This window comes from Halichoerus grypus, chromosome 13 (genome assembly GCF_964656455.1).
Source record: "Halichoerus grypus chromosome 13, mHalGry1.hap1.1, whole genome shotgun sequence".
Classification (NCBI taxonomy): domain Eukaryota; kingdom Metazoa; phylum Chordata; class Mammalia; order Carnivora; family Phocidae; genus Halichoerus; species Halichoerus grypus.
Window position 1 is genome coordinate 92424757 of NC_135724.1, and position 1066213 is coordinate 93490969.

The following is a 1066213-nucleotide window of genomic DNA, read 5'->3' on the forward strand; positions in this document are numbered from 1 at the left end:
TACCCGTTTGTAAAATGCAGTTGCTATGAGGATTGAGATGAAGCACTCAGAGCAGAGCAGCTCACAGCAAGCTCTTTTAGATGTTTGTGAGCTTTGTTTCTGTGGCTCAGAATAATGGTGTGTGGGAGCCAGTACACTGCCTCGTCGGGGCCCAGGGTGAACCGTTCCAGAATCGTCTGAGTGGGTTGTGTAACACAGCCATTGCTGAGAAGTAAATTCGATAAAAGTGTCATTAAATAAGTTGTATTAAAACTCATCACTTCCCAGCGATTATGCTATATGCAATTGTGCTCTTGAGATTATTCACATCTGTTGGAAATAGTGCATAATATGCACCCCATGTCCCTTCCCGGCCCTGGGTCAGAGCCCTCATGGCAGTAGCCTAACCTCGGCGATGCTGGGAATATTTACACCACAGACATCAGCAAGCACCGTGAAACAGGTGCTTGGTTTCCTGCCTCTCAGAGAGCTGGCTGTCCATCTCTTCCCAGCACACCCCTGGATGATGTCACCGCTTGGTCTCCCACGGTCCCCTTTAAGATGCGGAGACCCTGAGGGAATGACATTTTAAGCTGATTTCACCATTAACTTCTCAGTGTGAAAGGTTTTATCAGCTCATAGATCTGGCCCAGCTTTTGAACTTGAGAGGGGAAGAGCGAAATACGAGGAGGAAACCCCCCCACCCCACCCCCCGCAGAAACCATAGCTGTGGGCAGTGGCAGGGCAGGTGGGGGGCAAATGGGCCGCTGCAGATTTTCCAGGAGCTCGCGGGGCCCCACAGGCAGTGCAGCGCTCTGAACTTTCCATTAGTTCTGCGTGCTGGCCGTGTCTCCCTCCCACACCCCTGCCTGCCGGGAGAAGCAAGGGCTTCTCGCTGTAGGAGCTCTTCTTCCTCCTAAAATCAACTTCTGCCAAGACTTAGGGAAGAGCCCCTTGGCCACCCGAAGAGGACACTGGGGAAGGGATCCAGGCTTTGATTTGGAGGTTGTGGCTCTCAGCGGGAGCTGGGGGATGGATTCTGCCCCCCACACACACCCAGGGGAATTTTGGAAGGCCGGAGACGTTTTGGGTTGTGGCAATGTTCCTAGCATCTAAGGATGGTATCACCAAAGTCCTATAGTGCACCGGACAGCTGTGTCTCATATTTATGGCACATAACGCTTCAAGGTTAGACTCTGAGATGTCACATTGAAGAAAAAAATGTCCTCTCCCGGGATGCCCAGGGAACCATCTTCATCGTTAGGGGACAGAGATTGACACACTGTGGGCTGATTTCATTTTGGAAATGGGGCAATGGCCTAATTCATGGAGAAGGATTAAAAAGTTGCTGTCCACCCCGCTATCCTTCTAGACCGAGGATATTGTCAGATTGGCTGGGTGGTGAGTCATTTGTAAACACGTCCTCTTGTTTTTACTTCCCACAACCTTATATCAAAGTATCACTGCTTTGAAGAGGCTTGTCACCTTCATCTGGGGCCCTAGGTGATATAGTCTGACTTCGAGAAGTGACAGCATTATTTGGGTATTCCTATCCGCACATTTCTAAACCTGACATGGTGGTGAGTTAGGCAAGATCTGGAGAAATCTAATACTTCTCAAGTTTAAGAAAAGTAATTAAGAGAACACACAAAATTGAACACTAGGATGAAAATAAATTGGGTGGAAATTGACCCAACATGTATCTACAGGCTAAGAGGCAAAGAGTCCTCCCTCCCGACAAACAAGGCGCCTTCCCTAGCACACATTTAGACTAATGGATTCTCCAAATCCCTGCCTTGTGGAAATTGTGGGTCAGTAAGACTTCGAAAAGATTTCATTCTTCTTGAAGAGTTCTGTCTCCTTGACAACGTGTCTTCCCTCTTAATTTCTCCCTTGCCTCTTTATAGCCTTCCCACTTGTGAAGAAACGGTGACAAGTGAATTACCCTGTGGGAGGGGAGATTTTGGCAGGAAGGGACCCTCAGTTCTTGGGCAGTCCAGGGAAAGTTCTGGCTAGCACGACACCTCATTGTCAACGCAGGATTTACAATGTAGAATTTACAACACCTGCCGAAATAATTGCAGATCCTCAAGAATGTATTTTTAGACACTTTACATACACGTGTGCACATGTGTGCGTGCACGCGCGCACACACACACACACACACACACACACACACACAATTCAGCTCTTTTACTGCTGGTACTAGCGTGAATCCAAGAAAGGAAGGATGTCAAGGAGGAATCATGCTCCTGGGGTTATGAGCTCCTGCTCTGCTCTGGAAGCTCACTACCTAAAGCCGGTTGACAAAACTGTGGAGGAGCAGGTGCAGAACGTTGTAGAAATGCAGGAGGTCCAGACCCAGGGAGGCGACTTCTGGGATGGCTGCTTGTGCCCAGAGTCCTGCTCATGGGTTCTCCATCCAGGGAGCCAGTATCTGGGGCCACGACGCTCCGTGAGTGAGAGCCAAGAGAGGTGTGGCCCCCTACCATGGACCGTGTGCAGCGGTCCTTAACTGCTGGGGCACAGACACTGTGAGGTCTATGTCCCACTCCCATGACGTCTGTACGAGTGGGCTGAGCACCATGGGAAGGAGTAGGGCACAGGCTCGCAAGATTTAAACACAAGCTGGTGCCAAACAAATATTAAAGGTATACCAGCACATGTGAAATCTGCTTTTTGCGAACATCCAAGGCATGGCAGGTGGGGCACTCAAAGATTAAGCCTCTGGGAAAGGGCCACCGAGTGAATAGTGTGTTCCCTGGAATTTTTATGGCATCCTGAGCCGTGCTTTTTGAGCAAACAATCAAAAGAACCTAGAAGTCCCCATTTATAGGCCACCAAAACTGTAGTGTTTGAATGTGTGCCATGAACCTCAAGAGGCTGATTGCCTTGCCTGCCGGTTTGGATTGAGCATTCACATGGTGTTCATTCCTTCAAAATACCACTGATACTGAATTCCAATTCAGGGGACTACTTGTGGAGCAGGAGGACTCAGCGCAAGGCTAACAGAGGAGGTCATTTGAGAAAGGAAGTCCTTCTGTCACCCTATGTTGGTGAGCATTCAGTTCCCCTCATTGAATGCCCATGGAAGCAATTGGCTTTTGAGCCAAGAGCTTAGTATTGACTCAAGAAATAGCTCAGGCTCTAGAATGGTTCTAGAATGGTCCTAGATCCCAGCTTGTGTCTGGCTTGTGCTTTAAGAACCAGCCAGGCTCTGCAGTGATCTGAAGCATCAGATGAGCTTTCTTCCCCTCACGTTGCCCCAGAGAAAACTGCTGGGTCCCCTTGGTGGCATCCCAGGTGGTGTGAAACCGAATATCTCCCCTTCCCTTCATAGTGAGAGAGAATGGCTTTGTGGGGTAGCCTCGAGTCTCAGTGGACCCAGGTGGGGGCCACGTAAGCTCCAAGAGATCCACAGTGGCAGGACAATGGAGCAAATTGTGGCTGTCACATTGAGTAATGGCAGGCCACCACCAATTCTCTTTATAAAGAGTCTCTGCAGTGGTTTTAGTGTGGACATACCTACTGATCAGTTCTAAATAGGGAGCCAGCCACAGAGCAAAAAGCCTAAGGAGTGGAGTGGGAAGAATATTGGTGATAAATCAGGACAGTGGAGGTCTCAGAACTAACTCTGGTCCTGTATGATGTGATTCTAGAAAAGCCCCAGAGCCCCAGTTGCTAAATCGGAATCTGTGTAGTAGAGATACTAGTATCTGTCCTCTGTGTCCCATGGGATAACATGATGCTGATAATTATCCTTTCTTTAGTGATTATGGTATGCCAGCTACTCTCATCATCTTACTTCATTGAATTCACAGCCATATGAGCTCTTCCAGTTAAAATACCCATTTTTCAGATGAGAAAAGCAAGGCTCACTTTTGACTGATTCCAGACCACAGTCAGTGAGGGGTGGAGCTGGTGTCCAGCCTAGCACTGACTGACTCTGAAGACCACACTTCTAACCACAGTGCTGTTCCCTTGAAAGTGCTCCATGGGTAAACCAAAACCAGCTACACTTGTTAACACTGATAAGGACCAGGGTCTTCAGCCACCTGGAGCCTCCATTTTTTTTCTTGGAAAGCAACAACTTTGAAGTTGATGGTTTTGGCTACCGTTGAACAATTTGGGCATCTTCATAAGTTTGGAATGGCCAGGTGATTCTGTCCATGAATTTAGCTTCGAGCTACCCCACCTTGTCCTGTGCAGAGAAGCACATCCTGCCCAGGAGTGTCAGCTGGCGGATTGTCACCAGCAGAGGGAGGGTCAGCTGGAGATCAGCCCCTGAACACTTCAGTGGCTTCTCTTTGGCTCAGATTTAAATTGTGAGCATCCTGATATCCTCCCTGGGTTGCAGGTGCTCCAGAAGCTTTCCTCAAGCCATTCAGGGCCCTTTCACCTGGTAATCAACTTGCTCCTGTTCCAACTCAGGCCCTGGTGTGCTTGACCCTGGCCTCCATGCCTCATCCATGAGCTCATTCTTGTCTTCTAGACTTAGTACTTATTGACATCATGTCTCCTGCACTACTTTTTCTTGGCTCCTTCTCAAGGACTTTGGGTTGTTCTGGTATCACAGGTTCTCAACTTCAGGTTTCCCCTTGCAGTCAGCCCCACCCCAGCTGTCCTCCTCTTGGCTACCTGCCAATGAGTTTTTGGCTCTACTAATCCTCTCCAAGGGATATTTCAGATGGATTCTTCTGGACCAGTGGTTCTCAGTCCTTCTCTATCATCCCTGTGGCCTTTGGGTTAACTCTCAAGGATATATAAGCTCTATAAGGATCTGAAGTCTTTGTTGTGTTTTTATTTTTTTTAATTTAACTTCAATTAGCCAAATTGTAGTACATCATTACTTTCAGATGTAGTATTCAGTAATTCATCAGTTGCATATAAAACCCAGTGCCCTCCTTAATGCCCATTGTATTTTTTGACTGAACAGTCCCCTTACATAACAATGATCTCTATAAAAGCAGAAACCTCTTTGTACTTTGCTTACTACGATCTGTAACACAGAATCTGGGTGATCAGGAACAAGACAAGTGTATCTATTCCCACAGTTGCCATTCAGCATCATAGTGGAGGTGCCAGCCAAGGCAATTAGGCAGGAAAAAGAAGTAAAGCACATTCAGATTGGAAAAGGAAGGAGCAAAACTGTCTGTATGTTCAGATAGATGACATGATGGTGTATGTAGAGAACCCTAAGAAATCAACAAAAAACTATGAGAACCAATAAAACAGTTAAGAAAGACCAATCTAAAAAATTGTATTTCTATACACTAGCAATGAATATCTGAAAATGAAATTAAGGAAAACAGTTCCTTTTACAATAGCATCAAAAAGAATAAAATACCTAAGAATAATTTTTTTAAAAGAAGGGCAAGGCGTGCACTCTGAAAACCACAAAAGATTATTGAGAGAGATAAAAGAAGGGCTGCATGGAAAACGTCCCATGTGCTGGGACTGGAAGACTTAGTATTGATAAGATATCAATACTCCCCAGATTGATGTATAGACTTAATGCAATCCCTGTCAACATCCCTGCTGCCACCTTTGCAGAAATTTTCAAGCTGATGCTAAAATTTATAGAAATGTCTTGAAAAGAAGAACAAAACTGAGGGGCTCACACCTCCTGATTTCAAAAACTTACTACAAAGGGCATTACGTTTTGTAACACAAAGACTACATGACTCTGGCACAGAGATGGACATATATAGAGATCAATGGAATAGAATTGAGCCCAGAAATAAACCCATAGATTTATGGTCAGTTGGTTTTCAGCAAGGATGTCAAGAATACTCAGTGGGGCAATAGCCAAACTGTGGAAAGAGCCAAGATGTCCATCGACAGATGAATGGATAAAGAAGATGTGGTATATATATACAATGGAATATTATGCAGCCATCAAAAGGAATGAGATCTTGCCATTTGCAATGACGTGGATGGAACTGGAGGGTATTATGCTGAGCGAAATAAGTCAAACAGAGAAAGACATGTATTATATGACCTCACTGATATAAGGAATTCTTAATCTCAGGAAACAAACTGAGGGTTGCTGGAGTAGGGGGAGGGGTGGGAGGGATGGGGTGACTGGGTGATAGACACTGGGGAGGGTATGTCCTCTGGTAAGCGCTATGAATTGTGCAAGACTGTTGAATCTCAGATCTGTACCTCTGAAACAAATAATGCAATATATGTTAAGAAAAAAAAAGAAGAAGATAGCAGGAGGGGAAGAATGAAGGGGGGGAAATCGGAGGGGGAGATGAACCATGAGAGATGATGGACTCTGAAAAACAAACTGAGGGGTTCTAGAGGGGAGGGGGGTGGGAGGATGGGTTAGTCTGGTGATGGGTATTAAAGAGGGCACGTTCTGCATGGAGCACTGGGTGTTATGCACAAACAATGAATCGTGGAACACTACATCTAAAACGAATGATGTAATGTATGGTGATTAACATAACAATAAAAAAATTTTAAAAAAAAGAATACTCAGTGGGGAAACCAGAGTCATGCTGGGGCAACTGGTTACCCTCAGGCAAAAGAACAGTGTCTCATCACATCCTCTGATGGCACCAATTGTGATGGTTAATTTTACATGTCGACTTGAGCTAAGGGATGCCCAGATAACTGGTAAAACACTATTTCTGGGTGTGTCTGGGAGGGAGTTTCTGGAGGAGATTAGAGTTTGAATATGTAGCCTGAGTAAAGAAGATGCACCCTCACCACATGGGTGGGCATTATCTAATCCAATGAGGGCTCAACTAAAACAAAAAGATGGAGGAAGTACAAATTCTCTTTCTCTCTTCTTGAGCTGGCCCATCCATCTTCTTCTGCCCTTGGACATCAGAGCTCTTGGTTCTTGGCCTTTGGACTCCAGGAATTAAAGATTGATGGATTGATTGATTGATTTGACAGACAGAGCGAGAGAGCACAAGTAGGGGGAGCAGCAGAGGGAGAGGGAGAAGCAGACTCCCCGCTGAGCAAGGAGCCCAATGTGGGGCTCGATCCCAGGACCCTGAGATCATGCCCTGAGCCGAAGGCAGATGCTTAACTGATTGAGCCACCCAGGCGTCCCCAGACTCCAGGAATTAAACCAGCACCACCCCCAGGCCTTTGGACTGAATTCCTGGGTCTCCCACTTGCAAAAGCAGATTCTAGGATTTCTCAGCCTCCGTAGCCACGTGAGCCAATTCCCATAATGAATCTCTTCTCATACATCTATATTTATCCTTTGGTTCTGTTTCTCTGACTAATACAGCAATGGATGGCTCCCATCCAGATATCCCGCACTTGTGGTTGGAGGGTTTGGTGGCTCTGCACTACTCTGGGATGTTGCCTTCTTTTGAATAGGAAACACACGTCCATAGAACTTTCCCTCTGCTTTGTTCTCTCTCCTTTGTTCCCACTTAACCAGTCACAGAGCACTTTAGAAGGCTGTGTCAGTCGGAGGCTGGAATAATAACACTGCCATTATTACCTCAAGCATTGTTGAGACATGAAGGGTAAAATGTGTCTCATTTTTCAGGTTCTCAGAAGAGATGGCATCAAGCCAGATGGTCCCATTAACTCTCAAGGACTTACTTTTGATGCTTTCCACCTTTAAATAATAATGTCTTTTAAAGGAAGTGAAGAAAAGTTGAAGGCTATCATTGACCTCAATACAGCAGAATTTCTCACATCTGAAGATGCATTATCTATGCATGAGGCTTTGGGAGTTTATCTGACGAGAGTTTGATGTGCAGTTTTTAGAGTCAAGAAAATTCTCTTACTCCTGATTCAAAACAATGAGGAATTCAAAATGCAGGCAAGGAGCAGAAGATTCTGGTCTTGATGGGAGTAGTGTGGTGACACTCTTCTGTTCCTGATTCCTGCTAAGTTCAGCCACAGCTTTTTCTTCCAATGGACCATTTATTTATACCTTTGGGCGTTGGTGTATCTATCCATAAAGTGGGGAATGGGCCAGACTTTTAGCTTCTGATTCTCGCCTTCAGTGTTGCTGATCTTTTTACAGTGGCATGATCTTAGCTCGGTGCACCAAATGACCACAATAATAGCAATAGCTACCATTTCCTGGGTGAGGACAGGACAGCATGCTTTCTAAACCTTTCCCTTTGGTCCCTTCACCGTTGCTGTGAACTAGGTTCTGTCATTCTCTTCATTGCACAGAGGAGCACATAGAGACCCAGACAGGTTGAGTATCTTGCCCAAGATCACACAGCAAGGAAGGGTCAGAGCTGGCCTCCAAACCTAGCTCTAACCATCAAGTCTTGACCATGATCTGGCTCTGGATGGCTATTGGAAATAGCAGGGAAGCTGCAGCAGGGGGTTTTGGGAGGATGCGGAAGTAATGTGTGAGTGACTGAGATCACCCCAGGGCACTGTCAGGCTGTGGGCATCTGCTGCTTTCACCCACCTGGCTTCCCCCCCGTGCCTTCTGCTGGGACCCCACCCTCCTCCACTCTATGACTCACAGATTCTGTCCCCACCACCGGGTGATGTAGAATCAGCCCTTCCACACATTGCATTCCCAATAGCCACCATGTTTGCTTCTGAAAGGGGTACATGTCCCAAGCCAGAGCAAGAGAAGAGAGTCCTGGTACTGATGGCCCTAGGGACCCCAGGATTAACCCAAAGCAACTTTGCTTTCCTGCTTCTACCGTTTTTTTTTTTTCTTAAATCAGTCTGCATTGAGCTTCTGATGCTTTCAAGTAAAAAAATTCCCAAGCAGCGCAAGGTGCCGCACGCTGTTTTATTTTGTGTTCTATTACTCCCTACTTCACCTGGTGACCTAATTGCACACGAGAAATGCCGGACCACACTGGAGGGGAATGTGATAATGAGGTTTTCGGATGGAGAGAGGGGAGAAGCTTGTGTGCGAATGTTTGCACAGGCTGTTTCTCTTCCTGAGACCAAACCATCCCTGCAGCTTCGTCTTTCAGATGAGGATCCAAAGGACAGGATTTCTCCCGAGGCATCGTCTGTGTGCTTCATTTCCTTGGATTGTCTTTTCAAAAAAGTTCCAGAAACATTGGTGAGAAATCGGAAAAATCTCCATCTCTCACAGATGTTGACTCAGAGCCACCGTGTGTTTCTTTCTGGGGCTGTGAGCTCAGCCAGTCACCCTAAGTAATCACCTTGTTAAAACGTTTTATACATTTTACACGTTTCGAAAGGTATGAAAATCTCTCCTCCCAACAAGTCCAGGATGAAGTAAGCAAACTCTCCTCAAAGCATTCTTTTTGAAGGAGAAAGAGGCTCCCGAGACTCTGAGTTTTTCTGTGGGTGATCCTACATATTGATGATAGGAAATTGCTCACAGGCAGGGAAACTGAGGCTTGTTCTGTAATGTGGGATGAACAACCTGTCCGTGAAGATGGTGAAAAGCCCCAGCCAGCTCTCACCCATTCAGTACGCCCAGGTGTTAGCGTATTGTCTGTTCTCTGGATCCTTGTTGAAGGTGAATGGAGGGGCAGCGCTGTTAACTCAGCCTGGGATCCCCCGGACTTCCCCGCTTTGTCTTAGAGTGACTGCCGTCATGACCCTCGAGATGCGGGGTTCGTGACTGTCGGTCCTCAGCCACAGAGGTGGCGAAGGACAGGGTGGGCGCTCCAGAGCCTCTTCCCTTGAATCAGGAACGTTCTGCCTCACTCCCTCCCCCCACCCCAGCCTCTGAAGAGCAAGGCGGGGCTCTGAACCCCCTGAGGACCTCCTGGTGCGGAGTTCCTTTAGAACTAGTCCCCCTTCGGGGCACCTGGGTGGCTCAGTTGTTAAGCGTCTGCCTTCAGCTCAGGTCATGATCCCAGAGTCCTGGGGTCGAGCCCCGCATCGGGCTCCCTGCTCAGCGGGAAGCCTGCTTCTCCCTCTCTCACTCCCCCTGCTTGTGTTCCCTCTCTCGCTGTGTCTCTATCAAATAAATAAAATCTTTAAAAAAAAAAAAAAAGAACTAGTCCCCCTTCTACTGCTCAAGCTCTCCCTTGCTCCCGAATCTCCTCCTCAAGAACCACTGCCCTTAATTTTCCCCCTTTGTCCACTCCATGTGCCACCCCAACTACCAGTTCCTGGGCTTGAGCATGGAGGGTACATCCCGTCCTCCTCCCAGGCCACCTGGGAGCAATGTTGGCCTTCCTTCCCGTCCGGCCGGACGGCCAGCTCACTCCTTCTCGGGTGGTTTTGCGTGAGCGCACTCCAGACTCCTTGGACGGAACCTGATGGGAGATGCAGGGCATTTCTCTTCTTTGGCAGCTGGTGTTCGTCCCAAGACCTTTCTGTGTAAATTATTCCCACTGGACATAAGCCTCTCAATTCCCGATGTGGGCCATGCTTTCTTTCTAAAATTCTCTCCATGTGCTTATTTCATACAATTTGTGCACATACAGAAGTGTGCACGAATCTCAAGTGTTCAACTTTCGATTTTTTGGAAATTGAATTCCTGTGTAACCAGAACCCGGCGCAGGAGTCAGACGATTACCCCCATGATCAGAGAACAGTGCAGGAAGGCCGCGAAGGGAGGCTGCAGAGGGAGGGAGCGAGGGCCGAGCCCCAGCCGGCTGCCCAGCCTGGAACCTGGGCTCAGACACCGAGTCTGGGCTGCTCTCCAGGCTTACGGTGGATCGGGTGCCTGGGTCAGTGTTTCTCCTTGTTTTCGGTATTTATCTACTTCCTTTTATGCTGTAACTTACTCTTTCTTTGAAATCTGTGATCCCTCTTGGTTGATGTGCCCAAAAGCAGCCACCCTATAAAAGCAGAGAGATTGGTGCTGGGAAAGACTTAGAAACGGCCGTGCACCCAGATGGTAGATGTGCGTGGCTGCGTCCCGATCGCTTTCAAATAAATAAATGACAAGGTTTGCCGGTCATCGGCCCCATATCTTTCCCCGGGCTAGTGTCTTTCAGGCTGTCTCCTGGACGGGATGTGCTCCCCCTGAAGCCCCCCACCCCCGCCCCCTGGCCCCTGTGTCGGCAAGTTCTGGTAGCCTGTCATCCAGAAGGCTCGCTGTGCATTTTCTGCACCACCAGAGTCCGTTGGCAACTGACACAAGGCTCTCTGACTTCAGTTGGACTTCCATCAGAAAACCACGGTTCCCACTGAGTTGCCAGGTGGGGGAGTGAGCCAAAATGATCCTGCATTTGCCGGAGGTCTGCCCCAGGCGGGACTGGGGACCCTGGCCTGCCCTCTGATGCCAAGGGGGAGAGCACGCGGAGGGCGTCCCCGCCCGGCGGCTGGCACACGTGCCAGTCATTGAGCTGCGCTTGCTGCTCCTTCCCTTCCCCCCCTCCAGACCGGGGAAGGCCTGGGACTCAGGCTCTGTGCCCGCCGACCCATCTGTGGCCGCTCGGCATTCCAACACTTCCAGGTTGTGTGTCTGCTGGCCCACGGCTGCAGCCTTCCGGGTCCTGCTGGACCGCCCCTCCCTCAACCGGTCGACAGCCGTGGAGGTGGTCTTGTGCATCCTGAACACTGCGTACCTGCAGGCCTGGCTGTGGCGTTTGGGCCCCGGGCTTTCTGCAGTTCCCCGGGGTGCTGAGGGGGGCGCCTGGGTCTGAGCACCTGCCCATCATGCCTCTGCAGCAGGTGCTCATCCCCACCTGCAGACCGCCTTGCATGCACCCAGCGGGTATTTATAAAGCAGCTCTGGGCAGCTGGTGCTCCGGTGGGGAGTGGTTTATCACCAGATATAAGATGAGCGGGGGGTGAGAGGTGCTGGGAGGGAACGAGGGGTCTCAGAGGCAAGTGGAGGTGAGCAGTGCTGGGGTGCTGTTGTCAGGCTGGGCTCCCTGCGTGCAGTCAGCCACGTGCTCACAGGGAGAGACTGTTCTGGGCAGAGGGAACAGCAGGTGGAAGCGTCCTGGGGTGGGGAGGGGTGTGGCGGGAGGAGTGAGGCTAGATTACCCTCCCCACCCCCACCCTGAGCTCCCAAACAGGGGAGAAAGGGTCAGAAACAGGCCACACCAGGAAGTCAAACCGATATAATCTCACTACAGATTTTACTTGCTTTTCTTCTGCATTTGTCAGGGAGGGAAAATCGGGGTATAGTAGGGGCTTTCTGCAGAGCCACCTCGGAACCTTCTAGAAGAGACTCTCAGCTCTGGGACTCTGACATCTTGGGCAATATTTTACGTCGTTAGCATGCAGGGAGTCCCCGGTGAACTGAAAGGGAGGTGTCCTGACTTTCTCAGGTGCAACCATGACATGTCCAATTATAATGGAAATTTGGCTCCTTGGAGAGGAAGGGCAGGGCTGATTAGCAGAGATGGGAGGTATAAACATGAGCTGTGGGCCCTGCAGACGTTTCTTTTCTCTGAAGAATCATCTAGGTGCTGTGAGGATTTTTCCTTTAATTGAACAAATACCTTCAGACCCTGTCCTGCTTCCCTTTGGCAAAGCCGACACATGCACGATGACCAGCAGGGCCAGGACACAGAATCGCTCGGCTGGCTTTCTTGCCCGTAACCAAAAGTGAATGGAGATAAAGCTGGTGCACAAGGGGAGACAGATCCTGGTTCTTTCAAAGACGGGGTGGGAGGCCCTTAATGCAAGAGAGAGCAGCCCAGTCCTAGTGTGGGACAGCCCTGGAACCAGGCACCGGAAATGTTTATGAAAGAATTTTATAATTGGGTATTTCAGAAGAAATCAAAGCAGGAATCACGGGGAAATTTTATTTCTATTTATGTTGAATGAGCACTCAAGGAGCTTGTGCTGTGTTCTCGGCACCTTACTGATGCATTCTCAATAGAGGACTCTTACTCTCTCTGCTCCAAGACAAGGAAACCGAGTCACAGAGAGTCTTTCATCCTCCCTACACTTACTTTATGGTCTTGTCTTATTTTAATGATCATACATCTGGAAGACCTTGGCGGGTGGGTTAGACAACAGAGATCGTTCTCAGGATTTCCAAAGGTGCAAAGTCTTCACCCAAAAGAAGAGGTCAGTGCATTCGATATTCATAGGAGGGAGAACGTTGTGAACAGCAAGAAGTAACAATAATGAGATCCAAGAATTGGGACTCTTTCCAGGCCTTCATTGGGAAGACAAGGCATTCGTGGCCGTGCGGGTCCTTGTGCGTTTATCACAGACGGCACATGTTCATTTGACAAATACTTATGGATCTGTGTCGGGCACTCGGGATGCAATAGGGAACACAGCAGATGAAATCCTCTGCTTCACATGCTAGGGAGGGAACTCAAACAATAAACAAATGAAGTAAATAAAATATATCCATAGAGTGGACAGAATGTCAGCTGATCCTGAGTCCTGGCAGAATAAAACACAAGATAATAACTAAGTACTTGAGTAGGATGACTTTGCCGAGTGTCTACACTTCGAAGACAGAGTTTGGGCACTTCTAATGTAAAGCTGTATAAGCCTTACCATGCATATAACTTGATCCCTAGCACGTTGCGCAAGTTCTTTGTTAAAATCGAGTTAAATGTTCGTGGCAGACTTCATTAGTCAGCTAACCAACAGCCATTACCAACCATGTTCTCCCTTGCATGGGAGTGGAAGCCACATAACCCATTTCTGGTCATTTGAATGTATGGGTGCCATCTGGGAAATGCATAAGGAGAAAGATATAACCAGATAGCTCTCCGGCATTGCTAGTTCGGTACCCCTGGTGCCCATGACAAAAGGAGGATATATCAGGAGCTGTGGCAGCCTTTTTGTGAGCATGAGTATTCAAGCCAGAGGCACAAGGCGTTGAGGATGGCCAAACACAAGGAGTGAATGCACCTCATTCCTGAAACACTAAGTAACGGAGTTAACAGTGGGACTACCTGTCCACCTTTGATTCAGTTTTATTTGTAGTTGAAAGCATATTTAATTGATATATTTTAAAAACAAAGACATCCCCATTTCTTTGTGGATATCAAGATAGCCAGAAAAAGATGTGTTTAAAATGTTCATCACAGCTGTAGTCCAAACCCAGAAATAGCAAAGGTATCCATCAACAGAATGAATAAACAAACAGTGGTATTTTCATACGCTTGAACCCTACTGAGCCATGAAAAGGGGTGGACACCGTACATGTTCATGCAGCTGCATGGAGGAATCTCAAAGGCATTATGCCGAGTGAAAGATGTCACACACAAAGACGATGTCCCCTGTGATTCCATGTAGAAAACATTCTGTAACCAGCAACCTAATGTATGGTGGGAAAAAAATCAGAACTCTGGATGCATCTAGAGGGGTGTGGTGGGTAACTGGGAAGGTGGCTTGAAGGGACTATCTGGTGATGGCCATGTTCTGGACCCTGATGGGGTTAAAGTTGCGTAGGTGGGTAAAAATGTTATTGCTATGATTCGTGCATTTCATTGTATATACATTTTGCCTCAAAAGAAAAAAAAAAAAAAGAAACTTAAAGAAGATTGAACTCATGCGAATCCATGTTTAGGATGTTGTGCTATAAATGTTGTGCATTACTTTGAAATGCATCCCCGAATAAGATTGATCTGTGAATGGCGAGGAATGGATAGATGGGTAGGTGGGTTGATATATGAAGAAATAGGATGAACTGCTGATGGTAGAATCAAGACAGTGGGTAGATGAGTGCTGACTGTACAATTCTTCTAAATTCTCTGCATGTTGGAACTTTACATAATAAAATTTGGAGGGAAGACATTCTTGGAGGCACGGCAGAAGTTGCTACCAGTAAAATGTTTCGTGTTTGGAAGGCAACAGCATCCTTCCTTTGGGGAATGCAGTTTTGTGGAAATGAGAATCAGACCTAGGAGTCTAGATGAGCCAGGAGTGGTTTTACTTCTTGGGACTGAGCTATTTATGCAAAGCTTCGTGTAATGCCAAGGAGGAATGTCTTGACAGATACAAAAGGGAGCACGTCAGTGACCAAATGGGCTTAGCCTCCAAGACCAGAATAAACCTGTAAGCCAGCGACCTCGGGATTACACTGCATTGAAAGTTTCAGCAAGAAACATTGAAATTCAGGTACCAGAAGTCCTCACCCTTGAGGGAAAGCATGGCTGAGCTCCAGCCTTCTCTCTTTTATTAGAATCGACATCTTATGTGGAACAAACAAATGTGCACTGAAAGCTCTCAGGCTTAGCCCTGCCCTTTCTGGGCCCTTGGTGGATAATGCTTCTATTTTCTGGGCCACTGATTTATTTGTGCAGAAAATGAAATAATGTGATGACTATTAATAAGATTGAAATGGAAAGCACCTGGGCGTAGATTGTGAGAGCCTTTTACTTTGGTCCGGAGTTGTTTTGCAATTAACCCATGAGTTTTGCCAACTGTGGCTTAGACAGGGAGGAAGACACAGGAAGGTGTAGACGGTGTCTGTGTCGAGGGGGCTCCAGGACCACCCTGTAGGCAGAATCCCACCCTACAGTTTCAGGGCTCGGGGTCTCTGCACTCAAGGAAGAGATGGATATCGGAAGGACACAGCCCCTGGTGAGCAGAACTGGACAAACCATTGCTGAAGCCCAACTCCTGTTCCAACAGACTTAAAATAGATATATTGTTACATTTTAATGATGCAAAAGTGGTGAGGATAGCTGTTGTAAATTTTTCAAAACATTACATATAATTATCTTTCCTTTTTTAAAAAAAAAAACATCCCCCGTCACTGCCTTGAAGTCACCATTGGGGTGTCTGTGTGCACGTGCTCACACATGTATCCACATACACACACTTTCCTGTGATTCCAGAAACCAGAAGCAGAAGACTGTCTGGTGTGAATCCCAGCTTCAATACACACGTGTTGTGTGATCCTCTGAGCCCCCATCTCTCCATCTATCATACCGGAGCTTTGCATAAGGATTACATGTGTTCCTATATTTACAGAATTTGGAAAAGTCTTGCATGCGGAGAGCAGAAGAGGTATATATGTTGTTACATACAACGTATAGATTGTACATCAAATGTTTCAGTGTTAGTTTTGTTCCGTATGACAGAGTCTTTTGCATCTCTTGGCCTTACTTGACTTCCCTCCCCGTCACCATGTCCTGGAGAATCTTCCACATTAGCACCGTACTGACCTATCAGGGTCTCTAACTGTGGCAGGGAACCCATCACACGGATATACTAGAGTTCATTTCACTGTTCTCTTGAGAGAGTGGTACTTTCTTGTTCAAACTGGGCATTTCTCCGAGTGAAAGAATGTTGTAGTAATGATTATTGCACAACAGCAGGTGTAAATTAGGCTGTCCTGGGAAAACCAGATGTGACCCCAGGCTGATTCTCACCATCCATGCAGCAGTGAGCACACCCACGCATGCGTCCCCGAAGTTTCTCTCCGCACGAAATCCTGGGAAGTAAACTCACTGCGTCATAGGATGGAGTGTTTCTATTTTCCACAAACGCTGCTTTGCGGCTTTCCTACATAGCCGAACCACCTTTACATCGCCCTCAATTCTCACGTGCACCAGGGGAACGGCACTCCTGTTATCTTATACCTTCAACAACCCTTGAGTTCAGTTTTTCCTTGTTTGAAGGTGAAAAACGGTAACTCGTGTTTGTTCTCATGTTCATTTCCCTGATACCGGGGAGGTGGACATTTTTCTTTTTCTTCCTTCTCCTCCCCCTCTCCTCCTCCTTTGCATAGCTGTGCATTATGACGCCTGATACCCGAAGCTTGCTAAGCACTCGTGTGATAAGGCTCGTCACCTTTACTCATGTGCTCGCTGTGACTAGGTAGGGCGTTGGGCTTGGTGTGACAAACCTTATCTCTGCCCATTTTTCCTCTCTGTGGCTAGTGGAACATCATTTTGTTCATCTGTCATTGTGGGACCCTAATCCCAGCCTCGCCTAACCCACAGTATCATTAGCAAGAACAAACAAACTATGGAGGAATGGAAGCGTGAACAGGGAGTCCGTTGTCCTTAGTCTAGGTGCTCACGCACTGTTTGGACTCTTCACAACCAGATGATGCCGTGTGTTGCCAGTGGAATTAAAATTAATTAAATCTTAAAACAGTGTGTATTACTATAGATTTCCACGCATCCTCTAGGCCAGGAAAGCACATAGGTTTTCTCTTCTGCGCAGATCAACTAGGCATTGGCTTTCTAGAACACCACGTTAGGGGGGTTCGGGAAGCCTTAGCCAGGATTAGCAGGATTCGTTAGTGGCATCCGCCCCAGCCAAGGGAAGGAAAAAGGGAACATGAGTGCTTTGACAACAGGTGGGTTTATCATCTTGTGGAGTCAATGATGTGAAGGTGTGGTCCCGTCTGGCTGCTCAGCTCGGGGCTCACTGGTGCTCTCAAGGATGCGGTTCTTGGGGTCCCTGGGCGGCTCTGTCAGGGGAGCATCCGGCTCTTGATCTCAGCTCAGGTCTGGATCTCGGGGTTGTGAGTTCAAGCCCCGGGTGAGGGCTCCGCTTCTTCTACCCTGACCACGCTAGCTTCTGTGTTCAAGCCTGGCCCCTCAGACGCCCACGGTGGTGGCTACAGCTCGGTGCATCAGTTCTCCACGGGACACGTGCCTGGGCTCAGGGGAAAACATGTCCCGACCTCTTTCAAGGGTGAAGAAGTTGTTTCCAGAAGTCGCATGCCTCTGCAGACTAAGCCTCCCGTGTCGCTGGCCAAAACTGCACCCCGGTTTCTAAACCAGTCCCTGGAAAGAGAAGGGGACTTGCAGGTGCGGTGTCAGCTGGGCACCATCCCTTCCCTAGGGCTGGAGGAAGGGGGCCGACCTCCCTGGGAGGAATTGGTCACTGCAGCTTGGACAAAATCAGGGGCCCCTGGTAAAGGACAATGAGGGGTTGGCGGTCGGGTAGGCATGTGGGGCGTCTGCTGTGGCCTCTGGAAGCCCTTGGGCAGGCCTGGCTCTGCCTGGGTGGTCTCCTTCCCCAGGAGTTCCGGCCAGTGCCTGCCCCCATCCCCTCCCGCTCTTTGCTCATTGGTGCAGCGAGATGACTGACATCCGGTACACCCAATGACAGTATCCATTTGGTTTCCCACCGCAGAGGCACGCCTCTGCTTGATTGGAGCCCACTGTTCTGTTTCCCCAGAAGAGGGTCCACAGCCCATCACCTGGTGGTGACAGTTGGGGGAGAGTTGGCATGTCACTGTCACCCACAGTAATGCCTGACCATGTCCTCGCAGATCCCTCCCACTGGGCAGGGTGTCTTGGAATAGCTTTGAGTGGACCCACTGAGCGAAGCTGGGTGCTTGGCTCTTGTCCTGTCCCCCACCCCAGCACCCTGTGCCATCAGCCCTGCTCCAGCCCCTGTCTGCAGAGAGGTCTCACGGAGTAGAGCCAGGGTTTGAGCCCAAGCGAGCTGGTCCACACCCGCCCCCTCACCGCAGGGGAGGTCATTTCCCTCCTTTTAAAGGAAATACACTCTTCAGGTGTAGTTCCATTTAAATATGGCCTGGGTCTTCATCATAAGTGGAACTCGGTTCTCCATCAGCAGGGTTGGACCCTGAACCAGTCCACCAAGGAGGCAGGAATTGGGGTGGCCTCCAAAATGAGTGTTTATGTAGCGCCCCCCCCCCCCCGCCCGCTATCATGATCCTTGTACAGACAACAAGGGCAGGGGCTCCCGGTTACTTGGCGCCCATTCAGCCCTCCGTCCGAGCCAGGCGCTTCACCTGGTGCTTCCATCGGTGCATGTGTTACTTCTGTGACGCAGCCCCTCTTACAGAGTCGGACACACACGGAGAGGCTGAGCCACTTGCCCGAGGTTGCACAGCTAAGTGGCAGAGCATTCAATCCCAATCCGTCACAGGCTAGAGCCCGGGAATGTAACTGCCCCGAGGCTCCCCAGTAAGGTAAGAGCAGCGAAATCACTAATTCACGTAGGACTGAGTCATTATTCTGACTTGTAGCTAAGTGCACGAGGACTTTGCTCAGTGGTTTCCCGATCATATATGAGCTGCGTGCTGTGTGCACTGTGGAGACTGTTTTCCAGACCCAAACTGGGGACACACTGATCTGACACATGGTCAGACAACGGGGGAGGGGCTCGGAGCCCCACGCTCTCTCAAGAACCCCAGGGTGCATGCTCCCGGGAGCGATTTACTGCACGCTCTTGTAACAGCTTGTCACAGCAATTAGCGATGCGCACGGCGAGTAGGGAGCCGGCCCCACAGGCTCAGGTTCTGCCCCCGGGTCTCTGCAGGGACTATAGGAGCCCCACAGCTCTGCTTTGAGAAGGGCAGTTGGTTTCTAGATCTGACCGGCACAAGATCAGCCCCAAACGTGGCCTTCCTCCACGAGAACTTTCCAGATTGCTCACCGTCCCCGGGCAGAGCCGTCCTTTTGCTCCTGCACAGTGCTCTTTCAGTCAGAGCCCCTGGTTAATACTGCTTGTTTGTGTCATTTCCTCATTTATATATATCTTTTTCCTCACTTTCTGTTGGACCTCAGATGGAGAAAATTGCAGTGATTATGCTTTATCTGCAGACCATCTTCATCTGTGGTCTATAAATGCTCCTCTCTTGCTTTATCCATTCATTCATCTGCTGTCTTGCTTTTCCATGCAGTACTAAGATTGAAGGACATCTCTGTTGTTACTGCATGCCTAGATGCGTGTTCTCGACCTCCTTGGTGTCAGGACCCCTTTATACTCTTTTTTTTTTTAAAGACTTTATTCATTTGAGAGCAAGCAAGCACGAGCAGGGGGAGGGGCAGAGGCAGAGGAAGAAGCAGACTCCCCGCTGAGCAGGGAGCCCGATGCAGGACTCAATCCCAGGACCCTGAGATCGTGACCTGAGCCAAAGGCAGACGCTTCACAGGCTGAGCCACCCAGGCACCCCCCCTTTATACTCTTAAAAATCCTCGAGAACCCCCCAAAAAGCAGTTTCTTATGTGGGTCACATACATCAGTACTTACAGTATTGAAAATAAAACCTGAAAATTTTTAAAAATTGATTTTACAATAACTAGTAAAATATTTTATTTTACATATCTATATATGCCCATTGGGTGTTAGCGTAAATAACGTTATCTCGTGAGAAGTAACTGTTTCCCAGTATTAAAGCAAATTCAGTGAGAAGTTTCACTGTCTTACATGTTTGTAAAGCTGCTGTGTTCAAAGGCACCTAGATTCTCCCACCCGCTTCTGCATTCAAGTTGATAGGATGTTTTGTGGCTGAACTACCTAAAGAACCTCTGACCTCACAGAGGTGTGTAGTTGGGAGAGGAATGACCTCATGGACATTCCAAACAGGATTTGGGGAGCCTTAGAGCACCTCAGGCCAGTCTTTGAGGACCACTGACCACTGTGTGGTCCCCTACACACTTCACCCTTCTGTCCCCAAACACTTAATGTCTGCACAGCCATTTCTGTCCCCTTACCCGGGCCGGGAGCTCTGATGTATCGCAGTCATGGGGAGCTCAGCAGTTCATGTGTAACACTTAGCAGCACTTAGCGCAGTGTCTACAACCTGCGCTGAATGTTCCTTCACACCTTCTACGAGTATTTATGGAATGCCCATTTTAACTGGGAAAATACAGTCATGAAGGAGACAAACAAGGTCCCTGTTCTCGTGGTGCTTATATTCTACTAGGAAATATAGAAACTAAACAAAAACATAAATGTCTCTGGTTAGTGACCAGTGCTGGGAGGAAGCTAACATGGGTCTCATTAGGGCAGGGCAGTCAAGGGTGGCCGCTCGGAGACTCAGATGACCAGAATAAGCCAATCCCAGAAAGATCTGAGTGAGAAGTATTCTAGGAAGAAGGACCAGCACATGCAGAAGCTGTGAGGTTTGAATCATTTGTGTGTCCAATGTTTGGAAAATGAACGTTTATCTACTGTCTTGTGTATTCCCACGTCTACATGGTGATGCCTTGTTCCTCAGTTCATTGGCAAACAGAAATGTCAGAATAGTTCCTGCAGTTTTAGAAACACACTTCTGTTTAGGAAATATTGGCTGGGGTTTGACTTGTTTCATGTCAATCTAAAGTGATTCCTGAGCTGTTGTTAAAGGCAAGCTGGGCTGCATCTCTACTGGGGATGATGCTGTTATCCTCACTGTTACCGATGTTGGGGTGCCTTAGTATTATTAACTAGGATGTTCTTGGTTGCAGTCAGCAGCATCCCAACTCAAGCCATTCAGGGAAAAACAAAAGGAAATCCCACTTCTGGGATATATACAAAATAATTGAAAGCAGGGATTCAAAGAAATATCTGTGCACCAATATTCTTAGAAGCATCATTCACAGTACTGAGAAGGTGGACACAACGCAGGTCTGCCCATCTGTGGGTGAATAAACAGAATGTAGTATAACCAAACACTAGAATATTATTCAGTCTTGAAAAGGAAGGGGATCCTGACACCTGCTACAACACAGATGAACCTTGAGGACATTATACGAAGTGAGAGAAGCCAGGCACAAAAGGACAAATACTGTGTGATTCCATTTATGTGGAGCACCCAGAAGAGTCACGTTCATTGAGGTAGAAAGTGGATTGGCGGGTGCCAGGGGCTGGGGGAGGGGAAATAGGGAGTTGTTGTTGAATGGGGACAGAGTCTCAGTTCTGGAAGATGAGAAGGTTCTGGAGATGATGGTGGTGGTGGCTACACAACCGTGTGAATGTGCTCAATGCCACTGAAATGTACACTTAAAATGGGTATGCTGGCAAATTTTATGTTATGTACAATTTACCATAATTTTTTAAAAAAGGAAACCGATTCACTCTCCTAGCCAAAAAGTCTGGAGGTAATGCTAGATTCACGTGGAGCTGGATGCAGGGGTTCAAATGGTGTTGTCAAAGTTCTGCCTCCCTCACTGTTTCTCAGGAGAGTTCCACCAGGTAGACCAGATGCCCCTAACAGCGTCAGACCCACAACCGCCCAGCTTAATGAGCCTTGAAAAGGGACATTCTTTCCTGTTACCCTTTCAGAAAAATCTATAAAGAACTCTGATTGGCCAAGGTTGAATTATGACTCATCGCCGTGGCCAGGGCATGTGGTAATTACAGTGGGTACAAGTTTAATGGCGCTAGGGCAACATAGAATGGATTCCTTGGAGGACGGTGGCATTCTGTAGTTAGGATGGAAGAAGGGTGTTAGTCAAGGTCAGCTATATCCTTGATGTGAGGGACCTTTTGGAAACAATGGGGGAATGTGTGGGACACTGTTCTAGCCCTGGTACACCGTTATAATGTTCAAGGTCTCTGGGGTGGCACAGCATTCTCTCCAGGACTTCAGTGCTGCCACGTGATGCCTGTGGGCCACAGGAGCTGTCCCTCCTCAAATGTGGCTTTTCTGCAGAGAGTCCTTCCACTGCTGCAGTAACTTACATAGCTCATGGACACAATGTCATTTATGGCCCTGGATATCCTTCCTTTCTTTTCTTGTTCACCTTCTTTTCTTTTTATTTATTTGTTTTTTTATTATGTTATATCAATCACCATACATTACATCATTAGTTTTTGATGTAGTGTTCCATGATTCATTGTTTGCATATAACACCCAGTGCTCCATGCAGAACGTGCCCTCTTTAATACCCATCACCAGGCTCACCCATCCTCCCACCCCCCCTCCCCTCTAGAACCCTCAGTTTGTTTTTCAGAGTCCATCATCTCTCATGGTCGTCTCCCCCTCCGATTTCCCCCCCTTCATTCTTCCCCTCCTGCTATCTTCTTCTTCTTTTTCTTCTTTTTTTAACAAATAATGTATTATTTGTTTCAGAGGTACAGATCTGTGATTCAACAGTCTTGCACAATTCACAGTGTTCACCATAGCACATACCCTCCCCAATGTCTATCACCCAGCCTCCCCATCCCTCCCACCCCCCACCACTACAGCAACCCTCAGTTTGTTTCCTGAGATTAAGAATTCCTCATATCAGTGAGGTTATATGATACATGTCTTTCTCTGACTTATTTCGCTCAGCATAATACCCTCCAGTTCCATCCACGTCGTTGCAGATGGCAAGATTTCATTCCTTGTGATGGCTGCATAATATTCCATTGTGTATATATACCACATCTTCTTTATCCATTCATCTGTCGATGGACACCTTCTTTTCCACCAAGAGCATCATTCCAATGTTAGAAGACAAAATGCAGGGCAGAATTCATCAAAAAGGAAGCTACAAACAGTAATTTGTGAATTGGGAGGAAACAAGCCTACTCATTAAAATTCTGCAGTAGGAAAGGCATGGTGGGGTTTCAGGCTAACACTTCCTTCTGAAGCAGGCTTTGGGGCAGACAGGTTTCCTTGCTCTCATTTTCTTTTGTTTCTTACAGAAAGGGCCCATGTGGCATCAAGAGAATTCCCTGTAGGTGATATGCAGGTTCTCTACACATATCTGGGCTTAGGTTGTAAATGCAACTGCCCACTCACCCAGACGGCAAATGTTGTTTGTCATCAATGCTTGTGAGACCCTTGCCCGAAGCACCCCGCGAACACGAGAATGCCCTTTCTTGAGGAGTAGGGTGTAAGATGGTCCTTCCCTTCTGTTTATCCACAGGGGCAATTGTTGTAGCTTGACTTGGAGGAGCCCATCTGGATATTGGCGAGGCGGGCTCCCCAGGGGACTGATTCACCAGGAGCGGTCTCCCCTCCTTCACCACTACCAGGAGTCTGCTCATGCTTAGCTCGTAGGAGGAGGCACCCTAATCTCAGGGAAGTAGGCTGAATCTCAGGAGGAATCATGATCGTCTGAGCCCAGTCTCTTTTTCCAGCTAGTCCTTTTCCCAGTTCCCGTTCCAGCTGGGATGGTCTTCTGGCCCATGGATGTAAAGAGAAGTCTTCTATTGTATCTCCAAGACAAGGTCTTCTGAAGACAAAGCCTTTTGCCATCCTTCACATGCCTTGGTCGTTCTGTGTCCTGCTTATGATGATAGTTAAGGACTATGATGCTAACACCTGGGGCACTTATCTTGGAACAATGAGACAAAGCCCACAAGCATGATGGAGACATCAACCCCATAGGAGCCGACATCCATACACCTTGTGCTTTGAGACAGATAAAGATCTTTCTTTCTTAAGCATCCCTTACACTAATTGCTTGCAGCACAAAGCCTTCCTCATCACTAACACCAAAACTCTGCTTTCTGTCAATGACAGTCGATGCATGCTTTGACTTTTGTCCACGTCCTCCCGAGAGACATACAATTCCTTGCAGTGCAAGAATTAAGAAAGTAGATTCTGGAGCCCAACTCTTTTGCCCCTTGTCAGCTGCAAGTGATTTAACCACCCAGTGCCTTGGGTACACGAGACAGAGCTTAGGTTGGCTGAGCTGCGCAGTTAGCCCCCGGGACCCAGGAAAGCCTCCTGGGGTAGCAAGTGGGGTTGCTGGGATGTCCACAGTGCAGCGGGGTCCCTGGCTGCCCATGGCACGTAGGGCTCCGTTGGCACCAGCAAGGCCTGTATTTGACTTCGTACCAGGGGAACCACAGGAATATGGCCCTCCCTTTTAAGAGCTCACGATCCAAGATGGCATGCTTCCTCACACCAACTTCCCCGCTCACCGAAATGTGGAATATCACAGACGGAGCTGTCTGCCAGTGAGGCTTAGGGTCTTATCTGTGTATTTCAGAAACCGGGTGCAATGTCAACCTCGGGCAATAACTCGAGAAGTAAATATTTATTAAAATTGCTCAATAAATATTTTTGAGTACCTGTCATGTTCCAGGCACTATTCTAGACCCTGGAAATACTGCAGTAAACAAAGGATCGAAAGTCCTTGCTCTGATGGGGTTTACGTTGTGGTAGGGGAGAGGCATTCGCACAAAGTAAACAACTACATATGTCAGGCAGGGATAGAGACTATGGGGAAAAATACAGGGGGATACAGAGATAGAAAAGATAGGGCAGGTCCCATGCTGTAGAGATGTGACATGTGAGCAAAGAGAGACAAGGAGAGCAGCCATGTGGGTATCTGAAGGAAGGGCGTGCAGGAGGATCGAACAGTAAGAACAAGGCTCAGAGGCAGGAGCACCCGGAGCCTGGCAGGGCTGGATTGAGGAGAGTGAGGCTGCCAAATGAGGTCAAGAAGCAGGTGAGTGGGAGATCGTGGGTGAACAAACCGTGCAGGGCTTTGAATAAATGAACAAGAGCAGAGAGCATCTAGCAAGTGTCAGAGACAGGATTCGAACCCAGGCAGCAGACCCCAAAACACATGCTTTCAATGCCCCCCCACACACGCCCAACATCCTGGAAAGCTAGAGAGAGATCGCAGCCCATACCCCCTTCTGAAGGTCCTCCTGCTCACCCCCTGGAGAGCCTCTGCTGGGGCTGAGAAGGGGACGTGGACAAGCTTGTGCAGGATTTGGGAAGCACTGTGTCCCACATGGCACCCCACATAAGAACAAAAAAAAAAGATGAATCGCCAGGGTGCCGGAGAGGGGGCAGTCAAGAGAGTGGCCACCGTGTGATGCCGCCCCAGCGTGGGAGGCTTGGCGTTCTGTGTCGTCCGGAGCCGGCTATTAGGAAGGAGCCTTCACTGCGCTGCCGGGGAAGGCGATGCTGTGGAGAGACGCAGGGGCGAGTTAGTAGGTCAGCCTCATCAAATATTGAGGGACCAGCTGCACCGGAGCCTTGCCTCCTGCCCAAGTGCCTCCGTGCCTGGCCAGCGAGTCTCAAGGAGACTTCAGATGCCTGTAAGAAGTTACTTAAGGAGCCATTACACACTTGATGGATGGGCTCTTTTGCCCTTTCAGGGTTTTATTATTAATGCATTCTTTCTCCCTGGTTCTTGACGGAAGTGTAGTCTAGTTGCCTGTCAAGTTAAAAGCAGTGTGTGTGTGTGATCCCTGGATGATTTTGCCTACCACAGTGGGAAAGCGATGGCATCAGGGACCGTGTTTTCAAGCCAGTAATTTCTGAACGGATCACCAGCCCCTTCACCGAGGGCCAGGATAATCCGCTTGTTCTCACTCTGGAGCCCGCCCGCTCGGTTCAGACACTCCCTCTGTGGCTTTAACTCCCTGCATGATCCTGAGCAAGTTTCTCTGCTATTCGGTATCTCTCTTTTCTCACCTGTTTAAAAAGGAACATAGTCATGGAACCTACTCAGCAGAATGGTTAAGAAGTCTTTATTGTGTTTTGAGACTTCAATGTTTTAGAGCAGCTTTAGGTTTACAAAAATACTGAGAGGAAGGCACGTAAATTTCCCATATCCCCCCCCCCCCCCGGCCCCACACATGCACAGCCTCCCCCAGGTCCAGCGTCCCCACCAGCTGGGACACTTGTTCAACTGAGGAACCAGCTCTGGCACATCATCGTCCCCCACGGTCCACAGTTTCCCAGGGGGGTGACTCCTGGTGGCGCACATTCTGTGGGTCTGGACAAATGTATCATGACACGTATCCGTCATTGTAGCATCATACAAACTATTGTCACTGTCCTAAAACTCCTCCGTGCTCTGTGTACTCGTCTCTCCCTCTTCCTAACTCCTGGCAACCACTGATCTTCCTACTGTCTCCATGGTCGTGCCTTTTCCAGAACGTCAGAGTTGGAATCAGACTGGCTTCTTCCACTTAGTGATGTGCATTTAAGGTTCCTCCGTGTCTTTCTGTGGCTGGATTGCTCATTTCTTCTTAGCGATGAATAATATTCTGCTGTCTGGATACTTCCCAGTTTATCCATCCACCTACTGAAGGACGTCTTGGTCGCTTCCAAGTTTTGGCAATTGTGAATCAAGCTGCTATGAACATCTGTGTGCAGGTTTTTATGCAGACATAAGTTTCAGCTCCTTTGGGGAAATACTAAGGAGGGTGATTGCTGGATCGTGCGGTAAGAGAAATGTTTAGTCTCGTGAGAACCCCCCCAAGCCGTCTTGCAGAGCGGCCGTGCTGTTTTGCATTCCGACCAGCGGTGAACGAGCGCGTCCGTTACTCCACGGCCTCGCCAGCCTCTGGCTGGGTCCGCGTTTTGGACTTCGGCCATTCTGATAGGTGGAGGGTGACATCGCATTGTTGTTCCGATTTGCATTTTCCTGGTGACCTATGAAGGGGTTTTTGTTTGTTTGTTTGCCTGTTTGTTGGAAAACACGCTTGCAGACAGCCTGGCTGATACGGGGAATTTTCGTAGCAAGTGTCAGCCGTCTGTTGGTGGGCATTCTCGCAAACACAGCAGAGCACTGAGCGCGTGGCTGGATGCTGCCCCCACGGCCTCCGGGTGTTAAGGCAGCAGAAAGAACGTGGGTTGGCCTTGTGTGGGCGGGCATTCACCCGGAGCCGGTGAGGCCCGCCTCCGTGCTCCTGCGTCCTCCTCCCCGCGGCCCCACAGCGCAGCTCCCCTGGCCTGCAGCACGAACTCCCCCCAATGGTTGATTCCCCCGTAGTTAAATCAGCCCCGGGCTAGCATACTCTCTTAAACTGATAAGGTGAGATCGTAACAGTCCTTTACGGCCCGCACACGGGTCACAGCGCAGTACGCAATCTCAGAGCAATAGATCCCCAAAGAGCGTCTTGTGGGGGTGCGCACACGAGTTACTCTGGCCAGTTAGACCACGACGTCTTCCGCGTGCCGGGCCCGCTCAGCTGGCTGGGGGCTTGGCCTCGGGGCGGGGTTTCTCCGTCTGTCACCACAGAGAGCTGGGGGCCAGGTCATCCTTTGTTGTGGGGGACTGTCCTGTGCGTGGTAGGATGCTTAGCACCTTCCCGGCCTCCACCCCCTAGACGTCAGCCGCATCAGCTCCTCCTGGTGACGGCCAGAAACATCCGCAGACTTGGCCACCTCTCCCCTGGTTGAGACCCTCTGCCCAGGAGCCTCGCTCCGAGTGATGCTGGGGGCGCACACAGTTTCTAGCAGGGTGCGGCTGGGACCCCTTCATGCTACACAGCATGAGAGACCTTTGCCTGTAGGGCTGTAAGGATGGATTCCCCGTCTCAGGGAGACTTGCCCTACACTGCTGGGACGCTGCAGGGCTTCTCATTTCGAACTTGATGCGTCCGCCCTTTCCAGAATTACACCTCAAAGTCATGACAAACTGGTGGCCCTCCGACATTTTAACAGGACTGTCTCGTTTTGCCCCACTCTGGGGAGCACTGATTTATGACCGCGCTACTCCTCCCAGAAATCCTTACGTAGGATAGTTTAGTGTATGCTGATCCCATCTGGGCTTGGCACATGATACGATCGGAAACACAAGATCCATCTGCAACCACCTTTCCATTTCCAACAACCAACTGAAAGGAGATACGGGACTGGAGGGACCGATCGGCTGGCCATGTGAAGACGCAACCAGATAAGCCCGCACGTGGACCTAATAGGACAAATGACTTAGTATTTAAAAAAAAAAAAAAATCAACCGCCTTAGTGATCAGGGAAAGTGATACTGTTAGCAGAATAAAAGAGACTTAAGACTATAACAGCCGAATGCCATGTGTTGGCCTTGTGTGGATTCTGATGGGAACAAACCAATTACATTGAGTAATATCTTTGAGATAATTAGGGAAATTTTTACATTAGGGACTTAATTAATTTTGTTAGACGTGATAATAGGGATGTGATCATGCTTTAAAAAATCTTGAGGTATTCACAAGTGAAACAGCGTGGTATCTGGGTTTTGGTTGGAAATATTTCAGCATGAAATTGTTGGGGGGATAGACAGAGCAAGTTTAGCTACATGTGGACAGTGGCCGAAAGTGACCAATGGGTCCGTGTTATATTGTCGGTATTCTCTTGAAATTGTCACTGCTAAACAGTTGAGTCAATGCCAATTTTTCTAACGGTAGAGCGAGGGCTATATGGCCACCTACCAAAGAAAGTTCGTGCACCAAATTCTACTTTCTTTAGCCTGAGAGACATGTGTCATGATATTTCCTTCTGTTTGGGTTCTGGTGAATTATTTTAATCCGTAACGTTTCACTAAACTTACTTAAGAGATAGCCCTACGTGTGTTACTAAAATGCCAAGAAAGAGCATATGATCTGTGGCAATGCAGATTCTATGGTGACTCAAAGCAGGCCAGCTCCAAGAAAGAGGGGAGACCTGATGAGATCTGCCATCATTGAGGGATGGGTAGAAGTTCTTTGTCATCGTGGGCAATGGAGTGAACATCACCACCACGTAGGAGGGAGTAACAGAGAACCGATGGGCCACAGACAGAAGACATCCTAGCATCCCCATCGGGTGCCAGCAATAGACAAAAGGCACCCTGCAAGGTTAATGGAAAATCATTTGCAATTGAAGGGACTGTTCATAGAGGTGCAGGCAGGTTGAGGCATGTGGGGACCAGCTTTGCACCCCCAGGCCTGAAGGGGTGGGGAAAGCACCGTTGCTGGAACCCTATGGGAGCTGGAGCCTTGGAGGTGGGGCTGTCCCGACGCAGGGATGCACCTGCTGCCCACATCACGATGCCGAACGGAGACCTGTAGATGCCCCACCCATCCCTCCCCTGCCCCGCAATCTGGTATCGTGTTCCCGTTGGCCAGATTCCCCTGGAGCAAGCGTAGAAGGTCCCCTGAGTCAGCCACCTGGGGCACAGAGTAGAGTGCAGGGCAGGAATGGACCTGGGGGTGTGCACATGGAGAATCCATAGCACACGTGTCAGAGGCTTGCCCTGCCCGGAGTGGTTCGATGAGCATAAGGCCCTTGTTGGTATGCAAGACTCTGGGAACATTTACCATGTAAATCATCCCGTGTAGCTCCGGTCTTCGTCACTTAGGGGCAGGGAGTCCTACACACGGACAGGGAGCTGGATTCAGCAGTTACACACACATGCATGCCCATGCACACACATAGGCACACATGCATGCACACGTAGGTGCACACACGTGCACACACGTGCATGGACACGCACACAGGCACCTACATGCACATGCACACAGACACGCGTGCACGCACAGGCAGGTGCACACACGTGCACACACGTGCATGGACACACAGGCACCTACATGCACATGCACACAGACACGCGTGCACGCACAGGCAGGTGCACACACGTGCACGGACACGCACACAGGCACCTACATGCACATGCACACAGACACGCGTGCACGCACAGGCAGGTGCACACACGTGCACGGACACGCACACAGGCACCTACATGCACATGCACACAGACACGCGTGCACGCACAGGCAGGTGCACACACATGCACACACGTGCATGGACACACAGGCACCTACATGCACATGCACACAGACACGCGTGCACGCACAGGCAGGTGCACACACGTGCACGGACACGCACACAGGCACCTACATGCACATGCACACAGACACGCGTGCACGCACAGGCAGGTGCACACACGTGCACGGACACGCACACAGGCACCTACATGCACATGCACACAGACACGCGTGCACGCACAGGCAGGTGCACACACGTGCACGGACACGCACACAGGCACCTACATGCACATGCACACAGACACGCATGCACACACAGGCACAAACCCACAAGTTCTCTTAGGAAGTTGCAGCGGTGACACTGGAACCTTTTCCGCCTCCTTGGAAACAGTCTGTGCCTCATTTCCCGGGGATCTCCACTCCCGTAGGCAGGCAGAGGCCTGCCCTGATGGGGAATCTAGGAATGACTCAAGAGGACACGCCGGTGGACAGGAAGCGGGCTGGAAAAGGCCGCTGTCCCCCAGAGCTCTGCTGCCCCAGGTCAGGGAGTCCCTGGGGGAGTGGGGTGATGGTGTTCACTGGGGTCCCGGTGGGAGATGGGCAGACAGAAATCAGCTCACACTAATCGCAGCAAAATGCAGAAAAAGCATTTTCAATACTTTCATGACACAGGACCCTTTGGATTCCCCTTCTGTCCATGTCCTGAAAGACTGTGTGTTAAAGCTGCGTGTATGAAGGAAGACCCTGCACTTCTATGTTATATGGATGTTGGTGCTTCCCTGAGTGTGAGGCGCGCACTAGCAGCTCAGGATGTTGCTTTAGGAGATTTATGATCAGGCTGTTTAAAAATGTTACTGTCATGTATTTATTTCAAGGTGCATTTGAAAAAAAGTTCTTTTTTTTCATTTGTGGTCGTTACATATAGTTCTTTTTGAAATAACTTCACTAAAGCAAAAAAAAGAGAGAAGTAGCTCGTTTATAGAAAAATATTAATGATATCGCAGGGAGCGTACAAATATGTCAACAATTTGAGGGTAGGACTTGGGGGAACGCAGGGGGAGATGTCGCTCACACCTAACAGGCAGGCAGCGAGCAGCAGCCCACGAGACCCGGGGTAGCCGTGCGGACCTGACGACGTTGTAAGAACAGTGCGGATGTCACTTTAGTTATATAGAGACCCAGATCCCAGACTCGTGTTTGCTTTCCCCGAAGTGTTTTCAATACTGAGAACCCCAGCGCCTTTTCTCCACGCTGCTAGCTTCACGGGCCGTGCCGTGTTCCCGGGGGGAGTGGATGCGGACGTAACCGTAAGAGCGTTAGTCCAGCCGAGGGGCAGACGGCCGGTGTGTTACACCTTCATACGCAGCAACCACCACGTGCCCAGTGCCGTCGCCTGTGTTGTCCGCTGCCGAAGCCGTCACGAGTGTGTGTCAAGGGCCGTGCCACGGCGGTGTCCAGCCCGGTGGGTAGAGAGGACAGAAAGCACAGCTACGTGCAGGGGGACGGGCGGGGATGTCATCGTGGCATCTCCTTGGAGGGGCCAGGCCCAGGCAGGGCTGTGTCAGGGACTGCTTGCTTCTTAGCTTAGTCCCAGCCAGCCCCCCGGAAAGATGCATCGGAGACCATGAGGTCAGGTAGGACGTTCGGAGACGGTCATTTATCACAACGAGATTTCTCTGACCTCCTCTCTATCCGTTTGGTCTTTGGTGAGCCCCTTTTATCTGCATTACCCGGAGGCGCTCTGGGTTGGGCCCCTGGTCCTTACGCCCCCCTCGCTGCATTATTCATGTTGCCAGCTCTTGGGTGAGCATGCCGCTGATGACCGCTCCCGGGGCCGGCTGTAAAAAGACGTCAGCAGCGTCCACTCTGTGGCAGAGAGTGGCGAGCCCCCCAAGTCTGCCTCTTTGTTGAAGGTCTCTGCAGAGAGAATGAAGGAAATAATCCATCAGTGGAGCATCTAGAAGATACACTGGCTCCTGGGTAGGAGTTGGGTCACTTGGTCCATGCCTCGGGATGCACACGGTCCGCCCTGTGCCAAGAAGGGTCAGATAAATCACTGGGGCTCAGCCAAGGACTGTTTGACACCACGCCCCCCCCCAAGGACATTTGGCAACGTCTGGAGACATGTCTGGTCGTCACAACTCGGGAAGGGCGCTGCTGCAATCCCCGGAGTAGAAGCAGCTAGACCTCCCACAATGCACAGCACAGCTCCCCTGCAGCCAAGCAGTGTCTGTCCCCAGATATCAGTAGAGCCTGAGTCGAGAAACCCTGATGTCAGCGAGTAAAGGAAACCAGGAGGACACGCTAATGAACAGCATGGCGAGCATGCTGAATCTACACGGAGCGGTCACGCTCACCCACACTTCCTGTTTCCATGGGGGACGCTGCCCCGCCTCCTACCCCCTGGTTTCTGTTCTCATGTTTTCTGCCCCAGCCTTCCTGGGTTCATCGTTGTTCCTGCAACACTGGGCTGTTTTCCTGGATGTGCAGCGGATCACTACAAATCTGGCAACTTAAAAGAGCCACCATTTATTAGCTCAAGGTGCTGTGGGTCGAGATTCTCTATGAACCGGATTCTGGGCTGGGGTCTCCCAAGGCTGAAATCAGGTGTCAGCAGGGCTGGGTTCTTGTCTGGAGGCTCTGGGGGTGACTCTTCCTCCAAGATCCCTTAGGCTGTTGGCTGAATTCACTTCCGGTGGTGGCAGGACTTGGGGGGGACCCCTGTGTCCCCGCTGATTGTCGGGGGGCTCACGTTCAGGTCCTAATGGCCGCCCCTCATTTCCGGGTTCATGGCCACTCCATTCTCAAAGACAACGACAGCAGGCGACCCCTTGTCACACGCAGACCGTCCAGTAGCCCCTCGCACCACCAGCCAGAGAACAGTCCGCTGACACGGGGCTGCAGCGAGGAGGTCAGGCCCACCCGCATGCTCCCTAGCGTGAGGCCAGCTGATCTGGGTCTTTAATTCCCCTCCGCGAGGCTCTGGGAGCAGTCCCTGGCTTCGTTTTCGTGGGATCAGGGATGGGGATTGTGGGTGGCATCTTCTGAACCCAGCCTTGGGCATGTGGGACCATGTGCCACACTCACTAAGTGTTTGCTAAGTGACTCAACATTACAGTGGCGTAAAAAGCAGAAATCCAGAATTTTATATGGGAGCTTTTAAATTCATTTTATTTCTAAGTCATCTCTACACCCAACATGGGGCTCGAACCTACAACCCCGAGATCGAGAGTCACCTGTTCTATCGACCGAGCCAGCCAGGTGCCCCTCCTTGGATTTTATTTTCACGTTGTCAACTGTATCCGTTTGCTAGGGCTTCCATAACCAAGTACCAGGTGGTGGCTTAAAGGACAGGTGGGTCATCTCATGGTTTTTGAGGTCAGAAATCCAGAATCAAGGTCCTGTCTGAGGGCTCTGAGGGAGAGCCTGGCCCGGACCTCTCCCCAGGGTGTGCGGACGGCTGGCTTCATCCTTCCATGGTGTTCTCCCTGTATGGAATCCGTCTACAAACCGCCCCTTCTCGGGGCACGTGAGGGCACCAGTCCTTGCTAGGGGCCACCCCGTAGCCGCCCGTGAGCTGGACTGCGTCTGTGTGCATGTGAGGTCACATTCTGAAGTCCTGGGGGTGGGGGTTCAGCATATGGATTTGGACGGAAGTACACGTCCAGCCCGTAATAGCAACTAATTATACGTTTTCCTTTATTACATACTCTGCGGATCAGATTCAGCCGACTCAGCCTTACAGGGCCAGAGACCAGGTGGTACCCAGCCCCCCCCGCCCCCCAAGCCCCCTCCTCAAGCCGCACAGATGCTCATTCCTGCAGCAGCCATACCAGTGGATTCTAGAAGCTCAGTGGCCGTGAGGAGCCTCTAGAGAGAGCATTTTACATGGAGACTCTAGCCCACCCTGAGAAAGTGGCATCGGGGGACAGAAATTGGGCTTTCTGTGTTCCAAGTTTGTACTCAACATTGGTTTTCTTTAAGAGACCCTTCATCATCCCTGTATTACACCCGAGTCAGGCATCTTTTGAAAAGAGGGAGGGGCACATTTGGGTTTTGAACCCTGAGAAGCTGCACAGGATCATCAAGTGTAAAGGTGGCTCGGGGACAGCACGGGGAGCACCCCCGGGACAGGCCCACGCCCGAGTCCCGCGCCGACACCGCTCGGCACCCTGCACCGTTCCTGCCGGGGGCGCTGGTACCAGCACTAGCCTGGTGATGCGGTGCTGTCTCTGAGCATCCAAAGTCACCTCCCGACCCCAGCAACAGTGGACCCACAAGTTGGGGAGCACTGAACTAAACCATCCCCTAGACGGAGGATGAAAAAAAGCAGAGGTCCGGGAGTGACTCCGCAAGGTCACAGAGCTCGTCACCAGCAGAGCTGGACCCGAAGCTGGCTTTCCTGCACCCACCCCCCTGCCTTCCCCTCGCCCCTGGGATGCTGAGCAGAGGTGGCCTCTCCCACCCCAGCGGGTGCCCAGCTCCTTCCCGGGAAGCCACGCATCCTCACGGAGCATCCCTCATCCCACCACCTTTCCCCACGGGCTCTTGTAGCAACACTGCAACTCCGGGGACCCAAATTCCTGCACCGGCCACTTCCTTGAAGGACTCATGCAGAAGACGCCTCATTACCAAAATCAGCCTTCTAGACCCTGTGTCTTCCTCCCATCTCGGGCTCACGCCGATGAAGCCAGCAGCCGCGCCGGTCAGCAAAAATCCTCCGATTTCTGGGGAGGGTATGTGTTCTGGTAAGTGCTGTGAATTGTGCAAGACTGTTGAATCTCAGATCTGTACCTCTGAAACAAATAATGCAATATATGTTAAGAAAGAAAAGAAGAAGAAGAATGTAGCAGGAGGGGAAGAATGAAGGGGGGGAAATCGGAGGGGGAGAAGAACCAGGAGAGACGATGGACTCTGAAAAACAAACTGAGGGTTCTAGAGGGGAGGGGGGTGGGAGGATGGGTTAGCCTGGTGATGGGTATTGAGGAGGGCACATTCTGCATGGAGCACTGGATGTTATGCACAAACAATGAATCATGGAACACTACATCTAAAACTAATGATGTAATGTATGGGGATTAACATAACAATAAAAAAAAAGAAAAAAACATCCTCCGATTTGTGCAAACTGTTAATTGGAAAGAACAATTTGTAGCTTTGGCGAAACCTGGAGTCTTGAGCAAAATCCAAATGCAGCAAAACGGGGTTTCAAGCAAAGTCACATTTCATGAGGCATTTCTTACGGGCCGTAATGGTAGCCGGTGTCCCCGGTAAGCGACCAAAGGGGCGACGATTTCCCGCTCTCAGGACAAGTGGGGGCTGGGCGCGCTAATGCGTCCATGATGTCTGTCCCTCAGGCGTGCCCTGGTCTCCTTGCAGCCAAGGTGACAAGTGCATTCCGCACGTCATTTGAATGCAAGACTTGGGAGAAGGTTCTAAAGGAGAGGTGCCTGTTGCTGTTGATGTGCTCTTGCAGCTCTGGGGGGTTGACGCGGACTGGGATGCCCTGACGTTGAAAGTGCGGGTGTGGCTTGTCGACCCTTGCCTCCTCGCGTTCCCTCGCAGTGACCGATGGTGGGCAGGCTGGTGGGGCTGTGTTCTTCTAGCTTTCCAGCCATTCACGAGGATTTATGTCCTCCGCTCCGGGAGGTGAGCGGGGCAGCGGTGTGTGTGCCCGTGTGTCCATGTCATTTTCTAAGCTATAGCTCTGCATATAACCAAATAGCTCCGCAGAGTTTGTTGGCAAACACGGGACAAGACGGGGTGCCGGGGCGTGATGGTAGCTACTCAGATCGACATGGGAGATAGCACTTCTAGAACTACACACCACAAAAGGCAGGTGCCTGGGACCCTGGGTGAGATCTCAGTAAGGTCTGTGCCTGAGTTCAGTCGGACGTGATCCCTGGGGGAGCTGGGGGAGCTGGGCTCACGAGAACTCTGCGGTGGGTGGGTTGGCTTTGCAAATTCCTCTTAATCTCAAACGATCTATTTCAGAAATGAAATTTTATGAGCAGATCCATTACAGAGGGGGACTTGGGGCCTGAAGCCACACAGCGACAAAGCGCCAAAACCAGAGTGTAAGCCTGGGCGGGGGCTCCCCCCCGGGCGCTATCGACCCCCCGACTGGTGAGTCTGTGTTGCGGGGGCCGTGCTGGGCACGGCAGGATGTGTAGCTGCATCCTTGGCTCCTGCCCACCAGACAGCACTCCCCCACCCGGTTGTGACAACCAGATGTGTGGACACTACGCCCCCCCCCCCGAATGGGAACGACTGGCCGAGGCAGGCTGATGCTCCCCCTGAACGCTTCCCGGGGCTGCTTCTCGGTTTCGGGGTGTCCAGGGACCTTTCCCCTCCGGTGCCCTTCACCCATCTCTGCACGGGCCACGAAAACGTGGACAATTGCACAAGGAGTGGCGGGCTGCGGCGTGGTGGAGCGTGGGCCTCTGCAAAGGCCAGGTCTTTAATCCTGTGGCTCTCTCTCGCCTGTCTTCATGCCTGCAGAGCCAAGGTGAAGAAGGGGGTGAACATCCTGGGCGCCCAGACCCGCGAGCCCCGGCAGTGGGACGTGAAGCAGGAGATGGGAAACGGCGGCAAGCACGCCAGCGCCACCGTGCTCTGTCAGCGCCTGGGGTCCGGCGCGCGCAACAGGTAAGCCCCGGCGGCGCGGGCTCCGGGGGCCGGGTCACCGCCCGGAAGGCTTGCCTTCCGCTCGCATTTAACCGCTGCTTAGCAGAGCGGTTAACCCCTCAGCCTGGGGATCTGGAGGCACTTTCATCACGGGCAGGACCCTCTGGCAGCTCCAGGCGGGGCAGGTGTGGCTCTGGTTCTGAGTCTGTTTTGGGGCTTTGAAGCCGAGTCTGGTTAGCATGGTCGGCTGTGCCTCTGGGCCTCGGGCATGCTCTCCGCCAGGGCTCAGGTCCCTGGTCACCTCCCCTTGCCCTCCCTGGATTATCGGAAGCTGCTCTCTTCCAAGTGCTCATTCTTCGCACAAAGGGTGTGATGTTGTGCTTTATGATAAGAAATATGTATTTGGGCTTCATCCCTGATCCTGGCACAGAGCTCCTGAAACCCTGAGAATTTCCTAAGTGAAGAGAGCAACAAAGGTGACTTTTCTTATATTAATGAGGTGACTTTTGGGAAGCACCTGGGTCACCCGAACCCCACCCCCAGCATCTCCCTGGAGGGCAGAGGGGCTGGAGGTTGACTTCAGTTACCATTGGCCAAGGATGTAATCAGTCTTAACTCTATCATGAGACCTCCAGGAAAACCTCAAAGATTGGGTCTCTGAGAGCTTGCAGGTGGGTGAGCCCGTGGAGATTTGGGGTGAGCGGCGCCCAGAGAGGACATGAAGCCCCACGCCCTTCCCCACACCACGCCCTGTGCGTCTCCTCCATCTGGATGCTCTTGAGTTACATCCTTTAACCTAGTAAGTGAAGCTTTCTCAGAGTCCTGCGAGCTGCTCTCACAGATTAATCAAACCCAAGGAAGGGGGGCTTTGGAACCTCGGGTTTATAGCCGGTGTGTCAGAAGCCCAGGTGACAGCCTGCCTGATACCTGCGGGGGGATGGGCAGTCCTGTGGGACTGAGCCCCTCACCTGGGAGATCCAATGCCATCTCCGGGTGGATGGGGTCAGGATCACGTTGAACTGGACGACACCGGCTGGTGTGGGAGCGCTGCTTGGTGGTGCGGGGAAAATGCACACGTCGGAGTTGGTGTCCAAACGTGAAGGATTAGACCCCAACTTGAGTGAGGAGGGATTTAAACATGGGGTGACCATCAGTGGAAATAGTATGTAAGGACATGCTATGTGAGATTCTATACAGACACCTGGGTTATTATTTAAAATAATTGTTTTCTGCGTATTAAAACAACACATACTTACTTTAGAGTATTTGTAAAGCACAGTTATACTAGGGGAAAAATGTCAAATAATGCATCAATATTCTGCCAGCCAAGGATAACCCACTGTTAACATGTTGGTTCATTCCCTTCCAGTGTTTTATATACACAGTAAATGTGTAGTCGGTATATTTATGTTACAAACCTGGTATCGTAATCTATACACAGATTTTAAGATGCTTTCACTTCTATTGAACACATTTTCTCCTGACATTAAATTGTCCTCAGAAACAGTTTAATGGTTTCACGGTATTCCATCATATAGATTTAACGCTGCGTAAAAAACCCTACCCATGTCCTCGGACGTTGCAGTTGTTCTTAACTTTTATTACTATAAACGTTGCAGCAGTAAACCACCTTTCATGTAAAGCTTTATCCACTTCTCTTTTCGCTTAAGGTGGTTTCTTTAGAATCAAAAAGTTTGATCATTTTTAGGTCTCTTGATACATTCTGTTTTGTGTATTTTCTTGAAGGGAGTAACACTAAAGGAAAACGTATCCCATCATCGGACACATTTTCTTAAGTGAATACTGCAAGGCTGCCAAGAAAAATTTCTGCAAATTCTCCACTTTGTTTAGAAACACCCGGTTCTTTGATCGTAAACCCTCTCTCCGCCGTGCTTCCTTTAATGGGTAGCCAGCGAAAACATCTGGTGTCCCGAGCAGCTTCCTGGTTCAAACACCAGCCTTTCCCCAGATCAACCCCAAGAAGGACTGTTAGTATATCACATGGGGTGAGGGTTGTGTGTCCAGATGTTTCGATTTGTGAAAAAGGGACTAGAAAAAAACGCATGACAGGGTCCCCTTGTATTAGCAGGAAATCAGAGGCAAAATTAAATCTCTTGAATCAAATACACATAATGTCTAACTAACCCATAAGATTGGTGTTGATTAGGCAAATAAAAGCAAAGGTGTTCATTAAGTGAAGTTACACATGTAAGTCATTCTTCATGACCCAGTTGGGAGCAATCTCGATGTGAGGGAGGGGAGCCCTGCGGGAGCACGTTCTCAAGAGTCCCAGAGGCGACCCTGTTTGCGCTGAGTCTCTGGGAAGTCTGCTGTGGGCCAAGGTGTGTTTGCTGAGAGGGTGAGCTTCTGTTTTTTTTATTGGGAAGTCTGTTTACCAGCACAGCACTGATGGGGGTCCCATGCTTACTGCCTTCCTCACTGCGCTCCGTGGGAAGCCTTGGTTGGTTCCCCTGTGGGCGGTGCTGTGCACGGATGTCCACCCAACAGAGTCAGATCCAGACCACCCCCCGTCAAGGAACCTAAAAGCTGTGGAGACCTGGGACCAGAAGGACCCCAACTCCAAAAGGGTGCTCGTTGACATGGAAGGTGCAAGTCCCATGGGAGGGGAGGAGGGCTTCCTTCCCTCTGCCTATAAAGCGAAGGCCAAGCGCACTTGTTATCTACTGCCCTGTGACAAATTACCCTCAAGCTTACAAGTTCAGAACACCACACGTTCATTATCTCATGGTTTCCATGGGTCAGGGGTTCGGGTACATCCTAACTGGGGCCCCCTCCCCAGGGTCTGTCGCTAAGGGGCAGTTGGCGTCTCCTCCACCAGGAACTGTGGTCTCACCTGAAGGCTCAGCAGAGCCGATCCACTCCCAGGCTCACGTGGTCGTGGGAAGGATTCGGGTCCTCGAGGGCTGTAGGACCAGGGGCCTTGGTTTCTGGTTCCTTGCTGGGGGTCGTCCTCCATCGGGTCCAGCCTGTGAGAAGGTCCTGGGAGAAAGGGAATGCCAGCAAATGGGAGTCGGAGTATTTTATAACCTAATCTCGCAAGTGGCGTCCGCACACTCTTCCTGTATTCTGTTCATTAGCAGCAAGTCTGGGCCGCGCTCAGGGGAGGGGAGTACACAGAGGGGTGGGTGCCAGGAGGTGGGGCTCCCCGGGAGTGTCAGGCTGACAGCTCTTCTGGGCCATGGAGGGCTTTCTGCAGTAGAATCTGCAGGAACAGAGAATGACAGGCTTGCAGGCACGGACAGAGGCACCGCACTCTCTGGAATCAGGAGACCTCCCAGAGAGAAGAGTGGCAGGTGTGGCCCGGCTGCAGGCGACATAGAAAGGACTTGCAGAGATTCTGCCTGGAACGCAGCCGGGCCCCGAAACGGAGGGACGTAGATCCCAGGCCAGTGGCTTAAGCCGGCCCTTCCTTAGCTGTGTATCACCCATCCTCCTCTTCAGACCGACTTGCCTTCTTCATTTAACTCAAGCCAGTTGATTCAGAGGGAAGTTTAGGTTCCTGCCCAGATTAGCGCGACTAGTTAGCTGCACTAAAAAGTGATGATCCTGGCTCATTCGGTCAGAAGAGCCATTTATCCAAGGGATGTTGTGGGGGATGCTGCGGAATCAGCTTGGAAAATGGAAGACCCCACGTGAATCTCAGCGTCAGCCGGCGCCCGCCCAAAGTCACGCCTCCTCATGGACGTTCAGACCACTGCTCCCTTCTACTTTAAATTGCTCTGGGTTTTTTAAATTCATCTTTATTTTTAGTGAGAATATCCTTGAAAGTCTACGGTTAAGGTACTTCTGCTGGTTCCTAACGTGCATTACAATAAGTATAAAACTAAGATTTATTTTAAATGATAATCCTTGTGAATAGAATAGGGGCATAATTGGTGCATATTCCTGTCATAATGGGAATACAGGCAGTGAATCGCCAGTGTGCTGCGTGCTGCCCATCCGAGTTCCCCCTTCCAGCCCCGTCAGCTTCTGCGCACCTGCATGGGCTTGTGGTCAGCTGGGGCGTCTCTAACGAAATACCACAGATGGGGGCTTAAAGAACGGACATTTATTCTCTCCTAGTTCTGGGGGCTGGAAATCCCAGATCGAGGTGCTTTCAGTGCTGGCTTTGGGGGAGACCTCTCTTTCTGGCTTTCCTGCTGTGTCCACACATAGCCTTTCCTCTGTGTGCCCTTGGGGGGTGGTGGGTGAGGGAGAGAGAGAGAGAGAGAACGGGAGATAGAGAGCGCTCTGGTGTCTCTTCTTATAAGGACCCCGGTCCTATCAGATTCGGACCCCACCCTTCTGACCTCAGTTAACCTTAATTATCTCCCTAACGGCCCCATCTCCGAGGACAGTCACTGCGGGGTTTGGGCTTCCGGAGATGAATTCCAGAGCGGGGGGGGGGGGGGGGCGGGACACAGCCAGTCCCCAGCAGCAGGCTTTGCTCTGACACCCTGCACCTGCGTCCTTCAGAGCACCGCCCTGGGCCCCTGGGCACTTTGCCCACTCTTGAGACTGTTGGGAAAGCCAGAGTTTTCCTCTTCGGCGGTCAGTCCTTGCACATGACGGATGGATGTGCAGGAGAAAAACCCACCTCCCTCTACTCGGGCGCAGACAACCACCAGTGGTGATGGACGCTGCAGAGCCCCCCAGGGACGCGGGAGGCTGGCACTTTTTCTGACCACACACCTTCCCTTGCATGAACGGCTTCCCTCTTCCCCACCCCTTACCTGTAGTACTCACTTACACGTGGATCCATGTCTCAGGGTCTGCTTCCAAAAAACCCAATGTGGGATTCTCAGAAACATGAGGGTCCCTGCTTCTTTCCGTAGTGGAATGGCCTCTTACGTGTACAACTGGGGGGAAGAATTTGTTAGGAAGGCTGCCCACCAAGGCCTTCCTGTCAATGGAACCCTTTCTCCCCAGAGCCCGGAACCTCTGGGCTCGGGGTCCTCCCGCCATCCGTCCGTAAACCCTCGGATCTGGGAGGAGAGTTGGCAATTGTCCACACCCACACCTAATTGTGTTGCATTTCGTTTCTAGCCCCGAGATTAATATTTTAGCAGTCTGAGCATCTCCGCAATCATGCAAACTCAGTTAACAACCTCCTAGATCATAGCTCATACTCACAGGGTGTGAGGCCAACGGAGCACTTACCGTTCTGTCCAGATCCCCCCACACCGGGGCCGTGAGTCTGAGTGAACCGAGCAGGAAGCAAATGTCTCTGTGTCCGCAGGAAGAGGATGAAGGATGTGGCCGGCCGGCTGCCACACAGGGGTGCACTCTGCCATGCTCTTGGTGAATGTTCCAGAGGGAGCATCTCCTGCTTGGCCTTTCATCTCCTTCCCCATTCTGAATTTTTCTTCAAACCTGGGTAGCAGGGCTGGTGTGAGCAGCTGGGGCTCGACCAAGCAAGACCCTCATAAAGCCTGGGGGGTGACCCCGACCTGGAGGGAGGTGCGGCTGACCGTGACTGCCCTCGACCCCAGCGCCGCACTTTTATCTGACACACAATTCTACCTGGCGCTTTCCGCGAGCCTTCCTCTCTGCAGCTCAGGCTGATGCCAGAGATTCCGTGTGTCTGAACTGCAGGGAGCTCCACGGTGGAGCTCTGTGGCCGCGATGGAGGCTGGCTCCCCGGGGCGGGGGGGGGGGTCCCCCGGTTCCACCTAAACGACTCTCCACTGAGCCTCACACCCCGTGCTTGTGTTTACTGCACACATTCACTCAAATCGGTTCACTTGGGCATTTAAAAATTTTCCTGTTGGGCTTTGTTATTAAAATATTGCTGTTATAATCTCTTCCAGGAAACATAGTATCTTAAAAATAAAAATGTAAATAGCAGTAATACTCTATCCTTCATCATGCTTGAGAGTATGAAAACTATACTCAGTATACTTCATAGTGCCCGGCATTTTACAGAATGCTTTGTATACACCATTTCAGTAAATCTTTTTCATGGTTTCTCGAACAGAGTCAGCACACCACTGGGCAGGGGAAAAAAAGAAATGAAGGCAGAGGGAGGAAGCATCCCACTGAATATTTGTGCAAATGAGAAAAAGAAGTTTTCTTTTAAAATAACTTTCATGTCTATAAATAAGTGGAAAACGCTCAGGTCTACTGCGTGAGTTAAAGGTGATCGTGAACAGCTCCTATTCTAACATACGAACCCTGTTGCTCGTATCAGCGACATCCCTGCACCTGCTCCGGGGCTGGAAAGGGAGAGTAAACGTTCTGCAGGCCTTCAAGATGCATTAGCTCCAAACTGAGACTTTATGTTGCTTCCTTGTCTTTTTATTAGCCTTATTTTCTTCCATGCCCATATGTCACTTTTAGCCTCAGAAAAACATATTCAAAAACACATTTTGTAAACCCATATTCCACACCTTATGTTCGCTGTAACTGTTATTGTGCATGTAAGTATTTTTATTCAGTTGGGACCAGACTGTGACATGTCTCCGTTTGTGAAGTGACATGGCCAAAGCCTGCCCCAAACTTGGTTATTTACATGGCTGGCTAACAAGTTACTAAGTAAAGTAATTACTAAGTTTCCTGCTGCAGGGCATCGTGGTTGCTAGCTTTTCATAGAAATAAATCGGCAGTGCACATCTCAATACCTCTATGGCCCCTCCCTGGGCCCCCCACTTCCTGGGAGACGGCAGGGTCCCCTAGAGACTTGTAAACTCAGGCCACAGATTTGGGCGCTCAGCCCAGCAGCTGGAGGCTGAGAGGCTGGCCATGTGGCGTCAGGGACGTGTGCAGGGGCTGCCGGCCAGGTGAAGGGAGGGGGTGGGCCCTGCGTGCACGGAGAGCAGGTCAGAGTGCACCTGCCTACAAGGAGCGCCCCCTCCTCCCTCTGGAGCCTCCCTGGGGGGAATGCAGGCCCCGCGTTGCCCAATCTCCAGACTTCTCTAGAAAAGCTGAAAATCCAGACTGTCGTGTGAAATCTCCCAGTTTGTAAACATTTGCTCAGATTTGTAAAAATCACTGTGCAGATCCCAGAAAAGGAGTATCGTTGAGGAACGTGGCTCACCAGCGAGTGAGTCCTGCACAGTAGCGGCCCGTCCGAGCCCATCACGCACTCCACTTTGGAGGAAATCACACCTGCGTGCGCTAGGGGGTTGGTTGTCTGTATCCTCAAGGGGTAAAGTCTAGCAAAAGAGCCGTCCCGACCTAGACGGTCTGCCTCTTTTAGAGGGACTTTGAAGTGAGGCCAGCCCTTTGTGAGATTGCACTTCCCCCATTTTCCGCACGGGATCCCTCCTGAAGATAAAGGTGCACAGACTCCCCTGTGTTTCCAGCAGATGTTGTTAACACACATCCGTCCTCTGGTTCCTTATTCTTGTTCGCCCCCGGCTGTCTTTAGGGGCAGCCCTCCAGGGCACCTGCCTGGGGCCTGGTGTCCCTCATCCCTCTTCTTATCGCCCACCTTCTGTTTGGCGGGGCAGCAGGTCAGCCGGCGTTCTCCAGCTGGTCTACACTGGAGACATTCCGGGTCCGTGCATTTCCCTGGACCACCAGCTGACGCCCCCCCCCTCCTCCCCTCCCCCAAGCCCATCAGGCTTCAGCTCGGCTGCAGGGGAGACAAGTCAATCAGGCAGGTAATAAAAGGGCGGAAGCTTTTAAAAAAGCAAAAATCCCAGAGAACGGTGACTAAAATGCCCATTAGTATTCATTTACACAGTCTCAATTGCAGATCTTATATTTGTAACTATGCTCGGCTGTTTGTTTTTGGAGGATTCTGGAATATGAATGTTCTCATAGCTGCTTCGTGTAAACAGAATCAGCAGAGCTTAGGGGAATGGTACACCAAGATAATCTGCTTTTCCCCGAAGGAAACTGCCCAGACCCAGTCTTCCCCTGAAGAAAGATTTGAAGATACCACAGAAAGTGCACCAGGCAGATTTCCGCAAATGAAAATCTCCCAGTCGGTGGCATGGGTGTGCACTCCAGGTCCCCAGAGGAAGAAATCAGAAGTGTCCCCCCACAGCCCACTCTACATCCTCAGCAGGCTGACATCAGCCCCCGTGGCAGGAGAATTTCTTGATGTGCACATTGTGTGTGTTCTCGGTAAAATATTCCCTTCTCTCCCACGCTCAGCCTGCGCCGAAGGCTAAAGCCCAACATGGTTGAGGTTATTGGCGTGTTCTGGCATTTATAGTAACTAAACTCTCCCGAGAATGTGCTGGAAGCTCCTGGGAGTGGGAGAACAGGTAGAGAAGAAGCTTTGAGAAGCTCAGTAGAAGAGGAGATGTTCCTGGAGACCAAAGGGCTGGCTCTGGCCTCAGATGTTGATCTGACGTCTGCAGTGGCCGTTGGGTTCCTCCATCCCATGGAGAAAAGCTGTGGCGTCCAGCATCCGTGGGTTTTCATCCCACCAAGCCTGCCTACAGTGGAGGGAGCCAGCCTCCCCAAAGGAAATCAGCTTCTATAGAGAAAGACAAGACACTGGGAGTTAAAACCATGGCACCTGGAAGAGGCTTCGCAACGTTGGACATTTTGTGCATGTCACCCTCTGCTTCCCCAGACCCCACATGGTGAATGGCGGTCCACTCAGTTCTCAAATGATGACCCCGTGTATGAGAGGCTGTGTTTTCCAAAAATGTAGGCAGCGGACACATTCGCAACGTCCCCACCTGCACCGTCTTCCGAATGTCACTACTCACGCATTACAAGGTGGAGCCTTTGTCCTGCCCCTTGAAAATGGGGAGGCTTTTGTGACTGGCTTCGTGTGAGCACAAGGATGCTGTGTGGCTGGGGGAGTCGGCAGTTAGCCCGCATGCAGAGACCCGGGGGAGAACCCTGCTTGGGAGACAGTGGTGTCCGGCCGGCCACCCCGCCCAGCCCTTCCAGAATTCTTGAATCACAGAGACAGTAAAATGATCATTTCGTGCCGCTAAGTTTAGAGGGCAGTTTATGACACAGCGACATACAACCCCAACCCCGGGTGCCCAGAGGGTTGAAGTGCTCCCCCGTCCCCCGGCTCCTCGGGGCCAGGCCTGCATTTGAACCCCACTCTGTCTGATCCTGCGTCTCCCAGCACCACGGAAAGCTGCCCGAGTGCAGACGCATGGCCGGGCTTGTCCTCGCACCCCAAAGGGCCCCGCCCGGAGCCCAGCCCCTCATCACCTCCAGAGGCTGACTTCTCGGCTCTCTGCACCTGAGCCTCAGTGAAGGCTTTTTCTGGCCGGAAGGGAGGGTTTCTCTCTTCTTCCTTCTGCCCCAGGTTGACATGTGGTCCCCAGTCCAAACGGAACATGTATAAAGTAGATCTATCTCAGCATCTGTCCTGGGATGACTTACTGGGGCAGGTTAAGGTGTCTCGAGCTCTCGCCAGACCAGTCATTGACCGTAGGGGGAGGCTGAGGTGCCCGCGCTGGGCCCCGGACCTGAGCAGGTGGCTCTCAGACCCATGATCTCGCCATGGAGACACCCTGCGCAGTGTCCCCGATGCAGCCATCCCATTGCTGGTCCTCAGAGAGCAGCCCGGCAACCCCGCGGTGCCCCGCTGTGTGCAACGCCCGAGGTGCTCAGAGTCCTCCGGGCCCCGCTGAGCTGCCGCAAGATGCTGGCTCCATCCACCGGAGCCCCTTCAAATTCAGGGAATTTTAGGGGCCCCTGGTGGCTCAGTCGGTGAAGCGTCTGCCTTCGGCTCAGGTCATGATCTCAGGGTCCTGGGATCGAGTCCCGTGTCGGGATCCCTGCTCAGCGGGAAGCCTGCTTCTCCCTCTGCCCCCGCCCCTCCCCCCTGCTTGTGCTCTCTCTCTCACTTTCTCTGACAAATAAATAAATAAAATCCTTAAAAAAATAAAAATAAATAAATTCAGGGACTTTTGTTTAGATTGAGGGCCCTTCTCATACCTGACGGGTCTTTGCGAGACAATGGCAAAGGGCGGGGGGAGTGAACCACAGCTGACCCTTGAACAATGCCGGCTTGAAGTGCATGGGTCCACGTACATGCAGAGAATTTCATAAATACAGCACGGGGTTGTACACGGGTTCTCTCCTTATGATTTTCTGAGTAACATCTTTTCTCTGGCTTCCACTGTTGTGAGCACACGGTGTAGATTACAGTGTTCATCGACTGTTTACATCATCAGCAAGCCTTCCAGCCCACAGCGGGCTCTTAGTAGTTAAATCTGGGGGAGTCAAAAGTTATATGTGGATTTGGATCTCACGGGGGTCAGCGCCCCTAGCCCTCTCATTGGCTCAAGATCAATCGTATTTTCCTTTTTTAAAACTTTAATGTTCTTTTCTGCCTGAATGGGAAAAGCTTTGCTCATGCAGCGCCTCATCCCCAAGCATCCCAGGAAGCAAAATGGTGCCGTAAATAATAGCATGGCCTCTGGAGCCCGCCAGGCAGTGTGGACCCTAGGCTCAGCTCTTCTCCTTGGGACCTGTGTGGTTTTGTGCAAACGACTCAGTGTCTTTGGGTCTTATCTGAAAATGGGATGATAAATAACAGTAGTACCTTTGTCGTGGGGAGCTCGTGGGTATTAATGATGTCGGTCTACAATCAGTGCCCACAGAGGCCCTTGGCTCTTGTATTCTCCACGGGGTGAAGCTTCCTGAAGTTCTTCCTGACATTTTCACACGGTGGCTCCGACTTCCTGGCATTGTAACTGTGACAAGACACGGCACTCCTTCCCGTGGAGGCACGTGCCAGTCACGGAGCTGCACTTTCCCCCTGGCCTGGACTTCATCCCCAGCATTCCACCGGAGCTCAATCCTGCTCACCATCCTCCTCGTCCCCCTGCTCTTCCTCTTGGCTCACACTCTACCTGGAGTCTCAGCAGCTGGCTGGCTCTGGGCATTGCTCCCACCCTCAGGGCCGCCCGAGGGCGTAAGGGACAGCAGAGACAGATGCCAGAGAGGCAGAGGTAGCCTCCGGGCACCATGGGGCCAATGTGCCTGGCTTTGACTATTTATAAGCCAACCCAAAGGTCGAAGGCTTGTTGTAATTTGTCATTTCACTAAGGCACATTTCCTGCTTCTGCTTTTATTATTTTTTGCTCTTAATTTATTATAATTTTTTTTTTTGGAGAAGTGGGAAAAGAAAGATGATGTAGTCACACAGTTCCAAATTCAAAATGTAGACAAGCCCACGGGCAGAAATCTACTGCTGCCCTCCACTTACCCAGCTCCCTTCCCGGGGGCCACCAACATCGGCACTTTATCATCTACCTTTCCAAAGACACTGTCTGCATGTGAAAGCACGCACACACTCATACATGCACACACACACTCATTCACACGCACACACTATTCACACGTGCACATACACATGCACACAGTCATGCATGCATGTGCACACTCATTCACATGTGCACATACATGCACACACACTCATACATATGTCCTCCCCTACTTCAACTTTAAACAAGGTTGCTTCATTTTTCCACCCACTCACATATCTTGTAATTTTTCCCTATCAGCCCATGAAGTTCTTTACTATCCTTTTAAAAGCATTGGCTTATTATGGCATACAGCATCGCTTATCTAAACCAACCCCTACTAACTGGCCTTTAGGTGATTCTGTCCTCTGCCTGGAGATCCTACTTTGATCAACCTTGTCCAAACACCATCTTGCACTTTTGTGACTCCTATCTATGGGATAAATTCTGGAAATGTGCCGAGCAGAGTGGTGTGGGCATAGGTGAATGAGGACACTGACGTGTTGGCCTGACGAGTCACGCCACCATCACCCTCGCCCGCACGTTGCTAACAAGCCCTTGGGCCTCTCGATGCTCCTATTTTGTTTCCTCGTGGGTGACCTGGCTAGTGAGTTGCCTGAGAGCAACCTTAACGTGGGAATCATGGTGTGGACCTCTAGGGTGTTGGTCCCAGTCCACCCCAGTCCCTCCTGGGAAGCTCTGGAGTGGCATTTGTGGCCCCAGGACCTGCCATGTTTCTGGACTGTCTCCCTTGGGTGTGTAGTTCCTCTGCCATGTGAACGGTGGCTGTTTGTAAACACGTGTTGTGCACAGACTCTAGTTAGGTCCCTTGTAAATTCTCACCTAAGCTGAGCTCACCTAAGCTGAACTTGTTTTTCTCAAAACAGCCCAAGTACTATATTCTCTTTAAAGTATAATCAGATCACGAAACGCCCTATTGGTCTGAACTTTCAGGGCTTCCCACCACACCCAGAATAAAACCCCAGCCCTTGACCATGACCTCCAAGGCCCTTGGTGATCTGGCCCTGCCCACCCCCCTGATCTGACCCCTATGCTTCTTTCATCAATCACCCATCTTCCTTTACCCTGGCCTCTGGGAAGCCTGTCCTTTATGAGTCTAACTTGTTCCTGCCACAGGGCCTTTGCACCTGCCATTTCTTCTGACCGGACTCTTTGTATGAGTTGATCATTCTAATCTTTAGGTCTTAGCTGAGATGTCATATTCTCAGAGAGGCAGTCTGTGACCATGCACACCGATCACCTGATTGACTTTCTTTCTGGAACTCACCAATGTGAAATGACCTTGTTCATTTACCATCTGTCCCTCCCCACAAGAATGTAGACTCCATGAGGGGCCTGCCCATAGTTTTCACCTCTGTATTCTTATCTAGATCAGTTCCTGGCACAGAGAAGAGACAGAATACTCACTGAGTGAACGAACACATGAATGGCCTTTGCAGTGATATGTTTACTTGGGTTTTCTTGTCTGTGGTTTAGACGAGGAGCCAGGATCACCGAGCTCTGTGTTAAGAATGTGAAGGTTATTTGCTGAACGACTGGGTAAATGAACAATGCTTGTTATGCTGTGTGGAGTTAGATTGTGCAGATGAAGGCATATGTTCAGGGAGTTTGCGTATGCTAGAAGGATGGCGTCTTGGGAGCAGTGAGGGGGTGCCCCCAGGCGTTGGTAGGGGCTTCCAGTAGAAACCAAGCCCACCGTCATGCTCCAATACTGCTTAACCCCGCACCTGCCGTCCCCTCGGGTTCTCATCCTCTCCAGGGCTGGAATAAAGGACAGGGGATGTAGCGTTCACCCAGTGAGGGATGCCTGAAGCCATTTGTTTGCCAGTGTTGAGCTAAGCACTGCCAGACAAACAGACATCTTCTTGAGATGGCATTCCAGTTGGCAGGAACCTCATAGCTTTGCCCAAGCCTGAGGCTTGCTAGGCAGTCGGAAATACAGCTCGGCTTCATCTTGATACTTCATGCCAGGCTGGCACCTGGAGCTCAGACCTGCAGGGAGCAGGAAGGCTCCGGCTGTTCCCCCAAAGGCTTGGGAAGTAGGGAGGCTTCCGGTGTTGCCTTCTGAATACCTGTGAATCCCTCACGGAAAGGAAGCTTCCGACTACCTAAGCCTGATTGGAGGGTCTCAGAGTGTTAACCTGAAGTTTTGTATTTGCACTCGTTAATCAAATAATTATTGAGGGTCCGCCAGGCACTGAGAATATTAGGGTTCACCGGACAGCTATGGACCCTGACCTCACGGGATTCATCGTCCACTTGAAAAGTTGAAAAAATAAGTCAACCATAACTATGCCAGGAAATATCTAGTTGCAACCCTGGCAAACACTATGGAGAGGCGTGTGGTAGTAAAGAACTCATAATCAGAGCAGGTATCGCTTAGGCTATGGGTCAGTTGCTTCTGTAAGAGACCTTGTTTAGGGCTGCGTACATTAAAGTGTATTTTTCTGTCCTGGAGGAGTCTGGGAAGATTTGGTGCCTCTGCTCTGCATTGCCCTCCAAAGCCCAGGCCCCTTGTCTCCGGCGCGGGTACCCCTAGGGGCTGCCCTGGCTCACGGGATCCAAGATGGCATACCAGCACACAGAAGCCCAGCCCACGGGATGGCGGAGAGGGTGGAGGGCAGGGGAGGCCAGCCCACGGAGACGTGGCTCCTTCTTTATCTGAAGAACAATGGGAAGGCTTTAAACTATTTTAAGAGGATGGTGGCACCAGCACATCTATGTAAACAATACGGTCAGTGAATATATAGAAAACAGACGGGGGTGGTCCGAGAAGACACGAGCAACTAGCACAGAAGGCCAAGGTGAGGAGAGAGGTCTGCGCTAGCCACCACGGGCTTCCAGCACGCACCTCCGCACATCCGGACAACTCATCTCCCCTCTCCCCTGCCACCTTCTTGTCGACGAGCACCACGCTTTCTGGAATGGCAGCCCAGCTCCCCGACTTGGCCAGACACTTGAGGTCTTTGTTCAGGACAAAATGCAGCAATACTTCCCAGAGGAGGAAAAAAAAAAAAAGAAAAAAAACAGAGTGTGGAAGAGAGGCAGTCTCTTAGCCCCAAGAGATTATTCTAATAGCTTTAAATGAGTCCTTCAGACCCCTGACTTGGTTCTCTTCTCAAAGACCCGGTGACAGGCTGTTCTGTGGGCTGTTCTGCCTACCTTTCTTGGGCAACCTAATACCTTTTTCCTTTCCGTTTCCCACATCACATTAATTCTTCATAAGTGGTCCTTATTATTCCTTACTTGTTCCATCTTGGGTGCACTATTTCCTTGCCAGTGGTGTATAAACTAGGCCAGCTAAATGGCACAGACATCTCATCCATCAAGCCTTTAATTTTCCACCTTGGGAAGAAGTGCAGAGGCTCAAGTTAAAGATAAAACCCAAGTCACCTGAATACTCCGCCGGCTCCTCACGTTTCTGCACGGGGGAGCAGACGGTGGTCACCACGCAGGTGCGGATTGGCTCATGCCAGAGGGTCCGCGGCTGGGACGGAGACCCTCCCCAAATCCCTGATGAGCAAGATGGAAGTCGCTTTCTCCTCTGTCTCATGTTTGAGTTCGTGAGGTAGCTGCTGTCTGCAGAAGCATGTGTAAACCACAAAGTTTGGGAGTTACTTTGTTGCCTGGTAGTAGGTAACTCACACAGTGTTCTTTCAGACACTCCAGGATTGTTTATATGAAGGGCTAAGATTAAAAATGATACTGGATAAGGGTATGTAAATTGTAAGACCTAGAAGTTTCTCATGACGTTATGGAGCTTTATCATTTGCAACAGCATCTCCATGGATAAATTGAATTTGATCATCACAGCAAACCCTTGAGGGTTGGATAGGGTCCTGGCTATTGTCTTCTTGTTACAGGTGAAGAAATGGAGATCCAAAGGCATTCGAAGTAATTAATCCAAAAGCACCTGGCAGGTTAAGAGGAGCAAATTATATTCTGCCTTTGAATCCTTTGTTCTTTCCAAGAAACTCACCACCTCTTTGGGGATTCCTCTTTGCAAAACTGAGAGCAAAACTTTGGCCCCTAAGAGCCACGTGAAGGTCAGTGATGTAGCATAACCTGAATAGATAAAAGTTTTAAAGAAATCAATAGCCACCTCTGATCTTTTGGATTCCCTGCATTGTAGGTGTTCAGACTAAAGGAGGCTGCGAGACAAGGTTGCGTAAGAACAGAGTAGTCTAGTATGGAGAACGATGACTGACAGTTTGTATGCATATCTCTGACAACTCTATTGTTTGGGGGAGTTTTTCCTAAGGAACTTGTTGACTTTTTGGACCTGAACACATTGTTTCTTTCCTCACTTTATTTAAATGTGTTGGGTTGGGTCATTTTATTTAAATGTCTTGGGTCGGTTCGAGCGGAACCATTACCTGAAATTCTGAAACGTTGTTAGCCCTTGTTAGCCCTGCGTCGAGTGCCGCAACCCTACCACGTGGGAACCCATCTGGAATGCTGGTTTTCACTTTTGCTTTCCCCCGTCTAGAGCATGTCCAGCTCCCATAAAAAAACCTATGATACGATTTCTGAGGATGAACGGAAGTAGGATGCTGTTCTTGCATGACAGGACCTTCCATCAGGGGAGTAGGGGGGAAATAGCCACACCACCGGCTGGGCCGCAGTGTCATGTCAGTGATATCGCGGGATGCTTCCAAGCGCGGACCCAGGAATAAGACATCCAGTGGATTCCAACCCCTCGACTTACTGACGGGACATTGGCAGGTTACCGAACTTCTCTGTCTCAGTTTTCTCTTCTGCAAAACAGGGATGACAATGATAGCATCTCCAGCCCTACAGTTGTTTTTAAGATTTTATTTATTTATTTTTGCGAGAGAGAGAGAGAGCGCGTTAGCGGGGGGGAGGGGCAGAGGGAGAAGCAGGCTCCCTGCTGAGCCAGGAACTGAACTTGGGACTCGATCCCAGGACCTAGGGATCATGATCTGAGATGAAGGCAGATGCTTAACTGACTGAGCCACCCGGGTGCCCCCTCCTACAGTTGTTTTGGGAATTAAATGAAAGAGTTTGTACAAGTGCCTGGCATGCATTAAGTATAAGTGGTATTATTGGGGTTCCTGCTATTTTGGGGGTTGCAAGGACAGGAACTGGAAACTGTGAGGGGGCCCAGAGCAGATAGATGTGTCATTTGAAGAGCAAATTCAGTTCATTGACCCTGCAGAAGACATCCAGTCCTGGTTCCAGATCTTCCCGGGGAGACTCAAGCATGGCTCATCTTCTAAGACCCTTCCCCACGTCAGAACAGTAGAACGCCTCCTTTGGGGAACGGTCCACCCAGAGCTGGCTTTATCAAAAATGTTCTTTTAATTCAAGAGAGAGAAGAGCCAACCCAAACTGAATTGAGAAAAAGAAAAAAGAAGAGAAGTAGAACGCTAGGAGTCAACTTGTGTCCGTACGATGGGGGTTGGCTTCAAATGATGTCAACCGAAAATGGCGTTCTCCATTTGAAGGTGTTGGGTTTATCTCTGCTTCCCTCCCCTGGAGTCTCACATTCCATGCTGTCACATGATGACCACATGAGCTTCGGCCTTATGACTTCTCAGGGTCCAGTCCAGCAGCAGAGAGAAGCCGTGTTCCTGTGGCCAGGCCAGAAGCTCCAAGGTCCTTTCTGCCTTTTTGGTCCCAGACTGAGCACCTGTGTGTGAAGCAAGCTTGGCGCCTTGAGGATGTGCTGCGCTTGGATTGGTGTCATGTGCTGCACCTCTGGGCCACGTCTGCGCCGTGTGCACTGGGAGGCAGGGGTGGGAAGAATCCCGAGGTAAAAGAAGCAGAAACCAACATCCATCACACAGCCCTTCCCAGGCTGAGACACAGGCGAAGACATTTCAGGAGGGGCCGGATTTAGGGGAAAGTGCTGGGGATGTCTTTGCTAAACTGGGGGGGTGCTTCATTTCCTTCAGGAAACATCCCTCACTAATGCCATCTTGCATAGTCCTGGAGAACAGTGAGTCCCTTGCAATGTCAGACCAAATGCCTTTCGTGGAGTGGAACCAGTCCACGGTGAAGACCTTTCGTGTAACTTCGTGGAAGGCAGCAGTTCCCGTGAGCAGGGCGCATCCAAGTGTATGAAATGGAAGAAAAACAAACCATCGATGGCTTCTGGCTTCTCCCCAACAGCCCTATTATTCATGCTCACGCCCTCTTCCACCAAGGAGTTTTTGGTGGTTTAGAATATTCTAGGAAGCCAAGACAAATCTCCAACAAATCATACTAGCACATACTTTGACGGTGCTTTCCACACACTGGGCATTTCTCAAAGTCCTTTATACACTCTCCCTGCGTGTCCACACCCCTACCAGGTAGCTGCTGTGTGGTCTACAGACGGGACCCCGAAGCACACAGAGATGAAGAAACTCCCCGGTGTGCGCAGCTGCTAAGCACTGAGCGGGGACTTCAGCCCCGGTGGCCCAGCCTGCAGTCTGGTGGTTCCCGGCTCGCAACACTCACAAGGACATGATGAAGGCAGGGAAGTGAGTTCAAGGCCAGAGTCAGCTTGCTCTGACAGATGCTTTGCAACTCAGGACCCTTGCTGGGAGTGGCCCCGATGCACCGCTCAGGCTTCCCGCAGCCTCAGACGGCCAGCACTCCTCCCAGCTGCGAGATGCGAAAGTGCCGTCTCTCCGGGAAACGGAAACAGTCTGCCCCGAGAAAACGCAGTCAAGGTGAGACCCGAAAGGAATCGCTACGGGGGGTGACTCTGTGCAACATGCTGCAGCGTGTGCTTTTATGCACCCCTTTATCACCTATGCGTCCAGATGCTTCTCTGTACCAGGCACTCGCTCCCCCAGGCCAGAGTGCACTGGGGAGACCAAGACCTTTCTGTCCCGTGGCTTACTGTCCAGGGAGGACAGAGGAGGGGGACTAGAAGGGCAGAAAGGACCGTAAGTGTGTGCTGTGCCAGGGGGAGGTAGGCACGATGAGGGAGACTGAGGCAGGGCACGGTTGGGCCGGTAAGCCAGGTCCCCTTGGAGCGGTTCACATCCGACACCTGAGAGAATCCGGAGTGAGCCTCCTGGCTCCGTGGGGGAAGGGCATTCCCAGCAGAGGGACAGACGAGAGAAGGGTGTCAAGGTCAGAGAGGAGAGTAGGGACCATTCATGATGTCATCATCAGTCAGGACAAGCATGTCATGGGCTTAGGGGTCTGGTTTCTTGCAAAACTCAGTTCAAGTATGGAGTTTATTCCCCTCTCTTACAAAGACGGGTGTTAAAAGCACTAATGACCTCCTGAATGGGGGAAAAAGAGAAGGTGCTCGCACCTACCTTAACAAAGGGACACGAGTGCGTGTATGTATGTTTCTCAAGAATGCATCTGAAAAGAGCAGGACGGAGGATTTCCTACCCGAGGAGTAAAGAGAAGAGCAGGGGGCGGATGGAAGCGAAAAGAAGCACAATTTACATTTTCCATTTATGCCATCAGCTTTTTATTCTCCAGGTGACACCAAGACAGAGCCCACTCCCGATGCGGCTTGTGCAGACAGTAGTAAAACCTGACAGGTAATTTGGTGAATCAAGAGAGTCAGCAACCATCTGTTGAGGATGATAATATTCAAGGGGTTTCATTGTTTCCATGAAAACTTACTTATGCTGGGCTCGGATTAATTTTTCATTGTCTCCAGTTAGACGAGGATTGCTTACACAGCTGCCTCAAATAGAACCTTGATTGCATGCCGTCTTTTGCCAAAATCATGAAAGACCGGGGGAAAAAGAGGAAGTTAAGTAAAATCAAAGACTAACTTCAGACGTAGTGAAGTCACTGGCGCCCCGCAGAGCCCCTGGACTCTTTTCTCGTCCACCACGTTCCCTTTTGATCAGCGCTCATGCTCTTTGATTATCATGCTGTTCCCATGAGCAGGGAAGGTGGAGATGGAGAGAACCTGGCCATATTAGGAAAACTAGGAAAAAGCATCCCAGCCAGAGTGAATCCAGCTGCAGTTATTTTCTTGTTGCAAAGCCCCTTAGCACCAACGAGGACTGGACGGGTACAAGACGGAAGATGCCAGGACTGGGGGGCACGCACACGCGTGAGCACGCACGCCACGGTCACGCTGGAGCTCAGCCATTCGCGATGTGCTTCTGTTGTCAGTCCCCTTTGCAAACGATTAACACCCCGTGAGCTCATTCAGGGGCTGCCACACGTCTTGTTCTGACATGCGTGTCCAGGAAGAGCTGCCCGGATGAATGAGGCTCGGGTGAGACCTCCTTCCAGAGTCTGGTCTGTGTTGCCTTCTTTTCTGGGCATGTGCCGCCCCCGTGGATGCCTCAGCGGATGTCGTGAACAGGAACCAGCCCACGGTGGCCGAACCAGCAGCGTGTGTACCTCTGACACTGGGTCTGGCCAGCTCTGGCAGAGGACGCGTTCCCCGGCGGGTCTTACCAGTGTTTATTATTTTAAGCCCGGCCATTTGCAGCATCGGACTCGTCCCTGCAGACGTGTGTGCCGGCAGCCCCTTTCCTAAGGGGTCAGCGGGTCATCGACAGTGGGCAGGGGCAGCGGTGACATGTGGTGACCTAGACGACGGACACCCACCACCACGGTATTCTTAACCGCACCCACCACCCTGTAGGTCACACCCTCAGGATGGATTCGTCTTCGAACCGGAAGCTTGTACCCTTGGACCAATGTCTGCCCATCCCTGCCCAGCCCCTGGCAACCACCACGCTACCCTGTTTCTGTGTTTTCAATTGTTTTTTCACATTTCACATCTAAGTGATATTCTGCAGTATTTGTCTTTCTCTGTCTGACTTACGTCCCTTGGCGTAAGGCCCTCGGGTCCTTGTGTTGTCCCAAATGGCAGGATTTCCTCCTTCCTCACGGCCGAGCAATATTCCGTTGTGGAGACAGACCACATCTTCTTTACCCATCAGCCACACAGACCTGGGCTCTTAAGCCCATTCTTTACTGCTTCTTCTCACTTTGGGGAGAAGAAACTGGCAAATGAGGAGGGGGTACACCACCATGTGTACCCAGAGGTTGTGGTCCTGGCCCCATGTGGAATGGGGGCCCCGGGGGACATGCCCCCCCAGCAGGGTTCTTCATTCCCAGGCATCCTGGGACCAAAGCTATGTTTCTATGAAATAATGCACTGAGCTCTTGGATGAGCATCTGCTCCCAAACCTTGGAAACATGCCTCTTGTAAACTAATTGGTCCATAAAGGGATTGAACTGCGCCTCTGGGCACCATGCACTCTGCTCTTAATAACTCAGCTCTCCTCTCTGGCCTTTCCCTCCTGAAGTGGCTATTGATCTTTTAAAAGTTTTATGATCTCATCTTGGGGTTACAAAGAGAGCTGTTGCCTTGACTGCCCCTGGGGTATGGGATGAGTCCTCCTTCCTCCAGCTAAGCAGCTCTTTGCACCCGGGGCCCGTCCTCACTGCCTTGTTGGAAGACTTGGAGTCCCGCCTCCCTCATGGCTGACCTCACATGACTCCACGGGGCCTCCAGGTACCTGTGGCAGAGTTCCCTAAATGCCATTCATGATTCTTGCCGTATCTGCAGATCAGAAGTACTGTTACTATTTAGCGTTTCATATTAAAGTCAGCTCATCCTTTTTGCTACTTAAAAAAATTTGTTTCAAAGGGAAACTTTGTCATTACTGAATATGAAAAACCCAATATCGTTTGCCATAAATAGAAGGGAAACATACAAGTAAATGCAATTAAATGCTTGGTCTGGAGCCCACTTCTCTCCACTCCAGTGGAGCCTTGTGAGCCTAAAAGCTTCCCCTCCTCCTCGCTGATGCCCCAAGAGAGCTTTCGTCTTAATCCTTCTCTTTTGTATGAACAGAAGGATGCATTTGAAATTAGAATGTAGGTCATGCCTTGAAGCCAGGCTGCGTGCCTCCCACCTCCCAACCCTAGACAGTCCCACGTGCAATCATCTTGAGTGCTGCCCGCTGTAGGCACACCCCACCGTGGGAAGCGTTGGGTGACCAGAGGGCAGGGTCTTGCCCTCACATCCTGGGCCCCCATCAGAAGGCCACAGCCAACAAGGGAACATGAATGCTTATCCTCTCCTTAGCATGTCCCCCCGCCCTCTGACCGGCCTCCTTGAGTGCCCACTCATGACTTTACTCATCCCGCTCCCCCCACCAAGAACACCCTTTCTCTTCCCCACTATCCAAAGTCGTTCCTCCCTTCCAAGCCTACCTCTTATCTGATTATTTTATCAGAAGCAAATAATTTCCAGAGTGGATCCTTTCCTCCTATTAAGCTTACCTGTGGATGGAAAATTGTAAGGTGTTTTTGTTTTTGTTTTTGTTTTAAGTAATGAATACAGGGGCACCTGGCTGGCTCGGTCGGTGGAGCGTGTGACTCTTGATCTCAGGGTCATGAGTTTAAGCCCCATGGGCATAGAGCCTACTAAAACAAACAAAAAACAAAACGAAAAAGCCTAATAAAGGCAGTTATAATTAGGAAAGCAAAAGGCAAAAACAAAACATAAAAAGCATTACTCCAAATGGAAGTGACTGGGGATTTTTATTTTTAGGGGATTATCCATATCACCCCACCTTCCAAAAATTAAATCAATTTCCCGAAGTCTCATCAGTAGAATGCCGGTGCTCCAAACAAACAAACAAGCAAGTAGACAAACACACACTACCAAAGAAAAGTGCATTCCCTGCGTGGAGGTGGTGAGTGGCGCCATCTTGTAAGATCAGGGGTGGGTGCAGTGGAGGGGCTCCCTCAGCCCCTGGAGTGGGTCTGCCTGCTGGCTGGCTGGAGAGCAGGGGCCCAGGAAGGAGCCCCTCCCTGCACGTTTGGGCTCACACTGTAGACAGACTGATACAACGTTTCTGCTCAGACGTCTTCCCTTCAGTATGTATCGATCATCATAACATATTGCTCTAAAATTTTTTGGAAAACTGCCACTTTGTGCAAAAATCCTGGGGCAAGGAGGACATGAACAACCCTCTTGTATGACCCACTCCTCCAAACAAACACCTTGACTCCTGGTTCGCTAGTCACAGAAGTTTGGAAGATCATGCAGTTTATACCCCCTTTCTTGGAGCGTCCGGGACACATTACGCAGCAAGGCTCTGATAAGTCCTGTAGCAAGGAAGCTTCTTGCTTCCCAGATGTGTTGGGTGGCAGAATCGCTGGCCCAAAAGGTACACCCAGAGAGCCCACTCAGAGAAATGATGCACTCACTGTTTGTGCCGCCCTCCATGCAGGGCAGGTGAGAGAGAAGGATGAGAAGCCAAGCGCCTGCCTTAAAGGGCTTAGTCAGCAGGGAGCTGAGGCAGCATGGTACTGACCAAAATCAACCAGGATGACAGTCCCGTCCACTGGGCTGCACGAACCCCAGGGGAGATGAGGATGGCCTGGGTGCAGTCAGGGAAGGCTTCCTGGAGGAACTGTAATCCAGGCCTGGATGTGCAGCTTAGATTTAAGTGAAGAGGAAGGGGAAGGCCAGAGGAAGGCCACAGCTCAGGCAGAGACCACGGAGCACTGCCTTCCAAGCAGTGAGGACAGATGCCGGCAGACAAGAGTTCAAAACCCACCACGTGCGGAGGACTAACCTCCACAAGCCTTGGAACGGAGTAACACTGGGGAGAGTTGGTGGAAGCATGAAAAAATCACCCATGTAAATGTCCTGGCCCAGATTCGTCTGAGTTCCCCGGAGCCCGGTGAGAAGGAGCCCAAGCTCTCAGTCCAAATTGGGGAATTGGACATTTTATTAATCCCACGCAAAGGATTTTAAATCAACACATTCTGCCTAAAAAAATACGTAGATTTCTGAAGTCTGTTGGAAAGGACAGAGGAGCGTCCTCCATGGCACCAATGCCCTGGGCTTGGAGGCAGCAGCGAGGGGGTTCTCGAGGTGAGAGTGCCCGCCCCTCTCTATCAGGACGGACGCCCTCACTCACCCGCCTTGCTGCACTTGGTTACGGGACTTACCCCACAATGGCAGCATTTCTCAACCCCGGCTCTCCGGACACCCTGGGCAGGACAATGCTTGGCTGTGAGGAGCTATCGCGTGCCTTGTAGGGTGTTCCGCGGCATCGCTGGCCTCTCCCCACTGAGTGCTGTTAGCGCTTCCCCACCCCAGTTGCGACAAGCAAAAATGTCTCCAGAGATCGCCAAGTGGTTTCCTGGGTGTGAGGGCAAACTAACTGCTGGTTGAGAACCAGTGGTTTGCAGCCAACACGTTCCACTCTCCAGAAGCTGAGGGTACTCTTGAAAAGTAAAGGGAAGTCAAGTTAGTGGGAGAAGCCATCACGGCTCTGGAGCATCAGGGATCAGGGGGCAGATACAAAAGCATTGCAAGTGAGCAGTGTGGACGCGGGCCAGCGCCGATGGGGTCCCCGTTCCTGAAGTTTGTTTTCTTTCTTTTTAAACTGCTCTCGAACAAAAGAAATGTTTAAATTGCAAATCACAGCGAGCTCCAAAACACAGCCAGTCCTTGAGCAAATGTGCAGCATATGTGGGCGATGGGGCCCCTTGCAGCCCTTCTGCTTCCATCAGTGAGAGAGGAATCCCTCTTTAGTGCCTTTACAAAGGGCACTTTGCATCCGTGGCTTGCGGGATGGTGCGGAGCTCACTTTGACTTCCCTTTGAAGGGGGGTGACTCTCACCATGGCAGTTAGGAAAAAATCCCAGGCTCCTTGAATCTGAACCTCTTCCCCCATCTTCAAAAATGCAAAGTTTGCCGTCATAATGACCAGCCAGGATATTAGACACATTTGAGACCCAGCTGGAGTGTATTTCAGGGCCAGGCAGCTGATGTCAATTTTCCCGACTTCTCATCTTCTCTTTTTACTGTGTTAGCCGGAGGGGGCTCTGCTTCAGGCCGATCCGAGTGGTGCCAAGTCATAAAGGACACAGTTATGAGGAAGCGGAAAAAACAGATGTTTTATTCACATTCCCCGAAGAAATGAATTGGGGGTGATGTATAGTGGATGGTTCTGTGCCATTGAGGAAAGGTGGCAAGACGTGGCGTTGTGAGCCGAGCAGACCCAAGCACGAGCCTCCGCCCTGCACTTACTCAGTAGCCAGACTTCCAAGGGGCAAGGATTAGAGTGGCCCGACCCCAGGCCGCAGGGACCACGGGGCTTTGCTGGGGACCCAGGGGTGGAAAGAAAAGGTCGAAGGTATTTGCAGCCCAGATAACAGACGTGGAGTAGTATCAAGAATAAGAAAAAGAGAAACAACCCAATTGAAAACAGGGAAAGAGTATGAACAGGGTATTTGCCGAAAAGGAAATCAAAGTGACCGATAAACTTTAGGGAAAGTGCTCAGCTTCCATGGGAACTAGGGAAATGTACATGAAAACAACAAGATCCTGTTTCTCACCCATCGGATCAGTTCAGTTCAAGCCTTTAATGATCTCTCATGTTGGGGGTGTAGGAAAAACAGACTCACACACCCCGTTGTGGGACTGGAAGTTGGTACAGACTCTTTGGAAAACAACTTGGAATTTTCTGTTCAGTGTGTAAGTGTCCAGCTCTGAGGAGGCAACAGTCCTACTCGCTAGTGGCTACGCTGGAGAATCCACAGGAGACATCAAGACTTGACTCAGCGAGGTTTTGTTTGTAAAACACTGCAAACAACCCAAATGTTCATCAACAGGGAAATGGCTAATTAAATCAGTACATACTACTGACTTCCAAACATGTTTGATTTTGTGCTTATGATTATAAATCACTTTGAGCAATAGTGGTACCATCGGTTAGGCGAGGAGAGATCCTGAAAACAAGTGCCTGACGCCGGAATGAGCTAAGGGCGAAAAGCGTAGAGAGAGTGTCCCACTTCAGTGGTGCCAGGGGGAGTCGGAGTTGTTTTTCTACCTTTTATACATATTCCGCTGTGTTCTGAATGATTCGCAGAGTTAATTATTGCTGCAGAACAGGCAACCCCAGTTGTCATTTCCAGTTCCCCTGTTTGTAATTTGGGGAAGCCTCGGGGGGGCTGCCGGGGCTGTCCCTATGGCATCAGCGGGGTCTGCTCCCCGGCACCTGCAGCGTCCGAGATGGGCCCGTGCCCGCGGTTGGCTAATCCGTGCTGGCTGCTGTCGGCGAGGAGCTTGCCGGGGCGAGAGCCGGGGCCTTGGGTCCCCGTGAGGCTCCCCCGCGGCTCGGTGGGCGGGTCCGCACGGCGGTCTCAGGGAGCCAGGGGCTGGCTTTCCCCAGAGCACAGAGCAGGGGCTGCTGGGTGTCCCTTCGTTTCTAAACCACTTGATTGAGGTTTGACTGGCACGGGAAAAGCTGTACATACGTGATGTACACAACCCGTGAAACCATGACCACTGCCGAGGCCACAGACAGACCCCTCACCTCCCTCACTGTTGTCATCACTGTGACTGTGTGTGTGTGTGTGTGCGCGCACACGCCACATCCTCTTAAGGCTCAGGTCTGGGTCCTAGTCCCGCAGCATCACTTACTCCTGCCACATCCTCTTTGGCAAAACCCGTCCCAGGACCAGCCTAGATTTGGGGGGGGACCTGCCTAACCAGGCTTTGCCTCCAGAAGGCAGGGCTCATGACTGCATGAGCAATGAGTCACCTGTTTTCTTGCTTGTCACCGTGAGACAGGCTGGTCATTTGTTTGAAGCCTGAGTTCTTGAAACCAAGGAACCACAGATGTGGGAAATGCATGGTCTAGGACGTCACTATTGAGATCGTAACTTGGCGCAATCCCTTTGGACAGCAGTCCCAAACATGGGCAAGATGAAATGTTATATGCCCCACACCCATACCCCAGCAGGTCCCCCTGTAGGAATGCATAGGTTTGAACAGATGCACAGACATTCCTCATGGCGTGGTCTGATGGGCTGGAAACAACCAGTCAAATAAATTCTAGCACCTCCATTAACTGGAATATTACGCAGCCATGGAAAATGAGTTGTGTGTGTATCCACTGACCTGGAAAGTTCTCTAGGAAATATTGCTAAGTGAAAAAAGCAAGGCACCGAACAGGAGGTGTGGCATGTGAACCCTGCAGGTTAACAAGATGAAGGATGCTTCAGCACGTTTGGTGGATGAACCTGGAGGACATGATGCTGAGTGAAGGAAACTAGTCACAATAAAGACAGATGCTGTGTGGTTCCACATCTGTGAGGTCCCTGCACTCGTCGGCGTCACAGAGACAGAAAGCACCATGGGGGGTGCCGGGGACTGGGGTGCACGTGGGGAGTTCGTGTTCAACGGGGACAGAGTCTCACTTTGCCAAGATGAAATGGGTCCTGGGGACAAAGGTGGTGGCGGCTGCAGAATGTTGTTCGCTCAAAGCAGGGGCAAGATGGTAAGTTGTATGTTAATGTGTATTTTACCACAATTAAAAAATAAAAAGGTGAAAATAAGATAAGATAAAAGTATATCCTTGCAAATGGACAGCAGATCTCTGGGAAGCTATACAAGGTGAAGGGAGTTGAGAAATGAAGAGTCAGGGATGGGAGTGAAGCTCCATTTCAACATCTTCTGTTTTCCGGTGTTTGGTTTTTTGTTACTGTGTGCACCTGCTGCATTTAAAAGTATCTTTCTGAGGTGTCAAAAAATGGCAAATAATTACAGTAGCCAAATATACCCTAACAACATGTGTTATAAATATATAAGGCATGCTGATACTTTATATTATGTATTTATATGAATATATTGTGTTTATATAAATATAGCATGTACATTATAAAGATATACTTAGCAGTATATATTTAGCAATCTCTGACCTAGTTTGCAAGACCAGAATTCTGCTCTGTTGTGGGTAAAAGGATTGTCAGCTCCAGGGTGAACTGGGATCCGACTCGCATTTTCCCATCATTACCTAAGCAGATAAACCCGCCAAAGTGTCCTCCTGACTTAAATATTCCTTAATGATGTGGGAGATGTTTTCCCCGCATCTTCCTCTTTTTTTTTTCCTTTCTTTTTAAGAGAAACAATCATGCCTTTTGTGGAAAGAAACTTGGGGCCAGTGTTACACGGGAAGCAAAGTGAAGCAGAAAGGAGGATGTTTCTCAGGTAGAGCGGGTTTGAAGGCACTTGATATACTACATTGTAGGGAAAGCTCCGCGGCAAGCAGGCTGGGCTGGTGGGCTTCTTTGCTTTGCCCCCACTTCTCTTTCTCCTGAACGCATCTCTCCAGCCTCGTTGGGCTTCCGTCCCGGTGACCTGTCTGCGGCACCAGCTGCCCAGGGTTCCAAGACAGAGAGAGGAGGGAGAGAATGAGTCCTCCTGGCAGGTGCTCATGGCCTCTGGGTGCAGAGATAATGGCGTGGGGGGGCAGGGGGGGACAGGATGCCGTGCTAGGGACGCGGGGAACATCCCCAGAGTATCACGCAAGATGACTTGATTTGGATCATGCACGTGGTAACATCAAATCAGTCACATCCCAGAGAGAGAGCAAGTGATCTTGTGCCCCTGGTGTCCGCTGAGTTCTTCTGACCGGGCAGGTCGCGGTGCAGCCGAGGGCTCGGGGCTTGTCTCCTGCATCAGGTCTGATGAGCCATTCACCTGGCTCATTCCTTCCTGGCAAGTGGACCTCACATCCAACTGGATGTGTTGATATAAAATTCTCTGTTCGATACATGAATGTAAGTTTAAGAAAAAGGCGAGACCATTTATAGGAGAAACACAAAGTAAATAATAGAACACAGGGTACCTAGATTTGGCCAAAGGGCATGCCCGTGGTGTGTTCTGAGTTTGAAGTTTGGAGACCGGCACCGAAGGACCGCACTGCGGGGACAGATGCACCTCACACCGGACGAGCACTCACTCTGGGTCAGAGTCTGTTCGAGGCACAGGACGTACATCAACTCACTTCAGCCGGGTTCAGACCCTGTGGGGTGGACACCGTAACGTGTCCCATCTTCCAGATGAAGAAATGATTCAGGGTCTAGGGTATCAAGAAATAAAGCTCCAGCAATGGATGGCTGTAAGATCCCCTTCCAAATAGACGTGTATGTGTGCACTTCTCCATCTAGTTACCAAGTTATGGATGAATAATGGGGGATTGTCAGTTGTAAATCCTCTTGGGCTGCAGCTGGAGCTGGACGGCTGACAGGACACCAGCCTGTATTGTGCTCCTCGAGGGGTCCTGGGTGTTCCTGCTGGTTCCTGACATTGAGAGGGGTCAGCAGACTCCCCAGCTGGACAGAAAACACAGGCAACTCTCCTGATGCAAGGCACAAAGGCAAGAGACCCAAGAAAGAAAGCAGGACTTAGCACAGAGTGTGAGGGCCCCACCTATCAGCCATCTCCTGGCAACTCCCCTGCTCCCAACCCAGAGACGGCCTCCCTTGGCCCTCGGGATCAAGCCCGGATGTTTCTATAGCACGCATCCCTCTGCCTAGACCTCATCCACACGTGCCCTCACTCTCCTCTGTCCCGTCCATTTCAGGGCCTTTGCACATGCTGTCCCTTCTACTAGCTATGCTTTAGCAAACCTCTGCTCATTCCCCAGATTGCACTTTAGATTTTCTTGATCTTCACTTCCTCTCCCCACATCACCCACCCCATTACGAGCTCCCTATGTACCTCCTCATAGCACTTTGTACCAGCTTATAGTCATAGATTTACAGTATTATTTATTGCCCGTTTTTATCATTAATTCAGGAGGCTGAATGTGAAATGGGCAAGGAATTCCTAAGGTTTGCTTGCCACACTGCCATAAATTCAGCTGGTAAAGAAACAATGGACCCAAATAGAGTTAGACAATTTACTGCTCACAGTGCGGCTGGCTCTTCCCACTCTCAACAGTGTCACCGTCCCACCACCGGGTCCCAAGCTGGGGTGGCTGGGTGCTGTGGACTGAATGTTGTGTCCCCCAAATTCAGATGTTGGAACCTAACCCCTAATGGTATGAGAAGGCGGGAACTTGGGGAGGGGATCCGGTCATGAGGGTGGAGCCCCACGATGGAAGTGGAGACCCCAGGGCCCCCTCACCCTGTCTGCCTCGTGGACCGGGAGGAGGGTCCTCACCGCTGAATCTGCAGGTGCCTTGATCTTGGACTTCCAGCCTCCGGGACTGTGAGAAATGCATTCCTGTTGCTAATAAGCCACCGGTCTATGGCGGTGGTGACGCGGGGCGGTCCTGGGTGGAATAGGGCACATGGGGGAGTCTCTGAGAAATACTGAATTTATAAGGACACCCCCAAACTCGCAAGGGCTGCAGCCACACCTGTCCAGACTTTGTCCCTCAGCATGACACTGCCTTCATTTTCCTGGCCAGGAAACAGTCTGCCCATTGGCTCCAGCTTCCCGGGCAGTTTGCACGGCATGGAAGGCTGGCTCGCGGGGCGTGCCGGAATGCGGGATCGGCTCCTGACACGGAGGCGCAGGGTGTTACTCCACACCCACTCTTGGGGGCTCGGGGTAGATACTGGCACGGGAGCACCTGATAGCCGGGGTCCAAGTCCCACCCCCCGGTACCAGTGCAGCCTCGGGCAGTGGGCCTAAACTTCCCACACCTGTTTCTCCATCTGGAAAGTAGGGATAACAGCAGTACTTACCTGGAAGGGCTTTGAGGAATACCCAGTGGTCCTATAAAATGCTCGGGACGGTGCCTGACACATGGCAAGCTCTGTGTGGGTGCTGACTGTTCATTATCACTGTTAGGGCTGCCGAGCCCGCATGCCCGGCTCCCACCCCAGGCTGAGCGGAAGGCGCTTGGGCTCACGGTGCTTCTCTTTAGTGCTGACCTACCTGGGTGGCTTTGGGCCCGTGGACTCCCTCCTGTCCGGCCCCGGAGGCAGGCACTCCCGTTGTTGGTCCGTGTGATGTCGGCCTCCCCACCACCCCGGCGGCCCCCAGTGCACCTGCACTAGAAGGACAGCTCCAGCAGGAACAGGGGCTTTGCTCTGTTGCTACCCCAGTTCCTCAAAAATGGCCTTGCGGTAGCTCTCTGGTGAAGGGGTGCACGTGGCTCTCTGCAGGGGCAGGTGGGCAGGGAGCTGTTGACCTCCCGCCCCGCGCCCCGAGGGCTCAGAGCCGCCCGCCCTCCCGAGCCAGGCGCAGAATTGCAGAGGGTGAGCAAGAACGGCTGTGGAGGTGGCTTCCTAAAGCGTGAGCACACGAAGGCCCAGGGATTGAAACTCTTTTTCAATGAGGGTGATGTTTCCATTGCCGGTGTGAACACAGTATTATTCAATTCCCTGCAGCCCTCTGTCCGGGGAGTCCACCTCCGCGGAGCTTATTCTAAGATGAAATTGCAGCCTTTAAACTGATTTCAGCATCTTTACTCTCTTCGGGCAGCTTGCAGACACCTAAGAATGGCTTTTTCTAAATTGCTGGTCCCCTTGGGTTGCCTCAGCTAAATGGTCCCGGCTTCAGCGCCTTTGATTTGAAAACCGCCCCCAACACCCCCTCCCCGGCTCCCGGTGGGGGCTGCTCGGGGGAGAGCAGATTCCCAGATTCTTTTTTTTTTTTTTTAATTTTATTATGTTATGTTAGTCACCATACAATACATCATTAGTTTTTGATGTAGTGATCCACGATCCATTGTTTTCGTATAACACCCAGTGCTCCATGCAGTACGTGCCCTCCTTAATACCCATCACCGGGCTAACCAATCCCCCCTCCCCACTCCCCTCTAAAACCCTGTTTGTTTCTCAGAGTCCATAGTCTCTCATGGTTCATCTCTCCCTCCAATTCCCCCCGCCCATTTTTCCCTTCCTTCTCCTAGTGTCCTCCATGCTATTCCTTATGTTCCACAAATAAGTGAAACCATATGATAATTGACTTTCTCTGCTTGACTTATTTCACTTAGCATAATCTCCTCCAGTCCCCTCCATGTTGATGTAAAAGTTGGGTATTCATCTTTTCTGATGGCTGAGTAATATTCCATTGTATATACGGACCACATCTTCTTTATCCATTCGTCTGTTGAAGGGCATCTCGGCTCTTTCCACAGTTTGGCTATTGCGGACATTGCTGCTATGAACATTGGGGTGCATATGGCCCTTCTTTTCACTGCATCTGTGTCTTTGGGGTAAATACCCAGTAGTGCAATTGCTGGGTCATAGGGTAGCTCTATTTTTAAATTTTTGAGGCACCTCCACACTTTTCCAAAGTGGCTGTACCAACTTGCATTCCCACCAACAGTGTAAGAGGGTTCCCCTTTCTCCACAACCTCTCCAACATTTGTTGTTTCTTTCCCTGTCCATTTTTGCCATTCTAACTGGTGTAAGGTGGTATCTCAGTGTGGTTTTGATTTGGATTTCCCTGATGGCTAATGATGATGCAATGGAAAAAAGACAGTCTCTTCAATAAATGGTGCTGGGAAAATTGGACAGCCACATGCAGAAGAATGAAACTCGACCATTCTCTAACACCATTCACAAAGATAAACTCAAAGTGGATGAAAGACCTCAATGTGAGACAGGAAGCCATCAAAATCCTAGAGAACATAGGCAGTAACCTCTCTGACATCGCCCACAGCAACTTCTTTCAAGATACATCTCCAAAAGCTAGTGAAACAAAAGCAAAAATGAACTTTCGGGACTTCATCCCAGATACTCCAGGGCTGCTTCCCTCACATCAGAGGAGGGAGGGAGCCGCTCGCCAGCGCACATTCCTTCTTTAAGATGGGTCAGCGTGGTCGGCCAAGCCCAGAGACAAACAACACTCCCCGAGAACACAGTGGGGAAATACGGTTTTGATCCTCTGTTTCTTTTTCCATCCACTGCGTTTTCCCCCCGATCTCTGGTTCTCCTGCCCTGTCTGGTGATGGCTCACAGGGGAGACATTTGTTCACGGCATCTGCCTGCCTTTCAAGCCCGCCGCCCCGGTGCTGGGACACAAGGAGCCGTTCAGAGATGAAAGAGTGACACTCAGCTTGCAGGCAGCTCGAGGGAGGCAGGGGCGTCTCGTGAAGCGCCTGGTCTTGGGGCCCAGGCTCCCCGAAGCGCCGGCGTCTACCGTGGGGTGAGAGTACAAGCACAGTATAGGGACAGTTGGGCATTTGACCACGTCCTCCTTTTACTAAAGGGGAGACTGAGGCCAGAGTGACAGTAACGGGAGCTGGGGCTTCGAGGCAGAAAGATCAGCCAGCATCGGTTGGACTCATGAGCTCACTCAGCCGTTCCTTCTCGACTCCCTTCTTGGTCACACCTGTTGGCAAGGTCCCAGTGGCACGCGTCCGCCTGGTGAGGCCGGCGGCCATACAGAACAGGACAAATGGAGGATTCAGCCACTTCATCTTTCAAGTGGGGGCTAACCACCAGAAATTAACCTCCCATCACAGCCCAGTAATGAGGGGGGGGATTTCTCCCAAAGGAAACCACCGTGCTATTAAATCGTATAAACTGGATTGACACCAGGAAGCCCGGAAACGAGAAATATCCACCACCTCAGGGTCACAGCCACGTCCCGATTCCTGACCCAGTGGGCTGCTTTTTATGTGGGTCCTGGGGTGACGGGAGGCACAGCCCCGAGGGACCCGCGTCCCCCCGCCCTGAGCAGGATGACGCTGCTAGACTCACCCCTCCCCTCTCACCAGCTCTTTCCCGCGGAAATCCATCTGTTAGCACTGGTTTAGTGAAATGCTTTGTCGTCTCCCGCGGACCCGCCACTGGCGTTACTGAAGACCCCTCTCTCTCTGTGATGGACGTACTTCTTCTCAGCTCATCTAGTTTCTATTAGGGACGCTCAATAAAAGCTCTTCCGAAGCCGGACGTGCCGAGTGGTGCAAACACATGTGCTTAGTTGAGTTGGGAGGCTTGTCCCTGAGCCTGTCTCTGGGACGCAGAAGGGCCTCTGGAAAGCACAGGAAAGTCTGCAAAGGAAGCTGAGCTGCCCCTTGGGTCCTAAGCAGCATTTGATCTCCGCGGGGAGCAATGGGAGAGCGCAGGTTCTTGAGGAATTACCAGCTCTGCATCCCCACAGTCCACATCCAGAAGTGAGTTTTCTTCCCCCCACCATCGCTTCCACTTACTCTTGCTTCCCTGGATCAGCTCAGGCCGTTGGATGTGCCCTTCTGGAATGTTCCCAGGAGGTGTTGCTAGGAAAGAACAGGTGAGTTTACAAGAGGGATGGCGGACGCAAAGGGCGACGTGAGCCAGGAACGACGGAGCTGGAGGTCCGGCGGGGCGGCACCTTCATTCGTTCACCTACTAAAGACGTATTTGTCTCCTCCTGCATCACCGGGCAACCGTGTGGGCCAGGGGTACGGCACAGACCGAGACGGACAGAGTTCCTCATCTTGAAAAGCTCACATCTTGATGGGGAAGACGGAAAATGAACAAAGGAATCTGGCAGTGGCCAGCGCAGAGATGGAAACCTAGCCACATGATTGGTCCTGGGGTGTGGGCACTGGACAGGGTCTCCTTGAGCGGGGCGTGCAAGTGTGGGAAGGCGCTGGCTCTACGCCGAGTGACAGACGGAACCAGCCGCAAAGAGCAGCCGCGGGGAACAGCAGACCGAAGAGGGAATGAGCTCACCATGCTGATGGGGCCGCAAGAGTCCCGGCGCGGCTGGAGCCCAGAGACCGAGGGAGAGAAGGCAGGAGACGAGATGGGCGGGAGAGGACGCGTCCAGGAAGGGGCTCTGGGTTGTATTCTCACCGGGGTAGGAAGCCCGAGAGACTTTTAGGGATGCACGTGGTCTAGTGAGTTTATTACAGAAAGACACCTCCAACTCCTGAGCAGAGCAGACACTGTAGAGACAAGAGTGGACTCGAGGCTGCACCGTCCCCCTGGGTCTTGTCCTGCCTGTCCTCCCGTCTCAAACCCCACACACTCCCTCGGCCCCTGCTGGACACCCAGCTGGGGGCTGACTGAGGAGAACAGCCGTTCCCTGAGCTCACTCACCCAATGTGATGCCTTCTCAACGTTTTTTTTCTCTTTTTTTAACATAAAACGTGGACCTGGCACTTACTAACACTGTGGATTTTAAAATGTTCGAGGAATGGGTGCGAGCGACCCCCCCCACCTGCACCCCTAGCAGCAGCAGGGTGCTGGCCTCGCCTCGAGCTTGCTTCTGCAGGTGTTGGAATTGTGTCCACACCTGTGCTCGTTGGCTCCAGCCCACTGGTCTTCCCTTGTTCCAGAAAGAATCTCCACCCACGATGCCCCCTCGTCCTCAGATACCCCTTGCTAGCTCCCCTGGCTTCCCCCAGCTCGTCCAGCCTCAGCTCACACATCACTGTTTCGGGGACGCCTTCTCCAAGCCCTCGGGCGGCCCTGCGACGGCCCACCTCTCCGATCCCACAGTAAACCCAGTGTCAGGGAAGAGCCTTCCTGGCTCAGCCTCAGCCAGCCCAGCGCCAGGCTTAGCAGCAGTGCAGGTGAAATGTCTGCTGGAAGATGACCCCCGCTGTTCTGAGCGGTGGAGCTGACCGGTCTGCCGCGTTCCCAGGGAATGTGGTGGGACATTCCGCCCAGCGGGTGGTGTTTGTGCCAGGGCTTTGGAGGGAATGTGAGCCAGCTGTCTGCCTGTCTGGTCTCCAGTCCATTCCCCGCCCTTCCCTCGTCCTGTGACCCCGCCACACTGGACGGTTTCCAGGATCCCATGCCAACCGGGGTCTGGCTGTGGTTAGCCCGTGGGAGGCCCTGGTGAGAGACTGGACGAAGAAAGGAGTCAGGGTAGCTGGTGCTTCCTTGGGGGTCTCAGGCCCTGGGTTCCTCCCTGGGACTCCAGTTCCTGTGGGGACGCTGTCGGCATGGCTACAGCTCTCCTCGGTGACCTGGCTCCTGGGGGCACCGCTCCCTCCCCTTGCCCCTTGTAGGAAGATCTTCTTCCCATTGATAATCTCCCCGTGCTTCGGCATCCCCTTTGTCCTTTCCGCTCACCCAAAGCCTTTATCACTACGGTTAACCCCCTCACATAACTCCCTGGCATGGGCTCAGTTTTCGGACTGGTGACCGCAGCACAGGGTTCGGTGGGGCTTCCCCCGGTCCTGGGCAACCCGGGGCAGCGATGGTGCACCAGGACGCCTGGGCCCGCTCCTACATCTCTGCTCCGGATGGGACTGTTGTCTTGCTGCGGCTGAGTTTCCTACGAGAATCAGGTCTCTGTATTTGAAGCTAGTCCCTGAAAACAACAGCAACAACGAAAAAAACCAATAAGCATTTCTCCTTAATCCTGGCTGCAAGTAGGGATACCCTAGGAAGACTTGTCAGGAGAAAAAACTTCTCTCCCCTCTGGTGCTTTCAGTCCGAGCTGTTCTCGCTGCTACAGATCAGTTGCATCTGAAGGGGAGAGAGGAAGAAGTATTTTTACAAAGCATTGGTGTTTTTTTAAAAGCTCACCAATAATTCCATCATGCAGCTGGGGCTGAGGGTATGAAATAGGGGGGCAGAGATGCTTAGTGTAGCTTTTTCCTGAGTGAGGATAATAGGGACCCCCCAATACAAAGAGACGTGGTAGAACAACAACAGTTAGACTCCTTTCTCCACCCCACTGGGACCCTGCCTGCTCGGAAAAAGCCAAAGCAGCTGGTGCTGCGGGAGGGGACCGGGGACCTGAGCAGAGCAGCCGGGCATCTGCACTCACTCTGGTCAGTCTCCTTGCTGAGCCTTTAGCCAAATGAATGGGAACCCATAGCAGGTTTGGGGAAGCTCCTCGTGGAGGTTTGTGACCCACTGGGGACCGCTGTGCCTTCACCCCATGTCTCCAGCCCCGGAGGACCGTGCCCGGCACAAGGTGGGTGTTCGGTAAATGTTTGACGGATGAACAGCTTGGTGATGAGCAGAGCACGCCTTCCATTTTAAAAGTGAAACTTCCCCAGCTCTCTGGTTCTTCCAGTTCGACCGGTTCTTCCTGCCACTGAGACCCTCAATTCATCAATTACAAACATTAACTGTAAATTATACTTTTGCATAGTTAATTCAGCCTCTCATTATGTATTTAGTGGAGCTCAGCAGGCATAAAATTCAATAGCAAGCTTTGGAGCAGATCCAATTTCTGTCTTCTGTGATATTTGGAAAACGCAAAGTTTTAGTAGTGGACCTTGGAGCGTGTCTTTCCTGGAAGGTCTCCAACGGGCTCTGCTTTTGGCTTCTCTCTTGGAAGGAGTTCAACCCTTCTGGGAAGCCTGATAGCTTCAAAGGATGCTTCTGCCCCCATCTCTCTCCACTATGCAGAGACTCCTCCTCCTTCCTTGAGTGGAAATTAATATTAACCTGACCAGTGGAAGGAAAGAAAAGTGTGAATATCAGTGAACTTGGCTCCTGGAGCAATCGCTCATTCATTATTCATTCAACAAATATTTACAGAGCCCCTCTTTGGTCAGCGCTGTGATGTATCAGGAGGCTCTAACAGTGAACAGCACGGTGTCCTTGCTCTCACAGAGCTTGCTCTGGAGAAAGGGGAGGCAGATGGTGAATGACCAAATGCATATAAATGTCTAATGTGTCATGTGGTGATACAGATAAAGTGGCTGAGTGAGCCATGGATAATAGGGCGAGTGCAGTGATGGGTGAGCCATCATGGTGTCTGGGGCAAGCAAGTGCAAAGGCACCGAGGTAAAGAAGCTTGGAGTCTCTGAGTCATCCTACAGAGGCCAAAGTAGAAAAAACTGGGACGAAAAGGGTAGACAAGGAGCAGTGCTGGGGGAGAGGGACATTGCATTATCAAGATGTGGAGGATGGAAGCAACTTCCCAGCTGCTAATCCCAAGACGAAGCTCAGGATGGTCACTCATTTTTATGCCATATTCAATGTCTGCTAACAACAGTACTGGGTGGATTTGTAGTCTGCAAGCTCCAGGGTACAAAACAGTATCTACACCTCTGTTCCTTCATCTGCCATTGCACTTGACGTCTGCCTTAAGCCCCCCACCCCTTCTGCTCAGTAGCAGAAAGGTTAATCTGGTTGAGTCCAAGGTTGCTAAGCCATTTCATGCTTAAACACAGCCCATCAGGCTATTGAGCTCTGCCTGGTTTCCCTCAAGATTGGCCTGGGTGGGAAGAGTCGGGTGACTTTGGACTGTGGGATTAGGTCTTCAGATCGATACTCCGTCTTCTGGCTTCATCCGCAGGGATGCCATCCTGTGCTGGGTGTGGTCATTGTTTGGCGCTGACATTCATGACATTTCCGTGTTTCCCCCTGATCTCTGAGTGCACCCCAGATGCTGCTCTGCAGGAGACCAAGGCCAGGTCTGGGTCGGCTTCCGTTCTGTCAGCAGACTTCAGTAACCTTCCCTGGAACTAGGTGAAAGTTCTACAGCTCCCCTGCACCACTTGGGGCCTTGGGAGACCGGGCAGTGGGGTGCGCTTCTAGGTCCTCCCTGCCCCTAAGACCCCAAGCTGATTCTGTTCGAACTCTGCCGTATCCTGCTGGGAAAGTGCAGAGGATGCTCGAACTACATCAGTCAGAGCCCGCATCCCTTCTCTGTTTCTGTGTAACAAACTATCCCAGGTTCACTCTCTTCAAACAACTATGTTTTCTCACAATAAATAGGACTTCTATGGGCAATCCCTTTGTTGGCTTTCCCTAGGCTCTCTTATGGAACTTGGAGCTAGGATGGCTGGGCCTCTCTCTCTCCGTATGATCTCACATCTGGGAATCCTCATGGCCCAACAGGATCTGAAGGGATGGAGTCAATGCTCTTCCCTGGGGGTAGGGACCACCATGGCAGTGCCAAGAAAACCCCCACGGTCACTACAGAACCCCAAGAACCTTGGGATGTTGTATGGATCCATGCCTCTTCTACCCGGACCCCTGATGTCCTCTTGGCAGCTGTACTTCTTGACGTGTGACCTAATTTAGCTAAAATATTAGCTGCTTGAGAATGAATATATCACACATTCCTGGTAGGTTAGGTTCAGGAAACTGCAGGCTGTGCGAAAAATAAAAGCTAGCCGGAATGCATGGCCACAACTGAGCCACTCTTGGCTCAGGGATCCCTGGAGCCCGTGGGGGCCAGGCGGGGAGCTTTCCCACAGGAAGGGTCTAGCAGAACTGGATGGCTCCATGCTCTTTCTCCTCACCTGTGAAGAGCTCTGCTTGCTCCATGGTTTTGTTCATCTTACCTGTGTCCCTCTCACGTACCCCAGTTTCTTTTACTAATTAGATTAGTTGTCAGCATTTACACAGCTGTGTGCCAAGCTCCTAGGGTATATATATCCCCATTTCAGAGATGAAGAGACTGAGGTTTGGGGACACGAATAATAGGAGCAATGACCCCAGACAAGGTGTGCAATTCATATGCAGGGCTTTGCCTCCAAAGCCTGGGCTCACATTCATCCGCCATGCTGCAGCAAGGAAAATAAGTGACAGGATCTGGTCCAGCCACATTTAGGGGCAGAGCTAGATGTAAACTTGACACCCAGGAGGGACAGTTAGGTCAGGACTTGAGGGGCTTGGGTAAGGTCCTATTTTTCCCCCACCTTCTGTGTTCAGCAAATCCCAGGACTTGTGGTCTCAGAAGGACAAGAGTTTGCAGGTCCTGCCAGGTTATTGAACAGCAGAAATAGTATCACGGTAATAACTCCCACTTGGTGGATAGTTGCTTTGTATGTTCTAAGCTCTACACGTGTGGTATGCCATTTATCCTTGCAATAGTCTCAGGAGGTTGGCTTAGCAGAGATCAAGAAACTGATGCTTATAAGGTGAAGTTAGTGTTGCATATTAGAATCACCTGGGGAGTCCTTAAGAATGCCAGGTTTCACTCCAGAGCAATGAAAGTAAAATCCCAGAGGTGAGACCCAGACACGAGTTCTTTAAAGCTCCTCCACCAAATAATTCAAGATTGCTACCAAGGCTGAGAACTAACGGGTTAAGTAACTTACCCAGGATCCCTCCCAACCCCATGAAAGAATGAGGTCAGAATTCAAACCTGTGTGTCTGATTTCAGAGCCCATGGTTGTAACACCTTCCCAACACAATTGCTGCATATACACTAGGAAGCAAAACAGTAATAATAATTTAGAAGTGAAGTGCTTGGTAATCACAGAGAGAGAAACTTTTTGTGGATAGCAGTAATTGTTGACCGTGGCCACACATTAAAATCACCTGAGGTCTAAAAATACTAATGTCTGAGTGCCACCTCTTAAAATTCTGATTCTGTTGGCCCAGGGTAGACCGAGGTATCAGTAATGTTTCTCTTACTCTCCCCAGGTGATTATAACATTCAGCCAAGTCTGAGAGCTCTGCTTTATAGGACGAGAAGCCTCAGATTATTTCCATGAGGGCTGTGATTCTCCTTTGAAGCAATGTCATTGGTTTCAATGTGATTTGCAGTAGAGCACTCTTTCCTCATTCCTTCATACATTTACCAGCTCCTGTAATATTTTACGCTTTGGGGACAGATAGAGAGAAGGTAAATTTTTTTTAAGTCCAAGCTCATAATCTAGTCCAAGGGTGCCTGGAAACAGGCTTTTCTCTCCTGTCTGCCCTTCACCGTTAACCTGAACCCTGAATTCTGTCCTCCAAGCTAATTGCAAAGAGCAGGGATGAAAGAGGTGACTCCCTCAAGAGCAGGCCAGATCTTTCCCCACTGTCCTGGCATATTTTAGGGTGTGTGATCTCAGCCAGTCAGATATCTCCATGCAGCCCTTTGAAGGTAGGATGCATCATGCAAAGAATCAAGGACAGTAGACAATTAGTTTTGGCACCATCAGTTTTGATGACAAAACCGGTTTTGTCCCAGGTTCTTGTAACTTTCCTTTGCTCCCATCTCCTGTCCTTGTCTTTTTCTCCACACTTTTTAGTCATTTTGAGGCATTTGTTGAGTTCCCTTTTCTTTGTCAGTCAGCCCAAAGTGCTTTCTGTTGCTTGCAACGCGCATCCTGAACTGATACCCTTCAGCACCACGGAGAGCTCCCAGATAGCAGCGGGGCGTGGGTGTTGACCTTGGGGTCAATGGGACTATCTAATAAAGTCTTCCTGGAGGGGAAGTGTGTGTCCTTTGCCTTCATGAAATTCACATGAAGTAGAATGAATAAAATAAAAGCCTGGGCTGAATTACTGTTCTCCCGGACTGGCTTCCCTATTATAAGGTTGATTTCTTCATTTTGTTCGCCTCATTTCTTTCTGTAGGCATTATGCTGTCTACAGTGGCTGATAGAATCCCATACACCCCGTAGTGGAGAGGTAAAGCCCTACTGGCTCCTTCACACCCCGCCCCCCAGACTCCATTTTCTTACAAGATAGAATTCAATAGCTAAAAGGTTTGGTAAATTGGGTTTCCAGTGGTCCAAACTTTATTATGACTATTGGGGGAATTTATTTGTTTTTGAGTAAGAGCTTTTTTTAAGCCAATTTCGAAAATTTCTTTCAAGAGTTACTGCAATAAATCTACACTATTGATTTACCAAGTGGTGGTTCTTGGGCGCTCTCTCGAGTCACTTAAGTGTTTAAATTCTTCTCTTTATTACTCCAACAGTATCACAAGCCCCAGATGGGCGGGCATGGAGGGCTCTTAGTCCCTTCAAGACAAAGCTTAGCAAAGATTTCTGTCAGCTCAGAGACAGCAGGAGGACACTGACCACAGACAGAACTGCAGGCAAATTTCTTCCTTTCTTGGTCTCCATATTCCAGAGAAATGTGGTGTAATATGGTGCCATGTCTGACAGGGACAGCTACTGAGTAAATGCAAGTCTGAATGGATCCCAGTTTGCAAGGAACGGTGGACAGGAGCTTCTCTACTGTGGCTTGTTCTCAGGGAGCTCCTGGACCAGCCCTAGGGGGCATGATGTAAAGGTGACTTCAGGCAATCAGACATCGAGTCACTGAGAACAAGCATAGTTTCAAGTCCTGCTGAAAACAAGAACAGCTAACATTTACTGATATTTGCTATTTTGAAACTGTTCTAAGTGCATGACACTTACTCACTCATTTGCTTATCCCCCTATCAACTCTATGAAATGGGAAGGAGCAGCATCCCAAGTTTGCAAATAGGGAAAAGGAGGCTGAGTTGTGCATCTTGTGCATTGGTACCCAGCAAGTGAAGCCAGGATTTGAACTCAGGAGGTCTGTTTGGAAGCCCACAGCATGATCATACCACATGCTGTGTTTCCTTGGCAGAGTCCCACATTATAGCCTTGGTTCTTACCCCCTAGTTCCCTCCTTCCTCCCTCTGTCTCTCACTTCATTCCTTCCCACCTTTTCCCTCCTCCTATTTCTTCCTTCATCTTTTAAATCAATACTTCCTGGAGGCCCAGCATTACAACATGTCAGGTGGGAGCTGCTTTTCCTGCTGCAGAAGTAAAGGGCACAAGGGGATGACACTAAGGGCCACCTCCAGTCCCACGGCCACCCCCGTCACCGCCTCGGTATGCTAAGGGTCCTGGCATCGCAGTTTGAAAATCATCCCATTGCATCATCTTCGGGGCCAGCATCTGCACCTCCACGTGTGGCTCTTGTATGAAATGCTGCCTCCAGAATACAAGAGCACCCCTTTCTGCAGCCAGAGAGAGCAAACTGACAGCCAGCGGCTTGAGCCACATCATGGCTACAAGATTAAGCTTCTTAAATTTTAAAATCCAGAGATTTTATAGAGAAACTCCAGAAAAAAACAATCTGTCATGATCCACACGGTAGCCGTTGGTGGGAGTGATGTGGCGACATGCCCATTCCGAACAGAGCCGGCGACCACAGCCACCCTGTGGCCTTCTCCCCTTAGTGCCCCTGAAGTCTCCCCTTTCAAAATATGGCTCAATTCATTTTAATTTGGATATATCCCATTATGCGGTGTTTGGAGATGAGACGGCTGAAAGCCGTGTGGGGTGAGGGAGAGTAGGAAGAGGCAGGACTGCACAGAAGTGAACCAGCGAGGGAGCTGATTCTCTTTCTTCCCAAAGGAATTCCTTGTCTTGAGTCAGAATGTTTCATCCAGAGCCTCCCCGGGGTTCATCTTGCTGTTGGGCTGGTCTTGCCTGGCCTCCCTCTCGCACACGTTCCCGAGGTCACTGCGGACACAGAACAGCTTCTTCTCCTCCTGGTCTGAGGTCTGAAGCCTCCTGCAAGTGGGGGTCAGATGTCTGCCCCCAGTGCCACCCTGGTGTCCCTATGACCCAGGACTCTGCCCAGCTCCATCGAAAGCTGGAGTTTCCCCCCAAAAAAATTGTGACTTTTGAAATGTTTTCTATCTTGAAACCATGAGTCAGTTTAGTTGACTCACACATGGTAGGAAGGGAAGGAGGGGGCTGTCGCAGCTTTCCAATGGACGCCTGCCGGTCATTGCCTTCCGTCCATGGTTGAGGACCAAGTAGTGCAAACACCGACACTGGGTGCAGGAACACAAGAATGTCTCTGCTCTGGTACTTGTGCAAAATAAGAACCATAATTACCTCCGAAAGGGTTTTTATTGGGATTTGAAATAACGGATGCATGGGACCTGGTCCAGTGCCTGGTGCACAGGGAACATTTCATACACAAAGGCTTGTTGTCCTTATTCTTACATTACCTTGAGCAGAATACCCTAGGAAGGTGACCCATTGTTCACAGAAATCATATAACATAATAGCTTTCGAAGTCAGAACAGCAAACACCACTTCTCTTTCCTCCTGTCCAACACTGCACCCTCTGTTCCCATAAGTGCAATGGAGGAGGACGTGGCCAGGGTAAGTCATGCCAGCCCCTTCTGCATGCCCGTCTCCTCCCTGGACAATGGGAATCCCATCATTTCGATTGTCCAGATGACAAAATTTAGTCTCAGAAGCTGGTGTCAGCTGGTACGATGCTCAAAAAAGAGTTTTACAACAAAACGAAGATGGGTGTGGGCTGAGGCGTGTTGCCAACTCAGGTGTATCCCAGTGGGGCCATGATGGGTCTTGGGATAGCTGGACTTGTGCCTCATCCATCACTAAGGAAGTCTGAGAGTCCATTGAACAGCCTTGATGTCTCAACCTGTGCCCAGCTCTGCTGTGGTTAAGGAGATGCCAAGGCAAGTGTTCCTGCTAAGAGAGCAAGATTAACAGCCCCCCCCCCCCCAAATAAAGGCATGCCTGTCACCCAGGGAAGAGAGAGACTGGGCCAGAGCCGGTAGGAAGGATTTCTGGAGGCTCAGATCCCTGCAGGCCTCAGCTGCCAGACCAAGTATGAGGCTCTTAGTTTGGAAACGCTCCAGACTCCAGACACTTCTCCCTCATTTTCCAAGGCAAGTCATTCATTCTTGAGATTGCACAGCTCATGGATTGATGCACAAATGCTGGATTGATGTTCCCTCCCAGAGGGATATCCAGCATCTCATAAATCGTGATTTTCTGGGCCCCGCTGCTGGCCTAGAGACCATGAGGCAGATTTCACAAGTCCCAGGGCTTTGGGAAGTGTGGCGACCTCCCTGTCTCCCCCTGCCCCAGCCACGGAGCAGGGCTGAGGGTGATGAGGTGAAGAAGTAGCATTCTGGCTGCTGAACAAGCGCCCCCAAAGACTGGGTCGGTGTGTCCTTATGGCCCCAGCAAAGGGAAGGGCTTCTCCAGCACCCTTCAGAGTGGGACCCGCACACGGTGGAGATGCCGTTTTGAAGCATACTTGTTTCCTTCTTGACATGCTATAGAAAATTCCCCTCGGTTCACCTGGAGCCATGTGGCCTTCCCAGCGGATGCAGCTAGACATGCTGCGACCTGCCACCACCCCCTTGCAGTGCCCAGCTCCTCAGAATCCTGCCCACCCTACAGACCCCATTGCGTGCCCGGAAAGCCCTTCCTTCTCATTTCCACCAGTAACAACGTTATTGGTTCAACAGCTCCAGGAACCTCTCCAAGTTCCCCTTTCCTGACCTCCTAAAACGAGGGCCAGCAAACTTCTCCATGAAGGTATAGATAACAAAGACTTGGGGCGCCGCCGGCCATCCACTACCTAATGCCCTTGCCCAACCACGCTCTTGCGGCACGAAAGCCCCAGAGACAAATGTAAACGCACACATGGGGCCATGTTCCAATGAAATGATTTATGAGAATGGGCGGCAGGCTGCATTCGGCCCCCGGGCCTCTGTTTGCCGCCCCCTGCATGGGAGCCACTCGCTCGGTGTCCTGTGATTCCTCACTTGACCTCCAGCTGCCGTGGAGGAGGACACGGGATGGGGGGTCCAGAGACGGCCACCTTCCATCTGGCTCTGTGTGGTGGTGAGCAAGCCTTTCCCCTTTCTGGGCCTTAAATTCATTGTCTGAAAAATGAGAAGCTTAGACCTTCGCTAGTTCCAAAAGCATCATGATCGCTGGGGCAAGCTTGCTCAAAATACAGCTATGTGGGGTCCCCTCAGATTTAGGGTATTGATTGGAAGGCTTCGTTGGGCACCGGAGAGTCCCATTAGCCAACGAGCTCCTCCCTTGAAGCAGAAGGGGGTGTGTGAGAGGATGCGAGGCAGTTCACACCATCTTCAGGACAGCCACTGACATGAGCTGGGGACAAGGCATCTGGGGAGGAAAGAGGCAGGACACCTGCCGGCTCTGCGGGACCCCCGCACAGAAACACTCATCCCGTCCCCCTGGCACCAGGACCCGAGGGCCCGTGAGCACGAACCGCCCCCACTGCTGCCCCAGAAGAGCCCGGAGCCCACACCTGCCCGGACCCCCCTGCAGCGGCCGCGTCCTCACTGGCTTCCCGGTCTGTGTCCCCGAGGAGGGGTCTGACCCACTTCGGGGCTGCATCCAGCTGCAGGGGAGCGCCCAGGGCCCTTCTGTGCTTCTCTGCCTCTCTAGAACCAGAGGAAATGCTAGGCCTGCAGTGCGGGGCACACCCGTGGAACTGAGCTGAAAAGGAGTCCGTTTAGGTCCCAGGTCCTCCAGGCTCATCCTGCAGGGGTGGGGCCGACGGGTTCCCGTGGTCGGAGGAGTCGTAAGACACCGGCCAACACCCCATGCTCAGACTCGCTCAGCTCCTCCCACTGTGGGTGCTGCTCCGTCCCAGCCATCCGCAGCCCTAATGGGGTGGCGCCCCGTCCAGGGGCTGCCCCGGAAAGGTGGTGGCTTTTTCCTTAGACTCTAGGTACAGCTATGACGGGGGCAGGGGCAGAGGGAGAGAAGGACCCTTCCACGGGACAAAGTCGGCTCAAAGCCATTCTCCTTTGCTCCTTTTGCAGAAGCAGCAGCTTGTTCAGCGAGGTCATGCAGATGAACTTCGAAATAGCCAGCTTCAGCAGCCTCTCGGGGACGCAGCCCATCGCCTGGCAGGTGGAATATCCACGGAGAGCGACCACAGACAGCGCCGTGTCCGAGATCTTCATCAGCCAGAAGGACCTGGCTGGTATCGTTCCCCTGGCCACGGTAAGAGCCGTGTGGGCCGACGGCGCCCCTGTGGGCTTCCTGCTGGCCCAGGACGCCGGTGCTGGTGCCTCGGGGAGTCACGGTATCATTTCTGAACCTCGGTTACCTTCCTGCTTCCCTCACAACCCTCGCTCTAACTGCGTCCCAGTTTGTTACGGACTTCCTTTGCCTCTAGTTGCCCCAGTCCTGTCTGGCCTTCTGTTCCCTGTTAGAAGGAGACGGGAGGCCACTTGGCATATTCGTCAGAGAAGCCAGCAGGCCGGTCACAGCAAACGACCACAGAGGTTCAGGCGCTGCACACGACCCCAGCGATTCTAGCTAACGTTGCACGGCCGAAGTGGTAGGGGACTCTGCTCCATGCGGGGTCTCGGGGGCCTCGATGGATGGGCCCTTCACCGTCTTACAGCTATAACATCAGGAATACGTGGCCTTTGTGGTCTCCTTGACAGAGGAAGGGGCGGTTGGAGAGTCACATGCTTTTCTAAGCAATGGCCTGGAAATGACATGTGACTCTCTCCCCCCCACACACATGCTGTTAGTCCTAAGGAGTCCCGTGGCCCCGTCAGAACTCCAGAGGGTGCAGGGGAAGGGCTGGGTGAGCACCACGGTCTGCGCCTCACCGCGTGGTGCGTCAACATGACCTTGACCCACACGGACCACAGCATGGACAGAGTACGCACAGACCCAGCCGTGACTTCTGGCTCGACCCTCTGGCCACTGGGAACGCAAGGGAGAGAGAATGGTGATAAGCCCCACGGCAGTTTTGCTCTGTGGTCCCTCACCTGCACCTGCCATGCTCGGCACCGCCCCACGGAGACGCCCTGCCAGGAGGTCCAAAAGGATGGCGTTTCAGAGGTGCGTGGAGAGTCCTTTGACGTTCAGCTACAAGTGTCTTTGCCAGAATTCGCCCTCCCTCACATGGAGCCTGGCACGGAAATTGTGAAACTAATTTCTGTTCAGCTTTGGCATAAGCAGGCTTCACTGATACCAAGCTGGGAAATGTATCAATTAGGATTCTTTGGGTTCCATGTGACGAAACACCACCCAGTTGGCATAAGCACAGCGAGAGTCTTCTGGCTTGTGCGACTCCGAGTCCAGGATCCGTCCTGGCCTCCCTTCTGCCTGATCAGGACTCAGCTCCATCTCCAGGACTGTTTTATTCTGCCTCTTGGCTTCCCTCTGCATCTACTCATGATGGCAGCATGGCAGCTGATACTCCTGCCAAACGGTTCAAGCCTCGAGCCCAGGAAGGGCACCTGGCTCATTTCCAGAAACCCCGACAAAGGTTTCACTGCCACGACGACTCCTCTGGGGTCATGCTGTCTCCCCGAAGCAGCCCCCGTGACAGGCTTACACCCCCAGAGTCTGCACGGGTTGGAACAGACGCTGTGGGTCGCCCGCCCTGCCCTCGCCTCCCCTTCCACCTCAAGCACCAGCTCATTTTCGCCCAAGAGTTCTGCCTGGCGCCCAAAGCCGTCCTTCCCACCTGTGCAGCAGGGCACAAGCACCGAGGGATCAGCATACCCCCACCCAGGAAGCTCTCCGCACTGCGGCTCCCGGGAGCAGGCAGACACTGAGTCCAGCTCCCTGGGCCCGCCTGGGGGTTGACGGTGAGGCAGGAGCTCCACAGTGCTGCCTCCCCTAGGCCCAGTGCAACTAGGCTGCAATCACAGCCCGTGGTCCCTTGCTGGGTAATGCCTGCCATGGTCCCGTGTGCCTTGTCCCACTTCCCCACTCCCTAACAGATGTTGCCCGCACCTCACAATAAACCACTTGCAGTGGAATCCTTCCAGGAAAGCCCAAACCAAGACATGGGTCAGCCGCACAAACCACGTGAGTTTGAGAGCGGAGAGCTTTCAGGATTGTTTCGCTAGAAAACTTGAGAATGGATACCAGGAAGCAAACGGACACATGGCCCCTCCTGATATCTGGCATGCAAGGAGTTGAAATGCCTTTCATCCAAATAATGAAGTCACTCTGTGGACAGGAAGCAGCAAAGTACGACCCCAGGACCACACCCAGCCTCTGCTTATTTCTCTAAGTCAAGTTTTAGGGGCACGCAGCCACGCCCATCCAGCTCTGCATGGTCTATGGCCACTTTGGCTGGCCACAGGAAGAACGGGCAGCTGTGGCAGGTGAGGAGTGGTCCACCACGGCTGAAGTATGCACTGACGGCCCTTTCTGGAAAACGCGTACCAATCCCTACCACAGCAGAACTCAGAGTGGTGTCTCAACTCTGGCTGCACCTGTGGATCACCTCGGAGGCCTTAGAAATGATTGTTGGGGCCCCAACCTGACAAATTCAGTGAGGACCCCCGGGGGTGGGAGGCAGGCGCCCGTGGTGGTTCCACGGTGCGGCCAGACCTGGGGACTGAGCGGCACCAAAGCCATCACTCCCCTACTGCTGCTATCAGCCTGCCTTGCTAAGAGCTCGTGGGCAGGAGCCCCACCTGCAGAACTGTACGATGGGTTCCCGGAAACACATCAGCCGGAGCCCTTCGCTTACACAGACCACCCGCAGCCCGACGCCCACGGGGTTCGTGGAACCGAACCGTCTAGAAAAGTGGTCTGGGGCTGCTGCGCGTTGAGACCCCCGGAGACTGTGCTCACGCGCAGTCTCGTTCCGGAGGCCCGACCGGGGTGACTTGAAAGGGCTGCACACCGCGCGGAGCAACGATGTCATCGTGGAAGCTGGCTTCCCCTTCCGCTTCCCTCTGCGTGTGGCGCCCGGTTAGAGTCCCCACACACGAGGCTTGTCCCCAGGGTGGCCCGGGCCGTGCTGGGCGGACCCCGTCAGAGCCTCGCGTCCGGCAGGAGAAGAGCGAAAGCCTGGCGGCCGACACTCGGGCCGATCTCCTGGGACCCGCTCTGAGGAGCACTGATTGGCTCGGCTCGGGGCACGTGGCCAACCCGAAGCCAATCGCTGAAGCCGAATGCTCTGATTGGCGGAGCCTGGGGAGCTTGTGCCCGTGGAGCAGGTGCAGAGCCGGAGAGCTGGGGCGCGAAGTGCATGATGGGAAACTCTGGCCGCCGCCGAGGGACAGGGGCGGACAGACACGCCCAGCACAGCCTCACCGCAGAAGGCGTCATCTACGGCCCGGAGCTGCTGATACGTGGAGGTTGGAGAATGATTCCTCTTGACTTTACACGTCCAGGAGGAGGCGTCAACAAATCTGTGTAGCCCATGGGGCAGGCTCAGTCCGCTGTCTGTTTTTGTCCACCTTGCAAGCTGGGAATGGTTTTTGTATTTCCAAGTAGCTGCATTGGAAGCGGTTATATAAGGGGCTTCTTAATAGGCTCAGTGTTGCCTCTTGGCTGGCAAACCCTAAAATACTTTCTATCTGGCCCTTTAGGGAGAAAAGTAGCAGATCTGTGACCTGGAACATCAGCATCACTTCTAGGGTGTAAGTGCTTAGCTCCTGTCCTACTTAGTTTAAAAAGATAAGGCTTTCAGAAACTGTTAAAAGCGAAATCACGGTAAGGATAGGAGATACTATTTTGCCATACTTTTCAAGGGGCCACAAGAAAGCCCTCTTTCAAGCAAGATGTGATTATTGCGGTTACTGTGTTTTTGTAATGCTTTTATGGTAAAATGGAGTGACTACTTATGTCATACCCAGAATCCCTTTGTTTGCAAGTAACTGTAAGTGAGTTTGAACTGGCTTCATCCGAACGATCTTTGATGGACTCACGTGGCTGCCCTGGGGCAGAGACAGCAGGTCTGTATTTAGGTGCTCGGTGAGGTCCTCAGTTTGCATCCCCTGCAAGGTACGGTTTGACCTCAGCTGTGCAGAGCAGCGTGAGAAGTTTGCAACTATGATGACAGGCAGCCAGCAAGTAAGGCAGTTGGGAGCAACTTCTAGTCTCAGTTTTATTATTTTCAATTTTTTTTTTCCTAGAATGAACTTTAGTACAGTTTTAAGTAGCCAAAATGTCAAGTTTTATTGGAATCAACTAACAAATAGAACTGAAGCTTGACTAGGAGATGAGAAGCTTTAAAAAAAAAAAAGGAAACAAGAAGCAAATCTCTATATTACCTGTTAGCGGCTGGTGAGTCGAGTGGTCAGGTCTTGGAAAAAATTAAGTAAACTCCCCCCAGTGGTCGCTCATTCTAAAGAAGTACAAACATCAGAAAGGTCAAATAGAGGATTGCCAGATGGGAAAGATGCCTTGTTGGGGAAGTTCTCACCTTCAAATCAGGCCTTCTCAAACGCCTTTCTCATCCAGGTGAGAAAGGTGGGAATCCAGTGACTCCTCAGTGGACTTGGATCCCCCTCAGCTGCAGGCTCCAGCTCCCGGGGAGTAGATGAGATGGGAAGGGGGAAGGGCTTCAGCTCTCCTGCAAAGTGAGCCATCGAGGCAGGAGTCTCTGAGCCACACGGTCCCTTGGCACTACTTTGTGTGGAGAGCACTGACCTGCAAAGCCGACATTCCCTCACCCCTTTCCCGCTTTCTTGGCAAAGGGTCCTTTCTTTGCTTGGAGGCAGGAAAGCCCCAGGTCTCAGCTCTGTGGCCTCAAGCGCCCCTCCCTCCAGTCCCCACCCAGCCCCTGCCCACACTGCATGCGCACTCTGGGGGCGCCAACAGCTTGGGAGTGCTGACAGTCTGGGGGTACCTACACTCTGGGGATGCTGAAGCTGAGGGGGGCTCACACTCTAGGAGGGGCTGATGTTCTGGGGAGGCCGACACTCCGAGGGTACCTACACTCTGGGGGTGCCAAAGGACAGCAGACAGGTAGATAGCTCACAGGACAGGACCAGGTATCAGTAAGGTGCTGTTACCTGAAGACAGGTAACGCAGGGCAAAGGAGTGGAGCATGTTTCTTGTTCTGTTAGTGCCTCCGTGTTTCTCCCTAGTGTTTATTTAAAAATAAAAAACTAAATTTAATGCATAGTCTAGAGTAAGCAGGAACACCTCATTTGGGCAGGTGTAGGAAGAGACCTTTTGCTCCAGGACTGACTACTGAGTCCCAGATTGAGTTTCCTGGGAGGTGGCAAGATTGACCCCAAATTTTGAAGAGTTTCAAACAATCGCCATTTTTTGCCTTTGCAAACTTAAGATGAAATCATTTTCCTTGACCCCTGAAACATGGTGGGAATTTGGGTTTTTTTTTCCCTTATATAAAGCTTTCAAAATTCCTAGAACGTGTCCACATCTCTCCGCATAAAATCAAATTTCAAATAAAGTGGCTGTCGCCAGGGCTGTTTAAAGAAGAGATTGCTACTTGTTCTCACATCTGCAGAATGATGATCTTAATCCTCACCTCTCTGGGGCGTCACGGAGATTCATTAAGGTTTGAGAAATGCCGGGAGCCCCAGGCCAAGTGTGCAGCAAGGGAGGTTGGCTGGCGGGGGGGACGGGGGGAGGGAGGCAGCAGTTTGCCCTCCTGCTTTGCCCAGCTCTGGGCCCTGGGCGGCTGGCCTCTGTGGACTGCAGCCTCCAGCCTCTCTGGCCCTCTGGCTTCTGGTGGGGTCCAGCCAGCGGGAGGCACCGGAGGTGATTGGACAGAGCAGAGAGAGACGGAGGCTCCTGTTGTGGGTTGAATTGTGACCCCAAAAAGCTCTGTTGATGTCCTCGTCCCTCCTTATCTTGCTGCAAGTCTGCCAGAGGCATGGTCTTCTCAGCCTACAGCTCCTGTCCTGTGGGGGACCCTGTTTTCCGTGGTTCTCCTTCCTCTGGGCTCCAGGAACTGGCTGCCTCCCCCTGCCCCCGGATCTGGGGCTCCTAAGAGCTCCCAGCAGCACATCCCCGGCTACTCCCTCTGCTCCTGCCCACGGCTCTGTCGGGAGCCCGTCATTACCCATCCTCTGACCCAGCCTTTGAGGCAGCCCCCTGTTTCCAGCCAGGACCCTGAGGGAAGCAGGCTCCATGTTCCCTTCTAGTTCACGATCGTCCTCAGAAGCAGACATGGTCAGGAACGGGTCCTGACCACGTTCATCCTCTCTTCATAGAGAATTAACACTGAACGTACAGGTCATGGGATCTTTTGGGGTCTCTGTACCCGGTGGTTGGATTGTTCTACCCGACAGCATCCTGCGGCAGCTCTTTGGCATCCTTTCCCTGCTAAGTTCGCAGAACCCGGTGTGGGGGCAGAACGGGCATTAGCAGGCGGGGGGCATTGTCCAGATGCTCTTGGACCCGCTTATCAACCTGCAAGTGACGAATGGCTTCGCTCTGCTTGGGGGTCCGTGGGGAAGCGCGTCGGCAATATCGTCCGGGTTCGAGAAGGCATCAGCAGACATTTCAAAGAACTGAGAGATGTCTCCTTTGACGGGGACTGGAGAATATTATTTTTAAAGAGACAATAGAAAAATAATGTTTTATTGTTTCCCAGAAACCTCCTACTCTGATATTCATGCTCCTTTCCCTACTTGGAAATTATATATTGTGACTCCCCCGAGAGTGTTTTAAGGATGGCTTCAATGCTCTCGGGCAATTGAAAAATGTTTGCTGGGTTGAAAAATAACTATATGGGCAGAATAAGTATTTTCTTGTCACAGCTAGAGATTTACTGTGGAATTCAATTTAGAAATACCCCTCCCTCCAGCTGACTAGCACGGGTCTCTGTCTAAAAACAAGTCGGTGACTCGTCTGAAGCTGTTTTTGACTTGGAAGGAATGTTTTCAGGGTTACCAACGAATTATCTGAGGAATGACCCCTTACCCACCACCTGCCAGAAAGGAGGAAATGCCCAGACGGTGGGAGCGGTCGGCGCTGGCGTTCGCGCTGCCGCCCCCAGTAGCTTGGGCGGGTTTCCCCAGCAGCAAAGCATGGCTGGGGTAGAGGGATGCTCAGACCTCATCCAAGTTTAGACCTCCCGTTATTCTACTTCCTTTTAAAGATTTTATTTCTTTATTTGACAAAGAGAGAGTGAGAGCATGAGCAGGGAGAGGGGCAGAGGGAGAGAGAGAAACAGGCTTCCAGCTGAGCAGGGAGCCCGATGCTGGGCTCGATCCCAGGACCCCGGGATCATGACCTGAGCCAAAGTCAGACGCTTAAGGACTGAGCCACCCAGGCGCCCCTCCCATTATTTTACTTACTTTACTTAGAAAGTAAAACATGTGTTCTAATGTTGAAGATTATATAACTTCAGGGGCGCCTGGGAGGCTCAGTCCCTTAAGCATCCGACTCAGGTCATGATCTCAGGTCGTAGATCGAGCCCTAGTCAGTGTCCACGCTCAGTGCGGTGTCTGCTCGAGATTCTCTCTCTCCCTCTGCTCCTCCCCCGCTCGCGCTCGTCCTCCCTCTCTAAAATGAATAAATAAATCCTTAAAAAAAATTTTGATAACTTCACTGGGGAGAAGACATAGAGGTGGGGAACATAGAAGCAAGAAAGAAATGAGGGGAAAAAAGACAAAGAGAAATCATCCCACATCCCCCCATGAACATCAGCAGAAGGCCCGGCAGGACAGTGGCCCGGGAGAGGAGCCCGGGACAGAGCTCAGGCCCCAGCGCCGGCTGACTACACGCCCTCTGCACACCGGCCTCGCCCTTCCACCGTGCCCAGCGCCACGGACTCTGCCATTCCGTCAGTATTTTCTCTGCGTTCAGGATAGACTAGGAATCCGGAGCCAAGTATGTTGACGTGAACCCTAGCGCCTCCTCTGAGCGGCTGTGTGACCCTGGACGAGTGACTTGACCCGTCTGTGCCTCCGTTCACCTTACAGTAAACCCATGGCGGTTAGTACAGAAATGTTCACCCCCCGGCCAGTTAGAATCATCTTGGCTGGCGGCGAGGGCGGGGGGAGCACACCTGGAGAAGCAGGTCTACTTCCCCCCTCCCCCCGCGAACCGGACCCCGCCCACCTGGGAGAGTCCGGCCACTGGCCCAGGGGCCGCTCTTCCCTGAGGGCTGAGCCCCAGCCGTCAGGCTGGAGTGTGAGAAAATCGGGCCTGGGGGGGAGGGACCTACAGAGAAGACCCAGGGTCCCAGAGAGCTTCAGGCAGGTGCAGCAACCTGCCTGGGGAGAGCTGCACCTTCTATCCCAAACCTGTGCCGGAAACCCAGGGTTCCCTCCCAGGGAACGCAGACCACGGGCCCCACGCTGCGGCAGCCACCCCCGAGCGAGCTGTATGGGTTTTCATCAAAGGACAGCTGATACGGATATCTTGAAGTCCCATTCATACTCTTCACTAATTTGAAATTATGCTCGTTTTTACACTCGACACTAGATCTTATTACTTCGTGCAGTAATGGGGAAGGACATGGATTACTAGATCTGAAATTAGTTCCTTCTGTAAGCCTTTCTGTTATTGTATCCATTTAAAATCTTTATTCTGAAAAGGGCTTCTTCGACCTTACCAGCCAGTGGTGCCCGTGACCCAAAATGGGCTAAAAATTGGGGCCATGGAGAAGTAAATCTTCACCTCAGTGCCTCCATCACTCAACTTGCTGGGAAAAGGGGACCCTCAGCTCCTTTCACCCAGCCGGGGGGGGGGGGCAGAAGGGAAGCCCCAGCCCCCACATCACCCAGCCCAGGGGAGCAGAAGGGACGCCCCTGCCCCCACATCACCCAGCCCGGGACAGAAGGGAAGCCCCTGCCCCCACATCACCCAGCCCGGGACAGAAGGGAAGCCCCGGCCCCCACATCACCCAGCCCGGGACAGAAGGGACGCCCCTGCCCCCACATCACCCAGCCCGGGGCAGAAGGGACGCCCCTGCCCCCACATCACCCAGCCCGGGGCAGAAGGGACGCCCCTGCCCCCACATCACCCAGCCCGGGACAGAAGGGAAGCCCCGGCCCCCACATCACCCAGCCCGGGACAGAAGGGACGCCCCTGCCCCCACATCACCCAGCCCAGGGCAGAAGGGACGCCCCTGCCCCCACATCACCCAGCCCGGGGCAGAAGGGACGCCCCTGCCCCCACATCACCCAGCCAGGGGCAGAAGGGAAGCCCCTGCCCCCACATCACCCAGCCCGGGGCAGAAGGGACGCCCCTGCCCCCACATCACCCAGCCCGGGACAGAAGGGACGCCCCTGCCCCCACATCACCCAGCCCAGGGGAGCAGAAGGGACGCCCCTGCCCCCACATCACCCAGCCAGGGGCAGGAGAGAGGCCCCAGCACAAACCGCTCCTTCCTAAGCACCCACCGCTGTAGGCAGTGTTTTAGGGGCTGCTGTGCCCGCCCCACTGGGCATCTTTGTCCTTGCTGGGTCCCCTCCTGAAAGGCTCCTTCTCACCACTCCAGAGTCAGCTCAAAGCTCACTCACTGCATGAGGGTCTCCTCGGACCCTCCTGCCCCTGACAGCATCCGCAGCTGCCTGCCGGGACCCCATGCTACGGAGGCTCCGAGTCCCCGGTCCATCACATCTGACAGAATCACTGTTTCATCCTTACCCGTCTCACGTTCTTACTTACTGCCTGCCTCCACCACCCTCCTGCCTCCCCGAGTGTGGGCTGTGTGGCCGCTGGGGTTCACACCCACTTCACCGGGGCCCGAGCCCCTTACCTTCGACCACCTTCCGCCCTCTATTCACCGCAGGCCAGCTGAGTGCCCAGCTGGGGAAACAGCAAAGAACACCACAGGTGTAAAAGGCCGTCCCTGTGTGCTGGCATCCTGGACATTATCCCGAACATTCACTGTGGATGTCCCCTACGTGCCCGGTTCTCCCGTTCCCGTGCCTCTAACCTCAGAGGGTTCGGACACGTTCCCACTGCAGGGCTGGGCTCCCGTCCACGTCCCGGCACCCAGCAGCCGGGGAGTCAGGCCTCCACATCAGGGAGTGAGGGATCCTGGTCTGTGCCATGAGCCTCACCAGGACCTCGATGGCCCTCCATGTCCCGCCCATGGCTACTCTCTGAGCTAATGACCTCTGCCTCCCCTTCCTGTGTGCTGCAGCCCCAGGGCCTTTGAACTGGCTGTTTCCTGTGCCTGGAGCCTCTCCCCAGATTCCATACTGCGTTTCTCCTCACACTGGGCAGGTCCCCACTTAAATCTCCTCTGGCTGACTTCAGTCACCTTACCTAAACTCACAGCTCAGTCACTCTCTGCCCTGACCACCTTGATTTTCCTTCACAACATGATGGAAATCGCATACTTATTCATATGTTCTTTGCCTGAGTTTCCCCACTGGGCTGTCAGCGCCACGAGAGCAGGGGTCACTCCATCAGTACCATCTATGCCTGTGCCTGGTACACAGTAGGTGCTTAATAAGGGGCTGCCAGTGAGTGAATGTATGCCCGGGTCTGTCTTCCCCATCTCGAGTATAAGCCCCTTGAGGTGAAGGACTGTTGTCTTCTCCATCACTTGGTCACGGAAGCCGCCCATAAACACCTGTTGCTGAGGTGTATCCAGCCGGAAGGCAGGTGCATTATTCTAGCTGTCTGGTGCGTGATTCGTGACGCCGAGGCCAACGTGAAGGAAGCACCAACCTGTGCTCTGCGGCCCCATAATTACGGCCGCGTGGGAAACATATTAGAGCGTTGATCCGGGGGTGAGTTTGTAACTCACTGTGAGTAACTGTCACACAGGAGGGAAAAGGAAATATTCTGGGGGAAAGAACAGAGACCCTGTGTCTGTGTGGACGTAATGGATTCTGAGGAGCCATCCCGACCTCCCTGACAGATACTATGTGCGTCTGGCCCCATTTGAGAGCATTATCCCTTCATTTCTCGGACAACAATGGAGTTTGTACGCCACACAGGGTCCTTTGGACAGCTTTTATGAGTCATCCTGCGAACTCAAAAGCCAGTTGTGGACTAAGAAAGGAGAGCGGATGGGCTCTTTGGGTGGCTCTGAACCCTGAGCGCGGGCAGCACGCCCTGGAGGGCTGGTGCAAACACGGGGTCTCCGGCTCAGCGGCTTGGGGGGTGGGGCCCAAGAATCTGCACCAACCGCTAACCAGCCCCAGGTGACGTGGGTCCTATTGGCGCACCTGGAGACCCCTTCCCTGGATCAGGGTGTGGTGCCTGGACCACCCGTTAGAATCCCCTGGGCTGGGGGTGCGGTGGGGGAGGGGGAGCCTTCTGGCCACACCCACCCCCAAGTGAATGATATCAGCATCATGAGTCAGGCACCTGTGCTTGAACACTCCGTAGGTGATTCAGGTGCACATCCAGGACCAAGAACGGCTGCCCTTGGATTTCTCCTGGCTTGTTCCCTTCCTCCATCCAGATCTCTGCTCAAAGCTGCCTCCTCCGTGAGGACCTCCTGCAGACCATCCCCTTTTCCCTGCGTGGCTTTCCCCTTGCAGCCCCCATCGCTACCAGACGTGATGTTACGTGTGTTTCTGTTGACTTGTCCACCATCCGTCACCCCTCTGGCTCATCTTGTGTGTCCCCAGCTTCTTTAATGGGGCTCAGCACCTTGTGGGTGGTCAACCAATATCCACATTGAACCAATGAGTTAAAATGATGTGTATAGCTTCCATGTGTTCCTAAGTGTTATAGAGTTTCAGTTATGATCTGGGAAGGAAACATTCCTGTTTGAAGCTTTTAAAGCAGTTAAGGCTTTGTGTATACCTTCTGTAACAATGTTCCTCGTCCACACTGTTCAGTACGTCACTAGCTACATGAGATCATCAAGCACTTAAAATTGGCTAGAGCGACAGAGGAATTTAATTTTTAACTTCACCTAACTTTAATTAGCTGATGGAAATAGCCACACATGGCTAAGTGCCACATTCGTGGACAGGATAGTGACATAGTGACAGTAATAAGGTGGCTAAGTGGGAAATGTCAATGTCAGTCCAGGTTCTGCCCCAGCTCTGCTGTGAGTCAGTCTCTTCTCGTCATTATTCATCTGTCCACTCTTCAGTGTCATTCCTGTGGGACCTGCCAATGGCATGACTACATTTTTTTTTTCATATTGTCTTTGATCTGGTATGTTGAGGTTAAAAAAAAAGCATAATGAAGGATCTCTTAATTCCTTGTATTTTATCAGCACAATTTTGGAGCAGGTGGCAAGAACCAAACTCAACTGGCTTAACTCCAAAGGGAGAGGTAATTAGATTGTCCACATGGCTTCAGGCGTGGTTGGATCCAGGTGCTCAGTCCACGCCTCCAGCCATTTGTCTCTCTTGTCCAGCTATGCTTTTCTGTCTGCAGACCTCTTTCTCAGGCAGGGTTTCCCAAAGGTAGACCCTGGCTCACACCCAAGCAATTTAGCATTCTTAGGAGAAAGTCTACCTTTTCTTCGGGAATTCCAGCAAAAGTCTCAGGCTTTATCCTGGTTCTAGCTTGTGTTGACATCCTATTCCTGAGACAACCACACTGATTATGATTGGCCAGACATGGCATGTGTACCTCAGAAGGAGGCCGGGTCCAAAAAGAACCACAAAGAATTGGAGAGGGCACAGGGAAAGTCCTGGGCATGGAGCCTACTGAAAAAAATCAGCAAATATATCCAAAGCCCTTAGGGAGAGTGCCTGGTGCATAGTAAATGCTACATCAATATTGGTCATTATTATTTATGATAATAATAGTAACAGTAGCGTTAATTAATTAACTTCTGTTCCACCTTCCTAGTAAAATGCCTTGTTTACTACGCAGGAGCAAATTCCCGTTGTTTGTTGATTCATACAGACTTTATTAATGTTCTTTTTAAGTACCTACTCCAAGTTCCTGAATATTATGTGAAATTCTGTCCCAACACATCTGCCGGAACTGCGTCCTTAATTACTGGGTGAGCACAAGACCCGAGACTATGAAAATGAGCAGACGACAGAGTAGGAAGAACACTCCGGGAGAGCCCGAGGGAAGCGGCCAGCACGTTTTGCTCCTCAGGTCCACCTGCACAACGGAGCAGCTGGGGGAACAGGGCAGCCTCCTTGGCGTCCAGCCACATCTTCAGTCCAGTGCTCCCCCTGCGCTCGGACTTATGTGGAATACATCTCCTTAAATTCCGCACGCCCTTGGGCAGTAGTTCTCAGAGGGGATATGGAAACCCCTGGGCGTCCCCGAGACCCTTTCGTAACCATAGCATAGGAGCTAGCTAGTGATGTTTGACAATTTACCCCAGGATGTGGTGGCTTCAAATAGCAATAAAGGGCAGGAATTCAGGACCAGCTCTGAGACCAACGTGTTTGAGAACTCCCGGGCTGGGGAAGAAGGCTGAACAGGTGTCTGGGGGAGGGGGAAGGTGGTACTGTGTCTCAGATTCTCACCCAGAAACCTAGTCCCCCAACAAGACAGTTCTTTATAAATGTATGAGTTAACTGTGAGCAGGGATTTGATTCATTCACTTGCTCACTTTCCACCTAGAATCCTCTTCATGGTGGACTCATTATTCCCTCCTTCATGTTACCTTCCCTGCCCACAAAATCCGTGATTAATGACTTATATTCCCAAGGTGATGGGAAAACAGTGAAGGGCAGATGTCGAGCTGACTGTAGAAGTGGCTTCAGGTACAGGATGACCTATCAGTTCATTTGTTCACTGAACAAACATTTAGTGGACGTCCACTATGTGCCAGGTGAGCATTTTGGACTTTGAGTTTAAGGCGTGAACAAAATAATCAAGGTTCCTACTTACATGCTACATGAATCAACATGCCCTTCAGTAATGAAATTGAAAAGTAAAGAGGCGAGGCTGGATTTAGAAACTGGTCTTCTCTGTCTTAGGAGACAGCTCCGAAAATATCTGTGTGTTTCTTCTTCGTGATTCATGATGTCTTGGGGGAAGGTCCAGACCACTGGCCCAAGCAGTGTCTTTATGCATCTTAGAAAGAGGTGCCCTTCCATAAGGCACTTGACTTCCCTCTGCCAGAAAATTCACTATATCTGCAGTCTGAATGAGGAGCCCTTGTGCAGTGCAAAGCCTGTCCAACTGTACTTGACAGCCCTGACTGAACTTAGCAGCAGACCAAGTAAAACCCACTTTCCTTAGTTGTAGAGGAAGAGATGCCATCTACCTAATATTCATTTCTTTGTTAGTTTTCTTGTCCTCCCATTTTAGATTTCAGCTCCAAATCAAGGACTTTGATTTCTGGGTTTTGGAGGTTTTTTTGTTTTTGTTTTTGTTTTTGTTTTGCCAGAGTCCAAAGACACTGTCATTAGTGGCTTGAGATTCACGGTGTCCCTTTTACTTCTTTGCTTCTGAAGGGGCCTCAAGAAGGCAGGATTTATTAGAAAACAAGTATATGAGGAGTATATAATTCCTCTTCCAAGTAATACTGTTGAGCAGTAGTAGTCACAAGCCGTCTCCAGCTTGCTGACAAATGCTGGTGTGGGTGTGCGTGTCACCCACAAACATGGTCAGCGATCCAGGTACTCAGGGCGAGTACTTTAAATCACTCACTGAATCAGACTTAAAACTCACTTACAAATGTGAATATTATCTCAGACACACGCTTGCATAATGTTAAGAGATTCTAAAAAACAAACTTTGTAAGATACTGCATTGTGTCCTATAATGGGAGGAGAAAAAAAAAAAGTCTGCAGAATGCTTACAGACTCCCCGCTGAGCGCCAGTGCAGAAATTACCAGAGCCGAAGTCCCTGCATACTGAGAATTCCTGAAAGTAAAAACGAAAGAGAATTGTTAATGGAATTTCATTTTCAAGAACCTTAGGTGGGTACAGATTTGAATGAGAATTAATCTTGGTATTTTGCTTTATAAATTAATATAAGAACAGCTAGATGAAATGAGATTTTTTTTTTTTTTTTTTTTTTGGCCTCCATCTGGATTTTGCCATGGAGTCTAAAAAGGTCAAAATCAGCACATTCATTCATTTTATTGAAAAGTGTTTCTTTTACCTTCCGAACACACATATGGGAGAGTTCCTATTTTCCCTTTGAGGGACCACCTGCTACCAGGTTCCATGGACCCCTGAAATGGATTACCATTAACTAAAAGCAACCTGTAATGGAGTGAGCACTGCTCCTGGTTGCAGCAGAAAATTATAAGAGCTCTTGGCATCTCGTAGCTCCATTTCGAGAAAGAACTTCTGAGCAGCCATGGCTGACCAAGCAGGTGCATTGACATAGCACATAATCCCGCCCCACCACCTTCTGGCCCCAAATCCTGCCCCAAGTGGGAGTTTCTTTTCCTTTTGCACACACATTGCAGCAAGGCCCAAAGCCGAAGACAAGAGTACTAGGTTCTGCATATTGTGCATCCACGGAGCCCCAGCAGGTGGGTCTAGCCGCCACCCGACGCCCGTGCACAACCCGCCCCCCCCCCCCGACTTCCCTGTCTCAGCTCTGTCCTCCCACTCATCCAGGCGAGTCAAGTCCTTGGGATGCTCAGGATCCCTTTCATCTGCCTTTAAAAAAAATAACAGCTTTATTGAGGTATAATTGATGTACAAAGAAAAAAAAACAGTACCTGTTTAATGTATAAAATTTCATGAGTTGGAACACATACATACACTCGGGAAACCACCACCACGGTCAAGGTAAGGAACATCTCCATCACCTCCCGAAGTTTCCTTGTGTCTGAGTTTTGGGTTTGGGTTTTCATGGTCCTAAGAATACTTATCGTGAGATGAGCCCTCCTAACAAAGTGTAAAGCATGTGACTGACCTCAGGCACTGTGCCGTCCAGCACATCTCTGGAAGGGATCCGTCCCGCGTGGCGGAAACTCCCTGCCCTCTGAACAGCACCTGCCCCCTCCTCCTCCCCCAGCCCCTGGCAACCCCCATCCTACTCTCGGCTCCCGTGAGGGCGACGGTTTCAGACTTTGCATATAAGTGGAATCACGCAGCACTTGTCCTTCTCTGACGGGCTCACTTCACTGAGCACCATGTCCTCCAGGTTCCTCCGTGTTGTTGCAAATGGCAGGATTTCCTTCCTTTTTAAGGCAGAATACTGTTCCACTGTACACGCACACATGTTCTTACCCATTTAACTGTTGACGGACACTGGGGGGGGTTGCATGACTCAGCCATTGTGAATAATGCTGCTGTGAATGGGGGGGTGCAGATATATCTTTGAAATCTGGACTTCAATTATTTCGTATGTATACCTAGACCTGGGATCACTGGATCCTACAGCACTTTTGTTTTTTTTGTATATATTTTTTGAGGTCCTGTCACCCTCCTTTGGTTGATATTCCCTAAGAGTTATTAGAAAGCCTTCACACCTGTGCATTCCCCCCAGCAGGTGGAAGTGATATTGTGGGGTGTTTCCCACACGCTCTGTTGGCTCCATTCGGGATCTCCTTAAAGCCGTTCAGAAGCTCCATAAGGCAGGAGTTATTATTCCCACTTCACAGATGACAAAGCTGAGGCTGAGCGGGGTGAGGTCACTCGCCCAAGATCGCGCAGCCTTGGGATGTGAAGCTTGGTCTGTCTGACACGCGGCTTCTTCCCTGTGACCCTCGGGAGGCTGTGAGACCAGCTGGAGTGGAGTCACAGATGTATTTATTGTACTGCAACCTTTCCTCAATCATTCTTGCTGCCTCGTTTTCAAGACGCCCCCCCCCACGCCTCCCCCCACCTGCTTCTGGGAAACACGGCAAACAGAACAGGGCCGCCCCTAATGCAGACATCCCAGGTGGATCCCGCTGCTGGCAGAGTGGAAATTCTGGAAACAGAGCTCAGTCGAGGGGACTGTGACTACTTGCCTCTCTGTAAACTGACTCCTCTTCTGGTTTCTGTGTCTAGGTAGGGACTCTGAGACCTTCCAGATCAGCAAGCGAAAATGTCACCTGCAACTTTGAGACTGCTTTTAATTGAGATTATTTATAAAATGTGTTTCCTGTGGAGGGACACTGTAGGAAACATGATCGTGACTTCATTTTCTGCCGAACCTCCAGAAGCTTCCAGTTCTGCATGGGAGGCCCGACTTTGGGTGTTTTGTGCTCAGTTCTTCATAGAGGTTGGGGCAAAGCATTTGCTTGGGTGCCTTTCTTGGTTCTGGGAGTGGCGGAAGCCTAAACAGTGAGTCTCAGTCCCCTTCCCTGACATCTGGATGCTCAGCACTCTACAGTTTATAAAATGCTTCCGCATATTTGGTCTTGTTTTATGTTTTCAGTGTCAGCCTTCCTTAGAGGCAGTCATCACCAGGACCCGCCTGAAAATGCAGTTGTGTCACCCTGGGGAGCATAACCGGGGAGAGTCAGAGGCAAAAACTAGCAAGAACCCCCAGAAATCAGAGCTGCCCTGGTTTGGCAAAGGTGTGAGATCAAACTCTGCTGAATCACATTGAGGTTCATTTTCATGATGATAATAATTAGCATTTACTGGACACAGGCTCTGGGCTGAGTGCTTCGTATTCACCATTTCACTTAATCCTCACACCAGCTGCTCCAGCAGGCCTGAGCTGACATCATCTACATTTTACAGGTGAGGGACCGAGGCCTGCGGACACAGCTGTCATGCCCCGGCTACGCAGCTTGAAAGTGATGCAAATAGGCTCTCACCCAAATCCAACTCCAGTGTTCTCATCTTTACCAGCACACCTTAGAGTGGAAAATATTTATGTGGAAATGTGCAGAGGAGGAGGTGAACGAAGATGAAGATACTGATGATGGTGATGGTGATGATGATGATGATGATAATGAAGATGATGGTGATGGTGGTGATGTGATGATGGTGATGGTGACGGTGACGGTGATGGTGATGATGACGAGGGTGATGTGATGGTGATGATGATGATGACGATGGTGATGTGATGGTGATGATGGTGATGGTGGTGATGTGATGGTGATGATGACGAGGGTGATGTGATGGTGATGATGAAGATGATGGTGATGGTGGTGATGTGATGGTGATGATGGTGATGATGACGGTGATGGTGATGATGGTGATGTGATGGTGGTGATGATGATGGTGATAATGGTGATGGTGATGATGGTGATGTGATGGTGGTGATGTGATGGTGATGATGAGGAGGGTGATGACGATGAGGGTGATGTGATGGTGATGATGATGATGGTGATGATGATGATGCCGATGGTGATGATGGTGGTGGTGGTGGTGATGATGGTGATGGTGGTGATGTGATGGTAATGATGATGATGGTGGTGATGAAGATGATGGTGATGGTGGTGATGTGATGGTGATGATGATGATGGTGATGGTGATGATGGTGATGATGGCGGTGATGATGATGGTGATGATGGTGATGGTGACGATGACGAGGATGATGTGATGGTGATGATGATGATGAAGATGGTGATGGTGGTGATGTGATGGTGATGATGGTGATGGTGATGATGATGAGGGTGATGTGATGGTGATGATGATGGTGATGGTGATGATGATGGTGGTGGTGATGATGATGATGATGGTGATGGTGGTGATGTGATGGTGATGATGAGGATGGTCATAGTGATGATGGTGATGGTGGTGATGACGATGATGGTGATGGTGGTGATGTGATGGTGATGATGAGGATGGTCGTGGTGATGATGGTGATGGTGGTGATGGTGATGATGGTGATGATGACGGTGGTGATGTCATGGTGATAATGATGGTGATGGTGGTGGTGATGATGGTGGTGATGATGGTGATGATGATGGTGGTGTTGGTGATGATGCTGATGGTGATGTAATGGTGATGGTGGTGATGATGGTGATGATGATGAGGGTGATGATGATGAGGGTGCTGATGATGAGGGTGTTGTGATGGTGATGATGGTGATGATGGTGGTGATGATGGTGATGATGATGGTGGTGTTGGTGATGATGCTGATGGTGATGTAATGGTGATGGTGGTGATGATGGTGATGTAATGGTGATGGTGGTGATGATGGTGATGATGATGAGGGTGATGATGATGAGGGTGTTGTGATGGTGATGGTGGTGATGAGGGTGATGATGATGGCAATGGTGGTGATGATGATGATGGCAATGGTGGTGATGGTGATGATGGTGATGTGAATGTGGTGATGATGATGGTGATGATGATGGTGATGGTGGTGGTGGTGGTGATGATGGTGGTGGTGGTGGTGGTGATGATGGTGATGATGGTGGTGGTGGTGATGATGATGATGGTGATGATGATGGTGGTGGTGATGGTGATGATGGTGATGATGAGGATGGTCATGGTGATGATGATGATGATGATGGTGATGGTGGTGATGTGATGGTGATGATGGTGATGATGATGATGATGGTGGTGATGGTGATGATGGTGATGATGGCGATGGTGATGTGATGTGATGTGATGGTGGTGATGATGGTGGTAATGATGGTGATGATGGTGATGATGATGTTGGTGAATATGGTGATGATGGCAATGGTGATGGTGGTGATGATGGTGGTAATGATGGTGATGATGATGGTGATGATGATGGTGAATATGGTGGTGATGGTGATGTGATGGTGATGATGATGATGATGAGGGTGATGTGATGGTGATGATGATGATGGTGATGGTGGTGATGTGATGGTAATGGTGGTGATGATGGTGATGATGATAAGGGTGATGATGATGAGGGTGTGTGATGGTGATGATGGTGATGGTGATGATGATGATGGTGGTGTTGATGATGGTGATGATGATGGCCATTGTGGTAGTGCTCGTGATTATAGTGGTGGTGATGGTCATGGTAATAGTGATGAGATCATCTTTGAAAATAGCTGAAAGTCAGATCTGCTGAATGAGGTAGTTGGAGAAAGAGAATGGTTCTTTATCCAAATGGGTGTGTGAATAAATTGAAGAGATTGATTTCTTTCCTTCCTTGTGCCCACAAATCCACTCAGAATAGTTCCCAAGGGTGAGCAGCCATGGTATCTCAGACATAGGCACCTCATTAGCACAGACCTTGGCTGTCCAATATGGTGACCAGCTGTTCCAGTTTGCCTGGGATAGAGGCAGTTGGTGAAATTTCTGCTTTAAAACTGGGATAGTCTAGGCAAACCAGGATGACTTGGTTACTCTTCCTCCCAAATTGACTTTGGGGTTACAAACAGGGTGTGTATGATTCACTGCGGTTATTTTAAGACCGTTTTGTTAGTTTATGAGCAGAGATTGTTAACTGGAAGAGGTCGTTTGTCTGAATCTGTCCTGAAGATGAATTTCGTTTGTTGTCCATATATAGTAATTGGGAGATTTCACACAAATAAATCTGCACTTCTGACTTCTCGCGGAAGAAACAGATTTGGAATCCCCGGCCCCCGTTCTTGGAAGGCAGTCATCAGTGTAGCCTTTGGATCAGCATGAACCAGGGTTTGCAATATTTTCTACCGCATCTGTTTTACCCATTCATGATGCCTTCCAATCTCTGTAAGCATTTTAGTTGAAATAATGCATGCAAGCTGCACAGTGCTTGGCATGTAGGAAATACTTAGCCATTTTAGTCCCTGACTCCTGCTTGGTGATTGTACCTGTCCGCTCAAGAGCACTGCAGTCGTTCAGCAACACAAAGGAATGAAGGGCTGACACCTGTTACACCACGGATGGCCCCCAAAAGCACTATGCTCATTGAAAGAAGCCAGTCACAAAGGACCACATATTCTCTAATTCCACCGACATGAAATGCCAGAGACAGAAAGTGACTCCGTGGCTGCCCAGGGCTGTGAGCAATGAGGGAGTGACAGCTCGGGGATACCACTCCTGGGTCTCTACAGACAGGTTCCTTTTGGGGGTGGCAGCAATGGTCTAAAATCGATTGTGGGCATGGATGCACTACCCTGTGGATCTACTAGACACCATTGGACTATGCATTTTAAGTGGATGAGTGCTATGGCATGTGAACCGTAACTCAAAAAGCTGGGTTTTTTAAAGAGTGCTAGAGCCTCGTTCAAATACTGCAAATACTGCACCTCTCTGAGATAAGGCTGAAGGGGCAACAAGAAACACACAGAAGGCTCTCTGGGGGAGGCTTGAAACAGCCCCTGGTGGGAATGCAGGCTCTAGAGACAAACCGCATCCTGACCCCGGTACCCGCAGACCTCACTGGCACCCGCGTCCTCGCTCCCACATTCTGGCAGCAGCCCGGCTGACGTGCTGGGTCCCCCCACACACGGCCAGCCCCAGCCTCCAGGCCTTTGCTTGAGCCATTGTCCCCATGTGAACATGCTGCCCGTCATCTGCTTGCTGATCCACACCAGCATCTCCTTCGTAACAGTCAACCCAACAATGGCAGACGTATTCTCTGAGCGTCCCTGTGATGCTAGGGTCTTTGCCCACGTGATTAAGAGAACAGGGGCAAGATGAGCTCATGGTGGATGCGGAGGGCCCTAAATCCGTGAGGACATCCTCATCAGAGACCAGGAAGGAGAAGGCACAGAGGCACAGAGAGAGAAGAAACCTGTGTGAAGACGGAGGAAGAGATTCGGTGAGGCCGCCACAAGCCAAGAAGTGCCAGGCACGCAGCCACCACTGGGTGCTGGAGGAGGAAGAGGCAGGAAGGGTCCTCCCCGAGGGCCTTTGGAGGGGGCACGGCCCCGCGGACACCTAGGTGTCAGACTTCCAGCCCCCGGAGCTGTGGAAGAGGACTTTCCTGTTGTTGGAAGCCCCCAGTATGTGAAGAGCTGTTACAGTCGCCCCAGGAAACCCAGACAAGATAACCGAGGGAAGCCAGTCTTTCCCCCTTTGTAAAGAGAAGGAAGCTGAGGCACAGAAAGGTTTCGTGATTTGCCAGGGACACACAGCAGGTACATGGCAGGGGTGGGTTTGAATCAGGGGGCTTGTGCTGTGATCCTCCCCACGGCCCCACCTGCAACAGCTGGGCAGAGACCCGGGCAGCGTTCTGGAGAGCACTTTACAAACAGGGAGCCACACGAACCCCACCTTCGAAGGCTACTCCTGTCCTTCATATCGGGATCGTCTCTCAGAGACCCCCGGAGAAGGCTCCTTGTTTGAATTTGCCAGAAAAGCCATGCAGGAGACAACCTAGTTCTCTTTTCCTTAATCCCTGGAAAGAGAGAGGCAAGATCCTCTTTTCTCCCCAGGCTCCTATCTGTCCGCTATGTCAGGAACACCGCGTGGGACAAGGGATTTTACCACCAGATTACTGCGTGTGCTGCTCGCAATTAAATCTGCAAAGCTGGGCCAAGGCAGAGGAGACTGGAAAATTTCTCCACTCATTTGCAAAAGGTTTGCGTTTGTCTGAGAGATCTGCCCGGGGCAGCGAGGGAGCCTCTCGGCGGCGGCTGTCTGGGTGTGTGCCCTTTTGATGTGAACCTCACGTTCCCGGGGACTCTCCCAGACTCCCAAGCAGACACCCTCGTTAACAATTGAGGAGGTAATGAAACCTCAGTGAGGAGCCCGCTCACCCGGGGCGGACAGCCCACCCAACCAGCCGCTGCCGTGCGTGCAGCCCGCCGCCAGCCGCCCAGCCCGCATGTGGCGCCCTAAAAATCTCATTATTCACACACTAACTCCGCTGGTGTAGACGAGGGGCACATATCTTTGTGAAATCCCAGTTTTACAAGGAAACTTGAGATTGTGCTTTGTGAGATACTTCTAATTATATGTATGTCGGTAATGAACTGAAATGGTTGGCCACATAAAATGTGATTTTTAGGTGTGCACCATCGAGCTCCCGATTACTATTTTCATTTTCTTCAGATCTTTCTGTCTGTCTGTCTGTCTTTTTTTGTGTGTGATGGGCCAACATGCCTCCTGGCTGTCCTGTTACCTGTTTTTTTTCCCACATCCTGAAGATTAAATATGATAATGTTGGAGCAATGGTTTCATGAATTTGAGCCAAGACTTAACCGTAGTCATTCATTTTAATCTGAAGTCTTAGGAGAATTCTAATACTCAGTGTTACCAGTCACGGGGAAATGTGATCTAAAGCACGATGAAATTGTGCCTCACGCTCAGGAGAACGGCCAAAACAGAGACTAGGGGGATGCCCCGTGCTGGCGTGGGTGCGGGGAAGCTGAGGCGGGTGCGTGCTTGAGCTGTGGCTGTGAAATGACAAGCAGCTGTTGGAGGACGGCTGGGTAGCTCTCTCATACGTTCACAAGCCCGCGATTCTACTCGTGGGTATCGGCAGACAGGAAAGCACCTGCCCACAAGGAGACAGGTATGGAGATGTCACGACACAAAGGTACTCGTGATTGCCAGGAACTGGAATCGGTGCAAATACGCCTCAGCCGGGCCAAGCGTGACTCAGCGGAAGGGTAGCCGGGCACCAGGACTCCGTGTGGCGGCAAAAAGGGGAAGCGTAGCCGTGCGCCCAAAAACTGGGGGAAAAGAAGCCGAGCATCAAAATACGACATATTGTAGGAGTCTGTGTGTGTGAAGTTTCTAGAAAAGGCAAAAGTGTAGAGACAGAAAGCCCATCACTGTTTCCCTGGGGCCTGACGTGGGAGCAGAGGTTAATTGCAAATGGCACGCGGAAGCTTCGGGGGAGGGAAATGGGCTAACACTGGTTGTGGCCATGGTTCTTCACTATGTAAAGTCTCTAAAAGTCATCAAACTGTACAGGTAAAAACGGTTAAATTTTATAGTAGGCATATTTCACCTCAAAAGGGCCCTGGAGCAAGCAACAGTTTTGGGGGAGAAAACGCCATTCTGCTCGGAGCCTGGTGCGCGCCGTGGCCGGTGTGGTCTCGGGAACCGCCAGCGCTGGCCGGGCCGCTGTGTGTCGCTGGTGCCTGCCTAGGGGTGGTTTCATCCACGACTTACGTGCAGACGCTCCATGGTCGATCCCTAATGATGGCCACGTAGGACTTGGGGGGTTTGTCACAGGTACGGGCAGGCAGCGTTGAAGGAGAAAGCGGACCCCTGTGCCAACAGCCACGGTGGAATGAACGGGGTGCAGAGATGCGGGGACTTTCTGGGCTTGGCTGACCCGCATCCGCGGCAGCCCACAGGGGGAGTGGACTCCGGGTCCCGCCGGCGCCTCTGACCCTTGGAGAAAGGCAGGGAAATGCCGTGTGGCCATGCGTACCCGAGTCACCGTCCATCCCCGCAGGGGCCAGCAGCCTGACGACCCTCCGGTGGGGCACCGCCCGTGAGGACGGACCACCCGATTGGGCCGGCTGGATTCTTCGGCTCCTCCACCCGCTTCACACAAGGACACCAAACGACCACCCCCGTTCATCAGCATCTCCCTGACAAAGTGTGGAGCCGCCCCTGCTGCCGGGATTCGCTCACGGCGCCCGCCCTCTTCCCAAGCCCGACCGCCAACAGGGAGGAGCAAGATGCTTTGGACAGATTCCCTTTTAGCTTGAGTTATCCAGAGTCTGCCCCTGGGCTCACAACCCCAAGTCCCCAGCTGACAAACACTCTATATGATTTTGATGAGCTCACCTCCAGGATTCTCTCCCCACAGCGCACAGCTGTGGTTCAGGGGTGCAGCGTTAGGGACTCGTGCCTCTGCGTTAAGCATTGTCCTCTCCGGTGGTCCCTTCTGAACCAGAGCCGCTGGTGGGCGGCGGCCCCTTTAGCTCTGTCCATCATGCTTGAACGTGGGTGGGTTTGCTGGCGAGCTGTCTCGTGCCCAGGTGCACGCCGCCCCTGCCTTCTCGGGATGACCAGTCATACCTCCCACGGCGGACAAGCACTGGAATCAGCGAGTCAACACGGCTGAGTTTGCCGGTTACGCCCCACTAAAGCCGGGTGGGGTCGGCCTGGGCTCTTCTCTATCTGGTGACTCAGGCATTGACCCACACCCCCCACCCCCCTGCCTCGCCCCACGGGGGAGAGAGAAAGCAGAGTTGGCACGCTGGCTCTTACCCGCCTCAACCCAGAAGGGACACACATCACTTGCACGCACGTTGCATTGGCCGGAAGGGGCCTGGGGCACGTGTTCTTCCCAGGAGCTCAGGAAAGGGAGAAGCTACAGGTATGGACGCACACGGGGTGTGTGTGCTTCTGGCAGGAGAGAGGATCCCAGGAGCAGAAGGAGCACAGGGACCACCGGCCACGTCCACCTCCTCCATCATGTTGCTGGGGCAGGACACCCTCGCCCACGGCAGTAACGTTTCTACATACTGACATGACGCAAACCTTTCGAGGACAGACACTCCAACTTTGGAGAAATAACCTACATGTCTCTCAACTGCCTCCTTCCTCGGCTCCATCATAAAAATGTGACCTTTCTCGGGGAAGTTGATGTCCCATACTCCACGTGCCATCCCAAAGGACAGTCCCACTTAATAACTCGGTTACAGCGCTGGACCGCCCGGAGACGCGAGCCTTCTTAAATTGAATTGTTTTCTTGTTTTGAATGAGTGTTCTGGAATGGAATCTCCATCTCGTATTGGAAGTAAATTGATGGATAACTGAAGTTGGACGCCTGCATCCCCGTGTGCCCCGTGAATGAATTGAAAGTAAATGAGGTGGGAGGTGGGCTTCCCTGTAGAGACAGAACGCGGAATTACTGGTCTGTTACCGCCAGCCCGCGGAGCTGTTAGCATGCGTCCTTGGGGAAGGAGGGAAATTTGCTCTGCTGCTGTTGAAGACAAGTTGCTACTCCCCAGGATTGATCTGTTAAACGGTTTGCTGTTGTGAGTCTTTCTCCCGGGGTAAGCGCTGGTGAGGACGTGGGCCTGCAGTAGCTCGGGAACGAGTCTTGTTAGCTTCGGTGACTAATGCACTTAGCACAGCTGTCCACGTTGAAAACCCACACGCCTGGGCCCTTGGAGGCCAATTCAGGGAGGCAGACTCCCTTTTGATCAGAGCCCTGGGGAGCCCAGCAGGGAACGGGGATGGGTGGGGAGGTTGCATCTGAATAAAGACTCCGGGAGAGGAGGATGGAGCCATGCGGACATCTGGGGGAAAAGCATTCCAGGCAGAAGGAACAGCGCATGCGAGGACTTGGTCACGTTCAAGGCACTGCAGAGGCCGTGGGGGCTGCGAGGCATGTGGGTGGGAGAGAGGACGAAGAGGGAGGCAAGGAGGTGCCAGGGGTCCACATCTGTCCCGGAGACTTTGGCTTTCGCTCTGAAGAAGATGGGAGGCAGGGGGAGGCTTGAGCAGAGCAGGGACATGATCTCATTCAGGTTTAAGGGGCTCCCCCTGCGTGCTGTGCGGAGACTAGGCTGTCTTGAAATATGGCCCAGACACATAGGTTAGCTAATGCTTGAGGCCGGCACCATCCTCCCTGCACATCAAAGGGGGCCCTTGTTGGCTGTGGGGTGGGGTCTGTGCCAGGAGCAGACTGCGCACATCACACACAAGGACCCTTTCCTGTTCCCCCGAGATGGGAAGTGAGACAAGTTGGCTTCACAACACCCCATTGATCCGTGCTGCAAAACTCGGAAGGGACACAGGCTCCGACAAAGAACTCCTGTCCTGACAAAGGGTCAGTGAGGAGGGGCCGCTCACTGAGATGCAGCTGGGCGGGCACGACAGGCAGAGGCTGTAATTAATGACACACCGTCTAGGAACGTTCGGGCTCGGGACACGGCGTTCTGAGTCACAAGAAGCTGCATTCACGGAAGAAGGAGGGAGCTGTCGTCCGTGTGCCTGTCGGTGCGGGGACGGGGTGCCCTGGGATGAGCGCCCACCTGCTGCTCAGCATCTGCCCTCCCAGCCGTGGCCCCGGGACGGGGCCCATCTTACTGCCTCAGCTGCCTGACGAAGTGACCCCCCAAAATAACCTTCCTCTGCCCAGATGCCTGAGATGTGGGTCGCACACTGTTCAGGAAAGGGGACGCACAAGTCCTCGGGGTCCTGCTGACCCCTGGGGCGGAGGAGTTAAAGATTCTTCATCCCCGGGAAGAGGGCAGCCAGTCACCTGGTCCCAGGAAGGAGCTTTGCACCCCCCCACCCCAGGTGCAGATGCAAACCTCTGACCCACGTAAAGCTCGTGCTTCAGTCTTGCCCAGCAGTGGCCAGACAACCACTCCGATGGCCGTCGGCTGGTGAATGGATGCACAAACCGTGTTCTGTCCACGCACTGGGATGTTATCGGCGTGAAAGGGAGTGTAGTGCTGACGCGCATTACCCCACGGACGACCCTCAAAAACGCGACGGTCAGTGAGAAAAGCCGGTCACGGAAGACCACGTCCTGTGTATGATCCCACTTGTGGGGAGTGTCCAGCAGAGGCGAATCCGTGGACACGGGGCTGGGGGGAGGGGAGGTCGGAGGGACGGCTGAGGGACCCGGGCTTTCTTCTGGGGTGAGGGAAATGTCCGGGCACCGGATGCAGCTGGTGGTCTGTCTTCGCCTGGAGGTCCGCGGTGTCTGAATTACACCTCCATGAAGCGGGGGCTTCCTAAGGCACGTTCCTGAGAGGTTTAATATATGCATTTGCTTTTCCAAAGTCACTTCACAGTATTTGCAGGGAGACTGGTGTCGGTGGGGTAGTGGCCTCCCCTCCCCAGCTGCACACCGAGCCCCCTTCCCGCGGCCCCGTTTCCCATCCCGTGAGGTGGGGAGCATCGGAGTACCGGCCTCCCCGCGTTGGCAGGAGGAGTGACGGGATCGGGACACGCAGAGATGCCGGGAGCAGCCTGCAGGGCTTGGAGAGACTCAAAACCGTGACGTGGCCTTGGGGTTGGTGTTCTCAGCACTGATGACAGTGCTGACAGCCCAGCTCAGTGTCAGTTCACGGGGGCTGTTGGCATCGAGGAAGGAGCTCAGGGGAGGGGGCTTGGCTGTCAGGAGGCGGGAGGATTTGAGTGTACGTCCCCTGGGCCTCAGTTTCCCCCACCGTGGCAACAGTAATGCGTCCTACTCTGCCGCGTTGAAGACCAAATGTGGCAAGGATGCACGCGGACGTTCTCGGCAGAGGATGGAGAGACCTCCTGTGGATTTAGGTCCCCAAAAGGAGATGATGGAAGTCCTCACCCTCAATGCCCGGGAATGGGGTCTGTGCCCGTGATATCAATTCAAGACGAAGTCACTGGGGTTTAATGTCCCACGAGCTCACGTCCCCTCCCGGCCCTTCCACCTCCTGGCCCTGGCTGCTCCTGGACGACCCAGAGCAGCTGCAAGGAGGAAATGACAGCAGTGTTACCTTCCATGTCCCCATCAGCTCTGCATTCCCCACCGGCGTCTCCCAGAGCATTTTTAAAATCAATTTTACCAGAACATCACGCAGAACTCTGGGGGATCTGTTCAGTAGGAAATGGGCAGGGAGGAGGCAGTGGGTCCAGTCTGGCCCTGCTCCATCCGGCCTGCCGCCTGCAAGCCGGCCAGTAATAAGGTCCCCCTTCCCTCCCTGATGAGAAAGATCATCACACTGAGCCAGGCAGCTGAGCTGGTGTCTGCGCTCGCCGGGCGAGAGGGAAAAGCACGTCAGTGGGTGCAATTTTGAGGCCGCCCCTGCAACACCCATATGTGTACATAAGATATTCTTAATCACAGGATTATGTAAATCGCCGGTCGCACCTAACAAAGTCAGTTTGTTAATCTGATGGCCCTTCTCCAGACTCCTCTGCCCTGAATCCAGAACCTTCATTTCAAGCACCTTCACTGATCAGCATACCAATTGGTTACTGGGTGGGCAGTGCATCATTTTAACTAGGATGCCTTGATTTGGGAAAATGAGTGCCCTTTTGGAGTCTTTTTTTTTTTTTTTGCTATTGCGAATTACAGTGAATTGTCAGTCTCTGCTGGAGGCCTGCTCTCAGACACAACAATGGCATTACCACCATCCCCTGCCTTTCCCACCATGCAGGCCACCAGCTAGCACCCTGGCCTTCTCATGGTTACAACACTAGAAATGTCGCCTGTCTTTGTGCATTGGCTCAAGTGTGCGAAGGAACATCTACACGAGTCAGCCTTAGGTTTGCCTGAGTTTAACAGAAGACTCTCAAAACCAATAGCTACAACATAAAGGAAGTTTATCTCACACACCTAAGTAAGTCCAGGGCCACTCCTTAGTTACTGGAGATTTAGGTTTCTCCTATCTCTCTGTCCCACCGTGCTCAGTGAGTGGTTGTCATTTCCAGGTTTGTCTCATGGTCCAAGATGGCTGCTCATGTTCCAGCCATTGTATTTGTATTCCAGGTAGCTGGAAAAGGGACAAAAAGAACGGAGATTTCCTGAAGTGTCACATAATATTTCCACTTACAGTTGGACTGGAACTCTTCTCAAGCTTTGAGCAGCATCAGGACCACCTGGAGAGAAGGTTAAAACACAGGCTACTGGGCTCCGCCCCTAGAGTTTCTGACTTACGTATGTGCAGGGTGAGGCCCAGGAATGTGCATTTCTAAAGTTCCAGGTGATGCTGCAGCTGCTGGTCTCGGCAGCTCACTTTGAGAAGCCCTGTGCTAAGTCCCCGTCACAGGATCACCCCTAGCTGCAAGGAGACTGAGCAGTTTAGTCTGTTAGCAGGGTCCTTTTCCCCCACCCCGCTCCCCAAAACACTGTAGCTCTGTTACTAAAGAAAAAGAGGAGAATGGATACCGAGTGGCAAACAGCCCCTTTTTGCTACAATGTCATTCATGTTTATTTCCTCCAAACCAATCAATTTATTTCTCTAGCTGTTGCCTTTTTCGTGTCACTTCTGGGGTTCAGAGGGTTTTTGTATGTTGCTGCCTAGACACACCAGACAGCCACTTTTCTTGCCTCTCCCCAGAAGAAGGGCCATCCAGAAACCAGGTGCTTCCTCCCTCTCCCACAATCCAAACACCAGGAGAGGGAACTTTCTGCTCCAGAGGGATGGGGCGAGGGGGAACCCCCTTTTCCCTCCTGAGTTTTGGCCAAGACGCTTTTTTTAAGATTTTTATTTATTTATTTAACAGAGAGAGCACAAGCAGGGGGAGTGGCAGACAGCGGGAGACGGAGAAGCAGCCTTTCCGCTGAGCAGGGAGCCCGATGCGGGGCTCAATCCCAGGACCCTGGGATCATGACCTGAGCCGAAAGCAGCAGCTTAACCGACTAAGCTGCCCAGGTGCCCGTGGCCAAGACGGCTTTTGTCACTACTTGTGCACCCTCTGCTGTCTTGGGAATTTGGCGAAGCTGTTTTGTCTGCCCAAATGTCTCAGCTATTCAAATCTCTCAACATATTATCCTGATGGACAGACCTCACCATTGTTTGGCAGGCAAGAATTGGGGGGAAGCTCTTTTTCTTTACTTGAGGAAGGGGGAGCTTTATCACTCCCTGCAAGGTCAGTCCTAGACCCCCAATTCACTGAGTGATCAGCAACAGCAGACTCCCCCTTGCTCACACCCTGGGGATCAGCTTCAAGCGTCTGCAGCCTGCAAGCAAAGCCCATTCCCACCACTCCTGGGGGTCCTGCTGATGATCCGTACTGATCGAACTGAAAGCTTAATTAAATGGGTCCTCCATCAACTTGCAAGCAATGCTAAATTAGTTCCAATTCAGTTACAGTTGAATGCACACCGTCTTACAGCTGAGAGCTCAGGGGTGATCTGGTGACATAGGACATTGAAATCCAGAGTCACGGCTCTTGGACTTTGTTTCCCGGATGGGGCTAGTGTTCATGGAGTGGCCACCTTTGTGCCAAGCACTGAGCCAGGGGGGTTGTGTACCTTCTCCTCGGGTTCCCAGAAGATCCCTGGAGGAAAATGGGATTACCCCATTTCACAGATGAGGAAGACAAAGCACAGAGAAGCAGGACCTGGAATGCCACAAAACAAGTGAGCAAACGGCAAGATGGGTGCTCTGATTTTGTGTTCACGGAAGCAATGAGGGTCTCGGCCCCCCAAACGCTGGCAACTGGACTCTCTTCTTGATTTCCAAACCTGGACCTTTGATCTCCCCAGAGCCTGCTGCCTGAGCCAGGGTACCATCCGGCTGCCACGAAGGTCCCTCTGCTAGCCCCGTGGCGTGCTTTGCCGACAGACTGTGCTTCATCTGACTTGGAGGAAGAGCTTGATGACTTTCTTGTCCCTCCATCTTTCCTCTGGGAGGGGTCATTTGTAATGTTGTCTTCCATGCTGAAGTCTGGAAGGGCCAGTTGTAGGAGCTTCCTATTATTCAGGTATCCATATCCTCCCACCTAGAGCTAAAACTGTGTGCAGGGAAGCAAATACCACAAAAATAATCTCTACCGTGAATTATGACCCACCTGTAAAATTAGCCGCAATTCAAATGCCCCTTCCTGTTCAGTATGAGTCCTTGCACTTTGGTGGGTCCAATGCTTTTTGTGGGTCCAGAGCATCCAGGACTCCTGCAGCAATGCAGATTATCTCAGGGCACACCTGCCAAGTCCGGCAAAAGGTGCAGGTGCACTGTGGGCTGTGGGACAGGTATCGATGTCCAGCTGGGGACCCAGTTCAGCAGAGTGGGTTACAACTGAGGCAGAGAAAATCCATCTGGATGACGGGAGTTCACATCCACAAGGGTGCCGACCCCATTGGTCCAGCAAAGCAGGACTTGACCCCCAGAGGAACAGGATGGGAACAGGAGAGGCCCCCAGGGGAATGCACTGAAAGCCCCGTCATTTTAGGAAAATGATCTTCTTGTCCAGGGATAGGCATCGATTTCCCAGAAAGGGCTAGATAGCGAGTATTCTAAGCTGTGTAGGGACACATCCAGTGTCTATTACATATTCTTAAAGCTTTGGCAAATTCAAAAACTATTCTTGGCTCTTGAGTCGATATAAAAGCAGACCGTGGGCAGGATTTGGCCCCTGAATCTTGTTAATCAGTCTGCCAAAGTCTAACGTCCTGTGAGAGGTATTTGCAAGGTTGTCACAGACACCTTCCCTTCCTGCAAATATTTAAATTAATTAATTCAATTTAAAAAAATTAATTCTAAGAAGCAGCGCTATGGTTGCCATCTCTACCCCAGGATTGACAATAAATCAGTAAACTGTAGACTTACTGTTAATCCAGGTCACTCTGAGCCGCCTTCCTCGGGGAAGAGGTGAAACTCTCAGTCCGCAATCGGAGGAGGTCCCAGCAGGACATGCTGGGCTCTGTCTGCCTCCGTGATGGTGAAGGATGCACCTGACGGCTTCTCCCTCAAAGCCAGGTGGGGGACGTGTGGATTTCAGAGTAGCTGGCTCATCTTACACCCTTCACAGGAGTGGACCACTTCTCTGGCCACAGGCGGGAAGAAGGAAGCCTGGATTTGAGTTCCTGGAAGCTAGCAAAGGGTTTGGAGAGAAACGGGAAGTATTCTCGGGCCCCTATCCAGTGGCTCCTCTGGAGTCCAAGGCAAGATGGGCCACCTGTCCATCATACCTATGCTCACCCAGCACTGGCTCATTTTCTAGACTGTCAGTGCAGTGTGGAGGGCAAGGACCATACACATGGTATGTACGACACGTAGATCTTTCTATCTGGATAGAGAGAGATCCATTGATCCACAGGCTGTCCCTCCGTGGCACAGGCTGAAGCCGCAGTCCTCAGACAGAATTTCTTCCTCAGAAGCCTCAACTTCGCAGCCAAAGCCTTCGACTGATTAAACCAGGCCCACCCTGATTGTCTAAGATAATCTGCTTTCCTGACAGTCAACTGATTAGGATCTCCCACCTACCTGCTCCCCGAGACAGAGTTAGATCAGCGTGTAGATGTGGATCTCAGCCTAGAGCTATGGTTCAGCCAGGTGGACATGGACAGAGCGGGAAAACGTAACAGTGAGCAGAATGAAGACGTAAGTGGAGGGAAGTCCAATATGATATATTGGTGTAAACCGCATAGAACATATGTTTGTACAAAACGTAAATGGAGGGAACAATGCCGTAGTTTCTTTACAGATGTGGGAACGTGATAAAAGTCCGAAATCACAGACACCAAAATGGACGTCAAGTTCCCAATGGCGGGTGCCTCTGGGAGCATAATCGGGAAACTGGATTTGAGGAAATGAGGGATTTCAAAGTTACGAGCCCTGTTTTCTCTCTTTTACAAAAGAAAAACAAATCTGAAATGCACACAAAACACAGTAACATTCTGTCATTCCAGATTTTGCATGTTCAGTGCTTGCGACACACACGTCCTATTTGTATCTTCTATCTGTACACACACACACACACACACGGAGGGTGGGCTCGCCTCCGTGTGCTGATTGTCCTGCCCTGCACACCTCCCAGTCACGCGGACCAGCCGCCCTCCCCATCAACACGGACTCTGTCCTGGGCCCTGACAGGCAGCGTGTAAACATTGTCAGAGGTAATCTTCACGACGACACTAATTATTCCCAGGTTCACAGCCCAGAAGCAGATGCTTGGAGAATTTAAATAATAGCAAGAAAGGAGCAGAGCCCAGACTCACGGCTGTTCTGTCCCAGGTTTTTACGCCCCCAGAACAGATGGTTCAGCCCCGAGGTGCACGTTCAAACCTGGTGAGGTCGCCTTCATGCTGCGTACCCTGAACAAGCCACCTTATCAGCTCTGGGGCCTCAGTTTCTCCATCTGCGGACTGGGGAGAGTGAGACTACCTGCTTCATGGATTGGGGGTAAAGATGGCAGTGTTGAGAGACACCTGGCTCATAGCAAGAGCTCCCCAGATGCGACCTGGGGTTTTTATTAATGAGCTCTCTCCATGGCTCGCAGCACATCCGCCTCGAGAGAGGTGGTTTCTGCCCTGTCTGGAAGGTTCGCCATTCAGCGGGTTCTGTCCTTGGTCCTGAGCCCCCACCGTTGGTGTAAAAGCCAGGCGTCCAGCCTTGGAGCTGCCCGTCCCACCTCTGGGTATGTGACCCGAGGGTGAGCGGGACCGGGTGCTCCTCGGAGGCCAAGCCAGGCGTGACCCCGGCCGTGGCCTTCCCACGGCTCTCTCCCTCCTTCTATGCTGAGAGACGACTCACATGCCCTAAGAGGCACGGTCTCCAAGTCTGTGCTTGAGCGGTTCTTAGCACAGTCACAAAGCTAGGACATTACCCAGTCCCAGAAGGTTTCCATCACCTACAGATTCGGCTCCTGCCCTTTGAACCGTCGCCGCACCTTCCCCTCTCCCGCCGCTGGCAACCCTCCATCCGCACGGATTTGCTGTTCTGGACACTTCCTGTGGACAGGACCCAGCACCGTGTGGCCTTCCGTGGGCTCCTTGCACTCAGCACCACAGTTTCGAGGTCCACTCACATGGGGGCACGGGCCTGCGGGTCATTGCCGTCCGCGGCTGGGTGTGTCCTGTGCGTGGACGGACCACGTTTGCACGCCCCTCTTGTCCTTCCCCCGGAGAGCGTCGTCGGGGTCAGCACACACCCTTCTGTCTGTTCCACGCTCCAGAAGTAATTCTGTGTTCTTTCTTTATTTAGAAATTAAAAATATGATTTGTAAAAATACAGAAGACGGCCAAAGCAATTTACATTTATGAGGGCACCTCACACAGCAAAGCGTGTTTTCTCCGAAGCCTCGGGCTCTCTTCAAATTTGAAATGACAGTGATTTAAAGTCCCTGACTTTATTGATCCTTTTGAGCAGAGCAGGACTGAGGTGGAAGGAGGTGGAGGGTGGGAAAACACCGGAGGAGGAGAGAGGAAACGCTTCCCAGTCAGACTCGTGCCTCTGTCGTGCAGGGGCGGCCGGGAAACGGGGTACGGGTCTGCTCTCCTGGCGCTGGAGCCCGCGGGCAGGGGACACCGTGCCCGCAGGGGACGAGTGCCTTCTGTGAGCCGAGCGGCACACAGCTCCCGGGGGCCGCAGGTGGGGCGGCACCTGCTCTGGCCAGCCCTGCACGGAGGCGCGTCCCTGGGGCCCGGGTTGGGGGGCTTGAGCGGGTTTCCGAAAGCAGGACAGTCGTGTGCATTTCAATGGTGTCCTCGGCATCTCATCTAAACACTGAATTCGCCTTGACTAAAAAGGGATTTGGGAGGACAACCAGCCACGTCTACCTCTGTGTCTGCTGTGTCAGTTCATACGTGTGTGTGCACACGCATACCACACACACACAGACACACACCACACATGCATGCACATGCGTATCCCACAGGCATGCACATTGCACACCACACACACTCGCACATGCTTACACATGCATATCACACGTGTGTACACTCGTACTGCACACATGCACACACAGACACACCACATGCATGCACATGCGTATCCCACAGACATGCACACTGCACACCACACATACACGCACATGCTCACATGTGCATATCACACGTGTGCACACTCGTACTGCACACATGCGCACACACACACGTGCGCACACACGTGCATGTTTGGCTCTAGGAAAGCTGCTCTCCATCCCCACAAGCCCCTCTCCCGGGTCCTTGGGGCCAGATGCACGCCCTCCCCTGCCAGACCTGGCCGACATGCCCGATCCAAGCCTGCGTTTCTCTCTGTTCTCCCTGCTTGCACAGTGTTTGCTGCTGCTTTCCATAATCCCATGATTTCGGGGAAGCGGGAAACTACAGTCCAATCTGAAAGTGGCTCCTTCGCGGGGATCAGAGGGCCATGCAGGAGTTGCTACCTCCTGGCCTCTCGAATGGTCCAGGCCCCCCTTGGGGAGACGGCCAGGGCTCTGCCCCAAGGACTCAGTCCCACAGCCCTGGACACACCCTGCGACTTGTCTTCCCCCAGGGTCCAAGCCTCACCACCCCAGCTGCCTCTGCTAACATCACATGTTTTTATGCCGACGGGTCTGTCCCCTTTCTTCATGACAGCACAGACTATTTTTCAAGGTCCCGATAAAGGACACATCTTGGCCCCGATTTGCAACGTGGTGTCCAGGGCTGTGTTACAGCACAGGACCGTCTTCTAGGGCTACCATAACCCATGACCCCAGGCTGGGGCTTCATCAACAGAACGTTCATGGTTCCGGAGGCTGGAAGTCCAAGATCTAGGTGTCCACAGGTTTGGTTTCGCCCAAGGTCTCTCCTTGGTTGCATCCCTGATGTCACTTCCTATTCTTATAAGGACACCAGTCCAATTGGGTTGGGGTCACCCTACGGCCCCACGGAACCTTAATTACCTCTTTAAAGATACCTCCTACCTTTAAATACAGTCACACTGAGGATTGAGGCTCTGGCATATGGATTTGGGGTTGGAGACACAATTCAGTCCACAGCGCACACAGATCCCTACCTCAGAACATCCCAAGTCTAACCTGGAGAGCTAAAACAAGCATCCAGCTCATCAAGGGAGGGCGTGGGTGGCAGAAACCAGCATCAGAGCATGCCCTTAAATGTTTGCTAAGTGATTATAGGAGCACTAACCAGGTGTCTGAAATAAAAATGTCAAAACTAAACTTACCACTGTAGGCTCTATTTCTACAGATGGTCTCCCCTTTGTATCAGTCAGGATGAAGTAGGACGTGTGACAGTAATAAGCAGCGCCGAGTTCTCCAGCATTAATCTTACTTCTTTAAAAAAAAAAAAAAAGATTTATTTATTTGAGAGAGAGAGCACATGGGGGGGGAGCAGAGGATGAGAATGTCCAGTAGACTCCCTGCTGAGCGCAGAGCCCCATGACCCTGAGATCAGGGCTTGAGCCGAAACGAAGAGTCAGACTCTCAACCGACTGAGCCACCCAGGTGCCCTATTCTTATTTCTTGCTCAGACTGTATACCTGGGGCTGGTCCACAGAGGGGCCTCTGCTCACAGTGACTCAGAGCCTCAGGCTGATGGAGCAGCTACCATCTGGAATACTCCTGGTCCCTCTGCCTCAGGAAAAGTCCCTACAGGAACGCGGGTAACTGCTCTCGCCCAGGAGTGACCCACACGTGTCAGCTCACAACACTGACCAGAATTAGTCACACAGCTCCCACCAACCACACAAGCTCTGTGCGGGAAACACAGTTTTATGGCACATCCCAAGGTGGCCAGAAGCTGGAAGGCAGGGGTCTGTAGCTTTGTCCACACGGGTCAGCCTCGTGGGCACAGTGCAGGGCAGAGTGGATCCAGAGGACCCACAGAAGACACTCAGCAGGTGACCTACACCGTGGCACCTCTCCAGCCGAGCCCGCTGGCCTGTGCCATCTCCCTGGCCACAGTTCAAATAGGGACGCTCAACTCGGTCCGAGCCACTGACCCCCAATGCTTCCTCCACCCATTTGGAATCTCTGTGACCGTTAATCCTCTGCTCCTGCAGTTTCTGGTGGCCGCTGAGATACATACTGTGTCCACCCAGTCTGAATCTTGACACGATTCAGTTTAGGGAGAGTGTTAGGTGGAGGAGTGTGTGTGTGTGTGTGTGTGCGTATGAGTGTGTGTACCTGCAATGACCGTTAGGAAGCTAATCACAATTAACCCACGAGGGAGTTTGCTGACTTAATGAAGCCATTAGCCGAAGACCATTCTGGGAGAGAAAATGTGAAGACTGAGCTCTGAGCACATTACCTGTAATGAACCTGAAAATGGACTTGGGGAATTTCTGTGGTATTCTTAGCATCCGTAATGGCCAGCGTGGGGGCCGCCGGATTGCAGCCCCAGCGTGGGAACCCTGTGGACCCAGGAGCAGACCCGGCCGAGGGTTATTTAACTGCTGGCTGGTGGGCACCAGCTTCAGAGAGAGGCTGGGACTCTACTCATGACTGGTGACTCTTTCAACTGTGCTCTTGTTTAATGCAAAAGGTCATTTCTGTGTCAGTTGCTTCCCTGGAGAAAGAAGTGAGAAAATCTCTTTCCTTACAACTCCTGCTTCAAAGGGGAGTGGTGTTTCTGGAGAAACAGACTTTGGGAGGAATTGGCCCAAAGGTAAAAGGTGCTGATAGATGTCCCAGAGCCACAGACCTTTTTTTTTTTTTCATTTTCATTTGTCCCTAAAAGGAAGGATGACAAAAGTGCCTCCAGACTCAAAAGAGACAGTACGTACTTTATCACTTTGAACATCACTACATGTGTGGGAGATGTGATGCTAATCGTTTTGCATGAAGTCAGAGTGAACGGGATGAGCCGAAGGCCCCAGAGCTGCGATGGAATGGCTCCCATGGGCAGCGGAGGAAGAGCCTTCGGTTGGCATAAAAGTCTGCACGGAAGACGTCGCCCCAGCTGCCTGGCGTCCACCACCAAGGTCCAGTGATCCTGGGCATCGGGATAAAAGTGACTGACTCACTGATCTTGTTAGCCGCATGGGAATCTCCTCACTCCCTCTTCCCATAGTGACCTTTCTCCTGGGTAAAGTGTGTGAGTCACAGGGCACCATCCTCCCCTGCACAAGGGATGAGCATTTAGCCCCCATGAGACCAAACAGACTGCCCCCCCCCCGCCCGAAGAACGTGGATCCTCAGCAGGGGGCCTCGGGGAGAGAAACGGCTGAAGCTGTTCGCTCCACTCCACTCTGGAAATGCTGCCCCTTCCTCCCGGTTTTCAATATCCTGGAAGCGGATCAGGGGCCTGCCTTTTCAAGGCCTGCTGCAGCTTTTCCTTTGACCCTAGGAGTGGCCCAGAACCCAGCTGATAAGAACCTGTGTTAGTTTCCAGTCGCTATACCAGATTAATACCAACTTAACAGATTACAGTTCTGGGCATTGGAAGTTGGAAATGAGTCTTACGGAACTAAAATCAAAGTGTTAGCAGGGCTGGGTTCCCTCTGGAGGCCATAGGGGAGGGTCTGTCCTCTTCCTGCTCCTAAGCACCCCCCCCATGTCTCCTAGGTCATGATCATATCCCTCTGACCTCTGCCTCGGTTCCCTCCCTCGCGCCCTCTTCCTCCGACCCTCATGATCACCTCCTATAAAGGACTCTCACGATTCCGTTGGGTCTGCCCCAGATAATCCGGGATAATCTGCCCATCTCAAGATCGGTCACTTAATCACAACCGCAAAGGCCCAAGTTGAAAATAGAGCTACCATATGATCCAGCAATTGCACTACTGGGTATTTACCCCAAAGATACAAAAGTAGGGACCCGAAAGGCTACGTGCACCCCGATGTTTATAGCAGCAATGTCCACAATAGCCAAACTGTGGAAAGAGCCAAGATGTCCATCAACAGATGAATGGATAAAGAAGATGTGGTATATATATACAATGGAATATTATGCAGCCATCAAAAGGAATGAGATCTTGCCATTTGCAATGACGTGGATGGAACTGGAGGGTATTATGCTGAGCGAAATAAGTCAATCAGAGAAAGACATGTATCATATGACCTCACTGATATGAGGAATTCTTAATCTCAGGAAACAAACTGAGGGTTGCTGGAGTGGGGGGTGGGGTGGGAGGGATGGGGTGACTGGGTGATGGACACTGGGGAGGGTATGTGTTCTGGTAAGCGCTGTGAATTGTGCAAGACTGTTGAATCTCAGATCTGTACCTCTGAAACAAATAATGCAATATATGTTAAGAAAGAAAAAAAGAAGAAGAAGAATGTAGCAGGAGGGGAAGGATGAAGGGGGGGAAATCGGAGGGGGAGAAGAACCATGAGTGACGATGGACTCTGAAAAACAAACTGAGGGTTCTAGAGGGGAGGGGGTTGGGAGGATGGGTTAGCCTGGTGATGGGTATTGAGGAGGGCACGTTCTGCATGGAGCACTGGGTGTTATGCACAAACAATGAATCATGGAACACTATATCTAAAACTAATGATGTAATGTATGGGGATTAACATAACAATAAAAAAAATTTAAAAAAAAAAAAAAAAAAAAAAGCCCTTAGACCATGTAACAGAACAGACTCACCAGTTGTGGAGATTAGAGCTCGGGTATCGGGGTGGGGAGGTGGGTTACTCCACCAACCACAGCACTTTCTTGCTCAGACTAGCCGGAGTTCATTTCTGTTGCCTACAACCCAAACCCAACCAATGCATCACTTCCACTTGGTCTGCAAAAGAAAAAAAAAATATATCTCAACCGTTGCAGTTGGTAACTAAGAAGATGATCCTAAATAAACTAAATTGTTAAATGTTCTTGGAAAATTATCCCAAAGAATGGCCTTTTTGGCCCAAGTTCCCAAGGGGAGGGCTATGGCGTCTTGTTCTCAATGAGGACCACCTGGCAAACACTTTGGAAGGTTCCCCTTACTGTTCAAGAACACTGACTAGCCCCCTTGACCCAGGTATGTCTGCTTCTTCTGACAGGACACTGAAATTCTGAACACCGCCATTCTCACAGGAAAGACGGTAGCCCTGCCCATCAAGGTGGTCTCTGTGGAGGAGAACAGCGCCGTGATGGATATCTCGGAGTCGGTGGAGTGCAAGTCCACAGACGAGGATGTCATCAAGGTAAGCGCCCTCATGAATCATTGCACTAGACTGACGGGAACTTCCCTTGGGCATCCCATTCACTAAGAAGGTTCGGCCCCCAGAAATTAGAAATTCAACTGGTTGGTTTATGTACACCACACTTCCAGTCACTCCACTAAATTTTCCCATTTTGATTTTTCCATGTTGGCATCACTCCCAACCCGGTGTTCATCAAGTATGCCTTGGACTGTGGTTCAAACCCCGAATATGCACAGTAAGCAAGCGGGTGATGGCGAGGGGGGGCAGTGGTAAGCCAGACGCGCCTTGGGCTAGAAGGACGGCCCGTCCTTGGCTACTGCTACTCGTGGTTGTGAGTAAATGGGAGCTCTGCCCTGCTCTCTCTCCAGGAGAAACCACACATTTGGATCTTATGTAAAGATCGCTTCCGTTGCCGCATGGGCAACCAATTAATTTTTTTCATGGGCAAAAAATACATCTGCAGTGTGAGTCCAGCCCGTGGGGCAGCTGTTGGAACCACTGATAGGGCAGACCGTGAACCCTGGGTCCAATCCAGCCCCCTCTCTGTTGTGTAAATAAAGTTTTATTGGAACGTGGCCACTCAAACCTATTTCTGTATTGTCTGTGGCGGCTTTTCCATGACCACAGGAGGGTCCCGCTATGGTGACAGATGCCATCTAGCCCGCAGATCTAACACATTTATTATTTCGCCTTTCCAGGGGCAAGTTTCCCTAGAAAACCCCTGCTCTACAGTCCTAAGTTTCTTGAGGGAATGACCCTAATTCTTGGTCTTTCCCACCAACATTTGCAGCGATAATGTACCCACAGTGCTTGCCCAAGGAGTAAGACAGCACGAGGGCTGGTCCAAGCCAGAAATGAACTGTTTGGTCTTTCTCCAGATGTTTTGTAATCCTGGAAACACACCCAGAAGAAAACATAAAGAACCAAGGCAAGCAAGCAGATAATGCTTTTTTTCCCCTTAAATAAGGTCTGACACATAGCGTCAGCATCTTTTCTCTGGTGTTACAAGCAGCACGTGTAAGTCGGAGAGAACCGTACAAACCGCTGAGTGCAGGGGTTAGGGCGGAAAGATCCTTCCCCGCAGATGGCAGCCCCCGCTCGGCCACCACTGTCCACTGCTCTCGGAGCCTCGGGCAGAGGGCGGCGCGCAAGCGCTCTAGGTTATGACAACCTCCCGGTGGCGACAAGGGGTCCCGGCAACACCAGGAGAGTCTCACGGCTTTCTGACCTGTGTCTCGAGGAAGAGATGCTTTTTCCTAATTCCCCCAAGAGTGATTTCTGTGCTGATGGTGGCCCCCAAACCCACGGCACCTTACAGAAGACCTGAGAGGACTGTGGGAGGAGCGGGGAGGGGATGAAATTCGGAGCCACACTGTCCAAGAGAAGCAATGTGGGCCACGCATGTGGTTTAAATGTCTCCAACCGTCACATTCGGAAAAGGAAGAACGGGTGAAGTTAATTGCTTTAAATGCATGTATTTAACCCATTATATGAAAAACATGATCATTTCAACATGTGATGAGTATAAAAATGATGAATTTATTGGCACGCAGTCGTCTGAATCCAGTGTGTACGTACGTGTAGGGCCCGTGTCCAATGCGACCCCACTTCAGGGCTCCCCGGCCCCCAGGGCGAGCATCTCCTCCATTGGACGCAAAGATCTCACCTCAGGGGCAGGATTTCGCGATGTCGGCACTACGGATATTTTGTGCCGGTTAATTCCTGGTTAGGGGGCTGTCCTGTGGGCTAAAGAACCACTGCTCCGAGGAAAACATGCTCTGCTTCTGGCTGGACAGTCACCCCGCTTACCCCACTTTCTTGGCGAGGCCGAGGTGGGGAGCAGACCCTTGGTTGGATCTGGAGCCCGCCCTGCCCCAGCCACGGTCACACACCCCGTCCTCGGCGACCATCGGTCTTTATGACCGGTTTGCAATTCCCCTAAGAGCCAGGACCCCTGGTAAAGAAGTGTGACCCTTTGAAAGGACACGTTCACGCTGATGACTTTTCTAGGTGGGTTAAAAAGTCCACCTGTGAGCCTACAGAACCCCCAGAAAGAAGTTTCACTGCTGTTGTTGACGTAACTACCTTTAGCTGGTCTTAAATGAGTTGGTCGTGGAGCCTTTTCTTACTACTATTTTAGAGAGTAGGAAAAGGGAAAGCTAGTATTACTGGTAGTTCCAGGAATATACTAGAATCTCCCAGAATAGAATCAGTATCTTTAGGGAAACAAATGTACCCGAACTAAAAATTGCCTCCTGAAACGACTTTGGAGTTGGTGCCCCAGGCTGTTGACGAAGCAACGGGTCATCCCGGGTCAGCAGAAGCTGAGTGGGGATGTCGGCCAGGCTTGGCAGACTCGGACTCCGTCCCCAGGACTCAGACTCAGCCCGTGGCTCGGGGTCTGGTGAGGGGGCACCGCTCGGGGTGCCGTGGGGGGGGCGGGGAGGGAACGTGTAGTAAGCACCTGCCCTGCAGCAGGTGCGTGAGGGTCTGGCTTTGGACAGACCTGAGCTCTGTACAGGATGCCAAAGGCTCTAACATGCATCCTGCGTGCAAGCTGACAAACCAACCTGCCCCCTTTTGCTGGTGGAAGACGAGACCCCTGGTCGGAGACGGAGGGTGGCCAGTGTTTCTGCGTCTCCTGCCCCGGATGCCTGAGCTCTTCTCCCCACGGGGTCATGCCAGGGGCCACACCAGGGACCCCTGCACACGCAGGCTCGGTTATGAGAGAAGAGCCCTGGGCTTCGGGGGCCTGAGTCCTTAATAATGGGCTGCAGACCGGACCAGGCGGGCACCTTGATCTGGGACGTCTGGCTCCCAGAGCTGTGGGAGCTGTGCGCGTCCAAGGCGCCCGGTCAGAGCGGCCGATGGACTGAGGCAGAAAGCCCGCCTGTCCTTCTCCACGGAGAGAGATGGCACCTCTGTCATGCTTGGCCACGCATGTGCGTGGCCTGGCGCTTTTCAGGGGGACCCTATCTCTGCCTTCCAAGGCTGCTCGCTAGATGGGCGTCCTTGAAAAGACCGTTCAGACAAAGGCAGTCGAGACTGTTTGTAGGATGTGCAGGGGAACCACGGGGAGTTTCTTCCAAAGCTTCCCCGGCTTCACTGTTCCGAGCTCTGCATCTTGGGCAATTCGTACATCCCCTGCCCTGCCCAGTCTCCTTCGGAAAGGGGGACGGTCACGGTCCCTGGTTCAGAAGGTCATTGTGAGGATTATCACATGTCAACAATCAAGTAAAGGACTTGACCTACTGGCCAACACATGGAAAGGACTTAACTCTGACCCTGGTTAGCTCAGGGAACCCCTCGACAGCCCTGTGCCGTAAGGCGGGACTGCGGGCCGAGCATCTACGGGCATAATCTGTGTGCTATGCACGCCGTTGCTAAAATAGTTAGAATTGCAACTTACTTTGTGTGTACCGTTCAGTGATATTTTAGTAAACTTCCTGGGCTGGGTAACCATCGCCGTGACCCAATTTTAGAATATTTTTGTCACCCCATTTGCCGTTAATCCCCATCCACACCCCTCGCCCTGGGCCCCCACTAATCTACTTTTTGTCTCTATAGATTTGCCTTTTTGGACATTTCATAGAAATGGAATCATACAATATGTGGTCTCTTATGAAAACAGCTCGGCGATCATTTCTAACACATCTCTCTTGACACATCGATGTATATCCGTATATAGAACGATAATTTTTTTAAAATGGGATCACGAAACACAAACGTCTTTTACCACGATTTTTTTTAACTGGCAAATCTACACACACACACACACACACACACACACACACCTGTGGCGCACCTGTCAGCCCCCAGGGATCGGTGTTGACCTGCCCGCCCTCCTTCTGGCTTTCTCCACGCGGACAGGATCACGCACACAGATCAAACACACAGAGAAGCGTGGTTTGACCCGCGTGTCTTGCAGAGATGGGCCACAGCATTGACACAACTCTGCCTGTCCCCTCCTCTCGCCTGCGACGCCCCCGACGTGTCCCTGACCAGGTGCCGAGGGGTCTGCAGTGCGCTCGGCGCTCCGCATTTGGGTTTGCAGGCGTCGAGTGTGAGTGGGGGCCTGGGAGCTCCTTGAGCGTCTGTGGGGATGTCCCTTCAGCAGGAGGAAGAGCGGCATCCCAGGGACAAAGGCCTCGGGAACAATAATAGGGAGGGGATTCGTGATGTGGACGAGCAGCCCCAGGACCCCCGCGACCCCCACGGAGTATTTCCTGTCCCCATCTGTCCCCACGCCAGCCAGCGTCTTCGGAAGAAAGGGGCGTCCAGCAGCCGACGACGGGGCGTGGGGTCGGGGTCCTCTGCAGAGCTCTCTGGCTTGCGGTTTGCGAGGTCACGGGATCTTCACAGCATATGTTGAATCACATGCTGGTTCATTCTGGGAGGTGTACCTGGGCGGTTCTCTAGGCACCATTCTGGTATCGGGGCCTCAGTGATAAGTAAAACATGGAATCGGGCATCACAGTGACGGAGAGGGGCAGACGGAGCTGAGCCGAGTGCATGAGGATGACAGGTGGTGGTGAAGGTCGGGGCGGCGTGGGGGGCAGTGCTGAGACGGGCCTGGGGCGGGGGGCCCTCTGGATGGGCCGGTCTCCGAAGAGGATGCAGTGGGCCCGTTTGCAGGGAAATGACAGCTGTCGATGCCCACCGTAACTGCACCCCCGTTTGCACCATGCTCCCCATGCACCCCCTCATGCTAAGGGGCAGATGCTGGGGCGCCCCCGCCACCCTCCTGAGGCCCCAGGTGCCGGGGCGCCGCCCGCAGCGGGCTGGGGGTGACGTGACTTCGAGCATCGTGTCGGGATTTCCGGCGCAGCCCGCCTGACCTCCAGGGCACGGCCCTGCCTAAGGCCCCCGGTGCCGAGCTAACAGGAGGGCGTAAGGCGACCAGGTGCCCAGCTCTCCCGGGGCCCGCGGTGCCTGTGTTCATTCCAGGACGGGCAGTGCCACCTCGCTCGGGTAGAGGCCTCAGTTTCCCCCCGGGCCCTGCTCCTGTGGGCCCGAAACTTCTTCTCTACTGAAGGAGCTGTTGATCCACAAGCTCCGAGTCGTTGGGAAGCTGGGTCTGTGAGGCCCGGGGCAGAGTGGGCAGACTCTCCCTGGGAGGGAAGTGCGCCCCCCACCCTCACGCCCGAGGGCGCTGGGAGAAGCAGCTGTATCTCCAAGAGCCAGGGGGTAAAAGCAAACCGAGGCCCTCAAAGCAGTTCCTGGAACGCAGGGGGCCGGGCGGCAGGCCCAGCCGAGCCCCTCTCCGGCTGTGTCTCCGCTGCCAAGTGAGGGTGCTCCGGCGTGAGCGGCATCCCTGGCACCAGAACCCGCTGCGGAGACTCCAAGTGCAGGTCAGGTGCACGCCCGCGCCCTGCCCCGCCTTCCTCCCGCTCCCTTGCCGTCCCCTGCGAAACCGCGAGACACCCGCCCTCACCTGGGAAGTCTGTCGTGTTCGCGTGGTGCACGCAGAGCAGGCGGACGGTGCTGCCCATCCGGGCAGACCCAGCACGGGGGTGCTCGCCCTGGGCCGGTCGTGCCCCCCCGGGGGACACGGGGCGACGCTCGGAGACATTGGCGTTGTAGTGACTCAGACAGCGGGGGCTACTGGTGTCTGCCGGCCGGAGTCCTCGGAGTCACTAAACGTCCTGCCGTGCCCCGGACAGTCTGATCCCAGAGAAGCATCCCGGCCCAAATGTCGAGAGCCCCAGGCCTCGGGGTTTACCATCAGCATTGCGATTTCCTCTAAGAACAGGATCCTGCCGGATATTCTGGTTTGGATTTTAAGTAGATCACCCCGGCAACCCTGAGGTCAACGCTATTCTAAGCTCATTTGGCAGATAAGGAGACTGAGGTCCAGGGAGGTGGAGTGACTTGCCCAAGGCCACACGGCCAGTAAATGGCAGAACCGAGATGCAAACCCAGGTCTGCCTGGTCACCGGGCCGTATGGCCTGCGGCGTCTCGTGCGCTCAGGCGAGGTTGAGAGCCCGCTGCTCTCACAGCCAGGTGTCGGGATTTGCCTAAGGCTGCGCTGGGCAGTATGGCAGGTAGCTACCTACCACGTGTGGCTATTTAAATTAATTAAAATTAACTAAAGTGGAAGCCTCAGCGCCGCAGCTGTCCTCGTGAGGCGTGGGGCCTGGCTGCCGTATCGGATGGCGCACTCACAGGACGCTTCCAACGTCACGGGAAGCTCTACGGGGAACGCACACCCAGAGCCTTCCACCGGTAGGAGCCATGCGACACCCGCATTCCGACGGGAGCTGGGGGGCAGAAATGGATGCCCGGACTGGCCAGCAAGGAGCAGGTTGCTCTGACCCTCTGTCTTGGGCTACAAAGAATAACTGTCCTCATAAAAGACCTTTGCAAAAGATTAGGCCATTTATTTGGGAGTCAGATTTTACTGGAGCCAAGAAAGGCTCCATTTGGGTTTGCCTAACGAGTAACAGAGGTTTTGAAGCCCCAGGAATTCTGCAGCTGGGAGCGCGGGGTAGAGGGGTGCAGACTTGGCTCCCAAACCCCCTGCCCCTCTGCGGCCTCTCTGCTGAAATCAGCTCGACAACAGGGATTCGGTGCCAGGCAGCGCCTTCCCAGTGCTCCATCCCACAGCTCTATCAAGGATTCCGTGCTTGCTGAGGGAGGAAGACTCTCCAGTTGGCTTAACGAGTAAGGGGAGAAGCTGTCTTGTGCGTGGCAGGGCTAGGCCAGTGTTGGAATCGGCCACGGGTGGGTTCAGAAATCAGTTTCTCTGCATCTCTCCTCAGCTCTGCCTTCACCAGTGCAGGTATCATATTTTATTTTTGGCGTTCTGTCTCTTGGCTCAGCATCCTTTGTGCTGCTTGAATTCTCAGACAAGTTGTCCTGTCTCAGGATGGCTGCAAGTGGCTACAGAACCCTATTTTTGCATGTAGAATTCCAGCAGAAATGAGCAAGTGCCTTTAGTCCAGCCTGAAAAGCTCCTGAGATTCCCTCTGATTGCGCCAGCTTAGTTCATGTATTCACCCCTGAGCCAGGCGCTGTGGCCAGAGGAACGTGAAGCTCTGTTTGGATTAGGTCGTGGTCACATGACCCTATTCTTGAGGCCGGAAGTGGGGCTTCATCCAAACCTCTGGACTGATGGGCGGGAAGTGAGGATCCTCCAATGAAACAGGGGCTGGGGATACAGGGAAGAGGACAGGTGCCTGGAATGGGGCTCCTCCCCTCCCATCCCCTTACTCCTTGTCACCCGGCCTTTCCCTGTCCCAGGACCTTCCTCCCATTTCTTAATTTGGCCTGGGGGTAGGAGGAAGGGCTGCTCCAGCCCCGCCCGTGAGCCGCTTTCCCTCCTTGGTTTTTCTTGGTGACATTAGTCAGAGCAGGGACCTGCCCTGATGGAGCCACTGGCCAGGAGGAGGGGGTGCAGTCTGACTTCTCTGGGAGTCTCCCGGCAAGTCTGTGTCCCTGGTTCTCCAAGGAGGACGTGGCCCTGCTGGTGGCTGTTGAAGCCAGCGGGTAATTGGCAAGGAAGTGGACATCTGGCGTGTGGACAGCATGAATGGAGTGTTCCCGAATCAGAAGAGGAAAACCCCCATCAGATAAATACAGCTGACTTGCTTGAGACTCAGACCAGCTGACCTACCAGCTCCCTCTGGCCCCCAGCTCCCAGAGGGGAGACAGGTGTGGTCGCGGCCAAGGCGCCCGGTCCTGGGGCCCTAGGACCGCCCTCCTGAGACGCCCCCGTCTGTCGTGCGGCTGGACGGTCTCCATGCTCACTGCCTGGGGACCCCTGCGATCCCACCCTCTGCTCCTCGCTCCCAGTGACAGAGTGACAGCCCCAGGTTCGGGCGGCTGTCCCCCCACAACCCCCCAGGTAGCTCTGCGAGGCCTGGGGGCTCAGAGAGAAGCCGTGGGGCACCCAGTCCCATCACCATGGGACTGCTCCGTGCCTTGTGTCCTGGATCCCAGCCCTTTAGGATCTCAGGTGACATCACTGGAGGAAAGAGAGGCAGACGGCTTCCTGGGGATGGGGGTGTTGGGGACTCAGCACAGCTACTGGAGAGAGAAGTCTTCTAAGACTGTGACTCTGGAAGCTTCTTTCCACGCCCCTCCTCAAGGCAGGAACAACCAAAGCCCCTGTAAACACACTTCTGGGGCTAAGGCGGTCCGTCTGCCCGACCCTCCGCAGACGCCCCATCCGCCGGCCTGGCCTGCCCGCCCGCGGTGTGCCAGGCACCGGGCTAATTCCTGCATTTGCGGGATTCTGGTTTAATTCTCCTGGCAGACCTGAGCTGCTGATGTCTCCCTGCACCACATGCCCCTGCCCGCCTCCCGCACGCGTCTCCTCGCACCTGCCCCGTGCTTCTGCCGTGGGCGTTTGCTCAGAGGGTAGATACTGAATGCGCGTCCACACACGCGATGGGAACTGTGTCCTCGGCGGGTGCACGCCATGGAGCTGGACCACGGCGATCTCCTCGCGCTTGGGCGTGTATCATATCAAAGCATCAAGGCGGACGTCTTAAATACATACAACTTGGACACGTCAAAGAAATCTCCGTTAACTTTCAGAGAACACCAAAGAAGGCTTTTTTTTTTTCCTTCAAAAAACCACGTTGCTCCTACCCGTCCACGGCGGGGCACGTGCTCGGGGGCCGGGGCTGCGACTCTGCTCTCCCAGGCACACGGGTTCCGGTGCGTGCTGGCGTGAGACCGACTTCCGGAAGGAGAAGGAAAGAAAGCAGGTCTAATAGGTCTCTTGTCGGTCAGCGCCTTGGCACGGAGACGTCACGGGAGGAAGGCCGCGTTATCACAGACCTCAGGCAATGTCTGCATATCCATTGTCCTTTCTGATTCCGAAAGTGGAAGGACAGAGATGACTTTTCACCAGTTGCATTGTCAAGGATCATTTAAAAAAAAGAAGAAGAAGAAGAGGAGCCTTTCTGGAGCTAAACCACGGCTGTCACATCCGAGTCCGAGTATTCCTAGCTGTGTGACCTCGGGCAAGTTGTTCAACCTCTCTGCGCCCCAGTGTCCTCGCCTGGAAAGTGTTTGCGTGCGCTCAGCACAGAATCAGGCATACGGCAGACACTGCGTAAATGGAAGCTCTTCTGGCCGATTCCCTCTTCCTGGGAACTTCCGCCCCCGTTCTCCCGAAATGTAACCTCCTGAGAGGAGGCTCCAGGCTCTCACTTCCCGTCTCCAGCACCTGGACACGAGCCTGGAGCGCAGCAGGGGCGCGGGAAGTGTTTGCTGAAAGAAGGAGTCCTCGGGCGGCGGATGGAGGAGACACCGCGTAGGGCCGGGCGGTGTCTGCCACACGCCACAGGTCTGCTGCCCGCCACACGCAGAGGCCACGCGGCGCTCCCCTTCCCTTCCCTTCCCTGCGCCCGAGGGCCCTGGCCAGCGTCCCCACCCGGCCTCCCCTCCCGGCCTCTCTCCCTCTGGCCTCCTGGCCTCCCCTCCCCTCGGCGCCCGGCCCCACCCGGCCAGGCCTGGCCCAGCATAGCCACCTCCGCGAGGACAGGATTCCTGAGCCGAGACCACGTGGCGTGTCCAAGTCTCGGCCGCATTCCTCATGGTCAGCTGGACAAAGTGCGAGTTATCGCTGAACGGATTTCCGCGGCCGTGGGAATCCCGTTCAGCCTCCACGGTGAGGGGCAGGAAAGGAAAAGAAGGGTGGCCCAGAGCTCGTCTCAGAGATGTTGGCCGGCCCCAGGCCCCGCCGGGCCCCTCTCCTTGTTTGCCTGCAATGTGGCAGCCACCACTGTGACGCCTTCAGCCACGAGGGAACCTGGCCTCCGGGAAATGGGAAGCTTCCCTGCGGCCGCTGTGGGGGAAGGCCTCCGGCACGCGGCAGCCACATGGGCCGGCAGGTCCGTGGGAGACGGGGCGCGGAGAAAGGAAAGGGTCCTAATCCCAAAGCTGGGTCCAGGGAGCGCCACGGCTCCGGGACGAGGAGCGCTCCACGGAGGCTTCCCGAGTCCACTGTGTCCTTCCTAACCCTGGGAGCAGGGCTCCCCGTCTTCCCTTCCTCCCCACCCTCCAGCAGTCTCTCTGCCTCCTGAGGAGGAGACACAAAAGGATAAGATGGGGGGACTGGAGCGAGGAAAAGGCAGGAGGGAGCATGGAAGCCCCTGAGAGTGACGGGCAGGTGCACCCGCACCCACACGCTCAGCTGAGTAACGCAGGGAGCTGTGCTGCGTAACAGACGGCCCGACGGCCGCTTGTTTAAGCAGCGATTGCTTATTCTTGCTCCTGCATTTGCAGGCCGTCCAGTCGTCTGCGGGCTCAGCTGCGGAGGACGCCTCACTGCAGGGGGGCTAGGATGGGCTCTGTGGGTCTCGTTCCAGGGTGGTGGAGAGGTAGCCGCGACCTCGGGGAAGAGCCCCTCGTGGCAGAGCGCACAAAGCCTGCCGGAACACTCGCGGGGCCTCTAAAGCCTGAGCTGGAACTGGCCTGCTGTCCCTTCTGTTCACATTCTGGCCAAAGCTCATCACAGGGCCAGGTCCACATCAGCAGGAAGGGGAAATAGAGTCCGTCCGCAGTAGGAAAGAGGGAAGGATCGAACTAAACAGCTGCATCATCACAGAGCTGGTGGACATCAGGGTTGAGAGCAGAGGTGTGGGGTCGACTCCCTGTGTGGCTCACTGACTACCTGCTGTGTGATGTTGGGAGAGTTACATCACCTCTCTGTGCCTTCAATTCCTCACTTGAAATATGGACAGGATTCAAAAGATAAAGTAGCCCTCCCTCATGTGTTCACGGCGAGAGTTCAGTGAGATCATCCATGTGAACCTCTCAAAGTGGCTCCTGGCTTAGTGTAAACGCTCAGCAAATGTTCGCTGTTGCTGTTACAGAGCGTGCAATCACCAGTGAAAGCCCGCCTCCTCATGTGCATCTGTGCGTGCATTCACCTGTGTGTGCACCTGTATGTGTGTGCACCTGTGCGTGTGTGCACCTGTGCGTGTGTGCTCCTGTGTGTGTGCACCTGTCCATGCATGCCTCTGTGTGTGCACCTGTGCGTGTGTGCACCTGTGTGTATGGGCACCTGTGTATGCCCTGTCCATGCATGCACCTGTGTGTGCACCTGTGTGTATATGCACCCGTGTGTGCACCTGTTTTGCATGTACCTGTGTGTGCACCTGTGCATGTGTGCACCTGTGCATGCACCTGTGTGTATATGCACCTGCGTGTGCACCCGTATGTGTGTGCACCTGTGTGTATGGGCACCTGTGCGTATGTGCACCTGTCATGCCCCTGTGTGTATGTGCACCTGCTGTGTGCACCTGTCCATGCATGCACCTGTGTGCACCTGTGTGTATGTGCACCTGTCATGCACGTGTGTATATGCACCTGTGTGTGCACCTGTCCATGCATGCACCTGTGTGTGCATCTGTGCGTATGTGCCCCTGTGTGTATGTGCACCTGCTGTGTGCACCTGTCCATGCATGCACCTGTGTGCACCTGTGTGTATGTGCACCTGTCATGCACGTGTGTATATGCACCTGTGTGTGCACCTGTCCATGCATGCACCTGTGTGTGCATCTGTGCGTATGTGCACCTGTGTGTATGTGCACCTGCTGTGTGCACCTGTCCATGCATGCACCTGTGTGTGCATCTGTGCGTATGTGCACCTGTGTGTATGTGCACCTGTGCATGTGTGCACCTGTGCACAGTGGGGGCAGTGTGGGACCCGGTAGCCCTGAGTGGCCCCTCCAGTAGGAAGTGTGTGGTGAGCCCCATACCTGAGCACCAGGTACTCTTTTAGGCACTGAAAAAACACTGAACAGTGAACAAAGCAGTCAAAAGCTTAGTCATCCTAGAGTTGATGTTCTAGAGAGGACAAATAATAACCATAATAAATAGGTGAAGTGCATAGCGTATGAGAGGGTAATACATGATAAACGAGAAGAATAAAACCAGGGAGGGGTCTGGAGTTGCGATCTGAATACAAATGTGAGCGAAAGGGCTCTGGGGAGCGTACGTGTGGGTGAGGCAGCGTTTCTCAGCCTTGGCACCACTGGCATTTGGGATCTGCTGATCTTTGTTGGGGGCTGTCCTGTGCGGTGCAGGAAGTCGAGCTGCAGCCCCGGCCTCAACCATTAGAAAGCATTCGCACGTCTTCAGCTGTGACAGCCCGTTCCCTAGTGGTGACAACCGAGAAGATCTCCAAGTCAAATGTCCCCTGGGGGACACAGTGGCCCCTGCTTGGGAGCCACTCTGTTGAAGACCTAGAGGAGATGAGGAACAAATCGCATAGGCGAGTGGGGGAGGAGCCTTCAGGCAGAAGGAACAGCACATGCAAAGGCCCTGCAGCAGGAGGACCAGCGGGGGCTCAGGGAACAAGGCGGGGATGCATGGAAGATGCCTGGGAGAGATGCCAGGCGCACATCAGGGAAGAGCTTGGACTCCTTTAAGGATTTTGCCAGGGTTGAAAAGCATTCTGTGATTCACACAAAGTGCTCCACGTTAGCCCCCGATTAAGAAGATGGGAAAATGTTGAGAAGAGGTCTCTGGGTTGGAAATTCCTACTCGTCCTTTCAGATCCCTCTACCTCCTCCTTCCGCTCTTTGCGGTCGCTTTACCAGGCGCGGCCATCCCCAGTTTCCCCGCTTTACCAGGCGCGGCCATCCCCAGTCTCCCCCCGGCTGCGGCCGTGGGCGGCTCCCCTGGACGGGGAGCGGGGGGAGAGACATCAGTACGTTCATCCCTCTGGGCCCCTTCTGCAAGCTTGTGGGTTGACAGCGGCTGCACCCTCCGCCGAGGTCACGGCTCCTGGAGGCAGGTGTCTCAGACAGGCGGCGCCTGCTCTGGGCTCTGGTAGCTGCCCCTCACCTGGCCTTTCCCCGGTGACCTGGGGCTGCCGTAACAGATGGCCGCAGACCGGGCGGCTTTAAGCAATGCTCTTCTCCCCCCGTGCCGGAGGCCAGCAGTCTGAAATCAGGCTCAGGGCCCTGCTCCCTCTGAAGGCTCCGGGGGGCTGGGGAGGTCCCTGCCTTGCATCTGCAGCTCCCTGTGGCCGCAGTCCTTGCTGTTCCCTGGTGCGTGGCCGCACCTCTCCGTCTCTGCTGGCGTCCCCACATCACCCTCCGGGTGCTTGCCTCCACATCCTCCTCTCCTCCTCTGCGGACACCAGCCCTCTGTGGCCCACTCCAAGCTGGTATGACCTCGTTTCAGCTGATGACATCTGCAAAGACCCTATCTCCAAACCAGTTCCCGGTCTGAGGTTCCGGGTGGATGTGGATTTTGGAGGACACTCTTGAACCCTCTCCCCCCGTCTGTCTGGCGTGCTGTGCCGTCTCTTGCTAGTTTCCATAGCCCTGTCCACACCTTTGTACAGAGTCCCTTTGTCACACTCTCCTCCAGGTGGCATGTCACGTCTGTTTCCCGCCCAGATTTGGACTGATCCAGCCCGTCCAGCGGGCTCGTTTGGGATGGGCCATGAGACAGACGGCCAGGGCAGCCAGTGGACAGGATGCAGATGTGATCCCTCCTGGACTCGCCGGCCAGTGGCCTCTCTCCGCCCCTTCCTTTCCCTGCTCACCTGCCCACAGGAATGGAGAGGACCCCCAAGACCCCCGTGCCACGAAGGATGACTTCCAAGCCCCAACCTCAGGATGCTGCCTGTGAGGACAACACCATCAAAGCCGTCTGTCAAATCCACCGTCAGCAGGTGCCAGCCCCACCCGCCTCCCACCGCGGGAAAGCCACCTACTCCACGAGCCCCAGCTCCCCAGCTTCCTCTTCTACTGGGGCCATGATTGCTGCCCGGAGCTCCGGAAAGGACCGAAATGAGGAAAGCACATGGCAGATGCTCTTCTACAAGAACGCATCACTGCTGCACAAGACCGTGCAGTATTTTGTGTGAACAGAGCAAGGCCACAAACTCAAGAGCACAAGAAATGTAAATCTGATTTTTTTTATCTAAATTTAATTTCTATTTCCAGCCCCCGGGCTCCTCAGTGGCAAAAAACAAAAACAAAAAAAACCTAGGAGTTTGATTTCCAAACATATTAAGTTTGGAAGATAATTAGAGATCCAAGTGGAGATGTTGAATAAGCCACTGGGTTCTGGAGGTAGGATTCTGGGAGCCATTCATAACTGAATGATTATAGTCGTGGAAGGAATGTGTTATGGACTGGATGTCTTTGTGTGCCCCCATCCCAATTCCCGGGTTGAGACCCTAACTTGCAATGTGATGGTATAAGGGGGCGGGGCTTTGGGGAGGTGACTGGGTCATGAGGGTGGAGCCCTCATAGAAGGGATTAGTGACCTTAGAGCAGAGTCCCCAGAGAGCTCCCTGACCCCTTCTGCCCCGGGAGGGCGCAGCAAGAAGGTGGCATCTGTGAGACAGGATGGCTCCTCACCACACACCGGGTCTGCCGGCGTCCTCCTCTGGGGCTTGCAGCCTCTGGAGCTGTGAGAAACAACTGTCTGTTCTTGAAGCCCATTCAAGAATGGATATGGATGGATATACCCATCCATCCACCCACCCCCCCATCCACCCAGGCTGCGATATTCAATATTCCGTTACAGCATCCCAAATGGATGAAGACAGGAAATAGAAGATTCCATGGAAACAGAGGAAGGGCGATTGCATTATTTCAAGGAGCGAGTCTCCACGTGTGCTCTCCAGACCTGGAGCATCAGCATCACCTGGGACCTTGTTAGAAATGCAGATGTGGGGTCCCCCCCAGACCTGCTCAGTCGGAGACTCTGGGAGTGGGTCCAAAGGTCTGTGTATTGACCTGCCCTCTGGGATTTTCTGTTGTTTGGAACCTGCTTAGCTGCTTTTCCAGACAGAAGTCACATTGGATGTCAATGGTTGACCAGCAGGTGGCTTTGCCCTCCCCACAAAAGTGGTCCCCAAGCGGTTCCCCGTGGGAAGGAGGCAAGCGATGTCATCAAGAAGCTGCCAAGGGTCCAAATGACAACAGAAGATGTCAACTGACCACATGTTGCTGAAGCAGACCCACCCTGGCCCCTCCAGGTCCTAAGAGCAGACATCAGTGGCTGGGTCAGTGGCCACCATGCATTTGGACTGGATAATTTAAATGTCCAAGTGGGCAGAGGCCAGCGGACAGCTTTCTCAGCAGGTGGCCCACCCATCATGAAATATGAAAAAGAGTCCCAGAAACGAAGCCAAGGGACTAAACAGACTCCTGTGGGGTTTTTGGTTCCTATTTTGCAGATAAGCCAGCTCATTTTGTGATATTGTGGTTCTCACTTGTAGCCACTTAGGAGATGATTAATGCATCCCAAGGCTTCCCCAGACATTTATGACACCTTCAGGAATAGCAGTGACAACGGCTCTATCATGCACCACAGCTTCATACCCTTGGCGTTCCTCAATTATTTATATATTCTGGAGCAGCCAGGTTCCCTCCCACCAGAGCTCAGGAAGGTAATAAATGAGCAAAGTCAATGGTCTGTAAATTACAACATTGATTAAAGAAGTGATTACTGATATAACTCTTGCTCGGCTATTATGCTAATGCCTACCCAGATTCAAGACAGTGTTTACATGCTAATGGCAAGTCTGGGACAGCGACTAAAATTGGTTTCCACCCTTAATCAGTAGGTAAACATTTTTAAACCACTCTTGACCATGAGTGAGAAGATCCATCCATGTGTTCCCCTCCCAGCTGCTCCTGCCACTGTCCCCAGCAGATGGAGGAAATTCTCTCAGCCCAGCCCTCACCAGCTGCCCTTCCAAGCAGAAGCAAGAGTTGGAGGTGAAAATTAGACCCAGAGTAGCCATCCATAGTTCCCAGAAACTGGGGAAGGAGAGGGTGGTCATACGAGTTCATTGCTCAACATCGATGTGATTTAACTGGGTCCACAGACTCCCAGAAGGAGACACTGCTCCTTCTAGAGTACATAGTCCTGGCAAGAGACAGATAAGCAAATTGGCAATTATAGCTTAGTATGGTAAGTGCTATTTGAGGAGTCCACGTTTGGCCTCATTAACTCCAAAATGTTATGTAAAACTGTATGTATATGCATTTCCATATCAAGAATTAGCTTGACATGTGTTCTCAAAGGAGTCAGTGGCCCCAAAAAGTTAGTAAATACTGCTTGAGAACTTTCTGGAAGCTTTCAAGTAAATGTCTTGCATTTCCACTGCTCTTGGCTCCATCATATCTCAGTTTCTAACCACATCTCCCCTCACCCAAGATCCTTGTTTGGTTGTCCTGAAGCAGGCATCCCCATGAAGAATGGGTTCTGTTCATTCATCTATCCACCTGTCCACTCCTCCATCAACCCACCCATCCACTCATACGTACATTCACCTATCCATCCACCCATCCATCTATCCACCCACCCACCCACCCATCCACACACACAAACATCCATCCATCTATCCATCCATCCATACATACATACATACATACATACATTCATCCACCCATCCATATACCCATCCATCCACCCACCCACCCTTCCATCCACTCACCCACCCATCCATTTATCCATCCATCCATCCATATACCCATCCATCCACCCACTCACACATCCACCATCCATTCATCCATCCATCCATATACCCATCCATCCACCCACCCCCCCATCCACCCACCCACCCACCCATCCATCCATACACCCTTTCATCCATCCACCCATGTACCCATCTATCCACCCATCCATCCACCCACGCATCCATCCACCCACCCATCCACTCATCCACCCATCCACTCATTCACTCATCCGTCCATACATTCATCCATTCATCTATCCACCCATGTACCCATCTATCTACCACCCACCCATCCACACACCCAAACATACATACATTCATCCATTCATCCATCCACCCACCCACCCATCCAGTCATCCATCCACCCATCCATCTATGCATACATACATTCATTCTTCTGTCCATTCAGTATCCACTCTGCTAAGCTCCTGCTTCATGAGCATCTCCTGTATGGAACCAAGAGATCAAAGATTTAAAAAGATGTACTTCTTTCTTCAAGGATTTCATAGTTTGATGGTTGATCTGGACACATGGGGCCAGTATAAATCACATTTTACCAACTTGAATATGCAAGACAGTCATGTCATTTCTTGAAAACACGAGTTGATTTCTATTCTCAATTTTCAATTCATTAAGGCTACATATCCCAGTCTGATTTTCAAAAGATGTAACTATTGCCAAGGCCTGGGGAGAGAGGGGCTTCCAGTCTCCAAATGTTCTGCTTACAGTCCCTAGAGGCATCCGTTACCAGTCGTAGTTACCTTGGATATGGTCCCACTGCTGTCTGTGGTGCCCCTTCCAGCCCACTCCCAGGGGACACAGGCATCTTCCTGCTGTTTGTTTGCCACGTGAGAATGTCCACGGGACTGTGTACAAATTCATCTCCCTAAGGGTTTAGTCTTTGGAACACAAAATCTTAATGCTTGCAGACTTTTATTTTATTTTCTGTGTTTATCTTGCTTTGTGCTCTGTCTCAGCCCTTTCTGAGGTAATGATGTGGTAGGAACGGGAAAAGCAAAGGGAGGAATACAGGGGGAGGGGACATAGGTTGGTAGTCACTAATGCGATGCATCTATTCACAGGCTAAGCAGTTCTAATACAAATATATAAATGATCCCGGGGGTTGGGGAGGTGCCTGGCCAGGCCAGTAAGGAAGAAAGGATGTTCTTAGGCAAAGGGAGCCTCATGTGCAGAGGCCTGGGTGTCTCAGACTGTCAGGATGTGTGTAATCAGAGATCAGTGAGTCAGGCTGCAGAGGAAGAAGGTAGCACAAGCCCTTCAGATCCTGGAAATTTGCCTTGGGTGTGTTTCATTTTGTGAGAAGACATCAGCCTGGGGAGCAGACACCTCTGGTGGCCACTGAGAGTTCAGGCTCGGCTGCAGCTCACTTTGTGATTGGACCACATTCCACCTCAGACTACTACTGTTTTCTATCCCAGGGTCTTCTCAGATGCCATGGGCTAGTGTGTCAGCCTGGAAGTGCCAGGGGGTTAACACACAGCGGCGGTGAAAGATGGAAGCTGGTAGATAATATTCCTGTCTCTTATCCTTCAGGGGGACAATTTTGTAGGCTTTCATGAGGTTCCAGAGAAACTGATCCACAGCAAAAAAAAAAAAAAAAGTAAAGATGTAGCTTTTTATTGACTTATCCTCTTTCTCTGTCTCTCTCACTCTGTTCCACAGCCCCTGCTCCCTGGGGCCATCTCCCAAGTAGACCAGGTGCACAGAATACTTGTCTCAGGCTCTGCATCTGGAGGACCCAAAATTAAGCATGTGTGCTTGGCTAGAGAAAAAGACAAATGGAAGAAGAGTGGTTTGCAGGGCCCAGTGACCTCTCCATCCCCTTTTCTGTCCTTGCAGGTGTCTGACCGCTGTGACTATGTCTTTGTCAATGGCAAAGAGATGAAGGGCAAGGTGAATGCGGTGGTGAACTTCACCTACCAGCACCTGAGTGCCTCCCTGCACATCACCGTGTGGGTGCCCCGACTGCCCCTGCAGATTGAGGTCTCTGATACAGAACTGAGCCAGATCAAAGGCTGGAGGGTCCCCATTGTGGCCAGTAAGAGGTGAGCCGGGGATGGGAAGACACACCAGAGCCATGATGACAATGGTTTTGTTTACTGACCACACTGCTGGAGCCAGGACAGGGCCCAGCACATGGTAGATGCTGGTACAATCGTGTGATTACATTCTCTCCAGCCTAACCAAGGCCCGGGATAACCAGCCAGGCAGGAGGCTAAACAGCGGCAGTATCCTCATCAACCCCAGACCGCGTGTGCTCTGCACTTGGGCTTCTCGTAGACAGTCCTGAAAGGGCTTCCCCAGAGTGAAGCGACAGAAGTGATACATTTTTCTAGCCCCTCAGCCCCCAGGGGAATTTGAGTTTGGGGTTCTTTTCTCGAAGTGAAACAGTGATTTCTTTTTCTGTGTTTTATGAATATCCGTAAGCTTGATCAGCTCTGTGCGTTTCAAATCACTGCATAAAATTAACTTGCATTTATACTGGATCATGGTGTTGCTGTTTGCTCTTAAACAAAAAAAGAAGGCTCTAAGTTGTTCTGTGTGACTCTGGATTGTCACATGTAGGAGCTGAGGTCTTGTTTCCTCAGCTCTGTGGCCCCCTGGTCAGCAAAATGAGTTGTCACGTTCCTGGTCTCCTGCCTGGGATCTTCTGTCCTGAACCCTCGGGGCTGTTTGCCGGAGTCTCCCAGACACGAGCTCTTCATTTTAAGGGTCAAGCCAGCGTGCACTCAGGAAGAGCCCCTGCACCCCTGGAAGACGCTGCATCCCTCTCTCCAAGGAGACCTTGAAAGAAACTGCCCAGACTGCCGGGGGCCAGGGGGCAGCTGTGAATCCGGGCAATCCTTCAGACCGTGAGGCGGTCATGAGGGACCGAGAGAACGAGTCTGCTCTGTGTCCCTGGGGACGGCAGACCTGAGACTTGCAGCCACTTCCTAGCTCTGTGAGCTGCCCATGGTTCCTAACCTCCGCCCCCAACCCCCAGAACATAAGAACAGCAAGTTTTGCCTCATAGTGTTATGAGATGAAGAGTCCATACATGTGGAGCCTAGAAGGGCACATCTCAAGAGCGTAGTACAGCTCTGCTCAGTAGACCTTGCCGCAGTGGTGGAATGTTCTAGAACCACATCCACTATGGCAGCCACTAGCATGTGTGGTTGTGGAGTGCTTGCAATATAGCTTGGGTGACTAGGAAATTTAAACTTTTCATTGATTTAGTTCTTACGCATTTAAATGAAATTATAAATAGGCACACGTGGCTATTAGCCACTTACTTATTGGACAGTGTAGACTTCGTCAATGTTGGCTCTTAAGTCTTTTGTCAACGAATGTCTCCAAGAAAGAGATGTCTGACCCTCTGTGCTGCCCGTGATGAACCCGGGGCTCCTGTGGGGTCCCAAGTTTCCCGCCCAGGATGCTGTCCCTTGGAGGCAGGCACCTGCCTGGCTGGCTTGTGACCCCGGCGCGTCTTTGAATCCATTGCTGGGACCTGAGAGCTTCTTCTCGTACCCCCAAGGCCCACACGAGAGAGCGAGGATGAAGACGAGGAGGAGCGGCGGGGCCGCGGCTGCTCCCTGCAGTACCAGCATGCCACCGTGCGCGTCCTCACCCAGTTCGTGGCCGAGGGCGCCGGCCCGTGGGGCCAGCTGAGCCACCTGCTCGGTCCTGACTGGCAGGTCGACATCACCCACCTGGTTGCAGACTTCATGAAGCTGGAGGAACCTCACGTGGCCACCCTCCAGGACAGCAGGGTCCTGGTCGGGCGGGAGGTCGGGATGACCACCATCCAGGTAGGGAGCCAGAGCCCAGGATCTCTGCATGCTCGGCACCGGACATCATGCCGGGCACAGGGGGAGGCTCATGGGAAGGGTGGAGCATTGTGCCCAATTCCTGGCCCCCAGGGTGGCATCCTCGGGACACCGGAAGGTGAGCCTGGACCAGCTCTGTGAGTCCCAATCTTCTTACAAACAGAATTGAGAAGGTGGTGGCCACACGGCCTTTGCACCCGCATGTCCCCTCTCTCGACTCCTGCATCCTCCGCCCCCGACACCTTCCAGCCCTCCCTGTCCTGCCTCTGACTCCCCACACTTCGTCCCACTGCCCACACATACACCTCCTACACGTCTCAGAAGCCGCCTCCTCCTTGCCTCCCTGCTGCCCCTGCCCGGGACCCGGGGAAGGTGCCTCCCTTCTTCCCTTAAAGCATCTAGTCCTTCTGCTGTGGATTCATTCAACAAACGCTCTTCAAAGTCCTATTACCCTATTAACCCTGTTCAAGGAAATGCATAGTATGGTGGGATCTCAGATCAGAAGGGAGGGAGTGGTGGGCCTTTTCCAAAACCCCTCAAGTTCTGCCCCATTGAGTGCACCTACTGGGGCTATCATTCTGGATCCTGAGACCACAACCGTATGTGGGAACGATGGGGACGTTTCCATCATTTCACCTGGAGATCTCAAAGGCGACATTTGTTTTATGAGAGGCAGCCAAAAGTAATGTTTCAGCAGAGGATACATTGTGCTGGGGGTCTGGCGGGGGGAGTAGACTGTTTATAATTCAGTTCTCACCAGTTAGTTCCATAGTTCATTTAGAATGTGATTCAGGTTGCACAAAGTCAACTCGTGTGTGACTTTTCATGAGCCCAGTCAGGATGGCCATGTGCAGTGAATCAGGTTGTGCAGTGTACAAGAATGCCTCATCAACATGGGAGGGGTCGTTTCCTTCTAAAAATAGAATGGATTTTGACATTTATTGCAATTTTGCAACAGACAGAACTAAAGTGTCTTGGGGAAGGGTGGCTTTATCTGATTCTTGCAAAGAGGCATCGTGGGGGCTGGTGCATCTATCCTGAAGAAGGTGTGTGACTCCTTCGCCCTGTGTTCTGGACCCAGGCCCAGGGCAAGGCGGAAGTATTGCTGGGGGAGATTCCCACATCTGGGAATATTCTGTCCTGCCAACCCCACAGGTGCTGTCCCCGCTGTCCGACTCCATCCTGGCAGAGAAGACGGTAACCGTGTTAGATGAGAAAGTATCAGTGACGGACTTGGCCATCCAGCTCGTGGCTGGGCTGTCGGTCACCCTCCACCCCAGCACAGAGAACAGCAAGGCCATCACCGCTGTGGCCACAGCTGAGGAGCTGCTGCGGACCCCCAAACAGGTAGGGGCCTAGAGGCCAGAGGTGGAGAGGGGCAGGGCAGTCGCTGTGCTGGACTCAGCAAGAGGGGCGGGGGGAGGGAGGACCGGGTCAGAGAAGCTGAACCACGTTTCAGAGCACAGTGACCGGGGCTGTGAAAATCCACAAGACAGCGTCTTCCCAGTCCTGGGCTCTGATGACCGGGGGTGACAAACTTAGTGGCTTAAACAACACCCACTTATAAGCTCAGCTCTGTGGCTCAGCTGGGTTCCAGGCTCAGGGTTGGCTGAGAGCAAAGCCAGCATTCTGGGGACCAATCGGCCTCCCTGCTTGCCCATGTCTCTGCAGTTCTGTGACAGGTGTCTGTTTCTTTGCTGACGGTCCCCCGGGGGCCTCGCTGAGCTCCCTAAGGCCACCCGTATTCCTTCTCACTTCCCGCACCCACATTATCTTCAAAACCAGCAACGTGCATGGAGGCCTTTCATGCTTTACATCTCTAACCTCGCCTCTGGCTCACCCAGACCATCCGGGCAGATGACCCTAACTGCAGGTCAACTGTGCCGCATAACAGAGCATAATCATGGGAGTGGCATCTCCTTATAGCCCAGGTTCCAAAGATGAGGGTCATTCTAGAAATCGTGCAGCTGCACGCAGACTTTGCTCCGGAGGGTCAGCAGGAGGGATCTGGAACACGTTCCCATCCACGTCGGGCCCCCATTGCTGGTTTCCCTATCATCTCTCCTGGGGGCGTGGTGTATTCTGCTTCCTAAAGAGCAAAGGGGAGCGGAGAAGAGTGGGGGGACAAAGCAGGGAGCAGGCAGCTCTTTGCTGAGAAGGGGTAATTCATTAGGTGGTGATTGGCATGGCAGCCTCGCGGGCGTGGGGCAGGGCCCCCCAGGCCCCGGCAGTGTCTCCCATCTGTCTTCATCGGCTCATGGTAATTGGAGGTCCCAGCATGGCCTCGGGGGGGATTTATGGATGTAGTTCATTCAATTTGCAGACATGACTCTTGTGAGGACGGCGCTCTAAATCATTCCTGGGCGTGTGTTACTTTAAGTCATTCAGAATTTCTCATCTTTGGGGAAATGCGTTGGCTTCTCCCGAGAAAGCCCTGAATTCCAGCCTCGCTGTAACGAGCTAATGGAGGGACTGACTCTCAATCACACGGCAGGGTTGATGGAGATGGATTTCCACAAGCCCGCGGTGTTCGGAGGGCTTAATTTGGATCGTCTGCCATTCAGGGGGCTTGTTCTATGTGAAGTTCTTTCTCCGTTTAGAGTTTGTGAAGAAAAATTAACTCGGGATGGAAAGTCAGCCAAGATGAACTCGCAGACCGTGTGAACTGTTTTCATGCCAGCCCTCGGCGTGCGCAAGGCTAGCCCCTTGTTCTCGGTATTTCAACTCTGAGATACAAGAGCTGGAAGATTTCTACACCCATAAACTCGAGGGCAGTAGCATATCCCTCCCCTGTGCCTCATCGGTTTCAGGAAAGCCAGGACAGAGAGATGAAGTGAGGAATCCCTGGGCATTCATATATCCAATCTGGGCATTAGAAGGGGGTCTTGTCGATGGACGTGGACAGAGGGGACACGGGTGAGAAGCAAAATTACTGAGCCATATTGCCTGTCTCACCTTGATTCCCCCAGAAGCTGAGCCTGGCACTAGGATTCAAGTTCAAATACTTAATTCAAGTGGTGAAGGGAGCCCCCAGAGGGGAGTCGGGAAGTACTCCCAGGGATGGAGGTGTCCCCCGCTCGGCCACCACTGTGGCTCCCGGAGACTGCGTCTGCTGGGGAAACCGCCAGCCAGTGTTGACCAGGGGCAAGGGGGCTGGTTGAGGGCTGCCTTTTCAGGGTGTCAGTTCTTGGCACTTCTGGCTACAGGTATGACCGCATGGGTTCCAGAGGCCAGAGAATGCCGTTGGGCAACACCATCTTGCAGAGCTGCCCCTTGAAAGCTGAGCGGGCAGGGGCCACGGGGGAGTGGGCAGGTGCCACCAGTGAGCGCCATGCCCTCCCAGATTCCATGCACAGTCTCACTTGCCCCTCTCAGGCCACCGGCACCGGCATTGGTCTGGGCTTTCAGTTACGAGTGACAGAGACCCAACCCAGGCTGGCCGGAGCGGACATCGGCATTGATCAGTTCATGCCCAGGATTGGTACCTTCAGGTCAAGCTAGACCCAGCTGCTCAGTGGCCCCAGAGAGCTTCACGTTTCTTATCCACAATTCTTCTCAGTTCTGGAAAATGTCCAGCCACTATTTCTTTGAATACTGACTTCCCCCTTTGGCTCCCTTCTGGAACTTGTCACCGAAAACTCTTGGTCCTTCTCATCCTGTCCCTCGTTTCTTTCAAGTTGTCTTTCATATGTTTCATCCTGTGATGGTGTTTTGGGTCCCTGACTCTGTCTGCCTGGACACTGACTCTCTCCCCAGATGTGTCTACTCTGCTTTGCAAGCCAGCCCTTGGGTAATTAATTTCCACTGGAGCACTTTTTTGTTTCTAGAAATTCTAGGTGGTTCTTTCCACACCGTCCTGTTCTTTTCCCTCTCAGCCCTCCTCTCTGTCCATGTCCCATGAACTGTTTTATTTCATGGGTTATTTTGTTGTTGCTGCTGGTTTATCTTATTTTATCATCTTTTCCAGTTGTTCTATTATCCAAAATCCTTGGTCTGCTGATCGACGTGATTGTTTCTGATTTCCTCTCATGGTAAAGCCCTCCCTCTCAGGGAGTGTAATTGTTTTATCATAGTACCTCTTGAGCTGTAGCTGCTTCATTTTGCTCCTGATAGGGATTCTTTGCAGCCCTGCACTTGCACGGGCCCCTCTCTGCTGGAGGCCATGCACCCATACAGGTCACGGAACTGCAGACCCCACACCCAGGTGTGGGGAAGCGGTGGGGTTTGGATTTCCAGGGGACACATTTTCCCGGCTGTGCTCAGAGCACAAATGAGCATCGTTGCTGCTTCTGGCCCAGTGGGTAGGATTTTCTCATCCCCCTCCCGGCAGTCCTGGCTTTATGCGTCCCCATCTGACAGTCCCTGGGTGCATCAGCACCCCCACCACTGGCTGGCAAGCCTTCTGAGCAGCTCCGACACCGCGCCCAAGCCCCCTCAGTAAGAGCTATCTGTAGGCACCCCTCTGGTAACGCATTCCCTCGTCGTTTCTGAGTCCCAGGAATTTGCATCGCCTTTTTGTGGTGTATTTTTACCTGGTTTTTAAGTGGTTGACCCTCAGCCAGTCTTCTTTGTTGTTGGAACATGTTCTTAAGACAGTCTCCCTCTCTCTCCATTTCTTAACTCTTCCTTCCCCTTTGCTGACCCTCTGTTCCAGCAGACCCCCTCTAAGTTGCAGGCTTGCACCCCAACTCAGCAGCCCCCGGGAATGCAAGCTTCTCCTCTGTGGCTCCAGCCAAAGCCCAGGGATCCCCTCCCATTGGCTGGTTTCCATCCCGAGCCCCTTCCCAGGCCAATCACTGTGGACGGGGTGGGGGAATGTTGCGATGGGCCAGACCTCGGTCACATGCCCAGCTCCAGACCTGGAGGGTCCGGTCCAGCCCCACCGCATCGCATGCACACACCCTGAGTGGGGAAGACCGGGTTCTCCAAAGCTGGTGTTCTAGTCCCTGCCAGAAAGGAGGGATAGACAGTAGTCACGTCACAAAGGTGTCCATCCCAGACCCTGTGGTTGAGGTCTTCACACTCCCACTTTCAGTCAGGGAAACGGAGGCCCAGGATTGTTTTTTAAAAATGGACCAGGAGAAATAGCAGGTCCATGTATTTATTTCAAAACTTGGGTCAAATTCTCCGCCCTTCATTGTCATGCCCAGAAGCCAGGACCAGAGGAGACCCTGGATCCTGAACAGACCCCTGGGGCTCCATTAGCTCTTCCTGGTCTTGCAAACGTTGCCCGTTCCCTTCCCCACTCTGCTCCGTGCTTCTCGCCCATCACCCCCAGCAGACTGTCCCACAGAGGTTAGCCTGGGCCCCTGACATGCCAGCACCCCCCACCCCCCGGGCCTCCCATCACCTTCCCTCCTCCCCGGCCAGAGCTCCCCGACTGCGCCCCACACACACAGCGAGCACACTCAGACCTGCGCAGACTGAGCGGCCGGCCCGCCGTGGCCAACACCCGCAGGTGCCCCCTCTCCCTCCCTGGCTCCAGCAGCCCTGTCCAAGGCCCCTCGGTGTCTGGCACGGGCCTCTAATACACCTCACTAAATCCTGGTCTTAGACAACAGGGGAGAATTCCAGACACTCCAAAATTGTCTCCTTTAGCCCCGGGCCCGCGTAGTGACCTCAGGGCCACTGGCAGCCAGGAGACAGGGCAGCCGCAGTGGTCTGGACTCGGGCTGGAGCGCTGGGCTCAAACCCCAGCTCCGCCACCTGCCTGGGCGAGCTCGGGCGGGGTCCCCCTTCTCCCCGCGATCCTGTCTCCTCGCCTGCAGAGTGGTCACAGCATCTGCCTCGGGGGTTGCTGTGGGGGTCGAGTGAGTCTGTGCGCGGACGGCACTGAGGACTGGCGGGTTCCCAGGAGGCTCGGCTGGCCTGGCCCCAAGCGTGCCCGCGTGCCAGCTCCCAGACCCACACGCCGTGTCCTCCTAACGGCCTCTCTCCCTGCAGGAAGCCGTGCTCAGCACTTGGCTCCTGCTCAGCGACGGCTCCGTGACGCCGCTGGACATCTACGACACCGGGGACTTCACCCTGACCGCCACCTCCCTGGACGAGACCGTCGTGTCCATCCCCCAGGCCCGCTCTCCCAGGTGGCCGGTGGTGACGGCCGAAGGCGAGGGCCAGGGGCCCCTGCTCCGGGTGGACATGACCATCGCGGAGGCCTGCCAGAAGTCCAAACGCAAGAGCGTCCTGGCCGTGGGCGTGGGCAGCGTCAGGGTCAAGTTTGGCCAGAATGACGCTGACTCCAGCCCCGGCGGCGGCGGGGACAGCGACGAGGGCGAGATCAAGAACCACGCCAGCGAGCGCCGGCAGAAGGGCCAGGAGCCCGAGGGGCCCGTCCACGGAGGCTCCCCCGTGGAGCTCGAGGAAGGGGCCCTCCGGAGAGGTGGCACCACGGCCAGGCCGCTGCTGGACAGCAGGGTGGTGAAGAGCAGCCGGCCGGACGCGGGCAGGCCGTCCGGGGAGGGCCAGCTGCAGAACATCCCCCTGGACTTCGCCAACTTCCCAGCCCAGGTGGACCTGCCCCGGGCGGGCGGCGGGCTGGGGGCCAGCGACCTGGTGCACACGCCCCGCGGCCTGAGCGACCTGGAGATCGGCATGTACGCCCTGCTGGGCGTCTTCTGCCTGGCCATCCTCGTCTTCCTCATCAACTGCGCCACCTTTGCCCTCAAATACCGGCACAAGCAGGTGTCGCTGGCAGGCCAGGCCTCCGTGACCCACTCGCACGACTGGGTGTGGCTGGGCAACGAAGCCGAGCTCCCGGAGCCCGCGGCAGAGGGGTCGCCGCCGCAGGGCGAGCACACGACCGTCCTGGACCACGCGCCGGGCGGCAGCGAGGAGAGCAGTCGTCTGCTGGTCAACGGTGGCGCCCGGCAGCACGTGCAAGGCCAGGTGCACCGGCCGGACTCGGCGGCCGGGCCGGCCAGGGACCCGAAGCTCGAGCCCCTGCACTCGCCCACCTCCAAAAGGAAGAAGGTGAAGTTCACCACCTTCACCACCATCCCGCCGGACGACAGCTGCCCCACCGTGAACTCCATCCTGGGCGGCGGCGGCGAGGACATCAAGTGGGTGTGCCAGGACGTGGCCGCGGGCGCCCCCGAGGAGCTCAGAAACTACCTGGAGAAATTCAAGGGCCAGGCGTAGGCCCCTGTGGTGCGGGGCGCCGCGCTCGTTTCCAGAGTGGGTCTGGCCCGGGCGTCGGGGGGCGCCTGGCACTGGGGGCCGCAGACCACCGCGGTCCTGCAGCCGGGAGGGGCCACATGCGTGTGTGTGTGTGCGTGTGTGTCTGTGTGTCTTGCAGGGAGGGGTTTTAGCAGCTGGTGGCGGCAGAGTTCCGAAAGCGGAGCAAATTCTGGGCGGTGGCTGACGGGGACGCCAGCCTGCACACGAGGCCACCTTAGGAAGGTGATTTTATTAGTCAAAATAGAACACAGACAAGCTACCAAAAATTATTTGTTAAAAAATGCAAAAAGACAAAAAGACAGAAGTGATCATCTCTTTATATTTCTAATAAAGAGCAAAATGTACAGCGAGGGCCTGCAGGGGGACAGTTTCTGGGTTGGTTCAGTGTCCCCTCGGGAGGACGGCCTCGATCTGTCAGCCCTGGGGGTGCGCAGGGAGGACGGGGGTCAGAGCCCCCAGGCCTCTTGGGGTGAACCTGAGGGTTTTCAGTCTTTACTTGAGAATCTTCTGTGCTCCCACATGGTCTCCCCCACCCCCATCCCCACGTTTTCTTCCTGTGTCCTACAAGTCCACTTGATTTGTATTTAATGTTTATTTCCGAGGATCAAATGGTATATTTTTCCTAAATTAAACGTACATTATATTCCTATACGTTAGATGAATTCTTAGCAACAGTCTCAATTAATCCATCCTTGAAGTAGTAAGTTTGATGCTTTTCTGTATCCCTCCAGCCTTGATGTTTGCTGGGGTCTTACAACCGGAGGGGGCGGGGGCGCTGCCTTGACCGGCCACCCTGGCCACCCAGCCACCCGGCCACCCCAGCCCGGAGGCCACAGCCAGTGGGCGGGACGCTGTCCGGGCCATTCCAAGGGGACGCAGCCGGCCGCCCAGAGCCCAGCCGGCCCAGCACCCAGCGCCTCCATCGCTGGGGATGCGGGGACACCCCCACGTCGGGGGAGGTCCGGTCACCTCCGCGGGGGAGAGGCCGTACCCAGGAATAATCTACGCAGCCTCCCGCGGTAGATCTGTCACGAGACCTACTAACAGCTGAGCGATGAACCAAGATAAAAACTGTTGGAGGGTTTTTGGGTTGTTTCTCTGACTCGGGTGGAGCATACCAGCATGAACTGAAGAGATTAAAATCTACGTTAGATTGTCAATCAACTGTGGTTTTTAGCAGCCTAATTGTGTAGCAACACATGGGAAAACGCATTCATCCAAAGTCAACTGCACGTGGCAGAGGGGAGCACGGTGTCGTGAATCAGCCCCTGGGGGACTGCCAGGCTCCAGGGCCGTGGGCGGCCACGCTCCGGACACCAGGACGCTCATGGTTTTTATTTTTTTAATTACTAAAATCAGTAGCTAAGAAAGGGTCCTTGAAGCCTCGTAACCTTAGCTGGACCTTTTAAAAAGATATTTCTAGCACATATCATAGATGAAAAGGGAGAGATATTTATTTATACCTGTGATGCCAACTGTCATTAAAATGCTTTCCATGGCTTGACAAGTCCGTATCTCGTGGGGTGTTTCTTTTTTCACTTGATGCCCATCTCCTCTTTCCCTGCCAAACGTACAACCTGCTGAAGAAACCTCCCGTCCGCTGGGCTCTTCTCTCGGTTCCGTGACTGATCCGCAGTAATTCCTGGGATTTCTTGTCCACCATCCTGGGCACCCGCAGCTCCCAAACCTCCGCGTGCCCAGAACCGCCAGGAGGGCCGATAAAACAGAGATTGCTGACGCGGGGCTGAAAATGTGCATTCCTGCCAAGCTCCAGAGCGACACAGAGGCCGTCGGTCTGAGATCCCGCCAGGGCTGGAGGATGGAAAGCGGGGAAAAGGTCTTCTTCTTTTTCGTCCGTCTTTGTGTTTGTTGTTTGAGGTTCCATGGGACTGTTTTTGCTGTTGCTTAGCTGGGGGTAGAGCATTTTTGGGAAGAAGGTAAGGTGGGATTTTCTTTTTTAATAACAGCTTTATTCAAGACACAATTCACAGGCTGTAACATTCACCCATTTCAAGGGCACAATACAGTCGTTTCTAGTTTATTCACAGAGTTGTGCATCCATCACCACACACTGGTTGTAGGAAAATTTCATGGTTCCAAGAAGAAAGTCTGTACCCATTAGAATCACTCCCCAGTCTTCGGAAACCCCCAGCTCCCGGCAACAACCGGTCTCATCCCCGTCTCGGTGGATTTGCCCAGACGCGCGGGGTCTTACCCTCCTGGGAGACTCCTAACCACTCCCCACATGGGATCGTCATCCCCACAACGTCATCAAGTGACAGCTATTCTTCCTGCAGGGGCCGGTGGGCCTCCTGCGCGCCGGCGTTGTCCTGATCAAGGCACCAGGAGACCCCTGTGTCCCCGCGGCACAGCTGGACCGGCACGGTGGGAGAGACAGCGTGGTCTTCAAGACCTTCTGTGTCCACTCCTGAACCCAGCTAGCTGCCTCGCTCGCTCCTACATTTCTTTAAAAGACGAAGGCTCCAGATAAGGGGAAGGAGGGTTGTGGTTGGCTCCAATGCTGGGTGCTTAGTCTCTGCCCCCCCGTGTGCACCTGCAACCAGCCAGCCGCCGGCCTGGGCAGGTAGCCCCGGGGTCCACTCGGGTCCCCTGAGCTTCGCCGGCTCCGGATTCCTGAGACGGTGAGGACAGTGGAAGGCTTCCTTCCCAGGCAGGAGGCTCAAGGAACACCTGCCCTTGTTGGTGGAGAGCTAAGAGTCCAGGCTGGGGTGACCTGGGACGTGTCCCCTGGGACGGACCTGGTTCTAAGAGTGGAACGCCCTCTTTTATTTTCCAAGTTAACATATTATGCATCTTAAGTTTACACAATGTTATATGTCAAATACATTTAAATTTAAAAAAATAAATTAATTAAAAAATAAATAAACTGGAAGACCCACGTCCCATGAAGCCTCTCCCGGGAAGCTGGGATGGCCGGCCGCCCTGGTCTATGTTAGCAATACCGACTCCCATGTAAACTCTGTTGTCAGCAGGGACCACCGCCTGCCCCCACGCCCGTCCCGCCCTCCCCCAACGGAGACCTGTGACACAGGATCGCACCATCCCAACCCCTCCCTCGGGGCCGGAGCCCCTTCCCTCCACATAGACCTCAGCTTTGTGCTGGGCGGGGTCAGAGGACGATTTCTCCTTTATGTGTACCTGTGCTAAATAAATGTAATTTAAAACCATTGGTCAGACCCTAAAACACACTGGATCAGTCATTAGGATTCCCCACTCTCCCTTCTTCTGAGCGCCGGTTGCTTTCCACCCACCCTGCAAGCCTGCCCGCCCGCCCCTGACAGGTAAGCCTGTGTCCCCCCGACCGAGTCGGTAGACACCCGACCTCTGACGTATGCCCAAGGCTGTGCGTCAGGTCCCCCTGCAAATAAGGTCACAGGTGAGATGCGCGAGGACCGTCTCCTAGAAGGAGGACCGTCCTCTTACGGAACCTGCGTCTGAGACTGGAGAGGTGCTCACAGCCGCAGGGAGACCGTCCAGCTACACAAGCCGTCATTCTTCCTGCTCAAATGATCAGCGAGAACAAGAGTAGCTCGTCTCGGGGTTGCTGGGCCCATTATTCACTTAGCACACACCTGTTGAATACCTGCTCTGTGCCCGGCCCGGGGCAGCGAGCAAAGGATGGAATGGTTAACGAGACCTCCAGGCGCTCGCCGTCAGAGGGCGGGGGCGGGGAAGCGAGCCGACAGGGCGCAGAAGGATGGGTGCGGCGGTGGGGCTGGTGCGTGCAGGGCCGCGTGCTCCCCCTGCTCTCCCGTTCCTGCTGTGTGCCCCAGGCGGACCCGTGCAGCCCCCAGAACACGAAACCATCCCATCTCACGTGTGAACACATCTTTAATATCAGTGCGTATTAGCATGAATCTTTATTAATATCGGCAATCATGCGTTAATACTATTTTTACTGACATCAATGCTTTTTAAATATTAACCGTGACTACGATAATAAAGGTAAGCCGCTCCACTGAACGAGTCTGTTTCAGGCCTGGCCTGTTCCCTCGAAGCCGCCCTCTGAGGCGGGTGCCTTGCCTCCAGGCCACAGATGAGGAAACAGGCTCAGAGCGTCCTTGCCAAGGTCACAGCTGGGGCGTAGCCCAGCCGGGCCTCAAACCCACGCTCGTATCCCCAAAGACCGTGGTCCTAATTATTATACTCCTACAAGCTCTGTGTATATTTTCCAGCATTAGAAATGTAACAAAACTGACCAAGAAGCAATTTAGGCTCATTACACAAAATCTGGAAAACAAAGAAAAGCAGAAGAAATAAAGGGGGAAAAAAGCCCTCTAGCCCCGCCTCCCAGAAATAAAAATTAACAACTTGCCTTATACACCCTTCCTTGTGTGTGTGTGTTTTTTTACCAGCGCACACAATTTTGCATGGTTGCCTCATGATTTGAAAGTATACCATTGCAGATGTGACTTTTAAGTTGTTTTTTTTCCAATTTTAGTAGCCCATGAGCATAGTAAAATATTTATAAAAACGATTGAAGTCGCCTGTGTTGGTGCTTTAGGTTTTTGCTCTTGGATTTCTCTTTCCTTCCATAGTGGAGATCAAAGTGCAAATATTGATTTTTTTTTAAGCATAATGAACAGGGAGAGTTCCGCAGCCTTCCACAGAAAATGGACGGTCACGTAAGTCATGGGTGGTGGCACAGGCCGGGAGGTGCACGGGGGGCCCCGCCAGGGAGAGGGAGAGCCTGGGGACGGAGGTCCAGCCCCCTCCTTGCTGGCCAGGAGGCGTCTTCCTGGAGGAGAGGCTGACGGCACTAATTTGAGCAAGAGCACCATCTGCTTGCCAAGACTAGCAAGAGGGTTGCTCCTTCCGGGAGGAGGCTACAGGCCACAGACCGCGCCCCGAGGCAGAACGGGCGCTGGGGGGCAATGTGAAAGGGGTCGCGGTGACAGCCAGACTCACCTTCCGTGGCCCGGGAAGGGTTCGCTCCATCGGACTGACTCCTCCGTAGAGAATAATGGCGTGAGCAGCACGAAGTATGAAAAGCAGCTCTTTCAAGGTGATGGATGGAGAGCCACCCAAGCGTCGGCCCTGAAGGGCAAAGACCCCAGGCAGGTGGGGAGTGCACTGAGTGAGCCCCCGTCTGCCCCCACGCTTCCCCCTGGGGCCTTAGGGGTTACCCTTGCAGAGCTTGGAGACTGAACCCAAAGGCAGAGCTAAGCAGGTCCCCCGGGCTGCACAGACAAAAATGACGTCCGGGGCTAGGAAGGCAGCAAGAACGTGCAGCCCCAGTGCCCGAGAAAAGGGGCCTGCAGGGAAGTGAGCCCCAGATGCAGCACGCAACGGCCTCATGAGGTATTTGCAGGTCCCTGCACTGGACGTGAAAGGGACAATGACTAAGAAACTAAGCAAAACTGCAGATACAGAAGAGTGGAAGGCTCAGCTGACAAGTCGTGTTTCTGGTGACGGGCTGCCCTGGGAGGGTGGACATCCCCAGACACTGCTTGGCCTCTGCACAGGTAGGCAGCAGGGGGTCCCCTAAGACAGAGCCGGCAGAGGGGGAGCGCAGAGTCGTCGGGCGGACTGGGGAGGAGGGATGCACCTGGGCCAGGACCCAGAGCTCTGGAGCTGGGCGGGCGTGCCCACCATCCATCACCAACACTGATTGCCTTCACCGAGCGCCGTGACCATTCCCCAGGACACATGTCCACAGAGGCGGACGCCAGGACGGCCTCTGACGGGGGCACTGTGGTGGCCACGGAGCTCAGTGAAGGCACTCTGGGGACACGGGGCGTGTCCGAGGCGCTGGTGGATACGGACAAACTCGCGGGCGCTGCAGGGGAGGTGGAGGGGGGGCACGGCCGGCCGGCACAGGGGCCCGGCTCGCACCTGTGAAAGCCACTCTCCTCCCACCCAGCGCTGCTGGGACCACGGGCCAAGTGCACGAGACATGGCAGCTTCCCAAATGAGCGTTTGAGCCATGTTCTTCAGAGTGGCCCAAGACAGTCGAACATTTGACCAAATACTGAGGTTTTGCAATGCTTTCTGCATCTGGGCATTTCCGGCTGGAAAAGGCGGCCCTGGGTGGGTTTCCTACGTGGCTGCCTGTTGGGACAGGCTCACGAACTCCTTCTGCGTGGCAAACAAACTAAAGGAAAACCCAGGGGGCTCCTACGTCAGTAGGAGTTCTTTGAGATGCATTTGAAAATTTGGATTGAGCAGGTTTATAAAGTAGAACTGAGAAGAAGGAGAAAGTCAGGTTATCTTATTACCGTTTCTCTTTCAGGGAGAACATTAGATAATGTTTCAAAGAATGAAGCAAATCAGGACATTTTTTATCAGTTTATATTCCACTGACCAAAATGTCCAAAAGCCTTTTTTTTTCCTGTCAGAAAGGGCATTTGGGTGGAAAGAAATTACCAGACTGTAAAATTTCATTGATCTAAAAAATGCAGGTTAAGCTCAGGGTCAAGATTTACATTTTCTCTGATTTTCTCTGTCTTCTGGGTGAGGGTATGGTGGGAAGGCCTGGCCGTTCTGATCTGGGAGGACTGTCTGAGCGCTGGGCCTTCAGAGCAGCGTCTGCCCCAGAGAGAGTTGTCACATGCAATGGGGTTAGACGGGATGGGACAGAGAACGGGGCCCCAGACACAGAAGGAAGTGCATTCACCTGTCCCATCAACAAACATGTACAGAAACCCGTCCATGGAGGAGACGGTAGCCTCCATCCTTGGACTATGACCGCAGGTGGGAGCACTGGGGTCTCTGTGCTCCCATATGCAACTCCGTAAGTTGCACCCGGAACTTATATTCTCATGGGGTGAAAACATAACACAAGCATTAACAAAACCAATGACTTTATCCGATTGTGAAAAAAAAAAATCGCGCCGTAGAGGACATAAGCAGATGCGATGAAGGATAATGGGGCACCATTCATGGAAGGGACTGCTTGACATGCAGTAGTCACAGAACAAGGCTACAGTGGGTAATAGGTTCCAGACAGAGAAGGGTAGGTGCAAAGGCCCTGCAGCAGGAACAAGCTGATGTTGCCTTGGAGAAATCGCCGGTGTGGCTGGAAGACCGTGAGCCCTGCAGGAGACCGTAAGAGTGCAAGGCACAGCGTATAGTAAGGGGGGCATGAATGGGAGGCCCCCAGAGGCTCCAAGCAGGAGGCGATAGTCCCTGAATTGTCCAAAAAAACCGGGGGTGCCCCCGTGAGAGAGCATCAGGAAGGGCACTGCATCCAGAGGCTTTTTGCACGTGTCCCGGGGAAAGATTACAGGATCTTAGCCTGAGGCAGTGGTGGGGCAAGTGGAGGGAACAGCCCGCATTTTGCAGAGCAGACGTGGCAGACCCTGTCGGTGCCACCTGCACTCCTCGACCCTGAGCCAGAGCCACCTGGCTCTGCTGCTCACGGATCTTTCACCCATAGGACCTGTGAGACCATGAATGTCTGCGTGTAAGCCGCTGGGTGCCGGGGGGATCTGTCACGCAGCAAGAGATAACCGATACACCTGTGTGCTCGGGGAGGGATGACTGAGGTGTGTTGAGCACCATCCGGGGATGTCCTGCAGCCAGCTTGCACTGGCTCATGAAATCTGGTGGTGGGATTCTCTTCCCAAATCCTTGTTGGAGGATATCTTGTTGGTACCTGGAAATCAGCCATCACAGGAATGTTTACATCTTGGAGATGGGGAAACATGGCATGTGTCAGACTCCTGGCACTGCTGTAACGAACTGGGTGGCTTAAAACAACAGAAACTTATTCTCTCACAAAGAGAACTTAGGAAATGGGAGAAGATGTTGGCAAATGACAAATCCATATCCAGTAAGGATTAGTATCCAAGATATATAAAGAACTGACAACTCAACACACACAAAAATGAAATAATCCAGTTAAGAAATGGACAGAAGATATGAACAGACATTTCTCCAAAGAAGACATCCAGATGGCCAACAGACACATGAAAAGATGCTCAACATCACTTGGGAAATACAAATCAAAACCACAATGCGATACCACCTCACACCAGTCAAAATCGCTAAAATTAACAAGTCAGGAAACCACAGATGTTGGTGAGGATGCAGAGAAAGGGGAACCCTCCTACACTGTTGGTGGGAATTCAAGCTGGTGCAGCCAGTGTGGAAAACAGTATGGAAGTTCCTCAAAAAGTTAAAAATAGAGCTACCCTATGATCTAGTAATCGTACTACTGGTATTTACCCCCAAAATACAAAAACAGTAATTTAAAGGGAGACATGCACCCCAATGTTTACAGCAGCAATGTCCACAATAGCCAAACTATGAAAAGAGCCCAGATGTCCATCCACAGAGGAATGGATAAGGAGGTGGTATATATATATACAATGGAATATTACTCAGCCATAAAAAAAGAATGAAATCTTACCATTTGCAATGATGTGGATGGAACTAGAGTATAACAATAAGTGAAATAAGTCAGCCAGAGAAAGACAAACACCATATGATCTCACTCATCTGTGGAATTTAAGAAACAAAAGAAATGAGCAAAGGAAAAGAGACAAGCCAAAAGCAGACCCTTAACTCTAGAGAACACACTGATGGTTACCAGAGGATGGGGGTGGGGGAGGGGTGAGGTAGGTGACAGGGATTAAGGAGTGCACTTGTCATGAGTTATGTATTGAATTTGTTGAATCACTATATTGTACACCTGAAACTAAGATAACACAGTATGTTAACTATACTAGGGGGAAAAAAATAGAAAACTACTTTCTCATGGGTCAGAGGGCTAGAAATGTGATATCAAGGTGTCCGTAGGACCACGCTCGCTCCAGAGGCTCTGGGTAAAGTCCTCCCTTGCCTCTTCTAGCTTCTGGAAGGCTCCAGGCTTTCACTGACTTGTGGCTACATCATCCAAATCTTTGTCTCTGTCTTCACGTTGTTTGCTCTCTGCGTGTCCCTGTCTGTGTCTCAGCTCTTCTTATAATAAAGGACCCCAGTCATTGGACCCAGGATTCATCCTAATCCAGTTTGGTCTCATCTTAATCAGTTACATCTGCAAAGACCCACTTTCCAAGTAAGGTCACTATCTGGAGTTCTGGGAGGACATGAATTGGATTGGACACAATCCAACCCAGAACATACAAATTTAGTCACCTGAGCCCAGATCCTTGTCCCATGTTCTGCTCCGGTGGGAACCCCACCTAAGACAGAAGGCCGTCGGGATTTGCTGACAGATCACACCTAGGGTTAAGAGAAAGGAAAGAACCCTGGGATTTTCACTTGTGCCACTGGCAGGTGGTCCATCCCTTTACTAAGATCATGATTGAATGATCAAGACAAATACAACTTCAACAAATGACATCTGCAGAAGTGTCTCTGTGAAGGGCCCTAGCCCAGACCTTAGCAGCATGCAGGTCCCATGTACAGGGGAGCAGGGTACAGCCGCCATCCGGCAACACATCCGTGTTTGCGTTGGGTGCTTCGTCTGGTTTTGAGAAAGTGCTACTCGTCTCCCTGCGCGCTCCCTTTGATGTTGTTGCCTGGGGTAAATGAAGTCCTTATTCCAGGGGAGCCCGCTAGCAGGTTCCCACCCAGGAGAAGAGATGCAAATTGCAGCAGACCCCACATTTGCATAAACATTTGGGGACCGGCATGACTGAGATACACAGCAGTGTCTAAACACGTATCCGGCACTTTCCAATGAAGGTGAGCAATTCCGTGAAAAAGAAAAGTTGTAATTACCCAGAGTCAAAGTTCAGAAATAGCAAATAAGAGGATGTTTGTTCCTCGTTCCTGCTCTAAATGACTATTTGCTGTTTTTATGGAGGACTCTCATGGCCTCAGGCAGACATGGAATGTTCCAGGATCCTCTGATTCTTTTTTTTTTTTTTTTTTTAAAGATTTTATTTATTTATTTGAGACAGAGAGAATGAGAGAGAGAGCACGTGAGAGGGGGGAGGGTCAGAGGGAGAAGCAGGCTCCTCGCTGAGCAGGGAGCCCGATGCGGGACTCGATCCAGGGACTCCAGGATCATGACCTGAGCCGAAGGCAGTCGCTTAACCAACTGAGCCACCCAGGCGCCCGGGGATCCTCTGATTCTTAACAAATGGCCAAAATAATATATAAATGACTTAATAGAGCAAAAGCAAATGGGCCTCCCAATTTCAACAACCTCAAGGTAGGAAAACGTATTTCCAGTGGAATGGCTTTTAGGCCACAAATTCAGGTATGTAAAAAAATATAATTTTCTTTTTTTTTTCCTATAACTGAAATTAATTTTTCTTATGAAGTCTTATACCTTTAGGAACAAGAATTTAATTTCAAGCAATTCGTATTTTCCTCCTTGCTCCCCAGGGATGCACCTAAGCTCCAACAGGCTGAGACCTTGTCTGGGTGGCCCCCGTCTATCCACATAGGCACCTGCTGGGCCATCCCTAAACCCAGCACAACGCCCTCCAGGACTTGCTCCCAGGCTGTTCTAGAATTCACAGGAGCATTCTAGGATTCCCACCCCTTGTGGGGCCTGAAGAAGACCTCAGGAGGTTGCCTGAAACCCCTCCCCATCCCCATGCTACTTCTGCATGCCTCACACCCATTACAACAAACCACTTCGAGTGTAAGGGGACTCGTTGCTGTAGGCTGTTAGGGATGCCTGCCCTAGCAGAAATCAAATTTATTCAATACAAACTAAGATACGTGCCTCACAGACTCCAGTTTAAGTATTAAAATTTGTATTTGCTCTGTTTAATTTTTTAACACGGCATGGGGCTGGTCACCCTCCCCAAAGCTTTGCCTTACAAAAGGACCCACGAGAAGAGTCTGCACAAAGTAACAGCACAGGCTGTGTTTGAAATGTGATTTACTCTGCACGCAACATGCAGGAGCACATTTGTTTATAGAGCCAAGTACTGGGGGTTATAGGGGACAGGTAGAAGGACAAGACAGACTGGGGGTCATAGGGGACAGGTAGAAGGACAAGACAGACTGGGGGTCATAGGGGACAGGTAGAAGGACAAGACAGACTGGGGGTCATAGGGGACAGGTAGAAGGACAAGACAGACTGGGGGTCATAGGGGACAGGTAGAAGGACAAGATAGTTTCTGCCAATGCATGTTGGCATTTATACCCTCAGCACGACACTCGGTCCATAAAACACCTCCAGGAAAAAAAAAAATTTTTTAATAAAGTAAAATAAAATACCTCTGAAGACCTCAGCTGAATGAATGAGCAAGAGGGAAAACGAGAATGAGTCCAGGTGAGCCATCGGCCCTCACTTAATTTTTTGTTCAGCATTCACGTGACCCTAAAAGCCCTTTCTTCTCCAGCACGGTGGTCAAGACAAGGATTCGGGAACCCAGACCCAATTCAGCCACTCGAATGGGGGAGGATATACGCCTCAGTCCTGAAAGGAAGGACCGCTCTGGACCAACTTGAAACTTCTCGGCTAAGTTTGAGCGCGGGCAGGACGGTCGGTGGGCTGTGGCCCCCAAGAGCCTTCCCGGGGACCATTAGGAAGACAAGGACGGCCCCGCAGGAATCGGAGTGAGACTCTCTACCTCGGCTCGTCTGCACAGGAACTCCGCAGGGGTGTCTGCATCCTCATCCCCGGACACCGCGAATGTCTCGCCCTGCCCAGCATCACGAGGGTCCCGACAAGGGAACGAGGGACACGGGAGAAGATGTGACCATGGGAGTAGAGGCCAGAGGGCTGCCAACACAATGTGCCGCGTCAAGGAACGCACGGCCCTAAGAGTCTGGGGGAGGCGGGCTCGGCTCGGAGCACACCCCCGCCCGTGCCAGGGCCTCAGGCTTCTGGCCCCCAGACTGGAAGAGAGTGGGCTGGTGCTGGTTTCAGCCGCAGGACAGTCCCACACGGCCTCGCGGCGTGGGCACGGAGCCGCGATGACCAGAGAGAGAGGACGCTGCGCTCTCGACGCGCTGGGTCTGCGTCCTCAGCTGCGGACATGAACTCACTCACAGCCCCGCCGCAAACCCATGACAGTCCCGGTGTTTTTACAGACACTGTTCTGCAAGTGAGAAAAAGGAGTCAAGAGGAGGCCACGCCATTTAGTGGGGGTCACCCCGCTGTGCCCAGAGCTGGCATCCATCCTGACCACAGCACCCCCTGCCCCTCACGCAGAAACATCCCCAAGTAACCTCCTGAGCATGGGGCGCCTGACGGATGTTCAGGAAGCATGGGCTCTGGTGAGTTTGCTGATCTCCTGAACCAGGGAGAGACGGGGAGGCAGCCGGTCATGGACTTTTCCCCCCCTGGAGCACAAGTACAGCTTTCCGGGCCAGGCGGTGTCCACCCCCACGGGCCGTGCCTTCCAGTGCTCTGGCCGGTCCGCAGGGCAGGCCTCCCCCGTCCAGTGCTGCTGGGAACAGCCCTGCTTCCACAGAGCCAAGAGTGGGCCACACAGGGGGCTGACCCCGACGATGGTGCCCATCTCCGCCACACCGCACGCCCGTGGCCGGCCTCCCTCCCGCGTCCCGGCCCGCCGTGCCCCTGGCTGGGCCCCTGTTTTCTCTGCCTGGTTACCTAAAGGCAGACTTTCAGGAGACCATCCTCCCTCCAGCTACCAGACGACCCGCTCCTGCCTGCAGCGCCGCGCGGGGCCCCAGGCTGCTCTGGCTGGTGCTGGGAGAGGGTTGGGGAGGCTGAAGGCTCTGGGTTCTAGACTGCTCCCTCTGCACGTTTGGGTTTGGACGGAACACACATGTGCACGCTGCCACCCGAGACTGCCCACGAAAACACAGATCCGCCTGGGCCGGCTTCCTGCTCCAGAATCCTCCCCAGACCGTCCTCGGCAAGCAAGACAGTCATTCTCTCTGTATTTATTCCCCCTTGGGTCTCCTGTGCTTTGCACATAGTAGCTTCTCAATAAATGTGTTGGATGTATGAACAGATAAGACATTTCACATGGATCTTACACCAGCACTGTCCAATAAAAATAAAATGCAGGTCATATGTGCAATTTTAAATTTTCTAGGAGCCACAGTTCATTAAAAAAAACTGAACTTAGTTTTGATATGTTTTATTTAATCTAATTTACCTAAAATGGTATCCTTTTGGAATGCATTCAGTAAAAACATTTGTTAACGGAGATTTTGTATTTTTATACTAAGTCTTCAAAATCCAGTAAATACTGTAGAAATACAGTAAATCCACAAGAAAGTACTGAGAGCACATCTCAGTTTGGACTCACCATATTCCCGGGGCTCAGTAGTATTCGAAGGGGTTCAGAGTATGCCACCCCAATTATCTTGAGCTGAAGGCATTTGAAAAGAAGCAATCGCGAGAACAACCCTCTGCCCTCCCCTTCTCTAACAGGAAGGACTGGCGATTCTTCATCACTGGACACAACTTTGGACTCTCACCAGCCGAGAGATGGCACCAAGGGGAACCTGCATAAGCCTCCCCAAACACTCTGATCTCCCGTCACTTTCCTCCATATAGTCACCTTCCCAGAGGGGCCCCCTAGAAGCTCACAGTCCCCCCACCTTGTCTTGTCACTTCTACACAAAACTATTGTCCTTTTGTTAAGATGCTTTATGGCAACTTCTAACCACCCCTTTGAGTTACTTGTCACTGAGTTCTCCCATGTGTAGGTGTGATGCCCGTGTTAATAAACTTTTCTTGGTTTTTCCCTCGTTAATCTGCCTTTCCCCTGGGGAGTTGGCAGGGCCCCAGACGACAAGCCCAGGCGTCTGCAGACACATCGCATTTGCTGCTGACCACAATCCATGCACACGGGTCTGAACGTTTTAAGCATGCCCAAATAATGAGGGTTTTTTTGTCTAACTCAACCTGTGCCTGTGTGCTTTATAACTTCCAAAAGGTGCCTCTGTAGCTTGGTGAATTGTCTTCATTTGGAGAGGTTTAATGAAAAAGGTAGAAATTCCTAACGCACCGGCCAGGAGGGAGCAGAGAAGAGAAATGAGAAGAGCTACCAAAAGGTCTCTTTTCTCATTAGCTTAGCCAGTTCTGCAGCTTCACAGAAGTCATAGTTGGGCTAGACTAATGTGTCTCCCTTCCCAGGCAAGTAGAGTGACTCCTCCCGTGGATTGTTACCTATCACTGAGGGAAAGGAGGAAGGGGGACCACAGACAATTCAGGCTCGGGGGCGCAGAGAGAGCATGGTATTTAATGAAGACTCAGAGGTGCCAGAGAATGTCTTCTCTTCTCAGCAACCTCTTCCCTACGTGGATGTCATTTTCATGTATTGACCAGTTCCTAACTGGCAAAAGAGGAAACATAAAGAATCAATAAGCGTCTAAAAAATGGCCAAATGACTGCAAATGAAAATAGTCCATCATCTGTCATCCTCTAAAGTGGCAACGATTTTTGCTGAATTGTCTCACTGAAGTTGCTCCAAGTCGGGGCTGGAGGGGCGTGGGGTGAGACCAACGCAACCACACAGGCTGACCGGTGTTTAAATGTTATAACCCATCTGCAGAGCAATTGGCGAATTTTGCAAATGCAGATAACATGTTTCAAAATAGGAACGGATTGCCAAAGAGAAGCGAGAAATACAGGCAAGCAGATCAACTGGCCGTGTAGGAAACAGAAATATTTCGGAGAACAGAAGATTGAATCAAGGCTCCCTCATTAACATTTTCAGACCAGCCAAACCCAGAACACAAGAATACGGTGAAGAAACCATCAGAAACCAATAATGACCAAAAAAAAAGTGCTCTTGGAAATTTAAAAGCAGCATTGCTGAAAGTACAAATTAAGTTGAATGTCTGGAAGATATAATGCAGGGATTTTTGTAGCTACAGAGCGAGTCAGCAACTATGGGGAGCTCAAGAGACACTCAAGAGACACTCCAGACAATGGAGGGAAGAAAAATATCAGAGAAATAATGAAAGAAAAGTTGCCAGCCCAATAGAGAGATATGAATCTTTAGAATAAGAGATTCACCTCAAGTAGATACAGCACATTTTTATTTATTTATTTTTAAAGATTTTATTTATTTATTTGAGAGAGAATGAGAGAGAGCACATGAGAGGGGTTAGGGTCAGAGGGAGAAGCAGACTCCCTGCCGAGCAGGGAGCCCTATGCGGGACTCGATCCAGGGACTCCAGGATCATGACCTGAGCCGAAGGCAGTTGCTTAACGAACTGAGCCACCCAGGCGCCCCAGATACAGCACATTTTTAAAACACCCCCATCTAGAAGGTGCTTGGAAATTTAAAGAACTTGACAGGCAAAAAGGAAATCCTAAAAGCTCCAAAAGAGAAAACAAAACAAAACAAAACATCTGTAAATGAATTACGAATCAGGTTTGCAGCAAACGTCTCATCAGCAATGCTCAATGCCACCAAAATGTGGAATAATTATTTCAAAGGTCTACGTGGAAATTATTTTGGACTTCGACATTCATGCCTAGGCAAACTGCCATGCACGGACGAGTGAAAAATGACGCCATTTCCAAAAATGGAAAGCCCCCCAAGCCCCACCCATTTCTGAAGAAGTGACCCGTGCGGGCAGTGATGGGAACCCTAAAGAGGCCTTGGGTCCTAGGAAGCTGCCGAGCTGACCCGGGCATGCACTGGAAGGAACACAGCACCGCCTCTGCTATCGGCTTTAGGAGGTATCAAGTCAAACTAGGCCTTGAATCAAGGTCTCGCTGGAGAAGGTCTTCAAGAAGAAGCATGGAGGGTTCCATTTCCAGAGATGGAAATGAGAGAAAAAACAGAAGACCTTAGCAACATTATGAAGACATATATTTCTTCTCTTCAATAAAAAGGGAAGGCAGTTAGAGAAATCTAGAAACCAATAGACTGTACAAGAAAAATAAGGCTCTGGGTTCAGCAATAAGGATTTTCTGGTTCCTGATGGAAGAGGAATGGAGAGAATCTGGGGGTTTGTGCGTGTGTGTGTTGTGATGAAACAACTGTCATTTTGTTGAGGACCTATGAGCCATTTTATTGAAGGGGAAGAATGGAAAATTATATCCTAGGACTCCCTATGATGGCAAAATGAAAATCTTAATTTGCACAATTGTGCACTCCTTTTCAACATTTCAAATCAACTTACAGCTAAAGCAGATATTATGTAATGAGGATTGCCGAAAAGTAAATGTTTCTGAACTTTGTGTTATCAAACCAAAAGTGGGCTGACGGAAGAAGGCAAAGAGAGATGGAAAACACCTCCATTCCCGTCTGGTCATAGGGACACAACAATATAAAATCTGATGTGGTTCTATCAAGAAGTAGAGACGGCTGTATATTATTTAACGTTACAAATAGAACCAACTAAAGATTGAAAAATAATTACATGGCCGTCAACTGCCTAAGGGAGAAGGTGGGAAAGATGGCATGCAATGAAGCAAAGGGACATCTCAAGTAGCCGGGAGCTTCTAGGGAGTGTCTGAAGTTGGTAAAACAAGAAATCACAGGGGCACAATGGAGGATTATGGGGATCATCACCAATGGCTCACATTAGAAATGGTTAGAAGTCACCACTCAGGGAGGAAGACCAGACAAAGGTTGGGGTGGGTGCAAAAGAACAGTGCTTTTTGTTAATAGCTCTTCTGCATGTTTGGACCCGTGCATGGATCATGGATTAATTTTCAGTTGCTGATGTATCAGCAGCTTCCCTGGGAAGATGTTCTCATTTTTTTTAAGATTTTATTTATTTATTTGCAGAGAGAGAAAGACACTGAGAGAGGGAACACAAGCGGGGGAGTGGGAGAAGGAGAAGCAGGCTTCCCGCGGAGCAGGGAGCCTGATGCGGGGCTCAATCCTGGGACTCTGGGATCATGACCTGAGCCGAAGGCAGACGCTCAACGACTGAGCCCCCCAGGTGCCCCAGATGTTCTCATTTTTAAAGTGGGCAAGAGAGCTCGGTGCTTGCTCCAAAGTACTCAACAAAGGGTGATAATATCAGCAGGTCTCCAAATTGCTACAACGAGGAAACACTCACTTGTTCTTTATTACTGTGTTGAGAGTGGATCGGAGCCTCCAAGGTCGGCCTCGGACATGCAGGCTGGGGATTGTCTCTGAGGATCCATGTTCAGCAGATTCTATCCTTTTGTCTTTATTCCTGGGAGGAAAGATTGGAGGGGATGGGATGCCGAGGGATGTGTTACACAAGGGTACCTGGCTGGCCGGACTGACAGGTCAAGCCCGTGTCTGCATCCCAGTGTCCACTTTGCTGGGAGCCGACACAAGGAAATTTGACTGTTTGCTAATGTTTCCATTTTAGCCAATGATCAAACTTGGCTATCCCCCAAGAGGAGAGAAATCAACCTCGGTTCAGCACACGCTTGGCCCAAAACTGTGAATTCTGAATCTTTTGATTAATCAAGAAGAGCTCTTCCATCAGAAATGATGGTGTTCTGCATCTCCCTTGTGAAGAAGAAGAAACACTCTTTGGGAAACCACTGGAAATCTGCTTTTCCCATCAATATCACCGGCTCACGTTTGTTTCCCTTTAGTTCTGAGAACGGTTACTCGAACAATAGATTCAGTGATTTTTCTATGAGCTGACCACGTCCCGTCAGACGGACGTTACTATTGGCAAAATGCCGTTGAATTGTAGCCATGCTCCCACCTGGGGTCTTTGGAAGAAAGCTCTGTGGTTTCTACAGACCAAAGCTCGTCCCTGAACTAGTGTGACGGGCAGATACTGTCAGGTTCCACGGGAAGTAGGATCTAGAATACCATTTCGAAGATCCATCTGTGAAAAGTGGTCACAAAGGCGGGGAGAGCGGACCAGCAGCATGAATGGTGGGCATGTGGCAAGGGCAGTGGGGCCCTTACACCCGGGCATGGTGGGCCTCCCCTTCCGACGGCCTTGGTCCTCATACAGCTATAGACCTGTGTCCCTCCTGGGGAAGGAGGCTGTCAGGGGCTGACCTGTGTCCCCCAAAACTCATGCTGAAGCTCTCACTCCATCACTCAGAATGTGCCTGTATTTAGATGCAGGGCCTTTACAAAGGTGATTAAATTACAACGAGGCTCTTAAGGTGGACCCTAATCCAATCTCCCTGGTGGCCTTAGAAGAAGAGGAACTGTGGACACGCAGGGACACTAAGGGTACACACCCACAGAGGGATGGCCAGGTGAAGACACAGGGAGAAGGCGGCCCCCTGCAAGCCAAGGAGAGGGGCCTCAGGAGAAACACCTGCTGACACTTTGATCTTGGGCTGGAAATTAATAGAGAGGCCCACGGGTTATGCCCACTGGGAGTTTGGGGCCTCCTTCCTGACCATGCTCCTGGTACCTGGATCCCAGAACCACCTGCACACTACCGTGAGGCCAACCTCCTAAGGGAGGACCTGAAGCCAGTGTGCCCAGCCCTGGCCCAGAGATGCCCGGGGGCCGCAGTTTTCAGGGCTTGCTTCTGCAGGACCGGTGTCCCCATGCGTGCAAGCATGGGAGAAAGACACGGGAAGGGAGAAGAATTTGGAGGACGATGGGCCGGGTGTCAGAGGCTGTTTTCCCTGTTCTAGCATCTTCTGCATGCAACTCCAAAGAGCCAAAGGACTTGCAAGTCAAGCCTGGCCATCTGGGTTGTCATGAGGGCAGAGTGTCAGGGCGAGGGATGGAAGACATTTCATTGCATAGTTAGCCTGATTAGTAACTTTTACGCCTTTGCACACAACACGTGGGCTTCCATTACTGCTCCTATGTTGGGACACCACACACTTTGGGGATGAGGCCAACAGCAACCAACCGACACGGGCCTTTGGGCGGCCACGTTTCATCTCTCTGATCCTGATGGTGAGCGGGGCCAGAAGACGGTTTGTGGACCCTCTCAAGCTGCCTTTTCCAGCCACTTTAATAGAAAAGTGAGCCAAACACACCCAGTTCTGGGAGTTATGGATGGTGCTTGCTGAAGGCGTGCTTGAAAAAAAAACTCTGAGTCGGGCCCAGCAGATTCAGGAGCACGGCACAAAAGCAGGATGTCGGTCAGGGTGGTGGGTCTAATTCTCAAGAGCTAGTCTCCAATTCGTGGTTGTCGGCAGTTAGCGGTAGCAAAGTGGGGTTACCATGGAAACCCCTTTCAGGCTTGGTGGCCCGTACTCAGGTTCTTGTCATCCACGATGTCCAGATTTTTATTTTATAAAAATTTTAATGTATTCTAATGATTCTGAAGCGGCTCCCTCCATAATTGATGTCCACATAAAGAGCACATTCCCCCCCGCAGCTCTTCTAGTTCAAAGTGAAATTGTACCTTGCTTAGGAACAAGTTCATTGCCATGTTCATAGACACGGCCCCAAAACAGAGGGTCAAAATTCCTCTCTTTGCTCTTCTTCTGGGAATAAGAAGAGGAGCTGGGTATTGTCCAGCAGGTGCCTGGAACATGGCCAGTTTCTGTGGGCTTTGTTAGGGGTTTTCTTCTGTGGAAAGGAGGAGAGATGACCAACTGAGCATTTTCGTTGCCGCAGGACATTTATTGTACAGATGCCAAGAATAATGATAGAATCTGTTCACTCCTAAGTACAGGCTTTGAGATAATATACTGATTATTCAGTTTTGTAAGAATCCTAGAAATGGAGAGAGTGCAAACCATGCCCGGTCCCTTGGAAGTGCAAACTCAAGGACAAAGGTTAAACTTGGGGAATTTGCAAAGTTAAAAATTCCCCAAACTTTACAGAGCCCCATCAGTCCGTACCCCCGTATGTGGAAAATCAGCTTTTGAAAGAGATGTCTGAGCTTGGAAAGTGAAGCCTAACTTTGGACCAGGAATGGCTGTGTGCGGGGTCAGCTCCAAGAACGCCTTCGTGTTGACACTGTGATATGGCACCAATTCGTTCACGATGACCCTGAAGGCCACATTGGGATGCTCCTCACAGATGGCTGGAAAAGCAGCTGTCAGGGGAGACAGATAAGAACAACAGAATGTGAAGACGTGAGGGCAAAACAAACCAGAAAGGGAGACAAAGGAGGGGAAAGAAAGAATGAGAAATGTTACATGATTTAAGGAGGAGACAGGACTCTGGGTTCCAAGCAGTAAGAAATCCAACTCAAAATTGTTTAAGGAAAAAAGGGATGGGGGTGGCTGGCTGACATTAAAAGTCCAGGAAGCTTCAGGCAGAGCTGGATCCAGGTGCTCCTATGAGGTCCTCCTAGGATTGTTGTCACTCTCTTGGATTAACCCCATGGCCAGGCAGGCAGAAAGATGGCCATCAGGAGCATCAGACTTGCTTTGTAATCTCTCAGTGCCTCCAGTGAAAAGAACTGTTCTTTTTGCTAACCATTCACACAAAATACTCAGAATCGGGTACCTTGAGACCATTGCACGACATGTCTACTTATCAAGCCACCTCTGTGTCTCCGGGCATTACATGCTCTGGTTGCCAGGGTCACACGCCTCCCTCCAGAGCCAATGAAAGTGCAGAGACCGAAAGCAGGCTCACTGTCCCCCCCGTTATATGGTTTTGTCACTGGAAGGAGGGAGCATGGAGCAGAGAAGAGATGAAAAGGGCATGGCTTGACAACAACTCAGCACTCGGAGAATCAGTGCCTTTCTGAGGTGGGGACAGTGCTCCCCTGCGACCCCGGGGGGCTCATGAATGACCCCGCTGCGTTCCCTTCCTCTGCCCACCCAGCAATGGAGAGGGCAGAAACGATTTCAGACGTGTGCGTCTCCCCCGTCCAGTGCCGGCTCGCCGCTCACAGGCTCTAGCAAAGGGCCGTGCAGCCGGAGAAAGGGTCCGGCGGTTGCTGAACACAACGGAGCATAGGCTTTGTCACTTCTTCCGGCCCTAGTTCCTATTTTTGTGGGTTTGACATCTTGTCTTTAAGAAAACAGCAAATCTCTCTTTCCACTTCCCCCCTCTCGCCCCCAGCCCTAAGCCAGCCCAGGTGCTTGGGAAAGATACGAGATTCTGGATATTATATAAATATCTGGGGTTTTGACGTGGACAGCTCTGGGGTGTTGCCAGGTCGGTCAAGGGGAAGTTCTGCGTGCACTCACCTGGGCAACGCGGACGTCGCTTGCAGTTAGGTTCAGCCGTCAACAGAGCAAATAACAGCTTCTCCAAACAGAAAGTAAATCGATAGCAGTCGAAGGCTGGATTTTCCTGGTTCAGAGGCAGAAATTGTTAATAAGGTTCTCCTCTCTGACTCCCGTTTGCGTCTCGCACTCATCGGTTTAGGAGAGTTAGCAGAGGAAATGGCCCATTTTGGAGAAGAGTCCACCTGCCGCAGGGAGACGAGTATATTCGGGAAGATATTTTCATTTACCGAATCAGGAGGACGTTGAGACACATTTTATACCATGTTTGCGGGGATCAAAATGGGATACAATTTGGCTAACTTCTCAGGGTATTCCGTTCCAAATTTACACCACATACACATGCACACACACGCATGCATGCACACACATGTGTACATCCCAGGGTCCCAGATAGCTCAGCCTCCAGAGTGCCACACGATAACAGACAAGAGAAGTGTCGTACTTTAAGAATACCTTTCGTGGAGATCAAGTTTCTTAGTCATCATTACCAGAAGCTGACTCTAACTACTGAGCTCAGAAAAGTTTCTTTCAAGGCCGTGGGGAATTCACAGAATCCTTGCAGGGCTGGAGAACCAGCATGGAAGCCAAGTTTCTGGGAACCGCGCCCAGCATCACGCAGCAGAGCCAGCCAGCTGGACAAACTGTCCGCCGAGCCCCAGAGAAGGCCCCCGGTGCAGATGCAAACATCTGCTCCCCTCGGTGATTCCACATCTGCCCCAGGAACTTGCCCTATGTCACCGAGAGGGGCCTCTCCCACCGCCAACAGCTCACCCCCACTCCAGCCACCGGGGCCGACAAACACAGCAGCGGAGAGGCTGACTTTCTTCCCATTGCTCGCCTTGGGGCTCAAGTCATATCCAAGTGGATCTCCCTGGATCAGGTGGAGCCCAGGCCTGTGTTGGGAGAGGCATGCCCTGGTCCCGGAGCATCTCTGTGTGTCTTTGCTGCAAGGATCATCATCCCAACCCTGGGCAGTCTCAGTAGCTAATCATATCAGCGATGGAGACGGTCAAGGTGCCCATGGAGGGACCTTGCATGCTCCCTCCCCATGCGTGCTACCTCTGCTCATTCCCTGCTTGCTCCCCTTGGCCCTGTGTTTCCTGGCTGTGGTGCGGCCCACTGTGTGTGTGTGTGGCCGCCGGCCTCGTGAGACCTGGGCAGGGGAATGGGCACTCTGTTTCCTGTGTCGTGAGTGGCAAATGCCCGGCTCTGGTCCCTCAGGTCTGCTGCCTACTTTCACAATCCTACAACTGTAGCAATGCGAGTAGCTCGCCTCCTCCATCATCTGCTTGAGTCTCAGTTCTCCCTGCCCTTCTGTGAGGCTGCCGTTCCTCCCTGAGAAGCAGTTTCCTTGCAACGAGACAGGCGGTGGGGAGCCTGGGGACTTGGGCTCTGCCTCCTAAAATGGGAAAATGAGGCCCACGTTGGGAGAATTCTCCCGAGATGAGCAGATCAACAACATCCTTGTCCCAGACTCGGGAACTTGCAAATATATTACGTCCGTGACAAAAGGGAACTTTGCAGATGTGATCCAGGACCCGCAGATGATCCTGTGGGCCAAGGACTGCGAGCATCCTGGGGCGGCTGGAAAAGACAAGAAGAGGACCCTACCCAGGGCCTCCCGAAAGAACACGGCCAGGCTGACCCCTTGATTTTCAGCCCCGGGAGTCTCATTGCAGACTTCAGGCCTGCAGAACTGTAAAACAGAATGCGTGTTGTTTTAAGCCACTTAGATTTGTGGTGATCTGTTACAGCAGTGATAAGGAATGACTACCTTCCCTAAATGGGACCCAGGCTTTTAGGGTCCCATTGATTTAAATCTGTGGAACGAAGTCCACTGTGACCCAGGTGCTATGTACGGACTCACTCAGGTGCCACTTCTCACCAGTAAGCAGAGGTAGCCCCCAGCATGGTCAGAGGGAGGAGCCCCGCTCTTGGCCTGCCTGCACTCCGCGTCCTCAGCAGGGCCACACGCCCCCGAGGCCCCTTGCCGAGCTGTGAGCTTCAAAAGAAGTCACACACCTGGGGTGCCGGCCCATCTCCTAGTCCCCCTCCCCGCCTCCCCGGGGGGGGGGGTCGGTCCTAATTGCGACTCTCTTCACCCAAATACCGCACCCCTGTCCTTCTCCTTTGCCCTGGCTCCTAACAGGCTTTTTTATAGGCCTGAGTTAGGTGCACGCGTTGGGCGAGTCGCAGCACTAGGATGCCGGATGGTTCTCCAGAGCTCTGAAAATTATCCCTCTCCCCACATGTCTGCCCTTCAACGGACGCACACTCTCAGCAGACCGGCTCTGACCTTCACAGATCTACTTAGAGCTGGGAAGAGTCCAGAACGTTCCGCCAGCCGACACCAAGCCCGGGGCCCTGATGTAGGTTCAGATGTGATTACATCTTGCAACAAGGGTTTTATCCAGGTGATTGCAGCTGGATCTCTCTGTCTTCCCCAGCTTGATAAAACAACGCCAATAAAGACTTGTCCAATCACACGGGGGGAGAACAGACGAGGTAACAGCAGAAACCGTTCGCAGGCTTGGCCCCACCACTGCCGATGGTGAGTTTCCAAAATGAAGGACATTTTTTTTCTTTAAACGAAAGACTTTGTCAAGGTTTATGGCGAAGCAGGTCTAAATAACCTTGTAACTCATTCCCACCCGGGGCCCTGGCATTACGGTAAACGCGCAGGTAGGACCAGGAGGAGCCCGGCGCCCATCGCTCGGTGAGCGCCCTCCTGCGTGGACCGGAGGCGAGGGCAGCTGGGGAACATTCTGCACCCGAGGCAACACTAGTCTCCTACCAGGGAAGGAGATTTCCCTCGTCCTCCACTGCCAATCTGTGGATGTTGCCGGAAGCAAAGGAAGAAAGGTTTTGTGGTTGTTACTCAACCATGGAAAGAGTGTGGCTTTGCAAAGGACTGGAACCGAAATGTCTGCGACTCGAGGAGGAAGCAGCTAACACCTTGGTTTGGTGGGACGCGTGGCAGGGGCCGCCGTGTGACCGTGGCCTCCCGAGACATGCCCTGGCTCAGACAAGCTTGTAACTCAGAGCCTGTTCAGGTTCGTTAAATATCCACTCGCCGTGTCTCTGAATCTCCCCGTTAGTCCCCTCATCGTTCAAGAAGTGCCTGCGTGCAAAGCTCAGTCCTGTAGGCAGTGGAGGGGGTGTGGTTAATGAGAGAAGCAAACTCCCCAAGGTCACAGGTCTTACATTTTACTGGAGAAACAGAGATCGTTCATATGGAGGCAAATGAGGAGTACTTCTAATAAAGAGCCATGATGCCATGCTCACAAGGTGGAAGGACGTTGAAAACATTATGCCAACTCAAAGTGGCAAAAGGCCACGAACTGAATGATTCCATTGATGTGAAATGTCCAGGAGGGGCAGACCGGTGGGCGCCAGAGGGTGGGGAGGGGGAGACGCGGTGAGGGGTCGGGTCACTGCTAGTGGGTGCCAAGTCTCTTTCTTCGATGACGAGATGTCCTAGCATCAGTCGTGCTGATGGACGCACAACTCCGTGCGCGTACCAAACGCCGCTGAGCTCCACACTTTAAGAAAGGGGACTTGTGGTACAGGCGCCTTCTAGCTCAGTAAAGCTCGTTACAGGGAGATTATAACGCCGGCGGTATGTGGAAGCTGAGCAATGTGCTGCCCCAGGAAGATGCGACTGAGCGATTGCTCGTTATGGATTCTGAGTTTGTGCATCGGCTGGGGGTTTGGCTGATCCTGGCTGGTGGGTCTGTGGTCAGCTGGGGAGGGGGCTGAGGGCTGCGGACCTGGGACGGCCTCACCCACATGTCTGCTGTCGGCTGGGCAAGGGGGTCGCCGGACTGTGCCCGTCTCCCACCACACGGGGCGCGGCTTGAGCGGGAAGCGCCGCCTTGTGTGAAGCTCCTGGAGGCCTTGGACCTGACAGGGCCTCACCTCTGCTCCATCCTCTGGGCCACAGCAAATTACAAAATTAGCCCTGAATCGAACGCATAGACTCTCTTTTAACAGCCCTACTAAGGTATCGTTCAGATGCCGTCCAATTCGCGCATTAAAGTGTACATTTCCGTGGCTTCTAGTATATCCACTGTTACACTGACGTCACGACAATCCGCCGTGGCACGTCCTCATGGCTCCCCAGAGAAACACGTCCCCCTCAGCCTCACCCCTTCACCTTGCAACCCCCCGTGCACCCGCTAATGTCCTTTGTGTCCCTGGATTTACTCACTCTGGACGCGTCACCCAAGCGGAATCCTACCGCAGGCTGCCGCGGGTGGGCGCTCCTCTCGCTCAGCACCCTCCGTGTTGGAGCAGGCGCCCGCGCCTCTTCCCTCGTCGTACGTATGTCCCACGCGTGAGGGCTGTGGACTCCCCCTTTGTACAGGGGCGGCAAACTCACATTGCCAGAGGCAAAGACACAGGATGGCAGAGAATGCAGGCCACTTTGCAAGCCATGTCCCCGGCAGCACAGATCCGCTCGTGGAGTCTGGAGAGCAGTCCGGCAGCATCTGGTGAAGCGCGTGTCCCCTCTGTGGCGGCGTCTGGTCCCCTCTCAGTGGTCATCCCTGCTTTTCTATGCTGAATGTACAAAGCCATGTGGTGGCTCCGTCTCCGGGGATGAACCACGACTGATCCAGGCCAAGCACAGAATGCCAGGCCTTTTGCCAAAAATTTGTCGGGGGTGGGGGGGAGCGGGCGTGTGACGCAGCTCTGGGCCCTGACCATTAAGGGGAGTCCACTGGGGGTCTCAGAAATAGAGTTCTTCCCCCGTAAACAGAGAGCCGCACATGACTTTTCTGCCTACTTCCCAAGGGGCTTTTAAGGGTCGTTGTGACCGCGCATGATTTTGGCCTCATGTGCCATCTGCAGAATTCTCACTGTGTGTCCTGGGTCGAGCATCGTGCCCCCTGAATGCATGTGCCCCTGGACCCTCAGATCATGACCTTGTTTGCAAACAGGATCTCGATAGCTGTCATCTCATGAGGATGAGGTCACACTGGATTGGGGGGGGGGGAGTCTCTCATCCAACGACTGATGTTCTGGTAAGAGAGATTCAGACACAGGAAGATGCCACGTGGCTTGGGAGGGGTGTGATGTGTCTACAGCCCGAGATGGACGCCAACCATTTTGGACATTCGCCCCCAGAACTGCCATTCCGAGGTGGCCCTGTGTTAGGATAGCCCTGGGAACAAACACCCTATGTCATTCCATTGTTTTAAAAAGTAGTCAAGGGCGCCTGGGTGGCTCAGATGGTTAAGCGTCTGCCTTCGGCTCAGGTCATGATCCCAGGGTCCTGGGATCGAGTCCCACATCGGGCTCCCTGCTCCTTGGGAGCCTGCTTCTCCCTCTGCCTCTCTCTCTCTCTCTCTGTCTCTCATGAATAAATAAATAAAATCTTTAAAAAAATAAAAATAAAAATAAATAAAAAATAAAAAGTAGTCAAACTTCTCACAACAAACCAGGGAGAAGGGAGATGGCCCCCCAGGGCCGGTCCAGGTAGCAGGGGTGTGAGAGACCAAGGCTGCGGAGGACGTCTTTCTGCACCTGCCACCTGCCGTGGGTGCTCCCGCCTCCAGGCTTAGCTCCCTTTCCCGGGACAGCATGTTTCTTCACCCGCAGCGAGTGACCTTCAGCACGACAGACATAGAAAGCTGCCCACACGCTCCACTGTCCTCACAGAGCCGAGCCTTTTTATCGTAGGAGAGAAAATATACGATTTCTCATTTTAAAGGATTATGGGCCATTGATGTCCACTTTCCATATGTTAGGAGCATATAAAAATTTTTGAGCAATGAAAGTGAATAACAGGAGGTCTGCATACAATAAAGTAATTTTATTTTTTTATTATAAAGCCATTTGGTTTGAGGTAACAAAAGACATTGTTAATATTTTGGAGGGATGGGTTTTTTTCCCCCCTTTGGTCAAGGACAATGAAGGACTCATCGAGTCTCTGGGAGGTCATTTAACTACCTACAATGGAGAGAGGAACTTGGATGATTTTAGATATCCCAGCAAATGATAATTTCCTGAGGTTTTGTTCCCACAGGGGCAACTCAGTTGATCAGTGCACACATATGCACATATAACAACACAAACCTCACAGTCACGGCCCCTACACACACACACACACACACACACACATGAACTCACATGCACACGAACAAATACACATACACACAGATAAGCACACAAAGACAGACACGCAGAACAACTCACATTCATGGCCTCTACACGGAACAAGCATGCATATTTGGACAGAGACATGCACACACATGCACATATCAACACACAGGGGGCCGTGTGGACTCAGAGATGCCCATCCAGGTGTAGACACATGCACACACACCCCTCCCTAGCTGACCGTATGTTCCCGATGTCGCAGCCAACAGACGCATTTCTTCTGCTGTCAGGTGACCTTTCACTGGAGGTCAGTCCCGGAGGACCTCACTTAAAATCTGGACGTCCCGAGATCGAGCACTGGGTCCCCACCCATCATGTGGACTGTGTAGACATCCTTTTAAGGAAAAGATCCCAGGAGATGAAAGACCTAGATCCTGACAAATAACATGAATTCTGTTGCCGCCCTGCCTTCCTAGGGGCCTGCTGCCAGCCAGGGACCCCGAGCACGCGGTTGTCATCTGCGAGGACAGAGGGATCAGGAGGCCGCGGCTCTCGTTGGCCGGTACTCCAGGGGCCCATGGAGAAGGCACCTCTTCTGCTTCCCCAAACCACAGAGCTGTGGGTCTGGGAGACGGATCCGTCCAGCTTCATGGTGTAGTTAGTGGGAGCCCGTGACTGTCCCCCCATCCATCGTTGCTGCTGCCTACCACGAGAGGGTCCACGAGAGAAACCATCCCCTCCATCTAGTTCCAGATCAATCTCATCCTCCAAGAAAGAAGCCCTGAGCCCATTGCAGTCCCTCCCATTGCCCCCTCCCCCAGCCCCCAGCCCCCAGCAGTCTGCTTCCTGTCCCTGTGGATCTGTCTGCTCTGGACAGGTCATATCCGTGGAAGCAAACAGCGTGGCCATTTGCGGCATCTGGTTTCCTTCCCTCAGCATCATGCTTTCAAGTTCATCCACGCTGCCATACGTCTCAGTATTCCATCCCTTGTTATGGCTGAATACTATTCCCGTACGTGGATGTACCACATTTTATTTATCCATTCATCCGCTGATGGACATTTGGGCTGTTGCCTCCTTCTGGCTGTCCTGAATAGAGCTGTCATGAATATCTGTGTACAAGTTTTCGTTTGAACGCCTGTTTCCCATCTCTTGGGTGTATTCCTAGGAGTGGAATTGCTGGGTCATAGGGTAATTCTGTTCAACTGTTCAAAGGTCTGCCAAAGTGTTTTGGCCTTTTTTTAGTTTAAACATTTTTTAAAAATATTTTATTTATTTATTTGAGAGAGCACAAGTGGGGGGGAGGGCCAGAGGGGGAGGGAGAAGCAGGCTTCCCTCAGAGCAGGGAGCCCAATGCAGGGCTCGATCCCAGGACCTGGGATCATGACCTGAGCCGAAGGCAGACGCTTAACGACTGAGCCTCCCAGGTGCTCCAGTTTTTATAATTAAATATAACACAAATGCAGAAAGTTGAAAAAAACAATTAATGTATTATTTATCATTAGACTAGAACATATAAAAGTACTATATTTATCATCAATAAGTTATTACAAGAGGAAGGCCCTTGTAAGCACCACCCGCACCATACAACCCAGGAGCCTTCCATGTGGTCCCCGCACAATTATAATTCCATCTTCTCCTTAAGTCTAGCCACTACCTTTTTATACATCATTTTTTTTAGTCATTTAATCTACAGATTGGTGATCCTTCATTCTCGAACACAAAGTTCATTCCGTTTAGCAGCTGCCTGACAGGACACCGTACGGGAGAGCTAGCCTGTGTTTACCCAGCTCTGTCGCTGAGCACTTGGACTGTCTCCGGGGAGGGAAACATTTGACAAACTGTAAGGCCCCCTGAAAAGACCGGATCAGGGCCTGTGCTAGACCCCGACAAGGCCCTGGGTGCACAGGGATGGATGCGGAGCTGAATGCGTTCACCAGGGGGTGCCGGGCTAAGTCCGTGCAGCAAAGCCGTACCTTCCTGAACAACCACCCAGCCTCCGTGTCCCACCTGTTCTTGCAAGGGGGCAGATGCTCCTTTCTCTGAGAGGTGGACCAAGTTCCCTCCTCCTGGATCTCGATGGGACCCAATGATTGTTCCACCAATAACGAGTAGTGGAAGAGATGTTATGTGAATGCAAACGTGGGTCTTGAAATGAACACAGTTCCTGCCCGGCTCGGTCTGTGGGTGATGCTAACTCGGGAGGAAGACAGCTGTTTCACCCTGCTGCAGGGAGCTCAGACTGGTCCCACGGGGATGGCCCCACAGGGATGGACCCGCACGGAGAGACCACACGGAGGGAGATACTTCACGGAGAGACCACGTGAGTGGTCGGACGCTCACAGCCAACAGCCTCCATTAGCCCTCGGGCCCCTAAGTGAATGATCCTTCAGGGGACTGCAGCCCCTGGCTTTGAATCTTCCAGCTGAGGCTCTGGACATCACGGAGCAGAGATGATCTGTCCGAATTCCTGACCCACAAAACCCGGGAACATAACCAATGGCTGTTAATGCCACTAAGTTTTGTGGCCCTGAAGGGTGCAGTCATCGTACTCAAGTGGTCAGATCTTCCTTAAAATGAAGTACGCCCTGTGCTATCTACACCCAGAGTTGTTCCTTGGGATTGGAGAAGTGCAGAAGTGGATCCTACGTCACCTGCTTCCCAGGGGTATTCAGCTGAGCAAAACAAACCAGGCACGTAAAGGTCACCTTCCAGCGTGTCCAAACTGGGTCACAGCACACCAAGAAAGTTCAGAGGAGGGCGTCACATCCAGCCCAGGGACCCATATTTGGGGTTCCTGCAGGACTACCCACCTCCAAGTGGCTTCAACAAGAGAAAAATGGATTCCTGCATCTATTCGTACATCAGACGCCCGGAGCTTGGGAAGTTTATAGAATTCTCGACTCATGATCAGCAGTGCCCATGAGGAACCAGGTTCTTTCCACCTTCCCGTTCAGGGTGTGGATGTTGCCTCAGAAAGCTCGCTCCAGGGTTTCAAGACGGCAGCCAGGTTTCCAGGCATTGCCGATGGACACAGCAGGTGAGGGGATGAACTCCTGGTTGTTGTGCATCTTTCTCTTTTTAAATACAGGAGCATTTCCTGACGCCTCCGAGTAGTCCCAGCTGACCTTCTTCTGGCTAGAAGGGTTTCGTATCCTCATTCCCAGACCAGCCCCTGTTGAGCAACCCAGGATTCTCACGACTGGTTTGGGGAAGCGGACGGCCCTGTGCGGAGGGCGAGCATTAACCCAGAAACCGCAGGTTCCTTCGGCACAGGAGGAAGGCAGGTGCGTGGGTTGCGGGGCTCCTGTGGGCGGTCGGGCCTGAGCTGCTATCCGAAGCGGAAGATTAACAAGGGAGAAAACGTCTTGGCAAAGCCATTCAGGGATGGGTTCTGCTGAGTCTCACTTTAAGGCTGAAAACTCCTAAGCCTGCCTCCCAGACTCATGAGCGTGGATCACTCTTCCTGACCAACATTTTCAAGTGTTTGTGTTCACCGTTTTGCCCCTTGGATCCGATGTCCAAAGACTTCGCCGCTGTTTAACTTAAGTACCTAAACAGTGACACCTTCTTACCTATTGATGTCCTCAGCAGGGCCGGGGAATGTGTGAATCAGATTGAATTTCCCATCAGCCTTGAGCTTAACCTTAGCAGCAACCAGCCCCTGGGGAGAGCAGTCGATTGAGAGGTAATTAGGGATCGTGTAGTATCGGGGAAATAATTACGGGGGGTGGGGGAGGACCCCGGGCAGCAGTTCTCAGAAGTTGTGGCTTGCCAGGTGGTTCATCAGCAAGCAAAGGCACGAGGATTCCTTTGAGGCAAGGAAGGAAAGTGTTCTCAATACGGCAATCAAGGGAATTAGATATCGGGTGGAGGTGTAATTATTCGAGGAAGGAAATCGTCCTTTCTCACGGAAGGTAAAGAAGAAATCTGACGGCTGTGAGCACGGCAGAGGGGGGCAGGCCTGCAGCGAGGAAGGGTGGGGGTAGAGATACCAGATACTGGTGCAAAGTGACCTACTACGTGCTGAGCTCATGTCACGTGGAGTCCAGAGCATAGCCGAGCCCTCCTGTCCTTGGAGAGGGATAAACGTGACCCTGACCCTCCTTTGCGGCCGTAAGGCTTACCCATCACTTCTGTAAGCCCCTCATATCCGTGCGCACCCTGCGTGCTCGCCTGTTGCCAGCGGCCCCCAGACATGCGGCTCCGGCCTCGAGCATTCTGGATTTCCGCGAAGCGAGGGCACATCACTGAGTCCTCCGCTGGGGTAGCAGACCCTCCAATCTCAGCGGCTTGCCAAGGCACAGACTGGTTTCTCACTCACATCGTCCTCCGAGGCAAGACAAGAAGGCCCCCTGCGGCCCCGCACCACATTACGGCAGAAGATGAGTGGGCTCCACCGGACAAGGGCCCCCAGGAGGTCCACACCGAATCCCTGGAGCCTGGGCCTCTGTCACTTTACCTGGCGGACGGAACTGAATTAAGCCTCACTGTTAGGGAGATGATCCTGGGCTGCGGGGGCTGGACGCTTCTGAGAGGGAGGCGGACGGCACGGACCGCACAAGAGGGTGGCAGAGAGAAGACGGAGTGGACCACAGAGCCGAGGGATGCCTGCAGCCTGCAGCTTCTGGAAGCTGGAAGAAGCAAGGGACGCATCCCCTCGGGGCCTCCAGGAGGAACCCTCCCCGCGCCGCCCTGACTTGCGCCCCAGGGACCAGCGTGTTCGAGCTGCAGGATGGGGAGCTCTGAATGGCCAGGCATCTGGCGGGGTAACCGTCAGTCAGTTTCCCTTCAGGGGCCCCTCCAGAGAGGCCCCAGGCATCCTCGACCTTCCTCCGTGGACCACCCAGAGACCTGGAATCGGTCTCCCCTACAAGGGGAGGGAAGGCAGAGGGCGCTCCCCGCACAGCGAGGTCCCACCAGGAAGACACGCAGGGCTCAGACCCAGGAAGGGGTGCGGGCCGTGCTGACCCCCTACGCCTCAGTTTCTCCATCTGAAGAGGTGTCTCGTCAACGCCTCTACCTCCCAGGGTCCATGCGAAGATTCAGGGAGTTGACACGTGGCAGAGTTTGCCCTGGGGTCCAGCACACAGTGGGCATTCCACGGGCCGGGCAACGATCGCGTGCACGCATCTTGCTGTCATTCGAGGCCCCGGCCACGTGCCTGCCCCTTGAGTGTGGCAGGGGCTCCGACCGCAGCCTGCCCACCATCCAGGCGGGGACGGAGCCGTGTGGGCCCTTGCCACACCGCCCGGCACGCACGGCGCAAGCCTGGCTCGAGTGCAGGCCCCGGCTTCCACGTGGAAAGTTCTGCAGAAGGGAGACCCCGACCAGGGGGCCACAATCAGACAATTCCCAGGCCAGGCTGAGACTCAGTTAAAGGTTGAGTGATGGCTTCGGTCATCTCTCACTGAAGCTAAACCTGGTTTGCCAGGTCCCCAGCGGACAACCGACACCGGGAATCTGATTTGAATGGAAACATCTCGATTTCAAGGATGTTTGGGGTTTGTCTCTGAATGTGGCAGGGGCTGAACTCTGGATAGAGCGGGATGCTCCCCCGGAGGCTGATCCCCGCGTGGCAAGTGCAGCTGCAGGGGAGGGGCTGGGTCACAGGTGGGGGGAGGGGGGATCCCGGCCCCCCGCCCCCTGCTGGTCACGTGCCCGGGGGCAGCTATTTAAACTCCCTGACACTCCGTTTCCTCTCCCGTAAAACGAGTCGACCGGCAGGATGGGCTCCACGCGGCTGCTGTAAGAACGCTGTTAGACACGACGCGGAATCGCATTCACCAGAGTGCACTTCCGTGCGCAAGACGATACACGGAGCAACTCCAGCAGGATCCTCCCCAGGGACGGGGAGCTGGCTGAGTATCCCGGAAGGAGACGGTAAGCCTGTGCTGGGGGAGAGCGGGAGGGGCATCCCCCATACACGTGGCAAGGGGGCGGCCTGGTTTGATGTCAGGCCCAATACCGTGTGCTGCCTGGGCATCTGGGGCGAACCAGAGGGGCCTCGAGAGTCCTCATCGAAAGCTCCTCCCTGGCTCTGCTCCCACAGATCAGGCCCCCAGGCCAAACGAGGTGGGTAGCATGGGGACCAGGAGCAGGTCCTGCTCACCCGGAGCGGCGGGGTTCAGCTGTCTGCCTGTCCACGGCACTGTTCAGGCAGGCCGATCACACACACCCCCCGCCCCTCGGGGCCCGGCGCACCCACCCCTGCTTACTTGGAAGCCTGCTTCCCTCAGCCCCTGCTGGTCCATGCTCCCCAACCCAGCCCCCGCGGGCCCAGCTCGGCCCCTGGCGTCCTCCCTCCCCGGCCGCGAGTGCACACAACCAATGAACTGCTGTGGGGCTCATCACTCCGACATCAACGGTCAGGAGCTCAGTCACCCCCACGTCCCGGGGCACGAGTCCCTCCCTCGCCGGGGTGCTGAGTGGGAGGTGATTAAGACAGACAGGAAGGAAGCGTAGACCCAGCTGAAACTGGGTTTCAACCTTCGCTCTTGAAAGCAGAGATGAGCCCCTAGCTTCCTGGCACCTGCGTTCTCCACCCCGAGTGGAGGCCAGGGTGCCCAGCAAATGCTCGGACGATAACCCCCATAGTACGAAGCTCTAGCTGCTACATTGGCAGACACAGTCATCACACTGTGCTGAGGGGGACACTTAAGCTGGGTTGTAGGGCAAGGACAGAGAGCCTACAATTTTAAATATAGGGTTTTAGGAAGAATCTTCCTGAGGTCACACTTTACCAAAGCTTTGAAGAAAGGGAGGAAGTCATGTAGTATCTGAAGGTAGAGCATTCTACCCAGAAGGAGCTGCAGTGAGTGCAAAGGCCCTGAGGCAGCACCATGCCTGGATGTTACAGGGATGCCAGGAGGCCGGCCTGGCTGGGGTCGAGTAAGTCAGGGGTCCAATGGAGTCAAAGAGGTAGCAGGGGCCCCTGGTGCAGGCCACTCGGAGGATTCTGTCTGTGAGTCACAGGCAGATGGGAAGATACCGAAAGCTTCTGAGCAGACAACTTCCTTTGTGTGCTATTTCCCTCCTGCCTCCCAGCAGCGTCCACTGGAAACTGGGCATTCCTCGATTCAACAAACAGTAACCAAACCAAAATGTAGGAGTCCCTGAGTGTTGAACGCAAGGTGACTGCTATTTTCAGGAAGCTTCTGATTCAGAGGCAGGTGGTCCTGGAGCTGGCTCAGGGGCTCATGAGGGCCGAATGTACACTTTCCTTCTGAAATCCACATCTACCGATGCCACGTTGGTCGCCAGTGGGGGGGTGGGATTTACACCTTGTCATTGGCGAAGGCCACGGGCCAGGCTCACTGCCGCTTCCCAGGAGAGCCGACGGTCTCGTGTGGGTGCTCCATCCACGGCGGAAGCCAGGTGACAGGGGGAGAGCATAGCAAGTCTCACTGCCATCCACACTCTCTCCTTCCATGCTGTATCAGTCACCTATTGCTGAGTAACAAATGACCCCGAATCTCGGTGGCTCCAAACATCACTGTTATCATTACTGTCTTTCGTGTGTGTGTGTTGGGGGGTCAGTATTTCAAGGCCCAGCTGAGACCGTGTCGCTAGCTGGGTCTGGATGAGCATCTCGCTCATTCCTAGTCTTCCTTACAACACGGCGATCTCAAAGCAGGTGGCCTTCTAACCTGATGGCGTGGGGCTCTGACAAGACCAACAGAAGCCATCTTCTCTGTTCCTTAGCATCCATTCCACTCTATTCCTTCAGTCAAGGTGAACACAGCCCAGCCCAGATTCAAGGGGAAGGGGGACGGATCCCCCGTCTCGATGCAAGTGTCAGAGTGTTTGCCATCATCTTCAATCCGTGACATGGACACCCAGACAGGCTGTGCCTTCCACTCCCCTGCCGTAAAGCATGCCATGGGGCCGCGTTTCATCCCATGCAAGGTGAGCAGAAGGGATGTCCACGCAGAATTCTGAGGGCGGAGAGGGACCCCGAGAATGCAGAGGCAAGACACAGGAGATGGGGGCGCTGGATCCCTGGAGGAAAGGATGTTGCAGAGACTCACACCACACAGCCTTGCATGGCACTGTGAGAGGGGCACTGCATTTTAATTGTGCATAGGCACTGGGATTTTGGGATTTACCTGTATTTACTTGTGATGGGTTTTATACAGGTCTACCAATGCTTCAGTATTCCTCCCCTCGAAAAGTAGGAACCACTTCCTTCTCTTGCTTATGGGCCAGTCTCAGTGGCTCACTTCTAACAAACAGAATGGAGCCGAAGGGGCGCTTCATGACCTCTGAGGTCCACTTAGAAAAGACCCTTCAGCCTGGCTTGGCCGTCGCCTGGGCCACCTGCCCTTGGAATCCAGACGCCGTGCTGGGACGAAGCCCGAGCCACGGAGGCCACACGGGGTGTCTGTGCACAGCCCCGGCCGAGCTCCTGGCACCAGCCCGCACACTTGGAGTGACTCAGCCGTCCCACATCCTGCCCCCAACTCCGGGCAGCCCCAGTGGAGGCTGAGTGGGTCAGAGTCACGGGGACAAAATATGTGTTGTTTTTATCGATGCACTAAGCGTGGGGTCATTTGTAATTCGGCAATAGAGAACCAGAACAGCATCTTAATCAATACACCCCTCAACCTGGCTCTCTGCCGCACCCCTCCATTTGGAGGGATTTTCATGCGAACATTGGATAGTTTGGAGGGTAGTTTGGGGCTGTCACAGTGACCAGAGAACATTTCGTGGCATTAGGGCTTCTAAGTAAATACCCTACAAGACTCAGGACAGTCCAGCAAAGTGACGAGTTACCTGCTCAAAAGGTTGACGGGAAACAGCAGATCCCCCTCACTGGTTGGCTGGCTGGCTGGAGCCAGAACCAGCCACCAAAAGAGCAGGTCCTGGACATGGAAGCCAGGTCACCTGCTTGTCTCCCCACCTGGGGTCACTCCAGACACACGGCCCTCCGTCTGTCTGCTCGTCTCTGCTCTCACCACAGAGAGACCTCCCTTCCTCGCTGAGCCACGGGTGGCCTTTCTACCCTCTGGACAGACCCAACATGGATGCTTCTCTTCCGTCCGCCTGGCGGACCCCTTCCCAGGAAGGGCTGATGAGGGCAGGCTTTGAGCACCGTTCCTGACTGGGGCCTCAGCTCACATGTCCCTCTTCTCCCACGTCCCCCAGCCTGAGGGGTCCCCACTGCGCTCACCATCGCATCCCCACACTGCATGATGCACCTGTGACGGCATCAGCCTGGAGCTGCTGACTTGTCTCCTGTCCATCTGAATCCTCCCCCAACTGGGTTTTAAGCTTCACGAGAGCAGGGATTTGGGCCTGGCGCCTCTCCAGCACCTTCCCCAGAGCCCGGCCCATGAAGAGTGCTCGGCAAACATTCGTTGGATGACTGAGGGATGTGTACCTTTCTCTGAACCCTGATTTCTTCTCCTGTTAACGTGGAACAGTGAATCCCCCCTGCTGGGGCTGTGTAAAAACACAACAGGGGGTTATAATACCCAGAACAGAAGGCTGTTGCAGGATGCAAATGCACCGTTGCCCGCACCAAGCAGGGGCTCGGGCATGCTGCTGTCCCCCCACCGGCCTGGGACTTGGCCGCTGAGAGAAGCTAAAGCTGCTGCAGCCTTTCCCCTAATGACCCCCCTCCGCCGCAGCTCACTGCGAGCCAGCCTCCTGTTCCTGCAGGGTCCTCCCGCCTCGCTGTTCCGGGCTCCGGAGTCCACCCAACGAAGGAGCCCTGCAGCCAGGCCACACCTCTCCTCTCTGTGCCTTCACCCTCCACGGGGTTTACTCCCTCCTCGCACGGGTTTTCTTAATCTGAAGTGATTGACAATAATTCTGAAGGTCGTTTCAGCATCTGCTGCTTCCAGAGAGAGTCAATATTTAGACACACTTGAACGAAACAAAAATAACCCAGCAACAAGGCATCCACCGCTCCGGGGAGAGAGCAGGGGCGGGGGCCTCCCTCTGTGGGTCCCGGGGAGGCGAGCTGCTGGCGCTCCGGGGCAGCCCAGGCCCTGCGGGCATGGTCCTGGCCTGACGTTCTGTCCATATAACCTAAGAAAAGGGTGAAGGCAAAGATCTGGTCCCAAAGAAAGATAGTGGAAGGATGCCAAGGACAATGGGTATTTGTTTTCCGTGAATTCTGTCCCCATTTTCCAGAAAAAGACGCTGTTTTGTGTGTGGACGCACCGCTCCCGCTCAGCCCCGTGCCCGGGCAGGTGACAGCATCCACACGTAAGCCAAGAGGCTGTGCTGGGGCCACTCTGCTGGGCTCAAGGGTAAGCATGTGATGTGAACGCACCACATCCCCGAGAATCTCAGAGCTCTCGCAGCACCCCCACACACACCGAAAGAAAGACGATCCCACATGGAACTGGGAGGATGTGGAGAGCCCGTAGCCACCCTGTCGACCCTTGGAGGGAGAGGCCAGTAGAAAGACAGAGCTGAAGGACGGAAAGACTCAGGGTCCTCATCCTCATGAAGTGCCATGGAGGCCCTGACTTAGCAAAGCGTGGGTGGTTCCAGGTTGTGTGGGACCGGAAGTGAAGGGGCCCTAGAGGCAGGATGTGGAGATTCGACGAGAGCTGGTGCATCACTAAGTTGCAGGACAACTGTATTTGCACCTTGATTCAAACAAACTGTAAAAATGAAAAAGTGCATAAAACACTTATAAACCAACTAAAAATCAGAATAGCTCCTGGGCCCTTGATGATATTATGGAACTGCTGTTAATTTTTTTAGGTGTGAAAAAGGTATCCTGGGTTGTTTTTTTACAGCTCTGATCTTTCAAAGATACATAATAAATATATGTGAATAACATGATACAGTGTGTGGGGTTTGCTACGAAATAACACAGGTAAGAAGGAAGTAGATCAGGTACAATGGACACAATGGTAACCATGAAATAATAATTGTTGTGGCTGGGTCTGGAATACACGGGGTTTTGATTTGACATATATGTATATTTGACATTTCCTGTAACAGAGTTTGAACAATTAGCAGCTATTTGAATGCTCTCTTCCCAAGATGAGGGTTTCCCACATACAGCTGAAGTAGGGACAATTACATTTCCCTGTGAACTATGGCTTTTCTGTTAGATCAAATAATTGCTCTTCTAAATGAATTTGCTCAGTTTTGATTCCTTACATTCTTGCATGTGTCCAAATAGTGAAAAGTGAGAGGCGTCAGCTCCACTAGCAGAAGATGAGCTTCTCAAACAGATAAATGATGCCGATTTTATATTTAATGCTCCCAATAAGACATCGGTTATTACAGGAAGGGCTCAATTTTTTTCATCCAGTTAATGAAATCAAAGCAAAGCTTTTGGAAGTCTGTTCAGCGGAAGATGAATGTCTGATACAACTGTGAATGCTCTTGGAAATCCAGTGAGTTCCACGCTGGAGACAACAGAATTGTTTTCACAGTAATAACAGGAACACAGACTCTGGGGCGGCACAAAATTACGAGAGAAAAACAATAGTGTACTGAGTCAGGAAACCCTACGGAGCAGAACTCCCTTGCTTTGACCGCAGTGCATAAACCATGCTTATTTTGCCCAGTCGCGGTACAATTGCCCTCCCAGACCAATAAATGCCGAGGCAGGTAGTCTTTCCGGGTGGACTCTGGGGGTCCCCACCACCTCGTCCTCAAGCCCGTGGGGGATCTCTCCCCTGGAGAGTGGGCAGGAGGGAGGCACTGACTTCTAACGAACAGAATGTCGCACAAGGGAAGGGATATCACCTCTGAGCCTCTTGCAAGAATTCTGCCTTCTGCTCTGCTCCATCTCTCTCCAGTCTCTCAGTCTGGGAGAAGCCAGCTGCCGTGTTGTGAGCACCCTACGGAGAAGCCCCATGGCAAGCCACCCGAGGCTCCAGGCAGCAGCTGGTGAGAACCTGAGGCTGCCAAGAGCCACACGAGTGGGCTCAGGAGCGCATCTTCCTCCCCGCCCCCCTCAGACCTTGACACGACTGCAATGGTGGCCAACAGCTCAACTGCAACCTTGTGGACGGACCCAGCAAAGCTCTGCTTGGATCCCTGACCCATGGAGACCGTGATGTAATGAATGTCTGTTGTTTTAAACCACTAAGTCTGGGGGTCATTTGTTATGCAGCACTAGATAACTAACATAAAGTTCTAGACGTAAACATTTAGATATATTTGTATGCAGAGTTAAGTGGACCTCAACATGTTTCCACGGAGGTGACCTGCATATGAAAAGTTTGCCAACGTAGAGTACACGTTTCGCTGGTGCCGCTATTCCATCAGGGTTTGGAATGTCTGAGTCTTTGGAGGACCGCTTTATAAATTCACCCAAGCATCCTGCGATGGTGCTGAACGATTTGCTAAAAACTTGAGATACAGGTTGCATTTTGTCCAAAATCAGACAAACTCTTTAATCAGAGTGTTAAAATAATGGCGCACCACAAACCTTAGCTTTTAAAGCTTTTAGCAAATTACAGTCATTGGGGGTAAAAAGGCTGGAGAGCAGGAAGACGTCAAAGTGTATCCCCACAAAAGTAAGGGAGGAACAGAAAAATCTCAACAATGAGGGTGCAAAAAGGCAGGATTTAATTCTGAAATCACGGGTTTGTGCTGGGAGACATCCTGACCTGGGAGAAGAATGTTGGGATAGAGTTCATCTACTTAATTAGATAAAATTATATTCTGTGTCAGAATGGAGCAAAACTGAGAAAGGCTGCAATTTTGTAGGATCCAAATTTGGTAAAATATTAAAAGAAACTTTAGGCAATTATTTGACAGGTTTTATGTTGTAAGAGTATTTGCCAAAGAAAGGTCTTCTGAATGGAGGCCCTGTCTGAAAATATTTGGGCTGAATATTCTATTAATTCCAATACTTTAATACCTAATAAAAATGTGTTTTATGTGGTTACACTGGTTCTAAACTTGTATTAGATACATTTTACTGAAAAAAGTATTCTTTTTTTTTTTTTTTAAAGATTTTATTTATTTATTTGAGACAGAGAGAATGAGAGAGAGAGAGCACATGGGGGGGGGGGAGGGTCAGAGGGAGAAGCAGGCTCCCTGCCGAGCAGGGAGCCCGATGCGGGACTCGATCCAGGGACTCCAGGATCATGACCTGAGCCGAAGGCAGTCGCTTAACCAACTGAGCCACCCAGGCGCCCTGAAAAAAGTATTCTTTAGAAAAATACCATGGCATAGTATTAGAATCCAGACCCTGGGATCATGACCTGAACCAAAGGCAGACACTTAACCAACTGAACCTCCCAGGTGCCCCCAATCCTCATATTTCTTTACATACATGTTTCATATATATTACATGTTTATATATAAATATGCATTTTATATATGTGTTTATATAAACAAAACATATATATGTATATACTTATGTACATATATACTTACACATGCATATATATTCTGTTTTTATATATAAATACTATATGTATTATATACATATATACTATTGGTTCTGTTTCTCTGGAGAACTGTAACACATCCACCAAGAATAATTAGTCTACTTTACATTAGTTTTAAATTAATATAAAATACTTACATAAAATATAATAACAAACTATTTTTAACATAAAGAATTTATCATTTTTTTTTGTAACATACATAGCTTATGTTTTAGAAAATACTATAGTTTTGAAAATAGTTTCTGAACATCTCAGGGATCCATGGACATAATCAAACCAATCTGTCAGTCTATAAAGATAATATTGAAAGTATGGAGTATTAATTATTTCTAAAACTGTCACTCTCAAGGATGTCTTGGCTTAGATGATAAATGATCGGTCATCCTTCTTGAGCAAAGGGATGGACATTTCCTTTTCAAAACCAGGAGGGATGAGGAGAGGTGTCCCTCCCGGTGGGCACACACCACTGGTTCCTGTATTTTTCTTACACTCTTTCTGGCTCCTGATCCTCCTCAACCAGTGATGCACCATCTCTCTTTCCCCACCAAACATCCTCTGATTGAAATGCTATGGTCCTTGGGGCGCCTGGGTAGCTCAGTTGGTTAAGCGTCTGCCTTCGGCTCAGGTCATAATCCCAGGGTCCTGGGATCGAGCCCTGCATCGGGCTCCCTGCTCAACAGGAAGCCTGCTTCTCCCTCTCCCACTCCCCCTGCTTGTGTTCCCTCTCTCGCTGTGTCTCTCTCTGTCAAATAAATAAATAAAATCATTTTAAAAAAATAAAAAAAATAAAAAATAAAAGAAATGCTATGGTCCTTGAAGGCCAAAATGCAGAGTGCGCCCCATGGAGTGCTCGGTGGCTTCAGGTGGCACGGGTGGGGCAGTGAGGGGGCCCGAAGCTACCAGGGCAGAAACCCTCCCCCCTCTCTCGAAGCATCTCATGTTTCCCTGAATCCACGCTTCACCCCGAATCTCTCCTCCACCCGGTAAACAGAGCGATTCTTTAAAACCTCAGATCCTATCACTGCCCTACTCACAGCCACCCCGGCTCACTCCGAGGAACATTCCAGGTCCTGGTGAACCACACATCCTCCTCCCCGGGCTCCTCTCTCCCTCACGCCCTCTGCTGCGGCTGCGCTGCCCACGGGGGCTCCTTCTGGGCTTGACTAACCGACGGTTCCAGGGGGCTGGCCTGCCGCCCCTGGGAGCACAAGTGAGGTGGTGGTGGGAACTCATGCTCTCTCATCCCTCCCCTCCTCCCCTCGCTAAGACGTCCCTGCAAGTGGAATGGGGTTTCTCCGCCCGACCTTGGGCTCAGCCACGTGATGGCTCTGGGCAACCCGACATCCCCCGGAGCCAGGCAGAGGCTCTCCACGGCTCTCGTGGTCTGCGGTGGCCTCTACCCCTGCCTGACTCTGGGATGCACCTCCGGGGAACTGCAGGTCCTTTTCTGAGTCTCTGGGCAGAGACAGGTGGAGCCAACCTGAACCTGATCACGTGTTCTGGGCGCGGTTTACCCAGTGGCAGCCTGGGCCTTGAACTTCTGTGGGGTGGCTCCAGAGCTCGTGTTTCCTGCTATCACACACGTCAGTCTGGGAGGTTGAAGGCCCCCTGGATGTCCTCGCTGCTGGCCCGTGGTGGGGTGGGGGCGAGGGCGGCGCCTGTCAGAACACCTTTGGATGGAGTCCTGGAAGCTGAGCAGGTGCTCAGCAGGTAGAACAGAGAGGGAAGCCCACCCACTCCATCCCGGGGAGATGCCGTGTCCCCGCCGCTCCATGCACAGCTGTTTGCTCCTGCAAAACTCTGGGCCGACCCAAACGCTGGCAGCCGGACAGCAGATAAGGCAACTGTTCCACGGCCACGTGCCACAAGACCACATATGTAATGAGCGGACGGTGGCTGGGCGCATCAGCAAAGCGGTGTCCACGTCCAGAACACTGAAGCCACTCGTCGAAGAACGTCCATCCATGCAACAGTTCACTGTATACAAACCTAAAAAACCGTGTTTTAGGACACGTACACGTGTCGTGAAATAATGAAGATAAGAGAGAAAAATGCAGACTTCCCAGTGGAGGACTCAGAGGGCACGTGGCAGGCTCCAAGGTGCCTCCGTCACCAGACGGGGCAGGGGGGCTTGTCTTACTCTCCTTTACACCACAGCCATGCTTTGTGCATTATTTTCTAAATAGGGAATTCTGTATCATTTAATTTAAAAAGGAGGGGCCTGCCTTGTAGAATGAACTGTGCATGCAAGGCTCAGAAGCTCCGAGAGAGAGAATTACCGGTGCAACGGGCAAGCTCGGCCCCTCTCTTCTTTAATCCCTCCGATCGGATTAAAGAGTGAGCTTCATCTCCTCTCCTGCCCGGGCTCCAGGCTGGCATCCCGCGAGGCTGGTGGGAGCCAGAGGATAAAGCTGAGCCTCGGGTGTGAGTGTGTATGTGTGTGCACGTGAGTGTGTGTGTGTGCACACGTCACTGCATACTTGTGCACGTGTCTGCATTTTGGCGTGTGCACGAGATATGCACTCATGTGTGTGTGCATGCCCATGTGTGTGCACACGTCACTGCGTACTTGTGCACATGTCTGCATTGTGGCGTGTGCACGAGATATGCACTCGTGTGTGTGATGCCCATGTGTGTGCACACGTCACTGCGTACTTGTGCACGTGTCTGCATTTTGGCGTGTGCACTGAGATATGCACTCGTGTGTGTGTGTGCATGCCCATGTGTGTGCACACGTCACTGTGTACTTGCGCACGTGTCTGCATTTTGGCGTGTGCACGAGATATGCACTCGTGTGTATGCATGCCCATGTGTGCACACGTCACTGCGTACTTGTGCACGTGTCTGCATTTTGGCGTGTGCACTGAGATATGCACTCGTGTGTGTGTGTGCATGCCCATGTGTGTGCACACGTCACTGCATACTTGTGCACGTGTCTGCATTTTGGCGTGTGCACTGAGATATGCACTCGTGTGTGTGTGTGCATGCCCATGTGTGTGCACACGTCACTGTGTACTTGCGCACGTGTCTGCATTTTGGCGTGTGCACGAGATATGCACTCGTGTGTATGCATGCCCATGTGTGCACACGTCACTGCGTACTTGTGCACGTGTCTGCATTTTGGCGTGTGCACTGAGATATGCACTCGTGTGTGTGTGTGCATGCCCATGTGTGTGCACACGTCACTGCATACTTGTGCACGTGTCTGCATTTTGGCGTGTGCACTGAGATATGCACTCGTGTGTGTGTGTGCATGCCCATGTGTGTGCACACGTCACTGTGTACTTGCGCACGTGTCTGCATTTTGGCGTGTGCACGAGATATGCACTCGTGTGTATGCATGCCCATGTGTGCACACGTCACTGCGTACTTGTGCACGTGTCTGCATTTTGGCGTGTGCACTGAGATATGCACTCGTGTGTGTGTGTGCATGCCCATGTGTGTGCACACGTCACTGCGTACTTGTGCACGTGTCTGCATTTTGGCGTGTGCACTGAGATATGCACTCGTGTGTGTGTGTGCATGCCCATGTGTGTGCACACGTCACTGTGTACTTGCGCATGTGTCTGCATTTTGGCATGTGCACGAGATATGCACTCGTGTGTATGCATGCCCATGTGTGTGCACACGTCACTGCGTACTTGTGCACATGTCTGCATTTTGGCGTGTGCACGAGATATGCACTCGTGTGTGTGTGTGCATGCCCGTGTGTGCAGAGGTAGCCGCTCAGCTTTGTGTTGGCAGGTCCCACCGTCAGTGCAGCGTCTGAAGACAAGGCGGGCTCTACGTTACTGACTCCGAGAGCTGACAGCTGTCGGGGACTGTGGACCAACCGCAGCCGCCCACTCCTCCCGCAGCAGCTGAGGGCTCCCTGATCTCCGGGGAGATGGCCGAGGGGGCCTGGCATGTGGGCCTGCTGGCGGGGCTGGCGGGGCTGGCGGGCATCGGGCGCGCCCACGCCCCCTGGAAGGAGCCGCGCAGATGGTGCCCTGCTCTCCACCAGGACCCCAGCTGCTGGAAGCTGGGAGCTGAAGGAAACAGGAGTCCACTGCTGGGGGCCATGGTCTGAGGCCGCACATGATGGCATTTAGCAGCACTGACCCGCACAATCCAGATGAGAAAATCATTCCCTTTCCAAGCTCCCTGGAGGTCAAGGGGAAAGTCTGAGCCAGGTGCAGGCACGGTGTTAATGCTGCTCCCACTTCGGCTAACTTTCATTTTTTAAGGGCCCGGCCATTGGCGGGTGACCGTGTGTAGCTGTTTCTGTGACATTTGATTTGACGACTCCTTTGCTGTGAGCGCGTGACTGTGGTTCTCCATCTAAGGGCAGGATACGATACATCATGTGAGGACACCGCGGCCCCCTCTCCTGTTCCCAGCCCTGTGCTCACCCCCGCTTACGGAACTCCCCTGACCACCTTATGAGGCAGGTATGATCGTTCTCTCTCAGCCAGGGCCACAAGCACGTGGAAGAACACGATGTGCCTCCTCCCTCGGCTGGAAAGTAGAGGGCCCGGGACTTGTCCCTGGGGAGTCCATGCTCACTCTCATGCAGCTGGGACAAGACAGATGGTTTGAAGAACAGTATCAGTGATACTTGGCATTGTGGGATGAATTGTGTCCACCGAGAAGTTATGTCCACAGACCCAGAGCCAAACCCCAGGACGTGGGAATGTGAACTGATCTGGAAACAGGGTCTTTGCAGGTGCAATCAGGTGAAGAGGTCCTTCCTGCTGGGTCGGGGGGCCGAGTCCAATGGCTGGGGTCCTTAGGGACAGAGATGAAGACGGAGACACACAGAGGGAAGAAGCCATGCGACAACGGGGGCAGGGACTGCAGGGGTCTGTCCCGGAGTCAGGGAGCACCGAGGGTTGCAGCGGCTGCAGGAAGAGCGAGGAAGGCTCCTCCCCGAGAGGCTCCAGAGGGAGTGCGGGCCTGCCCACCAGACTGTCTTACACTGCTGGGCTCCGGAAGCCTGAGAGAATGACTGTCTGTTGTGTCAGCCCCCAGCTTAGGACACTGTGTGTGAGCAGCCCCGGAAGGCACACGGGGAGCAGCGCAATTGAGTGGCGCCCAGATGCCCGTGACGTGGACGCACCGTGGGCCCCTGCTGGGCTTGGGGTCCCCCTTCCAGGACCACCTCGTTATTTTCAGGGCCGCGGTCCAGTTGTCCTCCCTGGACGCAGGCACCTACGCCCGGTGACCCCACTGGTGCGGCTTGCAAGTGTTAGCTCTGGGCTTTGTCACCATTTCCGCAGGACGCAGCCCACAGTTAGAGACCACTGCCAAGCCGGTCCCCTGTCCTTTGATTCACGTGGAGGTGCACCTGGCTGCTGGCAGAGCACCCCCGGGGTGGAACCCCTGTGTGGCACCCAGTACCGTGCTTGGCAATTTAATAAAAAGATCTTGCCTGGTGCTGACAACAGCTCATGAGGTGGAAGGCAGCTTCGGTTTCTGGAGGTTTTACTTAGAAAGTAAGGTAGAGCAATCCAGGCAGGCTTATCCGTGAATGAAGTTGGAAAACTATTCCAGAGTGCAGGGAGACGGACCGCGGAGTAAGTAGAATGGGTAAAGAACATGTAACATGCATCCGTTAACTTGCTTAGATGGGTTTCCCCTTCCTGTGGGAATAGTCCCCTCGACTTTCCTTGGGAAGCCACACTCCTCCGAGCTTTTATCTGCGTGGTTTGGGAGAGCAGATTCCGACCCCTCTCCAGGGTGGCATGTGACCCGGTGCTGGACAACCAGAGCTTTGCACCTTCCTGGGCATGTGTCTGAAATCCTGCTGATTGGCTGGTGAGATCCATGCTAAGACTTCTGGTGGAACATTTTTTTCACAGGACTCAAACCTGGTAGCATGAAAGCCTGCAGCTCCTGGGGATCAAGAGCTCTTGCAGTCTTGTGGGGAAAGACGGTCCGAAAGTGAAGCCAACACAGATAAAACTATATCAAGAAGATGAAAAGAGTTTGAGTCCTGACAACATGATGTGAGTTGCTGGATCCAGCCATACCTGAAATCCACATCTGGGTTTTTTTGTTTATTTGAACCAATGAACTCAGTCACGTGCAACTTGATGACAGCAACATATTCCTCCAGTAGGCTACCTTTATAGCATGACTGGCAACATAAGTCAGATTCCTTCTGAGAACAAGAAAGTAAGACTGCATTAAGTCTGTCTCTTGGATGAGCTTTCCTCCAGAAAGGAAGAGCAAATTTGGGCTAATGAATGTGAGAAGCGAAAGCTTGTCTTCATTGGAGTGATAAAAATTGCTGTAATGTGAATTCGCTGCCGGAGACAGAGAATTTCATCCAGGTGTTATGACCTATGACCCACCGTTATGAAAGTTCTGGACAGTGGCACAGATGCTCTATTTTTCATGCTGATGGACTTTTTGAGAGAAGGTAGTTTTGTTTCACTCTGAACAGCCATAATGGACCAGCTGCTTATTCAGCACTTTCTCCTGACTATTGATTCTCTCCCATCAAGGGCCAGAAAGTCAGACCTTGCCTGGCCCAGGCAGGTGACATAAATGCATTACTCAGCACACGTGTGCCTCCTCGGAGAGGCAGGAACCGTGACAAATCAGAAAGACACCTCTCCAAAGGAGGCAGCTCCCGCTTCGGCCCCAGGGACTGGAATCCCAGCACCATCTTGACCTATTTTCTGATGTCTTCAGAGGTTTAGTTGTTTTTTTTTTTAATGTAAAATCTCCTGATTTTCCACTGTTGGCTGCAGTGGTTTTTTTGTTTGTTTGTTTAATTTTATTATGTCGGCTGCAGTGGTTTGACTAGTGTTGCTCCCAATTCACAACTACCTAGATCCTCAGAATGTGACCTTATTTGGAAACAGGGTCTTTGCAAGTGTAATTAAGGGAAGGATGGAGATGAGCTCACGCTGTATTGCGGAGGGGACCTAACCCCAGTGCAGGTGTCCTTATCAGAGACTGCAGAGAACACAGAGACACCCAGGGGAGGCTACAGGAAGAGAGGCAGACATGGGATTGATTCAGCCACACGCCAGGAGCTGGAAGAGGCAGAGAGCGTCCTCCCCTAGAGGGTTCAGAAGGAACATGGCCCTTGTCCACACTTCGATGCCAGACCTCTGGCCTTCAGATCAGTGGGAGAATGAATCCCATTTGTTTTAAGCCACAAAGTTTGTAGTAATTTGCTGTACAAGCACCAGAAAACTAATATATTGGGTGAATTTTTTAAAAAAATACTCCAGCTGAGACTTAGACAGGCTCAGCACTTCCACCCCCTCCAACCAGTCCAACCCCGTCTAACCCTCTGCAACCCACTCCAACCCTCTCTAACCCAGTCCAACCCTCAAAGATGACTACCTCCTTGAGGCCAGCAAGCAGATTTGAACACGACAGCTCCCAGAACCTGCAGGGGCGAACAGTGTTTTTGTAGTTGACAGAGGGGAGGAGGCCGAGATGCAGTGCTCCAAGATACCCCACTCATTACCAAGCATCTTCTGTCTTGGGAGAAGTGAAGACATAGAGAAGAGGGGTTTGTTTACTCCAGTGCCTGTGAGTGGACGGTTCTTTGCCTCTGTGTGTGAGCCTTCCTTGCCCCTGGGGGGTCTTTCTGCGAAGCCCCCCAGGCTGGTTATCGGCTCAGTGGACTGGACATTTCTCCCCACTTCAAAACCTCCTTGGCACACTGGACCGGCCAGACAGCCTCTGCCCTGGGTGTTTTCTGACTTGACTCCCCAGGGTAGGATGCCTGGGGACCCGCTCAGCACTCCCCCTTGGGCAGCCCGGCAGCACTCAGGGAGTGAACGTCACACTTGGCAGGGGGCACGGGACCGACGGATGAATTATCCCCCTCTGCCCAGGCAGACAGTTCTGAGATGCATTTTAGAAGATTCTTCCAAAGGACCCACAGAATCCAGTGCCAGGAAGCTGTGGTGGCAGCAACCAACTTAGTAACTTGTCTCTTACCTGCTCTTTCCCTCTTCTCACACCCCGTCCCCCACTCCTGCTTTGAGCTCCCACCACAGGCTCTCCTCAGGCTGACCTAGGCTCGGATGCGGTTCTGCCCTCAGAGTCAGGCTCAGGACTCTGAAGCAAGGGCCAGCCCCGGATCCTTATGTGTCACAAAAGAAAACCCACAACCCGTCAATCCCTCTCATGCTACACACGCACACACAACTATGCACTTGTGCTCGATCTCAGTAGCAATGGGAAAACGCATCAGCCCATGTTACAGGAAAGGACCCTGTGCGCAAGACCTGTAATAAAGCTAAAGACAAACGCAACTTATATTAACCCTAACATATTTTAAGTGGTTCTCGATAATTTTGTTGCCTTTGAACCTAAGAGGTTTCAGAAAAATGACTCGAGGGACCACATGACATACAAACGTTTTGGTAAATTTTATTTTTTGTCCCTGTACAAGTTTAATTTTTTAAAATTGAAATACAACTGCCATGTAACTTTGTAGGTGTGAGGTGCACGACGTGTGGATCTGACACGTGTGGGTACTGCAATACGACCGCCGCCCTGGCCTTAGCTAACACCTCCACCACCTTACAGAGTGACCAGTTCCTTTTCGTGGTGGGAACAATGAAGATCCGGTCTCTTACCAACCTTCACGTTTATAATACAGCATGGTCGGCTATGATCACCGTGCTATGCATCACCTCTCCAGGATTTATCTACCTACCAGCTCCCAGTTTGTTGCCTTAAACAACATATTTTTTCTAGTAGAGGCATTCAAAAAACGCCTTAGCAGTTTTTGAAAGTAGCCTGTAGTTCCGCTTTTAGCCACTAGATGGCAGGACAAAAGAGACCTGGCCGATGCTAATGGGCTTAGTTGCTTGACAGGAAGGGGCAGGGATCTAAAGGCAAGTGGTTCTCCCCAAGTCTTGCTCTGCATTAACAGCCTCACCACCAGGATCATGCTACACTATCATCTTATACTGTTTCCACCACAGTCCCTACACTTTCAGCCATGTTATTGTTCGCCTATGTGTTTACTGTCCGTCTCCCTCCAGGAGAGCTGGGACTTTGTTCTGTTCACGGCTGCACTCCCCCCCCGCCCCCAGATTTAAGAAAGAGTCAGGTAGCTCAGGGGTATTTGTTGAATGATAAAAGATAGAGTGACAGATGAATGTGACGTCTGATCCACACTAATGGGCCAAGTCTCCTCTGACTGTCCTGTTTCCAAAGGCACCACGCACAACTCACTGTGAATGACAATCTGCACTTAATACGGAGTCCAGGATGTTTGCAAACTGCTGAACTCCATGGTCTGGTTTATGTCTTTGAAATATCTGAGCCCTAAAGAGCAGTAAGCAAGAAGTCCTCTGGGTCTAACTAGCTTGGATGGAGTTTAAAATAAAAAACAGCAAGCATAAATCCACTCGGAGGCTCCGGTGATCATGCCTGAAGGGTGTCCGTCCCTTCCAGCTCCAGCATCGACAAATGACTCATGGAGCAGTGAAGCTGTAAATTCTGGTGAACTGAGGTTTCTTTAGATAAATCACCCATTTGCAATTAGTCAAAAGCAGTCAAAAAAGATTTTGCTGGGCTTCTGGGGAGTGCTGTGCATGTTATATCCCTTGGACTGAGAAAGTGGGTGGACGTGAATAGCAGGGCTGGGATTAGGGTGAGGACAGTAAGGCTGAGTCCTGCAGAGCAAGGGGCTTATGGCCCCTCTCTCCATCTTCCAAGTCAGCAATGGCATGACGGCCCTCTACTTCTGTCCTCACTTCTGACTCTGAATCTCCTGCCTCCCTCCTTCACTTACAAGGACCCTTGTGATTCCAAGTCTCCCCAGACAATCCAGGATAATCTCTCCATCTCAAAATCCTGAACTTCATCACACCTCCAAAGGCCCTTTGGCCATGCAAGGGAACATATTCACAGGTTCTGGGGATAAAGACACGGACATCTTTGGGGGTGGGGGGGTATTACTTAATCTATGACGATGCCGATCTAAACTTTAGCCCACGGTTAATAGAGAATGGAGAAAAAACTCACGGTTTATTGCTGGCACCCAAGAAGCCTCATTAGCTTTAAGAGGCCACCTTAAGGGCCATGTGCCACCATTTCTAACCTTGACTGCCCTGTGCTAGTCACAGGCCACCTGTCCCATGTGCACCTGTTCAGTTAAAATGTCTTCCAGACTGGACACCGACAGCACCGTCAGGGAATCAAGTGACCGTGCACAGGAAGGGCAATGAGGCGAGCCCGCCGGCCCCGTGACCGGAGACAAGAAGGGCTCCCACGGTGTGGCTGTTTCACCTCGGCCCCCGGCTACACCAGCAACCACGCCTGCAGACAGTGAGAGTGGGGTCAAAGATGGCAGTCAGCGGGTGGGGCCCTGCCGACTCCGTGATTCAGGGAAGCACACATGGGGGCTGGACGGTTCAGGCAACCTGGGCACAGGGTCCCGCCAGGTGCGAGGAGCCCGCCATGTGTAGTTTCAGGAGGAAGGGGCCTTATCAATACGTAGGGGTCTATCTGGCAAATACCAATTGCAGGACATCTAAAGAGCCTATCATGGGGGCAGCTGGGTGGCTCAGTCGTTAAGCGTCTGCCTTCGGCTCAGGTCATGATCCCAGGATCCTGGGATCGAGCCCCGCATCGGGCTCCCTGCTCCACGGGAAGCCTGCTTCTCCCTCTCCCACTCCCCCTGCTGCGTTCCCTCTCTCGCTGTGTCTCTGTCAAATAAATAAATAAAATCTTAAAAAAAAAAAAAAGAGCACGTCATGATGCCTTTGTATCTCAGTAAAACCAAAAACAAAACAAAAAATGTCAGAAGCCCGTCTGCCCCCCAAATAAAGTTTAACGCTCAAGGGTCCACCTCTCCGTAAGGAAACTCCCTTTCCTGGCACACTTTCTGTCCTCTCTCCGAGCCTTGGTTCCCCGTGGACGCCAAGCCCTCCTCCCAGAAAGGCAGTGAGAGCAGGAAACCGTGACCATCTCAGCCCACTTTTGCTTCACGATGTCACTCAGTGCCAGCCCCGAGCTCCTCGTCCCGAGTTCCCCGATGGATTCTAGATCGCAGAGTGGCCGTGTGGATGAGGGTTCTGTCTGGCAGAGACGGGCCCCTAGCTGGGGCTGCACTGTTTAATACGCCTTAATAAGCACAGTAAACGTTTAACTCTCAATCGATATAAATGGCCTGCTGTAATTTTCTTGACTTCGGGAACATGGGATGGAGAGAAACGAGAGTCCCGGACGGAACGCGAGAAGTAAGGAAGCGGACAGGACCGTGCTTGTTTCCTTGGCATCGGGGGCCCCACCAGCGTGGGATTTATTTATTAATTCTGATTCTCAAATGCTAGTTTGTTCTTGTCCACGTTTGCACCGAGTGAATGTATGCAGTAATACGAAGCATAAAAATTCGTGTCTGGATCTGCCAAGAAATCTTTAATTTTGTTGGCTATTAGCACCACCGGACCTAGAGGAAGCGACGGCACTTGGATGTGTTGGGAACTTCTCCTGCAACATGTCAGGGCCTCGCTCGCCAAGTGGCTTCGACCTTCTGGACCCTGGGTGGCCGGCCAGCCAACGCAGCGGGCAGAGCAGCGGCCCCCACATATGTCCACGTGCAAACACCCGAACACTGTGCGGGCACGGACTCGCTGGCTCTGAGAGGGGACGTGGTTCTGGAGCGCCCGGGTCGGCCCGGCGTCACCACGAGAACCCTTACGAGTGGGAGACGGCGGCGGAAGAGGCGGCCAGCGTGATGCTGTGTGGCCCGCTGGGCAGACGGAGGGAGGGGCCCTGTCGAGGGACGCGGGCACCTGCCCAAAGCTGCAAGGAAACGGCCAGAACCTGGATTCTCCTGGGAGCCCCCGGAGGGGAATGCAGCTCTCTCGGCTGCGGAACTGTCAGAGGTTCCGTCTCCACTGGGGGGAGCCGCCCAGGTGGGGGCCTGCGTACTCATTTTCCGGGGCTGCGTGGCCAAGTCCCACAGAGTGGGGGGGTCTGAAACACCAGAAATCCCCCTCTCACTGCGGGAGAGCCCCACCACCCCTGGTGCTGCGGGCAAGCCTCGGCCTCCCGTGGCCTGTGGACACCTCAGTCCGGCCTCTGTCTCCCTGGTGCCCGTGTCCAGCGGCCCTCTGCCCAAGAGGACACAGTTGTACTGGATCCAGGGCCCACCCTTAATTCCACCTGCCACAATCCTATTTCCAGGAAGGCCACAATCAGGCTCTGGACGCACATGACTTTTGGGGGACACCATTCACCCCAGTACTGCAGCCAGGCCCTTCTCTACCAGGACAGACCCCAAGAGGTGGCTCTACCACGAGGAGCGTCTGGGCTCTCACGCCCTCACGGCTGCATGTGCACGTGTGGGGGGCGCCCGGCGTTTCCTGCACCCTTCACCCCTTGCATTTCTGCCTGAGGCTTTTGCCAACAGAGTGAGGACACGGGCATGTCCTCCACACACTGGGGCCCTCTGCAGGCGTGCGCCCTGCCACATGGGAGCAGCCTCCAAACATTCCCACCTTGACTCTTCTTCCCACTCAGGGGACCCGAGCCCAGCCCACCCGAGGCAGCGAGGACACCGCTTCGGTGTCCAGCGCTCTGCTGTGCCCCTAATGTCCCCTAAGGCAGATGCTAACACCTCCTGCAGTTTGTTCCTCCACTCCAGAAACAGGGAGGATGAACACGGAGACCTCCCTTTACCTGGCCCTTAGGCGGGGGAGCAGAGAAGCTAGAAATGCAAAGAAGGGCACGAAGACGGACGGAGGGAGGGACAGAACTGAGGACCAGCCCCGCCCCACAGCCCCTGCGACAGGCCCTCTCCTCTGGGTCCCCGCAGGGCAAGCGGGCGCCTCGTCCACCTGCGCACCCAGTGCTCCGCAGCCGAGCTCCCCACTCCCCAGAGGGCGCTCATCTCACTCGGGAGAGACATGGGGCAGGCGCGGTCTCTGCGGGAAGCACCCTCCACCCTCACCTCCTTGACCTCAGATCCTGGGAGCGGCCAGGGCTACGTCCCTCCTCCCCGAGGCTCACGAGCTCAGGCGTCAAGCATCCCCTCCCCACAGGTGACTCCAAACCTGGATCTCCAACCCCAGGGAGTCATCAGTCGGGCAGGAAGCCCTTCTGGACGTGTCTAGGCACGTCTCCAGACTCGGGCTCTGCAGATGCTACTAATGGCTGAGAAGCTGACTGTTTTTAAGAACAAGTGTGGAGGGCAGCTGGGATCCGGCCTGGGGTAGTTAGGGAAGGAGGCGGAGGCTGTACCAGGGACGGGTCCTAGACGCCTGTCCAACTCAGCCCCGACCGCGGCAGTCCTGCATGTCAGGGGGCTGATCGTGCGCTTCTTGAAAACACCAGGTGGTCTGCCACCTCCTTGGCTCCTCTTCTGACCCGTTTTGCTGGATCCCAAAGCCTCTGGAAAATCAGCATGGCGCAGAGGAGAACAAGGGGGTTCCCGCCAGGTCCCCTCCCCTCCCCCTTGGAGCCCGTGACTCGGTTGCTCCCCCGTGGCTGGTTAAGTTGGTAGGACAAGACAGAGCTAACCCCCAGCCCTGTGCTGGCCTCCCTTCCAAGGAGCCCTGGGCTGGTGGCCCATCTGGAAATCAGCAAACACTGATTTTTCAGTTAGGCAATCTTGCCTCGTGTGACTATTTCCCCCTTTGCTATTTTGTACTTCTCCTTTATTTAACATGTTCTGTTTCAATCAGGCACTTTTTATGTCCTGTTTCCTCGAAAAAGCCCTGTTTCCAAAGGAGCAAGGTGTTACAACAAACATTCTCAAGCGTCTACTCAAATGACTTCATTCGACTTGAAAAGTGCCCATAAAACATGTGGCCTGTTTTAGTTATAGTGAATCACTTAGTACACAGGAATTTCGGGTTATGACAGCACTTTGTTCCTCTTTACTGTGCTTTGATTTTCAAGGGATGCGGTCGTTCCGTACCAAGTGGAACAACTGGGTAGCACTGACGAGCATCCAAGCTGTTTCACCGAGAATCTGGAAGCCACTGGAGACTGGTGTAATTCTGAAACTCTGTGATGTACATACAGAGGGTAATGCGTTCGATCCACCACCAAGGGGCATCTCAACCTCTGCCTGGTGAGGTGGCGGGACGCCCACCTGCCCCCCGGGTCCCAGAGAAACAGCAGGACATATAGACGGGGCCATCCTCACACGCCACGGATAGGCGTCACAGGTCCACTCGAAACCAGAACAAGGTTCTGTTCCCACAAGCTCACGTAGGAAAGCTCCATCTTATTAAAACCTGCTCTCTGGATCTGCCCATGATACTGGGGAGAAATAAAGAGCCCCATCCCGTCCTCATTCAACAAAGGCCAGGTGGGAGCGTCTTCCTACAGAGCTCAAACGTGTGCTCTCTGAGGACACACAAGCTGAAGACACATCAAGTCTTCAGGGTGGGCACACCATTTCTAAAAACCTCCCACGACCAGACATGGGTGTTGTGTATTTTTTTACTCAATTACTGCTTAGTGCCATAGGGTGAACTCGATCACCTACAACCTCAGGGCAGCTGAAAGACTACAAGGCTGTCACTCTGATTTGCCAGTCCACCAACAAACTTGGGAGACTTTCCTGGACGGTGCCTGCAGAGACCCAGGGAGGCCCCTAGAAGGGACCCCAGGTCCCGCCTCCACGTGCCCGGGGCATGAACACCGCGACGTGCACAGGGCAGGGACAGCCTGGACCCATCACTCGACCTTCTTTTTCCCTTTCCTCACTACTTCCTTCAACAGAAAGAATGTATTTTTGACAGTATGGATTAACAGTTTTCAGTCTATCCTGAAGACATAAATTGTATCTCTAGTGGAATCTTTATTTGTGGGATTGGTGCTTTTCAACCCAAACCCACAGCGTCAGTCCCCCCGAGAACAGTTGATTGTCTTCGCTCTGCCCGAACTCCACCAGTCACAGGATCTCCCTGCCGTTTTCTATACTGTGTGTTACAAACAAACAACAGTGCAGAGGTTTTTGTGTTTTCTTCCTCCAGATATAAAACTGTTTTAATACAGAGCAGGTGTAAGAGTCACTATGTGGGAGAAATCAAAGAGCTGTGACAGGAACAGGTGATACTGTAATTTTTGTCAACTGCTGACCCGGGAAACTGTACCCCCCACGTGGCAGTTTGCGACCCCCATGAAGTAGTTAACGGGTCTCACATTTGAGGGGCTTTTAAAATAAAGTTACGCCAAAAATACAGCAACAGACAGACAACAGTTTATTTAACAACATTCGAGCCCCCACGTCCAATAAAGAACAATCCAGAAGCCGGTGACATCACACAGCTCGAGTCCACAGGTAACGTGGAACACTGCCAACGGTCTCAAATGACACGGATTCTGTTCCAAGTCACGGTTCCTAACGTTCCTCATGACTGGTCTTCAGCCTCAGTGGTGTCCAGAGGAAACGACCCAGAAGGACAGACGAGGCGAGGTTTCAAATACCCTGCATGCTGTTTTGTAGCCTGAGCTAGGACACACGGTCTTAAATATTTCCTGACGCGAATTCTTTCTTAAGAGAAAAATTCAACGTCAATCGCTGAAAAGAGAAGTTGTTTCTGAAGCAGCAGACGAAATATGTTCACCACCAGCCCGCACCGTCAAGGGCAATGGTGGGACTGGCGGCTTATGAAAGAAACTGTCAATGTGACCTGTACACAAAATCTTTGCAGCATCGGACTTTTCTCTCTTAAAAAGCCCTCCCATTCCTCAAGATAAGTAGCAGATGTTTATTAATCAAAAAGGAAAAAAAAGTGAGCTCGTATGGTCTGCGGGGAGGAAACGGTAACCCGCGTCCAAGACGTCAGGACGCCGACTGACACGCACGGTCTCCCGAGGCCCCGGCAGCTCCGCTGCAGGCTTCCGTCCGAGGGGTTCACGGCGGTCCGGACGAGGAGCCCGCGTCTGCTCCGGGAGGGGAACCACGGAAAGGCACTTACCCAGCTCATCTGGGAGGAGAGGAGACAATCCAGGGACACGCGCGTGGTCAGGAAGTGGGAGAAGCCTCTCCTGCTCAGCGCACGGCCACCTTCAGTCCACTGGCTGTGGCCTCGGGGACGTCAGGTCCTCCTGCCGGCAGGCGCCCCGCTGGCCCGCGACCGCTGCCGGTCGTACCTCACAGAAACGATCAGGAAAAGCAGGAGGGTGGCTCCCTGAATCGCGGCCAGAAGAAAGAAGTAATAGTTCAGATGGCAGCCGTTAATATTGCCTGCGGAGAAATAAGGAGAAAGCCCGTCAGCCGCACTTAGGGACTGTTCAAGATTTTATCTATTACGTTTGGTTCCCAGCAAGGTCAGGGTGACTTAAAAAAAAAAAAACAAAAAAAAGAGAGAGAAGAAAATAATAATCTCTCTGTAATTCAAAACACACAGTATTTTGCTTCTACAACCGCCGCACACGCCGCTCTGAAGCCAGCTGTCTCTACCACGGCTCCGGGCTGGGGTCTCTGCCGTGAGCGGGCCCCCCTGCTCCTCAAACCTCTCCCCACCGGACGACGGAAGGATGAGACCAGGAGCACGGCGACAAGACCTACTTCTGACCACACCCTCCCGAGAATCCATGCGGCGGCTGCAGAGAACCGTCGAAGTGAAGGAGGAGGGCGTCACCGTGTTCACCGGCCGCGACACAATGTCGAGAAAGGCTTTCTTTAAGTTCTTCCAGTACAGAAAGTCCGGGGAAAGTGAACAGCGCTACTGTGCTCCCGCCCCCTCAGAAACAAGCACTGGAGGGATCGGTGTTTCCTCCCAGTCTCCTCCTGCAGTGCTCGCTGCTGGGGGGCTGCCGGCTGGCCCGGCGCGCACTGCTGTCCTGAGGACCAATCCCCATGCCGACCCTGAAGGCCATGTTCTCCGCAGCTCGGGTCCAGAATCTGGGCACTTATCAAGGCCACACTGCGGGACAGCCCGGACACCACGTCCAGTGAGGAGTTCCGGATGTCCTGTGCCGGTCAGCAGCTCCTGGACGGTAAGCACCCTCCCTCGTGTGTGCCCGTCACAAGCCAGGGTGGACAGCTGACATTCACTCTATATACTATATAGGAAGACAGAGTTTATTTTTTAAATTTTCCCCCAAAGTTCAGGTTTCAGCACCCTCGAGGTGATATGGGTGCACACGTCATCCCAATGGCTAACATACCGATGCTCCACTCTGCCCCAAGCACTAAGCATGGCCCTTCACGCGCACTGCTCCGCTTAGTTCCCAATACATCCAACCAGGCTGAAGAGGTTACACACACAGACGCGGAAGCTCAACCAACGAAGCTCAAAGCCACCAGCCTGCCATGTCCGGCTGCTCCCCGCTCTGTGAAACGGGGGACACAGCAGCTGCTGGGGTCAGTGTGAGGAGTCAACGTGCGGGTACCGGACCCCGCACAGGACCCGGGACATACGAAGGCTTTACGTCGCCCTCCTGTTACCGTCCTTACTGTACACGTGGGTCCAGGACCATCAAGTCCGTAAACTGGGGTCTTTCTGCTGGAGTTTCTCAAGGGCACCACTGACCACAGCACTCAGTGTGGAGAACCAAGAAGGATGTGTGCAGAAAATATGATGTTTGTACTGGAACATCCAGAGCCGCTCACAGCACGCTGCCCTGGGCTCCCTACAAAGCCTGACCCCGTCACCATGGCCCACAGGTGTCCTACCACTTACACCGTTTGTCACCCACTAAACAGGGTGACGCATTTCTCGACAGATGAGCGAAGACATGTACTTGGTCAGCAGTGTCTCCAGAGCCGTGCTCTCTCTCGGGCATTGAACGCAGCTCTCTGATTTGCTTATTAAACAATCGAGGCTTCTGTTCGCCTGAAGGGCTTTGTGAAGCTGGGTTGTTCTAGAACTTCCCTTCTGTGTCTGAACACATACTAACACCAACGTTTCACACTGCTTGTATTCGTAAACACAGTTAATGGTGGATATAACATTCGTACAAGGCTCGAGCAGGCTGCAGAAAACAATGACTTCCCACGTGGATCGGTTTGCGAAGGGATCTGGTAATACCTGAATTTCCAGCAGACCATCTACAACAGGTAGTTAGGAACAGTGACTGAGGGGCGCCTGGGTGGTTCAGTCATTAAGCGTCTGCCTTCGGCTCAGGTCATGATCCCAGGGTCCTGGGATCGAGCCCCGCATCGGGCTCCCTGCTCCGCGGGAAGCCTGCTTCTCCCTCTCCCACTCCCCCTGCTTGTGTTCCCTCTCTCGCTGTGTCTCTGTCAAATAAATAAAATCTTAAAAAAAAAAAAAAAAAAAAAGGAACAGTGACTGAGTCCCCACCGCAGGCCAGGCTCCGTCCCAGGCACTGGGAGGCCCGCACAGCCTTCGTGGATCCCAGGCCTCACTGTGGCCACTGCTGTGTTAGCTCCACGGAACCGGACGAGCTTGCTGTCGGGGACACCGATGATGTCATTCCACGTGCAGATACTGAAGTATGAATCTCCCCAAATTAAGGAGTCATTTCAAACTTCTGAAGCTCCAGCGCCTGGGTGGCTCAGTGGGTGACATGTCTGCCTTCGGCTGAGGTCATGATCCAGGGTCCTGGGATCGAGTCCCGCATCGGGAACCCTGCTCACTGGGGGACCTGCTTCTCCCTCTGGCACACACACTCTCTCTCTTTCAAATAAAGATGTAAATAAATCTTACAACTTCTGAAGCTCGAAGCTGGCGTGCCAAGAGAACTACAGTTTTCCCTGTTAGGGTCGGCCTGTGTGGGATTAGGAAGGGTGTTCAGAAACCACAATTACTCTGTGCTTCCTTGGGCCTCTTCACAGACCGAAGGACAATCGCACCTAAAGACAGTAAACTCTAGGAGGTTGTTTATGATAAGACAGACTCCTGGGCCCCGGAAAATGAGCTCACATGTCCCCCCCAGACATACGTGTGAGAAGGTCCCCAGCAGCTTTACTCATGACAGCCTCACACTGGAAACATCACAAACACCCAGCAAGAGCAGAACAGATCAATGAATTGTGACTGACTCATCCACCGGCTACTCCCCAGAATAAGAAAGAACAGATTACAGGGGATGACTCCCAGACGAAACTGTGGAACGGAGCCGGCCACCACGGAGCAGAAACAAGAAGGCGTCCACGGTGCCCAATGTCGCAGCAGCAAGGACCTAGCGGAGTGGTGAGCGGACTGACTACAGCAGGCCCCAGGAAAGCCTCCCGAAAGGTCCTGCATCCTGATCTGGAGTAAAAACATTTTGAAATGTGCACTTAAGATTGGTATGCTTTAGGGGCGCTCAGTCAGGGGAGTGTCCGGCTCTTGATCTGGGCTCAGCTCATGATCTCAGGGTCATGGATTGGGCCCACCTCGGGCTCCCCGCTCAGCGTGGAGTCGGCTTGGGGATTCTCTTCCTCTCGCCCTCTACCCTCCCCCTGCTCGTGCACACTCTCTGTAAACCAAATCTTAAAAAAAAAAAAAAAAAAAATCCTTAAAAAAAAAAAGACTGGGGTGCCTAATAGCCTGAATTATCCCGGATCTAAGTGATGATGATGATGACGAACACCCAGCCTACGGGAGAACAGGCAGGGAAGGGAGCAATGGTGAGAGAGCAGGGGCTCTTCCTCCACACCACAGTCCCGTAACTACGCAGGAAGCCACTCGGTGCGTTAGTCGTAGGATGCTCAGCCAGCTCCACGCCACCTGCTTCATCCGAACCTGAACAGAAGTGTAGAGGGAAGGACCGGAACAGCAGAGAGCCAGGGAGAGCACAGACGGCGCCCAGGACGGCACCTGCCGCCCCATCTACTGAAGCAAGACGTTATCTGGGTGTGTGTGGGGGTTACCTGGTCCCGTTCTCTCCCCAAGTCCCCAGGTGGGAGGGCGCTGGGACGGAGCTGCCTGGCCCGCTGCGCGCTTCCCACATCTGCATCCTCCCCGTGCCAACCGAGCTGCGGGGCCCTGGGGGCTGCAAGCACAGCTCGCTGAGACTCTCCTTCCTGGTGTGAAAACAAGGACAGCGCTGGACATGGTGTGGGGCTGTCCTAGGACACACTGCTCTGAAAATGACAGCAGGTGCAAGCCCTGCGTGTGTGCGAGGGACACGAGGACCGGAGACGAGCCTCACAGTGAGGGGCTGGACGCTACCCTGTGAGACATGAGGGCGAATGATGGTAAAGGTGGAGATACTAAGTCAGTGACAAGGGGATGAAATCACTGGAAAGCAATTAATGGAAATCACCAAAACTAATCAATCCTTCAAGATATGCTGAAAAATAAAACAAAGAAATAGAAGGATCACAGAGTTCTGACCTGCAGCAAGGCTTCCTCTGAAGAAGGTCGGTCCCATGCCCAGAAAAACAGATCACGGGCCGCCAAGAACCCGTGAGAATTCCCAGGAGCCACCGTGCCCCTGCTCTGTATTCCACAGCCGCTTACCCTCCCAGGGGCCTGGGAGTCAACAGCAAAGCCCCAGACCTGCCTGCTCTCTTCGGAACAACCAGGTCCGAGCCCGCTGTGGAGACGCTCCCACAGCCAGAACGCAGTGCGGCCAGGCCTCTGGGAGCCGCGGGGGCGGCTGTGGTTTCTGAAAGCCACACTGGGACTCCACAGCCCTAAACTCACCCCTCAGGACGGGAAGGTTAGCTTAGTCAGGGAAGGGCCTCTGGAATTCTGTATTTTCTTGGGGAAAGTCCCCAGGCTTTCATCAGAGTTCCAAGTGGATTTATGACCGACAAACGGCTAAGGGCCCTGGACCCAAGTAAATGCTGCACAACTGATCAAGTACTAAGGCTCTTTTCACAGGCAAACAGAAGAAGGAAACCTTCATCTTGTGAGTCCAGTTAAAAGCTACCATAAATCTGGGATCAGCAAAATTCTTTTGTGAGTGATTCTGCTCAGCGCCCCAACATGCCACCTACTGGCCGGTAAAATCCCCTCCTGACCGTCACGAGTCACTGCTGTGGCTCAAGAAAGGAGCTTACTATCTATCTACGTCTTTAACAGCAGAAAGTTTAAAGGTGCTGTCTGGAAAAGAAAACCAAATACAAACCAAGGTAAACAAAGAGAACCTGCTGGTACCGACGCTACTGATCAAAGATATTTCGAGGAAGCAGCTGCAGCCCCGCAGACCCAGCACGTGTGGCTGAGGCGATCTGGCCCCGGGACAGACAGAGGCTCACCTGCGCCCCGGCAAACTCACAAGGACGTAGGGGATCAGGCGGGGGGGGGGGGGTCCTCAGGCAGCTCTGGGGCAGCCGAGCTCCAGTAACACCACACGCCCTGGGACCCGAGCGCCGGGTTCTGCCAATGGCCGTGTGCAAACAGACGGTGCGGCCCTTACCGAAGTCTGTGTGGTTGCTCATCCAGCCGATGGCTTTGATGGACACCAGCTCCAACAGTCCAGAGCCCACAAACGAGCCGACGCCAGAGAAGAAGAAGAACAAGCCCATTATGGCGCTCTGCATGGACTTGGGGGCGGCCGAATAGGCGAATTCTAGACCTACAGGAAGAAGAAGATTGTTTCTGTGAGAGGTGGGCTGACAGTGCCCGCCTAAATATGGCAGATTTGCACGGGGCCCCATGTGGGGTCTCAGGTAAGCAGGGCAGCTCTCTTCCCTAGTCTGAAGACTGTATTTAACACAAGGTCAAGAAATCAGGGGCCCCGTCTATTCACCAGGACAGTCCTTCAAGTAAGTCATGGAGCAAAAAGTCAAGTCCTTGCTCTCAAACTTCACGGTAACATCTGACTTGTCAGCTCTTGTATTTCTTGATCTATGTGGTTAAAGAAGCAATCTTCTATGTTCTCAACTAAGGAGGGTCTGAAAACAACACATACAGACTAAGATGGGGACTCTTTGTAAGACTTCTATCTTAAAGGCAATATATTTTAAAATTATTTCAACACGGACATCCATAAATTCAGATTTTTGTAACAACTACACGTGGAGATTTACAATGTACTGCAAACGAAGGACCACTCTGCTCATTTCCTTCACGGTCAGGAGCGCATTCTGCGTGAGTCTGATGACAGGTGTGGAGGGGAACCGCCGCCGGCAGCCCCCACAATCCATCCGGCTCTGGTCACCCTTAATTCTGTCCCTCCCTTCCAGCAGCTGGGAACGGGTCTGCACACTGCCTTGTCCACACCCCACAGAACACGGCTTGCAGGAGGAGAGAGGCCTGTGCCAACAGATCTGCCTCCTTCATAAAGCCGACCCGACACACCCAGAGCTCTGGTGGCGGCCAGCGGCTGGGCTGCCACGGCAGAACCACAGAGCTGTGGTTAGGAAGCGTCCGACCTGGGAGGAACCACCCACAGCCGCTTCCTCCTCCTGTCTCTGGTGGCGCCTCCGCGGGAGCGGATAAGTCATGGGAATGTCTCTGGGAACCCTGTTTTTATACCCAGAAACGCGAACCTCAGCCACGGCATCGCTGTACTTACTGACTCACGTTCTGAACCACAGCTGCTGCCACGAAACACAAGGGCACTAGGCCCCTCGCGTCTCCGTGTGTTCCACTCATGCCCCCCGTTCCTCCCGGACCCTGCCAGCCCCAGACCCCGGAGGGAGAGGAGCCTCACCCGCGATGCTGGCGAATATCTCACTGATGCCAATCAGCACGTACTGTGGGACCTGCCACCATATCGGCAGGTCAGCCGCGTAATACACGACTTTCCCGATGGTCTGATTGATGGTTTTCTCTTTAACAAGGTCCAGCCTTTTGCTCTCCAAAATTCCTAGAATTCATAAGTAGGTTAATAGAACACTTGCTCATTAACATTCGCAGTTAAACTAGAACACTACGGACTTGCTACGAGATGCTCACCGACTACTGTGAGAAGTAGAAGGGCAAGGCCCAGGGACACAGCGGCCCGGAGGCGCCCGACCTAAAGGACCGCCCCCTTCCGGCTTCCTAGGTACTCTCTGATCCTACCAGATACGTCAGGCGGGTCTTTACATGTGATTTAAGCCTCCGACGTCTAGATGGCCCACCTACACGCCGGCGGTCACACAGCCCTGCGTGAGGAGAGTAAGAAGGCACCCACGTGTCGGGGGCAGTGGGTCGAGACGTTTTTCTTGCCATGGTAACGGATTTAGGCTGGCCCGCTGACTTACTACCCTTCCGACTACAACCCCGGCCACGGCTGACGACACCAGTTTCCCGGCTGAACCCCGGCGAACAGCCCCGCACCCTTGGCAGCCCTGCAATCCCTCTCCATTACTGATCATTTGTCAAGGGCAACAAAAGGACATGGGGAAATGAGCAAAAGCACCAACAGCCACACCTTGTAAAACAAAAAATAAACCAATCAGAGTAAAGCTTAAAAGCAACAGCCGCAGCTCCAAGTTCTTAGGTCAGAGAGGTCACCGGTTTTGTCTCTAAAGAACCCTGTGAACGGAGTAACGGGCCTAGTATTTAATATTTACGCAAACGCACATGTGTTCAAAACCGTGAGCACGAGGACGACAGCTGTCTGGGAGAGGGCAGTGCACTCTATTAAAAATACCCCTTTTAAAACCTGAGCACGAGGAAGGTCCAGGCTACCAGTAGCAGGAGGACGGGAAGACAAATTCTGGAATCTGCCCCAGGCTCCAGGTCCCAGGAAATGTCCAACAAGGAGAGCGTGGAGAGCGCGCAGACTGTACCCAAGGAGCAAGGTCAGGACAGGCCTCCGGCTCATCTCCATCAGAAACACCTGCATCCCCTCCCTGGAGGCGCGTGGAGGGGACCCCAACCCCCACACCCTGTCCTCTAGCAGGACGCGCAGGGGCAGACCCGGGTGGGGGCAGACCCGGGTGGGCCGAGCCGCCGGCCTGGCGCTCCCAGCTGCTCTAGCCGGGGCCTTTGGGGCCTGGCAGTGCCCGTGGCTGTCTCTGCCAGGACGCTGGTGGTGGCACGAAGGGCCTTATCCACAAGTGACAGCTTGCGGGCACGGGACAGAATGTGGCCTGCTTCCTCTGGGTCAGCCGAGGTTCCCCTCCCACTGTTAGGACACCGCCCCGGCCACCAGCGTGCGGCTGGAAGGTTCTGGAGCAATCCTAGCGCAGCTGGGTCTGCAGGAAGGACCCTCTCAACCGGCCCTGAGGGACAACAGAAGCTGGAGAAAACACTCTTCTCCACAGGGAAGGCCGGACAGGTAAGAGGACGTGTGTGCGTGTGAGGGGTGTGGAGGGTGCCACTGGGGACATGACCTGCTCTGTGGTCTCAGCCACGACGCGGACGCCGTGCAGAACCAGGGGGCGCTGGCCAGGGGGACACAGAGCACAAGGCCGGCGCGGGGAGGGGGGCCTGGGAAGATGAAGGCGGCCGGGCCGGGGGGGATGAGGAGCTGTGCAGGGCGGGGCCGACCGCGCAGACGACGACGGGATGGAGCAGTACCGGCAAAGCTGCCAGCGGAGGAAGGGGGGCCGCCAGCACCGAGGCCCCGGAACAGGCCGTCGCGAGGTGACAGCAGGGGGCTAACAAGGAAGCATCAGCACGAGCGTGAAGGAAGGTGCCCGAACAGCCGACGCAGCACACTCCTCAGTGAGCGGCGGCTCTGCAGAGGTGGAAGCGAACCCGTCGCCGCGGGCAGGACGAGGCTGGAAGGCACAGCAGCACCGCGGGGGCGGGGGCAGGACCGGCCGAGGCGCAGCCGCGCTCACCGGCAGAGGAAGAGCGACGCCCCAGGACGGGGCCGAAGCCTCAAGAGGCACAGCAAATCCCAGGTGCGCTGCGCTTCCCGCGGGCCCTCTGCCCACGGCTTCGCGGGCCCGACGGCGTTTATTCTGCTCAGAACCGCGGCACTAACGGCACCACGCTCTGGAACGTGAGCAGCGCGAACTCCGGCCACACTCGGGCTCAGGACCCCCCGTGCGCCACCTCCCCCTGGGGGACACACTTAACCCCGGAGAAGACAGAAGCCCGGTGATGCTGTGACCCACACACGCCCCTCCGAGTCCCTGTCAGAACAAGCAAAGACCACCAAGGCTTCGTTTGGAGCAAGGGTCGCCATCCAGAGGCCCAAAGGCAAGCCCTGGCCTCCGTGGACACGACACACGGCTCAGGACTCAGTGAACGGAGGGGACACAAAGGTCAGTGCTTACGGGGTCACCCTGGGTGACCCACACAGTGTTTGAGAGAGGGCGTGGGCAGAACCTGGGTCCCGATCACCAGACGATGCACAGACCACCATATACTCCTGGACCACGCGCTCATCCACGGGACCCCCGGGCCCCTCGCAGGCCCTGGAGTGCCGGGCTCCTGCTGGAACGCGTCTGATGAACACAGAGGATGGCGCTCCAACAGAGGAACCATCCTGTTCGGCTCCCTACAAACACTTCCAGAAAGCGCTATCAGGCCAGAAAGGAGGGCTTGAAGTCCGAATGCAGGAGTTCCAAAGCCAAGATCTCTCCCAAATCCACAATAAGTCGAAGCATCATTAACCAATGGATGAACATCAGTACGAGGGAAACAGTTCTCTGGAATTACTCGTGGGTCATAAAGGAAGTAAAACCCAGGTTCAGTAGTCTTAGAAAACAACAAAATTACAACAAATCCAAGCACATGAGACCTGACAAAGCAGCAGTGACAGGCAAGTTCATGCCATTCTACAGTTTCCACTATTAAACAGGGAAGAAGCAGCAAAAGTAAATGAATCTAACTCATGAGAGAAAAATCACAAAACAAACCCAAGGCAATAGAGAGAAATTGTATCTTAATTATTCTCTATTGTTAGAAGACACAGAGAAAGTCAAATAAATAAATTCAAGAGATACTCCTATGGAAAAATCATCAAATACATATAGTTTTGGCAAGCCTAATTAAAAAAAAAGAGCACATAAATACACGAAACTGGAAATGAGGAAAGAAATACAACAGATTATTTAAAAGACAATTTTTATCTCCAGTCCAATAATTTTTCTAAAACTCAATAAAATGAATGGTTTACTCGGGACATTTTTAAAAAAACACTTAAGTGATTCAAGAGAAAACACAATCTGCACAAAACTGAGAAAAAGGTGAAAACATCACCCCATTTCTCCTGAGAGAGTAATGGGTTCATGTGATTTTCTATGCAAAGACCTGGGGAGCGCAAAGATAATTCTCCCTAGGCTGAAATACTCTCCTGCCCACAGATATTGGGGGTCTACCAACTCCTTTTATGAAGCTATACGACCCCAAAACCAAACCACAGACCGATGTCAACTAGGGATGGAGGCACGCAGGTGTGAATAAAATAGCAGACTGCAAGCAAAGTCAGCCCTCTGGAAAAACTCATGTTTCAGAAATGCAGGAATGAGTATCAGGAATTTAATATAACTAAAAAAACATCAATATCCGGGGTCGGGGGGGGCATGCAGTCCTCTTGGAAACCAAAATGTTACTGGAGAAAGATTTGACATTCATTTCTACCAAAAACACTCAGTAAAATTGAAATAAAGGTTAGAAATATAGCAGCACCGTGAATATGTATCTCAAACTCCAGTTCTGAGCTTCCCCGGGAGCTGCCCTGGAGGCGCCCTGTACAGAGTCGGGGGGGGGGGGGCTCTCCATCACCACCAGCTCTCCCAGGGCTGCACACAGTCCCGCCAACGGCCAACAGAGACACAGGGAGGGAGAACCACCGTGAAGGCAGGAAGGGAAACCATGCTATCTGAAGAAAACAAATGACCGTTTGAAAAGGATTCATTTGAACTCAGAATTTTTAAAAATCCCTTATGTGAGCAAACAAAAGTATATCAAGTAGTTAGGAAAAACCTAACACAAAATGCACAGGACCTAAAATGAAGAAACGCATAAAACTGCAAGATCCCATAAACAAAATTCAAGAAAACATGAGAACACTGGAAATGATACTCCTCCGATGAAAGTTTTGATTACGTCGTCAACATGATGAAGAAAACCCCGGTACAAAATGCCACAGGGCATAACTGTACACAGAATCTGAGGACTGATAATGTGGGGGGGAATCACCATCACCCTAACATACATCAAAACGAAGACATACCCCGTTTAAATCCTTCAGGGAAGAGATTCACAGAAAAAGTAATGAGCACTGACAAGGGAGCTAGAACTTGTGCCTGTGGCCTGAACATTTCCCACCGAGGGGACAGAAAGCCGAGCACAGACATATGGACGGATGAGGGCGTGTGCACAAGCGGGTCTGACGTGCGGACAGACTGGAGTTGGCCATCACGTGTACTGAGAGGACTGGTCTAAGAACTGACACTATTTAACAACGGAAGATTGTATAGTTGTTAAACACCATGATTTAAATGTGTAATTGACACAGAAAGATGGTATGTATATAACACACAAGAACAGTTAAGTTATAAACTGAATACTTTCATCTCTATTTAAAAAAAGATGAATTTAGCTGTAACAGCAAATGTCCTTGGAAGACATCACGTGGTCACCCTGGATGGGGGTGGGTTAGATGCTCTGGGGTCTCCCGGCTCTTCTCTGTGCGTCTGCCATGACCATGGATCGCCTACGTGATACTAATTTTTGAAAACCTGCTGTGGACCAGTGGTTCTTAACTAATGCCAGGTACGAGCCAGGAAAAGGCTCTCAGCAGGTTCTGCCCCAATTTCAGGGTGCTCTCTGGCCCTGAAGGCTGTGCACAGACTCCCACCTACACCCGAGTGACGAGCACCCATGACACCACCAAGGGGGATGGAGGGGCCGGCATGTGGACGGGTAGGCACCACAGCCTGGGATGTTGGCGGAGTCACGGCCTTCCTGCAAGAGAACTCCGTCAGATTATCCAAAGCCTTAAAGGGATGCCATGATTACACTTGCAGAAATCCACCGCAGTAATGCCCAGAGTATGAGCCCAAGCACCCCAACGCCCAACGCCCAACCACAGAGGACTGCGGAGGAACGTCTGACATGGAGGGATATTCATGATACTTCGGGGCTGGTTTTCAAAGCATGACAAAGGAAATAGAAACGTATCTACCACATGTCATGTATGTAATTTTCCCATGCACCCGCAAAATAGTAATTAGATTTCCAAAGGTGGTGGAATTATGAGTGCGTGTGCACACGCGTGCAATGGCTCATCTGTCTTTATACAGATTTTTCCCTCCTTACATGTAACATGCTCAGCTTTTATTATACTCTTAGGGTTTTTCTGACACTTATTTTCTCAATCAGGCTCATATCAGCTTGCACAACAGGATTTCGTTTTTCAAGAACATAGACACACAAACAAGATCAGGCAGGTTCACACCGTCCTAATGGTGAGCGTCTCTAGGGAAATTACAGCTGGTTTTTATTTTCTTCTTTATGCTTCCAAGATCACCCTCCCTCCAGAGAGCATCTCTTGCTCCAGTAATTCAAGGGTATCACACACGGTTCTTTAAGGGGAAAGGAAATCTAACCAATGAACACACTTCCTTTTTCCTTATGCACACTTGAAAAAACCCCTGGGACCTGCTTGATTCTCAGCTGAGAGACTTGAAAGAATGAACCATTACCAGCAGGCATGGTTCTAAATGGAAGATATCGGTTGGTTACGGGGGAGGGTAGTAAGTTTCAAAGCGAAAACTGTTTCCTTTCCATTAAAATGTTGGTTTGCTAGGATAGTTTCAATTTCTACTCAAAGCTTATTAATGTTCCAATTAAATACTCGCTAGAGCTAGAAGTAAAACTGCGTGCATTACATTTAATAAACAGTGCTTAACTCAAGTACCAGATACTTAAAATCTCCAAAGCAGTGACTCTGGGGCTCCTTTCCACTATTTAAGAACACAAGCATAGTGGATGCCTTCCATTTCTAAGAAAGCAATTCCAACTCGGAGGCCTCAGGGCCACGTGACCACACTAGCTGCCCCCCTCCCCCGGGGCGAGGGCGGCCCCACAGAGCACGGCCTGTTCTGCCCAGCGCCAGGCGAGAAGTGCCGTGTGCTCTGCGGGCACTGCTGAAGGCTGGACGCCATGCCCACGGGGTAGTCTCAGCGGTCACTCGTCTGTCAGCTGCCTCCTACACAAACGTGGGCAGAGACCACAGGAATGCCCTCCCTGGTCCTCAGCGTGACCCCCAGAAGAACCGAAAAACAAGACGGTATTAAGGGAGCCCAAACCCAGAATCTCCTAGGAAATGCCTGAAAACCGAGGACACCTCCCTTCCCAGAGGGAGAGAACAAGGACTCCCCCCTTCCTTGGCATGTAACCAGCGTGGCCGTGGTGCAGAGAGGGCCCCCTGGTACAGGGACAGAGGGGAACTGCGGGGCCCAAAGCTGAGCCCATGGTAGGTGCTCAGGGGAGGCAGGACAGACAGACAGCAACCCCGGGCAGCTGTTACTCCAAACAGCCCTGATGATCTCTGATCCTGCTTAATGAGACCCGCAATTACAGCCCCACTGCAATTTAGTTTTTATTTGCTCTTATTTCCCCATGTGCCACAGGACTGGAAGAGAAACAGAATCATGAACAGAGCACACAGTAAAAACTTCATTCAGACACGACCTCACTTTAATTATCTATTTGATCAAGAGAAAATGTAATTGTCTTCTAAAATGTCCCAGTCCCTGGAATATAGATTTCTTAAGCCTAGGGACTCATTTCTTTAAATCTATTAAGTACTGTATCAATATGTTCACTCTGGGGACAGTGCATGGAGGCTGCTGGGAAACATTGCTGGAGAATATTAAATTCTGTCTCAGCAGTACTTAACATTAAATTCCTCCTAACAGTGGGTGATACATAGTTGGTTCAGGAGTATCACCTTTTCTGTTCTTGTTACATAACTAAGCTGTCTTACGGTTCAATGATTTTCAAATATTAATGAAGGAAGAACTCCAGAGCGAGCTGAGAACGTCAGCGGTACCTCAGCTTTATCAGAAGACATTCCAACCTAACAGTTCAGAATGCAAGAATCATGGAAACGCCCCTCATCAGTGTTGGGGTGCTTCGGGCAGTGGCTCACATCCCCTCTCTCTGGGGGTGGGGGTTGGTCCTGAACCTGGACTTGATAGAACCTTTCTCCACACGAAGGGGCAGGCCAAAGCCAACTCTGGACCTAAGTTAAGAACACTAAGGGTCAACCCATGACTTTGAGACTGATAATAAAAATTCATCCATTCAGCAATCGACAGTCGTCCACAATCTCAATCAGAAGGGAGAGAACAAGCCTCCTCTGATCCAAGCCACAAGTCACCTTCTAGAGCACTTTACCAGTTTTGGCTCTAGAAGAAAAACAGCAGAGCCTTAGGGAGAAAATCTTAACCTTCACATAATGGAAACCAGAAAGTGAACGGCACCCGTTCACAACAGCCCACATCTGTCCTCTGTTAGGGTGCACACACGCAGAGTGACCAGAGGCCGGTCATGGGGCTCCGAGTCACCCATGGCTGCTAACGCCAGTTCTGAGCTCCAAAAATGAGACAGAAATGCCTCCCACCTGCAGCGAAGGCAGAACACATCACAAAGAACATTCCAACGGCGATCCTTTTTAGGGATGACGGGAGTAAGCCATTTCTTCTCAGAATGGGATCAACCAGTTTATCCTTTAAGGGAATTAACAGGAGGATGAGAACTGCGTCGAACATGGTCAGCCAGGCCGCCGGGAACTAGAATCGAAACGCACGAGACAAGGTTAGTTCTCGGGAGGAGTAAGTAGTCACTCACCTCATAACTGACGTCTAACTGAGAAAATCTTTTTTTTTTTTTTTTAAAGATTTTATTTATTTGACAGAGAGAGACACAGCAAGAGAGGGAACACAAGCAGGGGGAGTGGGAGAGGGAGAAGCAGGCTTCCTGCTGAGCAGGGAGCCCGATGCGGGGCCCGATCCCAGGACCCTGAGATCATGACCTGAGCTGAAGGCAGACGCTTAACCGACTGAGCCACCCAGGCGCCCCGAGAAAATCTTTATTCTAGAAGAGTCCATTCATACAAAGTATAACCTCCTAAGGAAAAAGTCTCAGTTTCAAGACACTGGAACTGAAAAAGATTTTCATTTCCAAGTGCATTTGCATTTGTTCTTCTGTGCTTTTAGAGAGAAAAAAGTCAGGTAGGAAGATTAGTGTTTGGTTGACATTTGTCAACGATCTAGGAAACGACACGGCCAATAGAATAGTCTCTAAAATAAGCAAAAGTTCCATTCCAATGAGAATGTTTCTGGTTCGAGCAGCCGAGGACCCTCGGGAAGGACCTATGACTGGCGGAAGGCACCCGCCTGCTACATAAGCTCCAAGTGACAATTTTCAGATCATCTCAGTTGTTCTCACCGTATGAGGAGTGGCTGTGATTCTGGAAATCGCCGGAATCTTCAAATGAAGACTCTGCAGAACATACGTTGTCTGCATCTGGGTGTAAAAAGTGGGACCGTTATGTGTGGGAACACTCCAGCGAGCCGCCCACCCCCAGACCGCTCCGTGAGGAGGTGTGCATGGCTCGGGTCTGAAAACAGATCGATTATTTGGTCATCATACAAGTCATCTGGAGATCAACTTTGGAAAAGAAGTAACAGAGCAATTAAGCCCAAAGGTGGGGCCTGGAAAGCAGAAGCACACCCGCTCTTAGCTTCTCTCATGGAAAGGGTCTCAAAACGTCTAACTCAGCAGAAGTGAGTTCCACGACTGGAAACAGGATTCCAAGATCCCACAGACTCCGCAGAGAAGAGCACGGTGCCCCTACACTCTGGTGGCGACCCAAGCGAGCGCGGGGACAGAAAGCAGAGGATACCCAGCCGTCACCACTCACTTGGAAATACACCGTCCAGTAGGGTATCAAAGCCAAGAACACGGGGATGATCTTCACAAGGGCCTTCACGTCCTCCACCGTGTCCTCCGCAAACGGCCCTCCGCGAGACCTCTTACATGAATCAAACAGACTGTGTTTAGAAGAGTGCTGAAGGACTCCAAGGCCTTCACTTTGGGAGATAAAATGAAGGAGTTAGTTTTCTTCCACCCCCAGAAATCATGTATGTGGCAACAATTAACGTTTGGAGGCAGGAAGCCAGCTCGCTGCACTGATCTGCTTTAACACCCCCCTGTTCCTCACTAACTGCGCACTGAACACAGCAGCCTGGGCTGGCGGGAAGCACTGCGCATGTGTGGATGAGGCTGGCAGAGGGCCTCGCCGGGAAGCGCACCTGCGCTCCTGCCACGTTAGGAGGCCACAGACATGGTGCGGCCGGTCTCCCCGCCCCCCGCTCCCATCACGCACGCTGAGCAAGTGCGGTTTCACTTGAAGCTGGCCGCTACGTCAGCTACAGCGCTGGATGAGCGTCTGAGGGGAAAAAAATGGGCTGGATTGTTTGGATTTTGAGTCGGGTGGCTTTTTCAAACGTGAAAACTTCACAACCATAACATGGATGTTGTTACTAAAGCTGTTGCTTTAAAGTGCAGCCACTGATGGGCCCGTGAGCAAGGGTTCTGTTCTGGCAGGGAAAGCTGCGATCGTGATGGTAACACGACGATGTCACCAGGCAGCTGGTGGCACTGGGTGCTTGCTCATTAACCTGGATCACGACCCTGGGAGGAGCCATCAGGATAGTCTCACTGGCCCCAAGGCACCGAGGAGGAAGCCAGGTCGCAGAGAGGGCCAAGAACGTGCTCAAGGTAACAAAGCCAGAGAACGGGGGCTGGGATTTGACCCAGAGGCCCTGGCTGCAGAGCCTAAGGCTCAGGCCCAGGGGACGTCGCCTGCCCCTCCGCCCCCTGGCCACAGGCCTCACCCTCACGCTCACATGAGTCAGGCATGGTCTGAAAATCAAGCCTTCTGGTCGTGGCTCATGCATTAGCAGCTGCACTCACGCGCTTACTCTAGGACAGTTTCATTAATTATAAAATGAACATGTCCCAGGGGATAGCTCCACAACACTCTAATGGAGATACATGCTCTTAGATTGTTAGGGATAAAACAGAAAAAAAATTGTTTCATTTGCCAACTATTCTCTAAAGCCAGAAATACCAGGAGATAAATAATTACCATTAAGAATTCTTCCCTTCTTCCAATTCTGGGACTCAGATATAAATGACAGTGGTCTGCTTTCTAGTTTATAAACGCCTATCCAATTTATAACTAAGTGACTACTGTTTTAAATCATTTTTGTCTCAAAACATTGACATTTTTTCATTTGAACATTCAGAGTGGGGGGGGGACCAAAAAACTGAAAACTGTAACTTAATATTTTAGCCAAATTTTAGACAGGACAACTAAATTCAAGTCAACAAACATTTACTGAGCACGTACTACACACCCAGATCTCTTCTACCTGGTGCTAGAGATACACAAATAAAGTTAGAAAGATACTACTCCTAATCATATGTAGCTTATCTAGTAAGGAAAATAATCAGGAAAACTACACTCAAAGAGAAACTCTAAACTCCAAATATACTACTCATACTTTCATTTGAAAATATTCACAGCTTCTCCAATTTTATTTTATTTTATTTGGCCAAAAGGAAATGTAAAGTCCTTACATACCTAGTTCAGATGCTATCTGACTTACTACATCATACATGAGCTTCTCTAAAAACATGTCAGCGTCCAGTAACAAATCCATTTTTACACATAGAATCACTCAGACGTGTTACTGGCTACGTTACTTAACGTCACTAAGATACTCTGAGAAGTACTAAGTCGCAGGCACCTCGTGCTTTCCCGAACTCACACACGCTGTTAGTGTGTTATTTTCCAACACATGAGGGTCCAACATGGAGCCACAGACACAAATGACATGAAACACAGACAGGACCCAGAAAGTGCCCCGGCTCCATGAGGCCATGCTCCCCGGACCTTCTTCTCCCAGGAAGACGGTCCATTAATTCTCAGACTCTCAACTCAAAGAGGTATGTATCTCAAAAAATGTTTAGAACTATTCCCACTCCGTCTGATGAACTGAACAGATATACATGGACTTCTCATGTAAAAGGAGCGTTAAACTAATCTTCGGGACACAGATCAACGTAGGCCAGGAGGAAACCAGAACCGGGCCAGATGGAGGAGACACTGCACGATGCTGAACTTGCCTAGATTTCTGGAGCTGACTTTCTGCAAGAGCATCCTGGCCGTAGTTGACGTCAGCCGGGCTCTCATCACGGGCCAGGCAGGCATTCCGCCGAGAGCTGTGTACACGTCAGCTCCTCAGGCCTCACAATGATCATGTGAGATGAGCTGCTCTCCACCGTACAAAAAGGGAATGCAGGCTTGGCAAGGTCATTCACCTGCCCAAGGTCACAGAGCTCGGATTCTGTGTACCATGAGAGCATAATTTGAGAATTCTCTGGACACCGACCTCTCTACAAGATAGTCCTTTTCATCTTAACTTTGCCAGTTGTCCAAAAAACAAACTTAACCCTAAGTAGAAGTCAGTCCAGATTTTTTCGTCACGCCATTTGTGTATTCAGAACCCAAAACTGTCCTCTTGCAGAAATGTCTACGGGTACCACCCACACCGACACACTGAAACTTTAAAGGCTGTATTTTGCTCACGAGTAATCAATCTATAGAGTTGGCGTCCGCGAGCGGAGCCCCGCCTCCGCCGGGTCGGGAGCCGGGGAGTCGGCGTCCGGGAGCCTCCGGCAGACAAGAGCAAGTAGCACTGTCAGAACTCGTAAACACTCCCCAGTGGAGCGCCACCACTGGTGGTTCTGCATGAGGAGTCTGAATGCCACACTGAGCCGCCGAGACTTGAGGCGCAGCAGGCGGATCTGCGGGAACCCCGCGCAGGGACAGCCAGGAGTCCAGGAGCCCGCAGCCAAGGGACAGGGCCATAAGAGCTATTCTGGAACAGCTTCAAACCTCCCGCATGGAAGCAAATAGCAGACATTCATGTGACTCCAAGGGCGTATGTAAGATACAAGCAGACCAGCCACGAGGAGGCAGGTCTGGGGGTCGGCCTGCAGAACCTTCCAGCACTCAGGGCCACCCAGCCATGAGCGTGCTGCCCTAAGGGGCAGAAGGCTCCCTCCGGCTGAACGGTTAGCCTCTGCTCAGGGACCGCCCACCCCTCAGGAATGCCTACTTTGATCAAGATATTCCGAGGGGGTCAATTACAAAGGGTCCCAGGGACTTCTCTGGGGTGATGGAAATAGTCTCTATCCTGACCACACTGCGGTTACATGGTCAAATAAGGCTGTCGTAACTCCAGAACTGTAGAGCTAAGAGGGATGCACTGTACTACACGTAGATTACGCTTCAACAAATACCTAAAATTGCTGAGGTCTCTTCTTGGGCTAAATTCTGGACTTGCCTTTATTAATATGCATCTAGGGTGACCTACCATCTGTCCCAGTTTGCCTGGGACTTCCCCAGGACGTGGGGCTTTTGGTGCTAAAACAGGTTAAGTCCCACGCAAAGGGGATGATGTAGTTCCCCTACCTGCATCTCAAAATTCTTTTATGTCCTCCCGTCACAGAGCGGCTGCAATGACCATGGGCTGATGGGGCCCACGCTGACCCACAGCTGCTGACTCACAAGTGAGAAACAACAGCTTACTGTTTAAGGAGCTCAGAGAGGTACCTACAAAAGTAAGCAACTGCTCGATTTTTCATTCAAACGAACTCCAGAGCTTTTCAGAATACACAGAGAAATGTACACAACACGTACAGTGTCTCTCCTATGATCTCTGCCGATTTCTACCTCCATCTTTTTTTTTTTTCTGAAAGATTTTATTTATTTGAGAGAGAGAGAAACATAGAGAGACACCATGAGCAGGGGGAGGAGGAGAAGCAGGCTCCCCCCCCGAGCATGGTCCTGGGATTGGGGCCCCAGCCAAAGGCAGGCACTTAACTGACTGAGTCACCCAGGTGTCCCTACCTCCCTCATCTTTATATAAGCAAGAAGTCCATCTAAATCAGCAGTGAGAGGAAATTCAGTGCGGAAGTTAAACACTGAAAGCACGAGCTCCGGAATCCGGCTGCTGGAAGACAGTAAGGCCACACCACCACCTCAAGCTGACACGAGACTCTAACCACTGCGCAGAGCCCTGCACATCGTGGGCCGGCGTCAGACATGCGCCAGTACTTCATTCACAGCGTTGGGGAAGTCGGGTTAGGCTGAGCCTACGATCACAGCTCGGCACTCACCCACTCTGACCGCATTCTCCGCTTCGCTTCTGGGGACGGCACGAATATGCCAGGATCTTGAACATATAGGTGAAGGCGCTGCCATCAGGAGGCTTGGTGATGAAGACGCTCTGGCCGCAGAGGAAGACCAGGAAAGCAATGCCGATGCAGACCGCTGGGATGAGGTAGCCGGTCACAAAGCCCACGTTCTGCTGAACGTAGGCGATGCCTCCCAGAGAAATGATTGCTCCCAGATTAATGCTCCAATAAAACCAATTAAAAAACCTTCTTGTGGCTTCTGGACCTCGGTCTTTAACCTAAAACAACAGTGAAGAAACAGACTTTGAAATGTGGTAATCTGCAAGGATGAAAAGCCTGTAAAATGAAGTACTATGGTCACTGTCATCATGGCAGTCTGTAAGAAACGCAGCACAATCAGCTGGTGCTTACAGAGACGCTCAGAATCCCCGACAAAGGAGCACCTTAAACTTCAATCACTACACTCTCTGCGTAGTGTTTTTCTTAAGTGTGCTCACATCCAAGAAATCCAAGAGAGTTTCTCAAAGTGACATCTGAGCACCGCCTGCTCTGGAAACACTAGAATGCTCCCTAAAAGTGCCGATTCACAAGGCTCTCAGGCCATACTTACCGAGTCATCCTCTCTGGGGTTGGGGGCCAGGAATTGGCCTTTTAAACACTTTCCAGGTGACCTCTACTCACAGGTAAGTTTTAGAACCACCACTTTTAGAGCTGGATAGCTCCACGCCTTGATCAATCTGGGGCACGGAGAAAATTCCAGACTGAAACTAACACTAGATGCTATTTCAGTCCAGGAAGGCTATGGAGGGGATCAGGAGACATGCTGGAAAGGACAGAGATTCCTGGAGGGCTCAATAACCACTCATTTCCTGAACTTCGGCAGAAGCGCCGGGTAACATTCCCCCCAGGACCACTGCGATGGGCCCCACGGTGCCGGTGGCGCTCCACGTGTGGGCAGGCGCCCCACACGCCTTCCCTTCTCCCCATGACGTCCACGTCTACACGGACACCACTCCACTCTAGCCGGTGATCTCATACCATTTCTAAAAAAGCTTACTAGCTAAAGGTCGACGCTGGGACGCATACAGAGACGGTCCTAGGCTTGCTGTCCTAGGAACCTCTGTTGTCTCCTCCTTATGTTACAAGTTATCGAAAGGCTGATTTCTGTCAGGACAGATCTGACATGTTCCACAGAACAATCTCCACCAGCAGAGCACAAAGGTTTTCAATGGGGGCCCAAACAACCAAGTGCCAGATACAAAAAAGCACCTTGTTAGCAGTCATATAACTTGATACAATATCATAACCTCTATTTTTTTGAAATTGCAGGTATAAAACAGTCAAAATTGTATGCTCCTCAAAAAAAAAAAAAAATTTTAATCCAAAATAATTAAGTATGGCTACTGCATGATTTCTGTGTGTTGGCAACACACATGCCTGGGCTAATGACATGGTAACCAGCATCACAACCTGAAAATCTGAGTTTTAAATAAACCACAGGTTCTCAGGAGGAACTTCAACTTGCCTCCCGCCCATGTTAGATCTGGATGGAGGTCCTGGACCAAATGCTGGCATGAGGACAGAATGAATGAGTCGTCCTGGGAATTTCTTATTTCTGAGAGAGCTCTTCATGGGGACACAAAGCATATTAATGTTACTAAACTAGACGCAAATATTCACACTATCCAAAGACAGACCAGAGAAAAGAAAAAATCGTAAGCAGAGAAATGGTTATAGAGAAAATATAACTAAATATATAAGAACCAGTAATGGGGGGGTTGGCGCTCAGCAAGCCTGAAAACGAAGAGGGCCGGTAAACAGAACATCTAAATTAACGCAGACAACGTGCGAGTTGGCCGACGCACATCAGGCCCTTTTCGTCACCTGTGACGACACTGCACACATCGTCCTGTGTGAACTTGGCAGTCAACCGCTTTGAACATCCACGTCAAATTTTCTCTGTTACTTTGGAAATCGAAGCCTCTTACTAAGGCCCTAAATAACTACATACCAGTGATTTTTTTCTACAAATGGGAAGCCGGCTCCTATAAACTGCAAATCACATGCTCTGTGCCCTGAGCTGGCGAGCCGGCAGCCAGTCACATTACATCATCACCCGCGCAGGGGCCTCTGCCCTCCCCAAGCGAGGGTAAACAGCCTCTCATGTGACTGGTCAAGATGCCACCGCAGTCAGCTCAGAAAAGCCCAGCTAAAAGAACAGAGTCGAGTACAGTAAGTCCCACAGTTGCTGGTCTGGAAAAATTCCTTCAAATGCACAAGACTGCCCCTTTTTTTCTACTAGGAAAATAAATGTATCATTTGCTCTCTACATCTGTAAAGTAAGCTTTTCTTCTTTCAGTTCGCTATTTGAAAGGACAATGTGCCCTTTGAAACAGGTGAAGCTCTGGTGAGAATGAAGGCACTGCATGATTTCTGTCAGCGTGGCTCACCTTGGCATCTTTAGCGCCCCATCTTCTGTCCTAAGCCAGAGGACCCCCCCAAAGCTGCAGAGCTTGACCCCGCTCATCTCGTTTAGAACACTCCCTAAAGGCCCTAGATCAGAGATAAAGGGGGGGGGAGTGACAGAGAAGCATAAAAAGTACCTTAGAAACACAAATAGACTTCCTCAAAACAAGGAGAGCCAGGAGATGAGGAGCTGACTCACCCTGAGGACCAGACCGGCAGGCTTCCCACCCAGACGGGTCTCGAAGCCACACCTGCTCCACCAAGCCGGCAGCACCGGCCGCGGAGCCAGCACCCTGGCAGAAGGGTACCAACGTTTCCCTTCTGAACGCTTTGTCACTGACGCAGCCCACATACAAAACAATTCACCGTCTTGAGACGTACAACCCCGTGGTTTGAGCCTGCCCACACTTGAGCAACCACAAGCACTATGCAATTCCACATTTCATCACACCACCGAAAAATCCTGTTCCTTCACAAGCACTTCCCATTCGCTCTCCACTGGCCCCTGGCTACCACTCCTCTTCCAGTCTTTATGGATTTGTCCATTCCGGGCACTTTTGTACAAGAGGAATGAAAGGACATGTAATCTTCCATGTCTGGATCTACCACTTGGCATAGCGTTTCCAGCCTTCATCCCACTCTAGCACGTACCAGCGCTCACGGCTGAGGGATGTGCCGGTGCGCGGAGGGACCCCACCGACTTTATCCGTGCATCACTTCGAGGACATCTCAAATTTGTACTTCGATGTTGTGATCTTATGCAAAAGTTGAAGGAATAGTAAAACATACACTTTTATATACCCTTCACCTAGATCCTTGGTTCTCTTTTTCTGTAGCTATAAATGAAATACTCTTTAGGCTGAATGATTTAAAAGTAAGTTGCAACATGATGACATTTCACCCCACGTGAATCTAAAAACAAAGCCAAGGAGGACACATGTTGGGGTGAGCACATGCAAGTAATGAATCGTTGAACACTACAACAAAAACTTACGATGTACTATAATGTTGGCTAACTGAACACACTGAAAAATTAAAACAAATAAAAATAAAAACAAATATTTGAAGAGATTAGGCTAGTTATCCTGTAGAGGGGAGCATTTTTTAATGTCCAAGTGTTACTATGCATCAAAAAAGTTCCTGTTCTGTCACGCATTCTCGATACCCTCTACAAGACCACGCATTCCTTTATGAAACGTTAATTGCTGGTCCATCACCGACTGGAGGGAACACACACAGAAGTCCGACCGCCTGGGTCCAAACCCAGCTCCCACTCCCCTGCTGAGGTTCTGGGAGGTCAAACCTTCTCCCCTGGTGCTTCCGGTAAAACAGACAAGTGCAGTCCGTAAACCGTCCTGAGGCTCCGATAAGGCAGTGTAACAAGGACAGTGAGGAGCATGACAAACACTGATGTGGCTCGTGGCCCACGTGGTCGGTCTTGAAAGGTGCTTCCCTATGCTGCCAATGCTGTGCCTTCACTGCCGGCACCCACGGCCGAAGCCACGAGCCTGGGCCCGGAGGCCCACCTCCGCCCCCACGGCACGGTGTCGCACAGGGCCCATCTGGAAGCCACGGTTAAGGCAGCCATCAAGAAATCAGGCCCAGACCACACCCTGGCTCGACCACTCACTACAGCAAAGAGAAGTCATGTTCTGTGCGTCCATCTCCTTGCTGGAAAAGTGGGTATGAGGTTCCCACGAGGTCCAACGAGTTCAGGGTGTAAAGCACATTTCCTGGTGCAGAGAAGGAAGAATTCGGGACACGAGGCAGCTATCGTTCCCAACACCATTAGAAGGTGCCACCTTGTTGTAATGGGCAGCCTGACGTGGGCCCTTCACTTAAAGCTCAGATTTAAAGGACAGGCTCCTGCATCCCGGCTCAGTCACGTACTAGCCGTGTGACTTGGGGCAAATGATTTACCCCCTCAAGCCTTGGTTTCGTCATCTGTAAAATGGGCACAACAGCAGCAGGGGTGTCGTGAGGACTGATGAAGTACTGAGCACAGGGCTGGAGCACAGCAAGTCAGCAGTAGAATCACATGGTTATTCAGCACAAAAACCCAGGGATCACCTCCCCACCGCCGTCTCCACGTCCACGGAGTCCACCCGAGTCCAACCCCCCTAACTGGGCCGGTGTAACGGACTCCCACCTGGCACGCCTGTGGTCCTCACTTCCCTCGCTGAGCTCCACGCCACGCGTCACAAACCTCTTCTGGGACGGGCAGGGCCTAAGTAGTCTAGGTTCTGAGACACGCAGTCTCCGTCACAGCTCCCCAGTGCTGCCACGGCACCGTGAAAGCAGCCCCAGCACAGACTAGTGTGCGACCAGCAACAGGCAGGGCCGCTCCAATAAAGCTTTATTTACGGAGACTGAAATCTGAATTTCATAAAAGTCTCCCTTGTCACAGAAGACTTTGTGCTTTTTTCCGAACGCTCGGCGACCTACAGCCATTCTCATTCTTAGCTTGTGGGCCCTCCAAAAACAGGAAGTAGACCAGATGCGGCTGTCAGGCCTCAGCTGCCGGGCGCACACCTGCGCCCTAGGAGCCCCTTTTAGAAACGACCACCGGAGCATATTACCTCCCACGCGCCGGACGCACAAAGGCTTCCTGCTTTATTCAAAACACACCTCAAGGCCTTCTAAAGGCGCCGCAGGACCCGGCCCCAGCCTACCACTTATCTCCCCATTTGTTTCTGAGAGGCATCTGACATACAACCTTAGGGGACTTCCAGCGCGTGCGGCCCGTGCTGCCTGGACACATGCATCCACTGCAGCGCGACTGTCACTGAAGCGGCTTCAGCAACAACAGCACCGGGCTCTCCCCGGCCCTGGGCCGCTGCACCTGTTGCTGGCGTGTCCCGGAAAGCTCTTCCCCCCGCCGCGACCTCGGACAGCCTTCAGATCTCCGCTCCCAGAGCCACCTCGCCATCACTCCCAAAGGGCCCCTCCCCAGAAGAGAGCGCCCTCCATCCGCGCGGCCATCTCTCCCCAGCGCCCGCGGCTGCGGGCGTCGGCGGGCGGGCCCGTCCCCGCACCCGGCGCGCACCTGGGCGCACCCGGCGCACCGCGCGGCGCTCACCTGGTCGGCGCCGAAGGGCGTGACGTTGGCCTTGACCGCGCCCACGCCCAGGCCGACGAGCGCCAGCGCACCGAGCGCGGCGGGCGCGCAGTAGCGGGCGGGCGCGTCGGGGCAGGGCGGCGCCGAGCAGTTGCGGACGCGCGTGGGGCGCGGGGCCCCGCAGAGCGCGGCGCGCGTGGCGGGCGCGGCCAGCAGCGGGAAGGCCAGCATGCCGAGCAGGTAGAGCGCCAGGCTGAGCAGGATGGCGCGCGCGCGGCCGAGCTGCGCGTCGGCCAGCCAGCCGCCGAACGGCGACACCAGGTAGGCGAGGCCCATGAAGAGCAGCAGCGCCTGGCTGGCCTGCGCGCCCTCCCAGCCGAACGGCGCGCCGTTCAGGAACAGCACCAGGTTGGCCGTGACGCCGTAGAAGGCGGCGCGCTCCAGCAGCTCCGTCAGCAGCACGGCCGCGCACGCCGCGCGCCGGCCCGCGAACGCCTCCCGCCGCGCGCCCAGCAGCGGCGCCCGCTCGCCCGCCGCGCCCTCCATGCGCCCGCCGCCGCCCGGCCCGCCGCGCCGCGCCACAGCCGCTCCGGCCGCCGCCGCCCTTCTCACGAGACCCGCCCGTCTACGCCTCGGCCCGCCCCCGCGGCGTCCCTATTGGCTGCCGCCGCCGCCGCCCTTCTCGCGAGACCTGCCCGGCCACGCCTCGGCCCGCCCGCCCGGTGCCCCCATTGGCCGCAGCCGCCGGGACTTCCGGTTCTGGCCGGAAGCCCGGCCGGGGGGTGGGTGGGCCCCGCTTCCGCCGTGAGTGGTGCGCTGGGGGCCCGGCGTTCCCACCCGCGGTATTTAAAGCGGAATGGCGCCTGGCACTGCCAAGCGTCAAGCCCCCGGCCACGGAAACGTAGGCCCTTGTTGGCCCCGGACTCTGCCCGCTCTCCAGGCTGATTTGCGAAGCTGGCGCCTGCCCCGGGCTCCTTGGCGCCCCGGGACGGGGTTTCTCTGCAGGCGCACGGCTGACTTCGGGGGCTGATGGTTCTGTGTCGTGCGCTGCCCTGTGCGCGGTGGACGGCGAGCGGCACCCCTGGCCTCCGCCGTGCGCCGGTGCCGGTTCCACGCCGCTCGCCGGGCTGGCAGCCACGCTGTCGGGAGGCATTCCCAGTGGCCCCCACGAAGGACCGCTGTCCCAGAAGCCAGGCTCAGCCTGTGTCCTTGTCACACGGATGGCTTCCCGCTTCCCTTCAACCCTCAGGGGTCCACTGCCTGTAAGCGTTTCGCGACCGTCCCGTCTAAAGTGGGTCCCGCCCCCGGCCCAGTGCCCTGTTGCAGTGTCTCCGTGGCGCCTGCCGCGGTTTTTGTGTCTTCCTTCGCCCCTTTCCCCGGCGTGTACTGGTCCCCACAGTCCTGGCTCCACAGGGGCAGGGTTCTAATGTGTCTTCTTCCTCACCGCGCCCAGAGCACCTGCAACAGTGACCGGCACATGGGGGAGCGGAGCAGTGTCCGTAAGAACTGGCCCGAGCGTGGCTTCCGACGTGGGACCCACGGCTGAGTGATGGGACTCGCGCGGGGCCAGTGCTTCTAACTGCCTCTGTCTTCACGGCCAGCTGAGAGAAGCGTGGAGCCGTTCCCTGGGCAGTGGGCTTGCAGGTAGGTCACCTGGATAAGACGTCCTTCCTTGAAGTAGCTTGTATTCACTTCTTTATGTTCCTAAGTGAGTGACCCCTAGACTGATGGCCCCAGCAGGCAGGAAATACTTAATATTTAAAGAGGGGATCATCGAACGCCAGTGTAGGACCTTCACACCCAGTCCATTAATGCCAGTCATCCCCAGCCCTTAGCTCAAATGTCACATTTCTGTTCCCCCCAGAACAGGGCGCATCCCTTTTCATATGTCATTAGGGTACCCTATTCGATATCTTCACAACACCGTATTAATTAATGATCACGTATTTTGTGAAATGGTTTAATATCTGTCTTCCAACCTGGGAGGGCTGTGATTTTGTTTGTCCGTTACTGTATTCCAAGAAAATAGCACAACCCCTGCCAACGATAAATACATGTGGGAATGAATGAGTGAATATTTGTTGATTTTTAAATGGTGCCAAAAGAGCATTTTATGTTTTCTTTTTTTTTTTTTTGAGACTCCCCTGATGTTCTAAAGTGTACATTAGTATCCTAATTTAACTGAAGGGCGAGGCACGTAAGATTTCTGTCCAGGATCACACACCTAGTAGGCAGTAGAGCTCAGTCTTAAATAAAGGGCTTTTACTCAATTCCTAGTACAATGCAGTGCTTTTTCCACATTCTGGCTGGAACATGAGACAGATCCTCCAAGTATTTGTTAAAAGACTGATAAAGCTGACACTCTCTGGCAAAGTGCAGAGTAAATATGGGGGTAAAAGTGAAGCCATTTGACTTGGTTCACGTGATGATTTAGTGTGAAGCTCTGTCTAGTGCAGATGTGCCATCTTGGATGACGCAGACTAACTCAGTTGGATTATCTCAGCTGAGAAGTGTAGAGCGAAGTGAATAAAGTGGGTGTGGCAGTTACGGAGGTCAGGATGTACCCTGAGGCACTTTGAGCAGCTCCTGGTCCTGGGGAGAAGCTGGGTATACCCTGCAGTCTCTGACACCAGGAAGTTGCAAAAACAGTCCAGCAGGAAGAAATGGTTTGGTTTGTTTGCAGTGTTTTGTAAAAACCACTCTGAGAATGTGGCAGAGTATCCCTGGCCAGGTCTGGGCCTGAGCCTTAGGAAGGTCTCGCAGCTTCTCCTTTGGTGCCTTGGAAGCCCTGAACCACCATTGAAGCAGCCCAGGCACCTTGCCAGAGAGACCACGTGTCGAAGAAGAGTCTGCAACTATGTTGAGAGGAGGTCCCCATCATCCCAGCCGACCTGCCGGCCCAAGGAAGCCACTCAAGTCACCAACAGCAAGCCCAGCAGAAACTGCCCAGCTGAGCCTCAGCCCAGTTGGCAGAATTGTGAACAAATGAAATACTTGTTATTTTGAACCCCTAAGTTCAGGGCAGGATTGTTAGCAGCATCGGATGATGAAAACACACCTGTCCTCTCCCATGGCCGTCATCTGCTGACACCAGGTAGCAGTCACTGTCTGATGTGGGGCATACACTCTCCAGCTTACTTCAGGCCCGCTCACTCTCTGTTGTCTTTATTTTCTTACCGCGGAGAATTCTTCTCTCTTTGCGCTGTCTGGTGCACTAGCCGGTAGCCACGTGTGGCAGTTTGAACTTAAATTACTACAAGTTTAATAAAATGAAAAGTTCTGTGCCTCAGTCACACCAGCCACATTTCAGGTGCCCAAGAGCCTCCTGTGACTGGTGGTTACCACGGTGGAGAGCACAGTATAGATCACCCCACCTCTGCAGAAAGTTCTGTCCGACAGCACTGCCTTACACGAACGTGCAGTGTGCACCCTCCTGTGCTTCCAAACAGGATTCCATTCGGCCTTCTGCTCTCAATTTGTGCTGCCCCCCCCCCCCCCGCCCCACTCCCCACCAGCTACCCATGCAGCTCAGGAAAAGCTAACTTCATCTTTGTTTCTGGATCTGACTATTCAGAACCAACGCTAGTCTCTCCTGCCTCTTCACAGTGACTGGTGTGGAAACCCAGACTGTAACCATTCAAGACAGGACATTCCCCCAGGGCCCAGCAGAGCACAAATGACATAAATTGGCCCAGTCAGCCAAAAGAAAGGACTCTTGTTCCATGACTGCAACGGAGACACACTCTTCCAAACCGGGCATGAATTCGGGAGCCGGGAGCCCTCACTGCTGCTGGCAACTGCCTCACAATCATGAGCCGAGCCAGCTCAGGACGTGGATGGCACGTGGAGAATCAGGGAGAAGTCAGATAGTAAAGATCATAAAGCTGACACTGTTCAGGCCGCTGTGTTGGGTTTTCTGTTACTTGTAGCCCAAAGCCACCTGTCATGGCAAGCAGGAAAATAAAAGAATAAGAGAGGGCAGCCTGAATTTTCCCTCACACTTGGTCCAGTTTGCTCGTAGAGTTTCTGCCTGGCCCATATAATCAGTGTGTTTTTAGCCCCTGTGCTAAGCCCCAACGATGATAGTGCTAAAGAGCTGATGTAAGTTGACTCTCACCACTTTATGGTGTAAACTTGGAATATGCCCCTGTTCCTGAAAGTAATCGTGGGAGTCTCTCCTTTACACCTCAAATAAATAAGTACATGACCTAACTCACACAGCTGGCGTGTGGACGAAAGGTAACATGGTCTTACAAAGTATAGTTTTGTGAGCAGTCCCTTCACCTCAAGGGCTCTCTGGGAAACAGGACCTTACTGCAAGGTCGCTTGTGGTGTGGACTGGAAGGCACCGTTTGCTCTGATGCAGGACCTTTCCTTCTCCGTCACTACCCTGTCCCCTGTCCCTGCTCAGTGCAGAGCCCAGAGGAGATGCCTTCTGATGGAGTGAATTCAGAAACCAGTGGGGACCGAGGACATTTCAGGGGCCGTCGACTTTTTCACGGTGTTTCTGCTTCTCATTTCACATCTGCGTGGCTCATCCTGTGCCGCCATACAGCTCTATCTGCTGGCTCATAGCTTCTGCTTTCTCAAAACGTGGGTCTCCAAGTGGCCATCCTGGACGTCCTGGGCTGTCTGTACATCACTAACCAGCCCTTCTCCACCTGTCATCACTGCTCAGTGTCAGTACGCGTGGCCGATGCTTCTGCTGTCCTGCTTCCCCAGTTCCATCCCAGGGACCACGACAGGCCCAGCACGTCTCTGCGCCAGGCCACGGCGTGACGCATCAGCTGCATTAAAGTCAGGCCATCCGTCCATCTCTTGACTCTCCTCGGGTAAAAAGTTGTTGTAAGTTCTGGTTATTTCTGGGAGTCCCTGTTGTCACAGTTCTGTCTGGCTGCAAAGCATGTAGGTAAAAGCAGAAAATATGAGAAGTAAAAACAGAGTCAACCTGTGGGATGGAGTCAGGCCTTATTTTCTTGAGCCCAAAACAAAGTCACACTAACCTGCTGTTGTGAGAATTAATTCAGCTTTCAGAATGACTTGCGTTTTATTTTTACAGGGGAGATGAGAGTGTGTGGCCAGGAAGATGGGTTTTGGTTTGACTTTTTTCAAACACTCGTTTTCTTCGACCCTTGTGAGTAGCAACCTCTACTTCTTGGGTTCCTTTTCTCCTGTGCTTTAAATAGCCATGAGACATCTGCAACAGGCAGGCATTAACCGACGGAAAGGGGGAGGGAGGAGAGAGAAAAGGAACTTCTGCTTCCTTCCTTTTGAAGAAGTGCAAGACATGGGGCCGCACCTGCCCATTCTCTTTCGATTCCCACTCTTACAGTTCCTTGTAAATATCTCCATTCCTGTCGCTGTGTTAAAACAGCCAGCAGCCACAGCATGTTCGTGTTTTAGATTGGGCCTTACAGAAGAGGTCCGTGGAGATGAACACGAAGGACGAGCACTAAAGCATGTGTGTGAAATGATTCAGCTTGTGGTACTAAGGGCATGCCCAACACATGGAGAAAAGAAGGGATTATTCAGTCAATTCTGTTGGGGTGAGCGACTATACACAGGGGAAAAACAGGCTTCATATTTCAGACCAGCATAAATTCCAGCATAAATTTTCTATCAAAAGCATTACATGAAACTATTGGCAAACAGAAAATCTCAGGACAGGGAACGCTTTCCTAAGCCTAACACCAAGGCCATAAGCCATTACAGAAAACATTAATTGATTTGGTTACATAAAAACTTAAAACTTATTTGCATAAAAAAGGATAAGTGCAGTTGGCAGCAAACAAACTTTGAAAATACTTGAAATACGTATGACAAAGTTAATGTCTTTATTTTATAAGTTCTTGGAATCTTACGGGATTTCTTGGGTAAATATCCAATAAATAAAACTGGCAAAGTGAATGTTCGGGCGTCGTAGAAGAGAGCGGTCCTCTGGTGCTGCTCAGCATCTCTTCTGCTAGGGGCACCTCGCTTTTCAGCTCCTGGGGTGGTGCCGGCAGGACTGGCTGTCCCCTAGGCTAGCTGTGATCATGGTCATGTGATCTAAGCCCATCCAATGTCAGGATTCCATCTGTTGAGCTACAGTGATTGGCTCAAAGACGGACCCCATTTTGGTCTAATCAGAGCTGATCCCTTGACTTATTCTGGAGGACCAGGAATGAACTGTTCCTTCTGCTCAATTTGTAATTCTAAAGATAATAAGCCTAGAGTTGCCAGGGGCCATCTTATAAAACTTAGGAATGAAACAACTCAGAAAAGAGTAGGGATGAACAGAAAAAGACCTTGTTTGAAAAAGACATGTTCCAGGTCCAGGTTCTGCCTGTCACCTAAAGTAGCTTTTTTCCTGGACATTTCAGTTGTGAGCCCATGACTTCCCTTTCTGATTAAGCAATTGTGACTTTCGGTCCCTTGCAATTGGAAAAGTTCCAGCTAATAGAAGCAATACAATACGTACACATGCACACACACACACGGGAAGAAAATGCCCTTCAAGGGGAAAAGAAAAGTCAAGTTACACCAGTAATTTAAAAATGCAGAAAGAGGGGACATGTCACTTGAGCTGAAAAATAGTCAGTGTTGGCAATTGTTGGGCAGTCAAGTGAGGGTACTCATAAATGGTCAATGGAGAGGTAAATTTGGTACAACGTTTCTAGAGGGCAGTTGACTGTTTATATCAAAACCACGTTTGCCTACACTCTGAATGTGCAGTACCACTGCTAGGAATTTAAAAATGCATGCAGAGACGGAGCTGTAAAATGTTCATCACAGTGTTGCTTCAAATAGCAAAAAAAAAAAAAAAAAAAAAAAAGGAAACAGCAAGGCACTGATTAAATTATAGGGCATGGGTACACTGGGATACTATGTAGTCATTCAAATGATGCAGGATTCTGAGGTGGAACACATTCAAGATATACTGTGTTGGTTTTCTATTGTTACAGAACAAATTACCACAACTGTGTGGCGGCTCAGGCAGCACCCGGGTCAGCTCACAGCTGTGGGCTGGTTCCCGGCTCGGGGCCTCGAGCAGAAGGGAAGGTGTGGGCTGGGCTGAGGTCTCATCTGGAGCTCTTTGTGGCTCCTGGGATCGCGGCTGATGCAGTCCCGTGAGGTGGGGAGAGGCCCGCTTCCTGCGGGCTCTCAGCTGGGCGCTACTTGCAGCCCTGAGCCCACCCGCACTCTGTGCACCTGGCCGCCTCTGGCCCCAGTGCCAGCGCAGAGACTCCAGAGGATCCCTCACACCGGCGTCTTGGAGACATCGGGAAATGCCCAGCGCCGTTCAGTGACTGGGTGAGACTCACGTTGCACGACCTCCCTATTCTAAGGGCAACTAATTTGGAAATTTAATCTACAGATTCTCTTCACCTCATCACCTGGGTGGGCATTTGATTGAATAACTGGAAGAAGGCATAAATCAGGAGGCTGGAAATCTTAGGGCCATGTTAGAATGTTGCCTGCCATGGGGCAACCCTGTCGGGACCCCTCTCCTGAGAGCTTTTTCTGTATCCTTGCTTAATAAACTTCTGTCGCTTTACTCACTAAAAAAGGGGGGGGAAATTGCCTACCACGATTATTAAGTTTTAAAAAAAAAGCAAATAACAACAAAAAACCCATATAAAGCATTTTTGCTTTTTGTAATGAAATAACAAACACAAAGCAAAGCAATGCGAGTCGTCACCAACAACAGGGTGCTGTGTCCCTGGGTCTGTACGGCGGGGCTGAAGGGACTGTGGAGCCTATACGGTCCGCACCACTTTGGGAGACGTGTACCTTCTCGAATCTCCCGTATCTCCTGTAAAGTGCTGAGGACAGTAGTACCTGCCACCTAGGGTCGGGGGGAGGACTGAGGGAGGGATACTGGAGAGTGCTCAGGGCACTGCCAGCTGTGTGATGGGCACCATGATTTGTTCATTGAGTCTGGAAAAACTTGAGACCAAAGTATTCATAGTGGTTATCTTAGGGCGGTGGGATTCTGTGTGATGTTATCTGTGTGTGTTAATCATATGTGAGTGTGTAATATAAATGAAAAAGGGGCGCCTGGGTGGCTCAGTCGGTTAAGTGTCCAACTCTGGATTTAGGTTCAGGTCATGATCTCAGGTCATGAGACAGACCCCTGCATCAGGCTCTGCACTCAGTGGGGGGTTGCCTTGAGATTCTCTCTCTTTCTGCCCCTCCCGCTGCTCACATGCTCATGCTCCCTCTCTCTCTCTCAAGTTAAATCTTAAAAAAAAATAGTAAATGAAAAGTTTAAAAGAATAAACACGGGTCAGTACTTACAACAGGGTGTTGTTAGCAGCAGTTAACCTCTGATGTGCAGTGATGGGACCTCCATCTCCCGCATCGTGAGAACCGTGAAGCCCTAAAGCTGCAGCAGAGCTCTCAGACGTCCTGCCCCAGTTGGCAACGAGGAGAAGCTTTGGGATGAGCGTCCTTGCGCTGCAGAGCTAAGAACGCAGTACACCCCACCTTCAGCACAGCAATGGGAAGAAAGGCCCACTTTTTTGCCAAAAGCTCAAAGGGAAAATCGTTTAGTTCTGGTTGACTTCCCCATGTTCCTTAAGCAAGACTGGAAGAAACTAGTTACTTTAGACCAACAGCTTGCTTTTGTATTTGGTCACATTCAAGTGCTGTCCGTGAAAGACAGGAAGAGAGAGCCTAACAGTTCTGCCTGCGCCTTCTGTATTTAGGAAGATCTCTCTCCCTGTCTCCCCCCCCCCCCCGCCCCCCGCTCACACACATACACACACATCCCATAGTTGTAGTTCTCAGTATGGTGGGGAAGAATGATCCTACAGAGATTGGAATCTGCTAGAAAAAGAGAAGGAGAGTGCCCCACTTGTTAATGTCATGAAGGAAAAAAAAGAAGAAAAAAAGATGTCAGGTGCTGATTTTTATCATGAGCCATTTCTAAAGTCAATATGCCCACGGTGCTCTCCCCTGAAATGCTATCACTTTTATACAGGGTAGATAATAAACTTTCATTTTCCTTGGTGCCATGAACTAGAGAAATAGTCTGAGTAAACACTATGATGAAAGAAAAAACAGATTTTGCTTTACATCTATTTTAAGACCCTTATATTAGAAGTATCTGGAGAAATCTTATGAGAGGCTTACAACCTTTTCTGTTCTAGCTGTGCCCCCCCCAGTAATTATTTCTATATTATCCCATAATAACACATTTTTTGTCTTTGTACCCTTTTCTATTATCTACTTGGGAGAATCATAAAAGACTTCACCAAAATGAACTAATTAGCTATGATACTGTGTAGTCTTTCTCGTCTTATAAATGGGTAAGCTGAAGCAATGAATGAATAAAGTAATGGGCCCTCAAAGATATGTCAGAACCTCTTACCTTACAGGCGTATTTCAGAAAAATCCAATAAAAGTGAATTTCAGCCTAGGAAATCCTATTGCAGCACTGACTTCCATTAAAAAAATCAGGAATGCATTATCATAGGAATAAAATTTCACAGCAGTGCACAGTCAGTGATTTCATTTAATTCAGCAAACATCTACCAAGTGCCTTCTCCACCCACGACATGGTCCCAGGCAAGTGGAAGTTGGAGCATGACTGCGCTCAGACCCCTGGAGACGAAGGGGCTGGCTGCTGATTATTATGCAGACTGGGACCAGTATAGGGGAAGGGACAAAGAGCCATGGGGGTACAAGTGGGGAATAAATAGTCCCTTGTGTGGGAGTCAGGGCCTTCATACACACAGTCATTTTTGAAATGGGCCAGTTAGTGGGTCGAGTGGTTGCCCCGAAAAAGGTATGTCCACACCCAGGTCCTCAGGACCTGTGTTCTCTCTTAGTGACCATTGGATGCAGGGGACAGCGCGCCCAGCTAGCAGACCCTACTTCCCGGCTGCCGTGGATGGAAGATGGGGTCCTGTACTCCGTAAGATACAGGCCTCGGCCGTGTCACTCTCCAGGAGGAGCTCCTAAAGGCACCATGTCGGGTGCACCCTTGTGCCCACCCTGCCCGCTGCCTGGAGCCTGACGGATGGGCCGCACTTTACGGCCCTGTTGAGAACAAGCCGGACCCTGCGATGCTGGACGTAGAAGCCTGGGTCCCTGGTGACCGTGGAGCCACGAAATACACTTGAGTTTCTTCACATTCAGGTGGAGATCATGAAGGAATTGAAGTGAGCCTCCACCACCGTGGTGCGCTGAAGAGCTCAGGCCCCGTGTCAGATCGAACCAGGCGGCGAGACCGGTGGGACTCCGAGGCCTGGGTGCCGGCCTACAGAAGCCACCACACGGCGCTGTCCGTGCCTCAGGGTTTGGGTTCCCAAGTGGAAACTCAGAACAACCAATCACAAGTAGCCAACCAGGCTTTCAGCTGGAGCCAATTAACATACTTCCTTTGCTTCAGCATTTTCCGTATGAAAGTCTCTCCTGGAGCTGCTGCCCCTCCCCCAGCAACCATTTCCAGTTCAGTAGTGCTCCATGGGGTCAACTTTGGCTCAAATAAACTGAAAAAATCTTACTATGTCTCAGTTTATCTTTTAACACATCTGAAGGGGCAGACAGCTCCTTCTTAGATCTAGTGGATGGTGGAAATGGTTTAGGATTGCCACATCTCTGATTTTTCAAGCCATTCCAGAGACCCTGGTCCTGACACCCCTGGGGCAGACTCTGAGCACCCTGGCGCCGGTGAGGCCGTCCGTGGTTCCTGAGGGAGGGCATCTGCAGTCCCCGCTGCCGCCGGTCCCTGTGGGAGGGGACCCAAAATCACCGCCGGTGCCAGTCCCCAAGGGAGCAGACCTACAGTCCACCCGTGATCTCTTCTGGTTCCCCTGGGAGGGACCCGAGGAACCCCCCCCCCGGTGCTGGTCCCGTGGGAGCGGTCCTTGTACAAATGCCCCGGTCCCCGTGGGAGCGGCCTCGCGCTACCCCCTCCCCCCGCTTCCCGCGCGCCGGGCACCCGGTGCCAGGAGCGGCGAGCGCGGGCGCGGCCTCAGGAGCGGCGGGCGGGACCGACCCAGCGCCACCGCTCGCCGCCCGGGCGCCCGCCCGCCCCCCTCCCCCCGGTCCGCGTCCCCGCCCCCGTCCCCCTCCCCCCGGTCCGCGTCCCCGCCCCGGTCCGCGCTCCCGCCCCCGCCTCCGGGCCAGGTCCGCGGCGGCGGCGGCGGCGGCGGCGGCAGGCGGCCGATGGCCGGGCGGCGGCGGGGACGACGGCGGCATGCGGCTCCTGTTTCTGGCCGTACTGCGGCGGCACACGGGCAACGCCGTCACGGCCGAGCGCGTCCGGTAGGTGCGGCGCCGGGGAGCATCGCCTTGTGAGCGCGGGGCGCTCGCTGGGGCCGCCGCGACCGCGCGCCCAAACGGACGGGCCGGCGCGCAGGGGCCCGGGCGGGCGCGAGGCGGCGGCGGACCCGGGGGCGCGGGCAGGTGGGGGCCGTGCGCGCGCAGGGCCCGGCCTCTGGGGTTGTCCGGGGTGGGGGGGACCCCGCGTAGGATCCCGCACTGGGGCAGGACGGCGGGGAGAAGGCGCCGCAGGGGCTGCCGGGCTGCTCCGCGCGCACGTCTTCCGCGCCTGGTTCACTGATGCTTTCCGTGCGTCCGGAGCGCCCTAGGCTTGGGGACCCAGGAGGAGAGCCGAGGTCAGGTGTGCGTGACGCCTGCACTGCCGTGGGGCAGAAGCCAGCAGACGCGCACGCATGTCTGCGGGACCGACGCAGTGCATGGAACCTAACAGCGTTAGGGCTGCTCGCGCACGGGAGCGGTTCAGGCAGGGAGGCCCCGCGGAGGCCTCCCGCCCAAGTGCCGTTCGTGCAGAACCCTGAGTGCGAAGGAGGGTCCCTGGAAGCCTGGAGCTGGCGAGGGTTTCCAGGCCCAGGGTGCAGCCAACGTGCCAGCGCTCCCTCGTCCTCCGGGTGGGCCCTGCTGTCCGCGGGGGCCTCCCTCGTCCTCCGGGTGGGCCCTGCTGTCCGCGGGGGCCTCCCTCGTCCTCCGGGTGGGCCCTGCTGTCCGCGGGGGCCTCCCTCGTCCTCCGGGTGGGCCCTGCTGTCCGCGGGGGCCTCCCTCGTCCTCCGGGTGGGCCCTGCTGTCCGCGGGGGCCTCCCTCGTCCTCCGGGTGGGCCCTGCTGTCCGCGGGGGCCTCCCTCGTCCTCCGGGTGGGCCCTGCTGTCCGCGGGGGCCTCCCTCCTCCGCTCCCAGCATACCCTGTTCCATCCTCCTCCTCCTGTGTGCTCACCTTCTCAACACTTACCTTCTGCTGCAATGATCTTGTCATATGCTTATTTGTGTTTTTTCTCTTCTCCTCTCTGCACTGTAAGCCCCTCAGGGCACGCACAGACCAGATTAGTGCCTGAAGCTTAATGGACAGTTGTGGTGGTTGTTTTTAACTGACTTGCTTCATGAAATTTCTCAACTTACTTCCCCTCGGTGGGTCTGCTTCCCCATCATTAAAATGAACGACTTGGGGCAAAGCCAACCCTTTAATGTCCCTTTCCACTTAAAGATGTTACAGTTCTCCTCCAGATTGTAAGTGGCAATGATTGATAGAGGATAAATCAGTTTTCTGAGGTTTACGATTAGGATTTCACAACGAGGATTTTCAGCATACAGGTTTATCTTAAGTCTAATTTCAGTGCCCCTGCTTTCACTCATGGGCACACAGCGGGAGGAAGTGCCCTGCGGCCTCTGCGCTGATGAAGCACATTCTAGCAGGGGAGACAGACTACGGGAGTCCGCAGAATTAAAGGAGGCAGTTTCGGATGGTGGTTAGGGCCACAGGCGGGCCGGGCTGGGAGCCCTTCTGACTTGGTGATAGTTAAGCTCAGACCTCTGTGACCAAAAGCAGCAGCTCGCTCCGATCTGGGAAGATGGTTCGGGAGTAGGTAATAGCAAGAGCACAGGTCCTGAGGCCAGACCGAGGTTGACAAGCCTGAGAAGCAGAAGGCCAGGTCCTCTGGAACCTAGTGCTTCCGGTGGGGGGGGGGGGGCAGTGCCGGGAAGGGGGGTCAGAGAGAGATGCCAGATCCTGCTAGGGAACTAGAGAAAGCATCTCTTTGTTTAACATTTGCTCCCGATGTGAACTGTACATATGAACCCCAATATTCCAAAGGCCCCTAGGCGCCCCCAGCCAGAGGGCCATTAGGAGAAGTAGGCAGGCGTGGCCATGGGGACCGCTGACATTTAGTGGGGGTGCAGGCCCCTTGAGCTGCTTGTCCTTGGTTTTCCTGGCTGTGCACGAAGCGTGACAACAAGGGCTCTTTGTGCTCTGGTCTCTTCAGAGCCAGCCTTGTCTCCCCTTCACTCTGGAGGGAGCGCAGAAAAGGAAAAATCAGTAGTTGCCAAAGACATCTTGGGTCCTGTGAAAACCGAGGCTCCTTGAGGAAAGAATGCCAGGTGTCCTGGAAGGGGAGGGGACAGGGGTTCCTATGGTGACAGACATTCTTGTGGAGCTAGAGCATCTCCTCACACTTTCCCTGCCAAAGACCCCTCTAGCCCTCAAGTGACCCTGGGCCGTGGGGGAGGGAGCCCCCCAAATGAATAAGATTGGAGTTGCCTTCAGTCTAGCAGAGGAGGGGTGTGAGTTAGATAAGATTGGACTTTTAAAAAGAAGACGTGGGTCCATTCTTGGGCATCTGTTTGTAGTTGTAAATTAACGCCGGGTCCGTAAATAGCATTGCGGGATCGTGATGAGTGCACGGATAGGAAGGTACAGGTGCCCTGGGAGCACGTAGGCAGGCGGCCCCTCCCGGGCCAGAGGTGGGAGAGACTCCGGGCATCACAGACTGATGGAAGACACGAGCTCCAGAGCAGGGCTCCCGCCTTCCCGTGCGGGCCCCCCGGCAGCTGAGATGGAGGCCAGGTTACGTAGATGCTTAGCCGCTCAGAGTTCTTACCCGCGAAGAGGGGATGCTATTACCTGCCTCACAGGTTTGTTACGAGAATCAAACATGAGTTAATACATTTTCAGTGTTTAGTACGCATTTAATAAGCGTGAGCGATTCATGATACCATGGACCTTAACTGGCCAGGTGGGCACGGGCTGGTGTGAAGGGAGGATGGGTGTCTCAGGCGAAGGGCCAGCAGGTGGGATCAAGGGGGAGAGCAAGTCCTCTCCGTATCTGACTTGTGTGGCCTTAGCAATGCCAAATACGCTAGATGAGTGATGCCCAGTGGGATCCGGGGCTGGAAGGATGTGCAGAGGAGGGAGGAATGATTTTGCCCCTGGGGGACATTGGGCAGTGTCTGGTTGTCATGCTGGGCGTGAGGGGCCCCTGGCGTGTCTTGGGTAGAGGCCAGGGGTGCCACTAGACACCCTACAGTGCCCAGGATGGCCCCCACGGCGGAGACTCATCCAGCCCAAAATGTCAGTAGTGCTGAGACAAACCCCACTCTGGGTGGAGTGGGTAGACATGGCTGGAGACGTGGGCAGGACCCATGTCATCCGGGACCTGCGGTTTTGGGCCACGAACAGAATGAAGCCACCAAAAGTGATCCAGTTTTTTTTTAAGATTTTATTTATTTGACAGAGAGAGACACAGCGAGAGAGGGAACACAAGCAGAGGGAGCGGGAGAGGGAGAAGCAGGCTTCCCGCTGAGCAGGGAGCCCGATGCGGGGCTCGATCCCAGGACCCCGGGACCATGACCTGAGCTGAAGGCAGACACCTAACGACTGAGCCACCCAGGCGCCCCAAAAGCGATCCAGTTTTGAAGAAGGTCGTTTGAGCTGTGTTTTGGAGGGTGGATTGGGGGGGCAGAGGAGGTGAGCATTTGAGTCTGACATACTTCAGAAGTAAAGGAAACAGGGCTTGGCTGTTGAACGTGGAGTGTGTCAAATGCCAAAACCACAACTATTTAGTAAGGAGTTTGATGTCCTTTATTCAAGGGAAAACGACCCACAGATCAGGGATGCCCTGCCTCACCAGCCGGTCGCACTTCCATGGGATTTGGGGCTAGAGCGAGGTTCATGGAGCCTTAGAAGCGGCTCGGCGGGGACAGGCCTGCTGGCTGGGCGGCTGGGGCTCCTCTAGAGCTAGCAAGCCCTGCCGGCGACGGGCAGGTGAGCTGGCTAAACCAAGCTGGAGGAGCCTGACTGGCCCATGTTAGGTTTCCTCGACAGAGATGCATTTCCTGGCCGACTGCAGCTCGGGTTTGGGACGTGGGCCAGGCCACCGGGCAGCCTCCGTGTTTTGTGGGTCCTGCTGGATGCAGTGGTTTAGCCGGTGTAGGCGGCAGCTGGGAGGAGGGTGTGTGGGAGGAACGGTGTGTGTGGGGATCGGTAAGCAGAGTGACTGTTTTATTGTCTCTGCAGCACTTTGCCCTCCCATAGACCTGCGTGCCAGGTGGGAGAGTCCGTTCACCTTGTGCCTGGCCCAGCGGCTGTTAGTTCACCTTTCCACATACCCTCATCGGGCACCTCCTTCTGGAGTGGCTTCTGAAGCCCTGCGAATGTTAGAGGGTTTGTTCGTTAGCGTGAGGCATTCAGGAATAATTATCGCTGTTGAGGGTCTTTGGTTTGCTGGAAGGGCTAAGGGGGCCCCTGTGTGAACACGAGGTTGGGGAGCCTGCGCCCCTGTCCCCACTGCGGCGCCACACTCCACCGCCCGGGTTGGCTGGTCTGGCTCTCAGAGCGGCCCAGCGAGGGGACCGTGTTCCCCGCCCCCCTCCCATCCCCTGCAGCTGCAGCCACTTCCCAGAAGAACCTGACAGTGACCCTGATAGTGCCTCTGAGTCAGGCAGATGTGTTCAGGTCAGTTCCTAACAACAAAGGTCTCAAGGAAAAGCTGCTCTGGTAAGTTAAAAACAGGGTCAGGAACCTGGGGAACAAAGTTCTCTAGAGAACAAAGTTCACTTCACGGGTGATGCAGAAATAAATTGCACAAGTAATGGATGTGAAAAAAAATATTCACAGAGTTGTTGTAGAGAAATAGTGGTGGGTCCACAGTTTGAAAGGGCGCTGAACTCGGTGGGAGGCTGGTCCGCAGAGCCCTGGACTGATCAGCCAAGGCTGGGCCGGGCTGGGCCCACGGGCCAACCAGACGCAGTGGCTGTTTCGTGAGGAAAATCTGGGGGACAGGGCGGTGCCCTGGGGCGCTGGTTGCCGCCTCCCCATCCCCCCACGGCAGTGGCAGAGCTGGGCAGTTGGACGGGGACCCAAAGGTACGCAGTCTCCGGCCGCTCCCAGGAAAGGGTTTCCGACCCCCGTCGTACACGGTGCTCGCCAGAGTACCGGCGCCAGGCCCGCGGTTTTGTCGGCAAAGCCCCTCGGGGTCAGGCCGCTCCGGTCGGAGGAGGGAATTCTGAGGGTCAGTGCGGCCCGTGGATGCACACGTTGGCATCTGTACGAACGTGGGGAGCTGGCCTGGAGCCCAGGGTGCGGCCGCTTGTTCTCGTCCTCCCTCTGAACAGGTGCGCGGGGCAACGGAAGCAAACAGACGCGGTGCGGGAAGGCGTGTCGGGGACGGGGACGGAGCGGAGAAGTGCAGAGCGGCCCGCACCCAGGCCAGGGCCCACTGCCATCCCCGCCGCTGCTGCTCCTCGGACCTCTGGATTCTGCTGTGATCGCCCGGCCCTTGGAGAGAAGAAGAGCCCAAAGGGAAGTTCCCTGGGCTTCTAGCTCTTCTTTAGCAGACGCCAAGGAAACTTCGGACGTCTGTGAAGTCAGTAGGAAAAGGCTTTATCGCTGTTCCCCCTCAAGTAATAGTTTTTGAAAGTTACTTAATATTTTCATTCAGCTAGTATTTATTATTGAGCGTCTCCAGTAGGGCATGGTGCCCGAGGGTGCCCTCTGTCTCCCGAGCACACGGCCATCAGCTCTGTGCTCAGCAGGTGATTGCAGAGAAGGTTCTAGCATTCCTGCATGGCAGACGAACAACATATATTTGCAGAAATGGCTGTTAATTGCCTTGTGATCAGTGAAGAAGAAGTGCAGGGTGATGAAAGGAGCAGGCCTTCTGGAGGGTCTGGGGAGCTCCCCTGAGAAATAGCTCTTTCTTTCTCCTACAGTTTGCTTTATTGAGATATAGTTCACATACCAAAAAAATTCACACTTTCAAGGTGTGCAATTTAGTGGTTTTTAGTATATTCGTAAAGTCTCGCAGTCATCGCTGCGGTCTGATTCACCAGCTGCCCCAGCCCCCACTCGTCTGCTCTCCATCTGCGTGGCTCTCTTTCTTCTGCACGCTCCTGTAAATGGGACCCCCCCTCTGCGGCCCTTCCCAAGGACCGTGCGTACGCATCACTGCCGAACCCTCTGATAGCCGAGGCGTTCCAGGGGTGGGCGCCACGTTGTGTCTGTCCCATCCTCGATCCCCGGGTGGAGGCCACTTGGGAGGTGGAAGGGAATAGTGCACACGTTGATGGATGAGCTAGGTAGTGAATGACTCTCTAAGCCGGAGCCCGGCAGGTGAGCTCGGTGAGGACCGAGATAGCTGGGAATGGCATTCCCGGCCATGGGAACCATGTGTGCGGAGGCCCAGGGGCGGGAGAAGCAGAGGCACCCGAGTGCGGCCCGAGAGTCGCTGGCTTGGCAGGTGGAGCCACGGTGAGGGTTCTGGACGCGGAGCGCTCACAGGACCGCAGGCCTGGGAGAGGAGAGGGCTGGTTCTGCGGCCCGGTGAGCACCCAGCCCCGTGTTCACGGAGTGCGGCCACAGGCCTGCGGGTGGCTGTGTGCTTCGAGCACGCCCCGTGTGCCCGTCTGACCCCGGGGACGCCTCTGGCCCAGAGTGGGGCCCACGCGTGTCAGAGCGAGGGCTGCGACGGGCACACATGGGGCTGGGAAGCAGGTGGCTCTGGGGGAGCCAAGGGAGGGGCGTGTTCAAGTTCCAAGAGTGGGTAGCCACCCCGGTGATGCGAGGGGTCCCTGAAGTCATGGGCCCGGGCCGCGGCCGTCCCACCCACCGCACTCTCCCATGTCACTGCAGCGGCAGGCACCAGGAGGTGGGTGGCTGGGGCGTCCTGGGCTTGCCTTGCCAGACGCACCTCGGGCGCTACTAAAGGCCAGCAGAGGAGGGGTTAAGGTGTTGACAAGCAACTCACTAGACCGACAGGAAAAGGAATCCTCGTGGGGCTGGGAGGACACACAGGAGGGGCTGCTGGTGGCAGGCGTGGAGGCCGGGTCTGGGAGCTCTCTGAGGTCAGAGGTCTTTGTGGTTGGAGTGATTGAGGAGCCTGGGGGAAAGATACGATTGTGGTCAGAGACTGGATGACTTTTAAGAGCTGGATGTAGCAAGCAGGTTATATATCAAACGCCAGTAAAAGCTCTAAGCTGCTTGTCTGCAGTGGTATCAGAGATTTTCAGCTTTGAGTAAGTGGACACCCAACCCCAACTGCCTGGACAATGAAGGGAATTTAGCGGCTTATCCTATAAAAGGTCTGGAGGTGGGGCAGTCTTCAGGCTTGATTTTGCACCTAAGATGCTAAGGACAGGAGTCTGCTTCTTGCCCCTTCTGGGGTCCACTTCCCATTCTTGCTAGGTTTTCCTTGCCGGCACCTCCCATGTCAGGCCTTGCAAGAAGAGTCTGAGTCTCTGTAGGTGCAAGTGAGGGCCCCCAAGTCCCAGAGCTGCACGTCTGTGGTGGGAGGACAGCGAGCCGGGGTGCTCTGATTGCCCTGAGCCAGCAGGAGCACCCCTACCTGGGGCTAGGGCGCTTCCCACTCAGATGGGTGACAGGGACATTCTGGGTTTGGGGAAGAGGGGACCTGGGAATGCACACTCCAGAGGCCACAGAAAGGGCCGGTGTGAGAGCTTCACTAATTCTCATAAAGGAAAGGGGAAAGCAGACGGCAGACGTCCATGAACTTTTGAAGATTTAAGGGAATAACAAATGTTGGCACTGAAGGAGCAAGAAATACATTTGGGAACATTAAAATCAGGAAGTTTTCCATAGAAATTCAAATACCAATCCTCTCGGTAAAATGGGAGAACCGGCAATGGTGCGGAGCGTGTCTGCCTGGTACCGATGGAAGCAGCGTGAATGCCCCTGTCAGTTTACGTATTCTAGTGGTCACATTAAACAAAGCACAAAGGAATGGATAAAATTAATTGTAATATGTTCTTTTGAACTCAGTATTTCCAAATATCATGTCAACATGTCCTCACTACAGAAATTATTAGTGAGCCGTGTGCATATTTTACACTTGGCGCATCTCTCTTCAGGCGAGCTCATCACGCCTCCTGGTTTTCACTAGCCTCCCCCACCCCCTGCCATTCACACTTCATTAGCCCCATCTCAGCAGACACTGGGGCTTGGGACACTTCCTGATCTGGTCATTTTGCCTGTTTTCTCATGGAACTTTGCATTCTTTTAAAAAGACTGGCTTCACCACAGTAATCTCTTGCGCACCAGAATCCCACTTAAAAGGTAGATAGACTTTACGGTTTAGAAAACACATTGGCAGCACTCTTCTAAGCAGCACGCTGTCCCACAGATGTGTGATTCCCTCACTTAACCCACACAAGGTTACGGGGGCAGTGTCCTCTCTAGCTCACCTTTCCAAACTGGAGCCTGTGAATTTGTGCAGGCCGTCACGCAAGGGCCTTCGTCTTCATGAGCACCCTCATCATTCCAAGACCAGCATGATTTCTTTTACACATCAGGAATTCTTGAAATACTGTCCGGAGAGCACCATTTTACCCCAGCCCCGCCGACTGTCCCCCACCAGAAACCACATCCCTGCTTCTCCCCGTAGGTGCTGTGCTGTGTCACTGGGCCTGGCCGGGGGCTCGCACTCTGACGGGCCCACGGGGTGGGACAGCCCCGAGGAGTACTAGGGCCCTGTTCCCATCTCAGGGTCACACAGGGTCACATGGGGATAGAACAGAATGCAGTGTGTCGCCTGCCCTCGTTAAGTTCCTCCTGCAATTTTTTCAATCCAGACATCATAGTTTATGCAAATTTGCGTAAGTTAAACACACAAATGATCAAGGTTCTCTATTCCCTCAGTTAAAGAGGATGGTTTTCAGCCAGGTGGAAGCAGGTAAATCCTATTGAATCTGGAGTCGGGCATGTGCAGATAGGTTCATCTCTTCCTAGAACTGCCAAATAATGCTTAAGATCTCTTAATTTGTGAGAGATGCTTTCCTTCTCAAAACAGCCTTCAGTCGGGATGCCTACGTGGCTCAGTCGGTTAAGCATCTGCTTTTGGCTCAGGTCATGATCTCAGGATCCTGGGATCGGGTCCCGCATCGGGTTCTCCCCTCAGCGAGGAATCTGCTTCTCCCTCTGCTCCTCCCCACCGCTCGTGTTCTCTCTCTCTCAAATAAATAAATAAAACCTTAAAAAAAAAAAAGCCTTCAAATAAACCAGAACTCCTTAGACATATTAGGTGCTCACAGAGTTTATTTGAATCAAATGATCACTTAAAGAAGGAAGAGGGACAGAGCAGCTTAAAGACATTAAAAGTCAACCAGAAACAAGGGTAAACTCTTAGTCATAGAGAATTAAGATTAAAAAAAATTATTTTGGAATATTTATAAGATCATAACATTAGTGTTGAAATGCCATTTAAAAATATGTTTAAAAGACCAAGAACAACCCATTATATGTACCTAACCACCTCCATTCCATATGTCCTATCTTATCAATTCTGCATAAGACAGAAATCTCTCAGGAATGGATTCTCTAAGTAGAAATCAAACTGCTTCTTTTCCATTTATCAACACATTTGTTTTTGGTTTCTCATTTCCTAGAGTTTTAAGAAAATGGAATAACAATTACTCACCCATGTTCAGAAGCAGGCTGGATTCTTATTTTTGTAAAATACTAAATTTGAGGCTGATGCGAGCTGGCTCTGCTTGTCCCTTGCTCACAGCCCTTCCAGAAGAGTTGAGGTGGGGTGAGGTGGGGAGGGGCAGTGTTCCCGGCTGATAATGATTGATCAGCATTAACAGTGGAAATGATAAGATCAAGATACTCCTTGTACTTCAATAGCTTAAGCAAGATCTCCACTTTTCTTATTTGCCCAGGGACAGCTGCAGCATCGTGCATTTAATTACAGAGAGAGAGAGAACAATTATCATTTGCAGAGTAGTGCAGGTGATGATGCTCACCCTACTCCCCAGAGTGGGTGTGAGCAAGATGTTTGAATCTGCTGTTCCCTCAAGAGTTCCTGAGCTTGTGTGTGGCTCCCACATCGCAAACAACTTGGCCATTTTATGACCACTTTGCTTGAAGATTCTAGCTCCTTCATTCTTTTATTCTTATCCTTATTTGCTTTGTACACTATTGCCCCTAAATGCAAGCCAGCTAATTCACCTAGCTAAAGAAATAACAATCAGTTTTATGGCTGGAGTAAAAAAAAAAAAAAAAAAGAAGGGCTATGTTGGATTTGGACTTTGTACTAGAGCGACTTCCGGATGATTTTAGAGATGCTCGAGGGTAATTTTCAGGGAACTTGATGGTCACCTACGTGCTGGCTTTGTAATGGAAGCCTAAGTGCGATGTGAAGGATCCTGAGCGAGACAGACTCCACATGATGGCAGTGGGGGGACAGATGTGTGGTGGGAGCGGGGGCTGTGGGATCTCACAGGAGCTCGCGTTAAGAAATGGACAGTCGTGGCCATGGGCACTCAGAATGCACGCCGAACTGGGCATCTTCCGAGTGGAAGAGCGGGTCTGGAGCTAAGGTGGGTGGAGTGGGGGGTGGCCGGCATGCGGGCTGTGAAGGGCGCCCACCGCGTGCCCGGCTAAGGCGTTTGGACTTGATCCCAGAGACACATTCAGTCATCAGTTCATTCAAGAAGCAAGGCAGATTCGGGCCCCATTCTCACAGAGTTGACGCTGAGCTGGCTACCCCGGGAGGCCCGGGTGGGTTCGTTGATGTAAGGGGCACACACGCCTCCAACAATTGTAAAATGTAACATCTGCCCGTCCGTAAAACCCACAAAAGGGCGTGTCCGTTTCTCCTCCGTAGACATAATCACTGCTGCCTATTTCTTATGTGTCCTACAGATATTCCGTGCACACATACTATATATATATATATATATATATATATATATATATATACACAAAATACTCTTCACTTGGCTCGCTCTTCACTAATGACGTTCTCTTGGCGTTGATTCTAAATTACACTTGACCCTTGAACCACTCGGGGTTGAAACTGCACAGGTCCACTTACATGTGGAGTTTTTTTCTATAAATACAGTATAGGACTATAAATATATTTTCTCTTCCTTATGATTTCCCAAGTAACCTTTTCTGTTCTCCAGTTTATTGTAAGAATACAGTACGTAATACGTATGACATGCGCCATCTGTGTTAATCAACTGTTTATGTTGGTGGGAAGGCTTCCAGTCAGCAGGAGGCGGTTAGTGAAGTTTTGGGGGAGTCAGAGTTACATGTGGATTTCTGACTGCGTGTGGAGGGGTGACGCCCCAACCCCCACGTTGTTCAGGAGTCCCCTGTATTTCACGGCGACCTCCTGCATCCCTTTAATGGCGGCAGAGCTTGATGGTGTCGAATGTGCCCTAATACAGCGAGTCCCCTGCTGACACGCACCGAGGTTGTGTCCAGTCTGGGAAGTGAGACGCAGCTGCAGAGCCTTGTCTTGGGGGTGTGTTTTTGCACGCATATCCAAGGGTAGTTTGGGAATTGATTCCTAGAAGTGGAAGTGTTTGGTGACAGTTTGTGCATCTGAAGTACCCTAGCTGCGGCTTCACAGCCCACCAAAGAGTTTGTTCCAGTTTACCCGCTCAGAGTAATGGACAGGAGTGTTTATTTCACGAAGCCTTAGGCAGACTTCTGATCTTTACAAATATTCTATGTAAAAAAGATGACTGAAGTCCAGCACCATTTCCTGTATCTAAAAGCCCAGCTGAATTTCTTTTTTGAGGGCCCACAATTTTAGGTCCATCCCTAATTTGCCATCAAGTTGTTACTTGTTTTTTTTTTTTTCTTCTTCTTCTGATTGATTTATGAGAACTCTTTATTTATTAAGTAAATTAGCTTCTTTCTTTCTGTTAAGTGTTTTAAGTAGTTTTTCTCAGTTTCTTACCTATCTTTTGATTTTGCTCATGCTGTCATCATTCAGAAAATTTCTTTTATTAGATTTGTATTTTAGATTTATGTTACAAGGAACTAAACCAGGATGAGAAGAAAGACATGTTCTTGAAAGATATTTTGGAGGTAGAATGGAAAGGCCATGAAATATCTTTGGAAGCTATGATAATGGGTGACTTTGGAAGTCTTTATTAAGAACTGAATTTCAGATGCCTAAAAGCAAACTTTGAGTATCATCCATAATTAAGGGACAGGAGAAAAAATGTGGAATCAAGGAAATTAAAAAAAGGAGCTTTCTGGCCCAGCAAATGCCACTGGACACTATCGGTGTGTGCCTTTTGTCTCAGGGCTGAATTAACCCTCATCCCACTGGCCTTGGTCCCCACTGAGGTCCCAGGGATGAGACACTGGTGGGCGAATCATTATTGCCGGTGATGGTGAGCCTTGTCCTGTATTTTAGGAGGGTTGCCCCTACAGGACAATTCAGAAGATACAGTTTATTAACTTTTTGATTTAAATAATCTTTTGATTTAAGATGTTCATCCCAGTAGCCACCTGGGGCATATTTATCCTTTGCCCTCATCTTTTTCTTTCTCTGTTTATATTTTTTGGTAAAGGGACCATCTAGAAGCTGCCGGCCATGTATGTCTTCTGAAAGATGCCGCTGACCTGGAGAGCTCATCTGAAATCGCCCACCTCATCAGGGCTGAGAACCTGGAGGCAGCACTGGCTCTTCATCTCTACAGAGGAGGCCGGCTCGTGCAAGGTAACCCGCTTTCTCTGCAAGGGTGGGACACTGGAGGTCATGGAAACCAGAAGCACTTACAGCGACAAATAACACAGAGTTGAGGGGCGCCTGGGGGGCTCAGTCAGTGAAGCGTCTGCCTTCCGCTCAGGTCATGATCCCAGGGTCCTGGGATCGAGCCCCACATCGGGCTCCCTGCTCAGCAGGAAGCCTGCTTCTCCCTCTGCTGCTCCCCCTGCTCGAGCTCTCTCTCTCTCTCTCTCTCTCATGAATAAATAAAATCTTTAAAAACAAACAAACAAAACAGCTGAGATCTCAGTTCATCCTGTTTACCCGGTTCAAACCTGGGGGGAGCACCCTCATCTTCTTTGCTTTGTCCTTCTTAGGGCCTCATTTTCCAAAAGGAGGTAACTCCGATTGAGAATGGATGTATATGCCAAAGCTGTCGTACCGCATCGAGAGCTGTCGCGAACCTCCTGGGTGTACAGTTCCTCACTCAGAGTATGATTTTCAAAAGTCACACATACGCACCTCTTATAAACACAGACTGGGCACGTAGGAAACACTTTATTTCACTGACCTACTAACGAGGCAAACACTAAGATCCTGAAGTAGCTTAAAGAGCATCTGAGGAGCTGGGATTTGAGTGGGTGATTTCATGGAGAGTAGAAATTAGGTTGCTAGGTTAGCTGCGGAGCAGGGTCACGTGCGACGGGCCCTCCGGGGCATTAGTCAGGGCTCTCCAGAGACACGAGCCCAGGAGGACATGTACAGACACGCAGAAGAGGAGATTTATCACCGAGATGGGCTTACGCGACGACGGAGGCCCAGAAGTCTGGCGGCCTGCCCTCTGCAAGCTGGGAACCCTTTCCGTCCGGATCTGAAGGCCTGAGAATCGGGGGCTGCTGGTGTCAGTCGCTGTTTGAGTCGGAAAGCCGGAGAGCTGGGAGCTGGCACGGGGAGCACGGATGTCTCGGCTCAGCCTTGCCCTCCTGCTCCCGAGGCCTTGAGCAGATGGGGTAACACCCACTTGCCGCAGTGAGGGCGGCCACCTTCCTCCCTCAGTCTGCCAATTCAAATGCTAATCTCAGCCGGAAACACCCCCACAGACACACGCAGAAATAATGGTTTACCGGCTGTCGGGTTGTCCCCGAGCTCAAACACAGCGTTAACCATCACCACCGCACAGAAATGATTCACATCGCTACTTGACCCAAGCCGGCAAAGTGTGTATTTTTTTTAAGTAAGCTCTACATCCAACATGGTACTTGCGCTCGGAACCCTGAGATCCTGCCATTTGCAACGACGTGGATGGAACTGGAGGGTATTATGCTGAGCGAGGTAAGTCAGTCAGAGAAAGACAATTATCGTATGATCTCAGTCCTATGTGGGATTTAAGAAAGAAAACAGATGAACATAGTGAAAGGAAAGGAAAAATAAGATGAAAACAGAGAGGGAGGCAAACCATAAGAGACTCTTAATCACAGCAAACAAACTGAGGGTTGCTGGAGGGGAGGGGGGATGGGGTACCTGGGTGACGATACGAAACTGATGAGTCACTAAATTCTGCCCCCGGAACTAATAATACACTATATGCTAACTAAATTTAATTTAAATAAATTAAAAAAAAAAACCCAGAGTCCAATGCCCTCAGGCTGAGCCAACCAGGCACCCCAAACTGCAGAGTATTCGATGCAACTTCACAGCGTATGAGCTCTTCACTAGTAGTAAAGAGTGAAGTTGAACAACAGTACTCTCTCTCTTAAAAACTTCACTAATCAATCCACCGGGGACCTTAAAACACGGTTCCCTTGGTCGCTGAAAGGACATGTGTGCAGTCGTCGTTTGGACTTCAGCTACAGCTGGGGGCTCTTTCTTCTTAACACTCCGAGGCTGATGTGACTTCCGTGAAAGCACAGAGGCACCAGGTGAAGGCAGGAGACATTGCTTGCGTTGCAGCTGACCAGTGAGTGCCTTTTCCCAAACGTGAATTAACTGACATGGCGGTGGCAATCACATTTCGGGGGGCGGGATGTCATTTGAGGGCCAAAATGATCTACGGTCATCACAGGAGAATGGAGCTCCCGTCAGCAGAATGTGCCAAGCCTCGGAAATTTTCGGCAGTCTCATTGCTAAAGGTGACTTTCTGCCTCGCTTCCTCTTCCTGCTCCCTCCCACCTCCTGCCCCCAACAGGGACCTGGGGCTTCACCGGCTGGGGCCTCACTGCATGCTCGCTTCCTGCCTGGGCACATCGGACAAGGTGCTGTTTTTAAAACCTAAGCTGCTACATGCACACTTCAATCTCCCCCCAGCACAGAGTGAGTGTAACTAAATGATCAAGAACAAAAAGGAAACCTTCGTCCCACTTCTCATTCCAGCTGTCTAATTTGTTATCCCCGGAGACAACTAGTTATCATTCCCTTGTGTATTCTCCTGGAAATGTATTATAGGGACTGTGCTAGTTATCTGTCATTATATAACAAATTACCCCCGAAAGTGAGCGACTTGTAGCAGTGCATTTATATGTAATAGTTTCCGTGGATCTGGAATTCAGAAGCAGCTGTGCTGATTCTGTCCCAGGGTCTCGGGTGAGGTTGTAGTCAAGACCACGTAGGATGTGCTCCAGCGGAGGCTGCGTCATCTGGAGGCCTGACTGGTCCCACACGGGCCACCTGCTGTCAGCAGGAGGCCCCAGCTTCTCACCACGTGGGCCTCTGCCGAGGTTGCTGAGTGTCCTCAAGACATGGCAGCCGGCTTCTCCAAGAGAGAGCCATCGAAGAGAGAGCGCCCTGGAAGCTGATTGGCCTATTATGACCCATCCTTGGAAGCCCTAGGTTCCAGAGCATCTCCTGCTTACACCAGTCAGCCCTCTGGGGATTGGGAGGGGACCTCACTGAGCATGACCACCAGGCGCTGCCCTCCATGTAAGCCCAGGCACATATTTGTACGTATCTCCTCCTTTAAAAAAAAACATGAGTGGGAGCATGCTATAAATAGTCAGTGTCCTGCTTTTTACCACGATGCATCTGCAGATTTCTCTGCAGCCGCACATGCACAGATCTACCTCATTCTGTCAATGCTTGCGTAACCTTCCAAGCGTGGGAGCACCCATCATCTTACCAGGCTTCGATTAAGGGACATTGGAGTTGCCTTCCATGTTTTTCCCCCACAGTCATGGCAGCGAATATCTCTGTATGGACGTCTTAGCTTAGGAACCTCTGAGAATCTACCTGTGCCTCCTTACCTTTGCAACCCCGCTTGAACCATCAGCACAAACTGTCTTCTATCAGTGGGGATGGTGTTCGTGAAAGTCTTACTCCCAAGAGCTCTTTTCCTCTGAACAGGTATGACTTGGGATTCTGTTGCAAGTGTCCTGGGAAACAGAGTCTGAGGTCGATCTCAAAATAGGAAGGAAGTGTAGGGGCCAAGGTACTGTTCGTAGCTCTTAAAGCTCCTGGAATCTTTACTAGGTTGTCACTGACCGTTGTAGGTCTGTTTTGCAGTCACAAGGCTTCAGGCACTGGGGTTGATGAAATCTGTTTACCATCAGGTGTATTATTGTCCATCAAACTGCGTGTTTTTAATGTCTTGCATACATACCCGTGGAGTATGGTCTATGTCCACAAACGGGACGACGCTGTAAGTACATAGCTGAGCGAGCTTTCCAAATCAGCAGAGCTCCTCCTGCCTTTTTTCCTGGCTGTGTGGTATTCCACCAGAAGACCGCACCGTGTTTATTAAAAATCTGTCTCAGGTTTTGCTATTGCAGGTAAAGCCACAGCAAGTTTGATTGTATTTTTTACTTCATTCTGGGGGGATTTTGGTGGATTAAATTCCTCGAATAACCTGTGGCCAGAGGACTGTGTATTTTTCATTGGGATTGACAGGGACAAACTGCCCCCCAGAAAGGTCAGTCCAGTCGGTGCTCAACCAACAGACGGAAGGACCTGTTTCCTCTCGCTCTGGTCACATCACCGGGTTTTCTCCTCCAAAGTCCAGTTTTTCTCCATTTTTACCATTTCTTGGCCTTTGCTTCAACTAAATGGAGGAAAAGCACAAAGTCACCTAAAGCTTTGCCTCTCTCACAAGTGGTAGGAGGGGAGAAGCCTTCTCTAGAACCCGTGGCACGAGGGGACTGGGTCTTCCTGCTTTGGTCTAACAAATGCCAGGACCCGAAGCAGCACCACTGTTAGTAAACTTAGTTCCACTTCTGTTTATTCCCGGTTGTTGTCTCCATGGTCTTTACGTATTCCTCAGGCTCATCTCTTTGAAAGCACCCTCTCCCTGAGCAGCCAGCCATGAACAGCATCACCACCGCCATCGGCAGGTAGAGAAGGTGCTGCACACCTTGTGATTCTCACCCGACGCGTCGAGGGGCCTCTGTCCTCTCCGTTCCCTATGCTGAGCTGCCCTGTGCTGACAGCCGGCGGGGCGTGATTTCCGACGTTTCTAAGTCTTCCATGGATTCAACTATTACAGATTTTAAAGATATATTTTTTTTAAGATTTATTTTAGAGAGGGAGAGAGCATGAGCGGGAGGGGCAGAGGGAGAGAATCTCAAGCCGACTCCATGCTCAGCGCAGAGCCCGACGCGGGGCTCCATCTCACGACCTTAAGATCACAACCTGAGCCAAAACTAAGAGTCGGACACTTAACCGACTGCACCACCCAGGCGCCCCTAGATGAAACTATATTAAAATATAGAGCATTTAATGATTTAAAAAAAAGTTACATAAAAAGTTACATAATTTGGAAACTTCCCACAAGTACAAAGAGGGCAATAGAGCCCCTTGAGTTTCACTACCCAGATGTGCCCGCTGTTTCCTGGACGTATTCGGTTTTACCGATTTTGTGTTTTTCTTCAAAATTAAATTTACAGAAAAAAGATCCACTCTTACAATATAAACTTGCAACTTCTTTTAAAGAAATATTAATTAATGCTTCCTGGGCTAAGCACCGTGGATGCTGGTCTGACATTCTACCTTTCTCTGCAATTTGTGGCTGTATTTCTAAAATCGCGATCATACCACCGTTTAGCAGCCTGTCTTACCTACGGATGTTAGGAACATCTCCCCCGTCACTGAATGGTCTTTGACACATGACTAGGAACAGTCATATCCTGTTTCCACTTCCCCCCTCAACTGGAAACGACGTTGTGATGAGCAGGCGTCCACAGAGCCCGTTCGCTTTAGGATTTTCTAAGTGCGGCACGGCCTCCCCACAGGACGTATCTGTGCATTTTTACTGCAGGTACATATTGGCAATTAATAACTGGCCGCACTTACATGTCTGTGCATAGTAAATATATCTAAATAAAACCTTAACGGCATGGACAAATGGAAGCTTGCTTTTCTTTTTAAAACCAGTATTTTCTGAGTGAATAATTAAGTACATAAAATTGCTAAGAAGAATATTCAAGTGATGAGAAATAGCACCGTAATAATATTAATATTTATTGTAGCTATTTTGCAGGTACAATGCAAGTATTTTTTTTTTCTAAATATGAATCTTAATGTTTTATTTAAGTCATGGGCCAATCACCATATTAACTTTGAAGTAACACGTTGCATGTGTTCTTCCCTCTTGGACATGTCTGTGAAAGGTGTTCGACGTGTACACCCACCAGTCTTTCAAGTGCATGGGAAGAGAACTTCGGAGCTATCCCTGTCTAAAATGTAATAGAAGACTGCTCCCGTGCAGGATGCTTCCTGGGCTCTCCTTCATCTGCCCTAAATGGCACACAAAGAAAACGTGCCCAGTGATCCGACGTTGGCCGAAAACTGGATGAGAAGCGCTTTCATGAAGCTCTTTCTGTTTCTCATTGAGAATCGGCTTCAGGCTTGAACCTGCTGAGGAAGCAGGTGGAGTCAGGTGGCTGATTAAGGAGCCAGGTTCAGGAGACGGTGATGTTTTTTCTCAGCAGACTTCTGGGAATGACAAATTTTCAGCAGAGGCACTGATTGATGAAATAGGACCAGTTGCTTGGGTGGCTCCGAGTAAATGCGCTTGGAAAGTAGTTTGTAGACCACTTTTCAGGCTCAGTTCATTTCCACAAAGGCTGTTTGAAGATTTAACTTGTAGCAGGCATTGTATCAGGAGCAAGGGGTACAAAATTAATAAGCCACGGTGCCTGTTCTCGAGGATTTTCCAGTCTACAAATCAATCCTAAAGCCTATGATATGTAGCATGGCATCAGAGTAGGGGGATTTACTTCTGATGGACCCGGAGAAGCCTTCAGAGAGGAGGGCCTGCCTGAGTGAGGTTTTGAAGGGTCAGTAGGAGTTTGCAGACATTTTATATGCATCATTCTATAGCAGAGGACTTCTAGAATTTTCCACTCATAATTATGGATGCATTGCCATTAAGACTAACACGCTACTGGGCGCCTGGGTGGCTCAGTCGATTAGGCGTCTGCCTTCAGCTCGGGTCATGATCCCAGGTTCCTGGGATCGAGCCCCGCATCGGGCTCCCTGCTCCGCGGGAAGCCTGCTTCTCCCTCTCCCACTCCCCCTGCTTGTGTTCCCTCTCTCACTGTGTCTCTCTCTGTCAAATAAATGAATAGGATCTTTAAAAAAAAAAAAGACAAACACGCTACTTATTTAAAGCTTTGTTTTCTCATCAATAGAATGAATATTGAAAAAATAGGAAAGCAAATGAAATATCCCACATTCCATTCCTCCGAGTGCTAATTTAATTCAGAGAGCCTCTGGATTTATATATTTAAAAACGTGTTCGGCAGAAAGCACGGTGACACCAGCATCACATACAAAGTCCGTCCTGTGTCTGTGCGTCGTACGCAGGGAGTCACTGAAGCGCACGAGTAAGTCAGCTAGTTAGCTTGACCTCCGCTTCACAGACGAGCTGGCCGAGGTTCAGAGAACCCTGGTGACTCGCTCAAAGCCGTGCGTTTTCCAAGTGGAGAACCAGGTTCTGACCCAGGATGGTCTGGAGTCAAAGTCTGACGTTTTTTCTCACTCAGTTTGAGCTGATGTATTTGAGCGGTTGCCAGTAGGCAGGCCGCTCACTTAATTACTGAACGTTCTCGTCGCCTCGGAGCAGCGTCTGTGATGCTCGGTGTAGATCTTTCTGGTGGCTACTGTTCTGTCTTTGGAGAGTTCACTGGCAAAAGGCTTTTTCTGCGATTTTCCTGACCCTAATTTTCCTAAACTGGCAGTTTTTATGGGGGGGGTGCTGTATTAGTTTCCTACTGCACTGTCACGATTCACCACAAACCCAGTGCATAAGACGCACGTCTATTGTCCTGTAGCTCGAGGCCGGAAGCGGAAGGGGGTCTCCCGTGACTAAAACCAAGATGCTGGCGGGACTGTTTCTTCGTGGAGGCTTCTGTGGCAAATCCGCTTCCTTATTTTCCGCCTCATGGAGGGACCCACACTCCCCGGTTCACGGCCCCTCCCATCCTCAGAGTCCGCACTGGCCGGGCCAGTCCCCCCCGGCCCGACACGGCAGCTTGGGGAGCTCCTCCTCTGCCTGCCTCCTCCACGTGTAAGGACCCTGTGATTACACCGCCCCACCTGGATGGTCCAGGATAATCTCTCCCCTTCAGGGTTAGCGGACTGGCACCCTCAATTCTAAATAGTCTAATTTGCCTTTCCCCTGAAACATTCCTAGGATCCAGGAATTAGGAACAGACATCTTTGGGGGTCATTATTCTTCCCACCTCGCACCTCCCTCCGGCCCCCAGAGATTCGTGTCGGTCCCACATGCTAAACCCATTCACTGTCGCTCAACATCCCCGTGTGCTGCGTATTCATTCACTGAATTTATATATATATATACACACACATATATGGATGTTTATTGTTTTTACACAGTACATGAATACTGTGTTAACCAGCTTGCCCTTGATTTTTCTCATGTGGTAGATTTTTTTTCAGTCTTTTTATGTCCGTGTACACATACACACAACCCCGTATGCTTCCATTTTTTTTTTTTTTTTAAAGGCTGGTCTTCACCGACGCATCTGAGTTGTCTCCCATCTTCTGCTCTCCCTAGCAGCCTCGCTGTGCCTGTGGGCTTTAGTATCTAGAGGCTGAATTCGTAGCCGTCAGATTCCTGGGAAGAGCCAGCTCACCAGAGAGAAAAAAGAGAATCTGCTCATTTGCATTGACAGGAATAATTATAAGGCAGATAAAAGGAAAGAAGAGTACCCTTTGAGTGACCTACTGAATCGCAGGAGGGATGGCTCGTTCGAGAAAGCCCAGTATGAACGCTCCTCTTAGGTCTGGTCTACTTGGTGGTTTGCCAGCCAGCGTCTCTTGAAATTTTTGGTTGACCTTTGGAAGTCCCTATGGAGTGGCTTCTGCTGAGCACACCATTTAGCTCGATCTGTGCACGCCTGATGCCTCACTCGTCTGTGCTCGTCAAACCTCCCTTGACTAAGCCTGTCACCGGCACAGAACAGACTTGCTCCCACACGTCACACGCACTGTGTGTGGCTCGCAGGACAGAGAGCTGCATGCTCCCTGAAGTCCTCGTGGCCTGGGCGCCCTCGAGAGCACGGCACCTGCTGCTGGGAGCCCCAGCCGGGCTGCATTTAACCTGCTCTTTTTCTGTCATAGATGCCCATTTCCCGGGAGCAGTCAGCTTGGTTTTGATAGATGGTGGCCAGCACTATTTTTCATTTGTTAAAATGTAAAGCTAATTGATTTTAAATGGTGCTGGCACCGGTGGTCTGACATGATTAATCCCCATGTCATGTTGTGTATAACAGTGATTCCTATTCTGCTGCTCAGGTAAGCTGGATAAAATGAAACAAACACCAAAACACGGTCCCCCAAGCTGAGGGAACACGGTTTCGCATTTGCTCTGGGACGGGATGGTGAGGGCTGTTTCCAAAGCTACGCTCTGCTTCGTTAACTGTCATAATCTTGCAGGTCACGGAATCCCTTTTGGAATCATCTTTGGTGGAACTGATTTGAATGAAGATGTTAACCAGAGAGAAAAAAATGAAGTGATGGGAAAGGTCCTCGAAGAAGCCAGGTAATGCTGATGAGAACCTCACAGGAGTTAAGCATTTGGGGGGAGTTCGCTGAAACCAAAAGATTAGGAAGGCTGCCGTTTGGGGGAGTCCCATCTTACCATAGTAAAGCCAGTCTCTTTTTCTCATTTCATTTTTTCCTTTCATTTGCACATTTTAATTTTGCCACGAAGGGTCACGGTACACAAGTTATTGCACGGGAATAACTGTTCAGCGACAGTTCACTTTGGGCCAGCCTCCTTAGCAGTCCTGCCGGGTGGAAGGCGCCGCACTGTGGTCCACTTAGAGAACAGCACACCCCGACTCCGGCTCCTCGAGCACAGGCGTCAGCATCGACTCTCGAATGTTTGGGGCCTGGCTCTGAGCTCCGTGGATTTCTGAGCTCTGTAAAACCGTCTGGGAGGGGGTCACTGTGGGCATTTGGGGCAGCACAGTCCTTCCTCGTGGGGGCCCTGCTGCATGTCCCCGCGCCCAGCTGGTCACTGCTCGTCGGCGACACCTGCTGGCCGCTGCAGCTGCAGTCGATCACGTTTCTAGCCCCCGGGGTGGGGATTGCTGCCCCAGTCCAGAACCCAGAGCTGCACTCCCCAACATTGCCCTTGTCCGGGCATACTTAGAAAATCGTATTTGTACAGCACTGTGAACTAGAAGGACAGGCGGGGGAAAAATCACCCCCATTCCTCTGTATCACGAAGATAATGATAATACTTAACATAATAATAACAGTATAGAAATCCTCTATGTCCATATGAAAGTTGTTTAAAAAGAAGTCAAAACAAAACCCAAATAGTCACGTGGGCCTAAAGCCAAGAGCTCTTCTGTTCATCAGTGAAGAGGCGACTGGCAGGCTTCCTGGGGTGAGTCCACGGAAGGGTCGAGATGGTGCCATGTGGTCCGTCCCTCCCGGGCCACAGAGCAAGTCTTACCTGACCGTGGAATCACCCTGAATCCAAAGTTTACCAAGACCTCAACCTTTCAGCTCTTGTAAATTTTTGAATCGTTGTAAAAAAAAAAAAAAACCCAAAACAATACAAAGCAGGCAATCGATTTTTTTTTTTTTTTTGATGTGGACAAACTGCTTTATTAGTTATTTAAAAAAAAAACACTTGGTTGAGGCATGACTGACATGCAAAGAGCTGTATTTAATGTATGTATGCAGCTCGATGAGTTTGAAGATGAGTCCCCGTCGGTGAGACCATCATCAGGGTCTGTGGCATAAACACCTCTATCCCCTCCGAGAGCTTCCGCCCACCCTCTTCGTTATTATTGTCATGATAAGAGCACGTAACATGAAATCTATCCTCTTTGCACATTCCTAAGTGTATGTTACAGCATCGTTAACTGTAGGCTCCAGGAGGTCTCCAGGACCTACCCACCTTGTACAAGTGAAACTTTGTGCCCTTGGATGAATCTCTTCCTGTTCCTGTCTCCCCCGGCTCCTGGCCACCACCATCCTACTGTCTGCTTCTAGGAGTTGGACTATTTTAGATTCTCACATCAGTGGGATCATACAATATTTGTCCTTCTATGTCTGGCTCACTTCGCTGAGCATCATGTCCTCCAGGTTCATCCGTGTGGTTGCAAATGGCAGGATTTCCTCTTTCTTCAAGGCTCAATAATATTCCAGTGTATGTGTTTACTACACTTTCTTTACCCATTTGTCTGTCCATGGACATTCAGGTTGCTCCCGTGCCCCCCAATAAATGGCCAACCACGAAATGTCTGTGGCTCATCTCTAAGCCTCTCACGGTTGAGAAGCGTGGTCAGGGAATCCAGAACTCTGCGTCTTTCCGTCCCTGGAGCATTCCTGATCCTTTACAAAGGACGCACTCCAGGTTCTAGGGTGCAGCCCAAGGCAACCCCATCCCCTTTTCCTAAGGCGGGAGTCAGTCTTGCTCCTGAAAACTAGGGTTACTGTGGGGTATCATAAATGTGGCCATACAACCTTGTCCAAATAGAGAGTGTGCACGCGTGAGTGCGCGAGTGTGCACGTCAGATGGAGAGAGAGAATTACAGTAAACAAAGGTAGACAGAGTTTGGGTCGATCTTGAAACGTGATCTGTCATGATAGGTTTTCTCGATGTTGTTGCTCTTAGACTCTGAAAATTAATTACCTTTTGATTCATGCAGTTTGCACCGTCTTACGGAAGGGAAATAATTCTGCTAGGTAGAAACGATACTGAATGAATTCATCTTATGGTATTATTGTTAGCATTATTCATTGCGTTGTTATTAAAACACATTGATTTTCATTTGGGAGGAGTATTGATTGAAGTCAGTGGGCAGGGAAGTCAGATGAATCATAGATTTCTTGTCGGACAGCGTACAGCATACTTTTCTGTAAAATAAAGTATTGAACTTGTCTCGCTTTATAATGAGTTTCATTTTTAATCAAATACTTTTAAGTAGTTACATTTTTCTTATGAGGTATATTTTTGAACTTTTTTTGTATTTAAAACTTTTTTTCTGTATGGTATAGTATTGAAATTACTTCAGCATCAGCTTTTTGGCTTGTATTATAATATGATAAGTATTTGGTAATTATGAATACCAAATTAGGTAAGGAGTTTGAAACTTGTGGAGGTTGTTTTGTGAAGGATCATCCGGGTGCACCTTAGAAAAATTTAGTATTGCCCACAAATGAGCAAAAGAGAGTTTATATGAAATAAATTGCCTAAGAAATAGTTTCACAAATAGGAAATATATAGCACATGACAGGTTAGACCATGTGAAATTATAGGTCAAAATGGCTCAGTATCAGTCATTTCATACAGTTGTTCCTAAAGATGTTTTTGACCAACAAAATCACATGTGAAAGTTGAGCACGTTTTGAAATGGCAATATTCATCCCACAGGGCAAAAGTGGTAGTTTTACATTTTTTGGTAAGAAATGTGCTGTTTTTAATTTCTTTATTTTCTGAGGATTGTGGGGTCAGAAACCCTCTTATCGGTTATCTCCTAAGTAGGTGGGTATAAACCCAGGGCCAGGGTCTCTGTAGGGAGGGGCCGTAGGGACGAACATGTTACCTGCCTCTCCAGGATAAACGGAAATGAGCAAGCTCACTCAGTCCGCCCACTGACTCCCGAAATGTGTATGCGTGCACTCTTCCTGATGAAGGCCTCTCCGGGGCTCTCATTGCCTCTCTGGTTTTCAGCCGGGCCGCAGATCCCCGATGCCTGGTCCGGAGTGAACGGGGCATGCCGGCGGAAAGGGTGACGGGCTGGGGACAGTAACCGCAGCTGCTGGGCGAGGGTGCCCAAGCTCCCTCTTCTGCGGCCAGCCCCACGCACCTGCTCTTCCTTCTTCCCTCGCTCTGACCCGCGTCTGGTTGGAATGTAAGGCAGGACTCCCATCCGTGCGCTTGTTCATTTATTCAGTCTGTGGGCATTTTTGCCTGCTTGCTGGGTGCCAGGCAGGACTCCAGGGGCTGGGGGAGTCACAGCGCACAGAGTGACATCCCAGCCCACGTGGGGCAGGCATGGGGAGGTGGTCGTGCTTGCCAAAGGAGCGGATCAACCTTCCATGAGCCATCCTCAGGCTGCGCTGTGCATTTATCTAGAAACGCTGTTATGGGGTGAAAGGCATGATCCTCCTGTCACTGACCTTATTCCGTGCTCCCCAGTTTTTCTCTACTTTTGGGGTCTCCTCTTTTTTCTTTTCTTTTCTATAGGTTTGAAGCTGTCCAGTAGTCTGTTCGCTGGCCACGTGGGGTGCTCGAACCCCTCGCGGAAGTCATGCGGTGGTGTTAGTCCTGGTAGAAAACAGTAACAGGAAATATCCGTTGGGCGTTGAATTCCCTGGGGACCAGGAACTGCGGTGCCTCACGGTTTCCCACGAAGGAAGGTCCCTGCACTGTCCTTGCATTACGCCGTAGCTCTGGCTCAGAATAGTTTGTTCGCGCTCCCTGCCCACGTCCAGGGGCTCGGGGAGCGTCTCACGAGGGATGCGGGCGCACTCATCACCGCTGGGTCGGCCCGCACCAGCTGCGTGTGGGGCACAGGGGGTGAAGGCGGCCCTGGTGCGAGGGGTGATGCCCTCGGTGCCTCCCCGCCCCTCTTTGTCACGCCCACACAGAGGACAAGAGGTTTCCTCATTCCTCCATTCATTCCTCCTTAAATCCGGGGCATGTGAATGACTGGCGGGGATGGGTGGAAGGTGGTGGGGAGGGAAGGCTCGGAGAAGACAGGCAGGGGAAGGGGGGCTCCTCCAGGAAGGAGCCCACCCTTTGGGGTGGGAAGGAATCGACCGTTACGGCTTCTTGGCCGTGACCACTGTTACTGTGGAGTCTGCCTTGTGGTGATTTTCCATTTCCACTACTCCTTCTGCATTTATTCCCTGGAATTCTGAAAGGAAGAGCTGTTCCTGTTGGCCCCATGTGCTAGTCACTTCTTTGTGTAGATCACTATGGACACATGGGTATTTATTTTATTTTACTCTATGGGATACCCGTCACTGTGATGTATTTGGGCACTAAATCGTGCCCGCCTTGGCCACGGGGAGATGCTGTGAGCTGACTCTGGTGTCCTCCCAGCCTGCCCTCACCAGTTTCGGGCAATTTCTCACCGCCTGGCCACCATAGGACGTTCCTGGTTCATCCCATGTGTATCCGGCCCTACTTCTGGAAACAGCCATTACTTGATGAACGTACACATTAACATTCCTGATCCATGTGCATTCAGCGAATTTTGAAGACTTCAGCCCAGCCTTCCCGCTGAAGCCAGTGGACCGGAGAGCCAGTCCTTGGATGTTCCGAGGGGATTAACTAAATCCTCTGCCTCTCCCCTGCATCTGGCTTTCTGACTTTTTCCCTGCTTCTCTGACCTTGCATGGAAGGAACAACAACAAAAAACTGAAATGTGGAGCTCCAGGTGTTTATTTCGTGTATACACAACTTGTTTTGATGTGAGTGGAGATTGAACCGGAGGGCCGCTGACCGCACGTGATGAAGATGGATGGCACTTGAAATTCAGCTTCTTACCTTGTCTCTCACAATTTGTTCCAAAGAGCTGTTCCCTAGTTACGTTAATTGAATTCTGCCCTAATTGTTTTCCTTATTTTTGTTCATCTTACTAGATTTGCTGTCGCTTTCACAGAGTCGATGAAGGAAGCGGCGCAGACACAGTGGGTACGTGTTGATTTTGCTGTCGTGCTGGCTGAGCTGGGGAGGCGGCGGGGGCAGCTGGGGAGGCGGCGGGGGCAGCTGGGGAGGCGGCAGGGGCAGCTGGGGAGGCGGCAGGGGTGAGGGCTGCGTGGCACTTGGATGGGAACGGACAGTGTTTCTGTTGTGGCCACCAGAGTGTATGATGCATCCCGTATACTGATGGTTTTTTAATTTGTGTAGATACTCTTAAGACTTGACTTTTTTTTTTTATATTGCTGCTGAACAGCAAAAATAGCCCAATCGCCGAATCCTTTTATGTTCTGTTTTCTTTTGACGTGCTCAGAACGGGTGATTTCCAGGCTCTGCTCTAAAGGTTGCAGCTGCCCCACGTGCATGGAGAGCAGCGATCTTTTCGGTGGTAGATGTAGTTTGCGAGGTTGGACTATTTATCCGAAGAGCTTGCAGAAGAGGACTTTATAGCTCTATAAGTTAGGTCCCTTACTGACTCTGACTCGTGGTGACTTGGCGGCAGGTGGATGAGCTGGTGGGAGCTGAGCTCTCAGCGGGGAGTGAGGGAAGCCGTGGTGAGGCTGGCACCTGCAGAACAGAAGCAGCCAACCCAGGGGCCACTTTGCCCAGCGACCCACGAGCATGAGACTCCGCTGTCCGGTCGCCAGCGCTGTGGGTCCCCGTGCGGGGCCAGCTCATCCGCCGTGCCCCCGCATATGCCCTTATCACTTGTTGGCATTATTCCTGTCGGGGTGTTGTACAGGTTCTGTACTTCGTGTAGAATTTCGATCTGTAAAATCTAGCGCATGGTGACTGCCGTGTGGGGCGAGGGCGCGTGCGGTGCTCTGTGGGCCCGGTGGTCCCTGAGCAAGGCTCCGACCACTGCGCGTGCGCGGACGCACTCTTCCCTACGGCCGGATCGCGCCTACCTCCTTCTTCACATCAAACACTCCCCAGGGAGGAACTGGAGGGCAATTTTATAAACTGAAAATCTCAGAATAACAAATGACAAGCTTCCCAGTTTTCTGTTGTGCCAGTTTGGCTGTCTGGGCAGTGTCAGCACGGGGATCCCTCTCTCTTCCCGGGCCCCCACAATGCGAGCCTGTTTGCATCGTAACACAGACACACTGTTTGCCTTCCTCACCTTTGGGAACTCCGTAAAACCGCCAACCCTTCATCCTAATGAAGGCAGCAGCACCCATCTGAGCCAATCCTTGATTATTCACACCTCCCCTTGTAGTTAAAAACAAAATCACTTTCAGATCTCCTTGAAGCCATGAACAATTTTCTCAAATATGAACCTTTGAATACGTGTGTCCTGAATGTTCCGTGTGATGACACAGGAAGTGTGCATACAGCTCCGCTGCAATTCTGGATGAGGTACGGCATTTACCTGGAGGCTCTCATGTGCTGGAGTCGCAAGCTGAACCAGATACATCTTCACACGATTTTGTATCTGAAAGAATAACTGGCAGGCAAACTGGTGATTCGGATGTGGGCATCTGTTAGACAGTTTCTTAAAAACGCGTGGATCGAGCCAGTCACATTAAGCAAAACCACGGGCGATAATGTTTGAATTGTTGAGCAACTATGAGAACTTCGGAGAGCACCCTGTGGTCAGCAGCATCCCCAGGCGTAAAGACCTGCCTGGTGAGATCAGCAGTCATGTGAACAAGCGGGATTTTTGTGTTGATGTTGTGTAATTGGAAGATCTGCGTGACTCAGTGAACCTGCTCCGCCGTCCCTCGTGAGGTTCTGCAGCCGGAGAGAGCGAGCACCGGCGAGAAAGCCTTCTGGGAACTTGTGCTTGTTTAATGTTTGCTCCTGTCCTCGTGGCGCAAGCAAGTCGAGGAGTGGGGATACAGTCGTCCTCATCATGGGAGGGTCTCGAGGTGGCCCTGCAGGGGCGCGGGTGCAGGGGGATGCACTTGGTGCTTGTCCTTGCCTTCACCCTACGTGGTCGTGAGCTCCTTGAGGACAGGGACAAAGTGGGGTTCACGAGTGCATCCCCAGAGGGTAACACACATCCTCGTGTTCAATAAATATTTGTTGAATTTACCAGGGATGGACCCTTTTTTAGAACTTTTTATTACAGAAATTTCTACACAGGAGCAAAAGGAGCAAGAACAGAAGGGTGCACTGTACCCACCATCTGCTTAAGTTCTTCCATTCTTACTTAACCTACTGTCATTCTCCCCCTGGCGCAGGCACACCGCATGCACACATACATGCGCACACACGCATGCCCTCGCACACACACACACTCACAGACACATGCGCACACATGCATGCCCTCGCACACACACACAGACACATGCGCACACATGCATGCCCTCGCACACACACACACTCACAGACACATGCGCACACATGCATGCCCTCGCACACACACACACTCACAGACACATGCGCACACACGCATGCCCTCGCACACACACACACACACACAGACACATGCGCACACACGCATGCCCTCGCACACACACACACACTCACAGACACATGCGCACACACGCATGCCCTCGCACACACACACTCACAGACACATGCGCACACACGCATGCCCTCGCACACACACACACAGACACATGCACACACACGCATGCCCTCGCACACACACACAGACACATGCGCACACATGCATGCCCTCGCACACACACACTCACAGACACATGCGCACACATGCATGCCCTCGCACACACACACTCACAGACACATGCGCACACATGCATGCCCTCGCGCACACACACACACAGACACATGCGCACACATGCATGCCCTCGCACACACACACTCACAAGACACATGCGCACACATGCATGCCCTCGCACACACACTCACACACATGCGCACACATGCATGCCCTCGCACACACACACACTCACAGACACATGCGCATGCATGCATGCCCTCGCACACACACACTCAGACACATGCGCACGCATGCATGCCCTCGCACACACACAGACACATGCGCACACATGCATGCCCTCGCACACACCCACTCACAGACACATGCACATGCATGCATGCCCTCGCACACATACACACACTCAGACACATGCGCACACATGCATGCCCTCGCACACACACACACAGACACATGCACACACATGCATGCCCTCGCACACACACACACTCACAGACACATGCGCACACATGCATGCCCTCGCACACATACACACACTCACAGACACATGCGCACACATGCATGCCCTCGCACACATACACACACTCACAGACACATGCGCACACATGCATGCCCTCACACACACACACACTCACAGACACATGTGCACACATGCATGCCCTCGCACACGCACACACAGACACATGCACACACATGCATGCCCTCGCACACACACACACTCACAGACACATGCGCACACATGCATGCCCTCGCACACGCACACAGACACATGCACGCACATGCATGCCCTCGCACACACACACACTCACAGACACATGCGCACACATGCATGCCCTCGCACACACACACACTCACAGACACATGTGCACACATGCATGCCCTCGCGCACACACACACAGACACATGCGCACACACGCATGCCCTCGTGCACACACACAGACACATGCGCACACATGCATGCCCTCGCACACATACACACACTCACAGACACATGCCCACACGCACACACTTATTTTCTGGAATATTTTTTTTAAAAGTTACAGACATCGTGCCATTTTACCTGTAAATGCACTTTGATAAAGATTTCTTTAACTTAAGTACCAGGTTCTGGATAAATTTTTGTGTGGAAAGACTGAAGCACGTAAGGAGGAAATAACGTGGGACTCGAGGATATCAACATGATTTAAGATTTTGGAAGAACTCCAGTGAAGGAATTTGTAAAGGGAGAGGAGTGGACTCTCCGAGTCCCAGACGCACTGAATCAGAGACACCTACTGGACTCGGGTGTAACTATGGGGACGGCAGCTACAGCGTGAGGCTGGCCTCGGGAGAGGGCACCCGTGGAGGTTCGGAGCCCGAGTCAGCCGTGCAAAGTGCTCACTGACCGGGCGCAGTCCTTCCTCCGTGAGCTGCACGTCCACAGGCAGTGAGAAGGGAACCGGCCCGAGTGCACAGAGCAGCCCAGTCCGGGCGGGCGGGACCGTAGCGGTGAGGATGCGCCCGTGGAAGGGCCAGCTTCTGTCTCGGAGCCAAGTCCGCCCTTCGCTGTCACTCAGACACGCTGGGTGATCCTGGGTCAGGGGTCTCTGTTTTCAGAAAGATACTCTTCCAAGTATCTGACAAAGCATAAAAAAAAAAAAAAAAAATTCGAGCAGGCAGCAAAAGTTTAGTCTTCGGTGGTGATGGAAGAGACACTATAATAAAAGCTAATGATAAGGAAAGGGTGTTTCTGGTTTTAGAGTTTATAGCGGTGGGGGTTAGTTATTAGATTCGAATGTGAGCCTGTTTTTTAAATACAGCTTTCTGTCCTTTTTTTTGGTGAAAGATTTTTCAATAAAGTTCTTTTCAATACCTTTATCTGATTAGTTTTTACAAATAAAACGTATGTATAAATAATGTAAAGCTTCATTATTCAGCCACATTTATATAATTATTTTAGATGGATTTTTGTAGAGTGATGATTTTTACTTATGTATTCTGCACAGCGATGTTTCTTGAGTAATTAAGTTTGGCTCTTCATTATCGAATTGCCAGCTTTTGTTCTTAATTTTGTGTTCTTTGTTTTAGGGAGCAGGCCTGACTCAAGGTGTCGTTCAGTTAATCCCACCTAATTATTATCAAATCAGAATCAGATTTCAATAATCCCAGATTAGAAAGATTTATGGCATTTGCTTCTTATTGCGCAGAACTCACTGATGGTTATTCTACTCGTGGTTACGGTTTATTCTAGGGAAGTCATAGACTTTATCAGGCTAAAATCAGCCACTTGGAAAACTGTGTAGGGCAAAGGCACCTTGCCTTCTTCCCCGTGGAGTCAAGCCATTCTACCCTCTGGTTATTGATCTGAGACAATATCGGCGGAGGATTGCCAGCCAGAGAAGCTTACTCAAGCTGAGCATCCAACATTTTTATTGGAGCTTCATTCTGTAGGCTTGACTGACTGGTCAACTGCCCACGGTTGAAGCCAGTGTCCAAGTGGACAGATGCCACTCGACTCCAAGTCCCCACCCTAAACCTCGTGGGTGGTGGTTGTGGTATGGCCGGCTCCCACCCGAAGACCAATGGTTGGGACTGGCCCCACCCTAAACAAAGACACTCCTGTCAGGTCTCGCGCAAAGGCCAAGTTCTTTATTGCATGCTGTCTATATCCAGAATCTTATTATTTCAACATGTGATCAGTATAAAAATGACTAATGAGATAGTTTTTTTGTTTTTTTTTTTTTTTGCATGAAGTCTTCAAAATCCAGTGTTCTTCTGCACTCAGGACACATCTCCATTCAGACCAGCCCTGGTGTGGCTGGACGCTGCTGCATTGGTCAGCCCAGCTCTGTACATACAAGTGGGGGGTGACCTCTTTCAAGATTGCTCAGACACGTGCTCACACAGCATCGGGCCGTGGGAGACATCTCGAAAGAAATGTCCCCAGAAGGGGCACTGTGTCACCCCCGGTTCCTTTCAGCCCTCTCAGAAAGCTGGGCACTACTCTGGAGGCTGTTTATGATCCCCTACCTATCTCTGGCTGATGACACAAATTAGTTTGATTGGATTTCAAAAATGAGGATGGCTTTATGTTGTCTGTTTGAATTTGAAATGCCTTTGTTTGGGCTTGTCGTTATTTTTTTAGTGTTGTTCATATCAACCTTAATGTGACGTCGTACCTATTTTGTGAAGGGCACGGTCCCAGTGGTTCTTCACCAGGTCTGCATGCTGCATCGTTAATATTTATCACACAAGTTCAACACTGGTCGTGTTTTGGGAAAACACTGCTCTGTTGGTTTGTGAAATTATAACCCTGATTTGGCATCTTTAGGAATGTGATTCACTACGCACTGCTAACTTTGATGTGTGCCTTATGGAAATGTAAAGCTGGTCTATACGGAGTGTTGGTTTCTTACGATGGTACGTAACAGACATTCAGCATGCAAATCTGTGTTAGAAGTCAAGGTTTCTTTCTCTGAATTCACCAGACTTTCACCAGAAAATTTGACTATTTCACAAGGAAGAAAAAAAAAAAGTAAAGCAAATTAGGTATATATCGTAACGGAAGGCTTTTCTCTCCACAGAAGCAACGATCTTGGGTTTACTAGGTCTCCATTGGGTTCAAACCCCCAGAGGCCTCCAGAAAATTCAACTGCACTGTCGACCAGCTTTTTCTAAGAAGTACTCTGCTAACAGGACTTTCCCCAAATTCAAATATTTATTTATGAGCTAGCTGGTTTTTTAAACATCTTGAGTTTGAGTAAATGTTGCTTGAAGTGGTTATCAAATTCGAGAAAGCAAGAGGATAACCAGGATGGCTCATCTGTACTCTTTGCCAAGGTTAGCGCTGAGCTAAGCTTTCTGGTGTCGTTACTTTTTAGAGATTTTATTTACTTATTTATTTTGTTTAGTTTGGAGATGGTGCCTCCCTGCCTTCCGGGGCACCAGTGCTGAGCCTCGCCTCGGCACCCGTTAAAGAAAAATAACTTTCTTGAAGCGGTTTTGTGTGAGGCCGTAGCTAAAGTGTACTTTTACTTTCAGTGTGTGCACGTACTCATCAATATTCTTTTGGAAATTAAAATGCAGAAAGCAAGACAGATCTCACGGGCTGTCACATGGTGAGCTCCCAGAGCCGATGCGGGTGTTAGCACCCGCCTCTTGCAATGAGCCGCGCGTCCACTAATCGCTGAACTCTGTGTACTCAGCGCGTGTTGTCCTGTGAACGCCTTACCCCTTCCTTCTGCGTGGCCCATTGCTCTGGACCTGACGATCTCTGAAAATCAGGCTGGCAGCAGCAGGAACCCACAGACCACAGCTTTGTTATGGTTTCCCCCGAGCGGAAACCTAAAACCCTGCATCTCACGGGGTTCATCCTTAGACGCCCTCTTTGTCTGAGGCCCTCCCCGCAAATACTCTGTAGGAGAAACTCCAGGGACTGATCATACCCTAGGAAGCTAATCATTTTTAATAACTTCTATTAAGATTGGCTTTCCTCCGAGAGTTCTTGATGGAACTGGAAATGTTCTTTGCATTTTTCTTCCCCAAATGAGATCCCTGGGAATTGAAAAGTTTTAGTGTAATTCAAAGGATGAAAAACTCATCAGTTCCAGAGCCCAGACCCCCGCCCCCCTTCATGAGCTCATGACCTGGGGGCTCAGACATTTGGAACGATCAGAATTGCTTCGAATTCATCAAATCACCAAGGCACAGAACTGCGGGGGGAGCTTTTGAATAACATCGATAATCCCCAGTTATTTACTCCATAGATTTAACTCTTTCCTAAAAAAAAAGTCTTCCCTCCGGTTTTCCTCCTGGCATTCCTATTTCTTGCATTGCCAGCCAGCTTTGGATCCCACGGGACTGGATCCCGATCCAGTCTTCGGAGACACTCCTCATCCCATTCATGTGTTTTTTTCTTTTCTCTTTTATTTTCTTTCCTTGCTTAAAAACCCATTTCTAAGGGAACAGGGTGGAGGGAGAAGGAAGAGAACCACATCCCCTGAAAAGACCCCAATTCCAGTGCGTTTTTTTGACATAGGTATATTTTGAGAGCTTTCCACCTTCGAGCCATGATTGTTTTAAAGCATTCTGTAGCTCTTTTAAAAGTGCTTTTTAACAAAGCCACCATCAGAAGCTGCGTTGTCATTTCAAAATAAAAATTGGTATTTCTGTCACCCACACACCCTGCGATTGTATGTATATTTCAAAAATAACGTTTACTGTGGTTTCTACTTACAGAGAGCTGAATTTCAGAAGGTTATATAAATTTTAAAAATGGGGTATCTATTTGTTGTTGCTGTTATTCCATTATAAAAAGGCATGAATTAGCGTTTGAGTCTGTTAGAAGGTCATGTGTATTTTAAGTATCTATCCAACAGGACACTGGCTTTTTATATCTAGTAATGGGCCGAATTTAGTAAGGGTTTCTCATAGACACCATGGAGCATCCTTCCTCCCCACCCCCTACACACACACACACACACACACACACACACACACACACACACACAGGCTTCTTTTTCATTTTCTGCATCAATGAGCTAATCTTGCAAGGAAAGTGATGTACAAGGATTTTGACTCTTCTATTATTTTAAGGCAAGAGAAACAACAATAAATATTGAGCAGAGAAAGCTAATTTGTATTTAGAGCATTTTAATATAGATAATGCTTTTCAAAACCAATATAAGCCAGTTGGCTTTTGCCAGATTTCTTTTATTATAAAGATTAAAAATAAACCAGTCCAGATATTTTTTATATTGTAACTCTATTTTCTTGACTTACAAGGATAAGATCTTAAAATATCATTCATAACATGTTTTAAATGTTCATATAGGACTTGATACTTATTTATTTTCTCATGCTTTGAGTAGATTTAAGAGGAATAATGCTCAAAGATACATAAAGACCAGCAGATAAGTCCAGAAATTTCTACATAGAGTCCATTCATTCTGCTTATGGAGTTGGGATGCCAGTTTAATTATTTGTTTTTTCAGAAGGAATTTTCTTGAAGGGAGCATTGTGGGTTTATGCATTTCTAATTGCAGATGGAGCATATTTCTAATGGAAACAGAGGCAAGGCAAAAACCCTATTTTGCCTTCCCTTAATTAATCAAATCTATGTAGAATTATATTGAATCTGTTTTTGTTAAACGCTGGTATTCACTTTAAAGTTTAAATACCAGGCTGACGTGTTTTTGCCAGTGTGTTAGCATCCCTTTCTCGGGGCTGCTTGAAGAAGCAGCAGGCCTAACCTCCTCTGCACACCAATAAAAGTCTCTTCAGCTTTCCAGTGAAATTATAATTACACAAAAGGAGTATGTTAGGGCTCTGGACTTCAGTTTCTAATTTCAAATTGTTGCTATCAGCCATTTTTTCCATTAAAATTAACATTTTTTCCACTAGTAAGGAGGAGAATTTTTAAAAAAATTTTTTTAAGGCTTACTATTTTAAGGGCATTTTAAAAGAGGGTGCATCCCCGCTGTGTGGTGAGTTGAGGAGGATGGTCCAGGCGTTAGAGGTCTCAGACACAGAATGTAACAGGAAGGACAGAAGCAAAGCAAACTGAGTCCTGTCTATGTAGGGAGTCGCAGTCCTCCGCCCCGAACACGGCGGGATGCTGCACCTCCCAGCCCCTTCCCTCTCCTCCCTTGGCCTCCCACCCCCTCCTAATTTCTTCCCCACGGATGGGGTTCCCGAACACCTACCTCCAGCTTCCACACACGACAGATAGGCTCCCCACGGGCTCTGCCATCGCGTGTTCACTGTCTGAGCTTCCGTAACTTTCTACTAATGTAGTAACCATACAATCGTAATCACGCATCACGCCTAGTCTAAGGGACCTCCTCCTCTGTGCTTCTTACCTTGAAGATGCCGTGTTTTTAATGGGCTAGCCCCCACTAAAAGTGGAAGGAACTCTCTGCTCTTAGAAAGTAAATAGTATGTGGACAGTTGTGTGGATGATGCTTTGTGACGTGTTCCAAAGTGAGGGTTTTATGGCCTTATTTCTAAAAAGCAGTTGCAATGGACTATCCAATTTACTCTTTCCCTTTCTCCTTTCTTTTCAAAAGCCGCATGCCAGGGGTAAGATCTACGTCCAGAGTCAAGGTAAGAATTTTAAAATTTACATATTCTTAAAAGATGAGTCCTTTTAGAGACATGTACTGACGTGTTTGTGGATGAAATAATATGGTGCCTTAGATTTACCTACTAATAATTAGTAGAATGGATGTGCCTATTATTTCCTCATGTGAAGATAAAGGACAAATACAACAACATTATAAAAGAACAATTTAAAATGTAGATCCTTTAACATTTTCGACCAGTAGAAGACAATGTGCTCTCTCAGGGGTATGTTTACAAAAGGAGAAAGCTGAGCTTCTCTGTTTTAGTTGAGCTGGGGGGAAGCAGAGCCCTTCTGCTCCAACCTCACCCCTTCCTGCCCTCAGCCAGTCAGTCCCTCCCTGATGGTGGCCTCCACAGCCTTTCGGGAAACCCTCAGCATCTGAACACAGCGAGGGAACCACTGTATTCTTGTTTAAACAATAGGAATCATGGGAAGAAGCCGTTGCAAAGTGGAGCACGTAACCCACTGCCAGCTCGGCTCAGCGCAGGTGCCGAGGCCCAGAGGGCCACAGACCCCCGAGTCCCGCCTCAGCTGCACCGTGCGTTATCACGGGTCCGCATTCTCCACTGCTTTCAGTGATATTTTTAGCAGAAGAATCATTTACCAAAAAAGCCCTTTCTTGGAACACCCATTTTAAAAAAGATGCACCGAGTCTGTATGTATAAAAGGTGTCTCTAAGTGTCAGGGCAGGTGCGGGCCTGTCTTGGCCGGATTTATAGTGGAGGAACACGCGGGCACACCAGGCAAACACGGGCTCACACGCAGCCTCTACCACCTGTACTCTGAGTCGCCCTGAACACCATGTAACCTGTGTGAACCTCGGTTTCCAACTGGATAAACTGGGGGAGTCAGGGTGCCTCGCAGGGCTTTGAGGGGTCCCAGGAGTGTGTGGTCTGCACCCACCCAGGGTCTGTGCCCAGGGCGGACGTGCAGTGCACACTCGCTAAGTAGTACGAAAGTGAGTAATCTGTGTCGTTCGGTGCGGATGACGATCTCAAAGGGACATTGCAGGGAGGGTTACAGGACTTAATTTACATGGCCTAAAACTTCACAGATGGTTCCTATTATCAGGATAAACTGTTAAATGATGCCTTGAACTTCCTACATCTTAAATGTTCAAGTCAGAGAATTTTAAACTTAAGTCTGTTGGAGGAGACACCACAGAGAGCAGGCCATCGTGTGTGACGCGGAGAGGGCCGGGATTAGGGATTTTAAACAGAGATGCAGTTCATACGTGGGGCTGCGCTGCAGAAGCTGCTGCTTGCAGGCCTTTGTTAGAGACTCACGTTTCCCACCTGGAGGCTGTCCCACCCCGCGATGGATGGCGAGGTCGAAGGGGGTGCACCTTTCCTCGCTGGGGACCCACGGGCTCCCTTTGAACCTCCCGTGCAGGAGGGATGAACAGGTGTTCACAAGGCACTCAGAACTTTGAGTTCTTTGTGAGAACCAAGGAGGAGACCATTATCTGCACGTCGACACAAGCTAGCCGGCCGCATCTCACCAACGTGGCCTCTCTCTCTCTCTCTCCTTCCACCCAGGAGTCGTGACAGTACCAAACGCTGCCTTTAACTGGAACACCTTCCTCCACTGTCCAGGTGAGAGATGAATCTTCTCACGAGATTCTGACCAGGGTGCATCCTGTCCAATGGTGTCAGGTACATGGGGTGCTCACGTGGTTTTGGAAAAGAGGTTCTTCAGGTCAAATGCAACACGGGAAGGGAGGATCGGGGACTGGGATCAGGACACACCTGGCTTCCCTCTGTTCCTGAGTGTTCTCTTCTTTGGGAGAATGGGAGGAAGAGTGGGTTTGGAGGAGGATTTTTAATCCATTCTGGGTTCAACTCTTCTGTGAGGTACGTGTATATATATGTGAATATTTTCTCCTGTTTCCTCTGGTTTACCTTTCCATTTTCTTCTAGTCTATCCATTTTTCGTTAATGGTCAGCACTGTCTGAGCGCTGATCAAGAAACCTTTGCTTGCTCAAAGTTCACAAAAATATTTTCCCTGTTTCTTTTCCTCCAGAAGTGTTAGTGTTTTAGCTCTTTCATTCGGATTATAACCCATCTGAAATTAATTTTTGCGTGTGATATGAGATAGGGATCAGAATCCCTTTCTTTCTCAACGTCGTGCTAGTATCGTTCACTGAAAATGTTTTTCTTTCTTCACTGAATCGCTTTGCTGAAAATCGGTTTACCGTGTATGAGTGGCCGTTGATCCACGCGTCTGCCCTGGGGCCGACACTGCGTCGTCTTCTTGCCGCAGGTTACAGAATGTCAAGAAATCGGGTAGTCTGAGTCAACAGCTCTGCTTCACAGTTGTTTCAGCTAAGCTGGGTTTTTTGCATATCCGTATACAGTTCCACTCACCTTGTCAATCTCTAATAAAATCCCATTGCATTGATCTATACATCGATTTAGGGAGAATGGATATCTTAAAATTAATTTGTCTTAAAGTCCATGAACACGATCTATCTGTCCACTTTTTTAAGTGTCATTTACCTTCATAATGATTTTGACAGGTCCTTATGTTTTTTTAAAAAAGAAAATTATTGGGGCGCCTGGGTGGCTCAGTCTGTTAAGCATCTGCCTTCGGCTCAGGTCATGACCCCAGGGTCCTGGGATCGAGCCCCGTGTTGGGCTCCCTGCTCAGTGGGGATCCTGCTTCTCCCTCTCCCTCTGCTGCTCCCCCTGCTTGTGCTCTCTCTCTCTGTGTCAAATAAATAAAATCTTTAAAAAAGAAAAATTATTCTTAAGGATTTTATTATTTTTGATGCTACTCAAGAGGTTTTTTAAATTTTATTTTTGAATTGTTTGTTGCTAGTATACAAAAGTAATTGATTTTTGACATTATATCCTGAAATCTTATAAACTTATTTATTAATTCTAATTACAGCATGAGTTTCAATTCCTTTGTAGTATTATTTTGAGTTCTACAAACTTATTTGACCAATCCCTTTTTAAACGATTTGATATACAGTGATGGAGGTGCTAGGATTTCAATCTTCATACATTTGCCCAATTGTTTTCTTTGGAACACCTAAAACCAGAACCTCTGGGTTAGATTATGCACGTAATCAGAGCTTCCGTGCATCATGCGTAACGTCTCCTGGAAAGGTAGCATCAGTGAGCATGTCCATCCACGATGTTACGCCCTTTTCCCTACACACCGTGTGGCCAACAGAATCTAGCCTTCGTATTTTCCATATATGGTATGATCTGAGTGCAGTCACAACGTTTAAACAAAATTTTGTTGTACAATATCTTTAAATAGAGGAAGTTTTTTGTCCACCCAGGAGGCCCGTAAGTGTATGCTCTGGGGAACGGTCACTGCCTTGCAGGCCGGCCGACCCAGTAATTCTGGGGAAGGTGTGGGAGCAGCTGACACTGACTCAACAAATGCAATGTAAAGTTAAGAACTCATCTGTTTTAACCTGCACTGCTTCTCGAGAGAGTTGACGGTGCCAGGGTACCGCAGGGGGGCAAGGGGGGTCTGATGTGACAAGCCTGACTTAAACTTCAGAGAGGAGCTGAGAATGCAAACCACGGGCCCCGTCGCAGCAACGTGCAGACCCTCCAGGCCTGTCTTCTCTCAGACGGAAACCCCCACCGCCTACTGTATGTCAGCGTTAGGTTCCCTTGGAAAAAGAAAATTTCCAAGCTTTTTATTAGAAACCATTTTCCAAGTGCATCCATCAGCCTCGAGGCCAGCAGAGGGCTGTTCCCCGCGTCACAGGAACCCCCGCCGTCCCACTGCTCTGTCGCGCCGGGAAGTGCGGGCCATTATTCGGAACCAGCGGCCTGCTGTCAATCGCCTGTTGGGAGGTTATTTCAGCTTCTGTATATATCACGGGATGCCGCCGCGGTGTGACTAACAGTCATTTCCAAAAGGAGAGGGATTTTTCATCAAGCCTGTGGTCTCTGGTGGATTGTTTCATTGGTCTTACTACAGAGTGACTAACGGAACAGCCGGGGGATGGGCAAGACCCCTCAGACCCGCTGGGCGGCAGTTCCAACTTCACATGCAGTTAGAAGCCGGGACCGTGGCCGGGACCCGCGACAGAGGGAGGCGTGGTGGTGTCACCGTCGCCGGCCCTGCTGGATCCTGGCACCTGGTGGAGGCAGAATTAATTGGCGTCTCTGGGTTTTATGACCAGGCGTCTGTTCTCATGTGCGGGGTCGTTCATCTTTGTCGTCTTTCAGACTCTAGAGATGGACCATCTTCCCCACCCATCCTCGATCTCGGTCTGGCCTCCGGGGCCATGATTGTGATTTGTCACTTGCACTTTGAGCTTCAGACAGTGAAAACGGAAGATCCGGTGAATTCGACGCAGACTACTAGTGATCAGATACTCACCCCCTGAATCCTTATGAACTGCTAACCTTGCAATCCCAGGGAGTGGGTGGGGAAGGGCTCATCTAACAGTGCGCACCCACAGACGAGTGCGTGATCAGTCCCCAAGGGCTACCGTCTGCTTCTTGGGTCTCCGGTGTGGATTTTATGATGCATCCTCCTTTACAGTGTGTTGTAGGTCCTTCTGAGAATATCCAGTTCCCTTTCTAAGCCCCAGCTAACAAACTACTAAACCTTTGTAGTTTAAAACATTGAACGACGTTTATGCTAACCAGATTTCATGTTCCAACGAACCAGCTAGGGAAAAATAATAAAGTAGGTTAAAGGCACTAAGCGGCATCGTTATAATTTTTCACATGATATTTACAGAGTTATTCTGATCAGAAGATACACATAGGCATCAAGTCAGTTACCTTGGAGTTTTTCTGTGCATTTCCATGTCCAACTTGCATGTTGTTATGGTTCAATGATGCGTGGTTTTTGCTTTTAAATGCCAGTAACCAGGGCTCCTGGGTGGCTCAGATGGCTAAGCAGCTGCCTTCGGCTCAGGTCATGATCCCGGGGTCCTGGGATCGAGCCCCGCATCGGGCTCCCTGCTCAGCGGGAAGCCTGCTTCTCCCTCTGCCTCCTCCCCCTGCTTGTGCTCTCTCTCTCTTAATAAATAAATAAAATATTTAAAAATAAATAAATAAATGCCAATGACCGACGCATCTAAAACAGCGATTCTTTGTAAGCCACCAAACCCAAAAACTATGAATGCTTAAATTTGGCCATCCCTTCCTGATTCTCTGTTCTGTTTGTATTTCTATTGTTAACGTGTCTATTTAATGTTCTTCGCTCTCCTTCTGTAAACTGTATTTATATTTCTACGTGGAGACTTGAATATGCCAAGCTCGGATGGTAGTATTTTTCCTCCTTGGTGGTGCCTAGGAAAACCCTTTTGTTTTTCATGTGGAAAATTCATGTTACCAGATCCCTTGATATTTTCACAGCCCCCAAATCAGATTTTCCGGCTAAAATTCACTACGTCTAATGTGCTCAACTGAAGTCCTTGGATTCTTTTCTCCTTATAATAACCCATGGAAAAAAAATAAATGAACAGAGCAGCTAGAACAGAAGACGGGTGAGAAAGTGGCTCAGTGTGGGTCAGGTTAGTGCTGTGGAGCCAGCTGATGAGTCAGGCAGAGGGCTGGGCAGCGTGGCGGGTGCTCAGCCCGTGGGGACCAATACTGTGCCAGCCCGCGAGAGCGACTCACTCTGTTTTGAAGATAAAAATACCATTCTCCAGGAAATGGCAATCGGAAGGACAGATGTGAAAATCCGTGCATTTGTGAGGGATGAGTTCAGACCCTGACTCGTGTTCAAGCTGGATGTTCACAAACAACGGGAAGAAAAATAAGTTTGGAGCCAAAAGGAAGAAATGAAACCCACTAAAACATTAGCTAGACTCCTCCCTCGCCTCCAGACATGTATGGGCTGACTTCTGTTAGTTCTGCCTTGAAGTGTAAGACTGGCCACCATACGTGTCCCTAGCCGTGGCCCGGCCCATAGGTGGAGCGGGGGCCTCCATGTGCCAGGCTGCAGCACGTGCTTTCTCAATCAGGACTTCCCAATCCTTACCTCTAGATCCTCAAAAACAATACTGCTGGGGGTGAGAAGCGCACAGAAGTTACTCAAACCCAAATGCTGTCTCCACGTTTTATTTTTTAAATCTTATAAATCCTAAAAATAAGGCAAAGCATTTAGTCCTTTGTGCTGCCATGGGCTAATTTCGTTTCCTAAATTCTCATGACATTTAATCTCCAACCCGGGAAGAAGATGAGGACAAAGACAAAAGAATAGAAGGTTAGCTCTGTCTCCCTCCAGGGTCTGGTAAGTCAGGGCTCTCAAAATCAGGGAGTGAGTCGGGGACCAGCACTTTCATTTTTTTATTTTTAAAATTTTTTTAAGGAGGCTCCACGCCTAGTGTGGGGGCCAATGCAGAGCTTGAACTCACGACCCTGAGGTCGAAACCTGAGCTGAGATCAAGAGTCAGATGCTTGGGACACCTGGGTGGCTCAGTCGTTAAGCGTCTGCCTTCAGCTCAGGTCATGATCCCAGGGTCCTGGGATCGAGCCCCGCATCGGGCTCCCTGCTCAGCGGGAGGCCTGCTTCTCCCTCTCCCACTCCCCCTGCTTGTGTTCCCTCTCTCACTGTCTCTCTCTCTCTGTCAAAAAATAAATAAAATCTTAAAAAAAGGGGCGCCTGGGTGGCTCAGTGGGCTAAACATCTGCCTTCAGCTCAGGTCATGGTCCCAGGGTCCTGGGATCAAGCCCTGCATCGGGCTCCCTGCTCGGCGGGAAGCCTGCTTCTCCCTCTCCCACTTCCCCTGCTTGTGTTCCTTCTCTCGCTGTATCTCTCTCTGTCAGATAAATGTATAAAATCTTTAAAAAAAAAAAAAAAGAGTCAGATGCTCAACTGATTGAGCCACCCAGGCACCCCAGGGACCAGCACTTTAAAAAACTGAAATGAGATAGAAAACATCAGAGCTCCTCATGTGCAATAAGGCTAATCTGGGGGGTTCCTGTGTGAGTACGTAAAAGCACATATGTCGCGTGTACGAGGTTTCAGTAGCCTACGTGTACCTCACCGTGAGTCACAGAACGTTGTACATCGTGGGTTCCTGTTTCTCCAGGCTGGCTTCCTGGGGATCATGGGGTAGGGTTAGGTGGAGGCTCACTTCTCCCAGCGTCACCTGAGCAGAAGGCCCGCGGGTGTCCCAAACCACGCGTCACAGCGAAATAAAGGGACAGAATAGGTTTCCAGCGTCCGTGCCTGCCCCACAGAAGCGAATGGAGTCTCTCTACCGAGACAGCACATCAGTTCCTAAAATAGTTCTCGCTTTGGCTCCCGTCTCTGGATGTCATCTGTGTGTGTGTTCTGCTGTGGTACTTTTTTTTTCAGTTCATCACTACGGGCTTCCTGATTTCCCCCTCTTGGGTACAGTCACGTGTCTCCTACTTCCCTTCTTGTGCTCTTCTTCCTACGTATTTGAGCAGATATTCCAGGTTCGTCGTGATGGCGCTGTCCGTGACGTCGGGCCCTCCCGGGGGCTCACATCCGCAGACACAGCACGTCAGCCCCGCGCTCACTGGGAGTTCTCGCGTACATAAAACCTGCGTGTGTGTGTGTGTGTGTGTGCGTGTGCACACGTGTGCCCTGCGCCCCGGGCTAAGGCTTCCTCCGGTAGTTAAGAGGGCGTCCCCTGGCTTTCTCCTTGTCCCTCTGTTATCTTTCCGTTGTCACTGAGAACTACTTTTCATGAAGGCACCTTTAATTCTTCTGCTCATCGGACGTTCCCTCTCTGGCTTCAGCTTCACCCATGGTTCTCGCCTCGGAAGGAGGGAGTTATCTGTGTCACACCTGACCTCCTGTCCCTTAAGGGAATTCTTCAGCGTTATCATTCATTCAAGGGAATAGCTTGTCTCGGGCCTCAGGTTCCTCCGATCTGGGATTCAAATTCTGCGCGCAGCTTCTCGCTTAGACTTTTGGCCGAAGAGTAAGTTCTGTATCCCCAGGGTTAGTTCCGGGCGACTCAGAACAGCGGGGCACGGTGTGACAGACACGCCGCACCTCCGCGGGACTGTCCGCACGTACCGCAGAGGCCTGCAGCGTTGAGGGCCCTTCCCGGGGGGCGCCCCCGCCTTAACACGGGAGCGGACGCCGTCTCAGACCTGGTCGCGCGTGGCCCGTGCGCAGCGTGTGTGGTCTCGTGGACGTGACATCAGCGTGTCCCCGCGGTCGCCCTGCCGACCCTGCTGTGTGAGGCTCACGGAGGCACCGAGACACTGACAGCCTCTGCGGTGAGGAACGGGTGAGATAACACGCAGATAACACGCAGATAACACGCATGGGGGAACCTCTCCTGCACGGGGTCAGGTTTCATCCCCAATTACGTGCGTCTGGACATGATGAAGGCTTGGTTAGCTTGCGTTAATTATGCAGATAATTTCTATCGATCACTTGCCTGTTGCTGCGCATCAGGCCACCTCAACGTCAGGGGGGTTCAAGGAGCCCCCGGTTTCCGGTGACCGTGCGGGCTGGCGGCTCCCGCGGGCCTCACCTGCCTGCTGCTGGGCCGCGCTCCCTTCGCTGCGGGCCTTGGCCTGCGGCTCCTGTGTGGCCTCCTCCGGCGGGGGGCAGCCGGCCGGGTGCTCCGGGGGCGACAGACAGCGACACGGGGCTTCCCACGGCCAAGACTCGGAAGTCACTCGCTGTCCTTCCACGGGCTCTGCTGGCCGACACTAGCCACCAGGCCGGCCCGGAGCCGAGGGCCCGAGAAGCCGTTCCAGCTCCCGATGAGGGGAGCCGCTGTGCGACCTAACCCTTTATTTCACGTCCCCGTGGGCACGTCCGCACTCAGTGTGCACCTCGGTGAACACACGTGGACTCGGGAATCCCTTACTACATAAGTGCCCCCTACTTGCAGGAAGAAAATCTCTTCTGGAATTGTACCCAAATATTTCCTCACTGCACAGCCCAGTTACTGGGCTAAACTCAGCTCAGGTTCCCCCACCGGGAGGAGCAGTCCATTCGCGCAGTGAGTTGTGTGAAGGTCGTGGGGACGCAGGGGCAGAGGTCGGAGCCCTGTGGCTCACACCTGACCTTCCCGTCCCGGGGTCTTTGCTCCCATGGTATCCAGCTGCCTCCTCTCCACTGAAAACACCTGAACTCTTCTCTTGCAGGGATTAACCAAAATGCTGATAATTTACACATCTTTCTCCTGGTGTGTGGACTTAGACAAGTTAAGGACCCTCTTTACTTGGTGGACGCATTCTCAGGTACATTTTGTTTACAGAATTCTGTTTGGGGACTGGTCTCAGCGTTCCTCTCTGTAGGACTTTCAGTTTTGCTGTTTCCGTCTTTCCACATGAGCAGAACTGATTCTAGGTGGTTCCTCTGGAAACAACCAGAAAAATCGGAGCGCTGGGTAGTGATCTCACTCATTTCTACTTTCCCTGTGCCCTCGGCTTCTGAGGAAATCACAAAAACAGTGAATAATTGTAAGAATAACATAATCTCATCTGGAAACGTTTTACACACGTCAGTTTGTAGGACACATCTGGAGATTTGCTGTGTTGCCTGAGTTACCCCAAAGTCCATACTGGCTTGTGGAGTCATTGCTCCTGGTTGTCCAATATGGGAGAGATCTGGGTAACGCATAACATTCTAGAAAAAGCATTGCATACGATGTCCAATGTTTACATTTCAAATACATAGAATTGGATTGTTATGAATGAGAACAAAATATGAAATAATTTATATTAGCACGTAATTAACATTAAACTTAATGATGTTTCCATCTGTGGCATAAAACCAGTAAAATGTTTTTTTCTCTTTTTCTTCCCAAGAATGGCATCAAGAAGAGCCTAATGTTTACATGGTGATCGTGGGTCCTGAAGTAAGTTGATGTGCCGCAAACTTTACTCTCATTTCTGTTTTCATCTTTATACTTTTTACGTATTTTCTAAAATTAGTTGACATTCCTCTTCTAACCAAACTATTTTTTTCCTGTTTAAGTAACTGAAGTCTGCCTTTTTAAAAATGAAAGCCAAGGTTAAAGATGATGAGGCTGTGTAAATCTTTACGGCTAATTTATTCCTACAAAGGGTAGGTTTTTATGGAAATGCAGAGGAGTCACGTCAGGAGAAAGTTCTGTGACATGAACGTTAGTCTAAGTTGGTGCAGAAGGCACGCATTGTAGGTGGTCCACGTTATCTGTGAAACTTCTTTAAACCGCACGGCAAACCAACACAGCTATTTCTTCAACCGAGCACCAGATCAGCTAGTTGACTTGCCTTTAGGAGCCAAGGGGTGTGGGAAATAAGGGGTGTGGGCAATAACTGTAAGCACAGGGAGATGCTCGTCCCCGACCAGTGGAAGGCCTGGAGACCCTGCGTCTTGTTCTGCCGGCCTCCAGGAGAGTCGCTGGTCCCCTCAACGATGTGCGGCTCTGTCCCACGCGCAGGGCTGAGCACTCAGGATTCGGAGAGTCGGGGTGGAGATGTCTCTTGAGAATGAACCTTGATTTACTCCAAGCAGTGTGGAAAATGAAGCAGGCTTTGTGTTTCCAGCAGGATGGGTGGGACATCGCAGGAGCAACTCCCGTCCTCCGGGGGGTGTCTGTGCTGGGCGGCAGAGGGCACCCCCTGGGGAAACGCATCGCTCACTTCCTTGGTCCTGTTCGCCAAACCGGGATAGTTGAGCTTGCGACCTCGCCATGTCACCCACTTTATCCATCAGGGGTGCCCCTGAGAACTTGAGCCAGGGGGTTCCCGCACGACAAGGAGTCTTACCTGTTTTGCATGCACTCCTGTGAGTTTCCCAGCTCCCGGGGGACACGCACAGCACGCAGTGGGGGACATGCACTTGTCTCCGTACCCTTAGACTTTTGGAGACAATACGTTTACCTGGAAAAAGGCCACCTAACCTAATAAAACTATCAAGGGCTCGAATCTGCCACGTGGAAAATGCACCACCCCATATACCATCCATGTGTCGGGTTCAGCACGCGCACGCACACACACACATGTGCGCACACACGCACGCACACGCATGTGCGCACACACACACACACTCAGGCCCGGCCAGTCTTCCGGAGGCAGCAGGACAGCCCCCTGTGCCCTGCTGTACGTTAAGTCCCGTAGCGGCAGAGTTGTCTATGATGACGACGACTTTAATTCTGTTTCCATCCTTCTGTCTGAAGAGCGTAACTGAAAGAAAAAGTTTGAGTTTGATGCTGAAATCCTTCCTGGGAGAGAGGGCCTCAGGCTTACAAAGATTTAGTGATGTGGTTTCTCATTTCCACTGTTTCTGTTTTCTGTTTATGGTGCGTGATGCTGGCTTTCCAACTACGAAAATTTTCTTTAAAAGTAAATTGAATTGGCTTCAAATAAGTATTAAATAAGCAGCCACACAGATGGTACGCAGATACGACAAATTACGAAAACGCACGCAAACGGCCAGAGCTTGGGAAACATTTGTTATAAAGTGTTCGTGTCCGGGTGCAAGAAACCCCGAAACGAAGTCCTGGTGGACAGAAACGTGCGCCGGCACCGTGCTGAGGACGACCCGCTCCCTCCGCCTGGCTCTTTGCATCCATTTCCATGTAAGGAAACCTGCCGGGAGGCTCGGGAACACACCAAAAGCAGGGAACGCGTGACTGCAACCCCCTCCCCGGGGAATGGTGACCCGGGAGGTGCTGGTGCAAAGGCCAGAGGGCGGCCCCGGATCCACCTGTGACCCGTCCTTCAGCCCGCGCCAGCCGGGGAGGGTCCCCGGCCGCTGCCCCTGAGGGCTTCTCCCGCCGTAGTCTCCAGGAGAGACACGGCTGTTACTTTGTCGTTTCTACTGAACAGTGAGGGCTGGTGCTCGTGCCCCAGAGGAAAGCAGGCTTTTCTACCACTTGCTATGGGCACACGTCACTTTCCTATAACCTGTGCTTGCCTACTTTTGAAGGAAGAGTGCATGCACAGAAATGTGTCTCTTTCCCCCTCATTTCAGTGCAGGGAAGCCTGTGCCGTGGGCTCGGCTGGAGGACAGGCAGCAGGGGAGGGCAGAGACTGCGGCCAGGGCGGGAGCACTGAGGGGCGGCGGTTCCTGCATCCAGACGTCCTGCTGCGGATGTGCCCCCCTGGGGTCCGCCTGCAGCTCCTCTAGCACCAAGGGAGACAGCGTCTTCCACACCTCAGTCTGGTCGGGGCAGCGTGGCGTCGCGCCCTTCCCGGGCCTGAGGACAGAAGCCAAGGCTTCGGGTCTGACCAGTTCACAGCTGTCTGGTCCCCTTGGGCGGCTGCAACAGAATCCCCTGGATGGGCTGGCGGACCAGCACCAGAGATTTGTTCCTCCTGGTCCTGGAGGCCGGAAGGCTGAGAGGGAGGTGCCGGCGTGGCTGGGTGCCGGGGAGGTCTCTTCCTGCCTCAAGGACTCTCTCTGGGGTCATCTGTGAGACCTGATCCCATCATGTAAGACTGATCCTATTCCCGAGGGCTCCACCTTCGTGACCCACTCACCTCCCAAGTCCTCACCTCCTGACACCGTCTTTGGGGGTTAGGATTTCAGGCTATGCATTTGGGGTGTGGAGGACACAACATTGAGGCCATAGCGATATCCCTACCTCATAAAAGGTCTTTATCAAATCTAAGGGGAAAACAAAAAGCTGCCATCCAAACCTTGATGTCATCTCAGCAAACAGGATAATTTGAGCTTCTAAATAAGGCAGCATCGAATCCAGCGAGTCACAAACTCCTTCAGACAAGTTGTTTTCTTCTTGATTCTGTGTGTCCCAGGATGCATCTGGACACACATCTCAGATCCTCCAGTAACTCGGACAGGCTAGTGTGTAAGGTTTGCTTGTTTGCTTCCTAACGGTAACCCGGGGTCTGCTGGCGAGTGTCCACCAACCGGTGCTCATGGGGAGCAGGGCAGGGGAGCCCTGTTTTCCGAAAGCCCAACTGGCCTATTTCCACGGTGTAGAAGCTTCCACCACGGCCAGTTCCCTGTTATCGGGGGACGTCTCTGAAGAGAGCTGAGATGCGTGTGTGCGTGAGCAGCCCACGGGGGCAGGCAGAACCAACCCAGCACAGAGTCCGTGCACGCAAACGCACACGCACACGCATGCACACACACACTAGGCAAGCTTTACTAGACCACGCTTCTCTCGCTTCACGCAGCTCTGCACTCTGGTCCTTGTTCTTGAAGCGGGCTCCATGCCCAGTGTGGAGCCCACCACGGTGCTTGAACTCACAACCCTGAGAGCAAGACCTGAGCCGAGATCAAAAGCTGGCCGCTTAACTCTGGTCCTTTTTAAAAGACTGTCCTGTGCCATCCTTTGCTATGTGACGCTCTTCTATTCCATGTCATTTTTAAAAAGCTTGTTTTTACCCAAAAATCAATTTCATGATTTGCTTCCTAATCTGAAGTATGAAAATCACTGCCTTGGCCACGCTGGATGGTGTGTGTGTGTGTGAGAGAGAGAGAGGGAGAGAGAGAGTCCCACTAAATGTACGTCCCCTCCAAGGCCAGCGAGCGGCGGCTCCCGCAGGAAGAGCCCCTCCCCAGACGCGGGCCTGGCTCTGCCGGGACTGGACAGGTATGCTCCCGCTGACCGCCCGCCGAACCCGGCCCTCCCCTTCACTGTTAAAAGATCTCCAGACATCTGTCAGCTCTCGTGGTCAAGGATTCAATCTGACATCACGTCTGAATACCAAACAAGGAGGGGGGTCCAACAATTTTACACTTGCATTTGAATCCTTGTTACAACATTATTGGTAAGAATTTGGAAATGGATTTGTGAGGTGGGTCAGAGGTCAAACCTTGGGACACACCGAAACTCATGCTTTAACAACTGTGTCATGTAAAAGATCGAACACCCCAAATGTTACCATTATTTGTGGCATCTGATGTGTGTCCACTCCTCATTCCGTGTCCTCCTTTGTTAACTGTGAAGCTCAGTGGCTGAATAAACTCTCTGGGTACGAAGTACACACCCTCAGAGGTCACGTGCTGGCCTCTCAGTACAAAACTGCATTGACTGGGTGAGCTAAGGCGTCTGGAACAGCGCAACGTCTCTTATTAGGGAATCACTGTGGGGCACACAGCAGTGGTCCCTCCAGGCCTTTCTCTGCATGGAGCCCCATCACACGGGACATACCAGCGAAGAAGAAACCACCACTCAGCCGGCGCCCCTCGGCTGCAAGCGTCACACCAACTCCAGCGAATGCAACTTACGCAAGATGACAAGAGCCACCAAGAGAATAGCTGGGAGGCTGGAGACCAGGAATTCCAGAGGCCAGCAAGTCTCAGCCGGGAACGCTCTGTTCAAGGCACCCCACTGGGGAAAAATGAGCTCCACCCGCTTCTTAGTCTCCGGATCCTTCTGTTCAAGGTCCAGGATCCAGCGTGGGTTGCATCCCACCCTTTTGTAAGGAGAGGACCAGGCACCCGGTTCCACTTTGACCAACTGTGTCCAGGGGAGGAGGTGAGGAGGAACCAAAGGAAGGGGGGCTCTGGCAGAAGAGAGGGATACTGAAGGGTCAAAGGAGAAAGGAGATGTTCGCGGCACGTGCAGATGCCGTCTGTCCTGACGTGTGGACGAAGAGAAGACATCTATGGGTCAGTTGAGGGTCCTGGCCTCAGTGCTGTCCTTCAGGGAAACGGAAAGAATGCCCCGAGCGGGAAGACTGTGCTCCGTTGGCAGGACTGGCCGTGTCCTTCTCCGGACGTGACGTGTGACGGTGACGGTGAGCAGAGTCTCAACAGGAGATCGGCTACCGTGATTTATGCTGTCGTTCGTTCACAAGACCAGCACGCGTGTTGTAGATGTGTGTATGTGTGTGTGCGTGGATGTGTATACAGAACCTGACTCCTTTATTCGGTCCTTCAAGAAGTCCTTACCGAGTGCCACTGTGTCGAAGGCACGTGGATGCATCCCAGTGCCTCGGGCAGACATGACGCCTGCCGTCACAGAGCGCGGAGTCCAGGCAGACCGACGGGGGCCGTGTCCGCAAAGGAGAGCCCAGGGCTGGGCTCCTGGTACTGCCCCCGAGGGCGGGGACCACACTGCCCTTCTGAATATCACCACTCCGCTCACCGAGCAGCTTTTACTGACTCTAGCGACCGTTTATAAAACAGTAGCGCAAATGTTCTCAGGTCGCTTGAAAAATCACTGGTGCTGTGTATGTTTTATATTTTAGATGCCATACATAGGTTTATTTTTGTGGCAATTCTTAGGAAGAACATTTTAAAATGGGATCTCCGTCCCATTCGGAATCTACATAATCATTCGTTGTTGCTCACGGCTGGCCAGTGAGTTAACACCTTTAGACCAAGTGGCATCATCCGTGTCCTGCAAAGGGTAGTTCTGCGTGGCCACGTGCAGCGGTTGCAAGCGCAGACTCCGGAGTCAGCTGGGTGCTGCTCGCCTCTCTGTGCCTCAGCTTCCCCATCTGCAAAGTAGGCATGACCAAGACGATGCCACCTGCCTCACGTGTGGCACCTTCCCGGTGGGGGCTGAGTATCGGCGCGGTGCCTGGGACGGTACCTGGCTCACAGGCAGCATCCTATGACGTCATGTGGAAAAGAGCCGCCCGTGTGAGTTTTCCCTTTCCGCACGGACACGCCGGGATTCTGCTTTAGCTGCCCGATGGTCTGAGTCTGGCTTTGGTTTTCTATTAAAGCTTCTTTGATCTCTCAGTTCAACCATTTTAGCAAAGCGTGTGGCTTCTGCTTCTAGGAGGGTCTTGAGTGGGTGCGTTTGCTGGTGCTCTTTGATAAGGAGTGTGGCATGAACATTTGGTCTGAGCATGGCAGCTTCATGTCGTCCCACAGTAACTTCTTAGATCAAAGATGATTTTCCTTAAGCTTGGGAGTAGAAACAATATCTTTTGCTCAGAAATAAATAAGCTCAGAGGGAGGAAATGAGAATTTTCTTTGCTTGCAATGCTTTTGCTTTTTAAAATTTCATAACGTGTGCTTTCATTACATAAAAAATGTACCCTTCTTTTTTTCTTTATCTTGTATTTTGTTCCACTTGGCTTCACTGGGAGATTTGAAAATGAACTGATGCGGAAGGTAAATCCAGAAGAGTTTAATGCAGTTTTACTTCCAACTTGAAAGCTGTTATACCTTTCAGCTGAATTTTAGTTAACATGCTAGGTATTTCAGCAGATTTTTAAATTTTTCCTCGATGAATTACTTTTCTCTAAATAGTTAATTGTGAGAGCAGAAGCATGCTAACAAAATTAAAAATGAGGGGTCTAAAAATGATCATAAAAAATGTGAATTTGAGAATTACAATGGAAAGCCAAAAGAAGGCTTTCATTAGGCTGTTTGCTTTTTCACAATAGGGGTTATAATGTAATTCAATTGTTTAAGATCCTTTCAACAGAAAGAATCAGGAATGAGAAACGAAGGCAAGGGCCAGCTGGAAACCACGCACTTAGCAAATATTAATGGAGCAGAGAACTGTGTGCAAGACACCGGGCCTAGCCTTGGAGGGACAGGGGCACTCATACGGGGGCAAGGTGGGCAAGCAGCAGACAAGGCAGGCCTGCGTTTGGTAGCAGGTGGGAGGAAAGTGGGGGAGGAGATGTTTCTTGTTTAAATGATCGGGGAAAGTCTCCCACGGAGGTGGCATCGGCCTGTGCCCTGGGGATGAATAGGTTTTAGGGACGGAGGTGGGCGTTCCTGGTGGCAAGAATGGCAACAATCAGAGAGGGAGGGAAACAGAAAGCTACAGATGGGATATCGTGGGGAAATAAACAGATAAGCAGGTAGTTATTCTGTAATCCACGTTGGCTTTTTATGAACTATTGGTAAAATCTCTGAACGGATAGCAGAGAGGCAGTGAAGTGTGGTTTTAAGAACTCGGTCTCCTGGCCCAGCACGTTCTAGCTGTGTGATCCTGGTTAAACTGCAGGAGCTCTCTGACCTTCACTGTCCTCTTGGGTAAAGTGGGGCAATCATACCAGGATCACTGGCAAGAAGTAAGCTGATGCATTTAGAGAACTTAGCGTAGGTTAGGTCCAGAGTACGTGGCAAATACATTCTGACTCTTAATAGCAGTAAACAACAAATCGTCCAGAAGTATGAGTTTTTCCTTTAAAGATCTTTCGAGAATAGGAGTGTGTTGCAGCCCCCACGGGTCCATCTCTGACCCTGGTATTGCTTCTAGCTGGCCCAGCTCCACCAAAGGGGGGGGGCAGGTTAAGGAGGCCTCAGAACAGGGTTCTTGTAGAGTCTGCTGGGTTGACAGGTCGACCCAGAGCAAAGCACGGCTACAAAAGCCATGTGCAAGCAGTCGCCCTCTGCTGGCGGCTGAAGAAACCTCATCCTTCCAGGCCTGCACTGGGGCATTCTGGAAACTGTCCTCATCACAAGTGATGCTCCAACTTCGCTTCTGACTTCTGGTGCAGGAATTGCCCGGCACTTCCAACAGACCTGAGCTTCCAGGGCTTAGCTGCTGGTGCTTTGCAAAAGGCAACTCGTGAGGCCTGTCTGGTTGTCCACTTGGAAGACACCAACCCGTGTGCTATCCACGCCAAGTGTGTAATAATGTTGCCTGAAGACACACGGGTAGCACGCCCCACGCGTGGAGAACGTACTCAGGAATCCTCTGTGATGGGAAACAGTTCACTCTCAAAAAAAAAAAAAAAACCAGGAGCACCTGGGTGGCTCAGCTGGTTAAGCGTCTGCCTTCGGCTCAGGTCATGATCTCGGGGTCCTGGGTTCGAGCCCCGCATCGGGCTCCCTGCTCAGAGCTCGTGTGCACGCTCTCTCTCTCCCCTCTCAAATGAATAAAAAAAAAATCTTAAAAACAAAAACCAGAAAAACCCCACAAAAGGTTCTCTTCTTGTTATTGGTAGTCCTGAACATTAGATTTTTCCCCATGGGGTCAGAAGGTATGTGATTGTGAATGGAAACACAGGGGGCAGAAATCAGGTCTTGGCAGCAATCACTTTGATTTGTGTGCAAATTTTTACTTTTTTAAAGATTTTATTTATTTGAGAGGGAGAGAGAGAGAACACAAGCGGTGGGGAGGAGCAGAGGGAGAAGCAGACTCCCCTCTGAGCAGGGAGCCGGATGCAGGACTTGATCCCAGGACCCTGGGATCATGACCTGAGCCGAAGGCAGACGCATAACGACTGAGCCCCCCAGGCGCCCCAGTTTTTTTTTTTTAAGATTTTATTTATTTGTCAGAAAGAGCACAAGCAGGGGGAGCGGCAGGCAGAGGGAGAAGCAGGCTCCCCGCTGAGCAAGGAGGCCAATGCAGGACTCAATCCCAGGACCCCAGGATCATGACCTGAGCCGAAGGCAGACGCTTCACCGACTGAGCCACCCAGGTGCCCCGTGTGCAAATTTTTAACATAAAAGTGGAGACGTAAAGCATTTGTGCCAGGTCGAAATGCTTCAGCAAGAAAATTCAGCAACTGAATTTTATAACAATTACACACAAACCTGCTAAGCGTTTCTGGATCATGCAAGCGTCTGGATTTTCTTAGAGCAAACAGATCATTCATGGACGGCGACTAAATGGTGTTCGCTGCGTCTGTAGCCTGCGCGGGACCCCACCACATACAGTCGTTTCTCCCTGGGTGGTCCTGCGGGCAAGTGCAGCAGTCCTCTGTGCTGTTCCTGCAACTTTGCTCTTAAAATACATTAAACTCTGAAAACATTTTTTCTGGGGACAGTTTCAGTGTTCCTTATGCATCCAGATTTGCTGTGTCAGCTTCTTGGGATACATCTCAGGCAAGGCCAGTGGTTGAAGGATCTGGGGTCCAACGCACATGCGGCGTTCCCTTGCCAAAAGAAACTGAAATGAAGTTTCTGGAAGGCACAACATTTTTTCAGTTGGCAGGATAAAGTATAGGGCTATTGGCATATTCATTAGCTGACTTGTTCTGTAATTCCTAATACCTACCGCTAAAGTGTGAATGAGAATAGAAATTGAATCTGTGTTCGCAGCTCGCTCATCGGGAGAACAGGACGAGGCGGCAGACGCTGTACCAGTAAAATGTGTTTAAGCCCTCCTCTGTATCTTTGAGAAGTACCCAGAATTTGGTGTCCCGTGGGCATTGAAGAACAGTGTGTACTCGTCGACGACAGCAGCAGTGCAGGGACGGCCCAGGCAGAGCCGCGGTCTGCGGGCTGAGTGTGCACTTGGGCGAGTCAGGTGGTGAGCGCACGCTGCGGCTCCATCTGGGTGGGAGCCCTGTGACAGTGGGACAGTGTCCCCTCACGTCCTCCTGTGCCTCCGAGAGCAAGCCATGTGCGCAGGCCGGTGCTCCAGTCCGGCTTCCGAGGGTCAAGAGTGTGTGCGTCCCTGTGCGAACACTGTGACGGCCGCCGGGTCCTGGGGCGTCTTGCTCGTCACCGCCGGTCCCGGGTGTGGAGACATGTGACAGCGTCTCTGGGACAGCGTGCATGTGAGGGGACGCTTACAGATCTTTTCGTTCCAGGGCTGAGATCTGAGCTCTCACGCGCATTCTTTCCAGAACGGTATTTAACGTTTCCTTCTGTGCCCCTGAGCAGTTACCACGTCCCGGGCGGTCATGGGCGCTGACGCTCCCCACCACCCCGAGGCCCCGTGACGACTCACTGTGTAGCCAAGAACCGAGGCCCAGAGAGGCCCCCCGACACAGGCACAGCCGGGAGCCAGCGGGTGGCTGGGGGACCTGAGCCCCACTCGGTCCGTACCGCCTCTCCTTCTGGTCCTTACACATCTGTGAATGGGTCTGCTCAAAACCCTGAGGCCTCTATGCAAGCAGTAAAGGTCACTGGTTTGCAGAGCAGGCGGGCACACCACCTTCAACCTCTGCGTTGCTGCAACGTGTCGATCGGCAGGGTGCAGAGAGACAAACACGGGCCTGTCCCGAAGGACACAGCCTCCGGATGTGAAACAGGAGGAAGAGCCAGGCTCAAGGACACCAGGCTGGGACTAAGTACAAAACTTTTCTTGGCTTTTTTTCTTTTTTTTTTTGAGATATAATTCCTATGCCATCAAAATCACCATGTTAAAGTATGTAATCCAGTGTTTTTTAGTATGTTCACGTAGCTTTGCAACCATCACCCTAATTCGGGTACATTCTCATCACCCCCAAAGAGCCCCCAGACTTGTTAGCAGCCATTCCCCACTGTCCACACCCCCCCCCCCCCAAGTCCCTGGCAATCACTTACCAACTTTCTTTCTCCTCGGATTTGCTCATTCTGGGTGTTGCACGGAAACGGACTCACCTAGTAAGTGGCCTTTAGTGCCTGGCCTCATGCACGGAACGTCGTGTTCTCTGGGGTCCTCCACGGTGTGGGAGGTGTCAGCGCTTCATCCCTTCCCGGACTGAGTTATATTCCCTTGTGTGGATGGACCCGTGTGTCTGTCCACACATCAGCTTGATGGACGCGCCCTTGGCTTGAAAATTGTGTTTCTGGGAAGGCTCCCTGTCAAAATAAAATTTTAATTCTGTCAGGTCCTTTGTCTTACATCTGCTAAGGATTCCAGTTCATTCTGCCTCAAAGGTTTTATGACAACATCCGCCACTGCAAGGAATCACGCAGACCCTTCCTCCGCTGGAGTGCTGTGGGGCCAGCGGATGCCCCGTGGCTGGGCCTGAGTTGGGGGAGGGCTGGCCCACCGCCCGCGGGGCTGCAGCAGGTTCCCGTGGGACGCGCCCAGCAGCAGACAGGAGGACGCGTGCATTTCTCTGAGCTCCTCCCCAGTGCTCCTCTCTCCCTGCCCATATTATGTGGTAGGGGAATCGGGGTATTAGTTCCTGTTGGGTTTGACTTTTTCCTTCCTGAGTTGTTGAGTCTGTCTCTGTGGCCATGATAGGCCGTTCTCTCGAGACTTAGGCTCACGAAAGGCTTTTCCTAAAATCTATCTTTGTCTCTTCTCAGGTCGACCCAGTGTTTACAAGGGAAGTAAAAGCCAAAGTAAAGAGGTAAGTGGAAGAAGCGAACAAGCATTTTGCAGGAGAGGAAGCCCAGTGGCCAGCCCATCACCCCCATTCCCATGCTTGCGCCGCACTCCCCGCACCCAGGTTCTGCTCCCGGCACTCAGGGACGCCGCCTCGTGTAACCTCCCCACGATCCCGGGGGGCCGGGCGCTCTTACTCCCCCCACTCGGCAGGAAGGATGCTGTGCCAGTAGCGTGCGCAGCGCCCTCGGGAGCGGAGATGCCCATCCTCCCTCGCTCAGGGAAATGCCGATGAAAACCGCTTTGAAGTTACAATTTCCACTGATCACACTGGCAGAAACTAAAAGACCTCAGGTACCAAGCGCTGGGTAGTGCCCACTGCAGACGCTCCAGAACATAGGCTGAAACACGTGGCTACTGCGCACGCAAGAAGCGACCAGATGTGGTTGGCCCAGGACCACATCCTTAGGGTGACGGGTGGCCCCAGGGCCCCTCCAGCACATCCGAGTGTTCAGCGGGGACCCAGGACAGGGCGGGGACCAGAAGGGTCCCCTTTTAGTTGGTTTCCTCACGGTCCCCCAGGACGGCCCCTCCATGTCACCGGCCACCGTCAGCACGGGGGACTGCGAAGTACTGATTTCACCCCCACAGATACGTGGGCGTCTTTGTATCGCTCGGAGACCCAGAGCGCTCGCAGGTGAAACCGTAGGCAGTTATGTGAGTGGTGGAGAGGGTGTTGGAGGACACGAATCAGTGTCGCTGGATAAAAAAAATAAGACAAAACCTGTATGATATGTCCGCTCCGGGCAGTGGACACCTGGGCGCTTGTTGTGTTCTCCATTTTAGCATTTCTGTTTCTGTTTATTGTATGTCCATCACTGTCCCTATTAGTATTTTTTTAAACAATCATTTTAGAAATGGTCGCATTATTAGAAAAAGTGGCCAGCACCTTCTGTCTGACTCCCATACCTGGGGGGCACGATTCACAGCGACGGCGGCTCATCGGGGCGGGGAAGGGCAGAGACCGCCCTCCCCATATGTGCCGTCCGTAAGGCCAACTTCTCCATCTGCAGAATTACCGTCCTCCCTCCAGCCACCCCCCCTCCCCCCCCCAAGACTCCCAGTGGCGAAGAGCTGTCCCTGCTCCTGTTTCAGGACGGCTGGGGTGCGGCTGCTGGGAGAGATGCCCCAGGAGGACCTGCACGCAGCGCTGAAGAACTGCTTCGCGGTGGTGAACAGCTCCGTGTCCGAGGGCATGTCCGCTGCGATTCTGGAGGTAATGACCCAGCCTGAGTCCTGGAGGCGCGGCCAGGAAGCGCCACGTCCCTCCTGTTCTCCTTTACGAGGCGGTGTCCTTGTCAATCAAGGGCTGCGGCTCTCAGAGCCTTCGAAAGCAAAACAGCCTCTCTTTGGAACCTCAGAAGTAGTTTTTACGTTCTGAGACTTAAAAAAAAATCATTTCATTTCTCTTTGCCATTTGTCCTTGGCAGCTACAAAATAAAATGAAACTAGATCGCCTCTCTGACCCGCTAAATATCTTAGATGGAAGGGCGCTTCGGTTGTAAGAGGTGGGGCCAGGAAATGGGATGAAGGTGTGTTTGGGCAAGAAGTCTCCTTCTTCTTGATTTTCTTCTCCTCCTTTTCAGTATGCTCTATAATCCCAGCATTCAGGGGACAACAATGGTGGGGCTTGCACATGTGGCGGGGGGCGCGCACCATGGAGCAGGGGTGACAGGTGCACGGGGAGGGAGTGGGCAGGGCCGTGAGGGGAGAGCTGATCCCCTCGTCTAGCATTCGGCTCCAGAAAGGACTTTCCTTTCTCTTGTTTTGCGGTCACATCCTTGCGGGCTGGACTCCCTTTCAAGAGCAAGCTCGGCACAGGGTGGCCTCCGTTCGCTCCGTCCAGACCAGTGCTCAGTCCCGGAGCTCCCCCAGAACATTCGGTCACGAGTCACAGCACGTGTGGTCACAAGCGGTCACGTACAGCTCCGAACACGTGCCATGCGCACGGCAGATGTGCCTAATTAGGGACCAGCTCACGATACAACCTGCTCGAGAGAAGGAGGCTCCAGCCGTTGGGCCCCTGGGCCTCTGAAGCGGTTTCACGTGTTCTGTCTCACTGGGGGAGAAATGCCTGCTTAGAGCGAAGCCATCCTTCCATCCTATTTGTAACATCCATTTCTTCCTTTGGACACTAACTGAATTTACTGCACTTGCTGGCAGAAGACAATTTAGTGTTTCACACAACACAGTAAATCACGAAAGCAGCCAAAAAAAATAATCCTCCCTAAACTGAAGGACCGACTGTTGTCTCATGCCTAATATTTCCTGTGGCCTCCTTTAAAAAAAAGCAAAGCGCAAAACCCAAAGCAACACCAGGAGCCAGGGGCAGAAGCTGCACGTCCACGCCTCGATGCCAGAGCGCGCAGTGTGGACCGTGACCCGCTCGTCTTCAGGCGGAGACCTCCACCTGAGCTGGCGGGTGGCGTCGTCCAGTGGCTGCGCCCTTCGCCTTCGCACCCCACCTGACAGCTTCAGAAAGGCACGTTCTTACCCCACCCATCCTTGAGCTGGTGCTGAACTGCTCCTTTGTATGTAAATACACATTTTCTTGCTCAAGTTCCCAAGAAAAAGTGAAGTAGAATTCAGGAATGATTTCATCACTGGCGCCCAGCGCATCTCACTGCGGATGAATTGCTGTCAAACCTCATTTCCTTCAAAGGCAAGGCAGCTGTTAGCGAATGTGACTGTCTTAAATGTTGATGTTGTGCTCCTTTTGCAAACTCCAAAATAACCTTTGGGTTGAGGGTTTTGAATGAAGCTGATTTCAGGGGAGTGGTCTGGGTGCATTTCATTAGAATCCATTCAGATAACCCAAGTGGTTAATCACAGAATGAACGCATATCACTTTTGAAGGAAGGGATCTTTCGACCTCCCAGAATTAGCTTTGTTTTCTCATGGAAGCATATAGAAATCTCATTTGCTAAAATACATCTCTTACCGAGAAACTCCAAAAATCAAGCTCGAGCTAGTAGTGTGGGCAGTAGGGTGAATATTCCTACAGCGAATCTGTGGTTTCCAGTTTGGGCTGATTATGGAGTTGCATCGAATGAAGTTGAAATAATACAGAAAAGTCTGTTCTTACCTCAGTCCCCCCACCCGGAACACGCACGCGGGCACACGCACACACACGCGTGTGCTACCCTCCCGGTCAGTTTCTGCTGCCCAGGGGGAAGGAAGGCCGTATTCTAAAGCCAAGAGTAACAGGAGAATTCTCCGGCTCTTAGCTTCCAGGCCCAGACCCTCGTGACTGAAGCCTCCCTGCAGGGCTCTCCGAGCACAGTGTGACTCTGTGCCCTCTTGGCCGTGGCTAGTTTCAGAGTGTGTCGGGTGTGTGGCCCGGCTGTGTCCTTCCCACTTCACAGAGTGAAGGGCCTTCTGAGGCATCACAATGAGAAGGGCATCACAGGCATTTAGAGCGGGGTGAGGGGGAGAGGCCTGCAGGGACGTGAAGTATTTTTCAAGGTGCAAGACTGTCTCTTGCATCCAAGAGTTGCTCCCCAAATGCCCTGGGCCTCTGCGTTGAGAAGCTTTCTAACCCCGGCAATGTAAGATCCGAACGCAGCGCATTGTGTCAGGGGACGCTCGGACCCGCCGCGTCCCCACCTGACAGGCAGCAGTCCCTGTACTGGACACGCGCTAGTCAAGGCCGTGAAAACCCAAGCAAACCTCTCCACGAGAAAATCCGGAATTCCAGAAATCAGAATTCCCTCCGTAAATGCAGGTGACGGTGCCCACCCTTCACGGCCCGCGCTTCACGGCTTTGGCCGGAGGGAGCCCCGGCAGCTGCATCTGGAGGTGGATATGCACGTGGAGGGGAGGCAGGGTCTCTGGAATCTTCTCGCAGCTCTGCAGAAAATGGGGCACGAGCTACAAAGCTTCCTTTCAAGGTGGAATCAGAGGTTTCCAGCCACTGATGAGAGGTGGAGGAGCTCCCGCGGGGAGAAATCGGATGCGGGCGGACTGAACCCGGCACAGACACCGTTCACTGTCGGAACCCCAGACCCAGGTCTGGACTGCCGGCCACCCCCCGTGCGCTGCACGAGCCCTGTCTGTGTTCACCGGTGGAAAGCGTGCGCAGGGTACACGCGCCCATCTCCCTACGCCGTCGAGCACAAGACGCCGCCGCTGGGCCAGGTCTTGTCCGGACCCACTTTGCGCCCTTGTCTGGCCCTGGGACGTCACCTTTCTTCCAGGCAGCTTGTTTTTAAGGAGGTGACATCACGCTTTGAGAAAGCGATGTAAGAATCAATCATCAGATTCCTGAGTGCCGTGTCTTGGCCGTATGAAAACAGCGTTCCCACCCGCTTCTTCCTTCTGAAGACATTTCCTTTCCTAGCGACAGTTTAGTTTTGAAGAGAGGACTTCAGAGTGCATTGTCTGTGAATACACGACATCAGGCCCCCTTTACATAGCTTTTGCCCCGCCCCCAGGCCTCGGGGACGCGGAGCCTGGAGCCTGCAAACAGTCATCGCATTACCTGTGCACTCTTTCCTTCCACCAGGGTGTGCTGGGTGCACGCGGTGCGCTGGCTCTGGGCTGGGCTCTGGAGACACAGCAGTGAGCAGGACACAGAAAAGTCCTGGATCCTAGGGAATTTACGCCCTTGTTTGGAGCAGAAAGAAGGAACTGGAAACCGGAAGTGAGGCCACCCATAAAGGAACATAATAAGCTCTGGGCAGGAAACGGAGGGGGGCGCCGTGCGACAGGGTGGGAGGCGAGGCCATTGTCAGCCGTCGGGGAGGGAGTGCTGGTCAGCGGTGAGTGTGAGCCGAGGGTCCAGGTCCTAACTCCCAGGAACTCTTCTGGACACGGGGTCTCTACAGAGGCAGGCGCGTTAAGAGGAGTCATTAGGGTGGACCCCGAGCCACTGTGCGGGGTGTCCTGGTAAGAAGAAGGGATTTGGACAGACAGGCGCGCGCAGACCCAGGAAGAAGACAGCATCTCCGGGCCGAGGAGGGAGGCCTGGGCCAGATCCTTCCCCACGCCCTCAGAAGCAACAGCCCGGAACCTCGCTCTCGGACTCCCGGCCTCAGGAACCGTGGCGGCACCTTCCCTGGTTTCAGCCACCCCGTCTGCGGTGCCGTGTTTCCCGAGCACACTCCTGCAGCGGGAGCGTGAACTCGGCCCTGAACGACGAGAAAAGCCTTCCCGATCTGCGGGAAGAGAACCGCTGGAGGGAACAGCAGGAGTACTAGTGGAGGGACCAGAACCAGATACATTCCCGGTCCGTGCCTGGTGCTCTGCCTGATTGTGAGCCGCCCTCCTCCCAGGAGCGATGGTGTGGCTTTCGCAGAAAACATTCCCCACCCGCCACAGCGGCCATCCCGCAGGAGACACTCGCCACGCAAGGACATGTGTCATTCGACCTCACTTGTCCCCGATGAAGGCGGTCTCTAGTAAGTGCTATTTCCATACAGCCAAGACAAGGCATTAAAGAAAAAGCCAGAAAATTTATCACCAGACCGAAAACAAAGACATTTTCGAGATAAAGAAAAACTCATTAATTTATGTTCTATGACATCACCACACTTACATATAACATTTTATTTGATTTAGTACTGTAGCAATAAAATGTTAGCAATGAAGTATTCACTTACTGGGCAACTAAATTTATTGAAAAACAATCTGTGGGCATGTCTTTTATAAATCGTGATTTGGGGCTTTTGTCCCTGACTACAGGACACACTCTGAATAAATTCAGAGGTCTTTTGCACTTTTTAAAATGCTTCTTTAATACAACAATTTTATTGAGATGTAATTCACATAACGAGCATACATCTGTCCACTCACTTAAAGCATTAGTTCAGTCAAAGTGTGCAATTCAGGGGTTTTTAGTACATTCCCATGTTGTGAGCCCTCAGCATTATCAATTTTAGGAAATTTTCATCACCCCAGAAAGAAATCCTGGACACATCCTCAGTCACTCGCTGTTTCTCCCCGACGTGCCCCCCACGCCAACACCAGTCTACTCTCTGTCGTTCAGATCTGCCTCCTCCCATTTCCTATAAAGGGAGTCCGACGACATGGGGACTTTTGGGACCTGCTTCTGTCACCGACATAATGTTTTCATGCTGCAGGACGCGTCTGGACCTCATTCCTTTGTATCTGTGACATACGCCATCGCACAGACACACTGCCTTACGCGTCTGCTCACGGGTTCGTGGACACCTGGGCTGGGTCCACTTCCTGGCCATGATGAATAATGCTGTGAACATCTGTGTACAAGTGTTTGCTTGGCCACATGGTTCCGTTTCTCTTGGGTCTGTATCCAGGAGCGGAGTTGCTGGGTCCCGTGGGAACTCTGTTTAACCCTCTGAGGAGGAGCCACACTGTTTTCCAAAGTGACCACACCATCTCATAGCCCACCAGCAGGTTTGGACTCACAGAGTTCGAACCCCTGTTGTTCAAGGGTCAGCTGTGTATAAAGGAACCAGGATTCAGACCCAAGCAGGAGAGCTTCAGAGCATGCACTTTAAGGAAATTATCATCATTTTGACTTAAAAGTTTAAAACCCAGAGAAATAAAAAAACAGTACAATAAGTAGCTGAAGACCCTTCACCTATGCTCACCTCTGTGCTCTATCTCCCCCATCACCTCTCCCTGAGACTGACAGACAGACACACACACACATACACATGCATTCATATGATACCTCAAATTTAAGTCCCCGCCTCTGTTCCACATTTATATCCCCTTTTTCCACAGCCATACCCCGGTTCCCAAAAATGTGGTCAGAGAACATACTTTTTATGACTTCAGTCTTTTTGAATATACTGTCTCATTTATTTGGATTTAGCACATGATGCATCCTGGAGAAGGAATTGTGTGTACTTGGGAAGAATGGGTCTTCTGTAGCCATTGGGGGGTGTACTGTAAATGTCAGGTTAAGTGGGTTAGTGCTGTTCAGAGCTTCTGTCTCCCTGATGGTTGTCTGTCTAGTTGTTCTATCAGTTACTGAGAGTGGGGTTTCGAGAGTTCTTATTATGATTAAATTGCCTGTTTCTCCTTTCAGTTCTGTCAGTTTTTGCTTCAGGTCCTGTGGGGCTCTGTCCTTAGGTGTGTGCACACTTATAATTTTTATGTTTTCCTGATGTATTGATCCTTTTCTCACCACGAGATGCCCCTCTTTGTCTCCAGGAACAGTTCTTGTCCTCATGGCCATTTTGTCTGGTGTTAGGATCACCAGGGCAGCTCCGTGGTTACTGTTCACAGGTATATTTTCTCACCCTTTTACTTCCAAACTTTTGGTCTTTGAATCCAAAGTGTATCTCTTGTAGGCAGTGAATACAGTGAGTCTTACTATTTTTACCCAGTCTGACAATTTCTGCCTTTTGAGTGTGGTGTTTAGTCCATTCACGTTTAATGTAGTAACTGCAATGGTTGGTTTCCGTGATTTTTTAATGTGCTGCTGGATTCTGTTTGCTACTCTTTTCTTTAGGTTTTTATGGAGAGAGTTAGACATGAGGATGGCCTGTGGCTTCCTTTCCCATGCCCTCTATCTCATCCTTTGGTATTATTGTTGAACTTGTTTCATAACAATTACTTGGAATGTTTCTTTCCTTTTCTGTTATCTGGAACAGTTCCCACAGCACTAGGATGATGCAGTCTGATGATTTTGCAGAATTCCCTTGTGACACCGTCTGAGATGATCCTTTTGTTGTAGATGGTTTCCCGGATAACTTCTTTCTCTTTTAGAAATTGATCTGTTTAAGCTTTTCTACTTCTACCAGGGTTAATTGGTAAGAAGCATTCTTCCTGGTAACTACACATTTCAGCTAGGTTTTCAAATTTATTTGCAAAGACTTCTGTAAATATCCTCCTATGACTGTAAAATTCTTCTGAGTTTCAGTGGTCTGTTCCCCTCGGTCTGTCTGGTTTTGCTTTCTCCTTTCTCGTGATCAGGGTTGCTGGTGACTTCTTTATTTCACTGATTTTTTTTCGGAGAAAATCTATTTGGATATATCAGTTGCTTTGCTTTTGCTTTCTACTTCATTAATTGCTGCTTTTATTATTGCTTTCCTTCTACTTCCTTTGGTTTGATGTGTTGTTTCCTTTTTATGGCCTTTTGTGTCAAGCAAGGCTCCCTACTGTGCAGTACCACCTCACTATCCCCCCTCAACCAACTGCTCCCCTCACCTGAGCCTCCTGCGTCCTGCCATTTCCAGGTTGATAACAAACATTTGTCCAACAAGTGGACAACGAATGGACAATTCTCCGTGGTGCGCAGCCTTCCATGTAGGATGGGTGCTCGGGGGGCACTGGTTGAGCTGATACACAAGCGAGTCTCTGCAACAGGAGGGCTGAGAATAAGACCTTCTTTGCCTGAGACAGGGATTTAAACTCTGTTCTCTCTCAGGATCGGCTGGCTGGTCCTGTGATTCTCTGGTCGTCGGTTTCATAAATCCGCATTTGTCTATCTCTACATCTACATCTGTAGACAGCTCCTCTCGATCTCTGTGTCTGCCACAGATTCTTCACAAATACACTGGTGCTTATCCAAAATCAGAGGATGAATGTGCCCTTTGAGTATGAAAATGCCGTGGGGGCCGCCTGCAGAAGCCCCCTGACATGTCCATCACCCCCTTTCTGAGCTCTGCCCTGGCATGAGATGGTGCGTGACAAGGCGGTCTCAAAGGTCTCGCCCGTGCGGAGGACGCGGCAGTTAGCTGACAAATGTCTAAAAGTGAAATCTCAGTGTGTTGCGCTAGTTTAATGAGTCAGCAACGCACACCGTGTGACAAGTGGAGAGACAAGCCACAGGACTCCCAGCGTCACTCACCATCATTACGTTACGACCTCGTGACTGATGTAGCTGATGTGCTAGGCAGCTTACGCCACAAACCTCATAATGGTATTTGTGCAAAATGACATCTGAATTTTTCATGTGCTGCCTAGAGGACAGTTTAGTCCTTCATTCCCAAAAGATGCAACCAGGACCCAGGGAGACAGCCAGGACCACATCAGTGCGCTTGCTACCTCAGCAGCTCCTGGGCGGCCCAGGAGGATCGTGGGAGCAACTTCACGAATGCCTGATTGTGGGGCAGAGCGGGTTGCGGTGGGGGCCCGGTCAGGGTTCCTCATCACTCCAAGTGACAGCGCTGCACTCTGAGGGCGACACCCACCGTGTGGGCCCGGAGCAAAGAGAGTAAGACCGAGATCTTCATTCAAGACCGAGGCCTCTCGATCCTGGCCCCATGCTGTCTCCCAGGATGCCAGACTGCACCTGCAGTGTGTCAGAACCCGGGCCACCCAGGAGTCCGGAAGCCCCTGTGACTGGTGCTGGGATGTGGCCATTTCAGGTTACTTTTCCCCTGTGCTGTGAGGTGCCTCCTTCCCAGGTGTGATGACCACTTGAAGATCCCAGACATGACCCTACAAAATGACAGTGGAAAATCTGACTTGGACACCTTCTGTGCTCTTGAAACACCAACAGGAGGGCCTGACAGAGAGACCCGTGATCGCTGCGCTGGAGAAGCAGCTGGGCGGCTGGCGAGGAGCAGGACGGCGGGGACTCTGCTCCATGAGTCAAACCAGCTCTCCCACTTTCCCCGATGGTGGGAACAGAACAGGCTCAGAGGCGGGCCGACAGCAGGGCTGTTGCCAGCTCTGCATTCTCTAGGGCCTAGATCTTAAACTCAAAGTAGGCTGGGATGACATAGGGGAAGAAGAAAGGGAAAACCAGACGAGCCTACCGAGACAACAGCCGGCGGTTACGGTGGCTACGGTGGACGACACTGACTCGGGATTCGTTCAGCACAGATGCTTCCAGGGCGTTGGCTCCACGGTACTGACTGAGCATCTGCTCGCGTCACACCGTGCTCGGGGTGCTCGGCTCCTGCTGCAGCACCTGCCAGGGGAAGGCCTCTGTGTCACAGGCTTCCGGCTGCGGCTGCGGGTGGGTAACTTACGTTTCTGAAGATGGAGTGTCACCCCTTCGTGACCGAATGTTTATTACATGAAGGGAGATGCCACAGGCAGTCAGAGTGCCTAAAACACACTTCCGTAGAGTAACAGCCAGATTATTGGTCTGCTGTTGGCGCAGCCAGTCCTGCCCGTGGACACCAAGTTGCAAAGGGATGTCCCTCTTATGTGCTGAAGGGCACCTGCCGTAGGAGGGGTGAGTGGTCCCAGGTCCAAGTAGCCCCAGGAGGCTCAATGTAGGAGGCCAAAATAGAGCCTTCCAGGTTGGGCTCCCCAAAACCGCAGGAGAACCAGAGAGATGCTGCCTTGCTGGGGAGGTGAGGCCGACTGCCCGCTGGGCTCTCGGGCATCTTTTGAGGTCTTGATGCCAGTTTGTGCTGGGCGGTGGATGCCGTGTGCTGATCCAGACCACGGGGAACGGAAAGCCTGCTTAGTGAATAATCGGGATGATAAATCATACTCCTTCTTACTCTTGTCTGCGTGCCAGAGAGACGTGCCCGATTCTCCCGCACCGTTCACGGGTCTTGTGCTGGGGGAAGATGACTCACGGGGAGTAATGAGGATAATTAAGGATGTGTTCTCCAAACTGTCACTGCACAAGTGTCAGGCGCACATTTGGAGAGAGGGGGTTTCTTCGTGCCATTGCGGTAATCATGTCAAAGTTTGCGGGATAGAGCTCTCCAGAACTGGCAACAGTAAGTAATTACAATGCAGTATATACTTTGAAAGTGGAATGTTTCGATCGGGTGAGGTGCCCGAGGTCCGGCGGGCATAGATGTTACTCTCCCCACCCGGGCTCATCGCGCCAGAGAAGCTCTTGATCACCACCCCCCACCTGTCTTCTCTCTCCCGTCCCCAGGCGATGGATCTGGAAGTCCCCGTGCTGGCCAGGAACATCCCCGGGAACGCGGCGGTGGTGAAGCATGAGGTCACAGGGCTGTTGTTTTCAGACCCGCAGGTAAGGAAGGGTTTGTCTGGAACGGTTTCCATCGGCGTTTCCCTCACCAGTCCGGGGTTCCCATCTCTTGGCCAGCGCCCAGTGCCGCCTCCCGGGGGCGGGAGCCCTGTGTGCAGCATGTCGGCTGTGGCCACGGGGGCAGCTGTGTGACTTGGAAAAACCTAGAACAGAGACCCAAACACAAGACCTGCTCCTGTTCCTGATTCTGCCTCCGACGAGCGGCATGGCCTTGAGCATGTCAGGTCACCTCTGAGATGCTTGGGTTTCTGATCTCCAAGCAGGTGCTCTTCAGAAACCACCTTAGATTTCTAGGACACCTACTGGTTTTCAGAAGATTGCCGTATATCTGATCATTGTAATACCTCAACACAACGTAGAGAATAAGCCAGTACTTGTGCGTATGCATGCACATCCACGTGCATTTGAAAATGATATATGGGATGGTGCAGTGGAGGGTGGGCAAGGCCAGGGCACAGGCGTGTGTGGGGACGTCCAGGAAGTGTGTGAAGGGGTCTGGAGGGGGCCCATGTGTGTCTGCCTGCAGCTGGCCCTTGGGGACGGTGGGCAGGGCGTGTGGCCTGGCCTGAGTCTCTGAGCTCTGTTTTCTCCTGGGCAAGCGGAGCTCATCATCCCTGCTGCCTCCTGGAGGGGTGATGGGGGCGGACGGAGGGACACACAGGGCTGTGTGTGTTCACGGCACGTGGCTGGGGCTCCGGACCTGCTGTCACCACGGGAGAGACACGGCCACAGCCGCCACCTACCATCCGGTGGCAGGAAGTAAGTCTCTGAGGCCTGAGTTTTGTCCTTTGAGTCTTTAAAAATTAGGTGCTGTCTACCAGCATCTTTATTAGAGCACATGTTATGTTCAAGAGTATAGGGATTTATACTTAAAAATTATAGTCGAGTCAAATAATTGAAAATTCAGTTTTCAGATTTCCTGCAGCGGACGCTTAATCCGAGACAGCTTTCCCTTTCTCTTGCTATGAGCACGCTCACCTCTTCTCCCTGCGGCCCGGGGCGCTGGCTCCCATCCGGCCAAAGGCACCCGGCCGCTGACCCTTCCCTTTCGGCAGCAACGCCCGTGAGCCGGAGAGGATCAGGACCGGAAGAGCAGACGGCAGTTACTGTCTTCTTCTCCAAACAAAGGCTTATTGCTTTTTGCCGCCTTCTGGAAGCCTGGAAATCAACACCGCCGGGCTTTTAGGTCAGACAGTGTTGCCTCTGCCCCGGCGAAGAGATTTTATTTTCACCTCCCCAAACACGGCGTCTGCTTATTTTGTAGCTCAACTCCAGAGGCTCTGACTTTGCCCACGAGTCTGAGCACGAGGACAGAAGCACACTGGCCGTCTTACAGTGTCCGGCAGGGGAGTCCTTCTGACACTTGCCAACGAGTGCCACCCCGGCCCCGACAGGGTCGCGTCCCCCTGCTCCCAGACACGGCGCCGCGCCACACAAAGTCAGGGACTTATTTTGATTCTAAAACATGAACGTTGGTGTCACAAAGGATGTTTAAAAAAAAGAACACTTTAGATTTCACATGGGGCGAGGCTGCGTCTTTTAACACACTCTGAGAAGTGCGCTAGACGCGGCTGTCACCGGCGGCTTTGTTTTGTCTTCTTTACGCTCACGACCGGACTCGACCGAGCGCAGGGTGGGAAGCCTGCCTCCAAAACAAAATGCATTTTAAATAAGCCGGCCACGTGGTTAGAGTCACGGCGAACGAGGGGCTCAGGTGCACAAACCGCTGGCTGGCTGCCAGAGTGTGGAAGGTTGAGTTCAGATATGGACCCGGAGCAGCATTTCACTTGCTAAGGGGGGACTCGCGGGCCTGAGAGCCAGCCTACCCAGGGTGATGCACGCGTGTAAACCGTGAATGCGCTGCCGTCCGAGGCGGATCTGGAGTCGGCAGCTCAGCGTGAGCTCTCCATCCCTGATGGAGACGACAGAGAAACCGGATAGGAAGCGGGGAGGTCGCCATCGCTCACACCTGCCAGACCCCCCGACTTACCCTTCGAAACAGCAAACAAACCTCACACAGGCTTTGCCTGAAGGACCTCAGTGGTTGTCAAAGGGCATCCCTTATCCTCCTATTTTGTGAACCTTTGTATAAAACTAAACCAACAGTGGGGGCAGAGTCCTGACCTTCCCTCTGAGAGCGCAGCCCGTACTCTGTGGCGGTCCGCGCCTGGGCCGTCGCTCCCTGTCCCCTTCCCGGTGCCTGTGGCACCCCGCGGTCCCGCCTTCACAGCCCATGACAACCTCTGCATCCTAGGTGCGGTCGGGGGACAGGCTGCTGCCCACGTGTGGTGCCCTGAGAGCCCACGCCTCTGGCCGTCAGGTTCAGGTTCATGGCCAAGCTAGCTGTGCGTGCAGGCGCCATCTCCCGGGGCTCCTGGCGGCTCCGAGTCTGGCCATAGAAGGTGAAAGACCAAGGCTAGTCCCGTTAGTGCCTGGGTCAGCCCCGACAGCAGGAGGGAGGTCTTGAGGGAAGAGGCGTGTGGTAAGTCCGTGTGGCTGTGGGGGGTGTGGGGGGAGAACAGAGAAGTGGGTTTGAGAGAGGCTCCCGTGAGGCCAGGCGGCTCGTGCTCTCGTGTCTGGGGCCCGCGGGGGGAGACCACGCGCCCTGGGTGAACAAGAGGCCCACACAGGGCCCATTGCCGGCCGCCCTGGGCCCACAGGCCCGAGTCACAGCCCTTGCTGTGTTTGAAGAGGGGCTGGAATTCCCAAATTATACTTGGATTGTACCCATTGGTAAACGTTGATAATTCAGTCGGCTGTTAGTTTAGACGCTCTGTGGGCCTTCCAACCATCCAACCATCCAGGGGAAGATCTGCTGGGCGGCTACCCATTAGACATCTGCTCTGGACAAGGCCGTCCCCTCTCTGAGTGAGTGAGGGATGGGACTGTCACAGGCAGTGACATTCCCAGCGAGGTCGTGTCCGAGGCGGCATATTCCTAGCTGGGGACCACGTCTTGCCCTCCAGACACAAGAGAAGGCTCGGGGTCCTCAGGCGTCTCGGGAGTGCAGGGTCTCACCAGCCAGAAAGGGAGTCTGGGCTTCGTGCGACAGGACAAGCGTAGCGGGTGCTGTCTCTGCAAGACGAGGCAGGGGACCTGGGTCCCGCATGCACCAGGTGAGTTAGAGAACTTTCCCCGAGGCCCTGCCACGCGGCGGGCACTGAGCAAGGTCCTGGAGGTGGAAGCTGGGAGGGAAAGAGTCCAAGCCGCGCGTGGGGTCTGGGGGCCGGGCAGGGGCTCTGGGATCGGGCCACACAGCCTCTTCCTGAGCCCCAGGGGCACCAGCCCGTCGGATGTCGTAGGGATCGACTCCTGGGACTCTCACAGGTTCTGCCCGGCGAGGACGAGGCTGGCCCCACGGACGAGGTGCCCGCAGGGAAGGGCCCTCGCGGCAGCAGAGCCCCGCGTGGGAAGCTGGGGCGTGACGGTGAGCGTGCGGGGAGCAGGAGGGGCGCAGTGCGCCGCGTGCCGGGCCTGCAGGGAATGAAGGAGGCGCACGGGACGCAGGAGGCAGCGGGCACGGAGCTGATGCAGCCCCCGCGGTCTCCATGTCCTGGAGATAGGCTGTGATGGCCACACATTTTTTTATAGAAGAATCGACAACATACAAATTAAATGAAGCAGCATCACAGCTGAGCACGTGGAGACAGCCTCCTATTTCTGCAGGGCCCACGCGGTGGGACGCGCTCCCTTCCCGGTTGGACGGGGCTCTCTCTAGCCTCTCGGTCGTCACGGGTGGTGAATCCATCTGCGCTCTGGTTCTCGCGGACGTAGAGACCGTGAGCTTTTCCCCCGGGGCGGCGCACCCAGACGTGGAGCGTGCTCCTCCGCGCACGTGGCTGCTGGAGCAGGGAGGACACACGGTCCCGATGGCCGGGGTACTGGCCATTTAGGGGCTCCTGCCTGTCGGGGCCATCCCCGGAGCTGGCGGTCCAGAGAGCCGTGGCCGCGAGCTGCAGCTGCATGAAGGCACGGCCGCTGGCTGAGGTCTGAGGGAGGGAGAGCTGTGCCCGCTTCTAAAGGGAAGTGTGTGGCCACTCGCACGACCAGGACGGCGGCCACCAGCCCAGGTGTGACCGTCCCCCTCCACTGAGGGTTTGTGGGCTGAGGTGGCCGCACGCAGCCTCAGCAGGACAGTGCTGATCAGGAGCCTTCGCAGGGGCTGGAGGCGGCCTCCACCTGGACCCCCAGGTCTGCCTCCCAAAGCCCACTCCCCTGGAGGACCTCTGCCAGCAAGCCTCACGTCCGTCCCGTGTCCCTGAGGCACGGCCAGGATGACTTCATGGCAGATTTACTGCCACATCTCTTGAGGGCTCTGCTCGTCCTCTCTGACCCTCTGAGGCCCCCGACGTAGCTGTGGTCACTCCTGTGCCCCCAGGAGCCTTCTCCGGGCCGGCTCTCTGCTCACGGTGTTCCCTCACGTTCTGGCCTTCGCTTGCCGAGACCAGAGGAGGGGGACATGGGTCCAGGGCCGAATGGTCTGAGTGCAGTCCTGTCTCGGCCGCGGACCACTTGCTGTGTGACCCTGGCACGTCCCCTGAACCTCTCTCTGCTCCAGTTTCCCTGAGAACGGACTCATGGGACAGCCCAGAGTCCCAGCCCCTTTCTGCAATTCCAAAATCCAAAAAGCACTTGAAAAGCAATTTGATTTTTTGGGCGTTTGGTGCCAAAACTCACTTGGCAGCAAACTCGTATCTGAGCTGATGTGAAGTTATTTGTGGCTTTGTTTATCCTGCTTCGCCTGACTAGTCGTACGTTTTGATTTGGAAATTGTGGTGTGTTTCGTATGGGGCGCCGCTTAGAGCCACCGCGGGGCACATGGTGGAGAGAGGGGGCATAAGCCCCATCATTAAATCCCCCCATCCTGGATTCCAAACAGCAAGCACGTGACAGATGCTGCTGCTGATGGTGATGAGGTGCGGCCGGTCCGACCCCGCTGTCCTCCCTCGGCAGAGAGGAGAGTGGGAGGCTTTCTCCCTGACCCGGTCGGGAGCATTAACGTTCCCACCACGTGGGTCAGAGCCATGCACTGTCCTGTCCCCACCTCATCCCCCTGCGGGCCACGTCCCCAGAACACGGGAGGCAGACGGGGGAGAGGTGGGAGGAACCCAGGCACAGCCGTTTGCAAACCCCCGCCGGCCAGTTACTTACACCCGGTTCTCTTCCACCTCCTTCTTTGCAGGAGTTTGTTCAATTAGCAAAGAGACTGGTTCGTGACCCTGCGTTGGAAAAAGAAATTGTGGCCAACGGAAGGGAGTACGTGAGAAGGTATCACTCATGGCAGGCGGAAAGAGACACCTATCAGAGCCTCGTCCGGACCCTCGAGGGAAACATCGAGCAGTGAGGGCGCTCGCCTGGTGTTGTCACGTGCCCACCCGGGGCCACCGCGGACACACGGCCCTGGGTGAACACCAGAGACAGAGTTCTGGGCCAGGGGGGCCGGTCCGGTCCAAATCATGCCAGTTTCAATGAAATCATCGATAAATGACGTCAGTTATAAGGCAGAACCTCATCCAAAACCTGTCAGGGCTTCCAGAGAACATCCCGGACATGTCTACCAGATCAGCTCCTGGGGGCTCCTGGGGGCTCCTAGGGGCCGGGCAGGGGGAGGCGGGGAGAGAGCGGTGTTAGCCGCTATGGGACTTAGGGGCAAGCCGCGCAGCACAGACACGTCCCACCTGCCTTCTGATGACCTGTAACTCATTGTTCAAAACCAGCAACTAAAGTCCAACGTGTCCACAGAAAGGAGTCCACAGAATAAAGTGTGTCGCCGTCAGCCCACGGACTCAGCCGCCGTGTGTTCATGTTGTGAGCAGCATCCAAGAGAAACCCCCCAGCCCAGTCCCAGCCCCGAACACACAGGTACTGAGGCCCGAGCGTCTCCTGAAGGGGGTTTATGCACAATCACCAAGTTAATGCCAAAGTGTAGCCGTGAAACCGTGCTTTTCCACAGCATCGTACACGGCTCGTTTCATTCTCAGTTAACTCTATGTTTCAACGTTTTGTTACCGGTTTCAGTTTGCTGAGGTCCAGGTGTGAATGATCCAGGAGTAGGTCTCCAGAGAGTTCCGAGACACCGTGACCCCCGAATACGGCGGGGAATGCACAGAACGGGGTGCAGAGACACCGTGGCCCCCGAATACGGGGGGGAATGCACAGAACGGGGTGCAGAGACACCGTGACCTCCGAATACGGGGGGGAATGCACAGAACGGGGTGCAGAGACACCGTGGCCCCCGAATACGGGGGGGAATGCACAGAACGGGGTGCAGAGACACCGTGACCTCCGAATACGGGGGGATGCACAGGACGGGGTGCCGAGATACCGTGACCTCCGAATACAGGGGGGAATGCACAGAACGGGGTGCCGAGATACCGTGACCTCCGAATACGGGGGGGAATGCACAGAACGGGGTGCCGAGACACCGTGACCCCCGAATACGGGGGGGAACGCACAGAACGGGGTGCCGAGATACCGTGACCTCCGAATACGGGGGGGAATGCACAGAACGGGGTGCCGAGATACCGTGACCTCCGAATATGGGGGGGAATGCACAGAACGGGGTGCCGTGTTTTGTCGCAGAGAGGTGCCGCTTCCCCTCGGCTTCTGGGCCTGCATCTCGGGTCAGCTCTGCCCTTGCCCCTTCCCCACTATCCCCGGGGTGCTGATGCCACAGGGCCTGCTGGATGGGCAGCTTCCTGGGATCTTCAGCTTTACCGAGCAGACTGTGCGGGCTCACCTGGCAGCCGGTGCTTGGAGCTGAACCTGCCTGCCTGTCACTGATCCATAGCTCTCGACGGTGTCCGGAGAGTTGCCCTTTATGCATTTTTCCTATGAAGACACAGTGTCTTCTTCTTCCCACTCCTTGTGTCTCCCCACGGCCCACCCTCACTTCCCTTCTGACCCAATGTCCTCTTGGAAAGTCAGGGGGCCCGTGTGGGAATGACACACGGAAGGCCTCCCTACCCAAAATCCTGGTGCCCGGCCGCATTCCTGACCGGTCACATCAGCTCTCGGGGTTGATGTTGGGTCCAGCGACCCAACATTGCCACCAAGACCGACGGGACAGCTACTGCCTTAAAGGGTCCATCTGAAGAGGGACCGGAACTTCACAGAAAACGAACGTCTGAGAAGAGGCTAGGTGATGACTTTGTATTGAAAAGTGAATCCAGAATGAAGAAGGTGGGTTAAATTCGCCTGATGTTTAACACGCTTGATTTATGCCGGCAGAATTGAAACTCTAAGTGCAAGGCCAAGAAATAGTTCCCACCAACAAGTAAATAACAAGCAAGACAATGCCCAGGACTTGGTCAGTGCTATGCAGAGCTTCTCCTTCCTCTGGTCTGCAGTGTCTGTCCCGTGGTCCTTGGAGACTGTCTCACCCTTGCCAGCTACCTGGTTCTAAGCCGCCAGGGACCCTGCCTATGGTTCAGGTCGCTCCCCAGCACCTGTCCATCACTTTCAGGAAACCCCTCATCTCCCACAAGACGTGCAATTTTACTTCTCAGTTGATTTCCAAAGGTGGTGGCATTTAAACTCTTTGACCATGAAATAGTAAGAGGGACCAAGTCTACACAGGTATAGAGAACAAGAGGATGTCACTTGGGATTACACCTGGTTGTACTTGACCAGAAATTCAAGGTAACGCTGGTATAAGCAGGAAAGAAACGTGTGATTTCTCTCCCAAGTTCAGGGATTAACAGCATGTGTGGTGTTCCCGGGGGCAGGAACTCAGACCCTCCATCCTCTTGTTCCTCCACCCTCAGTACATGGCTGTCTCTACCTCACACAGCAGTGTGGCTGCCCACGCGCTGCCATCACACCTGATTTCCAAGTTGCAGGAGGGTAGAAGGAAGGCAGGAACAGAGATTTACTTATCTCGTTTCTTTCAGGACAATTCCCACCTCTAGTCACACACTGTGTCCCACACCCAGTTACAAGGGACACTTGGAAATGCAGGCTTCACTCCGAGCAGCCATGCACCCAGTTAAAAACCAGGGGTCCATTATCAAGAGACAAGCAGGTTGCACATCAAGAGACAGTCTGCAGGTGTGGCCATCGAGATAGGCTGGTTGTAGGCTCTGCAGCCCCAGGCATCCTACCTATTACTAACCACTGGCTACCTTTTAATGCCAAGAGAAGTGTTTTCCACAAGGTTTTAATTTACTTTTAAGGCCATCCAGACACGGCTCACCTTCCCTCCCCAAGATCTCATTTCTATACAAGCTCTCAGCCAGTGCAGTGTATCCATTAGTACTTCTCACCCTGCAGCATCTGAATTAAAGACTGAGTCAAAGATCACATGGGTTTTCACCTGAATCTCCTACTAAAATGTTCATTCCCACTGGGGGACACCCGACAGACCCTGGAAGACACAACAAAGCGAGGAAGCGTACTGACGATGTATATGTGATCTCGGCCACTCTGGAAGTTCTCATGGTCGCCCCGGACGCATAAACAGGTCATTGTTCACGCTGCAAGGTCTTGGGAAACTGAACTCTTTTTGGGAGGGATCCATGAGTCAGAGTTTGGTAAGGAACAAAGGAAGAATTTACATTTATCAGAAGATACAGTGAAGTTCCTTCTTGCTTCCTGTTTGGCCTCTACAAATAGTGTTTAAAACAAAAATCCCTTGTGGTCAAAGTTATCGGTGGGAACTCCCCGCGTGCGGCCTGCTTGAGCGTGATACACCGAGTCACGCGCACAGGCAGGTGTGAGCACCGCCGCGTGAGGTTAGGGAAAGCCAGCCTCTGCAGGTCTGGTGATCAGATGGTCCCCGTTTTAGATGGCGAATTGAATCCCTAAGCAGGACGTGGGGAAACCCTCCCTGTTTCCCGGTGGGGGTGGTTTCCTTCTGTCTTCCTATGGCCTAGGTAGCCACGCCCCCTTTCTTCCAGTGAGGAGTTCCCGGGAGAGCAAAGCCAGGCCCCCTGCTCTTGCCCCGGGGCCTGGGGCCTCGAGGAGAACAAACGGAGCTCCCTCCCCCGCCTGGAGCCAAGCCACACAGAGCCCTCAGGGTCAGAGTCAGTGAGGACACAAGGGACAGAGCGGCGAAGCCCCAGGTTTCTCAGAACAGAAACCATGGCCAAGAGGAAGGACAAGTAGTTTCTAAGAGTATCTCACAGACTCTAAAGGAACCTCTGGCACAAGTGAATACAAAGAAGGTGGGGGTGTCCTTTAGTTCAAAGGAATGACCTCATCTTTATCTCTGGCCCCATCTATTTTAAAGAGATTATGTTACAATCTACTTTCAGACTCATAGGTAGGCCTTGAAAATCCAGACTAAGAAACGTCTTTCCAAAAATGTATACAATTCAGCTAAATCACAAAAGCTTTCTCTGTAGGAAGGAAAAATGAATGTGGTGCAGCCTTTCTCAGCAGAGGGCCTGGAATCACCGCGCACGGCCCAAAGCCTCTGCAATCAGACGGAGCGCGCTCTGCTGGAAACGGATTTTCTTCTTTAGCATCTCATATAGAAATATGCTAAGTATTTACCCAAACCAGATTTTCTTCTTTAGCATCTCATATAAAAATATGCTAAGTATTTCCCCAAACCAGAAAGGTTAGCAACCAGACGTCCCCAAGAAACTGGGGAGCCAGGAGCCTAGTCATTCCGCGTGAGGAGCTTGACTTGGTTTTTGGTGCCCGTGCCTCCATTTTAAAAATACCTGGAAAAACCGCTTACAAAGTCTAAAGATCTGCTGATTTCCAGCCACTGAGAAGGCTTCCTTCCCTCTGTCCTTTTCTGGCCCCTCTTCCCGGACCTCTAGATGCATTTAGAGGCTCAGCAGGCATATCAACAACTGTGATTGGAAAGGCACCTGCATTTGTGACTTGGGTGGGCTGTCACTGACAGCGAAGGTCAGGTGAACCCCCGTGTCCCAGGCGCGGTGCTCAGTGCGGGTAACAGCGACCTTCCCCCAAGCCCCAAGCTCCTGGAGAACAATGTCCCCGACTTTCACGTTCCGGAAAGGACTTACTGCAGAGGACCCCCTTCCCCACACGACTGGGGTGCACTCAAAGCCAGCGCACCCGTCCCCGAATCCCCGCCCGGTCTCATCAGGGATGGGCTGACGTGCTTTTCCCCACTGATCAACCAGACCACATGCCTGCTCGCCACGCTGTGTCCAAGCTTCCCTGTCCTTCCCGGGCCTGTCCGGTCTCCGCTGAACCAGCAGACCACCCCCCACCACCACCACATCCCCCATCCCATTCTTTCCAGCCTTGTGGGCTCCTCCCCATAAAGTAGAAGCCCGTATGCTGAAACCCACAGCTGCCTACAGCTCTGATGGTCAGAGTGTCCTCTCTGTTATCAGAATCCTCAAGAATCCTTTCGGAGAAAATCCCTCTGTACTAAGCAGGATTTGTTCCCCATCAGGCAATGCCTTCTCTGCAACACCCAGTGCTCACAGCAGCCCAGTCATCTCACTCTGTCTCTCCCTGTCCTTCTGATGCTACATGGGACCATCTCCATATCCCACCCAGCATCGTCCGAGGTATGCTAAGGGTCGGACAAGTGTTCCACCCAGGTCAGAGGGAGCTGAAGGGGGGCAGAATATGCGGCCCCAAAATATGCCCCCTTGGTGCCTGGATTATTTTGAGCTGGAGACCACTGGGAACGAACAGATGCAGAAAGAAGGCTTCTTGGAGCTTCCCTTATCTGACTAAGAGCAGACACTTCTGAGAAATGAGGTTGGCCATAAATCCCCCATCCCCGGGGAGTTTTACAGCCGTGGAGAAGCCGGAGAGTGAGAGTCAAGTGGCCCGCACAAATGAACTTTACTAAATAACCCTTATCTACCTCGAGTTCCCTTGTATATTTACCTTCCCACACTTTACTGCCCAAGAAGCTTAAAACCCTTTTCCTTCAGTCTTGTCACTTCTCCACAAATGTATTGCCCTTTGTTCAAACGGGTTTTGTAAAAGACTGCAGGTCTGACCACCACTTTGGGGTGCTCATTTTATTTCTGTGAGCCCCCCCACCCAGATATGCGTAAGAAATAAACCCTTTCTTCCTCTTCATGGGACTTGATTTGCAGGTCCTCAGTCACAGAACAAACAAGGGATTTTCCTCCCCTCGGAGCCATCAGATTTAACATCAGCAGATTTATTTGAAATGAGTTATAAAGTTAAGAATTGTTATTTCTTAATAAGTAGAATGGAGATGGAATTTTGATCAATAGGACTTAAATACTTAAATAAGACTTGTTTCTAGAATATTTTAATAGTTTGGTAACAGCTATTCTTTGAATAACCTCATAAGCTGAGATTCTGCCTTTATGCAAATTTTTATTTATTTTTTGGTGGCAGAATAATATACCAACATATTAACTGATAAGTATATATTTTTTGCATGCACACACATGCATAATTCTTTATGCAAATAAGACCATTCTGAGCTTATTGCATTTGGGGATGGAGATGGGCACATCCACCACCAAAAACTGTAAGAAAGAGTCAAATCCTTGGCTTTCAGTTTCTGAGGAGGCTTTTGAATTTCCTGGGAGAGAAAACAAGTCTTAAAAACTGAAGCTTTTGAATCACAAAGCAGGAGTGTTTGAAACAGAAAGGCTTTAACGTTCAAAATGCAAGGTCTGGACAAGTATCAGAAGCAAAATCCTGAAGGACCCGAGGCATATATTACTTATCAGAATAGAAAGAACTGGATGAGGAGTCAGGTGATTGGGCTCCTGGAGGGAGAGGGCCTGGAGCAGAGCCTGAAGCTGGATGCGGGAGGGGGATGTGGAGCCCTGCTGCCCACCCTCCACCTTGCCTGGGCGTGAACTAAATTCCAGACCCTCCTCCTGGAGCCCCTGCAGGGTGGTGGGCCATATGCTGGGCCGCAGCGACACTGGGGCAGGAAAGACGAGACCTTATATAGTGTTTGTTCTAAAACTCGTGCATTAACAGAAGCTCTGAGGTAGGGGATCAGCTAGATAGATTTTCCTCACAGTTCCCAAGAGGAGGGGGCACGGCCTGCCTCCAGGGCCCCATGGGAGCACCAGGGGAGGCAGCGGGAAGGGGGCGAGCGTGGGCAGGAGCCTTTACTGTGGCCTTCACACACAGGAAGGAATGGGCTAACCAGGGGCAGCAGGATTAGGGCTGGCCAGTATGGGTGATTTCCGAGCGCTCTGGGACACAGCAACAGTCTCTGCTTGTTGGCACTCATGCGATCAGGCCAGAGGGAGAGGGAGAGCGCCCTGAGTGTGAGAGCCCAAAAGGAGGGTGGTCGGGGTGTGCCTCCAGATTGGTTGGGGGGGGTGTGACCAGGGAGGCAGGAGGTCAAGGCAAGGTGGCTCAGGCATATCACTGGCTTGTCCAGAACAAGGCAGGTCCACATATGCACGGAGGACCCATGTTAAAGCAGCAAATTTACCAAAGCTAGGAACATGGCTAATACAGCACCAGGGACCAGGGAGGTAAGGAGGGGGGCGGCGACACTGAAATGGATGAGTTTAAACCTGATCTGCAAGATTCTAAGGACAATCCCAGATGCTATAGAGAGCTCACTATGTGCCAGGCGTGATTCTGGGTGTTTCCTGTTGAGTTAGCCTCACCATAATCCTAAGAAACAAGTATTCTTATGATTCCCGTTGTACATATGAGGAGACCTAGGTGTGAGGAGGCAGAGGAAAGGCGGAAGGGACAAGCTTGCCGGGACGTGAGCAGATCAAGCGTGGTTAGCAATGCAGCAACGGGAGGAGGAGGGCTCTGTGCGGTCTGACTTGCGGCAGACGCTGGGAGGCGCCCTTCTGATTCCCCTCCAGGAGGGAGGCCCGGTGCTCCCATTCCTCGGAAACTGCAGGCAGACCCCTCCACCTTCTCTGGTGATGGCCTGAGCCCTGAGAGTCCCTTCCTTTTCTTCCAAGACAGTCTCTGTGTTGGGGTCTGCCTCCTGGGAACCTCAACCTGGGACAGTTCCAGAACGGTAACGTCGCACCTAGCTTGCACCTGATCCATGACCTGAGTAAAGTCTGCAGGCACCACATCCAACTTTCCACACCTGGTGCAAACTCGTCTTGCTTGAGAGAGTGGAAAATGCCTCTTACTCCGTGAGCGCGGAATCTTCCCGAACTCTCATTCAGAAAAAAACTGTGTAGGAAACGCGGGGTCCTGCTCTACCGGCGCCCCCCATGGAGGAATGAGGCGGAGCCCCTAGGACCCGTGCCACTGGAGAAAGTTTTAGAAATTGTAAAATACGATCAGGTAAAACCATACACATTCTGGTGGCACTGCACTATGACAAAGATCATTTTTTATTATCTGATTTTGCAGAGTTCTACATGTGTGGGTCCTAAATAATACATATATAAAAAATACAATGTACAATCTCTTCCTCTGACCACAATCAGTTGGTCCAGGAATGAACATTTGAACCACGACAGGCAATCAGAATCTTTCTCTGAGAATTTTGAGCTGGGAAGAAGAGGGGAAAATGCAACAAATGGAAAAGAGCAAAATGAGAAATGGAGAGAGACAAGGACAAAGACAGAAATAGGGACAAGGACAGAGACAGAAACAGAGATGGTGACAGGGACAGAGAGACAGGAAGAGGGACAGAGACAGAAACAGGGACAATGACAGGACACAGACAGGAACAGAGAGACAGGAATAGAGACACAGACAGAAACAGGGACAGAGACAGGGATAGGGACAGAGACAATGACAGGGACAGAGACAGGGATAGAGAAAGAGGGGTTTTAAAGGTCTGTTTCCATGGCTGCGGTAACCCTCCATGCTGGTTCCAGCCCTTTGGTTCCAAGTGACACCCTTATCTTTAAAACAAATTCTCTCTTCTGCTTCTGTTATTTTGGGTTGAACTGCAATGAAAAGAGGCTTGTAATTACCCCATGACCGTGGGTGCTCAAGGCTATTTGGAAGACTGTATTGTCATTGGAACAGGGCACCGGCAGGTGGAGTTCAGTCGGGCTTAGCGCTGGGTGCGTCACGCTTCACCGAATCCTGGGGTCTGGTCCAGACCACTCACTGAGAACCCTGTCGTGCCCTTTTCAACCTTTGTCAGAGCTGCTTGGTAGGGACCCACCAGCTGTGAGACTTCCAGCAAGTGGACTCACTGTCGGTGCCAGAGAATGCTAAACGCAGGCCCAAATCCGCTCTTTTTGCTTACTACCAACCCCGATTTTGTTCAAGGAGGTGATGTGCCCAGCTAAAAACACAAACCATGAGTCCAAGTTCTATGCAGAATTTTGCAGGTGTGACATTACAAGAAACAGATGGCTTCTGCCCTTTATATTCCCCCTTTATGTTCAGAACTCAGGCACGATGCTTGGCACTCCAGCAGCCATCTTGCCAGCATGAGGATGGTAGGAAGGCGGCAGCAGGGATGCTCCTGAAGGGTATCTAGAGGGTCTGTTTCCATGGCTGCGGTAACCCTCCTGTTTTTTAAAAAAATCCCGTCATATCTTTAAACTTCTTGTCGTACAGAATGTTGAACACACATAAAAGCAGACATAACGATATAATGATCTGCCCACGTAGCCACCACCCATCCCCAACAACATACTTTATCAGTCAGGGTCCCAAAGGAAACAGATGGTCACTCCAACTTTGAGAAGAGGGCTATTTATACAGGCTCGGGCAGAGCACGGGAAAGCCACCCCGCGGGGTGCGTATCTTTACCTGAAGGAGCAGGGAGGGGGTGATGACCAGACCCCGGAGAGGACCCTCGGCAGGAGCTGCAGCCTGTAGTGGGGGCATGCAGCCCGGCTGCCATGGTTCCCTGCAGGGAGCAGCACCGCACCCCGGCCCCGGGGCAGAGCCCAGCTGGAAGCACAGGGTAAGCAGCACGGGGCGGAGCGTGGATGGAGAAGAGTGTGTGCACAGTGTGTGCAGGGGCATGCGGACGAGACCCAGCTCCGTTAGCTCTGAGGGCTGCCGTAACAAATGACCACAAATATAAAATATGTATAAACAGAATATATATTTAATGAATTTGTTATGATTTGAAAATTGTAACAATTTATCACTGATTACAAATATTTATAAAATAATATGCATGTATAAGTTCATAAATAAAATAATAAAAATCAAAATGATCTATACTTTAAAATGAAATTAACTTACTAATTTTACTAATATAGTTAAAAATATCTATAAATAAAAATTATAATTAAAAATTAAGTTATATCTATCATTTTTTTAGATTTAACCAAATATATAAATATAAAAAGATTATTAATTTTATTAATTATAGTAAAACTAGTAAAAAGAAAAATTTTATCTACAGCTATATATTATATATACAATTATATATATTATATATATAATATATAATCTATATATACATACACATAGTCTTTGACCTAGCAATTTCACTTTCTGGAATTTATCCTTAAAACATAATCGGGGTGGGGCGCCTGGGTGGCTCAGTCGTTAAGCGGCTGCCTTCGGCTTAGGTCATGATCCCAGGGTCCTGGGATCGAGCCCCGCATCGGGCTCCCTGCTCCGCGGGGAGTCTGCTTCTCCCTCTCCCACTCCCCCTGCTTGTGTTCCCTCTTTCGCTGTGTCTCTCTCTGTCAAATAAATAAATAAAAATCTTAAAAAAAAAAAAAACCATAATCAGGGGTGATTAAAAAGATTTATGTAGAGGGTAAGGCCATCACAGCGTTAATTGTAATACCTAAGATTTCAAACAATGCAAATATCCAGAAATAACCAATTAATTAATGAAGCTGTTACATGGTTATAACACGGGAGTGTGTGCAACCTTTAGAAGTTATATTATAAATGATGTAACTCGACAGGGAGAGAGAGTCACCATAGTACATGCAGTAGGACCTCAGTTTTACTAAAACTTAGGCATATACGCATAAGCCGAACTTGTAACGACAGGTACGTGTACTGGAGTGATGAGGTTATGGGTGATATTTACTTTCTTAGGCATTTTTTCTGTGGCTTTCTAGTTTCCCGAAGTAAGCATGTATTATTTTGTTGTAGGTTAAAAACTGTTTTGCTTTTTTTTAAATGAAGGAAATGAAGAAGGGAAATTCATCACCAAGCCCCGACTCCTCCGTCTCTCGGTGACTATTTCCCAAGTCCCGCCAGGTCCAAAAACGAACATGCCGTGCCTGCATGTTATTTCTGGAACAAACCAGCCGAGGCATGACATAAAATGAAGGGCATCCTTCCCTCTGGTTTCCGGGTGTCTCACTGGAGCTGTCTCTTCAAAAACAGTCTTGAAATCATCAAAAGCTAATATCATGTTTTGTTGTAGTATTTCCCAGGGCTTCTGGTTTAAGGCTGTATTTTGATCTTCTTGGAAGTAGTTAAGGAAATGGTAGCAAAGCAGGAGATGGACATAAAAGTAGGGTGCATCCCAAACACAGTCTTGGAATCGAAAGGTGAACTGTTCATTTCATACCCAGGCCAGCTCCTGACTTCCATCTGCGAGGGTTTTGAGGGGGGAGATCCGGATTCACTCTCCTGTCAGATATGGCATGCTGTATGGCCAATGCACGTCTTTTCAACCCAGATGAAATTACCCGTTTTGTGACTGTCAGCTTCTCAGCCATGTCCAGTGGGTAGAAGACCCTCCCGTGTGAAGTCCTGACATTTGGTAGCAAGTGTGCTCAGTGGATTAATGGCAGACACCGGGGACGCTGGCTTCAATTCACGGGACCTCAGAGTGATCTAAGCATCTAACAGCCAGCCCAGCAGCACCAAATTAACCAAATCTGAGCTCTCAGAGCTTAAATTTCCTTCTGCTATTTAATGATCTCAGTTACGAGAATTTGAAAATCTCCAGAGAGGGAGGCTTTGCTTTTCCTGGTGGAGGGCAGGTGTGATGAACTGCACTGGGAAAGGAAGATAGCCTCCTTCTACACGAGCCGTTTGTAACTCCAGCCAACTCAAAAACATGTAATTAATACCTCATTATAACTGCGTACAAAAGCATCATCCATCTTTGGACTTTCTTGTCTCAGAGACAATGCTGCAGTTGGGGGAAAGCCTTTCTGGCTCATCTTTTTCGCCCATAACATTTCCATGAAAAAAACAAAGGAACAGTTTGTCAAGGGCTTGTTCCAGCGATGGAGGCTTCCATGTGGAAACCAACTATTTAATGCCTCAGCGGGCCCCGACGATTTTCCATTAAGTTGCCCAGTGTCATCTCATCATTCTGGGAAGGAGTCCCCTTTCTTCCGTTCTTCTGGGTCGGATGGAAGCCAGACACTCGACAGTCCACACTTGCCCCATCTCGGCGCCCCACTTCGTGGTTGGGGAAGAATTCTCAGAGCTTGCTCTCAAGATGCATTATTTACTACTTTGCTCTTAACTGATTTGTGAGCATGACTTTCAATGGTTTGTTCTTTCAAAATGGACACTGGGTGATGGTCCCCAGGCCTGCTTTGGGCTCCCAACTGCCATCCGCTCTGATCTCATCCCTCACAGGGGATTCGCACACGTAGCCACGCATGCATGGTCCCAACAAGTAACTGTTGAGCACTTAGTATGAGCCAGACCCTGTTCCTGTCGTCGACACTGGGGACTATACCCATGAAGCTCTTTGCCCTCACGAGTGGTTATATTCTGGTGGGCAGAGTCAAACCATACACCAGCACACAAATCCATTTATAAAAGGATGTTTTCAGGTGGTGGTAAGTATGGCAAGGAGATAAAACAGGGCTTGAGAGTGGCCGGGGTCTGGGTGAGCAGGGCGAGATTTGTGGGCCCTGGGTCAGGGAGGGGCACTCACTGAGGTGGGGATGATGGGAAGGACGGAGGTGTGCAAGCAGCTGGGGAGGAAGCTACGCAACGCAGGGAGAGTAAATGCCAATGCACTGGGGTGGAAGGGAGCCCCCGCACCCGGAGAGCGGAGAGGCGGCCACTGGGGGTGGAGCTCATGAGTAAAGCGCAGAGCGATGGCGATGAGCTTGGGTCTCAGGTGGAATACAGGGAGCAGAGTGGGTGCAGGGGGAGACAAGCCATAGTGGAGGTTTGTGGAGGAAGGCAGGCAGGGGAGCAGAGAAAGGGACAACTTAGGGTGTATTTCGGGGATGGGACTAATGGAGTGTGGTGTTACCCAGATGTGGAGGGCACAGTCAGGGGTGCCCCCTCTGCTTCTGCTCTGGCAGCCGGAGCGGCGGGCGTGGAGGGGGCCCCGAGCCTGCCCGCTGCCACCTGATGCCCTCCCCCCAGGCCACGGGACCTTGGCTGTATGAGGGACGGCCCTTTACCCAGCTGACTGTCCACATGTTCTGGCTTCTCTTGACCACGCAACCAAGTCCCGGTCGATCAGAAAAAAGCATTAGCCCTGGGAGGAATTTCCAGAAAGATCTCTCACGGGAAGCAGCCCCAGAGCCTCACCTCCTCTTCTGGCTCCTTGGAATGATTTTATGTGATAGTCGGAGCTCCAGAGTTCACTTGTGGCCTTGAGGTAGAAGCCTGGGTCCCTGGTGAGTCCGTGGGTTCCCCATACCAGCTTCTGCTGTGTGAGCCATCAGAGGCCGTTTTGTTTGTGTGCTGCTGCCCTTTTTCCGCGCAGCTGCACCTACTGGGGGGGATGGAGGTAGAGAGCACATCCCGAGAGTCTGTTTGGGCAGCGTGTTACAGATGCCCTCCAGACAACCAGCTAGAGGTGTCAAGGGGAGATTTACGTACACGAGACTGGAGTGTGGGGTTAATTAATTAGTTAATTATCAATCCTGATACAGCATAATAGGAAATAAGTCTGCTTTTCATGTCCTACAAGAAAATCACTTCTTCATCAGCTTTGCAAAATCAAAGAACAAGGACTGTCTTTCAGGAAATGTTCCAAACCAACAATAGCTGGGACTCACTTCTCCTAATGGGTTCAGTTTGCGCTCGAGGCCCGGGTGGGGTCCCTCTGTGGCTTGTGGGTCGCAGGCCAGGCTATGGGGGCGGGTCGGGGCAGGGCTTCCTGCCAACACCCGCCCCTGTGGCCCCTAGGCTTTCGAGAAGTGCCAGAGCAACAGCCTGGCCGGTGGGGGCTCTGCTACAAGGGTCACTGTGACCGAGAAGGACAGGCTCCAGGCAGACGTCTGCCGCCTGCACTGTGGGGCTAGGCCTGCTTCTACAGAGATCTCAGCGAGGCTGTCACCGTTGGGAAAAGCAGTCATTGCAGACTCTCCTGTGCTTCCCGGGCACCAAGCACCAGCCCTCAGCCAGCCTACAGTAGCCACCTGCTTCCAGCTGGGCTGCAGGGGCCTGGGGGCCATGTGCTGATGGCGCCCCAGGGCAGCCGAAGTTCCCGGGACCTGAGAGCAGCCCCCCGGCGTCTCACTGAACAGGCACAGTGGTCCCACCTCTGAGGTGCCAGGAGGACACAGAGAGGGGAAGGATGTGCCCAAGGTCACACAGCTGGCTAAGGGTGGGGGTGTGGGACCCACAGCAGTCCTACAATGTGCAGACCACGTTGTCAGGCCTTCAGGAGAGAGGGAACAGAGGGAAGAGAAGGGTCTGTGGCAAGTGCTTTTCTGGGGTTGCTCACAGCACATGTTCTCTACAGAGAAACAAGGGTGGGCATCCATCAGACACAGGGGGCATTGTTAGGGCTGTTCTAGATCTACAGGGCTTCAGGGAGATGGGAACCAAGGGGATGGGTATCCCTTCATAAGGCACGTCTTCTACCAGCTTTCTGGGTAAAGGTCATTTATAGTTTAAGCTTAATTTAATCAAGTTCTAGCAGACATAGTGGGTCTGAACTATTTTCAGAAGACTACTTATGCCACAAAAAGGTCCAAGTTATTACCAGGGCCCTGAGGAAATTAAACGAGAACCAATAACTTTAATCTAACGTCAGTGATGCGGCAGAATTTATGCGTGCAAACAGGCTCACCCATGCTCAGCTAGCTCAGCCTTGCACAGAGAAACATTGCCCCCACGGGCTTATGGTTCCTGTAGCTTCTCCTATCCTTGGACTGAACTGGAAATGCCAATATGTAACATTAATATCAGCTACTGTGTATTTTATTTTTTAAAAGAGTTTATTTATTTCCAGAGAGCACGCCTGCGAGAGAGTGCAAGTGGGGGGGGGGGCGCAGAGGGAGCCGGAGAATCTCACGGAGCCCGATGCGGGGCTTGATCCCAGGACCGGGACATCATGACTTGAGCCGGGACCAAGAGTCGGACACTCAACCCACTGAACAACCCAGACGCCCCTACTACCTATTTTAAAAATAGGTTTGAAGGCATGAGGATGAAAGGTACAGCACGGGGAGCATACTCAACGGTACTGTGATCGTGTGGTGTGGGGACAGGTGGGGACAGGTGGTCACCACACTTGTGGCGAGCTGACTTAGCACAATGTACAGACCTGTCCGATCACGATGTTGTACACCTGAAACTAATGTGAAGTTGGATCAACTATACTTCAGTTAAAAAAAAAATGGTTTGTAGTTCCATAAGACCAGGCATATGTTTTCACATATATTAGTTAACCTTTTTTTTTTTTTTTAAGTGCTGGAAAACAGAAGCACATCTCCTGCATTAGTTCACTTAGTCCTTCTATCCACACTGTGCGGCATGAGCTATGACTACTGCCCATTGTGTGGATAAGGAAACTGAGGCACAGCGAGTGGATAACTCACCCGAGCTCTGGGGCTCAGACGTGCAGTCTGGTTCTGGGGACCACCACCTCAGCCACGTGCTGGGCTCCTTCTTGGTGGAATTGGGGAGGCTGATTTTCAAACTAATTAGGAAGCATCTGCCCCCATTCCCATCGGCACTGGTTCCTACAGCCGCTAGAACAAATGACCACACACTCAGTGGCCTAAAGCAGTTATCTTTGGACAGTTCTGGACTCAGAAGTCCTAACATCAAGGTGTTGGTAGAGCTGCCCTCATTCTGGAGGCTCTCGGAGAGAATGATTTCCTTTCCTTCCCAGTGTGAGGGGCTGCCCACACTCCTTGCCTTAGGGACCCTTCCTCCGTCTTTGAAACCAGCAGCTCAGCATCTTCTGACCTCACCTCTCCTCTCCCCGTGAGCCCCTGTGTCCCTCCTGTCAGAATCTGTGAGCACATGGGCCCCCTGGGTGATCCGAGACCATCTCCTTGCCTCAAGATCCTGAACTTAATCACGTCTGCTAAGTCTCATTGGGCCATGGAAGGCAACATATCCATCCACAGGCTTCAGGGATTAGGATGTGGACTTTTGGGGGGGTGTTCACATTCTATTTACCACATCATCTAAATCAAGAGCTGGGAGAGACGCCTGGAACTAATCTGATTCACCCACATTCCTGGCTTCTGCAAACCCATTTGCGCTGTGTCATTCTGAGATTCAAGCAGTAAACCCATGTGATCAGCTGCGCTTCTACTCGGTGGACGGTTATTAAGTCCTACAGTGCACATTTGTGACCACATCTTGCACTGAGTAGGTTCTTAGTAAGATTTTGTGGAATGTGAGTGATAACAGTGACAGCCTGAACATATATTGTTCACCTTTGTTCCAGGCATGGTTCTGTCCTGTTAATATGAATCTGCACATTCTGGAAGGCAGGAAAGCCCTCTCTATGGTGTGAACGTATTACAGAACTTCCATTTTTGCTAAGCCTATTCACTTTTCCCATTATTTTCAAGGTCTGCAGTCTATAGAAATAACTCCCAATGGTGTTGGGCTTCTAATTTCAACTTCTGTAGATGACTGTTTCCCTGGGAATAGGAGCAAAGATTAAAATTGGGCCTAAACAGTTGGAATTTATCAGGTGTCAATGAACCATTTCCTTCAATCGCCCTTCTGAAAGCCTAATTGCTCTTTTCCACACTTTGGCTTTCATTAAAATGATCAGCAAAGGTTTCAAAGGGGAGTCCAGATGGAGACATGCTAAGACCGCAAACGTGGTCTCAGTGCCTTGCCAACACGAGAGTCTCGTCTCCCCGCCCCTGGCAGGGAAGCACCGTCTGGCCTTTGACTTACTTTGGCCAACAGGATGCAGCAGAACCAGTGTCTTGTGAGCTCTGGGTCTGGACCCCAAGAAGGCTTGCACTCTGCTGATGGCTTTCGTGGGAACCTCCCAAACCACCACATGAATGAGCGCAGACCAGCCTACTGGGGGACGAGAGCCCTCTTGGAGCAGAGGAACCACTCCAGCTGAGCCGCCCCGCACCGTCCGGCGCAGCCGACCAGGCAGGGAGCGCAGACCTGTGAGCCAGGCCAGCCACAGTCTGCATGCTATTCAGGAGCAACAATTATAATAATTAAATCAACCACTAAAATAAATTATAGGGGCGCCTGGGTGGCTCAGTTGGTGCAGCGTCCGCCTCTCGCTCAGGTCATGATCCCAGGGTCCTGGGACGGAGTCCCGCGTCGGGCTCCCTGCTCAGCGGGAAGCCTGCTTCTCCCTCTCCCTTTGCTCCTCCCCCTGCTTGTGTTCACACATGCTCTCTCTCAAATTAAAAAAAAAATCTTAAAAAAAATAAATTATAATTAGAAACTATATCATGTATTACAATTAATAAATGACAATAAAAACTACACCATTTCATTTTTATGTCACGGACATTTGGTCGGGTCTGTTATGCAATAACAGGTGAACAAAACAGAAGGTAAACTTTGCAGGAGCTCCTCGGGCTAGATCTCAATGAATCACTGAGACGCGGCCATGTTGCTGTCAACATCTTCAAGCACCGTATTTTTTATCTAGTTCTCATTCAGAGGTTGGGACGTGATCTAAATGAGTCAATATTTGAGACATTTCATAAGAAAAGCCCAAATCTGATGTCTTTCAAGAAAACAAAACTGTCTGTCGATGCTGAGTGTACCACCCCCAGGGGCAGGGATGCGGGGAGCGGCTCCTGCCCGCTGCTGTACCTGCCTCCACCCTGCCCGCCGAGTTCCGAGCCCGACTGCCCACGGCAGAGCTCAAAGCGCGGTACAACCGCGCGGGACATCGGCGCTCTGACCTCTGGCCCGCCTTGCTCATTTAAGGTTGTGCGTTCCGTGGCCAGGCTGCTCTGTATTGAGACCCAGTTGTGCCACCCGCCGTCGGTAGTGACAGGTACATTGCTCGGACTGCTTTATGCCTCGGTGCCTCATCTGTAAAATGGGGATATGCAGGTAACCTACTTTATAGGCTTGTTGTGAAGTTCAAATAACTTCCGGTATGCACGGTGATCTGTCCATGCCCGGCACCCTGGAAGCATTCTGTGTTCCTGTTATTTATTATGATTATTCCCCGTGTTATCAGCTGTGCTCTGTAGGTGCGTGAGTTTTCAACCCCTGCTCTAATTCCCACCTACTGCTTGATGGCGCACTCCGGTCCTGTGCTGTGAAGCCAGACCAGTAAAATGAAAGGACAGCAGTTGGCAAATACACTGGAGACGCTGTAGGATTCCTTTTTTTTTTTTTTTAAGATTTTATTTATTTATTTGACAGAGAGACAAAGCAAGAGAAGAAACACAAGCAAGGGGAGTGGGAGAGGAGAAGCAGGCTTCCCGCTGAGCAGGGAGCCTGATGTGGGGCTTGATCCCAGGACCCCGGGATCATGACCTGAGCCGAAGGCAGATGCTTAACTGACTGTGCCACCCAGGCGCCCCAACGCTGTAGGATTCCTAAGAGAGAGATTTCCAATTCTCTGTTGAGTTTTCCACAGACTCCATGGCCGGAAACATCCCTACGGCCATGCTGCCTTTAAGAAAAGCCCAGTGAGGGGGCGCCTGGGTGGCTCAGTCGTTAAGCATCTGCCTTCGGCTCAGGTCATGATCCCAGGGTCCTGGGATCGAGCCCCACGTCGGGCTCCCTGCTTGGCAGGGAGCCTGCTTCTCCCTCACCCACTCCCCCTGCTTGTGTTCCCTCTCTCGCAGTCTCTCTCTCTCTGTGTCAAATAAATAAGTAAAATCTTAAAAAAAAAAAAAAAAAAAAAAAAGAAAAGCCCAGTGAGTGTAGTCACTTTGGAAGACAGTTTGGCGGAAAATACTAAAATGAAAGATGTGATGCCCCAGGGCCAAGAAATCCCTTTTCTGAATGGCTGCTCCAGAACGACACTTCTGTGAGTGCTCAGACTGTCAGGACGGCATGTGCGCCGAAGTGGTAGCTTTTAAAAATTCAACGTTCAAAAAATTAACAAACAAAAAAGCTTTCTTTCTCCTGTAGTTCCAGGAATTTTAACACATGGATAGATTACGGCCCTAGCACCACAATCAGGACCCAGGAAATTCCCTCCTGCCGTCCCGTTCTGTGCCTGCCCTCCCTGCCTCTGGCCACTGTGACCACTTCTCCATCAGCATACATGTCGTTTGGGGCTTTTTTTCTGAGGACAGCGCAGAAGTGGAAGCAGGCGACATGCCTTTTGAGACTGGCCAAAGTTATTTCTAATAACGCAAAATGGAAACTACCCTAAAATGACGCTCACGGGGGAATAGTTAAGTAAGCAGGTGTAAGCATCATATGAACCACATGCATCAGTAAAAAAAAAAAAATAAGATAGGCATATATGTATCAACACTGATAAAATTCCAGGATGCACTATTCTATAGAAAATCGCCAACACATAATGTTCACTATGTTATCACTTATGTGAATTCCCTCCCTATACCTAGGTTCTACATCAACACACAAAGGCCTGACAGGGAAGACCCCTGCTAGATGGGGGGGGTGATCTGACAGGGCCGAAGTGCTCCCCGCTGACTGCCGATCCCCGTGCTTCTCCCCCGCCCCCACCGCCCGCACCTCCACCCCCAGCCCTGGTGCCCTGTAAAAGCTCCCGGCTCCGTGACACATGCTGGGATAGAGGGTATCCAGCATGATCCCCCCAATTCTGGTATTCACACCCTCTCTCCTTACCTAGTTGAGATACCACGTTCTACAGTAATTACGCCCCTAACTCTCCTGTCTTACCATGTGTTAGATTCACCTAGAGAAAACCACCCCCAGCTCAATCTAACTCTCATTTACTTCACGGCTGCACCCAGGCAGGTAAAGACGGTTGGGGAAAAGCCCCACCTGTGCCCGCTGATAACGTTCTGTGGATCCTCAGAGCGACCCAGCCCTCCCTAAGACAGGCGCTCCCTGTTCACTGAGAAACAGTCCTAGCGAGGAGTTTCACAAGCTCCTAGCACCACACCCGTCAGCCTACACATGGGTTTCATCCTGTTCCTATGACTGATTCATGTTCTGATTGAGGGTCAACCCTCCCCTTGGACCCTGGATCCCATGTGTCACCTACTTAAGGACATTCTCATTCCAAAAGTTGTCCCCTGGCCCCCTTGCAATATTATTTTCTTTCTTTCTGCTGGATCAGCAATGCAATCAACTTTAATATTGCTAATTTTTAAGGAAATCTCTATAGCTCTTTCCTCTTTCCATAACATTTGCTTCTCTCAATTCCTTTGATGGCACTTCTTTGCTCCTCGCATTCAAGCAGAACCACTCTCGTCCGGACCACCAAGTGGGTAAGTCGGGTTCTGCAGAGAATCAGAATCAGCAGAATATATACATCACCCCGCACGCATGTGCACGTGCACACTCACACGTCACTTGTGTTTGTTGTCTGTCTCTCTCCACGCGCATACAAATCCCAGGAGGGAAGAGACTTGATATTTGTTATTGATCACTTTCCCACTAGCTGGCACAGGGCAATGTGCAAACTCTATTTGTTAATATATAAACCAGTGGGCTCTGTTTTCCTCCTCATGCCCTTCAAATTCCTTTCCCCAAAACAGCTAGACTTTTGAAAGAAACTGGTCATTATATAACCAGAAAACAGGAGCAGCGGACGATTTCTTATTATATCCAAGGGCCGTGGGTACAAGAAAGAACCAGAGACACGTTAGCAGAGAGATTTTCTCCGCTTTAATCTAGGAAAACGTTACCACTGGTTGGTGCAGGAGATGGAACGGAAGCATTCTGCAGACAGGATTGAGATGGAGGTAGTGAGTGTCTTCCATGGACAATGTGGAAGCCCTGAGAAAGCTGGCTCAGCAGCCAGATTTACTTCTCCCTCCCGTGCAGGGAGGACGTTTGACCTAGAGATGGCCTGGGAGACGTCTGGTTTTGATGTGCAAGAGCAATCTCCAGATGGGCTCAAAGACCCTGTAAGACTGCAGGATCCCAGGACACTCGGGAGAGTTGTGGTACATGAGTACAGTAGAGCTTCCCTCTCTTGGCTACTGCGGGATTAGGAAAAACTGAGTGGACTTTCCTCTCTGGGCACTAACAGCTGCACATATCCCCTGGCAGGATTAGAGGAGAGGACCACGGCAAAGCTGCTGCCCAGCTGGACTGTGTGTTCCCGGGGCGGAGACTGAGCCCGTATGGTCTTACGATGGGCCTAAAAAGGCACATCGGGTATAAGCTGGTTCAGGGTCGAGGATGAGCATCTCAACTAGGGCATCTCGGGCACTGCCTGGATCCTAGCTGAAGACACCGGGAATGGGAATAAGGGCAACGCCGGGTCTGGGCGGTTGTATCAGTCAGGCTAGGTTAACTGATGCAACCGTGGCAAACCCAGTCTGGTTCTGGTTCTTGTTCGTGTTCAGAGCAGGTGTATGAGGGCATCCTTCCACGTGGTGATGCTGGGACTGAGGTTCTTTCCACCTCGTGGTTCTGTCCTCCTTCAGGGCTTCTCCATTCAGCTGGCAGATGGGGAACGAGAGCTAGAAGGTTTCTACACGCCGGGCCTTAATTGGCACATATTACCTCCATGCACATCGAGTTGAATGAATCCCAGGCATTTGTTTTATTGAACCGCGAAGGACACCAGGACATATAGTTTAGCTGTGTTCCCAAGAGAAAGAGAAATTGGGTTTTGGCAAACCCCCCCCCCAGTGTATGCCAGTCACCCTACTAAACAGGTGCATGTCCTTGCTGTGCCCTCACCGTTGGGTAGGACTGGGTTCACCTACGCTAGCTAGCATCGGAAGCAGGGGTGTGAGGTCAAGGAGGGCAGCGATGCAGGAGGAATGAGACGCATCAGAGAGGGAGCCAGCCAGGCAGCGGGGAGCGCTCCCTGATGAATCTGCGAATGCTAGCCGCAGAGCCTTTACCGGATCACCTGGAAGTGCGTCCCTTGCTGCGCAAACTGTTGGTAAGTATTTTTAGCAAGGCCAAAAGTTCCCTTAGGCACCATAATTATCTCAGTTGGAGACATCAGGAGAGTTTACAGCTAAAGAAGAATTTAGTCTGCCGCAAGCGTGGTAATAAGGTACATTCTGTGCTGTTTTTATGGCTTCAGAACAGAACATTCCTGCGGCCGCCTTTACATATGGACGGAGAACTCAATTGTCCTTTGGGGAGCTGTAGAGACATAATTTCTCTTCAGTAGAGCAGGCTAAGTTATTCTGACCCACACAGCTCACACCTCAGGAGGGAAGAAAAGAAATCAGCACTCTGTGGAAAATCTTCCCTCATTAGGCCCAGCTCTGATGAGGCCCCGTGGGTCTGGCTGGTCTGAAGGCAACACACAAGCCGACTTCCCCAGAAATAAAAGAAACCCGAGGTTATGCAAGAGGCTTGCTCGGAAACTGGGGGCCGTCTGAAGGGAAACGGATCCCTGCAGGACAGAGATGGTCAGTCGGAATCAACGGGCTGAGAGAGAGGAGGTGGAGGGTATGCACGCGGAGGGGGAGGGAATGCGGCGCGGATGCAGACAGCCAGGCGCACACACCTCTGCGACCCACCTCTGGGGCCACACCCCGTCATGACATGTCACATTTACGCAGCCAAACACGAAAAATAATTGCAGTAAATGCACTAAGTGAACCCTTCATGTGGTTCCTCATTCTTAGACCGGCAAATACTTCTGCTGCAAACCTATGAAAAACACTTACGGATTGCAAAGATTTATGTTACTTTATTTGGGAACGGTGGATGAGGGATTGTAGATCGGGGAGGATGCATCGAAGCTTAGCACAGCCCCGGGCATGAACAAGAACTCAGCAGACCTCGACGTTACGTTTTAGCAGTTGGAAAGGGTTTAGAACATCCCTCTGGCAGAGCCAACGAGACAGGACTGAGTGACAGTGACAGGCCAGCAGAACACTGCAGAGCTGGAACTGGGTGGTGCTCCACCCACCTGCTCCCATCATGGGAGGAAGCGGGGCGCGCGTGAGGAGCGTGTACTTTGGCACCAGATAACCTTGCTGGGACCCCAGCCCCAGCATCTCTTCGTGCATGGCCTTGGACAAGACACCCGACTTTGCTGTGCCTCCCGGTCCTCATCTGTGCCACTGACATGCTAAGTGCTCTCTCCTTTGCGGCGGCCGTGACGATACGCCACTTTTGTCCGCGAGGAGCGGACGGTGCAGACACTGCATTTGGGGAAAAGCGTGTATGCCCAGGGGACAGTCAGGGAAGGAAATCGTTCTAGGGGACATTACAGTCACACTTAGAGAATGCAGACTCCGTGACAGACAGGCTCAGAGAGGTAAGGTGACTCGCCTGATGTCACACAGGAAATCCTTCACAAAGCCCGCCTTGGGCCTTCTGTCCTCTCATTTCTGGTGCGGTCTTTCCCCTGCCATATTCCTTTATTTTTCTAATACAGGAGCAAACAATCCTGCATTTTCTTGGGATCAGAGTCGGTGTGAATTCGGGGGAATGGAAACGTGATGTAGTAAGGACAAGGGGCTGGGACCACATTTACAAATCTGTGGCTAGTGCAGCATTTACGCCCGAGAGCCGCTGCCCCACAGGTGAGCTGCGAGGCATGAATACAAGTCACGTCCCCGAAGGCAGACAGATCTAGACTACTCCGCGAGCGTGCGGTCTCTGGCCCTGGGTCAGAATTTAGAAACGGCTGTCGCCAAGTGTCCTGTGCTTTAAGATGTCACCAGGCCCCAAAGGCTGGTAAGCTATTCAGAACGAGGCTGTGCCCTTCCCGCCAGGGATGCTGTCTGCGTGGGGAAGTCCGTGGTATGAGGCAGAGCTCCAGAGATGGCTGCACGCAGTAGAAACCGCAGCGCCCGGTGCCCCGACGCGGAGGCGCCAGATGGGATCATTTGGAGAAGTATTTTTGGCTGCCCAGTCTTTGGACCTTATTGTGCCTCCATTTAAAAAAAAAAAAAAAATCATTCCAAAGTAGCTTCTGTTGCTTGCATTAAAGAACTCCCATGGAAAGAAATGGAATCAAAACCACCGTGTTTTTTTTTTTTTTAAGTTTTCATTTTGTCTCATTCCGTTCATTTTTCAAATCATGGTAAAACATGAATAACATAATATTTATCATTTAGCCATTCCTGAACGTGCAAGCCGGCGACATGACGTAGGCTCACAGTACTCTGCAACTATCCCCACTCTCTACACCCAGATCGCTTCCGGTGTCCCCGGAAGAAACCTCGCACCCCTGACGCTATGGCTCCTGGCCTTCCTGCCCCAGCCCTGGATCTGCCCATCAATTCTTGCTCCTCTGCATCTGGCTTATCCTACTACGCACAGCATGCTCAAGGGCCACCCATCCTGTAGCATGGTATCAATACTTCACTTCCTTTTGCGGATCAGTAACATCCGTTGTTGCTGCAGACCACATTTTGCTGATCCATTCATCTGTCGATGGACGCCTGGCTTGTTTGCACCTCTCTGCCCTTGTGCATGATGCTCCTAGGAGCACAGGTGTACAAATAACTGTTTGAGTCTCTTTTTTCAATTCTGCAGAATCATTCTTGCCAATCCCACATGAGGCCCCGTGCTGGATCCCCCCACAGCTGTCCCTGTATGGGAAATCCAGCACTTTGCTTTTCATTACACCCATACCGGTTTCTTTTCCTGTGAACAAGTATCAGGGAATTTGCTGAATTTAATTGTCCCTACATTACTTTGGGGTTCTTCGCACTAGTTTTTCGGCAAGCCTCTCTTATCATTTCTGGAAAATTATATGCTCATTTATAACTGGAACGTCAACTAAGGCATTCCCTTCCTGCCACTGTCCCCAGTCCCCAGTGAAAATGAACTAGTCCGGTGTGCCACCTTGCAGAGTAATGTTGAGCCATGTCTAAAATAATGGATTAGAGTCACTTTCCTCTAGCAATATACTGCATTCACCTAAGACCTAAAGCATCTTAACTGAAAGCAATTTCTTTTTTTTTTTAGGGGGGAGGAGGTGCAGAGAGAGAGGGAGAATCTCAAGCAGACTCCCCGCTGAGCACAGAGCTGGACATGGGGCTCCATCTCATGACCCTGAGATCATGACCTCAGCCAAAATCAAAAGTCACGTGCTTAACGGCCTGAGTCACCCAGGCGTCCCTAAAAGCAATTTCTAATGGAGGGATGTGTGGCATCTAGTGACCTAGATGGAGGGAAGGAGGATTTGAATTGGAGGGCTTTTTTAGGTGTAGGAAACCACCTCACCCAGGTTGCCATCAGTCGGGGCTGTGAGCTGTGCACTGAGAAGCACCTGCAGCCAGCCACAGACGTGGCCCACGCCTCCCAGTCTGGCAGCTTTGCCGGAGGCCCGACCGGTCCTGAGAGAGGAGCTGCTCTTCACAGCCGCCAGCTGCTATTAACAACCAGAACATCCCCTCAAAGGTCATTGATGTTGTCGAAAGATGTGACATTTTTTCAGTTGGTTAATGACGAGCTAGGGATTTGAAATGTGTAGGTCTGTGGTGTTCAGATCAGGGAAAAACATATGGCTCAGAGTGGAATTTAAGACCACGGGGGAATCAGGAGAAACTTGCTCCTGCCCCTCCAGCTGGCCGCCAGGAGTCACGGCTCCCCACACTGGGGTGTCCGCTGGTCCTTTCCTCGGATGGGGCCTGGACCCACGGCTGTCCATTCTGCTTTCCTTGAGGAGTGATTTTTAAGTCCTCACTGTCCCTAGTATGGACACCAGCAAACTGCAGATGCAGTGGGGAGCACCCCTCTCTCCCAGCGGGCCTCCTCCTTCACCCCTCCATGGTCCACACCCCACCCAGCCCTCCAGAGCCATCCTGTACAAGATGCAGACAAGACTCCGGCCCAACCACGAGCTCCTCCTCACACTTAGAAGCGTCCCCGTCACAGCCAGGTGGCCCCGGGCAGGGCCCCAGTTTCCTGCCCTCCTCCAGCCCCTGGACACGCTGCACCTTGGCCCGAGGGGTCCCCTTTCCCGTATAACCACCCTGGGGCCTCCCTGAGCCCATCTCTGCTCAGACCCTGGGGCCCACATGTCGCATCCTCTGGGGCGACCTCGTTGAGCACTTTCTCCAAAGGGCCGTCCACCCAGGGACGTTCATGTATCACCCAGGGGCGGGATCCGAAATGGCTTTGTGCATTTACTGCTTCCCTCCAGCTGGGTGGGTGCTCCTCCCTCACCCTTTACTAGGGGAGCCGCGTAAGAGCGCTCAGGCTGGCGGTGCTGGGCCCAATGCCGCGAACCCCACCCCGCCTGCAGTAGGTGACGGACGGGCATCTGAAGAGCGGATGAATAAGCACCTCATGGGGTTGCCAGCGAATTGCATGACACCCCGTCTGTAAAGCCCCTCGCGTGGGCTGCGCTGACGTCATCTATCCTTCTTATGACTGAGAGGTGCCAGGGGACAGTACAAGCAGCAAGCTGGTAGCCTCCGGATCACATCTGAGCCCAGGCTGACTTGGTATGGTTTTCAGAATGTTTTTAAAAATTGAGCCAGTATTAAAACATTGGAGAGTTTATGTTAAATCCTGGTTTCCAGATACTTTCCCACTCCCTATTAGCCCCCGCAAAACTCTGGCAACACCAGCCTCCTATTTTACATGCGACCTCTGGTGGCTCTGGGCAGCACCTGCTCCTTGTCACCCGGCCCCGGGGAGCATCTGAGTGCGTAGGATGAACAGGGGCATGATGATCACAGCAGGAGCCTTGATTCCTAAGGGTCCACCTTTCTGCAGCAAGGGGGTTTAGGCAGGAGAACCATAGTAGACCTAATCTTCCCTCCACTTGAATCAGGCCCATGGGGGTCATGGATCTGGCTAACACGTCTGTGGGTGATGTTGGCCACACACTTGCCCCTCAGGAAGCAGACAGCCCCCAGCTTTCTGCACCCATCCTGCCAGGGACAGCAATTCCACTCTGCATGTAGGTCCTGGCCTTCTGGCTCTCTGATGCTGGGAACCAGGCAGCGTCCCACACTGCCACCTAGCTCCCCACCATGAGCCAGGAGAAGGGCAGAGACAAGTGTGAGTCTGACTGCTGGACAACACGATCGTGGAGCACTCGCAGGGGCCCTGTCACTCCCAATCTGCTCTGGCCAGGCCCCCTCCCCCAACTAGTGAATAACAAAGAGCCCCCAGACCTCCTGACTGCCCACCATGCGTGCACACAGAGGACAAACAGCCTCTAGCCGGCGCAGCGACCCTGGGGCCTCCCTGAGCACGTGTGAGGTATGGCCCTGCAGTCACTCAGCCCAGGGCCCCTTCAGACACAGGAACGGCCACACAGCAATTGCAATGAGAAAGCGTCCTGGCCGCCGTAGGCCAGCAGGCTTTCCAGGCTGTCACGCTGCAAATTTATGTTGCTGCAGGACTCGGGAGTGGAGCGGCAGGAGTGACAGGCTTGCCCGGCGGCTCTCGGCTGCAGAGGCTAACAGCTCTCTCCCTGTTCTGGGAGAAGGGGCTGGGGAGGGCTGGCTCCAAACACACCCTTTCACGCAATGGGTCTTTTACTTGAGCTCACTGTTATAATTAGCCAGCACAGCTAGGTGTTTCATTTCCAGAATCAGGCCGGTAAAGAGGTCGCTGGCAAGAAGCATGATCTGGAGCTGTGTATCGTGCCACTTGCAAGGGCAGGTGTGCTCAGATTTCCCCCCAAACGGAGAGTGAAGAAAAGCACTTGGCACAGTCACCAATTCTAAAGGAGTCCCAGTCCTCCCTGACATGCTGCTCTGCTTCTCGACACTTCCCTTCATACACGGGCACGCACACGTCCAGGAGCACACGTGCACACACATCCCCTCCTTACTGCACGGCACCAGGGGAAGACATTGTCAGAAAAGCTGTTTTGATTCAAGGTGCCAGATTTTAGTTGGTCTGGCAGAACCTCCGGCACGTTGCTTTTCTTTGAGCTCTAATGCCACCCAGAACACGGAAGAACGCTTCTTAGGTGGGTCCTGCTCTTCACCCCCCCAGTGCTCTCTATCTGCAGTGGGACAAATAGGTCCCCCCAAAGTTGTGTTTACTCAGAACCTCAGATGCGACCTTATTTGGAAATACGGTCTTCATAGATGCAATTAGTTAAGGATCTCAAGAAGTCACGCTGAATTTAGAGCCTAAATCCAAGGACTAGTGTCTTTACAAGAAAAGGAGTGGCAGAGAGACACTGGGAAAGGAGGCCCTGTGAAGACAGAGGCAGAGGAACGCCTGAGCCCACCAGGAGATGGAAGAGGCAGGACGTGTTCTCCCCTAGAGCCTTGGTGAGGACAGGGCACTGCCCACATCCTGATTTCAGACTCGCTGCCTCCACAAGGGCAAGAGAGCACATTTTTATTGTTTGAAGCTGCTCGGTTTGTGGCATTTGTTACAGCAGCCCCAGGAAGCTAATAGGCTCTGTGAGGGATGTGAAAAGCCCTAGATTGTAATTATTGGTCTTTTTCATTCGACAGTAAGCCTCTATATTTGATTCTGATCATGGCATGTAGTTGGCAAGATTGAGAGCTTGATGAATGAGTGAGCAAGACGGTGAATGAATGGGAGGATGGGGCTGCATGAGATAGTAGTGCTGACGGGGCCACTGAGGCATCCTCCCACCAGGAGCCATGGCCCTGTCTCTGGACTGAGAACAGACAGAGGGAATGAACCTTGCCTGCAGCCCCCTTGTCCCCGTTCTGGTCCTGAGAATGGAAGTGTCAGATTACCAAGGCTCACGTTTGGGCCTAATGCCCAGAGCCGCCTCTTGAGGGCATACACCTAAAAGAAGTAACGCTGCCTGCTGGAACTGTGAGAAGCAAGGTGGGAGTGAGTGTAGCTCCTGTTTGCACAGCACCCCGCTCGAGCACGACCTTGTGCACAAGGGAGCTGTGAGGAGGTGGCCTCCTACCCGGCTAAACCTACGCACACCTGGCAACGGTGACCCAGATGTCCACCCTCACCATCCGCCCTTTGGCTGTCTGGTCTACACTGAATGCAGCACACGTGGCTGGGGACAAGAAAAAGTCACAATCTCAGACTGTGATGGGTGCTTTGTAAGTAAGTGTTTATGGCCCTCGACCCTTCTGGGCCTCGGCGGCACCGGGTCACTCAGAGGAGGGGGGCCCTCCGTGGCGCCCAGTCACCCGGGATGGGGGGGCTCTCGACGGCGCCCGGTCACCCGGAGGGGGAGGTCTCGGCGGCGCCCGGTCACCCGGAGGGGGAGGTCTCGGCGGCGCCCGGTCACCCGGAGGGGTAGGTCTCGGCGGCGCCCGGTCACCCGGAGGGGGAGGTCTCGGCGGCGCCCGGTCACCCGGGGTGGGGGGGCTCGACGGCGCCCGGTCACCCGGAGGGGGAGGTCTCGGCGGCGCCCGGTCACCCGGAGGGGGAGGTCTCGGCGGCGCCCGGTCACCCGGAGGGGGAGGTCTCGGCGGCGCCCGGTCACCCGGAGGAGGGGCTCTCGACGGCACCCGGTCACCAGGAGGGGGAGGTCTCGGCGGCGCCCGGTCACCCGGAGGGGGAGGTCTCGGCGGCGCCCGGTCACCCGGAGGGGGAGGTCTCGGCGGCGCCCGGTCACCAGGAGGGGGAGGTCTCGGCGGCGCCCGGTCACCCGGAGGGGGAGGTCTCGGCGGCGCCCGGTCACCCGGAGGGGGAGGTCTCGGCGGCGCCCGGTCACCAGGAGGGGGAGGTCTCCGCGGCGCCCGGTCACCCGGAGGGGGAGGTCTCGGCGGCGCCCGGTCACCCGGAGGAGGGGCTCTCGACGGCGCCCGGTCACCAGGAGGGGGAGGTCTCGGCGGCGCCCGGTCACCCGGAGGGGGAGGTCTCGGCGGCGCCCGGTCACCAGGAGGGGGAGGTCTCGGCGGCGCCCGGTCACCCGGAGGGGGAGGTCTCGGCGGCGCCCGGTCACCAGGAGGGGGAGGTCTCGGCGGCGCCCGGTCACCAGGAGGGGGAGGTCTCGGCGGCGCCCGGTCACCCGGAGGAGGGCCCTCTGTGGCGCCCGGTCACCCGGAGGGGGAGGTCTCGGCGGCGCCCGGTCACCCGGAGGGGGAGGTCTCGGCGGCGCCCGGTCACCAGGAGGGGGAGGTCTCGGCGGCGCCCGGTCACCCGGAGGAGGGCCCTCTGTGGCGTCCGGTCACCCGGAGGAGGGGCCCTTGGCGGCGCCCGGTCACCCGCAGGAGAGCAGGTCGGTAAGACGGGACTCCTGGAAGCGCCGGGTGTCTGGGGCAAGGCCACCAGGCAGGTGAGAACTCTGCCCCAGAGGTGGGATCCGTGTCTTCGGACAGCCACGCAGAGGGACAAGCTGGGCACGAAGAGCCTTCCACGGGGAAGGGTGAACACCCGTCAGCCCCGCGGGGCAGCTGCAGGGAAATGGTAACATTTCACGGCGGGCAGCATGACGCTGGGGTCTGCAAGCTACAGGAAGTCTTCCATTCAGCTGAGTAAACGAGCCGGGGACCTACCTTCCAGCTGTGCGGAGAGGCCAGCGGACAGGGGACTCTACCCCTCGTGTCGGTCACAGCAGCCCCGTCCTCCTTTCGGGAACTTTCCTTCCACACGGGAGCCAGGCTCCAAAGGTCATGTGATTCCCGCCCAGCCAATCAGAAGATGGCATCCTCAGGGCCATTGTGATTGGTTCAGGGATGGACACATGACCCAGTCAGGAGCCAATGAGGCTCAAGCTCTGCACTTTAACCAGAAGGGCCCGGAAGAGGAGGAGCTTCGCTGTGTTAGGCCGGAGCGCTGCGCTGGAAGAGGCGACTCGAGGGACGCTGTGTCTGGGGCCGGCTGAGCCGACGCACTGAGGAAGGTCGCGTCTGGGTGACGCCAGCCCTGGGAACTCTGCCCTCTGGGTCCCGCAGCCCGGGCTGGGGCAGAGCTGGGCAGACGGGTGCCTCTGGGTGGCCAGGCCTGCAGAGAGACAGCCCCGCTCTCCCGCCCGGTTCTGCGAACCCCCCATCCGCCCGCGGGCTCGGAGGCCGCTCTTCTCTGAGGTCCACACTCGTCAGAGGCAACGTGAATCTTCCACGGACCTTCATAACATCGGAGGCGCCCCAGAGTTCCAGAAGTTTCTGCCCGGTGCACGGCTCCGGGGACGCACAGAGGCACCCGCCTCTCATCAGTAACTTCCCTCCGAGCTGTGTTTTCCGGGAAGGGTTGCTTCCGGGAAGCGTTGCTTCCGGGAAGCGTTCTGCAGACAGCGAATTCCATCAGTGTGATTTGTGATCATCTCACGGACTGATTTAGACGGTCTCTAGAGGATCAGGGGACGCATCTTCGGGGGTTCTTCCCACGTTCTTTGGTCGTCGGTGACAGAGGATGATTTTGACCAGCTTAAGGAGGAATGGACTTTTTTAGAAGGTTGTGGGGTATCTCACAAAATAGAAAACCAGGCTGAAAATCTGGACTTGGGCTGGATGGGGAAGAACAAGGCAGCAGAACCGGGCTTGGTCGCAGGAACGTGGGGCACCTGTGGGGATCCCTTGGGGGTGGAGCCGGCTGTCTTGATTGACAGCTCCACCTGCATCCTAAAGAGGAAACGAAGCTTCCAAAGCAGATTCAGGATGCTGCTACCCCCCCAAAAATGGGTGAACAGCAAAACAGCACATGACCGTTAGACCTTCTTTTGACCTACCTTCTCTTGATGGACACAGGGGTTGTATTAAAAATATTTAATGACTCGTATAACACCGACCAATCAGAGAGGACGTGGCAGTCAGCAACAGGGACAACTCGACTGGCCACACCAGCTGAAGAGCAGCCCCAGCCGCAGGCGTACACCCTCCCACTCTCACAGAATCTTCTCCTGTCCTGAAGGCTGGAAAAGTCAGCATTAAAACACGCTGGTTTCTGGTTTACCTTGTCTTCCTTCTCTGTATATTCTCTGGATAGTTTTGGAACCAGCGTGTCTAATGGGATGAGCACCGGGTTCGGAATTCTGACATTCTGTCATTTCAACTCACCTTCTTACATTGGGCTCTGTTGTTTTATTTGGCCCTCAGATTTCCCATCATGAAACTGGGGCTCTGGTCCTTTAAATCTAATTGAATTTGACGACCGTTTCTTAAAATCCTGTTCACCTAGCATCTCTCTGCGACAGATGACAAATTCATCAGCTGTCAAAAAGCAACACTTCCTGAGTAAGACAGCCACTCGTCTTGCGGCTGCTCTGTTAGATGCAAAAGCAAGGTCGCCGAGGACTTGAAGATCCCTGTCTCTCACAGTGATGAAAGTTACAAGTACACACTCTTGTGCTGCCTGTTTAGCATTTCTGCTCTCAGAGCTGGCTGTACCTGGAGAAATCGGCTTCCTCCAAAGGAAAAAAAAAAGGAAAAACAAAGCCAAACCGTGTCTCTTTCATCTGGGCGAACAACAGCTTAATTGCTTCAGCCATTTAGTTACCAAATGCAGTGATATGTTCACTAATGAAATGTTTCATGCTATTTGGGTCCTTTGAGGGGAGAAAAGGAAAAAAAAATCTCACCCCAATCCATAAATCAAGTTAAATAATTTCTGTTCCTTTCTCAGGAAACTTTTCTCACCCTTTGTGTGTTATATTATCTGTGTCAAACAGACGTTGGCAGAGGGAAAGATGGCAGGACACTCTAAGCAGATTTAATGAAGTAGCTCCAAATATTGTATCAAAATAAATGAAGTGAGTAATGCAAGAGCTCATTCCTGCTTTTTTGTTCTTTGTTTTTTTACAACCACTCCAGTGCGTTCGAGGCACAAGCAGCGGACTCGGATGGAGGGGTGAGTCGGAAGGTGCCCCGTAACAACAGGCAGCCTCACCACTCTGTTCAGTGTCGGTAATTCTTTGAGTCCAGGAACCAAGAAGGAATGGGAAGGTGGGAGAAGAATCACCACGCTTTCCAAGTCCAAGTTTTTGCTTTGGATTCCACCAGATAGCAGAAGATAGGTTCTTGGGATTGAAGGCTTCCTGGATCTGTGGGGGGACCGCCTGTGGGAAATGTCATCTTCCAGAAGAGCGTTGCTCAGAAGCTGGTTCCCACCGTGGTGGGCGCTTGGCGTTTTCAGGTGGCGGCACTGAGATCCTTTGCGGGAAGCCTCCCTGGGTGTGGGTCTGCATGTGGGAGACTGAGGTGCTCTGTCTGACACCGAGGGGTCGGCCACCTGCCTCTTTCTCCAGGAATTCCGATTCTTTAGCAGCAGGTGCAGGATGCAGGGCCGCCGGGATCACCCCCGTGGCAGGAACACCAGTGCTTCTGTGACCTTTGCTGTGACACCCCATATCTAGCGCTCTGTCATCCCCTTGGTTTCTGCTCATTCATTCCCTTTATTCTGTGAACCCTGAGATCTTCCCAGTAATGGGTCAGTTTCTGTTCCCTATAACCTCTTGGTTACCAACCATACCCAACAAACTACTTAGAAGAAAATGTCATTTGTTTTGCCTCATGGAAAAAGTTGCAGAGATCTTAAAAACATCCTGGGGCTGAAGATGAGAAGGCCATGCTCAGCAAATTCATTGAGTCCTTGCCACATGCTAGGAATTGCTCTAAGTAACTTATTATGTCTTGTAAGTTATAAAATTATATAAATATACTAATTATTAAGTAAAACAGTTACTGGGGGGCCCCTCGGCAGCCTCTCCAAACAGAGCGGCTGACAGCAATCCCATTTCCCTGCTGTCCATGGTATCATGCTCCATGGTGTCCTACCACTTTAGATGGCGCCACAGACCGGACACATTATTAATTTGGAAACAACGGGGTTGGCATTTGCTGATTTTAACGGTAATCCGGTGGCCGTGTTCCCTCTGTGTGGGTCCCTGTGTAAACCTGTTGTGCCTGGTCCCTCTCAAGCCTTATGGAATTTAGATTCCTTCTGTCCGAAGACACCATGACACAGAGCACAGCTCTGCACCTGTCTTGCTTTGTCATTTTCATGTAACTTACAGACAACATGGTAAAATATGTAATCTTTTACTCAACGTGGCACGTGCAATTGAGGAGCTGTGGTGTACTCGAAGCAGTTTTTGAAATCAGGAGAGGTGGTCATGGGGTACTTTTGGAGTAACATAGCTGGGGAGGTGGGAGACTTGGTAAACCCCCACCTGGGGCTTCCCGCAGCCCTGGGCAGGCCTGACACCCTGTCACCACTTCCCTTGGGGGAGTAAGAACCTTTATGGAGTATCACCCTGCCCAGACCCCTGGAAACCACGCATGAAAATACATCCTCTGCATTCACTGCTGAATCTGTGACTCGTATAAAATTAGTGCATCAGACTGTTCCCTTCTTCTCCCCCAAGCCTCAGCCTCTGTTCTTCACCAGACCACTTAAGTTCATCTCGATGCCTTGCTGCCCCTTTTTCAGCTTGGCCAACCTCGTCACCTTGCAGATTTGGAAATGCGGGTTAGCGTCTTGCTCCCAGACTCCACTGCAGAGCGAGGTTGAAATGGGAGGGCCTGCGTCTAGATGAGCGCATCCACCCTTATCTATTCTCCAGTGAGTTAATAAGCACTGCAGACAGGTCTATTCATCTGCATCTAGCTTATTGTGGTAACGACCAAGCTGAGTGAGCTCTGGGCTCAGCCTCAGTGTCATAAATGCATGATCACCAGCCCAGCCCAGTTACCAGATTGAGGAGCCGCAATTAATATGATAACTTTTTGCACAGGACATTTAATCTGTGGCTATAAATCACAAGGAACATCCATTGTTTTCAGCTCAGGTGCACTCAACTGAATCACCCAGAAGTTACAGCCTTGCCTAAACAGCTGAATGCTTTGAAAACAGACACAGAAAAGGAAGAAATTAAAAGGAGCGGGTCTTCTCTGGAGCAGACATTACATAGATATAAGGCGGCTTGTCACCTCGAGCGTGTGTGTGTGAGTGTGTGTGTGCACCATGTGGATCCATAGAAGGGGGCAGAGAATGCAGGCTCCAGAGCACATCCTGGGTAAGTTACTTACGGGCTGTGTGATCTTGGGCAAGTATCAGGGAGCTCAGAATTTGGGCCCAGGCGTTCTGGCTCCAAGGCCTTGCCTCAAACCACTTGGCTGCCCTGCTTCTCCAGCGTGGTAATAAATGGCAAGTCAGGAAGACAAATGTCCTTCCCACCCCGCCTTTTGTCCTCTGACTCCCTCCAGAGTCAAATGTAGTTACTAATTTCTTAATGTATCCTCCCGGTAATACAGATTTCCATTGAGCAAGCATCTGACCTAGTCTTTATATTTGTACACATTTGACTTAACAACAGGACATAGTGTCCCATGTCCTGGGGATAGTCTTCATCTCTTAACATGCTTTACATAAACCCCATTACATAGAGCTGTCCCTGGTGTGAGACATGGTGTGGCCGCTCCTGCCAGCGTGACCTCATGCTGGTGAACTAGGGGGTGCGCAGCTCAGCCAACAACCAGATTGCCTTTTCCAAAGCCAACCACAATGACAGCACCCCCTCTGATGGCTCTGGTGGCCCCATGGCCCATCCGTTCCCCGGGCACCATCACACTCCCAAGGACACCGTGGGCCCAATATAACCCATGGACCCTACATAACCATGGGGCCTATGGCTTAAATTAATAAGTATTCATTTAGCTCACGAATCTGTGCATTGGCTGCACACTCCTTCTGGTCGTGGCTGTGTTTACTATTGTTTCAGCTGTCAGACTGACGTTGCTGATTGTGACCAGTGTCCAGGGCTTTGGCTAGGACCATGCCATTGTCGCTACTGCATCCATGACTCATTCCCCAGCAGGGTGGCCTGGGCCTGTTTGTCCAGAGGCAGAAGGTTCCAGAGGGTGACCAGGAGCAGGGCTCTCGGGAGCTGGGGTAGAACTGGCACGGTGTCACCTCCACCCAACGACAAGACCAGCCCAAGTTCCAAGGGGGGCTGGGGGCATACACCCCACCTCTTGATAGCCGGGACTACAAAGTCAGATTGGAGATGCCATGCACATGGAGAAGGACCCGAGCCCCTTTAGGTAATCAGTGGGGCGCACAGCAGGGTAACTGACCCAGGAGCCTGGAGACACTTCTGGGTCTACAGAAGGCCTGGGGAGCCCGGCCTGCCCTCAAGGGCCTCGGAGACCTGTACTGACTCCTCCAGGCCTGAGAAGCTGGTCCCATCTCCAGGGAGCCCCATGGATACTTCAGCCAGTTCCCTATCGACAGACGTTTCGGTTGCTTCCAGGGTTCTGTCGCTGCCAAGAGCTCTGCAAGAAATAGCTGCGAGCCTCCATCTGTCCTCGTGCAAACGTGCAGGTCCACTTGTAGGAGCAATTGTCTAGCGTGCTTTGAAGAGGAAATCTCTTTTATTGGGGCTGGGGGGCATCCTTTGCGAAGGTATCTAGATGACTACGTGCAGGCCCCAAACAAGAACAGAGCTCCTTGCATCCTGCTCCTGGAAGCTCGTCATCAGAGGCAGCACTGCCGGGGCCAGTGGCCGCGTCTGCCCCAGATGCGTGTGCTCAGCGCACCTCTGCAGCCGTTGGCATGGGCTTCCCGACCCCGCTGCACCGCGTGCAGCTCCCACACGCGCAGAGCACAGGGCTGCCCTCAATCAGACCTCTGCCGGATGGTTCAATACTGCAGAGCATCCTGAATCCAGCCCCTAGGAAGGGCCAGCGCTAGCATTTAAGAAGAAAATTCCTTGCCCATCTCTGACCTTGGGAACCGGCCCAGCGTGTGCATGGGAATGCCAAATGCTGAGAGGAAAGTTATTGATCAGGTCTGGAAGGAGGAAGGACGGTGGGGAGTCGTAAAGGCTTATTAACAACAGAGAAGTCACAGGCACTGGGGATTGTGGTGTGAAAATAAACGGGCAGAGAGGGAAGTTAAAGAGTTGGAATATAAAATCCCAGAGCTGGAAGGCTGCTTCCCAAACCCAGCTATATATCAGAATCAAATGGGGGGAAACCCAGGCCCTGCCCCACATCCACCAACCTGACATTTCTTGGGCCTTTCAGTCTATGTCGTAAACGCTCTCCGAGTAGATTTTAGGAACTGCTGACGCGGCCCAGGGCTGTAATGCACTCCTCGACCTCCACGGAAGACAGATCTGCACATACAGGGATGGGGACTCCCGTTTACTGAGCACTTACTACAGCGGGGCGACGCGCCTCCCTCCCCACTCCCCTCTCTAGCCTACGCTGCGTGTAATCACCACCCCCGCCTTCCACCTAAGGCGATTGAGACTCAGAGACGGGAGGGGAACACGGACACAGAGCTGGGAAGTAGCAGAGTGGAGGTTCCAACCAGGGACCGTGTGACCCCGAAGCCGGTGCTCTTCTTCTGTGAAGCTGGGCAGTGGTTGCAGCAGCCGAGGCCCCCATCCCCGTGGCCCCCCAGCCCTTGCTCCTAGCCCGTAGCCGTCTCCGCAGTGGGGAGGGCGGGCTTCTCCGCTGAGAGGGAATGCCCAGCGACTCTTCTTACAACCTCTGCCTGTTCCGGGTTCCCCTGCCTCTGGGGAGCACAATAAAATACATACATACATACACATATGTATGTATATGTGTGTGTATAAAGATATATATATATGCATGTGCATATATGTATGTATGTGTGTGTGTAACACAATCATCTCCACACGTATCCAGCCAAGGTGACTCTTTTAATCCATGGGTCTTCTTGGCACTTGCCTTTGGAAGACCCCATGAGATGGGCTTTCAGAGAGGTGGTAGTCAGGGCCTGGACAGAGATTACCCATTGTCCCCAGAATCCATTCTTCCTGCCTTTCTTTTAGTAAAAGGATCCCCCAAACTTGAGCCAGGCACACGGCGGCCCACCTGGTAACCCTTCCCAGTGTCCCTCGCAGCTCAGGGTGGCCTGGTGACGAGCCCAGGCTCCTGGTGTGTGAGTGGAAGAGACATGTACAACTCCAGGGTCATGTCCATCGGAAGGGAAATTGCTTCCCCCCTCCCCACGGCCTTTTACTTCTCCCTGTGGGCTGGAGCAAGGGCTCTGAGTTGGGAGAGGAAAGGTTCTCTACTAGAAGCAGTGTTACCACCCACGGGACGGGGGAAATGTTTGGAGGGGGCTGCGACAGGCACCTAGTGGGCAGAGGCCAGGGGTACAGCAAAACATCCTGCAATGCCCAAAAAAGAATGACTGAGCCCCAAAATACTGACAGTGCTGAGGTTGAGAAACATGTAATGCATGTCTGCACTTCTTTTTCCTGGAGGCTTAGCTTGTACCCTGATATGGGACTTTATGAAAACGTAAGGCATCGGAGATCCCAAACGACTCTGGCCTGGATACCATACGAGGAGAACAGAAATGCCCTGTCATTACCAGGAAGCCTATAATGGGAAGACCAGTTTTCTCAGATGGAGTGTTTGATTGCAGGCAAGAGACGGACTCTCATTCGTACAAGCGGAATATAATTTTCTGGAAGGCCACAGGGAACTCACAAATGCACTGGGGACAGAGGAAAGAGGCAGGGAGCAGGGTAGCTTTGGAGACTGGGAAGCAGGAATGGTCCCAAGCAGGGACGAATGGGTGGAGCATCTCTCAATGGAATGGATGCATTTCACCTGCCTCTTCTGGCCTCGGGTCCCTTGTTTGAGAGTTAATGGCTGGCGAGAGCATGTACCTGGTGAACCAAGCCTAGAACGTGAGCTCACCTGCTGGCCGGGCACCCACCAGTGATGCAAAGGCTCCGAGTCAAGGAGTATCCAGGTGACCTTTGACTTCTGCACAGAAGGTCAGCCACCTGCCTTTCCTGTCCCACCGAGAATGCACACAACCGAGGTAATCCCCCAGTAATCTGGAGTATCAACAGGAAATGGGGTTGGGATAATCCTGCAGCCCTAACCAACAGGGTGGGGCATCACGAGACAAGGCCTGTCACTTACAAGCCACGACTGAGAAAATCCCTTTGACTCTCTGCACCCGAAGCTTGAGACGAGGCTCTCTCACGATCTGCATCCTCCCACATAAAGTTGCTCAGATCCACTCAAGCAGGGGCACAATATGCTTAATAGTTGCTGGTAGCAGATGATCCTCCCTGCCAAGATCTATATATTGACACATATGGCTCAGGCTATTTGTACAATCATACATCAAAAAATGGAAGATTTTAAGTGCACACATTGATTATGTCTCAGTTATTTGAGGAGCACTGAGACAGGCTGGGGATTGTTTTCAAAGCCTTCATATACTTTAAAGCATCTCAGAAGTTGGGAAGAAACAGAACAGAGTCAACTGTGCTGTGAATATTCCATATAGCCACAGAGAGGCAGCAATGGAATCTCATCTCCCCTTCATCCCACATGAAAGGTCCCGAAGTTTAACCTCTGATGCTCATCGATCTGCCTGGTGAGTGAGAAGCAGGGCGAGGAGCTGAGCACCGCACTTCAGGGCGGCCAATTCTTTATTCTCTTTAGGAATAACTAGAGCCTTAGTTGACATTGTTTGATCTTTCCTGTTCTCTATCCATTCCCCTTTTTTATGAAAATAAGAAAGTTTACCCAGATTTTCCATGAGGACTATCATGTGGATTTGGAGGGGGGGGATTGCTGAGGAGTGGGTATAGGGTCAAAGTCTGCCCAGTGGAAGATTCTCATTATCCCCTGGTTCAAGGATGGACACCTAACTCAAGCCAGATCAATGACTCCGGTTCTGGATCTTTGTCGGAACCATTGGGAAAGAGACAATCCCTTTTCTTAGTGGTTTTCTGAGCAGTTGGATGTAAGCTCATCAATAGGGAGAAGGCCATTTTGTTGGTAGTTGGAGAGAGCCCACCTGAGAAGGTTGTGATCTCCAAGATGGCCCCCAATGATTCTCACCTCCAGGTATTCAGGGCCTCATGTGGTTCCCTCCCATACTAAATACGACCACTCTGTGTAACCAGAATACCAGAAACAGTGGCATGTGACTTCCCCAGCTGGGTCATGAAACACACTATGGCTTCCTTCCATCAGATGCTGGCTGAGGCTGCAGGCATCGGACAGTTTGGCTGGAACCGGATGATGCACCTCGGGGTGGCTCACCCACTTCTCTGGAAGGTTAGTGCTTGTTTGAAGTCCTTGAACATTCAACTCTGCTCAAGTTTGTTTGAGTGACCTCACAGCATGGCAGCCAGCTTCCCCCGGAGTCGGAGATCCAAGAGACCCCAAGCCACAAACCCCCGGCGAACCACTCCCAGATGTGTGACCCTCAGAAAGCGTGATGAGTAATAAATATACATTGTTGGAACCTGCTAAGTTTTGGGGGGGATTGCTACGCAGCAGTGAATCATGAACACACATTACTAGCTTGGGCGGTGGTCACTCCTACTGGAGGAGAACCCAGCCTTGGGGAATGTGGACTTCTTTAAGCATCTCAATGGTTTTTCCAAATGGGATTGTCCTGAAGTTGAATCCTGCCCCAGCAAGCAAATGCCCTCTGCTTCGCACGGTGATCTGGCTGCCGTATGTTTCCGAGGAGAGAGTCAGCCCTGCGTTCCCTGAAACTCCACTGGGGGATTCTTTGGGCCACAGGCTCAATATTTAACCCATGCTCACTCTCTTTTTCTCTCTCAACCACAATTATTTTCAAATACCTTAAGGAGAACACTGAGTTTTGCATATTCCTTGAGGCCTTTTAAAACTGGGAGGATTTAGATTTTGTTTATTTATCCATGGGGAAAAAGTGTAATTTGGGAAGTCTTCTTGCTTATCAGTGGCTGAGCTCTGCCCCAGGGGTGCCTCCAGGCCCGGTGCCTCTCCTCCCTACTGTGAATTGTAGATGACAGTCATGGTTGGCAAAATGCCCCTTGGGGACGTAGCGATCCACACTGAGCTGCAAGGGCCACCTCGTGCGGCGGCGAATGGGGCCACCAGAGGTGCCAGCACACAGGAAGGATGGACGGATGGGAGGACATGAGCATCATGCCCCTTGAGGACAGAGGAAGCCCACAGTCACCCCAAATAGTGGAAATGGGTGGGTCCTTTGGCAGCAATGAGTATTTTGAAATATCAGTGGGATTTTTAGCTTAATCTAGTGACTTGATATTCTCGGGTTTATATTTTCCTAAGATTGTGGGGAAAAGGAAGGGGCTAAAAGATGAATGAGGATCTCATCTTCCAGGACTCTCTACATTCTGGGAAGGGATAAAATTCCCACTTGGACCGGTGTCCCTCTCTTCTGGGGGGTAGCACCCCCTTCCCCTTCTAAGGCTAAAAAGCATGATCTGTTTTGGTCGATGGGCACGAGGTTCAAATACATGGCTGGCTGGAGACCTTCGATCACTCCGGCTGCCCTGTAGACCCACTGGGCTGGAAGGGAGAGGGTGCCAGGCTCACAGCCAACAAGGATGCCCCCCGGGGCCCTGAGTCCCCAAGGGCCCCCATGCCCAGTTCACGTCTGCCTCCTTCATCACGCGCTACCGACGTTCTTGTTCTAACAGCCCCCTCTGCGTCCACAGCAAGAAGAGCTTGCGGCTGGGTGAAGGTCCCGTGGATGTCCTTATGGGGCCACGGCAGCCATCCTAACGCGGCAGGCCGGTCTGCGCGTGCGACAGCCTCCCGGGCCGTGGCAGAGTCCGCGTAGTGCAGCGGAGAGCACAGACCGAGCCGCGGGGCTTGGCGGGGGTCCCGGGGAAGGGGCGACCCGCAGTGACAGCTTCTGAGCTGCAGGTGTGCAAAGGGGGGTGTCCTCAAAGAGCAGCAGGGGCAGCAACCAAACCACCGGAGTTGGGGTCCACGGAGGGTCTCTCAGGCAGAGCCACTGCTCTGTTGCTAGAACTGGGGGGCGAGCCGAGCTCCACCACTTGCAGAGGCTTTCCAAGGGGTGCCCGGGCCAAGTGACATTCTCTCTGTATCGCAGGTGCTGAAACGGAGCCCCAGGGTGTGCGGTGGGGGGCGAGGGGCCGTGAAGGGACTTGTGTCAGTCCCCTGGCTCTGTCACAGGGCCCATCGGCACCACAGAAGGCCGCAAACGCTCCCAAGGGAGCCCAGGGGGCTTCGGCAGCTTCGGCTCTCCTCTGAGCAGCTGAGGCTGAGCCTGGAAGCCGGCCCACGTCCGGAGCCGCGGGACAGCCTCGCCCCGTCCCCTGACCTCGGCTTCCCCGGCTGAGCAGGGGGACGGCACCTGCAGCCCGGCGTCCACGCGGCTCCGAAGGGCAGGTGGGAAGGGACAAGCGGGCAGCACAGGCACCTCTGGGGAGAGGCGGGCTCTAGGGTGACCCTGTCACAGACAGCAAAGCGGAGCTGCTCTCGGCTGACTGAGCAGCTCACGGCGGCAACGAGAGACAGGCAAGGGCTCCCCGGGTTTGCCTCCAGCCGCTGTGGGATTCGAGATTCGGCCTCCAGAGACGGCTGTAGGTGGTGCCCCGCTCTACTCTTCCAGGCCGAGCCCGCAGGGGCTCCGGAGCCAGGCAGACCCCTGAAAGGGCCTCCTTCGGCAGGAACCCGGTCCCCTCCGCCCCCTCCGCGCTCCTCAGCACAAAGGTCTGCTCCCAGGAACCCAGCCGCTCAACAAACCAAGCAGCATCTAAGGAACATCGTGTATTAACAGATCCTATCAATCAGCTCGCTGCTCCCGTAATAAACCGTAAGAGCAGGGGTGTAACGGAACACGGCTCTGTTCCGCGTCAAGGGGGGCGTGTGTGGGTGGGCGCTGGGGGGGCCAGGCTGCTCTGACTGGAGCCGCGTGCCTGCCTGGGGCTTCTGCGTCACCACGGCAGGAGGAGAGAGGATGGGGGACTCACACGTGGTCTTCACAGCCCCCACGGGGAGCGCACTTGTCATGACCGTTTGCAGGCCTTGTCAGTGCGCCTCACGTGGCCCCAAGTGCGCCGCGAGGCAGGCTGGGCCTGCCCACCTCCCGTGGGCCCAAACGTGCCCGGGTACGGGGCGGGGGCCTAGAGAAGAAGGGAGTCCCTTCCCGTCCGTGGGGAGGGTGTGCCTGTCAGCGGACTCTGTGGACACCGGCTGCGGGCAGCACGGCGGGCAGAACGCTGGGCTGCATCTGGAAGGGGGGGTATTGAACTCCTGCCGCGCTCCGCGCCCAGCAGCTCAGACCTTCAGGGTAGACCAGCAAGAGACGAGGAGAGGTGTTACTGTCTGTGTGTCTCTTCAGGGCAGGGATTGCATCTGACTTAGTGTCCCCTCCCTTAAAGTGACCAGATTGGACTTGCCTAGTGGCCCGGGGGGGATGCTGGTATCACAGCCGTACGGTGCGGCAGTTAGATGCCGTTTTAAAATCCCCCTGGCAGCAGGTCGGCTTCCTGGTTCCCACTGGGTGACCAACTTAATTTATTAGATGATGCCTTTATTACCCCTGCTCTGTAAAGCATTCATTGTCCATCTGTCTGCCCATCCATCCATCCAAACATCCAATCATCTGTCCATCTGTCCATCCACCCACCCACCCATCCATCAATCATCCTCGCCATCCATCCCCCCATCCATCCATCCATCCCCCCCATCCATCTATCCATCCATCCATCCACCCATCCATCCCCCCATCCATCCATCCATCCCCCCCATCCACCCATCCATCCTCCCCATCCATCCATCCAAAAATGCTCATTGGCTGCTGACTCTTGCTAAGCATGGCTCCAGTCACGGGGTATACAGCCGAGAACAGGTCGGACCAAGTCCTTACTCTTCTGGAAGTGTATTCTACGAGGGAAGACACACAACAGGCAAGAAAGAAAATACTTAGAAAGCACAGCTCCAGAGTGCTCCGAGAGCCACTAAGGGTAGAAGAGGGGATTTGAGAGGGGAGGGGCAGGCGGGGAGGGAGGGGAGCTGCTCTAAGGTCATCAGAGCAGGAAGGGACGTCGTTGGGGCTGGGACCCAAATGATGAGGACAGCCAACAAGGGCAGAGGCTCTGAGGTGCGGATGAGCCTGTTTTAGGGGAGGAACAGACGGAAGGAGACCCGCGAGTCTGGGAATCAGTGGGAGATCGGGGCGGAGGCGGGATGAGGGTGGGGCGGGGCGACGGCCGGGGCCACATCACTCTGGGCTGTGGGCCACGGTCTGGACTCCGGACCCCATTGGAGGATGCGTGGGCGTCACTGGAAGGTTTTAAGCTGAGAGTGACATGATTTATGTTTTAAAAAGGTCACCCTGTTAATTTTCACTTAGCAAACATCGACTGTCTACTTAGTAGATTCATCTAAGAGCCATGAAATGCTCTGGACGCAAGGGGAGCAAAGTCCAACAAGCAGGAGCTTTTAAAGGTATAAACCAAACATGGACCATGGTGCTTTGAGCCCATTAGCCTAACCGGCGGATCAGACTTGATTGAACATCAGAGAAAAGCAGTCTTGAGAAATCCAGAGTCTGGACGAGCCAGAAAGGCAGTGACAGAGAGCGCGTGGCCCCAGGGACCTGCAGGGGGACCCAGCCAGAGAACGGTGGGTCTCTACCGTGCACTCACAGGGGTTACCTGCGCAGGGGGCTTGCTCTCCCTTCCTCAGTCTGGCCCTCGATTTCCTGGAGTCCTGTACTTACAGCTCCAGTGTGGGGGTGCTGGAAAAGGTCAGGGAAGAGCAGTGGGGTCAACTGCATGGCAGGACCAGATCCCCTCTTACAGCAAAAGTCTCCTGATCTTCCTGTTGGAAACCGTCCACTCTGAGTCCCTGTGGGTTGGGTGGGGACTCAGCCCCAGGTGAGCTCCAGGCCTGGAGGGAGACACCGGTGAGCAAGGCCTGGGTCGTGACGATTTGCAGGCGACAGGTTTGGTGTAGCTGTGGCTTGTGACGCAAGCCTGCCGGGCTTCCACGAACGCGTCTACAGAAGCCTTTACCAGCCGGGGCTGGGCCAGCACATCCTGGGAGCGTGAGGGAGCATGTATCTGTTTCCCTCTGGGAAACATGTTCTCGGAAACGCGGTGGGCCCTGCCCGGGGCTGGGTTGGCTTGTGTTGCAGTCAGCTGCCCAGACCTCAGGCCAGGTCAGCATTATGGGTCGAAATGTCCTCCCCCAAATTCATGTGTTGAAGTCCTCTCAGTAGTAGATGGGACCTTATTTGGAACTGGGGTCCTTGCAGATGCCATTAGTTAAGATGAGGTCATATGGAGTAGGGTGGGCCCCCACTCCAACAGGCCTGGTGTCCTGATAAAAGGGAGAATTTGGACAGACACACATGCCGAGTGTGGAAAGGCCGTGTGAACATGAGGGCAGAGGTGGGGCTGAAGCTTCTACAAGCCAGGGAGCGTCAAAGGCGGCCCGCAAATCACCAGGAGCTGGAGAGAGGCCTGGAACCTCGGAAGGAACGGACCCTGCCGACTGCTAATCTTGCACTTCCAGCCTCCAGACTGTGAGACGGGACATTTCTGTTGCCCCAGGCCCCAGTGTGGGTGACCGTGAAGGCGGCCCTCCAGCCCAACACGCCTGACGACAGATGGTTTGTCGGCCACGTCCGGGGCACGGAGGGGATGAGGGGACGGGGCACGGAGGAACCTGGTTCCTGCTGCCTGGGGGTCTGGCCTTAGCAGGTAGGAACCTCACTGGCTCCAGGGACCCCGCGGGGGCAGAAATGAGGAGGCAGGCGGGTGCACCTTATTCACATTTAGAAGGCACCCTGCTGAAAAAGCATTTTGTCAGGACTCTCCAATCGCTTCTTCTTTCTTGAATTCTGGGCACAGAGACCACATTACATGCGGGCTGTGTGAAGTCCTGTTTGTTAGACAACAACGTTCTGTGTTTTCCTGGGAGACACACGCGGCTGTTCTCTCTTTCATAAAGCAATAGACTTTTCCCTAAACTTCCCTCTGCCTACATTTGCTTTTTTCACTTTTGGGCAGAGACATGACCAGGGAGCACTATTTCTCTGTTCTGGGGAAGTGATGGCACAGACCGCAACTCTGAGTCAGGGAGACAATCTGGGTGTCCTGCTTGGAGGTGGCAAATCCACTGTTCCCAATGAGGGCCAAGTTGGGTCATAAGCCCCATTTCACCAAAGCATCTATTTTCAAAGGAAGATAGAAATCCAGACTTTTTTTCTTTAGGTGAAATGGCCGAAGTGTTCAATATGGACTCAGTCTTTGTCTCTTCTGTAACCTGTTTTATCAGCCTTTCTACAACTTACGACAATCTGAAATTTACTTTGATGTTAACCCCCCAGCCGAGTAGATGCAGCATCCCTGAGAGCAGGCACGCCATATTTACTCGCCGTCTCCAGGGTCTGCAACAGTTCCCGTAGCACACAGTAGGTGCTTAGTAAATACCGGGTGAGTAAGTAACTGATGCATCACTTGATACTGTTGCATGGATACAAGAATTTCATGTACTTTTTTTTTTTTTTTTTTTTTTTTTTTTTTTTGCGGAAGGGTCTCCAGGCTGCATTTGACTATTAGAGGAACCTAAAAAGTCAACCTTTTTCATTCAGCCCAAAGCCACCGCGGGCATATCTCAGGAAGCTGACATCCGAATGCACGTGTGAGATCCAAGGAGAAGACAGAGCAATTTTCCTCACTGCAGCCCACAGGGAGCTGGATATACGCTCGCCTGCCATGGTTCTCACTTACCACCATCAGTCAGCAGGCTTTTAGCAGAGAATCGCACATGTGATTTATTTGAAAATCCTTTCAGGTCCTGAAGGAGAGATACTTAGTACACAATGCACTTTGTCATCATGTGTCAACATTGCCTCAATGCGGAGAGCGACATTACACCGCGTAAGAGTGTAATTGGATTGTGCTGGGATCCTTAAATCTGCATTTTCATTTACCAAAAGCCACAGCGTTTGGAGAGCCATCTGCACTTGATGCCAGCCCCTCGGAGGGGTCAGTGTGTAGAAAGACAAAGGACAGCCATAAAGCCGCTGAATGCAAACTTTATATTTACAGTCGGTAAGTGTATAAACATATATTACATTCTTACGATCTACAATACATTCTGCAGGGAGATGGATCTGTGAGTGGGCGGCGGCTGCCGCATTAAAGAGGACATCACGCGGGTACAGATGGAAAGAAATATCAGCAGGGCTACTGAAAGCAAAGGACTGTCATTGAGAAGGGGTGACAGTTTAATCGCCCCACCAGACACAGTGAGTCAACTTGGGGATGGGAGCAGGTGGCTTACGGCTGCTGGAATCCCAGGCTTAGAGCAAATGGGGAGCACCTCAGTTGGGGGAAGGGTAAGCTGGAGGAAGGGACACCCATGATCTAAGGAGAATTCAATTATATGCATTAAGGAGGGGGTGAGGGGAGAGGACGAGGAGGGAAGGAGGAGAAGAGAGGGAGGGAGGGAGAGACACAGAGTAAGAAGAGAAATAGGGTCAGGGAGACACAGAGACGGAGAGACACACAGAGAAAGAGAGGAAATGGAGAAAAGCATCGTGGAGCAGAGAGACAGAAAATGACAGAGGAGAGAACCCGCCCCCCCACCACGTGTCCTGCTTCTACGCGGCCCTCCTTACCAGGGATCCCGCCACCCTTCCCCACCTTGGCGGGAGCTCGAGCTGGGGCAGGAATCCACTCATCTCTCCCCCCACCTGCCTTCTTAGCGGCTTCCCATCCATCCGGGGATTTGGGAGACATTCAGAGTCATTCTGATTTCAAGCAACAAGGTTAAAGCTCTCAGGACAGACTGGGGTCTCCCTCTCTCCCTCAAGCTCGGGCACCTCCATCCCTCCATCGGTCCAAGCCCACATGGGGGGTGTGAGCAGGCTTCCTGCCCGGCCCCCCTGCGGCACAGCGGGCCCTGGCTTCCCCCGCCCGTGCACTCCACCTTGGTCCACATCCATCACTGCAGCTGTGGACGGGGCACCCGGTGTGGCCGTCCGCGGGGCCATCACAAAACGGCTCCCCCATCTTCCCAGAGGTGCAGGGTGATGAGTGTCCCTTGGTGTTGAATTCACCGTGAGAACCGCGAATCCTCAAAGACCCGCCTCTTCAAGGAAAGGACACGAGTGACATTCGCCTGGTGGGGCCACTGCAGAGTGTCACCTGGAGCGGACGCACCTGCCACGGGGGAATGCTGGAAAGGCCCCTGTGCCCACAAGTGAGCGAAGGCTCTTAGGCAGCTGGTGGGGCAGAGGAGTGCACCTCTGAACACAGTGAACTTGCCCGAAAAAGCCTGGTTCCTTGAACCCGATCGACATTCTGTGCCCTGTATCCCTAGTTTACCAATAAAGGGACGCTCCGAATCCCCCAGAGGGCTTGCACCTTTGTTCTTGGCATCTGGTTACAAAGATATCCGTGGCCTATTTGCCCACGTGTGCCCCTTCAGTCCCCGTCAGCAACGCCTGGTCAGTCAACAGGCCGCGCCGGTCTTTGGGTGATGGCACCCCATGATGACGCCCCCCCCACGTGCTGCCCACGCTCTGGACGTGGCCCCTGGTCGCGCCCCGGCTCAGATGACTCACTGCCTCCCGTCGGTCCACTTGCACTCCACCCGAGTCTCAGGGTTCTTCCAGAGTCTGCAGTAGTGAGTTCTGGACCCACGTGGATTTCACCACACCCAAAGGGCTTTGATTCAAGAGAGAAAGAGAGTGATGGACAGAGCGGGGTGCTGTTCTTTCCTGGGACCCATCAGAAGCTCAGTGATTCAGAACTCGTTTTTCTTCCAAGTTTTACAAACCTTGCCATGCACAATCCGCCTCTTAACACTGGCCAAGACCCTGCGTTCCGGAACGTGTGCCTCGATCCCGACGTGGGGCCACCCCAGCCGAGCCGGCGCCGTCTGCTGGGGCTCTGCTGATAGGGGCCATCTTATCTTGTCCTGTCACTTCACTCCTTTCCCGGGGGCGCCCTTGCCACACGTCCCCAAGTTAAAGGCTGAGAGGTGAGTGAGAACCCGTGTCCGCGAGTGTCCGGCTTACACATCCTCACGTAACCTTTCCATGTAGCCGTGTGGCTGTCTGCTTTCCCCCGGGTCCAGATCCTGGCAGACCCAGCTCATGTCCTCACCGCTGGTCGATATGGAGTTCACGGTGGGGCATCCTTCATCCGAGGGGATGGTGGTGAAGGTGGTAAATTTCACTCTTTTCCTTTTTGAGGTAGGGGACGTCGGGGGCTCGATTCTCTGATCCTTCCCGTCCACAACGGTGGGGCCCGAACATTTGAACAGCTGTCCGTTGATGCTCTTCTGGGAGTTTGTGCTGAGCAGATACTTACTCTCTTCGAAATCCATGCCCCTGTCAATGGCAGTGATCTGCTCGTCCTGGCAGGATGCAAAGTTCATGTGGTTTTCCAGCAGTTCGGAGCGGTGGCTCAACCCGACCCAGTCGTGCGAGTGACTCAGACCTTCTTGCTCCTCCAGGGGAACCTGCTTGTGCCTGTATTTCAGCGCAAAGGCCACACAGTTTATTAGGAAGACCAAAATGGCCAGGCAGAAGACCCCCAACAGAGCGTACATCCCGATCTCCAAGTCACTCAGCCCTTTGGATGCCTGCATGAGGCCATTCTCATCCATTTCCCCGTTGCTTCTGGGCAGGTCCCCCCGGGTCGGGAAGCTGGTGAGGTCGATGGGGATGGTCTGCAGGTGGCTGTCATCATCTAGAAGGCTTCCTTGGCTCTTCTTTCTCTGGAAGGTTGACCTCTCTGTCGTGGACCCTCTTCCTTCCATGAGGCCCATGGAAGAACTGCTATAGTACTGGCCCCCCTGGATCCCCCATTCCTGCAAGGGTTTTTTGGGTCTTCTGTCACTGACGTTATTTTCTAGGTGAACTCCTGCCCCAGTGTGTCTGCTGTCACTGGTGTTGGGGTTCGCATCATTTTGGCCAAACTTAACTTTGATGTTGGCTGTCCCCACAGCCAGCACACTCTTCCGCTTGGATTTCTGGCACGATTCGCTGATGACCATTTCGACCTTTACCAGAGCACCCTGCCCTTCGGTTTCAGCAGCGATGATAGGCCACTTGAATTTGGGGTCTTGGTGGATGGAGACCACCTTTTCGTCCAGGGAGGTGGTCATCAAGGAGAAGTCTTTCCCGTCGTAGATATCCAACGGGGTGATGGAGCCATCACTGAACTGGACCCAGCAACTGATGGCCGCTTCCTGTTGAGTAAAATAAGTCAATAAGCATGGGCCCCAGAGCTCACGGAACACCAAGTCTTTGTACAGTAGACATTTGGTGGCAAAAATAATACAACAAGAACAAAAGAACGCCTTTTAAGCAGTGCAGAAACAAGAGGCCAGACGCACGAGGGTCATGGAAGAAAACCAATGCTTATGGAGGTGGGAAAGCAAAGAACACAAGCAAGGCCTTGATATGAGAATGAAGGGAAGCCCATGTTAAACACCCCATAAGAAGATCTGCTTTTCTCCCCGAGGCGTAGAAAGAAAGATGGAGTTTTTAGGGGTGCATAAATTGCATGTCAAAGGGTATTCCTGGTTAGTGGGATCATGTACGAGTGTCACACATTTCAAGGGAAAATATTTATGACATTATTTTTAAGCTGTTTTAATCCCGAGTCTCCCCTCATTACTCACATAAGGGATGAAACCCCCCCCTTATCCAGACAGGGACACCCAGAGGTACCACCAGCTTTGGTGGTGTTGGTCCTGCTGCGTCTGGGACTACGGGAGTAGGTTTGTATGAGTTTCCAGACACAATGTTGACTTGGAGACAGGGAGTTAAAACAGCCAGGGAGAGAGGCACTCTACGTGGACTGTGTCTGCCACCCTCTATCCCCTCAACCAGTCCGGGGAGACGGGGAGACCAAGGAATGGCCAGGGACAAGGTCTGCACACATCTCAATCTCTTGCCTTTTTGCTTTGTTGCTTTAGATCAACCCTCCTTGGGACCAGTTGGACCAGGCAGACCATAATAGAGGAGATACTCTCTGACTGAACGCGAGCCTTTAATTTCAGGGAAGAGGTCATTGTGCTTGACTGTGAACTGGCCCTCCCTTCCCCACATCTCGGAGAACCTGCTCCACCCCAAGCCCAGAAGGATGAATGGCCTGGAGAGGCACATGACCCACACACCCGGCCACGGCGCCACAGCGGATTGGACCGGGGACAAGGGGGCAGGAGGTGGCCTTCAGAGCCGTTCACCTCCGCAGCCTGAGCCACTGAGTATCTCTCTCTCTCTCTCTTAAATTTGAAATAAGACAGATGGGATTGAAGCCTGAGCTGCAGGAAGATGAGTGGGGACTCACATAAAACTAGGGTGTGGAGCCCACCTCCGAGCCACCACAATGGATCAGAGATAAGCAAATGTCTGGGCCCAGCATTTATTACAGGGAAAGAAAAAGAAATACAGCAGAAGGAACGCGCAAGGGAGGGAGTGTGGGCGTGGGGAGACTGCCGATATCCTGCCTCTTCCGAGTTCCTACAGCTGGGGTCTGGGGGAGCCCCCGGTCCTGGTAATAGATCCCTCATGCTTCAAGCTTGCTTGAGTGGATTTCTCTTTCTGGCAACCGAAGAGCCCCTGAGCATGAGCGAAGCCGGTTTTACCCCGGTGCTGTCCGGTGTCTGGAGACTTCCTTCAGCTCCGCCACGAGACACGGCTATTGTTAGACAGCTACTAATTGCAGAACGCTGCCAAGACACAGCGCAAGAGCCCCTGGACGTGACATCAACTCACCAGGTTCTTCCAATCTGCCAGGAAATTGGAGCAGGGAACTCAAATGCCATTGGATTTCTTGAGACTGAAATGTCAGAGCCAAGTGCACGCAGGGACTAAGGGCCATCCAAACCAAGTACGGAGCCTACCGCAGGGGAGCATGCTCAGCTCTGCATGTCACAACTGGATTAGCTCTCTGGCCCTGTTCGAACTGTGTCTTATTGCTTCCTTAAGTCCTGACTAGAGGTCCCCTGATTTTATCACCCCATGAAGACAGAAAGCAGCCCCGGCTTATTTCTCCTTTGTTATCCGTGCCTTGCATCCTGGCTTATCCCGCCCTGAGGAAAAGAAGGTTTGTCTTTCGCAAGAATTCCTATCTGTTACTGGAATCATCCATGTTCAAGTGTTTTATAATCCAAGCCCCTGCACACAAAGACCATAGCAAAGGGGCAGAGGGATTAGCCAACACAGGACGAGGAGCTCGAGGGACAGGTGCAGGCTGGGAAAATGGGAGGGTTCCGCGCGTCCTGGGACAAGTCCGGCTCGGCTCAGAGCACGGTCACAGTCTCAGCGGTGCCAGGGGTGGGGCTGCCCAGGGGACACCTGCCAGGAAGGGTTCCCACCCAGAAGGGGAGCCGCCAGGAAACCCCCCACCTGGGCTGGAGGCCCTCGAGCAGCCCCGCAGGAGGACGGTCCCGCTTCACGAGGCGCAGAGAGAATCAACAGCCAGAGACCGCCGTCTCGTTGCTCAGCAAGGTTCGCCGAAGCTGCCGTGTTCCCTCTTAAAAAATAAAACTGACTCTCCTCTGATGAGGGAGGAGCACATAGAACATTTGCGAATGTCCTCTTTCCAGCGCCCGTCGGAAACCATCCCATCAACACACACACGCACAGCACAGGGGCAGCGCCCGCTGGTGTCTAGTTCAGGGAAAGGAGATGCGGACTGACATCGCCACGGGGTCCTCACTTCTGCCCTGAGCTCAGCCGCAAGCCTGGCGAGAGCGACGCCTCCAATCTCCCATCACCCCAGACCTGCTACCCCATTTTCCCTGCAGGGACTCCGCAGCGGGCTGGGGGCACCTCCCCAGAGGCCCCTCCACCCCACCCGCGGCCATGGGGGCAGCGGAAGAGTGTGAGACAGCCCAGGTATGACCCACCTGGTGCATGACCTCACCTGATGTGTGACCTCATCTGATGTGTGGCCTCATCTGATGTGTGGCCTCACCTGGTGTGTGTCCCACCTGGTGCGTGACCCACCTGGTGCGTGACCCTAGCCCCGCCTCCATACCTGTCTGGGCCTTTGCAGAAGCTCCTGAGCCGCTGCGGTGGCAAAGACAGCTCTGTTGCTCCCTGGGCTGAGTTGCAGGGAGAGTGACAGCCCTGTCACCAGCTGGACCCCGAGGTCTGTGATGGTCACCTTCTCATCCAGCACGGTGATGGTCTTTTCTGCCAAGATGGCGTCTGACAGAGGCGACAGGATCTGAAAGGCAGAACCAACATGGAAGGAAAAGCTTGCTGTGGCCCCAGAATTTCCTCCCATGGCATAAATGATGCGCGTAGAGACAGACGACCGAGCCAGAGTGAACAGAAATGGGTCTTTCCCACTGATGTCTTCGTCCAAAAGGCGTATCTCGCGTGATGAGGGGGATCTGACGCCCCCCCACTACACAGAGAGACCCCAGGACCCACCAGGCGCCCCTGCAGTCCTCCCGAGGAGGAACTGGCTTTGCCATTCACTGGGTGCCAGCTTCATGGGGCTTGTGCTGCACAATCATTTTCTAGTACACGTGCATGTGCATCATATAATCGGTTTAAGAAACTTCACAGCAGCAAGGAAAAACTGATTTTGATGTGCTAGTTACGTATTTATGTGCTTCTTTCTTACACACGTGTGTGACTGAGAGGAGACTGTTGGCCCATGTGTCACCTGAGTCATCCCGTGTGTCATGACAGCTCACACTCCATACCTCGGGCAACATGGAGCGTTTGGGAGATCAGCTCGCATCCCCGGTAAACAGAGCTCTGAGTCTCCACCACCGGAGCTGACACCCCAGAGTCTCGTTTCTCCTGCGGACACCGCGGTCCCGGGGAAACGAAGCTTATGCCCCATTTAGACCCTGCAGAGGAGGTCCTGCTTTTGTGGAACCCCTTGTCCCGCTCACCCCTCACTCAAGTTTGAAGAGTTAACTTTGCTCCCCGTGAACCCTCAGCCTCAACCCTGGATGACACGGCTTCCAGCTTCCTTTAACCCACGTTCCTGACACGCTTCTCTCTGCGAGGTGGTGCTGATATTTATGAAGACATATGTTGAGATGGCAGTTTTCCCAGGACCCCTGAAATTTGTGTATCGAGCTCCATAATTCTATCCAAATACCACCTTCGGTCTCTAAGTCTGGTTTGGACAATTTGAACGGCCACGAGTGTGAGTTACGAGTCCCCCAGAGGAAGTGGACAGCGAATTTATAGCTCAGGAGGACTCAGTGGGAATAAAGAAAAGGGTCTCAGGACTCTCTGCCCCACCAGGACAGTGTCTGTGTTGAATGCATGGGAAGCCGGCCCACGTCCCCGGCCGGAAGCCCTGACTTGTGCCATGGTCCTGGTGCTTACACCACCACATGGGGCAGTGGTTAATGCCACCGCTCCTGGTTCCAGTCCCCAGGTGTCAGTTTAGCCTGTGGACAGGTGGTAGGAATTCAGCTCTTTGGTTTAGGTCTTTCAACTAAAAGTCAATCACGGAGGTTTCGAGCTCCTGTCTAGGGGGCAGATAGGTTCTGTTTGACGTAAATGAAACTTTAAAATGGAATTAATGGCCACCCTTAAAAAAAAATCAGAGGATTTCATACAAAAAGATTTCTCACTTTTCTGGAAAAGTTGCAACATCTGGCCGTGCTAGATTTGCATTTCCTTTGGCAGCCCCGCCCTCGCCGCACTCCTCACCGGCCCCTATCGTGTTCCCAGCACTCAGGGCCCAAGTGAGCAGCTGTCTTTCAGCTCATGCCCAGGCAGCTTTGCTCACTGTCACCTTCTCCAGTCTTCGAGATCATTGGAGCAAGTGACCCCTGGGTCCCTTCAAACCTGTCTATTTGCCTCCTTGAGGAAAATGATCTCTTTTAAATACCAGCCAATTTTCCAGAGCGGATATGCTTTAAATCTTGCATAATCAATACTTTCACTGACGAGGTTCCTCACGCACAGCTGTGTCAGAAACCCCATGGACAGGCTAGTAGCCCGACTGGGGGCACCTGCTGAACCATCATATTGTTCTCAGACGGGAGGTAGACCACTAAACCCTGGGGACCTCCCGGGACAGCGTCTTGGGGGAGTGTTTGTTCAAACCCCATGTTGCATCCTGGTCCTGCCCCATCCGTTCCTGGCTGCAGGTGCCCCCAAGACCGTGAGGGGCATAACTTTGTTCCTCTCCTCGGCTCGTTTCTGAGATGCCCTAGTTTTCACTGGGCCTGGGGTGGGACTTGAGGCAGCATGGCATCACGGCGGGATGGAATGCTGTGACACAGGATGATGGTCAGTGGGGTGGAGGGCTCAGCGAGAAGTGCCGGCCATGCCCATGCCCACAGCTCCCATGAGGCCAGCTCACGCCCACGATGGTAACACCCAGCATGGTGTAGAGACAGTGTACTGGGGTTTCAAACATGACCCACCCAGAGGAGCCACCCAGTGTTTGTCAAATGCAAGCAGTAAGTGAGGAACTTCAAGACTCTTGTCACCTCCTTACACCACTTATATTATTTAGGTGACATTTTGGTTCGCTCTAGAAATAGATGTCCTAAGTAATGACAAACAATTCTCATCTGGGCAGAGAAGAGGCAGGGACATTGTCAAATGCAAGCAGTAAGTGAGGAACTTCAAGACTCTTGTCACCTCCTTACACCACTTATATTATTTAGGTGACACTTTGGTTCGCTCTAGAAATAGATGTCCTAAGTAATGACAAACAATTCTCATCTGGGCAGAGAAGAGGCAGGGACACAGAGGGTACTTGCGCTGGGGGCTGCTCACCTGAATGGTGGTCATCCCAAGCTCCTGGCCGATCAGGACTTGTCCCCCCTGTAGCTTGGCGATGCGGGGCTCCTCCACCTGCATGAAGTCATTCACCAGCTCCGTGATGTCCACCTGCCAGTCTGAGCCCAGCAAGTGGGCCAGGTGTCCGCCCCGGTCCGCCGCCTCGGCCACAAACTGAGTCAAGACCCGCACCATGGCGTGCTGGTACTGGAGCGTGCAGCCGCGACCCGCCCTCCTGTCGTCGTCCTCCTCTTCCTCGCTGTCCCGGGCCGGCCTGTCAAACGGTCAGGTCAGGTTAGCGGGGACTGACTTGGGCCAATGGCAGGGGCTGCAACGGGGAGCGGGCAGTGAGCCCAGCCTGGCGGGGCTCAGACGGAACACAGGTGATACCCCGAATGCCCGACCGTCAGAAGGGGCTGGTGCGGTCAGCAGAGATCCGAGGCGTCCCCAGTGAGCCCCACCTCCTGGAACGCACTGCGCAGAATCCCCTCCCTTTGAGTGCGAGCTGCTCCTAGTAACTTCCTTACAGTGGAAGATTATAGCCAAAGTTAGGGGATGTCACTTCCAGCATTCGGCTTTAAAAGAGACTGTGCCATCTGTCTTGCTTGGTAGTCTTTCCTTGGTTCTTCTCTTGCTTGCTCTGAGGAAGGAAGCTGCACGTTGTGAGCAGCCCTGTGGGGCCAGCCACATGCCAGAGCAGGGGCCAGCGAGGAGCCGGGAGCCGCCGTTCCACGGCCCGGGAGGAACCGCGGCTGCCGACCACCACGTGGGCTGGGAGGCAGGGCCCTCCGCACCCCGAGCTCCGGCCAACACCCCGACTGCCGTCTGTGAGAGACCCCGCTAAGCCAAGCCTGCATTCCTGATCCGGAGACACTGTGAGATCATACGCCTCTGCTTCAAGCCCTGAGGCTTGGGGACTCGTCATCAAACTGTGCAGCATGGGTAACTCATCTGATAGGGCTGTGGGTGACCGCAATAGCCCCATAAACCAGCACACAAGGGGTGCGTATCGCACTCAAGGTAACGTGACAGTAAGCACAGAAAGGACCGGGATGGTTTGGCTCGGGGACAGATGTCGGCTGCCCCGCTCAGGCCTGATGCCTCCGCCCAGCCACCTCTTCCTGGCGCAGCGTGGTCTCCATCCGAGCATCAGCCCGGGTCTGTGGCTGGATCTGAGTTGGACAGCGTGACACTGAGATGTGCCACAATCACACTCAGCCAGTCCTCCGGCACGTCCTCCCAGCGGCTGCCCGCCTCGCAGCATCAACAACCTCTCCTAACCCCACCCCGCCAGCTCAGCGGCACGGACCCCGCGGCCAGGGACAGGGTCCCGCCAGCTCAGCGGCACGGACACTGTGGCCAAGCAGAGGGTCACTGCTGAAACAGTCTTCCAGCCTGCATTCTCGAAGCTGTCCCCTCCCCCAGGGCACAGGGACTAACTGGGGTGGAGATCGAAGGGCAGAAACAGAAAGGGCATCCCTCAGAGGACACCACCTGTCCTCCCTGCTGAGCACAGACCCCTGGAGTGCTCCCTTCTCTAATTCCGCGTATGCTCACTCTCACCTTTCTGCAGGTGGCTGGCGTGCCGGTCCTTGGTCACGGGTTTCTCTGAGACGACAGAGTCTCTGAACAAAGAGCCTGACCTCTTGCTACTCTCCTGGTACCTGGTGAGCCATGTGGATAAAGGATACCTGTCCCTCTAACAGACGCCTCAGGGTAAAGGACCAGGCACAGGGGGTCAGGCTTCTGACTTCATCTCCCCGAGACCCAGCAGTCTCAGAGCTTCTGGGCTGGGAGCACCGAGAGGCTGCCCAGGTCAGCCAGAGTCTGCTCCCAGGTCTCTCTGGGGGACCTCTGTCGTTTGTGCCTTCCCAGAATCAACTGGCCCCTTCTGGTATCAACCCATCGGTTCAGGCGGGGTTGACCTCTTCCAGGTGCTCTGATTCCAGGCAGGGGTTTGTGCTGAAGGCTCACCGGACAGACCGTGCGCTCTATGTCCTCGCTACAGTACTGTGCCGGGGACAGGCACACAGCCAGAGTGAGGCTAGCGTAACTCCAAGACCTCTGCTGGAACCACTGGGAAGGAGAGGATGCACTTCCTGCGAGTCTGGAACTGCAGGAGAAAAGCCTGGTGGAGGACGAGGCCAACACATGGCAAACCAGCCCGCCAGGTGGGGACAGAGTCCATCCTGAGGGTGCTGTTTGAATCCCTGGATCCAGTCATGCCTGAAATCAGCTACCCTGCAAGTGTCTGTTTTTAGTGGAAGCATATTTGACTCGGGTCTCTGAGAGGGAGTCATGACTAGCACACCCACCTTTTATTGGAGACAATGGGCACCCGCCAGCCCTTGATCTGGTTGAGCTCGGTGTCCGAGATCTCGATCTGCAGCGGGAGCCGGGGCACCCACACGGTCATCTCCAAGGAGCTGCTCAGGTGCTGGTAGGTGAAGTTCACCACCACATCCACCTTGCCTTTCATTTCCTTCCCATTGACGAAGACGTAGTCACATCTGTCAGACACCTGGGAAGGGGGGGAGGCAGTGAGATCTTACTGTACCCCAGCACCGCGGAAACAGCCGAGAAGGTGGAGGCGGTGAGGCGAAGTGCCCTCGCTCTTTGAGGCATGAGCCCTGCAGTGGATGCTGCTCTCTGCTTTCGGCTGCAGCAGATGCTGTGGGGGTCTGACCACTTCTCCCAGGACCCCTTCTTCCAGTCTGCATGCAGACCGCCCCCCCCCAGGCACCACTGACCTCCCCTGCTGCACCTCTGGCAGACGGCCCTGAGGGGTCGGGAGCCATGCCCTCAGCCATGGTGCTGTGTGCTGCCCACCCGCCCCGTGGCCTGCTGACCTCTGGTTTTCCTGGAGGAGGGACACTGTGTGCACAGCCACCACCCCGAGGGCCTCCTGCGGGCAGACCAGCTAGTTTCACGAAAACTACCCTGCTCAGTTCCCCTCATCTGTGCGTCCTGTGTTCTTTTGCTCCCATGTGGATTTCTGCAGAGAACATCCCACCTCAGTTGTGGGGGTGGATGTGACCCATACTCTTCATGGTTCCTTACTGAGTCCCATGGGATTTCTCCCCACTTGCCCAGCAGGGGCGCTACCCCCTGCTGGTGTCTCTTCCTTCCCTGCTTCCTGTCCTGCTCCCTCTCCCTCACTCTGCCTCCTGGAGCCCCTCCCCTGTTAAGTCTGTGTCCCAGGCTCTGCGCCCCAGACAGGCAGACGCGGGCACATGTGAGCTCATGCCGTCCACCGGGCAGCCCGAGACCAGGCTCTCCCCCAGGAAGGGGCAGAGCCACGGTCGGGCGCTGGGGGTGCAGCTCTGTGGTCCACGTTCTCAGCTCCTGCCCGTACAAGACTGCTCCTCTCTGCTGGCGTCTGAGAGAAGAACCAAGACCTCTTGTCTTTGTTTTCCAGCAATCCGGGGGCCTTCCTTCTCTCCTGAACCAGACCTGGGTACGTGTGCTAGGCTGATTCATGGCCCCAAAGATGTCAGGCCCCAAGTCTCTGGAACCTGTCAGTGTGACCTTTTTCGGCAAAAGGGACTTTGCAGATGGGGTTCAGTTAAGGATGTTGAGCTGAGCAGATTATCGGGGGTTGTCTGGGTGGGCCCCCAGGGTCATCTGAGCACCCTCACAAGAGGGAAGTGGAAGGAGATTGGTGGCTGCAGCAGAGGAAGGCCACCCAAGCGGGATGCCACGCTGTGGGCTCTGGCAATGCAGAACAGGACGAAGGCACCTCCAGAAGCTCGATAAAGCAAGGACATGCCTCCCCCTGGAGCCTCGGGAGGGAGCGCGGCCTGCGCACCTTGGGTCCTCGGGCTGCCCAAACTGCTTCCCGACACCTGCCCTCCAGAACGTGCTGTGTGGAGCCCAGGCATGTGCTGTTGTGCTGCGGCGGGCCTCGGACACGGACACAAGCCCGAAGTGAGCGTGGAGGGAGCACCTGCGTTGACTGAGCGCTTACCACGTGCCCGGACCAGCAGCTGAGCGCGGCTCACGTGGTCTCAGCACACAAAAGCACACAGAAGGCAGGGGGTTTGTCCCGGGTTCACGGACGGTCAGCCTGAGGCCCCAAGACGTTCGGTAAAGCTTCCCGGGGACACACAGCTGGAAACGCAAGGCCCAGACCCCAGGCCAGGCCACCCCGGCTGTCTCCTCCTGCAGGTGCAGCATCCCTGCCTGAATGGTCTCGCGGGCTGGATCCGTAAAGGACGCACACCTCCCCCCAGCACTTGGAGGGGCGTGAAGAAAGCAAAGCAGGAATTATCACGTTGTTCCCACATCATAAAAAGCATTTCCAACGAAGGCCCCTTTCATCTCCGCGGTTAGGCAGCCGGGATACAAAACACACAAAGAGGCGCCGAGAGGTTCGGCATCCAGGGATGATCAGGCATGACTCTGGAGAGAAACGTGGACCCAGGCCCACTGATGAGTCAGAGGAGGTTGTCATCCTAAATATCTGCCAATAGCAAAAGTACTTAAGTCTGATGGAAAGGCCGAATGGAACGGCTCGGGCGGCTTTGTCGCCATTGGGGCCCGGCCACAACGCTCCTTGCCGTGGGCCTGCAATCTCAGGCTTTTTCTCTTTCAAGGCTTCCAGCAAATCAGGCTGATTGTCACAGATGAGCTGACTGGAGGAGGGAGGGGGAGGAGGAGGAGGGGGAGGGAGGTGGGGCTTGTAAGACCAGTTTTCAGGGCCATGGGCTGTTTCAGGGATGTAACTTTCTGGCCTCTGGGTGGAGGAGGTGTTCTAGGAGAAGAAGGTGGGAGAGCGTCTTAGGCGTGCCTGCCACCCCGGGCCCCCCCGTGGAACACAGAGCAGAGCAGGCACTGGGCTAGATTATGAATACAGAGCTAAGTCTTCATGTTGTGTTACATTTTGCTTTGCTTTGAAGTTCAGTGTTTATTCCTCAAAGCAAAAAGAAAAAGGGGGACCGAGACACTGCTAAAGGGGGAGGGAAGGCAGGACTTCACAGCTAAGCAGTGTGCTCTGAGGAGCAGGTAGAGCCTGGCACCTGGGGCGGGAACTGCAATATTGGGGCTGAGGGCAGGGCACTGAGGTGGAGGTATGCACGTGTGTGCACGCATGTCCGTGTGCATGTGTGGTATGTGCACGTGTGTGCACATGTGTGGGCGCACGGGTTTGCATGCATGTGTGCGTGTGTGGGTGCACGCATGTGCACGTATGTCCGTGTGCGTGTGTGGTATGTGCACGTATGTGCACATGTGCGGGTGCACGTATGTGCACGTTCACGTGTGCAGTGTATTGTGCACGCGTGTGCACGTGTGAGCACGTGAGTGCATGGCCATGCACATGTGCGTGCACGCGTGTGCATGTGTGGGTCTACGTATGCATGTGTTTGTGTGCATGAGTGTGCGAGCATGAAGTGTTCACGACAAGTAATAAAAGCACAAACTGTATCTGACTGCAGGGTCTGTGAATCTCCACCCCTACACTTCTCTGGGTTTCCACGCACGGCCGGAGTCTGCACGTGGCAGGGAGCACGACGGCTTGCCAGCAGCATCTGGCCCTAGTTCGGGTGCACAGTGGGACTGTCCTAGCTCATGTGTTGTTGGACAGGGAGGGGACCATCTTGACAACAAGTTGTGAGCTGGAGCCACGTGTCACCTCCTCGTGGGAACACTTCATTTCCCAAGAGGGACCTTCCAGGGCTCCCCATCCCTCTCCGTGGTGCTGACAGTGCTGGGAGCCCAGCAGCCCGCGCCCCTGGGCTCAGGGCGCCCCCCCAAGCCGCAGAGACAGGTGGCAGGTGGCCCGGGTGGCAAGCTCAGCTGTCTCGTGTGAAGTCACTGATAACCCCAGGTTACGTTCCTTCACGTCAGCCAAGCTATCCCCACCCGGTCACATGCACAGACACGTCCTGATGCCTGCATTAGTAGAGAAAGAATGCACCAAATCCACAGATTTCGTGGGCTGCAGCAGAGTGAATGAGACATGTGAAGGCAGATGAAATAATGAGGGCGGTGCTAGGAAGATCCTAATTCCTGAAACACGAAATGAGCCAGGAATGTAACTGGGGTCTGCCCTGGGGGCCAGAGGTCTTGGTTATAAGCAAGCATCTTTCCATAATGCCCAACTTAGGGGACCCCCTTCCCCAGCACTCCCTCAAGCTAATGGCTTTCTAATGATGGAAACGGTGTGCAAAGGAAGCAAATGAAAATCAGGGAGGAATGACCTGCGGCCTTGCAAGCATCACCTTGGAGGAAGCTTTGGGGAGGTTGCAGGGGATCCGAGGAGAGAAGGAGATCCCACACAGGAAGGACTCTGGCGGTGAATGAAAGGGGGTGTCCTGAGCCTCTGTGCTGGGGAGTTGGGGGGCATGACACCTGCCTGGGCATCCCAATGCTCATAATCGCATGGTTTTGGGACCCAGCACCACTGGGCCCTGCTTGTTGCCATTTTCACAGGGGGAGGAGACTTCAGCCTGGGGGTGTCAGAGATCTTTCTCTGCCTATGACTCAGCTCAGGCTGCAAGTCGGGGGGCTGATGCCCTGCTGGCTCTCCCCGTCCCGTCCCTCATTGCTTCCGAGTGCAGTCCAGCCTGTCTGCAGGAAGCAGAAAGGCGGGGGACGGGGGTGTGGTGTGAGAGAGGGAGGGAAATTCACATGGCAGATGACATTCAGTTAAAGATTTTGAGATGAGATTGTCCTGGATTTGGGGGCAGATTGCAAATGTAATCGGCGTCTTGTAAGGGAGATGCAGAGGGAGACCTGGCAGGCAGAGGAGGAGCAGGCCACGCGGAGGTGAGGCCGATGTGCAGGGACGTGGCCACACAGGCGGGAGGGCCGGTTGTCAGCAGCCCCTCCAAGGGGCAGGAGCAGCTCCTCCCTGGGGCCCCTGAGGGGAATCACTCGGGCTTCTGGCCTCCAGAACCGTAAGGAAAGCATTCCTGTTGCTTTAGGGCAGCAAGCTCATGGTCATTTGTCACAGCGGCCACCGGAGACTAGCCCGCCACCCGGGTGCAGCTCTCCCTGCTATGTCCCCCGATTACAGGCCTGAGCTCTGGCGCGTTCCTCACTGAGCCTCCCGCATGAGGCACCGGCCCACGCTCGGTCCAGGCAACCTCACCGCAAGGCTGGGCCCACCCTGAGTTGGGGAGACACCCGCCAGGTCCCCCAGAGCCCACCTGGGTCCACCCACATCCCATGGTCCCCACAACAGCCAGATGGGCGGGATTTGTCCCATCCCCGGGCCCCCATCTTCCCCTCCCTCTCCCTGACTGTCGCCAGATGAATGGACACACCGATCAGTCCAGGTGAGTGGACAAGACCTGCCCGTTCCTTCTGAACAACCCTGCACGGTGCTGAAGGTGTGAGGGAACCCTGTGGGGGGACTCGCCCCTCTTTCAGACTCCGCTTCCAGCCAGCCGCGCTGTGCCACCGAGAGGATATCGTCAACAACACCGACTCCGCTGTGCACAACCCATCACTTGTGTGAATTTAATGCCACTCCTCTTTTCTGTTTGCATGCGGTAAGATTTCAAATCTTATTTAAATATCATCAACGTTCATGGTAAAATTTATGTTCTTCTGATGTTTTCTCTTTCCTTTTTTCCCCCCGAGAGCTAGACGTAAGGATGCTAAAATTCTACCCCTCCACCCAGATTTGGCAAAAGTAAACAGCCTACAGGGATATTTGCATCCAATTCTCAAGCTAGGTATTACGTGTTTGAGATTAGTCTCTATCCTGGACAAAAATCATACCATTAATAATAGTGGTAGCAATGGACACAGTGTCTAATGTTTGCTGAGTGTTTGTTATACACAAGGAAGCACCTACGCTGAGCATCTAATACCTAATTCCACGCAATCCTCCACATACGTCTGTTGGGTAGGTACTACTGTCCCATGTTCCAGAGGAGAAACTGAGGCACAGTGTCCCATAGCCACGAGGGACGTGTTCCACTGGGCTAACGGATCAGAACACAACTTTACCTAGCTCCCCAGGCGAGGCTAATTTATCAGGAGGCAACCGACCTCATTGGCGTCTGTTAACGCGAAGGAGACAGGCTTCCACCAAGGGACAAGCAAGTGTCCAGTGAGCACACGGAGGACGAAGAGCCGTGGCGGTCAGCGCGCAGAGGGAGTGAGCTGACTGCGCATCGGATGGCCCTGAGAGGGGCTCACCTGCGTGCCCCCACGTCCCTCTGTGGAAGCCGTGGCTCCCAGGACCTCAGGATGGGGCTAAATTTGCAGACAGGGCCTCCAGAGAGGTGCTGATGTGAAGATGTGGCCTTTCGTCAGGAGCAGGACACGCAGAGGCCCAGGGGTGCTCCCACGCAGAGGGAAGACCATGTGTGGGCACAGGGAGGAGGCGGCTGTCCCCAAGGACAGCGGCCTCAGGAGAAAGCCGGCCCCTGACCTTGCACTTCCAGCCCCAGAATCGTAGGAAAATCAACGTCTGCCGTGTAAGCTCCCCGCCGACCCCGCGGCCCGAGCAGATCCCTAGAGCCTGTTTCCCACCGCGGGAGGAGATGGTCTGCGTGCGGGGGCTGTGCGGCGCCCAGTGGGGCTTCACGCGGCGGCGGTGAGAGTGGGCGCCCAGGACGGGCTCCCTCCCAGGGCTTCCATGCAGGGACTTGTGATCCCCGACAGGCACGCAGCCTCGGCCTCGGGGAGCCCATCCCGACCAACTGGCATGGTAGGGAAGACCGGTCTCAGATCCACAGCATCCTCGGTGCCTGGAACAGTGCCTGGCGTCCAGTGGGCGTGCCACAAAGAGCCGCTGAACGAACAGAGGTGAGAACCACTTTGCACCAAGTCCTGAGGTTGCCTCCAGTGCGGCACCAAATTTCCTAAGCCCGCCGTTCCAACCTGTCAGCCATCGTGCCCGCATCGTTCAACAAATATTCTGCGACGCTCCCTTTACAATCCTGAAATGGGATTCACAGATAACGGAACCCACCTACAAGACATTTTATTACAATTAATATCCCTAACCGGATATAAAGGAAACGTGAATTTATAACGGAATGATGCATATTTCAAAGGGCAGCTTCTTGGGCATGACTCACCAGGACACGCAGTGAAGCCCCCCTCCCCACCCACAAAAGGCAGAGGCTCCCAGGGTGCGGGCACAGAGGGGCAGCCGCTGCGGCTCAGCGTGGTGCCCGGTGAGGAGACTTCCCCAGGTGGGGGACAGCTCCTGGTAAAGTCACCAACAAACAAAGTATTCCTTCCATTTACCCTGCGTTGGCAATCCTGAAAAATCCAGTGTTCTGTGTATTAAGCTATGGTCCTCATAAGGGCACCTGTTCCCTAGAGGGACATTTAAGTATTGTGAGGGATGCGGGACACTTTTTTACAGTGTGGGACTGTGGGGGACACCACACTAGGACATTCAGCACCTCTAGACTTTTGCCCACGGAGCGCACAAGAACATCGCAGGACTCCCACACTTTGGCCGACCCCCCCCAGCAGGCATGTCCCTGTGGCCATCCATGGCTCTCGACTGGACATTTTATCCTTAGACTGGCCCCTGCTGGGTCCTCAGGGGGCACTCGGTGGGCACGATGCATCAGCCTCTGCTGCCCGGGTCCCAGCGCCCCCAGGGGAGGACACAGGCCGACGTGCGCAGGAGAGGACCATCTGCTTGCTGTTTGCTCGCGGGCAGACGAGCCCACAAGGGTGAAGTGTCTTCACACAGACTCGGGGGGCGGGGCGGCTGGCCGGGCTTCTGCTTTGCGGCAGGGAAAGGAGGAAGCAGCAGCTTCTGGGAGCTGCAGAGACACCCCACATTGCTCTTCCATGCGGCGAGTGTGAGCCTTCCTATTAATGGCTCTCCTCCCCTCATCAGTCCCCTTCCCGACCTGCTGTCCCTGCGCGTGTGATCAGCATACACCAGCCACAGTCAAGAGGCGTGCCTGCCCTCCTCTGAGCTGGCCACTCCGGCAGCCACGGGACGTGCCCGCCCTCCTCTGAGCTGGCCACTCCGGCGGCCACGAGACGTGGCCGGGGCCGGCGCCTGTGCAGGGTGTCCTGCTGCTGGAGGACTCCCGGGGCTTGAGCCAGACCCCTGCTGCAGCTGTTCCTCAGAGAGAAGGAGAGGGTGGAGGCGTCCGTGCGCAGGGCACACTTCCACCAGAGTCCTGCAGTGCACAACCTGTCCAACCACACACCGCGATTCTGGAAGACAGCTCTTGACTTTGTAACATGGAAAACAACACTAAATCATCACATCACCAGCCCCGTTGCCAAAAGCATCATGGGCTCGTCTTACTCAGTTCCTTTCCTGGCGATGAGCCTTCCCTCCCGGGCCAAGTGTGCTGGGCATCCCCTCCGCCATCATTCCGGCAGCTGCAAAGCACGGGCTGTTCTGGGGCTTCTGTCTCAGGCTTTCCCAGTCAGGATTCACTGGCAGTGGGAGTGCCCACTCTTACTCTTGACCGTCTGCCCGTCTGCCCCGCCTCCCTCCTTCCACCGAGGTCCCCTCTGCAAGTCACCGAACAGGAGGGCTCCCTTAGATGCCTGTGCCGTTCTCCCCACTTGTAGGGAAGGAAATCCCAGGAACATTCCACAGATGGCAGCCGGACAGACAGGTGCAGAGCAGGAGCTCCGACCCTGGCTCCACATTTTACTGACCTGATGCTGTGATCTGCTTACCTCACCTGTATGCTCCCCACCTGTATCCTCCCTCACCTGTATCCTCCCCACCTGTGTGCTCCCCACCTGTGTGCTCCCCACCTGCATCCTCCCCACCTGTGTGCTCCCCACCTGTGTGCTCCCCACCTGTATCCTCCCCACCTGTGTGCTCCCCACCTGTGTGCTCCCCACCTGTATCCTCCCCACCTGTGTGCTCCCCACCTGTGTGCTCCCCACCTGTATCCTCCCCACCTGTGTGCTCCCCACCTGTGTGCTCCCCACCTGTATCCTCCCCACCTGTGTGCTCCCCACCTGTGTGCTCCCCACCTGTGCTCCCTCACCTGTATGCTCCCCACCTGTGTGCTCCCCACCTGTATCCTCCCCACCTGTGTGCTCCCCACCTGTATCCTCCCCACCTGTGTGCTCCCCACCTGTATCCTCCCCACCTGTGTGCTCCCCACCTGTGTGCTCCCCACCTGTATCCTCCCCACCTGTGTGCTCCCCACCTGTGTGCTCCCCACCTGTATCCTCCCCACCTGTGTGCTCCCCACCTGTGTGCTCCCCACCTGTGCTCCCTCACCTGTATGCTCCCCACCTGTGTGCTCCCCACCTGTGCTCCCTCACCTGTATGCTCCCCACCTGTGTGCTCCCCACCTGTGTGCTCCCCACCTGTGCTCCCTCACCTGTATGCTCCCCACCTGTGTGCTCCCCACCTGTATCCTCCCCACCTGTGTGCTCCCCACCTGTATCCTCCCCACCTGTGTGCTCCCCACCTGTGTGCTCCCCACCTGTATCCTCCCCACCTGTGTGCTCCCCACCTGTGTGCTCCCCACCTGTATCCTCCCCACCTGTGTGCTCCCCACCTGTGTGCTCCCCACCTGTATCCTCCCCACCTGTGTGCTCCCCACCTGTGTGCTCCCCACCTGTGCTCCCTCACCTGTATGCTCCCCACCTGTGTGCTCCCCACCTGTGCTCCCTCACCTGTATGCTCCCCACCTGTGTGCTCCCCACCTGTGTGCTCCCCACCTGTGTGCTCCCCACCTGTGTGCTCCCTCACCTGTGTGCTCCCCACCTGTGTGCTCCCCACCTGTATGCTCCCCACCTGTGTGCTCCCCACCTGTGTGCTCCCCACCTGTATGCTCCCCACCTGTGTGCTCCCCACCTATATCCTCCCTCACCTGTGTGCTCCCCGCCTGTGTGCTCCCTCACCTGTGTGCTCCCTCATCTGTGTGCTCCCCACCTATATCCTCCCTCACCTGTGTGCTCCCCACCTATATCCTCCCTCACCTGTGTGCTCCCCGCCTGTGTGCTCCCTCACCTGTGTGCTCCCTCATCTGTGTGCTCCCCACCTATATCCTCCCTCACCTGTGTGCTCCCCACCTGTGTGCTCCCTCACCTGTATGCTCCCCACCTATATCCTCCCTCACCTGTGTGCTCCCCACCTGTATGCTCCCCACCTGTGTGCTCCCCACCTATATCCTCCCTCACCTGTGTGCTCCCCACCTATATCCTCCCTCACCTGTGTGCTCCCCACCTGTGTGCTCCCTCACCTGTATGCTCCCCACCTATATCCTCCCTCACCTGTGTGCTCCCCACCTGTATGCTCCCCACCTGTGTGCTCCCCACCTGTGTGCTCCCTCACCTGTGTGCTCCCCACCTGTATGCTCCCCACCTGTGTGCTCCCCACCTGTATGCTCCCCACCTGTGTGCTCCCCACCTGTGTGCTCCCTCACCTGTGTGCTCCCCACCTATATCCTCCCTCACCTGTGTGCTCCCCACCTGTATGCTCCCCACCTGTGTGCTCCCCACCTGTATCCTCCCCACCTGTGTGCTCCCCACCTGTATCCTCCCTCACCTGTGTGCTCCCCACCTGTATGCTCCCCACCTGTGTGCTCCCTCACCTGTATGCTCCCCACCTGTATCCTCCCCACCTGTGTGCTCCCCACCTATATCCTCCCTCACCTGTGTGCTCCCCACCTGTATGCTCCCCACCTGTGTGCTCCCTCACCTGTATGCTCCCCACCTATATCCTCCCTCACCTGTATGCTCCCCACCTGTGCTTCCTCACCTGTGTGCTCCCCACCTGTGTGCTCCCCACCTGTGTGCTCCCTCACCTGTATGCTCCCCACCTATATCCTCCCTCACCTGTATGCTCCCCACCTGTGCTCCCTCACCTGTGTGCTCCCCACCTGTGTGCTCCCCACTTGCAAAATGTGAGTGATAGTCTAGGGCTCCCCTCAGGGAGATGTAGGACTAAATGGTGGAGCATGGGGAGCAGGTCCCAGCATGTAGTAGAACAATACACTTAGTTGACAGTATGGAAACTCCTCTGCTCATCACCCACAAAACCCACAAGCACCTGCCAGGGCTTCTGTGTTTCCCCACGGGCGAGGCAGCTATCTCTTAAGTCCTGAGTCTAGCCTAAGTCCACACGGCTGCAGGATGGACCCATCCCCCCGTTGTCTCCCCAAGCAAAGGCCATCAGCTCTCGGAGGGCCATGCTCCTGCCCCAAGGAAACCCCCCGATCCTGGCAGGCGGGCCTGAGCCAAGCTGCTTATCTCATTTCCCAACCTGGTCTTGGCAGCACTACTGGGCTTGGGGAGATGGCTCAGATCTGAAACCTTTGGACGGCCTGCTGGGGGGCAGCAGCTGTGGGCCCACAGGAAGAGGGGACGCCACGGCCCCACTCAGGCCGGCAGGGGCCACATGAACTCTTCTGTCCCCTCTGCCATCTAGGGAGCCCTGTCTGGCCATCACCATTGCTCGCTCGCTCAAATGCAGCATTTCCCAAACTTTGGCAACCCTCCATCTACCCGCAGAACAACCATCAGAGTCAGGCCTCACCTACAGTTTTAATATTTTGATTAAAATTTTTTGACCTTCTTTTTCAATGTTTTGTTATGACATATTTTAAACGGGAAGACTGAAATTGTACAATGAACACCACAGAACCACCACCTAGCTTCTATTTTTTTTTCTCTATTTGTTTTATCACAGATCTCTCCACGTTCCAACCCTCTGTCCATCTTCTTTTATGATTCATTTCAAAGGAAGCTGCAAACATCAGTATCTCTGATGTAACGCTAAATGCTTCGCCCTGCAGCATCTCTGCTCTCTCCCCCCAGGTGCACCCACCGCCCCCCCCCACAAGCCTCACCCGCACGCCCAGTTCTGCCCGCTCCCGAAGATGCACACGGCCCCTGAGTGTGCCGCACATGCTGGGATCCAAGAGCCCTGGCAGAGGGAGAAAACAGCAAGCTCTGTCACGCCTTCCACCCTCCCTCCTCCACCATTTAGGAAATTCACCAGTAGTGATTCATTCCTTTGGCAATAAGGCTCTTTGGTCCCTTTTAACCCCTGAGCGAGCCAGCCTTAAGTCTTTTTTTAAAGTTTGCATTCTTTCCTTCTGAGTCACAGAATATGACACAGATACAACATGAACCATAATATGATGGTATGAATAATTACAAAGCAAGCACAGACCACCAAGTCAAGAAATAACTCAGTGCCGTATTAACAACACCGTCCCTTTCTGTCTCATCAGAGGTGCCTAAGTCAGCAGAGAAGAGGGGCAGAGATGCTGGCAGGGCAGGGGAGGGGAGGGCCATGCTCCGCGTGCCTCCTGTGTTGGCCCAGACCACCCAGCACGGCCCTCCATGTGAATCGCCCGGGCCTGCGCTGCTCATACACTCCCGTGGGCCTCAGGCTCTACACAGGTACATGAGCAGCAAGCAGGTGCTCTGCCTACTGACACGGAGGGACCACCAGGGCGGACCCCTCAATGACAGAGGTCAGGTGCAAGGCAGCCAGGGCCTCCGACCCCCAGCACCCATGGGGGTCATGCCCTGAGCATTGACTGTTTTCTGGGCTGTTGCTCCTTCAGTGTCCAAGTGCCGCCTGCGCCCCCTGGACCCCGGTTCAGAGGCTCCTGGCTCACAGATGCCGCCCTCCCGCTGTGCCCTTCCGTGGTGGACGAGTGGGGGGGCTCTCTGGGGTCTCCTTTATGACGGCACTAATCCTATTCATGGGGCTCCACCCTCACGACCTCATCACCCCCAAAGACCCCACGTCCTCCCACCATCACCTTGGGCGTCAGGTCTCAACATATGAATCTGGGGGGACATGGATGTTGGGTCTACAGCACCACCTATGCTAGGAGCTTAGTCCCTTCCTCCAGGCAGCCCCGGGTTTGCATCGTACCGGAGGAACCTATTGGTGGGGCTCCTCACCACGTGGCCACGGACCGACCACACGGCTCTGATGCATGAGATCCCACTAGCAGGGCACTCCGCGAGGTGAGAACAGCCTGCATTCCATTTTTACTTTAAACCATGTGAATATATCACCAAATAGGAATAAACTATAAAACCCCAGATCTCCAGGACCCTCTGCAGACCTTCTACACTGGGTTGAATCGTGTCCCCCCAAATTCTTGTCTACCTAGAGCCTCAGAACATGATCTTATTTGGAAATAGGATCTTTCCAGATATGATTTAGTTAAGATGCGGTCAGACCGGGTTGAGGTGGACTCTGAGCCCAGTGAGCATGTCCTTGTAAGAGACAGAAAAGGAGAGACGCAGAGTCTCCAGGGAAAAGCCCGCGTGTGGATAGAGAGGCCGGAGGAGGTGAGCCTCTGGGGCAGGTACAGCTCTGCCGGCACCCGGTTTCGGAATCTGGCCTCCAGAAAGCCACCAGGTCGGGGTCACTGCTACGGAAGCCCCAGGAAACTGGCCTGCCTACTAAGTGAGACTCGTCGGTGAGGCTGGCGGACCTGCATCCGACAGACGCGTCTCATTTCTGGTTCTCATCGCCCTGCGGGCTGAGGGCCTGAGCCCAGAGAAGGGCGGTCCACGAAGAACGGGCTGGCCAGACGGGCTCCTTACAAAGATGAAATCCGCCCGTCGGGTCTGAAAGGCTCCAGTTTTGATTGCATCTTCCGGAGTGGATGAGCACTGATTACGGAGTCCTCCCTCCCTGTCCGTCCCTCAACAAAAGCCCAGCTCTCCCAGCTGCTTGCTGCAGCAGTCTCTGCTTAATACCCGGCAAAGCAGGGCACTGATCCCCACTCGGGCTACGTGAATGCTAGCACAGGCCTTTCTTTCTTTCTTTTTTCTTCTTCTTTTAAAAAATTTTTAATTTAAATTCAGTTCTGTTAACATATAGCGTATTGTTAGTTTCAGAGGTAAAATTCAATGATTCGTCAGTTGCCTCTAACACCCAGTGCTCATTCCATCACGTGCCCTCCTTCATGCCCACCCCCAGGGACCCCAGCCCCCCCCCCCCAGCAGCCCTCAGTTTGTTTGCTATAGTTAAGAGTCTCCTATGGTTTCTCTCTCTCTCTGTTTTCATCTTATTTTATTTTTCCCTCCCTTCCCCCATGCGCCTCTGTTTTGTTTTTTAAATCCCACATATGAGTGAAATCCTATAGTATTTGTCTTTCTCTGATTGACTTATTTCACTTAGCGTAATACCCTCTAGTTCCATCCACGTCGTTGCAAATGGCAAGATTTCATTTTTTCTCTGGCTGAGTAATATTTTATTATATATATATATATATATATATATATATATACACACACACACATACACACACCACATTTTTATCCTCCATCCGTCATTGGACATGTGGGCTTGCTAACACGAGCATTTCAAGCACAGCCTTGCCACGTGGGTTGGACCCAGCATTACCCACTTGAGGCGCTCCTTCCACCGTCTGCATCCTCGATGTCGCTGGTGACGCGGGGTCCTGGGCCAGCAGTCCCGGGAGCCACTGCAACGCCCTTGCTCGGTGGCGACGTCGGTGGGGTGGCGCTGCCATGGCCCGAAATGCCTGCTACTTCTCCCTATCCTCCCTCCCTGTCTCCTCCTCACCTTCTTCTCTCCTCCCTTTATTATTTAAAAAATCTTTTTATGAACTTACTTTCTGTTTAACGTCCCTATGACGTGCAGACAAGTGTGCACACCATGAAGATGGTTCTCAAGGTGAACAAATCCAGAACCTGAACACAGTTCAAGGACCAGAACGTCATCGCCGTGCTGGAAACACCTCACACCCTCCAGGTCCCTGCCCGTGCCCCCTCCCCGCCGCCCCCATATCACAGCCCACGCTTCCCTGTTGCTAACCTTTGGTATAAATGGGGTCGCACCACGTGTTCCTGTCTTTGTGAGACTGGTTCGTGGGAATGCACATGATTCACTCATCCATCCTCCCTTTTGTGGACATTTGGGTGTTTCCAGGGTTTGGCTATGACAAGTGATGCTGACACTAAGAGACGTGTAAGTGTCCTCCGCTGGACACATGCAGGCATTTCAGTCGGGGGCGTATCTGGGTGTGGACTCAAAGCCTCACAGAATTTCCACATCCCTCCCTGTTTAGTTTCCCTTAATCACTTTTATTTGGACAAAAGTGCATAGAGCATTCTTTCAAAACCACAGACTTATTACTACCACATTCCTCTCGGGACACCATCCCGAAAACGCATCCGTGGTTTTCCACCGCTTTGGGATAATACAGTCAACTCGCACTGTGCCCCACGTGGTCTGACGTGGTCTGGCCCCCGCGGGCTTCCCAGGTCCCACCCGGCGTGTGTCCTCCACGGCACCCAAGTGAAAGAAGCCAGGCTGCACACTGTGTAACATTCTGGCAAAGGCACAACTCTGGAGATGGTGAAAATATTGGTAGAAAGATCTAGAGTTAGGAAGGAGGGAGGGAGGAACAGCAAAACACGTATTTTCTTTGGGGCAAAGACACTGAAATGGTGGATACGCGTCATTCTGCATTTGGTGAAAACCCACAGAATGCACAAACAAGAGAGAACCCCGAGACAAACTATGGGCCTTCAGTACTAATAAAGTATCAATATTGGTTCAAAAAAATCTCCACTGTTTACATAGTATTTACTATGTTCCAGGTGCTATTCTAAGTGCTTTCCGTGTTTTATGTAATTTTCATAACCACCCAATGAGGCAAGCATTATTACATGACTAGTTTATGGGAGGGAGACAGAAGCACAGCAAGCTGGAGCCGATGACCTGGGTCTGAGCTGGTGTGAACTGGGCTCGCGGCCACACCGCCCCGCGCACTCTAACTCGAAAAGCCCCGTGAGCCCCGCGGGTTGCCGGATCTCCACTCTACTGCAACGAAAGAAACACTGACATCAATGAGTATGTCCTCTTTCAGTGATTTTTTAAATTCATAAAGCTTTGTCATGTGTCAGGAATCTTTCATACTGGCTTTGCAAGTCTGCATACCTCATCGGAGATTTTCTTTCCAATTGCTAATTGCTTTGGCATAAGAATGGAAAGTCGATATGGGCTCATGGTTTAAAAGTTAAACAAAACAGAAAGAAGCAGGCACCTGTGAATACCTGTGAATCCTAGACCCCGCCCACCCCCTCCAGGCTCCCTGTCCTTCACCCTGAAAGTGACCGTGGTCAGTAGAGGCTCCTGAGCAGCCTTTCGGAGAGTCTGTGCATGCACACACGTTTACGTATGCATGTTCTTATTTTTTCTAAAATCATGATGGCCAGCATCTATGTTCTGTGTTTTTTTCCCCCTTAAAAATATTGCTTCTAGATAGTCCTAAATCCTTCTTGGTAAACTTCAGGTTTCTAATATTCGAAGGTCTACGAATCAAAGTCATGCCTTTGCAGATGATGGTTAAGTGGAAAATGGACACCAACTTTTCTCTCACCATAGGGGGTGGACGTAAGCAAGGTGTGTTGTGAATTATTAGGCAACATCTGCAGGGTGGCCTCCCTAGCAGCCCCAGGACGCAAGACGCAGCAGCACCAAGTGCCCGTGATGCACCTGCTGTCCAGCCTCCACGCTCCCCCAGGGCGAGGGAGGTGCTCTCTCTTATCTTCTGCCCCTTCCGCACTGCTGGACCCTGGGGAGGTGCCCAGCTGCTCTGGTTTCTCAAGACGATGAACACAGGAATATCCTGCGGACCGGTGGCCTGTTGGACCTGTGTGTGTTCTCCGGTTACTTCTACATTAAGTGATCCTCCCAAGGGCCTTTTAGAGAACACAGAATTAAACAGTGCTGTTGTCAATCAACAGGGATGCAGAAGGTGCTCGGCACCGCTGCATGGATGTCAAAACAGGGCTCTGATGAAACGCCGTTGAATGCAGTGGGCCACGGGGTGTGCTGAAAGCCCTGGCCGTCCGTCCCAGGCAGCCTGCCTGAGCTCAGGGACAGGGGGGCAGCCCGCCCGAGCTCAGTGCCTGTGCGGTAAGAGTCCAGCTTCGACACAACGCTGGGGTTCCCGTGCAGGGACAGCTTGCAGGTCCGTTTCCGCTGCTCACACGCTCGGGTACCCCCCGCGTCTGTGCTCACAGTGGTCCATCCTCCGCAAGGGCTGTCTGCCAAATGAACTGTTCTTGGAAAAGGCTTCCTGCCCCCATACATCGGTCCCCAGAGGGGAATAATGGACTCCATGTTGCCCTTGCCTGAAGGGAGGGTGACTCCGTGATTGAGGGGATGCTCGTGGGGCCATAGGAGAGGCTGAACTGAAACGATCAATAAGATTCCAGCGTGGGAACACGAGACACAGAAATGGTGTTTCCTGGCCAGACTTCGTATATAAAGGAACTTAGCTGCCAGATCGGGAGGTGCCAGAATTAGGAGCCACCTTGGAGTCCGAAGAAGGTCATCTGGATCAATGAAATTAAGGAACCCCCCCCGCTCCGCCGCCCCGCGGCTTTGGCTAGAACACGAGACATTAAAGAAATTCATGTATGCAACAACTATTTTATGAGCATCTTTTTGTCTTCAACACTAGAGATAAAGCAGTGAATGACAGAGATCGAGTTTCTGATGTCACGAAGCTGATCGTGTTGTCGGGGGCAAAGGCCTAAGTCCAGACAGGGGCAGGGTCTGAGAAACAACATGGAACCACTCACTGCAGAGGGACGCAGGAGACGGCACTGAAGGGAGGGGTGGTGGCCACGCAGGGAGGCCATATTCTCATGGAGACCTGAATCTTAAGTCGTGTGTCAACCACGGGAGGACCTGAGCAAGGGTATTTATTAGGAAGAGGGTGAAAACCAGACAATGGGAAGGAGCATGGAACCCTGGAGAAATAAAATAAATGCAAGACCCTTGGGCCGAACCTCAGTGAGAGGAGTGTGTGTGGGGGGTGGGGGTTGGCACGGCCAGATCACACAAGGCCTGAAGGTCCTGGTGAGGAGGTTGGATTTTATTAAAAGCACTGCCTGGGGCCATTAGGATGTTTCGTGCATGGGAGGGTTACAGCCTGAGTCACATTGTTAAGAAGCCACTTTGGCATTTCGGTGAGGAGCTCCCACCAGCAGGTGAGCATCTGAGGAGGGGCGGGCTAGCTGCCTGGTATCAGGGTACCACCTGAGATGAGTTACAAAGGCAAAAAAGTAACTTCACAGTGGAGCAGCTTGGTAGACATCGCCTTAACCAAGGAATCTATGCTAACACCATACTGATGAAAAGCATACCCTCCATCCAATCGTGAGAACATACCAGATACACCAAAACTGGGAAGCATCCTACAACATATCTGACCAGCGCTCTTCAAAAATGCCGAGGTCATGCAAAGAAGGAACGGTCCCAGATTGGAGGAGACTTAGCAGATGCAAGTGAGGACTTCCCACTACCCTTCTTGTCCCTTCCTGCTTTTCCACATGATGCACGGTCCCTGGGGCTGTAAGAGCCATCTTCTCGTCATGAAGGGAACCTCCCTCCAAGGTCACGAGGACAGCAGACCATGAAAGGCTAACTTCATCCTGGAACTGTCTACCTGATGCACTGTTTCTCCCCTGTGGCTGCACATGAGAATTACTTAGGGAGTTTTTTAAAACTATGGATTCTTGGGTTTCACCCCAGACCATCTAAATCTGTGCTTGGTGGTAGCAGAGGTAGCCGGGAGCCAAGCATTGTTATTTTTTTTTAAATGCTAAATGCTTCCCAGATTATTCTACTGTGCAGCTGAGGTTGAGATCCCTGGTTTCAGCCGCCGTTAGCGGTTGGACGTAGTGTGACTTGCAGCTGGAAGCCATCTTCCCCAATACCGTCAACGTTTCTGCGTCTACATATGTGCCCAGAGTTATGGAACTCAGATATTATATGTCATCAGGACTTCCTGCCTCTTGGAAGGTAGCAAATTTGGCTCACATTCCTCTCCCCCAAATTCACAGTCAGGTGAGAGTGTAACAGAGATTCATCCCGGAAGAGATTTATCGTAAGGCTAATGAAATGTAAGTGGATGCCTTGAATGGGTTCTCCTTCCAAGAAATATGTTCAAAGCTCACATGCTTTTGTAACATTTGCAAAGTAAGTGGTTGAACCATACTTCTTTAAAACCACTGTCTCTTTCCATCACAACTTCATCCTCATCACACTTCCTCTGTGCCACAGGGGTTCTGAGTGGCCGTGGCATTTTTGTGTCCCACGATGGGGCAGTTGGACTTGGGCTCTATCTGGTCTGGCTCTAATGGATCCATTTATGTGGTGTATGGTTACTTCCACGCACAGTCAAGGAATTGCTGGCTATCCAGGTCTAGCATGACTTACAGAAATAACTTGGCGCGTGGGACAGCCCGAGCCATATCGCATACCGTGAACTTGTGTATGGCATCGGGCTATGGAAAATGTGGATGATAGAGCAGAAGCAAGCTTTGCAGTCTGAGGAGGCAGAAGCTGAACTGGAAAATTGTCCCAATTGTGTGATATGTCACACTGGAAGTAGAGAATGCAGTGACCGACTTATGACATGCTTAGTAAAACGTATGTTCCACCTTGTCAGAAATTGACTTGATAATGCAGTGTAGACAGCAATAAACACACGCTAGATCTTCTTTTTTTAGTGGGAATTATGCAAAATAGATTTTATCAGCATTTCTGTTTTAATGTCTTGCTTGCTTGACATGAGCTACTGACAGTGACGAAGATGACATAAGACTCCTAACACTTGGCTCCAGAAAGACACTGATGACAAACTGGTTAAGGTTAATGATTGCCAGGAATTCAGGATATTTAAGATTTGTCACTTTGAAAGAAGATGTGAAATGCCCTGAAATCTTACAGCTCATAGAAAGAAGACACTTGATAGGTTTTGCTCAAATTTGAGAACAATCATAAATATACACGTGGGATTAAGAATATCAGGTTATAAAGCCAAAGGTAACTTTTCTAAACTATCAATATTTAAAAAATAAATGTTGATCTACGATGCTAAAAGAAATATTGAATTACCTTCCAATTCTATCATTACGTAAAGAAAGCACTTATCAAATCACGTTCAGGATTGTTCAAAGCTGATGCACCCTGAGATATGTAGGAAAAGGGTATGAGCAGAGGTGGGTCAGTTAGTTAGTTAGTTAGTTAAAATTAAAGACATTATGATATGTTTTATATATTTTGTGATATTTGTAGCATTTCCCTTTTTTAAAATAAAGATTTTATTTATTTCTTTGAGAGAGAAAGAGAGCACAGAGGGAGTGGGAGAGGGAGAAACAAGCTCCGCACTGAGCATGGAGCCCGATGCGGGGCTCGATCCCAGGACCCGGAGATCATGACCTGAGCTGAAGGCAGATGCTTAACAGACTGAGCCACCCATTTCCCATTTTTTACAACCTGTAATTTGCTGTAGATTTCTTTACTCGGTCTAAATAAACATTCAGTAAGCTTGTGTACATAATTTTGCACTTCGTTTCTTAGACATGTGCCCCAGCCCAGCTGTGAAAGCTTCAAGCTGCACAGAATCTGGGTCTGGCTCTGCCCCATCTCATGGTTTCCAGATGCTCTGCTCCCCTCTCTGTTCTGTCAACACGGGCTCTGTTGGGTCCATCCCAAGCCACCCCGGAAAATGGTCCTCCGCTGGTTCCCACAACAGAAGCCCTCACAAAGTGAGTCTGCCGTGAATCCCTGGCAGATTTGCAGGCTCTCACCATCAGCTCACCAACCCTTCCTTCCTCTCCTCCCTCCAGAATAACATGCTCTATGCTCCCCTTGCCTCACCAGGAACGATCCCACCCACACCCAGAACTGCCAAGTGTCACCTTGTATGCATGGGTACTTTTATTTCTGTAAAAGTTGAGTTACAACCTAATGCTCAAGGGGTGCCTGGGTGGTTCAGTCAGTTAAGCGTCCGACTCTTGATTTCAGGTCAAGTCATGATCTCAGGGTCCTGAGACTGAGCCCCGAGATGGGCTTTGCACTGGGCATGGAGCCTGCTTGAGATTCTCTCTCCCTCTCCCTCTAAAAACAAATAAAAGAAAGTAAAGTAAAATAAAATAAAATAAGACCTAATGCTGGAATGCACACACACCTTAACTGGACAACTCAATGGGCGTTTACCCATGTGTGCACCTGTGCAAGCCTCCCAAGATCAGAATCTACAGCACTCACAAAGATGCCCCCGCTCTCCATCATCCCCTGCCACCCCCGTTAACGGTTATTCTGACCTCTCTCCCCATAGGTTAGTTTTCCTTGTTCTAGAACTTCAGAGAAGAAACCATACAGCATAGCGTCTCTCGTTTCCAGCTTCGTCTGCTCACTGTTAGGTCTGGGAGGCGTCTCCCGGCTCACTGTTCTTTGCTGCTGATGAGCACGTGTACGAACATACAACACTGCGTTTATCTGTTCTCCTGTTGATGGGCGTTTGGGTCATCTCCAGCTGTCGGTTATCACGAACGGAGCTGCTGTGCACGTTCTCGTCCCCAGCTTTCATGATGTGTGCCCTGGTTTCTCTTGGGGTGGAACTGCTTGGTTGTGGGTGGACAGATGTTTCTCATCCCCGGGACTCTGAAGGGCTCTCCACCTCCCTCCCAGCCGACAAACTCAGTTTCTTCTCTAAGAAGAGTCCTGGTACCAGCTATTAACGTAATTACATTTCCCTGTCTTGTTAAAATTACATGACTGTGGCTGGAACTAATCCAGAGAGGAAGACAAGGAGAAGGCGGTGTGTTTACTTTTGGGATGAAGCACATCCTGACGAGGCTGAAGGCAAGGGGGATGCCCGGAGCTTATTAATGATGCTTTGTGCTTTTCTGTCGGTTTGCACGGATCAATAGTGCGAACCAACTCAGGAATAATGTGACGTGTTCCTGGAAGCATGTTCGTTTCTGGAGGGATTACGGACATTGATAGCTGGAAACCCTAGACCCGCTATTAAATACCTTCCCGGACACTATCTCCTAACAGAAGCGGTATGTAATCAGAGAGCTGAAGACACACAGCCCGCAAACCCCTTCCTCCTTCCCTTTCAGGTCAGAATTTAGCAAGAAACTAGCTCACTAGGTCTGAGTTATCTTAACAGAAGAACTCAGTCCTTCTAGCTCAGGCTTTCTTAAGCTTTCCGTGATAAAGTTACATGTTTTCTTTAATGTTCGAGCCAGCACAGACGGACACTTCTGTTAAACAGAAAACCGTGTTTGGAGGATGTGATGGCGTCCGGTTGCTGTCCGCATGCTGGAAGCTACTCTGGACTTCCGTACCCATCTCACCGAGGACCAGCGATAGGGTCTGTGGACCTGGGCCAGTGTCCCGACTGCTTCGGGCAGAGCACGTGGCCCGTCTGTTCCCTGGCCAGGAAGCTCCCCGCCAAACACCGTCAACATGGTGCTGCTTGCCCCCACGGTGTCCCTGCTGATTCACTCAGTGTACAGGGCCACTGTCTCCTGGAGGACGTGCCCTGGCGTGCCCGCCTGTGCCAACCCACACGCACCTGCCTCTCTGTGGGAAACAGGGAGTACGGGGCATTGCATGTCTGCTTCTCTGCCCGTAAGTTTTCCCGATAAATTTCCCTTTACTTTTGCTCAACGTGTCACAAGAAGTGCACATGCTTTAAAATTAGCCCAGGCAGGACGCACAGGGTATTTAAACGCACAGATATTAATATCTATAAATCTCTCCCAGGTATCTGTCTATCTATCTATCTATCCATCTATCCGTATTTGTGTCCAGAGCTCTGGTGTCTATTGCAGTTGCCTTCCTGAGCCTGGAGCAATCTTGGTGTGAGTCTGCGACTTTGGAGACATGGCTTTCTTTCTGTTGCCTTCACGTTCTCCTTTCCCGGCAAGATCCAGTTTGCGGGTTCTGGCTCCCAGACCTCTCCACCAGCAGAGCTCCCGGAGCACGGCGTGCACGCAGAAGGGACAGGTGTTATAAACAGCAGCATGAGAGACCACCGTGGGTTCCTTCTATCTTACTTTAATTAGCGTGGATAACATCTCATGCACACTAACCCACTCAAGGCTGCAAGCACCCCATCAGTGTCTGAGGGATTTGGCTAATTAAAGAGCAAAATATGCTAGCCCCGTCGGCGTGGTGGGTGAACAGTATGGGAATAATCACATTACAATACGTATGCATTTGGCAGGAATGTATATTAGGTATCGAATTAGCATGCCTTGAATTAACACAGGCTTCTACTTTAATACATTCTTCAAGAGTCTGATAAAATGAGCCAGGGTGGAGAGTTTTTATCTATCTTAGTAGCACTAAAATTTTAAATGAACAAAGAGCTTTCCTCTTCATTATTAGCATCAGGCAACTACAGACGAGGGCCAAGTTCTATGGGAAAGGATATGTCGTTACTGCTAACAAATCTGCCACGGGGGCAGCAAGATGCCTCACGGGGGGATGCAGTGATTTGGGCTGTGTGGTGCTCTGCATCTGGGGGATGCCATCTAAGGGACAAGTATGCCGTCCAAACCCACTCAACTGCTTCAGGGAGACATTCAGAGGGAAAGCATTTGGTGCCAATGACCGGTGGACATGCCCATCAGTCACGCAGGCTGGGACAGACAGATTCATAAAATAGATGAACGCATTTGCTTCAAGGCCTTCCTATTGGACTCATGCTAAATGCACCAAAGCGCACATTTCCTTGATTAAATTTCTGATATTTCCAATCACTCACATCCAAAGAGCACTCTTTCTCCTCACCTTAGGCTCTTTCAGAGCAAGACTAACGCCCATCGCAGAAGGCGGTACAAATAAAAGTTTTGTGCCCCCCCGTGCCAAACACCTCTCTGCCCCCGAAACCAACGAGCCCCGGGCAGCGGAGGCTCCTGGCATCCTGGTGGCGGAGACTCACAATCATCACGTAAGGGGGACCGGGCAGGTCCGGAAGCTTTCCCAAGAGCCAAATTTCAGTCTTTACTCGTGTACGCATGAAAGGAGATAAGCCAAATGCACAAGAAATTCTGCCATTTAAAGACATATAAAAAACCCGCTCTCCAGGCATTTGCTAACTATTGGGGCTTTTGAAAACACTTCTCTTTTACCCTCGATTTTGGGACAGATTGAAAGCAGAAGGCCACATAAACACTACCTCAAGCCAAGAAAGAAACCACTAATTCAACCGCAGAGAAACAGATTTTTGCATACTTGGTTCATTGTTTTGAGTTCAGATGCCCGGCTGACCAGGGGGCAATCAAGGCTGGCCGACACCTCCCGTGTCCTGCATCTGCGTCCCCACCCACCTCTTCACCGAAGGGACGGCCGGTGCCATCAGCTGCGTGCAGGAGCAGCCCGCCAGCGCCTCACCTGGTTCCTGCCCTGGGGCTTCCCTGTGCGCAGCTGGGAGAAGCTGCTTGGAGGGTAACCACCTGCCCTGGGTCGCCAGGACTGCAGAGCTCCCTGCGACGTGGGACCTTCAGCACTAAATCTGGGCTAACCGTGGGCAAACCGGGACAAGCGGTCACCCTTCTCCTCAGCCCTCTGCATGCATGTGCACACTTGGAGGTGCAAGGGGATGGCACCCTCGAGCCGTGGGCAGTACCTCCCTCCTCTGCAGTGCTCCACAGACCTCCTCCAAGGGCCCCGAGCAGCTCCGAGCCCCCTGCCCACAGTGTACGGATGAATGGATCCTTCCTCCTTCCCTGCTTTGCTCCTCCTAGTCTCCTAAGCCTGCTCCTTGGGATTGCTTTCCAAAAAGATGTACCTGCATGCAAGTTCAAAAATCAAAGCACTGCATTTTTGGGGGGGAAAACCAGAAAGACACACTTTTTGAACTATTTTTTTGAGCACTGTGGTGGTTGCTGTGATGTGGGTGCAGAGGCCAAGCCTCGTCGCTCAACTCAGGGCAGCTCTGAAGAGCCATACCAGCCCCAGAGCCCCCGTGGGGTCTGCTGAGCCCTCCTGGGGGGCTTTGCTGTACTCAGGGTCTCCCCCTGCCCCATCCTGCCTCTGCCCCTTCCCTTCTGCAGGTGTGGATCCCTGCGGGATATCCTGCTTACTAACCTGCACCTTGGCTCTCCCTCAGGGGAGCCAAACCTGCTCCAAGCACTTTCTAGATACATAGGATACAGCCATTAAAACAAAACCTCCTGTCCTTGTGGAACTTAGATTCCAGAGAAGCATAGGGACAAGCATCAAAGAGGCAAGCAGATTGAGAGTGTGGGGTCTGGGAGCGAGGCACACTATGAAGGACAGAAAAGCAGGTAAGGGATGGAGAGGGAAGGGCCACTCTTCTAGACAGGGTGGTCAAGAAGGCGTCCTTGGGGGGGGGGGGCCAGGCTCTCCAGAACCAGCAGGTGTTCATGTCCATAACCTTCTGCACACAATAGACGTTTGTGGGAACTACACGCCTCCGGGAGCTGTTTTAGAGGCGGACAAAAACGGCCCTGCTTAGCCCACCAGATGTGGTTCTCACCCCTTAGAATCACTGGGGGGGCGGGGAGGGGGTGGGCTCTAAAAATGCCAATTCCCAGGACCCACGGGGCCAGGGGTCTGCTTCACCTGGACAGTGGTGGGGCCCGGCACCAGCGTTTACCATCTTTCCAGGTATTCTGACGTGCGACGGGTTGACACCAGTGATCCACACCCTCGAGCTGATCTACATCGGACAGCATGACGTTCGGGTAACAAAGAGGACCCGTGAAAAACCCCATAAAGCACATCGTGTCCTTTATGTGCAATTATGTGTGTATGCAGCCACGTGCAGCACCCGTATGAGCCTGCCAGCGTGTGCACTCACACACCAAGCCCCCGAGAGGGGGAGTCCACGCTCCAGCGCGTTGTCCTGATCTGCGGTCGAGGCACCCGCCTACAGGAAACTCCCCTCGAAAATCACACGTTGCTCCAGGCATCCGAGCCAGGCGTGTTCAAAATATGTTTCGTACAGTTTCGTACCCATGAAAGGCCATCCCAGTGAGGCTGTCATGCTGGTGGCTGCTCCCCGAGCTTTGCGGGGCTGCCCGAGGACGACAAGAAGAAGAAAGATGCCGGAAAGTCGGCCAAGAAACACAAAGACCCCGTGACCCCATCTGGGGTTGGGGCAAGGCCAAGAGAGCGGGGTCCAGAGGCAGAGGGCGGGACGCGTTCCACGGTCTTGCATGACAACGTGGCACAGGACAGAGCCGTATGAAGTTCCCCCTGAAGAGCTCACGACCCCAGCTGCTGTCTCCTGGGGACTGAGGCTGTGTGGGGCCCCCTAGCACCGGGCTGGCTGAGCTGGCTTGGAGCTCGGAGCTCAGGTAACGCACACCAGAAGCACCAAGCGGGGGGCGGCGCCCCAGGTGCAGGTACGTGAACAAATCCCAGCAGCTGTGCCTTCAGAAAACTAAGACTTTATGACATTCAAAAAACCCCCAAAACCACGAAAAAGGGACCGCCAAGCGATGCCCACAGCATTAGGCTTACAGCCTCCCAGGCGTCCTTCCCTGAGCACGGTAACCGCCGTGCCCGCATCCTCGCCATCCGGTTCCCCCTCAGTGCGCGCAATCTTCGCTCTTGGAAACTGCTGTGAAATAACCAAAATTAAACGCAAATATTTTCTTAGTACTTCCAAACTTCTGCAGGAGGACAAATACGTTCAGCTAGGCTTTGCTCGAATGATTGCGAATTCAGCAATTCCAAATTGTTGAAAGCGAGACTGCAGCATTCACCTCACAAAGCAATTATCCTCTGTTTACAGAAGAGTTGGACTCCACGTTTTATCTTACACTTTCACTGTTGTGTTTATTGGCAATAAGTGATTTTAAGAGCATTTCTAAGAAAAAGAAAAGCTGGTGCAATCAGTTGCTTTAAAAAGAGAAAAATGGAAAAAAATGTTTGCCAGTAATCTGTAAAATAGCTGAAAACGTACGTATATAGCTGTGTATACACATATAATATATAATATAACTATATATTGTAAGTTATATATAATATATATAATTATATACCATTACTTAGAATGTAATTATACACAACATAGTTATAATTACATAATAAGATATATTTTATATATCATATATATAACATATATATATAAATAGTTCCTAAATTTAGGAGAAAGTTCCTATATATAATAACTTCCTAAATATATAATAAGTTCCTATATACATAATAAGTTCCTAAATTTAGGAGAAAGATTCTGTCTTGAGGAAATAGCAATGTAGTCCTTATAACTAGTAGAATTTTTAAGAAGTTAAATTAAGGGAAACTGTCTCTCTGGTAAATTAAAAGCAACAGTTTCCATTTCCAGAGACCTTTTAATAAAGAGACAAAGGGAGATTGGTCTCACGCATTCCTGGAGATGGCAGGTGCACCAGCAGATCACCGCGCATTTAAGTGGTGCAGGACTGCTTCTAGGCTAGCGGTCTCGGTGACAGTGGCCGAGGACACTCAGACCAGGTTCCCTTTCAAGGGTGCTGGCTGCAGGGCGTGAGCCTGGCCGACAGCCTGTGGCTGCCACTTTACATCTCATGCAGTCCTCGTGCTGAGACCTCTCTCCCCCACCTGCTTCTCTCCCCGACCTGCTTCTCTCCCCCACCTGCTTTTCTCCCCCACCTGCTTCTCTCTCCCACCTGTTTCTTTCTCTCTCACTTGCTTCTCTTTCTCCCACCTGCTTCTCTCTCCCCCACCTGCTTCTCTCCCCCACCTGCTTCTCTCTCCCACCTGTTTTTTTCTCTCTCACTTGCTTCCCTTTCTCCCACCTGCTTCTCTCCCCCACCTGCTTCTCTCCCCCACCTGCTTTTCTCCCCCACCTGCTTCTCTCTCCCACCTGTTTCTTTCTCTCTCACTTGCCCCTTTCTCCCACCTGCTTCTTCCCCCACCTGCTTCTCTCCCCCACCTGCTTCTCTCTCCCGTTTCTTTCTCTCACTTGCTTCTCTTTCTCCCACCTGCTTCTCTCTCCCACCTTCTTCGCTCCCCCACCTGCTTCTCTCTCCCACCTGTTTTTTTCTCACTTGTTTCCCTTTCTCCCACCTGCTTCTCTCCCCCACCTGCTTTTCTCCCCCACCTGCTTCTCTCTCCCACCTGTTTCTTTCTCTCTCACTTGCTTCCCTTTCTCCCACCTGCTTCTCCCCCACCTGCTTTTCTCCCCCACCTGCTTCTCTCTCCCACCTGTTTCTTTCTCTCTCACTTGCCCCTTTCTCCCACCTGCTTCTTTCCCCCACCTGCTTCTCTCCCCCACCTGCTTCTCTCTCCCGTTTCTTTCTCTCACTTGCTTCTCTTTCTCCCACCTGCTTCTCTCTCCCACCTTCTTCGCTCCCCCACCTGCTTCTCTCCCCCACCTGCTTCTCTCTCCCACCCGTTTCTTTCTCTCTCACTTGCTTCTCTTTCTCCCACCTGTTTCTCTCTCCCACCTTCTTCTCTCCCCCACCTGCTTCTCTCTCCCACCTGTTTTTCTCTCTCTCACTTGCTTCCCTTTCTCCCACCTGCTTCTCTCCCCCACCTGCTTCTCTCTCCCACCTGTTTCTTTCTCTCTCACTTGCTTCTCTTTCTCCCACCTGCTTCTCTCCCCCACCTGCTTCTCTCCCCCACCTGTTTCTTTCTCTCTCACTTGCTTCTCTTTCTCCCATCTGCTTCTCTCTCCCACCTTCTTCTCTCCCCCACCTGCTTCTCTCTCCCACCTGTTTTTTTCTCTCACTTGTTTCCCTTTCTCCCACCTGCTTCTCTCCCCCACCTGCTTCTCTCTCCCACCTGTTTCTTTCTCTCTCACTTGCTTCCCTTTCTCCCACCTGCTTCTCTCCCCCACCTGCTTCTCTCTCCCACCTGTTTCTTTCTCTCTCACTTGCTTCCCTTTCTCCCACCTACTTCTCTCCCCCACCTGTTTCTCTCTCTCTTAACCTGCTTCTCTCTTCTCCCTCCCTCTGTCCCCTTGTGACTCAGGACTTGCTCCTCTCCTCCTACGTCAATGTCTTCAGCTCAAGGTAATTCTTTTCTCTGACCTGGACAAGGGCTGGAAATGATTTAGAGCCCTTACTGTTTGCCAGGCATTGTTCCAAGGACCTTGTGTACACTATCTAATAGAGGCCACTTAACCAATGTATGAGATAATTCATATTATTCCCGCTTAATAGTAGAAAGCAGAAATGCCAGGGGGGAAACTTGTTCAATGTTCCTCAGTAAGGATTTAATGGGGCCCAGCTTCGAGCCTGGGCAGTCACCTCCAGAGACTGACTCCTCCATGTTGGGCACATGGTGGTACGGAGGCTTGGTAAAGCCTCTCCCCAGGGACGGGGGAGACTCTGGGGCTCAGCTGGTCAGACAGATGCATTTGAGGCTAATAGCCTGATGTTTGGTGACAGAGAGACTGGGTTTGAGGCCCAGCATCACCCTTGTTAGGGGGCAATGCTGGTCCCTTGAGCAAGGACCTAAATGACTCTTCTGATGGCCTTGTCTTTGATCACCTGGCTTCTTTTGGGACAAACCTCATCCCCCTGCTGCACATGGGGTATGTCTTAGGCAGGGCCAATCACAGCCCCTGGCCACAGTGACTGACCCAAAGCTGTGCCCCAAACCAAAGCTGGGCCCATCAGAGTCCTGCCCTGATATTTTGTTTCAAATTAAAGTCTGTGAAGAGACATTCTTTCGTCCTCTCTGGTCATGGAGACATGTGGAAGAAATAAATGGAATTGCTCAGGACCGTGCTCGCATGGCCACGGGAAAAGCCTGTTGGATGTGGGGGAAGTCATGTGAACAGATAGGAAAGACTAGCCAAGGCAGTGAGATTACAGACCAAGGGCAGTTCCTCAGCATTTTCTTGTGTCTCACCACCTTGAGAGTTTGGGGAGTACTATTCAGTTATTTGGTAGAATGTCCCTTGATGTGGAGATGCCTGGGGATTTCTCACAATTAAGTGGAAGTTGTGCGTTTTGGGGAAGAGGTGATGTGCCTTTCTCAGCACCTTATATCAGGGGTACATTAGTACCACTTTGAAATGATATTTGAAAAGCCTATAGCTCCAGTTTATAAATTCTACATGAAAACCCATTGTTACCATCATCATCACCATCACCATCACCATCATCATCATCACCACCATCATCACCATCATCATCACCATCATCATCACCACCATCATCATCACCACCATCATCACCATCATCATCACCATCATCATCATTATCACCACCATCACCATCATAACCATCATCATCATCATCACCACCATCATCACCATTACCATCATCACCATCCCCACCATCACCACTACCATCACCATCATCATCACCATCATCACCATCACCATCATCACCACCATCATCACCACCATCACCATCATCACCACCATCATCATCATCATCACCACCATCATCACCACTATCATCACCATCACCATCATCACCACCACCATCATCATCATCACCCTCATCACCATCATTATCACCTTCATCATCATCATCACCATTACCATCATCTTTTATGATTGCCAACCATGTGCCAGGTACTGTGTGAATTACTTCATACTGACTCATTAACTCCCATGGAAATCTAATAGGTGCTAATATTGCCCCTATTTACCAAACGAGAAACCGAGGGTCAGGGAGACTAAGAAACTTGTCCAAGGTCACACTGGAAGTAAGAGGTTAAGTTAGAACTTGAATCTAAGTTTTAGTGATGGCATATCCCATATTATATTCACCCTTCCTTGAATTTGACGTTCCCGTCTGTCTGCCCAGTGTTCAAATGCAGAAATGCATCTACCTTTCCAAATTCCCTTGAAGGTAGTACTGGCTACCTTGGGGACAATAGGAAATTAGCTGATGGGTTCTGGAAGTGTTATGCTTTCCTGATAGAGTCGATGCCGTTCTTGCTTCATTCTTGTTCCTGCTTGGAATGTAGACCTGTGGCTGGAGGTGTGACAGCCATTTTGCAACCAAAAGGCAACAGACATGAGCAAGAAAGTCATTCTACTTCTGAGTATTTACCTGAAGAAAACAAAAACACAAATTCAAAAAAAGATATGCACCCCTATGTTTATGGCAGCATTATTTACAGGAGCCAAAATATGGAAGCAGCCCAAGTGTCCATCAAGAGATGAATGGATAAAGGAGATGTGGTGTGGTATGTGTGTGTATATACACACATACATACATACACACCATGGAATATTACTCAGCTGTAACAAGAATGAAATCTTGTCATTCACAACAACATGGATGGATCTAGAAGGTATTATGTTAAGTGAAACAGGTCAGAGAAAAACAAATACATATATATGGAATCTAAAAAAAAAAAGCAAAACCCCAAATGATCAAAGAAACAAACAGCAACAACAACAAAAAAGAAAAAGACTCATAAATACAGAGAACAAACTAGGGTTGCCAGAGGGGAGGAGGACAGAAGGATGCAAAATAGGTGAGGGGCATTCGGAGGTACAAACTAATATAATCTTATATATCAACTATAGTTTAATTTTTAAAAATTCTAAAAACGGTTCCCCGGTGAGGATAGAGAGGCTGCAACATCTCTGGGTCCTCGTCGCGGGTCATGAATAGGATACCGTCTCTGTATGCTTACTTTGCTGTCGTCAGACACCTGTGATTTTCAGCCATGTGTGGTCCTAATTGACCCCCAAACACAAATACAGCCTCCTTCTGTTTAAAGTTTGATACTTTCTAAATCTGTGGTTCCATTTGTGGGTCACAGGTTCACCTGGCTGTGGAGAGCCAGAAACATAAATAAATGACTTATGTGTGACCAAGAGAGTCATCACCCACCCCCCCCGTGAGCAACCGTCAGGTCACCCCGCTGTTTTCTTTTGAAATGGGGGGGGGGTCAGTGCTGCCAGATAGTCCATTTTCTAGGAGAAGCTATAAATCCTATTTTTCAATGCAAAGCTTAATTTGCAAATTTGATTGCATTGCAATTCCAGATTTTGGAAATCTTGGCCAGGATTCAAAAACTTTCAGGCCAAACACAAGGTGTGTAGGACCCAAGGACCTCCAATTTGCAACCTCTGACTCAGAACAAAAAGCTCACTTTGTGACATTTGTTTACTTGAGGGATAGAAGACAAAGGGTATGTTGCAAGAAAGCAGGCTGGAACTTTCTCGATCTTTGAACCGGCAATAAAAACGGACAGCAAAAACAAGTTGACAAATAGTATCTTCTCACATTGCCATCATTCTTCAACACGGAGGCTGCAAAGCATGAAATACTGTGACAAGGAAGCCCATTCTTCCAGCCTCTGTTAGGTCTCTGAGCGTAGCCCCACACCGGTGACCCCGCCTTTATTCCCATGACAAACGGCTGCCTCCAGACTCAGCCTTGGCATGCTGACACCCAGGGCAGGAGGCGGCGGCCCTGACAAACTATTTTAGTAAGAGCACACTGAAATCCTCTCCTGGTGCAAACTCTGAATTTTTTTTTTTTTTTTTTTTTTTTTTTTTGCAGTATTATTTAAAGCCTGCAGGGAGGAAGAAAGATGAGTCCCAGTTTCTCCAAGGTCTTGCAGAAGGGGTGTGATGTTGCCTGGAGCAAATGATGGGTTGTCTGTGTCTCAAATTCTTTCTCTTTCCAGTTGAGTTTCTGGCTCCAAAAAGGTATGTGTGTGCATGTGTGCGTGTGTGTGCATGTGTGTGTGTGTGTGTGCGTGCGTGTGTGGGCGTGCATGCGTGTGCACGTGCTGCCACAGACTTGCCCTCTTTTTTGTTGATTAGGGTACTATTCACAGGAGGCATACACTTGGATGAGGTTTGGTGATGGTCTACGATCGTGTGGCTACCACCACACCGAGACATGGGACGGCCTCTCACCCTAAAGGAACTCCTGTATCTTCATCTTTCACTTCCTTTCCCCACCACGGACCACAGGCAATGACTCATTTGCTTTCTGTCATTATAATTTTTTTTCTGGAATTTCACAAAAATGGAATCTTATATAATCTTTTATGCTTGCTTCTTTCAGGTGGCACAGTGCTTCTGAGATGCATCCATATTACTGAACGTATCAATGGCTGGCTCACCCTGATGACTCAGAAGCATTCCCCTGTACGCAAATATCACAATTGGTTTATCCATTCACCATTTATTGGACATCTGGGCTGCTTCCAGGTTTTGGATTTTATGAATAATATCACAAACTGAATTTTGGCTTGATCTTTAGCACTGCACATCACACGGATGACCTCGCAAGTCTTAGTTTAAAATACATAGAAGTAGAGAAGTGAAAATAACCTTGCTTAAATGGGTTGGTCACCGACGATGCTAGAGCTTACTAGAATAGCCACAGGAAAGGTGATGCCCTCGGGTTTATGATCCGTCCCAGGTTCCATGGCCAATGTGATTGGTTGGGAGATCATTCATTCATCTAACAAATATTTTTCGAGCACTTTTTATGCCAAGCCCCCTTCCAGAACTTGGAAACTGAATTGTGAATTAGAGTCTTTCTTCTTTCAGAGATTACAATTTAAATGGGAGGTGGGGCAGCAGGTACATAACGTGAAAGAAATAAATGAACAGGATTATTTCTGGTGATTGTATACATGATGGAGAAATTAAAATGGTGCACAATGGTGAGCACTTCTTTGGGTCAAGTGATTAAGGAAGGGCTCCTGAAGGGGTGTCAGCAGGACAAAGAGGCAGTGACTTGGTGAATTTAATTGACAACTATCTTTAAACCTAATTGAAACAATCCGACATTATCTAGAACAGTGGTTGAAAAAAAAGCTTATATTGGCCTGCACTCTACAGACCCTCAAAACAAGTACAGTTTTCCCAGAAAAGACAAGGTTGTTTAAAATAATGATTAGCTAGAAGCAATAAACTGGACATCTTCTCATAAGTGGACAAAATGTGACTATGAATTAAAAGATCTTGTGCAACTAGTCACACGTTTGTGGACTGCGTTGGAAGGTACTCCCAAATTTCCTGGCCCCGTCCTCAATATACTGACTATCACCTGTCCCTATGTCTGCAGCCTCAGCTGATGGCAACCATAATTGTCTTGTATTGATGAGTAACATCATGCTCTCCCCAAAGAAATAATATGGTGAACTAGAGGTAATGCAACCATGGCATTAGCTCTGATTTATAGTGAGGGGAGCCCATGGATTGGCTTATAGTCCTTGTTCACTGTGTGTCTTGTCAAGTTAAGGACATTTATGAAGGTCTGATAGATGAGGCTTTGATTTCAATTGAATTTTTAGAAATCTACATTTAAGTGTGTAATCAATATTTAAAACCTAATTGAACCAAATACGCTACATCTGTTAAATTCAAACTTTTAAGCTTATTTCTAGTCGGAGTAGCCTCTGACCATTTAGAGAAATGTTAATTGTTTAAAGACAGAGAACGTGGACAGGAGAAACAATGCAGGTTTGTGCTGCTTTCTAATGCAAAGGTGTCATCGGGAAATGGTCTCTGTCCGGGGCTTTCCTTGGTTTCCCTGATCACAACGTCTCTCCGGCAAGCATGCCCGTTTTGGCATAAGATGCCTGCTGGGGGCTCCAGGCACTTTTTTCTGAGAGCACCCACTCATTTCCAAGATCAAGTGTGATCGGACAGAGTTGGGTCCCATGCCCACCCCTCTCCCAATCATGATCAAAATGTTAAATCCTGTTCTGTAGTTCTCAAGCCACAGAGGGTCAGGGTGGCCCCATTCAAGCCACAGGAACACATCGGGTTATTTCCCCAAGGAAGCTAAACCCAAGGGGAATTGCTAGGGAGAAGCATCAACCCTGTATGTATATAAACTGCAGAAAAAAAGGAGAGACGTTGCAGTTTTGAGTTCTGAGCTCCTGGCAGCACAGCAAACATGCAGATGAAAAGCCTTTTTCTTGAATCCCTCTGCTTTGACATTGTTCTTCCTTTTCTCCTGAAGGTCAGTGCGGTTTGAGAACTAAAATGACGCCCCTCAGAACAGAAGTGAGCAGGGGACCCGCTGAGGGGCACGGACGCCTCTGCCCACTTTGAACTCCCGGAGGAGACTCCCTGCACCATTCACGGGCTGGTTAATTGGGGCTGTGTGGCAGGTGGGCAGGCTGCCTTGATTTATTATTTAACATTTCTCTGCTGGACCTTTATGTGCTCCGGTGGTTGATCAGTGGCCTGAGGGCCAAGATACTATCTTCCTGCCTTTCTTGGTATCCTCCCCCACTCCTAATAGAGGTTTCCCTGCAGATTCTCAGTTAATGAAGAAGAAAGGTGGAAAGAGAAGAAGAAGGGGAGGGGCAGCAGGGATGAGCCAGGGTGAAGGGCAAGCCTCAAAACTTGGGAACAGGCAGAACATGGAAGATGGGAATCATGTGCTTACCCTCTGTGGCAGAGGTCAAGTGAATGGCCCCTAATCAATCTTGTCCCCAATATCCAGACCCTTGTGCAATCTCTTCCCACATCAACTGTGGGCTTCATGTCAAAGTGATGATGTCCCAATCTGCTCTGGCCGATGCGACATCAGTGGGCACGACACAGAGGCTTGGGGCGTGTTTGCACACTGGAGCTCGCCCTTCAGAAGCCAGCTGACACACGAGGAAGCCCCGTGCAGCCCACAGGGAAGCCTGGTGCAGGAGAACCGAGGCCCCGGCTGGCCGCCAGACCTGTGCGTGAGGCGTCTGGGACCATCCAGCCCTACTGGACCATTCAGACGGTGGTGGCCACTGGTGCGATGGCAGCTGAGACCAGCCCAAATTGCAGGGTCAGACATATACCAGGGGTTGTTTTAAGCCCCTGGAATAGGTTTTCACGCACTAATAGGTACACACTCCATTAGCAATAACCTAAGGCAGTGTGTGTGTGTGTGTGTGTGTGTGTGTGTGTGTGTGGTGTATCAAAGCACATATAGGAGTTATTTACATGTATTTTTTATCTTCTACATTTATCGGTTGAAACACAGTGTATGTACATATAAGCACACATAACCAAAAGTTACAGAACACAGACTTACTTTTCCTGCACGCAATGCATGATAATACTTTCTAGTTCTTTCTGGTTTCATTCCATTCTTTCTCTTGTTCCCTCTTTTCTTCCCCTCTCTAATTTTAGTTAATAATCCGCTAAATTAATTTCACAATTCACTAATGCCTTGTTATTCACATTTAGAAAGCCCCTGGTTTAGGGAATGTATTATTAACCTGGGTAAGGGGTGGGCAGAGAAGATAGCAGGGATGAGTTTCAAAGGGTAGTTCCTTAAATTTATATAAGACCTCTGTGCAAGTAGGCATGTGCACTTCCCGGGAGCGGGCCCCAGACTTTTGTCAGACTGGAAGAGCCAACCATCCACACTGAGTCATTCAGTCCTCTTTGGCCAGGTGATGTCATCCATGGTCACATGTCACCAAGGGGAAAGAGATAACCCTGAATCTCTATCTCCGAACCTGGGCTCTGGATTTGCAGCCCACAGCCTACTGGACATTTCCACCCGGATGTCCTAAAGGCACCCCAAACTCATTGGTTTTCAAACCTTTTCAATATGCTTGTTACCCACGCCCTCTGCCAAATCCCAGCTCCTGCCGCCATCTTCCCTGCCGGAAGCCTGGGAAGTCATTCCTGATGCTTCTTCCTCACCTGAACTATGTGGATTCCGTGGATTCTGCTAGATACCCTACAAATCCTTCCTTCCTAACTAGCCTCTTGGCAACTGTCCTAGTCCCGATGTTCATTATCTATTTCCTAGATGGTCCCCAGGCTTCCCTAGTGGGTTCCCCACATGGGGTTTGCATCTGTTGGGTCCATTTCTTACCACGGCCACCAGAGTGGTCTTTGAAAATTACAGATGTTATGACATCGCTCTGCTATCTGAACATTCATGAATTCCCCAAACATTGTCCACACAACAGGACAACAAGTCACAGAAACTCCCTTGCATGGGCGAACGGCACATCACTACTGGCCCCAGTCCACCTGTCCACCTTGGACTTAGGCCACGCCCCCCTCATACTGTAGTCTTCAGCAATATGCCCCTCCACATGCCCTGTCTCAAATCTTTGCACACTTCCCCTGTGGCTCTCTTACCCTGTCTGTCCAGCTGGCAAACTTCTACACATCCTCTAAACCTCAGCCTCAATGCTGCCCTCCCTGGGAATAACAGCAACAGGTGGTAGTGATTAGTGCTTGCTGAGCACACAATGCTTTGCCAAGGGCTTCACGTGAGTTCATTCATCTGAGCTACAAAGAGCCCTAGAGGGGAGGTGCTCATAGCGTCCTGAGTTTACAGATGGGGAAACTGAGGCCCAAAGGAATTATGAAATCACAGAACTAACAAGAGGACACTGGCAAGACCCAAACCCAGGCAGTCTGGCTTCTGAAGTCACCGTTTTGTTGGCTGAAAAATACTTTTTATTTGGAAATAATTCCAAACTTATTGAAAAGTTGCCAGAATCATACGAGAATGCCTGTATGTTCTTGACCCAGATTTATCTACTGTTAACATTATGCCCACTTGCCATTATTTGTTCTGTCTATCTATCTATCTATCTATATCTATCCATCCATCTATCCACCTATGTATTTTATCTACCTGTCTGTCACCTGTCTATCTATCCATCCATCCATCTATCATCTATGTATGTATCTACCTGTCTGTCTACCTATCCGTCTATCTTCTATCCATTTATCACCTGTCTACCTGTCTACTTATCTGTCATCTATCTATCATCTATGTATCTACCTATCTATCCATTATCTATGTATCTATCTATCATCAATGTATGTATGTATCTACCTATCTATCCATCTATTATCTACCGATCTACCTATCTATTATCTATGTATCTATCTGTCTGTTATCTATGTATCTACCTCTGCCTATCTATCATTTATCTATCTATCTATCTATCAGTCTATCATTCCTTTCTGAACAATTTGAGAGTAAATCACATGCACCATGGCCATTTACCCTTGGACACTGAAGCTTGTACTTCTCAAGAATAAGGACACTCTCTTACATAACCTCAGTATAGTTACCAAGTTCAGGAAACTTTTAATTTAAATTGATTTAATCTTTTGTCTGTATTCCAATTTTGTCAACTGACCCAAGAACATTTTTATAGATTTTTCCCCTTCCAGTATGAGATTCTATCTTGGATTGGGTGTTGCATTACATATCATGTTTTTCTTCAATTTGGAACATTTCCTTGACCTTTTGTTCTGTTTCAAAATATTGACATTTTTGAAGAATATTGCCAATTTTTTAATAGGATGTTCCCTGCCGGAGTCAGTCTCATAGTCTCCTTGTGATCCGACAGCTCTACACGTCCCCAGCTGGGATATCACAGAGGGGATGTTGCATCCAGCTCAGCACGTCACATCGCGGGCCCTGGATAGTCACCTGCCCCTCATTAGTGATGTTAATTTCGATCACCTGATCAAGGTAGTGTCTGATTTCCCCACATTGTAGCTACTACTTTTTTCCCAGCAACAAATAAGGTTTCTTTGGGAGACACTTAAGACTACGAGTATCCTGCTCCATCAAATACCCTCCTCCTCACCCTAGATCTAGCATGAATTAAGGATTCTTGCCTAGACCAACTTTAGTGGATGGTTTCAAAATCATGATTTTCCCCCCCATTTCCAGCACTCTCCGCATGTTCTCCAGTTAGCACCTGCCCAGATGCCATGATGCCCTTCATTCTCCCAGACAGATTTAGGCATCCCTTATCTACATCCCCAAGCTGCTATAACAGAAATGAATTGTTTGGTAATTGCTTGGTTTATCTAACTTTTTCATTACCAAACTTGTGGTTTATTGAGGCAAGCACCCCATCTTTCCACCTTTGTATCCACAGCAGCTGTGAAGAGCTTGTCCTAAAATGATCAGGAATATTTGCTTTCCAATGAGACAAAATCTGTTGCCCAGTGTGGTGCATAGACTAAGGGCCCCCCAAAGTCGACCTCATCCTGATCCTGGGAACCTGTGAATACACTGCCTTACATGGTAAAGGGGATTTGGTGGGTGTGATTAGGTTAGGACCTGGAGGTGAGCAGATTACCCTGGATATTCTGCACGAGTCTAGGATCATCACAGGGTCCTCCTAAGAGGGAGGCAGGAGGTCAGGGTCAGAGAAAGATTGGAAGGTGCTCTGCTGCTGGTTTTGAAGATGGGCAAAGGAGCCAAGAGCCAAGTAGCGTGAGGCGCTTCTAGAAGCTGCAGAAGGACAAGGATGGGATTCTAGAAGAGCCTCTAGAACAAAAGCAGCCCTGTCCATACCTGGACTTTTAGCCCCTAGAACCCATTTCTGGACTTGTGTCCTCTAGAGCAGTAAGAGAATAAATTTCTGTTTCTAAAATCATTATGTTTGTGATAATTCGTTACGGCACCAGTACGACACCGGTACTCCTGGTTTGGTGGGAAATATTCTCCTCTCCCTTCCCCCTCCTGGCAAGGTGAAAAAAGGTGTCCTCCTCGTGTGTACGGGGCACCCCTCACGCCCCCCTCTGAGGGTTTCCTGCTCTGCAAACCGCCTTGCGAAGGACCAGGTCCCAGCCTGGGCGGCCACATCGTGCGCTCGCTTCCCTCTTGTCAGAGGAAAGTGTTCTCCACTGTGGGTCTCCCCAGCTTACTCAAAAGGATCATTCAGAGAAGTGCTGCCCCAAAAGCATGGGGCTCAAGTCTTTCTGCCCCTGAAACAAAAGCAGGGAGATACTTACCCCAGATTTCTGTGATGGCTCAGGACTAAGATAAGGAAAAAACAAAACCAATCAGGCATTGCTGGAGAGAGCAGAGGGTTTGTGCTTCTGTCCTTGCAGAGCATTTATCTCCCCAGGCTTTAGGGTCCCTGTAGATTTGCTGGACTTTGAAGATGAAGCAAAGGATAAAGAGAAGGGATATGGAGGGTGGTGAGGACGTGATTTCACCTTTAAATTCTGCCTCATTCCCTCCAAGAATCGTGCACCAGGGAGGCAGGGCATGCATGGCAGGGGTCTAGCCCGAGTTGGTGTCCGGCACCCGGTAGGAAGAAAACAAAGCAAGCTCACACGGGATCCACGGCCACTGCTCCCACAGCTAGCCGTTGGTTTCCCTAATTTGTGAGCCTGGATGCTCATTCATTTTTTTTCTTTCTGGGACTAGCCCCACCCTTTTTGTCAAAAACCTAACCTATGCCCTGGAGCAGAGGGGGAGCCATTTCTGAGCTACTGATGTCATTTTCCCACAGACATAAAACACGGATGGCAGCAGGCAGCAAGCCGTGACCCCCACGGAGGAGCACCATTCTGCCCATGACAGCTCGAGCCTGGAGCAAGTCCCCAGGGTGTGGGACACGTGGGTCCCACTCTCAGCAGTGCCGTGTGATCGACTCGTGACCTCGTGATCTCCATGAATGAGTGGGACAGCACCCACACGCTATGAGCGCTGATTTTTACAATCTCATTTCCTCCCCGTCACAACCGTGGGAGGCGGGTGGCCTCATTCCCCTTTTAAAGATTGAGATGTTTGGGCTTACAGGTGTGAGCGTCATTCGCGGGTGACAGGGTTACTAGGTGGCAGGACAGAGGTGCTGACATGGTCCGGGCTCCCAGTGCCAGGAGTGTTGATGGGCTCCATCAGGAAGAGAAGGAACGCGTGAGCGATCCCTTCACCCACGTGATGGCTGCGCACAACTCTAGGTGGCGGCAAAGGAGCTGGTTTGGAGGTGTGCTCGCTCAGAGGAACAGCATGCTCTGCCATCCTCGCGTCTCCCCGGAGGGAGGAGGGATGGGGAGGAACACAGCCAGTCTCTCCCGGGCACCCCACTCACCTTCCCAGGAGAGGAGGCCAGTGACTTACTCAACTGGCAAGTTTAGCAGGAGGAACAGAGCTGCCCGGTGGGCTCTGATTGGGTGTAAAGGGCATGTCCCAAGCTCTTCTGTAGTTGGATCGGGGCCACATGGCCAGGTTGGGACAACAGGTCGTGAGAAGAGTCACAGGTGTCAGGCTTGGAGCCTCCTGGACCCCAAGTCCCCACCCTGAGTTGTCCTTGGAAACCACAATCTGCATTGAATGTTGCAAATACCACAATCTGCATTGAATGTTGCAAATACCACAATCTGCATTGAATGTTGCAAATACCACAATCTGCATTGAATGTTGCAAATACCACAATCTGCATTGAATGTTGCAAATACCACAATCTGCATTGAATGTTGCAGAGGCAAGAAGGGGGATGGCAGGGCTTACTTTCCATCGAGACACAGCACAGCCTACCCTGACCAACACATCTAACGTCCTCGCTCCCGTCAGCTTTACACATGATGAAGCTGGTATTTTGATTTTTGTCTCTCTGCTGCCTGACTCTCATTTTCCAGCGGGTTCTAAATTCACCCTGGAGAGGAAGACAGGAGAATGATTTTTTTTGCTTTTGCTTCCTTATCCTTATCCGCACACCACACGCTCTCTCATGGGCCACTGCGGCTCTGGGAGGGCATAAGACTAAAGAGATATTACAGAGCGAATCTGTGGCAGCATCTCTTTGAGGCTGGAGGGCCTCCATCTGGAATGTGCTGGGCGGGGAGGAGGCATTCCTCGGCTGCCGAGGATTACAGGGTGGGGCACACGGCTTGATGATGGCTCAACGGGAGTACGCGGGGCGAATGCTCACTGAGTGCCATGTACTGTGCACACAGCGTTAGAAATTATTTTTATTAGTAGTATTTTCAATAAAATATTTAGTTATTGCTAAATATAACTAAATATTAGATATTTAGTTATTATTATAAAATATTTAGTTATTATCCTTACCTTACAATTTATTATTTGTGCATCGTATCATTTAGTGCTCAGGAAAATCCCAAGAGACGGGTCCCCATTTTACAGAAGAGGAAACTGAGGCTCTGCTGCCCGAGCCGGTGCTCCTAGTCACTGGGCTACGCCGGCGAGACCCCCAGGTGCTGAGAACTGGAGGGGCTAAGCTTTGGACAAGTCTTTGTTTCTTCTGTCCAGTGTCCAAGCTCCTTCCCCTGCATCTCTGCTCTCGCTGCCCACAGGCAGCCCGCAGCCTTGGACGGAGATGACCCAGAGGCAGGGTCTGGCTTCTGGGATCTCCCTGGGCTTCCGCTGTGTGGGGGTCTCCCTGCTTCCGGGAGCGCCAGCCTCAGGGTCCCATCCCCTGGCTGGTGTCTCTGGGGCTGCTGCACTCCCCTGTCCCAAGGGGCTGCGGGCTGACCGCTGACCCTCACAGAGCACTCACGACCAGGGTCCCAGAGCTGCTTCCTGGGACACGTGCACAGCTCTTCTCGGGGGGTCCGGGGCGCTCACCTCATTTCTCAGCTCGGCAGACTGCCCACCGAACAGCTGCAATTGTCTCCAAGAACCCATATCCCAAGTCAGGGAAGAGGCCACGCTCCTGACGGCTGAGCCATGTTCGGGGTCGTTGGTGAGGTGCCTGAGGCAGGTTTGTACGTCAGGTCGGGTCTCGAAGGCCCTGGGAAGGAAGCCAGCCAACACACCCTCCAGCCACTGGCTCTCTACGGGGTGTGACTGTCCTTCTTGTGGAGGAGATCACCAAGGAGCACAACCACGTGAGAAGGGAAACGAGCCAGGGAGCCGTGAGGGGCTGGGCGTCCGCCCTGTGGCATTTCCAACACCAGCAGCCCCACGTGGCTCCCCCACCGGCGGCCGCTTGCAAACCCCATCACGACGCGCCCACATCTCTGGTGGGACTCAGTTGCTAAACACCAATATGGTCACGATGGTTGTAATGTGGACTATTTCTGCACTAACTGGCAAACAGGCACAGCTCTTGAGCTCCCCAAGGACCCCGCCCACCTCCGTGGCTGCCCCAACCCCTTCCTGGGACCTGCTGGCCATGCCCAGCTTGCAACCACTGAAGGGAAGGACGCACTCCACGTCCGCTGCCCGCCTCTGCCCTGGGTTTCCTGGGTCTCTGGCACCTCTGTTAAATATTTCTATACTACCTGTCCAAATTCATATGCCATTAATATTGTTAGTTATTTAACACGAACCTTTATACACTTCAGCTTCACTGAGGCAGAGAATTATAAGATACCTAAATGTACATGTTGGCAATTTATAAACGTGTACAGTGTGAAAGGATCCCCCATCTCGTTAATTAACACATCTATCACCGCACATATTTATCTTCTGCGGGCAGGAACACTCAAGTTCTGCTCCCAGCAAATTTCAATTTTCCCATACGGTGTTATCAGCAGCATGGTCTTCAGACTTCCTTCGCCTTTAGTACCTTTCGAATCAACTTCTTTGAAATCAGTTCACTTTAAAGCAAACAAGCCCTGGAGGCTTCCCAGGGCTGGGAGCTCCCATGGGCTGGGGATCTTTCCCCGAGGTCCCACAGGCTCTGCGACGCTGGGGAATAGGGTGCCAGAGGGGAGCGTTTCTCCACGCTGCTGCCAACCTGAATGCCACCAGCCAGGGTTTAACGATGCATTGCCCAAACCCGTCTCATCTTCAGTCTGCCTTTTAATCGGCGTCAGGGCGGGAGCCAGGGACAGTCGGGTTTGTGATCTCACCACTACTCAGGACCTCCCGCTCAGCAAGGCAGGGGCGTGGAAGGAGCTGGATCACCCAGGTTGGACGGGAAATAGGTCTGGGCTCCCGTGTGATGGCATCACAGTGACGAGCAGTTTGCCTGGGCTGACAGCCATTTCAAAATTCTCCAATCACTCCTGCAAGCACATTTTCTCACCGGGAGGTGCAGGAGGTCCCCCAGAGAGACACAGGGGATGACCGGAGATCCCGACGCAGGCTCCACTGGCTCTTCTTCCCTTCAGAAGCTCTTTCCTGAGGGTCTGAGGTTTCCCTCCTATTTGCTCCCCTCCCTCGGCTCCGTATCACAGGCCTTTGCAAACTTCCAGGTGGGTTCAGCCACATGGCGGCACTGGGGGCAGGTGGGGCAGAGGAGGGGAGATGCCAGGGGATTTGTCCCCTCTTTCCCTCTGCGCTCTGGACAGTGTCTCTGCTGGGGGCTGGGTTGCTTTCACCTTCCAGCTCCCACCAGGCACCTCCAGCCAGGAGTCCTGGGCTCTGGGAACGGCAGCTCCGTTGCTCGTCCCCGAGACCTCGAGGTGGTCCCTGCTGTCAGCTCTGGCTGGTGTCCAAGCGTCCCATCATCTCCCCTTTGCTCTTTAGCTCTATAACACTAATCCCACATAGTGAATTCCCTGCAGGGAGCTCCTCACTGTGCTTGCTGGCATCCCGACTGGACCTTGCTTAATGCACCTGCTGGGCATCCAGCCCTGAGCCGGGCACCCGGAGGCAGGCAGGAGCGGAGACGAGGTAACACATGCTGGTGCAAGCCAGAGATATGTGCACGGCATATTTGGGAGAGCTCACCACACGCAGATTCTAAACGTGGCGCTGTCCAGGGCACGCAGGGTCCGAATACGGTAAGATCAGAGGTTTCTGCCTAAACAAATGGAAATCAGTGCTCTGGGGCTTTTGCTGTCTCCCCCGTGAGGCTGGACCTCGGTGCTCGGGTCACATGGAAACGTCACAGCACAGGAGGCTCCACTGTGAGAAATGGAAGAGGACCTGTGCATACTAATTCCTTCTATGTCTGGCTTTTCCTGCTTCTTGTGATGATTCTCACAGGCTGATTTTAATGAGGCGTTGTCATACTTTTAAAGAAATACAATAGATATTCCACCAGAAAAGCAAATACGTGCTTTTTGGGGCGCGGGACATAGAAGGAAGGTGTCCTTCCGAAGAACCCCAGACTCAGCTGGTTGGGGCCACCCCAATAGGAAGACAAGGAGATCCAGGGGCCCCTCATTTGAGTTGGGGATCAGTGATGAAGGCAGAAGCATCAGGTGCAGGTTACGGGAATGACTTCGGGGGGCTGGTGGTCCTGCGCCTTCTCCTGTGTGCCCAGGGCCAGCACGTGTCACAGGTGGTACATTCTGCCCCCCGCCCCCCCCCGAGGCACTAACAGGTGGGAGATGACACATCATAAGCGGATGCTGCCGCCGACTCCAGGCAAGACCATTGAGGTCCTTTACAGAGTTTCTGGTTAGTCCTTCGTTGTCAAAATTTGCTTTGAAAATCATCCCTAATCTTATACTTAAAGTTCAAGACACATAACGTTTCAACGCCTCCACTTGACAACTGATAGCAAGCGTGACAGGTTGCTGGGTGGTCCACGGCCCACATTTTGTGATGCTCCGGGGATGCAGTGAGGGGCATCACAGGACACCAGCAGGGTCCAGCATCCAAGGGGCATCACAGGACACCAGCAGGGTCCAGCATCCAAGGGGCATCACAGGACACCAGCAGGGTCCAGCATCCAAGGGGCATCACAGGACACCAGCAGGGTCCAACATCCAAGGGGCATCACAGGATACCAGCAGGGTCCGGCATCCAAGGGGCACTTGCGCTGGAGCGCCGCCTGCCTCCACGCACTTAGAAACTGGAAAATATGCGTTAGTTTCCCAAGTTTTGCAGTGTTTATGAGCGAGCCAGGACGAGAGGGCTTTGCGTTATTCATGAATTCAACAAATATGGACTCTTCAGCACCCGTGGTGATAGGGCATTTACAGGGTCGTACAAAAGACAGATCCCGCTGCTGGGTATTGCTCCCTCCACATCTGGCCTCTTCAGATCACTGAATGGCCGTCTGGATGAAAACCACAAATTGTAAATAAAACATAATATTTAAAAAAATATTATTATAACGATACTTATCACTAGGAAGGATCATATTGTCTGTGACAGCACCTGAGACATCTATACCTGACTCCGTGACAGATGGCTGGTGCCCTAAGCCATTTTTTGTTCTTTTTTTTTTTTTTTTTAAGATTTATGTATTTACTTGAGAGAGAGAGAGAGAGAGAGAGAATGAGCGAGGTGGGGGGCAGAGGGAGAGGAAGAGAGAGAATCTCAAGCAGAGAATCTTGGAGCCCAACATGGGGCTCGATCCCAGGTCCCTGAGATCATGACCTGAGCCAAAACCAAGAGTCGGAGGCTTAACCGACTGAGCCACCCAAGGTGCCCCCGAAGCCATTTTTCTCAACTACTTGGTTACTTTTCATCCCTCTCTCTCCCTCCCTCCCTCTCTCTCTTTTTCTTCTGACTCTAGTCCATTGGTTCCAACAGGGTGTTTGAAATGACCTCAGACCCAGAGCATCTGGTGTGGCTTCTTGCTGCCAACTGCATCCCAAAAGTCATGTAATTACTGCCCATCTGGCCATGCACCCCACCAACAGGACACCTTGCCTTGTCTTTCTTTGATCATATTTACACTTCTCTGCCCTTACAGAGTGGAGATCGGGAGCATACTGCTGACCACAACATGATGAACAGGCTATGAAGTCATTTACCATTTCTCCCTCCCTCACGCACAGCATACATACCGAGAGCTGTTTTGTATGAAACACGCGCACCAATGATTCCTTACAAAGTAAAATATTTGTGAGAATACAGATACAAGTAATTGCTTCTGCACATAGAATGCCGCCGATAAAGGAACCCGCCAACACTGTGTGCACGTACTCCCCGAGCCTATCCGGCATGCAATTTGCACCTGACTTTGCAAGCTTCTCAGAGCTGGTGTAATTTGTACTCGTTTTATGCTACAAGGAGCCCATGAATCTTTGATGGTGATTATAGTTTTGTTTTCCTTACCTTTAACTAGAATGCTGGTCTGGTATAAAAGCATCCTGTTGTTCCTGTGTTAAAAGCTTTTATCAGAGAGCTACTTCTTTTGAAGGGCTGGAAACATCCCACATCAATTTAATAAAATCCAATTCTCAGGGATTCATTAGCATTCTTACGCCTCACCCTTTCCTTGGTCGTTAACAGATCATCGTTATTTCCAGATTCCCTTGTCTCGGTACGTTCGGATTTACTCTCGAGATCTGGCCGCTCTGTATGTTAATATCGACATTCTAGATGTAACACGAATATTATGATTTTCATCACCATGTCTTACACTTGGTGTAGCTGTGTTGAGCCATAGATCTATTTGCATGAATTCGGAATATAATGCCAACCTAACAGAAACAATACGCATCGCAGACCTCACAAAGGCAAAGGAGACACACGCATTCTACAAAAATACGTCAGCAGATATTAATGATACCCTGATAACTGAGTGCTCACTGAAAATACAATCCCGGACCATCTGGTCTTTGCCAGGCCTACATACTTTAAATTGTAATGATTATTAAGAACATAATGTGGTTTTCTTAATAATCATAATTAATCTTACATTTAAAATCTATGACATATACAATCTCATTGCTTTCTGCTCTGCAGCTGTGAAACCACGTGCTAGACTATTGTACATCATCTGCTAGAGAGTGGGGGTCCATCGGGGGGAGGGGGAGATGTGCTTATGGACATACGTTCGGTTTGGCTGGAGAAATGCAATGGGACAGGTGCGTGGGGGCAGGATGGGAAAGAAGTCGCAGGTCACAGAGCTCCTGGGGACAGGAGAGGGACAGGCAGGTGTCCATTTCAGAGACCATCGTGTGTCTGGGGACCCTCATCAGGCAGGAGTGCCACTGGACTGTCCACCCAGATGGGGCCACGGGCTCAGCGCTGTGGACAGGCAGAGCCTCCAGCTGGATCCCTGCACAAGCTCTTGCTGCCTGCAGGATGGAGTCCATCCACCATGATCTGGGTTCCAGTGGCTGGGAGGCCCGTCTCTGTCTGATCCCCAGTGGGACACCGGGGGCCTCACGGGGAGCGCCCACAACTCTACTGCCGCTGGCTGTCCACCCAGGCTCCCGGCCCCACCAGAGAGGCCACAGGCCCAGAGACCCACGTGGCGCGGTGCGGTGCTGGCCGGGGTAGGGTCCTGCGGTCAACACAGCTGCTCACCCTTCTCGTGCTGTCCTTCTCAGACTGGCCTCCACACTCAGGAGGTTTCAGTGGGGCCTCGTCGATGGGTAGCTGCTAGTGGGTCCTCCTGAGCGGCCATCATTTCGATGACATTGCCTCCAGGGGCCGGCAGCTCACAGCCGAGAGGGGCCACTTCCGAGTCCACAGCCAGGATCCAGGTCCACGTGCCCAGTACCCAAAGCCTGGTGGCCAAGGCTCCTCTGGGTCCCTCGGCAGATGGTGCCGGGGACAGAACCAAAGCCGATCGGGGCTGCAGCCGAGTCCTGGGCAGGGTGCTCCTTCTGGGTCATCGCTGGGACTGTGGTGGTGAGTCTGGGTGTAGGTCTGCCTTCAAAAGGCTCTTCTCAGTCTTGCACCAGCTCCCACCTAGATGCCACTGCTCCCACAGAGCACATTTGTCTGGGGATGCTGCCAAATTATTGTGGAGGGGCGTACGCCTGAGGCAGGTCCATTCCGCCATCTTGCTGACACCATCATCTGCTGTGTCCTTCTGACGAGCAGGAACTGACTGCCGCCATCAGCGCCCCGGCCTGCGTTGGGGGAAAGCCGTCCTCCCCAAGTCCTTGTGTCTCCTGGCTGCTGGGGCTGGACCTGGCCCCACGGGTGGGCAGGACTGAGGCCTAGACCGCTGGATTGTCACATCCCCCCGGCCTGGGAATTGCTTTGGTGACAGGCATGGGACGGGGGCTTTGGCTGGGGTCCTGCGGAGAGGAGTTCTCTTCTCCCCTTCCCTCGCAGCGCGAGCAAGAAGCTTGGAGCCGCAGAGAGCAATGTTGTTGCTCTGAAGGAAGCGCCTGCTCAAGAAAGATGCCAACATCATGGAGGATGAATAGACAGAGACCGGGTCCTGACGACCAAGCTGTGCCTCAGCTGTTACCTGTGGACCCTCGGTTACATAAACCAGTAATCTCCTCGCTTCCCTTCTTCGGGGGTGGGAGTAAGTCACTGTGATGAAGGCTCTGTACTTGCAGCCAACACTTCGGGCAGACACGCCACCTCAGTGGGTTTTGCTCCGACCAGGCTTTGTAGGTGATAAACGTGTGCAGCATGACCGAGAGTCGTGACACGGTCAACGCCTAATACAGTTAAGTTTCCTTAGCATCTCTCTCTCCCTGTTGTGTATGGGCTGCTTCCGTCCCCGAATCCACATGAAGCACGTTTCCAGGAGTAGTGGGAGCAGGGACCTGGTCTGGCTCCGGATGGGGAATCCAGGAGGAGAGCCGGCACGCCTCTGATCCAGTCTGCGTTTGTTCTGAACACGCTGTAAAAATCACCTCTACTCCTAATGCTTACACCAATCCCCAAACCCAAACAAAAATCTTAGCAGGGGTATTTAACCGAATACCTGGGACTTTAGAATAGGCTTCCAAACATCAAAATCCAGAACTTTCTGGTGAGCTAAGCTTTCTGCAGACATTTAGCATCGTAAGGGGCTTATCTCAAGGAACATCTCAGAGGCCTGGGGGACATTTACAATAAATTCCTTTTATGTTAACAAAGCAAAGCAAGTGTATAATATCTCATTTCGAAGCTCCTTCCCGTGTTTCCAGTAATGTTGGAACCTCTTATGCAACTATTAATAAGTAAGAAGTAAGACCACAATCCCACTATTTCTTTCCAACTTCCAGAAAGCATCGCTTCCCAGAGCTTGCTAGAAGTCATGTACAACTGTTAAGTTCTCCTTATATTTATCTGACCCTGTTGGATGATGACCCATTTTTTTTCTCGAGTTTCTGACATTTTTGGTGACTTTTGTCATAGTCCCCAACAATGCCAAGATCTTTAAGAGGGAGCTAAAAGCTTTCAGCTGATTCTGAGAAGGACTTTTCTCCTTCCTTCACCTGCTCAAACTCCCTCCCGCCTTGTTGTTATGTCCTAAATGCCTGCATCGTAAATCCCTCTTTGCTTCTCCGTAGCGAGGGCCGAGTTTCACCCGGTGGGCACGGGAGCCCACGCTGGCTGGCCTCTGTTCCCGCTGGGTGGCACCCGGGCCACTCTGGGCACGAGTTGTCCTGCTAGGAAAGGCCAGTGGCGGTCCCGGTCTCTGTACTCCTCCCTCCCCTCGGGCACAGGGACTGGAACCTTCTCGAAAAATAGTTAGACTAGAATAGCCCCTGAAATGCCCATCAATAAGAGAATGACTAAGTAAATCATGATATATGATTCCATGCCACGGAATGCTATGGAGCATTCCAAAAGGAACGAAGCAGTTCTATGTATGCTAAGCTGGCAGGATCTCCAAGCTTAGTGGAAACACCAGGTGCACGATACCAGACATGGTGTGTGACACTCCATGCACCACCAAGGTGGGGGGTAGGTATGCAGACGTCTCGAATGTCACTGGAGCTTGAACTCGACACTGATTATGGAAGCAGATGAGCTGGGCACCAAAGTACATGAGTGCCTGACATCATTTCATTAATGTATCGTGTGGGTTTGTGTGTGGGTCCCATAACCAGGCTGCCTGGGTTCTCATCCTGCTTCCTCCATGTATTATGAGACACCGCACCGTGTGGTTCAACCTCGCCGTGCCTCAACATGTTCATCTTATCCCCATGTAATGGGGATAATATTAGTGCTTTCCTCGTATGGTTCTTGCAAGATTAAATGAATTAATATATGAACAGTGCTTGACTCAAATCAAGTGCCAAGTGAGTGTTAATTATTATGTTATTCCCCATGGGAGTGCTTTACCCCGGACATGCAAAGCCTTCTGTAAATCAGGAAAAATGCATGAAAAATAGAAGGTAAAAAAGTAAAACGTTCTAGGTTTGGAATCTTGTTAGGACTAAGAGGACCTCTTGTTGAGCTCAAGAAATGACCTCTTCTCTTTGCTGCCTGCCCCCTTCTCCTTCCAAGGATGAAGGCAGAGAGGGGCCCAGGCTGCAGAGAGGAAAAGACAAAAGTTTATGAAAAGGATGGAACGATCATGCCCAGACGTGGGTCGGCAAATGCCCACGTGCATGTAACCCAGGTGTTCTCAAGCTGGGGGCTCCAGGCACCAACTCTGGCTTGAAAGTTAAACGAACTCGTGGGAGCCTCCATCCCAGCCACCAGGCAAAGGCCCCTCCAGGCCCCGAGGAGCGAACTCTACAGAAAGCTGCACACGCTTCCACTCCGTCTGCTCTCGGTCCCCGTCCGTGTCACCCCTGCATGAACACCACCAGATGCATCCACCCCTCCTCTGGAACACTGCTGAGACATGGCGAATGCACCAGACGTCTGCTGATGGTTTGGGTGTAGGAGAGGGGTTCGTGGGGCAGGACAGAGTAGGCAACACTCACACTCGTAGGGTGGACGTTGCTGCCAGAAGGGCGTGGCCCCGTGTCCCACCGTGGGGGCATCCGCCGGCCTCCCTGCCATCTCTTCCTTGTTCCAAACACCAGCCTCCACCCTCCACCTTGCTGCTTCTCTTCTCATGGGACAGATTACATGCTCTCCTTCCAAAGCGCACCTGCTGTTACCCGTAGAGACCGGGGTGGAGGGAGAGCGCGCAGGCGGCGAGGGGCACCGGCTTACTCCCTGTCCTCAAACAGCCGTTCAAGTGGTTTTCTGAATGTATCAAAATAGTTTCCTAAACCCACGCTCTCTGAGATGGCTTTCGCCTCTCTCTGGGTCCCTCCGCGAGGCAGAGATTAGGCTGGAGAGCCATTGAAATCATCTTCCAAATTAGGCCAGTCTCTCCTGCGGCCCCTCGAGGATGACCTAGTTTGCTGTGTGAGAATCTCCTCATTCTGAAACGCAGGGCTGGCAAGCGCCTATTGTCCTGTGGAGGTGCCGTGATAGAAACTTGCGTGGTCCTCCAACGAACGCGGGGCCCTCACGAAACCCCTCTGCTGCTAGGACGGAGGGAGGTCTTGAAGACCACTGGAGAGTGCTGAGGGACCCAAAGTGGGGGTTTCATCAGAAGGACACGCGAGGCCGCGTCGGTGACTTGCTTGCCCAAAGGCCCGACAGCTTTGTTGGGGAGCATGTAATGCCCCGCGCGCAGTGACGTGTTTTGGAGAATAATGAAGAAAGTCATGGCCTGAACTGTGTCCCTCTACTTGTAGGTCAAAGCCCTAACCCCCAGAGGGGCTGCATTTGGAGAGAGGGCCCTCAGCGAAATGGGTAAGGTCGAGTAGGTCATAGGGTGGGGCCCCCTCCAACAGGACTGGTGTCCTTACAGGAAGAGACACCAGGGCGCTCTCTCTGTCTCCCTGCGTGACCAGAGAGAGGCCACGTGGCGGCTGAGCCAGAAGGTGGCCTCACAACAAATCAACCCTCGATCCCAGACTTCCAGCCTCCAGAACTGGGAGAAAGCAAACGTCAGTTGGCTGCGCCCCCCAGCCCGCGATACCCGGCGGCCGAGGAGGCCAACGCAGTGAACACGGGGCAGACGAGCGAGTGAGTGTTGACACCAGCATCCACCACGGGCCCTCGCCCTCCTGCATGCCTGTCTCAGACCTCGCGGACCCCGCCCTCAACAGAGCCGCCAGGTGGTTCCACCTGCCACACAGCGCCCCCTGTGGGCGGCGTCAGAACCTGCCCCCCCCATCCCCTGCCCTTCCTGGACAAGGTGCCGAGTGGGTGGCCGTTGAAAGGAGATCCTAGACGTCTTGATAATAAGGCAGGTGCGTTCTTAAGAAATTAGTCTGGGAAAATACAAGAGGATGTAATTGTATTTGTGTCTGGAATCTTCACGGGGTAACAATGTTAAAGCACAGCAGCTGCTTTTGTTTCCAATCGCATTTTAATTTCTTCCTCCTACATTCAAGCAACCGCTACTATGAATTAAATGAGCTTTGGGATTGTGCTGTGGTTTTTTTCCCTCTCTCTGCCTCTGCAGACACGCGGTCTGCCCCTCCCTGTCCCCGGCCTCTCCCAGAAAGCCCACTTTTCTGGACTACACCACCAGATCGCCTTTCCCCACCGATTCTGGGCCCGGCGGTGGCGGGAAATCAGGGCAGGAGGGGAGAACAGCTGGGGTATTTGCTCCCGCACCTCCTCCCCACTGGGAGGCTATGTGGCATCAGCGGCCTCTCGTTCCTCTACCTGCACACGGAGCTTCTCCGGGAGCGTGGCTCTCTCCGCTTCCCCTTCAGGCCCACGGGAGCCAATGTTTTCCCACCGCTCCTGTTCCCCAGGCCTTCCCCCCACTCCTCTCCAGTCACCCCTGCAAGTCAGCGCCGGCCCGAGGGCTAAGGGGTCATCGACTTTACCCCAGTTCCACCTTCTTTGCCCCCCCACCCCACCCTCTGTCCTCGAAAGGGCGATCTTCTCTGCAGGAAAGACAAACATTTAGGTGTACCAGCTGGAGGGAAGTGGGCACCCAAGGACGGTCCAATCTTGGTCAAGTGGGTGGTGTCCTGTGCCCCCTCCCTGGCTGGGACTGGGGACTTGAACACTCCAGCCACTCGGCAAGTTCCCCAGTGGGCAGCTTGGTTTATGCGCACAATCCTCAGCAACAACCCACAACGCAGGCCTGGGGTCTGCAGGCTGCTGGGAGGTCATTCCGGCTCCCGGCTTTGTGCTCACCAGGACGATGCTCCCTGGCCAAGGAGCGGCAAGAAGGAACACGAGGGCACCTGCTCTGCGCCAAGCCAGGGCGGACATCCCTGGCGCCCACGCTCTGCGCTGGCCTGGAGGTACGGCCGCCACAGTGAGACCCGCGGAGCGCCCCCCGGATGGCCGCACCACGAAGGGCTAAGACCATCACAGGTTGCCGAGAACGTGGAGCAACTGGAATTCCCGGGCTCCGTGGGTGGAAAATCCCACAGCTTATCGAGTGAAGCATATACTTAGCTTATGACCCAGATATTTTACTCATATGTATTTACCAGAAAGAAGCGAAAATACGTATCCACCTAAAGACTTGCCTATGAATGTTCACACCACTATTCATGTGAGCTGAAAACCGAAAACATCCTAGGTGTCCGTCCGTCCACGGGAAAATGTGTACACAAACAGTTGTGTATTCATGCAGTAGAAAACTACTCACCGATTAGAGGGAAAGGGTTATTGACTCACACGATAACACGAGGGAGTCTCAAAAATACTACACTGAATGAGAGAAGGCTTCCATACACACTGGATGATCCATTTATGTAAGATCTGAAGCTAGGATGACGGTGGAACTTAGCAGATCAATGGCTTGCTCTCCCCAGCAGGAGGGGTGGCGAAGTCTCCAGTGGGTGGGCAGCCAGATTCCCCAGACAACTAGAAATCGCCTGTGGCGAAAACCAGCCTGCAGTGCGCAGGTAGTCTGTTTGTCCAGCAAGGCTGCTTGCACACCTGCCAGGTAAAAATCGATATCAGGAACGGGAATTGGGGCCACCCTACCGGTATGCAGCCCACCGTCCCAACACATCTCTCCGTGGAATGACGAGAGATCAGAGGACTTTTGCCTGCTCTTCGCTGCTTCTTGATTCAAAATTTTCCCCATGAAAGCCTATGCCTTAACACACATCATGTGACATCGTGGAATCTGCCTTCAACCACTTCGCACCACTGCAGACATAACTTAGATCTATAAGATGTGCATCTCTTTAACATTAAAATCATCTCATTTTGAATTCGAATGGCAGTCTGACAAATTGGGAACCAGCCCAAGCCCTGCTTTCAGAGCTTCTAAGATATGGGAGCTCATGGAAGTCCAAAGAATTACCCTTTACCCAGAGTATTGCAGGGGGAGCGGTGGTGAGTGTAAAGGCTAGGGCATGGTCCCTGCTTGCTGCTCGAGAAATGTCTGTGGGTGGATGGAGTGAACCCCCCAGAAGGAAAAAGCTGCGGGAAATAAGTGTTTTTCCTCTCGTCGGAGGACCAAACAATCAAGCTTTGCAAAAGGTAAAAACAAAGGTCACATTCACCGAGATAAAATGACAGATTCGAAGTTCATAGAAGGAAAAGAAGTCGGTCATGGCGATTCCTGGAAAAAAAACATATTCGCTTTTGAAAAAAGTTAAGGGATTAGCCATGGGGGAAAAATGTAGCTTTCTCTAAGACTTATAACTGTGTTTTCTTAACAGAAAGAACATTCCTACCACAGAAAATGGTTTCACTAAAAAGTCTTCCCTCACCTCCTAGAACAGCTTTGCTGAGATGTAACTCACACACCATACAAATAAGCTTCTGCAGCCAAGTCATCTGAAGGGCTTGTTAAAAATACAGATTACCAGTCCCAAGCTTCAGAGTTTTTGATTTGATAGGTCTGGGGTAGGGCCCTAGAATTTGTATTTCTATCCAGTTCCCAGGACTAAGACTCTCAAGCACAAATTTCCGCTGTGGCCAAACAGGAGACATAACTATGAGACGTGGTGGTGTGAAGATGTCGTGGCTGGAGCCATTCTGTGATACTGAGTACAGAGCCGAGAGAGGGGCTGGGAAGCCAGCCCGGGGAGACCCGACACCATGGGGCTGCTGCAGCCACATCGGAAACTGGCAGTCCCTGAGCTTGTTACCCTGCGGAATGGATTATAACTCCTCTTATTAGCCACTTCTGGTCTGTTGTTCTGTTATCTCCACCTGATAGCATCTTGAAGAATGCATTCACTTCATAGACTGCAAATACAACGAGGGAAGTTAGTCCCTATTTTTTGTTTATGTTTCCATCATCTGGAAGTGGGTCTGACACAGAGAGGGTGAATGAAGGAAGGGATTCAGGGCCAAGACTCTTCTCAAGCTTGGCCATGTATGCATCCCATTTTCAGGGTTTACACCACATGCCTAAACACCACTTCTACTAGTACTGTTACTTTAAAAAAAGACCCTTCACCTTCTGCTAAGTAAAATATTTGCAATCCCAGTTTGGATGCGTTACTCATATTTTTGTAATACATTAAGTTAAGTGCACAAATACCATATTTTGAAAGCATCCATCTATGTACCATCTAGAATCCTTAGGCCAGCTATGGGCTGCATCCCACCGGCATCGTCAGGATGCCAGCTGGACCACAGCCGGTGCCTAATTGGGTCCACGGGGGTCCAAACTGTTCGTGAATAATCATGAAGTTCCCAGACCCCATTCTCACTTAGAGCTACTCCTCTCGGGTCAGGGGTGAGGCGATGCGAGGAGACTGTTTCCAAATGCTCTTAACTATATGCAAACTGAACAGATAAAGGATGATGACGCGGGAGTCTGCACCAGGGGACCCTTGAAGCCGTGGCTAATTCACGGGCACGCTCGGGGTGTGGATTACAGTGCAGGGAGCAAGCAAATAAACCCAGTAAGTGTTTGCTGATATAAAGATCAGTAAGCCTGGGCTCTTCCAAAAGTATTCAAAATGGGCTCTTTTAAGAAAGACTGCTTTTGAGATGAAGAACCTGATGCTTTATGCCCCCAGACATTTTTCTTATTTTGTACCTAAATATTATACGACAGGATTTTCTGTAATGATGCCTTATTTCTCACACCAGCTTAAACAGCCTCTACTTAGCCAGCTCCTTTTGTCCAAAACCAGGTTTTCTCTCACCAAAGATTTCCAGCTGGAGGGACTCTTCACCCGCGATGAGTAGATGATCTTTGTAACACCTGCAGTTTCTGACTCTCATGTTGCATTAAACCAATCTTCTTTTGTGATTTATATTTATGCCAGTGTTCAATTCTAGCACCTTCTCCTTCCCGTATTCTCGATTTCCTCTCAGATTCTTTTTGTCTCGATAATATCATTTTTGTAGCTAAGTCATAGGCTGTCACTTTGCATTTATGAACTGAGACATAAATTGTGCATGATTATTTTTGTGAATATCTGTAATGACTAATGCATTGATTGGATCTCTAGGGAGAGGCTTTAATGTCTTCCTAATGGACTGTCCTCACCCCACCCCTCCAAATGCCCAGATTTTTAACAATCTGCATAGGCTGGAGAGATGATGACAATTTGTCATTCTTTTTCAGGGTTTTCAGATGTGGAGAAAGGCAAGGCTATATCCAAATTGTTTGAATTTTGGAGTAATTTTAAGTTGTGGTCCAAGAGAGGAGGGCAACACGTATCTATTTTAATAAAAATGCACCTGAACGAACCTAGCCTGGCTACATAAATACTCATCCAAAGTAATAATCGTACCATCTGAGAAACGGTGCCCTTTTCTAAGGGAGGTGCCATGTGCTGGAGTAACAGGGACCCAGGACGTGGCACCAGGAGCCAGGTCTGGTATCGAGAATGTCCGACATTATGCATTTCAGTCCCTTACCTGTCTTACAAGTTTGCTTGTACCGAGGGGAGTAACGAGAAGACTTCATATACTCCGCATGTGTTCACGTGTTCAGGAGCACACAGTGCTGTATCAGTGACGTCACCCTGATAAGGCGATGCCATTTCGCTGCTGTACCCGCCCGCCTGCCTCAGTTTACCAGGCTGTTACTGTTGCAAGCTTAGTGGTGATTTGTCTACCTAACTTCTTGGAATTAGCATCCTGGCTTTCGAGGTTGATTTTTGTCACGTCCAGGAAACTTCTGGGTTTCATCTCACATAGGGGTTGGGATGTGACGCCAGATACTTGGCAGAGCGTACGACGCCCTCGCAAACTCTGCAGGGCAGCACCGTGTTGGGTCTGGAGACTATCCCAGTAATTCCAACACATTCCTGCCCCTCCCAGCAACCGGACTGGTCCCAATTTCTTCGGTCAGGCATGGGATGCGGGCAGGGGGCTCATGTCAGGGACCGCGGTGCATGGAACTGGGTATCTTCCAAGGCCAGTGCACCCAGACTCCAGCACCCCAGCGCATCCGGGAAGGGAATGGACAGGGGAATGCCAGGTCCTGGCTCCCTTCTTGCTATGGCCACCAGGGGCATCCTCATGCATGCAAGGTGCTTGAGATCTCCCTCCTTACTTGCTGGTGATTTCTCTCTCTCTCTCCCCTCCAAGCCCATGTAAGTAAGTGCATCTCCGTGACAGACTCGCACAAGTGTGGCTCCCCCGTACGGCTCAGTAGCAGGTGTCACCGGGCTGCCACCGACTGTCTTTGGGACTCATAACTTTAGTTCCTTGACTCTCAGGAAGTCTTCCGACCACTTGGCCACGGCCACGGACGAAGGTGGCCTCCAGGGGGAGGAGTCGGAGCATCAGGAACAGTCTGTCCTTCTCTACACCAGGGAGGGGATTTCAGTGCCTTCTGGGATTCGCAACAACCCCTCCACTCTGCTTTCACAGCTCTCTCTACAACGCTGCGGAGGATACACTGCTTTTAATTACAGAGAATTAAGGTCCATTTTGAGACACGTGTGGCCTCGGAGAGAATGTGAAACGTCTTACTATCAGTAATTAGCTTTGCAGAAGGGCAGCGGGTGACAGCAGGGCTGGCATTGCTCATTGCAGGTGTGAGGACCGAGTCCGGCGATCCGCTTCCAAGAAATCAGACCATCGCCCTCCAGGTGCGTGGTGAGCACTGCCCCATCACAGCTGTCAAGAAGCTAAGTGCTGGGCACGGAGGTGTATTTAGCCTGAGAACAGAAGCTGCAATTGGGGGACTATGCGTCAAACACGCTGGAAGGAAAAATGCAAATACAGCCACGGTAGCCTTCGATCGTTGGCTGCCCTTTATCCGAGGCTTTCGCTGTGAGGCGCTGCCCGCTGTGCGTCCTCCTTACCAACGGACCCACCCACAGCCTTGAGGGGTAGCATGTTGGCAAGCGCCCAACTGGCGAGATTAAATTTTTAGGAAATGGGGAATTAACGGGACAAAGGAAAAATGATACGAATCCTTCTAAGTGAAATCACAAGTCAGAATTGCTTTACTTGTAAGTTAGGTTCTCAAGTCAATGAACAATGAATTCATACATTAAAATAAATTCTTATCAAGGGCCTAATGAGGTATGTCCCCACATGGGCTCTCTCAGTCACTAGGTGCCAGGGAGAACGAGGCCGGGTGTTTGGGCGAAGTGGGGGGCTGGGAGTGTGTGTTTCTGCTCCAGGTGACCCAGGCGGACCCCAGGTTGAGCCCCACACAGGATGAGGGGAAACTAATCTGCTAAACAAACCACTCTGAACACAGGTGCAAATTATTTCACCGAATCTCAAGTCTAAAACCAATTAAAGTGAGCCCGGTTGAACCTGAGCTGAAGCTATTTATTTTCTAAGATTATAGAATAGTCTCGCACTTGAACTTGAAGCTGACCTTCAAGGTGAAAATTCCCAGTTCTGCCTCCAGGGAGGAAGATCCAGGGGCTCATTCACACCACCCCACAGAAGCGGGCCAGAGGAGTAAGGGGGTGTCGGGGCACGAGTGATCATCTCATTCAAAAAAGCATTTCCAAGGTTTCAAAGAAAAGATTTTTGTTATCTGAAATAAATGGAAGGTATGGCAGTGCAGAAGAAAGAATCACATTTTCAATTCAAAAGAACTTTTGAAAACAAGTTATGGTGAATTCTCAATTAATCTGTCCACCTAGAAAGTCAATGTTTTTCCCCAGCTATTGTCAAATATAGCAACAGATGGTCACTTAGTATATCCAACATTCTACATTTCCTTCTCAAAACTGGTTGATTTAAAATTTCCTATAAGAATGCTTAAAGTTTATCTATATTTCTATATCCATCCATTCTATCTATCTATCTATCCATCCATCCATCAACCCACCCACTCATCCATCCATCTATCCATCCACCCACCCATCTGTCCATCCATCCATATGTCCATCCACCCACCCATCCACCCATCCGTCCATCCATCCATCCATCCATCCGTCTATCCATCCATATGTCCATCCACCCGCCCATCCATCCATCCATCCATCCATCCATCCATCCACCCATCCATCCATCCATTTTCACATCACTGAATCTAAACCACATTGTTCTCAAATATACTTCACATAGAGCCCTTGAAGCAATCCAGAGGCCCTGGAAATGTGTCTAGTTTTAATGAAGTGATCTTACTCTGACAACACCACAGAAAGCCTCTAAATTGAGCTGCCACAACAAGAATTCCTCCGAGCTGTTGAAGGTTGGAGTCAGAACACAGTGCTGAGCTCCTGATTCCTGCTGACAGCAGAGCTCAGAGGGGTCTGTAATCTGCAAAATGCCAGACCTTTCCATTAGGAGCCTCTGGCACTTTCATCGGGGGAGTGGGTCCAAGAGAGACTTGGCCCCCACAGGGGTTTTATGTGCTCACCTGCTGAGAGTGCATATTTAAAATTCAGGTGAGCCAAAGGCTCCGTGATGCACGTCCGACTTAGACCCTGCTCCTGGCCACTCGGGCTCTGGCCTGTTCAGGGAGCCCTCCAGACCCACCCTGCCTATGGCTCAGCTTAGCCTCCTTCTGTGCCTCTGCTGGGGCAGGGACTCTGACCTGCATTCTTCCCAGGACACTGTTTGATCCACTGGGAAGGAGTCCATGGAGCAGGGGGGTGGGGGGTCCCTCACCACGCATCCCTCCCTCCAAGCCATCTGTATTGTCACCCAGGCCTACCTCCTGGCTTTCCCATCTTCTGTCTCTTGGTTCATCAGAACTGTGTTTATTTGTGATGGGTCCTGGCGCCCACTGGAGCCGGACTGCCGGGGTTCAAACTTGGGTGCAGGCTTCAGGTTCCCCATCTCTAACCCAGGCCCCACCTTATGAAGATGCAATGCGCTATTACATGTAAGTGCTCAGAACAGTTCTGGGACCAGAACAACCACGGAGAGTTAGGGTATCTGCCATTATCTGAATTCTAATGGCCACTGTAAATTCATGGTACATACGACAATTTCATTTTTTTCAGAATTGATTTTACATAACACTGACATCTTATGAATGTTCAGAATTCACTGATTAAAACTAAATATGTAATACACTTTTGATACAGCATTTTTATGTATTATAAAACATGAGGTAAATCTCACATTCACAGCATGCTGCATATTGAACAACTAGTGTCCATGTAATATAAATAATCAGCTGTAACATGCTCTCCTACTTCTTGGATTTCAGGGCCCTCCACCCCAAGTGTGACCCTTTCTTCCACTTCTTTCTGGGAGCACAGCTACTCCTGTCAGTTAGGTAGGACCATGTGATCGAGCTCCGGCGGATGGAACATGGCCGGGAGCATCGTGCATAATTTTCCAGACCGTCCTCTGTTCCGCTGGAGAGAGCTAGATGGAGGAGCCACAAGATGGAAGGAGCCTGGGTCCCTGCATCACCATGGGGAGGGGGACAGGAATGCGATGTTGGATTGTTGTACTAAGAGAAATGAATGCTGTGTGGGAGGCAGGCTTGCTCATTACAGCGGCGAGCCTTACTCTAACCAGTACAGTGGAAAGAGGACAGATGGGGGATGCTAAGCAGCTGTTCAGTCTTGGAGGTAAAATGAGGCAGGGGGGAGTTTGTGCTAGGGTGTCGGGGAAACAGTGGTGGTGATGGATGGGGAGCCGGGAGGGCCAGAGTGAAAGGCTGACATTGTGCTACTTGAATGTGACTTAAAAATAGGCCGGGGTTATAAACCTCTTCAGCAACGATTGAACCAGAGCCACTGAATTCTTTAAAATAGTAACAGACCAGCAGCACAAAGTGGATGTTTTTTGTGCCGTCACACAGACACTGTGAGAAGTGACAGCCCGCCGCTCTCCTCCTCCTAAAAAGTGGTGAGTTAGCGTGTGACACTGGGACCTGACGTGTCTCTCCCGTCAGCATGAGACAGAATGACCGCATGCTTCCGCAACCAGGCTCACTGTGCTTACTGATGAAGGTGACGACTACCTCACATAACCAAGTCTGACATCAAAGGGGGGAGGGTCTTCCAGTCCTGGCGTACCACCGTCCACGCTAGTCCCTCCATCCACCTACCACCCACATCGTTCCTTATCAAACTGTTTCTTGACCTCTTCCTTATGCTAACTACTTCTTAAATTTCGTCTCGTCCCAAGGAAGAACACAGAGGAAATCATCGTGGACGGTGCCCAACATGTATTACTCTAATAAACATTAGAGTATAAACCTACTAACACAGAAAATGTTCTTGTCACCATCTCAACAAATGTTGTGAATTCTACACGCGTAGGGAACACTACGAAAGTATCCAGGACGTGAACACCATGCAGCTCAGTGATCCAGCCCTGGGGGCCTTCAGACAGCACCACCATATTCTTTCTAAGTCTTACCCTGCGGGTGACCTTTCCTTTGAAAAAAATTAGATTATAGGTTGTTATTCAGTGAGATGCCGCTTGGGGGTCCCTGACCCACAGAGACATAACAATGCTCGCTGCTCTCTTTTTCACCATGTTTAGAAATCTCCCCCTAAATATCAGGCCCATCCTCGCTCAGTGAGGCGGCTCCTGCTTGGCTCATATTTGGGGTGACCACACATCTGATTTGTCCAGGATCGGACAGCTTTACACCTCTACTCATGAAGAACGTCTCATTTTAAAAAGTGACCTCGTGGAAGGAATAGACTGAATTATATTCGACTCATAAATAGCCCATTGGCTGTGCCCATCATGTGATCCCCTCAGCCTGCCTGTGCTGGGCCAACTTCCTTCATCCTCACATACCCCATGAGCATGCTTCTTCTTTCCAAGTTCACTATTTTGTGAACGGAACCACTGCCCCCAGTGTGCCCAAGCTGGGACACTGGGCATCACCCATGGATGCTGCTCTATCACCTGACCCTTCTCGTTGGTGATGCCTGTCCATTTACTCTCTCATTATGGCCGACATCTACTTTCCTTTTGCAACCCCCAGCATATATTTTAGGTTATAACACGTCATCTCTTGCCTGCAATTATTTACTTATTTTTTAAAGATTTTATTTATTTATTTGAGAGGGAGAGAGAGAAAGCACAGAGGGAGAGTGTGAGGGAGAAGCAGGCTCCCCGCTGAGCAGAGAGCCCGATGCGGGATCCACCCCAGGACCCTGGGATCATGACCCAAGCCGAAGGCAGACGCTTAACCTGCTGTGCAATTATTTAAACAGCCTTGCCCGACACCCGGCCCCTTTTGTCATCTGCTGCCTGTGCTGCGGCCAGAGGGATCTCCGTGTAACACCCCCTGAGCGTGGCACTCCCCGTGGCTTACACGCTAAGCCCATAGTCAGGACCCAGGAGGTCTTAGCGTGGCCTGTGGATAGAAAGCAACTCCAAGCTTCTGCATGGTGGTGGCCATGCCACCACCTCAACGTCAGGACAGCACGTCTCCTTGGTGGAGATGTTGGCAAGGCAGTCCGGGGTGGCACGATGAGGTGCCCGCGGAGAGGCCAGCACCCCGAGACTGGCCCCTGTGAACATGGCAGGTCACACGGCAAAGGGAAAGGAAGGGCGTGCCTGGAATCGAGGTTGCCCATCAGCTGGCTCTGCGAGGAGGGGATGTGCTCAGGTGGACCCAGTGTAGTCAGAGGGAGGGAGCAAGGGAGGGAGGCAGAGAACGGGGGCCGCAGAGGCGGGACCACGAGTAACTGGACAGTCGGGGAGGCAGCGGGAACATCTCGGGCATGTTAACCAATAAGCCTCGGCCTCGTGCCCTTAGACACGCCTTCCGTAAGGACCCTGGGAAGTAACAAAACACCTTTGAAAAATCACCCACCCAGAGTGCAGTTTACAAGCCCAGGATCCTGCTCCCGAGGGACAGTGTGGACTTCCTCGGTTCCCAGAGCTTAGTGCCTGTGACACAGGACTCACTGTCCTATCCACGGGCTCCCGGCCTCGTGCTGCATTTGGGCCACAGCGCCTTCCATCTCGGGGGTCTACGAAGTCCATGTAACAATCAATGATGGATTGAATCCGACAAAATATTAAACACTGATTTACTCTTTTATTTTTATAAGTACTATAAATATTTTATGATTTTATTTAATGGATTTTATTGCATTTTATTATTTTGTTACTGTAGCTGTCATAATCCTGTTTGGGTTTTACAGATCTTGCTTTCACTGAGAACACTGGAATAACCTCCGGTTTCAATATTAAACGTCTTTTTCGCTGGCTTTTCTCTCCCAGCTTTACTGAGCTGTAACTGACAGATAATACTGTGTAATTTTAAGGTGTACGACGCGATGATCTGACGCACATATACTGGGAAATGGCCACCATGATAAGGGTGGTCCACATCTCCACCACCTCAAATGACGGTAGTGATTTCTTTCTGTTGAGACACAGGGTCTACTCTCTTCGTGGCCCTCAAGTACACAATACAGAGTTATTGACTCTAGCCGCCGTGCTGGACATCAGATCCCCAGAACTTACCCGTCTTACAACTGGAAGTTTGTGCCCATTCAGCTACATCTTTGGAAGATGGGAGAGGGAAGGAAACAGACCTTCCCCCTGGAATTATCCAGAAAGGATGCCACCCGACCTAGAACTCTGTGACTGTAGCCCGCTGAGACGCACGCTGGTCTTCTAACCTACAAAACCGTACGATAATAAACACCGTTTTAGGTCAGCACATGTGTGGTACCTTTTCACGGCAGTGGAAACCCAACACAGAGCACAAGGGGGTCGAGACAGCCCGGCACCAGCTGCCCGGGCTCAGCACGGCAGCCGCTGGGCAGCGTGCCCTCTGGCCCAGCCTCACTGCCCGGCCACAGGCTCCGGGGAGCGCTCGGTCCTGCCTCCCGCCAGCCGCCATCTGCCTCATGTGCCCCTGCTCCACACGGCGCCTCCCATCCCCTGCCCTCCGCTGGGGATCCTGGGCCTCCAGAACACACCGGCGCTTCCCACCTGAGAGCCCGTCCCTACTGCTGCAAACGCTCTTCCTTCCTGCCCACGTTACCGTGGGATCCGCTCACTCTCCTCCAAGTCCCCTTCTCAGTGACGCAACTGTATTCTTGTACGAATATATACATGTACGTGTGCACACACATACCTTGCTGAGAAGGCACACGGGAGGAAAACAGAACATATATATATATATACACGCACACATAAAACTGCCATATACGATACAGGAGATACATGACATATAGGATATACGTAGAATATACATATATATAAGAAAATGGGATATTTACATATGTGGAACTACTATATAAAATACATATGATAATAAAATATACATGAAAAATATATACGTATAGGATATATAGAAAAGTAAAAACATCTATTTTTCTCCTCTATAAAGGAAACTCTACATAGAATGTAAATAGCTTAAATATGTGATATATTAATATGTAAGTAGGATATATATATTCATCTCCCTCCCCCCCATAAATCCTGCTTTCCTCCTCTATGGAGGAATCTGTGTATGTCAAACTATATATATATATGAAATTATATGTATAGGAAATAGGATATATTCTATCTACATTTGAAGCTATATGAAAATATCTATTTTCCTCCTCTATGAAGAAAAAATTTATGAAGTTATATTTATGACAAAATAGGATATAAGATATGGCATATGTATCTCCTATAATTATTTAGTAGGATTTCCTATCTTTCTTGTCATGAACTTTGATTCATTCATGGCTCAATCTACAGCACCTGAACAGTGCCCTGCATGCGTCAGAAATTCAGTAAATATTTGTTGAATAATTTATGTTTATACCTAAGACTAGGGGGCGCCTGGGTGGCTCAGTCGTTAAGCGTCTGCCTTCGGCTCAGGTCATGATCCCAGGGTCCTGGGATCGAGCCCCACATCGGGCTCCCTGCTCAGCGGGAAGTCTGCTTCTCCCTCTCCCTCTCCCACTCCCACTCCCCCTGCTCTCGCTGTCTCTCTCTCTGTGTCAAATAAATAAATAAAATCTTAAAAAAAAAAAAAAAAGACTCTTTGTTGGACTGGTTACAAACATCCTAGTATGGTTTTAATTTTGCATTCTATATGGAAGACTCCATAATATCTTCTGAACTTTGGGTCTCTAAAGTCTTCATCTGTTTTTTAAAAAGACCATTTCCAGGGAGAGAGGTGGCTGGCTGTGACCCCAGGCTGGGCTCCCCTGTGTCCTGCAGCTGTGCATGACCCATGTCTAAGCCTGCTGGAGAAGCTTCTCTGGAATAGATCTCTGGGCCTCCATCCAGGTGAAGGTACCCCGAGAAGTGCTGCTCAGAGGTTGGATGGTCCGGACTTGGGATTTGGGACAGGCTGATTAGCTCATGGACGAAGCCCACCACCTCCAGCGTGGGAAATACGGCCCATCAGCTCTACTGGGAAAGGCCCTGAGCTTGGTTTTCCTTTTGGTCACAAACACGCACTATACCTCCTGGTACTTTTCTTCTCTCTCTTCTTGAATCAAGACCTTCTTCCCCTCGGGGGAAAGACAGCAGAAGCTTCTGTAACTCACACTAAAATTAAAGTCAAGACTCTACATCAAGCTCTTGTGAGACAGGAACTCTGGTAGGACTCTGAAAAAAAAATAATTAAAAAAAATCCCTTTTGGAGAAGTATAACCTCTAATTTTGGGTTTTACGTGTACATTTTTGCCACCTTTCCCCCCCATCCATTTACCTCTGCAGACGCAGAAGGCAAGGGGATGCTACTGGGTTGGTACTAATTATCCAACACCCCCTTCAGTAATGAGAGCTTCTGATCTACGTCGGGGGTTTATTTCACAGCAGGTGTGGGGGAAGCTCAGATCCTTTCAAAATGGGATGGTCCAGCTGACGTCTGCCTGCCCCGGTTTAGCACCGATGGAGGTTGGACTCCTAAATCATCAGGCAAAACACTACCGTTCTAGCTCTGGGTTTAAAAAAAAAACAAAACAATACAACAGCTTTGTGCCAATTACACGCATTCAGTATATGTTACATAGTGTGTAACTGCCTGACTGCTGAGTTAGAGGGTTTAGAATGAGTTACGGCCTATATCTCATGCCTTAATGCACCTGTTGTCAATATGTTTTCCTTCTTCATATAACAGTGTGTTTGTGGTCACAGACCTACAAGTCAAATAAGTAACTTCCATCCCAGAAATGGAGGGGAATCAGCAAAGCTCCGCCTCACAGGACCGTTAAGACTCCCAGAAGCTACTATGCCTGCAATTTGGGCTGCCGCCACCAGGTGGTGCCCATTCAGCAACCTGTGGTTCCTAGCAGGTGTCTGGGTCCCGGGGTGCGTCTGACGAGCCCAGCTGATGCATCCAGGTGTGTCCAGCTGACGCACCTGAGCATTCGGCAACCAATACCTCCAAAACCCCACTTTACTGAAGTAGCCCATCAAACACAACCTATGTGTGCTAACAAAGTCCACTTAACCAGAAATACCATGGAAGGGAAACGGGGGGTGGGATACCTTGTACCTCACTAGATGTCTCTCAATATTTAAATACAAATCTAGGTTTGTTTTACCATTCACTCATTCACTCAGCAAATAACTACCACATGCCGGGCCTTCCGTTCAGCCCGGACTTACAGAAATGTATCAGACATGTCTCCAGTATAGAATTTTTCCAAATCCTTCAGTGGTGCTGACGCATCGATAACTTAGGATATGGACGGTCCAAGCCCAGGACGGTCACATCTTACTACAGAAAGGCCAAATTCACCCACAGTGAAAATGACTCTCGAAAATCTTTTAAATTGAAACCCTTTTGGCCATGAATGCATCCTTTGACTTCTAACATCTGACTTCTGTCATTTTAATCTTTGAAGCCTTGGAAGTAATGGCCGGTGCTCAGTCCTCCTGCTGAGTCTAATTGCCTACCCATGTCTGCAAAAGGGATGCTCACCCAAGGCTTCCTGTTCCCATGTAAGCTACAGAGAATCCCAATTAACCGTCACACTTCTTCATTCAGGCAGGAAATGGAAAGCATGGAGTAGCAATCAGGCTGGATCCCTTTCCTGCTCACCTCACCCCTGTTTCTGGCCTTCCCATCTGGAATGATCTCTCTACAGCCTTCTCAACATACCATACTCTGAACTGGATCAACAGAGCCGTTTTCATACAGTTCTAAATACTATCCATCAACTCAATGTCCATCATCCCTCCTGGGGCCTGGAGGGAGTTCGGCCCACCGTCCTTGGGATGCTTTCGCTTTTTTGGATGAAGGTCCAGGGAAATCCCACGTACAGTAAGTAAAAGGGCATCTCCTCACCCAAATAGGAGAATGGTGCTCTGGGTTGTTTACTGATTTTTTTTCCTACCGAGCAGAAGTTTCTCTCTGATATCAGAATCCTCTCTGTGATGACCCAGAGAGAGGACGCTCTTCACCCAGGTTCCCTGTGCAACTTCCTAAGACCCTTTCTTCTGCACAGCTATTGGCAGAGAGCCCACGAGACGGCAGGTGCTGCTCCAGGGGCTGGGAGACCAGCAGTGACCCAACCAGCAAGCCCTTGTCCTCGGAGAGGCGGACAGTGAACAAACGAACGAGGAAAAATGCAATAAGATCATGGGGATACGTTCCATGAATAAAAATAAGGCAGAGGAGGGGATGGAGGTCAGGGAGGAGGGGGGCATCTGAGCCGAGCCCCGGAGGAAGCAGGGGGTGAGAATACCAGTGAGGAGGCTTGTGGCAGGTCCACTTTCCCTCCGAAGCGTGGCCCCACTCCACCAGCTCCAAGCGCAGCCTGGGAAGAACCTGTGCAGACGTTCTCGAGGTTCACGATGCGGCTCAGGCAGAGTCCTACTTACAAGGCGAATACACGAGTGATCAGAATGTAAGATTCACTTCCCGGCACAACGCAGAATCAAATCAGCCGTGGGAACGTCACCATAGAAGAAACCGAGGAACAGAGAGACGAAGCATCTAGCCCTGGTTCTCATCTCCAGGTAAGAGAGCCAGAATTTAAGTGCAGGCAGCTTGGCACAAGAGCCCACACCCTCAAGTGCCCTGCATGCTGTTCCCGTGCGGCGACAGTCAGCGAGGACGCCATAGCGGCTGCCCGTCCCAAAGGGGCATGTGTTGCAGACCCCACCGCCCCCTATCGCTTCACACATTTGTCATTGCCCGGATCTCATATTCGGCTGGGCTTGTGGTCCTTGGTCTATGTGCTCCAGGATCCTTTATGTCAATTCTATGCAAGTGGGCGTTGTATGGGGAGGAATGTGGTTCCTTCTAGGTCTGAGGTGACAAAGAACTTTTGCCTTTTTTTTTTTAAAGATTTTATTTATTTATTTGAGAGAGAGAGAGAGCATGTGCTTGCACAAGCAGGGGGAGCTGCAGAGGGAGAGGGAGAAGCAGGGTCCCCGCTGAGCAGGGATCCCGATGTGGGGGCTTGATCCTGAGACCCTGGGATCACAACCTGAGCCGAAGGCAGACGCTTGAGGTTTTATCTCTTATGCCCACGATTGGTGGTGTTGCAAGGGATTCCTGCGCCGATGTCTGAACACAATAGAGACACGTGCTGAATTCTACTGAGGACGTGTGCCACGGGGCTGGCGCCGTGATGGACATTTGCTGATGCCGCTCTGGGCTCACCCAGGGTGGAGAGCAAGGTTGGCTTCCACCTCTGACCCATTTTGCCCAATTTCCCCAGCAGACAGAGTCTCTGCCTGTCCTGATTTTGCCTCCCGAAGAGGAACGTGATCTAAGCAAGAGCATTTGGACAGAAATGTCCAGGAATCGATGCATGCCGTTTCTCCCAGAAGTGTATTTCCTTTAACAAAGCATTGCAGGCAGACGTTAATGCTCGATCCAACAGCATGAAATTTCGCTGGAAAGACTGCAACCATCCATGGAGGAGTTATTTCTGGCCGGGAGCACAGGGTCTCCAAACGCCCTGTGAGTCATCACCCATGGAGGAAAGGCCTGCGTGGAGTCCCTGAGCAGAGATGGGCTCTCCTCTGTAGGAGGTGGATGATGAGCGCATCTGGCTCTGCGGCCGTCCCGCCCCGCTCAGTGCCACTCAACTCAGCCATGTACAGCCGCGGGCAATAATGCACGCATGCGCATTCCCGATCCTTTTGCACGGCAGGCATCATGCACCAAACCCCGTCCTGGCGGATGAGGGATGGAGGCAAAAATGGAACAGGACTTGGACCCGGGGACCACGCATCTTGGTTTCTGCAGACGTGTCAGAATTCCGCGTGTGCGGAGCGGCATGATGCGCAACAGCCAGAAGACGGAAGCAGCCCAAGGGTCCACTGATGGACGATGCAGGGACCAAGTGTGGGCTGTCCACGCGGTGGCATGATTCGGCCCTAACAAGGAAGGGGATTCTGACACTTGCCACACCACGGATGAACCTGGAGGACAGCATGCTGAGTGAGAGGAGCCAGCCACCGAAGGACAGATACCGCACGGCTCTATTCCTCGGACCCACCAGAGGACGTACATTCACGGAGGCAGACCGAAGAAGGGAGGCCGGCAGGGGCTGAGGGGCAGGGGCATGGCGGCTTGTGTTTAGTAGGGACAGAGCTTCAGTTCTGTAGGATGACCGGAGTGCTGGAGGCGATGGACAAGCTGTGAATGCTCCTAACACCCCAACCTGTATGCTTAGCAGTAGTTAAGACAGTGCATTTTATGTTATATGTATTTTGTCACAATTAAAAAAAAAAACAAAAAACCTCTCATTGTCTCAATTTTCTTATGCAGAAAAAAAAATAATACTTATTGCTACTTATTGCATGGCATTGTTGCGAGGATTAAAGACGTGGATGCTGGTCTGCTCTGTAAGGAGCGCCCAATACACATTCAAACACCGTTTCTATTATTGGGGTAACACGGCTACCGACTGTAACCCGTAGCGGGAGTCAAGGGCCCCCCAGCAATGCTGAAAGGACGCTTTATGTTTAAAAACTGACAGACACAGAGGAAAATGGCTGGAATCTAGGAGTTGGGCCTGTGTATGGGGAAGAGAAGTGTTGTTGCCCATAAACCCGAACATCGGTTCTCAATCAAGCGATAATAAATTCTGGCCTTAGGAAGTCAGTTTCAGGCAAGGAACACCGTTATTTGGCGTCCAAACAGAGGATAAAAGAAACAGTAGCTGAGGAAAGCCCCGCCGCCGCCCCCAGGCTGTCTTCCTTCCTTCCTCTCCTGCCCCACCTTCGGATGCATCCCCAGCACCTCACTGAGGGGTTCACCCCACTCAGCAGCTACAGATTCCTAATGTCCTGATGTGGGGACTTCCTTGCTGACCAGGCGGGTTGAAGAAGGGCTGAGCTGGGAGGTCCCGCTGGGCCCCGGAGCCTCAGAGGGCTCAGTTCACCCACACAGGTGTGTCCCCCACAGCAGGGCGCTGGAGGCTTCACGCCCCTACCCGGCAGGTGACAGGGTTCCGCGGCTGAGCTGCTTCTCCCCAGCTCGTCCCCCCCTGCAGGGGACCCAGGTCCTCAGAGGGGGCAGTGGGGACGGTGAGGAGCCTTAATCCCTACTAACGCCCGTTCCTTCGAGGGCTATTTACACGGCCATTTGGCTGAACTCCTGGGGAGAAGCCACCAAGCTGCCCCGAGGAGCAGGACCACAGCCTGGGCGTGACGACAGGACGAACGCCCCCCCGCCCCCCGCCCGCGGCGGCTCCGTGCGCACCCACGGCTCCCTCTGGTCTGTGGCCCCACCGGGAGCAGCCGACCGGCAGGCGCACACCCAGCGCCACACCAGGGAGCCTGCCCTCTCCCCGCCTCCCGCTCGTCTACGCAGCCCGACCCGCGTCTCCCCGCGTCCCCTTAGAGGCCGGCGGCTCCCTTCTGCTGGGACCAGCCTTGGGAGACCCTGTCAGCTCCCAGCTGGTGTGTCTGCTGGGCCCTGAGCTGGGGGGCACCGCACGGTGGGGAGGCAGGCTCACCGGGTCCAGCTGGGACAGCCTGGGGGCAGTCGGGGTGCGGCGGCGGCACGGGGCGGGTGCCAGTCTATGTAGGAGCTCCTGGCGAGCGCCTGGGACCAGAGCGTCTCGGGTGACACCCCTGCCGGCCGTCCCTCTCCCATGCTTGTGACACGGCAGCGCCCGCGGCACCACTCTGGCCGTTCCTGCGACTCCCTCACCCCCAAAGCTCTCCGGTCCAGCGTCTCCAAAGCCCACCCCCCTGCCCGCCTCGCCTCTGCAGATCATGTGCTTGGGTGATGAGGCTTTGGGCACTCAGGGGTCAGGGTGCTGGGGCTGCAGCGCTGGGCTCGGGGGTCGGGGGCCCCTGAGTGGGTCCCCAACAGAGCCGGTCCCAGGACTGGCCTGGGAGGTCTGCTCTCCTTCCTGTGGGGTTCCAGCCAGGCCCCAGGGACCCTCTCCTCCCACGGGGCAGCCTGTGAGCGGAGAACCCAGAAGCAGCTCTGTCTGCAGGTGGGGGCTGAGGACAGAGACAGAGAGACGGAGACAGAGACAGAGAGACGGAGACAGAGACAGAGAGATGGAGACGGAGACAGAGAGAGAGACAGAGACAGAGAGAGAGACAGAGAGAGGTAGAGATACAGGACAGAGAGACAGAGACAGAGAGACAGAGACAGAGAGACGGAGAGAGAAACACAGAGAGACAGAGACAGAGACAGAGAGAGACAGAGAGACAGAGAGACGGAGACAGAGACAGAGAGACGGAGACAGAGACAGAGAGATGGAGACAGAGAGACAGAGAGAGAGACAGAGAGACACAGAGACAGAGAGAGGTAGAGATACAGGACAGAGAGACAGAGAGAGACAGAGAGACAGAGACAGACAGAGAGACAGAGACAGAGAGACAGAGAGACAGAGAGACGGAGACAGAGACAGAGAGACAGAGAGAGAGAAACAGAGAGAGACAGAGACAGAGGTAGAGAGACAGAGACAGAGAGACATAGAGACACAGAGAGACAGAGACAGAGAGACAGAGATATAGACAAAGACAGAGATAGAGAGACAGAGAGAGAGAAAGAGAAAGATAGAGAGACAGAGACACAGAGAGAGACACAGAGAGACAGAGAGAGATAGACAGAGACAGACAGAGATAGAGAGACAGAGACAGATAGAGGTAGAGACAGAGACAGAGAGACAGAAACAGGGAGAGATACAGAGAGAAACAGAAAGACAGAGACACAGAGACAGAGAGATACAGAGACAGATAAGACAGAGACAGAGACAGAGATACAGAGATAGAGAGAAAGACAGGGAGAGATACAGTGAGAAATAGAAAGACAGAGACAGAGAGATATAGAGAGACACTGACAGAGATAAAGAGACAGAGAGATATAGAGAGTCAGAGGGAGAGGAGGGGCAGAGAAAGAATGTCCTCATGATGTCTTTTGAAGTTCTGAATAAAACCACCATAAACGACTCCTGACTCTGGACTTTTCAATTACATCAGCCAACAACATTTTTTGATTTTTTTTTTAAACTGAAGTCGGTGTGGGTGGGATTTCCTGTTATTTCCAACCCCTAAGAGTCACAACGGATATTACTGCTGACATCCGAAATGCATCCATTAGAGATCGTTGCCTTTTGAAGACCCGGCCTCCTTGGGAAGCATAAGCTAACACGCCTTCATGTGATTTACAATTCAGTGAGAATGCCTCTTCCAGTGGATTTCCTGCGAGGAGGTTTCGATACAGACGGGGCAGAACACACAGGCTTATCCCACCTCTGGCTGGAAAGGAAGAAAGAGCAAATAACAATGAAAAGACTGGAGCTTTAAAGCAGACCACGCCGTCAGAGGCTTTCAGGAGTGCAGGGGGATGTGGTTCTTCTCCAAGGACCCCTGGGCTTTCTGTCTGAAGAGTGTCCGAAAGACACCGAAGTATTATAAATACCAGGGAGTCTCCCAGCACCTGTGACCCCAGGAGCTGCACAGAGACAGCCGCGTGGCTGTGGGGTCTGACTTTTAGGCTGCGTGTCCATCTGCGGGGCTGCAGGTGCATGTGCTCGAGCTCCCATGTTTCTGCAGGTGATTTTGTGAGTCCCGGGATCACTGGAGTCAATCTGGACTCCCTAGGGCATAGCGAGAAGTGTGGACTTCTTTGCTGACTGGTATTACCGGCCTAGCCCAGACTGCTCTGCACAAAAGGAATCCGTTCCCAGGAACGTCCAGGGAAAGTCCGGCGTGGTCTGGAGGGACTTGGGCTCTCGGGTGCTGTGGTGAGGATGTGGCTTCCCCGGAGTGGCTCCGGCTTCTCTGTTGGTCCCTTTCTGGAGGTGGTACCATCTGGTCACCGCAGGACGTCTTGTCAAGGGGGGTTAGCAACCAGAACAAAAGGAGGGGACCCTTCTTTATAAGACTTAAAGCCTGACTCTCCAGATGGCGCCTCCGTGGCTGGCATTGGGACCAGGTCTCTCCCGGAGCCAATGACGGCGTCTAAGGGACACAGTGCTTTGTGGCCACCCCGGGTCACCCAGCCATCAGAAGCTGGGGTGGACATGGCACCATTTATGTTGCACAGATTAAGTGCCAAACACAGAGGAATTTTCTGGAGAAAACATCATTGCTATTAGAAGGAGGGCAAGTGGAGGCTGGTGAGAACACGCTCGAACATCCTTCACAGGAATCCGCAGTCTCTCCTGTCACAAGAACGCGTCTCCCCACCCTCGTTCCCGCCGTCCCCTCGGCCTGCAGTGCGTTTCCATGTTGTGTGTCATCTGGCCGACCGCAGGCAGACCCATCCTCAGTGTCTTGGTGTGAGTATGTCCACAAGAAGGCTTTCGCGATTCAACAACATGCTTTCTCATCTTGATTACTGCACCGTTCACTCATTCATTCACCACACATTTGTTGAGCGCGTACTATCTGCCCAGGCTTGTAGGTGACGGGGCACAGCGGCGAAGGAAGAGAACCAAACAGCCCTGCCCTCCCAGAGCCTATATCCCCATGAGACAGACAATAAACCAAGCAAAATAAAAATATATATGTGAAAATACAGGAATATATATTGCACACATATAACTTAGATGAATAAATATAATGGATAAAAACCGAGCGGGGCTGGGGAAGACGGTGCTGTGGAAATGTGCGACAACTTTACCAACACTGCCCAGGAAAGGCTGGGGAGAAGGGGAAACGAGGGACCCCACAGCCCTGCAGGGAAGGGGGTTCGGAGCAGAGGGCCCGGGTGCCTGAACCGTCAGAGGAAAGGCAAAGACTCTGGTGTGGCTGGGACCGCGAGAACGAGCGGGAACGTAACAAGAGTGAGGTCAGAGATCAGGCAGGTGGGCAGGTGGGCAGGACTCAGTGTCCCCGCAATCACTCTGGCTTCTCCTCCGAGACGGGAGGGAATCGTGTGGACGTTTGCGAGCCGAGGAGGGACAGCATCAGCCTGACATTTTGATCCCTCTTGCTGCCGCACCGAGAACAGACTACGGGGGAGAGGAGGCCACTGGGAAGCCCACGGGGAGGTCGCTGCCCAGGGCTGGGAGAGAGACAGGAGTGCGGGCTGGGGGCTGGCAGGACGGCCTGGAGGAGGGTCGGGTCCGGGACACGTTTGGAAGGCACGGCCAACAGATTTGCTGGAGGACTGCACGTGCGGGGAGAGAGAGATCAGGGTGAGCCAAGATACTGGTGTGGGCCCCGGGGAGGCCCGGCCTGCCCTGCACGCCCCGCAGAGGGGATTCTGGAACAGGGGTGAGGGGTGTGTCACGATGCCGACCTTCCTTCCCACCTCTGCCTTCTCTCCAGCCAACGGCAGGACAGGGGCCGTGCCTCTGACTGTGGTCCTGCCGTCGGAGGACCTAACACCTAGTGGGGATTCAGTCGGCGTCTATCCACTGCTTTCTGGGGGTGGACACGCTCCCTGGAGTTCCCGGCAGGGCAGAGGGCTTAGCAGCTCCCGTCCAGCACCAGCAGGGTGACCGAGCTCGGACTGCTGCTGGGACCCAGAGGGAAGGGGTCGCGCGCACCTCCAACCCTCCCGCCGTCCCCAGGTTCCGAGGAGGCACCAGGCGGCGGCAGCGCGACAAGGCCATCCCCCGCTGAGGGCGGCGCTGCAAGGTGCCCCGCCGAGTGCCCCCACCGACGCATGTCCCTGCACGCCTCGGCTTCGCCTCATCTGTGCATCCCATTATAAGGAGAGAGAAGAGGCCAGGAAAGAAGGGTCCAGGGAATGTAAATGAAGGGCTGCCCCCTACGGCCCCCCAGCTGCAGAGCAGGCCTGGGTTGGCCGGGGGGAGTGGGGACCAGTCTTCTCTTCCTCCCTCGGCCAGGGCTGTCCGTCGCAGGGCGGGTGACTAAGTGCACGCTTGGCCCCCGCACTGACCCTGCACACACTCTCCCCGCTAGACAAGCCTCCAGGGCACGGCCGCACACTCGCCAGACTGGGTCTGGCCCCCCTTCCCGGCCCCTGCAGCCCTCCCCGCCCTCCCCAGGGGCTGGGACGAGGCCCCAGGCACTTGGCAAACACGAAAGGTCAGGAGCTTGGCAGACCTGGCTCAGCCTCCCGAGTGGTTCTGTATCCCGATCAGGGGAGGGTCTCGGGATACCAGCGGGGGCACCACGGGAATGGGCTGGGAGGGGGCCCAGGACCCGCAGCGGTCATGGCCACGGACTCTCGGGGCGGGGCCGGGGGGCGTCCACTTGCCTTGATGACGTCTTCGTCGGACGACCGGCACTCCACGGACGTCAGCAGATCCGTCACGGCGCCATCCTCCTCCACCGACACCACCTTGACCGGAACGGCCACCGTCTTCCCCGTGAGGATGGCGGTGTTCAGGATCTCCGCCTCCTGGAAGACAGACACACCTTGGGGTCACACACCTCCCCCTGTGCGACGGCCTCCCCGCCTCCCCACAAGGGACCCCAGCGCCCGCACCGCCCGGACTCAGGAGAACAGGATGGGGAGGGGCGGGAGCAAATTCATGATTTGTGCCGAGTCTGGCCAGGCTCTCCACCCGCCATTTGCCTGCTCAACGCTTCCTCTGTCGCTCAGCTCAAGGTGTCCCCCGGGATGTCCCCGCTTGCCCTCGTTATTTGCTTCCAGACCCCCCAGAGCCCAGGACACACAAGCACGGAATCTCCTCTGGGGCATCCGACACCGTTGCCGTCTTACTTAGAATTATTCGGTTGGCGATCCCTCTTCCAGGCTCTAAGCTCTGTGGGGCTGGCCTGCCTTCTTCCCCCCCCCTGCCTGGCACAGGGCTAGCTGCAGCGAGCGAGTCATCATCTGCAGGACGTGTGGCTAAGGACTCGACCGAAGCACTGGAACCCACACGCCTGCCTCCCTGGTCTCCGGCTCTTAGTCCTGCGCATGGACGCAGGGCCTCAGGCTGCATGTCCCAGACACTGAGCGGCGGCCCTCATTCTGCACCTGTCCCCAGCGCACCGCTCCCTTCTTCCGTTCCTCCTACAGGGCCCCGGGAGATCATAGGAACCCATTTCTCAGATGGAGAAAACTGAGCCCCAAGAACTGGAAGTGGGCCTCATTCCCCTCTGCAGGGACTGTCTCCCCCAATCACACAAAGATCAAAGTCCCCATATAACCCACAGCCTCCGTACAACTAGCCTCCCGAATTCTCGCCCATGGCATTCTTGCTCAATGCTGTTAACTGCGGGCCAGTGGTGTCCCCGAGAGGGGGGCTGTGTCGGGGTGAACGTGGAGTTTCTTCTGTAGGTCCGACCTTGTCTGGCCTATCCTCGGTGATAGGAAGTGAGACGCCTGGACAGGTGCTAGGAGACCCGTCTCTCTTAGGGCCAGGCTTGCACAGGTTCTTGCTAATTTGATTTTCATGTGAAGTCGCAAATTCCCATTTAGCAGCATGCCAGAGGAAGGGATGGAAATGTATCATCCTAACATTGCATAACTCTTTTCCTTATGTTAACTTTATATTTCTTACGTAAGATCTTATTTTTCCTTTATAGGACTCGTTCATCTTATAATTAGCTCATTTGGTTTAGATTTGAATGTGAAACTATATATATGCGTTTTTTTTTTTTTTATTATTTAATTCTGAAAGAAAGACCGCAGTTTGGAATGTTCCTGAATTTCAAAGACCATGCCTTATACTGTCTCAATATGCAAAAGCTTCTAAATGCCCATTGATTATGTGCTTGTTCCCCGCCCCCCCGTGAGTTCCCAGACTGATGCGCTTTTATTTTGGGCGCAAGCATAGTAAAAGAACGAAGGGATGAAGTCAGAATGTGGTGCTACTTCCCGCTGCCTCTGGGGGTGGGGGACGGGGGAGAACTTGTGTCTACGTTCCTACCGAAAGGGTAGAGATCCAGGAGAACCATTCACACTGTGGGAAGAAGTGGGAAAACACTGCTTAACTCTCTGGCCCAAACTGGCTCATCTCAAAGGAAAGAACAGAGCGGGAGCATGGCTTTATGACTTTGGACACCAGCTTCAGGAAGAGGAAAACGATTTTGCCCGTGCCTGGTGGAACAATAAGCAGCATCCAACAATAAAACCCAAAAGGCCTTTAAAGCGCCCGTGCATTCAAGGCAGCACAGCGAGGACCAACCCCGGACTCACTGGTGAGCAGGTGCGGTCCAGATGTCGGGGGCGCCTCCGGCCGGACGCATCGCTCTGCCTACAAGACCTCGTGGGGATTGGGGACGGAGCTTGGGCTCACTGGTGAGCAGGTGCGGTCCAGATGTCGGGGGCGCCTCCAGCCGGACGCATCGCTCTGCCTACAAGACCTCGTGGGGATTGGGGACGGAGCTTGGCTCACTGGTGAGCAGGTGCGGTCCAGATGTCGGGGGCGCCTCCGGCCGGACGCATCGCTCTCCCTACAAGACCTCGTGGGGATTGGGGACGGAGCTGTCAGGCCGCCCCTGCCTTCTCTGCGCATTCCCGGTTCTTCAACGTCACGAGCCCTCTCTCTGGTGTAGCTCTGCTTTCCCCGGGAGGTGAACGGCGCGTCTCCAGGCGAGAGGTGGTGGGAGGGCCCCGCTTTGCCTTGGTTTGGGTTGAGATGCGACACACAGCTGCGCTGATGATCTGACCCCATCAAACCCCGGAAAGCTCAGCTGCCTTACCACCATGGGTCACCCTCATCCCAGCCCCTCAGAGCGAGGAAAGCAAGGCAGGGAGGTCTTGAGAACGCACCGTCTCAGTCCTCACTGGCAGCCCCATGCTCCATGCAGAGAGGACTCCCTGGGTACCCCACAGCTCCACAGAACTCCAGGCTCTCCAGAGGCCAGGAGGAGGCAAAAAGGGGAGGAGAAGGTGACCGTGCTTTGAGGCCACCTCGTAAGAGAGGCCACAGATACTCTCTTGGGATTCAACTCATGATCTATTGTAAGGAAACAATGAGTGTCCTGATTTTGCCCGAGAAATGACAGCTCCCATCTTAGCTTGGATCCCCTCTAGAAACAGCCGAGGAAGGGATTCAAGGGCAGGGAGGCCTAGTAGGGGGGGTTCAAGAAGTGTCCGTAGGGGAGTCGGGAAGAGGCAGCCAGGAAGGCGTGCGAGCCTCCACCAGTTACCGCAGTGGGCAGCTGGAGCTGGTCCTGCAGGGACTGAGCCGAGCTGCAAAATACACCATGTGTGTTATATATTTCCATGGGTGGAAATACATTATCACCCATTCCCTTGCAGGGAAATTACCTAAAATACACACCTAAAAATAGTTCCACGGAGGGGCGAGTGAGCTGGGTTATTTATACAGCTCCTCCTGAGAGCCGCTCCCGGGGCCGACCATCCCCGGCACATCCAGCCTGCTGCGTGTGTGGGCAAAGCAGCCTCCCCTGCTTTCCAAGGATGCTCCTGATGGACGGTGGTCCAGGGCACTGTGCCGCGCTGGGGTGTAAGGGACGTGCATGGGGCGGAGGATTGAGGAATAAAACTGAGGAATGATGTCTCATCCAGAGGTCTGATGGATTGGAACCAGAATTAGAGGGTTTGTTTGTTTAATTTCCTCATGCCTTCCAGCATCCTGATTTCCTGCTTCATGAACATAGTCACTGATTCACGATCACCCTTCCAAATTAACTTTAAAACAGAGGGGAGGAAGGTGATGGAGGCAGATAAACATCACACTGGGGGCCTTCTAAACCGCACCCAGAGGTTGATCTGTGTGTTAGAGATGGTTTGTCACCCACCTGATGGCCACCTGCCCTTCTGCCCTCCTAGCGAAACCCCAATTTTGTTTGAGGCTGCAAGATGCCCAGCTAAAATTACTGCATTTTGCGGGGGGCTGTCCTTCATTTGTGACACAGTTCTCGTCCATGAGATATAAATGGAAGTCACTTGGTGAGGCTTCCAAAAAAGTCTGTGAAAAAAGCAGATTCTGAAGGTTCTTTTGTGTTTTCCCTTCCTGTTGCCAAGCACAGATGATCCTGGATTTGGGGCTGTATCTTGTACCCCCACGGTGAAAACATGCAGCTAAAAGCCACATGGCCCAGCATCACGTTAGGGTCAAGGGCAGGGAATCTGTTGCTGGAGTGCTGGGTGCGAATCCAGCCTCTGACACTGCCCAGTGGGTGACCTCGGATGGCTCACCGGACTCTTGGTGCCTAATTAGCTTCAACGATGGAATGAGGATAACACAGTGCCCACCTCCTGTGTCTGCCTGGGTTTCAGTGAGTCAACAGCATTGGAGAGTTTATGACAATGGCCGGTGCCTCAGGTGTGGGTGGCAGGTGCCCCAGAGTGGACAGCGTCCCCCCAACATCCACGTCCACTCAGAACCTCAGGATGTGACCTCTATCGGGAAGAGGAGCTTTGCAGCTATGATGAGTTAAGTTCAGACGAGGTCGTCCTGGATGAGGGTGGCCCTCCCCTAATGACTGGTGTCTTTATGAGATAAGAAGACACAGACAGAGCCCACCCCCGCCCCCAAAGGTGGCTCTGTGAAGGGTCGGGCGGGGATCGGGGTGATGCTCCTGTAAGCCGAGGAACATCTAGGATGCCAACAGCCACCGAAGCTGGAAGAGATAAGGAAGGACTCTCCCCAAGAGCCGCCACGTTTGTGGTACTTTCTTACGGTGGCCCCAGGAACCAAGGGAAGGGACCTGGACGCCGGCTGGATGTGTCCCAACACCAATCCTGGACGCTTCCTCCAAACGCCCAGCAGAGGAGACACGGCTAAGATCTTGCTTATTTAAACCTTTCGCCTTCAGATAACCACTGTCCCGTCTGATACGACCCGCCAGCAAGAGGCCCTCCTGTTTCTCGGGTCTTGGGCTGAAACCAGCAAATCAAATAGCTTCTTGTCCCTCAGGAGGGGGGCGAAAACGATTTTTTTTGCCTTCACCGTGACCATGGCCCCTTGGGAGATCACGTGCCATTTTCATGCCAGGCTCTGAGCCGGGGCCGCGTGTCTGAACTAGATGAGGAAGGTCGGAAGGAATAACAGCAAGAACGGTGTTCGCGGCAGCACTGCTCCCTCCTAACAAGAGCGTCCAGGTAGGCTTGGCGTATCCCTCCGGAGGGGGGCAGACAAGGGCAAACGTGCCATTAAACAAACGTGGCGGCGCCCGGGGGGCATGGTCACTCTTCCCCGCCGTGCGGGAAGCTGGTGCGGGCCCTGCATCTGTGAGAGTCCCCGGGGCACAGTGGCCCGCGGCCCCGTCCCTCACCTCCACGCCCAGAGTGTCATACCCCAAACTCCCTGCGAGAGGAAACGGGAAGACGGGCATTCCAAGGGAGGGGAAGTAGAGTTAACTGGCAACTTGCTTTACTTAGATGCACACGAAGGAAGCATTTCCTACAGGGGCCGCTAACCAGGGCATGAGAAAGGGGACAAGCTCGCCCCCAGACAGGACTTCAGGGCAATACTGAGGCAGATCTCCTTATAACGTTGTTTATTCTGAGTCCCTGGGATGGAAGCTTCTGTTTTTGCCTGCCCAACCCCTTCTCCATAACAGCACATCATTATCCTTTGGGGAAGGTTTCCCTTCTCCTTGGGACGGACAGACACAGCAACCCTCTCCCCCTCCGGAAGCCGGGGGGCATCTCCAAGGCCACACGGTCAGCCTCTTGCTCCGCCCCCCCCATGGGAATTCCATTCGAGGGAAGCGGGCAGGAGCCACAGGTGCTCGGATCTCATTCCCTATCAGCAGCGCCTGGAAACCTGTCATTTCCCTGTTACCTGCATTTCCACGAAGGGCCTGGTTCCTGCCTTTTCTCTGGGCCATCCGTTCTCTGGGACAGCCCATATTCTTTCACTAAACTCCTTTTTAGAGGGTAAGTGTTCTCAACACACACACATACAATAATCATAGTAAGGGAAATTTTGTAAGGTGGCCTCGATCATGGTGCTACTTTCACGGGGGTATAAACTTATCCCCAAACTCACTGAGTTATATGCATTAAACATGCACAGCTTATATATGTCAACCATACCTCAAAAGTAGTTTAAAAAAAAAACAAAACCCAAACTTAACCAGAATCAATGTGTTTTGCTTACAAGGAACCCTAATTAATAAAGATGACCAGGAAGGTGGTCAAACCCTTTGGGTTTCCTACCAATTCTCATTGAGATGCAGACTTAGTATTTCTGAACAATTATCAACCTCAGTTGGCCAACTTGCAAATTGGATATTGCATTAGTCTGAATCTCCCTGAAAACAGAGCCTGGGACCGGCTCTAGGTGGCGTTAATTTATTTGCAAGTGGTGGGAGGTGGCGGATGAGGAGCGGGAAGGAGGAAAATGCCCACGGGAGGTGGTGGTGTCCAGCCTGCAGAAGGGACCCGGGGAGCTAGCGTCTCCAGGGGGCTGGCCTCCCAGAATTGTCCAACCGCAGGCTGGAAGCATGCATTTCCCTGGGGGTGTCAAGGCCACCCCTGGCAGGGCTCCCAGGATGTCAGGGAAGCCCCGGGGGGAAATGTGACTGGAGATGGGCCAGGTCAGGGAGGGGGGGCAGCAGCTCCAACAATGGACTCGGGTGGTTATAAAGTTCTCACATGTCAGGAGAGAACGCCCTCTGATAAAGTCTGGGACAAGTATTGTGTTTACTTCCTAAAAAAGGAACACGCCTCTGCATTCTTGTTTGCATGGAGACCTGTGGCCGGAGTTTACAGTGATTCAAACCGCAGGTTTCAGAAGCAATGCTTCTTCTCTTGTCTGCTTACCTCCCGTAGCAAGATTGTATCAAGCGCTCCACCAGCATCCCACCCGGTCCTCAGGGAATGAAGAACAGACAGGTGTTGCCTCAAGGAACCACAGGGACAGGATGCACACCACCTGGGGGGCTACACTGCAAGGCCCTGGGAGCAGGCACATGCTAGATCTACCTACGACTGGCAACATCACTACTCCCCTCTTGATACCTCTGCAACTTCCCCTATTGCTAATATATTTGTTGTATAGAATATGAGCCCCATTTCTCACATATTTGCTCCTTTTGGTTTTGAGAGATTCCGCGTGAGTCAAGGATCTTAGCTGCAGACAACAGAATCCGCTCTTGCTCATTTCAGCAGGAAGGGATTTGCGGAGGACTCGGCATTGTTGACGGGTTGAAGAAGCGGAGTCCGGCTGACCTCCCAAGATCAGGGTCTGGAACTACTCAGTGGGCCTGCCATGGATCGCTGCTTCTGTCCCTGGTTAGGAGGCTGGGAAGTCGGGCAGATTGTTTTAGACCCTTTCTGCCGCTCCCCAAACCCCACATACTCCCTCTTCCCCACCCTGGAGAGAAAGCATCACATGGGCACATCTAATTGGCAGAGACGAAATCACAAGCCTAATCCCTCAGGGACACTCTGTTCTCTTCCTTCTCTGAATAAAGCAGATTTTTGGAGTTTACTTAGAGAACACGAGATTTACACAGCAAGGGACTGTAAGAACATAGAATACCTTTTGGGCAGCTACAAATCGGAGTTTTCCACAACCTCTATCAACGCGACATGCTCTGCTATCTTCCTGGTGTTTAAGTACAAAAAAGACATATTTGCTAAGTCGATTAATTCTCCGTAATTAAAATTTTATAATATCGGCATCATTTACTCTCTGCTCTTGACCCCACCTCCAACAACACAAAGAAGTAGCACCTTACGATTCTCTGTCCACCGCAGACAGAATTCTAGGACATCAAATGTCAAGGGGACATAAGATGCAAGAATTCAGTTTTCATATTAAAACAGTATTCCGCGCAGTTAAAGACAGAGGCTCACATCCAGTATAAAAGTGATGTTTTTTCCTCCTGTCAAATTATATCATACTCAAAGCTGATATTTAAACTGGGGTCGGGGGGAATCCTAAAGCACGTGCTATAGCACGAGTACTGATCAGTCAGAAGATACGCCCGGCCGATCAGTCCGGATGCTGATGGGTGTGCCGTGTGGGTGGGTTCCAGTTTATGGAAGAGAAAGAAAGGCTCAGAAAAAATATGCCATTTGCACCAACATATTTTCCAGGCCCCTCGAAGTCGGAGCCATGTGAACACTTGTAGCTATTTACATCTGAGGGTTGGTGCTGTCTGTCACTTCTGGGTTGGGGGAATAAAGCTTGGGTGCACAATTCCCATTCTTTCTCATCAGCTGCCCTGCTGACTGAGGTTGCGTGTTCCAGATGGTGCAGCCACAAGACGGTAGAGCCTCTGCCAGCCGGGTTACCCCGGGTCACGGTACAGAGAAGAGCTTCCTACTGAACCACAGAGCACATGCAGCAAGAGTACTAAATACGCTTTCTTTGTCTTAAGGCAATGAGACTTTTGGAGCTACTTGTTACTGCACTCTAACCTAATCTAGCCTGACTAATACCTAACACTTCCCCACTTCAGTTTCCAAACAATGAAAATATTCACTAAATTCTGAGTCATATGCCCCACGCCAAAACAGACCGCTCAGGTATGAGAAGCCAACAACATTTCCTCCACGTGCTGCATGGCTGGCCCTCCTTCTCCTGGTTTCTGTTGTAATGAGCTTGCACGGACCCAGCCTAACTCGGTGCGGAAACCGAACATCTCCGCAGCTTCTCTCTTCCTCATTGTGATTTCTCAACTGTGCTTAATTTCCTAAGTCTTTTCAATGCATTTCCCAACAAAGATCAATAACCTGATGAATACAATAATGACTCGTCATCCTGTCCTTGTCTTTTGCTTGTTTGTTCAAGCTCTGTTATTTCAGCCTGTGCCCCCGGTCCACAGCAAACACTTAGTGGATGATGGGCTGCAGTTTCTCATTCATGCCCCATGAAACAGAAGAGCTAGTACAGGACCCCAGAAATACTACATCCTATTAGCCATAATGCCGCATCACTATAAATAGCCTGGGTGCTTCTTTTATTTTACCTTTATTTGTATTTTTTAAAAACATGGAACAAATTGGTGTGTCATCCTTGCACGAAGGCCAGGCTAATCTTCTCTGTGTTGTTCCAATTTTAGTCTCCGTGCTGCCGAAGTGAGCACCTGTGAGCTGCTTTTAGCAAGTGGGGAGCGTCAGTCAATTTGGCCTGCACTGCAAACGAATTTAAAACCACTCTGTTTTTAAAGTGCATCAGCCCCTCAGCTTCGTGGCTGTGGCATAGTACGGAGAATTACTGCATGTTAGCAGTGATACCAGGTAAAATAAAATTATCCTTCCACCCACAGGGAAGCAGCGAGATGCCACAGGGCCGAGCCCACACGAGGCTGGTGACGGCGCATGCCTTCCGCTGGGCAGGCTGTCTCCTGGAAGCCGTTGATAATGAGCCAGATGCATGGTGCTTATTCTTTTCTATGTGAATTAAAAATTTTTATCAAGGTCAAGCAACCTCATTGATAAAATACCACGTATGTGAAAAGGTTTATCATAAAATGCCGCGAAAGGCCGTCCTGATCCCCATTCCTTATCCCGATTTTGTTCCCCTCGGGCAACCACTTTTGATTCATCTAACTATCAGGAAGGCTCTTCATCCATCTCAACAACACGATCCGCTACCCTTTCTGATGCAGCCGGCTCAGCCATTCTCTGGTTTCCTGGCACGACAGCTCAAATCTCCTCTCTCTCTCTCCTTTCTCAACCAGTATGATTAGATTCCTGTTTTGGTTCCCCCATTGGCTTTATTTATAACTTAAGCACACACACCCCTAATCAGGAGATAATGTGTCGGTTCCTGAGGGGTTGTGTCTGCAGAGGCTTGGACGCTCCTCCCGGGCAGCGGCGGGAGCTCTGGGGGCCCCGGGGACCCACGCCTGCCGTCGAGAATGTGTCCCTTGGGAGGCTCGGCCACAGAAGCTGATCTAGCTTCCACCGGGTTCTCTCCCCGGCAATGCTTGCTTGCGGAACTCGGCCGCCAAGGTGCACAGAAGTCCAGACACACGGAGGGGCCAGCGCAGGTGGTCTGGTCCACGGCCACGGCTGAAATCCGGCGCCCACCCCCCAGATGTGTCCACAAGGAAGCCTTTGAGGGGACTCCCTGCCCCAGCAGAAGCCCCCGAGCCGAGTCCCATCGACTCCCAGAACCCTGGCGCAGCCACACGCACGCAAACCCCCACGCACCATACAAGCCCGCTCCGACTCCCGTCCGTTCCTCCGGCCACCCTGACCTTCCAACGTTTCTCCTTCCTAGTGGATACTTTTATGCTCTCAAGGTTGATAACATCTACACTGCGGCCTGAAATATAATGAAGCCCCCCATGCTTTGTACAAAGGTTGAATCTAGAAGCTGAAAACTGATAATGGATCCCTGATACTCACACAAATGTGGTTCACCGCGGAGCGGTTCCTCAGCCCCCAGGCTACCGATGTTTGGGGCCAGATAATTCCTTGTTATCAGGCTATTGTGTGCACTTTATATATTTAGCAGTATCCCCGGACTCAGCCCACTAGATGAGTGGGCCTCCAATAATGGCCTCCTTCCTGCTGTGACAATGGAAAATGTCTCCGGGCTTCGCCAAATGTCCCCTGGTGGGTGGGGGGGGCAACCGCGAGAACCGGGCTGAATTGTGTCCTAGGACTCCATCCTATTTCCTCCTCCTATTTCTGTGTCCAGGTGTTACTGATCACCTCTTCTTCTGCTTTCCCTTTACCAGATTCAGGGCTTGTTTTAATAAATACACGCACCAAAGGATGGGAGAAATTTTTAAAATGCAGAAGCAGGAGGGAAATCCTTGATTTCCATTGAGCACAGGGCATCGTGGGGCCAGAGCCGGCTGGCTGTACGAGGTACATGGACCCTTCGAAACAAAGTATAAATAAATTTCTTACATTGTAGTTTTTTATACCAATGGAGCTTCCTATTAAAAATGATCCCAAGGTAATAAGCTCAAGGCCCAACTCAAAAGCTACATCTTTCTTAATGCCTCCAGGTGGAAATAATCAGCGTTACTGTTTCTGGTTTATTAGAGGTATTACCTATGATGTGGAGGCAGCGGAGTCCAGAGCGAGGAACGTGGCTCTGAGCCAGACGGCGTGACGTGGAACCCGACTCTCCATACCTACTAGGCCCGCGACCGCAGGCAAACTGGGGACTGCGCCGTGTCGGTCTCCACGTCGCTACAACGGGGACTGTAAACACGCCCGAGTCAGCAGCTGCAAGTGAGGACGGCGCCCGTGAGGCAGTGGCGGGTGGAAGAACACACGTGTTGGCATCGTGACGACTCTCCACTCCACCTGAGCTCAGGATTTCTTCCAGCCGTGCCTAGCGCCCCGGAAGCAGGGGCCGGCAGGGGAGCCCAGCCCGAACAGCACGAGCCCCGCTGGGCACGGCGAGGTGACCTTGGGCACGTTACGCACCCCCTTGGGGCCAACCTTCCTTGTCTTAAAAGATCTAAGTGGCATCTGGTCGGAGCCTGCTCATGGGTCCCCACAAGGCTCTGGACTCAGGCTGCCTGGGCGCAAACCCCAGCTTTGCTACTCCCCAGGCATGTGACTCTGCGACTTACTTAAACTCTTGTCCGCCGTTTTCCTCATCTGGAAAGCGGGGTTCTGAATAGCATCTACCTCGGACAGTCGTTGTGAGGGGCGGCGGGCACGTTGCGGCATGCCGAGTGTTCAAGCAGTGCTTGGCATTACCGGTTTTTCAGTGAGGTTGGTTATTATTAGCAGTATCCTAAACATGCGGCGACTTACAGGAATTCAGTATGTTCTTGGCAAGAGGATAAAGCAAGGGGGGAGGGGGAAGGAGAGAAGCAGGGAGCAACGGAAGGGGAGAGGCCGGGACACATCACCACCACGCGCTCCCGTGACCCCCGGCTCTGTCCTGGAGGGAGAGCACGGGAGCTGGCAGGACCCCACACCACCCACAGGGGGAGCCTCTTACAGCGCTGATGGGAACTTGAGCAGTCAGGGTGTATTGTTCACACATAGGATCCCCACGCACGAGCCAACCACCTCACGTGGTGCTCAACCAAGGAGCGATGACCTGTTTCAATGCTGAAGGAAAAACGGAGGTTTTGAGGCTTAGAGATTGTGTTTTTTGAGTGGTCTGAGGAGTTTTCAAGGGCGATGTGGATTGCATGTTATTCTCACTGGCCGCGTCCACTCCTGGACGAGCCAGGGCTCCGCTGTCCTGGGCACTGAGTTCTGTTCAGTGTCCGGTGCACACAGGGGCTTGCCACAGGATGGCTGGATGACACAGAGAATCATGAGTTCTTGGCCGCGTTCATGCCTCATGCAAATCTCTGGAGGAGCCTATGGGCAGGACCCCAGGGCAATGCAGCTTGGACCCTGAGGTTTTCTGCTCATTTGCACCTTTCTTATGGCGGTTTTCAGAGCCACCAGGTAAGGGCACACGGGCATGTCAAGGGATGGGGCAATTCTCATACAGCCTGCTCCTGCCTACACCGCCACCACATCCTGGCCAAGACACGTAACCTGGGACGTGGCATCGAAACTCTGAGTTCAACCATAACCAGGTGAGCCAGGATCGCACGCTCAATCAGAAGGAGGCAACTTTAGCTCTACCAAATATTGCCTTGCAGGAACACAAACCCAAGTTTGCACGTTTCCTGATTTTTTAAGAGAAGCCAAGAATCGGTATTTTTATGTGAAAGCTCCTGATTTTCACATTTGGCTCACCTTTTGTAAAAATCACCGAGAACTCTGAACAAAACACATTTACAGGGCACGTTGACCTATAAGCTCCAGTTGGTGACTTCTATCCTGGTAGATGATAATCACCCCTCACCGTGAGGTCCCTTTTGGATAAAAAGGGCGAGATTTTGAACTCTTGCCTGGTTGCCTGCACTCCCCAGCAAGGCAAATGTTTTCCCAGGACCCCAGTCCATTTCTCCGGGTCACCCCGCGGCCCCCGCTGTCTGGGAACCATGCCTCCTTTATTCTGTGCCACCTGAAGAAATCGGGTATCACAAAAGCACTGCTCAGTTTTGCATAACTAATTTCAAATCTTATTTCGCATCAAGTTTCAGAATTAAGGAGCTAAGTGACAACTGTTTAATTAACTCCTTAAGCTGATTAGAGCGCATTACTGAAATCCCCTCCAGGAGGAGCACGTAACTGTGGGGGGATCCTCGGGCCAGGCTCCTGCCACTGTTCAAACTCTGTAAGCAGCTAAGCCAATTGGCCAAGCATTCTTGACATCCTCAAGGATGTGGTCAAATAGAGATTTTTATTTACTACATTAACTGCCACGGAAGACTCTAAATGACAAAAATAACATGAGCTTCTTTAGAGATGCTAAGCAAACAGGCTCTACATAAAAAAAAAAGAAAGAAAGAAAAGAAAGAAAGAAAGAAAGGAGAAAGAAAGAAAGAAAAAGAAAGAAAGAAAGACTCCATTGGTAGTTTCTCAAAAAGCACTTTATGATGTGGATAAATCCCATGTGTTCAGTTGTATGGTATTAAGGAGAGGGGTTTGGATTAACCCTCCGTCCCCACAAAATGGGCTGTCTATCCTCCTCCTGATTAAAAAGACAAAGGCATATTAACGAGTTTAAGACTTTAAGCCAATTTTATCCGTAAGATTAGTGTTTTCAAAGTGGGATTTCCAAGGAAGAGAGGAGACTACAGTACATGCCTGACTTTAAATGTGAGCCTGGGGCTGATGGGACATCATGGCACTGAAGAGTGTACAAAATAATGGGGTTTTTTTGTTCCTTTTTAATCCTTGGCAACAGGACATGTGGAAGAATGTCCCAGACCTTCTCAGCAGGAAGAAAGGCTCAGTGAACAGGCGAACTACCATCATCCTCAATTTTCTAGAAATAAGACAAAAGTTTAACTTTTTTTTTTTTTAAGATTTTATTTATTTGATAGAGAGAGACACAGCGAGAGAGGGAACACAAGCAGGGGGAGTGGGAGAGGGAGAAGCAGGCTTCCCACTGAGCAGGGAGCCCGATGCGGGGCTCGATCCCAGGACCCTGGGATCATGACCTGAGCTGAAGGCAGACGCTTAACGACTGAGCCACCCAGGCACCCCAAAAGTTTAACTTTTGAGTTGAGTTTTAGGGGGATGTGTCCAGTAGGCTGGGCAGGGGTGTGGTGTGACAGCAAAACTTCGGGGCATTGGTTCTGTGTGCTGAAAACTTCAGCTCCTTGCTCAAGGTATGGCGGTTTTTTGGTGTTGTTAATGCTGTATTGGGGGGACAGCTTTATTGAGATTTAATTCACATACCCTACAATTCACCCATTTAAAGTGTGCAATTCATTACTTTTCAATATACTCGAAGATGTGTGCAACCATCGCCACAGTCCACTTTAGACCATTTCTATCATCTTGAAAAGAAGCCGTGTACCCTATGAGTATTCTCCCCTTCGGAGCACCACCCTGGCCCCAGCCCCAAAGCCAGAGCTAATCTGTGTTCCATCTCTATGAATTTCCCAGTTCTGGACATTTCCGAGGGGGTGAATCACGCGGTACGCGGTCTTCCGTGACCGGATTCGTTCAAGAGGTATCACGTCATCAGGCTCCAACCATGCTTGTCGTCCGTGTCTGCGGCTTCACTCCTTTTATGGCCGAAGGATGTTCCTCAAGGCAGAGAACTTCAATGTCTTCCATTCTGCAAAGGCCATTTCTTCTGACACCACTCAAATCAGCGCACACTAGGGTTCCGGGAACTGAATCCAGCCCACGGAATGTGTTGCTTGAACTGTTCAGATTGAATCCTTTTCAATTGATCACGATATTTAAAATTTGGGAGATATGCCGACATCTGGATTTCTGGTTTGTCTTGAATCATTAGAACAGGCAATTCTGGGGCCCCATTCGGTGAGCACAGAGTAGTGACTCTTCTCCCTTCCACCACAGTTCACATCTCCTTTGTGCAATGTGGCTGGCCGTGGGAGCCTCTGCATCTCGGAAGCCTTGTGTGGATGCTTCGAGACTGCCAGCCCATGTGTGATCCAACAGCCTGGGATGCAAACATCACCCGATCCCAACAGCTAAAGCGAAAACGTGTAGGAGATGTTAAGGACACAGGACTAAGAATGTGGCTTTATAACTTTCATAACTTTTTTGTTTTTTTTTTCAAAGCAGGCTACTGTGCGTGTCAGAAATTATAAATCCAGGGATGCACTGCTTTCCCTGATGAGAAAACTCTGAAAATATTACAAAATGCTGTGGAGTACCCTCAATGAATATCCAAGATTGACAATTGTGGATGTCAATGATGGTTCTTAGGAGAAATTTCACCTCTTCCTTGGCTCCAAAGAGTTGCAGTTCTGTGAAACTCAGCATGAATATTTAATTTATGTCTGTTGGTGGAGTCCTCTTGATATCATAAAGTATTTGCTCTTTGAAACTGGGGGTAGTTTTTGCCTGTAGCCTTTAACTAAACGAGCTGTCAGCCCCTTTCTTTATCACTACAGAAAAATGCATGTCAAATTGTCAAAGGCAACAGAATTTTCCGTAGGCTGGGAAGAAGCCTATTGGTTTTATGGTACATGAAACTAAGGAATTAATTCAGTCAGTACAGAAAGGTCATACAAAATTAATAAACATCAAAGGGCTGCTCCAGGACTTCATTTGACTAACTGGGCACCTAAAAGTTGATCTTGTTTGGAACCCCAACCCTCCAGAGGGACTGTAAGTGGTTTTGAGTCCTTTTTTGACCTATAAGCCACAGGGATTCAGCCAGACTTATTGGCGGGGCCTGGAGCCGGGTCTTGATTATCTATGCTAATGAAGATTCAGTGGTGTGGCTAATTCGAAATCGTGTGCAGTCCAAAAGTCATCTGCAGTTTGGCCCTGGAATACATTATGGGCTTTTTCTTTCCTTCACCAGACAACTTCTTAATTATGTTTTTCTTAGGCTAATGCAGAAATGAATTTGCATGTCTTGAGCCCACACTAATTAGGAATTGTGGGGGGGATGCAATTAAGATTATTCTGGGAGGCCGGGGAAGGTGAGTCTGGGATTTTTAAATGACCACGGCCATCCATGCATTGACTTCAGCCCCCTGATGCACTACGGGCCACGGAAATGTTTCTTAGATCTCTCTTTCCCTTTCTGGGCGGTGGGGCTGGGGGTGCTACCCATATGAGGAACAGAATATCAGCATTCCTGGCCACTCTCCCAGCTGAAGCCTTAATTGTCCCATCTCTTCTCAGTACCAAGGCCTAGGATTCCATGGTTCTCAGCTGTGGCTGGCTAGGTAGGCAGTCCTCCGTGAAAGACAGAGGAGTACCACGCGTGCTTGACGAAAATGAAAACGACTACAGGCCCTCCTGCACGACGAAGCTCCGTGAACAAGTGCACAGACACCAACCTTACTGTCACCCATTTGAAAATACAGAGAAATGGGTCTATAGCAAAGCACTTCTGTTTTCAGGGGGGCAGTGGTGCCACGTGGCCTTGGAAGACCAAAACCTTGGAGGCGATCTCATCCACTCCTGGGATATCTGTGTTCTGCTCATTGGCCGGCTGACGTCTCCAGCTCTGACCTCTCCCACGAGCTCCCAGCTCAGATATTCCCCTGCCTCCCCAACCTGTCCACTGAGGTGTGCCCAGCTCCCTGGGTCCCAAACAGAACCCTTGATATCCCCCCTCGAATCTCTCCTCTTTCAGAATTGCAAACAGTACTTCGTACCACCTGGCACCTGGTTGGTGCAGCCAGAGCCTCGGGGGTCAGGATTCAGTCTTTAGTCTACGCCCGTGTCCTATCCATCAGAGCATCCCTGGAGCGCCAGCTCCAATATGTTATGCACACTCAGCCACTTCTTTCCACCCCCATTCCTATCAACCTCACTCGAGCCGCCAGGATGCATACCCAGGGTTATGATAAAGCCTTTAACCACCCATCTTGGTATTTGACTCCATCATCCTTGTCACTCCCCAAAATCACTTTTCGCTATGAATCTACTGCCTGTTTGACCACATCAGGATATAAGCTCCAGAAGGGCAGGGCTGTGGTGTCGCTCCACACCCAGCCCTGAGCACCTCCAGGAGACACCCCGTGAGCTCTGCCTTCAGCGCAGGGCCCATCAAGGGTTCCCTTGTGGGATTTCTTTCAGTCAACTCCCACTTTCTTTTTAAAATTTTTTTATTATGTTCAGTTAGCCAACATTTAGTACATCATTAGTTTTTGATGTAGTGTTCAACGACCCATTATTTGCATATAACACCCAGTGCTCATCACCACACGTGTCCTCCTTAATACCCATCATCTGGTCACTCCGTCCCCTCACCCCCTCCCCTCTGTAGCCCTCAGTTTGTTTCCCGGAGTCCAGAGTCTCTCATGGTTTGTCTCCTTCTCTGATTTCTTCCCATTCAGTTTTCCCTCCCTTCCCTTGTGGTCCTCTGCTCTATTCCTTATGTTCCACATATGAGTGAAACCATATGATAATTGTCTTTCTCTGCTTGACTTATTTCACTTAGCATAATCTCGTCCAGTCCCATCCATGTTAATGTAAAAGTTGGATATTCATCCTTTCTGATGGCTGAGTAATATTCCATTGTATCTATGGACCACATCTTCTTTATCCATTCATCTGTTGAAGGGCATCTCAGCTCTTTCCACAGTTTGGCTATTTCGGACATTGCTGCTATGAACATTGGAGTGCATGTGCCCCTTCTTTTCACTATATCTGTGTCTTTGGGGTTAATACCCAGTAGTGCAATTGCTGGGTGGCAGGGTAGCTCTATTTTTAAAGTCTTGAGGAAACTCCATACTGTTTTCCAAAGTGGCTGTACCAACTTGCATTCCCACCAACAGTATAGGAGGGTTCCCCTTTCTCTGCATCCTCGCCAACATCTGTCGTTTCCTGACTTATTAATTTTAGCCATTCTGACTGGTGTGAGGTGCTATCTCATTGAGATTTTGATTTATATTTCCCTGATGGCTAAAGATGATGAACATTTTTTCATGTGTCTGTTGGCCATTTGGATGTCTTCTTGGAGAAGTGTCTGTTCATGTCTTCTGCCCATTTTTTGACTGGGTTATTTGTTTTTTTTGGGTGTTGAGTTTGAGAAGTTCTTTATAGATCTTGGATATCAGCCCTTTATCTGAAATGTCATTGGCAAATATCTTCTCCCACTTTCAACAGGTAACTTGCTTTATGGTCATGTTCTCTTCAGTATTTTTTTCCATGTTGAAAGCTAAATGCATCATTGGTGGATCCTTGTAGATATCTCTAGCTTCCACACTGCCTGAGTAGACTGAAGAACTCTTGTCACATTCATAAAACTTGCAGTGGAAAATGAGCCGCATGTTTAAGGCAACCTACCTTCATCGGATGCCACCTAATGCGGAGCCAGAACATCGGGGAGTGTTGCTTCACTTGCTGGGATCACCGGGTGATCACCACCTTGTGTGGACATCATTATTTTTTTTATTTAATTAAGCTGGACTTTGGCAGGAGTGCTCCCACTGATGTGCAGCCAAGAAAGCACCTGCTGCTGCTGAGTCCAGCTGGTCAGAGCATGGCATTCAGGAGTCCAAGGTCATGGGTTTAATCCCTCCCTGGCTGTCGGTTTGCTCAAAATCAGCAGGCTGGGATGGTAACCCTGATTCTGGCCAACAGCTTAATACTTCCAGGAAAAAAATCACCTTCAGTCAAGCCACCATGATGTGTAGCCAGGGGTGTGAAAAATGTCAGATGCATCAGAGCCAAACCGCTTTGTCTTCCTGAGGTTCTGGCACACCTGAGGTTGGGTCCAGAACAGTGGTTCTTAACCAAGGTCACAGGGAGATCTGACAAGATATACCAATGCTGGGGATCTACCTCAAACCAGTTACATCAGGATCTCTGGGGAGTGAGTCCCAGATGTCAGTAATGTTTTATGTCGTCACTGGGGATTCTAGCTCCATGATTTCCAAACGTAGGGGCCTGCTGGAATCACCTCGGGAGATTAAACAATGCCGATGCTGTCTCTCGCACTGAGATTCTGATTGAACTGGTTCGGGTTGCAGTCTGGACCTTCAGAAACTTACAATCTCCCAAGGTGATTCTAATAGACAACAAAGTTTGAGATCTGCTGGAAATTACCTTTGCTCACGACGGACGGCCACTTTCCTTAGTGATTCAGAAGCACCCCGCCCCCCCCACCCTGTTGGGTCTATAAAACACACGCACACAAGAGCGCGGCCCGAGACAAATGATTCAGCAGACAGGGCAATCAGCAAACTAGTGCCAGGCAAAAGGTTTACTGCTCCATGTTTAAGGAATATTGGAAGGAAGTGATGGCGCCATAAAGTAAACAGAGCAAGGGAAGGACACATGCGCAGAGTAGAATTCAGGAAGAGGGATGGATGTGAGCTTTGACTCGCGTGTCGCACAGTGATCTGGTCCAGAGATTCCAAGTGAGACAGGGGCAGGGGCGAGGCCGGACCTCGCATCCCCAGCCCGCCCCCACCCTCTGTCTTGTGCAGTATCATCACCTCCATGGCGACCCCATCGGCGACTACTGCTAGTCCCAGCCTCCAGTGCACAAACCCCCCGATCCGTTCCCCGTTAGAACATCCCCTCCTCAACTGTGTAGCCCTTACGGTGGCAGATTATCTTCTGTTCATGTTTATTTCAAGTTTAATTTGTTAAATTAAATATGATTATTAAAATGATCAAAAGATAAAAATGATTAGGTCATTAAGTTTACTTGTTTAGGCTTCTAAGCAACCACCCGCTCCAGACAGACGGTAAAACGGATGGGCACAAGGACGTTGTGTGTCTAGCCCACCGCTGCTCCCGTCCCGTGGTGTGGCAGGGGTGCGGCAGGGACGCAGCACGGGGGCCCCCTCCTCCCTGGATAAGGAAGTGGGTGAGTGTGACCGCAGTTGCTAGAAAAAAGGTTCTTTCCTCTCCCGGCGTCATTCGCTTACTACAGCTGGTCATTTGCAAATCTAGGGAGATTTGGAAATGTGAAACCCAAGAAGCGATTATGAAGAGACATAATCAGTCTTGTAAAAAATATTCTTAGAAATGACACACAAGTAAACGCTTCCAATCCTTTCTCGTTGTAGGCATGGCAGCAACTGCTAAATACCTAATCTTTTCAGACCGGTAGCAACAGAATTTATGTTAATGCCCACTCTGTGTGCTCAAGAACATAAATCTGGGCTTGACTTTGGCTTTCAAAACTTGTACCTTGAAAAATCTACATTTCTCCAAAATCTGATTTATAGTAACCTGCAGTCTGTTCTCACCTGCCCCAAACACAAAACCGGTATTTCTTTGCTGCTTCTTTTCCAAAATGAAGTACATTTCATGCAATTTCCAATTTTATCTACATCTCTTTAAAATACCATAGCCACACAGAATCACAAATCCATGAAGAATGCCAATAGTAACAACTCCTTATGTTAACTGGATAGGTTTTAATAACCGATAGAAACAGAAGTACCAATTTTGTGGGCGAACGTAATGATTTTTATTCACCAAGGCAATCTATGTGGGTGAAATCCATTATCTTAAAAGTATTTTGATAAGGATAAATCCATGTAGAAAGGGCTTATGCTTCTCCCTTGCAATTGTTAAACCCCATTATACATGCCTAATAATTAGTTGGCCGAAGAGTCTCATTAGATGTACATTAAATGTGTATTTAAGGCTTATTTGAGACACTTTCATTAAGGGTGACACGGTGAGCTTTACTGAATAACTTCAATAAAGATTCTAGTCAAATTAAAACTTGAATTTATGGCCACTCTCTTTCTGTGAGAACAGAGCATTGCACTAAATTCTTGTGTGTGTGTGTGTGTGTGTGTGTGTGTGTGTGTGTTTCTCTCTTCTCCTTGAGAGACCAGTCCCTGTCATATTATGTGCTTCCTAACTGCTTTACTTAGGTAAAGTTTCCATAAAGTGAATTCAACCATTTTAAATGTATAATTTGATGGGTTTTAGTAAATGTATACAATTGAACAACTATCACCACAACCCAATTTTAGAGCATCCTATAGCCTCTAAAAAGTTCCTTTGTGCCCCTATATGGTCAGGCTTCCCTCCTCATTCGAGACGCCCATTTTCCCACCACACCTGTGCATTCCCCGGGGATTTCATATATGAGTCATCAGACAATACATCCTTCCACTTAGCATGACGTTGCTGAGACCAATCTATGTTGTTGTGTGTTTGTTTGTCCTTTTCATTTTTACTGTGAAGTAACATTTCGCTACGTGGATAAATCACAAGTTGTTGATATTTTACCAGGTGGATACGTACCTGGGCTTTCTCCGTGAACCTTCGGAGCGCGAGCACGGCCCCGCCCACACCTGTACTTCAGATTCCCACCTCTGGAGCTGTGCTCCTGTTTTAAGCCATCCGAGTTTGTGGTCATTTATTACGGCAGCCCAAGGACACAAATACACTTTGTTTGGAACAACTGTGATTTTAGTCCTCTGGGTCTGGAACCAGATTTCCTGAACATATCCCCCCTCAACACCTTAACAGAATTGGCCTTCTCTTAGCAGGGGAAAGGCAAAAATGGCTCTCAGGTTGCCTCCTGGTCCAAAGAGATGGATGGCCATTTTCTTGCATTAGAGATAAAACCTGCACCAGTTTTACTGTAGAGCATTTGGAAAATACATAGACGCGTGAGGAAGTAAACAGAGATATGCGGTAATCCTGCTACCCCGACAGAGCCACCGTTAGGATTTTGATGTATATCCTCTAGGACTTTTTCCAGTATGTATGACTATTTGTTTGTTTTATGTATAAAATGAGTCCCTGGTTTCCTTTTATGTCACCGTGGGCCTCTCATCCCCTATTCTCTAGCTAACGTAAGTTTGCTCTTGGTTTGGGTTCAGTAAACGGGTCTGCATTTTCCCGAGGGTAGCAGTAATTAGGATGCTCGGGCAGACGTTACATCAGAGAGGAGCTGAGGCAGTGGGGTATCATAAATTCTCTGAAACTTTTTGTTGAATGAATAAGAACTTCAGGATTATCCCCAATGAGAATGTATCAACCTAGACAGTACATTGTTCCCAAACTGTAACATCAGATGGCAGGAGAACGAGGCAGGTTAGCAGCCTCAGCACGCAGAGTAAGTTCTTGATTTGCAATTTAAAAAAGTAAAACCCTTGCGATCCTGAGTGTTGAATTTAACCTTTGTCAGCATTACTATTTTACAGATATTCCCTCCCCCAGGCTGACCTCTCCAAAGTCCAGGCACTGGGCCTTGTGTATATTTGCACTAACGCCCAATTTCTAAGGTACTTACTTCAAAATCAACGTACGCATACCCAAGGTCATGATCTTCCCCATACTTGAGTTTTCCCATCTCAGAGAATGACACCACCTTCCATCCAGGTGCTCAGGCCATCAGCCTAGGGAGCTCCCAGACTTTCTTTACTTCCCTATCCAACCATCCATCACTGTGTCCTGTCCATTCAACTTTCTGAACCGCCTTCAAGCCCACCCCAGTCCACAGACACCGTCATCCGAGCTGTAATTTTCTCCTGCCTGAGTTGTGACACTACAAAGAACTCCCCCGTTGGTCCACCCACTCCTGAACCCCATTTAATAATCTGTTCACTATACTCCAGCCAGAAGAGCCCTTCCCACTCTTGATACCCCAACCCCTTGCCTTACCCGTCCCTGGACAAAACCCAACCTCAATATTTTCCACAGCCCTTGGAACAGCCAACACCTTCCTTGACGTGGCCCACAAGGCCCTGGGTGATGCGGCCACTTGCCACTTGCCCACGCACACCTTGGAGACAGTCTTCCTGCTCTCTGTGCTCCGGGTCCTGCATTCCTACATGATGTTCCCTCCTGCCCACATGCTCTGTGCATGCGATTTCCTCAGCGTGCAGCACCACCCAGACCTGGCCACCGGCTTCCTCCCATTCATCCTTCAGGTCTCTGACTAAGCAACACTTCCTTGGAGAAGCATCATCTGCTTTCTAAATAAGCCAACCTGTGCCCTGCAGCTCTTCCAGCATGTTCCATCTCTCCTTCATAGCATTCATCAGAGGGGAAGCTTTATATGCATTTGTGTTAATTATTTGATGAAGTTCTGTCTTCCTCACCACATTCTGGGTCCCCAGGAAAAGAGATCAAGTATCTTTTGTTCACACTTTATCTCTGACTCCTACCGGAGTGCTGGGAAAAGAATAGATGACCCGAAATATTTACTGAATGGATGATGCAGAGGAGGCACCGTAATTATAAAGGTGAATGCATGAGAGGGAGACCAAACTTATTTAGGAAGCAAAAAAATCAATATCTCCTGTAATGTCAGTAATCTGAGGGAGATAGAAAGAGAGAGAGAGGGAGACACTGAAGATTGATCCACTGACCCCGGGCACTTTGGCCAAGGGGCGCTTCGTGACTTTCATGTCTAGTGTTCAAAGGTTCTCAGTTGGGACCCTAGAGTCCATCAGTCAAAATACCATTCCAAGAATGGCTGTGGCCCTATGCTTTTAGAACAGGTTCCACAGCCTCTCCCATCCACCAGTTTTAAGCTCAATCCTCCATTCTAGAGAGGTTTCCTCGCATCCAAGAAAGTGGCATTTCCTCCTAGGAGGGGAGTAAAGCTTCAGAAGCCTATCCTTTTTGGTGAGAGATGGATGCACGCACCAAGTGTATGGAATGTGTATACACGGACAGGGACCATTTTCGTGTCTACTTATACTTTTTGCCTTAATGTCTATTTCACTGGATAGTTAAATGGCCACAGTAACTTCCTTTTGGTTAGGAGTGGCTGAGTATGGCTTTCTAAGCTTCTGCTTTCAATCTGCCATGTTCTTAATTTTAGAGTGCGCGTGCACGTGCGTGTACATATTTAATGAAAGTGTATTGTTGGAATCTGTACACATTTTTAAATTTAGTCTGACAATCCTGGTCTCTTAATTGCAAAGTTTACTTCATTTTCATTGGAAATCATTATCTATATATTTGAATTAATTTATTTTGTGCTATATGTTTTGTGCTCTCTATTTGCCCTGCCTTTTAAAGCTTGTTTTATTTCTTATTTCTTCTCTTCTTACACTTTTTTGTTTTGTTTTGTTTGGTGTTTGGGGCTGTTATTTCTCTCCCTTCTTTTGATTTTTCTTCCTTTTCTATTTTCAGAAGTTAAACACTCATTTTGCCCCTATTTTCAGTAATTACCCCAGAGATTTTATTTTTAATGAAGTCCATTGATTAGTTCTTTAATCATTTAATTGTTATTGAGCTGCTACAAGATGCCAGACAGTGGGAACTGAAAGATGAATAAAACATTCTTGAGGACGCTCTTGTCTAGTGAGACAGGCAATATTTTTAGACTAGGGTCCGCAAGTACTGCCCTTCCCGTGTTTTGTCTACGGAAGACATTGTTAATGGATCCCATTCTGGCTACAAAATCTAGACTCAGCTTCAGAATTGCACTCAAAACCAACAGCCTGATTTAGCCTCCCATCCCAGCATGGCGAAGCAAAGCTCACAGGCATGCACCTGAACACGCACGCGCGCACACACACACACACACACACACATTTTGCCACCTCTGAGCAAAACAGATAAGCTATAACACAAATCACTAAGTGCTTACTTCAGATGTGATGTAAGCAGATAGAGTCTCGTATTTGTTGCAGTTAAAAACACTATTACTTGCTCCCAGCTATTCCTTGTCATAGGCACTTCTGTTTTCGATTTTACAGTTGAGGACATTTGAGCTTAGAAGCCAGGAGGGTTGAACGTACCATGTATGAACAAATCCTGCAGCTCTTCAACGACAGGGCAAGGCTAAGTGTAATCTGTATGCATTGGATCTATGGCATGTTCAGGTAATGCCTGCCTTGCTGTTTGTATGTTGCAAAAGGCTGTACACGTTGGTAGAAGCTGCGGGTGGGTGCGTGAGTGCAAATACCAGTTTAACTGAGTCCTACTCCGTGTATGCACACGCAGCTGCTGAACAAATACACTTTGGCAAACCAGAACAGAACCGCTAGAAAGAGTGTGGCTTGTTTCCTTGCTAACGGGGGACTTCATCTCCAGCTATTTTGAATCTCATTATTATCATCAATTCTTGTAAAGGTGAGTTTAATGCAAAGTAAATTAGATTCTTTAATGGGATTTTCCTTAGCACAAATGAGAAATATAAAATGTCAATATCAAATAGCAAATTATTCTTGATTAATTTTTTTATGGGTTTAGCTAACAACCGATTGAATACATTGTAGATAATTACTTCTATTACTATCACATCTTGGAATTTTAATTAACCGTTGAAATGTTCTCATTTTGACTGATTTGGTTTTCTTGAGTAAACGAAGCAGGTACCTGACTTAGGTTGGCATCTGGAATCTTAGCGCCCCATGGGGAGGAGGGGCTGGGGCTCCTGTGTTAAGAGGCATTTTTCCCACAGGGACAGGAACAGGGTAAACATTTCACATGGCTTTGTGCATTGTGGGTCTGAGATGGAGAAATTGGAAAGGGACCACAAATGAACTGGAAATCAGGAAAAACAAAGAGGACAGATTTAGGATTGGCTTACTACCAAAAATCAAAATCCGAGAATCAACTCAATAGCTCTCCTTTATGTGCCGAATAATATCTCACTGCCTGGATGTGGCAGGTTATTCACCTACTGAAGGACATCTGGGTTGCTTCCAATTTGGGGCAATTATGAATAAAACTTCTATCAACATTTGTGTGCAGCTAATTTTTTTACTCATTATAACATTTTTTTTTAAATAAAGACAGTTCTTGCCCTTAGTAGATTTCTGATGTCAGCTGGTAAGTCAAAGCTTCCATTCCCCATATCTTTATAGGGTAATGGTGTGTTTGTAAAGCACAGTGACAGCGGGTGTTTGCAGAGGACACACCATTGCTTTGGGCTAACAAGCAAGCATGAGGAAAGGTGGCAAAAGCAGAAGAAAATCGACCTGCTATCCAACAGAACGTGAGAACTGGCATCCCAGAAGCCAGACCTGGCCCGCAAATGTGTTCTGTTGAGCCTGTCTGGTGTTCAAAAAAAAAAAAGGAATTACTCGCCAGACTTTAAAAATCAGGAAGTTTCACATAAAAATACTGCGTTATAGCTTTTATTGGAAAACTGGAAAACCCGCCAACCCTGGGTGCAATTCTGCCTTGACGGCATGGGAATGAGTGGAGAAGCAGGGCCTCCTACAGGGAGAGCTCTATTTGCTGGCGGGGCCGTCCTTCCTGCCTGACTCCCTTCATCTCAGCCTCCGCTCCCAGAGGCTTTTGGGTTTCCATCTCAGACAGCAAGTTACCATAAGCATAGGGAAGGCGTCCTACTGCAAAAGGCTGTAAAGCCACTTCAGTGTTTGAGAGGTGTGGGCATGAGAACAGAAAGGCAGGGTGGTCATCATAGCTTTGGGAACCAAAGAGAAGCACCAGGGGCGCCTGGGTGGCTCAGTCGTTAAGCGTCTGCCTTCAGCTCAGGTCATGATCCCAGGGTCCTGGGATTGAGCCTCACATCGGGCTCCCTGCTCTGCGGGAAGCCTGCTTCTCCCTCTCCCACTCCCCCTGCTTGTGTTCCCTCTCGCGCTGTGTCTCTCTCTGTCAAATAAATAAAATCTTTAAAAAAAAAAAAAAAACAAAGAGAAGCACCAACTGCTTTTCCTTTCAGATGAAAGTGGAAAAAGACAGACTGAAATCAAGGTAAAGGCATGGGATAATAGGTCAGCGAGGGCACAGGGGGACGACACCATGGGATCAAGACGTATTTTCTGTGGCAACAGGAAAGAGTCACACGCCAAATGCATTGTTTTTCAGTGATAAAATAATCAGTGATAACAGTGGCCTAGCAGTGATAGGCCAGTTCTGTTCATTTACTGGAATGGAAGGATCTTTTATGGTCCAGAATAAATTATATACTCATCCAACCAATTTTCTCTGTTCATTAAGCTGGTATCAAAGGTATAAAAACTGCACGAGCTACAATATGGATGTTCTCGTGAGCGTCTCTGCCTCCTTGATCGAAAAGGTGTTTCAAAAGCCTTCTAAGTAGCTCATTTTATTTTCTCTAAAAATGTATATCAGCCAATTGCTAAAGCTAAAAATCTGGAAGTCAATGTATAGGTTTTCTTTAGGAAGTGTACAAATTACTATCAGTTTTTATTTTCCCGGGTCTTCAGATTTGGGGTTAGTCATAAGGATTTTTCTACATTCCGGGTCTCAGGACATGGATGACGGGCCTCATTTTGCAGCAGGTGAGTATTGGGATCAATATTTAAAATGATGACATTTATAAGAAACATCTAGACCAAATGGCCAGCTTCTCCCTTTCTAGCTTCCAGAATTCTCAACACATATTATGCTGTCAACCTCCTAAAATATTACTGAAATAGATCATGCTCTGGATTTGGCAACTAAATGACATTTTTCAGTATTTTGATGACCACGAAAAACAAATCCTCAACTACTTTCTCTCCTAATATTTTTTCTGTGGCTTTTCAATAATCTTCACCAACACAGGGAACAAAATTTTAATATAAATTGTCCTGATAAGATTCACACAGATGTAGAACAAATAATAGACACAGTGTAGAACAACTAGACATGACACTATCTAGAACAACCAGACAGAATGCTATCTAGAACAACTAGACAGAACACTTTAGAATAAATAGATACGGCACTATCTAGAACAACTACACATGACATTATCTAGAATTAGACAAAACAGTATCTAGAATAACTAGACAGAACACTTTCTAGAATAACGAGACATGGCATTATCTAGCATAACTACACACAACACTATCTGGAATAATTAGACACGATACTATCTAGAACGAGATAAAACACTATCTAGAATAAATAGATATGGCACTGTCTAGACGAACTACACGCAACACTATCTGCAACAATTAGACAGAACACTATCTGGAATAATTAGACACGATACTATCTAGAACTAGACAAAACACTATCTAGAATAAATAGATATGGCACTGTCTAGAAGAACTACACACAACACTATCTGCAACAATTAGACAGAACACTATCTGGAACAACCACACATGACACTATCTAGAATAACTGCACAGAAAACTCTCTAGAATAATCACATGACACTATCTGCAACAACTAGACAGAACGCTGTCTAGAACAACCACACACGACACTACCTAGAACAACCAGACAGGACACTATCTAGAACAACCACACCTGACACTATCTAGAATAACTACACACAACACTGTCTAGAATAACTAGACATGGCACCATCTAGAACAACTACACAGAATACTATCTAGAATAACCACACATGACACTATCTAGAATAGCTATACACAACACTGTCTATAGAATAACTAGACAGAACACTATTTAGAATAACTAATCCCAGCACCATCTAGAACAACCACACACAACATTATCTAGAATAACTACACAGAACACTGTCTAGAATAATCACACCTGACACTATCTAGAATAACCATACATGATACTGTCTAGAATAACTAGACATAACACCATCTAGAATAACTAGACATGGCACCATCTAGAACAACTACACAGAACACTGTCTAGAATAACTACACCTGACACTATCTAGAACAACTACAGACAACACTGTCTAGAATAACTAAGACAGTCCCTAGTTCTCAGGAAAGTTCCCTCATAATGGGCGGCGTCCCTCTTCACTGTCTGAAGTCAGGGTGACGTGTTGGCTAGTGTGGAAACAGTCAAGGATTCTGCCTGACTAGAAAAGCATGCCATTGCAGTTAGGGGCCACTGGCCTCACAGAGTAGATTTTCATGATAAAACTTGAAAGAACAGGAAACTCTGAGGCAACAAAGCTCCCAGCTAGCAATTAGATTTTAATAGATAAAAATAAGGTTGTATTGATTGAATATTTATATACCTGTAACATACAATTTAAGTCAAATCTACAATTATTCTCTATTGATATCAGGAAGTTAAATTGCTGCAAGTCTATTTGCAAAGAAGGGCAAAGTGTTTTCACATAAAATTGAAGTATCTAATAATTGTCAGCACTTCTGACTTGCCATTTTGAGACCAAGAAGGATTACCGAGGGCTCTACACTTCTTAAAATGTTTGCTGAAGTAAACAGCGTTTGCTCACTTAATGTGGAAACCGTGTCATAGATAGTTGATTTCCCCATCAATGTGGAGGTAATGAACTCAGTACGACCCTCTGATCTCACACTAATTAACTCAACCATCATGAAAGAACGCTGTAGACACTCCCAATATTATGAAACAGCAAAGGCAATCCTCCTTGCAAAATCTGTTCAACAAATAAAAGTAAGGTAACTCTAAAGGATTACGTTTAAAATCGAATCCAGGGGCACCTGGGTGGCTCACTTGGTTAAGCGACTGCCTTTGGCTCAGGTCATGATCTCAGGGTCCTGGGATCGAGTCCCGCATTGGGCTCCCTGCTCAGCAGGGAGTCTGCTTCTCCCTCTCCCTCTGCCTGCCGCTCCCCCTGCCTGTGCTCTCTCTTTCTGTCAAATAAATAAATAAAATCTTTAAAAAAGTAAAGTCGAATCCAGAATCTCATCCTGCCAAAGCACAGACATCCCTGAAGTTCTAAGAGGAGAACCAAGGAAATTGCTATGTATCACCCCACAAAGGACTTAGAAGCTAATGGGAACAGAGGCGGTTTTTTTTTTTAATTAAAATGCCCATTTTTAAACTTTGCTTCAGACAAGATCAGTGATGACAGAGCTCCTCTCACGCTCTAAGACCCCGAGCTGCTGTGAGGTGGCTCACCAAGAATGATGGCATCACCTTAGGATCTGCCGGTGTGCCTGACCCAGAGCAGGTGCTTTGTCTCGTTTGAGGATACTGAATGGGTGTTGAACTGTAAACGAGAAAATTGTGTTTATGCTCAGTGCTTCCCCGGTCTTCCTGGCCTGGTTAAGTACCCCGTCATGTCCGTGCACCTTGCAGTTATACCCGAAGGATGCTTTCCTATCTACCGTTGTCATGCCCACTTATAAGTTTACTCACTGTCTGTCTTGTCCCCCCAGGGAGGTTGAAACAAGAAGGGACTGGAGAATACATCTGATGGCACAGGGAGTGCAAGTGGCCAGCGCCAGGCTGATGGCTGTGTGTCCTCATGGGGTTGCTGGGCAACAGGGTTGTGGCTGTGACCCTGGATACCCAGTCTCTTTTCAGCCATCTCCACTGGCCTCCCTCCATGTACCCCTTCCAGATGGAGTCCCCCTCACTTCGCCCCCGCTGGTTGGTGGTCTGGGTGGTGACTGCTATGGGTTACAGTTACAAATCCCTTTGCCCAACTGGCTTCTGTTGGGTTCGAGCAGCAGGAAGTGGCAGCAAGGGTCTGCCGGAGGGAGGAGAGCATCCCTGGGTGTTAGCGCCTGGTTCACCTCCTTGCAGGGCTTCCCCTGATGGTTCCATTCCTTTTACTGAGGGTTTCAGCAGCTGTAAGTCAGCCTTCTCACACAACCCTCTGTTGGAGATCCTGGTCATTGCTTCCTCTCCTGGCTCGGTCAGGTCACGGGCTGTTCCCACCCTATCACACCCGCCAACGTCTTTGCTAGACCCTAACTCTCTTCAAATTATCCTAGTGTGAGTGTGCCGCCTGTGTTCTGCTGGGATCCTGATGAACTACTATCCATTTTCCAAATGTGGTTCTAAGATTTTCCTCTTGATTCAGTGAGCCACTGGGTATCTTTACACCCAAATACCTTTTCTGTCCCTATTAGCCAAGGTAAATATCTGTTACTGGAACAGAGCCCCAGTGCACATAGTGACTGGCCACTCCACATGGCAGGACCCTGGCCCATTTCACCTACACCTGTTATGGGGGCCGGCAGACAGTAGGAGCTCAGGCTATGTTTGCTGAATGACGGGAGGAGTGTGGCTGAAGAAAGAAGCCTGCTGTTTCCACACGTGTGCCCCAATGACATGCATATGCATTCTGGGCCCACTGGGAAGTCCACCATCATTGCTCAGAGCACTCTTGGAAACTCTTCTGTAGGAATCGCCTTCAGGGTAAACCGTTCATTATTTGTGTGAACTATGTGGAGATCAGCACTGACTGGAATCTGCTGGACAACAGGAGTCCCGCCCCACTGCCCTCCGCTCGCACTGATGAGGCTCTGGGACAGACCGAGCACCTCTGCGGGCTGAGGTGTCTGAAATCCCCTTCCTCCAAGACCAAGAGTCTACCCCTGCTTAATGCAGTGAGTGGCCCACTCATGTCCTCTATGGGGTGGTCTAAAACGGTCCCATGACAGAGCCCCCCTTTCCCGAGAGTACGGGGACATGCGCAGGCAGGTGCTAGGGAGGAGGGCCAGGCTCTCCACAGACAAGGGTGAGCCTGCCTACAGCCAGGCTCTGGCTCTGTGGGGTCAGGAGGTGGGAGATCAGCATAAGATACCAACTCGTACTATTCTGCCCTGGATCTCCCTGTGCAGAGGGCTTGTATTTTACATAAGAGGTAGTTTATGTCAGCAGGTGCATTAGATAAAACTGTGTGTAACCAAAATTGGTTTTGAAAATCTGCTTAATTGCCCATAAATTTCAATTTACATGGTTTAGTGTGTGCAGTACCGCACACCGAGGTTTGGGAAGCACAGAGCAGAACCGAACACGGAGGGACAAGAAAGCTCCTGCGAGGACCCTCGGTGATTGAAACTCTTCCGCTTTCAAGTCCCCCATCCAGTCCGATCCCTTGCACGGATGAGGGATGGATAAATAATTCTAAAGTGTTCCTCGTCTGCAGAAGGTTCTTCATCTCAGCCTGCAGTAAGTCTTCTGACTCCAAAACATGCTCCCATTTCTTTTGAAGATTCAATGACATGGAGGAGCTGAGAGCAGCACGGAAGCATCCAGGTCAGTGTTCTCGGCACAGACTAGGGCTATCACCTGACTCCACCCTCCCCTTTCCCCAGGACACAAGGTTGGACTACATTTCCCAGCTTCCTTTGCTTCCGGGTGTGGCCACGTGGCCAGGAACGGCCAATGGAATGATGGAATGACAGGTGCTCTTTTTAAGAGTTGTGCCTGCCGCAGGTTCTTTATTTGCGTGTGCTGGCTGGGCCTCAGAGGCTTGACTCCTTGGCCACCAGACAACAATGAGGTTTGGGGACGGCAGAGCCACCAGGTGGAAGGAACCTGGGTTCCTAGATCGCTACATGCATGGAGCACCTTGGAAACCGGAACAGAGTGACAGATCCTACCGCGTTCAAGTCATTGCATTTTGGGGCTTGTCACAGTCTATTCTGATAGAACATATCCATCTGTTCACATATTCAATACATACGTATACAGTTATAGCTATATGCTGGGTAGTTAAGAACCTTTCTGACTCCTATGTTTTACATTCACAAGTCTGAGAAATTTGGAGGATTGTTTGGAAAAATAGAAGGAGGAGGTGAGACACAGACCTAACATCTCAGCCTGATGAAAAAAGAGAAGAATGAGGATCTGGACGTATTGTTATGTCCAGAAGCCAAGGATCAGGTATGGACTTGCCCTCCCGGTGAGCCGGGGAGGGAGGGTCGCTGGGCGTGGGGGACAATGAAGGACAGGTGACTTCTGCCTCGCGGGCTTCTTGGTAAAAAAGAAGAAAAGCAGTGAGAAATGCACAGAAGTGTGTGGTGGTGAAGGCAGGTAGGCGAGGTGGCGGTCGCCTCCTGGGAAGACCCCAGGCTCCTGAACACTGTCTGCAGGTCGGCAGAGCCCCGATGCCCACGGCGGTGATAAGTGGGACCATGGCCTCCCAGCGGTCACCAAACCAGGCGATGAGTCTGTGGACATAACAGGTGCCCCCCGCCCAAAGTCCGTGTGCTATGAGCCCGCTCACCACAGCCCGTGAACAACCTCAGAAACAAGCAAAATGGGACCACGGTTAATTTTCCTGCCAAACCATAAAAAATAGGATCTTGGAAAGGTAATTACGTTGAGATACAGCAAAACAAAGAAATAAATATTTCTTGATTAAGTGAGCCGTCTAGTGTGATTTATACCCAGGAGAGTCAGACCTTTGATGCTGAGCGAAAGGGACACCCCAGGTCTACCGACCCAGAGTGAGTTTTCCCTCAGGTGTCTCAGCCCCTTGCAAACAAGGTGGGAGCTGCAGGGCAAGGGGAGCGCATGCAGGGTGTGCTGGCCCGAGTCTGGGGGCTGACTCTTCTTCTCACTTCTCTTTGGGGGAGGTGGAGGGACCGACTTTCATGCATCCTCAGACTCCTCCCTGAGCAGACGTGCTTCCAGGGGAGAGGAGATCTGCTTACTCTCCCCACTTAGGAAGGGAAATACAGGCACAGCTGTTTAAAATTAATTCCCTACCAAAGCCCTTTGAACCGAAAAACCTCTGAAAAGAAGTGGAGTCAGTGGGCAATATAAACGCTCCAAACAAAACCCAGTCTGCGGTCTCTCCCCAGTGGCCAGCCTCAGGGATGCTGACGTCCTACCCTGAGCTGCAGGGATGGGGACATGAGAAGAAGGCCAGTGCCCGTTTCGCTAGGAGATGTGGCTCGAGGAGGATGGAATGAGCACGGCCTCCCGCCAGGGCATTCTTTCCATGCCGCATTGCCGGGAAAGCCTGAACATGAGCAGGCCGCAGGAGGACAGGGGCATCAAAGCTGGGGAGGGATTGTAAGGTGGCGCTTTCCTGTGCTTCCCGGTGTCCCTCAGAGCGGAGGGGAGGTTACATAGGAGGGTGGGTTAGGTGGCCTCTGTTCAGTCCCCAGCTCCGCCACTTACTGGATTGAGGACTTTCACAAATTAATCCCTGTAAGCCTCAGATCCCTAGTCATCCAATGGGGACACACAAGAGTATCTAAATTGTAGAGCTGAAGTGTGGATTAACTGAGATCGTGGCTGCAAGGAGCTTATCCCAGGGCTGGAGCATCCAAGGACTCGATGATTTGTGGTGCGGTTTGGTTTTTCCTAAGAAGGGCACACTGTCAAGGACACGGCTCTTCTGAGCACTTCTGGAATGGGCACTGCCCAGGGACACTTGTCTGGGTGTCCTTTCTCATGCTCCTCCACCTCCTCGGTCCCCTTCTGATGTAGGTCCATGTCCTTCCAGAAGTTGACCAGGTTGCAATCCAGTCTTCCCAGCCTTGGATTCTCAGCCCTCACCAGAAACTCTCCGTGCACAGTGGTCAGGACTTCTGGGTGCAAGCCACGGAAAACCCAAGCTTAAACTGCAATGGGAACTTATCGTTTTGTAACTGCTATGTTCAGGCAAAGCTCCATCCAGTGGCTTAAACCATGTCACACTGTAGAAACCTGATTTCTGTCCATCTCATGGCTCTGCTTTTCAGGGTCAGCTTTATAGGGCTGTAAGATTTAGCAAATACAAATATAAGAAGCCCCGTTGAATTTCAGGTAAACCACGCTTAATTTTTTTAGTACAAGCATGTTGCAAATATTGTACAGGACATACTAATTCTAAAAAAGATGTTCATTGTTTATCTGTATTTTTATCTGGCAATCCCATGGCTTTAAGAATCCTTAGTCTCCACCTGTACTTCACCCCAGCCTCCAAACACATCCCACCTCTGTTCTCCAGGCTTGACACTCTTGATAGTAAAGTAACCAATAGTATGTCCAGTCTCCACATGGAGGCAGGGATCCACCGTGTGGGACGTGGCATCCTATCTCACTTGCAGAGGCTACGTGTCTGCACATGACCTGCCAAAGGCGCTTGGGAAGAATGGTGCTTTCTAGATAAACGGACACAAGGTAAACTGAGCTTACCTGTGTCTGACAAATCAGCTGAGCTTGGCAGCAGGAGCCATTCTAGTGCCACCCCTGTTTTTGACAACCATTCGCCTTTCTCCTGCTAAGGGCACTCGGACGTTCCCTTGAGGAGCTATCCCCACTGTCCTTCTCGGGCCGTCCAGAGTGAGCATGTGACCCAGGCCTGGACGACAAGAGCTTTCATCCTTCTGGGCACAGAGATGGGTCTAGGGATGGGTATGCACCCCATGAAGAGACAACGAGGCACAAGAATTTCACTGGGGTTTCTAGGAAATGCCGCTGGATTTGAATCTCGGAGGATGTGAACCTGAATTTGAACTTCAACTACTGGAGGCATCCCAATACCACACCGTGAGGAGCTGTCTGAGAGATGGAGAGAACACAGATCCTAGTGACACTCTTTGAGCTCCTGGATCCAGCTATGCCTGAAGCCAGAGCTCACTGGACTGTTCTATCACATGTTATTTACATGAGATGCAGAGTTGCATGAGCCCTTTGGCTTAGGCTGTTTGGGGTTAGGTTATCCATCTCCACAACTAGGAGTCCTAACCGATTCAACAGATAAGAGAGGACACACAGCCCGCACACCCCGCTGTTTAAATAGGACATGGTTTTCCGTAAAAGTAGACACATGTGTTTCAAGTGCTGATTCTAATCCCTGCAGGATGGCTGACCTTGGGCAAGCCATTTAAACTCTCTGAGCCTCCCTGTGCTCATTCATACGCTGGGCTGGATCCCACTCCATTGTTTTAAGAATTCAGTGAAATCATCTATGTACATCAAGTGGTACACGTAAGAACCAGAGTCTGAACACTCGATCAAAGGTGATTATTGTTAATATTACCACCATCCTTATTAACTGGAGCCTCAAGCCTGCACACGTCTGTGTGGGTGAAGACACTGTGCCTAGAAACTGCTTATCCTCAAATTGGGAAGTAAATCATCCCTAATATGTATTGGTTTAGAGACACCCACGGGAAGAAATAATTTTTGAATGGACAAGTTATGTGACTGAGTAAGTTAACTCAAATTGACACCTGCAAGGGGAAAGGCTAATGACCCAGGCCATGTGCTCACTTTCTGCCTTTGTGCCAAAAGACAGTCGTTTTGCTAGTCGGTCGTGTGGACAAGCCGCCTGCTTTGCATGCATTCGCGTGCTCCTCCTTCACGTTCTCACGGGTGTTTCTGGGCGCCCTCTCTGCACCCAGCACGGTCCCGGCCTTGAATGGCACGGGACTCAGATCACCTACTTCTAAACAATTTACCCTGGGAGAAGAGGACTGAAAATAATAAGCCAACAAATCAGTCTACTAGATAAACTCAGAAATGATAAGGCATTACAGTAAATCAACGGGTATTATTATCCCAGACGGTAATGCGTGCCTTTGGTCCACTTTCCTACAGAGTCTGAGACGGGGATTTGGGCATGCATAACTCTTCAGGAAACACCTGTAAGGGAATGAGGGACAGAGATGAGCAAGAATGTGTCTCAGGTAGAGTCTGCCCTGGTGGGTCCTCGGGGGCCGCCGGGGTGTAACGCACACATCAAGGCTGTCCACAGCTTTGGCCCACGTATCAGCTCCAGGCCGCCCTGAGGAGGAGCCCTGCCTCCCAGGTTAGGTGGCTTCTGAACAGCTCGGTCATTCCCCAGAGCAGGCAGCCTTGCTGACAGCTCGGGGACTGGCCAGTCCTGTGCCCTTGGCAGCCGACACTGACAGCTGGGGGGCGTGGCTGAGAGCCAACTGCGTCCACATAGACGATGAGGGGTTTAAGGGAGTCTAGTAAGGGTTGACATCCTTGCATTAGTGACATGTGAAATGCTACCTGAAGGAGAAGAACCAGCCACCTTTAGATCCAGGGGAATTTGTTCCAGGTGAGGGAGGAACCTGTGCAAAGGTCCTGAGGCACGAATGAGCTTGCTGTGTTAATAAAAAAAGGCTGGAGCCCAGGGAAGTGAGCTTAGAAAGGGAGACAGTATCCAGATCACATTATTTGAGGAGAACGGACGGTAGGAAAGCCGGGAACAGTGCCTGGGAATTGGGTGTGACGTCCTGGCTTTGGAGTAGGGTGGTCGCTGTAAGGAGAAGCAGACGGATTCGAGAAGTATTTTCGGGGTAAAGCCATCATGACTTGCAATGTCTGGGCGTGTGGAATGGGAGTCAGAGGGGTTGCAAGACGGCTCCTTGCTTTGTGGCGTGAGTGACAGGGATACTGTGGGTGCCATTTCCTGGGACGCGGAGGACAGGGTGTGGGCTGGGAGGGGTGGGGCTCACGAGGTTCACTTCCCCACGCTACCTGTGACATGTATTAGGCTTCCTCAGGGAACCATCAAAGAGGGTGCAGGATCCCTGGCTGGGCAGGTCGGGGGAGATGCTGGGGTCAGAGACTAGATGTGGGACGTGGAGCTGAGAAACGGAGGGGCAGAGGGCCTCGTGCGGAGGCCTGGGGCCACTACATCTAGGGGCTGAGCCAAGGAGGCCAAGGAGGAAGGGCCCCTGAGGAAGAGAAGGAAAGGCACGGAGCCAAGGATGCTGAGAGCATCAGGTGCCCGACGGATGAGGGGCGTCCCTGTCCTATGTGTCACGGACAGGCGGGTGACAGGGGAACAGAGGGGCTGCTCCAACCGAAGGTGGGACCACAGCCAGTCCCAGCCACCGAGAGAAGGGAGAGCTGACCAAGTGGCCGGGGACACTCACTCCACAGCGTCCCAGGACGATGGCTGCAGGAAGGGAGCGGGTCTCAGGGAGGGTGTTCACAAGGGCGTCTGAATGAGTCCGCTCAGGCTGCAGGACAAACACCGCAGACGGGGCGGCCCCAGCGACAGACGTTTATTCTCTTGTGGTTCTGGAGACCTGGTGTCGGCAGGGGTGGGCTCTCCCGAGGCCGCCGTCCTTGGCTTGTGCGCCCCTTCTCCCTGGGCCCCTCTGCGCACCCCTGCGTGCCCGTCTCCCAGTGCGGTGCTGATCTGCCCAGTGCTTAGGGCGCGGCAGAGGCTCAGCGAACAGCAGTGGGTGAAGGACTGTGTGGCACGAGGCTGTCGGGATGGGACGAGGGCAAGGGCAGGGGACGGGAGCCTCGAGACCTCCGTTCCTAACACAAATCCCCGGGCCCTTGTTCTCGGCTCTGCTTCCCCGCTGTCCCACACGGGCCGCCCGGTCCTTTGTGTCTGGTCCCGCGTCAGCCGGCCCGGCGTCCCTGGAGCAGAGACTCCGTCTAACCCTCACGCTGTCTGCAGAACCCGGCATCTTGTTAGGCCAAGTGCCAGAACAGCAGAGCTCCAGTCGCCGCCACGGAGTGATGGATGGGGAGGTGACCCAGGTCCTCCAAGAGGGAAGCAGCGCCGTGAACTTGGTGGGAAGGGGGGACCGACGCCTGAGTGACGCCGACAGCCGGACCAGAACGGAAACCCCGGGAGCCACTGGGGAAGGCGGCGGGCTGCGCAAGGGAGGGTCTCGGGACTCGTGTTGGGAACTGCACTCCGGCCTTGTGGCTGAGTGTGTGCCAGGTCTTCATGCCGCTACCCTGCATGCAGACGAGGCGGTTTTCCCTTCGTGCGCTCTTCGCTTTTCTCCCAGCCGTGATTTATCGTCTGCATCTCTGCCTGAAACCTAGGTGTTGTCGAGCAGGTTCCCGTAACCGAAGCTGAAGAGTGGCCTCAGGACCGGAAACCCAGCCCCCAGCACCGGTTACCACAGAAATGCCCAGACCCAGGGTCCCACCTGAGCTTAAATTCTCAGACCCAAGAGTCAGAGACAGCTTCTGGAAGATGAAGGTATCTGGACAATCTGTCTCAGGAACCGGCTGCATCGTCAGGCAAGACGGCGCTCACGTGCGCATGGGGTCCCATCACACGGTTCCCCTGAAAACGCCAGTCCCTCTCCGTGTACCCGACTTCGATGCCATTAGGATGTCGTGTAGACAGCTTTCCACCGAGTGACAGGAAGAAACGGGATGTGAATTTGGAGGGTTTCTCTTCTATCCCTGTGAGGGCACAGCGTCCTGCCCGGGGGGGAGGCCACACTGCCCAGGTGGGCGCGAGGGTGGGCGTCGGGCAAACAGGATGCTGCTTACGGCTCTGGTGCAGTGGGAAACACACCCACATTTTGTTTCCGCGTGCCGGTGAGGCTGTGGGGTGCTCCCTTAGCAAAAACGGCGCTGCACCTTCAAATTAGTCCTCATCCTCCAAGCTGGGCACATGTCAAAATACTAGCATCCCTTTGGAAAGCATGGCAGATGATCATAGTGACGACAAGGTTTCACTGGCGCCGTGAAGAAGGTTGTTGTTGATGTCCTCCCACGGTACCCGGGGCTCCGCTGGCTCATCAGCAGGGCCCTTCCCGCCATCGAAGGCGGTCCCCCGTGACAGCTGCCTCGAAGGCTTCATTGTTAGTGGCGAGGAGAGGGAAAACGCTGTTTCGTAAAGCCACGGGCATGCACACAGAGGTCTGGGTTTGGTTTTGGTGTCTGGAGTGCATCTTGCCCAAAGCAGTAGCTTTTCAGTGACGCTTGTGAAGCTCACTGGGAAAACAGACCAAGCCACGTTTTGCTGGGAATGAGTGACGTTGTCAGAGAAAACAAGCAAGACACCCAGACAACGTGCTCTGGGAAGACTGGGGGTGCTCCCGTCCATGGGTTTTCAAGAAGACTGTTCTTCCCCGCTTGGTATCCCCAAAGCTAAACGCAGGAGCAGAAGGCTTCCCTGTAATGTTCTGACTAGAAATCCACACTTCTCCTGGGGAAGCAGAGACCTCAAGGAGGATTTTTCCTCTGCCACGTGGGGGGGGGCTGACTGCCAGGGGCGAAACCAGCTCCAGGAAGAGCCACAGAGCACCTTGTTTTTCCAAGTCTGGTAGAGGGAGGACCAGGGATGACGTCCGGTAGGGAGCTTGCTAGAAATGCAGAGGTTCAGACCACCCACGTGCCCTTCGGTCAAAGTCTTCATTTTAACCAGATCACTAGGCAATTGGTCATATGCACATCAAACATGAGAATTACTTCTCCAGCAGGTCAGGGGACCAGGTCATCCATTACCCCTGACTGTCCTCCTGGAGGATCACCTCCCAGTTTCATTAGGTGAATTCACTGGAAACAGGATTCATTATTGAGTTCTTACTTTGAAATTCCATGATTTTTAACAGTGTGGTCCCACGAGGTTCTTCATAAACGGATATTTCTTTATTATTAAAATACAGCCCTGTCATTAAGAGCATTTGCACCTGACTTCTAATTCAGGGTCTCCAATGGCTTTATTGAACCAGTGATGAGCTCATGAGAAATGCACCGAGTTCACACGTAGCTTGTACTGGCCGCCGTAAAGAAAATGCATTCTCTCTCTCGGGAGACCCATCGTGTGGACTAAAGAGAATGAACTTGAAGTGACCAGCTTTCCTCTAAAAAACGAGGAGCTGGACATGAGCGTTATAAAGAATTGGGGGCATCTTTACTCCCCTGCCTCTCCACCTGGTGGGAATACTTCTTGCAAAACTGCGGGCTCTTTAAGGTGACAGAAAGCAGGACAGCGTCCACCCCAACAATGACGTCCCTGCCATGGTATTCGTGGGTCTGGAGTTTGCAGAGGGTGGAATTCGGGGTGGTTTTCATTAGTGCGAGCATATCGCATGGACGTACCCTTGAGCTGCTCATACGGAGACACAGTGGTCCCGCCTCAATTCTCTAGCAACAGCTCTGAGTACTTCACAGACTTGAGGCCAGTCTGCTGCTGGTGTGACTTGACCATCCTCAGATATTGCCAATCCACACCCTGCCCCAGACGCTTGTGCATGCACACACACACACACACGGACACACTTGTTTTTCTTTTGACAAAGACCAAGAGGTCTTTTCCTGGCAAGAAGATGCTCTGCAATGGTTTGTTTTATAACACAGTTATTTTTACAGCTACAATATTTTGCATATGCAGTAATATTAACAGAAGTGGTACAAAGTATCTTTAAGAATATATTTACCAAATTAAAATCGGAGCCCTACTTGGAGAAGAGCATAGGAACACAGACACCCCCTAAATCTGCTACGATCTAAGTTACAATGTGTTTATTGACCACCTTATTTCTGTGCCCCTTGCTAACTTTAAAAAGAAGCTAAAACTACAAGCCACGTGCTCAGAAAACGTGACCTACAGCGGAGTTACACGAAATGAAGTGTTTGAGATAGACCCCCAGCAGTTCGGCTACCGCACACCGGGACACGGGAGAACGGAGATCAAGGTCAGAAGGACTGCACTCCACGTTCATTGAGCAACCATTTCAGACCCCTGCCAGGCCCCGGGTCCCCTGTACGTCCCGAAAACCTTGCCTGAGATCAGGGACCTTTCCGGCCACAGAGGAGCAGCCCTTTGGCAAGGGCGTGAGATTAACCACTGAGAAGATTTTGCAAGGATAGGTCTATTTAGGGAAATAGCATCTAAATAACTCACCGATCACTCTTCCATGAGAAATTTCTCTCTGTATCGGCACCCAAAGATAAGATGTTTGCTACCAAAGGCACCATTTTGTTAAATAGCAGCTTTTATGGGGAACTCCGTTACCGGCAAGTCTGAAAACTATCCGGCCAATCTGTAGACAGCATGCGAATGTTTTTCTTTTCAGATAGTTTTCAAGGACACTTAACGATAAATCTATGAAAAGTGAGCTACTTACAAGCCAGGGATTTATGGAATTTGCCAGTTATTTCTGTCCCTTCTTTTGTCAATAGCATTACGATTTGCTGTTTGTGCAGAATTGTCCATTGACCTAAATCCTAGCAAGCTATCAAAATCTGTTTCTCAGATAAAGACGTGCAGGACTGTGATACATTTATCAGTGCCGGGCACGCAGCCACTCCACAGAGGGGGCCCGTCTTCTTTCAGCGCCAGACAAAGGTGGGGGGGAAGTACCGATGGATCACAACCCACTCACACAGAGAGTTCTCCACAATTATTCAGTGCCTATTGTCTAAAAAGTACGATAACAGAATCCCTGTCTTCTGGTTTCCTGCGAACTTTTTAAGTATAATGATACCCAATTTGTTTACCTAATGCACAGTCCCTGAGGATTACTGACAAGGCCGGCATGATTTATTGTTCTCACATTATGCAAAGTGCTCTGGATACATCATGCCTCATTATGCAAAATGAAAACCATTGCTGTTCACTTGAGTGAGTCTCCAAGTAGCAACGCCAGGTGCCCTCCCTGCCCATTCCTCTGTTTGCCAGTGTCCCTTAGTGTCACTGCCTAAGACTTCAAGACAGGATCCCAAGTAGAGTCTTGCGGGAAGAGATGCTAATCTGGACCAAAGGCTGGGGTCCCCATACCAGCAGGAACAGACCGGTACAGAAGGGGCTTAATAATAGAAAGGTGAACCTCCGGGTCTTAGATCATGGGTGGGAGGGGGGAAGGTAGGTGTGTCTAAAACAAAACTTTCGTAACAGGCATGGCTTTCTCCCTTTTATTTTATGTTTCTGGCTGGAGGGATTTGGGTTTGTGTGCTTGCGAGTCTTAAAAAGGAGAGATTTATTCTTCTCAATAAATTCAGAGATTTATTCTCAGTAGACCCAAATCTTAGAGGCATCTATGTCAAATTAGAGCCTCATCATTATTGTGAAATATTTGATAATTAAAAAGTTCTATTGGATTAGAGACCAGCTCAGATGATCACGAGAAAAGTTCAACATTAAACCTGTCAAGGAAAAAAAAAAGGAGGTAGTTTCCACTGCTGTAAATTTTTGAATGCCTCTAAAAAATGGTTTAAAAAAATGGTTTTTATCACTTACTCATCAATGATGCCTATCAAGAATTTGAAAGGCTCATGAAAAAAAAAGTCGGTGTGGCTACTTCAAGAATAAAACCAGATATTTAAGTTATGCTCAGGCATGCAAGCCCAAGTCTCTCATTAAAAATTTATTTAAAATGTTGTCTGGAAGTTATAAACACATTCAGTATCCAACCTGTTTCTTAATTGCTTGCATTGCCTTTTCCTCATCGTGACCATATAATGTGAAGAAAGACACCATTCTTCAGGCAGGATCCTTCCCCAACCCCCAAGATGCTCCGAAGCCCCTCCCACTTCCCCAGGGCCCCTCAAGTTTCCCAAGGAAGGTGAGGCTTGGCAGTGCTGTCCCAAGGATGACTCCACACGGGGAAGAGCTCCCTTCTGCCCCATCCTCTCTTAAAACCCCCATCTCTGTGTAGACAGGAACCTGCCCAGGCCCTAGCTGACAAGCAGTTCTCTGCTGGAGCCTCTTCTTCTGCACCAAGAGAGACCCAGGCAGAGTGAGAGACAAGGGGGCCAAGAGCAGGCCAGGGAGGCAGAGAGCGCAGGGGGCCAAGAGGGGTCCTCCTGAAGACACCTGGTCTCAAGGCCAGCCTGGGCCTTAACTGCTCACGCTTTTCACACCACGCCCATCTCTCCAAAGCCCTCGGCTGCAATGAAAACGATAAAAGCAAACTAACTTGAGATACCCGTGGGCGCTATGAGTTCAATCTAGCAGCAAAGTTCACATCACAGGGAGGGACTGACTCGAAGCGAGGATGAGCCCAGTGCCAGGGAGTAGAGATCCAGGGACTGTCCTTCCCTGGCCTGGGAGTGACCCAAAGGAAGCAGGAGAGCACACAGCCCCAGACTCTCCTAGGTGGTGCTCTACATCATTGCTGGGCTGGGTCTCCAAGGTCAAGGAACCACGAGGAGAGGAATTCTCCAAAGAAGGGAAGGGGCAGGCTCGGGGTGGGGGGAGCCCTTCTAGACCGAGCCCCAGTCATTCATCGGGGTCCTAGCCATGTCTGGCCAAACTCTTGACTTTCCAGGGTCAGGGGACATCCAACCGCATTTGGATTCCTCCTGTGGAAACCTGAGACCATGGTGGTGGGAACCAGAGCCCACACCACCACGGGCTTCTGTGGGCTTCGGCTCAGCTCGGCTCGGAATAACAGAGAATTTTGCTTTAGAAAGGATCGCACTTTCCCCCCTTCAAAGAAATCTACTATGTGCCCCCAAGAGCCAGCCCTGCATGGTCCAGAGGGTGGAAGAAATGCAGAGAAGTTAGCAGCAGACAGGGTAAGTGTCTTGGGCATTAACAACTAGCTCACTTTTGCAGAAATGCATACATGGGGCCAACAATGCGGTGGGCTGAGCAGGTCCCCAGGCCGGCTGGAAAACGCAGTGTCTGAATGGAGACGCTCCCCTAAAGGTCCAGCTCGTCGCACCAAGCAGGGTTCCCACCTGCATAGCGGTTCCTACTTTTCCAAGACTCAGAAATCCAAGACTTTATGGAAGATTTACTGAGGTTAAACGTGTCAGTGAAATTTAAATAAAGCCCTGTGAACGACCAAGGTCTCCTTCAATACGTGAGTGAATAAATAAACTGTAGTTTATGCAGACAATGTAATATTGTTTAGCACTAAAAAGAAATGAGTTATGAAGCCATGGAGAGACATGGCGGAAACCTAACCACACATCACCAAGTCAAAGAAGCTGGTCTGAAAGGGCATCCACGCCCACCCCCCACCTCCACTGCAGGATTCCACCGTGACGTTCTGGAAAAGGCAGAACTTAGAGAAACAACAGCAGGATCAGTGGTTGCCAGAGGGCGGGGTGGGGTAGATTTTAGGGCAGTGAAAGTCCTTTGTAGGAGACCGTAATGGTGCAGACAGGTCGTTGTACATCTGTCCAAACCCACAGAATGTCCAACACAAAGAGAGACCCCTAATGTACCCTACGGACTCGGGGGATGATGATGTGTCAGTGTGGGTCATCCCTGTAACAGATGTCCCATCTGGTGTGGCTGGTGACAGAGGGGAAGGGGCTAGATGGGAAATCTCCTGAATTTTACTGTGAACCTCAAACTGCTCTAAAGAAAGTCATTAAAAAAAAAAGGCACTGCCTAGACCAGGCACAACCTATCTGGCTCGTGGGACACCAGGGTGCAGCCACTGATCCAAAGGGAGATGCTACCGTCATCTAATTGGTGTTTAAGAAAGACACTTAGGAAATAGGATTTTCTCTTGCGGGGTAATTGTCGGTTCCTAAAACTCGGTGAGCAATAGTGCATTAAATAAATGTTAGTCTAATGGACCTCAGCAAAATAATGAATGTTGTGGCGAAGGATATTTTTTTCCCACTAAAGAAATTTTTAGGAATGCAGACTTGGTACTCAGGAGAGAACCGACGGAGAGTTCCAGCAACACGTGAAGCACGGTGGCTGAGTCTGCAAACCCGGGACGGAAGCTGTAAACAGAAGTGTGGCCATAATAGGGGGAGATGGGGCCTGAGAATTCCCTAGGGCTAAGCTCCTTCATATTTGATTTCTTAACTTAATTTTTTTGGGGGGGTGGGGGTTAGAAAAACACAAAACTTAGAAAACCTGTTAGCAAGAGATGAAACAACGAATTAGAGCAAATCCTTGAAGGGCATCCATTCACTGGGAATCCTATCACCCCCAAAAGATGGTCTCACAAGTGGGAACTGGGCACTCACGGAAAAATTCTCCCCAGCTCGGTGGCGGGACGCGGCATGATGCCAACAGCGCAAGCACCAAAGGATGATCTCATGTTGGACGCGGTTGGATCAACGCACTGGGAAGTGATGCGACTTCATAAGGGACAGCGCCAGATAACCCTGTTGTAGCTGAAGTTAAGTACGCTAATGTAGCTTGAATTAATTTTCTTGGTGTTAAAGTGCAAACTGGCCTAATAAAAGTGACACATTGACTTTTCCTGAGAATAATGTGCGGCTTATGAGGAATGGCAGCTCAAAGGAAAATTAGCCTCAAGACAATGTTAATTACACTTTATCCATTAGTAGGAGGGTAATTGAACTACTCATTTCACAGCAAAGAAAACCCTGCTGGCTTCATAAAGGGAAACTATAGTAGTTAATGTTCTCATTAAGGCCCAAAAATGGGGCTGGGGAGAGAGGACGGGAAGGGGGATGCACATTCTATGGGGAGACACCCGCGAGGGCCATTTTGTTAGTTCTTCCAACACGGCCGAGGTCCCTGTGATTTGTCAGCAGGTATGGCCGGAAGGGCATGAAGGACAGGTACGATGGTGGAAGCCGAGGCCTCGCGTGTAAAGCCTGGTGTTAATAGCGATGCACGCACTGACCCTGGGAAGGAACCAAGCTAGCCGATTATCGCAGTCTCAGTTTAAACCAATATAATTGCCTTTACAGTACATTCATAACGCAATTGTCTTTTCTAAAACAAAACAAAAAAAAAATGAAAATCAAGTGATTCATTTTTTACAACAAATGTGCCTTTCCTTAGATATTTTACTAAGTCGAAGTCATCCCTCCTCCTCCCCTGCATAACTTGAGAAGTCAGTGGAGATGAGCTCATGCCCAGGCCACCGGTGGATAGATGCAGTGATCTCCCAATGGCGTGACCTTGAATTTTGTTGATGGAGAGGCGTTTGTTTTGCAAATTTTTGAATAATGTGGCTAATCTAGATTGTAAACCCACTGAGAATAGAAAGAATCTTCTTGACGCCCCAGTGGTGGACCATCTATCTGCTCATCTGCATCCAATTATCTTCCATTTCTAGATCAATGGGACCACGAAAGCCCTAATCCCAGCCCACATCCGCTCTGAGGGTTGGATGCTCAGGGCTCACAGCTCCTGGGTCTCCAGAGAACTGGTTTTGGCCAATGGGCCTGTCCTTTCTTGGTATTATCTGGAAGGTTATGCTCTCCCCCAAACCACCCAAACCACCTCCCATGGCTGCCTGATGGGGCAGACAAAAGACCATCGTCCTTGCCTCCTGGGGACTCTGCTCAGAAACGCTATTCATGTCCCGGGTCTTTCTCTGGGGTCAGGCTGCTGATGGACTTGTGCAAACCCTTGGCCTGCTTCTTGCCCTGCCCTATTATTCCCTTCCCTCCGCCTCCTGAGAACGCTCCCTCAATCAATCACGTGGACAAGAATCTGCTTCCTACTTCTAGAAAACCCAACCTAGGAAGGAGTCGGAGACGTGATATCCGTAACCCAGAGATCAGATCAGGGTCAGCAAGGAGCTGAGGGTTGCTGAGGGGGCAGCTGCACCCTGACCCCTCCCTGGGCCAAGTTCCAGAGGCAGGCGGGGCACCTGCAGGTGAGACCAGGACTATGAGAGCAGAGGGAACAGGTCTCTTCCCCCAGTTCTGTCCCAGAGCAGAAGCGGGGAGCTGACGGAGCTGACGAGGCTCATGTTACCCCCTGAGGATGGCAGCACAAGCATAAAGAAACAAGTGCATGAAAATCAGGCTCAAGACGGGCCAGAGCCTCCTGCCCCTCCCGGCGGCACCGGCAGTGAAGGCACAGGCGTGGCGGTGAAGCTGGCAATCCACGGGGGTCCGCGGTCCCGAGAAGACCAGGGGTCATCTGGCTTCCCTGACAACCAGACTCCAGGGGGGATGGACGGATCTGGAGGCTCGGCGCCCTTCCCCTGAACCCAACGCATGGTGTGGCGCCATCCTAGACCAAGTGAGTTCAGACTCGGGATCGACCATCTGAGACGCAGGTGCAATACAGGTAATATGAGAATTAGGCTGAGAGGCACACAAATTAGAAGAATGTACATTTCTTGCACCTCTAAGTAACCGGGAGGACAGTTGTGGCCAGTAGGGCCTCCTACGCATTTCAGATTGTGACCACCTGCGGGACAACGAGGCCAAACAGCACCAGCAGGGAAAGAGGAAGGGGCTGGTGCTGAGGCCGGACGGACACACGCTGGTCAGTCACGTGAGTCTGGTGGGAATCCTGCTACCATTTCCGGCCGTCGGTGCCAGAACGTGTGCGTTTCCCGGCACAAGAAGACAAAAAATCCATGCTTCTCCAGAGTCTCCTCAGAGGCTGTGTTCACACTAAGTAACAGAGGGGGCTTGTCGGGCTCCTGATCTGTCATTCCTGCGTGCATGCAGCAATTATTTACTGAGCACCTACCATAAATCAGGCGCTCCTCTCGGCTTTGGGCATTTAGCGGTGACAGCAATGGAAAAGGGCCGCTGTTACAGAGATCGAAGCGTAGTGGGGAAGACACAGTGAATAAAGGCATTGTCAGTATAACTTCAGATGGTGATAAGCACTCTGAAGATGATAAAGTGTGTTCCCTACACACCAGTCCCTCTCACATGTGATTTACCTGGATTCAGCCCTAGTGCCCTCATCAAAACCTCACGAGGTGCGTGCAACTGTGGTCCTAATTCGATAAAAGCAGAAATGAGGGGGGTGGGGGCGAGCAGAGAGTAAGAGATGCGCCCAAAGTCATCGCTAGGAAGAGGGTGGAGCGCGTGGAAGTGGCATTAGGCTGTGGCCACCATCCACCTGCCTCAGTCCACGGCTGCAACCAGCAGGCCAGCGTGACCCAGGGAACTAACTGGTGGGGTCAGACGGGCGATTCTTTGGGGAGAATGCTCAGCGGCAGCTCAGGGGACCTGAGGGGAGCGGAAAGGGGATAAGCAGGTGCAGTTGAAGGGAGAATTGTTCCAGGCAGGACGCATCAACATGGCAATGAGCTGGCCTCTTAGCAGAACAGAAAAAGAAATCTTCATGAAATTGGTCTCCACATGTACTCACATTTCTAAACTTCCACGAGGAGCATTCTTAGCAAAGAGCCCCATTCCGCACACTGGAGGGGTACCTCACCTTCTTCCCCTTTCCGGACACGATGCGGGTTCTTGGGGCTGGCGGGTCCGACTCAGGGCGTCAGGAGCCTCATGCACAACTTCACTTGCTGCGCAGCAGAAATCCTTCCCAATCATGGTACCCGCTTTTCCCCCTATTTCCGAAATGGGTTTATTACACTTGCATAAATAGAAAAAAATGCCTTCGACAAAAGTGGTTTTTTTTCTAAAGCACTGAATGATTTTCAAAACCTCTCTCTGCAAACAGACCTGCCCTCCACTGCGCTTGATGGCAAGATAAGGCGAACAGCCGCACAGGGGGAACCGGCTGGGCTTCTGTCCTCTGAAAGTCCCAGGCCCCTGAACAAGGAACCAGTTGCTCCGTGACAGAGATCAAGTCGTCCGCGCAGTTTCCATTCGGTCAAGCAATGACCTCCTGCCTTGGGGGGTGGTGAGTCAGCAGAGATGGCCCCCGACATTCCTCCTCCTGTGTGCATGCACGCCGTGGGGGACGAGCGAACTCACCCCTCCCCTTGATGATGGGTCTGTCCACACATTGGGATATGTTCAGCCATGAAAGAGGAGGAAGGCCCCGACACCTGTTACCACATGCATTCACCCCTAAAGCACTACGCCAAGGGAAAGAAGCCAGACACAAAATGGCCCATATCGTATGATCCCATGTCTGTGAAATGTTCAGAAGACATCCACCCATAGATCAAATGCAAATGGGTGCTTGCCTGGCGGGGGAGGGGGTGCTGGGGGAAAACCAGTTAATGGGGCTTCCCTTCACAATGGTGGAGATGTCTCGGAACCTGAAGCTAGATGGTGAATGAACTGAGCTGTTCACTGAAATGGTTAGTTTTATGTTATATGAGTCTGCCTGCCTCCCCCAGTCAGTCCACCAGATCTGCTGAGAGGAGAGGTCGTATCCAGATTTTCTTCGGCCGTAGGTCCTTGTTAAAATGATACAACTTCACCAGTCATGCCTTGCTGTGTCATATTTCTATTTATTCAGATAAGATGTTTTTTTTTTTTTAATCTGCTATTAAAGATTTTCTTCTTGCTAACAAGAAAGGTTTATTTTAAAAGAACAGTTTATAGAAAACTGTAGCAACCAACCCGAGTCCAATTCTGGAGAGAAGTTTTCTCTAGTTTTTGGGTTCATTAGGAAGAAAACAGAACTAAAAATAAGATAACTAGAATCAGAATTTCAGACATACCAGCTTGCCACAATCCACTTGAGATCATTATATGGGAAAAACAGCTGATGATAAATCCAGAAAGAGTGCAGAACCCAAAATATATGTGGGCATCGGCGTTTCACTTATGGTGTTTAATAAAATTCAGAAAACATATCACCAGTGCCATATTTGAAGCTGTCCTCATCTTCTTATAGTTCAGCTGGGATATTTTTTAGGGATGATGAGCATGATAGTCTACTGGGAATGTGACCAAGGAGACAGGCTTGAGGGGGTGCACTGGGGGATTATTTTCGAGCGTGAAACACTGGGAGCACGGTAGATGGCTAGATAAGCTAGGGGCTAGGCACAGTGAGCAACTCTGTTACGGAGGCAACAACGTTGTGTGTTTATCGCATCAGTTCCTCCTCCTGGGAGCAAAGAAAAGATTTCTGGGTCTCCCTCTCTTTCAGGCTGAGGCAGGTGACTGGGTGTTGGCCACCAGGAAGGAGTACAGGGTGCGAGGTGTTCTTTCTGTTCAAAAGCAGCAACGAGCAAGCGAATGCCCCTAGCACCAGACTTTGGCATCTGAAGAACGGCTCTCGTAAAGGAAGCCAGGCTCCTTGGGGAAACGGCAGGCTCCAGCGTAGGACAGGAAAAGCACGGGACGAGCCTGGGACCTCTCACAGTGGCAGAAATTAAGGGAATGCTCAGAAGGGGGTGGTCGCATCCTGCAAGGACACAAGGGCCAACTAGAAGCATTCCGAACGGACAGATCCGGGACAATTTGAGCAAGAAAATAAATAATGATAGCAATGAATGACAATGCACAGAATAAAACAAATATCCATGTGTCCATCAGGGATATAGATACATAACCGAATAAATAAATGAATTACTTTTCTTTTTTTAAAGTAGACTCCATGTCCAGCGCAGAGCCCAGCACAGAGCCAACGCACGGCTTAAACTCACAACCCTGAGATCCAGACCTGGGCAGAAGAGTCAGCCGCTTAACAGACTGAGCCACCCAGGCACCCCATGAGTAAATGAATTCCAATTAACAAACGTAGAAGGAATGGTGGAAATAGAAATTCACCATTTGGCAGACACCACAGAGATGACTGTTTCAGAGTCAAATCAAGGGGTGCTGAGATTTGTGGGCAAAGTACAACAGTTAGTAGGCTATTTACCTAGTCTCAAAGCCTCTCTACGCTTATTTAATACGTAGGGGAGAACAGAAGCATCACAATTGGTGAACCTGGCGATGCCACCTTAACCAAATGCTCAAAGCCAACCTCACCCGTAACGAGATATATCGATGTCATCTACGTGTTGACATGACATGGTCACAGCATCGCTCCCAAGCTCTTCATGCCCAAAATGTATAACCTGAATTTAATCGTGAAGAAACACTAGCCAAACCCAAATTGAGGAGCATTCTACAAAATAACTGGCCAGTACTCACCTAAAATGGCCAGAACATGAAAAACTCAACCGGTCTAAGGAATGATCCCAGGATGAAGAGGTTAAGGACACGAAGCACTGGTCTGCAATATGTGGTCCTGGCCTGGGTCACTCACGCCAGGAGAGGGCATTCACGTGGCAACTGGTGGCCTTTGGACAGCTCCGTAGTTATCAACAGTTCCGTGTCTGCGTTTACCTCCTGGCTTTGACCATCGCCTTGTGGTTCTGCACCATGTTAACATTTAGTGAAGCTGAACAAAGGGACTGTGGGAATTCTTCCTGTTCGTTTTGCAACAGTTTTGAGCCTAAGCTTGTCTCAAAATGAAAAATGAACAAATGAAAGTCAATGTATTTCCTCCACCTCTCTCTTCCCCTTCCATGTTAATTTTGGAAGTCATGCACTGAGGTGGGAGCATCACGAAATGGGAAATGTCTGGATCCCTGAGTCACTGGATGAGAGAGCACCCTTGCCAAACTGAAGTTAACTTCACATGAATGAGCTATAAATTTCTGTCGTGCAGGGACACCAAGCTTTCAAAGAATATTTGTTACTGTAGGATAACCTACCCTATTCTGATTAAGGCAACTGTGGGACACTTAACAGAAATCGCTAGTTCTATTTGTATAGACCTGGGTAGATCTCTAGAAACATTGTTGATTAAGGAAAAAGTAAGTTGCCAAACAATAGCTACAGAATGAAACATTTTATGTTGAAATAAAATCATGAAAGTTGGATACAGCTTTCACATTTGCAGGAATGTGTGTATAAAAGCGTAGAAAAAAACTCCAGAAGGATACCCACCCTCAAACAGCGGTCATCTCTGATGAGGACAGAAGGCCTCGGGATGTGGGATAGTAACCTTACCCGCAATATTTTAAACATGATGATATATTCAGGAATCATTTTTGTAATTAAAATTCACAATAAAAGCAGGCAGTCTGTTAAGCTGTTGACCTCGGCTAAGTGATTTGCAAACCCATGGCAAAGATACATTTTCATTATAGATATCATTAATTTGGCAGGGCCAGATTCCCTGTTTACTGTCTAATGAAGTTGCATTTCCCCAGAGGATTAAGTCCCAGACTCAGAGCTGAAGGCAGAAATTGCATAAAGTTCATTAGTCCTAACATTTTCCTTAAATTGTCCATAAAGTACAGGGTAGATGGCTTCCTGTATCCAAAGCAGTCCAGGGGTATTCATGGCTTAAATGTTATGGAATCACTGAACTCCACCAAAGAGAGAGGCCAGACATAATTCCAGCTGCAGATGTCTGAGTGAAAGCCTTCCACTTTTAAGTCAGATACAAAATCCCTATCAGTCCCTGGAGCATGGCCAGAGAACCAAGTCTGTGTGATTTCTTCTGTTCTGTTGTTATTACTATGCTTCGTTTTAATGCATGCAAATACATGTGTCCACTATTGGGGAATTAAGCAAAATAATGAGGTTTCATCTTCCTGGGGTTCATTCCTAAAGAAAGTTCAAATGTTATGGCAGTCAGGATGCAACACTGCTTTACGAGGCTTTCGTAAAAGGGACGGTGCCTTGTCCATAACCTTTCCTGGTCTTCCTCTGGCTCTTCCTGCCAATGATCTCGAAAAATTACAATTCTTTTGTTTTGTTCTTACCCTTGATGACTTTTTGTCTAAATCTGAGCTACCAAACTGAGACTCAGTCCCTGCCCCTTCCCTCCCCACCAGGGTGGGCCAACTTGGGAGAAACTCGCTCATGACTGTTGTAAGGGCACATGGACGCTGGAAGAAGATGCTCAGTATACACTGGGGAAAGGACTATGGATTTGGCATCTGAGCTCTCTGCAGGGTTGTTCTGACTTGGCTGTGAAGGCAGCCCACTGTCCACAGAGCTCCCTCCAGTGCTCGAGGTCTCCCTAGGTCTTTCTGGGGTTGTGGGAGGGCTGGCAGAGAAGAGAAGCTCTCTGGGAGAAGAGCTTGGGAATGACTCCAAGTCCATTGTACGGCAGCAATTCCTGGCCTGAGAGGAGGCAGGGAGGCTGGGGGCCACCAAAGCAAGTGTCACGTCAATGGGAAAAGGCAATGGGCTTGCTACAGCGAATCAGAAAGACAGAGCGAATGGGTTTGTAGAGGCCACGTGAGAAGCCATGAGGTTGTGGGAAATGGGGAGGATGGTTTCTAGCATGAGTCCACGGCACAGCCCGTGGCGGGAGAAGCCCTGCGGGATGCTGTAATTAAAGCCTGCCCGCCACATTAGAATACCTACAATCACAAGACAAAGAACCGTTCATCAGGGACAGCATTCACGTCTGTCGGCCCTGTTCACATTCTTTCTGTGATTTAGCAAAATAAAGTCATTCTCATCAGTAAGACTTCCATGTCTTCCTTTCTGTTGCTGATAGAAAGCTTGGTCCCCATAAAGAAACCTCCTCTCCCAATTCCAAAACGCAGCTCTGCTGCGGTCAGCAGAGCACCAGCGGAAGAACCCATCATCTTACTCTCCACTGGTCTGCCTAACACTGGAGCAGCCAAAGATCCTTCTAGAAAAGAGGGAGCCAGGAGAGCCCCTCATTCTGGCCAAATCACATCCATGAGAGCAAATGACATTGATCCATCCCTTAAGGAGGATCCTTTAACCAGACAAGGGCCAGGGTTAATCAAAGGAAAACAGACCAGCACATCTGAACCCTGTTCTTGAGCACCTCAATTCCAGCCTCAGCCTCTGGCTCCCCATATCCTGCCACCAACTGTCACTGGTGTGACAGACATGAGTGACACAAGTCTCATCACCCAGAGAATCCACTTGCTATTGCTGAGGATTATAAAGACATTACTTTTATTAATACGCAACAGATGGTTGGGTGAGAGCAGACGTGAGAATAAAGAGTGGAGAAAGCAGAAAAGGGAGATAAACACTTTTTCCTGGCTTTTGATTTCCAAACCTACACCGTACAAGAAAAAGAATATGGGCTGTATTGAGATTGAGGGAATATTCGGTGCATAACAGCAAGGGATCCTTAACTTCTGGATTGTGGAATGTGTCAGCGGGGAGTGGAGGTCAATGGCCGGTTCTCACACGAAGCCTTGGTCTTCTGCTTCCCAGAACAAGCTAAGCAGAGGTGGGGCCTGCAAAGGAGGAGCCCTGCTGTGTGCTTCTGGAGGAGGCTTCCCAGGGACGGGGGCAGTCTGCAGAGAGAGGGGCTGCCCGAGACTTGACGAGGTTGGCAGGGCTTCACAGAGCATCTTGGAGATGCAGCACGCCCCGGCCTGCCAAGAGGCAGTGTGGGACTCTCATGTGCCAGGAGTGGCTGGGGAGTGCCGATGGTCTTGGGACCTGAGAAGACACGACTAGGGGAGGTAGGGTAAAAGGTTCTCAAGGTGACTTGTGTGCAGTGGGCTTTCCTGGACCCAGCGTAAAAGCAGGTAGGGGCACTTGGAATCTCGGAAGACACCTGCAGGAACACATCCCATGAGTCAGATGTTCCCCTCCCATCTGCTCTGGAAACATATTCTGGGGCTTCCCCGTATGCAGACACAAGCCGAAAGGAGAAGGGGAGGTGGGGAGATTAGGTTTGGGACAACTAGCCTGGCAGAACTTGGAAACTTAAAAAAAAAATGAAGTTACTGAAAGGTAATAAAAGTATTTATCTTGCATTGCTACATATACGGCTCAGGACATTATCGCCACGTCTGATCTTGAACATTTATGTCATCAGAATACAGTGAATTATATGACTGATGTTCAATGCTTCTACTGTGACTTAGAACACACTTCAAGACTCCACGCCTCGAATGCAAATTCTGGGTCATCAATGGCTTGGCAGTTCTGTATGTCTGTCTCATAATCTGTAAAGCAAGGTCATTAGATGAAGTATTTTATAAAGTGAAACAGTACAGGGAGGTTGATCGCAAAACCATCAACTGCCCGCCCTGTGTTGGTGATGTGCGGCTCGAACATGGAAGGCGCCATGGGGAGGCGTCTCACTGTGGCGTGTAAGAACTCCCAGGATGGAGCCCCGCCTGCCTGTCAGTGCGAGTCCAGGAACAGGGGACAGCGGCAGGACGACAGGGGCTCTGGGAGGCTGTGTTTCTCACAGAGAGCTCCTCTTCCTATTTTCATCTCACCCTGCCAATTTCCAAGACACCCAGAACCCCCAAGTCCTAGACTTTTTTGTTTTTTTTCCTTTAAAATCAACATGTGCCCTCCCCCGGCCCCACCCTTCTGCAGGTGGCAGGCTGCCTCTGGTCTGCTAATTCAGCTATCGCCTGACAGTCTTCTTCCCATCTTTCAATATTTTGTTGAAATCTCTTCTAGGACTGTTCAGTTTTTTCTTCTGTTTGATGGGTTTTTTGGAAAACAAGTACTATTGTGATGGTAAATTTTATGTGTCAACTTGGTTGAGACACAGGGTGCCTGGATATTTGGTCACATGGTGTTCTGGGTGTTTGGGGATGAGATTAACATTTAAAGCAGATTGCTCTCCATCACGTGGGAGGGTCTCATTCAATCAGTCGAGAGCCTGGAGAGAACAAAATGATTGGCTTCCCTCGAGCAAGAGAGAATATATACCAATTCCAACTGGCCTGTATCTATCTATATTGAGAGATATCCAATTGAGTCTGTTGCTCTGAGGAACCCTCACTAATACAACCATAAATACAAGTAAGCGGTCCTCCATGGACATCAAGACTCAACAACAGTGACACTCTTCTGATTACTGTTTATGGACCAGCAGATCTTGAATACATCATCTCCTTCAGTCCTCCCAAAGGTGTAGCAGAGAGACGCTTGGAGAAGGTAAATGGTTTGCAAAGGGAAAATGGCAGTAAAGGTATTTTTTTAATTAAAAAATTTTCTACAGCTTTATTGAAGTATAATTAACAAATGAAATGGTAATACATTTAAAGTGTCCAATGTGATGATTTCATATATGTATACACTATGAAGTGATTACCACAATCAAGTTAATGAAGACATATATCACCTCACAGCTTCCTTTTTTTTTTTGGTGAAAACGTTTAAGATCTACTGTCTTAGTGGATTTCAAATACACAAGACAGTATTGTTAAGTACAGTCACCACCCTCTACATCACATCCTCAAACTGTATCCATCTTGTAGCTGGAAGTGTTTCCCTTTGGCCAATGTCTTATGTCCCCCTCCCTGCCCAGCCCCTGGCAACCACCCCTCTCCTGTTTTTATGACTGTTGTTTAGTTTTTTTAAAGATTTCACAAATAAGTGATACCATACTATTTGTGTTTCTCTGTCTGGCTCATTTCACTTAGCACAACATCCTTGTAAGGAATGTAAGTTGGTAGAGCCATTATGGAAAACAGTATGGAGGTTCCTCAAAAGATTAAAAATAAAACCACCCTAGGATCCAGGAAACCCACTTCTGGGTATATATACACAAAGGAAATGAAATCGGCATCTCAAAGAGGTATCTGTGCTCCGTCTTCATAGCAGTGTTATTCACACAGCCAAGATATGGAAACACCCTACGTGTCCGTCAATGGATGAATGGATAAAGAAATTGTGGAGCATGTGTGCATGCGCACACACACACACACACACACACACACACAGTGGAATATTATTCAGCCATGAGAATGAAGGAAATCCTTCCATTTGTGACAACAGAACAGGAATTGTAATCTAAGCCCAGTGCCCACTACAACAGAGATACCTCCCTCATCACATCTAAAACACCTTTACGTTCTGTTCTAGAAGCAACAAGATGTTCTTCGGGCAGCATCACAGGATTCCTGTGTTATGTTCTTTGTTTTCATGCTTCTCATAGCCATCCATCATGGTCAGCAGACAAGTGTTAAAAGTTTCCAATCTACACTCTTGTTTCTACCCCTGAGTACCAGGAAAGTCTAGGTGAAATCTTAACTCTGCTTTCTCATCCCTACACTTCCCTCCCCACAGTGCACTAATATCCTAGGTGTGTGTGTGTGGGGGGGTGTCCTTTAAGGCATGTAAGAAAGGAAATCTACCTGATTCTTCTGAATGAACCACAAATCAGAGCTCAGCCTATGTTCTACAGAGAGCAGAGCCTGGAGAAAGGGTTCTGAGCTAAGAATGCCCTTGGAGTGCCAGCCCAGGAGCTGGGATGCAGGAGAAGGTGTGTGGGGGGGGGGCACGAAAGAGATTGGTGTGAGCACAGGACGGAAGGGCCCAGTGTTTGGTATCAAACATGACAAATTGCTCAAATCTGCCAGACTGTATTCCAGGAATGCTTCCCAGAAAAGTCCCTTTGGGGAGGAATTTACCCACTGGTCTCCATCTTTTGTTGGTCAAAGCTGTGCCTTGCAGGATGCTAATTCTCTTTTGCTTCAGGGTAGTATATGTGTGCTTCTCTGGAAAAATCTTCACATTTCAGAGTGAACAAGAGAGCCCTGGGGGCAGGACAGCAAGGGCCTGAGGTCGGACGCTGTCTCTTGTGCAGAGTAAAGTTGCTGAAGTCAGAGTTTGCTGCTATAAAGGCAGCCAAGTCTGGAAAGCAGGCCCAACACCTGGAACCAGGTAGGGCAGGGAAGACCTGAAACAGCACACAGGTGCGTCTGATACCATTTCTTTAGTCCAGTTCTCTTCTGCCCCCCAAAAGTCATGCTGGGTGATTCAGTCATGGCTAAATCTTACAGTGGGCTCAGTGTAAGGCATTTGCGGCAAGCAGTAGGAAATGACTTTGGATCATTTAACCAATGCAGGGATTTACAGGAAACATACTGAGTAGATGCCAGATTCAAACACACAACCAAGAAGTGGGTCTCCAGAAGAACAAGAGCTTGTACATGAGGGGGGCCTCTGCAGAGGGTTCATGGTTTTGCCTTTGCAGAGATGCAGCTTCCAAGCATTTCAGGTTCAACAGTTCTCCTTTCAAGTGGAAAATTATTAGGGAGAGTCTGTTTTGTGGGGTGTTTCCATACCTCAGTCGCTCAGGGGAGGCCACAGAATTGTGGCAGGTGAAAGGTGTGCCCATCAGAACCCCAAATTAGTCTGGATAAGCTAGGTTATGCTGCAAAACAAAGAGCCCCATTGACTGGTGTGTTAGTTTTCTTCTCCTTCATCCTTCATACTTGTCACGGGTTGGCTGGGCTCTGCTCTCCAAGACTTCCCATTCTGGGACCCGGACTACTGGTACAGCCAGCTTGTTGAACATCATTAGACGCCAAGCCAGAGAGAAAGGTTGTTCTGGACTTTTTTGAATTGGCAATTAAAGGTTCTTTACCAAGAACTAGTCATCTCACTCAACCCAACCACAAGGGAAAAGGAAAGAGAAGCCCATTACGTTATCAGAAGCGGGGAGTAATGGAAGCCGTTAATCAATACCACAGGCACCGGGTGCACTGGACTAGGATCATTTCCCAGCAGAAGGTGAAAGAGGCACTAGGAAGACCAAATCATCAATGGCTGTTACAAGCAATGAAAAGCCTGAGGGAGATCAAGGCAAGTCAGAATTCTAGTGCTCAAGGAAACCTATAGTTTGCCAAGTTATCTCCCTACTTTTAATCAGTGGCAAAGCTGGGACCAGATCCTACGTAACTGCCAGATAAGTGTTCTCCTTTACATGCACCTATGTTCAGATGCTCCAACGGACCTCATGTTAGCATGGGGCTTAAAAAGGACATGGTGACTGTCAAGGTAACTGGTTGACTTTTTGCCATTCGAACCATTTCTTCTAACTTTGATATCAGAACCTAAACTTTACTTCAGAGAACAAACTTCAATTTACTTTCCAGCTAAATGCTTCAGAAAGAATTTCCAGACGTAGATATGTGACTCGGGTGTGGTCCACCAGAGCCAAGAGGTGCAGACATGACATCCAAATGAGTCAATAAGAACCAATAAAAGGTTATGAGATGTTGGCTGGGGCTCTTGGGAGACAGGTCTGCAAGGACTGTGAGTGATAAAAATGGTGTGGGCGTGGAGGTACTGGGGTCAGCCTGTGGAGGGCCACAAACACATGGGTATCTTGGGCTAAATGCTGAAGACTGCAAAACTGGTCCTTACGATATTATTTGAGCTCCTGGATCAAGCTATACCTGAAGTCTATATGCAGGCTTTTTCTTATGAAAGTCAATAAATTCCACTTCACCCAGTTGAGCTGGGTTTTCTGCCACTTGCAACAAAGAGTTTTAACAATTTCACATTTGATGGATGTGTCTCCAAAGCACATTTTGGTCCCCACCATTTAAGGACTCATTTATAGAAAGCTAGGAAAACTCCGAAAGTGTTTGTGTGTGACAACTCATAACAGTCTCCCTCCCCCACACAGCCTCTCATCAAACTGAATAAACATTTTTTTTTTAACTTTTGGAACATGCGAATACTATTAGTAATAAAATATTTTCTCTTCTTCACTGGTATTAGATTTAATTCGCCGCTGAGACAAGAAGGAACTGGGCGCTGTATCTCCCAGATGTCCTTCAGGACATTCCACAGTGGCGCTAAAGAAGAGGAAGCTGTAATTTCTATGAACCTTTGTGCTGTAAAGTTAAACGGGTTTCTTCACTGAAACAACCCAAGCTGACTGCCTTCCAAGACACCTAATCATTTTCATAGGCAAACTTCAAATCTCAAGCACTATCCTAGTGCTTTCAAAATCTGAAATTAGTCAAACATACAAAGATAACTTTAGTGCTTTAAAGGTTGACAAAAAAAGGTGCAAAAATGGAGAAAAAAATAAAACCTCACACCTTTTCTTTTGCGAGCCTCTGCACATTTGGAGTTTGGGCACCAGGAAGATTTGTAGAATAATGACTGTTTTATTTTTATTTTATTTTATTTTTTTAAGATTTTATTTATTTGACAGAGAGAGACACAGCGAGAGAGGGAACACAAGCAGGGGGAGTGGGAGAGGGAGAAGCAGACTTCCCGCGGAGCAGGGAGCCCGATGTGGGGCTCGATCCCAGGGCCCTGGGACCATGACCCGAGCTGAAGGCAGACGCCTAACGACTGAGCCACCCAGGCGCCCCAATGACGGTTTTAAGAGGCCTTTCAGAATGTGCTGGGGAGCCAAGCCATCTTAGAGGAGATGGTGAACATCTGAGCCAGCTGCTTAATTAAAGGTGCAGGAGTGTGCGGTTCTGAATCTGATAATCCCAAGGCCAATCGATGCACACAGAAGCTATTAACCCGCAGAGCAGGGCACGTTGCCAAATAGCTCCCCTAGAAAAGGAGAGAATTCTGAGCCATAAGAATGGGACTGCTGTTGACCCGTTAAGGTAAAAAGGCATTCGACGTCTGCTTAGTCACCAGGGCTGGCTTGGGAAGGAGGAACGTGACTACTGGCCATCAATGGGCACCCGCCTAACTCAAGAGCTCGTGCACACGCCACCTGCCTGTTACATCCTCGTTTGGGTTTCCAGTTGCCTCTGTAACACACAACCACAAACCTAGTGGCTTAAAACAACACCAATCTATTCGCTCTCACTTCTGGAGGTCAGAGTCCAAAATCAAGGTGTTGGCAGGGCACATTCTTTGGGAGGCTTCAGGGCAGAATCTGTTCCCTTGCCTTCTCAAGCTTCTGGAGGCCACCTGCATTACACTGCTTGTGGCCCCTTCCCAGCCCCTATCCCACCTGTCACCTCCCCGCTGCCTCTTTATCCTAATGCATCCAGCTGCAGGTCAGTTCTTCCTCTGAGCCTCCCTTCCAGAGGGACCTGTGTGGTCACACGCACACGGGTGGTGAGGGCAGCCTCCTTGCCTCCCATCCTTAACCATCCCAGCAAAGTCCCATTTACCACCTGCGCTGACATTCACAGGGTCTGGAATTAATGATGCGGGCATCTTGGGGGGGGAGTATTAATTAACCATATCATCTTCAGAAGAGAAGATGGAAACCAGGCATGAGCCCTCCCATTCCAGAAAGGGCTCTCCGCTTGGAAAAAGCACTGGTTTTGCTGTGCCCTTTATTTCAATTTCTCGGTAATGCCTACCCTTTTCCAGAATACGGTTCATCTAGTGCCTGTGTTATCAACATCCAAGTCCTCTCTTGGGTGTATGCACAGTGCACACAGCCATCTGGAGTGGCGGGGGCCAGGGCAGCCCCGTGGCCAGCTGAGTACCCTGCCTCCCAGCGTGGGCACAGCAAATGGCGAGGAAGACCTTGCTGGGATCATCTGAAGAACGGAGGCTCACAGAGAAGACTCACTTGTCTGTGGGAATTACGTCCTCATCAAACCTGCTTCAGAAGCACAGACATTCTTCGTGCTTCCCAGATTGGGAACTGAGGCACGGTCAGGGTGGAGTCTGACCGCTTCGTGTGCATCCAGAGGACGCAGCGGCAGACCCCACCACCGCCATCAGCGAGCACGACGGCTGATGTGCCCTGAGCACTCGTGTCCTGCCGGGCACGGTTCCAGGTGCTCTGACGCATGACTTCCTTAAATGTGCTCTCCTTTCCAAGCCCAGCCGGTGGGGAACCCTTGACTCATTCTACAAAGGAGGAAACCCAGGTTTAGGGAGGTTGAATGAAACGCCCAATGCTGCGAACTAGTAAACGGCAGACACGGGATTCACCCTCGCCGTGGTCTGCTTTCCAGGCTCTGCCGCTCACGGGCCACAGCCTGTTGTCACGGATGGTGATGTTGCTGGGCGGGGAGCACAGTGCTGTAGGAGGTACATGGGAAAAGGCCATCACCTGGGGTCCACGGCATCGACCTGACGGGCATGAACTGTAGGCACGGTGAGTCCTGCCGGCCTCTGGGGCTCTGAAGACTTTGCTTAAGAAGAGTGGGAACGGGGCTTGCCACGCCCATCAGGCTGTGTGCCCGGTCTCCTGAGGCCCAGGGCAGGATGTGCGTGGAAAGGCTTCGGCTGGCTGGTGTGGCAGGGGACACCACGCACCTGTTCTCACCACCACCCAGTGTGGCTCGGCAGCTGATGCTCTGCCTTGGGCTGGGGGTCTGCAGCTCGGCTGGGCTCAGGAGGCCTGCAGCACTCAGCTCCCGGCTGGGTTCAGGTCTGCTCCACGTCCCTCCTTCCCCCGGGACCAGCAGCCGTCGAGCATGTTTTCCTCACAACAATCCCGACCACGTGTGGACATTTCCAACATTTGCTTTGTTCGTGTCCTCTACCATCGCCTCGTCCAAAGCGAGTCGCATGGCCAAGCTCAAGCCAACAGAGAGGCAGTGACCTCCATCCTCGTGGATGCGGAGCAGGGATGCAGCCCAGAGAACCAGGACCCCAATGCAGCCCACTGCAGGCTGCTCGTCTCTGGTTCCGTTTTTCTGACTGCAACTCTCTTGCTCATGCATCTGCTTCCAGAGACGAAGAACCAAGGAATAAAACCCGGTGTCCTCTACCCCCCAGTCCCCACGCCTTGGCCGTGGTGATCTTGAAAATCGTAAACTCCCTAACTTACAACTCGGCATCCACGATAAAATTCAAATTCCAGATCATGCCCTAAAAGATCCCATATTCTCCAAGGCCTGCCAATCTACCTGCCCTCGTGTGGTAAGAACCCCTACCCTGACCTCCTGTCCCAGATGCACCTGGGTCTTCTAACTGGCTGTTCGAACTTACTCTCTCTCTGGTGTGCAGGACCCCAGGCCTTCGCACGGCCGGCCTCCTTGCTGTTCGAGGACACCTGTGCACACTGCCTGTCTCCAGCAACCCCCACCCCACACCCAGCACTCACTCAGCTGTTCTTCGTGTCTTCCTACGTGGAGGGCTGGGACCTCCCATAGAAAGACCTTATTAGCCTAATTCACCGCCATGCCCCCCTTGGTGAGCACAGTGCCAGGTTATATTATTGGCTCCCTAACAATGCGTTGGAGGAAAAAGATGACCAAACAAGGACACATGAATAAGACACATGTGGTCCAGAAAGCTGGAGAAAGTGATGCTTCGTAGACATTCCTCACGGCTAAAGAAGAGAACTCTGAGTATGAGCCGTTCACCAAATTCAACACACTCGGGGACACATCTCTGGTATTTGGAAAATGTCAACTTGATTGAGTTTCAAGGGGTCCAAGGGCCATGGTCTCTCCTGAGGCTTGGCAAAGGGTCTCGAGCTACCCCGAGAGAGTGGGACATCAAGTTATGGATTAGTGACAAAGCAGGGGTGAGGGAACTGGGCGTGAAGGTGCGCACAGCCCGCGTGGCCTTCTGCAAAGCTAGAGGTGGGCAGCATGATGTGCTGAGCTCCGGAGCTGGGCTGTCTGCGGTAGAATTCTGGACAAGTTTCTTAGCCTCTGTTGACCTCAGTTTCACATGATGAAAGTGGGGATAATAATAGTACCTTCCTCACAGTTAGCAAGATTAGACGGGCTAGTCCACGCAAAGCCCTCAGTGAGCCGCGTTCGGTACATAGTAAGCAATCCATCTGGGTTTGCTATTATTAGTATAAATAAATATTAATTTGGATCAGATTGTAGTTTCAAAGCAGAGAGAGAAGGAAAAAAAATCATAATTAGAGTTGTTAAATAACACTTGTTATAATTTCCCTGTGGTGCCTTCTCAAAATAAGGTCTTCTGTAAATGCCACTTCAAATCTCAGAGCTCAGCAACTCACCCACCAGCCAGCTGTCGGGAATGCGTTTAACTCAGAGAAGTGGCTCTCTGCAGCCGTTTCTTGTTCCGTGACAATGTTATCTCAGGGTTACCCAGTAAAAAAGTAACACTGCTTATTATAACCACAGTATAAACAAGGCCTGGGATTTATGTAACACCTCGGTTACCAAAAGCTCAAAAGCACATCTAAGTGTTGAAGTCATGTCTGTAATCACAACATCCATGCAAAATGAAGAGAGTTTGGTATTTACCCCACTTGTGGAGAAAGAGGGGAAAAGGAAATCAGGTAACTTCGGGAGGACCACCCAGTACAGAAGTGGGACAGCTGAAAAGAAGTCTGGAAACCAGTGTTGACGTAACAAACCCTCTATACTTCACCCGACTTTACATTTTTTAGTCTGTGTGCTTGTATTTCATCTCTTTCCAAAAAAAAAGAACCAGGAATATAATCAACTGATCAAGTAAGATATCCCGAGACGATTACAGCCGGTGACAGTCGTAGCATCTGAGAAAGTAGGACATTCCCTGGCAAACTGGGCCCCACGGTGAAGAAAATGTGTGGGACACGGTATGTTAATGGCCCACACGCAGAAAATCATCGTTATGCATGGCTCTGAGCGGCCCCCCACCGCGGAGAAGCTGCCCACGGTGCCTTGCCCAGCATTTGACATTCCTCACAGAGCATTTTAAAAAGACAAAATCGATAGTATGCCGAGTGCCAGTGTCCCAGGGATCATCTGTTGGGGAAATGCTGACATGGGGAAATCAGGGTGCAGAGAAAAACTCGGGTGATAATGAGAAACCCGGGGTCTGGCGAGCGCGCACGAGTGCGGGCCGTCACAGCCCGTCTGGCCAGCGTCCTGCTGGCCAAGGAAGAGGCAGCGAGACAAGCGGTCCTAAGGATCGGCTACGAACAGGTAGATCCGGAAACAGGTGGTTTCTGGGGATTTGCTGAGCTTCTAACACAAGCTCATATAGTTCAAGATTTGAAATAAAGAAGCAACACGGCACAACGAGCAAAGACTACCCTGGACTTTTTCTCCCCCTTAAGCAAATTTAGCAGTTCCAAATTTGACTCATGACATTCTTAGAGGTACTATTTAAATTTGTTTTAAAATGTGTGCTACTAGTCTGAAAATGGTCATATGTTAATGCAGAAAGACTTCAGAGAGGTTTTAGAATTAAGGAGAAACTTGAAAACACCATGGAAAGGACATGATTTATATAATGACAGCAGCTATTGGGCACCGATGTGTACCTGCCAGAGAGGGGCATTCAGGAGGACTCCATCCCTTGTTCCTATTTCTGTAACACCACTGTTAACAGCATACCTTAGGCTTCAAACCTGTGCTCGGTCGCTAATGGAAGCCTAGAGAATTTTCTCTTGGCCATGAACCCATGACATAACCCTCCCATTTCCCAGGGGTCTCAAACCTTACAAATCCAAATCTACACCCTTGTTTTCCCCTCGAAACCATTCTATTCCCTTCTTGGCCTCCTCGGTACACAGCACCCCACATTCCCACTTGTCTGAAACCACAGATACCTGCCAGTGAGCCCTGTCCTTCTCACAGAGCCCATGAGAACACCCCGGCTCGTCCCAGGGCTTCTTCCTCCTGATCGCAACCCTGGACACCCAGGCTCGGTCCTCTCCTCTCCGCACCCCCTCCCATCGCTTCTGGGCTCGACTCCCCAAAACGGTCTATGGTCTTACTGCTTCCATCCCTGCTCTCCTCCAACACGATCTCCACGCGGCAAAGTATTTTTAAAACCACAAAACACACATTTTTTCATCTCCTTGTTGGCACTCCCCAAAGACTAACCGTTGCACTTAGAATAAAATCCAGACACCAACTCATCTTGAGACACTGTTCTCTGGCTCAAATTCTGGCCACACTGGCTTCGTGGAGTCCCTCGAGCCGACTGCAGAAGGACCCCTGTCTGTAGCGTCCAAGCCCCTGCATTTTGTGTGACCTGCTCGCCTCTGTCCTACGAGCCTCAGGTTAAAGAACACCTCCTTAATACAGATCTTCTCTCATTTTCCAAACTAAGTGTCCCTTTTTCCCAACCCTTGATATTTTTACAGCATGTTCTGTGATTCCTGCAGTCTCTGCCTGAATAAGAGTCTCATTATCTGTCTCCTACATCTTCGTGGCCACCTCCATGCGACAGGGAATCTATGTCTGATTGACCAAATCTTACAATTTACCTGATACGTTCCAGGCATGACACACGTACACACATATGATATATGTAGATACATATATACGCACATATATATACACACAAATATACATGTCAGTATCTGTCTACTTATCTATCTTTATAGAACAGATGCAGAAACAACCAAATGGGGAAAACTCCACGAAGGATTCTTTAGGAAAAAGGAATGAATATAATTTGAATTTGTACGTTACAGAAATAATTGGCAAAGCATCCATGAAAGGACGATTCATTCATTCATTCCCTTCCATTTCTCCACCATAAAAGCCACTTTGCCCGATGTATCAGAATACAAGCAGGATCTGCTGTCTATCACTTACTTTTAAAACCCTCAATGGCCCACTGCCTCGTTTAGAAATCATAAATTGAATATAGTGGCAAAATGAAAGGATCCTTCAGGAAGAGCAGAATTCCTCCTGGTTAATTCTCAATGAATGATAAAATAAGATCAACAGCGTACAGCACTTAGATGGTAGATGGGTTTGTTAACTAGTTTGGGAAAAGAGAGGGCAGCCGAGATTCAGCTTTCTGGGCTCATGTCTATTACACAGGGGTAGGGGATATCTGATGAATAGAAGTGCCCTGGACCAGAGGTCTCTATCTGCCTGTGAGGGGTGAATAGCTGACTCTAGGCAGCTACTGATGAACTCGCCATGTTTGATGTTAAGTCACTGGTAAGGAAGTAGGTAACGGTAGCTTTTAGTCGAAATTTGCAAGGAAATTCCCTGTGGGTGAGCTGCTTTGCTGGTGGGAAGCCAAGGAGCATCAGCCTCCAGGGTCTTTGGGGTACGTGGGCTGTTCTTCCCAGCCTCTGTCCACCACCCACTGAGGGGGACTCTCGATCCCTCTCTTCAGTCACTTGGGTAACCTTCCAAACAAACACACTCAAAGGGCAGTTACGTAGCGTGGTTGTTGTTGGCAAAATGCATCACCTTTATCTTCTTTAAACAGGGATTCCTATTAGGTCCTGCATTATACCTTCCCTCTGCTTTGTTTTGAAAGTTGAGTTGATTTTTAATGTCCTTTTTATGGCTGTTGATGATATTTTTCTGTTGTTAAATGCTGAGGAGAGAAACTATCCAATTACCTATCTCATTACCTGCTCAGTAATTACTTTATCACTACTTAGGTATCAAATGATCTAAACAGCATTTCTTCCAGGATTCATCTTTATGGTTTTCTTGGATGTGTCTCTATTGACCCATCTCTTCTCTCAACACATACTCTGGAGTGTGGGCAGAGTCCTTGGGTATGAACATGGGATTCCACAGGGTATTTCCTTGCTTTCAGGTCTATATAGATGGCCACGTGGCCAGCTTACAGTCCCAACGTCATGAGCAACCCCAGCCAGACCCTCTAGAGAAGAACTGGGTCCCTGAAATTGGATCTCGGTCTTCATTGTTGCTGGCATTCCAATAATCGGTAATCTGGAGCTACCAGTGGATGGGCCGTGGCTGCCCCCTGGCTTGGAGGGGAGAAAACACACGCGCTGTGGACAGTCATGTCTGGTGGAGGGACAAGCCCAGCCTGCCTCGGGAGACCCTGCGGATGGGGCGCCGGAGGGAAAGCACACTGACCTCCCTCCCACTGGGCTTATGCTGGGGCTTGCAGAGAACTCCTCTGGCCAAACCTAGCTGGAGTCCTTTAATGTAGACTCTGCAAGAGAACAGTGACAACGGGTCCGGGGAAATAGGACAAAGCTCCCAGGCACACCAAGTCAACGGAAGCCCTTCACAAGACGACGAGGTCATCCCGCTCCTCCCTCCCCTTGGTGCTGCCATTTATGGTGTGAGAGAGAGTCCTCGGACTAGCAGAAGGACTGGGACCTCAGGTGGTGAGCACTTTGCAAGCCCTCACTGAGCCTTGTGAGGTGACTTCAACCTCCTGGTGACCATTCCATGGGACACACAGACGGAATCTGTTTGTGACCCGTTTACTGCACCTGTGAGGAGCTATATATAGAGAGAAAGGTCCTAGAATAAGTTTCAATGAACAAAAATGGGCAGGACAGAAAGTCGGGTCATGAAAACTGCAGACCAGTCAAGCTGACATCTGCAGAGACATGAGTCCAGAATAGGTTGTTAAAAATACCGTGGTACCTTCACAGAGCACTGACAATCACTGGAAGAGAGAATAGCTTCAATAAGGTCTTGTCATGCCTGAATAATCTGTTATGAATTTGTTGGATCTTCTATGCACCAACATTTATTCTTTCAACAAATACTTCTGAGCCCCTACTATGTGTCAGAGAATGTTCTAGGTGTGTGGATGCTACATCAATCAAGGTGAGCAAGCTTCCTGTCGTCAAGTCTACAATCCAGTGGGAAAGAAACACTCACAAGTAAACATAAAAATAAGCAAGACACTTTCAGGTAACTAAGGGTAGAGTAAAGCAAATAAGCCATGTGACGGAATGAATGGTGTCTTATGGTGGGGGTCAGGGGCACTGTTCATTAGCTGATTCAGGAAAGCTTACACAGAGAGGACCCACTGGGTGGGTCAGCCGGGAGACATGCTGGAGGCAGAGATTTCCAGGCAGGGGAACGGTGAGTGCGGACACCCAGAGGTAAGGGTAAGTTTCAGGAGCACCAGAGGACAGGGGATCTGAAGCTTCCCAGCAAGCGAGTCCATTTTAGGAAATGAAATCAAAGAGGTAGGGAAGGGTCAGACAATGAAGGGATCCTTGGGTCTTGGTAAGAACTTTGAATTTTATTCTTCATGTGGATGGAACGGCATGCAATGGTTTGAAGCAGAAAAGAAGGCTATGTATCTTGTGTCTTAAAAAGCACTCCTTAGCAGCTCTGGGGAGAATGGATCAGGTGGGGGTGTGGGTGGCAGGAGGGGAGGAAGGGAGACCATTTATTTAGGGCAACAGATGAAAGTACCTTGAACTTAGGGAATAGCAGAAGAGATCAAACTCAAGGCTATACTTTGGAGGTAAAACTAAGAGATGCGGTTCTCAGTTGGCTTGTAGGGTAAGGGAAGTCAGTATCATGGAGAACTCTTAGGTTGCTGGTTTGAGAACGAGGTGGAGTGGGGTACAATTTATTGATGTGATAAAACCAGGAAAAGAAAGACTTTAGGGGTAAAAGAATTTATTAACTTTTAGAATATGATAGACATGGTTTATCTGGGATACTGGTAAAACAGTGATAAAATCGACCTCATCATGTCATCATGGACACTGAGAAGTGACTTGAATCTGAATGAGAGGGCATCTATCATTTATTCACTTAGTCATCTGCAAACATTTTGAACACTTACTATGTATTAAGAAATATTTTAGATACCAAAAATAACCATGAAGAAAAGGCAAAAAACAAAACAAGCAAAAAAGAAACAAAAAAAACCCTCCTGTCCCCATGGACTTACAGAAAATCAAGGAAAACTGATGGCATTTCAGGTGAGATCTTGGACTGTGACATTAGCATGTGATAGGGTCAGATTCTGGGTATACTGGGAAGGTAGAATTATTATTCAGGATCAACCAAGAGATTGGAGGCAGGCTCTGGGAGCAAAGGACTCCTCCATTTGGGTCTGAGTAGCTGGAATGGTGAAACTGGCATGGACTACAATGGAGGGGCTTCCAGGAGGAATGCGTTGGGAGGGTGAAGGTCAGGGACGCTAGTGTGATGTTCGACAGCCCAGAGGAGTTCTGGAACCAGGCAGTCAGGGAAGTAATCCAGGCTAGAGGCATGCACTTCGGAATTATCACTGAATAGGTAATAATGTCACCAGGAAGGATGAGATCACCAAGGGGTTCTGAGTAGGCAGATAGGAATTCTAAAGACTTCCTCAGAGCAGCACAGGTGGGTAGGTGAGAAAGAGTGAGTGAAGGAGATCAAGAAAAGGTAGCGCATGAATTAGGAAGGAAAATGAAGTGTGTGTGGTCCCAGGAGCTTGGAATTCCACAGAGGGTGTTGTTCTCATCTGTGTTCTGTTCAGAATTTCAATTAATGGATTGAATGAGGAAGTTGATAGCATGCTAATCATATTATACATGACATAAAGCTGAGAGTTATAATCAAAATGCTCAATCACAGATTCAGGATCCTAAAATATTTCAACAGGCTGGAATGATAATGGAATGTGTCCAATGAGATTAAATTTTAGAGAGAAATGCCAAATCTAGCTTCCTGGCTCAAAGCCCCTCACTGTACGAGAACAATCATAGTTGAGATGCAGCTGAGGACCAGCATGTGAAAAAGACAAAGAGGTCTATGTAATTGGGGGTCAACAGTGCGATGTGGCTTCTCCCAAAGAGAGTTTCAGCAGATTGGCTGGTACCAGTGGGAATAATTAGTGGGTGCCCAAAGTGAGATGCTAGCATGCAGCTCAGCTCTTCTCTCAGTCAGCCCACACCCTGAACGCCACCTCCAGGTTTGAGACTACAAATTAAGTCCGGGACCCAAAGTAACACTGATGGGCAATGGGATGCAGAGACCGTCCTCTCCAAGAACCCTACTCAACCCAACCTAAGGGTGTTTAGACAAGAATGCCCAGCACAGTCAGAGAATAACAGAAGTTGAAAGAACTGAGGGATATTCAAACCTGAGAAAGACACCCTTGGTGGGACACTGTGCTGTTGATTTACTAACTCCTTCCTAGGCAGGGAAAACTACACTCCCCAGCTCTCGTGTAGTTAGGAATGGCGGAAGACAATTCTGGAAGAGGTTGGGAAGCTAGGAAGGGGTTAAATCCCTGGGGTCAGCCTCATGTGCCATGCTAAGCATTGTGTCATCTCTTCGTTAATCTGTTTTATGCAAGAAATAGGGACATCATCAAAGTTGAGTTTCTAAAAGATTACCATCTGTCATGTAGGGAACAGAGCAGTGAAGGATCAGGAGTGGATGGCACATCTATAATGATTTAGACTACAAAGGATAATCTGAACCACAATATTGGCAGTTGACATAGAAAGAAAAGGACAGGTTTGAAAAACAGGAGGCAAAATCAAAAGGACTTGGTATTGGGTTGGACATCAGGATATGGGAGATAACGGGGTCAAAGGTGACTTGAATGGGTAACAAAAGGGAGGAGAAGCCACCAACTAGATACTGAACATTACAAATCTCCCCCTCTCTGTATATATGAACAACATAGGATATCTGTCTATCATCTATCTATCCATCTTTCTATCCATCCATCCATCCATCCATCCTTTCTATCTATAGCTGCATTATCCATCCATCCATCCATCCATCCATCCGGTCGATAGCTGCATTATCTATTTCTATCATCCTCATCCATATCCATATTTACCCATATCTTTATCTATCATATCTATGTTTATAGAATGGTGTGGGTTTCCCGAAGATGGTACTGCATTATTCCCTATACCCAGAAAATACCAGTAAAAGCCTAGGCAAATCCCTAGAGTGGATGTTGTAGAGGGAATTCCATCATATTATGGACCATTCATAGGTTGTTTTGAAACATATTACCACGGATTTTTCCAACAAAATGTCAAGAATCCCATTAAATGGATGGGGCCCATGTGGCATTATTTCACAGATAAGAAAAGGGAGGTACCAAGATAGAACCTTGCCGAGCTTTACTCTGAGAACAGGTGACAGAAACATGGGTTTTCCTTGTGAGTCTATTTTCTCCTCTTGTTCAAAAAGCTTTGAACATCATACCTCCACCACTTAGTCACGTGGCAGCCGAGCTCTATCATCTTCCATCTCGGAGATGAATTTATCCAGGATCGTTGCATGTGCACAGCTTCCCCATCCATCCAGGCGTGGGGTTAATGTCGTACCTTCTGCTCTTCTTCAGGTGCATGGCATTGGACATCATGCACGCAGGCTCAGAGGGCAGGTGCTGGCTCTCACCCGCATAGCTCCACGCTTAAATCCCGCACAGCAAGCATGAGTCTGCAGTTAGACAGACTCTTTCTAGCCAGGTGAACTTCACTAACTTATTTTCTTTCCATAAATCTCAAGTTTTCCCATCTGAAAAATGACCATGATGCCCCTCTTGTGATGTACTGGAAGCCTAAATAAGTCTTGTAGAAGAGCCGGCAGATAGAGCCTCAGGTAGCAAAACACAGTAACTAGCAACGTGCTTAGTAAAGGAGACGGGCTGCTTATGTTCCAGGGTTGAGTCCGTTCTAGGATAGTTGAACTGTATGCTTATTATTATTATTCCCCAACTTCCTTACCACACAGGGAAAGTCATTATGTCAGAGATGGGTTTTCGAGGTCCTCGGTTCCATCACCACACCTGGATTCACGCACTAGAAAGTTAAACTTGCCTCCTGGATTCACGCACTAGAAAGTTAAACTTGCCACCTGTCCCCATCTCAGAAATGAGTTCAACCTTTCCCTACTTACTAAAGATGAATCCGTTATACGCAGGAAGAGGTATGTAATCTCTAACGTTCTCCCATGGGGTAAAAGAATTAACTGGCTAGTCACACACATTTTCGAAATGGAAATGCAAGACACATGGAAAGAACTCTCAGGGCTCTGGTAACGAGCTTAGCAAAATCCTGTCCTCAATCATTCCATTGTGTTTCTATATGTTGTTTTATTATCCTTGGGTAGAACCATGGATTTGTAAGGTCTGAGAGCTTCCATCTCAGTTGAAAAACTGTCAGGAAAACAGATTTGCATGGAACACACAGAGCCATTTAAATACTTCCTTCCCCACCGTTTGCTGCTGACAGGCTTAGGAAAAATAAGTCTGGTAAAAGTCACTTTGAACTGTAGCCACCAGATCACTAAAGTAATAATTTTGAATAATTCCACGGCCGGGCTTTCATTCTGCTGCTTGGAGACACAGCTACTTTTCTCTACAAGGCATAAAAAGTCCCTTCTTCCTATCACAACTCACTTTTCTCATGTTTTTACAATTAAAAAGCTTAAATACCAATGTTCCCCAACTTTTCTGATCAAGTCATGCTATCATCTGCCACACAAGATCATTTCAGCAGTGGAAAAATGGATATAGATCCACTTGCTATATGGCCTCGGGGATTAACACCAGGCTCTGTGAACAAACTCCAAACAGAGAAGACAGAGAGACCAATGTGTGCATATTATATATATATACATATATAATATATATATCTAGCCTTTGCTGAATTAACAAACCAGAGAATCCCTGCCAAAGAAAACTAAATTGATTGGGAAGAAGAGTGACAATTCTTGAGGGAATTGTGATCAGAGGTCGTTTGGATTCGAGCTTCAGATCGTCAGACTGCTCTGTTACCTGTTTGTTAAAATCCCTTTTGATGGGGATTTCACAGGTTATAAAGAAATACATTTTGAAGCTTTAAATCTTGGCTGAAGCTCAATCTTCAACTTTTAATATCCCCAACTAAGCATTTTCACGTAGCTATCGACAATGGGTTACCGCCGGACCAAGACTTTTGCTTCAGTGAGGACCGCGGTACCCCTGGTTGACACCCTGGAGATGGGGGGGATTTGTTTCCCAGTGTCCACAGGCCTGGTTTCCAGATGAAGGACAGTGTGCTCATTCTTTCTCCATGTGTCATCATCTTTATTTGTCAAGCACCTGTTGCACAGGACATTTTGGTCCTTGTCGAAGGTTTTAAGATTTGCTTGTAAATGAAACAGAAAGGCAGGTATCTCCTTCACCCCAAACGCTATGCAAGCATCTTCGTCCGGGAGCTTTCTGCCGTGGATTTTCCAGGTGACCTCGTGGAACACCATGGCTCCATTCTTTCTCCTCTCCTGCCCATCAGAAACCTGGTGTTACTCAAATTGCCATCATGACTTACAGCTCAGGAACTCAGAGACTGCTGACAGCATCCCCATCCCAGTCCCTTGGTGGTGATGAGTTGAGGAAGCCTGCTTAGACCAATCAGGGTATCTGGTGATTGCTTCCAGGCTGGGGGGCAGGTGACGGCCATCTCTCACTGGCAGGAAGGACTTCCGTGGGACAGCTGGAGGAAAGCTGTTCTCCTTTCTCCCGCCAAATGTGAACAACACCTCACTTCGCTCCCGTGGTTGCTGATAACCATGAAGGGCATGTGGAGGGCAAGATCAAGCCACGTGAAGCGACAGAGTTGGCTGCCTGGACCCGCCATCTTCTCTGCGGCCCCTGCCCTCTGGACTCCCCGGGGTGCGACACAGGGAGTCTGCGTGTTGGCCAAGCCCGTGTGAAGTGGGGTTCCTGTTGCTTGCCTTGGGAGAGCATCTCCACTGACCACACACTGGTACCTTAAATGTAAGAATAAGCTCTGCAGGAGTCCCACCACCTGCTGTTAACAAGGTGGGTGCCCAGGAGCACTGGGGCATGGGTGCCGGTCTGAGGGCAGGACAGGATGAGACATGGGACGTCCCAGCTCATGCAGCGACGCAGGGAAACAGGGGCAGGCTTCCTCCTTTTCTCAGCCGATAATATTATAGGATTATAATATTACATATTATATATAATAGGATTAAATATTCATAAATATTCATATTTATTATCTATAAAAATACATATTATGTGCAATCCTATATAATATAGGCTTAGAAAATGAGGAATAATATTATATAATTACACTATATATTTCTCAGCCTAGATACCTATGTCCCATTGGTTCTGTTTCTCTGGAGAACCCTACGGCAGGAGGAGGGGAAGGCAGAGCAAGAGGGAAGGGAGAGAGGAAAAGACATTCTCTTTCACCAAAGTAGGGGTGAGGGAAAACATCTGCATTAGCATTCCTATCTTCCTCTTTCAGGCAAAAGAGAAGTCGAGTTCAAGGGTAAAGCAATCATTTTTGTTTGGGCTAAGTTTAATGGGTAATTTACTCGCACAACTGGAAGACTGGTTTATACAAACTCAAAAGACAGGTTTTCTTCCCCTAATTTGCCCACATTGGGAAGTCCTAACACTGTATTTACTACCCATCGTGCAAAGATGAACAGAGTAAAGAGCTCATGGAGTTGTTACCTAACCCATATTTACTTTAACTACACACCAACTCATATTCCAGCATCCACGGAAACCTCCAGTCTCCTTAGCATCTGTCAAGAAAATAATGGTTTTTGTTGAAAACTTCTGAGTTAAAGAACACTGGGAAAATTGTTCAGTCCCACATGAGAAAACCACTACTTGGTGAAAATAAATACTCTAAATGTGCTATTTTCAAAATATTTTTTTAAAGATTTTATTTAGTTACTTGAGAGAGAGCAAGAGAGGGAGAAAGAGTAAGGAGGGAAAGGGAGAGGGAGAAGCAGACTCCCCACTGAGCAGGGAGCCTAATGCGGGACTCGATCCCAGGACCCCGGGATCCTGGGAAGGCAGACGCTTAACCGACCGAGTCACCCAGGCACCCCCTTCAAAATTTTTTAATGTCATTTTTTTTTTCCTCACTAGGATGAACGTGTTCTTGCCAACACATATGTATTGAGGACCTTCAATGTTTTGTATGGAGATGGGCATTCTCTACACGCCCGTGTGCTTGAGTAGCCCACACTGGCGAATGCTGAATGGCTTCTTTTCTAAGATGAACACATTTTAAAAGGAAGAACCAAATGTTCCCTTTAGACTGTTTGGGGCTGCTCTTCATGAGCTGTTCCATCACACCATGTCTGCCTCTTAAAGTCTTGAGCTCTTCTCATAAAGGCAACTGATGCTTCATTATGTCCTGAAGGTGCTTTCTGGACGGTGGACGTGATGGCCGGAGCTTCACTAGCCATTCTGGATCCTGAGGTGACTTTGAAAAAGGAGTCGCCTGGTAGGAAAACACCCATGTAAGCGAGGAAGCCACCATATTCACCACATAGCCCTACTTCCGGACTTCTTTCACGTGTGAGAGACATGAACTTCCGTCACTGCTAAAGCCCTTTTATTTGGGGGTTGCTATGTTGTTTAGCCAAATGGATCCAATCTCACAGTGAGCCAGTAAGTTCTGATTCCTGCACAAACCAGCGTGGACTGGATTTGAGAAGTCCGAACACATTCACTGTTGTCATCTAAGGCTGCCACAGGGACACAGCCATTATTACTTATTATTTAGGACATTATAGGCTTATCGAGCCTTTTCATTTCTATAGGGCATTCATTTGTTTCTACAGGACATTGCTTTTTCCTTAATTTCTTGGAAAACTTGCAGAAGAGCGTAAGAAAAGAAGCAAGGGCTACTTCGGCTTTTTTGCACGACTACTCCCACACTTACCTTCTCTCTTGGGGTTATCTGCAGCAATAGCAACAGCTGCTCACACCCATGAAGGGCCAGGCCCTGTGCTAAATGGTTTACAATGACTCCCACTAAAGTCTGCATCCCCCCGGGAAGCAGAAATACGATGATTATCCCCATTTTACAGGTGAGAAGAGTCAGGTGCACAGAGGTCATCTGACTTGCCCCGGGTCCACTCACTCACAAACTCCCAGGCCAGAGATGTGGTTCAGCTCCATCGGATCCATCCAACAATGCAGCATGTGTACTGAGCTTCCACTGGGGTCACATGCGGGTCTAGGCACAACACGTGTCGTGTGAACACCCCAGGCAATGTGCCTGTTTTGATTTTTATCTGCTGGGCAAAATCAATACATGACATGCTAGGTCTCAAGAGGTACAGAGGAGGGGCGCCTGGGGGGCTCAGTTGTTAAGCGTCTGCCTTCGGCTCAGGTCGTGATCCCAGGGTCCTGGCATCGAGCCCCGCATCGGGCTCCCTGCTCAGTGGGGAGTCTGCTTCTCCCTCTCCTTCTGCTCCTGCCCCTTCCCCACCCCCCTCTCGTGCGTGCGCTGTCTCTCTCTCAAATAAATAAATAAATCTTTTAAAATGAGGATGCAGGATGCACTGTGAGAACACGCCTTGGCACAGGATGCTTTCTGATGCGGCTCCGCTGAAAGGCACGTTGGGCGGCTGGTCGTCGCTGGATGGTGGAGGTACCAGTGTGAGCCCGCCTTTGGGAAATGATCTAAGAAGCAAGGAAGTGTTGGCTCTGAGCACACGGAACCTGGGAATTCGTTGGAAACATGCTCTGAAATCAGTCTCTGGTTCTCTTTCTGCAACCCCCTTCCACTCTTTGGTAATGAGGTTAATTGAAAGGTTAATGGGAGCTGCAGTGCTGGCAAGTTCTGCCGCTGTCCAGGGGATACCGCCTAGGAGGAAGAAGTGAGTCAGGGGATGTGAGGGATACTCGGGCAGATTTAGGAAGATTTAGGAAGGTGGGAGAGCTCCCAGGGCTCTGAGAAGGTGGAAGGCGCTCCTTCAACATTCGGGGTCAAACCATCACGGGGGCGGGGGGCAGTGGGGAGCTTGCCAGCCTAGGGAAGTAACAGGTGCAGGGCTGAGCATCAGCCCCAGGTGTGGGGCGCCTGGTCTAGGGAGGAGGCTTGCTCGCTCCACCTGCTCAGGTTGACCCAGGCCTCGTGGGGGCTCTGCACTGAGCGCCGCACATCGGGAAACGCATCCCTGCTCACTGCAGAAAATGCACTTTTCTCATGATAATGATGCTTTCCAAAATTGTTTTCATTTTTAGGGAGCTGTTCCTTCAAGGAGGTCATGCTTTACATCATGATTGGGTCTTGGAGGAGAGTCACTGTCAGGCTCCTAAGGACGAGCTTAGACCAGGCTAAGAAAGGGCTCTGTCTCTAGTAGACGAAAGATTGGCTTAAAAATTACATTCTGTAAGCTCTAGTTTTTGTATAACCTTCATAGGTTTTATATGTATTAATGTTTGAAAAATTTTTTTAAAGCATACCTTCCGGCAGCACACGTAAATGATACGAAATTCACATTTCCGCGTTCTCGAACAGCGGCACACGGCTACGACCCTCGGAGGATGTGTTTTGGCGGCTTTGGGGCTACCAAGAGCACAGCTGCGAAAATATTTACTCTCCGTGCCTTCACAGGAAGTGTGTGCCTACCCCGCTGTTTGCAGTCCTATCTGAGCTAATGCTCCTCTCACATAACGGAGATTTATACAACAAATTAAGAAGCGCCGACTTTATCCTGAAAGAAGAACCATAATGAATATAACCTACCAACACACATGCTTAAAAAAATCAATATAATGTCTTAACGGAATTATAAAGGAGAAATAAAAGCAAATAGTTTGTAATAAAGTAGTATGTACTTCAGTGCATGAACTGCAGGGCGGGACTCCACGGTAAGACACAGCAGTGCGTTGGGACACCTGGACCTATAGGTAGCAGCAGCAGGAACCCCCCCCCCGACCCCCTAATATAGGTCTTGCTGCTCCATTGACCTACAGGAGCTGGTGCTTTTGATGGGGCAACACAGCCTTGGAGACACAGGGCTGATGGGGCACAGAACCAGAGGAATAAAATCCCCAACCTTTCTCTTCACCCCGCATCTGGTCTTTTTCCACTGCTGACCATTGACTGAACCCAACCAGGATCCAGCAGACCAGGCAGCCCTTCGGAGGCCACGCACACAGCAAAGACTCCCAGGGCCCAGAGCAGGGAGGAGATGAGCAGACAGGGGGTCCACAGAGCCAGTGGAGAATACACAGACCCCCGTCTCGGAAACAGCATGAGCTCCCCTCAGTTCCCGAAGCCACAGTGTTGGAGCCGAGCTGTCTAATCTGAGAGCCATTGGCCATCAGACAGTCATGCTGTCTAATCTCGGCCAAATCTCAATCACAGTTGGCCCTTGAACAACGCAGGTTTGAACCGCGTGGGTCCACTTGTACGTGGATTTTTTCCATGAATGTGGTATAGTACCGCAAATGCATTTTCTCTTCCTCATCTTCTTAAAACATTTTCTTTTCTCTAGCTTACTTCATCATAAGAATATGGTGTATAGGGGCGCCTGGGTGGCTCAGTCGCTAAGCGTCTGCCTTCGGCTCAGGTCATGATCCCAGGGTCCTAGGATCGAGCCCCACATCGGGATCCCTGCTCGGCGGGAAGCCTGCTTCTCCCTCTCCCACTCCCCCTGCTTGTGTTCCCTCTCTCGCTGTGTCTCTCTCTGTCAAATAAATAAATAAAATCTTTTAAAAAAAAGAATATGGTGTATAATACATAGAACATGCAAAATCTGTTAATCAACTGTTTATGTTTTTGGTAAGGTTTCCAGGCAACAGTAGGCTATCAGTAATTAAGCTTTTGTGGAGTTGTAAGTTACACAGAGATTTTCGCCTGTGCAGGGGCTTGATGCCCCTAACCCCTGCGTTGTTCAAGGGTCAACTGTAATTAAATTATACAAAAATTCAGTTCCTCCATGACATCAGTCACATTCCCAGAGCTCAATAACCGTGTGTGGCTATGGCTACCATACTGGATGGCTCAGATAATAAAACATTTGTGTCATTGCACAAAGTTCTATCAGAAAGCACTGTCTACTCTGGACTCATGGTTGGTCTCACCCATTCAAACAAACTCCTGGTCTTGTCTATAAGCAGATCCTGATGGCCACACTTAGGAAGTACATCCAAGGCCTTCCTCGGATGGCCTTCGATACCATGATCATCACCCTAGACCCAGTCCTCAACGCTTTCCACCTGAACCGTCAAGGTAGCTCCCAACATGGTCTATTTCCATTGCACATACCCCACCAATTTTGTTCTCCTCTTGGTATTCAGAGTGATGTTTTAAAAGTAGATCATGAATCCGATGAGATTTAAACACAATAAATGAGAAACCCTACTGCACATATCATGGCTGGTGAGCATCTACATAATCCAGTGCCTGCCCACTCGGACCTCATCCCCTCTAATCACTTTGCCCCTGCTTCACTTGACCTTTCTATTCTAAGGCACACCAAGCTGGGCCCAGCTTCGGGCCTTGGCACCTGCCTCCCCTTCTGTTTGGAAAGCCAGCCCTTGTCAGCTATCCCCAAGTTGGATCCGTCCTTGGCATTCTGTCTCAGTTCAAATGTCACCTCTGCAGTGATGTCCCAGTCTCAAAGGGCTCACTTCACCATATACTGTTTTATTTCCTGCCAAGCATAGATCAGTTCTGAATTCAACTTGCTCAATTATTTTTTACTTATTTACCAGCTGCCCTTCCCCCACCCCCGAACAGGATGCAAGCTCTGTTATATCCCCAACACAAAGGCCCGTGGCGGGGGCTCAGGAAATGCTGCTGGGATGGGCTGCTTTCTGGAGTGCCTATCTGCTCACTGAGAGCAACTGGCCGAACACTAGCTGGGGTTGTGATAACCACACAGCAGCAAACAACAGCAAAAACACCCTGACTCAGTTTGTACCAGGTACCTTTAAAAGCTTTGAGGTTCAGCCGCCACCACCTCGGTGTAAATCACCTCTGGAGAGGACAGCTCATTAGGGGCATCAAAGGCACCAGAGTGGGCTGAAAAGAAAAGGCAGGAGCTTTGTGCATGATAAATAATTCATTTTCAGACAACTCTCCTATTTCAGTAAGACTTCTCAATTTCATATTTTTTATGAGGGTGTTTTTTTTTTTTTGTATTTGCATTTTCCAAAGATCCTTTTGCATACTGAACCGATCAGCAGCCGAAACTCGGTTTTCACGGAGAGGGGGGTGTGGTGCACTGGTCGAGAGCGTGGGCTCCCGAGCCCATCCATCTGGACTCTTCTTCCGGTTCAGCTTCGTGGCTGGACGGCTTGGAGCATCCTTCAACCGTGCATGCCCTCCTGCATCCGTGAAATGGGGAGAAGAGCAGTACCAGCCTCACGAGGTCCCTGAAGGGATCTAACGAGTCAATATGAAGAAGGAGGTATAGAGAGCGTACCTCATACCTAATAAGCATCAAGGATCTGGTGTTTAGTGTGAGCACTGTTGAGGGCAGCCATGGTTATTCACCAAAGGCACAAAGCAAGAACGCTTTTTGAAGCAGAGATTTTTCTCAAGGGCTCTAGCCACAACTTAATTTGCACTTGGTTGAGAAGTATGAAAATGAAAGCAAGGGTGTGCTATCCAGTGTGACTGAATTTTCAAAAAGTCTGAGGAAAACAACAGAGGGTATCTGGCATATTAATTAACAGGCTGACACAGGCAAAGAATACCATGAAAAGTCAAACAAAAAAGTGCCAAGAATCTGCTTTCATGCCAGAAATAAAAAGAAATTTCATTACTGGAGCCAGGAAAGAGAGTTTCCTTCGCTAATGTGGGGGCCTTTTCTTTAGTTCTAATCTCAATAGGTGATGTTACCTGTGCTGACTTCAGAGGGGACGGGACACAAAGGACCCCGCGTTACCCTATCTCCAGTGGGCGGTGAGGCTGTTCTCTGGGCCTCGACGAGGGGACAGTGCTGTGCCTTCTCCTGGCTGGTGAGGCCCCAGGTGGATGGGAGGAGACAATCCAAGCAAGGTGGGTGTGCCAGGAGATTAAGTCACGAGGATTCCGAAGATCAGGGGAAGGTGTGGCCCATGAAAAGAAAGATCATTTTATGCTTGACTCTTAAACAATGAGGGGCTTAAAGGCACCCACCCCGGCACAGTGGGAGATCCTCCTATAACTTCGAACCCCCACCCCAATCTGAACTACTCACAGCCTTTTGTTGACCAGCAGCCAGACTGGTTAACATAAACAGTCAATCAGCACACATTTTGTATATTCTATGTATTATACTGTGTTCTTACAATAAAGTAAGCTAAGAGACGATAAATGTTATTAAGAAAATCATAAGGAAAAGAAAATACATGTACAGTACTGGACTCCACTTATTGAAAAAAATCCCCATATAAGTGGACCAGCGCAGTTCAAACCCGTGTTGCTCAAGGGTCAACAGTGTTTAAGGGGAGGAATGTATTAGATCCAGGAAAGCTTACTTAAAATGCATTTCATCAGTCTTTATAATAGGAAATTATATGGCTATAAAAATATGGGTGAGTTTTGCGAGCTAGGTTGACAGAAATGTAATAATAGCCTACTGAACCGTGGGTTCAGGACATGCTCTGATCAGTAAGACTTAAGGAGATGGACAAGATGGGGAGAGGTTGTTTGATGATTAGTTTCCTGTAATCCCCGGAATCACGTAAGAAAGAACTCAGCGCTCGGTCAAGTCAATGAAGGGTCTGATGAAGCCTGCACTTCACAGCCACGGCTTGCAGACGTCTGGGCTAGGACGTCCCTGACTCATGCTAATGAGCAGGAAGCATTTGAGTGCAGCATCAACAGTAAGTCTGCAGTGGTGCATTGGCATCTAGCTGCTTCTACTTTGGAAGTGGGCTTGAAGATTGGAAGGGTGTAGGTGGAGTTCGAACAGGCTGAAGTGAGGAAGGACGTAGAAGGTACGTAAAGGAATGTACTGGGCTGAGGTCTTCCCAAACATCTTGGGTACAGCTCTTGCCTATTACAGCTCCCAGTGGAGTGATCTCAACAACCATCAAAAATAACTCAAGAGTGTTTGAATCCCCCGACTTGACTACTGTCCTCACCGTGCACAAGGAAATCATGGGGTGGATAGAGCAGAAGAGTCGACAAAGATCACATCTGGCTGTGGGGATCCAGGAAGATTCCCCAGAGGAGGTGGCATGGGAAGTGGGTTCTACAAAGAGATTCACGAGATGCATTCGGGCTCTCATTAGGGTAACATCTAAGATCATACTGGGCTTCACAAAGAGCACATGGTATACCTCACTCTTTGATTTTGTCTAAAAAACTGTTGGCCTTCCGCAAGGATCTGCAGAGACATCTATACCCCACATCATTGCAAATATCACAGAATGTCACCATCGCCAAAGTGTTCATGAGGATGGGAGTCTTCTGCTCATTTTCAAGAATCATGATTATCCATCCGGACTGTATCTCCCGATCATGTTCTATTTAAGGTCCCACCCCAATTCTGATGGCTAAGACTGGTGGTCAAGGCTGAAAAACACAGTGAGGTGGGAACCTCATCAGGAGCCAAACAGGGGAGGAAGCACATTGCTACCATTCACAGAAGAGCAGCACCCACTTAGAGCAGCACCCCAATGGCCATCGCCCAGTTGGATTGAAAACATATTTAGTATTAGTTTAAAATGAAGAGCACATGCTAATGTTCTCAAGGACTAGCTGCTATGGCATTCCCACGGATAAATATCAGTGTCCTTTTCTGAATCCTGGCAGAAGCTCAAAACACTTGTTTTGCCCAAACCTCAGAGGCAGTTAGAGGAGGATGTTGAAGAGCCCTGAGCAAATGGGGCTAACCCCGAGCCCCCGCCCAGGAAGTTCCAGCTCTTGTAAGAAGTGCAAACATCGCTTTCCAGAATCAGACCCCGACATGCCGTTACAGAGTGCACTAATTAGATTAACGCTAATGCACACTTAATGACGTTCTCCTCACATTTTTCCCCCTAAGGACAAGAATATATTTACCTACAAGATGGTAAGGCATCATTTCCTGAGCAGAAAAAAAAAAAAAAAGAATGTAATAAAAGTAGAAATACGTGAATGGATTTTTTTAAAAAAGGTTTTATGGCTGTAGACATCAGGGGAAAATGGGCAAAATATTGAGGAAGAAATAAACGTCTTTTGGGAAATTAGCTTTGAGTGTTGGTGCTTAACTATGTCTCATTTCAAAGCTTTCCTGGAGATGGAGTTATATACATCACACAAAGAATGGAGGGGCCATGAGCCCCCCCTCAAATTGATCTCAAATCCCTAATAATAGTATAAGGTGTCACAACTGCATCTTACCTTCAGCTTTATTTTCTCAAAACGACAGTCCTACCTATTCAAATGTGCTGTCTGGGGGTATTTGAATTTCTGAGATTTTACAAGAATAATTAAACAGGCATGTTTTTCCTCTTGGTCATGATTAGGGGGAGAAGAGAGATTTCCATTATGGAAATCAGTGGATTTGAGTGCATGAAAATTAAACAAATACCCCCAAACTTCTGCATGGTAAAATATATGATCTGTGAGATTAGAAAGCACACGGTAAATTGGGAAGAATATTTGCAATAACATGCCAAAGGAAACGTCAGCATCGGGGCACCTGGGTGGCTTAGATGGTTAAGCGTCTGCCTTCGGCTCGGGTCATGATCCCAGGGTCCTAGGGTCAAGCCCCACATCTGGCTCCTGGCTCAGCGGGGAGCCTGCTTCTCCCTCTCCCTCTCCCCCTGCTCATGTTCTCTCTCTCTCTCTCTCTCTGTGTGTCTCAAATGAATAAATAAAATCTTAAAAAAAAAAAAAAGAAAAGGTCAGCATCGCTAATATGTAGAAACAGAAAGGACAAAGTAGTATCCACGGGCTGGGCTGGGGGTAGGAGGAGGAGTTGGTGTTTAGTGGGTAGAGTTTCAGGGCTGTGAGATGAGAAAGTTCTGGAGATCGGTTGCATAATCATGTGAAAATATTTAACACTAATGAACTCTACAGTTGTAAATGATTAAGATGGTAAATTTCATGTTACGTGTTTTTACCACAACAACAACAAAAAGATTTTTTATAACAAAGTAACAAGAAATGGAATTCCCAACAGAGAAAGGAAATGGATAAGAAGAAATGTTTGATAAGAAAATTTACAAATGGGGGCACCTGGGTGGCTCAGTCGGTTAAACGTATGCCTTTGGCTCGGGTCATGATCTCAGGGTCCTGGGATCAAGCCCCCACTCCCTGCTCAGCATGGAGACTGCCTCTCTCTCTCCCTCTGCCCTTCCCCCATTTGTGCTCTCTCTCTTTCTCTCAAATAAATAAAATCTTTAAAAAAGAGAAAACTTACAAAAGGAACCAAAAAAGGGTAAATTAAAGCAACAAAGATGTATAATTTTTGCCTAATAAATAGCCTATTTTTTAATTTTAATATCCTATGTTTATAAATTTGAAGGGAAATGGATATCATCATACACAGCAGGTGGAATTAAATTGGTTAAATTTACCAGAAGGCAGTTTGGAGACTGTTATTAAAAAAATTACAATATTGCATATCCTTTGATTCATATCCTTTGATTTGAATTTATTCTTAAAAGTTTATGTACGGGAATCAATCGGAGATGTGTGTAAAGATTTTTGTGGAAAAATGGAAGCCATAGGGTACTTCATAATAGAAGATCTCTTAAACATTTTAGGTTTGTGTGTAGATCATGGGAGATATATGGGAAGCCATTTGAATGAGCCTAGAACTAGAACTCATGTTTTTTTTTCTCCCATCTTTCTTTCACACCTATGTCCCCTGCATGGGAGAGTCCAATCATCTATCTACTTACTAAGATGTACCCAAAAGGGTGCACCTTGCCATTTCTCCACTGTCCTTACCGCAGCCCCAAGGGGCCATCCAGGATGGCGTCGGTGTTCCTTCCTTCTTCCACCATAAAATACTTTTAGCGGGACACATGGCCTCCAGGGATAAAGCTCACCCTCCCACCTCCCCTACAGCTAGTGGTGGTCCCTTGGCTGAGCTCAGGGCTGATGGGCTGGGAGCAAACGGGCTGCATTCAGGGACAGGTCATGTCCTGGAGGGAAAGGAGCACATTCTCCTTCTTCCCATCTGCCTGGGCCTGCTGGCTGCCACAGGGACATGGTTATTATTAATCCAAGGCCATGGGGATGAGGTCAGTATCTTTGGGGCCACTCAGCAACAGGATAGAGGGAGGCTACGTCCTAAGTCCCTGGAGGCATGTGATAAGCCCCAGGCTGCGCACACTCCTACAGGACAGGTTATGGACGAGTAAATTCTGCACTCATTAGGTCAGAGTTATTTGACGACAGCCAAAGGACAGGCCCTAACTCTCTCTGACATCTCTCTTGCTCTCCCAAATCTATTCTCCACCTACAGCTGGGTGCTCTTCTAAAAACAAGCATGGGTCCATGTGACTCTCTGCCGAGAGCCTTTGCAGTGGTTTCCAATCATGCGTGAAGATCCACCCCCTTACGCAGCTTACGAGTGCTCAGACACCATGACCTCAACCCAGAGCACCTTCTCCTCACCCATCATGGTCTTGGTGAGCTGGATTTCCTGCTCTAATATTTCAATTCTCTTATATTTCAAGAACATGTGACGCAGATGAATAGATTAATAGATGCATGGATATCAGATCTCCTCCAAACATCCCCCAATGAATATATGATGACCAAAGACAAAGTAAAAATGAAATGAAATCCGCAAAAAATTCATTTAATGAGAGCAATCTCCCTAAAAATGGCCAAAATTCTTTTACCAATCAAGTCAAAGGTGAAATGAAGCTTCTCGGGAAGGGGGTCTCAGAACACTCCAAACATGAAAGACTGGGGAGTCGGGACCCTTACGACTTCACCCTCAGTTCCAGAGGAAGTTGCTCCAAGATTACTAGTAAACCTCATCAGACCAAACGTGTTCTAATCAGATTCATTCAACTCAGTTCAAGAATCAGTGAGCACCTACACGTAGTCTACCACTGTTCCAATGTCGTGAAATACGGGGGCTAATCTACAATATTATTGTCAGGGTACTGTTTATACCTTGCATCCAGAGTTTAAATGAACATAATAATAGCTACCATTTATTGTATGTTTGCTCTGGACTGGACACTGTCCCAGGCACTCTTGAGTTATCACTTCATCCTTACAACAACCTATGAGTATGTATTGTCTCTTTTTCCTCCTTGAGATGGGGAAGCGAGGCACCGTGAGGTAAGCATGTTTGCATGGCTCGCGAGTGGAGCCTAGGATTCGGTTATGTGATTTTGCTTCCTAGGAGTTTCCTGAAGATCAGTACAGAATATGGAAAACACTCAGGTACAAAATGAGTGACCCCTCTGAGCCTCGGCTTCCTTACATGGAAATGAAGGAGGATTGTTATAAATCTTCCCATTGCCTTGAAATAATTATTTTCCTCTTATTTCCTTGTAACAGAGTCTAAGCGATGAGCTAAAATAAAGAGGCACCAGCCTTCCTTTCATCTAAGTATAACCATATGACTAAGTGTTTGCCAAATGGATGTAACCAGATATATTATGTCGGATCCTTGCTTCTTGAAAGGGAAAAGTAACTGGCCATGTTACTTTGAGCTTCTGCATTTCTTACTTTTTCTGGTCTACAGAATGTGGCTAAGTCGGTCGGCACTCCAGCATCCATCTTGGACCCTAAGGGAACCATGAGCATGGAATTCATGTCCTCAAACTGCTGAGGCAGAAACAGAGATGGAGCCTGGGTCTCAGATGGCACGGGGCACCACACCAAAACTACACCACCAACCTTAGGAGCTCCCGTACGTGAAAAAAGAAACACATATGTATTTAAGACATCTTTGGCTGGGCTAAAGTAGACGGGGTGAGTGAGGAGCTCTCTTGCTTTCAACCAAATGCAATTCCCAATTGATAAAAGGGAACACACGATCTTACAGTGCTACATCTATCATAGCTAGACGGGCGAGGAAAGATGAGAATGGTCGGAGACCAGCGGAGGATGGAGGGGCGCCTTGTCAGAGTGGGGATTCATGCGGGGTAAGGAGACCAACAGGGTTTGGGATAAGCGACGGGAGCATCAGGGACCTGTGAGGCAGGGGAAATGCGGAGTGTGGGAATCGAACAGGTTAACTTATGCTGAGCAAAGCCATGGAAGCTGTTCCCAGTCTTGCAAACAGCTCATCCAACCAAAGGTGCTGAAAAGGAGCAAATTCAAATAATTCCTTATTCAAGACAAATGGTCTTGCCATCCCCAGTAACAGAACCACTCACTAAGAGTCTAACCGAAGGAATGCTACCCTCACACGTGAAACGAGGCACCCGGGGAGGCTCGATGCCTTCAAAATAAAAGAAATTGTTAATAGGAGCCCTTATCAACAGAAGTACCCCAAACACCTTTACATTTCCTGATGAATGGCATAATAACTAACCTGCTGTCACCAGGCAACTGTCCACGCTACCTTTTATTGAAAGATTGATTCCTGAGGTTCTTTCTGCACTCTCTAATAACACTTGTCAATATTTTCTAACAGACGGTGTAGAGGAGACACCAGGCAGTCAACGGATAGGTCAACTCATGCTTCACTTCTGGCAGGAAAAGTCCTTTCATAACAGGAGAAAGCTCACATTATTGTCGGCAGACGAACATGCCCAAGCCTTTGCACTGTGAAAATTCACATTTAAAAAAAAATGTATTATTCCTTCGTAGGGGCTCCTGAAGAGTCTGAGGAAAGGGAGAGCTCTATGGGGCGTCAGTGTGTTTTGTTGAGGGAACATGGATGGCGGGTCTTCCCACAGGCACTCTAGGAAGCCCTTCACGGATGAACGCCCATCTCCGTTTCACAAATCCTAGAGAACACACACACAGACTAATGGCCTTCAATCTTTTCCAAGTTGTAAACAGATGCCCTATGAATGAATATAGGTAACGCTTTCCTATATAGTGTTTCATTTATTTTTAAGTAGCTGCCAACACGAACAAGTTGACATTTCACATTCAAACTATATTTATGGCTTCCTTGGAAAATCGGTAGATCTTAAGAACCAAGAATGTGGCTTCCCACGTTGGCTTTCCGACATGGCTGTCCTACTAGGTGAAGCCTTATGACTGGGCAGGTATTGGCCATGTTACCTGGCACGACTCACTCATATACTTAATCTGTTTGGTCTCTGCAGGTGTATGTATTTGAGATCCTTAAAGTCTACAATGTATGATAGAAACACAGTTATTAAATGATCGATACTCTTCCTGTAATGGAAGATCCAAATCTAATACCTGGAGTTTGATGATTTTCTAAATAATATTCTGAAAAGAGTATTTAGAGACAATATATTTTTTAGACTCAGCTCTTTGTAGTAGACTTCAGGTTCCAGTGCCCCCCGGCCCTGGTTCCTGGTTCACCTGCACTTCCCCACCAAGTCTGGGTGACAGCATGGAGTCTTTCTTTCCCTCGGGTTCTATATTGACAACCCAAGGCAGGGACATTCTTACCATGGCCAGGGGTATGACGCCGATCAGGTCCTTGTGACTCACGTAGATCTTGGAGACACCCAAGTCAGACGTGACGTCTCCTGGATACTCCACTTGCCACGTGACAAGCTGTGTGGCCGGCGGGTCACTGGGCTCCTCTATTTCCACGTCGATCTGCATGACTTCATAGGAGGGTCCATCCACACTGAGGAGAAGCAGAGAACAACTTTGAGTGACCGGAGCGTGGCAGGCAGGCAATGGGTAACACGTGTCATCTCTATGTGTGTCTCTGCAAAGAGCGTTTCAGAGATGCACCATCAAAAATAACCCCACACCATTTTCAACACGATCCGTGGCACCGGCTGGTCTTAGAGACCAGCTCTCCCCGGTTTGGTGGGCTGCTCGGCTTCCCAGGGCAGGTGTTTGTGGATGGTTACGAAAAGCGCTGATCACATTTCCTAAACGCTTTCCTCCCCTCTATCCATCTAGGAGATTAGGATTCTTTCCCTCACTCCCCGAAATCTATATGATGCTTATATTGGATTTTCCAAAGCCATAGTCAGTTCCAACTGGATGCACAGAATTTTAAAGGTGTCTGAGGGCGATGTGGCTTTGCTATCTGGTGGTGCAGAGACATAGAGGTGAGGCATGGACAGGACAGCGAGGCCATGGGGCGCGTGCGGAGAAGCATGGAAAAGCAGCCAGATGTCCCCTGGAGACAGGAGGCATTGTAACAATGGTTAGTTTTTGGACATTCTGGTGTTTCCTATAAACATGCATCTCGAAACAAAGCCAAGTGAGATTATCAGGATGATTTTTGTAACGATTTATGTTAGTTTAATTAACTGGATCCCTCTTTTGCCTCTTCACAGGCCCCTTTCACGAAATGCCTGCTCTTCTATATCGTGGGGGGAGGAAAGGCCCATGCGGGGCCGGCCCCTCCCTGAGGGCAGAAGCGAAGAACGCGCACACAGGTGAGGATGAACAGAGGAGGCAGCGATGACAGAGGCTTTTTAGGCCCGAGCGGCCGAAGCGACTCCCACCTACCACATCTGTCCCCGAAGATTCAAATGTCACGTAACCGCAAAATGATCGCTGACTGCTGATGCTCCGGACTACAAAGTGTGGCCTTTCATACACACAGAGTTACCGAAACATGCCTAGCACACCACCAGGCCCAGTAAGAAGCTCAGACACAACGGTGGGGCTCCCAGGGGGCTTTCTTCTCAAAGTAAGGGATGAGGTGAGATACCGGGACATCAGGGGAGCTCTAAGGAAAGGAGGCGGGGTGGGGGGAGGAAGAGAAGGAGGGAGGGGGAGAGGAGGAGGAGGAGACGAGGAGGAGGAGGAGGAGGTGGTGGTTGTGATAGGAGCTGGCCGCTGTCTGTCTGGAGCCCTACCCAGAGTTTCCACAGGTAGGGGAATCCCGAGATCAGGATGTCAGCACACACCCTTTTGGTTTGGGAACTTGCCAGAACCCTGGCCCTTCCTCCCCCTCAGGAGACGGCAAGCCCTTCTTTTGGCCGTACTGAGCCCCACCTCCTCCGCCTGGTCACTGGGAGACGGAGACGCACAGAACAGACGAGGCAACGTTGAGCTCAGGGAGTCGACTCCGCAGCGGAGGCATTATGGGGACTCCCACACAGCGGGAGCCTGAGCCCACTGTCTACGCGGCCTCTGTCCTCCTGCGTCCGCCGAGGGGCCCTCACCTCCAGCAAAGCCAGCAATCCTCGCTCCCCGGGAGACTGCGCTGCCCGTGTGTCTGCTTCCTGACCTCCCTCTCCCGGGAAAGCATCTGTAAATCTCTCCATGGATTTAAATCCTTCCCCTTGTGCAAGAGCTAGCCATAAAAACAACTATAATTTTAAAAGGGCTCTACTTATTTCATCTAGTTTTCCTCATTCGGTAACCCTGCCAGGTTTTTCTATAAAGTTTATTTTCTCTTTTCCTTCAGATCCCTTGCCTGGCCAAGATGTGGAAGAAACACGGTCGCTTTTGAGCTGACTCTCCTCCCTTTGATGTGGTGATGAAAGCTCCCTACTCTGGGAATTCTTAACCTGGGGCCCATGGCAGGCTTGTGGATCCTGAAACTGTGCAAATGTGTGTTTTTCTTGAACGATTCCTTAGCTTGCATGGGCTTCTCAGAGGCTCTGAAGCAGTTGGGCTGTGGGGCACGTTCCTGATCATTTCCGGTGTAAATTCTGCGTATGGTGATCTAGCTTCAGAATAGCTCATCACGTGTGACTTGGATCAGTGGAAATTTGAATTTTAATACCTCTCTGCAAATGGTTAACGCGTGCAAGATTCCAGAACGCTTGCATATTTGGCAATATTTATCATTTCTCCGTGTTTAACTGTAAAGCTAAGGACTGCCCCTTTGCAGTTTGTGGGTTTAACTGTAAGGGTCCTGAAGAGGGGCTACGCTTATTTATTCCAAGTTGTGCCCAGCATAGGGTCTAATGCCTGGTGTTCATCAGAACGGCATCTACGGTGTTACAGGACACAAACACGGGAGGTTAAGTAAACGTTTCTACAGTGCGTCTGCTGACAGTGGTTTTCACCTCGCCCGTGCATTAGAACTGCTGGGGGAGCTTTATAAATTAACCAATGACCGCGCACCACTCCCACAGCTTTCCCTCCAGAGAGGGGCCCGGCACCAGGCCCACTGATTTTCCCTCTCCCTTTGTTCCTTCCTTCCACCTGTCTGTCTCTTTTTTAATCCAGGTGATCCTACCATGCAGTCAGGACCGTGAACAACTGAGTCAGGTTTATACAGGTAAATTATGGGGACACTGGCACTCTGCGAAGTATTCTGGATATGAAGGTATTAGAAACACAATGTATGGAGTTAATGGGTTTGGGAGGTATGGCGGGTAAAATCAGTGAAGTCACAGGTGAGCCACAAAGAAGGTTCCAGATGCCCATGAACATGCAGCGAGGAGGGACAGGAACAGAATTCCAGGCAAGGAGGCCCAGGGGGTAGATAAGACTGACGTGTCCAGACGCCACTTCTGATGCCCTGGTTGCAGCCCTACCCTTCCAGCCTCCTGTCTCCTGCCCCCCAGGCCAGTCAAATAATGAGCAGTAAGGACGGGCTCCATGTGTGAGCTTCCTGCAGGAAGGCAGTCCTGTTGAGTCGGGCAGGGTTTGCATGGAGGCTCAGGGCTCCATCCAACTTAGGGACTTGCCAGCCTTCTGGGCATGGGTCCTACCAGCATCAGCAAGCCAAGAAGCCACCTCCCTGCCCTGTTTGCTCGTAGCTGACAGGTGACAGGGAGCAGAGGAGGGAACTCAGCCTCTCACCTCACGGGCACCCCCGATCCCTGCGGGCTGGCTCCATCCACGTGGGCTGGGAAGCACCTTCCTGCAGCTTGTCTTCCTTACAGAGAGGAGCACCATCTCCCTGGTTTGGAGAGCTCTTCCCATTCCTCAACAACCTTTCCTTACCTGGACCCTTTTGTGCGGTGGGTTCAGGCTCTACACCTTTTCACTGGGAAGGGAAGGGACACAAAGGCACAGCTTTGGACCACATGACACAATCAGGCTTCGTGAAATTTAAGGGAAATGCACACAAGGCTCTCAGGCACAGACAGTGACCACAACCCTCAGGGCCATGGCTCAGGAACCCAAGGAAGGCAATGAAACTTGAGGCTCGGCAAGACCACCTCAGCAGATCCCAAGGCCAAAAAGGGCATCATTTCCAAAAGAAAAAGTCTTACTTTAAGATCGTCACCTCTTTTTCCAGACGATGCAACAACCAGCATTTATTGAGTACTTTGAATGTGCCAAACACTGTTTTTAAGGGCTTTTTAGGTCTTATACCCACATGTGATCCTCACAGTGTCCCAGGAAATAACTGTGATTAACTGCCAGTTTGTAGATGAGAAGCTAGGTTCAGCGAGGCTCACCCAGCTAACGGGAGAAGGAGCCAGGAGATGTGAATGCAGAGTGCCCACTCTCCATCCCTGCGGGACTAAGTCCCCCACCTCTTGCTCCAGGGCGACAGGCTTGCTTATTGGCCATGAAGATCAAGGACAGCAACTTCCCGTCCCCTAGTAGAAACATAGCTCAGCCCCCGATGCCTCAAATAAATTCTGGACAGGCGAAGCTGGGACATGTTTGTAACAAGGTACTTTGAGATCAGGCTGCCTTTAGGGTCCTCTGCCAACTCTTTTAGTGCTACCACGTGTCTACAAATCAAAGTAGAGATGTGGAAGCTAGAGCTTTAGCGAGGAGAGCCTACCATCCATTGGAGGGATAAGAAACCATGTAGACATGGACCTGCTCATATGAGAACCATCTAGACCTGAGTATTGGAGGTGCAGGTCAATGCATCTGAAAGCTACCTGCATTTTTTTTTTCCATATTAGAACACTAACATGTTACGGTAGGTTCTTGAAATGAATGCCAATGATCGAACCTCACTCTGCCACCGCCCACGTGGGGGACTGGCTCCCACGGCTCGTGTGAGGGCTGTGGGGAAGCTGGTGGGGTGTAGGGGAGAGCACAGAGTGAAATTCCATTTCCAAATAGGCTTTTCCAGTTGGTACGCTCAAAGATGAATGGGTAAAATTTCTGAGAACAAAAGGAAAACCAGCGAGGAGGTGAGGCTAGTATCTCAATGGCTGTGGCCTTGGAAAGTAGTTTGAGATGTGCTCCCTAGAGGTCGTGTGAAGGACAGTCATCTACCACTGGGCAGAGACTATCTCCTCTTGCCACCTGCATCGTGTCTCTCTGCCACACCTCTAGCTTCTGGGTGCTTCTGTTCCTAATCACACCTACCTGTCACTCCCCCTGGATGCCTTTCTTTCTTGAGTTTCCAAAACCCCCTTGCCCACAGTGCAGAGAGCTCCAAGTGCCTGGGGGTTTCGGTCCCTGGGAGGGGTGCTCAGGCAGAGGCTGGTGATGCTGGAGGTGACAGTCCAGCTGCCTTGCCTCCAGCTGGGTGGGTCGGGAGCCCCGCTCACCCCCCAGAGTCTCCCCCAGGGGGTCAGGCTGGAGCCACCCGCCACATGCTTGGGCTCCTCCCTGTCTGTTCTCCTTTCCCTGGTCTCTTTTCAGTCTCTCCTGGGACACTTCCCTCATACATCACTTGCATGCAAGTCCTTGTCTCAAGGTCTGCTTCTAGGGAAACTGAAGGAGTTTTTAAAGCAAGGAGGACACCAAAGGCAACTGGCAGATGCTAGGTGAGAGATTCTGCAAATGGAAGAGAAACAAGGAATGAGTGTGGGTGGGAGGGCTCCAAGGGACCATCACTCCGGGTCCTCAGCATCGCTGGCTCCAGTCGGAGGAGGCCTCCGGACCGAGCCAACCGTCTCCGCCATGACATTCTGGAAATCCGCGCCAGACACAGACACGGGTTCCCAGATGTCTCCCAAATGCAGGAGCCTCCCCTGCACTCCCCTCCTCCACATCTCACTTTCAAGATTAAGATGAGGATATTACTCAAACAAATTGTTTCTTCTTAGACGTGATCCCAGTATTCAAGTTTCCCATTACTGACATCTTTTTTCCCAACTTTTTCATTAGGATTTTCAGAATAAAAACCTTTCATTAGGAAGTAAAATATGCACGGTCCCTTTAATGCATGTACTTTATAATGAGATTTTTGTCACCATAAATTTGTCTTCCTGTGTCCTCTATTTCCACCTTATAATACTCTGAGGTCTGGTAACCAGAGTTCTTCTGGAAAAGAACAAGGGAAAGTCACAGCCTGGACCAAGGTGCGCTCCATTTCTGCCTTTTATTTTAGTGCTTCCTTGCTCCCATCCCGTACTTCATTCATCCACCCCATCGGGGAGGTTCCTCGGATTCCTGTTATTCGTTGGATACCGTGTCGGGTGACGAGGATGCAGATGCAAAGGTCGGCTTTAAAACATGAAGACCGGTGGTGGCCAGACGGCGCTGGTTCTGCACATCCCTGCCCACCTCCACATTCAGGGACGCCATTTTGGTAGCTTGAGATGGGCAGTGCTGGGAGAATCTACACCACGAAAACTGGCAAAGGCCATCAAGCAGGCTCCCTCCAAGACCCCCAAGAGCACATTGCTCAAGAACTTTGCTCCTGTGGTGCATACGGTCTAGTGGGGAAGATCAATACTAAATAAATGATCATATCAACCAAACGTAAATTGGCAACCGTAAGGAAAGATGAGAAGCATGAGAAGCAGAGGTACCGGTGAGATTTTCAAGGACTCTGGTGGAGTCAGGGAGGTAAGGCTGATTCCCCCCCCGGGGAAGCAAGGCTCGGGCTGTGCTCTCTAGAGAGGATGGGCAGGAATTCAGAGTCCCAGGAACCAGAAATTGCACATACCAATGTCCTGTGCTTGGAGGGAAAGGATGTGTTGCAGAAAACACAAGAAACCAGGGTGGCCGGAGCACCCAGAGGGCCAGGAATTGAGCTGTGAGATGTAGCAGAAGGATGGGCAGAGGGAGACCGTGCAAGGCTTTCTAGCTCACACGTGCTGTTGTCTTTTCGAGTCAGTAAACTATGGTCTGTCAATGCACAGAGCCTGGGCTAAAAGGGTTTTACATTTCTAAACTTTGTTAACAAAAAAATAAGGACACATAGTGTAGAAAGCATATGGCCTACAAAGCCTAAAATATTTAGTATCTCACCCCTTACCGGGAAAGTTTGCCAACCTCTGCCCTTTATCATCGGAGAAATGGGAGCTCATTTTAAATCTTTAAAAATAATAAAAGAACATTTATCTCTTCAATGCATAAATGCTTGGGAATATCTTCAGTAGATGAAATTATGAGGTAGTCAAATATTTATTTCCACTGAAAGTGAAGAAATTTGGATTTAAGTGTTGATCTGAGAGTGTTCCACGTAAGAACAGGAAAATGAAAGAGACAGGTGTATGCACGGCCCGGGAATACGAGCTGCAATTAGGAAAGAACTCATAGACCGGATTTATTGTGTAAGATAATAACAAAGTACAAGATGATCTTAATTGAACTAGGAAAAATAGGCTAAGCCAAGTTATGGATTGTTGTAATGGGAAAAAAATTTTAAAAAAAAGTGACACTCTTTGAGATGTTGATGAGTCCTGCAGCAATGTCTAGTGAACAAGAGAATGTCAAGCAGGGTCAGGGGCAACGCTTCCTTGGTGGGGCCACCCCACACACCCCGGACACCTGTCGTGCTGGGCCCTGTCCTCTAAGTCCCAGTAGCAGACCCCAGTGGTTGCAAAGGCCAAACCACGCCCCACGCTCCCTAAAGAGACGCACAGACCTGCTATGTGGCCAAGATGCTCCGGGTGTCCCTCTCTGAACCAGGTGGGGCTCTAGTGGGAACTGGTCATGTCCTTTCTTCCTGCAGCCGCACCCCTGCTTTCAGCACTGAGCTACTCCAGGTAAGGGTCTGTGTTGGGTCAATGTGGATGGGGGTGGGGGGTGGGCAGAACAAGGATGGGGATACCGGCCGAGGCATGGGTGCTTCTGAAGGGGAGAAGGGGAGCGGGCAGTGATTATGTGCTCTTTCCACAAGAGGAAAGTGGGAAAGGCCCCCCTGAAATGTGTGATGACGCCTGCCCTCCATCTGACCACCCAGTTTGGGGTTTCTGACCAGGGGAGGCTGGGTGGGTTTGCAGTGGGAAGGGGGAAGGAGGACTCTCCAAATCAGTCTGCAGGTGGGTAGGTGTCAGGAAAGACTGCAGTCAGGAGGTCAGCCCAAGAAGGGATGAGGTCTCCCCTGCCAATGTGGCCACCATCTTCCTGGCCAAGCAATTCCTGAACCTCCCCTGGATGCTTCCCTCTGTGCAACCTTAGCTTTGTTCTAACTTGTTCTGATGACAAAGGTGGCCCACGGAACCTGTGTGTCAGCACGGAGCTCCTCCCGGGAGAGGCTCCCAGCTGGGATCTGACATAGGGGCTCCAGGGGCCAGGCGGTCAACCCATGAATGAATTTGCCCTTGTCTAGAAATACAAAACTTCCTGTGCTCAGGGCATCCCAGGGCCCATCGGGACATCCCCGCCTGCTGAAGGAGCCCTGGGTCCTGCGCACCTAAATGCGAGTCTACCGAACTGCTTTCAGCAAAGGTCAGTGGCTTGAAAACATCACTGTGGTTGCAGGGTTGAGAATGGACCAGAGGCAGACTGGAGATGATGTGGGTAGACGGGGCAGAAATGAAAGAAACAGGGCTGTGGGAGAGACACACTGGAGCTCGTGGGCCACGGGGGAACGTGTAGGGCCGACCCTCGTGGTGTACACACGGGCTTCTGTTCCGTCCTGCAGGCAGTCACGCTTTTCCCGCCCTGCGACCACCTCCACCGGCCCCCACCTGCCACTGCAGATCTGCACGGGAACAGACGTGTGCCGCAGATGTATTCCCTGCTCCCCGTAACCACCGAGCTGCTACTCCAAACAGCCCGGCTTCCCCGGCAGCAAGAAGGGGTCCACGGAAACGCTGACTGCAGGGAAGATACTGGAATAAATATCGGGGTTCCCTGAGTCAGAATAAGGGTGCTGTAATGTCCTGGTGCCGTAATACCATGATCTGTCCTCACTTAACATTTGCGCCGCCAATACCACACGGACCCATCGCACAGGGACGGGCCACATCTTTCAGAAGATGTCCTCTAATAAAATCCGCGAATGGAATCTGGGAGAACACCGCTGGGATCTTTGATTCACGCACAAGATGACTGACAAACAAGGACATGGCAGGGATCAAACCTGTTAGCGTTTGAAAGGGAAAATTAACAAAGACAATGACAAGTCGGGCGCTTCAAAAACACAGGAAGGCTCCCACAGAAGCACAAGATAAGCCTTTGAGAAATTCCCTGAAAATCTAGATTGCTTTTTCAAAACTCACCAAAACGGAGTTTTCCCTTTTTTCTCTGAAAGATGACCTCTCCCACCCATTCAATCCTGATCTCCGTCTTTATCCGAGAATAAAGCCGTATCTCTAATTATAACTGTTGCTTATTTAAGGTGAAAAAAACCCCTCACTTTCTCTGTCCTAAGCTTCATTTGTAAAAGGTAAGTTCCCATTCAAACCTCATTTATATTGATTTTTACCATGACACTGTGGCCTCTATTTTTTACCTAGATTGACTTTAAATGATCCTTTACCGAGTGCGTACCATCCTCCGTTAAAGAGGGCTTCCAACATTTCAGAGTAAAAGGGAGTCTGGGGGGGCTGCCCCTCATCCCCTCACCCACCCCCACATGAGAGTATCCCCTGCACGCGAGGTAGAAACTTCTACAGCAGACAAATACAGGGAAAAGAAGAGTAAAGCTAACTCTTGCATGTCCACATCATGACATTATCTCAAACATACTCGGAGACGGAGAGCTATTTTATTTGTATACATTTCTTTTGGTTGGGAGTTTTTCACTTAAAAAAAAAAGTCCAATTTGTAGGCCCCCGACACATTAGCGTTCTTGCCAGGGCCGCAGACGGCTGGACACCAAGATCACATCGTGTCTGCATGAACAGGTCACGAGTACGCTGGCCACTCTGTCCTTAGCTCCGCGTCTCAGGGACTGGGGCAGGACGCACGCCGTCAGAGTCAGGTGGGCCGCGTAGGGAGGTAAGCAGACCCGTTACGTTACAATTAGCTCCTGCACATCTCCGTCTCCCCGCTCTGTGGATAAGGCAAGCGTCTGTCTCTGAAACGCCAGCTCCGCACGCCGGCTCCTTCCACCCTCTTGGTCCAACTGACAACTCTATGGGGCACAGCATTCCCCTAGACTCGGCCCTGGAGAATTTTTATGTGAAAAAGCTTTCTTCTGCTCCCTCTGGGAGCTCCATGCTGCTTCAGCCGCTCCCTTCATTTTTATTTGTTTGTTTTTGGAGAGAATGCGCTAAGAGGGCATCTCCATCCAGACTCCACATCGGCAGGATCTGTCGGCAGACGGGTCAGAGGAAGAGTTTGCAATGACATTCTTAGTGTCCGGACAAGGGTTTTCGTGCCTGGTCATAGGGCGAGTGCTAGAGCTCACAGGTGTTGGCCAAAGGGCTGTCCCCAGCAGGAGAGGCGGGCTGCCTCCCCAGACGCTGACGCCTGACAGCTAAGCTGCACGTGACATCCGAGGCCCCGAAAAATGTAACGCCATCCACTGGATCCTGGAATAAATGATGAGCAAAGACTATTTCCCTTTATCCGGCCATGATCTCTTCAAGCATGCAGCCGAACTGCTGGGGTAGAAAGAAGGCCCTATGTTCACTGGAAAACGCCAACAGGATTATTAATTGACAGGGACAATCACTGCGAACCCTGCTAACGGTTTTCTCAACTCCCATCTGAGGTGACAAACAGAAGCGCCGAGAGGCTAGGATGTTCTCTTTCAGGATAAAAAATAATTCAAATATGTATCTAGTTGATTCCTCCTACAAAAGAGAGGATTCTGTTTCTGGAGGCTTAGCTGGTAAAGTCCCGTGCAAACAAGCCACACCGTGTCCGATGATCAATACATAATCGTGCTTCAGCCTTCAAGTGCTCAGGGTCCAGGGCTGAAGAATTAATTTGCTGGTTGAGGGTAATAGAATGTCAATTAATTTCTTGGTATAAATGTCAATACATTCTGTTAAGCCTTGTGATTTAAATATAATTAAAGATAAACTTTAAGTCAATGTTGTCTTTTTGGATTCGGGCACGATGGGTGATTTACTAAAATCTCACAAAGCTGCAGGGAAGAAGGATTTCGGCAGGTTGGAGCTTCTCAGACAAGCAGTTAGGGATGTTTGTTATCAGGGAGAAACAGAATTGGCCACACCTGATCTTACCTATGGCCTCAAACACCCACCTCATTACAGTTCATGCCACTCCCTGGGGGTTTTACAGCGAAGAAGGCTACTGTGTCGTCATGGACACACTCTGGGTCAGACAGGGTTACTGGCAGTGATACACAGTGTTTGAGACAATGGACTTGGCAGTGACTTACACCCAGGATGGAATCTGGGCTTGGCCCTAGTTATGTTATCCGACACCTAATCTCCAGAAGCCTCAGGCTTCTCAACTATAAAATGGTCAATAATCACAACCACATTTTTGTGCACATGATCTCCTTGACTCCTCATCACCAGGGCTAGGACTGTCTCAAACATCTGTGCAGGTTGTGCACTGCACAATTCAAAGAGGACCCACCTTGACTTTGTGAATGATGCCCCCAGAGTTGTTCAGTGCACCACATGCACACCACACTCAGAGGCCTGATCACCATCCGAAGACATCATTGTGATTGATCAGTTACTTATTTATTTGGTAATTCTCTAAGCACAGAGTGAATGCTTTGAGGCAGGAACTATCCCCCTTCTTTCCTCCCTTTCCTTTCAACTGCTCCTTTTACTCAACCATACAGACCCCCATATGTTCTAGATTCTCAGGAGATGAGTATTCAATAATACAGTGAGTCAATGACCGTGTGGCCAATGTTGGATATACTCAAAATCCACTCTCCCCTTCCTCCTTGCCATGGAGCCCAATTTGTTCAAGTTGGCAATACAAACCCCTTCCCAACAAAAACCAAATAACTGGGAAGCTACAACATGTGTCTATTTCTGGCCAGCAAGATGTAAGCAGAAATCTATTTTGTGAGGCTTCCGGGAAACATGTTTTCCCCGTGATAAAGAGGTGCAGTTTCAGAGAGCCTGTGCTTTTTACCCTCCCTCCTTTCTCTTTCCTTCCTGGAATACTGATGTGATGCCTGGATGTGCAGCTGCCGTCTTGTGATGGTGAGTTGGCAGAGCAGGAAGATAGGACACAAAGACCCCATTGCATCATTTAGTGATTGTACCAGCCATGGGATACCTATCACATCTTTTCGCTGTTTGGGATACACAAATCACAAGGTCTTAAAAGCCATTACATTGGGTCTTTTTTTACATGCAGCTGAACGCCATCCTAACAGCACAGGGAGAGGCACATCTCTTGCGGTGTGTATCTGCAATGTCTGTGTGAAGGTCTGCTGGGAGACAGGAAACAAAGCCAGGCAAAGTGATGCTCACTGCCCATCTCCATAATCAATAACCCACCTTTTAAAAATTTAACTGAATAAAAATACCTGTTGTTCATTTTTTTTTTTTAAGATTTTATTTATTTATTTGACACAGAGAGAGAGAGAGAGCATAAGCAGGGGGAGGGGCAGGGGGAGAGGGAGAAGCAGACTCCCCGCTGAGCAGGGAGCCCAACATGGGGTTCAATCCCAGGACTCTGGGATCATGACCCAAGCCTGAGCCAAAGGCAGACGCTTAACTGAATGAACCATCCAAGTGCCCTGATGTTTGTTTTTTTAATTCAGACATTAGTTTCTCTGTCTTCCCAGTTCTGAATGAGTCCGGCCTTGTGAATTACATAGGAAACTGAAGGAATTAGTTGATGAAACACTAATCTTCACTAGAATGCTTGAGAATACAATCATAAAATTACACCATTGTGTTTAAATGCTTGCCAGTAGGTAGCACCCCTCTGTTATTTTTTCTTTAAACACCCCATCTAGCTGTTGAGAGGCAGCTTGGGGCAGATCTTAGTAGCTGGGGCTCTATCTGCCAGAGAGCTAATTTGCAAAGATTGCTGAATGATGAGGTGTCAAGAGACTTGTCAATTGAATTTTCCAGCAGTACAGAAAGTAGATGAAGGCATGAATAGTCATCTTAAGCTGCAAACAGAAAAAGAAAGGGGAGAAGCTTCTCTTAGAAAGAGATTAAAGCCAGTGACACCAAGTAATTTTGGCGTGCTTATTAGCTCTCTTTGTCTTATGATACATATGATCTATAGCACTGGGGATGAGACCTCCAATTTCAGACACTATAAAGGCCCAGCACAGAGTGAGGAGGGCGGCCTGCTGGGGAAAACAGCAGTGGTGGGGACTGGGGCTAACTGAAGAAGGCATGCCGTGACTCACAGCGCTGCCCCCACCCAGCTCTCGCCTCTTGTTCTGGGAAGAAATATAGGCCCAGTATTGATAGCTATTCTGATTCTTTTTCCCCCCAAGACATCCATTTTTTTACATTGAAAACTCCTGATAATTAAACATTGACAACTAATTTGAATTTTCTTAAAGCCACCAGGAAGGCCAAATACATGTATCTTTAGGTCAGACCTGGCACAAAGTCCCTGGTTTGTAATGATGGTGACAATGACGATGGTGATGATGATGGTGGTGACAGTGATGATGGTAATGTTGATAATGGTGATGATGATGTTGATAATGGTGATGATGATGGTGATGATGATGGCAATGATGGTGATGATGATGGTGGTGATGATGATGATGGTGATGATGATGATGGTGGTGATGATGGTGATGGTGATGATGGTGGTGATGGTGATGTTGATAATGGTGATGACGGTAGTTATGATGATGGTGATGGTGGTGGTAATGGTGATGGTGGTGACGGAGATGTTCATTATGTGGTGATAGTGATGGTGATGTTGTGATTTGATGATGATGGTGGTGATGATGATGGTGATGATGGTGATGGTGATGGTGGTGATGTGTGATGATGATGGTAATGATGGTGATGATGATGATGATGATGGTGGTGGTGATGGTGATGATGGTGATGGTGGTGATGATGATGATGATGTAATGGTGATGGTGGTGATGATGATGGTGGTGATTGTGATGATGATGATGATGGTAGTGATGATGATGGTGGTGATGGTGATGGTGCTGGTAATGGTGATGATGGTGATGGAGATGTTCATTATGTGGTGATAGTGATGGTGATGTTGTGATATGATGATGATGGTGAGGGTAATGATGATAGTGATGATGGTAGTGATGATGATGGTGGTGATGATGATGGTGATGATTGTAGTTATGATGATGGTGATGGTGGTGGTAATGGTGATGGTGGTGATGGTGATGGGGCAGTGATTAGAATTGTAAAGATACTGATGTGTCTTTATATCTATGCATGCCTTATTTTTTTTTTAAAGATTTATTTATTTATTTGAGAGAGCGAGAATGAGAGAGAGAGAGAGAGTACATGAGAGGGGGGAGGGTTAGAGGGAGAAGCAGGCTCCTCGCTGAGCAGGGAGCCCAATGCAGGACTCGATCCAGGGACTCCAGGATCATGACCTGAGCCGAAGGCAGTCGCTTACCCAACTGAGCCACCCAGGTGCCCCACTATGCATGTCTATTAAACTTAGCTCAATGTTGTGGGGATATCAATCAAGAGACATTTAACAACTCATCTGCCCTAGCATTTCCTCACATGTCTCGGTAACAAATGGTCAGGCACTTGCTGGTGGCCATCTATATTCTGCAGCCCAGACCCTGACTAGATCAATGTGCTAGTTGTTGCGGTAGTTAGCGTGTGGGCCAGTATTCACTGGTCAGTCTGAGCATATGATATTTGTTATCCTTCAAATATTAACAAGAAAGAGAGGGCTACTGCAGGTAGTCCCTGGTGGGCTTTGGCCGCAGGGAGGATTTGCCATTGGTTGCTGCCATTGGATGGATGTCACAGGGCAGAAGTGAGCATGGGGCAGGTAGAAAAGAATGCAATACTGCTTTTGATGTTTTCTATGTCATACTTCACATATTTCTTTCAATGAAGAACAAGTGTGGTCAGCTGAATGACCCTCAAACCTGTCCACGGTCTAATCAACAGAAAATGTGAATGCTACCTTATATAGCAAAAGGGATTTTGTAGCTATGATTAAGTTAAGGATCTTGAGATGGGGTGATTATCCAGCTGGGCCCTAAGTGTCATTAAAAGTGTTCTCATAAGACGGAGTTTTCACTACCAGAGAGAGAGGGCCAGGTGACAGTATGAGAAACAGAAATTAGGGGTCTATGTTTTGAAGACGGAAGGAGGGGTTACAACCCAGGGAATACAGGTGGCTTCTGGAAGCATGAAAAGACAAGGAAACAGATTCTTCATCAGAGCCACCAGAAGGGCTCAGCTCTGTCAACAGCCAGCGAAAGTGAATTGAGACTTCTGCCTTCCAAAACTGTAGGGGAATAAATTTATATCGCTGTAAGCCACAGGTTTACGGTAATTGGTTCCAGAGGCCACAGGAAACAAACACAAGCAGGGACTCAGTCGTTGTTAGGGAGACCAGCTTACTAGGGAAACATGTTATTTCAAAGATTGAGAAAGTCAGATACCAAGTGCCATAGCCTGAATGTCTGTGTCTCTCCAAAATTCATGTTGAAAGCCAGCCCTTAATGTGAGGGTATCAGGAGGTGGGTCCTTCGGGAGGTGATGAGGTCATGAGGATGGGGCCTCATGATGGGATTGGTGCCTTTACAAAAGAGACCCCAGAGAGCTCCCTCCCCTTCCCTTGACGTGCGGACACAGCCAGAAGACATCTATGAGCCAGGAATCCCGCCTCACTCAGACACAGAGTCTGCAGGTGCCTTGATCTTGGACTTCGAGCCTCCAGAACTGTGAGAAGCAAATGTCTGTTGTTTGCAAGCCACCCTGTCTGTGGTATTTTGTTCTAGCAGCCCAGATGGAGGAAGACACCATGTTTTTATGTAGATACGAGCATTTGGATGCGAAGCACTTGAAACAGGGATCGCAGACTGGGACTCCACACCGTCGCTTACAGGAACAGATCCTTCCGATCTAATTTATTATGCCTCTACAACCTCACATTTCATGCCCCAGTCCAATAATAACTGTACTTCAATGATAAAAGTGTAGGTCTCATAAAAAGAAAGAGAATAGGACCTTGCTCTGAGCTTCACAAATTTGGGGAAAAGAAAGAAAAGAAAAGAAAAGAAAAGAAAAGAAAAGAAAAGAAAAGAAAAGAAAAGAAAAGAGAAAAGAAAAGAAAAGAAAAGAAAGAAGGAAGGAAGGAAGGAAGGAAGGAAGAAAGAAAGAAAGAAAGAAGGAAGGAAGGAAGGAAAGAAGGAAGGAAGGGAAGGAAGGAAAGGAAGGAAGGAAAGAGGAGAGAGAAAGAAGGAAAGAAAGAAAGAAAGAGAGAGAAAGAAGGAAAGAAAGAGAGAGACGGACGGAGGAAGGAAGAAAAAAAGCAGGTGGGGAACTTCTTGGCATTTAATAAACACACACTTCCTATTTCCTGGGGGTGGCGTCTGGGTTGCATCTATATTATGTCTGAAAGGGTACGACCGTGCTCCTCTAAGGACTTCGAGGCTCCTCTAAGGACAGCCTCCGGGGGACCCCAGTGAGCATGCCAGGCGGAGGCTGCCCGGCTCTCAGCGCTTCTGATGAACAAGAAGAAGCTGGACTAACTTCCTGGCTTTTAAATTTCAGACACCTAGAGCCTGAGGGAAATATAAAGATAATAAAGGAAATAAAGGTGTAAACATCTAGAAGAATGAAAAAGGCTGTGTAAGAGAGCATTTCCAACACCGCCCAGAGCACGGTGGGACATGCTTCCTGACAGAACGCCACAGCCCGGCGGCGGCCACAGCGGAGATCCCTTCCTCCCGGTCCCCGAGGCCACGAGCCCGAGATCAGGGTGCCCAGGGGTCGGGATCTGTTGAGGGCGGTGCTCCTGCCGCACAGATGGCCACCTTTCCGGTGTGTCCTGACATGGTGGGGAGAGACACAGAGACAGAGACACAGAGATCTTCCTCGCCCTGTAGGGATGCTAACCCTATCGGGTTAGGGCCCCACCCTACGGCCTCATTTAACATTACCACCCAAAATCCCGTCTCCAAATACAGTCACGTCGGGGGTTAGGGCTTTGGGGCATGTGAATTTTGGAGGGACACAATCCAGTCCTGGGCACGTGCCGTGGACTGGGGGAGGAGGGGCTCAGAGATGCTAAGAAGAGGTCTCTGGGTGAACAGTAAAGGTCCAGAGCTGAAGAGGACAGGAGGGCGAACTGAGTCACGGCACAGACTCCCAGGCTTGCTTTGACAAAGCCAAGGCATCACCAGGACCCAAGGGCTGTGTGGGGTATTTTCAGGTTGTCCACGAGAATCTCCTTTTGTGCAAGCACAGGGCCGGGAGAATGACAGCAAGGACACCAATTTTTGCCCCAAGCATGCTGAACACAGTTCAGCTGATTCCAAGTAAACAGCCCAGTGACGCAACAGCATTTCAGGAAGCCTCGCAGAAGGCGGTGATGTGGAATATAATGCCCCAAAAGCTGTCCTTGCGTGTGGCTTAAGATCACTCTTGGGGAACCACCCGCCCCCCACCCCGAGCCGAGAGAGTGCTAAAATGTACCCCCGCTCCAGGACATCCCAGCAGTCCCTCCCTGGCACACCCCCTACCTGGACCACCCTTCCCGGGGACCGGCCCTCCTCCGACCGCTCAGATTAACCATGCCCTTGCAGGCTGATGGGAGGAAAGCTCGGCGACACAAGCCTCGGGGCGCCTGTGTGTCCTACAGCTTCCTTGTCTCCCATCATTTAGTCACGGCAAATGCAACAGGCATTTAACCACTTTACGTAGCGTAGATAATAAATCAACATCAAACGCGTTATGCCGAACCTTATAATAATTCAATAAATTATTCAATACAGCAGACAGTAAACACAGCACTGTACAAATAGCCCAATCATGAGATATTATGATTCAGGCTCAACATCTGTGAGTTGTGTCTACACCACATGCTCATAATCGGAGTCCCTTTAGAGCAGAGGTTTGAGGCGTTGGCGATGTCGCGGATCACCTGTATGTTGCCAGGAAAGACGGACGCCCGGGTCCCACCTCCCGCAGAGTTGAATTTAATTCCCCCGGGGTGTGCACGGGGCATGCCTCTGGGTTTTTGTTTTTTGGGTGTTTTGTTTTTGTTTTTGTTTTATTCCTTGCATGATTCAACTGTAGAGCCATGGCTGAGAACCACCATTTTTGAATTGCAAGGAAACCGAACTGTTTGGGGCACTCGATCCTCCCAGGGTGGGCGGGAGGGGACACGTGGAGAAAGTACCACTCAAATCAGCTGTCGTCAGCCTATGTCAGAATCACCCGGGCAGCGTGAACTATGGCCCAGCCTGGGTCCCAAGCTCGGGTCCGACCCCACTGGTCTGGGATGCTGTCTGGGCGTCTGGATTTTAAAAGCAAGCAGATGATGGTGGCTATTGCCCAGCATGTTAGGATCACCCGGGAGCTTCACACACTGATGTCTGAGGCCTAGCCCCAGAAACTCTGATTTTAAATTGATCTGAGGTGTAGGCTGGGCAATAATTGTTTGAAAGCCTCCCAGAGCATTCTACAAGCACCCAGAATCAGGAACTAGCGCTGTAGACATTTGAGGGTGGAAACAGTGTGCTTGGTTGGAAGAGGGGTGAACATGTGATGTTGGGTCCCAGAGATTAACGTGGCTGTCAGGATGCCCTAACTTTTCAGGGGGAAACGCAACAGAATCTTCCAGAGCATGCCCTGTGCTAGCTTAGTTGTCACGATCGTGGGCATGAGAGCAAGAGCAAGCTGACATCTGAAGGCGATCTGGCCTTTCAAACCGTCACCTGCCCCCCGGCCTCTAGCCAGCAGGTTGATGCCCCACAGACTCACGCTTCTTGTCTGTACCCAGGACCCACCCTGCTCACCTGCTGTCCTCTACACCGTGGGATTTGCACGCAGAACCCCTGGCCCTGGAGCGGGCGAGCTACACTCCCCTGGGGACATGTTATGGCTTTGTCAGTGGGGGAGTCATGCGGCAGTTTCTCTGGGGAGGCTCTCAGGACAGACCCCCTTAGGGGAGTGAGGAGGAAGGGCGGGGGACAGGGACACCTGGCTGATTCAACAGGCAACTCCAGGGCTGGTGGGCAATGAGTGGCAATGGGCCCAGCCTTTGTGTCCCTGCCTCAGCCGGGCTCGGCCAGTGACCACCTCCAGGAGGGGAGCAGCGTGGGACAGAGCCGTTCCTCGGGGGCATCAGGAATTAGATCCTGCTGGTGCCCAAGGTGAGAGGACCCACAAAAGGCCAAACAACGAAATTCGACAATCCAGATCGCTCCCACTGAGAACTGAAGGGGACAGCAAGAACGTCGGAAGCTGCAAGGCCTGCAGGTGGACAGAGTTAGTCACGTCCCACATGCCAAAGGTCCACTGGCTGCTTCTGATGCACAGGAACTGCGCCCAGCGGCTGAGCCACAGGGTGGATAAAAGACGCACCCCTGGAGGAGGTGGGCTGTCTTCTTGGCCCCCGCTCCTCATCCCCTAACAGCACGTCCACAACGTTCTGGATCCTCCATCCAAGTGTCCCGGGGGCCTCACTCCGGGCTGCCCAGGTGGGCACAAGCCCCGTCCATGGCCAATCCACAGCGTCCACGGCACCCACTCACAGGGGTGGGCTCACAGGGGTGCGCACGCTCATTCAATGAATCAAGCTCTGTTTACAGGAGACCCATGAGGCCAGCAGTGCTCCAGGCACAGGGGATAAATCCATGAACAAACAGGCAGAGCCCCCGTGCTCAGATACGCACGCTATCAGGAGGCACGAAGCAATGAAGAAGCAGAAACGATTAAATACATGTATGATGAAGGGCAGTGATTAGGGTGTGCTGGATCCTGGTGTTCCTGCCAGGCTCAGGGCTGCTACTCTCGCGGGGACCTGCCTCATCCCACTGCACCCCTGTCCCAGGTGTGGTCCGAGGCAGGGGCACAAGGGGTGGGTCAGCTCTGAGAGGCCCACCCAGCTCCAGAGCTGCCCGTCAGAGTAGCAGAAATCCCGCTGGACTAGAGGTTGGGAGTCCTGCCTCCTCACTCCCTTCCAGACATTCACAGGTTGGAGTCCTAACCCCTAGCACCTCAGAATGACCAAATGGGGAGATACAGCCTTTAAAGAAGTAATCCAGGTTAAATGGGGTCACCAGGGTGGCTGTAATCCTATAGGACTGGACTGGTGTCCTTATAAAAAGAAGAGACCAGGAAACAGAGGTGCAGAGAGGGAAGACCGTGTGAAGACAGAATATAGCCATCTGCACACCAAGGAGAAGGGCCTCCGATGAAACCAACCCTGCTGACCCCTGGTCTCAGACTTGTACCTCCTAGAACCCAAAGAGAATAAACCTCCATGTTTACACCCCGCCTCCCAGTCTGCGGTACTTTTCTGTGGTCATCCCAGCGAATCGGTACAGAGGCTTCTCGGGGTTGGACATCTCACATAGGTCCTAATTCCAGTGAGGGTGGAGCCATGGGGACATGTTGGAGAACAGCATTCCAGGTCAAGAGAAGAGCAGGTGCATCAAGGTCTCGGTCCAAATTGAGGAAAGTTAAAAGAAACAGCAGAATAAAATTAAATGTTCTTCCTAGCTGTCGAGATACCACCAAGGGTGCGGTCTGCCATGTGCCACAGTGTCCCTCCTATGAGGAGCCACAGAAGAAATTCCACTCGGGTCCCGTTATCAAGAGGAACTGTGCCTCCTCAGGAACCGGGATGTCCACCTTGCGGCTGCTTCAGATCTTTGCCCTGACTGTCCTTGCACGTGCTGACCACCGGAACTTTCCGAGAGAAATGCCCGGTCTACCTTCTGCGACTGTGAAGAGCCACATGGCATGCATTTCCGTTATGGATTCTGACTTGACCTTCCTCTTTCCACCCAGATTCTCCTTTCGCTCATGACTTCTATCTTTCCTGTGGCTGCCTACGGTCACGAAGCCACGTGGCATCACGTGCACGCGAGAGCTATGGCCACCACCTCCACGTCCGGCTACTCTGTCCTCTGGTCTGCTTCGGCTTCTGCTGGACGACACCCTCAAGTATCTGCACGCACCTGCTCTTAATGACATTTAACAACCACGACAGGCTCTTTTCTCTATCCGAGGCTGCACCCCAATTGTCATTTTCTCAAAGTGCAGCTTCAAATTATCCCGGGGAACAATTAGGGGCCGCACGCCTCAGAGGCGATTTTAATTACAAGATGTGTGGATGTTCTTGGGGGGAGAAGGGGCACATCCCACCCAAGTCCAGCTTTGCAGAGGCAGCGAGGCCAGCCTCCGAGGTCGCTTCCACGTGCGCGAGGACACCCCCTGTCCGACCAAAGCCAAGGCTGCTTTGAGCCGGCCGGCTGGCCTCCAGGAGCACGCGGGCCACCAGCACTCTGGAAGCTAATTGAGAACTGTGGTCAGGCTGTGTTCTGACAGGCGGACCGACCGACCCTTTCAAGGTCCTCTGTAGCTACGAGTAGATTTTCCAGGAGCTAATCAAAGGTTCTGGGGGAAGCCGAGATGCATCATTTCAAAGGGTGGCTGAGAGCTGCCGAGCCCTGCCTGAAAGGGAATTAAACACCGGGGTCTGGCCATGCACCTCGGGCTCCTTCCCGGGCGTGAAGCAAAACCGGCCACAATCCCGGCGGGCGCTCTGGGGGAGAGGGCTTTCCTCCTCTCCTTGCAGACATTCGCCGGATTCATTTCCCCGCCGTCGAGGCTCGGTGGACTGTGGCAGAGCCGAGCTGTCTTCAAACGTAGCCCTCAGCACACATTACTGCTTGCTGGACTACTTGGGCGGGGGGCTCGGGCCACTGGAAAGTTCTGGCAGCACACCAGGGGCAGAGGGGGCTGGAGTAAAGTCTGAACTAAGCGTCCTGAGCCTGACCTTCCATCGCCACGTGCCTGCAGATGCCGTCAGCGGGTAATCGCCCGGAAACACCGCTGCTCTTACTTGGATGGGTCTCTCGAGAATGGCTTTTAATTCAATCAATGGAGTACATTTAATGAACCCTATTATGGGTAATAAACGACGGAAACATGGTATCCCGGGAGGGGCGTGCGTTCTCACATGGGATTTAACGTCGTGGAAAATACTAGTTAGTCCTGTCTTGAAGTCTGCGTTGTTCATATCTGAATTTGGCCACCACTCTGCTGTCAATCACACACACACGCACACACACACACACACACACACACACACACACACGGTGGTTACATTACAAGCTGGATACTTTGCACTCAACAAGAAGAGAAAGAAGAGACTCTGTGTAGCCTTTAGAGTTACACCTGTCTCCTTGGGGGCAGCCATCCCTACAGGTCTGTGAATGAATGAATGAATGAATGAATGACACTACAGTCAAGATGTCTCTCTCCACAAAGAGACATTCCAGTTGATACCTGGAAATACAACTTCTGAAGCTGAGAATGACTCACAAACCCTAGGTTATCAGGAACAACTGTGGTCCTGCTAACACATGACCAGATTCCAGTATTTCCATCTGACCCCAGGTGAGTTTTCACAGAGGAAATATGCCGCAAGATACGTGTCACGAGAGGTGGTTGGAAACATGGAGTCACATGTAAACTGAGGCGGTAGAAAGGCTCCCGTATTTTGCCCATAGACCCCGACCCTGCTGAACCATGCAGTCCATGTCCTCTAGTGCAGGTGACAAACCAAAAGTGGCCTTATGTGGCCGTAGGACATGTCTGTCTCTATCGTGTTCCCCAGACATTAAGAATGGCATGGCTCCTTGGAGAGAGACCCCAGCACTTCATCATCTCATCAATTCTTACAGGACTTTTCTCTTTTACATGTAACATCTTTGAACTGGGCATGATGATGTTCTTCGCAAATGCTTGAGCTTGGTTGTTTTATTGGTGATGTAACGACAAATGCAACTGTTTGACATTTTAGTCGATCATGCACTCCGAGGGACATTAGAGGGACAAATACAAGTCCTGGGGGGAGGGGTCTGAAACCGTCCACGGACACCTGCTGCTAATATTAGGAAACTGCCACTAGACGGGGTTGCAATGGTTTGGAAGGAAATCTGAAGACAGTAGCTCGGAATCCTTTTAAGAAATGCTTGCCTCTTAAGGGTGCGACTCTGGCAAAAGGGGACCACGGGCAGCTCCAAGTTGATGGGATTCAGAGAAGTTAGTCTCAGTATTTTAAGAGGCTTAGAAATGACGCAACCAACTTATTCTGCTTTCCTCTTACTTTCTGTACGTATCATGCAGTTACAGGATCCTAAGAGAGAGCTTTCATTTAGCATAAACATAACATAGAAGAAAAGACTGCATTATGATTTAAACGACATGCTGTTTTCTTACTGAGAATCAAAATAACAGTACAGTTTATAATCTATGGAACTTTGGGTTCCAACTGAATATGGTAACAACACCATTTACATGACAATGCAATGAATAAGAGACATTTTTGGAGGGGGAGGGGGCAACGGGAGGGGGAGAAGGAGAATCTTAAGCAGGCTTCACACCCAGCACAGAGCCCCTCGAAGGCTCGATCTCATGACCCTGAGGTCATAACCTGAGCTGGAATCCAGAGTCGGATGCTTAACCGATGGAGCCACCCAGGTGCCCCAATAAGGTACATTTTTAAAAACACTAGATACATATGGAATAAACTGCTAATTATCTTCAGGATTCACTCAGCAGGTAAACAGAGAATCCAAAGAAGAAAACTCCCCATTTCTCACGGGAAATATTTTTTAAACGATCAATATTCAAAGTCTCTGCTTTTACGGTATTAATAATTACTTATTTTTAATTTAAATTGATACTGGGGTCATTGTAGTTTCATGTGAGTTATAAGAAATACTGGAGAAAGGCCTCCTTCACCCGGTGTCTCCCCATGAGGCCATCCTGCGTACCCAGAGTGCAGCATCAGGGTCAGGATATAGGGAGCTATGCAATTCACAGATGGTACTCAATTTCCCCAGTTGTACTTGGACACACACACACGTGTGTGTGTGTGTGTGTAATTCTATACCATCTTTCCACACGTGTTGGTTTGCCGTGTCCACTGCCACAGAGTACTAAGCAGTTCATCACCACGAGGACCCCTCCCACTGCCTCCCTGCAGTCGTCCCACCCCTCCCGCCTCCCTCCCCCCTCCCCCAAACCCTGGCACCTGCTATCTTGTGGCCACATCTAAAAATACTATCACTTCAGGGTGCCTGGGTGGCTCAGTTGGTTAAGCGACTGCCTTCAGCTCGGGTCATGATCCTCAAGTCCCGGGATCGAGTCCCATGTCAGGCTCCTTGCTCGACAGGGAGTCTGCTTCTTCCTCTGACCCTCCCCTGTCTCATACTCTCTCTCTCTCTCTCATTCTCTCTCTCTCAAATAAATAAATAAAATCTTTAAAAAAATACTATCACTTCAAAAATTCTATGTAAATGGACTCACAGCATGTCATCTTCTACGACTGGATTTTTTTTTCCTCAGAATAACTTTCTGGAGAGTCTTTCAAGTTGTCCTAGGTACCAATAGTTCTTTCCTTTTTGTGGCTGAATTAGGTATTTCTTTTTTTTTTTTTTTTTTTTTAAGATTTTATTTATTTATTTGAGAGAGAGAGAATGAGAGAGAGCGAGTACATGAGAGGGGGGAGGGTCAGAGGGAGAAGCAGACTCCCTGCCGAGCAGGGAGCCCGATGCGGGACTCGATCCAGGGACTCCAGGATCATGACCTGAGCCGAAGGCAGTCGCTTAACCAACTGAGCCACCCAGGCGCCCTGAATTAAGTATTTCTTAAGAAAGAAAACAGGTATTGAATCCTTTGAGGATTGTTTGGAGTGGGAATTCAGGTAAGTGTATAGAGAATGTCACCTGTGTGGTCTTCCTAAAGAACAGAAGGGACCCTTCAGATGGAGTGACAATGACTTTGATATAAATCAGCCTGCGCTGTAAGGAGAGGGGAGGAGGTCTTTGAAATTTACCACCTTCCACGCCATAGTCATTTTAATCAAGATTAGAACATCTGATCACAGTTTTTCGAGCACTTAAATTCCTTCCAGTCCATTAAGTTGACAAAGGGCATTCAATTACCAAGTATCACTATAATCCTCGCTGGAAAAGGGTTTCAAGGTAACACTTACAGCAAAGAGACCTGGGCCAGGAGAGCAGTTGTCTTCAGCTACCCATCACACTGAAGGATGGCGCTGGATCCTGGACCCCTGCCACAGGATGGCTCCCAGGTAAGGTGATCCATGAGCTGGATGCATGCAGCCTACCCTTGCTGCCATCCTGATCATCTGAGAACACACCACACAAAGTCATAACCCTCAGCTGCAAAGGGAAATACTGATTCAACTGAACTACCAAAAAAGAGGAGAGGCCCTCATTATTACCACTAGGAAGTGCCAGTAACTAGAAATCATTGTTTTTTTTTTTTTTCATGACCATATGCATTACTTTCATAGTAAGTTAAAATGCTAAGCCGGGTCAATTTTCACACCATGGTGTCCCGAGTTTGTCAGCCATGCCTGGGATTTAGAAAATGGGCCTCTTTTCATGAATAGGTAGTTTTGGGGGAAAGTCAAAAATGAGGCTTGGGACAAGCTCATGCTTAGAGCCCAATCTGGGCTCCTGCAACGACAGAAGTCTCCGTTTTCTTCTGTGGCTACTGGTGTTAATGCAGCCTGTCCCACTCTCTGCTTTTTGACAAAACTTTATTAATCCTGTAATTTCTTGCTTGTGGTTTCTGTTGCTCTGAGTTTAGCTGCAGAGGACAGAACCCGCTGTTTTTGTTGCAGGATGCAAACAACGTATGGGATCATGGGGGTGCCTGAGGGGCAGTCCAGGCTGGGTTTCCAGTGTTCGGGAAGAACTGGACCACCACGGGCCCCCTCCTGCCCCAAGCAGAGGTCTGTCCATCAGCATGCTGCTCTGGGCTGCTGGCTGCAACCTGCCCCAGCAGCAGAAGACGCCTGGCGCCCTGCCCATCTCCCCACGGGATCCAGCTCCAAATCCAAACGTACCTGTGTGCATCTGGTTAGAGAAACCTAAATCACCCCTGGAAATCCTCATTGCAAGGTCCTCTGGGAATGTGGTTCGAGCGTTCTCTAGAAGGACAGAATGCATGAGCCTGTGGGCTCACACTGCAGCCTTTATAAGTACCATCCACCCAAAGAGGACAGGTCCCGCTTTCTCGCCTCACGGAAGCCCCGTACATTTGAGAGTCAACTCTGCAGACAAGCTTTGTAGAAGCTGAGATTCCCATTAATTAGACTGTTTCTCCACCTTCACCGTGTATCAGACGCAGGAGGACAAATTAAGACATGCAGAGGGCTGAGTCCCAACTCCCAGACGCCCTGACTCACCACCCGGTCTGGGTGGCCCGGAGCATGCCCGAATAATTCTAATTTGCGGCCAGAGGTGAGGAACAGTGTCGGGAGACTCGGCCGTCATCCAGGATCTGCTCTCTTCTGAAAACCACAGAACATCACAGAATGTACAAGACCCTCACTGAGCTCAGGACCAAGCTACCAGAATAGATGACACACAGGAACACCCAAGAAGGCGCTCCAAACGCTAGTACGGAACACTCACCAGAGCACCGGGAAGCTACAAAGAGTTAGGTTGAAGGTGGCTGGGTGGACACTCCGATTAGCAAAAACCTTATCTATATATAAGAAAATGAAAAGTCAGTATTTAGCTGTCAACTACTAAAAACTTCAAGGAGCGTGTTGAAACTTTAAGAGTGAATTATACAAAACAAAGCAAAACAAACAAGAACAGATAAAAGACGACTGACCACAAATTGCATCGCAATCTCCAAGAAACTCCCGGAGAATTTAGACCGTGCTTTCTCTTCTCTCCAGACAAGTCTCAGAACTCAAGGCTGGTCCATGGGCTCCCGGACATCAGATGGAAAGAGAGCCCTCGGCTCTCCTGACCACGTATCCACGAGGATCTGTACCCACGTTCTCACTCCACTTCGTTCCCGGGACCAACCTTGGCCTCTCAGAGTGTGGTCCATGGACCAGCATCACTCAGAGCTGCTCGCAAACACAGACTCTCAGGCTCACCCCCAACATCCTGAATCAGAATCTGCGTTTTAACACAATCTCCTATTTTACAATTTTTGCAAACATAAAAAGAAGCAGCGTTCTAGTGTGCTGGATCTAAGCCAACCATCCCTCCCATGATAGAGGGTGTTGACATACCCTTACTGTCCGAACTGTTCCATTCATCTCCAATTCTCTACGCTGTGTAACCATCCTCTGGACCTGCTGTTCTGTCCATCCCTGCATCCTAATGAGCATTTTAAATGGTGGAAGTGATTCCTACACATACCGGAGTATAGATTTACCAGGACATTTAGGGGAAAACAGCCTTGCCTCTTGGTTATTCCCAGTGCCCTGAAAGCAAACAGGTTGTTCATTCCCCTCCCATCCAGCAACTGTCTCAAGAACTGATCTCTGGCCGTCTGGTTGGTTTTAAAAAGAACAACACCGAAATTTCCCTCTTCCTTGAAACTTTAAATATGCAGCCAGAATTAGTTAGAAACTCAATCAGATCTCCTATGCACTGACAAGAGAGTTAAAAAGACAAGAATTAACTGCTAAAAATGTCTCTCCACCTTATCTTCAGGTTTAATAATTTAGAGCGTGAATTGTTTGCTCAGAAGGCAAACAGTATCTTCTGCATATTTTATGACCGGGTATTCCAGAGAGGAGCCAGCCAGCAGCCGAACCGTGGGTGCATACTTAACAGGCTCTCCGGAGAGAAGCAGCTCTGTTAGGAGAGGCTCGGTTCAGCCCTGACATTCCAACCACAGGCTCTGTGGAGTGAGTTTTAGAACCTCTTAATTAATTTCCACTGGAGACGGGCCACTCTGCGAGGTACACAGTTCTCAGGCTGTTCCTGCGAGTTCCCGCCTCTGATGTTCTCTTTACAAACTGGCCAATTAGGACCAACACGTCTGTTCATTCACTGTGGCACAGACCTGTGTAAATGGCTGGTTTACCGAATGCTCACACACCTAATCCCACGTCCCATCAGCGTATCTGACACCCAAAAGGAACAGAGAACATGCTCTAGCCCAATTATGGAAACAGCACCTGTTGCTGACGTTCCCTTAACGAAAGCACAAAGTGACTGTTTCTCAGGGTGGGACTAATTACAGTAACATCAATGCCCACGTTAATGCTCATACTATTCTATATTAATACAAACATGAATACTAATGCTTATGCTAATTCTAAAGCTATTCAATAAGAAACAATCATCACAGCCAGCATCGATTGAGCATTTACTGTACGTTCTAAGCTATTTAAAAATCTTTACTCATTTAATTCCTAAAACAACTCTTAAAGTATCATTTCCATTAACAGAGGAAGAAATTGGAGCAGAGAGCAGCTAAGTTCCCTGCCCCAGGTCCAACAGCTTATAAGAAATTTAAAAATAAAAATCTCAAGATGGGCAGTTTGATGCCATAGTCCAGGCTTGTGGGTCTCTTGCATGACGGGAAATTTAAGCTGTATCCTGTAACTACATGGGCGGGTCCAAGGACATGCTGTGGGGATCCTTCCCATCGGTGGACTTGGGAACCCCGCCTCCCCCATGCAAACCTCGCCACAGGCTGCATACTTCTTGGAATTCCAGTGTTTTCCTTAAGTAAACCCACTGTTACTCACACAATGGTAACAATAACGACATCATCATCATCATCATCGTCGTCCTATTAGCAGATAACATTATGTGCCTACAAGTGCATCTGTTCTAAACATTCTGAATGTATTACGAGATACAAGTTCTTGGGCCCCCTACCATGGATACCAAATCAGGAACCCTGGGTGGGGCTCACAATCCTCGATGTAACAAGCCTCCTAGCCTTACTCTCATGTGAATTTGACTGATGCTCCTAAAGACCAGCATGAAGTGACATCACCAGCTGAGAACCTCTAGACCACACCGAAAGTGACCAAGTCAAATGCTCACGAACCAGACAGGTAACCTGAGTGAATAGACTGGACCAGCGATAAAAAGAACGAGATAAGATCAACGATGAAGACTCATGACACCACCCCGAATGTTGAGATGGGCATCAACAGGAAAGACTGTTGCCATTTGGGGGATGATCCCCACCCGAAACGGGCAGCCTCGAATCCTGTCTGGTCTACACGACAGGTGCCAAAATAGGCCCACTGGGGACAGATGTTTTTCATTTTTCAAGGGTGAAAGCTCTTGACTTTTCAAACAAGGCACATCATTAATTTTAATCTAAACACAGTTCAAACTGCATCCTGTGGGACAATCGAAGCGTGATCTGTGGGACAGAGTCGGTCCCTGGCTGCAAGTTTCTGACTTCTGATCCGCTCTGTGAAATCTTCCCTAATTATGTCTGTCCCGTGTGTGTGTGTGTGTGACTGCGGGGGCACAGAATAGATGCCCACTGAATACATGAGTGAACGAATGAGTAAATCAACACGTCCAGCTCTCGGTGGAAAACGTCCACCGTCCCTGGTGCACCAACTTGTTCCGTTGATCCAAATTTAGAGGCGGTGGCTTCTCGGGCATCTCCCATTTCTCTGCAGGAGGACAGCGGTGTGTCTGAGGCGGCGGCTGGGAGCGTGGAAGGAAGGGGCTTGCTGCGGACACACTCACCCTCCTCCGTCCAGAGGGCCCTGGGCCCGACGGCAGTCTTCATGCCTGCCTTTCCAGGGGAGGGAGCAAAGTTCGCCTAACAGCCTCGCACGGCTTCTCAGAAACTAGGAGCGGTGGAGGGCTGCCCTCTTGCACCTACCAGAAGAAACTTTTTTTCAAAAGCCCATCCTGCCAAGTCTTGAGCGGCTTCCGGCACGTGAGGGCAAATGGACCCCAGCTGGCGCCAACCCTTGAGCAAGCAATCATGCCACAGCAACGTTATTTTCCTCTTGCAAGTACCATGCCTCACTCAGAAATGCCATCACGACCCCGGTGACAGGTGTACGACGAGAAGGCGAAGCAATGTTCTCCAACTACCGCGGGGGAGCTCTTGCTTGGGCGGCAGAAACACCGCCCCGGAACTCACTCTCGGATCTGTCAGCTTCTCAGACGGGACCCCCCTCGCCAGCACCGGGCAGCATTTGTCCTGACAGCAGCGTCATTGAAAATTAATACTGAAATAAGCAGCGATGTGTCCCATCATCCCCACTCCCTCTTTAACAAGGCGGAATTACAAATTGAATTAAACGACTTCAATCCCAAAATGTTCCCGGGGCGCTGCACGTTTCTCAGCGGCACGCCGAGGCTGCGAAGCCATTGATCACATCGTGCACACAGGACGACCAGACGGACTCAAGGACATGTGGCCATCGCAGCATGGACCCCCGAGGACATTGAGAAGACCGCATCTTGTATGTACGGTTCCACTTACATGAAATGTCCAGAAAAGGCAAATCTATAGACAGGGAGCAGGCATGTGGTTGCCTGGGGCTGGGGTGAGAATGGGGACCCACTGCCTAGGCTCACAGGGGCCCCTCTGGGGTGACATAAGTGTCTTAAAACCACACCGTGGTGGTGGTTACACAACTCTGCAAATATACCGACAGTCACTGAATTGTACACCTAGAAAAAAACAGGTGAACTCCGTGATATGTAAATGACAACACGTGCATCAGCTCTTAAACAGTAATGACCCTGGGGCTCTGTCATCCGTCCATCATGCCCTATCCAAACACCCCTCCAAGGACAGGAGTGCCCCGAATCATCCAGGGGTTTCCACCACCAACGGGATGGAGCCTCAAATAGAGACTAACTTTTATTTTGGGAAGATTGGAGGTTTCGCTGCTACTGACTGAGATGTCTGAGGATATTAACGGGGACAAGAACGAGGAACCGGGATCCTGGTGGAAGGCCAGTGAGGTGGTGCATCCCTCAGGCCACTCTGGAGGGGAGGTGGGCAGCATTTGGTAAAGCAGGAAATATTCATAACTAGCGTCCAGGAACGCTCGAGAATATACCTGAGAGGAGCTTCTTCATGTACTCGCTGAGATCTGCACAGTGACGTTCCCTGCAGAGATGCTTATCCAAGCAAACAAGAGGAGACAAAACTGTCCAAATAGGCAAATGAGATATCGATATCTAGGTATCATTTATATATATTTATCTTACAAGACATACGTGAGAGATCTATTTTATTATATATGTATCTGACTGGTCTATTTGGCATATATACATCTATATGCCGAAGTGAGTATGAATACTTCTCAAAAACAAATTCAGTAAAACTAAAACAATGACAAAATGCTATGTTTAATTATTATTTATTTATGTGAAATTAAAATATAAACACCCATATATGTGTGGTTAAGAGGTGCACACGGGGACGCCTGGGTGGCTCAGTCGGTTAAGCGTCTGCCTTCGGCTCAAGTCATGATCTCAGGGTCCTGAGACTGAGCCCCGCGTCAGGGTCCCTGCTCGGCAGGAAGCCTGCTTCTCCCTCTCCCACCTCTGCTCCCCCTGCTTGTGCTCTCTCTCTCTCTCTCTGACAAATAAATAAAATCTTACCAAAAAAGGCACACACAACGGGGTGGTGGGCGAGGGACGGCGGTTCTGGCAGACACAGCTAATTGTCTCCCTCTTCGTTTCCTTTCTCTCCTCTCTCCCTTTCCATCACAGAAACCCCTGATTTGTAAATTGGAGTATGGCCCACTATATTCACGAACAGACCTGCCTTCCTTACCTGGGCTGCTGATCAGCTCAGATTTCCATAGAAGAGATAGTTCTCTTGCTCACACATTGCTAAGGATTCGTGCTTAAAGCACCTCAAACTCAACACTCTACACTCCGCATACTTTTTATCTGAATATTTTTATTTCTTAATAACTCCAAGAACAAATATGATAAAACGGTATTTTAATTTTTATGGAGGTGAGATATGTCTACGCAGTTATTTCTGTGTTATTTTTGTGTTTTCCTGAAACTTTCAAATGTATCCAGGGGGCTATAAAGACAAGCCGTATTGTTCGTACACCTGAAACGGTGATATCGGACTTGTCCATGCTGGGGAATATATCACACAAACACCCTTGTTGGTCCTCAGGGGAAGCCGGTTAAGGTCCTGCTCTCTTCTCCCAAGCGCTGAGCCAACGAACATCCTGTTCTCAGCCTGATGGGAATATCATTGGTGCTCTGAGTTTTGGTTCCAAGGTGGGAGTGAGGCCCATACTCCATGTTCGGCCGCTCACCTGTCATGTGACGTCTCGGTCTAGAAAACGCAATGGATGCTGATTAACCTCTTCGGATGGCCTTTTATAAATTCCTCTTTGCCGCATGAGCTTGAGGGAACGTCTTGCTTGTCTGGGAGAATAAGTTTGCTGTGCCCATCACTCACCAAGTGTGTGGCTGTCACTTGGGGTCAGAGACTAGATTTAGTTGTGATGGTGATGAACAGGGGTCCTTACACTGCGCTTATCCTTAATCATGTTATGCATTTAACCTTTCCAACTCACACCATAAAACTTAATGAAATATGTCCCTGGAAGGTGATCAGAGTGGTATCCATCAGAAACTTGATTTAATGCTTTCTTCTTTGGGTCCAGATGATTTCCTTGAAGCCTATCTCGGGACCGAGGATGAGCCGACGACAGACACTGAGGTTGGGGAATTCTTGGAAAACTGCAGGGACAAGATCTCCATCTCCCATCCTCGGTGTTTGGGAGCGCATCTGACACACTCAGTGGTCACAAATAATTTTACTACCCTCTCTAGGCCAACACTTCTCTTTCCAAACACTGCCTGGAACAGAAGCAAGGCTGGATCGTGGCCTCTGGTCCTTAGGATTCGCCTCTGCTCGGGCCACATGGGGCTCTACTTGGGTCTGTCCTGTCTCAGGCTGGGAAGACACAGGCTTCCAAGAAAGCCTTGGCTAACCCGCAGATATGGAGGTGGCAGCCCTGTCACCGGGGTCTCGTCCTTAGGGCTAACGCTTTGGGTGCTGCACGGGAATCGCTGGAGAAGCAGGTGTGTGGTACCCGAACGTCCCGGGAGATGAGAAGGGAGGGATGGAGAGACACCTGCATCCCAGGGGGACAAGGGAGGCCCAGAGTGTCCAATGGGGGAAGAGGCTAAGAGCAGGGGTGGGCGGGAAGGAACACAGAGGCCACAACTCCACAACGATTATCCAGACACAGACGCATCAGCGAAGAGCGTACTTTCAACATGACCCTATGACCTTGCGTGGGATGCCGGGAACCTCAGCCACCCAAAGCATCGAGGTCCCACGGTGTGAGCACTCTTACCGCTTGCTACCAAAGACTCGTCAGGCTGGGGCCCTGCCGTGGCTTGGTGCGGTCAGAACGCTGATCGAGAACACTGACAAGCTGCACGTGGATCTAGAGAATGCTCTTCCAGAGGCCTGCCCTTGGAGAATCTAGACACAGCCTTCAGCACACACACACGTCCCTGAAGGGAGACAGCAGAACGAGCACAAAATCCACAAACACGTCTTAGCCGTGACTGCAGAGCGTTCACATGGAGTGAGCGATCCCAAACAGAAAAGTTCATTAATGCGTTTGGAATAGATTCTGACCTGCAAAACGTCAGCTCACACTTAACTCCCAAGGAACACATCTGTTGTGGGAAGAGCAATGCTCTTGTAATGGGGAAAAATCAGACAGAAGCAATCACCCCACCTCATCAATTAATGTGCGTTTATGTGGCCAGTTACCATTCACGGAGCATCTACTGTGAGCCAGGGGAGAGGATGAGGAGGGAGATAAAGGCTCTGCTGTAGGCATTCTGTTGAGTGCTATGGGTTAGGAAAAATCTTTAAAACCCTAAATTACTCATGACAATGGTACATCTTAAGTAAAGCATGTCATGTCATGAGGGCAGCAATGAGAAAGGTCTCTCTGCAGAGGTCACATTCCAGCAAAGACCTGGAGGAAATGAGAGAACCAGCCAAGGGAATGTCAAAGAACAGCATGTTCCAGGCAGAGCAAGGGCACGAGCAAAGGCCCTGAGGTCAGCATGTGCTGGGCATGTTTTGGGCAGGGGGCAAGTGTACCTGTTGGGTGGACAGGGATCAGCAAAGGGGAGGCGATGGGCCAGAGAGAGAACGGGGCAGAAAGTGCAGGGCTTTTGGCCTCGATGGAGACTTTGGGTTTCACTCTAGCCGACATGGGAGTCACCGGCTGTTCTTTCACAAAGGAGCGACCTCCCCGACTTGCATGTTCAAAATAGCACATTCATTTTAGGGGCACCTGGGTGGCTCAGCCGGTTAAGCGTCTGGCTCTTGATCTCAACTCAGGTCTTGATCTCAGGGGCATGAGTTTGAGCCCCGCATTGGGCTCTAGGCTGGACATGGAGCCTCCTCAAAAAAAAAAAAAAAAAAAAAGGGCAGCACATTTATTTTAAAAAAGTGTAAAAATGGACGTAGGATAAGAATAAAGGTACCCCAATCTAATCACGGGACCACAGCGTGCATGTGAATGAAATGGGAGTGAGACTTCTCAAAGTAGATCTTTTCATATCATTTTGATGTTTACAAAATGTCCAATGTATTAGTTACCAAGAAAACCTTCAATATGAGACTCTCCGGGCCGCTGTGTGAAGGGGAGGCTGCGAGGCGGGAGCAGGTGCAGGGAGAGGCGGTGCGATCCAGGCGGGGCCTGGCCTGGGGGGGGAGACCTCAAGGACCGCGTCTTCCAAAATGGCCCTGCTTCCGGGAGAAGACCCGTCCCCCTCCCCACGCACCCCTCCCCAGGTCACCAATGCAGGCGTGGACAGTATCTAGATGACTTCCCTTGAATCGTAAAAAAGGCAAGAGAAACAAGATTTTATGAAAGATACCAGATATTTTTCTTTAGTATTTTTTTCCTTCCAAAGAAAAAAAACTCAAGCACGTTCTCTCAATTTTTAGATAATAATAGTGTTAGATGTGCTAGAAAAATTAATTAAAATGTCCAAGGCTCCATAAAACCCAATTTATGAATCTACTCAGAAACTTCATAAAAACAGAACGATCCTTCTTCACAAATACACATGCATTTTCATGATGTTTATACAAAAATGAAATTTCATACATGTCAAGACATTAGTCAGGTATTTATAGTTTTGAGAAATTCAACTTCACAATGTATACTTTTGTTCAATGATGCTTTTAACTGAAAGTGGAGTAGGAACAGAACATATTTTGCGTGTGTGTACATATATGCACATGTGTGTATATGCATGCATGTGCATATATGTATATCCGTGTTCACCACACACACACACCACACAGGAGCGGAAATGAGATGACAGGGACCCAGCTGCCTTCTACGCCTCACAAGCTGTGTGTTGCACACTTAGACTCCAGTGTGAATGACAGCCCTGCGTCCCCCCCACCCACACCCAGAATTGTGCAAAGTGTGTCCTACACTCACAATACCGTGTTCCTAGTTATGGACACAGGATGCATGAGCTCTGTTTCCAGCCTCTAAACTATCCTCCTTGTCTAGTTTCTCTCTGCCTCCAACACAGCCGGCATATTAATGAGAGATTAATTTTCTTTTAACAATGGTCCCTATTAGATCAGGCGAAGGTCCCCTTGATCAAAGAAAAACTGCTACAGGAAAAGACAACTTGAAAAGAATCTTTTTAAACCAGGGTCCAACACTTCAAAATCACAATGAAAAAAAAAATTGTTTTTAAAAGTTTAGGACGTGAGGTATGAAGCTAAAATTATTATCATAAGTTTGCTTCCTGCCACTTCCGCAAAATTGAGGTTATATTGCAACTCGGGGCAAAGAATGCAAACCAACTCTTTGTGTAATGAATACAATGTGTAGAGGTTAAAAACATTAATTTGCTAAATATGAACCTTTAAAATGTAGCACACTGTCTTTGCTACTTCTTCATCTGTAAAAATTGCGGAATCCTTAAAAATTGGAAGGGGTCCTTGCCTCTCTTAGTCTCTGAGAAGCTCAGAGAAAAAGGCATAAGGTTGAGCTTTAAATTTACTATTTATTTACTTATTAGAGGCAAATATCTGAGCAAGCATGGTGGGATGAATTGAAATGCCACCATGAATGGACGCTGTATTACAAGATGCCCGAGTCTATCTCTGGGTTGTAAAGATCTGTACCACTGACCTATCTTTCCTGGCAACCCAGCGTAACGTGCGTCCCACTTGCCCTGAGATGTGTCCTTCGGGACACACTGCTTTGTTCTTACTCTTAATCTTCTTGCTCTTCTCTGCGTGTCCTCCTCTGTCTCTGCAGGGGAGGGAGGAGATTTTGCCTCTCTTGGTTATTGTTAGCACTCAGACGGCACCTGACTCAGAGTAAGCCTTCCATCTAGGCTCATGGAATATTCTCGTGCCAGCGCGTGTAGTTGCCAGCACGCAGTGTTACCGTGTATTTGTAGGATGCGTCTTCCTTCGTTACTTCTCGTTTGTAAGGGTTCAGGCAATTTTAAGCGTTTGTTCTTCTAGAGGAATTTGACATTTAGTTTGTTATTTTCCTGAACACCCTGTTAGGATTTTAAGGAGTGTGAAGATTGTATTTATAGATTAATTTCTGGTGCATCCACCTCTTTTTGATGTTAGTTTTTTTTTTTTAATCATTTAGGAATACTGAACGCCGTTATGGTTACTTTTATCACGTTTCGTATCCCTTAGTAAAGTTTGAGATTTTCTCCGCACTGTTCCCAGACAACAGCTCTGGAGTTTCTCTCTGGAAATTTGCATTTGGACACAAGGCGGTTTAGTAGCAATGGTAGGTGTTTAGAAGAAAAAGAATAAGTCAGGGGCTCTGAACTTTTTTGGGTCATGAATCTCTTGGAGATGTTTATGACATCATGCACTCTCTGCACACACAACTGTGTGTGTGTGTGTACATATGTGTATATGTATGTGTACATGTCATAGCTTCAAGGGGTCCATTCAAGGGCCATGAGTTAGGTAAACCTTGTAATGATTTTTTTTTTAATTAATTATTTATTTGAGAGAGAGAGGGGTGAGGGGCAGAGGGAGAGAGAGAGGGAGAGCATCTGAAGCAGGCTCCAAGCTCAGCACGGAGCCCCATGCAGGGCTCGATCTCACAACCCTGAGATCATAACTTGAGCCGAAATCAGGAGTCAGATGCTTAACCCACTGAGCCATACAGACGCCCCTGTAGTTAATGACTTTTTAAATGGAGAACCTCCTACACATTTGGAGAGAAATATTCCTTCATTCAAAGTGATCATTATATAGCTACGTCTCTATTCCTACTTACTTACGTCTTCCTCAGGAAGAAGGAAACATCAAGGAATAGAGGAAAATTAAGGGAGAAAGTCTGTCTGACTCTTTCTCTCTCTCTCCCTCTCACACACGGAAGAGGACAAGCCAACCCAGTATGAAAATATAAATATTTTACTGGATCCTCCTGGAGAAAATGTAAAGGCTTTCTGTGTCTTTAATCATTCCTATTCCAGCAACAAAAACACCATGTGAGGGAAATTTCCAACCTGTGCGTGCTGAGAACCTGGTGGGTGAATCGCTTGTATGAATTACGAATTACCACTTTCTTACAGTTTAGGGAGCTAATCGTCACGAGCTTTATGAGGCTCTCCTATGTTGTTCTAACCTCCATAAAATAAACAGAAGCATGTCTTTACATATGGAGTGTGAAAACCCAGGCTACCTATAAATAGTACACTCACGTATTTGAACACTATGTTAGTGCGTATTCGTATGTTACGGAACTCAGACCGCGGAGCTTATAAAACAGTGCATATAAAACAGTAAACACCATTCCCTCAATTTGATAAGCACACAGACCCACAGCTGAAATGGCTGAATGGCCCAGGAAGTTGAGCTTGTTTATAAAGGCACAAACAAAAAACAAGAGGATTATGAAACTGCTCACGCTGGTGATGTTGGTGGAGGCTGATGTGTTACTGGTATATACTTTTTTTTTTCATTTTTATTTTAAAATACTTTTATCATGAACACTCAAATAATAAAAACCATCATCAGAAAAAAAGCAAGGAAATTATTCCATTTAGAGAGAAAAAGGCGGACGGCCACAATAAGATGCAAATTCATCTGAAAGGGCTAGACGAATGCTAGAAAAAAGATCTCTGTATAATTAGATCCCGGGCCAACGTTCTATGACTAGAGCTAGACAAGAAAGCATCATTACTGTTTTCTCAGGATACAGCCCTTCATTTAGGAGGCTACTTACCACCCCCGCGGCGAGCAGACTCAACGGGCTGAGTGTGCCGTGCTCTGGGACGCGGCGAGCTCCTGCAGAATTCTAGAACGGTCACCCTGAGAACACTGAGGGACAGATGCCAAGGGTAACAGGTGCCCAAACCAGAGTCCAGTCAGAGTGAAATCACCTGTGGGAAGGACTGATGCCCCCATGGCTGCTCTTGAAATGCTCTTCTGTGTACTCAGGTGTATTGCTGGAAATCCTGACTCATAATAAATATACTGATGAATGTATTAGGATAAAGGGGGGGCAGCATTTTCCAAGGGCTGACCGTTCCCTTACAGACACTGCATGTCCTCTGGTCCTCTGGTCCTCTGGCCACTGGCTCGGACAGCGTTCCATCCTTGCCTTCAGATGCGGACGCTGGGATGTGGAGTCTATGCCTCATCCCCATGGAGGATGACTCTCCCCGTGTCTCAGGGAGGCTAGTTCTCCAATTTACTCCCCACCAAACTGGACAGATAAGCCCTCAGGGATATACATGGCCTCATCAAATCCTCATCAATTATGCACACATCTTTAAAAATCACATGATATATACAATGATATATTGATTCTGAAATATTTATTTTTCCCATGCTCACATTTCATGATAATTTCAACACAGCTGTCTTCATCACAGACGACATCCTTCCTCATCACAGTTTTTCAGAGCACGGGATTGTCACTCCCATGGAATCTCCCACATGGAGGACCTATGCAGCCCCTTAGGATACCGACACCCTAATATCTTACTCCAAGAGTCGAGAACTCATTCATGTAATATTTGGACAGTTGATTTTCTCATTTATTCTGTCGGCTGTGTATTCAGGAGGCTTAAAAAAGTAACCCGGCACTGTATTGCTTTTCAGACTGAAACTTGCAAGACTTGTTTGAAATCATGAGGTCATTTCCTTAGGAATAATGAGTAAGTGTGTTAAATTTCATCTCCTCCCACCCTTACTTTACTCAAAATGAGTTCTGACATAAACTCTGTAAACATCTGTAACTAGCACTGACTGGGTGAAGATAAGCCGATGTGTCTTCCCCAACTAGTTATGAGCCAGTAAGTCAGAGGGCTTCGGTTGTGTGTCCCCGTCCATGAACTCTGGCTGTGAGTCCATTAAACAATGGTCCTTTTGAAAACCCTTGTTTTTGCAAGCATAAAGGGTCACAGCATTTTCTGCATGAGCAATTACACTCAATATGATGTAATCCTTGAGTTTCCCCTTAAGGCTCTTTCCAAAGTTATACGCTTTTTTTGGTGGTTGTTTGTCATTTTGGTAAGTGTTCAAAATCAAATGTCATAATGTAGGAAACTTCGTAAGAACGTCACGCTAAGAATTCACCCTCTTTTCTGAAGGATAATTTTTTTGGGAAGAACTTGTCTTGTGTTTGTTCATGCAAATGTCAGAGACATGAATTTACCCCAGACTTCTAACTCCAAACGTATGCTTTTCCTATCACACTGGGAGAGAATTCACAAATTCCACTTTCTCTCTGTGACTCAGGCCATCCCTCCCGGAATTCCAGTAACTTCACGTTACTCATCCCCCTAGGGACTGAAATAGCCCCCTTGCCTATCACACCAAGAGCAAATGGCTCTGTGTGGTAGCAGAAGCCTACGGAAGCCAGCCACTTGGTGTACCAACAGCAAAGATTTCTGCCTGATGAAGCCCATCCTGTAATGTGGATTTCTGAATTTTAGTATTGCTTGGAAAGTCACATTCAGGTTCTACATGCTTCAAGAGAGCATAAACTCTCATCTATATAGAAATACAGCCTCGCCTACCTGGTTCCTTCCGGGGCACTGCAGTGCAATAGAGCTCTCTCTCTCACTCATGGTGGACCATCCAATATGACAGCCATTTGCCACACTGGGCTACGGAGCACTTGAAATGTGGCCAGTGTGGCTGGGTCTGAACTTGTCACCGAATGTAGTTACAATTTCAAGAGCCACAGGTGGCCAGTGGTCTTCATACTGGACAACACAGAATGGAAGTGTACTCCCATATAACACTAGTGAGCAGCACAAACAGGAAGGCCACATGGATTAAAAATACTTAGTGTAGGCAGATCCTGTCTTCCAACTCTCCAGACTCCGTATGTCAATTTCTCATACATACAGTCTTGTGATAAGTCTTGTGCTTATATATAATCAAATACCAGCACATATGTAAAGATGTATATCTTTTCATATATTTGGCAGTACACCAGAGAGAGATCTCCCAACATGGAATTACTGGTCAAAGGGCAAACTGCATATGTAAATGTTGGGATTCCCTCAAATCCTCTTCCATAGGGTCGTGCCATTTTTCACTTCCCAGAAACCTAAGAGAGCTTATTTGCTTGCAGCCATGCCCATGGAGGATGTGTGGAGCCTCTGGTCTTCCATCAATCATTTGGGTGAGACACAGGATCTCAGAATACTTTAAATTTGCATTTGTCTTTTCATGAGCGAGCTTGAGCATATTTTCATAGGGGTAAGATCTATTCACTTTTATTTTCTGTAACTGTTTATTTCTCTAAACATTTTTCTTAGGGCCATTCATCTTTTTTTTCCTTCTCTGGCTTTAAAAACTCCTCACAGGGATATGGTTGGGTCTGCTTTATAACCTGCAAGTATTTTCTACACTTTGTTATTTTCCCCTTCTTATGTTTTCTTCTTCCATGCATGGCTTATGTCATCCTGTTTATCTACATTTTTCTTCCTGAATTGTGAGTCCAAGAAGAACCTTCCTCAGTATCAGACTATAGAGAAATTCACCCATATAATCTACCAGCACTTGTATTTACGGTTTCACTGTGTTTTGCTTTTGCAGCAAAATCCCTGCTTCGTTTGGTATTTATCCTGGTATGATATGTGAATAGTAGCTCCAATTATATCATTTTCTTTTTTTTAAGATTTTATTTATTTACTTGAGAGAGAGAGAGAGAGCATGAGCAGGGGAGAGGGGCAGAGGGAGAAGCAGGCTCCCCAATGAGCAGGGAGCCCAACATGGGACTCGATCCCAGTACCCTGACCCCAGGATCATGACCTGAGCTGAACGCAGATGCTTAACTGACAGAGCCACCCAGGCGCCCCTATCATTTTCATATGGCTTACCCAGCTATTCCAACACCTCTTATTTAAAAGGTCCATTTTTGCTCCCGATTCACGATGCTACCTTCCTCTGCTACTAAATTTCAGTCTGTTAGTGAGTTTCTAAAATTTCCTACTATGTTCTACTGGTTTATCTCACTCGTGACATACCAGTAACGCATGTACCAATACTATGATCCTGCTTTAACTACAGAAGCTCTATAATACGTGTTAATATCTGCTAGGTATACTGGTAGCCTTCTTGCTTGTTCTGTCCAAAATACTTCTGAATCTTCTTGTTTGTTTGTTCTCCTAAATGAACTTTCAAAGCAACTCCTCTAGGTCTAATTATGGTGATTTCATTGGAAATGCATTCAATTTATATATTGCCTGAAGGAAAATGGACATCTTCATGATATAAAGATTTCCTATTCAAGGACATGGTATGTCTTGCCATTTCAAGTGTGTGTATGTGGAATCTTCTGGAAACATAATTCTATCATCTGCAAAGGAAGATGGTTTCCCCTCTGCCTCTCTGATTCCCATGCCTGGAATTGCTCTCGATGGTCTAATTGATGGACCAATGTCACCACACAATGTTAAATGACTGGGAAGAGAGGGGGCATCTTTATCTTCTCCCTGACTTGAGCCAATCCCTATCTTTAGCTCATTGTTTTCCGCACTATTTCTGCTAGTCTTGGTATTTTTGAGTCCTAAGCTCTCTGAGGTGCTGAGGGGACGCTGGGTCTGCAGTTCTTCCCCCGGGTGCATGGGGGTAACACTGTTATCAAACTCCCTCCTTCCCCCTGGTATCTCCCTCCTCCTGTGTCCTCACTGGTGTGTGCCATTCCCTTTTCCATTCTTTCCTAGATTTGATATGGCTCCTTGTAGTGAGGGCGTCCATGTGTGCACATGCTCCTCCCCCCATAACCTAGAATTGCCAAGTGGGAAGCTAAGACACAGCACCATCTTAAATGTCTCTTGTGTTCATCTGTCTTGAAAGTTAGTCTCTTGATAACCTACATTAGAACAATTAGCCAAAACAATAGAAAATACCATTTCAAAGTCATTCTACATATGTGTATGTGAGTATGTATCTCTATCAACTATCTCTCTATCATCTATCCATTATCTACCCATCATCTATCTTATCTATCATCTGTCTACATCTATCTCCATCCATCCATCCATCCATTTTATCCATCTATCTACCTATCATCTGCATATATCTATCTACATCATCTATCTATCTATCTATCCTAGATCCATCTATCTACATCTGTCATTAAAATTTACAAAAACACTCAATCCTTTTGCAGAGTCTAAATTCCCACTTAAAAAACAAACAAACAAACATACAAACAAAAAAACACCCAGGACTGGGCTCTCTCCCCAAAGTGTGAGCAGCTTGAATACATCAACTTGCTCATTCAAGAACCCTCTGTGGAACACATTGCTAGTTGCCCATCCAAAATCCATTTTCTTTTATTAAAAGAAACTTAATCTTTTTTGGGTTGGCAATGAACCTTAACAAACACAAACTCTCCCCTTGCATTCGGGGTGGCAGGGGCACAGTTTTGCCCAATATTTTAGAAAGAATAAGTCTGCTGTACCCTGTGAACACCTTGATCTCTTAACTGAGAGCTGCTCTTCCTTCCTGTTCTTCCTTCAGAGAAGGACGGGTGGGGAGGGTGCATCTTAAAACCACAAGGAAGGAAGCCACACTTTGGGGACAGAACAGTGGAGATCCAGAGCCAATCCTGGGCACGGATGCACGGGTCCTGGACAGTCTTCATCAGGACTAGTTTTTTGTTTTGTTTTGTTTTTTCACAAAAATAAAATCCTCCATCAGGTAAAATTACAATAGTCCAATTTCTGCACACAGATTGAAACAACATCTAACAAATACACTTTTCTGGATATTTAATATTACTAGTTTGAGATTAAAAATTGCTCTAGAAAGTAAGCTGTCCCATTTCCCACAGTCTGGGCATAAAACTCATTTGGGAGGATGGAGTGATTTTTGCACCTTAAGAGATATAGAGGCTATTTTAGAAAAAAATTAGATAAATCCCCTTTTCAGCAAGCATCCTTCTAGTTACTTTGGACTTTTGAGGATGGTAATGTGTTTCCCCAAGGTCTTGGGTTCCATGAATACTGACTGCATGCTAAGTACTTTGCTAAGTGCAAAAGGCATTTGAAACTCTTACCTTAACCTTGGAGAGGTCACACCCTATCTATTCCAGGAGATAGGCAATCAAACAATATGGTAAATACCCTAACAGAGGTTTTGGACAGAGAGCTACTGAAATGCGGAGAACGGAGTCACATGAATTAAGTATCAGGAACACCTTCGCTGGCACACGTTAACAATGTCCAATAATCAACAGGTGTTCACAAAATATTTTCTAAGGGGAATTAAAGCATTTGACCACATCTCCAGCCAGAACACAACCATGCGTATCTTTGGGTACACTGGCCCCCTAACACTTTATCCTGAAGAATCAAAATCAAGTCAGTGGAATGGAACTTCTTTGCCTGACTAATTCCTCCTCAGGCTGCACCCGAGAGCCCTCCCGAATCTCTCCATAAAAGCAGGGATACCTTGTTCTTCCCTCTCCCAACACCATACCCTTTGTCTGCTTAGCACTTACTACAATTTGAGGTTAAGTACTTGTTTTGTGCTCATTTGTAATGTCCATTCATCTAACAATACCGAAACCCTCGGGAGGGAATGGAATGGATCTCTTGGTGCATTATTTCGCGCTAGCGCCCAGCACATGGTATGCGCTCAATGACCACACCTTAGATAAATGAATGAGCTTCAGCCTTGCTGGGAATATTTTCCTAACTTTATTCAGAAGTCACTCCTTCCTGTGCAAACAGAAGGTCTAGTTTGACATCGTGACCATTTTTGATAGGAAAATGTCAAGGCGGAAAAGAAGTCCTATCCTTGTAATTTGAAGAGTATCTTCTACAACACACACAAGCGAGTGCACTCAGACAGCTAACAGTTCCTGCCAGAGGCTAGATTCACTTCCCAAACAGTGTCCCTGGCCCCTAACTGTCACTCGTGACGTATGCTGAGTTCACGTCAAAGTGTCAGTGCCTTTCCCACCCAGCGGGTCCACCTCTGGACCCCGTCTGCAGTGCCCACATCAGCATCTAGCTGCTGCCACGGGAGTCACATCTCCTGCAATGACTGTCCATCTTGTCCTCCAGCAAAGCCGCGAAGGCCATCTGGGTGCAGAGACACCACGCAGTGCCTGTCGCTACAGACCACTCATGCCGGTAAATCTGGTGATCAGACATCGAGGCTGAGACACTGAGGTCAGCGTGGAGATGAACAAGACCTTCATTCTCCTCTGGGGAGTTCAGACTCCTGCTCTTCTTTGCTACATGTTGGCCAAGCTCAATTTGGAAGTGGATTCTTTTGGGCCTAAGGATGGTAATTTGCCCCTTCTATACCGGGTTGAAGAGTGTCCCTCAAATATTCATATGCACCTGGAGCCTCAGAATGTGGCTGTGTGTGGAAATTGAATCTTTACTGTTGTAGTTAGTTAAGATGAAGTCACACTGCATTAGGGTGGGCCCTGAATCCAACAGCTGGCGTCCTCATACGAAGGCCACGTAAAGACACAGGGGCGCAGACACACTGGGAGAAGCCACACGACCACAGGGGCAGAGACCACTACAATGCAGCCCCAGCCAAGGACACTGGGGATTCCTGGCAACACGAGAGCTGGGAGGGAGCAGGAGGGAGGGACCCCAGGGCCTTCAGAGGGACCCCTATGGACACCTTAGTTCCAGATTTCCTGCCATAAAACTGAGAGCATGAATTCTCACTGTTTCCACCCAGTGGGGGGTAATTTGTTACGGCAAATTAGGAGCATGAAACTGGCAAACCATCTTCCTTGTATCTTCCTTGGGGAGGCACCCTTTCCCAGTCACCCCCAGGTTCAGGTGGGACTAATGCTATGCCCATGACCCCAGGGTAGCCACAGGACCCAGGCCTGGTCAATCAGAATTGACTGGGATGGGATCAGGAATAGGGATGTGACCAATGAGAGCGAGTGAATCCCAGAAATCCCATGCTTCCTGGAAAAGTCTCTCTTTCCTCTGGATGCCCTGGATGGAGATGTAAGTGCAGGCGCAGCTGCAAGTACTTTGCCACCATGAGGGAGCCAGGTGACAGTAGGAGACAGTATGTGCTGCCTGAGGATGAAGAGTTCTGCAGAAGCGGAGGCTCTGCTTCCAGTAACATCAGTTAATGTAATTATTAAAGCTTTGCCTAAAACCAGAACTGCATCTTTACCTTTCAGTGGTGTGAATATTACCTTTATTACCTTTTATAGGCAATCTACCTCAATTGTATTTTCTGTTGCTTTCAACCAAGGGGATTCTAGATACAATTTTATTTGAATAAGCCTACATTCTACTACATTTTCTTCACTGCATCCAGGGTTAAATCCTACCCCACGTGAGTGTAAAATGCCAAGTCTGTGGCCTTTTTTTTAGATGTGGCAAGCTATCTTTAGAGATTTTATAGAGTTGTGTCTGAATTTTCTTTTAAATGTAAACAACTTTACCTAGAAGGCATTTGGGGCTCATTTATTTTGTGGGGGGGAGGGATGGTTAATGTTTGTATTTTCTCTGTTTAACTATATGTCACCTTTGGACCAAAATGAATCAAGGGTATTGAAATGGTTGTGAACACAAATTTAGGGCATGCTGGGCACTTTAGTTTTGTCTTGAATGGGCACCGTTACAGCTTGGTAGTGGTTTCTGGAGAACCGTGTTAAGGAGGATTCTAAGTGCATGACAACTCGGGGGAGAAGTGCGCCGTGGTCAGTTAATGATGTGCGTTACAGTGCTGCAGGGAGCACGGCTGACACCAATATCGCCCCCCAGCTCAAAGAAACAGGCAGCCAAGGTGCTGTGCGTTCTTGTCTTTAACGGCCCCCAAACAACATTCTGAAGCTCATTTCAAGATTCCACATTTTGGGGGGATTATCTGGGCTATGCTGTCTGCAAGAATAGTCGTCAGTCATCTCGGCACGCATACCGCCTCTGGCTGGCTCTCTGCTAACTTCTCCCTATGTGCTGTCCACTTCCAAACCATCTCTCCAACAGCGTGGGTCCCAGGGCACAGCATCGTTGCAGACTTGTCAAATAAATGAAGCAAACAGCACGAGGAAACTTCGAGCCACCGGGGAGACACAGTGACCAGAAGGAGAGCCATTACTTCTGCGGGGCTGGTCATGCGCTTGCTCTCGGATCTCGATACCTGCATCATCTTTAGCACCACCCACGAGAATAAACTCAAACATGGACTGCACACGGCCGATACCTTTGGGTTACTGACACGTGACATTGGTATAAACCTGGTAACTGGCGAGACGTTTCAGGGATGTTTCCATGCTTCAAGGGTTAATCATCACATGTGGCATGTGATGCAGGGTTTTGGTCTGTATCTAGTGAAGAAAATCCTCAGCTATTCCCGCATCTCATAGTTTGAGCCATTCACATATCTATTTGAAAAACCAAGAAATGGAACTACGTTTTATGAGACATTTTATCCAGATATTTATGAGACACCCATGGAGAAGATCACAGATTTCTTCGTTTACTCTGTTAATCAATTACATTAATTGAGGGGTGCTTGTCCCGGGGGAGACTCACCCACCCAGGGCGTGCCTGATGGGAGCTAGTGGGTGGAGACCAGAGAGGGTACCACACACCCTAGAGTGCACAGGACAGCATGTCCCCACCCCCCGACGAACGAAGACCCGCCTATTCCAAAACCCCGACAGTGTTGACAGATTCCCTAATGCGGACCCTCGAGTACTTGTGGTGAGCTCCGAATGGGCTGCAAGACAAGCTCTACTTGGCCAGACTGTTAACTCGCCACTTGATGTGATTTAACAATATTTTAAAAATCATATACGTACGATTTTTGCACTTAATGTTTATAAGTGATTTGACATACGTTATTCTTTGTTTTGGGGCTATTGTCAAATGTTGCCATCAGGGTAAAGCTAGGCTTATACAATAGTTGGGAGTCTTTCCTGTTTTTAAAATTTATTTTTTTAATGAACATGCAGTGAAATTCCCTCGTACGGTGTGCATTTCTAAATTTCGACAAACACAGAGTTTGTGTGACCCTCACAACAGGAAAGATACAGATCAGCTCCATCACTGTCTCCCACCCAGAAATAATCCCCTGTTCTGTGTCTCTGTGGTCACATCCTCCCTCGACTATCTTTTTTTTTTTACACTATATTTTTACTTATAAAATTAATTCATGGTCATCGCAATCCATCAAGCCATACAGCAATGTTTAAAAAAAAAAAAAAGCTTTTCTACTTTTCTGTCATCCTCCCCGCTACCAGCACCAATGTTAATATTTAGGAGAACATTTACATATCCGAGCATTGGGAAATGCCTGATGTGAGAGACAAACATGAACCGTCCTACAATTTAACGTTTTTGGGCTGGTGAAAGTCAGCATAAACAGAAGTCAGAGAGGGATGCGTTGCTGCGTGATCAGTGCGGATAATTGCTGCCTCCACCGTCCCAGGATGAGAGCAACTACGAGTGGATAAGATAAAGACAAACAGTGAGATGTAAGAAAATTAGCAGAAGATACACACAGGCAAGTCACAGAAGAGGAGATGCCAGGGGCCAGTAAACATCTGGAAAATGCTCTCCTTCATTAGTGGTCAAGTAAATGCAAAATAAAACCACAAAGGTAACATTGTCCCTCATCAGATGTAGCAAGACACGGGCTAGCAGCCCGATCTGGGAAGGCTGTTGGTAAGTAAGAGCGTTTATCAATGTCGTCGAATGGGTTGGTTCAACTTTCCGAAAATTACTCCGGCCATGTCTATCATCATAAAAAATCCCCATCTTCTTTGACCCATGGATCTCACTTGGGACTCTATCTACAAAAATTAAATCACCAGGATGAAGGAACGTGTGCAGAATTACTCAGAGAAAAACATCAGGAAGAGACTGTCAATAGGTGAATGGTTGAATAAATTATGGTAGAACTATTCTGTTGATTATTACACAAGTGTTTGAAAAAGAAAGAATTCCACCTACATATATTGATCTGGAAGAACAGACAGGACATAGTTTTTAAGTAAAATAATATAAGTTAATCCCAGTTTATTTAAAAAATATGCACAGGCATACCCTCATTTAGACAGCTGGGGCTGACATTTCAAGTCTGAAATGATATAATTTGATAATTTCTCTTCTTCCTTTTTCCTCTCCTGCAAGTAAGCATGAAGCAGGGTTCTGCGGATCAGGACGGCACCCAGTGGGATAACGTGACCGAGTGTGGGCAACCTCCCACGGCAAGGCCCTCCTCTGGTGGCAGTGACTCTCTTGTCCCAGAAAGCTCCCTGTCCTCCCTTACACTTCAGTTGACGTGCTCATGAGGATGCCCGGTTCTTCTATACTTAGGTTGCATTTCCAGAGCCAAATTTGGCTGAGCCACGCCTGGGCTTGGCGGAAGAGCACCATGGAGAATCCTCCATGTCGTCCCCAGGTGGGGCCAGGGGACGGGGGAAGGAGAGTCCGCATGCTGCCAACCCAGTTCCAGAGGCCGCTCCAGACGGGATGCAGGGACAGGACACAGAAACCAGGGTGGCCATCAGCACGAGACACCAGTACCATGGCCAGAGACCTACAGAACACCTTCATAAATAAATATTAACTTCCAATACTATTTATGATAATATCTGTGGACTTGAAATAAGAATATGTCACAACTTTTGACAAGGAAAGCCCACTGCATCCCAATGTTTTAATATATATTTTCCAGCCAGAGCAAATTTGGGCATGGAATTCAATTCATTAAAGCCAAACACATGATAAGTCTGAAATCCCTTCAATTTATAACAGCCTCACAGGTAGGTCTCCCAGGCAGCTTTGACGAGGAGATATTTGACATTTTTGGGAAATTACATAAAATTTTCCCAGCTTTCTTTTTATCATCTCTATAAGGACGTACTATTTTCTATGAGTATTATATTTGTTTGGTACTAATGACAATTAAATAATAATAAAAATTTAGAAGCACTCTCTGTATGGATGATTCACTTTGCAAGAAGCTACATGTCAAGTCTTTTTTTTTTTTTTTAAAGATTTTATTTATTTATCTGTTTGAGAGAGAGAGAGGGAGAGAATGAGTAAGGCAGAGGGAGAGAGAGAATCTCAAGCAGACTCCATGCTCAGCACAGAGCCCGATGCAGGGCTCGATCCCACAACCCTAAGATCATGACCTGAGCCAAAATCAAGAGTCGACGCTCAACCAACAGAGACATGCAGGCGCCCTGACATGTCCGTCTTTTTATTTCTGTCCAAGAGGGTCTATGGTAAAAATTCCATAGGCAGGAATAACACTCTTTATGCCAGGAAGTTTGCCAAGAAAATCTTCGTTTTCTTCTGAATTTACAGCAGGAACAGAGGTGCTAGATGTTGAAGCTGGCTCTCTGGTAACACACAGTGTCTCCCACCCTCGCTGTCCCTCGCCGCACCCTGATCCTGGCTCAGCACGGACATCCTCCACACCCCCCGTGACATCCCCTCCACCCCTCAGCATCCCACCCGCTCTCCAATGACGCGCCTCCCATGCACAGGAAGAATCCTTGATGTTGAAACTGTGTCGAGGTTTATTAAACAACGTTCTCGAGGTATCTTTTGAATATATTTTAATCCAACCATTTCCGGAGCATCATTCAATTGTTTTAACTCAGTTTACCAAGCCGTGCAACCATCATCACTCATCAGTCTTTGTCGCAGATCAATACTTCATCGATCACAGATCACACATCTTCTCATAGATCGGTATTTTCATCATCCCAGTGAGACTACACGTGCCCATTTACGGCCAGTCCCCATTCCTCCCCGAAGCCCCAGTCAACCACAAACCTCCTTCCTGTCTGCAGATTTGCCTCTTCTGGACATTCCCTATAAACGGGACGGTACAGTATGCGGTCTCTCGTGTTTGCTTCTTTCACGTGTCATGGTATCGACCCATCGGGAGCATGCCGGCTGTCCTTCCCTGCTGACCCGGGTTGCCTTGTATGGATGGGAACACACTGTGCTTGTCAGCGTTGGGTTATTAAGAATAATGGCGCCAAGAACATTCGTGTGCAAGGCTTTGCATGGACACATGACTTCATTTATCTCGGGGAGATACTTGGCACTAAAATTGCTGGGTCCCATGGTGAATGTATGTGTGACACTGGGGTTTATAAGAAAGACACGTATGCTCGTCTGGATGACCACAGTCTGTCTCTCACTCGTACTTGGTCTTCGCCCCTGTTCCTGGCTCCCAGCTCCCAGAGCCCTTGGGCCACAAGAGCAATGGTGCATCTTTGCTACAGGATTTGGTCTCCTGTCCTCAGTTCCTGACATGGTTGCAGAGCCGGAAGGTGAAGCGGGTGTCTTGTTCCTCAAAACCAGCCCCTCTGCTCCGCAGCCGTGTTTGTGTTAACGAGGTGACCCCTGGGCCTCCCCTGAAGATGGGCGCGGGCTGGTTGCCAAGGGGGCCGACCTGAACGGAGGGTTGGAACGTCCGTCCCTCGCCCCCGCTTTGCAGGAGGGCAGAGCGGCTGGAGGTTGAGTGGGTCACCGGTGACCAGTGACTTAATCGATCATGCTTGTGTAATGGCGGCCCCATAAGAACCCACAGGAGGGGGTCTGGAGAGCTTCCAGGTTGGGGAACCCGAACGCTTCCACTGTTGCCGTGCGCTGCCCTAAGCTCCATGGGGGGCGGGGACAGACTCACCCTAGGTCTCCCCCGTCTGGCTGAGGCTTCGAACCCTTTAACATCCTTTGTGATGGATTGGTAACCTAGTGAGTAAACACAAGGGTTCCCTGAGCTCTGTGAGCTGCTCTGGTGAATTAATCAATCCCAAGGTTTGTAGCGGGTCCGTCAGAAGCACAGGTGACCGACCGCCTGGACCTGGGACTGGCACCTGCAGCGGGGAGGGGCGCGTCCTGTGGGACCAACGCCCTCGCCTGTGGGATCCGATGCCACCTGCAGGTGGACAGGTTCAGGGTGGAGTGAACTGTAGGACACCAGCTGGTGTCGGAGTGTTGCTTGTTGGTGTGAGGACCCCTGCCCAGTGGTGGAACTGGCTGCACGACCCTTAGTATGTTTAACGTTTTAAGAAACTGCCAGAGTCTTCCAGAGAGCACAACCTTCCTTTCCCACCAGCAATGCAGAAGGGTCCTGTTTCCCACATGCGTTGTATTTCAAGTCTGTGCTTTGTAATCCCTGCTTTGGTACCATTATAATAGAAGCTTTTATGCTCTAGCTGACTTCACTCTAATTGACATTATGAACTTAATATCCATTGAAAAACACCGTGGAAACAGGGCAACATGCAAACCACTAATGAGCAGCTTGGTGGTCAGGAGTCAAGAGATCACATTCCCACTGATACAGCTTACTCATGCCCTTTTCTCTGAGATGGAACTTCACTCCCACCTTGGCAGGGTCGATAAGTACAAGTGAGTCTGTATTACGGATACAGTGGGCTTGGTATGGTTTCCCCGCTGACATTTACTGAGCACTTTCTGAGGACAGACACCTGCTGAGGTCATTTCTGGCTTTATTGTGTGTAAGACCCACGCGACGTCTATAGACTTGGGGACTGATGTTCGGAAGCGTGGGGCAAATTCCCCAATGCTACCAGGCAGCGGGCGGTGGAGATGACACGTGAAACCCTGATGTTTTACTGCAAGATCTGTGGGAAGGGAGTGTGGCACTTGGCACACGCCAGGAGGAAGAATGGGGTGCTGCCATGTGAGGGGCACAGGATTCACAGGGACCCATTAAACGCAGCACAAGGACACCCACCTCTCCAGCCAGAACCACTGAAGGGCACTCTTTGAATTAGTGAGAAATTGTGTTCAACTGCTTATAACTGAAACCATTTTTCTCAAATGTCAGGAAATCCAGAAGCAGATACCCAGGCTTGCACGAAGCTCCTTCTGTCTTTGGGCCCTGCCACTCCATGCATGTGGTCTTCCTCCCACGACTGCCTCATGGTCACAAGACGGCTGCCCACCTCCTTCCCTCACATCAACAGTTCAGATAGAGAAATTACCAAGAAGAGAACAAGAGGGAGAAAGCCGGCTCCCTGAGCAGAAAAGCAAAATCTTTGCAGTGGGAATAGTTTGATGTGACCATGCTTACCAGCAAAGGAGGCTCAGAAATGTCATTTTTTTAGCTGAGACCATTAGTCCCCCACACAAAGCCAGGATTCTGCAGTTAGAAGGGGAGAAGCCCCAGTGAGCAGGGGCTGTACATTCATGTCCAGTCAGGTCATCGCAGGCTCTAGTGGCCCAAGAATGATCTGAGAAATGTCTACCATCATGTTGAGACACCAAACACATTCCCTCTCCAATCCTGTCTCGCTACCAAAGTACTGGAAGGAGCATGGCTTTATAAATAACACCAACGGCAACAACAATGTAACAATAACGATCGTGTTGGCAGCCCACACTGGGCGCTCACTCTGGGCCAGATTCTCTGCTACACTCATTACATATATTAACTAAATTTAAACCCCACCACCATCACGTGGGGGAAGTATTAGTATCACCATTGCTCAAGGGGGGAAACTGAGGCACAGAGCGGTTAAGTGATTCGCCCAAGGTCAGCCACACAATCAGGACCCGGCAGGAGTGGGAGAAGCTGCTCTGTGTTTGTGATGTGGTCCGGCACACGTGTCTCCTTCCCCGAGACCCACTGCTTGTCATGAGCAGAATGTGCCGTCTCGTTTAGAGACCTACGTCCCTCTCGCTGAAGCTGTGTTGCTCACGGGACATGAGGGTGGTGAACAAACCCCAAAGCCCCCTGTGGAGGAATCCTGAGAGCCCGTGGGAGAGGCGTGCATGCTGGCCCACCCCTGCGCTAGCCGCGCTTCGCCACTCTCCTGCTGAAATGTTTCTCATCTGTGTGACTCCGAGCCCCCCTGGGGTAAGGACAAGAGGTGTGGGTGGGAAGGCACAGGGAGAGGCGCGGGGGGTGGTGATGCACGCTCGCCCTCCCCAGGAAGCACCCTCTGCTTGCACGCTCATCCCTCTGCTTTGCTCACTGTGCAGCCAGGTTTTGCAAGAAATAGGCGAAAGTAAGTGTATGTTGGTTTTCTCTTTTTTTTATTTCTGGGAGAAGATAAATCTTGTACATTGCCTACAGATGGGAAATAAAATAATGGCTCTTATGTCGCTGAGATGTGATCGGGAGGGAGGCTGCCTTCATGTCAAGGGGTGTTTTCCCTTGAGTTGCTGTATTAACAGACTTCAGGCGCGAGGACCTGCTGAGTGACCCCCGCCTTCCCGCTCCAGCCCCCCGCTACTGCTCAGCCTTCTCAATCCTTGCCAGCACGGACGGAAATCTCTGCACGGGCTGCTTGAAGCACCTGTAAAATTGTATCTATATCGGTAAATGTTTTCATCTCGTGATACGCAAAAGAACAAGAAAGAACACCAAGGAGATGCAAGGTCAAGTGTCTGCAGTTAGGGGGTGAGAAGTCTGTTTCTTTTGTGTGAATTTATAAATCTATGTTTAAACTGGATAATTCAGCGACCGGGGGTGCTTACAGAGATGTCCCAACCCATGAGCATCTTATTAATAAAACATTCAAAAACCCCTTTCCTTTCAAAAACAAACAAACAAAAAAGCAAAACAGAAAGTCCTACAGGGCCCAAGTGTGAAATATAGAGACGAAGGACCAAAGAGATGTGTAGGCTACAAATTTGCATTTTTCTAGTTTACAGCGTTGTGGTTCATGTGATGCATGTTCGAGAATTCTTAACATGCGCTAATAGTTCAATGAGCAACCCCATTGCTTATATATGATGGAGAGGATTCAAACGGAAACTCTGATTTTTATGTATCTTTTTAGCCCTAGGAGCAAATCGAGTTTTCCTTGGCAGAGAAACATATTAGCTATGGTCCGTGCTCCACGTTACATGTTCGGGGAAGCTGGGACGAAACAGTATTTGCCATCCGGCTGCATTTTTTACGTAATGCAGGGCATGGATGTTTTCTCTCAGCACCTAGGACTCACTCCGGGGGAAAACCCCAGAGGACAATGCATTCCTGTCCCTACTGAGGGGCAGGGGAAGGAAAAGACCTCAGCAATTGCTGGAATGTTCCCTGCTGGAAACAGAGGTTCGTGGACCACGGCTGACCAAGTGTGGACGTGGCCATCAGCTGCCCTGGACAGCTCACTCTGATGTGACACCCCATGGGGCCGACACCCGTGAGCCGGCCGTCTGTGGGGCGAATACCGCTGAGCCGGCTGGCCGTGGGGTCCTGTCCTGAAGGCTCCGGAGGAAGACTGAGCCCATCCGTCCGTGCGTCGGGGTGCAGTGTCTTCACAGAACCCACCAAGTGGTGCAGAAGGGGGCTTGAGCGATGGAATTACGTGACAACACTGCTGTCCTTACCGCAGAACCAGGCCGGGACTGGCCCCTGGGACGACCCACCAAGGACGGCCACCAGGGAGGGGCTCTGCATCAGGAAGCCCGTCCCACCAGGGCCCCTGGAGCAGAGCTGGCTGACGCCCGGGAGGCAGGCTACAACCATTGCCTCCCAAGAGACGCTGGCCCCGTGGACCCGCCCCAGCAGAAGGATGCTCCTGGGCCCCAGGTTTGCTGCACCCCCAATCGATCCTTCCTCTGCAAGGGGGTCCAGTGGGATCACGTTCAGCTTTGCCATGTTCGCAGTGTCAGACGATGATGTGCAGGTGCGGACTGGGCCAGCCCATCATTTCCACCCCATGTGACTTTAAATCCAGCCCCCACTTCAGCTCTGGAACACCCCCCGACCCCACTCAGCCTCAGTGTGAAGCCTGTAGAATGGGGACAAAAGGTGCCTTTCCATAGGGTGGTCTGTGAGAATAAAGCAATCCCCATAAAGTCCCCAACAACATGCAAATGCACAGTAACTGTTGGTCACCTGTGTCCCCTCTTCGCCGCCAACAACGGAAACTCTCACAAGGGAACAACGTTCTTGTGTTTACTCCCTGGCACTGGGCAGGTTGGTGGCACAATGGTTCAGGAGGTGGAGGAGGGAGGCACATTTTTAAGTCAAATTAACTTGACTACCGGGTCATCTCTGGTGGGGCGTCTGGATGCATGCCTGCTGGAGGGACCCTGGCCTGTGACAAAGTACCAGGGGCGGTCAGCGGAGACCCCTGGAAGAGGACACTGAGTTGCAGGAAGGACCAGTGACTCAGTCAACAACCCCAGCAACTGTGCCCAAGTCTGCACTTTTCCATTCCCCTTGCTGCCCCCCTGCATTCCCCACATAGCTCTTCCTCTTGGCTTCAGATTTTCCAGAAAGCCCATCTCCCTCCTGTTTACCTCTCACAGGGATTAAAGGCAAAGTTTCATCTGTCACATCTGGGCTGGGAGCCCGAGCACTCAGCGGCTTGGAGCGTCTCTCGCCTTCTCCAAAGCAATGCACACGGGACTCCTTTGGGTACTGGATCCCACACCAGCCCTACTTCACAAAACAGATCTGGTTCCAACCACGGTCTACCACACCTACACCCCCTCCTGAATTGTTTCCATAGCCTCACTGGTCATCCCACCTCTGCCTTTGAGCCCCTACGCTTTATTGCTCATAGAGCAGCCAGAACGACTCTAATAGTGCCCCTCCTCTGCTAGACCCCTCCCCTGGCTTCCCACCTCGCTCTGGATAGAACTCATGTTCTCCCCATACAGTCTGGTCCTTGTTCTTGGTCACTCCCTGTGGAGTGACCCCCTCTGGCCTCCTTGCTCTACCTGAATGGACTAACCACACTCCTACCCCAGGGCCTTTGCCCAGGCCAGCCTTCTGTGCTCACTGGTCTTCCCCCACATATGCGCAGCTCACGTGGGTCTCTGCTCAGATGGTGCAGCATCGGTAAGGAAGTCTCCCACCCCTGGTGATGAAGACATACCTGGGCACAGGTGTAACTTCATTACCTTGTTTTTATTTATACCTGCACCCTCTCTGCCACGTTATATATGCATGCATGGGTGTTAGTCCTCCCGCTACAATGTGAACTTTTTTTTTTTTTAATGCAGTGTATAGGTCAGAATCTTTAGTACAAACAAAAGGAATCAACAGGGACTGACTTAACTGGGAAGTGAAGGCTAGGCAGCACACAGCATCTCCCAGAGGAGGAAAACCAGACTCGGGGTCAATCATCCCGGAACCGCGGGGAGCACGGCGCCACAGAGCTTTCAGCCCAGGGCACGGGCCGTTTCCGACCAGTGGGAAATGCTGAGCTTCCCTGGATGCGGCCCCAGCGCCCTCCCACGGGAGGTCGCCGCTGCCGGAACCACGCACACCACGCCTCCCTGACGTCCCCACTGCCCGGCTCCACCAGGTCACGCTGCTCTCCTGGCCACCGTGATGCCCAAATCAACCCTAACTTTGGTTGCTTACCTCCTTGCTTTCTCCCACGCCAGCCTCTGGGGATGTTCTCCTGTCCGTTTCGCCTGGGGAACTCTCATTCATCTTAGGGCTTCCTCTTCTGGGAGCCTCCTGTGCCCTCACCTCAAATAAGGTACCTGGGCACACCCCTCTTAGTGCACACCCCCCTCCACTGTCCCACACTGCTGCAAGTTTTACACGTAACAAATCACTGACTCTCTACAACGACCCAGGAGGAAGCATGCTGATTGTCTTCACGTACAGAGAGGGACACGGAAGCACAGAAACTAACAAACTTGGCCAAGGGCATTCACCCGGCAAGTGGCCGAGTCAGGATTTATTCTCAGGGTATCTGGCTCCAGAGCTGAGGTTTTTTTTTTTCTGTTTTCTGTTTTCTTTTTTTAAGATTTATTTATTTATTTGAGAGAGAGAGGTGGGGGGAGGTGCAGAGGGGGAGGGAGAGGGAGAATCTCCAACAGACTGTGAGCTGAGCACAGAGCCTCATGCGGGGGCTTATCTCATGACCGTGAGATCACGACCTGAGCTGAAATCAAGAGTCGGATGCTTCACCGACTGAGCCACCCGGGCACCCCTAAGAGCTGGGGTCCATAACTACCACCTGCTATAACTCCTGAACCCCACTACCTGTCTTGTTCCTCAGCGGGAGAAATCCAGGTATGAGGGGCTTTGTCTCTCCTGCTGCTAGACCTCCTCCTCTAAGCAGAACGTTTCATCCTACGGGGAGCTCATACCTATGATACATGAGATCCTCACATCCATCCAGGCTCCTTATTCAGGTATTCTGGAAAGAATTCCAGGAGTACCGTTCCAGTTTGCTTTCCATCGAAATATCCCCAGTGATGCTTCTCTTGTTCCTGGGTGATTAGCTCTAGACCTTGAGTCATAACTTCAGGTGCATAAGAAATATCACTTGCTCTGTTTCCTGTGACCTGAAGAATTTCTCACTGCAGACCCCACTTGTGTGTCTGGTCGAGCACTTAGCCTCTGGGATGTTCATGAATTTTTCCCCATCCCCTTTCTAAAGAGTTTTAAAAGAAGGGAAATAGGGTCATCTGTGTATTTCAAAAAGATCAAGCTTAATTTTTCAAAAGACCTTCTGACAATTCCAAGTGTTGGTGAGGATGTGGAGTAATGGGAACTCTTGTACACTGCGGGGGCGGGGAGGCGTAAATGGGTACAGCCGCTTGGAACAGCGTTTGCCAGGACATGGGTATACGTTACAACATAGAAGTTCCATCTCTGGGAACAGACCCTCGGGGAACGAGCGCTCATGTTCACCAAAATGCGTGTGCAGTGACGTTCAGAGGAGTGTTCTGGAAACTGGAAACAACCCAACTCTCCCTCAGTAGAATGGATAAATAATGTGCGGTATATTCAGATACGGTTACCACCCAACAACCACCACACAGAGAAAACACTGGTCCGGGCAATGACATCGATGAAGCGCAGGGATGGAATTCCGAGGCAAAGACGCAGACGCGAGGGAGTATGTCCTGTATGACTTCACTGATCCAAGGCCCGCCAGCTTTCGGCGAGAGAGAGCAGAACAACTCCTGTGTTCGGGTGGGGCGGGTGTTGGCATGGAGGCGTGCGAGCACCTCGGGGGACGAGGGCAGTGTTCTGTACGCAGACCTGGAAGGCGGGGGCCGGGTCTCCACGTGTATGTGACACTTCATCGTGATGTGCACTCAAGACTCTTGCACTTTTACTGTGTGTGCTAGAACCTGATAATTTTTAAAATGTCCTTTTAGTACCAGTCAATTAGGTGTTGAACAGAAATAAATTTTAATGGAAGGGGACGGGCAACGCAGACAGAATTTCAAGGCAGGTTCTCGGAATCCATTACTCATCAGTGCTACGTATAGAATACCATATGGAACCGCCTGGAAAGCCTTCCATTGCCATCCTCAACGCAATTGCTTTTGCAATAATTTCTAGCCGCTCTTTCCTCTTCCAAATCCCCGGGTTTCATGCCTGGCACAGGTTTAAAAATAGACCAATCGCTTCAGGATTCACAACTCCCTCCCAGGACTTCCCTCCCACTAACCACACCGCAGGAAGTCAGGCGGCAAGGCGCTAAAGTGGGATGCGGGCTTTGGGAATTACTGAATAAATGGAAATTGGTATAAACACCCCAAACTGAAAACGCACCCAGCATTAATCAGGTTTACCTTTGGCAAAGGATCTTTTCTTTGAGGCTTGAGAGGCTGTAAGAAGGCTTCTGTCTGGGCTAACTTCCCTATCAAGAATAAGGTCCAGTCCAAACACCGGATGGTTAATATTCTGCTTGCATTTATGGTGAGACCATATTTTTAAACACCAGCTTGGTCGCCCCCCACCCTGATGCAGTCTTTTGTCTCTATCCACCTGTCCCCCATTCAAGCATAAGCGAGTCTACTCTATCGTTAAGGTTCAGTGCACAGCAGACGCACACTGCTTCCCGGACACTGAAATGCTGGAAAGTGTAGGTTCTTCTATTGTTCCCACTACGTGCTGGCCCTCCCCTGGTTAGGGTGATGGTTTCCCACCTAGGACATCAGGCTTGGGCATGTGACTTCCTTTAACCCATGAAATGGGAAGGTGCTTAAGGAATTATGATATGGTTTTAAGATCTTTCTTCTCCAAGAAAACAACATCCCGGAGAGTGGCAGCTCTTTGGTTTTGGTCCAGAATGGAAAGGAGGGGACAGAGAGCTACACCTGGCCGGACATGCACATGCAGTGAGAGCAGCCAGCAAGCTCCTGGGGTTAGAAGCTTCTGAGACTTTGGGGTCATTTGTGACCAAAGTGGATTTAAGCAAAATGTGGCTACCGTGGGAGACAGAAAGGACTCATGTGCACAGAGGAAGTAACAGATTTTGGAGTTTCCATAATAATGCAAGAGAGAAGCGTCCTGTTCTGGAGACGGAAACGCAAGGTGGATTTTTGAAAGGAAAGCAAGGAAGGAGCAGAGACTGTGGGCCGGGTCTCTGCCGCCGGGTCTCAGGGAGGGGATGCCGCTGCTGCCGGGGAGGAGAGCTGGAAGGTGAAGAGCCAAGGGACTGTGGCTCATTTCTTACGAAGAAGCAGAACCCAGACAGGAAATGACTGTGTGGTGTGATGGTGTCAGGGAGGATGGGGACAACAGGGTGCAGCTTCTCCAGGCTCAGTGACGTGGGAGCCGGGCAAAGATCTCCTGAGTCCCCCAGAAGCATGGAGCGTGCAAGGTGGATCTCCATGCAAGTCGGACCTGCATCATGACCTAGGAGACACCTGAACGGACCCTCCGCTGAAGGCGGGGCAGACCCAAGACACCCCCGCAGGTGTCAGCGGGCTCAGTGGGGTTACAGCCAGGCGCCCCTTCAGCTTCCTCTCCAACCCCTGGCAACTGCAAGCCACTTAAAACTCAGGAACAATTCTGCAAAGAGGCAGGACGTCTGGAATGGGTGGGTGACGTGTATGGAAAGACCCTCCGATGATGGAGGCTTTCATCTGACGGAATGCAAGTCTGAAATGCACAGTACGATCGACTATAGACAGCAAAGCCATGGGGCTAGACTGAGATTTGCATCCATCACTAGCATATTTACCAACTGTCTCTGAGATCTTACTTGCCTAGCCCTGATTAGTGATTATATGGGCTCCGAGTCCAGCCAGGGAACAGTCTCTGTCTGGAGTTTCAGAGACTGAATGTCACCCAGGGGACTAGTTCAAAAGATGCTGGATGTTCATTCAGTTACATAAAAGTACGTGAATTTACTTGTAAAGGCAGCACTCTTCAGTAAAAACCGCAAGAAGAACAGGAAAAACTAAACAGCAGAGGGGAAGGGACGAGGGCACGCGGGCGCGGAGATGACGGGGAGCAGCTCAGGTCTCCAGGGATGGAGCCAGCCAGGCGAGGCGGTCTGATCAGAGCCAGAAACCGGAGCCACCGGACAGGAGCCGGGATCACGGCAGAGGCCGTCTGGCGGGAGACACAGCCGCAGAGGGGACCTGCGTGCAGCGCTGCCCCAGCAGAGAGACAGGGAGGGGGGCAAGGAGCCTGGGATCTCCTTCCGCGCTCTCAAACGTCCTGAACACGTCCCTCCACCGGCCACACTGTGACCAGCACCCAGCGGGCGAGGGAGCCTGAAACGTGGCATTTGCAGCAGTCAACCTTTGTGATTCGGAGCAGAGCAGGGAAGCGTGAAGATGGGGTCTGTGAGCAGCGTGCCGGAAACGCCCAGCTCCACATCTGTCCAGACACCGGCTGCAGTCATCGTCAGGACCCTGGCTACAAGAGTCCCAGGACGCTTCTCCTTCCCAATGCCAAGCTCGGCGAGTCACTGAACAGCTCCCCACACTGAGACACAAGCTGGGGCCCAGAACGTTCCCTGAGTCTCCACCCCATGCCCCTCGCACCTGGCCTGGTGCCTCCGGAGCAGTACACACTGATAAGGAACAGGGCGCTGGAAGAGGCAAGGCACAAGGCGCGGAGAACACGGAACACAGGTTTGCTGGCTGACGATGGTAGCAACCGCACGAACCTCCTGTAAGCTGCACTTGCGTAAGACTGGAGCCTTTCCTGCCTTGGACGCAGCCCAGACTAGCACAGGCAAGAGTCAGGTGCATTCCATTTGTGACCCAAAGGCCTTCCCGTCCCTCCCCTGCTGTGTGGGAGACTCTCAGGGATGCTCGGGGTGCTGCCCAGCCCCCGTCCCCCAGCTGCCTGGAGCACCAGGGGCAGACCAGCTCCGGGCGCTGCCCCAGCTACAGAGAGCCACGTGCCCCAGGGGATGCTCCCTCCCGGGCAGAAGTCCCCATCTAATGACTAGTCACAGTGGCTTCTCCCTGGGATGAGTGACTCCCCTTGGGATGAGCTGAGGTTTTGCTGAAACATCAGATATGCCCAATCCTGCTTCTTGCCCAGGAATTTCCCAGGGGCACGTCCCCCAGACTTCCTGCACATACAGATCTGCATGCCAGAGCCCACTTCCCGGGGGGCCCCAGCTAAGACAGGGGTGCATTTCGGCAGCGGGATTCTCAAGGTTACCTGCCCCCTGGCGCGCTGCCGATCCGTGGGCCCTGCAGAGCTCTGGTATCTGAACCATTAAGCCCATCCTGATATCATCAAAAACTGCTTTACATGCTCTCTGATCTGACGATAAATATGAGAAGATAAAAGCCAAGCTTGGTGAGCAATGACTCATCCCGCCGATTGACTCGGACTGTCCTTGATGCCCTCTCCCCTAGCCTCCCTCTCTCCCTGTCTCGACACTGGTCCTCCCTCCTTTCCTCACTCTCTCCCTGTCCCAGACATAGCTCACACCTCTGTTTCCCCTTTCTTACTCACTCTCTCTTTCTGGCTGGACAGCCGCCCCTCCCTGGCCCTCTACACAGGCCAGACACTGCATATGCCCCCCAGATGCAGAAATGAGCATAGAAAGCAGGCCTGGTCAAGAAGCATATTTCATACTCTTTGTGCACCAGGATTGCTTTCGGTTTGACCATATGACCAAGATGATGGCAATGGTCGAAATCCCAGAATTTAATTTTTTTCTGAATAGACATGGGAAAGATGTTCTTTCTTTCAGAATTCCAAAGTACCAGAGTCTAAGCCATTCCTGGAGGCCATCTCTCCACTGCCTGGGGCGTGTGCCTATGACTGAAACTAACCCAGAGGGAAAGCAATGACAGGTGTCAGCATGTGAACTCCTGGATCCAGCTGTGCCTGAAGCTCTCCCCCTAGATTTTTCAGTTTATGAGTCAATCAACTGCCTTTTAGACTTAGGCCAGCATGGATTGTGTCTCTGTCCCCTGAAACTTGAGTACTAGAGTTCAGCCAAGTCAATCATTCACAGAAAAAGTCACAGCGTAGCCTACACAAAGCATTTTTATTCTTATGCGGTGCAAGTCAGGTTTCCCACCAAGCGGACTCTGAGATGGAACTTTGTTGAGTTGTGTTATTGGGAAAACATCTGTAGGGGAAGGAAGGAAGCAGGATGGGCAGGGGGAACATAACCAAAATGTGATGCAGTCCCAGGGGTCCTATCCCCAGAGAGGTATGGAGCTGGGTGGTCCTTTAGGGTTGCTCCAAATTGAGACCAGGGCCTGAGCCTTGTATAATTAGCTGTGTCCTCTAGTGATTGGACATGGGCTGCCCCCACAAAAGGGACAGGATCTTGGATGGCACCCTGGGCAAGTCTGGAAAGGGGACCGGGTCCATAGGTATCGGCTGCCACCCTCCTAGCAGATGGTGGGGGGAGAAACTCAGCACAAGATGAGGAGACGTGGGTGATGCACTAAGACACCCACCACTGGCGCAGTGAGTCCTTGAGGACAGAGAAAGCGGGGACCTGGGGTAGGATACGGTGTGGCTCGGTCAGTCCTCCCAGCGCTCAGACCCACGGCTAAACATCGCTGCTCAAGCTTTGCCCACCCTGACTCGCGGGGGCTCCGGATCTGCGCACCTTCGCTGCACGGCTGACCCCCAGGCAGAGACGACTTGCCAATACATCCAGAGGTGCTTACGGAGAACCCTACGTCCCACCCGACGTGGGGTGCAGCAGTGGATGACAGAGACAGGATCCCTGCCCTGATGCAGAATATGACCATCAGTACCCAGACGGCCCCAGAGTTACTAACGGATGCTTCAAGTCTCGTCTCACGTCCATGAACATTTCTCGGATCTCTCCTCCTGCGGAGCTCAGCCCCGCCTGCCTTCTGAGCAGCGATGAGCAACAAACACGCGCACGGCGTTATTGTCCGACACGCCGCGGTGAAGGCAGGTGCCGTGTCAGACTGTTTAAAAGTCGGGAATTAAAAGGTGCTGCCAACAATATATTTCAGGCTTTGGTTTCCCACAATTTCTTCTGGAAAATGCTGTGGTGGTGATTTCTTTCTCTGAAACAGCAACGGTGCCTGCCAAGCGTTCACCTACTCGCCTGGCCGTGAGACACCAGGCTGGTATGTTCTGCCTGCCGGACATCAACACCTCCGCGACGGAGGACGCCATTAGCCCCGGCCACGGCCCCAAGCGGACCCCACACAGCTTCAGTAAGCTGTCATCTCAAATCCAAAACAGGCTAATCTGCGTGATGAAGACCCCCGCACGGACACAAACCAACAACCTGCCCCGTTTCTCGTCTGGTCCACCCCAACACAGGGAGAGAAACGACCGCACCCTCCCACGCTCAGCGTGCCCCTCCCACTACTGTTCTAAACCCTGCGCTTTCTCCAATTTATCTTTCCTCTAAAGAGTAATTTTTATCTCAGTAAATGGTCTGGCTCATGGCTTTTCTACTTCAGTCACTCTGGAATCCGATGTTTGCTCAGTTCTGCATGCAACCAGCACTATGATGCAAACAGTATTTTTATTAAATTGACTTGCTTTCTTTCCTTAAATGCATTCGTTTTGAAAGGAAGCTTTATTGCACTCCTGTTAAGTGAAAGCTGGAGTCCTTTGCTATAAATAGCAGGCAGCCATAAATATAACCAAGAAGAAAATTAAGCAACCTTATTCGTTCTAACTAGATACTGTCGTCTGCCAAAGGCTTTACCTCCAACTTGTACTTTACTTTGAAAAATGAGGCAAGCAAATATTAGGATTTAAAGACACCCTACTATCAAACAGACCCTTTCTCCGGGAGGTAATCCGAACGGTTGGGAAAACGAAAAAGAGGTGAACTTTCTACGTGTGGTTCATTGCTCTCAGTAACTGTGCCCGAGTGCTGTATGCATCCCCTCACTCCCTCTGGGGAGCCTGCAGTATGTCAGGCTTGCCTAGCAAGGCAGTAAGACGGGATGATGTGGGCACCGCTTAGGATCAGGACGACCCCAGCTCAGTGCTGCCTTTACCACTAGGAGCTTGTGCATCCGGCCTAAGCCTCTGTCCATCTGGGCGTGTCTCGTCTGAGTCGTAATAACGTGTGAGGTAGCTCTCGGCCTCCAGCAAACCTCCAGCTCCCGGAAGACAAGAGTGTCTTACTTATCTATACCTTCAGCACAGGCATAAAATGACATACGATGTATCTTGAAGTGCGATGCTCGGCACGTTGCGGGTGCTCAGTAAACTTATGTGGGAGGTAGGAACGAATGAAAGCAGCGTGCTGAACACCGTCGGGGACGTGCACTTCAAGGATTCGTTACGACTACGATTATACGACGCAGCATTCATTCTGTGGGTTTCACAGATGAGGAATGGAAGGTTTATTCTGGTCAGACAAGTTCTCCCAAGGGCATAACCATGTCTGGGGGAGTGTATATTTTTAAATACTTATTATGCAACATTTCAAGGCTCCAGGAAAAGCAGAGGGAATGATATAAGGAAGGTGTGCACATCCTGCCCCCGGATTTCAACAGGTGTCCATGATCTACCAAATCTGCTTCATCGAACCCTGAGGGGCTGAAGGCTCTGGAAGTAGGCTATGAATTCCCACACTTTACTCACTGCTATAGACTGTTGGTGCCCCCTTTGAAATCAAGTCATACATAGAGATCCTCATCCTCCAGGTGATGGTAGGAGGAGGTGGAGACTTCGGGAGGCGATTAGGTCAGGAGGGTGGCGCCCCCAGGATGGGACTGGTGTCCTCGTAAAGGAGACCCCAGAGAGCCCCTCGCCCCTTCCACCACGGCCATCCACCCAAAACCTGAAGACGGTTCTCACCATGACCCGACCGTGCCGGCGCCCTGACCTGGGACTTCCAGCCTCCAGAGGGTGAGGGATAAGCATCTGTCGTCCGTAAGCTCCCCCCCAGGCTGTGGTATTTTGTGAGAACAGCCCAAACAGACCACGACACTTACTCTCTGACACAATGCTGGCAACAAATCACAAATCAATTTTAAATGACCCAAAGTAATAAAACGTATTACGTGTTCCGAATGTGCTAAAAGGCAGAGGGCACATCCCGGATTCCACGTGGCCGCTGGTAGTAAATACAAGAGCCGTGAAGACGCTGGGAGAAGAGTCCTCACTCGCCGACTTCCTGCTTGTTATCCATTGTGCACAAGGTGAATGGGTGTGGGGAGGGGCATGGCCACAGGTGCTGGGAGATCAAGGGTCCAACCCCAGGTCAGTCACTCACCAATCGTTGACCCTCACCAATTACATGGTGATAATTTTAAAAATCAACTTCACTAAAATGCTTTAAACACAAGTTAATCAATAACCGTGAGGATGCTTAACACCGCCCCGCGTTCGACGAAGGGACAAGTAAGGACCAGTTCAAACGCTAACAACCATGCCGAGTTTGGGAAGACTGCCGGGGAAGTCTCTCCCACACCCATCGGGGTTTCTGAGGCTTGAGAGAAGGCTCTGAGGGATAACACATCTTCACACCTTCAGAGTTTGTTGGGGGAACCACTACCATAGGACCTGAGGTCACAGTCAGCACCCGGAGCCTGGAACATCCCTTATATGGAGGCCAAGTGCTGAGCGTCGCCTGGTCCAGATTCTTCTTCTATATTAGGACAAACTGTTCTCCTGTTCTGGGCATTCAGTGAACCTCCTAGTGTTGCTAAGCGTGTGGTCATATGGCTCCTGGACAGCCCCCCACTCCCAGTATAGTGGCCCCTGAAGGAAGGAAACAGGGTCTTTGCCTGAGGCTGAGGTCCACTGCCCCGCACTGGCCGCTGGGAGGGGCCCGCGGCGCACACTTCAGATGCTCTATCACCTCTCCTTTCTGTGAAGAAAGCACTGTGCCCACCCAGGCCTCGCGTGCTGAACCCCTGTGGACACCCCAAACCTAAAGAAGATGCAGTGGTCTGAGGTCTGTGGGCGCCTACGTCTGGTGGTTGGCAGTATTAGGATCTCTGCCATCCTCCACCAGGCGGGAAGCCTCCCTTGGGGCTGGTAGCTGGATCTTCCTGCCAGTTTCCCACAGGCCCCGCCTTGGCCATGCTGCACACCAATGCTCGGCGCGAGCGTGTTTACCAGGGAGATGCCGCTTCGAGGGGTCCTGATCAACAACCAGGCTGCCCATTCCTCCCGTCGATCGACGCCCAGGAGCGGCGTGGGGTGGGAATCACGGCTACGCAGCTGGAAAATCTCAGCACGCGGAGCGTGAGTCCCACTTGTGAACATTTGTCATTTTCTTCCAGCGTGGCCCTCCGTGCCAGCCCTCCGTGACTTCTTCGGGTACTCCGGTGAAACAAAGCCAACCTTCCCAGAAACCGGACTCCGCTCGGCGCTGGAGGATACGCTGCTATGTTTGGTGAGTTGAAAGTGGATATACTGATCTTGTGTAAGGTAATCATTGTCAAGAATGATTTTGGCGCTAAATGACTTTCGATGATGCCTCGATTTCATCGTCTAATCCTTACGTAAGTTGAGATTCCAGGTATGATTTTAAGTAGGATTGAAATGCATTTGAAAAGTAAAATAAGCAGAACTGTGTTTTGAAAACATATTATCAATAATGTGCTGAGAGGAGCATCAGCTGCGAACCGAGACTTGCGAGTTCACTGGCATCGCTGCAAGGGGGCCGGCTGGGCGCCAAGCAATCACTCAGCATCCAAGCAGGCATTTCAGCAATGGGGCTGCCATGAGGCTTCCGTGACTTCTTATCAAGCCTGCCCGGGTGCTAGCAAGCGTGTCCATCTTTCAATTCCTGGTGCGCCGAAATTCGAATGACGGCCCCCAAATGCTTGGGTGCTCCCGTAAATCTTCCCTTCGTGGGTTTCCTACAAAGTGACTGGAGCTCCTCAAAGTTGTCAAGGTAGATAAAATGCACGGATGCTGGGATGATCTTCATAAATACACGTCAGAAAAATCTGCTAGAATTTACCCAGCTGGCAAGAGAGAAGTCTGATCCACAGGCACTCATCAAGGTAGAGGCATCGGTAAAGTTCGGATCTGTATTACTGCCGAGCTGCAGCCCGCAGGTCCCTGGTTGGCCTGGGTGGACCTTTTGCTGCATATCTGGCGCCTGCAGAATGAGCTTTAGTTCAGCTCGTGCAGAAGTTACAGAGATGTATGGGTGGCAATCACGGGGTTAATCAATCGTGTCAATAAATGAAATGTTCAGAAAGAGGAGAACTAGCATGCTGATAACCAAGCAAAAATATTACACTAACAAATGTGAAGCCAAAGAAAGAACTTTAATCATGAAGCAGAGTTAGAGTGAATTCATGAAAGATGTCAAAAATCAGACACCTGTCTACTGTGTCACTTTGGCAAGTCCCCACATCGAGAGGTTTCCCGTGGAACAAGAAATCCAGAGAAAGGGCACCCAGAACTGGGATGGCAGTGTCGTGACGCCAACAGGACCCCAGGCAGGAGGGAGAAGGGTCAAGACTGAAGAAGTATGTCCCTTAAAGATATTCTCCCAGAAGGTCTACCTAGAAAACCGCACCTGTTCTGTATGACAAGAACTGTGTGAGTCTGGGAGGGTAGTCTGACCCGGGACCACTGCTGCCTCAGGGAGGAGGAAGGGCACAGTAGATTTTAGGTGGAAAAGCAGTGCTCGCCATCACGATGCAGAGGTATGAATAAATAGCTCTTGTTGAATGCGGGATCCTAGAGGTCAGGCTCAAGTGATGGGGCATGATCTGCAAACCTGCTGAATTCTCCCCGGCGCCTCATTTCCTCGGAGACACCAAGCGGGAATCATGATAGATGATACCTCTGTGCTATTCATTTGGCCTACTTTTCAGAGCAGTGAGGAGAACTACTGGATTTTGCCCAAAAAGGGGACAGTGCATCGTCGTGCCTGTCCGGGGGAAAAAGTGCTTACCGAACGTGGGAAGAAGGGCACCTCTCTGTTAATTGTGGAGACAACTATAAACAGACTCGGTTTTGCAGATGGAGAACCAAACGCTTCAAACTTGCTTTCCCGTCGATCCATAAAACTCAGACGCCCTTCCAAAGGCGCGGGTGCTGTGTTCATCCCCGGCATTCACGGAGGGTTCCTGGCCACGTTCCCTCCTCGTGCTGTTAGTGGATGTCCACTTACTCTTGCAAGGGTCACACATGAGGACAACCATCCTCATTACAACTCAGCAACGACACTCAGGAGCCCAAGTCGGCCACTGAGTTTCCCCGTCAACGTATAGGTTAAGTAAAAGGATGTTCAAGTTGGCATTAACGTCGTCTTAATGGAGACAACCCAGAAATTCATAAGTTGATAATTTTTCTTCCTGAAACTTTTGTGGATGGGTGGCTTCTGCATATTTTTTAAAAAGGAGAGAGAAACGTAATCTGTTTTTTGCCTACTTTGTTTTCTTACTCTCACTTACCACCCCCATCCCCACCCTGTGCAACTGTTTAACCAGAATACAATATATAGATTCTTTTGTAATATTTTTGGATTATTTTCGTGTTCCAGCTCTGAAGGCAAGCGTGGGGATTGTAGATAGATGGTCTAAAGCTCTCTGCTGACTACATCAAAGTCCCTGTCTGTTTGCTTCTCCTTTCGGCTTTTGAGCTTGCTGCTCTTGCCCCCGGACCCCCTCCCATGACACCCACCCTTCTAAATCTGCATCCAGAGAAGGGGTTACAGTTGCTCCCTTCCACTGGATAAGGCGCTAATAATAACACATTTTCATCCCAGTTGGTGGCAAATAATAAAAATTTCGAACTAGCTGAAGCCAAACAAAAAAAATTTCAAAAGGATTTATCCACATGCAAATGGAAAAGGCTAGCAGTGGCTGGACCCAGGGGTTCAAATCAGGTTGGGCCTCAGCTGCTTCCTCCAGCTATTTCTGTATGTTTTCCAGCTTTATCGGGGGTATATATGGCAAATAAAACTCTAAGAAATCGGCAGTGCCTGGCTCCTGACTTGGCTGTGACTTATCTTCTCTGTGATTCGCTGGGGGGCATCCACCACGCTGGAGAGGACCCGGCAGGTCCCGGCTTCTGTGCTCAGTGCATCACATCCAGAGGACTAAAAACGTCTCCCCTTAGATTGCTACCCAACAGAACTGAGCACCTCCGTTTCTTGTCGCCTTGGCTTGGGTCCTATACGCACGCTTGATCCAATCCCCATCACTGCTGTGTATGTGATGCTGTGTTTGGTTTGACCTTGTTCTCATCCCCCCTGGAGGCGGTATCCTGTGGGTGACTCCTGAGCCACCTGACCCAATAGTAAGGGAGGGATCGCTGAAGTTCTTTTACTGAAATAAATACCGCGTACCAACTCCAATGGTCACTCTCTATCACCACTCAAGTTATACCTTGTGTTATGGATCTCCGCAGAGTTTAATTGTGCTTCAGCCCAGGACAGATCCTTGAGGTCAAGTTCCGTGTCTTTGAGCTGTGTTTCCTGTGAGTGTGAAGCAGAGTGCATGAATATCATGCACTTAATGGAAGGGCAGTTTTGAGCATTACTACTATTATTGAAGAAGAATATTCAACTATTCTTAAACTGTTGAGTAAAAAAAGGTTTGATTTCTGATTTAGGGCTTCAGGGAGGCACTTTCCCTCAGTATCTCATGTTCTCCATGTCGATGGGGTCACGGGGTGCGGTGCAGGTGACAGGTGTGGGAACAAAAGCCATCAGGAGCAATAATATCCGGGAAGCATTGAAGGCAGATTCTCATGAGAGTCTCATAGAGGGGGCGGCACCTGACTTCAAGATGTGTCCCATTCTGCTTCCAGCTGGGGGGACAGAGGAGCTCTGGGATGGTGAGTGAAGGTGCTCTAGGCACAATGATACTTCCCTGGCAAGTGAAAAATCTCTTACCAACTTGCTAAACCCAATGATCCTTCAGCTGGTATGCAAGTTAAGCTTAGAAAGCACTGCATTTGCCTTTGGAAATGTTAAGAGCTCTCTCTCCAGAAATCACCTCTTCAGTAGCCGTGTTAACCAAGGACAATACGCTCTACAAAGAGCTGATTCTCCTGCAAGAGGGTCCACCTCCTGCCTTTCGCATCTTCAGTTTCCAACACCCAGTTCTGAGATCTCCTCTGTGATTGTCCTAATGATCCAAGATCGCAGCCAGTCTGTGGGCTTGTCTGCTCTCCTCAATGAACTCATGGGCATATATACTGGTCGTGACCTCCCATCTCCAATAGATGACAGCAAAATTCAAGCATAATAATCCAGCTAATTAACAGCTGACCTTTCAAAGAGACTTTGAGAAGAGTCCGAAAGACAGTGAGCGCTCATCAGCCAGCTCGGTCTCACGGAACCACATGCAATATGTCTGAAGCAGACAGATGGAGATACATGTCACCAAAGGCTCACGGGCTTCATCAATTAATACAGCCGAGTGTCTAAGCTCTGGCTGCCGATTCCAGAAGGGGAGGCTGCCTTTATCCCATAAACAGGTACTTGGGTCTATCGGTTCTAACATGATAGATACGTAGGGTATTCAAAGATGTCCATATAAAGTCACGAGAATGTGACATACACACGGAGCAGATTTGCGAGCAATGCTCCAGAGTAACAGAAGTGAGCAAAGCTCCATCACCTACATGCTGTGCATCCTTGGGCAGGGTGCTTAGCCTTTCTGAGTCTCCACTTCCTCAACTTTAACTGAGGATAATCATAGCATTTATCTCGTGGTGCTTTTGAAGTACTAAATGGGATATAATATATGCGAAATCACTGAGTTACTATTTTGAAGGACAGACTGAGCCGGAAGCTGACCTCAGCAATATGATCACAATACATCTTGATGATAAAACATAAATCACAGGACATGGAAAAGCAGACACAGCCTTGGAGGAAGGAGCGGGCGAAGGCTCCTGGAGAGCCTCGGGGCACTGCATGTTGACTTCTGACGTGGAATTCTCCGGGGAAAGAAAAGGAAGAAAGGAGCTGAGGAAAGGAGTTACAGCATGTGCAAAGGCACGGGGGTCTGAGAAAACATCACGTGTTCTGGGGGGGAGGGGTGCATCAGGAAAAGCTGCCGGCAAGATGGGTTTGGACCCTGCCTGATATGGAAAGGACAGAACTGGGTCCTCTGAGGATCAGAGATGTTAAGTTCAGGGTGACACACTGTGTTTTCGGGAAGGAGAACCCACTCTTCATGTGCAGAATGGACTCAGGAGTGGGAGCGATGGAGGCGGGGTGGTCTCAGAGGCGCTGCAATAATTGGGCCGGAGAGAGTTGTGCGGGGAGATTGGGAGATGTTTGCCAGATGGAACCCACGGGGACAACACACTGATCAGAAGGCAGAAAGGACATTGTAACCGTTACGAGCAAACCCTTCAGAGTCAAATAGAGCCAGTTTTAGATCTTGATTTTGCCACTTAATAACCTTGTAGGATATATCATCATGCCTACTAATGTTTCCTCATTTCTAAACTGGAGATAATTTCAGTGGCCCTTTCTAGGACCATCACGAGGAGTAATTAAAAGAATTTATAAGGAATTATTAGCATGGAGCCAGCTACATAGAGAGCATTCAGTAAACGTTAGGGGCTATTTGATGTCACTGACTTCGTTACTGCTGTCACTACCGTGACCGAGGTGCCCCCCTGGCTGGGGACAGTTCTGGGCTCCCACACACCTCCTGAGACCACCTCAGGGGGCGTTCTGGCTCAGAAGCCAGCCCCACCCTCTCCCCTTCTTCCCCACCACTGACTCCCCAGTGCCTGCCAGAGTCTTTGGGGGACAGACGGAGCCGTCCCTCCTGGGGGCTCTCCCAATAGAGACACAATAAAAGCAGTTCTCTGTGCATGAAATCAAGAATTTGAGCTCAGGGCGCCTGGGTGGCTCAGTCGTTAAGCGTCTGCCTTCGGCTCAGGTCATGATCCCAGGGTCCTGGGATCGAGCCCCACATCGGGCTCCCTGCTCCGCGGGAAGCCTGCTCCTCCCTCTCCCACTCCCCCTGCTTGTGTTCCCTCTCTCGCTGTGTCTCTCTCTGTCAAATAAATAAATAAAATCTTTAAAAAAAAAAAAAAAAAGAATTTGAGCTCAGCCCTGAAAAATGAGGTGACGGGAGCATCAAACACTCCCTTTTTAACCCTAGACAACCGAGTCTTCTTTATCTGTTCCCTTCAGGGATAAATGACCCCACAGCATGGGGGTTTCTCTGCCACCCACCTACCCATCTGCCACCCCAAATCCACCCCCATGCCTTTGCTCTGCTCTGGGATCCCCTTGGGCTACATCTCCCTGGATCCCTTCCTTCTGGCAACTGATTGGTTTTGGACAATTGGCAGAAGACAGGGAAAGGTATTTATTCCTTGCTTCCTTCCTGATTTGTCGGAGAGCTCCTGGCCCCAGCCCACCAACCCCTCCAGGGCTCCAGCAATTTTGGTGTTCTGAGGACATCCTCCCCCTCTGTCCTCCAGACCCGGGAGGTGAGAGTCTCCTGTTGCTGCTGCTGGTCCCTTACTGGGTCCTTGCCCTGTCCACGCCTCTGTAAATATTCTCTGCACTGAATCTGCCTCCGTGCCCTAACCGACTGCCTCTTGGGCTTCCCGCTGAGCCCCCGGCTGTAGCAGTAAATGGCGCAGAAACTCAGCTGTGATGGCTAATCTCTCGGTATGAGTCCTCCCTCTCCACTGGAAAGGATATTTAAAAGAATAAAAAAGGGAACAAATAAAATAATGATGTTGGTCTTTTACAAGCTAGTATTCACCAAATCAGAGTGGGTACAAGTTCAGTTTTTCTTTTCTTTTTTTAAATAGGGTTTGCGTCCATCAATAATGATACCACGAGACACAAGCCAAATTTGTTACAATTTTCAGCCTTTTGGACTAGAAGACCTTCTGAAAGGGTTTAATCAGATATATCTGATAAGGACAATTACCTGTGAGACTCTGGGCATTACACACAGAGAGAAAGGGGTCTTGGAGCACTAGTGAAACTCAGTGAGGGGGTCTGAACTCACACACTTCCAGCCAGTTGTTATTCCAGACAAGGGGCGATGGCGTTCAGATGGAGCACCTTGCAGGGGCTGTTAATCCCGACATTCAGCAGATGCCACAGGAAGGCTGGACGCGAACACACGCAAATCAGCCATCAATTTCAAAGCATCGTAAGCAGGGAGCAGAGGGAGGTGATACCCAGCTCAAGGGGTGGTAGGTGAAACCCACCGAGTCGTGGACATGGACGGTAGAACCAGGTGAGAGCTCAGCAGCCATGGCGTCCACACTGTCTGCTCGACAGGAAAGGGAAAGACATTTTTCTCAATTACCAACAAAAAGCCTAGAGCTAGCTTTTGCAGTCTTAGGTTTGGAACATCACACACTTCCAGAATTAGCACATCAGGCTCTGTGCTCAGCAGGTTGTAATAGCACCAGAAACACCTCCTTTCGTGTTCCTTAAAGATCTCTTATGACGTCCCCTTCACCTTGGCTCATGGGAGACGGGGAGGGGGGACTCTCTGCTTCGTGAATGTCCTGGGGCAGCTCAGGGAAGCACCTGCAAGTGAGGATGGGCTGCAGGCTGGCAGTCCTGTTGGCTTTCATAAAAGGCTCCTTTCTGCAGTCAAAATCAAGGAAGCATTCATTTTGTTCAACGACTAGGGTTAGAACACTCTGCTCATTTCCAGTGTTTTCCATGAGCCCTCTACACACTTAGTCCTGCTAATTCAGCCACTGACCCATCAGATGTTGACTGAGCTCCGATGACTGGCCAGGAGCTGTCCGAGGTGCTGATGGCATGCAGGTGGACAAGACAGACCAGAGCCTTTCTTTCATGAAGCTTCCATGACAGCAGGTGAGACAGACCCTAAACATGGTGATTTGCATTTCAGATGGAAATACATACTTTATGAGCAATACTGACTCACTGCTGGTGGAAGACAGGGCCACCAGCAGACATGCTAACGTGGCCACTGCTACAAGCAAGACCGACCACTGGCTCATGAGGGCTTCACTCCCACGTGCTGCTGCCCTTAGTGTCCCAAACATCCACCTTATCCCTCAGAGGCCCTCACAGTGCTGCCCGCCCTGCCCCACTTTCCCCTTGACATCAGTAGATTCTCTCTCTGTGTGGATAGTTAACCTTTCATACTTGCATGAGAACTGCAATACTTTTCCTCAATTTCTCCACCAATTTTTCTCACAAATCAAAATTTGGACAAACACGTATGTTTCTTGGGACCTGATGGGAAGACATTCCCACATGAGAACCCATTTGGGTCTGAGTAGCAGCTCTTCAATTTCCTGCACGTACCAGCTCTGTGCCTGGAGACACGTTAGCCGGGAACCACTTCCGTGGGACTCCATTTCCTCGTCTGTAAAATGGCATAATTAGCACCTGTCATACGACTGCAGTGAGATGGAATTCTTTCATGTGTAGAAAGCCATCCAAATGGTGTTTGGCATGTCATTAGCACTCGGGAAATGTTAGCTCCTGGTGAAGAGGAGACAGTGGGGATTGCTGGAGAGCGTCTACAGTTGGCCAGGGATGGGTCTGTGAAGACGGTTCTAAATGACGCACATCTCACGTGTCTGCATGTATGTGCGCATCAGTCCCCACATGACTCAGCCTGACAGAAAGGAGACAGATGCCAGGAGATCCACATAGAAAAAGGCTAAAGGTGACTAGAAAGACCTGATTTCCCACGGGGGTGCTGCTGAGCACCCCCGTCTTCAGGTGACTGTGGTTATAAAGGCAAACCCGGGCAGCTGAGCATGAGAGAGTGAGATGTGGTTGAGAAGCAAATGCCCGGCTGCCTAGCTCAGCATGCCCACGGGCATCAGGGAGAGAAGGCGATGTGGGCTGGCCACGTGGGAACGAAGGTGAGCCCTGACGGGGTGCAGGCTCTCTGGCTGCTGGGCTCACCAGTGTGTGTCTGAATTGAGAAGAGCTGGAAGTTTTAATGCTCTGCCGAGAAAGGCTGAGGGTGGCGGGGGTCCAGTCAGTATGAGCTATAAAGAGTAGAGGTGCTGAGGAAAACACCTGGATGAAAAAGGAAAAGACCAAGAAGAACCGGCTCAGAGGCTTGCAGGTCAAGGTATTCTTACCCAAGATGGAAGCCTCCCTTCGGGGAGACAAACTGAGAGCCAGGAGAGAGACCCAGAACGGGGACTCTGAGGGCAAAGCCAGGTGTGGTCTCTGGCTGAGCTTTTCCGTGGATGCAGGGAAAGACATTTAACTAGTAGCCAAAAGACAGGAGTAGAAATGTGGATTGAGAAACCAGGCCAATGGACTGACAGAGAGAGGCGTGACAGTCTGTAAACAGATGTGGACGGACTGGTACAAAATAAAGTAAACGGGACCCAGGAAAGTGAGATAAAGTCTTTATCTTTGCATCACACGAATAGACCAATTCAAATTAGAATTCCGTCCTTCTTCTAACTCATCCACTTGTCTTCTTCAGGTCTTCACATACAAAACAGAAAGGCTGGTGGAGCTGAGCAGATGTGCATGCTCTTCTGCCAAGACCAAGGAAAGAGAAGAAGAGAATACCGAGTGACAGGTGACTGATAGAAAAAGGCAGGTGGTACATACATGCACACATGCCCTTATCAAAGATGGGAGGCTCGGGTCAGGACCACTAGGCAAGCAGGTCCCCCAGGAACTCCAAGCGGCATCTCACCGGATTCTCCGAAATCCTGGACAGTAGGTATGGCTATCTCATGTGATGGATAAATCATTTGAGCACAAGCAATAAGGCAGCCCACCCCAGGCTACAGAGCCAACAGGTGGGCTGGAGATCCCTGGAGAAGTATCTTGTCCTCAAAGCTTTGTGAAGGGTGATGACAGATGTTGGATAAAGAAGAATGTAGGCAGTGCATTCCCTGGAGGAGAGAGAAACAGAGACAGACCAAAGAAGGCAGAGAAAGAGAGAGGGGGCCGTGTGGAGGAACCTAAGAGACAGGAGGGTGGCTTGACTTTTTATTTTCACCTTAAACCAGACAAGGAATTTTAAAAATTGGAATTGCATCACAGATGAAAAAAAAAGGCATTACAATCTGAGTTGTAATTTTCACATTTGTGCAATGGAAATAACATGGTGCTTAGGAGAGAATTTTATGGCTGCCCTTGCAAAGAAAATTATTATGAAAGCTGGGTGCTTAATAAACACTATACACATTACCACCCTCTCAGCCCCTGCCTGTTGTGGGGGTCGGAGCATAACACATCCAATTAATTTTACAACGGCACTAAATATTCCTCTTTGTTAAAGAGAAATTGCCTGCACAAACAGGCTCCAGCAATTAAATTTTGGCTACCCTTGGGATATGGTAATAAAGAATTCTTTTGTCCAATTAACGATTTCAAATTGATTATTAACGGGACTTTGAGAATGGGAGGTCAGGGCAGTGGAGAATTAACCCACTGGATTCCAAGCCTTCCATGGAATGGGACTCCTGTTCCATAACCATTCCCATCTTGTGTCTTCTGCTGTTTCTCAAGAGAAGGGATCTTGACACATAGAGCAGTGGGCTCCATTGCTTTCGATCCAGAGAACACAAACCAGGAATTCTCAAAGCCCTGAGATCTCAAACAGACACACATTGGAAATTCTTATTTGAAGGAATCTGACGCAAGGGACACACACAAAGGGAAGCTGAAGCCAGGCAGCATTACTTGTTCCTAAGATACGGTTGACTCGATTGTTTTAGACCAGAGTTCTGAAGATAGACAGCCCTGCCTGGGATCAAGTCCTGGCTTTCTACCCCACCAGCATTTGAGCAAGCATACCCACTGAAGAGCTGAATGAATCTGGTCAAGTGGCCCAACGCCCCTCACCCCCCCATTCCTCCCATGTTAAAAATGCAGATATTCATAGTGTTCCTAACACAGAATTAATGAAAACAGTGATTGACACGGGCATGTAAATTGCTTAGCACAATTCCCAACACAGAGAAAGCCACTCAACAAATAATAATAATTCATTGTGATTAACATTTTTCTCATTGTTATTATGGTGTTCTGAATGTGTAGTGAAATGACAAAGATTGAAAGTCACTGGAGAGTTGGTCTGGCAAGGGAGGGCCGGTGTAACAGTGGTTGGTCAAGTAGACTTTTTCTTTTCCCAGAACATTTATTTATCTGAGCCTCAATTAATCATTCCTTCTCCCAGCAGCTCTTATGAGTCTTCTACTACCTAATAGCACTTGCCAATGATGCTCATTCACCGACTCACTCACTCAACAGATATTTATTAAATACATTCCCCGGGGAAGTACTTCAGAGTTCAGCAGGAACACTGGACAATCTCCTGGCCATGATGAATTATGTGCATTCTCCCCAAACTCACGCTTGCTCTGATTTGTTCTCATGCATTATTTCCTAAGCTGGAATGCTCGTTCACGGTCTCCCTTGTGGCTAGCAAACTGCTACACATCCCACAACACTCAGCTTGAATATCACTATCTCTAGGATGTCCGCTCAGATATGCTCAGGGTTGCATGAACAACATAGATTCTTGGAAGGGTCTGCCGAGCTACTTGGCACTGCTGGAATTATTTCCATCACTCCCTGAAGTGGGATCCCTAGCCCTTATGAGGCAGGAACTGTCCCCAGTGCTGAATGGGGAATCCGACAGATACCATGTAATTAATAAAAATATATGCTAGATAAGTAATTAGGAATAAAATTAAAACTATCATCCATAATCATAATTCAGAAAATAAGTACTTCTTTTGTAAGTACGTGAATGTAAAACACACTAACACAACTGTGGCTCAGACCAAAAAATAATAACTTATTGGATTCCATTCCTGGGAAATTCTAGCGGTGAGTCTCAACCCAGACATGGCTGGATCCAGGGCTTAAACTCTGTCTTCAGGACACGCCCTTGGCCCTGCTTTTCTCCACCTCAATTTCACTCCCAAGCAGGCTTTCAAAGACAGTGACACGCAGTTCCAGGCTTTAGTGATATCAGCTCCCCATCTGCCTTGGAAAGACAGCTGTTTTCCCAAAGGCTCCAGCCAAAATCCAAGAGTGAGATCTCATTGGCCATAAGGGAGTCATATGACCATCCCCAACCAACCACTGCAGCAGCCCAGGGGATGGGATGTTCTGATTATCAGGGCTGCTTTGGGTGCCCACACCCGTTACCCGAGGTGAAGAGTGACAGGGAGGAGGTCCCCCTCGCACACTCGGGATGCAATCACCAGAAGAGGAATGGAGGATGGGCAGCCAGGAGAGCAGACTTGACCTTCGAGCCTTATAAAGAAAATGAGATAATGTAGAGGCAGGCAGAGGCCAAGGCACTTGCACTTGGCCTGCAAGCCAGGAAGAAGTTGGACACGTAGAGGGACTAGTCCAGCTTTGTGCCTGAACAATTATAAAGGGCTAAAGCCTGGAAATAGGATTTAGGATCAACTCCCCAAAGGTCGTGGATGCTAGGCTGTAGGAGTGAATTTCATCCAGGAGGCGATGGAAGACCACTGAAGCTTTTCACTTGGAAGGGGGCCAGACTGTCGTCCGACAGCTGCATGTGAAATGCACCGTAACAGTCCAGGTAACAGATAACTGGGGTCTGAGTGGGACAGGGACAGAGAACACAGGGACATCAGACGCAGGGACATCAGACACAGGGACATCAGACGCAGGAGCACATGGGATGGCATCAACGTTCCACTTCAGCAACACACCTGGGGGTGGTGTCGAGGAGCAAAGCAAAGACGTTTCCAGGGGCTACCACTTCTGGGCCTCACACAGAGCTGCACGCGCTCCCAGCTTCTGCCTCCGAGGGGGTGGAGTTTTCCTTCTCTTGCAGGAAGAGGGCAGGGGAGCAAGGAAGGCGAGCTGCATCTCTGGCTGTGGCCCTGTGACCCCGAGGGAGCCCACTGGTGGCTGATTCTGCTGATGACTGGAGTCACAAAAGGCAGAGCACCCCCTCCCCGCTGACCTCCCCTGACACACACACGTTAGCCCTCATTACTACGGAGGAGACACAGAAGACATGATACCTACGTCCCCCAGGCGTCTTCTGCATCCACACGAGGACGATCACACAGAACCTATCCTCACCCCAGGTCTCAGAGAGGCTCCAAGCATCTCGCCAATCCTTGGGGACCTTCAGTCAATAGGTTTTGTTTTCTTTCTTTCTTTTTTTTTTTTTTTTTTTTTTACCTTTTAGCAGTTCCCAAATAAAAGTCATGAGTCATTAATCAAAAATGCAAGTACATCCATAAATATTTCCCCAATTGTATCTCAGTGATTACACGTCTTCAAAATCCCCCTCAGCAGCCTCTTCTTTTTCTCTTCACACTTCATAAAACAATATTTTACGTAAGACACTTTGCCAACTGCTCTTCCCCCTGACAGTCATATATTTCTAATTACTCCAAGCCGAGGGTGCCGGCTGCATTTTATTTTGCTTTATCTTTATGATTAGATAAATCAATTTTAACGTCACGCCTTTAAAATCTGGCTTCTTCCAGATGGAAACAGATGTTTTGCTTCCTTGACGGTGCTTGTTTTAACTTGGCATTCTCTGGGAGAAGCCCAAGTGGAAACTACAGGCCATTTAATAAACTCGCTCCCCCTCCCGCTGTGCTCCAAACCTGCACGCCCCCTCACGCATTACAACCACCACAAAACAAAACTTTTCCTCCCTGATTCATGAAGAAAGCTGGCCCACAGGCAAGAGATGCTGAGATCACAGGGAAAGGACACTGCCATGCCCTAAAGATGCAAGAGGTGGATCCCCACAGCCGCTGACAAACGGCAGGATGCTCCTCTGTCTTCCGTTTGGACGGACATTTATCCATGGCCCCAAGTCAAGAGATTAAAACTGTCTTTTTCGGTTTGGACGCATGCAAGAAATTTTGCTTTTTACTTCCGCAGATGCTTAAAACAATTAGAGGAGTCAAAACTTGGTATGAGTCCCGAAAGTGTGTCGTACCCCACATCGCCTGGGAGCTGGTGAGAAATGCATGTCCTCCGGTGGATGGAATCAGAAACTCGGGGTGGGCCTCGCCATCTGTGTCTCCACAAGCCCTCCAGGTGATGCTGCTAAGTGTTCCCATCTGAGAGTCACCGCCAGAGGGTGAGCGAGAAGTCAGAACATCAGAACAGCCGGCTAAGAGGACCGAACGTCCGTTCCAGCCACCACGCTGGCAAGCACTCAGCACCTGCTCCGCCCAGGACGCACCGACCTTCCTGCTGGGCACGCAGAGCAGGAATCCCCCCAGCCGTTCCTGCTGCTGGCGGTCTAGAGTTCTTACAAAGCCAGAAACGATGGCTCGTGTATGCTTCTGACACCTACCCCAAAGTCTTCAGGTTAGCGAGAGCCAAACACTGTGGGCTTCCCACTGGGGCAAGCCAGCGTCAGGTGAAGTAAGATTCCAGAAGACTGGATGGACAAACGTCAGCTGCGCCTCCCCATCGCCCCGATTCTGTCACGTGTTTGTCCTTGTTGAAGTCCGAAATCACAGACGTACCTCCAAAGCGGAATCACAGGAAATACTCTGGGATGCTATGAAACTCGACACGAAGCCCTCCGCCCCCGCTGGATGCAAAGTTAACCTCCCCAAACTGCCCGCTCCCCTCCCAAGTGTTCTCTCCGGGGTCATATTCTCCTTCAAGACTTTGTAAGACGTGCTGAGCAGCAAAGGTATTGACTATGTAATTTTGAAGAGGGATGGAGGGCGGCCGCCTGGCCTGCATAGGGTATGTGAATCAGCCTAGAAGCTACAGATGGGGAGATACTGGACTGATCAATCTTTATTCCTAGACAATCAAGCAAGGTAGCATCTCCAGGTCTCTCTATAGACAGTTCATAAAATGGGGGTATTGATCAAGGGGTCTAAATTCATAGTTTTGACTATAAAAGCAATTTGTTTTTGTGGAACGTTCATAGAAGATGAATGCATTTGGGTTATTAACTTCAAAAACAATTCCTCTGGGTAACTTTGTGAAGTTACTGAGCAGTTTGCAAGTATTTTTTTTTAATGTGTGTGGTCAATTATTTTCGGCGATTGAGGTGCCTACCTACACATCCAGAAGGACGGTTCATGTAACAGACACGCTGAGTTCTCCGCATAACAACGGCATGACCACCATTTGCTGGCGGCTCCGGGGCTGGTGTCAGGCGTAACACAGGGGTTTTGCTAAATATTCCTAATTTAATTTATCCTACTGATAAATCCATGTGTTGGGTGTTAGGCTCTTTGTCCTTACTTTACAGGTGACGAAATTCCTGCTCACAGAAGTGAAGGGACTTGCCCAAGGGCACACAGCTAGTCAGCCAAGAACGGAACATAGGTTGTCCGTCTCCAAAACCCGTATCCCTTGAAGGGGTTATAAATGTACCGGAAACTGTACATGAAGAATCCCAGGTCACCTGAAACACGTAATGATTTGCACAATTCTAGAAAGAGCTTATTCCATAAGCAATTGGCATTCACTAACAAGTTGCTCCTCCAAGGGGCTAATAAGAAAGGAAGATCGCCATTTGCTGTGAGGATTTTGAGGTAACCATAGGGGGGTGAAGGTAGGTCAGTAAGGGGCCAGAGATGCTAATCTGCAGGGTAAGAAGAACAAAGCCGACAGAGTGGGGATGGCAGACCATGGGGACCCACACAGACGAGAGGTGGAGGGCAGGGACCTGAGAAGTTCTGGGGTCTGTGTGCTACCTTTCAGTACCTGGATCCTCACCGCCAGTCCTTCATGACTCAAGCCAGCACACGTGAGTCTCTCCCCGGGAACGTGGTATCGGTGGAGTGAGGAGCTGCCACAGGTCAGGAGGACAGGAATGCCATCACCTGATTTTGACAGCATCACTCTGGCTCCTGGCTGAAACTCAACTTAGGAGGGCAAGGAAGGGCGGATGGGGTGCAGCTAGGAGGCTCCCCGCACACACACGAAGTCATCAGCGAGCTTCAGCCTAGCTCTGAGCAGGGCTGTCCTATAGGGCTTTCTGCAGCCATGGAAATGTTCTGTAATATATGATCATCTCGTCCTGAATCGTAGCTTTGAAACCCCCCATATCCAGTCATTTCTTCGGGACATGGACGAGGATGGGTGTCCACGGGCTGGGTCACACTGCAGAGTGCCGGACGATCCTGGCCGTTGGCAGGACCGTGGGGAAAGAGGACCCCTCCACACAGTTGGCAGGATGAGAAGGATGAGCCCAGATGAAGCAGACGTGCCCCTCGACCCTGCCGTCCGCTTCTGAGCTGCATCCCAGGATGGTTCCCACACAGGACCGCAGGGGACACAGGGACAAGGACGTGCGTGGCAGCGTGGGTTGTGAGGCACGGCTTCGCAGCCAACCCGGTGCCCTCACCGGGACATGGCAGGCGCACGGCGGCCCGTGGACACCACGGGATACGTGCAGGACCTAGCAGTCACCAACCAGAAACACACGCAGCGACGCGGACGGAGGAAGACGGGGATCGGAGCAAGGGCTCGAGTGCATCTGAAGTCCAGAGATGAAAACACGTGGCGCCTGCTCAGCTGCAATTTACGGAAAAACTTACTATATCAAAAAGGCCCCACAAAACCATACGACACATGACCCAAAAAATGGAGAAAAATCTAAAACAGGAGAGGAAAATTCCATTTACCCACAAATGCATGGAAAGATTTTCAATCCTACTAGGGTAAAGGGAATGGGAATGAACACGGTCGCAGGTTTCACCCACATTATCGACAAATTAAAATACCTGACACGCCCCGCAACCATCACTTTAGGAAAGGCGCCCCCTCGAGCGTTCCGGCGGGCATGTTGGCGGCCACGCCTGGGGGGAAGGTAGTGTGGCCGCGTCTACTCAAACAGCAAAGTTGGAGCAAGGGCGCCTGTTCTTTGGTGGCCCCGATGGGCGGCTTGTCCCGGTTCCGACACCATTCTGCACCCTGCCCCCCCAATACACAGCACAGGCGCTGCGCTGGATGGGGGGACGGGCCGCGGCCAGCTAGACGGGCAAGTCCGACACACGCAGATGCTCGACAGGTGCACGCACACTGGCCTCCTCTGCTGGACATCTGCTCCCTCCTGGACGCCTGGGCCACCGTGTTGCTGGGAACTCCAGGCCGGCCATGCACAGACGGGCAGCCGTTGTGGAGCTGGGGAGCCGGCGGGGCAGCCAGGACCGGGCCCCAGACACTAGACAAATGTCACAGGAATGTCTGCGGGAGCGTGGGGGAAGGCGGTCGACTCACGCTCCTTCAGGAGGGACGCGGGGAGGCAGGCAGCACTGACATTTACGAACGGTTTTGAAGTAATTCACTCATACGCGGCCAACTTGGAACCCAAAGATCTAAGGAGGAAAACGGGAGAGCGGCACAGTTTTCTCAAAAGTGGGCGTCTGGGGCCCGGCCTACGGCCTCGTAGACGCAGAGAGGAGCCGAGAAGCCGCGGCCTGCAGGCGGCTGTGACCCAAGCTGGAACCGCGGCGTCCTGTGAGCTGGCCTCCGACGCCCACGGTCGGTCCCGCAGGAAGGCTCGGGAGCCGTGCTCCACCCGGTGCTTGAGGCACGTTTGCCGCGGTTACTTGGCTCTACTTCTAGAATGTTCCACTGGGAAGTGCCAGCATCTGGTTTCCTCTCTGAGAACGTATTTACGGGTGTGTGTGTGTGTGTGTGTGTATGGCGGTATATATGTGTGTCTAGTGTTCGTGTGTGTGGGGCAAGGGCTATGCCAAGTGATCAACCTTCAAAAACTCCTTTTACCTTGGAATTCAAACCACCTGAGAGCTTAAAAAAAAAATCTTGTTTTCTAAATAACATTCTCATCTGTTAACAAATGACATAAAAAATCTGCTGTTGGGTAGCTGTCGTTGTTATTTTTTTTTTCTTTTTTAATCTTTGGTAACACTTTTCTAAATCGAGGTGTAACTGCCATACAATCTCCTATTAATTTCAGGTGTGCCTCCCAGTGATTCGACATTTCTGTACATCACAGAACAATCCGCACAGCGAGTCTGGTTACCATCTGTCACCAGGCAGAGTTATTACGATACTATTAACTCTATTCCTGAGGCTGCACATTACTTATTCATCAAAACTGGAATTTGTGTTTCCTTTTTTTTAAAGATTTTTTATTATTTCTAAGTAATCTCTACACCCAACGTGGGGCCTGAACTCACAACCCTGAGATCAAGAGTCGCACACTCCACTGACTGAGCCTGCCCGGCGTCCCATGTTTCTTTTTTGAAGGAAACATCTGCATCTGGCCAAATTCTTGCCAACAGGCTTGGCCTTTTCTGTCTTTTGTCTCATACTGTGGTTCTCAAATTGGGCTTCCCATTAGAATCTTACAGAAGGCTTTGAAAAAATAGAAATTGCTGGGTTCTGATTTAATTCAGATGAAGCCTGACCCCAGAATTTGGGAAGCAATCTTCAGGTGATTTTAATATACACCCGAGGCTGGGAACCATTGATCTAAGACGAATATGAGTAATATTCTCAACAAACTCGTAGAATGTTCGAAACTTTTGTCTTGAATCAATGACGAACTGAATTATCTTTCATATAGTTTTAATATTAGCTATATTCTCCTGAAGCTCAGTCATTTGAAAATTGGTTTTAAAAATGTCATTTAATCTAAAATTTCGGTTACCCAAGAACATCAGCAGAGTGAGCAAGGATACCAATGCCCCGGTCCCACGGACACCAGATCGAAGGCCCGGGAGTCGGGGTGGCATTTGGTGGCATTTGGCAGCCCTGCTGGGGTATTTGGGCAGACTTCCAGCATTTCATTCACTAAATTCCTTCTATAAGGTAATCCTTGATCAAAATACCTGCATTTCTTTTTTTTTATTATGTTATGTTAATCACCATACATCACATCATTAGTTTTAGATGTAGTGTTCCATGATTCATTGTTTGTGCATAACACCCAGTGCTCCATGCAGAACGTGCCCTCCTTAATACCCATCACCAGGCTAACCCATCCCCCCACCCCCTCCCCTCCAGAACCCTCAGTTTGTTTCTCAGAGTCCATCGTCTCTCATGGTTCGTCTCCCCCTCCGATTCCCCCCTTCATGCTTCCCCTCCTGCTATCTTCTTCTCCAAGACTTTTCTCTCATTCAGCTTGAACCTGCCAAACCATATGCACACAAACTCTATTTAAAATCGTGAACTTGCTCTGAATTGCCCTTTATTTCTAAAAGCATGTTTGGAGCACCTGTTTGCTGCCTGAAATGCCCCTGCCCTCTCGAGCTGGACCATAAACCTCTCCAAGGGCAGGAAGTTATGCTCTGTGCAGCATCATGCACGCGGCGGGTAATTCAGTCCCTGCTCCCCGGATTAGTATTTTTGTTCGGCGATTCTGTTTGCTCTAAAATGCCATCCCATGTGCTAGAAAGGTGGCAAAGCTTCTTGCATATTTGAGGAAAGCCATCCAGCTCTCCAGGGACCGGACAATGTAGTGCTTTTTCTCCATCAGCGTTGAAACGGACTGCATCTGGTCGCTCTTTTCGAACGGTCCAACGGGCTCGTCCCCAAATCGTGTGTCTGGGCTGCTCCAACATCCGCCACACATCACAGACGCTTGTCGCTCACAGTCCGGGATGCTGGAGGGGTCCAGGCTCAGGGCGCTGCTGTGTCGGTCCTGGCGAGGGTCCGCTTCTGGGGACAGCCGTCCACTTTCTCGGGGGATCCTCACCTGGTAGACCCGACCACCTCCCAAAGGCCCTGTCTCCTAATACCGTCACACCGCAGATGGGGAGAGGAGAACACAGACGTACCTCGGCGGGGGGGGGGGGGGGGGATGGAATCTGCTCTCCCCTCTCCTCCCTGCACCCAGTTTCTGGGAAAGTTGAACCAGCATAGCATTCTCAGTTCACATCCTGAACTCTCTCTTTCAAGGAAGATTATTAACCACAAATCAACCTAAACACAGCTTTCTTCCCCTGATGAGAAACAGTTGGAGTGTATCTGAAAGAACTGTCATGGTATCAACACAAGAATTCAAAAGATCTGGGTTTTTAAACAATGTCACAATAATTACAGCACTGGTGTCGTTTACTGGGCTCTTATTAAGTGGCAGGTGGAGCTGCTTCTGTCCCCAAGCCCCATGTTTTACAGGCCCCAGCTCTGCGTCTCTTCTCTACCGCACCCATCGCTGCTCCGGACTCCCTTCCAGACAGGGCCCGGGTGCGTCAAGACTGGTAGGATGTGAGCGCAGGCACTGAATTTGGAAGGGGATACCAGGAACCCCCACGGAGCAGTGCACACAGAGAAGGCAGGGGATGGATGCCCACAAGTGGTGCATGACCGGGCAGCCTCCGTGGATCACGGTGGGCAACTCCGAGAGGGAGAACACATGGGCCAGCAAGGGATGAGCTGAAGGGACTCCAGCTGCCAGAGAAGACCCCCAGAAAGTCACAGGGGCGCCTGTGGAGTTGGCTTCAGGGCTGTGGGGGGGCATGGTGCACTGTGGCCAAGCACCATCAGCGTCCACCATCCCAGGACCCCAGTGTGCTCCTGAGATGGACCAAACCCACGTCCATGTCTGCGCATCCTCTTCCCGGGTCTGTCCTCCCTGGCGGGCGGGGGGGTGTTGCCTGCTGGACCCAAGGGGTGTCCGGGCAGCAGCTGTACGCCGAGGCCGACCGCTCCCGGCGCGTGTGGGCTCTCGTGGCTGGGGGGGCAGCGCCGGTGGGAAGGCTGCCCATCCCCGGGGATGCGGTCCCAAGGCAGGATGGAGCGGTCCAAGGATTCCACTTCCAACCTGGCATCCCAGCTAGCCCTAAAGGTGCACTTGTCACAGTGGGAGGACACAGCATCTTTCATTTACAACTTCGAGCACCGAGACATACGCTGAGCAGCAGATGCCGCGGGCTCCCCACCCATACTCCCCGGGCGGCGCCACTCCCGCGCGCGCTCTGCCTGCCAACTGCCCAGACCTGCATCTCTGTGCCCGGGGGCCCTCCACGACGGCCAGAACGACAGGCGCAAGGTGCAGAGGAGGGGGGCTCCCGGGGGCCGCCCTCCCCGGAAGGCCCATGGCTGTCGGCACAAAAACACCCAGCTCCTCGGCCCGAGCCTGGGACCAGGCTCGGCGCTTCCCCATCAAGGCAGAGCCGCGAGCGTCCGCGGGCGTGGCAGGCTTAAGACGCGCCGCCTCCTACTGGCTACCTCCCCTCCCTCATTCTCGTTCCCACTCCCTTACTGGCATTTTCCTTTGTATCCACAAAAAATGTTTGCACCCAAACGCTTGTCTAGCCCCTGCTCTTGGGAGGATCCCAACCGAGGCGACATACGGGCCCCTGTTTATTATGCATGGGCCCCAGGCCTGTGGGGCTGCAGCGGCCCCTGTGCCCCATTCCTGGTCTCCTCACACGGCCAAAGGAGGAAGGTGACATCACGATCCCCATCTGAAACGTCTTCGAGCATGAAAGTCATCTGCCCAAGGTCCCAAGCTAAGACATAAGACGATAAAAGATGCTTGTGATCTTGGCTCTGTCCCTTCCTCATCCCTGCTGTGTGTTTGCACGGGTCGCATCCGACACTCGGGTTCTTCATCCGCATGACGGGGCGAGGGGGAGTCCTAGCCACGTGACTTATCTCCGGGGTCACTGCAAAGGTCCAGGGACACGACCAGCGGACAGATCATACACAGTGTACGTCACGACACAATGTCAGGACTATGAGGATGTCTGTGCCGGCAGAATCCCGGGACCTCAGCTGGGCCCCACCCCAGGCCCCTGGTTCTTACCCTCGTCTACCAATTTCCTCTTCCTTCCTTGCTTCCTCCCTCCCTTCCTTCCTTCCTCCTTCTTTCCTTCCTTCCTCCTCTGTTCCTTCCTTCCTTCCTCTCTCCTTCCTTCCTGATAAGGACTTCTTATCATTCTATGAAAATCAAAATTATCTCAAAGGAGCAATTTTCCTTCTGGAATCAAGTGACAAATAGGACGAACTGGTCTCTTTGTGGCCCTCTTTCTCGGGGTCACTTCCACGGGACAGACATCAAGTATCTCCTCGGGCTCAGTGCCCCATCAGAACCCTGGAAATAGCCAACTTTGGCGTTCCTGGTCAGAGAACCGGCAGGTCTTGGGGTCACCTGCCATCATTGATCAGGTTTGCTGGGCGGCCAATGGTGTTTGGGCACGGACAGAAAAGAACTGGACGAGCTCCACTAGCTGTCTCACTTAGGCCATGATTGAGAGGCCAGGTTGGAAGTGTTGAAACAACCTGACAAGCAATCCTTGTCCCATTAGGTGTCACACATCCACTGGGCCTTGCGGTGCTGCAAGGGTGACGGGGCCTGGCCCTTTCAAATAAGGCCAATTTCAAGTGCCTTATTCCTGGGACATCATTGGAGGGAAATGGAAATCATTACAGGAGAACATAATCATCTCTTTTAAAACTCTGATTATCTTCTAAACTATACAAATAGTAGTTCTAAACGGTAAACTAGTTCATAAACAGATACGCAAGTGGACTTTTAAAGTCACCATTACAGAATCCCATCATCCCGAGATAATCACATCCACAATCAGGCACGGATTCCTCTGAAGTCTCTCAGATCTCTAATAGAGCAGTCATCCATACAGTTGACCCACTGCCTTGGGGACAGAGCCAAAGCCCTCCTGCCCGCTGTACATCTGGTCAACACGAAAGGGTGGGGGGAGGGGGGGAAAGAGAGGGAGAGGAAAGGAGGGAGGGAAAGGAAGGGAGGGAGGGAGAGGAAAGGAGGGAGGAAGGGAGAGGGAGGGAGAGAGAGTGAGGGAGAGAGAGGGAGGGAGAGGGAAAGGGAGAGAGGGAGGGGCAGACAGGGAGGGAGGGAGGGAGAGAGGGATATATATGGGGGGGGAAGAGAGAGGGAGGGAAAGAGAGGGAGAGGAAAGGAGGGAGAGGGAGAGAGTCTAGCAGCTAGAGACCCATGGGGACAGAGACCAAATCCATGTACCTCACGAAGTCCCAGTAAGCGGGTTCTTTTCAAATCTGTGCCCTCATATCTAATGGCCACGCTATATTCTGTTAAACGTAGCTCCTATAACCCATTTTGTCACTCGAAATAAGTGGCTATGTGAGTTTCTCTAGCACAAAGCTACGACGTACAACACTCAGAAAGAAATCACCCTCCACGGCCATCCTGGGGCCCTGGATATAACCTGCCAGTCGGTTTGGTGCAGGTCTCTGGACGTCCACCTGGGTTTCTAGCAAAGACCGAAAACTCTCAGCCCGTGTTTGCAAACTGATGACATGGATGTATTGTGATTGGCCTAGATGATATTTCCAATATTGGAAGACTTCCCCTGAACATCTGGATGTCTTCTTTCTCATGAAAGCACCCCAGCCCCCAGCCCTGCACGACGGCAGTGTCTGAGCCCCAGGGAACCACAGTGAGCACCCCCGACGGCCACGCCGCCCCCTCCTTGTCTCACGCGTGCTTTCTTTGCTTCTTTACATTTCCCACCTGCCCACCCCTCTGGCATTTCTGTGTGACCCACTGTTGGCTTCCATAGATTTCTTCGTCATTTAATGGCACCAACCTATGTGAGCTTTCCAACACTGGAATCGGGGCCAAAATATGGGGTCCCAACCCTGAATGTACCAGACGTGTGATTTCAGATGACTGAACCTCCGTGAGACTGAATTTTCCCTCCTGACGCTATCTTGAGTCGCTCACGGCAGTGGCGAGTACCAAAGGAGACAGCTCATGCTGAAAGCCCTCTGAATGTTGCACAAACCCCAAAACGTGTGTGCTGTGATCGTGCACAGGGGAAATCTTCCTGCTCTGTCAGCAGGCTCTCACTGACTGCTGTCTGAGAACACGAACGAGGGCAGACCGAGGAGACCAGCTGGGCAGCTGCCCCACCAGTCACCAACACCGAGGGGCTGTGGCCCCCATACCCTTCCTCCTCATCCTGGCCCAGAGCAGGACTACATCTCCCAGCTTCCCTGGCAGTAGAGGTGGCCTTATGACTGAGGTCAACGGGGTGTGATGGAAGTGATCTGTGCACCTGCAGGCTATCCGGGCGCCTTTCCCATGATCCTCCCTGCCCTTCTCCCTTCCTTCAGTCCCTGCAGAGGACTTTGGTAACCGTGGAAACCACGTGTGGAAGACAACTGGCACCCACATTTAAAGGAGCCTGGATTCTTAAGTCTTTGCTTGGTGGAGAGCTATCCTCTCAGCAACAATACCTGGATTTTGGACTTTACCTGAGTTGGAAATGAGCCTCACCTGGGTGGAAGCCCTTACCAATCAGGTTTTTCTGTTGTTGTTTTTAAAAAAAAAAAAAATAGTGCTGCTTAATGCCTACTTTGTAATGTCTGAAAGAATATCAAGTTGAAAAACTTCCTGGATTTAGCTGGAGTTTCTTCTTCTTTCTTTTTTTTTTGTGGGGGGGGTTAAAATTAGTAAGAAAAATTAGCAAATGTCAGTTTCAAGCCGATTAAGAATAGTTCTGGTTACAAATGCGGCACTTGGAAACCGGCTGATTATGAAATACTTCCTGGGAGACACATCTCCTTGCTCACAGAGTTCTCTGAAAAGCAATTAATTTTTATTTTAAGGCAACATGAAAGAGCTTTTCAGCACAGAGCAAAGAAATCAAGAAAGAAATAGGTCTGTAAAGGGATGGAACATAAGTACACTTAAATATATAGCAGAGAACATCTAATTATGCATCCTTTCATTAAATACATTATAATAGAATGGCAATCAGTGCGCAAAATAAAACTGTATGCGGCCCCCGTTTTTCTAAATCCACTCATGTGACTTGGTCACTTGGTGTTTGCCACCTTCCTCGACGACCAGAGGAGATCCAGTATATTCAGTCTCAAGTGGACTTCAGGCACCCTGCTGGTGGACTCTTTCCCTTTCGAATGATGACAGTACCATCCTGTTTTAGCAATGGCACCCTAAGTCTTGTGGGGGAGTTCTCGGTTTCCCACACTTTGGCTTCATGAGAGGCTGCCCTACCCTGAGCTCGTATAGCTGTGCCGGGGACCCGAGCCTGGACAGCTGGGCATGTCCGTGCTCCCCTGGAGGCTCAGAGGGGACACGCGGCTCAAGCCAAACTAGGCAGATGCAGACCTAGAGTTTTGTCTGGGGTTGCTGAGTCCCATTTTCCCTGAGACTATACCTACACGGAGAGCCCAAGCCACCACATGGAACCTCCTGAGACTAACAGAGGTGACAAAAGGAGGCTGAGCCCACAGGTGGAGAAACCACGCCTTCATGACACCAGGTATCCCCACGCACCCGATGCTCATGACTTTCAGGTCCTTGAGCCAATAAACGTGTCCTTTCTCTCTCTCTCTCTTATTTTGTCTGAGTTGAAATTCTATCAGTTCCAAACAAAAAGTTCAAGTTAATCCAAGAGCTAAAGGGAACATCTTTCCTTATAGCTGCCATTATTGAGACTCTATTGTATGACAGGCATCAAACACGGTAATTAATACAACCCGTTTTCGTATCTAACACAGCATTGAAATTAGTATCACTTAACACTTATTAGGTGCTTGCTGTATACTGGCCACTGTTCTAAGTCATTTATATGGTTAGAAACGTAACGGACACACATTGTTAAAAAAAAATTCGAACAGTACAAGTCGGTGTACAAAGGAAGTGTCTCTACCGCCCCAGACCTCATTCCCCGGTTCTCTTCCTCAGAGTGAATACGACCAGCAGCTACTCTGTATTCTCTCAGAAACATTCTTACAAATAAACATGCATCAAATAAAACGTGCGGAAACATGCATGTGAACGTGTGTTCACTTTTCGCACGCGCCACGCCAGCCCCCGATAACAGACCGCCCAGCATGGACGAGGTACGATTTAAACACATCGCACCCACTATCGTCTGCACCCCCCCGACACACGCACAATCCGAAGAGGAAGACAAGGCATCCAGGCACGCGGGAACCCAGGCAGTTGCCCTCAGAGCAGGAATTCCTAAGAGCCGCCTGCTCTGCGGACTTGTGAGGGGATCACGCAATAACGCGATTCCCCACCTGGGTTTGCAAGAAATCGAGACTCGGGTGCCAGAACTGGAGCTCGGCCTGCTGGTCTGTGACAAGGACCAGGCGCAGGCAGGTGTCATAGGGGCGTCCCCAGATGTCACGCCACTGTCCCACCATCCAGTGTAGACTCAGGGGTGGGGCACCTGCTGGGAAGTTCCTGTCACCAAAGCATGCCCACCCAACATTCCTGCCTCAGCGCTGTGGTGGGGGGAGAGGAAAGCCAGCAGCTAACACTTCCATGGCCCGGGCTTCAAAGGAAACTAGGGCTTTGGTGGGAAAGTGGAGGCTGCCTACTTAGCAAATCCGAGGCAGAAGTGTTTCCCTGTGTGGACCCGGGACGGGTACGCTCTTGGAGTTCTCCTCAGCATCCTTCCTCGGTTTACCAGGAATCAAGGGCCAGAGGAGTTCAGGAAATGCCAAGGTCGCACGGCTAAGGGTCAGCTTCCCAGGGAGGGAGCCTGCACTTAACAATCGGGGCGACCTGCAGTCACACCTTTTGCTTTCCGACATTACCCATGCATCTGATTTTCTCGACATTGCAAGCGCACGGCTGCCATGTTGGCGGGATGTGTAAAGGTTTCGTTTGCATTTGCATATTAACAAATGTACAAAGCACTGAAAATCGGCTTACAGAGAACAGATATTGCCGCTTCGGTCACCAGCACCGCCTCAGTTTCTGTTCCTGTGTCTCTGCTGGTCTTTGATGATAGTTTTTTCTGGAAGGATTACTCCTCCCTTTAAAAAAAAAAAAAAGAAAAAGACAGGGCAGGACGTGTGCTCCTTCAGCCTGTCCCGTGTCTTCCCATCATCACTGAATGAAGCGAGAAGTCCGCATCCTGGCTCGAGTCCCCAGGTGACCCTGCCTCACGCTCCCCTCCCTTCGTCCCCGCTTCCTCTATGGGCTCCGGTCACCTGCCTCTCGCTGAGCCTGTTTGTATCTCCTTGCTCAGCAGTGATGCCTGGCGTCTAGAACCGTGCCTGGCACGAGGGACACGCTTAGTGAACACCAGCTGCCTCCATGAGCAAGCGTGTCCAGGCGGAGTGAGGGGCGCCCGCAGAGGCAAGCCCGGCGAGTGGGACAGAGGGTGGCGGTGACAGGGGAGCAGGCAGAGGTGGGCTCAGGCCACACTCTGGAAAACCTCACTTTCTTAACAAGGAGGCAGGGAATTTAGCCTCAAGATAACAGGCGTGTGTGGACCGTAAGCTCCGACTCACACAAACAAGAGACCAGAGCCAATATCGAGCTTTGCCAGGAATTCCAAGGAAACAAATGGTTGACGTGGACAGAAAGCAGGAGAAGCTGATGTGACCTTCCTAGGAGCCACGCCCCCAGGCCCATCCAGGCCAGCTCGGTTTAGCAGAGGCAATCCCAGGCAAGCGGGTGCCACCCGCTAAGGTGCTACCAAGATCAGGACACGGCTGCCGGCAGGCGCCGAGGGGGGCCCGTCACTGGTGAGGTGACAGGAGGGGCGTCCACATCACCTGCCTTCCCTCCTTCCCAGAGGTGTCCCCACCACCCTGTCCTGGATGGAGAGAGAGAGCCCACTGAGTGCTTGCTGGGTACGCCCGCCCTGCACAAACCCAAAACGGACGGACGGCTCCGAGGAGCTTTGACATGGGAGCGCCCCCATCCGCCTGTGTGTCTGTCAGACTTGCTTCTGGTCCCCGCCTGAAGAAAGGGGCGCTGGGGCAAGATCCTTGGGGCGAGGGCCACGTCTGAGGCGTCTCTGATTCTCGTTCAGCCGCCCTGAGGTAAAAATGCCCACGTCTCAACAAACGTTTGAAGTGACCCCGAAATAGGAACCGTTTCGTGTTTATTTTTACACATTCGTTACGAAATACAGTAAGATAAATAGCAAACGCAGTAGGTGGGGGGGTCTAGAATTTCAATATGACCACACAGAGAACAATGTACACAGGAGTTTGTTTGTTGGCAAGAGATTTGTCGGGAAGCTGTTAGTGAAGAGATTAAATTGCTCCATTCACCACCGCATCCCTCATATTTAGTACAGTATATTCATACAATTAATATTTTCTTGCATGAATGGGTTGAGTGGATACATACAGAATTTACAAACATACACATGAAGCCACTAAGAACGAGAGCTGATACATTTAGAAGCGTACGTGGGGCGGGCAGGGTACGTGCACTCAGGGAAAACCACTAAGCCCCTGCGTAGAGGACCGTAGAAATCAGGAGGGACGTTCTGGGCTGGTTTTAGCAAGCGGCAGAAACGAATGTCACTAAAGGGCTGGCTTGCTGGAGGGAGACAGCTGGCTGGCAGACTCCTCTTTGACCCTCGGTGTTTGAAAAGGAAGGAGATCACGATCGTCCATGTGGCAGGTGCTTCTGGCGTGAATGATGATCAAGGTGAGGGTGAATTTGGGAAAGCGTCCAAAGATGGTAAATGGGAAGCTCACCAGTAAGACACGGTCACGTGGGAAGGAAGACAACTATGGATCTCAGTGTGATAATATCATTATACTTCCCAACTGTAGCTAACAGGGCAGAGAGGGGAGAGAGCAAAGCACCCGCAGGAGGAGAGAGAGGAAAATCCAAAGGGTTTTCATGGCTTTGTTGGAGGGAATGCTCCCAGACCACGGAATATCAGGCAGGGCTGATTATTTTCTATTTGTCCCCATTCCCTGAGATTCACTCCTCGCCTCCTCCATGCCCAGGGCTGGTTCCCGTGGGCCACGTCACTGGCTCAGTAACAGTCCCCTTTGGCCTCCCACTTCTGACTGGCTTTGCCAAGGGGACTTCCTGGCCTGAGACAAGAAGGTAGGGAGTAGGTTTGGGTTTTCTTCCCCACTTCCCTCCTCTGTCCCTCATTGCTGGCGGCAGCTGCCTTCCTAGAAACCCTTGCTTCTGGCCCCACCCCCTGCGGGACTCCCCCTTACAGGGCCTGGTAATGCAGCCCCCTTCCTCCCCTCTTGTCCTCGGACCCAAAGGCTGTCGGGTTTACTCTTGCCAGTCTCTGGACGCACGGACATCACCGTCTCTCCCTTAACCCTGCTCTCCCAGCAGCGACGATTCTCTTCACTCAAAGCCCTTCGTTCCGACCACCTGGGGGTTCTCGCTGGAACCCTGGCTCATACAAACTATTACAAATTGTTTTACAAGGCCCTTGAACATCCGGAATTCCAGAGTGAACCGGAAATATCAAACTTCTGTGGCTAGGGGCGCCTGGGTAGCTCAGTTGGTTGGGCATCTGCCTTCGGCTCAGGTCACGATCGCAGGGTCTTGGGATCGAGTCCTGCATCGGGCTCCCTGCTGGGCAGGGAGCCTGCTTCTCCCTCTTCCTCTCCCTCTGCCCCTCCCCCTGCTCATGCTCTCTCTCTCTCTCACTCTGCTCTCTCTGTCTCAAATAAATAAAGTCTTTCAAAAAAATTTCTGTGGCTGAAAGCAGAAACAACTGTCCACTGGCTTTTGGAAAGTTTATTAGAGCCATCCTGTTATTTGAGGATTTTTTTTTTTTTTGGGTCAAATCATACTGACAAATTCCCCAGGCTTGCCTGTTGTTTTTCCCCTTTGAGCAATGAAATTAAATAGAGAAGAAGAAATCACTCTAACAACATCCCCCTGTGGCTCACCATCCCGTGAGCTCAGACAGCACACAGTGCACAGGAAGCTCAATAATAAAATGTTTCCATGTCTTCTCAGCGGGGTAAGTATCTGCGAGCACCTCAGAATGAACACCCGCAGGGGCTGGGCTATGCGAGACGGACTGTACCAAAATCCTGAGGAGGAGAAACCGCGCTAATGGCAAGTTCCCACGTCTTTCTTTTCTCAGACCACGGCTGGCCAGCGCGGGTCTGAATGCAGGGCTTGGGGTACACGACAATCCAGGTATACTCTTGGGCAAATAAAATATTCTACTCAGTCTAGGGCGACGTGTCCATCGAGCGCCTCCCGCTTGCCTGGATCGGTTCCGACTGCACGTTGCCTAAGAAGAAAGGAGGCTAATGCGCCTAGGGAATCGAAGGGTGGGGGTGTCAGGGGTCCAGAGGAAAAAGCTGAAATTAGGAGCTCCCAATGGTCAGGCTCGCTCTACCCCATCTGAGCTTCCCAGGCATTACCTCATTTCTCTCTGCTTATCCACGAGCTTCTTCTGTTTCTCTGCCTTAGAACAATACACCTGCCAAGCACACCCGCGTACCAGCCTGCGTCTACCCGTGCATTTATGAAAGTATTTACGGCCCCCTACCAAGTGCGCGGCACCATTCCAGGGGCTACGGGTCCCGAAGGCAGAGAGCAGAAGGTGACACAGTTCTTACTTCTCGTCCAGGGCAAGAGGCAGGCAAGATGAAAAACAAAAGTAGGACGCTGCATGATTTGTTTTATGTTTTCTCTAAATTACTCTCACGTAAGTAAATAACATAAGGAAATCACAGAGTGGAATGCGGAAGGTTTACCTTAGGAGGACGGTGTTACATTTGCAAGATCATGACCATCCCTGCCAAGGGGTCACGGTGGCGGTGGTCAGCACAGAAATACCCTGTGTCAGAGGGGCAAACGAGGGCCAGCAGACGGCGTCCAGAAGGAAAAGGGGAGAATCTACAGAAGCAATGGAGTGTTCCGCCAGCTGGCTTTGGTCAGGAGATAACACGGGGGACACGGAGTTCCGACCTCCCCACACCCACCAGAACGTGTGGGCCAAGCTGCAGCGGAGTGGGGCCCCCCCACGAGAGTCACTCCTGACGCCCCAGTGATGGCCTCTTCCCCATGCTGGTGGCATCATGAGCAGAACAATAAGGCCAACAAGGAGAAGTCCAGGTCCCCGGTCTGGGGTTCTCCACTTTAGGGGAGTCACTAGAGTAAAGGTGAGGAGGGATGTGAGCAAGAAATAGAGAGCAAGGCCATGGGGGGCACATGGCAGTGGCAGAGTGGACTCAGTCGTGGGGGTGCTGCTTGATGCTCTCCGCCAGGGACCCAGGCGGGGTGGCACTCCCGTGACCTCCTCTGCCCCTCGCGCATCTCGGAGGGACGCCTAGCCCTGAGGGGACGGTCCTAGCCTCTGGGCGGCCTCAGAAGCTGTCTCTATTGCCAGCAACCACTCCATCTGCCTTCTCACCAGCTCCCCGCTCCCCGCCGTCCCCCGCACCCCACTACACGGCTGCCACCAGAGGACTAAGACACCCCAGAGGACACGGGGGGGTCTGCCTCAGACAGTTGACATTTCAGTGTCCCGTCCAGCCCTCGATGGACAAAATATGCCACTCCGTGCTCCGTGTCTACGGTTCACCTTGAGCCCACCCTCCCCTCCCCTCCGCGCTCCTAAGGGACAAACGAAGGGCTTTCACAGGCCACCGGGAACGGCAGAGTCCCCCCGAGCTGGGCTCCTCTCTGTAAGAAACGGGGAGTTCAGCTCCTGAATGTACTGTTATGCAGCGCATTCCTGTGCCGATGACTCCAGACCTTCACGGGCACCTGTGTCCACAATACGCATTTTACGGTAATGCCAGTGGTTTACAAGAAAATGGGGCAGGCAAAGTGAGTGAGCTCCACTTCAGAACACTGCAATCCCAACTTTTAACCTATTTGCTTCTTCCTGTCTCTCCGTATGGCCTCCCTTGCAAATGAGGGGTTGGAGCACCTTCTGTCTACCTCAGAGCACAATACAATCACAAAAAAACAGGATCTAGAAATTGCAGCATCAAAGTAAAATTAAATTTCAGGCTATAGGAAAAGGTGCAAAATGAAATAAAACTTCCAGGATTAAGGGGAAACTCATACTTAAAATGACAACTGAAGTGAAAACCATTTCAGGGAGATTGAAAGACTCAAGATCCATCTCCTCAGATTAGGAAGCAAGGCAGGAGAGGAGAAATGGAGGTTTGCTCAGACGATCCTAAAATACAATCTCACGTCTCACGATTTCCAAGGCTGCTAAGATACGTAGCTTGGGGAATCACCCTGCAATTTCTCTCTTGAAGTCCGATCCTATCAGAGAGACGTGCTCATTTCTCATTTGACAAGTTTCTAAAGCCTCCAGAATCCAGAATATTCTCCAAGCAAAGCATGGGGAGAACCACCAAAGGTTTGCAGCAGATGCTAAAGTTAACAGGGCCAACATCGTGAGCGGGTCAGTGGTGGCGGCTGCCCAACTGCCCTAAGAGCCGGCCTCCAACAACCCAGGCTCCCTACAAAATCCACAGTGCCTTGCGGGTCCGGTTTCTCCATCTGCAAAATGCGCATCTTGAACCAAAGGGTCCCTCTTCACAATTTCTGTGATTTTCTTAATCCGAGTGATGTTGCGGACCATCGGGGAGGCTGAGTATCAGGCTTCTCAGGTAAACGATGTGAAATCACAGAATACCAAGTATTAATATATTCCCCACTTGAAATCACAGAGCAGGCAAAGAGATACTCAGAGGAAATCTGCCCAAAGATTTAACATCTCTGATACGAGCAATACCCAAATTCAGATGCCTAGCCATCTCAAGCTGTACCAATCTAGTCAGAACTATAACCTGGGGTCTAAGACAGGTCTGCAGATGGCAGAAATCCAGCTTCGACTGGTTTAAGCAACTAGACGTCACTGGCTCATGGGTGCACAAAGCCTAAGGAAGGTTCTGACTTGGGGCAGAACCAGATCCTGGTGTAAAATGGCCACAGGGGATCTGGACCTGCCCTTCACCTGCCCTCTCTTCTCTGTGCACACGATTCCCAGGAGGTTAGGCACATTATGGCAAATGAGTGACCAGCTGTTCCAAGTTTACATTCTACCAGCTGGAAGGAAGGCTTATTTCCCACAAAAGTCCTGGGACTGAACTCTCTGGGCCCACATATGGACATATCATTTACGATTTCCCAACTGCCTTAATAGTCATGTGTCATGAGCAGAGGCCAGAGAGGGAGTCTGAAGATTCCCAGAAGTGCAGGGAGGGATCTAAGAATCCAGAGAGCAACTGAACTACGGACAGAGTGTGACGGAACAGAGAAGAGAGGCAGGTCCTTTTACCTTTGTGTGGGAGGTTGGGGGGCAGAAAGTCCCAGAAAGGGGGACATTTAAATGACATAACAAAGGATGAGCATATTTGGATGGGTAGAGACAGGAAGGAAGGACATTCCGGGCAAGGAAACAGAGTATGTAAATACATAGAGACCTTGTGTTCTTTTTTTTGAAACTATCTTACCTTTTTTTTTAATTTTTATTTTAATTCCAGTATAGTTAACATACAGTGTAACACTAGTTTCAGGTGTACAGCATAGGGACTCAACACTTCCATACATCACCAGGTGCTCGTCACGACAGGTGCATTCCTTAGTCCCCATCACCCGTTTCCCCCATCCCCCACCCCTCCCCTCTGGTGACCATCAGTGTGTTCTTCATAGTTAAGAGTCTGTTTCTTGGTTTTTCTCTCTCTTTCTCTTTTTTTTCACTGTGCTCATTTGTTTTGTTTCTTAAATTCCACATGAGTGAAATCATATGGTCTAACGATCTTAAATATTTTATTCACATATTTTAAACCCAGAAACTACAGTTGTTTTATAAATTGCATTGCATAGCCCCGTAACTTTGCTCACAGGCCATCCACCCTCTGAGTGATATGCACAATAATCTATAAAGTCAACTGTTTCAACCTATTTCATCAATCCTAACAACACTGCGGAAGGAGCTGAGGTGCAGAGACAGAAGGAGAGGCAGAAAACAGGCTCAGAGTTTCCAGAAGGCTTCTTCTCTCTGGTTGCACCTGACAGTCCGATATGTGTTCCCTTTTTTCCTTCAGTTTTGAAACACAGTCATCCAGACAACTCCTCCTCCTCGTTCTCCATACTCAGATCCCCCATCCGATTCTTCCCTTGTCTCTGGAATTCCAAAGCTTCCCTACCTCCTGCAGGTGCATCGACCGCTCACTGATGCTGACACGTGAGACTCACGGTACCAGCCACCCCTCTCGGGCTTTTCAACATGCTCCAAGAGATCTACCGCCAACTTCACCCTGCTTGCCCTCTGTGTGCTCTTGAGGACACAATTCTGCCCATCAGGCTCATCATCCAAGAGGGTAGGAGCAACAGGGGACCCTCTTGCTGGACTTGGGAACAGCAAGAGTTTCCAATGGAATCTGCAGGCAAAAGATGCCAAACGCAATCGAGAACGTGAAGGGTTATCAATATGCCAAAGAGTTTAATTTACATTCTACAATACTCTTTCCAATTTGTGCAATGCTATCCAATACAGGAAAGGGGATGCTCTGGAAAACTTTCTCAAGGGTTGGCATGGAGGGAATATTTGATTAAAAAAAAAAAAAGTGGGGATATCGGAGGACAGGTCAGTTTGGTTCAATGGCAGTCACAACGGAGCACAAACTCTGTCATCTGAAGCCTGGATAAACCAGACAAGGAAGCAGAGAGGACACGGACAGTGAGTTAGCCTTCATTTTAAAACTAACTGCTCCACTCCTTCCCCTCCTCTTCCCTCCCACTAACAGGGACCACAGTACAAGAGGAAGGGGCCCCTTGAATTCCAGCTCTGGAAATTCCTACCTACGAGACCCTGGGTAGGTGCCTCCATTTTTTGACCTTATGTTTCTTCCTCGAAGAAAGGAAATGAGTATCTATCCTGCAGGAACTGCTGTAAAATGGAAAGGAGCTGGTGCAAGTATCCAAGTGCCTATAAATGCACACACAAAATATATACATCAGATAAACCGAGGGTCGTAAAACAGAACACCTAAAAGAAGCAATCAGGCACTAGAAATGAGCGGAGGGCCCTGGGGCCCGGGAGGGGAACTGGGGCCAACTGGCATGTGATGACGCACGCGGAGGGTGCTGACCGCCATCCTGCCGAGCACCACCAGGGGCACGGCCAAGCCGAGGCGGAGTCACCGTGTCGCTGGAGATGCCAAGAGTCTACATTTAGATGTGAACTCTCCCAATTCTAAAACACAGTGCGGGTGAAATAAAACACACACGGGGATAGGATCTGGCCCGCAGTTCACCAGAGCGCAGCCTGTGATAACACACATTATTTACTGAACCTGCCACTTTGAGCACTCAAGCCAATTGAGTGATTCGGAACATCCCTGCCTGCCATTCCTAAATGCACAGAGCTGCGAGAGCTCCCCTTCTCAAGGCCGCGCGAGAAGGACTTGGCTGCAGCACACCCTAAAATCCTGGCAGGTCCGTGAGACCTCGCGTAAATGTGAACTTATTTTTTTTTTAAAGATTTTATTTATTTATTTGACAGAGAGAGACAGTGAGAGAGGGAACACAAGCAGGGGGAGTGGGAGAGGGAGAAGCAGGCTTCCTGCTGAGCAGAGAGCCCGATGGGGCTCGATCCCAGGACCCCGGGATCATAACCTGAGCCGAAGGCAGGCGCTTAATGACTGAGCCACCCAGGCGCCCCTGAACTTATTTTTAAATTACATTTATTGAAGTACAATTTACATGTCATAAAATGCTTCCACTGTGAGTATAGACCTTGGTGAATTCTGACACACGTCCAGCCCTGTGACCACAGTCCCCATCAAGATGCAGGACACATCCATCAGCCCCGTGAGTCCCCCGTGAACCTGGGCAGTCACTTCCCAGCCCCTCTGCCACCCCGGGCAACCCAAACTTGCCTTCTGCCATGATTGTTGGATTCAATGTCTATAGAATTCCATGTACACAGAATGGTACAAGATACACTCATTTGGGTCTGGCTTCTTTCACGCGGCAAAAACATTCTTCTTGAGCTTCATCCACGTTGTATGCACCAAAACGTCATTGCTTTTGACTTCTGAGCCTTCCTCCGTTTATGGATGCATGGACCCGTGTCCATCAGCTCACCTGTGGTGGACCCTGGGTTGCTGGGAACACAGCCGCCACGCAGACGTGAGCAGAAGCCCATCTGTGGTGAAATCCGGCCGTTCCGGAGGCTGTGTGGTGGTATCTTGGGTGTCGTCTGGGTGTGTGTGTCTTTCCTAACTGGAAGTGTTGAGTATATTTTCACATGCCTCTTGCGTATTTTCTTTTGCGAAACCTCTGTTCAAATATTTTGTCCATTTTTTAAATTGGGTCATTTGTTTTCTATTCCGGACTTCAGCCCTCTGTCAGCAACATGATTTGCAAGTACTTTCTCCCAGGCTGCGAACCTGCTTTCAATATTGAAAACAATACTGTTCTGTATTTTATATACCGTTCCCACCTCCCTCACCTCATTTTATCCTTAGAGAAAACTTGCCAAGGAGGAGAAAACACGTTCTATCTTGATTTTGCAGGTGAGGAAAATAAGACAGAAGAAAGCGACATAGTCAGTGTTACACAGCTGTTAACCGACACCTATGGGTCCGTCAGCGGACCTGCCGTGTTTTTAACCACTCGGAATTCAATCAGCAGAATGAAGCCACAGGAGGAAGAAAATTTTGTTCTTCTCCTGTTCCCTGAAGTAGCTGCAGAACTGTACTCAGCACACGGTAGCCACTCAGATGATCGTGGGCTAAGTCCCTCCCTCTTCTCACAATAATACTCATCGTAAGGTCTGATGGATTGAAAATTGTCCCCCACCCAAGCTGACTGATGGCTGCCATCCCTCCAGCATGTGACCTAAGTCCAGCCGCAGCGACCGGTCCAGGGGGAGGCACATGACTGAGGCCGGTCCCATCAGAGTGGATCCCAGGACTACTAGGGAACGCCTGGAGAGATATTCACTGCGTCTCCCCTCCTGGAAAAACAGGAGGCTCTAAAGCTAGAAGGTAAACCCCGATTTCCCACGCAGAGAGCAGAGCCCTCCTGAGGTCACGGCCGGCACGGAGAAGAGCCAAGCGACAGAGAGAAGCTCAGTGGTGAAGCCATCTCCTCGGCTCGAGCCCAGCTGGACCGTGCAATGGAACAGCAGTGAGGATGTACGGTCCCCGTGTCCTCTGAGGGTCCGGAGCTCTGGAGCGGCTCCCCGGGGCTGAGGTCACAGGCAGGAGGAAGCCGGGGCTACAGCCATCCAAAGGTCATGCTTCTGGGGAGCGTCTCAAGAAAGAGTAGAGCGCGAGGGCAGCGCGGGTGATGATCCAGCCTCACAAGCCCCACGCCATCGCTGTGCTCTGCTCTGTCCCCTGGGGGCCAGTGACTAAGTTGGACCCACACGTCAGGGAGGGTTGCTAGACGCCACCTTTGGAAGGGAGGGCTGTCAAAGAACTTCTAGACCTATTTGGAAGCCACCACACCAGCCACACTTGAAGGTCTCCATCAGACTTGTCTGTTTCGGGAGGCAATCATTCTACCACGACCACCTCCTTGTTCATCCCTTTGTTCCCACTTGAGGAGACGAGTTGGACCAGGGCTTTCTGCCACCTTCAACAGACAGGGAGAACCCTAACCAATACAGAAATCAAAAATACGTCTCATCACTCTAAGTGTGCTGTTCCTTCCGAAACACCAGAGCTGTCAAGTTACAGTCTGGTTTTTGACACTGAAGACTTTTTTTGCCGTGTGCACAACAGTGGGGCTTCTTAGAAAATCTACAGTAAGTGCACACACCGCTCAGCGCACCCACCTCGATGAGATAAAATGATTTATGTGTGCACGGGATGGGTCTGACTGCCTAGGCGTCCCTGGTGCCTAGCAAAGTGCCCGGCTGTAAGTCAGACGCCTGCTGGACACCTGCGGACCAGAACAGGTCTGATGCACCGTCCCTGCGCAAAATGATGGTCAGTGCTTCGGATGGTTAGAGTTTGGCTTTTATGATACATTCTTTTGCCAGCTAGGATTTGTTTGAAGCTGAAGCCCTCCATCAGGAATGCAACCCCCAGGGACAGCATTGATCTTACGGGAAAATAGGGTCTGGTGTGAGACAATATGCTCTGTGATTAGAGATGCTCCGGAATGCCCAGCCATGGCAAACAAGCCCTGCTTATAATACATCTGCTTTTTATTCATTTGGGAGAGACTCATTTCATCAAAGCCTTCCAGCATAAGCTGTTGCTTTATATCTTGAGATGCTCCTGCACAAGAAGGTTAACTCCTGCATCTCCCCAGAGCCCCAGCGCAGCATGTTCTAAATCTACATTTACTCCATGAGCACCGTGTACAGGGCTACGCGCTTTGTCTCTTAATCAAGATGCCTTCATCGAGATCTCCAGGCAACTTCCCTGGGAGGACACCAGGCGGCCACATACGTCACTGTCCCCAGGGTCAGAACTCTGTACCCCGTGACCACGTAAGCTGGCTTTCAGCTCTCCACCATCACTGGAACTCATTTCAGGAAGGACCTGTTGAACACACACCTCCCCGCAATGCCATGACTCTCTGACTGACTGGTGGATGTACACTCCCAGCAGCATGATTCAAATCTGGCATCTAAGCCCTCGTGGCTTTAGAAAGCCGTGCGGCATCTTCTGTTGATGAACTTGTGATCGTGATGTGGACAGGGAGTCAAGAACCAGGCAAAGTGCGTCTCACGCATTCAGTTCCTCCATCCTCAGGACCCCGGGAGACAAGTGTAGCCATTATGTCCATTTTGTGTGTGGGGGGAGTGAAGAGTAGGGGACTGTGTGTCTTGGCCAAGGCCACACGGCTGGTGGTGGCAGGGCAGGCTCTGGACGCAAACCGTGGGAACCCACATTGCCGTTCACTCACCCACTATGCTCTCCTAAATCCGGGGCCCGTTCCAGGAGTCAGAAGGTCCTGAAGGCAGCGCCGCGGCCAGCAGCCCGAGCCCGCGACCGGCCTCCCTGGGGCTGAGACCTCGTTCTGCTGCAGCTACAGGAGCGAACCAGGGAAGGGCACTCGGTGCCCCTGGCTACTGCAACACTTGCCACAAACGTGGTGGCCAAGGATAACACACACTTACTCTCTTCCGGTCCCGGAGGGCAGGAGTCTGCAGCCGAGGCACCTGCAGGGCTGGTTTCGTGAAGACTCCAGGGGAGAACCCACAGCCCTGTGTCTTCAGCTTGGCTCCTCGTCCCCCTTTCCAATCCTGTCAGATCCCCGATCCCACTGCATTCAAACCTTACAAGGATCATTAGAGTCTCATTACATTGGGTCTACCGGACAATCCAAGACAGTCTCCCCATCTCAAGACCCTGTTGCATTACAGGTCCCAGGAGCCACGACAGAGACAGAGTTTGAGAGGAGAAAGAGGCATCGCTCATCCCATCCCAGGGAATAATTTACATGACCTGCCTTCGGCTGGGTCTCAGTTTCACGGTCCACAAAATGGCAGTGAACTCTGTGCCTTTGGTGTTAGGAGAATGAACGGCTAAGTTTAGAGTGGTTACCGGTACAACACCTAAGAGAGGTCGGCACATGTTGGTTTCTTAACGCATGCAAGGTATTTGTAGTCACATTACTGTGTGGGGTGTCTATAAGCAGACATTGTACTTTAGCGGAAAGGGGCTTCCCTGAGGTTCTAGAACACATTCAGACAACAGAGGTGAGTGAGACGGGTCTGGCCATTAGGTTTGGAGGATGCTGAGCCAGCTGCCGTGTCTGATGTTTCCACCCCCCCAGGGCTGGCACGGGGCTCAGGATCGTCCTCAAGGGGGTCAAGCCATCCCATTGCCCTATGTTAAAATAGCGCTGGACAATAAATACTAAATGAAATTTTCCTTCCCCATGCAAAATCCAATTCACATCTTCTCATAAATCCTGCCCGAGGCTCCTGCTACAATTTCTTAGGCTCATAACCCCATCACAAGGTCACTGTGAAATTAGTTTGGAGGCAGTTTTCTCCATGGCTGGCATGGGTGAATAAAGAACAGGGGGAAATTATGACTGGCTTTTTTTGGATGATATTTATGCTTTGAAAAGAAAAACCCAACTTCTGATGCTATCAACGGCATTAGAACTAGTTGATTTCCTTTGTTTTTATACGATTTTAACGTATGTTCTAGAACTGTTATATAACAGAACAAATCGATTTTAATTTACCTTGCTAAAAGATAATCAATGCATGTTATATCTCATAAGCATTGCAGGTATTTTCATTCTTGCAATCCGAAGAGAATTAAGTATCGTGTCCTTGAATGGAAAGACAAAACATGAACAATGTATGTAATCACCGAGATGATCAGAATACAATCTCTGAAGATGGTTCTTTTTCCGACAAGAGTCAACAATTTCACCAATGCCTGGACTGTTTCCCTTCACGTCAACCCTGATTTCACTCTTGAAGGAAAAGCATACATTTCCCTAAGCAAGTCTGTAATAACAATAAAAGAATTAAAGCCCCAGGATATTTTTGTAATTAATAAAACTAATGCAAGCTTCTTGTAAAGCCTGGCAAATGTCAACGGATGTTAAGATCGAGGCTGTGAGGCCCTTAAGAAGAGACGTAACATAGGACACTGACGTCCTGCATAATCCAGTACCTGGCACGCAATAGGTTCTCAAAAAAGTTTATGGCTTGAATTCAGGACAAAATAAATATCACCCATAACCTCACTGTTATTGAATTTTGTCACATTTCACCTTCAGCCTTTTGAATATGTATCTCACACCAGGCAACTGAGAGAATTTTCTTGTGCCAATAAGTATCTGAAAACACCATTTTATTGGCCCGGTTACATTTTGCTATGTGAATACGCTAAAGTTACTCAGTCATTCCTCTATCCTTACCTAGTTAGGAGATTCCAAATTTTTATTATTAATTAAAATGTGAAAACCATGCCTGTGCATCATATTTCTGATGACTTATTTAGGATTAGTTCCTGGAATACAGGACCAAAAGATTATGGAACATTTTAACAAATCTTGGCACACACACAGATCTATTGCTTTCCTATATGGGACGTCCCATGAAGGTTTTCTATTGTTTGCAATTGTATTTATGAGAAGTTGTAATATAATATACCTTTCTCAACTGCTGCATAGGGAGGTTTATATGTTAAAAAATATTTTGTTCTTTAATTATGTCTCATCCCATTTTAAAGAACCTGAACTCGTTTTACGGAAGGGCCATTAATCTGGGACCCAAGGAGATGGAATTCAGGGGTCTGTAAACCTAGATGGGGAAAACGCATTTTTATAATTTTTTTTTTTTAGCTGTGAAGTGAAAATTTAGCACACCCTTCAATAAGGAACATAGGCAACAGCCAGAGCAGCGAGGATGGTGACTTTTCACCAACTGAAGTGTCACTGACCTTCACGTCATCTTGCACTTGTAATAGATACTTCAAAATAGATTCCGCCCTTCACACTTGTTTGAAATCACGGTGGTGACGAGATGTGCCCCTAGGCTTCATTTGACGGGCTTTAGGAAGGGAGCACATCTACCGCATCACAAAAAAATATTTTTTTAAACCATGTTTCAATATAACCACCGTCCTCGGCTCTGCGAGGAGTTTGATTCTATGAAATTAAAAACAGTATTCTGAGAAAAGATTCCTAGGCATGAGGGAGCTGCCAACGCAGTCCACGGCCCCCAAAAAGGATGGGGACCCGCGCTTCAGCGGCAGCTGGGGAGCAATCAGAATAAAGCACAAGATAAAACAGGTAAGACACGCCGCGCACTGTGAAGGACTCGAGGAACGCGGGCCAGGTGGTGCTGACGCCGGACAGGAGGACAGTGTCAGGCCGTACCTGACGCGACATTGTGGGCATTAAATAAAACATGGTGGACCACTTACGACCCTGGCGCCCAACCCCCTCATGCTCCCATAAGACTGGCGACCTGTCCACAGCCACACAGACGATGCAGCATCCGGCGCCCGGTGCGAGCCCCAAACTCTCCCCAGAACTCACTGGTACCGACGGCTTGCACGGTTTGGATGTTTAGCTAACCTCAGCACCCAAGGGATCCTCGTTTCTGCTTCGGGTGAGATAAACTCCCTTCTGAATAACTTTACTCCCGTTGGAGAGCGCGTCGAGTCCAGGGAGCAAGCGGGCCATCCTGCAGGTGGGAAGGGAGGGCGAGTGCCGTAAACACAGCGCACTCTTGCCGGGCTTCGCGAAACGTGGCCCACCTTCAACGGTTTTCAGTCTGACTCCCCTCCCTTTGGATGATTTCATGGAAAAGCAGCAGTCTACGCCCACAACCACCGAGCGGCACAGGGTGGACACATCCCACGTCTCCACATCAAGGCCAATTGCTACTAGCATTTAGCAGCCAGGCCACGCAGTCCCCAGGCACTCACACCGTCGCGGCCCTTTCTCAGGGCTCCATGCCGGTTTTCTCCATGAGGATCTGTTGTAATGAGCACCGACACACCAAGCAAAATGCTGTTCTCATCCACGTTCCATCTGCTTCCAGGAGTGGGTCATCAAAACCACATCCAGCAAGTATCTCGGGCTCCGAAAGTTACACGGGGACAATGCTAAGCAGTGACCGACAGAGACAATCCCCGTGACTAACACTGACGTCAAAGGAGTGGAAAGACACTTGCTTATGTTTAGAGAGTCCCAGATGATTGCTGCACATTTTGAAACAGATCCTGACCTAATTGCATCCTATGCTGGCATCTGTCCACAACTGAAAAACCCAGTTTTTTTCCTTTCCAGAATATTTTAGAATTCTGATTGTAGCCAAGAGGCCACGACCTTGTAATGGGAGTTGAGGTCATACATCTTATTTCTATGGTATAAAAACCAGATCTACCTTTATGACAAAGATGAAGGATCGAGAGCCCCCTGCATTTATTGATTGGAATCTCTGGTTCCATGAGATAAATCTCTTCAAAAGAGCGAGATGAAAATGCTCCTGATGCTAGCTGGCTACAGCATCATTTCCTTGACCGCTGATCAAGTTAAGGTTCCACCGAGAGAAAGTTTTGAAATCTCATAAAAGAGCAAATTCATCTATAAAAAGAGGGAAAAAAAAGTAATTCAGGAAATAATAAAGTAATCTGGTGCCTGGTAACTTGGTGGATGCCAGGGAGAAAATGAACTACCATAAACTGAGGTCTAGAAATTGCATATAAATGGGGGATAGAACACATCACCTCCTGTTTCTGCACTCTTGCCCCCAGCAGCACGCCGCTGAGGTTCAGCCAAGCCCGCTCATGCACACGGGGCGTTCTTCTTCATCGCTGCGTACTATTCCACAGCTAAGGTGTAGCTCAGTGTTTTAGCCATTCACCAGTTGAGAGACATTTGGGTTGTTTCCATTTTGGGCTAATATGGAAAACGCAGTATTATGACAGAAAAGAGATCGGTCATTGCTTGGAATTGAGGAGGTGGGAATTCACAGCAGATGAGTAAAAAAAAAAAAAAAAGAAAAATGACTCTGGTAACGGAAGTGTGCTCTAATACCAGATTGTGGTGATGGTCAAAGTTTTCTAAAACTCATTTAACTGCATACTTTACATGGGTGAATTTTATGATATATAATTTATAACTCCAAAGCTCCAACAGGAAAAAAAAAGAGAGCACTAAGTAAGAATATATAATGTTTCGTGACCTTCTTGCTATCTTCTCCAACTAGGCCTAAAAAGAGAAGGTCCGCCGGGCTAACTGGCAACAAAATTAATCACAAGAGTCAAAGGCTAACAAGTCACCAGGGAAACTTCTTGAACCAATCGGCACAAAGCACGGAAGCAGAGAGAATATCCAAAATATGTACATTTAAAAATAAAAGAAGCCATCCTGTCCAAGAGAACAATAATCAGAATGAAATTTTTAGAACCCGAGAAACAAGATGATATTTTTCACAGTTGGACTATAAATAAAGCTACTTTGGATGGATCCTATAATTCTCCTTTTGTTTCTTTTTTTAACGTTCCATGAAATACTATTATCTTTCTAAGCTGCTCCCCCGGCCTTCAAGAAACAGATAATCCAAACACATGAGGCTGAGCACACCAGGGAAATGTGGAGATTTCGGGATGTTTGCAGGCGCTCACAGCCAAGATCGGTCACAGAGCATGAAGGCCGAGATCAGAGCAGCCCGGATAGCTAAGGGATCAGAAGGCTGGCTGTCCCTAAGAACTTCTCCCTCACCCTCAAAAACATCTAAGGTACTATGCACCTGTTGTACAATGAACACCTATAAAAACAAGTATGACTACAGACACTCATGACTCTCAGCAAATTTTTTAAAAAATCGTATTTTGCATTATGCACGTATCCATATGACACATATGTATAAGTATAAATAGAAACAAGATAGAGACAAGATACAGATAAGGACACAGATCTAGAAGAGACAGAAATGATGCATGGATACACAGATACAGACACTGACATATTTTTCCCCATAGGACTCTTACTGATAATGTTTTCCTTCTTCGGAGACCAGGATTCTAAGGGCTGTGCACACCCACACACCCACACACACCCACGCACACACACATCCCTCCCCACGCGGTCTCCAGCTCAGAAATGTATTCGAAGACGAAGAGCAGGCCACGGGTTTCTAGACGGGCCGTCCTGGGTCCCATCAGATATGCCTGCTATTAGATGCTTCTGGTGATTCCAGCGAATGAAGAGCTGATCCTTCCTCGACGCAGGGGTACAGGGCCGGCCGGAGTTGTGAAATCACACACCACCAGCAGCCCAATGTCGGCCGGGATGCACAGCACCGCAGTGTGTGGATGAGGCACTGATGAACACAGCGAGCGGCATGATATACTCCTCGTTGCTATTAGGTTATTACTCAGGCCGCACCTGTTAGCTTTGTAGCTAGGGCACCTGGCGCCGGGGTCCTGCACGCCCCGGGGGTCCCACCGAGAGCAGAGGCAGCTTCTGCAAGTCAAGACGAGAGGCACTAACTCACTGCTGTCACCCGCTGAAAGCGGGTGCTAAATAATTTAGTTCTAAATTTGGTACTCTACTTGGAAATGGGAGATATTAAGTACCAAATATATGGATGTAATAAAAGTAAAGCAACACACGGGTAAATTAAGGCAAAGCTCACGCTTCCCCGTGTTTCCGCATAATGGGATTGGGTGGGTGTTGGGAAATGGTAAATGAGTCTGCCCGAGGTATAATTTCACAGACAACTGGGCTCATAATTTCCCCTTAAGTGTAATGCCATGTGCTGGAATTATCATGCCACCATCCTTAGTGTGTATGTTTCTCGGGGAAGCAGCACAAGGAATCTTCCGTTTCCTGGGACAGAACGAGGCACAGTCTTGGGAAGATCCCAGAGCCATCTCCTCGACGCTGCCCGCAGAGCATCCTGCACACCATCCTCCGAGTCGTGCGTGCAAGGCCGGACTTTCAAGGAGCAGCATCATCCCACCTCCATCCGTATTAACTCTGTTTCCCTCAAAAACAACACAATTCTGCATGTCTCTTTTGTAATCACTTGAGAGGTAACATCAGACATGGTATCCAAACATCCTACTCTCCACAATGCTGGATGTTCAGGTCAATTTGAGGTTGCCACACATTAATAACTAGATCTAGGGGCGCCTGGTGGTTCCGTCGGTTGAGCGTCCAACTCTTGGTTTCGGCTCAGGTCATGATCTCAGGGTCCAGGGATCGAGCCCTGCATCGGGCTCCATGCTCAGTGCGGAGTTTGCTTCTCCCCCTGCTCTCTCTCTCTCTCTCTCTCAAATAAATAAATAAGTAAAGTCTTAAAATATATATATAATTATATCTAAGCCACTCCTCACAAGGGCAGAATAAGATTCCACCATATGAATGTACTGTTTTAAAAAAGTCCATTCACCTCTTGATGAATATTTGGTTTGTTTCTGGCCATCAGTGATTTTTAAAAATACAGCAACGAATGCCATTGTGCACATCTCTCCACATCCATAGTCAAGCCTTAATCTGGACTAGATGTATCTAGAAATGCAATTTTAGGGCCATACAGATATGCACGTCTTAAATGTTACTAGCCAGATACCAACAGATATCTCTCCAAAGTGGATGAAGCATTTTATAATTCCTCCAGCACAGCACTGTAAGCATCCCTTGTTCTTCCTCATTCTCAGAAAAACATCTTATTATGTGCATCCTTTTTCCCCCCCTTGCAATATGATTAGAAGAAATGCTATCTGGTAGTATTGGAAACAATACCTCGGTCTGTTGTATCCCTAATGCCGAAGTTATTAAAACATACTTGAATGGAAATGCTTCTGACAGGTTCTAAATGCAGACCCGATACTTGATAAAACCTCCACAGGCGACTAATGTAATTCATCTCGTACTCTACGAAAGTTTTCATTTAGAATATGGAAATAAAATATAATTCTCCACGATCTAGGAGGACTTGGGTACGCAGCCTCCCTATATCATACGCCATTTTAACAATCTGAAAACAAATAATAGATGGTTTTCTTAGCATGGTGTCCTTGATTATTTCAGTGTGCTCACACGCAGGATTATATGAGATTCGCACAAGAGTTCGGCAAAGGCCGACCTCGCGTTGATATCGTTGCTGGTATCACAGAAGAGGATGCTTTACCTCCTATTACTTCTCTGGCGACGTGAGTCGGTCAGCATAAAAATGAAACATATCAGATTCCCTGGCTCTGATGCCCCTGTTCCTTCTACCCCTTCGGAAAGGAATTCTCATTCAAACAGTAAAACGTATGCATATTGTAATCCGAAATCAATGATAAGGATGCTGCAAGCATTTAAGGCATCAAACAAATCACACTTACACAGGAAAGATGTACAATTTTGACAACTTTATACCATCATCTCAGGCTTTGTTGTTGTTAACCTCGGGTTCGAGACGTCAGAAGAGTTGAACTGCCTCACTGAAGACAGACCCCCGGAAAATATATCTAATCAAATTATTACATTAATTAAAAGGAATCTCAAGATCTTTATTTTCCATCACTGGGTCTGTCACATCTCGCTACAGCCCACAGCAGCAAAGAGCAATCATCACACTGCGCTTCTAAAGCAAAACGGAACAGTTTTCAATCTATAAGATCTCTATCACAAGTAATTATTGCCTGAAACAAAGGGGCCAGATCTTTCTGGCTTTGAATCTGGGCAACCCCGCAGATGGACACAGCATCCCCAAATAGTCCATAGTCCACTCCGTAACGACAAGGACAAGCATCCAGGATTCTGTTAAACAACAATTGTCACAGTGCAGGACAGCTTAATTTTTCTGTTTTCCCTATCTCTTCTTTTCCTAATTCAAAACAATCCACCTTCACTACAGGAATTTTCAGAAACACACACCGAGAAAATGACAAGGAATGCATACGTCACACGTGACGTCACCACCTGGGGATGAGCGCGGTCTACATTCTGTTGGGTCCTGTCTCAATTTTTCCTGCCCTCTATTTATTTAGAAACAAAGTGGCATTCTCTTGTAAGCAATTTTGTAATCTACTTTTATAGCACGTTTATTAAGATATAATTCATATGTTGTCAAAGTTCTTGCTTTAAAGTGTACAGGCGAGTGGCTTGCAGCCCCCCTACCGACCTGCAGGACACGTTTATTACTTCTGAAAGGAACCCACGTGCACCAGCAGTCAGGCTCAGCCCCCGCTCCCCAGCAACGCGGAGCTGCCCAGACGCAGGTCTAAGAGGTGGCCCGCTCGGGACACATCATCTAAACGGTTCGTATCGCGTGGCGTGACGTGCTCAGAGCTGGTCCGTGTTGTAGATGGGTCAACACTTCCCTTTGTGTAAATGCAAGCAGGGCCCCCTCGGGTGGGCACACCACACTGGTTTATCTGCTCACTTTTCAGCTGCGATGCGTGATGCTGGTGTGAAGGCCTGTGCAACAACTTTTGTGCAAACTCTTGCTTTCAGTTCCCCTGGCTGCAGAGCTAGGAGTGCTGGACTCTTTGGTAACTAGGTTAGCTTCGCCTGAGTGCATAACTAGCAGTGCTGGACCCTGGGGTAACTAGTTCCACCTGGGTGTATAACTAGTACTGTCGGACCCTGTGGTAACTAGGTTAGTTCCACCTGGGTGTAAAACTGGTACTGCTGGACCCCGTGGTAAGTAGGTTAATTCTGCCTGGGTGTATAACCAGTACTGCTGGACCCTGTGGTAACTAGGTTAGCTCCCATGTTCCTGTGGTCATTCTTTGTTTACACTCGTTTGGCTGGTTTCAGGGGTCTCTCCTTCTTTCCACTTCTCGTGCTCTCTTCTGAAGTTTCTTTCTCCTGAAGGTTTTGCCCAGCTACGCGGATTCGAGTTTCTGCAGCCCTGAACCCAACGGCCACGGTGTTCCAGCTTCTCTCCGTCTTCCTGATCTTGTGGCTTCTCCTCCTCGAGGCTCGATCCATCTTTTCTGACCTGAGTCTGAGAACACTGATCAGTGTTTAAAAGCATCTCTGTTTCAGGCAAGGCAGTTCTGTCCCTGTCTCGGGTTTTTGAGGGTTTTCCCCGAGTTCATTCTCACCCGTCCCTCGGGGTGCCCCCCACGCGGGGACTCTGCGGCTTCCAGAGGGAACGCCTTGCCGGCTCTTCATGTTCACGCGCACCCGTCACAGCCTGCTGTCTGCACCAGCACCAGTCCCGGCTCTTCCTGCCTGGGTCTCCACTCACAGTCCAGCTTTCTCTCTCTCTCTCTCTCTCTCTCTCTCTCTCTCTCTCTCATGCACACTTGGGACAGGCCCCCTTGGCAATCTCGTTCAGCTCAGTACCGTCTACACCTGAACAAACTCTGCCTTAACTTTCTAACCAGTGCATAACGTTTCTGGTGCATTGCTAAGGGGGGTCTACCCACCCTATATTCCCTTTATATTTCTCTGGGAACTCCATAGGAGCCTGGCAGAGTGAAAGAGATTGCCAGGTACCATGTGCTTTTCATCTTCCTTTTGGAAATCCCACAACATCTGCCCTTTAAAATTTGCTGAGAAAGAGGATTTGGGCTGCTGCATCCACTTGGTCTGTTCTGTCTTTGGAGCGGAAAAACGATGCTGAGCTGAACACACCACTGTCTGTCATCAATGATGTTTCCTACTTTCCTTTGATGTCTGGTGCAGCCACTTTGCTGAGTCTTGGCTGAGGAGATGCAAGAGGAAATTGGGGTTTGTTGGCATGGTTTCCAGTTGCTGAAAGGGAGCTGACCCAGCTGAGAAGACCCTTTTCAACAGGGCAGATGTGATGACCGGCACCCCTGCAGTCATCTTAGTCTGTGAGGATGCAAGCCCTGCACCAGCGTGCCGTGCAAGAAAGACAGGTGCCTGGGACCCTGAAGGACTAGGGAGTTGATGTACCAGCCCTGGCCCACCTACATTGGGCTGCTTCTGGGTGAGAGAGAAATAAACTTCTGTCTTGCTTAAGTCACTCTTATTTGCATTAAAAATTAAGTAATCAAATAATCCTAACAGAGTCTGAGATATACTTATTGATGCCAGAATAACCTCACTTTGAATGTACATTCATGACTTTAGTCATTTCTGCCTCTATTTGAAATATCCATTATTTCTACAGCAGTTCATGTTCTTAAAATATATATGTTTTAAAGCAGGACACATTACCTATGATAAACATAACATCAGTGTCATATATAATAAGTAGATGATAATTATGAAAAAAAATCAAATTCTAGCTGTGTACTCTTGCCTCTCTATGATCTGCTGGCAAAGGAGACACTGTAAGGCCAAGGTTGAGCGTTTCCATCAGAAGTCTTCCGGGAGAACCGAAAGCCATGGAAGCAAATGTCATTCAAGTTTATTCAATGTTACCACCTAAAATCATTTACACAGCAACAGGGGCAAACTTTGGAAAACACTCCTCTATGCAGAGAAGAGCAAGTACGTAAAAAATATATGGCTTCTGTTACACACTGGTCTCAGTTTACCTTGTGCTGTAGTGAGTGAGATTCTAAAAATGCAAAATGGAATCAGATGAGCGGAGCATTAGTTATTCTAGTCTGTTCCATACTATTTCCAGAGCGCCCCTAGCTGTGATAACATTGATATGTTAATAGTATGATGATAAGGTTTTCAGCAACCAAACTTCTCCAGAAAGGGAAGGCTGTATTTCAACTCAGATGAGAGATCACCTCTCCTTCCAGTTGAATTCATCACTACCACAAGTGTCTCCTTAATCCATAAAATTACACCTGTCACAGTGACTTAACTTCATTAACGCAACTTTATGATCCACGGTGAATTATTAGCAATACAAAATCCATGACTCTTGGGCTGATTAAGATTGCCTCTTTGCATTCTGATGATCTGATTCTGACTTTTATGAATAACTAAAAAACATTCAAAGAGAGTGGGGAGAACTTATAAAGCAAGACAACTTCTGAAGCAAAACCTTCTAATGTTAAACTATCCACCCCATAATACATTTTCCAATTATCTTTCAAATAAAGAGAAATGGTTCTCCTCCCAGGCCGCTCACTACCCCAAATACTGGAGCATGGTATTTCTTCATTGAATACTGTGCAGACAAAAGTAAAATGAAAATTTCTGAAGTGAGGAGAAAAATTGAATATATTAATGAATATATCATATTCAAAAATGTCAATTTGGCTGTATACATTTTATTAAATGGTAATACATGCACAGAGCGAAAAATTCACAGTCCAAATGGTTCACAGGATAATGTAACTTACACTCAGCCTTCTCCCCCAACTTCTTGGCACCCCACCCAGGAGAAAGCACAGTTACCACATCCTCTGCTCAAAAAGTACCTTTCCCTGGGTTTTCCCCCAAACTGGCCTTCAATATACACCCTGTTATACACCTTGCTTTTTTAAACAGGTGTACTGGCGAGGATTCAGGATGTGTGGTTTGCATCCCACCACATGTAGTAACAGAGATGAAGTGGAATTCTAGAACTGCAGGAAACAAACATTTACGGAGATCCCCACATGCACCAGATGCTGCTGTAGGGGCTGGGACCAGAGCTGCAAACAGGAGAGTCACGTTCCCAAACCGGGAGAGCTCACACGTGCAGCCTTCCTCATCAGGCAGATCCTTCCTAGCTGTGGCGAAAGAACTGGATTCTAAAAACATAACCCTCCACGCACATCGACACATGTGAGTACGGATAAATCACATGACAATGTGTGCATACATGTGTGCACATGCTTAAACACCCATATCATATATGTATCGTATACGTGTTCCATAGAGTCCTACTACACAGATACATGCATCTCATTACGGACACAAACACGTGGTGCACATATACACATATAATATACTGCATATCATACATCACATATTACCTACACAGACACATATAAGTGTGCATGTCTATGTGTACATGTGTGCTTTTTTTCATATCATCTGGACCCACAGCAGGAAACAGAGAACGGACATCAGAATCTACAAAGGGATAAGGCATATTCTCCATAGGCAATGGCATTATGGTATCAGGATTTTGAAGGAATAACTTGGTATTCCATTTGGGGCACTTGCTTCTGAAAGAAGATACTGATAGAAATAAAAGAAAAGTGGCAAGCCCCATATGTTGGTATGTTTCCATGCGTTCTGCAGACGCTGAGTTTCTGTCCCACTTAAAGAAGTGTTCAAGGCCTTCGCTTGACCCAGGAAAAGCAGCTTACACCTTAATTGGGATGAGGCACCTTCAGAAAGTTTCCTTACTTCTCCTCCAGGGCCAAGACAAACTGAACTAATTCTTAGCCAGAAATTCAAAAGCAAAAAAAAAAAAAAAAAAGTTTAAAATAGTTCGAATCTCTTCACATTTCATAGAAAACACTACAACCCCTACTATTAATAATAACCCACAGAGAAAATGCAAGAAAGAGAGCAGAAAACAAAACAGACTGGTTGAGATCCTTCCTCCCAAATTCCTCTCCTCTTCTGGTAAAGAATACCTGCCTACCCGCCTACCGAACTACCTATCATGCACCTATCCATACATCCATCCATCCTTCCTTCCTCATTTTTGCTAACTTCACAACACAAAAGAAATCTTTACTAAGGTTTTTTACCTCTACTTACCAAACCACATGACTGGCACAGGCATATTTGGATGTGTGGATATGTGTAAGTTCATTATGTGAATCAGTGTGCCATTCTGTTACTACATAGACAGTCAGGGCAGAACTCTAAATCCGAATTTCTTCCTTTTCCTCTCATTTGCTGTGCAAGCAAATCTTCAAGAAAAACTCTTAGAACACTGGTCACAAAAGGAAGGACACAAGCGAGAGCTTGAGAGTTGACGACCTGAGTCCTGGAGCACCAGTGTAATAAGCACAGGAACACAGACGGGATCCCAAGTCAAACTGTCCCCAAACTGGCATCAAACACTCCCTGATAATGAACCAAAAAAATGTATCATAGCTATCAGTTGAGATTCATGTTCTCGATATTAGAATAAGTAAATGGAAAACAAACGTTTTTTCCCAACACTGAGCTATGAAGTTTAATAATTTGACACCAGAAATAACGTGTTACATACCTGGGACTCATCTGCTTGTTATTTTTTCAATTTTCCATAATATACAGAGCAAAAACCAACCAGCTTGAAAGCAGTAAAAATATGTGACCAGACTAGGAATTCTCCAGAGCCACAAATGAGGTTTCAGAAAAACAGGAATAAATCAAGAACCACTGAGTTTCCAAGTCTCTCTGCCCAGCTGTGAGTTGAGGGTTTCTAATTTGGTGGGTATCAGACACAGATTCAAGTTTTAATTTGTCTCTAGAGTGATTCACAATGGCCTATCATTCCACAGCAGACAGCCTGCCGTTCATCAGAAAGTGCGTGTGCACAATCACATACGTCTACGTGGCAAATGGGGAACGCACCCCACGTGTGCCCAGATACACACAGCGCTGTTGTAACACTCGAGGGACAGGCCATCGTATCCAAGATGCCCAGACCGAAGGGGAGGAGGCCATGAGGCAGGGCAGGACCATCTGCAGATAAATCCCACCTGCACGGAGCAGTCCTTGCAGGTGCCCCGAGGTCATGCTCAACTGTGGAGGGGGTCGGAGCCATCCGTCTTCCTGAGAAGCACGAGTTATACAGACAACAGGCACCACATGCAAACCACAGTGAGAACGGGTTGTCAGCACACGCGGGGAGAAGGAGCTCCCCGGCACAGCAAGTCTGGAGACGCCGGACGCCGTGGGACTCACCTGGTTTCCGAGCCAGCAGATTTCTTCTGACAAACGATGACAGCAGGTGCGTACTTGCCACTGTGGTCCGTGCCCTCCGTGACCTCCCAAATGGAAGGGCTGCTGGCTCTCACCCCCACGACGCTCACGCCCTTCTGCACCTTGGCCCTGTAGGAGACAGCGAGTGCACAGCTCAGACGGCGCTGGGGAGCCGGGGGTCCCGCGGGTTCTGGGAGCACGGGGAACGCACCTGCACGGGGCTGCCCGGCAGGTGTCAGCTCCCGCTAAACAGGATTTACTCACGTATCTGCCAGCACCTCGCAATCCATCTGTCCTAACTGTCCCCTGGTCATCCCCACCTTTAGCACAGGGGCCAGGAGTCTGCGGGCATGAAGAAATACAGCTGCGCTCATGGGTGGCTTCGGTTGGTTTGTTTTTTTTTAAACAATGACTTTCTTGAAAACCCCCAGACTATGATAACTAAACAGGAGAAGGAAATGAATTAAAACCGCACGAATGAAGTTAGTTCTGCCACCGCGCGCTCACGGACCCTCCCCTCTGCGCCAGGCACTGATGGAAGCCTCGCCTGGACTACCTGCTTCCCTCAGGTGTGCTCGGGGCCTAACGAGGGGCCCCAGGAGCACAGGAGCTGCGGCTTGAACACAGCGGTCCGACTCCGCCGCGCACCCCCACTCCCACCCCCCCCGCCCGCGCCCCTCCCACCACACAGCCCCCCCCCCCCCCGCCCTGAGCATCTGGGTCCTGGCGGCTGCTGAGCCACTGTGCCCCACCCACCAGGTGCGCTTCCCGGGCGTTACAGTCCCAACGCTTTGAAGTATCACACGCGTCCTGTGGGGTCAGTGCTTCCACGGAGCGGTGACCCAGGTGTCACCTGGCCCCGAACCACCTCGCAGCCCGAGCCGTGCCCGGTGCTCCCCTTGGCCTGACACACACCCATCTGGCGCGGAAGCCGCTCACCCTGATCCCACTCACGCCCCCTGCTACCCATCGCTGGTCGGCGCGTGTCTAGAGATCGAACACCCACTCGGACTTTACAGATTTGCTCTCCGGCACACACGCGCCCATTCCTTCACTCCTTCCTCATCGTCCACGGCAGGGGGACCGTGACATGCCCAGAGGCTGCTCGCCAAGATACGAGGGGCCTGGTTCCTTCCCGAGAAGCTGGTGAGTGAGGAAGGGTCTATCACAGCAGAGCCCTCATTTGCTCTCAGAAGTTTCAAGTGACAAACATACAGAACGGCAAGTGTACAACACAAAATGCAATGCATGTGCGAACTGGCCTCATTTTGAGAGTCATGTTCCTGACGGGTTTTCTCCTCCTCGTCCCTTGGAAAGCACACAAGGAACCTTCCAGCAAGAGCCGTGGGGGCGAGCGGGCGACTGGGGAGAAGACCGTCTGGTGGGGGATCCCTCCAGAGGTCCAACTGCTGTGCACACACGGACACGGAGCCCCGGCCACAGACACCGGCCTCCGCCTCCAAACCCTCGTGCACAGAGACAAGCAGGGCGGGAGGAGGAGAGAGAGGGACACGCCCCCCCCAGCCCCAAGAACAAGACCTACCCCAGAAACAACTTCAAAGTACATTGTGTAGAAGACCCAGAAGCAGGTCTGGGGTTGGTATTCCAGAAAGGCCCACTGGCAAGGAGGCTCCTGGCTGGCATCCAAGCTCCGGGCTTATGGGAGGGGGTTCCCACCGTTCCCTGAGAAGAGGGGCTCACCATACGCAAACAGTTGGTACAAACAATGGGGCTTCTGCCTGACACCCACCGGAGTCTGGGATCACGGTGCACGCCGGACAGAGGGGCCTGGCCTGGTGACCAGCCCCCAGTGAAAACCCTGGGCTTCTGGGCTCAGCTGAGCTTCCTGGGTGGACGAGACTCACACGTGAGGCCACAAGTCATTGCTGAGGGACCGGGGCGTCCCGCATGACTCCCCCAGGAGAAGGTTCTGGAAGCCTGTGCCTAGCTCCCCCAGACTTCGCCCCATGCGTCTTTTCCCTTTGTTGAATTTGCTTTGTGTCCTTCGCTGTAACAAATCACCCCTATGATTAGGACCCTATGCTGCGTCCTGAGTCCTCCTAGCAAGTCAGCAAACCGCAGAGTGGTCCGGGGAACCCCGACACACAACCTGTTTGACTGTTCTACAAAGAGAAGGGGAATCATCGTGTGTGGCCCTCACAATGCTAAAGCTGGAAGTTTTAGGAGGTGAGCTTCAATGGATAACATTATTTCTGCAGGAAAAAAAAAATTGCATGTTTTGTGTTTTAAATAATCATCGTACGGGCCAACACTTTGAATGCAGCCATTTATAAATTAGGAAGTGAATGCACAGGCCAGAAAGCCGTCTCATTTTCTGGATACTCCGGTGAAACACGAAGGTGAATAAGCTATGATTTCTGCCTTGCAGCAACTCTATTAAATAGCAGGCAGCCAGGATGTGGTGCCTAAAAAAAGTTCAATTCACTGAGGACAGATGCTATTATATGGAGATGAATTCTAAGGGCTGTCCCAATTATGGTGCGCTGGAATTTTATTGAGTCAAATTTGCTTTAAATAAATAGGTCATCATTCTGGATTTGGTGATCTTTTCATTCTACAGGAGATATCAGTGCGTAAGACTTTTCTGATACAGAATGGGCTCATATTTTTCTTAAATTGTACTCACAAGTAGGTCATGTGGAGCTCAGATAATGGTTCTTCCGTGAATCGTTTTCAAGTTCTCAGGAAAGAACGTGGTTGCTTATGTAACCTGTGAAGTACCCAGTATTTGTTCCTAGTGATCCTACTGCGCTAACGTGACACTGCAATAAATAACATTATTTTGAAGGGGACGTTCTTTCTGAAACGCAGTGCAGGACACTAGGAGGTTGCTTTTCACTGACACAGTATGTTTTCATAAGAGAAGACACATTCCTAGGGCATGTTGCAGATGTCCTGAATGGAAGGACGGATCCTTGCTCAAGAGGTATCCCTGAATGGCTTCTATCAAGTGCGAACACACACAGGAAACTGGGTGGTTATTCCTCGAATGCATTATCTATGGTGTATACTGAACAAGGTTTGCCGTCGGGCTAGTCATTTTTACACGCTAACCTCGCTGTAAGTGGCGGTGTTTGGGAACCATTAAGATAATTCGTAGGACATGTGCAGTTTGGCTTCACTGGGTTTGAACCAGGTGCTAATTCCTGCCTTCGTTTATGACAACTGAGTTATGTATATTCATTAAAGGAAGTTTTATAACCTACTTGCAGTTCCATCCATACAGGTTACCCTGACAGCTTCATTACACAGGGATAAACACAGCGCTTCATTTCCAAAGACACTCTATTGCATATTTATACTTGAAAATATATCTACTGTAGTGACAGGGAGAACAGCCATCATTTCTCCCACGGTGGGCACATGCATGGGGACGGATAAAAGTAAAACCTGCTTGGGTTAAGGGCATATTGTGTTTTTAAAACATAGCAGAGCTACGGTATACACACACAAAACTATACATACACATATATACACAGTCGACCCTTGAATAACATGGGTTTGAACCGCACACATCCACTTATGCAGGGGTTTTTTCGATAAATACAGCAAGGACCATAAATGTGTCTCCTCTCCCTTACGGCTTTCTTAGTAACATTTTACTTTCTCTAGCGTCCCTTTTGCAATGATACAATATATAATACATAGAACATATGAAGTACGTGCTGATCAACGGTGTATGTTATTGGTAAGGCTCCCCGTCAACAGGAGGCTGCCAGGAGTTACGTTCTGGGGATTCGGAGTTAGACTCAAATTTTGGGCTGTGCAGTGAGTTGACACCCCTAACTCCCGTGTTGTGCAAGGGTCAACTGTACACCCATATACACATATGTACACACATACACACACATGCACACACACATACACGTACAAACATGTGTGTCTATGTGTTCCAAGCACAGCATCCAATAACGTTACCGAACCAGCTAGGAACCCGGGTGCTGACCGCCGTTCACACTTGATTTTGCTACCCCCACACCCAGTGTCTCCTATTTGGGGTGACAGAAGGACGCAGCATGCTTACAAGAGTTGTCGATTTGGCGACCAGCACCCTTCCCCATTAACGGATAGAAACCTGTATTTCCCCACTGGTTCAAAGTCCAACGAAAACCCCTCTGGGTCAAAGCAAAGCTTTTTCCAAAAATGTTCCTCGTACCTTTGCTTCTTTTCTCTCATTCACCGTGAAAAGAACAAAGCGTGCTCTGTGTCCTCACACACAGTAGGCTTCCTGCCATAGCTCACAATCACGCGCTGTGTCTAATTGCTGCTTGACCAGGAACCATTTACAACAACACCCCATCCCACCGAGTCCGCGTGCCCCACGACCCAGAACATTTCATTTATTGTCGGAGCCGCTTTGACCCTCTCCCCACGTCCTGGCCCTGCCCCGGCCAACAACATTCATGTGATTCTTTACAATGCTATCAGCCATTCTTTGCGGCTCCGGTGACACTGGGCCCCTCCTTCTATCCCTGGAAGGTACTTGGCTAAGTCTCTGCCGTGGCTTCGGGACGACCCCAGTACATGCAGCAGTGCTATGGAAAAGCTGATCCTACATAAAATCTAACTCCTGTAAAACAGCAGGTTCCAATACTTGTTTATTATCATGCACTCACACCAACTATTTGTTGGCATTCTCCCTTAATATGGGCATATTTATTTATCAATTTTGTGCTTAGACTATTGCAATGTAAATATACTATAAAACATACACGAAAGGATGCATTAAAATGATGAGATTAGGAGAAACGTGCTGGGAAGTCCTGATTCTCCACAGTCTCAGCGAATCACTCTGCACGCCCCTCAGGGTGAACGTCCACGAGAAGGTCCCACTCGAACTGATTTCCGAGTGCAGGACGAGGAAACGCGGTGAGCAGAGGTCATGTTACAAGGAGGCAGGCGGATGGGTATTGACAAGATGCTGAAACTCTCCCAACGGTTCTGTGGCTCACAGCTTCAGGGGGAGGCAGGGATCTGTTTTCACGTGGCCATTTCTTGGGCAGCTATCAAATTTAGAATGAAGACCACCGGCTTCACGGCAAACCGTTTTTGAGGTCACACTGTCAGTAAAGCACCAGGACCAAAGGACCACCCTGTGCGGGACATTCTAGGACAGACTCCTGCCCCCAAGAGAAAGGGGCATCTCCAAGACCCCCAGGGGGAGGAGTGTGAGCGGAGGAAGCATGGGGGTGTGGCCCCGGGGGGGCTGGGACCCACTGCCGGGTGGAGGGGTGAACAGCTCTCAGTAAATGGTTTAGTAACTGGACATCCCAAGGCCCCCGGGCTGCGGAGCTCTGTCACCCACTAGAAAGTACCAACTCAGCAAGGGGTCGGCAGCTCAGGCTGGGAGCACAGACCTCAAATGCAGGGCAGGGCCCTCACTTCCAGCTGTAGGCCTGGTGTTGCCAAATCTTTGCAATCCTGAAGAGAGGCCAGAGATCCCCACTTTTATGTAAGATCCCAAGTTTTGAAAACACCGTCCCGGCTAGACGAAATATGCGAGGTCTGGAAGCAGCCCAAGGTCACCAGTGTTATGACCTCCGTTAGCTGGGACTCAGGAAGTCAGGCCTCTTCTGAGTGCGTGAGTGAATCGAGGAGCCACGTGAGAGTGCCCCGCTACGCCCAGGGTGGGACGGAGGCACTCACGCACAGAAACGCGCCCACGTCTGCATCCTCCCCACCCCCCACACGTACAACTCACAATGATGGCGACTTTATCATTTCTGTCATAAGTAGATGGAATATGTTCCCTGTGGGGAAACAATGAGTACTACACAAAGATATGAGGAAGAAAGTAAAAATCACCTGAACTTCCATCTCGTCGAACCTAAACCAACAATATTTTAGTCATCATCCATCTACGTACTGCTGTGTTCACACCCAATCTATAGATTTACACAGATAGGATCACACCCAGGACTGCGACATGGCCACACAACTTGGGCGCTGACCAATCCCAGGAAGCCTCATTCATACAGATAATGATGTGCAGTGGGGCTTCCTAGAGTTGAGCAGTGTACAACCTGCCCAACCGTATGCAGCAGCCTTAATTATATTAAATATGCTGCTTTATTCACCAGATCGTCCTGGTCTCTTGACTAGCTCCAGGGACAAATAAAATAACTTAAAGCAGGCACCAGGCTGGCCACCTACCAACTCAGGAGAACCCAGTGAGGAGGGAAGCCAAAACAGCTGAGCATTACATCTTGGTCCAAAACGTAAGCAACATGGGATGTCAGTCTCCAGCCAGGCAGGCTGCTGGCTCTGAGGACCTCCGATTTATCCTGGGACCCCAGTGAGTCAGCACTTGCCATCCTGATAAACCTGGCCCGTGGGTTTTCTCTGCCGACCCAGACAGAGGCTGAATGACTTTTTAAAAGCATCTTGGAGATGAGTGCTTCCTGCACACAATGTTTACTCCTTCCAAGTGTCTGGTTTTCCTTCTGACTCTGTTTGTGAGGAGGATGCAAAGGCCAGTCTTTCCTGCAGACACAAGTTCAAAGGGATAAGCGATCAGTAGAAACAGGACTGCCCAGCAGATGGACCCACGCGGGCATGATGAGTGTGGATGCCAGCTGTCGCAAGCTCTGGAGGGAGTGATCCTGCCCCCCACCCCACACCCCAAAAAAGTTTTATAAATACGTGACTATATACAGGACCGAAGCAGGTAATGAATAACACCACGAGTAAACCAAACTGTTTATTCGTTCATTGATTTATTCATCAAACACAGTTTGACTTTCCAGGTGATATTCACAGGACTGGAAATGCAAATATGAGCAAAACACACATTTCCTGTTGACACGAAACTCACACTCCAACAAGAAAGAACACACACACACGTTTCATGTTGCCAAGTTCTATAAAGGATAAAAAAAGCAAGAGAAGGGAATAGGGAGCCCAGCATAGGAGTGGCTACCCTAGAAAGATTTAGTTTATTATCGACATACCTGCCCCACGGTAAAGCCAGCAATTAAACCCAGTGGGCAGGCGGAAGGAAAGTATGTATGCATATATGGATGTCTTCTCCATTGGATTGGTTTTTGCCCAGCCCGTCAGTGCGGAGGGAAACTCACCTTGTTCCTACTGAAAACAGCCTGCCACCCAACTATGAAGGGTGCTGTTTAAATGTTCCATGGCTTGTTATGTGAGCCCACTATCCATGGATTCACCAGGATGATTACAACCCCATGCAAACCAGTAATTCCCATTTGGAGAAACAAAGCCTTGATGGAGACAGCATCCCCTGACACAGCTCCCCAGTGATGGCTCAGCTGGATGGGTGGCAGAAGAAGACAGCTCATCACCATTTCCAGAAAGATGGTCATATTATTGGCCTCTGATAATCGAGCAATAAATGCCCGCACTCTCTGTGCTGCCCACATGCGGAGATCGAGGGCACGGCCTCACTCATTCTGCGTATTACTGATTCTCCCATCGTAGACTCATCCGACGAACCAGCAGACAGACAGGGAAAAAGCCCTATTTTTTGTTGAACATAACAGACTCTCGGAGTCCTTCAGAGACATTTGATGAAAAAGACTCGTGCCAAGTCCTTCAAAGAGTGTCCCGTAAAAAACAGACTTCATCCATCATTGTCATCATCATTACATACATCCTGACACAGAAACCTGGACACCTGACTGTTCTGAATTTTACTCTCTTTCTATCTTGTCTATAAATAATCACTAATCAAAGCCCTCTGGGTGGGGGGGGGGGAACAGAGCAAAATAAAACACAACCCTTGCACTCCAACGGGAGTAGGAAGATGAGAACACAAAGTTCTGCAGGGCCTCAGAGAGCAAGCAGGACTCGTATTTGCAGAAAAGCAAGTCGGGTGGCCTTCGTCCCCCGTGACTAGTGTTTCTGAACTCGGCTCCGTTCCCAGGGCACCAGCACACCCTGGTGCTGGGCTGCGTGTGGCTCCCAGGCTTTGGGATGAGACCTAATCTTACTGTCGGCTGAGAGCCAACCCTCCAATTTCACGACAGCACATAATAGAGCAGGATTGCTGTTTTCTCCCGTCCTCGAGGTTACTAGTTTTAGAGGAATTGCTTAAATATACTTCTTTAATTAAAGGAAACATTCTAAGTCAAAACCAGAGCTCTGGGCAACAAACTCATACTTTCAGGGATGTCTTTTGGGTTTTGTTTTGTCTTTTTAATTTTTAATTAACCTTTTTTATTGAAGAAATAATACAGGCATGACGTGAATATCTAAATGTTACAATAGGGGATACGAAGTTTCTCTCACTGAAGACTTCCCTCCCCTCGCTTCGACCCAACTTAATGTACATTTTCAGGGAGATCAATATATGTAGATAGGTCGATTTTTTAAAAACACCAATGGCAGTACTGTACACACTTTTAGACACTATATATGTATTTAAAATATCTATCTAGTGGGTACACCAGTATCAGCGTTCAGAACCGCACTGCACTGTTGATTCACAGCCACAGATGAATCCATTGTGCACGTGTCCCGAACGTCTCACTGACCACTGCCCGTCTGGTGGACACTTAGGTGGTTTCCAATCTTGGCTACCACAATCAGCACGTCAGAGAAGCTGCACATCCACAGAGCTGGGCACACACACGCAAGCATGTCTAAGGCATACATGTCTCAAAGAGGAAGGGCCAAGTCAGAAAAGATGCCCGTGTTCAATTTCGATAGGACGCGCTGAATTGCCAAAGAGATTCTAGCAATTTACACATTCACTGAGAGTGTCTTCATGCGCCTTTTTCCCTGCCTTTTTGATTGTTGTGCATCTGACAAATAAAAATAATAATTCATTAAGTCTGAGGGGCATTGAATACGGTTTTCATAGGCTTATATTTGAATAACCTTTTTCATCAAATGTCTGTTCACATCCTTTGTCCATCTCTATCCTTTTGTTGGTCTTATTTTTATTGTTTATTAGGAAATTGATTCATAAGAATATTAATCCCTGATCCAGCTGGAATCTATTTTCATGTGAGAAGTGAGTGGAAGAGGGATCTGGCTTTATTTCTCCCCATATGGGCTTCATCAGCACTATTTATTAAGTGATTCACCCAGTACCCCATTGATTTAAAAAGCCATCTTTGATCTATACTGAATTCGTCTGCTCCTTAGGCTTATTTTTAGCCTCTGCATTTGCTTTTATTGATCTGTCTGCCTTCTTGTGAGACAGCACCCAAATGTCTTAAACACAATAGATTATGACGTGTTTTAATATCTGGTAGGGCTATTTCCTTCCTATTCTCTTTCATTTTTCAGGGGTATCTTGATGGCTATTTCAACAAAAGTCATCTTCTGTTAGGACATTCTCAAAGATAGACTGGTTTGCAAAAAAAAAAAAAGAAAAGAAAGAGAAAGAGAACAGTGTGCCCTTCAAACACCCCTCTCTGAAGTTAAAAGGAACACCTAGCAGGCAATGATGGGGTGGAAGCCCAGAGCAGAAGCCCTCTCCCCGAAAGACAACAGGCGAGTGTACTGTCCCTGGGAGCAGGTGCCTTCTGAATCCGAACACTACCCTGGCTGTTCACACACAACATCCTTCAGAACAATGACCTGCTTACAGGGATGTGCGCTTTACCTTGAAAGTATTCTACTTCGTTGGGTAACAGCCTTGGGTCCTGAAAACAGATGAGGTGACCCACAGACCGTCGGCACTCTTCTTCCTTCTGGTCACAGTGATTGGGTCCAATTGGATTGGTGGGCTTGGGAATTTCCCAGGAGCCACCAGAAGAGTATCCCAGGTCCTCATCCCTGATCCAAGGTGAGGCTTGGGAAGACAAAGGACTTCAGCCAATGCACTCTGAAGGGACCTAGCAAGACGTGAACTCATGGGGAGGAAGAACCGGGAGGAAAGAAATGGATCCTTGCTGGTATGTGAGCCCCGAATCCAACATTTAAACTAAAATAAAATAGAGACCAAGCTTGAAGATAACCCCAAGCGAATAAATCCAGTAAGCCACGTGAGCAACCCTAAATCCAGCTTATTTCATGAACATAGGTAAAACTTGGGTTATTTCTTTCCAGTGCCCCTGATAATCATCAAAGAAACTTAAGAAATCTTCCTAAAAGTGGTTTTAGCCAATCCCCCACCATCCGGAAACCCCGCTGTGATAACCATCCTTGGAAAGGTTAAACAGCCTCCCCGTTTCACCCAATAAGCCACCCTCTGATGTCATGTCCCTGAGCTTCACATCAGTGTCCAACTTGAAAGCACCCAGTGCGAAAACTTCTTATGTGAGCAATAAACTCTTACTAAAGGCTATTTTATCAGTCTGGTGGTTTTAATTTTGCTATTTCTGGATTTTGGACACACTCGTGCCTGAAGCGAGAGCCAACAATTTCCCACTATCCCAGATTTTAATTTTGTTTTCATCATTGTGTGTTTAGGTTTTATTTTTTTTTCCACTTTCATTTTTTACTTTTTTTTTTTATTGTGAAAAGAACACTTATCACGAGATCTACTCTTTGAACACATTTTTAAGTGCTCAACAGCATACTGGAGGGACTGTGTCTGCAAAGACTCTACCTCCAAGGAAAGTCCTGTGCACAGGCACGGGGACATAAGATCCGCGGGGACAGAATTCAGCCCCCCACACAGGTCATCACAGGAGGGTCTCTGCAAGCTCCAGTGGGCAGACTTCGATTAATGCAGTTTACTCGCACATGATGGCCAATTAAAATTTGTTTACACAACATCCTCTGACCGGAAACCGACCAGAAAGCGTCGGGCCAGCAGGTGGGTACAGGTGTCATTCCCGAAAACAGTAATGTTTACATATCACTTTTTAAAAATTAATAAGCTCTGGTTTTTAGAGTTTTCGGTTCACAACAACACTGAGCAGGAAGGACAGAGCTCCCACATGACCTGCGCCCTCATGCGCACAATCCCCCTGCTCGCCGCGTGATCCCGCAACACCACGGCACTTCATCCCTTACGATCGGTGAGCCTACACTTGTCACAATGTGCTTTGGAGTGAAAAATCAATACATCACAGGAGGGTCTTGTCTAAAAACTAGGATAGCTGTGCAGGGGCTGTGGTGGAGACAAGTTTTATCCCATCTTCTGGTGAAGAGAGTGAGGCAAAGAGAAGTTAAGTACTTTTCCCAAGGTCACACAGCTAATGAATGGTTGAAGCGGGCTCCGGGAGCCCTACTCTGACTCACTGTGTTCTACTGCAGTTTTTCTGTCCCTGAAGGGTGTCTGTCGGCAAACTGGACAAGCCCGCCTGCAGCTGACTTCCCTGTCCCCTGCAGGGCACGTGGGGGCAGATACCTCCATACGACCCCCGTGGAGTCAGGCTGATAGACATTCAGACCTAGCCTCACCAAACGCTGAAGATTTAGTCATTGTGTACCCAGCACGTGGGGCAATCTCCTTCCAGAACCCAAACCTGACTCACTACTGCAGGTCTTTCTGGCCTCGGAGTTCCGGCTGATCTTTCCAGAAGATTCTTCTCTCCCTCATCCAGGTTTCTGCCCCACTAGGGGCAACTGAGACACACAGCTCCCTCGTTCCCACCATCTCCCTCCCTTCCTCCTTCCCACAGGCCCCCTGGTCTACACCCATGATCACAGAGGTGGGATCTGGTCTTCCTACCTCCCATTTGCATGCTCCCTTCCCCTGGAGTATACCAAATCTATTCATTTAACCATCAGAGAAGTAAAAAGCAAGAGTGTGGGGAGATAAGAAAGATCTTCAAAAGATTCTTCTCTCGCTCATTCCGTGAAATCCAGCTTTCAGGCTGACTGCCTCTCTGGGGACAAGAGAACCCCACTAGGGACGTGAGAACCTGAATGGGGACCTGTTCCCTCGCTCCGGCTGCTCGAAGCGCCTGTTCGCAGGGCTCCGAAGAGCATGTTTCAGCCCTACGTCTCTCCCCTCACCTGGACACGCGTCACTTCGGCTCCCATTGTACAGACGAGAAAACCAAGACTGAAAAGAGGTTACAAGGATGGGATATTTCCTCAGCTCAGCCGGCTGGACTGGTGGCCACGTAAAGGAAAGGGGCCTGCGGGACACTGTACGGTCACCTGCCCACTGCAGCTGCTGCCTGGGTGCTCCCAGCTCCTCTCCAGGTACCCGTGGGGACCCGCTCCTCCACCCCCTCTGAAGTCGGGTACGCTCCTCAACGCAACCTGCAGGGACAGCTCCCACAAGTGGCTGAAGCTGGAAGAGTTAAAGCATGCTTTGCTGTGGGGTCTCTCCCCTGCACCATCAGGGGATGCTGCTCCATCACGCTGGCCCCGACGGAGGACAGACCAGAGCAAGGACATCAGCGGATCAACCAGGTGGTTTCAAACACCGAGGGCTGGGGCGGCGGATCAAGGATGCAGCGGGACCGAGACCAGGCTGCCACTCAGAGAATCCCTCTCTGCGGCTCTGGGCTGCGAGCACATAAACTGAAAGCCTGAGTGAGAAATGTGGGTGTTAAGTCAGCCCTGACTACATAAGACACAGACGGACCCGGTAGTGGGCAGAAAGATGTCTCTTTTGTGTAGAACAGAGAGCACTGTCCAGATCCTACGGCACTGGCGAATTTTTCTGATGAGACCAATTGCTCTTCCACACTGATATGCTTCCCGACATTTTCATGCTGAAAAAGCCCTGGTAGGGAGACTCGACTGCACAGCCTGGGAGCAGAGGGAGAGGTTTCACGACTGCATCGCTCGGCTTTCATGACAGCAAGATGGGGTCTATGGAATGAGCAGCGGCCCCGTGCTCCTGAGCCCCGAGTGTCCCTGTTGTCCCTTGCCACCACTGCAGACCCTTGGCGGGCACAGAAGCGTAACTGAGCAGCATGCCCGTGAGCCGGCGCCTCCACCCACACCTGCCGCGCCCCTGTCCCGCGTTAACCACGGACTTCACAGCCATCCCGGTCAGCGGCAGTGACGCCAGTGGAAGGCTAAGTGCTGAGCTGGCTGTAAACCACGAAGAAAGCCAGGGGAGAGGAAGACAGACACTTTGATAAATAAGAAGGGATAGCTGCGCCTTTTAATCGGCTGACTGAAATCTCCACTCCGCTCCCCTTTTACCATCTCAGTCCGCTTGGTGTTTGACAGATCTGGCAGCCTGTGTCTCCCCAAGGCGAGCACGACAGTACCTGATGCCTGCCCCCCATGCTCTCGCTAGGATGGGCCCTTGGCTCCCTCCCATCCAGGAGGAAGGCTCACACCCATGGAGATACGATGCTATGGGATTATGAGTGAAGTCCTGTGAGGTAAATCAGCTCCGTGGGCTTTGCAGGATGCTTGTTTTGGAGCTCAGCTCTACCACCCAGGAGCCAGAGGCCGCCATCTGTGAGGACGCCCCACCACGAAGTGAGGCGAGTATTCAGCTGAGACTCCAGGTGACAGCCTGCATGTGCCATTAGACGTGTTTGGAGTGGGCCTTCAGAGGGTCCCGCGTCAGGGTCTTGTCCCCTTTGAGCCTTCCTGGCTGAGACCCCAACCATCATGGTGCAGAGACATCCATCCCCTCCCCCCCAGATATGTCCCTTCCCGATTCCCGACCCACAGAACCCATGAACACAAGAAAATGGTCTCTGTTGAGAACATTCAGTGTGGGGTGGTCTATTACGCACCAAAAGAATGCAGAATAACGATGTTTTGACATGAAAGTGGAAACCACAGCCTACTGGTCCTGGTGGTCACTAGAGGCTTGGTTCTCCTCGGGAAAACGAGGCTCTCCCTCAGTCCGAAGACATCAGTGGCGGCTCACGGGCTGAAGGTAGCCTACAAGCCTCTTGTCTGGCATATTTTATTCCATTTTGACCATCTGAACCAATTATTTTATTTTATTTTTATTTATTTTTTTTTTTAAAGATTTTATTTATTTATTTGACAGAGAGAGACACAGCGAGAGAGGGAACACAAGCAGGGGGAGTGGCAGAGGGAGAAGCAGGCTTCCCGCGGAGCGGGGAGCCCGATGCGGGGCTCGATCCCAGGACGCTGGGATCATGACCTGAGCCGAAGGCAGACGCTTAACGACTGAGCCACCCAGGCGCCCCTGAACCAATTATTTTAAAATTATGACATTTCCTTTAAAAATCCAGATTTGGGGCTTGTCTTGCAACAGTACCGTCATCCTGGGTCTGCATGCTGAGCCTCCTGCTGAGGCTGCACGGATGTTCTTCAGCTCTCGCTGCTCCCTCCTCGTCCCCTAGTGCCTCTCCAAACGCAAACACTTTTCTGAAGCCTGACCTGGACCGACTCACTCAATTTTATTGCCTGCCTATCCCCTGAAGGCAATCGAGTTTGGGATCCCCGCTTTTGTCTTTGGAATTCACAAGGGGCCCGAAGCTGCACGTGCATCAGCAACCACAGACTCCAGTAGTCTGATCACTGTCCCATGCCACAGAAGAACAAGGAGAACTCGCCCTCTGACATTTTAGTTGGGGTACAGAATAGACAGCCGGCAAGACAGAAGTGACATACGTGGGAACAGATACAGGTTAGTCCTCTTCTGCTGGGGAAGTCCTTAGCCATAGACCGTGAGCCTTCCCTCTTGCTCTAAATTCCCTCCCACAAGACTGAAAAGATTGTGTCTGTCCAGGCCTAAGAGTGAATGAAATAAACTGGGTCTGGAAAAAAATGTAACAAAGACACAGGAAGGCCCATCCACGGGTTACATTGACAACTTCCAACCAAACCATTTAAATGTATGTAGATTGGCAATGGGAAGATTGAATTTGCAATGGAAAGTAATATTGTAACTGTTTTTCCCATATGAAATTCTATCTGTCCATCTCACTATTAACTGTCTATCCATCCATCTATCATCTGTGATCTGTTATCTACCTTACCATCTGTCTATTGCCTAGCTCTCTCTACCATCTATCCATCCTCTCTAGTGATTAACTGTTTCCCTGCTAGCTTCATGCATGCTTTTTGAATAACCCTCTCTTTTCTGAATCCAAAATCTCAATACCTTGCCCAACTATCACTACCTTCTCTTCACCATCATTTCTTGCAGAGAGACCTAGAAAATGTTCTCATTTGTTGCACTTGATATTTCCCAGCAAGTAATTCTCCTTTATTGGGAAGAGAAACCCAGAGACCAGCCCCTCTGCAGCATGGAGGCTAGAAGACTTATGATGGAGAAGGCCAGGGGGACCTGAGTCCACCTTCCCAGAATTTCTCAGTGATGTGGGCTCTAGTTAGAGCTGAGCCTCAAGTCACCAAGCCCATGTTTCTGAGCTGCTGGAAGCCTGACTCCCTTTGTTGCTTTCTCCTTTAGCTGAGAGGGTTCCAGTCACTTGACTCATTCTCTCCTCCAGCCCCACCATGGCTGAACACTTCCAGCGCCCCGTCTCTCTCTGCCCTTCCAAAACACCAAATACCCTGCCAATTCGTAGGCTGTCAGTAAAAACAATGACAATAATAGGAACTGCTCCACATCTCTAAACCCACCAGAGTGCTTTCTTTTCCAACTTGGAAAGAGAAGCTGGTTACTTAGATCTCAGGCAGCCCTACTGTTCACTGGTGCTAAGCAGCTCAGTGCCCCCCCCCCATACAGAGCCGGCTGCAGAGTGGCCGAGAATACATTCACGGGAATGTATATCACCTCCCACAGAATGCACTAGAATTTCAGAATGCCTGAAGGAAAAGGGAGGTCGGCTTCAGGCTTTACCTTTCAAAGAACAAGTGTCCAGGGGCTGGGAGCTTTGGGCCTGCAGGCACAGCATTGCCCTGGGTGACCTCTTGGCCTCAAGGACACTTGAGAAGAGCAGGATTGTCTGCTAAGCAGTGTCAGGCCCTGTGAAGGACACACATGCTTGAACAAGACCTTTATTTTGAAGGGTTTGATCTATAAAAAGATAATCATCTGGGGACAAAATAGATGTTGTTGGATCTTTTAAACCTATTTTGTAGTTCTTATTTTGTTTATATTTCAAATTAATGAGCAGAGAAAGGTAGTAGCTACGATGATTTGCCAGTGGCCAGACTTTTCCAAGTTCTTAGCACAACTCTGCTAATGTACTTTTTGTCCCTCCTAGGACCTGAATCAAGTGAAAAGCAGGAAGTAGGGCGCCTGGGTGGCTCAGTTGGTTAAGCGACTGCCTTCGGCTCAGGTCATGATCCTGGAGTCCCTGGATCGAGTCCCGCATCGGGCTCCCTGCTCGGCAGGGAGTCTGCTTCTCCCTCTGACCCTCCCCCCTCTCATGTGCTTGCTCTCTCTCATTCTGTCTCTCTCAAATAAATAAATAAAAAATCTTTAAAAAAAAAAAAAAAAAAAAAGCAGGAAGTAAAGATAAGGAAAAACTTGTTTATAATATATATTTGAGTGAAAGGATTTTCTGACATTCTGGTGTTAATGGGTTCTGCTTCTCTCTGTACATAATGCAGGTAAAAATATAGATATGCACGAGAAAGCTGGACATGTATGTCAAAATCTGATCGTCACATCTTGGGTTACTGGGTTACGTGTGGTTGACATATTCTGCTTTATCTATTCTTCACCACAAAATACTAGTCTTCTGTCATTCACACACAGGACGTGTGTCCAAAGGTGAAGTTGAGAAGGTGTCCCATGAAGTTACCCACTCCCTTTCTGCCTCCCCTGATTGCATATCCACGTTGCCTTTGAAAGGCCCAGAGGGTGTGCAGGGTCATGGGACAAAGGTTCACTCTGTCTTCTGATATGTTCACCTTCTAATGTAAACACCCCACAGCGGTCCCTCCCGCCCCTCACTCGTCCATGCACCGGAGAGGGAGGAAAAGGTGCGCTTTTTGTCTTGGCTGCCCCTCCTGCCCACACCTGGCCATCTGCACCTGGATCAGCCCTGGGCTGAGAGGTCCCTGAGTGTCTGCTCCACCATATGAGCTCAACCTTAATCCCAGCATATCCCTCTCTACCATGCGGATTCTCCTGTCTCCCCTGGCGACAGGGTGGGGCTCTATCTCCCAGAGTGTTCCAGAGTGATGCACAGGCTTGTCTTAGTGGCAGTTAAAATTGCAGGAAAGACCCCAGATGCTACTATGATGGGTTGCCCTCTGTGAAAGCAGCAAACAGAAATAATTTTGCAATTTGACTTGGACCTTTTTTACATCCGATGGCCCAATAACCCAACGGCCTTGTTTGCATATATATCGAAAAAAGTACTGTCCAAAAAGGCAGCCCCCAATCATGTGAATCTATTTAAATTTAGAATAGTTAAGAGAAAATAAATTCAGTTCCTCAGTTGCATGACCACATTTTAAGAACTTGAGAGCCACATGCAGACAGGGACTACTGGATTACGCAGGACAGGTAGAGAGCATTTCCATCACTGCAGAGAAATTCATTGGATGGCAACGCTCTAGAATAATTTCTATGCTTCCCCAGGCACATTTTAAAGTTGACATTTAAAATTTTCCCTCCTAAGCTGCAAAGGTTGAGATTTTCAGTATATTGTAACTATTGACATTTAAAAATTAAACTGTTATATCATTCTTTTAAAAGTATTCACGGGAATCTAAATACCATGGGGATTTGATACCGACCATTATTCATTTAAAAAAATATGCAGACAACCTCTTCTTTCCCAAGCTTGAATTTTATATTTGTTTTTTTCCTCCTTTAGCTTGCATATTCATTTTGTTTCGTTCACAGAATTTTACCTTAATGTGTTCTATTTATGTCTGAAAGTCCTGTATTGATCACTCTGTCATAATGTTCTGCAACGAAAATATGTATATAAATTCAAATTTATGTTTTCTCTTTGTCCATCAGTCTCTAAATGTGGTTTTTAAAATTCTAGATTGAGATTCATTACAACTGTATTCAATACACACTTAGGCAAGAACAGTATAACTTTTAAAAAGAATATTCAACATAAAACAAGGAAGGATCAGAAATGCACTGATTAATAACAGGAATGGGCTTCTATTCTATCTTATGCTAGAGAATTAGCCATCCTGACTCTTACTGGTTGAAAATAGCAGATTTATTTTTTTGTTCAGACTTAGGGTTCTATGTGGCCGAATTCAGGCTGATCTAACCCATATTCTGATGATGTCCTCACAGCCTGATGCTTTAGAATATCCCAACCCCATGAACAGAGAGCATGAGACATCCGTGCATCTCCACAGAAATGCTGGCCAAAGCGAGTCACGTGACCACAGCTTCCTGCACGGAACCAGAGAAAGGTGATCCTCCCGTAGGGTCCCATCTGGACAGAAACACTGAAGCAAGTCTAGCAGAGTCCAGCAGGAGATTTATAAGAAGAGGACACAGAAACCATTGGCAAGCTGGAAGTGAGGGTCGAGAAGCCCCTCCCACCTGTCTCTACTGCCTGTAATCCAAATGTAGGTGACTTCCGACCCTAGCTCCCCAGCCGCTAGGGACCTCAACAATTTCTGTGAATCCACAGAACAACACTGCATTCTTATCTGCCTTCCAAATCCTCATGCCTCTCCTTGGCAGACTCTAATCTAGAACCACACAGGAAAAGGAGGTCGGGAACATGGAGGTATGGGCTCCGGCCCTGAAATGCAGAAAAGAAAACAGAAGGAGTGCCAATCACCAAGACTTGATAACAGATATCCCAGCACAGGGACACTTTCCCCAGTTAGAGCATGTGTGGTGGATCCGTGCTGGCCCTTTGTTTATGGCAAGAATGAGACAGGGTCAGTGTCAGCTCAATCCCTACATCTCTTGTTTTATAGATGGAGTCCTTCGAAACCCTGAATGGAGTGCACTTTGTTACAGCGCTGTACCTCAATGCTTTGAACTCCCCACAGGACAAAAATCACACGGGCTCCGTCATCAACACTTACGTTGAAAGATCTAACAATGGGACCAGGTCCTCCTCCTTCTCTTTTTTTTGAGAGCAAAGAACTAGAAATTACGTGGCTTAACAAGAAAGGATTTGTTATATAGTCATTAAAGTAATTTGCTTTCTCAGAGACAGCAACATTACTGGATTGTCTAAAGGGCTGTCAGCCCGTAAGATTTTACACTCCCGGCAATTCATCACCGTGGTCCTACATGGGTGAGCAATGCAAATGTGAGGACAAACACCTCCACCTTCGATGCTTTCTTGGGCAGACCAATTTCAGGAAAGAGAACATATGGAAGAAATGAACTCAGCAAACAGATTATTTAATGATTCATGTCTAGATACTCCTTGAATGGTTTTCCATAACACCAGCCATCCTTGTGCCCTAGGTGAAGACCAACACAATGCAAAACTTCCCTCAGAAATCCAAAAGGGGACTAACACTCTGCTAGATGAAAAATCACAACCTAACCTGCCAACACACAACTGAACACACCAACTATTCTTCCCAACAGGTGCAAAGGATATGAGTTTGCTGCATGTGTAATATTTTATGCATCTGAGAGGCTACATGAGATCAATCCTGAGAGAAGAGATGGGCAATCTGTTTTAATTTCCTTCCACTTCACCTAACATGCAGAGGTCACAATTTAAGCCAGAATTCTTCTTCCTCTCTAAATCCAACGTGTTTATTAATAGTAGGCTCTTCTACCTTGGGCTCTATGCTAGAATGCACCCCAGAAAGACAACTGGATAGAATCTTTGATATTAAGCCTACCTTATACGACTTCAATTCCTTTATTATTATTTTTTAATGTAGAAAGAACAAACATACGATTGCTTTCTGTCACGTAAGTCTAACCAAAATCCAAAGATACAAGAAAATTTTCATATCGGAAATCTGCTGGTGAGATAAGACACAGGTAGGAAACAGATGCTGGCTTCAAGTAAAAGGAGAACCATTATGTGAAGTGGAGTGTGGATGGTAAATGAACAGGGGCCAGAAAAATGTGGGAATGTTCAGAGAAGATCTATTTCTGTTCAATATGAAGAGTCTCATTAACACTCAAAGCCAACGGAAGTTCGAGGGGCAAACTCCCGAAGTGTGGAACTATGAAGATTTCCAAGAATGGGTCTGAACATCCACTGATGAGCACTGAGAGCCAAGGTTTTACTGAATAAAAAAACCAAAAATACAAAAACAACAATAAAAAAACACACTGAATGTGTGTCTTCTGTGTACCGGGCACTTGCTGATTGTTGGGATACAGCAGAGGACAGAAGAGTCCGAGTTCATACTGGCATGAGTGGGAATGAGTCAGTCAGGTCAGGGCATGATGTGCTGCAGTAACAAAGGCATCTACAAAGTAAACAACACTGGTTTATTTGTCCTTCCTGCACATGTCCACCCAGGGTCAGCAACGTCTCCCTCAGGGAAAGCCAACAGAGGCTCTACCATCAGGTGTGTTAACAGACACCTCATTTGGAGAAGAAAAGATGGAAACTCCCATGTCGGTCACTCCTTGTGCCTTGTGTCCACATGGGAGTGGCACATCACTTTCACTTATTTGTCCTTAGTCTGAAAAACTGTAGGAGCGTGCCCAAGTGAGAACATCCCACTTCTTCCCAGAGTAGGTTTTAGCGAGTGGCACCAAAGGCCAGCAAAGGGAGACAGACATTAGAGATGATACGATGACAGACAGTGGTGAGTGGAATAAGAAGTTTAAGGCGCCATGAGAAAGTAGACTGGGGTGGAGGGGTTCAGAGAATGCCTCTCTCAGGAGATGACATGTCATGTGGGATGTAGAAGAGAGCTGGTCAGAGAAGAACTAGAAACTGTGTCCCGCTTCGAGAGTCAATGACCTTATCATTCTGACTCTACCTAGACCATTACTAGCCTTAATTCAGCCTTAATAACACTCTGAACCACTCATCCAACCAACCTATGGGCACCTCAGTATGTGAAGATCATTCCCAATGCCCGTGCATGAAAGCCCAGTCTTTGAATCCTCCTGTCCAGGCTTCTCACGTAGCAACAGAGAGCAACCCTAGTTTCTCCAGAGCGAATCTCATTTATGGCACAAGAGGCATGGAACCAGCACTGTTCTTCACAGGAGAAGGCTCCGAGCTTCTTCATGTCACACTAATAGTTTCACTGATTGAAAATCCGCAGCAGACAAGAACTGGGAGTCCCTCAGATGCTGCTGGAGTTAGAATAATTGATGGAGAGCGGTCTAGCACAACGTAAGCTATGTAAAGCTGCATAATATACCCACAAACTCTGATTAAGGGCTGAGGTTTTCAACCCTAAGAGACAGAAACCAGTTATCATTATGCATCACCATGAAAGCAGAGTAAAATTAAATCCATTTGTTTATCTCTGGGTTCTCTGCCCAATTAACAGTTCAGAAAGAAAGGCATTCTGTCCAGATACTAGGACAATGCTCACTCAAATCGAGATATTAAAAATATAAGTCTCAGGAGGTTTTAGTACTAAATTTAATTATCAAAAGGACAGAAGACCAGTTGGGACTCGGCTTATGAATGATTTGTGCTGTGGGTTTAGAGCTGGACTTTTCAGATACCATCCACTTGAACTGAAGGAAGGTGGTAAGTTTCCAAGTAAATTAATTCAGAGCACAAGTGGATTTCTCTACAGAAATAGAAATGCCACTTTATTTTGATGGCTTTTGTGTATGTGTGTGTATGCATATATATTTATTGACAATTTTTTTAACATGAAATACTGAAACTCTGGACAGAATACATAACACATTTATTAATGAATTCAATGGTTTCAACTAACCAAGGATTTCTCCAAAGTCCCAAGCACGTGGCTTAATGGTGCATGCTTCTGAGTGTGGGTTATCTCTTATAAGATTATTCACTGCATAGTCCATGTCCAGGTAATACCTGAGTTCCCAAATCACATGTTTGAAAGGTGTCATGGACATTGCCATTTCTTCCATATTAGAATTTAATGGATTTGGGGCATATTCTACTTTTAATGAGGAAGAGAATGCTGCTGTAAGCCAATTTACTCAGCTTGAAGAGCACCGCCTAGCAGCAAGCAACCCTACTTTCCATCAAGATATTAAACAAATTACTTATAGGCAGATAAGCAGACAGCAGAGAACAGATTAGAAGAGCGGACAGTGAGCAGGTCCCCAGTCCTCCATATTTCCTGGAACCTCAGGGAGCGGCAGGAAGATCCCACCCTAGCAGAAGGAAGACCTGATTCCAGCTCAAGATCCAGCACCCCCGCTCTTTGTCCTTGGACAATGAGCCTAACAATCTCTCTGTACTCAGCTTCCTCCTATGGGAAATGCTAACGTCAAACTCGATCCAAGTATGGGTTATCTTGAGGATCAGCTAAGATTGTGTGTCTACAAGACCTTACCCGCGGACATAAATTTCCACTGTTCCGGAATGCATGGAGCCTGTTTGTTCTTTTATGTGTTTTGGATCCACAGTGCTTCTGCTGTACACGTATCTGTGCATGGATGAAGATGTGCATGGATATCTTTCCCCATCCTCCCTTCATTCATTCTCCCCTGACCCTTCTTGAGAGGAGAAGAGAGAAGCCTACGCTACAGAGACCCGCAGGTGGTCAGCGTCACAGAGCATTGCAACTAACCTGTCGACAAGGTTACAAAAGGGACATTTATTTATCTGGTAGATGGTTCATTCTGTAAAATCTAAAGACCTAAAGCCTCCTCCTGCGCTCAGCACCAAAGATCAAATAAAGTTCTCCTTTCAGGATGAATTCAGGACCAAGGGACAGCCTGACTGGGAAAAGATCTAGGATTTCAGTCAAGGAAGGAGAGAGACATCAAACCTTTACCTGAATGCCTGTCGGAACTGCAGTCTTGTATTTGGGGTAAGAACCAAATTATTTCACAATTCACTCGTTACAGGAACCAACCAGGGCAGTCATCAATACTGACATGGCTGTCCTTGGCCTGGGACAGTGTCCTTGACCTGGGACAGCGTAGAGGGTCAAAGGAAATGATAGCAAATAAAGACTCAAACCCTTGGCTGATGGGAAGCAGGTCTCTAGTTTTGAAGATGGACAATGGCTGCTTTTACATGTCAGTGTTATTTGGGCCATAACTAAGGCAGCTCACAGGATTTGCACTGATTTCTCCCAGAGGATCAGGTATGCATCGATTTTAGTGATTATCTTGTCGACCTGCCTTATTTCCTAGACCGGAAACCTGCAGGTAGGAGAAGCTGAATGACAATGCCTGAAGACAAACGCTCATCAGCGGCAGTGCGGGCCTTCGGAGCTAAGTTTCCTCGACTTCTGGAATTCATTAAAATAAAAGCAGGCATTTGCCTGATCGGCCACATGACAGCTGCGACCAAACACCAGGGCAGCGAGGTGGTCACAGGATCCGACCGAGAAAAGGAACGCGACCAGACAGCCTGGTGCTTCTGGCAGGACCGTCGCTGAATCATCCAGGACAAGGACGTTTTTCCTCCTCCTCCTCCAGAACTCGGTGGGTAAGGGACCCCACAACCTCTTTGGACAACTGTCATGAGGATCTGCTGTTTTTGTCACTCAACTTACTTTCACACATTTGGGGGAAAATAATGCACTTCTGTTTCTCCAGAGAACATTTCCATCACCCCTCAAGCCCTGTGGCTCTGGGGAAATGACCCTGGTCTTAGGGGACCAAGTTATAAGAGGGTTCTTGGTGGCTGACGACTGGGATTCTCTGAGTTTCACTGGCGAACCCCTGCGGGATTCACCAGCACCATCAAAGATGCTGCGAAGTCACAACTATTTTCATAACAACACCAGGATGCTATTCACATTTTTCACTGTGCTGTCCTTTGTCCTCATGGTGCAGGGGCAGTGGTGGATAACACGGTGTCACCTCAGCATGGATCGAGGGGATAAAACCACCTGTACTATTCATTCTATTATTCACTACAACTCGCACTGTGAGAAATGCTAATCTTACTTAAGGACATCCTTGATACAGCAGTAAAAACTGCCTAGTTTTATTAAATATGTGTTCTTGAAACCATGTCTCTTTCATATTCTGCATGACAAAGCCCACATGCCATGTCTACGACCTACGGAGTGACCGTGCCTGTCTGGAGGAATGCATGCGTGCTATTCTTTGAACTGCATGCTGGGCGAGCTCCTTTTCTTATGAAACCCCATTTTCACTTACAAGAATGACCAGGGCACCGCGGTTATTCCGGGTGGATGTCTGACAAACATTTCCTCGATGATGAGCAAAGTGAGTCTGCCACTTTAAGAAAAACAACTCACGGTATTTGTTACCAATGACAAAATTACAGTTTTCAAGCAAAAACTGTAATTCTGGAAAACTGTCATCTGCCACTGTGATTTCGAAAGTGTTTTCGATACATACAGGCTTTTTCTGATGAGACTGATGCTGATATTTAAAGGAAAGTGTGGGTTTTTATTAACAGAATGGGTCCACATTGGGAAATCTTGCACAACTAGCGAATCAACATTTTCTAAATAACAAATCTGTGATGACACACTACACTCAGGCTGAGGTAAGGAAGATACTCAAGTTCTAGGATCCAAATTGCAACCAATGTTTCAAAAGCCACTACATGACAAGTTTTGGTGTAGTATTAAAAATAAATATACACACAATGATCTGAAAAGCTATTAAATATTCCTCTTTTCCAACTAGACATATAGGTGACGTCAAACAGTCCATCTATATTTCAATAAAAATGATGTTATCAGGGGCACCTGGGTGGCTCAGGGGGTTAAGCGGCTGCCTTCGTCTCAGGTCATGATCTCAGGGTCACGGGATGGAGCCCCGCATCAGGCTCCCTGCTCGGCGGAGAGCCTGCTTCTCCCTCTGCCTGCCGCCCCCCCCACCGGCTTGTGCGCTCTCTCTCTCTCAGATAAATGAAATCTTAAAAAAAAAAAAAAGTTACCACAGCAGATTGAATGCACAGCGGTAATGAGAATCCAGTGATTAGCCCAGACATTCAACAAATTTGCAAAAATGTACAAGACTCCTGCCTTTCTCATCGATTTTGTTTCATTTTAGAAAATAGTTATTTTTCCTAAAAAATGCTGGATGCCACCCCAGGGTTTTTGGCTCCGTGGGTCTGTAGAATTTGCAAGTCTAAGTCCCCAGGACCTCCTGGGGCTGCTAGTCCATGGCTCACCCTTTGAGAACCGCTGTCCTAGATGAACTGAGAGCAAGACAACATGTGTCGTTCTTAGAGACTAGCTTTCACAAGCAAGATTTTGAAAGATCAGAAGAGTAAGAAGATCTGCAGGAGGTGATGGGGCGATCAGCCTCCTAACTAAATAACCTGACCGGTAAGATTTCAAGTGGATACTCTTCTGACTATAAAATCACAGACCTCTTTTGGTTTAGTTCAACTTACCTGTCATTCCTGAATCATCAACGGTGCAAAAATGCCCAGGGAAACCAGGGGTTGGGACATAACGGAAGGTGCCTGGGGACAGTTTCATTCACACAGGTACAAAAAGGGAGAAATGGTTTTCGGATATGGTGCTACCCTGGCCACCAGCCTTAGCAACCATGCAAACGTCACCATCTTCTGGATTTGACCAGTGATTTAGATGCTCTCTGAAATCCTACTGAGTGCTAGACACTGTATAAACCCCTGGGTGATGGCGATGAATGACCATCAAGGCATTTCTCCCCTGTATTTCACTGTGGAATTAAAACATTTGTGTATTTCAAATTTTAAATACAAATTTATTTGACTTTTCGAAATTATGTTTACAGAAGGTGTAAGCACAAAAAGCATTGCTTAAGGTTATACAACGTGCCAATTACAGGACGCCCATCAAAGCTGAACCCGTAGGCTTCACGAAGCAGCCCTAATGAAGAAACAGCGTCATCTTCCCAAGCCCCACGGGGAGGTGACCATCGGCAGAGCCCGGAGATCTGCACACAAAAGTCAAGGCCAATTAGTGGGAGGAGGGGGCTTTTTATCTTCATATTTGGGTTCTTATGCAGGTGGGTGGAAAGATGCACTGGGTACTTTTAATGAAAATGGACACATCCTATTTCAACTCTAAATCCCCGTGAAGCAGCTGGTGTGTGGATTTTCCTGGACGGCAAAGAAAGCCGGCCGCTTCTTCTACTCTAAAGGAAGGAGCTCCTAAGAAAGAAGCCCAATGACACAATAAATTTTAGTATTTCCCATTGCCTGAACAAAATCAAGCAGAAACAATTTAGTGGATACAATGGTGGGATCAAAATCCCAAACCAAATGTTGGTTTGTTAGTTTGGGTGCTTTTAGCTTGAAGGAAAAAAAGACCATCTAGAAGTTTCTATAGCTAGATTAGGGGCTTTCCATCTCACAAACCATTCAGCCCTGAGGAACAACAGCTCAGTAAAGACTCTCAGAGCTCTCTGCCATCGAAGCCTGTGGGTTAGTCTCCTCCGGGTCCCAAGATGGCTGCACAGTTCCCAGCATCTCATGGCGACATGGTGACATCAGAATTAATTTAGTGTCATCTAGAAATAGACCCTGAGACAAGCACTCAAGTGCAGAGTCTGAGGAACGACTCCTAGAATCACCGGGAAAGGCTGGAGGAAGGTCTGGAAGGAAAAGTGGCTAGTTACAGACCCATTATCATGCACGACGCCACTACTGGAAACTTCGGGGTAACCCCGCAGGGGGTGAGAGCTACCCCACTCAAGGGGTGCAGAAAGGGGGTGTCTGGAGCTGTCCTGGGTACTGGATGAGCCCTGCGCCTGGGGGTGCTAATTCCGTGGTAGTTCCGGCCCCGGGGGATGGGCACGTGAGCACCAATGGCCCCACGCAGCCCCCGATGAGGTGGGGGCGCCGGCACGAGAGGTCGGACGGGACGTAGGGACGAGGCTAACGGTAAGACTTAGCCGCAGCACCAACAGCACCCGGGGACCATCCACCAGGGAGGAGGGGTGCTCCCTCCCCTCTGCTTTCCCTCGCTGTTACTGGCGATTACCCCCAGCAGTCCTATCACAGAAGGACAACACCTTTCTCCGAAGTCCCTCGGGCCACGTGCCCACGGCGGCAGCAGTCACTGACGTGGACGAGGCCACTGCCACTGGCTCAGTAAACCGTGGCTCAGCCCTGGGGCAGGAAGGGGGTGGCGCGCCCCCAGCACGCGGCGGCTCGGGATGTGCAGAGCAGGGGGCTTGCAGGGGGACGCACAGGGGGCTTGCAATCACCAATGAGAGAGCCAAGGGCTGACGTTTGCCGAAATTAGACGCCGTGACAGATACCTCCATCCCCTCCCCGCTACACGTCACCAGAAGAGAGGATGTCCTCTTCCCTGTCCCCAGATGGGCACTGCTGAACAGAAACTTAACTAAAAACCCCTATGAAAGTGAGAAGTTATCACAGATTACCCTTCATTCTCCCTCAAATGTTAATTTAAAATTTAAAACGTGTGTGGAGGATGTTGGGGGGGCAGGTGTAACTCAGGCATGGCTTGCGCAGACCGGACCAAGGGGTCATTCTGATGCACGGACACGGACCAAGCTCATCTCTGCAAATCTAGGCAGTGGCCCGTAAGAAGGAATCAGGTCCAGACAATGATGGTGCAGGTGCAGAGAATGACCACGGGAAACGGGGAGATGAAGGTAACATCCACTCCGGAAACACAGCAGGTGAGAGCAGCAAGGTGTGCCCGTGACCTGTGCTGATGGGCATTGCTCACATGCTCCCCCAGGCCCCACATGGAGCCGATCCAGCCTGGGCGTCTGCTCAGCGCCCCGAGCTTGGGTCACCTGCGTGTCTCTGTGGAGGGGGACCTACCCAGGAACACAGTCTATGCAGACAGCCCTCCCCACATGCCCGCCCCACCCGAGGCCCACCGTGTGGTCCCAGCCAAGCGCTGCCTTGTTCTTTATTCTCTGTCCTGGCGCCCCATCCCATTTTGCAGTTCTTCGGAAGGATGCTGTCCGCCGACAGAAGTGTCAGTTGAAGTCTAACATAACATCTAACATAAAGCTGTATGACCTAAGTTGTCTTCTTCAATCAGTTTGTTCACAAGATGTAAGAGGGACAGGAGCCTGAAGAGGAGCAGCCTGGAGACGCGAGGGGGCCCCCATGACCCACAGCACGGAGCCTCTGCACCCCAGCCTCCCTGCTCCTCCCCACAAAGCTCGGCCTGGGGCCCCTGCCCACGGACTCAGACACAGTCCTTATCTTGAGGAACAAGCAAAGCATGCCAGGGATGACAAAAGCAAAGAGCAGAGGGCACGGAAGAGGAGGTCCACAGTCCACAATTCCAGACAGAACAAAGCTGGATGCTTCTGCATTTGCAAGCAGACCAGAGGAGCCCAATCTGAAAAAAGGGGGTTTTGATATTTTCATTGCCCCACTAACGTGTCCCGAGCACCTAGGAGCTTGAGTTTGTTGGGCATCCACCGTGTGCAGTCGTGAAGACATACGACGAAGATACAGTATCTTTAGTCTTCACAGCTCAGGTGAGGAATCTGCAGGTCCACTTGTATCTCAGGTTAAAGGAACAGCACCAGATGCCCCCTTCACACATGGAGCAGGTGGGCCCCGCACGCGAGTCTCTCCAACACTGAAGTCCAAGGTCCATATTCTCCACGGGTGCTTTTTTAACATAAATCCATGGATCATGACAACTTGGAAAGTGTGTGTATGGATTTTCTTTGTTCAAATATTCATAGTTGATTTATTTCTAATAGCCCCGACTGGAAACAGCCAGGTGGACCCCAAGAGGATAAGGGATAAACAATTGATGGTTTCTTCACATCGTCAAAAATTACTCCGCAGTGAAAGGGAATGCGCTGATACACAGCACGACATGGACAAGCCCCAAAATACCATTCTGAGTGAAAGAAGCATTATACAAAACAGCATATATTGTGTGGTGCCATTTATAAAAAACTCTAGATGATCAACCCAATCTGTGGTGGGATTAACAGAGAGTAATGAGTGTCTCTTGGGGGCGAGGAGCGGCACTGACAAGGAGGGGCATGGGGGGGCTCTACGGAGCATGGGAATATCTATCTTGGTAGGGATCTGCATTTGGTGGAACTTGTCAATTGCCACATCTCACTGGGTGTAAATTCTACATTAAGAACTATCAACCGATCAGAACTCTACTTAATGATTTGCATCCTAAAATATTCGGATGAAGTAGACTGATGTTTGTAGCTTATTCTGAAATACATAAAAAATAAGATGGATTCATACATGCAAGGAAGGATAAATTGACAGATACATGAAAACACAGACACAATTAAAATGTTAATTATAGAATCTAGGTGGTGGCGAGACGGGCGCTAACCATAAAATTTGATCAACATGACTGCGGGTCTGAGGTTTGTTATAATAAAATACTGAGAAAAACATACATGCTTGGGTTCCATCCATTCTAATCAGAAACTTTGGGACTACTGAAACTCAAAAACTTTCCCCAAAATCTCCCAGAAGGCAAAGATGTTATACACACTAGGATTTGGATCCCCGTGTTTCTGGGGAGGCGAATGATGCCGCAGGAGTAAGAGCACAGGTGTGTGCAAAGCAAAACGCCTTTGACAATGCATCCCCACGCCCAGCTCATCTAGTCCAAAATTCTTGCACAATATCACAGTGGGTCCTAACACGAACACTTGGGGAATGTGAGCTTTCCCTATCCCTCCGTGCTCTCCGATATCAAAGCACAGGTGATGGAATGCACAATGAAGCAGATGAGAAAGACCTCCAGCTACGGACACAGAAGGTCAGAGTGAGAGAAGCCAGAGAAAGCGAGTTGCGGACGCCAACTATGCAACCAAGTGCAGCTGTCCGCACCTAGAGAGGGACCTAGAGCAAGAGTCGAGCCAAAACCCTACAGAAGGGCCGCTAATGTCCTCATCATGTCTGCCAGGTGGTGCAGACGGAGTCTAAGGAGATGCTTCTGCCACCAAGAAGGAGGCTTTCCAGAACAACCCATCATTGAGATCCTCCATGTCCCAGACCATTTTCATCCCATCAGCATGGCGAATGCTTCATGCATTATTATGGCCTCCCTGTGGCTGTTTGTTGAAATTATTCAATGCTATTTGCTTGCCTGCAGGTGTTAGAAATCTCTCCCTAAATCAGTGTGGAGATAATCCTTGATTGCAATGATCAACGCTGAAATGATTAAAGGATTATAGGAGCCGGTTGGTCATATAAACATGCAGGTGTCGAACACAAAATAAGGGCATGGTGGCAACAGGTGACCGAATGGAATACAAGGATTGCTCCAGTTGGTATAGGCTAGAAGATCCAGCCAAGTGTTGCCAACTGGAAACAGGCACCAAGTGTTGTCAGATCTGATTGCTCAATGAAAGAGAAAAAATCCAGTTTTATGTGAAATCTATACATACGTTGGACATTAGTTCAATTACACATTGAATGATTTAAATATTTTTCAGGCAACTCTCACATTTATGAGGCAGTTTCAACCCATGGGTCTTTGTGTGCAAAATTCACATTCTTTCTCTAGAAGGACATGCCGTGCCCCACATCAGTCAGCTATATTCAAAATAATGCCACCTAACAAACCAACCCAAAATGGAGTGGCTCAAAGCAACAATTTTTCTTGAATGTTGCCTGGGGGATCTTTCAGTGTGATTTTTTAAACAATTAATAATCTTCTGAATTTGTAATTGAAAGACTCACAGAATGAGTTCCATGAAAATGGAAATCCTGTCTTACTACGACGTGGGCCATTATCCAGAAGGGGACTTAGCAGTAGGTGTTGAACATTTGTTAAAAGAATAAATGAATAGCTGCCTCTCTAATATTAAATACATTTTTCAAAGGGAAAAATGCATTTTAACCATGAATGCTGAATCCATCCAGTTTTTTTTTTTTGCCCTTTTAAAGGAGAGAAACATTGGATTTATTGACGATATTACTGCAAAAGGAAATTAGAATGATTTCAACTCAATTTACCTTCTTTCAGATGTCATGAACATTTGCAGAGAATTTTTCCCATTAGAGATATCTTAGGCTGGATTCTTCCAGAAAAATAAAGTCTCGGATAAAGTCTACCATGAGTGGTTTATCTGGAAATGCGATTTCAGGGTGCAGGAGTGAGGGGTACGAGGCATGAGCAGAGAAAGGAGGACAGTAAACACACGATGTGTCATCAAGTTGAGTATCAAGAGGCAGGTGGTTGCTTGACCGAGAGGACAACTGGGTCAGTGCAGAGAATTCACTTGAGGGAAGACAGGGGGGAGCATTTAACTGCTGGTTGCAGCTCCTCAGTAGGGCAAGGATGGCTCCAGGAGCCATAAACTCTCCCATGTTCCTGGGAATGCCGTGTGGTTCCTTCACGGCGAGAAAAACCCTGGGATAGAAGCCAGATGCACACACAGCGCACCTGAGCTGTGAAGTGGTCAGATAATCCCTGCACCAGCCTCGCAGAAGCCTGGGCAGAACGAGTCGTTGCATCGGTGCCTGGAGTCGGAGTTGAACTTGACAGAACATGAAGTCGTGCCCAAAAGGGTCGGAGCCCTTTTGGGCATGTGGTACAAAAGAGCGTGTGGGTAGGTTTGGTGGAAGTTAGGTAATAGTTATGTAGTAACGGAAGAGTCTACATCTTTTTGAGTATCTCCTGAAAAATCTCAAAATACGAATCCTGAGAGTCCTGAAAAAGTCACCATGTGTCTTGACCTGTTGCCTATTAATGTACATGAGACGGACATCACCCCATCACCATTCGTGAGAAATTTCAAATCACGGGCAGGATCCCAGTGTGAAAACCTCCCTCTCGACCCTGGCACCAGGCCGACAGAGAGTGGTTACTGGTTAACAGTGAGGACAACTAATCGCTCCAGACTTCTCGATTCAGGCATTCCGCGCTGCACTCTGATGTCGTCTGTTGAAGACGCAGACGTTTTCGTAACATGACGTTCTGGCAATGTCCGTTGCCCTGAACACCTTCACTGGCCACAGTGGGATTGTTGACACGGGTGAGGCATTTGTGCTGACGGGAAGAGCATCAGTCATGACAGGGGCCCAAAGGGACGTGCGTTGCTGACGCCACAGTGCTCGCACATCCTCTCTCGTTTGATGCCCTATCTCAATGAAAAATGTCGAGTTTTTACCCTGTGTCACAACGAAAGGATATGGCTTGTATTTCACAACCCACGCGGCCAACCTCCTCCACTAGCGACATTTATATCCCAAGGGTGACCACAGCAAAGTTCTCTGTTCCTTCCAGAACGTTTCGGGAGCTTGTGTCCCCATCAAGGTGGGTGAATATTGGCGTGTTGCCATGTTAATCGGCCATGCGGAGGCGAGACTCGACAGATGTTTATGTAAAAGCAGGTCCTTGGGACTGAGCCCCAGCAGAGGCCTTGTGTCCGCAGGGTCACAGCTGTGAATTCAACACCGGGTACCTAAAATGCACACCTATTCATCCTCTCTGCTGCTGCTGAGCACCTGGGGAGCAGAGTGCTTGGAGGTCCGGCTTGGTGGCTCCAGGCCTGGGTTGTGCATCAGCTCAACCACTGCCTAGTGTGGAGAAGTTACGTAACTAGTACCCATTATCTGTGAAACTGAGCCTCATTTTCATTATGTATATGCTGGAAGAACATAGAAGACATCTTTTAAATTACGCGTGGAAAGCACTTAAATTAATGTTTGGCACATGGTTCACTCTCCAAAAACTGATATTGTTATTATTTGATTACATTGATTTTATAGTTCGGAGAAGATAAAACTATGGGTTGGTAAGCAAATCGGTGGTTGCCAGGTGTCAGGGGGAGAGGGTGGGTTTCACTGCAAAGGGCAGCATGATGGAAATTTTTAGGGTGACAGGATGTTCTGTACCTTGATCGTGGTGGTTACAGACCTCTATGAATTTGTCACAACTCATAGAGCTGCATACCAGAGAAAAGAGTTACTTTTATTGTTTGTAAGTTAAAAATCAATTTTACAAACATTATTGAGGTTGGCGTCGTTGTTAGCAGCCGTGGTCCTGGTCACTGTGGACTCAGAGGTGAACACACTTGTTTCCACACGGCTTATGTTCCGGCGGCAGATGGACTAGTAAACACGTAAGCAAGGGGACTCCATGGGGTGAGAAAAATAAGACGAGGCGATATGATAGAGAATGAGCCATGGGGGCTGGGAGTCGCGTTACAGAGAGCAAAGTGCTGAAGGGGAGGCAAGGTGGTTCCGGATTTTACTAGAAAGAACCAGCCAGCCGGGTGCAGAGGGGAAGTAGCGGCTTTGCTCACTGCACTTGTCAGTTACGTTGGACATCCCCTCCTGATTGAAAAGACCAAAGGAAAAAGAAAAGGTAATTTGTTTCTAAGTGACCCTTTTTTATTATTATTAGTTCAGCAGCGCATCCTTATATCTGCTCTCTCTTACAAATAAACGTTTCACTTCTTGAAACAACAGCTTTTGTTCAATAAGGAGAACCTGATTTTCCCACCTCACCTCAGTTAAACATGGATCCAAGTTAGAAATCTTAAACCACCCTCCGTGGTAACCAGGAGAGGGAACGAATACGTAATTAGTTGGGAACAATTCATCCTAACTTTGTAAACGTCTGACTGGAAGGAGTCCATGGCAAGAAACTCAAATTGTCAGAAAGTTTCAAAGAAGAAAAGTAACACTTTTTTCTTCCGCCAGTCTGGGCAGATGCAATTTCGCGTTTTATTACTCACATAATTGATAGCCTTCTCCATTCTCTGTACTTTTTTTTTTCCCACTTAATAACAGATCTTGGAGACTGACTTGGATCTGCTGATGAGAGGCTGGTGCTTTCTCCAGTCCGCACACCGCCAGGCTTTGTCGTCGACCATCACGAAGTCAACCCGCTCGATTCCGATAAGCATCGCGTGGCTCCCAGCCCTTGACGGCGTAACTGTTGCCCCAGGGAGTGTCCCTGCACACATCTCCCCACGCACGGGCCATCGGCAACATTCCTAAAATTGGAATTTCTGGCTGGACAGTGATGTTCATTTTAAAAACAGTGGTGGATATCAAATCGCCTTTGAACATGATTGTACTGGCTTAACCTCACCAAGAACAATGTGAAGAGGGCCTCCTTTTACCAACCTCGCTGACACTTTTCTGGATCAAGAATTCTGATCCTCACCAATCTGTTGGATGACAATTTGCGATACTTTTATCCTGAGCCAGGCTGTATGTCTGTTCAATGTAGAGCCATCTGCAGATAATTTTGGCAAATTTTCTGTTCTTGTCATTTGGCTATTTTTATATCGAATTGTTAGAGTTTTTCTTATTGTTTTTAAGAGGTCTTAATTATTATAGAAATAAGCCCTTTTATCCCATATTTACATGTAAGAGTTACTTTGTATGCACTCAAATGGTTAAAGGCAGTTATCACATGACTAAAGCTCACTCTGTACCCCCTTTCCAATTTATAACCTTTACATCAGGGGTTAGCCAAGTTAGAGGTCGAGGGGTCAAATCCATCCTAACACCTGTTGTTTTTTTTTTACAACCTGCAAATTAAAACTTTTTTTTATTTTTTATATTTTTAATTGTTGAAAGAAAATCAAAGGAAGAGTAACATTTCAGGACATATTGCATACGCCATTCAAATTTAAGTGTCTGTAAATAAAGTTTTATTGGAAAGACATCCGCATCCATTTGTCCCTGTACTATCTCCAGCTGCTTTCACGATATAGTTGAGTAGTTGAAGAGCTGCAAAGCTGAAAATATTACCAGCTGGCTCTTTATAGGATAAGTTACTTTGAGGGCAATTTATAGTTGCTCTTGGTCCTTTTTCTAGTTGAGTAAGAATTCTCTATAGACTCAAATTCAAAATGGCGCTAGGCAGACATGACCAATTGGTCGGGTTGTGTACAAGTGGTAAAACTCATAAACCACCCACGATGAGAGTCGAATCTTCCTGTTTTCTTTTTTTTTTTATTCATTGTTTCTTTAGGAAACTCTCATACATGGGATATTGTTTTGAAACAAACCTAAATGTGCACAGAAAACATTATAGTAATCTTGCTAGAAACCTCTTATCTATTTAAGTGGAAAGTTTTCAAATTAACTTTCCCAGTGGCATGTCACTTTGAGATTGCTTTCTTCTTCAGAATTTTCCATCCCAGGAACTGCTAACTTACCGAGAAAAATATTTTCTTTGATTAAGGAAACATTTGTGGGGAAAAAAATGTAACTTAATCACCAAAATCTGAAGATATGTCCAGAAATGTAGATTATCTTTTTTAAAAATCTTGCTCTCCTACTGTGCAAAGAAGGATGTTTTACAAAGGACTGTTTTTCAAAGTAATATATTTTACTTTGATATTAGAAAATTAACTGTCCAAAAAGTAACACCTACCATCTTCATATATTTGTCATTAAAATATGCACAATGGGATCAATATTTTAAACAAACATTTGGAGAAGATAATAAAATTTCACAGACGTGTTAGATAATATTGTCTGAGGTTTTCTCATTTTTGAGAATCAATAGGAATATAAACCTTTGTATGAATTTAATAAACTTGAACTGGACTCCAATTAGTATATTCGGATTTGAATTTTTAGCAGGTGACTCTGACACTGTTGTGTAGATGTTTCATATCCATTTACTTTATGTGAAGAGGAAAATTCTTGTGCCTGGTTGCACCTATTACCTTATCAACCCACAAGACAGATTTTCTCAAGAAACCGGTCTAGGATGCTTTTTAAAATTCTACCCACCTTTCCCCTTCCTCTCTGAGAAAGACACTTTCTGCTTACTTGGAAAAAGCTTGCTCCCTGTCACTGAGTTACACGGAAGTAGTGTCTTAATAATTCCATAATGGAAGACTTGTCACGCACATTTTAACCCCCATTTTTAAAAGAGTCACAAACAACTTAATCTTTTAATTTTCAGACTGCTGTTACTATTCTTAAGGAAGTTTCTAGAATAATGTATTTTAAAGAAAAACAAGGAAACCTCTCAAAGTATGTTTTTCTGGGCTCCCATCAAGTAAAATTTAAGAAAAAATAATTTCTAAAGAGAGTTGGCCAAGAAAATCTCTATCAGAAACATCCAAAAATTTTTATTCCTTATTGTTTAGTTTTGTATTTTTCCTCTCTGCATGAACCCCCTGTAGCGAACTCTGAACCCCGGCATTTTGCTGCCTGTTATTATCGGTAACTCAGGAGCTAGCTGAGGACTTGCATTTGTGTTAATATCTATTTTTATCTAAATAATCGGAAATGTTCAAGGCTTGGGAAATTTCTCTATATTTAGAAAAATCCAAGGATAGTTTAGACACAGTTTCTGAAATGGGTCTGTGATAAATTAGATTATTCTTTATAAATAATTGGTCCTTTGCACCTTATTGATCTTTGAGTGTGTTAGGTAGACTCCTTTAGTCACATGGCGGATGAATGTTACTTGCCCATCCCTTGTCTTTGGGGTCTCCCCGTGACTTGCTTTGCCCAACGGATGTGGGCAGGTGCAACATAAGCAGGCCTGATCAGACTTTATCTGTTGCACCTCCCCCTTCACAGTGGAGAACATTCCTTGGCTACCCCACTGGTCCAAGGAGGAAGGAAACTAGCTGGCTTGGCCTGGGCTCCATGGGGCTTTGCTCCAAACTGCAAGTTGGGTACGCTGCATTAATTCAAATGACACTGGATGATTCAAGATGGTGTGAAAAAGATCGAGGCCGCCTCCAGTCATCCAATAAGTATAGTGGAACGAACAACCAACAGTAGAAAGAAGGAACGGCTCTAAATGGGTGTGTCAGCTACCTACAGGAAGGGAGTCCCATCACATGGTGGAAGGAGGGTGGCCAGAGGACCAAGCATGTGGGACTGGGTCTTGACTCTGTGCTTATAGTCCAAGAGACCCTGGGAAATTACTCTAGGTGCCTCAGTTTCCCCATCTGAAACACGAAGAAAATAGCACCATGGTCGCAACACTTGCACGCATCACGGACATGTGACGAGTGGTCTCCAATTGTTCTTCTAATGCACAACCGATGGGTGGATGTGTGATGCCAACATGGATTTCCAAGGTTGAATTATTTTTAATTCCTTAAGTAATTTTTATCACATGGCAAATGACCCAGGGATTCTCTCCGGGACTTCAAATTAAGATTTTGGGTATTTTTGTTTTGTTTTGTTTGCATAGTAGGGGCATCTAGAGGAAAGGATGAATAACATACAGATATTGATGGTCCCCCAGATGAAAGCGTAAATACAATGCATTTTCAACCAATGCCAATGAGATGTGTGTGTGTGTGTGTGAAGAGGTAGAGAATTATCTTGATAATTTTATTACATAAATGTATTTGCATAAGAAAAGCCAAGAATATCTATGGAAAAAAAAGACCTAACAGGAAAAGATTTGCCCTCCTATATGTCAATGTGCACTGTAAAATTATAGTAATTTTTATTTATAATAAAATAAATATAATTTTTATATAATGAAATAAAATTTTATAATAATATTTAAATAATTAATATGATAATTGTGTTGAAATGCGAATAGATACATAATTCCTTGGAATTAAATACAGCGTCTAGAAGCAGAACCATGTACCCATTGTTACTACAGGAGAGAGATACCGCTCTATGGTCACCATACCTTTGCTTCTCCCTATGCATACGAGATAATCGAATTTCTCAACCGCCTCTGCAATTAAATTGCGACATGCAACCGAGTTTTGCGTGCGGAATATCATGTTGCGTGTGGCACATCTCGGCTTAGCACTTACAATCAAGCCTTGGATCCCCCAGCCTGACTCTGTCCTGTAGCGTCCACCCTGAAGGGCATCTGGAGTGTGGATGCCCTAAAGCTGAGATGGACAGGCACCCCTCGACCCGCCTCATACTGCGCTGTGTGGGGTGTGGGCCAGACACAACTTTATGAAGCTCCGCCGAGGATTTTCAAGGTTCACGTGTCACGGAGCCAAAGCCTCCCCTATTTTGACTATTAAACGAATATAATATGTAATAAAAAGAGCAAAGGCATTTAAAATAAAGAGAAGAAGAGATGACTCATTAAACTGCGTTCAAATCATTACCCATTCACTTTCAAAATGAGCAAATGTGAGATAGATACTATACGCCACACACCAAACTCCACCGGGCTCACACAGGGAGAGTGTATCTTCATCCCTCATAATGCAGGTGGATATAGGCCTAAAGACCATGCAATATGTTGGGAAATGCTAACAAAATATTAAATGAAAAATACAGACTGTAAAATACTACGCATGTAGTCATTTCGACTAGCGTAAGATCTGTCATTGAGAAACAGATCCCCCAGAGACCCCAGAATACACACTTCCAAGCGTGCCCACGTGGGCGGGCTTGTGTTTGTGCAGACGCCTGGCTTCCGGCAGAATCCCGTCCGCGTGGACACCCCTGTGCCACGTGGCCTCCCGCTCTCCCTGTCACGAGCGCCTCAGTTCGGTGGGCAGGTTCCAGCAAGCTACAGTCTCCGTCGCTGCAAAAGCTGGACCAAAATCAGCTGGAAAGGAAACCACAGTTCCAAGGAGTAGGGGTGCTGGTCAGCGGTGCATCAGTCCCCTTCGGCCACTGACGTGATTTCCGAGTCTGATTTTATATTTTGTGAAGTACTTTTCTGCAGGTTCCAACCCACTCGTGGCGAGCAGAGCCTCCTCCACAGCCCACTGGCTCGGCTCTGAGGCACAGAGCAGGCCGCTCAGGATGGTCCCCTCCTGGGACCGCCAGCGCCGAAAGAGACCTGCATGCACCCGCCACGCTACGCCCCTTCCAACCACCACCCCGCCAGGTCCTCTTCCACCTGGCACTCACGAGTGATCCAAATGCCATTGCACTTCCTGTCCCCTTCTTCCCCTTCGTCTTGCAAGCCTGGCACCATGTCCAAAGTACAGAAGAGAGAGCGTTACCCCGGGCTTGTTCCCCGGCTGTGGAGACAACAGACCCCGAGCGTTATCAGTGCAGGCCCTGTTTCAGTGGCTGAAGCAAAACGGCCGGCGGCTTGAAGAGGACGGGGGTTTCACCAGGCTGCCAGGGTGTGAGCGGCCCGGTGCCACAGGGCAGCTCAGTGGGGAGCAGGCTCAGGCTACGGGCAGCTTCTCATTGTCCTTACCGTTGGGTCCAGGACGGCTCACTTCACACGCCATTCGAATGGGCGTCTTCAGGGCCCGCTTCCTTGTCATGGCACAACTTGAGAATCGGCACTCGCTATCTTTGATCACTCGGCCCCCGGCAGCCCCCAGCGGACAGGGAGGTTCAAACATCCAGTCCCTCTCCGTGGTGGCCAGGTGACCAGATGAAGGTGTGGTGGGGTTATGATGGAGAAGAAAAAGTAGAATATCAGGGACAACCAGGAATCCCCAGAATCCACATGGGGGATGGAGGCAGGAGACCCTCACATCAATGGAAAGGGAGGAAGAGACAAAGACAAACTCTGAGTGGCAGGGAAAGCACTAGAATGTAGGCAGAGAGACAAAAGCATTGCGAAGGTCCCAGCAGATGAAACCAAGAGTGTGGCAATTAAGAGTCTCACCGTGGCTTTCCGAGAGTTCCTGATTGACCCTCACATGACACAGTTACTCATTTATCTCACGTCTTCTTCCTGTGGTGGAGAACCTTGGGCTTGGATCATTGACACCACAAGTCACTGTGTGTCAGCGTCAGCAGGGACATCCCACTTTGGAAGAAGGCGTCAGGAAAATGAAGGATGCGCGCGGCACTCGGCGGTGGTCGGCCCGCTCCAATCCCTCTGACTGCACAGAGCATTCCCGCTAAGCAGGCGGAATCCCACCGTTCCACCAGCGCTCTGCGTGAGACTTGCGTCTGCTTTTGTGTTTGTGTTTCAGGAACGATGGTGGGGCTATAAACACACATTCACTCAACACATACTCATCAAGTGCCTATCAAGAGGCAGTCCCTGCAGGTTTGGTGCTAGGTTTTAAAAAATTCTGCCCTCAGGAAGCTGTTTTTCAACGGGGAGGCAGGGGATGGGTACTGGCCAAATTCGTCAGGAATTCATCCTAAGAAGAGTGAGAACACAGGAAGCGTGGAGGTTGTGAGCTCGCGAATGCATGATAATTCAGATTGTTGAATATTTAACTGGAAGGAGGAATAAAAAGTCACCTCTTTCCTTAAGAAATTCAAGATGTGTCCACGCTGATGGTGAAAATCAGCACCAACAACAGAAGTCATACTGAGTTATTAACCTAGAGAGTTTATACTGACCCACTGAAGATTTATCTAAACAACACATCTGACAAGAAGCAAAGGGTTTCATTGTTTCTATATCACATTATTTGTCCTATTTCTTATCACAAAAAGCATCACATTTCATTGAATCTCAGACACCACTGATTGCAAGACAGACCTTCGGTTCCTGCATGACTAAGACGGGAAAAACACCACTGAAGGAAACACCGGGACCCCCCCGAGTGTGACAGACCCCTCTAGGTTCTGGGACTAAGGAAGGACTGTGACTTGAAATGGGTAAAAAAAGTTGAAATATCTTGCTTTTTTGCTGCAGCCCCAGGTTGTACTGATCAGCTTTCCAGATGGAACAGGATAGAGGAAGAAAAACCAATGCTACTCCTGCCTATACTAAGTATTAGGAAATCCTCCTTGTTTTTGAAATCTGCCATTTCACAGGACAACCCAAAAGTCCTACAGAATCTGGCCATACCTTTCCTATGACTCATCTTATTTTTTTTTTAAAGATTTATTTATTTATTTATTTATTTGAAAGAGAGAGAATGAGAGAGAGAGAGAGAGAGAGGGCACATGAGAGGGGGAAGGGTCAGAGGGAGAAGCAGACTCCCCTCTGAGCAGGGAGCCTGATGCGAGACTCGATCCGGGGATTCGAGGATCATGATCTGAGCTGAAGGCAGTCGCTTAACCAACTGAGCCACCCAGGTGCCCCTCCTATGACTCATCTTCTAAACATTAAGCAGGCATACGTGTTTTTGCATATATGAAATGATACACAGAGAAGAATATTCTTTGCAGCATTACCTGACATGAAGATTGGGACTACACCAAATATTCAACAGTAGCAGACTGAGCACATAAATAATGATACGTCTGCCCGACAAAATACTATGTACTTATGAAAAAGGAAGAGCCAGCCCTCTATGGTTCTGACATGGAAATGCCATGTAAAATATATTCTTAATGTACTCAAGGAAACATGCAGAAGCATGTGCACTTTGTTAACGTGCGTGAAGACAGATGATGCAGGTCTTACAAAATCTATATAATTATATAACCTTATATATAACAAGAATGGTGTGTCAGGAAGGAGACACAGGGAAAGGGTTGTTAGGAGCCCCTGGAAAGACGATTATATTAATACTGTAGCCCTTTGTGCTTTGTGTTTTTCTCGGGTAATATATTATCTATTCGTTGATGAGGACGAGGATGCTCATGGGGATGAGGAAGAAGGGGAAGAGAAGCAGAAGGATGAAAACCAGAATCAATTCGCAAACTGACATCCCACCAACCACAAAGAGGTACAGAGCCCTTTGAGATTTATGTCTTCTGAACTTTCTTCCAAAAGTCTAAATACACATTTCATAAGACCAATCACCACGTACAAAGGCTGTGGAGACGCAAGCATGCAGGAAAGCTCGGGAGAGCAAAGGTCGGAGAGCCTCGCCCCCCCGAGCCGCAAGCCTGGTGGCGGGGGGGGGGCCGCCCAGGTGCAGGATCGCAGGGAACAGGCAGGCCTCCTCGGCGCTGTGCTGGTAAGTCCACACTCACTCAAGGAAACAGAAGATGAAATCGCCTTGTGACCCCAGACAGTTAATTCTGCCATAAAATCCCCCATTACCAGGCATGGGGAAAAGGCGAGTAAAACCAGTCACAAACGTCTCTGACTTCAAGTGTGTGCTAATAGATCAGGGACATAAATCAGGTCTCAGACACCTGAAAGCCAAAAAGTGTTTTTAACTGGTTTAAATGTGCTGGAAAGTGGATGGGTAGCAGGAGATGGCCAAGAAGGGCGGTTGGGTTAAGAGAAAAAATACTGACAGTAAACACTAACTAGTGTGACTTTGGCTTTTGGAGAAGCCTAGCAATGGTCGCCAAGAAGTTGAGGCCAACTCTGATAAGGAGATATCCTTCCTTTACCTGTTCCTTTCCCTACTCAGTACTCAATATTTTAGGCTAAACTATCACATACTATTTAATGTCAGACTAAGGTAAGTCCTCACAGGTCCCATTTTGACAGCTTCCCAAGACACCCTACCAAAAACAAGGGGCTTGCTTTGGGGCTTTTGCAGTTCACGGTTAAGCCACGAGTACACGAGGTCACATCCCTCTGACCTGCAGGGCACAGGAAACAGAACAACTGATGATGCCACAAAGACAGCATTTCCCAGGGTTTCCCCTCAGGATGCAGAGAGGGTTTTAAAAGGGTTTTGTTTTATAAGCTGGTTTGGCTCTGCAACCCCTAAGCCACATCGTCTCATTTAAGACATGATTTGCTTCTATGTGATTTGTACATTTAAGATTGGTCAAGAAAGAGATTCTCTTGACAGTTATCAGATAGACTGTCGGGTAAGTGGACATTAAGGTTGCACCCAAGTCCAGGGGCAATGAATATGCTGTTTTCCTGTCAGGAGGAGTGACCATCAAGACAGATTCTCTGCCATGCACGTAGATGCCTTCAGTTTTCACTGGAACAAAGGGAAAGGGGAATATATCACACATTACTCATTAAGCCAAAACATATACAATATTTGACGGTGTGAGAGGCCATCAGAAGTGGCTAAAACCGTTCGCCACGAAGGTGAGAGTGTGTATGTGGCCAGAATTCTTTTAGCAACCACACTCAGCCCTGCACCCACGTCTTCAGAGCTTCCCCAGACCCCGCGGGAATGACTTCTGGGTGTGGCGCACGCGACCCGTTGGTGTTGGTGTGTCCCATTTGCTAGGCTTCTGAGACTCTAGGAGCTGCGTGCTCGCCAGCCTGGCGTACCTCGTCTCCAACCTCAGGCACAGTACCCGCGCCTCGTAGGGACACAGTGGCACCTGCTGAGAAGGCTTTCAGTGCCTGCAAGTGCTGTTCCGACTGCGGGCAGACCACTCCCCACGGCACTCAGGAATGAAAGCGGTGTACATTTTTACCGTATTCAACAGGCTCAAGGACTATAATCACAGACAGGCAGCGCGGAGAGCAAAGTATGAACCCATACAGCTTAATGGCTTCTTTTCACAAGTGACAAAACAGGGCAGGAGAGAAAGTAACTCGCTCCTGGACACAGACTGTGTTCCAAGTAGATTCTGGGCTCGAAACCTGACCTCCTCATTAATTCTAAGTGAAATCAGATAATACGCAAACATGAATGGAAATAGAAACTATCATCCCCACCTGCCATGAATCCGACAGCACTGTCCCGAGGGCCTGTTTTGTATCTGTGCTGCTTCAGACACTGAGAGCAGATGTAGGGACCTTCCGTTCTAGTGAGGAGGGAGGGACACACAGTAATGTGCAAACAAGATCATCTCAGGAAATAGGGTGCAGCAATGTAACAGAGATGCCCCCCATGGCACGCCACGTGAGGACAGAGAGCTAAGACATCTTGAAGGCGTCTTAACGGAATGAGCTAATGACAAGAAGGACCAGCCAAGATGCAGTGGTTTGAGTCCACTGGGCATGATTCTCCACCCATCATGCATGCACAGCTTTGCTATGCGACTTTGAAGTTCCTTCCAGGAAAAGGGAGGACTATTTCTGCCTCGCCTGACTCTGAGTTCAGCCCATGGGACATGCTTTGGTCAATAGGACGAGGCTGGCGTGTCTTTGAGCCAGTGTTCAAAAAGTCTAGTACATTCCCACTTGCACCCCTGCACATCCATGAGAACATCCCTGGGCTAGTCTGCTGATCCTGGAGCAAGAGGAGAGGCATGTGAAACCAAGATACTCCCAGGACAGCCAACTGGTTGCAGCGTGTAAGTGAGCCCAGCCACCAGAAGAGCCACCTCGCTGAGCCCTGCCTACACCAGGCAATCTCCAGGTGACCCTCAGCTGCCCAGGGACACAGGAGTCATGGAAATGTTCAGTGTTAAAAATGTTTTATGGATGTGTGGCCTGCAGCACATCATGCCATTGTTCGCAGACACACTGAACTGGGAAACAGAAGTTCCCCCCAAAATGGAACAGTAACTTCAAAGGCTCCAAGGGAAGTCCAGGTTGGACTCCGAGGAGCAGAAAGGAGTCGGTCCAGTGTGAGTGAGTGGTTTGTTAAGTGTGTGAATGCACGGTGGAACGTGGGCGCACACAAGTAGAAAGGGGACAGACTGAGTGTGGCCCTGCCCACCGTGCTGGAGATTTTATCATGACAACAATGGGAAGCAATAAAACAAGGGACTGACATGACCTGTTTGCCTTGTGGACAGAGGACTGGGTACTCTGTAGAGCACAGAACACAGGCAGGTAGGAACAGAAGCAGGTGGATGAAAGGAGGCTAGTTTGATTATTCAAGTTAAACAATGTACTTCCTCATGTCCCTGAAGAAGGTCAGGATATATATGATGTAGCTATGAAGAAACCTATGTAAAACATATATAATCAGATAAATCATATGTATGCAATAGTGGACAAGAGTATCAAGATAGTGGATAATAGCTGCACTCTTATCAACTGGGAGTGATATTCAAAAGAATAATGATATAATCCTGCCCAATTTATTTGCATAAATAAATGACCAGAATATCACAAAATATTTTTTCAGGTTCCTAAAGTGTTAAAAAGATACACTTACAAAAAAAAAAAAAAATGCAGCCCAATCTCCTCTAATGCACACCCAGTATTTACATAAAACAGAGCTGTAATACTTCCCAGAGTGATAAGTAAAATGATTCTAAAGAGAAATGTTCCATCAGGATTCCCCAAAAGCAAATAACACATCCATGCAGCACAAGTGGGGAGCCCCCAGAGAAAACAGTATTATCTCTCAACCCATCACATGTGTGTGTTCCCTCCGGTGGTGCAAAGACAGAAATGTCATTCCCTTAAATGGATCGTGGACAAGTCCTTTTAAAAATAAAAATGTATAACCAGGAAATCCAAATATTATTTTCAGATTCTTACCAGCATTGCAACCATGACATAGCATTTGAAACTTGTAGCTACGTTGGCTGAGCTGGTCTCTGCAGACCACAAAATGCCCCCAAGGTGGGCCTGCCATTATCTATCGACCAAGCACATCCCATCTGGCTTGGCCTACTGGTGGAGCTCAGTCATAGAATTTCCCACAGATTCAAACTGGGACCTCCATTTAGAGGTGCTTTACTGGCGGGTGCCAGGTATATTCAAATATGAGTTTTTTAAAAGGACATTTGGATAAGGTCAGAGGCAGATGGAATTCAGCCACAAGTAGTAAAAAGATAGAGGAGAATTTTGGAAGTAGGAACCCAGCCATGCCATTCTTTGGAAAAAAAAAATTCTACAATGAAATTCAATCACAAATATAAATTATACACATTTGGGAGGTGTGGAATTCTAGCACACTGTAAGCCAGATTCCTAGGACAGATTCTTACAAAACCCAGAAGTGTTTTCACACATTTCATCTTCCACAAGGAAAATGCATCCTACGAAATGCTCTTTATTCCTTTATGGGCTACTGAGGAGCACGATGTACCCTGGAATGACTCCAAGGTGTTCCTTCCAGAAGGCTGGAAGGACAGACTTGCAAGAGGTCAAGGCCCCCGGCCAACAAAACACACAAGTCTACGACTGGTAGACCCGGCAGAGAGCAAAGAATCCAGAGCCTGCATCTTCTGTGAAGTTCTTCCCCCTCTCACCTCCATAGAACCATGACCCCTCCCTCCCTGCAGGTCCCCATCTCCACTGCAAAATTAGAAACAGATTTTTGTGTGTTTGTGTTTTCTATTGTTGTTGCCATAGTTCTAAGTTCCTACTGGCAATAATGGCAGAAAATAAGCAATAAATGCCATAATCATGACACATATCAGCCAAAGGCATGCCATCAGGAAAGGAAAAACAAAACCAAACCCCAAAACAAACACAAAGTGATGCACGGAGAACTCACGGCTCACAGAGAGACTGCACCAGTATCTAAACATCAGTGCTTTGGTAATGAGTATTGGACATCAGTTCCCCTGCTCCCCAAGAATTCATTGCCTCTTTCTCTGATACCATAAGTTATGTTTCCAACTCTTCCTCACCCAAAGTCCATGAGGACTGGGTACGTTGATTCTACTCCAAGCCAAGGTGGGCATTCGATCAAGGCCTGGCCAGTCATACCACTTCTTGGCATTGCATCAAAACTGGCCACAGAAAATCCCTCCACTTCTGAGGGACACTGGGGAGTGCCATCTTTTCCCTGAGATTGTTTAGGGACAGAATGCAGGCTTGAGGTTTCTGGAAGCCACATTTTCATCCAAGAGAGGAACCATTCTGCGAATGGACAGGGGAAGGCAGAGCTAAGAAGCAGGAAAGGATTTACTGCCCACGGCTCTGTTTAAATCCTAGAATCAGTCATGCATGAAAACAGTGCCACCCTTGGAATTCCCAGTTTTATGAACCAATAAATTCCCCATTTTGCCTAATACAGTTTCAGTAGGGTTTCTGTCTCTTGCAATTAACATATTCACAACTAATACATTCTGGTGCAAGCATTTGTAATTCCTTGTTTACAATCGAAGGCAGAAGTAATAATAAATATGTGACTTGGAATTACAGAAGCTTTAAACACCAGTGGTTATATAGTCCTCATACAAAAAGTTCCCTCCAGTTAGATAAAAAGGAATTTAAACCCAAAATATGACTACTCATATCACATAATTTGTTTCATCAGTTAGAACGTATAATTGCTCTCAAGCTGTCACATTTTAAGCATAACCTTAGAACCATAAAAAAGTTCATCGCCACGAATCAGTAGAATTCATGCATTTTACAATTCATGCATTTTAAATGTTTCATCTATATTTTTCTTTATCACTTGTGTTGAATGGGGTTGCAGTTATGTATTCCTGGCTCCCCAGTTGGAGCCACATCACGCCTCTAACTTCAGCACCCAGGACAGCACCTGGCAAAGAGGAGATGCTCTGTTGGCAGAACAGGATCAAGTGCTAACTGAGAACGTTATAGCCATCAGGAAGAAAGGTTAAAAGTTAAAGCTGAGCAGCCTACCTCTAATTATTACATCCACACTGTCAGTTAAGAATTTGCCAACATCTGGGGCACTTGGGTGGCTCAGTCGGTTGAGCGTCCTACTCTTGATTTTGGCTCAGGTCATGATCTCAGGGTCATGAGATGGAGCCCCACGTTGAGCTCTGAGCTGGGCAGGGAGCCTGCTTAAGATTCTCTCTCTCCCTCTGCCCCACCCCCTCCACTCCCCACTCACACACACCTGCGAGCTCTCGCTCTAAACAAACAAAAAAAGTGCCAACATCTGCCCATATCTCAATATCCCATCTTCCCAAAGATAGTGTACCAAGGAACTAATATTGATCCAAGGACACATTAACACAGCTACCAATGATATTTTCAAATTTTGCTTCTAAAAGTAGACAGCAGTAATGCCTGAGATGCCAGTGATTTATTTAAATGTGGGGAGGAGAGAAAGATAAAAATGAAAAGTACAAGAGAAAGAGGAAAAAATCATTTGTGAGTAGTTAAAAAGAAACAGAGGAAGCAGGCAAATAGAGGTAAGACTGTAGGTTGATGCCAGTCACCTCCAATTCCTAGGACACAAATTTCATAGCCTCATTACTGCAATTCTTTGGGTCTGCTATTAATTTTAGTCACATGAGCATATGCCATTTTTGATTCAGAACATTACAGATGTCATCATTTCCAGACCTGACCCAACTGTCTAGCCTCTGGTAATTGTTTTCAGTTGCATTAGGAATGAAAAGCTGCATTCAAATCACTATAATGCACCTAACCAATTGGAAAATGGCATAGAAAGAAGAAAACTTCCTCCCTCATGCCTGAAGCATTATCATACTTAGATACTGAAGCATGAGATTTAATTATCATTATCATTACCTAAGCTTGGCTAGCTGCAAATGAATTCCAAGTTACAGGTACCCAGCCAAGGCGCAAAATTAAGATACTGTTAGCAGACGTAGTATTAAACAATACAAATGCATACCTTCGTAAGAAAACAGTTCTAATTAAAACAGCCTTGGCCTTGGGGAGACGGGGTGGTAAACAAGAGGAAATGTGAGGTATTATTTAGAACAAAGATTTTTTTTCCTATTCTATAACCTATTCACATGTTAATTTTAGAATTTTTCTCTTTGTAGTGTAGATATTTATAAAAATGGATTATTCACCCTTAAAAAATATACTGAGATATAAATCTATGATGACCTTGATGGGGCTCACTCTTGAATGTTCTGTTCATTGTTCTGCTTTCAGATTTTTTTCTCACGTATTTTGTAGTTTGTGTTCTGCTGCGTAGCACACAAAAACACATCAATGTGTCACTGAAGACTTTTAAACACAATGGGTGTCATTATAAAAATGATGCACACTTGGGGGGACATTACTTTTTATCGTGGCATTGGGGATTTCCTATCTTATTGATTCATCCCTAAAAGTGTGTGTACAGAATACAAAGTAAGAGGCAAGTCGGGGGAGAACATAGATACATCTGGCTTTAAAATCCCCCAAATCACATGGAGGTTCTACCACCTCTGGGGGTAAAAAATGACCCTTTCTGACCTGGACGGTTCCTTGACTGACACTTGGATCTCAGCACTAGAAAATCCAACTAGTTTCTCTTGTTATATCTCCATCCCTCCTAAGTAGCCTTTAAATTATTATGGGCAATTAGGGCTCCCTATATATTTGTATGCAGGGAGAAAAATGTGCTGATTAGCACCCATTTGGAAGCCTAAACAGTCACATTTCCCATTGTAAATCAATAAACATGCAATGGGGTTCTTAATATATCACTATATTTATGGGTAAGGGTTCTTGTGTGCAGTCAACAGCAGACATATTGGATCTGTGAGGGCCACGTAAACAAATTTAGATGCTACAAAGCCAAAAGCGAAGCAGCCAGGAAAATGGCTCGATTATACCACCACACTATTCTAGCAAAAGAATCATGGCAGATGCCACTACTTCCCGTGCAGCTATACATGCTAGAGACTGCATGATACACACACCATGAAGCTGGCTAGGAAGGACCACAGTCCTTAGCCACTATGTTTGCTAACTTCTCTGCACAGGGTAACCTGCACTTGTATAGAGCTCACTTCTCCCCCTTGGTCTTGTGAGCAGTATCTTCTTGGCAGAACACAGGATGCAGATGGAACCCTAGCTACAAGGGTCTTTGGAAAACATCATTTTAGTTTTTACTCTCTACAGTTCAGAAAAAAAGCTAGGAGGGGGTTGGAATGGGTATTGGGGAAGCCAATACATCATAGCTTCCTCCAGACTTTCTTGAGTAGAGCCCAGGAAAAGTGGGGAAATTGGCAAGGAAAATATAGGAGGGTAGAGATAGGTCTGTCATGTCTAGGTACAGAGACCCTAAGATAGCCTCAGAGTTTGCCATAGCCCCATAGCCACTTGAAAAAGCCACTAAAATTCCACTGTGTCCATGAAATGGTGTAGACCAGCTCAGTTAGAGAGAAACCAGCAGAGCAACTGAGCAAGGACACAGCTGTGATGAGACTGGATGGATAGATGAGGACCAGACTTCACAAGGGAGACTAATGACAAATGCCATCCTCCCTCACTCCATCCCAAGACAGGCACTATGGGAATGCCTGAGGCTTAGAAGCAGCTTTTGGAAAAGGGCAAGAACTCAGAACTAAAAAAAAAAACATACTGACCTACCTATGGATGACTGAGGTGAACTTTCTGGCACATGGGTAGAAAGTGGAAGGCAAGAAAGAGAAATTACAGCAAATTTAGAGGAATAAAAATCCTATTTCTTACACACCTGAGTATACCATCTGATTGAAGCATCATCTACAAAAATGCTGGTTGTAAAGACAACCCTCAGAATGCAACCAATTCCAAAGAATGCATCCATCTCTAGAAGGGTCAGTAATTGCTGGTAGGTGCAATCATTCCCTTGTATTGCCAACGGGTGTTTATTATGCTCTTCTGCAACTGTTGGTTTCCTGTCTACCTTGGAAACGAAGAAAGAGACTGTGTTCTCATCTCTGTGTCTCTAGTGCTGATGTAGCTCCTGGCTTTTTGCAGAGGCTCTTCATGATTCAGGAGCTCCCTGAGACCACCCAGTACGGTTCGTCATTAGAACTCACAGAATTCAGTAAGACTGTTACACTGAGTTGTGGTTCATTACAGTGAAAGGATGCAAATTAAGATGAGCAACAGGAAAAGGTACACTGGGCAACGCAGGGCTAGAACTTCTTACTGTCCTCTCCTAGCATAGCTAGACAGTGCTTATTCTCCCATCAGTGACATGTGATGATATGCATGGATACTGCAAACGAGGAAGCTCACCCAAAGCTTGGTGTCCAGAGATTTATTGGACGTTGGTCCCATAGACATGATTGACCATCTGCATGGCTGACCTTAGACTCAAATTCCTCTAAAGATGGAGTTAGTATCTTGGGGATCAAGATCTCTGCCATAGATCACCTTGTTAGCATAGACCATCCAGCATGGTCCAAGGTCCCCAGGTAAACAAAGCCATTCTTGTCAGGTTTAGAGGTTACCCCCCAGGAGCAAGGGACAAAGGGCCAAAACTGTGTCTGGGTAAGGTCAATCCTTTACTGCACATATTCAGTGCTTGTGGAAGAAACAGAATGGCTGACTACTGGGTGGATGGATGGACGGACGAATGGATGGACACCAATACCAAAATAAATTAAGTATTTTAAATGTCTTTTGCTATTCATGAGCACTTGCATACTCAACTTGCCCCCCACAACTCTCAAAAGATTTAGAGGTTGCTTGCTGAGTTGTTCGTGGCATGAGTCCAGCGTTTAATTCCACCCATCAACATATAACATACTTTTCAAGGCTGGGATCACTACTGCCCAAGTGTATTGTACCAGATAATGATGCACAGTCCCCAGTGAATATGCTGACTGGGTGGAGTGGGGGAGTCTGACAGATGAGCAGTTGTTTCTGCTTGATTCTGTGAAATATCGATTGCTATGGGGGAAAACAGATAACACATGGCCAGAAGACAGAATAATCACCCACAAATCCCTGGCTTTTAAACTAAAATCACTGTGAAGGAACAGTGAAGTATGTTTTAAGGAGTTTTAATTCAGCCCTTTTGACCCTGAAGTGGCAGAAATAAGAACTCTGATGTTCATTCACTTGAAAAGCACTGGTTTTCCACTTAACAGACCAGAGTGGTTTGCAAGGGGTGACAGATGCTGACTTTTCTGCAGGGAGTAGGTGGTGACACCCGGCCAAGAAGACTAAAGGCTCCCTTTGGAAACCCATCTTCAAGCCATCCAGATGCAGAACTGCATTCCATGGATGAAGGTTCAGATGTCACCAGAAAGAGAAACCCTCTGAGTAAGGACAGCCCTTAGGGAACCAAAGCTCCCATCAGACAAATCACTGATACATTAATAAGACACCAGTCTGTTCACTGGAGGGAAATGGCAATCGATTTTCTTTCTAAAACCTGTAAAGTCTCCTTCTTATGTACTTTGTTTCTGAAAAAAGTGCTAAGTTTACAGGTGAGAACAAAACTATGTGTCTGTGGAAAACCAGGTGACCTCTATGAACGGATAAACCCAAAATATCAATGCCCATGTATTAAGCCACCAGCTCCTGTCTTTCTCCCTCTTCTTTATATTATCCTCATTCCTTCCCCTATCACAACTCCCAAACAACACTGCTCCTATTTTGGCCGCAAATAAACCCTACTAAAGCAGCAGTTCTCAAAGTTCAGGTGTACCCAAACCACCTGGTGGGCTTGCGGAATCACAGATTGATGGACCTAACTCCCATGTTTTCCAACCGTGTAGGCAAGGGTTGTTTCATTTCTAGTAAGTTCCCAGGTGATGCTGATGCAGCTGGTTTGGGGACCACCCTTTGAGAACCAGATTCACCCACTGGAGGCATGAATGGCCTCCCAAGAGAGATGATGCCTTCTTACAAAGTTACAGGAAAACGGACATTGGCATAGTGCTTGAGGCAATCAATCAGGGCCATGGAAGGACACAGAAGGTCACAGAAGGTCATGGAAGACTCAGCCCCATGACTTAGCCTTCTGATTACACCAGGGAGGGGCTGGTGCTCCAGGGACGACTCAAGTCAAGACTGTGCCAGACCGTATTGCCATCTATGCTCTGGGCCCACACCATGCTGGAGAAGGAGCTAGTACTCTCTGCATCAGGCTCAAGGGTTGAGAAGGGTCGAGACCCCTCCCCTTCAACCTGATGTCCCACCTGCTAGATTTCTGCTTGCTGTTCTAGAAAGCATGATTAACAAGGACACACACACTGCTACCTCTCCTATTTCGGTGATTTTTTTTCCTCATCACACAACAGTTTGGTGTGTCGGTTGCCCATTTGCCATTGTCTTAAAAACAACTAGACCTTTAATCCATTTTGAGTTTATTTTGTGTATAAGACTGTGGTCCCACTTCATTCTTTTGCATGTAGCTGTCCAGCTTTCCCAGCACTACACATTCATTATGAATTAAAGGCAACATTAAAATATATGTTAGAGAAAACATTTTTGGAGCAAACAAGATTAATGGGGCAGTAAATTCTACCCTTCTTGTGATTTCATGGTTCTGAATTTCCAATCTAAATTTTAGATGCATCCAGACACTCATATTGAACAAAGGATGAATGACGAAAATAACAAGAGATACCCAGGTCTTCAAGAAATTCAACCAACAATATTAATATATACGATCCTCCAGACCTTGGGAAAAGATGAAAAGGGTACAAACATGAACCAGAATAAAACCTAAAAGTCATCATCTGCTGAAGTCTAGAGCTCATACTCAGATGTAAAACCTGGAAAATACTGCTAGATTTACAAACTAAAGTTGTAAATTCTGAAAAACAAGAAAGAGATCATATCCAGTTGAGAAGGCCAGAGAAAATTTCTTGAATCAGAAGATATTTGAATTAATCATTAAAAGACATTCCCAGGCTTCACTGGGCACAGAGTCCATCTCTCGGCATCAACAAGAGGACCATTGTTTTCTGAACACTCTTAACTCATCCGCGTGCACTTGAGCAATTTTTTCATTAAACAAGTTGGTATCAAATTGCTTAGATTGATATTATGGGAAGGGAAATAAAATAATGTACTTAACCATCTCTTCTTGAACAAAATAAACCAAAAGAATGCCTAAAAATAAAACTAAAGACAACTAGAGTAAGAGGGGGTCCTTCTGTTAGGAACACACCAGTAGGAGCCAGAAGCATTTGTAAGAGGCAGAAAAGGCTAACGGGCCCTTACTTCCCTGCCATTTTGTGAATATGCCTATTATTGTAATTATATGTCTGTCTCTCTGAACTAGCTGATATTTTTGAGATCAAGCATTATGTGCTACGTCAAGGTTTCTCAAAGTTTTGGTTAAAGTGGAGATTCTGATTTTGTAGGTATGGGGTGGGGCCTGAAATCTTACATTTCTAACCAGCTCCCAGGTGATGCAGTCCAAACTTTAAGTAGCATGGTCTTACCTCATAGTAGTTTTCTTTTTTAATTCCAGGGGTGTAAAGAATAATTGGAACATAACGTACCCAAAATTGAACAAACACTAGTTTAATAGGAATAGGTAAGCACCGTACTCCTGAATTACTCAAAATTCTTCACTGCAAACAGCAGACACCAATTCTGGCTAATTTCAAAAAGACAGAACCAACTGCAAGGACACTAGGGGTCCACAGGACTAATGAGAGGTTAGGTGTAGGGACTGGGGATGGGGGAGCATTAAAGGCATGGGTGAAGGGGTCTCGGAGCTGGAGCGCTGTGGTCAGAACCTTGTCTCTCAGAGGGCGGGGACTCTACCAATTAACCATGTCTCTTGGTGCCCACTTCATGTTCACGTTCCACGGAAGGACACGAGGTTGGACTGGTTTGGGTCAAGTGCCTGCCCCACACAGGACATGAGCTAGACTTGATCTCATCTCCCTAGACTGTGTCCAATCCATAAGAGATAATTCCAACGAAGGAGTCTGGGCTGCTCTTAGGGAAGGGAAGTCAATGGGACACGGGTATCCTAGAGGGCACCCATCCTCTCAATTCCAGAGAAATGAAGGGAGGTGAGCAGATTATTAACAGACGCCCTGACTCCGAGCTTTTAAATGAGTTTGTGTGGACCATCCTTAAAATCTTATCATCACTCCAAGAGTTTGTTACAGGGAGTTATACAGAAAAATACAAACCAGACTCCTTAAGTTAGAGCATTGCAATCAATAGGTTTCTAACCTTGGGCAAGTTCTTTAAGCTCTCTGAGTCTGAATAAATGAGGACAATAATTCAGGCTTTAAAACTTGTTGACGAAGTGCCCACCGATGGATGAGTGGATAAACAAAATCTGATGTATTCATACAAGGCAACAGTATTCAGCCTTAGAGGAAGGGAATTCTGACCTACGCTCCAATGTGGATGAACCTTGAAAACATCACACGAGTGAAGTCAGCCAGACACAAAGGGACAGACACTGAATGATTCCACTTCTGTGAGGTCCCCAGAGGGGTTGCAGTCCCAGGGATAGGAAGTAGACGGTGGGTGCCGGAGGCTGGAGGGAAGGGGGCGGTAGGTGCTTACTGGGGACAGAGTTTCACTTTTGCAAGACGAAAAAGTTCCAGAGATGTTGGTGGTGGCGGCTGCACCGCAACGTGAAGGTACTTAATGCCCCTGAGCTGCACGCTTAAAAAGAGGTGGAATAGTGAATTCTGTTATGTATACCTTAACACAATGAAGAAGAGCTTGTTGAATTAAATGAGAATGTGCGTGTAAGGTAGAAACACTCAAAGCAGGATAGGTCTCCTCTTACTTCTGTGTTCATTTTCTCAGAACAGAGTCCAAGGTCGTTCGTGGTAAACGTTTCCAGTGCCCCCTCATCACTAATTCACCTACGTATTCTGCTCTGTGCTGTGCCCTTCAGTAGATCTCGTGGTGGAAACACAAACCGCAGTAAGACACCGTCATGATCTCAAGAACACACTCTCCAGTGGGGATTCGTCCCTCCAGTCCCGGCCAAGACAGGAGCTTCAGCTACAGCTCGTGAGGACCATGGCTCGATCCTCCCCTTTGGGAACTAGCTCAGGTGAGAGAGGATCCAGGAGGCAGGACATTATCATCTGGAACTGACTACGCTGATGATACACTTTTTCCAAGCCTCAAGGCTTCAGCAGCTATTCCCCTAAGGTGTGAATGGATCCGTTTCTTGTTCCAATACAAAGTCTTCCCTCCTTCTTTCTTCTTTATCACCCAGCTCAGTCAAGCATGAGACAAAGAAGATGGGAGCAAACAGTCCTCATCATCACAGTCCGTCGGAACCAAACATCACTAAAAACCTCAAATTTATGGATATGTGGGCTCTAGTCCTTGGGTTACTAGCAGGTAAGTAATTAATATGTTAACACAAAAAAACCATTAGAAGGCTGCTCTGTGCATCCATAAGTGAATTACAAGCGTGTTCCTACGATGCATTAGGAAGTAAACAGCTCATAATCAGAGGGATTTACAGGGCAATTAGGTTAAGTACTGACGAAAGTGCATTAGTCTGACACGGCACCAACGTTCTGAAAACAGATCGACTGAGGCACAGGTCCAAATTTTTCCCCAGGGAGAAGACTGAGTTCACCTAGATCCAGGAAGAACTGCTGTATTCATTAATCCCCAACCTCACGGTCTCAGATATACCACAGGAGTAAAAAAAAAAAAACTCAGTGGGGGAATCCTGACTGAGATTGCTTCAAGAATATTAGAGGGTTCCTCTCTCTGTCTCTGTCTCTGTCTCTCTTGCATTTACCATGTATCAGACAGTGTCCAAAGATCTTTATATGTGCTTTATATAATCCTTACAACACCCTACCAGTTGGATGCCATTATCAGCCAGATTGTATTTATTAGGAAACGGAGGCACGGAAAGGAAAACTATCTTGCACAAGCTGGGTCACACCAAGCTAGTGTATTTAGCATTAGCAACACCTACCAGCAACGATGGACGAAGGACAGAGTAAGGAAGATGAGCACATCCATTTGCAGAAGGAAAGCTGCAGAACACAGGGCAGGCTGTGGTCCATGGCCTCGGCAGGAAAACTCAACACCAGAGCTCTTGAGTGTCCTATAGGATAGCCGTGAACTTAGGCACAAGTAACAGCAATGCAGCTAGAGTGGCTTAACCAAAGAGGCATTTATTTTCCCCAAAAACAGAATGTCCAGAATCAAGCTATTTCTGACATGGTTTCAATAGCTCAGCAATTTCCAGGCCAGAATGAGTCATCCCAGCTGTAAAGGGGCTGGAAGGAGTAGGTGAAAGCTTTGTCGTGAATGGATGGCCTGGATTAACCGGAGGAAGATAATGAGACGGCTGATGGCCAACAGGGTGCAATCCTGTTGCGATCCCCCTGCTATGCTCCCTCTTGTAGAAACAATTCTCGTCCTGGAGATTTGATTCCAATCACATCTCTACAATGCTTTGACTGTTGTGAACTATAGGACAGAATTCTGCTGGGAAGGAGCAGAACTTAACCAAATGTCTACGGGGTCCAGGGGGATAGAGGAAAGGAGCAAACAGACTGGGAGGTGCTGTGGAAAACTGGGAAGAACATGCAGATGCAGATGTTCCCTGGACACGTGGAGGAAGCGCTCAGCACAAGGACATCGTGACCATGCACGCCAAGCATCCCGGGTCTGCTGGGATTGCCAAGGATAACAGACATGTGGACTTTATGTGACATATCTTGTAAAAGGTTGGTGTTGTCTGATTTTTAATGTACAAGGCAAACTAACTTATATTTGATCTGACCATCTTCCATCTCTAACAGCTGACCCAATCAAACCACCACCCTAGCCTTGCACCCTGTGGTTTTGCTCTCTCGCAATCAGAATCACATCTGAGTAAATGTGTGTGGATCTAAGGCAATTACGATTTTCCCCGATGTTGCCTAAAGGTTTATCATACGACAATACAATGGCTACTATGAGGCTGGACATCCACCCGCCAACACACAGTCAGAACACAACAGAGACGTGTGGATTGTGTCTGCGAAGGAATCTCTGACCAATTTCACTTCAAGGTGGATCTGGGGGTCTGAAGTAACCCCAGCATCAGAGTCATATCTGCAGATATCTGACCTGTTGGGATCAGCAAGTGAGATTTAAGTCAAAGGTTGCAAAAGAATGGCTCACAGTTCCTCACCACAAATAAAGTTTCATTTGGCCCACAAATAGTTTAATTTGTAATGACATTTAAATTAAAAAAAACTTTCCTTATAAATCTGTGTATGTGAGCTTCTCAGAAAGAACAAAGGACTCTGAGAATATAGACCTGGCTCCTCAACCCCAGCCCCCGGGACATAACTGGCCCCCTTCTGACATTCCCTGGACCTGGAAGGCATGGAAGTTTGCAGGGAGGTGATGAAGAAAGATCAATGCTACTAGAGCAGAAGAAGCAAACAAACAAGAAATTAGAAAATACGTGGCTAAGGCCACCTCTCCTCCACCCCTTTGTTTGGGGGTAGATATTCAAAAAGTACCGAAACTTGAATTTCACTGCAAATGGGATAGACATGTGCTGGGACTCGCTCACTGAAGGAGGTCACAGTGGCCTTCAGCCGGTCCACACGCATCTCAGCCTTACAACTCCGTCTCTGGCTGACCCCACACCGCAGGGAGAGGTGAGGGAGCCAGAGGAGGTACGGAGATCGCCCAAAGGGGGACTCAACGGTGAGGGGCCTTTGGGCTTCCTTCTCTTTGAGGGGAGGCAAGAGATCTGCTTCTGTTTGCTTATGTAAGGCAGACAACGTGATGGAGGATGCTGTCTTCTGCTGTTGTCTTCACCCACATCATTCACTTACTGGGTTCCTTCACGTCCCCCAAAGCACTGGGGCTAAAACCAAGCAACTGCATTTTGCAGACCCCTTCCTCCAGAATTCCAGAGGCAATCTTCACGTTGCCGACCCGACGCACTTGTGCAGTATCCGGCAAGGAGGCGGGGGACCGCGGCCGTTCCTCTCACAGCGGGGACACATCCACCATGTGGCGGGGGTGGAATTGTGGTGGTGTTCACATGCCCTGCATGGACCTCCGGAGAAACGCTGAGAGCTACAACATCAGCATTCCTGTCTCGGGCGGCAGACGCAGCTTCCACACCGTCTGGGCCCCTACTGTGGACGCACAGCTGAAAACCTTTTGGCGATTTGGTGAGCCCCTCATTTCCTCTGTTAAATACCTTTCTGCTCAAGAACCCAGAGTGGTTCTGTGCGCCTGAAGCCTAACTGATCAGCAGCTGGGGTGCAAGAGAATAGGCCTGAGCAAGCAGGGCCACAGGGACTCGGAAAAGGACGACAGTCCTGATGGAGATGGATCCCCAAGCCTGGGCCCAACACGAAGATCCAGGGAAGAGACGATGGCAGCCAGGCTGTGCCTGAGCACAGGGAACAAGGGCGGAGCTCGGGGCTGGACTAGGACACAAGGCAGGAAGGACCTTCGGCAAGCCCGCGAGGCTGAGCTGCAGCGCTCCTTACAAACACCCACGAGTCCCCCACGGCGCAGGAGGGGCCGAGCCTGAGAACCACGCATGCGGCACCAAATCCACAGTGCACACTAGTGGAGGGAAGCGGGCGCCAGCCATCAGGCACCCGGAGATCTTCCGTTCTCAAGGCTAACACAGAAAATGAAGAATGGGTAAGATTAACAGAATCTAGGAAGAGTTTCAAGCCGCCAGACTCGGGTGAGCGAGGTTCATTAACGGGCAGGCCTTCCTCCACCCGGGCAGCGGAGCCGTGGGCTCCGGCCTCAGAGTCGGCCCCACCTCCCTGAACCCCACACCTCTGGCGGTGGCTTGCGAAGCGGACCGGCGATTTTTCAAATCTCAGGTCTGATCCTTCTGATGCCTCCTAGCGCTACAGCCTTGGGGACGTCGCCTTACCTCCCACTGCGTGAATGTCCCAACCCGAGGCAAGGCAGAAACTGCACCTACATGAAGTGCTGTTATGAGGACCACAGACAGAGCTGGGGATGCGCCTCACACCGTGCCTGCAGGTGGCGGAGTTTAAATGAGATAAAACAATGCGAAGTCCACACACGCAAAGTAGTACACAGACGCCACGGCCGTTTTCCACTGAGTTTTCGAAAGACCATATGTCATCTGTTAGTCTCTGGACCCATAACTGCGAGGTTATTTTTTCATAAAAATATCTACAGATATTTCTAAAGAAAGCAAAAAAAAAAAAGAAATAAAATCATAATCAAGCTAGAGTATTCAAGCTTTCAACGTCGTAACAGCACTGGAAGCGATGGGAACTCTACGCCCCCAGGAAATGCACCCGACGTGAGTGTTCATTCAACAGAAGACTGTTGATCCATCTGTACTGGTCCGCGTTCTCTCTCATGGTTTGGCAAATGTTTTCTGTAAAGGGCCAAACGGTCAGTATTTTTGGCTTTGCGGGCTGTATGGTCTCTCTTGCAAATACACAATCGTATTCAAGCTAAACTCAGCTGAATAAGAGAGAAGCCACACGGGGAGAATCAAACTTCTTACAATCTTTGTAGCGTCAGTGATAATTAAAGTCAACATAGTTTCAGAATTTTTTAAAATACGCGCGCGCACGCACACACACGTGCTAGAACAGAATATACCTGTGACCACGCTGAGATTTGCTCGTGAACGTGGCGCCCTGATAAGGGGCAAGGTTCACGTCACCACGATGCCAACATCACACCCTGCACAGGACTCCACAGAGACTAAGAGTATGTTCCGGAATGTCCTTGCCCACGCAGGACTTATTACCTCATTAAATATGGAAACACTTAGCCAATTTCCCTACGTTTAGCTAATTTTCTGAAGTGCTCCTATTCTTAAGGCATTCATTTGTCTTGGGTTATCCACCCCTCCTCCCCCACCCATTTGATTTCTTAACTTCAGCCAAATTGCCTTCATTTAAACTCAATTAACTTTTGTGAAAGGAAAGGTATCACCTTAATACCATTTGCTGAACTAAAATCCCTTCATGTTCCCATTACAAATTCCTGTTTTCGGTGTTTTAAATATGAGGATCATCTGACATTTGGTTTAAAGGTTTCAATCAGTACTGTTAATGGAACTCATTAAACAACCTTCTTTGACTCAATCTGAGTTTCAGTAATCATTTCCTTCTTCACTTAAACGCCAGGAGGAATTTTTTTCTTAAAGAACATTTCATCTTACAATTGAGCGCACCTGCCCTAGCAGGAAAAGGACATTTACAACACAAAAACCAGAATTCCTCTCCAGAAAGGCACCTAGAATCAGTGGTACCAGAGTAAAGTACCCTGAAATAGCCCCAAACAACCCATTCCGAGTCAGCAGTATTTCTAGTCTACACAAACTTATTTCTGTTTTTGTCCCAAAACCTGCTCTTCCTACCAGAGCTGTCTGTCAAGTCTCTGGGGGCATCTTCGACTCTGTCCTTTCTTTCAATGTCACAACCAACCCACCAGCAAATGCTGGTAACTCAACCTTTGGGGCTCACCGGGCACCCAGCCTCCTGTCGCCGCTGCCCCTGCCAGCACCCTGGACAAGCCAGTCAGACTGTTGTAGGAAGGGCACCCTTCCGTCTGTTCTCTACACTGTTCCACTCCCCCCCTTCCAGTCTGTTCTCTACACAGGAGCCAAGGACATCCTCCCGAAGTGGGTCAGGCCAAGTCACCGCCCAGATCCAAGCCAACCACGGCTTTCCATATTGCTCAAGGTGAAGGTCAAAGTCAGGGTCAAAGTCCCTCCTGTGGTCTCTCTGGCCCCTGGTGTTCCTGCCATCCCTACTTCCCTGAACACCTGTCTTCAGTCGCTCCTCTCCGTCCAGCCCACCTGCCACCTTGCTTTCTGGAAGGCGCCAAGCATACGCCATTCTCAAGGCCTGTCACCACTTCTTCCTCTGCCCAAAGCGCTCTGACCCCACCGTCCTCTTCCTGCCAGCTCCACGCATCCCAGAGGCCTTCCCCACCAAGCAACGAGAAGCAGCCGCCTCCCTTAGGTGCCCCCTGACCTCTTCTGCTGCCATGTTGTCTCCGGAGTCCTGAGCGCCGCCGTGGTGTGAAACACACCCACCTCTTCTTTCCCTCTCCCTCCACGGGAACGCAGGTTTCACGAAGCTGGGGCTGGGTCTGTTTGTGCGCCGTTATAGCCCTACTGGCCACAACCATGTGCTTGGCACGCTGTCCGTGATAACAAATGTTTGAGGCGCATCACGTCTGCTCTCTGCTTCAGCATCCTCATGGAGTAAGCCAAAGCCGAGAGCATGCTGACGGTCCTGGCACTGTTCTCAGTGTTTTAAAGATTAGCACATTAAATCTTCCAGCCACGGGAGGTGGGTTCTATCATTATTCCATCTTACCAAGGAAGAGTTCGAGGCACAGAGCCACAGGAACCTCCCACGGACACCCAGCGACTTGGCAGAGGCAAGCGTGGACAGCGGGTGGTCTGGTCCAGAGCCCCTGTGTGTAAGCATCGCCCACAGCTGCTCATACTTAGCGCTGTTCCTTAATTTATTAAATAATTAATGTATCTTTGTCTGTCCTACGGTCCATTCTCTACCCAGAACCCACTGGACTTTTTTGTTAAAGAAGATGGAGCCCCTCTCTGACTTAAAACCCTCAAATGTTGCCCGTCCTCAGAGGCAACTACTCCTCCTCTCAGAAAGAGATTCATCAGGTCCACGGGCCAACTCTCTCTTCCTAGACACACACATAACAGACTCCAGTGAAGGTGGAAATGTTTGGAGCGAGAAGGGATGACGGGCTAACCCACAGCCTGTGGGAGCCTACTAGCCTCCCGTAATGAGAGAGACACGGCTGTGCTCCCACGGGCTTGGGGTCCCACGTGAGAAACCACGACAAGAAATCCGCAAATGCATTACAAAGGGCCAGACAATGGGCTTCTGTGGAGCTGTGAGCATACAGGAGGCGCTCCACAGGCAAAGGTCGGGGCCAGCAGGAAACCCATGAATATCCAACGTATAATGCGGGAAATTGAAAGTGGATAAATTTGGGAGAAAGAGTATCTAGGAAAAGGTTCAAGAATCAGAAATAAATGGCACTCTGAGGGCCCACATCCTGCATCCTAGGCTAGATGCAACTTCTCTAAATAGAGAAAACCCCCAACTAACTGGGCGCCTGCCTCAAGGGGGCCAGGGTCCTCGACGACCCATAACCGTATCAGCTAATAGGGCTTTCTTCTCCGAACTCCTTTGCTAAACGTTCTTATAACTATCCCAAACCCGTCCCTCTTTCCGTAAGTGGAGACATGCCTGCTTGATCTCCCCAGCACCCCTGTCTTATCCGGGGGGCCGTCCATCATGGTGCCCCACCCGCTAGGCACAGATAGACAAACCCATCTCCACTGCCGGGGTACGGGGTAAACCAGGCTTTGGCCAGCAGCGGAATAAAAGCCAGGCTGAGCAGGCACCTTCCCTGGCTGCACGATGCCGCGAAATTTCATCTGCAGCAGAGGAAAACCTAACACACAGGAAATCAGAGCCGAGAGGAGGGGAGGGAGGAGACGGAGAGAGACCGCTTATTCTCCATCACTAAACCATGGCGCTGGCGCCCAACATTTTGTCAACTTTCAAGGGAAAGACACAAAAACATAATATTCCCCAAACAAGTGACTCTCCTCTTAAGCTGCTTTCACTTTTTAAAAATTGTTCTTTCCTACCCTGAGAACCTACACTCCAAAAGGGTGTGCGTGTGCGTGTGTGCATGTGTGTGTGTGATCTACACACCCAGAGGAGCCGGGAAAGGTAAAGCAAAAGCTGAGAAGCCGAAGCTCTGTCTCCAGGATCAACACGCTCACATGAGTCTGGTCTCCCCAGCAAGGAGGGCTCACGGTTCCAAACCGACATGATCCTTACAGTGTGCAGATCGCTCCGGCCCACGGACCAGCAAAGCAATTACTGTGTCTCTTGACAGTTAGCATGGAGGAGACTGGCAACACTTTAGAAATACCCGACAAAGGCAAGGTATTTCAAAGAAAGCCCCACACAGTAGTCGCATTATTTAAAGACAGGATTTAGGGGCGCCTGGGTGGCTCAGTCGTTAGGTGTCTGCCTTCGGCTCAGGTCATGATCCCAGGTTCCTGGGATCGAGCCCCGCATCGGGCTCCCTGCTCCGCGGGAAGCCTGCTTCTCCCTCTCCCACTCCCCATGCTTGTGTTCCTGCTCTCTGTGTGTCTCTGTCAAATAAATAAATAAAATCTTTAAAAAAAAATAAAATAAAATAAAGACAGGATTTATTACCTCCAACACAATTAGATACTTTACACCCACAGGAATTTTGTATCCCCTACCCCCCCAACCCGGCCTGTGAGGCTGCATTTAAGAACACCCACTCAGAGGGGGTACCTGAAGTCTCAATTTCGGCTGTTTAAAGATGATTGCTGTTGTTGCAAATTACATAAATAACTCCCAACTTTAAACAATTTAACTTGGAGAACTCTTCAAATGCAGGTTGAAAGTATGTAATTCACGGTAGCAGCCGATGCTCCCCGGCTATTATAAACTTAGCAACGAATGCTTATTTTCCAATTGTGTTTCCTGGAACACTGGTTTCTAATGGAATTTTAATCAGTGTTAAGCTGAAAACAAAAAAGCCCCACGGTCTATTAATTTGGAGAAACCCTGGGCTGTAGAAAGCTCATCAGGTTTCCCGTCTGCCTGAGTTCACAGGGGCTCTTTGGTCCAGGCTTTGTGAAGCTCCAGGAGGAAGGCAGTGGAGGTAATGCTCTCCAAACGCGTCTAACGATGACCCATGTCTGGAATGCATGCGGTCCCCCAAACGACTAGAATACCAACGCCCAGCAGCTTCAGGAAACCCTGACCAGGGAAGGAACAGCATTTGCTGTTTACACGAAGCATGAGGACTTGCTGAGCTTCCAAAGGGCAGCTCGCCCCTAGAGAGGGCAGCGGATCCTGCGGGAGGCAGGGAGGACGATGCAGACACAGTCCGTTCAGCCCCTGGGTGTCACTGGAGGTCTTCCCATCACGAACAAAGTTCATCCGCAGGCTGAGAGGCTTGTCCAGCATACCTGGACTTTTCCTTCGCTCGACAAACATAGAGTGAACACCTACTATGTGTCAGGAATGTTACTGGGCTTTGGGGATGCAGCAGGAAACAAGAGGGACAGAGTCCCCCCACCCCCCCGTGGGACTCGCCATCCAACTGGGGAAACAGACAACGGACAAGTGCATGAATACACAGGCAAGGTACCTGCAGGTGATCGGCGCCGCTCAGGAAAAACAGAGCAGGAGGATGTTCAGTGTGACGGCCACATCCTTGTCCCTCCTCTCATCTGGGGGTGACCTTGATCATGCACTTCATGTTGTTTTCAGAATACAGCCAAAATTCCTCACCACAGACACGTCCCGTGCAGCCTCATTCCTATACGCTGCCGTTCTTGCCAGTCTTCCCTCTCTCACACACACACACACACACACACTCTGTCTCTCTCCCTCCAGCCCTCCCTTGGCTCCGACCAAACCCAAAGGATCCATGACCTTGGACGCAAACCTGCGATGGTGTATCGTCCCTCAACACAGTCACCGTAGGGGAGGAGGCTGATGTTTTTGGTGATGCGCCAGATGACACAATTTGGCTCGCGTGTAGGACCCATTTTTTATAAAAATATGAGCACATATAGTTGAATTTGTGAAGTTAAATACTCATTTGGAAACGTACACTATATTCTTGAAGAACGAGATTTGTTTCTGTTATCTTTGGATTTACATAGTGATTGCAAAGAAGCTGTGCACATAACAGGCAGTTGACACAGATCTGCTGGGTGGCTGGTTAAATAGTTTTTTAAAAAGTGGCATATTTGGATACATAGCAAGTGCACGAAAAGCTGTTGCATCTGGTCCCTGCATGCAGATTTTCCAGATGTCCCGGCTGGCCCGGGAGCCCCAGTTTGCTTCCGTCGCCTGCATGTAATCGTGGGTGCCGTCCATTTTCAATTTAAACGTGTTCCAGTTTGGAACTCAGATTATATGTGGCATGTGTGTGTTTGAGAAAAACAGACAGATGGGCACAGTGGGACCGAGCGGTTTAAGACTGGAGTTCAGGGCAGCTAGACACAGAGAAGGCAAAAGAAAAGAGAAAAACCACATGGCAAAGATTCTGAAGACATCCTGCAATCAGACAGGGTAACAAGGAAAGTGAGGACTCCAGAACCCGTGCGTTCCCTGCACAGGTGGGTCTTAGAAAACACAGAGGGGTCGGAGCCTGGCCTGGGTCGCACGGAAAGAAGATCTCCTGGAACACGTCCCCGGAGGAAGACCCGAATCGCAGAGGCGAAGCCGGCAGAGACGCAGTGGTTAGGGGGACCCCACGAGCGTCGTTGGACCAGGCATTGCGGTGATCACAGTGGGGTGCAGTAGTCATGGGGGGGGCTCCAGACCAGTCGTGACATGCTGAGCACACAGTACATCCCCGCAGGATTATTGTTCTTCATCCTCACAATGACTCGGGGCTGGAGGGAGGCACTGTCATTATTGTTACATTATTTCCATTTTGTAGGCGTGACTATGGGGGGCTCCGGCATGGTGACCCACTTGCCCAAAGCCACCTGAGTAGGAGGTGTGACCGCAGAGCCCTCTTTCCTCAGGGCTACTGTGAACTCCCTCCTTCTTCCATGCTCAGGCACCCCTGGGAACAATTACAGAGCTGTGCACAAAAGCTATGTACCATCCTGAGACCTTCGGTCGAGCCTGTCTCATAAAAAGAGCAGAAAGCAGCAAAATGCAACCAAAAGAGTGAAGCTTCATTTGACCATCAAGAGAAGGGGCAGAAAGGATCCCAAGATGCTCGCCCTGCAAACCTCCCAGATAACGGAAGAGACGGACGCAGACATGGCTTTGGAAACACCCAGCACCCCAACGAATGCATGTCTTAGGAGGGATGACGGGGTAAGTTCCGAGTGTCCACCCCAGGAAACCTTGGAAGTCCTCAGTGGAGTGAAGGAGACATTGCATGATGGATGATCTCCGCTGATGCATCCAACAAATTCTTCTTAGCTGGGAAAAGATCATTTGGAGACAAAATGAGATGTCAGGATTCTGCAAAGTCTCTCCTCTCAGACAAATGAAATCTTCACTGAGGAGCTGCCGGACTGCTCATGTCATTTTGATGGACAAGCAGAGGGATGCAGAGTGGACGAGCCCCGGGTACCGCGGGGAGGGGCGGGAGCCCTTGCTAACGGGCTGTCAAGGCGACTAACTCCTAAACCCTGGAAAATCCAGTAGATGCCCACACTTATCACACGGGAACTCTAAAATTTAAGATGATTAACTCCCTATTCCAGGAATAACCACGGACGAAAGGAAACACGTGAAGATGTTTGCCACAGCATTGTTCATAGCAACAGAGCCCGACGCACGTCCTCAGCGCTCGGGAAGTGGCCACAGACACCCTGGTGCTTACTCGCGAGAGACTATTCACGGGGCCTGAAAACTGTAATTAAGAATTAATTTCGCACGCTGAGCAATGGCCAAACGGAAAAGACCCGCCCACAGTGGCCAAGGACTGAAAGAAAGAGGACACAGAACAGGTGCTCAGACAGAGTGGTAGGATGGGAGGCTTTATTTTGTTCTCCCTTAATGCTTTTTAGGCAAAAAAAAAAAAAAAAAAATGAAGAAAAGAGAAATATTATGTTCACCTCTAATGATACTAATCCTCAGTTCAAAATTCATTAATGCTCCTCTGTTTTTCCCTCTTCCTGCAGACTGGACCTCATCGTGGAAAGTCGGCCTTCGAGACCCACCAGGACAAGGAGCCCGTCCCTGTCTCAGGGTGCGTCCTGCATCCATCCTAGGGGTACTGCATCCCCCGTGGGGAGCCTGAGGCCGCCAGACAAGGCTCCCACTCTGGCCACATCGCTGCCCACCCGCCCCCCCCCCCCCCCCGGGGAAGTCACCACATCTGTGTTCTTCTCCACTCCCGGCTACGGAAACCTCATGAAACCTTCCAAGATGATCTCGAGACTGTTCCACGATCTCACTCTCCCGTCACTGCCTTGTCAACAGCGAGCGTCACTCTTCTGTCCTTAGCCTCAGCGACGCGGGGGCATGCCCCACACGCTCTGCTCTTCTCCGCTGTCTGATCTCTGATCTCTGCCCCTGAGCACACTGCAAACCCCACGGCCTCAATGGATTCACCCTCAATCCCACACTGGGGAGGTAGGAGCCTGGCTATGATACCAGGTTTCTGTACCCAGTGCTACCGAAATTTCAATTTTAAGGGAGCGGTCACCTGCCCTCCAAACTGGGGCAACAAAATCCACTTTGCCAGCACATCCCAGATAAAGCAAAACTGTGAGCATCTTCCCCACAGGTTTTGGCTGCCGGTCCCAATGTCCTGTGGCACTTACGCATTATGGATCAACCATCTACGGCTATTCTGAAACCAGGCCAACCCAAAGTTTTCAGAAGTCACCAAGTCTCTAGCTGTTACAAAAAGCGTTTACGTATTTAAATGGAAGAAAGAATTTAAAGCCTCTGACCTGAGTGCTGTCCAAATTAGGGTGCATGTTGGAGGCCGGCAGGAGCGACCTGATCTGTGACTCAAGCGGCCAGAAAGCACTGGCCGATGCCGCGCGGCGAGCAAACTCATGACGTCGCTCACGTCCCTCGTCTGAGAAGGAACAGGGATTGAGAGCTCAGCGAACACAGAACCGCTGGTATTTCTTCCTATGAATTAATCCCCCTTTGAGGTCCAGGGGAGCAGAATTAACGGCCTGAGTCTTCCCCAACTGGATTCATTCTACCAGCAACTTGGGAATTTAAGTATATCTGAATGACATCACGGATGTGGCGGGAGGGTGATGGATGAGAGGGGCCACCCGCGACCCCGCCTGCACGCGGGCTGTCAGGACCCATCCTGCCCGCCATCCATCTCCCGCTCAGCCGCCCGGCCCGACAGCCTCCCTTCATATTGTTTCATTTTCTTATTGCCCGGGAACCATGAATGTGTGCCTCACAGGGAACTCAGAAGCAATAGAAAACGCAAACACAGTGGCTTTGGAGGCTTTTGCCCCCCAAACTTAAAAATAGTCAGCCAAAAGCAGTTAAGCCAATAACTTTTGAGACTCGAGCTCTCATCTAAGTTAATACAACAATATTGGAGGGAAAAAAAAGGCGGCAACCTTCTCCACTAGGACCTAGGTCTCTGCTCCAGAAGAAGCAATGAGCCCTTGCTGAAACTCTTCCGATGGTCAAAACAGTGTATGCAGCCCATGGGCACAGCCATGGGCCCCCTCCCCGACCCCTGCGGCTATGAGGACCTGCTCGTCTCCAGGGGCCGGCACCCGGTGCTCAGCTCCAAGCCTGGTGAGCTGCAGGTGCACGTGGAACCTTCCAGAGCCCCGCACATTTACGACTTCTGAATGTACTCAAGAATCTGCACGACTTCCTTCCTATCAAAATCCTGGGAACAATCCCGTGCTTCTTCCATCTTTCTCGGACTATCCTGAACAATCCCAGCGATCATTTTGTGTCTAAATGAAAGTGTCAGGGACAAAGAACCCAGCATCTTTACACATCAGGGTTTGAATAGTTTACACAAAAAGTTCCATTAAGGTATTTTGCTTTACAGGAAGAGCTGTATCATTTTTTTTTTTTTTTTTTGCCTTCTTAGTATTTTCTGGGATCTCTCATTAAGATTTTTTTTTAAAGGTTTTGCCTTTTTAAAAATTTGTGTTATGGTTTCATTAAAACTTAGGAGGTTATGAAAATAATTTTAAGTCACTAATCTCTGCTTTGCAGTTTATTCACTTATAACTGTTATGCCCTTTAGGGAACAGAAACCACATCTGTGTAAGAAGGTTTACCTTTGGGGCTGTATATACCGTCCTTTACTGAAATGTCTGAGTTCCCAGACCAACTCCACAACTGGACTCAAACACATCTGCATTGTTAGCATTTCCATATGCATATAGTGTATCTTTAATTACAAAAAAAGAACATTTTTAAATGTTACGTGTAATTGCAATATACTCCCCTTCCGTCCCAGTCCCAGCAACTATAAACACTGCTGTGGGGTCTCTCCATTATCTGCCCTTAAAAATGTTTGGGGCTGAAGTCTTGAGTAATGAGGCTCGCCGCACACTGCCAACTGCCCATGTCTCTCTCTCTCTCTCTCACTCTATCTGTCTCTGTCTCTCCCTCTATCTCTGTCTCTGTCTCTCTCAACCCACTGTCTGCAGCCTCTATAATGAGGTAGCCCTCACACAAAGGCGCGTGGCGGAGAGTTGGAGGCAGACTGGTGAAGCTGGGAGGGCTGCGAGGAAAGGGAGGAAGTGGCCCCGTGAGCCGCCCCCGCTCCGCGACCCGACATCCTAACGCCCCGATTCACAGCGAGCCCTCCACACCCGCAAACACCCTTCCACACCCTTCCACACCCTTCCCTCGGCCAAGCACCAGGGCCATGGAGACCATCAGTGAACAGACAGGTGCTCGGTGTTAACTGGATGGCCGAGTGCCCCCACCTCTCAGCCAAAGCCAGTTTTAAATCCCTGAGTTAGGCAGAGATGTCAGTTAAGAATTTAGGGAAGTCATTTGTCAAAGTCGCTGTGGCCCAGATTCCTTCGATGGGCTGTCCCCTGGAGCCTCCCGGGAGAGGAGCCCGTACCGTGTGCGGGTGCAGGAGTGAGAGAGAAAGAGACACAGAGGGAGAGAGAGAGGAGGACGGCGCCCGGACGGAGCTCGAACATCAGACGTCAGGTCTGCACCTGCTTTTCTGCAGAGTGACTTGTCCTCTCCACGTTCTGACGGCTGAAGTCTGTGTGAAGATTTCGTACCAACGCGGATGGGACAGGTACAAAGACACCTGCACGGCTAGGGCTCCCCTACCACAGAATGTCTCCAGAAATGCCCCCGGACGCTGCTGTGGAGGCTGGCTCACGCAGAACGCGCCCGCGTATCCCCACAGGTGCTCCTCAGTAGGACACGGACACGCGTGTACACGCACACACGGGCAAGCTTCCGAAGCAAAGGAGACTCGGGGGAATCATCTCACAGCTTTGGATAAAATCCCAACATCATCCAACAGCTTATTTTCCCAAAAAGCTTTTAATTTCCTAAAATAGTCCTTTTTTTGGTCAACTGTGTTCCCTATTACAAGTAACTGCAACTTTTTTCAATTACTCATATTGTATCCAGAGCCACACTTTTTCTCTAAAATTTACACCAAAAAGCAAATTTGTGAACCTACCTTTGTAGGTATTTGTCTTGGATTTGTCTTGGATCTCGTAAGTAGATTCCTTGAATACGCAAGGAAGGTCACTAAGAGATTTTGGGGTTTTTTTCTATAAGAAATCCATGGGCTAAACTGATAGTTGCTCTCTAATTCACTTTTCAAACAGTACCTAAACGTTCAAGTATCAGGTTTGCCCATTTTGTGCCGGGAACAGGTCCGAGTCCTCTACCCAAGACCAGGAGGGCCTTATTGCCCCTGGGCCTGGCCAAACCTCACCAAGCTTCTCCCATTCCCACCGGACCTCCGCCCACCAACCTTCACAAGATCCACATGGCCTAAACACAGAGGACCCCCCTCCTTCTCCTAGAGCATTTACTTTAGAAAACTTGCCGTTGTGGGGTTCCTGGGTTGCTCAGTCGGTGAAGCGTCTGCCTTCCACTCAGGTCATGATCTCAGGGTCCTGGGATCGAGTCCCCCGTCCGGCTCCCTGCTCAGCAGGAAGTCTGTTTCTCTCTCATCCTCTGCCCCTCCCCTGCTTGTGCTCTCTCTCTCGCTTTCTCTCAGATAAATAAATAAAATCTTTAAAAAAATAAAAATAAAACCTCTGGCCAGATTTTCAGCCCTAGAGGGTCTTTCTCAGGACCTAGGAACCACCCCTTTTGAAATGTAACCACCAAGAGAGGCTCCTATCCATCTCCTGGTCTCTGTGGGAGGAATAGGGCCTGACTTGGGTGGGAGCCCTGCTCTAACTTGTTTATCTCCCTCCTGTCCTGAAGACAGGAGGAAGTTCACGTTTCCTCTGGGGAAAGCCAATTAGCAGATACAGATGGAGGATGAGTCCCTGCATCCCAGCTCTTAAAAACTCCTCGACCCTCCTTGAGTGGAGCTGAGCTCAGCCTGGGCTCTGGCCTCCCTCCCCTGGCTCAGCAGCCTTGAATAACGTCTTCCTTGCTGGATTAACTTCATCCGGTGCAATGTTTTCCTTTGGTGCCTTTATTAGTTCATGGCTTCGCACAACAAAATTGTGAGCTAAGTATTATGATTCCCCTTTTAGAGGGAAGGGGCCATGACATACCAGGGTCACACAGGGTGTAGCTGCTGCCCAGGCTGAGATTCAACCTCCCCAGGGCCAGGGCGCATGTTTGAGCTCCCAAATCAGAGTGAGGGGACATGTTTCCCTGGAAACCGCTCACAGGTGAAATTTCTTAACTCTCACACTGAAGCAAAGTCCTTCGCTGTAAATGCTAATGGCCACATCCCTTCATCTGCAAAATCTGAGGTGGAAAAATCAACAGGAGCTCTGAATCTTCCATGCTTCTATTTAAAAGTCCCTGAAACAACTCTGCTGGGTTTTGTAGACTTAGAGAAAAGGCACAAAGCCGCTCACTCCCTCTCACGGAACTCCTCTATAATGGAAAGGACACTGGAGCCAACCCTCCAGCCAGGTGCAGGAAGAAGTTTGCAATCCATCCACAGAAATCTCAAAATGACCATACAGCAAAGAAAAAAAAAAGGCGTAGTAGCTACAGCCATGCGTCCTGACTTACCTGTTTTATTAACTGGTCTCGTACCATCATTTTGATTTCAGAGCAGAGATCCCTGCATGGAACAGCTCCAATATGTGAAATTCGATTAGATTACAAAGTTATCGAAAATCCTCAGTTCTGTATCCCTATTGGTAAAGTCCATGAAGATGCAAATTGTTCTAGAGGAAAACGCATCATCTGACTTTAAGGATTACTTCTCCGCCAACAGCAGGTACGTAAGAGTAAAAACCCCAGGACGCTGAAGGGAACGTCCGGATTCACCGCCTAACGGCAGGCAGCTAAACTCACGTCCAACCTTTACGCACAAAAATCATCATCCAACATCCGAGGGAAGAAGGGCATTGTTCTGGGCTCAGTCCAACTACCTGGACGATTCTACTCATGAATGAAGGTGAAGCAAAGACCACAACTGGAACTTTAATATTGTATTTCCTTTTTCACTATCAAAAATTCAGCAATGTTTTCCCTGATCTCTGAAGGCATAAGGAAAAGGGAGCTATCGAATTATCCGGGCCACGTGCCTACTATTGGTAGCTCTCTACAGTTCCGCAGGGGAATTTATCAACGGCAGGTGTGATGGGTGTGAACAGGGTTCCCAGGTAAGCCCAGTGTGATCAGCGGTCCCGCAATGAGGTATCTACAAGGTGTCCACGGGGCTTCCTCATTTAGGAGGGCAAGTGTGAAGGCACATTCGATGAAGTAGAGATTCGGGGAGCACCGGGAAGCCAAGAGTTCCAAAAGGCGAAAACAAGACCCCGGGGGTTGGTGTGTGGAAGGGAGGATGTCTTTCCAGTCATCGAGTCCGTAGAGCACGAGGTCCACTACACACGGATTTCAGTTTGGGTCAGCAGTGTCTCATCCCAGGTGAAGCAATCATTGCGGGAGATACGACAAGTCAGGAATCACTTATCTCCATCCGTATGGTTTCAGTCCGCACAGAATGACCTGTTCCACTCAAGGGGACTTCCACAGCCACCTTTTGTGAGTTCCTGTTCTTTCTCCCTGTCTGGTAGCCTCCCTATGCCCAGCTCACTGTCCACGGCCTGGACTGTGGGCAGCATTTCCCACGTGGGGTCTGTACTTGCATGCTAGCCCCCTGAACACCACACAGTCAGCAACAAGCAACATCCTCCAAAAGGTCAATCAATCCCCATTGCTACCCTGCTCCAGACCCACCAGGGGCCTCCCTTCCGACTTTCAGGGATGTCCACACTCCCAGAGTACCTTATACCACTCTGTGACAGGCACTGTGGGAACCTGTCCAAGGTCTGCTTCGAACCTCCCTTATCCTGAGTGCACTTTTTCTCCATTTTTTTTGGCAATTGAAGACCATGTGAAGATGAAGAGTAACTATGTATCAGAGATTATAATACTAATTTGCATTTATAAAGTACCCATAATGAAGAAAACTGCTATGTATCCAAATGCCCCAAAATGGACATAATTCAGGATGCTGCCACACTTACTTCTCAGCATGATATAGAAATAGCACACGTACGCGCACACACACACACAGAGGCGTGTGCACACACACACCAGATTTCCAAAGTGAAGAAACTCGGCTGTAAGTCACAGCCTTTCAAACGAATCTCCTATTTCCTTCTTCAGTTACTTCAGGGGCCAGCACCTTTTTCTGTAAAGGGTCAGAGAGTAAATGTTTTAGGCTCTGCGGGGCGTGCACTTCCCACGTGACTGTGCAGCTGAGTCGTCCGGCAGGAAAGCAGCCATGGACAGACTCCAACAGAGCAGGTCTGTGTCCCGGTAAGACTCTATTTCTGTAAATGACACCTACAGCTCACACGTACCACGCCTGCCTTCCTGCTGACCTCACTTCCCGTAACGTAGCCCCCACCTCCCCGAGACCCCCCATGTTCCCACGGGTGACTCCCTGTCACTGTTCATCTCCGCCAACCACATTATCGGAAGCACCTGCCGACACCACCATCCCAGCCCTTCCCGGTGAGCTCCCATGCTGGAGAAGGAGCTGAGAAAAGTCGACGGGTTGATTCCTGCCAGCCCCAGGGAAGCTGGGAGAGACCTGGAGGGGCCGGTCTGTCCCCACCAGCCGGGACCTCCTGTGCAGCCCCCGACCCCACCGTGGCATACAGGGGTTATTATTTCTTGTGCCGGGCGTGGCAAGACACTGATTAGGAAATCCTGCTCTAGTCAAACCCTCTGGAGCGCTCACAGCTTCTGCACGCAATTCACTTTCACTCATTCATTCATTCATTCGGTCTTTCATTCATTCTCAACTCTACTAGAAAGGAAGCGCCATGGGGGCAGCCACTTTGTTCGACCTCCAGAGCCCAGATCAACGCCTGGCTCATAAAAGGCTCACAAGAATGAGTGAATGAGTGAATGAGTGAATGAATGAATGCACCTGCAAGCAGAAGGCTGGCATCCGAGAGACCACAAGATGTTACAAGAAGCGCCTGCAAAACCTTCACAACTAAGCCAGGTGCTGTCCTGCATTTCCCGGGATTTCCAGGGAAGCCTCCAAAAGACCTACCAAGACCCTCTGTGCACGGTTATGTTCTGGCTCGTGTTAGCATCATCCAGACTGTCCCGATGTGGCTGGGGAATCTCAAACCCCCCTCTTCCCCGCACCTGCTCTGCCTGGCCCCCGTCACTCGCCTTCTGGAGCTGAGTGGGGCGGGCAGCAGAGACTCAATCCGGGGCACTCACTCTGGGGCACTCACCTTTCAGATGCGAGTGAGGGCTCAGCATACACTGTTCCTTTTACAATAACAACCCCGCAGCAGTGCATTTAAGAGCCCATTATTCTGTTTTCAGATTTTAACAGTGCAAATGTCTCATTGCAGCTCATTTTGTAGCTTACTGAGCTGTGTTATATCATGAAAAGTGTCCAAGTACAAACCGAACGTGTCTGAGAGAACACTATTATAGCTCCATCCCGCCGTAAACCAAGCAGAAAATCTGGCGGTGCAGGGTGCAGGGGACAGAGAGGATGCTGGCCAGGGGGGCTCATGCTGCAGAATCACAGATTAATTGGGCAGCTCCGAACTGAAGAGCTCTCTGTTGTCAAACAGAGAGGCCAGGAGAGAGGGAGGAAGAAACACAAGAGAGCAAAGATTTCATCCTGGTCTTTGAACACTTAACAACAGCACACACATAAATTCACCTTCTCTAACCAAAGAAAACACTCCCAAGTTCCACTTGCTGTGGTTGCTGAAAACAATCTCATCAGATCCCAAGCAAGAGAGGGCAAAGGGCCCTGTGTCCAGCAAACGTTGTTCTAGATGCCCCTTCCGTCCCGGCTCCAAGAACAGTGGGCAGGAATGCACGAAAGCCTGGAGAACAGCCACGAGTCCCTGCTTCCTGGAGCGGCTCAGCCGGGGTACCTCTCACCATGTCCTCCGGAGTCCAAACCCGGTCCCACTTCTGATCCCCGGACCAGCTCTTCCTTCCGGCATCCTCTCTAACCACCCAAACTCCAGCCCAGCTTCCAGCCCCACCACCACCCCAGCTCCCCTGCAGAATGATCTGCCCCCAGCTGGCTCCCCCTACTCTGAGCTCCAGGTCCTTCATCTACCACAAAATGGGCAATCCGAACAAGAACCACATTTTCTGAACCTCAGATATTCAGGGAAACCCCTCATGACTTTTTTCAGTATCTATATAAACGGCCAATATTGTGATATACTAAATATTGTCCTTTCAATCAACTCAATTTTTTTAAATCCATTTATTTTGCAAAGAAACCTCCCATATTCCTGTAAACCGAGTATCAACAGCACTCCAGGAAGTCTTCGCTTAGTGACCGCATATCCTTGATAGCTATCTTTCTGCTGAAACCAGAAATTTTCAAGAGTTGGAGCAACAACTGAGAAATTCTCCCTGATGCGACGGCCTTACAAATAATTTAAAAAGGAATTGCTTTCTCCCGATGGGCTTAAATATTACATGCGCTGTGTCGCCACATCACCTAAAATCATCTGACCTCCTGCCAGCACCAGGAGCAAACCACAACCCGGCCACCAAAGCCAGCCCAGCACCTGCCGCTGCAGGTAATCTCACAGGAGCACGGTCACGCACATCGACGGGTGCGTCTTCTGTGGCAGCTTGGTCTACACAGTGGCCGAGGTGGACCGTCAGGGTACAAACTGTGTCCCACAAAGCCTACGATATTTACTACCTGGCCCTTTACAGGTAATGTTTGCTTTGTGCTAGTTGACAGACAATTAGAGAATCGTGCGTGGGGCCCTCGTGCCCGTGGTCAGCGACCAACCCTCCAGGGAGGGGCTCTGGTTCCTCTTCCCTGAGAGAGGGATTACAAGACGTACTTTGCCACGCCATTATGACCAGAGAATAAGGTAGGAAAACCACCGTGCACATCACTAACACGCAGTGAGGGTTCTGTGAATAAATGAATGAATAAATCCACCAACCCTTGTATTTTTAACTCACACTGAGTTTCCTGTTCATTCCATACCTGAAGCCCTCAGAGACATTAGTGACTATTACCAACCAAAGCTAGTGTAGTTCCCGAGGGCTATGCGGCCCAATGAGGGGGACGCCAGGCAGAGCTGCGTGCCTGTTCTTAACTGAGATGCGCTGTGAGCGTGGGACACTGGATTTCAAGGTCCCTGGTACGAAAAAGAAGAATGTATCAGTAATACGTTTACACGGAGTATATGTTCAAATGACAATAATTTGGACACGCTCCACCAACCGAGCCAGCCAGGCACCCCAGTACTTTGGATTTTTTTAATTAAATAACCTATATTGTCAAAATTAACTTATCTGTTTGCATTTATTTATTTTTAGTGTGGTTATCAGAAATTTAAAATTATGTACGTGGCACATACCTGTGGCCTGCACTGCAGTTCTCTGGGGCAGCATGGTCCCAGAGTTTACAACGTGCACTTCCTACGGTCTCATTTATTCTTCACAAGTACCACGGACAGGCATCATCATTCCCATTTTGCAGAGAGGATGCAGAGTGTCCGCGGGGGCAAGCGCTCTGTCCGCGGAACTTGCTGGTCAGTGCCGGCACCTGACTCCCACTCCTGACCCGTCTCCTACACATCAGGGATAGCCACCCCTCCTAGGCTTCTTAGGACGTCTCTTCCTATGGGTTATCAAAGTAAGGGAGGGGCAGAGGCTTCTGTGTCAGCGAATGTATGAGGCGTGCAGAAGGCGTAGACGTATTGTAGCGAACAGCCATGTCCCCACCACCCAGTTTAAGAGATAAATACTCCTTCCAGATTCCTCTGTACCCTCTCCTTCCCTCAAGGTTAACTACTATCATCAACTTGCGCTCATCATCACGAACTTGTGTTGATCACATATAAACACATATATATTTAGTATATAACAATATTGATGGTATATAGATACTGAAAAAAATCATGAAAATATATGTGTGCATGTAAATTTATGTGTACGTCTGTGTAAACGTGCATATATGCACGTAGATATATATACACGTATGTATCGTAAACATATGTACATGTTGTCAATGTATAGATAGACACAAACCAAACACGGCATTTTTTGGCATGGTTTTCAAGTTCCCCTCCCCTTCACACACCCACAACAGCCTACACTCCCCTTCCTATTCTTTGCTTCTCTTCAGACTTTACCTTTTTGCCTACAGGATAAATACAGCATGGTGCTGCATATTCTGTGCTTCCCTGATGCCCAGAGACGCCGAGCAGCTTCTCACGTGCTTAGTGCTGGCTGGGGGCATTCTCTTCTCTGAGAATTGTTTGTCCACACCCTTTGCTATATTTTCTATTGCGTTGTTTAGCTTTTTCTTGCTGATTTGCCTGAGCCCTTTAATTATTCTGATTTTTAATTCTTTGTTGTTTTACACAGCCTGTTTGACGATTCTCTTGTCATACATACACTCCGCACACAGCACTGTGCCAAGCACACAGCCTGTGTTTAAAAAAATGAGTATTACTGATTAATTAGTTTCACCCTTAAGGATGTATCTGTTTACATTCAATCGTGATACAAGTCAATTTTATTTGCATCAAATCATGTATGTCCTGTCTAAACAACTGTATTTTATTAATATAAAATTTGATTTGAGTGAATAATGCACCAAATAAATAGGAAATACAGCTCCAAAATTTTCACTCAAATAAAATCTATCTAATAGGGTTTTACCCTCATAAATTAGTGTGTGTCATTGGTAAAAATAAAACCTCAAAACGAATTAACTACAGAATGCAAAGCAAAATGGGGGGCTCCCCCAAACCTGATGGTGAATACCCTCCATGCAGCCTCACCGAGAATACAGGGGGACAGAGGACACATCTACTGTGGGCGGGCACAACTCTGCATACCTCACTTAGTGCTTCCACGTAATCTTGGCAATAATCCTGTAAGGTAGATATTATTTTCCCATGTTTTCAAATGAAGAAAAGACTCAGAGAGGATCAGAAACTTCCCTAAAGTCACACCATGAGTGATGGAGGCAGGACTCACACTCAGATCTCCCATTTCTTAGTCAACAAGAATTTGCTTACCTGCGAGCCGGATACAGAGTTCTGACAACAGACATAAATGGGGTATCATCACTGAGCTGGCTTCCCAATTCTCTCTCATGTAGCCATCCCCAGACAGTGGGGCTGGTAGCGAGTAATTTGGGCTTGTATTCTCAGATATGAAATGTCCCCTTCTCCCCTGTACCCCACCTCCCGCCCAAAAGCCATCAATACAGTAAATTCCAATACAAGCAAAAGAAAGCACCCACAAAGTAAGATAGTGCCATAAACGAGATGGAAACCTTCTTGAACATTCGATGTGTACCTGTTACCACCCACTACTCTCCCATCCTTGCAAAACAATTATGACAAATATAACTCTCTCTCTGATGTTTAGAGAATCCTTGACTCTAAAAGGAATTACTGGTTTAATTTTACATTCTCTATGAAACTTGCAAACCATTTCAGACATACAGTAAGAGGTATGTATCTATCACTTGGCTGAAGAAATAAAATCTTACAAATCGCACTGAAGCCCCATCACATGCACCCGCCTCCCACGCAGAGGCATCTCTGATTCTGTACTTGGTGCCACCATTTATATTGACACAATTGCACTCGCAATATACACATATATCTACCACTCTGTTTGCATGTAATTATTTTGCAAGCTGATACAAAGTAGATCATACTGTATGTGCCTACCTAGAGTTTGATCTTTTTTCTCAATAGGATGCTTGCGATAGCAACCTGGCTACTGTTCATTCATTTTCTCTGTTGTAGAATACACATTGAATTAATAGTTCATCTTTTAGGTATGCATTCCTTTTTGCATAAATATGTGAATTGTTTCCAATGTTTTACTACTAGTAGCAATGCTGCTCTGAACAGTCTTGTATTTATCCCAGGCCTTAGGAGCACTTCCTCTGGAATAGATCATTAAAAAACCACTGGTCACTGCAGATCCTGCATCTTCAAATCGACCAGGCATTGCAAAATCGCTTGTCAACACAGTTATAACGACTGAACCGGGAGAGTCCCTGTGGCTTCATTTCATCACCAACAGTTGGTATTATCACACTTCTTAATTTTTGTCCATCTCATGGGTGTAAAACAGTACCTTGATGTGGTGCTCTTCTCCATTTCCGTGACTTTATTTCATTTATTTGTGAAACTGAACGTTGTTTCTAGGGCCATCAACGATGCAGGTGTCCTTTCTTAAGAACTGCCTCTTCACATGTTTTGTCCATTTTGTTTTGAGTACTCTGCAATAAGCCAGCTGCCAGTGAGGTTCACACCCTTAACACGACATGTACCTGACTGCTATTGTGTTTGCCCTTGGATACCAACTGACTCCTGGGTGGACAGGGAAGTCAGAACCACTCTGATCTGCCATCGTCCTTTGTAAATGAGCCCCACTAATACTACAAGGCAGGGGTGCCTGGGTGGCTCAGATGGTTGGGCGTCTGCCTTCAGCTCAGGTCGTGATCTCAGGGTCCTGGGATCGAGTCCCGCATCGGGCTCCCTGCTCGGTGGGGAGTCTGCTTCTCCCTCTGCCTCTGCCTCTCTCTCTCTCTCTCTCTGACTCTCATGAATAAATAAATAAAACATTTAAAAAAAAAATACTACAAGGCAGAGGTGTGACATGAGAACAGTGTACATCTGCGGTCCCCAATTTTTTTAATTTTATTTTAAATTCCAGTATAGTTAACATACAGTGTAATATTATCTTCAGGTGTATAATATAGTGACTCAACACTTCCATACATCACCCGGTGCTCATCACAACAGGTGCACTCCTTAATCCCCATCCCCTCCCCTCTGGTGACCATCAGTGTGTTCTCTGTACTTAAGAGTCTTTTTCTTGATGTCTATTTCCCTTTGCTTGTTTTGTTTCTTAAATTCCACATCTGAGTGAAATCATATGGCATTTGTATTTTTCTGATGACATATTTCACTTAGCATTACACTCTCTAGCTCCATCCATGTTGTCACAAATGGCAAGATTTCATTCCTTTATATGGCTGCATAATATTCATATATATATTATATATTCATATATTCAAATACATACATATATATATATATATATATACACACACCACATCTTCTTTATCCATTCATCGGCCGATGGATGGACCCCTGGACTGCTTCCACAATTTGGCTATTGTAGATAACGCTGCTAAAACATCGGCATGCATGTATGCCTTTGAATAAGTGTTCTTGTATTTTTTGGGTAAATGCCAAGAGTAGTGAAATTACTAGATCATATGGTAGGTTCTATTTTTAATTTTTTGAGGAACCTCCATACTGTTTTCCAGACTGGCTGCACCAGTTTGCATTCCCACCAACAGTGCATGAGTGTTCCCCTTTCTCCGCATCCTCGCCAACACTTGTTTCTTGTGTTGTTGATTTTAGCCATTCTGACAGGTGTGAGGTGGTATCTCATTGTAGTTTTTGATTTGCATCTCTCTGATGATGAGTGGTGCTGAGCATCTCTTCATGTCTGTTGGCCAGCTGGATGTCTTCTTTGGAGAAATGTCCGTTCATGTCTTCTGCCCATTTTTTAATTGGAAAAAATTTGGGGGCGGATGCTGAGTTGTATCAGTACTTTATATATTTTGATTACTAACTCTTACCAGATATGTCATTTGCAAATATCTTCTCCCATTCAGTAGGTTCTCTTTCACTTTGTTGATTGTTTCCTTCACTGTGCAGAAGCTTTTTATTTTGATGTAGTCCCAATAGTTTATTTTTGCTTTTATTTCCCTTGCCTCAGGAGACATATCTACAAAAATGTTGCTATGGTCAATGTCAGAGAGATTAGTGCCTATGTTCTCTTCAAGGGTTTTATGGTTTCAGGACTCACATTTAGGTCTTTAGTCCATTTTGAGATTATTTTTGTGTATGGTGTAGGAAAATGGTCCAGTTTCATTCTTCTGCATGTGGCTGTCCAGTTTTCCCAGCACCATTTGCTGAAGACACAGTCTTTTTCCCACTGTGTATTCTTTCTTCCTTTGTCTGAGATTAAATGACCATACAATTGTAGGTTTATGTCTGGGTTTTCTATTCTATTCCATTGATCTATGCATTTATTTTTGTGCTAGGACCATACTGTTTTGATTTGTATAGCTTTGTAAAGTAACTTGAAATCTGGAATCATGATGCCTCCAGCTTTGCTTTTCTTTTTCAAGATTGCTTTAGATATCTGGGGTCTTTGTCATTCCATACAAATTTTAGAATTGTTCTAGTTCTGTGAAAAAAAGCTGGTGGTATTTTGTAGGTATTGCATTAAATCTGTAGATGCTTTGAGTAATATAGACATTTTATTAATATTTGTCCTTCCAATCCATAAGCATGGAAAGTCTTTCCATTTCTTTGTGTCATCTTCAATTTCTTTCATAAGTGTTCTGTAGTTTTCAGAGTATAGGTCTTTAACCCCTCTGGTTAGGCGTATTCCTAGGCGTGCCCAATTTATTTTTAATCTTGGTTCATTTAGGCAAAACAAATGGTCCGTTTCTTAGCCTTAGTTTTCCCCACCATTTCTTATTCCCCAAGGCAGGGAGGAGATATACTACACTAGCAATAACCACTGCATTAGCACAATTCAGGGTATGTATATATATATATACATATAAATACATATTTGTTATACATATATTTATACATATTATATATATTTGCATATATATATTTGTAGACATATATACATATGTATATTATATTACATATGTATACCTCAAGCAAAAGATGTACAAAAAGTGTTACTTTTAAACCACAACATGTCTTAAAGTGCAGCTAATGGAAAGTTGCAGGCTATTAAAGAAATCGTTTCTCTAACAGTAGGATCACTGTAACGTCAAACAAACAACATAAACTAAGCTGATAATGTTGATGATAAAATCAGCAAAGTAATTCATACCTGAGAAGCAAAACCAGCAATGGCTATAAACTGCAAACAATTCAAGATATCTTTTGCCTGGCCTTGCCAGGACATGCATGAATACAGTACGAGCCTGGCAACAGTGGCAGGGATTATGGGACTGCATGAGACTTTACAACGTCTTCAGCAAAGTGCTGTAAAATACTGATTCTAGGCTTTGAATTCCAAGTTTCTGTAACATTGATAATTCACTTATCAACGTTAGGTTGTAAGTGCCTAGTAGTAAGCCTTAGTCACATGTAAAAATGAAATCTATGGAATTGTAAATGATTTGCCTGAAAGAATCAAAGCAAGGATGTGCAGCTTTAGATCAGACAGCATGTAAGGGGGCTCCTATCAACTGAAGCCTAAATCATGAGTCACGTATGGAAAATACCTTCTTTAAGCCCACCTCCACCCAAGAACTTTCAATGTAGAGCACTCATTTAGTCATTCATTCATTCATTCCACCATTATATTTTGAGTACTGGTAGTGGGCAGGAAAATGGCCACCAAAGGTGTCCACGTCCTACCCCCCGGAACCTGTGACCACTTTATGTTATCAGGCAAGGGGGATTAAAGTTGCAGGTGGAATTAAGGTTTCTAGCCAGCTGACACTGATCTAAGATGATCCTGGATTATCTAGGCGGCCCAATATAAACACAAGGGCCCTCTACATGGAGAAGAGGGATGCAGAAGGTCAGAGTCAGAAAGATCTGAAGATGTTATACTATTGGGTTTCCAGATGAGGGAAAGGGCCATGAGCCAAGGAATATAGGCTGCCTCCAGAAGCTGGAAAAGGCTCATGGAAACAGATTCTTCCTTAGAGCCTCTACAAAAAAAAAAATGCGGGGCGCCTGGGTGGCTCAGTTGGTTAAGCAACTGCCTTCGGCTCAGGTCATGATCCTGGAGTCCCGGGATCGAGTCCCGCATCGGGAGTCCGCTTCTCCCTCTGATCCTCCCCCTCTCATGCTCTCTGTCTCCCATTCTCTCTCTCAGATAAATAAATAAAAAATCTTTAAAAAAAAAAATGCATCTGTGACAACATCATCATCTAGCTCAGTAAGATCCATTTCAGACTTCTAACCTATAGAAATGTAGGATATTAACTGTGTTGTTGCAAGCCAACAAATTTGGTGGGGTTACTTATTACATAGCGATGGATAAACAGAACGCATCTTTTTGTTAAGAATTCCAGCATTATAAAATTGACTGCTACAATGTGCTGTCACTCAAAAAGAAACTTTCTAAAATGTTTGGTCTAGGGGAAAAAAAGATAATTTTCTTACATTCTAGCTGCTTAGAAATTCTCAAAAGCAAGTAAGTGTTTACTCATGTCCTCTGCTCCTATAGAGCCCAAAGGAGCAGTCAGCTTGAAAGGTTGTTATTTTGTGAACTGAGAACAGCTTGATTTGCTTCTAATAATGGGTAAAATAATAGGTAAGTAAAAAAAAAACCAAAAAAACAAAATTCAAAAACAACTCTGCTCTTTTAAGTTTTGTGCAATGAGTCTTAAGCATACAGAACCTTATTTTTTGTAGATTACTGTAAACGGCTTTGGCAATACGATAGTATATGACACAGTAGAGTAGATTTTGATTATAACTGCTTTCTTATGAAATGAAATTCAGCTCTAAAAAATAATAGCTATTTCAGAGAATGATTCAGCTGGATTTATTTAACGGCATTCTCCAAATCTTCAAAGTAGGTATACTTTTCACCTAACGAGCAACAGTGTGCCTATCTTCAGGTCAAAGCCAAGGAATGTTATTTAGGCACTCCTGTGAGCTGAAGCTAAGCTAGACAGGATTACGGCGGCATCGAGGAGATGCCCGCGGAATGGGAGTTATCCAAGCTGCTCAGGGGGCTACTGCGGGGTCATGGTTCAATCATCCGCCTGCATCCCCAGAAAAGGGATGGTTTATAGGAGGTGGCAGGGGGAATGGGTAGCGGAGGTGGGGGCCGGAGTGTGGGGTGAAATCCGTCTTGTAAAGAGGCACGTTCCATACTGAAGGTAAAGTAATCACATTACAGCTCACCCTTGAACAACGCAGGTTTGAACTGCGTGGATCCACTTACTTGTGGATTTTTTTTGGGGGGGGGGGGGCGATAAATATACTCCAGGACTGCAAACGCATTTTCGCTCCCTCATGATTTTACTAACATTTTCTTTTCTCTTGCTTACTTTATTGTAAGAACACAATATATAACACAAATAACATACAAAATAGGTGCTAATCAACTGGTTTTGTTATCGGGAAGGCTTCTGGTCATCAGGAGGCTATCAGGGGTTAAGTTTTGGGGGAGTCAAAGTTATGCATGGATTTTCCACTATGCCGGGACCCTATTCCTGTCTTGATTAAGAGTAGATGTAGCCAGGACATGACTTTAGCACGCACACATGATGAGCTCAGGGCCACCCAAGCATTTCCCTTCGCTTCGGCCGAGGAAATGCTCGCCTAGGAATGGCATGCCACTAACAATGGCAAGGGACGAAGAAACACAGCAACAGGAACATGGTTAAGAAGGCCTGGGATTTTATCTCTTTCCCCGCAGAAGTACTTCCCCATGGGAGGGGTCAGATAACAAGAGTTTATTGAGCCCACAAATCCATACCATGCTAGAAGTGTCATGTGGGATATTCAAGTTGTACAAAATGTAACTGTTCACACCTCCACAGAGTCCGTGGGCTAGAAGGGTAAATGTAATTAATATTTGAGAAACAGAGGGCAACAATGAGCTATACCATGTGGTTCTGATGGGGATACTGTGCCGGGCTGTGGGACACGGGGGCCCTGAGATCACACTTCTCTGGTGCCACCCAGGCCGTATCTACATCCCACAAACGAGCATGTGCCCGACGCTGCCTTAACCTCCGAGGTCTGTTCAGAGTGGACACAGCACAAACCCTCCCCACCTGTGTCTGCAGGTGTTTCCTTCCAGCAGGCATTCGGCTTTGCTGGCTCACCATCCCTGCAGCCCTCTCCCACTGGTCTACCTCCACTCCCTGATTATCTGGAAGGAGGGGCCAGGTTCCAGCATGTCAGTCTTGTGACTCCGTAAAGCCAATCACCCGTAAGAACAGAGCACACAAGCTTGGCTTTCCGGGGCACGGGGCTCAAATTAGCTCCCCGGGCAGGACAGGTAGACGTGGGAGTCAGTAACAATTAGGACAGACTGAGGCTGTGGGTCACAGATTTAATCACAGTGGTTTAACAAAACAATGACTTGGTTGTCACAGGTAGAAGAAATTCAGATGTCGAGGAGCAGGGCGAGGGCTGTGCACTCAGGAGATCCTCCTTGCGTCCTGCTCGGCCACGTTCGGGTTGTGACTCCTGGTTGTGCGGCACCGTTCCAGGAAGCAGGAAGGCTGAGAGGCTAAAGCCACGTCCTGGCTACATCTACTCTTAATCAAGACAGGAAGAGGGTCCCGGCAAGTCATTCCCAAAGACCGCCACTCAGACCGGATCCAAGAGCCACCGTCTGCCCCAGACCAGCCTAGAAGTAACAATCGTAACTGGACGCTCTGCCCCCCAGAATAAAATAGAATTCTACTAGCCAAGAATAAGGAGGATTGGGATGTTGGCTAGGCAACGAGCAGCTTCCGGCAGAGTGACCAGGACTAAATCCTGAATTGCTGATAGCACAGCACCGTGTGGTCCGTCTGTGACCATCCATGTAAGGAACAAAAGGAGAAGAGAGACTCTGAATCCCAGGCAATGAATATATCCAACCTCCCCAAAATATTTCGCTCTCCATTAGCAGATATCCTGGGGGGAAGCCCTTCTTCATGTAATCATGCAGTGCGCTTTTTATCTCTCTCCCTCTCCAAGGAAAAAATCATGTGAGATTAAGAGACTTTGACAATTATCCTCCAATTAGGAAAAATCATGATCCGGGGGCCCTTTGCAAAAGGGCCTATACGTTCAAAAGAAGAGAAGAGAAATGGAATGTTTACACATCTCCTGCAAGGAGTTTTTTTGTGATTAGAAATCATGGCTTGATTTTTGAGTTTCTATTAAAGGGAAAAAAAAGGCCAGGGAGAAGCTTGCTATCAGGCTTTACATGGAGGCTGTGATTACACGTCATCAGGGACTCACTGCAGCGATCCTGAGAAAGTCGACAGTGGCGGGGGTGGGGGGGGCTCGCCCGGCCTCCCCACGCCCGGACCTTCGGGATGGCTACAGAAGTCCACCTCCAAGGCTGTGTGAACAGGAGTTTGCTCCAGCTTGAACCAGCCGGGCAGGGTAATAAGAGTGTGCCCTATTCAAGTGAGACCAGAACCCTCTGAACTCCTGTTTATCTCTTGGTGTTTTGCAATTTTAATCAGAAGAATATTTTTTAAAAATCTCAAAAAGGAGGCTTGCTCTGAGAAGGGAGAAATGCTCAATCCGGGTCAGTCCTGCAACACTTGGAATGAAACCACAGACACAAAATCCCTCAACCACTGAACGCGGCAACAATGATAGAAAAGACGATAACCACGGACACTTAAACTGAGCACCTACTGGACGCAGGGCGCCGCTCTAAGTGACTTGTATGCATTTCCCATCACAGCAGACAGATGCCGTACCTGCACGTGCTTGAGGCTGAAGAATCAGACATCTGGAGGACGCACGCAGCCTACCGCACCACATCACCTCTGTACACACGGCCGGACCGTAGGCACCTGCCACAGTAGGCACGACTCTGGCAGCCTCCGTACAGACAAGCAGCCCCAGTGTAGGTCCGAACAGCACCTTATTTCCGACTAACCCAGGGCACCGGCAGCTTGGCTGATGGGCTGGCCTCTCAGGAGGGGCGATTCGCTAGAACTCCTCTAACAGCCGTGATGCTCTAGGAAGAGCTGACCCAAGTGCCACCCAGCCAGACTATGAGGGAGGCTCAGACCTATCAGCATCGGGAGCTGCTCACGTCACCCCTGGAGCGTGCCATCCTAAGAGCTTCGCAAGCGGGGCTACTCGCTGGGGCCAGACGCGGGAGAAGACAGGAAAACAGCGCATGCCCTGGAGGAGCTCGAGCCTGGGGCGGCACAGCCTGGTACTCGTGGCCAGTCCCAAGGACAAAGCAGGGGCTCCAGGCTCTGTCGGCCAAAAAGAGAAAATGTGGCATCTGAGGATTCTACTCAAAATACTGATCTCGTTCAACATGGAACAACTAAGCTCCTCCTCATTTGCTGAGTCACTGTAACTAGTTTCATGAGGGTTTTTAAACTTTCCAACTAAGCTATGAGCATCTCCGGGAGAGAGACTGCTTACGCTACTGTTTTATACATATTGTGTGTGTGTGTGTGTGTGTGTGTGTGTGTGTGTGTGTGTGTATGTATTATTATATATATTACACATAGATAATTTTTTATAATATACAACATATATATGTATTCTGCACACAGTAACATAGAGTAGACATTCAAATACATGTTGATTTATTGCCTAAGAGTCCAAACCTTCAAAGTGCTCATCTGTTTTCGCACATTTTGAAAAAAAAAAAAATCTGCAAAATTAATACCCTATGACTTTTCTCTGGATTTGAGAACCACTGAGGCTGAATCTGGGAGGTCCTGAGGGACCCTCAATCACTCTCTCTTCTTACACACAGTCCATGACAGTTTAACCATCTTTAGAAAGAACTAGAAGTCATTGCTGTTTTAGGCACGCGTCCGCCATGATGGCTTCACCAGACCCGGACGGCGGTGCCAGCCCGCGGGAGCCGAGTGCCCAGGGGTTGGGGGGAGGACCCTGGAAGACACACGGGTTTACATTTGGCATGAGGCTGCACGGGATGTCTTTCCCCATGTGCAAAAGCAAAAGAACAAGTCTGAATTTGGAAGCTTTTGTTCAAAACCTTGGAACTGATTCTGCTGCTCCCTTTTCAGAGCGGGAGGGGACACCACCGAAAGCTCCGTGTGGCAAGAAGAGGAGACAAGCATAAAAGGGAAACCCTGAAGTAACATATACAACTACTGTTGCTCAACACTCCTCGTCAAGAGACTAGACGAGCAAACATCTGCAGCCAGAGGAGAGAAGCCACAGGTGTGAACCCCTCCATGTTTGGGGGCTTGTATTACACTCGGGGGAAGAGAAGCAGCTTCAGAGGGCACCGCTGGGCCTTCCTTCATGGAGCACGTGAGCTCCAGTTGCTGGTACGATGCTCACTTCCAACAGGCTTCCAACGTTAAGTTAACAGTAAGTTTCCAGGTGAAAAAATGCATCCCACTACATTAAGGTGCATGCATCTTTAGACAGGAAGAAGTAAGCAGGGCGAGGACCCTGGCCAGGGGCAGAAATCCTAATACTGGCTGTTCAGGTCAATTAAACAATCTTGAATATTGGTTAACCACCAAAGGAAGCGTAAGAAGATGAGAAAACGGAGCCAGCTAAAGTGGTAAGGGAAGGCCATGTAGAATGCGCTAGAACAACCTGAAGGGGATGCAGCACAGATCACAAGCGTGGCAGGTGAGGGCACGGGGAGGGGACACCCCGAAGAGGGAAAGGCAAAAAGGTGAGTGTCCCTTGGATCAGCCCACAAATAACAGAAGGGGAAAGGCACCAACATTAGTATTTAAATAAATAATAGCTAATGGGTCAATGTAGGAGAACTGTGGTTCCTCTGACCTTGAGAGCAAGGGACGGGGTGGGGAATGGAGGCTCTGTGGTCCTTTAGGTCGCAAGCCCAGCCTCGGAGGACAGACGTGGGAATCAGACCGTGTGGGGTTGGGGCGGAGACAGACGCAATGCTAAGGTTCAGGATGCACTGCCCACTGCGGGACTCCATGCTGTTCTAGTAACAGAATTCCCACCGCATGGTAACAACATGATAATGATAAAAAGCATGCCAAAGAGGTAGACCTTGCTTAAGGGTAAAGCCTCAGGCCGACTCACTTATCTACCTGTGAGGCCCAGGAATAAGATCAGGACGAATGTGGTAAGACTGCTATCTCCGTACCAAACCGGCTTCTTCCGAGCACACGGCCAGGCCTCAAATCTCCACTACCTGTTCCCTCCGGCCACGTGGGCGAGGGCATCCGGCCAACAGCATATGGGCAAAGGGAGGTCCATTTCCAGGACTGAAAGCCTCCCCCATGATCCTCCACACCCTTACTGCTGGCTCTCTATCCACTGGCTGGAGGTGAAGGACGTTAAGTCCTACAGGATGGCAGAGACTCCGGGGAGCCCGGGTCCCCACATCCCCCATAGAAGCTACCCATGCACAGTGGACTTGGTGTGAGCGAGCAGCACACCACTTGTGTTGGGCTTCTGGGAGTCAGGGCTGGTCTGCGACAGCTGCTGGGAGAACCTCCTCCGACTAGCACAAAGAACAAGTCTGTGGTTCAGGAACCCCAAGGTAAGCAGAGCCTAGAGGCTTGCGGACACACAGACAGAAACGACCCAGGTGAGAATGTTCCCACTGACACTAGTAAAATAGCAGGTTAAAAACCTAGATTGTTTCATACCACTCATCCATTGCAAATGTTTGTTGAGCTTTGACAATTTTATAGACCCGTGTAATCATCCCATCTTGTATGCATGTCTGCGGATGTGTATATAAGAATTTTGCTGGAGAGCTGGATGAGGTCTTCAGACCTGTCTAGATTCAGGTAACAACCGCCACAATCAAGATAAAGAACAGCTTCATCACCCAAATACCCCCTTTGTGCTTTCCTTTTGTGGTCAAAACATCTCCCCTGTCATCCCTAGCAACCACCCATCCGTGCTCCATCCCTGTATTTCGCCTTCTCCAGAACATCACATAAATGGACCCATGCTGATACTGGACTTACGCTCGTACCCTTGCAGGAAGCAGGGAGCACACTCAAAACACCACACCGATAGCTTCCGAGTCTGCATTTTTAGGATCCGACTGCTTCCAATGCCTAATGAACCCAGCTGCAATGTCCTGCTTCTCTGGGAAAAAAACCAGTATCAAACCTTTGCTCTTTGCCAATCTGAAAATCCCTTAAGTTTCTGATTCAAAGGCTCGATACAACAGAAATAGGCCAGTTCCATCTACAAAATGGATAGGGGATGACGAGGGGAATCTATTGTAAAAAAAAAAAAAAAAAAAATCTCTCTCCCCTTCTCCAAGTTGACGGGTCTGTAGGGAGAAAAGGCCTGATTCTAGGCATGGTCCAGGCTCCCCACCGGCCCAGCACAACGTAACTCCCGCCCAGACTGCACGTGGTACACAAAGACGTACATTACGACTCCCAGTTCCTCCATTCATACCTGTCTGAAATGTAGCCACCCCCAAGTCTCCTCTTCTGTAACAGGTCAAGAGTTTGAAAATCAGAATTCAAGCCAACCTTCCTCTAACCAATGGGAAAGGGCATCAGGTGCTAATTTTGGAGGCATCGGGGAATTGACATAAGCTCTGAAAAGGGCACATTTTCTGAGCAGCATGTTGGAAATCCAGGCAGCCCCGCACAGATGTCCCTTCTGGCAAAGAGAATGGAAAACTTCACCGTAAACAACATTAAGGTGGCTTTTCATGCACTTAGATTTTTACCCATAGAAAGAATGTCAGAAAGTTCATTTTCTTCTAATAATGTGCATCCAGTTTGACCAAAGTAACCGCGTTCAGGCATGAACCATGGGCTGCCACAGCAAATGAAGTCTCTCATCTACATGATTCCTAGTTTAAAAAGAACTCACTTGAAGAATGAGTTCTAAGTCTACATTTATTTTATGTTTTCATGCTAAATGGCATCCGTTATGGGGACTTTCCTCAGAGAGTGTGGAGCTGTGTCTTATTATCCCAGAACCAACAGTGTTCGGCAATCCTCTGTTGCTCTTAGCATGTGAGTTTTGGACCCTCAACAAGCCCTCTGCTTCTTCTGGTTTTTCTCAACAGAATGTAGAAAGTGGGTAATACACTTGTCCTCAAACCCAATGAGATTTTTCCATTAGGAAGCAATGAGAAATGCCTAGAAAACACAGTGAGGAGCACCTGGGGGGCTCTGTCACTTAAGTGTCCGACTCTTGGTTTTGGCTCAGGTCATGATCATGGGTTGTGGGATCAAGCCCTGCATCAGGCTCTATGTTCCCGCGCAGTCTGCTTGAGATTCTCTCTCCCTCTCTCCCTCTCCCCCCACTCCCGCTCGCATGCTCTCTTTCTCTCTCTCTCAAACAAATAAATAAATCTTTAAAAAAAAAACAAACACAGTGAGACCATGGTAGAAGACTAAATCACAGCAAGTCAAAGAATATGGATACAAACTTTCTTGAAAATCACTGTGTAAGTTAAAGGCAAATCTAGAATTCAACATATATTTCATTCCCTGATAAGAAATAAAGGTTTCCTTAGGATACTGGACATTTCGCAATGTCTGGAGATCTTTCCAGATGTCACAACAGAATAGGAAGGTGACGCACTGCTGGCTACTAGTGGGTAGAGGCCAGGGATCCTGTCCACAGCCTACAACACCCTATCTATCCATCTATCCATCTAGTACAACACTATCATAGAATGCCACACACACACACTCCGAAGAATTATCCAGTCCAAAATGTCAGTTGTGCCAAGATTAAGAAACCTGGCCTTAGGATCAGGGCTGGGAAAAATCGAACCATAGAGTCTAAGATGCATGGCCATGAGTGGTCCCAACTCTGTATCAGCAAACCCGGGCTCTATTAACATGCAGAGAATCTTTCAGGGTCTTTGAATTTGTCATGATCTTTGGCTTTAAATTAATCAAAGCACTCAATCAGCAGAGATCTTTTGAGATCTATGCACCGTGGTTTTGAGGATGCACAAGAAAGAAAAATGCCTGCTCACAGAGTTTGCAGAGGAAAGACACCAAATGGTCGAAGCACAATTATATAAGCAGCTGAATTTCAGGAAGTGGTAAGTTCTCTTAAAACACAAATTGGAGGGGGCGGAGCAAGATGGCGGAGGAGTAGGAGACCTGGATTTCGTCTCCTCTCAGGAATTCAGCTGGATAGGGATCAAACCATTCTGAACACCTACAAACGCAACAGGAGATCGAAGAAAAGAATAGCAACAACTCTCTGAACAGAAAAGCGACCACTTTCTGGAAGGTAGGACGTGCGGAGAAGTGAATCCGAGGCGATATTCGGGAGGATAGACGGCGGGGGAGGGGCCTCCGTCGGCCGCTTCTGGCAAGTGATAGAGCCGCGGAGCACAAAATCGGGACTTTTAGAGTCTGCTCCGCTGAGGGACATCACTCTGGTGGCGAAGTGGGGGGTGGAACCCTCGCGGGACAGTGTGGTCTCAGGACCCTCGGGGTCACAGAAAGACTGGGGGTGCCTGAGTGCGGCAGAGCTCCCAGGGATCGGAGCAGGGAAGCCGGCTGCAGAGACGGAGCCCAGGCGCGGGCTCTCAGCTCGGGGTTGTCATAAACTGTGATCCGCGGCACAGTCGGGCCACTGCTCCTCCAGCAGGGACCCAACAAGCGGCAGATCCGGGGAGACTCACCTTCTTCCCCGGGAGGAGAGGTGCGGGAGCGCACCGCGGGGATCTGCTGGGTTTGGAGACTCCACCCGGGGTCGGGTGCCAGATAGAAAGGCGCGGTCACAGGCCGGGTGAGCGCGGAGTGTGGCCGGAGACCGGGGAGACGGGAGTGACTGACGGCTTTTCTCTGGGGGCTCGCTGAGGAGCGGGACCCCGAGTTCTCGGCTCCGCCGGGCTGGAGACTGGGAGGCCGCCATTTTCACTCTCCGCCTCCGAAGCTGTACGGAAAGCTTGCAGGGAACAAAAGCTCCGGAGAGCAAACCCGAGCAGATTACTTAGCCCGGACCGGCAAGGGCGGGGCAATTCCGCCTCCGGCAAAGACATTTGGGAACCACGGCAACAGGCCCCTCCCCCAGAAGATCAGCGAGAACAGCCAGCCAAGACCAAGTTTACCGATCAATGAGAACGGCAGAACTCCAGCGCTAGGGGAATACTGCACATAGAATCCATGGCTTTTTTACCATGATTCTTTAGTCTTTCAAAGTTAATTATTATTTTTTTTTAACTTTTTTCTTTTTTCCTTTTTTCTTTTTTTTGAATTTTTCTTTTTCCCTTTTTCAACCAACATCTTATCAATCCCTTTTTTAAAAAAAAAACATTTTTATTTTTCATTTTTAAAGTCATATTCTATCCCTTCATAGTAGTTACCCGTATTTTTGGCATATATATATAAGTTATTCTCTCTTTAAAATCTTGAGATAGTTTCTTCTAACAGATCAAAATATAATCTAAATCTCTAGTGTATGGTTTTTTTCTACTCCCCTGCCTGATCACATTCTCTCCCTTTTTTCTTTTTTTTTTTTTTTAATCCTCTTCTTTCTTTTTTCAAACAACTTATCAAATCCTTTTTTAAAAAAATTTTTTATAATTTCCATCTTTACAGTCATATTCCATCCCTTCATCATATCAACCCTTATTTTTGTACATATACAAGTTTTTCTTTCTTTAAAATTTTGGGAGGGACTTTCTTTTAACAGACCAAAATACACCCAAAATCTAGTGTGTGGCACTGATCTATAATCCAGCCTGATCATATTTGATCACATTCTATTTTTGTTTTGTTTTGTTTTGTTCTGCTTTTGTTTGTTTTTATCTTTATCTTTTTCTTTTTTCTTTTTTTCTTTCCTTTTCTTTTTTCTCTCTTTCCCTTTCTTTTCCCACTGCTTCAGGTCTTTTCTGATTTGTTTAGAGTATATTTTCTGGGGACGTTGTTACCCTGCTAGCATTTTGTTCTCTCATTAATCTATTCTCCTCTGCACAAAATGACAAGACGGAAAAAATCACCTCAACAAAAAGAACAAGAGGTAGTACCGACTGCCAGGGACCTACTCAATACAGACATTAGTACGATGTCAGATCTAGAGTTCAGAATCATCACTTTAAAGATACTAGCTGGGCTTGAAAAAAACATGGAAGTTATAAGAGAAACCCTTTCTGGAGAAGTAAAAGAACTAAAATCGAACCAAGTAGAAATCAAAAAGGCTATCAATGAGGTGCAATCAAATATGGGGGCGCTAACTGCTAGGATAAATGAGGCAGAAGAAAGAATCAGTGAGATAGAAGACCAAATGATGGAAAATAAAGAAGCTGAGAAAAAGAGAGATAAACAACTACTGGATCACGAGGGCAGAATTCGAGAGATAAACGATACCATAAGACGAAACAACATTAGAATAATTGGGATCCCAGAAGAAGAAGAAAGAGAGAGAGGGGCAGAAGGTATAATGGAGCAAATTATAGCAGAGAACTTCCCTAATTTGGGGAAGGAAACAGGCATCAAAATCCAGGAAGCACAGAGAACCCCTCTCAAAATCAATAAAAATAGGTCAACACCCCGACATCTAATAGTAAAACTTATGAGTCTCAGAGACAAAGAGAAAATCCTGAAAGCAGCTCGGGAGAAGAGATATGTAACCTACAATGGTAGAAACATTAGATTGGCAACAGACCTATCCACAGAGACCTGGCAGGCCAGAAAGGACTGGCAGGATATATTCAGAGCACTAAATGAGAAAAATGTGCAGCCAAGAATACTATATCCAGCTAGGCTGTCATTGAAAATTGAAGGAGAGATAAAAAGCTTCCAGGACAAACAAAAACTAAAGGAATTTGCAAACACGAAACCAGCCCTACAACAAATATTGAAAGGGGTCCTCTAAGCAAAGAGAGAGCCTAAAAGCAACATAGACCAGAAAGGAACACAAACAATATACAGTAACAGTCACTTTACAGGCAGTACAATGGCACTGAATTCCTATCTTTCAATAGTTACCCTGAATGTAAATGGGCTAAATGCCCCAATCAAAAGACACAGGCTATCAGATTGGATTAAAAAACAAGACCCATCGATATGCTGTCTGCAAGAGACTCATTTTAGACCCAAAGACACCCCCAGATTGAAAGTGAGGGGGTGGAAAACCATTTACCATGCTAATGGACACCAAAAGAAAGCTGGGGTGGCAATCCTTATATCAGACAAATTAGATTTTAAACCAAAGACTGTAATAAGAGATGAGGAAGGACACTATATCATACTTAAAGGGTCTATCCAACAAGAAGATCTAACAATTGTAAATATCTATGCCCCTAACATGGGAGCAGCCAATTATATAAGGCAATTAATAACAAAAGCAAAGAAACACATCGACAACAATACAATAATAGTGGGGGACTTTAACACCCCCCTCACTGAAATGGACAGATCGTCTAAGCAAAAGATCAACAAGGAAATAAAGACTTTAAATGACACACTGGACCAAATGGACTTCGCAGACATATTCAGAACATTCCATCCCAAAGCAACGGAATACACATTCTTCTCTAGTGCCCATGGAAGATTCTCCAGAATAGATCACATCCTAGGTCATAAATCAGGTCTCAACCGGTACCAGAAGATTGGGATCATTCCCTGCCTATTTTCAGACCACAATGCTTTGAAACTAGAACTCAATCACAAGCGGAAAGTCGGAAAGAACTCAAATACATGGAGGCTAAAGAGCATCCTACTGAAGAATGAATGGGTCAACCAGGAAATTAAAGAAGAATTAAAAAAATTCATGGAAACCAATGAAAATGAAAACACAACTATTCAAAATCTTTGGGATACAGCAAAGGCAGTCCTAAGAGGAAAGTATATAGCAATACAAGCCTTTCTCAAGAAACAAGAAAGGTCTCAAGTACACAACCTAACCCTACACCTAAAGGAGCTGGAGAGAGAACAGCAAATAAAGCCTAAACCCAGCAGGAGAAGAGAAATAATAAAGATCAGAGCAGAAATCAATGAAATAGAAACCAAAAGAACAGTAGAACAGATCAACGAAACTAGGAGCTGGTTCTTTGAAAGAATTAACAAGATTGATAAGCCCCTGGCCAGACTTATCAAAAAGAAAAGAGAAATGACCCAAATCAACAAAATCATGAATGAAAGAGGAGAAATCACAACCAACACCAAAGAAATACAAACAATTATAAGAACATATTATGAGCAACTCTATGCCAGCAAACTAGATAACCTGGAAGTAATGGATGCATTCCTAGAGATGTATCAACTACCAAAACTGAACCAGGAAGAAATAGAACACCTGAACAGACCTATAACCACTAAGGAAATAGAAGCAGTCATCAAAAATCTCCCAAAACACAAAAGCCCAGGGCCAGATGGCTTCCCAGGGGAATTCTACCAAACATTTCAAGAAGAATTAATACCTATCCTTCTGAAACTGTTCCAAAAAATAGAAATGGAAGGAAAACTTCCAAACTCATTTTATGAGGCCAGCATTACCTTGATCCCAAAACCAGACAAAGACCCCATCAAAAAGGAGAATTACAGACCAATATCCCTGATGAACATGGATGCAAAAATTCTCACCAAAATACTAGCCAATAGGATCCAACAGTACATTAAAAGGATTATTCACCACGACCAAGTGGGATTTATCCCTGGGCTGCAAGGTTGGTTCAACATCCGCAAATCAATCAACGTGATACAATACATTAACAAAAGAAAGAACAAGAATCATATGATCCTCTCAATAGATGCAGAAAAAGCATGTGACAAAGTACAGCATCCTTTCTTGATCAAAACTCTTCAGAGTATAGGGATAGAGGGTACATACCTCAATATCATAAAAGCCATCTATGAAAAACCTACAGCGAATATCATTCTCAATGGGGAAAAACTGAGAGCTTTCCCCCTAAGGTCAGGAACGCGGCAGGGATGTCCACTATCACCACTGCTATTCAACATAGTATTGGAAGTCCTAGCCACAGCAATCAGACAACAAAAAGAAATCAAAGGCATCCAAATCGGCAAAGAAGAAGTCAAACTCTCACTCTTTGCAGATGATATGATACTTTATGTGGAAAATCCCAAAGACTCCACCCCAAAATTGCTAGAACTCATACAGGAATTCAGTAAAGTGGCAGGATATAAAATCAATGCACAGAAGTCAGTGGCATTCCTATACACCAACAACAAGTCAGAAGAAAGAGAAATTAAGGAGTCGATCCCATTTACAATTGCACCCAAAACCATAAGATACCTAGGAATAAATCTAACCAGAGAGGCAAAGGATCTGTACTCAGAAAACTATAAAATACTCATGAAAGAAATTGAGGAAGACACAAAGAAATGGAAAAACGTTCCATGCTCATGGATTGGAAGAACAAATATTGTGAAGATGTCAATCCTACCTAGAGCAATCTACACATTCAATGCAATCCCCATCAAAATACCATCCACTTTCTTCAAAGAAATGGAACAAATAATCCTAAAATTTGTATGGAACCAGAAAAGACCCCGCATAGCCAGAGGAATGTTGAAAAAGAAAAGCAAAGCTGGCGGCATCACAATTCCGGACTTCCAGCTCTACTACAAAGCTGTCATCATCAAGACAGTATGGTACTGGCACAAAAACAGACACATAGATCAATGGAACAGAATAGAGAGCCCAGAAATGGACCCTCAACTCTATGGTCAACTAATCTTTGACAAAGCAGGAAAGAATGTCCAATGGAAAAAAGACAGTCTCTTCAACAAATGGTGTTGGGAAAATTGGACAGCCACATGCAGAAGAATGAAACTGGACCATTTCCTTACACCACACACAAAAATAGACTCCAAATGGTTGAAAGACCTCAATGTGAGACAGGAGTCCATCAAAATCCTAAAGGAGAACACAGGCAGCAACCTCTTCGACCTCAGCCGCAGCAACTTCTTCCTAGAAACATCGCCAAAGGCAAGGGAAGCAAGGGCAAAAATGAACTATTGGGACTTCATCAAGATAAAAAGCTTTTGCAAAGCAAAGGAAACAGTCAACAAAACCAAAAGACAACTGACAGAATGGGAGAAGATATTTGCAAATGACATATCAGATAAAGGGTTAGTATCCAAAATCTATAAAGAACTCATCAAACTCAACACCAAAAGAACAAAGAATCCAATCAAGAAATGGGCAGAAGACATGAACAGACATTTTTCCAAAGAAGACATCCAAATGGCCAACAGACACATGAAAAAGTGTTCAATATCGCTCGGCATCAGGGAAATCCAAATCAAAACCTCAATGAGATACCACCTCACACCAGTCAGAATGGCTAAAATTAACAAGTCAGGAAATGACAGATGTTGGCGAGGATGCGGAGAAAGGGGAACCCTCCTACACTGTTGGTGGGAATGCAAGCTGGTGCAGCCACTCTGGAAAACAGTATGGAGGTTCCTCAAAAAGTTGAAAATAGAGCTACCATATGATCCAGCAATTGCACTACTGGGTATTTACCCCAAAGATACAAAAGTAGGGACCCGAAAGGCTACGTGCACCCCGATGTTTATAGCAGCAATGTCCACAATAGCCAAACTGTGGAAAGAGCCAAGATGTCCATCAACAGATGAATGGATAAAGAAGATGTGGTATATATATACAATGGAATATTATGCAGCCATCAAAAGGAATAAGATCTTGCCATTTGCAACAACGTGGATGGAACTGGAGGGTATTATGCTGAGCGAAATAAGTCAAACAGAGAAAGACATGTATCATATGACCTCACTGATATGAGGAATTCTTAATCTCAGGAAACAAACTGAGGGTTGCTGGAGTGGGGGGTGGGGTGGGAGGGATGGGGTGACTGGGTGATGGACACTGGGGAGGGTATGTGTTCTGGTAAGCGCTGTGAATTGTGCAAGACTGTTGAATCTCAGATCTGTACCTCTGAAACAAATAATGCAATATATGTTAAGAAAGAAAAAAAGAAGAAGAAGAATGTAGCAGCAGGGGAAGAATGAAGGGGGGGAAATCGGAGGGGGAGAAGAACCATGAGAGACAATGGACTCTGAAAAACAAACTGAGGGTTCCAGAGGGGAGGGGGTTGGGAGGATGGGTTAGCCTGGTGATGGGTATTGAGGAGGGCACGTTCTGCATGGAGCACTAGGTGTTATGCACAAACAATGAATCATGGAACACTATATCTAAAACTAATGATGTAATGTATGGGGATTAACATAACAATAAAAAAAATTAAAAAAAAAAAAGAGGCAAAAAAAATAAATAAAAAAAAAAATAAAACACAAATTGGGGCCACCTGGGTGGCTCAGTTGGTTAAGCATCTGACTCGATTTCAGCTCAGGTCATGATCTCAGGGTCGTGAGATTGAGCCCCATGTAGGGCTCCATGTTCAGCGGGGAGTCTGCTTGAGATTCTATCCCTCTCTCTCTGGCCCTCCCCCACCTCAAATGATAAAATCTTTTTAAAATTTAAAAAAATAAAACAAATTTCAGGGGCACCTGACTGACTCAGTTGGTAGAGCATGCAATTCTTGATCTTGGTCTTTTAAGTTGAGCCACCACTCTGGGTGTAGAGATTACTTAAAAATAAGATCTTAAAAAAACACACAAATTAAAGCAGGATGTTGCAAGGAAAGGTGGGATTCTACTTGAGATGCAACAGTTAAAGAATACTCACTACTACTATATATCTATCCATCCACCCATCTATCTATCATCTATCCATCCATCCATCCATCCATACACCCATCCATCACCTATCCATCCATCCATCCATCCAACCATCCACTTACCTATCATCTACCCATCCATTCATCCATCCACCCACTTATCTATCACCCATCCATCCATCCACTCACCTATCACCCACCCATCCATCCATCCATCTACTCACCTATCTAAAACCCACCCATCCATCCATCCACCCACCTGTCATCCATCCATCCATCCACCCACCTATCATCCATCCATCCATCCACCCACCCACCCATCATCCATCCATCCATCCACTCACCTATCTATCAGCCATTCATCCATCCTATCCCATCTTCTGCACTTCACTTTTTTGACCTAATGTTTTGCAAAATTTTCATATCAGAATAGTTATAGAGTATTCTGTGAAACAGAATTATGCAAATGTAAAACAACCAACATCTTTAATGAGCACTTAATGATTGTAGACATTGCTCTATCATCTTCTGGCACTGAATGGTAGTCCGTGTTACTGTGGAGAATTCTAAAGCCAGCCTGAATTTCTTCCCCTCGTAAGCGACAAGTGACTTACTTTTTGCTGACAAAATGTTTTAAACATCTGGCATGTATCACACATACATGCACACACACACAAGTATGTATAAAGCATGAGTAGAAATTATGTATATATATAATGATATACAATAATGATAAATAATATAGTTTAAAGAGTACATATCATGCATGGGCATTTTAGAAGACAGTAAGCACCCCATGCACTTACCACCCAAATGAAGAACTAGGATGTGTTCTGTGTCTTTGAAACCTCTTGCATGTTCCTCCCCAATAAAATCCTCATCATCCCCACTGGGACCTACTATTCTGAATCTGGTATGCATTTCCTTGTTATCTTTTACAGCTGCACCTAAATGAATACATATATCCATCATCCATGGATGGTTAATTTGATGTCTATGTTTTACCTTCACAGAAATGTACTTTTCTGCAACTCTCCACCGCATTTCATAGTATAGATCTGCGATTACCTGTATTGATTCACCCAGCTGTAATGGGACAATTTTCATGAAGGTGTAGGATCCCATTGTAGGAATATGTCAACGTGCACTTATCCACTATCCTGGCGGTGGTCACCTGGATTTGTGCTAGTTTCCAGGTTTGTGCTAGTACGAACAGTCCTGCTGTGAATACCGCTTTGTGCCCTCAGGTAGACAGGTTTGTAGAGCTCAGAAGTGGAAATGTGGGGTCATCATGTACACATATCTCCCCTATCACAGGGTAACCCCAAATTACTTTCTAAAGAGGCTGCACCGTGTTTTCCTCCAGCAGCAAAAAAAATGAGGCTTTTCTTCTTCCCGCGTTCACAACTTTGGGGAGCAGCAGACTGCCCGACTCTCGGCAACCTGGTGGTTATAAAATTGAACTGCATTATGGTTTTAATTTGTTTTTCTCTGGTTTCTGATGAGATGGAGTATTTTTTCTTAAAAGTATTGCTGCTTTGTGTTTTCTCTTCTGTAAGGGACCCTTACCCATTTTCCTAATTGTTTATTTGCTTTTAACCTTTGCATTACAGGTGTTCTTTATATATTCTCCATCCTAAATCTTTGTTGATCTTATGTGTTACAAACACCCTCCCCAAATTTATGATTTGCTTTTTTGTTTTAAAAAACACTTATTTTTAAAATGTAATCAAAAGTATCGATGTTCCCTTTGTGGTCACTGTTCTGATATCTTGTTGAAAAAATCTTTTCCCCGCAGAGCTTATAAAGATATGCTTACTACTTTCTTTTACATCGATTTCCTTTTTTCTCCCTCTAGATGCCTAAACGATCTGAAATTGACGTCTATAAATGGCATGAAATAGAGACTGGATTCCCATTTTCTCATTTGGATAATGCCCCAGTTCAATTTTTGAAAAGTATATCTCTTCTCGCCAATCTATAACTGCAGTTCTGTCCCATAAAGTCTCATATTTGCACGGTGGTTCGGGGGCTTTGTCTGTTCATTACTGTATTTACCTCTTACGTTCCACTATCACACTGTTCGAATATCCATGGATTTTCAATGACCCATCTATATTCTTCTTCTCTTTAGAGTCTTACCCATTCTTGGTCTTCACACAGATTCCAACATCAACCTGCCAAGCTCCCCGAAAGGTATACCAGGTGCTATTCTTATTGGAACTGCACTGGATCCACATATTAATTTGGGGAGAACTGACACTTCCATGTCATCGTGTCTTCCTTTCTCTGAAAAGGACACAGCCATCTCTTTAGTTCTTACTAATATGTATTCTGCCTAAATGATTAGCTCATGATTTCATTATGATTGAAATTTCATAATTCAGTTATACTTTGGTATTGTTCCTTAACGTTATTTTGTTCTGCAACACAGAATGCCTGGTGGATTCACAGATGTAGCTATTCTTTCAGTTAAAAAAAAAAAGGCTATATTTGCGAAGACCTGTTTTGTTCATTTTGTATTATTGCCAACTCTGGGGACAGTCATTATCCTCATGCTGGATCACCTTTCCTCCTCGTGTCCATTACCCTTCTTCTAATTCTTTCAATTCTTGCATTTCCCCTTGCATTCACCAAAATTACCTCAATCATTTCCATATATGTCAACAGTTCCCCTCTTCACCCATGTCTATCGTATTCCTTGTAATTTCTGTTTTGCGCTGTTTGGGTCCTCCATTAATGGATTAGATCTCTAGTCTACCTTACTGCCTCTTTGTTTTTTGTTTTTTGTTTTTCATATTTGAATTCTTGACTTATTAAATTCATGTTCTTTAAAAAAAATTCCCTACCCATTTAAGTACTCACAGAGATGTCTCTTTTTTTTTCCTTTGGTTTATGTGTTCTTCCAAAATAAATTCTTCACCTCTCTTATATGTTTGTCCCCCTTCCTTCCTTCCTTCTTTCCTTCCTTCCTTCCTTTTCTCCCTGCCTGCAATTTATTTACTAAAGGGGCTGCCATCTTTGTTTTAATCTGATCCATGCCCAACCTGGGCAACTCTGACCCAGACCCCAGCCTTCCATCTGTGCCGACATACTGTGGATGAATTTCACCTGGCATGCTTTGTCTTTCAACATGCGTATCAGCACCGAGTTTTCAAGAGGAAGAGAGTTCAGCCAGGGTGTTGATGGATGAGCTACATCCTGTCCTCCCTTTACACAGTTTTTTCAAACATTCCATGCCTGAGTTCACTCAACCCTCTGTGTGTACATCTTCCATCTGCTTGAACAAGCTTGGGCTTCAGGTGATCACTCCAGTTCATCTCTGCGTCTTGGATCCTTGCTTTTCAAAAGAGGGGCACCCTTAGATGGTGTCTTTTATCACTGCCTACCCTTCAACTGCCCAAAACCAGAAAGGGAAAGAAATACAAGCATTGATTTTCACCTATGCACAAGGAGATCACAGAGTAGAGAGAAAAATATTATCTCCCCACGCCGTGCTCTCTTTCTGTTGCCTGTGGGTCTTCCAAAGTTTGTATCTTATTTATTACATTTTCTGTTTGGCTGAATTCATTTCTGCATTGCCTAAGCCCCTTCTGCCTCTGCTCCCAGCTGAGACCGACACGGACGAGAAAGCCCAGTGACTGTCCCTGCTTCCAGTACAATGTGGAGGTAATCAGAAAGGATACTCTGCCTCCACAGAAAATATCTCCTCAAACGGCTACACCCACAGGGTCACATTGGGGATGAGAGCAGAGCTCCTGAATACAGGGCGCGGTTACAGAGCGGATGAACTCGCTCAAAGACCAGCCAGACGATGGTGATGGAGCCCCGAGGTCCGCACCTGCAGGACGCCCCTCTCCCGGGCCAGGAGGGCACAGCACAGAGCTGGCATTGTTAGGGGCCAAGGGCAAGGTCCCTCTGTAGGAAATGGGGCCAGCGCACCACTGTCTGGTGGGTGCGGGGACCACACACGGCGGAGCACTCTGGCCTGAGCAGGGACCACGGAGCAAGACAGAAGAGAATGACACGGACCTCGCTTCCCACATGAGATTCCTGCCAGCAGGTCCCATCGGTCACACACACTCAGAAGCCAGATGGGGTTCAGGTAGGACACGTGGGGGATGCAGGTCATGAGCAGGGAGCCCTGGAGGTTCCAGCAGAGCAGGAGACAGCAGGGAAGAAGCTGCAGAGCCAGTGGCCCTCGTGCACCTGTTCTCCTGGGTCCTCGGGCAAAGGGTGCCTTCTGGTGAATGTTTCATGATGACCACTTACTGACGGCCCCAGGTAGCCCTCTCCCAACACTCCACTGCTGCTCAGCAAGCTACACCAGCTTTTTAGACACGGCAACTTCATGCACCAGGAATGTGAGCAGGGCTATGCTGTGAGATCCACCTGGTCCCTTCTGGAACCGGCTGAGGCCACCAGCTGGTCTACAGCATCCAAGACAGCTTCACTCACACATCTGGGGCCTCCACAGGACAGCGCAAAGCCTGGGCCCACCTGGTCCCTCCCTGTCCATGGAGCCTCAGGGCCTCTCCCAGAAGACCAGCTGGCATTTTCCCATGGAAGCTCCAGACTCCAAGGACAAGTGTTCTGGAGACTGCAGAGGAAGGTCAAGGTCAAAGTGTGCTGTGGTCTAGCCTCAGACTCCCAGATCCTCACGTCTGCCCTGTTCTACTGGGAAAGCAGTGAGCTGAGGCCAGGGCACATTCGGGGGTGGCATCCCCACAGGAAGAACGTCAGAGACTGCACGGCCTTGCTGAACCCATCACCCTACGGGCTCCCCTCGCAGAGGGAGTGGGACACATGCAGCTGTGGAGAGATGCACAGAGCCGATTTCTAGAAACTTCTGCCTCTCTTTAGCTGACCCCCACCAGTCCTTTGCTGATGCTGGTATTATTTTTGCTGGTCTGTTTTAATCAATTTGCTTTTCATACCTTCAGATTTGGGAGAAAAGATGTTGACTTCTGGCTTCATTCTACCATCTCATTCCAGAATATACACTGAAGTAGCTGCTTTTTAAGTTATCCAAGGAAATGCCTCATGGGCAGCGTTGAGCGTGTTCCTTCTTCTACTTATTCTTCCTACTTGAGGCACAAGTGACCTGAGCCTTGTGTTAACTCCCCTTTTCACAGTGACCTGATGGTGCTTACTGGAGACAGACTTGAGTCATGTTTGCCTTCCGGCTGATCCCTGATGCATTTCTCGGTTGGTTATTTACTCACTGCCTCATCTGAGACCACACATTCTGCTCAAGGTTCATTGTGGCCTTTTACTTACACGACACCAGAAACTGAGGCTCTGTGAGCTCGGGTGACCTTCCCAGGCGACACAGTGAGTCAAAATGCCAGGTGCCAGGGCCCCCGGACCCCACGCCGCGTGCTCTCCGCCCAGACCCCATGAGTTCGGCCGCAGGTAGCTCTGCCCCGTGGATTGGAAAGTGCCGCTCCTCGTGGCTATTACCACGCGTGAAGCACCCGGACAGGGTCACTCCAATCCACTAGTGTCCCTCAGAGCCACCGAACGTGCAGGGACCGGGAGGACCCCGGGCTTGCGTCGCCACCCGCGCCCCCCGTGCAAACAGGCCGGTTCTCGTAGCTCCGTCCTTCGGTCAAGGGCCAGGTCCAGAGTGCTGTCCCTGCACATCCCCAGCACCGAGCTCCACCCTCAGCAAGACTTGTTAACTGGGGAAAACACGTCAGGTCACTCATTCTCTTAAGTGCTTTTAAAAAGTGGATTTCGGAGACGCTGTGGCTGCCCCCCTACCGAGCACTCCAGCAGGCGAGTTTTCGGACATGTGCCCGGGGGCTGTGTGTCAGCAAGGACACGTTCTCAGGACGTTAAGTCACGTGTCACTGGCCCCAGGGACTCTGGCAAGTCGCTGGACCACCTGGGTTTCAGTTTCCCCTTCTGGAAATGTAGGTAATAATTATGCCCAATCTGAGAGGCTGTTTTGAGGATTAAATGTGTAAAAAATATCTGAATCGCCCAGAGCAGTACCTGACACAGATGACAAGTGTGGCTACTGTGGGAATGATCCACCCTACTCGGGGCGCAGTCCGCGGTCTCACGCCCCCCCCCCCCCCCCCGCCCCACACGTCTCCCCTGCAGGACCCAGAGCAACACACAGAGAAACGGAATCTGAAGGTGCTGGAGGAGGACTCCCCACAGCTCCGTGGACGGCTGGCCACAGCTCCCAGGGACACGGACGTCTCCACGGAGACCTACAGGAACAGACGACCCTTAGGACCAAAACCCATCTCGGATTCCTCCCGGCCGAGGCATGGGGTACTCCTCCCCACCCCGGAGCGCAGTGATGTGCTGGGAGGCGGAGGGTAAAACTCTGGGATGACCCAGCCTGAGCTTCCTCACCCACCACGTCTCCCGGCTCACCCCAACCTGCGGACCAAAGCTCGCCAGGGACACCAGAGCATCCCAGCAGGTGTCGTGCCGACACAGAAACGGACCGAGGCCCTTTCCCACCAGCTGGGTCAGTCTGGTTGAGGAGGAGACCATGGGTGGCCCTACAATGCAGGGTGATAGGATGGTGAGGGCCTCCTCTGGAGATGAAGGTCAGCCCAAGGTGACAGAGGGCAAACATCAGTGGCCAGAAGCCTGCAGAGCCAAAGATGACCACAGAGAACTCTGGCTGCAAGACAACCTGCCTGTGTGCCCGTCCCTAAAGTAACAGTAGTGATTATAGCAGTTAAACCCAAAAGGCTAACCGCATAAGAAATCCCTTCCATAAAAATCACTGGACCGGCCCTCTGGTCAAAGAAGGAACAGTAGTTCCCGAGGAACTACTCACCTTCTGCCAAAACACATCCACACATCTGTCCACCTGTCCCAGAGAGAACGTCCCAGAACCACGACGAAGACGGGAACTGCCACATCCACTCAGGTCCACTCATTCTGTCTCCTCTCCCACATTTCCTGGGTGCAGCATCACGAGACAGACACCGAAGGGGAGTGTGGAGACCCTCCTTCCTACAACCCCCACGAGCCGCCCCACCACAGCTCCCCGCAGCAAGAAAAGAGCGCATGAAATGCTTCCCGATGCTTCCTGGTTTTCCCCTTCTGGCCATTTCCCAAGTCAACTGGGAAGAGGAAGCTGACTTTCGGTGCCCTTGAGGTTCTGTGCTTTGAGGCAGGAGGGAAAAGTTGCTCCTTCCAAGCACCGTAAGCAGTGAACAGCCTCTGCCTCATGGAGCAGACGTTCTAGCAGAAGGAAGAATGTACATTGCACGCAGTTTAAAGGATTTTTGAGAACGATCTGACTACACGCGATGTCACCTTAATTCTAAATTTTGAACCCTCCTCTGTGCAAGTAGTGAGTTCACTCCGTAAACGTTTTTTCCCCAATGATCATAATCTAGTTCAGTGGTTTGTTTTTTTTTTTTTAAGATTTTATTTATTTATTTGAGACAGAGAGAATGAGAGAGAGAGAGAGAGCACATGAGATGGGGGAGGGTCAGAGGGAGAAGCAGGCTCCCCGCTGAGCAGGGAGCCCGATGCGGGACTCGATCCAGGGACTCCAGGATCATGACCTGAGCCGAAGGCAGTCGCTTAACCAACTGAGCCACCCAGGCGCCCTAGTTCAGTGGTTTTTAACTTGCAGGAGTATTTTCTCCCGTAGGGGACATGTGGCAATATTTGGGCACATTTTGGGGTGTCGCAACTGGGTTTCTGTCCTACGGCACCCAGTGGGTGGGAGCTGGGGAGGCTGCAGGGCCCAGACTGACCCCCCCTCAACAAAATACTACCCGATCCGAAAATGTCAGCAGCATGAGGTGTAGAAACCCCATCCGCTCTACTGGATTATAACCCAAACTGTAACATAAATATCCAGATGCCCCTAATGAAATAAATAAGTGACTGAATGAATAAATTTCACCTGCAGAATTCCAAATAACGTAGGTAGACATGACAGCCTCGAGGAGGTGGGGTGTCACTCCCCACTCGGTAACTGTTAGCTTCCTTCCAAAGCAGGCAGCGTGGGGGGGCAGCCTCCGGGTGGGGGACCAGGGGAACACTCACTCAGCCCCGCCAGTGAAGGGGACGTCGCAGCTGAGGTGAGTCAGGCACACCGCGACATGATGGGACGACAATCGTCCTTTGTCTCTCTGGTTTCCACTCCAAGCTCATCACTCCAATCTAGTCTTGACAAAACCATGTGACAAGTCTCCCTGGAGAGACGTTCTTCCAATTTCTGAACAGTTAAGTCTCAAAACTTAAAAATGGTCACAGTAGGGGGGGGTTTCAGGAGACCCAATGACCACACGTATGCAACGTCCTGACTGGGATCCTGGAGCAGAAACGTGGGCACGGGGCAGAGACTAGGGGAATGTGAATCAAGTCTGGTTGGTTAATTGTGACAAATGGACCACACTCATGTAATATGTGACTAATGGTGGAAACCAGCCAGGAGCAGTCTGGGTCTGTCCTACACCGGCCCCACAACTCCCCTGTAAATCGACATCTACTCTACAACCAAAAGCTTGTTTAAAACAGACAGAACACCCTCCTCTCTCTGTCCACCTCTGGCCCACTGTCTACTCCTCGCCACTCTGCCAATGTCCACTGGATGACAAAGGGAGGCAAGTCCCAGGCACAGATGTCCCAGACCTTGCTGGGGTTTGGGGACACCCCGCACGCACCCCCTTCCCAACAGCACCCCGGGTTCCTCAGGAGGCAAATACCTCCTCCCGTGGGATGTGCTCTTAGTGACAGGTAATGGCCGGACCCCATGTCTCATGATGGGAACCACACGGGGCCCCTCTCCCACCCCCGCACAGATATCAAGTAGACATGAGAGCCAGTGGGAGCCTTTCCAGAGTCTCTGCACCTGTTGTGAGCATGACAAGGGCCGAGGAAGGGGTTCACAGTGGTGGGTGGGAAGAGTTGCTTGGGGTCAGCTGTTGCGTCCACCATCTCTCGGACACCAAGCCCAGTGCCCGCCCCCCGTCTCTTATTAATTCTTGAAACCCGTGATATATACCCTACATGCCCTTTATTTATTTTTTTCTTAAATAAGTCAGACTGGGATTTATGGCCTGCAACCAAGAATATTGCTGGCTACACGGGGCATATTCTACCTGAAATAGAGTAAGAAAAGGGCCTGATTCTAGGTCAGGGCCGGTTCAAAGCCTGCAGCCTTCAAGTGAACGAAGCTCAGGGCCAATCTCAAACCACCACATTAATTCCTAACAAGCTCAGAAACCAGCAAAGCGGGCTTCCCAAACCGCCAATGAAGACCTTTCAAGCCTTATCCATCCCAGGCCCCCTTTCTGCCCTCATCAAATATTCTTATTTTATTCTCTTACTGCTGCCTTCCTAACTCTCATCTTTGCAAGAACATCTCCTCAGTCATAATGTCTTCTTCAAAGACAGCCTTGCCTCTGACCACCGTGCCGGACACACAATCCTTCACACACTCCTGAGCACTTACCATTTAACACGGCAAAGACCTCAGTCACATATATGCATTTGTTCCTAATCAACAAGGCAATCGTTCACTCATTCCTTCATTCAACCAATTCAAGAAAGTCTCTGACTTTGAGAAAAGCCCCTATTCATCGGATTCTGGACCTTTCCACCTGCACTTCCTGGAGTATTTGGGAACCAAGCTCCTGCTATGTAAACATTTGGCTCCAGCCCCACATTCAGATCTGATGACCAGGCCCCCTTTCGAACTGATGTTCTGTGGGGAAAAGTAACAGAAGAATGGGAGGGGGTGTGAGAGAGAGACCACGTTCTTTTCTCCCTCCAGACACACAATCAGGTGATTAGAGACCTAGGTTGCTTCTGAAATTGGCTCTCTGTGGGGGGAGAAACGGGACAGAACAGGAGGTGAGCACATGAAGAAAGGGCCCAAGTGCCATGGGACGCTTCCGTTATTCACTTGAAGGAAAACATTTTCTGAAATTAAAAGGGATCCTTAGATGTCTAAGGAATGAGAGCGTTTGTTTTTCTTCTTTTGTGGAGGTCTGCTTGGGAAGACAGGAGCTGCCGGAGGGAACAGAAGTCCTAAGGTGACAAACAGCCCCACCCAGCTTCTCTTCTTCTGACAGGTAACATGCACACCTGCGCACGCACACACACGCACACATATGCACAAACATGCACACACCCAGCTGCACACACCCATGCACACACTTGCCTGCACACACATGCCACATATGCACAAACTCGTGCACATGCATATGCACACACCCACCCAAGCACACACTTGCCTGCACACACACGCACATATGCACACCATGCACACACCCACCTGCATGCACACACATATGCACACCATGCACACACCCACCCGCACGCACACACACACACTAATGCACACACCCACCTGCACACACGCACACATATGCACACCATGCACACACCCACCCGCACACACAGACACTAATGCACACACCCACCTGCACACACGCACACATATGCACACCATGCACACACCCACCTGCACACAGACACTAATGCACACACCCACCTGCACACACACAGACACTAATGCACACACCCACCTGCACACACGCACACATATGCACACCATGCACACACCCACCTGCACACATACAGACACTAATGCACACACCCACCTGCACACAGACACTAATGCACACACCCACCTGCACACACACAGACACTAATGCACACACCCACCTGCACACACGCACACATATGCACACCATGCACACACCCACCTGCACACAGACACTAATGCACACACCCACCTGCACACAGACACTAATGCACACACCCACCTGCACACACAGACACAGACACTAATGCACACACCCACCTGCACACATGCACACATATGCACACCATGCACACACCCACCTGCACACACAGACACAGACACTAATGCACACACCCACCTGCACACACGCACACATATGCACACCATGCACACACCCACCTGCACACACGCACACATATGCACACCATGCACACACCCACCTGCACACACGCACACATATGCACACCATGCACACACCCACCTGCACACACGCACACATATGCACACCATGCACACACCCACCTGCACACACGCACACATATGCACACCATGCACACACCCACCTGCACACACGCACACATATGCACACCATGCACACACCCACTTGCACACACGCACACATATGCACACCATGCACACACCCACCTGCACACACAGACACTAATGCACACACCCACCTGCACACACAGACACAGACACTAATGCACACACCCACCTGCACACACGCACACATATGCACACCATGCACACACCCACCTGCACACACAGACACTAATGCACACACCCACCTGCACACACAGACACAGACACTAATGCACACACCCACCTGCACACACGCACACATATGCACACCATGCACACACCCACCTGCACACACACAGACACTAATGCACACATCCACCTGCACACACGCACACATATGCACACCATGCACACACCCACCTGCACACACAGACACTAATGCACACACCCACCTGCACACACAGACACAGACACTAATGCACACACCCACCTGCACACACGCACACATATGCACACCATGCACACACCCACCTGCACACACACAGATACTAATGCACACACCCACCTGCACACACACACACACTAATGCACACACCCACATGCACACATATGCACACCATGCACACACCCACCTGCACACACACAGACACTAATGCACACACCCACCTGCACACACACACACACTAATGCACACACCCACATGCACACATATGCACACCATGCACACACCCACCTGCACGCGCACACACAGACACTAATGCACACACCCACCTGCACACACCTTCCTGCACACACATGCACATTCCCACCTGCATACACACACAGATACTGTTTTAACTACCCTTACTGAAAATTTGCAGGACAAACCTTGATTCCTAGAACAGAAGCCCTGTGTACTAGCCATGGTGTCACCCTCAGGTCACAGGCACAGAAATAAGAGAGAGGTGGCAGAAGGCAGCCAATCATTATCGACAAAGAGCTCAAATGTCAGCTGCCATATGGTTGGGAGGGCTCCCTCCTGTTGGTGGCACTTAATTTAGTCCCCTTCCCATCCCTGGTCATCCTTAAGTGGCCATGGATGTCCAACTGGCACCTGACCTATAAAACATGAGCCCACCCCTGACCATGTTAACATGTCAACACAGGACGTCTAGCAACAAAACTCACAAATTCAGAGAAAAGCACCCGAGGATCCACGGCTGGAGCCTGCAGGGTTATCTACAGCAGATGGCCAGACAGAGCAGACCCGGACTCATTCTAAATATTTGGAAGCTATGTTAAATTAGTGTCAAATTGACTTCATTAAAAAAGATATAGTTTTATTTTTTTCTAATTAGGAGAATTCAACCTCAGTGCTAACAGCATGACCGGACCGGGTTCACCTCCAGCTGTTGCCACAAACCTGTGTCACTCACTCATCATGACAGCTTCTGAAGCTGGCAGCCAGCACGATCTTACTGCTTCTAAGGAGACGGAAAGCATCCCACCTCACCACGTTCAACACACATTCATGAACTCTTAATTTCACTATCATCTGAGCTGAAAAACTGAATCTTTTCTTTACAAATTTCTAGCTGGTGAACTCAGAAACAAGTACGCTTTTGCTATACATCCCAAATCCTCAAACCTCGGATTCTGAGTGGGGCCACTGCATCTAGGAGTTTCAAAATGTGTTTGTTTCTGAATTCGCGAAGATCTGGACTCCTCAGATTACACAGCCCAGCAAAGCAAATTTCTGCTGGCTTTGTGACAGTTGGCCGATGACAAAGCCGCCCTCAGGACTCTGACACCCACGTTTTAACGTGCAATAGGTGGTCATCAGATACAAAGCCTTCTGTGAAGTTTAATAGGGCACATACAACTGCCTCCCAAAAAGGCTGCATGCAGACGTCATCTCCTGGAGACTTGGGGCTTTCACCCTGGGCCCAGGAAACCAACAACCAGCCGTCGGCAAACCTACAGGATGGCAGAAGGCCCCAAATCATGCAAGGACAAAGCTCTTCTTCTTCCAAACCTTTTGTTTCTATCAGCAAAACAGTTCCCTACGTAAGTGGCCATCGCCACAAAGAATGTTATATAAGACCGTCAATCCTGGAAAAGCAGAGCACAAAGCCAGCAGAACGTGCAGAGAGTCTGCGACCAGCTGAATCCTGGGCTGACTGCGGAGCACAGGAGAGCTAATGAGGCCTCAGCCCTGCAGATGTGTTTCTGTGGCCTAAATCCCCGGGGATCAATCCCCTGATGCACCATCAGCCTATGCCAAAAGTCTGCACCTCCCAAGAATCAGCCACGTTCAATCATTAATGTTGTGCATGAGTTTCTGTGTCTTTAGTTAAGATTAAAAGGTCAAATCAGCAAAGCTTAAATGTGCAAGGTATAAGCGAATGATTCCTTCCTGAAACTTCCCCACCCCTTAACAAAAACAAAGAGAAAGGGGAAAAAGGAGAACAAAGAAAAAGCGGATTTGAAGCCCACGTGGAGAAGGATGAGAGAACTGACCATCGGGGCATGAACTTTAAAACCCACACAGAGGGCGCCTGGGTGGCTCAGTTGGTTAAGCGACTGCCTTCAGCTCAGGTCATGATCCCGGAGTCCTGGGATTGAGTCCCACATCGGGCTCCTGGCTCAGCGGGGAGCCTGCTTCTCCCTCTGACCCTATCCCCTCTCATGCTGTTTCTCTCTCTCTGTCAAATAAATAAATAAATAAAACCCACACAGAAACCGTGTATCACGTACGGAAACACCCTATTTTCAGGGGTCATCGGGGATGTTGTACATGGCATGTGAGATCAAGGTTCCTCGTTGGGTAACGATATCAGGATACTTTTAAGGACCCAATCACACGGACGCTCAAGCTTCTGTGTAGCAAAGTTGTCTTGTGTTTAAAACAAACAGAAAATGGTTTCATGAAAATCCCATCAAGCCAAGGCAAAGAGCTTCTCTCACATAGTACATTCCAAGTGAAAACGAACCCGTTTTTTCCCCCAAAGTGCACAGTACTCCTTCTAAATGTCTTGTCTTTAGTATATTCTTATGTAAGCTACTTGACAAATTCTACTGTATATTCTTCACACGTTATGCTCTTTTATATTTTGAACATGGAGTTCTATTTCCAGAGAGAAACAAACTAAGTGAGGTTGGTACCACATCATACTTAGAGCTCACAGGCTTGGAATAGATCTGAGTTGGCAAAACTGTACCCTCTCTCCTTCAGACAACTGTTGCCATCCCATTTGCCGACTCGACTCGACTGTGAGCTATTTGACTCCCCGAGGCACAAAGGGCCCAGCGGGACCACCCCCGCCTCCCTCAAACTTCTGATGAGACCCCACGCTCAGCCCGAGGGCACAGATCCGTGTCCCCGCCACTGTTCTGGGAGGGCCTGGACTATGCTGTAAATGAGAATGTCCTCACCACCAAACTGCCAACCGGGAAAGAGCAAACTATTCTCTCCATCTTACCCTGACCGGGGGCGGTTATGAAATTTCGAAGGCGTTCCACCTCGGAAGGTGCGAACGCAGCTCGTGGGGTCCGAGAGCGGGAGGCTGGAGGCCCCGCCCGGCCCCGGAGCGGCAGGGACAGGTGCTCCCGGGGACTCACCTCAGCGTGAAGCGATCAGCGCTGCAGTTCCGGGACACGGCCACGGGGAAGGTGAGCACGTCGCCCTGCCTCGCCGTCCGGGCCGAGTACAGGATGGCCACGTTGCTGTCCAAACGCAGCTCGCTCAGCGCGGGTCTGCTGCCCGTCTGGTAGAGGAAGACGCTCCCGATCCTCTGCAGGTGGGGCACGGCCTCGTCCAGCCCGTCCTTCCCCGGCCGGATGGCGTTGCCCTTCCGGACGTCGCCGGCCGCACAGTCCCCGCGCGCGTCCCCCGGCTGCACGGAGTAGTAGAGCTCCACGGGGCTCCCCTCAGGCGGCCCGGGCGCCTTCTTCCTCCCGGCCACCACGCTGGGGGGCCCGAACCAGGCGGCCAGCAGGTCCAGCTCGGCCACGCACAGCCCCAGGGCCCCCTGCAGCCGACAGCCGGCCCGCACCTCCCGGGTCTCGCGGAAGGCGAACACGCGCAGGCAGGGCAGCCTCTCGCCGGGGCTCTGCGCCGCCCAGTCCCGGCCCAGCACGTGGAACAGCACCTGAACCTTGGGCCGGCTCAGGTACACCTTGTCCCGCAGGATGTGCGCCTTCAGTTTCCAGTTGAGGGAAAACTTGTTGGTGAATCCGAAGGGGCTGGAGGGCAGCAGTAAGTCCTGGGGCACCACCTGCTCGATGGAGAAGGGCCCGTAGCTGGCGTTCAGCACGGGCAGCCGCTTGGATTTGTAAATCAGGAAGGACTCCACGCGGGACTGCAGGCTGGAGTTGCGCATGATGTCCTGGTTGGCCTCCTTCAGGAAGAAGGACACGTCGGCGTTGTTGATGTGGTAGGTCACGGGGAGGTAGGTGGGCAGCAAGGAGAACCTCTGGATGCTCTCCAGGACCCCTCGGCTTTCGGTCACTGTCGGGAGGGAATCGGAGCGCAGGCATTAGGAACCCAGGCCGGTGCTAACACTATTTCCGACGTCTTCGTACCCCTTTGTTACCCATTGCCATCTTTGTCCCAACCAAAACTTCTCACACAATCCACTCGCCTTATATTAAGTAGGCTGTTTTTACAGTGGGGTTATGCCTACAACTTGCTCTTTTTGCTAAAAGGAGCGATCACCCGGGATTAGGGAAGTCTTAAGAGCACGCTAGCATCAGACAGAGGGGACTATTCCCATTGATGCCACCAGACAGACTGAGACTAGGAACAGAAGTAAGTCTCAGCACGGGCGCTGACGCTGCGTCCACATCCCACCTGACCCTCTCTGGTCCACATTCCACCTATGACACATCCGGCCGCTGGGGAACGCTAAAGGACTCGGGGCGAAGGTTCACGAAGACGGGCACTCACAATCCCGGGGACATCACACATGCCCCTCGGGGTTCAGCTGAGCGACCCAGAAGCACAGAAGGATGTGCTGAGAGGACCCTCCGGAGGTGAGCTGACCGTGTCCTGTTGGGCCCCAGCGTGTTAAGGCACACACCCCATGGCCCCAGGAAACACATCCTTTTCATTACAGCCACATCCTCCCTGAAAGCTGTTTGGAACCCAGAGCACAAAAGGCATTCTTTTTTTTTTTTTTCCCCTTACTGAACATATCCCTCTATCAGGGGAGGAAAAAAAAAAAACCAAACTGCTATTTTTACAGTATGCCTTATTTTCCGTAAGAAAAACAGACATAGAAATTACACAATGCAAGAACCAATTTAACGGTTTTAGAAATGGAAATTATTGGCTTTGGGAACACTGACTTTCTAGGCAAAGTTCCACAAGTCGTACAAAGCCCTGCTCATTAGTAGCCATGTGATTCTCTCTGGTTATTCTGCAATGAAAGCAACTCGGGCCCTGACATGCCTTGTGCCAACCTGCTTCAAAGGTCCCCGTGGACACCTGTTCTGATGCGTAACGCCCACCCGAGTCTGGACCCCGGCGGCAATGAGAGCGGAGGAGAAAGCGGAGAACTCAGAGACGGGGTCCTGTGCATGGCTTTGCCGCGCATGCTCCCGGATGACGGGTCACTGGACCGCCCGGCCTCCACGGGGCTGGTGTGCGGCATGAGGGCCCGACCGGGGCATCGGAGCGCCGCCCAGCTGCGACACCGCAGGGCGAGAGGCTGCATTCATTCCACTTCTGGACGAGCCTCCAGTTCGACACGCACATTCGTCCTGAGTGCGCAGACAGCCCCCGGGGAAGACCACCCTCAATTCAGTGGCATGACCACTGCGCCAGGCTGACCCCAAGGAAGCAACCAAGATTTGTGTGGTGCTGAACCATTTGAAACTGCCGAGAAGTGAGCCATTTGGACTGACCCCAGCAGTGATTTCATATAGTTCAACCTAATAAATAGGAATTTCTTCCCCCAAAATCAAAAAAATATCATAGGTATAACCAGATACTTCATTCATTAACAGGATTACATTTTTTAAACTTTCTGGAAATCACTCAGGAGTCATATTTCATATAACCCTGTACTTTCCCATGTGAGTTTTAGTGAAAGCGAGGAACAGGGGGTGGGGTGGGTTTTCTGCTAATACTCTGCACCGAATGCTTCATCCCTTCACTGGTGACTCCTCCTCACCCTCTGATATATCCCTGCCACTCCCTGGAGGCATGATAAAGTCACTTCTCTGCAATGCTCTCCATGACTGGTGCTGGGTCCTTTGCTCCATGTTTTCACAGTCCCTAGGAGGGCGCCTGGAAAAATATCAGTATTTGATAAATGCATGAACAGATGGATCAACAAAGGAATTACGACATTAATATTACAAAGAACGGATTATATTTTTACAGCAGGATTTTGGATGTTGTGTTCTCTCTGCCATCTCTCTGTAATTAGAATCCTCGATCCCATCAAGAGCTCCACGTAATTGTAGCGATTTGGGCCCAAGGAAGATAGAAGCTTCTCCACACAATGAGATCCCTTAAAAGACCTACATCAATGACACCGTGTCTCCTGATTCTTAAAAATACACCTTGGCACTCCTCGGAACAACTGCGTTGAGCTGTCTCACACCAGCTTCTCATTCATTCCAGAAACTGCCAAAACCAAACCACGAAGTTGCACGTCCACACTAGACATCAACACCGCTGTGCACTCTCCTGTCGAACACCAGACCCCTACTCCGTGAGGACACCAAACAGTTGTGCAAGTGATTACATATTCCAAGGACAATGACCATGGGTCCTCTGACTTTATTCGGGAAAGCAATAGGGGGTCACTGCAAACATCCCTGAAAGGGAAGTAATTTCTAAGCTTTCTTGCACAGATGGCCTGTTTGTCTTTTTCCTGGTATCTGACCTCAATGCTTATTGCTTAAAAGTGCTCCAAGTTGACCTAAAACTCATGGTATTTACTTATACATCCTTTATTCTTTTTTTTTTAACAAAATGACTAAAATAATGCCAATTCTGTTCCACAACACACAGGATGGACTAAGAAGCAAAACTCATTACCCTTGAATCCCCACAGGGGCAGCTCTTATAACCTACAAACCCCGATCCTACATAAACATGAGGAAGATGTCAGATAACCAGTAAATCTCAATTAATAACCCATTAAGAAAAAAATTACATTTGATTTTGATGCCATGGCCTTAAACACTAATTTAAAGGAAAGCGCTATGTTTCCATCTTAAAGCAATTTAGTGGCTTTGGAGCGATTTTATATTAATTTTAGCATTTTTGAAAACGTAATTTTTTCCTTAAATAACACTTTCAAGGAAGATGGGGAAGATGGCAATTTGAGCACCGACCTTTACATTTTCCCTGGGCCGACCGAAAGGCAGTACCTGAGGGGACAGGGTAGCAGGTAAAGAATCACATGAAGTTCAGTCTGCCAGGCAGGAACCACGGGAATTCCTGAGAGGTCACATGGACGCAAATGCTACATGCAAAAAATACATCACGGTTAATAAAATACAGGAACCCAATTATGTCTCAATTTCCAATAAACAGAAACATTGCAGGGGCATGTGCTTAAGAGAAAGGAAATAAATTTGTTGTTGATTTGAAAGTCAAATGTCACTGGGGGGTCCTGTATTTCTATTTACTAAATCTGGCAACCCTAAGCATGAGGTCATAAAAAGAAAAGAGCAGACAGCCTGACAGAAACTCCCCTGATATTTCTAAGAGCAAAAGCCATGCACCCCGTGGTCGCCCCACACTTGGTGATGTTCCTGAGGCTGGTAGGCAACTTTTGCAATGAGCTGAGTTCAGAGACCAAAGAGGAAGCCCGGCCACCTGCACGGAAAGCCCCAAAGAGTCAGGGTGTCTTGCTAACAAGGAACAGGAGGTGTGACGTCACCTCCTCGTGCTGCTGGGATGGGTCCAGGCCAACCCTAATCTAGTCCAGAGCACAGGAGCTTTGGAACCCTGGGTCCCCCTGCTGGGAGTATCAACAAGCCCGATGCGCCCTCACAGGGCTCACGTTACAAGCCGTGGGGGCACAACACGGTAACACAGGATCCGCAGGCCCCTCCAGGTGAATGTTTGAGGTGAACTCTAATAGGAGCAAATGAAAACCAGGGACAAGGAGAACACACTCCATTATGCGAAGAGAAATTGCCCTGCACGAGACTACCCTCGTAGAAGGCTAGCCAAAGAGAAGAAGCAAGTAAACAAACAAAGCGCAGAAGAGGAATGGGATCTATACACAAAAGCTGCAAAATAAAAGAAAAACATTTAAGAAGGCATTCCGGAGGTAGAGGAACAACACAGCTTTGAAGAATATTTACCGAAGAATATGGAAGTGCCTTTTACACAGAATAACTTTCAAGCCCTCAACCATGCAGACCACACAGGCCCTTTGTTATTCATAAAGCAATAAAGGCTGAGAGGGAAGAAGATCTGGCAGTATTAAAAGTAAGGGATTTAAAATGGTTCTAGAGGTAATAAAACAGATTTGAAAAAGCAGAAAATTGAATTTTATCAAATGAGATGGGGAACATTGGAAGTTTTCCCTAAAGGTAAATGTTAAACACAAAGAAATAAAAACGGCCGGGGCCAGGCTGCAAACACGTGAGTCACACATTGGTTGTTCAACAAAGATAGTGGGGCTTCTCAGGAAGATACCAGAAAAACCCAAAAGCAGCATCATGGAAAGACAACAGAGAAAAGAAAACATTCCTGGTTGTAAAAAATAAATATTTCACCGAATTCCAAGGAAACAGAGAGCACCACTTCTTAGATCTCTCCTGAAGACATTTTTTTATTACTTTTTTCTGGAAGAAGAGTTGACACAATGTTGCATTGGTTTCAGGTGTAACAACAGTGATTCAACAAGCTTGTCCCTCATGCTTCGCTTGCCAAGAGTGTAGCTACACTCTGTCGCCAGGTAACACTATACGAGACATTTATTAATGTCAACAACAAATAGAATTATTTATCCTTGAGCAGATCACTTCCCTCCAGAGCAAATGAAGATCCTTTCACTGTGCAAAAGAGTCTAACTCGTTTAGAACAACAAAGCCCCATGATGTGGCAGCCAGCCCACAGGAGGGAGGTTGGCCGGGAAACCACTCATGTTTGCTGTGACCTTGCCCAAGGTCAGTGACCATCAGGGGTGAGGAGATGCAAGGGTGGGGGGGGCAGTAACAGACACATGACTTTACAGACAGCTGTGCCCTACAAGACACTGTGGACTCCAGAAAGTTCCGAAAGCCACAGACCTAGAGAGGTACCTCCAGGAACTTGGATTTGAGAGTATTCAAGACGACAGACCCAAATCAATGTCCCTAACTGCCTCAGCTCACTGGCCTTGCTCCTTCCCACTCCTGGGCTCGGATGGTTACCCTATGCAAAGACGAATAATCAACAGCCCACCCCTAGCTCCCACCCCACCCCACACCTAACACATTCGCAGCAGGGGACCTGCACTCCACTAAGAAAACAGAATCCACCAGAAAGGAACCCTCTAACTGCCCTGCAGCAAATCACTCAGTGACTTAAAATCTGCTACCCATTTTGCATGTTATTTACATATACATACATACATATATATATACACACACATATACATACATACATATATATATACACATACATACATATAAATAATAGGTCAATTAACTTGACAATCCTCACCAAAAACCCATCCTTGTCAACTACACTTAAATTAAAAGAAAAAAACCCTTCAGTTCCTGCAACTTTCTCCCTCAAGCTTCTGCATTAGTTTTTTCTCCTTGTGAACTGGATAACTCCTTTCAATACTAAAAATATTGTAATGTTTCAGATATCACATTGAAATAATGCTATTTTAAAATATAGTATACTCAAACTTCAAAAACAAAACACCCTGGGTTCCAAATCGTCCCCTACTTACCATCTCATCTCTCTGCTTCCCTTCATATTCCTATGCATGCACATATATGCTATTATAAATATGCACAGACATGTTTGGATTTACATCAATGACTGTAGACAGCTCTATGCACACAGGCACACACTTACCACACAAACACACGTGGTCGTCTATGGTCACTGTGATAGATTAAATAATGCCCCCGCCAAACATACCCACAGCCTAACCCCCAGAACCTGGGAATATGTGACCTTCCACGACAAGGGGGGCTTTGCAGATGTGATCCAGTTAAAGATTTTGAGATGGGGAGATTACCCCGGATTATCCAGGTGTGTCCAATGTAATCAAAAGGACCCTAATAAGAGAAAGGCAGGAGGTCAGAGAGAAGATGCTCCTTGCTGGCTCTGAAGTTGAAGGAAGGGGCCATGAGCCAAGGGATGGATGGGCCATGAGCTGGCAGCTGCAGAGGCAGGATCGCGGCCCTGGGGACCACGGTGAGACCTCTGGCCTTCCTGCATTTGTCTTTTAATCACTGAAAGTGTCATGTCTGTTGTTTCATATGAGTTTCTTCTTTTACAGATAAGGAAACCAAGAGTCAAAGGGACCCATACCATGGCCGAGGTTGCACCATAGTGTGGTGCTAAGGGGCACAGACAATAGGAGCTGACTCCACACCTCTTTCCGGCCCCACATCCGGTGACTCCAGGCCCTGGGTCCACCACAGAAATTGGCAGACCCTCCAGATCAGGTGTCACCCTCCCTGCCTCCAGCCAGCGCCACCTATTACACGTTTACCTGATGGTCTGAACACTGGGGTTTTACTCCCCCATTCCACTGTGATTCTATCACTTTGTTGCTGTCCTTCTTGTTGTTAATCTGAGAAAGGTGTCCTTGGCTGCCCAATGACTCCCACATAAAATTCACACTCCACAGCTCAGCATTCATGACATCCTGGCATTTACTGCTCTCCTCCAGGGCCAGTCTCAGTGTCCCGCTCCCACCGCACTTAACCTCCATGCCCACCAGTCTCAACGGCTGCTGGTCATTCACCAAACACAACCTCCCTGGCCCCTCCTTTGTTGCTCTCCCTCTCCATGTTATAAGGACCTCTCCCTCAAAGCAAATCTCTAGCAGGAAGATTGCCATCTGTCCTAGAACACTGCCTATCAGGGCTTCCACATCTAAGAAATTCACCCAATTCACCCCACTCAAATGGGGCCTCCACGCTATGCAGTACTTGATTGTGGTTTTCTCCTTGGCTAGGTAGCAAACTCTGCTTTGCATTGCAGTTAAGTGAATTTACTTCGCCCACCAAGTTACTTATGTAATAATTATGCTTCCTTAGTTCCAGACACTCTCCTGTAGGCTCTGGAAGGATGGATGACCCTGTTATGCTTAGGGACCCCATGTGTTATTTTATTGTCCTCACTTTACAACGAAGAAATGGAGACACAGAACAGTTAAGCTATTTGCCTGAAGTCATGCAGGTGATAAGTGGCAGAGACAACTATTCAAGCCCAACAATCTGGCTCCTTTACCACCACACAATGTGACCGTCCAAGAGTAAGTCAAGCACTCAGCCCAGTTTTGTTCATCTTTCCATGTGAAATCACACTTTTCCTAGAACGTAGCAAGACAGGGGCACCATGCTTGACAATCCCCTGTGGCGCACAGAAAAGCGTATTTTTAAAATTGTAATTAGACAGGTTATCTCTCTTAACGAAGATGGGAAACAACGTAACTCACACATCAAGTCCAAGAATCATGGACACTATGGCTTAGGTTGACACTATGTGAGGTACTTCATGCTAATCTGTCTACACTGGTTGCATGGATTACAGACCAAGGGCTTAAAGAACCTGTCACTGCTCAAAAGTTGAGAAGGTGACACGTGCAAGGCCCCCAGACCAAGCATAGAGCTGCACACTTTGGGGACTTATGACATATTCACCAACTGAGGAAATGTTAGCTCCAGAAAACACAGAAGCTGTTCTTTGGGATCTCTGTCAACACAAGGACACTTTAGGAGACACTTGCGGAGATCTGCACACACACACACACACACACACACACACACACCCACCAAGCACTGCCCTGGGAATCCAGGAGGAAGGTCCCGAGACGGAGATTAACACATTTCCTTTCAATGCACTGTTCTCGATTTGCTTCTAAAACCCAAATTGGTTGTTTCAGATACTTCAGAGGGGAATCTGTCCTCATTTCTCAAGCACATTTTCATGCCTTGAATGAGTCAGGAAACGTATTTTGCAGCCACTTCTCAAAGGAGCCGGATGACTGAAGGAGGTAGCCCATGGCAAAGGCAGCAGCCCCCCGTGTAGATTTAAGTGTGAGAAGCATTCTCACTTGAAGAATAATTTGTTATGGGAAACGTGTTTGGAGGCTGTGAAGTTATCTTAAAAGCAAGACACATTTCTGCCTCTCTCTGTTCAGAGTGCATAGAACAGAGTTGGACAGACGCTGTCCAAGGTGCTGAGGCCAGCTTCAACAAGAGGAACAAGGTCTCTGTCCCCACGAGGTGATGTCCTGGTGAGAGGGACACAGTTAAAATACCAGTAATGAGTCCATGCAAGAAGATCGAATGCAGCAGCAAGCCATGAAGCAAACAAAGCAGGACTGGAGGGTGGAGGGTGGCATGGTCAGTCAAGTCAGACTGGAGTCTAAGACAGGGAGAGGAAGTGAGGAACAATATACATCCCCATATGTATCACTCATATTCAGGCCTTGTCAGTCTTGACATTTCACGAGCTAAATGCAAAATCCTGGAAATGAAACAGCAACTCAGACAGTCTCAAGCAGAATTCTCAAGCCAGGACTACTGAGGATAATTTGTCATTGCAGAAAGTTGTTTTGAGCATTGTTGAATATTTATCAGCAACCCTGATCTCAACCCACTAGATGCCAGTAGAACCCCCTTGTTCAGTTGTGACAGCCATACATGTCTCCCGATATTGCCAAATGTCCCCTCAGGGTATAGTTGCCAGATAAACATAGGGTACTTATTTAAATCTGAATTTCAGAATAACAATGAATATTTTTCTTAGTGTGTGTCCCAAATATTGCATAGGACATTCGTTGTTTATCTGAAAATCAAATTTAAGTGGACTGTCTGTATTTTTATTTGCTCTATCTGGCAACTTTAATTAGGAAGCAAAATCATTCTTGAGATCCACTATGCCAGTTTTATAATTTAAAAAATTGTATGTATGTGTGCCATGTTATGTATGTGTGTGTGCATGCATGCCATTCATGGATCTGCATGCCAAAATGACACAATCAAATGCCCTGACCATTCAGATTAGTGAACACACAATTGCAACTGACCTTCCATACAGAGTGTGGAAGACTCACTTAGATGAGATTAAGGAGAACAGGATCTGTTATTACCAGATTCTGAAAATAGAAATAAAAGTCATGTTCAACATGATAACTTTTTCCTCTCAAACTTGGCAAATGGCTTTTAATTCACAATGAAAGATACTATCAAAGGGAAGCTTGGAATTCCCTTTCTCTCTGCCCCATTCATTGTATTCCTTGGAATCTCTTCCTAGACATGAAAAAATAAGGAAGTGCCCAGGAAAGTCTATATTTTAAGAATGTTCAGTGCAGTGTCAGGCTTAAAGTTAAAAAATATGGCAACAAACTAAATATCAAATGAAAGAATATATAACCACTTCCAACCCATTAAAACAGCCAAAATCCAAAATACCAACAACAGCAAATGCTGGTGAAGATGTGGGGCAACAGGAGCTCTCATTCATTGTTGGTGGGAATGCAAAATGATGCAGCCACTTTCAAAGCCAGTTTAGCAATTTCTTGCAAAACTAAACATACTCTTACCATCCAACCCAGCAATTGTGCCCCTTGATATTTACTGAAAGAAGCTGAAAATTTATGTTCACCACAAAACCTGCACCTAAATGTTTAGAACTGCTTTATTCATAATTGCCAAAACTTGGAAGCAACCAAGATGTCCTTCAGCAGGTGAATGGATAAATAAATTGTGGTATACCCAGATGATGGAGAATTATTCAGTGCTGAAAAGAAATGAGCTATCAAGCCATGAAAAGACATAGAGGGACCTTATAGGATTATGGCTAAGTGAAAGATGCCAATTTGGAGAGGCTACATACTGTCTGATTCCAACTATATTACATTCTGAAAAAGGCAGAACTATGAAGCCAGGAAAAAGATCAGTGTTTGCCAGAGGTTCGGGGGGAGGGGTGAGGGGAAGAAGGGATATTTAAATAGGGGGAGCATCAAGGGTTTTTAGGGCAGTAAAAATATCCCATATGCTCCTATCAAGATGAACACATGTCAATATACATTTGACAAAACCCACAGAACGTATACTACTAAAAGTGAATCGTAATGTAAACTACAGACTCTAGTTAATAATAATGTATCACTATTACTCAACAATTGCAATAAATGTACCTCACTAATGCAGGGGTTTATGGGAGCACTGTACTTTTCACTCAATTATTTTCTGTAAACCTACAACTGTTAAAAATAATAAAGTCTATTAATTTTCTAAATTAACTTTGAGTTATGTTGTTGTTACTGAACTCTAGCCTACATCAACAGAGAGCTGAGAAAATATATGCTCTCAAACATTTAAAAAGTGCCAAGACTTGCTTTAAAGCCCAGGATTTGGTCAGTTATAATGAATATTCTTCGTATACCTGAAAAAAATGTTTTGTTCCTTCAATTTTTTTAAATTTGTATTGTCCAGATATTCCTTTTTTTTAATTTATTTATTTGAGAGAGAGAGAGAGAGAGAGAGAGAGAATGAGCAGGGGGGAGGGACAGAGGTAGAGGGAGAAGCAGACTCCCCAGTGAGCAGAGAGCCCAATGTGGGACTTGATCCCAGGACCCTGGGATCATGACCCAGGCCAGAGGCAGATGCTTAACCATCTGAGCCACCCCGGTGCCCCAAGATATTCTTTACTCTTATGGAAATTTTGTCAGCTTTGTCTGTTAGTTACTGGGAGGCATGTGTTCAATTCTCTCACTATTATTTTGAACAAAGAACAAAGCTGAAGGCCTCACAATCCCAGATTTCAAGATATTCTACAAAGCTGTAGTAATCAAAGCAGTATGGGACTAGCACAAAAGCTCGACACACAGATCAATGGAACAGAGTAGAGAGTCCAGAAATAAATCCACAATTTTACAGTCAAATAATCCTCAACAAAGGAAGCAAGCATATACAGTGGGGAAAAGACAGTCTCTTCAACACGTGGTGCTGGGAAAACTGGACAGCCACATGCAAAAGAATGAAACTGGACCACTTTTCTACACCACACACAAAAATAAAATCAAAATGGATTAAAGACCTAAATGTGAGACCAGAACCCAACAAAATTCTAGAGGAGAGCATAGACAGTTATTTCTTGACATTGGCCATAGCAACATTTTTCTAGACACATCTCCTGAGGCAAGGGAATCAAAAGAAAAATAAACTATTGGGTCTACATCAAAATAAAAAGCTTCTGCACAGCAAAGGAAACAACCAACAAAACTAAAAGACAATCTACTGAATGGGAGAAGATATTTGCAAATGACACATCCAATAAAAGGTGAGTAACCATAATATATAAAGAACTTCTACAACTCATCACCAAATAAGAGTAATAATAACAGTAATCCAACTAAAAATGGGCAGAGAAGGGGTGCCTGGAAGACAATGTGACTTTTGATCATGGGGTTATGAGTTAGAGCTCCACATTGGGTGCAGAGATTACTTAAATGAATAAATAAATAAATAACTTAAAAAAAGGGGACAGAGGACCTGAATAGACATTTTTCCAGAGAAGACATACAGACAGCCAAGAGACACATGAAAAGATGCCCAACATCACTCATCATTAGGGAAATGCAAATCAAAATTACAACAAGATAACATCTTACACCTATCAGAATGGCTAAAATAAACAAGACAAGAAAGACAGGTTAACAGACTTGCTCCATCTGGATTTTAGAACTCAAAGGCTACCGTTCTTGCTAACAGTCAATATTATTTAGATTTACCACCATGTTTACATTTTCTGATGCAGCTTTTCTTTAACTGAATGGTGATGCTTCCTCTGGGATCAACTTATATCTAACGAATAACACTCTTCAGTATTTTGTGTGTGTGTACTCTGGAGATAGTTTGTCTCTGGCTTTGTTGATGTAAATCATTTATTTCACCTAAGTTTTTTGAGAATATTTTCACCACATATACAACTGTACATGGGCAGTTACTTTCATTGAGCACTTTACAGGTGTCAGTCTACTGCCTTCTTACATCCATAATTTATGTACGGAAGTCAGCTGTAAGGCTCGTAGTCCTCCTTTAAAGATAACTGGTCTCTCGTCCTCTTCTGGCTGCTGTTAAGATTTTCTCTTTGTCTTTTGTTTTCAGAAAATTTCCTAAGATTTGTATAGGTACGTGTGTAGGTGTGGGGGCGGGGCTGGGGGGGTGGAGGGGATGTGTGTTTATTCTACTGGGGTTTCATATTCTTTCATGAATAACCAGCTTAAAATCTCTCTCTAGTTTTGAAAACTTCTCAGCTGTTATTTCTTCAGATCCTTTATACCTCTTTATACCTCCCTCCCGTCTCTCTGGGATGTCAATTATACCTCAGTTAGAACTTGACACAATGTCATATATGTTGACCATATTTCTTCTTATTTACCTATTTTTTTTATATCTCTCTAGTTCTGTGTATTTTCTACAGGTCTATTTTTCAGTCCGGTGATTGTCACTCCAGCTCTGATTAATCTGCATTATAGACATGTCTGGAGTTTTTCATTTCAGTAAATATACTTTTTCAGTCTAAAATTCCCATCGCATTTTATTTTGTAGATTCTACTTTTCTGCTAAAATTTCCTATCTTGCTATTTGCCTACCTAAGCATACGCATCGCATTTATTCAAAATTATATGTCTAGTAACTCAACTCTAATATCTGTAGACCTCTGTGTAGGTTTCTATAATCTACTTCATTCACTTTATCTTGGCTTCTGGTATGCCAAGAACATCTCTGTTCAGTGCCAGGCACTGCAAATAAAGGATTATCCAGGAATACCTAGAATATAAAGATGGGAGTTATATTTGTCCAGGGGTGATTTAATTTGCTTCTGGAAATCAGGTAGAATAGGGTTGTATCACCTTCATACAGTAGGAGTTGGCCTGACTTGAAACTGGATTACTGTCTTTGTGAGGACTAGTTATTTCCAGTATTTTTGTTACACACAAGGTGAAGCCTTCAGAAAATCTCTCTGAAAGCCTACAGTTTACCCCATTCCTTGGCATAAAATAAACTATTTTTTGTCTGCCCAGCTTCATGAGACTGTGAAAACTTCATTCGGCTTCCTGCCTCTTAGCTACCACTTTCTTCTCAGCTTCTGTTTCTTTGTCTTGTACCAACTAAGCATAAGCAAATGTCCCAAGGGCAAACATCTCAGAATGTTAGATTTACCACACCCTGGCTTCTTCACTCCTTTATATCCCATCTGCCTCGATAGCTCACTGAAGCCTTAAAGCATATTTTTTTTTGCTGCATTATTCAGCTTTTCTACACAGTAGGAAGTCTGGTCTACTAGCCTGAAGCAAATATCACACAATTTATTATTGATTGAAGAAAATGAGGGTATTTAGTTTACAATACAAAAATGCATATTTCATAGACTCTGTGATCCCATTAATGTAAAAACAAATCATTATTTTATGTACCATTAAGAGATTGAACTACAACACAAAGCTTTTTATTTATTTATTTATTTTATTTTATACTTACTGAAAATGTATTTAAAACTATTGACACATAGCAGCAATGAAATATGAACAGGTATGATCTGGAAAGCGGTGATACTAGCAGGACAGCAATGTGCACTCTATCATAACTGACTTCAAAACACCAAGAAATTTAAGATGCCAAACTTTTAGAAATACTATATATGAAAAGAAAGCCTCAGTAAAAATAAAATACAGTATATCTGCATGAAGGGCAGAATGATAGAAAATACATCAAATATGAATACAAGTTGTACCTACCTGATGAGATTTAGACTGTTAATTTTCTCCTTAAGTTTTTTCCCCTAAATTTTCTCAGTATCTCTAAAGATCATTTATTATTTTTAATTTGAATAACATGTCGTGTTCAAAAAAATATCTTGCTCATCCCAAATAACTAACTACATTTTGGAATGTCTTTTTGATGGTCACTTCTAAAACATGAATATCAGACAGACAAGAGGAAGAGAGAGAAATGAGGATTTGCAATCTGGTATTCACTCCTGGGGTCCCACGTCTCCTCTCATATTTCCTCTTTGCGGGCTCCTCCTCACTGTCTACCTCTACCTGTTGAGAGTGCCCAGGGGTTGGCCCTCAGCTGGCCTCTTGTTATCTTCACTCATCCCCTTGCAGGTCCCATTCAGTCTCTGGGCTTTAAGTTCACATCTCCAGACTGGACCTTTCATCAAACATCACCAACATCCCTCTTCCTTCTCAACACCTTGTCTTAGAGGTCTCATAGGCATATCCAAAACCTGACATGCCCCAAATACAACTCTTCACTGGTCCTTCTAAAACCTCTCCTACTGCAGGTGTCTGCATCTCAGAAAATGCAACTTCATCAGTCCACTATCCTTGACAACAACTTGGAAGTCCTAGGTTATTCTCTTCCTCTCATATTGCATATCTAATCCACATGCATGAGCTCCTGGCTGTGCATTAAAAACACATCTAGAATCTGAACTCTTCTGTCCATTTCCATCACCACTCTCTATCACTCGGGGTCCCTGCAGAAAACGTTCATCCTGCTAAAATTGGCAGTTGAGGATGTTTTAAGATGGGTTATATAAAGATGGAGCAGAGATAAAGATGCACCCTGAGCTAGCAGCAATTAGAGCTAAAACAACGCATTCCTAGGTTGGAAAGGGCACGTGGAAGAGCAGGTGCTGGGTAGCTATGGCCACAGTGGAAGGAGGACTGCCCAACAGAACAGTGGTCCTCAGTGGAGAAATACGGTCTCCACCAGCCCAGACCTTCTCCACCTTGGATCCCTGTCTTTATCGTCCTATAGCCAAAGCCACATGGAAGTGAGAAAGCAAGGAAGCCAGTTGATGCAGTTCATGAATGTTACCATTTCGGGGGACAGGGTGGGGAGGAAAAGGGCCAAGTGTGAGTCCACAGAGATAAAAAGTGAATATACAGTACAGCTACTCTGCACCAAACAACCTCCATCACTCACTTGGGTTATTGCAACAGTCTCCTAACTGGTCGGTGTGCTTCCTTCCTTGCCCCCTTCTCGTAGATAGATCCTATACTCTACAGTGTTTCCACATTTATAGTATACTAAATACTGCATGGCATATTATACAGCATATGGTACATGACATCATAGAGTATATTATATAGTGTATGGTATATGCACAGAAATACAGCAGCCAGACTTACTCTGTGAAAATAGAAAGCAGTCAGCATTTTATCTGCAGAAAACCTTCTAGGGATTCACTCAGAGTAAATTCTGAAGTCCAAATGAAATCCCAAAGACCCTACAGGGTCTAGCCTGTTACCTCTCTGACCTTGCCCATGGCCACCCTCCCCTGCTCCTCGGACACACCAACCACGCATCTGCCCCAGGGCCCTTGCACTAGCGCTCCCCTGACCTGACATTCCAGCATGCCTACACCAAGTCTTGCTTCCTCTCTTCCTCCTGATCATGTCTCCCGGGGCACCTCCCCCGGAGGCCTTCACTGCCCTCTCTATGAAATCGCAAACTCTCTCTCCTTGGTTCTCCTCATCTCCCATCTTGCTCCACGTCTGCATTTTTCCTTCCCAAACATCACCCTCTAACATTAATCACATAACCTTCCTCTCTGATGGGTGCAATATATGTCTTATATCTTGTTTGACCACCTTTCACACAGAACATGCCCAATAAATATTAACTGAATGAATACATCTTTCTCTATATACTGGCTTTGTATCATTTAGTATATATTTGTATATAAATTATATAAAACAAATTCTACATATATATTCATATATATATGATAAATTATATGTTCATTGGCCCAATACTATGGCAGCTGACTGAAGGCAGGGATTTTGAGTACACTGTTCATTCACTGCTGTGTCTCCATTAGGATACAAATGTGCATTTATATAAATTCATATATATATATAGATAGATAGATAGATATCATGAGTTTACATACATAAAATGAATGAAAATATGAAGCTAAGAGTTAAATGTTGATATCATCCTTTGGCCCAGAGTCATAAGGCTGTGTCTAAAATGAGGCAAATCTAGAACTTCAAAAGATTCTGAGTGTCAGAGTTTTAAAGTACCTTAAGAGCATCTAGGATTTAGCAATTGGCTCAGCCTGAGACACCTTTTACTTAGTATGTGCCCTTGGCCATGTGACAGGAACAAAAAGTTATTCTGTAAAATCAGTTCTCATGTTTATTTATAACAATAGGACCACCTGCCAGAGGGGGGAAAAAAACACATTCCCAAGTGACAGGAGTGGTCACCTTCCTAAGCTCTAGCCCATCACGGTCCAGTAGAACTTTCCAGGATCATGAACATTTATTTATCTGTGCTGTTCAAGACAGTGGCCACAAGCCACTTGAGCAGCTGAAATATGGTTAGTGTTACTGCGAAACGGACTTTTATTTTTAATTTCAATTAACTGAAGTCAACAACCACAGGTGGCAAGTGGCTTCACTGGATGGTGCTAGTCGATGGCAAATAAGCAAGATGGGGTTTCTAATTTCCAAGCAGTGATAAACAGAGCAGCTGTGCCCTCTCCTCCTCCCCTTCATTCCTCCTCTGGTGACAGAGCAGACACGAGGGCTGAAGCCAGAGCAGGGAGCAAGCACACTGGACCTTGAGAAGGAAGCATAGGTTGTGGATAGAAGAGCAACAAGATAGAAGGGGTCTGGGTCCCAGCCGACCAAAGCGCTGCCATGTTAGCTTGAACGTTACAAGCAGGAGAACAAACTCCCAGCTAGTTTCAGGCCCATGTTTTGCAGCTCACAGCTGGACCTATCCCTAGCTTTATGACAGTCATCTCTCCTGAGCTCTGCGTTCTGGCAATGTGACCTCTGTGTGTGGTCCCCACAGCAGCACCATCAAATCACCCAGGAACTGGTTAGACGCACAAATCCTCAGGTCCCACCACAGACACTCTGACTCAGACACTCTGGGGCTGGGGCTCAGCAGTCTTCACTGGAACAATCCCCAAGGGATTCCAACATAGACTACAGTTTGAGAACCACTATTCTAGCGAATTTTCGATAAAATGGTTCTCTTGTATGCAGCAATGTGCAGACATGCACTCATGACCTCATGCATACATAAAAATCCATTTGCAGAAGAATTTTTGTGTGTGTGGTTGTTCAAATGTAGATCCCTCTTAGTCCAGAATTTTTTCTCCTAATTAAAAACTGCATGATTCCTTCAAATACTGTGTGTGGAAGAGCTTGGTGCTATTAGGAAGGAGAGAGGGTAAATCCAATGTAATTTTTAAAAATGTAACCAGCCAGGCTTAGCGACAGTCCCATATGCAGGTCTGGCCCCATCCTCACCTGGCATGTTTCACTGAAGTGAAACTGTACCCAAATGCCATAACTACCCAGATGGTCTTACCCACTAACTAGCAGAGAGGGAGGCGTGTGAGTTCCCACCATAATTTCTGAGATTGCAAAGAATCAAACACAAAGAAGCAAAACTCTCTTCATTTCATTGGGCTCAGTGCGTCCCCAACAGTGGCCCACATTCGGATGGCTCAGAGGGCTTCTGATTCATTGGGTCTGGGGTGGGACAGACGTAAAGTCCTGCAGGATGAGCCTGGGGCCTCTCTCTGACTGCCACAGCCCCTCTTGCCCACCTGCCTCCATCCACACTGCCCTGCACACTCTCTCTGAGTCCTGCCCCGGGGCCTTTGCACTGGTTAACCCTCCTAACTGGCCAAAATGCTCTCTCCTGGGCCTTCTGCATGGCTAACCCTCCTAATTTGGGTCTTAACCGAAGAGGCACCTTCAGTGGCTTGAAGGAGCCCTACCTGGTCACTCTCTCATGCCCTGCTTAGTTGCTTCCTATCCTAAATTGTCTTTTCTGTTTGTTTTCCTGACTGAATCTGCAGACCCCTCCTTCTTTGATGGGTCCCTGGAGGTGGAGACCTGAGGGGCCTGTCAAGGCTAATATGCTGCTATTCAGGGCCCAGCACGACACCAGGGCATGGAGGGACAATAAGCAAATGTGCGAAGGAGAGAATAAACAAACAGATAAATGAAGGAATGCTGGGCAAACAGTGCAGAGCTGACCTCATGTGGTGGGGTCAGCAGCTCATACCCCCAGACCTGCACCCCAGAAGGTCTCAGGGGCTGAGTCTCCCGGTACGCCCACTGAGAGTGAGGCCAGCGGAAAGATGCAGTGTGGGTTCAGAGCCCTGGCGTCACTCCTAACCTCTCGCCCGAGGAAACCGGGCCGCCACCCCTCCTGCGGCCCAAGTGCACTCAGTATGCAGGGAAGGGACTTCATCAAGAAGTTTCATATTAAAACTAGTACAGTGTCACATTTCATAATTTTTTAAAAATTGTTTACATTAATCTTTAATTAGTTCTGGGATTAAATAGCATTTTAAAAACCTCACAAACAACTCTTCTTCTCCTTCCCCACTTTCTGAGGGCAAAGTCCTTTTGAGTGATTTAATCAAGATACCATATTTCCTGAGGAAAGATTAAAGAGAGGGAAAGAAAAGGTGAGGAGGAGGAGGGGGAGGGGAGGGGAGAGAAGGGGAAGGAGGGGAGGGGGGACGACAGAGAGGGAGGGAGGGAGAGGGAGGGAGGGACTGGGAGGGAGAGAGGAAGGAAGGGAAAGAAGGAGGAGGGAGGGAGGGAAGGGGGAGGCAGAGAGGGAGGGGGAAGGGACGTAGGAGGGAGCGGAGCTTCAGATCTGCAGTACCAAGTGTGGCTTGAAAGCAATCTGGAAGGGCTGAAAACAATGCAGCCAGGCAGAGGCCCATCGGCATTCTCCAAAGCAGACTTTCTGACTCAGTTCCCTGGGAAGTGAGATGAGGCTCGGAGTGCCAAGGACTTCCCGAGTGCTGCTGTGAGCAAGCAGGGCTGCCCGTGTCCCCGGACAGGCCGTGAAATCAGAGCATGCACCTGCCTGGAAACCAGTGCTGAGCTGCGAGGTACGTCCATCACAGCCCAGAGACTAGAAGTGTCAAAATGAGTCCTAGTGTAATTGCTTTTCCTAAGAGTCATATGGTGGGTAGAATAATGTCCTCTCAAAGATGACCACTTCCGGACGCCAGCACCTGTGACCTCACATGGCAAAAGGAACTTTGCCAGGGTGATTACAAGAAGGAGACGACCTTGGGATGTGTGTACGGACTCCGTGCAATCACGAGGGTCCTCACAAGTGAGAGAGGGAAGCAGAAGTGGAGGTTCCAGGGATGGAATATGAGACTCAACTCACTGCAGCTGGCTTTGCAGACGGAGGAAGAGGGCCAGGGGCCAAGGAAAGCAGTAAGAGCTTCCAGAAGGTGGATCCTCCCTGAAACCTTCCAGACAGGAGCACCACACTGCTGACACCCTGCCGACCGCTCAAGGAGACCCACGTCAGACTGCGGACCCACGGGACCGACAAACAATAAATGTGTGTTGTCCCAAGCATCGCATGTGTGGGGATCTGTTACAGAAGCAACAGAAAACAAACACAGGTGGCAACTGTCACTTAACAGTGGCACCAACGCCCGAGATCACAGCATTCATCGTTCAAGGACACCAGCATCGGAGGGCAGGATGGAGTAGGCAGCTCCACTGAGGCGGGCTTTTACCAGAGCTGCGACTACCATGCAAGCCATCTTCATGTTAACTAGAAGTAAGTGTCCTTCTTTCCAGGCCAGTGTGGTCTCATGGTTCACTGAGCCAGCAGAGTTCACTGAATGGGACACAGACTGGCCTCCGGCCCCAAGAGTCCTCTAGCACAGAAGCCCTTGTGCTGTACACAACCTGAACAACTGTACATGGTGGCCCTGAGAGGGGATTATGCCCACCTTCATCCTAGAAGGCTTTTTCTCTCTGTACTTAATCTACATTTAGAGAAGAGAGTGCGCTTGGTTTCCTGCATGGTAAGAAACCTGTCATGTCACATGTCTTGACTGCCTTGTAGCCTCCATCCTATTTTACACAAGTATCCTTTGTTTCAGTTTAAAGTCCGCAGTAAGTGGGAGAGGAACCACCTCCCAAGTGTTAAGTGTTGCGTATTTGACTATTTTTGTAAGAAACTGTCAGAAAATCCAAATCTAAGCAAGTTAAGCAAAGTAAGTAATTCTTCTTACTCCAAAATCTAGGGGATCCAGAGATCTCTAAAGTTAGGACCCAGGTATATTTAATAGAATCTGTTCCCTCAAAAGTTAACGGGCTTCTTTTCAGGGTGGCTCACTCGGGCCCGTGGCCCCGGCTGCTCTGGGCGTCTCTTCCTCCACGGTCGAGTCCAGCGGAGACAGGAGCTTCACCTCCTTAATAATGTGAAATCTGAAGCCAGGATTGAGACAGAAAGTGGCCGAGCGCCGCCTGATTCCAGAATCTTCACCTCAAGACCGCCCGGCTTCCCAGCACAACGGAAACTGATGGATGATGACAGAGCTAACTTGGGTACTGGAAGAAGTCATTTCCTTTCTTTGCATCTCTGAGGAGAGACCAGAGGTACAGGAACCGCCGTGCCCCCGACACACTCCAACTCATAATTTATTTTCCTCTTCATTTACGTCCTTTCAGTAAAACATGGAATAAACGGCCAATAACCAACCACCATTGTTACAAGGCCAAAGGAGACACTGAAATTCAGGCAGGAAAGCAGGTGGGTGAGAAAGCAGGGTGTAGGTCCGGCCGCCTGGTCCGTAACCCAGTGCAGCCCGCGCGAGCCTTCCCTCCTGCGGGCCACGTGGCTTGGCGCGATCATTCAGTCGCCCTTCCTGTCATTGTCTTCATCAATATAAACTGCAGGTGTCTCAGGCGGTTGTTGAGAGGCCACGTGAATCACTCCACGCCAGAGCTCCACACGTACCATCCAGCGTATTATCCGTAACGCTATTCTCAGAAACAGCAATCTGGCCGTCCTCATGAAAAACCCACCAAACCCTGCCCACATACTCAAGGTGTAGCCTAAAAAGTCAAGACTTGAGAAACTGTTAGGTCCAGTTCAGTCCGATAATCGAAAAATGCATTTCCCAAAACAGAAGAAGTCTCGAGTCCATAACAGAACTAGAGACGTACGTGATCATCCAACACAGTAACATGATCACTGGCTTTTCAGTCTGTCTGCCTATAAAGTTCTGAATCCACGGGAATGACAGATGCAGGCAAACACTTAATTGTTTACTGTTTCATTTCTTCACCGAGGACCCACTTCTGTGAACCTGAAGGAACGTTCCGTGTCTCCCACAGGAAGAGCATGGGGAAAGCCTGGACATCTGTAATCACCAGGGAGCCCAGGTGATTTGAAAATGACTCAGGAAATTATTTCTTCTACCAGCAAGTGTTTATTTGGGGCCCTGGGCTCTTCAGAGGAGTCCTGTCTGAATAAGTGCCGACAGGTCAAACTTTTGATGAAATGAGCAGCCTCTCGCTGACAAGGCATTATTCCACCTGACAAAGGAAATATCTGGTTCTGAACATATGTGAGTCTTTTCAAATAGGACTTTGTGACTTGCTTGTTTGTTTACTGACTTCCTCTGAGCTACTTAAAGGCTGAATTTATCAATCAAATTTTATAACCAGTGGTCTGGGCCTCTGATCCCCCCTCCGCACACGCACACTACACACACACACACACACACACACACACACACACACACACACACACACACACACACCAGTTTCAAGTGGGCCATTAAAGATACATAATCAAGAACACAGTAAATATTCTAATAGGACTACATTTTGGAGTCGTCCTCCGTGTGGAATGGATCCACGTTAGATGTGCCATACACCGTTATTCATGGTTTTAATAAAAGCCATGGTTAAAAGACATGGTTTTAATAAAAGCCTCGCATACATGAATGGTGTCTTGTCCCACTACAACGTCGGAAATTAAAACAAAATGTTGAAATGATTCAGCCATGGTCCGGGAGCCAGACGTATGCACAACACATCCTCACCCAGGGCCGTCCTGCCCACCGAGGGATCTGACCACAACAGGGCTCTATCTGGATCGTGCTTTGCCCGGAATTCAACAGGTTACAAAAGTAGGTGGGAGGCCCTGATATTGTCTCTCTTGGGGCCCACAAATAACCCAGGTCACTGTGACAGAACCAAGAACCAAATCAGGACGCTGCTGGGAGAGGGGAGGGATGACCCATGCCAGTGGGTCCCTGATGCTCACTGCCAGACTCGAACTGGGGGGGCCCCGGCGGGCAGGTGAACAGCTCTGTCACGCCTGACCTCCCCTCGGCTGTCCCCAGTTGGCCTCCAGGACGCAGGTCCAGGTTCACCAGCTGGGACGCATCCAGGACAGGTGACCCCAGGGGCGGGAGCGAGATGGACAGAACCCCGGCCCGCGTGCACCCTGCATGAATGAGCAGCAGAGCCCGGCGGGGACAGGGCTGTGGACACCGTGGGAGGGGGTGTGGGTGCGGACCCCATCAGGAGGGGTCCCCCTCTGCCCGCTGCCCATCCATCACCTACGCTCCTCATGCAGAACGTACAAAACTTCCTTCAGCAGCTTGGGTCACGATAAACGTAATTTTCTTAATTTGCCCATAACAAGTCCTCGCTCTGTGCACTAGCCTGATCGATCCCCCCTCCCGTATCAATGAGCCTCTTTTCCGATAATTCCTCCTTCCCAGTGAGGAACTACGGGGCCCTGAGGAGCAGGCTGCCGCAGAAAGCACACAGCTGGTGGTCAGAACCCAGCCTGGCTAGGCAGAGAGCGCCACCTGAGTATTCAACATTGAAGCAGGACCCACAGGAAACCAGGATGTGGTGGCAACGCAAACATGGCCAGAGACGCTTTTCAGGTTGGAGGGACAGCAAGAGCAAAGGCCCTGGGGCAGACGCACGGTCATGGGCCACACCAGGTAAGGTATGGAGGGTCATCACAGACTTTGGAGTTTATTCTACATGTAATTAGGAGCCCTGGAGGCGTGAAGAGGCTGATGTATGTTGGAAAGGCCACCTTGCTGAACAGGGAGCTGTTAGCAGGCAAGTGTAATAAAGCATCCTGGTTTAGCATGGATCAGAGATAAAGGGAGTCCATGAACACGGCAAACACAAGGTGCAGGTCTGGGGACCCCCCATGCAGCTGAGCACATGTGCCCAAGGAGCCCTCCCCCGGCTCTGAGCTGTAGCCTGACTGTCCAAGGAGGACCGAGCTGCAGCAGGACCCCCCCATCCTGGCTGCACAAGGGGCTCCTTTAGAGAAATACTAAGCCCCCCCACCCCCTCCCCACCCCGCGCTGATGTATTCGTGTGGATGGGGCCCAAACAGAAGAACTGAAACTCCCAGGAGGCTCTGAAATGCAGCTGGGACCGGCAGCCCCCGACGGGGTGCCCTCCGAGAATCCTCTTTAGATCTCTCGTAGGACAATGTTACTGTGCCCATTTTGGCGACTTGAGGACCGAGACAGAGCACAAGACAACACAGGAGGAAGGCGCAGGGTGGGGCTGCAGACAGCAGAGGGACAGCTGGGACCAAGTGGGTCTCTCCGCGCCCCCCACCAGCTTCCAACTGTGTCCATTACTGAGATCTGGTTACTCGGCATGAGACAACCCTTCTCCGAAGTGACTTACAATCAAATTAACAATACAAACATGGCGTGTTAAATGTGGGTGGATGAACAGGGTGTTGCTGGAACAAAATTTGAAACTGCAACCTTAAACGCCTCACTTATTTTTTGGACTGATGGGGGAAAAAAAAAAGCTTACAGAGCAAGAACAGGGGAGCCCCCCTCCACCCCGTTAGCACTAACCTTCTGCTGTCCCTACTGTCCTTCCCAATAAGGAAATGGCGCTCTCTCCTGATCAGAGGCTGCACCCAGCCGGTCAGCATTTACTCCCCCACGGGCTCCATTAGGCTTCCTCTACTTCTAAATTGCTTTTGTAAGCACGTTAACAGGTGGAGGTCCACGGAGGGTACTGGTGGCGGGGAGCCGGGAGAGGGGTCCCCAAGGAGTCTCCCGCTTCATTCCCTCATAAAAGAAGAATACAGACACAGAATGTAAAAAATGCAATACGACAAGAAGCCAGAGAAAAACCCATCAGTACAGAGGGTTCTCTAAAACGAGGACAGAAATAAGCTGTTCTCCTTAAAGCATTATCAAAGACAGAAATTCACATCTTATACTGTTTGTGCCTGTTTCTCCATTCATCTGACAACAAATTTGGTCTCTCAGTGAGCACAACACATTCTTGCTCTGTGAGTGATTATAATTAATGTGCAGTCCACTCAGGTTTTCCTGGAAATTCTTCATCCTAAAGCAATCAGCCCCTTCCTCTCGCGAGGACTCAGGCCGCCCAGCCCCTGCAGAGCAGAGCCATAATGACCTGGGAGAGCAGAACCACCGGATTCCTCGAGACTCGGTCTTTGTTAGAATATCCAAGGGCTAAGAAGCAAAGACCTTTTTAATTTCTGGACTAAATTCTGTTGTCCTGTGCTCAGGTTCTGCCCTTGTAAAAGAGAAAAGAGCCAGTTTCAAATCCTTTTAAAAAGAATTCTAATTATTAAATTCCAAGATTGCTTCAAGTGGCAAAGGGGCATCTGTAGTGATGAGGGAAATGGGCTCGCTGGCTCGTCTCTATTCCAGGAGGAAACTGTCACTCCCCAAACGCGATCTTAGGAGGAGGCCCAGGTAGGTGGTGGTAGAATGTCACCCCACTGGGTTTTTTTGCTACTTCTTTTTTTTAAAAAACTTCCCCGCTGCCCGTGGCAGATGTAAACTGAAGGCCTGAGAGCTAAATCTGCCTCCAAAGACTGTTTTATTTGATTCTTCATGGTGTTATTTTAAATTCCTACTTCATTTTTAATGCCAATATTTATAAAACAGAAGATTTCTCATAAAAATCCTGATTTTAGGTTTCTCTTTAAAACAATGCAAGAGGGGCGCCTGGGTGGCTCAGTCCTTGAGCGTCTGCCTTCGGCTCAGGTCATGATCCCAGGGTCCTGGAACTGAGCCCCGCCTCAGGCTCCCTGCTCAGCGGGAAGCCTGCTTCTCCCTCTCCCACTCCCCCTGCTTGTGTTCCCTCTCTCGCTGTGTCTCTCTCTGTCAAATAAATAAATAAAATCTTTAAAAAAATAATAAATAAATAAATAAATAAATAAATAAAACACTGCAAGATGTGACAAGTCTGTGAGTCCACGGCCAGACTACCACAAGCAGAGAGAGCTGCCCCTTAGGTGGGGCAGGGACTCACCGGTTTGCCACAGTCCCCACCCAGCCCTGATGCCTCATTTGTATCCTGCACACCCACTACGGGCGCTTGTTTTTGAATCTCTAGACTGTAGATCATTCACTAACCCCAGATGTTTAAAATCATCACTCTGGCAGTTCTAGGGAGACGAGGTGGGGAGGAGGAGCAAACGTGAGGAAGTAGGGCCAGACCCGGGGGGGGGGGGGGGGCAACTGCAAAAATCCAGGTGAGACAGGCTGGGGGTTAGAACCAAGGACACAGCCCTGCTCAAAGGAGCTCAAAGGAGTTTGCTGATGGATTAGAGACCTCGACCTGTGCAGTCTCTTAGCCAAGCCCACCTTGCCCCATTTCAGCTCACACTCCGCGTTCCTTGTGGGTCCTCCTTCCAAAGCAAAGCACAACAGGAGCTTTAGGAGGTAAACGCGGAGCCCTCCGTCATCTGCTCTCAGATGCGGCGGGCAGCCCGATGTCAGAGATGGCGGCTTTTAAACAGCCTGCAACGTGAACATCAGTCATTTGTGACAGAAAAAGGACAATATTGGCCGGCGAGGTGGGACGCGGCGCCAGATCCCCTTGGAGAACAGAAAATCATGATACTTAATTACCCATAATTAACTATCCTGCTCATTCCCCTCATCTGCCCTTGCATCTGAACCAAATGGAAACGTAGGATGTCATGGATAAAGAGAATGTGTTTGCAAAAGCCACAAACAATGCCCCCAAAAACCCTCCACCTATTGTGTTTGCAGTCCCAGCCTCCTGAAATGAGCTTCTGCCCCTTTAACCAAAATCCTTTTCATGTTGTAAGAATCAGGTCCAATTCCACCCCCTCAGGGAGGCTTTTGTTCTGACCACCACCATCCCTGATCCCATTTTTCTCTGAACTTCTACAGCAATTAATGTTTGTTCAGTTCATGCTGTAATTAGCCTCCGAGTTCTATGGGACTCTCCCTCCATCACCGTGGAGCTGTCTGAGATTATTGTTACGAAAAACACAGTGCTTTACCAAATCCATAACCCCATAAACTCAATCAAAATCATGTTTACCCAAACCGAGATCCCGTGTTCTCTGGACACACTGATTATCAAGAAAAACACTTTTGCATATCAACAGAAAATGGAAATGATTTCGTCTAATTTAGAATCTAATTCCCAGCAGATACTCTCTTCCCACCCACCTCCAATGTTCTTGAGGCTTAAAAAAATTTTTTAAAAAGGGTTCGACTGTGAAGTGTTGGAAAATCTGGTCTCTTTACTCACAGCAAAGTAGCCTCATGCTGAAGACATCACTAACTTAAGTTTCCGAATCTAAACAAGCATCCTGTTTCTAGATCGAGTACAAAGACCGGCAGAAGTACAAAAGGAGTCAGGCCGATCGGCACGGAGTAAAAGCACAAGGCGATGGCGTCTCCACGGTGGCTGGGATATCAGACGCGAGAATAAACCGGCGCCGCCCATTTTATGGAATCACGACAAACACAGTACACGTTAAGGGCTGGAAGGGCTGGAATGGTAAACATTCAAAACATCAGAATTCAGGAAAAAATACTCAAATTTGGAGCAACTGTCCGGCCACCGCCAATCACAGAGGGACAAGGGGCTGATGAAGAGACTGCCGGCCTCCCCGTCCTCATCTTCATCACCTGCTGTATGTGTGGATCTACCCGTCTGTGAGCAGAACACGGAAACGGGAAGGACTTAACTACCCTGCTCACCGTTGGCCGCAGAACCCAGCAGAACGTCCGCCGTCCAGACGCCCCTGTCCAACGCCTCCTCGGGCCGGAAGCACAATGGTTACAGCCATTAGGCAACTGATAAAGGGTCCAGGACAGGGGCGCCTCGGGGCTGAGAAAGTTAAGTGTCGGACTCTTGGTTGCGGCTCAGGTCGTGATTTTAGGGTTGTGAGATGGAGCCCCACGCCGGGTTCCGCGCTGAGCGGGGAGTCTGCTTGAGATGCTCTCTCTCCCTCTCCCTCTGCCCCTCCCCACCCTGCACGCTCTCTCTAAAATAGATAAATAACTCTTTTAAATAAACGAGTCCAGGACAATAAGCCCATGAGATGGCACAGGACTACGCATCATGGGTGTATGTACAAATATACAATGCTACCACATTCTTGGGAACAACATCACAGAGCCCTACATACTTAGGCATAGAAACAAGGCTGAAAGAGCAAAACAGAAAACCCAACAGTAAGTCAGCAGAAGACCCGAAAGGACCCAGCAACCTACATGGAATTATAAACACGATACAGAGCATAAGAAACCATACACACACACAGCTGCCAAATACATAATGCCATTGACATAAGATTCGAAACCAGGCAAAGCCAACACATGTTCAGGTTGGGGTTACCCCTGGGAACAAAGGGGTCGTGACCTGGAATGGGGTGACTGTAGGTTTGGGGTGCCATGAAAGTTCTATCCAGGTTTTTTTATTCAGCTTTATTAAGGAATAAATGACAAATAAAATTGTAAGATATTTAAAGTGGACATGGGGCACCTGTGTGGCTCAGTCAGTGAAGTGTCTGCCTTCAGACCAGGTCATGATCCCAGGATCTTGGGATCGAGTCCCGCATCAGGCTCCATGCTCAGCGGGGAGTAGGCTTCTCCCTCTCCCTTTGCCGCTCCCCCTGCTTGTGCTCTCTGTCTCTCTGTCTCTCTCTCAAATAAATAAATAAAATCTTTTTTAAAAAATAAAGAGGACATGGTGGTGATTTGATACACATTCACCCTGTGACAGGACTCCCCTGATCTGATTAACATATCCACCCGGACACATCACTATACACAGGGAGCATTTAAGTTCTACTCTCTTAGCAAATTTCAGCTGTGCAATCGTTCTCGACTTCAGGCCCCATGTGACACATCAGACCCTCAGGGCTTACTCTTCTTACAGCTGGAAGTCTGCTCCGTTTTACCACACTCTCCCTATTTCCCACACCCTCCAGCCCCAGCAGCCACATTTCTCTCCCGATCATGGATACGTTTACCATTTGTAATTATTCATCTGTTCCCTCTTCTGTTTTTTAAACCCTTATGTTTAACCTCTTCAGTTGTACTATTGTTGCCTTTTCTTTATAGATGTTATGCTTCAATAAATAGCATTTATATAAAAATATTAACATGGGTTCTCCCTGGGTATAGAATTTATGATTGATTTGCTGGTTTCCTGATTTTTGCTCATCTTCTTTGTTGTCTATTTTCTACGACAATCAAGTATTACTGTTATAATACTTCCATAATATTAAAAAGCATTTTTACTCTCATTAGAGCACCCCAGACCACTGCTAGAGCTCAATGGTTGGTGTATCTGGGAAGATGCAGCTCGCTCAAACTGGCTGTCGAGGGGCAATTCATGCCGTGAAATCCACCAGGTGCGCCGCCGTCTCCCAGGGCCAGCCCTGGGTGAGCGAGCGATCGGGTCACCCCAGCAGAGAGGAATACACAAACCCACTCCTGCCCCTCCCTCCTGCAAGCCACCAAGGTCACCCTCGTGGGGCGCCACGCAGGTGGGGAAGGCTGGAGATGCATATGGAGAGACCGGTCCCACCGAGGGGGATCCTGCCCTGATCTGTGATGTCAGGTCCTCGTGTCTCCCGGACTCAGGCACCCCTGGGCCACCCGATTCCACACACACACACACACACACACACACACACACACACGTCACATCTCGCACTCCCTTTCTCTGCACTTGGAATGCGGGCGCATATCTCGCCCTTGTCTGGATTGCCACTGTGAGCATGTTTTTCTTTTGGCTCCACTGTTTCTTCCTTTCTGGTCAGTTGACAATCTCAGAAACCAATTGTGCTTATTGCTGTTTCTCTAAAGAGGTATGTGCCCTACAGAAGTCACCCTCTGCCCACACAGACTTCTCATCTCCAACAGCGTGATTCTTCTTTTTTATGGTGCCGGAACAGGCTTCACAGAGACAGGAGTAAGTATTATTTGGCAATAGTAGCAGAAAAGCAAGTCACGTGGCGAGAAACACGCTTCCTACAAGAAATACTGCTCTCCCCAGGCAGTTCCATAAACAGTCTACGGAACAGTCTGGAATGCTGGATAATGTTACCACACACACACTGAATGCCACGGAAAGCAAAGACAGCGGCAGGAACAGGGACCCTGAGACTCCGGAGTCAGGGGTCAGTGAGGAAGGACGCTGCAATTCCAGGGATTTAGCATTGCTACACCTCCTCCACACACAAAGGACCTAGACATTCCTGCAGTGAACAAAATAAATAATGTGGGGCAAATAAAATCCAAAGAGCACTAAAGGGCATTGTCTAAAGACAAACCGATGCTCTAGCTGAGCCTCAGGACAGCTGCCCATTATCCAATCTGTAGGGTGAAAATCACCACCTGGTGTTCATCTCTGGTTCCCAGCTACTGTGACAATGTCACAAAGACTCACCTGCAGCCAGTAAAACTGAAATTTGAAAAAAAAAAAAATCAGTTGCCCCCTGATAATCGGTAAGGGTCATCCATCATACAGCAGAGTCTATACCGTTTCTATAACCAAAAATGCACCATATCGATCGGCTATTACTGAACAAGCTGAACAAATTAAATGACTCCTCCATTCATTTCTCAAAATCTTACTTAAATTGTCTCAGCTATAATATTCTACCAAATACCAAAAAAATCAATGAGATTAGAGACCTTGTCACTAAACCTAAGTGGCCATGTTAGTCCTCGCTAAGCAGTGAAAGGCATTCAAATCACCATCGTGGGCATCCCAAGCACGCACCTCCACCAAACATAGAGGACATGCGCTTTTTTTCTTTTTTTGAGAGAGAGAGAGAGTGTGTGAGCAAGGATGCGAGAGTGGGGTGGGGGGCAGAGGGAGAGGGAGAGAGAGAATCCCAAGCAAACACCCTGCTGAGCGTGGAGCCCGCTGTGGGGCTTGATCTCAAGACCTTGAGATCATGACCTGAGCCAAAATCAAGAGTCGGATGCTTAACTGACTGAGCCACGCAGATGCCCCTGGAGGAGATGTTTTTGCTGGAGAAAAGAAAGAAGAGGAGAAAGGAGGGGAGGGGAGGGGAGGGGAGGAGAAAGAAAAAAGAAGAGAAGCACTTGCACTGGAAGCAAGAAGTGCCAAGCCCCCTCGAGCTGGAGAACCAGGAACACCCGGGTCTGAGGGCAGGTGGAGATGGATGTCTCAGCTCAACCAGAGAGAGCGAATGTGTTCTTCTTCTGTCCTTTTGTTCTCTCCAGGCCCTCGAAGGACCGGCAGATGCCCACCCACAAGGGTGAGGACCATCTTCTTCACTCCATCTACAGATTCAAATGCCAGCCCTTCAGGAAACAGCCTCAGAGATGCACTGGAAATCCTATTTACCAGCAGTCCAGGCGTCCCTTAGCCCAGTCAGGTGGACACCTGAAATGAACCATCCCACCAAGGAAGAGAACGTTAAAATAACTTTGGTGTGGAATGACTTCCAACAAAAAAGTGTTAAGATTCAAAATCTGAAAAGTTTCGACTCCAGCCATGAGAAGAGGAAGCTATCCGGAGAGCATTCACTCTAGGTCCTTAAACAACTAAGGTTTTGCTCTCTGTGTACTTGCAGAAAATATATAAAACTCTTAACAGTCCAAGCTGTGTGGTCCTGGAGGACTTGCTTCTCCCGGGGTGCTTGTGATCTTTGCTCGCCGAGAATCCTTTAAAACAAATTGTCACCTGCGCGCATCTCATGCAGACCCCCATCTTCCAGCTCCGTGGCTTCGCTGATTGGCTCCTTTCCAGAGCCTGAAATTGATGAAAGTCCTGTTCGTTGAGCACTGGAATGTGAGAATTTCATCAGTTTCAATTGGCTTCTGGCTTCCAGAATAGGAACCCACTGAGAAGCTAGACCGAAGACATTGACCCGGCAAAATTGAGAAAGTGAACATGCTACCTTTGTTTAAAATTACTGAGGATCCGCTGGGGGAGTCACACGGGGAGAGCATCCCCAAGAAGGGCTTTGGAAAGCTCCCTCCAACCCAAGGGCAAACATCTGAGCTCTTGGCCTGAGCCTTGTTCACAAGCAGCTCTGCTCATGGGGGTTCAGAGAGACCCGCTGTACAACGCCCCCACACCCACACAGCCTCTCTCCTGCGCTGGACAATTCCTGACTTGCCCCTGGGATTGCGCTAGACAGGATAATGCATCCCCCTCCCAACAATGCCATATTGGAATCCCCGGGGACCAGTGAATTTGTGACCTCACACAGAAAGGGGACTTTGCAGATGTGACTGAGTTCAGGACCTGGAGGCTGTCCTGGATGGTCCAGGTGGGCTCAGGGTGATGCCAAGGGTCCTAATAAAAGGGAGGGAGGAAGAGACACCATGAAGACAGCAGGGGAGGGAGGGATGCTCCCTCTGGATGATGGAGGAAGGGATGGGAGCCACAGGGCGGACACTAGAAGCAGGAAACCGAAGGAAACAGACTCTCCCCTGGAGCCTCCAGAAGGAACACAGCCCTGCCGACACCTTGATTTTAGCTCCTGAGACCCATTTCACACTTCTGCCCTGTAGCACTGTAAGAGAAAAAAAAAATGTGTGTTGTTTTAAGCTCCTATGTCTGTGGAGATTTGTTTCAGCTGCAGTAGGAGATGCACACAGGTATCCACGGGGCTCAGAAGTCACGCCAGACGCACATTCAGGCTGACCCTACCTAGATGCCACCTGTACCACGGGGGGGGAGGGGGGGGTAGTAGCATCTGCCAGCTCGTGGGCTATTCTGAAGATTACAACCCTTAACAAGGTGCCCAGCACATACTAAGCATGAAATCCACGTCCGCTACCACTATTTTATTGCACATCAGTTTGCAACTGCTTAATATTGCAAACATTACAAAGTGGAGACGACTCCAGGGATGTCTGTCCTTAACCCTGTGTGGAGAGTATTACTGCTACATTTGAAGTTTCTGCTCCAGAATCCCACGTGCCGGGAAGATTCCGATTTAATTATCAAACGTGTGTGGGGAGGGAGATCTTGCATTGGCGTGGGCAGCAGGAGACGAGCTGCAATGGAACCTCGGACACATAAGGGTCTGCAGGTAATCGCAAGCAGCTGTGTGGAGCGTGGAGGTTGCGCATGTCCCGGCCCCGCAAACGTCCCCGCGGCACACAGCTCACCAGGCTTGGAAAACCTGCAGGGCGGGACGAGGCTGGGCAGGGGAGGAGCCCAGGGCCCGGGACGCAGCAAGAGGTGCTATCTCCCCATATGGACCTGGATTGTGGGACCCGGCCCCGATCAGGCACAACGAGGAGAAAGTCCTCACACTAGACACGCATAAAGACCCTGGAAAACTTGCAATGACACAAAGGCAAAGCATCTGTGTAAATCTATGCAGCTTCAAAAGCTGCATAGCAATCCCAAAAGCTTCAAAAGCAATCCCAAGATACTGGCTGGAAGTGTCAGGCAGGCCAAGCTCTACTTCCTAGGGCTTGCTCTGTTCCTCGTGATACTGTGTCTTCCAGGATCAGTACCCACAAACGCACCCTGGGGCACTGTTTCGAGCCCCCGAGGCACCTGCTCACAGGCGTGAGAGTGTCCGGGAGCTGCTACCTGCTCAGGAACAGAGCCCCGGACGGTGCTGTCACTCGGCTGTGTCCCGAGTGTCCTCTTCTCCTGCTGAGCAGCTAAGAGTCCCAGGCTGGGGGTGCAACCCCCCCCCACCAACCTGTCCATCCCCCATTTTCTTCATTTCAAAATGGAAATCACAATCGTGTTGTGCTACGGTTAAGTGAGTTCATGTCTGTGTCTGGGGCTTCAGACAGGGTCTGGCACGAGACAGGGTGCAAGGGTCAGCTCTCGGTATCACCATGAAGACTATTAGCTATGCCACTCCTGCCAGGAGGTCCCTCCTGCCGGGAGGGCCAGGCTGCTGTGTGGGACTGATCAAGGACGTCCACCTGTCTCTCAGTAAAGAAACACTATTATATATACACGGTCCCACCCTCGCGCGCGTGCACTCAAGTGCACGCGTGGACACACTCGAGCCTTTCTCTCTGCCAGGAAAGAGATTCCATCACCTACTGCATCGTGCACGGAGGCTCTCCTGAGGCTCGGGCCGTCTGTGATGGGCGTCAACTGCTTTCTGCCCTCCCCAGGTGCAGGGCAGTGCGGGAGACACATGCACGGGGATCTTCCAGCACGCGCCCGGGCTTCCCACCCCGGATCTGCTTCTCCTGCCATCCTCCCGGCTCCGCAGACGGCAGCTCTGTCCTTCCCCACTCAGGGACCGGCACCCAGTCCTGTTGGCTCCTCCTCTACATGGTACAAATGCCACCTGTTCCCACCTCCAGAGCTGCTACTTCTCGAGTCTGGCCTCCCGATGGGTCCGCGGCTCCTGCTGTCGCTCCCTGTGAGCTGCTCTCTGCACACCAGCCTGGGGATGGAGCCCCAGAGGCTCCCAATTCATGCAGAGTGTGCCACAGGCCCCGCTACAGTTCTCCGGGGCCGCAGCCCCCGGCTCCCAGCACCTGTCCGCCCACCCTCCTCACGCTCTGCATGTGGCCACACTCCCCACTTGGCACTAACCGACCGGCCAGCCGCCGACCTGCCTGGGCCTCGGCACCTGCCCCCACTCTACCTGGAGTGAGTGGTCCTCAGACGCCTGCAGAGCTCATCCCTGGGGCCTCCTCGAGACACGTAGGTACCTTCTCACTTCAGCCCATCCTCCGGTCACTCAGGCACCGTAACTCCCCTCCCTGCCCGGCCCCCAGCACCATCTGGCATTCTATATTGATAGATGCTTATCTAACTGCGTACGGTCTGCTCCCCTTCATTGGGATGTCATCCCCAGGACGGCAAGGACAGGTGTGTTTCCTGTGCATCTAGGGCAAGGCTCGCCACACGGCCGATAATTATTCGTTGAACAAACGGGTCACTGTTTAGAAAGCAGTGAGCAAGACCAGAGGCTTGTAAAACCACACCGGCAAGAAGCAGCCACGGTTTCTCCACCTGTGGACAAGGGACGGAGGTGCAAAAGACACCTGACCCTGAGAAATCTGTGATTTGGGGTTTTTTTAATTTTAAAAAATGTTATTGTATTTAAATTCAGTTAATTAACATATAGTGTATCATTAGTTTCAGAGGTAGAATTTAGTGATTCCTCCGCTGCATACAACACCCAGTGCTCATCCCATCACGTGCCCTCCCTAATGCCCATCCCCCAGGGACCCCAGCCCCCCACCCCTCCAGCAACCCTCAGTTTGTTTCCTAGAGTTCAGAGAATCTCAGGGTTTGTCTCCCTCTCTGATTTCATCACACTGTGGTTTTGATTAGCATTTCTCTGACTGGTAGTGAGCAGAGCACCTTTTCATGTACCATCGGCCATGGGGATACTTTCTAGTTTTAAAAGCCCAAGCGTTTCACATTTAAAAATCCTGTTGGGGGGCGCCTGGGTGGCTCAGGCGTTAAGCGTCTGCCTTGGGCTCAGGTCATGATCCAGGGTCCTGGGATCCAGCCCCACATCGGGCTCCCTGCTCCGCAGGAAGCCTGCTTCTCCCTCTCCCACTCCCCCTGTTTGCATTCCCTCTCTCGCTGTGTCTCTCTCTGTCAAATAAATAAATAAAATCTTTTAAAAAAAAAAAAAATCCTGTTGGGACCACATTCCTGCTCATCTAGACACAAGCCCTGCTGTCCTCCGCAGAGGAATTCTTACTCCCCTATCCTTTCCCAGCTTCCCCGCCCCCATCAGCTTCCCTATAGGCATTGACTCTAGACCTGCCTTTAGAACATTGGTTGAAGCATAAAGGTAATTTTGCAAGCCACTTGCTCCCAGACCAGACCGTTGCCCAGGTTCTAGACTGCACCATCACCACTGCATGATAAATGGCAGGTGATGAGGGAGCAGAAGGCTAGCTGAGGACAAAGCGGAAGCTGACACCCCACAAACCCCCTCCATGGGATCTATGTGACATTTCTCAGGCACTCCTGGCTGCCCTCAAGCTAAGGAAAGGAAAAACAAATAGTTAATTTACAGAGGCCACAATCCTGCAAGACATGAGTCTCCCTCAGTTTACAAAAGTCTTAGCAATCTACAAGAACAAAGCATTTCTATCAATAACCTAACTTCCAGAAGAAAATGTAGATACAACTAAACGTCCTCATGAAGGGCAGCCCATTGACAGATACTTGAAGAGAGCAGAGTGTAAAGTTCCCTTCATGTTAATGCCCTGCTAGAGGGAAAGGCAACCTTGGCCCAACAATGGCAAGGCCTCAGGTATCCTGTGAATCTCCTTTAACATATGAAAACCCCTTGGAAACCTCCCCTTTCCTTACCTCCGCTCACAACCCCGCTCCCAACCCCCGTGCAGCAGCTCTTTCTGCCCAAGGGTCCTGTCCCCGTGCTTTAATAAACCACCTTTTCGCACCAAAGACGCCTCAAGAACTCTTTCTTGGTCTTTGGCTCTGGACCTCCCCGCACCGAACCTCACCTATATTCCAAAACCCCATCAGCAGGGACCTGTTTGCTTCTGTGCATTACATATAGACTAGGCACATACTGACTAGGATTTGCAACCTCACTACTCACACCTTGATGATTTTGTTTTCTGTTGAAGAGTTTTCCTAAGAAGCAGAGAGATTTTCAAAGCGCTTTACTGAACATAAAGCTGATTTCAGCATGATTTCACTCCTTCCCTTCACTACAGTATGCTCCCTTCTCAATATTTTCTCTTCCTTGTGATCTTAATTAAAACTAATCTCATCAGAGACTCTCAGTTCATACTATGTTAATCCTGTATAATATGTAATCAGACTTGGGCTGTTATTTGCTTAACAAAATCCCAAAGCTTGAGAATGATGGTGAGAGACACATCCATTTGTGGATGGCCTCCCATCCCCACTATTGTGAAGATTTTTTTCTTTTTAATGGATTCTATATCCCCAGCCTTTCGGAAGTGGAAGAAAACCCAGATGACTTCAATATTTTAAAACTCAAGAAATGTTAAAGAGGAATTAAAATTGTGCAGTGTTTTCAATGCCTATATTTACAATCTATCCCTCCCCCCCCCACACACAGAGGCATATACATTCACCCCAATATCTGTGAGCCATCCCTGGAAGGTAATTCGAAGCACCAGATGTAAGAAACTCCCAGAAAGGGAGCCTTAAGTGCGACAGTCCCTTGGAAACCCTATATGCCCCTCTGACACCCGAAGGAAAGGCTCACTTCTGACAATGCCTTGGTAGCAGGAATTCCAGAAGGAAGAGTCGGCAGATCAGTCTTCCATGCATGGCAACATTGGGTAAAATAAGCCTTAAGCCTTCTGTGCCCAGATAAAGCCAGTCAAAGTCTCCCTCTACAGTATCCGGAAACTGGACGACTCTCTAATGTTACCCAAAGGTATTACCCACTACTAATGGATCGGACTCCTGACCACACGCAGGTTTATAGAAGTCACCAAGATACGGTGATTTTTTTTTAAGATTTTATTTATTTATTTGACAGAGAGAGAGAGAGATCACGCAGGGGAAGCCAAGGGAGAGGGAGAAGCAGACCCCACTGAGCAGGGACCCTGACTCCTGGCTGGATCCCAAGACCCCGGACAAAGACCTGAGCCGAAGGCAGACACCCAACCAACTGAGCCACCCAGGTGCCAGATATTGTGATTTATAACAAGAAATACAAGTTGGGTCTTGTCCCCATTTCTGACTCAGAGTTCCTAAAACCCTTGGAATTTCCTGTAAGGAGAATCATAAAGATGTCTTTTGATATGTTAATGAGGCGACTTTGGGAAAGCACCTGCAGAAGGGGGCAGGTTGCCAGAGGCACCAGCCATGTGGCCTATGGGGTGGAAATTTCAGCCCCACCCAGGACCTCCAGGGTCGGACTGAATCTAGAAACTGAGTTTAATCCTCGACGGCCAGTGATTTATCCGTCTATGCAGTGGAGCCTCCGAAAAACCCAGAAGGACGCGGTTCCGGGAGCTCGCAGGTGGGTGAGCTTGAAGCCATGTGAGAGCCTGAGGTTGAACAGAACTCAGGATGGCTGAGGAATGCTTCAGGGAGGCTAGACGGTAAAGTAACCTTCCCCTCCCTTCTGCAAACCTCCCGTCCTCCCTTGTTATTTAGCCTTTTATTTCAGGAACCTGGAACCACCCTGAACACAAAGGAGGCTGGTGGCAGGGACCCCATGCCTGTCAAGAAGTCGGTAGATCCTGTATTTCCCTATAAAATCCCCCAGCCACCTCCTCCTAGCAGCTTTACAGGTTCTGAAGGCCCCGGCCTGCTGCAGCCCCTGTGCCCCGCAAAGCAAGAAAGCTAGTCTTCCACTTTATCCCCAGCTCTGTCTTCGCCTTATATTTTGGCTCCGAAGCACGGAGGTTGGTTTTCGACAAGAAGCTCAAGGAGATGCAGGGCGAGTGGAGCCCAGAGGGGACAAGAAGGCTCCACACCCTTCCCCACACCGCAGCCTGTGCATCTCCTCCATCTGGATGCTTCTGACTTAGATCCTTTACCCTAGTCAGTAAGGGTTTCTCTGCGTCCTGCGAGCTGCCGAAGAAGGGGGCGTGGGAACCTCCGATCTACAGCCAGTGGGTCAGAAGCCCAGGTGACAACCTGCCCCTGCCACTGTCACCTGCAGGGGGGGAGGGCAGTCCTGGGGGACCCAGCCCCTCGCCTGGGGGAGCCGAAGCCCTCTCCGGGGGGGACCGGGTCAGGACTGAGTTCCACTGGAGGACGGCTGGTGTGGGAAACCCCCCAACACACACTGGAAATGTCCTAGAAAAAGTAGTCACTGAAACAAAACCAAACTTGAATGAAAAGACAGATTCCTGTGCAGTGTTGGGGATTCCAGCGTAAGAACCAGGAGAGATCATCTCCAAGATGTCCCAGTGGGATCAGCTCATCATTTGTGGTCTCTGGGTGTCATTCCAGTGGCAAATTGCACCTGACTGGTCCAGTCTGGCTCACAGGACCCCCAACTCCTCAGCCAAGAAAAGTGAGCTATCTTAATTAATATTCCCACTAAGACCTCACCCAGAGGAAGAAGTGGGGCAGCCGAAAGCAACTCTGACAGGACCGAACTAGAGGAGGAGGGTGGACGCTGGACAGGGAGCCCACAGGTGCCCACCGGCCAGTGGGGGAAAATGGTACATAAGCTTTCCAGACCAAAGGGCATCGCTGCCCGTGTTTGATCAGGATTTGCTTAAGGCAAGTCAAGTGAAACTGAGCTCCCAAAAAGCTGGAGATGGTTGTTTGAACGAAGCCTTCTATATACCCAGATTTCCTTGAACCATCCTCAGAATTTAGGATAAAATTCTTCCAGATTCCCTTTGATCTGTGCCCCCACATTACCATCTGAACCTCTCAGACTGAACATACCCCTGGGCATCGTTCTTCATCATCCCCGTCCGGAAAGTGCCAAAAGGGCTGCAATACCCAAAAATGCACAAAATACAATGGAATGCATAAAGCCCTTTAAAACCAATAGCTCTTGCATTATTCAGATCTGAAAGAGATCAGGAAGAATAATCTTCCCTAAACTTAATCCAATTGATTAAAGTAAGAATTGTTTTTTTTTCATAGACCTTCCAAATGTTCTCCAAATCACAAAGAGATTCCGGTAAAAACATTTCAGACCAAATCCTGGACGTTCACAAATCAGTAACCACATCTATTTAAACAATTTAGAGTGATCTGAAATGCTTTCTTTTCCTGAAAAATAAGGGCAGGCTGACAAGTTAATTGAAAAAAAAAAAAAAAGACAGACCTACTCACACACAATCACACGATATTCAGCAAGTCCTGGAAATGACACGCTTAAAATCCATCAATTTCAACAAAAAGAAATTAAAATGACACATTTCCTGTGTGGTTCCTATTACTTCAGGCCCCTGTGTGCACTCAGCAACGACGCGTGAATCTCTGGGCGCGCGAGGTGCTAAGGTAGGAAAATACTGTTACCTATCACTTGATTGTCCCCTGTCATCTTTGTTATGACGTCTTACTTAATTCCTCCTCCGGACGCCCCCTCCCCGGCCATCCCTCCCTGAGACCCTGATGCTCCCCGGCCTCAAATTCCCCTTTATGTTACAGCACCACCGTGAAGAACAGAAGCAAACTCTTGGCCTTGGAGTTTGAAAAGCCGAGGTCCACCCAGTCGTAGTCAAGAGATGGCAAAGAATGCGTGCACTATTCAAACTCTTAGGGGATAATTTTCTGGTTTGAGGAGAGAGAGATGAAGAAACGGACAAGAAGAGTAGAGGCTGAAAGGAGCCTCTGAGGGAGAGAACTCTACCCCGCCTGCTCCCAGAACCACCTCGGAGGGGAGCTGGGGGTGGGCAGACAGAAGGAGCACCTGCCCTCCAGATACACTGGGAGGGGGTGAAGCAGAGAGATCTGTGCCCTAAATTTCCTTGTAGAATCATGAGTGTTGAACGCATCTGTCCCCACTAGACCATGGACAGAGAACTGGGGAGCTGAGAGGTCTGGCTGTTAAGTCAGGAACTCTAGGCGCTGAGGCAACACATCAAGGGTCTGTGGCCCCAAAGGAGGCCAGGAGCGCCGTTCCCTTCCCCATGAGTTCCCGCTCGGCAGGAACCGTGGGGTCTGGACGGAGGGACCACATGGTAGAAGGAGACGTGGACCAAGCATCCATGATGCAGACAACAGAAGCTGCTCTCAGAAGATGCCAACGCACGACGATGCACACGGCTGGCTTCCAGATGGGATGAGGTACATTCAGCTGAAAGACGAAGAGATGCCTTCCCCACGACCTAGGACTTGGATGCCTCCCAAGGCAAGAGAGAACAGGCCGGAAAATTCTCAAAGATCAACTTGAAACTGTGGTGCTTTCATACCTGGTAAAGCAGCCTGGAGAATCACATCCATTCATGGAGTTAAATAAAGACAAAAGAGACAAGGAATCCCGCCTTCAACAACATATCATCTGGACCAAGATTTGGCGCCAAAAATAGAGAAAAGTCCAACTTGCATTTATGGGGGGACTGGAGGCATCCTTTGAGGTCTCCAGTGAGGGGAACAGAAATGGCGGTGCCCAAGCCAACACACTCTTCACCCACACGGCATTTCCCTACAGCAATGACGTTTCTGTTAAGAAATACTGTCCAAAACTCGGAAACAAGGCAGAAGGTAACTCCTGTTCTGTCATACCTGGTAAACAGGTCCACCCAAGAGCTGTTCAGTTATCTAGGAGAAGGCACCGTGTTTGACGCGGTTACTTACTGTTGGCCTGGAGTCTGCACACAGTGAAGCTGAGCAGTGAGTTGGGAGTTATGGCTTACTGCCCTGGAGGACATGGGTTCTGCAGCCAACACGGCGAGCTCGGTGCAACATTCCTTCATCAAACCTCCTATAGATACCCGGCTCCTCCCGGGCTCCGTGAGCCAGCCTTGCCACCTGTCTGGTCCCTCACTAATGCACCAACAGAGTGCATGGTGCTCATGTTAACGTGGACATGGGTCTGTGTTCTATTTTCATGAGCAGTGTTATTGCATAGGAATGGAGGACCATTTCCCAGGTGAGCCCATTCTACGAACAGCCCCTGGGGAGGCCCCCCCTCCCTGAGCCTGGTGGGGCTGGGGACGTGCTGGGACAGGGGCTTCCAGGATCCAGTCACACTCATTTGAGTTCTGGGGTTTGGGAGGAAAACGAAGCAAGGGAGCGCCAGCAAAACTCAGGTCTGCCTCCAGATCCCGGAATCTCTTGCTGCCTCACCTGTCTTCCTTTTATCAGGTGAAAAATGGGCGTCGACGATTTCTCAGGCACCTGATCATTAGCTTATTAATTTGAATTTGAGAGAAGGGAAAGAGGATTAAAAGGTAAACATCAGAGCAGTGTGTTTGTTCTCAGAAAAGGTAAAAAGATCACAAAACCCTTCCCACTCCCCACCATACCTGCCAAGCACAGGTAAAGCCTACCTGGTTTTCTCAGGTCCCAGCCCTGCCCATCCCACCCCTGAAGACCAGACCCTCATGTGGCCAGGCTCAGAGACTACCCAAAACATGCATGATTTTATTTTTGCCTGAGCCAGAGGATACACAAATCTGGATAAAATTTAGAAAATGTCCTCGATCTGTGTTTCCGTGGCAGATTTATTTCACTTGGCACGACGAGAAGGACCCTCGTGACTACAGCTACCATCACAGAAGCAGACGGTACACGGTGGTTTCCGGGAGTGGGGGAGGGGGAAGCGGGGAGATGCTGTTCATCAGGTAGGAAGTTCCAGTCGTGCAAGATGAATGCGTTCCAGAGACGTGCTGGACAACACAGCGCCTCCAGCGATAACGTACCGTACGCATAAAAACGTGCTCAGTGGGTCGATCTCATGCGAAGTGTTCTTAACCGCAACAAAAACAGAACGTGGTATGCACATACGATGGAATATTATTCTGCTATTAAAAAGAAGTGGATTCCGACATTCCGACACCTGCTACACAATGGATGAACCCAGAGGACGGGACGCCCAGTGCAACATGCTGCTCACAAAAAGACAAAGGGTGTCTGCGCGTGTATGAGGCCCCATAGGGCAGTCCCGTTCACGGACACAGGAAGCAGAGGGGTGGTCACCGGGGCTGGGGGCAGGGAGGAGTGCTGGTGTTTCACGGGGACAGAGTCTCGCTGTTGCAGGATCCAGAGTCCAGAGGTGGACCACAGGGGTGGTGGACGCACAGCACTGTGAGTGTGCTTACTTAACGCCACTGAGCTGTTCGCTTAAAAATGATTAAGATGGCAAATTCTGTTATGCATATTTTACAATTAAAAATAAAAACTTAAAAAGAAAACAAAAAAGAACAAGTGCTATAAGGGGTAATTTTATTCAGTGCAGGAGTAATTAAAATCGAGCTTCAGTGTCCCTCGCCTCGCCAACCAGCTCGACCGTTCACAGGGCTCCTTCCCCCCAGAATTCTGCACCCTCCGCCTCCCTTCGGAGCTGAAAGGTCTGGCTCTGACATTTCCTTCCCAAGTGGGGCCTGTCTCCCTGCCTCCAGCGCTTCTCTCCCCCAGCCCCCCTCCGCCGCTCCTCCAACTGACGGCTCCTCCTTAATAGACAGCAGGTCACAGAATTACAGACAAGGGGACGCAAAACAAACAAAACAGAAAGGACTCTGTTGCAGTAATTTGGGAAAAGAATCCAAGCTGAAGTCAGGGTCGCAGGAAAAGAGAGGAGAGCACCACCCTGCAGCGCTATGGGATTCGCAATTTATAACTCTAAGACACACCTCAAAGTTTCAACATCAAAAAGCAGGTTTTAAATGCAGCCCCAGTTTACCAGCACGCAGACACTATCATTATTTCAAATAGTAACAGTGCTTGTGGGATGGAACTCAGTATTAAAGAATAATCCATTATAAGTTTGTCTCTCTTTTTTTTTTTTCCTTTTAATCTCGTGCTTTCGCAGAGGGGTCATTGCGTAAAGGTTGGCAATTTAGCTCTGCTCCAACTGTGTATTTGTCGTTTCAAATACCATCTATATGCCAATGACTCAAAAATTCCTATCCTCAGCCAGAACGCTGCCACTGAGCTCCAGACCCTTGTAGCAGCTGCCTACGGAGCAGCCCCCATGTGGACGTCCTCCTGGCATCTTCCTACTCAAGGAGTGCAGAGCCAGCCTCCCGGTCATCCCCACCTGCACCCACTCCTTCTCCCCAGGCTGCTGTCTTCACAGAGTGGGGGAAATCTCGGGTACTTAGTTAGCACTTCCTTTACCAGGTCCTCCTAGACAAGTCCGCTCCTCCCCATGGCCACCACCCAAGTCTGTGTCACCTCCTAGGGCAGCCCCATGGTCCTCAAAACTACTCAACGCAGCAAGAGTAGACTGTTGTTTGATTCTTTTTTTTTTTTTTTAAGATTTTAATTTATTTGACAGAGAAAGCGAGCAAGATCAGGAACACAAGCAGGGGGAGTGGGAGAGGGAGAGGCAGGCCTCCGACCAAGCAGGGAGCCCGATGCGGGGCTCGATCCCAGGACCCTGGGATCATGACCTGAGCCCAAGGCAGATGTTCAATGACTGAGCCACCCAGGTGCCCCTGTTTGATTCTTCTTAAGGCAAACACGGCCATGCCTCATCTTCGCTGAAAAGCCTCCAACGGTATTCCATAGCTTGGGAAACATCCAAGATGTGTCCACCCAGGACCTTCCCAACCGTCACATGCCTCCTCTCTTCTTCCTTCTCCCCACCCCCTCCTCTGTTCGGCCACTGTGTTCTTCCTTATTTTACTACTATTTTCTTAATGCCCCCAGCCTCCCTCCTGCTTCCAAGAGAACATGCAAGATCAACCATTCATTCGATTCTCAAAAGACATTTAAGGACTTGGCGTGGCGGCTGTCCGTGTGTCTGGGGCACGTGGGAAGTCCTGAGATGTCGGTGACGCCGTGTGACCGAGGTGCGGCCAACAGAACAGAGTGAAGAAGTCACTTCCAAACTGGCCCTTAAAACCATCCGCCTTTGAATCTCCAACTTTATCCTCCCTTTCCACGTGGACCTGGGACACTGAGTGCTCCAGCTGGGTCCCTGCATGAGGCAGGCAGCTAGACACCTGGGCTGGAGCCAACAGCCAGGGACTCTGGATGGAGAGGGGACACGGCATGACAAAGACATACAGATCTACTAATATTTGGGACTTACTTGTTACCACAGCCGAGCCTGTCCTGTCCTGACTAATAGTTATGTCAAAATGCACACATGAAATAGCATGTAAACAGGTGTTTATGACCCCAGATAAATAAAGACCCATGAATGTGCGTAGAAAAAAAGACAAAATGATAGTCACCAAATATCAATAATAGTTGGCATCTGAACATTAAAATACTAAGCGAACTTCCTTCTTATTTTTTCTATATTCTAATAATTATCTACTATGCTATGTATAGCCTTCAAAAACAAATTACATTTAATTTTTCTTTTTCTTTTTTTTTTAAGTTTTTTTTAAAGTAATCTCTACACCCAATGCAGGGTGCAAACTCACATCCCTGCAATCAAGAGTCGCATGCTCTACTGACTGAGCCAGCCAGACACCCTGCAAATCACATTTAATTTAAAAAATACATTTAAAAATAATTTTAAAAAAGACATAAAATCAAACTCAGCCAAAATGCACTCCAGGGCTTAAACTTTTGGAACTGAAATCACCTGATCATTATGATGTTAAGACAGATTGAGAGAAATTATGCATGTGGCTAAAATTAGGTGCCGGGGAAGAATATGTGTTCTAAATATAGGAATTTAAGAAACAAAATAAATACACCCATCGTGAGCCCATTAGTGTGGATGCACTTAATAGCCTCCGTTATAGCACGTGGCACAGTGAAGTAATACAGGATATGCTCAATGCGGTGTGGTTCACAGATCTTCACACTTTCAGTCCATTATGAGATAAATGCCTTTTTAAAGAGGATAACTCAGTAGACGAGTGGTTGGAAGACCCGACTGTAACCTCTAAATAGCACATTATCCACCATACACAGCCATCATAATGTCCGCAGAAAGGAGCAGACACTCACTGGGCCCAGCACCCGGCTGGCGTTCCTATACCCTCCTCCTCGAGCTCAGACTGGATACACAAGCCTGAACTCTTGGCTCAGAGCCTTGGCCACCTCCCGCCCCATCTCAGACCCCAGGATAGGTCCCTGGGCTGAACCGACCACAGGAGCCTGGAGGACGTGGCTTCCTTCTGCACCGCTGAACTCAAGAGGAACACCACGCTGGATCTGGCTTCCCAAGCAGCTGCCCAGAGGGCTGAGGACAGCCTGGAATTTGCATTCGGGAATCAGTAAGGATTGGCGATAAATGCATTTCCATCCCTGCTGTTGGACTGCCCAGCACGCCAGGGTTCCACTCGGCCTCTCTCGACACAAGCACGGGAACAGCGACCTGCTGTGTTTTCTTGTTTTCGGGAGAGACGCCAGGGGCCAGCACCACCTCACCACACCGGCTATTCACTACCCTCCCCTCCCGTCTCCCATGCTTTTTGCTCACTCTGGGACTGTGCCCCCACTGCACACACACACATACACACACATAAGTGACATCATGCAGGCTTCTCTTCAGGGTCTGCTTTTAGGGAATCAGGGCTAAGATGACTCCCAAGCATCCCTTTCCCTCCAGATTCCCTTCCAATGGCCAACAATTTCTGTGTGAGGCTACAACAGGTTCCGGGAAGCTGACTTCACGTCCCTTCCCCAGAAATGAAGCTGCAGACCTAAGCTACATTGTCAGACTGGCCAACAGTGACTGGTGAACACGTGAGCACCTAACCAGATGCGTCCTACCACAGTGAACATCAAGATACAGTATTCCAATGCCAGATCAAAGTGCTCACTTTGCAGCAGGCCCAGAATCCATGCAGTGATCTTTCTGCCATGAGAACCTATAGCCTCTGGAGGAGACCAGAACTAGGACAACCAGAGAGAAGTGAAGGTAGAGTCCCCTATACTGCAAACCCCTGGATCGATCTGTACCTGATGCCGACTACCCCTGGATGTTTCAATTATGTGTGCCAATAAATTCTTTTTTAGAGTGTAAGCCAGTTTGTCTTTTCTGTTACTTACAAACAAAACATCCTGAGTGTACGGACGGGTAAGGGATCACCTAAACCAGTTCAAAACTAATTTTCTATTCCCACTTATCACCTCAGTAGATAACCTCTGCCTGCTTAAGAGAGGCAGATGGGTTCCTTTAAAAAAGCAGCCAGTGCTTCTCCATAAAGGTTTTCTTGGTCTTTGCTTTTAAATCCCAGAATCATGCTGTATGGCAGGGACTCTTCCATCAGAGTGCAGAGTCATTCCAAGGGATGTCCTGGGAGCTGGTTCTGGGCGGGTACTCTGCCTCTGTCCCCTCCCCGCCCTTCCAAGTGTCGGGCGGTTACCCCCATCCTAAGTCAGCATCAGCATTCTGCCTCCATAAGGGAGCAGGCGAAACAGACAGCGCTAATGGATGAAGATGCCTCATCAAAGCTGCAAACTCCAGGGGCTTCCTGTCACGCATAACTTGCCCTGATGTGAAGTCTGGCCCATGCACCAGAGGCAGGCAGTCTGCTTCTGGAGTCCAGAGCCATTTACGGTGCGAAATCAACTGGTTTATCCCTGTTTGAGGAGACGGACGGAAAGCCATTGTTGTCACTCTCACCGTTTCACGCATCAACTCGCTGAAAAAGCCATCGGTATGTGTTCTACCACCCATGCAAATGCACGAGGGTGGGTGGAGGCCCATCTACAGAACACCACGGTTTTGTTTTTCCTACACTTTGCCTGAAATGTACAAAAGGATAGATTCTGTGCAGATGGAATTAACAGCCCACTAACTCACAACTCCAAAGCACATTTTTTCACATTTACATTTAAAAGGAGAAGCACTTTTTATTAAACCAAGGGTTGTAAACCAGCCTCCCAGGGCTAAGCCTGATCTGTGTGATATACATGTTTTAAATCGAATTAGAACTCACCTTTTCCAAGGAGAAATTCCAAGGGAGAATCTGCATGATTGTGTTTTTTTTTTCTTTTTGTTTTTGTTGGTTTTTTTGTTTGTTGCTTTTTTTTTGCCCTGAAATGTCAAAGCCTCAGCAGCACTGGATATGGTAACAGGAATTAGCCACAAGCTCCATCCACCCCTACTGTCTCGTGCTCTTTACACATACGGGTCACCCGACTGGCCCCTGTTGTCACTTGAGTTTATAAAATCCTCTTTGAAAGCCTGTCCTGTTTTTGCTATTGTTTTTAGATTCTGAGACATCTGACTTCCCAGGAGAGTCTTCCCAATAAGTGTTTAGAACTTATTGGGATAGGGGCGCCTGGGTGGCTCAGTCGTTAAGCGTCTGCCTTCGGCTCGGGTCATGATCCCAGGGTCCTGGGATCGAGCCCCGCATTGGGCTCCCTGCTCAGCGGGAAGCCTCCTTCTCCCTCTCCCCACTCCCCCTGCTTGTGTTCCCTCTCTCACTGTGTCTCTCTGTCAAATAAATAAATAAAATCTTTAAAAAAAAAAAAAAACTTATTGGGATAGAGTGTTTACTTTGAGTAACAGAAACCCTCAGCATTCACAATGTAAACAGTAATAATCTCATCGTACTAATTTCCCTTTCTTTGGCCTCTTGAGAATCCCAAGTGTGTAACGTAGGCGAACCCAACGCACGCTGATATCCCGTCAGCATCGGAAAGCAGGAGAGAAAAATATGAAACCCTAAAGTCTCCTCTCTCCTGGGCTTCTCCCCGCCAAATTCAAACCACAATAAAACACTAGTGTCAATAAAGGAGGAAAAGCAAAATTACTTCCATGCAACAGGAAAATAATCTGAAAAAGAGCTTTGCAAATTACAGGCTTCTCTCCCGGGTGGTCTTTCCATTGGACAGAAACAGGTGACGGATCTGCAGACAACAATCAGGTCACATCCCTTGAGGAAAGACGCTACTGGGTTTATGTGACGGGTTCCACGGCAGGCTGTGCTCCTGGCCTCCTAGAGCCGACCTCTACCGCTTCCCTGAAAACCAGCACCCCTGAGCTCGGGCTGCAGCGAGCCCTGCACCAGCCCGCCCTAATCCAATCCTGGAGAACCCATTCTCCTTCGCCTGTGACCGGTCTAAACGTGGGCATGTGACCAGGATCTGGCTACGAGAAAATATTTGTACATTAGTGGAGAAGTGTGTATTGTCTCGATTATCTGATTATCTGGGAGCTCTTTTATAACTCCGTAGTTTGTAATAACTTACACTGCCTAGCACCCATTCCCCTTCCCCCAAAACACAGCAAAACCTCTCAAGGAAAACGCCGTGTGCACGTGCACATGTGTGTGTGTGTATTTCTGTGCATTTATTCCTATTTTCAATTGTGGTAAAATATACAATACACACACCATAACATGGACCCTATTCATCATTTTTAAGCGCACCGTTCAGGAGCGTTAAGGAAACTCACGGTGCTAAGCAACCATCATACCCTCCATCCTCAGGACTTTTGCATCTTCCTGCAACGCAACTGTCCCCATTTAACACTGATTTCCCCGCGCCCCTCCCCCACCCTTGCCACCCACCCTTCGACTCTGTGCTTCTATGAATCTAACTATCCTGGAGAGTTCATGGAAGTGCAATCACACGGTATTTGTCCTTTTGTGTGCTGATTTCACTTTGTGTAACGTCCCCCAGGTGCATCCACATTGTGGCAGGTGTCAGAGTCCCCTTCCTTTTTAAGGCTGAATCATTTTCCATTGTGTGGAGGGACCCCCTGAAGGACACCTGGGTTGCTTCCATGGTTTAGCCATTGTGCCTAGTGCTGCTAGGAACACGGGTGTACCAATATCTCTCCCCCGATTTCAGTTATTTGAGGTATGCACTCAGAAATGAAACTGCGGGATCCCGTCGTAATTCTAGTTTAGCTTCCCGAGGCACCTCCATGCTGTTGTCCACAGCAGCTGCCCCAGTCTGCATTCCCACCAGCAGTGCACGAGGGCTCCCCCTTCTCTGCCTCTTGCCAGGACTGCTGTCTTCTGATTTTTCCATTGTGGCCATCCCGACAGGTGGACCGGTGTCTGATGATCTCCTTGTGGCCAGGTTCCCGTTTCTGCCCGAGAGGACATCCACCACCTCGAGACCTCAGAGTGTCAAGGACGAGGAAGAAGTCAACGTGCTAAAGACGGTGGAGCAGAAACAGGGCCCGAGCTTGGGGCCAACGACCCAGTCCGCACTTACAACTAGCAACTGCCTCCCTCCAGGCTTCTTGTGGAGCTAGGAAAATGCACTTCCATTTACTTCAGGCACCAATAAACTGTTATTTCAGCCCAAAGCCTTCTTAACGTTTATCAGGTGATATAGATCTATGGCAGATTTTTTCTTTAAACTTTTCGGATACAGCGGGATTGCATCTTGTGTTCCCAATATGGTACAAAGCTACCCGACAAGGAGAAAATCACATTTGTTTCAGGCTATCCTCAAAATCTCCCCCAGCACACAGAAGATAGAGTGTCCGTGGGTGTACAAGCAAGCCTGCCCAGTCGTGGGGGTGGGGGGGGTGTGCAGGGAAAGATTACAGACTCGCGGTTTGATGCAAAGACTTCTCCAGCTGAGGAGAAGAGCGTGTTGGGAGGGACGGGGAGAGGTGCTCCTGCCCCCAAGCCCTGGACACATCAGAGTGGCAGGCAGCCTTCTACTCCCCTCCCAGAACTGCCTTGACCGGGAATGGGGGCCGGTCCTCCTGACACGTGGGAGAGAAGGTGAGGCCTTGAGAGGACCTTCTGTGAGCTGCCACGTCCTGGCAGGGCTGTTGGGAAGGGTGCTGACCACATACACGGATGGAGGACACAGTCCTCGTCCAGGAGGAGTTCTGGAATCTACGAGGGGTACCTACCCAGGGCAATAAAACAGCGGAGGCTGCAAAGGACTCACGCAGGCGACCAGGGGAGCAACCAATAAGCAGCTCGGTAAGAGTTAGGGTTTTGCCTCCAGGACACACAGACGGAGCGCCACTAGAGATGCATGCACCAGGCACACGCATGCACCACGCTGGGGACAGAAATGCTCCCCCTGGAACGTGTCCGCAACAACCCAATGAACTAAGCTGCCTTATGCTGGATTGCGGGCTTGCATGGCCCTGAGATCTGAGAGACCCAGGGCACTGGAGGCCCCTGAACACAACGCCTCCCTGTTCTCACGCGTCCCAGGGCTCCAGGGGCAGGAAGGGCGAAGGCGGCTCTCTCCCCAGAGCCCACGCTGAAATCACCTAGGCCAAGCTCACTACTGGTGCTCTCACTCCCCTTGGCTTTCCCGGGACCAAAGCAGTGCTGGACTGCTTGTTTTGTACACCCCTGTCCGAGAGGCAGCATGGGATGGCTGTTCAAACCCCTCTTGCGCTTCCCAGCTGTACGGTTTTGAGTAAGTTTAACCGCTCCGTACCTCAGTTTCCCCATCTGTAATATATGGATAGTAACAGCCCTTGCCTCGCTGGGGTTCAGAGATGATTAAGGGAGGCAAAATATGAACACGACTTAGCCCAGGGCTTGGCGCGATGATGATGTTGATGAGCGAAGTAAAACACAGCAGCATTTCTCAATCGCTACCTGAACAGATGCGGCTGTTCATCTTGCACAGCTGGGTCTGCCGACCTGCCAAGCGAAGCCCTGTGTGTGCTTCAGAAGGATGCTCAGTGTTGACGCCAAGGCCAGCGAGGGCCTCTGCACCAAAGCGCTCGGGAGCAGGAAGAGTGCCTTTTTCAGCCCCTGATCTCTGGCTGCTGGGTGTAGACACTGCCGTTTCCCACGAAGTCATCCCCTTTACAACGAGGTGCTTCTGCTAGTTCCTCATGGAACCGAGTGTGGGATTCTCTGACGATCAGGATCTGGGCCAATCTATCAATCACTTCCACACACACGTAAGAATTCAACAAAACACTTAGGGCTTTACGGATATGAGCTCATCAATGTTCACGACAAATCGGTGAGGTCGGTACCATCACCTCTGTTTTCCCCCAAGTAACTGCCTGGCTCGGATAAGCCATGGACCCCTGGTTCTCACCCAAGAGGGTGGAATACCAGATTTCCCCCTGAGGAGCACTGGGGAGAACCCAACTTCTGCATCTGTAATTCACAAGTGGGATCACACAGGGACAGGATTGTGCCTTTCTTCACTTATTGAAGCATACGACTTTTTCTAGTATAAAAACTATTGACCTATCTGCTTCTTTTTAATAGATCACAATACTCCAAAGTATGACTGTAATAGAATTTGAGTAATTTCATATGCATTTCATTTAAACTGATTAGGATCTGCATCAAAGATTCACTTTGTAAAATTTGAAGTTTTTGCAGTAAGAAAGTACAATTTTTGTAGGAAAAATTGTAAAGCATTTTTTTAATTGAATGATTTGGATCCCATATACTTGGAGTGATTTGCATGTGGAATTCCAAATGCCTTAATGATGTGGACTGCATATACAGTGAGTAACTGGGTCCATTTAATTGGGGGAAAAAATCACAGATCAAAGAAGGGAACAGAGCGGTTTTAAAGAACATAAATGTGTACATTCAGTCCACATCTCAGATACCTAAATCCTGAGGACAACCTGCAGAAAGGGATTCGCACCCACATAACTGCTGCATTCAACTTCCCGCAGGGCACGAATCCAGGGACACCATCTGCGACGGACCCCTGAAAACACAGCTCGCCTGCTGCACGGACGTCAATAAGCAATGAGTTATTCTCTTCCCACTTTTTCATTTCCCAGGATAACGGAATCTAGATGTCTTTAAAAGCATAACAGGAAGTCCTATCAGAGTCTGAAAGGAGATCATTTAAGCCAGCAGAGGCCCAGGATTGCATAACCACATGGCTGACATTTCCAAAGGCTGACTGAGCCCCAGTCCAAGGGACCCACAGGGACGGAAGCCACCGTGCACTTAAGCCAGGCATAGCTGGGACTTTCCCGGCATCGTTGATCTTTCTCTGCATCTTTGAGGAACGGAGGAGACTCAGACACTGACAGAGTGCGCAAGATTCATTGCAGCACCACGGAGCAAAGGAAGCAAGAGAGGACAGAACTCTTTTCATCTCTGTGGGGCAGAAAATCCCTGGGAAGAGTCGGGGATTTGTTAGAGCAAGCCGGCAGGAAAACACAGGCTGCTTCTGTGCATTGGCCACTTCTGGGTGCCCGGGTATCTTGGGTACAAACTTCCTTTGGGCAGAATAATCCCATTCCTGGGGGATTCCTTCGGATGAAATAATTGAATAAAATGAAAAGGTATACTTATTCCGCGTATCACATTTTCAACGTGGAAACCCTACTGGGTGCTATGACCGTTCCGGGCGCTGGGGTGCAACGACCAAGAGGCAGACACGGCATACTGGTGGGAGATGGGAAATGAGCAGGGCACAGCCATCCAGATGACTGCAGTGCTATTAAGACATTATAAGATGATGAATAGCAGCAGGTAAGGGTGGTGGTGGTGATTTTGATGGACTCAAGAAAGCCTCTACTGGATGGGCAAAATTTGAGTTGAGGGCTGAGTCTCAAGAAGGAGTTAGGTGAGTGGAGATTTGGGAGGAGCAGAATGTGGCCAGCAAGAGAACAGCAAGTGCAAAGGCCCTGGGGTAGTGGTTAAGTGTGACCTCTCCCAGCACAGAAGGCAGGCTTAAGCGGCCGCAGTGTATATGTTGAGTATCTTTGTACACCTCCAAAGATGTTCAGAGCAGGATGACTAAGGAATAATGGGAACAACCTAATGCTATGAGTGTAGGAATGGTTAAATAAACAAGAGCTCATCAATGGATGGAATATTTGCACACTGGCTAGGACTCTAGGGTCAGAGGGATGGGAAGGAAATTCTAGCTCCACCACTTATGATCTATGGGAACTTGGGCAAATTTCTTAAAGCTTCCATTTTCTCAGCAATTAAGTGGGGACAGTAAGAAATCTAGCTCTGTGGGTTACTGTCCATATTAAATGGGATAATATTTGTAAAAATTGTGCATGATGCTGGGAACCACGTACACACTTAAAAAATATTTGCCATTATTTATGAGGTGTAGGCTGGTGATGCCCCAGTGAACAGAAAGAGAAGACCATTAAAAAAATAACCACACAAATAAATGTAAAACTGCCTAAGTCCTGTGGTTGAGAACCACACGGCACCATAAGGGCATAAGGAGACTGATCCCATCAGGGAGGGGGGAAAGACTTCCATGGGGACGAGACCGTTTACCATGGCCACACAGGGACACATTCCCTGTCTTTCATCGCTGCTTCCTAGGAACTCAGGTGTCTTTCACTTTTCTCCTCCTGTAGACCCACCTCCCTCTGCTTCGTGAGCCCACCCCACGGCTCTCAGGATGACCTGCCTTGGGTCCAAACCTACGAACGGTGACACTGCACCTGTCTTGGTCCTACCTCCCTGTTCTCCAGGGAGGGATTTTCATGGATGCTACCTAAGGTTATCCTAAGGTGAGGTCCACCTCCGTCAAGCAGATGGGGTGTCACTGCATTTGCTGCCTGGTTGTTGAAATCATCGTCGAATGGGGTGGGGAATAACCAGGGCTGGATAATGAAGGATGCGTGGAAACACCAGGGAGTTAAGTGTCTGGGCAGATACTGCACAAATATGACCACTGGGGTGACACGGTGATTGTGATAAGAACAGAAACCCGGATTAAGTCTCTGAAAACACGTAAAGTGAACAAAAGCAGAAAGCAAACGCAGGTACACAGGGGTTACGGCGACGGTAAAACATGCAGCTGCTGAAGAGTTAGAAGTGTTGCTAAAATTTGAGTAGTATCCTGTATTTATTCAAGGCAACCCCGTCTTCTCACACGCTCTCCCCTACCTCTGCACTCCACTCTGCTGCACCCAGGGCTCGGTACTACACAGAACCCCGAACAGTTGGACTGCACTTAACTGAAGGCGCCCCGGCGGCACCCCACAGGCATCAGCCTCACCACGTACCCTGCCGAAGTGAGCGTCCTCATTCACCAAAGAACCAGGTTTCCGAGGGCCACCAGGCTGCACACAGGGATCCCTCCCAGGCTGCCGGGGAGAGGGACAAAGCGCCCCCCGTACACGGCTTCCTGTCGCCCTGGGATTGTCGGGGCTGTCACATTTCTGCCGCCGTTAGCATTTCTGTGGCGGAAGCAGAAGCCAATTAAGGGATGGAAAGCAACAGCATCTGTAAAAGGAATGGGGGGAGATAAAAATGAAAAGTAAAACGCGGGAGGGAATCAAGGAAATGGAGAGGACGATGCCGCCGCAGGTAACATCACGTGGCCATCTATTCGAAGTGCTCCGACTCCGTTCTGGCCTCTAGGGACCGCCTCCCGTGCTCACTCTCCATATGCCAGCTCCTGGAGGCTGTAAATCTGTTGCATAAAAATGCACACCACTTGTAACTGCGGTAACATACATAACTACAGACACACACGCACACACAGATACATAGATACACACATAGATGCACGCCTGCATGTATCTAGATGTGTATACGGATGGATACATTTTTGGATACTGAGTACTCCATGCTACCCCGCTTCAACAATAAGAAAAAGAATTGTCCTCTGTCTTGGTGAGAAACCAAGGCCCAGCAACTAATGAGCCCTAAAATTGAGCTGTAATGAATTTTGTGTTGTGCTGCTGATTTGAACAGAATCATTCCAGGAAGGCTGGAAAAGGGAAATGTCTTCAATCCCTTTGTTTGTTCCACGAGAGCAAAGCCTTGGAAAGAAGTAGAGGGGGAGGAAGGCTCCCCTGGGCTGGGATGGTCCGACTCCCATCCACGAGGCTGGGTACCCCACAGCCAGGCGGACTTAAACCCCAGGACCTATGACAAAGCCCGGAGGGAACAGACTGCCCCCAGAGCTCACATCCAACCTGTGGGTTCCTGGGGCAGCTACTGAGATTTGGGGACTGCCCTTAGGAAGTCCTTCGAGAAGGTAAAATGGGAAAGCCCAACCCCTTTTAACGATCATGTTCTCTCCTTATCTGTCAGGCACTGAAGGTCCCTCAGCCCCACCCAGCCCCCAATTTCCTGAAGTCTTGTCTTTCTCAGTCCTGCCACTGGACTCGCGGTTGACAGTGTGGCGTGAGCGCAGCCCGGCTGTGCATACGTCCAGCTACTCGTCAGAGCCGCGGAACGTCGGTCCCGTGCTCCTTACACATCACAGACAAATGGCAGCCCAGCCGTGCTGCTTACATCCAGTTAGCTGTTCTGTAAAAATTGCTTAATTCATTTTTTTCAAGGCAGCATACTTGGTGATAAACATATTTAAATTGGATACTTAAGAAGCAAAACACTGTGCTCCTTAATCATTTAAGCAAGTTCTTGCTTCTTAACTAGGGAAAAAGTAACAAGAACAACTTGTCAGGTCTGCAGCTACATTTTTAGATAATAGGCTTCAAAAAAATTCATTCTTTCCAGGGAGGGAAAAAAAGACATCCTCTTATTAATCACAAAAGTCCGCTCCTTCTCTGTTGCTAATCCAGGTCTACCCCCTTGAGTAGGAAAATCAATCTATACCTTTGAATGGTGGCATTTCCAACCACAAAGTCGGGCATTGAAGACATTCCCTTTTTCCAACCTTCCTGGAATGATTCTGTTCAAATCAGCATCAGATCCTATGCATCTTCCTGTCTAGTAACAAGGGTGTTTTGAAGTATCTGCCCCATGTATCCGATTCACTCATCTTACAAAATGCTGCAGAGAATCTGAGGCTTGTTATCAGTTGCATCTATACATTGTAAACCTTCCCCAGGGCAGTGTCATTTGTGATGTTTGTTACTGTTATTTTATGTGGCATTTATTAAAGGAGAAATGGGAAACCAAACTCCTGGGAGTGTTGGAGCCAGTCCAATATTGTGAATGCGATAATGTAGTCGGGCTGGGGCGGGAGAGCTCCAGGAAACTGGGAGATCATGCCCTATCTCAAGAGGAAGTCAAGGCTCAGTGCCCATCATCACAGAGAAGACACTCTTTTTTTTTTTCTATAGGACATTGCCTAGATTTTAAAAATCTTTTCAACAAAAAACTTTCTCCTGCTCCTCCCCCAGTATAAAGAAAACTATTATCAGAAATTGCTCTCTTTACATTTCAAAAAGTTTTGCTAATTTACTGTGCAAACCCAAGTGCTCTACCTCCTTGATTATATTGTTCCCAAGCATGACGCTCAAACAACCTGGGGTAGACGTTTAGCACAATCTTATAAAAGTCTGGATAATCTGCATTGATCTAGCATAAACACAGTTGCCAACACGCCGATAAAAAGCATCTGGAGAATTTGTCAGTAGTTATTTCCTGCTGTTTATTATTCCTGGAAGACTCACAGGAACGCTCGACTCGATCGAGTTCACATTAATAGGACTCAGTCACACCGCTGGGTACCATAATCCTATGCATCGAAGATGCTTCAGGAGATTACTTGTAAGTTGCTGATGCACTGGGATGACTTTAGACAATCCGAGACTTACACTAAAAGAATGTTTGGAAGGGGTAACTGTAAAAAGAGTGACTTGAACTCTGACCCAGAGATGGCTTTATTTTGGCTTATTTGGGAATGTGGTATAAAGGAACTGCTACGGTCCTAACACTGAGGAGCTTTAGCTGTTGTACATCGTTTTGTTTCTTCATTGGGGGTGGGGAGGGGGGTGTCTCTTTCAACCACACCTGGACTTGCCCGGCATCTTTAGACAGCGCCTTACTCTTGCATTCGACAATGGACCCTGGACACTGGCTTTGCGACAAAGCCTCCATGGACAATAAAGACCAGTGTCCTCAATCAGGTACATTTATTTCTCTCTCATGTAAACACCATGCAGTGCTAAGCACTCCAGGACTGGGATGTTGCCTCCACGGCCTTCTTTTTACACTCATGTCCTTAACGTTCTCACGAAACACAGTGGTTGCAGAAGCTCCGGGATCACAGGCAGAATCCAGCCAACAGGAAGGACAGAAGGACACATGCTCTTTAAGACATTTCTGAGATGTTCTGTTGGACATTTCCTCTTGTAGCCAAGTGGCTACACCTAGCTACAAGAAAATGTGGTTTTTATTCCATGTGGTCGTGAGTTCATTTTAAACGAGGGTCCTGTTCTTAAGGAAGGAGAACAGATACTGGGAGAGCACATCTGAAGGCTCTGCCCTAGGAACAGCCCACCATTTTCAGTCACAGCCCGTGCACGGGCCAAGTCTCATATACTTACGGCTCAGTGTGATGATCGTTACTTATTAATTATGGGATGCCGTGGGGCCACGTGCTTTTACATGAAATCCTTACACCATCCTCTGCCCATTTCAACAGCACAGCCAGGCCCAGAAGCGTGACCAGCCCGCGGTGACTCGGCGAGCTGGGTAAAGAGCCCCTGCCCTGCTCTGGCACCAGGAGCAGCCTGCTGCCCTCCAAGATGCCCAGAGGCACGCCCCCTCTTGCTAATTCCGGTCCTCAGGTCCCTGGCTTCAAACCTGCCGAGACGTGTCTCCCCCAGCCCACCCAGGCCCGGGACGCCCTGCTCTCCTGATGTTTACGCATCACTTGAAAGACGGGGCTCCACAGGCAGTTTGCCTGACTGTGTGCAAGGCGCCGTGCTGAGCTACAACCCTTCCGCTCAGCACGCATCCACAGACCAGCAGGCAAGTCTTCAAGAGGCAGCCGCGGTTTTAATTTAGCTCACAGATCATCTTTTTTTTGGGGGGGGGGGGAGCCAAAGTGTTTTGAAATCTTTTGTGAAAATTAGTGATTAACCTTTAAAAATCAGAGGTTTCTCACCAAAATTGGGACATCTGCCTTTACTTAATGAAGAGGAAGACCCAGGGGCGCCTGGGTGGCTCAGTTGGTTAAGCGACTGCCTTCGGCTCAGGTCATGATCCTGGAGTCCCGGGATCGAGTCCCACATCGGGCTCCCTGCTCAGCAGGGAGTCTGCTTCTCCCTCTGACCCTCCCCCCTCTCATGCTCTCTGTATCTCATTCTCTCTCTCAAATAAATAAATAAAATTAAAAAAAAAATAAATAAATAAATAAATAAATAAATAAATAAAGAGGAAGACCCAGTAACCCTGGGTCCACATTCGCATATGGCAAGCATCAGGCCAGAGAAGTGGCGGTCTCCTTTAGCCAGGATGCCTCTCCATGGAGACCAGCTTCCACCTGGCCTGCCTCCCTCCAATCTGCTCTACCTGCCTGGCTCCGTGGGCACTTGAGTTTATGACCTGTGGGAAGTGGGGAATTACACACAGGGCTAAGCTCCAGGCAGAGATTGTAAGCACTGAATTTCAAGCTTCCAGAAGCCCCCTGTACCTGCTCCATAGATAAATAACCAAAAAGGACCCCAGGGCCATTAATCCAGAACCCTGTATCATCATTAAATTGAAGGAAAAAATTGAAACAGTGGCTGGAATCTCTCTCTGATCTACAGTAAACGGAAGTTAATAACCACGTTTCTGGGGAGAGACCTGATTAGCAGGGAAAATGAATGGTATTCCTCTAAGAGCTACTGTCAGGACTATTCACAGTAAATGCACTTCTGACTAGCTTGTGAATGCATAAACAAGAGGATCATGTGGGTTGCGCAGGCCATTCACTCTTGACAGGTGAAGGCAGCTGGAGCTTTGTGGGCTCAAAGGCATATTTTTGGGGGTGCCAAGTGAATGACTAAAGGTCATTTTATCAAAAGCTTTGTTGCAATCTACATTTTAAAATCTATAACATCCTAAGAGCAGGCTCCGAGAGATAAGTTCTTAAAACTTATCTACTACTAACAATACAGAAACTGCCACATTTGTCTTCCTTGGTCCTTTATCTATAAATGCTAAAACGGTTCATCTGTTTTAACCCATGCAAACCTCACAACCTTGTGTGTCATAGAAGAAATTCCAAGCACAAAACAAGACATACTTTGCAAAGCAGCTTGAGAAAATTTCTGAGGATGGCCAGGTACGAGGCATATTTCTGAGTGTTTTCATTGGGAAACCATAAAAAGTGACCCCAAAATATAGTGGCTTATGCAAGACACAAGCTTACGTTTTTCTCAAGTAGGGAGCCCTGGACCAGCAGGGCACTTCTGAAACTCTCAACATGTGGCTTCCACCTCTGCGTCCAAAGTAGCTGCCTTGCTTTCACTCTCACATCTACATCCAGAGAGTGGGAAGCAAATATCCAAAAAGCACTTTTCAAAGGAAAGGCCCTGGTGTTGCCTGATCAGTTCTCACCACCCACTAGCAAGAGGTCAGTCACATGGGCTCACCGAACTACAAGGGAGTCTGGGGGATGTAACCTCTAGCTGGGCATCCATGTGCCCAGGGAAAAGTTGGGAGTTACTTAAAGAAATAAGGTGGGGGCACCTGGGTGGCTCAGTCGGTTAAGCATCAGTTGATTTCTGCTCAGATCATGACCTCGGGGTCATGAGAACAAGCCCTGCGTTGGGTTCCACGCTCAGTATGGAGTCTGCTTAAGATTCTCTCCTTCTCCCTGTCCCTTTGTCCCTCCCCCTGCTCACTTACACACACACACTCTCTCTCTCAAATAAATAAATCAATCTTAGGAAGGAAGGAAGGAAGGAAGGAAGGAAGGAAGGAAGGAAGGAGGGAGGGAGGGAGGGAGGGAGGGAGGGAGGGAAGGAAGGAAGGAAGGAGGGAGGGAAGGAAGGAAGGAAAGAGATGGGAAAGGTTCCTGGTGGGCAATTAGCAGCCACATCTAGAGGAGAGAGCTCTTCCTGAATTTAAAACAGAAAAGTTCAAAATGTTCACATCCCTTCCGAATACCACCTCACCTGGAATGCCATGATAACTCTTGGGAAAGACAGAGGGGCATTCATGAAGACTCTGTGCATCATGGGATCCCCAAGGTGGGACCGTGGAAATGTGTCGCACGGCACCTCAGACCACGGGCTCTGCGGCTGGACACTTTGTATCCCATTTCTGTTATTACTTCTTTCTAGCTGTTTGACCTTGGGCCAGTTAGGCAACCTCTCTTGTGGCTCAGTCATTAAGCGTCTGCCTTCGGCTCAGGTCATGATCCCAGGGTCCTGGGATCGAGCCCCGCCTCGGGCTCCCTGCTCAGCGGGAAGCCTGCTTCTCCCTCTCCCACTCCCCCTGCTTGTGTTCCTGCTCTCGCTGTCTCTCTCTCTGTCAAATAAATAAATAAAATCTTAAATAAAAAGTAAAGAGTTAATTTGAACATTGAAAAGGGAAGAAGAGAAAGCACCAGTGAGGATACTTGCAGCTGAATCTTGTGCCCAGAGCGAGCTTCACAAGGAAGACGGGCTTTGCTTATCTGTTTGATTTTAAGTTCCCACCTAACATTCTTAGAATGAGCTTCCTGCTACTCAGAGAGCAATTTTGGGATTTCAAGGTATTTCCTACAAAATGGGCCCTAAGTACCAGCTAGTGACATCCGCTGGGCATGTTTCTCTCTCTTGATCTTGGAGGAGGGTAAGGGGCTGGAGAGGAGCAAACACAAGACTCTGACTCTTGGAATTACTGAGGACGTTAGGGTCACCCCGAACTTGTGCCGTGCTGGGATTTCAGAGATAATTTACGGCCCCCACCTTGCCACCACACAGAACTGACCTGCTGACATGGCGGGGACAGGACACCAGCCCACGGCCACGTCACCGGTACCGTCTTGAACAGTCCTGCTACTCACACACTGGCGTTCTTGCCACCCGCTGAATCCAGTTTTCCCATAAATCTCAAATTCCGAGCTTCGGACGCAAACCAGAATATTCAAAATTGAAGATGTTCGAAGCATTTGGTTCAAATGCAAACAACTCTCAGGGCTTGCATAATTCACACCTGCTTTCCCTGCACATCAGGCCCTACGATGGAAAGAGGTGAGCCCGGAATTCTGCTTTGGCCACCCATCAGCCCCCTGACATCGTGCAGGAAAGAGGTCATTCCGAGCGCTGTGACCCATCCCTGGGAGTGTTTGTGGAACAACATGGGATGAAGGGGAGGAAAGCAATTTATTACCCACAAAATTCTTACAGAGCGAAGATCATATTTATGACCTTGTTATTGACCATTTGCAATTCTGAACATGAGACTTACCCCATGTGTTACTAACCCCATGACCCTCCGAGGCAAGATCAAGGCTCAGGGGTTCTCATCTTAGTGTGAACTCTGAATTGAAGCAAACCTATTTCTGGGCTCTCTGAGTGGTACGTTCAGGGGCTTTAGAAAGACACACATGAATGTAACGTGGCAGGTCTTCCCAGAAAGCCCTTCAATCGTGTCTTCACATCCCAAAGCCTCCAGACTCCAGAGTTGCTCTCAGACAAGCAGAACCATGTCTGGTTTCCAAGTAGAAGGTGACACTTACGGGCAGAGACTTCACCTCCCTCCCCAGCACAGCTGATGCCAAGAGCAGAAGCAAACACACAGAGCCCCGCTCGGGAAGCATGACTGGGGGTTAGTACGAACAGGGGTTGAACCGCACTGTGCAGTGCCTGTCTCTCTGTCAGAGTGTTGAGAGACAGGAATGTGTTTAGACTCCCTTTCCTGCCTCCCTTGCAGCTTAGGCGCAGTCGTGTGACTGATTTCTGGCCACTGAGGTGTGAGCAGGAACGACGTGTGCCACCTTGCAGACCTTGATCTGGAAGGGATAAGCATGAGCTTTCCATGGCTTCTTTTCCCGTGCCCCCCCCGGCCCCGTTCTGGGGCACAGACAGGACGCAATGCTCTGTGGCTTGGCCAGCATTTATGTCATTAAATTCTCACTGTCCCACTGAAGTAGGGACTGTTATCCCATTTTTTGCCGATAAAGAACAGCCCAGAGAGGTTGCCTAAACCAGGCACCCCTAAATTAACTCTTTTAAGACCTATTTCATTTACCATGAATGTTTTTCCAAACTGTTTATTCTCCTAGTGCAGCAGATAAAAGGTAGAGGGCGTGATTTTTATGCTGGGACGAAGGCATGCCCATGTCCAGCAGGTGCGTGGGCGAGGACAGTCCATTCTCGCTCTCTCTTTCTCCCATCCTGCCTTCTGCAAGCACATAGCTCAACGTGAGGTCAGCTGAGCTGGAGAATGTATGATTTAGCTCCCTATCCGTAGTGAGCAACTCGGAGTGAACTGAGTGAAGGTTGGTCCTTTGACATAATTTCCGACGGGAGGCTCATCCCGCAGAACACACTGTGGGGCGGAGAGCAGACAGCTTTCATTTTCATCCCAGACCATACAAGTCAGCACGTCGCCCAGGCTAAATGTCACACTGTGTGCACACAGACAATTCCCACAGCTTTCAGCTTTCCAGCTGACCCTCCCCAGCCTCTAGGGCACCAACAACGGAGACGTAGGTGAAACACTGGCAGAGTGTGGACTTCATGAGGGCTCCGGTTGTTTCTGCTTGGATGATGTACGATTGGCCCACTTAGGGGCAAACTTCTTTTTATTGCCACCAACATTCTGTGAGCTTTCATCATCAAGAGCTTTCACCTGAAAATGCACATTTCTGAATTCTCCTGCATCAGCTGGCGTCCGCGGCCACCTCCAGGGATGATGCAGGGCTCACCTGCCGCACGCCAGGCTCTGTTGTCGATGCCGGGGATGGCAGCCAGGAGCCAAGCGGACAGCGTCCTGGCCGTCAGCGGGCCCCGAGCTGCCCACCGTCACGTCCCACAATCGTCCTGATCCTCTCACCACTACCCTCTTCCTCGTCTGGTTAGCGTCGGACTCTGGGAATGGCTGCCGCGCACCAGGCGTGATGCTGGGCACAGGTAAGCGTTAGGAGGCTCGAGGGTCCTCACAGGTGACATGGAGACAGTCCCATCTCCCTCCAGGGACTCTGTAAGGATTAAGGTGACACACGGGGCTGCCTGGTATTCAGACGTGCTCAAGACACGCTGCTCCTTCTTGACTCCCGGGAAGGCTGTCCACACAAAGCCACGTGGCCTGGAGCAGCCAGAGGCTGTTCAGGTGTATAGTTTCCCTTGTGTGAGCCTCTTACGAGGTGCCCTCTCCCTGACATCCGCCAAGGACAGAGCTGTGTCCCCGCAAGCCCTAACCATGCCTCCCGGGGGGGGGCACATGACTCAGGGCCTGTGGGAGAGAATCAGGGTTGGGTGGGGTCGTGAGGGTGGGGCCCCGTGTCAGGTTAGTGTGCTTAGAAGGGCGGGAGGACGATGTTTATAGCAGCAATGTCCACAATAGCCAAACTGTGGAAAGAGCCAAGATGTCCATCAACAGATGAATGGCTAAAGAAGATGTGGTATATATATACAATGGAATATTATGCAGCCATCAAAAGGAATAAGATCTTGCCATTTGCAACGACGTGGATGGAACTGGAGGGTATTATGCTGAGCGAAATAAGTCAAACAGAGAAAGACATGTATCATATGACCTCACTGATATGAGGAATTCTTAATCTCAGGAAACAAACTGAGGGTTGCTGGAGTGGGGGGTGGGGTGGGAGGGATGGGGTGACTGCGTGATGGACACTGGGGAGGGTATGTGTTCTGGTAAGCGCTGTGAATTGTGCAAGACTGTTGAATCTCAGATCTGTACCTCTGAAACAAATAATGCAATATATGTTAAGAAAGAAAAAAAGAAGAAGAAGAATGTAGCAGGAGGGGAAGAATGAAGGGGGGGAAATCGGAGGGGGAGAAGAACCATGAGAGACGATGGACTCTGAAAAACAAACTGAGGGTTCTAGAGGGGAGGGGGTTGGGAGGATGGGTTAGCCTGGTGATGGGTATTGAGGAGGGCACGTTCTGCATGGAGCACTGGGTGTTATGCACAAACAATGAATCATGGAACACTATATCTAAAACTAATGATGTAATGTATGGGGATTAACATAACAATAAAAAAAATTAAAAAAAAAAAAAAAAAAAAAAAAGAAGGGCGGAGGAGACCCCGGGTCTGTCTCTGCCAGGTGAGGACACAGCGGGAAGGTGACCAGAGCCCTACTGTGCCGGCACCCAGGTCGGGGACTTCCGGCCTCCAGACTCGGAGGGAAGCCGTCTGCGTCCTCTCAGCTGCCCCGTCCCTGGTGCCTTCTTAGGGCAGCTCACCCCAGGGGCCAGAGCACACCCGCTTCTCCTATAGCAGATCAGGGCTTCACACAAGATTTTAGGGGAAAACCATACAAACTGGCGCTTACATTATAAAGCATGAACAAGCGCCGTCTTGCAGCAAGTTGAGCCAAGTTTGATGAAAGAGACAAGATGTTCGGAAACCCATGTGCGAATATGCGCAAGCCGACGGATGCCCAGCTTACAGAGCTCCTCTGCGGACCACAAAACCCAAGACGATGGGGCTGCGCCGTAACACCATGCTCTCCCACCTGCGCCCCAGAGAAGACGGGGACAGCAGAAATAGGGAGCTGCGGCCTGACGGTCATCTGCATGACTTCCTGTCTACCAGACAGCTCCCGATGGCCACAAGACTCACAGATTTTTACTCCGTGTCTGCAAAGCAGAGAGTCCCTCAGGTACAGGAAAACCTGTCATCCAGCGTAACCAGAAATGAAGTTAATCGTCACTGAGTTTCCTGACAGCTACCCTGGTTTTCCTATTACTGACTGTTCGTCACATAGCTCTGGTAGTTCATCTGAATCCAGTTTATTCTGTCAGAAAACACGTGCGGTTTAGGTTTCACGGCTGATGCTTGTCAGTCAGAGCTGCCGAGTCTGGAAAGGAGCCCAGGTCCTGTGCAAACGTGCCCTGTCTTGTCCGCAGGGCGGGAGACGACAGAAAAGGCCCCTGCAATTAATCAGCACCCTGACGGCAGTGCGGACAGACTTCCAGGCGCTGGGTCCCGGCGGCACGCTCCTGCCTCCACTCCAGGGGCATGAAATGGACGGTTTCGGACTGGCTCATAACACAGAAGAGAGGGAAGCAAGACGGTGAAGGCACGAGCCCACAGTGCACTCGGATGGGACGGGCAGCGCAGAGGATGCCGACACGCCAGAGAGGCCAGTGGGCTCCCACGCGGCCCCATCGAAGAAGGGCACGTGCAGGTGCCGCAGTGGTGGGCGGCTAGGAAAAGCTGTGCCTCCCCTATCAAGGGACCCTCAACCAAAGAAATACCACTCCCCTTCCTCATGGCATCACTACCAAAAAAAAAAGTTCCCACATTACTACAAAATTCCTTCATTTATTAAGGCTGGATCCCAAATTTGCAGATATTAACATTTTGGCTCCTGGTGATTTGATGGAAGGAAGGAGGGAGGGAAGAATGGAAGGAAGGAAGGAAGGAAGGAAGGAAAGAAAGGGAAGGGAGGGAAGGGGAAGGAGGAGGGGGAGGGAGGAGGAGGGGGAGGGAGAGGAGGGGGAGGGAGAGGAGGGCCACAGGAAGCAGGAAGAGCTGAAGGAGGGACAGAAGAGCGTCCACAGGGAGAACCTTCCTCATTTCACAGCTAGTGCTAGAATTCTCTTCCCGGGTCAGCTCAGCCAAAGACAAGTGTCACGACCTCGGGGACGTCGGTCTCCTCTCTGGGCCTCTGCTTTCTCTCAGTAAATGAAGGCAGGGCGCTAGGTGGTTTCTAAAATTCCGTAGTTCACTCTTACTGCTGAAAAAGGTGAAGTTTTATCTGTCCAAAGTGACCCGAACATGGAAATGATAACATTTAACTGACTTTCCCTAAAACCTCGTCCTAAACTTCCAGAAGGGCCCCGCAGGACACTGGGAACCTACGGGGCGCTGCGTGATGGGTGGAGTGGAGGCAGGAGCGTGCCGCCGGGACCCAGCGCCTGGAAGTCTGTCCGCACTGCCGTCAGGGTGCTGATTAATTGCAGGGGCCTTTTCTGTCGTCTCCCGCCCTGCGGACAAGACAGGGCACGTTTGCACAGGACCTGGGCTCCTTTCCAGACTCGGCAGCTCTGACTGACAAGGCACTAGCAGGAGCCCTCTCTGAATCCCCGAGCCCTAGCCCAGGGGCGTCGGCGCGTGGCTGGAAGCGGCCAGTCCCGCTTTCACGTCTGTGTCCAGGCACATTCCGGAGCTGGATTTTCTGGCGGGGGGCCTCCAGCGCACCCCAGAATGCTCGGTTTCGACTACCGTTGCCTGGGTTGTACTGAACGCCCCGCGATCGACTGCCAGCATTAGGTCGGAAGCCCCATGACAGCAGGGACTGTGTCTCCTTTCTCCCTGCCTCTTCAAAGCACACGGCTCCGCAGCGGCGCACGGCTGTCAGAAACACAAAGAACGAGCCAAGGATTGGCGCACGAGGGTCAAGCGCGGGAGGTTACGACCATCCTGTCAAAGGAAATAATCATGGTCGTTCAGCAGGATGCAGACAGAAGCAGACACACACACAGGCAGAGATACGGATCATCGCCGCATCAAAGCAGAGATACCCACGGGCCATCTCCGGCTCGGAAAAGCTTTCCCACACAGAGCGTTTAACGACAGGATGAAACGCAGGAGGGCTCATGCCTGCACCGAACAAACACTGATGGAGACGTATTCCGTGCCAGATGCTGCGCTGGGTTTTGGGGGATTCACCCCGCGAACATGGAGCCTACGTTCCGTTTGAGGAGCTGCTGTTGGACATAAAGGACAAGGAGCTGAGCTACGGACGCGAGGACCCGGGGACAAGATTCCAGGCTGGATGGAAGAAATAGGCAAACAGGAGCCTAGCGTCCTTGGGGCACAGAGCGGTCAGTGGGGCTGGGACGGCGTGAGAGGAGACAGAAGGACAGAAGTCAGAGCTCAGACAAGACACAAGCTGCCATGGTGAGCTCAGGGCCGAGCGTGGGTTTTGTCCTAAATCAGACTGCAAACCAGAGCAGGGTTTTCGTCAAGCATCTGCAACCCCCTGATGTTCACGCTGGGACAGACGTCTCCAATCACCGCCTAGAGGAGGGGAGAGCCACCTCGAGGAGACCGGCGGGGACAGATGACCCGGTGTGGGCGCATCATGGAGGCGTGGCTGTGCCAGGTAGGATCCCCGTGCCCTCCGCACGCCTGCCCTACAGTCACAGAACAAGGAGCCACAGAATCACGTAACCGTGGAAATTTCTTGACAATCAATCCCCCAAGAAACAAGGATTATTCGTCTTTCTATCATGGGGTGGTCCACGAGGATGACACCTGTCTACACCCACAAATCAGCACCCAGGTGAATTTCTGCACCGCCGAAGTGCCACAGTCCTAATCCTGTTCTCTCAACAAATAAACATCTCACTCGCCCGGCCACCGCAAGCACAGCCTCTGAAACAGAAAGATGCTTAACAGAGATTTGGTTCAACTACATCTGAAGAACTTCCCAGACATTCCAAGAACCTCCACCTATGGAATTCTGAGTTTTTTTTTCAGTGGAAAACATGTCTAAACTGGCAATCATTGAAGAGCCAAAAGTACTGAGACCTTCATTTTTTTACTATTTTATTTATGAGAGAGAGAGAGAGCTCGAGGAGAAAAGCAGAGGGGGAGGGACAAGCAGAGTCCACGGTGAGCACCGAGCCCGATGCGGGGCTCGATCCCACGACCCTGAGATCACGACCTGAGCTGAAAGCAGGGGTTGGATGCTCACCCAACCGAACCACCCAGGGGCCCTGGTACTGAGACTTTTAATCTAACACTTCGACATCTGCATCCTGGTGACACTTCGCTACTTCACTCCCCACCGGACGTGCTGCAAGCTTAATGTAAATTGTATGTTACTGCAGTTTCAACACCTTGCATGATGCTGGCAGCAAGACACAGTCAAATTACTAGTGTCTGCTCAAAGATATCAGGACAGACAAGTAGCTCCTATCCCATTAGAATCACAAACACATGCATTTTTTTTTATATTGATCAAAAATATAATGGGAATAAACCTTATGGAAACGCACCTGCAGACTCCCAACAAAAGAGAAATTGACCTTTCACAATTAATTATGTGCAGCATTAAGGATAGTGTATGAAATTACATACAGTTTCATCTTTTTTGAAAATAAAACATGGCTTCGTGACCAAAGTGATGAGAAAAATAAGTTATTCATTCTGACTCACTGTCAAGCCATCAGAGGTGGTAAAAAAAAAAAAAAAAAAAAAAAGTTTGGTTTAAGAAGCTGTTGTTGCCTTGAACTCTGATCGCTTCAAGGTAGAAAATAAAAATATTTGAATGTAGATGGTTCTTGCCCCCTCCAATCCCAAACATCCTACTTCTTGAAAGGAACAGCCCGAGTTAACCTCTGCAGTAACCAATCTGTGATTCTCCGCACATTTGCAAAAACCAAGGCTATGATTTTTCAAAATCTAATTACCAAATGAATCTCTCAATCTCAGCCTGCTTCGAGTTTTTTTAGCCACCAATGCCAGGAATTTTGGCTGTAAAAAAATCAATTTGAAAAGCAAATAGCCTCAGAGCCATCAGCAGCGGAAGACAATCCACAGACCCACTTCCCAGAGAGCGGGCTTAATGCCCCTGTGTGTGCCACACTTTAGGGCAAAGACAGAAGAAGCTACGGGACCTCCTTTTCTGATGCTCCTCCTGAAGGAGGGAAAGACGAGCTGTTTTTACTTTTGCAGGGTGATTTTGTTATAGTGCTAAGCTACGGGATAAGTCAATTGATCTCTGAGGGTGACATTCAGACTCCAAAGCAAATGTTTAAATTACGCTGGGTAAAACACAGAAGTGTTTCACTGATTCCTAGATGGACTGAGCGTTTCAGCGTAAAGGATGTTGCCCTCCACGTCAGCCTCGCTTAAGGTATGTGTACAGCTAGCTTTCCTTTTCGGATACGGTAGGGCATGGAGCTAATAGCCCCAGCAATGGGTTCATCTTAAACACCAACTATCCTTCCCACCATCTATGTAATCTTTGTTTGAAAGATGTATTTTATTTATTTAAGAGAGAGAGAGAGAATCACAAGCGGACTCCCTGCTGAGCGTGCAGCCAGTTGGGGAGCTCGATCGTGCGACCCTGAGATCATAACCTGAGCCGAAACCAAGAGCCGGACACTCAACCGAATAAGCCACCCAGGTGCCCCAATGTAATCTTGAATAGGGTCTGTACTCTCTTCAGCCTCAGTTTCCTTGCCTGTAAAATGGGATAAACGTGCACAGGGTTGATGTGGGAAGTAAACGTGTTGTAAGATGTGTTCAATGAACAGCACGTGAAGAGCAGCTGATGAATGTATCATCCCTGAGGGTTCATTCATTCATTAATTCATCCAGTAAACACTGACTGAGAACCCGCGGGGTACTAGGTATTGTGTTAAGTACAGAGTAAGAAACAAACCACATGTGGTCTTTGCCAACTTGGGACTTACGGTCTAGCGCACAGGGACGGGCATCTACGGAACAATACACCAACAAATACATAAATAATATCCATGATAAGTGTTCTTTTTTTTTTTTTTTAAAGATTTTATTTATTTGAGAGAGAGAATGAGAGAGAGCACGAGAGGGGGGAAGGTCAGAGAGAGAAGCAGACTCCCCGCCGAGCAGGGAGCCCGATGCGGGACTTGATCCCGGGACTCCAGGATCATGACCTGAGCCGAAGGCAGCCACCCAACCAGCTGAGCCACCCAGCGTCCCTCCATGATAAGAGTTCTTAAGGAAAAAATGTTGAGATTCAGAGAAAAACCTTTCTTGGATTGGGGGTTTCTTGGGGGGAAAAGGCTCCTTAAAATAGTGAGTTTAAGGTGAACAGACATTATCAAAGGGAAGCTTCCAGGAGGCTCACATCTGACCTTTTTCTCTGACTGTAATTTATTGCATTTTCATTGAGATGATATGGAAAATACAGAAAAATACAAAGAAGGACATTTCTGCCACTCACAGTCCACCACCAAGGGGCAAACTGGTGCACATTCTACCACCTGTTTCTTTCCAGGACAATGTATGTTAGATGGCATTATACACACACACATAAACACGTATGTTTGCATGACCGTGTTGACTGAAACCACCATTCTACTCAATACGGCACCTGAGCAAATCCACCCTCATGAATTCTCTGAGAAATAAGATGCAGAGAATATATTTGAGAGGATCTTTGCACATCCTCCAATTTTTTTCCACGGGGTAAGTTCTCCAGCTGTGTTGTGGAGGAAAGAGAGAAGAAATATCTGAATGACTCCAATAAGTACTGCTAAAATGCCTTTAAAAACTTTTTTTACATCCTTTTGCAGGTTCTATTCTCTTCAGTAGTCCAGGAACACCTTGACACCCACAACCTGGTAGGTCCCCAAACCTCTGCCACTGTGTTAAGTGAAAATGGTACCTTTGGCTTTAGAGAAGGATGACAGTATTTTTCAAATTTTATTATAAATTGTTTTGTGACTTGTCAATGTCCTGTTTCATTTTTCTATATGATCTGTTCTATATAGGTCCGCAATTACTTGTTAAAATCATATTATATATTGTTAGGTGTTTGGAAAATGGTGCCACGGGACAGCAAATCACTTTTTTTTTTTACTTTGGATACAGTGTTTTAAATATTCAGAAATATAATTTTTGTCTGTAAGTTATCAGAGCTATCGATGTTTTAAAAGCGTTCTTTTATACACTTTTCCAGAGAAGACATCCAAATGGCCAACAGACACATGAAAAGATGCTCAACATCACTCATCATCAGGGAAATGCAAATCCAAACCACAATGAGATACCACCTCACACCCGTCAGAATGGCTAAAATCAACAACACAAGAAACAACAGATGTTGGTAAGGTTGTGGAGAAAGGGGAACCCTTGTGCACTGTTGGTGGGAATATAAGCTGGTGCAACCACTCTGGAAAACAGTATGGAGGGTCCTCAAGAAGTTGAAAATAGAGCCACCCTACAACCCAGCAATTGCACTACTGGGTACTTACCCAAAGGATAGAAAAATACAGATTTGAAGGGGTACATGCACCCCAATGTTTATAGTAGCATTATGTTAGCCAAACTGGAAAGAGCCCAAATGTCCACCGACTGATGAACAGATAAAGAAGATGTGGCATGTATACATGATGGAATATTATACAGCCATCAAAAATAATGAAATCTTGGCATTTTCAACAACGTGGATGGAGCTAGATAGTATTACACTAAGCAAAATAAGTCAGAGAAAGACAAATACCATATGATCTCAGTCATATGTGGAAATTAAGAAAGAAAACAGATGAACATATGGGAAGGGGGAAAAGAAAAGGAGAGAGGGAAACAAAGTATAAAGACTTGTAACGACAGAGAACAAACTGAGGGTTGCTGGAAGGAGGTGGGCAGGGAATGGCCTAAATGGGTGATGGGCATTAAGGAGGGCACTTGCTGGGATGAGGACTGGGTGTTGTATGTAAGTGATGAATTACAGAATTCTACTCCAGAAGCCAATATTGCACTGTATGTTAACTAACTAAAATTTAAATTTTAAAAATAAATAAATAGGGGTGCCTGGGTGGCTCAGTCAGTTAAGCACCTGCCTCCACTCAGGTCATGATTCCAGTGTCCTGGGATCAAGCCCCGCATTGGGTTCCCCACTGAGCTGATCGGGGAGTTTGCTTATCCCTCTCCCTCTGCCCCCCCCCCCCCGCTCATTCTCTCTTGCTCTTTCTCTCTCACAAATAAATAAAATCTTTAAAAATAAATAAATAAAGGTGTTCTTTTATATAAACACACATACACACGATCACCAGTTTCTGTTCCATCAAAATCCTTATTCTTGAGCCTATACTGTAGTATTTTATTTATTTTTTTATACTGTGTTTTAATATCTTACAGGGCAGGTCTTCAACATTATTCTTCCTTAAATATTTGCCTTGTTCCACTTAGGCATTTATTTTTCTTAGAGAACTTCAGAATCATTTTGTCACATTACCCTTAAGAAAAACTCTATTTTGATTGAAAAGGTAGAATCATAGATGAATTCTGGATATTCACACTATAAAATACAGAGCCTTTCATAATTTTGTGCAGGTGGCCTTCTTTGTCTTAACTTATGGCTGACAGATTTTAGTTTTGTTAAACAGGTCCTCCAATTTTGAGCATTTTTATTAAATTCTTCCTAAGTCATTTATATTTTTGTTATTTGTGAGTGGGATCTTGTCTCCATGCTATTCACAAAGCAAGTGCTGCTATAATTGGACAAAATGACTTGCGGTTCACTGCACCTGCCTGAGTTTCTCTGACTCTCTAGAAGATAATCGTATCGTCTCTCAATAATGACTTTCCTCGCGTAAATGGAAAAGAACACACACATATATGCATTTCTGGAAGAAATTTATTTTTTTTTTAAATCTTTTTTTTTTTTTTTTAAGATTTCATTTATTTATTTGACAGAGAGAGACACAGTGAGAGAGGGAACACAAGCAGGGGGAGCGGGAAAGGGAGAAGCAGGCTTCCCGCTGAGCAGGGAGCCGGATGCGGAGCTCGATCCCAGGACCCTGAGACCATGACCTGAGCCGAAGGCAGACGCTTAACGACTGAGCCACCCAGGCGCCCTCTGGAAGAAATTTAAAGAATGGTATTAAAATGTATTAAATGTGAGGAGGCAGCCTGAAGGGCAAGTGGCTTTGGTTTCTTATTTGGCACCAGATTGGACATATTTATTTGGTTATTCTAACTTTTTGTATGTATTTCCTTTATTGTCCTTTAACACGAAAGAGGTTTATCTGAGGGCAGTGAACTATTGTCTATTTTATACTGTCCTTCTTTATACCTCTGTATAGTGAAAACATTAATAATCACTTAACATGATCCACTGTCACCCTTTCCAATAGTTAGTCGTGATGCTTTTCTTTTCTCATTGCATTTGTTATGATAAAGATTCCTAATTTTTTTAACCTCAGCACGAACGACAGAGGACGCTCACACGCTCGGAGAATATGCGGGCACGCACTGTGCACCAGGCGAAATGCAGAGTTCCCCAGGTGTGAGCCACACCTTCACACCTGCACAAGTGTTCAAGACCCCGCCCAGGTGGGAACTACAGGGTCAACCAGATTACAAAGTATCCCCTAAACAAAACCACTTATATAGACACTGAAGATTATACACCATAATAAAGAGTCAGTCTTGAGTGACCTCACAAGTGGTTCTGGAAAAACAGTGGTCCATGGCACCAGAACTACCAGCTTCGCTTACCAATGTACTGCCAAGTCATGGAGCCAGTAATTGGCATCCTTCATCTCGGTGTTCCTTCTATTTTGCCATCACATGTAAGGTGGCTACTGGACTCGGAGAGATACTGTAAGGTATCTACAATGTGGGGAAGTGCCATTCTACTCCTATCTTACTGCTTTTATTTCTTTAAATCAGGAATGCATGTTGGGTTTCATCCAAACTATTGTTGACATGCACCAAGAAGTCTCCCTTCATAACCCATCATTTAATGCTATACAATTCTTGAAGGTTTTTTTTAAATTGTCTTATTAATGTATTATATTACTGTATTTAACTTGTTAATATTTTATTGTAGATTTTTAGAGTTATTTTTGTGGGTGAGGTTTCTCTCTAAAATTTCTTTTACTGGGGCGCCTGGGTGGCTCAGTCGTTAAGCGTCTGCCTTCGGCTCAGGTCATGATCCCAGGGTCCTGGGATCGAGCCCCGCATCAGGCTCCCTGCTCAGCAGGAAGCCTGCTTCTCCCTCTCCCCCTGCTTGTGCTCCCTCTCTCGCTGTCTGTCAAATAAATAAAATAAAATCTTTAAAAAATAAAATAAAATAAAATAAAATTTCTTTTATTATCTTTTTAGATTTTGGCTTGAGGTTATGTTGGCTTCATAAAATTCACTGACAATGCTTTATTTTTACCTATTTCTTATTTCTATTTCCTTTCTATTTATTTATGTTCATAGCCAATGGAATTGAATATTCCTTTAACAATGAGAGGAAAATGTCATATAAACCCATCTGGGCCCAATGCCTTTCCCCCCCATTGGGAGAAGAGTTTAATAATATTTTAAGTTTCTTCTACATACTCATTTGTTACAATTAGTGTTTTTTGTTTATAAAAAAGTTCGCCTACAATAACACTTACTGCTTCTATAGTTTTCATTTCTAAAAACATATGGGTTTCAAATGTAGCAAATTCTTGCTTTCCCCAATTTCGTCTTCTTCTGCCACCTTATCTCAGCTTCCAGCCTCACTGCATGAAGTCCATCTTACTTGGATATTATCGAGAGGTTTTCTAGCAACATTTTCTTTCAAAACTATACACGTCTTCTGAAACCTCCCAACACCACTCTCATCTTTCATGGAACTGAGTCATTTCATTGTTTTGCTGTTTCTTTCTCTTCAAGCACAGTTAAGACTTCTATCCAGCCATCTATCTCGTACCATCGAGACATCAAGGATCTCTTCTGAAGGGATCCTGACTGTTCTCTTGGCTCCACATACATTGTCAGCCAAAGGGCTAGCCCACCTTGAATGCTCAGTTACATGTGCTGAGCAGATCTATTGCCCTTCGGGACAACTCTCTGATCTTGCTGCATTTGAGAAATGGAGTTTAATTTCTCAACAACATGACATATGACATGTAACTATCATATTCCCTACTCAGGAGTACCCAGAGCATCCTGTTCACAGGGACCTTCTGGGTTTGCTCTTTCCCGGGGACTCTGTCCCTACCTCCATTTCCACAGATGCTTCACTACATTGCTCATTATAATCCCAAGTTTAATTGAGGAGCCCTGAGTTGGGGAGGCAGGGCAAGAAAAATGCCTCTGAAGGTTCTAGAGGTAGCTGCTAGGCACTTATTATTAAAACCCCCATATACCTCTAAGACATTCATTACACATTTTTAATGAGTGATGGAAACCTGCAGTGTTCCTTCCAGGCCACCGCCCACCCCTCCACCCCCCTACCCCCCCACCCCCCGCCAGGAGCTACTGTGCCTGAGGGCTTCCTCCGAGCTCTGTCCACAGACATCTCCCTTGACACCTGGGACACTGCAGATATTCTGAATTCTGGGTCACACGCCTATCTCGGTAAGAAGACCCAGGGTGCAGTTGGTGCGATAAAAGGGGGAGAGGTGTCAGATTTCAGAGTTACCACTGGACTAATTTATCCTTCATAAGAAAAACAGAGTAACATTTTTCAAAAGTCTCTGCAGTTTGGCAAAAGACATGCAAACGGTAAAATAGATGTTTGTTTATTAATATAAACATTCTGGAAAAGCCAGGCAGGTTAGCTGTTTTTAAATTCTGTAAAGGAAATTAGAGAGCTAAGATAATTAGTAGAAACACACCGAAACTCATTTAATTTTTATTAATTTAACTGCACAGAATCAGCAAAATCAAAGCAAAAAAAAAAAAAACTGACAATTTAAATCATGCAGGACCATTCTTGACCACACCGCCATCCAGTGAGTGCACACCCTAGAATAAGGAGGACATGGAGGAGGTGCCCCCATGAACCCAGTGGGCCTTCCTGCCCCAGCCCTCCGCCCGGGGAGAGGGAATGACTCTAAGAAGGCACGTCCCGGCTTCCCAAACACCGCCTGCTCCAGAATTCCTGGCTTCGGGCTTGAGAGGAAATTGCAAACTGGTAACCTACAGGCCAAATCCAACCTACCAATGGGTTTCGTTTGGCTCACACAATGTTCAATCTTTTTTTTTTTTTTATTAGTTACGAGCCTTAAAGAATTGGAAGATTTCACATAAAAATACAGATTTCAGGCTTCCTTTGGATGTAGGAAGTTCCAGCAACATTGGGCCCTCATTCCACAGGTCAGATGTCACCTGGGGGGGGACAGATCCCGGCCCCGGGGGGCACAGTGCCCTCCATGGCCAGCCTCCTCCATGGGAGTGGTTCCGTGGTCAGCCCACTTGACTCGTGGGGGCCTCACACCCATGTACATCGCTCATGCTCGCGATGTGCTAGCCCTTCTAACTACGTGTGCCTTCTAGCCCTGCTCTTGAGGAATCCAGAGGTGCGGACAGCCACTGAGGAGTGCTGGGGGCTGGCTTGGAGCTGTCAAGAAGGGAATGAGCCCTCCCCACCCGGACGCGGTGGGGTTGACAGAAAGAGATGCATTTGCCTCTGAGGGTCCTCCAAGCTCACACAGTTCCGCAGCCTGGGGACATGGACTGTGCCCTCCTCGGGAGGCCTTCCATTGGACTCTCTGTCATATTTCTGCCAAAACTCATTCCACCTTGAGACAGCGGACAATAACACTGTGGCTACAGGACACGGTGCCCCGGGCATACATGTTTAGTTGTTATCCCAACTTTTGAACTGAAGACGTCCTTGATGATTTTGGAACTCTGAAGAAGCACTCCACGCTTGCTGCCCAAGCGCCACACATCTCCCCACTGCGTGTTCGTGAGCCCCTCCAAACAAGAAAGTCAGTCTGTTATCATGGGACCGAATATGTGGCTTGAGAGAAATCCCTCCAGAAACGGTAAGATATGGACTTAATGAGGGGATACATCTTGCTAGTAGTCTTTCCAAGATTTTAAATGGGGGGGGGGGGGTAAGTGGGTTAAAGAGGGGGTGTGTTTAGAACCAAAATTAAAGTCTGAGCTCCTAAATAAGGGGGCAGGGTGGTTCACAGAGGGTGAGAAGGAAGAAGAGCAGGGGTTAAAGCAGCAAAGGACAAAGGTTTGTGCTTCTCCAAGCCTACACTGAGCCGGTCATGGCCAGGCCCTGGGCTGAACTCTGGGGGACGCCTCCCTCGTCTCTCTCTTCCTGGAGCTGCGGGTTACCCGCCCAGATGCTGAACAATTTGCTCTTTGTGAAGGGTACAACAAAGGGAGCAGCATCCCTTGTGCCGAAGGCTGCAAGGGGTCTGGGCATCCAGGGGCTCAGGGGAGGGGTAACTGGTACATGCCCCCTCCGGGCAACTGTGCTCCGGAACAGCCAGAACACGCCTTGCCTGATACCCAGGGTGACAGCCCGAGAATCCTACAGATGTTTCTGAGCACGTGGGGTATTGGTTATGGTGGGTTTTTTTTTTTTTCATTTTGTTCAAAATAATTGTTCAATGAAAAAAATTAAGAGATTATACATAAAAATGCAGATTTCCTGATTCTGTTGAGCAAACAACAGAAGACCTGATCTAGCTGGACCCCCATTCACTGGTGACCATGACGAGCGAGACCCCCTCCCCCCACTCCCGGGAAGGGAGGCTGATCCACTCCCAGCACCCCACTCTTGTGCATTTCTGAACCCACCAGGCCATAAACGGCTCCCCAGCGTGGCATTTGCCAGAGAAGCCACGATGCCCTTTTATCGTTCCAGTAAAGCTCCCAGATGGACAGACACAGACACACTTCTCCATCCCAGAGTCTCCTCAGCACTTTATGGAAAAGTGAAACCAGAACATTCAATCTCATTGGCCACCTTCTGCCTCGCTTCCCTCTACCCTCTCTTGGGTACAAAGTGCTCGAATTTGGCACAGCCACTGTTGGCTCTTATATTTTCTTTTTGCAAAGTTGAGAGGAGGTAATACAGGTTGTTCAAATCTGTCTTGGGTTTTTCCTGGGCTTCTACCTGAAAGCGTTTCCTGCCCATGCAAGGTGGGCAGGCGGGACCAATTCTGATGAGGCTGGACCCATCGAGATGAAAATAGCTCCCATGGACTGAGGTCGACTGCAGCTGATAAACAACCAAATAGCCCTTCCCTGCAGCCGCCCTCCCTTACTCCTTTAAAGCAATCTGTGTTATCTTAGCTAGCCCTCGGTTTAATTCTGGCTCAGGCAGGAGGTTTACTTAAAGGTGCTGATTTAGACCGGACAATGAACTCCAAAGTGGTGGGTAGTCTTGGGGATTAGCATGAGAAAAACCCTAAAAATGTTATTTTTGCTGACAAAACTCTTACTGTTGTTGGTCTTGGCTTCTTATTTAACACCACGCCATTACAAATACAGGACTCTATTTAGGAAACAGTGATTTAGAGTCTCAGCTGAGAGGAAATAGGTGCAGGCCTGCCAAACACTACTGTTAAGGATAAAAGACATTTAAATCACACAAACATTGCAGAGCCCAGCTTACTCACACTCATGACACAGTGGGCTCCTGTCACTTCTGCCTAAGCAAGTCTACTCTTTATTGAAGTGATGGGAACGGGCAAAATTCCATACTGTCCCATCTAAATATAGATGTAGTGGGGCATCTGGGTAACCTGGTCTGTTAAACAAGCATCCAACTCTTGGTTTCAGCTCAGGTCATGATCTCGGGGTTGTGAGATCGAGCCCCGCCTAGGGCTCCACTCTCAGTGCAGAGTCTGCTGGAGATTCTCTCCCTCTGCCTCTGCCCCTTTCCCCACTTCTGCGTGCATGCTCTCTCTCTCTCTCTCTCAAATAAGTAAAATCCTTTAAAAATAAAAATAAAATAAAGTATAGATGTAGAATCAAAACAAGGACCCCAAGTTGCCATAACTTATCCACTAAAAGAAAGATACTCTCAGACTGGTGTTTACAAAACAAAATCAACCCATCCGTGACATGCAGGAAGGGTGAAAATAAAAACTGGACATGGGTCTATCAAGAAAGCAGGGCTGCGGGGCGCCTGGGTGGCTCAGTTGGTTAGGTGTCTGCCTTCGGCTCAGGTCGTGATCCCAGAGTGCTGGGATCGAGCCCCGTGTCGGGTTCCCTGCTCAGCAAGGAGTCTGCTTCTCCCTCTCCCTCTGCCCCTCACCCCTGCTCCTTCTCTCTCTCTCAAATAAATAAAATCTAAAAAAAAAAGAAAGAAAAAAATCAGGGCTGCAACAGTAAAAAGAGAAAAAGTAAATTCAAGATCAAGAGACGAAATTTATGAATCTGAAGAGTAACACATACAACACAGACACGATTATTAACTCTCAAGGGCTTACGTGCATAGCACTGGAATATTAAAAACAGAATTATACATTGAGATATATAAAGCAAAAGGTGATACACGAAGAAATAAGGAGAGCTTAGACAGAACACAACAGAAATGGGAGACATATTTAACATACTACCTTTACTTCTGACAGGTCATGTGTGTGGAATGAATGGAAAGAAAGCAGCTATAGAGAACATGACAAATAAAAGCAATTAATGTTCAGTTAATAGCCTTCTGTACACATGAAAGGAAAATATCACAAGAGCTATACTGTTCCCAACATCCAAAAACATTTAGAGACATTGTCCACGAGAAATATCAATAAATCCCTGAGAAAGAAACAGAATAAATTTTTAGAACGCAATCTAGTAATATTGTAAGTTATTTTAAAATAGTAAGAAAATAATAGCAACAAGCCGACTACTTACAAATTTATAAACTCTACTAGCAAACCTGGGCTCAAGCTGGAAATCAAAGCCATGGTGGAGACTGGAAGGGAAGATGCTCAGATGGGAGGGGACGTGCGGAAACCCACAGCCAACACTGGGGGTGCCAGCTCTGGGAGTCACTTAATGAGGGTCCTCGTCTAGGCAGAAAGATGCCAGCCCTGAATGAAGAAGTCCGGCAGAGTTTTGCTCTAACACTTACTGCCTAAGTAAATACAAAACCAATATTAACAAATGTTCTTGAAAATCTTCTGACCTCAGTGTAGCTTGGGAAAATACTAGCTGATATGCATGTTTGGGGAGAAAAAAAAAAAACCCTTTAAAAAGACCAATCAGCAAAAATGATAAGCCTCCAGTTAACTAATCCAGGAACTATGAGCAGAAACTATAAATGATCAAAATTAGAAATGAGAAGGTAAATAAATACAGATGCTCAGGAAATTTAAAAACAATACTGTATAAAAACCTATGTTAATAAATTTGAAAATCTTGGGGGGGAAAAGATGTTCTCGGAAACCATAAAATGTGAAAGTGGACTCTGGAAAAGACATAAGCCTGTATTGGAAGAATAAGTATCTAATAAATTATAACAAATTATTGAGGAGCTATCCTTAAAGAAAAGGACTGGTGATCGGAGGAGAAGGGGAGGGGCACCTAGCTAACCAGCAGTAGAAGGAAACTCTCAACCTGGACCCTACCAAAAACTTAGAACAAAACACAAAAATTAACTTAATGGCAAAATATTACGTGTTTCTATTAGGAAGAAGAGCAGAATACATCTATCACCAGCACTTACCAGCAGAGGTCCTAGTGAAGGAAGGGAACCAAGAAAAAGTAAGTAAGAGACATATGGATTCAAAAGAAAGATTGATTGATTATGGTAGACAACATGAATGTCTACCTACAAAAAATCTAAGATACACCACTGACAAATCTGAAAGTCTATTTTTCCTTATTTAAAAAAATCTAAAGAGGGGCACGTGGGCGGCTCAGTCGGTTGAGCATCCGACTCTTGATCTCAGTTCAGGTCTTGATCTCAGGGTCGTGAGTTCAAGCCCTGAGTTGGGCTCCACGCTGAGCATGCAGCCTACTTAAAAAAACAAAAAATCAAAAAAAAAATCAAAAAACAAAAAAAATCACAAAATGTTAACGTTTCTTCATTTGGGGTGACCAGTAAATAAGTAATCGATTGCTACATTGTTTTTGGTAGTATCCAGAAACATGTGCGCAGGGGTGTGTGTGTGTGCCTGTGTGCGCATGCATATTTCACATTTACCAAAAAAGGGGCTGTTGGGGGGCACCTGGGTGGCTCAGTCGGTTAAGCGTCTGCCTTCGGCTCAGGTCACGATCCCAGGGTCCTGGGATCCAGCCCCACCTCGGGGCTCCCTGCTCATCTCCCCCTGCTTGTGCTCTCTCTCTCTCACTCTGACAAATAAATAAATAAAATATTATACAAGAAAAAAAGGGAGAGTGGGAAATCAGGTCACCTCGGTGGTTTCATATGTAAACTGCCTCCCATATTCAAGAAAAATATATGCACATATACACTACTTACCCTGTTCCCTAATATACACAAAGAAGTGCTTCCAGAAGAATAGCAATATAAGAATGTATCAAAGACAGGACTTACATAAAATTTCTAAAATCTACAGAAAATAAACTTCAGCATTATGATGAAGTGGAAGGGCTCTAGGAATAAAGTTGGAAATATTAAAATATTTATTAACTTATTATTCACCACATTAACAGAATGAAGAAGAAAAGCATTATAACCATCTTGAGCCAGGCCCAAAAGATCCATTTAAGGAAAGGCATAATTCCCCCTAAAGAAAAATTAAGCCAAGCAAAATAAAAGAAACAGATGTTCTTAAAGAAAAAAAACCATATTGATATTTACCACTGATGACACTGCGTGCCTGGAAAATCCATTCAAAACCCCAGAAAACAATCACATCGTAAGAGCATTCAGTGAGGAGGTTGTCAGCACAAAGCACAAAGCCAAGAACCTGTTTACAGGAAACCATCACCCGTTACAAATGCAGGGGCAGAAAGTTTCCATTTATATTCTTCAATAGAGAATACAATATCAACGAGCAGATTTAACAAGAAAATTGTCAGACCTCTTTAAGAAAATGCTTCTACTATTCTGAGGAACACACAATGTTGGGAAAATTAAAGGTATCAAGGACACACACTGTTTGCATTCTGGGGCATGGCGGGGGGTGCAGGTCCCACCAAGAATAGAAGCAGGAAAAGGACCAAAAAGCAGGTTTTTATGGAGTCCTTCGGTTTCCCTACCTCAACAGGGCCAAGTGGGCTTCGCAGATGTGATTCATGGGACTGATGACCTGCCCTTGACGCAGGGGGGTCATTCTGGGTTGCCCGGGGAGGGGAGTGCAGCCATGGGAGCCCTTGAAAGCGGACCTGGGAGAGGAAGCTGGAGAGACTGAGAAGCGAGAGGGCCCAGCATGGCACTGCTGGCTTTGGAGATGGAGGTGGCCATGGGGGGAGGGAGACCCAGCTGACAGCCAGCAAGGAGACAGGGACCTCAGTCCTCCAACACCCAGGAACTAGATTCTCCTGACGGCGTGGGGAGCCTGGGAGCAGAGTCTCCTCCAAAGCCTGCAGCGAAGAGCCAGCCCCCTGACACCTGCTGTCAGCCCAGTGAGGCCCTGAGCAGAGAACGGAGCCCACCTGGACATCTGACGTGTAGACCCGAGCTAATCCACGGGTGCTGTGGCGTCGGAGGCCACCTCTCCCACGGCCAGAGAAAACCAGCAGGTCCCCGCCATCCAGTCCACAGGCGCGGACAGGGCTGGGTCTTCCCCTACACCACCCGACGCCCGGTGCCCACGTTCTCACCACGAAGCCCCACCCGCCCCCTCTTCTCCCCCGACCCCTGCGGGTCCCCAGGAGGAGCCTCTGTGTGATCGAGGGCACAGTTCCCAGCCGAGCGGTACCAGCAGCCGCCCCACCACCCTCCCTGGGTCCCCGTGAACCACACACCGTCCTTTTCCGAAACCACGCTTCTGCTGAAATCTGCCAGCACGCATGTTCTCGTTGGCACCAAAGAACCTGACTGAGAGATTCGCACTCCGCCACCGTGCACCGAGAGAAAGACCCCTTTCCCTTCACAGGTGTCACCGTTCCGATCTCGGCCCACGGCTCGGACCTCTCTGGGAAGCGGCTCTGGAAAGTCTCCGGGTCCTGCGCCTCGGCCGCGAAGGTTTCCACCCTGGTTCCGTGCCCCCCGCATCACCGCGGCTGCCCCAGGCCGAGACCACGTCACGGGGCTCCGCGTCAGAGGGGCAGTCCCTGTGCGTCCGTCCTGACCTCTCCCCAGCGTCCGACAGGCTGACTCTTCGCCCTGGGTCCCAACGTCCTCTCTGGGACACGACCAGCTCCTGACTTTTCTTCTCACTCTCTGGCCACTCTCTCTTTTCTCCCGGTCATCCTTGGCCCACAACTATAAATGCTGGAATTTCTCCAGCCTTGGTCCCTTCTACTTCCCTCCACACTCGTCCCCTAGGACAGCCCCACTATTCCTTTGGCTCTAGATGTCCTCTGTAGGTTTTCACCTCCCACATGCACATCCAGGCCTGCACTCTCTAAACCCCAGACTGGCAGATCCAATGACAACCTGACATACCCGCTCAGACATCGTACGAGCTTCTTCAATGTCCGCGACGTTGGACACTGGGATGACGCATTTCTTCCCAATCTTGTTCTCTCCGCATCTTCCTGTCTCGAGGGCACCAGCTCAACAGCTGTGCAAGCCTGAAATACTCGAGTCTGGATTCCTTTCCCTCCCTCACCGCCCCCCGCTCAAACCTTCAGTGACTTTGGTTCATTTCACCTGCTAAGTATCTCCCGAATCTGTCCACGTCCCTCCAGGCCCGGCCAGCATCCCAGTCCCAGCCGTACCCACCTCTTCCGTGAACCACCGTGAACCCAGGCCACTGGCTTCCTCCCTCCTTCCCTCCCCAGCCTCCCATTCACGCACCATCCCTTGTCCGTGTGAACTTGGGTAACAACGTAAACAAGAAATAAGATCACTCACTTCCCGTGTAAAACCTTCATCAGCTTCCTACTTCCTACTTCCCTGTGAATGAAAGCTGAAGTCCCTGGTCTAGGGGTCCTACGTGGACGGCACTCCAGCTGGGCTCCCAGCGGAGCCAGGGAAGAGTGTGCTCCAGCCGGTGCTCCAGTCCCTGCACACCACACTCTTCCTGACCCAGGACCGGGCACTGTCCCCTCGATCCAGGATGCCTTTCTCCTGCTGTTCCCTTAACCGACACGTTAGCATCCTTCATGATCCCGCTTAAACTTCACGGGACAACGGCTGCCACAGACAAATCTGCCTCAAGCCGCTCCATCCCCCACTGTTCTCCTTCAAATTATCTTCCATTTCTTTCCATCTGCAATTCCATCCTCACCTGCTTGTCCTCAGTCTCCCCCACCAGCCTAAGAGCTCCATGAGACTGGACACTTTTCCAGGAACATATTAGATGCTTCGTGGATATTTATTGGAAAAACGCTTTAAGACATACACAAGATACAAGTTAGCTGTGCGGTATTGAACCTAAAGGCATTTGCTAAATAAAGGTTAATACACACATGCAGCGGATTAATACGCAGCCATTAAAAGAGTGATGTGGTTCTTAGTTCTATAAAAACGCGTCAGAATCCAGGATATATTGTGAGGTGAAAATAGCAGGTTTTAAAATAGCATAATAACAGGATTCTCCCAGGCCCTGCTTGTGAGAATCGTTAAACGACATAATGAGTAAGTCAGTCCCCGCCACGTCTCAGGGTGGAGGCCAGGGCAGAAATGCACGTGTGGGCATTAGTCCCAGCCGTGCCGGCCCGTGGTCCCTGCGGGCAGCGAGCACCCACGTGTCCCAGGCGCTGGCCCACATCCTGGCCCTGCTGCATTTCTAGAACATACCAATGGCTGATATTTTTTCAAACCAGTCCAAGCATTTCTTTTTAAGTTAGATGCACATGCAATGGCTTAGTTTCTGTTTATAAAGGGGTGTGTGTGTGACCATCAGAAAGGAAAGTTCCCCCAAACAGGAGGTATTTTCTCTGGGTGGTGGTATTTCAGGCGCTACTGATTTTCTGCTTTAGGCTTGTCTTCACCGTCTGAAGGTTCTACGATTATTTTGTATTCTGTTTGCAATTAGAAATCAAAGCTGTTTGCCTTTGGAAAAGAGAGATGCAAGGCCGAGACCCGGTATGAATTCAGTGAAAGGGAAGGAAGGCTGCTGACCACAAGGAAGCACCACATGGCAGGTGCAAACCGACCACTGATGGGGTTTGCTCTTTGCCTCCCTCCTCCCTTCATCGGTATCGTTGGGATACGAAGGCGAACAAAAGTGTGTGCGGGGTGTCTGCTCTGCCCAGGATGAGCGCTCGCCCAACATGGACCTCCAACCACAGCACCTGCCAGGCAGCTGGTCGGGAGGAGACTTTCTGGGAAACCACCCCACTCCTACTTCAGCACCTCAGAATACGTCTTCTGGATTTTCTCAGAATATGCTTCACGGCCCTCCTTTTTGAGAACGCAGGAAAGGATGATCAGCCAGAATATGAATATCTGCACACACGTGACTACAAATAAAAACACCTATGTCTTACAATTCGCATTTCTTAAACAGTGTTAAAATGTCTGCCATTGAGACACCTGGAGGGCTCAGTCGGTTAAGCATCTGACTCTTGATTTCGGCTCAGGTCATGATCTCAGGGTTGCAGGATCGAGCCCCGAGTTGGGCTCTGTGCTCAGCGGGAGTCTGCTTGAGATTCTCCCTCTCCCTCTGCTCCTCCCCTCACGCACTCTCTCTCTCTCAAATAAATAAATCTTAAAAAAAAATGCCATCTGTACGCCCCAAATTGTGTCAGAGTGGGACACGGGTAGGCATCGGCTCCCCTCTGCAGACAGAAACACTGAGTCGCTAACTAGGCAAGAGCCCGAACCCACAGTCCCTTCTCAGACAACGTGGGGCCGATTGATTGCAAAAGGCACCCTCGATCTTCCGTGTGGCTTGTGCCACGGAAAAACTAAATATTAATTACAGGAAAAACAGAAATAAAATAAAACACTCATAAACAGAAAAAGTCAAAACAAAAGAGACGCAAATTCTTTGAGCCCATAAATGGCAGATAAAAGTGATGAACACCACAATTACAAGGAGATGGAAGAAAGACCCACTTCATAATCACCCGTCCTCCCAAGTGCCGGGGAAAAGGTTTCCCTGGAAGACATATGTCAGAGGCGTATTGTGAGCTCACCCTAAGCCTGTTTATTCTGGAGCTGACGCTGCTTCTCCCACGTGAGGCCTCTGATTACAGCATTTGCTAAAACGAAGGCAAATGATATTCTCAGGCCTGAATGAGTATTTCTCAAATACTAAGATAGTTTTATCGAAGACGAAAATTCTGGAATATAATCACAAACAGGAACATAAATAGATACCATATTTCCCTATTCTGATAATGAGTCAGCTTTTATTACAGCTGTCCAATTTTATCCAAGAATAGCACTCAGCTAATTAGACAGGAGTCAGTTTAATAACTAGCTGACATTAATAAGAATAGAATTGGATTATAGGAAAAGTTCTTCATGACTTTGAAAGAATGGTGAAAGCTGGTACGGTATTGTACAAAGTTGGAGTGGCCAGAAATTCACTTCTTACAAATACGCCGCGCTTGCAGTTAAAATTCCTGGCAGTAAGATCTGGACAACACCTCCTATACCAACACCGGATGCGCTCATCCGATCAACGTGTAAGTCCTGAAGACCTACTAGGTGTGGGACGCTGTTGGGTTTCTCTGCCACTGTACAGACGTTCTGTTTCTGCAGGGACAACGAACTGAACGCTTCACCAGCACACAGAGAGGGCCGCAGGTGACAAGAGGTGATCCTCCTCCACTGGGAACATCCGGAAGCAGAACGGGTAACAAGGAGGAGGAGTTCACAGATTTAGTCTCTGCAATTAAGAGCCTGGGGAAATAGAGTCTGGCTCCTGACACCCACGTACGAGCTACATGTAATTCTGAAGGCTCTGTGGGGAAAGCCTTGGAAGGTTCTCACGCCGTCAGAGAAAGCGAAGGAGGCCAAATGTCAGCAAGCAGGAAGAATGGAAGGATCAAGTCAAACATTAAAGGTAAGATGGAATTGTGTTTCTAGGTCTTTCCAAGATGGCAGCTGCCCGTCACGGGAAGAGCGTCCTGACGGATGGATGTCCTTGTGCTCGGTACCCCGCCGTATCTGCAGCGCACAAGGCAGCCCGTGGGGTGGCTCTCCTTTCTCAGGAGCTATTGACGTTTGCGTAAAGACCGTGCCCCCCCCCCCCCCCGCCAACTGCGGCAGAAAAACTAGACAAAAACACAGATTCACGCTACCAAGTGCAAGTACGCTTTCTCGATCACACATTCTTTAAAGACAAGGGAGCCTGTTTTCCCTTCCTCCGCCCACCCCACCCAGCAGTGCCCAACGCGGCAGCGGGGTGTCCCAGGAAAGGGCATCGGGAGCAGGGCTGGGAAGGCGAGCTGGCCTCTGGGCTCACGGTCCCTGCCGTTACATTCGTCCTGCTGGACAAATAAAATACGCTAAGAAACCGTAACCCCTCACACACGTTAAGTTCGATGCTGGGTGAAATCTGGATAAAACCAGTGCAATCCCCCAGGGCCACCACGTACAGAGGTTTTTTGTGGCATTTAGCTCACTGATTAATTGTGCAAACTCTAGAGTCCGGGAAACCTAAGCTCCAGAGAGACCGTCACCTCTCCCTCTATCACCCCCTCCACCTGTGAAATGGGAAGAATGTCCTTATCCTCCAGAGCGAGTGCACATCGGCCCCAACAGTGTGCCTGGCGCGCGGTGAGCACGAAGCACGGTCAGGGGTCAGCACGGCTGCTGGCCTGGCTCCCGCTGGTCCCAGCACAGCCCCGGCTGCGACTCCATCGGTGTCACCTCCTGCAGGCTCTCCTCTGGCTCGGGGCGCATCCCCCACTCTGCTCCGTGTTCACCGGGGCTCAGGCGGTATGGGGAGCCGAGGCCGGGGCGGGAGGATCGCGGCACTTACTGGGGCCACCTGCTCTGGAATCTTCCTGATGCCACTGGGGGGCATCTTCCCTGTCCCAGCGAGAAGCCAGCGTCCCTCCCTCTCCTGGCTGTTCTCCCCTCTCCCCTCTTCCCCCCCTTTCTCTCTGAAGCTAAGGCAAACACCCCATTTCTGAGATCCTGGCCACATCAGAGACCACGCCCTCAAGGACCCTGAATTCCTTCAGGACTTTGATTTCAAAGGCCATTCTCCCTGTGCCAGGAATTCCGGAGCCACTTGCAGGAAAGCATGCACGCCTCATCCTGAGTACTGACAAAGCCCTTTCCAACCACCATGCACTTGCCCCTCCCAACAACCCTGGGGGGGAGTGCGCACTGTGGGTGCCTTCTGCAGGTAAGGAGTCAGAGAGAGGCTTTGGGGCTTACACAGGTGTGGTGGAGCTGGGGCACGCAGCCAGGGCTTCTGACCCGGGTCTGGCACTGGCTTCCACTCAGGAATACTTAGCCGTATGTTACAAATCTCCCAAACTCAGACTGAGCCACGGGGTTCTTCAAGTGCAGTGTTCACACCGGAGGTAGACCAGAAACCCATGTAATTCCAACTACACATGCTTATGTGTTATGCCCACCGCACTGAGCTGCACTTCAGAAGGACCCGTAAGGGCTCCCGATGAAGGGGCTCATATGTGGGGTGCAAAGATACACCGTACGCGCATGCCAAAGCTAGAGGAAAAAACAAAACTGGATTAAGTGTCCCCCAAATTTTAATTAATAAATCAGCAAGGACTCAGGAAAGGCACAAAGCAAGCCCTGATAAATCTGAGAAGTGGCACAGATGACTTCAGTCTCTGCTCAGCCCCTCCACTGTCCTCCCTCCCCTTCCCCTCCACCCTCCCACCCTCCCTAAGCCGGTTTTAAGAATGGATTGAAATTAACCACCCTAAGGTGGCATTTTCTGTTTCCAATCCTCATCTTACACGTTCTATAGTAAAAACAGTCCCTAGTCAGTCATTCGTGAAACACTGTGTTCAAGGAGTGGAGAAAGATCTTCTCAGAGATTCCTTAGATTCTTTAAATGAGGATGCGTGCTGTGAGTTTGCACTTCAGGAACATATCCACAAATGTTGGACCACAGAGAACCGAAATAAAGTTTTTCTGCAGGGTCAGTTTCCTGGGAAACATGCGTGCCAAGTAAAACAGGGTGGCCGATAATGATCAAAGAAGTCAAAGGGCTGGTCTTCCAGGGGGCTTGAACTGGCACCTCCATCATCAGGAAATGGGCCGATTTACCTGGAAGGCAGGCAGTCTGCCATCCCCTAATTTCAGGATATGGGTATCTACGCTCCCTGCCAAAAATAAGGTTCAGAGGAGGATTTTTCAGAGGGGAAGCGGGTTTGTAAGCAAGTCTGAATAACCTGTTTGGTCTGGAAAAATGTAAAAACAGGGGCGCCTGGGTGGCTTGGTTGGTTAAGCGACTGCCTTTGGCTCAGGTCATGATCCCGGGGTCCTGGGATCGAGTCCCACATGGGGCTCCCTGCTCAGCGGGGAACCTGCTTCTCCCTCTGCCTCTGCTCCTCCCCCTGCTTGTGCTCTCTCTCTCTGTGTCAAATAAATAAAATCTTTTTAAAAAATGCAAAAACATCCATTGGAACAGTGTTGGTCAGGGACAAAAGTGAAGGAAGGAAAAGGCACGCGGGCCATTTGGACAATGCCTCTCACACTTGAACTTGCAGATGGACGGGGTGGGATCATTCTGAAATGCAGATTTAGACTCTGGGTCTGGGAGGTGGGTCTGGGAGGTGGGTCTGGGAGGTGGGCGAGGATGGGATTTTGCATTGTATCAGACTCCCAGGGGCTGCGGACGCCTGAGGCCTTCACGGGCCACAACTGGGACCAGCAAAGATTTAGGGAATAATGAGATCTGATCTGGGAGGAGGGTTGAAAGATGTGGTCTTTGTGCTCACAGAGCAAACTGCTGTGGAGACAGAAAATCAACACGTCAGAGAGATGCTGGAAAACTGGAAAAAAAAAAACAACCCAAAGCTGGCTGGATGTGTGAGGGGACAGAGCACAGCAGTGGGCTGGTCAGCTAGGGAGAGGACACCCGGTGGTGTGCCCGAGGACTGGACACGGAGCTGCAGCTGGAGGGGAGGAGAAGCTGAGATGGGTCAGGACTCCTCGTGACCACAGGCTCAGGGACTTGGGGGACGACTCGGCACTCAGCACCCAGCCATGCTCATGACTTTGACGCATTGAAGGGACACAAAGCAACACTTGCAAAGGGAAAAGGGGCTCAGGGGGTGAGGTCTGGGGGAGCCCCGCTCAAGCTGCCAGAATGCTCTCCAGGGGAGTCCCATGAGAGACGTTTAGTTCCCCCAGCAAGGACCTGTGACAACACGTGTGAGGAGCTTCACCAGGAGGCCCATCAGAGACTCAGCACCAGGGCGTTCACTGGGGGCCAGTCACGGAGACACCCTCCGCAGGCACCTGCCAATGTCCTGACTGCCCGAAGGAGAGCAGGTGCTCGGCATAAACCCCAGGATCTGTACCGACAGTGAGGCCCAGCGAGCCCCTCCTATCAATCAGGGAATCGGGGGGAGGACCCTCCTACAATCTGAGGTCCCAGACCCCACACCCAAGGCCAGCTTTGCGAGCGGCCCCTCTAGCAGCGAGCACCATGCCACGCCCGCCACGGGAGCTGAGTTCTGCACCCGTGTCTTCCTGCCCCCAGGGCTCCGAGCAAGAGCCCTGAGGAAGGGAAACCAGCCCACCTCATGAAAAGGGAAGCAGGCCAGTTTGCTCAGAGCTTCCTGGGCTGGAAGATCCCCGGAGGGCGAGCGAGCACATCCCAGACTCCAGCACTCACTGGCTACGTCACACTTAACCTCTCTAGACCTCAGCTTGTTAACTGTGGGCTTAATGCCAAGCGAGAGGCAGACAGCCTGCCTATGAACAAAACGGCAAAGAACTATATCATCATTAGCAAGGAATCTAGCCTCAAACAACTGACAACCGGGTGGCCCTGCAATGAGCTAGGCATGAGTGTAAAAACCGCCTTTCATTTTTTAACGCCTTTAATTCCCGCAACGAATGCTGCGAGGTACCCTGTATTGTGCTCTCATTTTACAGACTGGAAAACAGAGGCACAGAGAGATCGAGAGCCTTGCCCAAGGTCACAGAGCCTCCAGGGGTTTGGCAGGAATTCAAATCCGGGACCTGACGACGCATCAGGGTTGATCAAAGCGCTTCAGTTCACAGCGAAGGACGCGAGACGGTTTTATTTTTTCACGGACTCTGCTCTGTCAACAGCGTCCCTACCAGACAGCAAGCACGCGCCCGCATCACGGCCTCAGGGCTACTCCATAATTCTTCAGTTACTTTTTGTTTCTAAGAAGCGTTCGTTGTGGCTCTGAATACTCCATCCCGTCCATTTTTAGGTTTCAATCGTGTTTTAGCCCGTCAGCCCCCAGCGAAGGTTATATTATGTCGGGGACTGTTAGTGTCCCCCGGAATTCATGCAGCCTCACCCCCAACATGCTGGCTCGGAGGTGGGGGCTGTGGCAGGTGCTCGATCGGAGTTCGAGGAAGTGGTGAGGGTGGCCCCGTGGCAGGGTCAGCGCCCCTAGAAGAAGAGGGGCAGACCCCAGCATGCTCTCTGTCCAGCATGCGAGGACACGGGACAAACTGGCCATCTGCAAGGTAGGACCCTGACCTCCTTGCACCTTCCAGCCCCCACGCCTGGAGACTACAGGTCTGTTGTCTCTGTATTTTGTCGCAGCGGCCCGAGCTGGCTCAGGCAGACTAGCTGTCTGGCGGCCTGGATGGGCTCCGGGGCTCTGCTGGCTCACCCCACTCCTGCCGCCCAGCAAGCAGTCCGTCCACTGTCAGGGCAGAGAAGAGGACGAGCGAGGAAGGCCCTTCTCTGCGAGGGACTGTCCCCGGCCAACCCGCTGTTCTCTGCTTGGTCTTCAACAACTGTGGACCTTGTTCCTTTAACACAGACTCTGAGTTCCGGTCTCCTGTGTCCAAGGACAGAGAGTGTCCCAGGGCGCTCCACCCGGCCCAGCCTCCTGGAGGGGTGACGCCCGCCCCCACCCATCCCAGGCACGGCGCCCTCCGGCTGCTGCTGATCCCTCCCCTCCTCACGGACTGCTCTGTCAGTGGATTGCTGGCAAGGTGCTTAAGCTCTGGCCGTGTCCCAGGATGACCTCTCACCTGCAGGGCACACGAGCATCCCTACTGTACCATGCGGTGCGGGGAAGCCCTCTATGGGGCCCAGGGTCTCTTCCTTCCCCACATCCCAGGAGCATCGTGTGTGCTGCTGGGTTGGCAGATCCGAGACACCAGAGACACCAGGCCCAGGAGGGGCAGGTGCTTTGGGAGCAGACAGGGCAAACGGAATGGCCCTGGGGTCATCCTCAGGACTGTTCACAAAGAGGTCTCCTTCCAGCATGCTCCCTAAGGTCGGGAGAGGCCTCGTCCCCTGCTTCACTCGTGGAACGAGCAGAAGTGCTGGATGTCATTTCCGGGTAGGAATTTCAAAGGCCAGCGCCTGATTCCACAGGGAGCCTGGCAGGTGCCCCCAAGGAGCCTGCATCCACCTGCGTTCCCCCACAGCCTCTGACCAGCATCTCCCCATCCCACCCCCCACCCCACTCCCACCCTGCTGCGCTGGCAATGAGACTAGACTGGAGGGATCCCAGGACATCAGAAACCCAGCTGTGAACTCCGTGCGAGACAACGAGCCAGACGCGGTTTGAAGGTGTCTCTTCCCAGAAAGCAGAGTAAATGAATTCTGTCTGGAACTGAGATGCAAAACCCAAACAGGGCTATGCTAACAGGTTTATTCTAAAAATGAGGATATGACAAAACGTGAAAAATGCAAAGCTGTTTTAGTGAATACAACGTCATGATTTGGCGGTTCACAAGGCAAGCGCGTATCCCACAGCAATAAATATTAATAATGGCAATTGATAATTGAGCCCTTCTTTCTGTTTGGTCTCGCAGGAGCTCTTTGCACGCTTGACCTTCCTGCTGGCCTGTGAAATAAGTACTATTATTACCATCCCCATTTTCAGGTGAAGAAACGGAAGGGTGAAGAAAGTATGGGCCTTGCCCACTGGCCACTGGCTAATGAAGAGCACTGTTGGTCCGTCTTGGCCCAAAGGGCCTGTTTTCACACTGTGAAGTCGGTGATCACGGAGAACCCCGGAGACCTGGGGCAGATACGAAGACAAACAGCTGCACCAACGCGGGGTCACTCCTCCTGTAGCCGGTGCTCACGTGAGCAAAGAGCAGAAGTTGGACAAGATCACCTGACGCTAGTTTAGCTTCAGAGCTTAGGAGACATGGCCCACAGTCCCTTCCGTCCTCTCTAATTCTTGCCGTTAGAACCCGCGGTCTGAAGGAGGCACCGCCAAGCATCCAGGACGCCTCGTTTCCCGTTCTGACATTTCACTGAAGGTACGGTTCCAAGCCTGCCTCGCTGGAGAAGGAGCCGTCCCCAACCAGAGAATTATACGGCGAGTCCCAAGGGCAAAAATGTGTCTGGGGAAGCTCCTTTGTCACTGGAAGAGGAAAGTTAATTTTTAACCCCCTCACCTGGATGAAGCCCATTCCGAGCTAACAGATGCAAAGTGCTGGAGTCGTGTTCTTAATGTGAACACGGAAACTGTGAAAAGCACATCCATTAAAAAATAAAACATGTATAAGCTGCCTGCTACATTCACTAAGTGATTAAAAACGTAATCTTCCTGAAGAAATGTGCCACATATTTGTTTATATTAATGTTAATAACTTGCTAACTAATGATAAATGTATGATAATTTATTCTAAGTGAAATGAAGTGTGCCCTAAAGACAGACTCTGTAAATGAAAGCTTATGTTCACCCGAGTTTACAGCGGGCACATTAATAACTATATTCTCTTACCGCAGTGAAAATGAATGTATGCAAATCATATGCAAAGGTACCCAGAGTAGCCAAATAATGGCAAAGTGGGGGTCCTTGGAAGTAGGAATTATTGGCAAAGGTTCCTGCCATGATCTTGCCCCCGTTGCTGTAGCTTGGAAATCCATCTCACAGGGCAAGGGAATATTCTACAGCATGCTCTCTGGGCCTATTTAAGATTCAGGATCCTTAGTCTTTGCTTCTCCATACATAAATAGAATTAATAAAACCTGCCTAATGTTCTATTGTGCGCATTTAGAAATCATTAAGCCAAACTATTTTTGTGAATTTAGAAATTATATAATTATTATCTTTATAAATAATGTTAACAATTCTAATTTATCCATGCACATAAATCTCAAAATATCTATCAGCATTCACAGCAGGCCTACACCCCCCCCACCCCAACCCCAGCTGCCCCACCAAATTACAACCAATCACCTTTGGGTGGATAGAGTGTGAGCATGGAAATTAAATCCAAGTGGTTATCAGTGGCAGACAATGGTTGGTTAGTGAGGTGAAGACCTTTATCCTCTCTCTCTGCTAACAGGAAGGAGGGAGGGAGGAGAGAGGGAGGGAGGGAGGGAGGAGAGGGAGGGAGGAAAGGGATGGAGGGAGAGAAGGGAAGGAAGAAGGAAGGAAGGGAGGGAGGGAGGGAGGGAGGGAGGGGAGGGAGGAGGGAGGTCTCAGCTGTGACCTGGGGGCAGGCAGGAAGGGTTCATCCCAGAAGGAACCCTGCCACCTGAATAAGGCCTGGTGACTCTCAACACTGAGTCTGAAATGATCAAAGGTCTCAGAGCAACGAAGCAGGGGTTTTACCACTAATGGGGGCAGCGATGGACTGTGGCATCAAACCCCATTCAAATCTCCAGCTGGCATGCCAGGCTCCACGTCTGTCTGTCTGTCTGTCTCCCTGCGGGTTGGATCTCATGGCTCACTTGTGGAAAAGCATCCGAGCATGAGGTCACTACACCCCACGCCTCTTGGGGACAGAGTGGCCCAGGGCTCAGGCTCAGGCTCCATCCCTTGCCTGCACCCCAACTTCCACCTGTCCACCCGGGAAGGGCAGCGTCCACTCCGTTCGCTTACTGGAAGGACAGAAGGGAGGAACCGAGAGGCTCACAACAAATGGACAGGCGGGTAGGTGGCGCGCACATGCATGTCACCCAGAACAGTGTTTGACACACAGGAGGATCACAAGGACTGTGACAGAAACGCAATCCTGAGTGTCTCGTCAGAACTTCCAGTAACTGGGGACAAGAGTCAATGTATTGGACTGAGAAGAGACTGCGACTCAAATCTCTAAGGGACAGAGGGCTCCAGGGGTCCAGTGGTGTCTGCATCCTCTCTCCCTCGCTCCCGGCCCACCGCAGGGGCCCCTCGCCCACCGTGGCCTCTGAGGGGCCAGCGTGTCCCCCCACACAGGGACGCATGTGACAGAGACGTTATGTGATTTGCAAAAAAAATTTCACTGCCTTTGCCCTTTACAGAGAGGGGCACCGACCTCTAAAGCCCGGCCGGCCTGTCTGCTTGTGGAATGGAGGCGGGGTCTGTCCAGTTGTCCTCGCTGGGCCGCTGGGGGGTCAGGCGTGACGCTGTCCGTGGAAGGACTGTGTGTTGTGCACGACGGGGTAAACGCCTCTCTCCTCTGTGTGTCCGCATCCGTCCCCTGCGGCACGGGGGCCTGACTGCACAGCCTGTCACCCCAAACCCCGCCACAATCCAGAAGGGAGGCCGTCTTGAATTGTCACGTCTCTGAGTCGCGGGAAGTCCCACAAAGGCGACACCTGTGACGGCCCCACTTGTACCTTCAGGGAGCTTTATTCCATTTGGTCCGACCTCCCAGAGAAGTAGCAGGTCCTCCGAGGGCAGGGCTCACACACCCGATTCACACACACCTGCGGGGTCTACGCGGCTCTCCCAGGCCTCGAGGCTTCGATCATCCACATTCTCATGCCTGACTTCAGGTTGTCCTGAGATGTGGGTGTCCGTTCAGTGTGGCCTTCACAGACTCCCGAGAGACCTCTCCACTTAAAATCATCACAGAGTTCTCAAAACGTGTAACTGAGTTGTTTTTAATGGAAACGGCACCCATGCACACAAACACACAAACCTACCTCCCCTTCAGTCCCTGACTCCCCCATTAAAGAATATTTCTTTTTGGACTCACTTATATTTTTATGTGAATTAGTGCTTTTTAGGAAGAAGATAATTATACCAAAGGGAACTCCCCACCGCGTCCCACAGATCCGTTCGCCAAACCTCATCTCCCCACGGGCCCCCCATCAGAGCATCTGGTGCGTGTCCTCGACAAATACTTCTCGGGCGAATGAAGTAACCAGGCCTGTGGATCTCGACCGTTCTTCACAACTGCCTGCCTAAGACTCACGGCATGTGTATTTTTTTCAACTCTTGCAAGCTACAGGGAGGTGGTGCCCAGGACCCTTCACGTTCTGCTGCCCTGCCCGGTTTCGGAACCGCTGCCTTGGGGGGCGGGGGTCATCCTGCTGTCCCCTCCTGCTTGGGGTGGGGGGTGGGGTGGACAGCTGCCCGCTGATGCCATTTCCACCAGCCTGAGCTCCCGTGCGGGGGGCTCTGCCGTCCCGCAGGGGGCGTTAACACAGAGCAAGGAGTGGAACCACAGGTCGAGTCCGAAACCTCCTCCCGGCGCTCACCTGTCCTGACGCTGCAGCAGACACAGTGCCCCCGACACTGTCCACCTAATCGTATTCATGTGCAGTGAGCACATTCATGCGCGGGACGGGACCCACCTGGAGCCTCTAAAAGGAGGGACGCCGTGAAGCCCCTCCAAGGGGCCGTGGCTGCCACCACCGAGCTAGGTCTGGGGGAACTCACTGCCATCGCCTCCCTGCGGCCGCACGACCGCGGGGTCCTCTGGGGACAGCAGAGAGACGGCTTTCCGTCTGCTGGCTCTTGATACCCATGCATGGCTTCATCCATCTGCAGGACTGTTGTGCGTGCGCTGAAGGACTCTTACAATCGAGTGGACGGCCTGCGTCTCCAGGGATGGAGACCGTGTGTGCGCGTGCGTGCGTGTGCGTGCACACGAATCCCGAGAGCATGTTACACCACACAAGGACATTCTGCATTGCTTAAATGTAAAGATGTATCTATATTAGCTCTTTCCCAAGCAAATGTAGGGCTCGCATAACAAAGTAACGACACTGTTCTCCTTCTACGCACATAAAATAAACGTTTCCCGTGAATCATTAAGATCAGAAAAAGGGTCTCCTCCCTAACACCGTAAAGAGATGAATTACTGCAGTAAAATGACTCCCTCGCTGTCTCCTGGTGTTTGCACACACTGTTAGTAAAACATGGCAGTCTGAGGCAACGATTAATATACTTTTATCTCCACAGACTTAAGAGATTCGGGCAGTTTGTGAAGAATCACTTTGCAGCTCTAGCTATTAGCAGACTAAGGCAACCATTAACAAATCTATTCTCTAATTGATTCCAAATTTTGCAAAGCAGAGAAGAAAAAGCAGATAAAAGGGGGAAATCTATTCTTTACCTACAGGGGAAAGGGATTTGTTTCAAGACCACTCGCTACGAAATAGAAAATGTGACTTTGGTCTTTGTCCATAAACACCCACGTGTGTGACAGCCGCCAGGCCACGTCTCCAAGGGAAAGATCGTGGCATTTATGCAGTAACAGAGATGTGCTGCCTAAATCTAATAAATTTTATTTTTTTAATAGGCGCTGCTTGATTTTTTTTGAAAAATGAACATTTGTGGCAAATCTTGATAATTTTTTCATCTGACATCTCCCCCAAAAAACAATTTATTCTCAAGGATATTACTTTTTAATGGGAAATGCACCTGGACCCAAGCGAACTAACTTCAGCTCCTGAGTGTTCTTTACAAGGTGGGGAGTTCTGTACCAAATTCACACATGCAAATGGATTTACTTAAATTACTAGATTTACAAACAAAACACCTTATCAAACTTTCTGTAGTAGAATCAGGTAAAAAAAAAAAAAAAAAATCACACCTTGATTTTTGTCTTCCGCAATGAGGCAAGTTCTCCAAATAGAAGCGTCTATGCTTTTATGGAAAAGGAAAGAAGAAACGTATTCTGACTCTACATTTGCTCAGGCCTTCGCAATAGGCATTGTCCCACCAAACGAAAAGCTCTGTTTTGGTGTTTCTGTGGTTTTGATTTGTTGTTCATATTTCTAACCCAAAACATCAGTGTCGACCACGTGGTCCCCCACCACATGCTTCCGAATGAATGAGCTCCAGCCTCACATTGGTCCTTAGACGTCCATGACTCTTGGGAGCCCATGAAATATACATGACGTGGCGTCCTGCCACCTGCAGATGAAAATGTCAAGTAAAACTTAAGAGTTTGGAGGCAGATCTCCAAAAGCCCTGGTAAGGCTAATTTAATACCTCTCTCTTACACGACCGCCCACAAGATGCAGTCCAAAACATCTACGTTTTCTCTCTTCAAACAAAAAATAAAGCAATTTCCCAGACTTAACACTAAACAGTTGTCCCACCAAACAAAGATATTAACCCTCTGACGTTTTCATGAACCAATAAAATGGGATCATTTGACATGCTTTTCGGGAAGAGTGGCTCTCCCCATTACAGAAAGTGTGACATTGGATTCCTGCTCTGAAACCCTGGCCATAAATCAGGATTAAAGGCCGTGGGTGAAGCTGCTGTTAACTCAGAGAGGCCAATGGCATGTTCCCTAAATCTCTCTTCAGCTCAGATAAAAATAAGTAAATAAGACTGCCGTGAGGGAACCTCAAGAACGGAAACTCCTCTCAAAACTTCTCCCTAAAAACCCTAAGTGAATGATGGCATATGTTGTCCAGACCCAGTCTGAGTGAGGTCCAGGACCCCTCCAGGTACAGGGCAGAAGGCCACACACCTGTCTGCAGGTCAGCAGGTAAGGGCTTTCCGTCTTGCACAGGCCTGACTCCTCCTTCACTCAAATTTTAAATCGGGCCCCTCCGCGCTGAATTCCAAGGCAGGGAAGTGAAATAGGGCCGGCTTAACACGGACGTGGCTCTGCGTGTAGGAGCTATTGCTAAAGCTTTGTAAAAAAACATTACCTGTCACATACGGTAAAGGTTACCCCCCCATACGAGACAGCTCTTAGAAATTAATTTTTTAAAAGGATGAACACCCCAACATTAAAAAAAAAAAACACAAGATAGGAAAAACAAAGCAAAGATGATTCTCAAAAAGAAAGACAATACAGGGCAAACAAACAAGAACATGATTTAACCTAGTTTTAATCAAAGATAAACAAAAAGCCCAGGACCCAAATGAACCACACTGGTGGCAGAAGGGCCTGAGGCCGTCCAGAGCCTTCGGTGCCAGGAGGGGAGAGACAAACCAGGCACAGGACACAAGGACTTCCCGGGGCTCGGACTCACACATGTGTGACCAGGCATGCTAACCCACCATCTTTATATGTGCACTTATACCACACGTAAGTAAATACATACGAACATAGATATACATGTGACATGTTATATATCTTAGATAACACGTATAGGGTACCGTAGCGTATTAGTACAGTAGTATGCATACATAATTCACACATATTTATATACGCATATACATATTTATATACCCATATATGTAGACACGTATATAATACAACATATATACTTACATGTTTTTCCTTATGTATGAATTATATACACAAACTACTCTAATAATATATTATGTGCATTATAAAATATAATCTCAACACTTTCTTTAAGCATTGCTTATGAGAAAACTTACATTAAACATGTAAGGAGAAGCTCCAATATTTTCTGTCCACACCCCCAGGGGGCACCACCCTCTCTGGAGACCCCTGCTCAGAGAGGCTCCACTCTCCGTCTTCGGAATGTACCTGGTGGCAAGGAAGGGGGGTGTGGCTGGGAGGAAGGCAGACCTGACTATCGGCAACCTTGGGCAGGGACACCCCCGAGCTTCAGCCCCCCGTCTGCAGGGGCCCTGGGGACACCTGCCACACAGGCCCGGTGTGAGGATGAACCACAGAGCCTAGGTCAGGTTTTTGGGGCTTAGGGTTGAAATCCTTTCTTTGAATGTATTCCAGTTCTCAGTATATATAAATGGGACTCAAAAAGCCAGACCTGCCGAGTTCAACCTAAGACGCAAATTCCACTTAGAAAAAGGTAAGAACAGAAGGATAATCCAGACCTTCTGAAATGCACCAATTCAAAGTAAAACGTTCAGTTCACTGGGTTGTGCCCCCGTGAAGCCCTCGGGAGTGAAGAGAACCCTTCTCCAGCCAATACCAGGGGACTCCAGCTTGTCTGTTACCGCCTGGGGGCCTGGGCGGCTCCGGAAGCTCTCTGTGCCCATCCCTCACCTGCAACGGGGACAACAGAGACACCCCCCCAGGACCGCTGTGACAGTGGACAAGGCACAACGGCTGACCCAGACGTGTTATTGCTGACGACGTGACGACATTGAGAAATAATCATCAGCTGAGTGTGCTGTTGGATTGTAAAGCGGCGGGAGCCTACAGAGTAGTATAGGTTGGATTTCTGCAACTTTATCACAATGCAGAGGTGCGGTCTGGGGAAACAGTAAATATGCACATATATACCCACCTACCTAACACACATTACATGGTGTATATGCTATATGCACGTGCATGCACATTTATATGTATACATATAAAATTACGATATTTAAGAAAAAATTATGATTTTTTTTTTAAAGTCTCAATAATGTAGTCACCAACATTTTTCAGGGTGGTAGGTATCGGGCTTTTCCTTCTTGGAAAATATCAAACCTCAAATGAAAGAAAAAGATTCACGCACTTTTGAAAATCCATTTCTAAGTTTAAAAAAAAGAAATACCACCATAGGTAGGTATTTCAAAGCCCGCATAAGATTCTCTAATTAGATCAAAGGACTTTTTATCTAAGGCATTCAGGGCTGAGAGATGGTGAAATCCCAGTTTAATCAACCCTAAGTCCCACAGCTCCTTGGAGGGAACTTCTCCTTAAAGCCATGAACTTCAGCCAAGAGTGTGTTGATTTTACCTTTTGTGTTCCCTGCTCTCTATAATAATAATAATGAGGTGCCCTGAAATGTTAATGCTGTTTGGAATTCCCATTTAAACTATTTCTTAAACTTCTGCCCTAAGTTCCCTCCCTTTAACAGACAGAGTTAGGATGCCCAGAGGGAGAGGCAAAGATAGAATACTGTGGGAAGACCAGGACCTAAAGGTGAGTCCGTCAACACTGAAATATCAATTATATTTAAATGAGAATTGCCCCAAGGTGCCAAAGCAACGACCTCAGGAATATTCAACAGGAAAAATAAGTATCTGGTCCCTTTAATAAAAAATTAAGATCAGATATAAGAAAACAAAAAACAAGAAGGAGGAACAGAATGGGTAATATTTGTTGTCCTTACTAAGAGCAAGGGCACTATCGTGCTCTCACTTGAAAATGTTTCTTGCCACAATCACCACATCCCATTTTCCCAAAGAGTCGGAGGGACACCCTGCCGGCCCACTCAGAGATTCTGGGAGGCTCACAAACCAGATCAAGGACACAGTCATACCATACATAAGGAAGTTACACTCTTTCCATCTGATGACGTCAGGGGAAAATGTGCAGGTTAGGCTGGTCTATCCAATTTTCAGCATTACTGATCTCCCCTCCGGATGGTGACAGAACAGGTCAGAGCATCCAGGGAGACAATATTCATCCCATTCATTTTCACTGTGTTTAACTGTTACTTCTATTTTTCATAAATAATTCTGGCTTCCTATTTATATTTATAATATAAAATTCTACTATAAAATAAGTCTTTTTATTTAAAAAGTGTCCCTTTACAGAAAAAGAACATTAAGCAAATAATAGTATGGTTGGTTACAGATATGGCAATTGTAAAGGTAAAGTGCAAATAAATGACTTGCGTTTGGAAATCCTGGCGGTGCTCACTAGCTTATGACATCACAACATCAGACATGTTTTCATCCTGGCCGAATTCCTTCAGTGTATTTAAATGCAAGGCCCATTTTTTTAAAGATTTTATTTATTTACGAGAGAGAGAGAGAGCGCACGCAAGCCGGGGGAGGGACAGAGGGTGAGAGAGAGAGAATCCTCAAGCAGACTCCATGCTGAGCGCAGAGCCCAACGTGGGGCTCAATCCCAGGACCCTGAGATCACGACCTGAGCCGAAACCAAGATTCGGATGCTCAACCAACTGAGCCACCCAGGCGCCCCTGCAAGGGCCAATTTTTAAAGAAGAATTGCCAAAAAGATTGATGTAAACAGGATCCCTAATTGGTCCACATAAGACTTTTTTTCAGAATAAGAAAAAGTTAAAAATGCATCTTAATTAAAAAGTGACTGAATGATAAAGATGGTTAAGAATACAACTATTGAGGTGTTGGGAAAATTGGACAGCCACATGCAGAAGGATGAAACTGGACCATTTCCTTACACCAGACACAAAAATAGACTCAAAATGGTTGAAAGACCTAAATGTGAGACAGGAATCCGTCAAAATCCTAGAGAAGAACACAGGCAGCAACCTCTTCGACCTCAGCCGCAGCAACTTCTTCCTAGAAACATTGCCAAAGGCAAGGGACGGGCAAAAATGAACTATTGGGACTTCATCAAGATAAAAAGCTTTTGCACAGCAAAAGAAACAGTCAACAAAAGCAAAAGACAACCAAAAGAATGGGAGAAGATATTTGCAAATGACATATCAGATAAAGGGCTAGTATCCAAAATCTATAAAGAACTTCTTAAACTCAACACCCAAAGAACAAATGATCCAATCAAGAAATGGGCAGAAGACATGAACAGACATTTCTCCAAAGAAGACATCCAAATGGCCAACAGACACATGAAAAAGTGCTCAACATCGCTCGGCATCAGGGAAATCCAAATCAAAACCTCAATGAGATACCACCTCACACCAGTCAGAATGGCTAAAATTAACAAGTCAGGAAATGACAGATGTTGGCGAGGATGAGGAGAAAGGGGAACCCTCTTACACTGTTGGTGGGAATGCAAGCTGGTGCAGCCACTCTGGAAAACAGTATGGAGGTTCCTCAAAAAGTTGAAAATAGAGCTACCCTATGATCCAGCAATTGCACTACTGGGTGTTTACCCCAAAGATACAAATGTAGTGATCTGAAGGGGTACGTGCACCCCGATGTTTATAGCAGCAATGTCCACAATAGCCAAACTATGGAAAAAGCCAAAATGTCCATCAACAGATGAATGGATAAAGAAGATGTGGTATATATATACACTATGGAATATTATGCAGCCATTAAAAAAAAAAAAAAAAACGACATCTTGCCATTTGCAACAACGTGGATGGAACTAGAGGGTATTATGCTAAGCGAAATAAGTCAATCAGAGAAAGACAAGTAGCATATGATCTCACTGATAGGAGGAATTCTTAATCTCAAGAAACAAACTGAGGGTTGCTGGAGTGGCGGGGGGTGGGAAGGATGGTGTGGCTGGGGGATGGATATTGGGGAGGGTAGGTGCTATGGTGAGTGCTGTGAATTGTGTAAAACTGATGAATCACAGACCTGTACCTCTGAGACAAATAATACATTATATGTTAAAAAAAAAAAAAAAAAAAAGGAAGATAGTAGGAAGGGAAAAATGAAGGGGGGGAAATCAGAGGGGGAGACGAACCATGAGAGACTATGGACTCTGAGAAACAAACTGAGGGTTCTAGAGGGGAGGGGGGTGGGGGGATGGGTTAGCCTGGTGGTGGATATTAAAGAGGGCACGTATTGAATAGAGCACTGGGTGTTATGCACAAACAATGAATCATGGAACACTACATCTAAAACTAATGATGTAATGCATGATGACTAACATAACATAATGAAATAAAATTTAAAAAAATAAAAAATAAGAATTGAAAAAAAAAAGAATACAAACAATTGAAATATTCTACCAATGCTAAATTTTTCAAATTTTCGCCATATTCACTCTTATGGAATATGCAAAATCATGATGCGATTCCAGCTCATAAGTAATTAAAATTCCCGTGGAAACAGAAGATACAAATCAAATACATGAACACAGAATAAAACCAAAATTATTCCCTGAGAATCGTCACAGGCTGACGTGCATGACAATTTGTACAACCACAAAGGAAAAAGGATCAAAATTACCTGAAGAAACAAAAAAAGAGAGAACAGTCTGGCGGGTGGGGGGGTGGGGAGTCACCATTTCCAAGATGCTCAGAGGAGGATGGCGAGGCTCATCATGGAGTTGGGGAGGGGGTGCTGCGGCTTCTGTGCTTCAGACCCCGCATTCTCCCTCCTTTCGGCACATCTAGCCCAGTGCATGCTGGCGTAGTTGTGAGCGGATGCTCTGCAGAGGGCATGAAGAGGCGCTGAGCCCCGTGTGAGCATGCAGGATAAGCCCACGCAAAGATTTCTGTGTGCCGTTACATTATTACAATCTTTACGATGCAAACGTATTGCTTTTGTAATTGAAGAAGCGCAAGACCAAATACACAAAAAATTACTACTGATAAACCGATAAAATAGACATCGAAAGATACTTTAAGGACCATCTAAGTAACATTTATCTGGAATCTCTCCAAACTTATCAGTCCCCTGAAACAGGCAGCCTTTGTATCTTGTCTGTTTCAGGATGCGTGGTTTAACAAATCTGAAGAGGGAATTAATCTTGCAAGATGACATCTTTTCAGTCAAATACAGTAAATTAAACCAAGTCAAATTTATGTGCTTGTTAAAAATTGAGAGGAAGGGACAGCAGGGGAAGAGAGAGAGGGAGAGAGAGAGTAATTTAAACAATGCAGGTTAAGTCTGCAAATTACTCTATCACCTGGAGGGAGCGTGAGACGGGGTGCATACCTACTCTTCCTTCAGATCTCTGGATCCCCTACACCTCTCCTAACACAAGTATCTTGATAAGACGAGTGTAATCCCAGTGTTTCCCAATATCATTTATCCCTATTAAAAGATCCAAGCCATTCTCCCTGATGGTCATCTGAAGACAGAGGGACCTTTCCTAGCTCTGAAAGACAACCTTCCCGTACCAGCCTCACTGAGGAAGGCACGTGAGCCCCTCATGTACGTCTAAATACGACGGAACACTACTGCACCACTGGAAATGTCTAGCGTATAAGCAGCTGTCCTAGGCCACAGCAGTGAAATCACACTTGGAACTCCGACTCAGCCAAAGCTCTCCCCTCTACGGTTCCTCTACACCGCCAAGGGGCTGACTCTTGGCCCCCAAGGACGAGGAACAATAGGATGTTGACTTAGAATGCATTTCCTATTTTAGCTTCCCATGCTGGAAGTCACATGAAGCACTACACATTTGGAAAAAGGATGGAATCACCTAATTCATGAGACGGGCTCTGTGATGCTCTATAGTCTGCTCACATGTCCCCCCTTCACCTCTGATGTGAGTTCAGGGAGAATGGTTGGGACCTAGTGATAAAAACTTTCCCTGTGTTCTTGAATCAAGAAGTTTACCCATTGGTGGACACAGAATGGGTGACATCAGCCACTCTTCTTGCTCATTATATTTCAGTATCTAGAAGGAAAATATATGCAAACTACACAAGGGAAATAAACATGAAATTGAAATACATAATATATTTTTTTAAACATGCATGTGAAGTAAATCTGTTTTGTGGCTCATATTCCAGGGATGGCTCATAATCAAAACCCCTTGCTTCCCCATAAGAGTGTTCAGAGGCAGAACAAATTGCTGGAAAATGGCCTCGTGTAAGAGTAGCTTCTAAAACCCAGAGAAAACCTGAGTGTTTTTTCCCTTTTCCAGAGTTATTGACATATCCAGAGTTGCCTGTCCTATATGAGTCAGAAATCAACAACAGCAAAACCATTTATAACTTTTTGGGGAAAGCAAAATGTTTAATTTGAGACTGGAACCACCATGCCTATAATCCCCATAATTTCCCCCTCTGTCTGACTAGATTCAAATTTGAGATGGATCGACCACATTCAACATCATCCCACAAAGCCCAATCAGCAGCCCCGCCAGTAAGGTGTCCCAAAATTTAGCTACAAGTTCATATCAGATTTATCCCAAAAAAAATGATTCCCAAGAACAGAATCACCATGTCATAAACAGGTTCTATTAAAATCCAAATAAAATGATCCTAAATAGTTTATCTGATCATTACTTTGTTCAATCAATTGCCCACACATTCACCACTACCCTCTATCCCTTCCCGCCTGTGCCTCCTTCCCTTTTGTCATACCTTCCATGGAAGGATTCTGGGACACATTCACTATGGTTCTGTATGAAATATATCATGAAGATATAAAGAAAATATCAGAATTTAGACTTCATTTTTTTTTTTAAACAAGGTCTTTTTTTTTTTTTTTAAGATTTTATTTATTTGACAGAGAGAGACACAGCAAGAGAGGGAACACAAGCAGGGGGAGTGGGAGAGGGAGAAGCAGGCTTCCCGCTGAGCAGAGAGCCCGATGCGGGGCTCGATCCCAGGACCCTGGGATCATGACTTGAGCCAAAGGCAGACGCTTAACGACTGAGCCACCCAGGCGCTCCTAGACTTCATTTTTGAACAATGCTTTCTTAATATATAGAATTCTAGGTTTTGACAGATTATTTTTCCTTCTGCATTTTAAATATGATTCCATTGTCTTCTGAGTTTCATTACTTCCATTGAAATGTACATTGTCAGTCTTACTGTTTCTTCTTTGAAGTTAAAATGTCCTTTGTCTCTTTTGAGCAGTTTTACAATGATTTACTTGGATGCAGTTCCCTTTGCATTTGTGCTGGCTGAGGTCACAGGTCTTGACTCTGTGCCTTGATAGTTTTCACCAATTTGGGGAAGTTCTCCCATTCATTTCTCTCCCCCTCTTTGCACTTCAGAGTATTTTCTACTGACCTCCATTCCAGTTCATTCATCCTAATTTGCTCATAAACCAACTATTACGCTTATTTTCAATTACTCGACCATTCAGCTCTACCACTTTCATTTGATCCTACTGAACATATTTTTGATTTCCTGCTGAATCTCCCCATCATGTCATCCTAGGATAGGTATTTTTAAATCCATCATGGAAATTCCAGTACCTGGATCACCCCAGGGTCTACTTCTGCCCCCTCTCCCATCAGTCCTGGCTCCTGGTGTGCCTGGGCAATTGCTTACTGAATGTCAGACAACACATATGAAAAGCCATAAACGCTATGGTTTAGGTTGACTTCTCCCCAGAGAGAACTTATTTTGCTTCCAGCAGGCAATTCAAGTTAGAGGAAACTGTCTTAATCCAGTCTGCCACTGAGCTATTTCAAAGCTGATGTTGAGCTTCTGTGCTTCTGGTTCACCCTTACTCTTGGCCCTTGGGGAGTTCCAACCAGAAGCCTGGGGGTTAATGGGCTCAGGTCCCATGGGCAGGTCCCAAACCCCATTTTTGTCTCTGGCAAAACTGTACCACAAGACCGCCGAGGGCAGTGGCTCAGCTCAGCAGCCTCGTAGCTGCCACTCTGCTCAATTCCTAAGTGTTCCCACACTGCTATTACCTGGCAAATACTTCAGGATAAACCCTGATGCAGAATGCCGGGCCCACTCCTGAGCCTCTTCCTCCTCTGTGCCCCTTACATCAGCCCTGCTGGCTGTGCCACCCTGAACCACAGCTCTGGTCCTCCCAGGTCTCAGGGACTTCCAATGGCTCTGGTCCACTTTGTTTCCTCTCAGCCACAGCTTCACATCAGCAAATGCACCGGGTCAATGGTGGTTCAGGAATGCTCAAGGTGTGTGTCTTCTGTGGTGGAGGACAGGAACCTGCACATTCTGACTCTCCTACAGAGAGGGGAGGCCCGTCCTTGAACCTGGGCAGGTTCTGGGACCACTGGGACCTACAGAATACATGAAGGGACACTCTGCGAGGCCCCCGTCTGAAGAGAATGGCAGCTTCTCCTTCCTGAACCTTGGAATACTTGCTCTGGGAAAGGAGGTGCCATGTAAGAAGTCTGATTACCCTGAAGCCACCAAGCTTTGAGGAAGCCCAAGGCAGCTGGAGAGCCTGCACAGCGTCATCCGGCCCCCAGGCCAGACGTGAGCCTGGAGAAGCCTTTGATGGCTCCCGCCTCAGCCACCATGTGCCTACAGTAGTGTTAGGGGCCCCAAACAAGAACTCAGCTGAGCCCTTCAACTCCAAGAACCATGAAGGACACTCTGATAAATTATAAGTTTAATACACTAACTTTGGGGTGGTTTGCTTCTCTGTAATATATAACCACACCTCCTTTCTTCAAGTTTTGGCTGCTTGGTAGCCTCCAGTGTGTGTGTGTGGGTCTGTGCATGTCTGTGCATGTGAGTCTGTCTGTCTGTGTGTGTCTGTCTGTGTGTGTGTGTCTATGTGTATGAAATTCTATTCCATGCTGCTACTCGGTCTCAGTAAAAGGTCTGGTCTAACCCGAGAGAGCCTATCAGAGCTGGACATGGAAGTCGTGCCCACTCTAAGCATAAAATCATTCATGAGCCTTAAAAATCAGCAATCAGCAAGCGCCGTTGGGTCCAAGTAACGCAGACCCCAGTGGCTGGTCTGGTGGCGTCACTCAGACCTCTGCAGGAGTGCTGCCTCACCAGTGATCCCCTTCCCGACCGTGCCCTGTTGGACAACATCCTCAGTCATCTCCTAGCCTCTCACCATCTTCACCTCTGTCCATGGCGTTCACCACAATTCCACGCCACACGCCGGCCTCTGTCCCCCCAACAATAACTTTTACAAGTGCTGCGTGACGGCACAACACTAGCTTCTCCTTCTGGGCACGTGCAGGAACACACTGCCCTGCCCAGAGCACGTGCTCATGCACGGCCACATGCCTGGCTTTGGCCAATGAAAAGTGACAAAGCTGTGTGAGCCAGAGCACCTCCCCCAGCCTGTGTCTGCTCCACCACCCGACCAGCCATGCTCCAGGTGCGGACGCTGCCTCCCTCAGCCTGGGTCCCAGAATGGGAACCCGGAGCGCCCGGCAGAGCCTGCAGCCGAAACTCAGTGGATACGGAGAATGAAGAGACATAACTCTTTGCTGCTTTAAACACTAGAAATGTGGGGCTCTTTGTTACTGTAGCATATTACAGCCCATCCTGACTACACTGAGCAGAATGTTTTGTGATACTGTCACGTCTGTGGACCAGAGCCTTAGTGCACAGAGCTGACGTGTCTAAGTATCTGACCATGGCCAACAAACTCAAGAGTTCTCTTCCCAATGTTATTTAAGACATAACTAAGGTTTAGCGATCACGAATCATTCTCTCCATGACACCCTTTAGGCCCAAGAGCAGAATTGCACAGAAAATCATTTATCCCCATGTTTACTTTCACTGTATTAGATTTTGTTCATAGCTAAATAATAATCCAAACTTGACATTCTCTCCAAGGCTAGCCATTCACCTTCAACGCACCCAAATTATCATGTTTTTAAAGAAGAGAAAATGAATATTATCTGAAATGGGGGTGCACTGGCCCAAATTAGAAGCACTATATATAATTTGCAGCTTAACACTGACTCCGCATTATTAGTAGCTTATGAATCTACTCAATTAACTCAAATAAGGGAGAGCTGACTACCCTCCAGACAGTAAGCATTACTGTCATTCTGGGAGGATTTTCCCTGGGAGCTGCGGGTACCTTCTTTGTATTCGACATCTGAAATACCCAAAGATAAGTTCCTAATGGCTCCTTTGAAAATTATCACAGCAATTTTGTAAAAAGACTTGTGGCAAATGGCCCCTTAAGGATCTGCCCTTAAATGAAACGTGGAGGAATTGGAACAAAGAAATGACAGTTTTGTTCCTTGATACGTAAAGAGAACTGTTACCCAGTACATAAATACTTGAGCTTAGTCTTGAGACAAAAACGGCTTGTTTTGGTAAGCTGGTCCTAGTAGTAATGGAGATTTGAAAACCAAAAAAAAAAAAAAACCACCTTTTCCAATGAGGAAGAAGGTAGAAAAATATCTTAAGAAGGTAAAATAGTCTATGTTACTCTTAGCAACAACTACCAGGCATTAGATAGAAACCAGTGGGTAGAGAAAAACACAAGACTTTACTTTTAGGAAAATTTGGGCACATTAGCATTTTGTTAGGTTTGAAAACCCTTTGATTAGTCACTTCAATTTTTTCCATTTCTCATTTTGTATTGTGATGATTAAAAATAATTTTGAGGGATCATTTCAGTCATTACTCCCAAAGACTCAACGGACCCACCAGTTTCAAGGTACCTTCACCAGGTGGGAGTCGGAGAAGAGGAAGAAGAAATGAATTCTCATGTTCTGGCTCACCTTGCTTCTGCTTTGCTGACTTCCACCCCGTTGTTCCTGGTAACGCCCTCTGGTTGCACCCAGGCCAGCGTCCTTCCCCTTCCTGCCCTGGTTAACTGCAAAGTGCCATGTTCACGTTGCAAATCATTCACTCCCAGACTTGAGTGCAGACTCAATAATTATAAGGGAAATGCTCCAGAGAAACGTGCATTCACTCACGGACAGCATCTTATAAAGCCACAAAGGACACTTTACGCACCTCTGGTTTCCTACTTTCCATCTGTACAAAGGGACACCTCCAAGCCACATGGTGCTATAGCCCTGTTGGATCAAATCCCATTTTCTAAACCCAAAGTTACTCCATTTTGGTATTTTCCTATATAAAAATACAGCTTTTAAAACCTCACATTGAAGGATTATCAATGAGCCCTCCTAAAATGTAGAACTCAACACCAAACAAGTACAAGCATAAAACCAAACTGTTTTTCTGGGGGGGGGGGGGGACAAATCTCTCCCTTAGATTGAATCATCAATCTAAAACCAAAACCAAAACCTTGGGATGCAGTTCACTTTCATTCTACAAACAGCTAATTGCCTTATTTACAGGATAATTAGATTTGAATCTACCTGGGTTATGTTAATAAGCTACACAGAATGAATACATGCACAAGATGATTATTAAATTACAACACCACAGACAAAAACAATACAGCTTTATCACATAGAGAAAATAGCTGGTCACTGTGTGAATGTTATTCATCGGGGAAGCTGGGGACAAAACTGCAGGAAGAAATTTATTGAGTCAACTCCTTGCCGGGCACGATGTTTGCTATTTCATACACATTATCCCACTTGAATCTTGCAACACTACTATGATGATAATATTAGTCACCCGTTATGCAGATAGGGGAAGAGATCAGAGGATGTTCAGACTGAACAGTTAACACATGAGCAGAGCTGAAGATTTTTTTTAAAGATTTTATTCATTTATTTGACAGAGAGAAAGAGAGAGAGAGCGCACGAGCAGGGGGAGTGGGAGAGGGAGAAGCAGGCTTCCCGCGGAGCAGGGAGCCCGACACGGGACTCGATCCCATGACCCCGGGATCATGACCTGAGCCGAAGGCAGACAGACACCTAACGACTGAGTCACCCAGGCGCCCCAGAGCTGAAACCTACCTCCTTGCCGACAGATCACCTAACAAACCCGTAGGCTCTGCCCCACACCGCAGCAGACCCCTTACCTGTCCTGTCAAACAGGGTATTTGGGAGCGTTCATAACAGCAAGAGAAAAACGTTCACACACACAGCAATGGCCTTCTGTTTGGTAAGAGCTTCCACCGAAACGTGAAATTCCCATACACTAAATTAAAGTTTTGAAAACTACGATCCCTGACTTAATTTGGGGGAGGTTTTTAATGTGAGAGCTGAGGAATGTATAGGCTCAGGTGTGAAAACAGTGCTGGATCCTCTCTCCTGCTCACACTGGTCTTGGTGGGGCCACAGTCCGGGAGGCCAGTGAAATCAAGACTCAGAGAGAGAAGGGCGCAAATCAGAGGGGTTCTCTCCAGTTTCAGGCAGAGAACACTCCAGAGTGCCCTAACTAAGAACTCAACTCCGATCCTGTTACTAAATATGCCTTTGGAATGGGCCCATCCCGCCTCTCCAAGGACATACGCCAGTTGCTTATTTTAAAGCTTATAAAAAAATCTGCCATGCAAATATGAAACAGGTTACGGGGACAAGAGGGGGGAAAAAACAGCCATAGTGACATCCAGCTTCGTGTACATATGAGATGCACACTGTGTGGGCTTGGGGTGGTTTGGGTGGAGCTATGGCTGATTGTGATTTCTGTTTGTTTGGGAGGGTCTAGGTGTGAACAGGACACTTGACAAACATGTTCTCTGCAGGAACCAGAATGCTTTCTAAAATACTTCCCAGAACTGAGTAAGGAGACTGACAGGTCAGAAGTTGGTGTCATTCAATCGGGGGAAACTTTCTGCAGATGTATCTGGACCTTCAAGGAAGGGAAGAGTATCCACAGGCTACATTCTCTACATATTCAGGACACATGCTGTCAATCACTGTCAACTACGAGTTGTTTTTTGTTTTTTTTTTAAGATTTTATTTATTTGACAGAGGGAGACACAGCGAGAGAGGGAACACAAGCAGGGGGAGTGGGAGAGGGAGAAGCAGGCTTCCCACGGAGCAGGGAGCCTGATGCGGGGCTCAATCCCAGGACCCTGGATCATGACCTGAGCCGAAGGTAGACGCTTAACGACTGAGCCACCCAGGTGCCCCAACTACGAGTTATTAATATGCACACTATGCCACACGCACTGAGGACTTTTTCATGCAAAAACACAAAGTACTTTTCTTCATCCGATTCTTTTAAAAGAAGCAATGCATCAAGAGACAGCAGTAGCCAGACACTTTTATTGGTTCTAGCAGATTCCACGACGAAAACTGGATTTCATAAACAGTTACTGGTGCATGTTGATCTGAGCACTCAAATCAGAGCAAAACTGAGGTCAATATTTACTTGGGAGGGAACATCTCAATATCCACGCAAATATTGGCTCAGTTTGGAAAACACAGCCTCTATTCTGAATGTTTTTGGCCAAATACTAGCACAGATGCAGACAAAGGCAGATGTTGCTATCCACGGGGAAAACCGACTTCTACCAAGTGAATCAGGATCATATTTGCAGAGATAGCTAATCCAAGCACGTGAAAAGCTATATTTTCTCCATGCTGAATAGTTTCCCAATTATTTGGAAATTAGTTGACTTGCTTTTCACATTTAGGATTTTAAAACCTCCTGACTCATTATAGACTTTTTTTTCCTTAACCAGAACAGATTTTCATCTCTTAGGCTGCCATCATAAATATTAAATTGAAAAATTGTTCATTTACCACAAGTTGCCACATTGTTGATTAAATTGTACACATGCCAGCATTTACATGGCTCTCACTTGGAGATAATTGTAACTTTAGTAACATGCAGAAGGCTGGATGAAAGTACAAGGATGTTTACCACAGCAGTATTTGTAAGAAAAAAATTACAGGCAACCAAAATGTCAGCAGTGATAAAATAAATTACCGCACAATAGCATTGTTTTATTTTGTAAAATATGTGTACACTTGTGTACGAAATACTGCTTCAGTACAGCTATGCATGTTGTGCACTGCACAACTCTAGGGAGGAAGTCCACATCAGTCTAAGTCAGGGCCCAGCAAACTGTTTCTGTAAAGGATCAGACAGTAAATACTTTAGGCTCTGAGAGTCATAGGGTCTCTTCCACAACTACTTAACTCTGGGACTGTGGCAAAAAGCAGCCAAGGACACAACTAAATGCAGATGGCTGTGTTCCAACAACATTTTATATTTGGAGACTGAAATTGGAATCTCATATAATTTTCACACATCATGCAATATTATTTTTTCGACTTTTTAAACCATTTAAAAATGTTAAAACTGCTTTTAGCTCACAGACCACCCAAAAACAGGGGGCAGGCTAAAAACGACTTTTGACCGGGAGCCACCAGCTGCTGACCCTGATCTATATGAATGTCACCCACCAAAGCTGTGCCCTCGACGACCTGCACTGCCTCACTAGTACCCAGAGCAAGTGCATGAGGGCTGAAAATACCTCAGCAAACGGCTAACAGCTCTAACAGGTGTTATCTATAGGACCTTCTGGGATTGGGGGTGGCGGGCAGGTGCTGAGGAAGTGTTTTCACACTGCACCTTATTCCTGCTGGGTGTATACATTTTTCTCAATAGACATGCAGAGCCGCTTCTTTTCAAAGACTAAAAACGAGGCACGAAGCCCGCTGTGAGGGGCGTGCGCTCGGGTAGAAGCGGCTGGCTCCGTGGTGGAGAAGGAGCTTCGAGGAGGGAGCACCACAGTCGGGTGGTGACAAGGTTTCACGTGTTGTCTCCAACGGCGGTTTCACAGGGAGCCCTTGGCAGCGGTTCTTTAAAACGCCACTTCCGTCTTACGGACTTTCCGGAATGTGTATCGTCTTTGAAGACACGCTGATCTTCATTCTTCCACGTACTCTTCAGACCCCCCTGAAGCTGAGTCAGGAGGCTGAGTGTGACGGCCCCCGATTAAAATAAAATATGCTCTAATAAAATATCACATCTAAAATACCACTGTTTCATCCACTTGGCTGCCACAAATGGGTGATGAAAGATCGATGGAAACATGCTCTACTCTAAACTGTGCAGAAAGATCGGGGACCCGATCACAGCTTAAGAAATGCCTGGTGGAAACTTGTACCGTAAGAACATCTCCTTGTCATTCGTACAATCGCCGTCCGAGCCTGCGCACTGGGTTCGCAAGTACAAAAGGGGACACGCTGATGTGCAGAAGCCACTCTGGCTTACATCCAACTTTGGAAATCGGGTTCTTTTTAAATGAGAAGTAAGGGCTTCCTAGGGTGGTCAGGTGAGCGCCGGGGTGTCCTAAATCCCTGAAGAGAAGGACAGAAACATAGGCCAGGGGTAACAGGGAGAGCCGGCCAGCTGGAAGGACAGGCCGCGGTCCAATGGGCAAAGTCTCTTCCCCCAAGGGAGCGTGGGCTCTCCCCAGGCCCCGGGAGATGGTGCCTCGCCCCCGCAGGGCCAGCTCTGGGGCTGACCGGGGAATCGCTGCTAAGCGCAAGAGTCTCTGGTGTTTCGTTGACGTGATCTCTTCAGAAGGGTCATCAGCATCCGTGAGGGTAGGCAGAGGACCTATTGCCCGCTCCAAAGGATTCCCCTCCTCAGCTGCCCCCTGTCCTGCCCTGTTTCCTTTGGATGTAGTTATGCATCTCGTTCTCTACCTTCATTTCTACAAATAACTCCAGACTCATTGGTACTTACATCTTATATTACAGCTGCTTATAGAATTTACCTTATCTCTTTCCAAAAAGGACATAAAGTGTTCCGTTGCTGGTGGCTGCTTGCTTATTACGTTCTGGGCATCTCAGGTGTAGGTTTAGGATCAACAGGACCCCAAACACGCTCAGGTTGCTAACTCTGTTCTTCTCTCTGCACCTTTGATTAGTGTCTGCCTCTGTCTCTTCAGCCTGTTTCCCATTCTGACCCTGCTCTCTGCGTGCATCTGTATGCATCTGTTTCTCTGTGCCTGCGTTTAGTGCTCAGGCTCTTCCTTAGTGAACCTGCCTCTTCCCGCCCCCCTCGCTCCTTCTCCTCTTCTTCCTCCTCCAGAGCTCCCATGCCCCACTCAAGACGAAATACTTACAGGAACCAGCAAAAAAACCGACTGAAGGTCCCAAGGTAGATGTTTCGTTACAGGTTTTCGGAATGAGTGATGTGTTAACTCCACCAAACACACAGTGTGTGGATGTGGGTGAAATGGTTTGGAAGAAGTATAAGAAAATTATCAAAAGCAAGGCATCCCTAGAGTACCTTCTGCTTTGCAGCTTTCGTACATCTTTCTGGGTTATTTTCTGGTTTTCTTGGAGACCCCAGACTTTCAATGTTCCTAAAAATGTCTGCCACTGGATAGGAGAGAATAGATTCCATTTACTTATTACCAGGACATCTGTGTGTCCAATGCACCTCAAGCTTAATGTGTGGAACAAAGAAAAGGGGGATCCAAAGTGAGGGCCCACGGTAAAAACGTATAGTCAAAATTGTGTTTGAACATCCCTTCAGCTTCCGAGGACGCACAGAACATGGGTTTCGGGTGCACGCTGTGGTACAGAACTCTGCCTTGAATGTGTAGGGACCACAGAGCTGGAGGAAAAGACAGGTCTGCACGCAGACGCTCCCCCTGGGGCAACCAGAGGGTGACCGACACTCGGGTCTCCCCGCTTGCCTCTAAGTTTCACTTGGTTCTGCTTTAATCCAAAGCTTCCGTAAAACCGAAGGTCACAGTAACGGATCTGTTTCCTAAGGCAAGCCTTCACAGGGGCCGTGGGTTTGAAAGCAGCCCTCCCTCCGTGTTTAGCTCACAGGAGGTCCTGGGCTGCTGGTCTTGGATTCGAGCTCTGCAGAGGGCCACACACTAACCGGTCCTCTGCTCTGGGAAGTGCTGTGGAAGAGAACCCCTTTACAACTGGCTTTTACCACCAGCCGGATGCTTCCACCCTGTTCACTGGTCTCTGTCTCCTTATGAGTGGCATCTCGTGGGGCTGGGACGTGTTCTGGGGGAGGGGATGGTTTTCGATTCAGCACACAAGTGGAGGGTCAGTGCACGGACTGCGTAGCTCCATCCCACAATCCAAACAGCATCTGACCGACTCTAGGAGGAATCAAGACACACACAAGCGTTTCAACAGGACAGAGTCCGGTCACGCCTCCCCCCCCCCTCCCCCCCGGCACATGCACGGCCCCTTTGACGTACAGGTGTCACTGGGCCCCATAAAGCAGAGAGCACACCTGCCCTCTCCATGCTCTCGGGGCCGCCGGCTCAATCCATCCCCTCTGTGCCCTCTTGAGCTTTTCATCTCCAAGAGATTCAGACTAATTCACAGCAGACACACAGGTTGATGGATCTCTCCTGTTACATCCTGGGGGCTCCACGCTGACATCCTTAAAAGAATTTAGAAATCAATCTAATAGAGGGCCTTTCACACCTGAGAACTGTTTACTTGAATTCCATCAAGAGGGGACACAAGTCTAATCAGTGAATGGTCTGTGATTCAAAAGCACTTAGCCAAGCCACGTACCCCCATGCTGAACAGAACCATTCCACTGTAATAAAATAAAACGCCACCGAACACTGACACAGCCTAGGATAAAGCTTGATGCTTTAAGCAGCAACGAGATGAACATAGTTTATATATATATATAAACCCCACAGCCGCGACGCGCACTGCATCCTGATGTTAGGAGCCAGCCTGGCCGCCGCAGACCCGCCCTCCGCAGCGATGGAGGCATTCCAGGAGAGGCTTCAGTGGGGACTCGGGGCCATTCATCACTTCACTCGGAGACCTGAGGCATCGGGAGGTGGGCAGGAGCTTGGTCTTGGAAAGGGACACAGGCTGGCTGTCAGACAAATCCGGGCTGTGTGGCAGGACACTCTCAGGCAAGAGCAAGAACCACAGACCTTTGTGTCTGTCTTAGGAGCCGGGTTAAAAAGGAGACGGCTCTTTTATGGGAATGCTCGGCAGGGAACATGATGACGCAGTCCTTACAGAACAGTGAGGACTGCTGGGGACCCCCACTGAAGGACCAGCCCACGGGAGCAGAAACCAGCAGGTGCCCCGATGCAAAACCTGCGTCCTTCCCCAGGGACTGGAGGAAACCCACCTGCCTTCCTGCGTCGTCATTCGTGCTGAGACTCGGGGGCAGAGTGCGTGCCGTTTCACATTAAAATGGGGAACCTAGTATTTTAAGTAACCTGTTGGTCCGTTCCTTTGTAAAATTGAAGAATCCTTTTACACAGCTTAATTTTCCCACTTGACAACAACGGATTTTTTCTTTGGTATACTGAGCTTGCTAAAGCAGCCCTAAACACATCCCCACTCAAGCAAGGAACATTCGTGAGCCTTTGCTGGCCCTGCCTTCAGGGTAATGCTTGTGTCCTAAGGGCTGGTAAAAACAAGGATTCAACCACACTGGGATTAGGGCAGAATCAGTGCCTTCCTCGGGTAAGATCTCCTATATGCCCAGCATATTTTAATACATAAAGTACCACTGTGGTGGCAGCTGGATTTTGGGGGGGATGGTGGGCGGGAAGGAGAGCATCACAGAATCTTTTGTGTCCTTTCCTGGGGACGGCGCCCCTATGAGCAACTGCAGCTTGCCCATCAGCCGCACCCACCCCTCCTGCAAGGGACATTAGTTCAGGGCTGCGATGGCTTCAGAATTCTCTACCACCCATTCCTTGGAAGCGTGAGCTGAAGCCCACAACCACCACCCCTCCCGGTGCACGCTGGAACCACCGTGAGCTTCCAGCGAGTGGCCTGTGGTACAGATGACGTGTGTGACTCCCCGGGGGCGGCAGGAGGCCCCAAGGACATGCTGCTCCCGTCCCCGCCTCTCCGGATCGCTCGCTCTGGGGGAGCCCGTGCCACCTTGCAAGGAGTCTCTAGTGGCCCTGACGCGTGGCCAACTCGGGAGGAGGCCAAGCCGACCTGCTAGTCTTGGGAGGGAGCCACCTTGGAACGGCTCTCCAGTCCAGCCAGTCCACACTCCAGCCTTCCAGCCTCTGAGCCGAGACCCCAGATATCACAGAGACAGACGGACGGGGCGCCTCACAACCGAGTCCCCATTAGGAGGGGCGGGGTTCGACTTCCTCTCACACGCCTGGGGCTTTAAAAGGTCTCAAAGAGCAGTCACGTGACTCCAGGGATGGGGGGGTTGACGTCGAGTGGACATCAAAGGGGTGCATTCTGTTGTATGCAAATTACGCCCCAAGAAAACGGATTTAGAATGATTTTAGAGTATGTATTCACTTGAGGTACCTAACTTCTTATTTGGATGTATGGAAGCACACAGCGTGTGTGCACAATGAAAAGCCACCTTGGGAGCCTCCTGCAGAGCCTCCCAGAAGATCCAAGCATGAGCAAAGCCTTCTTCCTCCAGCCCCTGTGGTGGAGGCACACTCCATCCACGCAGGACTTCACGCAGTGAACGCATCAGGGCCAACCCCCCCAATCCCACCTGCACCCCCAGACCGCGCCCGGTGCATCTCTTCCATTCATCGGCTCCTGACTCGTACACTTTATAATTAAGCTGAAATTGTAAGCATGGCATTCCAGTGAGTTCTGTGAGTTCTGCTGAGTTAGGATACCTGAAAGGGGGTCCTGGGAACCCTGGATTTGTACACAAGTCGGACAGAAGTGTGGGCGTCTGAAAGGAGGGCGGTCTTGGGCTGACCCTGGGCAGCTGCTGCGGGAATGAAAGCACTCGGACTTTAGCCTGTGGGGTGTGATGCCAGTTCGGGGCCCTCACTGGCGGGACTGAGCTGAACTGCAGGAGGGCGGTCTTGGGCTGACCCTGGGCAGCTGCTGCGGGAATGAAAGCGCTCGGACTTTAGCCTGTGGGGTGTGATGCCAGTTCGGGGCCCTCACTGGCGGGACTGAGCTGAACTGCAGGAGGGCGGTCTTGGGCTGACCCTGGGCAGCTGCTGCGGGAATGAAAGCGCTCGGACTTTAGCCTGTGGGGTGTGATGCCAGTTCGGGGCCCTCACTGGCGGGACTGAGCTGAACTGCAGGAGGGCGGTCTTGGGCTGACCCTGGGCAGCTGCTGCAGGAATGAAAGCGCTCGGACTTTAGCCTGTGGGGTGTGATGCCAGTTCGGGGCCCTCACTGGCGGGACTGAGCTGACCTGGTGTCAGAAACAAAGCCGGCATCTCTGTCTACGTAAGGACTCGGAGACGGCAGACAGGGAGCTGTCTGGTTGCCACAAGGCTGTTGGCATCCCCCAAATCCTGGCCCCAGAGGCACAGCCACTGCCCTGGGAATGAGCTGGTGGCCCAGGCCAAAGACAATCAGTTATTTGTGGAACTAACCAATGATGAGTTCAACGCGAGCCCGTAATAAGCCATTGCAAATCCAAGGAGAGCAAAGTCTGAAACTTTCTGGAAACTCTCGGGACAAAGAAGCCCCTTCTGCTCTTCTCCTGATGTAGCCGGGCACACAGGAAGCAAGCCTGGAGCTGTGAATGGTCACTCTGCTTCCGGGGGGCAGGTCCTCCGTGAAACAGGGCCGAGCCAAGACGCAGAGAGCGCCTGGGTCCTAGCGGTGTCCTCTGCACCGTCTCTGTCCCCCAGGTCAAAGGCAGAGCACCCGGCGTGCAGTGACGAAAGTCCCCAACCCCCTTCTCAGCTAACCAGTCTGAGCAAAGACACCAGGCTGAAACCCACCTGAATTCTCCCCACAAACAGAGGCAACTTGGGAACCCCGAACGCTGGTTCTAACCGGCGTCCGTCAGCTCACACCCGTTTTCAGGAGCAGACTGTTAAATCTTCAGGAATTTTGCACGTCGGTTGTTAAACTCTTAGCAGTTTGAAATTAGCCATGCAGGTGTGAGAACCAGTTGTTAAACATCAGCAGCGAATCTCTGGTTCTAGCTCTTGGACCAAAAAACGATCTTCAGAGGCCGTCGGACTCCGAGTCCCCACTAACACCCCGGGCCCTCTGCTGTGGGGTGCCTTCTGTTCCCAGGCACAGGCCAGGCCCAGCAAGCGGAGGGGCGGGGATGGGCTGGGGATGCTGCTTCCCCATCCACATCGCTGTGCGCCTACATGTCTACATTCCCCAAGGAGCCACCTTCCTTAATTCACAGTCTTGACTCAGACAAAGATCCGGGCTCGGAAGGTTATCAAACCCTTCAATGCCGCCTGCACGCATCCTGCGAGCTCCTTCCAGCAACTTCAATCAACGACCATCACCTTCTAAATTGGCGACTTCTCGGTGGCAACAGCGCCTACACAGATAGGATTAAATCCCTCCCAAGCCGAGGGCCTGTTTTAATACCCCGCCTCTTTTCCCTGAGACGAGGAAATCTCCCTGAGCAAAAGTGCAAGATCAGAGGCACAGAATTCCTAATCCAGTTTGTACAGGAAGTGGAAAGAAGGGAGACATTTACAGCACGAGGCATGTGAACCTTCTGATCAAAGGGCCGTCTTGATGTCCAGCTTGAGCATCAGGATCCACTGTGATGCACCCCTGGCTGGGCGGGGGGCGGGGGGCAACCGGCTGTTTTCTCCTCAGGATCAGCTGCTCAAAAAGACTTTTTATCTGACTGCAGAGTAACTTACAAACGTATCTCCCTCTCGGTCTGAAAGCTTTAAAGGTCAAACCTGCTCCCCCTGGGGAAGAAAACAAATACAGGGATGTTGTTCGGAAGCCCGCTGCTGGTGCCGTGTGCCCACTGCGGAGCCAGACCCGCTACGCCTGCAGAGCAGAAGCCAGCGGACAGCCTCAGCATCCGCGGGGACTAATCTCAAAGGGAAGTTTCTGGGTTAAATGCTGAGCAGGATGCCCACTGTGCATGCTTGGATGGGTGAGGTCATTTCTATCATGTCAACAAATTCATCACTACAAGGTGTGGTTTGTGCAAATTCGAGTGAGCTCGAGCCGCACATGCACCGGCCGTGGCGTAGACCCTCCTCCACATGTGCAGGTGAGGACAGAGAGCATCAGAAAGCGAGGCTGCGGACGCTCCTCCCGGCACAGCAAGGCAGCCAGCTCTCCTCGGAAAACCTAAATGCCTTCTCCTGCAAAGACCCCAAGCAAGCCGGCCTCGACAGCTCCCCAGCAGACCAGGGGGCGCGTGCTAGGGATCCTGCTGCCGCGCGGGAGCCTAGAATGCCGCCGTCTAGCCGAGGGGCTCAGGGGGTTACGCCGCCTTGAATGCTCCGCATCAGACCCAGGCAGCAAAGACTGTTTTCCCATCTCTTTGTCTCCCGACCCCGCGTCTAACGGGAGAGGGGCTCGTCTGACGGGAGAGGGGCTCGCAGCAGATGCAGGACTCTGATGTGATGAACTGCTTGGCAGGAGGGCAGAGGCCGCTCTGATTGTCAGGATCCCACCGTGTCCCCGATTCGCTGCAACTCAAGTGCGGGCAGGAACGAAGACAATTAAGAGAGAACCAGACGGCTGTCGTCTACATTAGTATAAAAACAAACAATAGGAGTTTAAGCTGACTTGTCCAAAGCAGCAGGAAATGTCAGCAACAGAATTGCTTAAATCCCGGCTCCGCAACCACGGCTGGACGCTGAGCCGGCGTGAGCCCCGCTCAAAGATCCGTGCATCTCGTGGAGACTTTGCCACCGTGTCTCAACCGCCTCTGCTACCCGCCGACCGAAGAAGCAGGTAAACCAGACAGAGGCAAATCCACCAGAAATAAAACTCACACAGACCCAACTTCACAAAAGCAGAAATGTACCCTTTGTTTTCCTCTTCATGGGTGAGAAAAAGGGGGCTCTTTTTGAGGATGAATTTCATAGAATTTGCAAAAGAAAAGCATTCCACCTTGCACTGAGGGTTGATGAGATGATTATGTTTTTTACATGTAAATTGGATCATGTTACTCTGCTTTTTAAAACCTGCCAAGGGCTTCCCCCATGACGTGCCCTACATGGCCTGCTTCCTACCTACATCCCAGATCCCACTGCTGACCACCCTCATCTGCCACATCCCAGCGCCAGCGCCCTTCCCACCGAAGTCAGAAAACAATGGCTCCCGGGGCCGAACCCAGACGGCCACCTGCTTCCCTACAGCCCACAAAGTGAATATGGCTTCACATCTTTAAATGGCTCCCAAAAATCAATAAAAGAATAGTATTTCATGATACGTGAGAAGCATATGAAATGCCATTGTTGACGTTTATAAATAAGTTTTATTGGAGAGAGGCGGGGACACTGTGTGTACACACTGGCTGCTGTGGCACAAGGACAGAGGTGATCGGTTGTGACAGTGACTAGAAGGACTACAAAGTCTGACGAAAGCGTGCGTTTGCCGAACCGTGGCTTAGAACACCAAGGCTCTCCATGCTCAGGGCCCGCACTTGGACCCTAGAAAGTTCTGGTCCCAGATAATCCTAACAACTGCCTCGGGGTCAATCTGTTTGGGCCACTCTTAACACAGTACCACGGACTGGAGGCTAATAAACAACATAAATTGTATTTCTTACACTTCTGGAGGCTGCAGAATCCGGGTACTGGTGCGGATGGGCTGTGGCGGGGCCCCACCTCCTGACTGCCACCACCATATTCTCCCTGTGTCCCCACTGGGCGGAAAGCACAGGGAAGAAGCAAGCCCTCCAGATCCCACTCACGTGGGCTCGGCCCTCATGACATCACCTAATCCCCGTCACCTCCAAAGGCTCCACCTCCTGATACCGTCACGCTAGGGGTGAGGTTTCAACCTAGGAACCCCAACACACATGTAACAGGTGTCTACTACTTAAATACCTCCTCCACTGGGATGGCTTCCCTACCTCATCATCCAAACACCACCCCTCACTCTGAACACACAGTAGTATTTCCTTCCTAGCACTTAGCATTTCTGAGGTTATTCCACTTACCAGTTTTCTGTTATCTACCTCCCCACCAGAACATAAGCCCCATGTGGGCGGACACCCCTGTCCTCCTGTTTGGTACAGTGCCCTGCACACCGTAGGTGCTCCCAAATACTGGATAGATGGATGGAGGGATTGATGGATATTAGGGTGTGTGGATGGATGGATGGATGGATATTTGGGTGTGTGCACGGATGGATGGATGGATGGATGGATGTCTGGGTGTGTGGATGGACGGGTGGAGGGATGGAGGGATGGATGGATGGATAGATTTTTGGGTGTGTGGGTGGATGGGTGGATGGATAGATGGATGGATGGATGTTTGGGTGTGTGGATGGATGGATGGATGGATGGATGGATGGATGGATAGATGTTTGGCTGTGTGGATGGATGGGTGGATGGATGGAGGGATGCAGGGATGGATGGAGGGAGGGAGGGATGGATGGATGTTTGGGTGTGTGGATGGATGGGTGGATGGAGGAATGGATGGATGGATGAAAGGATGGAGGGATGGATGGATGAATAGAGGGATGGGTGGAGGGATGGATGGAGGGAGGGAGGGAGGGAGGGAGAGAAGGAGGGACGGATGTTTGGGTGCACAGATGGGTGGGTGGGTGGATGGATGGATGGAGGGAGGGATGGATTCACAGCAGAGGAAGCACCAGGAGAACTATCTGGCCTTACCTTCTTATTCCCAAAGGACCTCCCATGAAAGCAAACATCTAACATTGTTTACAAATGAGATCTTAAAGGGTCGTTATGTGTATGTACACGTGTGCACATGTGCCAGAAGCACTAATTTTATTTGATGAAGAATCTGGGTTGCTCTGCTGGGCATTTCTTCTTCTGCTTCTCATCTCCCATCTTTGTCTTCTACGTAATAACAGACACAATAGGTGATGAAAAGGTACATCCAAATTAGGACAAATGTTCAAAAGACAATACATAGCGTTCAGCGGGCACAGCTCAGAAGAGAGTCATTGATGTCTTGCCGGCTCTGGGGCCTGGCTCGGCAGTTCAGTGGGGGACAAACATCAGAATGAGGGGGGCAGACTTGGTGGGCAAACAGAAGGGCATGTGCCTCGTTAGAGGACACAGCAGCCACTGGGCCCCAGAGAAGAGGGCCCATGGGGATCCCAGCCCTGCCAGGGCTGCCAACCTTTAAGAGACGCCAGAAATCCAAGCTCATGTTAATTCTTGTGATTTGAAATGTTGACTAGTCAATTAAGAAAACAACAGCAAGATTCTATTGATCAAACCCAACTTGTCCAGAGACTACGTCCGACCTGTCAGCTGCCATTTTGTTAACTCTGGCCTGGAGATTTCAAAATGAATCAACACAGCCGTATTCACTCACTTGTTCATTCATTATTTAGGAGAGCTTTGAAGGCTTTCTCAGGCTATGTTCTCAGCATGAGGAGACCCAAAACACAGCCCCTGGCCTCATATGGCCCACCACAGAGCTCCAGAAAGTAGACGAATAAGTAAAAGCACGAGCAAGTCAACTTATGTGGGGTCCATGATGTTGTGTGTGAATTCTCACGACCAAAGGGCAGGCCGCTGCTTCTCAGCTATTTGCTGATTTAAACTCAGCTGTTAGCGTCCCCATCACTAAATTCTACCCTTTAGAACAGGATTTCCAGTGTTTTAGTGATGCTAGCATAGTCCAGAGGAAGAGCAAACACATCATTGTTGCCAGCTCAGCAAGAGGTCTCCACTGAGAGGGTTGTTTTGAGGTTCAGTGGAGATTACGTGCTTGGCTGGCACTTCTATGACTATTTCCATAGCTATCACTCTAGTCCTCTGATGAGCACATTAGTCAGGATTCTTGCAGCAGTGAATGAGAAAAACCTAGATAAAAACAGCTTAAAAAAAAAAAGCTTTATTGGCTCATGTAACTGAAGCTCACAGTTTCAGGCATAGCTGGATCAAGCTTCAAATGACACCGCCATGCTTGTCTTCTCCCTGTCTCTGTGTTGGCTGCATTCCCGCACTCTGTGAGGTGGGTCCCAGCAGCTCTAGCACACATCATTCTTACTGCTTTTCATCCCCACAAAGTGTGACCTTATCTTTTTGGTGGTTTCCACCAAAAGTCATGAGCCTGCCTCTCTTTTACTAGAACCGGATCGGGTGCCAATCTTAGACCCAGTCACTGAGCCAGGAGGACGGACTGCAGTGACCGTCTCAGAGGTGAGCTCAGCCCACACTCACTATACAGACTGACACGGACAAGGGGGTGGTTCCCGAAGGACACAGGATGCTGTAGGAGATGTGGGAATGGAAGCTGAGTGTGCAAACACAGTTGGCGCCCACCACAACGACACTGAATCCTCTCCCTGGCTCCAGGATGAGGCACAGCTTTATGAAGAAACAAGCTCCTTCCGTCCCCATCAGGAGAGGAACACAAACTGCCGCCATGATTCCAGGGCTGACATGGAACGAAGAATGTTCACCATGACTAAGACACAGACACATCTGGAGAGCCACGCTAGGGTGGGAGGAAGTACACAGAGATTTCTGTGCCCTTTCCCAAATCCCAGCCATGTCTCGTGCACGTGTCAGACCCGCGAATCCAGCTGATCAACAGCTGACACTCCGAGACGCCTGCTAGCAGAGGGAGGCATCCATTCCTATTTGTTTGGCTGAGAAACATCCTTAAATGCTCAGGACAAATAAGGTCACAGAGGGCCTCCTCCCTCTGCCTCCTGCAGTCAGCCTGCAAATAGACACAGGTTAAACAGCGATTCAACAACAGCAGCCTAAGCTACCTGCTAGCCACACACATGCGCACACACAGGCACGCATGCACACAGGCATGCACACGCACACACAGGCACGCACACGCACACACAGGCATGCACACGCACACACACAGGCATGAACATGTACACGCACACAGGCACGCACAGGCACACACAGGCACGCACACGCACACACACAGGCATGAACATGTACACGCAGGCACGCACATGCACACGCACACAGGCACGCACACGCACATGCACACAGGCACGCACATGCACACACACAGACACGCACACGCACACGCACACAGGCACGCACATGCACACACATGTACACGCACCGGCACACACGCACATACACGGGCACGCACGGGCACGCGTACATGAACACATACACAGGCACGCACATGCACACGCACACAGGCACGCACATGCACATACACACAGGCATGCACATGCACACACATGTACACGCACACGCACACACAGGCACGCACATGCGCACGCACACAGGCACGCACATGCACACGCATGTACACGCACACACAGGCACGCACATGCACACGCACGTGAACACATACACAGGCACGTACATGCACACGCACACAGGCACGCACATGCACGCACACAGGCACGCACATGCACACGCACACAGGCACGCGCATGAACACATACACAGGCACGCACATGCACACATACGCACGTGCACACAGCTCACCTCAAGCTTCATGTGGCAGCCCCCCCACAGAGCTGTCAGGCAGTGATGACAACCTGTTCCAGAAAGCGGATCCTGGGTGTCTGTACATTGGCACAGAGGGAACTGCTTCTCCTCCAAGCATGCCAGGATAAGTTCTTCTAATGTCTTCATATTAACCACGCACGGAAAATACACGCGTGGGGCGGCCCGCATTTATCCTCCACCACGGAGTGACGAAGGGAAGCTGGGATCTATTTTACAGACTGAGGTCAGCGTCTGTCAATTGTGCCCTCGGAACCGAGACCATCTGTAGCCACAAAGTTTAACCAACAAGACTCAAAACTAAGAGCATCTATGTCAAAACGACTTTACAAACCGTGCCAGGAAATTCCCACTTGGGAAGATAAGACTGTGAAATAATAAATAACCTCACTGTTTGCTTCAGGAAATTTCCTGAAAACTGATTTATATAAACAAGATATTGCTCATCTGGGCAAAGAGCCCCCTTTTCAGAACAGATGGCTCACCTGGATGCAAAGCTCCCTCATAAAATAACTGTGCATGCACATTCTCCTCAAGCCCCTCACTTTGATGTGCACCTGATGCCCACACGGAAGACTCACCTTCAAGCAGCTGGGCTCAGACCCCCAAATTCTAAACTTCCATTCCTGACCTCCCTTTTCTGGGAGACTACTGAGATTCTCCACAGGTGTTTTCCTTACTGCAGTAGGTAATAAAATTAGCTTTGCTTAATTAGATGGTTACACTAGAGGTCTCTGGGAGATGGATGGCTGCCACCTCCAAGCTCTTCTTGACAGTCCCTGTTCTATTCTGCACCACAGGAGGACTGACCCCTGCAGCCTGCATCCCCAGGCTCCCAGGTCAGCTGGAAAGCCCCTAGCAGAAGGCTGAGGGGGGGAACGGAGTGGGGCCACGGCTTCTACCCCCATACACTATGTCTGGGGGGGCTTCTTAGAAGTCAGCTGTATCTTTGTTCTTGGCAGCCCAGCAGCAAACACTTGTCCAGGAAACCAGACTGTGGGAGCATCATCTCCCCTCGTCTCTTCACCTGGAGAGGACAGGGCTCCCGCTGCAAGGAATCTCTGCCTCCCTCCCCTTCCCGTGCCGATTGTCAGCCTCTCCTCAAGGCTTGTACTTAAGACCCCTTGTGGAAAGTATTTGATATGCTTTCTGTCTTTCAGGTTAGACCCTGGGGGATACATAAAATAGTTCACCAGAGACATATATGTCATGAAGTAAATGTCCTTCAAGAAGACAAGACCTGGGCACTGGCTCACCTGGGCCAGAGCTTGAGGAAGAGACTCCAGGTGCCCTGCAAGTCAATGCTGGTGGAAAAGGTGACAGCCTTTTGGGGGCCTGATGGGGGACTGATGGGGGACTGTGACAGAGATCCAGAATGAAGAAAATATCATGGAAACAGGAGCAGTAAGAAAATAACAAAAACTTCACACAGAAGCAGAATCTTCAGTGGGCTCATTCATGGACTAAAAAGGGCCAAAGGAGGAATTGGTGTTAGGAAAACAGGCCAATAGGAATTATTGGAACTGACAGGCTACAAGAAAAAAATAAAGAGTGAGAAGCAGAGCATCCAGACTGCGGGATGGTACAGAAATGTCTTCCCTACTTGAACTGGGATCCCAAGAGAAAGAGAGAGTGAAAAATAGGAAGAGGAGTATCTGGAAAGAGATTAGGAGTGCCAATTTTCCAAAAATAATCAAAGACTTCAAACCACAGACCAATAAGCTCCGAGAATCCCAAATGGGATAAATAAATTAGAAAAAGCACATATTGACACGTCATCTCTGAATAGCGGAAAAAAAAAAATAAAGAGAAAATGTTCAGGGTAGCCGAAGAAAAAGACACATTATACACAGAAAAACAAAGATAAGGATTTCGGTGCGCTTCCTGTCAGAAGCCAGGAGACAATAAAGCAACATCTTTAAAGAAATAAAAATATTTTCAGAAATAAAAATAAAAATATCCCCGGAAAAGTAAAAGCTAGGGAGGGATGCATTTCCATGAGACCTCTGAGACAAGAGAGGGCAAAGGCAGTTCTTCAGACAGAAAGAACATATCAGGCAGGGATCTACACAAAGAAATGAAGACTCCTGGAAATGGTTAAAATAAAAGTAGATATAGAATACAATTTTTTCTTGTTTTCAATTGCTCTAAAAGATATTTGACTGTATAAAGCAAAAATAACAACAATATAGTGTGGGTTTATCTCATGTCTAAAATTAAAAATAAATGACACTAATGAAACTAACAGTAACAGAGAGAAATTGGAAATTTACCGTTGGGAGGTTTTCACACTGCATGTTAAGTGGTGTAACGTTGCTTGGAAATTAGATTGTGATAAAGCAGAGGTCCATATTGAAAACCTTAGGGCAGCTACTGCCATGATTTAAAAGTATAAATAATAACCCAACAATCAAGATAAAATACAATTGTAAACAATATTCCATTAACTAAAAAGTAGGCGGGGGTGGGGGGGCACAAAAAACAGAATAATATATAACTAACAAAATGGCAGATTTTAACCCAACTATATGTAAAATTACATAATTTTGGACACATAAATTGTCTAAGCACACCAATTAAAAACCATAGATTGTTGTGGTGGATATAAAAGCAATACTCAGTCATATGGGGAAAATATACCATGCAAACAGCAACAAAAGAACTGATGTACCCATATTAAGATGAGAAAAAAAAAACAGACCTCCAAATAAGCCATAATATAAAGGGGAAAAAAAGAAGTATTATATGTTTGTAAAGGGGCAAATTTACCTACAATATATAGCTATCCTAAATGTATATGCACTTAACTAAAGAATTTCAAAAATACATAAAGCAAAAACTCACACAACTAAGAAGAGAAACAGAAAAATCCATAATTATATTTGGAGAGGTCAACACTCCTTTCTTAATTATGGAAGGAACAGAAAATCAGTAAGAATATAGAATATTTGGATAACACTATCAAGCAAGTAACCTAACTGATAGCTACAGGGCACTCCACCCAACAAAAGCAATATAATATTCCTTTCTAGAACTTAAGGAGCATTTAGCAAGACAGACCTTACTCTGAAACATAAAAAATACTCAAACATGTAAATGAATTGTCATCCTGCAATGTATGTTCTCTGACCAAATTGGTATTAAGCTAGAAATCAGTATCAGAAAGATATCTGGAAAATTCTCAAATATTTCAAAAGTAAACAACAAATATCTAAATAACATATGGGTCAAAAAGGAAGTTATGAGAGAAATTAAGGGAAACAACTGTAAATTACATGAAAATAAACATATACCATAAAAGTTTGAGGGACAGAGCTAAAACAGTGCCTGAAGGAAAATTTATAGCCTTAGGTGCTTTTATCAGAAAAAGAAGAAATATCTTGGGGCACCTGGGTGGCTCAGTCGGTTAAGCAACTGCCTTCGGCTCAGGTCATGATCCCAGGGTCCTGGGATGGAGTCCTGCATTGGGCTCCCTGCTCAGCGGGGGACCTGCTTCTACCTCTCCCTCTGCCACTCCCCCTGCCTGCGCTCTCCTGCTCTCTGTCATATAAATAAATAAAAATCTTTAAAAAAAAAAAGAAAAAGAAAAGAGAAGAAATATCTCACAAAATGATCTTAGCTTCCATGTGAAGAAACTAGATTTTTAAAAAGGGAAAAAATTAAAACCAACACCACAAAACAAAATAATAAAAATTAGAGTAGAATTCAATTAAAATGGAAAAAAAGAGAAATAAATGAAAAGGAAAGCTGGTTCTTTGAAAAAGCACATAAAATTCATAAATCTCTACCCAAACTGACCAAGAACAAAGAGAAAAGAGAAACATATCACTAGTTGCAGGAATGAAATAGGGGACATCACTACAGACCTCACAGTCATGAAAAGGCGGATAAAGGGATATGATGAACATTATTCCCATAAATCTGACAATTTAGATAAAATGGACCAACTCATCAAAAAAAAACATAAACTATCAAAACTCACTCCATATAAAATAAATGTGAATAGTCCTAAACCCATTCAATAAAACGTGCAATTTAAAAGCTTCTTAAAAAAACCCTCCAGGCCCAGGTGGTTTCACCAGATGATTTGAACTGAATACATAAAGAAGTGCTAACACTGAATTTATACAGTCTCTCCCAGAAAACAGAACAGGAGAGAACACTCCACACCTCATTCTATGACACCAGATGACTCTGACACCAAAACTAGTTAAAGGCAATATTTTATATATATATACATATATTTTACACATATATAGAAGATGATATATACATATATAGAAAAGAGCTTAGACACACAAACCCTCAACAAAATATTAGAAAATCCAATACAGCAATAAAAAAAAATTATACCGCCACTAAGCTGGGTTGGTGCAAGAATACAGATGATTCAATATCTGAAAAGCAACATAATCTACAGTATCAACAGGCTAACTAAGAAAAACGCCGCGATTGTGGCAGCAACACAATAAAAGGATCGGACAAAGTTCAATATCCATCTATGATAAAATCTCAACACATGAGGAATAGAGAAGAACTCCCTCATCTTCATAAAAAGCACCTACAAGAAACCCACAATGTCATAGTTAATGGTGTAAGATTGGCAAATGGGCAAGGATAGGAGCTATCTCCATTCTTACTCAGCATCATCCTAGGGTTTCTGGCCTGTGCAAAAGGAACAGGGGGGGAGAGGCTTACAGATCGAAAAGGATATCCTAAAACTATATTCGCAAATGGCATGACTGACCCTGTAAAATATACCTAAGAGTCTAAAAAACAAAAAACAAAAAAACAGCTACTAAAATAAATGAGTTTAGGATACAAGGTCAATATACAAAAATCAATTTTGTTCCTATATAATTGCAATAAAGACTAAATTCAAATCTTAAAAAGAATAGTCACAATAGCACCCCAAAAACATGGAACACTTTGGTATAAATCTAAAAGTTATGTGCAGCATCTGTATGCTAAAAATGATAAGAGTGATGATGAACATCAAAGAAAACCTACATAAACTGTCAGATGTACCATGTTCATGGATCAGAGGGCTCATTATGGTTAAGATGGCAGGTCTCATTATTACAAAGGTATATTTTCTGCTGATTCAATGCAATCCCAATCAAAATCCCAGCAGGAATTTTTTTTTTTTTAAAGAAATGGACAAGTTAGTTCCAAAATGTATATTGCAAATCAAAGAAACTAGAACAGTCAAAACGTTTGAAGGATTCACATTACCTGATTTCATGATTCATTATAAAGAACAGTCATCAAGACAGGGTGGTATCGGTGAAGAAATAGACACAGGGTTCAGGGGAACAAAACTGAGAGTTGAGAATATGCCTTCAACTTATGGTCAAATGGTCTTCACAAAAACAGACAGACAACAGTCTTTACAACACATTGTGCTGGAACAACTGGACATTCATATGCAAATAAACTGAAACTTGACCCATACATCGCACCCCACACAAAAACTGACCCCAAAGTGGATCACACACCTCAATGTAAAACCCAAAACTATTACATTTCTAGAAGAACATGCTTTGTGACCCCTTATTTGGCAAATATTTCTAAGATATAAAAACAAAAGCAAGTCCATAAAAGACAAAGGGAAATTGGACTTCATCTACATATATATAGATACACATATATATAAAAATATGTATCTAAATTTTGCTCTGCCAAAGACCTGTTAAAAGAAGAAATGACATGCTGCAGACCAAAAAAAAAAACTATTTTCAAATCACATGCACAATAAGAGATGTGTACCCAAGCCATACAAATAATCTCCAAAACGGAATAAGACAACCCACATTAGTTGCCTGTTTTAAAACAGCAAAGGCTTTGAAAAGATACTTTACCAAAGAAGATATACAGATGGCAAATAAGCCACTAAAAACTGTTCAACATCATTAGTAATTAGGGAAATGCACATGAAAACCACCATGAGATATCATCACACACGTGTTAGAATAGCTAAAATAAAATTACAGCGTGAAAATATCAAGTGTTGGCAAGGGTGTGCAACATCTGGAACGTTATACATCCTGGTACCGATGCCAAATGGTTCAACCGTTTTGCAAAGCAGACTGAGAGTTTATCATGTTTTATCCCCAGGTATTTACCTGCAAAGGAATGGAAACATACATTCACACCAAAACTTGTACACCAATACTTAAGAGTGGATTTATTCATAATAGCCAAAACTATTAGCAAATCGGGTGTCTTTCATCTGGCAAATGGAAAAACAAACTCTGGTTTGCCATACTATAGTATCTTCCTCAGTAATGCAAAGAAGTGAACTCCTCATACATCCCCAAGATCTGGGAGAATATCAAATGCATTATGCTAAGTGAAGGAAGCCTAACTCAAAAGGCTACGTGGTCTATGACACCATTTATGTAACATTCTGGAAAAAGCACAACTACAGATCCGTGGCTCCCAGGGGATGAGGGCCGAAGGAGGGGCCAGCTAGGAAGGGTAAAAGAAAATTGGGGGGGGGGGGGGATGATGGAAATGTTCTACATCTTGATTGTTACAAGACGATATGCATTTGCCAAAATTCACAGAACTTGTATCATAAAAAGGCGAATCGTACTCTACGCAAATTTACCTCAATTAACCAGACACACAACGCTCCAAAAATACCTTCTCGCGAGATTCTAATGTGCAGCCCGGATTCAGAATCATTGCTTTACCTCTTGCCCACACTGACAGATGCCCTCCTTTGATGGCTTTGTTTCAGGGCGCTCAGACTTGACTTCACATCAGAGTCCCCTGGGGACCCTTCCAAAACTGCCGGCGCCCAGTCTGATCCCAGTCTGATCCCAGGCTAGTCTGATGCCCTAGTCTGCCGTGGAACTTGGGCGGCGGGATGCGCACAGCTGACTCGCACACGGAGCCCGGCCTGACAGCACCTGTTCTCAGACAAGGGTCTTCCAAGAGCATTTCTCCTTAAATTCCTAAGAGAAACCTTTTAAAACGATGTACCCACTTGCACATTTAAAAATTGTTACCTATTGTTTCTCATCAGAGTTTCAACAGTTGCTAAGGATAAAGTTTCTAGTGTATTGTAAATCCTGACATTTAAAATTAAACCGTTACATCACTCTCTTAAATATATCCATTGGAATATAAATAACAGAATGACTTGACACCCACCACCATCCATTTATAAAACCCATGAAAAAGTCCCCATTAACAATCAGAAATGTGCCCTTGTTCCTCTTTCTCCTGAACTCCCTATTTCCGTCCTGGGTCTCTCTGAGAATTGTATCCTAACATAACAGAGCGTAAGCTTGAAAGTAACGTATCCGTTATCCCACTAAACCTTCTTACAGCAAAAATATACGCAGGTACGTGAGGAACATAAACCTTTTTGTTTCTTCTTCCTGTAAGATTCGCAGTCCTCAGAAACGTCGTCAAGTCGGCATTAGTACAATTGCGACTGTGGCATAAGCAAAACAACATAAACGCACCCCACTTTCATAGTTTCTTTTAACAAAGAGCAATTCTCTTCTTGTAAATGTACTTGTCTTAACGAGCTACGGGGTGGGAGTGTTCCGCTGTCCGGATCAAAGGAACTGCCTCACCGTACATGCAGAACAGTGGAGGTCTGCACACCTGAGGGAAGTGGATCACAGTGAGACAGTAGATGGGGGGTACCTTTCTACCATGAAATCAAAGGTGAGGCAGAGAGAGGCAGGCAGACAGACAAAAAAGATGAGCGGCGCAACTATGCATTTAGAGAGATCAAGTTAAGGAGTGAATAGTACACTTTAAACTAACAGAACATTGTGTGTCAACTATACTCAAAAAACTTTTACGTTTAAGAGTGAACGCACACAGAAGGATCTGCAGACTCATAAGCTCTCAAACACCCCCAGGAAATTCATCTCTGAAGATCTCTGCCTCACACTCCTCCACGCACACATCCTGTTTCCAGGACACTGCTTCAAACAAACGAAGTAAAATCATCGCGTTACGTAAAACCCCGCAGTTCCCCGAGATTCAAGGTAACCATCACACGGCAAGAGCCACACATCCCCGGGCTGCCGGGGCCCAGGGAGATCACACGAGTGAGGGAACGTCTTCACACTTCAAGGAACGTGGGCGCTGCTGTCTGCATTTCATTTCCCCACCTCTGGCCGACACGGAGCTCAGCCCCACGACACACAGTTCCAGCCCGCGACAATGGTGACAGGAGTGGGCCCCACCCTCCGGTGGCCGCGGCCACTGCTTAGATGGAACGACCTGTCGCCATGCAGAAATACCAGTGCTGCGCATCCATCAACGGGAGCAGGAAAATCCCCATCTTTATGAAAGTCTCCAATTTCAAAATCCTGACAAGACATCCGTCACGGCAGCCACAGTCCACTGCCTGACACCACGAAAGTCACACCCGACATAAAGCACATAAGGAAAGGGATGGCCAGTCTTTGGCTTCTCTATCTGTCGAAGACATAATGCACCCTCTTTCTCGGTTTTACATCCTTTAGGTTCACGAGGCCTGCTTTTCAATTTAACTTGTAAAAGAATAATAATCATGTCCTTTCCATATCAAAAATCTCTTTACCACATCTAAAACAATTCCAGGAAAATTACCGCACAAGAGTAAAAATGAGATATTTGACCCAAATGCACCCTACAACCCTTTTTCCTTTCCAAAATGTAAATATTGGGCGATAGCCCAATCTATCTATATCTATCTATAATTCAGGACACCTTGGAAATTGTCTCAGTGCGTCGTTTGCAAGTTATACTTCTTTGAACGACCTGACCCCCTAAGGTGAAGCCGGAAGCCCAGAAATCAAGCAGAAGGCTCACCTGGTTGGGACGGGGACAGGCTGAGCTGCGCCTCACCTGGCCGTGAGTCAAAACCCTGTTCCCCTCCCCATGCTGACACTGCTCCCCTGAAAATGTAACTGATGTGATCTGAGCGGCTCTCTCCCTTCCAAGAGAATTCCCAGGGTTTTCAGGGACCTCACATTTCAAAATATTGAATGCTTGTGAAACAAGCAATTGCATGTTTTGATGCCTGCTTTTAACAACACATAATGCAAATATTCAACCACAGCAATTTCCATTGTGCATAGTTTTTACATCTAATTAAGGACTCTGAAAAATTACAACCATTGGAAACAAAAGCTTACATTACATTGAAACACTGGAAGGATAGAGTAAATTCTCTGAGAGGGTACAATTCTATACTGAGAGCGGTCACCTGAGCAGGCATACAAAATTCCCTTCAGGGTTAAATATTAGAGAACCTGGGACTATTTTCATAGTAGGTTTAGAATTACAACGATCCTAAGACTGGAATATTGCTCTTACGGCAAACGTCCAGCATCCACGACCCCTTTTGGGTAACAGTATTTAAAATGATATATATCATGCCCTCCCCTTTCTCATACAGGTGATCTGGGTGGATTCCCACTCGAGGCTCCAAAGGGGGAGCTCACTGCCTCAGCCTGATCCCATCAGCCTACACCTATCCCATCCTCCTGGGCACAGCCACTGATTCAGGGAGGCTCATGGAGCAATGTGGCCTATCCAGAGCAGGTCCAGAACTCTAATGGAATTGTTAACAGAAATGCTTTCTTTTCAGTGGATTTCAAGATATAATTCTGAGCTGGGAAGGGTCTTGCCTAAGTGAGGGGCACTGTCTATAAAAATAGAAGCAATACAGTTAAAGAGGAGCAGAGAGACTCTAGGTCCTTTTGGCATCCCCTAAGCACCTGGATCAAGCCTTACCTGATGCCAATGTGCCCACAGAATTTCAGTTATGTGAACTAACATGTTTCCTTCTCCCTTCTGGCAGAGACCGTGAGCATTTACCAAATGTATACGTGCTGCTCTACACTTTCTAGTCCTCTCTGCAGTTAGATGGGGGACGTGTTTCTAAGTGCTGATCAGTGGGATGTGGGCATAAGCCGTGAAACCGTGTGTATGCCCCAAACGGCACAACAAGGTGGATGTGGGTCAGCTAGACTCTCAGTGGATAAGAAATAAACCTTTCTCAATCAAGTGAAGCCCCTGAGACATAGGCACTTGCTTATTCCTGCACCAGAGCTGGTCTATCCTCACTACGGTACCCCTTGGGCCATCTCCAATTTTCATTTCGAGCCTGCAACCAAAATATGCCTAATTATTTATTGCTACAAAATGTTTCTTTAAACAAATAAAACTCGGGTGGAAGGTGTCCAGTCAGTCCATAACTTCCTGGAGACGGTCTCACCTGTGCTTTATATTCCAAGGGAGGATCTTCCAGCCGAAGACCTGCTTTCATTTCGTCCTTTACAGCATCTGTTAAATGCTGCCTGAGGACGGTAATCCAGAGGCCTTTGGGGTGATAAAACGGAACAGTAGCTCCTCTTGAGGGTCTCCTGCTCAAAGAAACACCAGGAATACTTTCAAACCCTAGAAGGCAAGGGATCACCTAGAAAAACCAAAATCAAATCAGCTGTTAGTTGAGCACTTCTTTACCAACACCGTGGCAAGGAATGCCAGAGACACCAGGAAGGGTCCCCCTGGGAAGAGAGAAAGAACAAAGGTGAGACGCTCCGACATGACTCCTGCAACATCAGGGGTGTCATGCATCGATTCCAACAAGATGAGAATCACTCTGGATCCCAAGGGCGGGAACGTGTATCAGCAACTCGAGATGCCCTCCGAGGGGCCTTCCCGAGCTGAAGAGGCTAGAGTCCAAGTAACCAGACCGGCAGGCATCTCTCGGTACCAGGGTTCCGGGGCTGGCTCAGGAACTGCTGTCTGCTTCTTGGGGGAGCCCTGGGGAGCAGCAGCACACAGCCCCTGGGACCCCGGGTGCCTGAAGGACGGTGCTGGGCCAGAACAGGATTAGGACCCTTTCCCACACCGAACTGCAACCCCTTGAGGGCAGAGTTGATTTCATACTCATTTCTGTGCCTTCGGAACCTACCTCGCCGTTAGATAAACAACGGCCCTCCGTGCACAGGACCGGTGACATTCCTTGCTGGATATAAAAACTCAGAACTACGTAGATCGTAGGCTGAACTGGAATATTTCATGCTGTGTGTGGGCAGCAGGGGTCTCTCAGATGCCATCAGTCACAGAACCACGAATTCCAAACTGGAACCTCCAGCTGTTGCTCTTATTCCCCGGAATAAGTGGTGCTGATTCCCGAACAGCACGTCCTAGAGGGGACCTCCTCTTCCCCGCTGACTAAATAGCTTCCTCCCCACCCCATTCTTAGACACGTCTTCTTTGTCCCTCCTGGCCTGACAACACGGCCTCTCCATGTCCACGCCACCTACCGACTGAGGTCCTCGCCTGCTGCCCGGGGAATGCCTGCCGTGAGCAATTCCAGATCTTCTCTGGCCACAGACTGTCACCTCACCCACAGCAACCCCTCAGCCTCCGAGAGGCAAAGCCCCCAACCGCAGGGCGCTGGACCACACTTTGGGGAAAACGGACAGAGCTTCGGGGCATTACGAGTCAGCTCCTCAAAGAGGAGTGACTTTCTCCATGACGCACTGAGAATACTTTCCAGGGACACACAGACACTCAGCAGAGGTCGTAGGGTACCACGGACATGGACACCTGCCGTCACCAAGAGTGTCAACGTTCCATGGAACTGATGCTCTCACATGTTGCTCAGACCTCTGCAAAAAGATACAGCCCTTCTGGGAAAGAGCGTGGCAGCAAAACGTCTACCCATACTCTTTTGGCCCAGTCATTAGTCATTAAACAACCATGAATCTATCTAAGAATGTAACTCAAAGCAAACATCATGCACAAAAGTAATTACTTCCTTATAATAGTGGAAAACTATAAATGATGGAAATGCCCAACAAGAGCTAAAACTTTAAGCTATGGTACATACATTAAAAATATGTTCATAGGAGGTTTTTAAAACATGTTTATATAAACACATGAACTCAAAAAGTCCAAAACCCAAATTATGTGGACCATCCACAGTATGAACACGACGATTTAAACAATCCACAGAAAACAGTAAGAATGAGACACATCAAAATGGGAGACAGTCATCCTTGGGTAGAGAGATTATTTTTACCTCTCCCTCATTTCAAAATTAATCTGAAGTAGGTTACAAAACAGCAATGCTGTGGGACAGAAGAAGCAGGCACAGAGGCAGATGGGAAGAGAAGAACAGGGGCAAGAAAATAAGATAGGGCCAAGGATAAAGCTGATGCATAAGACACGTCTCTTAAGTTCCTACACTTAACGAGAGCAAATCTGGCTCAGAGAGTCCTAGGAGTTAAAGCAAAGAGAGACACTTAGAAACTCACTTACAAAATTCATGGTGTTCACAGGATAAAGTGCAAACCATTTCTCAGGATAAACACCGCTCCCACCCCCTCCCCCGCCGACTGGTACTAAGACTTAAGAAATAGTTCCTAGAAAAGACACTCAGGAAAAGGATGGTGTTCTAATAGACAAAAATCCTTAAAATCCCCCTCCACTCTGCCAGGCCACGGATAGGCTGATCTTCAGAGGAAGCCGGAGCCTCCTCCCCCCCGGCACCTGTCTACTGCCGTTCGCCGGCTGGCACCTGCGGCCGGCCCTGGGGTCAGCGTGCCGCTTACCCCATATCTTAGGTGGCTCCCACCTCGGGACGTGTTCAGACGGCAGTGCTGTGCACCTGCCCCTCTCCGGCAAGAATGAGCATCCCGTCTGCTTTCTCAGCTCCCCTGGGAAGGACCCCCTGGGAGCCCTGGGACCAGCCCCCGCACACGTGCTCAAGGCTGCCCCCCCGCCATCTGCCGCCCTCGAGCGCCCAGACCCACCAAACCGAGCGCGGCCCATGCGTGTTCTTCAACGTGTTCGGGGGGGGTGGGGGGGGGCTGAGAGAATGCCAACCTCAGTCCCCAGCCTCAGGGAGCCAGAAATGCATGTTTCTTCATCTACACGTCATGAGACCTCATGCCTATTTGCAGTCCTCATTTCCAACAAAGCTCTGTCAACGCTGCCCCCCCCCCCATGATTCCAGGGACCATGTCTAAGTTCTGGAAGGGTTCATTTCCACTGGACTTCGTCATGTGTCCACATGGCATCTGGTGTCCTGCGGTCCGTCCATGAGGACCACGGCTACGCCTCCACGGTCTTGACCTCGCGCCCCCTGGGGTCGCCCGTACCACCCACCCCCCAGTCACATCTGCACCACACCTGGCCGATCACGGAAACATTCTGTGGCTCCCAGCAGCCCTCGGGAGCGTCCTGCCTAGTCTCCGCGCACAGACGTTTCCTCTGCATCTCCCCCAGAGATCCAGGGCAGGTGCTCCTCTGTGGGGACCCCCAGGTACATCTGGGAAAATCTCACACGGTCTCTCCTTCACATTGGAGTGAAGTGGCTCAGAGCAGCTCAGAAGCATAGCAACATCTAAGCTCACTCTACACTCTCCTCCCCGCGCCCTCCCCATGAAAAATATTTTCTACGGTGAGGCAGGAGAGAGGGGCCAAGAAAACATGCCTGTCGGCATCTGTTCTTCCAAGTCTTTGCTCTGTTGCTGGACATCGGCTCCCGGGGTGGCGTGCCTTCCGCTGCGGCAAGGGGCGGGGGCTGCCGCGTGGCACCTGCCTGGAGGGAGGCATCCGGGGTGACCGGGAATGCGGCGGGGGGGCATCAAAATCTCCCACTGCCACCACGACCTAAGAAAGTGTGTCCAACACCTTGCTAATGACAGCATCCTCCACCTGCCAGGAGAGCTCTCCCCACGAGGAACATCAACAAACACAAGAACGCTCATGAAACCTGACTGTCGTCTTCTTCGCTTGGTGAACCTGCTCCGCGATGCCCCCATCAACGTAAGAACTTACTGTTTCTCACATGCACAAAAGAACATGTCACCAAGAGCCAAAAACTCTGTGACTGCCTGTCTCTGCAAAGGCATATCCAAATCTCCATTTACACACTTCACTGTGGAGGGAGGGACGTTCAGATTCTTTCTGCTTTCAAACATACTTTCTACCTTGGCTACTGTTGTTCTATCTGCTCTGACAACATGGACTTGAGTCTCTATTTTCCTACATCAAACTGTCCGCAGTTTGTTTACTTTTAAATTCAAGGACCTTCCACCTTTGCAGAGTCTGACAATTTCTGGAAGCGGCGGGAGTCTTGGGCAGTATTTCTATTTAAAAGAACCTTTAAAACCAGCGTCCAATAACAGAAGTGAAGAAGACCTGGCTTCAGGCTGTTGGATGTTCCCCTTATTCCTTCCTAGAAGCAGGTTTTTCTTTAATAAATGACAAAAGTGATATAGGTATATCCTGAGCCTTTGGTCTCATTCCGGGACAAGTGCACGGCGGGTCCTGGTGACCACCACCTCCCTCAAGGTCACTCAAGCTTGTGGTCTGCATCAGAGTCAAGCTCACAGGTCCACATGTCCACGGGACCCATCCTTCTCCCTTTGAAAGCAAAGAAACATGTACCTCTCTGCCTTCATTCTACGTGCTTCTTTCTCTTTCTTTACAATTTCTCCGAAGAGCCACCCCTGCATCCAGTCCTGGGGGCCACACCTTGGTCCTCCCCTCTCCCGGGGCCTGAGCACGTTAGTTAGGCTGGTTTTGCGTGTTAAAACGCTAGTTAACACTTCACACCATCAGATCACTGCCCTCACCCTCTCTGACAGTCTGGGAATTAAAATCTGTATTTTAAGGGATTAAGAGATTAAGAGTTTAGGAGGTACAAACTTCCAGTTATAAAGTAAATAAGTCACGGGGATGTAAAGTACAGCGTGGGGAATCCAGTCAGTTAGGTGGGCGCAACGTTGTCTGGTGACTGCCTCGGTCACGGTGGGCGCTGGGCGGCGGGCAGAGGGCTCGGCTGGCCGCACTGTATGCCCGAGACTAACAGAACGCAGTGTGGCAACCACACTTCGATAATAAATATTAAAAAATAAAATAAGCAAATAACTGCTCAAGGCATTTTTAAAAATCTACATTGTAGCCCCTTTTAGGGACCATTTCTGATTGCGACTGGAAAAATTAAGGCGGAGGAAATTAAAGAACGGGACGTTCCTTTACCCATTTGTCCAACACAGGTTTGAACTTACATGTGGATTTTTTTCCGATAAATACAGTCTTGTACTGAAATCGTATTTTCTCATGGTTTCCTCAATAACATTTTCCTTTCTCTAGCTGACCGTATCATGAGAACACAGTAAGTAACACATACAACATGCACGATACGTGCTAATCGACCGTGTATGTTATCGGTCAACAGTGGGCTGTAGGTAGTGACGTTTTGGGGAGTCAAAGTTACAAGTGGACTTTTTGCTCTGCAGGGTGGGGGTCGGCACCCCAGCCCTTGTGTTGTGTGGAGCGCCAACCATACCCTAGGCTCTGAGTCAAAACTCCAATGGAAGCCTCTGTGCATTGAACCGACAACAAGGGTGGCACCACATAGGAACGGGTTCGTGTTTAGTGATGACATGTAACCACAGGCAGAATGGAGGTGGGCTGGCGGCATGGGCTAATCAGAATTCAGACGCTGCCACTTTCTGGTTGTGAGATCTCGGACAAGTTACTTACTCTCTGAGCCTCACTTTCTGCATCTGTAAGATGGGCCTAATAACAAACTCTACCCAGTTAGGTTTATCTGAAAATTCCCCCCAAAATCATTTTCATAAATCACTCAGCGCAGTGGCTTGCATACAATAACTACTCAAGAAGTTAGCTGTTACTACGATTGACCCAAGTATTTCCTACAGCACTTTGATTAACCAGGAGGAAAACAGCATCAAGTCATCTTACCATTGGGCAGAGGTGCTTTTAGGGGTGTTCCACAGTCTTAAGCGTACTCAAAAACTGATTGAGCCCTTGCAATGTCCAAAGAAGCATACTATATGTACTGGAGAGAAATCGAAGCCAGATAGGAAAATACACAGCATGGCCCCTAGAGGAACTTAAAACTTAGAACAGGAGGCAGAATGTAGTTTTAGGATGTCACCCCTATAAAAGGTTGGAAAAGACACACAAAACATACCTATGTCCAAATCCCTTGAACCTCTGAATGTCACCTTATTTGGGGGGAAAGGGAGAGAGGGATCTTTGCAGATGTGATTGAGTTAAGATGGGAGACGATGTGGATTGTTCTGGTGGTCCCTCAGTGCAAGAGGAGGCTTCTAAAGGGAGGTGGTGGGAGAGCAGATGATGATGCGAGGACAGAGCAGAGAGGCGGGAAGCCACCAGCCTGCAGGATGGTAGTGATGCTGCCGGGAGGCAAGGTCTGCAGGCAGCCAGCCACCAGAAGCTGGAAGAGGGAAGACACGATTCTCCCTTGGAGCCTTCTGCTGACACCTTGATTTTGGCCCAGGAAGACTGATTTTGGACATCTGGCCTCCAGAACTGAGAATAAATTTCTGTTGATTTTAAGCCACCAGGTCTGTGGTAATTTGTGGATGGATGGATGAATGGAAGGATGGATGGATATATGGATGAATACGGGGTGGATGGATGGATGGATAGATGGATGGGTAGAAGGATGGATGGATGGATGGATGGATGGATGGATGGGGGTGGATAGATAGAAGGATGGATGGATGGGTAGATGGGCAGATGGGGGGGTGGGTGGATGGATGGAGGTGGATGGATGGATGGATGGATAGGGGGTGGATGGATAGAAGGATGGATCGATGGGTAGATGGGCAGATGGGGGCTGGGTGGATGGATGGATGGACAGATAGACTGATGAACAAAAGATGGATGGATGATGACTGGTTGAATAAAAGGGTGAGTAGATAAATGGATAGACGAGACAAATATAAGTAGTATAAGCTTCTGCAATCGGGTATTTTTGGAGTTTTGATTTGTTTTTCATTTTTTCTTGGCTTTCAGAATGGAACTAAATTAAACAGATCCTCATACTTGGAATTCTACCTTTCATAAAAAAATATAAGAATTTTTTATGAAATTGTATTTGTTACTTAACTTTATTCAGAGAAAATGAAAGTTAATGATCCCCCTGTTCCCTGGCCTTTAATGGTGACACTGTTTAAATGCAAGCAATGAAGTCTCACTGTCTCTGTCTCTCTCTGTCTCTCACATACACACCAGTGAGCTCCCTCCTAGATATTTCTTCCTCCCCTGAAAGCCTGGAAAAGGTGTCACCGTAAACCCAAGCTCCTTCTAGTCCAGGGCTGTACTGGACTTTTCCTGGACATACCCTCAACAGAGGTGGTACTCTGCCACCTGATGCTTCCCTTCTGGCCTAAGATGGAAGCCAGACACACAGAAACACTGCAGGAAGATATGCTGAAAAAGCCACTGCTCAGAATGCTCGCCACCTTCCGCCGGGCGCAGGCAGGGCACGTGGCCCGCACAACCCTGAGGCAGGGTCCGTGAGGCAGGTGTGAGACAGGGGCAACAGGTCCTCTCCCAGGACTCCCCGGGGCTCTGAGTGTCCACTCCTCACTGGCCTTTGTAGGAGAACAAACTAACTCTGCGGGATGCAGGTGAAGGTCATGACAAGCAGCCTAAGCGTGGCAACCTCCTTACTCTTGTGCATGAAAACCGCCTGCTCTCCGCCCACGTCCAGTTCTTACCCATTTGTCTTGTCAGCCCCGACTTCCCGTACTCCTGTCCCTCCCTCAAAACGAACAGCGATGCATAAAAACACATCTGCAGGCTGGCCCGGTTCTGGCTCACATCAAGTTCCCAACAAGAGAGGCGCCTGGGTGGCTCAGTCAGTGAAGCGTCTGCCTTCGGCTCAGGTCATGATCCCGGGGTCCTGGGATTGAGCCCCGCATTGGGCTCCCTGCTCCGCGGGAAGCCTGCTTCTCCCTCTGCTGCTCCCCCTGCTTGTGCTCTCTCTCTCCTCACTCTCTCCGATAAATAAATAAAACATTTTTAAAAATTTTAAAAATTAAAGTTCCCGACAAGACTAGACCCTACACGGGAGACACAAGCCACAAGCCCTCCGGCAGCTCCACATTAAGGCCATTCTCCGGAAAAGGTTGGGACCGCAGGACGACGTGGCTGGGAACTTTCTGATTGCATAATATCATCTCTAGGTCCCTGCCGGTAGAAGTACAAGCAATGAAGATTTCTTTTTATTTGTTTTTCAAAAGATCTGTGTAAGAGTGGGTTTGGTCTGTGACCAATCACTTCCTGCTCATGAAATGTAAACATATGTGAGGTTCAAGGAAATCAGCCTGGAATTAAAATGTGCATTTCTGTTCATTCAAGGTTTCCTATTTGGAAAGAATGAAGCCCATACGATAAAGACAGTAAGATGCTGAAGCAGACATTTAATATTTGGAAATCATTTTTCCATCAGCCCCAGAACAACTAGGCACTTTGGATTATGTGCATGTGTGCATGTGTATGCGTATGTTGGCTCCCAATTAAAATCCTTTTAAATATAGTCCATATTTGATGTCAAGCTGGTCTAAAACTTTCGGCGGGGGGGGGGGGGGCGGTCAGAGAATCTTAGAGGGAAATGTGATGCAAACACAGGGGAAACAGAACGAACCATCCCTGCATTTAGAAATCACATCTGCACCAGGAGGTTCTATACAGCACGATGGCATTAGAGGGGTCACACATTTTCTTGTCCTGGGTATAGTGTGAAGGATCTCGGAACAGACCCTGGCTCAGCACCACGCTCGCTCTGTCCGAAAATCCACACACAACCAAGTCACTTCTCAACAGTGTGGCTGAGTTAGGGTCTCTACATTCAACACACAAAATATGTCACATGCCGGGCTGGTAGCATCACAGATGAGCTGAGACCTCCACATCACAGAGGCCCCCGCTTTAAGGACATTTCCAGGGTTTCCACTTGAAAAAGTTCAAAGGCATCAGGAGTAATAACAGTTTTCTTCAGCCTAATAAAGAAATCAGTAACAGAACGATGTACATACCCGAGGAGACACGATAGTTAGGTCATATTTACCAAGCTATTCTGTAGCTTTCTTAATAAAACCTTGTTATTGCAGCATAAAAACAGAGAAGCCTGTTCCTATTAGAAAATCAGGGGACAACCAATAAAAAGCATGCCTTGCAGCCGATATGCAAGTCTGCTGGACTGCTGTTGCCGAGGATTAGGGGTTTTTTTTTAACCTCACGTCTGCCCGGCTCGGATTCACTGAATTCATCAACCTTTTCTTTGGTTTCTTGTGCACACCATAAATCCTGGAGGCTCTGGTCCTCGGGATTGCTCCTCCTAATTAGGAGAGGTGAACCCACTAGCCCAGCGCTCCAGAAGACAGCGGGCAGGGTGAGCAAGCTTCCCCTCCCTCCAACCACAGCAGCACAAACCCCAGCAAGTGAAAGGTCTTCCTCTAGTATCAGACCCCAGGCACTGTAACCTCCGTGATTCTGGAAGAACTCACAGAAAAAAATTCCTGTAATTAAAAGACTCTGTTGTGCATGACAAGTGGCTTTGACGTTTCTGAGAGAGATCTCATCCCCAAAATCTCATCAGAGAAATCTGTTTACAGGGATCTGGGGGCACACACGGAGCCTGGTAAGAACCTGCACTTTCCTCCTCACAGATTGCCTTGTAGGAAAGAGGCGCTCACGGGGAACCGCACACAGAGTCCGGATCAATAAGGAGAAAGAATTGCTGGTACTTTCTACCATCCCCTGCGTGAGTCACATAATCTCTCTTCAAGGAATCAGCGTCCTGAGCTTCCAGCCCGGCTGGGCCAGTGACAGGCTGGGGCGCCGACTGACGGGGAGGGAGGCGCGTGAGGAATGCCTCTGCTCACAGCTTCGGGTCAGGGCCCTGCTGGCACAACTCAGGTGACAAGTTAGGGTTGGAACTCCGCTTGGAACCGTGCGGGAGCAGGGGCGGACCAGCAGACAGGGGACGGCGGCAGGGGAGCACCTGCGCAGAAAAGCCCTCAGGGCTGCCTTGGGGGAACCGGGGTCAGGCTCCGCGCTAAGCGGCGGGCCCTGTTTGCAGCCTCCTCCCCGGCCCTGAATACATTCCCGTACACGGGACTGCTCTGAAAATCGGCGCCGGCAGGGAAAGCCAAGCGCACGCTCCACGGCCCTTCCAGGTCCTTCCAAGCCCCCTCCGCGGACCTGTAGCCCAGCCCTCCCCGAGCCCACCTCTCCTTCCCAGGTTCTCCACGGCCCCCCTCCCCTAATTCAGGGCTATTTTTCCTCGTGTCCCTCGGCAGCGTCTCCCAGGGCCTCCCCGCCAAGTCCTCCGGGGAGGCACCTGCTGCAAAGGGGCCGCCCGCGCGCGTCCACACGCGCACACAGCACCCACGCCCTCCGTCCCAGCCACCCCAGCCACGCACACCCCCACACCCTCACTCGCGCCAAAGTTAGTCCCGGGCCAGAGGTGGCGGCGGCGTCCCTCACCTTTGGAGAACAGGGCGGCCAGGCTGATGAGCACGGGGGACCAGTGGTGCCACGGCGTCCCCATCTCAGACGGGCACATGCCGGAGACCCGAGCGCGGCTCCTCTGCTCCCGGCGCCGTCGGGGCGCAGACCAGCGGTTGCCAGGCCGGGGCCGAGCGGGCTGCACGAGGCGAGCGCGGCTAGGGGCGCGAGCAGCCGCGGGGCCCTGCGCCCTCCGCCCGCCAGCCCATGGCCGGCCGGGCGACGACCGCGCGCGGCTCCGGACTCGCTCCCCCGAGGCCGGCGCGCGCCGCAAACCCCACCCCTCGCCCCCGCCGGGCGCCTCGCTCGAGTCCGCGCGGGGTCGGCCCTCCTGCTCGGCGGGCGAGGGGCGCCTCGGGAGCGCGGGAGCCGGCTAGCGCGCGCGGGCGGCCGGGCGGCGGGGCTGCGGCGTCCGGGGCGCGGGCGGCGGCGGCGCGGGGGCCCCTGGCGGGCAGGCCGGGCGCGCGGGGCGGCGCGGGGCGCGCGGGCGCACGGTCCCCATGCCGCCCGCGCCCGAAGTTTGGCGGGGCCGCCCCCGCGCGCCCGGCTCCGGCCCCCGCCCGCGGCCCCGGCAGGCGGAGCGCACGGCCGGCTGGGGAGACGCGGCCCCGGCGCGCGGAGGAGCGCCCGCCGGCTCGGGGACCCGCGCGGTGGCCCCGCTCCGCCGAGACCGCATCCGGCGCGGAGCCGAGTGCCGCCGTGCCGTGCGCGGCTGGGGGGCTTTGCCTTCCGAATTTGTCTTTTTTTGAAAAGCCCCACCCTTCCGGAGTGACAGCCGTGAGCCCCAATCCGCGAAGTAAAGCCCACCTCCCCCGGCCCGCCCGCCCCGCCCTCGCCGTCCCCCACCTCCCGCCCCCCGCCCCGCGGGCGCGGCTGGGAGGGGCTGCCGGGAGGCGGCTGGAAACCCGGCAGGCCGGAGCGGCCCGACCCAGCTGCCCACCCCCAACAGGTGGCGAGCCGGCCATTTGCCTTCCCTTCCTCCCCAGACCTCCGGCGAAGGGCGAGTCCCCCGGCCCGTGGACACAAAGGTCGCCGCGGAGGGTCCCTCAGCCCGCACTGGGCTTCCCCGACCAGCTCTGAGCAGGAGGGCCTCAGACACGCGGGCCCGGCCCCCAGCCCCGATCCCGGAATGGCCACCGAGGCAGGGATCCTGAAAGAATTCCATCTTGCCCCCCACTGGCCCCTCTGGAACTGGGAATGGGCCGGGGGAGGGCCAAGTGGCCTTGAGAAGAAAAAAGAAAAGGTTCTTGCTTTATACCTTCCTGAAGCCCTAATTAAGACAACCCAGAAACGGAGATCACTAAGCATCATCCTGTGATTTTAATCCAAGGACTCTTTGGCTCCATGTGAGCCTTTGAATTAACCAGATCAAAATCAGAGAGAGCGGAAGCATTCTGAATATTTTAAAAATATTGTAAAACAACAACCACCAAATCAAATGAGGTGAGTTTACCCAGTAGGTAAAAATGGGTCATTATCATCAGGCTAAGAGAGCAACAGATGTTTTATTCCAGATGCCCATGGTTGCAAAAATATACCAGAGCTTAAGAGTTTTTAGCTTTCAAAGTTTCAAGGAAGATCAGATAAGCAAGTGTGGTTCTACAAAAGACTGTCTCTGGCTTCCACTCTCCTTGAGATGTGCAATTCTCCTTTATTCTGCATTTACTCTTCCCAATGTATGTCCATCTTTCTGTTTTCCTTTTGTTTACTTCTTAAACTTCGGCCTCTTCTCTTTGGGTCTCCTATAAAATTATAGAGAGTTAATGCAGCAAAGAGCATAAGAGATTATGTATTTTAGCACTTCTGAAACTTGAGAAAATATTAACATCACTCAGGAAGCTTTGTTAAAAATCCCCGCCTGCCTGCTGAGCACAGAGCCCACCCCCAAAGCCTCTGATTAGGCAGGTCTGGATGGTCCTTAAGACTCTGCGTTAACAGGCTCCTGGTGAAGCTGATGCGGCTTGTCCTGGGACCCCTGGCCTAGTTCATTATGCCCCTCACCTCCAAAGTGGGGAAGTCTGTACTAAACGCCAACTCCAGGTTGCCACAGTCAGTCTTAATGTGAAATTTTTTTTTAGCATTTCTCAAATTTATAGACTAGAATTCATGGTCTCTGTTCTTTATTGAAAACAATCACTTTATATTCCTAAATCAAATTAAGATTTTTTTCCCCCAGAAATGCAATCATCAGATGCCCCTTTTTTGGGAGGAGCTGGAGGAGGGCTGTCATGGCAAAAGATTTCTCTGTGTCCTTAGGATGAAAGTTGGCTGACAGCTTCTAGCTCCTGCCCAGGATGTGCAACTATTTCCCTATTATGCATAGTTGGCTAAGCAAAGTTTTTTCTGCTCTTTGGTGTGGAAGCTTTTGGGGAAGCTACAGCTCCAGAAACCTGATCAGTGGCTAAAATAAGATGCAAGAATGGCTTCTCCAGGGCGCCCTTCCAGCTAATACATCTAATCTTCTTTGGGTAATTAGCACAACTAATTGTGGGGGGAGCCGAGCCTTCGAAGCCCCGGAGAAGCGTCCCAGGCCTGCCAGGTCCCCAGCTGCACCCCGTGCCTCTGGGACGACATCCCATCCGAAGCACCTGCCTTGTTTCTCTCAAATTAATTGTAAGAAATCTGCTTTCCTGCAAGAATATGTGTTTCATCTGCAGGGCCCTAAATCAATGTGTAAGCCTAATTTTGTCAGTAATTAAATAGTACTAAGTGTTTGTGCTGTGTGGGTTACGCTTTCACGTAGGGCAGTGCGGGGTCGCTCTGGAGCAAGGGGCCGGGGTGCCGGCTTTGTCCGGGAGCTGGTCAAGGTGGCAAGGAGCCTGCTGGACCTCAGTGAGGAAGGGGATGATCCCATCGGTGCGGGAGAAGGGGCGTTTAGGTGCTGAAAGCTGGGGCAGTATTTACGACCAGCCGTTCTCCTCCAGTGCCTCAATGACAGCAGGGAGAAAGCTCAAGCTTGCCGCAGTTTGCAGTGGCAACTGCCCTTGCTTTTAAAATAGAAGAAACCTTCTGCTCGGAGGGACGCTAAGAACCCAGCCTGTCAGCCTCCCAAGTAACCCATGGCATCTCCGGGTGACCCCTCGGTGAACCGAGAGGGACGGATCAATAGTATCACACCCCGTTTGCCTTAATTTACTGATTTGTGGATCCGTACCAAGAGTTCAACAGACCCTACATGGTCCTCTTTGAAGCTCTACGCCTTACCTCCTCGAATGAATCTTGCATTCCCATCTCTAGCCTTCCTCAGTCGGGGGTGAGCATTCCACGGGGCTGGGGGAGAAGCTGCAGGCCTCCCCTGCAGAAGGTTCTCCTGGGCTTTGTGTACACTTGTCCTTCATCGGAGCCTGGGATGGGGCGGCTAGCTGTTTGCTGAATCCCCCTTCTCCCTACAAGACACACAGCCGAACCACAGGCCCTGGCCCTCCTGAGAGAAGTGTGGTCCTCACGGGCTGGGTACTCAGTGGGGAGGGATCTATACGATCCCTTACTGCACACAAAGCGTACCTGACATGCCTGCTCCTGGCCCGGCACCGGAGACCTAGCAAGGGGACATGCCACCACGGAGCTTGTACCCTCACAGGGACAGGGCAAATAAAGAACATGATACTTGTAGAAAGACCCTAGAAGAAACTCGGACAGGATCATGTTTACCTTGAGAGAGACCTGGCAAGGCTTCTCGGAGAAGGTGGCCTTAGAAGCAGGACCTTACTGAAGAGAAGGACCCTCTGTGCCGACCTGGGTCATAAACGTGCCGGTGGAGGGGACAGCACGTGCGAGGGGTGTCAAAGCTGCTGGGTCAGAAAGAAGCCTTGGCTGAAGCTGAGGGAGCCGGGGGGCCAGTGGGAGGAGGTGAGGTCACGGGTACTGGCCGGAGACACAGGGGCAAGGCCTTGCCAGTTTGGGTGGGGATAAGGGAATCAGGAAGCCAGAGCAGGACGTCATGTCCTATGAGCCGATTCATATTTTTAGCAGAGTTCCTGAAGGTCCTATAGTGCCCAAGAGGTGGGGGCATGGCCGGCTCTCCTCCCCCCAAGGGGGCCCTCCATCCTGCCTTCACGGGGCCACGCGGGTAGCTGCGAGGCTGCTGAGCTAACAGTCACCCACCCCAGGTGCCCGGGGGGCTGGCTCTTCCTGGCCCTCCGCGGGCTGGGCCTGCTCCCACCTTCCTCTCTAATTTCTGGTCTCTCTGTCCCGGCCCACAAACACCGCTGGTCATTACCCACCCAATAGCAATGGGTTGTGTGGCGTCTGTGCGTGCCGGGCCCCGGGCTGCGCTGTTCTCGGGGGCAGAGAACACGGGATGGTGGGGTCGATGGACACTGCAGTCCAGGCCGGTTCGGGAAATCTGTTTGACAGCTGTCTGCCCTTCTGCAGTGATCGGGAGCCAGCACCTCGCAGGACCTGCGCCTTCCTTTCCTGAGGCTGGGCCATCAACATCTGGGGGGGGGGGTTGGTCTGAAGGTCTCAATCCAGAGAAAGACCCAAACCCTGCTTCAGTCCTCAAGAGCGCTGACCACAAAGGAGAGAAACCTGGAGCTTCCTGGGCCCCAAACACCATCCCATAAGACTGACGCGTCGAAAGAACCCATTTGCTTTTCTTTTTTTTTTTTTAAAGATTTTATTTATTTATTTGACAGAGAGATTGACAGCGAGAGAGGGAACACAAGCAGGGGGAGTGGGAGAGGGAGAAGCAGGCTTCCCGCCGAGCAGGGAGCCCGATGCGGGGCTCGATCCCAGGACCCCGGGATCATGACCTGAGCCGAAGGCAGACGCTTAACGACTGAGCCACCCAGGCGCCCCAACCCATTTGCTTTTCTAACTAAGCACCCAGATGGTTTGGTTTCTTGAGTCCCCGAAAACAGGTGTTTCTCGTGGCCGGGGAGGGCTGGGCTCTGACCGCACAGACGCCTCTGTCGGGGATGAGTGAGCAAGGCCCTGAGTCAGACACACACGTACAACTCCCAGTGTTACCACTGAGAAAGTGGCCCCCAGCCCTGCCCAGAAAGAGGGTTTCTGACAGTCACACCTGGGGAGCCCTGGAGGGTCCGCGCGGCCACGGAGGGAAAGGCTTTGCCGGCAGCTTGTGGAGTTTGCCGACATCAAAGAGGGTTGTTGTAAACCATGTGAATGCGAAACAGCTTCAAAGCTGAAATCTGAGGACATTCTCAATGGCCTAATTTGGAAATGATTTAAGGATGCTTTGGGGAATAAACAAATGGAAATAATAGGGCTGGGAATACTTCTGGCTGGGGAGAACTCTGTTTTCCCTCCTAATGAAAGTCCTCCCCGTCCAGCGCATAAACCATGTGTACACTCAGATTTCTTCCCGGAAGCGAATTTCCCCCGACAACATAGATTCTAATGATGGGGGAGGGGAGACCTCCTTGCGCCCCCTCCTCTCCCCCCGGATGTATTGGTCCAAGGCAGAATGGAGGGCCCCCACCTCCACATCATCCCAAAAGTCTTTTGAAAGCATTATTTCTAACAATTCTTCAATGCCAGTTTTTCATTTTATCAAAGGTCTTTGCTTGGTGCTAACTTGATCCACGGGCAGTAACCCAATGTGACTAAATAGGATCAATTGTTTGTAAATCGAGTTCTAACTCATAGCAGGAGAGAAATCTGTTTCCACAGTAGTGACCTGTGACCGTTTAGTGAGCTTTGAGTCTGAACGTCGATACGCTGGCAGGGAGGCACTGTATGGCTGGAGGGATGGCTGAAAAGATCATTTTTTGTTTTTCTAAAGATTTTATTTATTCATTTGACAGCGAGTGAGCAAGAGAGAGAGAGAGAGAGAGCGCGAGCACAAGCAGGGGGAGCGGCAGAGGGGGAGCGAGAAGCAGGCTTCCCGGGGATCAGGGAGCCCGATGGGGGGCTCGATCCCAGGACCCTGAGATCATGAGCTGAGCCGAACGCAGATGCTTAACCATCTGAGCCCCCCAGGCCTCCCAAAAAGATCATTTTAAATTGTTGCTTTCAAATAGTAAAAAATAGGTGGCACCGGATCAGTGTTTTCATTATGATGTCAAGGCATCAAAAAGGCTGAAAAGCGGCACCTGGAGACAGGACTTTCTGGAACATTCCCTCTTGCACAGCCAGGGAGAACAGTTGGCGCGGGACTGTGGGCCTGGGGCATCAAGGCGGCATCCATGGGCCTGCAGTGGCCCCTAGTGGTGAGACGATGGCAGCGCAAGACACCTGTTTCCCCAAAGTATAGATAAAGAAGAATCAATGATTGACACATCTTACTGTCACCAAAGAACACAAGTTGTCACGTTTGAATTAGTCAAGTTATATTTTTAAATGAGCTTATGAATTGTGCAGGACTGTTGAATCTCAGATCTGTACCTCTGAAACAAATAATGCAATATATGTTAAGAAAGAAAAAAAGAAGAAGAAGAATGTAGCAGGAGGGGAAGAATGAAGGGGGGGAAATCGGAGGGGGAGAAGAACCATGAGAGACGATGGACTCTGAAAAACAAACTGAGGGTTCTAGAGGGGAGGGGGTTGGGAGGATGGGTTAGCCTGGTGATGGGTATTGAGGAGGGCACGTTCTGCATGGAGCACTGGGTGTTATGCATAAACAATGAATCATGGAACACTATATCTAAAACTAATGATGTAATGTATGGGGATTAACATAACAATAAAAAAATAAAAAAATAAAAAAAAATAAAAAAAAAAAATAAATGAGCTTATGCACCCGTATTGGTTATCCAAGTGAATGTTTCCCAACAGGGCGCTGCCGATGGCCTCCTCCCCATTCCCACATCCTCTTCCTCCTACTCCGCGGGATTAAATGGTCTCTCCAGGAAAGGCACGACCCTGGTTCCCTTGGGGGGTCCTTGCAGGGCTGCATGAGAGAGACCCCCGGGGTCCTGCCCCAGGAGGAGGTAATTTTACGTGCCTTTTAAAGACGAGTGAGTTTGGAAGAAGTATGGACTCGTACCAGCGACGCGGACCTCGGCAGCGCCCGGTTAAAGCAGAGAGTCTGGGGGTGAGTGGGGGACATCAAGCCATCCCTGCACCCAGTGCAATCCCTCAGGCTGGATTTGAGAAAATGAGAGCCAGAAAGGGGGAAGTCATAGACTCAACGCTTGTGGCCTTTTAAAGACCCTGGCGTGCAGATTAAATTAGAAGTAGGAAGTCCAGGTATAAGACGGGGACTGTCCACGTGTAGCAATGACTCATTTCCATGCTTTAAATAAACTAAAACTCAAGTCACTGGGGCTTCTTTTTCTTGCCTTTTTCTTTTATTCTGGCATTTTTGTACTAGGACCGCTTTGGAAATTAATTTGTAGAAAACCTGTCATGAAAAATCTGCATTTAAAGCACACATATTTATCAAATATTTCAAAAATTTTTCCCCAACATTGGTCTTCAAAAAATTACAGTTTGGCTAAAATTATCACCCTAGCAAAACTGGAGTTTGTCACACATGCACCCACCTGGAGTGGATTAGTAACTGGCTTATTCCCTTATTAGTAACTGGCAGATTCTCCAACTGTGTCCCTTGTTACCACATCTGGCTCTGCTGTGTTTCCTCTGTAGACTGTGCACCCCCCCCAGGAGTACCCCCACCACGGGTCTAGAGGGGCACCTAAGACCAATCACAGCCCTGCCCCAGGACCTTTGCACCGGAAGCGAGAGGGGAAAGCCATGTGTCTTTGGTTGTCTGGAGCATATATTGCAAAGCGTAGACGTTGCTGGCCGTGGGGCCCACGACACGGTCTGGAGCTCTGGAGGAGGCAACACCGGGAGAGCAGACTTGAGACAAAGTCAGGCTGCCATCCTTGTTCCTCCTCCCGCTCATTTCTCACGTTCCAGGAAAACCCTTAGTGTCCACGTGAACCCCAGGGTTTTACGCTAGTCCAGGTCCAGGTGGGCCCTCCCTCCCAGAGGGTCATCTTTCATCCGTCCTCTAACTCGCTCCGCTAGCCGGGCTCCTGCGTCCAGCCTGGCTAAAGAAATACTGGAGAAACACAAATGAGCTCTTGTCACTCTGGGTCCCACATCGCTCAGTGAGAGTCTCAGGTCCCCACGATGCTCTGCAAGGGTGTTGTGAGCTGCCCGCCTTGCCCCTGCTCCTCTCCTGTTTCAGCCACCTGCACTGCTTCCTCCAGCTCACCGGTATCGCTCCTGACACAGGACCTTTGCACAGACCGTTCCCTCCGCCCGGAGCACCCCTCCTTTGGATACCTATGTGGATCATTCTGGTCTCTGCTAAATACCACTCTATGGCAGATTCCTTCCCTGGACATAATAGCTTTCTATCCTCACCCTGTGTTGGGTGTCACGTTGCTTGTCAACAATGAAATGCTATATACTAAATAATAAAATAAAATCCTGTTCACAAGACACTAAATACTACGTTGGCTTAATGGCGTTCTCCCCCACCTGGAGTGTGAGTGAGCTCTCTGAGAGCAATAGTTCTGTCCGCTTTGTTCGCTGCGTATTCTCACTGCCCAGAACAATGCAGGATAACCAGGCATTCTAGAACATTTTTCTTCCCCGACCAGGGTTCGATAGTGGGAAACTCGCCACACTGATAATTACCCAGTTCCTCTGTCCACCCAGCGCCGTTCTGAGGCAGCGCGGTAGAACGGGTTACAGGGAAGCCTCTGCTTGGATTTGGACGACAGCTGTGTGACCTTGGCCAAGGTGCTTAACCTCTCTGAGCCTCCGTTTCCTTATCTTCAAAACTGTGGAGTACGCTATCACCTAACGTGTTGGGCTGACCTAGGCTTGATTCAGGATACCCACATGCAGCATGCACGTGGCAACTAGCATCCTAGCACAGGGCATCAAGCACAGAGCGATCATTAGTTATTCTTTTGTACAGAAGCAGAAATGTGTTCTTAAAATGTGGTGTTTTTCCTTGTCCAGTTTCCCTATTTGACTATCCACATAATTTATGCTGTTTCTGCAGGGTCAAGGCCAGAAACAGATTTTCTTAGCACGATACTAAATGATCTCCATGGGGATCGGACTCATAAGCGAAAGTCTTGTTGGTATGATGCTCACATTAGACCTCTAAGAGCATCAATAACCCAGAAGTCAGAGAAACAATTCCTACAAATCAACGTTATTCATCCTGGAGTTTAAAATAACTTGCTTTGTTGTTGTTGTTGTTGTTCTGAAAGTTTTTCTTTTCTGCATAAAAATTCCAAGGCTTGGGGGGAAAAACCGAAACGAACAAACAAAAAACCCACAAGACACCTTATATAATCGCAAATTTTCCACGATGAGGTGTCTGCAGGTGTAAGCTCTGTTGATTTCTCATGCTAGTGCACACACTTAGCAAAAAGTGCTGACTGGGGTATAAACCAGTCGTGCCAGATTTTCAGGTTCTCTTTGTGAGCTGTTGCACCTCCAAGTTCAAGTTGAGTGTCAGACTTGCTGTTTTAAAATGGTGTTGCTGGGTGTTTATACAACTTGTGCGTGGTGGCAGGAAGGCGAGCTGCTCACCTGAGCTGGGGCGCTGGGGCCGCTCCGGAGTCCAGCCCCAGCCCATGCCTACAATCACCTGACCTTGTGGCAAGAAGTGCAGGTGCCCCCTAGTCGCCTTCCAAGACCAGTGAGGGTGTGCCCTTTGCCCTTACTCCTCCAGGGCACCCTTGTCCACCACACTATGCCTTCAGGCTGGGCAGGGAAACCGAGACCATGTGAACTAGTGTGAATAAGTAATAAATAATCCATTGTTAATTCCGATCATTTAATTTATCCAATAATGTCAACCTCTCCCCACCACCGACCAAATCAATGTCCTCTCACGAGCTAAGTGTGGCACACTGTAGTTCCCAAAGATGGTCGCATCCATGCCTCCCAGCCTGAGCTCTTCCCAACACCATCTCAACACTGCCCCATCCGGGGGTGTGTCTCTGTCCCCTTCCCGAGAATCTAAACGGACTTGTGCCTCACAAGGGACCCACAGAAAGGTGATGCCCTGTGCCTTCCGAGCTAGGTCAGAGAAGGTAGGTCACCTGGTGCTGGATCCCTTGTTCATAGAGCCTTGGGGTGCATGGAAGAAGTCTGACTACCCCAGGGTGGGGGCTGCAGAGCCACACAGAGAGGCCATGTGTCCGTGACCCAGCAAACAGTTCTGGTCTCAAGCCCTTAGTAGAGCCCCCCAAACGTGTTGAGTATAGGAGCCTTCAGATAAACGCCAGTCCCCAGCCAGCTGGTCACCCCCTGTTTCAAGGCTCCCCAACGGAGTTCCCAGTTCGGGCGAAGGAGAGAAAACCCCTCCCTGCTGTGACCTAAAATTTTAAAAATGTTGTTCTTTTATGCCACTAAGTTTGGGTGGTTTGGTAAGCAACAGCAGTTACCAGAACACTTGCTAGGAGCAAAGTAGCCCTTTGTTCATTGCAGCTCAGCTCCGTAAACACTCATTAGACACCTACAGTCTGCCAGGCCCTGGGCTGGGCTGTCAGGATTCAGAAGCCACAAATGCTTCCTGTCCTGTATTAGTTTTGACCCATTAACGTGCAAGTTGAAGAAACCAACTCACCCCGGCTCCTTGGTCATTCGTGGACCCAAGTAACTGACAATTTTCAAGTAGATCCTTCAGGAATGGCTGGATCCAGGTGGTCAAATGGTCCTAGCCTCTCTCCGTCTTCCCAACTCAGCTTTCCTCAGTGTTGACATCTCTGCTGACTCCTTCTTTCTGATTGTTCCAACAATGGTTCCCAGTCTGACTGGCATCTCAAATAAGGCCACAGGCCCTCTGCTAATTCCTGTCACTAGAGTTTGGGGACGGTCCAGCTGAATTAGATTTGAGCTGCACGGAGGTGTTGAACCCACCCAAACCACATGTACTGGGTGGGAGGGAGGGTAGGGCTATTTCACCGAGGAAAACCACAGAGACATCATTGAAAGAAGATGACCTGTGGGCATCAAAACACAGCACAAGCCCTGTGCACCTGCTCTGTTGAAGGGAAGAATGAGCAGCCGTGTGCCTGAGAGCAGTCAAGAACGTCCAAGAAGGGGCGCCTGGGTGGCTCAGTCGTTAAGCGTCTGCCTTCGGCTCAGGTCATGATCCCAGGGTCCTGGGATCGAGCCCCGCATCGGGCTCCCTGCTCCACGGGAAGCCTGCCTCTCCCTCTCCCATTCCCCCTGCTTGTGTTCCCTCTCTCACTGTGTCTCTCTCTGTCAAATAAATAAATAAAATGTTTAAAAAAAAAAAAAAGAACGTCCAAGAAGATAAACACTGAAAAATTCTGGGAGCCTCCTCCTCACTGTGCAGATGAAGAAATCAAGACACAAATGCTTCCATGACTCAAAGTTGCACATCGAGACCGTGGCAAAGTCAAGACGCACCCAGCGCCCGCTCGTTCTGCTGCTCCACCACAGACCATCAACCACATACTTCAGGCGCAACCTTGACTTCTCCCAACTGAAGGGATTTAGGCTCAGGATTATTGATTCCAGCGTCAGATGAACAGGATAATAGACCAAGTTCTGTTTCCTCCTCCTGACTTCCACCCCACCAAACTCACATGATTAAAGCTCCAGTCTTGCAAAGCACAGTATATAAAGGGCAGAGTGTCTGGTGCCCCCAGAAGGCTGAAACCTCTGTCTCTTACAATAGATTTGACCACTGGCAGGGGATGTTTGAGATACGAGCATCTATTCACGCGGGTTGGTTTGTGTGGTGAGGGGGGCAGAACTGGCCAGGAAGGTTTTCTGAGCACACCTCTGATGGTAGAGTTGGGAAGCTGTTTGCAGGGACGGTCACAGATGTGTCTTCCCAGCACCTCACTACAAACCCCCAGACACAGGACTGGGCTTGTGGTCTCTACTGGACCCACCGTACTAACTCTTCCCTCGGCAGCAGTGACCGGTCCAGTGGGTGAATGTGGAACTCAGGGGCCGATAACCTCCCTGAGAATTTGCAAGTAGAAAACAGCTGAAAGAATTAAGCCAACATTTAGAGAGAGAAAGAGAGAACCCCGCGCGAATCTGAGAGCCTGGATCCAGCTGGTCTCAACACGGCAGCCGTGCCTACACTTCGAGCAGCTTTATAATGTGAACCAGTGAGTTGCCATTTTGCTTGAGCTGTTTGGAGATGGGTTTCCATTGAATGATGTCTCCAAGCCTTCCCGAGAGATGACACGCAGGCAGAGAGGTAGTGATAAGTAAGAGGAAAGCTCAAAGCCAATACATTTGAGCATCGATGTCCATGGCTGTATTTTTCTCAGGAACCCGGGGAGCCTGGAGTGACAAGGATGAGTCAAGGGAAACAAGATATGTAACATTTCTGGCTCATAAGAATTATTCAATAAATGCTAGCTCTTTCCTCTTGTGCTTTTCCCATCTGTGAGTGGCATCAAGTTGCATCAATACTCGAATTCCCTCGAGGAGCAACGACATTCCATTGGTTTTGAAAGCTACATTCCCCACTACAAGTATTAAAGTTTGATTGCTCATTTTGTCATTAATCTCTACGTGTGTCTAATGTCAAATCTTCTGATGAGTAGAAAGTTCCTTCATTAATGGGTCATAGGGTACAAATAATCATTTATCCTTAATTGTTAGGATCCAGGGTTTCTGTTGAACATCTTTGTCTGCCAATCCTAAATAGATTTTCCATTGTTCAGCCAGCTGCGATGTATCTTTTTCCCATCAATCTGTGAAACCCGTTTCCAGTACGTTGAGAGTGGCCTGCTAATTGCAAATCTCAAGGATGTGTTGAATTTCTCATCCGTCTTATTTCTCTGTAATATTTGACACCATTCACTTCCTTCCTCCTGAGCCTGTGATCCAGTTGTTTTGTGACCATATGTTTTGGTTTCTTCTCCTTTTATGATTTGTCTTCAGTATTAATCTGTGGGTTTCTGTTTCTCTTCCTGCCTCTTAACTGTATCCTCTAGGAATATAGTCCTTCTTCAATTCCACGTATTCTCCTTGGCACATTGGTGACACGACCACTTCAACCAGCAACCATGTCTACCCAAGAAATCACTCCTGAGACCCACACTGAATTCCCAGCTGCCTGTTGGGCATCTTCTTTAGAAAATTGAACTTTAATTTTTCTGTAATGTCACAAGATACATACACCCTCATTCTCTTTCTCTGTCCCGTCTCATATCTATTAATGGCCTTGACCATTCCCCAGCTGCTCACAGACTTGGAAGTCTCCCCCAGTGCGAGCCCTCCCTCAGCCCCACGTAGAATCAGTCGTGGAACTCCACTGATCCTTCATGCTGAACATGAAGTGTTCTCTCTTCTTCTCTCCTGCATGCCACTGCCGAGGCCGGGGTCCACGCTGCTTCTCTCTGAGGGGTATCACAGGGCTCTCTCGATTATGTTCCTTGCTTCCTCCCCTGGCCCCACAGTCTGCTGGGTCATGTTATTAAAGTATGCCCTGATTGTGTTCTTTTCCTGCTGAAAATCATTTATGGCTTTCTGAGGCCTTCTGGACAATGCCTAACCCCTCATGTGAGCCTCCTCTCACACCACACCACCTCCCCCACCTCTATTCCCCATATTCTGAGTTTCAAATGCTCCAAAAACAGCCCCATGGGTTTATCAGGCTCTTTTCAACCCCACGCTTTTGCATATACTATCCCACGTTTTTGGAAAGAGAGGCTCTTCCTTTGTGTTCCTGGTGAGCTCTCCCTTGAAGACTTAAATGCCATCCGTGCCATCCTTTTCTGACCTCCCCATCACATCCTCCCCTCAAATGCCAGATGCACAACCTCGAATGACTGGAAGGGGGCAGAAGTTACGGTGTGTGACTGCCCTGGCTGGATCTCCACAGACATCACACCGCCCCTGGCTCTCACCTTCTTGGAACACCTGCTTTGAATGAATCCTCAAGAAGCCCCACGGAAAGGACCAGGGGGCTGGGAACTGAGGCCTCCTCCCAACAAGGATGCGCGTGAGCCATTTTAGGAGTGGATCCTCCAGCCCTAGATGAGCCTTCAGATGACACAGCACCAGCCAATGTCTTCATGGCAACTTCCTGAGATATCCTGAGCCAGAACCACTCAGCTCAGCTGCTCCCGAATTCCTGACTCACAGAAACAAGGAGACAGTCAGTGTTGCTTTCAGCTATAAGTCTGGGGCTTGTTACGGCACTAGATATAGCCATCATCTGCCATCCGGCCAAATGGTTTGCTAATTGTCCTAGCGGAGTTTGTCTATGCCCATTTGTACCCCATTCTCCTCCCACACACGCTCACTACTGTTTTATGGCTGGACATTTTGTGCACATTTTGTCACGGTTGTCACAGTTATAGAGATTCCAGAAATGACATGACCTTCTTTAACAACCACCCAATCCCTGCTGTTGGAGATTACGATTTGTAATTGTTTGCAATTATAAACAAGGCTGTGAATATTATAGTAGATAAAATCTTAGGGCACAGATATTTTCCTTAGGATAAATACTATGAGTTTATTGCTGCATAAAAAAGGATGTACGTCCTAAGCCTTTGGATAGATATTTCTATCCTGTCTGCCAGAAATGTACGAGACTACAGATTTTCTCATATTCTAACCAAGTGGGTAACTTTGGCCCGCAGGGGTAGGGGGGATGTTTGGCACTGTCTGGAGACATTTCTCACCGTCACTAGCAGAGGGAGAGGGTAGCTGACATCTGGAGGGTAGAAGGCTGGGATGCAAGACACTCATTGTCCACAAAGAATTCTCCAGAATTATCAACAGTGCCCCAGTGGAGGATGCGGTCTACCAGAAGATCAGGGTGCTACTATTTTTAAAGTGATCTGCCATTTTAGAGTTGAACAGTTGTATCTCATTGTTTTAAATTGTTTCTGCTTTTATTTGTCATCGTTGCCACCAGGAAGCATCAAGTTTGTCACTTTCTAGTCCTTGGTGTCACTTGCCTACTTGTTACTACTTTCATCGCGTGTGAGTCTTCCAGGGTGGCCGGCAAGCGTCCTTCAGAAGATGTGAAAGCTTGGTCGTTCGTAGCAAATATTCCCCCCGGTGGTTCACTAGCTTCTTAACTCTATTTATGGTCTGTGGGGGTGTGTTTTTCTAGTCAAAACTGAAAACTAACCACGTCTACTTTCTTGGTTTCGTTTTCTTAATTAAACTCTCATCGACCTGGAAATCACTGTGCTCTGTGGGGTGGGGTGAGGATGTAATTCTCTTCTCCTCCATCCCAGTGCCAGGGAGGGAGTCGCCTGGTTCTCCCCGTGAACGGAAGCACCAATGGCACACGGGAACTTATGTGGAGCTGCGTTCGTGAGATCGTAGGTGTTATGAGGCAATATGTCACCATTTCCACTGTGCATCAGCCTCGTCCTAATCACGAGGAATCACAATGATGGACGTATGCTGAGTCCATCTTATCTGCAATTATTTAGTATTTGGCAAGCCAGTCAAACAGCAAGCATTTTGCTCTTCGGAGTCCGCTACCCTTACATGTATAAGGTTACTCATTAAAAGTAAGTGCTCTGTTCCAAGTCATGCATTCCCCTGTGGTGCAGTGGGGGCTCATCACAATGGAGCCTTTTTGTGTGTTGCTGTGACTTAGAGCCATTTCTTGTGCAATGGCAGAAATAAAGCTTTTCCTTCTAGATCCCTCTTGCAGAATTCTCAGAGCCATATTTAATCTTAGTCTAACAAGAGGTAACCCCCCCCCAAATTTACAAGTGTCATCAGAGAGCACTGTGGGATCTTGTTACATTATTAAGGTTCCATATTGATTGGACACACGGCTGGTAAATGGTGCGATAAAAAACTTTCATTAAAATAAGGAGGTAGCTCAGAAGGTAAGCTGTGTCCTATTGCCGTTTTTATTTTATTTATTATGCGTTTATGTTTCCAAGTGCATTTATTTATTCCTCGTTCACTGGCAAATAGGATTGAGTTGATGTTTGCTTCAGAGAAAAGTAGCCTTCTACCCTGGGAGCTCTTAATCTGTGTGGAGAACGGATTTGTGGAAATGGTGGTTTATGAGAGCAGTGAGCACCTGCAGGCTAGCCCAGGGAGCCTCGTGAATAAGGCGGGCCACTTTCTCACTCACTGCCCTGTCTCAGGGCCCAGGAGGTTCTCCTGCTACTTCATCAGCCGGGGACAAGGCTCCCCTGGAGACCCTCAGTCCCGAACACGCTCGGTTCCTCCTTCTTGCTTCCTTTCCCTCCGCCGTTCCTCCTCACCCTGCTCCCTCCCGTGCACAAGTATCAGCAATGGCCCAAAGATTGCTTTTGCTTCTCTCTACGGTGGGGGCTCCCGGCAGTTCTGTGGGTACAACAGGAGACTTTCTCGTGGCCACTGCTGGCTGGACTGCGGGGAGGTGACCGTCACAAGCCAGACCGGTCAGAGAGCTTTCCCTGGGGTCGGAAACTGAATCATGAGGTGGGCACGCGTCTTCCACCTGCCCCATGAACCGAGCAGCAAAGGAAGGCCCACTGCAGAGAAAGAACAGATTCGGATTTCGTGGTAAAAGGGGGTGAATCCAAAGGAAAAGGCAGGTTCTTTGGGCTGCCTGTTTACCTGTACATATTATGTTTCTTTGTCAACCTGAACACCTGTGGTAAAGGTATTTCTGTGTGCTGTCATCAACCGCTCAAAATGGGGTGATAGTAACATCTTGCCCCTGAGAAGCAGGTGGGGAAGAAGAAAGGCTCTCCGCTCTGTAGCTACAGCTCCTTCTCTCCCCGAAGATGCCTTCAAGTCTTTCAGTGATAGTTGCAGAAATGACAAGAAAGAAAAGAACATCTCAAGTCTGGGATTTCGTCATGGCTCCCGTTCACCTGTTTGAAGAACATCAGCTGCGGTGAATCACATGCCAAGCACACGAAACCAAAGAGAAGTAAGACAATTCCTCGCCCACACCCCAGGCCTCCTACCTGGAGCTTGACACAAAGACAATGGAGAATGCTGGAATCTTCTGGAAGAGTGACTCAAACATTGAGAGCAGAGGATGTAATCAGAAGTGACGAGCATCTTAAACACCTTTCTCAAAGTTCAACAAGTGAACATTTATGTGTTTTGCCTGCCCTCCGTTCTCCCTTCTTCAGGAATGAAAATCTTTGGAGTCTTTGTGGACTGCACACCTCCCCCCAGTCAGGCCAAGCAGTGTGAGTGGTGCTGACCTCAGCCCTGGTCCTCGGATGGGCAAATGGCCCTGGGGGATGGACAGTCAGAGCATCACGCTCCTCTGCACAGCGACTGGCTGAAGGATGCGCATATGACATGGTCACGGTGGACCAAAGCTCCTCCTGGGTCTTCTGCTGGAGCCCCCAGAAGAGGCACCAAGAGATTAGGAGGTGGATTCGAGCTATCTGTGTCTCAGCACCACATGGGGACATGCTGCCCACGAATGGAAACAGCTCAGAAGAATGGAGAGCTTAGTGATGAAAGGAGATCAGGCCATCGTGTGAGCACCTGAATCCAGCCGTGCCTGAAGCTGACACTTCCCATCCCCTCTATGGTGACAGGAACAAGATTCCTTATTATTTATTTTTTTTTTTGCTTAAGTAAATTTGAGTTGAGATGTTGTCATATGCAACCAAGAATCCTAACAAACCACCAAATTGCCCGTGGACATTAAAAACAAAACGGATTATATGATCACCAGGTGACGTTGTACCTTTCTTCAGGAGTAGCTCTGAAACAGCTCTCTACTGCTGTATTTTTTCATTCATTCACAAAATAAAGTTTTACCTGGTACTTATGGTTTGTTAGTCGCTATGGTAGATTCAGGGGAGATTATCAATGGTTAAAATAACAGGGTTTGCAATGGCCAGGGCCAGTTGTGAGCTTGGACCTCTTTCTCAACCCCTAAATCACAATGCTATTGAGAGAATTTGATCAGGTCATATTTATAAGCCCCATAACACAGTCTCTTACACATAGTCTATACCCCGTAAATGTTAACCAATTCCTAAAACCAGTTCCTAAAAAGAGGGTTACAACATGCTCCTTGCACTCAAACAGCTTACCGTCAGGAAGGGTTTTTTTACATGAAACAATTTTATGGTCATCTTTCATTGACTTTAAAAAAAGCCACATATGGATTTCAAAGCATCTGTAAGATCATTTATCTTAACAAAAGCTATTACCATAAATGAAAAGGAATCTAGAAAAAAAACAAATATTAAGCTGACTGGTAATGAGATATCTGTTGTATTTCATTTAGGGATGGCTAATTGACTTCTGGCAGTCCCAATAAGTGGGGGAGGGGGGATGACACGGCCCCAGCATCATCAAACTCCCACAGAATTAAGCAATTCCATGAATAATTCACTCTCAAATCTGTTTTATAGGAATAAAAATGGTAAACAAAGATCTGTTTCCCAAATGACATCAGACATGCACAGAAAACACCCAAGATATCAAATTAAATAAGCACCATTAATAAATAATTTGAATTGCTTTGCCTAATGTGTTGGATAAACAACATTTGCATCCCAAAAGCTTAGGGGCTCTCAGCTAAGTAAGAAAAGAAGGAAATTCAGATTCCTGGGGGCATTGTTTATATTTTAATAATGTATGACCATAACACTACATTTTCTTTTTTTTATGTAATTAATATCTAAGAACAAAACATTTGGGATAATGAAAATTTCAAAAGTAATTTATCTTTAATTGCATCCATTTCATCCACGCCCCTTATTTTCAAGCAGAGAACTGATTTCAAGCCTTTCCAGGCACTGCTGTGGTCTCTCCCCGTCCCTGCTGCCCTCCATCCCGCCTCCCTGCCTCCCATCCAGTCTCAGCTCCTCCCCTGCTCTCTTGTATCAGTGAGGCTCGACCCTTGAAGTTTACTTTTCCCAAGACCCCTGGCCACCTGGTTTCTGACTGGGTCAGCCAACAGGTGGCAGGAAAGGTGTCCCCATGGCACCTGTTCTCACCAGGTGGCCTCAGGACCATCACCTCCCTCCGTGTCCCCAGCTCTAGGATGCTAGTTGTTCCTCTGGGTTCCTTGCCACTCTCCCATTGGCTTTTCTGCTTCTCCAACAATTTTAACTGCTGCCCCAAGTTGCGTCCTCCTTTCAAGTACTGGGTGTAAGACGGTTTTCCTGAGCAGACTCTGCCTACTGTAAGACTCACCTGTGTCTCCTGTGGGAACTTGCTCCCTTGTACTTCCTAGTGCCTTGTTAAGGCTTCTTCTTCTGCCCTGGGCCCTCACTCCTTCCAGAGGGCACTGATCTCCCACCCCCATCCATGACCCTCAACAGGTGTCCTGCATCACCCGGTTAATGGTTGTCTCCTCTGGATCCTTACTCTCCTGTGCTCAGACAGAAAACTTCTCCCTGCTGAAGCTCACACCAGCAAATTCCCCGCCCATCCTGGTGTCTCTTAAGTGTTGACCTTTAAGACACTCCATCAGTTTTATGGAGAAACTGGTCCAGTGCCTTTCTCCTCTACCGTAATTTCCACCACTGCTTGGGGTCAACTTCTACCTTATGTGATGTTCTGTCCCTTGTCCTCCTTTACACCCTCACACCACAGGGGTTATGAAGGGGAAATTCCATCCCAGCTCCACTATTCGTTGAGTGTGCGATCTTGAGCAAGTTACTTAGCATCTCTGAGCCTAGTCTCCTCGTTCCTGCACCAAATTGTTCCTGAGGTCCTACGCTGGACAAGAGAAAAAGCATCAACCAATATTACATAACTGTGTCTTTATGCAGTCAATATTCTAGCAGAGGAGAGAAATCATGAAAATTAATTATACTTTCAATGCTGTCAATGACAAAATTATTATTGTGATAATTAATATAAGGGAGAAATACGAGAGCATATGACAGAGGGAGGAAGGAAGATGACCATTTTTTTCCTTCTGAAGCCATTATCTTCTCCTTCGTGTCTTGAGAAGCTAGAGCTTAATGTCACCTACTAGTTACAGAGAAAGCAAACTTAGATTTGGGTATTGTTGCCTGATGGCTGCGTCTTGGTGTTGTCCAAACAACACCGGAAGGACATTGACATCCATGCTTAGGTCTCTCGGTGAACTCAAGGGGCAAGATTGTAAATGGCAGGTGGCAAAATCTCTCTCTTAATCCTTAGCACAAGCCTCATGTAGGAAATAAATGGGCCACATTTCCTCCTTTGTACGAGGCAAATAATTCAAGCTACCCATCAAACATAAACCTTTGGCCATTTGATCTTTCGCTTAGAGATGACACTTTCACCACCCAACCCAAGCTGAGGTGAAGAAAACAGTAATTTATTGGACGGTATAACTGGAAAGGCTCAGAACTGGCTTTCCACGTGGCTCAAGGTCTGGTCAGATGATGTCACGGGAATCTGATTTCTCTCTCTCCCCCTCTCCATTGTGCTTGGGTGTGGACTCCATCCCCAGCCTGGCCCTCTCCTCCTGGGAGCACCTCAGGCTCATGTCCCCCCAGATTCAGGTGTAGGATGCTCAGAGTTTTCTCTGTTGGCGCTTACAAAGCCCTGAGCCTCATTCTGATTGGACCTGCTTCGATCATGCGCCCACGGCTGAGCCCGGCAGTGTGGCCGCCGGGAGGATGCTGTGCTTGGTCCAGCCGGGCACTTTGCCCCTGGACCCCTGGAGCTACTCTAAGGCAAATCTGGGCACCATTGCTGCCTGTCAGGGGTCTGCATACTGGGAAGCCAAACCAAAATCACCTCCCAGATCTCAAAACGAACAAACAAAAAACCTGGACGTGGACATTTTTTGCTATTGCCCCTGTGAAGCTCTTGACCTCTAAAAACTAAGTCGCAGGTTCCCGGGGAAGGTCTCGCATATTCATCACCTGCTCTCGCCTCCTTGTGCTCGAGTTCTGGCAGCCACTGAGCTTCCGTCCGGAGAGACGGCCGTGTGCACTTGGGCAGCTCTGAGCTCAGGGAAGCCTCCCAGCAGCCAGGAAAACCCACACAGCAACCCACATCTCGGAGAAGGCTCATCCATTTCCTACTGACCTTTTAATGATGTAAGCAATTAATCCACACAGTTTTCCAGACAATTAATCTTACAGAAATGTTCAAAGTCTGTCTGCTTGCAGGTGGAAAACAAGAGAACTTTTGAAAAACAAAAAATAACCTTCAGGATATTCCCCCAAATTTCTGTGGTAGGTTACACTGTCGGTATATTCCTAAAGGGTAAGGAATTTAGGGGGAACTGTTAGTGTGCTCGGAACACCATAACATAGTAATACAGATGGGGGGCGCTTAAAAATCAGAAATTTTATTCTCTCACAGTTCTGGAGGCTAAAAGTCTGAGATCAGGGTGTCCGCAGGGTCGTTCCTTCCCGGGGCCCCTCGCTTGGGTGTGAAGACACCGTCTGCTCCCTGCGTCCTCACGTGGTCGTCCTCTGTGCGGGTCTGTGTCCACGTTCCCTCTTCTTAGGACACAGGTCATATTGGATCGGGGCCCACCCTAATGACCTCATTTCTCCTTAATTACCTTTTAAAAGACCTTACTTCCGAATACAGCCACATACACTGAGGTCCGGGGGTTAAGACCCTAACATGTGAAATGAGGGGCATGCACACTTCAGCCCCTACCAGGGACGGACTGCCATTACTTGAAGAACAGTAACTTACTGTAGAAATGAAAAGGGGGCTTCGTGAGGATTTAAAAATCCTCTAGTTGCGTAGTATTACTTTCCCCTTTAAAGTGTGAACCTGTTGTAACCACCTTCTCCCCAAGGAGGCTTGCGAGGAGCACGGGAGATTCGTTTTCAGAAGTATGTCACCTTTGGCCGTGCTGGGGACCCGAGGGGAAGGCCCTGGTGCACAGCTGTTGGGTGCGGCCCGCCAGCCCTCTCCCGTCCCTCTGGGACCTGCCTCCTGTCCCCCTCTCCCCAGAAGGACCTCCAGCGGCCTCGGCCTCGGTTGGCATGTGACCAGGCCAAAGGCATCAGATTGTCTCCCAGGGATCAGTCTCTCGAGCTCGGTGAGGAGGTGGGAGATGGTTGGGGTGGAGCCGTGCCGAGGGGACAGATGGTGGTCTGTGCACCTCTGTCCTTTCGGACTCACGCTCCCTGACTTGTGAACAGCTCTTCTGATCGCCTGCAGGGCACCATCCACACACACGCCGACCCAGTGGTGCACCGTGCTCTGGAGCCTCCTCGGGGCATTTCACGGCAGAGACTCCGGGGAAGGAGCCAGGAAGCGTGTCTGAAAGCGTCCCTGTGGGCCTTCGGACCAGGCCACCCCAGGACACCAGCTGCAGACAGAAGTCCTACCTGTGACCGCTCAGGCCAGATCGTGGGCCCTTCTAAGGCCTGGAGTGCCAGGCCTCATGGGCGTCACCGGTGACGCCCTCCCAGCCAGACTGGTGCAGGCAGCGCACTGAGGTTTTCTGGAAGGAGATGCGTCGGGGACTCGGGCCTCCCCGGACCAGCCGTGCCCCCACGCACGTCCACGCTCCTGGCCCAGCCGTATGCTCTGGAGGCCTCCTCGAGACATCCTTGCCTTTCTCCTCTCCCTCTCCCCATCTGCTGAGACCAACGACAAGCAAACAGAACAATCAGAAGCCTTCTGCGGGGGGGCTCCTGAGCAGTGGACTGGTCGACCTGCCCCCTGCCCTGTGCATTTCTGCGGGGAAAAATGGAATATTAGGATCTGGAACGTGTGTGTTTGCCTGTCCTATCCCTGTAGGTGTGTGCATCTCCTGCGGTATGATACTTCAAGGGGAATAAACTCCAGAGTCTGAGAAGGAATGTTCTAGAATACTTGGGATTCTCACACACAGCCTTATCCCTCTTAATCCTGGAATTCATACCTGCAGGTGGAGGGGATATTGGAGTAGATGGGAAGAGGAGAAAGAGCCCATCAGGGCTAAGTCAGGTGATGGGAGTCTTAATGGACCGCTTACCTGTCCCGCCATCTTCCTGGGAACCCGAGTCTTCCCTCTGTCTCCCTCACAGACACTAGTCACTCAGACTGAGGGCAGGGCCCCTCCCTGGCTGGTCCTCCCACGCCGTCCATCCTCCCCTAACTGCAGCCCACTCAGACCACCGCCAGTCCCCTTCCTCCTCTCAGGCAAGATGGGGCCCCAGTGGTCCGAATGGATGCTGCCCCACACACATGTCCACCGGCGTGTCCCTTGAACTGCCTTCTCCTAGACCAGCTCCCGACTGCATTCAGCACGCTCAGCTCCAACCTTCGGAGTTCAAGTCCCCCTTTAGAGACGCATGGTGTCTAAGAGCGTGGGCTTTGTGGAAGAGCCACGTGGGTCTGAGCCCGGATTCTACTATGTACTGGCCATGTGACCGTGAGCAGGTTATTTAACTTCTCGGAGCTCAGTTTCCTCGTGTACGAAATGGGGAGGATGATGGTGTCTTCCTCAAAGGACTGCACGAGGCTTAAATGAGAAACCACAGTTCAGTACTTAGCACGCAGTGTCCACTCAGGAAGCATTAGTGCCTAATGATTTATCGTGACTAATATTATCCAGTTTGCCTAACCTGGACAGAGCACAACAAAATTACCCCCCGCTCTGCACCACTCTCTTCCTTGAGGGGCTCTAGGAAGTCCTGTGGCTCTCATAGGGATGCAGGAGATTTTGAAGGGAAGCAGGGAAGTCCCCAATCTGACCACAGAGTGACAGCTTTTCAAGTCGGCTGTGGACTCGCTGTTACCTATAAACTCCAAATTGCAATAAAGAACCCCAGTAATGCTTCAACAAAGAAACTTAGATCCCAGACCTGGAAAAAAAAAAAAAAGAGAGACCCCCACATCGCCCACGTTGGCAATAGATTTATGTTGGAACCCACAAAAATGTCTGGAAAACTAACAGGAGCCCAACACAGATTCCCTAGCTGCACACAGACGGCAACTGGGAAAGGTAATTCATCACCATCAAACAAACATCCATTTCACACTTGCTTGGCAATGAGGATGCTCATATTTGCATAATGATGGTGATTTGCATATGATAAAAATTTGCCTGAGTGAGTCTTGAGCTCGAAATACATTCAAATATGATACCGTTGGTACAATTTTCTCAAGGATCTCAATTTAATACTATTTATCTAATGAAAGGAAAAAAATAAATATTGGCTGTAACATCCCATTATGCTTGAGAGTTGGTTTTAAATTATAGTGGAGTGAAGTAAGAGAGCGAGCGGTGTTTGCCTTTCTTTGAAGTCCGCATGAAAAGTCTACAGGTGGGAATCCCTCCGCTCGAAATGGACGTTTTCAGCCACACACGTGCGAAATTGTCCACAGGAGTCAGAAGAAGAGGGGGTGTCTTGAAGATAGGCATCCTGGGAAGGAAGGAAGGAGGGAAGGAGAGAAGGAGGGGAGGAGGGGAGGAGGGGAGGAGGGAGGGAGGGTGGGCAAAAGAAAGAACCAACGAAAGAAAGAAAGAGAGAAAGAGAGAAAGAAAGAAAAAAAGAGAGAAGGAAAGATACCCTCAAGGTGAGCAAACGTGCTCCTCTTCCAAACCTGCAGTGGAGGCAGAAGCGCAAGCAGAAGCTGAGTGCTTCTGGAAGTTCCGTATCTTCTGAGAAACCGTCTTGCATCTGGCTCAGCAGAATCCAGAACTGCAGCGTGTGCCTCTTGGGGCCTGATTGTGCCTCCCATGCTTGCCACGTGGTTGTCTAAAATATGCTGCGTGTCCCTCTCTGGTTCCTCCTGCTTCTGAGGGTGGGTGGACGGAGCCTTCCTCTAGCTTCCATCCCGACGGGAGAGTCTCGCACAGTCAAAGCCAGAACAGTGTTTGTGTGATGCCCACATGCATCCAGCACAAGGCTAACCGCTGCACGTGCCCTGGGTCCCCGTCCCCCGGAGGAGCTGCGGACGCTGGGGCCGGGATGGGGCAGCGAGGACAGAGAGGTGTCCTCTCCTATGACATAGACCATTCACTCCAGTGTCCTTGACACTTTCTTGATTGCAATCCACACAGTAAGAAATAGATTTGACAAAACCGAAAACACAGAGATGCAGGTGCATGCATCCCAACTAAAACGAGATTTCAGAAAACCCTGCTCATTCTGCTACCTTTATTCTCTGCAGTGCGTCCTGTTGTTTCCGACCCGATCCTGTCCTGTAGGGCCGGATGCTTTGGCACGCTGAGCCATGTTAATGCTGTTTCATTTCTTTGTAAGTGAAGACCACCTCCCATGGCATCGATTTAAACGCTCGGGAGTGAATTAAGCTAACAGGGATCGAGATTCCAAAAGACAGTGGAACCCCAAGGATTTATTTATAGGATGAGAGGAGACTGAATACACTGTATTCCAAATCTTTCAGGTTTGTTTCTGCTCTCCTCTCGCCTTCCTGTTTCTCTGCCTTAAACAAAGAGAAGCCAGTCCTTTGGACCTGTTATCTGTGGATTCTTGAACTGCTGTGTTCATTCTTACGGGAAACCTCAGGCTGAGGCTTAAAGAAATGAGATTATGGCTCAAGAGAGATTGCAGAGAAGCAATTAATTAAAGAGCTTTTTGCCCAGAATGGTGGTACAGTTCAGGAGCTCCCCTGTGCACGTGGGGGCTGTCTGAGCTTTGGCTGGAAAGGACGGGGTGCATTTTGAGCTGATAAAGGAGAAGCGCTCCTTTCAGGCATTGTTTACAAACCCGCATGGAAGGCAACAGTGCTGACCACCTGCGGTGACCTCAGGCTGTTCCAGAGGCCTCAGATCTTCGAGAGGGTGATGCTGCGTCCCACTCCTTCACCCAGGGTGGATGGAACCAGCCAATGGCCCTGCTCCTGTCCTCCCATCCCAGGGCGGACTTCAGAATCCCTCCCAACACCGGCCACTGGAAGCCCCACCTGCCAATCTTCGTGAGAAAGGTGGACAGAATCTATTTGTTTTTATTTTTTGTTTTTTTTTAAGATTTTATTTATTTATTTGACAGAGAGAGAGACAGGAGAGAGGGAACACAAGCAGGGGGAGTGGGAGAGGGAGAAGCAGGCTCCCTGCTGAGCAGGGAGCCCGATGCGGGGCTCGATCCCAGGACCCTGGGATCATGACCTGAGCCGAAGGCAGACGCTTAACCGACTGAGCCACCCAGGCGCCCTGGACAGAATCTATTTGAACCTCAAGGCTCCCCGAAGGCAAATGTGAGGGCTCCCAACCAAATATCAGGACATGTGACAGACCCTGATATAAGTGAATATTTTGCTTTTCATCCTGGAGACTCTGGTGTTGGATAATTAGGGCCAGTGTCTGAAATGTCTTTTTTTATTTTTTAAGAAGGAAAGGAAAAAAAGATTGGATTATAGTAGAAATTTTGAGTGATAAAGTAAAGGACGCCTTCAAATATCACTGGCTTTTATGCAAAGTTATCTTGAAAATTTCTTGCAGGTCTGGCTTTCAATAATTAAATTTGAAATCAAAGGCAATTGATGATTTTGATTTTGCCAAGTCCCACCATGGAAAAAGTACTGCTTAATAAGGAATGGAGAGATTTCTTTGCTTCTCTAAAGCAATTCAACAAGTATTTATTGAGCATCTACTAGGTTGGGTGGGTTAACTGGGTAATATTAATGGTTTCTATTCTCCTTTTTAGTGACTAAATGGAGTGGTTAATTAAAGCCTCTATGGAGTAACAAATTGTTGATATTTGGAGAATGTGATAAAAAATGAGCTGCAGTCTTAAAGATAAGAAATCACGCGGTGGTGCTCACGTTGGCACCGGGGCCCAGATCAGCCAGGGAAGGGCACTTTGTTTGTCCCGGGATGTCCACCTGCAAGCTCGACCCCACCACTCCTGTCTTTCTTAAGACTGGTCACGATGACCAGCCTGGTGAGCTGTTCAGAGCCTTCCGGGAGGGCTCCCCGACCCCCGTGATTCTGTTTCATCCATCCCAACCACTGACGCACCCAGAAATAATGTTCAGCCACTTATCTGGGCATCCTGGTACGTATATATGTTCAGTTTCTCCCGAGAGCCCTGATACACCTCCTCTGCTCAAAATGCCCCAGCGGCTTCCATCTCTCTAATGCAGCATCAAATCCAGATTCCTTAGCGTGGTCTACACCACCCTGCATGACCTGGCTCCTTCGTCCGTCGTCTTTAAGACCTCCCCACCAGCCCCTTCCTCCCGGCACTGTGTCCACACTGGCTACCCTGCATTCGGCGCCCTCTCGGGAGCTCTCTCCCCACATGGCTGGCTTTCTGTCCTTCTGCAACTCTGCTATCAAACCCCAGGACCTCAGAGCAGCGTCTCACGGAGGCAGGGACTTTCTTAGGCTCACCAGGCAGCTGCCCCCATGGTATTGTTGGGGACATCTGGGCAGACCTCTGAGTCACACACCTCTCCCAGGCTGATACTCACAATTCCACCCCAAAAGTTCTCCTTTGTATAAGGACTTGCCTGCTCCCTAGACTTTTATTAAAATGCAAATACTCTGAGCTGAGTAGCAAATTACTCAACACATTGTTTCCTTAACGCTTGAGTAAGACAGAATGCAGCAGATAAGCTTTCTTGTAGCCAGAGAAAGGAAGTTTGAGAGAGCAGTATAAAAAAAACCATCCTGCGCTTCCTAAAAGAAAGATGGGACATTTTTCCTATTTGACAGGTTTACCTAGAGTAGATCCTGAAAGGGGCTTGTAGGGTTTCAATCTCAGTGTTTTTAAAATTTGCCAATTTTAGAGTGGATTTTCAGTGAAGGTTCTCACGTAAATCATACAAAATGTACCAGGCTGGTATATTACTTCACTACGGCCACTTTAACCAATTACCACAAACTTGGGGGCTTAAAACATCACAGATGCATTCCCCCCATCCTGGCAGCGGGAAGTTTGAAATCCACTTCACTGAGTATCAACAGGTGTCAACCAAGCACAGGGGGTTCCTTCTGGAGATCCTGGGGGAGAATGCACCCCTTGGCCTCTTGCTTCCAAGACCTCATCCCGTTCTTCTGCTATCGGCCTGCCTCCTTCTAATGAGGAATTTGGAATTACATTTCAGACCTTCAGATAATCCAGGATAATCTAATTTAATTGTCTGTGCAAATCCCTTCTGCCACGGAGGTAGTGTTCACCGGTTCCGGGGATCGGGGTTCGGATGCCCCAGAGGCCGTTATTCAGCCTACACAGCGGGATGCTACCTTATTCCACTGATGGCATTTCTGACACAGATCAACGACTTGAGCTGAACCCAAAAACTGACAGGGGAGATTGTTGATATCAATTAACTCCAACATGATTCCGGCACGTCAGGCAAGGTCAGACAGAATTAAGGCAGAATTTCCTTTCCAGCGAAAGATTCTCGAAGTGACTTTCTTGCAGTAGCCTCAGCAAAGTTGTCACGCTTGTATTTTATTTTCTTGTTGGAGGTCTCGTTGGAGTTATTAATTAGGCACCCAAGGTGACTGTTCTGCAGGGGACAGCCACTGTGCGGGGACACTATTTACTTTTGATTCATCTATTTAGAAATCATTCCCTGGGACCCGTGGTTACAACTTTTAGGAATAAAAAAGCCATTAAACCTTTAATGTAGTGTGACCTGTCCCAGAGCCTTTCTGGGATTTTTCCTCCGGCTGTTGTTCATGTTTCAGGAGTAGAAATGAATGTAATTAAGAGATTGCAGGCAAATGTAGTTAAAATTTAATATGTAAATATTTGATAGGAATGAACTTTGTGAACTAAGCCCCAAAGAGAGGAGCCACTAAAGAAAAAACATCGATCGGAGAGATTGAATGAAAACCAAATTCTCCTTAGTTTCAAGGCCCTCAGACGCACAGATACACACGGGAATTCACACACACACGAATAAGGGGAATGGGAAGTAGGAAAAATATTTGCATGAGACAGAGGATTAAATCTTTAATAGACAAAAAATATTTGCAAATCGATAAGTAAAAGACAAATACGGATGGCTGGAATTTCTACAGTTTGGGGGGCTGGGCATTCTTATCGGTGAATCTTCAGTTTTATATCAAGTTGGTTGTATTTTTCAATCGCTAATATTTTTGTTTGGCAATCTCTAATTATTGTTGCTCTGTCTTCGTTATTGTTCATTTGGGTTCCCAGCGGGTTGGGGTTGACGCCAGCCCGCATACTGAAGCACGTCTGTGTCCGTTGGCCGTAATTCCTTGTACCTAATGGGGGAGCCATTCGTGGGCCTTTGTGTGACTCACTTAGGTGCCTTGCTGGTCAAGCTGATGCAGAAACAGTTCATCCCCTCATCCTGTCCCAAAATATACTGTACAGTGGTCTTGAGTTGGTCGTGCATTTCTCTTTCGTTTAAATAACTGTTGATATATTATCGTACACTGAGCATAATGAGATAAAGGCCCAGTTATTTTTTTTTTGAGTTGTACATCATAAGGGCAAACGTACAAACGCACACTGAGTGTCAGGCGCCGCTCTCATCACTGATGGACTTTATTCGGCTCTCCCAGCCCCACGGCGTGGGTAACGCTACTTTCCCATGTGAAGGTAGGGAAGCTGGAGCACAGAGAGGCACAGGAACTTTCCCAGGGCCCCACGACGAGGAGGTGTCAGGACGGGGGCCCCGGGCATGCTCTCCGGCTGCAGCCTGCAGCTCTGCCTCAGCTTACGGTCTCCTACCTCGCAGTCGGGAGGACAGGGCCCCCCCCAGCCCTGATTCACCGTCTCAGAGCCCTGCTCGGGGCCTGGGCCCATCACCATTCAGCGGCCAGAGCATCTGCCTCCGTCCGAGACCCTGTGAACTCTGTGGGGAGCCTACATGCTGACTAACAAGACACCTTGAGCTCCCCCAGATGTTCACATTCCGGGTTCTGCCATGAGGCGGGATGACTTCCGTGTCTATTAGTATAAAAGAGAGCAATCAGCTGAAAGCCGTGGCACCATCTGGAGGAAGAAATCGATGTCTCTATATTTAGGCCAGATGGGAGCCGCTTCAACCACACCGAACGGCACATGTCTGTGCAAGCGCGTGCCAACAGCGTGCGTGACACTCCTTGCCGCACTTAATTACCAGCTTGGAACAACAGCGTCCACGCTGGACTCTCGGCAGGACCCGGTTAGCGGGAGCCCTAGAGAGCAGCCCGGGAGCATCACTACGGAAACAAGAGCAAAGAGCACCGGCCGCACACCCACAGCCGCCCCGGGAACACACAACTGCTGTGTTCTGTGCTCTGCCCTGAGCGCTGTCCGAACGGTCTCCAGCTCGCAGCTCTCCCCTCGGAAACGGAGGGACGTGTTGTGCCGGACATGAGGTCCTCCTGGACCTCACGGTCCTTGCTCTCTCGTGGGTCTTTACAGCTCTGAGTCTGATGCATGAATGCTCGGCGAAATCCCTAGCACTCAGGAGGCATTTACTAATTTATCCTTCATTTGATGCAGCAAATATTAACTGTCGACTATGAGCAAGGCAGCCCGATCTGTGTTTTCCGAGGGCAATTGTATTTTTTTTCCAGCTTTACTGCGGTGTGCGCTACAAATAAAAATTGCATGTGTTAAGGGTGTGCATGATGATATTCTGGGGTACGTTGTGAAGTAGTCAGCACAATCACGCTAATTAGCATCTCCTATTTCACACAGTTGCCTTTTATCTCCCATGCAGTGAGAACCCTCGAGATCCACGCCCTGAGCTGCATCCATTAGGCTTTGGAGTTGTAACCAAGAGAACCTGAGTCTGGCCAACTTCAGCAGAAAAAGGATCTATTAAGAGGACATGGAATGATTCACCGGATCTCTTGATTAAAAAGCCACATGGGCAGCAACGATGCCAAATGTGGTATTGGTGGGATGGTGTGAGAAAGACGTGTCCGGCCTCGGTGCGGATGCAGCGCCCCTGTGGACGGCTGGGCGGCCTCTGACCCACACAACGATGCTCCCCGTGGCGGCCCCAGCCAGTGCTGGCTTCACTCTCCTTTCTGGAATGAGGATCACACATTGAGACCACTCCCCGGCATGCCCAGGATGCCCCTCCATCCCCTTTCTCTCCCTTGGTACGTTGGCTTCCGAAGAGGATCCAGAGGAGCAGTGAGCCAAGAGGAGGAAGGGACAGGGTCCTCAAGTCACTTCCAGAGAAGTCTCTGCCGATCCCACTGGCTTGTGGCATGGACACGGGGACACCGTAGTTTATCTGCTACACCAGCCAGCATTTCTTACCTTAATTAACATGGAGACCCCACCAGAAGCAACCCAGTCCACATGCCAACTACCATACAAAGGTCCGCGGGTTTTCATTTTCTTATTTTATGGGTTACAGGATTCCCAATGACTTGTATGTATCTTTCTCTGAGGTTTTCTGCGTTTTCCAGATTCTTTATTAGAAAAAAGTTTTCAAATATGGGGAAAATATATTCCCGTAAGGTTGGTGATGAAGATTTACGATGACATTCATTAAGCAATTACTACATTCCTGGCACCATGTTACTTTGTAATGGAAAAATAAACGATAAACTTGATTAAAGCTTTGAAAAGGGACAAAAAGAGAACCCCTTCCCTCCCACCCAGAGTCATGGTGTTTGGACACAAGTTACTTGAGATACTGAGAAGTGCATCAGGATTTCATCAAGCAAGCATGAAACTGGCATGATATGGACCGGATCAAAATTGTGATGATTCTACTATACGCAGTGTGAACCAATACATGGAATGATCATCCATAATCATGACGCAGTTGGGTACTTCACATTAATCATTTAATCTTCCTAATGCCATTAAATTAACTCCAAATCCATCTCCAACTTCCCCTTCTGTTGCTGCTCTCAACTAAGGCTGGTAAACAAAATACCCCTTCCCTACGGCAAAGGGAGGCCTGCACACAGTACTGGCCAAGAAAGAGTAAACAGAAATGTAGCAGGGAAGGAAGGGTAGAGGCAAGTCCGCCAGAGCTTGTGTTTTCTTATTAAAAAGTAACAAATCTAGGAGACAGGGAAAGAAGAGGACCAGCATGGCTGCCACCATCCCCAATTGCTCCTGCCTTGAACACTGATATGATGGCAGGAGCTACAGCAGCCTACCTGTAACTATGAGGAATGGATTAGGGGAATCATAAGCATATAGCTCTGGGACATGACTGAGCCATGAACTGATGTCTTAGGTTCTATTATTATTTGTGAGAAAAAACTCCCCACTCACATCAGTTACTAGCAGTTAACATGTTTCTGATTGATATGAGTCTTATCTCCACACGAACATGAGGAATTAAGGCACGAGGAAGTTAAGAGACTTTCCCAAGGCTGTGAGCTGCTAAGCCGGCACCACATCCAGGTCAGTCTGAAGACATTACAATCCCACACTATAGAAAGGGATGAATAGGAAGTCAAGGGTACAAGCATTTGTCTAGTCCTGTTTAGGGGACAGTTATGTTCTCTTAGGTGAAAAGAATATTGGATCACTAGAAATAGTTCTTTATAGTAAAACAGGGGTGATCCATCAGGCATCTTTCATAGGTTGGAGGAAATACACTTCCAGATAATCCACCCTCCTGCCTCCCTCTCTGTCCACACGTACCCAACTTGTCTGCTGAGGAATTATCCTGTGGGGCAGCGGACGGGAGTGTGGGGCCTCCAGAATGTTCTAGAAAGTCACAAATGTGCTTGCTTATGTCTTTGGAGCCTGGGCCTGAGAAGTCACGTGCCCACGGCCTGGTCCTCCTGGATGAGCTGATTTTCATCAAAGTGGGAGAAGCAGAACTTGGCAGAGTCCTTCCCTCCAGGAAGCAATGCTGTGAGTCCTGAAGTAAGTGCAGGGCACAGTCTCCTGCTGGGGCAAGGGCCCTTCTAGAAAATTCTGTGAAGAGGACAGCAGACTGTAGAAGCAGAGCTCTCTTTACACCCTCCTTGAGTTTAACCTAATCCAATACGTATTTCATAAATACGAAGTAATGTTGGCGCTCGGTAGGGGTGAAGTAACCTTGAATGTGAAAGTAGTTAGAGCTGGCTTCCCTTACATCCTTTCTTGCCAAAAAAGCTGGAATTATCAGAGACACCAGGGACTGCTTTTTCTCGGCTCCGACAGATTCCAGAGGCAGGGGTGGAAGCTGCTGGGGTGCGCAGTGACTACCTTGCGGGAAGGGAGCCCCTTGTGACTGGTGCCTGTGTCCCCTCTCCTGGGATGGGCTTGCTGGAGCCTCTGTCCTTGAGTTCGTGAGGACCCCTCTCTGCAGGCGGGAGGGTGCTGGTTCAGGGCCTCGAAAGAGGGGGCGGGCTGTTGAGCAGCAGGAAGGGCATGAACGTCAGGAAAAGCAGTAAGTGTGAAAGCCATTTGGACTCTCGTTCCATCTCTCCTCTGTCTCTCTGCACATCGGTTTACTCTCCCTGACCACGGACCTGAATTCTCCATCGAGTGGGAGACATGGCTGCCAACAGCAACCAGGTTGGGTGGATGATGTTTCCACTGTGATGAGGGACCCCGCTCCCTTGCACGATCACAGCTCCAAACATCCTGGGACATTATCTGATGGGCTTCGATTGGGCTTCCTGGCTACCACGAACCAATCAAACTTGGGGACATGGAGGGAAGACAATATGGAAGCATGGTCACCCCTCTGGGAACCATGGTGTGCAGCTGGTCCCGGAAGGACCCGGTTATTCCCAGTCCAGGCAACCGGAGGTGCCCCCACCACCCCCAGGTGTGGGACAAGCCAGGTGAGAGCCTTCTCCACATTCTCTCTTTCCACGCACCTCCCTCCATACCTGTTTGTCTCTGGGCTGTTCCCACAGGGATGCTGAGTCCAGGCAGTGAGGGCACTGACCGAGCAGCCGCCACTGAGATGCGGTATCAGCTGGCCGTGACTGAACCCTTTCCAGAAAGCCCCTGGCCATCTCTCGTGTTGGGGAAAAAGTCTTCATCTCGCGTGGAAAGCCAGAATAGGAACATGACGTCTTAGGCTGACATCTCCATTGTCTCTCCCAACCTCACACTTCCATTTGGTTTTCTGATGTATAACAGTGGCATTTTAATTAAATGTTAATTGCACCAGGAACACATGTGTTTATTCTCCATGTGAGCTGACGAAATTCAAGGAGAACGCTGAAGCTCTCATCAGCTTCTCCCGTGAGCGCAGACCCTTCTCTCTTCCCCAGGAGTAACCCTTGGTCCCTGTTTGTTTCATATCTTCTTGGACTTCTTTCTATGAATTTACATGCATGTGTTAGAGCAGGGAATTTGAGAGGGGTCTGTTTGTTGCATGTATCAGTGTAGGTTCTTCATGAAAAGTCAACAAAACCATAGATGAACTCACGCCGCTTTCTTATTCAACAGAACATCAGGGAGATAATTCAAACATCATTCCTTGTAAGTCTGCCTCGTTTTTGAAAACCCCACTTCCCCACTAATGGACATTTAGAGTTGTTTCCAGTCTTCTTCTACTAGCTGTGCTGAAATAAACATCCTTGTGTGTGGAGGGGAGCATTTCTCCTGTGGGGATTTCCAAAACATGGAATTGGTATATGCTTTTAAAATTCCATCGGATGCTCCTACCAGCACAGCAAAGCAATACCTGTTTCCAATACACTCGTCAACACTCGATACTGACAATCCTTTTACCATTTTATTATCATTTTCTCAAGTGGCAGTTTTAGAAACTGAGATGTGATCCGTGCACATTGGGTCTGTCTGTGCCTTGCAGGCAGCTGATGGGCGTTTGCAAGACGTGAAGATAGTTGGAGCAAAGCACAGCATTTCATTAACAAAAGCTGACTTTTAAAATCAAATGACCGACTATTTGCAGGATTTTAGCCATTCACTCTTTCCAATAGTTATTTGTAAAATTGGCAGTGTTTGTAAGTTGTTACCAAATGATAAACACTTAGATTCCAAACGAGGTGTCATTAAGAACCTTCACTTTATGTGCGTGATGGAACAGCAGCTGCTTCTTGGCCAACAAAAGAACAGTATTTTTTTTTTAAAGAGCCTTAAATTAAAGTCAGAAAAACATTCATGGACATGATTCTGTAATAGATGGAGCTCTGGATTCATGCGTTGTGTAGAAAATTGGACTGGAAGAAGTTTAAAATCCTTTCCAACTTGGAGAGCCTGTGTGTCTGTGATTCATCTGGTGACTCCCAACCATGAGGATGACTCAGTCATTGGACACATTCTTATTTATCTCCTGCGGTCTGCCTAGCGCTGCCGTGGGTGTTGGGAGTGGAGCAGAGAACAGGACAGACATGGCACCTGCTCTCGAGTAGCTTCCATCCTAGGCAGAAGAACAGTCAGTCATCCAGATAATGCACATCTGAGATAACTTCAGAAGAATTTCGGCAGAAATACACAGGTTGTCATGATGGAGATGGGCTGGTGTGGGAATTTACATTGCACCGTCAAGGAAGGGCACTCAGGCTCATCTAGTGACGACAGACTCATTTAGAAAGACCTGGGATGAGGTCCAGGGGTGGTGTTAAGGCTTTTTGCTTGGCCATCTGTGGGGAAAGAGAGGATCATCAACCCTTACCTAAAAGCAGGGAGCTGGATGGAATGACTTCTCAGCACCCCTTCCAGATTTGGATTTTACAGATTTCCAAAATATGAGCCAATCTTAAATCTTAACCTTTCTCCAAACCCAGGGGTCCAGGACAGGAATGATATGGGCAGCTCTCAGTGGGGATTAGAGGGAGCATCGCTGGGCATCACCAGCTTAGCCCCGAGGGCGGACCTCACTGGAAGCTCATGCACCAAAGACACAGCTTTCCTAAGTTTTACCAGGTATTTCCAGTTTGGTAAGGATCTTTACAAGTGACGGTGGAGACACCTGGCCGTGCTAGGTTTGAACCCTGGTGCTACCATTTACTAGCCATGTGACCTCAGAGGAGATCCTTGACTGTTCTGTACTTCAGTCTCCCCATCTGTGAAGGCCACATACATTTGGGGAGGGTAAGCACCTGCAAGGCACCTGATGTCTGACTCACGGTGTGCGCTGGCTATCCTCACCCCAGAGGATCCCACACGCTGTCGAGGTTCCTTGGGGAAGGTGCACAGTGGGATACAGGGCCCAGGCGGATTGTTCACAAAGGCTGCCGGTCAGATGCCCGCTGAGTGGTGGGCCTCTCCCTCCCGATCCATCCTTGGCACTTGACTGTCTTCCCAGGAGTCTGCCATGACACCCTCTTCCTACGTGTACCCTGCACTGTCCTTCTCTGGGTTCTGGACCTTCACGCCAGTGCCAGGAGCCCACACAGCTCGTTGGCCTGTAGAGAAGCCCCTGCATGATCCGTCCTGCTTCTGAATTAGATAGTATTGTTCCCCATATCTCCTCCTTGGGGCATTCATTTTGGAGAAAAGCCAGATTTCCAGGCGATTTCTTCTCTTTCCTCCATTGTGTCCAGAGGCATTAAATGCAGAGCTGCCTCTGCTCAAGGAAGAGGGAAAAGGAAAAGATGTGTATGACACAGAATGATTATCCCACGCGATGTGCATGGGCATAGGCCGCTGTCGGGGCCGGCGTGTGTCAGCCAGGGCCGGCCGTGCACGGAGGGTTCAGCCCACCAGCGGTGACCCTGCAGGGAAAGAGCCAGTGGGATACACACCCAACCTCTCTCCCCCGCCCTGTCTTCGGCCATAGTGCCCCATTGGCCAAATCCAACCATAGGACAACTGAACGATCGGTACCATTCACAAAATTAGTCCCTGAGGCATAGAGCATAGAGAGGAATGCAGAGGGGCCAATGGGACATGTCTGGTTCAGAAGCTTCTGCTCAGATCTGAAATGACAAACCCTGGGGTCTTCTCTGCAGGGAAGGTATTTTGTCATGCTTCCTGTAACCTAGACGCCTATTCAAGGGAACAGGCTGAGGGATCCAACCTCTGCGCACCCCAACTCCCACCAGGTACAAGTTGGGCAACGCACAATAACTGTGTAGGAAAAGCATCAACTTGGGGATAGGGATTGCTGCCTTCAGTGATGGCAAACGGGCAGCCGCCAAACGCCATCAGATAGAGTGTGCACGATGCCATCTGAGGGATGGGCTTTCTACTTACAGGTGGAATCATATTTAATCCTAAGCTGAAGGGAAGATGGCTCTACCTTACATAACATCCATAAATTATCCCAGAGTACTTAAGAGTCGGGTTCATTGATTTATAGTACCGTTCGTTTATAAAAACCAAACTCATTTCCCAGACGACAGAAGCTGCTTGGAACACTCTTTAAAGTGAGGGTGGCCTACAGGTCATCCCTCGGTTTCGTCTGAAACAAATCGTTCACGAGGAATGCAGTGTCAGCGGGACGGAGGCTACAGCGGGAACGCAGCACTCTGATGGGTGAGGGGAGCTCTGAGGGAGGCAGCGGGGCCACGGTGGCAGAGAAAGGCCACGCGGGATACACGGGCACCGAATACATGCCAGGGGCCACGGAGTTTCCTCTTATAAAAGATGCAAAGTGGGTAAATCAATTACTTTGTAACAAAAGAGCACGCTTTTATTACGTCGCAGTTTCTGACGGACGTGGGTGTAGGAAGGGTGATCCTGGGGATAACGTCTCATCGGAGGGCTTGGCTGGGGAAGGGTGGGGGTCCACGCCCACTCTGGCCATCGGCAGAAGTTCCTCGGGCTGCACTCTGCCCCTCTGCCTTGTGTAAGGCCGCTTGCTTCATCGAGCCAACCATCACCGATCCTAGCAAGGCGGGTGTTACGGTACTGTATGCTATAAACGTGCCCAGGTCCCACCCACACTCGGGGAGGGAGTCACACCATATTTAAAAATACGTAAACGGGGGCACCTGGGTGGCTCAGTCAGTTATGAGCCTGCCTTCCGCTCAGGTCATGATCCCGGGGTCCTGGAATCGAGCCCCGGGTCGGGCTCCCTGCTCAGTGGGGAGCCTGCTTCTCCCTCTCCCTCTGTGCTCTTGATCTCTCTCTCTCTCTCACTCGCTCTCTCTCAAATAAATAAATAAATAAATCTTTAAAAAAAATACATGAACGAGAAAATGGTTGAAAGACGTTTGTTATTTCTGGATATCTGCTCTCTGGTGTAAAGCAGTGAAAGGTCACTCGAAACACAGTCCGAGAAGAAGAGCTCAGCCCTCGTTTTATCTAGCGTTGTAGAGCAGACCGACCCCAAGGGGTAAGCCAGAGAAGTCTCCAGGGCCTTTTTCTCCTTGCCCCCAGGAAAGCCCGGTGAGACGTGGGCAGCTTCCTCCGCCGTCCGCATCCAGGTCCGCTCTCCTGCTGCGGACTCGCTCGGGAGGCCCTGGGACGAGCTGCTGACAGACAGCGTCCGCTCTGCTCCTGGGTGTTCATAGAAGCGCTCAGAGGGAGGCTCCCTTCCACAGCTGTCCGGGGGCTGTGGACAGGGGAAGGAGGAGGTGAGGGGACGGAATGCTGTCGTGAGTGTCTGCTGAGAGCCCAGGGAGAAGAAGATGGCAGGGCCCAGAGAGCCCGGCAGGAAGGGCTGGGAGAAAGGGGCAGTGTCCAAGTGAGAGCCGGCCCGACCGCCCACCCGGGCCGATCACCGAGCGGCCGGCCAGCCCAGCTCTGCTGGAGCCGCAGAGACCCCTGCCCCAGGCATACCACTGCCCCGGCAGTTCTCGTGGCCCCTTCCCCTTGGTGACCACTGGCAGTCACCCCAAAGGGCTTCACTTTGGGAAGGCGGCTTCCAAGTAGCTCCTTCTCTCTCCAAACCCTGGAGGGAATGTTAGGATATCGCTGGCCAGAGCAGGGGCCACGCACCTCTGATTCTACATGAAATAATTACATCACACAGTGAAAATATTTCTCCTTGGTAAGTCCCCTAATTAATTAAATTAGGTGGCTGAATGGGGAGGTTGGCGTTCGGGGGAGGCATTCAGCATACGGAGCTACACGTCTGCCTTTACCCAGAAATCAGCCATGTTGCCGGAGCAGAGACTCGCCCGCCTTGTTTTCAGCAGCTTTCCAAACCCTGTCAAAAGACAAAATGTCTTTCACCCCGTGATTCTTTGGACAACTCGAAATTCAGCATGGAACCCTCTATTGTGGGTTATGCATGCCTTTGGCAGGGGTTTATATCACGAATCCTCTCCCAACTGGGGACAGCCGAGTTGGGACATTAGTGATTGCAAGGTCAGTCTCCTGCAAACCCTCTCCTTTTGCCCTAGCTAGCTTCTTCAGGGGGCAGAAGGCGCATACGCATGTGTCATGCATCACACGCATCACATGAAATGATTTTATCTACTTTTTAAACGTCCCGATCCCAGGGGTAATGCCTGTCACCCAGCAGAGGATGCGTGAATGAGCACCACGTCCCACGCGGAGAACAGACCCGTGCCTGAGAACGTGGCCGTGGGGGCAGCAGGGTGGCGAACGCTCCCGGTAATGAGGCCAGCATCCATCAGTCCTCATCCTCCACTGTGACTTCTACCCACTCCTGAGGGAGTCGAGCTCCTCCCAGCAGCTCCACGTCTGAATGGGATGCTCTGCTCAGAGCTTCTCTTGGAAATGAGCCTGTGCTGCACCAACTTGCAGGAACACAGGCTGGGATCCACATCCACACGATAGGAAACTGAACATTAAGGTGATGTCTCGGTCAGGGGAGCTTGGAACGAGATCCATTCAATTCCCGCAGGTTCAGCTCCCATCTGCAAGACACTTCCTAATCGTCTTGGCTGGACCGCCAGGTAATGGAAAGGTTACACTGTCTTCAAACTTTTATTTTATTCATTGTGTGATAACTGATTGCAAATATTGAACTTCCTTCAGAGGAGCAATAAATTACTTTTTGAAATATAGATTATGCCAATAATGGATGAGCTAAATATAAATGGAATCCCAGCATCTTTGGGATGTACTCTTGTGTGCATTTCTCTAGAAATTGGAAGAAAAGAGAGCACCACAAAAGTGAAAGAGAGCGGTATCGCTGGCGTATTATGACTCCATGCTCTCTAGAGGCCCACGGCCAGTGCGTTCTGCTGACCAAACAGAAGCACCGGAGTCAGGGGTCCTCAAGAAGATGGGTCCTCAAACTTTAAAAGAAAGAAGAAAAACATCGACCTCTCCTTATTTATAAACTGACAGAGCTCCTCCACCTACAGTATTAAAGGTCGTTCTGTCCTGTCCTCTTGGAGAAGATACTGCTGAGCTGGACAAGATCCTGAGAACAAACGGAGGTAAAGTTAGCAGCTTCCATGAAGCAGGTGCTCAGGGGTTGTGGTTTTATTTTGTTTTCTGAAAAAGGACAAGGAGGATGCAAAAGGAAATGGTCTTAAAGGAGTACCCATTGTCCTGTTTGCTGCACGGATCCAGGCAGGGCTCCTGGATGGAGTTTGGTCAGGGGGTAGCACTCAGTCCGTCCTTTCAGACAGACAAAAGCGAAGCTCAGATTTTATTCTAGAAATAAAAAGTGGAGATAGAGGTGCCAAAGAACCCTGCTTAGAAACGTATTTTATCCATTCAGGAAATGTTTATCGAGTGGCTACTATATACCTGGATGTGCTCTGCAGAGAGGGGGACAGAAATCGAGTCCAGTAGGATGGAAATGGCATCGCTAACGAGACGTCGTACTGTGTTAGGAGGTGATGTGTGTTATGCAGAAGCTAGAGTGGAGGGGGACAGTGAGTGTGGGAGGAGGGTGGACTGCACAGCTGTAGAGAAGGTGGCCGGGGAAGGTCTTCGTGAGGAGATGACGTGCAAGCGGAAACTTCGAGCTGGTGCAGAAGACGCTATGCCGAGGTCGGAGGGAGGGGGGACTTCCGATGGACGCAGGGTTGCTCAGACCCGGTAGCGTTGGGGGGCGGGGGGGCTGTCCCAGGTGTGGTGAGACAGCTAGCAGCATCCAGTAGCATCTTCCCCATCCCTTGTGACAGAAGCATCTCCAGACATTGGAAAATATCTCTTGGGGGCCAAGTGGCCCTGGGTTGAGCAGCTCTGAGCAAAAGGGAAGGCTCGGAATGGAACGACAAGGAAGAGTTTGCCTGGAGCAGAGCGAGCAAGAGATTCACAGCTGAGGTCAGCAGGTGACCCGGGGCCACACGCAGGGTCCCGCGGGCCATCCTCAGGTGTTGGCTTCTGACCTACATGAGGTAGGGAGACACCAGGAGGATGCCCTGATCTGAGCGACATTTTAACAGCCTCAGCCGGGCTGCCGTGGAAATTGGACGGTCCGGGGACAAGAGTGAAGACGGCAAGAGTGGAGCAGAGACTGTGAGGAAAGTCGGGGGGATGAAGCTGGCGCGGCCGGGGGCGGGGGGGGCACGGCAGGTGCTGAGCAGGAGAGGGGAGCCGCCCATGCCAGCCCTATTCTGCAGAAGAGCTGCTGGAGTTCCGCGAGAACGTAAACGCTGACGTCCTGGGGACCCTGGCGCCTCTGGAAGATCATTCTGCGTCAGTGAAGGCAGAGCTCCTGGACTCAGTGGTCGAAGACCGAGTCAGAGGAACGAGAGGGGCCTCCTGGAAATGAGGGGTTTGGTGGCTACTTGTAGCTCTGTTGGGTAATTGCCACATTCAAGATTTAAAATCCATCTTTCTGTGATTGTAGTCATTTTCTCCTTTCCGGAAAATCCCTGAGAGTAAGTGTTCCCTTATGCCAGGCAGTGGAATTAGTGATTTTCGTTTTCTGCTTTATACGGCGCGCCTTCCAAAACGACGGCTGTGGGTTCCCTCTCTGACAGGAGGACGTTTACTACATAAGTAAGTGGCCTTCTCGCTACTGGGGTCCGGGCTGCACAGGGGCCCCTTCCCCGGAGGACCTGACGAGCTGCCACCGGGCAGAGCCAGGGTGGTTTGCACCGGCTGTTGCTTCCTCCCTGTGGCCCCAAGTGGACGTCCACCGCTTGCCCCTCTGGGTCCAGCTTCTTCTCTCGTCTGCCCTGCTCTGTAGCCGCATGATCTGCATCCGTGGCCTTCATGGCCTCTGGCTTCCTGTGAGGTCTGGCCGGCGGTAGTCAGATTGCGGGAGAGGGGACGCAGGGTTATCCGTGCCCACGGCCACCCAGAGTCACCATGGGGCATCGGGGTCGTCCCCCACGTGCCACAGCCCCGGCTGGTGGCGGTGACTAGAGCCGCACTCTCCATGTCCCTGCCTGCCTGCCGGTCTTGGGACAGTAACGGCTCCCCAGAGCCAGCAGCCCCAAAGCAGGGCCCGGTTCCCCGCCCTCGCTGGTTTCTCTGGATCCTGTCCACCCGGGTCTGCTCAGCGTCTGCTTCATGTACCTTCTGCTTCCTCCTGGGGCCCCGACTGATGCAACCTTCACGGGTCAACCCAGGAAAGAATGAGACACGCAGCTTCTCCCGCAGAATTCCCCGGGTTCGGTCCAGCCACAGGGACGTGGTCTACGCCTCCTTCCTGCCCTCCTGGTGGCGTGGCCGGCGGCCCGTCTCGGATCTGGGATGGGGCGGAGAGCTCCTGTCCTGATGTTGAGCACCACGCCAGGAGTGTTTAAGGGAAAAAAAAAAAAAAGGCAGGAATTAGAGTGGCCTCCCAAAGCAGGTAATTTGGGATGAGAGATTTACACTGCAGGTTTGGGAAAGTCATCTAATGGTTTAAAGCCCCCTAAGGCACATATAGACCATGCTGCTTTTTCTAAATTGCACGAAATGAGTCCTAAGGCAGGAGGGGAGAAGGGGTAATGTATTAATCTGTAAGCAGGGTCGAGGCCGGGGAGATGCCAGAGCTCTGCTCAAGCCACCTGCTGTTTCCTGAGCATTAGAATTCCAAACTTGCCCTTCTGGAAAGATGGATTAGATGTGCTCTGTCCTACTCCTCGTGCGAAGCGCAGCTAACATCCACCAACTGTGCATGTGAAACGGACACTGGATGATTCCGAATGCTCAGGAGAAGAGGACAGACCTCACAGGGCCAACATTCACGCCCACGTTGGTGGGACCACAGCGGGTCCCCCAGACACACGGGGCTGCTTGTCTCCTAACCTCCAGCAGCCTGCTGCAGTGGTCCCCACTGAGGGCTGGAAGCTGTGCTATTCCTCCAGGAAGCCACCTGGTCCTGTTCTTCAGTTGTAAACCAAAGAACCAGATTTGGGTTAACTTCAGCAAGAAAAAAAAAAATGTTATAAAATTATGAAGTAGCTGGAGCGTGAAAAGCTTCAGAACACCGTTTAGTGGAAGACAGCAGAGAAGGGCACTCCCAAGGGTCCATGTAACATGGTTGGTGGTCAGTCTTGTCAGGATAAGGACCCCGGACCGGGCCGTCCCCTGCCCTCCATCGGTGGTTCCTCCCTCTGCTGAGACCCAGTGTCCTGGAGGAGAGCCTGGGGGGCCAGGACAGGTGCATGCTCTCGGCCGTGGAGGGAGTGGGGTCTCTGACCAGCGGTGCCCCCGCAAGACCACATGCAGCTGGGAAGAGCTCATTCTTCAAAGAAGTGGGAGTGTGTTTCCGTCCGTTAGGGCTTTGATAACAGAAATAACAGGATGAGTGGCTTAAACTATAAATACTGACGTCTCACAGCTCTGGAGGCTGGAAGTCCAAGATTAAGTCCCCAGCAGATTCGGGGTCTGGTGAGGCTGGGGTCCTGGTTTGGAGATGGTGTCTCCTTGCTGTGTCTACACCTGGCGGATGGGGCAGGGGTGCTCCTGGGGGTCTCCTTTGTCAGGACCCTAATCCCATTCGTGAGCCCCATCCTTGTGCCCGATCGCCTCCGGAAGGCCCTTCCTGCTGTTACCAGCACTTGCGGGGCAGGATTTCAGCAAATGCATCTTGGGGGGACACAAACACTCTGCTTCTGAGCGTGCTGTCAGCAACAGGACTGGGACGGATGCTGATGGACGCAGACGGGTTGTCCCCGCGGCCCAGGAAGCAGGGGCGTGTGAGTGCCTGGCAGCAGGTCCACGGCAAGCGAGAGGTGGACAGACTTACCAGCCTTGCTACTTGGAGGGACAGGGACTCCACATGAGTCAAGGCCTTCGTGTGGCTGGGAGGAAAGGCACAGAGAGAAAGAGAGCATCGCAGAAAGCAGAATGGTCTTTTTGCCGGGGGAGGAGAGCTTTCTGTGGCCTTTGTTAAGAACCCAGTGTGTTACTGTTCCCACCCAAATCCCAGGTGCAACACCAGGTCTGCTCCATTGTCTGAAGTACCAGGAGTCCAAGGTGCAGGTGGGGCTGCGGGTGGAGGTGGGGCGGTAGCTGGAGACACAGGGGGACAATGGGTCCCGAGGGCTGCTCACGTCTCCGGGTTCCCGGCCGCCTGCCTCCTGTACCCCTTCTCCGGGGAGCAGGTTCTGGTTGGGACATCCCAGGTCAGAAGGCAGTCCTGCTCAGTGCCATCCCCAAAGCCCCGAAGAGAAGCTGGAGCTCAGGGAGCATTTCTCAAATGGATTTCCGGAATGAGTAACCAGACCGACACGTGGCAGACCCACGAGGATCACTACTGTTCGAATCATTCCCTTTTTGTTGTTTGGAAAAGTCTTGACTCCTCTTCTCTAGGGCTGCCTCTTTGGAGCCCCCAGCACAGAAATCCCCTCTGCCCTCGTCCTTTCCACACACGGGCTCGGTTCCGGGAGTAGTCACGCACTGGTGCCTGTCCCTCGGGAAGGCGAAGAAGTCAACTCAGCAGGCTCTGCGGTCCTCGGGCTGTGGGGCTCCCGAGGCCTCTCTTCTCCTCTTGAGTTAATCCCTCAATTAGCAAAATGCACAGCTTTGTGGCTGGGTTTACACTTATTCCATGAGGCGGGGAGAAGACCAGCATGTCCTCACCCAGTTATGGAAGGGGCAGCCTGCCTGGCCCCCCAGTGCCCGACAGGCCAGCCTTCTTCTGTCCCTTGGCCTCACCGAGTCGTGGGTCGCGTGCTGGCCACAGAGGTGGGGTCGAGCCATCAGCTGAGGGCGAGGGAGCCCCTTCTTCTTCTTAGGTGAGCGGAAGTTGAGGTCAGGCCTGGGCACGCTGGGGCTAACTAGAAGGACTGCCGGCCGCTGAGGGGCATGGTGGCTCTGGGTGCGGGCAGGTCCCCAGGGAGTGTGAGGGACCCTGGAGTGTCACCTGCCATGCACAGCCCCGTTACATCCCAGCCAACAGCCTGATCCTCCCAGCAATTCTTGGCGACGGGAGACTTTTTTCTCCCTGAGGTCGTTTGCCTGTGGAGCGCTTCTGCTTTTGTAATGCAAAACGGCTCTGCGGCCTCGTCTTTACCCTGGACCTCCTTCCAGCTCCGCTGGTTTAGGAAATGGAGTGAGGGGCATCAGAGGAGGGAGAAACGTGTCACTGGAAGAAGACAACAAAACATAGGCATCGCTTTCTTTTTCCCCTCCGAATATCCCGAAATTTGCAGAAACGTGTTTTTATGGCTGCGTGTGCAGGGCGAGACACTCCTCCAAAGGGCGCCTTGCTTCCAAGCCCAGGAGAGCAGGGATCCGAGGCGCAGGGTGTCTGTGGGCTCCTGAGGAAGGAAACGTCTTCGCATCGCTTGCCATGCCTGAAACAATAAATTAGCCTTGGATTGGAGATTCGAAGCCACAAGAACCTGCTGTAGGAGAGGTCAGCAAATGCACACGAAGTGGGATCGCTCTAGAAACGAAGGAAAGGGCTCACCCGCTGGATTCTCGGCCACGGTGGGCTGACCAGAAATCCCCCACCAGCCCCCCAAGCTTTCTGAGGGGTAGGCCAAGTCCAAGATCTTCAAAGGAAGACAAAGAGTTGGCTCTACATTCAATATCAACCTTGAGGCTGGGCGGCTAATTTGCCCGGCACGTTCTATAAGACCCTCTGTGAGACTGTGATTTATAACAAGAAATACATGTTTGGTCTTTGTCCCCATTTCTGGCACAGAGCTCCTAAAACCCTTGGAATTTCCTGTAATGAGAGCCATAAAGGTGTCTCTTGTTATGTTAATGAGGAGACTTTTGGAGAGCACCTGAGGGTGGGGGCTGGTTGCCAGGGGAGCCTGCCGAGTGATTAGAGGGTTGGAACTCTCACTCCCCCCACCTGACCTCAGGGGAGGGGAGAGGCGCTGGAGGTTGAATCAATTGCCAATGGTTAATGATTTAATCAGTCGTGCCTCTGTGATGGACTAGGTTCAGAGAGCTTGCAGGTGGGGCGAGCCCGGAGAGGACATGAAGCCCTGAGCCCTTCCCCACACCCCACCCTGTGCATCTCCTCCATCTGGATGCTTCTGACTTAGATCCTTTACCCTAGTCAGTAAGGGTTTCTCTGCGTCCTGCGAGCTGCCGAAGAAGGGGGCGTGGGAACCTCCGATCTACAGCCAGTGGGTCAGAAGCCCAGGTGACAACCTGCCCCTGCCACTGTCACCTGCAGGGGGGGAGGGCAGTCCTGGGGGACCCAGCCCCTCGCCTGGGGGAGCCGAAGCCCTCTCCGGGGGGGACCGGGTCAGGACTGAGTTCCACTGGAGGACGGCTGGTGTGGGAGCACCGCGTGGTGGTGCGGGAAACCCCCCACATTGGAGTTGGGATCAGAATTGCTGCTGAGACAAGGAAGCCAGGATGTTGTTAAAAGGAGTCCCCAGAAAAAAGAAGGAAGACTTCCAGCCCCTAAGGAGGTCCCAGGAATTTCCCCGTGGGCCTGGGGATGCCGAGGAGAGGCTCCACCTGGACTTGGCGAGACAAAGGGAAAAGACACAAACATCTCCTCTTGTTTCTTTTCCTATTTCTGTTTCCTCGGTGCTTTCCCAGAAACCACACTCCGAGGAGGAAGGTTGCTGCAGAGACAAAAGCAAAGCTTGTGTTTCTTTCCTTTGTGGGGAGGATGTGGCGGTCCAAGCCTGGCCCGTGACCTCGTGAAGGAGATGGCAGCCGTGTGCCTGACCCACCCGCGACAGAATCAGGAAGCTCCGTCTAGCGACCACGGCCTCTAGTTCCCAGAGGGGCCGCCCTGGCTCTAGGTCCCCTCCCGCCGGAGATGAAGATGAGTGAATGAGTGAGTGAGTGAATGAATGAATGAATATGCAAGTGCAAACGAGTGAGTTTTACCCTCCTCTTTGGCGAGTCTTGTTTTAGTTCAGGCTGATCTCCTTTTTACGTCATGAGCATCAGCATCTCCAACTATTCCCGTGCTTTGCCACATTTGGGACACAGAAGGCAGACATTTCTCTCACTGCATTTTGCCAAATCTCTCTTTGTTTTGCAAGAACTCCTGAAACAATTATTTTGCTTCTCCCGCCAGGACCCCACCTTCCGGAGTGTTCCCTGGTTACCCATCGTACAGCATTTCAAGTTTGTGGTAATGAAACTATCACTTTATAGTTTCCTTGCCTATTTTCAATAGGGTCACCTTGAAAATATACTCGTCTGGACGAAGAAACACCAAAGATTCCACAAACCGCCCCCCCCCGCCATGTACGTGATCGCAGTGGAATTTGGTGGGTGTTTCTGAAAAATGTACAGCATGCGCAAGTTAATGGTGGGGCCAGGGGACCCCACGAAGTCATGAGCTGAAATACTATCAGACCACTGCGCACAAACATTAAGTAGATGCTCAATTATGGGTAACACAGAACAGCAGTTTCCTCTCGGGGTTATTAGCGGCTGTGATGCTCTACCCTTAATTATGCCGCTGCTGTCTATTCCAGAACACTAACTCTTCAGAAACGCAGTGCGTGGAAATTCTTTATTAATCACCAGTGGGAGATTCGCCTGCCCATACAGTGGTTATAGTTTGTAAATGTGTTTACTTCCAAAGTCTAGAATCCTATTAGAAAATCTCACTGATGGCTAGCACCAAATCGACTCCAACAGGGGTGGGTAGTTACCCAGGGAGAATTACTCGGGGAGGACCTTGCAAGAACAGGTGTGCCCACCGGGGGTAGACTGTGTGTTGCGTGTTTATTTTACTAGCATTTCACCACAGCAGAATTAGGGGATTAACAGTTGCTTAGGGGATAGGGGATAGGGTCCCGTTGGGATGCTGCAGACTCTTCCATCATCAGTTAATGGAAGAAGATTGAGGTGAAAAACATCAATGAGGGCTTACCTGTTCAGAACTCGAAAGAGCTCTGTAAAGGGATGTGTGAGAGAGAAGGGGAGGGGAAAAGGGGAGCTCATGGGAAAAGGACTTTGCTTCTTGAGGAAGAAGGAAAATGGCCCTCCCTGAAAAGCTAAGAAGAGATAGGAAAATATGGAATGTGACCATCTGATAAGCAGATCTCCATGGCATTGTCCAGTCCCAGGGATGAGACATGGCAGATTGTCCTTCCCAAAGATGGCCTTGTCATGTTGCCCTCCCACACAGTCTTCTACGAAACGTCCTTGCCACTCCAGCACAAGGTGAAGACTATTTCCATCTCCGAGGATTCATCTGGACTTGCCATTGTGTGGTGGAGGGGCACTGTGATTTTGCACACTGGGTGTCACAAAAGGCAATTTGTTGAAATACTCGTGCTTGGAGCCCTGAGCCTCCATGTGAGAAATCCATTGACTCCAGGCCGCCATGTTGTGGGAGAGCCCTGGGCAGGCACTTCAATCTTCAAGGCACGAGGCATGAGAGTGAAGCCTTCAGGTAATCCCAGCAGCCAGCCTTAGAGTCTTCCCAGGTGAGGCCCAGATGTCATGGAGCAGAGAAAGCAATCTCCCTGGCACCCTGTCTAGATTCCTGGTCCACAGAACCAATGAGTGCAAAGGAGTTTTGTTTCAATCTGCTAAGTTTTTTTTTTTTTAGATTTTATTTATTTTTTGACAGAGAGAGACACAATGAGAGAGGGAACACAAGCAGGGGGAGTGGGAGAGGGAGAAGCAGGCTTCCCGCGGAGCAGGGAGCCCAATGCGGGGCTCGATCCCAGGACCCTGGGATCATGACCTGAGCCAAAGGCAGACACTTAATGACTGAGCCACCCAGGCGCCCCTCAATCTGCTAAGTTTTGCAGTCATTTTCCACTTAGGAAAACTAGCTTGAACATGGGGATCTCAAGGCTTGCCAGGAGGGAAGGGCTGGAGGTTGATTTGGAGATATCCATCATTAATCTTAGGGGATGCCTGCTTAAGGATTAAGATCTGAAGCATCCTGCGTCCCATGTTGTAGCTGACCTTCATGTGCATGGTTCAAGGTCAACAAATTGGGAGAGAGAAAGGAGGAAAGTAAATATGGCAAAATGTCGACAGTGGTTGCATCTAGGTGGAGATTATTTGGGATGAAAATTAAAAGCAGAAGAGAAAAAAAAGTGGGAGAGGAGAATCTTCAACTGACCTTTGAGAACCTCCAGAAATAGAAGAATGGAAAGGTGTGGGATGGAAGGGGAGCCTGAAGACCGTGGAATTCCTTAGTCCTGGTCGAATCTGCTGATCAGTTTATTTGGAGCCAACGTGACAGACAGCTAGCTATATTGATGGCACCAGGAATAACGAGGGCAGGACTTCATCTGTCCTCGTACCGTTTCACAACGGCAAACCTGGATGTCTACAGGGAAAAGGAAATACCGTAATGGAGGGAACCCAGAGGTTTAAGATAATAATGCATGAACCCTGGTGCTCTGTCTGCAGGGGCAGGCTGTATGCAGCTCCAGGCCCCCACTGCCTTCAGGGACATGAACCGAGTGCTGTCCGATGGGCCCATGTTTTTTAGAAGTCAGAAACTGGGATGGTTATGTGAGACCTTACAATTTTTCAAATGCTGAAAATGAATTACAAATGTGAAAATACAGTGCAGGCCAAATAAAATATGTCTTCACGTCTTATTCATCCCAGAAGCTGTGAGTTTGAGACTTCCGCTGAATGAAGCCCTGCTGATTGGACCTCTGCACCTCAGGGTAGTTTCGGACGAGGCTGGGCGGAAGGGACATACTGTTGTGACATTCAGCCCTCCCCTCACTGTGATACCTGCCTCTCTGAGGTGTGAAGGGTGATGGCTACACTTGCCACTGGGTCAGCGCCCCCAGTACAAGTCCCTCCATAACACCTTCTCGCCAAATGTCCAGGACCCCACCCTCCTTCTCTGAGAGTGTATCTACATCCTGGGAGTTGCCTATGCCTGGAATCGAGCCATCTTGAAGACAGACAGATGTCATTATTTTGAATGGCCTATGAGTGAGGGACTGGAGGAAGGGCAGCTTTGTTGTACCACCTGGTTGAGAACAGGTGGCCTGAAGATGCTGTTTCCAGCTCCACCGGCTAGGTGCTCTTGGCTGAGCTTCTCCCAGCTCCATCCCCCTTGTCACATCCCTTTCTCCTTTCTCAGTCCCTCTGCTCTATCCAAGGGAAATATTTTCTATTCTAATATTCTAAAGGAACTCTCAATGTAATTCATTGTCTTTATCTTATGCACCGATTCCCCTCAGAGCCCAGGTTCTAAGGCTCAAATTATTTTTTCTGCTGCAGCATCTTCTCTGAATCAATGTCAGATGCATAGACCTTCTAACAAGATAAAGACCAAGAGCAAAAAGGAAGAAAATACCATGAGGAAGAAAAAAAGATCGGTATAGGAGACATTGTCCTATACTTTATATTGTGCAAACACAGGCATGAAGGGAATGAAGGAATTAGAAAAAAAAAAACAAAAGGGAAAATAGAATGAATCTAGAGACTAGTTCACAGAAAGAGTCACTTTGATTTCCTTGGAGTGGGCAGCCAAGTTACCTCTAGGATTCCTGGAATCTATGTGAACCGGGAGGTCAGACTCCCTATCAAATGCCACAATCTCTTCCAAATATAGGTCCAGTTCCAAGCAGGTTTGCCCAGTTAAACTTCAGGGATACAGGATTGGACTGTGGTTGTAACCTGTTGAGTTACCAAGCCAGAGACAAGCATGGCTTGGTCCCCAGCACCATCAGGTGAAGGGGCGAGGGGCGGGGAGAGAAAGGCTATGAAACCATTATGTGTATGACCAGGGTGGGATGTCTCCATTCAGTGACACAACCAGTTCAAACCTAAGCTTACTAATCAGCTTTGTGAATGGTATTTGTTGGCTTTGCCCACTGTGAGAACGTGCTGAGCAGCAAATATGATTCATGCGATATTGGCAAATCCCATCAAAATATAGGAGTGGCACTGCTTGTTTAGATGTGGGAGTGTCAAGGTCTCTGTAAAGTCAGCACTTTTTTCATGGTGCCATGTTTGTGAAGGGGAAGGTATGGGTGGTCATGTTGGGTTCGGGGGGTATGGCTGACCATGTTGGTAAAGGGGAGAGTATGGATGGGTGGCCATGTTGGTGAAGAGAGGGTATGGGTGACTGTGTTGGGTGAAGGGGAGGTATGGGCAGTCATATTGATGAAGGGGAGGCTATGGGTGGCCATGTTGGTGAAGGGGAAGATATGGGTGGCCATGTTGGTAAAGGGGAGGGTATGGGTGGCCATGTTGGTGAAGGGGAAGATATGGGTGGCCATGTTGGTAAAGGGGAGGGTATGGGTGGCCATGTTGGTGAGGGGGAGGGTATGGGCAGTCATGTTGGGTAAGAAGGCAATTTTGGTTAAGAGTTACAATGTCCTAGGGCGCCTGGGTGGCTCAGTTGGTTAAGAGTTACAATGTCCTAACCACACTGGGCTCACATCCTCCCGCCTACCTGCCCTCTTTGCCAATTTTCTACTAAAGACAAAGTTGCTGATGTAGTTTCTCCTTGCAATCACAATATCTTTGCTTTAGCCATCCTTTTGAGAGAAGAGTTTTAGGAGGGGCCCCTTTGGTGCCACAGTGAAGGTCATCCAAATGATGATAAAAAGCTCTACAGAAATCATAAAGCTCTTGAGAGAACAGAATACCAAATGCTTTCTCCCTGAAGAGCCTAATAAACCAATAAATGACTGACCCTGGCTTCATCTCTGCAGCCTATTTGTTGCACAGATGATGGAGAAATTTTGATATTTGCAATGACAGGGAGCAAACCACAACCTGATGGAGGCCAGCTGAATTCTGGGGCAGAGGCTGTGCAGGGTGCCATGGTCCGTAACACTTAGCGGCCGTCCTCTGCCTCAAGTAGAGAAACCAGCAAGCGGTGTTGCTTCTGAGGCAAAAGTCAGCCAGCTTTCTCTGTAAAGGGTCAGAAAGTAAATGTTTAGGCTTTATAAGCCATATGGTCTCTGCCACAACAGCCCAGTTTGGCCACCATAACGTAAGAGGCAGCCATAGGCTTTGGAGAAACCAATGCACATGGCTGGCTTCTAGTAAAACTTTACAAAAACAGGGAGGGGACCAGATCTGGTCTCACAGATTATTGACTCCTGTCCGAGAACACCACTAACTTCAAGATATTTTAGGGAGGGAAAATATATATTTTCAGGTATCACCCAGCTGGGCTGTGTTGCATGAAGGGGAGACAACATAGCTGATAGATGTTTATGTTGCAGGATAATATTTTGATTTTTTCTTGTTTTTTTTTTTTTTTTTCCTGAGACTTACACCTTTTCAGAGGGTGAGAATAAGTCACCCATCACCTTAGGTGAACTGGGGTTATTACCACAGTATGAATAATAGAGACACATTCATAGGGTTCTTTTATCTTGTAAAGTTTAATTTTTGGAATTTTTTTAAATGACCAAAGTGATGTTCTCAGATACAGCAATTGTGGTGGCTCCTTTTCCTCATCTGGTCAGGGCAGGTTTTGGGTGGAGGGTGAAAGTGTGAGGGAAAAATCTGCCAGGAGACCTGTGTTTCCTAGAGCAAGATGAGTTCAGGGAGTTCCTTCTGAAGCCTGGGCAGGTGAGGATGAGGATGAAGACAGGCGTGTCTGCGAGGCTCATGAATGATGACAATGTAAAGTATGTCGATTTCCATCAGTTAGAGCTGAATTATAAACAGAGACCTCACAGCTTCCAGCGGGAAGACTGAAATGATCCAAATTTGAGCTATTTATGAACGTTAAGACAAAAAATCCAGGACAGACATTTAGACAAATATGCTTCCTTAGCTACCTGCTAGAATTTATTTTTGTCTTACAACGCAAAAATAAGATTTGATCTAGAAAATAATTGCAAAAACATATACACTCATTTTGAGAAAGATACACATATATTTTCATTATCTGTTTTGTGTTTCAAACTGAAGTCAGGTTGCTTGCTGGAAAAAGGATTGCAGCTAATACTGGGGCATTCATCTCCCTTCTTGTACCTCCCAGACTACATGGAGGTCCCATGAACTGAAGAGACTGACAAAACAATCGAAGGTAAAGGGTATGTCAGTCTCTCAAACTTGAGTCACTCTACAGCATGTCTGGTTATTTTTGTGTTGTTGTTGGAAAGCACGGCTGGAAATGACAGCTATCTGAGTTAGTCAGTTTAAGCTAAATTGTGCTGCACTAACAGATAACACTAAACCTGATTAACAAATATTAATTCCGTCTTCATATTACATGTTCCTTATGAGTCACCTGCAGTCTACTCCAGTGCTCCTTGCTCAAGGATTCAGATAGAAGTATCAGTTTCTAAGGGTCAAGAGAGCATCGCAGAGCCGCAACATGGCTCTCAGGATTTCTCCCCGGATGTGGCATGCGTCATTCTACTCAGATTTCACTGACTGAAGAAAGCTATATGACTGTGCCTGCTATTGGTGGTGTAGGGGTGGAAGATCTCCCACAACAGAGGAGAGAGAATCCTTAAACAGAAAAAGAATTACACTATTGTCTTTTAAAATACTAATTATTGCCCATAAGTTTCCATTTTGAATTCCAATTTCATTCATGCTCTCAAAGTCTCCAGGGGGAAAAATGTAAATCATTAATTTCTATCACTAATGCAAAGCCAGACAAGGTCATCAGAATCAGAGTGGAAAAGTCAGCAACTTGAAAGACTTGGGTCTGCATCCTGGTTAGCAGGTGGGAATCCCAGGCTTTCTAAGTGTGGTCCAGTTACAAGCTGTCCTCCATCCTCAGCTGGGATTGGACCCAGCCTGGCCTCTTGAGTTAATCTCACTGTGACGAGCAGGAAGTCCTCAGAGGAAGGCAGCCTGGAAGATAGCAATGCAGCTTTTTGGGTGATTTCTTCTTATTTTATAAAACTAGTCAACCATGTGCCTGTGTGTGTCACACTGCAAGATGACAATTCACAGGAGAAAAATTGTCACTTTTCATAATTCAAAGGCTGGAATGATTGCACTATTCCTCCAAAGATGAATATTCCCAGCCATTATAAAAGCACAATGACATTTGACAGATGTACTGGAAACACCATAGAACCAAAGAGCCATTTGTCACTGCTGGCATTTAGATTGTCAGAGTCTGGGAGTTGTGTTGGACCTTAACATTTTGCTTCTGATTAAAACAGTAAAATGAAAAGGGCTGTGTTAAAAGAAGTGCAGGTACCCATAGAAATGTATGTTTTCTACTTTTTCAAAAAGCTACAGGGGAAACCCACATGTGTCTTCCTGCATGTGAGATGGTCCCAATTTGGAGTTTGAATCCTGAAGCCAATTGCAAACACTGTTCTTGGTGAGCTCTTGGCTCCATTTTGGGCAGGTCAGATACACCTTCGGCTATGGCCAGCAATGAGCCTGGAAAAGACCTCCATATAGGCAAGAGTCTGCTCCTGAGATCTGGGGCTGGAAGGATTCCTAGCATATCCACACAGACACTCAGAAAATGGTTTTGGAGAATGGGTAGAAGCACGAGGAAACAGTAGCATAGTATCACAAAAGGGGACTTGGACTGGGATTCTGGATAACTGGGCTCCAGAACCATTGCTCCCATTTACTGTTTCTGTGACCCTGAGACTTCACTGTATCTCTACTTCCTCATCTTGGAGGCAGAGGATATGAAAGTGTTTGAAATTTTGCAATGGAGTAGATGGGTCTATGGGACCAGAATTACCCTTATTGACCTGTAGGACCTAAGGGAGTGTGTGGAGGGGAGAGGGTAGGTGTCTGGAGCACTTAGTGGTGGTCAGTGCAGCACTAGCAGAAGGTTGGTTGCTGACGCTCATCACCATCTCCATCATCACCATTTCCACCATCATCATCATCACCATCATCACCCCCATCACCACCATCATCATCACCACCACTACCATCATCATCACCATCACCATCATCACCATCACCACCATCACCACTACCATCATCATCACCATCATCATCACCACCAACCACCATCACTACCAACATCACATCATCCTCACCATCACCATCACCACCATCACCATCATCATTATCATCATCATCATCACCATCATCCTCACCACCGTTATCATCATCACCATCACCATCATCACCACCATCACCACCATCATCACCACCACCATCACCATCATCACCATCATCGTCATCACCATCTCCACCATCATCATCACCATCTCCACCACCATCATTATCATCATCATCATCACCATCTTCACCACCATCATCATCATCATCACCATCATCACCACCATCACCACCATCATCATCATCATCACCATCATTATCATCATTATTCCCTTGGAATGGCTCCACAGTTATCAATATGCATTTATCCCTCTATACCTAAAACATTGCAATGTAATAATGCTTCGTTCAGTAAAACACCCAGACTACTTTCATATGATGTCAAGGTTTGTAAAGCCGTGCTTGAATTGATAGATAACTGGCATAAAATGATCAAGGCAGCTGTGCTGAGTCAGAAGAAAATTGTGATTTTTTTTTTTTACTGACCTGAAACTTTCTTCTTTTTCTTAAAGAGATTGGCCTGTTCTTTTCAACTGAAAAAAAAATTGTTATTAAATTAAACTACAGGGGATAAATAGATGACCCAAATGAAAGCCGTCGGGAATGCTGAGTGAGGCAGGGGAGGCATAGCCTGACTTAGGACTGCATAATAAAAGCACTTGCCTGGTCTCTGGGTTCTAGGAGATTCTCTCTGGAAAATCTGATCTGAAAATGAGATGGGAACATAGTAAGGAGAAAAAATGAGGTACAGGTGGAGTAGGATGCAAGGTGTTCACCCTTTTGGTCTCAGCCCCGTTCCCTCCTTTCTCTGCTCCGAGACCCACCATCGGGGCTCAGGAATCCAAGCAATATGTTTCCAGGCTTCCATACCAGCCCCTCCCATTAGGTTCTGTCCAGGAGGCAGACTCCTGGGAGGAAGAGGAGCACAACGATTCTCCTCCTGCTTCTTTCCTGGCTGCATCCAGAGACGGTACAATAGCACCAGTCGTGTTGGTAGCAGCTACAGCCTGGTCCAGAGAACATCTCTTGGATGGGACCTCGAGAGGGACCGATGGGCATTGCCCACATGCCCCCTTTAAATGCCGCTTTAATAAATAGCTGAAACCACGCTCAAGGCACAAAGGGACATATTCAGACCAATGACTGGAGAAAGCCCAGTCCCCGCCACCTGCCCTCTCCTATGCCTGGTCCAGTCTGTATGGTGAACAAGAGACATTTCCTGAAAGATATCTCAGAATGAAGAAAAATTAGGATGTATATGGACTGGAAGTAACAGATATTCATGGTTGCGCTGTTTGGATGGGGAAAAATTTGGAGACCGAGGACATAGAAGGACTCGACTTCTCTGAGCTCCATTCCCTCATGGACTGAGAGGGAAAATTAAACCACACAATTAATGCGTGGATTCAATGTGATCACACATGTGCAGAGCCAGGCACAGAGCAGGTGTTCAATATGTAAGTTGAATTATAAATCTCTTTTTTTTTAAAATGGAACCATTGCTAGAATTACTGCCATTACAATGATTAAAAAGAGCTCAAACTTCTTTAGAGGTCAATTGATTGAGAACTCAGTGGATACGTGGGCATCAGGAGCCACTCGATCCAGGGGCTCCCACTGGGCTCCATCTTCCCACATCCTATAGTCCTCCTGTCCCCTTGTGGGCATTACCCTAAGACTGCACGTGGCAGTGAGAGCATAGGCAGCAGGTCAAAGCCAAAGCCACACAGGGCAAGCCTGGAGGGAGCTATGTGCGGCGTGCTGAGGAGTGTGAGTGTACTTCTTTTTCAACAGTACCAGAAAAAACCCAAAATGAAAACAAAATAATTTCATTCGATGCCCTTGGTTCTAGATGATTACATGCTTATCCCCAACCGATCACTACCCTTAGGGGAATGTGATGTTCTGATTGATGGGACCCGAGTCACGTGACCACCCCTGGACCAGGGGGTGGGGGTCCCTCTCCCCGATGCACATGAACTGAGAGGGGGGGTGGGGGTTGGGGGAAGAGGTGGGTTCTAATCCCTCCCGCCTGGAGATGAGGAAGTGGATGCTGGGAAACCAGACAACTATTAATCAGTGCTCCACAAACACTCCACCTACAGAAGGGGCTGTATGGATATATTTCTGTCTACTTAGCAATCCCCTTTGTCTAAGAACAGGGACCCCTTTTGGAAGGTAAACCCCTTTCTGGAAGCTTCCTGTGCCCTCCCTGCCATTGAGTTTGGCTTCCATGGGAGCTGACGTGTTTGTACGTGAACACGCATGGGCACCTGGGCATAGCTATGCCAACAAATCATCTCCCACAAACTTTTATATTCAAAGGGAAGAAAATCCAGTACATTTGTCTTAGCATGACTAAAGTTTTAAGCTATTAGTCATAGACACAGTTGAAAACCATGTGGAGAAATTGGGAATGCAGAAAGGATGACTAATAAAGCTGACACAGAGCTCACAAAGCAAAGAGGAGGAAAAGCAACTGAAAAATAAATCTGCCCTATGGGATACAAGTCCTTGGTTCCTGTTTCTCTGAGACCCCGCTGCCTCGACTTCTGCGCCGGCGGATAGCCAGTTCCGGTAGACAATAACCTCCGTCTGCCGGCCGGCTGTCTTTCCAATCAAGACATTCCATAGGTAGCAATGAGGGATGGGGAGGACGGTGAGCACCAGCATTTCGTAGACTAAACACCTCTCCATCGTTGTTGGCTGACAGCACGAGTGTGACTGGCCTCCGCCCTCCCATCAGTGTCCACAAAACGGCTGGTAGATGCAGATCACCGCAGGTCCTCAGTGCCGGTTCGATCCATGTCTTGGCCTCGTGCTGATGACATGGCTCAAACGTGCACACCTTTCACTTAGTCTGTGGGAAAGTGTATTTAGCACATGGTGGAGGAGACAGAGATACATTCCCTGTTTCTCTCTGTAACAATGTTCTCAATTCAGAAAATGGAAATATTTTTAATATATATTTTACATTGTATTCATTTTAAAATTTATAGACAGGAGAAATCGTACTTGTGGTACATTTCTAAGAATGTGGCAAATGCGCACGTGCTCGCGTGGGGATCGGGGGGAGCCGTACCTGGAGAGACCCCCCCCCCCCAGCCATGCTCCTGGGCTGGGCCATCGGAGGGAGGGGCAAAAGCTGCACCATTCAGACCGAGTGATGCCCCCGGGGCTGCTCAGCCCCCCACATTCAAATGCACTGGGAGAAACAAGAACGCAGCAGAGCGAATCTGCTCTGTGAAAATCCCAGGCTGACGCCGCACAGCCAGACCAGGGGACTGTTTTCAGAGACAATTAGGAACTGGAAACCAAGTCACTCGCTACACTGGGGCATCGTGTTTAGAGTCATCCTGGGACTGAAACTGCTCCCGGGCATGTAAGAATCCCGGAGAATTTGCTATTAGACTCCTGATCTGTACTGGGGGCCGTCACGCGTGACCAGGCCTCCCTGGTACCCATACCCCCACCTCGCCGGGCTCAGAAACCCAGAGCTCCTGCTCACACTGCTTTCAGAGCATTTTTTTTTTTTTAAAGATTTTATTTATTTATTTGACAGAGAGAGAGATAGCGAGAGCAGGAACACAAGCAGGGGGAGTGGGAGAGGGAGAAGCAGGCTTCCCGCCAAACAGGGAGCCCGATGTGGGACTCGATCCCAGGACCCTGGGATCATGACCTGAGCCGAAGGCAGACGCTTAACGACTGGAGCCACCCAGGCGCCCTTTCAGAGCATTTTTGAGCACCTTCTGCATCCCATGCAATTTGCTAAACCCTCTCCGCGGACCATTACCTCAACCTTGGCAGCAATCTTGTGAATTCGGTGCAGTTGCTACGTGCATTCCTCCTATTTGCCTGGGTGACCCTCCCTTTATCCTGTCGGCTCAGTGTCCCTATTAAGAGTGCCCCCGTTGCCTGTCAGAAGTGTTCCAGTTGGGATGATAAATTGTATGTTGTCCTAATCATCCCATTTTTCATATGAGAATAGAGCACCCCAGGTTCCCTGCAGGAAGCAATGCCCAAGCTCATGGTATGAGCGGGCAAGAAGGTCAGGGCAGCAAGTATGGGAACCAGGCTTGCCCCTGGGCATGTCCATCCTCCCGGCCACAGGGGTGGCCTCGGGACAGCGTGGCCCTGGACTGAAGCCGACAGAGGAACATGGAGCCCAGAGACTTCTGAACGCTCTGCACAGCCCAGCCTTGCCTCCAGCTCCAGGCCTTTCCAGGTGGGTGTGCCCAGTACTGCCTCCCGCCTCCACCAGTCTGGGCTTCTGCCTTTGAATGATAGGAGGCAGGATGCAGAGAGAACCAAGGGTGCATCCCCAGGGGGGCAGTGAGCAGGCTCTACCACCGAGGCGGGGTCCTGGGCGCCGCCCTGAAGGGCCCACGTCCCTCTGGTGTCCCCTCTGGTGTCCGTTCAGCCCACCCCCACCCGTGCAGCCACGGACGGTGGTGTTCATTTCCAGGGCAGGAGGGAGCCGGCGACGCCCCCTGGAAGAAAGCTGCCGTCTGAGGAGCTCATCCTCGCTGCCAGCTCCCGTGCACCAGGCTCTAGATAACTTGGCAGCAGCAAGCCCAATCAGATGCCTTTCTTGAGGTAATAATGCTTCATTTTCTCCCTTTTTGTGGGATGGAGATCATCTCCTACACGCTCCTTCCCAGCTAAGCACATCATCAAAATTTAACTTCCTGCATCTGTGTAAGATAAATAGGGCTTTGCAGAAATGGGCTGCCGACCAACATTCACCCTCCTCCCCCCAAAGCCCGGGATGCCAGCCCATCGCCGTTTCTGCTGGGAGAGGAGGATAGATGCTGCGGGGGCGCCCGGGACCCTCAGGGTTGGCCCGCCCTGCTCCAGGTCACAGGAATGGGAGGAAGAGGAAGGATGGTGGGAGCACAAAGGACCGAGTGGGGAGAGACATCCTGAGCATCGTTAAAAAAGAAGTGAGATGTCTCTGTAAAGTTCGTACGGTTGCTCAGTAAGCTCCCACGGCCACTGAGAGCCCCTTCGGCCACAGTTCCGTAAATAGACAACACACCTGATTTGATCTTACTGCTTATTCTGTAAGACAATTTATTTGGCGGGATTTAAAACATATCAACAAAGCATTGATCCAAGATATGGAAGACGCTTCTCCCAAGTATTCAGAATTGGTTACTCTTTTCATTACCAGACAAACACCGGCAAAATTTTCCAACAATACAGAAACATAGAAAGAAAACATTAGGGCCCCCCCACCCTTCCGATGCCTTGGCCCATCTCCCGCACACACATTTTAGGGAACGGCTGGATGTTGAAGGGCTGTTCTGTTTGGAAGACCGGCTAGGGAGGCAGGAAACACAGTGATGAAAGCCCCATCCCAGGGCAGAGCTTCTGTGGTCGAGGGCAAAGAACTAATGACTAATGAAGAGAAATACGAAAGTCCTGGGAGATGCGGAGGCATAACCGGCCCAACGGCCCCCTGGCTCTCCTCCCAGCCCAGCCCAGCCCCCTGCGGGGTCGGATTCTTCCCCTGAAATAGGCCGTGGCGTCCAGGGACCATCCTTACCTTTCCACCTTCTCTCGAGGGCCTGCTGTCCATGCATCTGCTGCTTCTGCTGATGTGAGCTGCACAGCGGGCTCTTCCAGGAGGAGCCCCAGAAACGCAGGGCCTGCTTGTTACAGCCGCTGCTTAGTCCACGACCAGTCCAGGTGCACCTCTCGCTCGCGCCGCACAGGAACGGCCCCTGCGCGAGCAACTTTCCCATCTGTCTCTAACCGCCCATGCACCATGTATATTAAAAAAAAAATCCCGAACTTCTGCAAAAATCTCGTACATGCAGGCTTAAAGTGTATATCGTGTTTCAAAACTACAAGGGCATTCTGCCATCAGGAAACAAAGTGGCAAAGGGTGCCAATTACAGTGTCCTCCAGCCTCAGGGTTCCTCGTGGGGGGCTGACAATACGCCAGCATGTCAGGGTTCTCCAGAGAAACAGAGAATAGGATACATATATACTATATACATGTGTATCTATGGTATATGTGGGATACATATATGTGATACAGATTATAGGGATACATCAGATATAATGCACATATTATATATCAGATACAAAGAAATATATATATATAGAGAGAGAGAAAGGAATTGGTTCCCAGGATTACAAGGCTGACAGGTCTGAAATCTGTAGGGCAGCCCAGCAGGCTGGAACGTCAGGTGGGATCTCTATGTTGCAGTCTTGAGTCAGGATTCTCTCTTCTCCGGGAAACCTCAGTTTTTGCTTGCAAGGCCTTCGAAGGACTTAGGTGAAGCCCACGCACAGGATGGAGGGTGGCCTCCTTTACTTAGACTTAACTGATTGTAAATATTCACCACATCTGCAAAATACCTTCATGTCCAGGCTAGCATTCGACCAAAGGCGGGGCAGCAAAGCCCAGCTGGGCGGACACACCCCAGTCACCATCACTGTGCCCCACAGGAGGTCGGCCCTGTAGGAGGGGCATGGTGCGAACCACGTGAAAATTCATGAGCAGAGCAATCCGACAGCTTGGGCGGAGTGGATCAGGGCTGAGGGGCCCGAGGCTGGGGTGTGATTACAGCCTAAGTAGCCCCCAACAGACGCATCCGTCTTCAGTATCAGGGGATCAGGGGCTGGGTGGGTTTCGGGCCATAAAAAAATATCATCAGAGCGTTCTAGATGGACAAAGTGTCCTCGTGTCTGGTTCTTCAGGCCCTGCGATAAAGGGCTCTGGGCCAGGGCTTGCGAGCGGCAGGGTCGCAGAGAGATGAGGGGCGCAGGGGGAGGGCAGGGCCCAGGAGAGCTGGGGCCTGCAGGTGAGGCACGGTGCGCGAGCAGGGGAAGGAGGCGAGCGGGGCACCCGCGCAGGGCTGGGGCTCCCCGCGCTTGGCGGCAGGGCGGCGGTCCAATGCTGCCACCCGGTGTCCCTCCCGCGCACTGCCGGGGACGCTTTCCCGAGTTCCCCGCCGCGCCGACCTTCCGTGGGAATCGCTCCCGGGGTCGGGGAAGACACGTCACGGACCACAAGTGCGAGCACTCAGTAAGGGCCGGGGCGGCGCGGGGCGCCAGCCTTCCGTCCTCTGCGCCGGGAAGTCGGCACGGCCCCCCTCGCCCCGCCGGTTCCCGGCGCTCAGAAGCGGCGTCCCCATCGGCACCGCCCCCGCGAGGCGCCCACGACCAGGGCCTTGCCCGGAGCACAGGCGGAGAGCTCAGAGACCCGCACAACGCGCCCCGGGCCGCGCGCTCACGCCACGGTGCGCTCAGGGCCTGGGTGCCCCTTCTCCGCCGGCTCCCGGGGCTGCTGCAGCCCGGACCGACCCGAGCGCGGCAGGACACACGTGCAGCCCAACGCTCCCCGCGGCCTCCTCGAGGACGATCAAGGGGCGCAGGTGCGGGCCGTCTTCCGCGCGGCTGTTTGCGCTCACACCCTCCGTGCCACGCGCGCCTCCCCGGTCGGTCAGCACCTGCTCGGAGCCGCGAGGCCACCGCGTGCGGAGGCGGGTCGGCGGGAGGGGTCAGGAGGGGGTTGGCCTCCCGTTGCAGGGCGACATTATAACCCCCCCCACCGCCTTGCACATCTCCGCTCCCCTTCCGCACGCGGGCCCTCTCCACACCCCGTTTGTTCTTTCAAAGTTACCTGTGGGCGTGAATGTGTTGCTCTGAGCCCCGTGCCCCCGCACCGTTGGCGCTCGGTAACTGTTTGTGGGCTAGTTAATTTAGTGGCCTGAGCCCGGAGCCTGAACTTGCCCTACAGGGAGGCAGGGTTGCACCCCAGCACCCCCAGGCCTCTGATAACTTATTCCCAGCCGCGTGGCCTCTAGGTGTCATTGCAATGCCAGAGACCTGGAAATACAGCCCACATTAAATAAGCCATCGGAGAGAAAAATGAATAGGGAGTAATTTAGGGAGATTAAATGGGCAGGGCTGTGGACACTTATCATCATTCCTGCAGTGCTTCATCTCTGGGACCGGGGGGAATGTCTAAGTTCAGAAATGTCAGGACAATTCATCAGCCCCCAACGTTGACGTGAAGTGAAATCAGGTCGTTAGCTTGTAAAATATAGGATTTTGTTTTCCCTATATCTGTCAATCTGTTTTATGGTTGGTTCAGCCTTGCAATAAAATGGGAAAGAATTAGAGTAACTGTTGGCTTCACCGCTCCTTGAATACACTTTCCGAAATAATAGAGCTGGGGGTATGAACGTCCAGAACCGGGCAGGAACTTTTCATGCAGCTTGCACACTCCATGGCTTCCCGGTCCGCGAGCCCGGCCAAGGGCTGCCTGGTCTGCCTCGCAGCACGTCTGCAATGAAAATTAACACGCAGCCCGAGAAAAGTCATACCTTCAGGCGACCCCACAGAAACGGGGCAGGTTACGACAAAGTTGCCTGCCTCGGTGGGGGGCCCTGGCTGGTGGTTCATGAAGTCCTTCTCAGTTGGGTGAGGGGTCCAAAGGTACAAACTTCCAGATATAAAATAAGTAAGCAATGGCGATGTAAGGTCCAGCAGGGTGACTATAGCTAGGAATACGGTATTGTGGATTTGCAAGTTGCTGAGAGAATAAACCTTCAAAGTCTTCATCACAAGAAAAAAACTTTTTGTAGCTATACGTGGTAATGGATGGTCACCAGGCTTATTGTGGGGATCATTTTGCAATATATACAAATATTGAATCATGGTGTCATACACCCGAAGCTCATATAATGTCTTAAGTCAATTATATCTCAAAAAAGGGTGTATTTTTGGTGGAAAAGGCTTTTGATAGGCGCCTCTTAATTTCCCCAAAAATCAAGAATTGTAATACATTCCAAAAGTAAACAAACATGATATTTAATAATTACATGTAAAAATTTCAGATGCCTTTTATTACACAGCTTCTTTATAAGAGTAATGTTTCCTGGCAGGTATCTTCAAAAATGATACCATTCCTTACATTTATTCCAGCAATGACAGTGGTGATTTTTCCTTATCTGATTGTGACTCTATCATCAGCTGGAAATGGCCATTTATATGTATGATATAATGAAAAGTAAAATTTCAATATGCATACAGGAAAAAAAAAGCATTGCTTCTCCTCTTCTCTTAACATCCCTGTAACCTGCGGTCTTGAAGGTCAGAAACTGACAGTCTGGATTTTGCTGTGATGTCTTCCAGCAGCAAGGAAAGCGCATCGCCTAACTGGAAGGAATCGGGAGGAACGGGAGAAAGTATGGGCAGCGCACCTGCTCAGGAGCATCGGGTACCCCCCCCACCCCTCGCCCCCCTTAGAAGGCAGCTCTCAGTCACTGCTCACGCTGAGGACCAGAGGCCAAGCCTCGGCACCGCAACTCACAAACCCACCACCCTGAGTAGGGAGGAAAACAAATATAACAACGCGGACAGGGTCCCAACGGGGTCCCGGCAGGAAACACACCCGCGACCCTGTGTGTGGACCGGTAGGTAAGCGCTCCTTTGGTTCTTGGCTAAGGGGGTAAAGTGGCAGAGAGGAAAGATGGTCAGGAAAATGGAGATGAGGATGGCGTCTGCTCGGCAGCCCCAGGGGACGGGGAAAGAAGCTCCAGCAGGTGGGGTGTGGTGTGTGTGGTTTTCAAGAGCCTTGGGGACCCTCGGGTGCTTGTCCTGCCATGTCCACTCCTGCCATCTTGCAGCCTTCCATTCAATAGCAGAGTGATCGTTCCCGAGTTCATGCGATGTCATCACTTTCACACTTAAGATTCTTTTCTGGCTTCCCTTAGCACCTGGGACCTGTCCGCAGACCGTGACCTGGCCACGCCTCTCTCCCCTCCGTCTGTGGTGCTCGCTCCTCTCCAGACACCCTGGCTCCGTGACTCCTCCTGGAACAAGCCAGGCCTTTTGCACCTCAGGGCCTTGGGACCTGCCGTCCTGATGTCCTGGAACGTCCTTCCCCCCAGTTCTTTGCAGGAGTACCCACTGACTATTCCCACGCTCTCCTCAGCAGAGCCAGTTCTCCAGAGACACTTTCCCTGACCACACCGTGAAACAGTGCCGGCCCACCACACGGTCACCGAGCGGGCTCTGTTGTTCTTCGTAGCCCTACCCCTGCCTGAAATGACACATGGATGCGTCTTCTGGTTATGGTCTGTCTCCCCACCAAGAACATGAGCCCCATGGGGCAGGGACCTTGTCAGTTTGGGTGGCTTCTCTGTCTCCGGTGTCAGGGACGTGCTTCGCATGTGGTCGGCTGTCCACCAATATTCGTGGGTGAATGAATGAGTGAGTGAATAATGAAGAAATGATATAGCGATGCTCTGAGGTCACTCAGAGCTTCATGTGAAGTTGGGAAGAGGTTCTTTGTTCCATTTCTGAGCCCTGGAACTGGCCATGCACCCTCCTTGGAACCCCGAGCAGGGAGAAAGGCCACAGGATCCTGCCCGACACTGTTGCCCATCTCAAGACCCTTCCCAAGCCCCCTCCCGTCCACCCACCAAGTAGCACGCCACCCGGCCGGGCGCCCTGGCCAGAGCCATCACGACGCAGCCATGCCTGCTGTGGGCGTCGGCACCCGGGGAGCGAGGGGCTGGATGGGCCTCCAAGGACGAGGAGTCCACAGCCCCATGTTGCACACACCACAAAGCCCCAGGCCTGATCGTCGCGGAGCCCAGAGCCCCCGACTCTCTCCACTGGGCCAACCCCAGGGGGTTCCTGGGACACACTAAGACCTGAATGCCTGGAAATGAGACTCGGCTGGGGAGAGTCTCCAGAAGGGGATGCTAGCATCCGCAGCTAGAGGAGGCGCCACTGCTGGGTGGGGGGTGGGGATGCTGGGCATGTCAAATCACATCCAGAGGGACCGGAATGGGGGAACCAGAGCCGGCGCTGGATCCACTCTCCCTTTACCTCCTTGAATTTAGCATCGCATCAAAAGCTGAGGATGGAAAGAGACAGAATTCCTGGGTCACCTCGAATGAGCATTTGGGAGCTGGGGTAAGTTCCAGTTGGACAGGTCCATCTGGAAATGTCTGTCCAAGGGCTTAGGATGCAGAATGATTCAAGTGTTCAACATCTACCCATTGGAGTCTCCTATGTGCCATGCACTATTTTGATTGCTTGGGGCTTATAAATAAACCACTAAACATTTTTTTTTCTTTTTTTTATTTATTTATTTGACCGAGAGAGAGACAGCGAGAGAGGGAACACAAGCAGGGGGAGTAGAGGAGGGAGAAGCAGGCTTCCTGCAGAGCAGGGAGCCCGATGCGGGGCTCGATCCCAGGACCCGGGGATCATGACCTGAGCCAAAGGCAGACGCTTAGCGATGGAGCCACCCAGGCGCCCCAAACCACTAAACATTTTTGACTTCGCTCACTGACCCCCAGAACGTGCAGACTTGCCGTGACCTACAGCCATCCTGACCGATTAATCTGAGAGATGCCACCGCGTGGCTCATAAGGCACTTTACAAAACCTGCCTGGATCACATGAATACATGAATGAGTAAATAAATGATGATGGAGCCTATGGGAGGTTATTTGTTTGTAGATTCTAAATTTCCTAATGTAGGATTCCTTGGAAGGAGAAGCAGGAACTGTCTGTTCTCTTCCTCAAAGAGGGGAATATTAGCACTTTGACCTTGGGATGTAGGCACTCAGGATTCTATGTAGTGGGTCAGGAACGATGGCACACAGACCAGCTGTGGGTTTCTGTAAATAAACTTTTACTGGAACACAACCAGAGCTGTTGAGCGAGCCGGTAGTCCGAGGTTACTTCTGTGCTGAAATGGCAGAGTTGGGTCATTGCAACTGAGACCGTAAGTCCCAGAAGGCCTGAAATATGTATTATTTTGCTTTGTGCAGAAAAACTTTGCCAAGCTCCAATCTGTGCCTGTTTCAGGCAGGACTCGGTTGCTAGAAACAGAAACTGCCCTAGCTGTTCAGGCAGAAAGGATTTAATACAAGGAAGTGGATGCTTCTGAAAGCGTGGCAAGGACAGACAGCAGCCAAGACTTCCAGAAATAGCTCCCCAAACAGCCCCACAGACCTGGCGCCTGGGGGGGGTCCCTCCCTCCGCCCTGTTCGCCAGAGCAGGGAGCCACAGCAGACTATAGTCAGGGGTCAGGAAGCCAGTCCCGCTGCCCCATGGCTGCCGCGGGACACCCAGGACGTCAGCGAGTGTGCACCACCCACCGAGGGGGGAGAAACATCCTGTCCTCTTCCCAACCACGTAGAAACGGCAGAAGCCTCAAGAGGATAACCTTTTCTCTCAAAAGCAGAATCCAATGCTCGCCCAGACTCCTGCAGCAGGGAGCCCTGCGGTGTGGTTATGATGGGTACTGACGGTCCATCCTAAATACCTACCGTGATGCCAAAGGTGAAAATGAAAACTAACACAGGGACCTGCTACAAGGCGTTTCCGCCCCTCCCCCTGTCTTCCCCCTCCCAAGAGGGTTTCCAACACGTTCTCCGTGCCCACGTTGCAGTAGAAGGCTCAGAGCCCAAAAGGAAAAATAGCAGGTCCTGTGTCTACCAAAGGTGGTGTCCGCCACACAAAATATTCCAGCAAGGTGCCGGCTTCCACATTTATCTTAACAAAATTGACAAGCTATAGATCACACGACCCATCAGAGCCGGAGAGTAGGTGACACCCTAACATTTTCTATTGCAATTTACGACTACCGTAATGCATAGCTCACAAGCAACAGTGAGGGCCATTACGGCAAATGTGATGGTAGACTCAATGTTCTAGCCTTTGAAAGAACAAGGTGATAGAATTATATTTAAGTCTGCCGCCAATCTGGAAAATGAGGGACTTTTTTCCATCAGTGTCCCTGAGTCCAGAGCATCTTATCCTAGATGAAGGGTCAGGCACCTGGGTGGAGAACAGATGTTGCTGCCCCCACGGGGGTCCTCGGGACGTGAACTCTGAGAGCAAAGCAGAGTTTTTTATCAGTAGCATGAAAATAGATTATCCCATGCCGCAAATATTTTTGGTTTGGCCTCCATCGAGATTAAAATTAAAATCAGTGGCCACACGTTGTACGTTTTTTAATCACTTGAGAGTATAAAAAGCAGTTCGCACAAGCACTTCGAAAATGCAAAGCCCCTTGTTTTAAAATAAAGCAGGAAGTATAGTAAATAGTTGCATACCGGTTAACCTAAAATTTAACTTGAGATGTTGTCATCCGAAGTTGAGTTACTTAAGAGACAGAGAATTTTCTCTTTCTATCAGTGTTTGTTTTAACTGTTCTGTGAAGCATTGACAAGTGTCCTTGAGACTCAATGCCATGATTTTGCATGAGGCTAAAGGAAAAATGTATGTCCTATGTGCATGATTTTATGTGTTTGTTAATGGCTTTTTTTTTTTTAAAGATTTTATTCATTTATCTGACAGAGAGAGACACAGCGAGAGCAGGAACACAAGCAGGGAGAGTGGGAGAGGGAGAAGCAGGCTTCCCGCGGAGCAGGGAGCCCGATGCGAGGCTCCATCCCAGGACCCTGGGATCATGACCTGAGCCGAAGGCAGACGCTTAACGACTGAGCCACCCAGGCGCCCCAATGGCTTTTTTTTTTTCCAGACTATTAAAGTAGTTTTAAAATGCTGGAAAACTGAGAGCAGGTACATTAAAACTTACTGCATTATTTTAAGCATACATATTTTATTTATACCCAAATAGAATTCATTGTACTTTTGCTTCAGCTTAGTTTAATTAAAAACTATTTAAGATCATCACCTGATGGAGAGAAATGGTCAAACATGGCCATTCCCTAGACTGAAATGGGAAAAGGAAGAAGCTTTTGAAAATACTGTCTTAAGATTCTGCTTCTGCATTTTCCTTCTGCATTAGGCTCCAATATGGCTCAGCATGGAGCTGTTCTTGATGCACATTTTGGTGTTTTGTTCATCGTAGTGTTTTTTTTTTTTTTTTGCATTTATTTAAAATTTTGTCCCCAAGGCAAGCGCCTCCTTCTCCTCACCATAGACCCCCGAATGAGGGAAGTCTATTCTAGGAGACACTGCCCAGAAGTGTTGTAGGAAACAGCACTTGATCATTATTTTCATAAGAGATTGGTTTTCCTCGCCAGCCTTGTGATCATTAGCCTGAGAGTTATGACCTCATTGATCTAACACTATTAAAATCAACTGACATCAAAACTGTGCTGTTACATTTATAATTAGGAACATAGCTAAGGCATTCTTCCTGGAAAATAAACAGTTGCTTTTCAAGGAGAATTAACAAGAGACCCTAACAGAATTCTTCAAAGCACAACAAACCATGGAGATTTTCCACGGACAAGAGCTTTGTTGCTAAATAAACAACACTAATAAAACAAACAAAACGGGGCACGCAGAGGATCAAAGATGGACCCTGGATTATTTTATTAACGTCTTCGACTTAATCTTCCCATGATCTCACCGAAGCCAACATGTTTCTTTTTAGCTATGTGGTTGTGTCATCATTTCTTGGTGAGCCGACTGACTAGCAGATTACAGCATGCAACATTTCCTACTAAGTTATATGCTATAGAGTATGTCAACTTACAAAAATGTTCGCCTATTGATCCACTTCAAAGTGACCCTCAATTATGTACAGTAAAGATGACTTAATATTTTTTTCCCCTAAAAATGTTTCCTGTAACCTGGGATCCATCAGAAAAGGCCGGATTTCTTAGCAAATGCACCAGATGGCCTCGTGCCGCCCAAGGGCGTCTTGGATTGGTCCAGCAGCTGCATTACACTCGCGGGAGTGTGCCTCTCACGCAGACACGCAGCCTGTCTGCCTTGAACCACTCTCCGTTCACCTCCCTCCCTCACGGTTGACTTTCTGAATCTGGGGAGGTCAAAGCTTTCTGTTATTTTTATTACATTTTTATCTCGCTAGCTCTGACCTCATGCTTCAGGCCTCCAGGACATGCTGTATTGTAAGTGTATTATCCAAATATCTGATTTTTCTGGGTCATCCCTAAATCTGATCAGCATGCCCCAAGTCTTTGATAAAATGGTTGAACAGAATATGATTAAGACTGGATCTTGGTGGCCCTGCAGCAAAGACTGCCCTCCAGGTGAGTCTTAATCTAGTATTAGAGCAGGTAAGAATCCTCTTCCAGCTCTCCTGACTCAATACATTTCCCTTGCTTGTCCTAAATGCACTCTCTCAGTTGCTAAAATTCAGATACATAGAGCCGAGGTATTCTCTGATCAAGAAATTCATCCCAGAAAGGAAGTAAAGTTGGCTTCAATGTTGGGCTTGCTCTCAAGTAAATGTAAAAAATTTTCTCATTTTCCTTTCGAGGGCTTGCAAACCAGGTAATTAGTAAAGGGCATGTCAGTTACAAGGGACAGAAACCATATAAAATGGGCTTAAGAAAAAAAAAGGACGTTATAGGATCACATAATTGAAAAGTCCAAGGATAGTGCTCGCTAGCTTCAGGCATGGCTGGATCAAGGAGCTCAAAAATAGCCCACCAGGATCCAGTCTCTCGAGCTTTCCTTTCTGCTTTCACACGTATGTTGACTTCCTTCCTAGGCAGTATCAACCTACCTGGAAGAAAGATGGCACCTAGCATCTCCAGGCTTCATTATTTTAGCTGTAATTCCAGGGAGGAACGATTTCTAAAAAAGGTAAAAAAAAAAAAATTTAAAAAGGTAAAGTATAGACACCCCTTAGCCTGACCACCCAGCTTCCACCAATAATCTACTCTGGGACCAATCATTGTTGCTACCCACTGCAATACTGTGATTGGCTGGGCCTCGGTCCCAAGCTAGAGCCACAGCTGCAGAGAAGGCGCTCAAAGCCTCTTAAATGGAATGAGAGGGAGTTTCCCGAAGAAAATCCGGGTTGCTGCTCACAGAGAGACTAGATTTTGGCAAATGCTCCCTCCCTCATCTGTTCAGATGCCGAGGCTGAGGGCATGGGGTCAGGTTTAAAGGTTTCTGAGCTTCATGTGAGCTGGGGCAACACACGCTCACGGACTGTCCTATGGGACCCCTACTGTCCTTGGCCACCGATCGCATACACATCATCCCACTTCCCTGTGGCCCAACCTCCAGCACCGTCTTCAGTTTCTGCTAAGTCACATTTTCCACTGGGAAGATGGTCTGCCACCATGCTTGTGTATTATTTGCATGAACGTTTATATATTATAGTTCACATTCCTGTAATGCTCCTTTGGGAAAGAGTTCCTTTAGAAAAAACACAGAAAATGTTTAGCAACAGAACTCTTTAAAAATAACTTTTCTTTCCTACTTTAACCCCTTTCAATTGCATTGTAAAAGAAAGTCCGGGAGGACCCCTTACTTCTCAGTCCCTCCGGGGAAATAATTGCAAAACTCTTGGTTCGTCCTCGCCAGGCACCCTCCACACCTTCCTCCCGCCAGAATCACTCACCTGTGGTATGTCCGTTGGGTCCCAGCCCTGTGGGCCCTGAACCTCTCAACCAGAGCAGAGTTGAAAGCCGATCCATGTAGAGTAGGGGCGGGCGGACCGGGGCTGATGGGACAAATCCATGTGCTGCCTGGTTTGGTAAATCACGTTCGGTCTGATTTTACCCACTCGGGTCCCTGTGTTTGCAGCGGCTTCCCTGCCAAGCAGCAAAACGGAGCGTCTGCCACGGAGCCACGTGTCCCCCGGAGCCTGGAGTAAGCACTGTCACCGACAGGAGGTATTTGTGGACGCCCAGCCTGGAGCCTGACCTTTCAGGGCTGCGCCGTTGGGGAGGTAGCCCGCCGTCTGGGGGCGCTCGTGCTCCCGGGGACCCACTGCCCCTTCCTACCACGTACGTGTGTGTTTTTAGTGTTCTGTTTCTATGATCGCACTTTTGCTTTTCTTACAGAAGAGACACATTTCCCTTGGCTCTTTATTTCTCAAAATGGTTAACAAAAGAGAAACCTTTTCACCAAAACAAATGGAATAAGCATCTAAACCTATTTCTTGGCAGAACCGAACAATGATCCTAAATGTTAACAGGTAAATGTGTCTGTGCACCAAGAATTCATCTTGAGAATATTTTGGGATGGCTCCACTTACCCGGAGTAGTGTTCTGTAGGAACTGAGGCTACTTCTCTCTCCCTATCCCCAGTCCTTGAACCTCCCTAAATTGATCTCCGTTTATAAAATTATCCGGTGTTCTCTGAATTAGCCTCTCTGAACAACTTAAAGGACAGTCTCAGTCTATCGCTCAGAGGATACGCGGCCAAGTGTTGATATTATCCGGAGAAATTCCTGGCCATGAGAGGGGCAGTGCCCTTCTCCCCTGAGACCCGTGTGGAGATCAGACAGGCCTCGCAGCCCTGCGGTTGGGGCTCGTCCCCTGGGAAGCGGCTGACGCATGAGCAGAACCGCAGACGCGGGGCGGCCCGGCTTCAATGTGAGCACAAGCGGTTCCTGAAGGATGGGCCGTCAGAGAGGAGAAAGCAGCCACGTCGTGCACAAGCCTCGTCTCTGCTTCTTAGAGCCTCTCGAGAAGCATGTGGAGGGCGTGTGCGGTGAGTGGGGAGACCCGGCCCCGGCCCCGGCGAGGGCCACCCCCTCGCCTGCCACGCGGGCCAGGTAAGGGCTGTTTCCCTCCACATTCCGTGGCCGGCATCAATGCCGGCATCTCGGTGCGGCTTGGCTCAAAGGGCAATTGCTAAGGAAGGAGGGCTGTTGGGGTGCAGGATCCCCCACGCCGCCCCCTCCCGGACCCCTGGTCACAGAGCCAGGCCGCTGGACACGCCTCGGGGCGACACACCAGCAGCTCCGGTCCCACCTTCAAGGCCACATGAGAAGGCCGGCTTTGGGTACAACGGGCCTCAGGGCTTCTTGGGGTGGGGGCGGTACTTTGTCTTTTTACTTTGCAAGACGCAACGATCTCCCCGGGCCCTGCTTCTCCGGCAGACGGCCCAGATACGTGCCTTATCCAGTAGGCAACATGGCAGAGTCTCCTTCAGGCACTGTCTCTCTGGAAAATGAAACACGGCTTCGCCCTTCCCTCTGGGCTTCGGTAATAAATCCGGAGGGCAATCACTTGCCTTGTGCCCTTGCATTCCAGCCGTGTACGGTGGGAAGGAAACGTCCGGGCTCATCCCAGATGGACGCACAGGGACGCCCGAACCCGCAGCCTGCAGCGGGCACTAAGCCCTGCCCAGCGCAGCTGAGACCAGTCGACCCCAAGACCCTGCAGACTCAGGAGCAAGAAAAACAAGGTGTGCTGATGGAAAGCGCAGAGACTCGCTGCTTGCCTGCTACGCCGCAAAACCAGATGGACACCCCTCCAGTAGCCCTTACGGCAAAATCGTGACACCGCACCGCCCTGAACGACGTGGCTGTTGCCCGACCGTCCACCTCCCTGTCCTGTGACAGCTTTGGCTTCTGCCTGTTACTTCAATCCCCCAAACTCATCCAGCCCCAGGATCTGTGCACCCGCTGTTCCATCTTCCTGGGAACGCTCTTCTCCACAGACCCCCGTGTCCGGCTCCTTCTGATCATCCAGGTCTCGTCTCAAATGTCTTCTCTTCCACGGCTGCTCTGCTGACGGTGCAGCCCTAAGCCCTCTCCCCTCCCATGTCGAGTCCTGCACGGCACTCCTCACGCCCATTCCTGTGTTCATGGCCTCCTTCTTTACCGTCTGCCTCCCGTCCGGACTACACACATCATGAGAGCAGAACGCTCACCTGTCCTCCCACGGCCACTGTCTCCCGGGCCTGGCTCACGGCAGATGCTCCATGTTGTTTGCTGACATGCACCCAAGTGGATTTCCATCTCAAACACATAAGGAGAGGCAATGGCTGGTTATCACACCCACATACACATCCACAAACAACCAAGAGCTTGGCACGCATGGTTTTTTAAGTCCACAGAGAGAAGACTGTGGGAATGGAAACAAGGAGAACGCTGGTGAGGAGTGCCACGGAGTCTCCCGGAGGCACCAGCCCCGTGAGGTGGGCTGGTGTGGAGCCCTGAGCCCCAGACAGGAGCCTGGGCTCCTGGCCGCTGAAGGCCTCTAGTCTGTCTTCATGCAAACTGGTGAGTGACCTGCAGTGAGCTTCTCAGGTCTCACCAGTCCTGTAGGGAGCGTCGATGGTTTGGATCAGACAAGAAAAAAACCTTCCTAGGTGGGAACCAAAGAGACAAGGCAGCCTTGGGATTGGGCATGTCACCGCGCCTGCCCCATCAGAGAGAGGCATGAGAAAGTGTCCTGTCTCGAGAATTAATGATCCAGATAATGACATGCTTGCCTGACACCGCTCCTTTCATCTGAGCACCTCGGAGCACCTCGAAATATTAATGATTTAACAAGAGCCGCTGGGACGTGAAGGCATTCTGAAGCAGCCCGTATCTCGGATTCCCGTCTGGGAATTGGGCTTAATACAGCCCATTATGGTGAGAGCCTTGCCGGAAGGGTATCATTAGACGGTTTCACAATTTGGGGGAGGGAGACACAGACAGGGTTAGTAACACCGCCAGCTCTCTGCCCCCAGGAATGTCTGCCGGCCAGCAGGGTCACGGGCATCCCCAGAGGGGACTCGGGCGTCTGGGGCAAGCGGAAGAGACCGGGGACGTGGGCACCCAGGCTGGAGTCCCTCGGGGGCGCCCCAGACGGAGGCCGGTGCAGACGCGCAGCGCGGCGGCGGCCCACTCACTTGGCGGGAGCGCCCTGAGCAGAAAGACAGACAACTCAAGCTACAAGTGGGCAAATGAGTCGCACAGACATTTCTCCTGCAAGAACAGGCGCCCACGGGCACGTGAGAAGATGCTGCGCACCATGAAGCCGTTCGGGAAATGATCAAGCCCCCGTGAGACAGCTCTCCACACCCACCAGTGTGAGCATGACGGGAACGGCTCGGAGAGGAACAGAAGAGAAGAAAGACAGGGGGACATGGGCCTGCCAGCCTGCAGGGGGCATGGAGGGAGCTGGGGGAGCTGGGATTGCCGGGCCTCTGACCCAGGCGAGCCAACAATGGGTTGGCAGAGTTCTAACTGGGGGCAGAGAGGGGGTCAGCTCCCTTCAGAGAATGTTTCTCAGCTGCCTTCCCGCCTGGGGGCCGAGTCTGTTTGGGCAGAAAGGGCATCTGCAGTCCCTCTGGTGCACCCAGGTCTCTTAACTGCATCCGTACCTCCAGACTTTGAGCAGGGGGCAGCTCCCCAAAATAGTCCCCAGCATTGGCTCACTAACAGCACGGGAGGAGTGGGCAGGGTCTCCCTGGAAGGAGTGGAGGAGCAGAGAGGGTGGAAGGAGCCCGTGGGGTGGGCAGGTTAGGGGAGCCAAGCGGATACCTGGCAGCCAACCAGGGAGTGCCAGCATGGCGCGAGTCCCCGACCTCCATCCGGTGAGACCCCGGGAGCCTGGGGAGCACGAGGTGCCCTCCCCACCCAGACCAGGTGTCCCACCCAGTCCTGCAGCCCAGGGAGCAACCCCGGCCCATCTCCCCTGGTCTACACTCCTCTCACCCACCAACACGCGTGCAAACACCGGTCACGGTTCATGTCGCAACCGCCACCAGAGACTGGCTAGGATTTGAGGGTTTGGTGAAAATGAATGGAATTCTATGAGAATGTACTTTCTCTGGCGGAATTTGTGATAAATAGGATTGTAGGTCATATATGCTTTGTGCCTCATGAGCTACACACCCTGGTATCAGCAGAGCTTATCACGTCCTGTGTCCGTGTGGACGTGGACGCGTGTGTATGATCATGTGCGTGCGCGTGACGCAGCTGCACTCACCCCCAGAGCCCGCTACTCGACGCTTGCCAGCAAATCTCCGGACCGGACCCCCACCCTCCTGGAGTTTTCATTCTGGGGTCAAACCCCAGGGGCACAGCCCACGGACCAGGGAAGAAGTGCGTCTAAAGGAAAACATCTGGATGTGAGCCTGACGGGGTCAGAGAAATGCGTGGTGTGAGCCGCCGGCTTGTCCGACTCCGCCCGGTGACCTAACGCCGTGGGCTTGGGCCGTTCCCTTGATCGCACTGAGACTCGGTCTCCCCATCTGTAAAACGGAGCCTGGGAGTAGCCGCTGAGCCTCACAAAGGCCACAGCCGCTGACTGAGCCGTCACCGCGGGCCCGAGCCCGAGCTAAGCACGGACCCCGCCACCACTCTCCCAGCCGCCCAACCGGTTTGAAAGGGGAAACTGAGGCACGGAGGAGCGGACAGTCTGTCCCCAGGGCACGCAGCCGCTCCAGCATGGGTCCAGGCCCAGGGGTGCCGAGCCAGCGCCCACGCGTGCGTGTGTGTGCACCTGCCGTGAGCTCCCCGGCCGTGGCCGCCCCAAGTTCACGCCCATGCGTGTTCTTCTGAGCAGGCCGCCCGCTGCCTTGGTCTCTGCCGCCTGCCCCCAGCGTGCACGTCGGTGTGGCTCCTCGGCGTGCAGGGAGGTGCCCGGCCGGCCCGCCCCGTGGGAAAGGGGGGGGCAGGGAGAGGGCTTTCCCTCGGGGGCGCGGGGCAGCGACGGCCTCGGCCTGCTGCAGTGTCCCCGGCGGCCAGCAGGTGGCAGCATCTGCACAGTACAGCAGGTGGCCACCGGGCCTGAAGTTTTCTGCTCGGCTCCCTTTGTTCCTGCCCTTGGGGAGACCCCGGCGCCCCGGGCCCACTCTGCCACCCCTCCAGCTCCTCTGGGCCTCTCGGGATCCCTTTGTCCCCACCCTCGGAGGTCTCTGCAGAGCTCACTCCACCCGTGACCACCTCCACTGAAGCCCAGGCCTGCCATCCAGGGAAGAACCCTGGACAGAAGCATCTGCTGGGGGCCAAGCGAGGCCCCGAAAACAAGACGTGTAGGGGCAGCTGTTAGACATAGAGATCATGCACACACACGCATGCACGATGCACACACACACATGCACACACACACAAATTCCCCATAAACAGTGGCCAGCACCTAGTAGGGCTGAACAAGTGTTTGTTGAATGAATGAAAATACGCGTGGGGATCACGGAGGAAGCCCTCTCCTCCTCTGAACTGCCGGTCCCTCTGCCTGTTGACTGCTTTCTGCCCTGTCCGGATTCCGCTTGGACCAGCCGTCGCACGCGGGGCTGCAGGCCGCCCCCGGCCACGCATGTGTTTCGCTCGGTCCACTGGGCATTAAAAAAAATTACTTTAGTTGCCAGCATTGAAAAACTGGGTGTTTTCAGACACACTCACGAAATCCCTGCACCCTGGGGCGATCGGGAGCCTGGCCAGATGCACGCACGCTCCACGTCCCCATGGTGGGCCACGACTGAGTGGGGGCTGCCTCCCTCTGGCCCCCAGACCAGTATCTCGCACATGGCATGCACCTAATAAAAGCATGGCTATTCTGGGTCTCCTGGGAGCATCCACCATGAGCCCATGTGCCTCAGACCTCCCTCAGGAGCTCCGAGAGTGTTGTAGCAGGAAGGGACCCACAAAAATTATCTAATCCTGTAATTAAAAGAAAAAACAATCTGCAAAAGCCCATGGGCACCACTGGATCTGCTGGAGAAAGTGAGTTAGGCCCAGAGAGACCCCCACCCCACCCCGGGCCATTCCACTGTGATCAGCTTCCTGTGCTAGGGCTCTGGGCACACATGTGTGTGCATTTGCACACTCGGACCTACTCACGGCTCTGACTTGTCCAACAGCTGGGAAAACATAAGTTTAGAGCTAGTCTGGAGCCCAGATTCTCATTTTCCCCATGAACATGGTCCCTGCTGCCCCCCAGCCCTATCTCGCCTGCACCCCCGGGCCCCCGGGTCCCTGTGCTGACGCTGCCCCATCCTCGCCTGAACTTCAGTGGCCTCCAGAGAGCACAGGTAATGGGAAATGCGTGGAAGTGAGGGGCGGTTTCTGCTCACCTCCGCGGTGGGTGGTGTGCACAGTAGGGCATCTGGCGCTGCTGTGGACGTAAGTGGCGGCAGAGGGGGTGGCGGGGGGCCAGTAAGACGCTCACGTCTGCTTTTCCAAGGAGCAGTGCTGTCCACAGAAGAGGTGTGCAGGGCTGTGTCTTGCCCTGAAGTGGCCTGAGGCAGGCGAGGCAGGAAGGCGGAAATTTCCGAGGCCCGATCCCAGGTCTGACCTGGAGCCGGGACGAGGCCGATTCAGGGGCAGGAGAGAAGCGCAGCCCACCGGCCACGTGTCGGGAGGGACTGAAGGCTGAGCTGTGCACTCAGGGCGGCAGTGAGGGGAGCAGGCCTGCTCCGGGAAGACTCCGTGGCTCCGTGGCTCCGGGTCCTCGTGATCCCCCTGCTCCCTGGAAGCTGAGCTAGAGGCTTCCAAGGGCTTCCTGAAAAGGCAGGAAGTTGGAGATCCTTTTAATGAGTTTACTCAGCCTTTGGAATATCAAGTATTTGTTTTCCTAAGACTGGAAGGAAAGGGTCAACAGCCGGCCCCCTCCTGGGCAGCCCAGCTGGTTTGTCCTCAATTTGCTTGGGCCTCTAAAGAGCTCACGGTGTTCAAAGGCCTTTCGCACCTGAGGCCCCCCAGTTCCGAGCCTGCAACACGGGGCTTTGTAATCCCTCAAATCCCCAGGCCAAACACTGGCACCAAACAGCCCTTCCCAGCGTCGCTTTGAACTTCGGTCCTGAGGGCATTTTGGTTTAAGCAGGATGGGCTTTGAAGAGGAAGTCGCTCTGTCCTCAGTGGGGACAGGGCAGAGGCCCCGGGCGGGCAGGGCTGAGGTGCATGGTGAGGTCGGTGTCCAGCCCGCCCTCTGCCTCGTACCCACGGGGCCACAGGGCCTCGGCTTCCCTGGGGCTCGCAGACCCCGGGCAGGAGCCCACCCAGACGGCTCGCCGGGGGGAAAAGGCAACCAGACCCACTTACTCAAGATTTCTGCCATGTGTAATTTTGGCATACTTTCAGACTTGCAGGAAAATACTGAGACTAGTGCAGGAATTCCTGGGTAAACCCAATCTCAGGCACCCCCAGTGGTAATGTCCTAACAACGTACTACATTTGCTGTCTCTCTCTATATATATACATATTCACACATAGTCATGTCTCTCTCTCTGTAATTTTCCCATAAGCTTTTTAAAAAGTTAATCTCTGATGACGTAATTGAACTCCTTCTCCTTGTAAGAAGTGAACACGGTCCGGGCATGGACAGCACCTCTGACTGTCCCCTGTGCCCCTGGGGTCCCCCTGCTCCTCCCTGAAGGACGTGCCCTAGCCACCTCGTGGTGCGGGGAGGTGCCCAGAGCTGAGTCACCCCTCGTCCCGCAACCCACTTCCATCCGTCTGTGGCGTGCTCTTCTGTTCCCTGCAACTTGTCTCCTTCTCTCAACAATCATATCTCCGAGATCTTGCCAAACTGGTACGTAAAGTCTACAGCTTTCTTTCTTAACTGGCGCCATATTTTTTTCTCATCAGATGGGCCCCAAATCAAAGTTTGATGTTATCATGCGTGAAGGAAGGTGTTGGGGAAATTTCTCATCAGCAGGGGTGTTGATGAGCAGAGGCCCGGAGGCAGTTTGGCATTCCCATTAAAATTCGAAGTGTGTCTGCTGTCCGGCCCCCAAGTGCCGTCTCTGGATCCAGAGGAGAGACCCCGACGCGGGTTTGGGCGCGCAGGGGCACATCACCGACGCGCACACCAGGCCTACACACGGTTGGAAGCCGAGTAGCACTTCCGTGGGAATCGCTGTGACTGGGGCTCTCCACCCTGGCCACGCACACCCCCAGGGGGTCAGTTTCCCTTGGTTTTCGGTGGGATGCAGGCATCAATCCCCGAATCCCAGCACCCTCACACGTGGCCTCCCTGCTGGCTGGCAGGGTCCCAGGGGCAGCCCAAGCCCCGCGATCTTTCTGTGACCTGGGGCTGCGGCAGTACTGGGCGCTGTTCGGGTCCAGGGAACTTTGCAGAGCTCCTTGGTTTAGTGCAAATCCCCACTGACCACAGACCAATGCAGAGCCTCCTCGCAAGTCACCCCATCCCCTTGAGCAGGTCGTGCACTGCACAAAGACCCTTGATGGTGACGACGTGATGATTGTGGAGCACACACTAGGGGCCAGGCCGCTGCTGACATCTTTAAATGTGTGATTTCACTTGTTCTACCTCAGAATCCTACGAGATGGGGACTCATATCCACCCCCCTGTAGAGAGCATGGCGGAGCGTCAAGTGGTTAATCTGACTTCCTCCAGAACACAGGGCTGGTGAGTGCAGAGCCCAGAACGGAGGCTCCTAGAGCCCTGGTTCCCAAAGTGTGTTTGCAAGGTACCCTGGGGACCCCCAGCGAGCTCAAAACAGCACCATGCAAATGTTCTGTTTTCAAGGTGAACAGACACTACACAGATGCGCGTTTGCAGCCTTTTGGAACCACTTAATAAATACGAAGCTGTTAGGTCTTCCTCTGGGCCTGGGGTGGGCTGGAAATATTACTAAGACACGAGGGTCCTGGTGGGCTGAGAAAACCTGTCTCGTACGCAGACAGCAGGTCCGACAGCTGGTGTCACCCCCGCTGGAGCACCTTCCGTGGCTCCCTACTGCCACACAGTTAAGCTCCAACTCCATATCCGGCCCTCCGGCGACGAAGGTCGGCTCGGTCCAGACCTCCGGCCCCGAGGCCGGTGAACAGGGGACCCCGCCACATTCCCGGTGAGACGGGAGCTCCCCACAGCCCCCCGGCCCTCCTCTGCGGCAGCCGAGGAAGAAGCAGCCAGGGAAACATTCTGCTCTGTCTCCTTGATGAGGCCCTGGGCCGGCCCAGGATGAGTTTCCCCCTGAATTAGAAGGTGGGCCCCCCGAGCTCCTCTGTTCCGTCGCCTGCTTCTGTGCGGCTCACCGGCAGCCTCCTCCCTGGCCCGAGAGCCCCACGCCCGCGGCCAGGGGCTAACAACGCCTCAGCCCAGGGGAGGGCGGCTGTCAGGCTCGTGGCCGGGGTGCCGCCCTGAGTTGCTGGGCCCAGGGGCGCTCTCAGGATGGGGCGCCTTCCCAGGCTTGCTCCTGCTTCCTGAGCATCTCCTGGGCCATGAAATAGGCTCCCGCCCCCCACACTGGGGGTCTGACCTCTCCCCCCGCTAGCGCTCTTGGGGGGAACGACGGGCTGATGAGCAAGAGTGTCCCATCCTCACGCCACTCCGCGTCCACTGCCATGTCCGTCCCAGCAGAGAAGGGGATTCGCTCTATGGCCCAGCCCGCACACGTGCAATGCACAGACGTGTCTTCACTGAGCCCGTATCGTGCGCTGTCCCATGCACCCCACCCACCCTCTTCTCTCCTGTTTGTTCCGTGCTGTTCTCTGTGCGACCCCCTCCCAGCACATTCGACACAATCTGTTCTATGAACACCTGTTGTGGATGGTGATACTTTCTACCCCCTTCCAACTTCTTCCACCCTGTTCTCATCCCTTCCAATCTGCCCCCGTCCACCCAGGCAGTCAGAGGATTGAGCCCTGACCGCAGTGCAGGGATAATGAACTTGGACAGGCACCAGGATGGGTACTCACTCGGCTCCACGCTTGAGAGAACCCAGAAACACCCGCTCAGATCCCTCTCCATGCTCCCGGGTTCAGGTAAGAAACCGCGTTTGGCGTCTGAAGTGATTTCGCAAGTGCAAATGGGTCACCCTTTGTGGCTGCCCCCCTGCCTCTTGGGGGTGTGGAACTGAGTCACACCCAGGCAGTGCAAATGTTTAAATGTACCTCAGGTTTTCAAATCCCCTGTTAGCGTCTGTTTGCTTAAAAATGAAAAATACTAGGAATTCTCCAAATTAAATTGGCCCCAGCCTCTTTCAATCTCCAAGATGCCCTGCCCTTCCCTAAACACTTTCTGTAGCTCCCTGCTTCCCCAGGAGAACATGCAGCCTCAGGGTTTTGCTGCATAGGATCCTCTGTGCCTGTCCCCTCTCCTCTCTGTCCCCCGACCACACTGCCGCTCAGCCTCGGCCCCTCCTGGCTCCGCACTCTCCCCGTTTCATGCTCAGGGATAGCCTCTGCCTGAAGCCTCCATTAAAGTGAGCACCCAGGGGCCCTGAGTCCCAGACTCTGCTGTGATGAGGGAGCTCAGAGCCACACTAGAGAGTGTTCTCGATTGATAACACGTTTACGCGGCGCTCACTAGGAGTCAGGTATCTCTCATGACACATCACATACACCTGCTTCCTGAATCCTCACAACCATCCCGTGAGGCAGGTGCCATCATTGTTCTCACTTTGCAGGTGAGGAGACGGAGGCACAGAGAGGGTGAGTCACTTGTCCGAGGCCACACAGCTTTTGAGGGTCAAGCTGGAGTTACACCCCGGCAGTTGAGCACACAGCCCATGCTCTGACGCATTTACTTGAAAACTGGGGTCTGCACCCCGAGGAAGCACAGAGTGCACCCCAGTTGTATGCCAGGGCATCTTGACTTGACCTGTGCGGTCAAGAAAGGATTTTCTTTGTACCGGTGCCCAAGGTCCATTCCATCTACACACAGACCTTTCCAGATCTATTTCTCAGACTCGGATTCCCAGCTGCCTCCTTCATATCCCCCCTGAGATCCTAATAGGCCTCACAGACTACCTGTCCCCAAACAAATGCATCTTCTTCCCCAGAACCTGCTCATCCAGGCTTGTCCCCGTCTTGGACCAATGCAACCTGGTCCTGAGTCTCAAAGTCACCTCCTCCAGCTGCGTTCAGCACGCACCGCCTCCCCACTCCTGCCGCCGCCCGGGTCCCTCCCCGGCGCCCCCCAGGCCTGACTGGGGTCCGGGCTTCCCTGTTATGCTAATGAACACAGCCAGACACACGCCACATGCTACATGGTTCCATTGTATGACACGTCCGGGACAGACGAGTCCATCCGACAGGCGGTGGTGCTCCGAGTCCGGGGAGGGGAGGGGGTGGGAGAGAGTGTTCCATGCACGCCGGGGTTCCCTTTAGGATGCTGGAAGTGTTTGGAACTAGATAAAATGGTGTCCGCACAACATCGTGAATGCACTAACTACCAGTGAATCGTTCACGTGAGTCTCATCTCAATACAAACGCTCAATGGCTCCCCATTGATCTCAGAGAAAAAGCTCAAGCCCCATCATGCTCACAGACTCTGACCCGGTCCCACTGCCCCTCCCTCTGCAAGGGCCTGTCCCCCCCCCCAGCAACGCCCCATCTGCCACAGGGGCCTTGGGGCTCCTCAGATAGGCCAGGGTGCTCCCTCCCCTTGGACTCTAACTTTCTCTTTCATTTGCTGGAACTCCCCCTCTGAGCACCTTCTTGGGGACCCCTCGCCCCCAGGACATCTGTACTGACATCTCACTTCCCTGACCACGCATTTAAAATGGCAAGGCCTGTGGGGCATTCCCCACTGGCTCCCAGGCTCATTTCCCCATAATGCTTCCCACCACGCTGTGATGCCCTTCAATTAGGCACCTCGTTGGCTGGCTGTCCCCCCCCGCCGAATGGCACATCCCTGAGACCAGAGATTTGTGTCTGCATTTTATTGTTTGCCCTGATTGCTGGATCCCCAGCATTGAGATCAGGCCTATGGCAAGCATTCTGTGCAACGGGTGAGATAATAAATATTTTAGGCTTCGCCGGCCACACGGTCTCTACTGTAACGATTCCATTCTGCCAAATGGAGCTCAGAAGCACCCACTGGTGGCCTGTCAATGAGGGAGGGTGGCTGTGTGTCAATAAAACTTCATCTGGGGACACTGACCTTTGAATTTCATATAATTTCCACGTGTCACGAAATATTATTCTTTTTGTTTTTTGTTTCTATTAAAAAATGTAAAATTAATTCTTAGCCGGTGGGCCCTGTGGGAACAGATGGGCACTGGATGTGGCCCGAGGGTCTAGTTTGTTGACCCCCCATCTGAATCAGTGAGTGACACAGAGTAGGTGCTCAATAAATATTAGCTGAAGGAGTGAACGGATGGATGAGGTGACTTTAGGTCTAGGATGTGAGTCATAGGAGGGATTCGCCAGGTGAAGGGGAGAGAAGCAGTGGTGGGGGCAGGATGGGACAGGGGCTGGGAAAGCAGGCAGCTCAGGCCAGGACCTGAGGATGCTCAGGGCGGCTGGAGCAGGGAAGGCCGAGCACTGAGGATGAGGGTGGAGAACAAGGAGGGCCTTGGCATGTTCGGTGTGTCTGTCGCGATGACTAGCGTTGATCTGGAGCTGGCCTGTGCTGGGCGCCCTCATACAAGCCTCAAGGGTCACTTCATCCTCCAACACTCCAGAGGAAGCACCACTCTTATCCTCAATAGACAGGTGTAGAAATCTAGGCACAGAGATGTCAGGTAACTTGCTCAAGGTCACACAGCTTGTAAGAGGCTGAGCTGAGATTGAAACCCAGGCAGCTGCTTCCAGGCCTCTCGCCCAAGCATGGGGCTCTCATGGTTATGTAGGCTTGTCATAGATAGCAAAAAAAAAAAAAAAAAAAAAGGATGCCCAGTTAAATGCAAATTTCAGATTAACAATGAATATTGTTTTAGGGTAAGTATGTCCTATGCAGTATTTGGGACACACTTATGCTAAGATTTTTTCCATTGTTTACCTGAAATTCAAATGGAACCAGATGTCCTGTGTTTTATCTGGCAACTCTGTGGCAGAACACAGCCCTAGGTACAGGGGAGCCCGGTGGACACGGAGTGGTGTGAGGATGGGACGCTCTTGCTCATCAGCCTGTCGTTCCCCCAAGAGCGCTAGTGGGGGGAGAGGTCGGACCCCCAGCGTGGGGGGCGGGAGCCTATTTCATGGCCCAGGAGATGCTCAGGAAGCAAGAGCAAGCCTGAGAAGGCGCCCCATCCTGAGAGCGCCCCCAGGCCCAGCAACTCAGGGCGGCACCCCGGCCGCGAGCCCGACGACCGCCCTCCCCTGGGCTGAGGCGTTGTTAGCCCCTGGCCGCGGGCGTGGGGCTCTCGGGCCGGGGAGGAGGCTGCCGGTGAGCCGCACAGAAGCAGGCGATGGAACAGAGGAGCTTGGGGGGCCCGGCTTCTAATTCAGGGGGAACTCATCCTGGGCCGGCCCAGGGCCTCATCAAGGAGACAGAGCAGAATGTTTCCCTGGCTGCTTCTTCCTCGGCTGCCGCAGAGGAGGGCCGGGGGGCTGTGGGGAGCTCCCGTCTCACTGGGAGTGTGGCGGGGTCCCCCGTTCACCGGCCTCGGGGCCGGAGGTCTGGACCGAGCCGACCTTCATCGCTGGCCCTTCGAGGCCGACAGCCACCTCTTCCTGGAGCAGAGTGTTTGCTGACGAATTTATCACCATGGTCCTCGGATCCACCCTATTCCACACTGTCATCCTTATTGATCGTAAGACCAAGCTTCGCCCAAACCGAGAGTGATGCACACTCTGCGGGAAGAGCGTCAAGTGCTGCCTGGGGTGGCTCTGAGCTACCACCATGGGAGCAGGTGTCCTCACCCAGTAGGGACCCCGGCGACGGGTGTGGCCACCGTGTCCCTGCCGGGACCAAGACAACATTTATGCAGAGCAAAGTGGCTCAAACCTTGAAAAAGCTGGAAACCATTATGTGTGTGTATTGGAGGCAGGCAGGTCCGTGGTTCAGGTGGGCCTGGGGTGTGACGATGGGGAGCTGTGGGGACGGGGGCCCACTGGGGCTTGCCTGGCCCATCTGGAAGGGCAGCCCCACTTGGCTCCGGCCGACCGCTGCCATGCGCAGAAGCATGCCAGATCCGCCCATGTTTCCACTGAGGCTGGAAATCCAGATTTTTTTTTAAAAAAGTATTTGAGTATAGTAGACACACAATGTTACATTAGTTTCAGGTGTGCGACATAGTGATTCACCCTCACTGGGGGTTATGCTGTGCTCGCAAGTGTAGCAACCACCTGTCACCTGCAACATTATCACCGTATCGCTGCCTATCCTCCCTCCTGCTGGGCCTTTTAGTCCCGGAAGCTTGTACCTCCCTCCCCTTCCCCTTCTCGAGGTCTTTTTAAAATCTGAATTCTGAATTCTAAATGTTGTCAACTAAAGGTCAAAAAGGAAGTGTAATATTATATGGGCAAAGAGGACACACCTGTGGGCCAGGCTCGCCCCCCCGCCCCCGGGCTGCTGGCTTGTGATTTCGGTTTTAATTGCACGGCAGTGTGCGCGCACAGCTAGACCAGACCTACAGCTCGCGGGACGCAGGGAGATGTGAGCTGGAGCTGACGTGCACATACCCAGAGGCGCATCCTGAGAAAGTTCAGGTGGGCAAACTTTAAATTTCAGAATACGACAGCAGGCTAACTTATCACGAGCACTTATGATGTGCTTGGACCTCGGAGGCTTGGCGTGTGTTGACCCATCTCGTCCTCACGGTGATCCCGAGAGGTCAGCGCTATTACTCGGCCTCCTTTTGCAGATGGGGACACTGGTTTAGATTCTCATTGGCCTGGGCATCTCCATCTCCCTCTTGGAAGCGGGAGGGAGGAGGCGGGGAGACGCGCACGGGGGACGGAAGAATGCTGCTCTCCGCCGAGAGAGGTCCGGACCCTGGCCGGGGCGGCCGGATGCCGGGGTGCCCCACCCACGGCTCTCCTCCCACCGGAGCCCCAAAGCTGCCTGCATACGTTCCTGAACCTGTTTGTGCGAGTTGTATCTGCTACTGTCAGCGTATGATTTAATGAAATATAATCCCGACCCATGAAATACGAGGAGTGCAAAAATCGTTTCTGTGAGAAATACTTGGGATGCCTCAAAGGGGTTTAATAAAAGCCAGTTGCCAAAAAACTGCCTTCAGAGTAAATGTGGGCAGACAACTGAAATATCTGAGCAATAAATCACAAAACACATAAAAGCATCCTCAGCTTGGACTGTTTCACAGATGCCTTTATGTTCTCACCACACTTTAAAAAACAGATTCGACATCACACAGGTGCCCTTTGGAGGTGGTTTTGCCACAAAGACAATGAAACAGCTATCCGAAGGCACGCGCTCGAAGAGCTTGTTCCTACATCCAACTGTCGGCAGATAAATGCACATCTCTACAGTTTTAACTTAGCAGAGGCCAGTCTCTGCGCATAACTCATCACGGCATCAGATGATTGGGCTTCTGGGTTCCTTGTGTCAACAGCTGCTCTCTGGAATTTCCATGGCTGGGGTGACGTGATCTCACATGGTGGACGTCAGTTATGTTTGCAATCTACAGAATCTACACCTTAGCACAAAGGAGGGTCCTGGGTTCCCGTGGACAGCGCTCCAGGAGAATTTACCGCATAAAGGGGTTTCCCTTGCCCTACTGCCTGGTGGCCCCTGGCTCACCCCCCAGCTGGCCAGCTCATGTGGGGAGCCACGGGGGACACGGGAGCAGCTGGGCTTGTAGTCAGGACACGGGGCATGTCTAGTGAATACGTACTGATTCGAAGAGCAGTCAGCCTGCAGGGAGATACCCTATGACCCCGGGTGAATTGCCTCCTTAAAATCACAGACGGGGGACACGTGGGCTAACGTTCTTCTCAGCTACCCTTTGGCTTGCGCTGCCTCAAAGACCATTAAGAAAACCCACAACTTTCTTTGGATAGTAGCCTGGGGAGAGCTCACACGCAGGTCTCCTGGGGCAACATGTCGACATCCATCCCCCAAACGTCGATCTAACGGTGGCCTCCAATGGGACTTTGGACAATAGTGTTCAGACGCCCCGAGAAAACAATAATATTTTCTAGGAAAAGCTGGGAGAGGTCCCTTTCCGTCTGTTCTGCTGACCAAAGTTTCGGTGACCTTTTTCATCTGAACAAACTCCAAACGAATGTAGCTTAGATGCCTCAGGCCTAAATAATTTAAAGACTATCTTTAAAGAAACCAACAGATGAAAAGTTCATTACCCTCCACCCTGGACTTCGCAGGGAAGAGATTTGAGACCGTCCAAAGCAAAGGGGTACCAAAAATCAAGCAGAGGAGAGAAAAACGCCCGTGATTTGGTTGGATATTTACAGAAAGGCAGACTTTGATCTTTGCCACAGGCCTGTAGAGTCATTACTTCCGTGCCGGGTTGAAGAGTAGTCCTCAAATTCATGTCCACCCAGAGCCTGCCTGCGTGACCTTCCTTGAGAGTGGTGTCTCTGCAGACGTGATTAGTTACGAGTTTCTAGGTGAAATCACCCGGCTTTAGGGTGGGCCCGAAATCCAAAGGCTGGTGTCTTCAGGAGACCAAGGGACGGGGTTTGGAGGTGGAGAGGCAGGGAGAGAGGGTCACGTGGGGACGGAGGCAGAGACTGGAGGGACGCCTGGACGCGGCAGGAAGCGCACAGCCCGGAGCCCCAGAGCGGCCCTGCCCACACCCTGGTTCCAGGCTTCTGGATGCAGAGCTGTGAGGGAACACACTTCTGTTTTTTTAACTGCCCCCCCCCCCAGTTTGTTGTAGCTTGTTCCCGGGGCCCCGGGGAAGCTAATACACGCCCCCCTCCCCAGGGTAAGCACTGCCACCACTAAAATGTTTGATAACTCCTGCCACCTCCTGTTTATTTTTTCCTCCTCTTTCTCTTCATACTTTTGTCTGCCTGTGCTTGCAGATACACTCTAGAATCCTCTCTTCCGTGGGCAGGAGCCCTGGGGTCAGACTGGGTCAAATCCTGATCTCACCGCCCACCGGTGAGCTGCTCGGTCTTGCTCTGAACCCGATTTCTCACCTAGAAAGTGGGCATAAAAACAGTCCCAACTCAGGAGACAGTGGGTGCTGAGCGGAGGAAACGCTCCAACAATGATGAGTTGGTATTTATGGAGACATCTGCCCGGGCCCCTCCCGTCTGTGCACACAGCCTCAGGTCACACACTTCTGTTCCACGCCTCTTCTCATGCCCCAGGTGAGTAAGGGGGACAGCACTAGGCCCACTCCCACGCAGGGACGGTTTTGAGCGGAGCAGGGAGGGGGCTCCTGGCTCGGCGCCCCGGCCCGCAGATCCAGCGGGGAGGCCGGCCCCTGCGCGGGGAGGCCCGCTCGCTCGAGGTCTCCGACTCAGCAGGCCCGCCTTTCCCCCCGAGCTTCGGGGCTGCTATCAGCTGGGTGTGGAGTTCCACCTGGCCGTCGGGACCTGCCCAGATTTTCCAGCAGAGCCAGGCACAGATAAGCATCTGTGTTTGCAGACAAACCAGCCGAGGAGGTTAGCTCAGCCTGGCCGCCTCCCAGGTGTTATCGCGGCCCCGGAGGTGCTCAGAAGTGCTGCCAAGGCCTCCAGGAAACCGAGGGCCGAATGCCCTGGGCCACCTGCCGCAGCTGGGGCCCGGCCCACCGCTCGGCCCAGACAGCCCCGGTGGTCTCACGCGGTGGGCGGACAGCAGAGGTGGCCGGCAGGGAGGCAGGGAGCTCCAAGCTCGACCGGAAGGGAAGTCAGCAGGCCCAGCCCAAACCCAGGGAGATCCGGAACCTGACTACACCCGCAAAGACCCTGTTCCCAAATAAAGTCACATTCCCAGGGCCCGAGGGTTAGAACGTGGGTCGATTTGGGGGACACCGTTCACCCCACTACGACCCCCGTGAACAAGCTCCTGTGTTATTCACTGGGCCGGTCGTCAGCTGCTGGGTGATAAGCCGCCCCAAGTCCAGCGCCATGAAACAGCAAGTGGCTTCTGGGATCAGGGATTCTGTGGGTCGGGAACTCAGTAAGATAGGACAGGATGGCTTTTCTCTGTTCCATGATGTCTGGGGGGCCAGCCAGCAAGGCTTAAAGACTGGGGACACCTAGACAGCCAGGAGCAGAAACTTCTGGAGGCTTTTTGTCTCAGGACGTCCAGTCCTCGCTGCAGTGACTCAGGCTGGCTCCGCCGGGCCTGTCCCCAGCACCACCACGTGCCTCCTCTTGGGGCGTGGGCTTCCCACAACCTGGTGGCCGTGTTCTAAGAAGGAGGGCCCTGGAAGAGAGCGTCCGGAGAGCTGAGGCCCTAAGACGGCCAGGTGGAATCCCCGTGGCCTCAGAATCAGGCAGAGACCCCCACCGTGTTCCGTCAGTTATGAGCAAATCACCGTGGCCAGCCTAGATTCGAGGAGAGAGGAGTGGGGCCTGTCCCTTATTGGGAGGGGATCAAATCACACCTCAGAAAAGCCTGCGGGATGGGAGATACTGTGTGTTTGTCTTCGGAAGAGATGATGAGACACAGAAAGCCCACAGCTGGTGAGTGGTGGGGTCAGGAGTCTACCTTCAGAGCCTGTGTTCTTCATGAATGTGATATCCTGCGCCCCCTGTCCTTGTCTGGCCCGCCGTGTGAGTTCTGAGACAGACCTTAGGACCTGAGAGCCCCCTCCTGAAAGGCAGGGGTGATGGGCCACCTGGCCTCATCCGTGAGGACGGGGATCACCGACACATCGAGGAGTCACAGATGGAGGGAGCCCCTGGTACCTAGGGGAGCTCGGATAAGCAGACAGGGTCTTAATTCTTCAGGTGAAAGCAAAATCGGGTACCCCAAAACTATGCATCTCTGCCATCCTCCTCAGATGTTGCCATGGCGCCATGACCCCTGCCAGAAAGGGTTAGCTGTATTTAGGCAAGAATGCATTCCTCATATGCCCAGCCTGATTCACCAGCCAGGTCCCCCCTCAAAGTGAGAAAGGAGAAGGGCTATGGGTCATTTCTGTGGGGCGTTTGTCAAATTGGTGAAACGCACTCCCTCTGGGCTGACTCAACCACTCTGAAACAAGGTTTGGCCAGCGAACGGTGGTTGTGTGTGGATTAGAGAGAAGTGCTCCTTCCTCCAGCCTCCTTGCCTGGTGCCCTGATGCAGTGTACAACCTGCTCAACAGTACATAGCAACCAGAAGTAATAAGAGTCCCAGCTTCCTCTCCCAGTTTACAGGGTTTTGTGAAACCAGGGTCAGCTGAAAGTCCCTTCTTCCCTGGCGGTTCCACACCCTCCCAGGCCCCTTAGAGGGATGGGAGGCCCAGCCCCGCCTGATCTGGTCAGGTTTCACATGAGAGCCAAGAGAAAAGAATTACAAACTGTCCTTTGCTCTGAATTCTCTTGTCTTTTATTTTCATTCTTCCTGGTTAAAACGTTCAGAAGGAATCAGGTATAGGTTCAATTCACAATTTTATTTTGATCACCGAATTATTGATCAGAACAAAAAAGTCTGGCATAAAAAGAAATAGGGTTCTGGTTTCACGTGTGCCTTTCATTAGTCTCGGGCAGCCCCATTCTTTAAATAGGAATAGAAATAACTGAGTTTGCCTGCAACACAGAATTACTGTCAGGAGCAAGTTAGAAGAGGTATTTAAGTCATCTCTCTACCCAATGTGGGGCTCGAACTCACAACCCCGAGATCAAGAGTTCACGCTCCACTGACTGAGCCGGCCAGAGGCTCCTGGAGGTTTTTCTTTTTAACCTAAAAGGTGTACAGAGAAGAGGGCAGAGGCCGTGTTTTGAAAGAGGAGTCCCAGGAGGTCTGAGTGAGTCCCGGGATCTGGAATAGCACACTCCTCAAAACAAATCTGATTTCTGTGGCGCGGACACAGCCTTGGTCCACCCCGTCCTGGAGGTCAGGGCGCTCCCCGTGAGCTGCTTGGGCACCTGAGCCTCTGGCCCTGTGGTGGGTGTCAGGGAGTGAGCGGGAGACAGCAGGGTGAGCAAAGCAAAGGCGTCTCCACCGTCAGAAGCAGAGCCCAGCGGTGTCAGGAGCCCGGAGGGCCCAGGAGGGAGCACGGCCTCGGGGGCTCCTCAAACATGGGGTCCTGGGCACGGCTCAGCCTCCCGACCTGTTTCCTTATCTTTCATCTTCAAAATGGGGAAAGATAGCATGTGTCAAGCTTGCTTGTCATCAGGAGTGGGTGGGAAGGGGGTGTGCACGCATCTGTCACAGCACGGGGCGTTGGGAGGGCTGCTCACACCCCCAAACCTTATGGCGACCGGGAGGGAGGTGCGGGGGGTCCCCATCATGGGATTCTGGGCTGCACCCCCACTCCGAGGATTACCGAGATCTGCGAAATCAGGTGGAGCACATGCCCCGCAAGGACAAGGGCAGCTGCCCTGCCGAGGCTGAAGATAAGCTCTATTTGAGGACGTAGGACGTCCACGGGGGTTTCCACCACCACCCGAGTCACTGGCCACGGCACCAGTCAGACGCCTGTCTCCACGTTTCCTCTTTGGTTCCCGAGTCCCATGTTTTTGCTCAGGCCATGGAGACAGGTGGCTGAAGTCACAGGAAGCAGGACACTCACAATTGGGGACCCCCAGTTTCTCCTCTTTGCAGGAAGGGGAGGGGAGGCGGTTTGTGGATTCTCGCAGCCGATCTAGGGGTCGATCGGTGACCTCCCGTTACTCCAGGCGGGAAAGCCTAGAGCAAGTGCCATGAAAACCCAGCCACCAGCCGCAGGAGGAATGTTCTGGAACTGTGAGAGTGTAATCATGGAGAAGAGGAGATTTTCTGGAAAGGCCATTGGTATGTGGTCGGCCAAGGCGCTACCAATGGGCGGATGCTACGGTTTGGAAGGTGATGGAAAGCGCCAGTGCCCGGGGGACGGGAGGACCAGGCCTGCTTGCTTCATTTCAGTTTTTATTACGAAGCTAAATTATGTTGAGCATAAAATGGCATGTGGCTTCCCTACAAGGAGGAGAGGAGGCCCTGAGCGCCCTCGTGGTCCGGGCCGTGCTGCTGGCAGACTTAAACCGCAGACAACCATCCGTATCTATCCTCACTGGTGACGAGCCAAAACCGAAAAACACAGCCGGTTGTGTCCGAGCTTTACCGGCATGCCGAGAACGGTGCCAGGCACACTGGCATGACCGTAAAACACCAAAGGTCACGCCGAACCAAGTGCTTCTGCCGTCCCAAGCACCGTTAGCAATGGGTGTGAAGTCACTCGCCGAATCCTCACGCCAGGACCCCCACCCGGCGCTGCTGTCCCGAGAACTTCACAGACGGGGACACTGAGGCAGCGTGGGCGCGGGAAGCCGGCCAGGGCGGTCTGGTTAGTCCCTGGTGGAGCCCGGGTTCGAACGCCGCGGGCCTGGCTCGGGGCCATCCTTCCAACGCGGCGTCCTTACGTGCGGCCTGGGTTAGCCGTGTCCCCGTCTCAGTAAACGGCCCCGTTTTCAATCAGAGTCACCGTGCCGCGGAGCTAACGTCCCACAGGCGTCCGTCAGAAATCCGGTTTCTGTGAGAAGTGACAGTTCCACGGCAGGATCATGTGCCACATGCGAATCAGACACTCTGGATTCAAACCCAGTTCTGCAACTCACAGGCCCAGTGACGTGGAAAAGCCACGTATGCTCCCCACCCCGTACCGTATTTTTCTCGTCTCTGGGATGAGCATAAACCCGGGGCGTGCCCGCCGACCCCACAGTGCGGCCATGAGGACCCAGCGCGACACGGCCCACAATCACACGGCAAGCCCAGGCCCGCTTTCCGGGGCCGGCCACGACAGTGACGAGCGCTGGCCCACTTTCCAGGCAGGAGCAGACGCTGCCCCGGATGCGCGCTTGTTCGCGGAGCCGCCACGGAGAGAGCGGAGGCCGGGCGGGACCCCGGCTCGGCGCTGGGACGGGCGTGAGCGCCAGGCAGCCTCCCCGCACTCCGTTCAGGAAGAGAATCTTAGTTTACTGAGCGCCCTCTTCCAACACGATGGCGAATGTGCCGGGGAGGGACGGGGGGCTTGGGTTTTTCAAAATTAACTGAAGGAGAGTATCGACTGGATATTCTGCTCAGCTGTGGACCTTCCTCCCAGAGCTCTCCCAGTCTTCCCAGCGCACACCTGCCCCCCGCGTGTACCGGGGCATGGCCAGCGCTCAGACGTGTCTCGCACACCTGGGAGAACCTCGGAGGGGAGGGGGGCGGCGTGACGTCCTTCTCAGAGTGGCCACGGGGACCCGTGTCCGGCCCTGGAGAGGCTGCTGTGGGTCGAAGCTGAAGGACGTGTGGGGCCCAGGAGACACAGGGACCCTGGAGAGACGGCCCGGCCCATGGCTGTGTGGAAGAGCACGGCGCCTTTGCGGATTCGGGAGCGCGGCTGCGGCTTGGCCCGGTAGGGTGGCGGCCCCAGGGCTCTCTGCCATCAGCAGGGTCAGAGGGATGACCAGCTCCATGGATGCCTGGCCTGGAGTCGCAGGCTGCCGGGGCTTGCTCTGTGCCGGGCGTGGTGGGGGCCTCGGGCAATAGCTGTTCCTCACAAGCCCCGCACGTGTTGCTGTTACCCCTAAGTGGGTAACAGGACCCTCAAAGGGCAGAGACAGGTGGTGAGTGGGCGCACAAAGGAATGTCCAGGGACGTCGAGCACTCGCTAGGTGGGGCGGGGGTGTCCTAGGAACGCAGACCCACTGCCATGTAACAAACTCCCCCGACACTCGTGTGCTCCTCGAAGGTGCTCGGGGGCCATGTGCGCACCCCCTGTCCCACAGGGAGTCTGTGGACAAGCAGACTTCCAGAGTCTCCTGGAGCTGGGTCAATGGCAGTCCGCGTTCACCCCCGAAGCTGCCTGTGCCCCTGGGATGAGGATAAGAAGGAAGGATCTCATAGGAGGTGATGGTGCCCGAAGCAAGGAGAAGCCAGGGCCGCGAGGATGTGCCGTATCATGTCGTGGCGAGAGAGGGAGGGGGGCTGCCCTGGACGGGATGGCTGGGAGGCCCCACCGTGGAGGTGACGGGAGGCGACGGGAGGCGACGTTTGCGCAAAGGCCCCACGCGCACAGAGCCTGAGGTGTAGAGACCGGGGGGAGGTGGCAGCAGGAGCAGACCCGGCCCTGGGTGTGACCGTAAGCGCAGTGGGAAAGTATGGGGGCAGGACAGACGGGGGAGAGGGCGGAGGATGGGGGCCCTAGTTAGAGGGACAGCTTCTGGGACTTCCCAGAGCCACGGATGAGGCAGGAAACTTCTGGAAGCCAGGCTGTTTCAGGGTGTTAACTCATGGGACATGAGCTGAAGCATTCAGTGTCTCGGTCACGTCTCCGGGGACCCTATGAACTGTCTCTGCTGTTGGACCCATGTCCCCGAGGAGGACTCGGAGCCGTGGAGCTGGTGTGGGATTGCTATCCACGTCCACGCGCGGGTCTCTTAGGGAACAACACACACGATTTTCAAGAAGCGTAAAGGATACACCGTCGTTCTCTGTAGTAACAAACTTCCCTTACAATCAGCCCAGGGGCAGCAGCGTTCCTCCCCCGCCTGGTACAGGTGAGCGCGGCCGGTTTGGAGCAGCGCCCACGGTCCGGCCAGCAAAGGGTCGAGGACCCTTCCGGAGGCTCCGCCCCACTTTTCTGAGAATGACCTCATTTCCCTCGTAGTGCTTCACCCCGTGAAGCTGAAGGGCTAGACAAGCCCTTGCGCACTCTTTGTTTTTGGCTGTGAAAACGTACATGCAGAAATGATCACAAGCAGCAGTCTGGGGTACCCGCCTCTCGTCTCTGCCCCACACACGTGCACGTGTGCACCTGACGTTTGACAGGCGCACCGTGCGGAAAATGGGGCGCTGCCCCGGGAAATGGGAGGAGGCCGCAGGGCCCCGCTGCGGCCTGAGAAAGGCGGGTGAGGGCCCCCAGGGGGGAGGTCCCGCTGCTGGCCCCTCAGGTCTTCCCGGAGCACGGTGACAATTTCCTCTGCCTTCGACCAGAGCGATGACATCACCCACCGTCCACTCGACTGTCTTTGTTTTGTTTCTTAGACTGTGTTTGAAAGTCTCCAGACTTCCCGAAGCCTTGCTTGCTTTCCAAACTCTTGTTATCCACTTGTCCTTCCCCTTGGTTATGTGGATGCCGGCCCAGCTCACCCTCGGCGGACCCCCTGCCTCCGGGGCTGTTCCGTGGGGAGCTGGGGCCATGCAATGCAGCACACAGACATGCAGGCCACCGTGTTGGTGACATTGGGGACGGCAGGGACCATGTCACACACAAGTGCATGCCCGGGGCCGCATCGCGGGGCTCCCGTGCGCTCAGCCCTCCTGCGATGCCCATGTTTCAGACGGACCCACCGGGGCCAAAATCCCTTGTCTGAGGTCACACAGTGGTGAGATCCGGCACTCGCCTCTTAAAACCCGTGTCTGTAATCGCTTACAAATATTGCCTCAGGAGGGGTCAAGAGAAAGGAGATAAAGAAGAAGAGATAGGGACACAGAAACATCCAGAGTCAAGAGGATGGCTCTCGGGTGAGGCAACCATAAAGCCAGGAGATTTCTTCTGGGCTCAAAAGCTGATGGTATCCTGGGTATTTACCCCAAAGATACAAAAGTAGGGATCCGAAAGTGTACGTGCATCCCAATGTTTATAGCAGCAATGTCCACAATAGCCAAACTGTGGAAAGAGCCCAGATGTCCATCAACAGATGAATGGATAAAGAAGATGTGGTATATATATACAATGGAATATTATGCAGCCATCAAAAGGAATGAGATCTTGCCATTTGCAACGACGTGGATGGAACTGGAGGGTATTATGCTGAGCGAAATAAGTCAATCAGAGAAAGACATGTATCATATGACCTCACTGATATGAGGAATTCTTAATCTCAGGAAACAAACTGAGGGTTGCTGGAGTGGGGGGTGGGGTGGGAGGGATGGGGTGACTGGGTGATGGACACTGGGGAGGGTATGTGCTCTGGTAAGCGCTGTGAATTGTGCAAGACTGTTGAATCTCAGATCTGTACCTCTGAAACAAATAATGCAATATATGTTAAGAAAGAAAAAAAGAAGAAGAAGAATGTAGCAGGAGGGGAAGAATGAAGGGGGGGAATCGGAGGGGGAGAAGAACCATGAGAGACGATGGACTCTGAAAAACAAACTGAGGGTTCTAGAGGGGAGGGGGTTGGGAGGATGGGTTAGCCTGGTGATGGGTATTGAGGAGGGCACGTTCTGCATGGAGCACTGGGTGTTATGCACAAACAATGAATCATGGAACACTATATCTAAAACTAATGATGTAATGTATGGGGATTAACATAACAATAAAAAAATTAAAAAAAAAAAAAAGCTGATGGTATCGATGGTCAGGGCATCCCCAGGCACACAAACCAGCAAAATCAGGCAAAGGGGGGACGAATGCCAAATGAATGTGTTGCCAAAGTTACCAGGAGGACAGAGGAGCAGGACGTCGGGTGGGGAGAAGAGGCGTCCTGGAAGAGGTGGCCAGACTCAAGCTCGGGGGGATGGAGGGGCTCAGAAGACTCGGCTTCCCCACTGAGAGGTGGGGTCACCGGCCCCTCCCCTTGAAACTGCCCTGGCTTGGGACCGTGTCACCCACGCAGGACAGCAGAAATGCTGCTATGTGGTGCCCGAGGCCGGGTCCCAAAAGGCCGCGAGGCTCCTACTTCCTTCTCTGGAACGTTCGCCGTCAGAGCCCCGGCTCAGCACTGAGACCACCCTATAGTGGAGAAGCCACGCGTGGACGCTCGTGGACGGCCCCAGCCAAGCCCAGCTCTGCGGAAGGTTTTGGAGGAGGAATGATTCGGAAGTCAGCAGCATGTTAACCCTAGCAAATCATGATGCGAAGAACAAGATGGCCATTTAAAAACAGCATTTCTGGATTCCTTGTTCTTACAATCAGAGGTGGGTTATCTGAACTAATAAAAGAGACTGAAGTATTAGAAGTAATTATTATGAGCTAACTTACTAAGGAGTTTATGTTTCTAGTGTTAGGAGGATTCTGGAGGCAGGAATACCTGAGCTGCCCAGGGAACCAGGCTCCCTCTCTCTCCTTACTCCTCTGTATTTATATGTGACTTTTGTCCTCGTGGTAGCAAGGTGACCGAGCAGTGCAACCATGAGCCAGAAGGTGAGGGTCAACCGGCACAGCAGATGAGGCCCCCCAGCCTTAGACGAGCACCCGCCTCACTAACACCTGCGTCCAACTCACTGGTCGGGACTGGTCAGCTGCAAGGGAGTCTGGGAAATTGAGTGCTTTGGGCACGTTGCTCCCAAACCAATTGTGTCCCGGCTAGGGAGGAAGACTTCGAGACCCACCACTGCTGATGTGTCCCCTGCAATTAATCCACTGATTATCCCAGTCTTTCCATGCAGGCAGGGGTCTCGTGCTCTCTGCTGCCCAGTGAGTAGAAAGGTGCCTGGCACATGGCTCCACAGATATTTGCTGCCTTGTGTCAGGTGGATCCTCAGGGAGCTCTCGGTGGTCAGACCCAACGGCCAGGAGCTTGGGGAGAGCGGCACGAGGCCAGGAGGGGAGGTTGACCATTGGTTCAAGCTCCCAGCTCTGAACACAAGCCCAGAAAGGACAAATGAGGGCACAGCAGATGTTCTCAGGATGGTGAGTCAGGAACAAGCTCAGGTCGAACATGCTGCAACGGATCTAGAGAAAGAAACATGTTTTGCTTCGAAAATTCATTTAAAGAAATTAGGGGGATGGGCTGGGAGGCTCCAGGAGCCCCCAGTCCATCCTGGACTGGGGGCTTGCCTGTTCCTGCTTTCAGGCATCCCTCGCAGTTGGCTTTGAAGGGTATCGCTGAGAAGCGAGTCTTCAGAGGCTAATTGACTTCGCTCTTGGGAAAATTATCCTGACAATCAGCCTAAAGTTTCCTTCCCTTTCATCCCCTTTCTCTAATAGCTCCTCCTTGGATGAGCATGAAAAACCGGCATCCCCCCGTTGATGTTTATCCTGGTTGGGCTTATCAGCCGGGGCTTTGTCATCACTGCTTCCAGTGTAGGGCACCGACCTGCCCCAGAGGCTGTGGAACTCCATGGGTGGGTGGGAGATGGGAGGGGGCTGGGAAGCTTCCAAAAGCCATTAAAAATAATTTGGTTCCAGGTAACAATTATGCCCCAGCTGTGTGGCTCTCTTCCCAGCCACCCAGATGCTGTGGGTACTCCATCTGCGGCTCCAGGAGTGGGGTCTGGGGGGAGAGGCTGGTGCGATGGAGAGTGATAGCAGAAACCTAAAATGGGGCTTAAACACTGAACATGAGGTTTATGATTGTCTGGAGCACAAGCAAGGAGACCAAGGTGTGAAGGCACACGGCCGTGAAAGGTTCAGCGGGCATCTCGTGGACCACAGTGTGTCCCCGCTCCTCAGGGACTCAGCCATCATTTGTAGGGTACGCCCCACAAAGGTAAGGGTTGCAAAGGTAAACACCTCGAGGAGCTGACCTGGTAACGTTAAGGAACGCGCAGGCTGGGCTGGGCGCGAAGGGTTGCCCTGTCTAAAGAGGGTGCTGTGACCCCAGCCCTGCCGGGAGTCACCCACCACGATGCGATGAAGGTGGAAAGTAGCAGAATCTTGGGTTTTACAAGAAAAGCAAGAAATCAAAATGTTTACTTGAAATTTCTTGTTCTTTTAAAATCAGGGCTATTTAAAAAATTCAAACACCTTGCAAGTCAAGCAAATAGCTGGGGACAAATTTGCTCCACATGCCACCGGCAGATAGCCCCCACCCAAATCCATCCTGATTTAGGAGATATTGTGCCCTGAGGCTGCTTTTACCTTGAGGTGTGAGTTTTCTTGGTTTGGGTTTAGTTTTGTTTTACTCTTTCAGATTCTGATTGACCCTTGTATTTGCTCCCTACTGGTTTTACTTTAGAGCAAAAACATCTTACATTTGTGCAACATTGTGTTTGTGTTTTTTTTTTTTAAGATTTCTATTCATTTATGTGAGAGAGAGTGAGTGAGCGAGAGCACAAGCAGGGGGAGTGGGAGAGGGAGAAGCAGACTACCCGTTGAGCAGGGAGCCCAATGCAGGGCTCCATCCCAGGACCCTGAGATCATGATCTGAGCTGAAGGCAGACACTTACCAGACTGAGCCACCCAGGTGCCCACATTTGTGCTTTTTTGAAATACCTTAATATCTTTTACCACATTTGGTCTTCACAAAATTGGAGGTGGACTGGTCATCTTACTGTTAAATAAAACATGAGCCACTTAAGGGTTTGCACACACCTTGATAACTGCAAGATCTGCGTCGAATCCCAAGGATTCTGTATTCCTGAGAGCAGAATGCAATGACTTCCAGATACCTCGTCTCACGCTGGGTCCTTTCTACTCAACTACACCAAGTCCCCATTTCTACGACTTACTCTCTGACGTAGAAGACGAGAGGCTCCTTGAGAATGACACAGATATGGCGGGACTTCCCCAGGATGCTTTCTGCTCGCATGGCACGTTATCAAGTTGGGTTAACCCACATTCCTCAGAGCTCAGCCTCTCTATCAGTGGGCATTCTTTGCTTGTTGCCTGTAGCAACGGCTTTGTCTAATTAACAGAAAGGACCATTTGACGGAACTCCACGAGGAGCTCCCAGAACCAGTGGGAAGGCAGGAGGACCAGTCTTGGGAAAAGAAACAGGAAGAGCTTGAAGGCCTCATCAACTGTCACAGGGATTAACCTGCTTAATTTCATTACAAAAAAAAAAAAAGTCTGTCCCAGCAAATATCACTCAGGTTTAAAAGTCATGGGAAAAATAGTCCAGTTGGCCAAGTTTGGATCAGCTGCCCATGCCTTTGATGGGAAGGGGCAGGGCAACCTGATTTATAGACCCACCAAGTCTGCATACTGTGTGTGGGGGGGGGGGAGGGGTCCTTGAGAGATGGTGCTCCAAAATCCATCCTCCCCTCCTTCTTTCTGGGAGATGGCTATTCCTTGCTTCCCAGCCTCCTCTGCAGGTAGATGTGGCCACGTTCCTCAGGCCCAGCCACCGGAACGTGGCAAAGTGAGGGGACCCGCCCACAAGACCTCTCTCCACTTGAACGGTGGGTGCTGCAGCCTAGAGAAGGTTGGGGGGTCTCACTTAGCCTGAGTCTCTGGATGACCACATGGAGCAGAGTGCCCCCCCCGGCCCCCAACTGCTTGTACTATGACATGAATAAGGCATGAACTTTACCTGGTTTATGAGGTACGGACTCTGTGGTCTATTATTCAGAGCTTGGTCTACCTTAACCAAAAATGCTATTACCCAAACAGGGGTAAGGGGCCGTCCTGTGTCCAGAAAGCAACAAACATCCGTGATATTCACAGAGACGGAACTAAAGTAAACCTTTAAACATGAAACTGCCTTCCTTTTCGTGATTCAACATGTTAGGACGAATGTGGGGAATGAGAACACCCAGCTTCTCGAGGGCCATCTGTACCAGGCCCCGTGTGACCTGGACAGTCCTCACAGACCCCAAAAGGAGCCCCAGTACAGATTTCCCTGGGTCGTCCCCCCCTCCCCCAAGCTGGCCTGTGCGTTCTAATAAATCCTGATTAGCAGAGCTATTACCACTGCTAAGGGTTCATTCTCCTCTTCCCCTCTGGCACGTTCTTTTGCCCGACCCAGGGATAGCAGAAGCTAAAGGATTTACACACCTTTCCTCTCACCCTGGAGGTTACTGGGAAACATAACTCAGGAACCTGGCCCCACCAGGGAGCTAACACTCTGGCATGGAGACACAAAGTCTTTTTGAACACTTGTGGGAAAATCAGGAAGGGAAACGGCTGGCCCGTGCAAGCATTCCAACCCTAAATACAATAATGAATTTTGCACACATCAGTGGGTTCTGACTCTGTTGCCAATTAAACCCTCCGTGGGGGGTATGCAGTCCACTTAATCTTCACTGCCAAAGACACAATCCCCCCAAATACCACAGGGATGGGGATGTGTGTGGAAACTATATTATGAAGATGATCCCAAATCCTATCCTACTTTTCTGGAGTTTAAATAAGTATTTTTCCAGTCTTCTCATTTCTGACCTTGTCCATCTGTAAGGATTGACCAGAAGAATCTAGGGGAGCAAGCCCCCACTGGCCCCTGTTGTCAGAAGTAGGAGTCTGTGTTTTTAAAATGCCTGAAAACGAGTAGTCCAGCACCCCAACGGGCGTTTTGTGTGATATGCAGTCAAAGGGAGCTTCTGAATTTTAATGAAGGGGTTTGGAGAAAGCGTGGTATGAAATTTTGCCAATAATGTCATTCGGAATCAAAAGGTGGTTGAGTTTCCTTCTTTTTTATTTAAAATAAGGACAGCCAAAAAAAAAAAAATATTCAAAGTCATCTTTTTAAAAACTCAGCTTGAAAAGAAGTCGGCCCCAAGTTTAGTTACTGAGTGGGAGGCAAGCTGATCGAAGGATGAAGCCCACACGTTGGAAACAGGGCCTCCCAGGTTCAAGCTCAATGCCACCCTGCACGCTGCTCCTTCTCCTGAGAACAGCCCCGGCCACCCAGGAGCCTCGGTGTGCAGTCCGTGGAATAAAAACAATAATTGAAAGGTGCTGTAGTGTTTCTGGGGTGTAGGGGAGCTTATTAACTATTAGCCATTATTAAGAGCAAGGGTGTTTTCCTATAAGAACTTCATGAGGTTCTTGGCCTTCAAAGACATTTTTCTGTTGGCCTGAAGTCTGGTAGGAAAGAAAGAAATGGTACCCAGCATTGGTAGAACATTGGTGTGTATACACACACACATACTGTTCTGTTTCTCATTACAACCGCACGAGCCTCACAGAATAGATACCCTCTCCGTTTGCTCTTCATCTTGCGAAGGAGAACTGGTTACGTATGATATATTTTGTATCTACGATGATGTGTTCTATGTAATACATGTCGGGGTTCCTCCTCTGTAAAATAGAGTGTTGTGTTGTGTGTGTGTGTGTGTGTGCATGTGGACCTGTGTGTGTGTTTATGTGCGAAGTGTGTGTGCATACCCGCGCACCAAGCCCGCGGGGACGGGGCAGTTGGTGGGGACCATGTGTCCGTTCAGCAAGTGGAGTTCAAGCTGCCGTGTGACGCTGAGCCGAGCTGACCTAAGGGAGCGTGTTCACGCAGGGACAGAACACAGAACATGGAAAACGTGGTGGGACCAAATGTAAATTTCTGTGCAGCTCCAGGGACCACACTCGAAAGGGAAATGCAGACGGGAAGGAAGGGTCTGCAGGGGACCTGGCAGCCGAGGATTTGTGTCCAGAGCCCCCCGGGGGCTCCTGTGAGCCTGGGAGGAAGGAAAGCAGCCTCACAGCAAAAGGGGCAAAGGATACGGAAAGGCAGAAGGAAGCAGAACCATGAACATGCATCACCGTGTGGGAGGATGAGGAGCCCCTCACCCTCAGATGAGACGACCTGAGAGCCCGTTTCCCACCGTCCAGGCTGCTAACGGTTTCCTCATCCGATGACAACAGGGCAATGTTGCTGTGGGGAGCGATTGCCCCTCCCCCCGCCCCGGACGGTTCTACAGACCACATTCGAAGTGTCTGTAGGTCTGACTCGGAAACGGTCCCTTCCTTGTCTCCCACGGAGGTGCACTCCACGAACAAGGCTTGGGCTTGGGTGCCGTGGACCTGCACCCACCAGAGAGCCAAGGAGATGGGGTCTTGAAGACCAGAGGGGAACCCTCGTGGCGACTGCTGCAGGTGATGTGGACACGTGAGGAATTGGGGGGGCGGTTTCTGTCTCTTAGTAAAGGAACATACGGCACGGACCCCTGCAGTCAGGGGCACGGAGACCCGACCCTCCCCATCCTCCTGCGGTGGGAGACGCGTCCCAGGGCGATCACACAGTGCACGCGGGCCTTCCGCCGCCCTGTGCCGTGTAGACACCGCTCCGCTGAGCAGATTAGGGCACTCCAGCCCCCTTGCTGGGTGCGTGAAGGACAGAAGCGAGGATGGACACCCTCAACGTGTGGTTGGAGAGACCATGGTGGGAAAGACGGACGTGAGCAGTACTGGGCGTTTAAGAAGACGAGCTCGGGCACGGGGTGGTTTGGAGGCTCCTGGGGGCTGGATGGGGCCCGAGAGACCCAGGAGCGTGTTCTAGGGTGACAACCAGTTCATGGTCAGCGGGGCGTCCCGGCTGCCAGGTGGGCGCTGGCCGATGAAGCGGCGGCTGTTTGTTGGAATGATGCCAAGCAGCTCACGGAGTCTGAAGGCCTGTCGCAGAGCCAAGCTACTGAGGACCCCCACTCCGTGCCCCACCCCGCGGCGCCAGTGGATTCCTGCAGGCCCACTGAGGCTAGGATCTGTGCCCCCGGAAGCTCGCTGCCATCTGACCAGCACACGGCCTCAGCCAGGCCTCCGTCCTCTGACTCCCCACTTCCAAGTCACAGTCCCGTCCACACCCGGGGCTCCTGGGCCCAAAGATCAGGTGCCACCACCCAGAGGCCACAGGGGCAACGCTGCTGACCCGCTCGGCCAACGAGCGCGGACTTCTCTGGTGCAGGAGGACAGGCCGGGAGCCCTGGGGCTCGTCAGGCCTGAGCGGAAATCGGTGAGGGTTTCATGGCTGCCAAAGTCGGATGTTCTTCCCAGTCCTCAGCTCTCCCAAGCGAGGGGGCAAAGCAGGGAAGGTTTCCGTCCCACCCAGCCCGGCCCCGAACTTCCCATTGTTCTCACGGCTCCCGCCTCCCGCCCTGCCCAGGAGCACAGCGGCTCCCTTCCTCCCATGAAGGGGCCCAGGCGTGGGCCGCCACCCCATCAAAAGCCAAGGGTTTGCACATCTCCATCTGAGGAAAGATAAAAAGGGAAACTCCTTGAGGAAGCTTGCTGGCCGCACGAGGCAGCCCGTTCCGGGAACGCCGCCGTTCAAAGGCCGTGCGCTCTGTTTCCGTGGGTTTCCTGTGCCCTCCTATCTTCCTCCCTTTGTCTTTCATGTCCGAACTGCAGAGATTCTCGGGGACGGATGATAACTTTCTTCCGAGGTGAGATCAAAGGGTCTGTGCGAGCCTGCTGGTCTGTTCCTGACAAAGCGAACTTCCCCACATCTGTTCTGGCCGCTCGCCTACCGGCGAGGCCGGCAGGATACCACGGAAGTTGCTTGGACGACGTTCTGGACCAGCCCAGCTCTGCCCTGGGTGGGGCGGCTCAGCTCGAGAGCGGCCCGGCCCGCAGGTCTGGATGCCGTAGGTGAACCGACAGGAGAGGGGGGCCTTGCACTTAGCACACCTGTTAGCCTGGGGAGGGAAGGAGAGCTCAGAAGCCCGCCAGGGGCCAGCCGCGGGGGAGGGAGGGCGTTTTCTGAGACTTCTGTTAACTTTTCACTCTGCCAGTAGGTTCCGATCTTACCTGTACCTCTCGAAGAATTTTCACAAGGGAACACACCCGTGTGACAGGGTCCAGATGATCTCTGGGCCCCCGGAAGCCGTCCTCGCGCCCTGCCTGTCTGCTGAGAGTTTAAGGGAAATACTCACTGGTTTATGACTTCAGGGCCCTGGGACAGTAACAAAAACCACTGCGTTTTGTTGTTTTAGAGATTGTTGAGTTCATCTCCAAGATTAGTTGTAGAGGCCCTAGGAAGGAGCGTGTGTGTCTGTGTGTGAGTGTGGGCACGTTTGTGTGTGCATGCATGTGTTTGCACACACGTGTTCGTGCGCACGTGTGTTTGCCCATGTGCGTGAATGTGTGTCTGCATGCATGGTGTAAGAGTATGTTTGTGTGCGTGTGTGTGCATAGGTGTGTACGTGTGTCTGTGTGCGTGCGCATATTTGCATGTGGGTCCGTGCGTGCATGTGTGTGTTCAAGGAAAAGGACGAGTGCCTTCCCTCGCTCTGGTTTAGAGCTCGGGACCCTCAGACACCATGGGAGGCTGCTTGCTTTCTCGTCACAAACCAAGCCCTTGGTGTCCAAACCAGCAGCAAATGCTCCCGCTCTGACTCTGTCCACCCGCCAGGCTGATCGCACAGGAAAGAAGGAAAGAGGGAGGCTCCGAGGCTCTAGTTAGCACCTCTTTCAACGACTCTGTCTGCCCCATTAGCTTGCTCGCATCCATCTGCAGCACCTTTGATCCGGGCCGTGGCTTGTCTTAGGGCCAGGAAAGCAGCAGTGCTCCTGAGCTGAGCGGTGGAGGGCTCAGGCCCCCGGGTGGGGCTTGCCTCCTCCCCTGCCGGTGGCCCAGTGACCCAGATCACAACCACTGCGTCAAGCCAGGTCCACACAGGAGAAACCCTCAGAGATCTCCCAGTGTTCCAGTGAGAGAATTCTGAGTTGGGCTGGGAATCCACAGCCGGCCGGCATCCACAAGCACCGTTCTGTGTGCACGGCCCCGTGTGCCCTCCCCGCAACCTGCAGGGCAGGGGTGGTGATCCCGCGGTAAAGATGAGAATCTTGAGGCTTAGTGAGGCAGCAGGGAGGGGGCGGCAGGCCAAGGGGCACGCAAGGTGCACAGTGAGCAGTGGGCTGGGGCCCGCCGGTCACCAGAGAACGGCCAGTGGACACCATGCTCAGGCAGCGCTCCTGGCCGCCGCCCAGGGGAGAACGCGCGCGTCCGCCGGCGGATGCGTGCAGGTGGGCCCGACCTGTCCACCCGCACATCGGCACATTATCCGGCCACTTCATGTGGATGAGCCTCGAGAACATGATGCCGAGGGAGAGGAGCCAGACGCGGAGGGCCACGCACGTGATTCCGTGCATGGGAGGTGTCCGCAGACGCACATCCAGAGACAGGGAGCCGGCGCGCGGCGGCCAGGCCTGGGGAGGGGCGTGGGGCCCCCTCCTTCACGAGGTCGGGTTTCCCTCGGGATGGCCCAAGTGTTTGGGCGCTAGATGTCCCCACAGCGGGAAGGTGCTGAACGCCACCCAGTTGCACACATTTGAGTGTTTAATTCTATTATGTTTATTTGATTCCATCACCCCAACCAAAGCCAATTGCGGATGAACCAACAGGTGATACCCCGAGCCGGCCCTGCGCACAGTAGGAGGGTTATGATGGGAGGCCCAAGAACCGCGGGCCGGTGAGGCGAGCAGCGGGGCCTCGTGCGTCCTCGGTAAGACGGTGCGATGTGTGGCTACCGGATCAGGTTGCCGGGTCAGGTGTGACCCAGTGACCGACTGGGGGGGGGGGCGGGCTTCAACCACAGACCCCAGTGTCTCCCGCGGTGGAGGCCAGAAGTGCGAGCTCGGCGCTGGGTCCCTCGGAGGCCGGGCGGGAGGGATCTGTTCAGGCCTCTCTGCTTGGCCTGTAGATGCGGCCTTCATCCTGGGTCCTCACGATGTCTTTCCTCCGCGTGTGTCTGTCTAGATTCCTTCTCGTTAAAGGACACGAGTCATACTGGGTCAGAGCCAACGACCTCATTTCACCTTATTATCTTTGTTAAACGCATCACCCAACAGTCACATTCCGAAGTCCTGGAGGTTCGGACGTCAGACATTTGGGGGGCCCACTGCAGCCCCTGACAACTACTCTGAGGCATTTTTGGCACGTTCTTAAAGAGTTAGACCCATACTTACCGTTCACTCTGCCAGTACGACGCTGCCCGCATCGCATTTCCATTGAAATGCGTCCTCCTCCATGCAGCCCTCCTGTCTCCGGGGCACCTCACTGGTCACCGGAAGGCCACACGGGCACACGGGCAGCCCAGGGGCATTTCTGGCTCACAGATATGTCTCTCAGGCTCACATAGGATTTTAGTTTGAATCCAAACTGCTTGCCAACATTTTAAAAGCAGGGGATTTCACATAAAAAAAAAAAAAGAAATCCAGATTTCCAGCTTCTGTTTAAAAATATGGACGATTTGGCAAGAGCAGGTCACATTTTATTGAACGAAGTCATATATGGGTCTCACCGTGCACAACGCACTGTTTTGAGAGCCTGAGCTTATAGCTCTCCTGACAGCCTTATAACCAGGGGCTGCTACCCGCCCCCCACTCAGCCCGTTCCGTGGCTGAGGCCACGCGGAGAGGCTAAATGCCTTGCACACCCTCACAGCTCGGGCAGGAGTAGCAAGCAGGCGTCTGAAGCCGGGTGGCCCCCAGGGCCCGTGCTCGGCAGGTAATCCGGACCCTCTGCCGCTGCTCCCCACTGCGCCGGCCACGGCTCCGTCCGGAGTGGGGCAGCGGTAAGACGGTGCGGCCGCGGTGGGAAACGGTGCGGCAGCTCCTAAAAACGTAAGCAGAATTGCCGTGGAGTCCGGCAAGCCCGCCCTGGGCAGATGCCCCACAGAACCGAATGCAGAGTCTCAAAGAGGTGCTTGCACCCCCGTGTTCACGGCAGCATGATCCACAAGAGCCGCGAGGCAGAGCCGACCACGTGTCCGTGGACGGATGATGGATACAGAGGTGTGGTCCATCCACACGGTGGGACGTGATTCGGGCTGTAACAGGAAGGACATTCTGCGACCGCTACACTGAGGAGCCCGAGGGCATTATGCTGAGTGAACCGAGCCAGTCACAAAAGGACAGATGCTGTTCGAGTGGGCTTTAGGAGCGCCAAGAACGGACGGGCCCTCCGAGGCGTCTTGCTCACAATCCCTCTGCCGGCGCCTAATGCCTGAAGCACAGCAGATGCTCAAAAATGGAACAAATGCCAGAGAAACGGGGCACGGCTGTGTGTTCCAGGCCGACGGGCAGAATGCTGTTTGTCATTCCCTTAACCCTTAGAACTGATTCAAGGGGCAGGAATTTCTGGTGCTTCCGAGGCCTGGAGATTTGAATTGAGCGTTCACATTCGTGGTTCTCCTGAGGACCGGGCGCGTTGTGCGGACCGAGGCCAAACTTCCCATACGGAGGGGGTGTGGTGGTGCCAGGCAGGGGCTGCCCCTTGGCCAGAGCACGCGCCCTGCGGGGTGCACCCATCCTCACCGCCCCCGGCTGCCTGCCTCGAGCCCGCGTGGCACCCTCCGTGCTGCCTGGAGGAACCTGGGAGCGTTTGAGCTCACAGCTGCTGACCTAACATGTGAGTTAGCGGTCCTGAAGAATGGACAGCAATGCCCCCAAAGACGACCTCATTTGAGTTGCGATGCAGTTCACATGGGGGCACGGCTGGGTTCTGCTTGGGGACAAGGGAGGCCGGGCCCTGGAACCACAGCCAAGGCAGGAGGGGAAGAGAAGAAGAGAAGCCAGAGAGCCAAGTCTGCGACCTGCCCTTCGCTCTAAGATGTCATGGTGGCAGGGGCCTCCGTGGGCTGTCTCCTGGGCCCCGGTCCTGCCGCGGGGCTCTTGTGACGTGGAGGGGACAGGGCAGGGTGGAGGTCATACAGATGAGCGCACACTAGATGGGTTTGATGGTAGCAGCTGAGTCGGGGAAGAGAAGTCGGGCATGGTGGCACATACAAAAGCTCCCACACAAGCCTAGGCCATCAGACTCAAAGGCTTGGGTACCTCGTAATTTACAAGGTAATGAAAGACTCCTGCAAGAAACTGTCAGATTGCATAAAAGTCTGCAATTGGCTCTAATTGGCCCAGAACCTTGGCAGTGCCCAGCCTGGATTTTATTTGGGCTCTAACTCCCCCTGCCCTCCACCTCCACCCCATAAAACACCCACGTGCTTCCTGCACAAGAGTTGCCAAGCCGACCGGATCCAAGGAGGTGGGGATTTTTCAGGCCCCAGGTGGAGGCATCTCGTGCACACTCTGGGTGGAAACCCTCCTCTTCCCGGCTCGAGGGCCTCAGGCAAGTGAAGAGAGACTCCGCTGAGCCTGTCCCCCCGTGTCTGAAACGCGGGGGTCACACCTCACGAGGGTGTTACAAGCATCCCGGGAAGCAACAAGCAGGACAGGGACCGGCAGCGACTGGTCCCAGGAGGTGTCAGCGGGGTGCTCAGGTCAGGGAGCGGGAGACCGCGGGGCCCAGTCTCAGAAGTCCACAGCTCCAGCCCCACCTCCAGCATCCCCACGTGGGGGGCAGGGGGGCTTTGTCTTCCAGTCCATGAAATGGGTGCAATAGCTGCACGCACTTCCCCACAGGCATTAAGTGGGGCACGAGGCTCATGATCATCCCGTCAGTGGGAACTATGGACAGAATGAGAATTCCTAATTCCTGAGCACCTCCCGTGTGCCCTGCCCCACGCAGCCTTCCTCACGACCCTCTGGAATGCAGGTGATCATACACCGTGCGTGGATGCTGAGCCACGGAGAGGCCAAGTGGCCTGTGGAAGGCCGTCTGGCTGGTTGGTGACACCAGAATTCAAACCAACCACGTCCACCACTGAACAGGTTACGGTGAGGTCTGCGGTGAAGGGAGACAGCAGTGTGGGCCGGAATTCCAGAAAAGGTTTTGTAGGAATTCAGAAGCCCAGATCGTGTGGTTTGGGGTTATTAATTGTACCTTACTCCCCGGGAATCTTGTCTCTGCAGCCTGAAAACAAAAGGGTGGTTCGCCCCAAACCCATTTGTGTCTGGGCACCGCTGTTGTAATAGACAAGGAAAGAAAACTCACCCTCAAAAGGAAATACGTAATACCAGAATAATTCCGTGTAGCAGCTCTGGGGACCATCACCCACCTCCCTAGGATTTTGCCCACCCAGGATGGAGATGCTTCCCACTTCACCTCTAGGCAAATAATTCAGGTCGAAGGAACTTTTGGATGCACCGTCCCCACCTCCAGCCTGCCCCTGTCATATGCACACCTCCCTGAAAACCCCTTCTCAGATCACCTTGCCCCCCATGATACAGCCCCGCCGGCCTTCATGATTCTTAGACACGCCACCAAACACCGTGCCCATAGCAACAGCCCTCGAGAGCAAGCTTTTAATTACGCCACATCCGAACGGAGAGCTCTTTGAGTCAGATCTGGTGCTTTCTTTTAGTGCAAATATGACTCCAGGTTCCATGGGCGGTCTTGATTTTTAGAAACTCCAGATGTTCAAAGGAAGACGATCATCACGTTTTATTTCTAACTGCCTTAATGGAAGTTTGCAGCGAGCATGTTTCAAAGTCCCCCAAAGAGAACCTTTCATATTCAAGAGCAAAGTAACTCAATTCAAAACTTTTATTAATAATGTAAAAGGCTTGTGTGACACACAGAAGCCAGAAAAATATGGGGAAATCAGAGGAGGCTTTGCTTTATCAAAGAGCAGCCAAAATAAAGGTTGGTCTTAATTGGGGGTGGCGGGGGGGGGGGCATCTGCATGGAGGAGGAGGTCACTGCCTCTTTCTACATCAGAACGCGAGTTCTCCTCTGGCTTCGAGACTGAGGTTCACCGATGGAGTTCTGGGGATTTTACCAAAACCCTTGTGCGTACCGGTTTGGAGTCCAGCTCTGCTGTTACCCCTCTGGGGGCAGAGCGGCCGTCTGAATGCGCTCCGTCCCTGCCCAAGCTCGACCCTGGACTTGTACCTCAGGGAAGCGCCATCATTTGCTTCCTGTTGTTAAAGCGGCGGCTTGCCCACCTCGACTCCGGGTGCTCAGGGATCGTGCCCTCCGGAGGCCCACAGTGCCTTTCTCCAGGTCCTTAGTTTGGTTTCGGAGGATGTGGCATGCTTGACTTCACCTTGGATTTTCCCAAATAAAAGGTCAGTTTACTGACCTTGATTAAGGGTGACAAGTTATTGAGATTCAGGCAACAACTATATTAACTTACACCACTGTCCTCTTTTTCCCAGAGTAACCTCCAAGTCCTGAAATTTTAAGGCTTTTTTCTTAAGTCTTTGCGAAAGGAGGAAAAAGGAGAATTATATTTAGTAGGTTGTTTATTTTGTTAGCTCACTTGTAGAAATTAAGATAAAGGTGTGATTTCATCTGACTTTTTAAATCTAGGAAGTGCAGTATATTGACAAGGAATTCTTAAATTCGGAGCGAGTTTTTCTGAAGATCCTATCTGTCTATGATGGGTGCCCTAGTATCATGCCTCCAGGGGGAGGACCACCGCTAGGACCTCCCCACCTTGTGTCCATCTTGTGAAGGATGGATATGGAATCTGCTCAAATCAAGGCACCAGATTTTTCCTCAACTTTTCGTTAAACCGGAACATGTAGAAAGGTGCAGAGATCATGGATATGGTCCTCAAAGAATTTTCTCAAAGTGAACACGCCTGCATCACCAACAGCCCATTCACAAAGAGACTTTTAGTGGCTTCCCGGAAGTTCTTCGAGGGTGCCCGAGTCACTGCCCGCCCTGCTGGCCCTGAGCTGGCACTCCCCGAAGTCACCCCCCACCTTCTCCGGCGCGGGCTACAGACAAGCGTGTCCAGGGGACCCAACGCGATATGCCAAAATCATCTGCGTTTCGACTTCTAAATTATGAGTAAAGTGAAGCCTTTTCTTTCTTGTGTTTGCTGACTTTTTCTGCGATGCTGGTGGTGTTGTTAAAATAGTCAAAAACAAAGCCTGCTGGTGCACCTGCTGGGATAGGGCCACGAATGAATTAGGGGAAGCTGCGGAGAGATGACCTGCAGACAGTTAAAAACAGGGAGGTACAGCCCTGCTGCTCCACAAGAACACCTCCCAGATACGGATTAAGCGAAAAAGGCAAGAAACCAAAAGCATATACTGTAGGATCCAAACTTGGTTTAAAAGAAGAAGAAGAAGAAGAAAAAGACCTGTTTAGATGCCACAGAATTCTGGAAGAATATTCTAGAAAGTGGTGACCATGCTCATCACGGTGCGTTGAGACCGGAGGGAGGATGCTGGAGGACTTTCACCTTTAATTTCGTTCTAACGGGGGCGCCTGGGTGGCTCAGTTGGTTAAGCGACTGCCTTCGGCTCGGGTCATGATCCTGGAGTCCTGGGATCGAGTCCCGCATCGGGCTCCCTGCTCAGCAGGGAGTCTGCTTCTCCCTCTGACCTTCCCCCCTCTCATGTGCTCTCTCTCTCTCTCACTCTCTCAAATAAATGAATAAATGAAATCTTTAAAAAAAAATAATAATTTCGTTCTAACGGAACGTTTTATTTGAAAACATCTTGATTTGCAGCCAATTTGACAACATAGTCCAGGACAACGTGGTGCAGTCCGAACCCAAAACTGCTCTGGAAACCAAAGTGTGTTCTTCGCTTAAAAAGATGTTGCGGGGCATTCCCGTACGTCCCTCCGCCGTTTCAGCTTCCCCACGCTGTCACCCAGGTCCCCGGGGGACACCTGTCACAGCCGAGACAGCAGCGCCTATCTCCAGATGCCCCTAGCCTTCCGCGGAAGTCCCTTCTGCCCCCGCGTCCCATCTGGACCCTTGCTGCATCTCCTTAGGCTCCTGGCACCTGTGGGCTTCTCCACCATCCCCCCTCTGCCACGACCTTAGCTGATGGTCAGCAGGAGCGACCGTGCTGGTCGGTGGTGTGACCCAGTGTCCCTCAGCCTGGGTTGGTCTGATGGCTTTTCTCACGACTCCAGCCTGTGGGGGGGGGCGGGATACGACAGAGGTGACATGCCCTTCCCTTTGCATCCTGTAAGGGGTCACCTTGATCACCAGGCTGAGGCGGCACCCGCAGGTGCCCCCGGTTCAAGGTGTTGTCTGTCCCCATCCTCCTCTGCCCTTACGAGCGGCCGAGTGCAGCCCCCCCTCCAGTGTGGGGAGGGGGCTGGGAAGCCCCTCCTGAGGGGGATGGGGGCTGCATACGGTATTGGGCGTTTTTTTTTTTTTTTTACCTTTAAGCCCTTGCGTGGGGTTTGCCTCTTCACCTGCGCACGTATTTCTTCGGAAGTTTAAAAATACAGTTCCTGAAACCGATGGGAGCTGCTGAGCAAAACTCAGGGGCAGGTTGCGTGATATTTTGCCCCCAGCAAGGCTTTCTGTTCTCCAGAGAAGAGCCTACGTGCAGCCCACTTCCAGACCCAGGGCAGGGGCGGTGACAATGACCCCACCAGTCTATTTTGATGAGCGGCCGGCCGGCGTGTCCCGAGGAAGGCCGCTCAGCCGAGCCCGAGGCCAGGCCAGGAGGGGAGCTGGCCGGATGGGCGGGGCCCCCGCGGCGACCCGGGAGGGAACCGGGGACGGGGGCCTTCTCAGGAGCACAGAAGAAACCAGAAACTCATTAGCTGCAACCCCCCGCGGTGACCTTTGCCCCCCACGTGACCTTGAAAAAGCCTCTAAGCTTCCAAGGCCACTTCCGTGGGGGTCAAGTGAGCATTCCGAGTCCTGCCTGCCTGCGTGGAAAATATCTTTTGATGATTGATTAGCTAATGCTTGGAAACAGCTCCGGCGCTGAAGGCAGCTCCCCAGAAAGTGCTAAGCAGTGTTATTAAGGGATCAAACAGGAGGGCTTTTGTGTGTGATGCCAAGATGGTTTTGTTAAATTATGAAACTCGCTTTGATAACCCTGCCTGGAGTGCCATCTGTGACATGCTTAATGTGTTTTTTTCCCCCACTTCCCTGAGCTTATTGAATTATTTGTACACAATTTATTTTACTTTCATAGGGCATTAAATTACTCAGAGACCTTGAAATATTTTATAGCCAATTCAGGGGATCTGGATGCTGTCAGGAGCGCGTGTGATGGATTTAGTTTTCAGGAGACGAAACGGGGGAGGGGTCTGCCATGTGGTGGGGGGGGACAGCACCTCTAAAAGTAGCTCTTGGTTCTGTTTAACGCGGTCCCTTAAAAATGCCAACTGCTAATACAGTGTTTTTGAAATAGACAAAGAATCGGGTACTTTTACTCATCTCTGTGTCTTAAGCGGAAGCAGTATTGCAACCTTTAATTACGGGACATTTGAAAAATCTTGGCCGTGGAGAGAAGCCTAGGCGGCATCCGTGTGCCCGGCATCCAGCCCCTGCACCCCGCCGACGGGGCCGGCCTCGTGCTCCCCGCCTACTCACACCATCAACCCCTTGGGTCCCTTTGAAGCCAATTCCAGACACAGAGCATTTCATCTGCAAATAAGAAACGTATTTGTTAGCAGGATGAAAGAGTTGCAGCCACTTCCCCTGGACGTGTCGGCTGTGACATTGGAAAAGCTCCCGTCTGTCCCCGCCCGGTGGCCGAAGCTGCTATAAACCACAGATCTTGCTGCGGGGCCGCCGAAGGTGGTCCCGTGGCTGGGCCAGGTGTCTGAAAGTCCACCCTCCTGGGACTTCGAGTCCGGACGCTCACCTTCGAGGGAGGATGTCCTGCCTGGCGGCGAGTCCCCGGGCACCCAGGTCACTCCCGCTCACTGGGGGAAGCCAGCAGCCACGTTCCTCTTGGTGGATTGCACGTGACAGCGTGGAGCCAGCCCTCCCAGCTCCCTGCAAAAGCCGCCCCCTCCAGGACCCTGCCATCCCCCGGGGTGTTCAGACGCCCACAGCCGCACCCTGCTCCCGGGTCACGGCCCTCGGGCTTGGCTGCGTCGGAGTCTCCCGGCGGCTAGGCAGAGCCTCACCCTCCCTCATGCATTACTGATGCAAACGTGCTCGGGTGCCAACTCTGGGCAGTGCAGTTGGGCAGAAACTATCACAATTTTATTTTATTATTATTTTTTAAATTTTTATTTATTTGAGAGAGAGAGCGTGCATGAGCATGAGGGATGGGCAGAGGGAGAAGGAGAAGCAGGCTCCCCGCCGAGCAGGGAGCCCGATGCTGGATTCAAGCCCAGGACCCCGGGATCATGACCTGAGCCGAAGGCAGACGCTTAACCAACCGAGCCACCCAGGTGCCTGAAACTCTCACAATTTTAAAGTGCACATAGCATTCGGCCCTGAAATCACACTGTGTCAGACAGACTTGCCCGTGTGCGAATGATGTCCATGTGGCATTATTTATCATGGCCAAAGACCGGCCAGTGATAGGAGAGCATAAATGGGGGCCCATCCGTGAATGCGGCATGCTGCGGGCACTGAAAGATAAGGAACGTTCGCCAAAATGTGTGGGTGTATGGAAGAAGCACAAGGTGTAGCGGAAACGGGAGCCGGAGGAGGGAAAGGTGGTGTGTGCACGCCTATGTCCGTGCACATGGAGATGAGGACACAGAAACGCCTATGTCCCCCCCTTTCATACGCAGGCAGAACGCATCTCCACGCACGGACATCTAGGCTCACCTGCACACGCGTGTACGGTAGAGACTCATGCTTACACATGCACACATCCGCTTGTATTTAAACCTGTGCCGTGTGTGCCCAACTCGTTTGCAAAAATACCTGAGAAGTGCAAGCAGCATCCAGTTCCTTCTGAGGAGAGGGCTCAGTGGCTGGGGTCAGAGGTGGGAAAGAGAGGAAATCCTACTATATTTTGGTCCTGATGAATTTTGCCCCTTCTGTATATATTCCCTTTCAAAAAGAAAAATAATTTGTTCAGTTTAGCTACCTGGACCCCTCTCCAGATCTACTGAAGGAAAATCTTCAACGGCGGGGGCCCGGGAATCCATGTTATTAACAAACCTGCTCTGGTTATCCGGGCACACACCGGAGCTGAGAATCTCTGCCCTCGGGCTCTGCACTTTTGATCTGGATTAATCTGCACTTACGGCGTGTGCAACAAAAGATCTTTTCAAGTGGCTTTGCTTTGTATCCCCAACTACTTAAACTTCTGAGGCCAAGCACTGATTTTTACATCTATGCTTGGAAGGTAGGGAGGTTTTGAAAGGCACTGATCTGAATAAGTACCCAAAACAGAGCAATGCTGTGGCCTATCGCTCAAATCATTTCTTAGACCACAGGTGGCAGAGAAGAACCGACTGCAGATCCTTTTCTGCTCCTCTCATCGAGAGGCGGAGTGACACTTGGTTTGCCTTGACCATCTGCTTCATCAATAGAACAAGGTGGAGGCAATGTTCTGAGATCCTGGGATTGGGAGCCTTGCAGCGTTTACACTCGCTCTGAACGAAGCCAGCTACCTTGTCCTGGTCAATCCCCCATGAGACCGCCGTGCTCTGAGGAAGCCCAAGGAGCTCCGCAGAGACGTCCCGGGGCAAGGAGCGGAGCTCCCACTGAGCTCCCCATCCATGGCCAAGACCAGCCGGCCTCCCACCGCCACTGAGCTGCCCCCACCCACGCCGCGTGGAGCTCGGGGAGCCAGCCCCCCGCACCTGCCCCCCAAACTGCCGATTCGTGAGCCGAGAATGACAGCTACTGTAAGCCCCCAGGCTCGGGGGCACTTGTCACTCAGCCGTGGCGACCGGAACACTCTGCGGGAGGGGGCTCTGTCGTGCTGTCTGGGCACACGCTCTCTCTGTCCTCACTGATGCTGCCACTTCCGAACATTTACCCTATGCCAGTCTCTATGCCAAGGGCTCTCGTGAAAGACTGTCATTATTCTATTTTACGGATCTTTACAGACAGTACAAATGCAGTGGGTACGACCGGCGCGGACGTCTATCCAGCTGTCCCCTTTTTTTGGACGGCTGCAGCAGCGCGTCACCAATGCCCGCGTCTCGTCTGCAGGACCGCCGTCTGGACAGCAGTGGACCCAGAAGGGACGTTTTACCCAAGCTGAGCCCCCGGCTCCCTTCCTTGGAAGTCAGGAAGGGACCCTCAGGTGGTCAGCTCCATCGGCTTGAGCAGAGGACCGAAGACAGGAGGGATGTGGGCGGCCTTGCCGAACTGCGCCCTGGGGGTGCCGTGGGGCAGGCGAGCAGGCCCGGAGCGCGGCTCAGACGGCGCATACATCACCACCGCAGCCCCGGACACAGCTTTCCTCTTGGGGCCCCGAAGTCCGGCTTCCGTTCCCTGCGTGTGCGGGCTCTCGCCAGTTGCTCCCGGTTCTGATGAAAGTGAGCATGCTCAGATGCAGACGGCCACGGTCCGAGGGTCCCCCAGCCAGCGAGGGCAGGGGCAGCGTGGAGCCCCGTCTGCACTCCCAGCCCCTCAGTCGCTGTGGGGCTGGCAGATCTCTCTCTGCTCCCCCTACCACGTAATGAAGTATTGGCAAGACCACAGCACCCACAACCTTTGGCACTGGACCCGGAGCCCGCCTGCCGCCCCGCCGCCCCGCCGGCTGATTTCGGGATACATTTTAGGGTAAGCTGCAGACATCAGCATCCTCCGCCCCTAAGCGCTGCCCTTCACAGACCTCCTCTGATCTTACGTCCAAGCGTACACTGCGAATCCTTGTTACTTGGAGTTTACAAAGGGCGCTGATCTTTCCAGCCACGTGAGTGGGAGGAGTTTGCGACCAGAAGAAAGAGGACCAGCTGTTACTGCACCTGACCCTGCTTATTCAGCATTTTGTTATAAAAATGTTAAAACATCCACAGACATTGAAAGAATTACTCAGCAAATGCCCGTGGACCCGCGAGCTACTTTTGACTATTACCATGCTCCTCCTCTGATTTTATCAGATTTCTCTCTGTCTATCCAGCTGCCAGCACATCTTCTCTTAAAATACGTTATCAAGTGACCCCAGGCTGCTCAGTCAGTGGGCATGCGACACTCAATCTCAGGGTCGTGAGTTCAAGCCCCACGTTGGGCACGGAGCTTACTTAAAAATTTTTTTTAAATACATTTAAAATACATGCAGACATTTCTCCGGCTGTGTTCTATAGCCAAGGTGTTTCATGCACGTCTCCACCATCCCCTCGGCCACCAGTAACTAAAAAGGAGGAGATAAAACCAACTTTGGGGCAGAAATTTAGAGCCAACTGGGATGTTTATCCTCGGGGCAGGTAGGTTCACAGACTGGATCTATTTCTCAGCTAGGTTTCCTGGAACCAAGTCTCCCTGTGCACGTGGACAACGATAGTAAAGGAAACAGTGGCTAGGCATGCCTCTCTGCCATGGAATTAAGGAGCAAATTTGAGTTTTTAACATTTACTTGTATTTTATTTTTAAAGATTTTTACTTATTTATTTATTTGAGAGAGAGCACGAGTGAGCAGTGGGAGGAACAGGGGAGCAGGACAAGCAGACTCTGCCCTGAGCCCGACACAGGGCTCGATCCCAAGACCCCGAGATCACGACCTGAGCTGAAATCAAGAGTCGGACACTCAACCAACTAAGCCACCCGGGCGCCCCTAAAATTTACTTGTATTTTAGAAGCTCCATATTATACAGGCAACCTACGAACGATCCTCTGCTCTTACCCTTTTCCCCTCCAGGGAACACTTTTATGAGTTACCAGACCCTTAATAAGAAGCATGTGCGTAAGAGAAAACCGTCTCGTGATTCCTGATGTCTGAAGTCTGCCTCTGCAGACTGACAGCGATTAATGGGCAGTGGGTCACGTGTGCTTTTGTCTCTGCTTCGTGCCCTGGACGTTTTATTTTTCCAAGCAAACCTTCAGAGATCAGATACGCCGGCGGATCCCAGCAGTGCGGAGCCAGGAGAAGGTGGACGCCGGAGGAGTTGGCGCTTTTCAGGGGACGAGGCTGACCGAGCAAGCTGAGATGAATGCGAACACAGAACACGTTTCTGTTGGGTGCACAAACGTCAAGCTCAGGGCTCTTAAAAATGAGCTCTCAGTGGTGGACCTAGCTTTGGAAAGAATAGTAATAGAATATTCCTTGCGCATTTGCTGCATCTGGGCCCCAGCCTGAGCGCAGAGCCTCGTGTGGTCTCGGCTGACTCTGTGATGCTCTGGGGTAGGTCTGACGCCTGAGTATTTCTAGAGAGCAGATGCTTTAGGAACGGGCTCTCTGCAGGTCAGCTCGATGCCGTGGCTGGGTCTGAAGACACCAGGAGGCACCGCGTGGCCGGGCAATCCCACACCCAGATGTCTACCCAAGAGGAACGAGCGCACATCCATGAAGCAGCTCGTACCTGGACGTTCACTGGGCACTACCCACAACAGCCGAGACATGCAGACCACCCACGGGGCCCTCGCCTGATGACCAGACGCACAAAACGAGGCCTATCCACCCAAGGGAACAATATTCAGCCATAAGAAGGGATCCCACACTCACCGAGTTGTCCAACCCTCAGGTTAGAATGTTCCCATCATCCCAAAAGAATCCCCATAGCCATTAGCACTCAGTCTCTGCTCAGCCCTCCCATCCCCAGCCCCTGGTGACCACTTTTTTCTGTGTCTATGGATTTGCCTATTCTTAGCGTTGCATATAAATGGACTACAGTAATGGCCTGTTGTGACGTGCGTGGTGGTCGCTGGACAATTCTGTGAACACAGTAAAAATCACCAAATTTCATGTATCACAGTGGTGATGGTATATGGCTGCTCTCTATGTAAATATAATAGTATGTACTTCCATGTATTCTGTGTTCTTGCGTGTTTATGTTAGTTGCGTATTTTACATTTGCATGTAGGTATGTGTTCTGTGTGTTCACAGAGAGAGCATACATATGATACGTCTGTGAATTAAAGTCTCTAAAGGCCCCGTGCAGGGACTAAAACCCTGACCGCCCCTCCCGTGCTGTGTGGCTGGAAGTTTCGCCGCCTCGCTGGGCCTCCATTTGCTCATCTGCAAGGTGGGGGCAATACTGGGGCCAAGCACGTGGAGCGTGCCCATGCAGCGGCCGGGAGTGGGCAGCACGGGGCGTGGTGGGCACGGGGCCTGGGCCCGCATGTGCTCACTGTGCTCGCAGCTCAGCCCCGTCGTTGGTGCCCGGCCCCCTGCACGCACCTGCGGAGTACATCTTCCTGCTTCCATTCCAGCCTGGATGCTCTGTGCTCTGCGTGCCTGTCCACGCGGTCCTGCATGGCGACCCGGTGAGCCAGGGCCGGAGGGGGGCGGCGGGGAGGAGCACCGGCCCTGGCATCCGGGGCCCAGCTCCGCCACCTACCTACCTGCTGTGTGACCGAGAGCAGAGCCACCTTCTTCCCTGAGCCTGAATTTGCTCAGCTGTGCAATGGGAATAGTCACAAGGAAGACCCCATAAGGTCATCAACGCAATAAGCCAGCGCATATACAATAAGCACGTAGCATGAGCTGACGTAAAGTAAGCATCGACCATATTTCCATGGTTACTGCCGACCGTCTCCTCCCTTTTTCCTCTTCCTGGATGGGCTTGCTATCCACTTGCAAATGCAGCAGGCCTCCTGGAGGCTTTGGGGTGCCCGGGACGACCCCTTCCCACTTTACCCTCCTGTAAGGCCGTGTCCGAGATAGGAGGCTGAGGCCCAGACAGGGTCGCCCACTGCCTCGGGATCACGCCAGGTCCGTCCGGCTCCCACCTGTGCTATTCTGCTCCGCTGTTATCTCGGAGCTGGATGGGGGCCACGTCGGTGCGCAAAGCGAATGCAGATGGACATTACTGCCTAAAGACCACTCTACTTATTTATAATGTTAATGAGGAAAATACTTACCTTTACCACCAAGTGGTTACTTCACAGATATTCTTGCTCATAGTGAGGCCAGGATAGGAAGCAAGTCTAATTTAAGTATTAATATCAGATAAGTGATCTGTAGGGAGTAAGTGCTCCCCCCACAATTCTGAGGGCGTTTCTGTCCCTCTTTGTGTAAATTGAGATCACAGAGCGGGTCTGACGTCTGTCTGGGAGGGTTTCCTGCTCACAGCAGATGTCACCCACGTGGCACGCTCCTCCGTGCGAACGCATCAAGCCATCATGCAAACGCCCGGGAGGAAATCCATCCGGGGAAGGAAAGAAGCCTGCCCCGCTCCCCACACTTGATCCAGAGCAAATGTGAGGTCGTGCATCAGCCGATGTTTGTAAAACTCAAACACAGAACCGGTTCGGAAACCCGGGAGAGCAGGAAGCAGCTCCCCGTTCTCCACCATCGCACGAAGCTTCTCCAGCCCCCGCTTCAGAACGTTCTGTCTCGCTCCCTGCTGTCCTTCCTCCAGGCCACCCCCCCAGCCCTTCCCTTCACACCTGTGTGCGAGCGGGAGGAGACGTCACCCCAACGGTGTGTCCCCAGGACGCCTGCCCCCGGCAAGCACAGGATGACCGCCCTGCAGGCCTCGGTTTCCCCCGACGCCCTCTGTGTGTGGGGAAGAGGCCTTGGAGCTCCCCGCGGCAGAGTGTGTTGAAGCCTTCCTGTTCCGTAAGCGCCCTTTAAACACTGTCCTCTATGGAGTGGGCAGCTCCTGGGGGTACTGACCGCGGGTGCCCGGCACGAGGCGAGCGCTTTCCCGCCTGCTCTCCCATCCCAGAAGCTAGGACGGAGGGAGGTCCCCGCTGGGGCTCGGGGGGGAGGGTGGAAGAGCACTGGAGGGCTCCATGCATGCCCCAAGAGTGAGCCAGTGACCCGCACGCCTCCTGGCTGTTACTAAGTGGGGAACCGGAGACAGAGAGGGAGAGGGTGGTACCGCGCTCTCAGGGCCTGGCTCAGGTCCCCATGTGGCCGGCCACGGGCCCGGCGGCCACAGGGGTGCACCTGCTGTGTTACTCGCAGGGACCACCACCCAGCACAGCCCCCGCGGCCCCCGACCTGCCCCTCCCGGAGGGCGCCCGCCCCTTCTGCTGTGGGCTGAAGCCTCCCACACCGGAGGGACGGCCAGCCCCGTACTGTTCACACCATCCCGCGGGTGCCTTTCTTGTGAGCAGCCCGGGGGTGAGCCAGTGATGAGAAGCCTGTGCTTTCAAAGAGCGGGCAGGCGGACGGGCTGCCCTTTCAGCGGCCCCCCCCAAGCCCCCCGCTCCCTGCGGGGCTGTCCTCATCTTCCCGGGGCAGACCCTCTAGCCCCGCGCCCCAGTCCGTGGGGGGAGCAGCCCTGGGGTCTGGGCCAGGGCGGTGCTTCTGCAAGATCTCAGGGTCGTGGGAGGAGGGGGAGGGGTGGGCTGGGGTCTGTCCCCTCCCCCGCCCCCCTGCAGGGGTCAGGTGCTTTTCTTTGTCTGAAGTTCACCGTAGTCTATTAAGAAATGAAGTTCGGGCCAAGCAGGGCCTCTAAACCGAGGTGTCTTTTGTTTCTCTGAACTCAAAGAGTGTGACCATTGAAGTAATTTCATCCAATCGAGAACATTAGGATTTTTTTCAGAAGAATAATGGCATTTTCTCAGGAAAATGTGATGCTGGGCCTAATGATAGCTATTTGCTCCTTACAATGTGGAGACTCCGTTCTGTGTTCATGCCACTTACCCCAGTCACATGCAGCACCCCAATGTGACCGTGCTGTCTGGGGGGGTAAGCATCTGGTGCATTTGGGAGCGCCGACTCCCAAGAGGCACGGTGGTGGGACGTGTGGGCGGTACAGCCCTGTGGGGAGACCCCAGCCTCGCTGACCCCCGAGGCCTTGTCTGGACCCGAGGCCATCAGGGGAAACAGGAAGAGACTGAAGAGGAGGATGAGGGGGTGGGGGGCTCCGCGACCCCACCCACCAGGCCACCATCTCCATGACTACAGAGAATGTTCTAGAAGGGTGAGGGTGATGTTCCCCTCCGGATGGAAGGCCTGGCAAAGAGCCTCTCATGTTTTCAGTTCAACTTGAGCAAGACTGGAAATTCTCAGGAGCCCTTCTGGGCCCTGAGACCCCCCAACGCCAAGGGAGGGCCAGGGCTGGGGCGTCCAGCAGAGGTGGCCCCGCCTGCCTGCCCCCTCGGCTACTAGGGTTTGTGTGCTTGTATTTTTTTTATCCTTAAGAAAACTGCTGTTTGCCAGGCAGCTTCAATTAAAGCTGGGGCCCCTCACCTCTAGTAGTTACATTGCTTACATTTCAAAGGCCTGATCCTGACGTTGCTTCTTGTGGGATCCTTGATGAAAAGCATTTGTTCGGGATTATTCCCTAACAGCAGATGAGATTCCCCCAAGACAGTTAGACTCTGCAAGGACGGGCTCATGGCTCCAGTGGGGGCCGGGGGGAGCTGTGCGCCGAGGGCCAGGCCCGACTCACTCCCATCTGCTGCCCCTGGGCCTGGGTGCCCGGGGCCGGCCCACAGCCCTGCCGCATCACCATGGGCAGGAAAGCAGCAGGTTAAGAGATGCGGGGAAATTCCCCTTCTCAACGGGGGAATTGGCTTTGGTTTTCAGTCTGAGGTCCATGTCCTAATGCCCAGAACCTGTGGGTCAGGGAAAGGGGACGCTGCTGGCATGGTCAGGGAAGGGACTGGAGGCGGCTCGGATTGTGTGACCCCAGGGGCCTTAGGAGAGCAAGAAGCTCACCGGAAGTAGATGTGACAAGGGACGCAGGAGGGAGGGGTGGGGAGCCGGGGAAGGTGGGTGGCCTCCAGGACAGGAGCCTGGAAAAGTTGTCGGCCTCCTCACAGCCTTCCGAGGGAACGCAGCGGGCTGCACCTTCGTCTTAGCCCTGCCAACCGCACGCCAGACTTGGGGCCTCCAGAGCTGCGGGAGAATCGGGCTCCACTGTTGGAAGCCACGGAGTCTGTGGTGCGTGTTCACACAGCCCCAGCGCTGCTGGGACAGAGCCCCTCCGCCCGACCAGCACCCGGCGGGGACATGGTGGCCTGCAGGCCCGGCCCCCCGTCGCTAAGAGTCCCCGGTCTGCAGACTCTGCCCCCGGCAGGCTGCACACACAGGAAGTCTTTGTCCACCCCCCTGCCACCCCACACAGGTCTGGACCCCAAGGAAAACTCCAGGGTCGAGATGGCCTTCCGCAGGACCCCAAGCTCCTCTCCGCCACCCCCCGGCACCCCCCAGCTCCCGCTCACCACTGCCCCCCCGCTCCAGTGGGCGCTGCGCTGACCTGCTGCCCTCCAGCAGAACTAATCAAGAAGATTATAGGGCGGGTGGTGGTGAGGAGTCCGCGGCTCAGGGGAGAAACCCGAGGAAAATCCCCTGGCCCCGTTTCCCCAAACTTTCCTTTGATTTTTGATTTTTTTTTCCTCAAAATTCCTTCATCGTGGATTTCCGGACGCGTCGTCCCTGGAGGCTCACACAAGTTTTGGCAGAAGCCATCGTCTTACTTCTGGTTTGGCGGGAGGAAGCAGCCCCCGCCGATGCGCAAGGAGCACGCTCCCCCAGCCCAGCTAAGGAGCCCGGCGGGAAGGGAAGAATTCGAGCCGGCCCACAAACCGTAGTTCTCATTTTCATACAGAAGTCACCAGCCGGGACTGGCCGTCTGGAGGGCTTGCGGATCTGGGGTCGGGGTGGGCACATGGGTGGAGTCTCCTGTGGAGGCTGGCATCTCCCCACGACGCCTCTCCGGGGCTCCCTGCCCTTCCCCACCTCAGCACCCCTGCAGGGCCCGGAGCAGGGGGCATGTCCGTCCGCGGAGCCCGTGCGGAAGTTTCCCCAAAGAGCAGCGGGCTGTGTTGGGGCTACTTCCTCCCTGACCCCGTCCCCAGTGCACGGTCCCCACCAGGAAAACCAGCCCGGCCGCGCCCTCCTTGCGGGCGCACGGTCAGTGCTGGGGAGGGGCTGCTCCTGGCTTTGGCACGGCCTGTCCACTAAGGTTGCTTTGCCGTGGTGCTGGTTTCTGTGGCCTCTGATGGAGGGAGCGAGGGCCTGTTACATCCCACCTGCCGCGGAGGGCTGTGGGTCTGAGGCCGCGCCCCTCACACACACACTCACACACACATGCACACTCCTCACACTCACACACACACTCACACACACACCCCCAAACTTCCCCGGAGCGGCTGCACTTGGGCCCTGGCCCGGGCAGGGCGGCCGGCCGTGCCCAGCTGGCTGCAGAGCGGGCCTCAGGCCGAGGCCCGGGAGGGACAGGCTCCCTTGGCAGCTGTCGCTGGCTGCCTGACTCGGTGGGACACACCTTCGCGGACGGGGGGCCGCAAACACACTCGCTGTGCAGAGCTGGCCCCTGGACGCTGGACACCTGGGTCTGGAAAGCCAGGAGCCGCCCACGGGCCTTCCACACCCAGCACCGTCGGGTCTCTGGTGCCCCCCAAGGACCACGGGGTGGGCGGGAGGTCAAGCGCCGGCCTGGAGCCCACACCTCCCTACAGCCCTTTTCGTGGACACTGTTGGAAACCGCCCTCACGTGCTCGCGGGTGCCGCCGAGCGGGGCCCCCCGCCTTCCTGTCCACCCCAACTGCCCGCGGCTCCGGGCTGGTCTTGAGGCCGAGCCGGGAGGGGGCGCGCTCGGGCTCTGCCCTCGCCGCTGCCCCTGAGCCTGGGCGCCCAGGCCGGCAGCCACTGGAGGCTGACCCAGAGCGAACCCTGGAGCCTCGGGATGCGCTGCTCCCTCGAGGGCGGGGCCGCATTCTGCAGCTGCTGCTGAGGCCAGAAGCTGTCCCGAGGGTGGGGCGGCCTGCCAGGCTCCGTGCGCCGCAGATGCCCTCCCTGGAACCTCGCCCGAGGCCACGGTCAGTTCCGGGAGGGTGGGGACCGGTTCCCTCTTCAGCCCCTATGGGACAAAACTTAGCAGCTTACAAAAACCATTTTATTTTATCATGCATTCAGCTATGGGAAGGGCCGTGCCTGAGGCCCACGTGCCCTCACTCACACCTGGGCAGGGACGGCTTGGAGGCCGGCCCTGTAGGAGCCGTGAGCACCACACGTGGCCTCGGGTAGAAGGACTTCCGCTACGGTGGCTAGAAGCTCGGAAAGCTTGCGTTCCAAGACACCAAGGCAGGGCTGCAAGGCCTCCGGTGGGCTAGCCTCGGGAGACACGCAGTACCACGCCGGGCTGCGTGTGGCCAGGACCCCACAAGGTCATGGGTGTCAGGAGGCAGGGTGGGGAGCCACGTGGAGGCTGGCTTCCAATCCGGAGTGACTGTGGCCTCCTTCAGGATGCGTCCGGCTTCAGGACATGGACAGCTACTGCCTGTGTCGGGCACTGTCCTCGGCCACCAGTAAACAGACGCACACAGTCCTGTCCTCACGGCACTTATACCCAGGGGGAAGGGGCGAAGGGGGCAGGCAAACGGCAAGCGAAAGTCAACAGGATCGTTGCAGTAGGCCTCATCGGTGTAAAGAAGGACCTGGGTAGAGGATGGAAATGCTAGAAAGGATGGTCTCAGAGGCCTCTCTGAGATTCTGGGAAAATCGGTCTGAATGCTGAACAGGAACAGATTCTCTGGGACAAGAGCACTTGGGGTGAAGGGAAGAGCGTGTGCAAAGGCTGTGGGGTGGACCGGGGGACAGAGGACAGCCCTGTGAGGGCAGCATGGAGGAGCTTAAGAGGGGGCCAGACCAGCAGGCGTTGGGGACTGTGGTAAATGGCATGGGTTTTACCCCAAGGGCACTGAGACGGACCCAAGGGTTTGCCCCAGGGCAGGGGTCATGGGGTAGGTGAGGTGTGTGTGGCTTGTGACCAGCTGGGCGCCTCCGAGGAGAGGTGGCCCAGCAGGACCAGCTTGCCCTCCGCACATCCCAGCACAGGGGAGGCGTCTGCTGCTCCCACTCGCCTCGCGGGCGAGCCGGCGCCTCAGGCGACTCCCTCCTGGGGCGTCCCCCTCTCGCCCACACGTGGGTCATGCACCCCACACCCACACCAGGAAACCCCAAGCCTTTGCAGGGCAGGCAGAGGGGAGACCTGGGGGCTCGGCCAGCAGGTCAGCGACGACGGGGCTGGGCTGCTGCCTGAAATCAGCTACGAGAAAGCATCCCCAAGGGAACCCCCCAAAACTCAACTTGGAGAGGGCCCATCGGTCTGTCTGTGCTGTTTCCAACGTGTCTTTCAAAAAACGAGCCCCAGGGGCGCCTGTCAGTACGAGGGAAGCAGTCAGTTACCCTCAGAATTCTGCAAACATCAAACGTTCAATGGTGGGACCCTCTGAACCTGCCGTCCTACCGATCTTTCTTGACTTTATTTTTCACTCGTTCACAGCTCCTTTAGCCTCCCCCGAAAGAGTGCAGTATATAGTAGGCGCCTAATAAATGCTCGCAACTTGTGGGACTGTGGTAGACAGAAGGACGCCCTCCCCTGCAACGTGCAGTCTGTGACTCTCTGTTACTTGCCTCGGCAAGAGGGTCTTCGCAGGTGTGGCTGAGGATAAGGACCCTGAGATGGAGAAGATGCAGGTGGGCCCAGGCTGACCACGGAGAGCTTTTCCCGATGACATGACCACAAGGCTCAGGGAGGGGCTGCCTCAAAGACGGAGGGAGGGGCCCTGAGCCCTGCGAGCGGATTCTCCCGAGGGCCTGCAGAAGGAGCGTGGCCCTGCGGACACCCTGGCGTCAGTCCAACGAGACCCATTTTGGACTCTGAGCTCTGGAGGTTAAGAGGATCAATGTTGCAGCAGCCGCGGACTCTGGGGCAGTAACGCTAACCCGCGCCTCTCCCTTCCATCCCGTGGCGAGGGGCACATTCTCTTGGAAGATACGCACTATTTTTTTTGAGATGGGGTGGTTTCAGCCAGGACTTTCTCATTCATGTTCCTAAGACCTGGCTCAACGTGGCTTAAGATACCAACACACAAACGGAGCGTGCGGATTCATGGGCACGGAAATGGTTTGATTCGTGCGCTGTCGTGGAAATCAGCTCCCGGTCCTGCTCCCTTCCAAGCGCCCCCATTCCCACACGTGCCCTCCCCCCATCTGGTGACCACTGCAGGGCCCCAGCTCACATCCCCTCTGTTCAGGCCCAGGGGACACAGAACCTTCTCTTCCTCGGCACCTGTGTGAGCGGGGGCTCTCCGCCTGAGGCTTATTGGCCAGAACTGGCTCACGCACCTCTCCCCGAACCAGTCCCGCAGCCAGAGAGACCCGGTGCTCCAGAAGGCCAGCTCTGACTCCCGGCCAGTGATGCAGAGTGTGAGGGAGGGGAGGACGGGGGCCTCAGAAAGCTTAGGATACTGCCACTCGAAGATGGACAGACGCTGAGCCCCGAAACAGACATCTGCTCCGGGAATACTGGGAATTCGTTGGTTGACTGGAGGGCCAGCCTGAGACCCTCTGCCAGGAGAGGGTGGTATCCGTGGGCACTGGGCAGCAGATCCCGGAATGGCATTCCCAGGGAGCCTTCAGGTCACCCCAGCATGAGAAGTGGATGTGGTCGCCACCCCTTTATTCCCATGTGAAAGTCTGCCTCTGGCTCTGGGCGTGGGCATGGGCCCCCGGGGTCCTTCCCAGTTCTGGTGTCTCTGCAAGCAGCCCTCCGTCCTGCAGCTGTCCTCTTGGAGCGCCTCCGGATTGTTTTCGGTCATGCTGGGACTGGGAGCATTCACTCCTGGGTTTGTTTTCACAGAGTGTGCAAACTGGAGTCTTGGCCTTAAACCAGGGAAATGATCGACTTTTTCCATCCGCCCACTATCATCCCCAACTGGCCTGCAGAGGAGCCCTGGGAACACTGGGCAGGACTACCGATGAGCCGGAGAGGTGCTCCGGCCGAGCTCGGCTTGCCCGCCACCCCTTAGCTCCCACCCACCGCCGCTAGGCTCCACGACGGCTATCTAGGCTGGTCCCTTCCTTCCCATGAGCAGGAATTTAGCCTCTCCCAGCTCCCCAGGGACCTCGTTCAGACGCTCAGCAATGCTTCCAAAGGTGAAGACACCGTTGGGACTCAGAGCCCCGGACCCAAGCCTGACATCTCTCTCGTAGGTCTCTGTGGTACCACCACCCTCAAGGTCAGCCACTCCCAGACCGAAGGCCCGAGCGGGTTCACCCCAGGATGTCAGCCCTTCGTGCCGCAAGAGATCATGAGTCACCACGAATTCTGCTCAGGCTGCACTCAGTTGGCACAGCCCAGCTAAAATACTTTGAGCTAATTCATTTGGCAAGAGCATCAAAGCCCAAAGAGGACCGAGTCCAAATTTTCTTCTTTTAAAAATAAAATAAAATAGAAACAAAAGCAAATCCTGGCATGAAGAGAAGCAAAATTGGGATTGGCTTTCATCATCTGCATTTGCTAGGATGGGCATGACCCGTGTCTGGCTTCCTCACCATGACCTCCCCGTACCTAACACAGTGCCCAGCACATAGTAGGTGCTCAAGAAAGACTTGCTGGATGGTGCTCGTTTCTCCAGCTGAGAAACTACCCCAGGCTTATTGACACGAAACACCATCTTGGGATACTCGTGGGTTCTGTGGGTTGAGGATGGGGATAGGGCGTGAGCGGTGGCCTTGCTCTGTTCTGCAGCAGCGGAGAGCGGGGGAGAGGGGGCGACTCGGTGGCTGGAAGCTGGAACCACCTGGAGGTACCTTCACTCACCTGTCTGCTGGCTGGCTGTCAGCGGGGACCTCGGCTGGGTTGTGGGCCACAGGAGCTACGTGGGACTGGTCCAGGTGTTCCCCCTACACCACGGTCTGGCACCAGGGTCTTGGGACAAGCATCTTCCAAAGACCCAGGAGGAAGCTGCATCATCACTGGTGACTTACTCTCAGAAGTTACGTAACACCGCCTCCAAAGTCCACAGCCCGCTGAAATTCAAGGGAAGGGAACACAGGCCTCTCCTCCTGATGGGAGGGCTGGGGTCCAAGGCATATTTCGAGTCAGGGACATGCAATCTGCCTCGGGTGGTGAACGGTTCCAATCCAGATAGGATAGTAAGCCGAGGCATCTTTGCAGTGATTTGTTCAACCCCATTCAAGGTCTTCCCAAGTAGCCTGAAGCATAATAAAGGAGCCTTAAACACCACTAAAAAGTGGACAGATTGGCCTCCAATTCAGAATAGGATCAAAAGCATCTTCCTTGAGAAAGCCGCATATCAGCTGGGGTGGGAACACAGTGCTTGAGGAACGGCGAAGCCAGATCCGTGTCTGCATCTCGGCCAGGATATTGTGCCGCAGTTTTGCAAGGCGCCAAAGTGAGTAAAGATCAACGGGCTCTCTCTGTATTATTTTTATGACCCTCTAATTATTTCAATGAAAATTTCAGTTAGAAGAACGTGAAGCCAGTGGGGTGCCTGGGTGGCTTGGTCAGTAAAGCGTCCGACTCTTGATACTCAGCTCAGGTCTTGATCTTGGGGTTGTGAGTTCAAGCCCTGAGTTGGGCTCCACGTAAAAAAAAAAAGAAGAAGAAGAACGTGAAGCCAGGCTCCTGGGGTTCAAATCTGGATTTAAACAAAGCCAATGCCTGTGAAGGATTAAGAGTAACAGCTCGACCTCAAACAGCATCGCAGAATTTTGTGGCCCTCCTCAAGACGGGACAAAATGCCTTTCCTTGGGCCCACGGGCATGGGCCGGGACTCACGTTCTGGACAACCAGAGGAGAAAGCTGGAGACCACCCTGGGAAGACCCCCAGGCCGGAGGCCTGTCTGCCCCAGAGACCCACCGGAAAGGTGTCAGTCGGCCAGAACACGCGGGCTGCGGAAGAGTCCTGTGACGTCGGTGTGAGGAGCCAGGGTGGAGGGTGCAAACACAGGGGACCACAAGTCCGCCTGGCTGACAGCCTGTGACTGGCCCCTTTTCCAGCCGCTGAGAAGTCCGTGCGTGGAAAATAGAACATACAAGTGTGTGATTTGGAGGAAGACAGCATGTGCCAAGCTCTCCGGCTTGGTTCTCGTATTTAACACTCACAGCCACTTAAAAGACACTATCATGATTTTCCTCACTTGACAGGTTAGTCCACGGAGGCTCAGAGAGCCTGCCTTTTGCCTAAGTCCACACAGCTCGCCTGTGCGGAGAAACGCAGTTTGCAGCCAACTGGCTGGGTTGGAAGTCCATTTTCTTTTCCAGCTTCTCCTCCCCCACCTGCCCCTCCCCCACCCGCTCCCCTACCTGCTCCTCCCCCACCAGCTCTCCCCCCACCCGCTCCCCTCCACCTGCTCCTCCTCCCCCACCTGCTCTCCCCCCACCTGCTCCTCCTCCCCCACCTGCCCCTCCCCCACCCGCTCCCCTACCTGCCCCTCCCCCACCTGCTCCTCCCCCACCAGCTCTCCCCGCACCCGCTCCCCTCCACATGCTCCTCCTCCCCCACCCGCTCCTCCCCCACCTGCTCTTCCTCCCCCACCTGCTCCTCCCCCCACCTGCTCTCCCCTCACCCACTCCCCCCCACCTGCCCCTCCCCACCCCCTCCTCCCCCACCTGCTCCCCCTACCTGTTCCTCCCCCACCTGCTCCTCCCCCCCACCCGTTCCCCCCCCCACCTGCTCCTCCCTGCTGCCAGTTCCAGTGTGGTTGGACCCCTCGCGTTTGCCTTGCTCCCCTGAGGAGCCTTGGGGCTAACTCTGGCGGGCGCCGACGGCTAGAGCCATGGGGCCTGACCTCTGGTGTCATGGGTGCTGTGACTGAGAGCCGTGGGGCCCCTCCCGCCTGCACTTCAGAGCTCCGCTGGGGTCAGCCCTGCCTGCCGGCTGCCACACACACACACACACACACACACACACACACACACACACACACACACTGGTGAGGACAATCCCAGAGAGGCACAAAGCGGGGCTCTTCAGCTCGGCCATGTGCATTTAAATCTCGGCGGGATGAGCTTGGCCTCAGTTGCCTCATCTGTAAATTGGGCACCGTCAGAATGCCGACATCACGGAGGCTCTTCTGAGGATTAAACGACGTGGTGGAAGAGCGTTGGGTTCCCCCGAGAGAAATCTAGATAATGTCAGGGGAGGTGATGCCTGGTGACCAGGAGTCATAAAGGCCAATAGCTCTTCCGTCCTACACCTGAGATGCGTGACACCTCCTCCAGGAAGCCCCGCTGTCTACTCATGACTGCCGCGTGCGTCTACACTACAACCCCGTCCGTCTCATTCTAAAGCCTTTGCAGGAGCCCCCCCAGTTCTGAGTACAGAACTTTTTTTCCCTCCAAGCCAAAGGGTAAAAAGTAAAAAGCATCAGGTTAAGATGGAAAGGGAAGGAGATATTTTGCAAATGCACAGCTCGAGAGGAATGGTTGGTCGTTTAGTCCACGGGATGCTGAGAGTCTCCAAATGCTCCCTGCGGGACAGAGGGGCTGACATGTGGGTCACAGGCTGCAAAGAACAGGACACAGACGTGGCTTCGAACTGTCCAGGTTGGTGGGAGCGTCCATCCCAGGCGAAGCCTCATGGGCACAGGCCCTGGCCTGGGGTGGCCGGCCTTGTGGTTCTGCTTCCTTTCTGGGCACAACGTCGATGTGTGTCCTTGGGTCACTGTCGGCACCACTCTCCTTCTACCCCGTTTCACCTCTGCAAACCTGTCCATCCAGATGGGGGATGGGGGATGGGGGTGGCGTGTGGCTCTCCCCCATCCCACATTCTCAGCCCAAACTGAGAACTGTATGAACAGCCAGCTGAAGCCAGGACTGAGCTTGCTCTGGGTACACCACAAACCACAGCCAAAGACAACCTCTGGCTGCACAGCGGGGACCCCAGACACCGAGCGTTTTAGGGAGAAAAACACCTAAGCTGGGGCAATCTTCTAAAATGTAATAAATATGATACTGAAGATAAAAAGTTACATCCATGGGGCGCCTGGGTGGCTCAGTCGGTTAAGCATCTGCCTTTGGCTCAGGTCATGATCCCAGGGTCCTGGGATCAAGCCCCACATCGGGCTCCCTGCTCAGCGGGAAGCCTGCTTCTCCCTCTCCCTCTGCCCCTCCCCCTGCTTGTGCTCACTCGCTCTCTCTCTCAAATAAATAAATAAAATCTTTTTAAAAAATTACATCCAGAATAAACTATTGGAAATTATCTAAATGTCCCATAATGGGGGGATTCATTCAAAACTATGATGCAGTGGGATAAGGACCGGCCATCACAATGATCTTTTTAAGGAAGGTTTCATGATGGGGAAAGATTCTCATGATGTCTTACTAAGTGAAAAATAAAGCAGATTATGGAAGGTATCTACAGTGAGGTTCTGCTTATGGAATCATTCATAACTGTGGGGGACAGGCTTCCAGAAAAACTGAAGACAGGGAGGATAGGCATCAGGGAACAAGAGCACGGGGCTCTCTGGGTGGGGAATTCCAGATGATCTGTACTTGGATCTCTTGGTCTATATGTCATGCTTTCTACATTTTATATATGAACCTGTATTAATTCTGTAATCATAAAACATCAGCTGTGTTTTATTTTTATAAGGCAACATTGTGGAAGGAATTTCTGGGAAGGTCCACTTCTATTGGATGCCCCAGAACGTCAGGGGGCTGCCCATGGTAAGGGCCAGCTTCGTGAAAGCTCCTTCAGAACGTCTGGCCCCCTCCTGGGTGCACAGACCCAGGTGCACCCTCAGCCTGGATGCCCACCAACATCCTCAGAGCCTCAGCTCCCCGAGGCTTGGTGCCCCTGGCACCTCCTTCCTGGTGGGTGATCCAGCACCCGCCAGGCAAGGTTTGAGTGACAGGGAATGGGCACATTTTTGTCAGGTCAGTACCAGTGGACCCAGCAGCGCCCAGGAGGGCCCACAGCCCATCTGTCCACTAGTTCAGTACCTAACACTGGTCCGGGCAACACAGAGAAATGCAAAAAACAAAAACAAAACACCCACAAAAAAACTAAGCAAACAAAAATCCCAAGCAAACAAAAAACCAAAAACCCAAGAGAGAGAGTTCTTGTCTGCAAAGAGGCAACATCTTCAGAGTCCAAGTCACACAGAACACATCTCAGGCCACACTCAACGGCATGACCCTGATGACAGGGACAACAGAAGTTGAGAGGAAAGATGAGGGGACAGTGAGCCCAGGATGGTTCCTGAGGGAGGGCAGGACTGGGCACTCAGGTGTGAGTCTCACTGAAGTCACAGCAGGGTCTCCTCCACGCGGGGGTCCCAGGACGGACTTGTACATCAAATGCAGTGGCGTTGATGACAGCATCCTTGCGCCCTGACAGGTGGTTTAACGAGTGACTATTTTACAAGCTGTTCTGACGGCGCCAGCCTGTGGCCCGGGGACCAGCAGGGCGCTGCCCATGGATCCCTAGGGCCAGCGGTGAGGCAGGAGGACCACTACAGCTTCCTCCATCCGTGGCACCCCCACTCCCCTCCCCACCGGGCGTCTCCCTGCTCAGCCCCCTGCAGCCCAGCCCCACCCCTGCCAACAGTCGGCTTCGCAGAAAGCACAGTGCCCGCAGGAGAGCCCGCGTTCTGCCCAAGTGGTGCTCAGAAGAGAGAGTCCACGTCATCCTTCAAATGGAGCAGGATCCGGGGGCAGGACAGCAAATCCCACCTGCCCTCCTCTCCTTCACCTGGAGGTTCAATCTGGTTAGGGTGCCATTCCCTTCCAGAAGGTGCCAGATGACCCTGGGGCTTGGTAGTAACCCTGTCTGGTCCCGAGGCCACAGGACAGTGGCACTTGGAGTCAGGGTGTTAATTACGCCACTTGGGTGAAATGCCCTGTGGCCGAGCACGCTGGAGGCGTCCAGGGGTAGAGACTGTCTATGCGGCCGCACAGAGCCCTCCGTATGCACCAGCTGACCGTCTGCTCGCAGGAGCCTGGTGACTCACCTTCCCTTCGCTTGGAGCGAGAAGCAAAGGCAAAATCCCAAGGAGAACCCTCCCTGCAGGTTTTAGACCAGCCACGCCATGGGGCTTCACGAACAGACAGACAGTAATTACACTTCCCAACCCCTGCTCTGCACATGTCATTAGGCTTACATCACATGCAGGGAAACTGAGGCAGGGACCTTCACGGTCCCAACCGTGTAATGGGCTGTCTCCCAAGTGACCTTGGCCCACTGTCAACCCAGAAGCAGGGGCATCGCACAAGAAGTGGGAAGTCTCCCCCAAACCTGGGATCTGGGTCAGACATGGTCCTGAGGCCAGGACCCACTAGAGGGACACGGCGGGGGTGGGGTGGATGGGGGACATGTTCACGGAGAACGGGGCTGCAGGGGACGGGGCCAGTCGCCCCAGCCTGGTCTGCAGTGCATCCCAAGTTTTCTTGAGAAGTTGAAAGCTCCATTTTTATGCGACAATATTACAATGGCTTAAAGTTCCCTAATCAATTCAAATGTCTTGAAAACACAGCACAGGCCTCACAGTGCACGTGTGCCGTGGACTCAGCCCTTAACAAACAAACGTGGCCTGTTTATCTAGATGAGCACAGTCCTGCAGAAACCTAACGCACGCCACGTGTGGGTTTGAAGGACCCTACTAGCCACGTGTAAGAAGTAAAGGGAAACTGGTATAGTTGATCGTGATAACATACTTTACTTAACCCACAATCCAAAACAGCATCATTTAAGGGGTGATCGACACAGAGGTCATTAATGGGGGGGGCCTTTGAGACCCTGGGTGATGTTTCACGCAGAGACGCATCCACACGGGCGGGCTTCACTTCAGGCCAGGATAGGAGGACGAGCCCAGCGTGGGGCTCGGGGCTGCCCTTCGGGACAGCAGAGACCCCGTGGGACCGCAGTGTCTACCCCCATCCCTGATGCACTCACCAACCCCCTCGCGTACCAACTGGACAGTGTTTAGGGCCCCTGGAACGTGTCTGTCTTCCTTCCTTCTTCACCCTCTTTGACCTAAACCTACTGGACGTCCCCCCTTCTGTCTCTACCACCCACCCCCCATCCCTTCCCATGGCTGCCCGGGGCTCTTAGGAAGCCGGGGTCTGACCTTACGTCACACACTCCTCCCTGGGGACCCCGCTCCCTCCCCACACTGCTGTGACGCTTGCAGACGAGAGGCTGGCCTTGGCATTCGCTGCTCTCTCCCCTCCTTCCCTTCCTCCTCGCTCTGGCTGGAGAACTCCTACCCACCTTCCCAAGACGGCTTAAATGGTGCCTCTTCTGGGAATCCCTCCCGACACCCCTCTTCTACCCCACTAAGCAGAACGAGTCACCCGTCTGTATACATCCAGTCCTCCGTTAGAACACTTGCCACATGGTCCTGACTCTCGCATGTCTTCTCTCCGCTGTGACTCATCAGGGCTGCTGGAGATCACGCTGGGCGGTGTTGCCATGTGCCCGCTGTGAGCGCTAAGAGGCGCACAAGCCGTGTACTGGGTGGGGTGCTCTTTGTATCAGGTGCTGCCTTTAGCCTTCACATCTTGCCACTGCCCGCTGAGCCCTACTATGATCATCCCCATTTTGCTGTTAAGAAAACCAGACTCAGAGAGGTTAAGCAACTTGCCCAGGGTCACACAGCACTTAAGTGGTGGAGCAGGATCCAAACCTGGAAATTCGGTCCAACTATGACATTAGGCCACTTGCAAATTCCTGAATGGTGACAGGGTTCATGATTTAGCGATATTCTGGCTCATGACTGGCAGCCGGAATGGGTCACGTGCTTCTTGAGTAAGCACGTCAATAAAGAACAATTGAGTGAAGGTGCACTCTGAGCCTCAGCTCCCAGACCTCCGCCTGGCTCTCGGTGCACATCACCTTCTCGAGGTAGGAAGGGGCCCTCCCGTCTCTCCCCATCCCATTTCTCTCGTTTGCCATCCTCATGGCACGCAGAAGCTGCTGAGCTTATCTTAATGCCTTCCCTGTCTACCATGTGTCCCCCGCTTCAGTATGTGCCCCAGGGGGAGCAGGGGCCTTTTCTCCCTTGTCTGCGGCTGAGTCCACATGCCTACACCGTGCCTGGCACAGAGGAGCTGCCTGTGTGGAGCCGCTGAACCACCCAGTGAGCGGGGACTGAGTCTACGGCTCCCGCCCAGACTCTGCCTTCTTGCCGGGTTCCTGGCCGCTGCCAATCAGCCTGGACAGAAGCAGGTCAGACGGACACGGCATGGCGTCCAGAGGGCACCAGAGTGTTCGCAATGTGATGACAGCAAGTGACACGAGACTGGGAGTCTGCCCCAAAGGCGCAGACAAGTGGAATCATCTTCCGCTGTGATGCTCCACGAGTCCGCAAAGGTTTCCCGCGAAGGTCCCGATCTCAAATACAGGACACATTGCAGGCAGACGGTCTCTGTTGCAAACACTCAAACCCGCCAGGGTCCTGCGAAAGCAACCCTCTGCAAAATGCAAACGAACGGGGGTGGCTGAGTGCCAATAAAACTTTATTTACAAATGCAGGCACGGTGCAGATCACAGGCCACGGTGATGAGACCGTTCTCATGTGTATGGAGGAACTGAGCAACAGCTAACACGGTGTTTAAACATCCCCCCAAAGTAGAGGGCAGGGGCATTTTATGCAAAGGATTTGTTCCCAAAGATTCTACCCGTTTCAAATCCACTGCACAATTCAAGCAGAGCTATGTGTCAAGAAGGTGTTGTTTGGAATTTCTAGCTCGAGCAGCCCTGTCCGGAGATGACAGAGTGGAGTTTACGATTAACTTTGCCAGGTTTAAAATGATCTATTGTTTTGTTTTGTTTTGTTTTTCTAAGGTCTAAAACTGGGGAGCGGGTGGTCATTGTTTCCAATTTGACTATACTGATGCTCTGCTAATATTTGGTAAGTGCCCATCCTTGTCCGAGTCCGCACAGCGTGGATGGACATGAAGACAGCCCCAGGGCTCCTGCCTCCCCACTGGCCGTCCGCTCCCCCAAAATGCCCTCTTCCCGAGCCCTCGGGGGCGGGGGGGCGTGCTGGGTGTGCGGGAGCCGCTCAGCGCACGGGCACCAAACTGATGTGAACTGAACTTGTTTCACCTCCTGAGAGCGGGACAGGAAGGACGTGGCGCTGAGTGCAGCCGTGGTGATTTCCGTGGTGATTTCTGTGGGAGGTCAGCCCTTTCCGATGGCAGAGAAGGTAGAACTCTGCCCGGCCCGTGGTCCCACAATCTTTTTCTTGGGCAACCGTTCGTGCGTTCGTGCATTTCATGTAGGACAGCACACACCTGTCCCACTGGAGGCAGGAGGAGGCAGCAGGAAATATTCCCACATCCTTCCAGACCCAGGATCCAGGATCTGAGATGCCCTGGTCTACAGAGTACGGCTCGTGGCTTTGTTCCCATGCATCGTGCCAAGCACCTACACTCCGCAAGACATCGTGGCCGCGTAGCTTCAGAAACCACATCAAAAGCAGTTTGCAGTGATGCGTTTTGCTCTGTGAAACCTGAAGCCGTAAATGAGCCCGCTGTGAGGCTAGTAATGAAGCCCCTCTCTGGCCCAGTGGGTGTGCATCAAGCTGCCAAAATATGGTGACGTGAGCATCTTCCTTGGTGGGATCCCCGTGGCCAGACACCTGTGCTCCCCAGATACCTGTCCCAGCAGCTGTGTGCAAGCTGGGGATGGGCCGCCTGCGTGCCCTCGTGGGGGCACAGGCATGTGAAAAGCAGACCCCCCCCCCGGTTTCAACCACAGATCTGCAAGCAGCCACTGGACCCCAGCGAGGAGCTCACCAAATAGCTGTGCAGTGACCAAAAGATGGTGTCTGGGCGCTGTCCCCGAGGAAAATGCATCCGCGGATTGCTGCCACCCTGAGTTGCCTTGAGCAGCCTCTGGGGGACAGAAGCCCTCTGAGGAGCCAAAGTGGACCCTACGGACCCCCTTCCCTTCCTCCCTCGCTGGCTGAGACCCAGCTTCCCGGATATCTGCCCCCCTTCCGGGGCTCCAGGGGCACATCCTAGCTGATCGGCATCGGTCACCGTGCCTTATTCCCCAGCCTCAGTCCGAAGCTTCACCCTTTCTATCCCAGACGGAGGAACCTTTTTCGGTTTAAGCCCTTTGCAGCTGGGTTTTGTCACTTACTAACACGACTCCTAACGAACGCAGTGAATAGTAAACATATCTACTAAGAGATCCCACCATGTGCGTGTGCCCTGCGCCGGAGACCTTGATAAACTTTTTTCATGAATCTTTTTGCTTAAATCCTTTCAATGACCTTTTGAGGACACAACTCTCCTCTTACGGGTAAGGAGCAGGTGCTCAGAAAGGTTTAGTAAGACATCTAAAGCCATCCAAGAGGTAGCCTCCCAGGGGCACACAATTCAGGGGGACCAGGTTTGGGGAATCTGTGTGCAAACTGGAAGAGGGAGCCCTCACTCCAGAGAGGCCGGTGCCAGGACGCATGGTTTCAGGATGGGGGCATGGGCCGTCCTCTGCAGGTCGAGTTTGCACACCCGGGGGGGGGCCCTGAGTACCCCACTAATGCCTCGCGCCACCAAGCCTGGAATCCCGTCCTTCTGGGCCCAGGGCCTCATGGCCACTGTATCAGTTAGGGGCCAGCAAGAAACGAGAACCTACAGGGGCATACGTGGGAGTATACAAAGAGATGTATTGCAAGGAATGGGCTTCCACGCCGGCTGGGGATGGGGGGAGGGGGTGCTGTGCAAGTCTGAAATCCATCGGGCAGGCCGGGAACCTCAGGGGGCAGCCGAACGTCCTTCTCCTCTGGAAGCTTAGCTCTTAGGATCTTCCACTCTCCCACCCCGCCCTGGACGAAGCCGACCCCGTTGCTGGGGGTGGTGACCTCCGGACTGTGGCTGTCACCTGGGCAGGCACCTTCCCAGCGACATGCTGCCCACAGCACCGCCACGGGGACTGCGTCCCACCCGGGGTGCGGGGCTGGAGGAGTCCCCGGTCAGCCCATCTGTTTCACCCCCGGCCCCAGCAGCTCCCGAGTTCACCCCCCACATAGCACAGTGATCACTCCAAGCCCTGTTAGCTCTCCCTGAAGAACCTACACAGCCTGCCCTTCCCTTCCTGTGGCATCCCCGGCTGCTCCTGTCGGATGCTGGAGGGTGGGAGCAGGAAGCGGTGGGGAGCAGTGGGGAGGGGCGGGGAGCAGTGGGGAGCAGTGGGGAGGGGCGGGGAGCAGCGGGGAGCAGTGAGGAGGGGCGGGGAGCAGTGGGGAGGGGCGGGGAGGAGTGGGGAACAGTGGGGAGGGGTGGGGAACAGTGGGGAGCAGTGGGGAGGGGCGGGGAGCAGTGGGGAGCAGTGGGGAGGGGCGGGGAGCAGTGGGGAGCAGTGGGGAGGGGCGGGGAGCAGTGGGGAGCAGTGAGGAGGGGCGGAGAGCAGTGGGGAGGGGCGGGGAGCAGTGAGGAGGGGTGGGGAGCAGTGGGGAGCAGTGGGGAGGGGCAAGGAGCAGTGGGGAGCAGTGAGGAGGGGCGGGGAGCAGTGGGGAGCAGTGGGGAGGGGCAGGGAACACTGGGGAGCAGTGGGGAGGGGCGGGGAGCAGCGGGGAGCAGTGAGGAGGGGCGGGGAGCAGTGGGGAGGGGCGGGGAGGAGTGGGGAACAGTGGGGAGGGGTGGGGAACAGTGGGGAGCAGTGGGGAGGGGCAGGGAGCAGTGGGGAGCAGTGGGGAGGGGCGGGGAGCAGTGGGGAGCAGTGGGGAGGGGCGGGGAGCAGTGGGGAGCAGTGAGGAGGGGCGGAGAGCAGTGGGGAGGGGCGGGGAGCAGTGAGGAGGGGTGGGGAGCAGTGGGGAGCAGTGGGGAGGGGCAAGGAGCAGTGGGGAGCAGTGAGGAGGGGCGGGGAGCAGTGGGGAGCAGTGGGGAGGGGCAGGGAACACTGGGGAGCAGTGGGGAGGGGCGGGGAGCAGTGGGGAGCAGTGGGGAGCGGTGGGGAACACTGGGGAGCAGTGAGGAGGGGCACGGAGCAGTGGGGAGCAGTAGGGAGGGGCAGGGAGCAGTGGGGAGGGGCGAGGAGCAGCGGGGAGGGGTGGGGAGCAGTGGGGAGTAGTGGGGAGGGGCGAGGAGCAGTGGGGAGCAGTGGGGAGCAGTGGGGAGGGGTGGGGAGCAGTGGGGAGCAGTGAGGAGGGGCACGGAGCAGCGGGGAGCAGTGGGGAGGGGCGGGGAGGGGCGGGGAGCAGTGGGGAGCAGTGGGGAGGGGCAGGGAGCAGTGGGGAGGGGCGGGGAGCAGTGGGGAGCATCAGGGAGAAGTGGGGAGGGGCAGGGAGCAGCAGGGAGCAGTGGGGAGCAGTGGGGAGGGGCAGGGAGCAGTGGGGAGGGGTGGGGAGCAGTGGGGAGGGGCAGGGAGCAGTGGGGAGGGGCAGGGAGCAGTGGGGAGCAGTGGGGGGGCGGGGAGCAGTGGGGAGGGGCAGGGAGCAGTGGGGAGCAGTGGGGGGGCGGGGAGCAGTGGAGAACAGCAGGGAGCAGTGGGGAGCAGTGGGGAGCGGGGCCCGCTGTCCTCAGGCTGCGTGGTTTGCTGGGAACCCCACCGGGTTGCGGAAGATGGAAGAACTGAACAGTTTCCTGGAAGGCTGAGGACCGTGCCTGGCCGGTGGTCCGTGCTCCTCAAGCGGAGGCAGCCTCAGGCTCCGGGTGCTGGTTCCGCTTCTCCCGCGTCCTCCTGGCCTGCGGCCGCCACACGGCGGGCTCTGTCCCCGCCCGGCCCACACCTCCCGGGGCAGGGGAGATACTTCCACAGCCTGAAAGTATTTTTGACTTGTAATGACTACGTGGTCTTTCAGGGTAGTAGGGAAAATAAACACTATCCAATACTAATCGATAGGGGGGCAAAAGGCTAAGGCTCCTCCTCGGGCTGGGACCTGGGGGCCAATCCAAGGGCACCTGTCCCTCCCCCGCGCGTAAGTAGGTCACCAGCACAGCCCATGTCTCCGGCCATGGAGACAGCTCGGCCTTCCGTGCAGGATGGCAGCGTAGAAAAAAGTCATTTGTTGAATTGTCGAGGAGACATGCACTGGGCACCGTTCTTGATCCTGGGAAGGCACAGAGGATCCAGCTCGGAAATTCAGCTTCAAAACTGGAGTACTTGTAGGACTGGATTTTATCTATAATATGTATCTATGGGGGAGGGAAGGAAAAAGAGAGGAGAGAGAGACTGACCGTTGTCGGAAGGAGGGCGAGCGTCCCTCCCCAAAGTCACGGGTCTCAGCTCCAAGAGCAGGAGCAGAGACGCCAGTCTAACTGTAGGACGTGAAACGCAGGCGGGACAGCAAGACTCTGCCCTCCCTCTTCTGGACCCGGAGAAAAATGTGCTTTCTCACGTGAGCTGCCATTTACAAGGAGGGCCACAGAGGGACAACAACTTGAATGTGACTTTCTTTCCTCGCCGTGAACTAGGAGGCCCAAACTTGAACTCTGTCTGCAAGGCCGCAGGTCTGTGTTTCCGGTCTTCGCTGGAGGGAGAGGGGAAAGGCCCAGGGAGGACCCAGGAGCACCTGCTGGAGCTCAGTGACCGTGGCCGCCCGGGCAGACCTGCAGGAGAGGCGGAGGGTCGGTGCCCGGGACGCAGCGGTTGCTCCAGGAGGCCCCCAACTCCGCCAAGAACCCCCCACAGGCCCGCTGCCCCTCCTGCTCACGCTGGGGGAAGATGGGGCAGGGGTTCCACCAGAAAGAAGAAGACTGGCAGGCGATCTGTCAGTGTGCCTTCTAGCCGGCGAAGATGCGCGGGAGGTCTGAACGAGGACAGCGGACTGGCCCCAGCGTGGAAAACCGACGAGCCCCACGTGGCTAAGGCTTAGCTGCCAGACGCACGTCCAAGTGCTTTGTCTCACTCCCTCCCGGCCCAGACTTCATGGAGGGGGTCCTGGTATTATCCTCATTCCACAGCAGAGCTCAGGGAGGTTAAGTAATTTGCCCGAAGCCACACAGCCGAGGACAGGAATAACCCGACCCACGCCAGCACCTCCCAGCTGCTGTCTCCTCCACTTTTCCTCGCTGTTTGTGACCCTCAAGAATCCCTCTGAGCCCGGGAAAGCGGAACATCGAGATGGTAAGACAGTGGCAGGCACGTCCCAGCCCAGGAGGAAGGGGGAAAGGCCCGGCTGCCGGCGAGACTCCAGCACGGGGTCCCTGTTTGAACAGAAGGAGGTGGTTCACCCTCGGAGCCCACCGTGGACACAGCTGGGAGCCCGCCGCCTGCGGCCGCATCCTGACCCCGCCACTCGGCAGCCACGTGGCCCTGCTCAAGTTCCTTAGGCTCCAAAGGCTGACATTCCTCATCCCAAAAAGGGGCACCTCCCCTGGACCAGCTTCACGGGGTGCCTGTAGACGAGTCGCCCCATAGGAGAGGCTCAGCTGGCGCCGGGCACTTGCAGATGCTCAGTCCGGCTCCCCCTTGCTGGCCTTTCCATTATTCACTTGGACGACCATCACCTTGTATCATTTTGGTCCGAATATTGTCCTCTCCCCAGACCTTCGCTCACACCCTGGTCGTCTCTGCATGTTGCTCTGACCTTCCACGGACACGGGAGCGTGGCACCGAGAGCCAGACACTTGCTGCATGGTGCCGTGGTTACAAATGCTCCCACGTGTAGTGACGGAATCGTCCCGTGCCCCGGGGAGCTGGGGTCCCACTGGCACCCGTTTTTCAGCTGAGAAGACTGAGGCCCGACTCCAGAAGGACTGCTCCCTGGGTCCCGTGGTGGAAGGCGATGGAGGGGATGCCGCCCCAGAGCCCACACACTTCACCACCTCCGCTGAGGGCAGCCCCTGTGTTTGGCCACATGGTTCCAGACTCGGCCAACCGAAGTCCGACATGGGAGTGTGGTCCCCTCTTGCTGCTGTTTGAAGTGAGACCGGGCTTGAGGGTGTTCCTACTCTGTCCCTCTAGGGATGGCTTCCCTGTTGAATCTCCTTCTGTCACCTGTGCGGGGGCAGCCGGCCCGTGGGGGGCTGACCCCTTCCTTGGTCTCCATGTGGTGGCCCCGCTCCCTGGGACAGGCCATGAAAGGCTGCAGGGTTGGGGGGTGAAGCAGGAAGGAAACAGATGGGGATGTGAGTAATTAAATCAATATATCCCAAACACAAGGCGGGGAGGGGGTGGGGAGCCAAACAACTAGGACGAAAAATGAAGTTTCAGCTCATCATTGGGCCTTCATTTCCAAGAGACTGTCCCTTAGATTGATGCATACAACCTAAGTGCAACAAAAAATAAAACACACGCATGCACTAGAATCTCTTTTGTTTCATTTTTCTGGAATTCTGTGATTTCTTTTTTCATATAATTCTGCTTCAAAAAAAAAAAAAAAAGGCAGTCCCATCAAAGAAGAATAGGTTTAAGTACTTTTTCTAGGGGCCAGGTCAATTTGTTTGTGTTTTAGAGCAGGCATGTGCTAAGCCTTTCCTATATTTTAAACAGATAATGTCCTTGTAATTTGGGAGCACTTACATGAAGGCCGGCTTTGTCCCCTTTTCTCAGTCTGTTTGCTGTTGCTGCCCGTTGTGTTGAAAAAGAAATACTGTACCTTTAAATTAAGAGGCTCCGAATAATCACTGTTGGGCAGTGAAAAGGCTAATGTGCTGTGGAGAACAAGGAGTTTAATCTAATTTAGTTGGAGGGTGTCTGTCTGCGGTGTTGTTTTTTGGAGTGTGGGAATAGCGGAGAGAGGCTGCCCCCTTGAATGGTCCCTCCTGAGCCAGAAACAGTGGGGAGCCCCGTAGACGCCAGTGATCCAAAGCCGGCCCTTGAAAGGGGGATTAGAAGCAGGCTCTGATTTGCAATTCACACTAATGCACCCCGTGGAACCTCTGGTAATATTTCAAGCCACATTTCAGGGGACGTGGCCTTAATATAACTGCCTGCATCATGTTGGAGCAAACCCACCCCACGCCACTTACCCATTTTAGGACCTGCCTGCTTTTTTGGCCGCACTCTCCTCCCACCCAAGCCGGCAATCTTTGTACAAAGGAGTGTTTCTGGATGTCCTTCAAACTTCGGCGCCTGTTGCATTTGCTGCTTTGGTCTCTGGTGGCACAGACCGTGGGTTTTCCTAAGTGAGCATCACTTCAGAGGACCCGAGGTGTTTTCCTCGGAGAAAAACGGGGCCCAGGCTAACCGTGCCCCTGCTTGGTTAGAAATAGAATTTTCCCTGCCTGCTTTTTTTTTTTTTTTTTAATCTGATAGTAAGTTTCTGCAAAAATGTACCGCAGGATGAGGTCAGGGCAATGGTGCCTCTTGGTATCAGAGACCCCTCTGCGTGTCAGGCAATTATCAGCAAATAGATGGCATTTTCGTCTTACTTGAAAGCAGAACTGGAAAAGTTCCCGATGAAACACACATATTAACAACGTTGGAAGATAAAAGAGCACAACTCCCCCCCACCCCCCCGCCCATTTCACCGGATCACCAAACCTGAATGTGCCTGGAGAGATCATCCAAGCCAGAGCCACCCCCCCCCCCCAGCAACTGGGATAGCCTGAACCATGTTTTATGTGAAACTTTCCCCCAAATACGGCCCTATTTCTTTCCACGAGCTTTGCTGATACTCTACAACTTTACTCTTGCAATTAGCCTGTAACATGCAAAGTCTACAGTTTAATTTCTTTCTATTGCTGAAAGTGTCAGTACTTTTATCTTAAAGAGATTATGTGGGTTTTCTCTAATCTCATTTCAGAGGGCTGAGAACACTGCTTTATAATTTCCACTGACTATAACATAATAAGGAGAGAGAGATACAACTTTGATTTTTAGCAATACCCGTGTCAAAGTATTTTATACTTTGGCCTTTGCTAGAATGGGATGATACACACGCTCCTCAAATTCCCTTCTATCCAAAAATATTTAGGTATCCTTCAAAATACTGCCTGACTTCAGAAATAGTTCCTCTCAAAAACCTTCTACTTTTCTGGGTGAACATTTGCAAGAACTTGAAGGTAGCTCGTGTTTAAGAGTAGCTCTCCCATATATTTTTTTTTAGGTGGTTGGGGTAAAAAATAATAATAATAAAAAAAAATATATATATATAGTATTCCTTATCCCTGCATGTTATTTGAAATCATGTTTAATTATAAAGTTTCATTAAAAACCTTTGCTCAAAATTTTAGAGGCCTAATAAGATTTCCATTAATTTAAACATATCACTATTCCCACGACAGCCCCAAATGCTTTCTTTTGCCTCTTTCATCCATGGTTAAATATGTAAATAAAATGTCTAAAGTCATTCTTCAAAGAAGACAAAGGAAAAAAGAGCTGAGGGGAAAGACAGCCATAAAATTCCTCCCAATTCTCCATAACATTTGCCAGAGGGGGGCCGGTTGCCAGCCAGGGCCGAGCAGCAGGGGACCCCGCTGCTCCTTACAATCACACATCTCAAATCCCACACACAGGAAAAAAATAAAATAAAATATCTTTTCAGCTGGAGCCATCAAAAGGCCCTTTTCATTTATTAGTTACAGAGTTATCTTGCAGTTGCTCATTTCTCAGAGCCCTCGTTTTTCTATAATAATGTCTATTTGTTGGTTTCCGCCTCAGCTGGGCAGCATGGAGCACTTCTGCAGACATTTTTATAAAAACGAGGGAAGAAAGCAATCTGAAGTGGTTATAGCTAAAATAATGGGTCTGAACATGGCTGAATTAAAATGGCACATAAAAGATCAATTAGGACGCACTTTCTCAAAAAGCTCACGCCCACTCCTGGCGTTTGGCGCTCTCCCTTGCGTTCACAGTTTCTGAGGGACAGAAACAAAAAGAAAAGAGACAAAATGGTGCCAAAGGAGGACCTTAGCAAGGAAAATTCTGGAGAAGCCAAGTGATGTCCACTGAACCTTGTTTAACTTGAAGGTTTTGAAAATAAGGCACTAAACAAAGCAAAACAAAATCATAAGTAAAATGGCAGTCTTTAAAAACGTGATTTTGTTTTTAACTTGGGAAATAATAAAACGTGTGAAGGTGGTCGTTCTGATGGCATTAGCGCCTACCTTCTTTTCCACTCTCCGCCTCACTGCCGCCTCCTCCAACACCCCACAGTGAGAGGCAGGGACAATGATTCAGGACCGGCTGCACAAAGCTGCCTATTAGTTCTGGGATCCTGGTCAAGCCCCAGCTTCAGTCTTCTGGGTGTTTACTGGATGGATGGATGGGTGGGTGGTGGGTGGGCTGACGGTGGATAGGTGGTGTATGCGTGGGTGGATGGATGGTGGGTGGATGGATAGGGGGATGGGTGGATGGATGGATGGTGGATAGGTGGTGGATGGGTGGATGGATGGATGGTGGATAGGTGGTGGATGGGTGGATGGATGGATGGTGGATAGGTGGTGGATGGGTGGATGGCAAATGAACAGATGAATGGTGGGTGGGTGGATGGTGGGTAGGTGGTAGATGCGGGAATGTATGTATGGATGGATGGATGGTGGGTGGATAGGTGGGTGGATGGGTGGTGGGTGGATGGGTGAATGGCTAAGTGGATATGTGAGATCTCCTAAGTTTCTTACAGATGTAAAATAGTACCACTTGTTTTAAATAAAAGCCAATCTTCTAAAAAGCCTGCTCAGAGGAAGTGCCCCACTTCTGCCACTGCTTACAAAAAGCTTCCCAGGGGAGGAGGAGTGCCTGGCAGGAGCCTCTCCTTCCTGAGCGCTCCTAGAGGTAGCTGGCGAAACCGACAGCTCTCCTCTTGCGGGATTCACCCAGCTGTCCCAAAGCGGGGTGCAGGGCAGCAAGACTGAGGGGGCTGCACCGATCCCTAGGGGTGTCTGTCTACATCGCACACCTCTCCACTGCTGACCTCAGAAAGGAAGGGGTAAAAAGAAGGCCCGCTCCTCTGACCTCTCCTCCCGGCCGGCAGTCCTCCTGCTGCCCCCTCTATACGTGATCCTGGGAGTCTTAGAGGAACTTAAAAAGATCCTGACCTCGAGGGCGTCTAAGAGGAGAGAGACCGGCCACCTCCTAGGGGAGCTGTTTATTTAAGGGTTACTATGGGATGCTAGGTGAAGCGCTTTGCATGTTCTGTTGGAGGCGAGGAGTGGTGTGGGTGCCCACCCCTTAAGCCCAGTGCCACAGACCGGCGGGGGCGTTGTGTCCCAAGTGACTTTGTCACAAACTGGCTCCAGTACAAGGGGGTGGGGGTGGGATAGGGGCGTCCGGCCAGGACGCTCCCTCACTTCCCATCGAAACCGAGTGGCGTGCGCGCCCCCACCCCCAGGTCCGGAGGAGTTGGGGACCCTCCGCGCGAGCTGACGCCGCGACCTCCCAGCCCCAGCTCCGCATCGTCTTACGGGTCTGCAGCCTAGGAGGGCGCAGGCCAGGCAGATCACTCGCCAAATAATATAAATACCCGACGAGCGAATGACTTCCCATAATAAATAAACTCAGCCGCCTAGAAGAAATCACCAGCCCTGCCTGGCGCGAGGCCCCTACACTCCGCGGCTTTGTCGGGGGCGGGGGTCATTACACAAGCCAAGCCCCCACTTCCCGAGGCGGGGGGGGGAAAAAAAAAACACAAACAACCCAGGCGCCCCAGGAGGCTGCCCTCCCCTCCCCCTCCCGCCTTCCCCGCGGAGACCTCCGAGGAGCGGCCCTAAAATCTGGCTTCCCGAGCCCCTCCCCCTGCCCTGCGCTCTTCTCTTTGAAATTTCAAAGAGAAGCCCTCCCCGAAGCGGGAGCCGGAGCGCAGGCCTGCTGACTCCGGGCCTCGGGAAGACGCGGGCAGGTCTACGAGCCGAGGGGCCACTTTATGGCCAGGGCTGTAAAACGCCCGTCCCCCCCCGCGTTGAAAGCCCCCCGCCCGGGGCCCACCGTCAGGGCGAGGGAAGATGCGCCCCGGCCCCCCGCCGCGGACCCCCGCCCGCTCCCCCGGCCCGTCTCCGAACTTCGGCAACGCGGGCCCCTGGGCGCCGGGGACACCCGGGGCTTCCCCGCGCAGGGGCGGCGGCGGCGGGGCGCGGGGGCGGCGGGGGGCGGCGGGGCGGCGGGAGCGGGCGCCGGGCCGGCTTTCTCATGCAAAGCGGCGGCGGGGCGGGGCGCGCGCGGGGGGCGGGGCCTGTCGCCGCCCGGCTGCGCTCCCCCCTCGCCTTCTGCGCGTCTTCTCCGCCCGGGACGCGCGGCGCCGAGCAGCTGCGGCCGGGCCCGGCGAGGCCGGCGCGGGAGGGGGGAGCCGCCGCCAGCCGGCCGGCCACCGTGCGCCCGCGCCGCCGGCCTCCCGGACGCGCCACCTGGGCGTTCGCGGAAGAACCCAAAGTTTGCTGCGGCCGGAGTCGCCGCCCGCCGCCGGGAGCTCGGGGCCCGTCGCGCTTCCCGGTATCGTTGGCCAACTTCGCTGCGTCTCCCACGCGGCCCCCAGCTCGGCGGAGGCCGGGGGGCGGCGCGCAGCGCTCGGGCCGGCCGAGCGGGCATGGGCGGGGGCCGGAGCGGGGCCGGGGAGCCGGGGCCCGCGGCCCGAGCTGGGCAGCGGCGGCGCTGAGGGGAGCGGACCTCCCCGCCGGGGCACCTCCGACGCCAGCATGCCGCGTCCGGGCCCCCGCCTGTGGCTGGTCCTGCAGGTGATGGGCTCGTGCGCCGCCATCAGCTCCATGGACATGGAGCGTCCGGGCGACGGCAAGTGCCAAGCCATCGAGATCCCGATGTGCAAGGACATCGGCTACAACATGACCCGCATGCCCAACCTGATGGGCCACGAGAACCAGCGCGAGGCCGCCATCCAGCTCCACGAGTTCGCGCCGCTGGTGGAGTACGGCTGCCACGGCCACCTCCGCTTCTTCCTGTGCTCGCTGTACGCGCCCATGTGCACCGAGCAAGTCTCCACCCCCATCCCCGCCTGCCGGGTCATGTGCGAGCAGGCCCGGCTCAAGTGCTCCCCGATCATGGAGCAGTTCAACTTCAAGTGGCCCGACTCGCTGGACTGCAGCAAGCTCCCCAACAAGAACGACCCCAACTACCTGTGCATGGAGGCGCCCAACAACGGCTCGGACGAGCCCTCCCGGGGCTCGGGCCTGTTCCCGCCGCTCTTCCGGCCGCAGCGGCCGCACGGCGCGCAGGAGCACTCGCTCAGGGACGCGGGCCCGGGGCGCGCCAGCTGCGACAACCCGGGCAAGTTCCACCACGTGGAGAAGAGCGCGGCGTGCGCGCCGCTCTGCACGCCCGGCGTGGACGTGTACTGGAGCCGCGGCGACAAGCGCTTCGCCGTGGTCTGGCTGGCCGTGTGGGCTGTGCTGTGCTTCTTCTCCAGCGCCTTCACCGTGCTCACCTTCCTCATCGACCCCGCGCGCTTCAGGTACCCCGAGCGCCCCATCATCTTCCTCTCCATGTGCTACTGCGTCTACTCGGTGGGCTTCATCATCCGCCTCTTTGCCGGCGCCGAGAGCATCGCGTGCGACCGGGACAGCGGGCAGCTCTATGTCATCCAGGAGGGGCTGGAGAGCACGGGCTGCACCCTCGTCTTCCTCGTCCTCTACTACTTCGGGATGGCCAGCTCGCTCTGGTGGGTGATTCTCACGCTCACCTGGTTCCTGGCTGCCGGCAAGAAGTGGGGCCACGAGGCCATCGAGGCCAACAGCAGCTACTTCCACCTGGCGCCTGGGCCATCCCGGCCGTGAAGACCATCCTGATCCTGGTGATGCGCAGGGTGGCGGGCGACGAGCTCACGGGCGTGTGCTATGTGGGCAGCATGGACGTGAACGCCCTCACCGGCTTCGTGCTCATCCCGCTGACCTGCTACCTCGTCATCGGCACTTCCTTCATCCTCTCCGGCTTCGTGGCGCTCTTCCACATCCGGAGGGTGATGAAGACGGGCGGGGAGAACACCGACAAACTGGAGAAGCTCATGGTGAGGATCGGAGTCTTCTCTGTGCTCTACACCGTGCCGGCCACCTGTGTGATCGCCTGCTACTTTTACGAGCGCCTCAACATGGAGTACTGGAAAATCCTGGCCACTCAGCACAAGTGCAAAATGAACAACCAGACCAAAACTCTGGACTGCCTGATGGCCGCGTCCATCCCGGCCGTGGAGATCTTCATGGTGAAGATCTTCATGCTGCTGGTGGTGGGCATCACCAGCGGGATGTGGATCTGGACGTCCAAAACCCTGCAGTCCTGGCAGAACGTTTGCAGCCGCAGGTTCAAGAGGAAGAGCAGGAGAAACCCGCCAGTGTGATCACCAACAGTGGGATTTACAAAAAAGCCCAGCATCCCCAAAAAACCCATCTTGGAAAATATGAAATCCCTGCCCAGTCTCCCACCTGTGTGTGAACTGCCTTGGGGGGTGGGGGGTGGGGGGCGGGCAGGGAGGGAAGGCCAGAGTGGAAAACTTTCCCAGACAGGATACCGTGGCAGTCAGAGCCAAAACGTGGTGCTTTTCCTGGTTGGCTGGTTGGTTTTTGTTTTCGTTTTTGTTTTTTAAATAAAAGTAAAAGAAAAAAGTTTTTACCCTGAAATTCAGGATGCTGTGATACACTGAAAGTAAAAATGTGCTTCCAGGTTACTTGTTTTGTTTTGTTTCCAGAAGGAGAGCTCCTCCCTTACTTAAGTAGCCTCTCGTGTAACTAATTTGTGGTCAAGTAGTTGATTCAGCCCCAGAAGAAAACTTTTGTTTAGAAGCTTCCATAAATACATAGCCTGTTGTTTGAGTTGGCTTTGCTACCCATTTACAAGTCAGAGGAGAGGTAACTTCTTTTGGACATTAAAGAACTTCTGCTGGTAGCATGGGGAGGGGCGG

At 50.4% G+C, this 1066213-nt stretch overlaps 5 protein-coding genes, 4 long non-coding RNA genes and 1 other non-coding gene across 23 annotated transcripts in view; 3 read left to right on the forward strand and 7 right to left on the reverse strand.

The window, feature by feature from the left end:
* The window catches only part of TMEM132C (transmembrane protein 132C), a 312335-nt gene extending 163210 nt beyond the window's left edge, over positions 1-149125 (forward strand). The window contains exons 3-9 of the mRNA XM_036107603.2: positions 36409-36555; positions 81643-81826; positions 121442-121585; positions 139897-140102; positions 141572-141845; positions 143019-143210; positions 147807-149125. Of these exons, the coding sequence (XP_035963496.2) occupies positions 36409-36555; positions 81643-81826; positions 121442-121585; positions 139897-140102; positions 141572-141845; positions 143019-143210; positions 147807-149000 (2341 nt within the window). The 3' untranslated portion in view covers positions 149001-149125. The remainder of the gene's footprint in view (positions 1-36408; positions 36556-81642; positions 81827-121441; positions 121586-139896; positions 140103-141571; positions 141846-143018; positions 143211-147806) is intronic.
* LOC118545476 (uncharacterized) lies at positions 36556-40155 on the reverse strand. The gene is made up of 3 exons (XR_004922125.2): positions 39389-40155; positions 37503-37649; positions 36556-36988 (listed from the first exon to the last, which is right to left on the reverse strand). It is a non-coding gene; the product is annotated as an uncharacterized LOC118545476 (long non-coding RNA).
* Positions 149126-204608: 55483 nt separating the features above from the next.
* SLC15A4 (solute carrier family 15 member 4) lies at positions 204609-231467 on the reverse strand. Of its 3 annotated transcripts, none has more exons than XM_078061131.1 (8): positions 230937-231467; positions 225374-225669; positions 221043-221211; positions 220568-220645; positions 219741-219909; positions 211932-212087; positions 210693-210851; positions 204609-205564 (listed from the first exon to the last, which is right to left on the reverse strand). In XM_078061131.1, exons 1-8 carry the CDS (start codon positions 231459-231461, stop codon positions 205443-205445), a joined length of 1674 nt encoding a protein of 557 aa, XP_077917257.1. In that variant the 5' UTR covers positions 231462-231467; the 3' UTR covers positions 204609-205442. The 3 variants fall into 3 exon arrangements, with proteins under 3 accessions (XP_077917257.1, XP_035964180.1, XP_035964326.1); XM_036108287.2 differs by having other exon boundaries at positions 204609-205620; XM_036108433.2 differs by lacking the exons at positions 210693-210851; positions 211932-212087 and having other exon boundaries at positions 204609-205620.
* A 112-nt stretch (positions 231468-231579) lies between these two features.
* On the forward strand, positions 231580-316025 carry GLT1D1 (glycosyltransferase 1 domain containing 1). 10 transcript variants are annotated; one of them, XM_078061125.1, is made up of 15 exons: positions 231580-232177; positions 232369-232559; positions 254502-254650; positions 263525-263630; positions 268703-268754; positions 278436-278472; positions 280030-280086; positions 287567-287662; positions 288233-288282; positions 299271-299314; positions 300445-300565; positions 310133-310231; positions 310849-311008; positions 313216-313676; positions 315432-316025. In XM_078061125.1, the coding sequence occupies exons 4-15, from the start codon at positions 263605-263607 to the stop codon at positions 315591-315593; spliced, it is 1365 nt and encodes a 454-aa protein (XP_077917251.1). In that variant the 5' UTR covers positions 231580-232177; positions 232369-232559; positions 254502-254650; positions 263525-263604; the 3' UTR covers positions 315594-316025. The 10 variants fall into 10 exon arrangements, with proteins under 10 accessions (XP_077917251.1, XP_077917250.1, XP_077917249.1 ...); XM_078061124.1 differs by having other exon boundaries at positions 231580-232559; XM_078061123.1 differs by lacking the exons at positions 231580-232177; positions 232369-232559 and adding an exon at positions 242040-242171.
* Positions 235952-241828, reverse strand: LOC144379955 (uncharacterized). Its single transcript, XR_013443564.1, has 2 exons — positions 240271-241828; positions 235952-239362 (listed from the first exon to the last, which is right to left on the reverse strand). It is a non-coding gene; the product is annotated as an uncharacterized LOC144379955 (long non-coding RNA).
* LOC144379956 (uncharacterized) lies at positions 272900-358536 on the reverse strand. Its single transcript, XR_013443565.1, has 3 exons — positions 345700-358536; positions 298614-298814; positions 272900-273005 (listed from the first exon to the last, which is right to left on the reverse strand). It is a non-coding gene; the product is annotated as an uncharacterized LOC144379956 (long non-coding RNA).
* Positions 358537-361952: 3416 nt separating this feature from the next.
* On the reverse strand, positions 361953-915782 carry TMEM132D (transmembrane protein 132D). 3 transcript variants are annotated; one of them, XM_078061121.1, is made up of 9 exons: positions 915520-915782; positions 769204-770092; positions 655124-655270; positions 536353-536536; positions 448419-448562; positions 372985-373190; positions 370667-370943; positions 367938-368129; positions 361953-365136 (listed from the first exon to the last, which is right to left on the reverse strand). In XM_078061121.1, exons 1-9 carry the CDS (start codon positions 915596-915598, stop codon positions 363955-363957), a joined length of 3300 nt encoding a protein of 1099 aa, XP_077917247.1. In that variant the 5' UTR covers positions 915599-915782; the 3' UTR covers positions 361953-363954. The 3 variants fall into 3 exon arrangements, with proteins under 3 accessions (XP_077917247.1, XP_077917246.1, XP_077917248.1); XM_078061120.1 differs by lacking the exon at positions 915520-915782 and adding an exon at positions 865213-865384; XM_078061122.1 differs by lacking the exons at positions 655124-655270; positions 915520-915782 and adding an exon at positions 865213-865386.
* Positions 457027-457126, reverse strand: LOC118554925 (U6 spliceosomal RNA). Its single transcript, XR_004926717.1, has one exon. It is a non-coding gene; the product is annotated as a U6 spliceosomal RNA (small nuclear RNA).
* LOC144379957 (uncharacterized) lies at positions 589281-644490 on the reverse strand. Its single transcript, XR_013443566.1, has 2 exons — positions 643976-644490; positions 589281-589560 (listed from the first exon to the last, which is right to left on the reverse strand). It is a non-coding gene; the product is annotated as an uncharacterized LOC144379957 (long non-coding RNA).
* A 147814-nt stretch (positions 915783-1063596) lies between the features above and the next one.
* Positions 1063597-1065747, forward strand: FZD10 (frizzled class receptor 10). Its single transcript, XM_036094739.2, is given in 3 exon segments — positions 1063597-1065069; positions 1065072-1065632; positions 1065635-1065747. Coding segments are annotated over 3 exon segments (1740 nt in total). The 5' UTR covers positions 1063597-1064003.
* Positions 1065748-1066213: the final 466 nt, after the last annotated feature.

Excerpts from the sequence above, each read along its gene's own strand:
- SLC15A4 (XM_036108287.2), bottom strand. The coding sequence starts at position 231,461 with ATGGAGGGCGCGGCGGGCGAGCGGGCGCCGCTGCTGGGCGCGCGGCGG. Across the intron at positions 219,910-220,567 it reads TCACAGCCACTCCTCATACG|TTCCCGGCGGCCTGGCTGAC; the intron begins GTGAGAACAACT and ends TTTCGATTCTAG. Across the intron at positions 205,621-210,692 it reads GAGCAACCACACAGACTTCG|GCAATATTAACGGCTGCCAT; the intron begins GTAAGGGCCGCA and ends ATTTCTCCGCAG.
- TMEM132D (XM_078061120.1), bottom strand. The coding sequence starts at position 865,303 with ATGGCAGTGAGTTCCCCCAGACCTAGCTCGGTGGTGGCAGCCACGGCC. Across the intron at positions 448,563-536,352 it reads GCGTCATACCCCTGGCCATG|GAGGCGGAGATCCTGAACAC; the intron begins GTAAGAATGTCC and ends TCTGTCTTCCAG. Across the intron at positions 373,191-448,418 it reads CCGACGAAGACGTCATCAAG|GTGTCTGACAGATGTGACTA; the intron begins GCAAGTGGACGC and ends CCCCCTTCCCAG.
- GLT1D1 (XM_078061123.1), top strand. The coding sequence starts at position 242,104 with ATGCGGCTCCTGTTTCTGGCCGTACTGCGGCGGCACACGGGCAACGCC. Across the intron at positions 242,172-254,501 it reads GTCACGGCCGAGCGCGTCCG|GGACCATCTAGAAGCTGCCG; the intron begins GTAGGTGCGGCG and ends TTTTTGGTAAAG. Across the intron at positions 310,232-310,848 it reads TGTTGTTTTCAGACCCGCAG|CGGAGCTCATCATCCCTGCT; the intron begins GTAAGGAAGGGT and ends CTCCTGGGCAAG.